Here is a 1,134,573-nt window from a genome sequence, read left to right on the forward strand (position 1 = left end):
TTATCAACACTTATTGGTGTTGAAGTTCAAAAGATCTTGTGTTAGGTCAGGCTAGTTTAGAAAATACATTGGTATGAATCACTGAGTTTTTCTGGATTTGTACATTCCTTTTTTTCTACTATTGATACTTGGATAGATAATAGCTAGTTGTTTAAAGAACATCTTGTTCACTGAAATGTGGAAAGTAACGTGTTTCCTTTGAACATTTTTTTATTAATTATGCAATGACTATGCTCTAGGAAGCTTGAAACCAAATTGGTTGATGATGTCATTATAGAAAACACAAAAGAATTGTCATATATTGTACCTTTCAAGCTTGATCAAATTGTTGGTTTGTAATATATTTAATATATGATTAACATTTGCTAATTTTAATATATTAATATTTTTTATCACAATACAAATTACCCTGCAAAAAAACTATTTGCAAAGTAAGATGATGTGAAGTCTTCCTTCATTTATTTTAACTCAGGATTAATCATGACAGCCATTAAGAATTGATTCATGGTGCAATTTTCAAATCAATATTGACTTACTGGGGACCAATGAGCCAATAACAATGAACCAGAATAATGTGATGATCTCATTCTGTTCAACAGAGATGTATTATTTGTCAGAAAGGAAAAAAGGAATATACGAATCCAGAAACTCTCAGTCAGTGAGAGACAAATGATATACCATAGTTGCTTGCAATGTTGCAACTTACACAACTGAAGCATAAACCTCACATGACTGGGATGTGAAGTGTATACACTGCTGCTAAACTGCTTTATAGCTCCACAAGTCATGTTTGCTTTTTAAGTAAAGAAATATTAAATATAACTTTTTATTAGAAACAGAATCTGAAATCCCATAGCTCAGCTAATACGAGCTGAGCTTTCTGAAATACAGGCTATAACTGGATGATTCACTTTAATCCTATATTTCCACACCAACAAAAAATCAAATAAGAGTTTATTAAGCTTGCACACCACCCAATTCTCAATCCCTGTGTAGGGAAAAAATGAAAAAATTGAAATAAACTTCATCCTCTTTTTTATTTGTGCCTTTCAGTCAATGTTGATTCCTGATGACTGCCTGGACAGGTCTGTGAAGTTTTCTTGACAAGGTTTTTTTTTGGAAGAGATTTGCTATTGCCTCAGCCTTTCTATAGCTGAGAATGAGTAACTGGCCCAAAGCCAATTGGCAGGATTCATGTCAAAAACAGGACTAGAATTCAGAGTCTCCCAGTTTCTAGCCTGAGGCTTCATTGCTACACTAAACTGGTTTCCATTTATCCCTTTTGTTGTTGTTGTTAATTGCGAAGTCATGTCCAACCCATTGCAACCCCATGGACAACGTTCCTCCAGACTTTCCTGTCCTCTACCATCCTCTGGAGTCCATTTAAGCTCATGCCTACTGCTTCAGTGACTCCATCCAGTCACCTCATTCTCTGTCGTCCCCTTCTTCTTTTGCCCTCAATCTTTCTGAGCATTAGGCTCTTCTCCAGTGAGTCCCCTACCTAACATAATTATATGAGCATATATTGTAACTGTCTTCTGCCTTATTTATTTTCAGACTTTCCTCCAAATAACCCAAGGGAACATACCCAATTTCCTGCCTTTCTCCTCTGGTTACTTATGGAAATTACTGATGGAACAGGTGTTTGGAATTCAGAATTTTAATTAAATTTTGGTCTATAGACCTTTCATAACAATGAAAACCAAAGAAACAGAACTTTAGTTGAAGCTGCTTGCCTAGGCAGTTTTACAAGTATTTGTAAAACTTATGGTTCCGTGAGAACTTGATAGGGTTCCATGAGACTAAAAAAAAAGTTCACTTGAATGCAGCAAATTTTATGTTCCTGTCTTTAATTGTATTGCTTGATACATTTGACTTCAACTCAGACTTTAATACAGCAATATTTATATGATTAAAAATTATTAAGATTCTATTATTAAAAAGCGTAACATACAATTTGTTAAAAAAAAGTACAAGTAATCCTCAACTTAATCCTCAACAAAACAAGATCATTTAGTGATCTTTCGAAGTTACAACAGCACTGAAAAAAGTGACTTAAGACCATTTTTCACACAACTGTTGCAGCATCTCCATGGTCACGTGATCAAAATTCAGATGCTTGGCAACTGGTTCATATTTACGACTGCAGTGTCCCAGGTCACATGATCATCGTTTGCAACCTTCTATCCAGCAAAGTTAATGAGGAAGCCAGATTTACTTAACAATTGTATTACTAATTTAGCAACTGCAGTGATTCACTTAACAATTGTGGCAAGAAAGGTTGTAAAATGGGGCAAAACTCACTGAACAAATGTCTCGCTTAGCAACAGAAATTTTGGATTCAATTATGGTTGTAAATCAAAGATTACTGGTACCTGTAAAAATCCTATCAAACATAGCCAATTTTCTACCATTAGAATTTTGTCTTTGGATCAGAGATCCTGGGAATTTGTTTTTGTTTATTATCCAACAGGTTATATGGCTTGAAAAAGTTTGAAACTTCTGCTCAAGGCAACAATACAAACTGGTCAAAGAGATCTTTTATACCTAATAAAAAAAACTTCATCATGACATTTTGATAAACTTGATCCACAGATGGCCGGTTAATGGGTCTACATCAAATTGGAAAATAGTATCCATACAGGGATCTCTCATGGGCCGAGTAATAGCCCAGAGTTTGTGTTCTGTATCTCTGGAGTTTTTAAAACTGGACAGATACCACTTGAGAATGGTTTGATTCATTTTGTGCACATTGCAGAGAGTTTTGCTTGGAGATATTTTGTGTTTTTTCAACTATCATTATTCTAAGTCTGCAATTCTAGGCATTGGCACTGAAAGGCTTCTGGGCATTTTTAACCTAATCCTTTAGACAGTGGCTGATCTCAGAAAGTTAAGTACGGTTGAACCCTATTATCACTTCGATGAGAGATGACCAAGAACCCCTGCAACATTAGAGTATTCTGGTAAGTACAAAGAACATCCTAGAGCAGGGGCGTCAAACTCAAGGCCCGTGGCCCGGATTGTGCTTAATCTAGCCTGCGGGGCCACCCTAGAAAAGCGAAGGACTGGCCCGTGGTGCTTCTGCCAGCGAAAATGAAGCTCGCTGAGCTCTGTTTTTGCTGGCAGAGCACTTAGGCCACCACAGGCATCCCCGACACAAGTGATGTTGAGCTGGCCATGCCCACCCAGCCATACCCACCCCAGGCCCCCCAGAAGTCAAACACAACCCTGATGCAGTCCTCAATGAAATCAAGTCATTGTCCCCTGCCCTAGAGGAAGATATTGGCAGACCACTTTTGATGCTATCAAAACTGTATGGGCATGCTTGTGAAGTCATTAGCAATCAAGTTGCCTCAAATAAGGCTCTTTCCTTAATGCCAATTAGGCTCAAGTCTCTAAAAAACAGAATGAAAAACAGCATTTACTTTTCTCCTGAGTTGAAGGATGACTATTTCAATAGAAACTGCATTAGATGAAGAAGAGGAGACTATAAGAATTTTAAACACACAAATGCACAAAAAAAAAAAAAAATCAGTCTCTCAGAAGTGATAAGCAATACAAAAGTTGGCACACAAAAGTAAGAAAAAGATAAGAGCATCTTAAAGTTTATGTAAAAAAGAACATTAGTTCTTTTTTAAGAGCCTTGGTAGTACAGTGGTCTAAAGCACCCTGTTATTAAGACCAGCTGCCTGCAATTACTGCAGGTTTGAATCTCGCCAGGCTCAAGGTTGACTCAGCCTTCCATCCTTTCTAAGGTAGGTAAATTGAGGACCCAGTTGTGGGGGCAATAAGCTGACTTTGTATAAATATACAAAAGGATGAAGGCTATTGCTTAGCGCATTGTAAGACGCCCTGAGTCTCCGGAGAAGGGCGGCATATAAATCAAATTAAAAAAAAAAAGTTATACTTACTGTTTTAATAGTAATGAGAAAAATCATTCCAATAAATATTTTTTATTCAATTATTTGTACTAATCAAAATTTCTTACTCATTTACATTACTTTAGTCACATCCCGATTTATCGGTCAACTATAGTTATAACTAACTATAAACTTACTTATTTATGCCCTTATAGATGTGTCAACTATCAGCTATAGAATACTTTCAACTGTTATTTTGTATTCTGTATCTACTATTATCACCTATTCATAGGCATTGAAATAGTAAAACTTGTGGCCATCTTATTCTTTCTCTAGTAATTTATTTTCTTTTAATTTCTCTTTTATCATTCATGTTATTTACAGAATTAGTGAACAAAGTATGTTTCAGACTAGTCCATATCTATAAACTCTGCCGCAAACTTTCATGTATTTATGTATGTCCACTAAGATTAATATAAATTCCTGTAGTTTAAAAATGAAACTGATTTCCCTGCAGAAACACAACTCTATTTATGCTATTACAACATAAGTAAGACAAGGAAACTCAAATATGTAAATCCATCTTTTCAGTCCTCATTCGGAATTAATGTGAGAACTGTTCAGAATACTATATTCAAAATACATTAATTCAGAACTCCAATATTAACATAAAATTGTCTCTTTAAGAATAGCTCTCACAAGGAACTTGGATAATGCCATTGTAAGAATACAGTGTATATCAGTATTTCTTTGGAGGGAAGAGAAATATTGAAATTTGAGTGTTATTCTTACCCTTCTAGGTTCTGTGCCCTGACAAGCAATCATATAGTCCTTCTAAATGTTGGCATACTTTCAGTGCTTTTCAGTGCCTATCACAATTCTTACTCTCAATCATCATCAGCAACCTTATAACAACACTGGGATAAAAAAAACAAACACCAAGTAGCAACATCAACAATAATGCTCACAGGATCCCCAATGATCCTTTTGTCATTGTAATTGTGCAGATTTACAGTGGAGCCATTGTAATTTCTGGTGGGTCCAGCCCCTAACATGTGTTCATTTGATCAGTGCACACATAAGGAGCCTCTGTCTATCCTGTAGTCTTTGTTTATCTGATACATGTGCACTGTTGGCTTTGGTTGTGCAAGGATAAATGAGTCTTGACTAGCTGTGGCAATAAATGGAGTGTTTTATATTCACCAATAAAGTTAGCTGTGCTTCTCATGGTCTTGGATTATATGTAGAGGTATCATGAAGCAAAGAGTTTATATCCTGCAGACTCTATTTCTACCATTTTATCCAGCATTCCTTGTAAAGATACAGTGAAATAAATGTTAAATGGAAATATTATTTCCTTATATTGCAAAATGACAAAGATTATTTTGAAGTCAAGTGTGTATGGACTCTCCCTATCTTTCAGAATTCAAATTATGGGACAGATTGCTTGGCAGTTGTGTCAAGAAGTCAATTGCAGTCACAGAATCAGATCTATTTGCTTCAAAGTGGTAGGGCTGTCTTCTCTTTTGCAGGCACGTTATAGGATTATTAGATCTAAACTACAAAATCTGAAAAATTGCTGGACAGCAACAAGAAATTACTTTTCTGTAATTCTACTTCTTTACATCCCATTCAATGGATGTCTGAGTTTTTGCAACCCAAATCTGACAGTTTTAGCATTTACTTTGAGAATAATACAGATTAATAAAATTCTTTCTATTGTTTCTTGTCTTCTTCAGCCATGCTTTGTCTCTTTTTTGACAATGTTTTACAGGAACTATCTTGTCTTGTAAGTTTTTCCATCTGCAATTAAAAGGGGCTACCAGGTAATAAATCTGGGTAAGGAAAAGAAAAAGATGTTGGAAGATCTAAATATGCATCAAATATTTTGTCCACAATGTTTTATTATTTAAGATAAATACTTGGAGGAGAAATAAGAGCAGCATAACAATGTGTGTGGATAATTCAACTTTCAAAGTAGTGCTTGTCTCCGTCCAGAGTTCTTGTGTTTCACCTAGTTGTATTGTTAAGAATAATTGTATTTTGCCCAATGGGCTTCATGAGAATAAGAGAATTTAGTTCTCTGAGATCAACTGAACTATTCACATCTATTACCAAAGCCCAGAGGTAAATAGGTAAGTAAATTCCTTACTTTTTTTAGTCATTTGGTCTATTGCTCATTTCTTTTGTGTTAGAAACATTAATTAAATGTTTGCCAGGTTATTTTTCTTAAAGCATCAATTGGGGATTTTTTTTAAAAAACTTGGTATTCAGCGCTAAACAGGAAAGCAAAGACAAACTACTTGTTTTATTGACAAAAAAGGCCAAATGCATCTCTGAAATCATAAATTCATCAGAATAACAATTGTTATTGGACAGTGAGTGAACTCATGGACTAAATGGCCTCTTTCTAGGATTCTAGAGGAATCTAGAAGAGCATCTTTTAATATTACTTTTCTGTAAAATGGGTTTTCTTAAACTCTCCAAAATTTCTGATTGAAATAATTTGTACCTGTTTTTTTCTTAAAAGTAAAGTTTTCTTATATGCTCACTCTTATTACTTTTTTTGCAATAGAACAGTCAGAAACTCTTCATCTGTATTTAAATCCATGAAAAAAAGTGGAGTGGGGAGAAAAAGTGTGTCAGATTTGCTACCTCTTAAGAATGATGGAAAACCTTCAAATGTATAAATTGGCTCGTATCATGTGCAGGAGTAGCATTACCTAACACTAGATATATTTTCAAAGTTTATAGGAGAGAACACAAGCAGGTACCTAACCCCATTGTGCACAGCAGCCCCAACCAAAATTGTTGCAGAACTGGAAACTTTGGCATGAAGCTTTGCTTGGTACCCGAGTAAAAAGAGCATGTGGCATTTTACTAATAAAGCAAATAAAGTTTCCGCTTTTTAACTCCAAACGTCTAAGATTTTGTATTGAACACATGAAGAGCGTTTTTCTTCCAAAGCATTATCAGTTAAGTTTGCGCCTATGTGAGAGTGCCCCAACTACTGAGCCATTCTCCAGAGAATCTCGGATTATTTAATCCCGAGCGCCAGAGAACAAGACTCTTGTTCAAAACTCTTTATCTCTGAAAATGCATTAAGGGTAAGGAATATTAGTTACTGGGGTGGGAAAAAACCCACAAAAAACAACATGAGCTTGGAATCAACAGCTGCGATTCTGCCTCTACCGAGATTAAGCCTTCGGCTCCTTCCGAAAGATTTTGGATTTAGAGCAAGGAAAGCTATAAGATCCACTGCACCAAGTAAAGCATTGTAGGAGCCAACTACACCTCCAGTGTCTAGATGTTTTAAAAGACCCGACCTTCCCGTTACTAGGATACTAAAGCCGATGGCAAGAAGGGGGAAAGGCAGTCCGAAACAAGCCGCCTCCATGCGCGGCGGCCCTTCAGCCTGTTGCGCTTGCGCAGGCTCTCCTGGGGGAGGTGGCCTAAAAGCCGCTTCAGCCTTTCGGAGCCGAACCCGATACTCCCGCGCAGTTGTTGACAACAGGCGCGCGCTTGTGGAAAGAAACGAAAGGCGCTTGCGCGGAGAGGCCTGAAAAAACCAGGCAGGAGGGTGGGGAGGAGGAGCGGCGGTCTGGCTCTCGTCGCTTTCTTTGCTCCCTCCTCCCTGCTCAGCGGCGCTAGGGAAGGAGAAAGTAGGACGGGGGTCCCCGTTGGGCTGGGCGCTTTCGGGGGCTGCGCTTGGGAGGGCTGGAGCCGCGGCCGGGAGGGAGGGATCTGAGAAGGAGTTGTTGCTTTCGCCGACGCCGCCTCCTCCTCCTCGGTGAAGCGCCTTCTGTGTTTCCGCCCGGGACGAGTCCATTGGTTACAAAATGGCGGACGGGGAGCTGAATGTGGACAGCCTTATCACCAGGCTTCTAGAAGGTGAGTGTCGGAGGGAACGCCGAAGGGTGGGCGGGGAGCCGGTTCTCTGACTTTGAAAGGCGAAGGGGCATTTTTTTTTTTTTTTTTTTTGAAGCGCGGGGAGCGAAGTTCTTCCTCGAGGGTGGAAGCGAGGCGGGGGAGCCTGGCGAAGGGCAGTGGGGGTGCGGGTGCGGTATGCTTGTAAGCGGACACATGTACTCTGCCTGCGGGGACAGGGGGGGGGGGGAGGTGGCCGGGAAGATGGTCGGATGGCCTTGTTCCTTCTTGTGAATGCGCTCGGGTGGAAGCCTCCCTAAAACCTTCCGCCGCTTTGCTCGAGCGCGGATGGGAGCATAGCTCTGCCTGACCTCGGAGGGGCCTTTATCGCCCACCCGCCGCCTCTCCCGAAGCGAGGCTGGGGGTGCAGAACCTCCCAAATAGGCAAGATTCCCCACCTCCTCAGCCACCTTTCTGGGTAGCAGCCTTCTCGCTCTCTCCTCCAACCGCTACTACCTCTCGGTTCTTCAATTACAACGACGAGTCGATTAGAAAAGCGCAATGTAGGTAAAAGTAGGAGCCGCTGCTTTTATTTTTTTAAAAAAATAAAAATAAGAAAATCGCCCGCTTCTATCGCACCACACCCCGTTAGCGGCTGCCGACCTTAAATAATATGTAGGCCGTTGTAGAGGGGAGTTACCCTTTAATATAATTCAGACTGCTATACACTAATCCCCCAAAGAATAGGTGGTATTATCTGGCATCCAGCACGTGAAATGGACCTCAGTGCATGAAAGCTGAGGCTATAATCTCAGGTACTATATAGTGCCATATATATATATATACTACAACAATACCATTACAGCTCTGGAGTACAGTATTGGTAACATTATTAATTATACTTTTTTTCTGTTGGTAGTGTGTAACCGCCACCTAAGAGTTTCTGTGGTTATTCAATATTTTACTGTACTGAGAATTTGTATTAACTTTTTTCCACTTTACAGATACTGAATATATTTAGAAATATCTCTGACCCTTTTTCACATGCCAGGCATGCATTTTTCTAGTTTTGTCATCCTGGAAATTTCCCTTATTTCTTCGTAATTCACCTAAAATTTCTGCTTTTTGCTTTGATGCTTTTAGGTTGGATAAAATACTTACAGGATTGTACAACATAGAATAAAACTGGATCATTTGAATTTCAACCAAAACATTTATTTGTACAGTAAAAAAAATTCCATTTCAGTAGAAAAAACTTTACGATATTCACTTTAATTTATTGCATGATATACTGGAAACTTTAGTGCAATTTAAAGCATAGCATATCTATACTTTAGAATTTTGGTGCATTTCTAGTTAATCTTTGTTGTCTCCCAGCTGGTAGTGATGAGCACAGCCTGTCAGAAAAGGCTTCAATGCATGAGTCTGCTATAATAGAAGGTTAGCAGCCTCCTTTGCAGATGCAATTTTCTATGCTCTGTGAGTGAACTATTTGATATTGAGGAGGAGGTAACTAGCACCACCTATATTTTGTTATTCTAAATAGTGTTGCTTAGAAGCTTATTCAGCTGTTCTGGGGTTATAGATAGGGATAAGATGCCATCTACTGAGGACAGGCATCACATAGCACATGATTTAGACATGAGTAGGCTAAGGAAAGCAGAAACACAGAAGCCATGCTAGCTTTCCACAGCTGTGAGAGAAAAGTGACTGTTATCAGGCATGCAGCATAAGGATTTTGGATTGATGCAACAAAACGTGTATTTAGGATACTAGTTATATTTTTGGATGAAAGATAATTTGTCTATATTTAAAATAAAGTGTAGATTACCTTTTTCTGCTCTTCCAAAATAGGACAATCAAAATGTATGAGAGACTGAAGAACCACTTGTCTGAGGGTAACTGAAGAATGGAGGGTTATAATTGAAAAAAAAGCATGTAGGTAATAGGGAGGAGCATAATAAGCATATCCAGAGGGAATTCTCTCATAATTTTAAACCTGAAATACTGTGGAATTGTTAAAAGAAAAAGTAGGGGGAAACCTGCTTCATAGAAGTTTGTGTTCACAATACATGTTGGTAATGACTTAAAAGAGTTAAATTCCTAGAGGGTAGTTTTTTTAAAAAACAGCTATTAACTATAATTGGTATATGTAGTTTTTCTTTTCACAGGCGGTGTTCTTTTGGCCATTATAACAAGACAAAGCTATTACTTGATTGTGGTCTTCCCAGACCCATTTAATTGATAACCATAAAACACCACATGCTGAGCTAGAGAGATTTCTGGTTTGATTCAGCAGGGTTATTTTTAAATATATGCCAGATGCAACATATGCACTGTCCTCTAGCAGCTTTGTTTTTTTTTAAATAGTTCTAGACATAACTACAATAATTGTGTTCAAGGGAAATAGGGAAAAAAACCGTTCATTATACGTTATAGGCTAAATAGCTCAGGTATATTATGTTGCTTTTCTAAGTCAGAACATTGTGGTGTTTAGATTTTGGTTCATGTGAGGGGAAATAGAAGGAATGGTGCCTCCCTTGAGTTGGTTTAGCTGGCTGTATATTTTATATAGAAAGCAAAAGAACAATTTTGCTTTCAGGTTTAATATTAGTGGTTAGACTATGCTGGCATTTTTTAAAAGCTAGTCTTTCTACTTTCAGAAATGTGTTTCAATTTGATATCAGCAAATAGTTAAGAACATTGGTTAGGGTTCAAATTAACTAATTCTGACTTCTAAAATTATAGTTATAAATTATTTCATAGTGACTACTGGACTTTTTGAAAGCTTTATTGCCACTTCGTTAAGAACTAAAATCCTATTTCTAATAAGTGGTAAAGTTTGTACAACCTATTGAGCTAATTTAAGAACTGAGTATCAACAAGGGCAGTTCATTGAAGTTTCTAGAAAGCAATAGTTACTGCAGGACTCCAGATGCAACATAATTTCCTAAGTCTAGTTTTTTAGCTTTCATTATATTCATTATTCCCACTATTAAGAGGAAATAAAACATGCTTTTTTGCAGAAAAGACATGGCTAATTGTTTTATACAAATCCAGTGATTATCTGAAACATTCTAATACATAGGTTTGTAAACTTAATCTGAAATCTGTTTTCATCAACAATTTGCATGTTTTTTCTGATATGTGAGAAATCGGCTTTGAAAGTAATTTGTATTTAATAAAATTGTTTATACTTTCAAGGATACACTTCATAACTTATGTCCTCTATAGCTTGTAATATTGTAAATATTTAAATGCTGTGTGTAAAAAACAAATCTGTTTTTATACATAAACTAAAATTAATCAAAACAAGTGCTGGATTCTAGTTTAGAAATATTTAGGACCATTTTTGCTATGTCTTCATAATATAATTGATTCAGCATTTTAAAAAAGGAAAATCCCATGTTGTATTAAGGGAAGAGTACGTGTTATGATGTTTTCCGAGTGCTTTGGACTCCGTCTTCCATTCTCATCTGGCATGGTCAGTGGAAAGGGTTAGAATGATATTTAGGAGCATCTGGAAGTTATTACACACAGTATTCTGTCTTAAACTAGCATGCTTGTGGGCAAAGCAGTTGCTAGTTCAGACTTCCTGTCCCTATAAATTCTCTTAATGGTACTTAACAAGTGTTGCCTTTGTCTTAACTCTTCTGAAATACTGGATTTGTAATAAAATAACTGATACTTATAAAAGTGAACATATAGAGTACACTGAATCTTTTTTTAAAGAAGCCAATTGGTGGGTTCTTTTAATCTGCAGAAGAACCAATATTCTATTATCGTATCTGACTATTCCTACCCAAGGTGTCCGGCCCTGTTATACTGGTGCAAGACTTTGATACTTTGCTTTGCACTGTATTCTCAGAAGTGTGTTCTGAAAAGAGAGAGATGTCTTTCAGAATATCTAAGGTTTTGTGTTTTCTTCGTAGTCTTGTGGGTGGGATGAAGCAGGATCTTGCACTTAGCTTAGATATTGGAAATACTCCGAAGTATGTAAAAGTACTGAGTAGTATGCATGTTTTTCACATTTTAATATCAATTTTGCTGAAATTTAAGACTATGTATTAGTTTTAAAAATTCCACCTATACAGGACCAGCCTGAACAAAACAATTCACTACCTGCATGAGTTCCATAAAGTAGAATAATTAACATTTGGAAAAGATAAGTAATTGTTCTCCAAATATCTAGAAACATGCAGAGCTATTATTAGGAGCCAACATGGGTTTGTCCAAACAAATCATGCCTTATTGCATTCTTTGACAAAGTGACTGAATTAGTAGACCGGTGAAATGCTATAGACATAGTATATGTGGACTTCAGTAAGGCATTTAACAAAGTAGACCATAACCTACTTCTTGGTGAGTTAGAAAAATATGGGATATTGCCACCAGATGGATTCGTAATTGGATGATCAATTGCACTCACTCTGTAGTCCTCAATGGAAGTACATCTTCATGGAGGAAAGCATGCAGTGGAGTACCCCAAGGTTCTGTCTTAGGCCCAGCACTATTTAAATTTTCATAAACAATTAAATGAGGGTATAGAAAGGGAACTCATCAAATTTGTGAGCGATATCAAGCTGGGAGAAATAGGTTCAAGATCTAGAAGGATCTTGACAGATTTGAACACTGGGCTCCATCCATCAAAATGCAATTCAGTGGTGAGAAAAGTAAGGTTTTACACTTAAGCAAGAAAAACCAAATGCACAGGTGAAGAATAGGTGGTACCTGGCTCAACAGCAGAAACAGGAATCTATGTGTCCTGATAGACAGCCATTTAAATATGAGCCAGCAGTATGCTCCGGCTGCCAGAATAGAATAGAATAGAATTCAATTCTTTATTGGCCAAGTGTGATTGGACACACAAGGAATTTGTCTTAGGTGCATATGCTCTCAGTGTACATAAAAAGAGAAGATACGCTCGTCAAGAATCACAAGGCACAACACCCAGTGACAGTCATATGGTACAATAAGCAATCAATCATACTAGAAAACAATCAATAGCAATATAAATTGCAAGGATACAAGCAACAAAATTACAATCATGCTGTCACTAGTGGGAGAAGAAAAAAAATATAATACTCTCCTAGGTGCAACCATAGAATTACAGTATTAAGGTCACAAGAATCCAGTTTTAGCCACCATGATACAAAACGTATGTTGAGACTCAAGAGTACAGAGAATTGCAACAAAGATGATTAGGGGGCAGGAGGTTAAAATACATGAATGGTTGCAGGAACTGGGTATCCTAGTCTAACAAAGAGAAGGATTATGGGCAATGGTGGGATTCAGCCGGTTCTCTCCGGATCACACGAACCAGTAGCAGCGACTGTGGGAGGCTCCGTCCAGACGTAATGTGCGACTACTGTGCATGCGCAGAAGGCAATGCGCATGTGCAGAGGTGGCATGTGCATGCTCACATTTGCGAACCGGTAGGGAAGGTAAGTGAATTCCACCTCTGATTATGGGTGACATGATAGCAGTCTTCCAATGTCTGAGTAGATGTTGCAGAGAAGAGGAGGTTCAACCTATCCCTAAAAGCACCTGAAGGCAGGACATAAAGTAAAGGATAGAAGCTTATTAAAGAGAGAGCCAGCTTAAAACTAAGGAAAAATTTCCTGACATAATTAAACCAGTGGAACTGCTTGCGTCCAGAAGTTATGGGTGCTCCATCACTGGACGGTTTTAAGAAGAGATAGGAACTACTCGTTTTGGAACATTTTCATGGTCAACACATAGCTCATATTCAGTTTGCACTCCACTGTATGCATATTTGTTGTCAGCATAGTGACTCCTATTCCATATTCTGTCCATGCTATTCTGATTTTCAGCTAACACTTAAAATAGTTGCTCATTCAAAATCTACATATATGTCATATTCAGTACTGAAATAGACTATTTTTCGATCATGACTTTCTCAAGAATACAGAAACAAATGGCAGTTTAACTAGCAACCCCCCCAAAAAAACAAATCTAGCAGAAAACCAACAATATGCATTGAGCAGAATTTCACTAAATGCTCAAGAAAGGTATATCTTCACTATACCACAAAGAAGTTAATATAGGTTTTCATTTAAAATTCAATAACTTAATTTTGAACATAACATATTGCCCTGAATTTTCATGGAATAATTCTTTAAGTCTACATGGAAAAGGGCTAATCATTTGTCTTTGTCATCTTTAAGAACTGGGTTTTCAATACAAACTCCAGAAGAGCCAAAGGAGATAATAGTTTTTTACAGGATAACAGAGTTGGAAGAAACCTTGGAGGTCTTGTTGTCCAACTCCCTGCTCAAGTAGGAGACCCTATACCATTCTGGACAAATGACTATCCATTCTCTTCAATGTTGGTCCTATCACACCTAGAATATTGCACACAGTTCTGGCTACTGTATTTTAGAAAGGCCATTAATAATAGAATGTTCAGAGATCAAGATGATGAGGGACAAGTAACAGAATAGTAGAAAGCATTGGATATTTTTAGCCTGCAAGAGATAAGACTGAAACATGATAGAAGAGGTGGATTTTGTGAGTGTGATTTCAGAAAGCAGACGAGAAACACTTGGTTTGAATTGCAAAGAAATTTTTTTTAATTGAATGTCAGGAAAAAATGTAATGGAAAAACTATTAGGGAATAGGATAGTGGTGGTTTCTCTTTCATTAGAGGTGTTTAAAGATTGGATGGTAGTTTGTCAGAAAGCCATAGTAACAACTTATTGAACTGAGAATAGAATAGAATAGAATAGAATAGAATAGAATAGAATAGAATAGAATAGAATATTTTTTTATTGGCCAAGGGTAATTGAATACACAAGGAATTTGTCTTGTTGCATATGCTCTCAGTGTACATAAAAGAAAAGATACATTCATCAAGAATCATAAGGTACAACACTTAATGATAGTCATAGGGTAAAAATAAGCAATCAAATATTAGGAAACAGTCAATATAAATGTAAGAATACAAGCAACAAAGTTACAGTCATAAGTGGAAGGAGATGGGTGATGGGAACGATGAGAAGATTAATAGTGTAGATTTAGTAAATAGTTCGACAGTATTGAGGGAATTATTTGTTTAGCAGAGCGATGGCGTTCGGAAAAAAACTCCCCTTGTGTCCAGTTGTTCTGGTGTGCAATGCTCTACAGCGTTGTTTTGAGGGTAGGAGTTGAAACAGTTTATGTCCAGGATGTGAGGGGTCTGTAAATATTTTCACAGCCCTCTTTTTGACTCATGCAGTATACAGGTCCTGGTTTAGCTTAGTTAGAAGAGTGTCTGGAATGATGGTATTGAACTAAAGTCTACAAAAAGGCAGGATTTAATGATTTCCAAGGTGTCTTTCAATTTCTGATACTATAAAAGTGTGTTGCTGCTTTCCAGATGTTTCGGACATTTCTTACCAGCATTAACTGCAATGTAGAATTTAAAGTTATGATTAAAGAAAACTTAATTTTAATTATTTAAATATATGCTTGAAATATTCTACTTAATCCTTTAAGTAAAAGAATACCCATTGTTGATTGTCATATAAAATAGGTACATTGTTGTAAAGTTATTAGAAGGGAAATGAACTATAGTTAATTATGGGTGTTCGGGGGATATATTTGTCATGCTAGGAGAAGTACCATCATTAAGCAAGATTTTTAAATCATATTAAAACTATTTAGAAATTGTCTTCAATGAACAACAAAAACAATAATAATAAATTTCATCTCAAAAGCTGAACTCGCCCAAAGAAGCTTTTTTTTTTTAAAAAAAGAAAGATAATTTCATGTTGAATATGTAGTTTTAAGAGAGAATTACTTAAAAGGAGCACTTTCTGTGAATTGTTTCTAAAAACTATTTTACATTGTGTTTTTGTTTCTGTTGTCAGATAGAATCCAGTTTGAGAAATTACACTTGAGAGTTTCCCTTCAAATTTGTTTTTATGGAACTCTTGTTGCCTCCCTGAAACTTAATATTTAAGCTTCTGATAAAAACGCTATCATCCTTAACACCACATTGTGCAGGACCCTCATCTTGCTGTGCTCCCCTGAGATGTTTAACTTTTTTCTTTATTCCCCCTTCAGAATATATTAATTTTGGACATATTTTAGGTTTTTATTTTAGGACTAGTGAACAGAACGTTGCTTATGAAGCAGATTTTTGGCTTATTTTCATTTTTCTCTATAGGTAATAGTTCCAATTCAAAAATTAGTCTTTGTGCTGTATCTGAAACAAAAGAATTAAACCACTGTATTAAATTGCAATTATGAATGGCAATAAAATAAACCATCAGTATAAGTATTTACAAAAAGGGCTAGATATTGTTTAGCAACAAGAACTTTATTCTGAGTGTTCTATAATACATTAATAATGACAGCTTTTGCTGAAGTAGTTTTTCTTAGGGACATTGGAAGGGTGAGTTGGAGATACTAAGTAATGATAGTTCATAGATATAAAACTTATATTTGAGTATAACTTTTCTTTATTTCAACCATTGTATAAATAAGATGATTTTTCTGTTGACTGCTGCAAACTTTATTTTGATGGGCAAGATTGCATTCATGTAAAACTTACAAAATAAGTCCAATTAAATTAAGAGAAGTTTTCTGATAACCCTATGATGTCTTTATGTTTGTATAAGTACGGTAATATTTTTGTATGCTTCTCTTAATCCAATTGGATTCCAGAGAGTTACAGAAATAATTTTAAACATTTTGTTCTGACCTAGGCTCCCTTATAAAGTAGGAAGCAGTAATTGGTCTTCGCAAAACCTCTTTTATTTACACGACTGTGAATTACTTTCATTCACAGTAAGCAAGGTTTGTCCAAACAGTTTTTCAAAGGAATATTTATCAACACACCTTACCTCGTTTGGCAAGCTGCCACATAATTTGTTCCCAAACACAGAGTAAAGCAAAACTTGGCACAGAGTCTCTTAGAGTCACAAACATAACTTTCCACTCTTGAAATTCTTGAACAAATTGTTTCCTGCAAAAGCCCCCTCCCCGTTCTCTCCTCTTTTGTTTCCTATGCAAGGGACCAATCATCTCCAAGGTGTGGCTTTACTCCCAAATCGACCCTGCTTTCTGAGTTGTTCTTGTCTTCTGGCAGCTCTGTGCATGCACACACTGGGAACAGGCTTCAGCTGTTCCTCTGCCTCGCTGCTGTCTATCTCCCTCTCTGCCTCCAATGCAGAGCCCTCGTCCGAGCTTTCCCGAGCCCCCAGGACTGGCCCATGTTCCTCCCCAACCTCCTCACTGTCTGACTTTGCTGCCAGCTCTGCTGGCCACCGGCGGGCCACAACAGATTTTTCTCCTGGAGGTTGAAGAATAGTTGTTGAAGCCTTTTTTTTTTTTGCTTTTGTAATTAGATTTTAAACTTTAAAATAGGTCACTTATGTATTATTTTCATGTTAAGATACAGTATAGAACTAGCATGATATGTTTGACTAGGATCAGGGAGAACCATGAAATTTATTTGTTGATTTTGGACCAGTTATTTTCTCCCAGCCTAACCTTTTTCATACATTTGATGTTGGAAATGAATAAAGTATAAAATAAATAAGATCCTCATGTAAAAGCTGCCTTAACCTCTGGGAGGAAAGTTAGGACAAAAATCTAAGAAATACATAAATAAAAATAAGTATGGAATAGTTTGTTTACTTCTGGGGTTATTTAGCCAATGAAATCATCAGTCACATAAGTGTCCAAACATTTTTTTGTTGGCTATTAGTTTTTAAAAAATAGACGTAATCCTTGACTTAAGACCACAATTGGGACCAGAATTTTCATTACTAAGCAAGATGTTGTTAAGTGAGTCACACCTAATTTTGCAACTTTATTTGCTAAGGCTGTTAAGCTAATCACTACTTGTTAAATGAATCATGCAGTCATTAGGCGAGTCAGACTTCCCCCATTGTCTTTGCTTGTCTGAGGCTGCCTGGGAAGGTTGAAAATGGTGATCCTGGGATGCTACAACTGTTGCCAAGCATCCGAATTTTAACTATGTGTCGTAGGGCTGCTGCAATGGTTGCAAGTGCGAGGACCACTTATAAGTTACTTCTAGTGCGTAGTAAACATTTCATCTGACAAATGTCTGTTTTTCTCAGAAGTGTGAAATTCTTAAATTCTGCTATCACATTTAACTTCATGGGCAGAGTAGTTTTTAACATATCTCTCTTGATAATTTATCAAGGTCAAATTTCTATCTGTCTGCAAAAATATATCATTATTAGTAACTATGACCACTGGAAGATTTGGAGGTGGGGAAACCTCCCTATAAACCATGTATTAGGCTGTTTACTTATGACATCTGAGAACTGTTTCTCAAAATATAAAAAGAATGGAAACAAATTACTTTTATATTAGTTCAGACTCCCATGTGGCAATAGCCGTATTTAAAATTTTTGATATATCTTCGATGCTCTCATAAATATCTGCTCTCGTGTTCTGCATAAAGAATCTTTCCCAAAGCAATTTTCCAGCTTATAGGTTGGTAAGATTTAAAGAAAAATAAATTGTCTAAGTGTTTAATGTGAAGCAGAGAAGGGTATGAGTTCCAAAATGGAAAACACTATGGATACTATAGTATTCTATTTCTTCTGCCATTTTGCATAAGACACATTTTGTTTAGATATTGGAGGGCTGCATCGGCCTCTCCACCCGTGCCATGTCCCACTCCGACTGGCTGCCTGACTACAAGTGCGGTGACCTGGTCTTTGCAAAAATGAAGGGCTACCCGGTGGTGCAGCTGGGCCTGGCACTCTCTCCTCATGGGGGGCCTGCCGCCTGGTTGGCCACTGGCGGCTTCTCACTTCGTTTCTTCACTGGCGGGAAGCACTGCCACGGCTGAGCCTTCTTATATGGGGTGGGGTGGGTGGGCCGGAAGCGCCCAGAGCAAGCCGGAAGCAGTGAGGGGTGACCAGGTGGGGGCGGGGCCACCAGGGATTATTGCTACTGGTTCGGCAAACTAATGCTAATCATTGTTACCGGTTCTTGCGAACCAGTAGCATTTCACCCCTGAGTTATGGGTTTTTTTACCCATAGCCTGTTTTCAACAGTTCCCAAAAACATTGTGTGTCTTCAGTGCTTCATCAATTTAAGGGAAGTCAGTGTGTTCCACCTTTTTTAATAATAGGCAGTGTTTGTAAATACAAGTTCCAACTTAAATAACCAATTTTAGGTTAAAAACAGGAAACAAATAATTCTTAACCTGGGAACTGTCTTTTTTCCTTGATATTTTAAGAGATTCAGAATTTTAATATTTTAATACTTCAACTTGCAGTGCGAGGATGTCGCCCTGGAAAGATTGTGCAGATGACAGAAGCCGAAGTTCGGGGTTTGTGTATAAAATCACGAGAAATTTTTCTTAGCCAGCCCATTCTCTTGGAGCTAGAGGCACCACTGAAGATCTGTGGTATGTGCTGATTTCTTTCATTTTTTAAAAAAAACTTTAAATTGGATGACAAAATTTCTCAATGTTGATGATGGATTTAAGTTATATAAAGAATAAACACAGCAAAATATTCCAATCTGAAGGGATGATTGGCTAAGTAATCACTTAGTTTTAAAATTAAATACAATCATTGGAATTAAAGGGTAAACTAAGAACTAAAATGTGTAGCATTTTGTGCAGTTATTTTGCATCTATATGTTTGGGATCTTCTGAATACTCTTCTCTAAAGAAGCTCTTTGGTTTTTGATCTAAATATCCAAGAATGGCAGATGGTTTTGAGACTTTGAAGAGTAGCAGAATGTCATTATAATACCTCACAATAACCTTCATTTTCCTAAATTAATACGTAGTACAGAGAAATCTGTTATTTACATTCATCTTTTCAAGTGGTCGGAATGATTGTCATGTAGACTGACATGGTACAAATAAAAATAGAAAGTAGAAAATACGTAATCTTAAATTTAAGATGTATTGGGTTTACTGGGCTTGTATTTTTGTTAGGTGTAACCAAATGCTAATAAAATAAAAAGAGATTTTGTATTATGTAATATTAATTTTAAAACGTCTGTTATGTATTTACTATATTAAAAAAATGTAGAGTTTAGGGAACAAAACTTGGGAAAAAGAGGTCCCTTAAATATAATCAGATCTTTAAATCTGCATTCCTTTTTTTTTTTAAAAAAAAACAACTACTACTACTTAATGAAAGTTAGGGAGGCCTCAGGACTTTCAATAAACCTTTTAAAAGGTATATTAAGGATTTTTTAAAAATAAACTTATAACATCAAGAGGATATGGCCCCAATCAGCTGGGTGAGCTCTTAACAGTAAAAGTTCATGTTCCAGAACTTGACTCACAAGGAAGCTGGAAAAGGGGAGCAAATCTTATAGCCCTTTTCCCTACTCTTACACCTTTTGGAATCTTTACCTCCGTTCTGGGATAATTAGCAAGTGTAAATCAATGTTTGTATTTGAAAGGAAGAAATTAAAAGAAAGTAAGCATACACACAATGGGAAATAAACATTGTAATAAATGCCTTGATACCTTGCTTTTGGCTGCTTAGGATATAAAAGGAAGCTTTGGGGTGAAATTGATTAAGATCAATGAGTGAGTGCACATATCTTATGCATATGGTTGATGTTAACTGATTAGCAATTATAAACAACTGAACATTTAATACTCTTATGAAAGCTTCCAAAAAAGGGGCAAGGAAGATGTTCTGTTTTAATAATTTAGTAAACTTGTATGGTGTCCAGCTCTCTTTACAACTGTTCTAAACAGCAACAGAGTGGGGCCATCCATATCTTGGGGGAGCCTCATTCCATATCCAGTTTAATGAGCAAAACAATTTAGAAATTATTTTCAAGATTAAAATTCAGATAGGCAGAATCTTGAATCGCTCTTTAAGCTTATTATATTAATTATTGGAGAACTTGAGAAGCAAGATTCTGTTTTTTATTTCCAGTTGTTTAGATAATTGTAAACGGATACAAGTCTCATGATACTTGCAATACAATTTTTCTTAATTATTTTAGGTGACATTCATGGCCAGTATACAGATTTACTTCGATTATTTGAATATGGTGGATTTCCACCAGAAGCTAACTATCTTTTTCTGGGAGATTATGTGGACAGAGGCAAACAATCCTTGGAAACTATCTGCTTGTTACTTGCCTATAAAATAAAATACCCTGAGAATTTTTTTCTCTTGAGAGGAAATCATGAGTGTGCTAGTATAAATCGCATCTATGGATTCTATGATGAATGTAAGTAAAATTTTCTGTAAATGATTGTTTTATGAAATGATTGCAATATTTTGAAATGCTTGATACATTTATAGTTCTTCAAGTTTGTGATGCATCCTCTTGCAACAAGAAGTTAGTGAAATAATTGAGCAATTCATGTCATATAACTTTGAATGATTATATTACAGTGTAAATATTCTTCCAATTTTATTAGGTAAACGAAGATTTAATATCAAACTCTGGAAGACATTTACAGACTGCTTTAATTGTCTGCCTATTGCAGCAATAGTAGATGAGAAGATTTTCTGCTGCCACGGAGGTAAGGAAAAACCCATTTTTATATTGATGAAATTATTTCTTTGTTGAAAGTACAATACAAAAATATACATAAATGTTTGATTTCTTTTCAAACAAAGTGTGAACTATATGATCACCATACCCCCTAGAATACTAACATTTTCCAAGAACATGTCCAAGAATATGTGATAAATCAGAAATTCAGCTCCTTCAGGAGGGAACATAAAGCTTGCAAACAGGGCATGGCAGTTTAATTCATTTTCTCAGTCGTGAAGAAAGACAGAGGTTGTAAATTTGAAGAACCAAATAGATATGTTGAACTATAAGCTTGCACTCTTAATTTTTGCTGTATCATTTACTATTTGTTCTTTTATTATCCTTTAAGCCACTGCAAATATTGTAGCTAGGACTTATGAGGCAAAAGGGTATGCATGTTGGCTTTGTTTCAGAGACCACCAGAGTGTATATGTCAGTTGTGATGAGCTAGAAATCCTAGGACAACATAACTGGGTGTGAGCTGAAATTTAAATTATCCAGTCCCATCTCAATAACTATACTATTTTGATGATATTTCCAGTTTTATTGAATGCTGCTGTAATTCAAGGAGGAGGAGCATTTGCTAGGCCAAAGCAAGTCTGGTATGCTGAGATAACCTATTTGTTCAACTTTCTGACTCCTTGAAGAATACAGATAAAATGCCTAAAATCTTTCTGGAAGGGGAGGTGGACCTCAGCAGGGAGACTATGAACCTCCAGAAAGAACCATCCATATTTCTAATGGGATGGTAAGCACATTTCTTCGAGCCATTCACAGTAGAAGTCTGTTAAAGCACTTGGCTCTGAGGGAAATATATCTGAAATGAATAGATCATAACCTAATATTTTAAATTAAAGCAAGTGTGTTCCAAATAAGCTTATCCTTAAAATAGCTTGATGAGAATTACAGCTTCTGTTGCTTGATGTGAATTTGTCTCAGGGTAGGGGCCCAGCAAATGAGCTTTAACTACTACATTTCTTAACACTGGCCTTAACTGGGTAGGAAATTGTAGATGAAGTTCATATATGTGAACATGCAACTAATATACTGTATAATAACAATTTCATAAAAGATGCAATCTTAAAAAAAATAACCAAGTATTGATACAATTGAAACATTTCACACAATATAAATTAGTTAAAAGAACAAAATCCTAGATTTTCAAAGATCTTATGAACACTTCTTTAAAAAACTAAATCTTTCTCTGGGATTAAAATGATCATTAAAACACACAAGGAAGCATTTGTTTAACAATATTTTTGTTAAAGATAGTTTGTTGGAGAAAAATCAGATTTCATACATAATGGGAAAAGTTCCTAGTGTCTTACACTTAGTTCAGGAACTTAAAGGTCTCAGTGAATTGTCATCCTGCAAGACCAACTGGAAATCTATGGACTCTTTTTTCAAAGGATGTGTTAATATACCAAATGGAGGGTTATTGGAACATCTATCATAATGAGCCTACACCCAGTCTACAAAGTTCCATTCAGCTTCTGGTGATAATCAGCAACTAGTAGATATTTGAAATAGCTGTTTTCTTTCTATGTCTATCCATAGGACCCTCTTACTAGCTTACAGTAACAACAAAAGAGTGGGAAAGTGTGATCATGATAATGCCAATACAGTTTTATGAAGTGTTAATGAGATAACTTAGAAAACTGGTCCTGGGTTAAGTGGTACCGCAGCAAGCACTTAGTTTAGTATTTGTTCTACCCATCTACACTTTCCTATCTAAAGAAAAAAGCTTGCACATGTACTCAGGAAGATAAAAACTATCTAAGATACCATAGAGTTATTTTTATATATTCAAATAACTGAATTTGGAATAAATATATGGAAGACAGTATTTGTTTATAAAATGAAAATATTGGATTAGTCTCTAGACTGAACTATTTTCTCAGTTCATTATCAATGGATTTTATCTGATCTAGAACATGTATTTGTGTAGGCACAGAATTGTGTACAGTGGTCTTATTTCATGAGTGGAATGCAGACAGATCAAATTCTTCATCTTGTACACCCTCTCTATCCTTCAGTTCCATGCTACATAATTAAGAAATTCCCTAGAACTAGGTCCGTGCATATTTGCTTTGTACTTGAGGAAGTCTATTAGCATAACATTAGATTTAGCTTTCTGTACAAAACTTTGTACTGACTTTTAATATGGCTTACTTGTGGTTATTTTGCTTCTTTTCACTCAACTGTGAAAAGATAATTATTGTATTTCAAGTCTTGTTAATTTGTCATAAGAGTCTCTAGTAGCTGCACTAAAGTATACGTATTGCTTTTATAAATCTTAGAGTTTGAATTGACAGGCTTGATTTCTAAAAATCATGTAATCCTTTTAAAGCTTTTCAGAAACAGCACTCATCGAGTTTGATTAATTCCTTGTGCAAATTCTCCCTATATCATAGTATGTCCAATGAATATTTTATCTGCTAATTTACTATTCTAGTAAATTTTGTTCTATAAATCTATGTATGTAGTGTGTTAATTGGGACTATGCTAGTTATTTTAAAAAGAGTTAGGATTTGTCTTTTGATAATTGGGAAGCAGTGTTTTGTATCCTAAGTACTATTCAGGGTGATTTAGAAATAGTGATGGTTTTTAAAAGTAGAAGTCATACAATCCATTACTGCATTTCCCTCCATAAGTATATTTGTAGGGATGCTAGATTCCTGTAATATTTTAACTTTTTCTTTATTGATTCCTGTTCTTAATCACTTTGATTTTAGGAAATTGTATGTTTTAGGTTGATCCGTGCATTTTCTGGATAACAAAATGTTTTATTTATTTGTATCATACCTTTATTATTTTTACAAATAACTCAAGGCGGAAACATATCCACCTTTGTCCTCCCTATTCTCCTCACAATAATAGCCCTGTGAAGTGATTTGGACTGAGAGAGCAATTGGCCCAAGGTCACCCAAATGGCTTTCATGGCTAAAGCGGGACTAGAATTCAAAGTCTCCTGGTTTCTATCCCAGTGCCTTTTGGGACTTTTTTTTTTTTTTAGTTTTAGAGTTGCTGACATTTTTCTAGGAAAATATAACTCCAACCAAGCAGATTCATTTGAATTGTTTTGTGGAGGAAACTTCCTAAAATATAAATGCATTCAGAATAAATTCCTAGATTTTCTGTGCTCAGCATTTTCCCCACCTAGAAAATAGTCACTATGTGGAGATGTCTGTACAGTTTCTTTTAAAAGCGTGGCATAAATTTTCAGTGTGTTGCAGGTACACAGATCTGTTTCAAGACATACCAAAGTATCAGAAAAACTTGAAATGAAATAAAATATGTGTAGTCTAACCCTATGCTTGCTTACTATTTGTACTCCCTCCCTTGAATTACTTACTTGTTTTTCTATACTGTTTTAAAATGATGCTGCTACAGCTGCATACCAGAACTAAAACCATCAGAGGCAACCTTTTACTTACTAGTGAAGTTTGAATGGTGGCAATAACTCGTGTCTAATCACAGCAGTTCCTTGCAGCAATACAAGTCCTTTCTGAGATCCAGAATGCCGCCTGCAGCTTAACTCTGTTTCCTCAAGATCACCTCACACAATGTAAGCAGATAGTAGCAGAAAATAACCTTGCTGCTGTATAGCGGCACAGAAAGAAATTTAAGATAGCATTCTGGTCCCATTGCACAGAACACTTAACCGTACAGTTCAAAAAGGCTGCGGTTATTAAAAGTGTTAGCCAAAAACAGAGGTCTTAAAATGCCTGCTCTTTGGTTTTGAGCATGGAATACTTTATATGTTCTGAGTTTAAAAATGTTGAATGGTTTTATATATGCTTATCAAAAAAAAATAATCAAATTCCTACTCTTATGCCAGATCATTGAACTACAACTGTTCTCTATCAAGAGTTTTGTCTTATATTTATCTGTAAAGTATGGGTCAGTTAAGAATTCCTTTCCTGTTATTCAGACATGTAAAAAATGGTAGTGGTGCTCTATTTAAAAGTGTAATATCAGCATTAGTAACACAAGTTACAAAAATGCTATAAGTCTGGTTAACTTGACTGTATTTAACTGAAAAGTATAGAGAATAAATGCTGTTGATCTTTTTTTTTTTTACAGTAAACTTAAAATCTCTTGTTGTTATAGGATTGTCACCAGATCTGCAGTCAATGGAACAGATCCGAAGAATTATGAGACCCACAGATGTTCCTGACACAGGTGAAACTTTTTTAAGGATTTAAGAATGTGCTTCTGCAACTGTCGTTTTAGTAGCATATTCTCAAAATACTTAATAGTCTGGCCCTGAAACTAATACTTAGAAATTAACATACACCACTTAGAATCTTGTGGGAAGGGGACTAAAAAAAGTGTTATTAAAGTTAAAGCTTTAACTTCTGTAAAGTTAATTATAGAAAATGCACTGTAGACATTTTTTAGTTATTAATGCTGTGGCTTGACAATGGGAATTTTGTCCCACTGGGTTTAGTGAGTACTAATTATGACTTAGTCCCACTTTATATATTAAATTGCTTTTTAGATTTTAAAGAAGTTGAGGTAGGCTATTTGTATATGAAAACTAGTCAAACATTATTGTTTATCAATTTGGGTCTCAGGGTTGTTTGTGTCTTAAGTAGGTTATTAAATTGTATTACTTTTTAGAACATGAAACCAGTGAATTGTAAACTAGTGCTTAGTGATTGTAGCCTTGGAAATTAAATTATATATTTATGCTACATATATATAAATAAATTTAAATACAATAACAGCAATAATCAAAAATTGCATAACACTTAGAATATTGTCAAAATTTCCATCTGTCAATTACAAACGCTGATCCACACATACATACCAATACATTAGAACAGGGTGTCAAACTCTGTTTCATTGAGGGCCGCATCAGGGTTGTGTTTGAGTTCAGGGGGCTGGGGTGGGTGTGGCCAGCTTGTTACTTAGGTTGGGGGCGCCGGTGGCGGCTCAAGTGCTCTGCCAGTGAAAATGGGCTCCCAAGCTCCATTTTCAGCTGCGATGACCTCCTGCAACCCTCTGCCAGGAGGGGGGAAACAGCTTGCCCTCCCAAGCTCCGTTTTCACTGGCAGAGGCACCCCTGGCTGGTCCTTCACTGTTTCCAGGGCAGTCCCGCGGACCAGATCCGGCCCCCAGGACTTGAGTTTGACACCCCTGCATTAGAATATCGTAGGTTCTTGGGAAGAACTCAATGCAAACGAAAGCCAACACCAACTAAAGAAATGGCAGCTATGAGTTCATATTGTTGTATATGTAATGTTGTTTATAAGTCTTAATGAATGTATACTTTCTTCCTTTTTAAGGCTTGCTCTGTGATCTGTTGTGGTCTGATCCTGACAAGGATGTGCAAGGCTGGGGTGAAAATGACCGTGGAGTTTCCTTTACTTTTGGAGCTGATGTGGTCAGCAAATTCTTGAACAGGCATGATTTGGACTTGATTTGTCGAGCTCATCAGGTATGAAAACATTACTGCTAAAATTTAGATTTTATTTTTTATTCTCAGAAGTTATGCTTTGGCAATTTTTTTTATTTTTATTTTTGCATTCAGTGTATTCTGTAGATGTAGATTCATGTAGCTTAGCCAGTGTAAATTGGATTGCAGATGACTATCACTTCTGTTAATACAAATACCCTGTTGCACCCAAATCGTTCCTGTGTAATTATTGTACAGGACCATTGTCACACTATATGCTCATATACACTTTCATTTTAAAATGTACTATAAAAATATGGAGCTTTTGTATAGGCGGTCTTGCTTACTAATACATCCACTCTCATGTGTGTGTGTGTGTATGTATATGTGTGTGTGTGTACATACATACATACACTTTTCATTGTTTTGCTATCTAAATTTTAAAATTAAAAATCCTGGTTTTTAATATGATTTTGGCTATTTTTAGACAAAATATTTACTCCTTAACAAGCAATCTAAAATTATAGATATATTTACAATTACGATATATTGAACATGGCTTTCTGTTTTCCTCACTGACAGGTGGTTGAAGATGGCTATGAATTCTTTGCTAAACGACAGCTGGTTACTCTATTTTCTGCTCCTAATTACTGTGGAGAATTTGACAATGCTGGTGGCATGATGAGTGTGGATGAAACTTTAATGTGTTCTTTTCAGGTAGGTATTTTTGTCTTAAAATATAAACCATATCATAAATTTACAAACATTAGTATATGCCTAAAACCAAAATAGTAAAAATTAATTGGAATCACTTAAGATAAAATTTATTTTGTATCTTGATTGAAGATTAGGATTTTGGATTGTAAAGGCTAAGCTCTCTGTTGGAAAGCACTAATTATTATGTCCATTATATCAAATCAAAATAAAAGGCCTGAAGGTGTGAATCCAAACTTGAGCTCTGTCAATGGAATCTTTTGATAATGTAGGTAAAATAATACCCAATTAGTGCAAAGCACAAGTGGGATTTGGTGTTTTGTTGAGATGTCATTTACAAAACTCTGAGCTCCCATCCCTTTCTGATACCATAGCAATCAACAAATGCACTGATTTTTTAAAATTTCAATTTAGCAGTAACATGGGCGGTTATAGAAATTGAATGAATGGGTATTTGTAAACCTCACTATTACAAAATTTTTACCCACATCTACAGTTTTATTGGATGCAACTCATGTATAAGAGCAAAAAATACACTACTTCCATGCTAGTCAGCCTGATTTGTTCCGAACTCCAGATAAATTTCCAAAATGTGCGATGTTTTTTCTACAGTCAAAAACATAGCACCCAGAAATTGTCCTGTTTTGTTTAGCAAATCGGAAATATTCTTAAATAATAGTTTGTGGATAATGACAACTCCAAAATCCTTTTAAGCAGAACTGAATTCTTGTTTGGTATTTCTTTAATTGTATATCTAATGGACAAGGAAATAAGAACATGTAACAAGTTTTGTAACATCTCAGACCTTGTGAATATACCAGCCCAGCTCCTTGTTTTTATGAAATTTTCTTCATTGAGGGAATCGGTCTACAGTTAGTCTTCACTTAACAACCATTCATTCAGTGACTGTTTAAAATTGCAGTGATGCAGAATGAATAATGCTTATGCCTGGCCCTGGAAGTTTTTATTTGTCAAATTTAGACATTGCATAACTCAATATCAAAATGACACTGGATGATTTACAGATTTTAAGAAAAAAGGCTGTTGGTCACATGATGATTTTTATGATCAGGGAGTACATTTCAACTCTCCTCCCCCTTTTATCTCTTCCCATCCCTGTTCTTTTGGCTACCCTGTGTTCTCTTGCTACCCCCACTGCAGCCAGCCCTGGCCCGCTTGTGCACCTTCTGCCTCCAAACAGCAACTGGCCCTGACCCAGCTGCACTCCTGCCAGGCTGCAGCACTCCCATGCTTCTCTGCTGACCTGCTTGCAAGTGCCCAGGATTTGCAAGTTCCTGCCATTTTCTCCATTGACTTTTATTTATTTATTTATTTTTTAAATTTTTGTACCGCCCCCTCTCCCGAAGGACTCGGGGCGGTGAACAGCCAAGATTAAGAAACATCCAATACAAACATTAAAATGCATTTAAAACAAAATTAAATCCAATGGCTTTTCACAATTTAAAACCCCTTACCCATAAAATTCACCAATAAAAATTCTAAGACAGCCCGCCTTGCCGAAATAAAAACGTTTTCAGAGCCCGGCGAAAGGTTCAGAGGTCTGGGATCAATCGTATCCCTGGGGATAGCTCATTTCAGAGGGCGGGTGCCCCCACTGAGAAGGCTCTTCCCCGGGGGGTCGCCAGTCGACATTGCCTGACCGACGGCACCCTGAGGAGACCCTCTCTGTGGGAGCGTATTGGCCGGTGGGAGGTTATCGGTGGCAAAAGGTGGTCTCGTAAATAACCGGGCCCTAAGCCATGGAGCGCTTTGAAGATGAGAACCAGTACCTTGAAGCGCACCCGGAAGACCACTGGAAGCCAATGCAGCTCACGCAGGAGTGTTACATGGGAGTGCCATGTCGCCCCCATAAGTACCCGCGTGGCTGCATTCTGCACCAGTTGGAGCCTCCAGGTGCTCCTCAAGGGGAGCCCATGTAGAGAGCATTGCAGTAGTCCAGGCGGGAAGTGACGAGGGCATGAGTGACCGTGCATAAGGAGTCCCGATCCAGAAAAGGGCACAACTGGCGTATCAGGCTAACCTGATAGAAAGCCCCCCTGGCCACGGCAGTCATATGCTCTTCTAAAGACAGCCGTGCGTCCAGGAGGACACCTAAATTACGCGCTATTGAAAACAAGCAGGAATTCATGAGGAGGTCCTGACTTAATGACAGCAATGGGATTAATGTCACTGAGTGTGGTCATGTAACATCAATAGTGCTTTATGACCTTACATAGCACTGAAAATTCTATTCCCAATTATGGCGTTACCAAAGGACTACCTGTAGTATTTTGAAAGGATTGATTATATGTGTTTCTGAGCACCAAGGTCTGCAAAATGACTTCTGCATAATAGAACAAATAATTGTTGCAGATCTGGTAGTCATAATTTTGCAAGACTTATGGCTGTACAAGGTAAGAGAAAACAGTTTAAGATTATATAATCCCAATTAAGGGCATATAGATTCAAAATAATGGGTTTATATTCAGGTCATCTGTCCTCCTTTTTGCTATGGATTTGTGATCTTGGGCAAGTCATTTGTTTGCTATTCTTTTCAATTTCCCTAAGTGAAGATTCGTATAGCTAGTTCAGGCCTGGCAGCCATTTTATAGTGACATAAAATGCTTTTTTGACATGCAAAATATTTCCCAGCTCATAAAGACTGAACTCTTTTTTCTCTTTAAGATTCTCAAACCTTCTGAAAAGAAAGCAAAGTACCAGTATGGTGGACTGAATTCTGGACGTCCAGTCACTCCACCTCGCACAGCTAATCCACCGAAGAAGAGGTGAAGAAAGGTATACAGTAGAACATCATCAGATCTGTAAAGGGCAAAACTCCATATATACAGTATATAATAAGTGTGCACTGTAAAACCATCCAGCCATTTGACAACCTTTATGATGTCACATCTTTAACTTAAAAGAGACGGGTAAAGGATCCTTAATATTTTCTAGTTGACAGATGTGCAACACTGTATTGTAATAAGTATACACCAAGTTCCAGTAATCAACATAAAGTAAATCAGATCTAAACAAATTATTTTGGTTGCATACATGTCAGTTTTAAAGTTGACCAACATCCCAATTTAAGCTTAATGTAATAGTTAAATCAGATGAGAGCATGATGTTTCATTTGTGTAATGTGGTCTTACTGTTGCTTAATTGCTTTTATTTCTATTTTGTAGCTAGAATGATGGCAAGGTATCTTAGTAATGTTCCCTGGCTAAAAATGAACTGTGGAAGGGATTTGAATAGCCAGCTGTTGCTGTTCTTTCTCTTCCAGTAATCTTGCTGACTAAGTGTTTGCCCCTCTAATAGGAGTCTGGTGATTAAAGACAAACCAAGCTCAAGCTAGTTCCTACAGTAATGTTCCTTTTCCAAAGAGACTAGAAATCAGTGTTTTTTCATGAAACAAAACTTGTTACTTAGTCTGCCACTTCGTGCACTGCACCATTTTAAACTAACATTATACTCACAACAGCACTTCATTCAACTAAAATAGATCAAAAGTTGTATTTCTTCTTTGTTGGTCATGGAATATCTTGCATTATATTTTATTAGCATGAAACATTTTTCAGCATGCTTAGCTTCTTGATAATGCCATATTTGCATTAAAGTGCATTCTGCATTTCTCAGAAGATGTGAAGATTCTTCTCTGACAGCCTTGGAAGTGCTATTTCTCTTCCCTTTTCTTCCCTGCCAACACTCCAGGAGGGTTATTTAAATGTATATTGATAAATAAACAGTAGGGTAACTAAAACTAATGGTGGTTGAACTGTCTAATAACTACATGATTGTAAGGCTTATGTCACAAAGAATGATATCTTCTGGATTTTCATGATCAAAATTCATATTCATGTAGAGATTTCTGCTTTGTAGTGTACATATAGTAGCAATAATTTCTGTACATGATCAAGAGTTGATGCAGTATTTCTTTTCCTGCTTTCCTTTTTTAAGGATTCATATTAATGATAAGTGTAAGGTTATGTGTAAAGTTTGTAAGACAATAAAAATTGAAAGACAAAGATTTCATTGAATAGGATTACAAACTTTTATTGGAACTGACAGACTTGTAAGATTTAAGAGGTAAAGTTACAGTTTGTACCATTCTGTGTGCAACAATAAATGTAAAACTTTAATTTTGCCTTTGCAAATGTTACCCTGAGGATTTGAAACTTGCATTTTATAAATAGCACATATTATGCAAGTGATTTCTGCTAAGTGAAGTTCTTTAAATTTAAGCCTTTTCTAATTCCATTTTGTTTTAAACATTAAATGTAGTTTTTTTTTCATTTAGTAAAGTTGTTTAATTCATTTGAAGTCTGACTGTTTATTCCAATACTTTTTTAAAAATTCATTAGCTCTTAATGGCATGCATTAATTGCTGTGTGGGTAAAAGGTTGATACTAATATAAACATTCAATAAGGGTATTTAAAAACAGTGTTATTTTCCTGTTTTAAAATCACAGAACTCAGTAATAAGAATGGTGCAGTGCCAAGTAGCTGAACAAATGTCACTTCCAGAACAATGACTAATTTTCAGTTGCTGTTATCCAGCACAGTGATAAAAAGTTCTCATCTGACAGGTGAACTTGAGTCATTAGATAGATGAGAAATTCATGCCAATAACCACATTAGGAATTGGGAAAATGGAAGCAAAGCTTATAAAGCTGCTGGTCAAATAATGATCCTTTTTTTTTACAAGTGAACCCTTATTTAAGTGTTTAAGCATTAATTTGTACATCTGAGTTTAACATTATTTTGAAAAAAATGCTGTTATATCACTGCTTATCTAAGCATGCAAAACGTTATTGAAAGACATAACTTTTTACTTATCAGTATCCTGTAACTGATATCTCTCTTGTCATTTCTTAATATCTGGTAACAGCACAATTCTAGTATCTGTGCAACAAATAATATAGTCACTAAAATCACCACTTGTCATCTTTTTCTTATAAACATTTCTGAAAGAATAGTTTATTGCAAGTGTTTAAGGGCAAATCATGTTCAGTCCTTAGAACTGGTCCATGAATACGAAATCCCCATTGATATATGAGCTCTGGCATGCCATAAGTTCAGTTTAAAGATCAGTAATGTGTCATTTGCAGTTCCTTTAAAAATATTTTGGCCATGGGTGCATATCCTTTCTGTATAACCAGAATGGAAGTTGTAATGTATTAAGCATGATTTTAAATATTATTTTATTGTCTGTCTTCCCACCCCCTCCATTCATTGCTTGCGTAAAAGGAACACAGTTCCTTTTTCTGCAGTCTTTTCTGTAAAGCCGATGTCACTTTCTAGTAGCATTTTTTCACAGTTTTATTTCTAAGTACTTCTTACTGTGTGGAGTTTTCTTTCCTGCCATTGTTCCATCAAACTGTCATAAGCAATTTGCTTAAAGACAATCTTGTGCAATGTGGATGGACTGCTGGAAGATTCCGATATGAAAGTAGATCACAGGATAGTTTTTGAACAAACTGTATAAAAGATTTCTTTCCACATGTGTGAATGGACATTGTTTAAAACCCATCTTGTGGATGCAAAATATCATATCCAAGCTGGTTGTGTCCTGCCAACTTGGAGGAATATTGAGTTTTAGGAATAAATACAACTAAACCTCTTGATACTGTATTCATGTCTCTTATTTGCACGTTAACACATTTCAGTTGTACACATTGTCTCAAGATGTATTTACTGTTAAATCTGTTGCAGACGTGATGTTTTGAAAAGGAAGAACACCTCTTTAAATGCCACTAACTTTGTTAATCCCAAAGGCAAGATAATCTCTAGAATCCAGTTAAGTTCCAGTTAAATTCTTGCCTCACTAGAATGGATTGGGTTAGCTTTCTGTGCAGCATCCCAATATCTGCTGAATTTTTGGAAATGTCTAGAACTACGTACTAACCAATATCCCTATTTCATAGTGGTCAGTATTGTGGAGATAAACTTAGACAATTAAAAAGGCAGAAGAAAAAAGTGTTTCCATGCAGAACAGATGGTAACACACAGCCAAACATTTAAGAAACGTGGACACACACAAAAGTACACTATCTTTGGGGTGAGCAAAAGAACATGAAATGTACAAATTACCCTCCCCTGCAGATAGAAACTTTATAGAAATATTAAAATATATACACATTGCAGATTTAAGAAATCCTAAATTATTTTGTAGATATCCATCTTAACGTAGACACAAAAGATTGGGAGAATTTTGTTTGCAATACTTCTAGTAGTTATAATCTAATATATGTTTCTGCAATTAACCAAATACTTTGGAAAATAAAACAAGGCTTTCCATCCTTGAACATGATTTCATATTGTTTATATATGAATCAGATTCATTTCTCTGTTGCAGAATTTTCTTTTACTTTACACTTACTCACAAATGTGTTAAGAGAATGGACATAACATTTTTGGTTGCTATAGTGATTAAGAAGCTGTGATGGTATGACATTTCCTGCCAGGACTTGAAGACATCCAGAGTCTCATCTAACCCTCATCTAATGATTCAATTACTTTTTTGCAAGTCTGGTAGAATCCCCACATTTTGTCAGACGTTTCCTTTGCCCCCACAAATATAGATTTGTTGGGATTGCCAATATCAATATTTAGAAAGGTGGAGTGAAAATTAAAATTGTGGAATTACTGGTAAGTAACATCAGTTAAGTCATTAATATTGTTACTTCTTGATTTGGAAGACACTAAAGTATGTGCAAGCTACCAGTTTCAAATATGCATATTTGAGAGACTGCTCTGATTTTTGTTATTTACTTAACTACATAGCGGTATTAATTTTGTATTTTAGGTGGAGAAGAAAGATAAAAAAGGACCAGATCAGACCAATAACTGGAAAATTGTAATTAATTAATTGTAAGTCATCCAGGGTTAAGAATATGAGATGGGAGAAAATAAATATTGAAAAAAAAATCCCCCAGTGCATCAGTATGGAAGAAGCAGCTGGAAAGCTATTCAAAATATTGGCAATTACTACAATTTAAGCTGTTCACTTCTCTAGAAAGAGTGTATGCAGCCTGCCCCCTGATTTTTCATCTGCATATTCACACAAAAATGTGACCACTGCTAAAGTAAAAAAGTGATAAGCCTTCGAAACTGACCTGCCTGTTTTTCCTACCTTGTTTTAAAAGCATAGTGGAATACACAGTTCAGGTTCATCCATCACATGTAATTTAAAACTTGAGAGGAATGAGGTACCCTTACTATGCAATACAAGCCATTACAGTTTTTGTTCAATGTAAATTCAGCCAATTGTGGACTATTCAAACTTTGAACAAACCATAACTTAAAATAAGCTATCTTATTGTCTCTTATTACTAAAAACCTTTAACTATAATGGGAAGCAAACAATACACAAATAAGATGCAACTTATAAAAATATAGATTTTAAAATTTTATAGCACTTGTATAACCAATTCAGGTCAGCACCAAGTAATCTTAGTGATTTTAAAAAAATAATTTTCCTATTAATGACTTGCTGGTTAAAAAAAATCTAATTTGTTTCACAGCAATAGGCAAAAAAGGCATACTGGATTATTTATCAGTTTCTTCAGTGAAACTAGAAATAAATGTTAAGCATACCTAAACACTCCGTTAATTCTTAGTAGAGTTTTCAAACAAGATTCTGGGTAGATTCCAACTGAAAAAAAATACTGGGGTGATGAACTATATTTTTTCCTCTCCTCCTAATGAGCAATATCAGCAGCTGTTGGATATATTTATCATTTAGATGGATTGATTATATGCCATTGAATTGTCTGTTTTCCACTTTTCCTGGCATTACAGACGTCTCAAAATTCAGCTTTTAACAATGAAGCTTTCCTTGTCTGTTTTCCCTTGAACAAGTACCTGATTATGTACTGGGATGATAATCTAAAATTCTTAACGCTTGTTCAAGACACAACCTACCAATTATTTGGATTCTGACCATAGAATTTAGTCAAAACTAGGTCCAATACTATTGCACATCTTTGAATTCAAATGTATAATAGGCCAATAAAAAGAAATCAGCATTGAACAGATGATGAAATTTCCCTGAAATCTCCGTCTTGCCATACTGTATTGGAAATTGCATGCATTAAGAGGGTACACACATTTATTTGTGAAACCTAGGATAAATTCAAATCAGAATAACCCATACTCATATACAATATGTGTTCATACTAAGAAGTAACTTCTTTCTGCTTGCTGACAATCCAATCCTGCTGTTAACTATCTCTTGGAAATCTGTTCATGTCTCAAGCAGCTTTCAGCTGGGTTGTGATTAGGAAAATGATCATCTTGCAACCCAGCATGCTTTATTTGGATCAAATGATGGCAACCAATGGATACTAGCAGTATATGCAAGTATAACCCTGGTTTTCTTGATCCTAACCATGTTTTTTCGAACAAAATATTACTGCTAATTACAAAAGTGCATCAAATTTAGCTAAATTCAGAATCTAAAATTCAACAGTTTTAGAAAGATTCAAAATGTTCACACAAAATTGGACTTGCAGCTTTAATTTCTGAGCATTTTAAATGGATTTACCAGAACTCATCAATCCCTGTGCTCAAAGATGGTGAACCAACATATTGCAAGGAAGTGCCAGTTTTTAATGCTATATAATTCCGTCTTCATGGGGTAGAACTGATCTATGGGATCTGGGATAAGATTAACATTGGGTGTTTACTTGGAAAATGCAGGATATTCAATTTATCAGTGACAAAATAAAAAAAAATCAAATATTTTTGTTAATTATTCCTGAGTACGTGTTTTGGTCATAAAAATTGGTGAAGAATATCACTTTTGTATAAATTGCTAAAATATCTATGGGATGGGGAGATAACTTTTTTCTCCTCTCAAACATAAAGCCTTGTCTGAGTTCTTGTCCTTCCCAAAGTTACTTAAGTAATCTATCTGAACTTTTGCAAAAATAATAAGCTATAGATCATTGATGTAATACCTACCATTTCTTCATTTTATATTATGAAATATGAGTCCAACAGCCCTGCCCCATGGACACATCTGAAATTTGAGAGTTATTTCTTGGAAAGGGACAGACATCTACAGAAATACTCTAAATTTCTCAAAGAATAACAATAAAAGACTATTATCATTTCCTTTTTTTAAAAAAAAATCTACATTATCTGGTGGAAAGATTAAGACTCTCAAAGGCTAACAGTAATGCTTGCAGCTTTCATTAAATTATTTTGAGGGGAAATCATGTAAGTATAATGAAATACAAGGCAAGGAACAGGCAAGGAAGGAATAGGAAGGACAAGCAAGGAAGGACAAGGAATAGGAAAACAACCTATTTATTTTCTGCTGGCCTCTTGCTATTACTTTAGTTTTTCCAGGCAGAATCATCTCCAAAGACTCTTTATTTCCACACTGGGTATCTATTAATACATAAACTTGGATGTTAATAATTTTTATTAGTGTTTCCAGTGAGTTTTCTTATTTCATTTCAAGGCGTATTGAATTATTTGGTCTTACTGTTCAAGGCATTTTCAACAGTCTTTACCATCACCATTCAAAGGCACTGATTTTTTCTCAGCTTTTCTGGTTTTTCCCCTTTTTCATTCAGTTTTTATAGCCATACATTATATGTAGAAAATCCATGATAATATATATCTTGCCATCTTATATCTTTGGCATTGCGATTGTTTCTACATGTACATTTTTTGCAAAGATTTGTCATTTCTCCCCATGTAACAAACATCTGTACAGTATTGCATGGTTACAATAATAAACTTTTAGAATAAAAGCTTGTTCCTACTTGAAATTCTATTTGCATTGGATTGGACTGGCATCAGCAGCTGAAAAAGCTTGGTTATTGTTTTTCTCAAGTATTCACTTGGTTCAGTTTCATATGCCAAACCCACAGTGCTTTAATTCAATACATAAACCTTCAGAATAAAGCACATTTGCCAAAGTCCATAATGCAAAAAGCAAGTCCTATATAACTGTGTTTGATCTTCCTTGTTTCTCTTAAATTCACAAAAACTGCCTCCCAAATTGTTTAGAAGCTGTCCAGCAAGGTTTCTGGGAATTTATTTCTAACTGTAAACCTTAACAAGAATCCTGATAAACAATATACAAATAAAAATAAGTATTGCATTTGGTTCTTATGTAACATTAAGATACAACAATTTACATGAGTCACAATGACCAATTTCATGCACTGTACCATACCAAATGGAAATGACCCCATAATCTTTATAAATTTAATTTCTGTAATGTGTATAGTACTTGCAAACTGATTTTGCAAGGGAATTAACAGTTTGATTTTGGCAGTGGATGTCTGCTGCCCCCTGCTGTCCAGTTATTATGAAAACTGAAATTTACAGAAAATACCAATACTTATTTGGAATGAGACATAAACTAGATAGAGGCATTTTAGTGACCAAAATTATATTTGGCTAAGATTATTATTTTCCATAATCATGTTGCTAGTTCTTAATCTGATATGTATTTTTCAAGAAAAAAAAAGATTTCCTTATATTTTGCATATTTCTTACTTGAAGAAATAGAGATTATAAATTCACCATTTTTTTTAAAAAAAAGTGATGTTTTCTTGGGGAGTCCTTTACCCTCCTCTTTCTTATCTTTATTGGAATCCTGAGCATTTGCCATCATCTCATTCACCATCTTGGATGCAACCTTACTTACCAAACCAGAGGGATTAAGAGCTTTCCCGTCTTTAGTAGCATAGATTGCCTGGTGTATACATTTGCTGGGGGCATCTTCCAAATTTTCAGAGATCTCTTTACTTGCCATCTGCATAACCAAAGTACACAGGTTTTGGACAGTGCTTGCTACTTCATCTGATAGCGTTTGTTGACCTTCCAAAGCTTTGAAAGCTCTATTGTTATTCTGGGACATCTTGTCCGCTGCCAATGGCTTTTGTGCAGGAGGGGCAGTTGAAGGGGATAGTGCATGCTGAAATCCACATACATATTTTTGCAGGTCATCAAAAAGCCAGGACACAACATTAAGCTCTTCAGTTGAACCTTGTTTGAACAGACAAACTGCTCCTTCTGTCTTAAGACTCTTCTGGTGTATCACTGTCCTTTATTACTATGACCTCTTTGTCCTGCATTTTGCCCAGATCAAGTTCTGTGGCAGATTCAGCAGATTTAGACTGGCCAGCAGCATCTTTATCTGTATCATCTGTTTGCTTAATGTTCAGCCTGGAAACATCGACAAAACAAATCACTTTGCATTCATGGTCCTTTCCTCCACCAGGATTATATAGATTGCCCTTACCCACACCTGCTTGGCTGTGTAACCAATCAACTTCCTGAGACATCTTCTGAGGCTTGGAAGTGGAAATGTACCTAAGAGTGTAAGGTTGTTCCTTATCAGATGAACTGCTTTGATGACCCTGCCAGGCTGAAAATGTTGCCTCCTCTCTCAACTTTCCATGCTCTTCTGCTGCCAGATGTGGCACTTTCATTTCACATAGTTTCCATGGCAGCAATGACATCACAAAGAAGCATCTTATCACCCTCTGATAATATATAGTTCAGCTAGTTTTTCTCATTCAAATTTCTCATTCATTTCTCATTATGAGAAATTTGTCTTGATTAGGAAAAAGTAATGTTGCATTCCTTGAAATAATAGTGGATAATTAGGAGTAGTGAATTTATTCCTACACCAAATCTTACAGGACCTTTTAATTACAATGTTGTTCAGAACATCACTGAAAAAGTAGTGTGGCAAATTACATATAGTTGAGGAAGCACTTACATTTAGGGAATTCTTAGGTTGTTTTCTGCGTGCTCAGCTGCCATACCCATAAAAAAAGAATCTGTTGGGAAGGCCTGCCATCTTTACCTGCAGATCTGCTTGCAGTGGGTAGGAGCTGGTAGCAAACATGAGCTGCATTTGGCACAATATGGACAATACTTTCAACATGGAACAAAATCTATCATAGTTAAAATTATCCTGCTTAAAAGAAGAGTTAATAAACAGGTAACATCACCATTGATAACTTCATGCCCTTCTAACCTTAAAAGCTTTGAAAAAGAGGGATCAATTTATCAGACAATGACAAATGTAAAAGAAGGGGACCAAAAGTAAGACCTATAACATGGGTTAAATCAAACTAATTATACAGATTATAAATGAGACATGTCCTACCTTTGTAAACAACAAGAGGACTGAACATAATAAATGACAACTAAACCAGTGATCTATATGTAGCTATCCATCCTAATGGGGAATTAACAACAAATAGAACAACAACAATTGACTATGTATGTATCCCTTCTGGCATAATAGGAACATTTAAAACCACAGGTGTTATTCCACAAGACTGTAGTGATCAGCAGCCTATTACATTCCAATATACTGGCTTTGAAGATGGTGGTATGCTGAAAATAAAGAATCAAGGCAGGACACTTCTAAATAAAGTTCAATTCACCAATAACATAGTCTTTGGTTTGATATGGCATGTGGAACAGCATGTTGCCTAGATAGGAATTTGGCAAGGAGAACAAAAGATAGTTGTGCCTCATGAGCAATACAATTGCTTAGAAAGAAAATTGTGTATAAATGTATCCTAAAACACAAGAAGACATTATGTTCTGCCCCAGCTCCGGATTCCCGAGGATATTGACATACACCAACGGTCCTTATCAAGTTTATTAAGTAGCAAGAATAAACCAAAGTCCGGCAAAGATTGGCAACCAGCCCAGAAAGCAAGATACGAGAAGACTTTTCCAAAAATGCTCTGATGATAATTACAAGTTGTTTCTAGCAAGAAACTTACTAACGGCGTGTGACTTAAATAGGCTAAGGGAGTGGCCAATTATCCTCAAGCCTTAGTCTCCAGGAGACCTCCTCCTCCTGAGTAGCCACTCCTGCCTTTTGGCAGCCCTGCGTGCTCGGGCATTGAGGAGAGGCTCCTCCACTTCGCTATTTCCACTTGAAGGAGCCTCTGGAGGTTCTGAAGGCCCTGGTTGAGTCTCTGCCTCTGGCACCACATCCTCTTCAGCCTCCTTGCTGTCCAACGCGAGGTGCCGGCTACGCAGGCTGTTGGCGTGACACCACACCAGCCTCTCATCGTCGGGATCAGCCACGATCCGCGCAAGCCGCTGGCGGGCCACAACACATTATATCAAATGTCTCTTTGGCATTGGAAATTGGTAAATGCCAATTTGGATGAGGATAAGAACAATGCAGAGATCTGAATGACCAAATCCTACTCCCTATCCTACCCCAGTTAATCCTTCAGTTAACCTACAACTTTGTGAAACCATACCCTGGCTTCCTGACAGGGGTGGGTTCTACTTACCTTTACTACCGGTTCGCATCGTGCCCACACGCACGTGCTCACCTCGCTTATGCACTCTTCTGCACATGTGCAGATCGCTTCTGATGACATCCGAGTCAGTGGGTGGAGTCTCCTGCTGGTTTACTACCAGTTCTATAGAACCGGTCCGAACCAGGGGCAACCCACCACTGCTCCCTGCTCTTTAAAAGAAATTGAATATCTGATCCTGGCATTGCCATTAGGCAAAGTCTCCAGAGAAGAATATATCTCTGATGATTTATTAAAAGGTGTTATTGTCTCATGGAAGCCTATTTTGGTTAAACTACTTAATAGCAATAATTCTTGTGGCCTACTTTCCTAGGCCTGGAATACAAGGATAGTGATCCCAATATAGCAAAATGGAAGAATGGTACCTTCCTCGGAGAAGTATAAACCAATTAGTCTGACATCATAGCTAAAATTTATGTAAAATATTTAGCTAATAAATTAGAGGATTGGATCTTTGATAACGAAGTGCTTACAGAGAAACAGGAAGGGTTTAGAGCGAAATATTCTACAATTGATTATTATTTTATATTGGAGTATCTGATAAATAAGAATATAAAGCACACCCAGAGGTTGTATGTTGCCTTTTGGATTTTCATGCAGCTTTTAATTCTATTGATAGAATTAAACCATGGATTGAGCTAGATCAGCTGAATTTGGATAGAAAGCTAATATATACAAATACTCAAATTCAGTTTAGATTCACCCCAGTAGGGCACCTGAAAGATATCAAGGCTTTTAAAGTGGTGAAACAAGGATATGTACTTAACCGTTACTTTTTAATCTATACTTTGCAAAAGAAAGAAAGAAAAGCATTGTCTTCCATAAGTCTGTTTAAATCACAATCTGAGCATTTTATATTCTATTGCTATTTTGATTCATTGGCAATCTTCAGTCTCAAAAGACTATGGTATCATGCTCTGGAAAGAGGTCCTAAAACAGCATCTGGTGTGACTAAAAAGGCCAATTCGAGAATGGCAATCCCTTCCACACTGAGGGCAGATACATTCTGTCCCCTGCCCAGCTCCCAGAGTTCGCTGGTTCCAGGACTATCTCTTTGCTTCAGCCTGCCGAACAAGTGTCTCTTCCAATTGGAAAAGGCCATGCTGCGTCTTTAGCCTCCAAGCTGAACAATCAGAGGTCAAGGTTTCCCAGTCATTAATGTCCATTCCCAATGCCTTTAGATCCCTCTTGCAGATATCCTTATATCGCAGCTGTGGTCTATTTTAATATTTTGTCATAATTGTGTAGATAACAAGTTTGCCACCCTTATTTAATGGTTAATAGTATTAACATACATTAGCACACTTTCACTGCCTAAGTGAAGACCTAAGACTGGGAAACAATTCCTTTTCTACCCATCCTAGAAACAAGAACTGTTTTAGCTCATTATTTAATACTCTGATTATGTTCTACTTTGACCCACTCTCTTAAAACTAAGCCATTCTTAGTCTGGATTGATGAATTCCTTCTGTTTCAATTGGCTGAGAATTTTAATGCCTGGGTCCTGATTGGATGAAAATTTAATGGGGGAAGGAAGGGTGTTAATAGCTCCTCCCCAGAAAACATTGTGCTCCACACTGAAGGAAGAAGTCAGTCTGAGGAGGAGATTTTTGATTGGCTAAAAAAGGCGGTGACCCCCTCTTGTTTTCCCTTTCCCATGTAGGGTACTTAAGTCTGAGGTAAATGTAGCATGCAGGAAGTTTCCTGTTTTCTTAATAACTACATGCTGCTAAATATGAATCTTTGTTAGTCTTTGGCTCAAAGACCCTCTGGAGGAAAAAAATAAAATAAAACTAAAAACCACAGGCCTGATTTGAGTATTTCAAGCCCTTTACTGTGAGAAATATATTTATTATTTGAGGAAGGCTGCCATTTAATGTGTATTTTTAGGGAGGAAGGGGCCATTTCTAAATATTTCTGCTGCTTTCAACACTTTTATTTTCTACAGGGTGAATACCAAGTATGAATATATTTTCCTCTTTAAAAAATTAAGGAGAGCCTGTTTTTTTTAAAATCCCCTTAAGGTATTTGAGGTAAGGGGAATTCTAGGATGTCATTATTTATAAATAATACAAAATAAATAATAATAAATAATAAAAAGAGGTTAGGTCCCTCTGCATATGTGTTAGGCCATCTTTTGAAATAATCTGTATGCGTTTAGGAAATAACCTCAAGCAGCAAGCTGCATCCCCAGAGGCCCTCAAAAGCTTAAAAGATACAAGTTAATACATTTACAGTTTCATAAGTTTTTTTAAAATAACTAGTTTATTAGTCCAACACTTTGAAACCCACTTGAAAAGGCAAACAATGGCTTTTCAAATCACCAGCCATAAAAATAGTACAGGGTGAGATTCTTTTTTTATCAATCCTATGAGGATACATTACTTTGTAGTATATTTTCATGATATATATCCCAAGCAAATACACTTTCCTCGCACTTTTTTTTTTCTGCTGAAGGATTTAAATGGAGCTAAAAAGATGATTAGAAAAATAAATTGTCACTGAGAATGTCTTATTTCATTCACATGGGATTTAGTTGGAATAGAACAAAAGTGTTCTGTAATAAAGGCAAGGTCTTACTTTGGGGAGTGCATTTCTGACTTAGTAATGTCATTTTAATACTGTTGATAGCCTTTTTGCTATCTTTTTGCTTCTAAATTTTGTTTAATATTAACACAGAAATGAGAACCTTTGCCTTTTAGAAAGTTAATAAGCTACACTTCCCAGTTTTTAGTTCCAAATCAGGTTAGGGAAGTTACCTGTTCCCTTTTCTGAAATTAAGGTACAGAAAAGTTTACTGCAGTATGAAAGACCTCAAATTAGAAAAGGAAGAGAGAAAGAGAGGGTATAAAAGGAGAAATTTTTGCTTTTTACTGGATAAGAAACACTTACATATTTATCATGTTTTTAATCTGTAGGCTTTCAATTACCCAGTGGTGCAGTTTCATTGTCAGGATATGAGGTAAGCAGCACACCCTGGTGTTATTCATTTGATTCTAGATAAAATAGTCCTAAATACCTACTATTTTCATTTCACCTCAGAAATTAAGACATAAGGAAGTAATTCAAGAACAGAATTAAAAGTTTTACATGCTATGATTTAAAGGATTTTCTGGTAAAAAAGACAAGAGATTAGTTATGTGATTTCCTTAATGTGATTTCCCCATGTATTTTACTTTGGTCAATAGATATCTCAGAACAAAAATCTGTCAACTTTCTTTTCCTTCCAAAACCACTAAGAATCTATCCCAAGCATTAGTTTTGGGCCATGACAACATGTAGACTTAATCATCACCCTAGCCCTAACCCTAGGTTCATTTTTAGTTTAAAAAGGGATTTTCCCATGTAATTTATTGTGGTCCACAAACAACTCCGAACAAAAAGGTGTCAATTTTCCCTTCCTTCAAAAACCTCAAGGAATCTATCCTGAGCATTACTTTTTGGCCATGACACCATGTAGAACTAACACTAACCCTAGCCCTTACCCTAAATTCATTTTTAATTCAAATGGGATTTTCCCGTGTATTTTACTGTGGTCCACAAACAACTCCGAACGAAAAGCTGTCAACTTTCCTTCCAAAAGCTCTAGGAATATATCCCTAGCATTATTTTTTGGCCATGACACCTGATAGACCTAACCCTAGTCCTAACTGCAAATCCATTTTTTGTTCAAAGGAGATTTTCCCATGTATTTTATTGTGGTCCATGAAAAACTCTGAAAGAAAAACAAACTTTCCTTTACTTCCAAAACTTCTAGGAATTTAGAGTTGTTTGTGAACCATAGTAAAATACATGGGAAAATCCCATTTAAATTAAAAATGAATTTAGGGTTCGGGTTAGGGTTAGGTATACATGCTGTCATGACCAAAAACTAATGCTAGGAATAGATTCCTCAAGGTTTTTGAAGGGAAGGAAAAATGACAGCTTTTAGTTCGGAGTTGTTTGGTGGACCACAATAAAATACAGGGGAAACTCCCATTTGATTAAAAATCTCAGCAGCCAGAAAAACTAATACCATCCTGGGTTGTATAAACAGAGGCATAGATTCAAGATCTCGTGAAGTATTACTGCTGGTTTACAAAACTGTTGTAAGACCACACATGGAATACTGCAACCAATTTTGGTCACCATACTACAAAAAAGATGTTGAGACTTTGGAAATAATTCAGGAAAGAGCAACTAAGATGATCAAAGGCCTGGAGATTAAATGATATGAAGAACGGCTGCAGGTTTGGGGTCTGGCTAGTCTAAAGAAAAGAAGAATTAGGGGTTACATGATAGTAGTATTCCAGTATTTGAGGGGCTGCCACAAAAAAGTGGGCGTCAATTTATTTTCAAAAGCACCAGATGGCTTTGAAATATAATCATGTAGAATTACCACCACCAAGAACACTGTATATATAAAATTCATTTGTCTGAAGTGGTGTAGGGTTTCCTGCCTAAGCAGGGGGTTGGACTAGAAGACCTCCAAGGTCCCTTCCAACTCTGTTATTCTATTAACTTCAATTATATTGTACTTTATGTAGAAAAATATGGAAAAGATATAACAATTGCTCATAGCATATGAATAAAGATATAGCATGTATGCATAGTGTATTTTTCATGATATCCTTTCTATAACTTTAATTTCAGCTAAGAATTTATTTTTATTTCAACAGGTAACTTCATTTAGGAAAATGAAACATAACCAGAGCTGCTGTCGAACACCTCCCACTATTACCATCCATGTAAAACCAAATGAATCTAAATCATATCAGCAAAAAAAGACACTTGCCCTTAAGCGCCCAAAATTTAAAGACTGCCGGGAGACCTCTGGAAAAAACATTAATCATAATATTAAGCCAAAACAGTCAAAAGGTTCATGTTTAATTATTCAGCGTCAGGAAATGACAGCTTTCTTTAAACTATTTGGTAGGTTTTTTTGTACATTAATAGTATGTTATATCTATGCATACACTCACACATGCATATAGTACATAGTTCTATATATACAGTATATGTATATTGATTATGTGCTATCAAGCCATTTATACACTCTTATATGAAAATAGATACCTAATATTTCCTATTTCAATAAAATATGCAAACTGATTGTATGTGCATGAGAAGTAACTCAGAAAATCTCACAAACTTAAAACTCTTCAGCACTCTGATTTTATTCTCATGGAAACCAAAATATAAATAAAAATTTCCTGGGCTTATAGAATTAACTGATAGTAATGACTGTTTCTTCAGCCTTCATATGTGTAGAAGTTGGAAATTAGATAAGGCTCATAAATCTATGTACTGTAAAGAAGTTTGCTTTGTGCTCATACCATTTTTTCCTTGGTTTTGGTTTTCTTTAAAGACAACATCCCCCCCCTCCAATAGCTGGTGACTTTATAGTCAAATCAGAACTTATGAAAAATATAATTTTATTGGTAAAAGGCTGTTTTCAAAGAATGTATCCCGAGATTATAATTTGTTTGTCGTTGCTGCCTTATTTTACAGATGATGATTTGATACAAGATTTCTTGTGGATGGACTGTTGCTGTAAAATTGCAGACAAGGTAGACTTATTGCTTTTAAATCAGTATAACTTTAAAAATCAGAGGATTTACTGTATATTCTGTTGTCATCTACCAAACCCTATTGTTTCATGCTAATTTCAACTTAATAATTCAATTATTGTTTTAAATAACATAAAATTTAAAAATATTGTGATTAGATTTTATTTATTTATTTATTTGGTCAAATTTATATGCCGCTCTTTTTCTGAAGGACTCGGGGCGGCTCAAAAAGGATTAAAACCGTAGAACAGTAAAAATAAATTAATTTAGATTAATTAAAAATACAACAATTAAAACCCATATTAAAACCAAACTAAAAACACCCCGCAGGTCAGGCGATTTGTTTAAAAAGCCACGTCTTTAGATGTGATTGACTCACATAGATCAATATTTTAAAAATACAAATCAACATTTTATAAATCTAAATAAAAATAATGTATTTATACCTCTTATTGAGATATAAATGAGAACATGGCCCTAATTCTTAATACACGCATACTCGACAGCAAAGAATTTGAGAGCAGCGGCTGTAGGTATTGGTATCCAATACAACACCACAGGATTGTGCAGAAAGTGACACACTGCATGGCATACTAACAATTTATGTGACAGGCTATTATGTAATTAGCAGTACTTTACTCTGCAGCACAAGGCCAGTAGCTGCAATTTATTGGCCCATTTTTCTCTATATCAGTTTTACATCGGTTTCCTGTTTTCTAAATTTCCAGTATAACTGAAAAATTACCTGATCCTTAATCTGTTGGTTAGGAGCAATATCTCTGGCCCTGCTTTATGTCCTATTAATGAGGTTAAGACAGTGAGAACATGAGTCAAGTTTCTGTGACAGAGCATGACTGAAAAATCCAATTTGAGGTGTGATTCACCTGAATTTTAAAACCATTCTGTGCTTGGCAATTAATTAAAAATAATGTTTTTTTTTTGTTGATAATTTTTTTCTATTGATTTTATCAAATGACTTTTGTCATTTTTAGACCAAAGGGAAAAGAGGAACATTAATATTCTACTTTCTTTCAACAGTATCTTTTGGCAATGACTTTTGTTTATTTCAAGAGGGCTGGCTATAGTATAAACGAACACACCAAGCTTAATTTCTTTGTTGCTCTGTAAGTAACTCTAAACTTTATAGTTGTGATGAAAGTGCAAGAGAGAGAATTTATTATTTGAGAGAAGAGTAGATATAGCAAAGCCTTGCTGGCTCCAGTAAATAGAAATTTATATTTATACATTTACAAATATTTATAATTATATTTATAATATTTATATCTTGAAGCACCTTGGACTAATAGGCTGATAGAAATTTAATTTGCAAAATGGTGTATGAACCCAGCTTGCTTGTCAAAACTAAGTAGAAGTGTGACTGATTTCTGCAGATTTCTAATATTTTAAAATGAAAGTTAAGAATGGAAATTTATATTTTATGTTCATAGAAAAAACCCAAAAAATATATAGTCGTGCTGTGTAATCTTGTCATGTAAAAAAAAAAAAAAAGACCAGGGACAATAGAGCCCTATTAATTCTCTACCCAGAGTGATTATCTAACTTTCAATTTCTTTTTCAATATATATTTTTGGAGTTCTATAGTCCAATGAGGTGCTTAAACTTCCTGATTTGAATAGGCTTCACATTTCATCTTAAGGTGAAAACTTCATTTAATATTCTAAATCTTTAGATGACTTCTTCAGTGGGAAAAATTAATAAATGTTTACAATTCAAAAACAAACTTAATGAAAATTGTTCCTATCCCAAAACTAGAGACTAGTAAAATTTTAGGAAAATAAGTACATTAGGCAATTATATATTTAAAACCCACTATTTGTGTTTTAAATACAGTATATAATTGCCTAATGTACTTATTTTCTATTTGGTCTGCTATTTGGACCAAGTAGTAATTTTGCTCAATTTGCTTCAATCTAAGTGAAAAGCTATGAAGTCAGATTTTGGCAGTAATTATAAGCTGAATTATCCAGATAACTTTAGTACACTTTATTAGACATTCAGAAAATTGTGTGTGGTATGTGTGTGTACACACAATCATAAAACAAAATAGTCAAGAAAAAGGGATAAAATGTAAAATACAGAAGAATCAACAAATAATATGTCTTGGACCTTATGATTTCTAGTATATCATTAATTATAAATAACTAAATATATTTGTGGATTTATTCACTTATATATTTCTATATATTTACCCACATGGGCTGCAACAAATGAAAGATACCAATTCATATCTGACCAGATGGTATCTGACGCTACAACCATATCAAATGTAATATTGTACATCAAGGGGTAGCCAAACTTCATTACTGACTTCTTATCACTGAATGGTAAAGATGTTGAGATTACACTAACCTCATGAAAAGAAAAGAAAAATCAAAAATCTGGATGGGGAGGAACAGGCTCAAGCTCAACCCTTCCAAGACTGAGTGGCTGTGGCTCCCGGCATCCCGATATAGTCAGTTGACTCCATCACTGACTATTGGGGGCGAGTCATTGGCCCCCACAGAGAGGGCTCGCAATCTGGGAGTCCTCCTGGATATGCAGCTGTCCTTGGAGGAACATCTGACGGCTGTAACCAGGGGGACCTTTTGTCAGGTTCGCCTGATTCGCCAGTTGCGGCCCTTTCTTGATCGGGATTCCCTGTGCACAGTCACTCATGCCCTCGTCACCTCTCGCCTTGACTACTGCAACGCTCTCTACATGGGGCTCCCCTTGAGGAGCACCCGGAGGCTCCAGCTGGTCCAGAACGCAGCAGCGCGGGTAGTGACGGGAGCAGCATGGCGCTCCCATGTAACACCGCTCCTGCGCGAGCTGCACTGGCTCCCAGTTGTCTTCCGGGTGCGCTTCAAGGTGTTGGTTATCACCTTTAAAGCGCTCCATGGCATAGGGCCTAGCTATCTGCGAGACCGCCTGCTGCTACCGACGACCTCCCAGCGACCCGTGCGCTCCCACAGAGAGGGCCTCCTCGGGGTGCCATCAGCCAAACAATGCAGGCTGGTGACCCCCAGGGGGAGGGCCTTCTCTGTGGGGGCACCTACCCTCTGGAATCAGCTCCCCCCAGAGATAAGGAGAATCCAAGACCTCAGTGCCTTCCGTCGCGCCCTTAAAACCCATTTATTTAAACAAGCCGGGCTGGCTTAAGATGAAATTTTTAACTGTTTTTAAATGTTTTAAACGTTTTTAATTGGTAAATGAGTTTTAATTGGGCCAAATTTATATATCTTTTAATTGTTTTTAATATTTGTTCTGCATGTTTTTTTAATCTGGCTGTACACCGCCCTGAGTCCTTAGGGAGAAGGGCGGTATAGAAATCCAATATAAATAAATAAATAAATAAATAAAGACTCTATTTTTTTTCCTTTCAAAAGAGATGGGGTATGTGAACAAGTAAGCTATTTGAAAGAATTGCAGGCATCTATACTGCTTTCTTTCCTTCCCATCTGAGTTTTCCCTTAGCACCAACACAGCAAGAATTGCCAATAAAGCTGCAACCTTGGCAGAGGTATGGGAGTTTTGAAGCTCTGCAACCAATACTAAACAGAGTACAGCAGCCAAATGAAAAAAAGTGTTTCTCCTTTAGAAGCAGAGGATGATCCAAAAGGAGGAAAAGAAGTATAGAACCCCAGCAAGACAAAGCACCATGTAAAAAAGGTTCAAGAGCTCTACATGCTGGCTATTAAAAGACAAAGAAGAAATTTAACACTGGTATATGTTTGGTTTTTACAAAATACAACAGCTTCCCAACCCTTATGGGGAGATACAAAGAACCTGTTTGTCCAGGATCCTGAGTCTGGGTTAAGTCAATTTGGTACAGTTAAAAAAAAAGAATCTCTGAAAATATTGCTTTAAAAGACTAAAAATCACTATTAAGCTGTAGGCTAAGAATGTACCGGTATATCAATAACCATCAAGTAGAATTATAAACCATGAACAATTCAATTAACAGTGTTAAGAATCTGCCTTGATTTAGATACATCTGTAAAATTGAAATATATGCTATAAAAATATATATATATATATAAAGTCCCACTTTGGATGTACTACAAATCCATGAATTAAGTCCTGATCTAGAAATGGTTTCCAATTTGAGTTGAATTCTATATCAGGTTGACTTTTAAGACATTAAATTATTCTAAATGTCAAAACCTACTCCCATATCTTAGTTATTTAATTATTCTTGCATTGAGGGTATCTGGTAAATAAATGTTTCTTAGTTGAGAAATGTTGTCAAGAAAGTATTGGTTTAGGTGAGGATCCAGTTTATTTGAACTGAACTGAATTTAAATTAACCACTGTTATTATGATTATTCTCTAATCACATAGTAAATATCATAAAAAGGGTTGAAAAAATCTCTATAAATAAATACATTCCCCCCAACTTTCACAGAATATAGGTGCATGGGCCCTTTCCTGACAGCCACAAATGATAGAAATTCCAGGAACAGGTTTTAATGTTATTCTATGTCTTTCCCAAACCCCTGTAATTGAAGAACCCATAAAGTCATTCCTTGACTGGATGGTGTAGCTGTCAAATAAGTACCCACTCCTCCTGTTTACATTTGCCAGTTTCCATTTATATTTATATTTATTTTATATTTTATAGAATTTCTATACCGCCCTTCTCCCGAAGGACTCAGGGCGGTGTACAGCCAGAAATAAAACCATAACAGTATAAGAATTAAAAGCAATTAAAACAATTAAATAAATTGGCCAAAAACTCTAATAAAACAACCCATTAAAATAGTTAGGCAAGTTATAGAAACTTCGGCAGAAGATTTACAATGCATTGGTTAAAAAAGTGGAACTCTTTCTGAGGAACTAGAAAAATTCACTATTACCCCAATTGCTTTGGATTTAAGATGAATATTTCTAAGACAAATCCAGAAAAGTACTATGTAGCCATATCATAGGGCTCTGCAAATCTGTCAAAAGAGATGCTTTGCAATACTCAGGGGTATTTGAATCAGTAAAACAGAAACATCTTTTTCCAGGTTTCCTTGGCTGTTTCATGAATTCCAGTTTCTAACTCTGCCTGTATTGTTGAAACATTTATTTATTTATTTATGCACATTCATATCATATTTTGATAAAAAGAGATAAAATATGAAATAAAAAATCTAAAATATTATATATGTATGTCTAGATTACAGATATAATTTTTACTTCATTTGTCACAGCCAGGAAATCAACAGTCTCCATTATAGCCTGTATTTTGGCATTGTCAGTATATGTTGGCTAGATTGGTTTTTGGCCCCACAGGCACAATTTAATGATGGTATTTTTCCCCAGGTATGGAGGGCGTCAGTCATCTACCATGGCCACTGTGCAAATTCAGTTCAGTGTTGTCCATATTGCATGGGGTTTAGCACATCCAGGTGTTTTTTTCAAAATGCAAGGCAAACTTCAACATTATGGGGAGCAATTTTATTTTACATATTGAATATATCAAAATCATCTTCTACAAGTACTTTAGCAATAGAAATAGCTGGATAGCTGGATCTCAACCTGTTTGGCTCCAGGCAGGCTACATCTCTCAGTATTGGTAGTTGAGAGTTATAAGTAATTCAGATATTTGTGATTTGTGAGGACTGGGCATGGAAGCAACACAGCCAGAACAAAGGCTTAACTCCCTTTACTGAGCCTTGTTACGAGGGGCGGGGCACCCTCCTCCCGAGTCGTTGGGTCGCCCTGTGCTGATCCTTCCTCCTTTCCATTCTCCATGCTCGGGGATCAGTGGGGAAGGTAATTGGTCGTTGTTGGAGCTCCATCGCTCCTCTGCTCCACTGCCTGCCCTCTCCTCCCCCTTCACTTGGTCCTCCTGCACCCTCTCTCCTTCGCTGGCAATACTTCCCAAGTCCAAGGGACCCAGGACTGCCTCGTCCTGCTCCTCCGGTCATTCGTCTGGAGCCAGAGAGGCTGCACCATCTTCCTCCATTGGCTCTAGCTTCGTCTCTATAGTGGCACCTGTCCTATGGAACAGTCTCTTGCCTGAAATCTGAAGAGCTTCCACTCTCTTGGTTTTCCATAAGGTCATAAAGACCTGACTCTTTCCACCAGGTGCTGGGCCAGGATGTGAACTCAACTGGTGTGGGTAGCTGGTTGTTATGATACCTTTATTAGAGTAGAATGGTTTTTAATTTTGTATTTGTATTTCTACATATTTATATTGTTCTGATTGTTTCTAGTCTCCTAGGGTTATATTTGAAGATGGCAGCAATAGAAATCTTTTCAATGCATATATAAGAGAAATATCAATTAGAAATATCAAAGCCAGATATTTTAACTTGATTTGCATTCAGCATTGTTTCTATATTCTGAAACTGCAAAACTTTCATTTCTTTAAAAAGCTGAGATTTTCAGGATGCCTGAATTTCTATTTCTGTATTTTGGCTTTTGATTTTCTTTGCGCATATAGTTCTGAGTTTGGTACTCTGAATATTAAGTTAAGATAAGCAAATGTCAGAAATGATAATCTATTTTTCTAATATGAAATATAAGCTTAGGGATGTTTGTCCAAACTAAATTGTTTTGAGCAATCTGCAATGACATGGGAATGGGGGTAAGGAAAAAAGATGGGAGACAGTGGTAAACATTTGATTAAAGTTATGTTTAATTGTCATATACATGTTATTGTAGATACCTTGCAAATACAGTTGAAGAAGACGATGAAGAGTCAAAATATGAGATTTTCCCATGGGCTTTAGGAAAAACTTGGAGAAAACTCTTCCCAGATTTCTTGGCTCTGAGGGATGAACTGTGGAGTAAGATGGGTTATAGAGCTATAGTAAGCAGACGTTGCTGTGAAGAGGTAAGAAAAATATGTTTCATATTATTAAGAAAGAGGATAGGTAAATTATAATAAACTTCTGTTTTCTAAAACAGCACCTTTCCTTGTTTTCAAAACTCTAGAATTTTTTTTTAAAATGCTGTCAAAATTATCTTTACTCACTTTAATTGCTAGTTGATACCATGTTTTCAATGCACTCTAATGAATAATTGACCTTTATTAGAGTGGGTATATGTTTTAAAAAAACATGATACTAGCACGTATTGGAAAATATGAAATAACCTACGGATACAGTTTACATTATATAATTAGATACTAGCTGTTTTTGTTACACCAGTTCACCAAACCTACTTCTTTGTGGTAAGCATCCTCACTGTCATATTGAATAAGGCCCGCTACACTTGTATCATCCTCATACTTCACAATATATTTGGTGGCAAACCTAGCACAACAGTCATGGGTCAACAGGATGAACAACAGCGGACTTAGGACACAGCTCTGAGGAGAACCTGTGCTCAAGAAAATGGTGTTAGAAATATTAGTCCCAACTTGCACATACTGGGGCCTATCAATACGAAAATCAGGAATCCAGTTGCACAAATCCTAAAAGGCCCAATTTGTCTAATAGATGGTGAGGAATGATTGAATTAAATGCTGAACTGAAGTTGACAAACAGCATTCGCAAATGAGTGTTTCTTTCCTCAAAGTGCGCCAAGCTTAGATGGAGAACAGAAGAAATAGCAGAGTGATTTGGACGGTAAGCAAACTGAAGCGAGTCAAATGTTGCAGGGAGGCTGGATAAAATAATGTCCTTTATCAGCCTCTCAAAACATTTCATAATGATGGATGTAAGTGCAACTGGACAGTAATAATTGCATTAAGTTTTCCACTGCTTCTGCCAAATGACTCCATTTTTTACTGTTCCTATTACTTCCTAATAAAGATTCATTATTTTGACCATATTACTAATGAAGAAGTGCTCCAAAAATGTTTCAGCATGAAAAACACTCCAACTTGCAGGTCTTGTTTTCCATGCAGAGATTATGACCTGGTGAAGAACATTCATGGAAAACTTAAAAGATTCTAAACATCACATGGGAAGAGACTGAAGTACTTGCCCAAGCCCGAAATTGCTGGAGATCCCTTGCTTCCCTATATGCTACACAGCACAGGAAGATCTAATGCTTAAAAAAAAAAAAAAATACCCTTGGGAAATGTGCTATTTTGCCAACAGGTAATCCTCAAGTTACAAATGTAATAGAGCCTGCCAATTACATTCATAACCGGAGGATTCGTTAATTGGATCACATTAAATGAATGTGATCCCATCCTGCTTTCCACAACACATTCATTAATCGAATGCACAGGTCGTTAAGTGCACATGAGGTATCCCAGAATTGGGGCATAGTGCTGGAACAGGCCACTTACTTTCAACCACCCAAGGTCTCCCCCGCCCACTGAGATATCTCATGCTCTGCTTACAATCCCCTGGGGTACCCATAGTTGCTTCCTCTCCCCATCCTGTCCCGCCAGGTCTCCACAGGCGCACTGGGCCAGTTTCCCAGCCCACCAGATTCCATTTGCTCCACCTCACCCCATTACCGATCGCTCACTTATCTTTTGAAGATCTCCAGAGTTCCAGAACAGGCTGCCCCATGTGGCACAAAAGTGACCACTTTTTATTCAGATGCTGGTGAAGATGTCATAGATAGAGGGGTATGGAATGAAGCTGTCAGGACTGCCCTCACTGCTGCATGCAACCTCTTTTCTGCACTTTAGACTCTTTAGTTCAGATTTTTCTGAACATAGATGTAGCATTCATTTGAAAGTGGTATCTGCCCTTTCACTTTCTCTTGCTCTATACTTATTAGACCAATTTTGCTAATGAATAGCAATTTTTTGATGTTTTATAATTATGTTCTTGTTAATTAAGAAAATGAATCATGTCCACTAGCCTTTATAATTTCTGTGCACTGCTATATGATAGTTCTGATGCAGTCCTTTCTTAGATAAGTGTCTTTGATACAGGTAATGGCAATTGCTTCAACACATTATGTATGGCAGCGGGAACGGTCTCTTTACCATAGTGGAGCTATAAGAAACAGTTGCAGAAACAAAGTACAGTTGCCTCGAGGACCCAATGCCACACCTGTAGACTGTTCACTTTGTGGGAAAAAAACACGATATATAAGGCTGGGATTATCATCTTCCTCCTCCACTGACACTCTGGAAATGATGGAGCAACATGTCATTCCTGGTTTGCTTGATCCAACAGATAAAATGCTCCTTGATCCATCTTATCAGTGTCACTCCCAAGGTAAGTTAAGTGAACATAGAAATAAAATATTGCTGTAATACTTAAACTTCTAGTCTAACTATAGTCAAGAAGTCAAAAGGGCTGTATGTTTAAAGATCTCATATACCGTATTTTTCGGAGTATAAGACGCACCCTTTTCCCCCCTAAAAGGGGGCGAAAATTTAGGTGTGTCTTATACACCAAATGTAGCCCCGCGCATCCACTGGCCCCCACCCTTTGGCCTCTGCCTCCCAGCAACTTACTTCCTTGCAGCAAGCAGCAAGAAGAAACAGCCCATTTCAGCTTCAGCACAGCCTAATTAGCATAAATTGATTGTCAGGTGGATGCCTCCTGACTCTCAGCTGTTTTGTGCGGGCCTCTGCTGCTTGCTGCAAGGAGGTAAATTGCTGGGAGCAGATTTTTTTTTTCTTGTGCTAATCAAGCTATGCTGAAAACGAAAATGAAAGTAAAGCAGGCTATTTGCTGTTTGCTGCAACGAGGCAAAATTGCTGGGAGGCAGAGGCAGATTTCTTTTTCTTGTTTTCTTCACCAAAAAAGGTAGGTATGTCTTATAGTCCGGAGTGTCTTATACTCTGAAAAATACAGTATGTCTCTCTTGCTGGCAATGTTTTGTGTCTACATGAAAACTATAGAGTAGGTTTAAACTTAAGGAAAGAACATCTAATGCACCAAGAAATTAGAATTAATGAGCTGAAGGCAAGAACAATAGAAAGTAGCCTAATCAACTATATTTGTTGTTGTTAGTTGCAAAGTCTTATCCGACCCATCGTGACCCCATGGACAGTGTTCCTCCAGGCCTTCCTGTTCTCTACCATCCTCTGGAGTCCATTTAAACTCAAAGCAACTATATAGTTCACTGGAAAGCCTTGTAAAAACTTTATTTTTCTAGCTGGTTTTTCATTCTATTATTCCTATTTATGTATTCTGTTCTAAATTACAGGTAGTTCTCAATTTATGAGCCCACAATTGAGCCCAAAATTTATGTCGTTAAGTGAGAAATTTGTTAAGTGAGTTTTGCCCCTTTTTACGACTTTTCTTGCCACATTTCTTAAGTGAATCACTGCAGCTATTAAATTAGTAACACGGTTGTTAAGTGAATCTGGTTTCCTTATTGAGTTTGCTAGTCAGAAGGTCACAAAAGGCGATCACATGACTCCGGGACACTACAACTGTCAAAAATGTGAGTCAGTTGTCAAGCATCCGAATGTAAATCACATGACCATGGAGATGTTGCAACAGTCGTGTGAAAAACGGCCATAAATCACTTTTTTCAGTGATATAACTTTGAATGGTCACTAAATGAACTGTTGTAAATCGAGGACTACCTGAATACAAAAGCATGCTTGCTTATCCATAATGACACTCTAAGCTCCCAAATACTTCCATTTTTTTGACAGATGACCGGCCTAGGAATGGGAAAAAAAGTAGTCGAGATAAATCCATGGACTGGTTTACTGGAAATGAAGAATAACAAAACTTAACAAGTTTCAAAATGAATAGCAAATTAAACACAAAATACATATCAAAATATTTGTTATCTAAATTTCTTTTATTTCTTTTATTTGTTAAACACATTAGTATATTGAAACATACTGTATCTTAGTCAATGTAAACACATCAGTTGTTTCCCAAATCATACTCATATCAAAGAAAATTTCTTCTAATGTGTTATTTCTGATGAAGTACAGTCTTCAAATTGGCACATACCATCTGGAGCAGTGTTTGAATATAATGAATTAAATTTCCTCAGCTTGACAAGGAATACTATATGAAAGGGGAAAAAAACTAATGTTTTAACAGTCATTAGCATTTTGTTTTATTATTCATTTCTAAAAATACTTTCACAGTGCTTATGAAAAACATAGTAATAATGAAATGTATAGCTTATAACATTTTTGCTAAGTTATTCTTACCTGTGTGACCAACTAGAAATGGGAAAGGTTTAGCAACATAAGGTATTCTTATATTGGAAGAAGCAAAAGCTGTTGAGATAAAATAAAATATGTAAATGACCAAAATTCTTTAATTCAAATTTGTTCTTGTAACAAATCTGCTATCAAACTTCTCATCCCTGTATCAATTCTCATCCCCTACTCTCCCTTGTAGCCTTGGGAACTTTAGCAGCTTTCCCCATTTCTTTCTTTCCCATAAGAGGAGGACATGAATTTTATTTCATATTGTCATCCCTGAAGGAAAACAATATCAGACATTGGTATTTAGACAAATCAACTATCAATATACACAGAGAAATAAGCCATATTTACACACTATTCAAAAGAGACAACCAAAAGCTAAGATGGAAACAAAAGGGGCAGAACCAGGAGTAAAATGCTCCCGGTTTGGACCGGATCACCCGATCTGGTAGCGATGGCGGCGGGTGATTCAGAGAACCAGTAGCAAAAATCCCTGCCCCCCCCCATGCCCAGCTGAGCCATGTGATTATCAGAGGCTTTTTTTTTACTTTTAAAAGCATTTTTTCTACAACCCTTTTGGCCGAAAAAATGCTTTTAAAAGTAAAAAAAAAAGCCTCTGCTGATCACGTGGCTCAGCTGGGATTGTCAGAGGCTTTTAAAAGCATTTTTTTCTGCAACTTCTTAAGGTTGTAGAAAAAAATGCTTTTAAAAGTAAAAAAAAAAAGTTGGCCACACCCACCCAGTCACATTACCCCTAAACCACACCCACAAAATAAGCCACGCCCCCAGAACCAGTAGTAAAAAATTTTAGAACCCACCCATTTCCTACCTTCATTTCCTCTCTTTTCAGCAGAAACATCATTTCCATCATTCATGTTTAGTTCAGATGCTATGTTTTTAAGAACATTTCTCTTTTCCCATGTAGCTGGGCATATTAGCCAATCTCTATGTGTAACTTCCAAAACCTTTTCACAAAAAAGGGCTAATTTTCTGATCCGGATAGCTTCCATCAATTCAATAACCTGAGTGATACTTGTAGAAAAATAAACAATTATATATATTGCAAATGAATTTCTAAAAATGTATTTTATTATTTATTTTGTAGCCCAATTTTAATGCATATTTATTCAATCTGGTATCACTGTTATTAGTGACATTCATTTTTCAGTAATGTTTATACAACTGTAGACATATAACATGTTAAGACATAATGTGAATTATTTGCTTTTGCTTAGACTAACATGTAAGTTCAGTCATTATGGTTTGCTAAACAATGGTTAAATCACATTTTAGCATGATGTTTCAACCGTGTCACTTTGATTAAAGGCAGAATTACAGAATTGGAAGGAACCATAAGCATCATCCATTCCAAACTGAAATGTACAAAAAACTAATTAAACCAGACTTGAGAGGTGTCTAACCACAGAATCCACAACTTATATCAGTAGATTGTTCCATTATTATATCTTATCATACTGATTTTTTTTTCTATAGGTAGTCCTTGAGTTATGGCAGTAATTGGAACTGGAATTTCTATTACTAAGTGATATGGCCATAAATAATCCCGGCAGTCCCCATTGCGGCTGCTAACCAAACCTATTGGTTATTAGGTGAAGACCAACCCAATTCAAGCAATTCTCAGTTTGGTCTTCCCATCCCTAATCCTTGGTGAGTTAAGGGTCTACCTTCTTTGTCTCCTTTCCAAGTCCTCTCGTTTGCCTAGCTCTCCCTTCAACCTTTTGGCTGTCCTACGCAGTGGAGAGGTGGTGGTGCTGGGGCTTCAGCAGGCTCCTACCACCCCAGGTCCTCTCTTTCACTCCCAATGTTACCAAGGAGCACTGCCTCAAGCTCTGTGTCATAGCTAGCCACCCTAGTGCCACAGTGCAAAGCCCCAGCTGCCCCTACACCCTATGTTCCATAGGCCTTGCTACTTCCTGCTGACCTTTGCTATCTTATACTCTAGCTTGACACGCCGGGTCTGGCTCTATGCGAGACAGTTGCTAGCCATGTCCAGGCCTTCTTCCTGAGGCTGCAGGTGTCATTCTCCAAATAGCATGAGGAGAACTGATGGGCAGAGCTCTCAAAAGAGACCTAAGGACGGGTTTGCTATTAGCGCTTTTCAGCCAAGTTGATCTGAAACAGTATCTGAAAATTTCTGAAAATCTGACTATTTCACTCCAAGATATTTGTAGTATATGTCTGCTCTATTGGAATCTCATTAATTGTCATACATACATCCTATAGTATTGTAAGAATATTTTTATATTTACATAAAAGGAAGCAAAAACAACCCCCCCCTCTCATTCTCAACTGGGAAACAGATAAAAGTTCATATTGTCTGCATTTTACAAAGCTGCAATTGCACAATCTGCTAACATTGGAGGTTAATAACATGAGACATGACCGCTTGAATATTGAGTTAATATACAGACTGAAAAAGAGGGAGGTTAAAAAAAAGGTCTTAAAAGAGTGAAAAAAAGATCCACCAAGATGGCAACGGGATTGAAGGTTAAATCCTATGAAGATTTGTTAAAAGAACTGGGTATAATTAGCCTAACGAAAAAGTTTCATGCAATTTCTGTTCCTATTTGATTTCATATACACATGTGCCACAGCCGCTTCGCTGTATTCTTTCCTGCAAAGTTGAAATGGCCCTGCATGTACATATACATGAAGCAACAAGATGCGGCTTTAAGGCAGGAATATTAGTCTGGGAAAATATTTGTCTGCTTGAAAAGTTTGAAAGGGGTGCTTCATTCATGCATGTAATAAAGTTTCAAATGTTTTGCACAATTGTACTCTCTAAGCATTGAAATCAAAACCTGGAGATTTAAGGAATGAATACTTACTTTGCAAAGTATACAACACAGACCCCCCCTTGTTTAAGACTTGGGAAAATTGCAGGCAAAGCATTCTGTGGGGAAAGCATGTCCAGAACTACCTAACAAAGGGGAAAGAAAAATATTAATATTGAAGTAAAACACAACAGGGTTTGATTTTAATGAGTACTTGTATTAGAAGTACTTATTGTACTATAAGACTTGTGACTGTGTATCTGTTTTTAGCATAAAGTATATCAATGTTTTTAGCAGCACACACTCACAAACCATAAGATCAGACTGGCAAGATTATGAGTTAATGATGATAAAACTAAAAGTGTTTGCTTATAGTGCTAATGGTATTATCTGTTGTAAGTCCCCAAGCCACTTTGAACAGGAAATTCTGACTTCAAGAAAACAAATACAGTACTTACAGCATCAAGTGTTACAGATTTCAAATCCTCAGCTACAGTCAAAATATCTTGATTAATGAAATCCACATTATTTGGCCACTCTTTACCATGTCCTATTTTCCATGCATTACGCCACTGCCAAAAATTCTTCTCTGCCAATTTGTGATGTTGTTTTATGATTTCATAACTTATAACATGACCTTGTGACCCAACTGAAAACAATATAAACAAGTTGATTTATTTTTATATAAACAATTTCATAAATGATACAGAAAATACTTTAAAGCCTCCTGCAGGGAAAACCCAAGATTTACCACCACTCTTTTCCTGTTTGACTTATATTCCCTCCCATACCCGCCTTTCCTAATTTTAGCTGCCCTACCATTCACCTTTGACTAGCTACTACTCAACAACTCTTAGTTGTTCATTTAAGGAGTCCTTATGGTGATATATAGTAAAATAACCCATCAGCATAAAAGCTGCAAGATGACAAGTTTTTCCAGGGATGTCAGCAATAGGTGACTACCCTTGAAATTGTCATTCAGTCTTCTTCAGCCTTAAGGAGCTGCTGTATTTCACCAAACTGTAGCACTGGTAAAAAAGATGACAAATAAACAATAGGAAACACCTTAGAAAAATCCTATAAATAGAATGCAATAATTGCATGACAGTATTATCTGAAAAGCATCTTCTCATATTTCATCTCAAATGTGGCTTTACCACCAAAAGGTGCATAATTTTTTACTTATTTCAGGAAGCATGATAGTGGCATGTTCAGACAACATACTAAATATGAACGATGGATTAAGTATCAAAATATCTAAGGCATAACCCAACAACCTGTACTGCATTATAAGAATTATTTGATAGCTATGAGGAATGGAATCTATGCTTGAAATCCTGGTCTTAACCCCGGCTTCCTCCTACTAAAATGATAAAGTGGCAAGAATGAAATACATTTTTTTTCTGCCTGAAGCCTGGCAAAAGAGGAGCAATTGTATAAAGATGTCAAAAAGTCTGATTTAGTATAAAGAAACAATAAAAGATGGAAACTCTGTCAGCTGACACCAATAATGAAAACCCTGTCCAAAATCTGTCATTTTACCTGCTTTTGATAGAAATAAACTCATACTGCCAGAACCAGAACCAGCTTCCAATACTGTGTCCCCTTGAGTGATATCCATTAACAGCAGCATTGTATTGGCATCCTATAGGTTAATAGAACAAAGATGACAGATATTTCAAAGCTACTATTCAAATAGTATTGAGTGGGATGTTTCTTTAGTCTATCCAGTTTCAATGCAGATCAAATATTCAGCATAACTGAACAGCAGCTGTAGTAGATGTTTGCACGCAATTCTTGTAGAGAACAGGATTGAGTATAATTTTATATGTATAACAACAGAAGTAATTCCAACCAGAATTTGGAGGTCCCACTACAATTTCTTTTTATAGCAATAAAAAGAATTTATATACTGCTTCACAGTGCTTTACAGCCCTCTCTAAACTGTTTTCAGAGTCAGCATATTGCCCCCAACAATCTGGGTTCTCATTTTATCAAACTCGGATAGATGGAAGGCTGAGTCAACCTTGTAGTCTATAATTAGCCCAGGTACTTTCCAAATAAATAGATCAACTCTGAATTCTCAGCAATTGCTATGCTGGCTGGACAGTTCTGGGAGGAAGGAAAGTCCAAATGTCCAAAGAGTATCCAAGTTGGGGAAGCATGCCTTAATGATAAGATGAAGCAGTAAAGGTGCTTCGTTTTCTCTCTGTTTTGGGCTTACTATTGCAGTGTTTCTCAACCTCAGCAACCTTAATGTGTCTGGATTTAACTCCCATAATTCCCCAGCCCAGAAAGAATCATTGGGCTACAAAGGGAATCATACAAGAGGGGGGCTAAAAATTATGGGGAAAGTCTGATGTGGTAGCCAAGGAAAGAAATATGAAATATATACAGGAGGCATAAAAGATTAGGTGGGGACTCATGTTGGGTCCTAAAAAACCAAATGCCTATTTTACTAATTTTGTTTTCAAAATGAGCCCACAAGATCTCAGTGGAGCCCGTTGAAACAAAGGGAACGGTAACATACTTGCCAGTCCCCAGAATTGGAATTGGGGAGTGCCGAACAATTAATATATACCTTCGGAGAGATGATGGAAGGTTTTCGATCCATTAGCAGCACATATTCTTCTAAGGATGGCCTCCGAATCAACAAGATTTTACCCTGGGACGTTTGGAACAGCTGTCCGGGGAGTCTGCCTACGATCTCAGAGAATCTAATGAAACCCGAATTAGTATTACACGTTCCGGTATCCGTGAGCAGGCATTGGATCTTCCATTTCAAGCCGTGTTTTCGATGACCCTCTATTAGAATCAGTTCCCCAACTCGGAAGGGGCAGTTCCTTGAAGACGCATTTTTAATTTTCTCAGCCAGAGAGCCTCGATCCAGCTGGGGATCTGCTCCAGGAAAGGCTCCCTCCTCTGCGACGCCCGTTTCGCATTCCTGAGACTTGGATTCCTTCACCTCGGCGCTTCTCAGAGCTCTGATCTCCGCAGAGAGAAGCACGGGCGGCTCAGCCTTTCTAAGCATCCGGCTCAGCCTTTCTAAGGGCGACAGCGACCCTCTCCAAGCTCTGCTCGTCTCCCTCAACCTAAAGGCGTCCGGCTGAGATTTAGGGCTAACCCGTTCTGGGACCGCATCCCCTTCGTCTCCGCCCCCCGCCGAGGTAGAAGATACCCGGCGACTAACGCCTTGGGAATCGACTGCGGGCTTTCCTTGCAGCTGGTGCCGGTGCGCTTTGGAATGAGCGATGACCACCGCTGGGACTCCAGCGCGGAGGTGCAGCCCTTTTCTCCCAGCGTCGCGTAAGGATCGATCCTCTCTCATCTTGGTCCGGAGCGATGCCCAAGTCCACCCTTGCGATGCCCCCAGACCCAGCCTTTGCCAGCAGCAGGCCATCGTGGCTTCGGTCCTTCGAGGAGAGCAGATGCCGCCAACTCACCAATCTTTTACGCTCGGCTTAATGGAACCCGCCGTTCTACAACTCTGCCAAAGGTTACCATGCTGGTTGCAAGGCAAACAGGACGCAGACGGGAGTTTTTCCTTCCCGGGCGAGCTGCGGAGCCAATCGCAATCCAGTCAAAGGGGCCTTTCCGAAGAACTACCGTAGGTTTCCACTTCAGCGTCCGGTTATGAATGGACTCCTCAATGGGGGCGGGCCCGGGGGGGGTGTGTGCTAAAGGCAGCGAGGGTATAGAAATACTAAGCGAAAGGAGGCGGATGAAAGGATGTCGTTCGCTACGAGGTTTGGAACAAATGAGGCTCTTCTCTAAGATACAGATTCTCTCAGGACCCCTTGAATTCTGCCCCTCTATCCTTTTCCAAGAGAAGTAGAGATTTAACTGGCTTTGCTATCTGTATTCCTGTGACGGGAAAATCTGCCTGCTGAATTTCACACAATAATAATCTAAGAACCGTGTTCCACTATTTCTCAAGAACGAATATAAATTGCAGTACGCGGATCCTCAGAATGTAAGAAACACAACTCAACGTTTTATTTCGTTTGAACTTAACCTATGCATAACCTGCCGGAGTGGCGGTATCTGGCTTCTGCTTTTAGACCTAACCAACAACTAAACGTTAAGCATGTTATCTTTTTTACCTTAAATTCTACGTATGTATAGTGGTCTTGCCCGCATATGGAGACTTGTTAACTGCAATTGAGATCCGGATGTTAGGGTATAAAACCATTGGATCTTAGCCCTGTGGGGAGACAAGATGATGCATATGCCCTGCGCCGGCTGAGTCTCACGTGGCTCTCTGCAGAAGTGTTGGGATGTGTTTTGATTCTTCCACTGTAATAGATTATCTTGGGTTTGCCTCTCGTCCCATTTTCTTTAGAGCTTTTCCCTTGATTGATTTATTGTTTATTTAGGAGCTAATTATAGTCGCCCTTCTCTGCTTCTTGTGTGTAGTGCAACTATTGATTGCATAAAGGGAATTTGATACTTTCTGTGCTGAGACACCACTGGCCTCGCGATAAAGCTAATCTATTTGCTCACCTTTAGATCTTTCTTTCATTTTATCATGCAACCACTTGTACCACCTTTCCCACACCATATAGTAAACTGACTTTTCATCATTTAATTCATAAGTTAATTTAGTCATCTCTGTGCACTCGAGTATTTTCTTAATTGTAAGCTCTTCTGGTGTGTTAAATATTGGTTAAAAGTGAGTTAAAATGTCATCAAGTATTATTTATGTAAATAGTTAAAACACTGCACATCCGATACAAATTGAAAATGTTTATTATATTTATGTGTTCTACGTTATTGTTTGAATGTTTGTTTGTTTTTTCTTTTTATTTCTTTTTTGTTCTTTAAAAAATCTCAATAAAGTTTCTATAAAAAAAAAAAGCTAATCTATTTGCTAATTAGAAATTATCTATCTCTAATCTATCTATCTATCTATCTACCTATCTACCTATCTATCTATCTATCTATCTATCTATCTATCATCATCTCCACTGAATTGATTTAATTGATGAATAAAAAAGGAAGATTGACTCCACTGCATTGAAACGAAATGTGACAGCCTTGCAGCTCTTATTCTTACTCTAGCCCAGGGATGGCTAACCTTTTTGCCAACGCATGCCAAAAGTGGGGGGAGCATGGGGGGGTTGCGTGCACACATGCCCACACCCATAATTCTATGTGCCCCGCCCCCGCTGCATGTGCGTTATTCCCCTGCTTTTGGCACACGATGGCACAGTGGGCCCGGTAGGCCCGTTTTTTGCCCTCCCCAGGCTCCAGAGGCTTTCTAGGAGCCTGGGGAGGGTGAAAACGGCCTTCCCCACCGCCCCCCAGAGGCCGGAAACAGTCTGTTTCCCTACTTCTGGTGGGCCCAGAAGGCCCAAAAATTGGCCAGCCAGCATGCACACATGCGCTGGAGCTGAGCTCGCGTGCCCACTGATATGGCTCCGCGTGCCACCTGTGGGACACGTGCCATAGGTTCGCCATCACGGCTCTAGCCACAGTATCAGTATGTAATTCAATTGTGAAAAATTAAGATTCCTATTGATGTCTGTCTTTGCAATTTTTTAAAAATTGGGATTGTCAATTGAGACAAAGGCAGAAGTAAAATTGATGAATGAGACAGAGTTGCTTTCTATGTCTGTTCTGGAGAACCAGTAGTGGAAATTTTGAGTAGTTCGGAGAACTGGCAAATACTACCTCTGGCTGGCCCCAGAGTGGGGTGGGAATGGAGATTTTGCAATATCCTTCCCCCAGGAGTGGGGAGGGAATCCTTCCCCTGCCACGCCCACAGTAGGGAAACATTTTGAATTTCACCCCTGGTCTGTTGGTATATTTCTGGATAAAAGGAGTGGCACAATGCTCCACTGTGCTTTATGAATTACCTGTTCTGGGTAGAATTTTTTTTTTATTCCAATCATTTAGTCAAGAGATGTAGACGATAAAGTTTAGAAGAAATATCCAAAAGGCTAATTGGATGGTATTTGGCAGGCTCCTGCCTGCTGTCCTTTTAAAGGACTGGGTTCATAATACTTAATTTCCAATTAATAAATACAACATAAGCTTTATTTCTGAGAAAAGTCTAGAATTCTTTATGTAATTCTATATTTTGTAAATCTTAATGCATTTTTTTATTCATTCTTTTTTCAGCTTTTAACTCTTTAAGGTTCTTTAAAAATAAATGTTTTTAAATGCAGAAAGCGTAAATGAGTTATAAGGAGTTCGAAATAACACTGATAGCACATTTTAAATATGTGAAAGGATATCTTCTAGAGGATGAACAGTTCCACTATGATACCGTGAACATGGAATTAAAAGCACATCCCTATCAGCATCTACTCATATGCATCCCACCAATTGGGATTTACACACTTGTTTCAAACAAATGAATTCAGGACTGTAACAAAAATAGGCAATACGGAGAAATGTGGCTGGTTTGTGGAACCGTCAAGCCATTTGCAATGTTTTCCTTCACATCTTTATTTCTCCAGATTGCTGAGGCTATTTAGAACAGTGCTTTTAAGCCTTTCATGCTCTCCGAGCTTGATTCTCTTCTTGCAGATGTTTGGTTTGCAGAACCAAACTCAGAGAGCACCAAGGACTAAAACAGTTCAACCTGGAGCTACATATAAATATCTTTTATTAGACCAGGGGTATCCAACCTTGGCAACTTTAAGACTTGTGGACTTCAACTCCCAGAGTTCCTCAGCCAGCTTTGCGAACTCTGGGAGTTGAAGTCCACAAGTCTTAAAGTTGCCAAGGTTGGAACTTCCTGTATCAGATCTAGTGCTTTTTCAACCGGGGCAACTTTTAAGATCTGTGGACTTCAACTCCCAGAATTCCGCAGCCAGCTGGTTTCGGCCGATTGTAACTGAGCTCTTATTACGATGAACAATTACAGTCGGATTCCAGAAGCCCAAGTCAGAGATGAGGCTTGTCCCTGATTTCTAACTCGGCTCCCAGTTGCGTTGCTCCATTCCTGGGCTGCTTCATTCGGAAGGTTCATCAGCCGGAGGCTACACAAACAGCCTCCCGACGTCTTTGAAGCGTGGAGATGACGGAGGGCAGCGCGTCGGAGGTTGCGAGTGCGCATGCTCGGAGGGGCGGGGGGGGAAGAAGGCCGACCACGTGGCTGCGCGCCTGCCTGCTGGGAGCAGAGAGGGCCGGGCCTGCAGCGAGCGCCATGGCGGCAGCAGCCGGAGCGAGAGGAGAAGGCGCTTCGGCGGGCGAGCGGGCGGCGGCCTTCGAGAGCCCCATCTACGTGACAGGAAGCCCCTGTGCCTTTTCTCCTCACGAGCGGCGCTTGTTGGCTCTCTCTGGGCCTGACGGGCGGCTTCGCGTGTGGGAGACGGCCAGCAGCCGCCTCCACCACGAGTACGTGCCCTCTGCCCACCTCAGCGCCGCTTGTACCTGCCTGGCCTGGGCACCGCCGGGCGTCGGAGGAGGCCGACCGCCTCCCAGCAAGGTATTCAAAGGGTGGGCTTGCCCGGCGGCGGCACCACCGTCGACAAAGAACGAACATCCTGGGTTGCGTTTGCTGGGCCTGGGCCTCCGTTCCCGGGCCATGTGGGAGCGCCCATCCCCAGCAGCGAGGCGGGCCTGTCACTGAGGGCAAAGGGGGTGGGAGAAAAGACGGTGTGTGTGTGTGTGGGGGGCGGGGGGGTTGAAACCAATTCTCCTAATTGGGATAAAATCACAATCCCCCCCCTCCCTCCCTTAACGTGCAAATTGGAGCCACGTGCCATTGGGACCTCCGCAGCGCTCTGCTTTTTCTTAACGGGCGGTGAAGCGCCCGAAGATGGATCTGTCGGCTACTCTCCCCCCCTCCCCTCCCCTCCCATTGCGTCACCTTTCTGTGGGGGGGGGTCAGGCCTCTCCTCAATTCCCCCCCCCCCCACCCGCCAGGATTCTTCAGGGTCAGAAGCAGCACATGTGTCTGCTCTCCTGACTCCGCCCCTCCCCGACGCATGGAGGCTTGAAGAGCAGAAAAGAAGCCGCCGCCGCTGCTGCTGCTGCTTTGAAATGCGTCAGGGGTTCACGCCACCCGTGACTTGGAGGCCTCACCCCTGTCTTTAAAAAAAAAAGGGATTTAGTTCTCTTTCTCTTCCTCCTCCTCCTCCTCCTCCTTCTTCTTTCGTACAAAATTCGGAAGATAAAAGCATCGATCTTGGGAAAAGGAAAGCCACGTCGAAACCAACTGTGGGTCTAAGTTATTTGAGCATGGCCAAGCACATGCTGTGCTTCCGATTTGGGAGCCACCTCTGTTCTTCCCCAGTTTGTTCATAACTTTGGATTGGCACCGGATTCTTTGCAACATACATTGCACCCAACAAAGCTCCGTTTTGCAGCATTATTTATGTGCGGTTTTAGTGTCTTCGAGGAATGTGTAGCCAGAAGTGGGTTTTGGTTTTAGAGTGGGTTCCTAAAGCAAGGATGGGCACCTATGGCCCTTTTACAACCTGTGGACTTCAACTCCCAGAATTCCTGAGAAAGCCAAGCTGTGTCAGGAAATCTGGGAGTTGAAGTCCACAGGTTGTTAAAAGGGCCATAGTTGCCCACCCCTGTCCTAAAGGCATCTTTTTAGGTTTGATCTCCATTCCAGCTGTAATCCTAAGTGACCTCTTCAGTTACTCCAATTTAGATGGGGAGATTTAGAGTGTAAAGCCTATATATTACTTTGAGTTGGCTATCTGACTCCTTGTGATACACGTGTGTGTGTGTGTGTGCACCTCTATATAAACATCTTCATTTGTGCTCTTTTATTTTTTCATAAAATATATGGGCCTTTGAAAAGGATTTTACATTTCTCCACTCCATCAGGCTTGAAAAGTCTGTAGAGTTAATTGCTAAAAATCATTTAAAAGTAATTTATAAATTCAGACAATTAAAATGCTTTTGAATATTTTTAAAGCTTATTAATCACAAGACGCTTTAGTTTTTCAAGAACCTTATACATCTGTTTTTATTTCAATAGATATAAGTAAAGTGGCAAAATAAAGTATTTGTTAATAGAGTGAGAATGTGGGAGTACAGCTGCTATGTTGAGGTTGCAATCCTATATAGGTTGCTTGAAAATGAATGAAAATGTGTAGATAGTTACTGATGAGAGAAGCTTGCTGGTTTATCAAAGGGGATTTAAACATGTAAATGAAAAGGAGCATTTGCTGAGTAAACATTCCTGAAAAGGAAAGGATTGTAATGGAAAGAAAAGCTTGCATGTTCCTGTATCCCATTTTTTTTCACTTGAACTTTACCTGTGTATTAGCACTTTTTAAAAAAGTGTTGCAGATCTTAACATTTATCCAATTACTGCATTATTCCAGGCGTGCAAAGTTTATGCTACTTGCGGAAAAAATTTCATCCTTTTGCAAATATTAAAATCCAAAATTTTAATTTCATATTCACAATTCAATACAATTTTCATTATACTTAAGTCTCAAATAGTCAATAGATTGGCCTTCATTTACTGTTGGATTGTACTTCTTACAGCTATCAAAACTAGGATATACTGTAAATTTTAACATTTTAAAGGAGAAAGACCCGGCGACCTACTCTGCAAAACACTTACCAAGAAAATTCTATGGAAAGAGTGTCAAAAAACTAAAGTGCTCAACGATAGAAAAGAGGAATCCCAGTTGCTGAGGCAGCCAGTTGTGAAAACAAATATCTGTGTTGTACAGAGATACATCGGGTATCCATGTGGAACATCAGAGGAGTGAGTCGGTAAATTAAATATTGTCAAACGTGAGATGATCAGATTGGAAATTGATCTCCTTGGTGTTAGTGAGTTACTCAGGTCGGACGTTGAACAATGAAACAAGTGTTCAAAAAAGACATTGTTTACAATCTGGATGACTTTAATGCAAAAATTGGCAAACAAGCGGAGACGGGCATCACTGGTTGTTTTATACTAGGTGAAAGGAATGATGCAGGTGATTGATTTGTACAATTTTGCCAAGAATTGTCAAATTTAGGATTACGAATGTACGGTTCAAGCAGCACAATTGCCACTTATACACTTGGACCTCACCAAATGGACTTCACCATAATTGGATTGACTATGTCCTATGCCATATCCAAGTGCTGATTGCAGCTCAGATCATGAACTGTTGATGGCAAAGATTAGTCAGCAGCATCAAAAAGGCAGTTCCTCCAAAGAAGATTGATGTCTCCAAAATTTCTACTACATATACAGCTGAGGTGAAAAATAGGTTTGATCTATTGGACACTGCTGAGAAGACACCTGAACTATGGCAGGAAATTCAGTCGACCATTATTGGAATTGCAGAACGTATACCACTCAAGAAGTCAGAGAAAAAGTGCAAGTGGCTCCCAGATGAAACCATCAAAACAGCCGAGCAAAGAAAACCAGCTAAGGCAGCAGGCAAATGGGAAGAAGTAAGAATAAATACAGTTTTCCAGAGGGCAGCAAGGAAGGATAATGAAGTTTACTGGGATGAGCGATGTAAACGGCTTAAAATGGACTACATGAAGGGTTACCTGCCATCCTTGAGGAAGAGATCATATGGGCTACCTATAGCAATAGCATTTAGACTTATATAGACTTCACAGTGCTTTATAGTCTTCTCTAAGCGGTTTACAGAGTCAGCATATTGCCCCCAACAATCTGGGTCCTCATTTTACCGACCTTGGAAGGATGAAATTGTGATTGTGAAACAACATTTTGGGCATTTTTTAAAATCACATTTGAAAATGTATTTCAAGTTGTGGATTCCAATTCTGATATGGAGGTAAACTAAAGTAGAGAAGCCATTGAAATGAGCAAGATGTGAAATCAGAAGACGGAATTATGTTTGTAACAGTCAAACTGAGTGGGGAATACGTTTGAAACAGATTAATGTTGTTATGCATTTTAGCTTAGAGGTAAAATTTTGAATGAGATTTGAAGTCTTTGTATATTTGAAGCAATGTGTATGAACTTTTATACATGTTTATGATCTCTGAAATCAGATATTATAGGGGTTGGAGAAATTACAAAGTGGAATTCTTGTGGTTTCTATAGTTTTTAATTCCAAACGTACAGTAAACCATATAGGAGTTAAAGAGCTGGAACTGCAACTCAGAGAGAAATAATTTTAATTTGAAACATACAGGAGGTAAGTATACTTGCAGTGATCAATGCAGAGGGACACAGAAATAAAGGGGCCTTGTAGATCTGTGGTGAACAGTAGCAAGAGGAAGCAGTGTCTATGAAAGATATACTTGGAGAATTAATAGATTCTGAAAGAGAAGTGATGATTCAGTTAGATATAGAAGAAGAAAAAGGAAGTCATTTAAAAACTCATTAGACAGTTAATGTTGCAGAAGTAGGTTGCTTCTATTACTAAAGCAAGGCACCTTTCTTGGTTGGAACAAAACTGGATTGGAGTATTTTGAACTGTGCCTAAATACTATTAAGGATATTATATCAGATTAAATCAATATTTATGGTCTCTGATCACCATGCGTGATGAATGTTCATGTTTGCTCAGCAGAATTGAAGGTTCTTTATATTAGCTAAAGATGACTATTAGGTTTGAACTTGGATTATATTGATAGAGCAATTCAGCACTTTTTCAAAGTGTGCAAAGGCATGAGGATTCTGTGTTTATACTCCCTGACAATTTTGATTATGCTTTTATTTTATATCTCTTGTAAAATTGTTATTTAATATCCAGGTTTTTTACCTGTTTTACAGGAAGGTCCTCAAAGGAAGAAGAGGAAATCTGAAATTGTAGAAGCAGCTGAACAGTTAGATCTTTTGGCTATTGGTACTGCTGTTGGTGGCATTTTATTATACAGCACAGTCAAAGGAGAATTACAGAGTAAACTAGTAAGTATGATGTATAGCAACATTATTTTTCTGTTAAGAGACAATTGACTTAAAGTTATTAAAGAAAAGCTTAGGTGTGCAATGTTTTATCAGTTTGGGATACCAGTGTTTTTTTTTTTTAAAAAATCTAAGGCTACAGAGTGGTGGTAACACTAGCAAAATGGTTAGAGTTATTTATTTAGTCCCCCCAATGAGCTAGGAGTATTAACAATGTAAAATAGATACTCAAAAATATTTTTCTGTCTGGGGGAAGTTAGACATAAGGTGTAAATAAAACTGGTGCTTTCAGAAACAAAGCAGCTTAAGATGATGACTTTGCCTCTTAAAATCTTTCTATGTGGTACAAATGGGCTAGTTTGGGAGGGCAATTTTAGGGGATTTAAAGATGGTTGTAAGTCAAGGACCACCTGTAAAGCATTTTGGTCACAACTGGTTTGATGAAAGTATCATACTTGCTGATAACTTTTCTTTTTATCTAGAATGGGCATGACAATAAAATAAACTGCATACGGTGGCATCAGGACAATGGTTGTTTATATAGCTGTTCAGATGACAAACATATTGTGGAGTGGAATGTGCAGTCGTGTAAAGTGAAATGGTGAGTCTGGCCTAGTATATAAGTGTCTTGAAATTTCTGTTTTGCTATCATCAGATCAGTTCATTTTAGGATTGAGTAATGTGTAAAGAAAGGGTAAGATGTTTTTTTTCATCTCCAAATACTAAACTGAATATTATTTGCTTATTTAATAATATTAAAAGTAAATTTACAAAACAGTGAGAAAATAACATTACGGACCTTATTAAGAAGCATGGTCTCAAACATAGCAATCCCATTAAGAGACTGCCTCTAAAGCTAACCCAAGGCCTAGATTAAAAATCAGGTTTTAAGGGCTCATTTGAACGAGGCCAGGTTAGGGGTAGTACAAACTTCTGGGGAGGGATGCTGTCATAGAGGCAGGCTTCCTAAGTCCCATTAGATAATAAAGCTTAATTGAAGACCCCGAAGCATGCCAACTGTTGGATAAACAGGATCAGCGTATACTATAGGTGACAGGTAGTCCCTGAGAATCTCAGGATTGTTGAAAGAAATAAAATCAGGAAAGAAACAATTTATGACATTTGCAATCACTAAAGAAAATTCCTGTATAGTTCACTTTTCAGATAAATATCCAGTCATCATGAATAATCCCATACACATTCTTATGGAAGTTTCTGAATTAGTAAAACTTGATTGCTTTTTCATTTAAAGTGCTTAAATCCTAACTTAATTTTTACTCAGCAGCCCAATTCCTTTATTTAAATTTAGAAATGTTTTCAATCCAATGGAACAATTAACTGTAACACAGCTTGCATTATAATATGATATGCAAATATTATCTTGTGGGCTATTAGAATATATCTAATACTTGATTTTTAAATCAAGGTGTAATAAATATTTGCTCATAGTTTACCTTGTGAGGGGAAAATATCTTAAATTTGCAAGAGAGAAAAACCACATTACAGATAACATCTTTGATGTAAAATCCAGGACTGAAACTTGGACCCTTTGTTAGGTATATAAACCATCTGTTTATGATCTTTACTTTTTGTAAGCAGTAAAGGGGGAAAATTATATAAAACTTATTCTTCTAACTACTGGTTATATATGAGAAATAAAACAATAAACATCTTGCATAAACAAGCTGGCCTATTTCATTTATTAATGAAAGTACAATATTTATTATTAAGTACAGTCTTCAAGTAATTTCCAACAACAACAAAAAATACCCTGCTATGATGATTCCCAATTGGTTTCACTCACTTCTGATACCAAGTGAGGATAATTTTCTCTTGGCTGTCTGAGCAGGCTGTCTTCAAGTCAAAATTTAATAACTTTGAGTATGTTGATAAGGTAGAGAATGTTAAAGCTTATCAAATAGCATGGTAAGTACATAATTGGAAAAGTCCAGAATTAAACACATTTTTTCTTCGATTTCTCAATGTTAAAATAAAAGCTAGTTGGACAGAATATTTTTTAAAAGTAGTGAAAGTAGACACATCATAATATTTTCTAAACATCTCTGGATATAAACTATAACACAAATGGAATTAAAACGTTCCTAGATGTTAGAAATCCAATTACCAGACTTTGTATCACATGTATTTCCAGAAATGTCTTGGGGCCCTACAAAGTTCTCATTGAGAAGAATATCACCTTTAGTTAAACGACTAAAGGTGTAAGAGTCATATTGTGAATAAGCAGTGTTTCCAAGGCAGTCATATTGTGTGTACGTGCTGTCAAAATTTGGGTCCTTACCCAAATAGCTTTGTCATGGAAAAGCAGTTTAATCTGTACCTTCACTCTTTGGTTGAATTTTTCTGGCTGCTCAGAAGTTGCCAATTCAAGGAATATTTTGGGTTTAGATTCTAAATCAAAGTCTTAGTGATTTAAGACATTTAAAGTCCCGTTTTCAAACTTACAGAGTTACACACACATATGCACTAATGTGCGTGTATATTCTTTTACCCTTTGTTAAATAAGTCTATATTACAGTAATTTTTAATTTGTTTTTCTTAAATTCCCTAGTAAATGGAAAGGAGATAACGGCAGTGTGAGCTCATTGTGCATCAGTCCAGATGGAAAAGTACTACTTTCAGCAGGTCGAACTATCAAACTGTGGGACTTGGAGACCAAAGAAGTGTATAGAGTATGTATTCAGGGACACAGTGAACCTAAATGAGCTTAACTCCTTAATCAATTGCTTTACTTCATCTTTTTAATAATATCATTAGCATAGTTGAAAACTGCTGGACAGTTTGCTGTGATGACACTTTTAAAAGGTGGTTTCAGCTGGCTGACAGTTGAATGAGGACATGTAATTCCTTGGCTGTGTCTGAGCACTGCCAACAGCAGTATTTGACAACATTAATCTGAGTTCCTGTAAACACTGCTGTATACGTCACAGGAATAATGTCTGGTTTGTTGTTTGTTTAATTAAGAAAGCATTAATGATTCTTAAACCCACTACTTTGCAAAAGATAATTATTTTTATCATTACAGTATTTTATGATAATGAACATGAGTATTCTCTCTCTCTCTGTGTGTGTGTATGTGTACGTATCTGTATAGCTATCTCATATCATTGGGTAAAAATGTTTATCTGTTTCTTCTTATTAGACATTTAGTTGATTTTTAAACCCAAATCCTGTTTAATGTTTCCTTCCATGGAAATCTGAAGGAATAATTGTTAGAATCAATTTATCACATTATTGAGCGCTAAAGACTGGGTCTACTGAAATTCAGTGTTTGAAAGTCTTGTTGCAGCTCAGGAGAGGTAACTGCAATTAATTCTCCTGGGCTGCAAAAGACTTTCAAACATTGAATTTGAAAATTTGTGGTAGAAAATTAATTATCTGTCAAGGTTCCAACTAATGAACCCAACCAATTAGAGTACTCTGAGACTTTCAACTATCTCAAAGAACTGTTACTGAGTATATCATTTTGGCAGGAATGAAAACAAAACCAGCTCTAAATGTTTCCTGTGGTTTCAGTATAATTAAAGAATAGATAATTTCCTCCCTCATGGTCACAGGTCTCACATTGTACAATTAGGTGTTCTGGCATCTCCCCTCAGTCTCTGGCCAGCGCCTGTTGAGATGACCTTGGTTCCCACAGGATGATCTGTTGGCTGGTCTGAGATTCCAGACTTCCTCCCTCCCACACTGTGTGGCAAACTGAGAAATGGAAAGATGGCTGCAGCAGGCCTGATCCGTTTTGAAGTTGACAATATCAATTTTTCACTCTTCATTTAGCTCAACAGAAAACTTAAATTCCTGATTGTGATTATATTTAAAAAGAGTTCCCTTTCATTCACACTGCTTCTACTCTGAAGCTAAATTCATTCCCTACTTTAGGAAAAATGAGTTCCTTGTGTGAAACCATTTGGGGGCTAATGGATTCTTGTTGGGATACAGTATCTCAACTTCGGATTTTTCTATGCATTTTAAACACTATATCTTCCTGATCAGTCTAAATGACATTTCTTGTTCAGCATTTCACAGGACATGCTACAGCAGTCTCAATGCTTAGGTTCATCACAATGTGGCCTCCAGCTGAAAATCAACCTTTTGATGGAATTACAGGTCTCTATTTCTTATCTGGAGCAATGCATGACCGGTTACTCAGTGTGTGGTATGTATTTTTTTCAAACTCTTTAACAATCACTGTTTGATAATCTTTAGTCCCAAAGTAAGAAATACACAAAATAAATGAGGTTTGTGGATCACTGCAGTGCATGCATATAATATAAAATTAATTCATAGACCTTTGCATATCATTGTAGAAGAGAATTTCTCAGATATTTTGTGAATATTCTACATACTGCTTTCTGATTATTCATAGCAACCATGAAAGCTTCTTTGAGAAGTTGAACTCTATATATGGTGTGGATAAAATAGGCAAGGAGAAGCTACTTTCCCCTTCCTAAAATGCTAGAACCAGAGATCACACAAGAATCAGGACAGACAAAAGAAAACAATGCTTTACGTAATTCATTATTTGTTCATACAATTAATTACCACAAAATATAGTCTTGACTACCACTTGTCTAGCTTTTAAATTTTTTTGGCAATCCTAAATGCAGTATGATCGCCTCTTGCCTTTTAAGGCCATCTACATGGAGATCAGTGTGCTTTTTATGCAGTTAGCAGGCCGCTGTGTGAACAAACTGCTGTACTAGATCAGCTTGAGGTCCACTCCAACAGGGCATTACTTATGTTCTTATGCTCTCCAAAATCCTTTTTATTTATGTCTTTTCATTTTTTAAAACTTGTCCTGTTTTTCTCAAGGCAGGTGAGATCAGACAGGAAAGAAAAGAATGCTGTCATGAGTTTCACAGTAACAGATGAGCCAATCCATATTGACTTGACAATATCAGAAAGCAAAGAGCAGGTAAGAAATAGAGCTTATTTTTTCAATATCGATATTCTAGTGCAACAATTGAAACCACTTTTGATATCTATGGGGGTAAATTAAAAGCTGGTGATTTTTTAAAAAACTGGTTTAACAGCAAATGAAAATGAATTAATGATCTCTGTTTTTTGCCACCTGTAGATTTGCTTTTCCATAGAACCATATTTCTAGATGATCCATAATTTTTGGTATTGATTTTATATATAGGTAATCCTTGATTTATGACCACAATTGAGCCCAAAATTTCCACTGCTAAGCGGAATTCATTTATTAAAATGAATTTCCCCCATTTTACGACCTTGCTTCCTATAGTTGTTACTGAATCACTTCCATTGTTAAGTTGTTTGTAAATCGAAGACTACCTGTAATGGTTTCTGTTTGTAGTTCTGTTAATGGTTTCTACTATGTTAACTGGTATATTCAATTTAAAGTTCAATATGGACAACATCTATACCTTATCTTTTGCTTTCTTTTTTCTTTTTATATTTTTTTACTTTCTTTTTCAAATTTATTTAAATTTTTAAAATACATTTTTAAAATGGTGGAAATGAAAAGAATGAATCATTATCTTTCCTAAACACAGTGATTTAGATCACACATAATGTCATGGCAATGTGGTTGGTGACTTTCTGGCTTGGTGTGATAAATAAATCATCCCAGAAAAGAATCCATAGTCCTTTTTTTAATAACACACAGTCATAGTTATAGTCAGTTTATAAACTCCAGCTTTTTATATCTGAAAGGGACTAATGGTTTATTTCTGTTTTCTTATGTACGTTGTCCAAAATTTGAACAATGCCAGGAAGAATGAAAAGGAAGTTAACCAACAGTTGCCCAAAGAATTTGTAGCTATAAAAATTCTTTACTTGGCTTTACATATATCCATCTAAACTGGTATTTTCGTTGAAATGAATTGTAAAGAAAAGTACTTGAATGTAACTTTTATAGATATGCATGAAATTGTGTTTTGTTTCATGAGCATAAAAAATGTTTTTTTATAATCACAGCAAAGCTCTCAACATGTTTTGTTTCATTTGTTGACAACAAAAGTCTTGAAGTGCGTTTTGTTTCTTAAGAATATTCAAAATGTCTGTTTTAAGTCTTGTAACATTTTGAGATAGACATGTCCTCTTAAAATGAGATATACTGTATTTTTTGGAGTATAAGACGCACCGGAGTATAAGATGCACCTTAGTTTTTGGGAGGAAAATAAGAAAAAAGCTGATTGGCAGGTGGATCAGCCTCCCGGAATACCCCCAATCAGCTGTTCCCAGAGGTGAATTTTAGCAACAGGTTCCTTGGTTGTGAGCTCTGTGCCTTGCTTTTTTTTTTTTTTGCTTTTTTTTCTGCCTCTGAAACTTCTGAAACTGTTTCAGAAAAAATGTTTTTTCCTGCCTCTGAAAGCCTCCTAAACGGAGCTTCAGAAAAAAAGCCTCTGAAGCTCTGTTTGGGGGCTTTTCTGAAGCTTCGTTTCTGATGCTTTTTTCAGCCTCTGAAACCTCCATTTGAGATGCTGGGCAGGGCTACATTCGGAATATAAAATGCACCCAGATTTTCACCCTCTTTTGCGGGAAAAAGGTGTGTCTTGTACTCCGAAAAATACGGCAAGCACTTTTCATCTTTTTGCCATACATTGTGTTAACTATTGAGCTTGCTATACACACGTGTACAATGTATAGATAGCATTTATTGGATAAAAACTAAAACCATTTAATCCCATTTTTTAAATTCTTGCAGTGGGTCAAAAAGTAACCAGGAGAGCAAATTAAAAAATAGTGATTATAATATGAAAAATATATTCATTACAATTTTATATACATATACACACACACAAACATACACGCACAACATTATTTACATGAATAATAATTCATAGTATTTAATATGAAAACAGCTAATTCAATTGCCAAGCTTATAATTAAATCTGGACTACATAGCAAATTCCATATTTTAGGAATATTGGATCACATCAATATCCTTAACTAGGCTATTTTTTCCAAAATTTTATTAATATTTATGGAAATGAGAAACAAAGACTATGATAGAACAAATCCAAATAATATGAGTTAAAAAAATTTCAAATTTCTTATATCGCTTGCATAAAAAAATTGTTTTGCATTTTCTAAACATTATTTGTGGGGTCGGTAAACATAAAAACTGTTATGATTAATGATGTTCATTTTTAAATTGTAAGTATATTTCACATTTTTAAAAATACGACCTGAATCCATTGATTCTCCAAAATGGAATATTCACATTTTTCATTCCACAGTTGAGATATACTGTATAATATTGATTCTCTTTGTCATTTTAAAAAATATTTCATAAAATTATTTGCTTCTGTTCAAGCCTGTATCACTAAAAGAAGCTAAAATTGCAAGTATCTTGGAGGCTGCTGGTCCATCCAAATTTTACTGTTTAAATTGGTGCATGTTTTAATTGCATATATTACCAGGTGTATGTTGCAGGTTAGTCAGATTCGACATGCAGTGCCTTAAATATGTAAACAACATGTAGAAATCAAGTCATAACACTTCCATAACACTGTTAAGTGGAAGGCATCTTCCACCTCACCCCCCAAAATGCTATAGTGCCAGCTTCTTTCTCTACTCCCAAACAGAGCTCCAGTCACAAATCTTGAAAAATGCCAGAGAGGTGTATGCCAGTGGCATTCATGGAACTAGAAAATGCTGAAGGTTGGCTGCTCTGCTTTGCAACATGAAAAGTTTCCCATTTAATTTAATGTGAGATGGAGAATCTGCTAGACCCAAGAGAGGTATCTGTGTTGGTAGCTACAAGTATTGCATTGAATAATATAGCATTAGTTTATGCTCTTGGATTGCATGAAGTTGTTACTGAGCTGAAAATGAAAATACTCAGCTCTTTTAGGGCTTGACAAACGTTTCCATGTCTATGAATTTGAAAAGGGGAAGTTTTGATTTAAATCAGTAATAAATCATATATTTAAGCTGATCTATTTTAAGTCTCATTCTGTTTAAGATAAATGGATAGTTGGATACACTGGATTATGGCACTTTTTAATGATGGTGAAATTATGTTTTTTTCAGCCTGTGAAGATAGCAGTGGTATGCAGGGATGGACAACTGCATTTATTTGAGCAAGTTTTGAATGGGTAAGTTAGGATTAAAGAATCATGTTTTAATCTGTTTTTAAAAACAAACAAGCCTGTAGAAAGAATTACTGGGACAAGTTTCAATAGTAATAAAAATTTATCCAATAATAATAACCTTTCACTGGTATATCTAAATGTTTTCCAAGCTAAAGCAGGTGACCTATGGGTTCCATTCTTTATAAATCAAGTGTGGAACTCCATTCACATAAGGATCTTTTCTTTCTCTCTTTCCCCATTGCATTCAATAAGTGTCCCTCCCATAGCTGTACCAGAAATTCTGGACACTCTATATCAGGTTATTTTGGAGGGGAGTGTGTGTGAAAAGAGTAAAACAAAGCACAGAAAAAAAGGCATATTTTTTCTCAATAGATTCCAGCTCCAGATCTCAGATCTTAGTAAATTGGCCCAATTGGCCTTATCATTTTGGCCCAATGACTTTTTATTAACATATTAGAAAATAGTAGGCATCATGTTCCTCTAAGATTCCTGTGTAGAGTACTTCTAGTTTCAGTCAGTCCATGTTGACTTCCAGGTCCAGTTACGATTCTCAGGGTGTTGTTAGTAATATGGAGTCCAAACAATATTCTTAGTTATAATGTGATCTTAGCTTAATTTTCCACAAGACGTGTGTGTATGCGTGTGTATATCTTAACCAAGTCCCCCTACAAATACTTTATATAACTTATTGCATCATACAATATTGTTTACCCACTTAACTGAATTTACATAAACTTGTATCCAAGCTAATCATACTGTGTTTATTAAATATATGATAACTCAAATTAAGATATACAGTATAAATGATGTTTATATGTTCAACAAATTGTTTTTCTGTAGCTATTGCAAAAAGCCCTTGACATCCAAATGTACAATCCAGATAGCAACACCTGGAGAAGAAAATGATTCCACATCAAAGCCAGTCCCTATTTTAGCAGCTGCGTTTTGTTCAGATAAAGAGTCATTGCTACTTGTGTATGGAAATACCTTACATCCTGTTATTGAGAAAGTGGTATGTATGGGTTTCTTAAATTCCAAATTGGTATTTTAATAATGTAAATTTTTTGTTTGAAGTTCTAGATTAAATTCATTTTTTCTAAGTAACATGCATTTTAAATAAAATTCTATATTTTATGCGTTTTCTTCAAGAAATACTGATTTCAGAATGAAATCTAGTAAAATCCCAGTAAATCTATATTCTTAACTCTGCACACTATGTACATGCTGTTCAGTAATGATATTTTGCTAGAACTATTAGGGCATAAATTAATATTTAAACAACTTAAATGTGCTTTGGGGAAAAAAAACACCCACAAAAGTATTAAAGTTGTTTTTTTGTCACCCTCATTTAATAGACTTTGAATACTACAGAAAGACACATCTGCTTTGTAAGGGACATTCAGAAGACCCTGACCCTGAAAACAGAAATGGCTGTAACAAAGGTGAGATTTGAAATCAATATTTGATCCCTATTTAGATATATCAGTTATTATGAAATGAGATGGACTTCAACAGGATTAAAATATAACAGTATCCCAGTTCTTTAAAAGTATAGATGTTTTGTAAATGAATAAAACTTAAACCAGTTTGCCACCTTTATTTCAGTGATATCCAGCATATTCTGTGCTTGGTTGAGTTAATCCAGTTAAACATCTGTATTGCATTTAATGCATATAAGATAGTTTCATGCTTGCTTTACTCGTATTTTGTTTACCTGCATGCTTACATGGATGAACATACCAGTGCTACAAGTTAGCTACATGGCTTATGATATGCTAATCCATGGAACAGAGAATGCTTACTGATCCTTGGATGTGCTGTGATGACTTCCTTATTGGTTTCACTCATCACTGAATTTCTCTGATGACACCTTCTCTTGGCTGGCTGAGCACATCGATTGGATAGAATAATGGGTAGAAAGGAATTGCTGTCTAAAGCACTTTGGCTTGCTATTAGAGAACATAATTATCTTTTTTCACAATTTTCTGACTGTATAACAAAACTTCAACAGATTATTTTGTGGAAGTATCTCTTTGAATTATTTGTATCTCTTGAATTAAAAATGTGCATTCAGTGTTTGGACTGATTTGTCAACGTCTGACTATTCTGTTAGTTATTTAAGGGTGAAGTCCAAAGTCAGTTTTGTTGGTTTTGTCTGATGTCTCTTAAATATAATCCATAAATCATGATTTTATGTACTTGGTTATTCTGCAAATAACTTGTAGCATCTTTAATAATACACATAACACTGGTCATTTCTAAAGAAAATAGGATGCAGGTCCTCAGCAATTAGATAGTAGAGATGGAATTTTAGGAACATTTATTTCTTATGAAAATTATTCTCATTTAGATTCATAGGCTATATTTTGAAAATATTTTCTGTAATATACATAGTACATAAATTGTGTCCAGCAGTGGGAATCAGCAGTTCTATGTGTATTGTAAAATAGCTACTGTGGGCTCCTAATTGAATTCCATAAGTGATAAATATAAATGTGTTATGTTTCTTTGAGAATAAAAGAAAAAGCATGTAAATTCCAGGGAATTTATTTTTCCATAATGTTTCGGTGAGATTAAATACAGGTAGTCCTCGACTTAAACAGTTCGACAGCATTGACAAAAGGAATTTATGACCATTTTTCACACTTATGACTGTTGCAGCATCCCCATGGTCACATAATTAAGATGCTTGGTAACTGACCCATGTTTATGATGATTGCAGGGGTCATGTGATTACCATTAGCAAAATTCTGACCAGCAAAGTCAGTGGGGAATGTAGATTCACTTACTGTATTTTTCGCACAATAAGACACTCCGGCGTATAAGATGCACATTAGCTTTAGAGGAGGAAAACAAGAAAAAAAAAAACTGTCTCTGCCTCTCAGATCCATCTGGCTAGAGTCCTTACAGCAAACAGCCTGTTCAGCTTGAGCATGTTATTGCAGCCACAACACATGGCTTGTCAGGGTTCCACTCCATTCTGCCCACCACTGATCAACTGAGCTGAGCTGCCGGCGGCGGCGGGGAACACTGGAGTCTATCGCCAACTGTTCACTCTTGCCCATCGGTGAACAGGTGGGCGACGATCGGGTGATGGCCGACGATAGGTGGTGGCAGTGGCAATCCCCGCCGCCTAGAACAGCGGATCGGCAGTATTCCAGGAGGCCGATCCAACTGCCAATCAGCTGCTCGGCAGCAAAGGCACTAACCCCCCCCCCCCCGCCGCAATATTTGCTCTATAAGACACACAGACATTTCCACCCACTTTTGGAGGAGGGGGAAGTGCATCTTATAGTGCAAAAAAATACGGTAACTGTTACTTAATAATTGCAGTGATTCACTTAATTGTGGCAAGAAAGGTCATAAAATTGGCAAAATTCATTTAACAAATGTCTCACTTAGCACAGAAATTTCTATTGTGATCATAAATACAGGAAAATAATGGAAGGCCCTATGAATTTTGCTACAAAAGGCATAAAAACATTTGGAAAGGTGAAGCATATTTTCATCAGAATTTCACCCATTTAATCAATATACATGTAAAGAATTCCATCAAAGTTTATTTAGCTTTTTTCTCCTTATTGGAACAAAACCATTATTTGAATTATAAAATATTGACCGTGTGTTTTGGAAAATGTACAATTGCATTCTCAATCTTTATGATAATTATTAATTAGTTCATACGTGTGTGTAAGTGTAAGTGCATAAGTATACGCATTGTAAGCCGCCCTGAGTCTCCGGAGAAGGGCGGCATATAAATCAAATTTAAAAAAAAAAGTGTATCAATTGATGAAGAATTGATAGCAGTTTGGTATTTATGGATGCCTTAATTGAGCTCTCAAGTTTATGATTATGAAGAAATATGCACTCTGGTAGGGGAATTTTTGGGGAATTTCTCTAGGATTGTAAATTGTCATATATATGAACTAGCTATTCAATGCAATTTTTACTAAAGAAAAGTTTTGAGTTTTAATTAAATTATTTGTTCAGGTGTTGAGTTTAATCAAAAATATTAAATACAGAACATAGTGGTACTTGGATACATATAAATATCTTTCTTCCCTTTAAAATTAGGTGAAAACTCCTGTAATCAACTCAGAGGTCAAAACATTAGTGCCTGGGATTCCTGGTCATAGTTCAGCTGTGAAATCTTCAGTATGCAGGGATAAAAATAAAAGGAAGACAGATGGCAAAGAGGTAATTGTTCTCCATTCAGTATTCTGTATTTAACCCAAGCCAATTGTTGAATATTAATCATCTGCTTTGTTATGCTTCATACTCTGAATTAGAACTTACTGATTTTTTTTTAGTATAATTTTCAGGCTGGATTGAGAGAATTTTTATTTTCCTCAGAGAGGAAATACAGACTTTACAACACATTGATTTTCCTGAAAGAAAGTATTCCCACCACTGGAGAATATTAGGTGCATTCTAAACATTGTGTTTTTTTCATGTAGGCAGAGGCAAAGTCCAAGGATGTAATTTCACATGAACAAAGTAGGTGGCCCAAAATATTGAGATAAACGTCTGTACCTGTTAAGTCAATGCCATCCCTTTCTCCAGTGGGAAGAAGGTCATTACTCCTTTTTTTCTCTTCTGTTAATGGAAGGAGAATAATAGAGTAAGTCTGGCTCTAGATCCAGGCATTGTTTAGAGTAAGAAATTCAAAATACAACATAACATAAAGGTGCTATGTAGATCAATAACTGAAGAGTCAAAACTGATTTTTCTGTTAAGTGATGGAAATGTGCTGTGTGATGGAAATGAGATTTGGGGCAGCAAAGCTTGACCAAACCTCTTTCCTTTGTATGTATTGGATTACAAGTCCCACTACCTATAGCTAGAGTGAAGACTGGATAAAATTGTTAAACATTTACCATTGCTCTTGGTTTTGAGGATCGGTTTTCTAAATTCATACATTTAATCTCAATTATCTCTGACTCTGGATTTTACCATGCCCTTAAACCTGGAAGCACAATGAGCTATTAATTTTGTTACATGCAGTTAGAGTATTATAAAGGAAAGATGCTCACCACAGGTAGCACAAAAATGCTAACTTGTGTATTTTTTTTTAATATCTAGGAGAGTATTGAAGATCGCCTTAGTGCTATGGATATTGATGCGATGAAAGTAAAACAGCCATCTGGAAGCCTTCCACAAACTGATAATTTTGCAGTGCTTTTGGTTCAGGGTTTGGAAAGCAGTGATCCTATGATTTTAAATGTAAGTATTAAAGTAATACGATGGCTGGGGAGGATCTCTATAACATCGCAAAATTATCAAAACGTGAAACTTCATTATATTTGGAGTGTTGCAGTATTTTGTGTCTTCATGCCAATGTAGTATATACTATAGAATAATGATACAGAAATCTTTTAATAAAAGAATTTTGAAGGATTTTACTTCTTTCTTATCTAAATGACCTAAATTAGACTTTTAAGTTTTCCAGCTCAACTATATTCCACTTTTTGAAGGAAAACAAATTAAATTTTATATCTATGTTAGGATTAAAAAGTTGTCTCCTCCGAGATCCATGGGGCCTTGGTAGTTTGGGTGTTTACTGATAACACAATTCCATCATTGACCCCCCCCCCTTTTTTTTAATAGAAAGTGCTTCAAACCAAGAAGGAAGCAGTAATAAAGAAAACAGTAGCCAGAATTCCGGTATATTCTGTTATTCCACTACTGCGTGAGGTAAAAGATTTAATATTAACTACTGTAATTCTAGCTTTTCTAGTGTACCTATAGTAAAATTTAAATTTATTGTTCTAATTACATAATAAATAAAACTGATACATTTGTAATCCAATGGATGAAAAGAGATCAGCTTTGATTTTCCAAAGTTTTGGCTTGCCCTGTCTTGTTTTAAGTCAGATTTGAAACTCAACTTTTATGGACTTTTTGTTTATCACAAGGTAAACATTTCTCTAGTCTGATGTAGTACTTAAGTGAATTAAGAGTCATTGTGGGAGAAAAAAACTTCATTTATTTGCAGAATTTATTTAGTTTACATATTTTTAAATTTTAACTTATATTAGAATTATTATCACTACATTATTATCCACTCTGTTATATATTTGCTATATATATTAATTTTTAGCCATGTGATTCCTGTATATATTGTGTACCTTTGGCCATGTATCTGTGTAAAAATCTTCATGGTTATATATGAAAAAATACAAGAAAAAATCTTAACACTGACCATAGAGGCAGATGGGTTGGTTCTGGTAGATTTCAGTTTATGCTGCAAATGCTGCATAACACAACGGCATTCACAATGAAATTTAGTCACTACAAATATTTTGAAATAGTTTAGACTGTTTGAGAATTCATATATCTGCATTTGGTTGAAGAATATACCGTAATTTATATAAAAATCTGAATGCATCTCAGTCTTTACATTTTCCACTTCTGTTTCAGCTCACAAAAAGGCTACAAGGGCATCCATACAAGTAAGCCTAAATTACCTAATATTCTCTCTGATAATAATAAATAGTGGGAGAGGGGGGTTGGTTGTAGCAGGCACTGTTTAAAATATTGAGCTGGGTTATTCATTTGAAAGCCATGTGGAATGGGGCGCTCTTTGTATATCTGATTTGCTTGTTTAATTTTAACTAGTACATGGTTCAAAGATAGCTTGGAAAAAAATTCTTAGAAGTTCTGGAAATGCAGCACTTGCTGTTCATTAAACCAGATTAATGCTGTTCATTAAACCAGACTTTTGCAGGAGCCTAAAAAGAAAACATGGTAGTGCTTAAAGAGACACATTTATTTTAAAAAGTGGATTTCTTAAAATGTAAATCTGTATATAACTACAGATTAGAGCTACAACATTAGCTATATACCTGAGATTCTAAAAGGTTATAAAAGTTCATATAGTCCTATGTTGTACATTCATCTGTTATAGAAAAAAAAGGGGGACCCTAATTCTCTTTTTGTTGCTGCCTGTGAATTGTATAGCTGATAAAAGTTATTCCATGGATACTTTTATCTGTAATATTACTTATCATTAATGCGTGAGACTTGATCCATCTTTGTATCTTTATAGATGCAGTTTAAATTTATCACCTTGAAATACGATTTTTATTTTTTTCTGACCCTCTGTAATAAATGAAAGATTTTGCTGTTATTTTCTAGTGCTTCACAAATGGTTCGATGGTTAAAACCTGTTCTAACTATGCATGCCTCCTACCTTTCAACAGTAAGTACTCTGAAACACAGGGCTTTTTATCATTTTGGTTTCATCTGGTGGGTGCATGAAGGGAAGGCATTTCCAGACTAATAAAGAAGAATATTTGTAGCTCAGGGTAGAAATGAAAAGTCCTCAGTGCTCTCTAAGATTGGTTGTTTTCTTGCAGATGTTTCATTACCCAAATTAGATAATATCAGTCTAGCATTGATGATGTTATCTAGTTTAGGTAATGAAATGTTTGCAAGAAAACAACCAAGGTCAGAGAGCACCACAAGGCTTCCTAATAATTTTCAGACCATTCACTACTTCTTATCTGCTTACTAGTTTGACTATATTGCATAGGCTTGTTAAAGTAAAGAAGAATTGATTCAAATCTGCTAGGAGGGCCAAAAACACAGAGGAAAGGAAATTAGATTTCATAAATTGCCTTTTGCTTCTGCAGTCATTGTGTACAATTTTCTCTCCCCTTCTCATGTTGAATTTATGCTTGTTGAATTCTTTTGTTTAAAGTTAATTACTTTCCCAGTTCACTAATACTAAGTGAACCTCATGTTAAGTGCATAACATGGCAGTATAATGTTTGCCTCTAAGATGAAAAAATTGACAAATTTGAAATAGGATAAGGTAAGCTGTTTAATTGCTCAGATAACACATTTAAAAATTATGCAGTAAGATAGGCGATCACTAAACAGGGTAGTCTAAGCAAGGGTTATATATAAATATAAATAAATATTCTGTATGTTTAATATAGAAATGGCCTAGGACTACATTTGCATATGTCTTCATACCCTGTTTTCCCCAGAATAAGACATCCCTAATAATAAGCCCAATCGGGCTTTTGAGTGCATGGCAATAAGGCCAAGCGCTTATTTCAGAGTTCAAAAAAAATATAAGACAAGGTCTTATTTTCGGGAAATAAGTTCTCTGTTGACTATTCTCTTTTTTCCCTATCCCCATCACAGTTGCCAGATCTAGCCTCCCAGCTTGGAACATTATATGAGTTAATGGAAAGCAGAGTAAAAACTTTGCAAAAGCTGTCTCGCTTACATGGAAAACTATATCTTATTATTACTCAAGTAAGTTAAAGTTGATCATCTTGTTCCATGAGCATATGTTACTAATAACAATGAGGTCTTCTATAAAATGTGGGAGGGTTTGCCAGTGCGCCAGAATTTATGACACGAAAGAATTCTGATGATCCCTTTCAGAGTGATTTTGGGGGAAATGAAGCTACACATGATCAGTGCTGTAGCAGTCTTACTTAGAAAGCTTTTCGTGTATGATAATTTTCTCTGGAATAGTGCAGTTATCATGCATAATTTCAAATATAGAAGGTGATCCCCAACATTAAAGGTAGCTTTCTGTTGATCATTTGAAGCTGCAGAATTTCTGTGCGCTTGATAATTCAACAATTCTCATAAATGGAAAACCAGTTTTGGCAAAAGAAAACATTTATGTTAAGTCATCCAGGGAACTGCCAATCTTTAATTGAAGGTATTGCATCAAGAAGCCTTTTATCCCACTAGAGACCTGTATAATTTTGTTTCAGTAGAGGAGTTTTACAGATTCACTGAGAATACAGTGATGAAGGTGCATAAAATTTATTTGTCCTAATCTTCAGGGATGGGGTTACAATAAATTTAGAGTTATCTTCTTTTCAGGTGGATGTTAAAGCACAAGAACATATGTATTCATGTTTTCATAAGGCTACCTAATTATATATTTATTGATAGGCAGAACATAAATCTAATAAATTAAACAGAACAAGCCTATAATGACATTTCATTGGAAAATAAATAGATTAAAACATTTTTATCTTCAATGGCCATTGTTTGCTGTAATTTAGTAGCAGCTGCCGTTTCTTTTCTTGATGCCAAAATTGATTCAGTTAAGCTCTTGTAGTGAAATATAAAACTTGTAGTTGGTTACAGATGTTGTGGAATCCTATTAATGCAGAAACAATTCGATTTTTTGAGTAGAGAAACAATCTGTTAATGCCAGCAAAAAGCAATCACTTTTAATATTTGGGTTGGAGCTTCAGTTATCTTTCTCTCTAGATATTTTCCCCCTGCGATATTTACTTAGTTACCATCCTAAGCATATAACAGCACTGGACAGAGTGGTTACGCCGTCACTTTCAGTTGCATCTAGATAAGAAGCTTTAGTTAGTTAGAACCTGTTTTGTATAGAAGATAATGTGGATTCTAGTCATAGACATTAAAAAGTTTATGTCGAGTGACATCATTAGTTTGTAAAATGCCTTCATTACATTGCTACAGACTAATATATATTTTGAGTTTTTGGAAAGGTATGTTTGATACAATAGTGTATAATAATATTTTTACTCAAAACATACAAATGTTGCTTTTACAATGTTAACAATTTAAAAAGGCAGAATCAGGTATTACTAAACTTGTGAAAATGTAATTTAAAAAATCATTTTATTTTATTGGAATTAAAATTTTTCATTATTTGACAAATTAGCAATAGTGTACAGAATAGCACTTTTCAAAAATCATACATAGTTAATCATTTCTATTTGATGTAATGTAACTTGAATTCAACACAAGCTGTATGGCCTAGCTACAATCTGTTGATACCAAATACTTTTTTTTTTAGGTGGCTGCATTAGAACAGGTTCAGGATGTGCCTGATATTGATCAGACTGCAAAACTAGTATATGAAGAAGGTAAGCAAAAGAAATTCAGTACTAATCAATTTGGATCAATTAGAAAAGTGTATTAATAAAGGAGAATATTTGTAGCTCAGGGTTGAAATGAGGGGGTCCTTGGCGCTCTCTGAGGTTGGTTGTTTTCTTGCAATGTTTCATTACCCAAACTAAGTAACATCAGAGAGCACCCAGGCCCCCTCAAGATAGTGTATTCTTTTTTACTTTCTGGCTCTGTTTTTTAGTTGAGTGTCTTCTCGGTTGAATCTTCTCACTTAAAATTGAATGCTTGGGGAATGGAGAAGTTTGTCCGATTTTTTAAATCGAATTTAGTAGGAAAACAATTAGAAGATTTCTTTAGATGCTTTGCTTGTCTTTTTTTTGTCCCTGCTTTCCATTCTACATTTCCTGTCCTGGTTTCCACGCCCTCAGTGGGATGTCTTAAAAGGGATGTGTAGCAGATGTTTCATGGAAAGTACAGATTTTTGGCATGTGGGCAGTAGACACAAATTTTCTGTGCACAGCCTGAACATGTAGAGAAAAAATAAGCATAAACCTTGTAGGACCGAGAGTAGCTAACCTTGCAGATGTTGTTGACTTTGAACCCCCCCTCCCCTCCAGTACAGCAGGTGATTGATTACAAGAAGTCTTTGCTTGAGCCCAACATTTCTGTTGCTAAGTGAGACATTTGTTAAGTAAATTTTGGGCCATTTTATGATCTTTCTTGCCATAGTTGTTAAGTGAATCACTGCAGTCGTTAAGCCAGTGAATGTTGTTAAGTGAATCTGGTTTCCCCATTGACTTGGCTTGTCAGAAGGTTACAAAAGGTTACATGACCCTGCCAAGTTTCTGAATTTTGATCACATGACTCCGGGGATGCTGCAATGGTCATAAGTATGAAAAATGGTCATAAGTTACCTTTTTCAATGCTGTTGCAACTTTGAACGGTTAGTAAATGAACCGTTGCAAGTCAAGGATTACCTGTATTAAGCAAGGTCTACCTATAGGTATACTGATGAGATGCACTCAAAGATATATTGACAAGAAGTTATCAAACACATTTTTGGTTGCCATTTTCTTCATTTGGTGGGCTATGTTTATTTTCTTTAGTTACAAATATCATACATTGGTGTTCTTTATCGACAGAATCATCAGACGATGGTTCAGATGACGAGATGGCTGCAGAGAGAGATTCAGATGTAAGTAAAGTTCAGTGTCTTTCTTCACCTACTTAAGTTAAAAGTGATTATGGTGAATGCATATTTTGTGATGCTCTCTCTCTCCTTCAGGAAAATTGGGATGAAGATGAAGAGAAAGAAGATGAGGAGAACAATGAGAGAGATGAACAGTCAGACGATGAGGAGGAGATGGCAATAGAAAAAGAAATCAATGGAGAGTCAGATTTGGATCCAGAAAATGAAAGTGAAGAAGAATAGCACACTGTTTAAAGAAAGAAAGCTTGTTGGAGCTGGCTACCAAAATGTGTCACTTCTGGATTGCCATGCTGGAAGCCACTTGGATCACGCAAGGAGGGCACACTTGATTCCTAATATATCTGATGGCATATTGGAAAACTCTTGTTTCCAAATCTGGAGTGCACAATGATGCCATCATTCTTCAGTTCTATATTTCTAGGGATTACAGTGAAACAACTTTCTTCCACATAGCAAGCAAATTATCTTTTTTATTTGGATATTCATTTTACAGCTCAAGCTAATAGTTTATCGATCCCCATTGGGTGATGACCCTATTGCAGCTTTGTTTTAAGTTTTGATGGATTGAAGACCACTCTATCTTCTTAATTTGCTTTAGTTAAATACTTTCCTAGTTGGCATCTTGCTACAATTTTTTGGAAGAAAATAAATATTTTTGTAAGACTCAAAAACATTACTTTGAATTTCTTGGTAGTTCTTCCTCTTTCCTCCACAACAACATCCATTCTCATAAGAGAATTATTCATACCTTAGCAATGATACATTGCAAACCAGGTTTTAAGACTAAACTGACTTTTTTTTTATATGTGTGTGTAAATCAGTCATTTTTCATGTACTTAAAAAAAAAAGACTTGTGCATAATCCTAACTTTTTGGTTTTTTGCGCTTGTATATAAGTTTACTGGCTGACCCAGGGAGAGTTTTTTGGAGGGAGAAAAATAATGAAAAATGGGGAGGGCAGAGACTTGTGAATAACGTTACACAAAACTTATACATTTATTATGAATTTTTAATCGTGGGAAGAATGGGGTTGCTATTAGCTCAATTAAGCTGAATATAAACAATTGGGTAAAGTTTTTGAGCCATTCACCAGTATAATGTACAGTTTAATTTGTCTATAATTGGAGCTGTTTGCAACTTAATGCTGCTCTCCTTTGTAAAGTGAATAAATATACATTGTCTTTATGAAGTATTAGTCTGTGATATATGGAACATAATGAAATGCTTGTAACTGGAATTTTGTATTGAAGATGCACCAAGCCCTTTTTTGCTATCATGGAGCAAGTTTGGAATAAATTCTAGTTTTTTCGAGCTGCCTTTGTTACATTGTAAAGGTTAGTTGTCACTTACCAACGGTAATTGGAACTGGGAACCCCATTGTTAAGTAACGTAGTGGTAAGGCACAATGTCACTTGGCTGCACCAACTTAACAACAGTTCTGGTAGTTGCTATTGCCGTTGTTAGGTGAATCCCATGCGGCTGCAGCATCTCACATGTCATGTGATGGCCATTTTTGACCTTCAGCTGGTTTCCTCGCTGATTTTGTTGTCCGGAAGCCAGTTGTGAAAGTTGCAAATGCTGGCTATGTACATGGGATGCTGTGTGTGACATAATTGTGAGCCAGTTGCCAAGCATCCTGAATTGCAATCACATGACCATGGGGATGTTGCAGCTGCTGCAACTTTGAGGACCTGTTGTAAGTATCCCTTGTTCAACGCCATCACAACTTCAGTTACTGAACAAGTGGACAATAAACAGACTACTTGTATTTTGTTCTTTTTCTGTAACTTACATTTGTTCATATTGTTTGTCTGAGCTATAACATGGGTTGGATGGGTTCCCATGTAGTACCAAGTGAAACCAAAGAACCCCTATACACATATAGTTTTAACTGAATAAGGTGGAGATACTTTACAAATATATCAGCATGGCTGGCTGAAGAATTCTGGGAATTGAAGTCCAGAACTATTAAAGTTGCCAAGTTTGGAAACCCCTGAGATATATCATGGAAACTTCCATGTCAAGCCATCTTATACCACTGCAATGCCACAAAATGATGTCCCCCAATATCCTGTATTCATTCCATGCCATTCAAACTAGGAAGACTATAGTTCAAAGAGCTTCAACTACTTTGAAAATTCTATTAATGTTTATTATAGCATAAAATACAATGAAAATGAAGATTAAAAAAGATTAAAAAGTTGAAAAAAGGTGTTGACTTTGGATTCTTAACACTTTTTTTTATATTACCGATAATTACTATAATCCAGTTCTACATCTACATAATTATTAAATTTTCAAACTAAATTGTAGTTTTCATTTTTGTTCTATTTCAAGCATGAAAACCAGAAACTACCCCAACAGGAACAAGATCAAATAAATTCTTTGTTTAAAGCTGTTTACATTACATTCTTAACCAAATCCATTTTTTCTTTTTTCCCCCATTATGGGAAGTGATATATACTATATTTCTGTTTACACTTATTAGTCTTTCTAAGCATATTAACAAAAATCGTTATACACATTCAAATCTAACATTTTTATATTCATTTTAAGAATATATATTTCATCTATAACTTAAATGAATTCTAATTAATCTTTTTAACATCCTTGCTCCTCTTTCATGACTTCTTTGGAACGTAGTTGAAGTGAATTTTTTTGTTTAAATACTCCAAAATAATTTTTACTATATCTGGCTTAGATGGCGTCTATGTTGCTTCATCGTCTGTTCTTTAGTTCCCTCTTGTGGTCAAAGTATATTTTTTTTTAAAAAAAACCTGTTTATAGATAAGCTGGTATCTCCTGATCAATCAAAACCCATTAAGATCAGAAGATGTCAGTCTCCCACAACAAACAATCCAAAAGCAGAAATTATAACAATGTCAAATGTGGCAAATTCATGAAAATGATGAAAGAAAAAAGTACTCCACACTGCCTTATTTTAGCTCACCTCTAACAAATATCTTCATCCTTCCAACAATATCTCCAAAATAGCGCTAATTTTCAAAAGGAATAACAGGCTGTGATCGAAAAGACTCTTAGCTTAGCAAAAACAATAAATACAGGTAGTCCTTGACTTATGACCACAATTGAGCCAAAATTTCTGTGGCTAAGTGAGATGTATGGCTTTTCTTGCCACAGATGTTAAGTGAATCATTGCAGTGAATCATTTAACTAACTTAAATTAGTAACAGTTAAGTGAATCTGGTTTCCCATTGATTTTGCTTATCAGAAGGTCGCAAAAGGTGATCGCAATGGCCCCGGGACTGCTATCATATGTGTCAGTTTCCAAGCTCCTGAATTTTGATTACATGACCATGGGGATACTGCAACGGTTGTAGGTGTGAAAATCAATTCATCTTTTTCAGTGTCATTGTAACTTTGAACAGTCACTAAATGAACACTTATAATTCAAGTTACTTTACCTGTAAAGTGTTTTAAGAAATGAAAAGCACAACTTACTGTCAATTTGAAAATTAAAGTGATGCTCTTTTAATCTTCCCATTTTATGGATGACTCACCTGCTCCTGAATGTTGCTTCAGAGTCTCCTTGCAAATCGCCACCATAACAAGGATCTTGAGTGACTTTGGGTCTCTCCCTAACCCATATAAACTTAGGGAATTCAGTTTCTTTATAAATTTATAAGACATAAATCTAATCCAAGCAGGTGGCAGTACTAGGTTGGCTGTGGTAGAAGTTGAAAATTTCAGGAGGTTTAAATTAATACTAATTTAATTATTTAAATAAATACTAATTTAGTTAGTATTTAATTAGTAAATACTAAGTATTTAGATGGGAGACAACTTGAATTCCCAGGGTGATCAACCAGAATGGAAAAGTAAAACTTGAAGACGATGTCCAACCATTTATAACTGCTGATATAAAAATTATGGTACTGTGGTAGGTAAGAGTTGAACTTAAGAAAAATCTTTATCTTCAAAACAAAACAAAACAAACCCACCTAAGATGAAATATAATAATTTGATTTCAGAAATGGTCACAGATTCACATCCAGCATTGTAACAAATGGGGTGTATCCATAAATCTAATGAGGTAATGAGAGAAAACATTTGGTTGCATTCACACATTTGCATAATGTATCTTGCTTTTTAATAAATACATATGGTATACAAATCTGTTTATTTTGAATACATTATGACATTATGTGTTGTGTGGTTTTTCCTTTTGGGAGGTGTTTTTCCACTTGTTGATTTTTAGGGAATTAGTTTTTTAACATTCAGGTTCATTGATGCCCAATGGGGGCTCCAAAATCTTATTAATGTATTAGAAATATAATTCTAAAAGTGGCCATTGGGTGGCACATATGTGCTGCAGAATAATAGTAAATAATTGGCAAATGATACAAGGTGCCAGTAACATGATGTACATTGAATTGGTTCTTGCAACATTAATATATTCTGTTTTATATTGCTGCTTCTTGATTGCTTTCAGAATGCATTGTGGTGGTCCTAAGCCCATAAGAGGACCTGAGACTGCTGTAAATTGAATCACAAGGGATACCTGATCTACTTAAAATGTTATCCTGTTAATATTGCCATCACTGTGGGAAGAATTTTACATTTAAGAGCATTATGGTCCAAATATTTGAGCGATGTGTGTTCCATGGGGAAAAACAAAACAAGACTGTTCATCTATAAAACAGAGTGGAAACATTGTTTTTGATTTGGCTTTTTCTTTATTCGTTTACGGTCCATGTTCCATAACAGGATTTAAAATTTAGCTCTTTCTTTAAGGGCCAGCATACTGCTTTTCTCCACAGAGAGTAACCCCAGCTTAACAAGATTTATAGTTTCAGAGGCTGGTACATTCAAAACCAAAAGAATTAACTTCTCCATGACTTCCTGCTTGCATACTCTGAGCAAAACAAGATCAGGATCGGGGCACAGCAGTTATTTTCTATATTGTAAACAATTGGCTGCAACCTTTTGTACTTAACTTAGGCATCCACAGATTCCCCAGTTCATCTCCATATGAACTTGGGAATTTCACTGGCCATGGGGTCAGACATTTTTCTTGGCTTTGTTTTTGTGATGCATGTGTGTGCGCATATTGTCTTTGAGTCAGTTTTGACTCCTGGCACCTGCCTGGACAAATCCCTGCAGTTTTCTTGGCAAGGTTGCAGAAGTGGTTTGCCCTTGACTGCTTCCTAGGGCTGAGAGAGAGGGACTGGCCCCAGATCGCCTGACTGACTTTGTGCTCAAGTCAGGAGTAGAACTTCTGTTTTCTAGTTGGGTGCCTTCACCACCATACCAAACCAGGGGTGAAATCCAGCAGGTTCTAACAGGTTCTGGTAGCGGAAATTTTGAGTAGTTCGGAGAACCGGCAAATACCGCCTCTGGCTGGCCCCAGGGGGGGGGAATGGAGATTTTGCAATATCCTTCCCCTGTCACGCCCGCCAAGCCACACCCACAGAACCGGTAGGGAAAAAATTTGAATTTCACCGATGTACCAAACTGGATCTCCTTGTCTCCTTTTTTGGTCTTAGCTTTTCCCATTTTACTTTCCACTGGGCATTGAAAGCTCTTTCTATCTGATCAGAACTATTTCACAACAGTGTAGGCATTCATAGACATCACCAACCCTGGTATTTCTGTTGCCTTTTCCTGTTTTCTCCTCCATTCTCCCTCTTCCCACCACCCTCCTCATTTACCCAATTTATGGCAACCAAACTAAAGTCTACCTTTTGCAAGTAACTGCCTCAAAGTATATCCTACTGGTCATAATAGGGCTAATATTTCTTTAGGTATTTATTACAAAGAAATGCTTTTGCTTTTGTTAGTGCCATCTATCATCTGGCATCTGGATTTATCGTCTTTTGTTTTGGGAAAGGCTGCAAAGCAAGGGTCACAGGACAGCTGAAAGCAAGAGGATTTGGAGATTGTATTTTAGGCTTTACCCATATGTAACTGAGTGTAGGAGTGTTATGTTCTTTTCCTAATTGAGCTGGATGGGTTTTCTTCTGAAGTACACAAAGTTTGGGAAATCTATCTTCTCATGTATCTTGAGCTTCGTCCCATGAAGCTGCCTTTAAACTGATCAGACAAAATGATGGTGGAAAATGAGATCTAATGGTTAAAGCATTCTTGCCACTTAATAATTTAGTAAGTTGGCTTTTTGGCTTTGGGTTATATTTCAGCACACCCTTGTGTTCCAAATACCTCTTCCTAAAGATCTGTCAGAAGCATGGTTTTTTATTAGGTGGAATCCAAGAACTGGCTGGGAATCCAATATTTCAATTCAATCTCCAGAATCAGACTAAAACTTCATTCTAACTTTATGCTAAGAATCTATCAGGTCCTTCTATAGAACCAGTAGTAAAACTGGCGGGAGGCTCTGCCCACCTGCCCCGACATCATCATGGGTGATCTGTCCATGCACAGAAGCGCATATGTGCACCCTTGTTGCAAACTGGTAGTAAAGGTAAGTAGAACCCACCCCAGGTCAAGACTATGACTAAGTTCACACGTTGTTTTAAGCTGAGTTTTTTTGTTGAATCGGCTATAGTTGGATAGCTCTTATTTTGAAAAGCATTTGATCTGTAGTGCAGATAATTTTAGCTCTTTTATTTTTTCCCCTTATTGTTTAAAATATCTTTTTAAAAAATTGTTTTATCTAAATTGGATTTTAGATTTTGGCTCTCTGTACTGAGTAACATATTAACATAGAAATGCAGGGCATTTAAGTGTTAAAATCAAACTCAGACATACTTTTATAACTTCCTATATAGAAATAGGATAGAGGCAATGCATAATATTTAGAATAAAAGAAGCAAAATTCTTTACCAAGACAAAATCTCTACATGGACTTTTCAGGTGATGGCAGGGATCCTGGATCTTAATTTAGGATCTGCCTGCTCTGAAGATTAATAGCAATAGCAATAGCACTTAGCCTTATATACTGCTTCATAGTGCTTTAACAGCCCTCTCTAAGCGGTTTACAGGTCAACATATTGCCCCCAACAATTTGGGTCCTCATTTTACCGACCTTGGAAGGATGGAAGGCTGAGTCAACCTTGAGCCTGATGAGATTCGATCTGCCAAACTGCTGGCAGCTGGTGATCAGCAGAAGTAGCCTGTAGTACTGCATTCTAATCACTGCGCTACCGCGATTCATGAATGAATGAATGAATAGAAAAATATATATTTGGCTTCTGTAACTGGTAATAATTGAAACCCATGGAATATATTGACTTACTTTTCTATAACTACTCAAAGTTGTGAATACCTGCACTTGTTTGGTTATTAGAACAGGACAGAGATTGAACCCCAACAAGAAAACTACCCTGCTATAGAATCTAAATCAGAAGCCAAATGTCATTCTTCCGAACTATTTTAGCTTAATTTGCAAATGTCAATATCTTCACAAGTAAAACAAGCCATCTGAGTTTTTCTGTTATTTTTACCTGTCAACCAAGGCTTTCTCTACATATATTGCGTGTACAAAGAACAAGGGAAGTAGATGTCAACCTGGAATTAAAGAATCTTGCGGGCTGCACATACTTCAAAATTGCAAGAGCCTTTTTTACTCATAAACGTTCAATTCAAAGGCATTCTTTTTCTCGTTCTTTGCAGCTGAGGGAAAATGTTCCAGTGCTTTTAGAGCACCGCTTACCTTCTATGTGCACCTGTACAAACAATCACATGTTCTCTCTTACCAACTAGGTCCTTTGTGTACTACCTTCAGGGAACTCTAATCTTCCATAACTGGTTTATCTTTTGCTCAATTTAATACTCTTCTGCTCTACAAATATTGTGTTGTGTGTTTTTTTTGTTTTTTTTTTGCTATTCCTCATAATCTAAAGGCATCAGATAAAAGAAAGAAACAATAAGGAACACAGTACTCTGCCTAATAGATTTTGCCTTTTTTCCTTACCTTGGAATTGATATTTGTTTTATGTAAGTGCCTAATTCCCTGGTGCTTCTCATCCGAATAGCACCATTCTAGCTGAATAAATGGGACTCCTGGGTGTGTATCACATGGGAGAGACAAATGCAATGGAACCTCTGGTCAGAAGCAGAGACTGTCCCACTGATTTTATAACTGCATAACCTGAAATCACTACAAGCCATCCAAGAATGAAAAAGCAAGGACCTTAACTTTCTTTTGGGGGTGGTGGGGTGGTGGTGTAGCAGGGTAAGTTAATCTTCCCTTGAATTCTCCTGCATTCATCCATCATTGTATTTGTGTGCAAATCACATTTTTATGGATGCAACCTACATTGAGACCGACTACAAGTGCTTTCATTTTAAAATGATCCTACTGATTAATTCATATTTATACTTCTTAGCTTAATTGGTCAGGAAATCATTCTGGTTATTGTAGAAACTCAGCAGGTGAGATTAGGGAAGATGAACAGATTCCTTTGGGATCTAAAAAATGTTTGCTTATATGTGATGTTTCCTTGATGACCAGTGTGATGTTTTTAGAAACATTATTTAGAGTCTGCACTGCACTACATTCACATTATCAGGTGGTTCTGCCAGTGCAAAATCCACAAGGATTCTCATATGGAGTGTGTGAATTTCAACTTCCTTTCAAGTATGCCTGATCTTGGTAGTAAAATTGAAATTATTTTAGGAATTGCTTCACCCTCCTTTTCTTGGTACAATGCTGTTACTTTAAGAAAATGTAATAGCGGAAACATTTCTTAGCATGATGTTACTTTAAGAAAATGTAGTAGCGGAAACATTTTAAAAAGATAATTTTAAAAAAGTCCAAGAAATTAATCAGGCTAGTAAAACTAAAACAAAATGCAGCACAGCAGATTTGATGCACATTCAAAGAGCCAGGGCTTTACGTACATCCATCATCTACCACAATTTTTTTGACCCTCTCCTATAGTCGTCCCTGCTTTCCATCCAACTTTTTTGTCCTTGCAGTTGGAATTCAATCAAATGACCATCTCCACCTTTCCCTTTATTGTAAACCTAGACTTGCAGGTGCAATTATTTAATAAGGTACACAGAATGTACACAGCTCACTAGTGGTGGCTTGAGGTCCCCTTCCTTCCAAAGGAGTAGAGCACAGTACAAATACTGATAGGCCTCCCTGAAATTCTAGATTTCCTTAGCGTCAGCAAATACAGGATTATCTTCATGTTTTCTATTTAACCAACCCCAATACCTCCAATTTGTACATGTCCTTTGTTGTTATTGTTTAATTCTATTTACTTTCAAGACTACATCTCCCAGGGTTAAAGTATTCCTTCGCATGTAATCAAATTAGGCAGCTGCCAATTTACTACCTGTAGTAAAATAAAAACTTTATGTGTCTCATAGAATATATGCATTCTTTTTCTCCCATTTCCCTCACCAATTGTGTTGTTTCTTTCATGGAACAACAACTATAGTACATATGTTTCTTTATTCATATGTCTGTAGATGCTGATAAGTTGCTTTAGTTTCCATTAACATTTTTTTTTTACTGGCAATAAAAGTGACTAGAGTCTATTACTATCAACTTTCACTCAGAGAGAAGAGCCAACCTGAGTGTGCTCACCCAGTAAATCCATTCTTAATATTCTGTTACTGACCAGGGAGGGCAATAAGAAATGATTTATAACCATGACAACAGTTGCTGTGAGAGACAGGGATCAACAAGGATCTCTTTCATGCCTGCATCAATGAGTTTGGGATAAAGAGCTCTTCTATCCAGCTGGAAAGCTCATGTGTGCCACTTTTACATTTTTATCAAGGTAAGTTCTATTGAAACGGTCAGGCACACACTCCCTAAATAACTTTTTTGGGGCAGAGGCTTTGTGACTGCATTAGAGTTGTATCATTCCATGAGGCTTCTTGACCCCCTTGCTTTCTTCACCATAAGGGTAAGGGAAATTGGGTTGTTTCAGTGGTTGCACTTGCAGAGAGAAAACAGTTACTTCTCCAGTTAGATCCAAGTTCAGGACAAGGAGGACTTTTCAAATGCACCTGTTTTATGTAATCATTATCTGAGGTCATGAATTTAAGGTCAACATATTACTCTGAGGCATGGAAATGCCTTGGATTCATTTTAAAACTGAAAAAATGGTGGAGGCTTTCTCAGCATTCTTCCTGTGATTTTATAACATAGAAGAGATTCATTGCAGAAGTATGGAGGACTATTGAAGAAAATTAGGTTCATTAGGTTGGGAAGGACTTGGGAAATCATCTAGCACAAACCCTGAATTAGAATCCCTAAACCTCAGGCTGTCTCTACTGGAGGATTGGATAGTGATCGCGATGATGATGATGGTCTGATTCTAGTTCCAGACTTACCATGTCAGCTTTAATGATATCAGAGGTGATGTTTTAGGGAAAGGAAGTCTTACTCATTGGGATGCCACTGATTTGTGGGCAAACAGAGCAGATACTCATACGTTCTTGCTGGTTGTTAATACATTGGATTGTTATGCAGAACAGCTATCCCACTTGCCACACTCCCTTCCATGTTGTTAAGAGCAGTTCTCTAGAGCAAAGTTTCTCTCAGCAACTTTAAGATGTGTGGACTTCAACTCTCTGATTTCCCCAGCCAGTTCGCACATCTTAGAATTGCTGGAGTTGAGAATCACTGCTCTACAGCCTGAGACAGGAGATGTCCCAGCCCTCTTTAGATTAGCCAGGGATTGAACCTTGTATATGAAGCACGATTCTGAGCTACAATTTTGGCCGTTAAAATGATGTTCTCGGCTGTAAAGGAAAGGTTAATAACTGAAGCAACTGAGAATGAAGTAGAAAGAGCTTTTTCTCTTAGACGTGAGGCAATTCCCCGGTCTCCTGTCCCTTCACAAATGTTTGAAGATCTGGCTTTGCCAATTCACTTGGGGCCTGTAAAATATAGCACACAGAAGGCTAGTTAGCCTTCTGCAGCCCTTCCCTCACCTTTTTTCTTTTTGATTATGTTATCCTTGCTTTTAACTGTTTTTTTATTATATATTATATAGACATTCTATAAAGGAGATGGCTGATTTCTAAATATGATTGATGATAGATAGATAGATAGATAGATAGATAGATAGATAGATAGATAACAAATTTCTTTGTTAGCATAGAGTATGCACCCTATTCTGATCTTGAACACAATCAAGTCTCCTTGTAAACTGAACTACAGATTTTTACTGTTGGATTGTATAGCAAACAATGCTCAGCAAACGTCCCCATGCATTACAGTTTAAAGTCTCCACTTTGACTGGATATTCTTTGGTCCTACAAGGAATGTTTTCTTTGAGGGGAAATTAGCACCATAGGAAATAATCATTTTGAAAAAGCTTTGTAAAACTCCTTTCCTTTCTCCCTTTCCAATTAATCCTTGAATAGACTGTGCCCGACACTTGGGTTTTTATAACTCTGAAGGTGTCATGATTTGTGGACCCACTCTATCTAATTTTTGGTTACACATGGTTGATTGTGTCATGATGCAAGGTAGATTACTGATTGCCATTACAGTTCGGATTAGTATCTACCCAGCTTTGCCTTTGGGGTGTTTATCTGATTATAGAGTTGCTGTATTTTGTCAGCCTTGTTTATGAAACCTGGTGAAATTAAATGTTATTGATTACAAAGCCAGAAGTAACTGCAAGATCAGCAAGAAGGAATTTAGTGAGAGATTTGTCAAAGAGGGAGACTGCAGTAACTAAAACATAAACTTTTAATTGAGTGTGCCAGGAATTAATTTAGTTAAGATCAGATATGGTGGGCCTAAATTTCTGTGAATAAATCCAGGGATGATATGGTAGGCTGGAGGTGGTCTGATGCATTTATTCTCATTGTGAAGCATCTGATCAGCTTTCCTTAGCAATTTCTTTCTGAACAGGAAATTGGGCTGTATTTTGAGGCAAACTTCAACCTCCTGATGTTTGGAGATGATAACTCTCTTAATTCCCAGCCAGATCCTGTTGGATCAATGGCTTTGATAGTTTGAAAACTTTAAATCTTTATTGTGTTTGTCACTAAACTGTCTGCAGACTATGGACATCACCAGTCTATTACCTATTCTGAACTAAACCATGGTGCCTGCTTTGAAGTGATTCTTTAAACGTTGCAGCTGTTGGAATCCCACCAGCCAGGCAGAGTGCATGAAGAGTGAGCAGCAAGGATCACTAACATAAAGGCAGTTAGTGCCAAATTCTGTGAGTTGGCCCTACACATGTGAAGAGAAGACTTATGAACAGCTACTTGGCAGATTTGTTCATAAGGAGATCTACAGTAGTCAGGAACCAGTTTTCTATGAGGTATTTCAGCCAAAATATTTCAATTCTTCAATGTGTACCTACAAAACAAATATATATTCTAATTTTTTAGTCCCATTCTTCATTTCATTGAGATGACACAATTCAACCCTGCCTCACAAATGCCATACAAAGTAAACTAAATTGGCAGTCTACTTCCCAGTGTATTTGATGTTTGGCTAGAGAGCTGAGTTCCAGTTTCTAAAAACCAATCACTGGCCATCAACACACCAATTAACTAAGAGGAAGGCACCACATAAATATGAAGCATGGAATAGTCCAAAGCACATGTTTCCTGAGGATGGGCTCCAGCACGAGTCTGAAAGCCCAGAAGACTAAACTTCTGGTCCTGGTGACTAACCTTGATTGGATCTTACAACATTATCCTGGGACACATATATTTGCCTTCATTCTAAAAACCTTGTCCAGCATTCTAACTAACTGTAGTGAAAGTGGCTGAAAATCTCAAACTTCTTTTCAGAAATCCATTAAATCTTCATACCCTAGTTCCATTTTGTGTAAGGGCACAACAACTTCTGCTACCATCACTGTTGTGAAAAATGTGTCCATGGAGGGGAAACTGGTGTGATGGATTACAGTGAACTGGTAGTTTCCCAGGAAGGAGGGAGAACATTCCAGAAAGGATGTGGGGAGAAAGAAGGCAAGTCAGCCCAAAGCTAGATAGAAGACAAATGAACAGAATAAGGATAGACACTCCTTAGAATCTCCTGGGTATATCCATTAGGTTGAGAGTACTAAGAGTTTAGTCAGGCAAGATTCTGTCTATTATGTGTCAGCAAATAAAGAACTGAACTCTGGCCAAATTGTTCTACATCATTCTTAGCTTAGCTTGACTCCTATTTTCCAGGTGACACCCCTGCTGGCTTTCTCCTGTAACCCTGTGTATGATAAAAGTAGGACTGTCACAACCAGTGCAGCCTTTCTGGTAATGAGTAAGTTAAAAATGCCAAAAGTAAAATAATTTCAATAGCGCCATTTCATGGCTATATTAAATAGAGGCACATGGCTAATGGATTCAGTCATCTCTTGGGAGACAAACCAACCTCAACAACTTGAGAAATAGACAATACTAAACTATTTAAAAATACAAAATGTAAAGTCTGCTTTAAGTCTTAAATATTAAAATGCAACTATTGTTATCATATCACTTTTTTACAGCTGAAAACATAGAACGATTGTAGTGCAATGTTCCAGACAGACTACAAGATGATGATGCTTCTGCTACAAATAGATGGTGAAAATTTCCCATATTACTGCTACATTTAACAGAATATTCTAAATATAATTAATATATTCATGAACATGTAGCAGATATGCATAGAAGGCAGAAATACTTACAGTTCCTGAACTTAATTAGTTATTTAACTTGTTTATTAGGAAAACACACAAACTCAATTCATAAATACAAAATAAAGCAGGGTATTTTAACATTGGATATAGTAAAGGATATTTTTGAACAATAGACTCAGCAGTTAATTTTAAGAGTGCCTTCCTCTACAGATAATGTTTAGAAGCTTTTATGGAAGAGGAACAAGTTTTACCTGAAAAGATTGAGACTGATCTGAAAGTGGATTTAAAAATTATGGTTTACATGGAAAAGATAATACACACTCACACACACACACACACACACACACAAACACACAGAGGCTGATGTTTTATTAATTAAAAGGGATATACCAATAGTAAACCAAGAAAATGACCTGGATAATGTTCCTATATTGCAAAAGAAGCTTTTTAAAGCTTTGAGGAAATTTGCAAAAAGGAATAAAGAAAAATGAAAATGAAACAAGTTTTGGGACAATATTTGAAGGGACTAAAAATCAAGATTGTTAGAAGTAGGTGGGAATATAAAGGTGGTTTATTTGACCAAGGTTTAACAGATATGTTGTTATCACTGGTAATCCTTAATGGACTTTTGCTGACATAAGGACTGAAATGATGAGGCTTTAGGGATTTGTTTATACATAAGAGATAGGATATGGGAAGAAGAGATCATTTTTGTAATTTAAGAAAAGATGATAATTACTAAAGTTGTTTATATTAGTAATGAAGGGGAAATAATTTCTTTACATATTTAATTTCTTTACTGTATTCTTATTTTTTTCTATTTTTTTCTGCCTGGTGGGAAAAATATTAATAGTTTTAATTATAATACTGGTAATAAAAAAGATAATAAAATTTTTAAAAAGTAAATAGAAAGAAAGAACAAAAGGTTCAAGAAAGCAAAAAAATGAACCAAAAAAGATTCCTTGTATCAAATTCCTTCAAAACTTTAAGAAGACTGTTCTGTAAGTATAACATGAAAAATATATTCCAATTACTCTGTTGAATTGGCATTTTGATTTCTTTCTTTTTAGAGCCTGATTCTATTTTTTTAAATATCCAGTGATAAATGCTTGTTCATGTTGTTCTCTATAATCATTTCAGACAGGTTTTGTTCCACATCTCTTTCTATAACAGCTTCTTCTAGTTTAGCAGTTTCTTCTGGGAATATAAACACACAATATAGTTGATGAAGTCAGTTCAAAATCCCATTGCCATTCTTTAACAATACCTCTGAACACTGTTATAAGTTACTTATTCTATTAGGTCTCCAAATATTGAAAATAACTTTTCTTTCCTATGAAGATGCATTTATTCTTTAAAGCTGTAATGTTCAAAATCAAATATTCTAACTTTTCCTGAGCCCTTAATCTTGTCTTGCTTTTTGCTGTTTATTTGGAATTCATAAAGCTTTTAAAGATACAGTTTTATTGTCTTCTATTAAGGATTGATGGCACTCACTCAGCGTTTTTAGCCTTGTGGTTTTGAAGGTGTCTAACTTCTTTAAAGAACTTAGTTAATAGGCAATTTCAGAAGTTGGTTAACAAGGAAGTACAAACTTAATGTCCTTTAAATGCTCTGACTGCAACGGGAGCACGGATGGCAGATTCCTTTATATCTTGATCCTTCCACCCTCTGGAGACTGCTGCTTTGCAGTCTCCTCAGAAGGAGCAACTGTACGGAGTTCAACATGGGCAATCTGGCATTTTCTCTTTCTCCGGAGATGGTCAAAGGATCTGTCTCCTTAACTGCAGTTTTCAGCCCTATGAAACATAGAGCCATCTTCAGTCAGCCATTTCTTCCTCAGAAATCAAAGTGTTTTTTTTTTAATTTCTTCATTTGATTTCTTCATTATAGATAGTATATAGCACTCATTTTAGGTGACTCTAGGCCAGTGTTGGCAAACATTTTCAGCATTGAGTGCCAAAACGGGACCGTGCATGTGTATGCCAGAAACTGGAAGAGCAACTGCCTGGTGCTCATGCACACGCTGGGAAGATGATCTTCCAGTTTCCGGCGTACGCATGCACATACGCCACCTGGTTTTCCGGTTTCTGGCATGCATGCACATGTGAAGATCAGCTGGCTGGTGTGCATGTGAGTACTGGAAACCGGAAGATCATCTTCCCAGCATGCGCATGCACACCAGGCGACTGCTCTTCTGGTTTCCGGTGCTCCCGCGCATGTGAAGACCAGCTGGCTGGCACGCCGGAGCCTAGAAGAACAATCGGGAATGGCCACTTCCGGCACACATGCCATAGGTTTGCCATCATGATCTAGGCAGTCTTGATTGCCTATTTCCTAATGTGTGTGCATTATGTTAATTAGTACATTGGCTTTACATTTTACGCTTATTTGCTTTTGTATTACCAAAAAAGACAGGCTGAGCAAGTTAAGGTTGTGACCTAATCATTACATTTTTTCCCCTCATTATTTATCTTTATCATTAATGTTTTTCTCTCTGTTACAGCTAAGTGTTGCAAGTGAGCTGTTTATGCAGTCCTGGAACTATATAAGAACTTGAATAATCTTAACATGGCCACTGTAAAATGCAGTTTAGCAGCTTAAAAGGAAAGAAAACTCTGAATTTGAAATAATCAATATTGGACCCATCATAGTAAAAATGATACAAAAGTCTATATAAATTGTTTACGTTGGATTGGAGGTGCTTTAGCATCCATGTTTAGAAGGCATAAATCAGTGTTTTTCAAATTTGGCAACTTTAAGCCGAAGAGGTTGTAGAAAAAATGCTTTTAAAAGGCTCTGATGATCCCAGCTGAGCCACGCGATCATCAGAACCTTTTTTTTTTTACTTTTAAAAGCATTTTTTTGGCCGAAGAAAAAATGCTTTTAAAAGTAAAAAAAAAAAAAAAGCCTCTGATGATCGCATGGCTCAGCTGGGCATGGGGGGAGGGGGGCAGGGATTTTTGCTACTGGTTCTCTGAACCACCCGCTGCCATCGCTACCGGATCGGGTGATCTGGTCCGAACTGGGAGCATTTCACCCCTGTCTTAAAGTTCCTAGTTTGAAAAGCACTAACACAAATGGATACCACCTTCAACTTGCCTCAGACCCATCATGGAGACAACTAAGAGAGAAACTAAAGGGACTGGGAATGTAATAAAAGGCAGAATAAACTTAAACAATCATGAAATAAAAGGAAATTACCTAGGCAATTTATCATAGGCACTTTTTTATATAAAAGGCAACTCAGAAACCTAGAAACAACTATTCCAAATCACTCAGAGATATTTCACCTTCATGAACTCATTTTCAGTGGAGCGGGATAGAAAACCGTTTTGCAATTTCCAAGATTTGATATTTACCCCAAGACCTGCATCAAAGTACCATAATGGAACTACATAGTTCTTGCTCTCTTGATCTTGCTCAGTTGTGTGGGCTTAAGAGCAGCCTGTACTTGGGTTTATACTTCCACTTCTAAAAAGTTATTTTCCAGTTTCTCCCAGAACAAGCTGGAATGGACATTTGAGGTGCCTCCTACTGAAGAAAGGTTAGAGGCAATGACCTGACATGTTCCATATTGGTCACCTGATGATGGCATAAACCACCATGTTTCTACCTTGGCAACTTTAAGAAGTATAGTCATCAATTCCTAGAATTCCTCAGGCAGCCTGAATCCTCAGATCCTACAGAAGTGATGACCCTATGGGATCAGAGAATATGCAGCAAAGTAGTTACTCTCCCTATACTTCTTTCCTGCCTGGAGGAAGATGCTAGTTCCTTGATCCAGCAGAGCATTCCCTTCATGGAATTGGAGAACCACAGCAGAACAGGTCTTCAGATCTTGTCCTCCCAGTAACTGGAACCAGTGGTGAAATCTAAAATGTGTTACTACCGGTTCTGTGGGCGTGGCTTGGTGGTGGGGGTAATGTGACTGGGTGGGCGTGGCCTTTTTTATTTTTATTTTTAAAACCATTTTTTCTACAACCTCTTCGGCGAAGAGATTGTAAAAAAATGCTTTCAAAAGGCTCTGATGGTCCCAGCTGAGTTGCCTGATTGGCAGAGGCTTTTTTTCTTTTAAATGGCGATCAGGCAACTCAACTTGGATTGTCAGAGGCATTTAAAAGAAAAAAAGTTTTTTTTTCTTTTAAAAGCCTTTGACAATCCCAGCTGAGCCACGCGATCATCAGAGGCTTTTTTTTTTTACTTTTAAAAGCATTTTTTTCAGCCGAAGAGGTTGTAAAAAAAATGCTTTTAAAAGTAAAAAAAAAAGCCTCTGAAGGTTGTGTGCTCAGCTGGGCATGGGGAGGGGGTGGGCGGGCAGGGATTTTTGCTACCGGTTCTCCAAACCACCCACCTCAATCGCTACCGGATCGGGCGATCCTGTCCGAACCAGGAGCATTTCACCCCTGACTGGAACCCATAGAGACATTCTCCATCCCACCATGTTCCCCCCACTTCTTCTAATGAAAGCAGAGTTTTCATTCTGCTTTGTTGCTAAAGTAGAATAGAGATCGAAAGAATGGGCAGCCAATTTTTCCTTTCAGTTCCTGAAAGCACTTAAATACAGTCAGACAGAAGAGTCTATAGCAAAGATATCAAGCAGCAATTCAGATCAGAAAGTTAATGCTCCATAGGAATCGAACTGATCAAGATGCCTCCCTTGATGACTTGGGAACACCATTTGGGTATTGTGGGATGGTGGCATTATCATCCCAAAACATCTGGAAGATACCAGTTTGGCAAAAAATAAAATTGACCTTATCTGTTTTCATTATAATAAACTGACCGGCCCGCCAGTGAATTTTTCAGATTCTCAGAAGCCTAAGCATGATAGTACAATAGTAATGAGAAAGTTGTCAGGGTTCCAAGTAACACCACCAACGAAAAAAGATTCTGAGGCTTGAAGTTCCTCAAAGTTCCATTTTATTAGAGATGTCATATTTGCACATCTGGGAAAACTCTAATCTGAAAGCTTCCAGGTTTTCTCCACCCAAAGGAAAGTCCAGGTCCCTGCCCAGCACCCACATGTCCATCACGAGGTCCAATCAATGCACTGTCCCAACTGGAGATGCCTCCCAGTCACATCCCTCCAGGTGCAGGGCAAGATGTCCTTGACTCTCTGAGAAAGGAATGTTATTATGACTATATATCACTCCTGCTCCATACAATTCCCCCCTCCCAGTTTCCCACAGCACTAAATGTGGCAGGTCTGAAGGCCCAATGCAAAAAATGGCTTCCAGGCCTGACAAAAGTTTCTTCATGTATACACACAGATATCAATATATTTTACTATGCATTTGGAGGAAATCTCTTTGTCTTACAGGCAGAAATATTAGGCAAGAGAGTAAGACTCAATGTCAGATTTTCTGTGGTGGAATCGATACAAAGAACGACCAGCCTTTATGAAATTCATGTAATTTTCCCTGTTGAAACTCTCAATAGTAGGGATTTAGCAACTGAAGCATCATGAGTCAGATTTGTATTTGTAAGGATGCCATTAATTTGCAGAATTGCCACTGAAATGGCAAAAAGGATTAGTTTTAACTAGCTAGCTACTAGGAAGGGACAGCGGTGTGAGATCTTGGCTCACTCCCTTCCTATCCTTCATCTCATTATAAAATATTTCTGCAGAAAAGAGCCGTTTGCAAACGAAATAGATTTTTCTTCTTGTCCCACTGTGGCTGTCCTGCTAGAGGCAAAATGCCAGCTATTATTCTCTATCTTTTCAGCAGTTTATCCCCAAATTCCATATAAATCTATCAGCAAATGGATAATTGCAATAGTGTGAATAGCTCGGGTGTAAGATGAAGGTGAAGGTTCATTCTTTGAGCTTGTAGGTTGGATTCCGAACATTTTGTTACCAGGCTAGGTAACAAATAATTGCAGAGGCCTGGGTTGCTGTCTTTGCATATATTTAAAAATATTTTGGTTCGATCATCTACAGTACTTTTTGTCTTTCTTAACTTCTATGATAGTTTTAAGCTTGGAGTTTAGCAGTAGCTTTTTTTTACTCTATTGGTATATACAGTGGTTGATGGCCCAAGTTAATCTGAAAGACTAAGGCAAATTGTTGAGTATGGATTCGACCTTGAAGGCAACAGTTGCAAACAAGATGGAACATAGTCTGTCCAGTTTACAGGGTGCAGATAATTCCACATTCGTGGGCTTTAGAAGTACAAAGTGAAATTGGAAACTGAATGCCCGCTGGTGAGCTAAAGGTTATTTTTTATGGACTATATAGTTGAATATAAATAAACTTCCCAAATTGGTTTTGTATTGCAGTGGTGTTGAGTTTCATCTTGCTGCAGCAGCTAACATAGCCAATCACTCTGCTGGCCAGGGATAAAAGGTATCCTTATGCTATTGGGTAAAATCACATTTTGAAAAGCTATTTTAAATACAGCCAAAACTTTCATAAGGGTTCTTACTATCTTAGTCTAATCATATTCAATGTGATTTACAATTCCACTTCTCAATAGCTTAATTGGAACAACACTGTAGTGACTGGATCCATGTTATAGGATACTGTTTATATCTGACAAGAGATATAAGGTGAACAAGATTCTCCTCCAATCTATAGACATTCATATTAACCACATGATAACCCCTATTAGGGCAATAGCATGAATTTATGTGCCAAAAATATTTCTAAGATGCGGGTCTATTATGATGCTCTAAAGATACTTTATATGTATTATAAAGACTCAGTTCATGATCCTTCTAGAATGGTAGAAAAACTAGGAACTCTCTACTATCTACTCTAATACAGATATCAGCATCAAACTCCTCGTTGTTAAGTACGCTCTATTTCTAAGCCAGTCCAAATTAGATTTTTCTATTGGCTCCTGAATCTCCAGAAATATACTACACCACTCCTTAATTAGTATTAATGAAGTTTGTTCTATCTGATTTTCCCAACTGGGGAGTCCACACTTCTGAAGTTAGCCAAAAGAGCAGATGAGGCTAATTTTCTTCTTGGTTTTCAGGTGGTGGTGCAGGACAGAAATGATGCTTTTGTTTATGTGCTGTTAATTTTTTGTGCAGTCAGACTTGTAGTGCTGGGAGCAATGTGGAGAAAGCTTGGCAAAGGCCATCAAAACAGCTATATATTTAAAATGGTAGTTCAGGGTCTTTCCTAAATTTACACAGTTTGACAATGCAAAATTACTAACTATTTGGAATGGAGTGTTGTTGATCAGCAATTAAATCAGGGAAGATATGAAGGATTAGAGCTAGTTAGAAGAAGGATTAAAGAACAAATATTTTCCAATCTTAGGTTTCCTAACAAAGAAGGACTTCATATGATTTAATGTCCAGTCTGTAGGGGTCAAATTTACATGAATAGATCCTTAATGATTCAGAAATCTCATTTTTCATATCCCCTAATTTTAAGCATTGCTTTGTAAACAAAAAGTGCCTCATGTTCCGCATAATAAATATTGGATATAAAAGACTAGCTCAGGCCATGTCCTAGCAACATCTCAAAACAACAACTGGGAATCATTTCTTAATGTTTATTAATGTTCCAAGCTTAACTCTTTTTAGAACGGATTAAAAGTCTATTTTCTCCCTTGCCTCTTCTGTTTTAGCCAGAGCGAACACATTCTTTCCAAGAGAAATTGGACACTGTGCAATTGGCTACAAAGCTAAGCTAGCCATGCATTTAAGACAATACGTACAATTAACTAGATTAATGACAGAGGAAGCCTAATGAGGCTCTCTCCAGAGCATATGATTTCTATGCCCATAAACTAATCAAGTGGCAAGCCGATTAAAGCAGGGGTCTCCAACCTTGGGGTAACTTTAAGACTTGTGGACTTCAACTCCCAGAATTCCTCCACCAGTTTAGCTAAACTGGCTGAGGAATTCTGGGAGTTGAAGTCTACAAGTCTTAAAGTTGCCAAGGTTGGACACCTGGATTAAAGCATAGCTGGTGGGAAAGGTACCCTTGAATGTCTTATACAGCCCCTGTCTTTCCAGTTATCTCCCATCACTGAACTTGCTGTATTTACTCAGTTTAGAGTTTGGTCAATGATCTGTATAGAATAAAGACACGGCAAGCTCATTCTGCCAGTAGATGAATCCAGTGTAAAATGTAAATCCAATATAGTTTAACAGGTCCTTCTTCTTTCCACTCCTGTCCCTGCCAACATTTTCCACGGTTTGGGTGACCCTCTGTACAGGGGCATGGGGATGGGGAAGAATCAGAAAAATCAAGGTGGGGGAAGCAAAAGGGAAGGGGCAAAGGTCAAATTTCCTCTCACTCTTATGGTTGTAAGGAATCAATCACATCACAGCTTTTGCCCCTTTTTGCGAGGCGTTTCTTCCTTGAGCTGCTGCTTGCTTCCTGAGCGGAATTTATAATGTTCCTGTTATTTCTTCTCTCCTCCTCCCGTTCTTTTTGTTCACATACTTGGTGGCTTTGTTAGCTCGTCAACTCAGTGTAAAGCTTTCTTGTTTTTCTTTCCTATGTGTTCTTTTGGGAAAAGGCATTATTAAAGCTGCAGCTTTAAATGAACATCTTCAGAGTTGCAAAAAGCCCTTTTCCAAAGGTTAATTCAAACGTCTGGCAACACATGGTTACTGACTTTGGCTCTGATTATATTGCTGCCACACAGATTACCCTTGATGAAAAATTGCCCTTGCTCAAATTAAAGATCGCTAAACCAGGGATATCCATGGGAGGCAGGGGATCAAGATGATGGCTTGGATCACGTAGTCATGGATACCCTCTTGACTTATCTCAGCCCTGATCTGAAGTGGAAGAACACTGATTTTTTGTGGAATGTTTTCTACAATGATACCTGTGGACTCTGCTTGATATTTCAAGTAATATGTTATTTTCCTGCCCATCTCTCAAGATCGTTGATATTAGCGCCTTAACAAAGAATGTCCTTCAGTTGTATCTCAAGCAGACATGTTCTTACATAAAGAATAGGCACCGGTTCTCACAACCACTTGGCTATAGGAGAAAGTCTAGCAACACCTATGGTCATTTTCTGCCAAATATAGGATTATTTATGTAAAAGATATGGGTATCGACTCCAGTTTTAAAGAATAGCAGTTACAGTACATTTCAAATTAGTGCAAGAGTTGAATTAATCAATAAAAACATAGGTACATTTAAGCATGAATGAAAAACAGTTGCAGTTCTGTTTAGCATTTAGTACACCATGGTTATGTTATACAAATTTAATTGGAGAAAGATATTTGTGATAATACATCAAAAGCTGGATCATACAGAATTCTGGCTTCTGTGAATTAGGAATGAACAGATAATGCAAACATATGCATGGATCGGAATTTTATTTTCCCTGAACAATTTAGGTGTGTATTTTAGCTATCTAAAACATAGCATAAACAAAGAAAACTGAGATTAAATTGGAATAAGACTCTGAAGGAGAAGAGGAATGAATTTACTTTCCCACACTTTTTAATAAACATGGATTGTACTATCGTTCTTGCAGTGTAAATTAACCTTCAGTGTTATCTTTTGATCCCTCTGGATCTGCAGATTGTATTTGGAGAATAGTAAAATCTTTTCCATTCTACTGCTGGTGATTCATGAATGCTTTCATTTAATATTATTTGGCAACAATAAAATTAGTGAGGTGATATCCCACTAACAACTTCTGAATATTTATTTTCCACTTCCCAGCCTGGTTCTTTCCTATTTAAGTGCTCGTCAGGTCTACTCTTACTTAGCTTTTAGCTAAGATCAGTAAGATGCTGCCTAGTCTAATACAGGCAGTATTAGACTAGGTTCAGAATACAGTTCACAACATTGAGCCGAGGTGGCACAGTGGTTAGAGTGCAGTACTGCAGACTACTTCAGCTGACTGCTAACTGCAGTTCAGCAGTTCAAATCGCACTGGCTCAAGGTTGACTCAGCCTTCCATCCTTCTGAGGTGGGTAAAACGAGGACCCAGATTGTTGGGGGCAATATGCTGACTCTGTAAACCGCTTAGAGAGGGCTGTAAAGGCACTATGAAGTGGTATATAAGTCTAAGTGCTATTGCTATTTAGTGACGTTCAAAGTTGTAGCATTGAAAAAAGTGACATGACTATTTTTCACACTTATAACCGTTGCAGCCTCTCCATGGTCATGTGATCAAAATTCAGATGCTTGGCAACTGACTCATATTTATGACGGTTGCATGTCCTGGGGTCATGTGATCAGCTTCTGTGACTTTCTGACAAAGTCAATGGGGAAGCCAGATTCACATAACAACCCTGTTACTAATTTAACAACTGCAATTATTCACTTAACAACTGTAGCAAGAAAGGTTGTAAAATGGGGCAAGATTAGTGGTGGGATTCTACCAGTTCGCACCGGTTCAGTAGAACTGGTGGTTAAGTAGTTACACAATTCGGAGAACCGGTTGTTAGAAGAAATCTCCTTTTGTTTTTTCCACTTTACAGGGTTAATCCTGTAAGGAATTGTTGTTTCCTAGCCTAATCTTTATTGCCCTGCTTACAGACACTGCCTCTCAATTAACCTTATTACATTCTTGGCAGTACCTAGACTTACTGTTGCTTCCAGTTCTGGAGCTTCTCGGAGGGTTTTCTTTTTTTTTTTCCTTGACTTTCTTAAAGGGGAAGGGTTGTTCTAAGCTTTTTACATCACTATTGGGAGGAAATACTGTTAGAGTTCTTCCAGCCAGGATGCAATGATCAGCACTTTGAAGAAATAATTGAATAACAAAGCAGAATCTTTTAATGACAAGGAACCAAGATGAGTGACATTCAGCAAGGCTTCTTGGCTAGCTAGAAAGATTGACATTCAGATGTGAGTTTACATATCCTTTCTGACTTTTGGTCTAAAACCGGTTCTTGGTGAAGTTTAATTCTGTGCTTGGTGAAGTTTAATCCTGTGTTTAGTGATGAGATAATTTCCCCTATTCAGCTTTGTTTGGAAGGAAAAATGTTAATCTCTGTTCCTGAAAAGAAGCAGCTTCGGAAATCTGACTAGTTCCTGTGTCTATTTGTTCTGGTAATTGGTTTAACAAGCAACAGATACTCTGTTTGCTCTTTTGCTTCATTCTGGAGAGCTTAAATGACCTTCTGCTAAAGGGTTTCACTTTATGAGCAAGAGTTGGCTGCTGATAGTTATCATTGCATTTTAACCATTTTAATTCCTCAAGGTGCTCTGCCACCCTGCCTGATTTGTAACTCCAGTTTGCAGGTATTTCTAATCTAATGATTAGTATTTAGGACAGCGTTTTGCAAGCAAAGAAGCTTTTTGTATTTTTGTACAGGTAATCCTTGATTTACAACAGTTACAATGGCACTGAAAAAAAGTGACTTATGACCATTGCAGCAAACTGTCATTAGGGCAAAGAAGTGATACCACATGACCACCTGGCCATGTCCATCCGGTCACATGAAGCACCACAGTTGTGAAATGAGTGACACGGTTGTTAAGAATGCTGCAACGGGCATAAATGATGAGCGGTCATAAGTGCGAGGACTGGTCAAAAGTGCGAGGCAGAAATCACTTTTTTCAGCCCTCTGGGTAGTCCCTATGTGCATATGGACTACTCAGAGGGCTGAAAAAGTTATTTTTGACTGGTCCTCGCACGTTTGACCGGTCCTCACACTTATGACTGCCCTCACATTTTACGTTTTGTGCCCTATCTTGTCACCGTGGAGAAGAGAAGCAGTTGTGAAATGAGTGACATGGTTGTTAAGAATGCTGCAACGGGCATAAATGTGAGGATGGTCATAAGTGTGAGGACCAGTCAAAAGTGCTAGGACTGGTCAGAAATGACTTTTTGCAGCCCTCTGAATAGTCCCTATGCACATAGCCACAGCCACCCAGTCAAATGACCAGCTAGCCATGCCCACCCAGTCACATGACCACCAAGCCATGCCCCCAAATAAGCCACGCCCACAGAACCGGTTGTTAAAAAGACTGAATCCCACCACTGGGCAAAATTAACTTAAGAAATGTTTCACTTAGCAACAGAAATTTTGGACTCCGTTGTGGTTGTAAGTCGAGGACTACCTGTATAGTACTTCTTTTGTTCTATTCCATCACTGACCAAATATCTGCAGATATTGTACTTTCAGCCAGCTGTTCATACTTTTTACTATAGCAGGGAAATATTGGTTGTGAGGGTAGAATATAGAGGAATTAAAGATGATTAAGACTTTTTCCTTATTAGCCCTGTGGTAAATATTAGAAATTATATTTCTAATCTGTTATTCCAGAATGGTTCTTTCTGTCAAAAGTTCAACTCCTGCTTTGCTACATAATAAGATGGTACAGTCATTTCCCAATCTCCCCTGCAGGACTCCATTTGGCTTTCGATGGTATGTTATTGTTTTTTGTTGCTCCAGGATTATTAAACGGGTGTGTGGTATGAGAAATTGAATGAATATTCTTCCCTCCTGGTACTGTTTATTTCTTTTAATTAGGAGTGAATTTCTCTGTGTGTCTGTTTCCAAGTCAGCCTTAACTGATTTCAAGAACACTTGATGCATACCTACACACATAAGATTGCAGCCTTAGTTCTACTAAAAGAAGCTAAGTGGCTATGAAATGCATATCTAAAATAACAGTAAACACTGGGAGGTTGGAGGAACCTCCCAATAACCAGAAGTAGCACTCTACCAGAACAAACAAAACAATTCCTATAACCAGCAGCAAGGTAATTAAAAAGTAATCAGTGCCACTGATCACTGAAGGCATTTTTCTGACAGCAGGATTCTCGCTTTTCAGTCCCTCCAAGTCACTCTGAAGCTGGAGCCCAGAGAGCAGGCGAGGAAAATGGAGTTAATCTGTGCTCTCCCTCTAGCTGAGCAATCAGAGTGTAAAAATTTATTAAATCACTACCTTGTTCCAACCTACTACAGACTGTAAAACAACAAACATCCTCTTACTCTCTACTCCACATGCAAAATAAATATAATAAACTACTCTATCCAGTCTGGGTTTCTGTACATTTATCTGGGCGTGGTGTATGTGTGTAGTTGTGTGTGGGGGAAGGGAACATTTTGTATAAAGCTGTCAAAGCACCATCCCTGTGTTACATTTAAAGCCTTTTGCTACCTGTGGTGGTAAAAGATATGCTAACATTTTTGGCAAGCTGATGCTTTTGCCAGTAGCTATAATCATTCAAGTTGCTTTGGCAGCTACAGTGGAGGAAGGGATGATACTTGTCATGGGAAATTCAGAAGTACAGAGCATAACACTGAGGAAAAGCGCCATGTTTATTGTGCTGATAATTGCACTGCATTGAATGTCAGGTGACTGCTTTACAAAAAAAGAGGGAGCCTGCACAATGACTCCCTTTTTACAACCCTTTAATCCCTTAATAAGGAGTACAGTCAGGGCTGGATAGAAAAGCAATTTTTTTAATAGAAATTGAGGGTTACAAGGTGGGAAATCCTAGGGATCCGATTTTCTGGAAACTTCTGAGGGAGCTAAGTAGGGTCGTGTCCCTGTACCTGCTGAGGAAACCCATTATTATTGAGATGGGTCTTGAGGCAACCACATAGATTGGGGTTTTTTTAATTTACAATGCTATGTTGCAACTCCCTTATTAGGCTGCCCTTGGCTGCCCTTTGAGCCAGTGAGGAGGCTTCTGTTCTTTGGTTTAGATGGGATTGCAGAGATCAGGAAGGGTCAATTTGGGTCTGAGTGGATTAGACAAACGGACGAGTTGAGTTTCACCCTGATCATGTCCAAAACACAGGGAGGAAAAAGAATGCAACCTCCATTTTGTTTGTTAGATTTCTTTTTCTTCACTACATACCCAAAATGTATACAGTAGACATGTATCTCTAGAAACAGGTACAAGCAATCCTTGTTATTTGCAGATTCTGTATTTGTGAATTCATTTCTTTGTTAAAATAGATTTGTACCTGCAAAATCAATACCCATGGTGCTTTTTTGGTTATTTGCAGACACACAGAACATTTGAGTTGCCAGATGCATACATTGCCAGGTGGCTTTAAACTCACTAATTCAATATTTGTGGTGACCTAATAGAACATAACTACAACGAATAATGAGAATTGACTATGTCAGAAACAGGGTATTGATAGTTGCCTTATAACAACAGCAGCAACAGAAATTTATTTTCACCACAAAAGCTTAAAAGATCCAGGTGCTTGGCAGCAACTGGTTCCTGCTAGAAGACAGGAGGGAATCAGGCATAATCCATTTTAACTTCTCACTGTTTCTCTTGCTTTAGCTATAGTCCTGGGCACTGGGGGAATGTTGCAAGAATTTGCATAGAGCCAAAATAGCTCAGATCAATGCCAGGTGTATTTTAAAGTGAAGTCAGCAGTGTTGCTATGTAAATCTGTAAAACCATCAAGCCACCTGGTCCCTTTTAAGGACCCATAGCTGAATACTACGGTATCAGTTGGAGCTGGGTGTGGAGAGGCAGGATGAGAGAAGAATTCTTACTACGACTTATCTGAACACAGAGCTACTATATGACATTCCTCCCTTTGGTTGTTAGTTCTGATATATTTCTCTCAGTAGAATTAATCAGTCTAGCAGCCAAATACTAACAATTGACTAGGAACTAATTTCAGAGAGGCACAAATACCCACATGTGTATTTGTGTAGGATAGTTACGTTTTTTTCTCACATAATATATTTGAAAGGTATAAACTTTAAAAACAAGCAAATGAGTCTGGCTGGGATGAACTTTTTTAGGGACAGATTCTAGAACAATGATGCCAAGACTGAAAAAGCTTTGTATCTCGTGCCACAAAATGGAGAATCTTTGGCTTATGGGCCTATTCAGGGCAACACATTTCTTGCCATGATTAAAAACGTGAGTTTTTTTTAGCTCAGCAGATTTTGGTGCAGTGGTTGGAGTGCAGTACATCAGGCTAATTTTGCTGCCTGCTGGCTGCCTGCAATTTGGGAGTTCAAATCTCAGGGTTGACTCATACTTCCGAGGTAAAATGGGTAAAATGAGGACCCAAATTGTTGGGGGCAATATGCTGACTCTGTAAACCGCTTAGAGAGGTCCGTAAAGCACTGTAAAGCGGTATATAAGTCTAAGTGCTAAAATGATATCAACAAACAGTACACAAAGGTCTAGAATAGTTATAGGTTACCTGAAAAGAAATGGGTTTGGTCTTCCAAATCCATTCCATTCCCATTCAGAAATTGCACTAATCATAACATAATTATGTGGGAATCCAGTTAGTTGTGACTTAGTCAATGAACCGAGTTTTTCACAAAAAATAATATACAATACATTATGCATTCTCAGTGATTGTATGATTTCAGAGGGAAATGAAATAACTAGCTACATTTTGTCCCCAGAAGAGATGACTGGGAGGGACATATGATAGTAATCTTCAAATAGCAGGAGGTTTGTTTCGTAGAAGAAAGAGTGGACTTACTATCCCAAAGGGCAGGACCAGAACCTATGGGTTAAAATTACAAGTAAGTATGCTCAGGTTAGATGCAAGGAGGAACCAGTGCCACAGAAGGTAGAGAGGTCAGTTTGCTAGAGGTCTTCCAACAGAGCCAGGATAGACATCTTCCAGAGATATACTGAACTGAGCAGGGGGCCAGCTTAGATAACTTCTACTACCCCTTCCAACTCTCCGATTCTAAATTTTTATGCAAAAGTGGTAAGCACTGATTCAATGAGGCATAATCATCAATCTGTCATATTATCTACTTCACAGGATTATTTGTGAGATATATGACAAGAGAATTGCAAAACAATTTGTTCCCTCAGTAATACTTTAATCCAGTCAGTAATTGTTATCTAAAAGAAAGCATGAATGAGGAAAGGCTGTGAGGTGGCAATTTTGTCCCCTCAGTAAGCAGAAGGTGCATCTCTCCCTCCCTCCCTCCCTCCCTCCCTCTCTCTCTCTCTCTCTCTCTCTCTCTCTCTTCTTTCTCTCTCTCTCTCACACACACCCTAGAGAATTTAGTGCATCTTTGCAATGTATGTTTGATCATGTTATTGACTCCTGGAAGCAAAGGCTCAGCGCACACAATCCCCTTTCCTATTATCGTTGAGAGTTTTTCAGAAATAAGGTGCCGCCAGGTCACTCCAGTGCTTGTCATGCAAACCCCAGGAGAGACAGGCCAGCAAAATCTCTTCCTCACGCCACTGGCATCTCAAGACTCCTTAGAAAACATGGTTGCTATGCAGCCTTGTTTGTTCACGGTAGGTGACACTGTTTGCTGCCCTGCATGTGTAACCTGCAAGTGCAAGCTTATTAGCCTAGTGCTGAAGAGGGTTGGCCTTGAAGAGATACCCACAGCTTTTGAAAGCTGCCGAGGAAGGACAAAATTATTAAGGGGAAAGGAAAGCACTTGTACCCACCTTCTGAGGCTCTGCCACACACAGCCCATTTGTTCAGGATCCTGACATAAAAGCCTAGAGCAGGTGAGTGACAAGAACGGACTTCACTGCTATTTGAGGGATCAGCCCTTTCCTCTAAGGCTGTTTACTTTGCCACAAGCACACAGCCTGTAGAACCTGTCATGCAGCCCCTAAGCTATTTGGTATTTATTTTTTAATTAAGGGATAAATTCTGTTCCAGATCTGGTATGAGGTTTCCTAGGTGGAGAGGCTATTCAAACCCTCCAAAGAGAGGAGTAGCTATTTCTGGAAAAGTGAAAAAAAGGCCCTCCACAAGAACCTTATAAGGAGTACTGTAAGAGTATAATTTAGGACTGAAGCTGAGGAGGACATGACAAGTTCTTACTTCTGGTGGCCGATGAAATAGCTGGAAATTTTCAATGGCCTCTGTGAAAAAGAGTGATAATATAGTAGTTCATAGGGAAGAAAATAATCTCAGAGTAATTTACCAGCCATCCAATAGTTTTATCTTTTTGTAAATGGTGAGGTGGAATACTGGAGGGAAAAATCATCAGGTGGAAAGGTGCATGTATGGGCTTATCCACTGTGGCTGAGAGTTATGGAAGCTGAAGTCCATAACCATCCCAAAACAGATTTACAGCATCCAGGATGCTGGGCTTGCTCCAGTGCAACCTCCATTTAATATTCATAAGTTATATTAGGCAGTGTTTGTTCTTGTCTTAATGTAATGCACAAATTTACCAACAGTGGATTAATATTATGCATGAATTACTTTGGTGTGTTCAATAAACGAAATCTGTTTAAATATGTCCAATTGCTTTCATCAAATATGTGAAAAGTAGAAACCCAGCAACTCTCTGGAAAGCTAGTTTACTTGCAAGATACCTTGCATTATACACGATTTGTGGCATTTTTTCTGGAAAAAGACAGAACACAGCTCATGGTACCAAAATTCCTAAAGTAGATAATCTCAAATTCCTTTTTATTAGAATTCAAGCAATCTACAATTTAAACAAACAGGGATAATTTAAGTTATATTGCTTTGAACTATGAAGCTCTACCAAAAACCTCATAAGCTTCCAATTTTTGCTAGAAATTTGAATAATGTTCTGATGGCTGTGTTACTAAAATATTTTGCAATGTCTGATAGTCCAACAATATGGATCAATGTTTTTGGTTTTTTACTGGGAAGTTTGAAAAACTGGCAGAGATGCCATTCATCTGATGTTGATTGTTGACTTTGGCAATGTAAAGACATGATGTTTTCTGCTTGTTCAAAAGATTCAAGTCTTTCTTATTGTGTCTAAACCTGGGAATGATTTCTCTGAATATCTCTCTAACCCCACTAGGGGTGGGTTCTACTTACCTTTACTATCGGTTCGCAACGGGGCCGCGCAGAAGCATTTTCATGACGTCAGGGTCAGTTGGCGGGGTCTCCTGCAGGTTTTACTATCCGGTTCTATAGAACCGGTGAGAACTGGGGGCAACCCACCACTGAATCCCACCATTCTTATATCCTTCAAGCTTTTTCTCATAGTTTACTGCAGTTTTTCTCAACTTTAGCAACTTTAAGATGTGAGGATTTCAACTTCCAAAATTTCTCAGCCATAGGACTTGCTGGGAATTCTTTGAATTGAATTCCACATATCTTAAAGTTACTGAAGTTGATAAACATGGCCTTATTGTACCTGATGCCTTGAGGAATTCTAAGTGTATGAAGGAACTCCAGACTCTTCTACTTCCCATCCATCTCTACTTCCTGTGCTATTTCTCTCTCTTGAATGGTAGGTCCAGGTTTCTCTGGAAATCCCTGTTGTGTCAGTGCTGCATAAGTATAACAAGTGAACTGAATGAAGGCTGAAGTATTATTCTGTGCCTCTCCCTAGTAAAGATAGTAAAATCCAGGCCCTCTTTGGAGAAACTGATTTGATCCATAGATACGATCCATAGATACAGGCTGCAAGATCCGTGAGGCAACACTTGTTCTTTCCTTCTGGAAATTCCTGAGAAAGTTTTTAAATTTCTGGCCATTTTCTTGCCATTGACAAGAAAGCTTCAAGATTTTCAGTTCCCCATGGGGTATGAAGCAGACGCTCCCACAGCACATTATTAGAGATGTTTGCTGGTACTCTCTCTCCCTCTGGATTATTGCTTTGCTGCTTGATACTACCGCAGCACAGTGTGCCTCAGCGCTGATGCTAGAAATTGTTTTAGAACATGGAGAGGGGAAGATGACAACTTTTTCTAGCCTAGAATCTCTTGTCCCCCAAGTACAAAAAGCAAATAAGAAGCCGAAGTGGGCAAAAAAGTAAAACAGACCTAAGCCTACTGATCTTCTCTTTGATGGTAAGAGGGAAGCTACAAAATATCTGAGCAATTTAAGATTGGCAAACTTTTTAATCAACTAATCAAACTATCTTTCATGAATAGTGTGAGTCTGGTTAGTTGTTTCTAGGCAGTTGACCATTCTGTAATGATCTCTTCTGGCTTCACGAAATGTGTGAAAATCAGCAGTTATAGACTTGAGAGATGTTCATATCATTCTTGGCTCACTCACTTAATAAGTGTGACATAGTCACACTTCCCTGATAAAAGACCAACTAAAAATTTCTCAGGCAACCTTTTTTCTTTCTTGTAGTCTAGTTAAACCGAAGTGGCAGAGCTGAGCTTTAGAGTTTGGCTATATATATTTTAGAGTTATTAGAACATAATCATTCAATAATTCTTCCAGGATACCTGAATGGACCGTGTCAAGTCTTACTTCTGAATTGTAAAACAGAACTATCGATCCATAATCTTGACTCTTGTATTCCTTTGACCCAAAAGCTGCATTATTACTTCTGTCTGCACATTTATAGGTTATGACAAGAAGTTGGAACAGGTTTTCCCTTTCCTGGTTATGGAAAAATAAACTAAAATAAATAAAAAAGATTTTTGATTCTTTATCATGTTAATCTAAATCTCTGTGTTAAGAAATATTGAAAAAAACTTGGTTTGGATGTCATTTGGATTAGTCCTAATATATGTATATTACTCAGTATGGATTTCATTTTTCTTCTTCCTTTTAATGTAAAACATATCTATATATTCATTTAGCATAATATATTTGGCTTTTATTAGTTAATGGGAGGAACAAAGAATGATGCATCCTGCCTTTAGATCCTACATAGACTGAACTTATATCCTTGCCCCTCTGAATGGCACCAGTACCTCTTCCTGTTGGAACTTGGCTTTCTTGTAACATTAGAAGCATACAATTTGCATTTTAGGAGAGTCAAGATCAGTGGTCTGCTTCTGTAGAATCATAGACTATTGTTTTTCCAGAACACATACGGTTTCAAAATGCTCAACTGTTTCTTTCTGCTTCTTTCTTGACTGTTCTATCTCCATAACTTTCCTTTTTATGTGTATTCCTCATTTCCTTCCTTTAGATTAAGTAAAGTTTTACATTCAAACGTGTTATAGGTTAACCCTAAAGCAGTCATTCTGCTAGATAAATGAAATGGCTATATTGATTAGGATGGCTTGGCCAACATTCTGGCTAGTATTTTGCTTACTTAACATTTATTTTAGCAGCAGCATTACACATATGAGATGGTGCCTACTCATAGGACTTAACCAGCTGGAAAGTTATGTAATTTTATTTCAGTCCCCCCCCCACTTTTTTTCCTTATCTTTTCAGTGAGTTCACAGCTCTACAGACCATTCATATCTGCAAAGCAAAGTTAGTAGCCAGATGGTCTCTTTATCCATTAAGCAGCAAGCAGCTGTCTCCCTATTATTATCTTGGATTATAATCGCTATGTCCAAAATTGAAATCTTATTCTCCTATGTACAATGCAAGAACATTCAGTATAAAATAATCAGGAAAGATTAAATGTTGAAATAAGAGATTTTGCTGCAGTTTTCATTGTTAGTTGAAATATATTTTTAGGTGAACTCTACTTAGCCCATTGCAGAAATTATTTAATGAACATGAATTTATGAGGCATGGAAAGTGAGGTTTTAGCTTGTGGAGTCATGCAGAAAGGAATAAGTAGGAAAGTCAAATCATGAAGGTAATATACAAATGGCCTAATTTTTGCAATGAAAAGGTAATTAGGTGGGAACTTGATTTTTGCCCTTCCTTCCGAGTCCACTCTAGAGAGGCAATTAAAAACTCAGAGAAGTGACATACTAAAGCATGCTGTGATTCCTCAAGTAAATGGTGGGCTGAATGCCAAAAGACCTATGTCCCAGTATTGATAGACAAAGTGATGAAATCAGGTTCAGGAGCTTTTTGTGCTGACTTTGATTGTACAGTTTAGCTCAGAACAAAAAGTTCTTCACTCATGCAGATGTCAAAATGCAAAGCACTAAGAACTCACTGCTTTCAGTGTTTCAGTGGTAAATTCAAGTATGAAAATTTAGAATATGAAAGGTTTTCCAGCCAGACTTAAAATGTAAACATTTCTTCACACTTTTGATATTAATGGCCAAATCTCTCCCTTTTTCTCTACTCAAAATCGATAATTATTTTGCACTGGTTTTAATTATTTTAGAACTGTTTGGCACGCAGGGTCACTTGGTTGGGATGGATGGCAATAGAAATTAAATAAATAAAAATAATATATAATCTGTAACTGTATCTAGCCTATACTTGAACTAGTTCCCTATTTACTGATATGCCTGGCTTTGAGGAAATATATTAAATACATATTCAATACATTGGGAGCGGCTTTAAGGAAAACAGAAAGTGAATAGAGAGACCTGATATTCAGCATATGGTGGGCCTGTATTTGTGGTGAACATTCCTGTATATCATCACTAAATACTGAAATAATAAGAAAGAATGTATGTGTTTGAACCAGTCCTCTTTCTCACGAAGAAAAATAGCCCCAACTCATAGATGGATTTAATTTTGAAATGGGCAGTGAGAGGAAATGGAAGTTGTTTCCATCATGAGCGTCTTCATGACAAGATTCTGATCTAAAAGTCATTGAAGTGAAAAGAAGCATGTCATTGACTGCACGGTCCCTAAGAAGAATGAATGAGAATATACTCTCTGTCCTTGCCTCTTTGTTTAACTGTGAAAGCTTGTTGCACAATCCATCAGCCACCTTTCAGAAATCCGTTTGTCTTAGCCGCAGCTCTAATGGAGACAGTAACAATATGTACTCTGAAAACATTGGGCAAGGTGTTTAAATAATTTGCAATGTCCTAAAGTTGCCACTCCATAGACGTGTCAAATTACAGCTAGAGTTTGGATTCCAAACCACTCAGCCTCTCCCCTCCCTTATTCAAATTCAGGCTTCTGCTTATAATCAGTCTCAAGAATAGTTATTCTGTGATTAACTTACTTTATGCAATGTCTTAGTGTAGCAACCTTTTTAAAGAATCATTTTTTCTGGGAGCTCTGGAAGAATTAAGAATATAAACAAGGTTACAGTTTCCTTTTTGGGAAAGCTTTGAATAAGTAACTTATTACTGGATTCTACTGTACTTCAATGCTAGTATAAGATTTTAGGTATAATGGATTTTTGTGGCTGAGTTTGCATTTTAATAATTCTATGCTTTGATTTTTTTTAAGAATGGTAAGTCATGAAAACTCTAGCTGGGCATTTCAAAAGATAGTTACAATTATACACAACTTGAAAAGAGGGTTGTGCTGAATAACTTTGCTTCCAATGTTGAGTGTGTGGTGTTTAGTCTCCCATTTCAAAAGGTAGTTACAATTATATACAACTTGAAAAGAGGGTTGTGCTGAATAACTTTGCTTCCAATGTTGAGTATGCGGCGTTTAGTCTCCCATTCAGTCTGTTCCTGGTAGCTCTGTATGTCACAAGACTCTTACAATCAAGAAGATATTTACATTTCACCAAAATCTATTCTATATTGTAAATTTTTAAAAATAAGTTCTCTTTTGCTTCCAAAGAATCTACCTTTTCCCTTTTCTGAGGGAGGGTCATTCAAGAATGTCTCTTTCTCTCTTTGTTTTCTTTTTCTCCAGGCTGAACATACCATATGTGTTCATGAATAAGTGAAGAATTATAAGGGCCAAAATATACCCAAAAGATTGGGTTTGTCTTATCGATGGATGGGCTTATCTGCAAGTATGTATGATAATCGTTTTCAAAAGTATCCTTACATTCTGTACATACTTGTATATAAATCCATCTGCGGTTAAGCTGACCCTGGAATTTTTAACCAAAATAGTACAAAAAAATTAAAAATTAAAAAAATAGATAATCCTTGAATTACCCACAATTGGATAAGCCAATTGTGAAAATTAAAACATACACAAATTCAAGGATTGATTTATCTGAGGATGGGCTTATATGTGAGGATACATGGTGTGTAGATTTAATTCTTACCTTCTCTTAACCATCTTTAGCACTTTTTGGTGAACCCAGAGTTAAGCGCTGGAGAAATCAGGAGATTCAGGCAGTTCAAATGAGTATAAAGATTTATTGCAAGCTTAAGCTTTCTACAATAATCTGACCAACTAATGGTCAAGGGAAATGAGCAGGAGATAAGAGAGGCATTCAAGGTGGATGGAGTTAGCTCTCTTGTGGGCACGCAGGGACTCATGACTTATGATACGTTTGACCCTTCCTTCAGGCTCAGCCTGGTAATCTCCTACATCCAGTTCCCAACATGGACATCTCTTTTTGTACTTAAAGGTTTTCTGTGCCACTTGGATCTTTAGATTAACATTTAATCAATCAATCAATCAATCAATCAATCAATCAATCAAAAAGCATGCTGCAAAGCACAGGTGCTAGAATTACCTTTATTTTTGAGAATGCCACTGACCCCTAAAAAGCTTCATAACCTTCTTTAAAGAATAAAAAAAAGGTGAGCCACTTAGAGTTGAATAATTTGCTTGGAAGTGTGACCATTATCCTTAAGACTAAAGAAGAGATATGGGAACTTTGATCATTTAGAAACTTTCCATTGCAGAAGTTTCCTTTATAAAATGTGCAGGATTTTTTTTTAAGCATGAAACATTCAATTTGTCTTGGCATTTGACACTATCTTATTTAATCTTATTTAATCCTTCATATGATCAAATTTAGTGATTCACAGAGCAGAGTGCTAAAGAGAAGAAATCTTGCACAGGGAAGATGGCTAAGCAATGGCTGTCAGGTTATAGCATGATAAATGTAGAAATAAATTATATCCAAATTCATAGTTAATTGGCTGACTTCACGTTGAGGCATACATAGAAGCATTCTCAATATTTCATTTTTATTGGAAGAATGAATCAATACTGATTGTTCCATCCCAGGTTCCTATTCTATTGTCACAGTTTAAGCAAGCATGAAGCACTCAATTTGTCTTTCCAGATTTTGTCTTCACAAGCCAATCCCCTTGCAATGATTGATCAGGTTGATTTGTTGTGGAAATGCCTCTTCTTTTTACTGTGGAATTAAGATACTTCTTTTAATAATCAAGCTTATCCATCATTGAAATATACATTATAGGCTCTTTCCATACTCTAATATCCAAAGAATTTACTCTCTTTAAGCAAATGCTGCGTGTGGACCAGTTTCACAGGGAATCTTTGGCATTTATTCTGAAATCACTACATATTATTTTTGCCATGTGACTGTTTTGGGTTTTCCAGGGTTCTTCCACCATCTATTGTCATCTATTGTTTTTTTTTTTTATAAAGTGGAAGAGTCATACAACTACAACTAAACATGAATTAATTTAAGTTACATTCAAGTCAATTCAATACTGATTTCTGATGATTCCTTGGGCATTTAATGATGTTTCTTTCCTGCCAATTGCCAATTAGTTTGGTGGCAATCTTTAGTGGGTTCGTCTGTGTTAGGAGTTTCATAACCTAAATGCAAACCTGGGGCTCAGATCAGGCAAACTCGTTATAGTAAATCTGACTTGGGAGAAATAATGGAATAATAGTATAATCCTGTCATGAAACAATTACTTTCTTGATGCTCTTAGTTACCCATTCTTAAAGAAAGCATCATTTATATCTGGGTCATTAGACAGAGTGAATTGGTTGGTTTAAATGAAAGATGCTGGAGAATGGTGGCAATAGCTCCCAGATAGCACCCTCATTTTGAAGGCAGACTCATGTACTTTTCAGGCACTTTGTCTAATATTCCCCAAGCTATTTTGCTGCCCTCAGTTGCAAAAGGGTGTTCTTTCCAGACAAAAGTCAGTAATAAAATTCAACTACTTATCTGTAGGATGAATGGTAAAGATATCTTGTTGTTTTCTTCAGACAGAAAAATGTCTTGGAGTAGTCTTGATGTGTGCAATATTGTGTACTAATAAATTTTATGGATCATGAATCATGGGCCTTTGCCTTACTACCTACTTCCAATTTGACAGACAAATATACCAATAAATCAGAGGAACACCCATGGGATCACTGCTCTCAGGACTCGTAGCAGAAACCATAATACAGCATGTGGAAACTGTAACAGTCTCACACATACAATCAAAAGTATGGATCAATATGATGAAACAGCACCTTCATCATAATAAAATAGGAACAACTAAAGGTAAAGACACCTGAAACAAACAACATCATCTTCAAAGGAATGCAATTCACAAGAGAAGAAAAAAGCAATACATTGACCTTCCTGGATATCTTTATCAACATAAGTAAGGGCTGTTTAGTAAAGTTTATTATAAAACCACCCACACTAACCAAATGTTCCACTACCAAAGTAACAGCCCAACTTCCCACATGAGAGGCTATCTAAGAACAATTTTTAGATCAGCACAGGCCCACAATAGCAACCCTGAACATCAGGAAAAGGAAATAGATCACCTCTACAACATCTTTCAGCAAAATGGATACCCAGGCAACTTTAGCAAAAAGTGCCTGACCATTCAACCCATTACTATATAACTCACACAAGCTATGAAAAAGGGTAATGCTTCCATACATTAAAAACATCTCAGAAACAACCAACAGATTATTACAACTATCACCAAAGTATACAAACCAACTAAAGCTTTCCAAAACATCTTAAGTAAACCAAAAGACCCAATAGCCCTAAAAGAAAAGAAAAACAGGAGTTATCTACAATCTACTGTATAAGGGCTGTAATAGCCACTATGAAGGAGTGAACCAAGAGCCAAGAGACATCATGAAAACTCCTTAATTGTATAGTACAGAGACAGACTTCATCATAGTTTGAACTGAGCATCCTACACCAAGTTACATTTAAGTCCAAAATGCTAGAAAATTCCTGGAAGCCTGGGACTTATACAAAGAAGCCATCAAGAGGCACATGGAGGTAAACACATCCATTCAAGTGAGACAATCGAAAAGCTAAAAAAAGGAAACAAAAAACCTAAAACATTTCTTCATCAGCAATCAATACTCAGATAAGCAGAGATAAACACCAGGCACAGTAGTTAGAACACAGTACTGCAGGACAATTCTGCTGACTGCTGGCTGCCAGCAGTTTGGCAGTTCGATTCTCACTGGTTCAAGGTTGACCCAGCCTTCCATCCTTCTGAGGTCAGGAAAATGAGGACCCAGATTGTTGTGGACAATGTGAAAGCCACTTAGAGAGGGTTGTAAACACTATGAAGCGGTATATAAGTGCTATTGCTACTAATATCAGACCAACAATCAAGCAGTAAAAATGCTCCAATCAAGGAATAACCAACTCAGAGAAACAAACAATAAACAACATCCTAATCAAGGACCTACAGTACCAAGAACACTCCTACCAACACTGACAGGGAAAACCACATCCTGTGACAAAGAACAACACCCACTGGTAGCATTGATGATCCTACCTAGTTGGGTAATGAAATGTCTGCAAGAAAATAATCAAGCTCAGAGAGGACCCCACACGTTTGATTTTTCTGAAAATGAACATAAATTGACCTGATTTGCATCGCTGACAGAAATGCGATGATTGTGACCTAGTGATCTTGTGGACTTTGCATTTTTGTGAAATTCATGATGCAATGGTTTTTAACTGAAAACTTTGTAAGAAGGTGTATTAAAGTAATATTTATTTGCAGATTTTATATCCTTTATGTCAACAACTGTAAACATTGTATTCAGTTAAAAATAAATATGAAGCAAAATAACACAAACTAATAGGCTACTAAGCATAAAACCATTAAAAATATGGAAGGGAAAGAAAAAACTGGATTCATACCAGTGGTGGGTTTCAAATTGTTTTTACTACCGGTTCTGTGGATGTGGCTTGGTAGGCATGGCATGGCTTGGTGGGCGTGGCTTGGTGGGCATGGCTTGGTGGGTATGGCAGGAGAAATCTCCATTCCCACCCCACTCCAGGGAAAGGATACTGCAAAATCTCCATTCCCTCCCCAATCCAGGGGAAGGATGCTGCAAAATCCCCATTTCTTCCCGATCAGCTGAGACTTGGGAGGCAGAGAATAGATGTGGGTGGAGCCAGTCAGACTTTTTACTACCGGTTCTCCGAACTACTCAAAATTTCCCCTACCGGTTCTCCAGAACTGGTCAGAACCTGCTGAAACCCACCTCTGATTCATATAGTAATCTTTAACAAAGTAGTTAAGAAATATGGTGTCTCCTGAATGACAAGGAGGAAGAGCCACTGAAGAAAAGGCCTATTTGTTTTAAATAGTCAGATGGATAGGTAGATGCAGTATTGCCTCTTCGGTTGATCTTAGTGACCATCTGGTTCTATGGGAAGAAAGGCCATCTACAGTTTCTTATGGTTCTAGTTTGCACCAGGCAGTATAGGTCAAAAGCAATTACTAATAGCCATAATCTAAAACTAATCTACCGGTGTCCCATTCAACACATTGACTATTATGTTCTGCTCAGCTGCAACCTCAGGCAAAGAGCAAAGGTGACTCCACCTAGAGTTCCCAACACTAGAGTAACCCAACACCCAATGTGAGGTTATCAGTGCATGTACCTTTGTACAACATTCCTGTTGTCATATCTGCTGTACAGTATCAATTGAAGATATTATTTTTGTCTTAGTCCTTTATAAACATTTACGAATTTAGGAGTACCACAAATTATAAATCTGCTCTTTCTGAGGTTTTACATACTCCACCATCATCAGACTTCTCAGCCAAGAACAGGCAAACGTCTTAGTTGTTATCCCTGAGCAGCACCAACTGGAAGAGTTTCTGATTTATTAGGTTCCACAAGGCAACATAAAATGTCTTCATTGCAAGCAACCCATCCAACCTTCAGTATCACATCCACAATCTATTTACCACAGAATTCCATATCCTGCCACCACCAGAGACCTATTGTCAGCCATACTAAAGACTAACTTCCCATTCTGTATTTGCAACTTGATTAATAATTCATATGACTATTTCACTCAATATGGCAAATGCATGATTTTTAAATAGAAAGATTATTTTGTGTAGGATTTTTTAAATGTATGAAGCAGTTCTCAGTTCTTTATTTTATTTATTTATCTGTCATAAATTTATGCACTACTTTCTATTAAAATGTTTAATGGTGGTAACAGTTTATAGCTAAATCAAAATAGTTGATAGCAACAATTATGTATTTAAAAATTTATCTGGCAGGTGAGAATGTAATAGTCATAAAGATTATGCCATACATTGTGATGTTTATATTGTCCTTTGGTGCAGAAACTGAGATATTCTGGGAAAGAAGCAACAACTGTTCTGGGTCCAGAAAAATGGAGTAGAAGTTGCAGCTCCTTAGCTGTGCAGGTATCTCAGACTCTTCGAGGTGCATGGCAACACATGATGATTTTATGGCAGGTAAAGACCTTTCTTCCTTCCTTCCTTCCTTCCTTCCTTCCTTCCTTCCTTCCTTCCTTCCTTCCTTCCTTCCTTCCTTCCTTCCTTTTTTTTTTTTGTAAATTCTCAGAATGGAAGTCTGCTTACATATTGGGTTTTCCTACTCCTCCCCTGAAAATTCTGTCCCGAGTGGAGCTAACCTGAGGCAAAGCAAGGGATATGCAAGATTGAAGGATTAACAAATGACGGTTCTTTTTTCTCCCTTCTATTATTCATTTTTATTTTATTTTATAGGAAAGTATCAAGCTCAGGTTGCAATATATTGTGGCAGCATTCCCAAACTAAAATCTGGATGCAAGTCATCTAGAGGTGGAAGCATTGATTCTACTTTGCAGCTCCAAGGAAATGGATGGAGGACCACAGACGAAGGTGAGGACACTACCCTGGGTATGATTGGCAGCCTAGATATGGTGGTGGTTGGTGGACCCCAATAAATAGGAAATGAGACTTAAGCTGACTTTCTCTGATGTCCAGTAGAGCTGTGTATGATTTTTATTGATCAATTTGTGTGTATGTTCACACACATTTCAGTGACTTTTATGTACACACAGATCTCCAAGGTGCTACAACTTGAGCAGTAATCTTGGGATTAGCTAAAGCCAGAAAACAGTGCTATTATCAGCATAATATGGGTGAAATCTTATGGGAACTTGCAAGTATTGAGACAATTTGAAAGAAGAATATATTAGACTGGAAGCAGAAATAGTCAGCCTTTCATAGTGGTGTTGCAAATTTAAGTCTAGCTCATGGAAAACCTGTGAGAAGCAGTTCAACAATATACTGCATAATGCTGATCTGCTCCCAAACCAGGAATAAATTACAAACACAAAGAAATTTGAATTTTATATAGAGATATTGGCATCATGATATTGCTGTTTTGATTTCTAGATAGTATTCGTTTTATCCCATTCAATAGTCTTGCAAATTCTAAGACCTTTCAGTAACTCTCTTTTCCCCATCCCTGCACGGTAAGCTATTTTTTTTCAGAACATTTTATTACTGTATGCAGAATTTTGCGGAAGGAAGAGAAGCCACATCTTACTTTGCATCTGACTGTCTGACTATCCTTGCATCTGATGTTCTTAATCAACCTCCCGACTTCCTAGTTCTCTGGAGTCCCAAAGGTGCTTTTTCAGGAGGCAACTGGACTTCCTTATTTTTTCTTTGAAGACGTTTCGCTTCTCATCCAAGAAGCTTCTTCAGCTCTGACAGGATAGTGGGGAATGGAAGGATTTATATTTCTTGCAGATAGCTGGTCATTTGCAATCCTTCCATTCCCCACTATCCTGTCAGAACTGAAGAAGCTTCTTGGATGAGAAGTGAAACGTCTTCAAAGAAAAAACAAGAAAGTCCAGTTGCCTCCTGAAAAAGCACCTTTGGGACAACCATTTATTTATTTATTATTTAAATTTATATACCGCTCTTCTCCCGAAGAACTCAGGGCCTTTTAAAAAAACCCTTTTTTAAAAAAAAATGAATTAAAAACAAAAGCAAGCCCGGCTTGCTGGAATAGAAAAGTTTTGAGGGCACGGCGGAAGGTGCGTAGATCCGGGATCCTTCGTATCTCTGGGGGCAGTTTGTTCCAAAGGGCAGGTGCCCCCACAGAGAAGGGTCTCCCCCTGGGGGCTGCCAGTCAACATTGTTTGACCGACGGCAGCCTGAGGAACCCCTCTCTGTGGGAGCATACTGGCCGGTGGGAGGCTACTGGTGGCAGAAGGCGGTCTCGTAGATATTCAGGTCCTAAGCTATGGAGCACTCTAAAGATGGTAACCAATACCTTGAAGCGTGACCTGGATGACTGAGAATCTCTGCAGATGTTTAGTTCTCTGGAGAAGTAAAATTCATTCTGAATAATCAAGCTGCCCTGCTTAAATTGTTCCACAGCATCAGTTTTAAAAACACAATCATGTTTATGGGGAAGCAAAGGAAAACCTCCAGATGTTTCTTCTCTGGAGAGCTGGGACAATAGAAACGGCCTTCAGAAGAATACAGATAGCACAATCATGAATGGCTCTTCACAGACGCCTAATGCCCAGCCAAAGTACAGTCTCAGTGAATTGGAGATAAACAGTGCAGCCATGGAGACTGCTCAAATCAAGGATAAGCTCAAAAAAAGAAGAATGTCCGAAGGTCTACTTGCATCAAAAAAAGGTATGATGAATTCTGGTAAGAAAACATTATCTGTAACCTTTATATATAATTGCTATAAATCAAGCATAGCTTTCAGCCTTGTTTGGATAAGTTGTCATTATTCTAATTTTATGACTGGAGACTGAGCCAGAATAGCGTAGCCAGTGAAACCATAATTCTTGAATCATTGGCTCCGTGGTCTAAAGCTCAGTTAAACTACATCATTAGAGAGAAGAAATACAGAGTAATTAAAATCTGCCATTAGTAATACAATTATCAATCAATCTGGCAACACATATCTGCAAGGCAACTGGACCAAAATGACAAAGTATTTATTTAAAGTTTAAAGACTGGTGTTGGATAACACGTGCTTGTGTAGTGCAGGTTTCTTCTCCCATAGTCTAGTAGGTGATGCCACAAATATACTGACTTCATTATGCTGGTCTGTGATTGCAATAAAGATTTGATTTGATTTGATTTACTGACCTCAATATAAAAGCAACTGAGAACCATTTTGCACACCAACTATTTTCAAATCAACCTGAAGGCTGCTTCAACTGAAATGAGAGTAAAGCTTGCCAAATTCATGCAGTAGATAGAATTACCAATTTGGGCTCTTTCTTGCATGTTACTCGTGTGTCCGGCCTTGTGTGAGTTTGTTGTATACACCTGATGCAGTTTTTTTTAAAAAAACAGGCCCAGTTTACTGGATCCCTTTTAATTTTTTTAGGTATAGCATACCATTAGATCTTGTGTAGTGCGGTGGCCTAGAGGTGGAGCTCTTGCCTCACAATCAGGAGGCTGTGAGTTCGATCCTAGGTAGGGGCAGATATTTCTCTCTCTGGGCACGATGAGAATATATCTGCTGAATATAACTCTGCATTGGCGACAGGAAGGGCACCCGGTCAGTAAACACTCAGCTCCAATCAGTTGCCCAGATTCCACCCCACAAGGGATTAAGGGGTCATTAAATGAAGATGATGATACCATTAGATCTTGTGTCTTTGAATTAATTGTGAGATAATGATCTTTATTTCCACATTTCAGCTAGGAGGAAGGCCCAGTTACTACTTATTCAGAAATAGGATATAGCTGTTTCTTGGATTCATTTCTGGAAGCTCATAATTATTGTAGGGGTTGGATTAACCTGGCACCTTGATCTCTGTATGCATAGAGATGATTGGAGGATAAGAATGCTTCATACCCTTATTCAGGGCATCTCCTGGTATTGAAAATAACCCACTGTAGGACAAACCTGATCTAGAAAATGAGTGATAATTCCTTATGCAATCAGTTTGTTGTTGCTGTGGGACACTGCCTTGAAGTTTGACATTAGCCTGCAAATATTCCCATGGCCATGTTTTTTATCTTTTATGTTTGCAGGCTTGCTGGACAAAGCTGTTCCCAAGGAGCCTGCCCTGAAACCAGCCATTTCTAGATCTGCTTCTCAAAGACTGCTGGTCACTTCCAAGCCTATGCCTCCTATTCAGAGCATACCAAACACCCCAGAGACCAACAGACCTCAAGAAACAGAGCAACAAGTTAGAGAGAATGGTTCAGGCTCTTTACAGGTTGAAGGGATTAATCCAGAATTAACATCCATCCAGCAGGTATAAAATATATGTTGCCTGTGCCTAAGAAATGGAAGCTTGAGCCGGGGGTTGGACTAGAAGACCTCCAAGTTACGTTCCAGCTCTGTTATTCTGTTTTTAGAATAACTTCCTTTCCTTTATATATCTGCTATTAAAAATGAGGATTTGAATGCATGGGTTATATAAATTCAAGTTGCATTGTTCCAAAAAATAGCAAAAAATGTATATTCAAGGGAAAAAAATGAGCAGGTTCTAGTGAGATCCAAGATTAGGGAAAAAAAATTAATCATAGAGTCATAGAAGGGGCAGTTTAGACCACTGATCTGAAACTTCTTTTAAAAGGAAGCTTACCATCTCTCCCAGTAGTTGCGTATACAAATAAACTACTCTTATCTTCAAGGAAGGCTTATTATTTTACCTAGCACTGAATTAGTCTTGCTTTATTTAATAGCTACTGCAGCCCTTAAACTCTTCATTAGGACCATGCTGTGATCTTTTAATAACCCAAGCCAAGCAGTCCTTGCTTAACTCCACTTCCTTCATTTATCATTAAATCCTTGTACAATATGGATACTAGTGTTACCATGTTTCCCCCAAAATAAGACCCAATCTTATATTTTTTTGAACCCTGAAATAAGCTCTTGGCCTTATTGCCATGTGCTCAAAAGCCTGATTGGGTTTATTATCAGTGGATGTCTTATTTTGGAAGAAACAGGGTACTATTCTATTTTTCTTGGCCCTATACTACCAAAATGACTTCTTGTTAATATGAAACAAAAATAAGCTACCCTTGTTTGCTTTTGTGTCAAATGAAAGACCTTAACAGACCACTGAGAACTGACCTATAGATTGAGAGCATGCAGTATAAGAATAGACAAAATAAGCTTGCATCTAAGGATTGTTGATTCACATTGTAAATTATTGTTTCCAGAGAAGGCACAGTTCAACTTTGCCCTACAACTCCCATCATTCCCAGCTTGGTAACTCATTGGGAGGTGGCTACCAGCTTCAGGAGATTTATGTAGCCATTGGGAATATTAGAGTAATATTCCTGGGGACTTTTGGGTTGGGAGTTTTTCAACAGATCTCCTTCTTGTTGTTTTCCTTTGGTATCATTGGAAGAAGTTAAACCAGCCTATATAAGGAATCAGCAAGGTGAGCTGCACTGCATTAAAAATTCATTCCTGATGTGGGAATAATTGCTAAGGAAGACTATATATTTCCTATAGCACACTCAATGTGATATGATACTCTTCTAAAATTAATAACTTGCAGTAACTTAGATATGACAATTATTAAATGGCATTTGAAGAGGACCAAGGGTCCTGTGATTTTATCTTATCATTTAGGTTGAGAAGATGTTGAGGGCCAGCAGGAGGAGCACTAATTCAAAAAAGTAACAGGCTTCTCTTCTGAAAAGCAGACTTTGGTGGAAGGTCAAAAGAGTTGCAAAATTGGCCAGAACTCAAGGCTAGGAATAATACATATATATCCTGGAGAGTGAGAGCTAAATTTATTCCAGTAAAGTTTTTTAAAGATAAGAATTTAAAAGGAATCAAGAGCTGAAACTCTGAGGGGAAAAAAGAAGAAAAGAAGGAAAAACAAGTAGAGGGAGCTCTTATTCCACAGCTAACATTAATAGAGTGAAAAACCAGAAAACAAGGAAATACTTCAGCTTTCATGCGATGTGGATTTTTTTCTCCCATCTTTTTGCTTCCTGAAGATTTCTGTACAACTGAAAAATGTATGTTCTGCATAAACAAGAGATTAGTTTTTTTTGACCCTTTGAAGTTGAGCTTAAGTCCTGCTGACTTTCTGAACACATTCCTGTAGTTTTCTTGGCAATGTAACAGAAGTGGCTTGCCAGTGCCTTATTTTGGAATGATTTTTGATTTTCCAGTGTAACCTACAGATCTGATGGTCTGTCACTCAAGTTTTCTATGTTTATATGAGCTGAGGTGGCGCAGTGGTTAGAGTGCAGTACTGCAGCTGCTTCAGCTGACTGCTAGTTCAGCAGATCAGCGGATCAAATCTCACTGGCTCAAGGTTGACTCAGCCTTCCATCCTTCCGAGGTGGGTAAAATGAGGACCCAGATTGTTGGGGGCAATATGCTATTTAGTATACTGTCTTTGGTGTAAGCCGCCCAGAGTCCTCGGAGAGTGGGTGGCATAGAAATATGACTAATAAATAAATAAATTTTCAAGTTTCTCAGACCTGACTCTGCGTAGCTTTTCAACTTGACAATGTTGGCCAAGTGTTGCTACTTTCTGAAGCAGAGCTTGGTTTAGCTGGAGTTGAGGGGTATCTTATTTTCCCCTTGATTTATTTGTTTTCAGTAAGAATAGTCCAATTATCCTGGCCTTTTCTTTTCCACTGTACCACCTCCTAAGGGCAAAGAAGTTCTATACTGTATATGGGAACATAATGTGACCTCTGATTTCCATTATGGAGTTGTATATTCTACATGAGTTTTCTGAAAGGTCCAATTGACTCTTAGCTATGCCAGTATAGATTAGTCTTTTAAAGAAGAATTATTCAGTTCTTGATACCTGTGCCTGAAAACATATTCCTACCAACAAGTCAAAATAAATTGCAAGAACTTCTGCTTATGTGGTATTGACAAGTGAGGTGTCAAATCAGTTGCTGATTCTTGCATTAAAAGTATCCCTTGCCTATCAAAATAACTTACTAGTTGAAGCTTGTTTGACAAGATGAAGCCCTGGAGAAAGTTTGACTCAGACAAAAGAAAGCTTAAGGCAGCAGGGAACTTAGAGCAGGATTGTCAGGCTTTGGGACAGCTCTCAAGCAAATCACTCACTTTCTACAGCAGGGTGAAATAAGTGCAGAAACTTTCCTGAAGCCTCTCCATCTAATTAGAATTACTGCCTTAGCTGAAATTTCTTCTGAATGTTTAGTTCAGTTCCATTTCAGTCTTCTGTATGTGGTCCCTCAGGTGGCTTGAGTTGATAGTTTTGTTATGAGCTACTGATTTTATGGTCCTTGCTGAACTGTTATCTGTCATAGATTTGACATAGGTTTGCTCCAAACGGAATATTTAAATCTCCTCAACTCAAATGATCTCTATAATTCTATCCCCTTTCAAGCTTCTCTTAGGTCACAGGTCTATATTTCAATCATTGTTTGGAGTCATGAAGCTCATAGGGGTGTAAACTTCTGACCAAGTATCCATTAAGTAGAGATCAGGGTTCAAATCCTAATAAGCTCTCAACCTTTCTAAGTGGCTTTGGATCAGTCATTCTTTCTCAGCGAGAGAGAAGATAACTGAGCCTACTGCAATAAAATCAATCAATACAGGTAGCCCTTGACTTACAACCTTTTGTTTAGTGACTATTCAAAGTTCCAAGGGCACTGAAAAAAATGACTTATGACCGGTCCACACACTTACGATGGTTACAGCATCTCCATGGTCATGTGATAAAAATTCAGGCATTTGGCAACTGGTATGTATTTATGACACTGGCAGTGTCCTGGGGGATATGCGATCTCCCCAGTTGGCTTCTGACAAGCAAAATAAATGGAGGAAGCTGGATTTGCTTAAAGACTATGTTATTCACTTAAAAACTGCAGTGGTTCACTTAACAATTGTGATAAAAAGTTGTAAAATTGGCTACAACTCACTTAACAACCACCTTGCTTAGTAACAGAAATTGTGGTCTCAACTGGGTTCAAAAAGTCAAGGGTGGCTGTGTAGGTAGTCCTTGTTTAGCAACCACAATTGAGACTGGCAACTCCTTCACTAAGAGCAACAATCATAAGTGGAAAATCACAGGACTGTGATGGGATTATGACCTGGGTTCCCATTCAGTCATTAAGTGGATCCACACAGTCATTAAATAAAACATCACATGACCATGATTTAGGATTTTTACTTCTGTGTTCACCATTAACTCTGCTTGTCATGAGCCGTGGTGATGCAGTGGTTAGAATGCAGTACTGCAGGCTACTTCTGTCTGCTGGCTGCCAGCAGTTTGGCAGTACGAGTCTCACCAGGCTCATGGTTGACTCAGCCTTTCATCCTTCCGAGGTGGGTAAAATGAGGACCCAGATTGTTGGGGGCAATATGCTGACTCTTTAAACTGCTTAGAGTGGGCTGTAAAGCACTGTGAAGCGGTATATAAGTCTAAGTGCTATTGCTATTGTCACAAGCCAGTTAGGAAGCGGCTGAATAGCAATTACCATGGGACTCTGTTCTGGTTGCAAATGTGTAGTTTGGTTTTGAAGCTTTTTTTTTTTTTTTACACTGTCATAACTTCAAACAATTGCTAAATGAAGCAGTCGGAAAGCAAAGACTACTCATACTGCAATAAGTCAATATACACTTAAGAACTGCTTTAATTAATTAATAGAGCTGCACATCTTACAAATAGATAGGTGGCAAATAAATTTGATAAATATCTAGATCAGGGGTCAGCAACCTCCGGCTATGGAACAGCTTATGGCTCTTTCACGCCTCTGCTGCGGATCCCTGTCACTTAAAATATGTGTCACAACTGCCAATGTGTGACACCCACCGGTACGCACTTTATTGAGCTTTTCAACCCCTGGTAGGCCAACCATGGATAAATCCAAGAAAAGAAAAGTTTCAGAAGAAAGCAGAACGTTTAATTCAACTACATATGCTAGTTTGGTGGCCGCTCAAGAAATAGTCAGGCAAGGGAAGGTTTTGTGACTCCCTGTGTTTTCTTTTTTGCGGGAAACAGGTTCAAATGGCTCTTTGAGTGTTTAAGGTTGCAGACCCCTGATCTAGATAAACAAATATGATTCTAGGCAGCATACAATAAAACAAACAGTTAAAAACAGGTAGATGAAATGGGAAGAGGCGGTTGCTCAAATAAGCTGGTTCTCATACCCCAGTGACTTTCAGCAGAGTTCTAAAGTTATTTTTTTCTCCTATCCATCTCTGTAGATCGTGCATGGTCCTGATGAGAACCCAAAAAAGTCTTTAGGTGCTGCTTTGATCCCACCCATCCCCAAGTTAGCAAAGGCATGTGAAGAAAATTCGCAGAAGGCTGCAGAACTCTTTCCAAGCTTGCCACAGGCAGACTGTGTCTCATCTACTATAGATGAGTGTTCCAAAACAAGGTAAGCCTTTTCTGCTGTTCTTGTTCCTTTTTTCCCAAAGTCGCATCTAAAAAGCCTCATTAGTTGATTTTAAGGCAGCCTTCACCAAATGGCACCTTCCAGATAGGCTAGTTTCCAATTCCCAGCAATGTTTTGATATATTAGCTGGGGAATCCTGGGAGTTACGCTTCCCATACATCTGGGCCACGCTGATGTTATTTTGGAGAAGGTTTCTCCAATAGGTTATTCATTGTCTTATGTAAACTTTCTCAATTTCATTAAGTAATAGACCATCTTAAATCTCACTTGTTCAAATAGAAACGCGCATTACACTGCAGTGCTGTACAACTAAGTAAATTTCTAAGTTTCTGAATAAAAAGAGAGTTTTGCTGAATGAGACCAAAATCTTTCTTAAAGTTGCTTTTAAAGAAACCAAATGTCTTTACAAATCCCACAAGGCTGTTGTCCTCTCTTGTTGTTGCATGTAGCAGCTTGTGAAGAGGGATTTGATGCTTATGGCATTGTGCAATAACTGAACAATGGGTTGGGAAATTCTTGGTTCAGATCTCTGTTTTGCTTGTGTTTGCAAGCTAGTTATGAGTTAAGCATTTCATTGTCTTGATTAGACACACTTTTTTGGCCCACTCCAGACACTCCCTGCAAAATGAGAGTTCCAACAAGTTATTGTACTTAAAGTTCCTTCTATAGCAATAGCATTTAGATTTATATACTGCTTCATAGTGCTTTACAGCCCTCTCTAAGTGGTTTACAGAATCAGCATAGCGCCCGCAACAATCTGGGTTCCTCATTTTACTTACCTCAGAAGGATGGAAGGCTGAGTCAACCTTTAGCTGGTGAGAATCGACCTGCTGAACTGCTGGCAACCAGCAGGCAGTAGAATTAGCCTGCAGTACTGCATTCTAACCACTGCATCACCATGACTCTTTCTATCAACTAAGAGTTCCCTAAATTATTATATTTGCCTTTTTTTGCTGAAAGACAGTTTAATATCTCTCTCTCTCTCTCTCTCTCTCTCTCTCTCTCTCTCTCTCTCTCTCTCTCTCTCTCTCTCTCTCTCTCTCTCTCTCTCTCCCTCCCTCCCTCCCTCCCTCCCTCTCTCTCTCTCTCCACTTCCCCCGACCCAATTGCCTTTAAGATCATTATCAAAGTCTGGAAATGGTGAAGACAACAGCCAAAAAACACTGGGTAGGTACATATAGTAATTTATTTGAGCCTAAACAATGGTTGGATATGCCTTTTGCAGTGGAGATGCCTTGTCTCATTCATGGAATTCTGCTGGGCAGTGAGTAGCTAATTATCTCATTTTTCCTCCTCATGTGGGAAGGATGGACAAATCTCAGATTCCTTCTGGTTGGTAGGGTCAGTCAGAACAGACTGTATGAAAACATTCAACTGTACCTTAATAAAAGGAAATTAAAAATGAAAATGATTTTATATAACTTTTGGTGACTTCTTGGAAACATCCATGCAGTAGTTTTCTTAATAACAATGTGGAAATGATACAACTGATATTCTTGGAATTTTTGGATACTTTTCTAATTATGTTGTAGCCAGGTTGGACCTTGCCTCGTTTTTCCAAGATTAACTAAGATTGGCTGTGTGTTCCCATCTTCATTTTATTAAGATGAACGCTAGGAATTTTTTGTGTAATATCTTAATTTTATATTTCTCTGTCTGAGCTACCTGACAGGATTTTATGAGAATATATCATATATGCTACTTTGATCACTATGGAGAAAGGCAGTAGATAAATGTAAATGTAATAAATAAAAATTAATGAAGCTGAAAGAACCTATTTCTATTGTCATAGTGCGGGGCATTCTGTTATTGCACAAACAATCATGAAACTATATTATTGATCTGCTGAACAGAAAAATGATAGTTTTTTCCCCCCTATGGCAGCTTTAGCAGTAAAAGTACTCCAGGCTGGAATGAATTAAACACACAAAGACTTCTTGATTTTTAAACAATTGTTGTATAAATTATGATTGGTTTATAGTTTGAGTTCATTGTTTTTTAAAGCAGATCCTTTTTAATTCTCACTGGTACAAAAAGCTCAGCTGGAAAGTCATTCCTTGTGGTGTGTTAAAATGAAATGTCACATTTTATTCTGGGGTGACTGCCTGGTCAAAGGTGTTAATTTCAAAGGGTAAAGCTGCTTGCCTTGATAATTATTCCACAGCAGAGATAGCTGGAAAACAAATTTATTGCGATAACTACTTTAAACTAGCTGTATTCTTTTATGATGCAGTTAAATTTCTTTTCAGACAAGAACAGGTATTTCATCTGGATCCAAAATTTGGAGTTTAGCTCCAGTATCTAGCAGTCAAAGATGTTAGAATGCATATCTAATATTTTTGCTGCTTTCACGAAACCATTCATACAGTATATATGAATGGAATATATACTGTATATGGGATACAGTAATATAGCAAAGCAACCTTCTTGTTATTTTTGTCTGAGGTCTTTACAATTTTCTATGGCTCATATTCATTTTTTTTATTTTTTTTATTTTTATTTTTTAAAAATTTAATTTGATTTATATGCCGCCCTTCTCCGGAGACTCAGGGCGGCTTACAGTGCGTTAAGCAATAGCCTTCATACTTTTGTATATTTTATACAAAGTCATCTTATTGCCCCCACAAACTGGGTCCTCAATTTACCTACCTTAGAAAGGATGGAAGGCTGAGTCAACCTTGAGCCTGGCAAGATTCGAACTTACTTTAATTGCAGACAGCTGATGTTAAATTACAGTGCCTTTGTCTGCAGGCTCCTTTGACTTTTTTCTCTGCTTCTATCCTGATCCTGATCTTAGGATAAATAGAAATAGAATAGAGTATAAATTAGGAGCCTGAGTGGCGCAGCAGACTAATGCTACTGTTAAAGGTAGTATTTAACTTCCAGCTGCCTGCAATTACTGCGAGTTCAATTCTCACCAGGCTCAAGGTTGACTCAGCCTTCCATCCTTTCTAAGGTAGGTAAAATGAGGACCCGGTTTGTGGGGGCAATAAGCTGACTTTGTATAAAATATACAAAAGTATGAAGGCTATTGCTTAACGCCTTGTAAGCTACCCTGAGTCTCCGGAGAAGGGTGGCATATAAATAAAATAAATAAATAAAAATAAAATAAAAAAATATTTATAATTTTATAAGTAAATAGCATATAACTATAAAGGCCATTTAGGTCATTGTTCAATCCCTGTTCAGACTATAACATAATAATACCAGAAAATCTTGGACGGCACTTAGAAAATCTGCACATTGACAAAATTTCCACCTGTCAATTACAAAAGGCCCCGCAGCTTGGATCGGCACACATACTATGCCGATACAGTGCAGCATCCTAGTTTTTTGGAAAGAACTCCGTGTGTATGATGACCAACGGCAGCTGTGATTTCATATTTTTGTGTATATAATAATAATAATAAAATTAAAACAGACAAGCTCCTGCCACATAACACTTATTAACACCATTGATTAATGTTTACTTATTCTCCAACCCAATTTTGTCCTTCTTTGACTTATTTGTGCTTATTATAGGATCAGAATATTGATCTTTCTAGCTCAATAGGGTCGGTGCTCCCTGATTGCAGCTCCTTCCAAGATTTCAGATGAGTTGCCTTGGAATTGAGCCTGGAACTTGAGAACACACATATTTTGCACCTGAGCTCTGCCTAACTTGGAGAGGGCACTTCCTATTCTAACTTAGGTTGTAAGGATCAATCCAAGGAATAAATAATTACTGTACTGCCAAGATCAAAACTTTCCTCATATAATTCATCTTGCCAGTTCTTGACAGAAGAATAAGAAAGAAGGAAAGGGGCTACAGTATCTATTCTTTATTTCAGGAGCTGATGGGAGGGAGGGAGAGACACACACACAGAGAGAGAGAGAGAATATTGACAGGAATGATTATCCACTGGAACTAACACAGTTAGAAAGTGTAGAAACAGGTCACTCTGTGCCAAAGAAAGAAGTAAGCAGTTTATTTCAACCTTCCCATGGAGTTGATGGTTGGCACCTGTACATTTTTAAATCCCAGGTAAAGCAACAGAAAGAAGTTAATGTCAATTTAGTAATGAAATTAGAGTAAACATATATGGTAACACACCTCTGTGTCAGCTAAATGGTTTCATGCTTGTAGATATTTGCAAGTGAAAGAGTAGAGATGGAAGGATGCTTAATAATTCTCTCATCAATGGCTGATAGTCATTGAGAACCTTTTCCAGACCTGTGAGCTGTTATTTGGGCTCCTTTGAAGATGGATTTAATGCTCTTCTGGAACTGTAGCCTTTCATCTGGGTCTGAAAGGAGTCTATCAGTTGGTTTCTCTGTGAATACAATCATACAAAATACTTGCACAAGGCAGATTGAGTTTTCTCAGGTGATTAACCTGCCAGTTTAGCCTTCTGTCTTAACTCACTTTTTTCTTAGTGCAGCCTATTCCATGTTTAAGGAAAGGGATTTATGGGTATTTTCATCCTGGGGTGCAGCTTGATAAGAGAAGATGGAAAGAAAGTCAGAGGCAACACCAATCTCCAACCTTAATGTTTCCCAAATTCCATAAATAACAATAGCACCATTTACTGACATTGTGTTTGTGGCAGGATGAGGATCATCAATGGGGACAGTAAATTTTATACTGGTACAATGCTTTAACCTTTCTATGAACAAGAGCCCTTTAACTCCATCTACAGTGGATGATTCAATTTGTTGGAATGCCCCTTGATTCTTTTCTTTGTTCTTGCTGTCTTCACAAATACAGTAGTTACAGTCCACAGTAATATATTCCATTTTTTTAAATTGGCTTGTCAGAAACTGGATTGTCTGAACCTGCTTTCCAGAATGGCTTTCCTGCACCTTGGAAGGTTGTTGGGGGATCACTGGCATCCTTACTGCTACCAGCCACCTCCTCCCTCTGTCTGGCCAAGGAAGACTTGCTTTCAAATCCTCACCTGTTAAAAGATGATGAATGGAAAGAGAGCAACGGAAGGGTATGTTTCTGTTTCCATCTTTTGCATCCTTTGGCATGAAGGCCAAGGTGAATTTTAAGCTTGGCATTTAGCAGGAAGAAGTAAAGAAATCATTACAAGAAGGACTCAAACTGGCACAAAGGGATACTGGGAATGCTATTTGGAAGGCGGGCATCAAAGCTGAGCTTGTTAGGCTCTGCTCTGCCATTTGCAAAGCTGGCATTATCAAGCAATGAATGATGAATTTCCTCTGAGATACGATCCTCAAGCTTTGGAAAGGAATTTCTGGAGGAGAAGAACAGAGGAGAGAGAGGGAATGATACTGGCAGGATCAACAACCCAGGAACTCAACCATCAACATGAATGCTTCCCTCTCCAACAGAAAGGCAGTGATGATGAATTAAATAATGAAAACCTTAGTGGCTTCCCCACACTTCATTTTGCCCAATGATAGGCTGGCCTAGTCTGGAATTCCATCCATCTGTTCATCTATCCATTTATCCATCCATCCTCCTTCCCTTCTGTAAAGGGCTTTTCTTCAAGAGCTCAAGGCAGTTCTATCTGCTCTATCTTTTCTCTCCACAAATAGCTCCTTGAGATAGATTGTGCAGAAAAAGAGCCCCTGGCTCAAAATCAACCAGTGTGTATTCAGTGCAGAAGCTGGCCTAAGAGGTAGGTTTTTCCATTCCATTCCAGCATCTTAGGTACTACACTATATTGTTCTTTTCAAATATTTACTTAAAGATAAGCTTTTATAAGCTTATAATAAGCTTATAAATAGCTTAATTCCCAATGCATAGGTAGGTAGGTAATAAAGTGGTAGGAATAAATTTGAGTCATTCGTTATTAATTATTGTGGAATATCAACAAAGTCTGTATGATATCCGCAGACTCACACTCCACAAACAGCAGCAGCCATCAAAATGAATACATAATTTAAGTAAAAGCATTGCATTTTATGGAATGCAAAAGAATAAGTGTCACATTGAAAATGTGTGAGAATTATAATAAATGTGAAGTAGTGAATTGGCCTTTGATACGAGCAATTTATGTTCAACACAATGTTAAACTGATTAGGAAGGGTATATTCTGATACACTGCAATCTACCACTTCCATTTTAGTTGTCCCAGATCAGATTCTTTCTAATCAATTCAGCATTGTACTTCTTAAGCTTTTCTATCTGGGAGGCTGAACAGCTTTAGGGTCAGTATGGGCTTAACATCAGCCCCAAACTAGCAATATGTCTACATGATTTCATAAGAGATTGCCTATATAAAAAAAATTGCTGCAGGTCTTTTTTTTCTTGCTTTATTTTTTCTGATGTTGTACAACATCCCTTGATATTTTTTTCTGATTCAGTATCTGCCTCAGATTAAGCTTTGTCTAGTAATTCCAACTTTGGGTGACAAATAATATGAGGTAAGGGGAATACAGGATTAGAATTCCTTATATTTTCCTTGGAAAAGCAGCTGGTGTGTTTGTATGAGTATAACAAATTGGATTGATTCTGTATCATTAGGAACTGGGCTTTAATGCTTTTTCTCCTGCACCATTTCACTAATGTAAATTGGGCTCCTGGTCTCAAAGCTGCTGTTAAGCATGAAAGAAACTTCAGCAGGTACCTATGTTACATATGGTGCATTTTCCCTCTCTGCTTGCAATTAGTTTCAGACTTAAATCAAGAATTAAATGGCTGGCATTCAAATATCTTCTAACAGCGCTGCTCCTTCTTCCATCTTTATAGATACTTGTAAAGATGCTCAGAGATCTAGTGAGAGAATCTGCCATGTCATGATTCGTGTCTAATATGGCTTGAATCTCACTTTTTAAAAGCCCAATCTGAATTTGTTGTTAGTTGTGAAATCGTGTCCAACCTATCGTGACCCCATGGACAATGTTCCTCCAGGCCTTCCTGTCCTCTATCATCTCCCGGAGACTATTTAAGCTCACGCCGACTGTTTCAGTGACTCCATCCAGCCACCTCATTCTCTGCCGTCCCCTTCTTCTTTTGCCCTCAATCGTTCCCAGCATTAGGCTCTTCTCCAGTGAGTCCTTCCTTCTCATTAGGTGGCCAAAGTATTTGGCCAATCTGAATTACACATGCTAAATTGATGGAATTTTCCATGCCTATCTAGTCAGGTTGACTCCAATGAAAAATGAAGAGCATGAAACCATAATTCACATTGATAAAAATTTTATTTTGGGTTATAATAAATTATTAATAGTAATGTAATCAATTAATCTGTCTCTTGGCTATTCTGTACAAGTTATTCTGTCTACATATCTGCACCTGCACCCATACACATATATAGTTGTATCAAGTGTGTATGCTTCTATTGCATCCAGATTCATGTCACAATATCCAAGTCAGCTCAGGAGAAAATGCGTCAGAAGCAGCTAAAGGAGATAGAGTTCTTGCGCAAAGAAAAGGAAAAGGAGAAAGGGAGAGAAAAGGAAAGATCCACAAAAATCCAGGAACAACAGTCAAGAAATGTTCTGGACGGTATGTGATTAACGTAAAAGAAGGGGGAAATTTATTTTTGGATTCATTTTGTCCAATCACATTAGAAATGGTCTAGTTCCAGCTTTAAGGAGCCTACCTACTCCCCGCCCCCCTGCACTCATGGTGTCCTCTGGTGAACTTAAAGTGGATTAAAATGGAGCCCTAGACAGCAGTAGGAAAAGTAGGTTAAACAATCCATCTCTGTTAGTAAGCACATTGTCTGATTGGTTTGAAGCTGCAGCATCCAACAGAAGATTAGTTGGACGTTATATTGGCAAATTAAAATTCTGATAATAGTAGCTGCTTTACACCACTTTTTTTAAAATAGTGCCAACTAAAATGAATTTTTAAAAGTTTTTTTTTAATTAAAACTATCTATATGCCAGTATTGGCCCCATTTATGCTGACATCAGGTGAATTTCTACGGGTTTTATGTTTTAAAAATAGAGATTCCCTAACAGGGTCTGTTGGATCTGACATAATGTTTTGTCCAAACCACATATTTTAAAAAAGCAACTTTGGCTTTTGTGTAACATAACGGGACTTGCGCATGAAAAATTATTAGGGTCTAGGATAAAAGCTAATTTTAATTTTATCTGAATTAAAATTACATCAAATCAGTTAAATATAGTAACATGATCACTTTCCATGGATTTAGTGGTTTGTCCCTTCAAGCACATTATTTAAATTAAATTAAATTAAATTAAATTTTAATTTAATTTAATTTAATTTCCAATTTATATACCGCCCTTCTCCCTGAGGACTCAGGGCGGTGTACAGCCAAGATAAAAAACATAGAATACAAATATTAAAAAAAACATTTAAAAATATATATAAATTTTGGCCCGAAAATTAAGAAATCACAGACTGATTAAAAGAATTTAAAATTTTCTTCTTAAGACAACCCGGCTTGCTGGAAAAGATGGGTTTTAAGGGAGCGACGGAAGGCATTGAGGTCATGGATTCTCCTTATCTCCGGGGGCAACTGATTCCAGAGGGTGGAAGCCCCCCCAGAGAAGGCCTTCCCCCTGGGGGTCACCAGCCTACATTGTTTGGCTGATGGCACCCTGAGGAGGCCCTCTCTAATTTTATAATTTTATAATTTTATAATTTTATAATTTTATAATTTTATAATTTTATAATTTTATAATTTTATAATTTTATAATTTTATAATTTTATAATTTTATAATTTTATAATTTTATAATTTTATAATTTTATAATTTTATAATTTTCAATGTGCTGGAAACTTTGAAAGGTTCTCCTAGGGCCACTTGTACAGCTTTTGAGATGATGGGTGTGTTTAGGAGCATAAGGTGCACAACAATATTTAATTTTAAAAAAATTACAACAAAGGAAAATTATTTTGTAGAAAGTGTTTATTTGTTTTAAGCTGTATGTTCTTAAGATACATGTTCTTAAGATGTAAAGCTTTCAGAGAGACCATCAATGTTGCTTCCATTAACTATGCATTTTAGGTTTGGAGGCATTTTAAAGAAATTTTGGCAATGTGCTCTGCTGCAGCAGGGAAAGATATTAGTCTGCATTCTGCCAAATCCAGACCCTTATGCCTGGTCATTTTTTTTTTTTACTTTGCTTTTTTTTGCTGAGAGACTATCCTTTCAGAATTAGGGAGAAAAGGTGGTCTTTTGGAGGACAATTGCCCAGTGATGCTTTTTAAAGTGGACCTTTGGGACCAAGCAGTGTATGTGGAATGAAGATTATCCCATTGAGCTCAAAATGCTATCATCTTTAGTTGATACAGTGATTAATTCAACTTTTTGTAAAAAAAAAGTTGTACTTGATTAAGATAGCATCCAGTGGTGAAATCCAATTTTTTTTACTACCAGTTCTGTGGGCGTGGCTTGGTGGGCATGGTGTGGCTTGGTGGGCGTGGCAGGGGAAGGATACTGCAAAATCTCCATTCCCACCCCACTCCAGAGGAAGGATACTGCAAAATCCTCATTCCCTCCCCACTCCTGGAGCCAGCCAGAGGTGGTATTTGCTCAAAATTTCCGCTACCGGTTCTTCAGAACCTGTCAGAACCTGCTGGATTTCACCCCTGATAGCATCCCTGATTAATTAGGTAGCAGCTTTTGTATTTCCTTTCTTCAAAACCTGAAACATTTCACTTTTTGATTCACATGAGAAAGGATGCCAGAGTAATATATGTATGCATATAATTTAAAACTATTGAGCTATTTTGTGTGTGAATGTTGAATTATTGTTGAAGTTCTTTCAGAATGGGACAGGTAGGAAGGAGTGGACCCATTTGCTACAATGACATGAAGCAAGGCAAACTAGACTTACCCCTTGGACTGGGGAAAGAAAGCAAAAGATGGCTGGAAGTTGCCTTACTTGATTGCCTAATTCAGGGGTGTCCAGCCCTGGCAACTTTAAGACTTGTGGATTTCAACTTCCAGAATTCCACACACCCTTTTGCATGGCTGGGGAATTCTGGGAGCTTAAGTCTACAAGTCTACAAGTCTAGCCAAGGTTAGACAGTCCTGATCTAGATCTACTCAGCTCCATTACTGATCTCCCTCCCCAATAGTTCCCCCCACTTCCCCTTCTAAATGGGACTTGGTTTGCATTAAAAAGATAACCAATGAGAACTACAAACAAGGTTACAATTTAGATTTATCTCTAAAATGGAAATGAAAGAAAAGAAAGTGAAATGCTCCAAGGCAGGATTTTCCATATCTAAGGGGTAGCTGTTTTGGGGAAGTGCAGACAAAGACCATGGAATATGTGAAGAACATTTTAGTTGCATTGTTACAATAAATCCATCTTTCTCCAAGTTTCCTTCTTTCCTTCTTGTTTTGATTTGTGTTCATTTTGGTGTTTGGATTTTTAGGAGAAGTGTGTGCATTAATATTACACCAAAGGGAGGTCTGATGGAAAAAAGTTTAGAAACCCCTGTTCTAAGGCATAGAACAGAAATGTTATCAAACTAAATCTTTGGTCAACTCACCAAAAAGGAAAGGAAAAAAAGCACACAATTCAGAGTTACAGGCAGAGAATGGTGATTAGAATCTTTTTAAAAGAGCTTACATGGGAAATTGTATTTTAAATGCTGACATTGAAGCAAATTCCTTGTCCAAAAAATGGAATCAATGTGATACGTATTTTAAAAATCTCCACTTTCTTGATCAGTTTACATTAACCAGTACATACAATAAAGATTAATGTGTAGCTGGGTGTGTCAGAATTTGATACGGTCATAAGCAGTTGAATTTTTTAGGGATATTTTTAAAATAAAAATTCATAAGACTGAAATACTAATGAGGATAGTAAAATAGTCTTGATCATTTATTAATGTGAACGTCCATTGGTCCAACAGTGCAGTAGATGAATTGTTTTCCCCTTCCATTGTATGTTCTGTCAGATGTTTCTTCCTCCATCCTTCACTGACCTCCTTAAATTGCTTTCTGCAGGATCCAGTTGGCTTAATCACAATGGAGCCACCCCTGTTACCCTCAACCTGAGCAACCCTTGCAGAGCTTCTGTTGGGGTGGCCTTAAGGAAACGAGTGAACAGGCCCTCATTGCCCAGCATCCCTGTTATCAGCCAAGAGAGCAATTTCTTGAGACATGCGTCAGGTGTGACATAAAAATTCTGCCAGCTTTTTATACGTACCCCTTTTGTTCTTGCTATTATATGAATGGGAAAGAACTTCATGGACTTCATACAGTTATTTTGTAGGAAAAAGTTATACAGAAGGTCCTTGCACTATACATTATAATTTTAAATGACTTCATGACATCAGTGCTGTCTCTCACAGGGTAACCAGAGCCATTGTGAGGATGTACCTGTAGCCTGAGTTGCTGAAATATGATGGCTGCTTTGCCAGACAATGGCAACTCCATTTTTTGAGTCTTAAGTGGTTTCTTTCACACCTCTTAAACAATAAACAATTAGGAAGGAAGGACCTGGAAGGAAAAGATGTGCATTTTCTGACTCTACTTCTGAGTCTTCTTCTTTCAGAACCCAGCAAAAGCATCACGTTTTCAGTAGGATGTGATTTATAGATAGATAGGTATAGATATAGATAGACAGAAAGATAGACAGACATAGATTAGATATCTATATATATATCTATATATAGGTATATAGATATAGATATACAGACAGACAGATAGACAGACATAGATATAGATAGATTTTTTTTCAGTAGGATGTGACACACACACACACACACACATTCTTACTGGTTGTTTTATAGGAAAAAGATATAAAGAAGGTCCTTGCACTATGCATTATAATGTTAGATGACTTAATGACATCAGTGCTGTCTCTCACAGGGTGACAGCCTTTACTACCGGTTCGCAACGGGGCCACGTGTGTGTGCTTGCTTTGCTTGCGCGGGTGCGCGCACTCTTCTGCACATGCGCAGAAGCATTTTGATGATGTTGGGGTCAGTGGGTGGAGCCTCCCGCCAGTTTTACTACTAGTTCTATAGAACCGGTGCGAACTGGGGGCAACCCACCACTGATACCGATATATAAATAAAATAACATTTGAGTGTAATTTTATGTTTACAGCTAATTCCCTGCCAGCAAATCTCCAACACTCTCCAGAATGGGAAGAAGACCTTGTAAATAGGGATGCTTTTGAGATAAGACCCTTGTCTCATCCAGAACATGAATTAATTGATGCTCTCAAGTGGCTCAGTAGCAATGATTGGTAAGGAAAGGAAGAATACTACTTTCTATGCTGCATGAAAGTCTGTGATGTCAAGATTTGGTGCAGGATGTACATTGTGCTGCAGGTGGCCACCAAAATATTAATATTTGTAATTTATGCATTAAAGGCAAGTTGGGTAGGAACTAGGAAGTGTAATACAATCATGTATCATTTTGAAACATGTCTTCAAAGTGGGGGAAATGGATAAAAGACAATGGGAAAAGGTGGCAATATTCTCAGATATGTTGGTTTCCCCAACATAATTATAACGTCTGCATGATGAGAATGCTATGGGGCCTGCAATCTTACATCCTGCACCCAGGAAGAAAGGCAGATTTACTACTTTTTTCCCCCCTGTAGGGGGAAAACAAGTAGGTCCTGAATGGCAGGAATTCGTGCCTCATTTCACCTCTTGTGATTTCCTTTCCATGGTGGTTCTTTACATTGGCTCCCCATAACTCTGTGGCTCTTCTCAGATTTGGCTTTGCCATGCGCTAGGGCCAGCTGATGTTGTATGGCTAGCTTTTTTTTTCTGATCACAAAAAGTCAATGCTTTTGCAAAAAATAAGGAAGAGGGATGGGGTTTATGTCATTGTAATTTTTAGCGTTCCCTTCCAGAGCAGCTGGTGGGACTGGCCAGTTTAGGGGAAGAAGAAGCTGAGGCGGAGACACCTATAGAAGGTATCAAAAAAGTCAAGTTGGTGCCACCACTGAGTGGCAAGGGCCCTGCCCTGTTTTTGCCAAATGTTGCATATTTCAGTGCTGAAATCCAATTTTTTTTACTCTGGATCTGTGGGCGTGGCTTGGTGGGTATGGTGTGGCTTGGTGGGGATGGTATTTGCTGGTTCTCCAAACTACTCAAAATTTCCGCTACTTGCTGGATTTCACCCCTGGCATATTTAAAAGGAGGTAGTGTTAAATGGCACAGCTGCACTTCTCTCATCCTCCACCATGCTCCTCCTGAGGATACTCACAATGTGTCATGTAACATGTACATGCAACTAAGTTTGGAAGGCCAGGTCCAATTATAAGTATAGGTAATGAATAACATCAGACAAGTTATCTGGGACCCATCACCCATCAGGACTAGATTCAGTATTCCATCTGCATTTAAAAGACACAGGCCACTCTTTTGAAGATAGCAAAGTCTACATTTTGGGCAGAGAGGACCGCTGGTTTGAAAGAGGGGTCAAAGAGGCCATCTATGTCAAAATTGAACATCCCTTTCTCAATAGAGGGAAAGGGGATACAATATCATTTATATCCAGTCTACAACACAGTCCTTTCAACAGTTCCAAGAAGGCTCCACATCCCTTTGAACTACTCAGGTGACCCTGAATGTCTATGGGGATTCTCAGTCATCCAGGTCATGGTTGTCCCAAAGGTGCTTTTTCAAGAGGCACCTGGACTTTTTGGGTTTTTTTCTTTGAAGACGTTTCACTTCTCATCCAAGAAACTGAAGAAACTTCTTGGATGAGAAGCAAAACGTCTTCGAAGAAAAAAATATATCAGAAAGACCAGTTGCCTCTTGAAAAAGCACTTTGGGGGTCAGGTGACCCTGATAATACAAATAAACCTCCAGGTGGCCTCAACGGCTCGCTAAAAGAATGCAAATGACCAGATGTCTGGAAGGAATATAAATCCTTCCATTCCCCACCATCCAGTCAGAGCTGAAGAAGCTTCTTGGATGAGAAATGAAATATCTTAAAAAAAACCCAGAAAGTCCAATTGCCTCTTGAAAAAGCACCTTTGGGACAATAGTGGGTTTCAAATCCTGTCGCTACTGGTTCGCTCATGGGCTCACACGTGCGCTCACACAATGCTTCTGTGCATGTCCAGAAACATCCGGGTGGGTGGGCAAACTGGTAGCAATCCGGGGCAAACCGGTAGCAACCCACCACTGCTTTGGGACAACCATGACATGGATGACTGAGAATCCCCATAGACATCAAGTTATCTGGGAGAATAAAAATTCCTTCAGAAAACTGAAGCATTGCCCAAATGAAGAGCATGAAATGGAACACAGAAATGCAAATAGGTATAAAAGCAGCATTTTGGTGGAGGATATTGCATATTGCTAATAAGTCTAAGACCAAGAGTGAAACATCTTTAAGTACACAAGAAGCAGAAAATTATAGAAATATGTCGGATGAACAAGGAAGTTAAAGGAATCCAATCATTTACTTTGAAATTTATTACCTATCTTCATTTTTGTTTGGTCACCAACAGGCAAAGTTGTTAATGTAGTTAAGATGGTGCTGGGGAGCATAGTATAATAAGAACAAAGTGGTGGTGAAGGTACAAAGAATAAAAGCTTTCTTTTCTGGAGGGGAGCCACTCTGCTGCTCAGCCATTTCCAAGAATGGAGCCTGTTATGCAGAACTAGTAGATAAATCACCCCCTCTTATTCAGCTTAATTCGCAGGGGATTCTGTATGGTATATACACTATATACACAGGTGATAAAATGTGTTTCCACAGTAGTTCTAAAATCCACTGTGTATGAGAACTTCTGAGTCTTTACTTTTCTATAGTTCTACCAAGTTACTTTTGTGACATATCTCATTTTCACACACAGTCTTACCAAGTATGAGAAATGAGGTTTCTGCGAAATGCCAGGTGTGACTAATGATTTCTCTTCTCTTTTTCCATCTTTCTGATAACTGCCTCTCAGGCACCTGAAGGAGAAAGGACTCTTCAACATCATATGCTTGGCTACCTGCCATTCAGAAGTTCTGCAGGGTAGACTTCATGATGTTTCCTTGGCAGCTACAAAGGAGGTGGGAAACGGATATTTAACATATGTCCAATCAATCTTCTCTGGTGGATTACCTGATGCTTTCCAATCTGTTTCTATTCAGTCAGTATATCTCCAAGCAGCTTTTATACTTTTGTGCACCTGTGTGTCTGCCCAATGTGCTATTTATGCTTATTTATACTAGAAAAAAGTTAATAAACTTTTTATTATCTTCAGGGTGGGAATAAAATTACAGGGAAACAAGGTATACAAATGTGTTCATATCTGTATTTGTATAAAATTGTTTTGAAAAACATGCTTTAAGATAATGCATAATTTATTATGATGAGGAGAAGGATAGGGGAGCAAAAGATGGAGAGAATGGAGCAGAATGAAGTGTGAAAGTCCATAGTTTCCAGCAGAAGATACCAGGGCCCCGCCTTTACCATTGCAAAGTGACAGGGGCTAGATTGGAACTCAGAGGTACAGTTCACGGTGCCCATACCTGTGCTTTACAAATAAGACTTCCCACTCATGGTTAGCTTTTTGGAAGCTGCTAAAAACCAGATAGTGTCAAAAGGCTTATAGGGGCCTGAGATAACACCTGAGAACAATATGTTGATTGAAGGTTGTGACAGTTTTGATTTTAATAAGGTGACCAATCGTCCTCCTTTAGGGAGGACAGTCCTTCTTTTGTAAATTCTGTCCTCTCTTGAAAAGTGTCCTCCTACATGTCCTCCTTTTCGATATTTGAAGACTAATCTGTAAATCTCCGTATTTGATCGATGCCGATCTGATCCGTTGCGTGTGATGTGATGTATTTGTATTTGACATGACAATTCGTCAAGGCTCGGTACAGTGCAGCGAGATGTGATTATGAGACGCATGCACTCCGCACAAGAGAATTGTTTTGAGATGGTGTACTGCACGCAAGTGAGTGCTGCACGCAAGTGGCTTTGTTTACTTCTTACCGAAACACAACACGGCACACATGCACATGTCCTCCTTCTCATTGTAAAAAAAGATGGTCACCTTAATTTTAATGTACTTTTTATTTTCTTCGTAAAATTCTTGTAAACTTCCCAGAATACAATTGTTTTCAGGAGGACAAAAATGGCTGACTGGCTGGCCTCTCCTCACCTCACCTCACCTTCCTATAGTCAAGGGAGTCCTTCAGATAGCCAGGGTACATTCAATTGTGTTGTTTTACTGGCTGGTTGATTCAGGGGAGGTGCCTGTGAATAAAATGAGAGACGTCTGTCTTTAGAAAGGTCTCTATTGTCACCAATCATTTTGCGTTTTGAGATGTAAAATTGGTTCTTGCATCTGTGAACATATGCTGTATACAGTATTCAATTGTGCTTTAGACAGTAGTAGAAAAGGACTATCATTGTATTCTGCAGACTGAGATATGCTTGTTTGGGTAGCTTACTCGTGACAAATTTTCCAGACCTTAGACAGCAAAGTATAAGCTTAAGAAACATGCCTTACTGTGGAAACATATATCTTTCGTCAAATCTAATGGAAACAGGTTTAGAAATGCAGTGACAGGTATTTTTCTGCATAGAGAGTATATGTTCTCCACTGAGTTATGACTTCTTCTGTGTAAGATATATGACAAAGACACTGTGACAGTTTTGTATAAGAAATACATTCTGTATGTAAAATAAAACTGGCAAGTTAGGTCAGAAAAGAGAATGAAATTGAACATTTTAGTTTTAGTATTTAGGAATAACTAAGAGTCAGTTTGGTGCAGTGGTTAAGATACTGGGCTAGAAACTAGGTGACTGTGAGTTATAGTCCTGTTTAAGTATGGAGGCAGCTGGAGGACCTTGAGCCTGCTTGAGGCTTGGGGCTGTCTATCAGCTTTAGGAAGGATGCAAAGGCAAACCCCTTCTGAAAATGTTGCCAAGATAAGTGCAGGGACTTGTCCAAGCAGTTGCCAGGAGTCAACATTGGCATGAAGATACCAAAATAAATAATAAATAAAATGCAAGAATCTGGATGTCTGGCTCATTCATGTTGATTATGAAGAATATAAAACGATACTCAGGAAAAGGGGAAGTCTTCTGCTTACGTGTATTTGAAATTGAATGAGGAGCAAATTTTATATTTACTTGTATCTATACACCACCAAATGTGTCAAATCATAAATTCTTATGTAGTAAATAAACCTATTCTTACATATACTATATATATATGTCATGTTGTATAGTTAAATTCTGCATGTGTTCTGGAAACTAACCTATTGCATATCAAAACTAAAGTTTAATCAAAAGTAATGGAAAATTCTCAAGTTGTCTTGTCAAATGCCTTGCTATTGAAAGTTATCCATGGTTATCATCAAACCATCCCTTCATCTACATGGCTTGTGCAGAATGCTGAAGGATAATGGAATTTATTTGGGGTTTTTTGCTTGGAATCATAGTATGCTACAGTGATATGAAAATGATATGTCTTGGGCCATCATGATGTAAAGCCTGGTTTTTCATATTTACATTCCAGACATTGCCAGAATTTTTTAAATAATATAATTTGCAAAGCAATGTTGTGATGCAAATTATCTTATTTGCCCCTCTCCTTTCATTCTGGTAGAAGCTCATGCTTAGAGTGATATATGAACTCATTTATTATGGCTTAGTATTAAGACACTAATGAATTTGATTAAACAATGCCATCTCTCAGGACCTAGGAAGATGCCTTTTCTGTCTCAGCAGCTGCTATTTGAATAGCATTTCCCCAAGATCCATATGGCTCCCACCCTAATGGTATTCAGAAAGTCATTAAAAACTTGAGTTTCCTCTTAGATCTTACTATAGGATAGTGGTTGTTTCTTTGTTGTTGCCACCCAGAGTAATTTAGAATTGGGCAATCTCTAAGCTAAATGAGTGAGTGAGTGAGTGAGTGAATGAATGAACTTTTTGTATACAGTCATAGAGTTCCAGGCTTTCTGAAGGACAGACTACTGTTCCTTAACTATAAACGTCTTGATTCTCTCTATTCTACCAATGGAATTTCACTGATTCTTAACATTTTACCAAGGAAAAGAGAAATAATATCAAAATTGCATGACCAAACCAGTACTTGCATTTTCCATTTTCCCAGACCTAAATACTGTTTGGCCTTATAAAACTCATATTGGATGTTGGGAGTTAGCTAGTTCTTGCGTTCTGGGAGTTAATTTCCTGGACCTGCTTACAGTGGACTTTCTGTTTACTGTATTTGACCGCTTAACGGAGAGATTTTATTGCTCTCATTTTAAACCCTTCTAATAAAAAGCAAGAGCTAAGCAAAGTCACAAGCCAACTCCACACTTGTTCATTGTTTGAACAGCTGATAGGCTGCTATCAGCAGACTTTTCAAAGGCCATCATGCTTCCTCTTTAGGCAAATATTAGGAAACCATTGGCATAATTTTGGTCTCCCATTTTTCTCTAAAATTATAATAAACTCAGACTCTGTTCTGGAGTTTAAAAAGTGTTAGTCAAGATAAAGGCAAAGCAAAATTTGGTTGTCACATGGAATATAGCAATAAAGGTTTTCTATTTCTTCTATCAAGAAATACTGTAGACCTGGGAGCTTATAATAGCTTTTTGGGCAAGTACATATAATCCCTTGGTACAAGTTCTCATGGAACTTGGAAAATATATTGTAAAAATTTGTACAATAAATTTCTGTATGTAGAAGTAATATTCAGAAGTCAGAGAAAAATAAGAGCCAGTTTGCTGTAGTGGTTTTAGTGCTGGCTAGAAATTAGGAGATTGTGAGTTCTAGTCCTGTCTTACACATGAAACCCAGCTAAGTGACCTTGGCTTAGTTACTCTTTCTCAGCCCAATTCAGCTCACAGAGTTGCTGTTATGGGGAAAATAGGAGGAAAAAGGTACTATATATATATTTTTGCTGCCTTGAGTTACTTATAAAGTAATAAAGTTGGGATAAAAATCTAATAAGTAAATAAAATAAGAGATACTAGTTTTAGACATCTAATCCCTTAGACATCTAAGGGATTTTGCACTTTGCTGAATTTTGGAGACTTTATTTGGATAAGAAAATGGCTCTGTATTGATTCTCTGGCTGTTGTTCTTTACAATTTGCAAAATTATATAAGATCATATGACTTTCTTTTATCAGGTTAGCAACTTACGATCTAAAGTATCTAGGTTTGCTATTGGGACACTCGCTGAATTGTTCAAAGCTATGAAGAAGCACATGGATCAAGAGGTTGAGGAGATTTCTCGAGTCCTGCTTCAAAAGGCAGGTGATACTAGTGAATTCATCCAGAAAGCAGCTGACCAATCCTTGGGGATCATGGCACAGAGTGTGACTCCTTCGCGAGCAATGACAGCCCTCATGGCCAATGGAGTGACGTATGTACATTACCTTTTCATCTGCAATCTCAATCCTTGCTGGTCTATGGGCATGAGCAGTAAGTGCTAGCATTTACAAAAAAGAAAATTGTTGTAGGAGAGAATTCCATACCTCTGAATTTGGGGAAATGTGTAACCCTTCAGAGGTAGCTGATGACAGCTCCTAGCACTCCTCACTATTGAACATAAAGGAGGCAGGCACGAAGTGTTTTAGTTTAGCAGCACTTAGGGTGCAAAATTTTCCTTATCCCTGCCAGAGGATGGCTGAATTTTTCTGTATGAGCCTACAAGTGGAAACCAGAAATTTGGCTTAGTATTGCAGCTCTTTGGACCTGAAACTGTTCGTCCATGAAATAGAGTGGCAGAGAGAAACAGAAAGAACACTAAGCAACACTGTAAATTAAGCTGGAAATTGTGTTTGCCCATCATGGTAGATTGTGACTCCTTTCTTTTGCACAGGAGTGTGTTTTCCCATTCATACTCTAAGAGAAGCATACACTGTAGGATAAATGAAGGTGAGCTAGAAGAATTGTTGCTATCAGCCTACACCTTGGCAGGTTTCTACTTTGGCATGGAGACAAAACGTACCCTGTGTCTGACAACGCTGATCATTTTGTTGCAGCCACCGAAACCCTCTCATTCGAAAATGTGCTGCTGGACACTTACTGACAGTCATGGAACAAATTGGGGCTGAGAAACTGCTCTCGGGCAATCGGGAAAGTACGGAGTTGTTAGTGCAGACATTAGTGAAGATGGCTCAGGACTGCCATCAAGACACAAGGTAACAGCAGGAAATGCCATTTCCTCAATGAAGATGGAATTTTATTCTCTGGTGACCTTAAAAAGATTTCCCTTTCCTCCATTAGATGTTATGGCCGGAAGATGCTGAACATGCTTATGTGTCATTCAAAATTTGATGGGTATTTGAAACAAAATGTACCATCACATGACCTGCGGGATGTCATGGCTGCAATTAAACAAAAAGTAAGTATGGAAGCCCAGGGACAATCTTGGAAATGCATAAATTAACAGAATATCTGATTCTGTACATGGGCATTGACTGCACAATTGAGTATTTTTCAGAAATGACGTAAAGCACTAATATACCAGTTGCATTCACTTATAGCAGTAAAACCATCATTTTCTTAACTCTGCTTTATTAAATACACCCCAATTAGCAGAGTTCACACAGCTTAATACATTCACCATGGTTTCCAAGCCACAATGGCTCGTTTTGCATTACATTCTTAGTCCAAATCAGCCAAATGATTTAACATGAAAATGTGGAGGCGTGTGTAATTGACCAGAATGTTAAAATAACTGTGGGACTTTATCTGTATAGGGGACAGAAGATTCAGCCTCCCAAGCTTCTTCTGCCAAAAGTTACAGAGGATCAAAGACTGGCAGTTTGACAATCTCACTGGACAGCCTATCTTCAGGCGAAGGGTATGGTGGGAAGCATCATTGTTTCTGTGATTAGCTGGATTTTGGAAAGACACAGAGCATGTCACTGGGAGACATGCTGTATTTTATTTATTTATTTTTTTTAAAAAAGCTCAGGTGCCCGTTACATTCTACATGCATGTTGAGAGGCTACAAAGGAAAAGCTTGTTCCCTTTCTGGAGCCTTTCTTTTGTGGTTGCTTTAAGCATAATTCATTTGCTTGAGATGCTTGATGTTTTCCTCATAATGTCAAAGTTCTGAGTAATGAGCCCAACCAATTCAGCAACTCTTGAGACTTTTAGCTTTCTCAAAGAACTCCTTTATTGAGTACATCATTTCATCACAGTTGAAAAAACAAACCAGCTCTGGCTATTTCCTGCACTTTCAGTATAATGAAAGATTAGACAGTTCCCTCCCTCCTTGTCACAGGTCACATTGTCCAGTTAGATGTTCTGGCATCTCCTTGGTAACCTCTTCCAGTCTCTGGCCAGCACCTGTTAGGATGACCTTGGTTCCCACAAGATAGTAAGTTCTTGATGTCTGGTCTGACATTCCAGAGCTCCCCCCCCACAAGTGTGTCAAGATGAGAAACAGAGAAAATGGCTGCGACAAGCCCGATCTGTTTTGAAGTTGACACATAGTTTATGCCACTGCTGAAAACCCTTAATTTAGGAGAGAAGACTTACTTGTGAAAACTTTTGTCTGTCCTCTAGAACAGGAGTCTTCAAATGTGGCAACTTTAAGACTTAAGCATGGCTGGCCAAGGAATTCTGGGAGTTGAAGTCCACAACTTTAAAGCTTCCATGTCTGGAGACCCCTGCCCTAGAACAGAGTTTCTGCATCCAGGCAGCACACTTTCAAGTAGCTCTTAGATGTCAGTGAAGCATTATTTGGCGGTGTCTCTTTGTTGCCTTATGATAAGCACCCTTACTGTATATAGAGAGCTAATCCTCTTCTCTCTTCTTTAGAATGCGTATACTGTAAATTTTCTTCTAAGTCTGCCATCTCAGAGAAGCAACTTTCCAGCTGAATTTACTATTTGTCTTCCCACTCTAGCTGCAGAGAGAGCTTGATGGCTTAGGGAGAATGTTTTGGAAATACACACTGCCTGCTTGCCCTTTGCTGCATAGCTCCACACCTGGTGGAAGCCATCTCTCTTGGCACTGAGTGAGCGACATCCTTTGGATGGCATTGCCTGGAGCATGAAATTACACATTTTAGTAATTAGCAGAACTATCAGCAATAACAGAGCAGCAAGGAATAAAGAAAAACAGGATATGTTTTACAGAAAGAGAGAAGGAAACTGCTAATTCACAACTGAGGAAGAATTTAAGATTTTTTTTTAAAGATTCTGTGTTTTTAATCATTTGAAATCATTTGCAAAACCAATGGTAGAGTCTTAATTCTCCAGACTTACTGTTCAAATTTACAAATTGTTCTTTTTGTCTGTGGACTCCTGCTCTTCTTACCCCCCCCCTTTCCTTTGTATAGTTCATACTCCTATTGTTGTTGTAGGCTGCATATGAGTTCTTTAGCCTCTTCCGGAAGACTAAAAGGATACTTCATCAAAGAAGTATGAGCAAAGGGACATATAATGGACAAAGAAGAGGCAGTCCTGTGAGGGGAAGTAGAACCCATTCAGTCATAATAACTTCTGTCTCTAGCTTTTATATCCATTAAGTTTATCTGAAGACTCGGACTGAGCATCTACAACTCTTGATACTTCTTCTCCTTCTTTTTTTTTTTTTAATGCTATTTTGGTCTCTAACAAAAAGAATAGCATGCCTGATCTTATATTAAGTCAAGGGGACAACCAGATATGTTTGAAGGAGATTTATTTTTGCTCTTGATTGGGCACTATGTGATGAAGATTGGGCTGTTGCAGCACGTTTCCCTCTGTAAGGCATAAATCAGATTAGATCCTCTTAAATCCAGTGTGCACATTAAAAATCACACAAAATCTGTGCCAAAGGCGCTATTCTATCAGCTTTGGTTGATAAACCAGTTGTGTCCCTATCTGGGGAAGAAAGATGTGCATCGGTTACATAATGATCTCATTTGATTTAGGGTAATTCATTTTTGTGGGGCATTTTGGAAATTGCATTTAGCCGTGAATATGGTGGGGAGGTTGAAGCTTCTCAAAAATCATCCCTATATTGAAGTACCTACCCTTAGTGTCAGTTTATTTCCAAGACTAATTACAATTCTTAATTTGCTGTAGAAAATCTCACACAGTTTAAATTCATAAAACCTATAGCACTGCCTGCTTCTCTATTATCTGCCCCACACCTTCAGGACTTTTGCAGAGATCTGTCAAATATCAACAATTGTCTGGGAGAGGAGGCTTTTAACAAGACACCATTGGCCTATTTAGAGTGTTCAAAGGTTTTTTTTTTTAATGCTACTAATTGTACTGCACTGTTTTTAATTGCATGTGTTTTTGTAATATCATATAATTAGTTAGCTTGATCTCTTATATGCTATTCAGAATCAATGAGGAATGGGTGGCCATGCACTTGTAAACTCAAGGAAATAAATTAAAAGAATCCCATCTCCAGCTTTGTCTAATTTACTGTACTATTCTGAAGTTGATTCAGAGTTGTGCATATTGCATCTGGAATGAGTCATGAAGGTTAAGTGAACATTGTTTAACTTGCACGATATATTTGGCATACTGCAAATTGTGCTTCCTTTCAGGGCTTGATAAAATTATTTACTGTATTATAATATGGTTGGCAAATATGGTGAAAAGCTTTTCACTTTTCAACTCCAGGTCTACCTCAGATGTTCTTAATTTTTCGCAACCTGCAGCTCGTTGCTCTTCACTTCGCAGCATAGAAGTAATGGAACAGCTGAAGGAGCTGAACAAACTGCTTGTGGCCAAGGAATTTCAGATACGAATAGATGGAATAGCCTTACTAATGGACCATTGCAAGAAGAACCCACACTTTGTCTCTTCAAATATTGTGCAGGTATCCATTATGAATACCAGTATCCTTAATTAAAACATAAATATTTATTAAAGTTGCAAGGGCAGTACCATCCTAGCAAACAGCCAGATGAATTAATTGTACTCTTTTTTAAAAAAAAACATTTCTCCAATTTACTATTTTTTATGAAGAATTATTTATAATAGTTGGGGCACATGGATTCTCCTTGTTGGAGATCCACTTCTGCTTTATCTTGTTAATTGTTAAAACATCAGGAGTAGAAACAGTTCTGCTTTCATCTCATTGAGAGAGAGATACTATTAGCCCCTCAATTTAAAACTGCTTCCCATAGGAACATTAGCATATTTCCTTTACCTCTTGTTTCCCACCTTGAAGGTATACAACTTAGAAAGGGAGCTTTCTTTCATACCATATAACAGGGGTGTCAAACTTGCGTCATCACGGCGGCGTCACATGACGTATTGCGATTCTTTTCCCCTTCACTAAACTGGGCATGGGAGTTTGACACCCCGGGTTGCGAATTTGACACCCCTGCCATTCCTTAATGAACATGTTATTCTATTATACCTTAAAGATTAACAATTTTACTTTTACATCTGTAAAATCTTATGCTAAATATGCCTTGGTGAATGAACTGGAAGATGGTTTGATTTGTTGCAAATGACCTCTATTAACACTTGATAAATGAGGGTGAATACAAGAGATATTTGACTGGCACAATATATTAAAGCAAAATTTTCATGTACTGGCTCATAACTTGTTGGAAAAATTCCCACATTTCTATGTATGATATTTATGGTAGAATTTATTTGCTTATTTTCTTAATGTAACAGATTTTTGATACTTTTGCCCTGAGGCTTCAGGATTCCAACAAGAAGGTGAACCAGTATGCATTAGAATCAGTTGTCTCCATGATTCCAGTGCTTAAAAATGGCTTTAATCCAGTCCTGTTCTCTGTGGTGACGATAGTGATGGACAACTTAAACTCAAAGAATTCTGGGATTTACAGTGCGGCAGTAAAGATTCTGGACACAATGATTACTTACTTAGGTAATGGTTATCTACTTGCAAGATATATGTATTTCTGTGTTTGCTGTTATATCATATCTTCCCCCCCTCCCCCACCAGAGAAAAAGAATTATAGAATTTTAAAGAAGGTAGACTGTGAATGTGCTAACTTAATGCATACTTTTGAGGACATATTTTATTTGAGTTACAAATTATATCCAAAGTTTCCCCAATTGTAGATCTCAGTATATGTGCATTTACTTTCACATATAAGTTTAGAATATGTGATTTAGAGCAAATCTCCCCTCACAGTTCTAGTTAGCAGTGGTAGAATAGCTTGATTATTGTGTGTGTGTGTGTGTGTGTGTGTGTGTATGTGTTTGTGAGTGTGTGTGTCTTCAAATCAGTGTTGACTCCTGATGACTGCCTGGACAAGTCCCTGCAGTTTTTTTTGGCAATGTTCTTTAGAGGTAATTTGCCATTGCCTAGGGTTGAAAGAGAATAACTGGCCCAAGGACACCCAGCTGGCTGAAGGCAGGACTAGAACTCAAGAGTCTTCCACTACCTTTTTGCCCATGCTCCAAGGTGGCGGTTTGTGGGTGAGGCTCCAATGTCTTGGGGCAATGTAGGAGCTATCTTGGATTCCTGGCGGATTGATTTGGAGCTGCCCGGTTGGTGACCCCTCTGAAGACCTGGGATTTAAGGCGGGATTAGAAGATCTTGTGGAGACTAGAGGGTTTGGGAAGAGCTGGGCTCTGGAAGAGCTGGCATGGATTGGCCTATCGCCCTGGTCTGTCTCCACCACCCCCCTCTTCCCACCGCAGCCCGGTTGTGGGCGTTGGCTGGGATCACTATCATCCTGACTGGACCCTTCCTGCACTTGGACTCATTAACCATTAAAATGACTATAGTTGACCCCCGGTTCCAGCTATACCATTAGTACTATCGACATCTGTAATGCCTTGCTGTGAGGAGAGGTTTAAGCCTGGGCACAGGCATCGAGGGAGTCATTTCTGTTGCAGCTGTCACCGAATAAGATCTGCTGTTACCAGCCACTGTGAGAGGGTGGCTTGGTCACTGCTTTCCCGGGGCAGCGGCCTGAGACCCCTCTCCACTGTTGTGAGAGGACAGTGGAGCCCGGTTGACCCGCGCCGGAATGGTGAACTTTCTCTCCTGGACCTTTTTCTAACCATCACCATTGAATCCTTGGACTCGTTCATCTTCCCCAGACAGACTTTAGGATTTATTCACTGGCTGAGCTCTTCGTGCTGCGAGACTCCCCCCTCTCGCAGGCCTGGCCCTCCATTTTATCGAGGGCCTATCTTGATGATGGGTTTTGGAACCCCGAGAGATGGCATGTAGCGAAGAGGGGGTTGAGGGGTTTTTTATCTAAAATTTTAATGAAAATTTTAAGGGGACCTGGGAGGAAGGGAGGGGGTTGTAAAGGTGGACCTGGGGGGGGGGTCCAGATAGCCACTGGGTCGTGTTGGGTCGATTGGCTGCAGCAGAGGGGTCGTGGAAGGAAATTTAACCAGGGAGCAGGGGGGCGACAGGAAGGGCAGTGTAATTGAAATTATGAGTGGGAGGGGCAGGTATGACAGGCGCAGGGGGCCATATCATGTGTCGGGGGTGTGCACACGGCCTTCTCTGTGGGAGCCCCAGCCCTGTAGAATGAACTGCGCCCGGAAATGCATAAGATCTCTGACCTCAGGGTATTTTGCTATGCCCTTAAGACCCTGCTGTTCCGCCAGGCCGGGCTATCAATGTAATGATTTTAAATTGGATGTTTTTAATTTTTGGGGGTTTTAATATTGAGCTAAAATTATTTAATAATTTTAAATTATTTAAATTGTTGTTTGTCTTTGTGCTTTTAATAGGCTATATACTGTCCTGAGACCTTCGGGAGAAGGGCGGTATAGAAATAAAATTATTATTATTATTATTATTATTATTATTATTATTATTATTATTATTATTATTATTATTATTATTATTATTATTATTATTTATTGGTTAATCTTTAGTGAGATTCACAGCCTTTGAGGCTGGTTAATAGCTCAGCAGCTCGAGTCCTAACCAAGGACCTAGGAACTGTTAAGGTATTGTCGGAGGATGTAAGCTGTTCCGAGTAAGGTGGTTTTTTGTAGAGTCAAAATGTTCAAGTCCGGCAAATTTAGAATTTCTAAATAGCGGGGTAGCCCTTTGGGTATTGCTCCAAGGGCTCCAATTACAATCAGGACAACACACAATTTCTTTTTCCACAGTCGCTCAACTTCAATTTGTAAGTCCCGGTACTTTGTGATTTTTTCATCATCATCATCATCATCATCATCATCATCATCATCATCATCATCATCATTATTATTATTATTATTATTATTATTATTATTATTATTACCTAGGAACCTTTACTAGATATAAAATAAACTCATCTCGGGTTCTATAAAAACTGCCATCTATTACTTCCTCTAAATGAAAATGAAATTGTACATATATGGGATGGAGGGACGCAGTATTGGATTTGAAATAACAAAGGCCTTTGCAGTCAATTATTGCAGATTGGTGGAAAATTATGTCCCATTAAAAGTTGATTCTGCAGTAAAAATACATCCTACCCCAATGATCTGGGTGTTAGAGTTATGGAACTATCCCTATATTGTTCTTTGTAGGGCAATCTGGAATCTCAAATTTGCTTGAGAGGCCAGATCTGTATATGCCTTAGAACTAGGCAGTAGAATCATGAGAAGCTAATAATATAATTTTAGATTGCAAAAGTGGACCTGCACTTTGATGCTCCACCATGTAAAATTCAGTGCTGGTAGAAGACTAAACCATTTCTTTTTTATGATTATTTTTTAACTGAAGAGAATTAACAAAAAGTTCCTACATGCAATTTGATGTACCATAATTTCTACTCGATTCTTCCACTCCATTTCTCAGTTGGCAGCATGAATATAGATATAGATTAAACATGGGCATGCTATGGATCCTCTCCATTAAACAATGCCATCTACAGGTACTCCTCGATTTATGACTGGTTGCTTACTGACATTCTAGCTCCGTGATGGCGAACCTATGGCATGGAGCCATATTGGTGGACACACCAGTGTTGCCCTAGCTCAGCTCTAGCACGCATGCGTGCGTGCGCCAGCCAGCTGATTTTTGGGCCTTTTGGGCCCACTGGAAATCGGCAAACAGGCTGTTTCTGGCCTCCAGAGGGCCTCTGGGAGGGTGTGGGGAAGGCTTTTCCCCCTTCCCCAGGCTCCTAGAAAGCCCCTGGAGCCTGGGGAGGGCAAAAAAACAGGCCTACTGGGCCCACCAGGCCATCACATGTCAAGGGGGAGCACGGGGGGGTCTGTGCGCATGTGTGGAGGGCAGGGCACATAGAATTATGGGTGTGGACATGGGCGCATGCACGACCACCCTGCATTCCCCCATTTTTTGGCATGCAATGGCAAAAAGGTTAGCCACCACTGTTCTAGCTTATGGCAAACCCTTTAAAAGGTACTTGTGTCCTGGATTCAAAGTGGTGATGGCTGTCTCTGCCCTAGTCATGTGATTGCATTGTGGGCCCTTGGCAACTACCCCCATATTTATGGCTGTAAACAGCATTCCGTGGCCATGTGATTGTGAATATGATTTTTTTTGCCGGAAACTGGGACATGCTTCTGGTTTCCAGCAAAAAATATCTATGGCAAACAATGGGCTCATTTAAGGACCACGGTATTTGCCTACTGACTGTGGCATTCACTTAATGACTGCCATGTTTGCTTTATGACCAGCACAAAAAAAGGTAAAATTGGATATGGTCACATGATGACAAGCTTAATGACTGGCACAATTTACTAGCATAATTGCAGGGTCAATTCTGGCTATAAATCGAGAATTACCTGTAATGGGACATATCTCTCTTATATTGGCTAACCCAGGGGTCCCCAACCCCTGGTTTGTGAACCAACACTAGGCCGCGGCATGTCAGAAACCAGGTCACGCAAACAAGTGGAGCCCCATCCATTGGATGCAGGCAACCACACTCCCTTCAGTCCATGGAAAAACTTCTCACCATGGAACAGGTTCCTGGTGCCCAAAATGTTGGGGCCCACTGGCCTAACCAATGGGCCAGTGGCCCCTAGAATTTCTCCTAGAATTTCAATGGCCTTGATGACCTTCTGAAAGATGTTAAAGACTTGACTCTTCCAATAAGCATTGGACATGGGTGTTAGCTAGACCCATTTAATTCAATGACTGGATTTTTGGTTGGATTTTTATCCTTGTGCATAGTGCTTGCTTTTTGTTTTTAATTATTAATGTGGTTGTATGATTGATAGTTATCTACCCATAGTCACATCTTGACTAGGCAGCCTTATAAATTGTCATATTTTTTTTAAAAAATAAGTTTGGTAAATTTGAATCCTGGTTTGCTTTTTCATTGCTTACTGTATGATGTTAAGATGGGGATGTGGGTGGGGGTGTTTGGTTAGTGTATGGCTCCATGTATTGTGTAAATCTACAAATTTCAGGGACAAGGTTATGTGTGTTGTGTGAATATAGTCCATGAGTTATTTTGCTCTTGATTTGAGGACAATCTCCCAAATAAGCTTCTTCTGTGCTGGCTTTATAGAAGCCCTAACTTATGAGCTTCATCCAGCTCATTCTCCTATCTCTAATCCATAAATATCTCCAATGCGTACTCTTCTTCTTCAAAGGAAATTTATAGTTTACCGAGCTCATTTCTGAAGAACAAACAAACATAAATCCATGTCTAAATGACGGCTTCTTTCAAACATTGTTCTCCAAAGACAGAAATTGCAATTGCCAATAACTACAAAACCAAGGACTGTTGTAAATTTCATACCACATAGATTTATATCGATATGAAAATACTGTACTGGGTGAATAGGCCAGACGTATTATAGGATTTTATGAATCACGACTGAAGTTAGTACTAACATACAGATGTCCTAGTAGATTTACTTATATCCAAACCATGTCATATTTCTGCCTATATTGAAGAACACAAGCACTGAATTTAGAATCAGACATTAATTTTACTGTGTTGTAATTCTGAGACATAGCTGATGTGTGTCATTGTAGAACTACAGCTCCCAGCTTCTATAGGAAACATAGTCAATGCTGAGAGAAGTTATTAGTTGTATTTAGCAACATGTGCACGAGTTGCCTATACTTGGCTAGAGACTTGAGTATGCACAGAGAGTATTCTCCTTTTATCCAAATCCTTTGCTTCTTTTACACTGGATCCCAGTGGACTGCTTCTGACAAAAATAACCTTGATACTAGAATTAAAAATACTTCTATGGATCAGGATAATGGACAGTCTGGAAATTATCATTCTTTGTGTAAATTTTGAGTTTGGAATAACATTATTTTCCTTCCTTGACTGGACTGGGAACCATTTACCTTATCTATGGATGCTTTAGGAGCTTCCACCACAAGAGGACAGTATGTGTATACATTTCTTTGACTTCCAGGGAATGTATGATTGTCATTTATAAGTATGGGGCTCATATGATCTTGGAAATCACAGGTTCTAGATGTTACTGGACAGAAATGTTTGGATTTGAAAAATATAATGAGCTCTTAATTTTTTTAGTTTTTGAAATTTAATAAAACTCTTAAAAAAGAACTGGCTTCATAAATGTGGTTACTGATTGTAATATCATGATATGGATATTTCCTAAGATACCTTTTCCTTCCTGGTTTTGATTTTCATTACTTTTTATATTCATTTTCTTTCTTGGTACTATTTTCCGTGCAGTAACATATAAAGCATACCAAAACCTTCCTTACACTGATTTTATGAAAAGTCTATTCGAATCAGAATATCAGATGGAGATAGAGAAACTCTCCCATTTCTGTCAGAGCAGCAAGAAAAATTGCTTAATATAATAATCAACATCAATTCTTTTTGAAGATATACAATTTGCTTTACATTTGCAGAATGGTCCTGTTTGCATGGATGCAAGAACAACACTTATTGAAAATGATGTGTCCTCTGACTGTATTTCAGGATCTGAGTTTTTTCATCTGGTACCTGATTCTTCACTTTGTGAAGGCTGGCTGCAGATGATTAAAAAAAAACATTGCTGTCAAACATCACATCTCCCCATTTCTTGACCTTCTGGAAAAGCAGCTCTAAATTAATCTCCTACCAATAGCTTATTGGGGCTTTCATGATTTTCAGATTTTTGAAATGTACAGCACATTTTTCTGGAAGACAAAAAAATGGAGAAATGTACCGTGCTTTATTTTAGAATGAGTTTTGAAAGTTGGTTTTACAAGTGAACTAAAAACTTTAAAGATATTAATAAGAGGGCAATGATCATCAATAATTAACACCCACTCTCCACATTCGATATTAGCATTTCAAAGCAAGTGTTCTTCTTGCTGCAGCAAATGGTTATACTTTCCATTAATCGCTAAAAGGACAAGAGTTGCCTTCCTCAGCACACACATCATTCCTCTTCCATCTATCACAATGGATGGCATTGATCAGAATATGAATTTTTTTGCTCCTTGCTGTTTTCTTCTCTTTGATTCTTCTTGGCTGCATAACCTGAGAAGGAACAAGTTAGGAAAATATTCTTTTTTAAAAAATAACCAGCCAACAAATCAACATTTGTCACATTTAATTAATCTGTATTTATTTGCTGTACCATTTTCCTCCATTATGATAGTTTGGAATAGATTCCATTTAAAATCAAGTAGGCATGCTACCTATTCACTAAAGGCTGAAACCTGAACCATTGTTAAATGCCTGATCCTGGATTGTCAAAAGCCACCTAACATACACATGTTTTATAATCCCTCCCCCCAAATGACTTAATGGTATTGGTTGTTAACTGAAGCAGGAATTCCATAGTCCTAAATCAATCCACCACTTCATATTTCTTTATAAATTGGCATGGAAGAACCAGAGATCATATATCCTTTGCATCAAACACTTGCATAATTGCTGAAAGAACTTTAACAAAAAGGCAATACTCCATCTTGAAGAGTTGTAGATGCTGGCTTGAGTACATTAGTACATTGTTCAATAAAATATAGTTTGTTCAGTAAAGGCATACTGAACAAACAATGTTTCTTTACTACGCTTTTTATATATCATTATTTAAAATAGCTTGCATTTTTAATAGTGCGAAATGGATTATTGCAAGGAGTGTTGATTACATCTGGATGCATTGGGAAAGAATGTCTGGCCAAGCAGGATCCATTGATGCCTCATTTGATTATTTGCAAGCAAAAGCAAATCATATGAACGTCAATGCTATGATGCTAACTGTTTTGTTATTTCTGTTTGTTGATTTCACAGAAGCAGTGAGACAGAATGTTCATGCATTAGTCATATTGTTTCAAGCTCAATACTTCCTCAAGCCTTCAATTCAATTGAATTAGTTACTGGGGATTCTGGTTATTGTGTTCCTAACACATTGGAAGAGTGCAAATTGGGGAAGATTGGCATGTTTTTGAAGGATAGTAGCTTGTAGGAACAAAATCTAAATTTGCAAAAACATCTTATTCTCAATTCAAATACAGCATGACATGACATTGTTCATTGTTTATTATGTGGTAATTTATGTAACGTCCCACAACCATTTTGATTGGTCCACAGTAGTTTGCATCCAAACAATATGTTTGTCCCTTTCAGACAACCTGTTGCTGCTTCAAATATTTGCCAGCAGGGTGCGTTTTCTCACTGGCCGAGCTCTGCAGGACATCACGGATCGTCTGGCAGGTTAGAAAAGACTATGTGTGGTGTGGAGTTTCTTCTGAACAATATTTCTGATAACAGTAGGAGGCAAAGAGCTCCTTTATTCACAGCTCAAGGCAGTATATTTCTATTTACAACTTTTCAAACTTGAAATAAGAAATGACTGCTTATTGAGTATATGGGCCAACTCTTTCTCTGGAGGATCTCTGACTTATTAGCACAGGCATATCTCAGTCTTAGAGGTGTTGTTTTTAGCAACACACTGGCAGGACAGTCACTTTGAAAAGATTGGTATCACAATAAGTTGAATCAGTTGGGCTCATGTCTCCAAAATAGAGAAGAGTAGCTCGCAAAAAATATATACAGTACATGATTTATTCCACAGAGATTTAAATGTTGTCCCATTCTGTTTGTTGAGGGTATTCAGCTGAGTTTATTTCCTAATAAAGATACAAAGTTGTTTTTCTGGAAATTTCTGTGTCAGGTTTATGAATACTGGATAAACCAAATATTCCACTTCAGTTGCATTTTAGATACAAACCAATAAATACTTGCATTTTCTTTCCCCTTTATTCTTTGAATTTTTAAATATAGTATAACAGTTCTGGTTTAAAGTAATTGGAAAACAGTGAAGAAACCATTGAACAAAGAAATTGATATAAGCTTTGACAAGAAGTCTAAATTAAAATATAATATAAAGGTATACAACCATGATTTAAGAAACTCTGATTTTTTTTTTCTTAAGAAGGAATGAGAGGAAGAAGAGAGATGTGGCTAGAACATTCTCAGTAAAATAAACTGGTTTATTGATTTTGTTTCTTGGACCAAAGTTGTCATGTCCTTTCCAGGCATTTGGATGACTCAGGAATTATTTCTGAAAAATGGTTTTTCCCCTGCTGCAAACCAATTGCTATGATCTCTTTAATCTATTGGGCAATGGAAGCAAACGTTTGCCAGAGGTCCAATCCACAGCTGTGATCTAGAGAACAGATCACAAACTCCTTATAGCAGAACCCCAAAATTGAAACTAGTTCCTTCAATATATGCATCCTAAAGCTTATCATGATCATTTTTCATTGGCCACTGAGATGTAACTGGACTCAAGATATCCTCATCAGATATCACTAAAAGGTCACTAGCGTCACTGGTGTTTGACCCATGGAGTACACTTTAACTTAGTGTTGCAGTTTAGAAATTTGATATGGACATTTTGAATAAGTCTCTATTTGAAATAGATAACCAAGCCATCTATTATGCTGTAAATCAATCACTAAAATCAAACAGCATTCAAGAGCTATAATTTTTCCTGGGGGAAAAAAGCACTGAAGCCACAAAACTGCAATAATAATCATTTAAGACCAGAAGAACTTCCATTTAGTAAAATTACCAAATGGCTTTATAATAAAACAGTTAAGTACTTACCCTACTCCTCTAAATCCAGTTTTATACTCTATAAATGAAGTGGCACAAGAATGACAGCACAGATTTGTTATTGAGGTACACTTTCTCAGGTTTTTTTACTGCTTATGAAATGTTTTGGATGAAAATAACGTTCTTTTAAAAATCTGTATGGACTGTGCATATCTACTTTTTTAAATTAATAGCTATATTTTTCACAGTTTAAATTTTGAATACACAGAGCTTTAGATTTGATGTAGTAAACTGTCCTCCCAAATATTTGAATGAATAATGAATAATTAATTTCTTGAAAACATATATGAACCATTATGCCATAAGCACCCTTAGCCACAGACCAGAACAATAATGGTAACTTGCAAAAAATATCCAGACGATGTTGTACAAATTATTATTTAGAAATTATTATTACTATAGCTTTTACAATGAGCAATAAATTTAATGTACATTGTTTAATAATTCTAACATCAAACATATAAGGTGGGTCATTATTATTTCACATTTCAGGCTGCAAAGGAATTAACAGTAATTCCTTTAAAGTCACCATTAGGCCTATAGTTGCAGTGAGAAGCCACAACAAAATTAAGATTCAAAATTTAGCCTTTCCCTTATCCAATGGCCAACTCGCCACAGCGAACTCGCCACACCCAATTCACCATGGCCAACTTGCCATAGCCAACTTGCCATAGCCAACTCACCAAGAGACAACTCAGTGAGTGACAAGAGTTACACTAATATCAAAGAAATGGTGGAATAGAATCATTAAAGAATGGATGCAAAAGGAGAGACCCAATGAAACGTGAATGACAAAAATTAAAATACGTTTTTATTTATTTAAAATAATTAAATTGAATTGTTAAAATTGTCCTGTGGTGAGTTGTCCTATGGCAACTTGGCCTTAAGATTAAGAACAAAACTAATTTCTTAATTCATTTATGTTTTTTTGTTTTAAAATAATAACCAAATATCAATATTCAGAGCTGCTGCTGACATGTGCAGAATTCCACTTAGTGCCCCCAAACCATTTTTAAATATTCAAAATATATTTTAGGTATAATTACATAACACAAGGAATTGACAAAAAAAAAAAAAAGATTCAAATCGCATTTATATACAGTTTTTGTTTCCAACCTACTGTATTTTGACTTTCCTAGCTTTTAAGTTTGTACATTTCTTTATTAGTCATAGGTATGTGTTCTGTCACCGGTCTCTGCAGCTGACTGTACATACATGAAGCCTGTGTTCCTATGTTATTGATATTAGATCTCCTCTTTTTTGGATGATCTCCTTCTATGTAACTATGCCATGTGGCTTTTGAGGCAAACTGGATGAGACCAGACACTGGTCAGATGAGATGTGTGTCCTTCTTAGCACAGAGCACTGTTTTCTATTTAGCTAGGTTTCACTTGAATGGTTTTTTTTCCTAATGATTTTTGGAGCTAGTGCCTGCCCCTCATGCTATGTGCTGCTGTGGCACATAATTTGCACATCAGATTGTGGCACCCTGTCAGTAGTCAAATTCTCAGATAAATAGCAATAATACTGGCATTATAGAAGCTTAAAGCACTGAAAAGTTTGTTTAAACAGTCATACCTTATGTTCCATTACTTGCAAGACGTTTCCATGGATATTTCCATGGGGACTAATTTCAAGAATTTTAGCAATTCTGCAAGATTACTTGTTCTGTTATAAATCTGTTGACAACTTTATTAGAAAAGATGACCCCATGTTCACTCTCTCCCTTCAAACCATGTTATGACTCTATTGCTCTTGTCCATTGATACAGTCCAATTGGCAAAGATTGCCTATGTAAGCAATCAAGGAATGGAGGAAATACAGCAATAAGGAAAAAAACTGCCTCTATTACTAAAGCAGAGAGTAGATTATTATCCAGAAAGATTTCCCTTTTATAAAAAGTACTGATGTATACCTAACAACAACATATGAAAATACCAGGCTAAAATTTAAATAAATGACTGTTATTTTTATCTATTTAATTGCACAATACTTTTAATGCTTATTTGAGGAGAGTACAGTGGTAACTTGGTATTCAACTGCTTTGAAACTTATTGAATTTGGTACTCAATGCATTTGGACATGAAATTTTTGCCCCGGTACTCATCGTTTGTTTGGTACTCAATGCACAAGCTAGAATTTGTCAGTGTCGGCTGCCTTGTGACTCACTACATTATTCCTTATGGGAAAAAAATGTTTGGTACTCATTGTTTTTGGTACTCATTGCACTTTCCAGAACCAATTAACGATGAATACCAAGATACCACTGTAATACAAACATAACTAAGTAAGCAGTTGTTCATTGAAAAGGAAATTGTCTTAACAGTTTTTCAAGTTTCAGTGCTACATCTGCAATCAAAAAAGTGAGCAGCTATCTAGTTCACTATTTCTCAACCTTGACCACTTGAAGTTATATGGACTTTAATTCCCAGAATTCCCCAACCAGCCAAGGTTGAGAAACATCAGTCTTGTTATTTACAGATCTGCAATCTTTTGCTTTCAGGTCTTGTGGCTGTTGCTTATCCACGGAAGCCTCTAGTTGTGGAACGTTACATCCTTCCTGTTCTCTGGTATTTCCTGAACAACATGATTGGTAATGGGGTATTACCTGGGAAGAGTGGAAACGTGAGAACCGTGGTCTCTAAACTGGCTAAAAGCTTGCACAAACAAATGGGGCTGAAACTTGAGGAATATGTTTGCAACCAACCACAACATGTGATCAAACTTTTTCAAGATCTTCTAGATATGGATCTTCAATGAAAAAAAGCCTGTTACTATTTCTGGAACAATTATAGTGGGACATTTCAAAGAGAAGCAAAAATGGATAATGATACAGAACTTGCCATTACTTAACCTTTTTATTTTTGAAGTGTAAGAGTCTCCTGTTGAAAGCTTTTAGTAATAACCCTATAATGGAAAATGTATATAATGTATTTTGCTGTAGAATTAAATCATCTATTTTTTTAAGGTTTAAACTCTACCACTTTTGACCCATAGAGATTTCATCAATGATAATAATGCATAAAAGGCACAGCTGTAACTTTTATATGTATAAAAAGAGAAAATTATTTATGTAATATATATCAATATTGTGTGATAAAGTGATAGAGGTAAACTTTAAACCACAATACTTCCTCTATCTCTATGGATTGTCAGTTAGAGAAGATGGATTACATGACCACAAAAAGATGCCAGACTAAGCAAATACCAATTAGTGGTACAGTAGTGGCCAAAATTGTAGAAACCTTTAGGGAAAAGTGTGTTTTTGAGGTTTGATGGCTAATAACACCACTTTTTTTCTTTTGAGTTTCAAGATAATCATATTCCACTGCTGGAATGGCCTGGGAATAGTCCAGACCTTAACCCAATTGAAAATCTATGGAGCCAATTAAAGAAACTTGTTAGTCAGAAGCGACCCAGCAATAAAACCCAGTTAATAGAAGCAATCATTCAATCTTGGTTTCACATTATAACAGCTGCAGAACTAAAAGATTTGGTTCACTCCATGGGAAGACTTAAGACCATAATTCATACTAAAGGTTACCCAGCTAAGTAAACTGACATGATAATTTTTGTATATCTCATTTTTTCCACGTTTCACTTTTCTTCTTTATACTGTAACTGCTATTCTAATAGCAACTCATTCATAAAAGTTATTGCATTACATTCTTGATTAAATTATCTTTCCATTGATATATAATTTTATAATACTACTCCCAGAAAAAGTGATGTTATTAGCTAGTTTTAGAAGATACACTTTTTCTCAAAAGGTTTCCACAATTTTGGTCACTACTGTACCTTCCAAACTGTCATGTAAACTGCGCACTAAAGTTATTCCTTAGGTGGTAACTGGAAAAAATTATGAAGGGAAGAAGAGGAAATCTGAAATATAAATACTGGGCACAAAATGCATAAGAAATATTCCAAACAATATTTTTCTTCCATTCAGTTAACTTGTTATTGAGGCGATGATACACAGTTTTTCTACTTAGTACTGGCATAGTATATTCTCATTTTTAAATTTTTGTTTAAAAAGCCATCAAGGAGGAAAAAAATGGAATACCATACTTATCAGATTGGTTTGGTTGCTGTTTGGAAGAACCAAGAAAATCTCATTTATCTCAATTCCTTAATGTGTTAGGAACTGGACTGGAGATGATATAACTTGTCACTACTTTCCATTCATTGTTTTTGAATCTGCCTCTCCTCACTTAATTAGCAAAGTATCTATACAGCCCTTCCTTTAGTAATACAATACAGTAGAGTGGTTTGGAACATCTGGAATTGTCTGGTTGTACTCCAGGACTAGAAGCACTAGCCTTTGGCAATGATTTCCACATTCATTCTGAAATACTAGAAGTCAAAATTAATCCCTGCAGCATTTCTATATGGACAGCTGTCATTTGCTAACATGGCATGAATGTCCATCATCATTAGAGCAATATTTTTTTTTAAAGTAAAATGTTTTAATTATTAAAAATACATTTTAGACTTCCTTTATTTGCATTTCCACTTTGATCCTCTGTGTTCAAAAAGCATTGAGTGTCAGCCCCAAAGGATAAGTCAAGAAATCAATGCCATATCGGTAAAAAAAAACTATTTTTATCAGAACAGCTATAATAACAGGATCTTGCAAGTCTGAATGTGCTTCCCACTCTCTCATTTTATCTCCATGTGAATTAGGGATGGGCCTATCTGAAGCATTTTCTCAGATTAATTTCTTGGAATGGATTTAAGCTGCACTTATCTGATCATTGCCTTGGAAATGGATCTTTCCTTTATCCTTCAAAGCCATTCCCTGTTGTCTCTACATTAACCTGAGAGTGAGGTGGGAAGGATTATTTGAAAGAAAATAGCAGTCTAAGTGCAGCTAACATGGGTATTTTGTCTAAACTAGCAGTAATCAGAAGTAATTAGCACCAGAGGTTTGTAAATGCCCTTATACTGCTATGGGTTGACTCTCATGAATGTCTGAAAAACAAAAAGCTTACTGCCTTAGCCTAAATGTAAAGCCAAATGAAGTGTTCCCTCAAACCAGACCCAAAGCCTATATGTTCCTGAACTATTTTGAGAATAGCCCCATAGATCCTTTGGGATAGGGAGTGGGAGAGCATAAGTGGAAATTGAATGCAATTCTAATTGTAATCAAGTTCCTTATTAAAATCTTTGACAAGTTAAGAGCAAAAGTATTTAAAGAAAAACTCAAGTGATATTGGTGTTCTTTCTTGTGACATTTTAAGAGATTTACGATTTACGATTTAGAAGCCAAGGGGGAAAGGAATGTGTCAGTTTGGTGTGAATTGTTATAAGCACATTGAAGATATTCAGCTGTACCTCACCACATCAAGCCATGTCAGGAATATTGTGGAAAGCTTGAATCAATATCTGAAGTCTCAGGTAAAATAAACCCAAACTAAATACTTATCTCCAGAATTAATTGCTGTATGTCAATAAACATCTGAAGACATCAGTCCCAGTAGTTATTCTGAATAAGGTTAAACCCACACCATAAATTGGTGTCTGGAGCTTCTCTTGGACTCTTGGATACTGCCTAAACAACAGGTGGAGCTGTGGCTGCTGGTGGTGGGGGCTTCGCCCAACTTTAACTGGTGTGCCAAAGGCCTACCTGGACCCAGATCCCTGGTAATTGATGCCATAATCTCAATAAATCTGGATTACTGTAACATGCTTTATTTGGGATAATATTTGCAATATTTGAAGAAAGAAGTTGCTAGCCCCACTATGTGGAGCAAGTCAACTTCACAGAATGTCTAAAATCACTTTTATTGAGATGGATATAATCACGGAATTTTCAAGTCTTATGGTGCTGCATGTCCTATTTCTTAAAGTTAAGCGAGTTAGGGAGATGTCTATCTGAGCTGATTATGAATGTTATCTGGCTGTTTTGGACTTTAAAATGTTTCAGATATTTTTGCTTAGATAACAGTTCTTGCATATTTCCATCAAGCTCTACAGAAGCTGCAATGATCCAAGATGTGCTGCTGGTGAATCAGTCCTACTATTGCAGGGCAACACTGCTTCTAATATTTTTGCACTGGTTACCAGTAGGTTTCCCAAATCAACTGAATCTGCACATCTAAGAACATCTCAAGAAGATTTGCTGAAAGTCTTCCATTTTTGAGAAATTAGGTGGACAGCTTGGCTGTCTCAGGAATTCTGGGAGTTGAAGTCCACAGGTTGTAAAAGAGCCACATTTGCCCCCCCGACTAGGTGACAGCATTTTCTGAGGAAGAGGTTCTATTTTTTTATGTGTTTTGAGAAATCCCCTCCCTCCTCATGTTCTGTGAGGCAGATAAAACAATCCTATTCTAACATGCTGATTGTTCAATGGCATCCACCATTGAGTGAGTCAATTAATTTGAAATGCTGTTTGTATGTGACTAGGCCACCCACATTCTCTGGACTGGTGTGAGTTAAACAATCTATACATGAAATAATGCTAATGTGGAATTGCAACAGTGAGAATTTGGCGCAATTATACAGTAGAGCAACTCTTTCCTTAGTGTGTTCACTTTAAAGTCAAAAAGGGGAAAGCAAGTTTTTACTCTGTAAACTTGTTAGGTGCATGTACAAAGACTCTTGGCAACTTCTAGGTGAATAGCAGTTTTGGATCTTCTCAAAATCCCATGTATTTTTCCAAGACTAGGTTAAATTTTCCTTTCTCTCTAAATTCACATTGTGTGGCTTATGAGTTGACTATGCATATATGAGGAAAACAACCCCCGTTTGGATCCCAATCTCCCTTAAGTAGGGGATACTCCTGCTAATGAAAATAGACAGAAGTCAGTTTTACTAACAGTATTTCCTTTTTTAATGGTCTGAAAAAACATGCAAGGTGAAACTGAGAAGGCAGAAGGAGAAGACAATACCAGGAAACAGCCTCTCTCCTTTGGATTGGAATGTTTTCTGGCAATAAAAAGACTGCTGAGGGTTAAGGGTAGGAAACAGATGGGATTAGATGGAGTGCCAGGATTTGCAAAAGAGAATTGGTAAATGCTTCCTCCTGCCCTTGATTCTCTTCTAAAATAGTTCTTCATAAAATAAGTGAACATAGGAAAAAACATAGGATGAGGCACAGACACCCCATTCACTGACCCATCAACACTATATATATGAGAGAGAGAGAGAGAGAGAGCGAGAGCAGGGCTGTCTAACGCATGGGCCTGATGGGCCCTTGCTTGTGGGCCCCACGAGCATTGGGCACCTATACTAATCTGCGTATGTTAACTCTCCAATCACCTTGTATCAGGGTGGATAAAAATCAATGATTTTTTTAAAAAAATCAAAAAAATCAGATTTTTTTAATTTAAATCGGATTTTTTTGATTTAAATTGGATTTTTTTGATTTTTATCGAATTTATTTTAATAAAAAACTTTTGGGGTAAAAATCTATCGTAAGATAGTTTTCTATTTAAGATACATAAATAATTTAGTTTATTCAGCATGAAATGGAGCTTAGTTATGTAGCATGAGGCTGTATATTCTGCAACGCTGGGACTATCGGTGAGTCAACAGTGGGTCAAAGGAGTAGCAGAGATGACAGTTGCTCTTTAAAAATTATGATTTAAATTGAGTTGATTTAAATCAAGCCTTTTTACTAGTGATTTAAATCATGATTTAAATTGTGATTTAAATCAACTTGATTTAAATCAAATCCACCCTGCCTTGTATCATATAAATACAGCAACATATTTATTACATTTTACTGCACTTTTTAAATTAATGTTAATATATGTTTAATTTTATCATCCATTTACATTTTATCCCTGTGAGTAGTTGTACACTGCTTTGCCCAGGGCCCATAATGCTGATAAACAGGTGGTGGGGGGAGAGAGAGAGAGAGGGTGGGAGGGAGGGAGAAGCATTTGTTTTATTTATTTATTTATTAGTTTGTTATTCCACCTTTTGCTATCCTGAAACCTGCCTTGCAATTTATAAAGTTTTATTATTTACTTAAAAGGGATCCTGTACTGCTGCCTCATTCTCAGGTGCCTGAAAACATAGAACCGTTACAATCTGAAGCTTTCTTTTTGAAGAGGCATTATGAATCACAATCACACTTACCTAGCACCCACCACAAAAGGATCAGTAAGTGTCAGGTCAGTTTAGTTGGCAAGAGTTGTGCAAAGGCTTAGGTTTCATCAGCCTCTGCTAGATTTATCCTGTTGACAGAGTGTGCCAGTTTCTACTCCAATTTTCTTGTTTAACCTTCACAAGGACACAGCAAGCAGCATTAGACATATATACACAGAGATGCATACTCACATGGATGTAAACACACAGATACATGCAGTTACACACAGTACAGAAGAGTGCAATTCAACTCACACAGAGCACACATAAGGATATAATTCACAGTGTGGAAATGTAGAAACTTTTTTTGGTTAGCCAGTTTTAGATTGTCTTGTTATTATGCTGCTACATCCCATTTTTTCTGAACGAAACAAAGAGCAATATATAAGAGCATAAATGTAGTATTTTTCTTACAATGAATGTGTATTAAAACAGAATTGAAAATTTCAAACCGGGCTCTCAATTATTTGTTCCATTCCTATAGATTAATTTTGAAATGGCCTTTTAACTTTGAAATGGCACCTTGGATGATTTTGAGACAGTCAATATCTCTCACTCCAACCTATTTCAGAGGACTGTTACGAGGATAAAATAGAAAATCCCTCAAGATTACCTTGAGCCTCCAGTGGAAAGCAGATATAAAGGGAATAATAAAATGAATAATAATCAGGAGGAGGAAGGCTTGAAGAATAGGAAGAGAAACACCTCATGCTGCTAATAGTAGCAGACAGCCCTTAATACTTGAAAGATCAAATAATGCTTGAAATATCAAATAAGCATATTGATAAGAATTCTTGGGCCCCAAACAGGCAATATTAACATTTTATATATTAAGGAAAAATACAATTTTTTAAATTGCATCCAAGAAATGCAATTTTTGAGGCACTTCTCTGTGAAAAAGTTACACTATTCAGAGCATTGAAACAGAGGTTCCAAGTCCATGTTCAAAATTTATGTACGTGCAGTTTGTATATGCATAAAATATGTTAGGTGAGACCCTCATTTGGGGAAGAATGAATGGGGAAGAAGGAACAGATGACAAATGACTTGGGAGAGCTTTTCTGGAGATTATGGAAATCATCCTGATATCAGAATAGTCCATATTGGGCTAGATGGAAAATGAGTCTGATTCTGTAGACTTGACTTAGGAACCATCTTCTCTATTCTCCAAAGACATTCAGGCTATCCAAACTGAAATTTGAGACAACAAATTTGCAGGCAGTCTTAAATCTTGCCATGCTATTTCATACACAACTTCATGGAAAGAAAATTTGTTGTATGGAAAAGTCTACAATGGGAAGTTTTAAGAAGAAGATCTTAGTTATTTCCATAGCATCCAATCCAGAGGACCCTGTGAATATCCTGCTTAGTAGTTTTTCTAAAAGTGTGTGCATGTGTGGGTGCGTATCACAGGTGGGTTCTACTTACCTCCACTACCGGTTCACAATGGGAGTGTGTGAGCGCTTCTGCGCATGTGTACATCGTCCATGATGATATCCATGATGACATCCGGGTGGGTGAGCGGAGCCTCCCATCGCCATTACTCCTGGTTTGCAAGAACCAGACCAAACTGGGAGCAACCCACTACTGGTCCGTATATGGGGATAGAATTTCCGAATCAAGTGCCTTTGTTGGAGGTATAAATCCTCTTCCAAAGCCAATTAGAATAAATCAGAATAAATGCAGACAACAATGATGGGAATTCAAGGGCAAGAGTCTAGAAAGGACGACTTTAAATGTAAAAATAACAGGAAAGGGGAATATTTTGTAAGATTTGATCCTTGGTCTCTTCAGTAAAGAGGTTTGACATTATGTAATCCAGCTTTGTTCCATTTTAGTTTGAGAAAGTTTTAATTAATGCACCTACTCTACCTCTTTGAAAGGCTGGGTCTGCCTGCTTTGGATATTAAACACCTTGGAGTCTTTTTTCTCACAATGCTAAGATAAAGCAAACCCACACAGATACCAAAAAGTGCAAGTCTACAAATGTGCAGGGTCTTATGCTTCCTGATATTTTCTAACCCGCCATAACCTGAGAAAAAGATTGAAACTTGTTTACGTGTAGTTTGTAGATATTTAATTTATGGCCTATGTTTTGTGTGGGCGATGCAACAAAGATTTTTCTCTTGGTTGTCTCTGAACCCTTCCCACCCTTCTGCCGACTTTCTTTATGAGCAATTGTTGTTCACAGCGGGTCTGCCTTCATTCGTAGGCATGATAATTAAGCTGAGCAGTTAGCTTAAAGCCTCCTGCGTGTATACACAAGTGAGAGAGAGAATAAAGAAATAATTTCCCTATTCAGAAATGCCAATAGGATCTGCTTGGATGCTATTTTTAAGACCGAGATGTAAAATCAAATGTTGGAATCTGGATGAACACATATTATTAGTGTTGTGTGGGTCTTATTAGTATTAGGGGCCAGATACAAAGGTGATCCCTCAAGTGTGGCTGACAGAGATGACCAGGAACAGAATGAGGAATTTAGCAATCCTTGTAGGGCTGACTAAGCAGCTACCAGAGAAGGAGGCAGTTATAAATAGATCGGAACAATCCTTTTCCACCTGTTGCTGAACTTAGAGCTGCTCTTGGTTTAGAATGTGTATAGACAGAGAAGAAAAATATGTTTTCCAAACCTGGAACAGTTGTGCAGGCAAGAACATTTTTAACCATTAGCCAGATATGGCATCAGCAAGCGTGCTCTCCCCAAGGTCAAACTGGAGAATATGTTCGGTGGCATCCAGTTTTCTCCGTCAGTTTCTTCCCTTTAAAAAAAGCAATTGCAAAGGCTGCAAACTACAAGTTAACCTGGAAAACAGTAAGAAATTGGGAGGAGATAAATTTTTAATTCCTTTCTACCTCTTCTTTTTCTGTTATTGAAGAAAAGAAAACTATACAGATATATCAAATATTCCCCTGTAGAGTAAAGTGAAGGCAGTACTATGGTGCCATTTTTAATATTAAAGAAGAAAAAAACCAGAAGAGGGAAACAGTTCAATAGATCAGAAGATCTGTCTTCCATGGAAGATTTCTGTTGCAATGTGTCCCGAGGTACCCAGTTATTGTCCAAAACATGGGATTGCTTGATCACCTTACCGTCATTAATTTTTTTGTCTTGTAATCTTAAATAAGATGGAAAAATATATTCATTTAAAGAAATTATACTTAAAGTAAGTAGTCCTGAGAATACCATGGATAACCAAATAAATAGAGTTTTACCGGACTCAAATTATCATATTATGGACACATTATGTGAAGATCTAGCTCCTTTAAAAAGTCTACAGAAGGGAAGAGAAGAAGAGAATGATCAGTAGCAGGGTGGATGGAGTTAGTTACTGTGGCATTGGGCACTTTTGGAAAATCTGAAAAAACTGAGTTAGGTGCAGATTGTCCCAAAGAAAATCCATTGATGTGGTCACTAAATGTTAACACCAACTTGATAGCACCTAATCAATCAATTCAAAATCAGGATGTTGCATTATATGGCATTATCTTAGGATCCTATTTAGGATCCCACTTTCTTGAACCATGGTTCTGGTCAGATGTAAAAAAAAAAAAGGTAGGGCTCTCATACCCTGAATTGATAGAAAATAAAAACATTGTGGCTACTTATGTCTGATTTAGATCTCAGCAAAGTGAATTTTATGTTGTCCAAGCTTCATGATTTAAACAAGGCATATATGACCTCTGTGGCCAAGAAAGGTATTGTACAGGTAAAGCTTTACAGAAAAAATGCTTTATGAAATCTTTATTTTGTGTCCTTGCCAACTTTTAGCTTCTGGCTGAGGAGGTGACACCCCATAAACTTTCATACAATGTATTGAAATGTGATGAGAAGCCAATGAACAGCCTCACTGTGTGTCAAGTTCTATTCAGTATTCTGCTATAATACTTGTCTATATATATATATATATACACATTAAAGCAGTTAAATCTGCAAAGTGTTTCTGTTTATTGTGAAAATCAAATATACCTTTTGGCTAACAATAAAGCTGAAGACTTTCACTCCTGAACATTTTGGAAACAACAGTTAATAAAATGAACCAAATCGGTTTTTTAGTTCTAGAATAAGAACAAGCATAAAATGATACTGAATGTTACTCATTCTTTGGAAAGTGGCTTCAATGTATGGTAGCTTTAGAGCTGTGCATGTTTTATCCAGGGGTGGGTTCTACTTACCTTTACTACCGTTTTGCAGCGGGGCCGCGCATGCATGCTCGCTTAGCTCGCTTCACTTGTGCACGTGCTCTCCTGCACATGCGCAGAAGAGTTTTGATGATGTCAGGGCGGTGGGCGGGGCCTCCCACCGGTTTTACTACTGGTTCTATAGAACCGGTGTGAACCGGGGGCAACCCACCACTGGTTTTATCCCAAATAAAGAAATGCATATTCCTATTTTAATTTAGATTTCATAAGTTAAAAATAAATCCACATTTAAAAAAAAAATCACATTCTTCATTCAAATCAATGTTGCTAATCTGAATTTCATGTTGCATAATACTGCTCCTTGGCAACTAGAGAAAACTTGAAGGAACTGCTTTAAGAAGTCAGTGATAAATTGGCTCTGAAAGTAACAGATATCTCTAACGTTCACCCAGTCCTTACTTTTTTCCAGAAACCATTCAATCATGATAAGCAAGGCTGGGTTTTGTAGTCTGTAGAAGAGATATTGGTAGCACGGTTTTATACATGATCTGTTTGATCTGAATTACTACAGTAATTCAGGAAATAATGATAAAGTTATAGTTAAAGTGCTTTGCTTACAATTTTTGTATAAATGTTGAGATTTGGTGACAACCATAGACACTTTATTGCTTTGCCTTATTCTGAAAATGAGCATTTTTCAAACTGCTTCATTTCAGAGATTGCATAGCATATACATAGATCCATCCCAAAATGAGTTTAAAATTGCCAAAATCAGCATCTAAGGTCAGTTTTAAGAGGAAGATTAGGAGAAAGAAAGCGGGAAAGCCTAAGTGATTTCGATGCTTGCTTTTTGCTTCCATTATAAACAGTCTTTGAACTGTTTAGGGTTCAAAGGGTTTAGGGTTGTTTTTCTAAATGTCCAAAGGGAGTACAGGAATGCCTGTAAAATAATTTTTAAAAGTGTGATTTCTTTATGTACAGCATTCTCAAAGAATTCTCAAAAGATAAAATTCTCAAAAAATTATCCAAAAAAAATCTCAAAAGATATTCTCAAGGAATAATAGAATAACAGAGTTGGAAGGGACCTTGGAGGTCTTCTAATCCAACCCCCTGCTCAAGCAGAAAACCTATACCATTTCAGACAAATGACTGTCCAATCTCTTCTTAAAAACTTACAATGTTGGAGCATTCACAACTTCTGGAGGCAAGTTGTTCCACTGATTAATTGTCAGGAAATGTCTCCTTAGTTCTAGGTTGTTTCTTTCCTTGATTAGTTTCCATCTATTGCTTCTTGTCCTGCCTTCAGGTGCTTTGGAGAATAGCTTGACTTCATGGAGAATAGAAGTATGTCTGCAGATTTCACATCTGTTGGACCCCAAATGGTAAAGTTATATATTCATCTCAAATCAAAATATGAAAGATAGGTGACCCCTTAATTGTTAAAACCTATTATTTTAAGTCAAAACTAGACCAGCCATGACCTATTGAGCCATTGTTTACCTAAACAAAGAAACAGAATGATCACAGGCAGGCAAAGTATCAACTTCTTGTCAGCTTCCCCATTGAAGTTCTCTGTGGAAAGCTGGTAGTGACCACTGGAAATCTTCCCTTCCCTTCCCTTCCCTTCCCTTCCCTTCCCTTCCCTTCCCTTCCCTTCCCTTCCCTTCCCTTCCCTTCTTTTCCCAGCCCAACCCACAGGTAACAGCTGCTGCTATATGGAGGAGGGAGCAAAGAATTCATGGCTGGCCAGTGTGGGGCAAATACAGAGGGACTCTACTTCTATGGGATGGATGCACCATTTCTCTACTGACTTTCTTCCTGCAAGCTTCCCACAACTTTGCTAGGGGGAAGGTGGCAAAGAGCTTCAGCAATCATATCAGTTCCTTCCAGGTTCCCCACAACTTGTGGGAAGCTCTGGGAATGTTGAAAATGAAGGAACAAATATGATCATGTGACTGTGGGTGACTATGGCAGCACAGCAGTAGAATTGAACAGCAGGGGAAAAAAAATGAAACAGCAAAAAAAGGTCCAAAATTTCAATTCCTCTGGAGTAAAGAATCCTGGCATTCTGTAACTCAGCTGTTTGAAGTATCTTTGTTGATAAAATTTTGTTCCAAGATGCAGTGTTTCACTCAATTGAAGGTCACAAAGTATCAAAAAGAGAGTTTTAGTGGTATATAGATCAGGGGTGTCAAACTCGATTTCATTGACGGCTGCATAGGGGTTGTGTTTCACCTTGGGGACCAGGGTGGGCATGGCCATGGTGGGCGTGGTCAGTTCAACGTCACTCGTGGTGGGGTGCCTTTGGTGGCTCGAGTGCTCTGCCAGCAAAAACAGGCTCCCGAGCTCCATTTTTTGGCTGTGATGACTTCCTGCAACCCTCTGCCAGTGAAAACAGAGCTTCATTTTCACTGGTAGAGGCACGGTGGACCAATCCTTTGCTATTTCCAGGGCAGCTCCGTAGGCCAGATCTAAGCACCCTGTGGGCCAGATCCGGCCCCTGGGCTTGAGTCTGACACCGCTAATATAGATGAATAATTTTCCTTGTCTGTAAAAGGGTACCCTAGATCATGTTGTAAATTGGTACAATTCAAATGCTGAAGATGTCAGCAGCACAAACCATAGGCCCGCTATTGCCCATTAAAAATAAAAGAAATTCCTAATTGCTTCCCAAATGAGTAGGCTGCAAAGGCTCATACTTTTCAGGTTTAAAATGCTAGCTATCCACAGAATGTGTGGATATTGTATTGAAAAGGATAATTTTGAAAGAAATATTAGTAATGGGAGTAATATAAAAAGAAAAAGATTGCAAATGTATTTTTAATCTAGAACATGAAAGAAAAAGAGAGAAAAGCCAACCAACATTTTTTTCTTGCCTTTTGAGTTCTCAGTGAAATTCAGGAGTGAGTTAACCCTGCAAGCTGGCAACCCCCCCCCCTTCCATTTTATTACAATTGCAGAAGCAGTCTGGGGAATTTGGTATAAAATTTATTTCACAAATTTTTCATTGAGTTCTATAGTTTTCCTCTAAATTTTCCTTAGCTACTACTGTTTTCTCTGGTGGTTGTTTCTTTCTTTCTTTTCTTCTTTCTGATCTTCTCCCATACTTCTATTCTTTATTCATCATTGTGCTGTCAAAATTGTCTTTTGCCTCATTGTTCTGGGCTTATGCTGCCCTGACTTATACTGACTTCTTTTCGACTCCTTCATCTAGCAAACATGTCTTTCTTCCCTGATATTCTATATCTCAAAACATGTTTGTTGATGATCATTCCTTATTTAGATCCATCAGTTTCCTTTTTCTATTCCCATTAACAATGCAGTACTTTCTTGCTTATTTGCTTCTTCTCTTATTTCTGGAACTGGATAGCAAAACATATCCATATTAGTACTTCTCTTATTTCCATGCCACAATTCTTCATTAAATTTGGAGATATGAATTTGTGGTCGATTTTTCTATACTTTTTTTTTTTAAAGAATAGAATAGAATATTCTTTATTGGTCAAGTTTGATAGGATATACAAGGAATTTGTCTGCAGGGCATAAACTCTCACTGTATCCACAAGTAAAAAAGTGATAAATCATAAAGATACAACCAACAAAATGATAGTGTTAAGATACCCATAGGAGTAGGTAATAGGAAAGATGAGAAGGATAATACTTCTTGCAAAAAGAAGCAGCACACAATTTAAAAGAACTCTGAAGAAATTGAGAAACACTGTCAGAAGGAGAAACAGTTTTTGCAATAGTATTCTAGTGTTTTACTTCTTATATCTCTAACAAAAATCTAACAGGCAGGGACTGTCAAGCAGCTCGCATGGCAGTGACAACCAGTAAAAAGATCCTCACTCCCAAAAGAGATCCTATGAATAACCAAGGAGGAGTGATGTATAGAGCAAGAAAAAGTGTGAAAGACGGCAAGGAATGAGTGAGTAATCAAGAAATACAAGCAAGGGAGCAAGAGACAGAACAGTGATGAAACAATACAAGCAGAAGTGAGAACAAGAAAGTCAGAGAAAGCACAAGGAATAGATTGAGTAAGCTAGATAGTGAGAGAATGAGTGGGAGATAATTTACAGTTTATTTGCACAGTGAATGGAAGCTTCCCAGGAAGGTAGGGGAGGCAGAGGAGCCCACCTCACCTGTAATTATTATTATTATTATTTTGTTCAACTTCAGCAACTTTAAGACTTGTGGACTCTGTTCCCAGAATTCCTTAGTCAGCATGGAGTTCTGGGAGTTCTGGGGAATTCTGGGAGTTCAGGTCCACAAGTCTTAATGTTGACAAGTGTGCCTACCATTCCTGTCCTAATGTTTCTTCTATTTGTATCTATTTTATGTATCCAATCCATGCTTATACTTATTACCAAATACGTTCTTGACAAATAAAATAAATAAAATAAAAATAAATAAGGTTGGATCCCTCTGGTTTAAAGTCGTCTCCTCTCCCAGCCCTACTTCACTTTACAAAGAGTGATTAGTGGGTATGTCTTTGCTGGCAGGAAACGGATCAATCACCACACTTTATTTACCTGGCACTAAACTGTCAGGAAAGCTTCACTTGCTGGCCTTGTTACCGAGACAGAATAGAGATATGCTTTGATAATGGGGCAAATTATAGTGGCATACCTTTGTGTATCCTCCCAGGCTGGAAGAAAACCCATTAAACAGTCTGCTTGGATGTGCATTTAGTTGGAAAAGAAAAGGGGAATATCAGAATGATGAATTAAATAAATCTTCTTGGAATAATGTAATGAAATGGTAGATAACCTGCAGACCTAAGCTCTTCCCAGTTCATTAAAAAATATTCAATTATGCTGATAGGAAATGAGAGGAATAGGAATTAAGCTTCCAGTAGGAGTAACACATTTTTAAATACTAATTGTAAAAAATATACTACTTTCCAAAGGTTAATATTATGGCTCTTTCATTTCTGATTACATCACCATTGCCTCACTATTGGAAAAAATGATCAAATCATGTTATATATAATTTACCTTTCCTTAAGCACTCAAAGCAGAGAGATACAGATGCTATAATATGTCATCACTGCATGTACTAGGTTTTACGGAACTTCCATTCCCCCTCTTGAGGGAAGGGAGAATTCTCTGTTTTATATTCTGTGTGGTGTTTTTAGTTTCATTGACCAGCGTGACTGTTTTGCTCCTATTGGAATTTATCACATGTTATTCTAACTAAAAATACTATACTGGATAAACACTATAAAAAAGAGAATTCTTCCATACTCCACAATGCTACTTATATTTTTGCAAAAAAAAAAAAAAATGCTGAAACTAAATACTTATTTTATGAAATGTATAGGCTGTCCCAATCTGTTACAACTCTACTATCTGTTGTCCACATGAATATATGTAATATGAACAGAAACAGGGTTACTAGCATTCCGGGTTGTAAGTCAAATCAAGTCACTGAGTTGAATGTGACTCCTGGTGACTTCATGAACCGATCCATGCAGTTTTCTTAGCAAAACAACAGCGGTACTTTTTTCCATTGCCTTCTTGAAATTGTCCAAATTTCTCTGTTGATTCCACAGCAAACAGCTGATATATTTGATAGCAGATCCAAAATAATGAATTGCAAGAATAAGAGAATAATAGAGTTGGAAGGGACCTTGGAGGTCTTCTAGTCTAACCTTCTTCTCAGGCAGGAAACCCTGTACCATTTCAGACAAATAGTTGCCTAATCTCTTCTTAAAAACCTCCAGAGTTGGATCATCCGCAACTTCTGGAGGCAAATCATTCCACTGATTAATTGTTCTATTCTTTGAAATGTGAATTTAAGGAGCCATAGTGTGGCATCTGCACAGAAGTGTGACATTAATTCATACAATTTACTGCATAGGCTGCCTGAGTCAATGACAAAGCATCATGTTGCAAGTCCAGCCCCTCTTCTTCATGCATCATGATGTTGTGTGCATGCACCAAAGGGGCTGACCTTGCAGTGCAACATACTGGACAGCTTTTTTCTTCCTAAGAAAAGCAGGGAATGTTTGCACATGCCTCTGAAGCTACAGTAAGTTCCTCCCTGATGGCACGATTTTATTAGGTAAGGTTTGAACATTTGCCTATACAACAAATTTTTAGTTTCATCCTAATATTTGTATTAATCAGTCCTTGATTTAAAATCACACAAACACAGTCTAAAACACAAACATTGGTTTCTTAAAGTAGAGTTAAATAAAAAACAAACAAAAAACCCAAATATACATTTAAAATAATTACCAAGTTATGTTTATAGTTGAGTTATTAAGTCATGTTCATAATCATATACATGTGGAGAAAACCCGTGGTGAAATTTACAAAAATATGCATAACTATAAAATAAAATTTTAAAATACTTTTACAGATTTTTTTTTAGAAAAATCATCCTCATAAAACAGGTTAGTAACAAATGAATGTGCTTACATACAGAAATTCTTCTTAAAAAAATAAATTTATGGCTTTCACGTTTCACAATATAGACTATTTTCTGTTTTAAAGGAACCTTCCCAGGCTGATGCCCTCTAAATTTGTTTGATTTTATACTGTTTTGGGATTACTGGAATGGAATAATCTAGATGTCCAGATGTCCAATCCATCTGGTGTATGCTACATTGGGAAAGGATGCTTTAAATCACGATACATGATTTAGTATCCCATCGAACAACTTCATCAACGTTACTAATGGAATGGGACTCTACTCTTTCTGCAATTCTACACTGTGAATCAAATAAAATTGAATGGAATATAAGAAAGATTTGGTTTATTGTGCCTTCATCTCTTCAGTCAAATCTACATTTTAAGAGCTGCTATAATTGTGCGACATTTTTTTTTTCTAATCAAGATGAAGCCTGAAACATGGAAGCAGTGAGATTATACAATGACTGAGGTTACCTCTGACAAAACAGAGTTTTAAAGAAATCATTATTAAATACAAATACTAAATTGATACTCTTGTGTATTGGCTACTTAATTTTTATTCCCTTATACATTAATGATGGCACTTCAGAATAATACAAGACAAAGATGCATAGCTAACTAGAATACATGGATATACAGTCAAAAACTAGGTGATATACAACCTAGTTTTGCAGTATGTGTGGACTGACCAAAGATGGCCAAAAATCTCCTTTGGGGTTACTATTCCAATACATAGTTCATCCCAGTTATTTATACTATATCATCTGCTTACTTCACTTACAGACAGAACTCAGTGCTCTTCCTAATAGATATCATCTCTATAATCTATCTATCTATCAATCTATCTCTGTCATCTATCTTTGTCCAAGAAAGAGTTATGTGCACTATTGAATTGTGCTTCCAGGTTTTTTTAACAGATATTGCTGCTTTTCTATTAAGCTTTCTGTAGTCCAGCAGAAGCTACTACTGGAAAGTGACCATGAGCATTAGTATGGCTATGGGCATCTCCTTGATGTTAACTAGACTTCCAGAAACTCTTAATTCTTTTATAGTTGTTCTTAATGTGTAAATAATGGATGGCAAGGAACAACCACTCTGTTGCCTAATGAAATAGTTATTTGAAACTGATTGTGCCTACTATGGGATCCTTTTGTTAAATAGGCATACCCACTTCCAATGGTAGTCTTTTTTCTTAGTTTAACAACAAACTTTCATAAAAATATAAGTGATAAAGGAGACTCTACACCAGATGTTTTCATCGGCTGCTTTCCCTTGTCATTCCCTAAACTATGTAGACTTTACCCCTTTACTAGAGTTATCTAAAATTAGGTTGTGTAGGAGATGTCTGGCATTTTACATGCTTTCTGTGGCTCACAACACTACTGATCTTTGCATATTTTGAATAGATACTCTTATTTTCTAAGCTGTGAGCTCTACAGCTTAGAATGCAGTACAAATGTATTTTAGAGCCTCACAGTGTTCAGCTGTCAAATTCTACCCAATATCTTGTCTTCTCGGATATAGATAGTAAAAGGAATGTAGGTTCCATAGGACAACATTAGATATCTTCAGTCTGGGTTCTGACTTCTTCCAATCTTACTAATTTCACTTAGGCCTTCTGGAGTCCTTGACCCACAATGTAGAGTTCAGGATAAGAAGATGACTTGCCTATTCCTTTTCCCTCAGAGAAATATTTGCTTTTCCAAGAGTCTCCTTCCTTTAAAAGGCCATTTTCCATGCTGCAAAAGAAAAAAAAGCCTAGTGAAATTTAATATTTCAAATAAAATAACAAGAGAAGGTGTGTTAATCTAAGAAAGGAAGAAAATTATCAGTTCATTTTTAATTCCAATTTCTTTGAAGAAAACAATCAATAAAATTATCCCTGGAAGACAAGAATTCCTAACGCAAATATTTTGCATTCCAAATATCATATTTCAGTGACCTGCATAAACATGCACACGTTAAACACATATTAGTAGAATGGATTTTTAAAATATACAGTATTGTTTTTATGTAAAATGCAGGAAGGTCTGAAAGGCACTGAAATTACAATTGTGTTAGAATTATTATTAATTGCCCAACATGCCCATTAGTTTATGCCCACAAATGTTTAGAGACTTCTGTGCATATGCAGTGTAGTAGATCAAATGTTGGATTAGGTCTGGGAAGGTCCAAGTTCAAGTTTATTTACAATCACGAAAGCTTATTGATTGATTTTTGATCAATCATATTCTTATCCCAGCCTGCTTCATAGGACTGTTGTGGAAAAAAATGGTAAGAGAAATTGCTATGTATGAACTTCTGGAGAAAACATGTGATCTATGTTAACAGATAATATAACTTTTTTCAAGCATTCTACCATAACTTGGCAAGTTGAGATTAGCAAGATGTTGAATTTTACATCTGTCATTCAATTTTCCTGAATTTTGGTAGAACCATAGAATACATATCAACATTCTACTTAAAACTGGCATACATACTACCAATGAAGGAGAATATTTGCAGCTAAAGGTTGAAATAAGGGGTCCTTGGTACTCTCTGAACTTGGTTGTTTTCTTGCAGAAATTTCCCTACCCAAACTAGGTAATGTTACCAGTCCTAAATGACACATCTGACATATATGTTTCTGTTAAAATTTTTAGGGGCAATGAAAAAGGGAATTTTACCACAACATCTTCAGTAAAAACTACAATGAGTTATGATGGTTGATGGAGAAAAATAATCCAAATCCTTAGTTGAGTATTATCTTTATTAGAACCATAAAATGACAAAAGAATGTACTTCATTAAGGTCTCACCCTTGCATCCTCACAACATGAACATACTCCAGGAACCACATTTTTATGCCAGTCCTTATGTTGTTGCTTTCCTCTCATCCTCAATACATACTTGAGGCAGCCTAAAATTGTCTCAAGCATTCCATTTTAGAGTAACACATATCCTCTTCTTACCAACTTTGTCTGTCAATACAACCAAACATGCTTTAAGAATAATGAGATTATTAATACATTCAAGAGAAGGATCAGTCCAATTCCTGTTAAACACCTTAACTTCCGTGGGCATGTCCCTTCCAGCTTCTGGGATCCATCTTCCATGTCTGTTTTGACAGGGGCACAGGAGAGATCAGACATTAAAACAAAGTGATAGCACCAAGTTTGGCCAGCTGCATTGCTAGTCCTGCTACCATTGGTTATATGATAGGCTTTTCCAGCCTGTACCATAAAGAATTCTTATGGCCATACTTTTCATTGTTTTTATTACTTTGATGGTGTGTGTGTGGGAGGGGGGGGGAGCGGTGCTGTTGTTCCTACTCCGTTCGATTCCCAAATGAGGACAGCCTTGAAATTAAATGGCTGTGGAATATTTTTTTCCCCTTCAAGGGATAAACTAGGCAGAGAAACTATATGGAAAAAGGCAGCCACAGTTTCAAAACCTACATAACCAGTTGTCCAAAATGTAACAATAAAACAGAAAAATCAAAGGACAGATGGACAAAACCTGATGAAAAACCTTTAGAACCTGAGTGGCTGCATCACAATGTAAAATTCAGAGACAAGTAATGATTTAGATACAAAACTCATGTCCTCCAATCAGAATTGCTTCTAGCATTTCCTCTTCCTGCAATTATGTATTATCACAATTACCCAATGTTTCCTTCTACAAATATACACTTCCTAAAAATTGTCTTAAATCCTTATCAATAAGGTAGGTTAATTTTATTAGGGAAAGTCTAATATTTTATACTATGTATAGAGCAAAATGCCTATGTATGTTGATTCTAACATATAGTAAAATAAATCATAATAATATAGGTTGGACTATTGTAAAATATTGATAGGAAACTTAAAAAAAATGAATTATGTGAGATAGAACAGTTTCTTAAACCCCAATAATAAAGAGAAATTTAGTATGGACATATATCTACTTCCAGGTTTTGTACATAAATCAAAACATCATGCATTTTATTTACAGCAATCTGTTTTATAATATGAATGATTTTTATTGAGAGATTTAACCTTAAAATAATATTTTGTAATAACATAAGAGAGTTTTACAGCATACTTTTATGATTTGTGATTTGGAAGCCTATTTCCTGAGTTTAAAGACTGGTTTCTTGAGAATTTGTAAACAACAATAATGACAGTAATTTACTACGTTTGGATATGATGCCTTAACATTAAGTGAAATATTTGATTAGCATCCCTTTTCAGCTCCCAGCCGAACCATTATACAAGTGGAAGATTTTAATCTGGTATTCATTAGCTTAAAATAAAAGCTTTCCTCCCTCATGATACATGCTCAAATACTATATGGTTTTGTAATGTTTTTTCATGTTGTGTCTGATTTTAACTAACGACCAAATGAAGACTAAAGTAATCTACCTCTTCTTTCCATACCATTACAGTGGTTTGCTAGCTCCCTTAGCTTCAAAGTCTGACAGTCTCTATTCCCTTGTTATTCAGGGAAAGGAAACTGTCAGGAAACTGTTAATGGACATTACTGTACTGTACAGTTCTAATTTGGGACCATTGACACATTTGTTTGTTATACTGCAGAATCTGATGAGAGAATAAATGTTCCATAGAAAACTGCTACCCAGCTTGTTGATGTAATAATCTGTCAAACATTTTTTCCCCCTATTTATTTGCTTTCAAGTTGTCAAGCTGAATCCAAGCTTGAAGATAGCTGATTTTAAAAAAAACAAAAAACCTAAGGCCTCTGTCCTCTTTAAAAAATAAATAAAAAATAAATGGCCATAATAAAATAGAAGCAGTAACTACAGGCTTGCCAAGTAGACTTCCCCTAATAACTGGTTGCCTGTTTTGTCACATTCATTAACGTGATTGGTAAATAAAATGCATACAAACATATAATGTATAGGTTGGAAGAGGCTACTGTACATCATTTAGTACAGCATTTCTCAATATCAGCAACTTTAAGGTATACAGACTTGAAATACCAGAATTTCCCAGTCGGTATCCTGGGGAATTTTGAGAAGTGAAGTCCACACATCTTAAAGTTCTTGAGGTTGAGAAACACTGATCTAGCCCAACCTCCTCTTTAATTCAGGCTTCACTAAAGTATCCTCTTCTTCACCTCCTGTTTGAAAGCCTCCAATTAAGAAGGGGGCTACCACAATTCTTGATAGACTCTTCCATTGTCCCGCAATGATCGTTAGGAAATTCCTACTGTTGTTGAGCATAAATATATCTTTCTTTTAATTTCAATCTGCTAGTCCATATTTTCTCAGTTACAACAGAGAATAATTTTGCTCTCTTCTGCAGGTGACAAACTTTAAGTTATTCTGGGACAACTATCATATATCCTCTTAGATTTCTCCTTTGTAAGCTAGAGCTTCCCAAGTCCTTAACTATTCTGGTCATCATATTCTAAATGTGGCCTAACCCCACAAAGAAAAACAGAACAGTTACCTTTCATAATCTGCATTTAATGCTTCTACTGGTGCAGCCAAGGACTGTGCTGGTCTTCTTAGCAGCTGCATTACACTCTTTGCTCAATTTCAATTGGAGATCTATTAGTATTCTTACATTTTTAAACATTGGAACTTACTCTTCACATGAAGAGATTCCAGAACAATCAGCAATAATGATTGTTGATGAGTAAAGAAACAATAAGAAAACTCATCACACTGTATCAGCAATGGTAAAACAGTAACACTACCAAGAGGAATTTAGACTGTCAAATATGGTATATGTAAAACACCTAGGCCAGTAGAGATAACTTGAGTAAAAGAAGAACATTCTCAAGTAATAAGCAAAATTTCTCTATTTTTGGTCCTGTGTTTATTATATCAGCGCACTACCTTTTCTTCAAGAGGTTAGCTTCAGCACAACTTTGTGAAATGTAGTTACCAGAAAAAGCCTATAGCCAGCTAGTTAGTTTCAGAGATGGGAAATTTGAAATCCTTTCTCACAATAAGAAACCTGATAAGGAAGCAGCCTGGCTGATGCTGATGTTAGCCTGCCTGTGTTCTCAGACTATGTCAGAAATTAGAGCAGGATGATTATGTACTATTAAAACCAATGTGCAGATGTGCCACAAGGAGATGTGCCCCCTTTCTACAAGTCTTTACTCATGGAAACAATGGCTTGTCAGAAAAGAGCTACTATATTGAATTATAAACCATGCTGATCCTGACAATCAGGCTATACATCTAAAGGCAGTGAAAAGTTTTGAAATTAAGGCTTCTTACCTTGCTTGATTAAGCACAGGGTCACTTTCTGCTGTAACAAAAACTGGCAGTGGAAGCTGGAATTCAGGCCTGTGATCAGAGAAGCTCCTTCTGAGGCAAGGCTGAGGACTAGTGGCACTGTTGATCGTCCTCTGTTGACCCACAAGTTGCCTGATGCTATTTCTCCTTACAGATGTTGAGGCTTCAGGGTGGGCCACAGCCCCTCCCATTGGGTTGATGTTTGATGACACCACTGGCTTGGCTTCAAATAAAGAAGAAGTAGCTGGGCAAAATATTGAGTGAGCATTGCTAACAAACTTTGGGGACGCAGAATGTGGCTCGTCCTTGGAGTCCATATTGTTTTGTAAACATCTATGAAACTGAAATGGGGAAATAGATGGAGTAGTTCCAAAAGGAGGTGGGTTTGCTTCTTGGTCATGGGATGGTAGGCTGGACACTTTTTGATTCTGGGAACTTTGTTGTTTGCGTATTACTGGAGGATTAGAGAGATTTTGCTGGGGTGGTGGGGAAATCACTTTTCTCTGTACTGGGGGACTTGCTGACCTGGAGTGAGTTGAGGGACTAGGTTGCTGATGTAGAATGGGAGAAGAAACTTGATGAATAGCTCTGTGATACAGTGGTGGACTTGGAAACCTCTTCTGATTAGGAGGTGAGGTAGGTGGTATTCTTACTGGTGATATTCGGCTGATAAAACCTGACGTTTTCTCATTTTTCTTTAATAAATCAGGAGAACTTTGCTTTTCAGGTAAAGGAACTTCATTGTTAATCATGTTTCCTGGATTGCTCCCATTTGGTTCTGATGCTTCTTTAGGATTTGGAAGAGGTATTATTTTACAAGACTGCTTGTATAGATCTGCAACCTTTTCCATTTCATCATCCCTTTTGCGGCAATCAGACATATGAGTTGCACTCAACTCCAAGAAATATTTATTTGGTATGGTATCTACCTCGTTATTTAATGCTTTGTTGACAGCTGGGGAATTGCTGAGTTTCTTATTTGGTAACAAATCAAGTGAACAGATAGAAAGTTTCCTCCGTGGAGAAATCTGAGTAATTTTCTTGGTGGTGCACTGTTCATTTGCTCTGGTAGTCTTATCAACCACTTCCAAATAGTTTTCTTCCATCTTTATATCTCCTGAACATTCAGTCGATTCAAGTAACATTTCCATTAACATTTCAGGTGGTGGAGGAGGTAGGTTTTCCATATCAATCTCACCAGAATCCTCATTTGTATCAAGACTACTTGCAAATTCCATTGAACTATTGTCACTAAGAGTACAATGTCTAGTTCTGATGTTTTTGCAACTGGTATCTTCTAATGGTGAAACTTGATGTTTATGATTTAAGGGCACAAATCCTTTGGAAAGTGGAAGGTTGGGAGAAATGCTTTGAAGTCCAAACTTTCTGACACATTTTATTGGGCCCAACGTTCTTAAGTTTGAGTGTTTCACCAGACTTTCAGATGGGCTAAATGTTTCAATTAATTTTTTCACAGATTTACATGGTAGAGTGTTCGGTTTGGTGGTCCCAGAATAATTTTCTTTTATAGATATCAGATCTTCTGAAGACACGCCAGTTGTGGCCGATTTTTTACATTTTACATTTTCATTGTATCTACATGAAGAATCAGGCAGTATATTGAAATTTTTAGCAAGAGATGCTTTCAGTTTATTAGTGGAAGTTCTGTGAGCAATAGGCTCAAAATATTCTGAGTCAGACAATTCTTTTGGATTCAATATTTCCAATGTATCAATGATTTCCTCTTTTCCATTTAATTGATAAAATAATTCTAACCTTCTGTCAAGATCTTTTTGAGTTCTTTGAAGTTCCAAAAGAGTTGGGTCCTCAGCATGACTTTTGAGAGACACCTCAGACCTAGACCGTTTCTGTTTAATCCGTGTCTTCTGGCCCCCAGAGGCTGTACTAGGTCTCAGAAATTCTTTTCCATTTTCATCTTCCATCCATGCCCTTTGTCGACATTTAGCTGGAACAAATTTTATCTTTTCACTAATGGCATCTTTCATTTTGAGAATTATCTCATTATCTGTGCTATCTATTTGTTTGGTGGAAGGCTTCTGTCTATTCTCTTGCGCTGCAGGAAAAGATATAGATCTTTTAGATAAAGCATTTTTTTCTTTTTCAGACAGACTTATAGAGTCACATTCTTCCTCAGATAAACTGTTGGCACTATTGTCTTCATTTGTGGAGGAAATGCTGCCCAATTCACTCTGTTTGAAGCTATTACTTTCATGGGTTATATCAGAGTGCCCAGAGTTAAAAGTTTTCAAGATATTTTGATGTTGGAGAAAAGTGGATCTAATTTTTGATACTACCTCAGATGATGATATTGAACTCCTTGTCTGTGGAGGTGAGTAAGATATATTCTTAAACGGTTTTTCCAGCATACAGTCTTGGGACATGCTTACATCATTCCTGGAGTTGCATGGACTTTTGTGAATGCCCTCACAATTTGTTTCCATTCCATGCCGATCAATAATATTCAAATCTTTCACTGATTCACTGTCAATGCCTATTCCACTGTCTTCAGAATAAAGAGTCATATCATCAAGGTAATGATTGGAAGATCCAACTGCAGATTCTTCAAGGTTCTTTATTATCCTGACCAAGTGTTCATCAAGATGTTGCTTTGCTTTCATTTTTTCTTCTAAACTGGTACTTGCAGACTGCAAAAAGCTGCAAGACTCCTGCAGGACATCAGAGGCTAAAGAGGCCACAGTTCCATTTAACAACTGCATTTTGTTGACAGTGTATTGTAGTAATTGTTGCAAAAGATCTGGCTGCTCTTTTGGATTTTCTTTGCCAGCTGGCCAAACCAGGTTCCCTCCCACTTCTTTCAGCAGGTTTTCTCCATCTTCAATAATTTCTTCTAAAAGGTGGTTGATTCCATCAAACCGAAAAAGCAAAAAGTTCACCAATTGTTGCACAATTAATTGCGTTTCAGTAACCTGATCTGTCATGCATAAGATAGCCTTATATTTGGCAATATTAGGATTGAGATATGCATATGCGTTTTGATGGGCCTTAACAAGAGCGTCTGGGAAATCTACCTTTTTCTCCAGCTGACATGCAGAAGGATTGGATTTCTCTTTAATTTTGCAAGGACGCCCTGATTTTCCCTGCCTGTTCCTTTGCTTCTTTCCATTTTTGTGTTTTTGATTTTTGTTGTTTTCACTTTTATCTCCCATGGTAGCATCAACCTTTTCTGACTCAGAACTTTGTTGTTTTTTTATCATAATTGCTTCTGCCATATGTTTGCCTTTGTTTAACTTCATCGATTCAGAAATAGCTATCTCAGTCTTTGAGACTATCTTTTCAATTTCTTTCTCTTCCTGGTCCAGCTCAGACAGCAAAGGATCCTCAGATGAGGAATAGAAATTAACATCCTTCTCTTCATTTGATAAATTTTTGAAGAAGTGATCTTTAACTTGAGCCTCCTCCTCTCTTATTCCTTCAGTATCACAAGAAGAGGAGCCTTTGATCAGCAAAGGAAATGAAAAACCTTCACCTCCTCGGTCAACTAATGTAATTCTTTTATCCATCAACTTTGTTTCAGGATTCTTAACAATATCACTACGTGAAGGAGTACAACCCATTGTGCTCTGCCTTCCTAAGTTTCTTTACCACTGAAAGATAGTCAATAGATGAAGCAAAGATGAAAAAAGAATGAAAACTTACAAGTTTAGCTGATGTTGGGAGCTGGCATTTTTTGAGGAAAGCTTCATCTTGAAGAACCAGTGCTTTGCAGATTGCCCAGTTGTTAAGAAACTTCAGTCCCAGCTTGGTTCGTGTATTCTCCCCTTTAACAATTTCCCCTATGAAAAATATCTGTGGCATTTTCGACTGAGCTAGGGGATTAAGAGAGCTTATGTATCTTGCTTCTGCCTTAACAGATGTCAACCAGAAAGAAGGATTTAAGCTAATTAGGATAAGAAGCCCACAGCTAGTTTGTTGCCCTTGTAACAGGACAATTCCTGTTACACACTGCATTTTACAAATTGGCTTTTGGTCCACTGCAATGGGTTCTCATTGTATTTCATTTCTAAACTTTCTTTGGGCTCTGAAATTCCAAAGACAGATGCAGTTGTAATTCAGTTCCAAGAACACTGTCTGCAAGGCAAAATACTACCACACGGTCACCTAAAAGGACTGAACATGACCTTGGATGACTAATGCCAATTAGGAAGAAACACAATTTACAAAGCCAAAGAAAACAGCATTAAAAAGCTTATTAAGCTGTTCAGTCTTATCCGATCTCAAGAACAGCATGAGCAAGCATTCATTTCCTTGAGGACTTTCTCCAAAAATGCGTTGAATAGTTTTAGCTCTCCTCCCTTTTAACTTTCCAAAATGATAAAGCCGTTTTGCATAATTCTATTTTTCAGAGTTAAATAATGATCCCAATTCAGCATGCACTTTTTCCCCCAGCTCTGCTTTGATTTCTTCAAGTGCAAGAGCACCTGCAGCAGTTCATGGGAGGCTATGAATTATTCACCAGAGTGATGTCTCTCAGCATCAAAAGAGTGCTCAGTAATCTTCTCTTGCCCAAAGGCTGGATTAACGCAACCAGGTGCAGTTGATTAGTCTAATGAAAATGCCCTTTATATGATCTTGGAGGGGTTCCCAATCACTTTACAGCCAGTACAAACAAGAGATGTTGTCAGTCTGAATACAGATCAGATTCTTGATCAAGAACGAGCTAGTGAAATACCTCACAGTCATGGTAGATCTATTCTAACGTAAATGCTTTGATTATTATGATTAATCTTTATTTTTCCAGGGTCTTGATTGATTTACAGTGCTTACTTCACAGATCTGCTGTAGATTACATTAAACCTCAGAAAGAATTCAATACTGGGGACTTAATATTATTTCTAGAGCAATAAGCTTAAGCCAATCATGAAATGGAGAAAATTAAAGGAGAAGTTTGTTTCCCCTGTCGTAATGCTAGAACTCAGGTCATTGAATGAAACTCAGCATTGGAACATGTGTGTTATTAGTAATGAATTTCTTCACATGCTTTATAATCTATGTAACGTGTAGTGTTAGCAAGAGACAGAGATAACTATATACTTGGAAGGCTTTAAAAGAAGATATAGACATAATTGATGGAGTATTGTACTATTAATGACTATTTATGTTAGCTATTTTTTCATGCCATTTCCTTGTTAAGAGATAAAAGTTGCAACAGGCTTCTGAGTCAGTCAATATACATCTTATTGTTACATTAATATTGCAAGAGATATGGATTATCAAAGACACCCAAGAAGTTGAAATGTATTTGAATATTAATAACAGTTTCATGTTTCATAAGATGAATCCATCTGCATCTAAAACAACATTCTAAGTTCTCCACAATATACTGTTCTGAAATGGTATTGTACTTTCTTGGGATCACCACTAGAGATTTTGAAATATAATTTATTTTCAATTGATCTGTCTGTTCCCTGCTTGCCAAGATAATGAAAAATGCTGATAGAACTATTCCACTCCCACTTTACGGGTACTTGAGTCTTACCTGCAGTGGAAACTGAAATTTGATGAAATTCAAGTATCTTGAATGCTCTATGGGAAATTCTGAGAAAAGGAATATGAAGTGTGCTGAAAATAGTTGGATCCTCTTTCTGCATGTCAGTAATCGTCTGCAACACTAATTTTGTCAGGTACTTAAGACTGGAGGACTTGGCAGCACAAGGAAACAACAGCCAATAACTTAATAGCTGGCCATCAACACCTCAATCAACCAATAAGCCACACCCAACCAGGCACCACATAAATACCACACATGGAATAGTCCAAAGCACACATTCCCCTAGAGAGAAGTTCCTTGAGGATGGGCTCCAACAAGAGTTCAAAAGCTCAGGAGACTAAACCTCTGGTCCCGGTTACCGATCCAGATTGGATCCTGCAATACTAGTCTTTAAATACACAGAAGTGAAGAAAGCATATTAAAGTTAAGTTAACTTTACTTTATTGTCATTGCACCTCATACGAAATTAAATGCCATCTTCAGTGTACATTATAATTATAAAAATAAAACACAAACACACATCCTTCACATTCTATACAATTGATTTGAAAATCCGATACTGCATTAGTATTGTACTATACAGTAGAATTCAATATACTTACTGCCCTGGGATAGAAGCTGTTTTTCAGCCTATTTGTCCTGGTTTTTATTATCCTGTACTGTTTGCCAGATGGTAAAAGTTCAAAAAAAGGTGTCCAGGATGAGATGGATCTTTAAGAATGTTTTGAACTTTCAAAAAAAAATGTTTAATTGGGAAGCAGTTTTTCAATCTGCAGCTGACTTTAGTACACAACACACACAAAAGAGTTCACATAACTTATCAACCTCAAGTTCACACACAAAAGCTGGTGCTCCTGCAGAAAATCGGTATTAATGTTTTAAATATTAATTAAGTTTCCTCCTTATTTCTTATGTGTCTGGACCTTCTATTCCTGACTGACCTATAACTTGAAATTTAAAGAAGTTGGATAGGAAAGAAAATGTAGCAATATCTTGAATGCTAATTTTGATGTGTTTTAAAGTTACATAAACTGTATTTTGTGATTTTTCATTAGCAGCAGAGAAACCAAAAGCAGAGCTACGAATGTGCCAAGGGATTTTGCCAGCATCCAAACTGAATATGTAATACATAGTACATTAGAATATATAATTTATTACTCTTGATTCTGTTAGTATTAACAGCATCAACATAGACAAAGTAAAAGGAGTGTAATATACTTTACTGTGAATGAAACACTGTAATGGTTGCTTGGTTAGAAAGCGATTCAGAATCTATTCTTGATTTTGACTCTGATTTCAAGGAGATCTAACCCTAACTCTAACCCCAATTTCATTTTCAATGGCAATATTTTGAGGACCCAATTTGTGGGGGCAATAAGATGACTTTGTATAAATATACAAAAGTATGAAGGCTATTGCTTAACGCATTGTAAGCCGCCCTGAGTCTTCGGAGAAGGGTGGCATATAAATCAAATTTTAAAAAATAAAATAAAAAATATTTTACTGAGGACTACAAACAACTACCCCGCCCCCCACCAAAAGCTAAAATGTCGCTTTCTTAAGAAAATGATTCCGAATCTACCCTTTCTATCCATTTTTGGCTCTGAATCCAAAGAGACCTAACCCTAACTAGTTTCATTTTCATGGCAATGGGATTTCCCATGTATTTCACTGTGGACTACGAACAATGCTAACCAGAAGCTGTCAATGTCTCTTTCCTTTACAAACATCTAAGAATCTATCCCTGATATCAATTTTTGGCCCCGACTCCAAAAAGGGCTAACCTTAACTCTTACCATACAGTAGTTTCATTTTCAATGGCAAAGGGATTTTCCCAAGTGTTTTAGTATGAACCACAAACAACTCCAAACAAAAACCTGCAACCATTTTTTTCCTTTGAAAAATGATTCAGAATCTATCCTTGATATCAGTTTTCAGCCAAGATTCCAAGGAGACCTAACCTTAACTCTGAGACCAATTCCAATCCTAACTCTAGTTTCTTTTGCTATTTTCAAGGGCAACATACCTTTCCTTTACAAACATTGCAATGATATGGTGTAGTTATAAGTTCGGTTAGTGCAAGTATAAGCTTGGGAAGACTGAGATTTAAATTCCAGTGAAATCTGGAGTTCCCTTTAAGGTAAACAGTGTATTCTCAGCCCAACCTAGTGAAAAGAATTGCTGCAGTGGAAGAAAATGAAGGAAGATTCCCCTGTACATTGCCTTAAATTCCCAAGAGACTTGAAATGTGATGAAGAAAATCGTAAATATTATAGTAGCTGTTTCTTTAAGCTTACAGTACAAAAATAAAATATGCCATAGAGTACTTTATCACAACGGCAAATTTAACCAAAAAAAGACAGCTGTCAAATGAATTGTTCGAAGGATTTTAAAAATTTGTATTAATCAAAATACAGTATTTCATCACTATAGGACTTATAACAGTTCATTTAGTGATTGTTCAAATTTACATCGGCACTGAAAAAAGTGACTTAGGACCATTTTTCACACTTACCACCATTGTAACATCCCTATGGTCATGTAATCAAAATTCAGACGCTTGGCAACTGATTCATATTTATGACAGTTGCAGTGTCCCAGGGTCACGTGATCACCTTTTGCAACCTTCTGACAAACAAAGACAATGGGAAAGGCAGATTCACTTAAGAACCGGGCTACTAACTTAACAACTGCAATGATTCACTTAACAACTGTGGTAAGGAAGGTCGTAAAATGGGGCAAAACTCACTTAACAAATGCCTCACTAAGCAACAGAAATTTTGGTCTCAATTGTGGTTATAATTCCCCAGATGCTCTGTGCCAAGTGAAATACAGAATCCATGTAGCATACAGGTGTTTTTACATGGACTGGCTGACAGCTTATAACAAATGGGATAAACATTATCCAATTGTGCTTTGAATACAATGGTTAGTTTTGAAGGGTAACAGCTTTCTCATATACCCAAGAGTTTTTATTACTAGATAGGACCAGCACCAAACTAAGAGCATGTCTGGCTGCGATAGGGATTTGGAAAAGTCCTATCTTGCCTCTACTTACTTGATAAAATTATAAGAAATGATGTATTGGTACACTATAAGACACAGGTGACTCCATATGGTGAATGTGGTGGTACATGTTGCTAAAGCCATGAAACTAAACATAGAGAAAAATTACTCCATGCTTAGTTTCAAAATAGACAGGCCTGCTCTTGTTTTAGAATCCAATAAGACATGTATTTCCAGAATTAGCGGTTAGGGTTGCTATATATGTGGGCCCAGCCCTTGTTTTTCCTGCAAACTACAGTCATAGAAGGCAATGCCTGCTCCAACCAGCTATGCAAGTTGCCAACCTGATTGTGCCTTTCTTCACTTTAATGACAAGTGATAAAAATCCTGGATGCAGAGCCAGCAAGAAAAACCTGGGGTTAGTGCTTCCTACTCAAAAAGTAGGTGGTAAAATTAAATAATGTTTGAGACTATCAGAGAAACCTACATTATTATTAATTACCTTTTTTCAATTCTTTGAATTCAAGTTGCTCAAAAGGACTCAGAGTATGATTCTGCCAACTAAAAGTCTCACTGTAGCAAATATTTGGGGCAACTTCCTTGGTCCCAGATACTTTGTTAGGTAGGTTTAGATCTATCAAAAGCAGTCAAATCAATAATGATTTGGTATACTGTGGCCTTTCCTTGCTAGCACTATAGTATCTACCCTTGACCTTCATATGATGCTGACTGAATTTAAAGCAGATATTTTGCACTTATATATTAAAATTGACAAATTTGACAAAGGACACTCAATGGCAGACCTTAAAATGGGAAAATGGGACTAAATGCCATTTTTGAATGAGAAGTTGCTGAACTCAAATACATCAAAAGGTTCCAAGCAATCTCATTGGTCTCAACCAACACAATGAGTGTTCAATATATTAGACTTGTTAATTAAAAAGGTAATGATCTGTCTAAAAACCTGTCCAAAGCTTACTGTATGCCTTTAGTAAAATTTGTTAAAAAAGCTGTCACCAGACTCCTGATTTTTATTTTTTTTTGCCACCTGGACTAACAGAATTCTTTACCCTAGCACAAATGGGGTGCTATATATAAGTAGTCTTCAATTTATGACTGCTCATTTAACAACCGTTTGCAATCATAATGGTCTCAGAATGGGTGCTATATGGTTCACAAAGCACTTCCAGTTACGCTGCCCGCTCTCCTGTCACATGATTGCATTTTGGGCACTTGGTAATCTATTCACATTAACGACTGATTGCCAAGTGTCCTGACACCATATAATTTCCATTTGCAATCTTCTCCACCCATTTCCCCAGAGAGTCAAAAGAGAAACCACCCAGTAAGATTGTAAGCAGAGGGGATGTTGATTTGAGGTCCATTTTCCCCAGATCACAGAAGGAACTCCCCTCTTCCCCATGCACGGAGGGGAAATCCTCCCATGTGCTGGAGGTAGGGACCTCAAATCTGGTAAAAACACTACCGAACTCCATCATTCTCAGCCTTCCAGAATGTTGGCAATTGCTAGCATTTTAACAAACACCATCATCTCTGCCCCTCCAGAGGGAGAAAATGCTAACCAATGCTAGTGTTCTGAGTTTTCTAGAACAATGGAATTTGCTAGCATTTTTGCCAGTTTTGAAGTGTGTACCTCCAGTGTGCTGAGAGATTTTCCAGTGACAAAGGCCATCGTTTTCATGATCGTTCCCATTGATGGGGTGGAGAAATGGTCCAGGCTCTGGTCCCTTTCCCCACACCCACCCAGAGGTGGGCTGCTGGTGGTTCAGACTGGTTTGGGCAAACTGGTAGTTGCGACCTGCAGGAGGGCCAGCCCACCCACCCTGGCGCTATCCCGTCCTATATCGCCATGTTTTTGAAGCCGTGCACGTGTGCGGAAGGCCGCACGCGTGCACGGAAGGCTGCACGCATGCTCATATTTTCGGTGCTGGGCAAACTGGTTGTTAAACTAGCAGCAGCCCACCACTGCACCCACCACACCTGGAAGGCTGGCATCCTCTCCCTAGTATCCCACTTAATGACCAAATGGTTGTTTAACAACTTGAACTGGGAGACCCAGGATGGTAATGTCTTACTTAACAATCGTGTCACTCAATGACTAAAATTCCAGGCTCAGTTGTGGTTTACATAGAGGACTACCTGGACAATTAGTCAGTCACGTTTGCTTATGCTTAAATACAGAGCTTGAAACTGTACCATTATGCTTTTACAAATTCCCTTATATTTCTAATGGTGATCAAAACAGATAAATTCAGGTGCTTCTGTGGCTATGAGGTTATCACTCTTTTTAATTTGATCAATCACCAGAAACCTATTAGGTTGCAAATTTTTCATTAATAGTTGTATGGTTTAGAACTCACCACTTCTGGTTATTGTTTCAGGATTTTTATATAATTTTATCCTTTAAAATTATATCCTTAGATAATCATCCTACATTTCTTTTTATGATTAGTCCTTGACCATAATTAATTATATAATCAAGAACCAGAAATGCAGAGAAATTATAATATTTTTAGTTCCTAATAGGTTACCTAGAAGTCAGAAAGACCAAGAACTGGCTGTAGCATGGCTTCTTTCTTTATAACTAGTTCAACTGGTTGTTTTTTGTGTGATTCCAAGAATATAAAATTTAGTCACTCCAATAGAAAAATCCTACATTAGAAGAATTTTATGCCACTTGAAGCTGAAACTTTATTCTTTGAAGGTATACTCCCTCCAATTATGAGATATTGTTCAAATTGGCTTTAGTGATTTTTCTTCTTTAACATAGCACACCACATAATTATCTCCATGTTTCTCAATATAAAATGTTCCTCTGCTTTTACTTTCCACTTACTAGAGAAATTAGATAATTTGCCTAAAGGTTCAAGTTAACAGAGTTTTAAATGCACATACCAGCCGCTTCATTTCATTCCAAAATGGAAAGCAAGAGACACCTGGAAAATTTGCCTAATTAAATGTAGTGTTCTAAATCAGAGCAAGAAAAGGCAAGAAGCTATAAACAAAGCAAGTGCATTTGGCTCCTTCCCCTTTTGCACATACACTTTAACATAGATATTGGCTATTAAATGCTGCATTTTTTGAAAAACTAAAACCTTCACAGGGCTGTGTAGTGGGCCATAAAGGGTGCTTTGCAGGATTCATTGACAGTACACCAATAACATTTGTGCATGTCAAAATGTGTCATTCATTATATCTTTAAAAGGAGCAATGAATGGAATTGGGTAGGTTTCATGAAGTAGCATGGAAGAGCTGCTGAATCCTGATGGATCAATTACCTGCTTTATAAATGTACTCTACTATGTAATCTTAGATTTTTTCCTGCAATTTTACATATAATATAACCATATTTAAATTTTAAATATTATTTTTGTAATTTTAGATGTTATCACACTTTACATAATTTTAGAGTCTACTGTGTAACTTTATATCCACTGTATAGATGTAGATTGCTCCTTCTGATCTAGTTAGGTTGTTTTATAAATTTAACTGGTCTTAAATTTTATTTACTATTTACTAAGATTTATAAATAGTCGAAGAACACATTGCTTATACTAGTCTAAGACTGTCATAAATTGGCTCTCAGCTGACAGTCAGCTGACTGGCTGAGTTCCATTATATTCCTCTGCTTGCTTATTTTATTAGAGTATTTACTATCAGAATCGTAGTTTCTTATTCAAGGGGGAAAAGGATATTCTTTTCCTCCTCTTTAAATGCGCTTGCTTGCGGCCACAGCTACTTAATTCCATCTAATGGGAGATAAGGATAAGGATAGTTTTATTCCATCTAAAAATAAGAATACTGTAGTTTAATTCCAACAAAAAAGCCAGTACAAATTTATAACCTATTAGCACAATGCTACGCAAGTTTATTCAAAATTCCAAGCTAAAGGGTTTACCTCCTTAGTATATGCCTACTTGGCAGCACTGTAAAATGCCTATTTTGATATTATACGAAGCAATAAGATGAAGTTATTTTTGAGAAAGAGAACATATTACTATATCCTGTTATCATTTAATGATAGTGTAAGTTCCTAAAAAAAGGACAAAAATAAGTGTTGGGGATGTAGTAATCAAAGTAGACAGATAAAGTTACAAAAACAAAGTGCTTTTAGGTCGCCTATCCTATATATATGCCTTTACAAGCCTACGCTCTGCAATGTTTACGACGCTGCGAAAGTCCTCCCCCTTCATCAGCTTTGAAACCAGACACAAATTGCTTGAGACCCGATGAAGCCGTTCCAGTTGCTTTCCCATCGAGGTCTGCACATGCGCATCTCTTTCTTCTTCGTCTTTATAAAACTGAAGAACGAAAGCTGGCCATCGGATGTGGGCGTGGCTTCAGGTGCTCCCCCCCCCCCCACCAGAGCTAAACCACGCAAGAGGCTCATCGGACGGCGAAGGCCAGGGAAGAAGGAATCATGGATATGCAAAAGATCTCAGATAAGGGGCGGAGTTAACGATACGGATTGGCTAGGGCGGACAACAGCGTGCTGGAGTGGGAGTGAAGGTTAGCGACGGGGAGAATCTTGTTGCAGATACATTGCTGCATGGGGGTGGTCGGGGGCGGGGCGTAGGAAGCTTAGCGGGACTACCTGATCTTCCATCTCCGACGTCTGGGCGGTGGGCGGGGCCCCACATTGGTGGGCGGGAACTTTCCCCTCGGTTCTCTTGAGCTTCGGGAGCCGCAGTTTCGGAGGGGACAGCAGGTGAGGGCGGCCGCGGAGGGGGGCGGGAATTGCTGCTGCTGTTTTCTTCGTGCGGGTTATCTGGAAAGACTTCGGGACAGAGCGTGCCGAAGGGTTGGTCCTCATTCCCTAAATCGGAGGCGTGGCGTGGGTATAGACGGGGAGGGGGGAGGCAGAATGACGCACTGGGGGGGGGTCGAGGATATGCCCAGTTTTGTGGTGTGAGAGGTGGGCGGGTGGGTGGGGGGGGAGAAAGAGGAGTGATGTCACGTGGGACCCCCAACGTCTGAAAGGAGACCTGCCGTTTGGCTGCACGTGCACCCGGTGGCGCGGTGGGAAGCCGGTTTGCGTGCGCTTGTTATAACCGCTGATTTCGGGAGCGCGTCTTGGGGTTTGTGGCAAGGTGGGGGCGAGAGATGAAACAGTGGCGATGTTTGCGGGCAGAACCGGGAGCCGAAGCCAAGACAGCTGGAGTGGCACCCAGGATGTGTTTCTGAATGTATAAAAGGGTTATGCAACAGAGGTTCTTACGAAGGGAGGAGGGGTGGGACTGCTGTGGTATCCTCTGAAGGAGCCCTTCCCCATTTCCCACGATCAGCTGCATCTTTATCAAACCCGTAGTACAAATAGCCTCTTTTTTCTTTCTTTCTTGTTTTTTACTAAGGCCCAAGACTTTTTAAGTCAGACTTGATTTTCTCGCCCCCTGGTCCGCCTAAGGTATGCCAAGAAGGAACAATTTCACTAATACAGCTTTAATAGGTGTCATGTCTTTAAAGTGGGGGCATTTAAGGTAAAACGGCAGGTTAAGGATAGATTGACATTGAAGTTACTCTTCTGTCCATTTGCTACTGATTAATTGAAGTCGGATTTAATTTGAACTAATGGAAGTATTGTCCTATGTGTAAAGCAGCCAGATAGAACAGCTTTCAGTCCTAGTACATTTTTTTTTCTATTTTGAGGAACTAGCCTGGCTACTTCTTTGACATACCAAACTTTTTGTGACATCATTTCTGTTTAATAATTTTCTGCCAGTATCCCTCTATTAAATGAATAGATAGCATAACATTATTTTAATAATCATGTTTATGTTTGAACATTCAGAAGCACAGTCATTTATTGGTAGAACAGGAAACGCCCCTTAATTTATGAAGATTAATAAATGCCTTCCATGTCAAATTAGAAATGTTTCTGTGGTTAGGTTTTATTATTTATGTATTATATTTATATCCAATTGTAACAAAAAACCCTTCTGATTTCTGTGCAGTTATCACAATATAGAATATTAATTTTAAAGGCTCTGCAACTTGCTGAAACTTTTTAACAGAACTGTTGGTGGTAGTTGATGAAGCTTGTGCTATATTTAGTAGCAGGATAAGACCTAATGGTGTTTAATGCTATTTGGAGCCTAAACTATGCACAACTAAAATGTAGACTTTTTCTCCAGTAGATTTTGAATTCTTTAGTTATTCACTAAATGAAATCAAGTAGATTTAGGGCTAGCACATTTAAGATGTGGAATCTGTTGTACCATCCTCTGAGGAGTGAACAAACTCACTGAAAGATATCCAGTGTATGATGAATCTGAGTCTAGTTACGGGTGGCTTGGCTTCCTTCAGATAACCTACATGCAGCTGGTGAGCTGAAAAGCCAAAACTTGTTTTGAAGGAAGATGTGACTCATAGCCAAGTCCGTCAAAGATGTATTTGCCTTTTCTTTTCTTACAAAGCTCTTATTAAGTATTATTGGAGAATTGTTTTGCTAATAAATAATGCTTACTATATTCACAACTTACAAAACATAAGATCTGTAACTTTAAATATTTCTGTAAGTCACCCAGAATCATTGATGAGTAGACAGCCTATTAATTAAAGTAGAAATAATATCTAATTTACAATTTAAAATAATATAAATTATTTTATATTCTTAAATGTATCTTATAATCTACTAAAATAGTAGATTTAACCAGTTCAAATATTCTGGAGAGTGTACAGTACTATAAAAGTGGATTGAAAAATGGCCACCAAAGAGGTCTTTATCATTCCTGAATTTATCTGGAAAGAATTAATTACTCTAATGAATTCCAATATACTCAGAATTACACATGAGAATACTCTTCCACAATTTACAGGATTACATTTTGAAATGTAAGGAGTAGACTGAAAGTAAACAACAATAAGATCATGTCCTGAACTTACGTATAATTCAGAGAAAAGTAGTTTTCAAAGTCAATAATTTGCCAAATATACTTTCTAGTCAACTCTGAGTGCTAAGACTTTACGGTAGAATATGTGCAATATGCTATATCATATACTTTTATGATACCTGATTTAATTACATAGTTCACAATACCCAGATACTGGTTTTTGGCCAAGTCTAAAAACACTAGAGAATTCCTGGAAACCTGGCACTTGGACAAAGCAGCCACCAACAGGCACATAGAAGTAAACAACACACACACACACACACACACACACACACACACACACCACATTCCAAAGTCAAAAAGCCAAAAATGAAAGAAAAACCAAAACACCACCCCACCAGCACTCAACACCCAGATAAACACCAAGATTAATACAAGAACAGCAATTGTTTACTTGTTTTGTTTGTTTACAATATCCCAATAAGAAACTATCAACTCAGACAAACTAATAGTAAACAGCCTAATCAAAAAAACACCAGGAACACTGTCAGGGCAAGCCACTAGTATATAAAAAGAGAACAAACCCTACACCAGTGGTTCCCAACGTGGGCCTGTGGCCCACAGGGGGGCAATTTGGAACCTTGTTTAAACCAAGTTAATGGCCTTTTAGGTTTCCTTGTGAGTAGGAGTTCACTTTTTGAATAGTAAGAATTATATGTCCGAGGGGGGCATCAGGATTTTAGAGATGTTTAGGTGGGGCATGGCCAAAAAAAGGTTGGGAACCACTGCCCTACACCTTTGTAGCACTGATGTTATCTTGTTTGGTAATGAAACATCTGCCAGAAAACAGCTAAGCTCAGAGAGCACCCAGATATATCCTGAAGTAAAACATTGTATTATAATGTGCTCTATCAGAGAAATAGCTGGATTCATAAACATATGAAATAAATAAATTTATAAATATAAATTAAAATTTATTGGATAGAATCCTGAAAAAAATTCCTTCAAAATACTAGTGGAATTGGAATCTATAAAAACAATAGGTCAAAAACAGAAATGATGGTTACTGTCTTATTTTATATATCGTTTCACCAATCTATTTCTTAAAATAACAGACATCCCCAAGTATATGAAAGCATAAAAGCGAATCGACCAGTTGTAATTATGTTTAAGGAATATTAAAACTTTTATGTATTTTGGTAACTTTTGCTTTATGTATTGTTGCAGTGCACTAAACTTGACTCATTGTCTTCAGAGGTCTGCAGAATATAATTCTCAGATAATTTACAGTTATTGACCCAGATGTACCTAAGCTAGCGGATTGCAATGAATCAAGCTAATTAGAACTGACCTCTAGAAATGCAGAAAAACAGTACTTTTCAGAAGTTGTCCTAATATATTTTTCTATATTTAACTTGGAATAATCAGTAGATCATGGGATAGCAGTTCTAAAACAGAACTTATACATTCTAAGATACCTGGAAAGAAAAGGAAGTGTTTTTCTGCTTCACCTAATTTCTTTTCATAAAATACAAAAATATTAGTGAAACAAATTGATATGAATTTAGATATATTTCTGCCAAATCTAAGAAACAAGTGAAGGGTTTTACTTAAGTCCATGCAAATGATAACAGAAGGCTGTTAAGAAAACGTTTCATTCGAAAAAAAAATGGATTCTGAGTCTTACATTCCCTCTTTCCCATTTTTCGTAAGTATTTACATAAACTTCACTTCAGAGTTTTGCTTTACTTTAGTAGCCTAAAGTATCAACCTCTTGTTCAGTGGCCAGTCAAAGCTATAACAGTGCTGACAAAGGAGACTTAAAACCAGTCCTTTGAATTCTGGCCATTATAGCACCCTTGTGGTCACATGATTGTAATCTGGGTGCTTGGCAACCAACTTGTACTTATGATTGGTGCAGTATTCAGTGGTCACACAATCAATTTTCCCTGCTAGCTTCCTACAAGGAAGGTCAATGAGGAACCTGGCAGGAAAGATAGTAATTTGCTTGCAGCATCCACTGCCTAGCAGCAGCCAACCCCAACTCCATTATGCTTGTACTATACTTCATGGGCTACTCATGTACCATCCCCCTGCCCAGCAGCAGCCACTCTTGTTCCTGTGCTGGTCACTCCACCTGGTAACAACTGGCCCTACCTACATACTTGCCTGCTGGCCTGCTTGTAAGTCACCTGGAACTCGCTTAATATGCTTAATGACAGCAATGAGGAGTACCCAGATTCCTGTTGCAAAATGATGCAGTACATGTGACCTCATGCTTTATGAGAATTTCTGATCCCCATTAATGTTAATCAAGGATTAGTTGTAAACCATAGAAGTATTCATGTTTTATGAATTATACTGTGAAATAACTTGGCAATTTTGAAGCTAATAGCAGCTGAATAGTAATATAATGTCAAAGTAGTATATGAATAATGGTATGTGTCCTTTAGTGCATTTTTTGGGGTGGGGAAGTCTTCAAATTAGTGTGAATCCTAGAAATGTCTGGATGAGTTCCTGCAGTTTTCTTGACAAGATTTTCAGAAGAGATTTGCCATTGCCTTCTTCCCTTGGGTGAGAGGAAGTGAGTGGCCCAAGGCCACCCAGTGGCTGGAAGCTTGGTGACGCAGTGGCTTAAAGACGCTGGAGAAAGCCTGTGCTCTGGTAGTTCAAGTCCTAGAACTGTGTGACGGGGTGAGCTCCTTCACTTGCCTTGGCTTCTGCCAAGTTTGAGAGCCTGCTACATGCAAGTAGATAAATAAGTACCACTTCAGTGGGAAAAATAATGGCAATTCATGTGGAAGTACGAATGCAATCGATGCTGGATCTGCACGAGTGCAATGTTCGAATGCGAGGTGACATTGGTAGAGGGAAAAAGCCCTGGATGCTGCTGCTGAATGCTGTTAGCCATTCTGAGTGCATCCTCGCTCACCCCCTGTGGTGCACTTTTAGATTGCGTATGAGCGTGAACCGAATGGACTAGCAGTCTTAGGCAGGCAAACAACTATATAGTAACACTGCATGTAGTCTCCTAGCTAATGTACCATCATCTTAAGCTAAATAAATCCTGTGACTTCGTGCCTAAGGCAGGATTAGAAGTGATAGTCTCCTGGCTTCTAGCCTGATGTCTTAACCATTCCACAAAATTGACTCTCATGCATTTAAAGTATAAGTATTTTTCTTATCCCATGAATGAGAAACACTCCTCTTCAATTTTGACTTGGTGAAATCTATGCAAGTCTGATTTTAATCATATTTATAGCTTTTTTTATCTTGAGTGCTATACATTGGCTCATACATTAATTTCCCACAGAATAGTTGATGTATGTTTACAAAGAATCCTGTAATGAATTCAGGTGATCAGCAATAGCTTTATATTTACATACGGATAATAGTCATCCTGCAATCCTTCATTCTATTTAAAACCATCCCTTCCTATTAATCTATAATACTAGATTACAGATTACTCTTCTTTAATCTGTATTATAGATTATTATACTAGATTATATACTACTATAAAGAACACAAAATGCTGTTCAATGACAAATCTTTTATATTCTTTTTAAATGCTTCATTGCATTAAAAACAGTGAACAAACAGGTTTTTATTTCTATAACTTCACATTTGGGGAAAGTATTTTATTATCTACCTTACTTAGAAGTGACCTTAAAGTTATTTCTGTTGAAAAGTAAATATTTAATTAAAAATTAAAGATGCAATGCTGTTACTGTTAGCAAGCCTTTGTGAGACAGAAAAAATAATATCCTTTGAGAAATCTTTCCTACATTTTGCTCCTCAGTTCTCTAGAAATAGTTCCTAAATTTCAGATTTAGGAACTATACATTCTAAATTTCAGTTCAGAAATTTCAGACAGAATTCTGTCAAAAAGATTTGACAGAACTATTAAAAGAAATAGAATATTTAAACAAAAAATTAAGATTTTCAAAGAATGGATATTTAATCACATGTGTCATAACTTTATGTCTGTAACAAGTAGGTTCTTGGCCTTATACTTCATGATTTTCAAGCAATGTGAGGACCAAATTTTATCTAGAAAATTGCAAGAAAATAATTTTTGGATTTAAGACCATATGCAATATTATATTTCAATTTAGATAAGGAGACCTGCTAATCCTATACCATATTGTGAATTAATAATGCCTTGCTAAGTAAGATTTCATTCTGCCTTAGTTTCATCTCAACCTTGTTATAAAATTCTAATTAGGAGCGATTGATGATGCAATGACCTATGAATTCACACGATGTTCAAAATATTTGGAATCTCTTAATTATTGGTATATTTTAGTAAGTAACAGAAATACAAATTACATGAGCAAATAATATTTCAGGTCATTTGTCAATTGATGAGATATTTTTGAAAAAAATCCTTTTTAGCCAAAGGTGGCTTTCTAAAAGATGACCATAGAAGAACTTCCTGACCCTTCTGAAGAAGAAGTTTCATTGAGTAAAAGACATCAGTATTTTATCTCTGGCTCCGAAGATTCAATTACACATTCAGTCTCTGCTGCACCAATGCCTTCAGAATATGGTAAGACTATTTATAGAAGGAGATAACTTTGCAGAGCTGTTTTCAGAATCTTGAATGAGTGGAGATTGATTCCAAAGGGATGCTCGGAACTTAAAATAAAACTAATCAACATCATGTGGGAAATATTACAATTCTTTTCTTAAAATGTGCTGTATTCTAGATGTAGTGAATTATCTTTCTCAGAATAGCTTTATTATACAGTATAAACAGTGCACAACACACATCTTGGAAAATCATTTGGTTTCCAGCAGAAAAAAGTAGTTTGGTATGAACTATATAAAATTGTTTTCCCAGGGTATCAAGAGCAATTTTGAGTGCTATGAGAAAAAATTGTCCAAGTGTCATGGAAGCTGTTGTACAATATTTTATATGCTAGTCATGTGAAAAACTGATATTGTGTAATATATTAGAACTTCTTTCCTCTTTGGACATCTTTTCTTGGTGCAAGACTAGAAGCAAGCAGGTGAATAACCTCTTACCAAATAACCTCTCACAAAAACAAATTATTTCAGATTTGCATATATTGTAATTAATTAAATCATATTGCAATTAAATAAGTCAGCTCAATAAATAAAATGTATAATTTAAATCAAAGCTAAATAAATTGTTAATGAATAACAAATAATTTGGTTCTGCAACCCAACAAGACAGACACAGACTTCAGAAGATAATTAGAACTGCAGAAAAAACAATTACTACCAACCTGCCTTCCACTGAGGACTTGTATAATGCACGAGTCAAAAAGAGGGCTGTGAAAATATTTACAGACCCATCGCATCCTGGACATAAACTGTTACAACTCCTACTCTCAAAATGACGCTATAGAGCACTGCACACCAGAACAACTATACACAAGAACAGTTTTTTCCCCAACACTATCACTCTGCTAAACAAATTCCCTCAACACTGTCAAACTAGTTACTAAGTCTGCATTACTATTAATCTTCTCATCGTTCCTATCACCCATCTCCTCCCACTTCTGACTTTATGACTGTAACCTTGTTGCTGGTATCCTTAAGATTTATATTGACTGTTTCACTATGACTATCATTAAGTGTTGTACCTTATGATTCTTGACGAATGTATCTTTTCTTTTATGTACACCGAGAGTGTATGCACCAAGACAAATTCCTTGTGTATCCAATCACACTTGGCCAATAAAAAATTCTATTCTATTCTATTCTATTCTATTCTATTCTATTCTATTCTATTCTATTCTATTCTATTCTATTCTATTCTATTCTATTAACATATTTGTAAACTGAACTAAATTTAAAAATGAAATTGACAAATTAAGGAAGAACAAAATGAATTGTATCCACTTGCCTAATAATTTTAAGAATAGGAGTGACTAAAATATAGTTTTAGTGAAGACCAATTTATGCACAGCTTCAGACTATTTTGGAAGCACCTGCTTCTGATTATTAACTTATTCAAAAGATCAAATAGATAATGCAGATGATTGTAAGGTTATAATTACAACAATAAAATGTAAGTGATGAAAAGCTTTTGAATATTTCCTTGCACTGAAGCAAATGGCAACAACATTTACCATTGTATACAATGCAACAAGGTATGCTATAGCCCAGTGATGGCTAACCTTTTTGCCGTCGCGTGCCAAAAAAGGGGGAATGCGGGGCGGTCGTGCGTGTGCGTGCCCACACCCATAATTCATTGTACCCCGCACATGTGCGCGTGACCCCACTTTTGCGCTCCCCCCACTTTTGGCACACGATGGCATGGTAGGCCTGTTTTTTCACCCTCCCCAGGCGCCAGAGGCTTTCTTGGAGCCTGGGGAGGGTGAAAACAGCCTTCTCCACCCCCCCCCCCCCGGAGGCTGGAAAAGACCCATTCCCAGCTTCCGGTAGGACCGGAAGACTCGAAAATCAGCTGGCCAGCGCATGCATGGTGCTGGAGCTGAGGTAGAGCAACGCTCGCATGCCCACCGATATGGCCATAGGTTCGCCATCACAGCTATAGCCCATGGTTTCTGTTTTAACTTAGTTAAACAGAAAGGTTTCTTGATTTTACTCCAGGAGGATAAATTTCTGTAAGAATGCTTATCTCTCTGTATGAAGTCTTCCTTTGTCTGCACTTGTTCACATTATGAGAAATATGACTCAGAGAAGCTACATTTTTGAAATAAGTCTGAAAATTTGTAAGTTGCATGTTTTGGTCTCCATGTCTAACAGCTTGAGAATAGACAACTCTTTTCTGTTGACAGTAATATCTAGAATAAGATTTCTCTCTATTTTGGCTATTAAATTTAGATGCTTAGACTTATAATAAATTGTCAAGTGGTTATCCTGGTAAGTTGTGGTTTTTAAGACTTTGGATATATGAAATAAAATAAATTTAAAGTAAAATTGTTATTATCTGCACAGAGTAAAAGTGAAACAGGTAATTAGTTCATTGACTAATTAAAAAGGGAAGGTGCCAAATCACAATCTTATTTCGCATCTCTGTTTGTTTAGAGAGGATAATACGAGGATTCCCTAAAATAGAAGGCGTGGACAAGATATAGATGGTGAAGGAAAAAAATAAAATTAAAAATAAGATAAAATTAAGTATAAATTGTATTGAATACCAACATCCACAAAGAAAGCAAATAAATTGCTCCTCCCGATCTCTGCATATTTATTAAATAAATGATTTAAAATAAAAGCTTTATTAACAATAGAGTACATGAACACCTACTACAGGTTTTGCTTGCTGTTCTGAAAATAAATTATGCCAAGATCTCTAATTTTATTAAAAGAAATTGCACATATATCTCAGCCACAATCTGTATTAAAGTAATTGTTCTTTAATTAATGGCAATTACCGACTCCCACTTAAAAAAAAATCTTACATGTCTTGTATGCATGCTTTTAAGCTCCATATGCTTAAGTTTCCATCCAGTGGGCATATGATCAGTCAATTTTTATTATAAAAGATTTTACAAAAAATGGCACTACAAATCCAGGTTTATTTTGTATTATTTGCCATATAATTAGTATCTGAACTTTAGCAGAAGGTAAAGTGGTAAGAACAGCTAATAATTCGTTATCTGTAACAGGATACCAAGTGAGTGTGGAGTAAATTTCAGAGGATACTTTTATTTGTCCTTCTGTTAAAGATAGATTTCAAATGACACATCTCTTTGTTCTAGGAAACAATTGTTACTGTTCTGATAAAGTATTTTCCAGAACTCTGTTTTTTTTAAGTACAAATGCAGTCCATAACTAATTCTGAAATAGCTTCATGTTGTATTTTTTTTTAAAAAAAATCAGTTACCCATCTTGTCTAGCAGACGAGCTTGTCTCTTTTATATGAGGTTCTTTTTTTGAACCATGAATTCCAAAACAACAGAGAATTCTTTTGTTGTCAGAGAGGACTAAATATGGTCTAGTATTTTTTATCAGTGCTCTGAAAGCTTCCAGTATTAATAGTCTACTTTAAAAATATTAGAGATTCAGATGTTTAAAGCCATTCAGTACTGGTTTAGCTAACTGATCATTGCAGGGACATTTTTTTTATTTTAAAATTTATATAGCACTCAACCTGCAGAAATGTGACTTTGACTCTGTTTTGCAGTCTTTATTTCAATATTTATAGGCTTAATATATAGAATGCCAAGACAGCCAGTTCCATAGATGCTTCCTATTAATAGATTCATGCTTAAAAATGAAAAAAACAAGTGCTTGACATTGAATCCAAGAGTGAAGGAATCTAAAATGCTCTTCTAAAATCTCTTCTCCTATTTTTCTTTCTGCATAGTTAAAATTGTTTGAAGAGAGTAATTTATCCTACTTCAGATAAATGATATCTCAGGTACAGTTATTGTTCTTTAGTTTAAAACACTCCTCCCTCCTCCCTCACATTCATCCTCTTTAGGGGGGAACTTTTCACAATAGTAATTTGGTCAAAAGTATTTTCCTACTGCACAGTAACTTACCAGTATTTTTCTATTTTGCACTCTGAAGTCTATGTCACCACCTAAAGAATTCCACTACAGTCTGCAAACACTGATGATTCTTTAGGGATTTTATTTGAATCTCAATAAAATTCTAGTGATATTTTTGAATATCAATAAAACTATAACAGGCATTTCCAGGAAAATTCTAGTGCATGCATTTAATCTTATACTCCTAAATGGTTTTTTTTTTTGTATATTTAATTTGTATTAAGAATTTTACTTGGCAATGGAAAAATCTAATGTAAACTAAAAGGAAGTAAAATAGAAAATAAATGGTGCAAAGGAGAAGAAAAAACATAGAAAATAAAAATATAGCAATGAAAGACAAAAGCCATATATAAAGAAATGGCTTCCGATCATCATAATAAATATAATCTATTTTTGTAACTCTTCAACCCCTCCTAGTTTACAAACAATGATCTCTTGATCCAATATCCCATCTCTTACAGAGAAGTCCATAAAACATAATATTTTTATCATGTCAGCAGAAAATCCATTACCAGAAATAATAACTTATTTTATTTTAACCTTGATCAAATAAAACAAGTTTATATTCATTGCTTTTAATTTTGATAATTTTAATCTTTAATCCTTTGAAATGCCATAGAATTTACTCTTTTCATTTTTTCTTTTTCCCTTCTGATGAGATTCTTCAAAGCTTTAAGAAGCTTCTTTTGTAAATCCAATATAAAAGAATTATCCAAGTAACTTATGGTTTATTATTTGTATTTCCCTTTTGATTTTTAAATATCAACCCATTTCTTATATATATGCAGCAAAACATCCTTTATCATGTCATTCTCATAACCTGTCATTTGTATATCTACTTTAAGTGCCATCTCGTCAAATAAAATATGTTACTCCTTAATAGTATTTCTGGGTTAAGAAGGAAGATTTTCTATAGCAAAATATGAAAGGGTAGTACCCTGAGACTGCCACATTTAAATAAATAATAAAATTGTAAATGAAACATGAAAATTGTAAAAAAATACTCTGTGGAATATTCAATCTCATCAAATTAGAGAATCCCTTATTGATTACATAGTAAAATATTTTCCAATCTTGGATTGTCCAAATTTATTTATTTATTTATTTATTTAATCTAATTTTTATACCGCCCTTCTCCCGAAGGACTCAGGGCGGTGCACAGCCAAAGATAAAACAAACACATATATAAAATTTAAAAACAATTTAAAAACATATTAAATAATTTGGCCCCAACATCATTCAAAAACAAAAGCAACCCATTAAAATTAATGTTTAGGCCAGCCCAGCTTGTTGAAACAATAACGTCTTGAGGGCACGGCGAAAGGTGCGTAGGTCAGGGATCATCCGTATCTCCAGGGGCAATTCATTCCAGAGGGCGGGTGCCCCCACAGAGAAGGCTCTCCCCCTGGGGGTTGCCAGTCGACATTGTTTGACCGACGGTACCCTGAGGAGTCCCTCTCTGTGGGAGCGTACTGGCCGGTGGGAGGCTATTGGTAGCAGAAGGTGATCTCGTAAGTACCCAGGTCCTAAGCCATGGAGCGCTCTAAAGATGGTAACCATCTTTACATGCTTTACATGCTTTACATTTGAACACTGTATGTTTAGCTAGCATTTTCAGGGCACTAGGTGGTGAAGGTTTGTTAAGTTGTATGAAACTTGACTAATAGTGTTTTTTAAAATCTTTCTGAATATTTTTAGCAACTAAATTTTTCTTTCATTTTTTCATTCCTGTAGAATTCTCTTTTTTCGATCCAAATGATACAGCATGCCAGGAAATTCTTTTCAATCCCAAAACTTCTGTATCTGAATTATTTGCTATTTTAAGACAGTGGGTTCCCCAAGTTCAGCAAAACATTGATGTGATAGGAAATGAGGTGAGGCATTTATTGATTTCCTGAATTTATCTATAAATTTTTATGTTATGCCCTCATTTAATATATGGGAATATTTGTTTAATTTTTGTTTATAATTCATTGTTAACAAATATGTCTTTACATCTGCATTCTTATTAAGTAGAAATTTAAGTAAATTTTCATGATCTGCTAAGAGCAAAAACCTTCGTAAAAAGTGCATTAAGTGCTATATATCTTTTGGGGTTTACATGATTTTGGCAAGTTTTTTTTATTTAAGTAACTATAATACTAAGTGAACTGATGAAATGCAAATTGGTAATCACATGATCCCAGATATTTATGTCACCGTTGCTGTGAAATGTATCAGCTAATTCCTTTGGCAGTAAAAATAATTTGTTACCAGGTATCACTATAAGAGTGATATATATTTTACCTTCCAGGAAATAGGAATTGCTGCATCAGAATCATAAATGATATATTTTTCAAAAACAGGTCATTAAGAGAGGCTGTAACGTGAATGACAGAGATGGCTTGACTGACATGACTCTCTTGCACTATACTTGCAAGTCAGGAGCTCATGGAATTGGTAAGAAAAGGAATTGGAAATTTTCTGTGGCTAGTTTTGCCAGCAGGAATAGTAGTTGTCCTTCCAAACTTTCTCCAGGTATATTGGTTATGCCAATAGAGAGAGGAATGAAGTGTCATTCCTCTTCAAATCATCTACCTGTAATATTCTAATATATTAGAAATTCTATATCCCTCTGTGTCCAAAATTCTACCAACTTGAACAGTTTGGAACTTCTGCAGCAGTTTCCTCACCTTCAGTGAATTCTATTCACAAGCTACATATCTTCCCGAGCACCCCAAAAATCATTTTACTGAATTTCTGAATCTTTCCTCCCACCGGCCAAAGTGATGCCCCTTGGTAACATAACATCACTTCCTGTAAAACTTTGTATAGATGATAAGTTAGGTTGTTCTGATACCTCAAATAGCACTTTAAAACTCATGGAGTGGCCATATTTACTATACGTAATCACCAAATTTGTATGCTGCCCTTTCTCTCCAAACTTTCTAAATGGAATTATTGCTAAACTGAAATAATTGTATTACCTTTTCTATTTTCCTATTGTTCTGTAGTCTTGTAACCTCCAATACAGCAACAATTTAAAATTAATGGGGTGGAAACAGACAGAAACTTTATACTTTATCATTTGAAAATCCTAGGAACTAATAGAATTACATGTTAGTACATGGTACAGATGAAATAATGTAAAATAATTTAACAGTTGAATTAAATAGTTTTAGTCCTAATTGCTATGTATAAATAAAACAATAGTATTATTCCACTGAAGTCATATCATAGGTATAATTTCAGTAATATTTTGGTCAGATTTCTTTTAGCATTGCTGTATTAATTATGGAACTCACTCTACCATTGGTTAAGTTATCCATTAGCTCTCTGTCCTCATGATCTAAAATAATAACATGTGATGTTTAAGCTATCATTAGCAGCAGCAGCAGCAGCACCACCACCACCACTACCACCACCACCGTTATTTCAGCATTTGTGCAAGGAAGGAACTGTTGTTACTTGAACATCTATTCCTCTTGTATGAGATGCAGAGGATCCTGCAGTATTTCTGCTGTCCTAAAACAGAAACAGTCAACACAATTTAACTCAAATCCAGACATTGAAAGTTGCATGGCATATCATAAAATATATTTTTCTACGGAAAATAAGACAAAACTCAAGCATCTTTTTGCTGTATGTATCTGTAGAACAAGTTTCCCCAATTTGATTCTCTCCAGATGTATTGAGATAGCAGTTTTCATGCTATTGCTCTGAGCATCCAGAGAAAAAGGCTATATACAAAGTACTAGGAAACTTTTCTGAGTTTTTTCTTCATTGTTGACGTAGTTATAGTCTGGCTAACTTTCAAACTCTGGTAAGGAAACATTTTATAAGGACTGGCTATATGGAAACTTGCCAGTGTCTTTTGGACATAGTCTTCTGTTAGCTAGTATGTTGTGAAAATCTATCAAGAACCAACTAAACTACATATAAGCTATGTTTTCAAACTATTTGCTTTGCAGGAGATGTGAAAACAGCAGCAAAATTTGCCTCTCAACTTATTGAGTTGGGTGCAGATATCAATTTGAGGAGTCGCTGGACAAATATGAATGCTCTCCACTATGCTTCCTATTTTGATGTTCCAGAACTCATTACTATCATTTTGAAAAATGCAAAACCAAAAGGTAAATCTCACCAGATGTAATACCAATAAATAAAACGTTCCTTTCCCTTATCAGTAAGACTATTCCCAAGTTGATGTTTCCCTGAATATGAGGACTATTTAAAAACATGGACAAAGATACATACTGTAATGTGATAACAATGTTGGCTAAAGACTCCAAATAATCACACATTAATTAATTACTCATTTTAGCTGCAGTATGTATTAATTATTTGCCTGCCTGCCTGCCTGCCTGCCTGCCTGCCTGCCTGCCTGCCTGCCTGCCTGCCAGCCAGCCTATCTATCTATCTATCTATCTATCTATCTATCTATCTATCTATCTATCTATCTATCTATCTACCTACCTACCTACCTACCTACCTACCTACCTACCTACCTACCTTGTATTCATGGTTTCCGTCTATGTTGTTACTGGCAACTGGAGGATGTAGAAAGGTAAAGAGAAATGTTTTGCCCCTACAGTGTTTAGATAGACAGCCACAGCACTGATATTTACCATCGTTGTGTCCACCTGAAAAGATCTATGATTTTTTAAAAGTGATGTAATTTAACTCTAAAATATACAGTATATCCTACAGTAAGTATTGAAAGTAATAGTAGAAATTTTATATATATATTTTATCAATACCTATAAATTGCACACACATTTTCCATACTGAAGTTCTGAATTTCTGTTTACTCTGTCAGTTCCTAAAATTCCATATCAATTGCAACTATTTTAGTGGAAACTTTGAATTGCCATATACTTGAATTTTTTGGTGTTATACATATATATTACATTGTAGGTTATGAGATCAATCAATAACAAAGCAACTGGGCTAAAATGGTATTTATTTCAGAAATTATGGCTCTGAACATTCATTAGTTAGAAAAGATGGAAGATAGTATGTGGCCTTCCTCTGATGTAGATTCTTCAGAAAGAGCCTGAGTGGCGCAGCAGACTAATGCTACTGTTAAAGGTAGTATTTAGCTTCCAGCTGCCTGCAATTACTGCGAGTTCAATTCTCACCAGGCTCAAGGTTGACTCAGCCTTCCATCCTTTCTAAGATAGGTAAAATGAGGACCTGGTTTGTGGGGGCAATAAGCTGAATTTGTATAAAATATACAAAAATATGAAGGCTATTGCTTAACGCATTGTAAGCCGCCCTGAGTCTCCAGAGAAGGGCGGCATATAAATCAAAAATAAAATAAAATAAAATAAAATTTGAAATGGATCTAATTATGTGCAATATATTATTGTTTTGAAAATTATATCCATCTTTGTTTCTTAATAACAAATGACAACTCATCTTCCCTTCCTCAAGATGTCTGTTTTTAATGCTTACGCTCTATGGAGTTGTCATAGGCAGGTGATGTAGAACATGCTGATATCACATATTTTTAGTTTATTTATTTATTTAAAACATTTTCTTTAAGAAGCTCAATCATCCTCCACACCCCTTTTTATTTTCATAATATTGGTTTATGGAAAATAGGAATTAATGACTGCTTTCTGATCATTTTATGAGGTTTCATGTCAATTTTGTTTTTTTTTTCATCACTTAACATTATGAAAAATTAATATATTCATAATTTTTTACTTTGGGTTTCAGCTTGATGCAGTGTGAATTAGAACAGATGGAACAGGCTACTCCTTTCTACTTTTTTATTTCTGTTTCTTTTATTCCCAAATGTATTTTTCTCCTTCAAAATTTCTCAGAATTTCTAGCATACTGATAAATCCAGGTTTTTCTTTTCAATAGTGCAATGATTTATATTACCAGTTTCTTGTAGCACATTTTTTTTTTAGTGATGTGGATGATAAGGAGTAAGCTCTTCACTTGTCCAGCAAATCATTAGAACTTCTTTCTCTCTCCTCAAACATATCAGTTGACAGCATAAGATTAGCTATATTGTAAGAGGCAGAGAGTGTGAATAAGTTACATGATGGCAATCACATGAAACAGTATATTCCCTGTGAGCCCAGGTTCATGGTGTTTGATAAGATTAATTTTTTTTATAAAGCCTTCGTGTTTTCTTGGAAGGGAGGGTTGGTTCATAGAGGATGGCTTTGAGCAGATTCTTAACTGATGTCAGCACTTTGAAACAACATGGTTGTTACATAAAGTTAACAGCCATGAGGGCTTCCAGTAACAGGTAGTGTTTTCTCTGATGCTAAAATATTTGCTGCACTTTATTCCAGATATTTTTCTTTTGTCTAAAGAAAAGGAGACATATTTATGTAACATTGAAAGAGAGGTTTACTTGTTTGGTTTCCAAAATATTTAACGAAGGAAAATAAAATCTGGAAGAAATTTCAACAATCTGTTTTATTTGGCTCCCGGCATTCATTTGAATTAATCCAAATGTTTTATCTATAAATAGAACGCAATTAAGCTTGTGAAGTCGCATTTCTCTTTTCTAATCAAACCATTGAAGTGCATTTGTTGGAACTCAAGTTGATCAGAAACCTAGAGTTCTTATACAGGTAGTCCTCAACTGACAGCCATTCATTTAGTAATAGTTTGAAATTACAACAGCACTGAAAAAAGTTACTTATGGCCATCTTTTTTATTCAAGTTTTTTATTTTTAAATGTATACAAGTGTTAAATACATGAACAGTGTAGTTTCTGGGTGTTAATTTTGATACCAAATAATAATAATAAAATTGACAATTTTGATTACCTTGCATTAATCATACTCGCATCTTTCTAGTAACATTATTCATAATACAGTCATTTTTCCAATTTCTTATCCTTTCATCTACCTGCTGATTTTAACATGTTATATAACAATATTTATTGTAGTATTTCCCCCTTTCTAATTTCTACCTTTATTTCATATCTTGATGACACCAATCTTATATTAATAAGTTTTCTATTTCTATCTTTCATCTCTTATCCATTTTAATTATATTAATTACATTAAACATACTCATGTCGTTATCATAACATTATATACTTGCAATTAAAGTTGTTAACATTGTAATATTTGCTCCACCTTGTATTTAATCCCTCATCATTTAATTCTTTAATATTATATTATATTACTCAGTGCTAATAACCATGGTAACCTTAATAACATTGTTTAAAGATATATAATACAACCATCTTTCAGCTTCTGATCCTTTCGTCTACATACTAATTTTAAAATATATAGTAGTATAAATATTTTCCCTCTTTCTAATTCCTACCTCTATTCTAAATCTTGATAACACATATCTTATATTGGTGAATATTCTATTTCTACCCGTTATCTCTCATTCGTTTTAGTATTTCAATTCTTATTGATTTTTGGCATGCTTTCCATACTCCTCCTTTAAAGCTTTGTGTCTCCCTATATCGTTCTTTCTTGGTTTAAGTAGTCTCTCTTCTACCTCTGCCTCTCGCTGCCAGATCTTCACTATGCCTATGAGTGTCTCTGTCCTCACTTCAAGGGTGTCTTTCCGCTTATCCAATTCTTTTTTCAAGTCTTTAAATATATTGTCAGCTTGATCTGTTTCATCCGTTTTGATTATCTGTTCCTTCTCCTTACCTTTTGGGTTCATTTGTTGTTTTGTCTGCTCTTTTCCTTACTCTGTTTTTTCTATTCTCTCCTCTGTTTCCTGGGTTTCCTGTTCATTTTTCATTGTTATTTGCTGAACATTTTCTAGTCTTACATCTATATTATACATCAAATCCTATATATCACCCATGCGCCATACAATCCCCCTCCCAGTTTCCCACAGTAGTAAATGTGGCAGGCCTGAAGGCCCAATGCAAAAGATGGCTTCTAGGCTTGATACTTTGTTATAGTTTCATAGATACTTTGAAACATCAATGGCATTACTTTTTGAAACATGCTTGTTATTTCCTGTTGAGGCATTTTATCTTATTTTAATAAATCCAAAATTACAAATCTATCAAAATCCCACACTCTTAATTGTCTGTAACATCAAAAACCAATCTTAAAACTATTCACTCAGTCCCAGAGTCATTCCTCGAAGTATGCAGTATTTATAATTTTTTATAGTCCTCCACCAGTCAGTTTACTCCTTCCAGATTTTTCCTTGTTTTCATCTGCCACCTAACCAACTCTTTGATTCCAATAATAGTTCCAAGTGTTTGTAAACCACTCTATTTAGCAATCTTCAAAAATCTCAAATTTTTTTCCTCCTTAGTCATGAAACAAATAGGTGTCAGACCATGTACAGCAAAAGAAAAAAAAGAACACAGTCTCCAGGTGTGTTTATCTCCACTCAGTATAGATTATTCCAAGGACATCCCAGCCTTGTAAAAATATAGTGTATTTCCTTTCTTTCACCAGTAGATGGCATCATCGCCTAAGATTTCAATGTAGCATCCAATCTGACAGCGTTAATTTCTTCAAATAAATTTCTTTCACTTCCCCCCAATTTTCAGCCTGATGTTTCCAGCATTCTTAAATGCCTTTTCAAAATGTTGCCAATAAAATGTTCAAATCCAGTCCTTCTGTAGTTTAAAAATTATATCCTCTCTTAAGTTTCATTTTCTTTCGAGTCTGTAATCTTTAAGTAATTATTAGCTGCTTTAAACGTTTTGGAGAGTTATCTTTTTGGAGTTTCTTTTATTTAGGGTTAATCTCTATTAAAGAAGTTGACAATCATCTTACCCAGCTCCAGTCTACTATTCAAACACTGCTCCAGCACATTTCTTTCTTTGGTTGTCCCAGCTTCCCGGTGGCCATAATGGCCGCCTCTCTTTCCTCATTGTTAGATAGGAGAGTGAGCTTTGGATCAAGCAGGAGAGTTGCCATTCTCCGCGATCTGCAAGGCGTCCCTTTTTTCTTTGCCCCCCCCTACGAGATAACTAGCCCTTTAACCCCCCCCCCCATGAGAGTTCGCGGAGCCCCACTCCCTATGACTGTGCCATAGCGACGCCAAACCGGAAGTCATTTATGGCCATTTTTTTAATGCAACCGTTGCAGCATCCCCGTGGTCATGTGATCAAAATTCAGACATGTGGCAACTGGCATGTATTTATGACAGTTACAGTGTCCCAGGGTCATGTGATCCACCTTTTGCAACCCTCTGACAAAGTCAGTGGGGAAGCCAGATTCATTTAACAACCAAATTACTAACTTAACAACTGCATTGATTCACTTAACAACTGTGGCGGGAAAGGTTGTAAAATTGGGCAAAACTAACTTAACCAACTGCCTTGCTTATCAACAGAAATTTTGGGCTCAATTGTGGTCGTAGGTCAAGAACTACCTTTAGTTTCCTTACACATTTATAAGTTTTAACTGTGCAGAATGTCTGATAAATGTCATCAGAATAAAGTTTATTCAGATGTCTTGCATTTTTAAAAAATGCTTTCATAATGGCATATAGCTTGGAAGGCAGGTTGCAGATGTGAGAGTTGACATTTTAAAATATAGAGAAATAATCCTTGGATTCCTTTGCCATATTCTTGCTGTTTTGCAGTCTCAAATATTGTCAACAAAATTTGGAAGTTGAATAGTGGCAGAAGCAAACTAAATTGCTCACCCGTATTAGAAGTTTAATCATTATAATACTGCAGTTGCTGTATTGTGCAAATTCATCCTATCATATTAGAAATTTAATAATTATAATTTGGCAGTTGCTGCATTGTGCAGATTCACCCTTAAAACCTTCTTTCAGTTGTTTCAAATGTATGTTTAGTTTTACCCATGAGGTGTTAAAACTAGCTTTGCTCCCTTTTATTCGTGTTTATTCTGTCTTTAAATAGAGAGGATACATGTGCAACAGAGAGCTTCCTTTATAGACTTTATGTTTAATTTTCAGAGTTAAATTATCCAAACAATCAGGAAAGAATTTGTATCTGCCTTTAACAAAAATTGTGAATTGTAAACAGCTTATGTATGCACAGATAACACTTTGTGTGGATTGACCAATGTGAACTTGAAGTACAAATATGCACACAGACAAATGGAGAAAGATTTCAAAGTACTTCTGCCTAGTTTTCTGGAGATCAGAACTGATCTGACACTTTGAGGAGGAATGTTTTGCTTATATCGATCACTTTGTAAAAAATCCCTTTCTAATGTTCTGTATAGACTTAATAGGTAGAAATACTAAAAATTCTGATTATTCCCAGGACAACTTTAAGTCTGGTGTAGACCAGTCTTTTAAAATATACGTACATAAATATAAAGTGATGAACAAATCATTAACACTAAAAATGAGAAAGCAAGCCACACCAAAACAAAATAAAACAAAAGAATTTGGTAGGATATATTTTTAATATTTTAGGAGAGGGGTTCTTTTAAAAAATGTTAAATGTCCATATACAATATTTCCATCCCCCATAAATCTGTATAAATCCAAGTAATGTAATAAGAGCTCTTTTGTCATAATTAAAAAGGAGCAAATATATGGTAAATAAAGCAATCAAAATAAAATATTGGAAAATATGATTATTAGAAATCAACATGATTGTCAATTAACCTCTATTTTTAACTGTGCAACTTCCATACTAGTGCTGTAGTTATAATAAATGTTGATTCTTTAAACCATTTGACAAAGTTTTCTATGACAGTTTGATTGCCAGCCAGTTAAGAATATACTGAATGGGATAACAATTAAATGGAGGGATATTTTGTTTGACAATCAGATGAGGAAATGTACCATTTGTCAAGTCCAAGCATAGATGTCATGTTGATGAAATCTAAGGCCTATTTACTGCCATACCTGGAGACATGGCATGGATACAAAGTTTTTCCAAGAAAGCAGTTTCCAATTGAAAGAAAAGTTTTCTAAAGGAAGTACAGTTTGGCAATAAAAGGAATTATCCTGAGATGTCGTGAGCTCCCTTCCATTGGTTGTGTTTTGGTAGAGCCTAGATTTCTCTTTTTGATAGATGCTTGAATTTGGATTCCTGTATAGAGTAAGGAATTGACTTGATTCTGTGATTTATTCAATTTCTTGTCTGATTTGTTAATTTTTCAGCCTCTTCACATTTATTCCCTGGCCTAATTAAACATAATGTGGGAACAGGGCCAATAAATAGTTCTCAGGTATTTTTAAGGATCAGTTCTTACTTTGCTTTTAGAAAAATAGCAATGGGAGGGGAGATGGAGTTTAACAGGGCTTCCTTCCCTCAAAGGTTCTGCTAAAATTTCCCCTTCAACTTGACCTTTCTTTTGCCGTTTTTCTTGCTCTCACTTGTTACTATTGCTGATGTTGAATTCTCATATCCCAGCTTCTCATGTCCCAGTGTTTTTAGATCGTCTAAAAGTTGCTATTTATTAATCTGACACATGAATTGTATTCAAGCAAATTGATATTGCCTCTCTTATTGCTAAAAAGTCAGTTTGGAAAGCAATAGTTGCATATAAATTTAATAAATAAAAAAATACCATTGGCTTTGTTTAGTGGGTGACTGACTGTTTGACCTCTCTATCTTGATTTTGAATTCTATTGGCTTTATTTAATGTTGACTTAGGAATTGTATTTGCCCGTAGTATGTCATTAAGGATAAAAACAGCATTGATATTTTCCTATATATCCACATATCAACTTGGTTCTTACTTGTAGATGTTGATGCCACTTGCAGTGACTTTGATTTTGGAACTGCCTTGCATATTGCTGCCTTCAACCTATGTACTGGAGCTGCAAAGTGTCTACTAGAACACGGCGCTAACCCTGCTTTTAGGGTGAGATGTTGATTTTACCAAATATTTATTTTATCTAACTGAATCTGAATTACAATGATCATTTAAAAATGCTTTGCAGTTTATTTTTATACTGGAAACATAAAAAATGCACAGGAAAATATGTGTAAATTATATTGGTACTTCTGTTTATCTTTAGATCTTTTTGTAAATTATTTGAAATTTGTTGATCCTGGCAATGGAAGTTTAAGATTAGTTGTGTTTGATGATGATGATGTTTAGTTTAGTTATTTAATAGTTGTTAATGTGCTAATAGCTCTGTTTTGATTTGGATCAATACTGTGTCTGAATTCACTGTTTTGTTTTGGTGGTTATTTCACAGAATGACAAAGGGCAGACACCCGCTGATGTGGTTCCTGATCCAGTAGATATGCCATTGGAAATGGCTGATGCAGCAGCCAGCGCTAAAGAAATCAAACAGATGCTTTTAGATGCGGTACCTCTGGTTTGCAATCTTTCCAATATAATGCTTCCAAATTATGATAATATCACTGGAAAAGACATGCTTGAATCCCTTGGTCTAAAACTGGGAGATCGAGTTGTCATTGCAGGACAGAAGGTATGTTTAATAAGCAAATTGTGAAAAAAAAATTAACTGGATTGAAAATGTTTCTGGGTTGATATGTAGGGCTGTTAATCACAATGAGCTGAATGATTCTCCTTGTAATTTTGTCACATCAGCTAGTAACATTTAATTTTTTTAAAGGAGATCTGTAACTGGCTCACTTGGATACATTATGCAAAAATTGTATCATCCTTGCCCACCTAAGGAATATGCACCTGTTCTCTGTCCTGAACTAGCAAACATAGTACCGGGTTGATTGCCAGTTTCATAAAACTGCACTACACTTTGCACTTTAAAATAAATGTTGCAAACTTTTATTGATCCATATGTTGCTTCTATTAACTTGATCCATTTTAATTTTTAATAAATGTAAATTGTGCTTCATTATGGCAAATGTAAATAATGTCTTCATCAAAAGAATTGATGCAAATATAGTTTGGAAAGCAAACAGCTATGAATAGAAATACAGTATCTGTAACTTCATAGAACTGTCAGTTTTCTGATGTATTAGAAGATTAGATATCTCATAGCTACCCTAGTTGCTATTTCTAGACACTGCTCAAAGCAAATTAATTCTTAGCTTTTAATAAAGTGTAAAGCACAAAGCACAATGGTTTAAATAAAAGTTTTGAAACAAGTTAATTTTTTTAAGTAGAACTGAATTAAATCTCAATTTTTTAATCAATAAGATAATAGGAAGTTTTGGTTAAATGTTATAATTTAGCATGTTTGATAGTAATGCAATTTTATTTAGTGACCAACAAATAATTTGAAATTGGTAGTTTGCATGTTAAAATTTTGTATAAATATGCTGTATTAAGCAGATACGTTTATCTGAGCCAAAGTTAGCATTTTGAGAATTTTAATATTTGCTTCAAACATAAAAAAAAATATTTTGGCAATGGTTTGCTCTCCAAGCTTGTTTCAATTTAGTTTCTGAACATTTCGTTATCAGACTAGGTAACATCATCAGTAGGATTTTCTTGTCCTATTCTTCTAGCTTATAAATGTCTTGTGTTCCAGTGTGGTCAGTTGGTCGTGTGATTGGTTGTTCGTTTGTAGCTATATTTAAATTCCGAATAGCGGATTGGTTCTCTTGTTGATTGGTTGTTCGAATGGTCTGGTTTCTTATGTATTCATATGCTGGATCTAGATCAATATGCTTGTTAATTGCTCCTTTTGTAGAATACCAGGCATCAATAAGTTTATGTATGCGGCAGGTGTTGGCATGGTCAATGATTTTTGTTCCTTCCCAATCGAACAGGTGTTGTTTATTATCAATGTAGTTTGATATCAGATACAATGTATGTATGTATGTATGATACTATTAGATATTGTATAGTTTAGTTATAGGGTCATAAAATTGGAATAGTTTAACTGTGTGTTCGTTCTGAAGAATATGTATGTTAACCTTCAAAATCATTTTTCCAAGATGACTTGCAACACATTTAAATAATAAAATTAAAGTTGAAATAGTAATTAAATTGCACAAGCTATACTAATAAAATGCATGATGATATAAACACTGACAATTAAAAACAAGTGACAATTAAAAACAGAAAAGTGTTTGCATTTGTTATACCTGTTTAATATTAAAACATCAATTCATTAAAATGTGGGAGAGTAAAAATGTATTTCTTAGTTGTTGAGAAGACAATATTGGTTTCATCCCTAGGGAAGGTAACCCAGAGTTGGGCAGGAACCATTGAAAAGGCCAGTCCCGCTTACCAACCCTCTGTATTTATTTATTTAGTCTGCCTATATCCTGAATTTCTGTCTGTAAAATTAAATATGATAATTAAGATATAAATAGGACACAAGCTGGAAGAGACATTATTTCAATTACTGTAATAGCAAGTTCTGAAAGGTTTTTCTAAGTGAAGAGCTTTCTAGAATTAAATATGAAATTGAGAGCCAGTGAAGATTGTATGCAATTGGCATACTATGTTCATTATACTTAAATCCAGTCAGCATTCTCACTGCAGTAATTAACTGAACTGTCTTCAAGGATAATCATATGTATGAATACATTCAAATAATCAAACTGACAAATTACCAGGATGTGGATTGAGGTAGCAAGCTCTGTACAAGTAGGTTTGTAATTGGTGCACAATCTCAAGTAATAAGAAATTTCATTCCACTGAAGATACTTGTGCCTCTAGTCCATAGTTAGATTTTGTGGCAAATATGTTTTTTTCTCCTCGAAGTGTCTAAACAGATTTCAGCTTGTTCTGAACCAGATTCCAGAAGACTCTGAATCATTTGGAAAGGCTCTAATGGCCATCATTGAGAGGACTTGGTAATGGAGGAGAAGAGATTGCTTCTTCATCATTGTCATTAAAAGGCATGATGGATATTGGATCAAATTTAATATTAGTTTTTGTCATCTGTGTTCTAGTTGTCTTCCACTTCTTTCATAGTCTTCAGCTGAAATGTGTAATAAGCCTAAATGGGGTGCTGCATAATGGTAGAGGATATCCACAAGTGATCATGTGAACTACCCAAGTCATGCTAACCAAAGGGTAAACTAAGATTTTAAAAAGAGCATCCATCACTATTCTACCCTTTTCTAGAATCCATCATAAACAATTATTTCTCAGTTTGGATAATTCTAATTAGTACTTCAGCTCTGCAGAGAGGAAGTGATTGCAAGCATAAATTAGAAATGTTCTCACCATGACAAGGAACAGATTTAAATCCCCCTGGTTCAGACCATTGTTCTGTCCAATACATCTGAGCATCTATTACCTGGGTTAAACAGTGATAAGTTGGGCAGAACCATGTCTAATATGGCTATCACAAAATCTTGAGGAGCTGCAATCATGGCTGTCCTGGATAATGAATTCCTCCAGAACTGTTATTCTGGAAGACCTCAAGATCAAGTCCAAAACCATATCTGTCTGTTTAGTCGGGGAGAGTGCTGAGTAGCAAAGTAGGTGGTTCTCTGACACAATTCCTGTACTATCCTTAGTACATAATATTCAGTCAGATACTGTAGATTGGCACTGCACAAGCAGCAAGTCTGAAACAAGAATATTTCTTTATCCTTTAATTGCTCCCTCTTCTCATCTCTGATCTATTTGGGGCTGCAATAAGGACTAAGGCTATCCCAGACATGTGCAGAACAGCTGTCTGATCCAAGTTAAAATGGTACAAACCAGATTGAACCTTATTCATAATTAAATAACCAATGAGAGAGATCTTATTCACCGATCCACCATTTAAGAATTGCACCTGCACTGCAGGCCAGAGGATGGTGCAGTATGGTTACCATACTTTGAATGGGGAGAACCAGAATCCCTGTAAAAAAGTCAGGTGTTCAATTCCGTTCTTTGGTTGTTATTTCCAAGAGCTACACTTCCCTGGACCCATAATAGCCCTTAGTTGGGGACCTCCTCCCTTCTATGGCATTAGGAGAAGACTATCTCAGATTCATAAAACTAAGCAGCAGAGGAGGTAATAAAAGTGGCATTTAACCACATTCTGACTCGAAGAGGCTTTCCGCACATTGCACTCTCAGTTCAGCAGAAGTCAATCGACCACCTGCTTTGGGCCTGGAAAAGATACTTTACCTGCTGTTTCAGAGGCCCTCACAGCCTGGTAATTACTGTACAGCCTTCAGGAGGATGGAACTTTATTCACTCGGGCTTTAAAATGAAAGATAGAAGTTGCTTTTGGAATAGCTGCTGGTTGAAGGAAATGGAGCATGGAGAGATTCCCACTTGAAGGTTTTTCTTAAGAAAATTAGCAGCACTTGCAGGCAGGGCAGAAGGAAATGGTGCTTTCATTTTAAATTCTGGAATTGGGAGAAGAGCAGCACAGGCATGACTCTTTTGCCTTGTTACATCGCTTTTTCTCTTTACAGTATTTTGATACAAGCTTTAAACATAATGGATGTATGTAAGCTTTAAAATCAAGAGGACAATGCAAGCAGGGGGTGGAAGGAATAGAAACAAAGACAGAGGAAACAACTTGGTGAGCATGCTGTGGACCTAACAGTAAAAAAAGCAGAGAAGGAAATAATAGAGGGACAAGAAGAAAGAAAATATGGAGACATACTTGTCCTTTCCTAAATCCCAAATTGGCCATGAGTAAAACAAGAGAATATAAAAAGAGATTTTTTGTTCTTAGAGGTGCATTAGAATAAAATGTCATAGTATAGTTGTATAAAATGTAAAAGACAAAAATAAAAAAAAATCCCATAATATTTTCTCATCTCTGCTTAAGAACTGCTAAAAATAAAATAAAATAATAAAATAAAATACCGTATTTTTTGGAGTATAAGATGCTCAGGACTATAAAACGCACCTACCTTTTTTAGGGAGGAAAAGAAGATGTACGCTAGTGTATGGATATGGGAAATAATATGAAATTTTACCAGTTTGGAACTGTTTTAAGTTTTTTTCTTTGCGTAGATTGGTATTGTAATCAGAATCAATAAATTGTTCAGCACGCAATCTGTTAGCTGTAAAGTTTTTCTTCCTCTCTCTTTATTTTCCTTCAGGTAACATTTTAATTAAGTTAGTGAAATGCTTTTTAAATTCCAACTAATTGTTGATTCTAGACAGAAATTTTACAACAAAAGGACACAAAGGAGAAAATAAGTCCATAAATAACTCTGCCTCTGCCTCCCAGTTTGCCTCATTGCAGCAAACAGCCTGCTTTAATTTCATTTTCATTTTCAGCACAAGAAGAAAAAATCTGCCTCCCAGCAATTTGCCTGCTTGCAGCAAGCAGCGGAGGCCTGCGTGGAAATAGGCAACGGCAATCCCAGCAGCCTGAAACAGCTGAGGGTCGGGAGGCCGATCCAACTGACAATCAACCGCTTGTGCTAATCAGGTTGTGCTGAAGCTGAAATGGGCTGTTTTGCTGTTTGTTGCTTGCTGCAAGGAGGTAAATTGCTGGGAGGCAGAGGCCAAACAGTGGGGGCCGGTGGGTGGGCGGGGCTACATTTGGAGTATAAGACACACCCACATTTTTGCCCTCTTTTAGGGGAGGGTGTCTTATACTCCGAAAAATACGATAAATAAAATACCATTCCTCTGGGTGATGGTTTCATCGTCGAGCCACACTTCCTTTCAAGAAGTTTCTCCTGTTCAAAAGGAAATCTATTCTATCAATGTGCTGTGTGGAAGAGCTCATATATAATACTTTATATAAGATTGGGACTGTTCCTCTGCCTATATAGTCTTCAGTGAAGGAGCCTTCAGTTCCTGTGTTGGAGTAAAGAACAATGGAGAATAACACATTCAGCTTTTTCTTTGAATAATTTCAAAGAATAATTTCAGAACATAATATTCTGTTATCACTTTCAGATGTGGTCACTTCAGCTTTCAACCTAGTTAAAAATATATATATTTTTTCCAGATTGGCATATTACGATTTTGTGGCATGACAGAATTTGCCAGTGGGCAGTGGGCTGGTATAGAATTGGATGAACCTGATGGCAAAAACAATGGTACTGTTGGAAAAGTGCAGTACTTCAAGTGCACTCCAAAACATGGTATTGCTTTTAATTTTTAAACTTCTTCATATTTCTCATATTAAGCCATTTTTTCATTTGTCTAATATTATTTGAGTCTGTCATTGAAAATTATCCAACTAAGTACTTTAGTTTGCTTACTCTGCATGCCAGTGTTGTAATTCAGATTGATATTTCTTATTCCTATTTCCAATACTGCTATGTACTTTGGTTACCTGTGATATACCCAAATTTATGTAGGTTATCTAAAATTGATATTTAATTAATTGTTGTATTTACCTATACCCTGCCTTGGGAAGTGGCAAGCAACCCCATAACTGGTGTGGCTCAGGGGCTTCTTGGTGCACTGTGGCTCTGGGGCTGCAAGAATCCCCTTAAATGTAGCACAACACCAAATTGCAACCGCTCCCAGCAACCACCAGCAAGTGGTGCAACAATCTGCAGTGCCTGGGAAGGGCCGGCAAATATTCCTTTGCCCAACAGCAGCCTTTCCCAGTTCCCCACATTGAGCTTTCAGCTGAAGTACAAGCACCTTGCTGCCTTTGTTGTTTCTTTTCGGACCTGCAACTACTCCACCCCAACTGCTCCAGCTTCTCTGGCAAATGCTTCCTAAACATACCACCCCCCACCCCCAAACCCAGTCCTGCAGTGTAGTGCAAATTAGAATGCCAGGCAATGGGGAAGGTTGGAAGTGGTTTCCCCCAATGGGAAGGCACCAGGCTTTGGTTTAGGGTTGGCTCACATTTCCTACATGTGGCTCCCAGCCTCACAACAGCTGAATGCAAAAGATGAAAGGTTGGTGTGGGGAATTGGGAGAGAAGGCAGCTGGGTGAATGCTGGGGCTTCCCGGGTGTTTCAGATTTGTACCATATTGTTGGACTGGGCTGAGGCAGTTGCAGCCCAGAACTACAACATAGCAAGCAGCCCCAGAGCTGTGTATTTATGGAGCTGCTTGCCATCCCACTAGGCAGGGTACAGGGCAGCCAGAAGGTCAGAGATGGTGGGACATAGGCAAGTGGGGAGAGTTGGAGGCAGTCTCTTGTCTTATTGAGGCACGTGGCTGGAAGGAACCAAGCCCAGAATGGCTTGGCTTGAGGTGAATCCTTGGCTAAGAACCATTGGAGTTTGTTTAACAATGTTAATGAGGAGTATTGGGATTGCCATCACTAACTGATGGAGTCATGTGTTGTCTTGCTTTACTACCTACCACATTGGAAATTCCAATCTCAATTGCGGTCATAAATCAAAGACTACTTGCAATGTTTTGTTTGATTGCCTCTTTCCTTATATTACTTTCAAGTTTTCTTTACACGTGAAAATGTACTGTACAAGCCTCTTTAAAAAAGGATTAGTACCTTATCATGTATCTTTTCTGCCAGGTATCTTTGCACCACTCTCTAAAATAAGTAAAATTTCTGGACACAAAAAAAGTACAAAAGCTTCTTCCTCACGACCATCGTCTATAATCAAATCCAAGAAAATTGATGTAACCCACATAACCTCTAAAGTGAATTCTGGTAAGCATGGGGACATTTTATTTTGAAGTAAAAAAACACTTCAGAAAGTGTAACAATTTACAGACTAAAATCAAAATTCATAGTTTGTAGGTAGCCTTTGTTTTCAGAGACTTAAGCAATAAAATGTATTATAATATTAGGTTGACAAAGATTAATTAGGAACAAATCCAACATGCATTGATATTCAGTACTAATGAGTGTTTTCTCCTATTTTAATTACTTTGCTTCCTTGGCATATTTAACAGACATTACCCATCTGTAACTGTTTTAGAATTTAGATAAGAGTCTTTCCCAGCCCTAAAGCTCAAAATTTTTAATGCAAAATATGTGCTCGATGCACTGGACAAGTTCTCTGATCTTTTCTTTGTGTTTTGGATTTTTTTCCTGAATTTTTTAAAGGAATTTTCACTTTCTTTTAAAAAAATTAAAGCATGTTATTAATATTCAATCATGTATATTTTTAGAGGCTAAGTGAAATATTGCTAAGCATTGTTGTTTTGTTTGCATGGAAGGTTGTATACTTTACATGCATATTCTTTTGGCAAATAATTGTTTATGTTGTACAATGCTTTTAAATTCCTGTTTAAAAAATAGGCTTCGGTATTTCAAATATGTTTTGGGCTAGCTTATACAAATGACAGGTTACAATTGTTATAATGTGAAAGAGCTTTGCTTAAAATCTTCTATAGTTGATTTAAAAGCAGACCCATCTATTTATGTACTACTAAAATACTTGTTCCCTTAACCTTTAACTGGGCAATATAGGGCAATATAGTGCATCATAGGGCAACAGTTTTTAGACCAAGGTACCTCAAATGGGTAACTCACAAAAATCCGGGATGACTTCCTTAGAATTGAAATTTGGTGAATTTTATAAAACATAAAGCATTTATAACATAATAAAACTATCTTTAAAAAATCTCCTGTAATCAACTCATAATGTTCAACTAAACTATACAGTACAGTTCAACATGAGCTGTTTTCAAGGCAGATATTTTTCTTAATCTCTCTTTGAAGTTTTAAGAACTTTTCAAGTATATTAGAAGCTCTGCCATTTGTGAAGGCATTGAGGAATCTGTTAAGGCAGTATCTCTAAAATGTTTACCCAAGGGTCATGGATGGTCTAGTTGCTACTGTATCTCTTGAGATCTCTTTAACTGAAAATTGAAGAAGGCATGTTGATGTAATATTGATTTTATTGGCTTGTGAAATGTAAGAAAGGGCTTCATGCACCTATAGGTGAGTTTACCCTTGAGTCTTTCAATATTCCATTATCCTTTAGAGGGAAATAGAGGATATGTATAAATATCTGTTTACATGTTTAATTGTTATATGTATAAAGATGTTTGGATATGTTACTTAGACTGTGGTGGCTTCATAGGTTTGGTTTGGCTTACAGGCTTATCAAGAAAAGATGGTATTTCCAATTCCACATTTGTAGTCAGTGAAGAAGTAAAGAAAACTGTATCAGGTAAAGAAGGTAATGTGTCTTCTAGATATTTTTGGCTGTTATATTTGGTCTAGATAAGGGAAATCTATAATGATACTGTTTTAGTAATTTTAGATAAAGTTCTTCATACCTTGAAAATCTTGTTACCTTATGCCAGGATATATAATTCTTTTTCAGTGGCACTTATATATATATAGGAGTGCTTGGCTGGAAGCCTAATGAGGTAAAACATAGAATCATAATTCATCATTATTTCAGCCATAAACTGCTTTTGAATCAAATGGATATTCTAATGCATATGGAGGAAGAGTGTTCAGAAGTCAGTAATGTGTTGGACCTTAGTTGGTCCACTGGAGGGTTATTTTATCTCAAACGCTGCTGGGCTTTATGCTCCCATGCCTATTTCTGTTTAGCTGTGGAGAGAACAGCTAAAGCAAAACTGATTTATTTTTAGCTTATTTGGTGAAGGGAATATTGATTTTGTAGAAGGCCAGATTTCACTTTTCCCATTGGTAAGCTCCTAGCAAAAATGTCCTGGAAAAGTGGCCAATGGCTTTAGGGAGTCCTCTACTTTGGGTAGTTCCTTAGCCCTCGCCAAGCTAAACTTTCTAAGTTATGTAGGTGCTATTAATCCAAACTCTCCCAGAAGCTCGGAAGAGCATGCACAGTTTCATTGGTTCCTAGAATTGGTTCCTAGAATTCCTAGATGGTGGCTGCTCTATTTGACCACAGGGAGAGGAAAGATGGGAGGTGATGATGGAAGTGGAGCTGGGTGTGGGCAGTCTGCACATGGGCAGAGATGAATGTGATGTTTCAAGGCAGAGCAGGTTGCCTATTGCTTCTGATACTTTGGTTGAGAGGCTGCAAGTCATGTCTAGTGGCCTTTGCCCATTCTTCTCATTCTGTGATTCAAATACTGCGCCAAGGCTGAGTTGGCCTCTGACCACAGAGCTTGCTGGAGATTACAGCTGCTGCACCCAGCCACAGCAGCAATTTCTGTCTTCATGCGAGGGCAGTAACTTTATTAACCTTATTCCTGAGGCAGGGCAAAAGAGAAGCAACGGTTTTCAAAATGGAATACTTTAGTTTTGCCTCAGAAAAGTGCAAGAGGAAAGGAGATCAATGGAGCTGTGAATAAGATTATTAATTGACAGTATAAATAATAATTTTAAATGCACAGATAATTATAGTCACAGTGTTGATAAATAAGTGTATGCCATGGATCTCAAGGCAATCCATACAACTAATGCAGTGAAATGCAACAAAATAAATATATTGATAAAATATAAATAAATAAATCTGAATAAATTCACCATATTAAATCAAACAAGAGAATAAATTAAACCCTACAGAGAAATGAACTGAATACTTAAAAAAGGAGGAAACATGAGTTTTACATGGTTAACATATACACTTTGGCCTTCACTGATGGAGTGCTAAACTTTATGTCTCTGTCAGATTTCTTCCTCATTGGGAGTCAAAAAGGGCTCAGGACCTCCATATTTCATTATTTTAATGTTTCTGAAGTTATCCTTATAATATACCCTTTTAATACCAAGACAGCAGCATTTGTTGAGGTCTAATGGAATAGAATGGGGTGTGACTGGTAAAATGCCTGGTGATTTGAGCTCTCTCTTGTTGGAAATGCTCCATCCCTTTCATTGCACTGTAATTTTTCATCATGTTCTACATTGTTCATGAAATAGGACATTCTCTTGTAAAGATTGTGAACCTTCCTGAAGATTTCAGGATGTTTAACAAAATACTAGTTCAAGGATCTAATATTATATAGATTGTGATTAAGGGTACATACTGCAAGGGTACATGTTACAAGCAGCTGCAGCTACTTGAAAGCTCTTTGTGATGTTTTCCATATTTGGTACTTGTACATCCTAAAGCCCACATTCTGTTTGTAACTAAAAGAAAAACTTGCATTATCTTCAGGTCTATGGATAAATTACCTCAGGCCTAATCATCAAAATCTTTAGTGTCAGGTGAAAAGTGCCAGAAGAGGAAGTTATAAAAAGAAGAGACAGATAGACATAAATCTTGATAAGGAGCTTGTACATCAACATTTCACAAATTGAAATGAAAGTGATTTACCTTCCAATTTTACTTTATAGACAGGATTTTAATATTAATATGATGCATAACAGCATGCTGTAGGCACTAGTCCATGCACTTCATAATTCATCCACAAAATGTCATTCCCCCTGTTTCTCATCAAAGATTTAATAGACTAGCTATCAAAAGCAAAGAACCGAGATTTTTTATTACTTAAGGCTGCATTATTTTTACATTTATGCTCTAGGCTTAACAAGTATTACATACTAGTAACATAGACTTGAAAAACTAAGTGGTGTCCATCATGATCAGTTAGTTTTATGCTCACAAGGAATGAAAAATGTGACAAATAGACACTTCTTTCATGTGTTTATGTGCTTTCTAGCTGAATAACTTTGTTTTATTATTATTTTTAGCAAATTACCTTGGATTCAGTAGCTCTTCATCCTCAACTGTATCATTAGATAGCAAGGTGAATTGTCCCAAGAAATGTAATTCCACAAGTAATAAGAAGAAGGAAAACATGAAAGACCACCCAAATTCATCCAAATCTATGGCTGGTATAATTTCTGCTCAATTACTTGTTGTAATAGACCATTATAAGGATAGAGATATGGGAAGATTACATATCTAAACTCTAATGCAGCTATTACATTCTATAATTCTTGAGATCTTCCCGGTAAATTTTGTTATTCCTAAGAAGTGTGAGTGAAGTGGCAAGGGAATATTTGGTAAGTGCAGTTGATCTCAAATCAGCAGCCCAGCTATGGGCCTTATGTAAACTGTGTGTAAACTTCATTTATCTAGTTTATACTTAAAGACAAAAAAGCAATTTTCCCAACTTTTCTTATGTTCTCCAAATATCAGAGAGTGCTCCAATTGTGGTCTCTCTGCATGCATAGATAACTAAGCTTAATTTTCAAAGCAGCTATCTTAGCTTTTCACAGGATGCAGCTGCTTTGTTGCTTTGAGGACAGATGCTTCTGGCTGCTTTACGCAACCCTGGGAAATAACTATATCTTATCTAAAAATCATTAGGACATCTGTGGAAGAAAACAGATTATCACAAATGGTAGCCGGAGCTAAGAATTTCTTTGGCTGAAATTGTTTAGATTTCACATATTTGAAGTGAATTGTAAAGTAATATGATATAAGCCTCTCATATAGTACCAATCTTAATTTCCTATATTTGTAGGTAATTGTCTTTGCTAAATTTAAAAATCATACAGATATAATATATTAGTTCTTATACTGTAATTCTGTTTAATTCTGTTAGAGCATAACTGTGATGAGCCTGTATGCGAATAATGAGTTCATAGGTATTTTCTTATTTAACGTAATTTGTATATCTCTTGCATTTTATGAACCCAACTGTACAGAAGGAAATAATACTTTTCTATCTGCAAAGCAAAATGCATTTGATGAAGGGGAAATTCAGATTGGAGAAAGAGTATTGGTGGTAGGACAAAGAACTGGAATAGTTAGATTCTATGGGACAACCAAGTTTGCACCAGGTAACTTTACTGTTTATCATGTTTGCTTTACAGTTGCCATTAAAATATGTAATGTGATTTCCATAAAAAAATAGAATATTAATTAAATGAAGATTTACAGTAAAAACCAATAGGAATCACACTAAAAACCAATAGTAACAATTAGTTTTATTAATTAGATAATTGTATTATAAATTAAGCTACTAGTTAAAACTCAAATTATTAATTGGTAACAAATACATTAGTGTAGAATCAACTTTTGTTTTCCTGTTGGAAATGATGAAGGAATTTCTCAAGCATTTAAATTGTGTCCAGAAATATATCAGGATGGAACACAGTAGAGATACATTGGAGAGGACCTAACTGATTAAAATAATTTCATGTTATAATTTTTAAAATTTTCAAAATAGTTTTTTATGTACATTGTAGTAATTTAATATATGCATTTCTGGAATATGAATAACTGGCCAGATTGTCTTATTGGAAAGTCCTGATTCTCTTGAGAAAAAAAAAAAAGTAAGATGATGACAATCCTATTAGTCAATCTATATATACTAATAAGGTACTTTGTATGCAATATTTTAATCACAGGCATATTGTATAGTAAGTAAAAAAATCATTTTAATTTTGTGTTGAGTGTAAATTACTGCCTTTATAAAAAGCAGAACATTTAGCTCCCTGCTTATTTTATTTTGAAAAATCCATGAAATGTTAAGTTAAAATGCAATCAGTCATCATGGTTGATAAATGGTTGTCATCTGGAATTCTGACTTTTAGCTTGGTTAGCTATTTATTGTTATCTCTTTTTTATGTTGTTTTGGATAGTTCCTCTTCGGATTTTAGTTAGGCCTTGGATGTTTTCACTTATTTTATATTCTACATAAGCTGCTATTTTATTACATTAAGGAAGTAATGAACAAATAAATAAATTGACTTCTATCTTTTTAATAGATGAAAGAACATATTGAAAGTGGTGGATAGGGTAAAGAGTCTTGTTTGTTATTAGAGTTTATTCTGTACCTACTTTACCAGAGTAGATAACAGAACACCTAGAGACATTATTTTTTCACCTGATTGGTTGCATATTGGAAAAATTAATAGAAAAAAATGACTGTCCTAACAAAAAGGCTGAAGAAGTCAAGTTGCTAGTCAGCAACAATAATTGAGCATGTCTTCTCTTTTTTCAAAAGATTGCACTCCGTAATATTTCACTCCAGCTGAGAGAATTTAAAGTATAGTTTCCTAAAACTTATTTAAATGCGTAGTTACTGATAAACTTGCAGATGTAACTGTTGCCTCTGAAGCACTGATTGTAAATTGAAAAGTCTGATTTTAAAGCTTTATTGTTCTTCCCTAGATTGAATTGCAGTATTTAGCAATTGATACCCTACTTTCCTCTCCTTATTCCATCAGCTTCTTTGTATATGTAGTGGAGTTAAATGCTAAAATACAAGCTGAAACAAATTATGAGAGAACACCATTGTCTGGATAGTTTACTGAAGCTGATTTATTTATTTGAAACAGCTTTCCCCCTCCTTTGGTTCTGCAGATTCAAAATGCAAGGAGCATTTCTTTTCAAATGAAATTTTTTAATGGACAATAATACCCCGTTTTGGGGGGAAAAAAAGGTACTGTACTTTTCGGAGTATAAGACACACTTCCCCCCCCCAACAGTGGGTGGAAATGTTGGTGCGTCTTATACACCGAATACAGCCATTTTTGGCCTTTCAAAACCCTACCCAGCACGTCCCATTTTTGTGAAAATAGGCCCGTTTTTTCACAAAAACGGGGCATGCAGAGGGTTTGGGAGGCCTGCAGAGTGCTCCTGGGAGTTGGGGAGGGCAAAAACGCAACACGGGGGGGGGTTGGGAGGCCAAAAAGGGGTCATTTTTTTTGCAAAAAACGGGCCTGTTTTTTGCAAAAACGGATGTGTTTTTGCCCTTCCCAGCCTCCAGGAGCACTCTGCAGGCCTCCCAAACCGGCCCATTTTTCACAAAAACGGGATGCACAGAGGGTTTGGGAGGCCTTCAGACTGCTCCTGGGGATCGGGGAGGACAAAAACAGTTTTTTTTTTCTTGTTTACCTCTTCGAAATCTTGGTGCGTCTTTATACTCCAGTGCGTCTTATAGTCCAAAAAATACAGTATTTCTTGTTGCAGGGCTTTGGTATGGCATAGAACTGGATAAACCTCGTGGCAAGAATGATGGCTCAGTTGCAGGAATACAGTACTTCAGATGTCCCCCCAGATATGGTGTTTTTGCACCACCATCTAGAGTGCAAAAGTAAGTGCCATAGACTGTGGTTTCAGCAGCAATTATTTTTATTGTATTACTTTCATTCAGAAACCTTTCCCAGTTGGAGAGAAGCCTAGATCATGTCACTCTTGCCAAACTGTAGGTCCTTGGTGCTCTCTGAGCTTGGTGGACTCTGAGTTTGGTCATCTCTGAGCTTGGTGGTTTCTTGCAGAGATTTCATTACCAAAATAGGTAACATCATCAGTGCAATATTCTCATCTATTCAATTTTTATTATCCTTATTCTTATATAAGCTTGGCCAAAGAAACTAATAAGTCTTTAAGACTAATGTGAGATAGTCAATAAAGCTGAGTTGTATTTTGAAATTTTTTAAATAGAAGTAGTTGCATCTAATGTCAGTATATGCAATCTCATAATTGAAAGAAAGATTTCTGAAATCTTCCTTTAACCTTGGTAGTACTAGGGTTTAAGGCACCCTGTTATTAAGCTGCTTAAGACCAGCTGCCTGCAATTACTGCAGGGTTCGAATCTCGCCAAGGCTCAAGGTTGACTCAGCCTTCCATCCTTTCTAAGGTAGGTGAAATGAGGACCCAGTTTGTGGGGGCAATAAGCTGACTTTGTATAAATATACAAAAGGATGAAGGCTATTGCTGAGCACATTGTAAGCCGCCCTGAGTCTTCGGAGAAGGGCGGCATATAAATCAAATTTAAAAAAAAAAAAAAAAAAAAAAAACCTCTAGTGCCATAAAGCAGAATTAAATGATTGGGGAGACAGGTTGGAAACAGATCTATCTATGTGGGCATTCAGAGCTGACACTGCTTTGGTGGTACTTTGGTTACCATTAGCTAAATTGTGATGTACCCTAGCAAACACTATTCAGTGTTGTGAATGAGAGGGACTTTGAGGTGGCATGGAGAGAAGAGAAAATATCATGGTGGGAAAAGAAGGGGAAATATTGGCAAATGAGGCTAAAGCATGGTTAGGTTGAGGAGTATCTTGGAGAACGTGCAGTGGAAAATTGAAATTAACACTGACACAGACAGCATAAAAGAATGACATGGATTCAGCAGAAACAATAGATTTCTTTATAGAGAAAAAAGAAAACAAAGAAGCGCCAATTAAAAAGTCTGTATTAGCCGCTAGCTTGACAAGAAGTTGGATTTGGAACCATGATAATCTTCCACTAGTGTCAGAAATTTTATGTCTAAGTTACATATTTTCCACATCTTGGAATTGAGATTCTCCTAGCTGTGGTTGCTGTTGGGGATTCATAGCTACTTAACCATAAGAAGTGAGAAACAGAATTCTGGTACGGGGCTCCTAAAAGCTGATTTACAGGATACATACTTTGTTGCTGCATATGCTGCTACAGAGTTTTTGATCCCTGAAATGCTTTATTCATTTAAGGAATAGATAGATATTTATTCTGTCCCTCTTGCACCTGGAGAATGAGAATAATGGGGATAGTGTGAATCAAGGGGAAACTATTTATCTGTTCTAAAGACCCATTTCCAGTTGGGCCTTCCATTACCAGTTTTTCTGCAGTGATGTCCCAGCACTTCTTTCTTGATTATGTTAGATCAATTTTCTTCAACTAGTAAAGGAATCTTGATTCAGGATTATGAGTATTATAGGACGAATCCATCTTCAGGGCATTATAGATAGTCCTTGACTTACAACAGTTTGTTTAGTGACCATTCAAAATTATGATGGCACTGAAAAATGTGACTTACAACCATTTTTCACAGTTACGAACTTTGCAGCATCCCCATGATCATGTGATACATTTTTTTTTGACAACTGGTTCATATTTATGACTGTTGCTGTGTCCCAAGGTCATGTGATCACCTTTTGCAGCCTTCTGACAAACAAAGTTATTGGGAAAGCCAGATTCACTTAATAACTGGGTCCTAAGTTATCAACTGCAGTGATTCACTTAACAGCTGTGGCAAGAAAGATCATATAATGGGGCAAAACTAATTTGATAAATGTCTCACTTAACAACATAATTTTTGAGCTCAATTATGGTCATAAGTCAAGGACTACCTGTAATTTCGGGAAGATTGTATTCTGATTTCAGAAAAATCAATCTGTAGTAGTTTGTTATATGCTGAAAGATATTTACCAGTAGTAGAATAAAGGAAGAATTACACTGCTTTTATTTTTCTTTTGTTATCTTGAGTGAGAAAAAAAAATACATGATTTCATTTGCAGGTTAACAGGATCACTAGAATCTCTCACAGATACTTCAAGTAAAATGAATCATTCTTTCCCTGGTAAGAATACAACATGAATCTGTTTTTGTTTTTAGTTACCTATGTAAATTACAGAAATTGTAGTTTCTTGAACAAAATATATTTGCTGTAGATGATGTAAAGTGAGAAAGAATAGGAAAATACAAATGTTATGTCCATTTTCTTTCTTTTGTTTTCAATGCATTTCTGGATTTAAATATGGTTTTTTAAGAAGAGTGGATTTTTTTTTGAGATTCCAGAGATCTATTGATTATATTCCTAGATTCCAGAGATCTATGACATATATCTTTGTGAAATGCAGTTAAAAGCTTATCTTACATTATTTTGTACAAAATCCAAAGTGTGTGGTTTATTATTAGTTTTCTAATATTAATAATAGATTTAGAGTTAGTACTCTAATTCTGAGGTATCTATTGAAGATCAATCCACAAGTGTCCGTTATTTTAAGTATTTCAGTTCAGAGATTAAGTTGAAAGTTTCATGTTAGAAAAAACAATTATATTTTCAACACAGACTGAATCATTAGGGATAGCAAATTAGAAATTAACTACTTTAGTTTTTTTGTGCTGTGTTTTTTAAAGTGTGTATATCAATATATTCATAAATATTAACTAGTAACTAGATTGGTTGTTAGGCATAGTGTCTGGGAATGTTGGAAGTGAAAGGGGCCATATATGCTTTCAAAACCAATACCCAACTTAATGCCAAAATGCAAATTGAATCATCTGTGAAAGATGGCTGTCTAGTTTCCATTTTAATACACTGAGCAATTGAGACTTCACTTCTGCAAATTAGCTCCATTTTTGAATTGCTCTCATTTTCCCTTTAGCATTAAATTGGAATCTGCCTTCTTGCATCTCAAATTCATGAATCCATGTCTTATACTTGGAACCTGAATGGAGAACAATTCTTTTGCTTTGACATATTTTCACCTATTTTAAAGAATGCTATCATATCCTGCTTCAGTCTTCTCAGGATTAAGTTAACCTAGTTTCTTAATTTCTATCCCTACATCATCTTCATTGTTCTCCTCTGAATTTTTCTATGAATCCTTTTTAGAGTTCTCAGAATTAGATAGATTGCATAAGGTGAAGTTTGACTAACACACATCGTGGGACATAATAGCTCTTTCCAGTTTGTGCAGCACTTCAATTGATACCTTTCTTCATCTTGATATGATTCATTGATAAGTGCACTTTTGAGCCAACTGTCTTGTCATATAATTGTGATGCTAACCAGCCCACAGTTGACCAACTGTGGCCAACGTTAATCAAAATATCACGGGAGAGGGGATTTTATAAAAATCTTTGCTGTAATTACATCTTTATAATTACAAAGTATTAAAGAAGTTACTACATCAAAAGGTGATTGGGCTTGTTCTTGACAAGTCCATACTAACACCTGCTTCTTAGTGCATTATTTTCAAGGTGCAAACCTTTACAATTTGTTCTGTCTCTTCCGAGGCTTAAGTGTCAGACTGGCCAGGTTGTAGTTCCCTGGTTCCTCTTTTTTCTCCTTTTGGTAGATGGAGATTTAGTTCTCTTCTAGTTAACTGACGCTTTACCAGTTCCCCAGTATTACTTACAGATAAACACTTGACCACATTGGTGGCGAGTTCTTTCATTACCCCAGAGGAAGCAGCTAATCTGGAGATTTAAACATATTAATGGAGAATATTCCATGACCATGTTGAAGCTTCCTCTCCATGGAATGATAAAAAAAGATTCAGAGTAGATTTCCTTTGTTATTTGTTAGATTTTGCTGTGTTTATCAAGCAGTTAGCATACTTCTTTTCCCCCTATTATTTTGAGTTTATCTTAATAAACCATTTTGATTTCTTTAGTATCTTTTGACAACCTCAATTTATTCTGAGCGCTAGCTTCTTCAACATCCTGTCTACTGCTAGAGCTATTTATCAATTAGCTTCTTGTGACCCATCCTGTTTTCCGTTCTCGGTATACTTTCTTTGTTTATAGATCTTCATTGGCTTTTTGTATAGCCTTCCTCATTGGCTTTTTCTGCTGACCCCAGTTTTTTCTCATCATCCAAAATACTTGAAGATTCATAGTTACAAGATCACCATAGAAATGTATTGCATGTTCAATTAAAAGCTTATTCTGCTTTTTTTTCATTCAGGTTTCCAACGAAGTTTTAGCACAACCTCTGCAGCTTCACAAAAAGAGATAAACAGGAGAAATTTCTTTGTCAAGTAAGTGACTTTATAGAAGAAAGAACATAATGTATATATTCCTAATTTTCTGAGGTTAGAAGATTTAAAATCCCCTTTTATCTGAGGAGGCATGAATCTTCATGAGTAAGGAATCATTTTGGTATATGCATGCAAATCCCATATCTATTTCTGAATGTCTGTAAGAAAAACAATGCCAATGATGTTCTGCATATCTATGAATTGTCATGCAGCAGTGGTTGATAGTTGTTAAAAACAAGCAGTAATCTATTCTGAAGTGAATAACTCAAGATTGTAAAAAATCTAGGTCTATATTGCCACATTCCTGTCAGCTCATGCTAGACTAAATGACTAACATTTTTTAAATGCTACCCTCTCTCATCTTCCATACTTTGCATTGCTTTTTATTGGAATCTTGCTTAGACTGCACTGGAAGTAACATTAAATACTTGCTTGATTTTAACATTCTTGTTTTTAAAATATAGGGAGTGTATTTGTCACATGACAAACTGATAAGCTATTGGGATTGCAACAGGAAAGCCATGTTTTTTTTCCTTCTTATACAGAATTTTGGCATATTTAGCTCTTTCACAGCTAATAAGATCATTTAGAGCAGTGGTTCTCAACCTGTGGGTCGGGACCCCTTTGGGGGTCGAACGACCCTTTCACAGGGGTCGCCTAAGACCATCGGAAAACACCTATTTTTGATGGTTTTAGGAATAATTTTATGGTTGGGGGTCACCACAACATGAGGAACTGTATTAAAGGGTCACAGCATTAGGAAGGTTGAGAACTACTGATTTAGAGGAAAGGGCTATAAAATCTTGTTGACTTTCAGTTTAATGTGAATGAAGAAGATTATTTAAAATTTTTCTTCTTGCATAACACTGATAGAATAGAAATATAGTAAACTGATCAAAGAATAAGTCAAATGGATACATGTTTTGCTTTGGAAATTGAATTAGAATCAATTAGTAGAAAGAGGTCTTTGGGCTTAATTTGATACGTTGGAGGCCGATTCCCTTTTGCTGTGCAATGTTGTATTTTTTATTTTACTTTTTTAAAAATTTTCAATTAGAAATAAATGTTGTTGCCTCTTTTTCTCTGTCCAGATCAAAAAATTCTTCTTTGCGTCGTAGTTGGAGCAACACTACTACTACAAGCACAGACGCCCCAGTGAAATTACATGAAGGCTCTCAGGTCCTCCTGACCAGCTCCAGTGAGATGGGCACAATTCGCTACATTGGGCCCACCAATTTTGCTCCAGGCATTTGGCTTGGCTTGGAACTTCGGAGTGCCAAGGGCAAGAATGATGGCTCTGTGGGTGAAAAGCGATATTTCACTTGCAAGCCAAAATATGGAGTCTTGGTGCGTCCAAGTCGAGTAACTTATCGTGGGATTAATGGAATGAAACTTGTTGATGACATCTGTTGAAGAACATCGTTTCAGTTAAGATGAGGCTCTCACAAAAACAGATGAGGAAAACCTGACTTTTACCTGCATGGAACCCTGTCTTTACCTAACATCCTAAAGCTTCATGGCTCTAAGATGTTCACAGTTTGGAAGTGTGCAGTGACTGAAGAATGAGATCTTAGTAGCTTTCACTGTAAAACATTTCTTGCTTGAATACTTCTTGTATTAGAAACATCTTGGATTTGAGCTGCTCTGTTACTCCAATAATAACCATTATTCGAACTAACTCCATTTTGACAGGCTTTGTCTCTTCAAAATGAGCTTTTCATCCTGTATTTTAGTGAAGCTATAATGCATCAAGAGATCATACAGTTTGTTAAATAACTGTTTAAAATTCTTTCTCTAGAAAAAAACAGTAAGGTAGAAAAGCGACGGAGAAAGAACTCTGGGAAGCTGTTAGCTTTAGACAGTTCCCTGAAAGCACAAAATGATCAGTTGAAAAAACCCCTGAAAAGTAGAATTTGCTTATTTGACATGACATGAAAGCTACAAAAATGGATATTTTCAGGTTTCCAGCAAAAGCACTTTTAAACTGTGTGCGCGCGCAGACACTTAAAAAAAAAAAGTATGCCAGAAGCACTTTAAAAAAAAAAGCCTTTGGGACATTTAATGTGCACTTTTATTTCTCCTGAAGTATTTTCTATGATCATTTGGATAAGCCATTTGGTAAGTTGAGACTGTAGCCTGTAGCATTGCACCAGTTATACGTGTCCCAAGCGCTGTATCCAGAAGAGGCTAGGAGATCAATAAGTGTTAAGATCCTGGAGAAATATGTGCTTGGATGTACAACCCCTCCTGCTTCAGAAAACATGCACCTTCTTCCTATGGCAGGTGAGAACAAAGTCACTTGGTGTGTGATATCATTCTCATCTTCAACTCTCCAGGATGATTTGATCATGATTGCCTTTTGAGAACTGAAATTGCAGAAACTCTGTGGCTGTTTTGCTGTATTTTCATGTGTTTCTTTGACTGTTGCAGGCGCTAGGCTGTTTCACAGCCAATACATCAAGCCAAAGGAGAGTTCAGCTGAACAGAAGTTGAGTACTTAGCTTGCAGGCCAATAGAAGCCAACATGGATGCCGAAAAATTATGTGCAAACCTATAGTTTGCTACCTGCATCCAAAATACATTTTTAAAAAGTATTATATATATAAATGAAAAGCCAAAGAAACCAGCAAATGGTTTATTTCTTCTAAATGAAGTATCTTGTCAAACTGCACTTAAAACCGCAACAATTTAAAGCATCATTAAGGACTTTTGGCAAGATTTATTTACTCTGCATAAAATGTTTAATGATAAAATGGTTTTTTCAGCTTTGCTAGAAGAAATTTTCCTAATCTATATTTCTCATGATCTAGCAACACTGTTACTCTCGTTAATGAATACTTTTGACTAAGGAGAATAGTTACATAATATGGCTATAAGCTTATTTTTAGTTGTAAGATCATGCAAAAAGTAGTTAATGAATTTAAGGATGAAGTTGCACCTTGATGCTTGCTATTTCCTAATCCAAAATTAGCTTTCTTAATAGTTAAACTTTATTTTGTTATTTATATTGATAGAAAGGGTTGTTACTAAGCATGGTTGTGCAAAACCTTTGAAAGAAGTGTATAGTGTACATGGGAGTGTGTGCAAAGCTCCTCTCTTCTAATCAGCTAAATCCTTTTCAAAGCTCATGGAGCTCATATGCTTTTTGAGGTTCAAGAGTTGTACATGTCCAGTGTGTGAAACAAGTTACTATATTAATCATAAAGCCTAGGAAAAGAAGCAGCTGCCTTATGATTCTAAAAGTGGTGCTGCCACCAGTAATACAAAATAAAGCAGATGTTTGAAAATTCCATTTATGTCTGTAAAACCTGAAATCTCAAAAGAAACTCGAGAGTAACAATGTAATCACTGATATGCTCCTTGGTGCTCATTAGGCAATTCACCCCACTTGAATTCAAAGATTCTTTTAGTCAAGCACAATAAATGGCAATCTAACGTGCCACAAAACACCAGCCTCATACATTATCTGTATTTCCAACAGTGCCTTTGGGCTCCACAGAGATCCAGCATAGTTGAAGGCTTCATTTGCCTTCAGGTAAAGTCTTCATCATGACCAGTCCCATGGTCGCATCTATTTTATAATATTGCCCAAAACATGCTCTCAAAGTTCCACGTTCCAAAGTTCTCATTGAGCACCCCACTCAATGAAAAAACCTTGTTAATAATTTAATTGGTCCATAGATACCTTGATATTGAACATAAAAGTGTTATATATTCCTTGTACTGTATACTGTATCTTTTGCATTATATTTCTCTTTCACCCTCTTCGTGTTTGACTAATGAAGCCTCCAGGGAAATGCTTAATATAATTAAAGAGTAAAAATGTATTGATACTTTTTGGTGCAACAGTTCTGTAATCAATTATTAGTGTATTTTTGCAGTATTTACAGATTATCATTGTCATTTGTTACATTTATATCCCTCAATTATTATCGTTACTCTGGTGATTGTAATAATAGTTTGCTTCAATCATATTATTCAGTTTCACAGAATGTTAATGAGTGCAATTTTCTACATAATAACAAACCCTGCTGAGTTTAGTGTAACTTATTCCCGGTTTAGTATAAGATTGCACCATATATTTTCAGACAAACTTATTACACAAAAATGTCTATGCAAGTATACATACCTTGTACTAGAAATGAACACTTTGGGGCAATAATTTGAAAAAAGTATTTCAGATTTTAACGAACAACTGCAACTTTTTTTCCAGACTTACGCAGAACCCTGGAAAAGTTGACTTGCATTAATGAATAGTAGAAAAGGCTTGAGCTTGTGCCTGTGCCAGACCTTAAGCATTTTTTCCAAATTATTTTCAAAGCATATAAACAGCCCTGGTATGTATACTCAATGGATTGTAGCAGCTAGTTTATGGTTTCATCAGATAAAATCAGAAACCATGGCTTTATAATATAATATATTACTTTCCTTGGCTTATAACTTGACTCAACTCTGAAGTGGTAACTTTGTTATTACTTGTTTGATCCGAATTAGATTAAGTATAGTTTCTTATTTGCCAACTAATATCAAATCAGTGTGGGTGTACTAGGAAGCTAAATTAAATTAATAAAATGCATGCTAAAAACTGAGACTGAATCATAACCACAAAGTTAAATGTTGCCACTATGATACTTCTGAAAATGATTGGTAAGCCATGCAGAAAGAATTTCAGAAGACTAACAATGCCTACTTATTTCCATTGGGTTTACCCCTGATAATTCAATCCAGGATTGAAGATTTCATAATTCAGTTTGATTGATATATAATTTCAGAAAAATAGAGCCTGTTACATCAGAAACTCTCAAACTGGAGTTTTGTGGAATCCCTTAGATATTTTGAGTGTTTCTTGAAGCCATGTATTATTATTTTTTGCTTGCTTGCTTTCAACTTACTCTTGACTCCTGGCAACTACAGTTGCAAGTACATGCAATCTAGGCCAGTGGTTCTCAATCTTTTCTTCATCATGGATCCCCACAAAATACCTTTTGTGGCCATGGACCATGGTCAAGGACCCCCAAAACTTAATATTTAAATCATAACATTTCTTCAAGCCTTGCTTGAAGAATATCAAGCTGTGATGACATCGTGACTCCCCAGGGTTCTGTAAACCACAAGTCGAGAACCACTGGTCTAGGCAATATTTTTGGAAGTGTTTTAACATTACTTCCAAGGGCTTAGAGAAAGTGAATGGTCCAAGGCTGTCCAGTCAACTTCCATGCTTAAATCAGGATAAAGACTCAGGTTTCCCTGCTCCTAGTCCAGCATCTTAATTTCTAGAGCAAACTCTCTAATCATAAGTAGCGTGGAGCTGCTTTAGATGTTCATGTTTTACACTGTATCAGCAATAATTCCAATTGTTGAAAGTAAGTATAAAATTGAAACGTGTAAGACTAAGCTGCCTTTGGGGCATTGTGTGGAAATATACTGTATAAATGAATGAATGACATTAAAATGTAATTTTACTTTCTAGATTGTAATTACTTTTGATGCCAAACAGAATATTTGTAAAGTAAGGTCGTAAAACATTGATAATTCAGGTCACTGATTGTAATACATAAAAGTACACTTGATCAAAATATTTCAGCAACTGTCAAAAATGTAACTGATCACATTTCAACAACAACAAAAAAATACCCTGGTGTGATATTTGGCTAAACACAAGTGACCACTTTTTCCCTTTGGAGAGTTAGTGGTTTTTTTTAATCATTCAAATAATCACCCACAATGCCTTTGTAACTTCAGTTCTGTTGGAATCATGTTAATCATAAGTGCAGCTTAGAAGGGAAAATGGATCTACTATGACAGCCAAGTATAATCACCAAGAAATAATACCGCAACGAAAGAATGGTAATGATTTTGTCTGTCCATTATTCTAGTAAGCCTAAATAAAAACTAAAGGTTTTGCAAGTTTTTTTACGTAGTGTATTTAGAACAGTTGTCCAGTCCTATTTAAATGATTTTGTTTCTTCTCCTGATTCTTGGAGATTGCCTGGACAACTCCCTGCAGTTTTCTGGCAAGTTTTTTCAAAAGTGATTTGCCATTGCCTCCTTCCTAGGGCTTAGAAAACAACTGGCCCAAAGTCACCTGTTGTGCCTAAGGTGGAACTAAAACTCGCACTCTCCCAGTTTCTAACTCGATTCCTTCACCGCTATACCAAACTGGCTCTCATTTAAAATGAATAGCTCCCCTCTAACCAGCACAGATTGTAACCTCTGGCCCTCATAGCCTGAATTACTGCTAATCTAGTTCAATCAATTTAGCATTTCTTAATAGCAAACTTTCTATTCAAATTTTCATTCCTTGTTAGCATTATTGTTAGGTATTTAACCTTTGCGTGACTTTTATATACTGACCAAATGTATTTCATATTCCAGTAACAGTAATTTTTGAGTTGTGAAGATAATACACCATTGAACACATGCCTTCCTTTACAGTCATTTTATTTTCATGCCTTTAGGTTCACTACACTAGATTACAATACAAATACAATAGAAAATATGTAATGACCATATATTAGTATTTGATTTTTGAGAAGGATCCCTGAAATGCATAGGCCCTTGGTTTATGAGTAATGTTGCACAAGCTTCTGTACAAACATGAATCACATTCCTAATGACAAAGCTCTAGTACAGACTGAGGCACAGAGGGTTGAGACATCCAGGTGTAACTGCAAAAGGCCTTTGAAATGGTAGTACTTATTCTTTCTGAAAGAAAATTCTTAAAAGAACAGCAGCTATTGTGCACTGCAGAATGAGCCCAGCAAAACTCCATTCCCCTGGCCTAAATTTGTAGATTCAGAATGAAAGGAAATAAAAACATTTTCTGTATGTTCTGTTGTGTGTTGCGGCACTTCTATGTATGTCCACTTCAAGAGTACATCCCATGAAAAACAGGCCAAGTTTTGCAATATGCTTTCTATCTGACTTCTCATGCATCTAATACCAGAGGAGAGACGGAATGTAAAAGTTATACCTACAGCAGTGTCATTCCAGACAAAATGGAGAAAAAAGGTGTTCTATTTGAATGTACCATCCTTTTTTGAAGCATCCCCTGCATCTTTGTTAGAATTCCACTCCCTTTCCCACAAAGAGAATACTCTTCCTGAATCTCAGAACCTGAAAAAGGGCTGTACAAATGTGGTATAGCTGTGGATCTAGGAGCATACCTTCTATTAGTCTTACCCACGAACATGACCCCATTCTACCATATTTAACTTCTTGTTCTCCTAATATGTTGTTCAAAGCTAATAAACTTACAAATGAATGGAAGCTACAGTTCAAGGTTGGCCTTTCTAGTGTGATACTGGGGTTCCACTGAGCCAGACACTTCTCACAGTGCTCACCAAGTTTGCTGTACACCTATTATTATTTTTAAAGTTGCTATATTGCAAAACAAAGCAAATTCCAATTCTATCTTAATTTTACTCCGGGCTCACATAGGATAAAAACTAGGAGGTTGACTGGCTGTATTATGATAAATCAGCAGTTGATCTGTAATTCATTTTATCCTGCTCATATAGGATAGTTCCGAAAGAAGGAGCCTTCCGATGGTGTTCTAGTACCATTTAATTAAGTTTATTACTCAAGGCAAAGAAATTGACAATGTTTTGGAGGCAGCCATCAAGACAGATGTTGAAGGAGAATAGTTGGAGAACTGACTCATACCATAAATACAGTAGATTAGGAATCCTATCGTGTTTCCCTGAAAATAAGATCCTGTCTTATATTTTTTTGAACCCTGAAATAAGTGCTTGGCCTTATTGCCACACGCTCAAAAGCCCGATCGGGCTTATTATCAGGGGATGTCTTATTATGGGGAAAACGGTAGTTTCTCCTTGCCTCTGCTTCATTGATTTTCCTATAACTGTATACTTTTCTCCCAACTGTAATTATGGGGGAACTCCTCTCTCTCTCTCTGTGTGGTGCTTCTCTTCTGCTGCAGTGCAACTATAGTGTGTGAATAAACTTCAAGACTTTGCATCAACCACATTCATTTTTTGCTCATTGCTTTTCCCTGTAAGACTTCAAGGTAGGGAAGCATGAATGTATGTTTTCCATATAGCTTCAGAGCTCATGCCTCAGAAAGAGATTTGCATCGCTGATCAGCTAAAAGGCAAATTGTGTGATATATTCCTTCAGCTCTTCCCTAAACTTGCCACGTTGACCATATAAATTATTGAAAGTGACTTCTGCCCAGGTGGGGGTTATTCTTGGGGAACACACTCCTTTATAGATTAGCATGATTCCCATGTATTTGTGATGGTCTGACAGCTTCAGTTTTGGTCTGTTTGCTGTCCCTGGCATAGCGTTTTATGTTATTCTGTAGTGTAACTTAAATGCTTGATGATGCACTTGTGCTAGATACTTAACAGGCTTGTCCTCGATAAATAACTGCTGTGGAAAGACTCAAGATTCTCTTCATAATGAGGTTTGTAAGTTTTGCAAGCATCAAGATAAATTTATTTCTTTAGAACAGGGGTGTCAAACTCACATCGTCACAGAGGCGTCATGTGATGTATCAAGATCCCCCCCCTTCATTAAAATGGGCATAGGTATGGCCAGCGTGTGATGCATCCGGCCCATGGGCCAGAAGTTTGACAGCCCTGCTTTAAAGAATTATATGGCTTACCATCTTATACACAATAATCTTAAGCAACCACAACTCAGTACAATGATTTTCAAGGGTGCAAAATTACACACCACTGAGGGCCTTTTGCTGAGAAGGTAAGAATGGCTACTGGTTTGTGGAGCTTTTTATGAATTCTGGCATATATTAAAACTATAATTAACATTCCAGAGAAATTCTTGGCCAGTGCTGTCCTTGGCTAATGGAAGATGCAAAACAAGGGTACAGCACACACACAGCTACATAATGTACACAAATAAGCTATGACATGAGGTTTGGTATAGTCACTGCAACATCACAACCTGCTTTAGTATTGTATTCTGTATTTTACAGAATCCAGAACTCTGCTTTTAATTATCCTGAACTGAATCAAACACAAACCACAGTGATAAAATTAGCATAAACCAAAATGATCATCTGGTACCTTCTGTCCCATATTCACGAGAGCAAACTGCTTCTTAAACAATAAGCGCGTGAGAAAATAGGTAACAATTTTGCCACCATAATTTCTTATCTATAAGCATCTTATTTGAAAGTAAGGTACTTGCTAGAATCCTTCTGTTGCAACCTTAAATTTCCTTGCAATTTAACATACTACTGGATTTGAAAAACGTGTTCCTTGGATTAACTGTTTCTTGCCCAAACTTTCAAGAGAGAAGCTTCATACTTATTCCAGTAAATTTCTTTCTTTCAGATGATACTGTTATGTAGAAGCAATTACTGTATGGTAAAATCTCTTGTCCAGTTTCTCATACTCTTGCAATTAAGGGGGCCCGGTTGTTCCCCTCTTGTGAAGGCAGGACGGAACGTAACTGTTGATTGGTTTGGTAATTGCTGGTCTTATCAGCATAAGGAACAATTCTCACAAAGAATGTGATTTTTGCTGTATGCAAGTAGAAATGTCAAGCAGGAAACCCACATACTTACTAATTTAAGCTCCCTGACTCAACTACAGAACATGGGGCTGCCTATGTAAAAGTGATAATAAATGGTTGTTCAGAGCAGAGAGAAAGCCAGCCTCACTTCATATTTTAAGGTTCTTGGTTATTTCCTGGCAGGACCATGATATTCTTTCACTGGGATGGGTTCATAAATGTTCTATTTGCCTAATTTACAGAGCAATTTCTATTGACTGTTATTACAGCAAGCCAAGAGCCACTGACAGTCAATAACATTTGCTTTCATTGAGGAAGATCGCTCATCTTCATTTGCATATAAGGCCTAATGAAATTAATGATCTTATGCAATGCAAATTGCACAGAACTATAGCTGCGTTTATTAGGATCTTAAAACAAAGACAGGAGGCACAAATTGGTCTTCATTTATCTTTACAGTGATGCAAAGGTTGGGTCAGCGTAAGATACTATTAGTACCACATAATATACTATTTTTCACTTAAGCTAGAAAATTGGTTGAAAGTTGCACACCTGAGTAGCAACTTTGGTTCAATGTGCTAGTTTACTTGCTTGGAACAATGCTAATATCTTCTTTTGTATCAATATTCTCATATCACAGGCATCACCATCTCTTTAATTTTTTCACCCAGTAGGTATTACTGTGTAGGTGCAATTTTGGCAACTAATCACAAAGTAAGATATTTTAATAAACCTTTTCAATTCAAGTCAAATTAATGGTTGTTTTTAACAAGCATGTTGGCTTGTGGCTCTACGGCTTGCTGAATTTTAATATAATTGTTGTTTTAAGTCCTAATTTATCAGTATATGTATATATTATATTGTATATCAGTGGTGGTGAACCTTTTACTCACCGAGTGCCAAACAGGTACCTGCTTTGTGCACTTTGTGCGCACGTGCTATCCGCACTGATGCACAGCTCCTCCCCCATGCACTGCGTTTGCAACACCATCTGCGCATGCGCACAGATTTCATGTGCGTCCCCTGTGAGCTGCGTGTGCAACCACACTATCTGCACAAGCACATGGCTTTTGTGCAGGCCCCCTTGCGCTGTGCCCGCAACCACACCATATGCAAATGTGCATGACTTTCATGTGGCTCCCCCATGCGCTGCACATGCAATCGCACCATCTGTGCATGCACACAGATTTTGTGTGCCCATGCGCTGTGCACGCAATTGCACCATCTGTTCAAGTGTCTGGTTTTCACACCTGCAATGCATGCACATGAACGCCATTTACACATGCATGCACTGCGCCGAAGTACTCTCATGTACATGTGCAAATGCGCACACATGCACAGCAGAGCTCTGAAGATCAGCTGGGTCTCCTGAATGGCGTGCAAGCACACCGGAGGCCCGAACACCAGCTGGGGTGCGCGCGCATGCGCAGCTGCAGGTGAGTTGGGTGACAGTTCATGTGCCCAGAAAGATGGCTCTGCATGCCACCTCATGCACGTGTGCTATAGGTTCGCCATCACGGTTATATATGCTTTGAAAAATGGGCAGTGAGGATTTTTTAACATCCCTTTCTCCTAAATTCTTGTTCTATAAAAGCTTTTGGCTTGGTTCCTAGACTACTACGCATATTATAATAATTAGTATCTTCACACCCTGGAAGAATTGATATTCATACCAAAGGACTCTCTTCCTCTGATTGCCAAGCTTTGCCCTCAGCAATGATATAATGACAGTGACATAATGAGAGTTTCAGTAGTATGCAATCTGGCCTTTACTATCTTGATAATCCTTTGCTCATCTGCCACATTTTGGCAGATCCATCAATGACATGAATACATGCTGAAAGATAAGTGTTAGATTTAACTGCTCAACAGTTGCCAACCAACAATCACAATAGATGGGGAAAGGAGAGCGTTTTTACTGCCTTGCCAAGGTAATCCATTTCATTTGGTCGTGTTCTTTGACTTTCTGCAATTTCCACCTTAGAATAAAAGGAGTGACATTGACACATTTAGCTATTCTGTTGCTAGGTCTCCATAGTTTTGCATGCATGTGGTAGCTATGATGCTATTTGAGTATGAGCTCTTTCAGAGTCCATGTTATGTGACTTTGCCTTTGACAGGACGACATTTCCCTACCTTCTCTGAAATCATGAGGACATCCAAAATATTGTTTGGCAGTATAGAAAATCCCTAAACATTAAACACTTGGCCAGCGAGTTTTGAAATGGCATATAAACAACTAAGAGGAAGCAGCACACAGGAAAGGCCATAGCAAACAACCATGCAAGTGATATATGCAATTGAGGGCAGGGCCTTGCTTGTAATAGTGACTATTATCTCAGAGAATTATGTGTTTTTAAAGGTATGATTGTGTAGGTGTGTATATAAAGGAGCACTGATAAATTGAAACTTATTAAGAGATTTAAAAAAAAAACAAGCTTCAGGGGTGATGGCACTTCAGAGCAGATTGGCACATAACAGAAGGGAATTTTGTTCTGTTCTCGTGCTTGCTATATGGTTGACACTGAAGTTTGTGCCAAGGCTCACGAGTCACATGGGAAGAAAGTCAAGAAGATTAGAGGTTGATTGAGCTGGTTCCTAAGGTGAAGGTCCTCGTAACTGCTGGCACAGAGGTGGGGCTGAGGTTTCCAAGGGAAGGCCTTGCTGTTGGTATCCATAGTTAACATTGCCACAAGGAAAATGGCGAAGCCTGAAGAGAGGCACTTCCTTAACACTGGCTGTAAGTGAAGATGGTTCTAGAAGAAGGGAGGAGCTTGGCAGCCTTCCAGCCATTATGCTGGGCCCCAAAGTACAGCTGCCTTCATGCCTTGAATCTTCCTGCTCTGTTGCCTCTTTTTCCAGCTGAGAAGTCTTTTTGACAACTGGCTTCTCTGAAAACCAAGAGCCATATGTTGGGTTCCAGAGGTTGGTAGGCTTGTTTCTGGATCCCCGGGTTTTGTGGAGCTCTGTTGCAGGAATTGATTGAGTGTATGCCATGTTGACATGTCCCCCTTCTAGGGCAGTCTGGATGTTAGCCTGGGTAATTGGCTCAACAGCAGCTGCTTTCATGAGAGCTTTGCCTGCTGGAATGACGAAAGGGAGAGAGGACGCGGAAGGCAGGAGCTGCTCAGCACCCTTTTTCTCTCGCTGCGGCAACACTAACAGAGGAGGAATTGCTTCAGGATCTTCAGGACGCACAGGAACCTTTTCTTCTTCTTCAATGCATGGACCATACTCCACAGGCAGAACCGTATTGATGACATCAGGATCCTATAGGGAAGGAGAGACAGTAGTTCAACATGTATTTATCTTCTAGTTATGACTAAAACAGTAGTGGAATAATATATTTTTGTTCATAAACAGAGGTATTCTCTCCCTCATTTTCCTAACAATATTAAAATTCACAATTACACAATAAATATGCCAGGCAGAAAATAACACTGATAAACTATTCTTTCACATGAGTAAAAAAAATGTATGGATTCCATGTCTTCGGTGTGGAAGTCACATTTATGAGTGGATTCCTTAAGACACCAGCACCTTTTTCCTATGCTCATGAAACTAGTTAAATTGCTTTAAGAAGAGCTACTGCTACTAAAAAGCAGAAACATCACCTGCCAACAAAAGTGCGTATAGACAAGGTTATGGTTTTTCCAGTTGCAATGTATGGCTGTGAAAGTTGGACCATAAGGAAGGCTGAGTGCCAAAGAATTGAGGCCTTTGAACGATGGTGCTGGAGAAGACTCCTGCGAGTCCCTTGGACTGCAAGGCGATCAAACCGGTCAGTCCTAGAGGAGATCAATCCTGACTGCTCTTTAGAAGGCCAGATCCTGAAGATGAAATTCAAATTCTTTGGCTACCTAATGAGAAGGACTCACTGGAGAAGAGCCTAATGCTGGGAACAATTGAGGGCAAAAGAAGAAGGGGATGACAGAGAATGAGGTGGCTAGATGGAGTCATTGAAGCAGTCGGCTTGAGCTTAAATGGACTCCAGAGGATGATAGAGACAGGAAGGCCTGGAGAAACATTGTCAATGAGGTCGCCATGGGTTGAACATGACTTCGCGACTAACAACAGCAACAATAACAACAACAACAACAAAGGAAGAGCAGAGAAAGCCTGCTCTTCTCTTAAGAAGATGCATGATCCAAAGAACTTTTTTCAAATAATTTTTGAAGTGTGCACAAGCTCACTGTGGTTAATCAACCCCACTGCTAAACAGCATATTTTATTTAATGGAATATTGAAACAATAGGAACTGATTAAAACAAAACAAAACGTTTTTCACATTTACAGTATTAGGATTGGGTGGAAGAAATATGGCATTTAAGAGACAGACTCTTCCCTGTACTTCTGATTTGCAGTGCCATGAGGACCACCAAATACAAAAGAAGATAAGACTGTCTTTGGAACATATGCTGGGGATATAACTACACTGATTATGTTGGGTTCTGTTTTTTAAAACCTTTACCCATTTTGGGTGTATTAAACATGTAAGAGAAAACGATGTGGGATGTGAAAATGATGTATATGTGAACCTGAAGTATATTTCTAGAATGTAGCCTTTTCTAGTACAATTACTTCAAGTTGTGCCTATACTAGCAGCCAAAAAACATCACTCTAGTTTAGGGAAACCAAATACAATTAACTCCAGGTGTGCTGAAGACTTACAGATCTGTGCAAATATGGTCTATTTAAGAAGGACAATAAAGGCCATAGACAAGTATCTATCAAAGCTAACCATCCCTTTTAGATATGGATGGTCTATTCTTTATGTGGTTGTGAGATGGTTGAACTATTCTTTCAATAATTGTTTGCATTCCCCATTTGCCTTGCTAAGGGAGGGCTACGAGCCCAGAAAGTTGAGAAAAAGACATTATCAGTATACTATATTCGGTACGCTTGGCATGTTTCCCTTTTGTCTTTTCCTGCACCATGTTTACGAACAGTGATGGAGCCTGAGAGCAATGCTTACCTGGGTGCAGTATTCAATCCTCTCCAGAACAATGGCAAAGTCTGGCCTGTCTTCTGGCTGGTGTTGCCAGCATTGGGTCATTATTCGATATCTACAACAGTAGTAGAAGAAAATGAAGTCCACAAGAAAATGGCACTAAAGGACAGATTTAGGTTGACATTCAGTTTGTCACAGCATAAGAGGAAACAGTATCATAATGACATTTTTTTATATTACCATTCAAAAGTGAATTTTTGATCCTTGTCAACTAGCATCATAGCTGCAATTTGAATGATAACAATAGAATGGCATTCAGCCATTGCTTGGCTAAAACTGGGCTAAAACTATATGCTTAATCTGGACTAAGCTATATTTTGGGATATTGCCCAAATAACGTGTGTGTGTGTGTGTGCGTGGCTTTGAGTCACTGCTGACTTCTGGCAATTGCCTGGGTCAATTGCTGACATTTTCTGGCAAGATTTTCAGAAATAGCTTGCCGTTGCCATTTTCTTAGAAAATGAATGGGCCAAGGTCACCCACCTAGCTTTGTACCAAAAGTTGGACTAGAACTCACAATCTCCTGGTTTCTAGGCTGACACTTAATCGCTACACAAACTAGGTCTCTAACATCTATTTATATAAGCAAAAAATGTGGAATCTTTGATTATCAATTTCTTAGAAGCATGAACTTATTTATACATCTATTCAGTTATCTGTAATTAAATAAATTAAATCTACATTATTTACAATAAAAGGTATTTAATTAATACTAGAGAATAAGAACTTTGAATAACAGAGTATCTATTGATTAGGCTGGGACTATTCATCAAAAACCAAGCAAGAACAGCCATCCTGTGTCCTATTGAATAATGAATCTGTTATTACAGATGCTGATTCTGAGACAAAAATAGCATTTTAAGTTTGGGAGAACTCAAGCAATGCAGAATTACCACAAATTTCTACAATAAGAAACTCCCTAAACAGCTTATTTTCAATGCTCTCTGAATGCTTAGTACCATGGAAAAAGTTCTCTATATCAAGGGTCTCCAACCTTGGCAACTTTAAGACTTGTGGACTTCAACTCCCAGAATTCTGCTAGTTGAAGTCCACAAGTCTTAAAGTTGCCAAGGTTGGAGACCCCTGATCTACATCACAGCCCTTTGCTTTTAACATTGCTTGTTTTATCTGACAGATGTCCAGCATATGGGTCTGACTGACTATATACACATAGCCAGAAAAAAAATCAGAAACTAAAGCTATTTAATCTTTGGCATGCACTTATGGAGCACGTAAATTTTCATACACAGGGCCAGGGCAGTTTTTGGGTGGATCCATCCTTCCTCCACTTGTGACAAATTCCAAGACCTCCTGGTTACTTTTGCTGGGATAGGGCATATATCCAAGCGAGAATATTTCCCACAGCAACACTCCAAATGACCTGGACACAGAAAAGCAAGAAAGAAAATCACAGCTTTATTTGCAGAAATCTGAGCAAAATTATCTAAACAAGTAGGAAAATTCTTGCAAAGTCCTTTAGGTTGCATGCTTTCTAACTATTCTCTGTCAGTGGCTTTGGATCTAACTTGGTTCTATAGTGTGTCAAGGAACTGTGGCACCTGTTTGACAAGCTACATTATTTGGCAGAAGAAAAAGGCATGCATAAAGAACTTTTCGGCTTCTATCGCACAAAAAAAAATGTGGGCAGGGATATTTTAAACCCCCGAGCCGCTGTTGGCTTGCCAAACGGAAAAAAAATTCTGAGCAAGCCTACCAGGTATCTGTTTTGGATGTAAATATCCCTTCCATGAAGGCTTCAGGTGGCATCCATTTGACAGGCAGCATTGCACACCCTCCTTTTCTGTAGTAGCTGGCTCTGCAGTCGAGGCAAGAATATTAACAAGAGTTAAGTATTGGCTCCTTCAGCAGTTGATTGAAGTGGGTGGCTCTGAGAGCTCTGCTGATGGCAGCCATGAGACTTTTTTCTTTCTGAAACAAATTCTCCCTTTTATAAGAAAAAAGGGGAATATCCATCTTTTACTTTTCTAAACAAGGGAAATGGCATTGATTTGTTATATATAATTACATCCTTAAATCTGCTTGAAGCAATAGTTCCATTCTTCGATGGCAACAATTTGAGTACGAGGAACCAAATTGTGATTATAAATTGCAATGTGGGATCAGGTGAGAATTTCAGAGATGTACCTGCTTTCAGAAGGCCAGGGGGGCATTTCTGTCATGTGCGAGTTCAATGCTTTCTCCCACAGAGCAAATTGAGACTTTGGGAGTAGAGGTAGACCTTAATCAGGAATATGGAGGAGACAACCAGGCTTAGCCCGAGGGAGAAGTCAAATGCGTCATCAGTCATAGTCCCTGCACGCCCCCAAAAGAGATCTAAGCCCAGCCCACCTTGAATGCTTTCTTAATTCTGCTCATTTCCCTTGACTGTTAGTAGCTCAGATTCTTGTAGAGAATTTAAGCTTGCAATAAATCTTTACACTCATTTGAACTGCCTGAATCTCCTGATTTCCCCGGCGTTTGACAGAATAGTAAGTGGAGAAGGAGGGTTGGAATCTTTATTCTTTCAGGTAAACTATAAAATACAAGTCTTAGAATTTGGCCTAGAAATTTATAAAATATAGAAGAGGAGGACATTTTAAGGCATTTACCCAAAAGGAAGATGGCCTTAGATCTCAGGAGATCCCTATAAATAAGAAATAAGAGACCGAAAAGCAAAATGCTGTCCAATGCTTTTCCTACTTTGTCCATCTAGATATGTCAACTCTACATGAATCCATTGCTGGAAATTGCCTACCCAATAAATAAACAAATGTTTGTATGGAACACATTCCACCCAAATAATATTGCATTAATTAATTATTAATGAATTGAACAGTCTGTAAAACAATGTACTCCATTTGCAAGCCAGTGAATTTTCTGTTGTGCCCTTCCTTCTCAGAGACAAGTGCACTATTCACATAAAAATCACACAACGCAACCTACACATGAAACACACAGACTGACCTCCTTTCTTCCAGTAAAAATGGCAAAAGTTGAGAATAAAAGAGAAAGAGAGAGAAAGTAAAGTGGTGACTGAATGAAAAGGGCAAAGAAGAGTTAAAAAAAAAACTGGACAGAAGCAAAGCATGGAATAATGCAACAGAAAAGGAAAAGGGAGAAACCCCAATTAGGGTTACAAAGAATTGAAACTCCCCAGCCCTTCCAAGCAAGACGTAAGCTTCCTGCTCTTCTTCAAAATGATCTCCTTCCTAGTAGAAGGCCCGTGGCCATCTGCACTTCTCTAGCAAACCTTGGTTTCCAAAATAAATATTATTTTAGCTTTTAGTATTCTCAATCAGAGAATACTGAGCCTGGATAGCTCAGCAGACTAATGCATTGTAATTTAACTCCAGCTGTCTGCAATTAGTAAGTTCGAATCTTGCCAGGCTCAAGGTTGACTCAGCCTTCCATCCTTTCTAAGGTAGGTAAATTGAGGACCCAGTTTGTGGGGGCAATAAGATGACTTTGTGAAAATCTACAAAAGTATGAAGGCTATTGCTTAACGCATTGTAAGCCGCCCTGAGTCTCCGGAGAAGAGCGGCATATAAATCAAATTAAAAAAAAAATACAAGGTCTCCCATTAATTTACATCTTGGAGAAAATTTGTCTCCCTATCTGGTAAATATGTAAATACATACTGTAATTGGAGAATCATGATATTAACCATATATAGTTTTAATTCAGTTTTAATTCAGAAGAATCAAAGCAAATTTAGTTTTCTTCCTGGCTTCACCCACTCTAACATACAGTGCCATTCAAGGCTGGACAAAGCTGTGTCCCCTTACATGAATACTTTAGTCTGGAACTGGGTTCCTTAATTTTTCTTTATTTTCACAGGACAGTAGCTTCGATTATGGCTCCTGCCATCTTGTACTTGTCTTTTGGGGGTCTTTTGACAAAACTGCCCTTGCTTTGGCCTCATCTGACAAAGGATAGGCAGAAATGTGGTTATCTCATTTGCAACTTGAGCTGATTTGCCATGGTGTTTTATGCAGGTATTATAAGTGATATGGCTTTATAAACCAGCCTCCTGAAGCTGGAATTCTCCAACTGCATTGGGGCTATGGGTTTTGCCATTTCTGCCAAAAATAATAATAGGAACTGTAGATTCATTTTCGTTGCTTGACATTCAATATGCCCATAAGCCACAGAGTCTTGGTGGCACAGTGGTTAGAGTGCAGTACTGCAAGCCACATCTGCTGATTACCGGCTGCCTGCAATTTGGCAGTTGAAATCCCAGCAGGCTCAAGGTTGACTCAGCCTTCCAGCCTTCTGAGGTAGGTAAAATGAGGACCTAGATTGTTGGGGGCAATATGATGACTCTGTAAAACCTGCTTAGAGAGGGCTGTAAAGCACCATAAAGCGGTATATAAGTCTAAGTGCTATTGCTATTGTCCTGGAATGTATAATCCAAACAATTCACTTCTTTTATGTCTTGCACATTTACTACAAAGAATGCATTCTCAAAGGGAAGCCTGCAAAATGTCAAGAAAATCCCCTTATCCAACCCTGCTTATAAATAGTCCAAGCTTTTGGTTTGTTGCCAGAATCAATACTGTACAGAAATATGTGGTGAAGTAATTCTCCAGGATGACGTTAGAGGGCACTGTGAGGACAGTAACAGTACATTATCAATAAGATCTACTGTATTATAGTAGATTATTAAAGTCTTCTTATTTAACAACCGCAGAATCATTAATCCTGGTGCCTTGGAGAAATTCCAGAGTCAGTAATTACATTCTCCTGACCCTTCTTCCCTACTTTTATATGCGATAAACAGAGACAGTAGTGCAAGAGTATGTATGCGTCTGGTCAGCACAAAAAGGGATAAAGCTTCAGGATAAGGTCCTGCCACTCGGTATGAGGAAAGTAGAGAAAACAAGGTTGGAGAGGATTCTGTTTCAACACAATACCGAAAGTGGCTGATAACATAATAATAAAAGTAAGCCAAGGAAATTCCACAGAATGAACATAGAATTTTAGTGAAGAGAGCATACATATCCTCCTGAGTACTGCAAAATATAAATATCTGAAAAAGACCAATGCATACAATGAAATAAATCTTGTGGAAGCCTACATTCACTCATGAGAGAGAGGGGGGGAGGTGGGAAGGAGGGAGAGAGGGAGGGAGGGAGGGAGGGAGAGAGAGAGAGAGAGAGAGAGAGAAAGAGAGAGAGATTATATAAAGAAATGTTATATATTCCCTTGTAGACATTATAATAAGAAATAATAACCAATATTTCTCACCTATATATGTCCCTGGCCATCCCAAAATCTCCAATTTTAGCTATTCTTCCAGGACCTTTACAAGTAAGGAGGCAATTTCGAGCAGCAATGTCTCTAGAGAAAGAACAATTGGCTGTTTTAAAAAATAATTAATAAAATTAAATTTGTGTGGTAACCTAGACAGACCAGCTGTTAATTACTGGAAAACTAAAAATAAAGCTATTATTGTTAAAATAATTGAGCACACACATTTTCCAAATAGAAAAGCCAAAATAAAAAAAATGCAGAAGTAGAAAACTTCAAACTTGCTTTGAAAAAGAATAATTTCTATATAGGATATTTTGAGCTCCTGAAGGAAAGGCAGAATATAAATCCGTTAAAGAAATTTTAAAAAATAAATAATGCCTCAGTTCCTTCTTCTTTTTTATGTTCAAAGCAGCAGACCTCTAGAGGGTGGTAGTACACAACAATTGTTGTCAGTGGCTTGTATATTAACCTGATGCAAGTCAGCCACAGACCCCCCCCCACACACACAAAGAGAATGGTCCTTCTGCAATAATAGCTTCTCCTACTGACCTGTGAATGAAGTGATTTTCTTCCAAATACTGACAACCACAAGCAATATCACGAGCTACGTGTAGCAAATCCAGCATGGTTAGTGAGGAGGGATGGGTCTAAAAGGAAGAATCAAAGAATTATTTCAGGAATATGAATTTAAACAATCAAAAAGGGCTGAAAAGGTTTTTTTAAAAAAATAGGCAATCACAGAATCTGTTAGAATTAGTGTTGCTAACAGTATAAAGCTAAGTGTATATATATTTTTTTCAAAAAAACCCAACACATTTTAGGTTACATTATTGCAATTCTAAACACTTCTTCCTAAGGTCTTGATCTCTGCATTTCACAGGGACAAATCTTGTTTTCTGGGCATCCCATTTTCTCTACTTTCTTTGTTGCTAATAAACAATTCTATGCAAAGTAAGCATGAATAAAGGGACAAATTTTCTAATCAGCAGAAGCTTGATTGAACAATCTTTGAAGTCACTTCCAACTAAATATATGGTATTGCATCTCCAACGTTAATTTCTAGTGCTCAAATTAGCTTCCCCCCCCCTTTTTTTTACTGCAGAACCTAAATTCCTGAAGAGGAAGCATGAAACTATATAATAAAAAGAACAGTTCTCAAATATTTTCCCCAAATTTCAAGAATCCAGGAAATTATTTGACAGAATGAGAATGTATTCTGTTTTGAAAGACAGATTTCCTCCAAATCAGATCTTGTACAGATATAGACCAATCGAGACCGCCAAGAAAATTATTTCTGGCACGATACGCAGCATTTCTAGATTTTGATAGTCCAGGGACAGAGGAGATTATAAACAAAAAATATTTTTCATTGGACAGATAGAAACATGATGTCTCTATGTTCCTTCGCAAAATATTTGCATTTACAAATCTGGCATTGAGTAAAATAATTAGTATTTAGAATTAGAATTAGAATATTTTATTGGCCAAGTGTGACTGGACATACAAGGGATTTGTCTTGGTGCATATGCTCTCATTACTAGGCAGGTGATCTTTTTAGGAAACCTGAAAAACTACATGAAGGAAAGTATTGCAATAAAACAATCTCCGCCAGTCTGATAGAATTGAGAATGAATGAGAAAGTGAAGGGTCAAATCATGTACCAGTAAGTATTTCAGGATTGTAGAAAATTGTCAGACAAGCACATCCATGTTCATGTTCACTGAATGCTCCAGATTGTTGATTCTCATCCTAAATGGCCAATACACAGGAGTGTGAAATGCTCCAGTTCATGTATTTATTTATTAAATTTATATGCTGCCCATCTCCCTCTGCAAAGCTACTCCCATTCCCTTCCCTACTTCTGCTAAAAAGAAAAATAGCTAAGAACAGAATCCCCAGAGGAGCTAAAGGAGTTGGCTTTAAAAGCAACCCTCATCCCCAATTAAAGGTAAGAATTTGTAGAGCAGGGCTCCCCAAACTTGGCAGCTTTAAGACTTGTGGACTTCAACTCCCAGAATTCTCCAGCCAGCATAGTTTCTGGGAGTTGAAGTCCACAAGCCTTAAAGCTGCCAAGTTTGAAGACCTTTGTCATAGAGAAAGCCTAGGATAAAGTCAATCATGCAGGGAGTTCTAAGTCAACAAGTAGTAAATGTTTACTTAGCATTACACTAGGGATATAAATATGCTTTTAAGATGTTTGCACTGTCTATTACAGTATATCTATTATTGTTCTGGAGCAGTGGTGAAATCTAAAATTTGTTACTACCGGTTATGTGGGCGTGGCTCGGTGGGGGGGGTAATGTGACTGGGTGGGTGTGGCCAATTTTTAAAAAACTTTTAAAACCATTTTTTCTACAACCTCTTCAGTGAAGACGTTGTTAAAAAATGCTTTCAAAAGGCTCTGACGATCCAAGCTGAGTTGCCTGATCGGCAGAGGCTTTTAAAAAAAATCTCTGCCGATCAGGCAACTCAGTTTGGATCATCACAGGCATTTAAAAGAAAAAAAGGGTTTTTTTTCTTTTAAATGCCTGTGACATCCCAGCTGAGCCACGCGATCATCAGAGGCTTTTTTTTTTATTTTTAAAAGCATTTTTTGGCCGAAGAGGTTGTAGAAAAAATGCTTTTAAAAGTAAAAAAAAACACAAAAGCCTCTGATGATTGTGTGGCTCAGCTGGGCATGGGGGGGGGGGCAGGGATTTTTGCAACCTATTCTCCGAACCACCCGCCTCCATCGCTACCTGATGAGGCAATCCGGTCCGAACTGGGAGCATTTCACCCCTGTTCTAGAGGTTCAGTACTCTATGTTTGATACATGTTGGGCAAGTCCCTTATATTAGGAAGAAATCTATCCCAATTTGTTATCTGCTCCAATCCTGCATTATCCTTTTTGAAAGAGAGAGAGAGAGGGGGGGAGGGAGGGAGATTCTTTTCAAAACACTTTCTCTGTTTTGAACATCTCTATATTTTTTTCTCCTTTGCTGCTGATTAGTTTACCAATGACTACTTAAAGCAGCAAAAAAAATAAATAAATTTTTTTTTTGCATTTTCTTTTTTTTTTTTACTGTTTAAAAAGATAAGGTAAGTTTATTTATTGCTTGTGAAATTGTTCTATCTCCAAAAAAAGATGCTTTGGATTTTCATCTTCTGTAGGGCCACATCAAGAATTAGACATCTGAAAGGCTTTAATCCAGCTGTGTCATAAACACCATTCGTATTTTAAAAGAACATCAGCTCTTCCTCAGTAGCAGGTTGAGTGCCATCTGACCTGCCCCCCTTAATTTGACACTATATTGTCAATCATTTCATATTTTCTATCACTGCAGTTTTCTTGGTTAAAGGTATAGGAGTGGTTCACCATGGTTTTTACCTGTGCAGTATGATTTGATGCCTTTCCATTGTCACTAAAGTGATCCTCTACCTCCTGCATCTTTCTATATGCTACCTGCTTGCTTTAATTGGACAAATGGGATGACCTTGATGCTTTGGGTGATCTTGCTGAGAAGTATACATTTGACATACCCTCCCAAATGTTCTTTGCTCACCCGTCCCAGGGACACCCCCTTCCCTTGCCATGATGAGGCAGCACAGCTGACCTTTGGGGGCCGGGGATGATAGAAAATAGACTATATACGTTTTATGTAAAATTTTATGCAAAGCTTTTGTCACAGTTTGGTTTAATGGAAAAAAGAAAACCTCGTGTACTGCCTTTTATTTTATGTCTGTTGAAGTAGAAACTCTTTCTCTACCAAGGGCGATTTAACAGAGTAATTTGTTTGAGATGTGAAACGTTTGCACCCATTTTGTAGAGAGAGGCAGAGTGCAGGGGAAATTCATTTTCCAGTTCTTGGCTGCTCTTCACCCAGATGAAAGAATGAGGCAGCCAGCTAGAAAGGATGTAGCTGCCATTTGCAAGAACAGGTTGGGAAGAGTTAAAGTAACACCTTCCCTTGTTAGGTCAAACTTTGTAAAAGGTGACTGCAAAACAAATTGGTTCCATTGCTCAGCATAATCACTGCTCTGAGCACCAAGCTGTACGACACAACGGAGGGAAATTAATGCTTTTCTTCCCCAAACTTCTCCCAATTGCTTTTCTAATGCACAAAAAGCTTTTAATTGCTTAGGAGATAGTTTTATGTTCCTAGCTTCTGCTCATTTCAGTTCCGAGAATATGAACAGTCTTGTATTTCTACCTCTATTAGCATCATATTCTTGCAGCAATAAGATGTTAACCATTAAAAACATTCTGAATTAAATTGAAATCGACTTGGAGGAGCTGAAAGAAAAATAGTAACTCTAGCTAAAAAAACAAAACAAAAACCAAATAGAGCATGGTTTGAGTAAGTTTTCAGTTTATCATAAGAGTAGGCAGCATTCAGCTTCTTTTGTAGCCATGAGAGCTATTGAAAACGGTGCCTCCAGCATTTAGAAGGAAAATCTTTGTTTAAAGGGAAATTATATGTTCTGTACAATAAAGGGTAGTGCAGTGGGTAAGGCATCATATTGTAAACTAGGAGACTAAATTCTAGTCCTGCCTTGGTACAAAAGCAGTTGGATGATCTTGGGCAAATCACTTTCTCTTAGCCCTAGGAAGGACGCAATGGCAAACCACTTCTGAAAACCTTTGCCAAGAAGTTTGTCCAGGTAGTCTTTCAAAACTGGACTTGATTAAATGGAAGGAAAAATAGTCTTAAATTTTTTATTTTATTTTTAAAAAGCTCCCAATCTCCTAAAAGTAAAACAATGCCAATAGTCATATATCAACATTCAAATTCTAGCTTTACATATGAGCATCTTAACCAGCACATTTTCTTAACATTACATAATTTGCCTTTGGTTCAGAGGCTTCTAGCATTGATGTGGACATCTATATACCATCTTCTTTTCCAAATGTGCTATTATCCTTTTGGTCATCATTTCATCTCCTGTCACATCCATCTATTAACTTTATTGATTCTACACCTTTAAAATATTTTCTGAAACATTATTATTATTATTATTATTATTATTATTATTATTATTATTATTATTATTATTATTATTATTATTATTATTATTATTATATTTAAATTTGTATACCGCCCTTCTCCCGAAGGACTCAGGGCGGTGCACAGCCAAATTAAAATACATACAATACAAAATTTAAAATAATTTAAAACAGAATTAAATCCAATTGGCTTCCCGAAGTATTTAAAACCCATTACCCCTTAAAAACCCTTTAAAAATTTCAAGCCAGCCCAGCTTGCTGGAATAGGAAGGTCTTCAAAGCTCGACGGAAGGTCCGGAGGTCCGGGATTAGTCGTATTCCTGGGGGTAGCTCGTTCCAGAGGGCGGGTGCCCCCACAGAGAAGGCCCTCCCCCTGGGGGTCGTCAGTCGGCATTGCTTGACCGACGGCACCCTAAGGAGGCCCTCTCTGTGGGACCGAACTGGCCGGTGGGAGGTTATCGGTGGCAGAAGGTGGTCTCGCAAATAGCTGGGCCCTAAGCTATGGAGCGCTTTAAAGGTGAGAACCAATACCTTGAAGCGCACCCGGAAGACCACCGGGAGCCAGTGCAGCTCGCGCAGGCAAGGTGTCGCATGGGAGCGCCAAGTCGCTCCCATAATTACCCGCGCGACTGCATTCTGGACCAGCTGGAGCCTCCGAGTGCTCCTCAAGGGGAGCCCCATGTAGAGAGCATTGCAGTAGTCCAGGCGAGAGGTGACGAGGGCATGAGTGACCGTGCATAGGGAGTCCCGATCCAGAAAGGGACGCAACTGGCGTATCAGGCGAACCTGATAAAAAGCCCCCCTGGCCACGGCCGTCATATGTTCTTCTAAAGACAGCCGTGCATCCAGGAGGACGCCCAAGTTGCGAGCCCTCTCCGTGGGGGCCACTGACTCGCCCCCAATAGCCAGAGTTGGCACCAGCTGGCTATATCGGGACGCCGGCATCCACAGCCACTCGGTCTTGGAAGGGTTGAGTCGAAGCCTGTTCCTCCCCATCCAGACCCACACGGCCTCCAGGCACCGGGACATCACTTCAAGGGCATCGTTGGGGTGGTCTGGGGTGGAGATGTACAGCTGAGTATCATCAGCGTATAGATGGCATCGCACCCCAAATACACGGATGATCTTGCCCAGCGGCTTCACATAAATGTTGAACAGGAGAGGCGAGCGGACCGACCCTTGCGGCACCCCACAAACGAGGTGCCTTGGGGTCGACCTCTGCCCCCCTGCCAACATGGACTGTGACCGGTCGGAGAGATAAGAGGAGAACCACCGTAAAACGGTGCCTCCCACTCCCAACTCCTCCAGCCGGCGCAGCATGATACCATGGTCGATGGTATCAAAAGCCGCTGAGAGATCTAATAGGACCAGGACAGAGGAACAACCCCTGTCCCGAGCCCTCCAGAGAACATCCACCAACGCAACCAATGCCGTTTCCGTGCTGTACCCAGGCCTGAAGCTGGACTGGAATGGATCCAGATAGACAGCTTCATCCAGGTACTGTGGGAGCTGTCGCGCAACCACACTCTCAACAACCTTCGCCACAAAGCGAAGGTTGGAGACAGGACGGTAGTTTGCCAAAACAGCCAGATCCAGAGAAGGCTTCTTGAGGAGCGGCCTCACCACCACCTCTTTCAAGGCAGGAGGCAAGACACCCTCGCTCAGAGAAGCGTTAATAATCCTCTGGAGCCAGCCTCGTGTAACCTCCCGGGTAGCCAGCACCAGCCAGGAGGGACACAGGTCCAATAAACATGTGGTTGCATTCAATCTCCCCAGCATCCTGTCCATGTCCTCGGGAGTCACAGAATCGAACTCCTCCCAGATGACATTCTCAAGAGCCGCCTCAGACACATCGCCTGAACCCACCTAGTCAGAGTCCAAGCTGTCCCGAATCTGAGCGATTTTATCGTGCAGATAACATGCAAAATCCTCAGCACGCCCTTGCAAGGGGTCTTCCGCGCTCCCAGATGGAGAAGGGAGCGGGTCACTCTAAACAAGGCGGCTGGGCGATTATCTGCCGACGCGATAAGAGTGGAGAAGTAATTACACTTCACCGCTTTTATCGCCACTAAGTAGGTGGAAACATCTCCACCTTTTTGAACTAGATCTTATCCATCATCTGTTAACCTTTCCCCAGAGATGTATTTAAAATCTGCTTTAGCATCTTTCTGATGTCACTGTATGAGCAGTTTGGTTTTATTTTGGTTCATGTGGAAGTATATCTCTTTGAGAGATTCGATTTGTGCCAAAAAGTTTCCCAGTGCCTAACACATCTCAGCCTTTTCTGCCCGGTATTATCATTCCAAGACACATCAATTTTCTAATGCATGGGTGTCAAACTCGCCGTGTCACGTTGCCGTCATGTGACATTTTGTGATGTTTTTAAAACTCGTGTGTGTGTGAGAATTCATTTTTTCTGCTTTTCTTGTTCATAGGCCAAGTTTGATGTAACAATAACAGAGTTGGAAGGGACCTTGGAGGTCATCTAGATGTGAAAGTGATCGTTTAAATAATGTTTCATTCACAATGAAATGAGTATGTTTTCTTTGTTTTTTTCCCTCTTGTGAACTAGCAAAACTAGAGAATGCTCTGAAAAACTAGAAACTATGAACTAAAAGAACCAGGAATATTTAGCCTTGAGAAAAAAATGACTGAGCTGGATGTAATAGCACACGTCAATACCTGAAAGGGTGATGCACAGAAGGTCAAGACCTCTTTTTTATCACCAAAACAGTGGATTTAAGTTACAGGAAGTAGAGTCAAATTGAATGTTAGACATGGGAACTAATTACCTACATAGTTGTGTTTGCGCCTTTACCCTGAGTTTTCAAAGAGAGGCTATGCTACTGATTTAACCACACAGCGTACACTATAATAAAATGTCATGGTACAAAAATATATATCCGTCAACATAATATGTAAAGTAATGTTGAATAAAGTAAAAATATCACCACCATCACTAACAGCAGCAACAGCAGCAGCAAAACAATTAACCAATGGTAGAATTCTTCAAAGTCTTATGGAAGAGTTGGTTTTCAATGGAAAACCAAAATTACTTATACATAAAAGGTGCTGGTTAATAGTGGGAAAGACTCTACAGCACAGGTGTCAAACTCGCGGCATCATGTTGCCATCACATGACATTTTCCCCCTTCACGGAGCTGGAGTGGCTGTGACTTGTGCGTGATGCATCCGGCCCATGGGCCACTGGTTTGACACCCCTGCTCTACAGTATAATAGCTTAAAAATCTCAAGTTACTATGTTATTAACATAGACAACAAATCTTCAGATATCTTGGCATTTTATAATACATTTTTCAGTGGAGGTGAGGGAACATCAACACAGATGGTAAGATGACAATTCAACCATAATAATGGAATTATATCATCTTGATCTTATTTCAGCAATGCTGTTTGTAATGCATGAGAAATAATCCTATGTACAGTACCTTGAATGTTCAAGGTACATAGGATTATTTCTTTGGAATCACCAGCGGTAGTCCACTCCAAGTAGTCTTTCATCTTACTTGGCAAACATGGAAATAATGCCTAATTGAGACAACTGATATAATAACCTTCACTAACCTACTGCCCTCCAGATTATTACTTCCCAGAATTCCCTTTGTCAATGTTGAATTTGCCCCCCCATGTTGGTTAAACATTCTGGAACCTGTAGAATTCTTATAGAGTTGCACAAGTGAAGAATAGTCCCTGAAATTATATAATGTTGCTCTTATAGAGGAGTAATAGTGCCCTCTCTTTTAGTGCAGGCTATTCTTCCATACTTCCACCTCTCACAATACTAGACAACACAATATCAACAGTAGAGACCCTCAAATTTCTAGGTTCTACCATATCGCAAGATCTAAAATGGACAGCTAACATCAAAAACGTCATCAAAAAAGCATAACAAAGTATGTTCTGTGCCAACTCAGAAAGCTCAAACTGCTCAAGGAGCTGCTGATCCAGGTCTAAAGAGGAATTATTGAGTCTGTCATCTTCACCTCTATAACTGTCTGGTTTGGTTCTGCAACCCAACAAGACAGACATAGACTTCAGAGGATAATTAGAACTGCAGAAAAAACAATTGCTACCAACCTGGCTTCCATTGAGGATCTGTATACTGCCCGAGTCAAAAAGAGGGTTGTGAAAATATTTACAGACCTCTCATATCCTGGACATAGACTGTTTCAACTCCTACCCTCAAAACGACGCTATAGAGCACTGCACACCAGAACAACTAGACACAAGAACAGTTTTTTCCCAAATGCTATCACTCTGCTAAACAAATAATTCCCTCAATACCGTCAAACTAGTTACTAAATCTGCATTACTATTAATCTTCTCATCATTCCTATCACCCATCTCCTCCCTCTTATGACTGTATGACTGTAACCTTGTTGCTGGTATCCTTACGATTTATATTGATATTGCTTATTTGTAACCTATGACTATCATTAAGTGTTGTACCTTATGATTCTTGATGAACATATCTTTTATTTTATATACACTGAGAGCAAATGCACTAAGACAAATTCCTTGTGTGTCCAATCACACTTGGCCAATAAAGAATTCTATTCTATTCTATTCTATTCTTTGAATCAGTAGCAGAGTTAGAGTTGGTTCACTTTAAGTGTGAACTGTTGCTCCTAAATAATATGCTAAATCAACTTTCCTTCAGAGTAATTGCTGGTGAATTGTTCACTTAATCAATCTATTGTTCAGTTCCCTAATCAGCAACGTAAGACCTGCTCAATTTAATCTGTCAAAGTACTAAAAATCCTTGTAATGCACTGCAATATTTTAAAAACAAATATTGGAACATTAGCAAAAAGAACTAGGCTATATTTAAATTAGGTAAAACTTTCAAGGTGATCTGGAAGCTGAGATTACACTGATCTATTATTTTTCTCTTACCGGCTTTGGCCGTGTCTCCCTCAGGAAAGATTTCAAGTCTCCTCCAGCCATAAGCTCCAGCAAAATAAAGCGAGGCAGAGCCTGTAAGCTCACTCCAATGCAGCGTACAATATTCTGGTGATTGAACTTGCTGCAAGGAAGATTGAGGGGAAAAAAAACCTTTAATGCAAAAAGACACAGATTGAACCTTGCGATTTGTTCATTTAACCAAGCCTTTTTTTTAAAAGCTCTCTTGCTCTCCTGGAGCATTGGACTTCGTTTGGCCACAGTGGACATTATAAAATTGCAGATCGATATTTGTGTTAAGCCAGATCAATGTAGACTGGTGGTCAAAAGAAATCTGCTGTTGGATTGGATTATAGAAGAATATTGCAAGTCAAAAAAATAGTAATTTGGTCAGTGAATTTTTATATGGAAAATAATAATAAAATAAAACAACTTTTTCCTCCCCCCGCCTCAAAAAAAAAAAAAAATGAAAAGTTTAACAACGTATCTATGATTTTCAGCTACTTTGTTCCTTCTTTCCCTCCTCAGATTTTGGGGCAATAGTGAATAACGTTAGTCTTATGATACCTTGGTGGTAACTACAAAATTATTACTATCCCTGAAAGCCAACATTCACTATGCAAAAATGTTATGTGAATTTCAAGTATTCTTATAATTTTAAGAGACTCTTTAACAAACCAGAAAATCTGAGATGTTAAGCTAACCCCAGTGTTATGTTTAGGAGATAATCCTACATTTATCTGTCTTCTGTGGTGATTTTAAACTAATCCCATCTCTTATGAATGATAGTCCTGATAGAGGATTGTTTTATAGGCAGATTGTAAAGTTTGAGGAAAATAAGGGAAACACAATTGTTTGGACAATTTTACTGCATTATATGTGATTCATCTGTATAAAAGCTGGAGAGTAAAAATGACCAGCGCTTTTAATACTGGTAGAATGTATTTGAGGTAGAAAAGCAGGTGACCAATTTGAATGAACACACCTTATTATAAGAGCTTCCATCAGGAAATCCAACTCATCTTGCTCTGAGCAAACCTCTGGCAATGTCTAGTCAAGAAAGAAGAGAGGGGAAGTGAAATTTCTTTCATGTGGAAAGTGTTTTAGATACCACCTTTCCAAAGACTATTCTAAGCCATTTAAAAGATACCTAATTCTTTAGAAACTTCCTATTAGAAATTTTCTACAGAAACTCCATATAGAAACTCAACTATTTAGCTTTCTGGGTGGAATGATGAGAAATGTAGTTCAACACTATCTGCAAACTCCAAGTTGAGAAAGATGGTATATTATCAGAAAAAAAAAATCTGGATTTAATACGTATGTCTCAGACAGTTATAACCGCAAACATTTTCTTCCATCACTCAACTACTTTGAGAAAACTTCAGTTTTCTGTTAGCATATCAATAACAACATAGGGTGGTGAACTGTGACAGGATAAGGATGTTGAATAGGAAAAGTCTGAGCTAAATTCCCAAAGGAATCCCAATCTATAGGTGCTAGATTAAATGTTTCTAATTTCCAACTAGCATGGACAATAGCTACTGATATAGAAGTTATGGGAGTCACAATGACAATACTAGAAAGGGAACACAATCAAAAGTATTTCCTGCTTGGGATAAGTAATATTTGAAAGAATCAGAGTTTCAAAAACATGCCTATGAGTTAAAATTAAAAACTTTTATGAACTTCAGCAATAATCATCTGAGTGGCAGTTCTGGACTCTTAATGCCTCCAAATATCTACAATCAGGAATACATTCACCCTTTTCCCCTCAGAGAAACTGAACTCAATCATAGCCTTTCCTTGATGTGATATGTCCCATAAGGCAAATTTGTCTCACTGAAACTTACTTTTACAGCCACTTGAAGAGGAGTGGGGTCAGTGGGGATCCCAATCACCTGGCCTTCATACACTTCCCCAAAAGCTCCATGGCCTAGACCCCTGACAAGACCAGAAAAGAGAAGATGATTTTAACATAACCCAAAGGCACAATTCTTACAATATACATTCTCAAATACTGTATATACTAGGATGTTCAAACGAAAAAGTCTTGGTGTTTTATTAATTGCAATGGACTATTATGTAAATAGTGAGAGGTTTCTTTCTTTTTTTTTTATTGAAAAGTTTTAGAGAATTTTACAAATATTTTCCCATCCCACCTCCTCCCTAGTGAGAGGTTTCTTAATGCAGTCTTACTATTGGATGTAGGAGCTATTCAAGGGAGAGATTTTAAAAAAGAGCTACTCTAAGAGATATTTTTAAAAAAGGAACCAATTTCACTACGCCAACATAGTCATACCACTGCCAGTCTTTCTTCTGTCACCAGCAGCTATTATATATAAAAGAACAATAATTTTTGATGACAGAAAACAAGATTCATGTAAATCTTACCAAGTACAAAATATATAGGTTTGCATTTTTCAGGTTTAAAATGGATGAGACTCAGTCACTGTTTTCTATGCTAGAATGGATTTCATTCAGATGCCTAGAAGGGAGTTCAATTTTTAAATATTCTATGAAGAAAAAGCATCATTGCAAGTTGAAGAAATCCAAGCACAGCAGGATGTCAACTATGTTAGAATCTTTCCCCCCCGAAATGCTAGATCTTGTTATTCTTTCAAGTTATATAGACTTGAAATATTAAGAACCCATATTCTGGATCCTGAAATAAATAGGAACCAAGACAGCACATATATTTAAGCACAGGAGAGCTGCCTATTTCCCAGTTATCTGAAATAATTTCAGTTTCCACATTATCTGTAAAAGAAGCCCCATGGATAATATATTACTGTATAGTGTATTATTCTAAAATTTAGAAATTAGCAAATCAGGGTAATAAAAGCTCCATTACAAATGCAAGTGATACGAGTTGGCATGCCAGCCAAGGCTAGTTAGAAAGCACTCTTGGAAATGCCTAAAAATATCGTGAAACTGTGAGTGCCACTTTATTGGCTCTCACATAGTCAATAATTACATTCCAGTTCTAGTTCATTATTTTTTACTGCCTCCAGTGAATTAGGTGGAAAAAGGAGTACTAGAATCCCATAGTTTCCAAAAGAAGAGGTAGGTGTGCTTGCTTTTTTACAACCCAAGAAAAACAAACCAGCAAGCAATATCAGCACTGTCGATCACCCGACCCCCAAATCTTGTGACATCTAAAACAGTGGTGGGATTCAAATTTTTTTACTACCGGTTCTGTGGGTGTGGCTTGGTGGGCGTGGCATGGCTTGATGGGCGTGGCATGGCTTGGTGGGCATGGCTTGGTGGGCGTGACAGGGGAAGGATACTGCAAAATCCCCATTTCCTCCCGATCAGCTGGGACTTGGGAGGCAGAGAATAGATGGGGGCAGGGCCAGTCAGAGGTGGTATTTACCGGTTCTCTGAACAACCGGTTCTCCAGAACTGGTCAAAACCTGCTGAATACCACCTCTGATCTAAAACCTGATTCTTTTTTATTATAATATGTACATTGTGATTGCTTCATGACAACATCCCTCTTCAATAGTGCCATCCAGGAACCATTTCAACAATATAATAAATGAGTAGAATGCAGTTGAACTTATTAATGTTGGCACCAATGGAAACACCACCCCACCTCCATATACAAGGTTAGTTTTCAGGAAGCAAGCAGCTCATTAGAAGCATTAAAATCTTTCTTTGCATTGTAGACAATGCCTATGTTGATCATTACTTTGCTTATTTTAGAATTTAAAAAAGGAATCCTACATGCAGGAGCCCTGGTGGCACTGTGATTAAGTGGTTAAGTGCAGCATTGCAGGCAAACTTTGCCCAAAACCTAGAATTTAATCCTGACAGAGCTCAAGGTAGACTCAACCTTCCATCCTTTTGTGGTCAGCAAAATGAGGGCCCAAATGATTGGGGGCAATCTGCAAATAATGCTTTTTCATGTAGGAGTGCTGGAAAGCGCTATGGAGTGATATGTAAGCCTAAATGCTATTGCTGTTGCTACATGTTTAACCTAAATTTGAACCTCACCAGCTTCAAGAATATCTTAAAAAGAAGATGGAACCAGATAGGAGGGTCTTTATAGGATAATAGCTACAAGGGCAAAGAGATGTCTCAAAGTGTTATCTTCTGTTCAGCCTTGATCCTTAATATGGCATTCATATTAAGGATCAAGGGGAAGATATGGAAGAAGTTTGGATCAGATGAAACTGTATTATACAGTCATTTCATCTGGTGCCACTAATTCTCAACCCAGATATTCAGAATGAAACTACAGTTGCTTGTATTAAAAATGATGCTGAGTGGCACAGAAACATGAACCAAATATAATTCCTCCTGTCTCTCTCCTGACATATGTCAGCCATCCAAATGACCACATTGATCTTTGTGTCAACTGCTCTTGCAATTGCTAACTACAGTCTTCTGGCTGTAATATTGGCCTTTGAGACCCTTAAAGTGGAAAGAAATAATTTTATATTAGATGTAAGATTCACTGTAGATTAACTCTGGGCCTAAACATGATTTCTGTAGACACTGTGCAAGTTTCATAAAGAGGATTGGAGGGTTAATTATTTAGGGAAATTGAAAAAAATGAACTAATAAATAACTCATACACCTTTCTATTATATATTTTCTCCCGTGTGCTCATTATACAGATTTTCTGTCACTGTTCATTTCAGGATGCAATTAATAAAGATGTAAAAAAAAATGTATGTGCAGCAACAACCAAATCCCAAGAGGTACTTATGGTTACCTGGCTGAGGGATTGTTGAGTTGAAACATTTGCAAACTTTTTAAAGACATTTTTTAAAGTATGTGGGGCTGCTTGTAGAGTATTAAAGGGGAAAGCAAGTTATTTTCTCTTGTGTAGGAATTGTAAAACTTGGGCGGTTTTATATAGATAGGAGAGAATAAAAATCATTCTTTAAAACTGCAGGAAACAGCAAGAAATCGAAAAAACAGATCATCACAGATAGCTCCCTTCCAAGAAAAGCAACTGTGGGAAAACACATAAAAAAAAAATGAAATTCAATTTTTATTCCACAAACTAATATAAAGAGAAAAAAAGAAGAGGAGGGTTTTTCTGAGCCTCCGTTATCTTGAAAAACTGATCTTGCAGAATTTTATAACTAGAACTTATAAAATCAATACCCAATAGTGGAATGATGAGGTTATCAAGAGGCTTCCTTCTTCAATTCTTTTCAATGTTTTCAATGTTTGATTTAGGTTTATGTTTAAATAGTGATACTTTTGTTCCTAGTATATTGCATACTTTCAGAATGCAATTTCTCACAAAGTGAAAAGTGCTGTAGTTTTTCCTAAGAAAACTATCCACATACTTTGTGCATGGTGGCTATAGAACAAAATAAGAAGGATCATTGTTAAGGTCAGAGGTCTGGAAGGATGGGAAGCTAAGCACAGTTCAAATGGAAGAGGCAGAAGTTTTACAATTTTGTACTATCCTGTGACATTTATTAACAATATTTAATTTAGGATATCACTGGCAGAAAGCAGGGTAGCACCTGTCTTCATTAGGAAGTTACCCTGAAAAGCAAAAGAAACAAGTTGACTTGTGATTCTCCCCCATCGTACATCTATGTATGTGTATATGTGTATCAATGTGTGTGTGTATGTGTGTTATAGACATTTTCCCCCAGATTTTTACAAATGTTATAGCATCTTCCGAGGAGTCCAAATGGCATTCCTATTATCCTAGTATTGAAGAGGGTTATTTTTGTAAAAGCTCTTTTCACCTTTCTATAGTTTCCCAATAGAAATTCCTTCAGACTTCTCACTTGCTTTGAAAGAAGTCCAGGTTAGTTAGTGGCAGAGAAAGTGTCCTGACTGCGGATGGATGTGACACTACCAGCTTCAGTGGAAAGTGACTTGGATAGGTTTTCTGAGGAAAAAAATCTGTCCATGTCCCTAGCTACCAGATATTCAATACTGAACTAAATAGTCAAGTGATCTGATTGGGTAGAAGGTACCGGTAACTGCACATTTAAATGATAAATATCTGAACTGTGCCCTTAGAACAAATACTAGGAATTTCAGGTGGAAAATTAAATGGTAAAAATGACAGAGAGAAAAACATTAACCCTCCTCTGGAAAAGTTAGCAACTGTAGTCAAGATCAGTCTCCGCAGGATATCTTTAGAGAGGAAGCATTGTGTGGTTTGTCTTTGTAAAACATAGTGATGTGGCTATAAATTATCTATATATTATTTGCTGTGGAACACAATTGCCAGAGTCCTATTGGATGTATGTCTTGCTTGTGAAATTCACAGACCTCTAACAGGCTTTGTGGGAAGAAATGGCTGGACTCTGCCAGTAGGCAGTTCTTTTTATACAGTATCTGTATATTTTACTATGTAAGCTTCTCCATCGAGAATCAAATAAGCCATATGGTAAAGGTTTTGCTTTGTCCTTCATGCCCCTAGATACATTAGGAGTGGTGCTTGAATTATATTACACTTTCTAGACATTTGATTAAGATTTAGAGTTTGGTTGTTGATGTTTTGCTTTCTTAGCGAATTAGGATCACATGGCAATGCCAGCAATTAGGCATTATTACCCTGTACATTTGCAAGTCAAAATGACCTTGCAGCTACCAATAATGTATGAAACTGAAACTGTGTTTCTGAACTTCATTGTCTTTAAAATAAGTGGACTTCAACTCCTAGAAAAGATGACCTTTTCAATCAATCATGGGAAAAAGATTTAACTGTCAAACTTAAGAACTGCTAGATCAGACTAGAAATTCAGATTTCAATTACATTCTCCACTTCATTTGAGACTTCTGAGACCAAGCAAAAGGTGTACATGTGAATTGATGTGTCCACTTTTCTAACAGACTAGAATGTGAGCATAAAGAAGCCAGGCAGATTGGTTTACCTTATCAAAGAAATATTTTTCCGGGGCACTTCTTTGAGGTCACTAATGGAAGTAGTTTTTCCTGCAAAGCAGTAATTGGGGTTATAGTCTGTCATAATTGTGGAAGTGCGCAGCTTGCTCAGCTTGTACTCGGGGCTCTGTAACTCCATCTGCACAGCTTGCAGCTCTTGGTGGTGTTTCTGCCGATACACTAGAAAAAGTAAGAGAATCAGGAATGGGATTGAGAAATGCCATAAGGTTAAAAGCACACAAAGATATACGGGGATTGTGTTGTGCAGATTGACTGCAAGAGTGACAACAAGAGTGAGGTTAATAGAATAAGGCTATGTACTCACCAATAACTATTTGTAAGATATTGAGGATGAAGAAAAAGGTTTTATGTGGAGCACTGTCCAGTGAAATAATGGGTTTGGCATTATTACAGGATTGTAACCAATTTGTACCGAGAGAACTAATCCAGAATTGGCACGTGATTTCTGCAAGGGTGAAGATTTGAGATCTTAACAGAATAACAGAGTGGGAAGCGACCTTGTAGGTCATCTAGTCCAGCCCCCCACCCAAGCAGAAAACCCTACACCGTTTCTGACAGATGGCAGTCCAGTCTCTTCTAGAAAGCTTCCAGTGGTGAAGCTCCCACAACTTCTGAAGGCAAGCAATCTTCAACAGTTTGCTATCAACATTCACCAGTGAGCTACCAACCTATCATGATTATAATGGAAATAACAACTGCCTTTATTGCCAGCCCCTCAATGTATCTAATCAAATGGGAGAAAGAGGTCCAAGGTGCTTCAGAATTTCTTAGCAATCAGAATACCTTGAAGCTAATGCTTCAGATACCAAATGCTATCTTTTAGTGACAGCCTTCCCAGAAACAGGAAAGTTGGAAGGCTTCTTCGTCACCAGCTCAGAATGATGAGGTGTTAGAGGAAACAGTATTAAAATTTCTTGAAAACACTACTGGGAAAGACTGACAACTTGCTAAAAGTATTATTTTAGGGGAATGTTTGTATCAAACTTGGATCCAACAGTTATCTGCAAGGACACCCAAAGCAGTTGTGCTCTGGTTGAGATGTTGCAACAACAACATGGAGTTATATGGGAAAATTTATGTTGTTCAGTCTTACCCCCTGCTTGGTGTAGAAATTCAAATTAAAGCATCTCTGACCAAATGGCTGTCCAATTTCTTTGGAATGCCTCCTATGTAGAGGAATTCATAACCTGTCTCTTAGTAATAGTTCTTACAGTCAAACTGCTCTTACTATATGGAGTATTTTTGACATTTACAGTAACTGGAACATACCTTCATATAACTTAAAACTATTATTTTTTGTTTTATACTCTGAGATGACAGATCTGATAGAGATCTCTGTCTGGAAATAAATAAATATGATAAATAGATCTTCGTATGATATCTTCAGCTATTCGAAGAGTACATTTCATAGTTCATAGTCTTCATATTTAGTCAAGGCTAAATATTTCCTGTTACTACAGTCTCCCTTTATAATTCCCCTTATTACCTTTGCTGCCCTTTACGGACCCCATTGTCAAATTCTCCTTGAGAAGTCAACTTGGAGGGAGTCAACTTGGAGTTGCTGTTTCCTCTTTTGGAAACTAGCTGCATTCGTGTAGAAACGCTTCCCTGTTGCATTCATACCTTCACTCATAACATAACTAGTTACTCCCGAGCACCCAAACTGGTTTTGCAGCTGCCTGTGATAAATGAGCAGCACTCCTTGATTTTTTTCAAGGATGTGCTGATGTCCAGAGGCAGCCCCACTGAATCCAAGCCTTCAGCTTACAAAAGCAAATGCCAAAACAGAGTATGGAGAGTGGGGTGGATGTAGGAGGAAAAATGATGAGCAAAGTGATTGGTTATCTCCAAAGTTGAGAAATGGAGGCAATGTCTGGAGACTGGCAGCTGTTACAAGCAGTCAAGAGGACTCATTCAATTGCCTGGATCACATGCTATGATGAACAGGACATTCTGGTAGGAGTCCTGCCTGGAGCTTGGAATTTTGCCAAGAGCTTGGTAGTAACTAGAAAAGGAGTAACCATAACAGTAATTGGAACAGTACTTCATCCCAAATAGTACAAGAACTTTTGGGAAAAGTCAAACATTGTATGCTACTTTGTAGGGTTTGAGATTTTTGTTTGAATTGGGTATTAAAAGACTGAGTGTAAAGGACTGAGTATTAAATGCATATTTTTATGGCAACATCACCTTGTCTAGAACAGGGGTCTCCAACCTTGGTAACTTTAAGCCTGGAGGACTTCAACTCCCAGAATGCCCCAGCCATGGGAGTTGAAGTCCGCCAGGCTTAAAATTGCCAAGGTTGGGGACCCCTGGTCTAGAAGGTTGACCCAGAGCAAGAGCCTGTTGGTGGAAAAGAAGTATGTTGCAATAAAGCTTTTATGGACAGATTTGCTATGTTGTGGTATGTCCAGTCCAATGAGTAGTAATGGGGAACTATGAATTGTCAGATTCAGCTTTCTTTCCAACATTCTAAAGTCAGAGAGGATGTGACAGAAATTCACATGGATGAAATTCACATTGCCTGACCCCAGAAGGTACAGCAGGAAGGGGTACCTTAAATTATCTTGAAGTATGTTTGCAATTGTTCTGATTCATGCGCCCAAGACAGCATATTTCATGTAAGTCAGCCTGTCTAGTTGGTCCATATCAAATTACATATGGTATCTACCAACTACTACAATTCTTTTCCTTGTTATTCCTCTGATCCTCAGAGGTCCGGTTGGTCATTTCCTTTTAAATATGATCTAGTGTTCTGTTCTGTTTTGGTTTCTTTTTCTATGAGGGCCTGAAAACTGTTTTCAATGATATGATTTGAACTTTAGTTTTGGTTTTTATTCTCCAAAGGAGTCTACTGCTGTCAGCAGCCCCAAACCTGGGAAATGGGAGACTCATTTACCTTCTTTAATAATTACTGTATTTTTTGGAGTATAAGACACACCGGAGTATAAGATGCACCTTAGTTTTTGGAGAAGAAAATAAGAAAAAAGCTGATTGGTGGGTGGATTGGCCTCACGGAATACCCCCAATCACCTGTTCCCAGACATTAATTTTAGCAACAGGTTCGTTGGATGTGAGCTCTGTGCCTTGCTTTTTTTTCAGCCTCTGAAACTTCTGAAACTCTGTTTCAGAAGCCTCCAAAATGAAATTTCAGAGGCTTTTTCTCTGAAACTTTGTTTCGGAGGCTTTTTTTCTGATCTTCGTTTCAGAAGTTTTTTTTCTGAAACTCTGTTTGGAGGCTTTTTTTCTGAAGCTCTGTGTGGAGGCTTTTTTCAGCCTCTGAAACCTCCGTTTGAGAGGCTGGGCGGTGCTACATTCAGAGTATAAGACGCACCCAGATTTTCACCCTCTTTTTGGGGGGAAAAAGATGTGTCATATACTCTGAAAAATATGGTACTTACTATATAGATAGTCCTTGACTTACAACAGTTCATTTAGTTACCACAGCACTGAAAAATGTGACTTATGACTGTTTTTTCACAGTTACAACCTTTGTATCATCTCTATGACCATGTGATCAAAATTCAGATGCTTGGCAACTGGTTCATTTTTATGACAGTTGCTGTGTCCCAAGATCATGAAATCACCTTTTGCAACCTTCTGACAAGCAAAGTCAGAATCATTTAACAACTGGGTTACTAACTTATGAACTGTAATGATTCACTTAACAACAGTGGCAAGAAAGGTCATAAAATAGGGTAAAGCTGACTTAACAAATGTCTCAGTTAACAACATAAATTTTGGGCTCAATTGTGGTCGTACGTCGAGGAGTACCTACTGTATTTTTCAGAGTATAAGAGGCAGCTTAGTTTTTGGAGAGAAAAATAGGAAAAAAAAAATCTGCCTACCAGGTATTCATCTGGCTATCGTCCTTAGTCTGGTCAGCTTCAGCACATTAGTTTGCTGGTTTTTTATCCCCTGCTTGGGGATCCCCTGTGCTTCTAAGGCACAGCTGAGAGGAAGCAGCAATAAGAAAAGCAGGCAAAGCACGGGGAGATCGCTTCACTCGGCTAGCGCCTCATTAGGGCTGAAAAAAAGCTTCTAAAGAGAGTCGGAGCAAAGCATGGAGATCGCTTCACTTGCTAGCACCTCGTTAGAGCACAGTGGAACACAGCGGAGAGTCGAGGGAGCAGGCAAAGCTGGGAAGATTGCTTCACTCGCTAGCGCCTCGCTAGTGCCTCGTTAGGGCCGAAAAAAAACTTTGAAAAAGATACATTCGGAGTATAAGAACCACCCAAATTTTCAGCCTCTTTTAGGGGGAAAAAGGGTGCGTCTTATACTCCGAAAAATATGGTATATACAGTCCTGGAGTACTTAGGATAAGATGATGCTGTCTGTCTGTCTTGCAGTGCAGTTAAAATTTTTAATGCTTATCATTCCCATTATTTAATGATTGTTCCCAAGATTGTCTCAAAATTGTATTGGGCCCTGGATACCTTTATATGTTTATCAGGTTAATAGGAGATATTAACTATTACTAACATTATAAATTTGGTCTCTTCTGAATAATAAAACAGCCTTAAAAAGATGCTAATCTGTTGCAGGATGAATAAACCGTGTCCTTCCCTAAAAAGCATTCTCCCCTGCTAGCAAAACTGAAATGGTATTTCTGCTTTGTGAGATCAGACAATACCTGCAAGGTTTGAATTGAACCCCCTTCTACAATTTTCATATTTTTTCATCTGAACTTTGAGATGATTCATACAAAACACAAAATAAGGACATACGTGTAAATAATGTCAATATTTTTTAAAAATATGTATTTTAGAGCCTATCTTCATTGCTAGTTTTCCAATATTATTTTGCCTTTGCAAAGCCCTTAAAGTTTTTTTTAAAAAAGGAAATAAATAACTTTATATGGACTTCAGACTTCAGCTAGTCTCTGTTCTAACCTTTCAAAATCCTGTGGGAGCAATACATGCTGCATAGGGTGGGTGGGAATGGTGGAGAGGTAGAGTGTAGATCAAAATTAATTGGACATGTAAAAAGTTACTTTAAAAGAGTAATTGGAACTGGGCACAAAATTTCCCACAGCACGTTCTTGATTCTGAGAAGTTTAACCCTGTGCTGTGTTGTAGATTTTGCTGCAGTGACATTATTTCTGTTTCAAAAGATAAATTACTAGGCTGTGTGCAAGATGTAGGACAGGATTTGAGAAACCAATTATAATTTCTCCCAATACAGGGATGATGGCTTTTAAAAGTCAAATAAAATATTCATTCAAAATCTTGTAATGAGAGTATAAGAAGTTAATGTCTTTGGGAAGGGGAAGGAGGTGGGGAGCAGCTAGAAAATATAGCAATCTGTACACACACATATAGTGGGTTTTTTTAATTTCTAAAAAGGTAATTAAAGCGTATCTATTAATTATTGTATTTGCTCTGACTCCAGAAATTTACATCTAATCTATTGGCTGTTTGGAGAAGAAATGACTGTCTATCAGGTTGCAGGCACGATCTAGTCCTGGAATCATATTCTGTGGTTCAAAATAACAAGACCATATTTTTCCAGGTTTGAATCTTGGCTCTCTAATGAATTCATAAAATGATCCTAATCAAATCTTTATTGCTTATTCTCACCTTCCCAGCCACAATAATAAGAATTACAGAGCTGGCCTGTTCTGCATAATGTTATAAGGATCGCAGTGAAGAATATATCTGAAGGGTTTTAAGACAATTATTCACAATTTTACTTCCAATGATGCTGCTGCTTCTATCATACATTCTTAAAGGTAGCTGACATGAAATCATGAACATAGCTCATACATAAACACATCAAATAGCTTACTGAATGTACTGCATGAATAATATGGTGCCTGCCAAAGAAACAATGCATATGTTATCAATCTCATTTAAAAGCCTGCTGACTATTGAATTTTCTATATGTGAAACCAGAAGAGCCATGGCTCAGTGGTAGAACATATGCATTGTACTGATTTGTTTCAGCATAAGGCAGCATCCTAGAATAAATGGCAATCAAGGTTGAATCTTCCTGAAAACAATCTGCTTCTAATTATTTATTTATTTTATTTATTTTATTTTTATTTTATATTGGATTTCTATACCGCCCTTCTCCCTGAGGACTCAGGGCGGTGTACAGCCAGATTAAAAAACATGCAGAACAAATATTAAAAACAATTAAAAGATATATAAATTTGGCCCAATTAAAACTCATTTACCAATTAAAAACGTTTAAAACATTTAAAAACAGTTAAAAATTTCATCTTAAGCCAGCCCGGCTTGTTTAAATAAATGGGTTTTAAGGGCGCAACGGAAGGCACTGAGGTCTTGGATTCTCCTTATCTCTGGGGGGAGCTGATTCCAGAGGGTGGGAGCCCCCACAGAGAAGGCTCTCCCCCTGGGGGTCACCAGCCTACATTGTCTGGCTGATGGCACCCCGAGGAGGCCCTCTCTGTGGGAGCGCACGGGTCGATGGGAGGTCGTTGGTAGCAGCAGGCGGTCTCGAAGATAGCTAGGCCCTATGCCATGGAGCGCTTTAAAGGTGATAACCAACACCTTGAAGCGCACCCGGAAGACAACTGGGAGCCAGTGCAGCTCGCACAGGAGCGGTGTTACATGGGAGCGCCATGCTGCTCCCGTCACTACCCGCGCTGCTGCATTCTGGACCAGCTGGAGCCTCCGGGTGCTCCTCAAGGGGAGCCCCATGTAGAGAGCGTTGCAATAGCGTTGCAATTTATAAAATTCATTGGCCACCTATCTTACCACACCCTAACTCTGAGCAGCTTACAATATTAAAACTGTATAAAACTGAATAATATAAATACAATATTATACAAAAATCAACCTAGCTAAAAAGATGTTAATCTATTGGCCACCCCCAATGTGAAATCCCTCCATTGGAGCCCCTAGACAAGTTGTTTAAGCTCTCATGGAAGGTGAGGAGGGCTGGAGATGATCTTGTTTTGTGGGGGGGGGGGTTAAGATGTTCCAAAGATGTTTCAAAGGGCAGATGCAATGGCATCTAACTTGCATCAATATTTAAAATAATTGAAATAAATACTTTTTCATGTCATTTAGTAAATGAAGCAGCTTTACCAACCTTGTGCCATTGAAATGCATTGGGATCACAGAAATATTATCAAGCCTAGCCATATTCCTAGTTTGCCTTGAGGGCACCAGGTTACACAGTTGATACATAGGAGGAAATGTCTCTGCCTCCTTAAGTCCTGCTTTGCTGCCTTATTGTGGCAGGGGTAAGTATATGTTCCAGGAAGGGATAAGCAGAGAACACCAGGAATGTATGCCAAGAATATAGACTCCCAATAGGGTCACCCAAGCTATGAACATCATTCCAGGTGACTAGTTAAAGTAAGCAGGAAGACAAATGATTATTTAGTAACAATTGCAAAGGCATCCATTGCATACAGGATGGGAGAAGGCAATTATAAATACACTCCTGTAAACCATACAGATATACAAAATAAAATAACTGACAGTATAGTGCTAAATGATGGTCCTTGAGTCAGCTGGCATTCACCATATTACTGAGGAACAACTGAGGATCTTTCAGAGTAATAATGGTGCTTATGCAGTTATAGTAAAGCTTTAGGGATGTCTAGTTGCTGATGTTGCATGCAGAAAAATATCTGATGTTGCAATTGCAAAATCACAGTGGAAATGTGGAATGTAAGAAACTTGACCATGTGAAAACTCTGCACAATGGAAGATGAAGTGTATCTACCAAAGACTGTCATCTTAGGTGTGAACTAATTGAAATGGATTGGAATTGGATACTTTCAGTCAGAAGTCCATATTGTTTATTACTCAGGATGTGAAAAACAAAGAAGAATCAGCACCGCTTTCATGGTCCAGAAAGATATAACAAAGACAGTACATGGTACAATGCAGTCAATGCCCAAATGATATCAATTAGATTTGGCATATTGATTATCCAAGTTTATGTCCCAACCACTGATGCAGAAGAAGAGGTGGTTGGTGAATTTTATGGTCAAGTTTAAGCTAGAATCAACAGAACATATGCAAGCAAGATGTCTCCTTGTGGTTGGAGAGACTGAAATCCAAAGTTAGAAATAGTAAGGAGGAAAAATAGATCTATATAGCCTAGGAAACAGAAAAAGTAGGAGAATGACTCATCAGCCTGACTGATTTGTTTCTGTATTGCTAACACTTCTTGAAACAACCAAAATAATGGTTACATATATGGAAGTCACCAGATGGATTATACAAAAACCTGATTATCTAGAGATAGAATAGTTATAATAGCAATGTTGTGCCTAGGGACTAATTGAGAAACATGTGGATGTTCCAAGTCAAGATAAAGTAGTAGAACAAAGCCAGACAGTTTCCACGATAGGATCTTGACTAGATACTCACCATTTTCAAGAAGAACAACAGGAATCGTTTTGTAGTCCTGAATCTCATTGATAGGAAACCTCATTGATAGGAACTATGGAATGAAATCAAAGCAGTTATTAAGGATGAATGAGAGACTGCCAAAGATCAAGAAACAGAAGAAAGCATACAGCATGTCAGAACAGACAATGGGAATTGCCAAGGAGAAAAAAAGAAGCCAAAGCCAAGAAAGACAAAAATCTTAAAAAGAAAAAAGAATTTCAGAGTGCTGTTAGAAGAGGTAAGAAACAGTAGTACAATGTCATCTGTAAAGACATTCAAGATGGAAACAGACATGAAAAAACAAGGAAAGTCTTCCAAAAGATCTCCAAACTCAGGGAGAAAGTTCCAATTTGGAATTGGTACACTAAAGGATGCCAATGGACAGATAGTAATTGCTTTAAATTAGATCAAACAAAGATGGAAGGTGTTTACTAAAATTCTGGACAGTAAAGATATCAATATGCAAGATATCTTAGAATATATTCCTTTTTTTACCTCTAGCACTAAAAGATGATGTTAGATCAGTATCCCAGTCATTAACAAGTTGAAAGGCTAAAGGAATTGATACAATATCTATAAAAATATGGCAAGCAATGGAAGAAAAATCAGTAAAGGTTCTAACTTATGCGACCAAATGCGGAGAATGACATAGTAATCAACAGATTGGAAGAGGTCAGTCTATATACAATACCAGAGAAAGGAGACTTAACAGACTGCAGACTATTGAATAATATTCCACAAAACTGAACTGTGTGAAAGTAGAATGAAAAGAGCATCGACACTTTTGAATTTTGATGTTGGAGAAGACACTTGAAAATATCACAGATAGCAAAGGAAACAAACAAACAAACCATAGAAAAAATCAATGTAGAATCCTCACTTGAGATACAAATGACCAGTCTCAAATTACATATTGTGAATGTGCTATGCCAAGACTTCCTCGAGTAGCCCATAATCTTGGGAAAAGAGGAAGGAAAGAGAAGTTGATGTCCAGCAGAAAGATGGATGGGCTCAATTACAGTGGCAATAGATACACCATTGGGTGTTCTGAAGATCCTATTAGGGGACAGATCATCCTGGAGAAGATCGTTGTCACTAAGAGTCAACACCAACTTGATGGCACATAGTCAATCAATCAATCAATTAATCAGTCGGTCAGTCAGTCAGTCAATGAGTTGTGTGGATAATTTATACATTGGATGTGAACAAAGAACTCACCTATCATAACTGCTGAAAAGGCTAGAATAAGACCAGCAACCAGAGCTGAAGTCACTACTGACAAGACCAAAGAAAGAGGAGGATTCTTGGTGGGCAGGATCAGTTCATCTGAAATACAAAAATGACAACACATTAGTTGTTTTCAACTTCTCTTCCTGTTACTTTCCCATTCAAAAAAAATAAAATAAATAAATCTGTATCTGTAGAAAACCACGGACCCACATATTTTTGGACTAGTAAAAAAGATGTCTTGGATGCACACATTTAAAAATGTAGTGCCACGTGGAGGTAGTATCTAAATATTTGCAAGAGAGCTAGAATTAGTACAATTGCACAAATTATCAATTAAACTTCCACAATGAGCTGCCCTAAAAATTTGTTTTTGCCGCTGTAATCAGAATCCAAAATCAGCAATGGAGTCTGATTGAGGGTAATCCAACATAGTCAGAGAGCAAACGAATTAATGTTTGTTATGCAATGTCTTACCTATGCAAGAGACACCATCATTAGCCAACACATATCCATAGCCACAAATGCAAACAATTTCCTGAGTCTTCAAATCTCCGTGGCACATATCATGATCACAATGACTGCAGTTCAAATATAGCTTAATGCTGACTTCACCATGCCCCTCTGTCACTAGAGAGTAGATGAAAGAATTATTGCTTTGGATAATACCTGTAGTAGGTCAAAGATTCACCCTAAATAAAAAACCAGTAAGTAGGATAATTGTGAAACTACCAGCAAAACTGATATGGTCATATAGCTTTGGTTATTGGAAGGGGCAGGGTGGGGGTGGTAAGCAGGAATAGCTGCCCTGTATTTTCAGTTGTAGTATAATATTGCTACTTGCACATATGATTTATGCCCAAATTATATTTTCACGTGATTCTTTTTATCTACGGATTTTACTACAAATGCACATATTCAGAAGAGGAGATGCAAAATTACTCCCACTCCCTTTTCCACCTTTACTGGAAGATACTTGGTTTGAATTGCTCCAGATTCTACTCATCTCTGTTGGAGATCACTCCCCCAACACGGTATTGCCCCAGTCATGTTAGAACTATAGTTCTTAACCAGAATATTTGCTGGGCATAATAATTCAGTATTAAGGGAATAGTAGTCAAAACATCTGGAGAACATCATCTTAGAAAAGATTGTTCTCTAGGAATGTAGAACTTAATACCTTCCTAAGAGGTTTTTACAATGCCTAATTTAACATGGAATGTTTTTAAGCTGTTTCAGAAGACATACTGCTGATATTCTATCTGTACATGTGATAAAATAAATAACTGAAAATACCTTTTAACGCAGGAGTAAAGAGTGAACCATACTGGCTGTTAATAAAGGATACACCATCCTCTCCATCCATTTCTGGGTCATTTTGTTCTGCTGCATTGCCCCCTATGGAATTGAAAAATATCTTAAATAATTTTTATATGGATTCCACTAATGCACATCAAAGAGCAACAAAATCTCTTGCGGCACCTTAAGACTAAATAATCCATTGTAGCATAATTTGGTGTGTGAGCTTTATGTGAGTAATCTGATATAAATACATCTTCATGAATGTTGAAAAAATATAACTCACCATCTTTCGGGATTATGAGGCCAAAAGGCCAATTAGTGTAAGAGATAAAATTATATTTTGAATACAAATGAATATAGAATTAAATCCAATAGATATAATGGTCCATTGGCATAGTGATAACAGATCACTAGATACCATAAGTTACCACATATTAAAAATGATATCACTCAGAACAAAAATCACGGGATGTTTTGATAATTCACTTTGGGTATTCCAACTTCAATTAAAATGACCATCTTAAGAAACCTCTTGTGATCAGGAACTCCAAGTACATGAAGGTTTGTGAGTTCCCTCTCCAATAACAGAGCAATAAGGTCAAGGCCTCTAAGTAACTTTTTCTTTTGATTGTTCACTCTGAACAATCAAAGAAGGAATATTTTAGTCTACCATAGATTTATAAAATTCTTGTACTTAATACACATACATTTGGCCAATTGGAATACATGTATAAACTCAACTTTGGAGCACTAGAAAGTACTTATTCATTTTCAAGAATTTGTTTATACTTCAAACATGCTTTATCTATTCATCACCAGTGGGAATAGATCTGATTAAGTAGTCTGACCTTCTAAAGTTTATGCCACAATATATCTTTCAGGTGACACTAAACATTTTTTCATGCAACATGGCTACCTTTTTGGTATTTGTCAAATGCAGGTAAATAAATTATACCAATGATCAACACTACAAAACAAAAAGCATCTAACAGAGAAAAAAGCATACGTCTGGCAAAATATCCAATCAATTCCATATGGTTGCAGCTTAATGGTTTTTTAAGCTTCTAACATTCAGAATCTCAGTTTAACAAGACTTTTGGGTTATTAATGAAGTAGATGAACATTATGGCAAAGTCCTAGCCAAAAAGATGACAAATTAGGGAAAAAAGGCATAACATAATCTTCGTACAGCCATTTGAGTGAAAGACTGAAAATATCATGATATGCAAAAGTTAAACTATACACACCAAGTAGTAATAATTAGGTAACTATTCCTTTATTAGCTTATTTAGTCTACAACAACCTCTCCAGTATGGAAACTTATGGATAAATATGGTCATTCTGAAATGGCAGCCAAAGTTAAACTGGGTTATGAAACTGTTCATTAATTTATTGTTTATTTATTTAACCCTATGGTTAGGGTTTCCTGACTAAGAAGGGGGTTGAACTAAAATACCTCCAAGGTCCCTTCCAACTCTGTTGTTCTGTTCTGTTCTGTTCTGTTCTGTTCTGTTCTGTTCTGTTCTACTCTACTCTACTCTACTCTACTCTACTCTACTCTACTCTACTCTACTCTATTCTAATTTTTGTTCAAGCCAATCAATCTACCAACCAATCATTCAACCAATCCCAGTTGCTCTTTCAAGAGTAGAATACATAACTAAATCATTGGTAAATTTAAATATTCATAGAGGAGACATCATTCTATTTTTTCCAAGAGAAAGTATGTACATACGAGAGAGTGTTGATAAATCTTTTGGGTTATAACATCTCTCCTGATTATTGGCAATTATAATCCAAAATATCTTTTGAGAGTGCTAGATGTATTTATGTAATATGTATGCAGTTAAATTAAATGCTGTAAGTATTTATTAGTTTCCCCTGAGATTCTCAAATATATTTTTGAAGAGCTGATTACCATGATAGAGTTACTATAATGTGCTTTTAGTTTGGTGTAAAAGGTCATCTGTACCATTTGCATCACTCAACAATGTGCCAAGAACAGGATTTTCTGTAAATTCTTCTGAACAGCATAGATTGCTATGTTTTTGATATGAACCTGAACTGGTCCTCACATTCTGGTATACAAACAATCAACTTAAAACATTTATCTAATACAAACATGGTAGTCACCACATCTACCTCACTTGTAGTCAAAGGTGTTAGTAACGTAAGGTATCATAATTTACCTATAAGTGAGAAAAAGTGGGATTCAGGATGCTCAAAGTGATTGAAGATAATTTTTTTTGGCAAAATTTTTGTTTTCCTTGAGAAGGCCATTTTAAGCTAGGCAGTGTCTAACAGCCAGGAAGTACTAAGACCTATTCTTGTTAAGTCTTCTATTCTGGTGGCACTGTTAAATTTCTTGGCAACCTACTTGCAAGGAAGATAAGAGGCCTGATTTATTTGCTTAATCTCTTGAACTTTGGACTGAGGATATTCATGGTAAAAAAAAAAACTTAATGAAAACAGTTCTTTGACACCACCACATCCATACCACCCAATGGTTTGTGTGATTTGCTCTTTTGTAATGTTAAGGAACAAAAAGCAAACATCACCATCTTTTAAACTTTTGCAGCAGAATCTTGAAGGTTGATGGCATGTCCTCATGAGCATTTTCTTTTCACCAAATAGGATGCATTTGAATACTTTTGTCAAACGTTCTGCCACATTGGCTATGCCACAGATTTGGACTTGCACTAATGCCAAGGGGTATTTTATCAGTTTGACAGAGATACTAGTGTAATTTGCAGAGATTTAATGCCACAAAGTAATGCCAAATAAATGTCTCGCTCTCAATCCAAACCATGGGGATATACACCAGCCTTCATAACACACACATCAAAGTTGATTTTTCTCTGGTTTTTTTTTCATTAAAATATATTTGACAATATTCATCTAGTATTAAAAGGCAATATATATACACAGGGGTCAAGAATTCTGCATACAATTTTTCCAAGTCATCGTTTGTCAATAAAGAGCCTAAAAACGTATAGTTGAAATCAATCAGGTATAATTGTATAATTGTAGATTTCCATTTTTTGCACAGTGGACATTGCACAATTTGAAATTGGAAAGCAAAGAACATTGAGGATCACTTTCCAGACATATCTTAGTGTCAAGCTGTGAAAAGTGACGTGCTTTTTTTTTGCCTTTGGAAAAACAGAAGTTCCTCACAGCTGTCCTTCCTTCCCTTTTAGCCAAGGTTATCTACAGAATTTAAAATCTAGCAATGGATAAATTGCTATAATACAACCATGCAGATTCTTGGACACCCTGTATAAATATGCAGCATTATGAAAAATTGAATATACAGATAGATGTCAGGGTAAATATAGATATGTCAATTATAGGGAAAAAAAATATTTCAAGATTTTGCTGAGTATTAGCACTAAGGGAGGGAAAGGGACACCTTGAACACAAAGCCACTTTACCTATATATCCTCCGCCTCCTCCACCTGAGGAGCACCCCCCTCCACCCCCTCCGAAACCCCCTCTTGTCTCCCACCCCCACTTCTTCATGGCCTGGGGGCAGGATTTTCCTCCGGTAGCGCCTTCCAGCAAGGATTTTCCCGACCAGAGGAAGGAAGTGTTATCATTCCAGCCGCCTCCACCACCTGCAGTTCAACAGAAGGAAAAATAACTTGCATAAGTATTTGTTGCAATGCCCTAGAAGGCACAGACCATCAGAATGAGATCAAGAGTTTGTACAGGTTTCCTAAGAAAGACTAAACATTTCCTTGGGCTTTGTAGTATGGTATGCATGGCTGTACATACACATTCGACAATTCTCTCAAGGCAACAAAACCTAAATTTTTAAACCTAATTCTGGTCATCTACAGTACAGATTACACAGCAGTCCTAGGATATACACATACTGGAAGAAATCTATATGATGTTACTGAACCAGTTAGATTCATGGAGTATGGCCCTGTCTATAAATATATCCATTCAAATAATTTATATCTCATTGGTATGTGAGAGATAAATGCCCTCTAATTAGTGTATAAGCACATGTAAAATATTAAATCTGAGTAAAACACATTTGCCTGTTTCAGGAATTGAATTTCTTAGACCAAGTCTACTGTTAGTTTGTGTGTGTGTGTGTGCGTGTGTGTGTGTGTGTGTGTGTGTGTGTGTGTGCTGTGTTCCTTGGTACCAGAGGTGGGTTTCAGCAGGTTCTGACAAGTTCTGGAGAACCAGTAATGGAAATTCTGAGTAGTTTGGAGAACCGGTAAATACCACCTCTGACTGGCCCCACCCCCATCTATTCTCTGCCTCTCGAGTCCCAGCTGCTCGGGAGGAAATGGGGATTTTGCAGTAACCTTCCCCTGGAGTGGGGCGGGAATGGAGATTTTACAGTACCCTTCCCCTGCCATGCCCACCAAGCCACACCCACCAACTATGCCACGCCCACCAAGCCACACCCACAGAACCGGTAATAAAACCACCACTGCTTGGTACTGAAATAATTAATATGAGGAAACTTATAACACCTCCTGTTCCCCGCACACACGTATAGTTGGTGCATTTGGAAATAGGACTTTCAAGGGAGAAAAAACAGGGTGCCAAAATTCAGGTTTGCCATTCAGATGAACCAAGATTCAGTTCTTGCTACTTCCCAAATAAAAGTGCAGATAAATCACTAATGGGAAATTCTTGAAAGCCATCACCGAACAGATTGGACCAAATCTTTGTTTACCTTAGGCTGTAATGGGCATGATGAGAACACAAATTGTCCGAGAATCTATGTCTTGAGCTCTAGGACTATACTAAGTTTAAGAAATGAAGTAACTGTAGGATTTTAAGTTTATAGCAAAGTTTCTGAATGGTTTTTATTTCAGAATTATGATGCCACCAATTTTCAGCTACAAAACTGAGTGTTGCCAAAAACAACAACAACAAAAAACTGAGAGGGGGGTGACGGGGGGGGGGTGACGGGATGGATGACATGTAGGAATGTAGGAACTCAAATTGCTGTTCCCTAGACAATTTTGACAAATAACCTAATGCTCTAATATCTGGTGTACATTCCTTGTCCCTAAATTGTACAATAGAATTAAGCATGGTATAGGTTAGAGGGAGCTCAGAACAAATGATCTTTCTGTAATAATTTGATGCTTTCCCCTTGCTCTTTATATTTCCTCCTGCCTAAGGTGAATGGGTGATAATATCATTTTTTGTTCCTCTATGGGTCTTATTCGAGATAATAAAAGAGAATTTCCTATAGAAATGCTTTCAAAGGAGAAGAGAATTTGGGAGAAATGCTCATGAGCCAAGTGTGATTTTTTTTGGACTTCTTTTGTTGTTAAGGTGATTAAGGGTTATGTGGGGATGTCTCCAGGGTCCTGAAATTTCCAGGAGGTCTGCTTCACTCAACTCCCAAAGCAAATGATCATACAGCAACTTTTTCTAGTGAACTTTTTCACTATGGTCGCTGCTGAAGAGGGGTTGAGGAATTAAGAAATGGAAGGATTTTTCATTCCCCTAAAATGAATGATAGGTCGTATGGTTTATCTAGAGAACACTGAATGGTATTTTAGTATTCTTTTTTCCTGTTGGCTAAAGTAGACACCTATAAATACCAGTCTGTTCCTTTTTCTCATATATACACAGAAGAGAAAATTGCAAGGAACAGTGTCAACAAGCAATTGTAATCCTAACAAAATGGGAAAATGAGCATCGTGCAGAGTTATAGTTTTTTATCTACTTTTCCTGACATTTGGATTTGTTTTCCTTTCGTGATAAATATAGTACATTTTAATGCTTCTGAGCCGTGTAACTTAATTTCTGTTTTTTGCTACTTAGTCCCGCATTATGGGTTTTTAATTACACTTTTGAGTCTGTTAACTCCTGCAGTTTTATTATTCTTTGTTGTTATCCCTTTACTTATTTTTAGCCCATTTCATTTGTTTCCATTTCGATGTATTTTTATGCAAATGATTTAGAAATTATATTTTACACGTTGTTTTTAAAATGTTTATGCAAGCTGTCATTGGAAAAACAAATAATGCGAAATATGGCATTAGAAATTAAAATAAGTAACAAAATATCACACACTGGTGCTCTGCAACATTATCACAATCTGATCTGTCTATGCTCATAGGAGCAGCTGTCTTGATATTTATAAAAAGGCAAACCCTTGGGCTTGAGGTATTCTGGAAATACAATTAAATACATCTGGGGGGGGGGCACTAGATTAGTACAAAGCAGACTTAAAGACATAAAACCTGTTTCTAACTATATTCCCATGAAATAATTATATGCCATTCAGCAGTAACTTTGACAAGAGATGCAGAACATAAATGTCATAAATAGCATTGCAGTTTTTTTTTTAAAAAAAGTCTGCTTAACAAGGAACAGAAACTGCATAACAAATTTCCCCCTGTTTTCCTAGCAATACCATGCTTATATTTTTTCAACCTTTTCTCTTTGGGGTTGCTATTATTATTATGGTTCATGGCACTGTCAGCCAGATGTTCAGACTGGATTTGGCATTTTTATCAACCTATCGAGTCCTTCCTAAGGACCTGGAATAGGCAGATGTTGAGGTTTGAGGGTGTTAAAGGTATCATCACAAGATGTAAGATGATATTGTGAGTAAAGCTGCCTTTTGCAATTATATTATTATTATTATTATTATTATTATTATTATTATTATTATTATTATTAATCTGTATTCATTAAACATGACACTCAGTCAACTGAACTGAACAAGTTGTTGTTGTTGTTGTTATTATGTTGCAAAGTCAACCAGAATTTTACACTGGATTTGGCATTTTGGTCCACCTATAGAGCCCTTCTCAAGATGTTGTTGTTTGATGGTGTTAAAGGTATCATCGTAGATATGATCTGTTCCAAGTACTGCTACTTTTTGCAATTGACTGATGGTGATTTCAATGTTGATGGTGTTCAAGTGATGCTTTAGATCAGGGCTGTCAAGCTCGCAGCCTGCGGGCTGGATGCGTCACATGCTGGCCACGCCCACGGCCGGTTTAGCAAAGGGGGAAAAGTCACGATACGTCATGTGATGCTGCTGTGACAATGCGAGTTTGACACTCCTGCTCTAGATGTTTTGGACCGCACCCCAGCTGCCACTACTATTTGTACTATCTTTGCTTTCTTTCTTTCATTCATTCATTCATTCATTCATTCATTCATTCATTCATTCATTCTTATTTATTTATTTATTTATTTATTTATTTATTTATTTATTTATTTATTTATTTATTTATTTTTCGTATTTCTATGCCGCCCACTCTCCGAGGACTCTGGGTGGCTTACAACAAAGACAACATGAACAACATATTGCCCCCAACAATCTGGGTCCTCATTTTACCCACCTCGGAAGGATGGAAGGCTGAGTCAACCTTGAGCAGGTGAGATTTGATCCGCTGATCTGCTGAACTAGCAGTCAGCTGAAGTAGCTGCAGTACTGCACCCTAACCACTGCGCCACCTCGGCTCTTTTGCCACGGTTTTGCTACTTCTATTTGTAGATCTTTATATCTTGTGATTTTCTCTAGTTCTTTCTCTTTTATTCTGCTGTTACTGTGGTTTGTCACACAGTCAGCCAGACGTTCAGATTGCATTTGGTAATTTTGTCCACCTATTGACCAGTGGTGGGTTTCAACCGTTGTTACTACTGGTTCGCTTCATGTACGCGCTTTGCACGTGCTTCATTTTATCTTTTATCCACTTTGCTCTCTGTCTTTTGTGAAGATTGACTATGCAATGTTTTCCCTTGCCAGCAATCTGTGAGTATTTTTATTACATTATTTCAATATCCATGTTTTGGTTTTGCATATTCAGCAAGTTCCAATTTTTAACTTGCATCAATGCTTGTTCTTGGCTGTCTTTCACATAGTCAGCTGATATATACTTTTCTTCTTTGACAGTTCGTTGGCCTTGAAATAAATATCTGCCTCCATTGCTGCAGGGCAGGTATAATCTATCAGTAGCACTATGGGGATATAATGCATAGTGAATAGTCTAGGTTTTCTTATGTTTTGGTCCAAACTGTCCTGCTCAGCTTATGTTCAGTTAATAATTCTAGCAGTTTATTGTATCACAGTTATGGTCCAGGTATTCATGGCCTTGATGTTTCTTCCATTCAATTTTGTCACTCTTTGGATGTATATCTTTACTAATCACTTTTTACACTTGGCCATGCTTGATGTTATCCAATTATAAAAAGCTCAGGCACTTGTAGATTTCATCCTGATGGCTTCTGATGGTTTAGCCATTTGGCATTTCAATTCCATTACTTTTTGTGATTTTAGCCCTATTTATTGCTACGGCAGCACATTTTTCTAGGCCAAAGTCCATGGCTATAGTTGTGCTGAAATCTTTTACAGTTTTTGTCAATGAAGGATTTCAATTTCTGATTTTCCACAAAGTTTCAAACCATCAGTACAAAGCAAATGTGAGGTTTTATTAGCATTTTTGCTGTGTGGTATCCAAGATTTGTTTTTTCAAAATCACTGAAAGTGGGATCATAGAAATGCCATATAATAAGAAAGATATAATAAGCCTGGAAGATGCCTCCACTAATATTGACAAACCCATATTTTTCATTTCCAGCTACCAATTTGTCTTCCATTGTTTCATTATTTTTTTCTATAAACATTCTAATGTTTTTTATTGATAATAGTTGTTTTCAAACATTTGATGATCCAACAATGTGGTAATGAATCAAATGTCTACTTTTGATTAGAAAAACAGAAGATGTTGGTTTGAAGGTTCTTTCTTTTGAAGAACCTACTTCTTGGCAAGGTAGTAAAATGTGGGATAGACAGCACCACCACCCAGTGGGTTTGCAACTGGTTGAAAAATTGTACTCAATGGAACTACATCCACTCGGAGGGAAGTAATCAGTGGGGTACCCCATTGGTTCTGTATTACTGAATGCACCACCGAAGAGCTTCAGTGGTGCAGCAGACTAAAGTGCTAGCACTTAGCTGCCAGCTGCCTGCAATTAGTGCAAGTTCGAATCTCACCAGGCTCAAGGTTGACTCAGCCTTCCATCCTTTCGAGGTAGATAAATTGAGGACCCGGATTGTGGGGGCAATAAGCCAACTTTGTATAGAATAACACCGCTTAGGGGAGGCCCCAAAGCCCCAATAAGCAGGTATATACAAAAAAGTATGCAGGCTATTGCTATAATGCATTGTAAACCGCCCCGAGTCTATGGAGAAGGACAGCATATAAATTGGACTAATAAATAAAAATAAAATAATAAATTAGGCCCAGTATTCTTCAATATCTTCATAAATGCTCTACATGAGAGGATTGAAAGGGAACTCATCAAATTTGCAGATGACACAAAGCTGGGAGGAATAGTCAATGCCCCAGAAGACAAGCTCAAGAGCCAAACAGATCTTGACAAACTTGAACACCGAGCCCTATGTAACAAAATAAAATCCAATGTAGATAAAAGTAAGGTTCTACACTTAGGTAATAAAAACCAACTGTATAGGTATATAGATGAAACTTGGCTTAATAAGTAACTGAAGTAACTGCAAGAGGGATCTTAGAGTTCTAATGGATAATCATTTAAATACGAGCTAACAGTGTGCAGCAGCAGCCAAAAAGGCCAATGCAAACCTAAACTGCATTAATAGAGGAATAGAATCAAGATAATGTGAAGTTCTAATACCACTTTACAAAGTTCTAGTAAGACCACACTTGGAATACTGCATCCAGTTCTGGTCACTACAATACAAAAATGATGTTCAGACTCTGGAAAGAGTGCAGAGAAGAGCAACAAAAATGATTAGGGGATGGAGGTTAAAACATATGAAGAATGGTTACAGGAACTGGGTATGTCTAGTCTAATGAAAAGAAGGACTGGGGGAGGGACATGATAGCACTGTTCCAATATTTGAGGGGCTCCTACAAAGACAAGGGGGTCAAACTATTTTTCAAAGCTCCAAAAGGCAAGGCAAGAAACACTGGTTGGAAACTAACTGAGGAGAAAAGCAATCTAGAACTAAAGAGAAATTTCCTAATGGTGAGAGCAATTAACCAACGGAATAGCTTGTCTTCAGAAGTTGTGGGTGTTCCATCACTGAAGGCTCTTAAAAAGAGACTGGGCAACCATTTGTTTGAAATGATATAGAGTCTCATGCTCAACCAGGGGGTGGACTAGAAGATCTCTAAGGTCCCTTCCAACTCTGTTATTATTCACAGAATAATAATCTTTTTATAATCAATCTAGACCATGTATGTATATAAATCAGTTTTTCGGATTTTGCAATTCTCCGAAACCATTTTATCAGTCGGAAGTGGATTGATTGATTGTTTTTCCTTTTATTTTCATTCTGCCCTACTGGTTGGATGTTATTTTCTTCTAAATAATTGGATATTGTCTGCTATTATGTTTATGAGTAGCGTAAACATTTTAGGCAGGCATGTTATCAGCCTGTGGTTTCCTGGTGTTATCCCTTTCACTAGCTCTTTTTGAATCAGACAGGTTTTGCCAGTTATTAATTAGTCATCTATGTTTCCTTTATGCAATACTTCATTAAGTTGTTTAGGTATAATTTGATCAGAGGTGGACGTCACATACTGTAACAACTGGTTCGCCCAGCACCAGAAATGTAAGCGCACATTGTCTGCACATGCGTATGGTGTCAATAAACATGGCAATTCGCTTGCACGTGTCTTTGTATTTGATGCATGCAGCATCAAATACAAAGCAATGTAGGACAGGATAGCAGGTTGCAACTACCGGTTCTCCCGAATTGATCTGAACCGGCAGCAGCCCACCACTGGATTAGATGTAATTTAAGTCAGATATTTAAGACAAAGCATCCAATTAAACGTTGCCCTGAGATGTCCAGTTTTTAATCCTTTTATTTGATTTTTACACTTTTATCCTGTTATTATTTGTTCTTCCATTTGATTTTTTTTTTTACTAAATTCATCCTCAATTTTTTTTATCCATCCAGCATTTTTATTAGTCTTTTTGAGTTTGCTATAGGTCTTTCAAAAATGGTATTGCCTCCTCTTTGTTTGGTTTTCCATTTTCAGAATTTTTATTACCATTTATACTTTGGTAGAATTTGCTCTGCTCTGATCGAAATAGCTGATTTTGTTTAAATTGGTTGATTTGTGCCTCATAGTGTTCCATTTTCATAGCTATTGCTATCATTTCTTGTTTTATGATTTCCAAAGCTTCTTCATTTTTTTCTGATGCTAAAACAATATTTTCTGATTAGGTTGGTCTTCATCCTTACATTTTGTTTTAATTTTTTCTCTTTAAGGTCCTTTTATTACTTGCATCTGGTCTTAATTTGTTTATCTTGGCCTCCAATCTGATCTTCGACTTTGGGATTTATTTATTTATTTATTTTATTAAATTTTTATACCGCCCTTCTCCTGCTGGACTCAGGGCGGTACACAGCCAAGAATAAAATAAACATCCCAATACAAAATTTAAAATTTTAAAAGAATTAAACAAATGTGGCCCAAAATTTAAAACCTCTCAACTAAAATCCATTGAATATGAGCTTGCTTTTGGTTTTTTAATTCTGAAACTGTAAGCACCATTGCCATACTGTAGGCAAGGTGATTGATCTATTCAATAGATATTTTAATCCTTATTTTAATAACACAAGTGTGTTATTGTAAGGATTACAATTCCTGCATTATAAGTGCCAGATCTTTTTTGAGCTCAAACATCAATGCTGCCAGTTTTTCTTCTGATCATTCTGCATATGCCACAATTTTCTTATTTTAATTCTTTGGTATGTCCGCATGTCAGTTTGCTTCAGTGCTGGCCATTACTGGTTTGATTGTTGTTACTTTTTCTAACTTTTCATATCTGTAGTTCATATCAGCTGTTTTATTTATATTTCCAATTTTCTATTTTGCTATTGTTGGTCACATAGTCAGCTAGACATAACATACTGACAATTATTTTTCTTTGTCTCTGTGCAATACACCATGTAAGCATTTTATTGTCTACATTTACATCCAGTACACAAAATCATTGAAATGTCTTCATTTGCTTTTGAACTGTCAGAACCTGCATATCCTTGTGACAATGTATTGGTGGCGACATGCTGGTGATGGGAAGGAATGTGTCCAAAGTCATTAAAACTTCCATTTACTCTTTCTCATACCCAGCTTTTTCTTTCCCAAAATAGGTGTCTGCTACTATGGTCAAGGTGATGGCTGTGACAGTTGCGATCAAAGCTCTACCTGTTTTTAACATACAATGGAAGAAAGAAAGAAAGAAAGAAAAAGAAAGGAGGAAGGAAGGAACTTGCATTGTTAGGGCTGCTATCATGACTTTTTTTGATCATACCCTGTGGGCCCATCTGTCTTCCAAACAACATGTGCTCAGAGAAGTGGTAGGCAACTGTTATCAGAAGCCAGATAAATCTCAGAGAGTTTTTGCATTACCAGAGACAGAATGTTACAGTCTGAGCACCTTTTAAATTCATATTTTGAAGGAGTTTGGGCAATTAGAAAGGAAGAGTCAGGAAAGAACCCTGGACTGAATAGAATATCTATTACATTAAAAATGGTTGTTATACTAGAAATAAAGACCATGAAACCAAGCTAGTGTGGATACCTGAATTGTTTGTAAGATCATTCTAACTCAGCACAGAGCCACAGAATAAATAGCATATATTGCCTTTACCCTAAGGTTACCAACTTTTTTACAATGAGAAGGACACAAATAAATTGAAGAAAAAAATATCATAAATAAAAGAAATATTCACCGAGAAAGAAGTGAGTCTAATGCATGCGTGTGTGCCGTGTCATGTTTCGGTAAGAAGTAAACAAAGCCACCTGCATATGGCGCACTCTTGTGCGTGGTGCACTCTCTCAAAACAATTCTCCTGTGAGGAGCGCATGCGTCTCATAATTGCGTCTTACTGCACTGTACTGAGCCTTGATGAATCGTCATGTCAAATACAAACACGTCACATCACACGCAACGGATTGGCTCGGCATTGATCGAATACGGAGATTTACAGATTAGTCTTCAAATATCAAAAAGGAGGACATGTAGGAGGACACTTTTCGAGAGAGGACAGAACTTACAAAAGAAGGACTGTCCTCCCTAAAGGGGGATGATTGGTCACCTTAATTTACCCCCATAATCAGCAACAGGGATTATTTTATTATTTTTAAAGATAAATTGCCCTTAAATCTTGCTCTAGTATTAGGAAGCTACATTAGGACTCTGAAAGAATAACAGGGCAAAAGATCCCCTTTTAAGGTATACATTTTTGCAGAAGCTTTTTAAAATTTTAATCTATATATTAATCTAATTTTAATCTATATATTAATCCATATTTAATATATATAAGGATAATTAAAAAAACATTTAGAGGTGGATTGATTTGAAAAAGATATTTTTTCATCAATAACAGAACAGGATACATATATATTAAAATGATTTTAAATCTATTAAACTGCAAATACAAACTGCTGCTATATGCTGTAAGGATAAAAGATGGCTAATCTGTACTGAATAATCTTCACTCTGAGTTTATTTATTTTCAAATTCTGATATCACTCTGATTAATTGGTCAAAATATAATTTATACTTTTTCTGCTTCTCAAGCACTGTATATATTCAGAAGCATATCATGCTCTTCGAACAAATCTCATGAATATTTATAATTTGGGCAAAGTAACATGAATAATTTTGCAAAACGATATGGGAAGAAAACGACAGCTGTAGATTCTACGTTCCCACCAATAGTGCTCCAGCAATCCTTCTTCACTAATGTTAATGGCTGTGATCCAAATAATTTTATGAATGTACAAGAGAGAACCATATGGATAGTGGGAACTAGTCTGATGAATTGTCACTGCAGCAGTCTGAGGACACCGACCGCTGCTTTTCCAACAGACAGCCCTTGTTTTTCAGGCAGCAGAAATAGATCAGCTGATGCCAAATGTGTGTTCTGACTGCTTGGAAATTCCTTTGTGGATCACAAGCCATGGCTTTTACACCACGTCTTCTGTTAAGCCCGGCAAAGAGGTTGGAACAATTTCTTACCTGCGGCTCCAGTTTTCCCATTGAACCCCGGAATAGACATATCATTCTCCAGCCTTTCATGGCTTAATACATAGGCTTTGGCCCTGTAGGCCCTGCCACCTCCTCCTGCTGCAATGATCAAGGGCACTGGCTTTCCGTTCTCGATCTTCAAAGGTAGAAATAAAATGAGAGTTTAACGGTATCAGGTGTGCAAATAATAAATGTGTCCCTTATGTGTAAACTGTACTTCACAACCCCCACAGGGCTGTAGATTGATCTAAATTACTGTTGCATTTTTATGCACAGTGAACCCTTAATTTAACAAATCTTGGCTTAATAGATTTTGGATGCTACAAGCAAATTTTGTTTTTGGATGCCACCCACAATTTACAGATGTTTATTTTCTTTTTCAAAATAAACCAGACAGCAGTTGCTTCTGTGCCTGTACTGGCAATCTTGATGGGCTGTATTTGTTGTTTTAGGTCTTCCGGCTTTAATTTTGAAGTGCTGCTACTGTGGCTTTAAAGGCTTCAAAGAATCCAATGGTGGGCAGAAAAAATGCAGTTTTAGAATGTATTAGTCAGTTCCCTAGTTGATCAATTTATAAACTGCCTCACTCCTCTGTAAACAATGCATAATGCAATACGGATAAAAATTCAACGATACATGATAAAACTACAACACAATAACAATCGCAGTGTCACTGGTGGCCACAGATCTGATTTCAGCTGTGGCCTTCTGGACTAGCCAGGCTTAATCATTCTCCAGATGGCTATAAGGTCCTTGCCCTGATGGCTAAGCTATTCCAAAGGATGGAAGCAGCCATTACAAATGGCTCTTCAATGCTCCCTTCAGTTGTACCTATTGATAAGAAGGTACTTTCTGCAAGCAGTCTCTGTTCAGAATTTATGAAGGATAAGTGGCTGCGAAGATACCTAGAGTCATGTAGATGATAACCAGTGCCTTGAATTATGCTCAGAAATGAGCATATTTTTTTATGGGATCTATGTAGATCCCATAAAAATAGTATCACATGACTATACTGTCATGTCTTGTCTTGTAAGCACATGGGTACCCACATTTTGCACCAGCTGAAGTTTCCAGGGAGTCTTCAAAGGCAAGAAATCACATTTCAGCAATCCAACTGTGAAATGTCAAAGGTGTGCCTTTATTATGTCCACCTGGCCAAAACCCCTCCTGGTCACAGTCTCTACTGCTTTTTCAGTAGAAGTGATGTAACCTGGTGGTTATTTGGTTACAAGTCTTTTCTTTTTAACACACCCTTCAATACACACACCCTTTCTTTTAACATACCTTTCCATGTTTCTTAAGGGGCGTGCATAAGCACACCAATGTGCCTACCATCCCTGTCCTACTGTTCCCAATTATATGTAATAATTCTATGTGTTTATCGCTAGGTTTTGCCAATTTATATCCTTTTTTTGTGCCAAAATTTTTTCATGTGTCCATGTCTGTGTCTACTTTGTTACTTGTTTTTTTATTTGTTGACAAACAAACAAACAAACAAACAAACAAATACTGAAATTAGTGTCACCTCAGAATTTGAACAAACAGCCATCCAGTCTTGCTTGGACTGAATCTGCCTCTCATTGTTTAGGCCCTGACAGTGTCTAAGCATTGGATCAGGACTTCTATCACATCTCTTAGCTCAGTGGAGAGAGATGTACTTGGATGTCATCAGTGTATTGATAATACCCTGCCATGTATCAATAGTTGACAGCTTCAAATAGATGCAAATCAAGTTCAGGACAAAAACAAGTTGCCAGATACATCAGAGATTTCGAGCAGGCTGCTTTAATCAGCCCAGTCTCCCTTTGGAGTTGGTGACTCCAATTAGCCCACATGAACTTGAGGAAGTGATATGTATCCATGATTATAAGGCTAATGGAGAAGTCTTCTAGGTAGTATGTTGGTGGCCTACAGACTGTTCCAGATGTTTATGGTAAAACACAATCACTCTTTAGAGAACTATATTGTACTGAGAATCACTACCTTGACTTAGCAACCTTTTTTGTCATTATCCATTATGAGAACAATGATCTATAGCAGTGTTTCTCAACCTTGGTAGCTTGAAGATGGGTGGACTTCAACTCCCAGAATCCCCAAGCCAGCACTTCCAAGGTTGAGAAACACTGAACTATAGCATAACAGACAATAATAAGCTATAGCTGTTAGGATAAGTCTCTCTGTACTTGCAGAATTGTAGGATTTAAAATTAATACCACCAACCTTTTAAAAATGCTATTTTTCATTTCAGTTAAAAACAATAAGCATTACTAATTTGCTAAGATTATAAACTGACTTGGCTGGCTATGTTTGCTGAAAACCTGTGACAGTTTTCTACCATTTTGAGTTGAAAACATAGAAAAGCTGTAATGCAAACTATGACACAGGTATATCTTGGAATAAAAAAGAGGCAGGCAACCCTTAAAAACTCAAACCTGTTCATGTAAGGTTTTCTTTGCAGCTCTTTACCTTGCATAAATTTTAAATATGGACCATGACACTTAAGACAGCCCTACTTTTCCCCCTCTATGATGGATTCCTACGTATTCTTATGAAGGAACTGCAATAACCCAAAACCTCTAAAAACAGTTAATGCTTTGGGCACAGTACTAAACTGAAATTATTAAGAAAAAATAGAAACAATGACTTTCTTGAGGCTGTGAGGGAAGAGGGAAGGTGTGGAAAATATAGGAACCAGGGCTTTGCTTCAAGGTTTATATTCTTTCAGTTGTAGTTCCCCAAAGCCAGATTCCTACTCATTCTGTTTTTGACACCCTCAATTTTTCTGCTTACCTTTTCTTTTAATACAACCTAGTGTTAGAGAAATATTTTGTTTGGAAAAAAATCTCAAATTCAATCCTCTGCCTCCAAAAGAAGAGACGATAATCAGAATATAAAGTACCCCTTAACATAATAATACCTTAAATATGTAAGTTGCACCTCCTCCTCCACCTCCTCCTCCTGCCCATTCTTGGATGCTTCCATTTGCTTTAATTTCATCTTCAACCACATTATTCTCTCCACGGCAGACTTTCTGTATGGCATGATGGATCTGCATATATAACCAGGTAAATAAATTCATATCGAGAAATCTCTTCTTGGCCCCCTCCGTGGAAACCAGAGCTATTGAACCTGTATTATCCCTAGCCTAATTCTTAGATTACACCTGGAGTAGAATGAGAAGAGTTCCAAAGTGAAAGAGCTGTCTTCTCTAATCCAGTTGTCCTCAGTTGTACTGGAACATTAAATTCTGGAATATTCAACCTTTGTTATCAAATTTACCATCTGGCTCTTTCAGACTGTGGCTGAATCCTCCTTTGCATAAGGAACAGTTTGCAATGAACTTAGTATGAAAAGGAGTGTGCTAGAGACTTTTACTTCCTCATAGGTTTTGATTTGTTGACTTTATTACAGGAAATATAGCATGATACACTAGAAAGCAATGAAATAAGACATTCTGCAGCAGAAGACTGAGGAGTCACCATGGGATGTACAGCATCAATTCATTCTGAGGCATGTCTAGAACAGGCCCAAGCCAATTGGCATGAAACTGATAGTAGGTTACAGGCACTATGAAATAGAAATTAGGTTCTTGCCTGGCTTTTAACTGTGCTAATTCGCTGTTTAATGTAATGATAAAAGTGCTAGGCAATTCCCTCAGGCAATGGTGTATTTTTATTTGCAAAGAGATGACTGAAAAACAACCCCATCTTCCTGCCAGTAGCCATTTGGTCTTCCTGAATATTTCAAGAGATTTTTCATCAAAGCTTAATTATTAGAAATTTATTTCCTAATGCACCACATTGCTCTACTGAGCTCAGAGAGGACATAAGTGGCAGAGTTATGAATGTTGGGTCTGTCATTCTGCTCCTTGGCCCAGCAAGAAGATCTTGCCTCCATCCTGGCTGTATTGGGAAACAGCACAGATTTTAATTTTATGTTGGCATGCTATCTGTACTGTGAGACTTAGAAGTTCAGTATATTCTTTTCTAAAAGTAGGCTTGCACACTGAGGCATATGCTGTGTGTGGAGAAGTACTAATTAAAAATTGGATACGTTAGATTGGCTCACAGTCCATGTGGATGGGGATGTCTTACAAATATTGTTAATAAACTTTTACTGCCAGAATAGACACAGTGCAAATAAGGATATATTCTGTTTCTAGGGAACTTCTAACATACAGATAAGAAATTACCTGTGACTGGATGCATTCACTCCAGAGCCTATTCAGGGATTAGAACCAAACCTGTTTAACATTGCTAAGATGCTTACTTATATTCCAGCTTTTTTTCATGAATCTTAAAGTGACATACAAACCTGACTTTTCATGTTTGAGGGATTAAATTAATCCCACTCTAAGGATAGTGAACCCAATTTCCTCTAGATGTTTTGAACTACTGCTTGCCTAATTTTTGAACTGGCCATGCAGATAGAAGCTGATTGTGTTTGTGCTGTTTTTTAAATTGTTGTATTTTATTATATAGTTTTAAATTGCTGTTAGCTTCCCAGAGTCATGAATTTGTAATAGGCAACCATAAACATTTAAATCAATCAATCAAATTGGATCATTTATTCATTATAATCCATTATTCAGCCTCTGAACAGTGATCAAATAGCCACAGTATATTTATATACTTTCTTGAATGTTCCATCCATTTTATATGCTCCCCATCTCACCTGGAGGTGACTCTTTTGCAACTAATTGATTGCACCCCAAGGTATTTTGTAGCATTTTCAAAATCTGTAAGATGACAGGCATAGCATGGTGAGCCAAACCCTATCCCATGCCACAACATCATACATACAAAAGGGAGAGAACTTGGATTGTGATACTGCAATTGTGTTTATGCAGACTTTCACCCCTACTGCAGATGCTTCTGTAGATACTTGATGGCTGCCAAATGACTGAGATATTTAATTCCTTGAAAATCATTACAAGGAACTATGTCCATGACTTCATACTGTTCTTTGTTTATCCAAACATCTCTCTCTTATGTTTATCAAATAATACACAGGCAGGACTTGGCCTCTGCTTCAGATGTATTGTTTGAATACATCAGGCAATGCCATGTTGTTTAGATCAATTTAATCTATAATCTCTAAAAAGAAGAAAAGCACTTTTGGTCATGCTTCATGCTTCACAATAAGAATTTCAGACCAAAGACAGAAAAACATGCATTATTCTTACTCTGTAGCTTATATACATTATTAACCAGTTACAATAATTTAACCTTTACAAGAAGAAAAAGAGAACTGTACTAACTTACTAAATATAACTTTTAAATTTAATTTGTTGATCATTAGGAGCTCGACTAGAATTGGTCCTTCAAGGGCCATTTGGTGTCATAAGAAAACATCTACTAGCTCCATCCAATTCACAACTGGAGGAGGGATGGCTAATCTAACAACGTGACTCAAAGTTGTTTGATTAGCCATCTCTTCTCCAATTGTAACATCATAGTTGGGTTTCTACACACACACACACACACACACACACACACACAGTATTTTAGGTATAAATACTATGCATATGAAACACACTTCACAGCAAACACATAACTGATTACAATCCAATCAAGTTAAAACTACTGCTACTACTTTCACAAAGTCAATGCAATATCTTTGCCTCGATTACATTACCACTCAATAAATTCTTGTAAAGATTACAGTGGCCTGTAATTTAATGACATCATATATTAGAGTACGCTGCAATGCCCAGATCACAGATAAAAAATAAGCAAAATTGTCTGGTTCTGAAAGGACAATCAACCTCTTGTATTCATTTATAAGAAGCATCAGGGGAATCTGAATAACAGAATAACAGAGTTGGAAAGAATGCTGGGGGTCTTCTAATCCAACCCCTTGTGCAGGCAGGAAATCCTATATCATTTTAGACAAATAGTTGTCCAATTTCTTCTTAAAAATCTTCAATATTGGTGCACCCACAACTTCTGGATTCAAATTGTTCTACTCATTAATTCTTCTAACTGTCAGGAAATTTCTCCTTAGTTCTAGATTATTTCTTTCCTCAATTAGTTTCCATCCATTGCTTCTTGTCCTGCCTTCAGATGTATTGGAGAATAGGTTGATCACCCTCTTCTTTGAGTCAGCCCTTAGATATTGGAGCACAGCTATCATGTCAAGCACTAGTCCTTTTCATTACACTAGACATACCCAATTTCTGCAACAGTTCTTCATATGTTTTAGCCTTCAATCCCCTAATAATCTTTGTGCTCTTCTCTGTTTTTTTTCTAGAGACTCAACTTCTTTTTTTATATTGTGGTAACCAAAACTGGATGCAGTATCTCAAGTGTGGTACTTACCAAGTGGTATAAAGTGATATTAACACTTCACATGATCTTGATTCTATCCCTCTCTTAATGCAGCCTAGGACTTTTCTGACTTTTTTGGCAGCTGCAGCACACTGCTGGCTCATATTTAAGTGATTGTCCATCAGACTCCAAGATCCCTCTCACAGTGACTACTATTGAGCAAGGTACCACCTATACTACACATATCATTTGGTTTTCCTTGCCTAAATGTAGAACCTTACTTTTTCACCATTGGATTTCATTTTGTTAGATAGCTATTTTTCTAATATTGTGCAATTAACCCTTGTCATGGAGACAGAACCCCCCATTTCATTTGTTCAGGTAGAGCATAAAGAATGACTGTTTGGATCTTAGCCATCCAAAAGATGCTCAAGACAAGATTCCTTAAAAATACAAAGAACAAAAAGCTGGGCGTTTTCAAAAGATACCACTGAATATTTTCTGCATCTTGGCGTTCCCATGAGAAAAATAAATCAAAATTGAAAAAAATGTGCCTGAATCCATCATACTCATAACTCAGTTAAATCATTGTCCTATCATCTGTCGTCCTCCCCGCCGCCCCCCACAATTGCCTGCAGGAATCCAGCTGTCATACCTGGTGCTCTAGAACCAAGCAGGCTTCCAGTTTGTACACTAAGATGCTTCATCCACAATAATTCTCAAGATAGATGAGTTTTATTTACTGGGTAAGTAAAGAGCCAGAGCAATGGTTAGTACCAGCTTCTTGCTTAATACCCAACTCATCAGCAGTCACATCCATCCTGTCCCCTTCTCCACTAGACAGTTTACCCAGATGCCGCAGCAGCATTTTATACTAGAAATCAAATTCCCATTCAGAAGAACAGACTTGGCAAAAGGTGGACATCATTTGAAATCTCTGAAAATGCATTGCCTGATGTAACGATAGGCTGTGTGCAGTCAGGATGGCAGATGGAGTGATTGATCTACAGTGGCATTTGGCATAGAGCAGAGGAAATGTTTGTATGTGGGGGTGCAATTGGATCAGAACAGGCCATTTTTCCTGGGCCAGATACTTTTGTTGGATGATGGGAAACCTATAAGAATAGGATACAATCAATAGGACAAAGTCTGGGAAGCTCAGGATGCCAAGATTTTAGCAGCTGCACAGAAATGAGAAGAAACATCATTATAATAAATGGTGGAAGGATAATCACTTACACTGGGACAAGCATCTTCTCCTTGTTGTCCCACCAAGATATATAAGGTATCATTCTTCTCGAGTGGAAATATTCCCACAACATTCACACCATGTGATCTCATCATACTGTTTTTCCCTTTGCCACCAGCTGCTCCATAGCCTGAGATGCTGCAGGTAAAGGAATAACAAAACAGAAAAAGGCAAAATGTCATAAGAGAAATACAACCAGAATTATTTATTCTGACCACAGAATAACCTAGTACAGATTTTGTTTCCTGGGTTTGTCATTTTCTAAACTTTACATTTGCTTGACAACTAAGTGATACTTCTTTGCTATATCTTGGTCACAGGTTTAAGTAGCCCAGAATCTAAACTCCTTCAAGATGATTAGAAACTGCCAAAGGATTTGCTGAAAACATTGGCTCCCTAGCTCTAAATGGCTCATAAAGTAAGTGTGTGTGTGTGTGTGTGGGGGGGGTATTCTTGGAATCTGATCCGATTATGCTCATGTGTCACTTTCCATAATGCAAGCTATCATTCTTTAATAAGGCAGCAATTGACACATGAGAGGACATGATGGCCATGAGATAGGAGCTCCTGAACAGATGCTAGGAGGAGCAGGAGGCATTGAGCTGATTTTCAGCAGGAAACTGTAATGGCTAATGAGGTGCACTATTCAGCAAGGCAAGCTGGCAGGGCTAATTGGCAGCAATTAGGGGCCATATTTTTCTGTGTAAGAGTAGGTTTTGCATATAAGCAATAAAGTCAGGAACCCAGAGAGACGCTCTTAGTGCCTCATTCACCAGCTGTGAAAGAAGAACAGTTAGCTTCAGGTTACAACTCTACACATTTGTCAAAGCCTATAGCTACAAAGAGGGCATTTGTTCTGCCATCGATAATGCATGGCAAATTTGCACGGCTCCTATAGTGCCAATTATCATCTTGTTGGGATGAATGACAGTAGTTGAAGCAACAAGAATGTATACAATGGTGTTTTTGACAATATCTGGGGATACAAAAATGGGGACTTGTTTTGCAAAAGAAATCCATGCTTGCTGCATTATTATTGTTTTGAGGGACACTAAATCATGGCGTAAGAAGCCAATTGATGGTCTTTTCTATGTCAAAGCAATTTGTTTGACTTGGGGCATGGACTGACTGCTATAGAATTTTTTGGGGGGGAGGGGCTCTGAAAAATGTAGATAAAGAATACTAACAAATTGAGATCTTAACCTTTTTTTCTCTTGGATTGATTGCATATTTTTCCTTGAGTTCTATTTAATTTTCTCTTTCCTATAAAGCACTTACCAGAGCAACACAGAGCAAAAAAAAAAAGCTGTTTAAAAATACATATTAAAAATGTAATTCCATTCTATTGTCACCATTAAATAGCAGGAATAAAATTAGTAACAGAACAGGCTGTGGTACTAAAATTAAAATTAAAAGTTAACAAATCTGGAAATATTAAAAAAAAATCCTATCCTGATGTAAAAAATAAAACAAGAATGGATCCCAGGTGCACAGTATCTTCTTTGGCAATGATGCATTTCAAAAGTGAGGATTTGCTGCTAAGGAACAGCCATCAGGCTCTTCCCTAAAATGATAAGGAGTTGGATCTGAATATATCTAATTTTTACTTTTGTTGTTGCTGACAGAATCAATCATCTGTGCCATGACACTTCACTAATAATCAATCAGCCAAATGACAGAAAAAAGAAATTGAGGTGGGCACCAGTCCCAAGAGAAAGTGCTTAAGCTTGTGAGGACATGAACTGGACATGAATTATTCTGGAAGAGAATATATATTTAAAAAGTAGTATATAAATCTGCAGATGCCAGAAGAATTCTATGGAGCCTTCTTATGATGAGTCTGCCCTCAGAATTAGTTTCCTTTTGGCTCTTCAGGCATCCATGTGGACACTCAATCACAAAAAGTTATACTTAAGAAAAAGTTTAGATTTAGGGGAGAGGGAGGGAGGGAGGGAGGGAGGGAGGGGCAATAGATATAGACAGGCAAAGGGACACATTTTAAACATCACCCAGGAAAACCTGTGAGAAGAAGCAGCTTCAAAACAGAGGTGATGGCTTTCAGCCAGAGAACTCTAATGGTTGTTATAGATGGGTTGCTGGTTTCAGTTTAGAGAAAGACTACTGTAGAGAGTGATTCTAAAATGGATTAGGTATTTCTTGTACCATTGAAAGCTTCCTAGTTTATAAACAGTATTATACCTATAAAGTGACTTAAAGAGGAAGAGAACCAACATGGAACTAGTTTCAGAGGACCCTTGGTAAGGTTGAGGACAATGAAAGAGAAGATCAGACTCTTTACTTGTCAGAAGTCACCAGCTAGATGAAGGCATATTGTGAGTTTGCCTGACTAAAAAAGGAAACATTGCCCCAAACTAAGAAGGAAACCATTATAATTAAGGAACCCCATGGAGCTCAAGTCCCTTCACAATACTGAAAATCATAATGTTCCTGCAGTTGGTGTTGATGTCTACTCATCTCCCCGTAGTTCAGTTAGAGATGAAAATCTCTATCAGCAATGAGAACTACTCCATTGTTTTTAGACAGACATAGATTATATCATAAGGGCAATGCATGCATGCTGTGATGGTGGACGGCACCAATGATTTCTTCAGTCCAAAATACATCACAATGCACATGACCCACAGCTGATTATATTATTTTGCATGTCAGGTAGAAAAACTTCCAAGCATTTTGCTTCCAACAATGGCCTTGAAAACAATGCTTTTCTGCCCTTTCTTAACACTTTTAATCAGTCTTACTCTGGTTTAAGAAATGAAATGAAAGATGTGATTGAGCTGGAAACTGGGGAAAATGTCTCTTGTTTGCAAGGAGTCATTGGCAATGGGCTTTTCTTGGCCCAAACCACACACCACACCACACCACACCACACCACACCAAAACACTAAACCCCTAAATGGTTGTAGTTAAGAAAATAACTTTGTAGAAATTAAATCTGCTTTCATTCCATGGCAATAATAGAATAAAGAAAAATCAAGGAGTAGGCAGCAAGTACAAATGCCTACTGAAATGCATCTCTCTCTCTCTCTCCCCTCTCTCCCCCCCCTCTCTCACACAAACCCCTTTGAAAATGTTAATATCACAAGTAGCCTATAAGTATAGCATGTATCTGGGGAATTTCTGGGAATTGAAGGCCACATATCTTAAAGTTGGCAAGGTTGAGAAACACTATTGTAGGAATGGATTAATTGGTGTTCAAAAGCATGGTGCTTATTGCCAGTAGATAAATCAAGTATCAGACTTTTCTATCAGACTAGATTCTATATGGAATCTAACTGAGCTCATTCTACTTAAAGATATACTAGACTCTTAAACTTAGAGGAAACCACCAATAAAATGCTCCACATGGACAATTTATTTCATATTCATTTAATTGTTCACTTTTTTTGCTCCTTTGTAAGGGATGCCCCCCCTTTTAAAAAAGCTCATTCATTTCGTCATATTTTAGCCAAAAATGAAATTCATCCTTTTCTCCAATGTCATACCCCACACCCCATCATGTCTTGATGTATTTTAAGGCCCGAAGAGCTTCAGCTGATATCATGCAAGGAACCAGGGTTAGCAATACTGAAGATCTAACAACAGAAACAGTATAAGTTGCTAGGGAAATTGACCCAAAGGAATGTTCTGATCAACTCAGCTAAGCCAATTGCAGTAATTTCTCTTAGCTAGAGATCTCAATCAAAGGAAAGTGCTTCCATGATATCCTAAATAAGCGTCTATGTCTGGTATTGTGCAACAGGCTAAAATATCTTGCAATATAGAGAACAAAACTTACAAGTCATCAATATAGTGTCTAGCTTTTTTAATGGGATGTTGTACATTTTGTCTTTCATGTTTTAATGCTTTAATTCTGCTTATTTTAGAGACATGTTGAGTCAAAACAATCTACTTGCTAGTGTATTAAAGAATACAATCAGCCTTGGGATACTATTAAATGTTGTTTCTTCCCACAGCATTAACATTAAATAAATGAGACCTCTGTACATATAATTTACTCTTCTCTTTTACATCAGGGCAATATTTTATATATACTCATACTACATGCCAACCTTGAAAAATTCTTCCCACCTGTTCTCCCACAGGCAAGTCATTCTTTTCTAAATGGCTGAATGAAACATTATTAGGTTTTTTTTTTCATTAGCAGCAATTTCCCTAAAAATGGGCAGGTGAGCAGATTTGGGTACTTTTTCAACTCAATTTCACCAAGTCGTGTCTCAGCTGTTTAAACTACTATGGGCTAATTTGGGCACTGCAGGGAGCTTTATCTATGATCTATCCATCCATCCATCCATCCTATCATAGAATATGCAGAAATAGCCCTTCAGAATAATCAGGAAGATGGAAGGTTTTCATCAAAATGACAAAAGCAAAATCATAGGAATTTCCAATGAATAGAGCAATTCTTTAGAACCTCTCTGGATAAGAAGAGGATTAAACGTCACCCATGTGTACTCTAGACAATTGCTCTTCATGAGAAGACCACAAGACATTTTGAATGCTGGGAAATGAAATAATCAGCCATCTTCCTCGTAAATATGGCAGCATCTTTAAATGACAATTCATTTGCATGCCTTACTTTCTAATCATTTCTAAAATTACCTACCATCAACTTAAAGCTATTAGAGTCTTTTGAAATAACATATTGGAAAAGTCTTTATCAGGTAAGTTTATTTTCAACTCTGAACAAAAGAAAAATTAAATATAGGCTTAAGAAAAAGAATTTGAAATAAATAGCAAATAACTAAGTAGCATTTTGATCTAAGAAAGTTATATATGGATTAATGGTCCAGATAAATATGGAACATTGATTTTTATTATCAGATTTTGGAATTAACTATTAAAAAATAAACAATTTCTATTGAGATTTATTTTGGCTATCCAAGGTCAGTACAAAGATAAGTGATAATATTAGAAATTGGATGCTAGAGGTTCTAAGCAGAAAACAAAATACAAACCTATTTTTGATATCAGTTAATACTGTGATTTAAAAAATAACACAACAATATTTGATTGAAACTTAAGACTGTTAAGGAATATAAAGTTATTTTAGTTAATCAAAATTAAAGGCATTTTCTGCAAAGGCATAATAATCCTTTATTTTGACATAAAAATGGAAAAGTTAATGTTTTAAGGAATTGCTTATAAATAAGGGATGTATACAGGATGAAAAGATATTTGTTTGTAACCTGTTAGGGTATGAAGAGTTATTACCTGTGTTTTCCCCAAAATAAGACCCGATCTAATTTTTTTGTGCCTCCAAAAGAGGCATTAGGTCTTATTTTCAGGAGAAGTCTTTTCCACTGTTTCATCTCACAGTGGTGGTACCAACAGCCCTCTCTAGTAGGAGCCCATGTGGCCACTGCCAACCCACTTCTTCTGCGGGCAATTGTCACCACTTGCGTGCAGCACTCCCAGCCTCTGTTTTACCATCCGAGGCCTTTCCTGATGGCAAAATGGAGGCTGGGCCGGTGCTGCACACATCAATCTGGAGCTCATTTCTTAGCTGCAGGGTGAAACGGAGGCTGGGGGGCAACATGCGCAAGTGTGGCAAGCGGCCATAGAAGAAGTGGGCCAGCAAGGCGAGGCAGGTGTCGGGGAGTGGGAGGCCTAGGTGCAACTATCCTAAGGTAAGAGGGTGTGGGGCATGTGGGGCAGCTCTACCCCCCCCATCTCTGCCCTAGCTTGATTTTTACCCATGCGCCTCACTCCACCTTATGCAACCAGTTGCAATGGAGTGGGTGGGAACTTAACAAGGGCTTATTTTGGGGGTAGGGCTTATATTGGGAGCAACCTAAGTCATCAACTGTTGTGAAATAATGAATCTGACAATTCCCCTGCCCCATAAATACACATATAGAAAAGGAGAAAATTACAGAAAACTACAAAGATATTACAAAAGAAAACCTTGGAGAGTTCTCAATGAGTTGTTGCAAGATTTTGATCATTTCCTAACTCCTTGCACTGGATTACACCATAAGCTTTTAATATTTATTTAATTATAATGGGATGAAAAAGATTTCTTGGAATTGCCAGAAGTGTTATGGTATCCTTGGATACTGTTCTACCACTCCCATAAGACTAGATGTTTCATATTTAACTGCACAATTCTCTCCTTAAACTATGATAGAAGGTTTACTGCTCTACTCATACTACAGCACGGATGTGAGAGTTCCTTATGCCATTTCATACCTGCTATAATTGTAAATGCTAATCACAGCTCTTAGACATGGGCTCATCTGCACAACAGGCTAATTAAGCTCTTTTAAATGGAACTGGCCAAGGATAAAATCTAGGGTCATTAGTTCACCCTACATTTTTCAGGAGTAAGGGTTTTTTCTTTCTTTCTAGTCCCTGAAATAATTGATAAAGTCCAGTTCTGCCCTTTGAAGGCAATGGGGAAATTTCTTAGTCTCTTCATTTTTTCACGTTTCAAGGCTTAGCAAAGTTGAGGGAAAATAGATCAAGCTCTGCAGATTTTAGAGATCAAGTTCTGCAGATTTTCTGCCAGCTGCCAGCTCATTTTTTTAACATAGTAACTATTGTAAGAAACAAATAAATTATGATTGAGTACCTTTCAGTTTTCTTTCCTCTTGTCTTTCCATATCATTTTTTAAATATATACTGTATACCGGTGTATATATATAGCAGTCTTAGAGTAGCAACTGTCTTGCTCATATTATTCTGTAAATCAGTCTGGGAACATTTTAGGGCTGAAGAATAGGATATCAATGTTTCAATGAATAAGTAAAAGAAAGCTCACCTGTATATATTGTCTGCAGGAACTCTCCATATCTGTACACCAGGAAAATGTTCCTCTGTTCCTACCAGTACACTGAAATTAGAGATCCTATAGGCATCATTGCACTGGGTCTGAGTAGGCCCTTGTGATCCAGTGGCACCACAGGTATTAAACACCCAATTATCTGAAAGAGACACGTGCAAGTATATCCTCAGTATTAAATAGGTGGCAGTTAATATCCTCAACTGCATGCCAACAAACGAAGAATCTATATGACCCTCTTTAAAGAAATAAACTTCACATTCAATTGTTCCAATATGCCATGTACTCTTATTGGTTAACAAAGAATCCCCCCTCTCTTGCAAAGCACAAGCAGAATAGATCTGCTGGTAGGAGCAAACTTGGGGGAACCTTGAGATTTGAAGGAGAAAAAAAAATTGTAGGAAAGAAACGAAAATGAGAGATAATCCCAAAGGAACTCAATAAGGTCTGAGTATCTTCAATAGATATAGAGTAGAAAAAAAAACACAGAGAGAAAACTGAAGGAAAACGGAATGGAGTAGAGGTATACAACAGACTCAATTCTAATATAGCTTAAGCCAACCCTTCATAACGCAAGAATCATCCCTTAATGCTCTCCAGTTAATGTAAAATCTACAGATAACAAATTATTAGCCCCTAATTTACACTGATGGAGAAAAATGATACCATGAAGCAATTAAAACTTAATTGCAATTGCTTTTAGCTATATTTGTGTGATTTGGGTTCCCCCTCCATTGTGACTCGCATTTTAATTTTTTAAAGTTCAGCTGAATGCTTGAAAATGGCTTGAGAATGTCCTTTTTTCTCCCAGACTTTCACGTGTTCAGGTGCAAATTCTGAAAAGGAATTATAATTGTATTTATTTGAATGCAAATGCAGCGTTCCCTGTGATCTGAGCCCCAATAAAGCAGGTTTCCTGATTGTGGGGGAAGTGGCATTTACATTCAAGTAAGAACAGTTCCATGTCAGATCTCCAAAGCCCAAAGAATGATTGGTGGGCGCAGTATACAGATTTCCAACACCTGAAGAGGCCTTTAAAGTGTTCATTCCAAATTAAATTCAGTAGAATTTACTTTCAGAAAACCTGAATTTAGGACTGGACTGTGCTTTATTGAGGGTTTTTGTATTACTTTGATAGTGTTATACTATTTTATTGATTTTGCTATTCTCTTAAACATAATAAAAGGGTATGATAAAAAAACTCCAAAATCAAGGATGAGAAATGCACAACTTGAAAAAGAACTGCACATCTTTTTCAGTCCACAGAGCCTATACCAATGGATATATCAAATTTTACATGCCACACTTAAACAAATATACATGAAAGAATAATGGACAAAATGGGTGCCCTAAATTTTTCAGGAACTTAAACCACAATGAAAATTATGTGATAACTATATGTTTATTATTTTGCCCTTCTTGGAGAACTGATATAATGGTAATAAATTAACCACTTTTAGAAAGAGTATCTTAATGTGAAGGCTTGGAACTTTCTTGTCTACACATCTGCTTCCAGAAATGGGAAATAAAGCCCATGAGACAGAAAAATGAGAAGAATTTGTAACTTTTAGAATTCCATTCTTAGGCTGAGATTTTTATTGCACTGAGATAGGCCTGTCCTATACAGTGACTCATTATGATATACCAGTGAAATAATTTTAGCACATTCAAGATGGAACCAATGGATCTTAGAAGCTCCTACAATGACAGTACATGCTCTATATATTCTAATTATTGCATCCTCTGTGCTTTTCTTAACATTGAATCCATTCTTTTATCCAACAAAACTAAACTGTCCGTATTTTGAAGATCCAGAAGCCAGGATTTCATGACTCTGATGCCATGGGGCAGTGTTAATATGGTGATTAATAATTTCTCAAATAAGTGTTAGAGCTGAAGGGGACAATTTGTCATATACTTTCTATGTGATAGCCTTATGCTGTGGCAAGATTGTTTATAGCATCAGGCTATAAAGGATGTAATCCTGATCTGTAATATAAATGAAGCTTTGCATTACCTTCAGTGAGATGTCAAAGGCACTCCTGATGTTCCTAGTTTCATAATGCCTCAAGAGAAAGAATGAGAAACCATGTGGAAGAATCCAAGATTTTCATATTAATGGAGTAAAGATTCTGAAGTAGAATGCAAGCTACATTTCCTACTTGAACCTTTCCCTAGCCAACTTAATCTTTTTTGGAAAGTATTGCACTCTCACAGAAATTGATGTTCCTCTGTTTAACTGCAAATCAGAAAAACAGAGGGATATCCTGCCAGCAATCTCAAAGTCTTAACACTTTTCTGTCCCAGTAGGTTTGGACCAGCTGTAACAGAGCATATGTTAAATAAAATGAGCAAGCAAAAGTTTATATCAGGAATATTAAGAAACAGTTGCGTTATCTCTGGTGAAAAATTAAACATGTTCCCTCAAGTGGTAGCAAGTGACCTTGAAAAAAGATTTTTTTTAAGAAAAGAGAAAAATCATACAGCAAGAGAGAAGATTAAACAAGAAAAATTGAACTGTGAAGATTTATCCCCATGTCTCATTAAGAAATAAGGACAGTTTAATTGTTGTTTAATGAGTTTCCTATATCATGAGCTTATCCTTTACATTCTAAGTCTGACATTGCTTAATTCTTTACATTTTTTCTGACACTGCTAATTGGTGCCCAAACATAAAGTAAGAATGTGCTAAAAGATGCGTGACACTATTTCGTATTCACAAACCTGTACTCCTAAATATTCGTGACCTTCAAGCCTGAAAGAACTTGCAACACTTTTTATGCCAGACATATCATTAAGACAGTTAATCAGACATAAATAATATAATGTATATAAAAAAGTTAGACTATATCCAATTATTCGTACTAATTATTTCGAACTACTAGTAGTGGTCATTGCTTGATGTAAATAGCAACCATTAGACAGTACTGGGCCATTGACAAAAATATTATAAGAAATTATAAGATAATTTCTATCTTTTTTGTGCTGTTACAAAATCACCTAATAATGATGCCAAAGAAATATTTCTTCTTCTGTTAATAATTTTATTGAATCCTTTATTGAAAAACAATTCTGGAGAAGCATTGCTTCATAATGCCTTCAGTATTATTTCAAACTGAATTTCTTATTTTTCTTTCTTATTCTTATGTTTAATGTTGGCTCAAATATCCACCTTATTCTGAACAGGACCTGTGGCCACAAGATGTTGGTCAGATGACAATTTTGTGAGGGTGTCTTATCTACCTCTAAGGACCACTATCATCCCCATATTCTATCTTTAAAAATTACTTTTCATACTTGTTTTTGTAGATTTGTATTCAAGTATCTTCAACAGGGGGTCGGGAAGTAATATCCAGCAGGGGCTGTGGTATAATTCAAACACATCTAAATTTTCTTTTCTTTTTGAAATGCTAAATAGGATCCACCTATATGAAGAGGCTGATAGGCCCCTGACTCCCTCAATCCAGTTTTGCCCTCTCTTGGCAGACAGCAGCTTCTCAGTACTTAAGATGTCCTTACTATCCGAGATCCTGGGAAGAACATCTGGAGCCTTTCCCTCATAAAATATGTATTCTTTTACCTTGCCTTGTGAAACATCTCCAAGAATATGCCAATGTAGATACTGACCAGTATAAAGAATTAGAGACTTGGTGGGAACAGGGCCAGTCCTACATTGGGCAAAGGAAAACAAATAGCCTCAGGAGCTAACAACATCAGACTTTTATTGTAACTTTCATTTTATATGCTATACTGTACTTAGCCTAGGTAAATGTGGTAATCGAGCAGTTGGAAAATAAAAATACATCCAAATTAAAACTGAAATAGATTACCATTTCTCTTTTCCAGTTTTGGAAAGGTATGTGCCCCATCCCCATACATAACTATTAATATGTATATGAAATTTATATCTTAGTCTGAATACAAGTATGAAGGAAAGGCTTATGCCACAGATTGATTTAATTCACTTTCCCTCTACCAAGAAATTTACATAGAACCCACACTGATCTAAAAGCTTTATTAAATGTAGCATTTGCCTGAAGCTTTAAGCATATCAAACATCCAATGCTTCTTTAAACACAGCCTATGATACTTTGGAAAAGGAAGAAGTCATTTCCAGTAAAAATCAATATTTCTCTTTTGTGTATTATTGATTTTTTTTTCACTCGTCCCTCCAAGAACCGAGGAAAAGAAATTTGCAGGGTGTCACGCACAAGTCATTAAAACATCATACAGAATAGTTTCTATAGGTTGCTACATGTTTGGGGGTAATTCTCAGCACAGCTTTTGATCTCCATAGATGAAAGAAGCCATGGTGAAATGGAACCCCTTTAACAAGAGACTCTGGTGTAGCATTTTCCATCTGCAGACAACATAATGCTGTTCTGCATTGCATTGGCAAATGAATGTGTTTCCCTTTGTTCTGTATTGAAGAACAGAGAGATACATCAATTGGATAATCCTGTTATCTGAAGCATGCCTGCAAATTGTAAAATCCAGCTAAATTTAAGCCAAGTTGCTGGATATATAATCAATTGCTCAACTGTTCAGAAGAAATACTGATATAGCAAAGGGAGCGGGGTTGTCTTGAAGTTAAGCATAATTCTGAAAAATCCAGGTGCAAATTAGCCTCCAACAAAAATACAGTTCAAGTAAGGATTTTCTTCTGTCACTTTGTTTGGATCTGTTGCTCTTTTTATGGCTTCAGGCATGATTTGTATATATGATTCCTGCTATATAAGATGATATTTTTTTATTCATTTATTTTACCCTAAGCAGTCATAGAACATTATTTGTCCACTGGGCAAAAAGTTTGCATATTATCTCATGATATCTACACGCAAACACACTATCTCACTACAGGCCTTGGCAGCATGAAAAAAAAGACAAATTATTTGGATTATTTGTATCATCTGTTGAACAGAAAGCTGAAGAGCTGAATAGAACTTAGCCCAGCATTTCAGTGGTTTGCCCCCTATAATCAGCCCTGGCAACATGTACTTTTTAAAGGGATTAAAGCTGATGCAATTTATTACTTAGAAATGGTAGATTTCAGCCAAAGAAATATTGCAGCCAGCTAAACTATATTCATTCCACCTCTGCAAAGTCCTCAGTGGATTGTGATGTCAGGAGACTTCTAGGTGATGAGCTTTTCTATCATCCAAGTCATCCAATCTCACAATTAAAACAATTTTCTGATATTTGAGGATGTAAGAGTCCATTGAAACAAGCATTTTCACTCGCTTTCATGTTTACAGCAACTGATAAAATATATCACACTTTATCCTTCCTTGTTAATATTGAGCACAAAAAAAAAGTCTCATTTTGGGTTCATTTGCTGTACAAAGTCTATTTTATCTTGCACAAAAACTCAAATTCTTCCTTTTTATTGCTGAAAACCTCCTTGTATGTCCACTATAGCAGCATATCTTCTGACACCACAATTTTGTATAGAGCCCCTTTATGTAATGATGCCAACGCAGGCATGATGGAATAATTATAGAACAAAGCATTGCCTCCCATGAAACTGAAAATCATGGTATGTAAGAGGATCTTATTTTCAACAGAGGGATAGTTTCAAGATCACATAAAGTGATTGTACCACTTTATGCTGTACCGGTGAGACCTCACTTAGAATACTGTGTCCAATTCTGTTTACCACAATACAAAAAGAAAAAAGAAAAATTGAGACCCTAGAAAGAGTTCAGAGAAAAACAACAAAAATAATAATGGGTCTAGAGGTTAAACTATATGATGAATGACTGAGGGAACTAGTAAGTCTATTCTAAGAAAGAGAAAGGTTAGGGGAGATATGATAGCATTCTTCCAATATTTGAGGGACTCCAAAGCACCTGAGGAACAAGGACAAGAAATAACAGATGGAAGATTATTAAAGAGAGATCCAACCTAGAACTAAGAAGAAATTTCCTGACAGTGAGAACAATTAATTAGTGGAATGGCTTGCCTCCAAAAGTTGTAAGTGCTCCATCACTGGAAGTTCAAGAAGAGACTGAAACAGCCATTTATCTGGAATGGTATAGGATCTCCAACTATGTGCAGGGGGTTGGACTAGAAAACCTTCAAGGTCCCTTCCAGCACTATTATTCTATGTTCTGTGTTTTCTACTTTTGCGAAGTAAGAAAGATCAAGTGCTATTTTTTTTTTGTTATGGTCCCAATTCTCAGAAATTAGATTTATCCCATGTTTAACAACATTCCAGAGGACAGTAAAAACCGAACTCATCTGAAACACAATTGGAAACTAATTACTCACATCAATAATTGTTATTGCAATTGTTGTTTTATTATTTTTGCTGGATTAGATGACAATGCTTCCATCAAGATTATTAGGATTAGGCCATTTATAATTATAAATTATTCAACGTATACCATAGATATTTTAACTTGTAACTGTATTATTGTTGATGTTTTAACTGTTGGTTTTTTATAAATATCAAGAAATTTCAGATAATCAGCTTTATACAAATGGAATTGATAAATATATGTATTCATGCATGTCTGCAAGAGAAAAAATACTCTTTCCCATGAAGTGGCTTAAAATTAATTTCAATTTCAGGTAGATGTTAAAATGATTTGTCCCTTGAAATCAATATCATAATTTACATCACTTATAGGCTTTAAGAATTAACACTGCACCCTAAATTTCTTAACCAGCTTCACATGATTTATATTGTAGATATCACCAAACATCTGGAAGAAATATGTCCTGGAATTAAAGAAAGCCCAGGAACATGTTGCTGATGAAAAGCAGCTGGTTAACAACTCCCCTCTCACCTCAACATATTGAAAAAGCAAGTAGCCAAGAATCAAAGTTACAAGATATTGCAATAGCAGTCCCCACTTGGAATCTATTCATGTAATTCTCAGCTGTCAAAAAGTCACTTGCAGAGACTTAAGAGAGGCAATGTAAAAGCACAATTATATGTATTGGAACAAATCAAGTTGTACCCAGCCCAGCCATTGATCAGGAATCTAATAATTCTAACGACAGCCTTGAGAGAACCTATGTGCAGTTGGCAGTGTTACCTCAGCAGGCCTTCAGGGACATGGAAATTTCCGCAGGAAACACCCAATATCCCTGAGGTACCACCCAATATCCTTGGAATGCCATCAAGGGAGGTGGTTGACTATTTCTGTGCTTCTTTATCTTATCTATAGAGTGCCGGCTTCTCTGTATAATGAAGTAAACAACTTAGCAAGCATATACATATACGTGTCACAGTTATGTGACAGTTTAGGGTTCCCTCCTACTTTGAGGGGCCCATCTTTATTTAGCTGAAAAAAATGTGTACCACTTATTGAGGCAAATATCTGGACTCTGTCTTTATTTCTACCAAGCCACACCTGAGACCAGCAAAACCCAACTGCCTCCCATAGGGCTTATCAGATTCTTTAACAAAAGTAGTAAGCCAAACTTTAAAGCAGTGCCTGACCCATATGGTGACCCACAACAGCACCCCCCCTACCAGATTGCCTCTCAGCATCAGGACTTCCATGGAGCTATCAGAGTTAACGATAACTATCTGGCACTCCTGCTCAACATCTACCATAACTTGCAAAATAGAGCATGGTTAATGTACAGAGTTGCTTAAACAACTGTAAGTATTTTAAGATTAATTTTAGAAAACTTAATCTGACCTACAGGGAGAAACAACATATATTCAGCGGGAGTAGAAAGTAATTTCGCTGCTCAAAAATGTGAGCGTGCTACTATAAGGAGAACAGCAACAGGCATCTTAACTGTGCTTCATAGGTCTAAGTACATTAACATAAGTACTTCTGAGTCAACAGTTAATTAAGGAGATTTATTCAAGGAAAGCTTTTATTAAGATTAGAAAATGCATTACGTAATTACATATTGCTTGAACCTAATATTACCTGGCAAAAATCATTCTCTAACAGACTTTCCCCATCCCAGGAAAAAACATAATATAACTTTGAAACATTATTACTTAGTATACTACTTAGTATAGAAAAGTACAAGTACTTTTCTTGGTGGCATAAACTTTCTTAAACACATGATACCTTTTTTCCAATACAGTAGCCAAAAGATACTAATCTGATCCAGCCTCTTCCTATTAACATTCAAACTGGATGATCTCACACTTATTGGTCTCAACTTGAAATGGGCAGCCCATAAAAAAGGCATCAGATCAGGGGTGAAATCCAGCAGGTTCTTACAGGTTCTGGAAAACCGGTAGTGGAAATTTTGAGTAGTTCTGAGAACCGGCAATACCACCTCTGGCTGGCCCCAGAGTGGGCTGGGAATGGAGATTTTGCAATATCCTTCCCCCAGGAGTGGAGAGGGAATGGGGATTTTGCAGTATCCTTCCCCTGGAGTGGAGTGGGAATGGAGGTTTTGCAGTATCCTTCCCCTGCCACACCCACCAAGCCACACCATGCCCACCAAGCCACACCACAGAACCAGTAGTAAAAAAATTTGGATTTTCCCACTGCATCAGATTATATATACATCTCTCCCTGGAAACGCAGGGGGAGATGAATTTAACATCATCACAAATGGCAAACCAAGAATTTGTGCTCAGTGAACTTCCAGGGTCTATGTGGAATGTGAGAGCGGTTGAAGGCCAAGGTTGCAGGAAAAAGGAAAAAGAAAGATTGTGTGTGTTGAGTCAGATGTGCTCTACTTCAGCTTCTACCAATGTATAATACAGCCATGTGCAGATCACACGGGGGATGAGTAGGATATGAAGATGCTTTAGATGTACCTGTAAAACTCCACCTAGCTTTTTTAATGAATTTAGGAAATGTAAGAAAATTTTAGCTGAGCATATTTTGTTATATTAATGCCTTCGCACATAAACCAATATTTAGGAAAGGAGGTTTTATACTTTATTCCCAACCTCAATCCCAGTAAAGTGCTGAGAAGTAATAAATAAATAATTGTAGGTCTATGCAATTAAATTACTTATTATTTGTTTTCTATGTGTATTTTCTTAATTCCAATTTTGTTGCTAGAGACGTCATAATAATAAAAAGACGTGCCATTTAATTCCTGGAAAAAAGGATGAACATTGTGTCCCAGACAAATAGCTAGACAAAATATATTCCAATAATTTACAACAACCGTCTAACACAGTAAAGAAGGAAACTTTTCATTTGTGTTGTTCCTGGTTAATGGCATCTCTGTGTGCAATGGAGTGGGACCTAGCACATTAACTTTTTTCCTCAATAAGTTGGAAAAAGGTTAATGATGGAAGGAAACACGGAAGATGGCCTTCAAGCTTGCGATGGATCTGCAGGAAGGCTGAAGATATCTATATCTATATAATATATTGTTACACAGCAATAAATACTCAAATGGAGAGACTGGGAAGAAACACAATAACGAAGAATATAATGGGTCTTTCTGCTCTGTGGAAATTAAATGGTTTTGTTAGTTGAGCAAAAGAAGACCAAAGGCAGTGAAGGAAATTGCAGAGAAGTTAAATGAGTCATGTATGTCAACCCTCATTGCACAGGATATTAGAAACATCCACACCCCAGACCTTGGTGGTGGTGGGGGAATGTAATCTGAAGAATTCTTAATTTGCAAGTTGGGTGGCCATGAACAATGATTAAATAAAGAACTGACCTCTGTTAATTAGAAGTGAGAAAGACCATTTGAGCCGACAAATAGAAAAAGCAAAAGCGAAGAGGCACAGGAGTGAAGGCACGGGAGCATGCCAGTCAAACAGAGGCAGTGAACTGTCTGGTTGTGTTTTTTATTTCTTTGTGATGTATATTTTGCTTATCTGCTGGGAAGGCACTCACTATTTTAAACTAATGCCATTTTGATCTGTGCTGTTGAATCAAAGGAGCTGTGCTAATTGCTTTCAAGAGTGTTTTTGCTCTTCCTTTTTCCACTGTGCTGTTCTCTCCTCTGATTCCTCTGTAACCTGGCTCTAATTTCTCATCCAGCCGCCGCCGCCTCTCCCCTCCCTCCCTTTTCTTTCTTACTTGTATATAGCTGCCAATCTTATGTTGAACTCTGGGCAGCTTCCAGTCAACAATTAAAACATTAGTTGAAAAAAAAAAGTAAAACATAAAACTGTTAAAACCATTAATGCTGAAAACATGGCATTGAAGTTAAACTTCCAAACTCCTCATTAAATCCTCTTATCTGCTTCATCCCATTCCAGTGTTTAGGGCAGGGGTCTCCAAACTTGCCAGCAAAGCAAAGCTGGCTGAGGAATTCTGGGAATTGAAGTCCACAAGTATTTAAGTTGCCAAGTTTGGAGACTCCTGGTTTAGGGGAAAAGCCAGGACTTAAGTGCTTTATGGAAGACTAGGAGGGTAGAGGTAAATTTCAAAGGAAAGGATCATAGGACTTCATAGGACAGGGGCTTCCTAGGTCCTGTGAGATGGCAATGTTCAAGTGAAACATTACAAAGGAACATTCCCACCCTATCTGATCTGGTAGGATGGGTAGCTGTCCTTAGGGAGAGGCAATCCCTCAGATAATTTGACCCTGTTCCTTATAGAGCTTTAAAGGTAATAATCAGTGCCTTGAATTGCACCTGGAATGAAACTAGGAGGCAGTGCAGCTTGCACAGCAGAGTGTTTTATGGGTAAACCTAGGGGTACCCATCACTGTGCATGCTCCTGCATTCTGGACAGTTATAGCTTCCAAGTGGTCTTCAAGGACAACTCCATTGCACCTTTGCAGTAATCCTAATGGGAAATGATCAAAGCATGAGGGACTGTGTGCAAGGCTTCCTGGTTCGAGACAGAGCTCAACTGCTGCTTCAGATTAATTTGTGCAAAGCCCCTGCCCCCCTGCCATGGCTGCCCCCTGTTCCTCAAAGCAGGATCCAAGGATCCAGGAGAACCGCCCAAACTGTACACTAACTTTGTCCATGGAAGTGCTACCTCATCTGGGCCTGGAGGGGGTAACAACCCATAGCACTCTATCTTGCCAGGATTGAGTTGGGGCTGAGATATGTCCATGATAGAGGCCTGATGGCAGTCTCCCCCAAACCAAGATCATGATGCTACCTGGAGGCAAAAATCAGAGCTAATGTGTGACCCTGTGTGAGTAGAGTCATGGACAAGTTGGCCAGATCCATGGCTGCCATGGTGTCCCTGAATTCCCATACTACCTCAGAGCCCAGACTGAGAGGAAAGGCAGCAACCCCAGAATCATAAAACTGGCAAACTTCACTGCCAGTCCACACAGAGTCCAGGAGCATGGACAGTGATGCTTTTACACTACTGGAAGGAAGGTAAGTGAGTAATCATCTCCATTGTTCCCGATGGCCCAACCTCACAAAAAGGGTCTCACATCTCCGCAATGTCTGAGACAGAGCCCCCAGTGGCCACTAGAGACTCCCAAAAGACAACAGCCACTCCCCCATCCCTGCCATGGAGTTGGAATTGGGCCACACATGAAACCCCAAAGGGCACATTTCAGAGAGGGGAACACTCCCCCCCCATTGCCCAAACAGGTTTCAATGATACAGGCCAGGTCAGTATTCTTATCTACAATTAATGAATTGTCAGCAGGCAGAATCCATCCTGACCATATTCCTCATTACATTTCAATATATGTTAATGGTTGTTATGCATGTTGTTATGAATATTACTATAGTTTTGGAGATTATTGTTTCATTAAGAGCAAAACCTGCATTCCTGATCCTGGATGAAATGGGAAATACATATAATCTTGACTTCATGTAGTGTCTATAGAAAGCCAGGCTGTTCATCATAGAGGTTCTGTAGTAAGAGCTGACTTTTTGTGCATTTCCTAATATCTCTATCATTCTCCTTTAACCACCCAGTATTTTTAGGCCAGTTAGCTATTGTATAATCATCATTGGGCAAAATGATTTTTCACCAGTGCCTCCATGATTTTATTTTCATTTTGTCCCTAGACCATAATTGAGATAGTATTGAGTCACTGTTAGCTGAATTGAATCAGAATAGCATTTCCTTCTTATTCTATCACCATCCAAAAGCCGCTTTAAGAGTTGCAAAATCTGATAGTATTTCCATTCCAGTATTTTGGAGGGAAGTCAGCAGACTGGCAGGGAGTGGGAACCAAGGCAATAAAGATGGAGTAGAATCATCAATGTGAACAGCAAATTTCATGCCTATATAGTTTGTTGCCAATTCAAGATGGATGGGTAGTATTGTAATATGGTCGTGGAGAAAAACACTTAGACAGCTGAAGTCACATCTAAGACTAATGCATCTAACACTTCCACCACAAATGCTTTTTGGATTAGAACTGGTCACTGACTGAGTTAACTGCCACTTTATATAGAAATCCAATTCTGCAGACATCTTTATTGCATTATGCCAACAGTTCAGTTAGGATAATTACATGCAAAGAGCCAACAAATGCAATTTTATTGTAATTAATATTTGCTCTGCTGTTCCTTTCAGCTCCTTCATCTGATTAACTCATGTGACTCACAATCTTTCCCAGGAAATGCCATTTGCCTGAAAAAGGATCTACTTTCTGATAGACTCTGTGGGAGCCATTCTGCTGGCAGAAGCTGGAAGGGAAAAGTTAGCAAGGAGAAAGAAAAAGAAGTAACAATAATATTACACACACAGAGATATATATGTGTTTGTGTGTGTAATATTATGTATGTATGTCATGTATATGTATATGTATATACATATGTATATGTATATGTTATACATACATAATATTACATTCACAAACTCATGGACATCAGAACTGATGTTGATCACAGGTGATAAATGAAACTTATAATCATTAACCAAAGACACAGAATTTGACAAGTTTTCAATAGATTGGAAGTAAATGGTAGAAAAAAGGCCTGTTCTAATTACTACATATTTAATTGTAAAGCCTAGCATTTAAGCAGGATAAATGATTAGCGGAATGATTAAAGTAGCAAGCTAGAAACTAGAAGATAGTAAATTCTAATTCTGTCATAGACATGAAGCCAGTTGGGTGACTTGGAGCCACTCACACCTTCTTAGCCCTAAGAAGGAGGCAATGGCAAAAAAAGTTCTGCAAATATCACCAAGAGTCAAGACCTAGTCAAAAGCGTTCAGGCACACCCCCAAAAAGAAAAAAGATGCAAACAAAAAGAATCAACATAAAGTGGAAATGAATATAGTTCATCAATATAAATGCTGAGAATCATTTTTCAGTGTCTTCTGCTTTTAATGCCATAATAATGGCTCTGGAAAGGAAAGTTGTTAGTGTAAGAGGAGAAAAAGGCCAACTTAAAAAAAAAATATTTTAAAGTCTGAGACAGCTTAAGAGGAAAAAAGGCACCTCAAACCAATATCTATACAACAAGAAAAAAAAGAAAATGATTCTTAAGGGTTTGGGGGATTTTAAGTGTCAGAATATCTTTACAGTCTTGCTTTATTGGGAAAACAGTTATGATTTACTGCATCTATGTGCGGCAGGCCGAAGTCAAAGAAAATTCTGCCCAATTTATCTAGAGTTAAATTAGGTGCTACACGTATTGATTTGCCCATTTCTCTATCCATTAATCTGGTTAAAAAAGACTTTATGAAAATCTTACTTTTGGCTGTTAACAGTTGCCAAGGTTTTAATATCCAGCACAGATATAACACTAATTATATATAGTGCTAAGTATAAAATTATTTCAGGCAATTTCAGTATCTTTGAAGTCACATTCATTCTTCCTTCCCAGACCCCTTTATGACAGCTTGAATGGCATGCATTTGGAATAACATTACCTCTAGCAATTTCAGTGCTATATATGGAGGATATGGCTGAGAAGAATAAATATGAATTCAAAGACACCAAAATCGCTAGAAGTAATGGTATTGTTGACAAATACATGGCCTGCAGATGGTACAGACGAGCTGCCTGCCAGCCACAACCATTGGTCCCCTTAGGGGAGTTGGCATACTTACACAGTTGAAACTAGGTTCCAGCTACTCCTGCCACTTTAGCTTGTTTGTGACCAAAGTGCCACACATTGTGCAAAGAAATGAAACTTCAGTTAGAATAAGGTGACCAACTTTTTTACAATGAGAAGGAGGACACATGCGTGTGTGCTGTGTCGTGTTTCAGTAAGACGTAAACAAAGCCACTTGCGCACGGCGTACTCTTGCATGTGGCGCACTCTTGCATATGGCACACTCTCTCAAAACAATTTTCCTGTGTGGAGCATATGTGTCTCATAATTGCCTCTCACCGACTGTACCGAGCCTTGACAAATCATTATGTCAAATACAAATTAAACTGGGATGTTGTTTTAAACTGGGATGTCTTGAATTATCTAGGACCAGAGTGTTTAGTATATTTTAATTGGTTTTTTAATGTTTGTATTACATGTATTTTTATCGTTCGCTGTTCACCACCCTGAGTCCCTCAGGAATAGGGCGGTATATAAATTTAATAAATAAATAAATAATAAATAAATATGTCACATCACACACAACGGATCGGATCGGCATCGATCGAATACGGAGATTTACAGATTAGTCTTCACATATCAAAAAGGAGGACATGTAGGAGGACACTTTTCGAGAGAGGACAGAACTGACAAAAGAAGGACGATTGGTCACCTTAGTTAGAAGCAGATGGAAAATTGAGAGATCGCTGATGATGACATCTGGGGTGGTGGGCGGGGCCTCCTGCCGGTTTTACTACCGGTTCTTGCGAATCAGTCCGAACCGGGGGCAACCCACCACCGATGTGAATGTGCCCTAACAGTAAAAATGCCGATATAGAGTACCTTGCTACTCAATCAGGAGATGAGAAGATGATAGGGAATTATTTATAAGAAGTCATATTAAAAAAGAGCACAGTTTAATTTAATTTTAATTTAATTTCCAATTTATATACCGCCCTTCTCCCTGAGGACTCAGGGTGGTGTACAGCCAAGATAAAAAACATAGAATACAAATATTAAAACATTTAAAAATATATATAAATTTTGGCCCGAAAGTTAAGAATCACAGACTAATTAAAAGAATTTAAATTTTTTTTTAAATTTCTTCTTAAGCCAACCCGGCTTGCTGAAAAAGATAGGTTTTCAGGGAACGACGGAAGGCATTGAGGTCCTGGATTCTTCTTATCTCCGGGGGCAACTGATTCCAGAGGGTGGGAGCCCCCACAGAGAAGGCCCTCCCCCTGGGGGCCACCAGCCTACATTGTTTGGCTGATGGCACCCTGAGGAGGCCCTCTCTGTGGGAGCGCACGGGTCGATGGGAGGTCATCGGTAGCAGCAGGCGGTCTCGGAGATAGCTAGGCCCTATGCCATGGAGCGCTTTAAAGGTGATAACCAACACCTTGAAGCGCACCCGGAAGACCACCGGGAGCCAGTGCAGCTCGCGCAGGAGCGGTGTTACATGGGAGCGCCATGTTGCTCCCATCACTACCCGCGCTGCTGCATTCTGGACCAGCTGGAGCCTCCGGGTGCTCTTCAAGGGGAGCCCCATGTAGAGAGCGTTGCAGTAGTCAAGGCGAGAGGTGACGAGGGCGTGAGTGACTGTGCACAAGGAATCCCGATCAAGAAAGGGCCGCAACTGGCGAATCAGGCGAACCTGATAAAAGGTCCCCCTGGTAACAGCCGTCAGATGTTCCTCCAAAGACAGCTGCCTATCCAGGAGGACTCCCAGATTGCGAGCCCTTTCAGTGGGGGCCAAAGACTCGCCCCTAATAGTCAGTGATGGAGTCAACTGACTATATTGGGATGCCGGGAGCCACAGCCACTCAGTCTTGGAAGGGTTGAGCCTGAGCCTGTTCCTCCCCATCCAGATCCGCACAGCCTCCAGGCACTGGGACATCACTTCAAGGGCATCGTTGGGGTGGCCTGGGGTGGAGATGTACAGCTGGGTGTCATCAGCGTACTGGTGGTAACCCCAAAGCCACGGATGATCTCGCCCAGCGGCTTCACATAAATGTTGAACAGAAGGGGCGAGAGGACCGATCCCTGCGGCACTCCACAAATGAGAGGCCTCGAGGTCGACCTCTGCCCCCCTGCCAACACGAACTGCGACCGGTCAGAGAGAAAGGAGGAGAACCACCGCAACACAGTGCCTCCCACCCCCAACTCTTCCAGCCGGTGCAGCATGATACCATGGTCGATGGTAAAGTTGATAAAGTAACACATATTAGAGCACAGCAAAAATTATTTCTGAATGGAAAATACGATGTAGAAAAGATATGGTTACAAATTCCAGGCCTCATGCACATTCTAGCCCTCTACAACTCAGTTGTAATATTTTTATCATTTCTCTTAGTATGCTATCCAATTAACAACATAAATAAGAGGATGGATAACTTATTCCTATGTCTATTTGACATCCCCAACTCTAGTTCCATATAATAAAGTGGGAAGAAGCAGATTCTTATAAACATAAGTTTTTTTTTTCACTTCTTGCAGTAAATATTTAATCCCTGCATCAGACCACATAATACCCATTATCTTTCTACCAGAATTTACTTATATTAAAATTTCTCCATATGTCATTCCATCTTTAGTAAGCATTCACACAGGTTCATCTACTTATTCTAGATTTTTTTTTTAACCATTTTTGTTGGCAAATGTTGGCTCTGTTTTCCCTGTCAAACACAACCATCTTGGTCTTTGATATATAAATGTTCAGCTACACTTCAATACAAAATACAATCTGTCTAACATTTGTTTCAAATCATTCAGGTTCTCAGCCAACAGCACAACATCACCCGCATACTAAAATATCATCTGCATACTTTTACCTCCCCAACTGACACAGGATGACAATATTCCTTATTATTAGACAACCATGTGGATGTTACATATCCTTCACTTATTTCCTCTTGCTGTTGAACCATTTGCTAAGAAAGTTGTTTATTCTCATGCATGCTTTATTTCCATCATATTGCTCTTACTGCACTCAGCAAGCAAAACATTCTATTATTCAAGCTGATTCACTTAAGCATGCACTTTCTCTGCAACGATAAAGTAAATATTTCTTCAAACGTTCATGCATTTATCAATCAGCTGCTGAAAGGACAAAAAATTGTTTGCACAACCCCCACGGGGCATAAAAGCACCCTGCATTGCTTGGATTTTATGCTTGTACTGTTTTGATCAGAATTCTGATCAAAAGACCTTTTGTTAGACTTCTCTAAGGAAGCTGGAGCGGAAACACATAAGCAGGTATTCAGGAATATCAAGGGCTGCATTTACTGTAGAAAACTGAATGAAGCCATTATGACAGTATTCCAGTGACTAATCTGTAATTAATAAATGCAAGCCCTATTTATAGTGTCTCAGGGATGAAATGATTGTGCTATTTTCTTCCACCCATAGGAAAAATAATGGCCAGGAGGAATGGCTTCTATGTGTCTGTTGTTCTGTTGGCAGACAAATCTGGTATCACGCTGTCTCTCTGTGACCTTTGGAAAACTGAAACGAACACCTTTCTATGTGTGTCTACTAAATCTATACAGTAGTGTTTCCATTCAATCTTATTATCTTGACCTTTGAATAGGGGGAACAGTATCAGCTTTCTTCCTATTGTCAGACAGAGATGTAGTTTTCACACACATGATAAACAAGTCCCACAGCCACTCCATATGTAAATCAATCAATCCAGGGGTGGGTTCTACTTACCTTTACTACCGGTTCGCATCGGGAGAGCACACGCTTCTGCACGTGCGCAGATCACCTATGATGACATCCGGGTCAATGGGCGGAGCCTCCCGCTGGTTTTACTACCAGTTCTTGTGAACTGGTCTGAACTGGGGGCAACCCACCACTGAATCAATCCATATTTTCACTTTTTTCCCAGTTATACCATTTACATCTGCAGCCTTATTGTTTTCAATATTCCCCCAGTAGCTGTGACTCTTTTTATCATTTTTCCTATGCACTAACATTCATAACAATCTTTTCAATTCTGCTCTTTGATTATCATGTGCAAATATCTAGAGTATTTCTTCCAGCTTTCTCTCACTTCAATTTTATCCGAAATTATTTTAGTATTTTCCTCAAAGACCTATGATCAAGTATTTCTAAAAAAGGATATTAGTTAACTAGTTTATCTAAATGTCAAAACAGAATAGTCAAAAGGCATGTTTATTATGATCTATGAAAGGCACGACTTTCATGTAACCTACATCCTGTATCACTGTGATGTGAACATTAGTGAAGGGGAAAGGGCACTCTTCAAAATTTTGCTAGACAATAGAAGGCTGCTAGACAGTACTAAGAAAGGGCATATGTATCAAAATCAATCTATATAGATTTAGTGAACACATATCTAATATTCTTTTTCACTGTACAGTTTAGTTGAGTATATTTAATTGTTTAAAAAAATCCCTCATTCCTTACCATTGTCCTCTTTTCATGTGGTTTTCCTTTTATTATGTCTTCTTGGAGGGCAGTTTTGTATAATGATGTAGCTAGTTTGGTGTAGAGGTTAAGGTATTATTATTATTATTCTTGTGCCATATCTGTCATTGGATGTTGGTGATCATGTTGGCAATCCTATTTTTGTCAACAGCCGTATGAAAAAGTGCTGCTGAATTTTGTCCAAACCGGTCCCTTTTGAAGCCATGATGTTCTTTTTTTCCCTGGTCCTCGTTTGCCTTCAATCTTTCCCTGGAGGATTAAGTGAAGGATGCCATATTTTTCTGGGTGTCGCATCACATGTCCAAAATATTCTAACTAGCTTTTTAATGGCTTTGATGATTTCCCTTTGCTTAGAGGTGGCTTATCACCTCCTCTTTTGTGATTTTGTTAACCCAGTTTATACATAACAGCCATCCGTAAATCCACATTTCAAATGCTTCTAGTTTCTTCAAGTGGTTTTCTGTCAGAGACCAACTCTTTACTCCGTAGAGCGGGATAGAAAAGATGTAACATCTGACAAGCCTGATTTTCAGTCTTAGGCTTATGTCGTGACCTTTTTCATTTTGAAGAGTGCTGTTCAAGCTTTCTCTATCCTTGTCTTTACTTCAATGATCATGTCCCAGCTTTCATGTAAATTAAAACCAAGGTATGTGGTATGTACCTCGGTTAAGGTACTAGGCTAAAAATTAGGAAGCTATAAGTCTTAGGCACAAAGTCAGTTGAGAGCCTTGGGCCAGTCATTCTCTTCCAGCCCTAGGAAACAGGTAATGACAGGCCACTTCTTGTCAAGAAAAATGCAAGGATTTGTCCAGGAGTGGGACTTGAAGGCCCACACATACCTACTTTTGTTAGGATATTTTAATGGCTAGCCAGTGGTAAGACCAAACCCCTCTCTATCTCACTGATTGGGGCTGTGGAGGATTTACCATTACCCAGGGCTCAAGATGGTTATTACAAGCCCATCCAACCCCACTTCCTACCTGCCATCCTGGAGAGGGAGAAAAAGGCTGGAAATTATTGGTGTTATTTAAGAATGTATAGACATGTAGACAGAAGTAACTCAGTTGATGTTCTATTTATTTGATTTGTAATGCACTTCATCCCTACACAATGCTTATATTTAGTTGTCCACAAAGCTCTTAATGAAGATTTTCAGCAAAGTCCTTTGTTTAAGAGTAGGAGCAGTGGGTTAAACTTTCAGGTAATTTTAGCCAGGTTACTGGTTAGGATAGGAAACTAAGGGTAGGAATAACTGGAAATTTAAGTTATTATTTCTAGAAATAACCTATTCTTTAGGAATAATTTGCTCACAGAAATATAGGACCCTGTTCAGCTTCCTTGTGTAGTTTCTGTGGAAAGTTAAAAATTTGAGAAAAAGTATTTGGGGGAATGATAAATTTGGGATCGGCTCCTGTGTGGTGACACCATTGCAGTTTGGTTTACGTTACATTATTTTCTGTTTGTTGTGTTGTTATTAATCTCTGCTTCTACAGTCAGAGGCCTTTAGATTGGAGTGACACTGAAATGTCAGGATTAAATAAATAGATAAATAAAGAAAAAGTGCAGTCATGTAATGGTAGTTTTGTTGTTCTGTTTTCTTTGAAGTTGAAGTGCAGCTGCAGTTGCACCATTATTTCATATTCTAACCCGCATGGCATTGCAAAATGTTTGCTGTAAGGTGGAATAAAACTGTGAATATTGATTATGTTTAAAAAGAAAAAAAAACTGCTGCTCTCTCTGTCTTTTTTTTCAAAGTAGATTTATTATATCTGATGAAATTTGTAAATGCCATGATAAAGGCTCCAAAGATAGATGCTACCTGCTGACTTCATGAGTAAGAGTGTTTGTCAAGGACTTTCAAAATAAAAAAAGACCATCTGAAATGCTGTTTCATGGATCAGTGGCATCAGATCTAGCAAGATAGACAATATGGCTTCTTAAGCATTTGCTTGCATTTGCAATATATATCTTATGCAAAATGGATTCTGTATTATGTCACATTATACTGCTGCCATAGAACAGCAGGATAGTCTGTACTTGAAGTATCATTCTTCCCAGGAGCAATAAAGTAGGCTTGATATTTTTTCTTCCTAAAGTGCTTCCATTTATTATCATTTAATTGTGTCAGACTTCCAAAAAGCTGAGAGGAAAAGACCTCCATGCTCCCTCAGACAACCATGAACACCTTTCTCTTTTAAGAATCAATTTTTACATTTATTTTTCATTTATGGAAAAGGTAACTGTTAGTCGGTTTCTATAAACCTTTTCTACATGGCAGATACAGACTTTGTCACAAGGTTCCTCAAACATAATCCAAAAGGAAAATTAATGTAGCAGAAATATTAAAATATGAGGCTCTGGTGATTTACTTGTTTTTTTTCTTTTTTTCTTTATTTTTAATAGCTGGCATATTTCAAGACTGACCCGTTAGCTTGCGCAATTGTAATAGCATGATAAAAGCATCTTATTTTGATAGTTGCTTTTCTACATCTCATCATTAGCGGTGTCATGATGGTGCAATCAATGTTCTTATGTACATCAGGAGGAACTTCAAACACACTGTTGGCGCCACCATCTTGACTTTTTATGATTTTATTATCAAATTTTGCAGACATCTCTGTTGAGCATAGATCCAAATGCTCACTGTGACTGTAGGTTCTAAAAACTAGAGCTGGTCACAAGTGGTTTTTCAAAATATTTCACAAAAAAACTCCGACAATTTTTTAACGGCAAGACTCTAGCTTAATGATAATAAGGTAGCAGCACCACTACTGAAAAAGTCCAGAAGTTCTCTCACAATGACTTCTTTTGAACCTGTGGATGACTGAATAAAGTATTGTGCGATCAAAAATGAGAGAATTACACATATATCTTGGTCATCTCATAACAAAACAAACACAAGAATAGTATAGTCCACTTTACCCATGAATTCCCTTGTACCGGGGAAATTCTTCTGAAATGTTCTCTTCTCAAACTGAATGAAAATTGATCTAAAAACTATAGAAAATTTCTCTGTTATCAGCCTGAGACCATCACTTGACTTCACATTAAGGAAGGATTCAGAATAGACCTTGAGACTTTAAGGAACATCTGGGCAGGAAATAGTGACTTTAGAGAACATCTGGTCAGGTGTTTCTTCTGCGTGAACTTGCACTGTTGTCAATGTAAATCACAATATAATATTTGCTTTCAGAGTTGTTTATTTGCACTTAGCTTATTTTTATGCTGGAATTTAGGGCATGTTTTATTGTTTGATATTTGTTGACCTTTTTTAATTCTTGCAAACTGTTCTAGGAGCTTTTGCTGAAGAGTAACTAGTATATAACTTATAAATAAATAAGCACCTTATCTGTTACTCTTGATGTTATTTTGCTGCTTACTCCTTCTTGTTGCCGACATCTAATTTTATCCTGTGGACAAGTAATTAGGCTGTTCTAGGGAAGTAAATAGATGATTTTGCTGTGCTGGAGAACTTATCTCCCCCTCCATCCCTGCTGTGCCTTTTAGCTTTATTTTCAAACTGAAAGCAGATAGCTCCTGCAGAGCTGTAGCCAAATCAATTTTAGTTTCCAGCAGGAATGCTAGACTGTCACTTTTATGATGAGGGACATGCAACCGTCAAGAAAAAAGCTATCACAAATAAGAGAAAATACCCAATCATGTGTGCTAAATGTGTTCTCAGCATGCTGATGTAGCTCTGCATTCATGAGGTGCTGGCAACCCATTCATGTTGGCTTGCAAGCTACTCTCCAGATTAAAGATCTTACTTTGAAAAGAAAATATTTGGAATGAAACTGGGCTTGGGTTAGTACACTTGAAACATATAATACTGTCAGTTTGGATATATTTTGGCCAGGAGGAATGGAAATGCAAACTGTTTGGTGAGCACCTGCTTCAAAGAAGTTCTCATATGATTCGTGTCTATGGAGATTCTCAGTCATCCAGGTCATGATCGTCCCAAAGGGTTCTTTCAAAGGGCAACTGGACTTTCTTGTTTTTCCTTGAAGACGTTTCGCTTTTCATTCAAGAAGCTTCTTCAGTTCTTCACAAACTGAAGAAGCTTCTTGGATGAGAAGCAAAAGGTCTTCAAAGAAAAACAAGAAAATCCAATTGCCTTTTACAAGAGAAACTTTGAGATTCTTATATGATTCATATACAAATCTTAAACATTTGTATTGATTTGTACAACTGGAGCAGGAATGCAGAAAATCTAAAACGTGATCAATTTCATTATTTACAAGAATAACTTGACAATTAGGGAAAGAGACAAGAATGACATAAGGGTGGGACAGACCATTTCTGGTACTGTCAAAAGAGGATTGGGAGGAAAATAGTCATAGAAGGAGAAAAAAGAAAGAAGAGTGAAATCTACAATAAATGTAGAATGGCCGCAGGCAGAGAAAGTAAACTAGACTTGTAGAAGTTAAATCAATCTCCCTGAAGAGAATATCTCATGCTTTTAATATTTTTGACTTTTTATTGTTATCTATTCTTGCTACCTTTCTGAACTCTGAATAGTTTGCTTACCCTCAAAGAAATAGCATGATAAATATGTACTAGGCATATATCTACGTAAGTAAGCAACATCTCTCTTTGATAAAAATCACAGTCTTGGTTTGTAATCTTTACCTCTCTCACATTTTTCTCGTAGGCACATTCCTTGGTTTTCTCATTTTACTCATACCCTTTTTTTCACAAGAGCTATCAGATCTGGGCTGTAAAAAGGGAGACAAGTGAAGAGTTTTCTGCATTGCTTTGTGACCACTTAATAGCCACCAGGAATGCAGCCTAAATATATCATCCCTTCCACCTCCGTATCAGATCCTGGGAAAAAATATTCTCCCAACAGCTTGTATGGGAGAGTCTTGAGCTTCAGGGGCATTAGGTGACCAAGCAGACAGGAGAACACTTTCTCTGCATCACCTGGTGACAGCCAGTGGCTGTCATTCAGCCCCTGCATCATTGTTATCATTTCCCCCTTCCTGCACCTCCTCTGTTACCTGCTTCACTTCATACAGTATATTCAAGAAATAGGCAGGAGATAGATATTGGTGGCTTGGCCAGGAATGGAGGAGGGGAAGTTTAGGAGATTGGTGGAGGGACACAGGCAGGGGACTTTTGCTGTGGCTGGTAGAGCACAGGGATGGGTAGAGTGAGAAGTGGGAAGAGGCCCGAATTTAGGAATCTTGGCTTTTCCAAGCTGCAATGAAACTGCTTAGAGTATGCTATAATTCCCATAAAGCAGCTTTGCATTTACAAGTGTTTTGTCATTCTGAAATATAAAGGATAAGTACAAACAGGTTGCCATTATAATTTTGAATGATTGCTGAATAAATGGTCATTAAGTGAGGACAACTTGTAATTATAAAATATAAAGTGTATAAATAAAAATAAAATTTATGTTTGGGCATTTTACAGTTGGATAACAAGCATGGACAAGTCGAAAATGTGATTAATAAAGAATACATTAAAAGAGTAAGAAAAGTACTAAAGAAAAAATTGAATGGGGAATCACCATCAAAGCCATCAATGCCTAGACATTGGGCAGCTGGCTTTATTAACTGGACACAGGCTGAACTGGATTGTCTGAGCCCAAAAACTAAAAAACTAATAACTATTCATTTTGCATTACATCTCTGTAATGATACCTGTGCTGCAGCAATGGAGGTAGAGGTTTACCTCAAGTCCAACAAACTGTCAAAGAAGAAAAGCATGCATCGGAATATGAATATTGAAGTAACATAATCAAAACACACACAGAATGCTGACAATAAAAAAAACATGTCCAATTTCTAGAAAGACTAAGTGAAAAGTGGATAAAAATAAATCCTGGCAATAGCTTATAACTGGAACATTACAAAATGATTCTCTAGGCTTAATTTTGGCTGTTCAAGAGCAAGCTATTTGAACTAATGTAATCAAGGTCAGAATTGAGAAATTGTCTAATGAATCAAAATGCAGATTGTGCAAAGAGACAGAAGAAACAGTAGATCATATACTGAGCTCATGCAAGATGATCACACAAACTGATTATAAATTATATAACACAGTCACCAACATGATTCACTGGAACATCAGTAAAAATTATCCGTAATGAAAAATTGTTGGGAACTTAAGAATTGTAAAAGTAGTTAAAAATAAGCAGGTTAAAATATCATGGGATTTCCAAATAGAAACTGATAGTGTTGGCATATAGCACATCAGATTTAATTGGCTGAAAAGAAAAAAGTGTGGATACTTGATGTGGCAATACTAGGAGATAGTAGAATAGGCAAAGAATTGGAGAAGATTGCAATTGCGATTGCGATCTGAAAATTGAAACTGAAAGATTATGGCATAAACCAACCATGGTATTTTCCGTGGTTATTAGCACACATACAGTAGGTTGTTGGGAAGAACTCGATGTGTATGAAAGCCAAGAACAGCTAAAGAACTGACAGCTGTGATTTCACATTTCTGTCTATTTTATCATAATATGATTATTAGCACACATACAGTAGGTTGTTGGAAAGAAGGCAATGCATATGAAGAGCAATATTAACTAAAGAACTGGCAGCTATGATTTCACAATTTTTTCTATATAATAACAACAACAATAGGATCTCCTAGATAAAACTGGGGGAATGAACTGGAGAATTCCATTCATGGTTATCTCAATTTTTCCTACATATTGTAAGCTATAAAGTAACCCCTCAGTTCTTCCTGAATTCCATTTTTAGTTCAGAATATTTTTCTTTTATTGATGTTTTTCAACAGTTGAATACATTAATTATTTATATTGATCGGTACCTTTAATCTTTAAAGTGTGTACACAGGCTAGTATTACCTTTAATTCTTATTGATTGATACTGGTGATAGTTATCTGGTATCAATATTTCTCTTTTTGTTGTTTGATTGCCTTCTAGCCAACAGTACATTGGAAACCTGCACTCTTGTGAGTGCGCCAATCATTCTGAAATCATTGTCAAGAAGCCAAATATCCTACCTCCAAAGCCAACTGGAACAGTAAACTGTGTTGGTTTTTCTTCAAAATGTCCTTCTCCCCTACCTCTTTCATAGAGCAGATTGCCTGCATCTGGTCTGTTATGTCGATATGTCTTCTCTTCATTGACTGAAACATAAAAAGCAGTCTGGTTTTGGATTGTGTAGGGCTAAGTGTGTAGGCCTGAAATAGTTAGGAGAGCAACAGCTGGTGAATCAAACCAGGCCAACTGATTACAATCAAAATATACATAGTGTTAAAAGGAAAGGTAGCCAGGCATCTATTATCGCTTTAATATGATTTGAAATAAATAGAAGGGGAAAACAGGAGGAAAGAAAGAAAGAAAGAAAGAAAGAAAGAAAGAAAGAAAGAAAGAAAGAAAGAGAAAGATACTAAGAAGGGGAAAGGAGATATTTATCATAATTGAAAAATTCCAATAGATGCTGTATAACCACGCAGTCACAGAAAATTTATATAATTTTCATTTCTTTATATTCTTTCTTTATATTTCTTCATAATTGTAGATGCTAAAATTGAACATTATTTGCATTAGTGCACAAAAAGTGCACTAATGAAATTCATTAAAAAGAAAAAAGAGGTTTCTTTTGGAATGCTATGGAGCATGGTTGTAGAATAGCTAAGCAAAAAATATAGGTAGTCCTAGACATAGTGACCATTCATTTAACAATAATTCAAAATTACAATGGCTTTGGAAAAAGTGATTTATGACCTGTCTTAAAAGACTTACACAGAATCCTGAAATCCTTTTTACTGTGTTAAAATGTTTTTGGTATTTTTAATTGTAATGTATTTTCTGAACTATAAGCTGCTCAGAATTATTCACTGTAATGGGCAGCTACAGAAATTGAATGAAACAAACAAACAAACAAACTCTAGGAAGTACAATATGATAGCATAATGGGACTTTTAATGTTTTCTGTCTAGAAAATCACTGAATTTCTTGTCCATATTCAACACAATAAATGCAGAAAGCTTTGTGACATAAAACCACAGCAATACTGGGTTCGCCATGTAATGGGCAGAAGGAATAATTTTGAGGAACAGAGAAAGAATCCCAGCCAAGACAATGTTCAGATAAAGGAAATATGCATCTGAGGCAGAAATGCAATTTGACAAAGCATCTGATGCATGACCTTCCCTAATTCTCATGAAGGACAGAGGGAAAAAACACATTCAGATTTATAAGATTGTCTTACCCAAAACTTAGAATATAAATAGCATTAGCATTCATAACTCCGATTTCCTAGTGCAATCTAACTTAAAGAACTGACACCTTATCTTTTCTTTTCAAGATATGGGGAAGCACCAAAGCAGGAAATATAAGTTACACCTACATTCTAAGTGTAATGGAAAGCATTTAGTCTTTGGCAAGACATATGGGCACTCTACCAATCTAAAAGCTAATCATAGACTTGCTCACTTGTCAGATAACAGTCCAGGCTGAGAGACACATTATCAAAGGCAATGATGGCTTCTGATCCAGCTTTCCAGGATGCAATAATCTGAAGCCAAAATCTGTAAAAGAATAATGGAAGAGATCAGACAATGTCAGTCAAGGCAACCAACTCATAATAAAACCACTTTGCTCTTGATACTCTCAACCTAGCCTTAAATTAAAAAGCATCACCTTCTCCAATTGGGGCCCTCTGGTTGTGTCAACTATACAGACTGAGAATGATGGGAGTTATAGTCCACACATTTGCAAAGTGTTGGGTTCTGGAGGACAGATAAAACACACTCCTGGAATCTGGCAAATCATTTGTTTTAACAAGATAAAAGCAAGTATTTAGTTTAGATACATGTGAAAGTATATATGCTGATACACATAAGACTTCACTATGAAGCCATCTTCAAATGGGTGGACAGCCACCGGGGCAAGAACAAATTGTCTAATTTCTGGGATTACTCATTGATTCTGGCCCACTTGGGATCATCTGTGGTACAATATGTGATGCTGCCTCCTTTTCTTTAGAGGCCCTTGGCATAGTTTGTTAGATAAAGGAAAGGTCTTTGCTACATCTATAAAAAGGAGCTTTGCTCTTACACTTGGTATCTATTTTCACATAAATGTGATTTTCAGCAGTGTTAATCAGAAATGCTCAGAAATATTTATTTCTGATGTATCACAATGGAAGATCGACAGAAATCCCAGAGCTGTAGGCCAGACTGGAAGGCTGAAAAAAACATCTTGGAAGAAAATGTTTTTAAATTGTTTTGTCCTTAAAATACCTCAAACTGGTAGACACAAGGAAGTATCCTTGCACTTAACTTTTAAGCTACATGGCTTATTTAATAATATTTTATACTAGTATATTTTATGCTGGATTAGTAGGAATATTTAGATATGAATGAATACATGTATATGTACACACACAAACACACACACACACAGTACACACATTCTTATGCAAACATGTGTGTGAATCCATGTACACAGTCATGTCCATGCATATATAGATATAAACACCAGGATGAAATAGATTCCCTGGTGAAAATAGTTATTAAAGCGTTATCTTTAATAATGAATATTTGAGAAACAGACAATACTTGAAAATATCCACTTCTCCCTTTACAAAATGCCTCCTGCTTTAATCCTCATTTCCTCTGAAATACTCCCTATAGAGTTCAGGTCTTCATACTCATAGCTGCATTGCAATTTCCTGATAAGGTCACCTTTTATTCTATTCCACATATGAGTTCACTTGAATTTTAATAGTTAAATTAACAACCTGGATTTCTATCAGATGAATGTTCTATTGATCTGATTTAAGTTAAATAAATTAAGAGCATATTATTGACTTTATAATTTAATCATATTAATACAACATAAAGGCCCATTGGTGAGGGTAATGGTTTATATAAGGATAGATTCCTGTGTCAATCAAAGATAGTTGTGTTCTAACCCATATGTTTTTTTTTAAATTTTCTTAAATAGAGAAAAACTAAAAAGTGAAAAGTGTGATACATAATCCCATTCTAATAAGGGCCAGAGTGCATTTTATATTAGTAAGAGTGAAATGTATATAAAATGCCATACCATCAAGATCTCTCTTTTATTATTTCTCAACAGAAATAGTAAAAAAAAAAAGCACAGCTACGGCTATTTTAAAACCACAATTAAAATTCAATAAAACATAATCACAGTTGCCTGCCGAATATAAATAATACCCCCTATAATATAGTCATTGCCAAGGCTCATCACTATTGCTGAACCCCCAGACACAACGTCACAGCCAAGTCGAGCACTTCCTAAAGCCAGGAGGTAGGTGCCAATCTAAGTTATATTACAATAGTAGCAGCCATCAAATGGAAAATCTTCATTCCTTTATTTGAAAATGCCAAGCAATCCATTAGGGATGAAAAATTAAATTGGCATTTCAGGTATCCTACTTCTAAATGCAGTAGAAATAAGTTTGTCTTCTTGATGGATTACTGCAAAGAAAACATTCTAAGGATTGGTTCAAGGAGGCAAAAATGGTGCCATTAGTTTCTCAAAAATATTAAGCCTTCTCTGGAAGGGCATCTTAAAACCTGTAACCTCTACATTTGAGGCAAGACAGCAAAGACAACTTATGCATCCTCTACTTAGATTATTGCTGTTTTCTTCCTTTCTGCTTCATATGTAAAAGATGCCTCTCAAAACAGAAAGCCACTTTTATCAATGAAACTTCCCCATCGGATTTAGAACAACGACCCACAACATCCATATTTATTTCATTTCTACTTAAAAATGCTATTCAAAAGCATGAAATAATTCTCAAAGCATTGAGTCATGATAATGAGACTAACTACGGGTAAGAAAAACTTGTTGAAGGCAACACAAATCATGTTCCGATGATTGCTCAGAAGGAGTCTAGAGAATAATAATAACAAAGGAAACAACTCACATGGGACAACATTGTTATGAATTCTATTAAATTATTAACATTCTACATATTAACAGACGTTATGTACATTTATCAAAATACTTTCAATTTTTCAAGTGAATGGTTAATTTAGGAAAGAAATGTATATGTTGAAAAATAATAAAATAACAATGCCAATCAATGTAATGAATGATGAATGATGGCAAACAAAGATTGTTACATCTACTTTTGTTCACAGAATGTGGACAATTCATAAAAACAGAAGAACAGAAGTTGGTATTCAAGGATAAGCCTTCATAACACAATCTCAATTTTAGCCAATAACAAAACTAAATCTTAACTTTATAACTCCTTGTCCTTCACTTCAGTGTCTATACTGAGTAGGCTTAGCTTTTTACTGCTGGATATATTATTATTATTATTATTATTATTATTATTATTTATTAAATTTATATACCGCCCTATTCCTAAGGGACTCAGGGCGGTGAACAGCGAACGATAAAAATACATGTAATACAAACGTTAATAATAAAAAAAACCAATTAAAATATACTAAACATTCTGGTCCTAGGTAATTCAAGACATCCCAGTTTAAAATAAAATCAAAAAGCAATATAAAGGGAAAGTTAGGCCAGGCCGGCCTGCTGAAACAGGAATGTTTTGAGGGCACGGCGGAAAGTGCGCAGATTCGGAATCTTCTGTATCTCTGGGGGGAGCTCGTTCCAGATGGTGGGTGCCCTCACAGAAAATGCTCTCCCCCTGGGGGCCGCCAGTTGACATTGTTTGGCTGACGGCACCCTGAGAAGCCCCTCTCTATGGGAGCGTACTGGGCGGTGAGAGGCTATTGGTGGCAGAAGGCGGTCTCGTAAGTATCCCGGTCCTAAGCCATGGAGCGCTCTAAAGGTGGTAACTAAGACCTTGAAGCGCACCCGGAAGACCACAGGGAGCCAGTGCAGCTTGCGCAGGAGGGGAGCCACATGGGAGCGCCATGCTGCTCCCATAACTACCCGCGCGGCCGCATTCTGGACCAGCTGGAGCCTCCGGGTGCTCTTCAAGGGGAGCCCCATGTAGAGAGCATTACAGTAGTCCAGGCGTGAAGTGACGAGGGCATGAGTGACCGTTTTTAACGAGTCCCGATCCAGAAAGGGACGCAACTGGCGAATCAGGCGAACCTGATAAAAAGACCTCCCGGCCACAGCCGTCAAGTGTTCTTCTAAAGACAGCCGTGAGTCCAAGAGGACGCCTAAGTTGCGAACCCTCTCCATGGGGGGCAATGACTCATCCCCAATAGTCAGTGATGGCACCAATTGACTATATCGGGACGTCGGAAACCACAGCCACTCGGTCTTGGATGGGTTGAGCCTGAGTCTGTTCCTCCCCATCCAGATCCGTACAGCCTCCAGGCACTGGGACATCACTTTAAGGGCATCATTGGGGTGGTCTGGGATGGAGATGTATAGCTGAGTATCATCAGCATACTGATGATACTTCACCCCAAAACCACGGATGATCTCACCCAGCGGCTTCACATAAATGTTGAACAGAAGGGGTGAGAGAACCGACCCCTGTGGCACCCCACATATAAGGGGCCTCGGGGTCGACCTCTGCCCCCCTGTCAACACAGACTGCGACCGATCAGATAGAAAGGAGGAGAACCACCGCAACACGGTGCCTCCCACCCCTAACTCTTCCAACCGGTGCAGCATGATACCATGGTCGATGGTATCAAAAGCTGCTGAGAGGTCTAATAGGACCAGGATAGAGGAGCAACCTCTGTCCCGGGCCCTCCAGAGATCATCTACCAATGCGACCAATGCCGTTTCCGTGCTGTATCCAGGCCTGAAGCCCGACTGGAACGGATCTAGATAAGCCGATTCATCCAAGTACTGAGGAAGCTGTCGCGCTACCACACTCTCAACAACCTTCGCAATGAAGCGAAGGTTGGAGACTGGACGGTAATTAGCCAACACTGCTGGGTCCAGAGAAGCCTTCTTGAGGAGAGGCCTCACCACCGCCTCCTTCAAGGCAGCAGGGAAGACACCCTCTCTCAAGGAAGCATTTATAATCCCCTGGAGCCAGCCTCGTGTAACCTCCCGAGAGGCCAGCACCAGCCAGGAGGGACACGGGTCCAATAAACATGTGGCTGCGCTTAGTCTGCCCAGTATCTTGTCCACGTTTTCCAGAGTCACAGAATCAAACTCTTCCCAGATAATATTCTCAAGACTTGCCTCCATCCTCCCTCCCGAATCTGAGCAATTTTGTCATACAAATATTGTACAAAGTCCTCGGCTCTACCCTCCAAGGGGTCCTCCTGCGCTTCCTGGTGGAGCAGGGCGGCCAGGCGATTATCTGATGACGCAATAAGAGCGGAAAAATAGTTACATTTTGCCGCTTTTATTGCCACCAGGTAGGTCTTAATATGAGACCTTACCAGTGTTCGGTCAGATTCAGAACGGCTGGCCCTCCAACTGCTCTCCAGGCGTCTTTTCCGGCGTTTCATCTCCCTCAGCTCCTCGGTGAACCAGGGAGCCAGGTGAGATCGACGCCGGGTCAGAGGCCGCAAAGGCACGACCCGGTCCAAAGCTCCAGCGGCCGCCCTATCCCAGACAGCCACTAGGTCTTCAGTCGAGCCGTGTGCCAGAGCCTCAGGAAATGGCCCAAGCTCCGTCTGGAACCTATCCGGGTCCATCAGGCGCCTGGGGCAGAACCACCTCATCGGTTCCGCCTCCCTGCAGCGGGGTGTGGCGGTTCGAAGGTCAAAGCGAAGGAGGGAGTGATCTGACCATGACAAGGGCTCGATCGCTATATCCCCTATCTCGAGACCACTCAGCCACTGACCAGAGACAAAAACCAGGTCCAGCGTGTTTCCCCCCGTGTGAGTAGGGCCATGAACTAACTGGGTCAGGTCCATGGCCGTCATGGAAGCCATGAACTCCTGAGCCACCTCAGACGCCTCACCGACGGATGGCAGGTTGAAGTCCCCCATGACCATAAGTCTAGGGGTATCAATCGCCACCGCGGCTATAACGTTGAGTAGTTCAGGCAAGGCCGCTGCCACGTGGCAGGGAGCCAGGTACGTAACCAGCAGGCCCATCTGCACCCCATGACCCCACTTCACAAGGAGGGATTCACATCCGGCCGTCTGAGGAACAGTGGCCTCCCTCGGACTAAGACCCTCTTTAATGATAACTGCCACCCCCCCGCCTCTTCCCTGTGACCTTGGCTGATGAAATGCCTGGAAACCGGGTGGGCACATCTCTATGAGAGGGACTCCCCCCTCCTGGCCCAACCAGGTCTCCGTAATACCCACCAGGTCCGCTCCCCCCTCCTGAACAAGATCACAAATGAGGGGGGCTTTATTTACCACGGACCTGGCATTGCATAGCATCAGCCGAAGGCCCAGGGCCTGAGGGTCTGTGCCACCTGGGGAACGAGAAGAGCATTGGGGGCCGGAGCGTGCCACCGCTTGAAGACAGCGAGCGCGCACTCCCGCAATTTGATGTGGCCCCCTACTCCCACCATATCTGCCCCTCCCACCTACAGTACTGATGTAATGTCTATCAACAGCACAAGTTCTAACCCTCTCCTTGGCCCCAGATTCTGCATCTCCTCCGCCGTGCTCTTCAGATGGACTAGACCCCATCCCTCGCGGGTTAATCCCTGAACCCATACAACCCACCCCCCTCCCGGGAGGCTCCCCAGCCTCATTATTTACATTGGAAACCACCCTCCTCCCAGATCCCCTTAAAATAGAATTTGAAAAACTATCTAAAAAACCCCAAAGCTTCCGGTTCTTAGCATACCACCTCTCGGGGTTCCAAAACCCGTCCTTGAGGGCGGCCCTAGATAACTGGGAGGGCCAAACTTGCGAGAGGGGGGAATCTCGCAGTGCTAGGAGTTCTGTTATTGAATACATCGGAGGTGAGATAGAATTGGAGGCGATGAAAGGCCATTTTCTTCTTAAGGTGTTAAAGATGGTTTAAAACAGATGGTTAAGACAAAAAGGGTAAAGTAGATAATTGTACAAGGAAGCTAATATAATAGAACATCGGAATACCATCTCCCTCTCACAATGATGGGAAAGTCTTGTGATTAAAATAAGTTAGTCATAAAAAGGGGGATGAGAGTTACAATGACCGCCCTCTCACGGCGACCAGTCCAGAGTTACAGAAACAAAGGAGAAGATGGTCCGTCCCATCCACTTGTATAAATATTACAAATAAATTGTTCAAGACTCTCGATGTCTATGCTTCCTCCCTTTCTGATACCAGCAAAAATCCGAAGATAAGGTCGAAAAAAGCAAAAGTGGAGCATCCAGGTGGAAGAGATGAAATCAAATAATCAGGATAATTAGGATAGTCAAGGAGGAAAAGATATTTTAAAAAGGCTATAAGTTGATCGAAACAGCTGCAAGTTTGTTTGTTTGTTTGTTTGTTTGTTTGTTTGTTTGTTTTCGCTGAATGGCCAAACTAGGCCTAGGTCTAGTAAGGGGGGGGGAGAAGCAGACAGGGGAAGATCAAAAAATGTCTTCAGTTCTCAGCCCCCACCACTACCATGCTCTTTCAGATAGGGCCATTCAGGTGATTAAGTTGAATTCAGGTGATCAAGTGAATGTCCAGGCCCCCTCCCCATTACATCGAGGGGGGGTAACTGCTTGCAGCAAAGCCCTCTCCATTGTCTAGAGAGGGCATCCTCATAGCCTAGCCTCCCGGTGTTGCTGCTGCTGTTGCTGTCAACATCGTAGTTGCAAGTGTCATTTTAGTCGGCTCCGCCTCCGTATCCATGGCTGCCGCCCCGCGTTGCCACCCGCAGCGCTCAGTACGCTGCAAATCAAGTTTACAGCAGCCCAGGGACCGCCGCCGGCGCTGCCTGTGCCGCCACCGCCACAGCAACATCGCTGACCGTTGCTTCAACCGCTCCAGCCCCGCAGCCGTTTGAATTATGACAGTCAGCTGGGCCTCGGTTTCAACGTTTGCTGCCGTTTACCGCCCGCCGCGCCATCCCTAACTATCTCCACGGCGGCTGGGTGTTCTTCCGGCTCCATCTACGGCTCAATCGAGCCGGCTATGCTTCAGCTTGCTGGGCGGGGGTTGTAAGATGGTCAGCTGCCCCCCCAACACCCTCGAAAATGCCGGACATCGCCCCTTCGTCCTTGGCATTCAATAAAGAATCGCCATATTGGTCTGCTACCCGGAAGGAACCATTGAATGCAGTTTGAACGGGTTTGAGATTGTATTTCAAGAAAAACTTGTAAAGATGACCCAACAAATATTCTGAGTTTTTTGTTAAATCTTTTTCAATTGTATTGACTCACTTGTCTATTTCAGTGGAGGGAAAAGCAGAAAAAAGTGCAGCCTAAGAAGTAGACAGCTTTTCCAGCGTTTTTGGAGTCAATTCAGTTCTTAATTTCTTTATACGAACTAGGCTGGATGAAATGGGTCATTTCTTATTCTCTCCTCCCTTTGAACAACTACATTATGCTTCTCACTTGTGTTCTCACATGAATGTATAGTATGGGGAAAGGCACTCTAAAAACAGTTTCACAGTTCTTTGGTTCCTGGCATAGTATTTGGTAGCTGATTTAATTTGCTGTTTTGTTATGCTTTTCCTATAATGCTGCCTTTGTAAGTTTATACTGCATTTCTATTTGTTTCATACTGCATTTTTGCTATTCAATTTCAATTTTCATAGTGTCATTTATACTTTCCATCCTACTGACCTACAATGAAATAAAGGTTAAAACTTTAAGTAAAGTTTTACCGAATAAATACATGCTAATGTATATATTAGTCTCTAGGATCACAGAGGGTTGTGGATGATACACAGTTAAGGTGACCAGACGTCCCGCTTTTGGCAGGACAGTCCCGCTTTTGAGCAATTTGTCCCGCGTCCCGCGGCGTTTTAAAAAAGTCCCGATTTTTCATTCTGCCTCCTGAGTCCCGGCTGCCTCCTGAATCCCCGCTGATGGCTAGAGGGAAAAAAAACTCTTTAAACTCTTGCCGCGGGGCTTCAAAGGGCTGACCTACAGCTGATCAGTGTTAAAAAAAAATGAATAGACCCATGCCTGCAAAAATAGAAAAAACAGCCCCTGTTAACAGCTTCCGCTAGGTTAATTAGCTGCAAAAAGTTCCTGGAGCAGATTTTTTTCCCCCTAGCTATACTGAAAACAAAGGCGAAAGCGAAACTAAACCTGCAACGTGACAAAATGAGGCAGAGAGAGATTTCTTTCTTTTTCTTTTTCCTCACCAAAAAAGGTAGGTACAAAACTGCAAACAATGGGAAATTTTGGGCAAAAGAGGAGAGTTCAAGATTTTAAAACACAAAAGAAAAAAAGCTCTATTTAACTAGGGAATTGTAATAATTGAGATACTATTAATAATTGTATATTGTGTTGAAAGCAGAAATGGTTAAGTTGTGGTTTGGAGGAATATATGGGGGAAATTATTTGGTTTATTATTATTGGTAAATATAATTAATTGATTTGTAAGAAATTGGATTGCATGGAAATAATTGGAATATTCATGTTCATATTGATTAATATACAAAAAAGATAGTTATATAACTAATTGATTTATATTAAAATGTTGAATTTGTATTAAACAACTGTATTACATAATTACATAATTAACCAATGTGAGGATGGATATAAAAATAGATGACAATGGGAAGGGGTATAATATAGAATAGAAGGGAAAAATTGAATTTGATTAAGATTAGAGATGAGGATGAAGGGTAATATTGTTTTTTTTAAAAAAATGGATGAGGAATAAATATGGCAAAAAGGAAATATAGAAATTGTAAATTTAATTGAAATGACTAAACGCTGTTTAAATTTGTGAACCAGCCAAATATTCTGTTCAAAGAAAATACATTGTATGTTTGTATGTGTGTTTCTAATTATTGCCATTTATTCATATTTGTTCTCTTTTATTCTTTAAAGTTTAACAATTCATTCTTAATCTTAATATCTTTATATTTGCTTGGGGTTGGCTTTCTTCCCTTTCATCTTTTTTATTGTACAGCAATCTTTCTCCTCAAACCTACCACCACTCTCTTTTCTTTCCTTCTTACTTTCTCTTCCCCCCACCCTCTTTTTCTCCTCCCTACTTCCTCTTCCTTTCTCCTTCTCCTCCTCTCTTCCTCCCTCTCTTACCCTCACTCCTACTCTAATTTCCATTCCTTCATCCCTCTCTATTGCTGTATCCTTTAATGCATATGGACTACTCAGAGGGCTGAAAAAGTTATTTTTGACTGGTCCTCACACTTTTGACCAGTCCTCGAACTTACGACTGTCCTCACATTTTACATTTTTGCCCTATCTTGTCACCATGGTGAAGAGAAGCAGTTGTGAAATGAGTGACATGGTTGTTAAGAATACTGCACGGGCATAAATATGAGGATGGTCATAAGTGTGAAGACCAGTCAAAAGTGCGAGGACCTGTCAGAAATGACTTTTTTCAGCCCTCTGGTTAGTCCTTTTGTGCATATGGACTACTCAGAGGGCTGAAAAAGTTATTTTTGACTGGTCCTCACACTTTTGACCAGTCCTTGAACTTATGACTGTCCTCACATTTTACATTTTTGCCCTATCTTGTCATCATGGTGAAGAGAAGCAGTTGTGAAATGAGCGACATGGTTGTTAAGAATGCTGCATGGGCATAAATATGAGGATGGTCATAAGTGTGAGGACCAGTCAAAAGTGCGAGGACCTGTCAGAAATGACTTTTTTCAGCCCTCTGGTTAGTCCTTTTGTGCATATGGACTACTCAGAGGGCTGAAAAAGTTATTTTTGACTGGTCCTCACACTTTTGACCAGTCCTCGAACTTACGACTGTCCTCACATTTTACATTTTTGCCCTATCTTGTCACCATGGTGAAGAGAAGCAGTTGTGAAATGAGTGACATGGTTGTTAAGAATGCTGCACGGGCATAAATGTGAGGATGGTCATAAGTGTGAGGACCAGTCAAAAGTGTGAGGACCTGTCAGAAATGACTTTTCAGCCCTCTGAGTAGTCCCTATACACATAGCCATGGCCACCCGGTCACATGACCAGCTAGCCACGCCCACCCAGTCACATGGCCTCCAAGCCACGCCCACACAATAAATCACGCCCACAATGGTGTCCTTCTTACCAATGTTAAAATCTGTTCACCTTACCCTATACACATAGCCATGGCCACCCGGTCACATGACCAGCTAGCCACGCCCACCCAGTCACATGACCAGCTAGCCATGCCCACCCAGTCACATGACCAGATATCCACGCCCACAAAATAAGCCACGCCCACAATGTCCCTCTTTACCAATGTTAAAATCTGGTCACCTTATACACAGTGCATTTCAGGAAGCACTTAAATGAATGATATTTTAGAATCACTATTTGTACTTTGTCCTAATCATTTACCTTCCTGTAGCTTTGGCCTACAGGAACCCATCCCTCCAAGAATTGAGCTGGTAGCTATTGTATTTAGCTTTTTCACCACCTTTCCTTTAATAACGCTTTGTGCCATAATGCTTTAGATATCTGAGCAATTTAATATTGGTTTGCAGGCACTTCAGTCAGGATCACGCAGCTTTTCTGAATTCAGGAACTGCTCCATAATCATTACAATCAAAATTCCATTAAAGTTTAGGATGGCTGTCTAAATAGAGCCATAAAAGTCTCATATACAAAGTAAGACAATTAAAAGTGAAACAGAGACCTACAGAGATAAATAGAGAGCATGCACAAGTCTTCCTTTTTTTAAAAAAATGGTGTTTCCTCAAGTAACAAGACCTGTCCACCCAGGTTCTGGCTCAGGTTGAACAAAAAACTTTGTAAACTCTGGCTCCAGTCAGTTTGGATTTCCTCTTCCCAAATAACATACATGCAACTTCCAGTTTCTGTAACTGGGAAAAAGTACTGTATTTCATGATAGAATAAAAATGCTGCTTCAGAGAAAGGGCAGATTATAGGAATCAAAATGGGATGAGATTTAAATGCCTTTCTTCTGGCAAATTAAAAGAATCCAATTTCAACAGATATAATTCAGTCAAACCTAATTTTATTTGAAATAACCCCCTCTCCCCTCATGTAGCTCTGACTACCTTCATTCTGATTTGGCTTGTAACTTCAACTAATAGTCCAAGGTGATTGGTTGAATACAAATGTGCACTCAGGTTGCCAGTGTGATTTTAAGTGACAAGTGTGGTTCAGGGGAACCACAAGTGCTGTTGAAGCTACGGAGCTGTGAAAAAGGTAGTAGTTAATTTTTCAAAAACAGTGCTAAGAAAATATAAGAAAGGCATGGCAAGAAAATATTCTTCCTTGAACTGTAATCCATAGAAAAATGGTGCAATTCTACTAATCATACTAGTCAGGAGCTGCCTGCCAGGTATCCAGCTATAAAGAGTATAGTATTTTCGTTAGTGGCATAAAATGCGTTAATATCTTTATTGTGCTTTCACTCAGAACAGCCTTAAGAAGTAAGCTTATTCTGTTAATCCTATTTCACAGATGAGGAACTGAATATGACTAATACCGGAAAGTGATTTGCCTTATCTGTTGAAAAATTCACCTTTCGTTTTGAAAATATAAGCACGTTCCAGCTCTTATTATTGAGATGATGGGTTTATCATTGATGAACAATCCCTAGTTGAAATCTCAAGAAGCCAGGACACCCAGAGAGCAAGATCTCTGTTTTAAAATCTAATTACAGTATAAACTACTTTGTACAGATTCGGTTTCTAACCAAAATAAGAACACATGAGAATGTCGTTAGTCAGCATTCCTTTCCTTAGTTTCTCTGCATCCAGAGACCAAGTCACATTACTTTTGCAATACAGCAAAGACCTGGACATTGTGAAACCAAACATACTGAATGGTGAACCTCAATATCACAGTACTGTAATTAGCAATTAGCATAGAAATTCTTGTGATAAGAATAATGCAAGAGTTTGCAGAGACAAGCCATATGGGAATATTGTGGTTCAAAACCGCTTCTCATTTTTATAGACTTTCTTCAGTTCTTTCCATTGGAAATGATCCCATTTGAATTCCACTTGCCTTACAGGTAATGAGTGGTGATATGCCCCAGCTCTTGCTAGTTTCATGCTATGCTGGATTATTAATGGAAAGCGTTAAACAATGACTTTTATTTCTCCTCACTTCTGAGTAAAATGTGGGGCCAGATAAAAGTAGAAACTGCTCTTCTGTTGCTCACAAAAAGCAAAAGCAAGTGAATGCAATCAATGCATCTGAATGCAATGGAGTTAATTCCAACTGAAATGGTGGGATTGGTATGGCCAAATAAGCCCATTAAAAGAAAACAAGCCTTTCAATTTTGGTCACGTAACTATTTCTATCTTTGATTTAAAAGATAGATATTGCACTGGGTGATTTTGCTCTATGGGAACCCAGCTATATCTCCCCAATATATCTCCCAGCACTAAGCTGGAAACATTTTCATTAGAGTCCTAAAATAAAATGAATTGGGGAAGATTCCTTTCAGCAGTTATTTGATCAATCAGTAGAATTTTTCTTTGTAGTGCTGCTACCTTGTATTTCTGAAAGATTGATGGCTATGCTGTTTTGACTATGAGCCCTTCTTTAATTGTTTATAAAAAGAAGACCATTTGTCCAATCTATCTGAAAACTACCTTATCTGCTCTTTCCCAAGGATTGTGGGCTGTCTCAAAATGAGATGCCACTGAAATGGAAAACCTCAGCACTTCAAACCGAGACTACAGTCACAAGTAAATATTCACTGAAAGTAACGGGAAACTGATAAGATGTCAGACCATATTAAAATGAGGCATTTTGCACTCCTTGTAAACTGTCCTCATCACATGCTGAACCATCATCTGAGGGGAAATATAATACTGAAAGGCATCTCTTCAAAGGCCTATGATATACGAAAGGTATGGTGTTAAGTCTGAAAATATTTTCAGTTCATGTTGGTCAAAGCAATAGAGCTTTGCCCTTCTATGCAGCAAAATAGAAATGTGAGATGTGATCAGGAAGGCTAACAGTAGTTTTCCTAGTCTCAAGGTACAGAATATAAAATAACATATTCAGTTCCAGGAAGGCAGATTCCAATTGCGTGGTAGAAAGAAATTTGTTAACAATAAGAGCAGTTTGATGATGGGACCAATTACCCTGATGTGTTCAGACAAAGGCCAGACAGCCACTTGTCTGGATTTTTTAAAACTAAATTGAGGTGAAAGTTCCATTCTAGTTCAGTCTTAAAGGCCATTATCCTCCCATTTGTTTTCTGTCCAACTATCATCTTCAGGTTTTAATTTTTTTTTTTTTTTTTGCTTTTAAGACATTTGGTTCGTTCAATTTTTTTTACCCTCAAAATGGCAAACTGGAATAGAATAGTGGTGGCAGCAGTAAAAAATGCAATCCATCTTCAATCTCAGAATATCACATTAACACAATTCAGAAGTTTTAAAGACCTGCAGCTTCTGTTTAATGAGCAGGTGGCAACTGTGGCCAGGAAGGGCTTTGCCCTGCTTTATCCAGTGCACTAGTTGCACTACTTCTTCAATTGAAACAGACTTCAGACAGTCACTCCTGCCCTAGTTATCTCATGGCTTGACTATTGCAATATGCCATACATTGAAGTACAGAGTGCCCTTGAAGACCACTCAAAATCTTAGACTAGTCCAGAATGCAGAGGCACAGATGGTAATTGGCATATTCATGTGACACTTCTGCAAGCTATAGAGGTTGTAGTTTGTTTCTGAGTCCAGTCAAGATGCTGATTATGCTCTATAAAGCCCATCATGGCAGAGGGTCTCAATGTTTGCCTATCCCCAGTCAATTCATGATGATAAGGCTGGCATGTTAGTTCAATCAAATGTATCAGAACCAGGAATCGTGCCTTCTCCCTCACAACACTTATCTCTGGAAAGAGGTGGCCCAGAGGTCCAGATGGCTCCTACCCTGTTTATATTTCAAAGAACCATAAAGTCTGGTTGTTTTCCTTGGATTTGGGTGGGTGAAGCCCACTTTGTTGGATATTAAATGTGGCAAATTTTTTTTAGTTTTTTGCTAGATTTGCCATTTTATTCCTTTTCTCAGTTTCTAGTTTTGTTCTTTTTGTGTTCTGCTGACCTTTATTTTTAATGAAGAGTTGGATGGCATCAGATAGATATTAGATCGATCAATCGATAGATTATTATATTGTAGTATTTTTATTATGGCTACCTAGAAATATGAATAAACACACCAATAAAGTTTAGCAGATAATGTAAACTTGACATAGTCACAAAATATATGGTGGGCAAGCTAACTAATTTAAATGTCATTATTCCTGCAATCATTTCAATTTAAATTGGAGGAAGAAGTACAGAGAACCTGGCTGCACTGAGTACGTTGCAGATAGGATTGGACTTCATTGAAAGACAGCTACCACAACAAATTGGATATTCCTTGATTGAAGAAGAAATCATTTCCAGAGGTTTGAAAGAAAATAACAGTTTTGGGAAAATAAATTGCTGTGGGAGTTAATTATTTGTAAAGAAAATTATTTGGGGCAAGGTACAGGGAAAATATTTTCGATTCATGATGCTTAGGGGAATTGCACCATAGGATTATTGTTCTGTATAGCAAAATAGAAATGTGACATACGATCAGAAATCATTAGTCCACCATTCTTGTTTCTTAATATATCCATTCCCTGATTGTATCATCACTGCCTGCTAACATGAACTGAAACTACATTGAGCAGAGATTGCCAGAGATATCTTCCCTACATTTAATGTTTTCTTTCCCCTTGAAAGAAAAACAAGTGAGGAACTACTCACTACAGGAGAAAAGATTAAGAAACATTCCACCATATGTGAGTTTCCTACTTCAGACTCCAGAGTCCATGGCTGCCTTTAGAAATAAATATTTCAAAAAAAATCTGCATATGACTGAATGTCACTTTTAGTTTGCCGGTTGTTTGTCTCCCAAGCTATGAGTGTCTTCTCTTTATTGTTTGGAGAATTAAGATCAGCAAGTTTGGAGCCTGTCCATATCTATTTCTTCCTCCTACCTTTTGGTATCATAAATATAAAACACCTAGGGTGCAAGATCATGCCATTGGATGATAGTCATCCAGGGCATTGGAGATCCAGGTAGCAGAAATGTTGAATCAGTAAGAGATTGTGCAATAATAAGTAGCATACTGATAGTTTGAAATAAATTCAGAAAAATAAATAGTCCAGATTCATCCCTCCTGCATGTTTTGTGGTGAGGAAAATACATAAAAGCCACATTCAATGGAGAGAAAATAACTCATATAGATTGCAAGGTTTGATTATTAATAATAAAAAAGATTAAATCTATGATACTTTTTCTTCATAATGGTCTGAATCACCTGGTTTCAATAACTTTCAATAGCTTGAAATAAGTAGCATGGTATCAAGGAACTGTGTAAACAAGGTGGAATATTTAGAGACCTGGTTGAATTTGAAAATCTTGTATGAAACTCAGAGCACTTGCTGGATGAAATATGATTCAGAAACTAAATAAGTTAAAGATTTTATGATTAAATGGATAATACAACTATTTTGATGGATAAGTAGAAATGGTTTAGTGTTTTGAATCCCTCTAACAGCTGAGGAGTAGTCAGGCAACTTGGTTGTATTCTAAATAACTGTTGGCTTCAGAGCAGCCATGCGAGAAGTTCACAAATGTGAATGTATAAAACATGTAATCGAGATTGTACAAACATATTTTTTAAAAAAGCGAAAGTACAGTACAGCCTGACTTAAAACATGGCTATAATAATAATGAAATGCTGGTTCTCTCTATCTATTATAACTGTTTATCCCATGTTAGAATATAATCAGGAATAATTACATATCCTTAGTTCTATAATAGTATTTATTCCCACTTGTCTAAGCACTCAAGACTAGGACAATATGGAAAGGTTTAATTTCTGTTAGATCATGGATCAATCAAGAACCATGTTATTTGTTTTTAAATATACAAATAAAGAATAGAATACTTTTGAAAGCACTCTGAAAAAGGTCAGTGATCCTGTAAAGGGAGGGGATCACTTATTCTGTTCAGATACCTGATGAAACTGAAAACATAAAGAAACCTTTAAGAAAATATCTGACAACGGGAACATTGCTAACTTGGCCTAGTTTGGAAGCTCAGCAGGGTCAGGCCTGTTTAGCATAATTCTGTGGAAAAAATGTGAGGTTTTTTTCACATTGTTTTGCCTTGTTTATTTTTGCCACTAAACATTCATGTCAGGAGCTTGAGTGAACAAAGAACACTACAGTTTGGTGCTTCTTTAATTTATTTCATAAATAAATAAGCCCAATGTGTGATGTGTCATCATGGAAAAGAAATTGCTCCCCTTAGATTTAGTAACTGGGTGTACTATTTTGACTTCCATAGCTACAACCAATTATTATCCATCTCATTCATAACTTTACAGGAATTTTGGCTCATATTTCCACGGTTTTAACTCAATAATATTTAAGGTTTTTTTCTAGAATGAAATACTTGTTTCAAGACATGCTGCAATGGTTTTATGGACTTTAGATCTAGACTTTCATTTGGTCAATCAAAATGATTAAATTGCATTTCTTTATCCTTTGTCTTCATCACTAACTTGCATACATGGTATCACTATCTTACTACATGACCTATTCTACTTCAACTTCAGTTGTTCAACAAAATAGAAAGAAAAAATAACAACAGAGTAAAGAAAATATATATAAAGAAATGGCTTTCCCATTCATCACAAGTTTAAACAATTTTAGTAATTTATCATCTTCCCTTAAAATAAAAGAAATAATCTCTTCTTCCTATTTCCCATCTTTTATTTATAAACAAATCCTTAAAGCCTCCATTTCAATCCTGATGTCAGCAAAAGTTCATTAGTGGTTAACAGAGATAACAACATATGTATTTTAACCTTGATCAAGTAAACAACTTAATATTTCTTCCCTTTGTTTCTAACAATTTTGATCTTTAGTCCAAATAATATCCTAGAACTTGATTTCTTTTGACTTTTTCTTTGTCCCTTCTCACAAAATTCTTCAAAACTTCAATATATCTCTTTTGTAAATCCAATAAAGGGAAATTATCCAGGTCACTCACTTAGTATGTTATTTGTATATCCCTTTTAATTATTAAGACATCAGCCAGTTTCTTTTGTATGTTCACTGTAACATCTTTTTCCATGTCATTCTTGTTGTCTGTTATTTTTAAATCCACTTTCAATTCAGTCTCAACCTTGTCATGTAAAATCAGTTCCACTTCCATAACATCTTCTTAACACAATCTGTAGAGGCAGATACTCTTAAAATTAACTTCTGAGTCTATTGTTCAAAAATATCCTTCAATATGGTCAATGTTAAAATATTTTGCAACCTCTTGAATAATTTTAACTTGTTCTCTTGGAGTGATTTTGACAAGATAATTGCAACTCTTCTAAATCTCCATTTCAAGACTATGACTCAGATGGTGGGCTGGTGAAGATCCAAAACTTTAGAAATGATTTTGAAACTTTGTCTAGAATTATAGCCAGCAATGACTTCAAGTCTCTGGAAAATTATGTTGAGAAAAAGAGATCTTTCTTGTATTGTTATGGTGAGAACTGTGATAAGGGACCCAATATTTATGAAATACAGTATATATAGGGCAGGTCTGGTCAAAATCAGCCTCTATTGATGAATGGAATATTCCTACAACTACCCCTAGTTTAACTGAACTGACTGACTGTATATTAGACTAAATTCTAATAACTTTTTGTGACAAATATATGCAAAACCTGAGGAAATCTAAGAAGAGGAATTCTTTTCCACAAAATTTGTATCTGGATGGGAGATCTAGGTTGCAGGTTAGATGGGGAATCCATCTAAAAATCCACAAATACAGCAAAAGTATTGGCAAATCATTGCAAGAAAATTGCATGGATATTCTCTGAAATTACTCCTAACTGAGATTGATTTGGAAAAAGATTTACAGTACTGTATGGGTGTAAATCTATATTGATAATTTTATAATCTGTTTCTCAGTCATGAGAGTCCATTAAAATAGACGCTGTTAAAAAATTGTCCAAATAAATATAAATAAATTTATGCACCTATGCAGGTGTAATTAAGTGGAGGAGGAAAGGGAAAAAACCCAATAGTTTTACTGTAAGACTTCTCAATTTTATTTTTGCAGGCATCTTAACACCATGTTTATATTGTTCCTGATAAAATAGTTGTGTTGATTACTTCCCAAATTCCAGAATTCTTTCAAAAATCTTGTTTTGAATGCTGAAGATTGTTTTAGAGCTCTCCATAGACCATATTAAGTCTCTAAGAAAAAGATGAATATGAAACAGCTTCTATATGATAATATGATAAAGATGAATAAATTTGCATTTGACCATGCAGACACTTGGAAGAAAAGCAGCACAGAATATGAGAGTCAGAATGGAGCCTCACAAGTGAAGCATATGAGAATGGATAGGGTTTAGGGGGAAATTGTTACCTTGGCAACACATAAATGATGCTAGACAAATGAATTTTAAAAAGCTACTGAAAAATGGAAGATAACTAAAAGAAATGAAGCCACTACATCTTACTATGGAGGGCAGAGGCAACAAAGAACACCAAAGGAGGCAATGCTGATAGTTTTATATCGTACATTAATTTCATATCCACAACAGAATGCTTTTTGTATTAACCCACACTATGCTATGCTATGTCAAGAGTCAGGAAGATGAAATACATTTTCGGCATAGTATCTCCACCAAGGTGCCCTTAAAATTATATGCATTGGTTTTAACATGAGAGTTAAGGCTGAGACACAAACAATAAATATATTATTTGCAACAAAGGCTTAAGCACTCAGAACTTTCTCATGTTTTTAGGTTAGCATTGGGGAAGACAGCTAGGAATATAGAGATGTTCCTGAGACAAATAAATCCCTCTGTGATCTCTAAAAAACCTTTTCTTTTATAGAGAAAGTGGTGAATATTATTTATTTATTAGATTTCTATCCCATCTTTCTTCAACTTTCACTTGAGGCATAAATGACCAGGCTCATATTGTCATATTCTGGACATATTATGTGAAGACCTGCTCTTTTGAGGAGCTTATAATGCTGAGAAAGGTGAAAGAAAAGAGAAAAAAAGCAGCAAAGTGAATGGACCCAATTACAATGACATTAGTACATCATGAAGGGCCAGAATGGGGAGAGGTAATCCTAGGGAAGGTCTATCTATTTGGTCACTAAGAGTTTGAACGAACTTGATGGCACATTATCAGATTGTTCAATTAGCTCATTGGTGGATATAATAATATTTTCTCTGATTTTTCCTCATAATAATCTTGTAAGGGTACAGAGAAAATGACTGGCACTTTGTAATCCAATACACTTCAATGGCTGAAAGTAGACTTTGTCCTACTGCTATATCTTAATTACTACATCACCCACATTGATTACTATCATCAGTGAGAGATGGAAGGGGAAAGATACCCGACTGGTTGGAAGAATCTAATGTTTGAGTTACCTGTCAAATCTTACTGGGCATTCATACGTTAGTAAGACAGAAAATAGGAAGGAAAGGGAGGGAGAAATGCAAATTTGGGAGAAACAGCATGAAGCATAAAGAGACCAAAATAGCCATGAATCTACTGAAAGTGCAATCCCATGGGGTACACAGCCAGTAAATCTGTATTAGACTTTGTGACAGGCTAGGCAATACATCTTGATTCTCAGATATTTCATCTAGTATTCAGGAATTTGCTGCAAGAGAAGTTCACAGATGCAAGACAACTAGATAAGTGGTTTTAATGCAGACAAAATAGAAGCTGTGCAATATGTGTCTCCTACAAATCACAAACACACAATCATTCCTCTCTTTCCTCTCCCTCTCCCTCTCCCTCTCCCTCTCCCTCTCCCTCCCTCCCTCCCTCCCTCCCTCCCTCCCTCTCTCTCTCTCTCTCTCTCCTGTCTGTCATCTATCTATCTTCTATTTTAGTTTACATTTTTGGCCTTCAGTGGAAATTATATACACTGGTAGTTCTTTCTAGCATGAGAACTATTAGTCCCCATCTCTTCAGCTTTAGTCCTTACAAACTGGTTTGAAAGATATTTCTTTCCAGCCATTTCTGCTCAGCCACTCAATTTACAATTTACAAATAAAGCAGACATTAAAGCCTTAGATCTCCACATTTTCTCATTGAAAGAGTCATGCTTTCAACACAATGAAGCTGTTCCTGGAATACTTAACTACTTAAAAAATAAGGCACAACAGCAGGGTTGAAAATTTCAGCCAAGCTTTCCCTCTCTTCAGCCACTTGAGGAGGGGAGATGTAAATGTCCCAAAGATGACAGACAAGGAGAACATCAGATATTTTAAAAAGTGGATTGGGATTTGATTTTCATTTAGTGGCGGTGTTTGTGGGAAACTTTTGTATCTTGAACAAGATACAGTGTTAGTTGTTTTGGATTCCCAAGAGTTAATAGCAAATTCTTATTACTTATTATTTTAGAGCAGCAATATTTTCTGAGTAACAATTAAGAGCTTTTGTCTTTATTTTATAAAATAGGATGCATTTGTGTAGATTTGAGCATTGAGAGACTGGTGAATTGTGTGACTAGACATGTGCCTTGGGGGTTCTCTAGGGCCATATTTAGTGGAGACCCCAATAGCTAAAGCTTTTAAGTCTCTTGTATTCGTTCTGTGATCAAAATAATATCTACTTCATTTCTGCTACAGTGCGTCTATGATTTCAATCCATTGAAAAACCTCTGCAAGGCAGCAGAAAACCTACCTTTTGTAAGACCCTCCAAAGGTGCATTGTATGCTAGAAAGATACTAAGCCTATCTCCTGAAGTGACTGCCTATATTATGTCTCGGGTCAAAGAAGCAGTTTTGAACTGAATCATCATGAAACCAGTCACTGGCTCAAAAAGAACCTCCCTGCATTCATCATCAGCAGGCAGCAAGAACAAATAAAGAATGAGCTATGGGCAAGCATGTCTGATCCTCTTCTCCACGCAAAGAGAGAGGAAAAGGAATTGTTCTCAGAACAATGGCAATAGAGAAAAAATTATATTTTCTGTCTATGACTGTGTTGATCCCATTAAGTATTGGACAACCAAGCCCAAGTAGATGGAATTCATTTTTTTTAAAAAAACCACACTGCTTTCAAATAAAAAGCTTAAATCTGAATTTAAATGAGAAAAGTTTAACTGGTCTTAATTGCTTATCAGCAGTTTCAGTCATTCAACACTCATTCAAGAATTCATTGCTAAATGACATATGAAGAAGCATGATATATCCTACCTGTCAAAAACATCAGGGAGAGGTCTGATCATCTTTTGCCATATTCCCAATCCTTTCTGGTCATTCAAGTGCCAGAGCTTTCTGCTCTGCTCTTTTCCAGTCTTGTTCTCAACAAGGACAAGGGAGACATCTCCAAGCAATGTGCCTTGGAGGAGCCATGATATCTGAAGCTAAGAGAGAAAAATGTATGCAAAATCAATTAAAACAGCATGCTAAGAAATAGCAACTATCTGAATTATGTCAAATTAATCATGTTCACCATTCATTTAATCAAGAACAGAAGCAACTTAGAACTAAGGAGAAATTTCCTAACAGTTACAGTAGAACAATTAATCACTGGAACAATTTGCCTCCAGAAATTATGGGTCCCTTCCAACTCTGTTTATTCTCTTCTCTTCTCTTCTCTTCTTTCTCTTCTCTTCTCTTCTCTTCTCTTCTCTTCTCTTCTCTTCTCTTCTCTTCTCTTCTCTTCTCTTCTCTTCTCCTTCTCCTTCTCCTTCTCCTTCTCCTTCTCCTCCTCCCTCTCCTCTCCTCTCCTCTCTCCTCCTCTCCTCCTCCTCCTCCCTCTCCTCTCTTCTTTTCTCTTCATATACTATGAAGAACTGCTGAAAATACTTCTCCAGTGGTTGCATGTGACTCGCTCCAATCTGTGCTCAATCTTCCCTCCACCCAGAATAATCTAAAATTGAGTTTCTATAAAAGTTTCTATTTCCTGGAATATAAATGCCACTTCCTTTTCTTATATACCTTATTTTATACAACAGAGATGCAGTAAGATGGAATAACTATTTTGGTAATCATTTCAGAGATGGCTTATGCTGGTTTCAATACTTTCTCAGCCACTCAAGAGATACAGTTATAATGCTTTAGCCTTGAGCTCCATTCTTATTCCTTCTATATGCCATATTGTGGGAAATAAGCATCAGCATCACACTTTGTAGCTTCTATATAATCTGGCTGGTTTGGAGATCAAAGAGCTCTGCATTTCTTTCTAGACACTATAAGGGTTTACTTGTCTCACTTCAGCTGATCTTAGAGCCCCTTTCCACATTTACTAAGAATATTTCAATAGCAAGCTTTATAGTGATTTCCAACATTACATTAATTCACTTCTAAGAAAAGAAATAAACCCACCACCAACAAAAAGTAAGGACAGAGTTCAACAGCACAATTCAAAATAAAGCAGAAAAAGTGAACATAATGAACATTGAAAGAAAAGGATATTCGCTTGTATGTAGGAGTAAAAAGAAGGATTTGGCTGAATATTCACTATAAAATGAGTTTGTTAATATTGAGGTTATCTTCCCTAGCTCCCCTTGAGTTGGAACAAAGTCTCATCAAAAGATCTGCTAAAACGGGGCATGTTGAGACTTCCCCAAGAGAAACCACTTACGGTACATATTTACTGGCAAGACTGAATGCTTTGCCTGAGAAGTATATGATTGTTTAATGATGATACTTCTAAGCAAGTGATGGACTAGAATAAGAAATCTATCATATCCTGCAGTAATTGAATTTTCTGTACTGTCTTCAGTCTACCTGTGTAGACTGCATTATAATAGACTAATTTGGAAGATAAACTGGCCAGTTTAGAAGTTTAATTTAGAAGATAAACCTTGTAGACAAATGCTAAACGTAAACTGTACCGTCAACCAAGAATCTAGGGATAGGTTGGGCTCAGGTGCATCCCTAAACATGGCTCCTTTTAGAAGGGTGGACTGGATCTTGAATAAGCAACTGTCTAGCACTACAATTAGTTCCATTTGATTTAGACTGATCTTAAAGCACATTCAATTTCTTAGATAAGTATTTGGACCTCATACTTTGATATGATAAAAAGGTAAAAAAACCAAAACAGTACTAACTGTTACTTGCATAGCAATGATGCCTAACTTTGTATGTCATTTTCCATTCATTTCATAGAGACTTTAAAAAGCAGGAAAGGTAATATGGCATTCTAAATGTTTCCATTCATAGCATTCATTGTTTTTCTCTTCTTCATAGCATCTTTCTAGGTACTTTTTAGATCATTCTAGCGTTTCTAACCCAGGAATTTTGTTTATGTCTGTGTCTGTAACTGTACTAGATAAATCTCTTATATTAATATTACTTTCACATAGTTCATCTCTAATTTTCTGTTATGCATTTTAGTTGTTGGACAGGCTTTGTTTAGTTTTGGTACCAGATACTACATCCAAGGCCTCTGTGAAATCTCTGTCATTAAACACAGGGCACTTACTACGCTGGAAGAGTTCCCAGCTCAGCTTAGCATTTAAATATGCCTAAATATGTACATTAATATTAATATGATTTTTAAATAGCAAACCCCCCTCTCTCTAGATATGGTTTAACAACTACATGTTAAAATACACAGAGGTTTGTTTTCTATAATGAATAATTTTGTATTCAAGCAGTGGCAGAGAGAAGTACAAAGAATGCAGTAAGAAGGTATTGCCAACAATTATATAGTTATGTCTCTTGATATTAGAAAAATTGGTTTTATCTTTTCCTCTGAAGGTTATTATAAATTTTTCAATTATGCTCCGATAGTATTTGGATTTCTATTAATTAAAATACCATACACCAAAGTAGTCTAACTGATCTCACTTAGGTTTAGAATAACCAAGTACCTCTGTGATCCTTTTATTCCTATATATAAAATCCCTTCCTAATGCTGCTATTTGCCATTTAAAATTGGGTTCGTCTCATTGTTATGACTAAACATAGTCATAACAATGACTATGACTATAAAACAATGACTATAAAACTTTTGCAATTTTGGTAAGTCTCAATAAAGTGCAGTATGAATTTGCATGTGCTTATAGAAATAGGAAATAGGAAAAGGACAAGGAATTTACAAAATTAAAGTTCTGAAAATTCAGGAAAGTACAAACATTCAAAAAACAAAACAAAAACAACAACCCTGGACAATATTAGAATACAGAGAGGTTTATTATTATTATCAGTATTGAAATTATGTTTAATAATAATAATTTATCTAATGCTCTGTGTTTTATATATATATATGTATGTATGTATACACATACATACATACATACATACATACATACATACATACATACATTTGGAGTTGGATCTTGAAAATTATCTAATCCTTTATCTAATCCTAATAGTTACCCTAAATCCATCTATAGCTTTGCCTGGCCTGGAAGACATTTCTCCCATATAAAGTTTACTTTTAGTCCTACTTTATTTTTCATGGTTTCACAAGCAACCTATTAATTAGAACAGGGATGTGGGATATATAATTCTCCTAGTGTGGATAAATTAAAATGTGCAATCCTTGTATTGGCTGGAATTGCTAAGAGTTGTAATACAGCATTATCTAGAAGGCCACATATGTCCCACCTCTGCATTAAAAGATAAGCTGTTTTTGCCTATTTCCACAGAAGCATTCCATGACGTGCTTTTCACTTTTTCTGGCATTATAGCTGAATTACTTAGCAGAGCATAGAGTTCCACTGTAGAAATGGATTACTTCCCCAGCTAAGTATGCTCATTAAAACATTAAACTTTAGAAACGAAATATGGCAAGTCACATTAACATGCACAGCTTGAACAAGGAGCCTGCTGAGGAAATGACAAACCCACATCTCCATATATTCATTTAGCCAGTCTTAGGGCTCTTCTGGGTGACCTGCTAACTGCAGGCAAGCATCACTTCAGTGGTCATTTATGATGCCATCTTCAGCTCTCCTCTATCCCGTTGAGGAGGCAGCCTGCAATGATGCTCTTGGGCTTTGCTTTTAAAATGGTATTTTTTGACCTTGCACCAGCATGAGTCCAGGTATGTGTTTTCTCTGCTGTGCTTTAATTCAATCCAGGCAATGTCTGAACTTTTATTTGTTGATATACAGAGTTGCCAAAATATTCTCTCCCTTCTGATTGTGGGTTTCTGTACTTCACATCTATTCCCCAAATGTTTACATGTGAGAAAAGGGACATGTCCTTAAATCCACAGCTTTTGCTGTATCAGGCAAGACAGGACTGAGGCATTATGTGGGATGGTATGTGGGTCTATGTTTGACAAATTGTGCTCTGAAAAACAAGTTCACCAACTCTGTCCTATGTGTAGCCATTGTTAAGAATAGAAACTGGTCAGAGAGGAACAGTAGTGGACTTACAAAACATGATATTTTTTCTTTTAACAGATTCCCCACTAGGTCAATGAAACATGACTATTTCCCCTTTTCCAGATGAAAGGGAAAGTTTTTCTTCTGACATAAGTGACAGGAGGAACGTTAAAACTGATGCAAGTTGTGTAAAGCTGTCCAGGCATAGCCTGCTATATATAAGAATGTAGAACTGAATAAGCTGGAAGGGACCTTGGAGGTCTTCTAGTCCAGCCCCCTGCTCAAGCAGGAGACCCTATACCATTTCAGACAAGTGGCTATCCAGCCTTTTCTTAAAAAATTCCAGTGATGAAGCACCCATGATTTCTGAAGGCAAGCCGTTGCACTGGTTAATTGTTTTCACTGTTTGGGAAGTTTCTCCTTAATTCTAGGTTGCTTCTTTCTTTGGTTAGTTTCCAACCATTGTTTCTCCTCCTGTCTGGCTTTGGAGAATAATTTGACCCCCCTTTCTTTGTGGCAGCCCTTCAAATATTGGAATACTGCTATCGTGTCACCCCTAGTTCTTCTTTTCTCTAGACTAGCCAAACCCAAATCCTGCAACTGTTCGTCATATGTTTTAGCCTCCAGGCCTTTGATCATCTTAGTTGCTCTTCTCTGAACTTTTTCCAAAGTCTCAATATCTTTTTTGTAGTGTAGTGACTGAAATTGGTTGCAGTATTCCAGGTGTGGTCTTACTAGGATTTTATAAAGAGCGGGACAAGAGTAAAAATATTACTGCTTCATGACCCTCATCCAGTAACTTCATCTTTGTTGGGAATCTTACATATCTCCATCTAGATCAGTACTGTTGGTTCTACTAGACGGAAATAGTTCAGAAGATATCTGTGAATCAAACCTTTCTAAGCTACAGCCCTGACCCTTTTTGCCTTCTGGAAGGTTATTAAGACCTTTTGATTTCCCAAGTGTTAGGACCAGGATGTCAAGGGAGACCAATGAATGCATGTTTGTTTTGTAAAATAATGACATAGTGCCTTTTTTTGGTAATAGATCATTTTTAATTTTGGTCTGGGGAATCTCTCTCTCTCTCTCCCTCCCTCCCTCCCTCCCTCCCTCTCTCTCTCTCCCCTCTCTCTCTATATATAAAATTGATCATTTTCCATGAATTATTATATATTTAAGATGTGTGGCCCATGGAGTGGCCCAAAATAAATATTGTGGAGGTCCCCTGTGGCAACAAACTTTATTCAGTTTAGGAAGCCATTATGGTAAAGAAGTAATTACATCTTCCATTTCCAATCACAGAAGCAGGATCCCTCTACAGATCAACCTGAAGCACAAGCATTCACAACTCACCTGATATACAAAATATATAATGTGGATTTCTCCTTCAAGTTGAGCTCAGTTCAGTAGACCATCTAGTTTATTCAGCAATGGTTTGTCATTACCTTTTTAAAGAATAATTTTCTGGAAAAAAACCTAGTTTTCTCCCTGCCTAGTCTATATTTCTAATATTTCCTGGTGGCAATACACCCCAATATTAACGAAGTCCAATCCTATTTAACATTTAAGATCAGCTAGTTTGATGTGAATGAAACTTACATTTCAATATTATTTAAATTAATCATGAAATACAGGCATTTATGAGGGGAGACTAAACTGTGTATTTTTTTTCTTTTCAGTGTGCCAGAAAGCAGAGAGCTGATATTCTCCTGCCAATTCAGAGCAATGCTGGTGCTGTATGTCTCTCAAATTATGTTGGCTGACAATACTAAAAGCAAATCATGCCAACTTCCTATTGTTCGTTGCCTTTTTGCTTCTCTGGATTATCATTACCCACTGAATACCAAATGAGCATTTTGTGGGCTTTTTCCTCCCTACCCTTTTTGTGGCAATTCAAAGAAGGAAGGACTGCTAGGTTAAATCCACAGAGCCAATTGGGGTGGATTTTTCTGTTGTTGCAAGATTTCCAGTGTTGAACAGACAACTTGAGAGAATTTTGGCAAGGATTCAGGGCAGCTTCTGGCTAGCACCCAACTCTGCCAACAGGAAGAACTGCAAGCTAGTATAGCATAGTGATATCCCTTCTCAGACTTTTTCGGAGACTGACAAATTTGCTACTCTATATTACAGGCCTCCGTTGCCCATGATATCTCCTGCTCTGACCTTGAGAAGAAGTACATATGGCATGCTTGCGTAAGAAAGGACCATAAACTACTTGAGTCAACAAATGTGTTAATGTCTTAACGTGCTTTCTTTCCTTAAGCTATGCAAAATCTCTGGTTGATGATCAATCCTTTTTTTCCCTCTTGGCCAGTTCTTTCCTTATGGTTTGCAACAATGGCCTGAGACAAAAATGTGGATCCTTGAGTTCCAACATGGAACAGGTGAGTTCCTCAGAAGAGAAACAGTTGATAGCTCAAAGAATATTAATTTTTTGATTTCACTTTTTAGGCTTCTTATTCAGAAGCCTCTGACCCAGTATGTTCTAGTTGTAACCCAAACACAATATTGAAGAATGCAAGTTTCCAGCACCACTGTCTTTATGGTTGCTGGGCAGCCAAGTCTTCCAGGCAATCCTTAATCTGAGTTGGAGACAGGTCTGAGGGTGCCGCTCAGAGTGACAATCCAGACAACTATGCCCTCAGGTATATTGGAGTCACAACTGAAACAAAAAGTGGCAGAGAGTTCTGTCGTATCTGAAAATCCTGAGGCAGCATTCTTTCCTCACCTTATTATCCAAAAGACTAGATAGAGACCTAAAGCCTTTGGTAAATTGGAAAGGATGTTTTAGTTTGCTCATGTCAGCTGCTTGGATGAAAGAAACTATTGGCATCCTATATGGGAGTTCAACATATTTGCAAAAAGCAATATATGAGACTGTAATGAACTGGCTCAGATTGAATTAGCTGGCATGCTTCCTGAATGAATGCCTTTCACTTTTATTTCTCAGCTCCTGAGCTCTGCAGTAGGACATTCTGAGGTAGTAGGACATGCTGAGTCCAGCTGAACCAAACAAGAGCAGGCAGTCATCTGCCTGCCTTGAATCCTGATGTCCAATAGGACTGGCATTCCTTTTATGTATGAAATCTTCAGCGATGGTAGATGGCACTCTCTGTGTGATAGACCTGAAAGCAACTTGTACTATGTTTTAAAATAACTGATAAAATAACGCCACTATTTCTAGCTTTTCCCTTTACTACAATAGGGCTCCCTTGCCAGGAATTTTCATAAAATGAAAGCCAGAAATTCTATTACGAATATAATTACCCATCCTGAGTGGACATTGACTCATCAATGCTTTGACAGCTTAACTGATTCACTAAATAGGAAGCTGCATAATGAATTAGGAGTTGAATTCATTGTTTGAGTCCAGAGTTAAAATAAATCACACTGAAGCATAATTGCAATAGCACCAATATTTACACTGAAGCCCTTGGAATAAACCAGACACAAGATGTTCCTTAACGTAACAGTTATAAACTATGAAATCAGATAGATTCTTGATTGTATAACATCCTTAGAAAATGTATAGTGTAGCCAGAAAGTTAATTTCTTCATAATATAGAAATTATTACATAGTAAATGCATACAAGTTTTTGGCTTCTTAAAAAAATCCAAATTAGGACATTTTATACCTTTGAAATATCTTCTATTGCAGATGGTTACGATCTATACCAGTGGTGAAATCCAAATTTTTTTACTACCGATTCTGTGGGCGTGGCTTGGTGGGCATGGTGTGGCTTGGTGGGTGTGGCTTGGTGGGCGTAGCAGGGGAAGGATACTGCAAAATCCCCATTCCCTCCCCACTCCTGGGGGAAGGATATTGCAAAATCTCCATTCCCACCCCACTCCAGGGGAAGGATACTGAAAATCTCCATTCCCATTCCACTCTGGGGCCAGCCAGAGGTGGTATTTGCTGGTTCTCCGAACTACTCAAAATTTCCACTACCAATTCTCCAGAACCTGTCAGAACCTGCTGGATTTCACCCCTGATCTATACTATATATGATAGTAGATATAATCTACTGATAGTAGATATAATCTACTATAATCTATTTACCTTGCCCCTAAGAAGACTGCTTTCAGGAACAATGTTTCTGAAAGAGCCCTGTGCTTTACTAAGCGGGAAAAAGTAAACAAACAAATTTTCCTATCTTCTTTCCTTAGAAGATAGGAAATTAAGAATTATCTTGGATGGATGCATTATAATTCTGTCTATTAGTACTATTGGTAGAAGTAATACTAGAGGAAGAAAATATGCAGCATCAACAATACTTCATACAGTTGATAAGATTAGAGTTTCCATCTGAATGGAATTCAGATTCTCTGAAGAGTTCATTTTTATCTCTGCACTAAAGCCATGCTTGATTTAAAAACAGCACCCCATGTGCTTCATATATGCAAAAGAGCAATGGTTTTTCCCTCTCTCCTCTAGCAGAGGTAGAACCACACATAGAAAGGAAGACTATATTTGTTGATTCATAATTCTACTTATAATTCTACTCTATCCTGCTAGAGGCTGAAGCCACCTCCATTATCTGTTGGCGAAGAGATTAGTGACCAAAGAACTCTGAAGTCTGCCTTCTAACAATAATATCCTGATTCAGTGATGACAGTTCTTTGTTCATAAAACTTTTGGGGAACTTTAATCATTTGATAGATATATGGAAGGTGAAATAGCACCTGCAACAGAATATATTTGACACTGACCTAACATAAATTTAGATCATTCAATTTCCCATGGGACAGCAAGGTCAGAACATGTTTTATGGTAAGAAGGATGAACACATCATAAGGAGCACATATTTTACTGTCACTTTCCAATGGAAACCATTTTTGCCTGATGGAGTCTCTCAAAATGAGATATATGATGATTTGACATGCAGGAAACTCCTTCTCTGATCTATTCACACCTTTGTTCATATTGAAATGAAATTCCTTTCAGCATTTTATTTCTGGAAAGGCATGACAATATCATAAGAGCAGCATTTTAAGGTTTTGGTTTTGGCCAAGCCTTGTATATGCAGAAAAAACAATTACTACCAACCTGCCTTCCATTGAGGACCTGTATACTGCATGAATCAAAAAGAGGGCTGTGAAAATATTTACAGACCCTTCACATCCTGGACATAAACTGTTTCAACTCCTACCCTCAAAGCGACACTATAGAGCACTGCACACCAGAACAACTAGACACAAAAACAGTTTTTTCCCGAACGCCACCAGTCTGCTAAACAAATAGTTCCCTCAACACTGTCAAACTATTTACTAAGTCTGCACTACTATTAATCTTCTCATCGTTCCTATCACCCATCTCCTCCCACTTATGACTGTATGACTGTAACCTTGTTGCTTGTATCCTTACTGTATATTGACTGTTTTCTAATATGATTAGATTGCTTATTTGTACCTTATAACTATCATTAAGTGTTGTACCTTATGATCCTTGACAAATGTATCTTTTCTTTTATGTACACTGATAGCATATGCATCAAAGACAAATTCCTTGTGTGTCCAATCACACTTGGCCAATAAAGAATTCTATTCTATTCTATTCTATTCTATTCTATTCTATTCTATTCTATTCTATTCTATTCTATTCTATTCTATTCTATTCTATTCTATTCTATTCTATTCTATATTGAGGCAAAATGAATCACAAAAACAGATCTAGTCTTTCAGTGAAATATGAATCTGTCTAAAATGGAACATAAATACTGTATATGTTCAGACTAAAAAGACTGTGTTTCTAATGCCTGCCAACAAATACATTGTTTCTGTCACTTATTGTAGCTTCACCAACAGAAGAGGAAAAAAGGGGCTTGAAGAAACCTAGTCCAATCTTCTAAAGCAGGAGATTGTACCATTCTGGATAAATGTCTATCCATTGTGGACAAAGTTAGAAGAGATCTTAAGCCATTTTGGGATTATAATCCTTTCTTGGAACTGCCTGTTAAAAATCTCTTGGAAGCTTTAACTGGTTCAGGGTTCAGTTCCTAAATATTTTTGCCTAGAACTGCAAGGATCTATTATATCCTGTGACATTTGTGCAACTTGCTGATACCAAGAACTGCTGATTTATTCTATGCTTGCTGACTTTTTCATTACCACATCACATTTTCTCCATCTTTAACAAACTTCTCAAGATACTTTTCAGATGGATGAAAGGAAACAAGTTGTAGTTTAATTCAGATTAAGAGGAGTAGTTAGGATGTTTACTGACATGGATGAAAAAGTGAAATTGTTGTTGAACGTGATTGCATCCAGGAAGACAAAATGTGCTGCTTGATGCTACAATGTATCAAGTGATCATGGATAGGACATAGGGCCATCTATGAACGCTTCACAAATATCAGTTGTCAAAGGTGCTTTTATTAGCAATGCTCATATCCAGAGAGGGGAGATCTTAGACCAGTGATGGCTAACCTTTTTGCCATCGCGTGCCAGGAGAGGGGTGGGGGAGGGTCGCACGCGCATGTGCCCACGCGCATGTGTGCGCAACCCCCCCCCGCTCCTGACACATGATGGCCTGGTAGGCCCGTTTTTCTTTCTTACCTGGTTCCAGATCCTCTCTGTGTATCTGGGAACGGTGAAAACAGCCTTTCCCACTCCCTTGGAGGCCCTACGGAAGCTGAAAAAGCCCATTTCCCAACTCCCGGTGGGACAGGAAGTGACATTTTTTGCTGTCCCCAGCCTCCAGAACCTCTCTAGGAGTCTGTAGGAGCCTCTCTAGGAGTCTGTAGGAGCCTCTCTAGGAGTCTCTGGAGGCTGGGGACAGGAAAAAACATCACTTCCTGTCCCACCGGGAGTGGAGAAATGGGCCCTTTGAGCCTCCGTAGGGCCTCCAAGGAAGTGGGGAAGGCTGTTTTCGCCATTCCCAGATACACAGAGAGGATCTGGAGCCAGGTAAGAAAAAAAAAATGGGCCTTCCCCACCCCCCCAGGCCCTCTGGAGGAGGCAGGAAACAGAAGGCCTGAAAATCAGCTGGCCGGTGCGCGCATGCGCCCCAGAGCTGAGCTGGCGTGCCCACTAATATGGCTCTGTGTGCCACCTGTGGCACGCGTGCCATAGGTTCGCCATCACGGTCTTAGACCATTTTGTGATTCTAATCCTTTCACGGAGTTGCCTATTAAAAATGTCTTGGAAACTTTAACTCATTCAGGATTCAGTTCCTAGATGTTTGCAAGAACTAGATAAACAGAGCATGAAATTGAGTGTAGGCATTCATCTCTAATGTCCAAAATGGCTTAGAATAAACTAATCCAGCTAGGTAGGAATCTTTTATGCATTAGAACAGTTGTCAGCTTCAGAGTAAGATTCGTTAGTAATGGACAAAAAGAAAGTTTATTTTCAGATGGTTGCTCCATATTTGCAAGTCCTACCATAGGTTTTATATTTATCTATATTTCTATCTCTATATCTCTATATCTCTATATCTCTATATCTATCTATCTATCTATCTATCTATCTATCTATCTATCTATCTATCTATCTATCTATCTATCTTCCTGACTGACTGACTCTTTTTAAGTTGGTTTTAGGAGTATGCTAAATATTTCAAGCTTAGAAAAGAATCTAGTTTAAAATAGGTTGTTCCAATTTTACAAGATTGTTCTGACCATCTCTTAAGTGTTTTGAACTCAAAATGAAGTCATTTGAAACTCAGAACACTTCTATAATGAGAGTAGTATTGGGACTCTCCTGGCAAGATTGGGGCAGCTGTTTAGAATTCAAAACAAGCCCCCACCTGAGTTTCTAGAAAGATGTTGACAATCAGAGTAGACCATCATGAGCTACTCTATATAAACAATTTTTCCTAGCAAAAGGTGACCTCCTTTGTGTCCTATTCTAGATCTGATAGAAGTATCAGATGTCATTTTACACTTATCATCCAATATTAGGATTTAGGACAATGTTCCTTTTACCATCTCAAATGTATTGTTTTGATAGGAGCCAAATAAGAAGCTAATGCTATCTGCAGAGACTTCTGATTAGCATGTCAACATATCTTATCTTATGGTGCTATCCAGTTTGGAACAAATACTTTAATATGGTCCCATCATATATTCCTGGAAATATACAGAAAAAGGTTTTCTGAGAGCTCAAAGAGCGCCTTAGATCTTTTTGCAGATACAGAGTAAAGACCTAAGTTTTTCCTTTTGATTTTTTTCATGAGAAAGGTAAATAGATTTAACAGTAAGATGTATTTTTCTTAATGAAATACCAGGTTCAGGAAAATTCCATGTGCTCAAAAATATGCCCTGATTTTAAAAAGCTCATTTAAACAGTCAGTGATAAAACAAACAAACTTGTATGCAGACAAATAGAAATTTGAGCCTGAATTTAAGGCAGACTGACTGCGAAAAGGAAATGATAGCGAAAAAAGATATCTGGAGAAGCAAAATTATAATTTCACAGTCACAACTATTATTCTGTAAAAAACTTGATCACTTGTATCCCTCCTCAGGAATGATTAAGGGTCAAAGACTTGATTTTCTCCTTGCAATAGGCTCAATAATGCTACTGAATTATTCCAGTCACATTGGCTGCTCAAATAAAAAGGTATATGAACCTGCAAGCAAGAACCTGTTCGGAATGAAGAATTTTGCACAATCTCTCTCTCTCTCTCTCCCCCCTTTCCTCCCTCCCTCCCTCTTTCCTTCCCCCCTCTTTCTCTCCCTCCCTCCCTCCTTCTCTCCCTCTCTCCCTCCCCTTTCTTTCTCCCTCCCTCTTTCCCTTCCCCTTTCCCTCTTTCCCTCTCTCCCTCCCTCTTCCTCCCTCCCTCTTTCCCTCCCTCCCTCTTTTCCTCTCTCCCTCCCTCTCTCTCTCTCCCTCCCTCTTTCCCTCCCCCCTTTCTCTCTCTCCATCCCTCTTTCCCTCCCCCTCTCCCTCTTTCTCTCTCTCCCTCCCTCTCTTTCCCTCCCTCCCTCTTTCCCTCTTTTCCTCCCTCTTTTCCTCTCTCCCCCTCTCTCTTGTCTGTTGACTCTTTAGTACAGCTGCAGTGCTGGCTCTGTATGAGCACATTTTCAATAGCATCATGGAAAAATTAAAGAGGTAAAACAGTAGTAGATCTCCTTTTTTTCTTCATCTCCTTTTAAATGAAAATTTAATTATTCACCTTGTTTATGGATATATTAAAACACATCTTGGGAAATGATTCATCCATCTATTGACAGCAGGCAAATTATGAGAAACAGTCACACTTGCTGGGGTGTGACAAAATGAAGTTTTTAAATATTTAGAACCTCAGCTGGGGGAAAGAAAAAGAGAGACTCTTAAAAAGAAAAAGGATAAAGGCAAGACACAACAGGGGAACAAGCGAGAGTATCTGTGTCAACATGTCAATTGGATGGAGGTAGTAAGTATCTCATTATCTGAAAGAAGCTGGACACAAATACAATCAGACAATAAAGCAATAATCTGAGAAAATCACCACAGCTGAGGATGAAAGGGGAAACTAAAGATTTAACTCAATATTGCTGGTTTGGCCATAAAACCATGTTAGTTTACAAATCTCTCTCATTTAAACTCAGTTTTACATAATTATACAAATATGACAGACAGACAGATAGACAGACAGACAGACTGACAATTTCCCATTTCAAACAAGTTTTTTATGACCAGCAACATTCCTACCACTATGACGGGTACCTTCTTCCATTAGTGATTGATTTCTGATACTAAGATGATAGTGAAAATGGTGGGATTTATCAGGGATTTATCAGTGTTCACCCTCTAGTTCAGTATTTCTCAACATTGGTCACCAGCTGGCTGGCTGGGAAATTCTGAGAACTGTTATCTACACAACTTAAAGTTGCTTTGCTTGATATACACTGCTCCAGTCTAGAATTATGTACCATATCATAGTCAACAGAGGCATTGAGGAAACTCAAACCATGGACCAGAGGACAGTTTTTTGCAGTTGATCCCTAGCACGTCATACCTAAGGAATGGAGGTTGTGATTAGGAACCACTTCAGCAATCAAGTTGAGCTATTAGTGATAGACCTATCCTCTATCAATTTATCTAGTCCACATTTAAAGTGATCATCTAAGCTGGCAGCTATCATTACACTGAATGAGAGCAATAAATGCTAAACATTATACTCTTTTTTTAAAAAAAAATACTAACTCATACAGCAACGACATATATCCATGCACATATATTAATAACTTTATGAGTATATATCTGAGCACAATGATCGATCCAAGATTCCATTATGTATGTTTACAAACATTTGTAAATCACAGCATGGGCAAAAGCTGGAATGCAGATAGACAAAGGTCTTGGCTATCTTGTGATTCTGAAGAATGAGTTTTTTTCCATTATATTCAAGGTTTTTCAAAATAAAGGATGACATAGATATTCATAAAATTGCAAGGGACACTTTTTGCATCTTTTTTTTTTTTTAAACTTATCTAAACATACTTGCCTCACAGGGAGAATTCTTCATTGGAGCTGGAAATACAGCACTAGTCACCATAACTGTCTCTGCATTGGGACTCTCACTGGTGTTAAGCAAAAGGGCACATTCTGCGGAGAAAAAGGGACGAAAGATACATACATTATTAGAGGGAAATTAGTTAATGTTTTCATGGAACATTTGTATAGCAACGCAATCCGCTAGGTTCTCTGTGTTTCAAGAGCTGTGGAATCACCCTTCATGCACATGTAAATCACGGGTGGTCTTATATCATGCTAGACATTTTCAACATTCTTTAGATGTAATAATGCAATTTCATTTATTTTCCAAGATCTCTCTTTCAATCACATGCAATGTATAGCCTTGTGATTTGTATCAAAAGGCATCTATTTTTTATGATTCTGAATGAATCATAAAGTGAACTGTTATGTATTGATACTTTTAAGCGGGAGTTTCAAACCTGCCTATGTTTCTGATTGGCTGACAGTCCCTCCAGGATTGTATATAAGGAGGGCTGCAGCCTCTGAGTTTTTGCTGAAGTCTCACTGTAAATTAAAGAGCTGTTGTCACTTGCTTGGTTGTGCCTCTCGTTATTCCCGAACCACTTCATTGGCAACGAAGGTGGGATTGAGGTCACAAGAAGCGAACCAGTGAGACCACGAGCTTCAGCTAGGCGACGAGGCGAACTACAGGAGGCATACCGAACATGTCTGCCTACGTTCCGCCCAAGCCTTTTGATCCGACCCGCGAAAAATGGGTCTCGTACCTGACGAGGTTCGAATGCTCGCTCGAAGCCAGCGACATGCAAGGGCTCTCCGCTAATCGGAAGAGGGCCCTCTTCCTAAGCCACTGCGGACCGGACGTGTTCGAGATGGCAGAGTCACTGTGTGAGCCAACACCGGTCCAGACCGTCTCCTGGGACACCCTGATGGCCACGCTCTGGGCTCACTATGCTCCCGTGCCCTCCAAGTTCGTGCAATGATACCAACTCAGACAGCGTGTTCAGCGAGAGGGAGAACCGGTCAGCGCATACATGGCCAGCCTGAGAAAAGCCGCAACCCATTGCGACTATAGAGACTTGGACGATGCGTTGCTTGAGCAACTTATCTGTGGTGTTCGGGACATTAGGCTGCAACGGCGCCTGCTCGCCAAGCCTGATTTGACGCTTGCTGGAGCCCTAGACGAGGCCAGGGCTCATGAAGCCTCCACAAAAGCCGCAGAAATGCTGCAGCGTCCGCTGACCAGCAAAGACAACCCCAAGTCTGCCCCGGTGCACAGAGAAGACGCCGGACCCAGCTCGGAGTCTGAGTCGGATGAGGACATCTTCCGAACGGAGCACCAGAGAAAAGGCACAGGCAGCCCACGGCGAAGCTGCCCCAGCTGTGGAGGGCACCATGATAGACTGTCCTGCAAATACAGGGAGGCTATCTGCAGGCGTTGTGAGAAAAAAGGGCACTTGGCGCGAGTCTGTAGAGCCATTCTGCCCAGAAAACACCAACCACGTGAGCGCCGCAGCCAACCAGAATCAACGTGCCAGAAACAACCAACGAGAGAAGGCGGCGCGAAAAAACGGCGCGAATTTGAACCGCGAGATGGCCGCAGCATTCACATAGAGCAGGCCAGCACGGAAATCGAGGACAAAGTCAGCACGGTGGTCGAAATCAACGGCAAGCCATGCTCGATGGAGATCGACACTGGATCAGCTCTCTCCATAATGTCATGGGCGACCCTAAAGACCCTCCTGCCATTGTTCCGGAAGGACCACCTCTCCAAACAGAGACTGCGCATCCTAGACTACCAGGGGAACCGAGTCCCCCTCGAGGGCGTGGGCACGTTCCGAGTCACCTACGGAGACTACGAAAGAGACCTGCCGCTGACCATCGTCACAAAGCAGCTTCCCAGCCTTCTCGGCATGGGGTGGTTCCGAGCCCTCGGCATGGGCTTCACCGGCGTCCACCAGATGCTCAAGTCATCGTTAAAAGACAGTCTCCTGACCGAGTTCCAGGACGTTTTCGGGGACACGTTGGGCAAGTATGTGGGGACCCCTATCTCTCTTAATCTAGACCCCAACATAGCCCAAATAAGACTCAAGGCGAGACGGGTGCCCTTTGCAATGAAACCAAAAATCGATGCGGAACTGGACAAATTAATTAAACAAGGGATCTTGGTTCCCGTTGACCACGCAAAATGGGAAACCCCCATAGTGACCCCAGTTAAGTCGGACGGCTCAATTAGAATTTGTGCCGACTACAAGTGCACGATCAACAAGGCTTTGCAGCCGAGCGCCTATCCTGTGCCGATCGTGCATCATCTACTACACTCCCTGGGGCCCGGAAAAATTTTCGCCAAACTAGACCTGGCCCAGGCCTATCAACAACTTCCTGTCGACGATGCCACGGCTGAGGCACAGACAATAGTAACACATAGGGGTGCATTTAAATGCACCAGGCTCCAGTTTGGGGTAAGCGTCGCACCCGGCCTATTTCAAAGCACATGGAGCGCCTGTTGCAAGGACTTCCCGGGGTGGTGCCATATTTCGATGACGTCCTAGTCAGTGCTCAGGACGAACAACAACTAGGGGACAGAGTTAGAAACGTCCTGTTCAGATTCAGGGAAGCGGGACTCAAATTAAAAAAAAACAAGTTTATGATAGCAGTCCCCTCCGTTGAATTTTTGGGGTACAGGGTGGACGGCACAGGCATCCACCCCACCGAAAGCAAGGTGAGAGCTATTAAGAGCGCACCTGCCCCCAAGACCAAAGCAGAGCTCCAAGCCTTCCTTGGACTGCTCAATTTTTACTCAATGTTCCTGAAAGACAAGTCTACCATCGCAGATCCCCTACACAAGCTATTGGGGAAGAATGTACCATGGGTCTGGGGGAAACCACAAGCTGCCGCTTTTGAGGCAGTAAAGAGACTTCTATCGGAAGACAGTTTCCTAATCCAATACAACGCGGCGCTACCGCTTGTATTGGTTTGTGACGCCTCCCCCGTAGGAGTTGGTGCCGTCCTAGGCCATAGACTGCCGAACGGCCTAGAGGCGCCCATTGCGTTTTACTCTCACACTCTGTCAAGCGCAGAGCGGAACTATAGTCAATTGGACAGAGAGGCTCTGGCTGCAATTGCGGGGGTTAAAAAGTTCCACGAATACCTCTATGGCCGGCAATTCGAGCTTGTGACTGATCACCGGCCCTTGCTAGGACTTTTGGCAGGCGACAGGCCCACCCCCGCTGCTCTTTCCCCACGTTTGACTAGATGGGCTATTTTTCTTTCGGCCTACTCATATCAGCTTGTACATCGACCCGGACGGACCCTGGGTCACGCGGATGCCCTCAGCCGCTGCCCCCTACCTGACTTACTGACCAATCCAACACCAGAGGCCTCTGTCCTTCTACTGGACACATTAACTTTGGGACCTATTTCCTCTGCCGAAGTGGCAAAAGCCTCAGCCAGGGACCCGATCATTCGCACTGTGATGGGGTGGGTGCTAAAAGGGTGGCCGGTCAAGGTGGATGGGGGGGACTACCAAGGTTTTGTAAACAAACGAAACGAACTGTTTACGCAAGGTGGTTGTTTGTTGTGGGGTGACAGGGTGGTAGTGCCACCGAAACTTCGAACAAGGGTCTTAGAATTGCTGCACGAAGGGCATCCGGGCATTGTCAGAATGAAAAGTTTAGCCCGCAGTTATGTTTGGTGGCCCAACATGGACCAAGTTATCTCCGAGTGGGTGGGGAAGTGCAGACCCTGCCAGGAGTCTCGCCCTGATCCCCCGGTAGCGCCCATCCGAGAGTGGGAGAAACCAAAAGGGCCATGGGGGAGGATACATATTGATTTCGCTGGCCCCTTCCATGGGCAAACATTTTTAATTGTAGTTGATGCCTTTTCGAAATGGCTCGAAATAATTCTAATGCCCTCTACCACAGCCGAGGCAGTCATTAAAGCCCTTCGCAAGCTATTTGCCACACATGGCCTACCGGATACTCTAGTATCTGACAACGGCCCTCAATTCACAGCAACCCTGTTCGAGGGTTACTTGGCCGGACTGGGCATCCGCCATGCCCTATCGGCCCCGTTCCACCCGGCTTCTAACGGATTGGCCGAACGTTTTGTAAGAATGGCCAAAGAGGCCCTATCCAGACTAGATAACGGGGACTGGCAGGCCAGGATAGACCAATTCTTAGCTGTCCAGCATGCCACACCATGCACGGCCACAGGGAGAAGCCCAGCAGAGCTCCTCATGGGCAGGAAGCTTCGGTGCGTGTTAGATAGGCTTCACCCTAACTACTCGCACGAACATTTCAAGGGAGAGACCTCTGGACTAAGACAGTTTCAGGTTGGGTCCCCGGTGTTCGCTCGCAACTATGCCAGCAGACCTCTATGGGTTGCAGGAACCATAGTGGGCATAACAGGCCCGAAATCTTATACGGTAGACGTAGGGGTAGACAGACTCTGGAAGCGCCACATAGACCAACTGAGAAAAAGGGTAGTCGGCGAAGCAAACATCAATTTAGACATCTCCGAGCCTAACTATAACAACTTTCCCAAAACAGCTAACTCAAGCCCGGGTTTGCGAGAATACTTAGCTGACAAGCCCTGGTTCCAGCGCTGCCCCAGCGAGTCGCCACTCCCAACCGGGGATAACCACGCCCCGGACAAAATCCAGGAGGTTCCATTGGCGGAGCCGGGAGAGACAGAAAGTCCCTCCGACCAGCTCGACGCCCCACCAAACACTGAACTGCGCAGGTCAACTAGGACGAGAACTCGGCCTGGACACCTGCGAGATTTTGTGTGTACTTATGTAAATATTTGAATGTTAGTGCCTTCTGGGAAGGGAGGGGTGTTATGTATTGATACTTTTAAGCGGGAGTTTCAAACCTGCCTATATTGGCTGACAGTCCCTCCAGGATTGTATATAAGGAGGGCTGCAGCCTCTGAGTTTTTGCTGACGTCTCACTGTAAATTAAAGAGCTGTTGTCACTTGCTTGGTTGTGCCTCTCGTTATTCCCGAACCACTTCATGAACTATTTCTACTATAAACGAGGAAGAAATGCTTATCTCACCAAAGCTAGAAGCCGAGGGTCATTTCTATATTTATAAAGCATTCATTTTCAACAGGGCAGACTCAAGATCTGTTAAACTTCAGTTAATTGGTGGGGTGGATTATGATAAGAATAGTAGTCTAGCATATCTGGAGGGTACCTGGTTGGGAGAAAGCACTAAAAGAATGGTAATTCAATGCTCTCAGTTACTGAATGTTGAAAATTAACAACCTTTTTTCCTCCAGTTATTTAATATCATTGACTAGTTTAAAAAAGTACAGGTAGACCTTGAGTTAAAATTGTAATGGAGTTGGTTTGAGAGTCCCTTGGGTACCTGAGTGATTGGGTTGGGTGGGAGAACTAGATCATAAGGGTAAATGGCTACGGGGTGCTGCAGCAGCCATAACGTTGAAACTGGGTTGTAAGTAACTTTTGGGGATGTCTGTTGTAACTTTGAACAGTTGCTATACGATCAGTCATAAGTTGAGGACTACCTGCAGTGACACTTTTGATCTCAATTTTTGAAGACCGCATCTACTGTATTCAGTTTTCCTTGCAGGTTACAGAAATGGTTCACTTTTATTTTAGTTCTTTATTTATTTAGAGTTCCCAATCTGGAATAGTCCTGGAATTCCCAGCTAATGCCTTCTCCAAGTACTAACCAGGGACAAGCCTGCTTAGGTTTAGCAATCAAGGCATTGCTTCTGCTGGTGTACGTCATTAATAACCAAATTAAGAGTTGCCAATCTACCAAAACTACTAATCTCAAACAAGAGGATTTTCTATGAGTCCTATTTAGTTCTTTTTTAAAAAAAAAAATCATACATTTCTGTTGCATATGGAGTCTACTTACTAATGCTGTATCAGAAAAGTATTTTCTGGTTTCTCACAAAATATTCTTCTTGTTGTAAAAACAACAACAAAATACCCCCAACTATCAAAGTAAATGATAATGGTTGAAAAAAAATCAAGAATTCCCATCGCATCATAATTCCTTTGACATACCGCTTCATTTACCCAGCTGTATAACATTACTGTAATCTACCTTTCAGTGAACAAAAGTGTTGATATTCTGGATTCCCAATATGCCACAGTTGGGCCTTTGATGAAGTTGATGAGCTCTGAGTCCAGCCACACTCTCCATCCTCAAAGGAGCAATAGAAACCAGTAGGGAGGTTTTCTGCATGGGGAAGGAATGGCAAGAGATAGAGAACCGATCAATAATTCCTAAGAACAAAGTAGAAAGTATATTCAGTATTTGTTTTTCGAAGCTCTGACTTTTCTCTTTGGTTCTTGCAAAGAGAATAAAGAGGATAGAGGAAGGAAGAGGAAGGAAAAAAGGAAAGAAAGAAGAGGGAGGGAGGGAGGGTTTCTGACCCTCACTGACAGCTTCCCACCATGAAACTCAATGAAAGTTAGAAAGTTAGAAGTCACATCTGCTACCACTGATCTTTTGGCCACCCATGGTCAGTCTGAATGTTTCTGAAACATATGAGTGGTTTAGTATACAATAATTTCCCTAAAGATGGAAAGCATATTTCAGATTTTGGCAACACAAAAATAGATAAATAAATAATAAACCTACACAAACATTTTCACCCACTCTCTCCATGGTTGAGACTAAGCATCAAACATTATCAAAGCAATTGGTACACGTAGTGCTGGTTTACAATTCCTATCATTCTTGAATATTGGCATTTTGGCCATGCTGGCTGAGGAAGATGAAAGTTGCAGTCCCACAATTACTGGAGATCAAAGGAAACAAATCACGACCTTATGGGAACTGTGTAAAATAGGATCAGGATTATTTTCAGATTTCAACATGTATATATGGGTGCGGCCTAAAAATAGTTCTTTTTCTAAGGCTACCACATGAACTGATGAAGAAGTTTGGATTGGCAATACATAGTTCATATATTTTATGGTCTTAATTATAATGTATCATCAGTCATTAACTATATCTTCAGGTTCAACTTTCAAATAATTCCTTAACTTCAGTTGTTATATTAATTAAACAATCAGTAGCAATAAGCTGCATTAGTAAAAATAGGAAAATTAGAATTTTCCTTTAATTTTCTAGTTTTTTCTTTTTACCGAAGAGGTACCTTTAATGTAGATTGCATTTGATAAGACTTTGTAGATAACTAAGATGAGTCTGTGAATTTTAAGTGAATCATTTGCCAGAGGGATCAAAGAAGGACCAGATCTACAAGGACTGCTTTTTTAGTTATAATGTAGACACCTCCCCCCCCCAATTACTGCTAAATTTAACTTGTGCAATCATTTCTTACACACTGCATCTTAATTTGACTTGAACATTTTGGAAATTTTCCAGTTAAAATTCATATTTATTCAGTAACAATTTTCCGTCTTAAGAAAGTTTTTGTGCCTAAAAGATGAATTTATAACCTACTGCATTCCAAACAATAACTGAATCAACATTAACGTTAATGTGCATATAGGGGACAGTAGTTCTGCAGAACTCTTTTTGTCCATTCTTATTTTATTTTGTTCTTTTTATTCCTAGTAAGGTGTTGCTAAAATAAAAACAACATTCCAGCTTGCCCTTTTCTTAAACTTCATAGTGGACAACCAGATTTCAAAAACTCATTCACCTGCAAAAACATGATACATTGTTTATATACTTAAAACATTTATTTTTTGATTTAATACCAAGATGCCCAAGGCCAATTCTATAGAGGAAGAAAATGTACCAACTAAAATGCTAGTGTGAGGTTGTTGTTATTTCATTTTTTCCACTTTGAAGACACTGATAGAAATAAAGCATATGTCAAAATTCTATAATGCTACAATAGCCATGTATTAAATGGTACATACAGACATAAAAATAAAGGAGTTTTACCTTACTGTTCCTCCATTTATCTACAGGTATGGATGGGTTTGGCTATTTCCAGTTTGTACCTATTAATTTATTATATATTGTTTTTAAATTTTAAATGAACATTTTAAATTTATGTACGTATTTCAGAAATGTATCTTTCTGCTTTGAGAGTTTAAGGGAACATGGATTATATATACCATTCTGATATGAACTCTGAAGGATGACTGTTATAGTCCATACATCATCTGGGAGATTCGGTTTAGATTAGCAATACACTTCCAAATGCAAGCCAAACAAAACATACACTCATCCATCTATCCCAACTTCTCAGGGCAAAGCTTAATAAATAGGTGTCATATAGTTTAAGCTAGACTTTTGTTACTGCTGAGCCATAGACACAAATCTCTTGAACAATTGTTCAGCGGAGGCAAGTAATCTGCATATATAAGACATATACATACACATGATCTTTGTCATAAAACTAAATGAAGATATCAATCGTGTTAAACACTCCCAGGAGCACAGAACCCCGGGAAATGGCAGATATTTATGATTTGGAGCATGATTGTTTCCACTGCTGTACACTAACCTGAACATTTTTTAAAGCAAATAAATAATCACAGTTAAACCATCATTTGCGGTGATGACAGTGAATACTAATCCAACTATTTTATAGTAAAAACATAGGAAGTGACTTTACACTAAATCTCCCTAGTGCTGATTGGTTTTCAAGTTGCAGTTTTCCAGCCTGCCTTACTGTACCTATTTACAGGGGTGAAATCCAGCAGGTTCTAACAGGTTCTGGAGAACCGGTAGCGGAAATTGTGAGCAGTTCAGAGAACCGGTAGCGGAAATTTTGAGTAGTTCAGAGAACTGGCAAATACCACCTCTGGCTGGCCCCAGAGTGGGGAGGGAATGGAGATTTTGCAGTATCCTTCCCCTGCCACGCCCACCAAGCCACGCCATGCCACCAAGCCACACCCACCAAGCCACGCCATGCCACCAAGCCACGCCCACCAAGCCACGCCGACAGAACCGGTAGTAAAAAAAATTGGATTTCACCACGGCTATATTACTATACTTCTTTTCATCAGTACTGAACGTGATGATCATACAAACTTACTCTGTGATACCAAGTGTTGTTCTTCAAGAGGTACCATGACATTGGCTGTATGATATGCTCTGCAACTGACTGAGGTCATGTAGCCAGCAGACAAAAGGGGGGACTGCTCATTTATGACAGAGACAACGTGAGGATTACATCCCCTCTACCCTTTTCTGCCCCCTTTGGGGCTATGTTTTGGAAAAATTCAGAAAAATATTTGATTATAAAATTCTACCAATTTCTCCCTTTTAAACAGAATGCCACATTCATTGTTCTTTAATTGAATTCCATTCTTCAAATCAGCAGGAGACTCTGATGCAGCCTCAGGCTAAATCAGAATAGACTGTCAAACTAGATGCACCTTGAATTCTTCTTGAAACAGCCCTGCTTGCCATTCAGTTTAATTCACTTTGTTGCCAAAGTATAGTATATAGAATGGTGTAATGAAGTAGAACATTTGAGGGAAATGTCTAAGCATTAAATACTGCCTAGGGTCTAGAATATCGGGGAAAATGACAGGGAAACTGAGTGTTGAACTATAAATGAAGATGTATTAGCAGCACGACTGCTAGCCCAGACTTCTGTTTCTCATAAATGTAACTTTATGAAACTCTGATTGTTTGGTGCTAAGAAAACACAGACTTCTTCATTTACTGTAATGTTTCCTGTATGTAGTGAACTACTGACAACCATTTACCCCAGTTCCATGGCAAGATTTAACATATCTAACTTGTGTGTTAGGCAAAATTGCCATGATTATTTTTCAGTTTGCACAGATCAGACTTTAATAAGTGTAATTGAAAGGAGGAAAAGATTTGCACAGATCTCATGTGCTCCAAGTATCTTTCTGAGGTTCTCATTTGTAGATTTAGGTGGCTTCATATACCGAAGCAGACCTGTCAAATGCATTATGATAAACCAAACGCCGTGGATATAATATACCTTCTCAGACAAGAATTAAGTTCTCCTTGCCAGTATATTGTTAAATTCATTCTGGAATATGGTGAATAACATTTTAATCAATAAACCCACCACGAATCTATTGAATCATAACTGATGGCTCATCACTCCTTGCTTTTTTTTTTTTTTAGTTAAAAGGTTTCTATATAATTTTAAATAAAAAAGAGATTGTTGTTATATAATAATACAACATATTTCTCCTCAAAAAACTATAATTGGATAATAATTTAAAATATTCCTCAGTAACGTAATGATTAAAATGAGCAACTCTTTCTCATTTGCCCTTTCTCCATAGTCTCCAAACAGCTGCATATGATTCTTCTTGAAATTTATCCACATAAAACCTTTTTAGTTAGGTTAAGCCAATGTCATTCAATGAGTTTCATGAGTGAGTGGAAATGTCAATCTACTTCCCCTTGACCGTCTGTCAGGTTTCGATGCTATCTCAAAATAAATGAATTTCCAAACTGCCGATCTTTGAGGAAATTTTCTCTTTATTGAGCATAGTGATCTGTCCCTAGCTCTTTCACGGTCAGCACTGACCTTTGCCCCCCAAGCCCTCCCTTTCCGATCCCCAATTCTCTGCATCTCATTGGCTATCTTCCAAGCCACTTTCGTCATCCCATCTCCGTCAGATCACAGGAATGTCCCTCCTCCTCCCATCTCCGAGGAAACAGAATCTTCAAAGGAATTAAGTAGGCAAAAGTTCAAGCTTCTCCTCTCTTTTCATATGTCAGCACTGGAATGCTGACAATTACATTGTAACAATCATTGACTATCAAGCTCTATGTAATCATAGAGCTAGGGGCTTCCTGGCTATATTTGAATATTATACCATCATTTTTCCCTTCCTATCCTCCCTGCCATAGCCAATGACTGCAAATATACATGTCTAATAGCAGAATAACAGAATAATAATGTTGGAAGGGACCTTGGAGGTATTCTAGTCCAAACCCCTGCTCAAGAAGAAGACCCTATATCATTTCAGATAAAATGGTTGCCCAATCTCTTCTTAACAACCTTCAGTGATGGAGCATCCACAACTTCTGTAGGTAAGTCGTTTCACCAATTTAATTGTCCTAACTATCAGGAAATTTCTCCTTAGTTCTAGATTGCTTCTCTCCTTGATTAGTTTCCATCCACTGCTTCTTGTCCTGCCTTCAGATGCTTTGGAGAATAGGTTGACCCCTTCTTTTTTGTGGTAGCCCCTTAGACATTGGAACTCTGCTATCATGTCACCCCTATTCCTTTTTTCATTAAACTAAACATACCCAATTCCTGCAACTGTTCTTTGTATATCCTAGTCTCCTAATCATCTTTGTTGCTCTTCTCTGCACTCTTTCTAGAGTCTCAACATCATATATATATATATATATATATATATATATATATATATATATATATATATATATATATATATATATATATATATATATATTTAGATAGATAGATAGATAGATAGATAGATATAGATAGATAGATAGATAGATAGATATAGATAGATAGATAGATAGATAGATAGATAGATAGATAGATAGATATAGATATAGATAGATAGATAGATAGATAGATAGATAGATAGATAGATAATATATATATAGATATATAGATATATAATATAGATATATAGATAGATGGATAGATAGATAGATAGATAGATAGATAGATAGATAGATAGATAGATAGATAGATAGATAGATAGATAGATAGATATCTCATGATGATCAAAACTGGATGCAATATTCCAAGCCTGGTCTTACAAGGCATTATAAAGTGGTATTAACACTTCATGTGATCTTGATTCTATCCCTATGTCAATGTAGCCTAGGGCTGTGTTGGCTTTTTTTTGGCAGTGCAGCACTCTGCTGGCTCATATTTAAATGATTTCTCACTAGGAGTCCAAGACTCTCACAGTTACTACTATTGATCAAGGTACTAACTATTCCATACTTGTGCATTTGTTTTTTCTTGCCTAAATCTAGAACCTTACTTTTCTCATCATTGAATTTCATTTTGTTAATTAGGACCAAGTGTTCCTAGATCCTTCTGTACCTTAAGTCTAACTTCAAGATCCTTCTGTACCTTAAGTCTAACTACTGGAGTGTTGGCTATTCCTGCCAGCTTGGTGTCGCCTACAAATTTGATGAGTTCTGTTTCTATCCCATGACCTAAATCACTGATGAAGATATTGAAAAATACTGGTTCTAAGACAGAGACTTGGGATACCCCTCTGTATACTTATTATGTGTGGGTAATCTATAGTTAGATACACAGTCTAAGACTAATAGAAACTTAATAATTCAAGTTATTATTATTATTATAAATTTGTATGCCACCTAAATCCTGATGACTCTGGATACCATGTGCATGCTTGCCATTGTAAAATAATTGCAAACACCTAATCTTATCTTCTATGCATACCAAGATGTAATTATCTCTTTGAAGATTGAAAAACAATAGACTGGAATCAAATTTTCCAACTTCATTATAGCTTCTATAATGATATATCATTCTATTCATATAAATATTTATACCCCTTATTTCTATTTGAAAGTATGATCAAGTTGACTAAGAATACTCCAACAATACAAAACCAAGATCAAATAGAATTAAAATTTACTAACCATATATTAAGATTAACTTCATAGTACAAGAATAGGTTGCTCTGTTCATAATATAATTTCTATACCTTTTTCTTTTTTGTATTGCTGTGTTTATTTGTTTCGAGGTTCTGTTGACTTTTTAATTCTGTTGTATGTATTTGTATATGTTGATTAGTTTCCCTCAATAAAATATATTAAAATGGAGTAAACTGCTTTCCTTAGCTGTTAACACACAAGACCTGTCTTTTTGCACTGTTGGAACACTGTTTTGGTATGAAATGAGGCTATCTAGTAAGTCAAAGTGGCATTTCTATAGGGAGAAAGAATATATTCAGCATGCCTAGCCATTCAGAAATGACTGTGCAGGTAACTTCTCAATTTATAGACAGCTATTTAGTAGTTTATGAAGGAAGAGTGCTGTAACATTATAAAAATTATCTCCTACTGTTTCCTTTGTGGGTAATTTGGGCTGAATCACACCTACCAGCACATTTCAAATAAACTGCCCCCTTTTCATCACAAAAAAACCCTCAATAGAATTCTCAAGACATTGCAGTTACTCGCTCATGTTTCATCTAAAATGCATGTAACTAATTTCCTTTCTCAACAAGAGGATGTGTGGGGAAAAGTCATTCTCTAATCTTATTTCACACACTTCTGCCTCCCACATATAGTAAGAAACTAAATCATCATGATTCACTCTGCTTCAGAGACATAATTCAGGATTTATGTAATAACTGATGTCTGCTTATCCTTCCTGCCTTTTTTTTTCCTTCTCCTGTTGTTACTTTATAAATTTAAGCTTTATAAATTCCATGTTGGTTCCATTTTAAGCCTTCAGACATCTCTTGTTACTTAACAATATTTTAAAATCAAAATATCCTGATGCCTATATTCCTTTCCTATGCTTCTTATGAACATAATGGAAGTGGACTGCTTTGTGTGTTCTACCCTATCCCTGTCTTCAGGTTTGGCTCAGTTGCCTTCTCCTATTTAAAGTCTATTAAACAGACCTTAACTATATACTGAAGCTGAAGCTCAAATACTTTGGCCACCAAATGAGAAGAGAGGACTTACTGGAAAAGATCCTGTTAGGAAAGTTTGAAGACAAACGGAAAAGGGGATGGAGGAGAATGAGATGGTTAGATAATGTCTTTGGTGTGGTGAGTTTGGGCAGACTCAGGAGACAGTGGAAGAGGGGGGGAGTGGGGTTGCTATGGTCCATGGGGTCACAAAGAATTAGACATGACATAAAGACTGAACAACCACCACCAAAAAGTGTTCTGTATATTATTTAGAATATGGGCTTCCCCATCTTGGTGGGTTCCTCCTTGGTGCCTCCTCCTGACTACAGATTAGATGCTGTAGTCATCTAATCTGGGAGAACAGGGAGAACCTATACTAGAGATCTAAGTTCCTTATAACTTCTGTGTTTTATGGGAAGTGAGCTGGGCACAGCATTTGCAGTTTCCTTCTTTGGTCAGAAAAATTAAAAAATCTGTTTTTTTGCTAGGAGACTGAAGTGGCTCCCCAATGCATATTTAGTGTTGAGTTCAAAGAACCAATTTAGGTTTCTTTGCAGAACTGGGATAATTTTCATGGCTGTAGAGCAAGGCAGTGTTCTGAAATTTTAGAGCTGATTTGACTTACTGCATATCTGTCCTTCATCTTCTCCATCTGCACAATCTTTGATGAAGTCACACACCCGTCTCAGCTTGATCACTGTTCCATTCCAGCAGCTGAAATAACTCTGAAGAGCCATTTTAGAGACAGATGGAGGTCCTATGAAAAAGGAAGAAGAATATTATTTAAATCTCTTCATCAGAGTTTGTACAGTATACTTAGCTAGCTTTCATTCTCCACCAAAGGATCATAATCATCACAACTCAAAGGCAACTATTCCACTAAGGATCACAAAGCTTGACTACTGGTTGATACAGAGTGATTCACAGTTGAAACGTCTCTCACTGTATTCATGATATGAGATTAATTTTTTTTGCTTCACATTTCCATGGGAATAATCTAGGTATCTTTCCTTCTTTCCTTTCCTTTCCTTTCCTTTCCTTTCCTTTCCTTTCCTTTCCTTTCCTTTCCTTTCCTTTCCTTTCCTTTCCTTTCCTTTCCTTTCCTTTCCTTTCCTTTCCTTTCCCTTTTTCTTCCCTTCCCTCCCCTTCCCTTTGCTTTTTCCCTCATAGCAAAAATGAAATAAATTCTACTCCAGCACTCCCTGAATCTGGGGTGTGAACGTGTGTGGCTAGGGAAATCAGCTCCATCTCCTTTGAGAGCCAGATCAATCTTACAAAATAAAACAGAATCAAATTTTATTAAAAAGAAAAGAGGAAAAATGTAGTTCCTTTTTAGCTTTAAGTATCCCTTCAGTGTCAAGGGAAGTAAAAAGTATTATTTTTTTTAAATCAGAAATCTGAGCCTCTGAGCAGATGCATTATATTATTGATTGCCCCCTAACTTAAAGGAACTCTGCTAAAGAGGTTCCAAGATGCATAAAAATACCACAATTTACTGAGCATGTACAGAGAACATAAATACCAGAGACACAATGCATAAATATTATGTACCAGAAGCACAGAATAAATTAAATTTAGCACATTTCTTAGGTAAATTTTCCCTATTTCTCTAAAGACCAAACTAGCCTTGGAACAGATGTTATTTCTCTGTTAATTTGTTACCTAGAAAATCCTGTTTCCTACAAATACCAATTTAAATCTGAGACTGAAGGGAAATGGCAAATCCCATTCTTTCCAACCTCTTATTCAACATCTGCCTGATTTTAAATACAGAAAACCTTTTTCTCTACAATAAAGGAAGGCTTTGGGAGAATTGCCTTGTGGCCCCTACGTGCTCCTGCTTGAAGCTAAGAAAAGATGCTGATCTGAACATCTTGAAAGAGCAGCTTGCTTTCTGGAATATTTTCAAGGCAAGATGGCTTCACAACACTAATAGATTTGCCTTTGAAAGTTAAAGAGCCATCTTATTGAACTTATTTCCTAAATAATTTTGTTAAATTGAAATCTACCTGATTAGAGACTTTCTCATTTTCCCCTTGTACGAGGTTTTTTTCTGTTGACATTTAGTCAGCCTGGCTTTCCAATCCCCCTGTATTTTTTCCTCCTTTTCTCCTGCTAAATTCTTGACTCTCAAAAACTAAGGCATGTGTGTGCACTAATATTCCCATCTTCACTTAACCAAAATTGTCTCACTGAGACAATGGAAAAGGGAAAGGCATTGTCTCACTGAGACAATGGAAAGGTTTTATGGCATTGGAGTTGCCTTCTTCCTTAAAACCTGTGGTGTATATGAGATTTTACTGTTGGGTCTCAAAGTTACTGGCAACAAAGCAAACCTCGTGGTTTACAGATGGTCAAAAATTTTGAAAGATGAAGCGGGGGAAGAAACAACTCCAAACAAACAAACAAACTTCCCTTTCATATTGACTGGGTATTTATGAACTGCACTCTAGACAAGTCCCCATTTTTACCTAACTTTGGGAAATGCATATCCTGCAATGTATATATATTTTTTCTCTTGAGACGTCTTGCTGTTGCCCTTAGGACTTTCTCCACCATGGGGAAAAGGTTAACTAAACTGTTGTCAGAATGGTAGCTTTCCTTTTATTTTTATAGCATCCAATGTTGGCCTCAAGGCAAGTAAAGGCTGTGAGGCTTTGTTCCTTGGTGGAAAGACATGTAATAGAAGTGATGTGGAATAGAGACCAGACAGAGATTAACAATGATGATACTGATTTCATGGAGGCATCATTTTCTACTGACTCAAGAATGGATGCATAGGATTTCAGATTAGCAATGAAAAAAGCCCAAACAGTTTAAGAGAAAAAGCTGATATTACTGAGATCAAACACATAAACAGGGAAGGAACCTAACATGTTCATTCCATAGGTAAAATTTATTTCTCAGCTTGATTACATTTGTATAAAGTAGAAAACTCTCATTGGTACCACTGTCATTGATTTGTAGATTTGTATTCTGTTTCCCCTCCAAAACTCAAGAAGGAACATCATTACCAGAGGTGGGTTTCAACAGGTTCTGACCAGTTCTGGAGAACCGGTAGTGGAAATTTTGCATAGTTCAGAGAACTGGTAAATGCCACCTCTGTCTCACCCCTCCACCATCTATTCTTTACCTCCACAGCTGAATAGGAGGAAATGGGGATTATGCAGTAACCTTCCCCTGGAGTGGGGTGGAAATGGAGATTTTACACTATCCTCCCCCTGCCATGCCCAAGCCACACCCACCAAGCCATGCCACGCCCACCAAGCCACACCCACAGAACTGGTAGTAAAAAATTTTTTGAAACCCACCACTGATCATTACATATTTGTTGTTGTAAAACAGTTGCACATTCAGATCATAGTTAAATCAGTAGGAATAAATGTTATTTCTGTGAACCTGTCTGACTCTGATAGTAGATAAGGTTTCAATTCTTGATTGTCAATTTCCTTTTGCTGATTGATTTATTGATTATCTACTATCTGCCAGCGGGCCTGGGGAACCCAGAGTGGGAGGGAGCCCATTAAATGGCTCATGTCATCTGCTGTTGCTGGGGCGGGGGTGTGATTTTTATTATATTATACTATATTAATTTATTTGATTCTTTTTTATTTGTTGTATTGTTTAAAATGTGGTTTTATATTCTGTAAGCTGCCTTGAGTTGCCATGGGTGAATAGGCAGCTATATAAATTCAATTAAATAAATAAGTAAGTAAGTAAGTAAGTAAGTAAGTAAGTAAGTAAGTCTCATTTTCCACTCCCAATCTTCCTATTTTGCTTGACGTTGACATGGAGAATGAACAATGGAGAAATGCCACCATCATGATTTATGCTTCATGTCTTTTATTTTCCCTTGCTTTGTGAGAGTTCAGTCACCTGGAAGAGTCTGCAACACATGTTTTGATAGCCTGGTTTGTGTAGATCAGGGACAAGCAATGTCATGCCATCCAGATATTTTGAATTTCAGCTTAATTAGCCTGGCACAACTAACCAACTTTGGCTGATGCTGAAAAAGGAGCAGGGCCAAAGCTAGAGAATGTTTTGGCTGTGGGCTAGACTGGGAACTTCGGGTAAAAATACAGAAGGCAAACTGCTTCCAAATTGTCGCCGTGTTCATGAAATCATCAGGACTGAAGGGAAACTTTCCCATTTGTCCTCCCCACTGGCTATGTCAAGAATAAAGGACTATGGAGCTATAGCCCACAACATCTGGAGGATACTGGGTTATTCATTCTAGTACAATTGACTGATAACTGATGGCTGCTGGTCTTGCCTCACAAAAAGCAGTTTGGATGTGCTCTACGAATCAGTGCCCTTTCCCAGATATTCAGTTAAGAGTTAGCTGTTTTAACTTTTTCCGCTTGTTGCAATAATCAGGGGGATAAGGGGGATGTGTTTTGCTCTTGAACTTGACAGTTTGATTATGCATTTCTTTCCCGCTGTCATAATACTTGCATTATGAAGGGAACTCATTCTTTTAGAAAATAAGCGTGTTTTCTTTCCTTGTTAATTTGGATGAATTGAATTCAGACCACAATGTAGTAGCGACTCTTTATGTTAGTTGCTTAAGAACTTTTGAAACTAATAGCACTGCAAAATAAAATAAAACAAAAACTGGAAATGTCAAAAGTGAACTATGGATTCTGTGGAGGTATAAAAATAAAAACTGTCCAATAATTTTTATAGCTTTAATTTTACTTGTTTATTCCAGCTTTTTCTCTCTGTGTAGTTATGATCTCTCAGAAGACAGCAAATAAAATCTGGAATTTTTGATAGATTTAGTCTAGCTCTTCTCCAAAGCTTTAGCACATTACTGCAAGTGCTTGGTTTTCAGAAAACTAAAAGAAATGCAACCTTTCTGATTGTTGTAAACAGCACAGAACAGAGCAAAGGCAAATGATAAAATTATCTCTTGAAATGGTATAGACTATGAGATATGAGTTCACATCTGCATGCTCATCCCTCCATTTGTCTACCTTTAATTATTTTATTGCTGAGTTCTTTTTATGTTAGAATGAGCTATCATTTCTCTCTCGTATGACAGAAAGGTATTCTCTAATAGAGTAGATATCAAGGGTCAGGAGGGGTCATTTAATGTGCAGACTAAACAACTCTTCCACCTATGTAATGCAATTGAAGCTCAGAATGTCTGAACAGTCATTTTTAATGCCACATTGGATACAATCCTGGGTGTAGGCACTCAATTTTCTTTGCAATAGTACAGATGTGATTTGTCATTACCTTCTTTAGGCATGACTTTGCAGATTCTCGACATAGCCAACAATTCTGTAATTCCCAGGTTATCCTTTATTCAAATGCTAATTGATCCTTGAAATAATAGAAAATACTTGTAGCGCAGGTTTTAGATTTTGGCAGTGGTTTGCTCTCCAAGCTTGTTTCAATTTAGTTTCTGAACATTTCATTATCAGACTAAGTAACATCATCAAAGATGATAGATCAGAGGTGTCAAACTTGATTTCATTAAGGGCCGCATCAGGGTTGTGCTTGACCTCAGGGCATGGCCAGGGTGGGCGTGACCAGCTTGATGTCACTCTTGTTGCGGGTGTCTGTGGTGGCCTGAGCGCTCTGCCAGCGAAAATGGGCTCTCAAGCTCTGTTTTCGGCTGTGATGGTCTCCTGCAACCTCCTGCCAGCAAAAACAGAGCTTGGGAGGGCTGCTCCATTTTTGCTGGCAAAGGCACCATGGGCTGGTCCTTCACTGTTTACAGGGTGACTCTGCGGGCCAGATCTAAGCACCCCACAGGCCAGATCTGGCCCCCAGGCCTTGAGTTTGATACCTCTGTGATAGATGATGTTACATAGTCTGGTAACAAAACGTTCAGAAATTAAATTGAAACAAGCTTGAAGAGCAAACTACTGCCAAAAGCTAATTGACCCTGCTTAACTGGGGAAATTAAGTATTATCTTTAGGGTGGATGGTTAATACTAAAAAACAAAAAAAAATTATGGAAAAACTTTGTACAGACAGCTCTTCTTAGTTTCTTTGAATTAAATCATTTGGTGAATTATATATGAAGTAGTATGATAATTTGTTCTATGAAACCAGGTTTTATATGATCCATTCATAGCTGCAACTCATTATTTGATGTTCCACAATTAATATGCTAACTTTAATTTTAGGTCAATGGTCAAACAGGCAAGGGAAATTTTGGCTTGTGATACCTATTGACATGATATATTTTCATCTCTGCTTAACTGCCATATAGCAACACTAACTAAATTTAGTATCCATAGAGACCTGAGGCAAATTTGTGTGATTAAACCACATTGTTTGATTTTACTCTCATGTTACTGTATCTTAACAAGTCCTTATTTACTTAGGTATACCTTAAAGGTTTTTCAGGCAGGCTGAATCTCCAAAGAGAAGATACATGCATTGCACAGATAGTGAGAGATTTTATAGAAAATGAATTCATATTTTACATTCCATACTGCCATCCCAGGAGTAGTTTTCATTTTGACTTTTTCAAAACTAATTATGTGGTGTACCAACAGATATATGAGATTATATTAAGTAACTAACTATACGTGTGTATTACAAACTTTGCTAATCTAACCATTTTTTAAAAACTACATGGGATGAATGATCCTGTGTCATTGGGAAGAAAGATATGCAATTGGATTTGAATAATAAGGGACAGGAGCGAGTGAAAGAAAAAATCTATTAGATTAACCGGTAGTAAGAATTTTATTTTTCTCTCATGTTCTTCTTCCTTCTCTTTTCAAAATATGGGAGAAAAGTTAGTCTTCTATAATAATATAATTAAATGGATTGGGAAATGTCCCCAAAGGACATTTAAGGACTGTGACATCAGGTTTCCACATGTTTTTTTTTAAAGCAATAATGTTTGTTTATCAGCAAAAGTGCAGTGTTTGCTGTATATTAAAGAAGCAATTTTAAAGGAATAAGGAATGAGAAAAAACAATTGATGCAGAAATTCTCATTGGGTGAAATGCTTATTTTGTCACAACTATCTATCTATCTTATCAATTCTCAGATAAATAACTTAAATATTTCTTCCTTAGAACATTGTCTAACTGAATAGGCAAACATGCTGAAATACAATTAGTTTATTGGTGTTATGTCTCTTCATGGGACAAAGGGACAAATTAAAATATCAAGCTTCAGAGTTCACTGTGATTTTAAAAAAGCCACTGGTTTGTTATAGACTTTCAGTCTGGTGAAGCAACAAAATTATCTGAAATTTTATGAGTCAGAGCTAGAAGATTATGATAATAGAATATTCAAGCAGATCTGAAAGCACAGATATCCATTTCCCCAGGCAAATGATAAGCCATATTTAAACCAACGTCAATTCTACATATATCAGGGGGATAAATATGTATAAATCCTATAAAAACAACTGGGAGTGTTTAATTTTTAGGAGACAAGGGGAGATGGGACAATCTTCAAGTATCTGAAAGACTATATCCCACAGGAAGATCAAGGGCAGATAGTAAATTATAGAATAAAGATCTTTTAAATAAGCCGTTTCAGAAGAATGTTTTACAAAGTCTAACAGTAAAAGCATTTCAACAGTTGAACTAATTACCTCTAAGAAGATCTCTCTTATGGATTTTTCTGGAGTCCCTGATTGGACTCAATGGCGTCGGTGATCCCAATGATATCTTTTTCTAAGTTAAATGCAGCAGAATGGAATTTCCTTCTGAGTAAATATCAGTGAGAACCTGTTTGGATGTCAAGGTTAAGATACCAGACTAGAAACTAAGTAGTTTAGGCATAAAACCAGCTGGGTCATCTTGGGCCGGTCTCTTTCTCTCTCAGCCGTAGGAAGAAGGCAATGGCAAACCACCTCTGAATCATGCCAAAAAAACTTCAGGGATTAATCCAGGAAGCCACTAAAAGTCAATATTGACTTGATGGTGTGTGTGACCATGCACACACAACATACACACATAGGAGCCATGGTGGCTCAGTGGTTAGAATGCAGTACTGCAAGCTACTTCTGCTGGCTGCTGGCTGCCTACCTTCAAATCTCACGAGGTTCAAGGTTGTCTCAGCCTTCCATGATCCTTCTGAGGTCGGTAAAATATCCTTCTGAGTTCTTATATGCAATGATCTCTGTGCATGCTCGAAGATGGCAGTGTCGGGTTAGCTCCCGATCTGACGATGGGGGCTGTTTGGTCTTTTCGGGGGGCGTAGGGTCGCTAAATCCATCTGCGACCCTGAGCCCCAGTGAGGAGAGCCCTTGCCCAACCTGGGGAGGATTCTTACTCCCTCCATGACATCATGGTTGGAGCGAGGGGCTAGCGTTTTGGGAGAGGCCCTGGAAGCACTGAGGATGCTGCGGAATGCCGTGGAGCGCCACAGAGTTGATAGCGGCGGCGAAGTTGTAGAACCACCCTGGGCGCTGCGGAACTGCCTTGGAGCGCCGCAAGGACATGGCGGTGATAGCGGCACCGTAGACCACCATAGAGCGCCGAGAAGGCAATGGCGGCGGTGACGGTGGCAGCAGCGGCAGCAGCGGTAGCAGCAATGGTGGTGGCAGCTTGGCGTGGCCACAGGGAATCATCTGGCTGTGGTCCTTATTTTTCATCAAAGAAGAGGGGTTGGAGGGGGATGGCGACTCCGGCGGTAGTATGAACAGCCGTGGGGCGATGCCCCCCTCCTCCCCCCCCACACTCAAAGCAACAGAGCCAAGGCGGTGCTGGCGATGGAGGCTAGTTAGCGACGTTGGTTGTCCCCCCCACAGATGCATCTGTTTATGGTGCTGGGGGGGTGGTGGCACTGGCGCCGTTGATGGCGTCTGCCGCAGAATACTGAAATGGTAGTTTGCTGAGGGTGAAGAGAAGAAGCTGAGGTGAGGAGGCCTGGACTCATAGATGGGCAGAGGAGGAGATGTTACCCTCCTCTGGGGATACTGTTTCCCCCCTCCCTCTCCCCACCTTCCCCCCTCCTTTATGGAGGGAGGGGTCTACGAACTGCTACACTCTGGACCCCTTACCATGTTCCACTCATGCCCTCGCTGGTAGGAGAGACTGAGCACCATGTGAGGGAGCTGAGGGATTCTCTATATCCCAACAGAGAGGACAGAACATTGTTCCCAATAACTTTCTGTAACGGGACCGGCCGTCGTGAGAGGATCATTGGCTATTAACCTCCGTTGGAGAAAAAGAACATTGGACCTTCTCCCTGTCGTGAAAGGACAGTGGAGTCCAGCCCTATAAATGGATATTTTGTAACCTTTTATGCTCAGTTATCCCTTTGGACTATGATAGACTCCCGGACTGGCCTTCCTTGCCCATCTTTGGTTCGGTTGATGCTCCAAAAAGCTGACCTTCTCGCGCTGTGAGACTCCCCCCTCTAGCAGGCCTGGCCCTCCACATTATCGAGGGCCTAACTTGATGACGGGCTTTGGAACCCCGAGAGATGGCATGCAGCGAAGAGAGGGTTGAGGGGTTTTTTATTGGGTTTTTTAAGGAAAATTTTAAGGGGACCTGGGAGGAGGGGAGAGGGTTGTAGAGATGGACCTGGGGGGGGGTTCATATAGCCACTGGGTGGGATGATGGGTCGCTTGGGCACAGCAGAGGGATTACGGAAGAAAATTGGTCTGGGGAACAACGAGGTGTCGGGAAGGGCAGTGTAATTGAAATAGTGAGTGGGAGGGGCAGATATGACGGGCGCAGGGGACCACATCATGTTCCGGTGGTGCGCATATGCTGTCTACGAGCGATTGCACACTCCGGCTCCCAATGCGCGACTCGGGTCCTGGGTTGCACAGAGCCTCAGGCCCTGGGTCCGCGGCTGATGTTATGTAATGCCAGGTCAATTGTTAACAAAGCCCCCTTCATTTGTGATCTTATTTTGGAGGGGGGTGCAGACCTGGCAGGTATTACAGAGACCTGGTTGGGCCACGAGGGCAGGGTTCCCCTCATTGAAATGTGTCCACCAGGTTTCTGTGCATTTCACCAGCCAAGGGCCCAGGGGAGGGGTGGGGGAGTGGCAGCGATTATTCGGGAAAGTCTTAGTCCGAGGGAGACCACTGTTCCTCAGATAGCCGGATGTGAGTCCCTCCTTGTGAAGTGGGGCGGTGGGAGGCAGATGGGTTTGCTGACTACGTACCTGGCTCCCTGCCATGTGGCGGTGACCCTGCCCGAGCTGCTCAACGTTATTGCCGGGATGGCGGTTGATACCCCCAGACTTATTGTCATGGGGGATTTCAACCTGCCATCTGCAGGTGAGGCGTCAGAAGTGGCTTGGGAGTTCAGATAGCATTTAGTTGAATGAATGTATTATGTAGGGTTAAATTAATTGAGTTCTATGAAGGTATTAACAGTATATAGGGGGTGGAGGGGTTTAAGTTTTATAAGTTTTATAAAATGTATTTTTCAATTAGGATTTTATACTGTGGAAGTCCTGGGGGGGGGAAGGGGAGGGTTAGGGAGGGCATGGGGGGTTTGGGAGGGAAATTGGGGAGAAAATGTATTTGTAAAACTTTTTAAATAAAAAAAAAGAAAGAAGTGGCTCGGGAGTTCATGGCTTCCATGGCGGCCATGGACCTGACCCAGTTAGTTCAAGGCCCTACTCACACAGGGGGACACACTCTGGACTTGATTTTTGTCTCTGGTCAGTGGTTGAATGATCTTGGTAGAGAGGACTTAGACATTAAACCCTTGTCATGGACAGATCATTCTCTTCTTTGCTTGGACTTTCCTGCCGTTTCCCCCCGCCGCAGGGAGACGGAACTGGTTAAATGGTTCCATCCCAGGCGCCTGATGGATCCTGAAAGGTTCCTGATGGAGCTTGGGCCATTTCCTGAGACCTTGGCATATGACTCGACTGAAGACCTGGTGGCCGCCTGGGAGAGGGCGGCCGCTGGGGCTTTGGACCGCGTCGTGCCTTTGCGGCCTCTGACCCGATGCCGACCTCAATTGGCTCCTTGGTTCTCCGAGGAGCTGAAAGAGATGAAGCATCAGAAAAGACGCCTAGGGAGCATTTGGAGGACTAGTCAATCCGATTCCGACCAGACACTGGTGAGGTCTTATATCAAGACCTACCTAGTGGCGATAAAAGCGGCGAAATCTAATTATTTCTCCGCTCTTATCGCATCTGCAGAGAACCGCCCAGCCGCTTTGTTTAGGGTGACCCACTCCCTTCTTCGGGGTGGGAGTGCGGGAAGATCCCTTGCAGGGTCAAGCTGAGGATTTTGTGCAATTCCTGCATGATAAAGTCGCTCGGATTCGGGAAGGCTTGGACTCCGACTGGGTGAGTCCAGGGGAGGAGACGAGGGCAGGTCTTGAGAATATTATCTGGGAGGAGTTTGATCCTGTGGCTCCCAAGGATGTGGACAGGGTTCTGGGTAGGATTAGTGCCGCCACATGTTTATTGGATCCGTGTCCCTCCTGGTTGGTACTGGCCTCCCGGGAGGTTACACGAGGCTGGTTCCAGGGGATTACAAGTGCTTCTCTGAGTGAGGGTGCCTTTCCTGCTACCTTAAAAGAGGCAGTGGTGAGGCCCTCTCCTCAAGAAGCCTTCCCTGGACCCGGCTGAATTTGCCAACTACCATCTGGTCTCCAACCTTCGTTTTGTGGCGAAGGTTGTTGAGAGTGTGGTGGCACGACAACTGCCCGGGCACCTGGATGAAGCTATCTATCTGGACCCGTACCAGTTGGGCTTCAGGCAGGGGTACAGCACAGAAACGGCATTGGTCGCATTGGTGGATGATCTCCAGAGGGCTCGGGACAGGGGCTGCTCCTCTGTCCTGGTCCTGTTAGATCTCTCAGCGGCTTTTGATACCATCGACCATGGTATCATGCTGCAGCGGTTGAGGGGGTTAGGAATAGGGGGCACCATTTTGCGGTGGTTCTCCTCCTTCCTCTCTGACCGCTCGCAGTTCGTGTTGACAGGGGGGCAGAGGTCGACTTCGAGGCACCTTACATGGGGAGTGCCACAGGGGCACTTCGCCCCTTCTGTTCAACATTTATGTGAAGCTGTTGGGAGAGATCATCCGTGCTTTTGGGGTGAGAGTCCATCTGTACGCTGATGATACTCAGCTGTACATCTCCACCCTAGACCACTCCAACGATGCCCTTGATGTGATGTCTCACTGCCTGGAGGCTGTGCGGGTCTGGATGGGGAGAAATAGGCTCAGACTCAACCCCTCCAAGACCGAGTGGCTGTGATTTCCAGCGCTGTGATATAGTCAGCTGGTACCATCGCTGACTATTGGGGGTGAGTCTTTGCCCCCCGCAGAGAGGGCCCGCAATCTGGGCGTCCTCCTGGACGCACGGCTGTCTTTAGAAGAACATATGACGGCCGTGGCCAGGGGGGCTTTTTATCAGGTTCATCTGATCCGCCAGTTGCGGCCCTTTCTGGATCGTGACGCCTTGCGCACAGTCACTCATGCCCTTGTCACCTTCCGACTGGACTACTGCAATGCTCTCTACATGGGGCTCCCCTTGAAAAGCACCTGGAGGCTCCAGCTGGTCCAGAATGCGGCCGCGCGGGTTGTTTTGGGTGCAACTCGTTGTGCCCACGTGACATCCCTCCTGCGCGAGCTGCACTGGCTCCCAATGGTCTTCCGGGTGCGATTCAAGGTGTTGGTTACCACCTTTAAAGCGCTCCATGGCATTGGACCTGGGTACCTTCGAGACCGTCTTCTGCCACCAGTAGCCTCTCACCGGCCAGTCTGTTCCCACAGAGAGGGTCTCCTCAGAGTGCCATCGGCCAAATTATGTCGGCTGGTGACACCCAGGGGGAGGGCCTTCTCTGTGGGAGCCCCTGCCCTTTGGAATGAACTCCCCCCAGAAATTCGCAAAATCTCTGATCTCCGTGTATTTCGCTGTGCCCTCAAAACCATGTTGTTCTGCCAGGCTGGCCTATCAATATAAAGATTTCAATTGGTTTTAAATTGGGTTTTTAAATTCAGGGTTTTATAAATTGGGCCTACTATTTAATAATTTTAATTATTTTTAAATATTGTCTGTCTTTGTGTTTTTAATTAGGCTGTACACCACCCTGAGTCCTTTGGGAGAAGGGCAGTATAGAAATAAAATTAATAAATAAATAATAATAAATAAATAAATAAATAAAATGAGGACCCAGATTGTTGGGGGCAATATGCTGACTCTGTAAACTGCTTAGACAAGGCTGTAAAGCACTCTGTGAAGTGGTACATAAGTCTAAGTGCCATTGCTATTGCTATTGTGCTACCAATATATTACTCTGCCAGATTTAATATAGTATAGCCTTTATTGTCATTGTACATCATATATACAACAAAATTGGTTTAGCCTCTCTGGTGCAATCCATAACAGAAAATACAAAACAACGTAAATAGTATAGAGAATAATTCCTATAGAAGTAATTGGGAAAAAAACCCTAGTCATACATTTCCGTATGTGTGTGGAGTGATTGTGATTGTGTTTAAGAGTCTGACAGCTCATGGGTAGAAGTTGTTTTTAAACCTGTTTGTCCAGCTGAATATGTTTCGATGTCTTCTGCCCGATGGTAGAAGCGAAAAGAGACACTGATCAGGGTGTGAATCATCCCTAAGTATCTTCCTTACTCTGCTGAAACAGCAAGACCTGGCAATGTCATCTAGTGGTATTAGAGGGCAACTGATGGTTTCTTGTGCCAAATTGATCACTCTCTGTAATGCCTTCCGCAGCTGTTAGACAGCATACCATACTGTTATACAGTATGTTAGGACACTTTCTATCATAGACAGATAGAAAGAAGTCATCAGCCATTGTTCCACCTGATTTTTCTGCAGGACTCTAAGGAAATGAAGTCTCTGTTGAGCGTTACTAACCACCAGGGTGTTGTGACCTAGGCTCAATTAGGCATTACAAGACACAATTAGTCCCAAACAAAAACTATTTTATTATAACATCTGAGAATTACTTCATTCCCAGTTTAGTCCAAATTAACTCCAAAACAAGTCCTTCAGAAAAAGGCCTTTGGGCTTATCACAAACCTTTATCTTCTTTGGCACCCTGCCAAAGGCCTTTCTTGGCAAAGCCCCACAAAGTTCAGAAACAAGAGATGCTGACTGGAAACAGATTTAGCAACCTTGCTTTCCTACAAAGAGCCCAAAAGCCTTTGCTGCTCTTTTAAGTCTTATGGGAGGGGCCAATCATCTTCCGGCCTTACTCCCAAGCCATCCTTTTTGCTTTAGCTGCTCTTGCCTTCTGACAGCTCTGTGCATGCGTGCACTAGGAACAGGTTCATCCTGTTCCTCTGCCTCTCTGCTGTCCAACTCTGGAGGCTCCGGAGTCTGCGCATCACTCCCAGATGGCCCTGGCCCCATCTCTGCCTCTGACGCAGAGCCCTCGTCCAGGCCTTCCCCAGACTCCAGGACTGGCCCATGTTCCTCCCCAGCCTCCTCACTGTCTGACTCTGCTGCTAGCTCCGTGGGCTGCTGGCAGACCACAACACAGGGACATGTTGTTTTTCCAGCCGAGATCTTGGCTAATGAGCACTCCCAAGAATTTAAAAGAGGAAACCCTCTACATACAGTCCCCCTTGATATACACTGGGGCAGGTTCCTCTCTGTGCTTCTGGAAATCTAGCACCATCTCCTTTGTTTTGCTAGTATTTAGATGTAAGTTTTTTTTTTTAACACTATATGGATACCTTCTGGACTTCTTCCCTATATGCTGATTCATCTCCTCCAGTTATAAACCCCAAAACCGTTGTATTGTGTGCAAACTTTATTATGGTGTTAGATGGATTTGAGATGCAGTCATATGTATATAGCGAGTACAGGAAGGGGCTAAGCATGCAACCCTGAGGGGACCCTGTACTGAGCTTCAGGGTGGAAAATGTCAGAGACCCAACCCTTACTGTTTGTGGACAGTCCATCAGGAAGTCTTTGACCCAGTCACAAATGAGGGGAGGGAAATTCAGGTCAGTCAGCTTTTCAATGAGAATGCCTGGTAAGATGCTATTAAAGGCTGAGCTATAGTCTATAAAAAGCATTCTGACATAGTTCCCAGATTTCTCAAGGTGTCTCAATGCAGTATGTAAAGCAGTGGTGATGGCGTCTTCTGTCAACCTGTTGCTTCTATAAGCAAACTGGTGTTGATCAAGACAGGACCTGAGGTGTTGTAGAACCAGTCTCTCAAAGCACTTTATCACTATAGATGTCAGTGCAAAGGGTCTATAGTCATTCAGGCTGTTTATGGTTGCTTTCTTTGGAACTGGAATGATTGTGGCTGTTTTCAAGCAAGATGGAATTCTAGCCAATTGCAGGGAGATGTTAAAAATCCTTGTCAGGACCCCTGTTAATTGGTCAGTACAGGTTTTTACCACTTTCCCCAGCACTCCATCTGGATCTTGTTGGGATTTACGACCTTCAGCACCGCTCTCACTTGATTTTCATGCAGGATGAGTGGCTGGAGTTTAGAGGGCCTTTGAGCTAGAGCCACAGAGACAGGTCTTTTAACCTCAAAGAGGGTGAAGAAGCTATTCAGCTCCTCCACCAGCAGGGCATCAGCGTTGGCTGTTTTCATTGTATTTCCCTTATAATTGGTTAGATGTTGCAACACCTGTCTTGAGTTATTATCTGCCAGATGCTTCTCTACTTTTTGTTTGTATTCCTGTTTAGCCGCCTTAATGCCTCTCCTCAAGTTTGCCCCGGCCTCATTGTATTTGTCTTTATTTCCTGCCTTGAAGGTGGAGTTTTGGGCTCTCAGACGTGATTGTACCTCTGCTGATATCCAGGGTTTACAATTACTGTAAACTCTAACGCACTTATTCACTGTGACATTATCTGTGCATGTTTTAATGTAAGAGAGTACAGCATCAGTGAATTCTTGCAGCTCCAAATGTTCAAATATACTCCACTCAGTAGTCTCAATGCAGTCCTGCAACTGGCAGAGTGCTTCCTCTGGCCAGATTTTAGCAGTTTTCCTGACCAGCTGTATTCTTTTCCTAAGGGTGATATACTTTGGGCACAATAGCAGAGAGATGTGGTCAGACGTACCCAGATGGGAGAGGGGGATTGCTCTATATGCCTGTCTTAAGTTTGAATACATATGGTCTAAAGTGTTCTTACCTCTGGTGGTACACTGCACATACTTCACAGACCTAGGAAGAACAGACTGTAGACAGGCTTGATTAAAATCCCTCCCCAAAAGCACCCTCAGGGTAAGTTTGCTGCTGCCTCTCGATGGCATCATGTAACTTAGAAAGCGCTGTGCTAATATTTGCATCAGTTGGAATATAGACAGTGGTGATAACTATAACAGAAATCTCTCTAGGTAAATAAAATGGCCGACAAATGACAGTTAAGAATTCCACATCTGGAGAACAGTGTATATACGTAACTCTACTGTTAGTACACCAGTCATTATGTGTGCAAATACAAAGCCCTCCATCTTTGCTTTTACCAGAATTGCTGTTTCTGTCGAAGCGGTGTGTGGTGTGGTTAGATAGCTCCACTGACGCATCCAGTACAAGTGGATGAAGCCAGGTCTCTGTGATAATCATCAAATAAGCTCATCATGAATGAGCTTATTTGCCACCATCCATAGCTCTAGTTCATCAGTTTTGTTGACAAAGGATCTAGCGTTGGTTAGAAAAATACTTGGTAATGCTGGTCTGTGAGGCTACTTCTGTAACCGAGCTAGCAGACCAGCTCTGCATCCCCACTTCTGCTTCCTCTCTGTTTGCTGTTGACGCCACCTCCCAGGCCCAACAACGATCTAGGGAGAGCTTGGCAGTCTTACTATATCACTCTGTATATTATGAGACTGCTGGAAGTTGCTGGTAATATCTAGTCAACTAGAAAATCCAATCTTTAGTAACTCCCCATGGGTATAGACTAGTTTTTGCCTACTCACTCCACAATGACACCAGGTGCTCAAAGCTGCAGCGTCTATGTGCACTGCCATCTTGGATCCAGAATCAAGTACTAGACAATCTGTGATCCTTTGGGTAATTCTTCTTTCCACATATAATACAGGCTTCCACTGTTACCCCTTTCTCTCCTGACCCTCAGGAGAGTCCCAGTGCGCTGCTGCCTCCTCCTTCTCCTTGGCTGACCTGCAGAACTGCCTGCCACTTTGCTGAGTAGAGGAGGAACAAAGAGAGTGATAGATCATGAGAAAAACTGTACTCCCACCTCCATTCTGGGATGTCCCCAAAGACCCCCTCCCTTCAGGAAGAAAGTAGGATCACCTGTCAATTGCTAGCACCCCCTCCCTCCCAGCCAGACCTACCTTGCCAGCAGGCATTCCAGTTGCTCCCTCGCCTTTCCCTCACTGGTCATCACTATTAAGAGATGTCATATTTTGAACCTATATTCCAAAGTGGCCAATGGCTACATGCCTATTGGGCCTTGCTGGCAATGGATTGGGTGCAGAGGTCAGAGACTGGTTGGAAAGAGGGGGATGCCTTTCCCATTTTCCCTTGAATCATGCAACCTACAGGTTTCTGAGAAGTGTAGTGGGAAACTGTGGTGACATGGCCACAACTTCCCCAAGTTTCATTCCCACGAGTGCATTGGGTCTCAGCATCCTGCAAATTAGTCCATTTGAGTTATCTTGATTCAAAAATTGTTGCCGTGTATTTTCCAATTAACCTAAATGAAGGTTACAAAGAAACAGACACAAGAGTTCTAGCATTGTATATTTCTGAGAGAGCTGATGCCTCATTTTGCTTTCAGTTTCTTTCTGTGTTCCCAAAAGAAATGGAACCATGTTTGAATGATTCCACATCCAAAACACATCACGGCTGCAAATCCTTCATGTTGACAAAGCCAACTTTATATATAAAAAATACAGCATTTGAACCCTGTTGGCAAAATGAGCCATTGTTTGTCTGACTCAGCCAACCTTGCTTAACAACACAGTTAAGCAAGGTTAACAACACATGTTCTTTTTTACTACAGGGATTTAGAACTCACTGGTGATTCAATTAGATGTGCTTTTGATATTGTTATTTATATTGCCTGACAAAACTAAAAGTTAATGAAGCATGTAGAAAAACAGCCACTTTTTTTCCCAGAGATGATTTTACACTGCAAATCAATTTGGGAAGGGAAAAAAAAAATCCCTTCTCAACAAACCTGTCTTAATAAAGGGCTTACTTTCTAAACAGGATAGTTGGCATTATTCTTGACTTTGTCTTTGTGTTTTGATCAGAATCAGAAAATTACTAAGCAGTTGTAATTTAAAATTTACAAGACAGGAAGCAGAGCATTTTTAGTGCTTCATGCTTGAAGGTTACAGTGATTTTGAGACATTGTCCACTGCATAAATCTGATGAACAGAAATTTTTGGAAAGAAAAGGCTAAAATGTGGTTGGATGAAAACAAAACAAAAATGGCGTTTCACAGAAGAAAGAATATCTGTAAAGCAACACTGGGATTAAGCAAGATGCTTCACATTGATTTATTCTGGGCAAACTCAGCATTGGATGGAGTCCCAGTGACCACTGAGTGCAATAATTTAAAAACCATCATTCTCAATCAGCCATCAGAAAATTTCTACAGCTACTGTTGTGAAACAGCACACAGCATTTGTCTGCTCGTTTATCACAGTTGACAAGGTGGTTGGTTGAATGAGCTTAGGTATGCATTACACATAGATAACGCACTTGTAATATAGTTTTAGTATACACAAACAGCAGCAACATACACTTTGAGTTATAAGGATTTATTTCTTCCAATAAATTGTTATTCTGCTGTCTTGATATATTCAGAACATGTATGCAAAGGGGATGGATGATTCAGGCACAAGAAAAAGCTAAAATAGGTATTGAACGAAAAAGCTCAGTACAAATCCTTTGTTATTTTCACTTAAAGACAAATAAAAGGATTTTCATCCAAGCTCAGTGACTGGCTGATCTTTTAATTGGAACTATTTGTTTAATGTTAAATATGGACATATCATTTGGCTTTTCATTTTTCTGTATTGTTGCTCTCACTACAAACCAAGAGACAAAATTATTGGACCTTGTCTAGATCATGTCTTGCAGATAACTAGAAAAGCAGATAGGAAAGATAAATGATTTTGAATAAATTGAAAGTAAAAAAAAGAGAGACATATTTACAGCTGCATCTATGTAGCCTGAGGCATCCATAAATTTCTCTTGTCATTAAATTGTAGCATGACTGGCTAGCAGTTGGATAAATTATTATTTAAATAGTTGCATTAAGCGAATTCCATTTCAAACTTCAACTTGACAGAGGATAGGTACTGTTGTTTGGAGTTAGGGATCCATTCCTGAAGACTGTGATCACACATCTATGACCAGCTAGCTATGCTAAGTTATTTAAAACTTTGTGCACTTCAAAGAGCATCTATAATATCTTATAGATATATCTTTGTGCATCCCATGAAAAAGCAATGTAGTACTGCCATTGATTTTAAATTTAGAGATATACTCTGATTTACATTCTGGCACACTGATTGGCCTGATTTTTCCCTTCTCTGTCTTGCATGTATATATGAGGATTGATGATTTATTTAGCATTTTCTCCCAAAATAAGTGAGTCAGGATCAGAAAGAAGAAGGATTCCTGGTGTTTGTACCAGTTGAAGAGCAACAGGAGCTTCAGAAGTAGAAACTAGGATATTAATTTGGAGGCTGGAAGTAAGATGCACGTTTCTCTCTTTCAGTTACTATCAGGCCCAAGCCCAAAGATGTCACAGCAAAATCCAATCCTGTATTTGTTTACCCCCAATGGACAGAATCTTGCCAAACTAAAGCTATAACCCTGATAGATATGTCTTGAGAGATTCTGGGTATGGCTACCCTGATCCTCTTCTTCTCTTCCCCATCCAGTTTGGGACTGTGCAGTTTCTTAATCTGGGCTTTCTCTGTAATGTACTATCTCCTCCCCGAGTACGCTCTGTGCTGCCAAGATCCCCCTCCTAGCTTCTCCAGGTACAATTCCATCACAGATACAATGGCACTACTCACAGAACACATTTAACTAGTTTAGTTACCAGTAGTTTTATATGCAAAGCATGCCAAATTGGACCCAGTTGGAAAATAGGTTAATTCAATAGCCTGGTGCTACATGAATACAGCAGATGTTTGAATCCTGATTTTATTTTGTCTATGTCTCCTTTGTTGAGCTAACTTCCACTTGGTAGCTCACAGTAGTGGAAGAATGAAAGAGCTTATTTTTCTCTTTCCTGCCCCCACCCCATTTCTGCAGCTTCCAACACCTCCAATTGGAAACAAAAGTAGATAAAGAGGTTCCAGATCCTACTGTATGTGCCCCCCACCCCCACCCCAGTGGTGGAATTCAATTTTTTTTACTACTGGCTTGGTGGGTGTGGCAGGGGAAGGATATTGCAAAATCTCCATTTCCACCCCACTCCAGGGAAAGGATACTGCAAAATCTCCATTCCCACCCCACTCTGGGGCCAGCCAGAGGTGGTATTTGCCGGTTTTCCAAACTACTCAAAATTTTGGCTACCAGTTCTCCAGAACCTGTCAGAACCTGCTGAATAGCAACCCTGCCCCACCCCCAATGCCAGAGCTAAGATTGGGTTTCTTAACTATCACTGACATGGTATGATTGTTACTTTTGGACTCAACTAGTAAACAGTACAATCAGAGATATTACATGAATAAATATCACTATAAAAGCAAATCTATTGCAAGATTAAGTTTTGTAATAAAAAAAGGAAACTACTGTGGCATTTTTGTAAAAGTTAACAGAAAGCAGGTTATTACCAAGGAAATGAGATGTCTTTTGAGTTGAACTTGACTCATGAACATGAACCTGTGAGCTTGGTGCCCTCTGGATACATTTGATGCTAACTTCTATTATCTAACACTCTCCTGTCATGAATTTTGATTATGTATCCTCAAGATTATGAGGTTTGCTATTCAATTCATCTACAGGGTAACATGTCGAAGAAGAGTGAAATACATTTAGTAACAACAATTTACCTGATTGCTTAGAAGATGCAATGAAATGAAATGCTTTTGATCATTTTTATTTCTCCTTTTCACTTTTATAAGAACTATCATTGACAATGCTTAGCTTCTGGTTACCCTAATCTTTTTTTCTTTTTCTTTTTATCATCCTGCTGAAAAGATGTGAGGAATGGAAAACAAAAAGGGATAGATTCTAGTTTGCTCTAGTGCAGTGTTCTCAACCTGTGGGTCGGGACCCCTTTGGGGGTCGAACGACTCTTTCACAGGGGTCGCCTAAGACCATAGGAAAACACATATTTTCAATGGTTTTAGGAATAATTTTATAGTTGGGGGTCACCACAACATGAGGTATAGTATTAAAGGGTTGCAGCATTAGGAAGGTTGAGAACCACTGCTCTAGTGGTTCACACATTAGGCTACAAACTTGGGAGATTTGAGTTCTTAACCGAGAAAAAACAGCTGGGTGATTTAGGGCTAGTCCACCCTTCCTCAGCCCAGCCCACCTTACAGAGTTGTTTTTACAAAAAAAATAGGAGGAGCAATGTTTGCCACCTTGAAAATAGGTGGCAATGTTTGCCACCTATAAAAATAATACAGGTGGTAAAACAAACAAACAAACAAACAAACAAATAAAAATGCAAGAAAGTCAATAGCATAACCTGGTAATGATAATATATTTTTTTTAAAAAGAACCATAATACCAAGTCACCCTAAATGTTGTGTTTAATTGAATCAGTGTAATCATTTTGTAGGGGACGCGGTGGCTCAGTGGTTAAGACACTGAGCTTGTCGATCGAAAGGTGAGCAGTTCAGCGGTTTGAATCCATAGTGCTGCGTAACGGGGTGAGCTCCCGTTACTTGTCCCAGCTTCTGCCAACCTAGCAGTTTGAAAGCACGTCAAAAAAAAAAAAAAAAAAAAAGCAAGTGGAAAAATAGGGACCACCTTTGGGGGGAAGGTAACAGTTCCATGCACCTTTGGCGTTTAGTCACACCGGCCATATGACCACAGAGACGTCTTCGGACAGCGCTGGCTCTTTGGTTTTGAAACGGAGATGAGCACCATCACCTAGAGTCGGGAACAACTAGCACATATGTGCGAGGGGAACCTTTACCTTTACCTAATCATTCTGTAGTCAGTCTTTAAGTATCTCTGATTCGGAGACCTCTAGAGCCTTATGTCAAAATAGAACAAATTTTTTAAAAGTCAGCTAGAAGACCCAAGGAGGGCTTCACTTAACTAGATTGTGGATTTTCCTGTGTGTTATTTTTTTTTTAATGCCGTGTTTTTGCCAAAAGCAATGGAAAGTAGGCACGATACCAAGCTTCAGTGTTTTTTAATTAATTACTTTGAAAGGATGTGTAGAGGGCTTATGAGATAGCACTTCATGAACAGTTTTTCCAATGGTTCCTTGTGTACAAATAAAATTAAAATTCTATTTTCAGGCATACTAATGCCACCATGGAGGCTAATTATGCTTCTGTTGAGGCTCTTTCTGTTTTTAGCTGATGTGTCTGGGCCTTATGCACCATAGAAGGAAATGTAGAGGCATATAAATAGAAATAATAGAAAAAAGGTCTTGTTTGCCCATTTCTGTTTTGGGCTTGGAATAGATAATTCATTCATACTGCACTGAGGTGAACTGTCCCCTCCCCTCCTTTCCAGAATGTTCATTATCTTTGGTCTCTAAAAAAATTGTAAACATTCCTGCATCATTTATAAAGTCAAGCATTTCTTGGTTTTATAAGAGAAAATGGCTCATAGCTGTGAATGGAAACTACACCAAGAACTGCTATCATGTAGGAAGTCTAACTCAGCAAAAGCTCATATTGCAGTGCAAACATAAGATCAACCTTTTCCATATACTGCCTTTCAGATGTAAACGATTTCTCTTTCCTTGCCCCCTAAATATGATTTAACAAACATTTTGGTTCAGCTTGGCACATAGTCAAGTCCATGTCTAAGTAAGACATATATCTGAGTTATGATGATCCACTATTATTCTTAGACCAAGGATTTTGATACTTAGATCAACTACTGAATGATCTAATATCTTCCTTACTTAATTGGTCGACTGGTGTATAAGATTTTTTTAGATTAAATATTTTGGAACACCTCGACATTTATAATAAGGCTATCATGTTGGGGAAAGTTCAGACCTTTATTATTTTGTTGACATTTGGGGTTCTGCTTTCCTAACAAGTCATATTTTATTCATTGAAATGGTGATGCAACAATGAGTATGTGTGTGTTAATTTTTATTCCATTATTGCAGTCTCATAATTTATTTATAAGATTTAATCTTGTGTCAGCTGTAATGATGGTGATTTAATTACAATGGGTGGCTATGAGAGCAGATAGATCCAAATGATTTTCAAAAAAAACAAAACAAAAAAACCACCCCATCCAAAAAATCCTAGCAGCGTATTGATTGGCCTGATTTACACTCCAAACACTAGGAAACAAGTAAAAACAATCTCAAAATACTGAAGAAGGATGAAAAGACAGGAGGGAAGAAGAATGTCTCTTATTGGGCATATGGTTAAAATCTGCTTCAAGAAAATATCCAAGACTTTCTTTTCTAGAACAATGCCCAGAAGCAACTGGGAATGGTACTCATAGAAGGAAATATCCCAGAAGAAGAAAGGCCCTTGAACATTGCTAGTGGGAGAACCTGGAGTTAGCGTAGAGCAAGGGTCCCCAACTCCCATAATTCAGACAGGTACCAGTCTGTGGCCTGTTAGGATCCAGGCCGCACATCTGGAGTTGTGAGGTGAGCAAATGAAACTGCACATGCAGAGGATCTAGGTTGCATGCTACTCTCTCCCCCCCTCCCCCCATCCATGGAGAAATCGTCTTCCATGAAACTGGTCCCTGGTATCACAAAGTTTGGGGACCCTGGTTTAGAGGGTATCACTGATGATTCTGGGTCAATCAAGGGCTTTTTGTTTCTACCATGTTTCAAGCAGACCATTTTCTGTTTCCAAAGAGCAAAGCTTTCACAACTTCTCCTGGCACATGTTCTAACATTAAGATGATGAATCTGCACCTTCTGAATGCTTCCTTTAGCTGTTCCGGTGAGTGGTTGCAATGTCTAGAGGGTGCCATTGAAGCACTGAAAAGGTGAATCGCATAGTTAGGGCACCTTAGTGAGGTGAACCACTTTGCCTCGAATTGTAGCTGCTTACAAACCTATTATTCGCACGGAAATATATCTTTGTATCATTGCCACCTTGTGGTTAAAAGGCAAAAGGTTTTCTTTAAGCAGATTGGGACAGTGTAGGATGGTTCCAAAAGCGATGTTAGACTGAGCACTGTCAGACAACACACCAAAGTATATAATTAACTGCTTTCCCCCATTTATGCTACGCAAACTACCAACCTAGTACAGCAACATTCCCAAATAAAAGATGGGTATGCGGCTCAAACACTAATGAATACCACTGAACTGGAGACATTTCAATCTGATTTCTGGCATTTGATTAGTTTTTGTCTCTCCAATAAACGACTGGTGGACTCCTGAGCAGATTCCAAGAACACAGAGGATGACTCACAATACTATGTAAATTAATCCATAGCTGAAAAATCCAGCAAAATATTGCTTTTGAAATGCAGATTCATTCAAAACCTTTAGTTTTTAAAATGTGGATCTAAATCAAATCCTTCATTGAGAACCGCTAAAAAATTCAAAATATTTTGCAAATGTACCTCCTAAAAGAATTGGAAGCTGCTGACAGTATATTACTCTACAGAAAGCTCCCATAAAAGTATAATTAGAGACTGAGAGCAATAAACTGCCTGAATGTCATACATGCCTTTTTTTCCCAGTTGTAGAAGCAGCTACAGATTAATATTTATCTCCATTGTTCCACAGCGGGAAAAAAAAGTGTTTAGTTACAACAAGCAACCTTGAACAATCGTTCCATTAATCTGGCACCTAAAAAGTTGGCTTTTACTGAGTATATATGTTGTTTGTTAGAATACCCATAAATGTGTCATTTCTTCTGTGATTTGCTCCTGTAATCAATGAACACCTCCAACAACACATTGTTGAATTAATAGCAATCAGCAGCAAAGAGAGAGTGCTGCATTGAAAACAAGAGAAACATACTGGCATTACAAACCACCTACATAAACTGCAAATCTGAAGAAATATTCTTTTCCTCCCACCCTTACCTTTACATCAGGAAAACAGAACATACAAATCAGGAATTTCATCTTCAGATGATTATCTACACTATCTAGGACTTTATCACCTATTCCATATTTTATCCTGATTGCACAGATTGTGGGAGAAATGAATGGAGCAAAGTCAAGGAGAGAGAATTGTATGATTATCTTCAAATCTCCCCAGATGTCTCCTTACAGGAGCAAAAAGAGCAAAAGGGCAAAAAATTTAAAGAAGTTACTCCCAAAGAACCAAACCCAAATTTAGATCAGATGGCAGACCTGACCATCAAAACTTTCAACCTTGTTTGTTAATTTGATTTAATCTGATTTTAATGCCTGAATCCTGAGCAACCTTGGGTGGCACACAATAGAAAATATTGTCCAGGACTGTGACCATGATTGAGTCTCTATTTCTACCACACATACTAGAACAGTGACAGATCTGGAATTGAGAATGTTGGTGACCACCTTTAAAGCACTCCATGGCTTAGGGCTGGAGTATTTGCGAGACCGCCTTCTGCCGCCAATAGCCTCCCACCGACCGGTTCGCTCACACAGAGAGGGCCTCCTCAGGGTACCGTCAGCCAGGCAGTGCCGGCTGGTGACCCCCAGGGGGAGAGCCTTCTCTGTGGCAGTGCCTGCCCTCTGGAATGACCTGCCCCCTGAGATACGCACGATATCAGACCTCCGGACTTTTCGTCGGGCTCTGAAGACACACTTGTTCCATCTAGCTGGGCTGGCTTGATCCCATCCTCTCAGTTTTAATTGAATTTGGTTTTAATTGGGTTATTTTAATTACTGGGCTGAAATTATTTAATTGTTTTTAACCTGTTTTTTTAAATTTTATATGTTATGTTTTATCTTGGCTGTGCACCGCCCTGAGTCCCGCAGGAGAAGGGCGGTATAGAAATATAATAAAATAAATAAAAAATAAATAAAATATGAATTAACAGTCACAAATATCATAATCTACTTCTTGGTAAACTAGAAAAATGTGGAATAGACAACATTACCACCAGATGGATTTGTAACTGGCCAACAAACAGTACTCAATGAGTACTTAATGGTACTACATTCACATGGGGAGAAATAAGTAGTGGGGTACCACAAGGCTCCATCTTAGGCCCAGTACTCTTCAATATCTTCATAAATGACTTAGATGAGGGAATAAAAGGGGAACTCTTCAAATTTCAGATAACACTAAACTGGCAGGAATAGCCAACACCCCAGAAGACAAGCTCAGGATCAAAAAAGATCTTGACAACCTTGAACAATGGACCCTATCCAACAAAATGAATGTCAATGTAGAGAAAAGCAAAGTTTTATATTTAGGCAGTAAAAATCAAAGGTATAGGTACAGATTAGGCAAGACCCGGCTCAAAAACAGTAACTGTGAGAGGGACCTTGGAGTCCTAGTAGATAATCACTTGAATATGAGCCAGCAGTGTGCAGCAGCAGCCAAAAAAAACTAATATAATCCTGGGTTGTATAAACAGTGGCATAGAATCAAGATCACATGAAGTATTAGTTATAAAACCCTATTAAGACCACACCTGGAATATTGCAACTAATTTTGGTCACCATAATATAAAAAAGATGTTGAGACCTTGGAAAAAGTTCAGAGAAGAGCAACTAAGACAATCAAAGGCCTGGAGACTAAAACATATGAAGAACAGCTGCAGGATTTGGGTTTGGTTAGTCTAAAGAAAAAAAGAATAGGGGTGACATGATAGCTGTAGTATTCCAGTATTTGAGGGGCTGTCAGAAAGAAGAGGCAATTATTCTACAAAGCACCAGAGGGCAGGACAAGAAACAATGGTTGGAACCTAACCAAAGAGAGAAGCAACCTGGAATTAAGGAGAAACTTCCTAACAGTGAGGACAATTAACCAGTGGAATAGCTTGCCTCCAGAAATTGTGGGTGCTCAATCACTGGAGGTTTTTAAGAAGAGAGTAGACAGCCATTTATCTGAAATTATATAGGTTCTTCTGGTTGAGTAAGGGGCTGGACTAGAAGACCTCCAAGGTCCCTTCCAGCACTATTCTATTCTAAATCTATACTTGTCTAATGCAAATAGTATTCAAATATGTATATATTTCTATCTTTTTTTAACCTGCTGTATTCTGTATAAATGGATCCCATATTTCATTATACTTCTCTATACAAGGTCTACATCTATAGGCAGTCTGCTCGTAAGTGGCAAGTACAATCAGTTCTTCAATCCATTGAATAAATGGAACCATACATCTATCTTTCCAGTGCTACAACATAAACTCTGGTTTCCCTCCAGATCGTATAAATCTTTTGCCAATTTCTCTTACGAGTAAACTTACATAATGGAAAGAAGTGGGTCTATAAATCCCTGCTTCTTCTGCACCTTGTGAATATGGGGAATTCTGCCTGAGATGTAGATGTTGATGGGGGTGCTTTACTGGAAATCTTAATAAAGTGAGATGGTAGGATAAAGTTTTTATAATTGTTTAGCCTTGTTTACATTGCAGTGATAAGAGCTTTATGGTACATAATGATTTTATACCGCTGTGTACTTTTATCAACTGTTTAGTTCTTATTTGATAATTTTTTGATGTGGTTGAATTATATTCCAGCAAGAGGTACATTATACATTACATTGTGTTTGTTGTTTGCATAGGGATGCTGGAAAAGGCATTAGGGAATGGATTGCTAGGTTGCTAGCAGCAAGTAAACATCTCTCCCTATTAGTGACTGGTTATGGGGCCAATCAAGCCACCACTGCTTTGGCAGGCTGTTTGCTGACATTTCTATTGCAAGCATTTACAGCCAGCAATAACTCCAAGTGAGAAGGCCCTCAGGAGCCCCTCTTATGCCTAAACTATGGAAACATAAATATGTATGGTCCTTAATCTAAGTAAACAATGGTGTCTTAAACAATACTACTTGAATTCACTGTTTGCATGCCTGACGTAGATGGTGAGAAAGAAATTGGCTGCCTGCTGTTCAGCTTTCCAGGGCTGAAAATCCTCACTGCATACTGGATGGTACAAACAGACACCAAGCCACATGCATGTATTGCTGTTGCTTCCACTTTCTCTCCTTTATGTTCTTTGGGGGACCTTTGGGGAGGAACAGGCATCGCTTTTGCTGTGGCTTTTTTTTAAAAAAAAAAACTCACTAAAGCTTTTGATTTACTTTCACTGAGTGTGAAATTATTGAACTCATGTTTGGCTCTCTGACCATGATGGGGAGAGGGTGAAACTGGGCAGGAATTGACAAAGTGTATGTTGTAATGTAGGATTTGCTGGAAGGGAGCCTCATCTAGGAAGCCAGGATCCAGGAACTACAGGATTTGTATAAAATAGGGTTGAAGGACTACCATTTCTCTTTCCCTTCCATTTTGACTGTTGTTTGACTGACTAATGGGGAAAGGGATGAAGTTTTGCACATTGGGGCAAAGATTTCTGCTGTTTCTGAAAAACAGCAGACTGGTGAGAAAAATCTGTATCCTCAGATTAGTGACATTTGATCAAATTAGTATGTGCGCTGCCAGAATTGGTAAGAAGAGTTGAATGGCTGATTAGATTGTGTGTTGTGAGAACAGGGCTCTTGTGTGCTTTGAAGGGGCTTCAGTGTAGTTGTGAAACAGATTTCATATAATGTAAATAGCAGTAATTGTAAGCCATCAATATTATGAAACTTGGTTTCCTAATGTTTAGCCCACCCACCTTTTCCCTCCACTTGCTAATTTTCAACTCTTCTATTTCTGCTAGATGATTTGACTGGTATCACATACAGTAAATGTCTATGGAGATTCTCAGTCATGCAGGTCATGGTTGTCCTCAAAGGTGTTTTTTCAAGAAGCAACTGGACTTTCTGGTTTTTCTTTGAAGATGTTTCACTTCTCATCCAAGGAGCTTCTTCAGCTCTGACTGGATGGTGGGGAATGGAAGGATTTATGCTCCTGGTCATTTGCATTCTTTTAGCTAGTCGTTGGGGCCACCTGGAAGTTTATCTGTGTCGTCAGGGTCACCTGAGTGGTGCAAATGGGTGTGGAGCCTTCTTGGAACTGTTGAAGGGACTGTGTTGTAGACTGAAGATAGATAATGTCAAATCCTTCCCCATCTGTTGAGAGAGGGCTGTTCAATTTTGACATAGATGGACTCTTTGACTTCCCTCTTCACTTGCATTCCAAATACTAAAGCTGTCATGGTAGTAAAAAAAAAAAAGACTTCTACAAGACAGCACCTTAAGTGACAGAACCAACCTCATCCCAGACCATATACGTGTCGTGCTGGACCTCTGCTTGACCACTACCTATTTTAAATACAACGAAGGTTTCTACAAACAAAAACATGGCTGCGCTGTGGATTCACTTGAGTCCTCCACTGTGACCAATCTCTACATGGAAAAGGTAGAAACCAAAGCTCTAGATTCCTTCACAGGAATTTCACCCACTCACTGGTATAGGTATATGGACAATACTTGGGTCAAAATCAAAGCACAGGAATTGGAAGCGTTCACCAAATATATCAACTCTGTGGACAGATACATCAAATTCACATGGGAAGATGTTAAGGAAAATAGTCTAGCCTTCCTGGACTGTCCAGTACACATTAAGAAAGACAGAAGCCTTAACATTGAAGTTTACAGAAAACTCATTCATACAGATCAATATTTACATTTTAATTTCCACCACCCACTGGAGCGCAAAGTGGGACTTATCAGAACCCTACACTATGATTGCTGGTTTGAAAGAGGGGTCAAAGAGGCCATCTATGTCAAAACTGAACAACCCTCTCCCAGCAGAGGGGAAGGATATGACACCATCTATCTCCAGTTTACAACACAGTCTTTTCAACAGTTCTAAAACGGCTCCACGCCCATTTGCACCACGTAGGTGACCCTGATGACCTTAACAACTCGCTAAAAGAATGCAAATGACCAGCTATCTGCAAGGAGAGTAAATCCTTCCATTCCCCACCATGCAGTCAGAGCTAAAGAAGCTTCTTGGATGAAAAGTGAAACGTTTTCAAAGAAAAACCATAGTCCAGTTGCCTCTTGGAAAAGCACCTCTGGGACATCACATACAGTAGTACTTTAAGATATATGACTTCTTGTTCTCATTTTCACATATCACAGCATGGCATATGTGTCTTGGCTCCCTTGATCTCTCAGGAAAGAGACCAATTCAAGTTATATAGATTACCTTGAAAATAAAATTTGATTCTGGTTCATAATAAAATCAAAGACAGAGAGTAATTGAAGTGTTTCCGCTTTCGTTCTTCCCAATTCCAATTGTCTGCTTATCCTTAGACATCCCTAAGCCAATCATCCCTTATTTACAGAAATCGAAACAACCAATAGGGTACCGCAGCCTCTCAAAGAATTCTTGTGGCTTGCATTTCAATTCTTTTGCTATTCTAACAGGGGAAGAATAGAAGAAAGGGGATTGTAATCTTCCTCCTCCTACTCCATAGCTGTATGTGAAGAAACAGAGATTGCTGGCAAAAATATTTCATTCGCTATTACTGATTTATTAAAAAAAATACAACATGCCAGATATTATAACTTTATCTTTTCCCCTGCAGGCATTGCTGCTGCAGAGCAACAATAAAGGGCTTAGAGAAAGGCAAGCAGGTGAATAGTCCAATATCCATGGGATGTTTGAGGAATTGTAATCCTAGAGATGTTTTGGTTTGCAACTGAGTTTAAAATAAACTCAGAGTTGGTTTTGGAATAATTATGTTTTTTTCCTAAATTGTGCAAAACGGGGTTGTTAGGACAAACGAGGGAGAGTCACTCTTCATTATTTATTTTAAAGCCAGGGCTATAGATTGCACTGGATTTTCTTTAAAGTATTCTGAATGAAGGAAATGGTAAACCACTTTTGTACTGTAGTGCTGCAGGGAAACCCACATAGACATTTTTGAGTTGTGGCAGGGAGGCTGAACAGAGAGAAATGTTGCCTTTTTATGTATCTATGTATAGCATGGGTTTCTGAGTGATCTTTTTGGAAGTAGATCTGTCAAAAAAAATCAGATATTTTTACAACAAAGCATTAGGGGTAATTTGTTTTTACAGTTGGCATATTTGTTTTCAGTCTAAAGGAAATCAGAGTCAGCATCCCACAATAATGTTGAATTTGGCTTCTGCTAACTCACAGTTTTTCGAGTGAATGCAATGTACTTAAGCAGTCATGAATAACATTTCAAATTCCACCTATGTCTGCATAAAAAGTGAGATATAGAAGAGATGAGCAGGGAAGGGGAGCCAAGGCATATCATACTGGATATTGCAGGTATGATTTATTTCTTATGGATTTGGTGAAAGTATTAAAATAATACCTGGAGGAATGACTACTAGAAGGGAGAGCAGCCCTAGCAAAGACATTATCAGAAGCATCATTTCTTGCCAAGGAAAACTTGAATATTATATCTCTTATTTTTATCTAGTAAAAATGTGCTTAATTTATATTAGGGAGAAAACTCACCCTAAGCAGAAATGAACGCACAGAAAAGAAAGCATGTTCCCCAATTCTTGTAAGTAGACACTTTTTATTTCATGTAGTTAGTTCTTCTTTTAGCTCTATAGCTTTTTGCTAGTAGTCACTTTCAGACAGACCTGGAGTTCCTGGATGGGCTGTTACTCTCCCAGTGATGGTACAGGTACTATTCCAGGAAAACTTCACTCATAATTTTTAGTTGCAACATTTCAATTGCCTATATGGATTTTTGAGTAATACATGTTATTATGCTAATGCTCTTAGCCTCTTTCTATTTCATATGGACTTTATCACTGTAGCACTAGTTGTCTTGTTTTTTTTTTTTAAAAAAAATCACTAAGTCAAACATGGAGAGATTATGGCTAAAATCCTGTACACCAAGAATATTTTGTGCTGAGTAGAATGGTGTTTTTGGCCACTTCCTTCTTCAGCAGGCTTCTCCTGGTACTGTCCAAACAGCTCTTTTCAGCAACCTTCCTGCTTGCCCATGAACTAATCCAACTCATGTTTACCCGCCTATATTGGGTTTTAGTAAACCAACAACTCTGCTTCTACAATCAGCTGCTGTCTGCTTCCCCCTTAGCTGACAACCATCACTTCCATTTACAAGCAAATGTGGCATTTGATACCAGCCTACTTATAGTCCCTCCTTTTCTATTAGAGCTTATTTATAAGAATCTAAACTATTGTTCACAACTATGTACCAGCAAATCTAGTATAGACGTTTGTTTGGTCTACTGCACGGATACATACAATGCTATCTATGGCTGAAAGCAGGCTTTGTATAGAAACCTGATCCATTGATTATGAGTAACCCATCATATTTTCTTATGATTGGCTCAAAGAGCACACAACTCAGTCCAATTCTGAGTTAAAGCTAACCCTCCCCTGTTCCCCTAGTGTGTATCCTACAGCTTGGTGAACACACATCATGCTGCCTCATCTCAGCTTTGTTATATGTGATGTGCATAAATCAGTTGAAGCTTTTAATGGTTGGATTAAAATTTCTTTGTGTGATCACCCACTTCAGAGTGGTTGCACTTAATTCTATGGTCACACGAGCACAGGTGACTAGAACAAATCACTTCCTTCCTGGACCCAATTTCTATGTCACATAAAATGAAGTGATGGCTACCAAAGAGAATCAAAGTTGAGTAGAATGAAATTGCTCAGAAATATTTTCAAATAGATAAAAAGATCTGCATCAGTCATGCGTGGCAGGTTTTCTGCTGAAAGGATTTATGGCTGTTATTGCTGAATGTCCACCTTTTGACTTGATTTCTGGGGTGAATGGAAATCAGTGCCTATTCTTGTTTCAGGGAAAGCTGCTGTTGGTGGACATAACTGTGCAATATTTATGTTTCTAATTGAATGCCTGGAGCATTGATTAAGCCTTTATGCTCCAGAAGAGTGATGTTTAGCCACCATACTGAGCTCCAAGGTTTTATTGTTGTTGATCTCAAGCAACCCAGAAGCAAGGTTGTTGAGTTTCAGTGACCTGATCCATCATTTTAAGATCAGTTGTCTGCTGAGACATCCTGCAGTATGAACTTAGTGAACATGGTGTCTCCTCAGATGAGAAACAACATAGTTAGAAGTGAAGTGCAAATGAATGACAGGAAATAGATACAATTAATGAGCACCAAGAATCGTCAAGCACTTAATCTGAAATTTTAAGAAAATCATATATGCATGCATCATGTATAGTTTTTTAAAATAACTTTTACTGAAAGTTTTACAAAGAACACAACAATCACAAACTAACAAAAAGGAAAGGCAGAAAAAAGAAAGAAAAAGCTCAATCTTTCCATTATTCATTTTTTTCTTCTAATCATCAAACTCACAAATCATAAGTGCATTTCCCTCCATTTTTGCAAAAAGTCTACAAGTTTTCCAGCCAACTATGTTTTTTTTTCCTCTATAAGAAAAGAAGTTAATTTAATCATCTCTGTAAGATTCATTATCTTTATCAACAATTCCTCCAATGTGAGTATTATCAATTTTTTCCAATTTTGAGCATCCAGTTATCATATATAAAAACAAATTTACATTTCTTTTTTCTAGTTACTTATCCATGTGCACCTATTTGCAATCTTAATCTATTTGCGGATTATATTCATTTTCTTCTCAAGGAAGAAATCAAGGAAAAATACATATTGTATGTGTTTATTATAACAGCTACATCTCAATATCTCTACAAAACTGTTTTAGATTAGTAATGCGTATTATCTGCCTTGATGTGGCAAATTACTGGTGACCACATAGACTTCATAGATGATGCTATTATAGAGGAGGATATAATTGTCACTGGATCACTTGTTGATCTCCCTTGTCCTTGTTCTGCCAGCGGTGGACAGAGAAGTAGTAACTGAAGCATCTATAACAGCTAGCTGCCCAGCTTTTGCCAGAAGCTTCTACAAGAGGCTAAAACATTCCTGGGTCATTGATTTTATTGTTCAAGATCACAGATTTTTGCCTGTAGGTAACCCTAGATTTAGATCTCAACATCCCCATGTAGAGTTGAAGAAATTTGGTCTGACATCTACAAAATTACTTCCAGTCCTGACCAAAAGGGAAGTCCAACCTTCCCTGGACAAGAATTCATCCTCAACAGTGTAAATAATAGTGAACCAAAAATCAAAGACTTGTATCTGTACAATAGGCCAAATCTAAACAAGTTCAAAATTGACCATGATTATCATATTGTGAAAATGTACCTGTTGAATCTGGTTAAGCAAGCAAGTCAACTACAGCAGTATGTTCTTATGTACCAATATTCTGAAGCTTCAATCAACAGGTTTTCAGTGTTCTGTCAGAATTTACCCTTCTACAACTTAAGGCCTATTTGGCTTGATCTTATATGTGCGAAATGCAACTATATATAAACATGCTTTTACTTTTCTTTGGGCTAGAGATTCTTCTATTTTTCTACGCTACTGATCATTTAACCAGTCTAAATTTTTTTCAGTGTGTTTATAGCATTTTTAAAAAAGACATCCTGATGATGAGTGCCTAATGGAGAATAAACTGAACTATAACTTCTGGTATGTATTTTTAATTCAGCCTAAAATAACATAATTCTGTTTTTCAGCTATAAAAATAATGTTCTTTGAGATGTGAATGCACATATGAATATCAAAAGCACCTTTTCATAAAAGTTGAAGAGGGAAAATAGTAAGCATTAATGGAATGATTCTGGCAGAGTTCAGTTGCATACATTGTAATTTGATTTTTAAAATGATCGCATATCTAACAATTTGTAAGATACTTGAAGAGACATCACTGCCCTAGGTGTTACTCCATTTGATTAAATTGATTTTGCAGGATTTTAAAGCATTACAAAATATAACAAAAACCTTTTTATTGAAGTGATAGTGTTACAACTAACAACTAATAACAATTTCTCTATCATACCACTTTTATTGTTTTAAGGGTAGGGAACACAATTGCTTTTTTTTTTAGACATTATCTTACTGAACAAGCCTATTTGGAGAGAAAGGTTACCGATACAATCAGCGCAGGGAACTTTGTGTATAAACTAGATCTGTTTGATGAAAAGATACAGATCTTTATTGTCAGAAATTAGATTTTCAGAGTACCGGCCTACAAATTGCATTTTTCCAAATATAAGATGCTCGAATGTCTTCCTAGATCCAGCTCTTATTACAAACTTTAGCCTTTATTGTTATTGTTAAAAAGCAGCCTCCAACTAAATAGATAATGTTCAGCAAATAACAGTGCACATCTACCCAGTACCCACCATCTATTCAGAAATAATTGCCATTGAATTTAATAGTGCTTTTAGTAGAACGGGAGATGATAAGAAGACAGGTGGTGATAAACATTGACAGCTCTATTGCTTTAAATAAGAAAATTTCATCTTATATGTTGTTTCTTTTAGTAATACAAGGAAGATGTACAAGGAATGATAATACAAGGAAGATCTTAGTAATACAAGGAAGATCATACAAGGAAGATCCATCTCATCCTGGGCACCCTTTTTTTGAACTATTGCCATGTGGCAGATGGTACAGGACAATAAAAACAAGGGCAAATAGGCTGAAAAACAGCTTCTATCCCAGAGCAGTAACTATGTTGAATTCTACTGTATAGTGCAGTATTAATGCAGTATCGGGTTTTCAATTCAATTGTGTAGAATGTGAAGGATGTGGGTTTTTTAATAGTTTTCTTATGTCTGATGTACACTGTACACAAATTTAATTTCATAGTACGAGGTGCAATGACAATAAAGTCAACTTAAACTTAAAATGGGTTTAGAGGCTGGATCTGACTAATAAAGGGAAAGAAGGAGGAAGTAGTGTGGACTCCTGCTCTGAGGCTTTTGCTGAAGGGGGAAGCTCCTTTTGCAAGGAGGAAGCAAGGAATAAGAAGAAAGGGAGCAAGCAAACTTGCTAGGCAGAGAAATGTGAGAAGAACTCTGGCAAGAAAAAGACAGAAAAGAAAGAAATGCAAACAAGACAAAACTTGTGAGGAAGAAAATAGGATTTGGGCAACTCTAAGTGGGATAGGTTTCCAAGACTGAATCATTGTAGATATAAGCATGAATAAAATTACTATCAACAGACACTTGCAAAGTGCTTTTCTGTAAAGATATTTTTACTTAATTACATAGTGTGATATTCTTCTTTGATCCCCCTCCCCCCGGAGATTTATAAATCAATGTATCTGCTTCTGCTGCACCTGTGATGATTTACATTTGGTCCATATACTCTTAGCTTCTATTTGCTTTTATTTGATTTCCCTAAAACCAGCTCTTAGCTGATTGGTGGCAGTACAACTGTGGAGTCCCACTTGTTGGCTTTAAGACTTCTAAAATACTTCTCTGGGACATCTCAACACATTTTAAAACTTCACATTTTGCAGGGCGAGTGTGCAAAAACACTTTAGCTAATGTATTACCACCTTGGCACAATTGTTTCTTTAGCGCTTGCCACTGAAACCAATTCTAGTACATCTCAGTTGTTTCATTGAATGGGAACAGCTTAGGAAGGGAGGAGAAATGGAAGTGAGGAAGAGAACCAGGGGTGAAATGCTCCTGGTTCAGACCAGATCACCCAATTTATTATTTATTATTTATTAGTTCGATTTATATGCCGCCCTTCTCCGGAGACTCAGGGCGGCTTACAATGCATTACAATACAATCCGGTAGCGATGGAGGCAGGTGGTTCGGAGAACTGGTAGCAAAAATCCCTGCCCAATCCCCCATGCCCAGCTGAGCCGCACAATCATCAGAGCCTTTTTTTTTTTAGTTTTTAAAAGCATTTTTTCTACAACCTCTTCGGCTGAAAAAATGCTTTTAAAAGTAAAAAAAAAAGCCTCAGATGATTGTGCGGCTCAGCTGGGATCGTCAAAGGCTTTTAAAAGCATTTTTTTCTACAACCTCTTCAGAGGTTGTAAAAAAAATGCTTTTAAGAGCCTCTGACGATCCAAGCTGAGTTGCCTGATCGGCAGAGGCTTTTTTTCTTTTAAAAGCCTCTGACGATCCCAGCTGAGTTGCCTGATCAGCAGAGGCTTTTTTTCTTTTAAGAGCCTCTGACGATCCAAGCTGAGTTGCCTGATCGGCAGAGGCTTTTTTTCTTTTAAATGCCTCTGACGATCCAAGCTGAGTTGTCTGATCAGCAGAGGCTTTTTTTCTTTTAAAAGCCTCTGATGATCCCAGATGAGTTGCCTGATCGGCAGAGGCTTTAAAAAGAAAAAAAGCCTCTGCCGATTAGGCAACTCAGCTGAAATCGTCAGAGCCTTTTGAAAGCATTTTTTTACAACCTCTTCGCCGAAGAGGTTGTAGAAAAAATGGTTTTAAAAGTAAAAAAACAAACAAACACAAATTGGCCATGCCCACCCAGTCACATTACCCTCCCCCCCAAGCCATGCCTATAGAACCGGTAGTAACAAATTTTAGATTTCACCACTGGAGAGAACATCCAATGTTGTAGATGTGAACAAAATGATGGTGGATGGTGGCACTCAGCAACATTGCTGGAATATCTTGATATTGATATGGGACTGAAAACTATTTTTTCTAGGCTAGGTCAGCCCTGCCTAGATCTCCTGTTCCAGACCAGAGGCAGTCAGTAAATCTAGATCAATTCTGAAACCTTTTAAAAATGAAATCAGAAGAGTTAGAAAATGGGAAAGGTAACCATTTGGAAATGCCCTCAGTTAACTGATGCTAAAAGGAATATTCTTAAAAGCTAAAATGGTTCTTTCCACCAAAATTGGACCCCCCAAAAATTTAGTAATAAAACAAAAGTATACTTCTTGACTTAGAGTAGGGATGGCGAACCTTTTTGGCACTGAGTGACCAAACTGGAACACACATGTGCCTGAGCGCCAAAAACAAGAAAACCAGCTAGCCGGTGCACATGAGTGTGCTGGAAACCAGAAGAGCAGCTGGCGACAGCATGCGTGCCCACAGAGAGAGCTCTGAGTGCCACCTCTGGCACGCTTGCCATAGGTTCGCCATCACGGACCCAGAGCCTCCTATCGACTCATTCTTTCACAATGAGTACAATGAGTACAATGCTCATTTAATAAAAAAGGGAAGCCCTGCTCTAAGTTTAATGAACATCTCTAGACCAATATTAACATATTTGCTACATCTCTATATTGTAGAATTTTATCCACAATGAATAGAAAATTTACATTAAGGAAGTCATTGCAACATCAAAATGAATCACCTGAAATCTCTGTTGGCACTAAAGGAATGACTCTTACATTGGTAATCCAGTTTGATGGCATATTTCCTAACCTACTTCCTCCAAGGATAATTCCTACTACTTTTTAATAACCTGCATAATTTTAAAGGGTCTGCCACTGAAATATTACAAAAATGACAGAAATGTCTTTCCTCCGCATCTGTCAAGGGTGAAATCAATGAGTCCCTATCTCAAGGTAAGCAACACATTGTAAGGTGTGGGAGCTCTGGAGATTCATTTTAAAAAGTGCTTTGTAGATAATAGTTACCAGATGTTAGCAAAAGTGATCTTTGCAAGACAAACAGACAGACAAGGGACAAGGAAATGTTAAACACCAGAACAAGCATGCAAGAATCCATTGCAGATAAATGAATAGCCTTACATATACAGAGACAAGTTTGTGACAACTCCTAGCTGAACTTGGGTATAATCCAAAGAGCAAATTTGGATTATACTCAGTATTTTGATGAGTGACCTTCAGAAAATGCCAAGGTTGAAGGTTAAACTGGAAAGTCAAACAAGGAAAAAAAATCATAAGGCAGCAATGGCAAGATACTTTCATATTATTGCCAAGAAAACTGCATAGGTATATCCATATTGCCAACAGGAAGCAAACTTGACTCAAAGAATACTTTACTTTTACATGCGTGATAGTTTCACTGTCTTTTAAAATCTGTGTACAAAGGCATTGCATGCATAGTTGGAAAGCTTGTGCAGTAGTTCTCCTATACTCAAAAGGATCTCTACTTCACAAAACACTCCAAAAAAAAACTTGGGTCATAACTCAGTCATTTATTGCTTCATTTTTGCCTTCAACAAGGAGGAAATAAGCACATCAGGGACTTTCATGGGCAGAGAAACAATTGTTAAGGAAGGCTATAATTCTGGGACAGGCCACATGCTTCTCACACAAAGGGTTCAAATTGCAATATTGGGTAATTCCAGAGCGAATGGGGAAAGATTATAGGAATAATAATATTCTTGCACACCAGACCTGCATTGTCTGTCTTAATGAGCAGTTCACACAGAGTTCCTGAATGTTCCAAAAGAGCTTTTAGCTAAGGAGTAAAATAACATAAAAAATACATGCAATTGTCCATGAATGTTTGTCATATTTTTAAGGTAATGTTTGAATAGATAAAGATGATAGAATGGATTTGTGAGTGAGCATATATGAATATGCCACAAACTAGAAATACATCAATTTACTTGTCTCTAAGCTTCCATCTGCACTTCTGATGTCCTGCTAACAGTCAGGGTTAGCTTCCCTTTTGCACAATTGGCTAGACTGACTAGGATTTCTGGGAGTTGCATACAATAAAGCCACAAAGTTAGGGAGTGCTTCCCTAGGCATTTTTTTTGTGACATAAATCAAAAGCTTGAACAACATTTATATTTCTAAGTTATGATAAAATCAGACTTACACCCCCCAAGCTCTGAGGATATTATGAGTTTGTATCCTCTAACATTTGATCTTTTACAATATCTTTTAAAAAGCCCTTGTCCTGCATTCTGCAGTAGTCTATAAGCTTAATGTTTGCTTAAGTATTAAGCTGATGATGCTTTCTCAACTGCTAATGGTATGGAAATTAAACTTAATGTCAAGTTTACATTAAAAATTACATTGACTATTAAGCTGACAAATTAATCTGATTTACTTGCATTTTGCAAACTGATTTGATGCTCACTGATTAATGTAGTAAATTAGACGCTTACAAATCCCATGGGTGACAATATAAATCACAAAACTCTGTCAGTAGTGGGTACCATTTTAGACTGCAGTGTTGAATGAATTAGTACTCAGAACTTTTACATTTTCAGACTTCATGCGGAAGAGAATCTCAAGACAAAATCTGAACTAGATATTAACAGGAGAACAATACAATAGCCAACAGATTGGAAGAGGATGGAAAGGAGACTTAACTACTGTACAATACCCTTAATTTCACATACTAGCAATATAACTCTCAGAATCAGCCAATGCAGATTAGAGCTTTACATAGAAAGAGAAATGAAAATTTTCAATTTGGCTTCAGAAAACACCAAGGAGCAAGGGCCATGACAACTGCTAACCTGCGTCAAATATCTAGTATTTGTCCATATTTCTGTTGCTTTGTTTGTTTTTTGAAATCATTTCATCTCACCTTTCCAGTTTAAGTGAAAGACTTTCCCAGATTCAAGATTAATACCTAGAACTTCCATTATTATGTTCAGGACTCATCCTTGATAAGGCAGAATCTTTCCAATGGTTGGTTAGATTTATAACCAACCATTTTAAATAATCCACACTAGTTACATCATTCTAAATAGAGTATCGTGTTATGGCATTGTTAGGTTTTTTTCACAACAAAAATCCATAATTCATACTATAATTTATTCTGTTCCCTCTTATATGGTATTTATTTACCACATGTCTACTTTCAAAAGGGTATTCCTAGCAGAAATAAGCATTGCCTTCCCATAGTAAAATCCAGATAAAATTGTAATTGATTTTCTATACAATATTTCTGGTGGATTCACAGTACTGTCAATACAAGTGGGTTTATGCAACTTGGCTGCTGTGGGCAAGGAGTAAGTCCATACCCTTGGGGTAGACATTCAAATTAGCATTCATTTGATAGATTTTGTAGTCTACAACTATCAGTAAGTTTAAGTGAACATAGTGCTACAGAGCTTCATTAAGCACCATAACACACTGTATACTACTACAACCATTTAATAATATTTTCATTTTAAAAGCAATAGCTAGAAAATTAATTTAACAGTATTACAAAAATAAAATGGGATAGCAGGATGGGCACAGCTCAAGAAGTAGAGCTACGGTATAATCACCAGCTCTAGGGTGCACCGGGGTGCACAATATTGTAAACAATAAAACAGGAGTAAAACAACATTAACAGTTCCATGACATTTCCCTATAATGCAAGCCATTTCTTTTGCACCATCTTCAAAAAAGAACTCAACTGAGGTACTAGCAACCCATTTTACCAGTCATGTCATGATAAGGTTGTCCTTTCTTTATCTCCCAAGACCGTTCTTCTAAATATCCTGTAAAAGGAGTTGGATCTTCAGGACAGAGTTCTCCTACAAATTGATTTACACAAATTATGGTGAAATGTAAAGCAAATGTCATTCATCAATGATGACAATGAAATTGGGTTATTTTGAAATAAATGTTGGTTCCTGAGGGGGAAAAATGTTTCCAAAACCTAGTGCCTCACACACATATCTACCTTAGGAGCAACTAAAATGTCACACAATCATTTCTGAGTTTTCCAACAATCTTATTCAGACTGAATGACTAACAATCCAGTAGGAGAGAAAACTGGGCATCATGCAGATGTTGCGGCTTTGAATTATGATGTTTCCTCTTGTTTCCTCCCTCCAAATTTCCCAAAAAATCTTATTCATGATTCTGTGACCCTCTCCCCTCTCCCTCCCTCCCCTCCCTCCCTCCCTCCCTCTCTCTCTCTCTCACACACACACACTTATACATACCTTCACACTCATAACTCACTAACAGCCTGTCATGTATTCCTGGAATAGTCTGAAATAACATATAGATTAGATGGCTCTTCTCCTAGGTGTAAATTGTTATAAAATTGATAGAAATATGGTACAAAGGTCTGCAATCATCTGCTTTCTAAGAGAAAACAATTCTCAATTTTTTATATGCTTATATGCTTTTATTCCAGTGAACACAGTGAACACATATGCCACTACTGAGTGACTTTACCACAGAGCTTAGAGTTATTCACCATGTAGTGTTAAACGTTCCATGCTAAAATAACTACAAAATTCAAACAACAAAAATACAAAATGAGGCTTTGGTATTCTCCTTCTCTTTATTATTATTATATTATATTATTATAACTTTATTGTCATTGTACGTATATACACAGTATACCCATACAATGAAATTCACATAACACCCAATACTATATTTTAATGCAAGTATTAAAGTTATGGATAAGTAAATGTTGCCAAATTGATCCCATAATTCAAGAAAAAAAAAAGATTGTGCACAACTGTTTCTCTCTTAACTTGATCATTTCACTGATCTGTCTACATAATGAACACTTGTTAATTTCTAAGACTTCAATTCTTCCAAAAGTATTAGTACATTTGGAAGGAAATTTTAATGTTCTATATACTGAACCTAAATCATTAAGGGTCTCCTGAATATCTTCCTTTGTTTCCTGTTTATTGTAAAAATCAATAGCATAGCAGTCTTAATTGCTAAACCACCTTCCATATCTACATACTACAATGCTTCTCTCATGACGCATAAGCTTCTGGAGCTGGTAACTTCCGTTACATCGACAAGTGGCTTTTGATTTACAAACTGTGTTTCCATTAATAGCAACATTCTCAAAGACACTGGTAATGGCTCTGTTTATAGCTCACCCTACTCAATTTGGGATAGAAGGTTAAACTGGTTTAACTGTCATTCACAATTCTCAAAAGCTAAATACCCTGAATTATAAAATATTCTCTTTCTGTATAAAAGAGCATTGAGATTGCTCTGTATCCCTTTTTGTAAATAATCAGTTTAAAGCAATACTATGTCAATCATCAAATGTACATTCTTATCATCTATGTACATTCTTATCTTCAGTTTCTCTATCCCTGGGTAAGAATTTGGTCTGTGCATTTTCTCTGAACAGCATTCAATAATAATCTGCTAGTTTTAATAAAATTATCATTAGCTCCTTTTCAGATATTGTCATGTTATTAGTTGACTTTTTACACCTCATTACAGAATGTTTTTTTTTAATCCTTTAGGTCTGGTTTCAGATGGGGTATCTTTGGGTTGGATATTTTATAGAATAGAAAGATGGATAGATGGATTGATGGATGGATGGATGAACGGATGGATAAGTAAATCTCAGACTGAAATATAGGAATTGTGAATGGTACACTATATCTTTATATTTTAAGAAGCTGATTCAAACACTGCCTATTTTTGACAACTATTGTATGCTCAGCATTGCACCCCTTGGATAAAAACAGATCAGTAAAAGTAATTATTTTTCATTAGAGATTCCACTGTTGCCTACTAAAAATATGGACTCCAAGTGAATCACAAAGAAGGAAACATCTGTGAAAAGAACAGCTAGCTGAAATTCCACACTTTCAAGTATTCTCAATAGGGCTTTCTGAAGGAAAAATGATGCTCATTCTGCAACGTCTTTTTTGCTCATAAATTTGCTTTGTTTATTGAAACAAAACAGCCAATTTCAGAATGAGTAAAACTTAATTATAAATATTCCTTGTGTAATCAGATAATATTACAAGGTGTGTGTGTGTGTGTGTGTGTGTGTGTGTGTGTGTGTGTATGTAGAGACACAAATATATAAACACATAAAGATACCTATGGTTCACTGGTGGGCTGCAATTTTTTTAACAACTGGTTCTCTGCACCAATGACTGGCTGGGTGGGCGTGGCTGGGTGGGCGTGGCCAACTCGACATCACTCACCATGCCTAGCCCCACCTCCCGGACTCAACAAGATACAATTATTTACTACTACTGAACGTCACTTAACGGTGGCAAGGAAAATCACAAAATGGAGCAAAACTCATTTTTTTGCTTAGCAATGGAAATTTTGGCTCAGTTGTGGTCATAAATCGAAGACTACCCTTAAGGAGAATGTAGGATAAGGAGCCTACTTTGCTCACCCCTTTGGAGCAATTTTCAAGAAACATTTCAAGATGAAATATTTTGGGTGCAGGTGGTGGTGGTGTCGCTGAAGTTGGTGTTGGTTGGTGGGGCAGCCACCCTCAGCCAAGGGCTGCCAGAGGGGGTAGGGAATCTGAACGAGGGCAGCGGCGGCAGGGAATACAAAGGCCAACTGGAGAGATGGCGCAGCACTCAGCCATCCAGTCTTCAAAGAAAAGTTTGCTTCAGGGCAAGGGGCGCAACCTGCTTTCTAAAGCAGAAGATCCTGCTAAGCTCCAGATCCTACAAAACAAGCCACGGTGTTCAGACCATGCGTCCAGCTCCTGCCTTTCTAAACCCCCACACAACACCCTACTTGCTTCCACTATGAACTCGCCGGCTCGGCTTGCTTACCTCTTGTTCTGTCCCCATCTCACACATGCACACCAGCAGTCGACCAAGAGTTAAAATAAACCAGTAGACAAGAATTTCCTTTGATAACAGAATTGGCAGCAACACAGTGGCTGCTTGCCAATAGTCTTCACTTACAAAGAGAGGTTTATCTCCTCCGACCGAAAACATCAAAGTCCACAAAAGCCAAAGAATAGTCAAGTCCAGTCCAAAAAATCAGTCCAAGCAGAGCATATAACAAAGTTCCAGAAATGCAGAATGACTTCCTAGCTTTCAGTTTTCTCCGTCACAAAGCCTGAATGGCCACCACACCCACTTTTATCCCCTGTGGGGTGTGGTCCAGTGTGGTCCAGTGACTCAGCTTAATCTCTGGCACGCCTCCTTCTCTGCTGCGCGCGCTTGTCGGGGATCCAGCCAAGACTTATCTCCATCGCTGTCTAACTGCAGCTGCTTGGAAGTGCCTGGCTCCTGGCCTATCTCTTCTCCTTCGGAAGACACCTGAGGCATTGCCAGAGAGGAGGGTCCTGGAGAAGGAGGCCTTGCCAACTCCTCTCCTTCATTTTTGGAGTCTTCTCCCTCCGATAAGATGGACTTGGGGGTCGGAGTCACAACACCTCTGTCCCATTTCCCCTCCTTCAGAGGCCCCTTATTCACTCTCCCCGCTTCTTCCCCAACAACTGCCTCTTTCTTCGTCCAAACGTACACACAGAGCAAACACACACACATCTCACAGCACCAGAGGGACTCACCCACACACCGTCTCCTCGTAGAAGACCCAGCGCCCTGAGATGTGTGCGTGTTTGCTCTGTCTGTATATTAAGGCGGAGAGCTGTGTGTATGTTAAGGGAGACCAAGAGTTCTAGTCCTGCACTAGGCACAATCTTTTTCTCTCAGCCCCAGAAAAGAGGCAACAGCAAATCACTTCCAAAAATCTTGCCAAAAAAACGGCAAGTATTAGCTGTTGTTGGCCAGGTTGTTACCAAGAGTCAATGGTGACTTGAAGACACAAACACACAAATATAAAATTGTCTGGGTTCCAAATTCTTTTTTTCTAGTGAGTGCTATCAATTTACTAGATTCTTTTCTCCATCCCCCCCTCCCCTGCTACTGTTATTAGACATGTTCTCACTGAAACCTCATTAGCAGACCTCTTTTTTCCAAGGGTTATAGGGATAATTGAAATAGAAGGTTATTGTTGTTGTTGTGTTCTACTGTACAACAGAACAGTGGAAGGGACCTTGAAGGTCTTCTAGTCCAACCCTCTGCTCAGGCAGGAAACCCTATATCATTTCAGAATAATGGTTGTCCAATCTCTTCTTAAAAACTTCCAGTGTTGGAGCATCCACAACTTTTGGAGGCAGGTTGTTCCACTGATTAATTGTTCTAACTGTCAGGAAATTTCTCCTTAGTTCTAGGTTGCTTCTCTCCTTGGTTAGTTTCCATCCATTGCTTCTTGTCCTGCCTTCAGGTGCTTTGGAGAATAGCTTGACTCCCTTTTCATTGTGGCAACCCTTTAGATATTGGAACAGTGCTATCATGTCACCCCCTAGTCCTTCTCTTCTTTAGACTAGGTATACCCAATTCCAGCAACTGTTCTTGATATGTTAGGCATATACTGTACAGAAAGGGAAGAAGATCAACAAACATGAGGCAGACTGTTCTGTCCCCATCTCACACATGCACACAAACAGACAGCCGGGGGTTAAATAAACTGGCAGACAACCAATTCTTCCAATAAGATGCTTGGCAGCAACCCAGTAGCTGCTTGCCAAGAACTTTTACTCAATAAACAAAATACACACAGTCAAGAATTGTCCATTTCGTAAAATAAATCCAAGGCTGATAATGTTGTTTCCAAAGATGCAATGTGACTCGATAGTAGTTAGTTTTGTCCGTCACAGAGTTGAATGGCCACCTCACCCCCTTTTATACCCTGTGGGCTGTGGTCCAGTGACTCAGCCTAATCTCTGGCACGCCTTTTCTTTTGTTGCGCGCGCTTATCTCTGCGACGCTGCCGAGGATCCAGCCAAGACTCATTACCCTCATCACTGTCCACCTGTGGCTGCGTGGACATGCTTGGCCCCGGCTCTATCTCTTGCCCTTCGGCGAACACTGAAGGCATTGCCAGAGAGGAGGGTCCAGGAGAGGGAGGCCTTGCCAACTCCTCTCCTTCACTCTCAGAGTCCTCTCCTGCTGATGACACAGGCTCAGGTAATGGAGCCACAACACAGACACAGAAGAAAATGGAAAGACAACATCAAAGACACACTACAACAGCATCAATTAACAATGGTTGAGGCCACCAGAAGAGCAAGAACTAGAACATTGTATCTTCATTGACACCCAAAGCAGTAAAAAGAGGAAGTAAAAAAGAAGCAACGGAATTTATCCTAGATGTTTCTGTGTGACTGAGCAATTCTCGATTCTTTTATCAATGATATATTTCAGCTCGGCATTATGGGGAAAACTCAGAAAGAAGGTATTTTGGATTGTGTCCAAAGTGCAACAGTTCAGAACATTAAAAACAATAATCCCTTGTGAACATATAGCGAACACAAGGGTACCTATGCAACCATGCAATGTATGTAGGAAAGGTTTTCATGATAGTTGTTTCAAAAAGAGAAATTAAGTTAAATCTGTAGATACTTTACCTGTAAATAAAGCAAGCACAAATCTCAATCGCTCATGTAGAATTCTAAATAAAATCAATATAGTCAGCCTAGCTGAACTAGTTATATATTTGCTTGAATAAGATTTGGGAATTTTCAGAACTCATGCAAAGAGCAGAAATGAAAACCTGCATCTTTAGAGAGACCATCTGTTACGTTTTCCTGTCAATCAAATTGTTGCATCTTTGATGTTATGCTCTAGCTGTAAATCAAAATATTATCTGGTGGTTGAAACCACTTTCCGAAGTTGAACGTTGTAATAATTTTTAAGCAGAAACAGCCAAAAGCAACTATGGTTAAAGATACATTGCTAAATAGCATTGCAGTAAACTCTAATAGACATTTAGTAAAAAAAAAAAAAAAAAAAAACCTCCAAACCAAGTGCCTATTTAATTTCTCAATTATTGAACTAATGAATCTGCTACACACTTTAGGTAAGACTTGGGAATTATTGGTTTGGAGAAAACAGCAGGCCACTCTTTCCTTCCTAATGTGATAAATAGATATTGAGTAGGTACATATCTGAAACTAGGTTTGACTATTTATTTCATTTGATCTCATAGCAGATTTTCTTTGTCTTACAAAATATATTCTGGCTCCAGTTATGAGAAACAGGCATTTTGAAGCTTAGAATGGTTAATATATTCTACACAGTATATATGCTCATTTGGATCTCATTTCAGTATTAGTTCATATTAGACAGCCAGTGATCCACTGAAACATTGTTTCAGATACATTTTCTTACCTAAACAGAAACACAGAATGACCAAGGGCAAAAAAGATGTGGCAGTGGGAGCAACTTCCAATTTCCTGCCAGCTTGACCATAGCTGGCCATTTTCCATCAGTTGATGGTGAGATAAGTCTACCAGACCTCTGTAGGGCTAGGGCATGACCAGTCTACCTGATCTCTAGCAGTTGAAGGAAGGGCCAGTCTACATGGTCTCTGGAAAGCTAGGGTACGATGGCTCTACTAAACCTCTGGTGGTCGTTCAGCAGCACTGAAGTGACTACAAATTTCCCAAATTTCAATCTCATGGAATTTATGTGTTCTAGATTTTGGAAGCACTTTGTAAGTTAGCCTATTTGAGCTTATTTGGTTGAAAACTTGCTGACATATGATGTGCTGTTTTGCCCACTGTGAAAGATTACAGACATAAGAATTTTAATAGTGTTTAGACAGAACTTGTGGTGTGAGTGTGTGTGTTATCCCTGGCTTTAGTAAGTGTTTAATCAAACATGGGAATTCTGGCAATTTGGCATATCTTTATTTCTAATTGCATTTTTTTTTTTGACACGTAATTCTGTTTATGTACATGGTGCAGTTTTCAGGTACATCTTTAATATGAAACTTTAGGGTGGTTATTCACCTTAGTAGTTATCTGATCCCAAGAAGCACTTTAAAAAAAACATGTTTCTCCCTTTGTTTTTATTAAATGACAGTCTGTTAAATGACTAGGTTTGTTCACTTTGTTGGAGTAATAAATGCCCAGTGTTAACAACCCCGGCTACAGATAGTCAGCACAGGATCATGAAAGGATCTAAGCTGAAGAGAAATTACTGCTTAACCATTTTCTTTTCTTTTCTTTTCTTTTTTTTTTATAAATTTTATTGAATAGACAAATATATTACAATTCAACCTTTTCGGTTTGGCAACGTGTAGTCATACTATATGCTTATAAATGTGGTAGCTAATAGGTTATATAAATGATTTACAATTAAAACATAGGATATTTATGAAATTAATACATTATAAATTATAATATAATAATACATAAGTTAAATTGGTAGTTAAGCGTTGTCCCACTTAGTAGTTAACTTTTGCATTTATTTCCCAACCACCTATACCACAAATCCCATACCGTATAAAACTCTGAATCCTCCTTCTCATTTAATACATATGTTAATCTGCACATTTCTGCGCATTCCAATATTTTGTTGACTATGTGTTCCTCAGTTGGACAACTTTTCTCCTTCCAATGTTGTGCATAAGAGAGTCTCGCAGCTGTAATGATGTGGATAATTAGATATTTCTTCTTCTTCCCATATGCTCGTTTTAGTACTCCCAGAAGGTAGTTTTCTGGTATGAAGATAATATCCTCCTCTATTATTTCTTGGATCCATTTTTGTATCAATTTCCAGAATTTCCTCGCTTCAGGACACGTCCACCACATATGATAGAAGGTACCTTGCCAATGACCGCATTTCCAACACTTGGGGTTTGCGTTTGGATATATCTTTGCAATCCTAGATGGTGCTAGATGCCACCTATACAGCATTTTATACTGATTCTCCTTGTAAGTTATCGCTCTTGTCAGTTTCAGGTTGTTGTTCCACACTTCTTCCCAATCGTCTAGGTTTATTTTTGATCCGATATTTCTCCCCCAAGCAATCATCTGATCTTTAAGTATTTCCCCTTCTCTATCATATTCAAGCAGGTATGAATATAATTTAGCTAATAATTTGTTCTCACAGCCCATCCATATCTTGTCAAAGCTATTTGTCCCCATTTCTATACCATCTTCCTGCTTGTCCTTCCTGTATCGGGATTTAATTTGTAAGTAGGGCCACCAATCAATGTGAATCCCTTGCTCCTTTAAGGTCTCATTTGTTTTAAGGTTGCCACTATTATCTAGGATATCTTGATAGGTAAACATTTTTTCCTTGCTTAGCGTATTTGAATGGATCATTGCCTCCATTATGGAGGTCCATTTTGGGATTTTTGTATAATGTATACGCCTAATTTCCTTCCATGTCCTCATTAATACGTCTCTAATTTTATGTCGGTGGAAATATACCCCTGCCCCTTTTCCTTTATCCCAAAGATAGGCATGCCAGCCTTTCTGCAAATCATACTCTTCCAGTTGTAAGATTCTTTTATTTCCTAGTGTGGCCCAATCTTGCATTTTGTTGTCCAGTTCACTAAAACCATGGTAGGATTTTTCTGCAGTTAACTGCTACTAAAGGCTCCTTAAGTTAGCTCACAGTTTTGAACAAATTAAGTGAGCAAATAAAGCCATAACTTCATTATTCAGATAAGCCCAACAGAAATTCATAGTTAATATTTAAAGTCACGCATGTGCCAGATTATGACCCTTGAAATAAATTCAGAAATAATAGATCATAAGGAAGAAAATAATGCAATACTCCTTGTTGCCATCTAAACAACAACCAATCAAGATACCATTAATAATGAATCTGGGCACAAAACTTGTATAGGCAAGAACACTCAGTTCAATATCTGCCATCTTCCAGGCAAGACTAATAAAAATTCTTGACTTGGAGAAAGCCACTGCCTTTCAGTGTGGGGAATACTGGATGAAATGGACCAATGGTCTGATTCAATACAGCGCCTTTTTATGTGGCCCTCTGCTTGTAGCCATCTGTCCCATTAAAACAGCAGCCAACACTGCAAAGATATCAACAAAAGGAAGCATGGGCCAGATACTGTTTGAAACTCAGGCAACATATCTGTTTGCATCATTTCAAGCTCTAATGATCATATTCATTATATCAGGAACTCATACTTCTGTTCAGCTTTCCAGTACAAAACTGAGTATCATTTTTCATGCCAGTCTCTAGTAGAAGCATTTCACTTTCCCAGAACACTCTGTCAGTGATGACCAAGAGAATTACAAAGTGGAATTGGTTCATAGAGTAGTGCATCGAGATATTCAATTCTGCCTCTATAGTTATATCTGTTAGTCTTGGCGATGGTTGTTGTAGTGAGGGTGAGCTCTCCACCTTTTTAATTTTTAATACTTAATCCTATTGTTTCATTCTATTTTTAATTTTGTTCTTATTCATGTTTTTATATTTTGTGACATGTTTTATTGTAAGCTGCCCTAAGTTGCTAAGGCAAGATGGATGGTATAGAAAGGTGATGAATAAATAAATAATCAATGTTTCTATGCTATGCAATTGTTTTGTGAGTGGATGCTGTTCAGAAAGCAATTCCAATATGATACATAGTGCATATTGTATACATATTCTCCATTTCATTTCTATTAGATGTTGCAGTTTACAGTTCATCCCAAAACAAATGTATTCGTAGATGTGTATATATACATATATTTGTTTTTTTCATAAATTTATGCATCTCCTGAAGTGACCTATAGTTCACACAAAAACTTACATTGTAACAAATGAGTTAATCCTTAAGGCATCCCAAGAGTGTTGTTTGTTGACATAAATTTAATCACAATATTTATTATGGAATTGTGAGCGGACCTTCAAGTAGTAGCATCTTGAACAATTTCCGCCAACATATCAACCTACTCCAGTCACCATCATTTGCTATCAAAACAATTGATACTAAAATAATAGTTCTCTTATTCTTGTCAATTGTTTGACTATAAATACCCAAGGGCAGAGAAACCTTTGGTAGAACACATGTATAAAGGAGATATACAAACCTAACATTATTTTCTTCTCAGATATGGTTAAAAGTGAAGAAACAATACAAACTGACTAACATTAACACACACACACACACACACACACACACACTTTTTGGATTCCCTAAAGCCTTGCCTCAGTTCAATAACTCATAGTTTCATTGTCCCCTAATATTATCTTCAATACTATCAGCCACCTCTTCCAAATCCCAGCATAAATCTGGGAAATTTATTTTTGCACGTTTTAGCCACAGAGTGGAACATCTGATTTTTGTTTCAACCAATTCCTCATCACAATGGCCCCTGAAATGTGCTATGAAATAGCCATGCAGCTAAAATATGGAAAGCCCAGATTTTATTTTCTGTTGAAATTATAACAATAGGAACTTGTAGGAGAGAAAGCCATAGCGGCTTCACTGTTTGCCACCATTTAACCAGACTACTCAGATCCAAAGAAAGCAAGATCTAGCTATTATTATCCAAGTTTTCAAAGACAAAGTAAAGAGAAGATCTGGTGAATTATTGCTCTACTAGTATCCAATTTGGCAAAATGTATGCAATGCATCTAGAAGGTAAATGACTGGCTGGAATCTGAACATTTACTGAATGTTCCCCTTGGATCAAGCTATGTTTCTGTAACATTTAGTTGAGAAATATATCACGAGACCTGTTCTACACTTTATTGCATTTATTGACTTCAGGTCTGGTTTTCATTCAGTAAGCTATAATGCAAATTGAACATTCTTGTATCAGAGGGGACATTGCAAGGCTCTACTTTTCAAACGGAAATATCTCTTGTTTCTATTATTGGGAATCTATGACCCAAAGTTAGGAGCAGTGTGTTTACTCATCTTACAAAACAATTTCATGTATAAAGATAAAGGTAAAGGTTCCCCTCGCACATATGTGCTAGTCGTTCCCGACTCTAGGGGGCAGTGCTCATCTCTGTTACACGGAACACTGTTACCTTCCCACCAAAGGTGGTCCCTATTTTTTCTACTTGCATTTTTTATGTGCTTTCGAACTGCTAGATTGGCAGAAGCTGGGACAAGTAACGGGAGCTCACCCCATTACGCAGCACTAGGGATTCAAACCACTGAACTGCCGACCTTCTGATCAACAAGCGCAGCATCTTAGCCACTGAGCCACTATGTCCCTTATTCATCAAACAAAGCATCATACAAAGCTGTATCTTGGTACCTTTCCATTTTCAACATTACATGAACTCATTGGCAGCCCACTTAAATAAGCTTGATTACCATCTTGTTAGCTAGCAAACAAACATAATTCTATTTTACTGTACACAGATGACATGCTAATAATTTCACTGATCTCAGCTGTGATGAAAAGATCCCAGATTCACTTGTTGGTTAATGCAGAGAGGATGCTTTAGAGATGAATTATTCCAAGGCAAAAATTATTTCATTCTTTACATGCCCAAAGTTGGAACACAGCAGTTATTATAGGGCAGCATCTGAAAGAGGAAGTTAAAATCTCTAAGTATTTAGGAATGTTTTTATTTCAACAGCAGGAGAAGGATGTGTTCATTTGGACACAGTAATTCAAAATGCTTCAATATCAGCATCAGTTACAAAATCCTGTTATTTCAACAGTGACACGGAGCATATACCTGCTGCACTAAATTTATTCATAGCTGGAGCTTGAGTGCAGTTCCTATATGGGACTCAGTTGGGGCTACATAAGAACAGAACAACTTTAGAGGGCAGGCAATCCAAATTTTTGCATTACATTTTTCAAGGTTGCCTGCTAGTACTAAATGTAGCACTCTGTCAAGAAGCTGGCATTATTCAAGTGCAAATCCATCTCTAAACATATTTATATTTTGGGAGAGGTTATCCTCTCATCAAGTAGTTCTGAACTCCTTAACATTAATTGAGAATTATAACTCAAATTGGAGATGATTACTCCTTCAGGAACTGAAATACTATGGGTTGGTTGTTTTTTTTTTAGCAATACATGCCAGGGTTCAAAAATACCAAGAAAGTGCACATGTACTGGTATTAGATGCAGTATGTAAGGACAAACTGATTACACCTCCCTGCCAAGAGATATTTTTGTGAACCATCAATCTATATGCTTAGGTAAAAGGTAAGTTGTGTTTGTCAGTTGTGTTTCACTCTAGGGCATGGTGCTCATCTCTGTTTCTTGGCAGAGGAAGCCAGCACTGTTGGAAGACAATTTCTATGGTCATGTGGCCACCATGGCTATATGCAAAGATGTGTAGAACCCTGTTGCCTTCCCACTGAAGTGGTACCTATTAATCTACTTGCATTTGCATGCTTTCAAACTACTAGGTGGGCAGGAGCTGGGGAAAGTGCTTAGGACCAGCTCAATATTTAGATCAATTGATACATTCAGATGGGCTTTACCCTTTGCTAACTTTAGTGTGGTCCTACTGGTATTCATGGAGGGAAAATTGAAGAAAATTCCTTGTATGATTAAATTTTTTCCTTGTGTTGTTTGAGCTATTGAAATGATAGCCAATATTCTGATATATTGTTGACATTGCAGGGATATCTGCTCTCATCATGTAATAATTTTAATAATGAAATTATCAGGGTATTAAGATTTAGTTTATCTGGATTATTTATTCTCTGACAAAATATATCCATTCCCCTATGCTTCTGCAGAATTTTGCTCTACAATTTGTAAAATTTCATTAGGGTTAATGAGCTAATTATAATCTTAGTGCTCTACTGTCTTCCCTCTGTGTTTTGCTGTTATATGTTGTTAGACATAGTTAGAAAATATCTATGCATTAGAAGGTTTATCGTTCTCACTTTGGTCCTCAGAGATGAAAAATGTCTGATGCTATAAAAGCAACTTTTATAGCATCAGATATTAACCATGATAATTCCCAACCTGTAAACAGTTTATAGCAATTTCAGAAGTTCAAAGTATCATATGATAATTCCAATTAGCTAACAAATAGTATAACCAATGAATCCACTGTAAATTAGTTCATCAGAAAGTTAGGGCTATTTCTAATTAAAATCAGATATATTGAAAAATGCGCATAGTAGATTCCAGCAGCATTTCTCCAAGCTGTTTAAAATTATTAAAGCATGACAAGCCTTATAACCAAGAAACTTGGGCTGACTTTATTTTTAGGTAAACAACATTTAGTATTAACCGCTTCTAATAAAGATGACATATTGACTTACATAATGTAAAGAAATATAATTTGCTGCTTCTCTTAATGGCTTCTTATGCTGGAACTGACACTACATTGGATGATTTTAAATCAGATTTGGAATGAGAATTAACAGCAGATGGATACCACAGGCACAAATTAAAGTCCAGACCGAAAGCTGGAATTACTATAAATCTTAACTCTATTTCCATCCTACATTTAATGCAGCCTATCAGTACGGTACAGTGGTGTTAATTTCATCAAGTTTAACAGACATTCTGATGGATAATGTCCATTGTTACTGTAAGTTGTGGTTACAGTGATTTAACAAATTATCTACCTCATACATCAGGCTGAAAAACAATTAAGTAAGATTAATGTGTGATTCATATCTATTAGGGGGGATAATGAAATTGTGACATAGCTGTTCAATACAACTCTAACAGGAAAGTGGAATTTAACATTTACAAGAAATTCAATTTATGCTGGTTACTTTCTCTTGTCATAAAACTTTGCTGAAGAATCTTCCCTAAAATAAAAATAATCTAAATTATTTAAATGCTTAGAGAATGTGAAGACTAGATGTTAAGTCTCTATTTAAATTACAAGGAAGATATCCAATACAAAACCAGATCTACTATATTCATGGCACTGGCAAATATATTAATCATGGATAATAACTACAGATCAACTTTTTTGTCAAAAGCACATAAGTAAAAATGAATAAAATGATCTAAGGAAAGTTACCAAAGATTTGTCTATGTATGTCTCCTGACATGTAAACATGGTCTATAGAGAAGCAGGTAAAAATGCCTTTACATTCAGAAAAAAATCTGGAATCTTCTCTGAAAATAGAATTAAAGATTGTTAGTGAATACTAATCTAGTTAAACATGCATCTGAAATGTATATTAAATATTTGCAAAGAAAAAAAGCTACTTATCAATTCTTATAAAAGACTTTTGACCTGTTCAGTAGCAGATGCAAATTCTGTCAGTCTGTGTCCCTCTGTTTAACTAGAACCTTGATTTATCATTAAGCAAATGATTTACTTTTTCAGATTTGTTTTACCACTAAAATAACATTAAACTTAGTACTATGGGTGGGGAGGTAAGTTTACCCTCATTAATCAATTTGGTATAACCCACCTAGTGTTTATTTCAGGAGGAAAAATCCCATTGGAGACAATGGGTAGCATTCACCTGTCAAATAACACTTTCCTGGATTAGATCCAAAATGACAACAAAAAGTTTAAATCCCATTCCTTCCTACATGTCACAATTATAATTTGGACTGGTTAGCAACCCAAAACACCCGCAAGGCTCATTTTGTAATGTGTTTAACATTGAGAAGTGATCTACTTCTCTTTTCCAAAAGTTAGGCATTTTTTGAAGACAGTCCCTTCTATCTAGCACCACTATATTTTATTGTCAGGACAGCTGATCTATTTTGTTCTCCATTTTAATAGTTATTGCTCCCATCTTACAACAGAGAAAGCTCTAGGTCTCTAGGGAACATATTTAGAACGGGAGATCATGGTGATTCTGCAAATAAGTAATGAGCATTTCCACAAAACCCAAGAAGCATCTTCAGCAACTCTTATTGCTATGACTTATTCCTTATTAGAGAAAATGTTGGTGCATGATAGTTTCAGTCAAGAGAATAAGAAAAAAAAAGCTTTTTCATAGCATGTAGTGGTGAAACAAAATTAGCACAGAATAATGCTTTCTTTTCAATATAGAACTGAAGATTTTGACTAATTTAAATGACAAGCTGCCTTTCTGTAAACATGATTACAGAATCCCATTCCAAACTCACAATTCATATCATCTCTTCCTCTTCTCTTAATTTTCCTCCAATGATGGAACTTGATTAAAAAAAGGAATATATTAGTACCTACATGATTGATACTCAATCCTTTCCATCAGTTCAAGACTTATTTTATGTTTGTCAGAGTTATGCTGAAGATTCACATTACCATCCTTGAAATGGATGTCATCCAGTTGATAATGGAATATGTTTCCCTCTGTGTGATGCAATATATCCTGTTTTCCCATGGGAAAATTACAGGGAAGATATGAAGGTAATGGCACTGCTCTGCAATTTTCCATTCCCTAAAGAGTTGATATTCAGGGTTTCTGAGCTGTTAAATTACAGAGAACTCTCTTAGGATCTTACATTGTTACTGAACTATAGTGTTTCTACACAGTCTTCAGTCTGCAGAACACTATACTGTCATAATGTTTGTAATCTCTCTTGCTAAACCCATTTCTTTATCAGTGAGATATTCAATCTTGTTCAACGGCAAATTAAACCACTTGTGTGAATGACTGCATTCCAGTATTTTCTTATTTGCCCTCTAACCTTTTCAAAGATTTGGGATACAACATTTGGCCACCTGAAACTGTTATCCTTCAATCCTTTTAAATTGGGTTTTAAATGTTTTACATAAATTGGACGTCTTAAATTTGTTTTTTGAGCCCAAAATATTTAATCTATTTTTAATAGTTTTTAACTTTTGTATGTTATTTGTATTTTTATCTTGGCTGTTCACCGCCCTGAGTCCTCTGGGAGTAGGGCGGTATACAAATATGATAAAATAAATAAATAAATAAATAAATCCATGAGGTAGCAGAAAAAAAAATAAATTCATAGACTGAACTGCCACCACTACCAGATGCAACTCTGTCTAAATAAGAAGAGTGCTGAGTGGTCCTATCCTAACTGCTTTAATAGGGGACAAATTGAGAAGAGTGACTGATGGCCCTGTTTCTTCTCAACCAAATTTCTTCTACCAGTGGAAAAAGCAACCACAAATCCCTCTTCTCAATGTATAGAAGAGTGAGATGGAATGGACATGTATAGGAGGTGTCTTTTGAGCTATTTCTTTACATGGGTCTTCTGAAAGGGAAGGCATATTCAATAATGAGAACTCTGCCCTTAACTAGTAGTGTTAAGCAGTGGTGAAATCTATTTTTTTTTTACTACCGGTTCTGTGGGCGTGACTTGGTGGGCATGGTGTTGTTGGTGGGCGTGGCAGGGGAAGGATACTGCAAAATCCCCATTCCCTCCTGACTCCTGGGGGAAGGATATTGCAAAATCCCCATTCCCACCCCACTCCTGGGGAAGGTTACTGCAAAATCCCTATTTCTTCTCAATCAGCTGAGACTCAGGAGGCAGAGAATAGATGGGGGTGGGGCCAGTCAGAGGTGGTATTTGTCGGTTCTCCAAACTATTCAAAATTTCCGCTACTGGTTCTCCAGAACCTGTCAGAAACTGCTGGATTTCACCCCTGGTATAAAGCAATATCAATGCTAGTAGCACATGTTTGTGACCAACAACTCCTAGAAGTAGCCAGTGGAGCTGGTACAATGGCACTTTCTCCTCAACCTAATATACAGTAATACATATGGTGACACAAAACCTTGTTGGCAGAAACAATAGAAAACCTGTAATTTATTTTGTTTAAATTTTCAAGATTTAATTGGCCACTGATCTTATGAAACCTTACTCTGGGTGGCTCGCAACAATAATAGAAATCAAAGGAAGAGTAAAATCAAAACCCTGGTATCGTATCCAACATTTCTTCAACCATCTAGCAATACATACCCAGGCTCCAATTTCACTCTATTCCAAAAGCCAGCCCTTTATGACTTTCTGGAAGGCTAAAAGAATTGGGAATGGCCAGATCCAGAGAGAAAGGTATTCCACATGGCAGGGGCTGCTGTGTAATACACTTTTTGATGGTAGAAATTATCCCTCTTCCCTAGTTTAAATCAACCTTCTGTGAAGAATGTTTATAACACAGGTCCAGCACTTTTTCAAAAGAACATATGCCCACGTATAATAAGGAAACCCTTCTAAGGCCAAATAAGGATGTCAGAAAACCCTTATCAGGCATTTGGGGGGGGGGGGTAAACAGACATCCAGACCTTCCTGAAAACCAAGCCAAAATGGCAAAGAGAGTCCTGCCCAGTGATCAGAGGTGTTTATTTGTGTATACAACAGCTTAAAGTGACCAAGATGAGATAGGAAGATCCCAGTCCCTACTTTCATCATTAATCATGTTGTCAATGAAACATGCTAGATTATATAACAGCTAAATCCAACTTTAAACTGCCCCATCTGTGGGTTGGCAAGAGATGAAGGTAAGAACATAACAACATGACATTTAAAAAGAACAGCTACTAGAGATATTCATGACATGATTTGGGGGACATGAGAATGAACCCTGATTTATTAAAACTAGAAAATAACGACGTAGGCCTCTCCTTGTTAGTGGGTCTTGTAAAAACCTTTCCCCCCAATTAATTTCTTCATCAAACATTAGAAACCAGCCTCAATGACCCCAAGATGCTGCACCCATTGTAAAGACATATTGGTTGCATCCAAAATTTGAATCACGTGACCTTGGTGATGCTGTGATGGTTGTAAGTGTAAGAACTGGTTGTAAGTCACTTTTTTTAGTTCCCTTGTAAATGCAAATGTCTGCTAAAAATGCTTGTGAGTCGAGGACTATCTGTACAAATACAACAAGCAAAACTACTGAGCTAGGAAACATAAAAGTGTAAGTAAAACAGGTTTTACCCAATCCTGTCAGTGTAACAATACAATGGAATTACTTATGGTGTGGTTTCTGCCATTACTTTCTGGAGCACTTTTAAAGCATGTTATAAGAATTTGGGGAACACTTCAGAAAAGGTTTGGCAAAAGAAAAGCCTTGTGAAAAGAACGTAGGAATGAAAAACCTTGTTGCATGAATAGTTCATATTCAGGGTAGAGACCAAAGGATTAATCTCACTCCCAACAATGTTTCAGCAACCCTGAAGACTGAAGCAGACATTTAATATGTGAAATTGTTCTTTTTCGCTGCTACTTAAGCTGCCATTTTCTTTATACAGGAAAAAAAGAAGAGCACATCTATCCAATTTGATATTTTAAAGGTATTTGATGATGTGGTGAGAACATCAGAAGCCAATAAATAAGAGAGAGAGAGAGCACGGCTATTTTGTTGGAATATACAACTGCCTTGAGGCTCCTGTGATGCGATTAAGATAGTCAATAGAGTTTTATGGCTAAAAACAAAAAGGAAGGATAGCCATCACGAGCCAGGAAAATTGCCTGACCTGGCTAAGATGAAAGGATCAAGAGCCCATCTCTGCCAAAAGTAATAAACCAGTAAACCCATACAAGCTACACAGGACTCTCAGAGCCAACTCAGGAATTAAAGAAAGGATGGGGAGATTGCAAGGTACTCCAGTTTTTTTTTTTTTTTGAGAAATTAATAAAGGGGAAAAACCCTTCCATTCATTTAGACTCAAAAAGAACTAAAATTAATTCCAAGACCACAAGTGTTCTGCATAATTGGTTTGTGTGGATTAAGGATAGATGGTTAAGATTACAGCTTTTTAATTGGATCTGATATTTCTGGAGAGTTACTTATTCCTCACTCCTTACCTGAAATCTGTAGTGGTTATTAGCTTCACTACACCAGAAAAGCTAGCACTAATCATCTTTGAGGTTGCAGTGGTGGGAAATTAACTTTTCCTCATCAGTCATTAACTAGCTTGATGGTGAGGCAGAACAGGCAACAGAAGCTTACATCAGTAATGGTAATCAAATCTGAACATCTCTATTGTTACACTGCTAAGGATCAAACATTGTTGAGTAACAGAAAGCTTAAATGCAGAACCGGGAAACTTTTGAATAAAAATTTAGACTACAATAACTTATGCAGGAGAATGCAGGAGAATTTTTGATATTGGAGAATGTTAGTGTAGGAAGTGAGCACCCACCCCTCTCCTAGAAGAATGAAATATTCTAGGAAATATTAAAAAGGCAGAATATTACATATTTCCCTGGATGAAAAATGGAGAAACATGTTTTTTAGGCAGGAAGCAGACTAACTCTTAATAGCCCCCATCAGTGATGGGATTCAAATTTTTTTACTACTGGTTCTGTGAGTGTGGCTTGGTAGGTGTGGCATGGCATGGCTTGGTGGGCATGGCTTGGTGGGTGTGGCAGGGGAAGGATACTGTAAAATCTCCATTCTCACCTCACTCCAGGGAAAGGATAGTGCAAAATCCCCATTTCCTCCCCACTCCTGGGGGAAGGATATTGCAAAATTTCCATTCCTACCCCACTCTGGGGCCAGTCAGAGGTGGTATTTACCGGTTCTCCGAACCACTCAAAATTTCTGCTACCAGTTCTTCAGAACTGGTCAGAACCTGCTGAATACCACCTCTGGTCCCCACCCTCCTCAATAGCCCACAGCAGATGTCAGCAATTAAGAGATAAAGAGATAGCTAGGTCTATTCATAAGCAAATGCCCTCACCCAAGATCCAACAAAGATAGGATTAGCCCTCTACCCATCTAGCAACAGAACTCACCACATGGCACCTGGGGAGATTGCATCACCCAGCAAGGCTCAACCAAGCTTGGGACTCAAAAACACAACCTACAAAGTTATCCCATCGTGGCCCCATGGGAGTCTGACAACCAATCAGAATACAAGCTCAAATTCAAAAGCCCAGAGAGGGTATAAAATTCAGGCACTCTCAGCATCTCTGCCCTTTTTTTCCTCTTCACCCAAGTTCTTCAAGGCATGTGATCCTGTTCACCATTAAAACCATTATTTCCAAGCAGCCACCATGTTTCCAGTATCTTTTTCCCCACTTGGAATTGAACCCAGAAAGACATTTCTTCCAACATTAGGAAAAAAGGGTGTTGTAAGAATTTTAATAATATTTTGCATTTTTTCCTTATTGGTGTAGTGCTTTAACTTGTAAATTGATTAAAATGCCTTTGTGTCAACAATTCCTTCATTTTTGAAAATATATGCCAGTTTGTAATAAACCTAGGCCTGATGTAGAGATTTTTATGGAAACAACTGGAATTTCTTGGAGGTGAGATCTAATATTACTTAGTATTTTCTTCTTATAACCAATTTTTTTCCTGTGATTATTGGATCCACACCATGACAGTTTGTGTTTGGTCCTCTATCTTTGTAGGGATAGTGTGGTTGATTACATCATCACATTCATTTTTTGAGTCAAGAAAATAGACATTCATAGAATCACAGAATTGGAAGGAATTGGAAGCAATCACACAGCATGTCTAGTACAACCCCATGCTCACTTTGCTAAAACATTTGGGAAAGATGATTTTTCAGGCTGTGTTTGAAGATCACAGGATATTAAACTTCTATTATAAATGTATACTTTCAATTGCAGCATATTCTCCCATTTTTTCCTTCCCAATCAGATAACATGGGCAGGATATCACTTTTCTAATATTGGATCATGTTTGTTCTTGCTTAATTGTGGGCAGTTAATTTTCCCAAGGGGGCACATAAGAAACTAAAGCTGTCACCCTGCCTCCGATGCCTGCACTGATGCCCCCAGTGGTGGGATTCAGCCAGTTCGCACCACTTCGGGAGAACCGGTTGTTAACTTTCTGAGCAGTTTGGCAAACTGGTTGTTGGAAGAAATCATTAGGGCAGAGAACCGGTTGTTAAATTACTTGAATCCCACCACTGGATGCCCTGCCCTCTGCTGATACCACCCCACCCCTTCCCCTGATGCCACATTGTTGCCTCGCTCCTGCTTCGATGCCCCACCTCTGATAGTGCAAATGCCCCACCTTTGATGCTGAAGTTACCAACATTGCAGTCTGAACTGGGATTACCTGCGGGCTGCCATCAACATGTATCTTATTTTATAATGATGTTTTTCATTTATGTTTTCTGGAATTGTAACTAATAAAAATACCTGTGGTTTCAGTTCAGATTTTATTTTTAAGATCTTTTGAATCTTTTGATGTATTTCTTTTGAATACTTTAAAAATATTTTGCATAATTACCACATTTGGTAAAACATTCCTACCTTGTTATGGCGTTTCCAACATTTATTGTTCATTGTTTTATACATGCTGGCAATGGTTGACAGAATTATTATGCACATTTGTAAACATTTTGTAGCAATTTTCCCTTAAATTCTAGCTTGGACTAAATTGTATTAATTCCCCCCCCCATTATTCCTCCCATTGATTCATTCTAAGTATTTTTTTTCAAATTTTGCATCCATTATTGTGCCATTTTTAATTTGTTTTGCCCCTGGATCATATTTCAATAATTTAGAATTATGTCCTAATAAATGATATTGATTTTTCTATAAGCATTTGAAATTCTGTCATTTTGCTCAAGGTCCTTCTAACTTTTTAAAAATTGCCTTTTATTTTTTCCGTTACTTACAGATATATTTACCATGGTGAACTGCTTTCTTTGTTCAGCAATTCCTGTTTTGTCTTTTAATTTGTTTTCTGAATCTAGATATGTCATGTTGGTATATGCAATTACTCCTCCTCCTCCATTGTCCTTGGAGGGGGTAATTTGGAGGGGGGAAGGTGATGCTAATCATGAGATTGAAAGACTCATCCTTGCTTTTACAAGATTCCAGGCCTCTAATATTATGTTTTATTTCTTGTTAATTGGTTGGAAAGAAGAATACCACTTTGGAAACTTCATTCCCACATTCTGTGGCTGTTAAGTTTTGTTCATTTTGGATAGATGTTTTTGCTTCTGAAGGGGACTTCATTCCCTCCTAAATCTAATGTTTGATCATTTTAATGCACCAAAAAGATTTTTAACTTTTAGCAAGTCATCAAATATTATGTGCATGCTCCTTTGCTACATATATGCTTGAAATATGTCAAGAAGTAGTGGTGAAATCCAATTTTTTTTTTACTACCGGTTCTGTGAGCATGGCTTGGTGGGCGTGGTGTGGCTTGGTGGGCATGGCTTGGTGGGCGTGGCATGGGAAGGATACTGCAAAATCTCCATTCCCACCCCACTCCAGGGAAAGGATACTGCAAAATCTCCATTCCCACTCCACTCCAGGGGAAGGATACTGCAAAATCCCCATTTCCTCCCACTCCTGGGGGAAGGATATTGCAAAATCTCCATTCCCACCCCATTCTCGGGCCAGCCAGAGGTGGTATTTGCCGGTTCTCTGAACTACTCATAATTTCTGCTACCAGTTCTCCGAACTGCTCAAAATTTTCGCTACCGGTTCTCCAGAACCTGTCAGAACCTGCTGGATTTCACCCCTGTCAAGAAGTATTATTCAAATACTGTTAAGGGACAAAAAAGTAATGCATATTGCCTTTGTTCAGATATAGGATATTAATTTTTAGGACCAGCACTTAGCTTAGTTTTGTAGCATCTAGTTATTTGTCTTAGTCCAGTAGCAATTAGAAATAGGACAGTTCTTTCTCTAAGCCTTTTCACTACTGAAAAAATTAGAGGTTCTCTGCCTTAGCCATTTAAGACTGACAGTTTGCAGCCAGAGGAAATAGAGCAAGTCTGTCTCAATGGAAAATACTCTCAAATTCTCTTTAATCCACAGGAATTGAATCATATTAGTCATCTGTATGGTTCCGGAATGACAGAAATCAGTGGGAGGGTAAAATCATATCATTATCCATGTTCATATCAGCATCTGTATGTGCTGAGATAGCAAACCGAGTAGTCCTTTATCTGCCTCTGAATATTTTGAGAATGAGTAGTGAATTTTCCTTCCCTTTCAGTTGTATTCTGTTAACTGGATTGCTAGCAGGAAATAATCATCCAAATGATATCTGAGCTTCAACATGATCAAAATATATTTTCTGTATTCATTATTATTAGAAATAACAACTGGAACTGCCTTAGTTAAGATCTTCTATAACTTTAAGATGTGTGAAAATAGAAGGATATACACAAACTAAGTAAATGCAAAAAATGGATGTATTTTATTGCAAATCATGCCTAATCGTATGTCAGGAAAAGTTTCCCCTCAAAACACATTGGACTTAACTTACAATAAAGCTTATGTATACCATATTTTTTTTCTCCATATGTCACAATATGTAATAAAGTAGCATGGATAAAAAAAAAAGGTAAGTATCAGAGACTGACAATACATAGGAGGCAGCACTCATGTTACCAATAGCATATTAATTAAAGTAGGCGTTGGGAAGTAATGAAATAGAATAAGTAGCAAAGTAGAAATATGATACCAATTCCATAACAACAACAGCAAGGACCTTCATCACCACTATATTATTTCTAGTTGAACAAAAGAATCCCATTTTTGTGAAAGCACTTGACAATGGGTTTATTTTAATATAAGCTACTAAATTCCAATGTGCCATTAAAGATTATATATAGGATATGTTGTTTGTAATCAAAATATAGCTTTTTTAAAAAAAATCTTTCAGAGTTCAATTCTCTGTTTCATTGTTTCACTAATGAAAGTGCATGAATTTAATGCACATATATTATTTGAAGCCTTAGGGTTTTCAATGGTTCCATATAAATCAATAATAGCTGTATTGGTAATATGATTGAATAATGAACTTGCACATTGTATTTATATTCATTTATTTACACAGTAAGATTGGCAGAATCACTGAAAGTAACCATAAATATCATAGGGAAAGATGGAAGAAGAAGGGGGTTACAGAAGTTAAACATTTAAACTCCATTTTGGGAAACTAGACCAGCATGCAGGATTAATATTACTGATATTTATATCCTAACTTTCTTGATGCTTATAAAATGAATTAGTTTATTTAATTAGCATTTCTGAAGCTGTTACAGAAATCCTTGCTTACTGGACTGCCTTTTCAGTGACCAATTGAAGTTGCAATGGTACTTAAAAATAAATGCATGGCCAATTTATAACCATTTACAATCTTTGCAGCATCTCAGCCAAGTGATGACTATTATAGTCAATATACTTATTTTGTTTTTCTTGTTTTCTTCCCTTGCAGATAGAAATTGGAGAGGAAAGGACTACAAGTCAGTCAGCAGGCACACAATGGGAAACACACATCAAAAACAATGTGCTGGAGCCTTCAGCTGTGAGTGCACTGTACTGACAGCTCAATGTATTCCCCATTGTGTGACTGCTTACTCTCTTGTGATCCCTTTTTCTCCAATTTCTCTGCTCTGCAAGAGGGGAAAGGGCAAAACAAATATATTTCTTGTATCTGACCTACTACTCTACTTCTAACTTTTATATACTAACATAACAGGTTTAAAAAACACTCCATGTTTTCTGGGGCAAAAGTTGTGGGGAGGAGTAGTTTAGTTATTTTCTCTTTGTTTTGCATCTGAGAGGGTTTGTTCCCACATTATTCATTACAATCTAGTTTACTCCCACCATTATAGGGTCCCACTCAAATTTTATTTTCTTTACTATAATGCTTACTTTGTTCTGATGTCAGATAATTCTTCCAAATGTAATTGGCCATCTGATAATCTCATTACTCCTCCTTTCTATTTGGCCTTTTAATTAATCACTTTTATGAACTGATTGCTTTTGTATTTATTCTTTTCATTTAATTAACTGAAATATAAACTATTCATTTGTATGGGCTCTCAGTCAGTTAACCATTGACTGTTGCTTGCAAATTGCTTTTCAGATGTGACTATTTTGTTACTTTGGATCAGTTTAAATTTCTTCTTAAATAAATAATTGCCTGTCTGGAAACCTACTAACTTATCAAATACCTTTCATATCTAACCACTCCACAGTTATTTGATTCTCATAACTCATTTTTATTTTGGTTGTCTTCCCTTTCATTCTATATTTGTTTTATTTTTAGTTCATTCTCAATTTTCCAAGCATGTTGATTTGATTTTATATCCCCCCTTATTCTGTTTAGCTACCTTCATCATTTCCAGTCCATACTGCACATTTCTCATTTATTATCTAGGAGTGACTCTACTAAACAGTAACTAAAACTATAAAATATGCAACTTAAGTATATACCCATATTTTTCTAGATGAAAAGGATGATTTTTAGACATTTTTCTTTAATATTTGTGTTGTCTCCCATTATATACACTCTGCGTTTGTTGTGGTTATAGTTAAGGTGTGTAGCAGTGAAAAAATGCCAAGACATGAATTATGAAGCATTATCAGAAAGAGACAGGAATAAAAAACAAGAATATAAAATTTCTAATGTTCTACAATATAACTCAAAAACCTAATTTTTGATCTGTTAATATAAACACTTTTCAATCTCTACCATATTTTCAAATTTCTGGCAGTACTACTTCCAAAAAATAAATGTGCACACTTAATAAAATGAGAACAGTGATGATAGACCATCCTAAAGAACAAGATAAGGATAAATTTCTCTTAGAAACTTAAAAAAATATTTTTAAAGTATCACCCAAAGTACAATTCTACATTAAGGTCCCTGGAGTCATGTTGCCCATCAACAAATTAAGTCAAAAGAAGAATGTTGAGGGGTTTGATTATCTAATGTGCTGCTTTGGTTCTATACTGAGCCTAAGAATAGCATCTTTTAATCAGTTTTGCTTTGATTTTGTTGAGTTTAGTTGGAAATCAAATAAAGTCTATCATGTTCTTAATCCACTAACTTTTGTCTGCTTGCTCCTTTTATTTGGCCAAATGTGAGGAAAAAAAACTTCGTAGTAATGATGCCTGAAATAGATGGTAAACCAATCAGCAGTAAAGCTGAGGAGAAGAAAGCTAAACAATGGAAACAACCCCCACTGGAAATTCAAGGCAGATATGGGCCATGGCTATGATCTCTGAAAAGTTTCAGCAAATTGTACAAGAACAAATATCACAAGCAATTAACAACTTCCTTATGGAAGATGGCTCTGTCAACTTCAAAAAGGTTAAGGCCTGATCCAGCCGTCTTTCTGTTTCTCAGCTTGCCACACAGTGTGGGAGAGAGGAATGTCAGCCCAGACGACAACAACAAACAATCTCGTGCAGTGGTGAAATCCAATTTTTTTTACTACTGGTTCTATGGGCGTGGCTTGGTGGGCGTGGCAGGGGAAGGATACTGCAAAATCTCCATTCTCGCCCCACTCCAGGGGAAGAATACTGCAAAATCTCCATTCTCGCCCCACTCCAGGGGAAGATTACTGCAAAATCTCCATTCTCGCCCCATTCCAGGGGAAGGATACTGCAAAATCTTCATTCCCATCCCACTCCAGGGGAAGGATACTGCAAAATCCCCATTCCTCCCCACTTCTGGGGGAAGGATATTGCAAAATCTCCATTCCCACCCCACTCTGGGGCCAGCCAGAGGTGGCATTTGCCAGTTCTCTGAACTGCTCAAAATTTCTGCTACCAGTTCTCCAGAACCTGTCAGAACCTGCTGGATTTCACCCCTAATCTCGTGGGAACCAAAGTCATCCCAATAGGTACTGGCCAGAGACTGAGGGGAGTTGCCAAGGAGATGCCAGAACACCTAATTGGACAATGTGATCTGTGACTATGATGGAAGGAATGATCTTTTCTTTCATTATACTGAATCCATGGGAAATATTTAGAGCTGGTTTTATTTTCATTTGTGCCAAAATGATGTACTCAATAAAACAGCTTTGAGAAAGCTGAAAGTCTCAGAGTGCTGAATTGGTTGGGTTCATTATTCAGAACCTTGACAGGCTTCTTCACATCTTAAAACAATGTATAACTAGAAATCCAAAACAATGTTTCAGAGTGTGCGGTAACACATTTTTAAAAAAAAACTGGACCTGTGGTGTAAATTGTACACTGGGCAAGCAAGAAAAATGTAGGACAGCTTCACAGAATAGAAATCAAAGACAAAGACAGCCATATTGTATCATTGCTGCCATATGGTGTTAGACATTAGAAGACATGAAAGACAAGCTGTTAGATTAGTATAGCTATGGAGAAGAAACTGTTTAGCCATTTCAAATAAGTGAACTAAAGGCCAAGTGTGCATAATTCAAAGCCAAGCAAAATTCTAGAGAAGGAGAAGATTGTCAGCTCCAAATTATTTGGGGAATCAGGTCATCTAGTTAATACTTTGACTTATGGACACCATGCCAAATAATGAACATAACAGTTCTTTAAAGAAATGGAAACAAAATCAGGGGCAGAGACAGAGTCTCTGGTAGACCATCTGATGGGAGGAGGTTAGTCCTGTATTTCTAGATTCTCATTCCATCTTTTGTACCATCCATGCCTAATTTGGAATGATGTCTACTGTCAGTGAAGCAATTAACTGGTACTGGTAATTCAAAGAAAGGTCAGTATCATTATGAAGGCAAAATAAGCCCAACCAAGGAAGATAATTTGACTTGAGCTTAATGCCTTCTGAAATTAGTAAAATTTGTCATGTTCTGTTATGGAACTCAATTTATCTAGTCAAGCATTTTGCTAATGAAGTCTTACTCTGAGGTTATATTTTATTATGTTTTCATCTAAGGAAGCATGTGGGAAAATGAGAGGTCCATCTCTTACACATACAAATCATGTTAGAAAACAGCAACTTGGATCAAATAGGAACATGAGGGTACCTCTCCATTAATAAAATAGTATATACTAGAGTTAGGGAATTCGATCTAGACCAGGAATTAAAGTCAATCTCTCCCTATCAGAATGAATCAGGTGATGTTACTAAAGATGAGGACTGAAGGAAAAAAGAGACCTCCCTCTACTAAATCCCCCTTTCCCAGTTGTCATTAATTTCATGTGACCAATTAAGAGTAAGGCAAGGTTTAAGGGCAAGACCTGAGGGAAGGACAGAACTGAATTTATAAAGTGCATTTAAATTTGCAAGAGAAATACAAACAGAAAACTGTTGACATAAACAACAGTTTCTGCATGGCAGAATATAAAGGATTTTAAAGATGACCTTAGAGAAGAATGAAAGGAGGGACTTGAGGATTCCTTAGTCTCAAGAAAGAGGGAAGCGTGAGCGAGAAACTTAAAATAGCCCTGCCTTGATTTTATTTAGGGTAATGTATGACAGGGAGAAACTGGGACAGATTCAGTTAGGTATTAACAATGCAGTCCTGAATGAATGGGACTTTACTGCAAAGAGATGCATGTGGACTCAGTGATAGAAAGCTGCAAAAGATACCATTTCACAAAACCATTTTTCCTTGAATGTAATTCACATAAGGCTGAGAGAACCACAGTTTGCCTCCAGCTCTAGGAACAAGTATTGGATTCAGCCTAGAACTGAATTCACTATTCCCAGATAGGAATACTAAAACTCACTGGACTCACCTTTCACATGAGCAGGCATTCAGGATTGTTGTAATTTCATTCCCAGGGTACTATCAAGTTAAAACTAATATTTTCAGAATCTTTTTTTAAATTATGAAACCAGACTACAATCTACCTCCAAATTGGCTGATTTGCACAATTCTCTCATTAATGTGAAACTGCATTTTTTTTTTTTAAATTTGATTTATATGCCGCCCTTCTCCGGAGACTCAGGGCGGCTTACAGTGCGTTAAGCAATAGCCTTCATACTTTTGTATATTTATACAAAGTCAGCTTATTGCCCCCACAAACTGGGTCCTCATTTAACCTACCTTAGAAAGGATGGAAGGCTGAGTCAACCTTGAGCCTTGGAGAGATTCGAACCAGCAGTAAATTGCAGGCAGCTGTGTTAATAACAGGGTGCTTTAAACCACTGTAGTACCAAGGCTCTTTTTGGGATTTGAAATAGCCTCTTTCTCAGTGTAGAATCATTCTCTATCAATTCAGTAGACCCACATAGTTAAAATGCCACTGAAACTAAATGGCCGCAATTAATGGTAATAAAAATAAATGTGGAGTTGAGAAAGAAGATAAGGGACTTTATCTTTTCCTTACTGAATCAAAAGCCTTTCAATTGGGATAGGCTTAAATTTAAGGGCAAGAACAAATTGAAAATCATATGCAATCATTAAAAAAATAGCTCTGACCACTTTCAGTTTTCAGCTGAGGCAATGTAGGAATAGAAAAATATCTTTCAGTATCTACTACATACTGTAGGTCATTGATGTTTTGATTTTCAACAGCACTGAATTTTAATCTGTTCACTGGTGTAATATCAGCATGACTAATTATAATCTCCCTTTAAAAAAAAACACAGATAGTCCCTTAGATGACTTTTTTTTGCCATCAGGAATTAACAAGCCTCTCCTCCAACAAAATGTTCATTTAGGGGCCACATTCATGTCCTAATAATGGTACATGTCTAGATCTAAAAAATAAATTATTGACTGAGAGATAAGTAGTCCTGAGTTTAAGGCTGCAATGTAAGGGTTTATATACAAATACTCAACTTACAACAGTTTATTTAGTGACTGTTACAATGGCATCGAAAAAAGTGATTTATGACCATTTTTCACACTTATGACTGTTACAGCATCCCCATGGTCACATGATCAAAATTCAGGTGCTTGGTAACTGTTTCATATTTATGATGGTTGCAATGTCCTGGGGTCATGTGATCCCCTTTTGTGACCTTCTGGCAAGGAAAGTCAATGGGGAAGCCAAATCCACTTAACAATTGTGTTACTAACTTAATAACTTCAGTGATTGAATTAACAACTGTGGCAAGAAAGATCATAAAATGGGGCAAGACTCACTTCGCAACTGTCTTGCTTAACAACAGAAATTTTGGGCTTCACTGTGGTCATAAGTCAAGGACTACTTGTATTATTCTACATCAATAATAAAATTTCAGTTATGCATGGAAGTTTATGAATTAAAAATTCCATTTCTTACAGTTATTCCCTGCAAGAAAGACTCAGGTGATATATTTCATGTGACTTTTTCTGACACAATGCTCTATTTTTGGTTGTCCTTATCCAAATCTGCATAAAGCATTTTTACTTGAAGTGTCCATCAAATGGGATATTCCTTCTGGAGGATGGCAGGTTGTGAAAGTTGGTTACAGTTCCCGGCCTGGCTGCTGTGTGACTTGCCTTTAAGTACTTGCCTGAGCTATAATTGGTTTAGCTAAGATGCTCCCCATGCCATGCCATACTATGGGGAAATCATGCTGCACTGCGTGGAGTGTGAATCGATGACCGCTAGGTAATAGGCTTCTCGGTGCTATCTCTTCAAATGCTAGCCTAAAAGCTAGAAATGGCTTTGGTTGCTTGCAGCTACTTAAAAAAAGCAGAATTACATTTAAGAGCATTGCTGTCAAAGGACTTCAGTGCTAACTCTATAAAGTAGCATTTTCACAATACAGCCTTCCAGCAATATTTATAAACTTGAGTTTATGAAGTGAAGAGTTTCCTTTCCTCTCAATCTCTTCCTCACAACTGTCCTAAAAAGCAGAAAAGGGTGGCTTTGAACTGCCCTCCATCCTGTTTTGCCTCAGTAACAAGGCCAAGGATGGGACAGGCTCAAGAAAAGTGCTTGGTAGGTTCCCTTGGATTCATCTGCCCTCCTACTGAACATTGCCGGCTAGCACAAATAACACCGACCAATTCCTCTTGAGATGGAATAGAACTGAAAGGGAGGTGCGTTTTGACAGCTGCCCAGAAAAGAGCACTTAATCACTGCTTTTATGTGTTTTGCACCAGCATACTCAGGCTCCCTTGGAAGACACTCAAACAAAACACGTTGAAGATATTCTTGGACTATGTATTGTATTTATAGCTGGTAGTCAAGCTTTCCCCCTGCCACATTGCCGCTTTCCAAATTTTCCTACCAGGGCCACCAGGCTTGAAATCCCAGGAAATGCTCCTGTCTTATCTAAAATATCTGTCTAGGAGAGCCTATTTTTTTCTCCACCCCACCACCCCTTCCTTTCCCTGTGCAAGTTAATATAAAAAGGTGAAATTCAATTGCACCAGGTCTTTTTCAAACTGTAGCCAGACTTTTAAGCCTGAAAAGGAGATTACCTTTAAATCTGTGATGTGAAGAAAAGTAGATCAGACATACACACATTCTTTCTCTTTCCTTTCCAGTTCCTTAATATTTGCTTTTGTCTGAAGTAAAAGAGATATAAATTCCTTCTCTTCCTGTGACCTCTATAAGGATTACTTTTAACAAGGATTATTTTCCATTTTTAAGGATAAAGTTTATTAATCTATTTTGAATCCAGGATTATTTATTCCTGTTGGAATAAATCAGCACAAGCTAAATTGGTAAAAGGAGCCGTGGTGGCGTAGTTGTTAGAATGCAGCATTGCAGGCTAATTCTGCTGACTGCCAGCAGTTCAATCCTGACCAGCTCTTTGGACAAAAATACATACATGGTTGGAAAAAATGTTAAGATAGCATACAGACTACAAACCAGAATTATTTTTGTTAGGCATAATACCTGAAAAACATGATAAAGGGAATGTATATTTAGTATTACATTAATATTACATTAAAGCAGCAAGAATTGTATTTGCACAATACTGGAAAAATGAGGAAGCATCCACAGAAGAAGAAATAATTTAAAAAATATTAGACTGTACAGAAATGGACAGACTAACAATAAAGTTAAAAGAAAAGAAAGACACAAAATATTTTCAAATTTGGAACTTATTTTATCAATGGTTGGATAATACAGGTAGAAATTAGGAGTTTAATATTGCTATGTAAACAAAATGACCCAGACAGCATGCTGTCCACAAAGCACTTATTGTATACAAAGAGAAAATATATAATTTTTTTTTAAAAAAAAATCCTTTCATCCTTGTGAGGTCGATAAAATGAGGACCCAGATTGTTGGGGGCAATATGCTGACTCTGTAGACCTCTTATAGAGGGCTGTAAAGCACTGTGAAGTGGTATATATAAGTGCTATTGCCATTGCTAAAAAGTGACCAGATGGGAGTGGCCAGTCCATTCTGCTTTGAATGGCTAGCAAGAATTAAGGCAGAGTTAAATAACACCCCTTAAATAACTCATCATCAACAGGGATGATCAGGCACCATAGATCGTTTGTACAAGATTTGTTTCACAAAATGAGAAAAATGACTTCTCTTAAACTGGAACGGCTAAATGTATCTGCATTTCTGGTGAGTTGTAAATGACATGCAGGTAATATTGCTAACTATACTTAAGGAATATATCCCATATAACCCTTAAGTATGGTTAGGAAGGTATTTTCATGCTACAGTGGGAGTGACAGGAACCTTCAGAAAAGGAGGAAAGGATGATTTCCTTAGAAGATATTCCATATAAGTGCCACATATATTTTACAGATATACCTTTTCTCCTATTCCTAGTCTCACTTTAGGCATGAAAGCTGGCTGGGTGACTTTGGGCCAGTTGCTGTCTCTCAACCCACCTCACAGGATTGTTGTTGTGGGGAAAATAGGAGGAGAAAGGAATATTCGATTTGTTCACTCCTTTGAGTTATTTATAAAAATAATACAGGCAGGGTAAAAAAAACCCATCTAAAAATCTATTCAAAGAAAAGATGCCCCCCCCACCCCTTTTGCTATGTCCAATTGGCTGGGGTTGAAGAAAATCAATTACTTATCATTTAGCTACTAAGCACTTTATTTTAATTGGAATTGGAGTGTTTGAGGGAGAATACAATGTTTCAGTAAATTACTCAAAATGAAAGAAAGTATTTCTATGAAAACCATTACATGCCATTAATAAGTCAATACATTTCTTAGGAAATGAACTCAGCTTTTATTATTAGAAATTGCCATCAATTACTAAATATTGCTATACCAATTATTGTAGTTGTGAATGAACAAATTAAAATTATTGGCTGGATATTAATAAAACCAGTTATGGAGTTCAGTGGTAGAAAAGTGGTTAATAAATTCTGGGGTCGCTTATTAGTGAGAAATTTGCTATTTGGTGATGCAATTCCTTCTACCAGAACATTGCTTCCATGTGGAAAAGGATGAAAACATATTTTTAAACAGAAAAAAAAAAGAGCAGTTAATGAATTAAAGAAAAAGGCAGCTACGAGTTCTTGGAATTTGGATCCATCTTGTCCTTTTTCATTCTGTTTGTCAAACATTCTTGCATGCCTGAAAATTTATACTGAAAAGACAGCTGTCCTTTAGTTTTGGTGATAACAAGAACATATTTAGTCTTGGTGATTATAAAGACATATTTCCTTTGGCAACAATGCAATTTCTTTGACACTGCCTTCTTCACATTTGTCATTTTCTTCTTCTGGGATATTTTATTGATTTCTCCCTCTAGCCTACAGATAATGGAATTTCCTGGTTGTCTCCTATTCGAATACTGACCATCTCTGTTTAGTCTTTGCAAGCTTAGCCAAGGTTGGCTATAGACTGCCATCTACTGTGAATTCATTACACATTTAATTAAAATGTGCCAGGTCGGAGTTCTACTGTTGTTGGAAGGAGGATTCAGCAGAAACTTTATATTGGAGAAAAGCAAAATGTTCCATTTCATACCCATTTTTCTCAGCATCTGAAAGACCCACTGGAACATAAGAACTCAGAAATGCAATTATTCCGGGCATGGAATACACATATAATTCAACAAACTTCTCACTTTAATCTCTAAAAATCAAACAGAGTCTGTTTCTTATTTGCTATGTATATCAACACTGGAGGACCATAGCAAATCAATGGTCCCCCTGGATCACACAATATTGGCTTTCACCTGAACCCTACTCCATATTTTTGAAATATTCTGATGCAGATCCTGCCGCCTTTCCCCATTAATGAAGACAGTATGTTTTGTTTGCCATTCAGGACACTGTATTTTTGTCCCAGCAAGACATTGTGCCAACACTGCAGAATGTAAGCTAAACTGAAGTTCCCTAGCTAGGAAAGATTTGGTTCAACAGAAGAGAAGATTAGATTTATGCCTGTAATGATAATTCATAAGCAAAAGTTCAGGGTAGTTTAAAAAGGGATTTTATGGACTTCTGATCAACCTGACAAAAAGCCATTAGATCACAGTAAAATCCTACGAGACACTAGCTCAGCTCAGAAATAATCACATTTCCATCTTTATTCTTTTCAAGACAGGATTGTCTTGAAAAATTTGGGAGCAGTGTATGCCCCAAATTAAGATTATATTGAATGGAACCTTTTGGGAGACCTTTATTTACGTGTTATTTATTTGCTCAGGGATTTTACATTTACATTTCTATCTTAGCTGGGTGTGCTGCAATAGCTTTTAGGTAACTCACTGTTCCTACATTAATGTGTAGATTTGATATCATTTTTATTGCACTGATTAGTTTATAGGACTATATGAAAAAAACCCCATGCTTTCAAAAAAACTTTGAAGGGGCTTAATTAAAACTAATTGTCCTTTAATAGCCCTATTGCTTTAGTCTTTATTTAGTTTATTCTATGAGAACATTGGAGATAGCTGTCTCCATGAAGCCTTGGATGAAACCTTGTTTCCAATAAACTGGCTTAAAAACCATGTCACAGCATACATTTTCTTCTCCTCTCCTCTCCTCTCCTCCCCTCCCCTCCTCCTCTCCTTTCCTCTGTGAGCAAAAATATGAACAACTAAATTTAATAATGTACATGCCTAGACCAGGTTTTTTTTTTTCAATCTTAGTGACTTCAAAACATGTAAACTTCAATTTTCATTCTCATGCTGGCTGAGGAATTCTTGGAGTTGAAGTCCAAATATCTTAAAGTTACCAAGGCTGAGAAACAGTGCTCTAGACATTTTCATAAAAGCTTTCCAAAATTGAGGCCCCACATCATTAAAGTGTTATGAAGCTTGGCCTCATCATGTTTATTTTGGCACAAGAAGGGTTGTGTGACTCTAAGTCACGAGAGGAGAAATGACCAGAATGGAATGGGAAAAGAATTCTGTGGTAAATGGTTGAAATAATGTAAGATTGAGGAACTTTCAAAAGAAAGAAAAAAGCTCAGGGTCTTAACTCAAGATGGCATCCTGATGATAAAGTGCCATTGCAACTAGAAGCTTGTTGTTGCAATCAATTGCCATATACCTCAGTAGGAACCTTGAGTAAGCAATGCTATTTTGAAGGCAGTCATGAGGACAGGGAAAAGATAACTTCTAGCTGGGTTAAAGCTGTGCTCACTGCTAGAACAATACAATACATATTAGAAATCTGGAAAACAGAAAGAAGAATGAAAGAGGGCATATCCAATAAGTATCCGCATGGGGAAGATATTGAGCAATGCCACTGGAAGCTCTCAAAACTGACAAGCTCTTATTTGCTGTTCATTTTCACTACCCCTCTCCTCAATTTTTGTCTTGTGTGGCATAAAGAGAGGATTTTATCCCTCTACTTCCAGAAGTATATCCCTCTATCTCTAGCTTTCCAGCGTTGCCTAATCTAAATCAGCCCAAATCATCTTGATCAAATCAACAGGATTTAGAGGATTTGGAGAGGGAAAGGAGTAAAGGAAATAGCATGGTCAGAGAAGACCTTTTCCCTTTCACAATTATCATCATATAGAACTTGAGGTTTACAGACACTTCCAAACCCTGAACTGTTGTACATACAGACAAAACCTTAGTCTACAGTTAGTTATTAGATTGAATTCTCTGCTAATATGTTTTGTAATTTTGAATCTGAGTTTTCGCCATCTTGTACCCTCCAGATGAGTCAAACATAAATAGTAACAAGTATAGCCATGATGGGTTGGGGAATGTAGATGTTAAAACACAATACCTCTTGAGAATACAAAAGGAGAAAAATTGTCTTAACTATATTCTGTCAACATGGACTGGGGAGTCTTGGATTTAAAGCAGATTGCTACAGGAATTCTTCAAATCCTCAAAGTACAGACAATAAGAGAGGAGACATAAAACATGGTTGCTTAACAAGAGCCAGTGCAGTCTTGCATATAACAAAAGAATCCAGTGTCAAAAATATTTATATGCCGAGGCTGAGAATTTCAAAATCTTCATGATAGAACTAAAAAGTTTAGTATTAAAAGAGTATAGATGGGGGTATTTCAGAAACTTGAAGAAACAAGACAGTAACATTTTATTATTCACAATTACAACATCTATATCAGCATGGGGGAGGACATGGTTTATTTCTGTTATTTCTGTTTTGCCTTTCAGCAATGATTTATATCAAGGTATATTACCATACAGTCATAAAGCACACTGCATATAAATAAAATGAGAACAAAACATAGTGGCCTGAGTAATATTACTAACTATTTATTTATTTATTTATTTATTTATTTATTTATTTATTTATTTATTTATTTATTTATTTATTTATTTATTGGTTTAATTTATATGCCACCCTTCTCCAGAGACTCAGGGCGGCTTACAATGCGTTAAGCAATAGCCTTCATACTTTTGTATATACCTGCTTAGTAGGGCTTTTGGCCCCCTCTAAGCGGTGTTCTTTTTTACACAAAGTCAGCTTATTGCCCCCACAATCCAGGTCCTCATTTTACCTACCTCGGAAGGATGGAAGGCTGAGTCAACCTTGAGCCTAGTGAGATTTGAACTCACAGTAATTGCAGGCAGCTGGCAGCTAAGTGCTACTTAACAGCACTTTAGTCTGCTGTACCACCAAGGCTTCCAAACTCTCCAGTTATAACATTAAGTACTGGGCTTTATGTTTAGGACAAAGGCACTGGAAAAAAAACTTCAATTATTTCTAAAGTCAAAATCTTATACCATAAAGAAATACCTCCTTTTCCAGTAATATCAAATAAGCCAAAATACCCCAACATAGAAGAGAAAAAAAGATTCATATTTACCTGTGCTGCAATTCTTCATTGCAAATGAATCAACAGCAGCTACACTCCTGTTTCCATTAGCAGTATACTCCAAGGAGATCCGAAAAGGCTTTTCTAGATATCCAACCCTTTGTTGAAGAAGCACCCAACTGTTTTCACAACACAACAAGAAGAAAGAAAAGAGGGCAAATGTGGTAAGGAAATATATAGTGGAAAAAGCATATTTGCAGAAGTAGCTATTCCACAGCTGCCCCATCATCCAGTCCAGCAAGGTCTCATTTCTACTGAAATCCCTTAAAAAAAGAACCCTAGTTGCTTTGTGGCTTTTTTTAAAGAAAGAAAAACAGAATAAAGCTTTGTGAGGACTTGAGATATTACTAAGAATGGATTCTACCAGCTACGGACCCTTTTATCACCATGATCTATCACACTACTATAATTAGAAATACCTTGCAGGCTTTCTTGAGACCTTAAAATCAGCAGAACTTTGTCTCTCTGTGGCTTCCTCATGAATGGAACTATAAGCTGTAGAACACCTGAGAATGCTTGAAATTCCTATTGCACTACTCGCTAAGAACTGAGCAGCATATAAATTTAGTAAGTGATGTTTGGTTGCAGAGTCAATCAGATGTTTAGACAGGATCCGGCATTTTTGTCTACCTATTGAATCCTTCCCAAAGACTGGGATAGGCAGATGATGTTGTTTAATTATATTAAAGATAATTTTGTAGGATGTAGGCTGTTCCAAGTAAAGCTGCCTTTTGCAATTGACTGATGGTGATTTTGTCAATGCCAATTGTATCCAAATTTTTTGGGATTACATTCAAATTGCCTATTATTATTGATACTACCTTTGCTTTCTTTTGCAACATTCGTTCTACTTCCATTTGCAGGTCTTTGCAAATGGAATTGTCCCCATGTATTGCAATGCTCACCAGCCAGACTTTTTTGTCGTTCTTACCAACAACTGTTAAATCAGAGGTGTCAAATGCTTGTCTGTTTGAATTCTAAAATCCCAGAGCACTTTACCTTCTTCATTTTCTACTACTTTGTTTTGTGGTCCCAGGAGTAATTTCCAACATTACACCTCTAGAGTGTTTTTCTCACTCAGATAAATGGCATCTTATTCCAACCACTGCTATTATCTTTAAAATTAAAATTAGCCATTGTAAGTCAGAGCTTATGAACCTGAATAACAAGATCCATGAACAAAGTAATAATAATGTAAGCTACATATACCAGAGAAAAAGTTCATCTATCAATTTCAGTGAAATAAAATAAATATCGGCATGTTCAACAAACTGGTGGAAGTCTCTATTATTTTTCTTCATGTCTGTATTTCCAGAGCACAATGGCCTATTCAGCTACTATCCTCACAGTATCCACTTGTATGATGTCAATGGACAATCATGAGTATCTGGCCAAATGGAAAGAAACAGTTCTTGAAAGATTTCCAGCAATCACAAGTGTCACTAAATGGATGTAATGTCTTTCATTTCCCCCATTTTTGACCCCCCCCTTTAAAAAAAATGCTATGATGAGTTAATCAGTTTGATGCATAACAGACTATATAGATGCAGGGGTTTGAATAGCAAAAAAAGCAATAAGAGGGAGTTCCTAGACTAACCCTATTTTGTGGCCGCTAAGACTTTCTGTGCTAGCAGCAGGACGAGAGAGTTAATGCTCCATTAATCTTTTCTCTCCCTTTTGAGGAAGCTTGCTTCATCTCAACCTAATTCTAGTACTAAGAAATTTTAGGACTAAAACCTAACTCTTCTTTATTAATTACATATATAATGAAGGGCAGATATTTTCTTAGTGAGGATCTTTTTTTTTAAAGAAAGGTTTGGACCACAGAGAGCAAAAATATGAATAATTAAAAACAGAAGTAGCATAATGGTTATCTCTATAGTTACTATCTAGAGATAACCACTACACTGCTTCTGTTTCTAATTTTGTCATTTTTGGCTTCAATATTGGCAGAGTTGTCGCCATCCATAAAGGGAGACACAGTGCCATAATCAACTTCTTTTCTCCTTCAGTGCCTTGAATATGTTTCTTCCAAGTTCATGGTTTACAGAATTCCAGAACTACAACCCAGCATCTGCTTTGCTTAGCATTTTACTCTATTTGGCAATATACAGGCTGGAGAGTTACTTAAGGATCAATGAGAGACAACTGAAAGTAGAAAGTTCTGGAGTTGTTTTTCCCTTCCTCCCAGGATCTATTCTTTGAGATCATTACTTTTGTTTCATGGATTCCTTTGGGTCACCAAATTGAGAAAACTTCATAAAAACAAATAATAAGTTTTCTTGCTTGAGTTACTGCAGTTGCTCATCTGTAAACAAACAAAACAATAAAAAGCAGTGCTAGAAAAAATTGCAGACTAACTCCAGCTATAATAATTAATGCATTGCTTTCTCTTGTTTCTTTTTCCAGCAATCAGAATAAGGCACCTGTCTTTTCAATAACAATAATTTTATGATCAGTATTACTACTACCTTACAGAAAAGGTTCAAACAGTGTTTTTAAAGGCTTGCTTAGACTGTGTGTCAGAGGTGGGTTTCAGCAGGTTCTGACCAGTTCTGGAGAACCAGTAGTGGAAATTTTGAGTAGTTCAGAGAACCGGCAAATATCACCTCTGGCTGGCCCTACCCCCATCTATTCTCTGCCTCCCGAGTCCCAGTTGATTGGGAGGAAATGGGGATTTTGCAGTAACCTTTCCCTGGAGTGGGGAGGGAATGGAGATTTTAAAGTATCCTTCCCCTGCCACGCCCACCAAGCTGTGGCACGCCCACCAAGCCACACCCACAGAACCGGTAGTAAAAATTTTTGAAACCCACCACCGCTGTTGTGTGTATGTGTATGTATGCATGTATGCATGTATACATGTATACATATATGTTTTCTAAGGTTTTCACAGGTGTTTGTATGTAGGTCTTTGGTTGTTCGGGTTTTCTCCCACGTAAAATTGGAAGTATCTTGGCGACATTTCGACGAAGTCTCATTCGTCATCTTCAGGCTGTTGTTTTCGGCTTCGTGCTTCTAGGAGCAATGAGAAGCTTTCTCCTAGAAGCATGACGCCAAAAACACCAGCATGAAGATGACGAATGAGACTTCGTCGAAACGTCGCCAAGATACTTCCAATTTTATGTAGGAGAAAACCCGAATAACCAAAGACCTACACACACACACACACACACACACACACACACACACACACATGCATACACTTATATGATAAAAGATATATGAGGCCAATGCTTCTCCTTGAAATAATCCACTGCATGCTTTCTCAAAAAAAAATTTGATGAAGTGCTTTATTACAAATGCAGAAAAAGCTGCTTTTTTGGTTAGAATACTGCTCAAATTAGTTGAAGTTTGGATTGAAATGGTAAGCTTTTATTGTTGTTATTGTTAGTTTGTGATCATTGTTTTTATTGTTCTTTGTATTAGTCTTACTAGATGCAATATCTATTTGTTTTGTTTGCTTAGTTTACACAATGCATAATACAACAAAGGAGTATATTTTGCATTTGGCTTGTTGCAGAGCCTGGTACAGATTAGGGTGGAGAAGAAGTGATTGGTCAAGACTGCCAAGCTGGCTTCCATACCTAAGGGGGATGGGGGGGCTAGAATCTAGAGCTCCCCACTCCTACTCCAGCACCTTAACCACTTCATGATACTGGTTCTGTTTAGGTTTAACATTTTTAAAATATTTTTCCCCTCAAACTGGTGCCTTCTAGTTGTACTGGATTTCATCTCACCTGATTCTGAATTAAAATGTGCCAGACTGGGAAAACTGCAGTCCAAAATACAAATGTCATTTGAGTTCTGTAAAGTTTTCCAAAACACTCACCCCATCACAAACAGAATTAACAAATGCTAAAGATGTTTTTGAAAATAAGGGTGTACAAAGGAAGTAAAGAAAGCAAAAAAAAAAAAAAAACCAACAACAACAACAATTTTTTTAATGTGATTTTTAAAATAAATATTTTGATATATTAACAAGGTGACTTTGAAAGGGAATGAATCTGCAGTGAAAAATGAAAGCAGGAGAAAGGTGGTAATTCATATGAGGGAGAGATGTGGGAGATGTCTAAAAATTAGGATGGCAGTCACAACCATGTAGTTGAAGTCCTGGTCCTTTTCTACGTGTTTCACAATTCAGTTGTGTGGTTTTAGAAGTTTTCTTGACTTTCTGACCCTCTCCCTATGGATTCCCTTGATTTATTTGCAATAACAAAATAGTTTTGTATATGACAATTGCAGCAAGACTTTTATATGGGCAGCAGGGGAAAGATATAAATTCCCACAAATGAATACTGGATAGTGAAATTAATGGAACTGGCAGAGATAGCAAAATTGACTACTTTGATGAAAGCCCAAAGATAAAAGTTTATTTGACTTTGTTTCTATATGGAAACCATATGTGAACTTCTTAATTGAGAAAGATAAAAATGTAGTTTTGGTTTTAGGGTTTGATGATTAGGTTTCTAATTTGTTATCATTATAAAATATTGTATTATATCTATATATATACACACACACACACATGTATGTGTGCATGTGTGCGTGTGTATATTCTATTGAGGCACCTGGTCTATCCCAACATGTGGGAGGGAGGATGTTGTGGTGGACCAGCTGCTTCGATAGAAAAACCTTAATCTCTCCCCTGGCTCAAACTGACAAACGGAGGAGAACTTGTGGCTCAGAGGTTAATACAAGTGCCTAACATGCAGGCAGCCCAAGTTCAAATCCAAGTAAGGGTATGGCTAGCTGATGAGAGCTAAATAGCTTGAAATATATCTATACTAGTCTCCCTTTATTTCTTCATCAGCAAAATATAAATTATATATATATGTATGTATGCATGTTGTTAAGATTTATGTTTACACATAGAATAAGTGGTTATTTTGCTATACAATTTTTTATTGTTTAGTTCAGTGGTGGGTTTCAACATTTTTTACTACTGGTTCTGTGGGTGTGGCTTGGTGGGTATAGCCTGGTGGGCGTGGCAGGGGAAGGATACTGTAAAATCCCCATTCCCACCCCACTCCAGGGAAAGGATACTGCAAAATCCCCATTTCCTCCCGATCAGCTGGGACTTGGGAGGCAGAGAATAGATGGGGGTGGGGCCAGTCAGAACTACTCAAAATTTCCACTACCGGTTCTCCAGAACTGGTCAGAACCTGCTGAAACCCATCTCTGGTTTAGTTTGTATATTGTTTATGGTTTTGTTTTAATTTAGAGTAAGAGGCTATTTTATTACATATTTGTATCTTTACTGAAGAAAGTTGGAAGTCATTTTTTTGCGTATTTTTTCTTTTTTCTTGCCACTTTTTAACTTCTTCCCTCTTTGATCCCTCCTCCCCTTTTTAAATCTTTTACAGTTTCCTTATTTGTATTCCTTATCTTTCTTTGAAGCTTAATAAAATTGGTTTTAAAAAAACAGTAACAAAGTAGGAAATAATTCCCATTTTTACAAGGTGAGTGCCACTGTCTTTCTCTCTGTGGGTAAAAATAAGAATGTGATTTAAGGGTCAAAGTGACAGGAGCCTCAGACTTATCCAAATATTACCCTTGGCTAGTTCTCTTTAAAAACTGACAACAAAAGTAGCTTGATTTGCCACCTGGAAATCCTAATAGAGAATTATTCTTTCAGAAGTAAGGACAAAGTTAGTTTTAGAGATGATTTATAGTGAAATGCTGGAGCATCTGTGTGTCATGCAAAACATCCTTTACCCTTTCCAAGACAGATGGATTTTAATTCCAGGTACATGGTGGCTCTCAACAAAAATTTCTATTTCTTTGCCACCACTAACCCTCTGGCTAAATATGTCAAGAGTTTTAGAAATTGTTTTTCCTGAATTACTGGTGCAATAAACTTTACTTTTAAAAATTTTAGACACCCATAGTTTACCATCAAAACTATATTAAACTTTCAGAGGTAATGCCAGGCAGGTATTTTATGCTGCTGAAATTCATGGCAGTAAAAGGCCCAGTGGGAGCCAGATTCATTTAAAAAAACTGCAGCACATGTGCCTTCAGAAGTGACTGATCCTCACACAAAGAATATATGCTCTGAGGCCAATTTCTACAAAGCAGATGCCCGCCTCTCTGACAAAGTCCCCAAAGAAAAAATATACCACTAATTGCCATGTTTTTCTATAGTTCTTTTGGAAGAAATGCTACAGAGTAAGGGCCTTGTGGAGTACACATTTTATTCAGTCCCTGAGATCGGAAAATTGTTAAGATGCACTGCTTGAAGTTTCACAGAGAAAAGGTTACTGCAGCTGTGCCTTACCCATGTGCCTTCTGTTTGTCTGTCTGTCTTTCTCTCACACACATACAGTTTTATCTCACAATAATGGAAACCTGATCACAGATTATTTCTCTAATATTTCTTTACAAGTCTGAACTTTGGGTTATACCATTCTTCACATAAATGGAAACCTAGCTGGTAATTCTCAAATGCTTTCCTCAACAAAGTTGAGTTCCTTTGAAACTCTGCCAATATAAAGCTGGAATTACAATATATTGTTGCAGAATTACAAGTTTTCCAGTGCCTTCCCATTTTTGCATTTCCTGCTGGAATGCTGCTGTATACTCTTAAAGCTTTCCCAGTAAACACAAATGCTAATATTGTCAGCCACCTGTCTTTTGGCCATTTTTGGCTGTTCCTTTAAACATCACAAAATAGTTCACTGTATTCTCTTCATCTTTTAAAAGATGGATATTAATCTGGGGGATGTCTAGTTTTGCCCACTTGTAGCTTAGTTTATTTATTTATTTTCTCAATTCTGTGGAGAATTTTGAATGGTTGCAAATTCCTGCATATTTTTCCTGTCAACTTGCCCAAATACTGTTGTTGCGCAGAAGCAAGGTGCATGATCCCGTTGCGAACCGGTAGTAAAGGTAAGTAGAACCCACCCCTGGTTGGAAGCATCATCCATCACTGTGTTGCTTACTAGTAGACTGTGAATAAGTGACTCAAACAAAATCTGGCACCATGTCAATAAATTACTAGCAAAATTAAAAGTATACTATCAAAAATCTGCAGGCTGTGAACAATTATGGAGACATAAAGGCTGTCATTTATATTACTTCAGGTCAAGGAAATAGTACAAAATGGGGGGGGAGAGTTCAGTTGTCCTATCAATGCATTCATGTTTGCAGAACAAGCATTCATTTAAGCATCATGACCAGTTTACATGCTGGACACATTGGACATACTAAAATTCTACCATCATAAACTAGACTTTCCTCATTTTCATTTGGTCTGACATTATTTTTTATTCTTTGAGGCATTTTTTTACTCTTATATATGTAAGATGACATTTGATAGCATATACATATTTGAGAAAGTAAATATATATGCTCTGCCATGGTATATTAGCACACACCTCTCCAGCTGATGATTATTTAGATCTAAATAATTCACATTTTTAACTTATTTTCATTAGAAGTGGAAACACCATGTTCTGGCATGGGGAGATTAGTGGTGGGTTGCTACTGGTTTGCCCCAGTTCAGGCAAATTGGTAGCAGCGGCAGCGGAGGCTCCGCCCACTCATCTGAACGTCATCAAATATGCTCTGCGCATGTGCAGAAGCTTCTGCACATTTGCAGTAGTGGCACACACGCAAGCGAACCGGTAGCAAAGGTAAGTGTAACCCACCCCTGGGGGAGATACAACTCTTTCAGCATCCATTTGCTCTCCTTCTTTTTGTCCTTGTTGCTTGGCATATTTACTAGTGTTTTGAAATATAAGATGGTTGATTTATATTTACTTGAAATCTTGAGTGAGTGGTGCCTATGTGGAAACAATGAAAACAATTTTCAAAAATCTGAGATTTTGAATGGATTTATGCTAAAGGATTTAATGGCCATAAGCAGATGATGTTCAGATTCTCTCTCTCTCTCTCACACACACACACACACACATAAAAGGCTATATGTTTACAAGGTTCTTAATCTTAAAATTACTTTGTTTTTGTTCAAGGTTCAGAAAGATTTTACTTTAAAACACTTTTCTATTCTCTAAAAATAAAATTCATATCTCTTATGCTACAACCCTTCAAAACAAATGTTTTTTCATATGCCACAGCTTCATAGATATTACTTTATGCTGATCCAAAAATGTCAATATATTCCAATATCATCTTCTTTACTGTAACAATAACAAAAAAAAAGTCCAGCTCTTCCTCTAGTCTAATGGCAGTAAATCACCTGAACACTGTAACTAAATATAAAGAAATCACATTTGTTTCCAATCCTTTGAGATCCAATACACATATTTAGCATACTCTTTCTGAAAAGCTCATTATGAAAATGAATAGAAAAATGCTGAGCAGTCTCTTTTGCAATTTAAAGGTGAATGAATCAATCACTTGAGTTAATTTGTAATCTCTTTGAAAATGCAATCTGTTGAATGAATTATGTTTCAAAGGTTTACTTCCTGCCCTGCCTTTTTTAAAATAACAGCCCTCAAGGCTTCTTATTGCAATTAACAACAAGCACAAATATATATAACAAAATCAGCTTGACAGAACAATAACCTGCAATGAACTAAGAGTATTAAATAAAACAGAAGTGTGTCAAAAACTATTTGAATCATTACCTGTTAGTTTAAATGATCCAAACTGGAATAATGGTTTACATATCACAGTTAGCCATATGGGATTTCCTTATTTTGGTAGGATCATCTGACCAGGACTACAAATATTGGGCAGCATTTTTGCAGTCCTAATCTGATGGTTGCATATTTGAGACTCATGCTGTTTTGCGACTTAAGTTTTTGTAATTTGTTAACTATGGTTCATGGATTAGCCAAGCCAAATTCTATTTATGCAACAAATAAAAATGTTTGGATATCCCAGCCAAGATTTTATAGTTTTGGTGTGGGGGCAATGTTTGATGGTGTTTTGGGGTTCCTTTGTTTGTTTTTTACATTGATATTGAAGATGGAAGTGTCATCGCTTTTGCCTAGATCAATCACCTAGAACAAGTTGCAGTAATCCATCTGGTATGTGATTAAAGCGTATGTATTGTGGCCAACTTTTTTTTTTCTTTTAGGAAAGGGCACAGCTGTGTAAAGGCACTCTTGGCCACCACAATGGTTAGAAGTCCAAGATCTACTGAACACTTATTTTCAAACTTTAACTGACATGAAACTCTGTAGGAACTTTTTTTTCCAGGTACTGTTTTGGCTGAAATTTTCAAATAGGATTCTCTTATCTGCTTTTTTATTGCCAAGGTTGTTCTTGTTGTTGCTGCTGCTGCTGCTGCTGCTTGGTAGTCAGTATGATGCTATTAAAGTCCGGTCAGCTTAGAATTTCTCTGTAGAGCAGGGGTGGGCAACTATGGCCCTTTTATGACTTGTGGACTTCAACTCCCAGAATTCCTGAGCCAGCCATGTTAGCTCAGGAATTCTGGGAATTGAAGTCCACAAGTCATAAAAGGGCCATAGTTGCCCACCTCTGCTGTAGAGGATTTGTGGAGATATTTTTATTCCAAAAATACATGAGAAAAGTTCTTTGTAAACTAATTTCTCTGATAAACTGGAACATAACAATTATTTAAAATTAATATTTTTGTATAAAATTGAGGAATGGATGTTCTGAGACAAAAACTATCACCCCACATTCTACAATAATCTTTTTTTATTCTAGGGCACAGGGGTCAAACTTGACTGCATCATGTAACATATCGTGACGTATTGCAATGTTTTTTGCCTTTGAGGAGCCGGGGTGGGTGTAGCATGCACATGATGCACCCAGCCCACAGGCCACCAGTTTGACACCCCTGTTCTAGGGGTTGGAAGCAGCATATCTGTGCCAGCTGTGACAAATCTACAATTGGTCTCACTTAGCTGCATAGTTCATTTTCTTTTACTTTTATATTCTAGGTTTATATTTTTATATTCTAACACTGCTAGTATAATATGCTGTGATATATTTTATACTGAGTTACCCTTATCCAGAATCTTTAGAGAATGGGTAAGAAACACACACACACACACATGAATTAGAGAGGGAAATCCATGTAAAACAATGGCAATCACAAGTGTAATTTGAAAAAGTGGCAATTTTCGATTTAAAGTAGCCAGTGGATTGTAAGTGCAGATAATGATATTCTTGGGAAACTAACTTTTTCATTCACTGCCTGTATTCCAGTGGTGGGATTCAAAAACTTCTGTGGGCATGGCTTGCTGGGCATGGCATGGCTTGGTGGGCATGGCAGGGGAAGGATACTGTAAAATCTCCATTCCCATCCCACTCCAGGGAAAGGTTACTGCAAAATCCCCATTTCCTCCCGATCAGCTGGGACTGGGAAGCAGAGAATAGATGGGGGTGGGGCCAGTCAGAGGTGGTATTTACCAGTTCTCTGAACTACTCAAAATTTCCGCTACCGGTTCTCCAGAACTGGTCAGAACCTGTTGAATACCACCTCTGCTGTATTCCTTCAAAATTCTGGGGTGGTGGTGGGGGGAAAGAAATGGATAAATACCCTGGATTTTCCTCTCTGAAAATTCTCTGTCCCACCCACAAAGGAAATTACTTCCTTCAGGTTCCTCTGATTTAGTCTCAACCTTTCCCTCTTAATTATTCCTTACAGGCAGGATACAGAAGACAGTATCCATGCTACCATCTCATGAAACCTTCACCCCAAGAGAAAGAGGCAAAAATACATACATTCCCAAGCCTCATATAAAGCAAGTTGAGGATCATAACTTGAGTATTCAATGTCAATTTTGCTAAACTGTTTTGAAGAATATTTCTTAAGGATATATGAAAAATGACCTCCATCTAATTGTATACACTTCCTGCACTGAAGAATTTGTGGCACCAGATACTCTCTTTGTCCTTCAGATTTAAAACTGTATAGGATAAATAAAAATCATTTTTTTCAACTTCTCTTGAAGAAAATGAACTATGCAGTTCACACAATTATAACATACTTTAGTAATTATGCCATAGGTGGGGCTGCATAACTGAAGTGCAAATAAATTAGTTTTTTTAAAATAATAGAGTCTTAATGCTTGGTTGTTTTTCAGTTTTACCTTATTCAGACCCCTGTTCTTCTTGTATACATGAGCCTGATTACACTTGATTTTATGAAGTGAGCTTTACTAGAAATGAAATTGTACTCCATGAACCAAGAAGGAGTCAAGTGTCAGAAGAATGCTAAATAAAACCATTATTCCCAGAGTGTTTTCAAGCCTAGATCAAATATGATAATCTAAGGTAATTAATACTTCATTCTAATGTTTTTAAGTGGAGGACTGGAATTAAACAAATAGGTTCATGTAACAAGCTAAGCTATGGTTTATTTTAATTAAGGTTTTCATATATAAGTAGTCCTTGACTTATAACAGTTCATATAGTGACTATTCAAAGTTACAACGGCACTGAAAAAAGTGGCTTATGACCTGTTTTTCATGCTTACGACCATTGGAGCATCCCCATCTTCACATGATCAAAATTCAAACACTTGGCAACTGGCATGTATTTATGATGATTGCAGTATCCTGGGGTCATATGATCACCTTTCTGACAAGCAAAATCGATGGGGAAGGCAGATTCATTTTACAACTTTACATGTTACTAACTTAACAACAGCAATGATTCACTTAACAATTGTGGCAAAAAAGGTTGTAAAATGTAACAAAACTCACTTAACAACTGTCTTGCTTAACAATGGAAATCTTGGGCTCAGCTGTGGTGGTAAGTCAAAGACTACCTGTACAGTACAATATCATATTAACCTAAAATGAGTCTACTTATGTTATGGGTCAGCTTAGTCTCGGAACCTATTTTCTACTGTGTTCTCATGACATTGGCTTCATGTGACTCCCAACTTAAACCCAAGGTTTATTTTAAGTCTGTAGAGCTAGATGAAATAACACCAAAATTTTAGTTTTAGAATCATCTGACTTCATTGACTGTTCTGTTGGCTTTGCAGTCAAGCCCTTGAAAGTAAGATTAACCCAATACCTATTGCCATTTTATGCATGGCTTTCTCCTTCAATCTCTGGGCCCAGACTTTCAGAGCCATTTTGCTTTGGGCAAATGGTTGGTGGGGGATTTGGTCCTAAGGATATTGGTTGCAAAAACATTTTGACAGGTGACTAAAGCTGCCAATCTACTTACCTATCAAAAATTGCCTCTTCCATCTGCATCTGCTTTAAGTAGACTGTTTGGTGGATGCTTCCTTCCAGGTTGTGTTATTTAGTGAAAAGGAATGACTCTTTTTTGGACATAGATTTACTAGTCTATGTTCAGAAAAAGTCTGCAAAAGGTTTAGCGCTAATCCATAGAAGCATTATTATTATTATTATTATTAATAATAATAATAATAATTTTATTTCTATACTGCCCTTCTCCCGAAGGACTCAGAGCAGTGTACAGCCTAATTAAAAGCACAAAGACAAACAAAATTTAAAATAATTAAAATTATTAAATAATTGGCTCAATTATAAAACCCCCCAAATTTAAAATCCCACATTTAAAACCAATTAAAATCTTTACATTGATAGCCCGGCCTGGTGGAACAACAAAGTTTTGAGGGCACAGCGAAATATATGGAGGTCGGAGATCTTACGCATTTCTGGGGGCTGTTCATTCCAAAGGGCAGGGGCTCCCACAGAGAAGGCCCTCCCCCTGGGTGTCGCCAGCCAACATAATTTGGCTGATGGTACCCTGAGGAGACCCTCTCTGTGGGAGCGGACTGGCCGGTGGGAGGCTACTGGTGGCAGAAGATGGTCTCGAAGGTACCCAGGTCCAATGCCATGGAGCACTTTAAAGGTGGTAACCAACACCTTGAATTGCACCCGGAAGACCATTGGGAGCCAGTGCAGCTCGTGCAGGAGGGGTGTCACGTGGGCACAATGAGTTGCGCCCATAACCACTCGCGCAGCCACATTCTGGACCAGTTGGAGCCTCTGGGTGCTTTTCAAGGGGAGCCCCATGTAGAGAGCATTACAGTAGTCCAGTCAGGAGGTGACAAGGGTGTGAGTGACCGTGCGCAAGGCATCGTGATCCAGAAAGGGCTGCAACTGGTGAATCAGGCGAACCTGATAGAAAGCCCCCCTGGCCACAGCCGTCATATGTTCTTCTAAAGACAGTCGTGCGTCCAGGAGGAGGCCCAGATTGCGATCCCTCTCTGTGGGGGGCAAAGACTCACCCCCAATAGTCAGCGATGGCACCAGCTGACTATATCGCGACACCAGGAACCACAGCCACTCAGTCTTGGAGGGGTTGAGTCTGAGCCTATTTCTCCCCATCCAGACCCGCACGGCCTCCAGAAGCGAGACATCACATCAAGGGCATCATTGGGGTGGTCTGGGATGGAGATGTACAGCTGAGTATCATCAGCGTACAGGTGGACTCTCACCCCAAAACCATGGATGATCTCGCCCAGCGGCTTCACATAAATGTTGAACAGAAGGGGCAAGAGGACTGACCCCTGTAGCACTACGGAAGGAGGAGAAGGAGGAGAACCACCGCAAAATGGTGCCCCCTATTCCTAACCCCCTCAACCGCTGCAGCATGATACCATGGTCAATGGTATCAAAAGCTGCTGAGAGATCTAACAGGACCAGGACAGAGGAACAACCCCTGTCCCAAGCCCTCCAGAAATCATCCACCAACGCGACCAATGCCGTTTCTGTGCTGTACCCCTGCCTGAAGCCCAACTGGTATGGGTCCAGATAGATAGCTTCATCCAGGTGCCTGGGCAGTTGTAATGCCACCACACTCTCAACAACCTTCGCCACAAAACGAAGGTTGGAGACTGGACGATAATTTGCTAGTTCAGCCGGGTCCAGGGAAGGCTTCTTGAGGAGGGGCCTCACCACCGCCTCTTTCAAGGCAGCGGGAAAGGCACCCTCACACAGAAGAAGCACTTATAATCCCCTGGAGCCAGCCTTGTGTAACTTCCCGGGAGGCCAGCACCAACCAGGAGAGACACGGGTCCAATAAACATGTGGCGGCACTAATCCAAGAACCCTGTCCACATCCTCGGGAGCCACAGGATCAAACTCCTCCCAGATAATGTTCTCAAGACCTACCCTTGTCTCCTCCCCCGGACTCACCCAGTTGGAGTCCAAGCCTTCCCGAATCTGAGCGACTTTATCATGCAGGAATTGCACAAAATCCTCAGCTCGACCCTGCAAGGGATCTTCCCGCACCAAAACACTTTTCAAAAGGAACTGGAATAAAAGCTGACAAATTCTGGGAGAGTTGTGATTCACCATGTAATCACGGCCCGTGTAGGGCTGCATGGCAGATGAAAGTCATAGGAAAAAGAGCTCAAACTGAGCAAGAGTTCTAAAAAAAGAGATTAGAGACAATTCCAATGGTGGGGTGGAGAGAACCACAAGAAGAAGATGACAATGTGGCCATACAAAAAGTTAGGGCAAATCTGACAACCAGAAAAAAATCTTTATTTACAGAAGATGCAAAGTCAGTCTGGTCACAAAAGAATATCACAAACAGATAGCCTAGAATTGTGCGGCTGGTATTTAGAAAGTGAAAACTTAGAATAAGCTAGGGTTAGCAAAGAATGCAGAGAGTAACAAAAATAATTTATTAAGTTATCTTCAAAATAAAGGGAAAATAACAGAATCAGTCAGTATGCCAGCTTCCCAATAAAGATGGAAAGATGCTAACAGGTGATAAAGAAAAATCAGAACTACTTACTCTTATTTTGGTTAAGTTTTCTCCACAAAAATTATGTTTTGCTAGGAAGTTGTGAATAACAGGATGAAAAGGCATGACTGAAATTTCAATTGACAGAACACTTAAGTGAGTTCTGATTTCCAGAACCAGATTAATTGCTTCCTAAATTGAATTCCTTGGTTCCTGGATGATTCCTTATGTGATCTTTTTGAGAAATTATGAAAAATCTGAGAACTGCCAGGGGACTGAGTATAAACAAATGTCCTTATCCTTAAGATGGAGAAAAGGAAAATCCAGTAAATTAGGGTCTAATCTGACAGTGATACTTATTAAGATTCTAGAAAACATTATAAATTGATCAGTTTGTAAGCAATATGGTAAAGTTTGTCAAAACGAAATCTTACCAGATTAATCTTAAGTATTATTGAGGTTTGGAGACCTTTGATATAGGTAATACCCCAGAAAACATGAATACATATTCAAAACTAAAATCTCAACAGAGTAGAAAAAATAAACTGAACTTAATGGAATGAAGTATAACAGACAAGTGCTAACTTCTTAAGCAAGAAGGACTTAGCAAATAAAAATTGACCAATTGGCTTGATAATGATAGTCATGAACAAGAAATAATAGCTGATTGCAAACTGAATATGAGCTAAAACTTACATCATATGACAATACAATTCAAATGTCCTAAAGACAGCCACACAGAAAAAAGGTAAACACTTATTTTCTCTTGTTCAAAGGGACAAGAGAAGGAATAAAGAATTTCAGTTATAGGAAGGCAGATTCCAACTGAGTATGATGAATTTTATTTCTAACAGTAAGAGCAGATCAATAATAAAATGATTTTCCAAAGAGATGGTGGATTCTCCTTCACTCATTAGTTACTGTACAATGCATTCAGAAAGTATCAAGATCCCCTTCACTTTTGTCAATTTGTTGTACTGCAGCCTGATTCTTGTCTCCTCTGATTCTACAGTTATTGCAATTCATTTTTTTTTCTCATTAATCTACACTCAGTACCCCATAATGACAGAATTTTAGAAATGTCTGTAAATTTATTACAAAGTAAAAAACAGAAATATCACATTGGCATAAGTATTCAGCCCCTTCACTCAGTACTTTTATGAAGCACCTTTGGCAGCAATTACAGCCTTTTTGGACATGATGCGGCAAGCTTTGCACACCTGGATTGGGGAATTTTCTGCCATTCTTCCTTGCAAATCCTCTCAAGCTCAGTCAGGCTGAATGGCGACCATCAGTGGACAGCCATTTTCAAGTCCCTCCTGAGACGTTCAATAGAGTTTAAGTCAGGGCTCTGGCTGGACCACTCTAGGACATTCACAGAGTTGTCCCTAAACAACTCCTGTGTTGTCTTGGTGGTGTGCTTAGGATCGTTGTCATGTTGGAAAGTTGTCATGTTCGAAACCTTCAGCCCAGTCTGAGGTCCTGAGTGCCATGAAACATGTTTTCATTGAGGATATTCCAGTACTTTGCTCCATTCAGTTTACTTCAACCCTGACCAGTCTCCCAGTCCCTGCTGCTGAAAAACACCCCCACAGCATGATGCTACCACCATGCTTGACTGCTGGGATGATATTGGGCAGGTGATGAGTGGTGCCTGGTTTCCTTCTGACATAACATTTAGAATTGAGGCCAAACAGTTCAATCTTGATTTCATCAGACCAGAGAATCTTGTTCCTCACAGTCTGAGAGTCCTTCAGGTGGGTTTTTTTTTTTTTTTTTGCAAACTCCAAATGGGCTTTCATATGTTTTGCACTGAGGAGAGGCTTCTGTCTAGCCACTCTGCTATAAAGCCCAGATCGGTGAAGGGCTGCAGTGATAGTTGTCCTTCTGGAATTCTGTCCCATCTCAACACAGGGTCTCTGGTGCTCAGTAGAGTGACTATCGGGTTTTTGGTCACCTCTTGTATGAAGGCCCTTCTCCCCCAATTGCTCAATTTGACCAGGTGATCAGCTCTTAGAAGAATCCTGATTGTGCCAAACTTCTTCTATATGAGAATTATGGAGGCCACTGTGCTCTTAGAAGCCTTCAGTGCAGCAGAAATTTTATTGTAGCCTTCCCCAGATCTGTGCCTTTCAATAATCAATATCTTTGACCTATGTAGGTAGTTCCTTTGACCTCATGGCTTTTGCTCTGCTATGGTATGCATAGTCAGATGTGACGCCTTCTATAAAGAGGTATGTGCCTTTCCAAATCATGTCCAATCATTTTAATTTACCACAAGTGGACTCCAGTCAAGGTGTAGAAACATGTCAGCAACAATCAAGAGAAATGGGAGGCACCAAAGCTAAAATTCATGTATTTTTGAATGCACTGTATATTTTAATTATTGCCTTGAACAGATTTTTGGGCTAGATGGCCTATGTGGGTTCCAATTCTATAATTCTACAAAATGAACATCATTTGGTGCTAAGAACTGATTTCCTGATCTGAAAATGTACAAGAATCAGATCTGGATTAGAAAAGCCAGTGAGCGTAGTACAGTGGTGAAATGTAAAATTTGTTACCACTGGTTCTGTGGGCGTGGCTTGGTGGGGGGTAATGTGACCAGGTGGGTGTGGCCAACTTTTTTTTTTTAACTTTTAAAAGCATTTTTTCTACAAGCACTTCGGCCAAAGAGGTTGCAGAAAAAAATGCTTTTAAAAGCCTCTGACGATCAGGCAACTCAGCTGGGATTATCAGAGGCTTTTAAAGGCATTTTTTTTTTCTACAACCTCTTCGGCCGAAGAGGTTGTAGAAGAAATGCTTTTAAAAGCCTCTGACAATCCCAGCAGAGCTGCACGATCATCAAAGGCTTTTTTTTTTAACTTTTAAAAGCATTTTTTCTACCCAAGAGGTTGTAGAACAAATGCTTTTAAAAGTAAAAAAAAAAAAAAAGGCTCTGATGATTGGATGGCTCAGCTGGGCATGGGGGGGGGCAGGGATTTTTGCTACCGGTTCTCCGAACCACCTGCCGCCATTGCTACCGGATCGGGCGATCTGGTCCAAACTGGGAGCATTTCACCCCTGGACTAGGGACTAGAGTTGTGGCAGAAAGATGTGATATACATCTATCAACGAAAGAATCTTAGATATATCCAAGTTAATTCTGTGACACAACTATGTAGAAGACTGAAGCCTAAGCCTAAGCCTAACCATAGTAAAAACTGTCTGGCTCCTCTTCTCCTGAATATGTACATTCTCTATTTAAATCCATCTCATATCTTACCTACTAATTCATAGAATTCAGTCAATTATCACATTAAACTATGGTTTGTTGGAGAAGCCATTACGAGTCTGGCTTCGCAGTTCACACTAAGTCATAAATTTTAGATTAGAAACTGCATATTAAAAACAAAACAAAACCCAGTATTTTAAAATTTTCTTTGGAGTTGTTCCAGTTCAAATCTATTCATCTGAAATCTGATATATAGTTTCCCAAGACTTATCCCTTTCAATAATGATGTTAAGGCTCAGGAAAGCTTTTCCCAGGATTAAGTCATATTACTATTATCCATTTAGTGCTCTAAACCTAGAAAAGCTTTTATGCTCATGATGTATGTAATGTATGTGTATCCCCAGGTGAATGGAATTCTGCCTGAGTCGCTGGTATGTTGGTATATTTGGTATGTTGTGTTATTACGGCATTTTTATGCAGTGCTTTGAGTGGCTGTCTCCAAATGTACTTAAGTTATTAATTCTTTATATTACAGTATATATTTATGTTGCAATATTTTATCTTGCTATTTTAATACTATTTGATGTTATTGTTAGCTACATTATGAAGGGGTTTTTTGTTTACTAGAGGAAATAAATCATTTAAATAATGGCAGATGGATAGATTAAATCAATCAATCCTTACATTTTTGCACAAGAAACTGAAATTGCATAGTACATGCAAGATACTGCCATCTGGAATGAGCTCCCCCGGAGATACGGAGGATCACTGATCTGCGCGCTTTCCGCCGTGCCCTTAAAACATTCCTATTCCAGCAGGCCGGCCTGGCCTAACCTCTTTTTTAAATTGTTTTTAATTTTTTTAAATATTAAATTTGTCTTATAATTGGGTTTTTTAAATTTTATTTTCTGGGCCAAATTATTTAATTGTATTTTAATGATTTTTTTAACATTTGTATTATATGTATTTTATCTTTTGGCTGTTTACCGCCCTGTATCCTTCAGGAGTAGGGCGGTATATAAATTCAATAAATAAAATAAAATAAAATAAATACAATCCATGAAATATTTTCCATATATATCAAGAAATGTTAAGGCTACAGTTTTAGGCATGCTTACTTCAGTCTAAGCTTGATAGCTCTCAGCAGGGGCACACTGTTTGAAGTGAAGAAAATAACCATAGTGACATTAACAACAAAGGAGGAAATTATTGTATTATTTTGCAGCCCTTACTAAGTCTGAAGAAGGGGATGTTTTGAATTAATTGAACGGTTTGATAGCATTGTCCAGGAGACCATTCAAAATAAATTGCTTTGCAGAGGTGAGGATTCCCAGTGATGCTGAAGAGGGATGTAAATATCAAATTAGATTTGCATTTATGGGCAAGTAATACCTCTCTGTAAATAAAATAACCCTTTACTATTTAATTTTTTCCCCCAGAGAAGAGTTAGCACCTATCCATTTCAGACCTTTTTGAAACACTATTCTAGATATAAGCTACTGTTTTGGGAAATACCTCTTTTAGAATGGTAGTAATTAATTCACATGAACTTTTGATAAAAAATGGGCCATTTCTAGAAGACAGAAGCTAATCCTACCTAGCTCTGAAACAATGAAAATATGTACATTATAAATGAAATAGATTTTATGAAGCCACTATTTCTCATCAAAAAAAATTTGAACCTCATATTTTATTGTTAATAGAAGTCAGAAGTGAGCCAAGTTACTTGAATACTGCACTGCTTACAGAACTAACTGAATACTATTATTATGGATTATTTGGGCACAGGGATAAGAAAAAAACATTCTTCCTTTGCATTGCTTTGATATATTGGAGCTACTAATGTAAGAAACAGTATGTATACCTAGACATTACATTATGTGCTCCAATTGTAATTAAGCTTATTTCCATTTTGCCACTTGGCTCTTTAAAGGAAGTGCACAATTTTATCTCATTAGCATCCACTATTAAGTATTATTTAAAAAAAAGGCAATTGCAAAAGGTTTTTTATGCATGAACATATATGCTTTTCCATGTCATCTCATCTTCAGAACTAATAGTCAGCCTGGCCTAGAATTTAAAAACTTTAATAAATCTAGAGGGCATCTGGTATGGGGAAGAAAGTGAGTATCATTTGTTTATTGAATTTATATACCAATCATCTCTCAGTTTAAAGTATAGTATAGTTAAAGGTTCCCCATACAAGGATTTACACTTTGACACAGTTTGAGTTCTGAAAGCCACAATCAACCCAAGTATGCCAAGAAAAAAGAAAATAAGATGCTATCTTGCTGGTCTTCTTGAAGCCAAAATCCACTTTCCAATTTTCACCAGAATAGAAGCTTCCTGAGTAGTTCCAATGTTAGTGCCTGGACTGCACGATGGTGGCAAGTTAAACATATAATTTAATTTTTAATTGGTTCCTTTTAGTTTTCCATGTATAGTCTGAATATCTTCCTGACATCTGTGATTTTCTTTCTTATCTCAAATTCTGGGTTTAAAATATGTTTTTTGTAGCTTAATTAATGTATTATGGAAACCCAGCTGCTTTCATTTGTAGATTGTGATACATGACTTAGGCTATGGGAATTGGGCATTATGGCTTGGTCAGTAAATTTGCTAAACAACAACATGAGATTGTATGCTGACTACACTTGGGATGACATTTGCCGATGTAACAAAGCCTCAGCCAATCACTCTTAGGAAGTTAAAATGACCATCAATCAAAATGTCCTTCTAAAATAGTTTTTGGGAGACCCAATGGAGCTATTGCATCATTTTATACTATTTTTTTTTTAAGGGCCACAGCACAAGATAATAGTCTTATTGTCAACACATATCTATATAATATCTATATTTCTTTCTTACCTTTAAAGAAGCAGAAACTATCATCTGTAGGCTAGGTCCACAAAGCTGCTCTTTTTTCTTACAGAGTTTTAGACCAGATGCTAATTTTGTTAGTAATGTTGGATGAACATGTCCTTAGTTGGTGAATGCTAATGGGAATAATTATCCCAGTGGTGTCTTTGGCAGAGTTCTTATGGAGAACTCAGAAAGGAGTTTTTAAATATGCAATCCTCTCACAGAGAAGACTGCCTCCCGGAGAGATAAGTGAACATAAAACAACTATATGCCACATTTAAACAGTCACATAGTTACCAGCCATTTCTTACTACTGCTGTTTTTTTGTGCTACCTTCCCTAACTTGTGTTGACACAAAATACAAATTGGTGTCTGCTTTGCCAACCCATCTTGCTTCTGTTGCGTCTACTATGCCTCCCTGCTGAACTCTGTTGTCTACATTTGTGACAATGACAGTTGTTATAGCCATGTTGATTGGCTTGTTTTCTGGCTTTCCTGGCTTTCCTTCTGGTCCCCCCAGCTGTGAAGAAATATCCACAAGTCTGAGCACTATAGCATTGGGTGTGAGTGCTTGACATAACTGTGTATCTTATCCAGTGGTGAAATCCAATTTTTTTTACTACGGTTCTCTGGGCATGGCTTGGTGGGTGTGGTGTGGCTTGGTGAGTGTGGCAGGGGAAGGATACTGCAAAATCCCCATTCCCACCCCACTTTCTGGCCAGCCAGAGGTGGTATTTGCCGGTTCTCCGAACTACTAAAAATTTTCGCTACCGGTTCTCCGAACTGCTCATAATTTTTGCTACCGGTTCTCCAGAACCTGTCAGAACATGCTGGATTTCACCCCTGATCTTATACCTTTAAAGTTAGTTTTGCTTGTAGGTATCTTGCAAGTTAAAAAAAATAGCACAAATCAAAAAAATATAGAGGTAGTCCTCGATTTACTAGAATGGAACCCGAATGAGTGCTTCATTCAATGGCTGCAATCCTTGCACTCCAGGTTGCAATCATTAAGTGATTGCATGGGTTATTAAGTGGAGCACCAAGGAGAGGTCCTCTCCTTACCCATGTCCAGTTACCTTTGTCTTTTTCTGCAGTTGCAAGTGTACCCAGCTGATGGAAGGTGATGCCCCCCCCAGCAATGTTGCCTCACACCATCCTGCAGGTGGGTCCTATTCCCATAATTGTTGGAACACTCCTTCTCCAAATCACAGACTTTGGGAAAGAGGCCCTCAAAACTACTGTGAGATTGATTGTGTTTACTAACTTTCCTAACTTAGGAAGGCTAGAAAGCTAACAAATATGATCATTCTGAAGGCTACAAATCTTTTAGCCTTCAAAACAGTGGCATTTGCAAGCCTTTCAGGGGCTACAAAACCAGCAAACATCATCATTCTGAAGGATAGCAATCTTTCCAGCTTTCTGAATGGTGGCTTTTCATGGAAAGAGGGCTAGAAAGTTAGCAAATGCAATCATTCAAAAGGCTAGAAATCTCTTGCCACTTTTCCTGCACTGTTCCACGAATGAAAGAGAATTCTTCCCAACTGTAAAAATGGTGCTTTGTGTCTTTATGTCTCCAATCCCACTCTATTGGACCCCACAGTTACCTCCCCCCCGTCCCTGCAGGCCTCAAAATTCTGCACAGACTTCATTAGACTATTTTATCCCAGGACTCCACAGCTGCATCCCAGAATTCCTTGCAGTCACTCAGAAAATAGTGGCTACTTGGATGCAGTCATGCAGCCCAGGGATATAAAATCCAGAGCTCCAGAGATCTTTGAAAGTTCATAATGGGTGATGAAGGGTGGGAAGGAGGGTGTGGGGACCAGCAGGGCCAAATCCAGCAAGAACCTGATGGGAGGGAAAAGCAAGCCCAAGTTCTAAGGGGAGTGTGAGGTGCTGGAAGTGGTGTATGGGATATCTTGGGATGGGGGAGGCCTTGAGAGGCCCAGGGCAGGTACACATACATATAGATATAGATATACATATAGATATATATACACACACAAACATATATATTACTAGCAAAATATAGTATAAAGAACCTTATAAAGTGTTACTAGAAATAGAGTATACAAGAAGACATAAACATACAACTCACATATTTGTATGTTTCACTTTTGTATTTTTCCAAAATAAAACATTTCCCCAAACCTTATAGGAATATATCAAAATGCAATTGTCTACAGCCCAGTACTTTTGATGGGTCTTTGGAGCTTGAATCAATCAAATCGGTCATAGTTTAAAAGAATTTGTGACATAGATCTCTTCTCGAACAGTCATTTGGTTCCTTCCAACACAATATGGTATAGCTGTTGGCTACAGCTTCAGGCCAGTTTTTATTATATTTATTATTGCTTCATCTCTCGGGAACTTCAGTCATAAACCATGTCCCCTATGCACACCAATATAACATGCACAATGTTCTGCCCTATCTACGGACCCCAAAGAACGCAGCACACACAAAGTCTGTACAAACCTTAGTTTACTAAATTAAAGCAGTCTTTTTTGTTCATTAACTTTCTTAACAGCCTACAAGAAGCCAAAGAATAAATAATCATAATCTTACTACAGTTGGCAGAAAGCCCAGAAGCAATTTGCAGGAAACTGATAAGAGAACTAAGATCCAGACACGAAGGAGAGTGAATGAAGTTGTTCCCTGCAAATTGCTTCAGTCGTCGTCCTTCCTTAAATAAGCTAAGGGAGTGGCCAATTAGCCCCAAGCCTTACTCTCGAGGAGACCTCCTCCTGAGGAGCCACTCCTGCCTTTTGACAGCTCTGCGCACCCGTGCATCGAGAAGAGGCTCCTCCTCTTCTTCCTCTTCATTTATAGGAGCTTCTGGAGGTTCTGAAGGCTCTGGCTGAATCCCCGCCTCCGGCACCACATCTTCTCCAGCTTCCTCATTGTCTGACTCAAGTGCCAGCTGCACAGGTTGCTGGCGCAGCACGACACCAGCCTCCTCGCTATCGGAATCAGCTACTAGCTTCACAGGCCGCTGACGGGCCATAGCACATAATGATTGTTCCATCCATCTGCCCCATAGGGTGTTCAGCCTTAAGGGTTGTTTAAATCCTTGCTGTATGATGCACTCATTGACAAAATGGGGAAAAAAAACCTAAATAAAATATTTGGAAACCCTAAGAATTTCCTCAGTGCCACATTCATGAACATGTCTTCCTGAAATGATGTGGTTGTCTTGTTTTATACTTAATTTGTGGTCTTCTGAAGTAATATAGGTTAACTAAATACAAATGGAAGAAAACAACAACAAATACAATAAAGAATGTTAAAAAAACCCATTAAAGGGTTTAGACGGTGTTTATTTGAAATGAGCACCTGCCATTTTAGTACCTCTCACTGAAAACAATTGTTTATTTACATTCTCATATCTCAGTGCTTAACCTTTCACACAGTGACCCAATATAATTGTAATGAAGATAATATCATTTCAAGCAACCAGGATAATTAAACAGTTTCATAAAAGCAATCTAATTATAATTACAAAAAACCTAGCAGCACTGGTTAAAAATAATGTTCCACACTCCATTTGATCTATTAAACTGAAACTTGCAATAATCTAAAAATATAAAAACCCTTCAACTTAAACTGTTGTGAGAGCCAGGAGATCCAACAAGATTGCATTCTTTCCTTCCAACATAAGCATCCTTCTGATATCATCGGTCAATCCTCTTATCTTAGAGTGGTCAACCAGAAGAATACAAGAAGCCCACATGTAGCGCTGGCAGTCCTTGACTTATGGCCATAGTTGGGACCAGAATTTCCATTGTTAAGCAATGCGATTATTGAGTCCAACCCAATTTTATGACCTTTTTTTGCCATGGTTGTTAAGGAAATCACAGCAGTAATTAAGTCCATCATGCAGTTGTTAAGCGAATCCAGCTTTCCCCATTGACTTTGCTTGTTGGAAGTCATCTGAGAAGGTCGCAAATGGTGATCTGGGACAATGCAACCATTGTAAACATGCACTGGTTGACAAAGTTTTCAAATTTTGATCACATGATCATGTGGATTCTGAAAGGCTGTTAAGTGCAAGGACCAATCATAAGTAACTTTCAGTGTTTTTATAACTTTGAAGGCTCGCTAAACAAATGGTTGTATAAAGGAAGAAGTCATTTTTCACTATTATGCTCCAGCAACTGATATATAAAATACACAGTTTGAACTTCAAGAACTACAACAGATATATCATTTACATCTTGGTTTGGTCCAATTGTTCAAGTTTTCTTCCTCCGAGGAAGAGACAGATGTCCATTAGATTCAGCTTGAGCAGAGAACTCCCTTTCTCCAACAGCAGGCCTGGGCTGTGAAGTCCTCTGCTCTCGCTCCCTGCATCCTTACTTGCTGTCTCCTCTCTAGTCATAGCTTCTGTTGGTGTGTATGCACATTGTTGTAGTTTTGAATCAGGGTTAATTTAGTTTGTTGGCGGTGCAGTAGTTAGAATGCAGTACTGCTGGCTACTTCTGCTGATTGCTGTCTGCCTGCAGTTTGTCAGTTTGATTTTCACCGACTCAAGGTTGACTCAGCCTTCGATCCTCTGAGGTCAGTAAAATGAGGATTGTTTGGGGGCAATATGCTGACTCTGTAAAACTTCTTAGGGAGTAAGTAAAGCGCTGTGAAGTGATATATAAGTCTAATGCTATTGCTATTGTTGCTAGGCAAAATCCTAGCATTAGACTTTAGATATTCTTATTTTACTTGCTCCGGTATTGATTCTTTATGAATTAAACAAACTGATGCAGGCACTATAAAGGAGAATAAGAAAGATGAACTTGATAGAAATATGCAAGAACCAAGTTCCAAATTCTGGAAATTTATGTGGGGGTGGAAAATGGAACTTTGTCTCTGTACATATTGATGGTTGCAGGAATTCTATATGCTCAGAAATGAAAAGAAGCATTAACTTACATAATGGAGGAATGGACTGAAAAGTAGATGGAACTAGTGAAGATGGCAAAGTTGACTGTATTAATGAGGGACAAGAATGGAAATAGTTTAGTGGTTACTTGAAATCTGTTTCTGAGCTTTCTGTTTGTAAGGGAAAAAAATGAAATTTTGACTTAGGGTTTTAACAATTAAATGTGTAACTGCTATAGAAATGGTTGGTAGTTACTATCTGGGATAACTAAAAAAATGTACTATAAATTTATTATGTATCTTACTGCAATGAAAAAAAGTCAGAGGTTCTTCGATGTTTTTTGTTTGTTTTCTCTCTTCCTTCACTTTATCTCCTGTATTCCATTTCCTTCCCCCTTTTCAATGGTCTTTCTTTCGATTTGTATCTTATATTAAAAAGAAACTTTTAATAAAACTATCAAAAAAAAAAAAAAAAGAAATATGCAAGAATATTTACCTAAGCAAAGGAGGCTGAATAATTCTTTAAATCTGGGAAACAAGATGGAAATAGATCAGGCAAACACCTCCCTGATTCACCTCCCTGGAATATAAGAAGGGGGGCAGGTTGTGTATAGCACAACCATATTGGCAAGGTCTCATTATTGTATGTCTTAATAAAGTGTAGCTTTGTTCTTCTTCTGGAGATGGTTTTTTGGTCTAGTCCCATGATGGCGAACCTATGGCACGCATGGGCACCCGAGCATCAGTGGGCACCCGAGCATTACCCTAGCTGAGCTCCAGTGTGCATGCGCGTGCTGGTCGGCTGGTTTTTGGGCCTTCTGGGCCCACCGGAAGTCAGGAAACAGGCCATTTCCAGCCTCTGGGTGGTTGGAGAAGGCCGTTTTTGCCCTCCCCAGGCTCCTAGAAAGCCTCTGGAGCCTGGGGAGGGTGAGAAATGGGCCCAGTGTGCCATCACATGCCAAAAGCAGGGGGATCATGGGGAGGGGGGGTTATGTGCGGGGGGCAGGGTGCATTGAATTATGGGTGTGGGCACACAAGCACACACCCCCATGCGACCCCTGCTTTTGGCACGCGATGGCAAAAAGGTTAGCCATCATTGGTCTAGTCTATCTAGAATGGCTAATAGCCACCCATCTACCAATGAAACTTTGGTGCTGAAGATGGGTATACACTTGCATATTTCCCTTCCTTAAATACAGCATTTATTTCAAGGGAAGGGGGAACAGAAAAATGGTTTGGATACTATCTTTGAGAGAACTTTTTTTGTTTCTTGTGAATTTGGTGCTCAGATGTCAGATTCTGAGACCAAGAAGCACGAAACTGTTGTAAACTGTTTACGTAACTGTTTGTCATTTTTCTCCATGGGATATTTATATTTGGTTGCAGCTATTGTACACATTACCTATTAGTGAAGGGAGCTGAGCCTAGCAGCACATTTAAAGAGGCTCTACAGGCATATAATTGTTAGATCACATTGCAGCAGGGCTGAGATTTAGATCCTGTTCCAGTTCCAGGTGCAAGCAGCTATAGAGAATAACTAATGAGAGAATCAATTTTAGCCAATGTCCTCCTCTTGTAGCCAAAGCAGATATTCATAAGGGAGAAACAGCTGCCAGAAAAGGGGAAATTAATAGACTGCCTTCCATGTTGTTAAAATTGCTTAATGCCTTGTAAACTGCCCTGAGTCTCCGGAGAAGGGCGGCATATAAATCAAAATTTAAAAAAAAAATGATGTTCCTCTGTGGCATCAAAAGTCATGGATGGAAAGAGCCCTTCCTTCATGTGTGAATATAAAAACCGGATGCAATTCAGCAATATACTTGACTGCATTAAAAACATTCATCTGTTCAATGCAGTGGAAGATAAGCATCTTAGTGCAGAAAAATACTTACATCCTTAGCATAAATGTGTGCTGAAGCCTGATTGTGTATGAAGATGGCTCTCAATTGTTCATTGAGAGAGAACCTACTCAGAAATGGAGTTGCTTAGTGGATAAGCACTCAGATTTATTAATGGATTCATAGTCATACTCTAGGTGATCGCTTATGGAACAAGTATGCTAATATGTTTCCATCTCGTGCCTTTCCATTTATACTAACAGCCTAATTCAAGTGACAGTTTGGATAATGATTATATTACTCTGGATGTGAGAGTGACCTGGCTGAAAAATCTATCAACCCATTAATTTCTAGGGTTGATTCAGTGATCTGGCTGACTAGGTAGCAGGGGTGAAATGCTCCCAGTTTGGACCAGATTGCCCAATCTGGTAGCAATGGCGGCGGATGCTTCGGAGAACAGGTAGCAAAAATCCCTGCCCCCCCTCCAGCTGAGCTGCGCAATCATCAGAGGCTTTTTTTTAAAAAAAAATTAAAAGCATTTTTTCTATAACCTCTTTGGCCGAAAATATGCTTTTAAAAGTAAAAAAAAAGCCTTTGACCCCAAGCCATGTCCACAGAACCGGTAGTAACAAATTTTACATTTCACCACTGCTAGGTAGGTAGCCCTCCCCTCTCAATGGAAAGAGACAACCATCCTAAACTGAAGGAGTACGCCATTCTTCAGTCAAGATTACATTTACCCCCAAGAAAGAGGACTGAAAATTAAAGTTATTAAAGTCAATTCCTTTGTACAAAAACTTGAGGAGTGGGGGAGGAGGCAACTGACTCCATTACTATACTGTACTGTATACAATAATTTATTTTAAAGTTACATTTTGGAGAAAACACAGACCTTCTTTTCAGTAAAAACAGCATGGAATAAAATGAATGGGCAAAATTGTTTTTAGATTAAAAGTGGTATGAGTTGCTTGATATTTAGTCCTTGATAATTGCAAAGTTCACCCAAACTACAACTTTGAAAAAAGAAGTCCACCTTTGCCTTCAAAGCTTTCAGATACATAAACATGCTTTCAATCAATTAGACTAGAGCTGGAAAGGAACTTGGAGGGTCTTCTAATCCAACTCCTTGCTCATGCAGGAGATCCTATACAATTTGAGATAAGTGGCTGTCCAGTCTCTTTTGAAAAACCTCCAGTGATGAAGTACCCACAACTTTCTGAAGGCAAGCTGTTCCACTGGTTAATTGTCCTCACTGTTAGGAAGCTTCTCCTTAATTCCAGATTGCTTCTCTCCTTGATTAGTTTCCATCCATTGTTTCTTGTCTTCCCTTCTGGTGCTTTGGAAAATAACTTGACCCACAAAGATTGTGGCAGCCCCTCAAATACTGGAATACTTCTATCATGTCACCCCTAGTCCTTCTTTTCTCTAGACTAGCCAAACCCAGTTCCTGAAACTGTTCTTCATATATTTTAGTCTCCAAACCTTTAATCATCCTAGTTGCTCTTCTCTGCACTTTTTCCAAAGTCTCAACATCTTTGCCTAATCTGTATTTGTACCTTTGGTTTTTCCTGCCTAAGTGTAAAACCTTGCTTTTCTCTACATTAAATTTCATTTTGTTGGATAGGGCCCATTGTTCAATACGAGTCAGCAGTCTGTGGCAGCAGCCAAAAAAGCTAATAATTCTTCTTCAAGAAGAAAATGGAGCTCCTAAGCTACTGCTCATAGTCCATGGCCTCCAGCCTCCAGCCTCCCAATGAGCAGCTTATTTTTCATGTGCATGAGACCCCATCTGTTAGGGGGAAATAATAGCTATTACCTGTCTCTTAGGGATGGGGATAATCACATTATGTCTACAAAGTAAAACTCTAATCAGTATTTTATTACCAGAAAGCTAAAAGGGCAAAGAAGTCCAAATGAGACCAAGGCATATTGACAGACATAAAGAAACAAATTTCTTTGGTTTAATCTTCTCTTACCAACTTTTATTTGCTTCTAGCTTTCTTTACCACACAGTTCCAAAGATCCCTTGATTCCCTTGTGAATCTAGATCTGGAGCCTGGTGTCACTTTTCATTTAGCAAATAGCACTTGGGAATCTAAAAAGCCACATCACAATGAATAAAGCTATCAGGTCAAATGTTGGATGCGGAGGGCTGTATAACTCTTTACTGTAAGCATGGAGGTAAACCAGTGTAAACAAAGTACAAGGAGGACTACTCTATCATTCATGTTATTCATGTTTTATTTATTTATTTACTAAATTTAACCCAAAAGGGGAAGTAACTGATTCGCAAACATTAATTCAATATGTAAAAGCATCTTAAAAGGCAAATACCATTATATGTGGGATATTTTCTGCTTTAAAAATGGATTTAAAAACTTAGTGAAGCTAGCTGCGATGGTGAAATTGACTGCTTTGATTTGACTAAATTCCTTGTGGCTTGGAGACTACTGTTAGATTTTCCTACAAGGAAAGGAGAAAAATGTAGTTTTATCTTTGGGATTTGAAGATTAGACCTGATCCAATTAGAGAAATATTTTGGATTGTTAAATATAAGGGTATAATTTGTTCATACTTAATAGGTGATTATATTTTAGAGTAAAGTTAAAATAAGAATATATGAATATTTGCTTTTTTGAATGTTGATCATTAGTATTTTAAAGATTGTTCTGTATTGATATTACTCATTTAAACTTAGAGAAATGTTGTATTTTATTATTGTTTCTGTACTGGAAAAAGTCAGAGGTCATCTTTTTATATATTTGTTTTATGTATTTCTTTTTATGTCAGTTTTTAACTTTACCTTTTTATTCCCTTCTTTTTTTCCTTTTATGTTGGTTTATACTTTATCATTTAAAAAAATAATAAAGATTTTTTAAAAAAGAGAGAGAGAGAGAAAAGCAATATGGGACAAGAATGATAATTTTTAAACGATTTTTACATCTTATATGCCACCTTGAGAATAAAATATTGCCTAGATAGCTTTTTATAATTATTCTTTCCCAAAGTCATAATACAGAAATTAGGAGACTTTCAAAGAGGGCTCCACCCAAAAGTGGCAAAACCGAATAAGCTGAATGAATGTCAAATTTGAAGCGATGCATTTCTATTCAGAAATACAGTATAAAGACGAAATCATTCTTCAGTCCATTAAATGAAGTACTTAGGCCACTCCTAAAACCCTGTTTTGAGAACACTGATACCATTCCAAATTATCTTTCCTTGAATTACTAGGGTAACCAGACAGTAAATGCTAATGTGGAACATATGTTTGGGGACTATTGCTTTAACACTGTGCAGTCTTAAAAACAAGAAAGGGCTTGTGTTTATCTTGCATCAATTCTTTCACTAATGACCAAAGCATGACTTGTACAGTAGAAGTGAGAATATTGGTGAATCCAATATAGAGAATCTCCAAGAAAAACATTCCATTAAAAAGCCAATGAAGGGAAAAGAATAAATCAATAGGTAGGGCTCCAGATTCCTAATTCTGATCCTGATATTTAATGATATTGTACAGGTGAAAATCAGTCAGAAAAGATGAGGCATGACAGAGTTATAAATACTTCCCTTGATTCTTAGTCAGGCAGATCACTAGAAAGAGTTGTTAAAGAAGATGCTGCACAAATATTGATTTTACCTTTGTAAGTCTATCTTGGGGAAATGTACAGTGAGAAAGAGCCTTGTCATAAGAATACTGTATTTTATGACTCAGGAGGGAAAATTGTGATATCCCAGGTTACCTGCCTATAAATATCTCTGAGGCATGACAGGTGAATGATTAGGCAAATATTAGATTATGAGAAGTCTGTCAGCAAAGGTAAGGCTAAAAGCACTTCAGTTGAGTTCCTTTCTACTGGAATATTTTGTAGATAGTTCTGTTAAGCAAATATTTTACAAACTTTGTATGAATGCTGAGACATGCTAAATTAACTTAATAATAATTTGCTAATTTTCCTATCTTCTAATCCTCATCTTCCACTTTTTTACTGCTCCTCTTACCACTTCAACAGACAGCTACTTCTGTTAATTTTATTTATATATTTGGAAATACATATTTTTTAGTATTTAAAAACAATCAAAATAATGAATTTAAAAAAATTTGTTCTACAAGTAACAAAAGAGTTTTTGTGAAATATTATTTTTCTGCTTTATTTTCTAAAATACTCTATTTAAATTCAAGTTATTGAAGTAGAAGCATTATCTTTCATTCAGACCTCATTTTCATACAATATGTTGCATCTGACAGTACAAAAATTTCAGGTTAAGTGGGTCTTGGTGTATTTTTCATCAGTCAGTACTCCTTTTATGGCCAAGTTTAGACATTGTTCTAATATCAAGTGTTTTTAGAGTTGCAGTAACACTATAAAAGAGACAATCTTGATCATTTTAATCCAAAAATCCATTCTAGGTCTGTACACATTACAAAAATGGTATAGAAAAATTGCTTTCGATCTTCTGTGAGCACAGCAGCTTGAAAAAAAAAGTGTAGCTGTTTTAAGTGTCATAGGAATTGACTGATCAAAACAATTGCATCTTTAAAGCCTATGTAGAAGTCTAAAAAGGACAGGTTGCTTTAACAAATAGCAAAAGTGGTATGGTCATGAAGTCCAAAGCATTTGCCTTCCATTGAGGACCTGTATACTGCATGAGTCAAAAAGAGGGCTGTGAAAATATTTACAGACCCCTCACACCTGGATATAAACTGTTTCAACTCCTACCCTCAAAACGACGCTATAGAGCACTGCACACCAGAACAACTAGACACAAGAACAGTTTTTTCCCTGAACGCCATCACTCTGCTAAATAAATAGTTCCCTCAACACTGTCAAACTATTTACTAAGTCTGCACTACTATTAATGTTCTCATCGTTCCTATCAGCCATCTCCTTCCACTTATGACTTTATGACTGTAACTTTGTTGCTTGTATCCTTACGATTTATATTGACTGTTTCCTAATATGATTTGATTGCTTATTTGTACCCTATGACTATCATTAAGTGTTGTACCTTATGATTCTTGATGAACGTATCTTTTATTTATTATTTATTTATTTATTTATTCAATTTATATGCCGCCCTTCTCCGGAGACTCAGGGCAGTTTACAATGCATTTTTTTTAAAAAAACAACAACCATTATAAAAACATTTAAAAACTAAAACATTAAAGTCCATTCACACCATTCATGGCCAGATCTCACAAGATCGCAACAGCGAGATCAACTGCCCCAGGCCTGCATGTACACTGAGAGCATATGCAAGACAAATTCCTTGTGTGTCCAATCACACTTGGCCAATAAAAATTCTATTCTATTCTATTCTATTTCTTTTTAAAAGCCCTAGTATGTCTGGTCAGTAATTACAGAGATGTTTACTTGACTTAGAATGTCATGCCTCTAAAATTGGCCAGTCAAGCACCCCCTTGATGTCTTGGAATATGTTCAGCTTTTTACCCTATGTGGCAGTCCAAAAGAACCCCCCCTCTCTCCCCCTCCCCCTCTTCCTGCCTCTCTACCTCTCTCAGTCTCTATCCCAGCCTCTCTCTGTCTTGGCCTCTCTCTCTGTATACTTACTCAACAATGGCTGTCTATACATAACATACATTATTGAAGTTCCTGTGGTTCCTCCAAGTGGCATTGATGCTAAATTTTGAATATAATGTCTAAACAAAACATGCATATTTGTTGATGACTGTCAATACAGAAAATAATTGAATTCAATGTTTGGTAATATTGATAAAATGTTTACCCATGTTTAATTAAAGGGAGGAAATAAAATAAGTTGAAACTTCAAGAGAAGAGAAAATAAATGGAGCAAATAGTAGTTAACAAGTTACAGTGTATTAAAATAGATCTCGTTCAGGGGCATTCTCATATTTTCAACCCTACAAAGGAAAATTAATATTGATTGTACTTCTAATAAATTGTTTAATAGGCAGAAAAATAAGAATGCTTATCATTTGAAGTGTACTTGCAAGGTGTTTTCTTTCCTAGGGAGTGTATAGAAAAATATGAATGACTTGAAAGCAGTATCAAACTAATGCATCATAAATATTACAAATATGGATGTTTATGACCTGTCTTGTTGCTTGGCTCTAAATCATGGAGGAAGTAATAACAAAGCAGTTTTAGCCTTTAAAGTTTGCAAAAAGCTGGCGGAAAACATGATTAAACGTCCAAAATAGGCATTTATCAAGATACCACTTAAAATATGAGGGATTGCATTCATCTAAGTTTAGTACTGAATATTAAATTCTACCTTAAAAGTAGACAACAAAAGTGGTCTAAACAGTCATTTTTAATGGACTGCATAGTTACGTACAAACACAAACTCTTAGACAGTTGCTAAATTAAATTTTACTTTGGATGATCGTTGCATATTATATAACAATAACAGAGTTGGAAGGGATGTTGGAAGTATTCTAATCCAACCCCCTGCTCCAGCAGGAAACTTGATACCATTTCAGACAAATGGTTGTCCAAATTCTTCTTTAAAACCTCTGGAGGCAAGCCGTTCCACTGGTTAATTGTTCTAACTATCAGGAAATTTCTCCTTTGTTCTAGGTTGGTTCTCTCCTTTATTAGTTTCCATCCATTGTTTCTTGTCCTGCCTTCGGGTTCTTTGTAAAATAGGTTGACTCCCTCTTCTTTGTGGCAGCTCCTTAGATATTGGAACACTGCTATCATGTCACCCCTAGTCCTTCTTTTCATTAAACTAGATATACCCAATTCCTGCAACTGTTCTTTGTATGTTTTAACCTCCAGTTCCCTAATTATCTTTGTTGCTCTTCTCTACACTCTTTCTAGAGTCCCAACATCTCTTTTATATCGTGAATGCAATATTCCAAGTGTGGTCTTATCAAGGCATCAACAGCTTCACATGATCTTGATTTGATCTCTCTGTTAATGCCCTTCTGTTGAAAAGGAATGTTTATATTTTTCTTGTGTTTACATTAAAATAAAAATGTAGACATGAAAAAACTTTGGAAAAGTGTCCAGTCCATCTCCATTCCAATGCAAAATTTATAGTGTGAATGCAACTAAAACATTCCAGAAAGGTGGTTGTTAGACTTCTGCTTTAATTCTACTAGGAAGCACCCTTCACTTCCTAAGGGAATATTTTTCTATTAAGTTTCCTTTCATATTAGGCTGAAAGCTGCTTCCCTGCAATTTCCAGTAATTAGTTTTATGGCAACCACGATTAGACTGAAGAGCAGAAAATAAGTCTGTTCCATCTTCTGTGCATCACAAACCTTCAGCTATTTGTAGCAGGCTATCATGTTGCTCCCTGGTATGTTTTTCTTCAAACTAAACCAAACAGCATTCTTTTAACTTACATTCACAGGAATTGGAATTTTAAAACCAGCTTTCCTTCACTGACCTTTTTATAATTATGTCCTTGAAACCTGTCATCCAAAATTGGCTTAGGCTTAAAGCAGAATTAAGGCAAATCCAGGAGTAGTGGGTTGCCCTCTGTTCGGACCGGTTCGCAAGAACCGGTAGTAAAACTGGCGGGAGGCTCTGCCCACTGACCTGGATGTCATCATAGGTGATATGCGCATGCGCGCGGGCATGATGCAAACCGGTAGTAAAGGTAAGTAGAACCCACCCCTGAAACCCAGTATCTAGTACTGATCATCTGCTATGATGGTAAAGAATCTAAATACTCAGCTTCATCCAAGAAAATCTATTGGAATGCCACCACCCAGTCCTCATTCTATTCAGAAAAGGAAGATCTGAAGCTCATTCACAGAATTATTTTTCAGTAACCTTAAGAAGGAAGACAGGAAAGGAAGAAATATACAGTATGCCAACGCCGTATTACTGTAAATGAAATCACTTGTCTATATGGATTTGATTAAAAAATATTAAAGATCAGGGGTGTCCCTGGGGAACTGTAAAACAACAAAGATGGCAACCACAGCCATGCAGTCAAGTCCCATCCAGGGGTGAAATCTAAAATTTGTTACTACCGGTTCTGTAGGCGTGGCTTGGTGTGTGGGGGGGTTAATGTGACTGGGTGGGCGTGGCCATTTTTTTAAAAAAAAAACTTTTAAAAGCATTTTTTCTACAACCTCTTTGGCTGAAGAGGTTGCAGAAAAAAATGCTTTTAGAAGCCTCTGACGATCAGGCAACTTAGCTGGGATCGCCAGAGGCTTTTAAAGGCATTTTTTTTTCCTACAACCTCTTTGGCTGAAGAGGTTGCAGAAAAAATGCTTTTAAAAGTAAAAAAAAAAGCCTCTGATGATCACGCAGCTCAGCTGGGCATTGTGGGGGGAGGGATTTTTGCTACCGGTTCTCTGAGCCACCTGCCGCCATCACTACCAGATTGAGTGATCCGGTCCAAACCGGGAGCATTTCATCCCTCTTTTATGTGCATTATTCAGGTACTACATATAAAAAGATGTGGGCTTTGATCACATTGGGTTTTTTCTTTTTCTTGAAATGGAACATTTCACAAATTTGCAAGTTAACCCTGTGAAGGGGCCACACTAATTTCTGCATCATTCCAACTTTGTAAAAAAAAAGTGCTACCCCGGTGAACATGGGTTTGATCATATCATTGTCAGTGCTATCTTTTTCTTTTTGACCTTCCGGAGTTGGAACTCATTTTTCAAAATTCTCCATATGAGAACTAAGAGTTTGGGGACCTAAAAGTTCTACACATATATAAAACAAATCAGGAAAGAGAAGGCTAAATTTTAGGATCTTTTAAAAGGATTGCAATGTGCTTATTTTTTCATAACCATATTCAAGCTTGACTAATAACATTTATGATGGGGGCCTCTGTTAAATCTGTTGGGTCCCTTGAGCTGCAAATCAAAAGTTAAGAGACAGCAAAATAACTCTTGAGTAACACTGCATGTCACTGACACAAATCACATCTAAACAAACTAAATTAGGTCTAATTGAGCAGCAGATGTCCAATTCCTCATCTGAAGCTGGTTTACTCTCATTATTCTAATCATTTAAGTCATTGTAAAAGAGCCACTTCAAAGTTCTCTAGATCTAGCCTTGGGTTCTGCAACATCTGCAATTGTAGATGAATATAAACATTCCCTGTGGAAGAAAAATTAACAATTTCTTATCACATCAGGAAGGAGGCCACCTGTTGGGGAGAGTGATTCAAGTGGCAGAGTCCCATGCCCGACAAAGCATCAATGCAAATTATCAAATCCTTTGTTGATTTCCTTCCCCTGGGCCTATGGAGACTAGGCATGCTTGTAGAGAAGTTCAAGTGATACTTACATCAAAATGAAATTACTAGAGAAGGGGGAAAGAACAGCTTGGTGTAAATTTGCATTTTAAGAACAACAATTTTGGGGAAATGTTATGGAAAATGAAATTGTCAAATGCTGAGTTTTCTCAAGCATGTTTACAGCAGAATGGATTATGGATATATTAAGGTTGATATACTATATTAAGGCTAAGCAAATGTAACCACCTAGATTAGTATCTAATGTGTGGAATCAATCACAATTCTCAGGCAAGAGCATTTTTCCTTAAAATATAGTTACTCATTCAACTGGACCAGAAAGATTATTAAGTTCCTAAATTATTTTAATTTCTTAATGGGAAGACTAGAGTTTACACACAACCTATTACATGGAGTGATTGTTGTGAGAATGAGGGCTATACCCACAAAACCAGCTTTGATAAAACCACCTAGATAAAAGGCTGATGTAAATCAGATAAATAAGTACATAAGAAGGCAAATGCCATTATATCCTGTTTTATGGCCTTTCAATGGACATTTAATGGGACTAGAATGCCAAGTGAAGTGTTTTCCTGATTTATCAAGATCCTTTTTGTATTTTATAATAGAATAATAGGGGTCTCCAAATTCTACAATTCTGGGTATGTAACATTCTATTCCACTTCTGGACCACACCGATTTGGCTGCTCCAAAGGAAGTCCACCAACTTCCCAAAGGTTAACATTCCAGACTGGAAAGAGCTCATGGTGTTCCAGTCAAAAGGTACATAAAAAGGGCCAGAGATGGTCAATGCTCAAAACTCAGAACCACCCCTAGAATAATCAGGTCATCATAATCTCAAGAAAGAAGGCAATTTTCTGAATTTCCCAGAACTTCATATTCTATAGTTAGTTGGATTTGTATATAATTCCAAAATAATTATTATATTTAATTAGTAATGCATATATTAACAATAACAGCAGTTATGCGATTATCATAGTATGCTTACTTAAAAAAATTGTTCTGCATTATTCCCATGTAAATTTATTCAGGATTGAAACTTTACACCTTTAAAAACAAACAAACAAAAACTTGGATTCCTTTCTTTGAATAGAAAAGCTCCTTAGGAAATGAATTACAAAATAATATTTAAAAGAGATGCCAGAATTTTTATCTTTCTTTCCACAACATATATTGAACATCTAGAGCACCTCCATTCTGTAGCAGTTTTGAAAATAACTCCAGACATTTTGTGTGTCCTCAAAATGTCAGCAGTGCTGATGTGTTTCCAGTTCAGCTGTAGTGCATTCCCTACCAATGTATGATTACTTCTTCCTGATATTTTGAAGTAGTTGCTTCTAAATATCATGCTAGAGGTTCTTGCACCTGTGTTGGATCAGGTCAAAGACCTCTCTCCTCTAGCATTCTATCCCTATAATGACTAACTCATGATTTTGGGAAATGCACAGACACAAGGCATCCTAGAGTATGCTATTATAACTATTGTGCTTTGTAGCCATGGATAGCTTTATCCTTTATGAATTTGTGTAAGTCACTGTTAAAGCTATTTAATTTTGTGGTACTTTCTGTATCCTGTTGATGCATTTTAATTGTGCACTGCACTGTATAAAATGGAACTGTCTTTTGTCTATCTTGAATCTCCCACCAACTGGCTTCATTGGATGATCCTGTTATGTACATATTATGTATGTTGCCAAAAGAACATTCTTCACCACCAAGGACCCATTCTTCATAACCTTCTATGACAAGAGCTTTCCATTTTAATTTTGAGTACCTTCCCTGAAGGACTACCTACTGCAAAATTCTAGATCAACTATCTAATTGTTTGCAGCTTGCTAACGGTGTCTGGTATCTCTACCTTTAGCAGTGTTTCTGTCTTTTCTTCCACTAGTTTAATGAGAGAAAGAGTTGGCCAATGTCCCTACGCTAGCACATTTCCTTGACTTTTGCCTAAAAAAAGTACTCAGCAGAATCACCAACTAATAGCATTAGCTCCTTCCTCGCCTCTTCTGCAGTCTGCCACCATTGTTACAGATACTAAAATTCAATGTTTGCATTTTGTTAGATTTGTAAGAAACAACGAGAACAGCTAGAATCCCCCTAATTAACTAGATAATTGCAGAGGGCGTAGTGTTAGGACAACTTAGCTGTTCCAAGGGAGAGCAAAGCATAAAGAAATAAGGACCTATTGAAAATTAGAGGTACCTGAGTGAGTTGCTTAGGTCACACTAAACAATTTCCAATGCCCTTTTTTTGGGGCGGGGATGAGTTGGAAAAATATGGAACAAAAAAAGCAAGGCAAAATATTACAAAGGAAGAGATGTTCTTTAAATAATTTATCATGGGTGGGAGGTGGGGGTGGGGTTTAAATTGACTGTAGAAAGAAGACATTTTCAATGCATTGTCCATGCCAGCCCAATACCAGAGCCCTTTATCTAGAGAAATTGTTGCACTGTGCTGAGTTGTGTGGTTTTTTTATTTATATCTCTACAGAGATTGTGCTGTTTTTTTCCTCCTTAATGTGTTAAGAAAAAAAAAAATAGGCAAAGGTGCAGAGAATCATAAAAAGATTACATAGGGATGATCAGAATACCTGCTGAGTAAAATTACATCAAGGAGGTATATCTATTACATATGTTTAGAAAAAAACTTATCTAGCCACAACTTCAAGTATATTAGTTGAAGGCGGTAGGAATGGAAACTCTAGAAAATGCTATTAGTAGAAAGGTTGATGTGTGACAGTTTTTTCCTATAGTGTAGAAAGAATGACATTTTTTTGTGCATAAATTATGACAGTTCCCAGCACTTTCAGCAGGTTAAATTTAAATCTATGTCTGTTTTTCACATGGCAAGCATATTTAGAACATGTGGTTATTATTGTCTCAAAATCATTTATTGTGCTATAAACTTGTATCCAATTTCTCACAGCAGAATGGTCCCAGCTTGGCAAAAGCAGCTTTTTACAAAAGCTACAAATTGCAAAGATGCTCAGAATGTTTAATCTTACAGCATCTATTTCAGACAAAGGTGGGCTGAATCAAAATGAGAAGTTAACTCATTTTATGCCTGTAAAATGTATGGAAAGGATGGTGTGGTTAAACCTGCATTCCTTCTTAATTTGATCGTGGCAAACATCATTGGAGAAAACAAAAGCAGATTAAGGTATTGGTATGTCTTATAGGTCTCCATCAATAGTAATTTTGCTCATGTTGGTTGGGACACTAATAGTTTTAAACTTCCACCAATCATTTCACCCTTTGGTTCTTAAAAAAAGATATTCTTGGAGGTTGGAAATGTGGACTGATGTGATAGGATTTGGTGTGGAAGTTTATAGGAGATTTTTTAAAAAATCACGTTTTCACATCTACTAGTGCAAAGGTACCATTGAACACTAAGTAATTGTTATAAAGTACCTGAAAAAGTACTATCTGCAGAAATGAAATTTAACAATAATACATTTCCTGTCCAAATGACGCTGATCTATGGGGAAGAAAAAGACCCTTAGAAAAGAGGAACAATAGGAAGGGTAGAAAAGAAGGGAAAGTAGAGATTCTTTTGAACTGTGGAACAGTTGGCATACCAAAATCTCATTCATTATACCCATGAGCAAAAGTTTTGCAGTGAATAAAAAAAGTAGAAATGTATTAATAGAGAAGTAAGAAATGTGGGGGAAATGTCATAATAAGGGAAATGATAATATTAAGATATGATAAATACTGGAGGAGTAAAAAGAAGACACAAAAGATGTATTCAGAAGATACACTGAATGATTATGTATTGTTTGTTTGTTTATAAAATAAAAAAAACTTTTAAAATAAAAAATAAAATAAAAAAAGTAGACTTCACACTCTCAGAACTGATCTTTTCTTTTCGCTGCCACTCACAGGGAACTATTCCCCACCCCCACCCCCCAAAAAACAGGCTGCCAAACCAGAAAGTTTGGGGACCATGGTAATGGAGAGCTATATATATAATATATAGCCATACCACCACCATAATATTAGTCATCAGTGAAAGAGATTGAATTACAGAATTTGTGGCTTGTGCCCAGAAGCTGCTCTTGGCAAAGAAGAATAACAGGATTTCGGAAATACAGTAGGGCAAGTATCACTACTGGGTTACTCAATAAGGCTTCTAGAACTTTGATGATTGGAGAAAGCAACCAAAACTTTTTGGATCTCTTTGCTGCCATCTAGTGACCACCTTAGTGACTAGCTATCGAAGCTATCTGTCATAGCCTGCTTTTGTCTGCTCTTTTACTCCTACCCATTGGTACTTGATGGTCCTGCAGAAGACCACAGCAAGGATTTTTTTTTTCCTTTTAAAGACTGAAAGCTCAACCTTGTCCCTGTGGTCTGCCACCTCTGCCTTGGCTGTATTACTACAATAGAGGAGAATATATGTAGCTCAAGACTGAATTGTAGAATCCTTGGTGCTCTCTGAGCTTGGTTATTTGTTTTCAGACTTTTCATTACCAGACTAATGAGTGTAGGAATTACTCCCTATTTATGTATAGTAGATTGCCCTGCCAATGTTGGTGGAGGTACGGTTTTCTCCTTGGTGGTTCCTTGATTAGGCTATCGTTTTCTACTTGATTTATGTTAATTCCTGCTAATCTGGATGTTGGCTGCTGGAGAGGATGTCTTCTGGACTCTGTTTTCTTCTTAGCTTTTCTATTGTCTCTTTTGAATGATTTTAATTCTGGTTTATCTTTATGTGTGCATGGATGACTGATTTGTCTGAATGCCAAGCTTCCAGGAAATGGCTAGCATGCTTGGATTTAGCTTATCTAGGATGTTCAGTGTCTCCCAGTTGAAACTATGGTTGAGTGTGTCCATATTTAGTGAGATTAAGGAGTTTTCATCATACCTTCTGACACTTGTTGGTGTTCATAGATGTGCTCTGCTAGTTTTCTGTCTGTCTGTCCTACATAGTGAATGTTATACTTGTTACACTGTATGTTGTAGGTGTCTTCTGTTTTATTTCTTGGGCTCTTTTTGATATATTTTGTAGGGCTTTAGGTAGTTGTGTGCTATGGTGATGTCTTGTGGTTGCAATAGTCTGTTCTTTCTGAGATGTTTTTGGTGTACGGTAGTGTTACCCTTTTTATAGCTTGTATTGGTTGTGCTGTATTGGTAGGGCACTTTCTGATAAAGTTGTATGAATATCCCTTTTGTTGGAAGATGTTGCATAAGTAGTCTGTTTCCTTTTTCTGATGTTCAGGGTTGTTTCAGAACATTTGTACTCATCTGAATAATGTTCTCACACAACTCCTCTTGTGGAGGTTGGATGTATTTACTTCATTGAATCATAGATTGGAAGATAACCCAGAGGCCATCTGGTCCAACCCTGCTCAGTACAGAATTCACTAAAGCATCTCTACAGATGACCATCTACACTCTGCTGATATACTTTAAATCTTTGACCTGTTACCTGTTAGCCCCACTCCAAATCAATGCTATCTGATTTGGAAAGGAAGCTGGATAGCAGATTGGGCAAAGCCGCGGCATTTTGCTGGGCTAAATTGTAAAGGAAAAGACTAAAAAGAACTCACATTAATGCATATTCCTGTTCCCTCTTCTTACAGCTTCTTTGAATCTTTTAAAAAGCAGTATTATTTCTATATGACCCTATACAGTAACTGAAAAAAAGTTCAGTTTTATCCAAGGCTGACCCTGACTGGCTATAATATATTATTCAGAAGCCAGGTTAATGGAAATTTGCTTCACCACAATGGTTCCTGATCATATGGAGCCCAAGGCAGAACAAGTAGCAGATTCCAAGGAGGAAGTTTTCATTGCAAGAAATGTTCCTTACAAGAAGAACTCACAATACCTACCAATTTGTCAATCCCAGTATTTAAAATTCATATGTCTAAATTATTTATGTAATCTCCCAAGTGTTTCCCTATATAAAAAGCCTTCTATTTTACTAGAAATTATTGCGTGGTTCTAATGTATCTTGCCAGGCCTTGTCACATCAATCATTTTAGCACATTTCTAAAAACCAAACCTGGCAGGGAGAGGTAATGATGATCTAACTGCTCTAAGTCTGGCAATATTGCAACTCTGCTGCCTCATTTCATTTGGCTGTTGGCACAACATTTTGGTTCTCCCAAATTCACATGAATTCTACAGCAGTTATTTCCAACCTTGGCAAAGGCAACTTTAAGCTGTGGGGACTTCAACTCCCAATGTTTCCCAGCCACCATGTTGGCTAGGGAATTCTGGAAGTTGAAGTCCACACAACTTAAAGTTGCCAAGATTGAGAAATGCTATTCTATACCTTTCCCTGATGCCTCTGTACAGGGATAGTTGCTGAGATAACGTAGCTCTTTGAGTTTGTCCAGGAGAAAGAAAGAGGGCAGCTGGCCTGTATCATTCTACATCCAGAACCTGATTGTGCTGACATTCAATGCTTAGTTAGCTCAATTAATGGAATAATACTCTGCACTATCCTGTAACATAAGTAATGTTTTGCATGAGAGACTGAAGAAGTCTGAACATTTGTGCTGGTAATTCCCAGATGAGGCACCAGAAACTCTTGAGATCATGGCACCAAATTCAAACAGCTAACCACCAAAATTCAGTGGTGTATTTTTTCCCCAAGCTTTTAAAAAATAATAATAAGAAGAAAACAGAGTTTCCTACATTAATTTAACTTCTTTAAAATGCTCTTAATCAGCATTGAAATGCACTTACCTTCACTACCGGTTAGCGAGTGTGAGCGTGCGCCTTTTCTGCACATGTGCAGAGCTTCTGCGCATGTGTAGAGGGTAAAAAAATGGGACATAATGACATCCCCGCAGGTGGGCAGAGCCTCTCGCTGCTGGCGCTACTGGTTTGTGCGAGCTGGTTAGATTCGGCCGGATTTCACCGCTGCTCTTAATCTAAAATGTCTCAAAAAAGGACCTCAAAATGTTCCTCTCTGATCACATCACACATCATACATCAAGGCGCTTCCAGGTTGAAAGGGTTAGTCAGTGACATCACTATTTGGGAGCTCCTTTCATGTCCCAGGTAGGAGCTGGAGTGAAGGATGAGAACTCATTCCACTCCATGGCAGCACTCGGATCTCGAAGACACAGCATTGTTAACCTTCAACCTGACATCCTAACCACATGAGCCCCTATGCTCCTTCTCCTCTCTGATGATATTAGCACCTTAAGCTGTGCTTCCAGAAGTCCTTGGGGACAAAAAAATAAAAATAAGAGAGCGTGCCCTCCCACTTTAGAGGACCTAACAGTCAGCTGCCTCAGGACGGTCCGTGAATGCTAATTGCATTTGGGACAGCAAAGGAGAGGGCCAAACTGAGAGTTCATTTTGTTTAAAAAGGAGGCGATCCATGTGTTGATTACAAAGCTTAAACAGGGACAGCTCTGATTCACTTTGAGAGGCTTTACATTTAAAAGATCACTCATTATTTCAGCATTTCCTCCTGCTTGTATTGATTTTCTTGTTCTTTTAGTTGTGTTACTAAAATGCATACAGGGCAAATTCAAGCATTCATCTTTCTGTGGGCTAGCAATAATGTAGCACTGTTAAGGGATTTTTTTTTTTTTTGTCTGTACACAATGTAGGAAACACAAGGCATCTGTTACATTATCTTTTTTCCTTAAGAGATGAGGAAAGATTATTTTTGAAACAAGTCAATTGGATTTATAGGTAGCCTAGAGATGATAGATAGATAGGTAGGTAGATAGGTAGACAGACAGACAGACAGACAGACAGACAGACAGACAGACACACTGACTGAATGACTTTGAACACTAGCTGGACTTAAGCTAAACTAATTCAAACTTCCCCCGTTTATTGTGTCTTCCCTTTAATTTCAAAGACAAATATAAAGATCAGTCTAATTGGTGCTGATTCAAATAGAGTTCCTCAATTTAGCTATACATACGAATTCAATTATGAGTGATGAAATGTTGGATGATTTTCTTCAGGTTCTGTAAGCTGGACTTGAATTAAGAAAAAAAAGTAATAAAACTATGAAGGCAGTTTTATGTCTTTTTCAGACCTAAGGTTTCATAAAAACCACCATAAAATTCTTACTGTTATTACTTCTGCAAATAGAGATCAAACATCCAGTTAAAATGAAATTCTATGAACAGTGAAGAAACCTTAGAAACTTAGCTGAAAAGGGATTTGGGGAGGGGGGAACAAACAAAATGCAAAGTCATTCTACATTCAAAGGGAAAATGTCTTATAGGCCATCAACAGTCATTCCGAAACATTTTGGACTTCATTCTAATTGATCTTAACTTGCAGGCAAACCATATAGGACCGTGATGGCGAACCTATGGTACGCGTGCCACAGGTGGCACACATAGCCATATCAGTGGGCACCCCAGCTCAGCTCCGGCGCACATGCCAGCTGATTTTTGGGCCTTCTGGGTCCACCAGAAGTAGGGAAACAGGCTGTTTCCTGCCTCCGAAGGGCCTGGGATGGGTGGGGAAGGCCTGTTTTTCTTTCTCACCTGGATCCAGATCTACTCTATGCATCTGGGAAGGGCGAAAACAGCCTTCCCCACCCCCTCGGAGATCCTCCAGAGGCCCAAAATGGCCCGCATAGAATTTTGGGTGTGGGCACACACGCGTGTGAACCTCCCCCACCCCCCCTTCCTGGCATGCGATGGCAAAAAGGTTAGCCATCAGTGGTATAGGATATGGGAGAGAGGTTGAATGCAGGAAAGTTTACTCAAATTCATGTTGGGGATGCTTCAGTTGGTTTCCATCATCTTAAAAGCTTCAGCTTGACCAGCCCATTAAAAACTCCCTTTCTCCCAAAAAGAAACTATTTTGGAAATTATTATCAACTCTAGGATTAACATTCAATATTATGATGCAGCTACACGCATACAATGGAAAACAATAATTTAGAAGTCTGCACAGTTGGAAGTGCCCTGGCTTGGTTGAAGATTTTAAGGGGTGTGTGTGTTACAAAAAGTCTCTATTGCCTTTCTAAATGACTCTTATGACTCCAGTATTCATGGAAAATGTTGCATCTAAAATTTGACATAATGAAGAAATAACTGGACCTTGGAAACTCTACTGAAGAATTTATGGGGATGTTCTTTTCTTGCTTTCTGTCTAAAATTTACATTGACCTTCTATTTCTAGGAAGCTCAACTAAAACCATACAATTAAAAAAGGATAAAGACACCTTAAATCATTGTGAAAGAAAAAAGTGTGGTAGAAGAGGCCATTGCTTTACATTGCCGAGGCCTTCAGCATCTCCGCTGTTACTTCATACAGACTCCACTTTTTAAGAAGGCCAAGTGGTATCTTTACATGGCCAAGAGACAACAAAGGCTATGGAGGACCCATCTCTGGCTCTTCACATAATCGTAGGGCTAAATTCTGTTGGGAAGATATAGAAGTGAATACAGCTAGTCCTTGACTTACATCCATTTATTTAGCGGCCATTCAAACTTACTACAGCACTAAAAAAAAGGATTTAGGACTATTTTTCACACTTACGACTGTTGCAGCTTTCCCATGGTCACATGATCAAAATTCAGACCCTTGGCAACTGGTTCATATTTATGATGGTTGTAATGTCCTGGGGTCATGTGATTCCTCTTTTGTGACCTTCTGACAAACAAAATCAATTAACGGTAATAAAAATAAATCTGGAGTTGAGAAAGAAGATATGGGACTTTATCTTTTCCTTAATGAATCAAAAGCCTTTTAATTAGGATAGGCTTAAATTTAAGGTAAGGGCAAATTGAAAATCATATGCCCATGATGGCAAACCTATGGCACACATGCCACAGGTGGCACGTGTAGCCATATCAGTGGGCACACTAGCTCAGCTCTGGCGCGCATGTGTGCGCTGACCAGCTGATTTTTGGGCCTTCTGGGCCACCAGAAGTAGCGAAACAGGCTGTTTCCTGACTCCGGAGGGCCTGGATGGGGGTGGGGGGTGGGGAAGGCTGTTTTCGCCCTCCCCAGATACATAGAGAGGATCTGGAGCCAGGTGAGAAAGAAAAACGGGCCTACCAGGCCATTGGGTGCCATGAGCAGGGGGGAGGGGGGTTGCGTGCACATGTGCAGGGCGGGGCACATAGAATTATGGGTGTGGGCACACGGGCCCATGAACCTCCCCCACCTCTCCCTCCTGGCACGCAATGTTAGCCATCACTGTCATATGCAATCATTAAAAAAATAGCTCTGACCACTTTCAGTTTCCAACTGATGCAATGTAGGAATAGAAAAATATCTTTTAGTATCTACTACATACTGTAGGTCACTGATGTTTTGATTTTCAACAGCACTGAATTTTAATCTGTTCACTGGTGTAACATCAGCATGACTAATTATCATCTCCCTTAAAAAAAAACACCGATAGTCCCTTAAATGACTTTTTTTTGCCATCAGGAATTAACAAGCCTCTCCTCCAACAAAATGTACATTTAGGAGCCACATTCATGTCCTAATAATGGACCATGTCTAGATCTAAAAAACAAATTATTGACTGAGAGTTAAGTAGTCCTGAGCTTAAGGTTGCAATGTAAGGGTTTGTATACAGATACTCAATTTACAGCAATTTATTTAGTGACTGTTCAAAGTTACAATGGCACCAAAAGAAGTGACTTATGACCATTTTTCACACTTTTGACTGTTACAGCATCCCCATGGTCACATGATCAAAATTCAGGTGCTTGGTAACTGGTTCATATTTATGATGGTTGCAATGTCCTGGGGTCATGTGATCCCTTTTGTGACCTTCTGGCAAGCAAAACTCAATGGGGAAGCCAGATCCATTTAACAATTGTGTTACTAACTTAATCACTTCAGTGATTCAATTAACAACTGTGGCAAGAAAGGTCGTAAAATGGGGCAAGACTCACTTCAGAACTGTCTTGCTTAACAACGGAAATTTTGAGTTCAATTATGGTTGTAAATCAAGGATTACCTGGATTGATGGCTTCTGAAGTGGCTTGAATTGTTGCTCGTAACAAGATCTGCTGTGTAAATACTATTCAATGCATCACCGAACCTTTGTCCGCCCCTCCCCCAAATATATGTAGATCATGTTCATTTCAAATCATATATAATAAGGCATTCAAATTGATTTAGGGGTATCTTGTGTCTTCATTCCAAATTGCTGAATTAAGAGGGCAAGGAGGTAAGGACAGATTCTTTTTGGAGTGTATTTGTTTCTGATTGCAGATATGCCAATAAATATAGAATCACACCTAATGTTCAGAGTTCTTCTCTGCTCATTTTCCCCCGAGGCCACAGATTGCAAAATAAATCATAAAAAAATATCTTTTTTCTTTTACACATAAGTGCCACTCAAAACTCTTTAAATAGTTTAATAGCAACATTAATGCAATTATTTCCCTCATTAGATTGTACAAGAAAGCCAACGCTCCATGTGTTTTGCTCAGAAGAACACAGGCTGGAAACAGTGAGAAAGCTACCATAATAGGTTTAAAAGCAGGTGTTGTGTCTTAATGGGTAGTACAATGTTTTGGGCCCAATGGTGTAGAAATCAGACGAAACAACATAACCCTCTAGTTATCCTGGGGAACAACTCTTCCAGCTTGTGACCTTATGAAATAAAAGGTTAAATCTATTTGCATGACCTTCTGCAAAAAAAAAAAAAAAAAGGCAAATGCAAAATTGTCAAATTGCTGACATTTTTAGATTGTACCAAAACCCTCAGGTAGCATTGTGACAACATTTTAATCCCAGGCATCATTTAAAAACAAAACAGGATTGAAAATGGGATGTAGTTGCTCCTGGAAGACTTGGTAAACATTTCCTTAGAATCACCTTACACCTTTAATTTCTATTTATCCTGAAATTTCTGCTAGAAATCAATCTAGCATATGGCTGCTAGACTAATGGCAGACTCCCCCTCCCCCCCATGCTCCCTGCTCTCCAGCCATCCATCTTTTTGGTTATCATATTGAAGTATTATTCTCGTTGCATTCCTTTCTCATTGTTGATTTTGCTTTTGTTCTGTTTACGCTCCTTTGATTTTCTTTTTTTGTAAGCTGCCTAGAGTAACCCCATAGTGAGATAGACAACAAATAAATTAATTTCTCAAAGAAGAGTAGAATTGGGTTCCTTAGTTTAAAAGGCAGGTAATGGCTGAATGAAAAATTAAAGATGCTTGGAAGTTGAGGATGGTTCCTGGTGTCCATATGGATGCATCTTGGCAATTATTGGGGCAATACTGTGAAAATGGTTTGCCACTGTCTTTGGTGACCTTTTAAAGAAAACTTTCTAATCTAATCAATAACCTTAGTCATGACTGTCTTCAGGGTATGATTAAAAAAAAGTCACATTTTTCCTCCTAGCAAATTGTGTGTGTGTGTGTGTGTGTGTGTGTGTTTGTGATACTCTTGTATAAACACAAACATGCTGGCCAGAAGCCACTTTCAAAAACAAGGCAAAGGCAGAGCGAAAAAGTCCACCAATACTTACTGCACTTATAATTGATATAAATTGATATAATTATATTTGATTAAAGTTGTTTTCTTTTAAAATAGAGCACTCCTAATGCAAAACGGTTTCCCCAGCAGCAAATATATATACAATAATGTCTCTCTCAGAAACTATTATCTCTTTCGCACACGTCCATGCACATACTAATAGAGAGAAAGGGGGACTATAAAGACAATTGAATTCAGCAGTCATAAATTGATGCACTGCTCCATAGTGAGCCCATTGAATTCAATGACACCAGATGCTACTCTATGAGGAGCAATCTGTTTAGTTTATGTTACTCCACAAGAAGTTGGTGGAAAGCGGTATTGAAGAAACAACTTTCCCCCTAAGTTTGCACATCAAAGTTACAGCTGCTTTAGCTTAATTTGCAAGGTAGCTTTGAACAATCTGAGGTCCCCCCCTCTCTTTTTTGGTCCTCAGTGCCAGATAATTGCTTTTATTAGCGTGCTTCTACATTCTCCTCAGATCTTTATTGCCCATTTCTTTTATCATGTAAGGCTACCCTCTCATTTTGAAGACAATCATTTGGGGAGGGATTTTCCATGTTCTTTTCAGGTTAATATTGAATGTAGAATTATGTTAGGGGTTTTTGATATATAAAGCATGTGCTTATCACTGAACTATGGCCCTTCCCCAATTTCTAAACCAAATAAGGATAATATTCCAACTTCTCTTCTAAGGAAACAACAGTTCTTTGTTCAAAACACATTAAGCTAGCAGTGAGAATAACGCTCGAGTTGGTTTGCATCCTTACTTGTCTAAAATGGATTCAAACAATCCCTCAGCTAAATGAAAAAAAAAAAAAAGAGCTTGAAATCATCACAAATGATTTCTCCATCCATTCAAGGCTGAAATAACTATGTTTCTTGTTTATTCTGGAATAATGTACCATGTTGGTGGTATAACCCTCAAGTCAATTGTTCAGCTGTGCATCATTCTGACTCATTACACTCTGTTAAAAACACTGGCTTGCTCCATTTGATGACTTAGATAAATAATAACAATAGTGAAGCTAATTCCTATCAAAGTAGAGAATTCTGCCAAATTGTTTTATGGTTTCTGATGCACTCCAGAATCAATCCATTCTGCATATTTGCTTGTTCTTTATTCTGAATGGAACTCAGCTGCAAATAAAATCAGCTTTGAATGTTTGGGTGGAAAGATATCAGGTCAGAAAGATAACAAATAAAAATTGTTGTAAGAAATGCTTAATGTATTTTTGTTTGTGCTGCCGTTATTGAACATCTTTAAAGGTGAATATTCTTGTTTGTTTTATGCATAATTTATTAAAAAAATAGGCCAATGCCTTAAAATATTATATTTTTAAAAGTATTTTTATACTCCCCAGTAGTCTTTATGTCTTAAAAATAGTTGCACCCCCTTCCCCAATTGCTTCTCAGTCACTTTCCTTTAAAAACAAAACTGTGTGATGTATCTTTTAAAACAAAACCCAGAACATTTTATTTCATTCAGCCTTATTTATTTATTTATTGGTCTTGTTAATGTAGTATATATTGGAGATGATGATATTTTGAGAGCTGTATGCCGGTTAGTGTACATTCATACACTCTTGTTAACTATATAGACATGACAAGAGATGAGATGAAATTGCATGCTAAAATATATTAAAAATAAAACACTAAAAATGTTAAAAGTTCAGTAATTGATACAGGTCAGGAAGCCCTTTTCTGACCTGGGGCAATAATGGAAAGAAAAGGTTGCATTTGTAAGGGAAACAAGAGGCTGAGCAGCCATATGGATCAGTGTTTTCTAACCCACAGTGTTTTGGGGCTATAACTTCTGGAATATCCAGCATGCAAGCTGGCTGGGAATTTGGGGGACCTAACACTTAGCCTGGGAATTTAGTCATGGGGCCTTCAACAATGCAGTTCTGCCCTGCTAACATATGCTGTGTGAGCAAATCAGAACTGCCATATTCATATAACATTCTATGCAAATAGAATTAACCATAATGCTGATTCATATGGTGGCCTGATTCATAGAACTTGTTAAGACAGGGATTGGGTTTCCAACTTTAGTGTTGCCTTAATATCATCATCACTCTATTTCTCTCTTTAACTTCTCTTATTGCCTTTTCCTTCTCTTTCTTAAACAATTCATTAATTTGGCTTTCCAAATTTAACTTCTTTGGAATGCCCATTGTTTTCTGATACTCTGTCATAAATGGTAGCTAGGCTGTCGCTGACAGAATTGGGGATGCAGACATTGTACCTCAGTGTGATTGTCCAATCCATGTAATCAAAGCTGGTGGTGCCACCCACAAAAAGGTCAGAGTTGTACCCAGTAATCATGCATCTAAAGAAATATTATGAGAATCCAATGAACCACAAACTGGGTTATTCTAAACAATAGACCTGAGAACAGAACCATGAAAGGACCAAACAGCAACCCAAAAATATCTTAACTGAAATCACCAGATCATAATTTTTAAAATATTTCAAAACTTAAAACAGCACTTTGGACTGAACTGGACAGTAAAGTCAACTAATATGGTTTATCCAGAATTATTTTAGTCATGTAGACTATTAGATTCTCAAAAGTTGTCTTGAGTTGTCTCAAAAGTGGTAGCTGCCTTCTTGAAATGAAGAAATGTATTACTACAGATTGTATTACTACATTACACCCTTATGAGGGTGTAATAATATGTTTATTTAAATATGTTAAGCTACTTTTTATTCCAAGTTAGAGCAGAGACCAAAATGATTGTAATAAATCCAGACTGTTCATCTCTTCTGTTGTTGCCTCATCATAAAATGAACATCACCTAAGTGAAGCTAAATTCCTATGCAGTGATGACTTGGCTGGAGCAGATGCCTTTGATGTTTGTAAATATATTTACATTCAGGGAAGAAGGAAGAAATATATTAAAAACTTTACTTCATAAATCTGAAGTCTATTGTGTGTTGCTGGGGTGGTGGTGGAATATCTTCACTTGTTGCCTACAAAAGGAGAGTTATAGGACTTGTAACTTATCTGAAACTAAAGAGTTAGTCTTGTGACTTTGGTACATTGGTTGAATCTTTGAAGGTGAAATTGTTCTGAACATAAGAAACAAGAAAGGATAAGGATGCTTACATAGAGAAATCAACTTGTCCCTAGTACATGCTATTCATATATGCTAAGTAGTAGAAGCTGGTCATCAGAACTGAAAATATAACACAAAATAATGATAATATTCCAATATTCCAGTAATATGTTTGGCTAGCACTCAGGATAAAAGGGTACAGAATGAAAGGACACTAACAACTTCAAGTCAGGAGTGTGACTTTGGCGCTAACAAAGGAACCAACAACAACCAAAAAAAACAGAGCAAAGTGTATGTAAGCAATGCAACAAGTACAATATGATTTTTGCTTGTAGATAGAATCCAGCATAATAGCATCATGAGTGTGTAAAGTATAACATAGCTAAAATATGCAGAACTATGAGAAGTATACACAGAATGGCCATAGGAATATTAATCTAAAAAATGTGACATTTTTCATAGGCTCAATCTCTAAGGACTGAATGAGACACTAGAAGGAAGGCAGAATTAAATAATATGCACTGCACTGATGGAATCCCCATTGCTTATAATATTAATACTGGTACTAAGTCAATCCAATAATGAATGTGGCTAAATCAGGCTTGAACCTAGTAATCAGACATCTAATGTAATATAATGTAATATAATGAAGACCCAATGACTCTACTAAGTGGTGGTAAAGTAGTAAAGTGAAAAGATATAAACACTTCAATAATACCAAATTTATATAAAAAACTCATCCTAACCTAGACAAATATATACTATTCACAATAATACAATGGTACTAATAGTACTATTAATACAATACAATTGTACAATAATACAATAGTTGTAATATCAAGGTAATTTAGTCAACATAGAAATATTACAGGAAAAATATTTCCGTGAGTAAGCAGACATGAATACGCCTTTTATGAAATTGGACGTCACAACTTAACACATTACTCTTAATAAAGATGTATAACCAGTTAGTACAAGCTATGAGAAATATATCAGTAGCACTAAGAACAAAATTGGAAGAAGAATTGGACAGAATGGAGCCAGAAGAACTTATTCATCCTGCTGAAGAACTAACTATATCTACGGATATAGAGTAGTTCATCAGAAAAATGGATGTTTGAGAAGTTACCTGGAGCTCAAAGGAAGCATTATCACGAGTGGAACCCCTAGCAAAACTGGGCAGGTACAAAGATATTTTTCAGGTTGGAAGTGTCAAATAAATTTTGGGCATATATAATGTAACTCCATATGGTCAACACAAGTATAAATACACACCATTCAGGGTTTTTTCTGCTCTTGAAGTGCTTTGTCATATCACACAAAAACTGGTTGCAGGCTTTTCAGGAAACATGGAATATATAAATGACATATTTGGGTACCAAAAAAAAAAAAAAAGATCATCAGTTAAAAGTGGTTCTAGAAACAGCCCAGTCCTAAAATATGAAAGTGAAGCAAAGCAAATATTGTTCTAATGTTAAAGAAATGTAGAATCTTGCAAATGTATTAATAATAGCATGGGATTAAACCAGACCTAGCTACAGTAAGACAATTGTAGATATGCCAAAACTGATATGCCAGAAAGAGATTCAGAGAATTTTGGAAATCATAAATCATGTCTTGAAACTAATTCCTAATCTGGCTGCCCACATCATAAATTAGAAGACCTTACTTTGCAAATATGCCATCTGGCGTGGGCTTCAGCATGTGACAAGGACCTAAATTACATGAAGAATACTCTAAGTACAGCACCTATTTTGCAACTTTATAATCCTTCTGCAAGAAGCAAAGTATCCACAGATGCTACAATGCAAGCTACATGGAGCAGATGTGTAACTAAGAAGCTAAACAGACTAATTGAACAATGTTGAATGTTGACCAAAAAGTTATTTTATTTAGAAAGAACGGGAGAAAGTTTTTTAAAAAAACTAAAAATTGAACCAACTCATGTTATGGATTGTAATTGTGTATCCTTTGCAATGTATTATGTTCCTTTTTGTTCCAGGTTAGAGTTGGGTCCAAGCTGACCTTAATGAATTCTATCAGTTCGTCTTTGTGTCATTGCATCCTCATAAATGAACAAGAATGGAAAGAAAAATCTTGCTGTAAGATATATTTTCTTTTTCTCAGGCTGGAAGATTCTAGCTCAGTCACTTCACTCCTTTGCTTATTTCCTACTTGAAGAGAAGTATTAGCATTGCTATTAACCGCAAAGCCAGTTAATCTATCATAGCTCTGCCCACTTTGACTGGCAACATTTTCCTAGACCTCCTTGATTCTGGAAAGATTTCCTGTCTTTTGAATTTACCTGGAAATGCTTGCATTGTAACTTGGAACCATCTCTATGAAGACATATACTCTTCCAGTAAATTGTGAGTTACTGGACAGAACTTCTGGCAACCATAAGAGATTCTAGGAAAGAAGAAGGAAAAGATGCATCACCTACTAATGCAGTACCTGTGTGGAGTTGGAGGATTGAAAACATCAGATGAAAGAAGTTCTGGCATTCATGTGAAGATGAGGGGCATGAGGGGATTACATAAGCTTCAGTTGGTCTTAACCCCTTTGCAGAAATTAGGGACTTTCATCATGCCGTTGGGATCAACAAAGCTCAGTCTTCCAACCTTCCTGCCTCCCACTTTTGTGTATTCTGGTAATTGTTAGTGCACAGATCTCTGAATTTGATTTGACATTAAGCACACCTCAGCCAGGTAGCATCACTTCAATTATTTCCATTATGAAACTTCAATGTTGTATGACCTGTGATTAATGATAACTTGTATAGAAAAACAAGTTGTTTTTTTAAAAGTCCAGTAGGTTATGGGTAAAGATCAAGGCTTACTGAATTCTAAACCACACTGAGGCTGTAAGAGTTTAGATAACTTTCTGCATTCTCATTGCATACAGAGCTGAATAAATTATGGATTGAAGGTTAAATGCAAATGACTTTCATAAAGAGCCTCATAAACCATTACTGAAGTAAGGCTGATTGGTCAAGCTACCCTCTTTAGAGCAGAATCACATTATGGTGGGGATTTCTGGAAGATAATATGATATCTGAAGAAACCCCCTCCAATTGCATTGATCTAAGAACATCTCTGAACAACATCTGTGAAGGCATTTAAGATATTCAAAGATGTTCAAGATGGAAAAACAACTCATGGAAAAACAAGAAAAGTACTCCAAAAGTATCTCAAAACTGAGCAGGAGGTTCCAACCTTTGATCAGTATGCTAGAAGACAAAAAAAAATTAAAAAAAGATGGAAGGTGTATTCAGAACTTCTGCTAGTAATGTAATACAGAATGTCAACATCCAAGATACCTTAGATGCAGTGGTGAAATCCATTTTTTTTTCTACCGGTTCTGTGGGTGTGGCTTGGTGGGCGTGGCTTGGCTTGGCTTCGCTTGGTGGGCATGGGAGAGGAAGGATATTGCAAAATCTCCATTCCCACCCCACTCTGGTACCAGAGGTGGTACCAGAGGTGTTATTTGTCGGTTCTCCGAACTACTCAAAATTTCCACTACTGGTTCTGCAGAACCTGTCAGAACCTGCTGGATTTCACCCCTGCTTAGAAGATATTCCCTATTTGCAAGAACTTTTAGCACCAGAAGTTAGATCAGCACTCCAGTCATTACCATATTGGAAGGCTACAGGAGCATATGAAACATCTACAGAAATATGGCAAGCAATAGAGGAAGAATTAACCAAACTATACCAACAAATCTGACAAATGTCAACAGATTGGAAGAGATCAACCTACATACCAGCACCAAAGACTTAACAGTGTATAGATGACCCTAAATGGAATGGGATATCCCAGATGGTCAAGTTAGATTTAGAAAACACCAAAAAATATTATTGATGATGCATGCTGGATAGTTGAGAAAGCCAAAAACTATCCCAAAGAAATCAATATGTGCTTCATTGATTATAGAAAGGCCTTCTCATAGTGATCCCAAACTATCTCATTATCTTCATGTGAAATCTATACACATGTGAGGAAGCCACAATCCAAAATAAACATGATGAAACAGCTTGACCCTGGCAAAGAAGCAAGACTATATAATCTCCCCTTATTTATTCAAACTGTTTGCTGGATGTATACTGAGGTAGGCTGGATTGAAAAATAGGAGTGTAGTTTTACAATTGGAGAAGCAAATATCAATAAACTCTGATACGCTGATGACACTATCCTGAAAGCTGAAAATGCAAATATCTGTAAACTTTCATAATAAAATCAGTGAACACTATGAAAAGTTTGATACTGAGATTTAATATAAAGAAAACCAAACTACTGACAACAAGTGGAATAACTTAAGAAATGACAAAGAAGATACTGAAATGACTGATAGTGTCTGCAATCAGGATTGACTATCAACATTCAATGAATCAGTAGTCAAGTCTGTTGAAGAATGGCATATGTTAGAATAGCAATCAAAGCTTTGGAAAAGTCAGATTATAACATCTGAATACATTTCTCAAAGTTTAGAATTGAACAGGCAATGGTTTTCTCTTTGACACACTATGGAAGCAAGAGTTAGATTTAGAAGAAGCAGAATAGAAAGCATATTGACTCTTTTGAACTTTGGGTGTTGGAGAAGATTCCTCAGAATACCATGGATAGCTAATAAAACAAACAAAAATGGATTATAAAATAAATCATGACAGGGTTTGCACATGAATATGTAAGAGTTGTGGTGGCGCAGTGGTTAGAATGCAGCATTGCAGGCTAACTCACTGCTCGCTGCCAGGAGTTCAATTCTGACCAGCTCAAGGTTGACTCAGCCTTCCATGCTTCCAAGGTTGGTAAAATGAGGACCCAGATTGTTGAGCAGAATATGCTGACTCTGTAAACCATTTAGAAAGGGCTGTAGGAAGGCACTATGAAGAGGTATATAAATGCTATTGCTATTGCTATGAGTACAAATGCCCATCTTTAAATTATCATATTTTAGATCTATTATGCAAAGACACAGCTCTCTCTTTATAATTCTGCAAAGCTGTAGAAGGTGGAAGAAAAGAGAATAACCAGCAGTAGGATTAATGGACTCAAAGAAAGGTGATGGATGCCCTCGTAGGGACAAATTTGGGACAGATCATCCTGGAGTAAGGTAAACTTATTTTACCTTATGATAAAGTGTACCTATGTGGTTGCTAAGAGTTGATACCAACCTGATGACACATAATCAATCAATCAATCAATCAAACAATCAATCAATCACACTATTGGTTTAATTCTACTCCATGTCCAAACACATTATCAATTACATACTAAATGAAATAATTGTCTTAAATTATCAGCTATATACAGGAAATAACAATTGTCTTAAATGTATATTCTGCATTTCAGTGAAATGATCATAAAACAACTGATTTATATTATCCTATGACTATGGACTTATATAATTTCTATCCATCAACAAACCTGAGGAGGCTGTGAAAATTTTCAACTGGTGGGGGTGGGGGCATTATTTATTTATTCAATTTCTATAGCCACAGATCTCAACCGATCTCAATGACTTACAATTCTAAATGAATGAATGAGCAAATTGAAATCTAATTTAGGTATGACAAATGTATAGTTGCAGTCTGGCAGTATTGGGGAAGGCTTCCAGACTGTTTTGGAGAGAAGTAAACAGTTCAGAGTTTGGGTGAATTCCTAGATTTGTTGTAGATCCTGAATGCACTGACGGTGGGGCCTGGAGTGCAATGCTTTGTGAAAGCTATCTGAAAACAACATAGATATTGAAATGCAAATCTTCTATTCTGAAAATTTCTATTCAGTGGTTCCATATAATTTTGGAACTCAACTCGTCCAATCCCTAAGTTAAATAGCTTGGCCCAATCTTTTGTTTATTAATGGCTCTTGTATGCCAAGATGTTTGAAAATTAAGACCACAGTCTCCATGGAGCAATTAAAACTACTGCACTTTCTAAGTCTTGTACATAGTAGGTCCAGTTCAGTAAAGCATATAGTTTTTGCACTGAAAAATTATATCAGCTTTGCCTTGGGAATAATTATTGTACCCAAAAGTTTCAGCATTGAAAGCCTTTGTATATTAAGCATTGGTTTAATTAGAAGGCAGATTGCATATTTCTCTGCCTCAAACAATTCAGTCCCCTGAGTCTCCAAGTGGGGGAAAAATGAAGTTGGCTAAAGTGCTCAGTTCAATTCATTCCTCCTTCACGTTTTGTAGAATATTATGGCAAAGACAGATAATTCTGGAGTCAGCTCAAGCTTTGTGCTGTGCAATTTGCTTAATCAGTCTTAATGAATTCTTGCTGGGTCCCTCAGAGGGAAGAATTATTATTCCTATTCCTTAGGTGGAGACATCTTAGATACAGCAGCATTGTTGAGTAGTTCAAGGTCACTTCACTGAAATCAGGGCCTAAGATGCACTGAACTAGGCAGTAAATTTTATTCCTCTCTTTCACTTGTTGTTCACTGAGATATGTATATTTGGTAGAAATTTAAAAAAGAATTTCCCTGGACTTTCTCACAGCCAAAATTAGCAGTAGCTTCAAACTCCATTCTGCAGTATCATTCCCAAAACGTTCTACTGTTTAGTGTGGTACCAGGTGGGACTCTCTATATAAAGGAAGCAAATTCTCTCATAATCCTGAATCCAAATCCATAACGGATGAATATACTTAATAACAGAATTTGCCCAAGCTGGGGTTTAGCAATACTTTGGTTTCAGTCCAAACAATTTGCTGAATCATTTTTTTCTCTAAACTTTATGCTCTCTCATATCTTCTATTTCAAGTTCTGTAATGGGAACAGAAATCCAACATATACAACTGCATCTATCATATGTTCTATGCATTTCTGGTTTTTCTGGTTAATCACTCATCTTATTTTTTTGTTCTATATCTACCTTCATTTTATAGAATCAGGATATTCCCTACCCATACCCTAACTTAAACTCAGACTATCTTAGCTTGCAAAATATGGTTGTATTATGTATCAGACCATGCCCTTGAACATGAACATGAACATGAACATGAAAGAAAGAAAGAAAGAAAGAAAGAAAGAAAGAAAGAAAGAAAGAAAGAAAGAAATATTGCCTTTCTTAATAGCATAAGTAAAAAGTCTTCCAGATATTGCTTTTAGCCTGGCTCCATATGTCCCTGAATCTCTTACATTTGTTCTGAATAATAGTGTGCAAAACACCAATGCTTTGCTTTGTTGAACAGTTGTAGTCCATGCCTATTGATTTGTGTATTTCTTTTCTAGAAACTTCCAAGCCAGCTCCAAATATATTAAACATATATGTATAATACAATACAGAAATCAACCTTTACTATTGCATGAATCACTTTGGCCAATGCATTGTATCCAGTAAAGCAACTATTTTTTTTTTAAATATTGAATTGATACTCCACCTTCCTGGATATGCCCAAATTCAGTATGATTTACAGCAATAAGAACAGTATATAAAAATGAGAAATTTGAAACAATTAAAAACAAAAAGCTTCTGACTGCATTTTCAAAAGCATCTGTCCTGCTGATCTGAGTATCCTTACATATTCAAAACAAGAAAAGGTGTCCAACAAGTAATGAGGTCCAAAGTTAGTTAAGGCTTTAAAAATTAACATCAACATCTTAATTTGTGCATGGAACAATCCTGGTTTGTACATATCCTGCCCAGCATAAAGACACATTGCATCTCCCAAATTTTGCTCATTGTTACCTTTTATATCCCTTGAATGAAAATTCTACCCAACAAAAATTATTATTATTATTATTATTATTATTATTATTATTATTATTATTATTATTATTATTATTATTTTGCTTTCAGTCTTATCAACTTTTCCTTTATATGTGGAAACTTTAAATTGATTTCTTCCAGTCATCAGGGACAGATACAACATGTCAGTGAAACAAACTGCAGTCACCCCATAAGCAAAACACAACCATATTTTCCATATCTCCAGTTACATTGTTTACACTTGCAGTCTTACCATTGTTCAGCACTCTCGTAGCATAGATGGCTTCCTTTTCATCAGTCCTATGAAAGGATACTGAAGAAATTAGGTATGTTTAGCTTTGAGGAGAGAAGATTGAAAGGGGGAGAGGTACAATAAAGCTATTCACATACTTGAAAGGTTGTCATATACAGACAGTTAAGACTTATTTTCTGTCACCAAGAATCTGAGACATGGAAAATATTTTTAAATTATAGACTCCATGTGAATACTGGAAAAAAACATCCTAAAAGTAAGAGCAGTTTGATATGAAATCAATTACCTAGAAAGGTTGTGGGCTACCCTTCACCAGAAAAGTTAAAGCAATCACTGGGCAACCATGCTTTAATTTGGATTCCCACACTAAGTCAGAGATTGGGTTCAGCAACCTAAATGCCCCTTCCGACTCTGTAAATTTGTGATTCTATGGTGAAAAGTTTGATTGAGTCTGATTAGGGAAATACATAATATATACAACAGAATAATAAATATTGCTATTCTTTCTTGGATACCTATTATGACAAGAGACCAGTTTTCTCATTACAATGGGTCATGCTGTCTCTTGTTTATCGTGTCCCTTCAATAACATATTAGGTCTAACAACAGCAGATATTTGGAATAGTTCATGAATATTTAGACTGCTGGAAAAAAATTCAATTTACTAATTGAAAGTCACAACCAAGAAGGAACTGAAATGAGATTCTATTTCTCAATGTAATGTATTACTTAGTTTGCAGTAATGAAGTCACATTTCCTGTGACTTCAGGGCAAGAAACCCCCAGTTACTGGCAGAATATTAGTGACAATCTACGTCTCAGCCAATGTGATATCTAGAGAGAGTACAGTTAGACGGTATGTTGTGGGTTCCACATTTCATTCTTATTATTGTTCCCTGTGAAGAATAATAATATTTATTTGAGATTTCTATTTAAATGTTTTGCATGCTCAAGGAAATCAATAAAGTGCATATGAGCTAACTTAACAGGCTCCACAATTGCTGGTACTAGAAAGTTTGAGATAAATATAGGAATAACAATAGCATTTAGATTTATATACCACTTCACAGTGGTTTACAGCCGCTCTTAGTGGTTTAGAGAGTCAGCATATTGCCCCAAACAATCTGGGTCCTCATTTTACTGACCTCAGAAGGAAGGAAGGCTGAGTCAATCTTGAGCCACTCAAAATTGAACTCCTGGAGTGAGCAGTGAGTTAGCCTGCAGTACTGCATTCTAACCACTGCATCACCATAGCTAAATGTAGTCCCACATACAGAAAAGTAAGGAGCAAGTTTCTATTGACCAATTCATCCAAACTGAATTATTTATGGATCACATTTCAAATTTCAAGAATTATATACCTTTTTTGCTTAATGAATGTATTCATAATTTGATCTATTAATTTATAAAATTTATTGACAATCCATTTTACCATAGAGTAACTCTGGGAGGCTTACAGTAATTAAAATATCTCTATACATATCTATTAAAATATAAATATATTAAAATCAAATATTAAAATCTAAGGACAAGTGGAGAGGGTAGGGACGGAGTGAGGGGGAGGTGGGATCTGTTGTTACTTGATCAACCACCTCCACTGTGCTGTTCCCCCATTGGGACCCAAGCCAACTGGCAGAGACACATCTTTAGGCCCTTACTAAAGGATAGGAGGGCCAACTTCACATCGTGGGGCAAGATGTTCCAGAGGGCAGGAGCCACCGCAGAGAAGGACCTCTTTATGGACCCCCCCAGCTGGAATAATTGGTCTGACAGGTCCTGCAGCATGCTGTCTCTCCCAACACAACTGGTATGGGCCAATCTCAGTGGCGTGAGATTGTCCCCAATCATAAAAGGCTTTAAAGGTGATCACCAACATTTTGAATTGACCCGGAAGCAGATTGGCAGCCAATGTAGCTCGTGGAACAGTGATGTTACAGCGGCTATTTTTGGGGTCCCCAAAACACCCTGTACCACCACACTCTGCACTAGATGTAGCTTCTGAATGCTCTTCAAGGGTAGTCCCATGTAGAGCGCATTATAATAATCCAATTGTGAGATGACCAAGGACTTTTTATGTTCCTTATCAGAATTACTGCAGAGCTATCTACATTTGCAATTTTTTTAAAAGTGTAAGGTTAATGGTAATGAAATTTCAGAGATATAATGAGTTCTCTGATATCTATTGCACAATCAATATCAACTCTGGCAATCTATTTATTGTTGGATCCTTGGTTGACATGCAGACTCCACTCTCCCATGCACTGATGAAGTTACATAGCCTGGGAAGTCTGCAGGAAAACAAATAAATTGAGAGAACACCAGCAGTTCAATCCTGGGTATATTCTCTGTTGTTGGAATCCACCTGTATATAGAGCATATATCGAACTGTGCACCAATTTCCTTTTCCCTTACCTTTGGCTTTGCAGTGGTACTGTATGTACTACAATAGGAATTGACACACAACAGTTGTTTCACAGAAACAAATTATCAGAAGCTGGGATTAGCCATTTAAAGGAATTTAAAGCTGGTGTAGGCCTTGTTAATAATAACTGCTCATAGTGTTTTCATTTACTTTTATATGATTTTCATTCTGAATTCTTTATAATCTGCATGCAGAAGTAATTAGCCAAATATAATTCTATGACTCAGAAGTCTACAAAATCTGAGAGTTAAATTGTGCAATGCATTATAAACCATGTTCATCCAAATGTGGACCTATTTTCTCTACCGCTATCCGAAACTGAAAGATCAATATGACATGAATAACTTGTTGAAGACTGAAAAGTTTAATCAGAAACTCCCTCAGGTTTATGTATATCCAAATATTTAGTTGGCTGGTTAATTTTTATTAAGGAGATGGGACAGAGCCTATCAATAGGATCCAATTCTACTCTCACACATTCACTTAAGACGAAAGGAGATTCCAATGAAACCCCTTGTTGGTGATATTAAAGCTCCCCATTTCACTTCATTACCTAATGAGAGGCTGTGAAAGGGGACAATAATTATATCATGATGCTATTCAAAGTGCTACAGGGGTGGGTTTAGAATTACACTTTCAGACATTTACCATATTACTTAATGTCACAGCCCCCTGCTACTGTTATAACATTAAAAAAATAGATGTCATTCCCAGAGTTAGAATATAGAATCATAGCATTGGAAGGGACCTTTGAGGTCTTCTAGTTCAACCACCTACCCAAGGTGGGTGTCCTCATAGCAATCTTGAAAACGAATAGAACAGAACAGAACAGAACAGAACAGAATAGAATTCTTTATTGGTCAAGTGTGATTGGACACACAAGGAATTTGTCTTTGGTTCATATGCTCTCAGTGTACATAAAAAGACAAGATACACTTGTCAAGAATCACACAGCATAACACCTAGTGACAGTCATATGGTACAATACGCAATCAAATCATACTAGGAAACAATCAATGGGATGGAGCACACACAACTCCTAAAGGCAAGCTGTTCCACAGCCTAGCAGTTCTTACTGTCAGGAAATTTCCTGGTTGGGTCTCCCTCTGACGAAGTTCCATCTATTGCTTCTTGTCCTATCTTTAGGTGCTATGGAGAATAAATTGACACCCTCTTCCTTGGGGCAGTCCTTCAAGTATTATTAATACTGTTTTTACGGCTCTCTTCAGCCTTCTCTTCATTAAGCTAAACATACCTAGTTCCTATAGCCATAGCTCAAAGATTTTAGCCTCCAGATTTATTTATTTATTTAATTAAATTTGTATACCGCCCTACTCCCGAAGGACTCAGGGCGGTGAACAGCCATAAAATAAAACATATAGATACAAAATTTAAAACAAAGATAAAACCGATTAAATAAATTTGGCTGACCAAATTTTAAAACCCCAATAATTTAAAACCAAATTTAAAATTCCCATTTAAAAGAGGAAAATTTAGGTCAGGCCAGCTTGATGAAATAGGAACGTCTTAAGCGCGCAACGGAAGGTACGCAGATCCGGGATCCTCCGTATCTCTGGGGGGAGCTCGTTCCAGATAGTATCAGATCCCTTATCAGCTTGGTTACTCTTCTCTACACTCTTTCTAGGCACTCTTTTTTGTATTGTGGAAATAAGAATCGGACACAATATTCCAAATGTGGCCTCACTAGTGCAGTACAGAGTGGCATTATCACGTTCCTCGATCTTGATACTATCCATCTATTGATGCAGACCGGGACTGTATTGGTTTTTTTGGCAGGTGCAGCACACTGCTGACTCATACTTCTGATGGGTAGCCCATCAGAAGAGCCGTGGTGGCGCAGTGGTTAGAATGCAGTACTGAAGGTTACTTCTGCTGATTGCCGGCTGCCAGCAGTTTGGCAGTTCGATTCTCACCAGCTCAAGGTTGACTCAGACTTCCATCCTTCCAAGGTCCGTAAAATGAGGACCCAGATTGTTGGGGGCAATATGCTGACTCTGTAAACCACTTAGAGAGAGCTGTGAAGCAATTTATTTATTATTTATTTATTTATTAATGGAACTTGTATGCCGCCCTATCTCCAATGGACTCAGGGCGGCTCACAACAATTAAAACAAAACAAACAAACCATTAAAACAAAAATCCAGGTTAAAATTAACAAAAATTCAATAAAAACCCAGTTAAAATTCTATTAAAACCCCCATCGGTCCAGGGCGGCCAGGTGAAATAGCCACGTTTTCAGGCCATGGTGGAAAGAGCGAAGGTCAGGGGCCACCCGGAGCCCCAGAGGGAGTTGATTCCAAAGGGTAGGTGCGCCCACAGAGAAAGCCCTCTCCCTGGGGATAGACAGCCGACACTGTCTGGCTGGCGGTACCTTGAGTAGGGCCTCCCTGTGGGAACGCACCGGGCGATGGGAAGCTGTTGCTAGCTGCAGATGGTCCACCAAATATCCTGGGCCTAAGCCCTTTGAAGTGGTATATACAACTGCTATTGCTATTGCTATCAGTTCTTCCAAATGAAATTGTAATCTTTAATGTGACACAGAAGAAACATTATTAAACACAGGGAGAGTAATTGCAATTCAGTACTATAAGTCCCAGCAGACATTGCCACAGATAGGAAGATGAACAACTTGGGAATGGGTTGGGAAAGAAGACAAGGGGAATACAATGGAAATGTTATATGTAAAACTTATGGGTTATAGGAATCTCTGTTAAGAACTCTTTAAAAACAACACAACAATAATTAAATCAGTAATTAATTAAACTGAAATTCATGTAACATGTAATTCAAATTAAATTAAATCACATTTAGTTTTCATCCTGGCCCTGCTTATGTCAACTCTAATTCTAGAAGTCATTACATATTCTTGTACTACAGCATAAATGTACTTCTCTAATCCCCAATGTGCTGGTTGGGTGGAGGGGAGAGAAGACAGTGAATGAGGATAGAACAGAATTTACAAAGCAAAACAACATTTTTTCTTAAAGCTCATCCATGTTTTTTAATAAATTAATTTACTTCTTTTTCCTTTCTCATATTTCTTTCAGTTTTAAAATCGCTATTCACTTGGAGTCTTTGGTACTCGCTGAGCTTGTTTGTTTGTTTGCTTGCAGACATTTCATTACTTGACTAAGTTACATAATCAGTGCTAGTGAGTATAGGATTTGCTCCCTATTTCGATACAGTTCTATACCTTGCCCTGCCAGTGTTGGTGGGGGTTCTGCCAGATCTGGAGGGGACCAGATTAGGTAATGTTTATATAGTGATGGGGACAAGGTGCTTTTCTGATTCTTTCCACCCTTAGGGTGTTAATATTAAAGGTGTAGATTACAATAATTATTTATCTATTTTTCTAATTCAATTATATATAAACCTATTAGAATTGCAAGCTATCTATGTTGCTTCAAGGGAAATAGCAGAAACTATTTAATAGTGAAATGTGAAAATACTAGATAGTTTCACTGGTGAATGACCCCAATTTCATATTAAAACTACTAGGCAAGAATCTATAAATGCATCCAAATAAATGCATTTAACAGTATGTTTATAACTGCAAGGAATATTTACTGAACATAATATAGGTCAGCAGCTTGTGGACCAAAATTATACTCCAGATATTAAAAGCATGATATAGTAAGGCATAACAGACTCTGTCATTTAATTAGAAAGTCAAGAGCTTTTTTCAAGGACCACACAATAAACTTCATATATTTCTGTGCAGAAATGAAACTTAAAATCAATTGAACATGGAATATGGTACGTGTCCTTTCGATTTTGTTTGTGAAATGCAGAGCAAGCACTATCAATACAGAAAACCACATTTGTCCTCTATAAGACATTTCTCTTTTCTATTTCTGTGGCAAAATATTTTATATACTACAGCTATGTTGATCTTTGACATAGATAGCTGATTTGTTGGAAGCAAAAAATGATTCCAGCTTCTAGATAAGACAAGGTCCCAGGAGAAGGACTGTATTCTATTTATACATTAATAATTTGTTGCTTTCCAAGCATATTGCATATTCTTCAGTTCCTTTAGAACAAAGTTTAAAGACAAAGCCTCTTCAGAGGGCAAGATACTTTAAGGAGAGTAATGTCAATGGATTACGAGCAACTAGGCAGGTTATCAAAGAGGTTGGAGCACAGGTGGTGATTTCATCTATACTTCCAATTGAAGATCAAGAACTATGGAGGGAGCAGAGGATTATAGAAGTAAATCACTCACTCAAAGAATGGTGTCATGTGAGAACTTTGGCTTTCTAGACCATGGATTATGCTACCTACAGGAAGGGCTTCTGGTAAGAGATGGGCTGCATTCATGAAGATAGATAGGAATGTGTTTGGGAAACATCTAGTTTAGCTCATCATCTGAAGGGATTTAAATTAAAACTAGTGGGGGTGAATGACAAATTTATAAGACTTAACCACAAATCAAATGATGATTTGGGGAATGATGAAGAAGGGGCTCACAAGTACAGATCAGTAGATACAGGAAACAAAACTATAGGGAGAATTATAAAGGACTCAAATGCCTGTATACCAATGTCCATAGTATGGGGAACAAACAGGAAAAGCTTAAACGTCTAGTATATGAGGGAAAGTATGATACTGTAGCTACCACTGAAACTTGGTGGAATGGAACCGATGACTGGAACACACAACTAGAAAGTTATAAATTGTTCAAAAGGATTAGACCCAACAAAAGAGGGTGAGGGGTTGCATCGAATATAAAGAATTACTACGTCTCCACAGAAATTCACAATACTAGGGATGAAAGCCTTCCTGAAATTTGGGTAAGCATTAGAGATAAAAGAAATGATTTTGCTATAGGTGTGTATCAAAGGTGGTATTCAGCAGGTTCTGACCAGTTCTGGAGAACTGATAGCGGAAATTTTGAGTAGTTCGGAGAACCAGTAAATACCACTTCTGACTGGCCCCACCCTCATTTATTCTCTGCCTCCCGAGTCTCAGATGATCGGGAGGAAATGGGGATTTTGCAGTAACCTTCCCCTGGAGAGGGAATGGAGATTTTAAAGTATTATTCCCCTGCCATGCCCACCAAGCCACACCCACCAAGCCATGCCACGCTCACCAAGCCACGCCCACAGAACCAGTAGTAAAAAAAATTTAATCCCACCACTGGTGTGTATTACCAGGCACCCCACCAACCGGAGGAAATAGACCAATTTTCTGCTATTCAGTTAATTGAGATATGTAGGAAACACACCACTGTAGTAATGGGGGGACTTTAACTAACCTGACATCAACTGGGAAACAAGCAATATCTGCTATATAGTTTAGTATCTGATGCTAAAGTATTAGTATAACCAGGCTACTGCAATTTTCTGAATAGAAAGAAGTCTTAGAAGTCCTTACCGTTCAGCTTAATTCTTCTACAAGCAGCAAGGCATTTCTGAATTCTGAAATGCACTTAGATCATCTGATTGCAAAGATTGTTGATTACATTTTGCTGCCCAGGATGATGAAACATGATATGCTTTACTTACCCAAATCCAAACATCTGCTAGAAACAGCTATCCAGAAAAGTTATTTGAGTCCAAGAAATTTAATAATAACTAAATTTGCTTGTGCAGAGATGGACAATTCCTAGTTCTATCAATAAGTATTTCAGTCTTCTACACATTTAAAAGTGATAAAAAGTTATTAAAGGTTTTGGAAAAAATATAGAAGAGTTGCAGAGGTTTTCTTGGCCCTCAAGTATTTTGGTTTTCTTTTCACATTCCTCTTCTCATGCGAGGGCAGAGAAAGAAAGGAAGCACAAGACAAGAAAATAACTTTTCCCAAAAGTTCTCACAATGCATGAAACAACTGTCAATTCTGAATCACGACACTGAGAAGTCTCTTACTGCCACTGACTGCAGAACACAAGTAACTAATTTATTTAAAAAATTGTTTTAGCAAAGCAAAACAACCTAGGCCCATTACCTTTTACAAAATCCCAATGCCAATTAACCTCAGATTCAAATGTGCACATTGAGCAATAGTAACTGCTGCTGGGACAGATTTAAAACTGAAGGAAGGGAAAAAAAAGCCATTATGTAAAGATCAATAACTAACAACGAAAATTAGAACATGCTTTGTGCCCCTTGGAAATTATTTGAGGATTAATAGCATGCTTGTCTTTATTTCCCTTCCATCTGCTTTCCATTCTATAGCTCATCTTTGAGACTGTTGCTTTGATCAACTTATTTCTTCAACCTATAGGATAGCTTACATGGCAAATTCTCAACATTTCCCCTGCCACCAAAGCTAATTTTTATTTAGGAAGGGATGGAAGACAACAATTAATAAATAAGCACTGAACCTTTGCATGGATATACAGTACATGTTGGTATTATCTGAAGAAACATTTTTATACTAGCAGTCTCCAGGATGTGATATTTAACTTCTAATAATTTTGATCAAGAAGTCTAAGGTCCTACTAATGTTGGGGGAAACATTACGAAAGCCACAGGTTCCCTACAACTGAATAAGATCTTGTGAACACTTGGATCACCTGGAATCACTTATCTGGGTTGCAAGCAAACTCCTTTGAAAAGAAAGGGGTTTATTTTTAAATAGATGTGCATAGAATTGTGATTAAAAACCTAAAATGCAACCTGAAATTGCACGTGTTCTTATTAGGAGCATGTCCTACTGAACCCAATAGGATTTCTAAGGAAACTTTCAAACTTTCAAAATTCTGGTTATGTTTATTTTGTGCCTGTTGAAGTTGTATAGAACTTTTCTTTCCCAACAGATAGCAGCATCATGAAAAAGCCAGGACAATCCATTCTTCCCCCTCTGAGCAACCCTTGGCTTCAGATGGCATACAATTTGCCTTCATGGTACTTCATGCTAATTCAGGGTTGGCTTCTCAGTTTCCTCATGTTAAAGAGGCAAGAGCCATATCTGACCAGAAAAGTAGCGTGCTGAGCAACAGCTAACCTGGACTAATTGCTTGTCTATGTTTTATGACAAGTTCATAGAAGACGGGGCAGTGGTCATTTAGATTCCTTGCTTGTATACCCCTTTGTATACCTCTTTGAATGTTAACTCCTCAATTCAAGAACATTAAAGATATCCATTAGTTTCCATCTCATGGATGACATAATGCCATTGGTAGAATAGTGCAAGGCTACTTCAAGCAAAGACATGACAGCATTAGAATAAAGAAGTCTGGAGGAGACTTTTGTATACAAATTAGAGTACATAAAAGTTGTGAATTTCTAGAAATCCTAGTTAACCTCTGAGTTAATAAAAATGATTTCAGTAGAACAAGAAAGAGATGTAATATTCTTCACATCTTGTGAATGAACAACTACTGTGTTTGAGGGTTTTTAATTAGGATCCACCTCTTCTGAAAACCTTTAGGAGCAATTATCTCTTGTTTGCTTTCTGTCATATAATAAAGAGTCGCTTTGCAGAGTGAGATGAGGGGCATATAAATTGAATAAATAATTATGTAGATAATGTAGATAATAGCATAATAAATAATTATGCTATTCTCTTTAATAGCTTATTAGGATCAAGAAGACTAACTAAATGAGATATGACATGAAGAGACCTTAGTGATGGATAAGGTCTCATTTGCCCAGATATGAATGTATTGTGTATATGCCAAAGCCTACAACAGAAGGGTTCTTGGTAAGATTGAGGAAGTCTACTAGCAGTCAGCACAGGTTTGTTAAAAACAGATCATGCCAAACCAATCTTATTTCATTCTTCAATATAGTGACTAAATTAGTAGACCAACGAAATACTGTGGACATAATATACTTAGACTTCAGCAAGGCATTTGACAAAGTAGACCACAACTACTTCTTCGTAAACTAGAAAAAAAGTAGAATAGATAGCTTCACCACCAGATGGATTTGCAACTGGCTGACAAACCGTACTCAACGAGTAGTCCTTAATAGGTCTAAGTCTACATGGAGAGAAGTAAGCAGTGGGATGCCACAAAGTTCCGTCTTAGGCCCAGAACTCTTCAATATCTTCATAAACAACTGAGGGAATAGAAGGGAAACTCATCAAATTTGCAGATGATACTAAGATGGCAGGAATAGCTAACACCCTAGAAGATAGGCTTAAGATCCAGATGGATCTTGATAGACTTGAACACTGGGCCATATCTAACAAAATAAATTCCAACACTTAGGTAAGAAAAATCAAAAGCACACATATAAACTGGGGGAAACCAGGCTTAATAGCAGTGACTGTGAGAGGGATCTTGGAGTCTTAGTGGACAACCAGCTAAATATGAGCCAGCAGTGTGCAGCGGCAGCTAAAATAGCCAATGCAATCCTAAATTGCATTAACAGAGGGATACAATCAAGATCAAGTGAGGTACTAATTCCACTATATAAAGCCCTAGTAAGACCACACCTAGAATACTCCACCCAGTTTTGGTCACCACACTATAAAAAAAGATGTTGAGACTTTTTAGAGTGCAGAGAAGAGCAACCAAGAGGATTAGGGGACTGGAGATGAAAAACATGTGGGAGAAAACTAAATTATGTCAAACCTGAGAAGATAGCAATAAGGGCTTAGTCTACTTGTAAATGTGTGTTTTCAACTATGCTGGTGGTACTGACTTAAGGATGCCATGTCTTTAATTACAACAGTCAGTTCCAATAGCCGTATGACAATATGGTGCTCTATTCTCCACGTGGGGAATAACTGCATTTATTGAAATTTGGATAATAGTTCCTGTAGGCATGAGACTTATTTATTTTATTTAGCAACCAAAAATGGAAAGAACTTGAGATTTCAAAATTGACTTTGAAAGAAAGCAGAACTGATTGATTGATACATATGTGCCCTTATCCCGGTCATGCCTTCACAGAGAAATTGAATAATAATCTAAGCTAAAGAGGAAAACAAGAAAGTTAAAAAGAAATGGAAATGTGATTTCACAATGCTAATTTTCTAAAATTTGCTGAGGGTATGAATTAAGTGTTACAGGGCTTTCATTAACATTCTCAGCTAATCATTTTTAATTTAATTATCATACAGGTGAATTTTTACTTGCTGGGATCATTTACATAACAGTAGTACTAATATTTGCAAATTGCAGTTGGATAAAAATCACCAGAACATATAATATCTAAATGACTACAACTTTTGAATCTGATTAACTATTAGTATGTAGCACAAAAGAAAAACAATTCTTAATCAAAATAGGGAAATAATTTTAACTCCATCAAAAAAAAAAAAATCAGCAGCTGAAAGTGGAATAATAAAACTGACATATAACAAAGCTTTAACTTTAGGTAAATTGGAATAGAAGTACTATTGAGGCCTAGATTAAATTTAGGACATTTGTATTTCTAGTTATATATCTTTTCAGAAAGGTAATGTTATTAAATTATGAGGAAAATGGGCATACATAAAATAGGCTCACTGACTAACCTTAGAGTGCTAATTTCCATCATCCCAGCTCTTAATGCATGGAAGAGTCCAAACAATGCAGTAAATAAATATGAACAAAAGCCTGCATTGCATCTGCAAGGCATCTCAAAATAAGTTTTAAATGACAACATAGATCATCTGTTAAATTGCCTTGGGGAACTGACATCTAGAAATAAAAAATATAATGATTAAGCAAGGTTAAGAGAGGGATAATGATATCAAATTGGAATTTTATTTCTAATCTCCCAAAGTGAAAAGATATGTCTTCAATTTGTTCCATCTACAGTAGAAACAGAGTGGAAATGAACAATCCACTCAGTATTGAAATTTGCTACTCAAATAATTGGAATATTGAAACAGAAGCATTTTTAGAATTACAGTCAATGGGAAAATTGCACAATATGTAGAGTGAAGTTCCCCTTCTGTTTGTTTGCCTTAGACTAAAACATAGTATACCCTGGTCATAATCAGATTGATATAAACAGAGATGTGAGAGGGATAATTCTCACCTCTCTTTTGGAAGGGGGCTTGTCTCTCTCTCTCTCTCTCTCTCTCTCTCTCTCTCTCTCTCTCTCTCTCTCTCTCTCTCTCTCCCCGTGTGTGTGTGTGTGTGTGTGTGTGTGTGTGTATGTGTAAATAATTTGCTATCATATAGCATATATTGTTCTGTATTTCTTTTCATATGTCTTATGATACCAGTGGAATTTTTTAAAAGAATCCTTGCACATCCACTTGGATGATCACTTCTGAAAGAAGAGCCAAAGAGGGCAAGTATATTAAACTTCCTCCCATGCATGTAATAGTTTAAATCTAAATCAAGGTAACAAATGCCTGGTATACCTAAAAGCTCAAGGGTAGTTGCATGCAATATATTGAGCATGGTATATAATTACTAGGGATTTGCAAATCCTGGTACTATAGGTGCACTTTACTTTGATGAAACAATCTCTTTCTTTGTGAAGGAGTGATCCTCTTGCTTCTAATTGCTCCATAAAGTTGCTTTGTTTTGTTCCACCCCACCCTTTTCAACACAGGAACTACAGAAGTCAATTCTGGCTTTGGTTAATGAGGATGGGGAACTCTGAGAGGAGCTGTAAAATAATTCTTTCTTCTTACTTTCTCCAGTAGCATTCACAAAAGTTTTAAGAGATATCTGGGCAGAAGCAGTTTGTGGCTTTTGTAAATGACAAGCATAACGTCTCCATCAAGGTCTTTGTTGAAGCAAAACTGAGTGATTCTGCACTGGCCTAGTGTTTAGCCTTATGATCTTCCAGAAATGCACAAAACTCTCTGCAGTCATTTCAAAGTCCTATCAGGTGCAAACAACCAGAACCATTTGTAGATAGGCCAAGTAGATACTTTATTCTTGATCACCTATATTACAAGAATCGCACTGAACTGTCTTGTCTGCCTTCCCTTGACAAACAGTAAATACAGACCTAAGAATCTAACCTTAGACTTTTTCTCCCCCAAATAGATTCTAAGATGGAATGTCGCTTTAGTCCACATAGAGGTGTCCTCCTTCCAGTCAGTGGTTCCACCACATCATCTTTATCCTGTTCTGTTCTTTCATATAAAAATATCATTTTATCCTTTGTTACAGTCCCAAAAGACTAATGACTAATTCACTTATTAACTTGCTTTGCTCTTGAGCTTCTTCCATGTATACCTGTTTATTTAGTACTTTTGATGGATGGAACTATTGTGAAGGGTCATTGGTGCTCTCTAAGCGTGATTGTTTTCCTGCAGATTGCTCAAACTAGGTAAAATCATCAGTGTTAGATCAGTGCAGGTCTAGCACAGATGATGTTACCTAATTAGGGTAATGAACATCTGCAGTCAAACAACCAAGCAAGAGAGCACCAAGGACCCTTCACTTCAACCCTGAAAGGCTGTGTGTTTCAATTTACAGTTTCTGGATAGTACTGTAATCTTAGCTTAATTGAGTTTTAAATATTTCATGGTTTAAAGCATATTTTTAACAAATCATTCATTTTTAATTATAAGGATTTTTAATGAAGTATGGTTTTTGCTAAGTGCTTTTTAAGTTTTATTTCAGTCTCACTTTGGTCTAGTTAAAATAATTTAAAATGTAGAGTACTAATTTTCTAAATAAATACATAAATCTGGGCCTGTGTTAAATTTGGCATAAAATAAGGTAGTCTGAAGCATCATTTGTCTCACCAGTCACTGTGGAGACCCTCTCCTGATGCTCTTTCCCAGCACTGGTTATGTGAAAAAGAAATGGAAAATGGTTAGAGTGAATGGCTAGAATGATGACAAGTAGAGGAAAACAACAACATTTGGACTACCACAAAGGAAGAGCTGGAGGGTAGGGAAATCAGAAGGAAATGTATGTAGAGAAGAAGAAATGAGGGGGCAAAAGTTGAAACTATATTGGTGGCAGAAAAAGGCAAAAGGAAATAAAGATGCTGAGGAAAGATAGCCAGTAACACCAGTTGTCAATTGGTGTAAGAGGTATTGACAGCTGAACAATGAAAATGGATTCTCCATATCGTTATTATTGCTAATAGAGTTATCCTTCAACACTGGAAAGATATTTGTCACTTCCATTACTCAGTGGATTGAAGACTTGATGTCACTTGTGAATTATGAATGAATTGCTTACAATGAAAATTATATATCATACATGGATGAGAAGTCCCTTTGCGTGTGTACATGGATGCTGTTATTTTGCTTTTTTGTTCCTTTTTCTTTTCTTTTTCTTTTTCTGTACTTTTTAATTAAAAACAAAATAAACAACAATAATCAGTGCTATTGATTTATAGTAGACAAATGCAAAGTGACAAATGCAGAGGGATGATGATAGCCTGGAAACAAGGACATTGAAGGACAATGTGATGCTGGTAGTTGGGAGAGCAGGGTGCTTAAATTACCTGGGGGGTCTGGCTAGCTATGAGGAATGTCCTAATTTTGATAGATCACAGCATCGTGGGAAGAAATTAATGGGAATGGTTGCCACTCTGAACCCCAATTTATATATTAATTGTCCATTGACATCATAAGAGATAGGCAGGAACCCTGGATTACTGAGGCCTTCATTCATTTAGACCTCTGTACTGCACTCCAAGTAATCCCAACTTAACATTATTTTAATGATGTCAGACACTGCAGACACTCACATCTTGAATCCAAATGTCTCACAGTTAAGCTTTCTCATACAAGGCAAATATGTGTATTGCCTTCCTTATAAACCAGAATCTTGCATTAGTTGGGTGCACAACTGCCTTCATCTATGAGCATCATTTAAATGATGAAGGATTATCCAAAAATCTAACACGTTCAATGTTCCAGTTATAGAATGCCTTAATAGTCAGCTCATACTTCTTATATTAAGATAAAAAAAAAAATACAGGAACGTATTGGGAACATACTGGGAATGTAAATCATATTTTAATCTAAGAATTATATCTGTATGCTATAAAATTTAGTCAGTATAGTACCTCAGGCCAGTACCTGAGAAACACAGGGATGTCTGCCTTTAATTTTGCATTTGCTTCACCATGAGCAGGAATGGGAAATGCTCATGGTGCATTTTGCTGAATGTTTCATCATATACATTTACTTAGGACAGCTATTTTACACACACTTTCAACAAATAAGCACAACACCTACTTTAAGCTACATTGGGGGGGAAGGAATGTACACCAGGACATCCAAAAAAGGATTATTGTGTTAGTTTGTGTGAAGACAAACTAACACAGTTTATAGTGAGAAACTTGGCTTTGGAAAAACCCAATCCACCTTGCGTTGATCTGGCATGTGGGAATCTCAAAAAGCAGAGTTCTTCCTTCTGGATATTTAATGCGGGAAACCCTTAAAATCATAATCATAAGTTTATATGACATAAACATAATTTGAATACATGAAAAGAGTAAGTAAAAAGGAATATTAAGACAGGGACAGTAGGCACGCTGGTGCACTTATGCATGCCCCTTACAGACCTCTTAGGAATGGGGTGAGGTCAACAGTAGACAGTTTAAGGTTAAAGTTTTGGGGGTTTGGGGAAGAAACTACAGAGTCAGGTAGTGCATTCCAGGCATTGACCACTCTGTTACTGAAGTCATATTTTCTGCAATCGAGTTTGGAACTGTTTACCTTGAATTTGTATCTATTATTTGCTCGTGTATTGTTGTGGTTGAAGCTGAAGTAGTCATTGACAGGAAGGACATTGTGGTAGATAATTTTATGTACTATGCTTAGGTCAGACTGAGGTCGGCGTAGTTCTAAATTGTCTAAGCCCAAAATTTGAAGTCTGGTGGCATAAGGTATTTTATTGCGGTTAGAGGAATGGAGGACTCTTCTCGTAAAATATCTCTCAATTGTATTTATGTCCGATAAATACGGGTTCCAGACAGATGAGCAGTATTCAAGAATTGGTCTAGTAAATGTTTTGCATGCTCTAGTTAGTAGTACAACATTACCAGAGTTGCAGTGCCTAACAGGATCTGTAAAATTTCAACAGACTAAGGCAAAATCATGAGGGAAGGGGTCCCATCATTTTCCTCTCTTTCTCTCTCACACACTATCAGTAGAAACCAAGCTTGGATCAGGTACAAATACTGCTTATAAGCAGAAGACATGGGGAAAGACAGGCTCTCTGGGCAGAATGAGAATATATCTGCTGAACAAAACTCCACATTGGCAACAGGAAAAACATCTGGCCAGTAAATACTCTGCAAGCTCCATTCAGTTGCAAGGCTCCACCCCCGCAAGGCATTATGGGATTGGTAAAAGAAGATGATGATAGGGGAAAGACAGGTGGAGCTTCGATTCACCCCATTACGGCCTTGACATTTAGAGGAAAAAAAAAACATCCTGAGGAAGAAGAAGTACAATTATTTTATCCTTACCTGAGTTAATTAAACACTACTCAGACTTTCTCCATTTCTTGCCAGAGGGCTAATAATGAGGGCTGTGTCCTCATGTCACATCAAGACACAGCCCTCATTATTAATAAAATGGATATTACTATGAGATAGGCTTTACCAGAAAGATCTGATCAAGAAAAAAAGGTACCATTAATATCAGTTCACATGTTTCTTAAAACCCCATAGAATAGTGTAGCCAAGAAAAGGACTTGAAGACATTCATTTACAATTGGCTGTCGTTTTTCTCTGGTTTGTAAACAGCAAGAAAAGCCTAGAAGTTTTCAGTCAACTAATAAAGTGTTAGTAACAAGGTAGAAAGTATAGCTGAATATAATCCAATGTGTAAAACATGCACAGACAAAAACATAGAATGAAGATTTGGGGAATTAACATTTCCTCCTGAGATATGAAGTGATACAGCTGTTAACAAATTAATCATGACACAGACAGTGCCTCACAGAGAGACCACTGCTATTATGAAGAATTTGCTAATGTTAATGAACATAAGGGCTCTAACAACAATGGAGGACAGACAATTAGAGGATCTAGAATATATCTAGAAAGCATTTTTCTATTTGAATCAAATAACCAAATTAATATGGGATCATATCAAGGGTGAAATGCTCCCGGTTCGATGGAAGAGGGTGGTTCAGAGAACCAGTAGCAAAAATCCCTGCCCCCCCCATGCCCAGCTGAGCCACACAATCATTTTACTTTTAAAAGCATTTTTTCTACAACTTCTTTGGCCGAAAAAATGCTTTTAAAAGTAAAAAAAAAAAAAAAAGCCTCTGCCGATCAGGCAACTCAGCTTGGATCGTCAGAGACATTTAAAAGTAAAAACCGCTTTTTTTCTTTTAAATGCCTCTGATGATCCAAGTTGAGTTGCCTGATCAGCAGAGGCTTTTTTTCTTTTAAAAGCCTCTGATGATCCAAGCTGAGTTGCCTGATCGTCAGAGGCATTTAAAAGAAAAAAAGCCTCTGCCGATCAGGCAACTCAGCTGGGATCGTTAGAGCCTTTTGAACCTCGCTGAAGAGGTTGTAGAAAAAATGGTTTTAAAAGTAAAAGTAATGGTTTTAAATGGTTTTAAAAGTTAAAAAAAATTGGCCACGCCCATCCAGTCACATTACCCCATCCACCCACCAAGCCACGCCCACAGAACCAGTAGTAACAAATTTTAGATTTCACCACTGGATCATATATTACCCATAATAGTAATATATGAAAGGTATAAGCAAAACGAATGTGAGAATTTTAAATGATGCACAGCCAAAGGAGCAGGCAGGGTTCAGAAGTGGCTACAGCACAATGGATAACATCCAAGTTGTTCATCAAGTCATTGGAAGGCGCAGTGAATACACTATGTCTCTGTGCATGGCTTTCATTGACTATGAAAAGGCATTTGACTCACTATTCCAGCAAGCAATAATTAATGCATTGCTCAATCAAGGCATAGACACTCCTTACACTTAAAGTTACTACAATCAATATATGAAAAAGCAATGGCGACAATTTGCCTTAAGATCATAAAGTGGAAATCAACATGGAATGAGGTATACAACAAGGCAATACAGTATCACCTATCCTTTTCTCAGCCTGCCATGAAGAAGTATTTAGCAAACTAGATGGAATAAAAATCAATGGTGCCTCCTATTTAAATCACTTAAGAATTGCAGATGATGTTGTTCTCTTCTCATAAGACCCAGACAAAGACACATATAATAGCTGCACAAAGCAGGAGAACCATTTAGTTTTAAAATAAACCTGAAAAAGAGCCAGGTTATGTTCAATAAATTCATCAAAGAATTTTTTTTTAAATATCTGAATTAGAACTAGACATAGTAGACCACTACATATACCTTAGCCCAGGGGTCAATACTCAAAGAGCCATTTGGACCCATTTCCCACAGAAAAGAAAACACTGGGGGCCACAAAATCTGGGTGGGCATGTCACTTATTTCCACTGGTCACACGAACCCCTCCCCAGCCATGCCTACCCAGCCGCTCATTAGGGTAGAGAACCAAAATCCTTTTGACATATCTCTCTCTCCCCTCCCTCCCTCTCTGTCCCCCTCTCTCCTTCTCTCTCTGTATCGCTCTATGTCTCTCTCTCTCCCCCTCTCTCTGTATCTCTCTGCTTCTGCCCTGGCCGCTTCTCCATCCCCCTCCATTGCCTTTACCTTCTCAGGCCAGGCAACGAGTGATTGGGAGGGGAGGGTGAGGGACGGGGCCAGCCAGTGTTGGGATCCTGACAGGGAACCACAGCAGGGGGCCCAAAGAGCCAAATGCTGCTCTGGAGCCGTAGGTTGCTGACCCCTGCCTTAGCCAATGGATTTCAATGGAAGGTGATACAATAAAGGAAATTGAACAGCATGTTAAATGTGGTTGGCAGGCATTTGGCAAGCTAAGCATAATTTTCAAGCACAACCTCCCCCTATGCCTGAAAATTTTTTGATCGGTATGTGCTACCTGCTCTAACATATGCCAATGAACTATGAACACTAACCTCACAATCAATATAAAAGCTATGAGTGGTGCAAAGAGCCATGGAAAGATACATGCTCAGCATTACAAGGCTAGATAGAAAGACCTGCCTGAACAAACAAAAGTATGCCCTATCATCAAGAGAGTAAAAGAATTGAAATGGAAATGGGCTGGTCACATAGCAAGAAGAACTGATGGCAGATGGACCAAGGCAGTCATAGAATGGATCCCACTTGATAAAAAGCATCCATAAAAGAGACTTAAAACAGGATGGATTGACGCCATTAGCATGTTTTGTGGGCCCAATTGGCAAAAGAAAGCTCAGGAGCATATTGGTTGGAAACATACAGATGAGGCCTTCAGCAGTGAATAGACAATGGTTAAAATGAGGATGATATTACCCATATATTCCTTACGCAGAGATAAAACAATAAAAGAAGGGAAGATGTAGTTATGTAATGCCTTTGATTGAAACGGGCAGAAAAATCTACCTGGAAACATCAATAACCTCTTCTTATTGGAAAAAGAAGATAAATACAGTGTCTTGCATGAAATATAGAAACTGCAGAAAAAAACAAGCGGCTTGAAAAAATATTTTAAATTAAAAAGGATTTTAACCCATTGTAAATTAAGCCATGGATAAACACTTGAAGGAAAAGAGTGTGAAAATTAAAAATCTGTACTTCTCACAGATTTAGAGAACAGGAAAGATATGACAGAGATTATACATACACATTTTGCATATATCAGTGACAATGGCCATAACTATTCATCTGACATCCTCTCCTGTCTCTGCCTGAAGAGACATTAAATTAGTAAAACAAAACATCAGTCAATTAAAAGCCAGCTGACTTTGAAGATATAGCTGTCCATTAATCATTGTGATGATGTGATCCCAGGCCTCATCAGGTGACCCCTGATGAGGGCAAGCTGAATCAATGTGTGATTTTAAAAAAGTACATAAGAAATTAAAAGTTGGCAAAATGAGAACCATGCTTTTAATTAGCAAATTTTCATAAAATGTTTTTTTACGGGGAAAAAATATAAGGGGCTAATGAACATAAAGAAGAGAGCGGTGTGAAAAACATGAGGAAACATTACTTGCTTTTCTTAGGGCTCATTTCAGTGGCTATACATATAAACTACAAACCTATGAATGGATTTTGTCCAATGTGAAATATTGTTTCGGTTCTGGGATCTGGTGAAAAAAATCTAACTTGTAAAACCTAATGTAGTTTATCAGTTACAGGTGAAGGATTATCACATAACAAATTTACAGTTTAGAATATTCCTAATTTGAATTGTTGTCACTGTTTTATCATGGACAAATTTTTTATTACCTGTGGTCTACTTATCGCCAATAAACTTTTAAAAACATTTTATTGTAAGAAATGTTTGGATTGCCCCAAAACCTCACAAAACCCAAAATAGCAGCATAATCCACTAAAATATGTTAGTTTTGATTTATAGAAAAACTTCCCAATTGGTCTCCATACTGGAACAAGCCATAGAGGCTGTTAAATCCACCATACTTTTCTATAAACAAAGAATATGACTAGTTATTTGCAAGAACTGTTGAATACAGAGTTGGAATATTCTACAGAACAAATAAATGGTTATGTTCTTAATATTAAGTGTGCTAAACTCTCAAATGAATTAATTCATCTAAAGCACGGGTATCAAACTTGTGGCATCATGTTGCCATCATGTGACATTTCAAGATGTTTTTTTTCCATTCACGCTGGGGTGGGTGTGGCCTGCACATGACGCATCCGGCCTGTGGGCCGCCAGTTTGACACCCCTGATCTAAGGATTATTTTCCATTGTATTGGACATTACAGATAATGTTTAAACAAGGCTGGCTTTTAACTTTATTATATATGAAGTGTAAAACAGGTGAGGGGGTCCCTAATAATATGATGTGGGCTTCAGTGGTGGGTTGCCCCTGGTTCGGACCGGTTCTATAGAACCGATAGTAAAACCGGCGGGAGGCTCTGTCCCTGACATCATCAGAAGCTATCTGTGCATGCGCAGAAGTAAGGTGTGTGCACGAGCAAAGCGAGAGCGCGCACACGATCCCGTTGCAAACTGGTAGTAAAGGTAAGTAGAACCCACCCCTGGAGGGGTTGTCCTATTATTACTGTGCTTTGGCTTGGTATCTATAAAATTGTGAATATGGTCTTCCAAAATTTAACACAGTTTAAAAGTGAGAATTTACTTTTAGATTATAATTCCCCTGCCCTCAAAAACCCCCAAGTAGCAAAATGTAAGAATATATCATTATATGAAGATTACAAAATTATATAAAATAGATTTTTGAATATGGCAGGCAGTGAAAGACATTACTATTTAATATTGGAAAGACAAAACTATCTTGATATTATTTTAAAATATAGATGAGCTCACTTTTTGGGTTGGCTTTGTTTTGGCATAAGAGAGATGAATGTTTATTTCATGTAGTGACTTATTTTAAATTAGGCTGAACTATTTCTTAAATATAGTATGTTTTAAATGTTCTTTTTTCTTACTCTTTTTTGTTTTTTGTAAACAAATATTCAAAAAAGTAAACAACAGATAAATTACAAAATGTGAATTCAAATTCTCACTCTGTTATGACAGTTACACCATGACTTTAGACCAATAACTGTCTCTAAAAATAACCTATCTAACAGGGTAACCATGTGATGAAAAATATAAGAAGGAAATAATACTATATTTAGTTCTTTGGAGATAAATGCAATAAAAAGTACATTTTTGAAGAAATTGAAATTCAGTGAAGCAATAAAAGCTTCTCTTCTCCCACTTGACTTTATTCAACCCATTTTTGATAATCAAGACTTTCAGCCACAGGCAGTTTAGGCCTTATTGGTCAAAATATTAGTTACTATAAGTTAAGTCAGGATAAGGAGATTTTCTGAATCCCATGAACTTTTTCACATTCCACTATTAAGATAAATTAGGTGAAATTTGGCTTAATAGCAGTAATTGTGAGAGGGATCTTGGATTCCTAATGGACAATCAATTAAATATGAGCCAGCAGTGTGCAGCCACTGCCAAAAAAGCCAGTGCAATCCAAAATTCCATTAACAGAGAGACTATGTATCAAGATTATGTGATGTATTAGTACCACTTTATAAAACCTTAGTAGGCCACGCCACACCTAGAATACTGCACCCAGTTTTGGTCACCACTATAAAAAAAGATGTTGAGACTCTAGAAAGAATGCAGAGAAGAGCAACAAAGATGATTAGTGGCCTAAGACATATGAAGAATTGCAAGAACTGGGCATGGCTAGTCTAGTGAAGAAAAGGACCAGAGGTGACATGATAGCAATGATCCAATATTTGAGGGGCTGTCACAGAGAGGAGGGGGACAACCTATTTTCCAAAGCTCTTGAAGACCAGACAAGGAATAATGGATGGAAACTAATCAAGGAGAGATTTAACCTAGAAATAAGGAGAAATTTTCTGACAGAACAATTAACCAATGGAACAACTTGCCTTCAGAAGTTGTGGGTGCTTCATCACTAGAAGCTCTCAAGAAGAGTCTGGACAGGCACTTGTCAGAAATTGTATAGGGTCTCCTGCTTGAATAACAGAGTTGGAAAGGACTTTTCTAGTCCAACCCCCTGTTTAGGCAGGAAACCCTATACTATTTCAGACAAATGGTTGTCCAATCTCTTCTTAAAAACTTCCAGTGTTGGAGCATTCACAACTTCTGAAGGCAGGTTGTTCCACTGATTAATTGTTCCGCCAGGAAATTTCTCCTTAGTTCTAGGTTACTTTTTTCCTTGATTAGTTTCCATCCATTGCTTTTTGTCCTGCCTTCAGGTGCTTTGGAGAAGGGGTCCCTTCCAATTCTGTTATTCCTAAAATGAAGACATCAGTGTGTGAACTGAAATAGAATGTATTCCAGTTAAACCAGGGGTGAAATGCTCCCGATTTGGACTGGATCGCCCGATCCAGTAGCGATGGAGGCAGGTGGTTCGGAGAACCGGTAGCAAAAATCCCTTCCCCCCCATGCCCAGCTGAGCCGTGCAATCATCAGAGGCTTTTTTTATTTTTAAAAGCATTTTTTCTACAACCTCTTCGGCAGAAAAAATGCTTTTAAAAGTAAAAAAAAAAAAAAGCCTTAGGCTTCCTGTCTGGTTTCCGGTGCCGCCAGACGGTCCTCTGCGACCGCCGCCCCGTTGCCTGTAAAAGAGCCGCCTTTACATCTGAAAGGCGGCTCGAAAAACTCCATTTCCTGATGGAAATGTGAGTCTGAGCGGGTGGGGGTGGGTAGAGCCCTCTGCGAAGTCCCCAGAGTCTTTTTAAACTCTTGGGGACGAGCAGGTTGGCGCTCCCCCTTTTTCCCTCGCCGCCGCTCCAGGCATCTATGCACTTTTGCATAGCCAGGCGCTGGAACCGGACTAATCAATGAACTTAACAGATGGATCTACTAAAAAAAAATATGAGATTTGGATTTGGATTTGGGACCCTAAACCGCAAGTATTCTTAATGAATCTACAAGCATTTTAAAGTGAAGAGAAGGAAAAAAAAAAGTTTTAAAATGGCCGCGGAGGCTCGGGAAGTAGAAGAAAGAAGAGTCTTTTTATAACAGATACAAAGTTGCGGAATATACAGCGCTGGCTACAATTTGAAACAACAATAGTTATTTTAGGTTCCTCTCTTCCTGGTGATTACTTGATCTTGTTTGGGGGGTAAAAGAGAAAAGTCTGCTGGAAGGATGGCGTTAATAAAAGCTGACAGACAAGAAAGGGGGGGGGCTGCTCCCCCACTCTCTGAGCCTACAGACTCTGCAGAATGGTTGTAATTTAAAAGAATTTATTCAGGAGGAAATGGCAAAATATTATGAAACTGTGAATCAGAAATTTGAAAATTTAAGGCAGGAAATTAAAGAAATGATACAACTAAAGTATGATAATTTGCAACAAAAGATTGTAACAGTGACTAATGGTTTTTCAGAAATTGCGATAAAGTTGGATACAAATATTAAATTGCTAGAGTCTAAAATGGAGAAAATTGATAACTTGGACAATAAAATATTAAGAATTGAAAAGGACTTAGCAAATATTCGAGATAATAGCTTAGAAGTAAAGTCTAAAGAAGAAGCTGGTCACGAGACTTATAATCTAGAAGATATAAAGCAAGGAATTGAAAGAGAGGCTGTAATGTTGCAATACAGGATCACAGAATTTGCGATCAGAATTAGAGGCTTACAGGAAAATAATAGTGATGACTTAAGAAAAACATCTGCTCAAGTTTTGGCTGGGATCTTAAAGGTTCATCACGGGGACGTAATCAGTAAAATTGATAAGGCTTACAGAGTGGATTCCTGGATTGCCAAGCAAAGGCAATTGCCTAGAGATGTGGTAATTTACTTTACAGAAAAAGAGATAAGAAATGATATTCTGCAAAAATCCTTTAACTCTACTTTACAACTGAATGGGAGAAAAATTTGGATATATAAGGAATTGCCGCCTAAGATCTTAAGAGATAGAAAGAAATTTGGGCCCTTGGTGACTGAGTTAAGAAGACAGAATATCTTATACAGGTGGGATGTCCCAGTGGGTATAATATTGAGATATCAAGGAGTAAGATATCAGTTAAATACTCTTGAAAAAGCGGAAGAATTCTATTATAAGGTACTTAAAAAGCAAAATCAACAAGAGATAGAAACCCAAGAAAAGCAGAAGGAGATGGAAATAACGAAGAAACAACAAATTAAAGAGGTCTCCATAGATGAGCCACTTTTGGATCCTCTTTCAGAGGCCTCAGCTGGATTATCTAATATAAGAGAGGCGGTTCCGGACCCTAATGCAATGATTTGTCAAGCCACAAACGAGCATGTAAGTCAATCAGCTGATATACAATTTACAGAACCAGAAAGATCTCAGCCACAGATGCAAACCCAACAGGATCAAGCTACTCTTCAGCAAAACCAAATAGTTGATACACAATCTACAGAAAGGAGTTTAGGATGGAGATCCAACCCACAAGAAGTTAAGAAAAGAAGAAGTAGGTCTCACAAACATAAAAACTTTTAAATTAAACAACAGTGTAATGCCAGTTACTTATGAGAGGACTGAATATATAAAAAGATAATGGGCAAAATATTGGCTTATTTTATCCTGAGGAGAGTGGCAGATCTCTGCAGTGCTGAATTATTGGGTGTGAAAAAGGCCTTAAACCAAATGGTTGGAAATATCTTGTTTGTTTTTTGGAGTTCCGGATAAATACGTGTATGCTGAGCTATATGGCAAGAGACTTATTGGATTGGGGCACGCAGAAGATCTGGTTGTTACCCTATTATGATGGTTGGAACCAATTATCTGGATCAAAGACACCTCCATAAACATTATATGGAATATAATTATAAAGTCACTCGGGTGGTTGTCGGGGTTTTTTCTTTTCCAATATGAAGATATTTGTTGCTGATGGGGGCAGATGGTAACTGAAGATATCGAAAATACTGTTGGAATAAGGATGCGATGTTACCCTAACATGGGTGGAGTTCATCATCCAGTTGAAAGATATTCCAGAAGATGCTATATGGATCATAAGTTTAAAGTTTTTTTTTTTTTTTAGGATCTTATTTACATAAGGGAATATTTTTCTAGGGGATTGGGTAGAAGAATAAAGATATTAAGAATAATTATGGTAATTCTGTAGGAAAGTGGGTGGAGAAAGGTTAGGTTATGGATTGTCTATTTTAAAGAAATGTTTAGATGTGAATATTTGTAATGAAGGGGGGAAACGAAATGGCTACTGGAACTGAATAAGTGTTAAATTAGGACTTTTTGAATACTTAGAATAGAAGTATGTTTTGAAATGTTATATTGTCTGAGGGGTAGTAAAAGGGTAGACTACGAGTAGAAATTGTTAAATTGGGAGATATAATAATATTATTATTTTAAATCAGGAGTTATTAGATAATGTTATAATAGAATGTCACTTTGAAATGCTTATTATAGCATAGTATACGGGGGGTATGATAATCTTATTAAAATGAAAGGGTCAGTATATGGAGATTGAGTATGTGGATAGTAAAGTATGATATAATCTGTTATGAACTTGGGTTTTACTATGAGGAAGTCAAGGGGAGGGGGGTGGGGGGGAGGAGGGGGGGGAAAAGGGGGAAAAATCTGTATTTGAAAAACTTTTTCAATTAAAAAAAAAAAGCCTTTGATGAGCGCGCGGCTTAGCTGGGATAGTCAGAGGCTTTTAAAAGCATTTTTTCTACAATTTCTTTGGCTGAAGAGGTTGTACAAAAATGCTTTTAAAAGGCTCTGATGATCCCAGCTGAGTTGCCTGATTGGCAGAGGCTTTTTTTTCTTTTAAAAACATTTTTTCTACAACCTCTTTGGCCGAAGAGGTTGTAGAAAAATGCTTTTAAAAGCCTCTAACGATCCCAGCTGAGTTGCCTGATCGCCAGAGGCTTTTAAAAGAAAAAAAGCCTCGGCTGATCAGGCAACTCAGCTGGGATTGTCAGAGGCTTTTAAAAGCATTTTTTAACAACCTCTTCGCTGAAGAGGTTGTAGAAAAAATGGTTTTAAAAGTTAAAAAAAAAAGTTGGCCACACCCACCCAGTCACAATACTCCACCACCACCAAGCCACGCCCACAGAACCGGTAGTAACAAATTTTAGATTTCACCACTGAGTTAAACATATTATTTTGAATATCTGAAATGGCTATTCTGCTATTATTGAAATTATTGAAGTTTTGACAGTGGGCTTAATTAAAATCAGGGAGTATAGGGAATTGAAGGGCTAGAGATACAATATTATCCTTGTTTACATGGGATTAAACTGTTGAATGTGCCAGGATTTCCTCCAAATTCCCTATGAAAAGCAATGGGCTATAGGTATGTTTATTACTAGTCCATCTATTTGAAGCCAGAAGGCCTATTAAAAGATTACATCTGCTATGAGTTAGCAATTTCAGGAACGCTGCTAAAATTCTACATGATAAAATGTCCTTTTTGCTGAATAGAAATTGCACTTAGCCTGGGGAGATGGACCTCATAGGATTGTCATTCTTTCAGACAAGAAGGGAACAAAAGGGAGTTGCATTAGATAGAATAGCTCTACAACAGTTTCAGCATGGAGTTCTCCATCTGCCACATGCTGTTCACATTAAAGCTGCAGGATGTGAAAACTCTCAGCCCACACAGTCCTTAGTTTCACATGCTTTACAGCACATTAGGAAAATGAACTATCTGAAAGGATGACTTCCCCTTGGGTTGGCAGCTCAGGCCAGACCCAATGTCTATTGACTCCTGTTGCTTTTAACAGGAAGGAAGCAGGCCTGCAGATTATAAATATGTGTGTAAGAGAGGGGGGGGGGAGAGGGGGAGAGGGAGAGAGGGAGAGAGAGGGAGGAGGGAGGGAGGGAGAGAGGGAGAGAGAGAGAGAGAGAGAGAGGGAGGGAGAGGGAGAGAGAGAGAGAGAGAAGAGACTGGGATGATTGAAGAAATAAATTAGTAGTTCCTTTATCCCCTTTCATTTCATGGCTTTGATAGCTCCTAACATGCTCTCAATATAGCTAGTGCATTCAGCAAGGCAGCTGCCACTACACCCAGCTGGATGCTAGCAGAAAGCCAGTTGCTAAAATAATGCAGATTACACCAGTACTATGGAACTGGCAGAATACCATGGCAATATGGAGTCCCTAGCTCAAGAAGGCTGAAATAGCCAGATGTACAATATCAGAACAACCTACCCCAGGAAGAAAGGATCATATACATGTATTTTAGATACACAGGGCTACTTGCTTGAATAAGATTCATTACAGCTAATAAAATCTATCCCCAAAGGAAATTTGAAGACTTGGTAGAATGATAATAAGGCCAATGAAAACAGTTTTGATCCATACTTCTCCAATATTCTTTTGGCATGCTTTGCACATTATGGTTTTCATTTCTGGGTAACTGTTCTTGCATACAGAGGTTGCCTAATTCTAGTTTTTATGCAATTTAGCAATAGTCATATTTATAGGAATACTGTCCTGGATCAAATGGAGAAATAAGTAGAATGATGAATATCTTGTTTTTAAAGAAATTATATGAGCTTGCCTATTTTTTATTTTTACTATGGATATCAAAGTTACATAATACTTTCTTCACTGATGCCCCTTATCAGCATGTGTGATTAGGGTAGTGAAATGGATAAAAGACCTTATGCATGCTGAGTGAAGCACTGAAATGGAAAAATAAATTTTCAATAGTCACCATGTGGTGTTTAGAATTTTTTCTCAGCCTGGCAAAACATTCTTGAATTTCTATCCTACTACAAAGCACCAATTATTTTGCCTCATGCAGCTCCATTTTGTCTTCTCTATTTTGTCTTCATAAAAATCTGAGTAAAGTACAGGGAGTGGATGATAATGAACAATTTGGTCAAACAAGAACAACAAACAGAATAAACAGATATTATTCCATTGTTCAGCAACCTGAAACTCCAATCTTCAAAGCCTAATTTCTCAGTGCCCCATCCAAGGTTCACAACAAGAAATTGTTTTGCGGTGTTCCAATTCTGAGAAAGATTTTACTCATTTTCCTTCCAGAGGATGTTGATTCAGTTGACGGTCTGAGTGGAAAGTATACCACTGTGTAGCCTAAAGGAATAAATGTGAAGGATTCTTCCCAAATAAGCTTTTAAGTAATTCTAAGGGCAATTTAGAGAAGGAAAGGGCTACTAACTACTGTTCACTTCTTCAATTCCACCTGTGAACATCATACCAGAACAGGGTCTACTGACAGAAATCTTTTGGCATGTCTAACTGTCAGGCAGAAGTATAGATGCTAGAACAGTAGTTCTAAAGGAGAGCCTGGCAGGAATTTATTTTCAGAAAGCGTCAACAAAGTTTACCTTATAGCATATATCAGTCCAAGAGATCAATGTAGCAACATCAAGCTTTCTTTTTGGTGTTTGGTGATATGAACCATGTTCTGTTAGACATTAAAGATCTTTATCCCCAAAACAATGAACATTCTTTTTTAGAATAGAATAGAATAGAATAGAATAGAATAGAATAGAATAGAATAGAATAGAATAGAATAGAATAGAATTCTTTATTGGCTAAGTGTGATTGGACACACAAGGAATTTGTCTTTGGTGCATGTGCTCTCAGGGTACATAAAAAGACAAGATACACTCATCAAGAATCACAAGGCACAACACCCAGTGACAGTCATACGGTACACTGAGAAAAAGAAAAATCCCGAAATCCTGTAGCCCAACTTGAAAATATTTGTCAACATTTTATGTAGTATTGATTTGTCCTAGTACTTCCACACTCTAGATGTGCCTGGACCTAGTTCTTTAAGTGGTATAAGCCCATGTTTGTAGCTTTTCTTCCATGAGAAGAATAGTCTGAAAAAAGAAAATAGCTATAGTTTTCCATGAATTAATCCACAATGTTACCTGTGATTACAGCATTCATGTAAAAAATTATTTGCATAAACTGCTTGATATAACTGCCATACTTCTTCATACATGCTACTAACTTCAGATCTAAAGACAGCAAAGTGACTCATGAATCATGTTGTTTAGAATTTGCAAAGGCATCCTGCTTAACATTCCTCAAAGAGGTGTGTTGTAGGCAATGTAGTGTAAGTAAACTGAGAGTTTACAGTTGATCAACTGCATGTCAGATGGATATTTCAATTCAGAGCTCTCAAGAATGACCACAGAATTAAGTAAGCAATCTTGACAACCAAGAGTTTTGCTTTGCCTTCTTATAATAGGTGACACCGAGTCCAGGGCATCTCAAGGGTTCATGCTTCCATGGCAATCATGGATCTGTCCCAAATTATTGATGCGTACCAGGAGTTACACTTTAGATTTAGTTTTTGTCTTGGAGTAGTTACAACGTGAACTGATTTTACAGGACACTATTATTAGTCCATTGCCATGGTCAGATGACTCACCTGAAAAATAAGGAATTTTTTTTACAAAAGATCTCTAAACTCAGAAGGTGGTTCCAACCATGGATTGGTATAGTAAAGGGTGAAAGCTACTAACTGATTTTGGAAATCAAAGATTGTTTTTGAAATTTGGTGTTGGAGAAAACTCCTGAGAATATCGTGGATAGGCAAGTAAATATACAAATGTATCTAGAAAAAGAAAATCAATCCAATATGACAAAATTGTCTTATATTCTACATATTACATGAAGATCCAGTTCTCCTGAGAATTCTGTAATTCTGGGAAAGGTATGTTTACCAGTTTAGTCACTAATAATTAGCACCAAATCGATAGCACACAATCAATTAACCAAATACAAACTATGCAGAGAATAAATTGAAGTGGTAACTGATGTTATCTTCTTAGGCTCAAAAATTCACAAGGATGGTGATCACCCTGATGGAATAAAGGAATATTTGCTATTTGGATGAGCAAGTTCTAAACTGTAGAAATGTCATACTGACAACAAAGATATATACAGAATTGTCAAAGCAATAATTTTCTGAGTTATAATATATATATATATATATATATATATATATATATATATATATATATATATATATATCTGTGAAAACTAGATCATCAGAAAGGCTGAACAAAGAAAAATTGTTGCCTTTGAACTGTAGTCCCGGAGAAAATTGTTGACTGGTCTGCAAGAAGAAATATATTAATTCAATAAAGGAAAGAAAACCTGACTCTTCACTGGAAGCGCTAATAAACTAGATCTTAAATATTTTAAATGCATGATCAAAAGTCTTATTAGAGAAAGCCCTGATGCCAAGAAAAATCAAAAGCATTTGAAAAAGTAGCTAAGTCACACAGAAGTGGAAATGACCACACAGCAACAGCAATATATTTTGGCAGCATATCAAAGTTCTGTAGGGAGTTGGAAATAGTTGCACTGATACTCAAGTGAACGGTGATAATAGAATTAAAGATGACTTTGGGGGGAAATTGTCCAACATCGTGAATGAATGTGACTCAAATGGAAAAAAGTAATACTATTTGATGACATGAATAAAAGGATGACAATGAGATAAAACAGAACAGGAAGTGGAGATACTGTTTCTTTAAACAGCTAAAGCTGACCCAAATATATACATGGCAATGCAATGCATCTAAAGGCATGTTTGATCTGATCATTAATTAAGAAAGACTGAGAGAATATAGAGCAATTCTTTTTTTTTAGTAGAATCAGGAATGGATCTTGGGGGGAAATAGCCTGGGATATTTCACAAGGAAGAAAACAAAGCATTACATTGGCTTTTGAGCATTTTCCACAGAACTGGGAAACAGTTGACCTCCATGTCTGTTCAGTTTCTGATAAACTTGCAACCATTACAAGAGACAAGTGCCGAAGGAGATTAAATGGAAGCAATCATATTGTTTTCATCATCCATTTGAGGAATTTAAAATTTGGAATGAGATCAAGAAATCTCTGGTAGGTAAACTATTTGCATTCCTAACCTCAGCCTCTTATAATCCCATCAGGCTAAATTTCTGAGTTTTAACTGTGGGGTTAGACTGGGAACCAGAGCAGAAAGCCCTTGTAAATCAAATTGGTAACATTCCTATTCTTCAAACCAGGGGTGAAATGCTCCTGGTTCGGACTGGATCGCCCGATCCGGTAGCGATGGAGGCGGGTGGTTCGGAGAACGAGTAGCCAAAATCCCTGCCCCCTCCCCACCATGCCCAGCTGAGCCACAGGATCATCAGAGGCTTTTTTTTTAACTTTTAAAAGCATTTTTTCTACAACCACTTCCGACGAAAAAATGCTTTTAAAAGTAAAAAAAAAAAAAAAGCCTCTGATGATCGCGCAGCTCAGCTGGGATAGTCAGAGGCTTTTCTTTTTTTTTCAAAGCATTTTTTTCTGCAACCTCTTGGCCGATAAGGTGGTAAAAAAAATGCTTTGAAAAGTCTCTGACGATCCCAGCTGAGTTTCCTGAATGGCAGAGGCTTTTCAAAGCATTAGAAAAAATGCTTTGAAAAGTTAAAAAAAAAAAAAAAGTTGGCCACGCCCACCCAGTCACATTACCCCCCACACACACCAAGCCACGCCCACAGAACTGGTAGTAACAAATTTTACATTTCACCCCTGCTTCAAATCTAAAATTGTTCCAAATTGAGTCATTTTTGTAACTGGAGGTTAATGGTGGCCAGGCTTTGAGTTAGCCACACTTGAAGCAGAGAATCAGAGGATTATGTTGCAACATCAGCTAATTTAAAAATTGTTCTCTGAATAGCATGACATAATATGGTGTCAGCTCCATTCTATGTATAAAGAGTCCATACCTAGAGGTGCAAAGCAAATGCACAGAAACAAAAACACAAAACCCACCACCGGATGGATATCTTGGTCTGATTAAAACAGTTTTTGAAAAGGTGCTGTGATGTTATCCTATCTCTGCTTCTTAATCCATTAATTGAATAGTCTTGTGCCTTAAAACAACACAATTAAACCATTTGCAAAATCTTTTAACAGCTTGAAAGACCTATAATTTATTACATGTAATGATCTCAGATGTAGAGAAATACTATTTTCCATTTAAGAATGACATGTTTTAAATAATGTTAGAACTTTTCTTTTTCTAAGCCCATTATAGGAAAGCAATGTTGTTTTCTTTTTTTTTTTAAATAATGGAGGCATTGCTGTTTTTTTTACTGCAGAATCATACAAAATATAAATGGCATGGTCTTCCTATATTAGAGACCTGAATCCTAAAATTTTTCCACCTCTTTCTAGGACAGGGGTCAGCAACCCGTGGCTCTGAAGCCACATGTGGCTCTTTCATCCCTCTGCTGTGGCTCCTTGTCGCCAGTCAGCTCCACAATTGATAGGGCTTTTGGTTAGGACAGGTAGAGGAAAAAGGATGCCGCGCTAGGAGGAGACTCTATGATGGGGGAACCAGACTTCCGGTTGGCTCCAGAATTGAACGGGGGGCTTCCAGTTAGAACCTTTGTGGCTCTTTGAGTGTTTAAGGTTGCCGACCCCTGTTCTAGGATATTGCTGCTAATAATATTTTTCATGAAAGGGAAAAAACCCTGGCTTTTGCAGAACCAAGAACCCAGTTCTATTATGAATGTATATCATAAGGATTTGGTGTTTTTAGTGAGAGCACTTTAACTTGGTTTTTATTGTTTGTTTGCTTTATTGTTGCTGTTTTATATGATATGTTTACCACCCAGAGTTTTACTGGATAGATGGGTGGGTTACAAATTAGAGAGAGGGAGGGAGAGAGGGAAAGGGGAAGAGAGAGAGAGAGAGATTTTCATCAAATTAGATATACAGCCTTCAATGACACAGGGCCATTTGGCATCACAGAGCAATGGTAGAGTAGATGATCTAGCTAACAAATATATAAAAACAACCTTTTTGATTTAAACAAATAATGGGGAAATGATCTCAGGATCTCCATAAAAGATCACTGGACAAGGTCTCTACTAAATGTACCATTTAGTGCTATGATCCTGTGTAAATCAAACAATGGATGTCCCAAAGGTGCTTTTTCAAGAGGCAACTGGACTTTCTGGTTTTTCTTTGAAGACGTTTTGCTTATCATCCAAGAAGCTTCTTCACCATCCAGAGCTGAAGAAGCTTCTTGGTTGAGAAGCGAAACTTCTTCAGAGAAAAACCAGAAAGTCCAGTTGCCTCTTGAAAAAAAAAGCACTTTTGGGACAAACATGACCTGGATGACTGAGAATCTCCATAGACATCAAACAATGGATCTTCATTAGATATGATAATGCCTTAAACTATATTAAACTACAGTTAATTTATTAATACACTTATGACTTGCCTTTCATTGATAAACAATCCAATGGTAGATATGCAAAAAGGATCTATGGTTTACTTTAAATAAGATTATACTTCTGAATCTGCTTCCTGACACAAGTAAGTGAAGAAGGATGGGAATGGATCTGTACTCAGGCTAGGTGGAATAGTCCATTTAAATTACTGATGCATACATATAACCTTGAGACCACAAATTCTGGTCAATTATTGCAGGCGTAATATACTAATGTGTTTCTGAATGTGCAACTACTGATTTCAGGATTACTTTTTTGAATCTGTCTACAGCTCTTGTACATGAGGTATTTTTTAACTCCATGGTATGCTATAAAGAACTAGATGTTTACATTCAGACACTGATATTAAATTATCATTTCCAATTTGAATAGTTACACAGTTGTAACTAATTGAAAACAGTGAAAGCCTAAGGGCTTTCTAAATCCGCTCTCCATTCCATTTCATTAAAACTAATACACTAGCAGATTTTTTAGAACATTAATTTATCCATGAGATCACAAACATAAGCATAGCTAAAGGGATTTTCTTTAACAATTATTATGTAGATCAAAGGAGTCAGAAATGTTAACCAACTGTTCTTTTTTAACTTTTTGTAACTAATAATAAATAATGATACTATTGGTATTACTGTTGAACTTACGTTTAAATGTATAAGCCTCCCAAAATACATACATACAAATATATGTACACATACGGAATCTCTCCATACCATCAAAGCACCAGAGCTTGTCCTTTTGTTTTTAAAAATATATCTTATCCTGAAAAGTTATAGGATCCCATGTTTTTTTCCTGGAATAATTATTATGATTTAACAATCATATAATAAAAAAACAATTACCATGTTAGTTTTACAGTAACTTTGGAAGGTAGGAAATGCTTAAAGTCTTAAAAGTCAGCTTATATTTTTTCTTAAATACGTATTATCCTTGTTGCTGAAACAAAGTTGGCTACCATAACCTAATTTATGCCTTCACATCAAGTTTGATTCATGGGCAAGTCCCTGTAAAATCTTAATAATGTTTTTCAGACTAGTAATATTTTAGTGGTCATTCCGCAGCCCAGATCCATTATCCCAATCATTAATTAAAGCAATATTTAATTAATTAATACAATATTTAATTTCAGTTAAATATATTAAGGCAAGGATCTAGGGAAAAAATGCCACCAGGTTTTAATTTCTTTGTTTAGTGAAGCTTCCTGTTTAAAGCCAATTAAATGCAGACATCAAAAGTCTGCACCCATCACAAGGAATTGAGGGATGGGTAAAGATTCATTTAAAAACAGAAATGTTTATAATTCAATTAGAGCATAGCATGAATTTATTTAGAGAAAGAAGTAGGATATACTTACAAGAAAGCTATTGTATTATCGAGGATATGGACATAAAACAGAGAAGCAACTCAATGATCAAGACAATGAGAAAATGAATGTGTGGGTTTCCCTACACATAAGGAAAATTTTCTGGATTTACCCAAACTATTTCATAGTCGGATAACTGCATGATAAAATTCTAAATATTTGCATTGTAAAAAGAATATGAGCATGACAAACAGTACCATTCTGAGTTCTACATTTAAGGAGGAATTGTTATGGCTGATCAAATGGCTTGCTATGGTAGAACATTGGCATTGGTTCACTGGATTATGGGGAGAAGACCCCTATGACCCCCTTTTCATACTATTAAGGAAGGAAGGCTTGATATGTCTTGCCATCCCTTCTCTTCTCATTTTCCACTTCCTTGCTAAGATCTTATTCTATCAAAAACTGGAACTGCTGGGCAGAAGGAAATTAACACACCTGATTTTAAGTTGCTATTGTTTTGGTCTGTTGTCTCTCTTATCCATTTTGTTTAATTTTTTATTGCTTTATTATCTTTTATGACCTATTTTTAATTTTCTGAAAGCTGCAATGAGCACTGTCATCACAATAAAAGTGTGGAATATATATATATATTAGCCACCCAATCAACCAATGAAATGAGATACGGATAACCAGGGGGAGCTGTATGCTTGCTAATCACTGCAAACTCCCCATCCCATCAGCAATTTTTTCCTGATGCTTAAAAAATAATAATAAAATTTTCTCTTCTTCAGTGCTATGCAACAAATGTCATTGGTTTTACCAAACTTAAGCACAGCAAATATTTCCTAATGTGCTAACATTATCTTTATCTCTTTCCCAGCTCATGAGTATGTAAGGTTTGAATCACCCTTAGCTGTACTGCTGTTAAAGTGATGGTTTTCACCTTATTTCAACACTGCACAGCAGCAATTATAAGGCATGTACAATATTTTACTCTTTGTCATCCCTCTCATTGGAGTGAAGTCAGGTGACAGGAGCTGAAGTAAATTGAGAGGTGGCATTGCGTATTTCACTGCAAGGCGATCAAACCTGTCAGTCCTAGAAGAGATCAACCCTGACTGCTCTTTAGAAGGCTAGATCCTGAAGATGAAAGTCAAATACTTTGGCCACCTAATGAGAAGGAAGGACTCACTGGAGAAGAACCTAATGCAGGGAAAGATTGAGGGCAAAAGAAGAAGGGGATGACAGAGAATGAGGTGACTGGATGGAGTCACTGAAGCAGTAGGCATGAGTTTAAATGGACTCCAGAGGATAGTAGAGGACAGGAAGGCCTGGAGAAATGTTGTCCATGGGGTTGCGATAGGTTGGACACGACTGCACAGCTAACAACAACAAAATTGCATATTTCAGGCTGATGTAGGCATGGCCCTCTGGCTCTAGTCAGCTTTTTCCATTTCCATTATACCTGCTCTTTAATAAGCAGCCTGGGGATAATGGCACATGATATTACCCAGGGCTAAAAACAGTATAACAAAGAAACATAGCAATAGTAAAATGGCATAACAGTGATATCTTGAGCCACCCTGTCCCACTTTTCAACACAGAAGAGGAATTCAGGTCAGCAGTTGCTGACTGTATACAAAAAGGAAAAGAAGAAGGGAGAGATTCTAAATGAAAACTGCTTCCCTACAAAAAGCTACATGTGGGATTCTCATTTCATTTTCCATACTTTGTAATCAACTTGCCTTATGACAGAATGGGATCTAGGAGGAAGGGCAGATAATGGATCCTTGAGGCTCCTGTCAGCATACCTATTTTTATTGCGATGTAGTGATTGGCAGATGTATTCCTCCCTGGCTGGGAATCTGCTGAAGATGGAGGCCAGCAAAATAGGAGATTCAAGCAATCGCTTTGCCTATCATGAACTCTGCACATATAATCAGGACAGAGCCACTTTACAAGTCACCCAGAACAGATACAATAAAGGCAGGACAGGGACAGACAAGCGGGTAGGAATTTTCATGCTCCTTTTGTTTTCTGACAAATCAAGGATAAGCAGATAGCAATTTAATACAGTAGTGAGGAAAGATTTTTGCCGAAACACTTCACCAGCTATTCCTGATATTTAGCAGCACTCACTTTAGGGTGGCTAGTATTACAATCTTTATTGTAGAATTCTTTTGCTGCAGATCTCAATTTTTGTTTTTTGCGAACATGAGGCCAGGTCAGCTCTGCTGTTAATCCTAGGGAGATAGGTGGTTATCTCAGACGTTTGATTTTAGGTTTCATTAAATTTGCATAACATTATTATTCAGTATATTATTACTGATTCTTATTACTGCCACGTTGAGCAGAGACTTGTGCATGTGGTGCCTCAAAGAGCAAAATAACTTTACCACTTTGAGATTCAATGAATAATGAATGCCTCTTAGCTGGGGTGAATGCAGGCAGCAAAGTGACTTGGATATGATGCAGAAAACATAATGATTTCAGTTTAGTACAAGAGCTGCAGTTTGTACTGCAGGATATAAAGATGATTAAAGAGCTCATGGGACAGCCAGTGTGATCTAGTGATTAAGATGTTGGTTGAACCAATAGGTTCAAATCCACACTTAGCCTTGTAAATTCACAGGGTGATTTTGGCTAGTCATTTTCTCCTAGCCTAACCTGCTGTTGGGATCACATAAAGAACAATCTCCATATATGCTTCATTGAACTTTTGCAGGAAAGCAGTGATATAAATCAAATAAATAAATAAAAAATATAAAAAGCTTAAGAAGGATTGCTACCTCAGACTAACATGGCTCTCCTCCTACATAAAGAAAAGCTGCTAACTGTGCTCGGTACATTCTGAATTTAACTGATGAACATAACACTCTAAATTAGTACTGTACTGGGAAAAAAAACTGCGTAGTAGGACTACCTTAGGCAGAGAAGCCAGCTAGGTGACTTTGAGCCAGTGACTTCCTCTCAGTCCTAGAAATGAGGCACTTCCGAAAATCTTGCCGAAAAAACTGTAGGAAGTTGTCTGGGTAGTTGCCAGAAGTCAAAACTGACTTGAAGAAACAAAACACTCATAATATCTCTCTCTCTCACACACACACGCACCACCACATTGGCAATTATCTAAAAAGTGATTTGTAACAGATCCTGCTATATCTGTTACTTTCTGTAGCAGCAAGTTTTAGTTTCTTTTCTATTTGTCCTCAACCAAGGATTTGTGTAATGCCAGTCTCCATAATCTGTAACCACCAAGATTAACACAACACAACAGGCATATACTGTATAGCACTTTACTTCAGACCCAAGTCCTTTTCCCCGTTTTCCCTGGCAGCCTGTGAGTGATTAAATAAATTAATTAAATAAATAAAACTACCCCTAGGAAGCCTCAATAGGTGAGAGGACTGCATTTGGATTAGCATTTAAACTATGCTGACCAAAATTTTAATCAGATAATTTATATATCAGCAAACACTTAAGTCATAAAACGTATTGGTTTTATTACCAGTGTTATTCTACATCCCTAAAAAGTAGGTGGGAATTGAGATGTACCAATTGCTTAGAATGGGTAGAAAAAGCCATTCTAACCAAGAAATATGATTTGTAACGTATTGTATTTTGTGTCTCTCTTGCATTTTCATTCCTTTGCATGACTGAGAGTCTCCAAACCAGCAAAACCAGGCAGAATTCTACTTATTCTTAGCAGAGTCAACCTTTACTGCTGTTATTTCAGCTGGAAAATTAGGTTTGGTAAATCCATTAAACAAGGGCCAAGGAAAAGGCTGTTTGATTGTTCTCCTTTTTGTTTAGTTTTTGTTTTTTACAATCTTGTGGCTACTAGATGCTTTTTTTCCTATTTTTCTTTTGTAAATAATTAGTATTATGCTCAGTGACTCAGAGAATTAAATGATATAGAAAAGAGGTCACAAATGATTCTCCCACGCTGCTAGAAGAGAAATAAGAGACCTTGAATGGTTCATGAGTCTGTTCTTTTCCTTTCCTTTTAAAATAAAATAAACTTCAAAATAACTTCAAATGAAATGGGGGGAAAAAGTTGCGAGACTAATCATTGTTTTATAAGAACACACTAAACAAGCTGTTGAATGAAAAGCATCATGGAAAAAGAGGCAACAGGCTAGATTTGAGGGGAAGACTGGGTAAACTGTTTTCAGGCCTCCCCTGATTTTCCAGAAGAACAGCTGCAATTTGAGAGCAAGAGTAATGGATAGAGAGAACAGTGAATGATTGGGGGCATGTTCACAAGACACTGGTTCCTTGCTCCAACTCATCAGAACATTTTCATGCTGCCCTTACCCTGCTCTTTAAAATTGTTCAAATCACCGAGGAGTAATTACAAACATGGACATCTATTCAGTGCTTGGCCTCCTGTCTTCCTTGTCATTTCTCAGGACTTGTTTTTAAATGGGAGTGGGGAGGAAACTCAACCATCCTATTTAAAACACATCTTGAAATGGTGGTATAGGGTGCTGCAGTGCTTGACATCAGCAAGGAAAAGGGGAGGGCCCCCTGATTTTACAACAGAAAAGCAATGAGACACCATGATGACTTGATTGGAAGATGCGATGAGGTCCATGTCTATGTGATGAGTAGAGTAGAGTAGAGTAGAGTAGAGTAGAGTAGAGTAGAGTAGAGTAGAGTAGAGTAGAGTAGAACTGTATTGTCACTTAAAATGTGCATTAATCAGATATATTAAAATGAAATTTTGTGGCATTCAACTCTCAAAGGATAACCATTATGCATATACCCACATGCACACACATATATGACACAGAAAAACATCACAGTCTAGTTTGAACATAAACATATACATGGCAGAAAAAAAAGAATCCTGTGATTTACAAGATAGAATAGAATAACAGAGTTGGAAAGGACCTTGGAGGTCTTCTAGTGCAACCCACTGCCCAGGCAGGAAACCCTACACCACTTCAGACAAATGGTTATCCAACATCTTAAAAATTTCCAGTGTTGGTTCATTCACAACTTCTGGAGGCAAGTTGTTCACTTATTAATTGTTCTAACTGTCAGGAAATTTCTCCTTAGTTCTAAATTGCTTCTCTCCTTGATTAGTTTCCATCCATTGCTTCTTGTTCTACCCTCAGGTGCTTTGAAGAATAGTTGACTCCCTCTTCTTTGTGGCAACCCCTGAGATATTGGAACACTGCTATCATGTCTCCCCTAGTCCTTCTCTTCATTAAACTAGACATACCCAGTTCCTGCAACCGTTCTTCATATGTTTTAGCCTCCAGTACCCTAATCATCTTTGTTGCTCTTCTCTGCACTCTTTCTAGAGTCTCAACATCTTTTTTACACCATGACGACCAAAACTGAATGCAATATTCCAAGTGTGGCCTTACCAAGGCATTATAAATTGCATAAAAATAAAATTAACACTTCACGTGATCTTGAGTCTATCCCTCTGTTTATGCAGCCCAGAACTGTGTTGGCTTTTTTGGCAGCTGCTGCACACTGCTAGCTCATATCTAAATGGTTGTCCACTAGGACTCCAAGATCCCTCTCACAGTTACTACTATTGAGCAAAGTACCACATATACGGTACCTGTGCATTTTGTTTTTCTTCCCTAAATGTAGAACCTTGCTTTTTTCACTGTTGAATTTCATTTTGTTAGATAGCGCCCAATGTTCAAGTCTGTCAAGATCCTTCTGTATCTTGAGATGGATGGTATAAGGAACAAAGCTGTTACAGAATTTAGTAGTCTTGCTATCGATATTTCGAAACCTCCCCCCCCCAGCAGAGGGGAGCAACAGAAACAGACCATGAAATGGGTTGTGTGAGGTTTCTTAACAATACTTCGAGCTCTAAATGCTTATAGTGCTTATAAGCAGTGTCCTGAATAATTTGGCTTCCTATAATCTTCTCAGCTGTCCTTACCACTCTCTATATGGACCTTCTATCTGAGGCAGTGCTGCCATCAAACCAAACAGTGATGCATTTGTTAAATGCATCTCAGTCGTGCCTCTATAAAAAGTGGCCAGGACGGAGGGAGAAAGATGTGCCTTTGTGACCATGTGGGTCTTCCACTACATGGGCATAGCCTACTACATGTTTATTTTTTTGGCCTTTCTGTTAATGTCCTTGTATATGGTGAAAGTTCTGCCTTAGTTCCACTGTTGATGCTGTCAAGATACCTTTGTAGTTTTCCCTCCTGTGTTACAGCTTTAAAAAATAGGTTAATCAGCCTATTGGTTAAGGAAGAGTTCAGCCACTGTGGTTAAGGAATGAGTTCAGCCACTGTGAAAAAAATATGATGCAGCATCAATCCTACATCAGTGCAAATGACTCAGAATGCTCTGAAATATCCTTTTAATTTTCCAAAGCATATCTAAAAACTTTATCATTGAATAGTTTAAAACTATTTTATAAACTTGGAATTTCTATAAACTGACTAGGTGAATCCCTTTTCATACTACTAGCCACTGAGAGAAAATGTTAGAAAGTGAACCTCACTTGAAAAACAATATAATCCCCCCCACCCCCAGCATTTGAACAACTTGGGCATGGCTGATGGATCTATCCTCTTTTGCAATAGAAAACCTCATTGTTCATCACTGTGTATGTGTTTTAAGCACTGATCTTATCAAAATTCTGACCTTGTGTTCAGTCAAGAATAGAACTGAATCCATAGTAAATGAAATTTCTGATAGGTATACCTACTTGCTTATTTCAATTCCAGGGCTCATTATTTCACAGTTCAACAAAATATATTTGAGTCAATGATTTTCAGAACCATTAGATCCAACCATTACTCTATGAAATACCTAAAATTAAGTAGCTGAGAATATTGTATATATCTATGCACCATATATCATAATGAGATAAATCCTGATTTAATTATGTTTAGAGATAAGCTCAGTAAAATTAATGAGACTTACATTAATCAGATAAAACAATTTATTTCAATGGCTGTACTCTAAATATTATTAAGTTCTGGTCCAACCTTATTTGAATGTGTACATTTAAAAGCAATGCCAGGCAACAGTTTATCCTCTGTTAAATATTTGAAAGTCATTATTAGATTTCCCCTCATGTAGTAAAACTAACATAGATCTGAATTGATTAACATTTCTTCTAAATATCTTATGGTTTAAATCTATCACAATTTCTATGATAATATTTATCTCCAGTATGATTTTACTGATTATACCAGTCATGATAATATTAAATAACTTAGAGTATTATTTTCCAAACAAGTACAAGATAATTTTTCAATGTAAAATAGAATTTATTATTTTTTAAAAATACCTTTATTTTCTGAAGTGTCATATACTTGAATATTATTCTATCATCTATCTACCGTGTTTCCCCGAAAATAAGATCCTGTCTTATATTTTTGAACCCTGAAATAAGCAAAAGCCCAAAAGGCTGATTGGGCTTATTATCAGGGATGTCTTATTTTGGGGGAAACAGGGTATCTATCTATCTATCTATCTATCTATCTATCTATCTATCTATCTATCTATCTATCTATCATTTAGCTAGCTATCATCTAGCTAGCTAGCTATCATCTATCTGTCTGTCTGTCTGTCTCTCTCTCTCTCTCTCTCTCTCTCTCTCATCATCTATCTCTATCAGAACAGAAGCATTAACTACTTAAGACAGTTTCTTAGAAACTAGATCATACAGTTAGAGATGAAAGCCATTTTATAGTTTTGACTTAAACATATACCTGAATAAGGCATAAAATTTTTTATCAGTTGGGAATACCTCACTGTACTGCATCAAAACCAATTTTTTTTCATTCAAATAGTAGTGGTGCCAAAAAACTAGAAATATAAATATTAGTTAATTCTGTTACTTGAATGACTGGATCTCAGAATGTAGTGATGTGTGTTCCATTTTGATCAAATGTCTTCATGTGATCTCTACAAGTTCTTCAGAAGTAAGTATGTTTGTAGTCCATTTTCTCGAGATATCTTGAGAGAACCGCACACCCTTTAGTAACAATTGGACTCAGCCTTTCTAAGAATGCCATCAGTCCTAAGATCCATTGAATGTTCTTAGTAACTGAAAATTCCTTGTTACCACAGGAAGAAGCCTTTCAAGACAAAAGAAACCTTTGATGTAGGGTGTATCTCTTTTCTTTCCAGCCCTAAATCCATTTCCTACTTTGTAAGGGATTAAAAATAGGATAGACGATCATAGCAGGCAAGGTTTTGAGTTGAACTCACAAAGGGTTCATCTAGTTTCTACTTTGGAACTGTCATTTAACAGTAATATTAAAGTTAAAACTATTGAGAAAACTTATTTTAAGAAAGCAGTTTTCAGCCTTCATGTATGTTATCCTAGCTGGCAGAGGGCCATTTGCTTATTTATTGCCATCTGTTAGTACAATCAAGTTAAGTCAAATTAAAAGCACCTCTTTCCCTAACCTTCAAAATTCATCAACCGTTTTGCTGTTTAACATGCTGACTACAGAATGGCTTGGGTAGCCAATAAACATGAATCCTGGAGGTATTTTATTTTCTATTTCATTTTCAGCCTGCCCTTTAGCTAGCATATTTTTGTTCAGGTACTCTGAGTTTTGAACTTACTTTTCTGCTCTAGGGCACCAGATCCAACTACTATCTAAGCTCTCTTCCTTGAGCGAAAAATAAAAGTACTGCTACTATCTTGAAGAGGCTTATAAGAATTGCTACAGCTAAGAGGAAGGAAAACAATATTGGTTTATTTGATTAAGGTTAAAATAAATATGTTGTTATTTCTGGTAACCTTTAATGGACTTTTGCTGACACCAGGACTAAAAGATATTTGATGGATTTGTTTATAAATAAGACATAGGATGTGAGAAGATAATTTGTTATAATTTAAGAGGAGGTGAAAAGTTATTAAAAGTGTTTATATTTGTTATGATGAAAGTTGGGAGTCATTCCTTTATATATTTCTTTTATTTTTAGTTACTATATTCTTATTTTCATTTTTCATTTTTCTTTCTATTCTTTACGTCTTTCCTAGTTTTCCCCTTTGCACATTTTACTCCTTCATTCTATTTCCCATCATTCTTTTAGTTTGTATTCATTTTTACAAACTAAATTTAATACTATAATTATAATCTTTAATAAAGATTATATAATTTAATAATAAAATTACTTGGAAAAAGGGAAGTGGTTTTAGTATGAAACAGTGGTCAATTCTACAACTTGGAATGTAAAGTATAATTCTTTTGAAGACTGCAAGAATGTTATCTAGTTGGCTCAATCCAGTTGGTGTGAACCAGATGCTGCTGTTTTATTGTTCTTATTATTGGCTCTTCCTGAGCTTCTTGCTGAGGGATATCACATTGGTCTCTGCTACTGAACATGTGTATTCTTTCCAAGTAGCCTGAATGTATAATCCCTGTACCTCTTGGGCTCATATACAGGTACATGCTTGTCTTGGTGATCAGTAATCTAATTGCAAGTTGGCTGGTTGGCACTGAGGGCAAATTATGACCAGAATTAAATAAGATCCTTGACATTAGATCAGAACAGATCCTTCCTTTTATCCATCCCATCTGGTAAAGAGATAAAAATAGTCCCAGTCATCCCTCTAGCATGCCTTCTTCACTTCACTATCCAAACATGTGCCTGTAAGAAAATAACTTCTGACGGCCACTAATGCAGATGCAAGTGCACCACATAAGCAAATATCACATAGCTAATTTGATAAGTAAGATAGCAGTAGCACTTAGACTTATAATACTGCTCTATAGTGCTTTATAGCACTCTCTGAGCCGTTTACAAATGTCAGCATATTGCCCCCAACAGTCTGGATCCTTATTTTACTGACCTTGGAAGGAAGGAAGGCTGAGCCAACTCTGAGCCAGTCAGGATTGAACTCCTGACTATAGGCATATTTAGCCTTCAATACAGCAGTCTAACCACTGCATTACCACAGCAATACATTGTCCAGTCCATCCAAAGTCATACACAACTGCATATAATATTCAAAATCTCCACCCAGCCCCGCAACAGACATCTAAACTAGTAACAGCTATCAGAAAAAAAGGACAAGAGAAGCAGCTTCCTTTATTGTATCTCCAATAGTTTTTATGTTATAAATTTACACTTCCAATACAAACATATCAGTGGTGGGTTCAAAACTTTTTACTACCGGTTCTGTGGGTGTGGCTTGGTGGGTGCGGCACGGCTTGGTGGGTGTGACTTGGTGGGCATGGCTTGGTGGGTGTGGCAGGGGAAGGATACTGTAAAATCTCCATTCCCACCCCACTCCAGGGGAAGGATACTGCAAAATCCCCATTTCCTCCCGATCAGCTGGGACTTGGGAGGCAGACAATAGATGGGGGCGGGGTCAGTCAGAATTTTTACTACTGGTTCTCCGAACTACTCAAAATTTCCGCAACCGGTTCTCCAGAACTGATCAGAACCTGCTGATATCCACCTCTGAAACATATGCAGTTTTTCCTGGACAAAATTACATTACTTGTTCCTTGAAGCTATAGATTTTATATCGCAAATCAATAGCATGCATATCTCTGAAGAACAGAGATATGTGTATGGCTAAAAAAAATCATTTAGTCTGTTTCTTGGAATAGTAAGGTAGGGTTCACATACAGCGTTTTTCCTATATATTTAAAATATACAAATATTAAAATTGCAGGATCAAATCTGTGTTGGTCATGGGGACCAGAAGTTTTGTCTTCTGAATTTTCAAACTCGTGCTGGAGACCATCTTCAGGGAACATTTCTCTAGCTAGGAAACTTCTCTCTAGGGCTACAGGGAAGTTCCCTGAAAGGGGCTTCAGCAGGAGTCTAAAAACTCAGAAGACAAAACCTCTGGTCCCAGTGACTGACCCAGATTGGATCCTGCAACATTATCCTGAGACAAATATTAAAATTGCTTATTTTGACAAACTTTTATAAAATATGGAAGTTTTGTCTCCACCCATCCACCCATCCCAAGTTTACATAACATTAAGTTCTATTGTATAAAAATAATTTCATGTTTTAAGTTTATATTGGTACATTTCAGGATTTTTTAATTGTGATGTTCGCATGCATGCAACTAATTTCCAAATATTTTCCCCAGTTTTTTTATCAGGAAAAAACAAAGACTAGCATCCGTGTCATTATAAAGTCTGGGGAGCAAAGTTAGTGGGAAAATGCACTAGGACATATTTGTAAACTGAAAGAGAAACTAATGTTGACTAGTTGAATAAATGTCCAAAAAGTATAAATTTCCAAAAATGGTTAATACAGAAATGTTACCAACAGGGAAAACTCTTTAGAATCTGTATCCAATAATTAACACGAAAAAACTAGTTCTCAGCTGAAGTCTAGAGAACTTCTTTTTTCTCATGAGATTAAAAAATGATTACCTTTGTGGAAAGAGAAGCAAACTGGACTAATTTGGTAAACAATTTGGCAATCCATGTCAATTGAATAGTATGTATGTGTGCTATTCCTTTATTTCTGCCTCTGAGACAGTATTTTTACTGTATAATTGAAGTTACATTCCTAGATTATGAAAATATAATTGTTTTTTTTTGTCTGCAATCTTTATTAAAAAGAATTCCTTAGAACTCCTTAGTCTGTATAAACAGACTGCTCAAAGTATTTTTAAGACAATAAAAGATAACAAAAAAACAAAGATAATACAGATACAACATGGTAGCAATAAGGAATAATTTTACAGTATTAGATACTCATATTAATGTTTTACATCTACCTATCTACTATCTATCTATCTATCTATCTATCTATCTATCTATCTATCTATCTATCTATCTATCTATGTATCTATCTATCTATCTATCTATCTATCTATCTATCTATGTATCTATCTATCTATCTATCTATCTATCTATCTATCTATCTATCTATCATCTATCTACAGAATCTATCTATCTATCTACAATATGAGAACCAGCTTTGTGTAATAGTTAAGCAATGAGGGAAACATCCTTCTACTAATCTACATGGACTATCATGGTAGATAATAGTCCATAATCTTTAATTAAGAGGTCTTTATCTTGGTGGGTTGATTTGGGATGATAATGGTGACAAATATATCATTAGTATGAGTACAGACCTACCTATCATCAACTGCAGCTTTTCCTACTCAGAGAAAAGAAACATGGAAAGCAAGTAGGAAGGCCTTCCCTTTTCTCTCCCACCCCTCCCCTATTGTTCTCCCTCTCCCAATCTTTTTGTTTCAGTCTGGGTTGGTCCTCATCCCCAAAGGAGATGAGATGAGGTTCACAACCAGAGCAAATAGCTATAGATGATTTGCATGGAATTTTAGTGAGAAGAGTTCATAAGGAAAACTCTAAGCAACATGGACAGTGAGGGAAGCATTGCTATGATCTGCAATGTGAGTCTTTCTCTCTGAAGAATGCCTAAAACATCATTTGCTGCAAATTAAAGCTTGTTTCCCTCTTGGAGGAGAAAGGGAAGGGTTTATGAGGTGAGTTGCTACACTAAAATCCATCAGAAAAGATGAGCAGTTCTGTACAGGAAAGAAGCATGAGAAAGAAACTTCAAAATTGAAGGTAAGGAACAAGGTCAAGGAATAGATATGGCAGAGGTTCCAGAAATGCTTTTTTTATTAATGTGGGATATAAAAGCTTGAAAAATTGTCAGAGTTTCTCATTGCCCCATCTTATAACAAACAAAATCAAGTCAGAGCAGGTTTTTTTGAGTATCTTTCTCATATGTCCTGTTTCTCAGAACTATGTAATTCTTTCATAACCTTCATATATGAGGATCCATATCCTTCATGTTCACAAATCCGTGCCCTTCATATATGGAGATCTGCTTTTCTGTTATTCTACTATCTACAACAACTATGTCAGGTTGATTTGGCTTAGGGAGCATGTTTGGCCCAAAGTTTCCCAGTCTGTTTCCATGGCTAACAATAAACTTGAGCTTCAGTTGTCCCAGTTCAGCACCTGAATCATTTTGCCAAATTGTTTTTGCAATTTCTCCCCCTAATATTCCAGCAATTCAAAAATCATCTAATGAGTAGATTTCAGTTCATGCTACATTTACATGTACTACAATTGTCTTTACCAACCAGAATTGGGGTTGACAACTTGGTTATTAAGTTAAGGTGTTACTGAAACCACCATGATTGTGGTTATAATACCTTACTTCATTTTTCCTTTGTTTTACAGACCTGCGAAAGTCATTAATACAAGAATTGGTTGTATTACTTATTAAAAGTAACAAAAAGTTACTTTTTTCATCACCACCATGACCGAAGGGTCACTAAATGAGGCAGTAACTAAATGAGGACTATCTGTGCTTTTACATAAATACTGTTCCAATATGACATTATCAGATATAGAGGAAAAAGTAATGCTGTTAAATGCATTCACTTTTTCTCCATAACATCTAATTTTCCAAAAAAAATATTTAAAACAAAGGTGCAGAATATACCTGTTGGTAAAGGGATCAGATGTTTTAAAACTAGGCACACTTTGAACATTTTTTATCTGTGCATAGGCAGAATGTTTTTATCAATTCCATGGGAGCCGCAAACAATTTTTAGAGTGCCGTTCATGAAGCAAAGAGAGCAATTCCTCCTAATATTATTTTTAAACAGTTTCTTCCTCTGCCACATTACTGTTTAATCCCTCCTGTACAAAATCCCTGCAAAAATCTTTGCTTGGTTGGCTTAACCCCAATCAAATAATAAGATCTGACAACACTTCTTTTTCTCCCTCCTGTAAATGGATATGAACTGTGAAGACCTTATCAGATATTAATGTGTAATTCAGGCTAACAGGGGAGAAAAAGACACTTGCTGACACAATGAACAACTCGAGTTGTGAGAAATTCTGACCTAAAATTAATTTATCGCCACACTGCTTTTCAAGTGCATTAATTTCAGTGAAACACATTTTCTCCTTCTATTATGGGGCCTGATTGACAGAGATGTCAAGGAGTCACCTCTTCCTTTTGAAATCAGGAAACCTGAAATTGCTCCTCTCGTCTGAAAATAGCCCTGCTGGAATGCACATTGGAGACAAACAAACATTCCTTTGATATACTTCTTTTTCAAGATGTCTGTTTCACTAGCCCTACAATATAAACCCCATTATTTTTTTCTTTTGGTTTAGTTGGAATGGGCTTGCCTCTGGAAGCTTGACGGAGTGAAAACTTATTCATGCCAAGAAATGAGCATCCTGTCCCAAGATGATAGAAGTAGCTAAATGTATCTCAAGTGTAGCTTATATTTATGAAAGATGAGCTGTACCAAATGTATAGGAATCCTGTTCAGATCAGTGAATATTGTTTGAATTTTAGGCAGTGTTGGGGTTATGCTTACAAAATGACTGCCATAATAAATATAGCAGCCATAAAACACTAATTCACGTGCTGCTCATGATTCCAATAACAGAATAACACAGTTGGAAAGGACCTTGGAGGTCATCTAGTCCAACTTCTGCTCACTCAAGCAGGAGACCTTATACCATTTCACATAAATTGTTGTCCAATCTCTTCTTAAAAACCTCCAGTGGGGGCAGAACCGGTTTGGTGACATCATATCGTCACCTCTACCGGCTCAGTGGAACCAGGCTGAACCAGGAGGAACCCACCACTGGCACATTTCCAACAAACCATTGGGCAGTAGCCGCTTCTTATTTTTATTTACACAAAATGACTGAGTTACGTGTGGTTCATAAACATTTTGGTAAACAAAAGTGTTGTCTTACAGGATTGCACTCTAAAATATTCCTTACCCTCTTTTAAAAATTAACGCAACTTTTTTTGTTAATAAAGGTAGATTTAGTTACTAGAGGTGAGAGCCTAGTAAATACCAAGGGAGATCTCCATGGCACACTGATCTTGACATTTACCATATTAACTATCCCTGAAAGAGCAAATACTGTATAAACTAGATCTTTAAGGCGGAGCTGCTTGAAGCAAAGCATGAGAACCTACTCCTCTTCAAGCGACATCTGCATTGATGTCACTGTTCCTGTTAGGATAATATCCTCTAGTTTAATGAATGCAGCTCAGACAGTTTGGCCAACAAAGCTTAGTTTTCCCTGAACAGGAATAAGGAGTAGCCAAAGCACTCAGAAAGAAAGAAGGGTGAAATTAAAGTAGCTATCTCAGTCTGCTTAATGGTTAGGCTGTATTGAGAAGGTACATTTCAATGAATCCAGGAGAACTTTTATCTGAGGATAAGAGTCTTACAACATATGCTGATGCTCTACTGTGCTCTTTATTTACACAAAATGTTATTTAAAATGGTATGTATATATACATATAAATATGCATATACATACAGACACATTCTCTCTCTCTCTCTCTCTCTCTCTCTCTCTCTCTCTCTCTCTCTCTCTCTCTCTCTCTCATATTTATAGATAGATATAGATATAGATATAGATATAGATATATAGATATGTATCAACTCAAGCTGATGAAGGGAGGAGAACTTGTGGCTCAGAGGTTAATACAACTGCCTAGCATGCAGGCAGCCCAAGTTTGAATCCAAGTAAGGGTATGGCTAGCTGATGAGAGCTAAATTGGATGAAATAGATCTATACTAGTCTCCCTTTATTTCTTTATCAGCGAAATATAAATTTGATATATGTATGTACACACACACACACACACACACACACGGGTTTTCTACCGAAACAACCTGGTCTACCCAAATATTGGAAGGAGCATACTGCTTCCTTTCCAGGTTTGAATCCCAGAAGAGCTAAATAGCTTGAAATAGATTTATACCAGTCTCCCTTTTATATGTATATATACACATGCATATACTGTACAATCAAATAACTTTATTCCATTCATTCCATTTATCAGGAAATGCTACCATTTTTGAGATACCTTTTTGTTTTAGAATCAGTGAACATTGCAGAACCATCTCTAATGTTCTGAGAATCTATGAAAAGAAAGTTTAATTGGAAATCATCCCTGTTCAATGCATGATACAGCAATAGCAATCTTGACAGATGGTTATCCAGTCTCTGCTTGCCTCTTCTACGGTAATAAAGGAGAACCAACCAATTACTTTCCAAAGCATTCCGTTTTGTGGATGAGCAGTTCTTATTGTTAGGATTGTTCTCCTAATGTTTTAGCTACAAGTCTGCTTTCTTGCAATTTCCAGTCATTAGTTTTTGTCCTGCCATCCAAAACAACAAGTCCGCTTTATCTTAAAATATTCAAACCTGGCAATTATCAAACATACTCTAATCTTTCATTCTCCCTTTTCTTCTTAAAATGTGACAATCCTGAATATATTCCAAATGTACACTGACTATTGCACACATGAAAAGAATAGGAGACAAATGACTACTTTTGTAGTCAATATAGCTGGGGAAGGATGGTTTTCTTTTCCTTTTTGGCATGGAAATAAAAAAAAATAATGGCCTCTAGAATCTTTGAAGAAATCTTAAAAAAAAAAAATCTAATACAGGGTAATGCCCCACAAGTCTTTTTCTACAGATGAATTAATTAGTCTTTCAAAGCCGCTATTCTCCATTAAACTATTTACAGTTTCTCATGAACATTAATTCCAAAGGCTCAAGGTTCATACTAGCGGTTATTTGCTCTGAGACTTTTTATAACAGCAAATCTGCTCATCAATCAAAATTAATCCTCCTGAAAAAAAGAAACCAACTCTTCACTGTGGATGTCAAAAGGCCATCTATTTTCTGTCCTATAAATAACAGTAGGTACACATGATAAATACTTGATACCTGCTTATACCTTCAGCTGGTATAGTCAGACAAACTGTCATTAATCTACCAAATTGAACATCCATGCAAGGCTTGGTTCAACTTTAATAAGAGTTTTAGGAGAAGAAGTGACATTTCTTCCCACCACCCGTTACTCTACTAAATCAGTTATTGACTTCACTTAAATCACACAAGTCTATTTCTTTTTTAATACTCAGTGGAAGCAGGAAGGCAATTATGTTGGATTATTTTGTTGTTCCTAACCTATACAACTAAAAATCTGATAAATCAGATAAATGCAGCCCTAAAGATTTCAGTGAGAACTTCTTTGTGACCTACACAATGCTCAATTCTGATTTGGGAGATTTTCTTCCCCGAATATATTGACTTAAATTTCCTGCTTTACAATGGATCGTTCTCTTGAATTCTATTTCCTACATCTATTATAGGAACAAAAATGCAGACATTTGTCAGATGTTCCAAGTAAATAGCCATGCAGTGATTTGACAGGTAGGGACAGTCAATGGGGAGAGGAAACTAATACAGGAAACGGAATGAATGCTCAAATAGGGGAAAATGTGGATCACCTTTTTCAAAGCTCAGGAAAGATGCGAACCTTATGTCATTTTGAATGAGAATAATGTTCCACATCTGCTCCCTTTGGTTACTTTCCTAAATCTGCAATGCAAATAAGAGTTATCGCTGCCTCTGAATATATACCAGGGTCCCTGAATATGTTTAGAGGCAGGGGGAAGAGGCAAGGATAAAGGAGGTCATTTATACTAATATGTCTGGAATATCAGGCAAGGATCACAGTCACCTGTTCTCTGGCAAGGACATCATTTCAACATTGAAGAAACTTAAGATATGTGCTTGATAACTGGTTATTTCCTATTATTCATTACAGTTGGAATGCTGTAAAATAAAAAACAAACCAAGAACAGAGATCCATCCCTCTCCCTCTCTCTGTATATATGTGTGTGTATGTGTACACACACACACACATGGGGGTGGGGGGGAGAGTGTGCTGGGTGTCTGTTCTTGGTTTGTTTTTCATTTTGATTTGTTAGAAAAACTAGCTCAAGACACAGAAAAGTAAACTAAATCCGTAGAGAAAGCTTATCTTTGTGTCCTGATAATCTTTATTTATAAAGTTATTACAGATAAACTAACTTCCTAAGAAACTCAAAGTGGTTTGCCAAAAATTGATTCATCAAGTAAAATGATCAACAAAGCATAATGTAACTAAGGTAATTTAACTATCCTCCGTTCCCAAAAGACTGGTGGAGGGGACTGGGGGACTTAAAATTGACTGGAATAAAGGAAGAAAAATTTTCTATGTCTTCACTCATTTCATTTCACTTCACCCACTACTAACTGGGGTTTCATTTAAGCTTACCAACTATCTTTTTATTCTGCTTATTGAGGCATTTCTGTTCTAATACAAGTTTAGGCGGTCTGTTGATTTGAAGACAATTGAGTGGACTTTCCCTTGTGTGATAAATTCTTATCCATAACACAGGAGAAATGGGATTTTTATTTCAAGTTAAGATTGACTTCATTTACCCTGTGGTTCAAACACACATCAATATCACATCAAAAAGTGATATTGTTAAGAGTATAAATCTCATACACTCCTAAGAGGATAATTCAGTTGCCCTAGAGTACTAGGCTGAGGAACCCAGGTATAAACAATTATTTTTAGCAAGTAGGGATATGCACCATGAAAGAAGTATAGTTATAACAATGCAAACTATTTTAGGACGATGGTGTACAAACTGGGGCTACACTGGCCTCTTGAATTTTCTGTTTGTTTAGAGTCCATAGACTTATTGCAATTCTGTAGCATTTTTCTGAGCACTTATTAGTTACATAATTATCAGAATCTGACGAGTACAAATTTTCTGTACCTGTAACATTCATAAGAGAGAAGAAAACCTGCCCCAATTCCATTTCTAAACAGTATGTAGGAGAATTGATTAATAAGTCAGTTTGGTTGTATGATTACAACAATATTGGATTCTCTAACTGGAATCAATTCTTAACTAAAATCAATTTATTTATTTATTTAGCAAATGGCATATCATACATGGACTTGCAATATATATTAAGATTTCACCTAGATTAGTAAAACATAATACAATATAAATGTTAAAAAGATCTATGTTCAAACACCAATGTCTAGCTATTGAAGCGCAGCATCATTTTTATTTTAAAAAATCAGATCCTGGACTGGTATATGCCCTCAGCTTACACTCGGTCACAATTGTGATCTACAGTTTGATCTACAATCACACTGAGGGGAGGATACTATGCCCCATTTATACAGAGTCCCTGCAGACGTTGTGTGAGGTGTGGATTATTCAGGATAGTCCATTGCTAGTTCAAAGCCTGGTACCCTTTTTGGGGTCATTTATATGTCTTCTTATATCTGGGTGTTCAATGAACCATTTGGATTTCCATTGGGAATCAATGTTAAAGTTGGGTAAGTACCAGTGGGAGCTTCTTGGATTTGAGTCTTCTGGCTGATAAATGAACAAGGTCGGCATACACCAATAGGAGAGAGTTGTTCATAATTTGGACTAAGAGTAACACAGGGAAATTGTTTTATTTTGATTCTTGCAAAGGATTATGATTCTCATCCAGGATGCTATGATCCCAATCTTGGTACCTCTTACTAGCATCTATGTTTTTAATTTAAAAAAAAAAAACCCTTGTACCTAATTTTTATAAACCTTTTAGAATCCAAGGTAAATTTGCTCTATGAATCAACTACTTTTTAAAAATCCTTCCTTCCTTCCTTCCTTCCTTCCTTCCTTCCTTCCTTCCTTCCTTCCTTCCTTCCAAGAATAAGTTAACAATAATTCTCTCAGCAGTTTGCCATGCTAAGCAAACAAAACTATGACAGTTGTTTTAAATTGTTCTTTGCAATAGGTATTCTGCAACTATGAAGGTAAACTTTTTAATCAGAATATCAAGGGTGCACACTATTCATATATTCAAATTAAATTCTAAATTAAACAAAGAACATCACTTCAAAGTATCCAAAATCAGCTTGCTCAAAATAGGCTCCTGCTGTTTTGCACCCCCCCACACCAACTACAATCTAAAAAACACATACAGAGAAAGGCTGACAAATTGAGGCATCACTGGCAATTAATCTTAATTACACAACTGGAATAAGATATTTTAGCTGGCCATAGGCCAGAAAGAGCAAACTACTTAATAGAAAGCCTGAGCTCAATTAAATTAAAAAAATACCATCACCCTAAATACTTTATTTAAACATTGCAAGCATACAAAAATCATTTATGGATTAAGAGGGGTTAAAATGTTCAGCTATGTTGACAGATAGGTCTCTCATGTATTTAACTTTTACACTACTAGGTTATATTTAAAAAAGCTACTTTTTCAACCTTGGGACAAGGGGGCATGATACAAATAGTACCTTGCTTTCTCAGTTGGTTAACAAATTAATGCAAAGGACATAAACAAATGTTTTAGGTTTGCTTCATTCCATCACAGCTGTCTTCTGAAGCATTTGTATGAGCATAAGCAATTGCTACTTTAAACATCTCTGCATTAGTTGGGAAAAAGAAAAAATGTCCTTTGAGGCATCTTTTTGGCCACAAAATTTGAAAGAACAGTTCTGCCCTAAATGGAATAAATGGAATATGCCATTGCCATTTGCTACATTTCTAAATATATGAATATTAAGAAGTGAAAAAAAAGAGGGAGGAAGACACTTTTGTGGCCAATCTCTATATAGTTACTAACAGGATATTTGCTTTAGTACCAACGTTTCTCTACTTTGCCAATTTTAAGAAGTGTGCTGCCTGGGGAATTCTGGGAATTGAAGTCCACACATCTTAAAGTTGACAAGGTTGAGAAACAGTGCTTTAGATTTTCTCCAACAGAAGACACTGAAGTTGTTCAGCTGAGCCACTTGGCTGACCTCTGTCCCTACAGTTGAATTTGATCTTCTGCCAGACAGAATTCTGGCTTCTTTTCTTTGACTGGCCAACCTGGAAATAATGCAAAATTTTATACAAGCCCAAGCCCAGGAAATAGATTTGTTTTTGAAACCACCTTCAGGTTACAATTTTCTTGCAGATACCTTCTCCTGCACAGAATGAATGTATAAGGAGATAAGAAAGGCTGTGTGGTTAAAAAAAAAAAAAAAAAAAACACTTTCTGAAATTACTGTCTCCAGCTAGCTTGGCCCTTGCACAAGGTGTGCAGACTTAAAGAAGTGAAAAGAAGCACATGCTGTACTATTGTACTACTGTACTACTGTACTGTATATGTATTGATACCCATCTCTACCACCACCACACCAGGGGTGGGTTCTACTACAGGTTCACAACGGGATCGCACGCACACTCTTGCTTTGCTTGCGCCCGCACCTTGCTTCTGCATATGCGCAGAAGCTTCTGCACATGCACAGATCACTTCTCATGACATTTATTTTATTATTTATTTTATTATTCATATTTCTATGCCGCCTACTCTCCGAGGACTCTGGGCGACTTACACCAAAGACAGTATACTAAATAGCATATTTCCCCCCAACAATCTGGGTCCTCATTTTACCCACCTCAGAAGGATGGAAGGCTGAGTCAACCTTGAGCTGGTGAGATTTGATCCGCTGATCTGCTGAACTAGCAGTCAGCTAAAGTAGCTGCAGTACTACATTCTAACCACTGCGCCACCTCGGCTCTTATCGGCTCACATCAGGGTCAGTGGGTGGAACCTCCTGCCAATTTTACTACCGGTTCTATAGAACCAATCCGAACCGGGGGGCAACCCACCACTGCACCACACCCCCACACTATCCACTACACTGTGCAGATCAGTGAATAGTAATAGTCAAAACATATTTTATGAATGCATTCATATTTTTACAGTATAGAAACCATAAAAAACGAAGTCTCATTGATTCACAAAGTTAGAGAACATCTTAATTAGCACAACTAAAGTGACACAGAAGTGTATTCAACCTTCAAAATACTTCAGATAGTATTGAAATAATATTAAGAAGAGATTAAAAGAAAAACATGTGGAAGACATAGTACAACTCTGAAATCAGGCTGTATGTGTGAATCCTGCGGACCTTTGGTTCTTAAAGTTAGCCTCAGTATGGAGTCTGCAAACTGAATACATTGATTATTACTAGCCATTGCTTTGACAGGGGTATCAAACTGGCAGCCCATGGGCCATATGCCTCACATGCAGGCCACGCCCACCCCGGCTCCACAAAGGCAAAAAAAGTCATGATATCACGTGATATGATTGAGTTTGACATCCGTGCTTTAGAGGATGAAGAAATAATGGCTACTTTCCAGTTTTGTCAATGTAAAAATAAACAAACAAACAAAAAAAAAAAACCCTGTGGTTTCATATGAAAGATTTAGTTTATCTGCCAGATTATGTAAATACCTACTAAGCACCGCTATAATACCTAATAGGTCCAAATACACAAACTGCAGTAAGCCATGGTTTATTTTAACAAAGGTTTGTGAAATAAGACATTGTATCTGGGTTTATGAAAAATGTTAAACTATAAACAAAGATTTACAAACTTTAGGGTTTATGGAGCATATGAATCTATAATGTTCAATGCAAGGTATGAATTCATCCTGTATATTAGCAAATGAGTAAAGATGCATTACCTTTTTCAACTATTGATTTGTCTTGGTGTATGCAGGCAAGAATTAGCTTTATAAAGTAGAACTTGTATTTTTCCTATGCTAATGTTTGAGGTTTAAGAAATTAAATTATACTGAGTTCAGTTATTACATACCAGTTGACAGAACAGCATGAAAGAAGAAAGAACTCTGCTAATCAGGAAAAAAATGCAGTATATTCATGAATAAAAAGCAAAGTGGTGTATCTGAGAGCAGAATGGGTTGTAATTACTCATTTTGTGTGTCCGTGTGTGTGTGTGAATTAGTATGGTCAAGTATTAATATATCCAAATAGATTAATGAGAGTAGACATAGTAATAACATCTCCCAGTGATAGACCCATGCAATAGCCTCTCTCTCCTCTCTCTTAAATAATCTAGACCAAAAGAGTTCCCTGATAAAAGATGAAACTAGAAAGTACTCTACAGATAAAAGTATTTAGCTCAATTTTAATGCTTCAAAGCAAAATTGTAGTATTGGAAAGTGGTGGGAAGAGAGAAAGAAAGAGACTTACCCATATTTTTCTCTGCCAGGAATCAATGGGGCTTTGTTGTGGCTTTCATTAGCATGGAGGACCTGAGCAACATACTTCCCATTTGGTTGGAAGTATTTGTAGACAGCCACTTGCACCATGCAGTTTTCACTGCTGCTTCTCAGCCATGGACTCAAAAGGAGGAAGTTCATATTTTCTGATGTATTAAGATACAAGAATGAACCTGCAGAAAAAGAGAACACAAAAAGTCTAATTACTAAAAAAAAAAAAAGCACACATCATGGACTTGTTTATCATCACCTCACAATATTATTTTATATTTGCTGGTTTTTATGAATAGCCTGTACATGGATCCTGCAATGTTTCCAAATAGTCACTTCCCTCTCCTGAACTACCAACTCTGAACTACCAACCTCCTGAACTAACCCGCCTACTACCACCAATAGCCTCCCACCGGCCGGTACGCTTCCACAGAGAGGGACTCCTCCGGGTGCCGTCGGCCAAACAATGCCGACTGGCGGCCCCCAGGGGGAGAGCCTTCTCTGTGGGGGCACCTACTATCTGGAACGAGCTCCCCCCGGAGATACGGAGGATCCCGGATCTGCACACCTTCCGCCGCGCCTTAAAGACCTTTTTATTTCACCAGGCGGGCCTGGCCTAATTTTCTCCCTCTTTTATAAAAGATTTTTAATTTTTTAATATTTTTTAGTATTTTATATATTCAAATTTTAAAATTGGTTTTAAATTGATTGGGGTTTTAATTTGTTTGGGCCAAAACTATTTAATTTGATTTTAATTCCACTTTTAAATTTTGTATGTATGTATTTTATTGTTTGGCTGTGCACCACCCTGAGTCCTTCGGGAGTAGGGCGGTATAGAAATCAAATAAAATAAATCAATAAATAAATAACTCAGAGAGAAACTGAGACAACGCCTCTTCACAATTAATAGGCCCTCACCCACTCCCACCTCCCATAAAAACATTGTAAGATGCTAAATCATTAGATTCCTCAAACTTCAGTGGCATCTCCACTGTGTCAAAATAACGGGCTCCTTATTGCAGAATTTATTTATTTTATTTATTTAGCGTATGTTTGGTCACACACAGTATCAAAACACTTCATTTTTACAGGTTAAAAACAATTAAAACAATAAAAAAGCAGTAAGAAAACCTAAAAGGAAAAACAGAAATAACATTTCAAAGTTTAATGTCGAGTTTGGAGATCCAGTCAGTAGCTGCCGTTGTTATGCAGAGGAAGTCCCTAGAATCTCCTGGATACCTTCTGTTAGGGCATTCCCTCACTATATGCTGGATAGTCTGTCGAGGGGCCCCGCAATCACATTGTGCTGAAGGTGTCTTTCCCCATTTATTGCAGAAGTCAACAGTGGATGAACAGCATACAGACTGCTGCTAATAGATGGAGGAGAGTTGGCAGCAGGACCAATGTGGAGAGCCCTCAGAAGGCCTCAGAATGCTTCTGCATCCTGCTGAGACAGCCCTATCCATATTTCTCTGTCCAGAATCTTGATGACTGTAATATTATTAGATTTTTATGAAAGAGAGAGAGAGAACAGACCAAATTCTCCTGCCTCCTATTTCCCCACAACAATCCTATAAATTAGGTTGGGCTGAGAGAGAGTGACTGGCCTAAAATCACCCAGCAGGTTTTCATGCCTAAGGGAGGCCTAGAACTCAGAGTCTCCTGGTTTCCATCAGGAGTCCATACAGTGACTTTGTTTTCTTAAAGCTTTATTGTATCCACTCTGATTCTCCCATCAGTACACTCATCTGTGGCAAACCTATAAGCCTTGAGTTGTACTGTCTATCTAGCTGTCAGTAGGAAAATTTTAACTTTCCAAAAACAGAACAGGATAGAACCAAATTTGTGTACTAAACAAAATGGCAAAAAAGGAGTGAGATTGAATGTGGATTAGAACAGAGGTGGGCTTCAGCAGGTTTTGACCAGTTTTGGAGAACCAGTAGCAGAAATTTTGTGTAGTTCGGAGAACCAGTAAATACCACTTCTGACTGGCCCCGCCCCCATCTATTCTCTGCCTCCCAAGTCCCAGCTGATCAGGAGGAAATGGGGATTTTGCATTAACCTTCCCCTGGAGTGGGGTGGGAATGGCAGATGTGGCAGGGGAGTATCCTTTCTCTGCCACGCCCACCAAGCCACACCCACAGAACTGGTAGTAAAAAAATTTGAAACCCACCACTGTAAAGTAAAGTGACATAGAGCAGGGTTATTTTTAAGTGGCTGGGAAAAAAATCCAGTGGCCCTATTCTGCACCTCCCTGGATTATTCATTACAATCAATTGGGATATTGGAAAGAAACTACCAGTATGTACTTTAAAAGGGGCTGGAATTCTCTCCCTCTCCCTCCCCCTCTCTCTCCCCCTTCCCCTTCTCTCTGACAATAACATTTATTTTATTTTTAATTAATGCTGACCTGAGATTAAAAAAAATTTTTTTTATTGACATATCAGTTTCTGGCATTCTCTTTTTAAATGCAACTAATCCACAATAAATAGTTTTGTTATTACTTGATACACCAATTCTCTTGGCAGTGTCCTATTTAAATAAGTTGACAGAGAGGTATAGAAAGGGGTAGAAATAAATGCATTTACTATTATTTGTACTAATTTAAATGTTTTAGTTTTGACTGGCGCTTCAATTCAACCTGATATATTACTCATACAGGCAGACCCCACCAACTCTACTTCTCTCATACACACTCACAGTTAAATACTTATTCTTTCAGACATACACAAGCATGGAGAAACATAGGGTCCTATGAAATTTTACTCATCCTAATTTTTATACTAGTTATGACCATAGTAAAGATTTGATTTGATTTGATTTGCATTCAAATATTCTTGGGAATATTAAAATTGTGAGCAAATTGATAGAGGATAAGGCTATCAATAGTTACTACTTGTAAGGCTTAATTATCTCCAGTTTCAGAAACAATATATTTCTCTGTATCAGTTGCTGTGAATGAAGGAATAAAAACAACGTTAATTTAGGGGGAAAGTTTCTAAACAAATTCAACAAATAAGGAGACTAAAGGTAGATATTCTTCATGCATTTTTAGATGAAATACACTTTTGCCTACCTCACCATAAAACTGCTAAAATGCAGAAAAATGCAGAAGAGTTTTTAATTCATGTAATTACAGGAAAATCATAAAAAGAAAATATATGGACAACTATCACTGTGAAAAATCGGCAGAAAAGCAAACCTAAATGAAAAGATTTTTAAGGATCCCATGGACAGCCAGGAAAACAAAGAAATCAGAGAAGAAATCAAACTAGAATTCTCATGTAAACACAATTGTCTAGGATCCAATCTGGGTCAGTCAGTCTTCCAAGCCTTTGGATTCATGCTGGTGCCCATCTTCAGGGAACTTCTCTCTAGCCAACTGTCCAGGCCCTCACTATTAAATATATATCACATGGACATCCTGCTCCTTTCAAAAGTCCATGATGCTTGAAAAAGTTGAATTAAAAACAAATAGAGAACCACCAGTGGCAAGATGGATGGATTCAATTCTGACAGCAGTTAATGCATCACTGACAGACCTTGAAGAAAGATCATTCATGAGTGAATCTATATGGGTGGTCACTAAGAGCTGACATTGACTTGAAGATGCTTAATCAAGCAAGCAGATGTAGTCAGGATGATCTGATTTTCACTCAGTAGTCAATTAATACAAAACTGGTGAAAATCTTTTGGCTGTTAGAATCTGCTAATTGTTATTGACCTTGAAGCTAGAACACTAGACCAAGTGCAAGTTGTATGTGAATTGTAAAATGCTACAGCAAATAGATACATTTGTGTGCTTTCATAGAATATTTACTATAATAGGAAAAAAAGGTGGAAAAATTTTAAGACATTCAAATACTGGAAGAAAGGTAATCAGTAGTGGCTTTTTGTGAGGAACACATATTTGTACAAAGAAGCAAAAATAGCTATATATAAGGAAGCAACACATCAAAAAGCTCACATCAAAGAAGTTCCTCACTATGCTGCTTCAGAGATAGTCAAAAAGTAATGAAGGGAACTTGACACACAATTAGCACTTGGAAATAATTAGCTAACAAGTATTTCTGACTGTTTCTTTCACAAGAGCAAATATGTGATGCATAGCTATTGCAAAAAACAACAACAACAACAAAAAATTAACTTCAGTTGCTAGCAGATACACTCCAAAGGCTAGAATAATTGATGGTTATAAGTTACCTGATTCAAAAGTTCCTTGATCATATTGGTGTCTAATAAAGGCAAAGGTAAAGTTTTACCCTATTCAGTCATGTCTGACTCTGGGGGGGTGTGTGCTCATCTCCATATCTTAGCCGAGAGAGCCAGCGTTGTCTGAAGACATTTCTATGGTCATGTGATCAGCATGACTATACATCAAGGCACATGGAATGCTGTTACCTTCCCACTGAAGTGGTACCTATTTATCTATTCACATTTGCATGCTTTTGAACTCCTAGGAGCTGGGGCAAACAATAGGAGCTCACCCTATTGTGCACTGGTCCAGCTGACAAGCTCAGCATCTTTAACTGCTGAACTATAGAGCCCTCTTCATTGATATCTAATAATGAACACTTTAAAAATGTGTAGGATAGCATTGATTATCAGTAGTTTTCTGGATAGGTCAAGTTAATGTATGAAAATGCACAAAATAAATCTGACCCACTAAAATGCTGGTCTCAATTGTGAATTGGATCATTTGGTATACACAAGATCCTATTTACCCAAGGTAGCTAATATTTTCTTTTTAAAATTCTGGTACATAGGTAAATGGTATCAGTTCTAGTTATTCAGCAGCAAACTCACACAGTTTCAGTATTACCAGATAGTAGACCCCAACCTAGGAGCCAATTTGGAGAGTGAAACTTGGCTCATCATAGTTGAATTCTACGTTTTGTTTAATAATCCTCTTCTGGTCCAGCTCCATTGTATATTGTATGATGGTGATTTGGCTTGACATTAGAAGCAGAATACCATATGTCACTGTTATTTAGTAGAAATACAACTAATTAGGATATTTACATACATTGTAAAAAAGAGAAATTAAAATGGATTAAGTTTAATTCTGGGAAGAAAGGGAAGAAGACGGTGACAAAGAGGGTAGCAAAGTAGATGGTTTACAGTAGCAGCAGAAGATCTGAGAATCAAGTTAGAGACCAATTGTCATGGAGAAAATGTATGTGGTCAGTAAGAGTTGATACCAGCTTGATGGCACACAATCAATCAAACTTAAATTCCCTGACTTTAGTAAGGTTACTCTTACTAGATCTTTTTTTTTTTTTAATTGATTTATATGCCGCCCTTCTCCGGAGACTCAGGGCGGCTTACAATGCGTTAAGCAATAGCCTTCATTCTTTTGTATATTTTATACAAAGTCAGCTTATTGCCCCCACAAACTGGGTCCTCATTTCACCTACCTTAGAAAGGATGGAAGGCTGAGTCAACCTTGAGCCTTGGAGAGATTCGAACCAGCAGAAATTGCAGGCAGCTGTGTTAATAACAGGGTGCACTAAACCACTGTACTATCAAGGCTCGAAGCTATATTTCTGCTAACATATGGTGCAACCCCCACCCCTAAAAATTAAGGAATTAAGCATATAAAGAGTCTAGAATACATGCATAATAATTTTGTTGAGTTAAGAGAGATTCTTTATTTCAGTCATTCATTTTTATCATTCTATTTTAATATTTATTTCATAGCATTGCAGTTGCATTTTTCTCAGAGCAGCTCAGAATAGGCATACTGTGGAGTCTTGCTGCTCAATACTGAACTACATGTATTCTCTGCTAGTAGGCATAACTGCATTATAATGAAATTCAATACACAGATTTACAGCACAAATCTATATTTCAGTTAAGCCATGCTTCAGCTTACATCCCTTTTCAAGTGTGCTGGGAAATTAAAAAAAAAAAACACCATAATGTAAGTATCTCCCTTCATCAATGGAATGCAATATTAGAATAAAGACTTGTGTGCATATTTTAGGCAACATTCTCTATTTCAATTCTGAATCTTACTACTTTAGATGATATATATTAGGAATTCCTGTTTCAAAATAAAAGAGTTGAAAGGGACTTTGGAGATCATTTAGTCCAACCCCCTGCTCAGTCAGGAGACCCTATAGCATTTCAGACAAATGGTTGTCCAATCTCTTTTTAAAAACCGCCAGTAATGGAGCATCCACAATTTCTTTTTTTTATTTCTTTTTTTTTATTATAGTTTTAAAAAACAAAGACAAAAACAAAAACAAATGTGCAATAGTTTTCCTATCACGGTGTAACATCACCAAAGTATCCATATATATATATATATATATATATATATATATATATATATATATATATATATATATATATATGTATATGTATATGTATATGTATATGTATATGTATATGTATATGTATATGTATATGTATATGTATGTATATATATATATATATATGTATATATATATATATATATATATATGTATATATATATATATATATATACCCATAATCAGAAAGTAAAAATAGAAATTCTTTACATATTCTTATATACAAATTTACATTTCTAATACTTATTGATTACCATAATTATACCATCATCTATAATTATAATCCAACCTTATCCTTTATCTCTCTCCCATCGTTTCTGGATCCAATCATACCAACTTGAAACCTGAAACCTTTCTGTTGGGGGTTAGACCCGCAAATATGGGATTGACTAAATGGTATCTGATGCTGCACATAATCACTGCAGGGAGACTGTCATTCGCACAAGAATGAAAGAATGAGGACTTACCAACGGACTCAAAAATAATCTATAAAATTATGGAATGTGCGGAGTCTGACAGATTTACAAAACTGATCAAGGGTAAAAGAGACTCAGATTTTTATAGTAGAGCATCCACAATTTCTAAAGGCAAGTCGTCCCATTGATTAATTGTTCTAACTGTCAAGAAATTTCTCCTTATTTCTAGGTTGATTCTCTCCTTGTTTTTCTACAGTAGAAATCCATGGGAATTTTTTTTACATATCAAATGCAATTTATTTCCTGCATTATTAACTGAAAGGAGGTGTACATTAAAAAGCAAACAAAACACTTGTCTTTCTCTAAAATATTTCATTCAAGATAATTGCAGATCCTGTTAAAAATAGATACACTTTAATACATCAGAATTTCATGTTCTTATTGGGAAAACAACAATATGTCACTGAAGATATAGCTGAAAACAACATTTTAATATAGTCTTTCTCTTTTCTGCGTTTGAAAAGAGTATGGGAAGATATGAACTGTTTCTACAAAAGCTAAAGGAATTGTAGGATCACAGAGTTCAAAAGGCCATTAGAGGTCATCTAGTGCAATCTTTTCTGCTCAGTGGGGGGTCCACTACAGCATCTCTGACAGATGATCATTCATTCATCATTCTCTGTTTGAATTCTAGTAAATTGTAGTGAATAAATTCACTGCTTCCTGAGAAGTTGGTTCCAGTGGTAAACAACTCATCTGTTCAAGAAGTTCCACCTCACCACATGAACTAGATCAGAGGCCCCCAACCCCTGGGTTGTGGCCGGCTACTAGGCCGTGAACCGGAGGTGGTATTCAGCAGGTTCTGACCAGTTCTGGAGAACCGGTAGCAGAAATTTTGAGTAGTTCAGAAAACTGGTAAATACTACCTCTGACTGGCCCGGCCCCCATCTATTCTCTGCCTCTCGAGTCCCAGCTGATCAGGAGGAAATGGGGATTTTGCAGTAACCTTTTCCTGGAGTGGGGTGGGAATTGAGATTTTACAGTATTCTTTCCCTGCCACACCCACCAAGCCACGCCCACAGAACCGGTAGTAAAAATTTTTGAATCCCATCACTGCTGTGAACCATTCGGAACTGGGACGTGGAAGTGGCGAGTGAGCATGCGTGTATCCCCACTTGTGTCAGCAGCTGATAAGTGTGTGTGCATGCACTTCCTTTGCACAAGTGGTATGCATGCATGCACACCACTGATGCAAATGGAATTGCACCCCTGGACCTGCATACTTGTATGCCGCTCGCACAGAACCATCCCTTATCTTACCCTCCTGCCAGTCCGCAAAGCCAGAAAGGTCGGGGAACTCTGAGCTAGAATCTAGAAATTAGAATTTGCCCAAATATCCAAACACTTTAGATATTTCAGGGATATCAATCATTTCAATAATATATTTTAAATATTTACTATTATGAAATCATACACTGGACTTCTCTCCTGTGGAACTAATATTTTAAACATCATAGGAAGATGAATCTGAACTTAAGGCATCCCCAAAAAATACTAGAGAGAAAAAGGGTTACCAGCAAAGAAAATAATTCTTGAACACTATTCACCATTCGTACTTTGATGATTACGATTACCAACTTCAACTGGAATAAATACTGAGGAGGTTTTTTTTTCTCCTATAATAAATGTGAGCCACTAACACATTTGTATATGTGCATAGAAATCTCTCTGTATGTGCCTTTCAAAACAAGCAGACAAAATAGGTGATTATTAATGAATGATCACTTTTTAAAACTGCCAGTAAAATAAGGTGTCAATTGGTAAACTTAGTTGATTCCCCACCAACATATGCACAATCCAACATTTTTTTCTCTTACAAAAAACTCTTCCACAATTCCCATGAATAATAAGTGTTAGCCTACAGAGAGATTTCAACATAAACTTCTACATACCTATGCTGTAGTAAGTCTTATTGGGGTCAAGGACTCTTATAATTGGAAAAGTACTGTATACATAGACTGAGGAAACTGTGGAAGAGATCCTTGGCATATTAAGATATTGATTTTTGTTTTTTTAGTCAAAAGCAAAGAGTTCAAAAGAATCCTTTGTGCTGTGTTGTAATCATCAAGAAGCTTATGCATGCTTACTCTTAGGAAGTCTCACTGAGTCTGGAGTTGATAGTGTCTTTATGCATGGAAATGAAGTATCTGTATAAGCAGTTCAGCTAAGCGCTACTGAGTGAAACAACTAGTTCTTTTACTCAGATAATGATTGGACAATGGCACATTAAACTCAACCCAAGCCACCTATTATAATTGAGCTTATTGTATGAATCAGCTCAATATACATCATATTATCAGCAGCAAATCTCAAGAGAGACTGAGGTGCGACTTTTCCCAGGAGCCTTGTAACTAAATCATAGCATTTGGACTTGAAACTTTTATATTCAGAACAGTAGTGGGTTTCAATTTCAGCCGCTACTGGTTTGCTCATGGGCGCACGACGCTTCTGCGCATGCACAGAGATGTCTGTGCGGGTGGGCAGAGCCTCCTGCCACTGCCACTACCAGTTTGCCCAATCCGGGGTGAACCGGTAGCAACCCACCACTGATTCGGAACATGAATTCTTAAAGCTATTTGTTATACTATTTTCATATTTTATAAAGCAGTTTACAAATTAATAAAGCTATATCTATCAAACAAGTTTTAGAAATGAAAAGGCTCCAGATAATCCATTTCATACAGGATTCTCTGGACCTGCAGCACAACCACCTTTTTAGTAACCTTCCCCAGAAGATTAGAAACAGGATGAAAATTGTCCATCAGGGTGGGATCTAATGATGGCTTCTTAAGAAGGGGGTGAACCATATCCCCCTTAAAAGATTTAGGCACTACCCTCTCATCCAAAAATACACTGATCACCCCAGTATCCACCAAATGTCATCTCCCCAGAGGCTTTTACCAGCCTCTGTTTAGACATGGATCTAAAAAGATCACATTCCCTAGGATCCTGTCCACTTCCTTAAGAGCAGCAGGATTAGACCATTCCCAATTAACTGCGCAAGAACCTACCATTGGACCAGCTCCATTGGGCCAGCCTCCATGCCGATATCCAACTGGGAATGAATCCAAGTAATTTTATCTGCATCTTAATAATACAAATTACAATTCATATCTTAATTATCAAATAATCAAACACCTTACAATGAATAGTTTGTTTTAATGTGTCCAGAATAGGCAAAAATTAGATGCATTGGTTTTGCAAAGCTCAATATGAAATTTCAGCATTTAGCAGCATATAAAATATGATTAATTTATTTTTCACTAGGGTATAGGCTTAAATTGGAAACTGGCTCCTAATGTCTTCAATAACTTTTGGTTTTCTTCCAGAAATACAGTTGCTGTGAAAAGATACCTGGGAGATAGTCATGTAAACCTATACATATTTTATTTTTAACAAGTCTTATTTAATTTCCTTAGATTTTTAAAGTGAATATTGTGTTAATGAGGCTCTTGGGAGATGATCCTGGGTGAAAGAATAACAGAAAGACCACTGCAGCTTCAAACAAATTTTCTCCTGGCATTCAAGTACCTTGAGAATTAAACCTTAGAGGAAAGCCACCTCATGTTTTATCAAGCATGTTGTTGGCATCATGTTTTGGCCATGTGCTTAAATAAAATGCAAGTCCTGGGACCCTGCAGGGCCATGGGAAATATCCCAAAGAAAGTCAGAACATGTACTTGGTGAATCTGATTAACACATTGAATCATTTATCACAGAAAGAACCTTTACAATCTCAAGCACTCTTTTTGCCATCATCACCTCTTTAATTAAAGTGGCTATTAAAAAAAGGTCCTGCCTCCATCATATCAGTGTGAAAGAGATGAATGCGAGAAATTATTATAAATTATGCTATCAGTATGGTAAGAAATATATCATTACGATGTACTTTGCAGTTATTATTCAGACCTTTTGGAAGCCAAGTTAACAAAATTCTTAAAAACATCGAATTTGCTATTGGGGATAAAATTTATGATCGATTTAGGTCCCTTATTCTGTTCTCTGTCAACTGTGTCCAGTTGGATAGAAGAACAAACAAAAGTTTACCAGTGTATTCCCACAGGAGGTGAAGTCTGAGTAGCTATGTCTTCTGGGAGAGAGTATGCACCCTGCTGTGAAGACATGAAAGGTCATCTCTTGAAGAGCTGTTGCTGCTAAGTAAGCAGAGACTTTATGGGGCATATAAGGCAGCCAAGTTCCAACTAATGAACTCATTAAGCAAATGAACAAAGAGAGCAGACAAAAGTTTGTCAATAGAATTTGACATATGAGTTTAAGAGGAGCCCTCGATAAATTTTTCTTTTAAGGTTAGAGTTGTTAATTGGCTAAACTGAGAGCCTGAGGGCTCTTCCTCATGGCTGAATCAGATGAATTCTTCTAACCCTTGACTCAGGAGTAACTGTGCTGGCTTGATGGCTGATATCTATTCTGCATTTTAATTAGGCTGGCAACTAGCACTGACCTGCTGTTAAATTATCCCGCATTAAAACTGTAGTTTTGGGCACTGTAGTTTTAACATGAGATAATGTAACAACAGTGATTGGAGAATTCTCCTGTCTGTTTCTGTTTCCACTTGGTGTCATATCCTAGTGGAAGAAAAAAAAAACTTCTAATCAGAGTGCTTAACCTGTGGTGCCATAGCTTTGGATAAATGAAGAGCAAAAGCTTTGGGCAACTTTCAATTTGCCCAAGGGCTAGGTTGCTGGCATTGAATGTCTACACACTGATGACCGTACAGGTTATTTTTGTACTCTACAGATCTCCAAAAAATGTAGCTAACTGGCCTGTAGTGGGAGAATAGGGATGAAATAGAAAGGAAACCCACCCACTACACTGGAAAAGCTTTATCTCTCTTCATTCTGTGCTCTCTTCAGTTTCACCAACCTATCAGCTAAGCTGTTTATGGACAAAGCATTAATGCTTTTCTAGAATGCATGATCTCTTTCCGACTTCACATGATGCCCCTCTGCTGTGCTGTGTACTTAGGTGAAAAGTTAGACCCCTTGTCAAGTTCAACCCAGGTTCCAAACACTCAGATGAAGAAGTTCTGCAAAGAAATAACAGTTTGACTGCAAATGGCCATAGCCAGCATCATTGGAAGTAACCAAGAGAGTATGCAAAATGGCAATGGAGTTGTAAAATGACATTTATAGAAACCATATGAAGTACAGCTACCTCAAACCCCTTTTTGGCAAAAACGATACAAGATGTATAATGGAGTCATTGAAAAAACTGAAAAGTTGGCAGAATTGGCTCTCTTTAAATCAATTAGAGCACCAGACTTGATTGATTGATTGATTGATTGATTTGCCTTTTTTACAGGTCTGGCTGTTTCAAAAGATTGCTAATCTTGTGTTTTAAAAACTGTCTAGCACACTTCTAGAAAAGTGTTAATACAAGTGCCTACATTATGCCTGAATGGTAGTTTTAGAAGGGCCAATTAGACATTACTTGAGTATTGAATAGATTAATGCAGAAATAACTGGGAGACTGGATTGGACTGGAAAACCCATAATGTAAGAGAGCAAATACAACCTGTTTTCATTTATTTTTAAGTAGTTTTAATATTTTAAATATTAATATTTTAGCATTTTTACACAGTAGACTTTACTATATTTTTTTTAAAAAAAACACATATACATAGGCTCAGTATCATTTTGAATCATCCAGTTTTTGCATTGATCTGCATTTTCAAAACATTCATGAAAATTTGCATTCAATTTTAAAAGTATTTCCTCACATGATGAATTATTAAATATATTTTACTCTCAAAATACACACTTCAAAATTGTTCAGGAATATTTGGGAAGGGATCAAGCTGATAGGTAAATATTTGAATTCATACACATACGCAGATCAAGTCAGTTCATATTTACTTGACTAAGTATCAATTTTAATACTTCTCTCTATTTGACACGTCTTTCATGATGTGTTGATTCTATGTTACGATATTAAAGATAAAGATGTAAAAGTGATAATTGGTATTATATCTTGCTTATTCTATGTCATTGCTGAGAATGCTTATATGCATTTTGATATACAGTGATAGCATTACTTCAGAGGTATACTTTTATATTCCTTGATGTGCCTTCAAAAGGTAGAAAACTTTGGGCAAATTGGTATTAAGTTCTGCAAGAAAGTATAGTGGAATAAATCCTTCTGTCTTTCTCAGCCAAATTCAGCACTGCACCACCACTCTGTGTGTATATGTGTGTGTATGCATGTACTTTTTCATTCTATTGCTACTTGCATTTTTAATCTGCTTAACCAGATTCTAAACTGAATGTATAGATTTTGCATATTGTTGGATCATTAATGTTCTGCTTTAATACACCCACCTACAGAGTTGAAGCAAAAGGGCATATATTTGCTTGCAACACTCCACAGTAGGCGGTTTATTTTAATTTGTTTGTGTTTTAAACAACAGTGCCCTTTATCTATAAGCTAGCTCTTAATTTCTCTCTAAACAAATAATGAAAATCCTAAATAATCTTCTCCTGGGCCTCTAATGTTTAAATATTTCCCTCCAAATATATTACAACTGGCTCCTAGTAGCTTTTTTCATTAATAAGGTTTTTTTTTTTTTTGCTACATTGTTGTTTATTAATGTGGTCATTTTAAGCCTGATGCAGAGAAATCTTTAATCAAAAGCTCAAAGGAATTAATATAGCTGACATTAAAATATACTTAGTAGTTCCTAATTTCAGTAGTATTCACTAGGAGATAAATGCATTAATCTTGCACTTTCATTCCCCCCCGTCCCTTAGAGTTGCCAGCTTGTTGGCAGCATTTCAAAATTATTGCTATGATAGGAAATGGACATTTCAGAAGATGAGTGATCAAGCAAGATCACTCATATTATGTCAAAGTCTGTTTAGTCTATTTGCCTTTAAAAATACATTATTGTTTTATTAAGCAAATTGATTGGGAAAGGTAATAGAAAGGCATTAAAATAACGAAGCTTGCTGGCAGCAACAAGGAATGGTGAGAAGAGAATGCTGGTTGGGAAAGTAAGCAGAGATAGATGCAGTGGGACTGATGGCATCATGCTGAAGAGTTGGCATGCTATCTCCTTAGACCAATACTTTGGAGGTGGGTGGGTCCTTAGAGTAAGACAATTCCTTGATCCTCCCAAGAGTGTACTGCCATCATGGGTGGGGCTCTAGCCAGTGATAACAACATCTCTTCTTCATTTTCCTGATGGGAAGGACTTGTTGGTTGCGTACCACAGGCGTTTAGAACCCACATTGGCTGGAGTTTGCCTCACACTGCTGCAGAAGTTAGCAACCTGTGGTTGTGGCAGGAGGCTGAGTTGGCAGATGCAGTCCTGCAGCTACCTAAGTCTGTTACCTCTTGGTCATTGTTCAGGTTGGCTGCTGCAACTTTACTGTGTGGTTAGACTGTTTAATATTTTTCCTCTTGCCATTAGAGAAATGATCTCCAAAGATGTTCAAAAAAGATTTTAAACATCCAAGATATCTTAGAAGACATTAACTACTTACTAGAAGCTTTAGTATTAGAGGGTGAAGTCAGATTATCACTGCAGTCATTACTCATTCAGAAGGCTACAGGATTTGTTTGTTTGTTTGTTTATTTATTTATTTATTTATTTATTTATTTATTTATTTATTTATTTATTTATTTATTTATTCATTTCATTTCATTTCATTTCATTTCATTTCATTTCATTTATTATAATATTTGTTTGCTGACCATTTGTTTGCTGTGACCTGATGGAATATTTATTAAACTCGGGCAAGCAATAAAAAAAGAATCAGTAAGGATTTTAAACAAAAGCTATGCCAGTAAATCTGGAGAATGACATAGTGGCTAACAGACTGGAAGAGATCGTGTACCTGTACCAAAAATGGAAATTTAACAGTGCAAACTATCATACTCATTTGCACATGCTAGAAAATTAATGCTTAGAATCATCCAACACAGATTAGAGTCCTACTTGGAAAGGAAATGTCAGATGTTGAAATTTGTATTAGAAAAGGCTAAACAAGATAGAAAGGGTATGGATGCATTTGAATTCTGTTGTTGGAGAAGACTCTTTAGAATACCTCAGACAGCCAAGAAAACAAACAAATGGATCATAGAACAAGTCAATAGAGTTCTCACTTGAAGCACAAATGACTACTAACAAATTATGATATTTTGGACACGTTATGTGAAGCCCTAGCTCTCCTGACAAGTGCATAATGCTGGGAAAGGTAGAAGAAAATAGAAAACTAGGACAATCAGCAATAAGGTGGCTGGATTCAACTGCAACAGTGGGACAACATTGTTAGAAACCATGAAAAACCAGTTTGGGGACAGATAATTCTGTAGAAGTTATGTTTATGAGACTGCCAAAAACAGACACCAACAAGGTAGCACTGAATCCTTGTATATTTGGATAATACCAAAGTAGGCAATGGGAAGCTAGTAACATTGAAAATTGACCAGCTTAACCCTAACCAGCCAATGAAGTTTCCACTCTGATATTAACTAGAAGGCAGATTTGATTTGATAGTGCAAGACATATTCTTTCTTCTGTTTTATGCACCTGTTCTTTTGTTTGTTCTCTGTTTCCTCCATCTTTTTCACAAACAGTAGAAACTCCTGAGATTTTTTAAGATCCATCAGTAGACAATATTGTAGTATTTTGACTGCTTCTCATATATTTTTGCAATAAAAAAAACATGCACAATTGGTATATGCTGCTATCTCTAAAATAATCCCATACCAAGCAGCTACCATGCCTGAAATGGTTGTAATTGAATGTAGAGATACTACTTGGACTACAGTGGTTCCAAGACTGGAGTAAGGAAAACATCATTGGAAACCTCACAAAACATATCAGTTCAAGAAGAAAAATTGGTAGTGACAGGTAGATTTACATGGAATCACACTGCTGAATTTAAAGCTAAGATCTATACATTTCAATCCCTAGCACTGTAGGCCCTTTGTGGAAGTCCAAGTCAGGAAACAGGCTCCACCAATTTGATTGAAACAATATTGATGTGGGCTATAGTCACAAATCCTGAAACCTTAACTGTGTTTTGCCTTCCCTCTTTCTTATATCTCCAGGAGTTTGGGCACAGCCACTGTAAGTTTCTTTTTTCATGCTTTCTTCATTTCCTTTTTTTTTTTTTTTTGTAACTGCTGCAGCATAATTTCTCCAAGGTTACCTCTGTGGCTTTCTGCAAAGGCACAGCAATCGGAGTGATCAGTTATGACCTGCTTGCAAGAATCAATCTGATTTGACAATGGATTTGTCAGTCCCTGAATCCAGTACCATGGTGCTTCATATAAAAGATAAAAGGTTTGTTTATTTCCCTAGCTGCATGGAGGCATCTTTTGCTAAACCTGGTGCTTCAAAGGGCTGCCACCACAGGAATAGAGCTTTGTTGAAGTCCAGAAAGAGAATGAAGTAAATTCAGGTATGTTGGTTATATCCTGAGGAAATAAAAATTCACTCTGGATTCCTAACTCTGCCTCAAGAGATGGTATTTGGCTGAATCAAATGAACCCTCAAGGCAAACACAGACATATATTCATCCCTGTTTTTCTTATTTTGCCTTTCTTGCCTCTAATTAAGTGAAACTTTTTTTGAAGTGTTATAACAACATACTTTTTATTAGAAAATAAATGGATTAGAGTTTAAAAAGGCAATACCCATTGGGAGCCTTATGGAAAATTAAAGCAAAATATTTTATGTTGTTGACTTTGGTGAACTGGAGTGAACATAGAAAAGTATTTTCATTAGAAACATGAAATAGGAAGCTACAGAGAAGCCACAGTTTTAGATTTAATAGTCGTTTGTTAACATGTGCTACAAGGAGTAAAAATATGTGTTATATGAATGTGGTATTCTTTTACAAATAAGTAAGGGATGGATCATTATATAATTTGGTAAATACAAATGAGTATGAAGTACTAATAGTGATGTGTGTTTAATATTTTTACATAAAATTAAAAGTGCAATAGCAACCTAAAAGTTAGCACATGTTTTATGACATACATCTTTGTGGACTATGCTATAATATACATGTAAGTCAGAGGTGGGTTTCAGAAGATTCTGACCAGTTCTGGAGAACCGGTAGCAGAAATTTTGAGTAGTTCGGAGAACCGGTAGTAAAAATTCTGACTGGCCCTGCCCCCATCTATTCTCTGCCTCCCAAGTTTCATCTGATTGGGAGGAAATGGGGATTTTGCAGTAACCTTCCCCTGGATTGGGGACAGAATGGAGATTTTACAGTATCCTTCCCCTGGAGTGGGGGGGAATGGAGATTTTACACTATCCTTCCTCTGCCATGCCCACCAAGCCACGCCCACCAAGCCATGCCATGCCCCGCCCACCAAACCACACCCACAGAACCGATAGTAAAAAATTTGAAACCCATCACTGATGTAAGTCTTTGAAGAATTTCAAAGGTGGTTGATATTTTAGGCAAAACCAACAAAAAATGCTATTCTTCTACTACATGTCTAAATAGAAATGTTAATAATTCTCTAAGTTTTATTGCAATCATATCAGCATGAATATTTTTATTTGATTAAATGGTGACAGTTGGACTTACTTCAAAATTTAGATGTCACACTGTGTTTTATGTGGATCATAAACACTCATATACTGTATGTTATTGTACATGAATACTGGTTGACTTGCATCACTATTATACACATAGGGATTGATTGATTTACTGGGGTTTATATGTTGCTCAGTCCAGGGGGACTCTGAACAGCTTACATTTCTTTCTTTCAGTAAGAATATTAAAATAACAAAATAATATTACAGGGGGGAAAACCCTTTAACAGTAGCAAATAAAGTTACAAAAAAAACCCCGTGGCCCTGAGGAACGATAAACATCTACACACTTTGCTGAATGGAATTAGAAAACCAAGGTTTTACAGCTTTTATAAAATGAAAAGGTGGGGAATATGTTTTCTGTCAGCTGTCAGCAATCCTGCTCCACAAGTTGTTGGTTGTGAGATCTGTTTCTGAAGTTGAGCTCGCCAGAGCATTTGGGATTGTTCCTATTATACCAGCTCCCTGCTGCATAACAGCTTTCATGCCTGAGGGATTGGATACCATCTCAGGATTGGCTGCAGAGATTTCCAGACTCATGGTCCTGGGGGATTTCAACATGGGATGGGTCTCTGAAGCAGCTCGAGAGTTCATGGCCCCCATGATGGCCATGGATGTCTCCTATGGTTTTCTTGTTAGGGCAGTGGCAATGTGATCTGAGAGAGGGGCTTTTATTGGTCCCTTGGTCATAGTCAGATGATGCCCTGGTGGCTTTGGATTCTCTTATGCTACCCCTTCTGTAGCGAGGCTGGACCTATTCAATTGATTTTCCCCCAGCGACTGATGGACACAACTAGGTTTTAAAGGGAGTTGGGAGAAATACAGTTCTGCAGAGGAATAGGAATTGATGGAGTTGAAAAGGATCAAGAGACATCTAGAGGAGGAAAATAAAGGACAAATCTGACTGAATATGATGTACGGGTGCTATTAAGGCCTACCTTGTAGTGGTAAGAGCAGCAAGGCATGATTACTGTCACTTCCTGGTCCAAATCAAGCTGTTGCTTATTACCTTCAAAGTCCTCAGGGGCATGGGCTCAGATTACCTGCTGAGTAGGGGCCACAGTGGCTCAGGTGGTAAGATGCTGGGCTGCACACCACAGAGGTCGGCAGCTCAATTCCCGTGAGCACATAAACTGCATAGGGGTTTATTGGGAGAGTTTAATGAGTAACATAGGGGAGGGGATTATTTGGTTTATTACTATTGGTAAATATAACTAATTGACTTGTAAGAAATTGGATTGCATAAAAATAATTGGAAGATTTATGTTCATACTGATTAATATACAAAAAAAAGATAGTTATATAATTAACTGATTTATACTAAAATATTGGATTTATATTAAACAATTGTAATGTTACATAACCAATCAATGCGAGGATAGATATAAAAATAGATGACAATGGGAAGGGGTATAATATAGATAGAACGGAAAATTGAATTTGATTAGGATTAAGATTAAGAGCCTGTATACAGTGGACTAAAGCACTGTTATTAACATCTGCTTCTTGCAATTACTGCAAGTTCAAATCTCACCAGGCTCAAGGTTGACTCAGCCTTCCATCCTTTCAAAGGTAGTTAAATGAGGACCCAGATTGTGGGGGGCTATAAAATGACTTTGTATAAATATACAAAAGTATGAAGGCTATTGCTTAACGCATTGTAAGACACCCTGAGTCTCTGGAGAAGGGCGGCATATAAATTAAAGCAAAAAAAAAAAGAAAAAAGATTAGAGATGAGAATAAAGGGTATTATTGGTTTTTTTTAAAAAAAAAATAGATAAGGAATACCTATGGCAAAAAGGAAATATAGAAATTGTAAATTTAATTGAAATGACTAAATATTGTTTAAATTTGTGAACCGGCCAAATACTCTGTTCAAAGAAAATACATTGTATGTTTGTATGTGTGTTTGTCTAAAAAAATAAAAAAAACTTTTGTAAAAAAAAAGAAACCCGCATAGGGACAAAAAAAGAGCCTCTCCCGATTGCCTACCGGCATTCAGGCATCCCGTAGGTAAAAGATAACACCCCCTGAAAAAAATCCTTTCACAGAGGCAGGCAGCCACCTGGGTAGATACCTGGCTAACATGTGCCACATGCTAAAACAAAGAACAAACAAACAAAAAAACTGCTGAGTCTTTTGTGTTTTTACATCTATTTGTATATCATCCAGAATTGCACTATGAGGGAGATGGGTGGTTTCTAAATACGACAGATAAATAAATAATCTTAATCACTACTGCATTGCTATAATCATACTCAACCACTGACTCCCTATCATAATGTTAACAGTTTGCAGGAAAGGATAGCTAACATGTCAGCAACTAATTAATCTAGCGCACAGGAGAAGTACCCAGCTGATAGCATACTTATTGTCTTAAAAGACAGTAGGCAAGAATGAAATTAACTCTGTGCAAAGGGCATAATAAACAGAATGCAATTAGTGCCATGTGTAGTTTATCTTTCATTGTTGATCAATCTATTGCTAACCACTGAAGCCCTACTATTATATTTATTTTAACATTTTGTTTCTTGCCTTACTTTCACACAGAAGTTCAAGTTAGCTAATGGCATGAGATTCACAGCCACGATAATAAAGAAAACAAAATTATCAGTATTAAAATTATGTAAAACAGCAGCAAAACTGTAGTTGGAGTAGCTTTAAAAGGTCTTCTGCCACAATATGCCTCCTTAAAATGCCTAATTCCAAAACTGTTAATGAGGCCAGAATAATGCCATTGGGTAGGCCCTTTAAAATCCCAGAAAGCTGAGACATAAGGGCTGCAATGGAATGGCCCACTTCAAATTCAGTGCTCATGATGAAAGCGAGTGAAAAGGCTGGCAGTTGGGAAGTTTTTTTCATTAATCTTTTAGAAGCATGATTTTTTTAAAAAAGTATCTAGATTTCTTTTTTCTAAACTTTGGAAAAATTAACTTTGTTCCTAATAAATGGTGGCTGTAATATGCTGCCCAGTATGCTGGAGTAACACAATTTCTTCATGATATAGCAGTGTAACAATAATGCTTTAGTGGAGAAAAATAGCAGTTAATTTTGGTAGATAACATCTCAGCTTCCTTCCTCCATTTTGCAAAACACTTGTTTGACATTTGTCATGATCTTGCAAATTACAGGGGAAAAAAATGGCTGCGGGAAGACACTAACTGGATAGTTATCTCTACCACAAATCCATAAATAAGAAATATAAAGGATAGTCACTCTTTGTAACTAAAAATATTTGAAAAAAATATTTCTTCGAAATTGTTCTTTCTCTTTTGAGGATCTGCTTGGTTTACCCTCACCTCAAATTTCAACCTTTTTTTGGGGGGGGGGGTCCATTTCAGATATACATTGTATTCAACAATTCTATCCAATTTCCACATTAGTGTGTAAATTTTCTGGAATAAAGACATGAACATGTGTTTATATTGTCAGCATGCAGTTTTCCTTAATACACTTTTTAACACTGTTTTCTTTGGACTGCCTGTTTGTGCTGTTTCACAAAGTGAAAGGAAGAGTCTGGCTCCATTCTGTTTATTTTGTAAAAATTAAATCAATTTATCTGCAAATTGGTCTATTACTCATTTTTAAAATATAACTTTACAGCTAAACCCAGTGAGGTTGCCCCTATTTGTGCAATTAGAATAAAATCCAGAGCACAACATGAATATCAAACTATTAACAGGTTTTGTAGATTCTAAATGGAGATGGAAATAAATTTGTCAAGCTTTTTGTTTTCCTCATAAATCCACATAAATGTTCTTTAGGTAGAATCCTCATACCCATTTCAAAATTGCACTTTAGATGCAAATTACATTTCTCTAAGCAAGTTTTTCTCACTCCTGTCTCTTCTACATGGACCAAATCTGAATATCGGGTATTCTCTTCTTATCCAGTGTTTCTTAACTCACTACTTATTACCTTTCTTTTTTTTAAAAAAAAGTTCCTTCAAAGTTGCCAACCACAGCATGCATTTCAATGAAAGCAAGATTCATTTCCCTTAATCATGTTTAATGCCAGGAAAAGGGGTGTTAAATAATAAGTAAACTCCAGCCCTCATTTATTATTGAATTCATTAAAGTAGATGCTCTGTGAATAATTTGAACTTCTTTCTCCCAGAATTACTTAAATGAAGGGCTAACAGCCCTTTAGCCAGATAAGACTGAAAAGTCCATCCTTCTTTTCCCCTTTGTCATGTTTTGAAACACTCCAATTTCTTTCATAGCCTCAGAGAGTTTACTCATAACTCCATTCCTAAATGACTTGCTAATGAATTACAACCCAGTTGATAATCATTGAACTGCAGTTAATTAAAACTTCAAATTCACCAGTGAAATAAAAATGTTCCCTATGAATCTAAAGAATCCAACTTTATAGTTGATTAGTCAGTGTCTTAAAAAAATACTTTGACAACATTGTGTCTTCCACTAGTATTTAATTATTGGTTTTATCAGTTGCTTTTTCAATTGGATTCAACATTCATAAATAATAGGTGTTGATGTCATTCAGTAACTACACAATTCTACTTGGTTTCTAGTTAATAGCATAGTGATAAAAACAGGACTGGTAATCTGACTAATATTGAATCCTTCATGATACTCCTGGAAGCTTGGCATTCAGACAAATCAGCCATCAATAGACACATAGAATGAAACAATATTTTCATGCCATTCAAAAGAGATAATAAAGCTAAGGAGGAAACAAAAAGGAAGCACACACCTCCCACCCCCCACACACTGCTATTTTACCTAGTTGTCTAATTAAATGTCTGTAAGCTCAGAGAATATCAGGGACTCAACCCTAAACTACATATATTCTCTTCTATTAGAACCACCATTTTGTTCTGCTTTAAAAACCTGACTAAATGGAAGCATCTCTGCTTCACTGTTTAGTTGGTGCTTTGTGCATTACCTGTATGTCCTCCATTGATTAAAAAAATAAACCAAATTCCTTCCAGATGGGATGGATGTAATGGACAGCAGATTCCTGAATTCTCAGCAAGGACCCAGTTAGAAAAGGCAGCAGTAAAGAATAAGATAGAAAGAACCAGTTACAGATTCAAATTAGGTGACTGCCTGAATGAAAAATTTTGTTTTTAGTGTGTTCTGGGGCATGGAGTATCTTCAGGAGATCAAAACAGGCAACATTGTTATTGTGGCATTGTGATTCAAGGCTTAACCCTGTTGTAAAGGTGTTAATGATATACACATATAGCAAGAGGTGGGGCTTTGAGTGCAATTGTCCGATTGCCATGTAGCCTTTTTAACACACACATTGTGAACACTACTGCTATGGAGGTTATATGTTCTCCATCCCTGGTGAGTTTTAAGAAGCGACTGGACACTTATCTCTCAAAGATGGTTTAATTGGTTTTCCTGCACACTGCAAAGGGTTGAATTATATGATCATTGCGATCTGTTCGAACTCCAAAATTCTGTGATTCTATGAGTTATGTATCTGATGAAGTAGAACCATGATCCCCAAAGTTTTTCTTATAATAAATTAAGTGCCACAACAATTCCTGGGAGTTTCTGAGAGCATAAATACAGAAAAGATTTGCTACATAGTTTAAATAATGGGGACCCAGATATGAGTCACCATAAAAACCCAATTTACCATATCATGCTGAAAGCCAAAATAAATATTTTTACATTTGTCAATACATATTGTTAATTGTTTTTGAACTCATTAGCAACCTATGTGCTTTTCCCCCCCAATTTAATGGACTTCCAGGGAAGAAATGCCAAACTGAATATGGCTTGACTAAAAGCAAAGCCAACAACTGCAGCATGAAGACGCAGCAAGAAGACTCAGCTCTTCATAATTCCTCTTTAGATAAGGAGAGAACTTGAGATAACCCACAGTTGCTCCTTAAGAGGAAACCACATGACAATAATCTCTGGTGGGTTTAGAGCTCTGGGAGAAGAAGGAATATACACCTTTTGTTCAGATTGCAGTCAGCACCTTCAAGAAGGACACAATATTTTATCCTTTCTTTTTCTAATCACTTTTGGAAATTGCTTGTTAACTATTTTTCAACTATCAGGAACCATTAGATCAACAGGTTTTACAGCAACAGATTAGTTTTCTTCAATCCTTAGCAAAAGAAGTACTTTTTTTAAAAATAAATAAATAAACAGCAAAAGTGGGATTAGAACTTTAATTTTGGAAAGTTATAAACAGACAAAGGGTTCGATTGGATTTGAAACAAGATTTTGGAATTAATTGTAAGAATTTAAAAAACATGATAGAAGGAGATTTAGAAGATTGGACATTGGAGGGAAACAGAAGGAACTAAAGATTGAAATTAAAGGCGAACTGTACTTAAATTTGACTGACTAATACAGAATGGAGAAAATATTTTAAGATTGGATACACTAAGGGTATTTTATGAACCATTATAAACTAGAAGTTCAAATTTTAAGAGTGCCTGCCTCTATAGATAGATAATTTTAAAAAGATATTATGGAAGAAAAATATATTTTACCAGACAAGACTAATTTGCAAATGGGTTTAAAAAATGACAGGCAACAATAATTATATGTGGGGGGGGAATGCTACACCAGACACAAAAATGAAACCAGGTGATGTCTTAACAATTAAAAGGGAGATAAATAGCCAACTCTCAATAACTTTCCTATATTGGATTTACAAAAAGAGACATAATAAAGCCTTAAATAATTTTGTGAGAAAGGATGAAGAAAAAAAAATGAAGTTGTAGGACATTATTTGAAGGGATTAAAAAATGTAATTCCTAAAAGTAAAAGGAAGGAATATAAAGTCAGTTTCTTTTGAGCAATGCTAAAATAGATACATTATCCCTGATAACTCTTAACAGATTTTTGCTGATTAGGTAAGATTGAACAACAGGCTTAAAAGATCTGTTTATAGATAAGAAATATGGGAAGAAAAGATCATTTATTGTACTTTAAGAAAAGATGACAAATCTCTACAATTGTTCATAGTTGTGTTGAAGGAAGAAGTCATTTATTTATATATTTCTTTCTTTTTACTATATTCTTATTTTTTTCTTTCTATGTTTTTCTTTTCTGCATTATTTTTTTCTCTTTTCTTTTTTTTTTAGTTTGTATTAGTATTTGCCCTTTTAATTGTAATTTTTAATAAAATCACTATATATATAAGTTTTTACCTATCTATATAGTAATTATCGTAGGTTTTGTATGTATTTTTCTTCAACCGAGTATTTTCCTATGTAAACCAAGTTTCTCAAATTGCAGTCATTTCACTGAGCTATGGCTGCAATTAAAGAAACTTGGTTTACGTAGGAAAATACCCGGTTGAAGAAAAAAGGGAACACAAAACTACTGTATGTAACAAACAAAGTATTTAATAAGGCTATTTCATTCATTCAGATCTCGGATGTTTTCTGCTTGTGTTCCCTTTATTTTTTTGAGCAGTGTATATAAACCTATATGCCATTTTCCTGGTTAGGTATTTGATTTAGAAAAGCTGTGTGCACTAATTTCTTTTTAAGTGAGTTCCCCTATTATGGAAATCCTGACTATCTGTTTACATGCTATGTCCTCTATTAATTTTCTGATTCCAGTTAATAGCCTCTTAACACTGTATTAGAATTAATCCACCATGTGTGCAGCAGCTTGACTGGAGACAGAGAATAGTTGAGATCTCAAGGCAGAGTTGTCAGGTTAAAAAAACAACTGGGAATCTTCTGGTGTCTATTATATTGTGACAGGAGAGAATTTGGCAAGTACATCATCTCTACTTTAGCAATGTAGCGGTAGAATATTAATGGTATGGTTTAATGGAGACGTAGAGGTCATTTTCCCGTTCATGACCTGTGGGTAAATAATAATATTTTATGTCAAAACAACGGTAATTAAGACAATTACTGGCAAAGTGATTACTTTTATTTTTAGCAGAATTATAGCTATATGGCACCAGAACCAGAGGTGGGTTTCAGCAGGTTCTGACCAGTTCTAGAAAACCAATAGCAGAAATTTTGAGTAGTTCAGAGAACCGGTAGTAAAAATTCTGATTGGCCCTGCCTCCATCTATTCTCTTCCTCCCGAGTCCCTGCTGATCGGGAGGAAATGGGGATTTTGCAATATCCTTCCCCTGGAGTGGGGTGGGAATGGGGATTTTACAGTCTCCTTCCCCTGCCACGCCTGCCAAGCCAAGCTACGCCCGCCAAGCCATGCCATGCCATGCCCACCAAGCCAAGCCCACAGAACCGGTAATAAAAAAATTTGAAACCCACCACTGACCAGAACATAGAATAGAATAGAATAGAATAGAATAGAATAGAATAGAATAGAATAGAATAGAATAGAATAGAATAGAATAGAATAGAATAGAATAGAATAGAATAGAATAGAATCAGGGTGGAAGGAATCTTGGAGGTCTTCTAGTTCAACCTCCTGCTTAGGCAGGAAATTCTACACCACTTCAGACAAATGGTTATGGAATCTCTTCTTAAAAACTTCCAGTGTTGGAGCATTTACAACTTCTGACTGACTGTCAGGAAATTTCTCCTTAGTTCTAAGTTGTTTATTTCCTTGATTAGTTTCCACCCGTTGCTTCTTGTCTTGCCCTCAGGTGCTTTGGAGAATACTGTAGCTTGACTCCCTCTTCTTTGTGGCAATCCCTCAGATATTGGAACACTGCTATTATATTTCCCCTAGTCCTTCTTTTCATCAGACTAGACATATACCATTCCAGCAACTGTTTTTTATATGTTTTAGCCTCCAGTCCCCTAATCATCTTTGTTGTTCTTCTTTGCACTCTTTCTAGAACCTCAGCATCTATAGCTTGCTAGTGGGGAATTTATAATTTTTATAATTATAATTTTATAATTATAAAAGCTAAGAAGGAGCATCAGGCATGCATACCTTCCTCCTTTTCATGTTGGGATCGTTCCACATTTTCATGCGTGCCATCCCTATATTGTGTGTATAGAAGAGGAGGATGCAAACAACTGAAATTAAACACAATAATCAATAGAAACAAGTCTAGGGTCCAAGTGCACAAGGTTTAGACAGTTGATTTTACTGGTTGAAGGAGAAGAAATTGAACTAGGTTCTGGTAGAGAATTTAAGGAACTGAAATCCCCGCAGCAGGCAGATGTATGAAGCTCTGAGCTTTCCACACCAGTTACAGCTGTTCCAGCATGTGGCTTTTCTCCACCAGAAGCTTATATTTCAGAAGCTCCCGGACTCTATCCAAAAACAGTCAGAGCAAAGCAAAGCTGTTGCAAAATCTGCTACATGAGTAATTTCACTATGTAAGTTTCTATTCCCCAGAAATCTCTGTCACTCTAAATATAGTGGCAATGCATTCCTATGGACTTGGAGGCTAGGTTTCTATATCAGGTTCAGGCTTACAGTCAGTACCAGAAAGAGGTGCTTCTGGGAAAGTTTGTGAGCTAAGTCCTGATTTTGGAGAAACTTGTCACGCTCTTTCACTATCTTCTGCTCTTCCACCCCCTTCTCCGAAGGGGTCATGTAAGGGAGCCATCAAATGTGCAGGTTGGTTTTAGTGCTTTGTTGCCTTCAGCGTAAATTAAGGCCACAATATCTAGTCTGAAAAAGAATCTGAGTGGCTATAAGATGGCAGGAAAGAGATATAGAAGCCTAACTCTTTGATGTCACAGTGTTTTCTGTAGTTTTGCCGTTCAGCTAATCTAACCATTTTCTTTTACATCAGAAATGTAAAAGAAATGTAGAACAGTGCTAATATAACCGTTTTCTTTTACATCAGAAATGGGAAATGATTTGACTTTAAAAAAAACTTATTTTTTCATTTTGCGTTAACCAAATATATATGCAGTGCAGTGGCCAATGCATGAAGGAGAGAAAAGGAAAAGTCAAAAGATAAGCAAGAAGTCCTGACTCTAAGGCAAGATTATGATGCTAAGATCTAACCTATTGATTGCTCATCCCTACTTGAGCAAGAAATTATTTTTAATTATATGACACACACACACACACCCTCCCAAGATATGAAGGAGAAAGATCTCTTTTCTTAGGTGTAGTTTACAAGCTTATTTACCCAGAGTCTAAACATCTTTGGGCAATTTAAAATTGCCCATTTTATAACCTACTTTCAGCAGTTCTGAATGGGAGATTTTAAAAAGAGATATTAATAAGAAAGTCCTTGTAATTCTGATGAAGTAGAAACAGTAGAATATGCATTGATCTAATTTATTTTACAGAATTTACTTCTCCAATATTTACTTTTCTTTCTGTAAGAACATTCCTCTTTTTATGCCTCTAGCTCTGCTCAAATTCTTGAAAAGTGATTTGGAATGGAAGATGGGCTTGCAAACCTCTAATTTAAAAACTCTACTGCCAAAGTGATTCCCACAATCCTTCAAAAATACATAATCACTACAAGACCAATCTAACTAATTGCCTTTACCCTGAATCTTCTTTTTACATATTTTATTTATCTCTCTTTCTCTAGCTCACTATAGACTTCTGGTGATATTGCAGAGTACATTCAACTGATCTGGTGATTTAATTTCATGTTTGCCTTGCATTTTACAATTTAATATACATTTTATGAGTGGCAACTGGTATCAAGCTTGCTAGCAATAAGAATTTTTAGTTGTTTATTTAGTCTTTTTAAAGGCAAGCCAAACACAAAATTAATTTCCCAAATCAAATAGAAGATAACAATCAGGACAAATTTCCTGCATGTCAAACTTTAATCTCACTTCTGCACTAGTTTTTATGCTTGGTAATGGTGAATCATTTATAATTAGAAAATGGAATTATTTGAAAAAGGAACATTTTCTGATAAAAAGCAAATTAGACTAGTTCACAGCATTCCTTGCTGAGTTACTAGAATTCTAAATCAGTTTATACCAACTCATTTGGGCTATGTTTGTACGGCATATTTACTCAAGGTTAATTTATGATTTGTCTCAATAGGCAGCAGCATCAGATTGATCTTGTGTGGGCTTGGAAACTAAACACGGTAAGCCTGCTTAGTATTTGGATGAGAGATCTTCAAAGAAAACAAAGACTATTGGCTAGAATGGGAGGTCAAAAAAAAAAAAAAGGGCAAAACATTCTATACTCTTGCCAAAAAATGCTACATGGCTGTATCCATGAAATAGACATCAAGCTGTACTTGAAATCTACTTTATCTTAGTTTATAACTTACCAGCTCCATTGCTCTTGGCTTGTGTAAGATGTTGTCCATTAACAACATCTACAGATGTCCTACAGAGGCTGACTTCCCACAACATGCTAGAATAAAAAGTGGTTGATTGGTTTGGTTGTTGGCAGTGATGTGCAGCTTTTGAGTTTTATTCCCCCTATTAGGAGGGTTTGGTATGTTGAGCACTTGCATAAACAAGATGCAGTTCATGGAAAAAGCTGCACATTTTGAAATCCTTTCCTCTTAATAACCTTTTAAAACTATGGGAAATTTGTTTTCCTCCTCTGTGTTAATTTGTTTTTTTCTAGCCATTCACCTAAAGTGTCCATTTCTACTACAGTTTTTATGTGTGAAAAAACTGCTGGTAGATCTGACCTCATCATCAAAACAGAATAATAAATGCTGCCTGTGTATCTTTGTATTGAACTGATATAAAGAAGACAAGGGCTTTTCCTTGCCTCAAGTTGCAAAGGAAAGTTGTTGCATTTTTATGACAAGTATAGCAGAAATTAGTTCTCAATGTGTTCTCTCATTCTGGCCTTTGGATTCCTGTTCTAAAGCAATTCCAAAGTTATTTTCAGTTTTTAAAATAATGTATTTAATGTAATTATGAACAGCTAATCAGTATAGAAAAAGCTGGTTAACTTATTAGAAAAACAGCACTGTAATAATTCTGTGTGATTTTAAAATCCAAAAAAGATTTTAAAATATCTTAAAATATCTCATTCTAGAAGTCTTTACATTACCAAAGTAAAATTCCCATTTCTCAGTATGAATAAAGAAGGAGAGCGCAGCACTTTCTTGGTGTACCGTAACTAACTTTTCTAACAATCTTCAGTCACTTTCCAATCTTCCTTAAATTATCCCGTAAGAGATGGATTGGAATACTCTGACTTCTCATCATTCCACCAGCTCTCTGAGCAAATTATCTTTACTTCACTGACATTGTAATTTGCCAGAGTGAAAGAGAATTGCACAAGGTAGTTTTTGATTTATAATATTTATCTTGCTTGGCTACAATTATTCTTGCCTCCATTTCAACCATCCATACGATATAACATAAATGAGGAAATACAATTCAATTTGTTCTGAGCTGCTTCATGATAGCAAGAAGTGCTATCTTATTTAAAGGCAATGCTGCGAGTCATTTGTATTGCATTCCCCAACACCATTAATGTAACTAGCAATATATATCCAAACTGACAAAAGCGTTGATTGGACATCTGAAAGGAATGAAAATGAACTATGATATCTAATGACCTGTTATTCAGAAACCACATTCAAGATTTTTCCTTGCTGCTGAGTTACAGTGCAATCTACCTACCCTTGTCTTGAAAACTATACTGGTGTGAAATTCCAGCTTCTTCCTACTGCGTGTATTCTGAAGTCAATACCAAATGGGACTATACTGATTATGTGGGTGGAGCCTATGAAAAACAAAGCAAGTAGTTGTTTTTGCGGCATTTGCTACCCTCCTGCAGCACATCATTATTATATCCAAACATATTATATACCAGTCACACTGGTACAATAAGTACACAATAAAAGTATCTAACTGTAAAACAATATCATCTCTAGGTTTCTTTCTGAGCCTCTCTTCCTACACCATATTAATCAAGTCTAAATTAAAAACAGGAAAACAATGGAATCAAAAGGAACATATATCATGTTTATTTGAAATTATCTTCTACTTTGCTTGCTTTATGAAGATAACAGATGCTATGTCCAGATGTATGTATGTATGTATGTATGTATGTATGTATGTACTTTGTTTTCCACATTACTCCCAATGGCTCTGGGTGGTTCATAAGTTAACAAAACATTAAAATAAGAAAAAATAGAGTAATAAAATAAAGGAACAAAAAATAGCCAAGATGACAAAAACTTGATGGAAAGTTTTGCCAGCAGTGGGTGAGAACATTTAACATAACGGGTGGCAAAACAAAATACTGTAGATATATACAACTATTAAATCTTGCTGGATGCTCTTTTCTGACATATGGCAATGCAAGTTCTGGTGTCCAGTTCTCCATCTGCATTTTATTTCATTAAAAGCAGACACCTTTATTTCAATTGCCTACTCTTCCCTTTTGGGTCACTGTTTGCATCTTTTCATGAATATGGTGAATGAATATGGTGATTTTTTCTGTTTAGCAAGTTCAGTGATGGAACAGTGGGAAAATGTACTTTACCTTTCTTTACTTTTTGCTTTTATATTAAATATAACCGGAAAGAATTCTGCCATTTGCTTACACTAACCTAAGTGACACGTAAAGGTAAACCTATGATGTTTTCCTTTTTTAAGGTTTTAACAGTATAATTTGGGACAAATCAGATGGGAAAGTGTCAGATTCCAGGGGAAATAAACAGGGAGAAATGGTGCAAAAGATCTGTGGAAATTACATTGTCAAAGATTCACCTGTGAAAAAAGAAAGGGATTGGAACTTGTTTTTCCAGTGTATTGGGAAGTATAAAGAAGCTGGGTAATCTATTAAACAATGATTGATAAACACAGTCTAAACAGAACACTAGGCCAAAACCATGGTCAAAGCAAGGGTCGAATTAAAATCTGGAAAAGGATTTCTTAACATGACTTAATATTCTACTGGTTTAATCATGGGAGTATTGGGGCTGCGGTGGCAGAGTCCGCAGTATTGTTTAGGACACTACATATCCTCTTCATGACCTCTTTTCCTTGTTACTTTCTGGAAGGAGGTTTCATGGTATCCAAGCAGAACATCCAGATTCAGTCACAGTTTTGTTCCATATAGTATTGACCTTGTGAACTCTCAAGCTTCCTCTTTCCGATATGTATTCAAGATGGACAGTGAGATATAGATAGATAGATAGATAGATAGATAGATAGATAGATAGATAGATAGATAGATAGATAGATGATAGACAGAGATAGAGATATGTATGTACAGTATATGAGTGTGTGTGTGTGTGTGTGTATAGCATGTGTATATGTGTGTTATGTATGTGTACACTTTTGAGAACAGGCAACAGAATTCCATTTTTAATGTGTGCCAGTGTGCCCACAGTAAAAAAAAATAACAATAAAGGTTATCTATCTATCTATCTATCTATCTATCTATCTATCTATCTATCTATCTATCTATCTATCTATTTGCAGCTATGTTTTTTTAGACATGCTTAAATAGATTTGTCCACTTTTAAGTGCTGGGTCTCCACTTCCTACATTACTTGAAGCCTTTTGATGACCAGAGAAAACATTACCTCCCCTCTCTGACTGGCAAAAGATGGGTCATGAAACAGAGCTTGAATATACAAACATGTAGAGGTTCTACTGATATCTTTTCTCCTTCTCCCTTATGCAGATGTTAAGTAATTAAATGAAAGAGAGGCTTCAAAGTGTAGAGTGTCCTTGTGGATTCCCTGGTTTAAATGATACATGAATAGTGGGATGAATAAGTGCACTATATTTTCTACTGTGAAAGAGGCAAGATTATCTGTCAGTTGGTGCTGACCATTCACTTAGACAACCAATACTATGCTAGAATTTTTGATGGGATGTACATGACCTTTTTTTTATTTGAATAAACATACATACTCAGGACACTGATAAGAAGGAGTTATGAGTGAAATTACTCCCTGAAAATACCAATGTATATAAATCGGGACAGGTTAAAAAAAGTCCTTTATCCATTATATCATAGTTAGTCGTTAGAGATAATGCATTTGTGAACTTTGAGAAATAAATTAAAAGATGCCAAAGCACAAATATAATCTTTCCAAAACTGATAATTTTTTTTAACCATTGCTCAAAAACAGAAAATAATTGTCCAATACAGCCTGTAATTTGTTTGACCCTAAACGTTTTGGATTTTTTTAATTTTTATTTAATTTTTTTAATACGTAGTCTGTGCTAAATATAAATAAAGGATTATAGGAAGGATTATGATTGAAAGACTGCATAATGTAGGCTACACCTGACATAGAAGTCATGACTTGTTCACGCCTTCTGATCCTGGCTTCTGGAAAAGATCAAACTGGAAATCTGAGCTTTACATCATAATAAACAAACTACAGCTGGAGCCATGCCAGTTGGCAGGAGAAGCAGCAGGAGAAGTCAAATTGATTGAAGAGTACATTGCTTGTTCCAGTAAATCAGAGTTCTGATCTATCTTAGCACGTGAATACCCCCATTGACTTACAGGTGTTTATTCTATGCCCGTGAATTTCCTTTGACTTCGTCCTAGCTGAATCCTAAACCAACAGATGATATGGTACAATTTTGCTTATTTTGCAGGTTTCCCATGCAATGTGCGTGTGACAAAAAATGACATCTTCTGTCATTTCACCTTTTTGTAATTTGTTTTCCTCCCAAATGTTTGTCTTCCTTATTTGGATATCTTAGCACAGTCTGGGGAAGAATGTGATAATTAGGACTATCCTGCCCCCCTTTTTAAATTGTCCTCCAATGAAAGAATTCCCAGATTCACAAAAAAAAAAAAAAAAAACCCTCAGCATTTTCACAAAGCCTAATTTCTGGGACTAAATTGAAGTGACAGCAACAATTTATGGAAGGAAAATAAACTCTTTTAAAAATAAATGAACAAAAGCAACAGGGATCTGAACTATAATGCAGCAATGAATTGTAAATATTGGCTTCTCCTATTTCTGGAGACATTCAGCCTCATGAGGTTTACCTCAATTGTCCATTAGTAGCTTCCCTTATGTTCAATTACAACCACAGCATCACAGTTTATTATGGGAACCGATTTTGTAAAGGTTGCCTGTGTGAGAGAATGGGAGATAATTTTGCTTGTGACAATATTTCTTCATAAACAAAATGAAAAGAATTTGATTTAAAAACTGGATGTGGGGGAAAGCAATGTTGACAGATTCACCCATTCATGCAGGAAGGCTTGGATGCTTAGCTCTTAAAAAATCAATTGAAACCTTATATATCCAGCAAATGTTTATTCTGGTGAGCTACAACTTTATCAGGAATGTGTACTGCTAAAACATACTAATGTTGTCTTTCCTATTGTGTCCTTGAGGAATCAGCATCCTATCCAACAAGATGCAGTTCTGGTGAGAAAAGTAAGGACCTGCAGGAAAAACCAAATGCATAGGTATAGAATAGGAGGTACCTAACTCAACAGTACTACATGTGAGAGGGATGTAAGTCTCTTGGTGGATAACCACTTAAGTATGAGCCAGCAGTGTGCTGCAGCTGCCAAAAGAGCCAAGGCAGTTCCAGGCTGCATCAACAGAGGGATAGCATCAACTTCATGGGAAGGGATAGTACCAATGGTGGGTTGCTCCCGGTTTTGTCAGGTTCTTTAGAACCGGTAGTAAAAGTGGCGGGAGGCTCCGCCTACCCAACCAGACGTCATAATTGACGACCTGCGCATGCGCAGAAGCTTCTGTGCATGCGCAGAAGTGCACGTGCATGCTCCCGTTGCAAACTGGTAGTAAAGGTAAGTAGAACCCACCCCTGGATAGTACTGCTTTATATTCACTGGTGAGATCATACTTGGAATACCATGTCTCGTTCTGGTCACCTTTATTCAAAAAATATGCTGATGTCCTAGAGAGAGTGCAAAGAAGAGCAACAAAGATGATAAAGGGTCTCAAGTCTAAATCATGTGATGAATGGATAAGGGAACTAGGTATGTTTAGCCTAATGAAGAGAAGGCTCAGGGGATACATGATAGCAGTCTTTCAATACTTATTTATTTATTTATTTATTTATTTATTTATTAAATTTATATACCGCCCTATTCCTAAGGGACTCAGGGCGGTGAACAGCGAACGATAAAAATACATGTAATACAAACGTTAATAATTAAACGTTATAATTAAAATATACTAAACATTCTGGTCCTAGATAATTCAAGACATCCCAGTTTAAAATAAAATCAAAAAGCAATACAAAGGGAAAGTTAGGCCAGGCCGGCCTGCTGAAACAGGAATGTTTTGAGGGCACGGCGGAAAGTGCGCAGATCCGGAATCTTCTGTATCTCTGGGGGGAGCTCGTTCCAGATGGTGGGTGCCCTCACAGAGAAGGCTCTCCCCCTGGGGGCCGCCAGTAGACATTGTTTGGCTGACGGCACCCTGAGAAGCCCCTCTCTATGGGAGCATACTGGGCGGTGAGAGGCTATTGGTGGCAGAAGGCGGTCTCGTAAGTACCCCGGTCCTAAGCCATGGAGCGCTCTAAAGGTGGTAACTAAGACCTTGAAGCGCACCCGGAAGACCACAGGGAGCCAGTGCAGCTCGCGCAGGAGGGGAGCCACATGGGAGCGCCATGCTGCTCCCATAACTACCCGCGCGGCCGCATTCTGGACCAGCTGGAGCCTCCGGGTGCTCTTCAAGGGGAGCCCCATGTAGAGAGCATTACAGTAGTCCAGGCGTGAAGTGACGAGGGCATGAGTGACCATTTTTAACGAGTCCCGATCCAGAAAGGGACGCAACTGGCGAATCAGGCGAACCTGATAAAAAGACCTCCCGGCCACAGCTGTCAAGTGTTCTTCTAAAGACAGCCGTGAGTCCAGAGGACGCCTAAGTTGCGAATCCTCTCCGTGGGGGGCAATGACTCATCCCCAATAGTCAGTGATGGCACCAATTGACTATATTGGGACGTCGGAAACCACAGCCACTCGGTCTTGGATGGGTTGAGCCTGAGTCTGTTCCTCCCCATCCAGATCCGTACAGCCTCCAGGCACTGGGACATCACTTTAAGGGCATCATTGGGGTGGTCCAGGGTGGAGATGTATAGCTGAGTATCATCAGCATACTGATGATACTTCACCCCAAAACCACGGATGATCTCACCCAGCGGCTTCACATAAATGTTGAACAGAAGGGGTGAGAGAACCGACCCCTGTGGCACCCCACATACAAGGGGCCTCGGGGTCGACCTTTGCCCCCCTGTCAACACAGACTGCGACCGATCAGATAGAAAGGAGGAGAACCACCGCAACACGGTGCCTCCCACCCCTAACTCTTCCAACCGGTGCAGCATGATACCATGGTCGATGGTATCAAAAGCTGCTGAGAGGTCTAATAGGACCAGGATAGAGGAGCAACCCCTGTCCCGGGCCCTCCAGAGATCATCTACCAATGCGACCAATGCCGTTTCCGTGCTGTATCCAGGCCTGAAGCCCGACTGGAACGGATCTAGATAAGCCGATTCATCCAAGTACTGAGGAAGCTGTTGCGCTACCACACTCTCAACAACCTTCGCAATGAAGTGAAGGTTGGAGACTGGACGGTAATTAGCCAACACTGCTGGATCCAGGGAAGGCTTCTTGAGGAGAGGCCTCACCACCGCCTCCTTCAAGGCGGCAGGGAAGACACCCTCTCTCAAGGAAGCATTTATAATCCCCTGGAGCCAGCCTCGTGTAACCTCCCGAGAGGCCAGCACCAGCCAGGGGGGACACAGGTCCAATAAACATGTGGCCGCGCTTAGTCTGCCCAGTATCTTGTCCACATTTTCCGGAGTCACAGAATCAAACTCTTCCCAGATAATATTCTCAAGATTTGCCTCCATCCTCCCTCCCGAATCTACCCAGTCAGAGTCCAAATTTTCCCGAATCTGAGCGATTTTGTCATACAGATATTGTACAAAGTCCTCGGCTCTACCCTCTACCCTCTACTTGAAGGACTATCACAGGGAAGAGGGCATTGATTTATTTTCCATAGCACCTTAGGGCAGGACAAGAAGCAATGGGTAGAAGCTTGTCAAAGGGAGATTCAACCTGGAAATGAGGAGGAATTTCCTGGCAGTAAGAACAATTAATCAATTTTCTGCTGGTATTGCCCACAAGGCAGTATCACTTCATACTATCATCTGTCCATTTAAATGTCCTTTCTTGTCTTATAGTATAGTGGTATTACTAGTTATTTAGAAGCAGCTTTGTAGATGCAGTTTCCATCGAGCGATTGCGCACTCCGGCCCCCAATGTGCAACTCGTGTCCTGGGTTGCACAGAGTTTCAGACCCAGGGTCCGCGGCTGATGTTGTGTAATGCCAGGTCGGTGGTTAATAAAGCCCCCCTTATTTGTGATCTTATTTCGGAGGGGGGTGCGGACCTGGCAGGTATTACGGAGACCTGGTTGGGCCAAGAGGGGGGGTCCCCCTCGTCAAAATGTGCCCACCAGGTTTCCGTGCATTTCATCAGCCAAGAGCCCAAGGGAGGGGTGGAGGAGTGGCGGTGATTATTAGGGAAAGTCTTTGTCCGAGAGAGACCACTGTTCCTCAGATAGCCGGATGTGAGTCCCTTTGTGTGAAGTGGGGCCGTGGGGTGCAGATGGGTTTGCTGACCACATACCTGGCTCCCTGCCACGTGGCAGCGACCCTGCCCAAGCTACTCGACGTCATTGCCGGGGTGGCGGTTGATACCCCCAGACTTATTGTCATGGGGGATTTCAACCTTCCATCTGCGGGTGAGGTGTCAGAGGTGGCTCGGGAGTTCATGGCTTCCATGACGGCCATGGACCTGACCCAGGTAGTTCAAGGCCCCACTCACATAGGGGGACACACTCTGGACTTGATTTTTATTTCTGGTCAGTGGTTGAATGATCTTGGTAGAGGGGACCTAGACATCAAGCCCTTGTCATGACAAATCATTCGCTCCTCCACTTGGACTTTCCTATCGCTTTCCCCCACCGCAGGGAGACGGAACCGACCAGATGGTTCCGTCCCAGGCGCCTGATGGACCCCAAAAGGTTCCTGACGGAGCTTGGGCCATTTCCTGAGACTCTGACACACGACTCGACTGAAGAGCTGGTGGCCGCCTGGGAAAGGGCGGCCGCTGGAGCTTTGGACCGCGTCGTGCCTTTGCGGCCTCTGACCCGATGCCGATCTCAATTGGCTCCTTGGTTCTCTGAGGAGCTGAGAGAGATGAAGGGTCAGAAAAGATGCCTAGAGAGCATTTGGAGGACTAGTCAATCCGATTCAGACCGGACACAGGTGAGGTCTTATATGAAGACCTACCTAGTGGTGATAAAAGCGGCAAAATCTAACCATTTTTTCGCTCTTATCGCATCTGCAGAAAACCGCCCAGCCGCCCTGTTTAGGGTGACCCACTCCCTTCTTCGGGGGGGAGTGCGGGAAGATCCCTTGCAGGGTCGTGCTGAGGATTTTGTGCAATTCCTGCACGATAAAGTCGCTCGGATTTGGGATGGCTTGGACTCCGATTGGATGAGTCCACGGGAGGAGACGAGGGCAGGTCTTGAGAATGTTATCTGGGAGGAGTTTGATCCTGTGGCTCCCGAGGATGTGGACAGGGTTCTGGGTAAGATTAGTGCTGCCACGTGTTTATTGGACCCGTGTCCCTCCTGGTTGGTACTGGCCTCCCGGGAGGTTACACGAGGCTGGCTCCATAGGATTATAACTGCTTCTCTGAGCAAGGGTGCCTTTCCTGCCGCCTTGAAAGAGGTGGTAGTGAGGCCCCTCCTCAAGAAGCCTTCCCTGGACCCGGCTGAATTAGCCAACTACCATCTGGTCTCCAACCTTCATTTTGTGGCGAAGGTTGTTGAGAGCGTGGTGGCACGACAGCTTCCCCGACACCTGGATGAAGCTATCTATCTGGACCCGTGCCAGTCGGGCTTCAGGCAGGGGTACAGCACAGAAATGGCATTGGTCACGTTGGTGGATGATCTCTGGAGGGCTCGGGGCAGGGGTTGCTCCTCTGTCCTAGTCCTATTAGATCTCTCAGGGGCTTTTGATACCATCGACCATGATATCATGCTGCAGCAGTTGAGGGGGTTAGGATGGGGGGCACCGTTCTGCGGTGGTTCTCCTCCTTCCTCTCCAACCGCTCGCAGTTTGTGTTGGCAGGGGAACAGAGGTCGACCTCGAGGCATCTCGCATGGGGAGTGCCGCAAGGGTCGGTCCTCTCGCCCCTCCTGTTCAACATTTATGTGAAGCCGCTGGGTGAGATCATCTGTGGTTTTGGGGTGAAATGTCATCTGTACGCTGACGACACTCAGCTGTACATCTCCACCCCAGACCACCCCAACGATGCCCTTGATGTGATGTCTCGCTGCCTGGAGGTCGTGTGGATCTGGATGGGGAGGAACAGGCTCAGACTCAACCCTTCCAAGACCAAGTGGTTGTGGCTTCCGGCGTCCCGATATAGTCAGCAGGTGCCATCGCTGACTATTGGGGGTGAATCTTTGCCCCCCACAGAGAGGGCTCACAATCTGAGTGTCTTCCTGGAGGCACGGCTGTCTTTAGAAGAGCATATGACGGCCGTGGCCAGGGGGACCTTTTATCAGGTTCGCCTGATTCGCCAGTTGCAGCCCTTTCTGGACCAGGACGCCCTGCACACAGTCACTCACGCCCTTGTTACCTCCCGGTTGGACTATTGTAATGCTCTCTACATGGGGCTCCCCTTGAAGAGCACTCGGAGGCTCCAACTGGTCCAGAATGCAGCCGCGCGGGTGGTTATGGGTGCAACCCGTTGCGCCCATGTGACACCCCTCCTGCGCGAGCTGCACTGGCTCCCAGTGGTCTTCCGGGTGCAATTCAAGGTGTTGGTCACCACCTTTAAAGCGCTCCATGGCACAGGACCCAGGTACCTTCGAGACCGTCTTCTGCCACCGATAGCCTCCCACCGACCAGTCTGCTCCCACAGAGAGGGTCTCCTCAGGGTGCCATGGGCCAAGTCATGTCGGCTGGCGACACCCAGGGGGAGGGCCTTCTCTGTGGGAGCCCCTGCCCTGTGGAATGAACTGCCCCCGGAAATTCGTAAGATTTCTGACCTTCGGGTATTTCGTTGCGCACTCAAGACCCTGTTGTTCCGCCAGGCTGGGTTAGCAACATAATTTTAAATTGGATGTTTTAAATTTTTGGGGTTTTAAATTAAGCCAAATTTATTTAATATTTTTAAATTATTTTAAATTGATGTTGATTCTGTTTTTAAATAGCCTGTACACCACCCTGAGTCCTTCGGGAGAAGGGCGGTATAGAAACAAAATTATTATTTTTATTATTATTATTTTTATTTATTATTATTATTATTATTATTATTATTATTATTATTATTATCTGCAATCTGAATGATTTCTGTATTAAATGGAGGAGAGCTTGTCTCCAATTGTTTGCTTGCTCTTTCTTTCTTTCTTTCTTTCTTTCTTTCTTTCTTTCTTTCTTTCTTTCTTTCTTTCTTTCTTTCTTTCTCTCTCTCTCTCTCTCTCTCTCTCTATCTATCTATCTTTCTTTCTTTCTTTCTTTCTTTCTTTCTTTCTTTCTTTCTTCTCCTCCTCCTCTCCTCCTTCTCCTTCCCCTCCTCCTTCTTGTTTTTCAGTTTCTGCCTTTGCTACTTTCTCAGCATGGGGAACACTAAGATTGCAGCCAGATTACTAGTGCCTTTGTGACATCTATAAAATATTTGGCTTGTGTGTGCCTGCATTCTCAATTTAAAGACATTTGTGAACTGAGAAAACCATATATATATAGTGGGGGGTGGGGGTGTAGGTATACATATATATATGTATATAGCATGTGTATATGTATGGGTAGATTATATACTTTCTTTTGAGAGTAGGCAATAGATTTTCATTTTTAATTTGTGCCAGTGTGTTTACAGTAAAAAATAAATGTTATATCTTATCTCATCTCTTCTCATCTCATCTTATCAGAATGCAGTTTTTCTCCTGATCCATGTTTTCCATTCATACAGGTAAATGTTGATTCTTATATTGGATCTCACTGTACAACATTGCAGAATTAAGGTAGAAAAATACAGTCTGTTTAAATTCAAGACATTTTTGGCAGGCCTTATGGTAATGGAACAGTAACAGTACCTAGGCTGTAGAGCAGCATTTCTTAACCTCAATATCTTTAAGATACGTGAACTTCAATTCCCAGAATTCCCCACCTAGCATTTTGGGAATTTAATGCACATATCTTCAAGTTGCTCTGGAGAATGAATGGACTGAAATAATCAAAGTCCAGGCAGAGCTGGTAATCTTTCATCATTATAGACTTACAGGAGCCCATCAAATGTAAAACTAAGAATAGATGGGCTCAAAAAGCATCAAAAAATTCATTCTATTTAGAAGCCTTCTGAAATTAACTTTGACTCTCAGTCTAAGACATGCCTTTGAAATGCTTCATTGGCTTAAGTTACATTTGGATTCTGTGGTTGTTGTACGTGCAAACCTCAGAGTAAAAATAATATAAAATCATGTTATAAATGAACTGACCTGATTACAAACACTCAAACCGTTGTTCACTTATTCTTTTAAAAATCACATGAATGCTGTTTTTTAGAAACCATCGATCCATTCCAGTGTATCCCCTGCTCCTATATCAATCATTACAAAGATTTATCTCTCCTTTTGTTTCTTACAGTCTCTCTCTCTCTCTCTCTCTCTCTCTCTCTCTCTCTCTCTCCCTCTCTGTTTATTAAGGAAAAGCTTTTGTCTTGCAACTAGCTCCCATTATCTCATTGTTTCTGCTGCACAAATGTCGGCAGGCAATTATTTTGTGCTATCTAGATAACAAGCTGATTATCCAAGTCTAGGGGAAAAAAGAACCATCTTTTTGCAAAATTAGACTCCATCTAATCAAGCACAGATGCTAATGCTTAAAATAAGAAGTCCCCAAGCAAGTCTACACAGTCTTGGTTATTAAACCCATACTAGTATCTGTTTAATGTATGAAAGAAGGAGAATGAAGACCATCTTAGAAATTACAAGTGTCTCTTTTAACAGCTTGGATATGCTGCTCTTTTTTTTTCCATAGAAGCCACCTCAAATCTAATAAGTTCTTCTAAAACTTTGATTGTAAGCAGAATTATAACACTATTATGATAATCACTACGGGGAGGAAAAAGAAGGCAAGCTGTGCACTAGGCAATGCTAATTGGGAATTAGGAGACAAAGGATAGCATATGGCGAAACATTTCTGATTTCTAAATAAAATTAAAGGAAGAAAAAAGAAACTTTGGAAACATTGCCATTGCAGTGAAATATGCAGATGCAGCCAGCTGTCCTCATCATTTTATTTCACCACAGGAAAAAAAAAAAAGCCTCAGTTACTATAATTCAGCATGTTCGGCTGCTATTATAGGCAAATGGGAAGGGGATGCAAATGTTCATAGGCACATTCTCCTGCCAATCATTAACATTCATTTAGTGCCACAAAATGCTCTGCAGAAGTTATTATACGTGATGCTCTTCAAAGGCACATAAGCTTATATCTTCATAAACATACCTTAGCTACATCTTTTTTTCCCCTGCTAAGTGCCCATGAGATAGCCTTCATCTGGATTACAGCCCATGTGTAACACTGCTTTACATATTTCTTAGTTGTATCAGGATTATGCAAGCAAGTCCCCTCTTATTCCAACACTTGAAGAGCCTCAAGGTATATAAAACCTTTAAAGGAAATAAATTGACTAGCAATAACTGGGAACACAAGGAACAGAAGCAGGATAGGGAGGGGAAAGAGAGGCAGCAATCTTTTCCTCAGGACAGTTTTCTGCAGATACAAAGGTGGATAGACAGAACTCAACCATGGTGATTGAAGTTTTTCAATTTTTCTCTTGTTTACCTGTAACTTTATCTTTTTCATACCTCTGCATCTCTCTGGTGCCAGCAGCTGTGGCACTGCACTCTTTTGTCATTTTGAACAAGATCCCCCTGCCCCAAATACCTTTGGCCAGCATTACAGAAATTCCTGTGTTGTTTATTGCTTTTTCTTTAGCAAATGAATTTTAGTGGTGGCCAGAAGTGTCTGCAGGATCAAAAAAAACCAAGATGGCAACTGCAATGGTGTGATAAAAGTTCTGCCTGTGTTTAATGCGCAACACAGATACTAGTTTTTCCATGGTAGTGCTGTGGTGGTCATATTGACTTTTTGTATTCTGGAGCCCTTTACCATGTCATTTTAATTCTAAGCCTAGTTTTCAGTCTATTGGAGGACTCTATGTAGACCAAGAATAATTCTGACTATCTGAATGATCATTTATTAAGAATAAAATAGTCTACTAGACAACGTGATATTTTAGTAATGTGAGTGAACTGTTTTCATTAGTTAAGACTCTTTTTACTAAAAAAAATTACCTGTAGAGCACCAGAAATTTACTAGGGTCACACTACTTGATGGCTAAAAATGACACTTTTTAACGTTCTTCTAGAGGATTAGACCTTTTACATCCATTCATTTGCTTCTTTTTGGCAACTGGAAGGAGGTGTCACATTCAAAAAATATGAAAGAAAAAAATATTAAAAAGCATCAGTTACTGTCTAAAAAATAAGTATTTGTTTTTGTCAGAATGTTATGTGGAACTACACATGCAAAAGCCTGTTTATATTTCTCTGCTTATATAATTATAAATAAAACAGCCATTAAAAGAAATGCTATGCCTTCGCAGTGCTCTCATACAAAAGAAATTAAGATTGCTATTCTGTATATGATCATGTTTATATTTCTCTGCTTATATAATTATAAATAAAACAATTATTAAAAGAAATGCTATGCCTTCGCAGTGCTCTCATACAACGTAAATTAAGGTTGCTACTCTATATATATTTAAAATAGCAAGGGATTTATTTGATATAGATATGTGTAAGACAGGGGTGGGTTCACTCGTGCGCACAGAGCGTATTTGATGACATCCAGGTGGGTGGGCAGAGCATTCCGCCTCCGCTACTATCGGTTTGACCAAACCGGGGCGAACTGGTAGCAACCCACCACTGGTGTAAAATAATGCTGTACAATTTTGTGAGGGGGAGGGAGGGGAGGAATCCTTAACACCTATTTCTGCACTTGAAAAGCTGGAAAGTATATTGCAATAATTTGAATTTCAGCTTGGAATTAATAAGAGAAAAACACATACGAGGAACAACTGGAGGGAAAATAAATAAGGGTTTTCATGCTGGTTACTCAAATATTTTGCATCCAGAGATTTTAATCTTGTTTCTTTCCATAAAGCCCTTTAAAAATGAGCCTGGAGTTCTGCTAGCCTTTTATTTAGTCAAACCCTAGTTAACAACCTTGGATTCCAAACAACAAAGACTAATGAGGAGATTCCCCAGCATCCCCTCCAGCCAATCACACTTATGTAGCCAGTCTCTAATTAGTAGACTCTCTTCATCAAGCACAGCATTTTTTCTCTCTCTTAGTTTTTTTCCCCATCTCTTCTCTCAATCCTATTAGTCTACCTAGCAAAAGAATGGTGCGACTTTCCAGCTGTTTACTGGAAAGCAGTACTATGTGGGTCCTCTATAACTTAATTTTCCACTAGAAGAACATTCTGCTTATTTTGTCAGTCTTTGCCATTGAAGTAGTCAAGTATTAAATGCATTAATGAGTATCAGATTAGCATTCTCAATAATGTCTCATGACATCACCTTACACAAAATGCATTAATTGCGTGTCAGATGTAAATGCCTTATTCTCCAATGTGTAAATAGTGTACAGACAGGGTATCAGGGGTTAACTTATTCTTCACTTCTTAATGTATTCATAATTCACCACTCCCACATATAGCTCCACCCATTGTATATATAAGGAGCTACCTACACCATTTTCCCCTGCTTCTATCTGTGAATATTCAGTGAATATAGAATGCCTAATGTAAATAAAAGAATATATAGTTAAATTTTTAACTCTTGTTGATCTTATTGAGTCTGATCCTGAAAATATTGCAACATTGCGTTTATTATTATTATATTTTATCCCATATATAAAATTCACTTCTCATCCTATGAGTGGTATATGTCTTCCTCAACCTTGTGTCCTCTACCAGAGGCATAGAAGTTTGAAGGTTTCATGCAGTATCTTAGTTGTTCCTAGCACTGCACTCTTCTGTAGAGAGAACTATGATGCTGTTTCTGTGATCTGTTGGAGCCACTCTCCAAACGTAGGAATCCCAAGTGCTCCTACCATCACTAGGATCACCTTGGCTTTCTCTGATTTCTCCTTCAAGAAATTGGAACAGCGGTGTTTGAGCTCCATGTCTTTAAAACAGGTTTTTACAACTATTCATATTATTTCTCCATGAAATGAGACAATATTTGTTAGAAAGCTAGATTGCAGTTAAAATGTCATAGTTACAATTTCTGATGTTACATTTAAATAGTGTCCTATTTTTTTCTTTTGAGACAAAGTAAAGAGAATCTGTAGTTAGGTACAGTATATTTGTAGAAAAATTTAATCAGATAAGTTGATGCTCTCTTTTTTTTAAGCAGAGTGAAGAGGTAATGTCAAGGAATATGGATAAATTGAGAGCAGAGAGAAGTACAAAAAATTATCTTCCTCATCTTTTCCTTAAAGGAAAATGTAGTAAGCCAATCAGACAGAGAAGAAAACTCCAGTCTGGCACTCACCATAAGAACTAAATGTCCTGATTATTTGAATTGATTTTTGGGTTTCTTTTTTTCAAGATGATGTATCATGTGTTAGTTCAAACACTTAAAGTTCATTTTTAGCAGTAGCATTTTTCTTTGCACAAGTTCCAAGAGTGAGAAGAATGACTGGAATTTAAATAACAAAGACTCAAGACTTGCTGATCGTGTCATGGACTTCTCTCCCCAAGAAACCTTGTTTTGCTTTCTTTTAAATTACATTCACATAAATAAACAGCTAAATAAATTTTGAATCTTGCTGAAGCAAAACAGATTATTAATAGGCCAATTGTTAAGCTTGCCTCCAGGGCAACAAGCTGTCTTCAGTCAAATTCTGTTTACTAAGTTAATGAGATGACCTATTTACTTAACAATATAAATTTAATTAAAGAGTTGATTTATTTATTTATTCCGTTCTCATCAATAATATTCTTCAGTGTAATGGTACTCTTTGAGAGGAAACGAAGAGATAATGACTTCCCATTGTAAGTATATGACTATACACATGGCCATATAAATCAATATAACTACCTACCTACCTACCTACCTACCTACCTACCTACCTACCTACCTACCTACATACATACATACATACATACATACATAGAAGATACATCTGATTAAATGTTTGATTTGTGTCATGCTTACTGAGAAATTTCTAAACACTCAATTTGGCACAGCTTGACTAGGCTCCAGCCTTCAACTCAGCTTAAGACAGCAGCACTGCAGCTGCATTCTTTGTGTGTATGTTTGTGTACCTCCTTGGTTGTGTGTCAAAATCAGGAAGACAGTGAATGGCGTGTCATGATGCAAATCTTGCCCCTTTTGAATGTACTCTGGATACACTTCCAGATACACTGCACAGCCAGATAAAAATCTTATTGCCTGCTAGAAAAAGCCTCTATGGTTGTCCTTTTGTGGCTGCAATTCCCTTCTTTCTCTTTTACCTCCTGTGTACAGGAGAATATGTGTGATTTGAATCTTGGATCTGCTGTATAGGTGTCTTTAGTATTACAGTTACTAGTTTTTTCCACTTTAACATATTTTCTAGTTTCTGTAATAAAAATATGCCATTAGGAGTTGAAGGCTTTCGTTTTCAATATCAGTCCTTGTGAAGACTGACAGGTGGAAGGAATGCTTATCAAATTTGCAGCTGACACTAAAAGGGATGTCACAGCCAATACCTTAGATGACAAGATTGAAACTGATTTTGATAAGTTAGAAAAATAGGTTGAAAATAACTGAATGATACTTAATGGGGACAAAAACAAAGTTTACACATTTAAGAAGTAGAATTGAAATGCATGTCTAAAGCGGATTTTGGCTTAGTAAGAACATTTCTGAAAAAAAAATATTGGAATAGCAGTGATGTGATATGGCTGCAAAGAAGACAAATACAACTTTACATATCACTTCTCCAGCAGATATTGGATATCCCTCTGTCATGAATACTTTAATTTGGATCTTTGCATGGAGCAGTGGTATTGATTTGGTTTGGAGTGTGGCTCAGTTGGATTTAATTTTATTGTGGCTTAATATTTTCAAAGAATAATTTCTTTGTTCATCATCTTCCCATTCTGAAAGCAGATTAAATTCAGTTCAACAGATTAAATCAAATTAACTTGCATATAGTGATATGTAATTTCCTTGATATTTACTGTGTCTCCATAGAATCTACCTCATTTTCTGACATTATCGCAAACAGAGGTTCCTCCATCTAATTTGAAAAGTATGTATTTGGGCAGCAAGGGAGAGAATTTCCTAAATTACAGGGTGAAAATTAAAGAACTGCAGTTCAGCTCACATTCATGATCTGTGGTGTTAGCAAAGAAACCTTTTCTGACACCATTGCAGTACTATAACCCAGATACTCAGATAGGTAAAATATTAACTGGTTCTAGTGTCTGTTTGTCTGTCTGTCTGTCTGTCTGTCTGTCTGTCTGTCTGTCTTCTCCTCCAAACTTCAATTCCATGCCCTATTTGATTTTTGAGGACTGTAATTTCTTTATCTACCGTTAGATTTATATTTCTTATTTATAGTTAATGGATATAGCCAACCTGATATGTTGTTTGGGATCTACTTTGCAGAGGCAATTTCTGATGGTTATTTGTATTTCAATAGCTCTTACGTTTTTGTTTGGTGCCGAGTATTTCTTTTGAAGATTGCTATAGAAATTCCAGTGATAAAGAGCAGTAAATCAAGCCCCTACCTCCTTCTTTAAGTACATGAGCTATCCTTTACTACTTTTAATTCAAAATGCATGTTTGAATATACAAATTATGTCATCATGTATATCCTAAAGGCTCAGGCTTTTGAGGTACTAATAATCAGAAATATGTTTGAATCTGACCTTTTCCAGCAGCAGCAGTTGTTGATAATGGTGGGTTTTTTTTATTTAGAAAGCAAGAAATGTGTGAATTTGGATGAAGGTTTCAGTTGTATGCCTAAATTACACCTCAGCTAAATAGCTAATGTCAGGAGGGAGTGAATATACAAGACAAAATATATATTCTGAAAGCCAGTATTTCTTTTGCACTTCAAAACTGCAAGAACATAAATCAAAACATGATAGAAACTGTCAAAGCTGATCCCTCTGCCTGGTTATTTCATTTTGTTGTGTCTTGCTCCATATTCTTAGTAACTTAACAAGGCCTTTTTTCTTTAGAAGACATGGAAAAAGAGAAGGAAGGGAGGAAGGGAGGGAGGGAGGTAAAGAAGGAAGGAAGGAAGGAAGGAAGGAAGGAAGGAAGGAAGGAAGGAAGGAAGGAAGGAAGGAAGGAAGGGTCTATTTTTTATTTTCTAATAAAAATAAAAGTGGGAATAATTCATGAGGATGTTATATTAACAAAACAGTGAGCTAAAGAGAATGAATTCCTTACACAGTGCTGATTGAAATGATCTAATGACTAATATGTTCCATTAAGGAAAGCTAAGGCAAGAATTCTCTAGCTGATTAATGCCATTTCTTATCTGTGATTTTAATAAAAATGTTAATATATATTGCTCTTTGGCCACCTATGTGGTTAATTAAAACTCTGAAAGCTCCAGAGAGTGTATTTCACCAGTCTGACATAGAGTTATTATATTCACACCTACAGAAGGGAAGGATGATGAAACCAAGTAAAGAGAGCATGGACAGCCCTGAATCAATCTAACATATTATTTATTATTTCAGTTAATACATTTCAGGCTCCCCAGAAAAGTTACAATTTAAAACTGCCTTCTGCAGGTATTTTTACAGGTCTATGCTGCATATCAAATGTAGGGAGTCATGGAAGTGTCTTTGATGAAACTATTCAGAAACTGTTATAAAAAAACTCCTAATATATGCAGAAATATATTTTGATCCAGGGAAAAGAGAAAGTATTAGGAAGAGATTCAATCTGGCACTTCCCTGACTCCCAAAACTTATTGGCAGAGTTAGAAATTCATTTGTTACCCAAATACTTTCAAGAGGATTTCCATGTTCTATTTCCCAAATTTCTGGACAAGTATATATTTTTATATGTAGTGCAAGACTTCCAACTTTTCTGCTGAGTCTGTTTGGATAATTTTTTCCAGTGATGTTTCCCAATCATGAATATTATCCCATCAGGTTTTAGTCAATGATGAATATTATTCCATCCCTTCATGTATTTATCTCCTTCAGTTCAGTTAATTCTCTTTATTTCCCATATTCTATGCATTCGTGTAGAAACTTTTTATATTTTTTGATACTGCCTATTAGTTTCTCTGTTGTAGTGGGCTCAGAAACACTCAGTCCTCATCCTACAATTTTTTGGCTTTAATTTAGTTTATATGCCGCCCTTCTCTGGAGACTCAGGGCGGCTTACAATGCGTTAAGCAATAGCCTTCATATTTTTGTATATTTATACAAAGTCAACTTATTGCCCCCACAATCTGGGTCCTCATTTCACCTACCTTTGAAAGGATGGAAGGCTGAGTCAACCTTGAGCCTGGTGAGATTTGAACTTGCAGTAATTGCAAGCAGCAGTTGTTAATAACAGTGCTTTAGTCCACAATTTTCCCTTTGTGTTTTGCTTTTTTTGCCTCTTGGTTGCAGTTCTGCTATTTTTCCATTCTTCCCCCCACCTTTTTGTTGTTGTTGTTGTTGCAGTTTAATGCCATCCTGTTCAATACCTGCCAAAGACTTCCACCCCAGTATTTAGTACAGGCCATTAGAATCTGGATCTTTCTTAATGATAATTGCATAGCCAGTTGTTGACCTTGTGCCATCATTTTCAACTGGAAAAACTGTTGAGAAAGAAAAACGACCTGTTTTAATATACCCTCATCTTGCTGTCCAGGTCTCATTGTAGCCTTAAAGTCTCTTCTGGTTGCTCATACACCCCACCTGAATCAAGAGGAAAGAACACGTTTTCTACTCTCTCCCTTCCTTATGCTCCCAAATCCCAGGGACCAATTACACTTGTACGCCGAGCAAAACTGTGGCAAAGTTGAAGATGCTGGGTTTTGGGGTACCAAATACCAGATACCAAAGGAAATTGTTTTTTTAATTTTTATTCAAAAATGTATACACAGCCAATTCCCATTTTGTAGCTTTAAGCAATTTAAGATTTCAGTATTAAATCAACTCTTCCCTTCCACTTCCATCATCTTTTGTTTGATGAACTGGAGATCTTGAAAATGTGACATTCTTGTGACATTTGAACTGATCTGATAAAAATATTGTCCCAATATAGATTTTGATTTATTTCTTATAGCCAACATTATATGACAAAAATGATTACAGTAATTTCCTAAAGGAAGTTAGTTGCTCCTACTTTCACTCATTTTGATGACTCTGTTGTTAAACGGTGATAGGGACCAGCCTTCCAGCCAGGGATTCTCTGTGACCTTCCTCTATGAATGACAAAATATTTTAGACAAGAAACTGGATTTAAATTAGTTCAGTTCCATTGAAAGAAATGGCAGAATAATGTGGGGCATTGGTTATAAATTATAGGATACATGGATGCATGTATCAGAAGAAGCTGCAGTAGTTAGTGGAAACTATAGCTTATTCCTTGAGGAAACTTAGGTCAAAGTATTAGAAAGTTCTATTGTATCTGCATTCAAGATAGTGATTTCTTAATGTCTGAAGTTTTGGTCAAATAATTATTTGATTGAGAGTTAAACCTAATGAGTCTCAATACCCCTAGAAGAGTTCTCTCTCTCTCTCTCTCTCTCCCTCTCTCTCTCTCTCTCTCTCTCTCTCGTTGAGTATGTGTGTGTGTAATTCCTGGTGTATGGTGTTTAAGTATTTGACATAGCTAACACAGAATTCTTTTCACATATTCATCTTAATTAAAACTTTAGTCCCATGCATAAATGTAAAGTTTAATCGATTAAACATAATGTATTGTCTAAGAAAACATGCCTAGGATCATGTAGTAACTTGTGGGTTCAGGTTGTTAATTCCATGCCATTAGATACTCTGGCTCAAAATTATTATAAAACAGCTACTCTTCAGAGGATTTATACCGGGCCTACTTCCCTTTGCGAATGGAAACAGCATTGGTCACATTTTTGGACGATTTCAGGCATGGATGGGATGGTGGACATGTGGCCTTCCTTGCTTTACTTGATCTCTCAGTTGCTGTAGATACCATTAACCATGGAATTAGAGTCAGAGGCCTGGGGATAAGTGGCACAGTATTGTGCTGGTTTGCCTCCTTTCTCTGGGATTGATTATAGTTGGTGATCATTAGGGAGGAGAGGTCCCACCCTTGGCTCCCTACTGTGGGGAGTACCACAGGGGTTGATGCTCTCTCCTCTCCTATATAACATCTACATGAGACCTCTGGGTGAGCTCATCTATCACCATGATATGCTGCTGATACCCAGTTGTACATCTTTGCTCCTGGTGAGTTAAGCAGTTCTGTGGACATTTTTATCCTGGTAAAGGCTGTGGAAGTCTGGACGGAGAACAACAGAGTTCAACTGAACTCTAGTCAGAATGAGCAGCTTTGGGTATTGAGGCCCTCGTGTTTTGTGACTATACCATCTTTGGTACTTGATTGGGTTGTACTACCCCAAACAGAACCAGAGCAAAGTTAGTGATTCTCCTGGAGTTACAAATCCTGTTTGATGTGCAGGTGACAGTTGTAATACAAAGGAGGATTTTTGTATTATGCTCCAGTTGTCCCCATTCCTAGATTGAGGACTGTACTCATGGTCACTTATGCGCTGGTCACCTCCATATTGAACTACTGTAACATACTCTACATGGAGCTGTCCTTAAGGAATACTCTGAAACTTCAGCTGATGCAAAATGCAATTGTGCAAGCGCTTATTTTCATCTCTGGTAGAACACACCTCTGCTTTTCAAGTTTCATTGGTTACCAGTCTTTTCTGAGTCCAATTCATCCCTGCTTTTGATGTTGACCTTTCAAGGCTGCCAGGTCTTGCCTCTCCTAGATTTCACCTGTCTATCCTACCAGATCTAGCAGAAAAGGCATATTATGAGTTCTATCTATCAGCCCCTTAGAATACTAAGTATTGGAATACTGTACTATCATGTAATTCTAATCCTTCTTTTTATTAAGCCAGATATGCCCTATTTCTGCAACCATTTTCATATGTTTTAGCCTCCAGTCCCCTAATCATCTTTGTTGCTTTTTGCACTCTTTCTAGAATCTCAACATATTTTTATATCATGGTGACCAAAACTGGATGCAATATTCCAAGTTGGTCTTATCAACACATTATAAATTGGTATTATCATTTCATGTGATTTTGATTCTATCCCTCTATTAATGCAGCCTAGGCCTGTGTTGGCTTTTTTGGAGCTGCAACATACTGCTGGCTCATATTTAAGTGATTGTCCACTAGGACTCCAAGATGCCTCTTGCAGTTACTACTATTGAGCCAGGTACCATCTATTCTATACTTGTACATTTGGTCTTTCTTGCCTAAATGTAGAACCTTACTTTTCTCACCATTGAATTTCATTTTGTTAGATAGGCCCCAATCTTTCAGTCTGTCAAAATCCTTCTGTTTCTTGAGCCTACCTTCTGGATTGTTGGCTATTCCTACCAGCTTGGTGCTGTCTGCAAATTTGATGAGTTCCCCTTCAACCTCTGATCCAAATCATTGATGAAGATATTGAAGAGTATTGGGTCTAAGACAGAGCTTTAGGGTACACCCCCCCCATTGCATATTTCCCTCCATGTAGATGCAGTTCTATTAAGGACTACATGTTGAGTGTGGTCAGTCAGCCAGTTATGAATCCATCTGATGGTGATTCTGTCTGTATTGTTGATTGTCATCTTATTATTTTATAATCAAAATTAGGTTTCCACTGATGGTCTGTTTGAACTGAAGCAACAGATAGAATATATAGTGTAAATAAAATAAACTATTCTATTACGACTTAGTTACATATGAATTGGTATAGTGTATAAAGCAATTTCAAATTTCATTAGTTTGAAATTTGGATGCTTCTTTTTCATTTGACTTTCATAGTATTCTTCCTTCTCCAACTTGATATTTTCTCAAATATTTTCTACTATTACTCCCATGCTGCCTGAGAACGTTGAGAGTGATACTTTAAAGTAACTGCAAGATCTCAGGGTGGAACAGGTTATATTTCCTTCTTGATGATATGTCATCTTTTGATGAGATGTAACAGCCTGTATTCATTGTTATAGTGCACTAAACTGTGGAGCAAACAGGCCACTGTAGAGGCAAGCAAATCTGCAAATCTTTGGTTGGTATTATTTTTGGATTCTTCCCCTAGAAAATTCAGTCTCAACGTATTATTAATATTATTAATTATGCTTGTGTTTGTGTGTGTGCATTGTGTGTGTGCATGTATACATGCTCCCCTCTTTTATTGCTGCCAAAAGAACTACTAGGATGTGTACTTGTACAATAATCTTTAGGAGTCAAGATTTATTCAGAGATGAGACTAGCTTTTTGAAACATTTTAACTGGTTTGTAATCTTAAATGGATATTTTATGTGTTCTACAGATCAGATAATTTTGGGTAACAAATCACAAAGGCTGAATTCATTGGACATTTTAAATACACAATCAGAAGATCAGACCATCAGTTTGATAAATACTCTGCTTTAATCTTCTAACTTCCCGAAAAAGATGTGGAAAAAAATTGCCCAAACAGTCTACTCTAGTGTTTATTTCTACTGATTTATTGTTATGTTTTTTCATTTATATAATTGATTGCCTTTCAATGTAGCTGATGTAATGTGTAAATAAGTTTTTTTTTATTTCTTCGCTAATGTACTCTACACTCCTCAGATTAAAATATACATGTGGAAAAGGTTGCTATACTTACACGAAGTACTGTAAATGTCACCCCAAACACTATTTTAATTGATAGAGCAACTTTAAATTCACAGTACCATTAAATTCACATTGAAGGTCTTTCAACGAGGAAAGAAATAATATAATCCCCTAATATAATCCCCTTTCAACCTCTTGTAGCTTTGTAGTTATTATTGTCACGAGTACATGTTTCAGCTCTATAGCACCTTACAGTTTTTTTCCCCAGAATCTTGACTTCAAAATATTTAATTTATTTGGAAATGGGAAATAGTATAAGATGGTCATGTAAGACAAAAAACCTGACAATTATACATTAACTGTATACAATCATTAGAAATAATAATTCACCCTAAATGTTCAGATAGCTAGGGCATGTCAGGAAAGTAGATATACTTTGCCTCTTCAACTGCAAAATATAGTCAAGGGCAACATGGAGGAAGGACAGGAAAATCCACTACCAGACCCAGATCCTTCACAAACACTGTTTTCTGTACATAAATCCTTTGGCATTTTGCACTTTTTATATCTTATTTGCATTAATCTCTTCTTGTCTCTTAAAATACAGAGGAGGATATTTTTTCCCCCAAAAATGAAGTTATTAAGAGTTTGTATAAGCTCAGAGAGACATCCTCTTCCTATTTTTATTATTGCACTCAGTATTTTGTTGAAAATATAAGCTTCTCAGAGCTTGCCTTCATTGTTGTTGTTTTTTATCTGCAAGTCTGTAGATTACAACTCTCAGTTTGTTTTGTGAATCTTAGCCCTTCAATAACTCAAAAAATATATAATTTCTTCAAACTCTGGTGAGTACAATTGATAAACTTCCCAAAGAACAAACCTAACTTTCCTTTAATTTATTTGTTTATTTATCAATTTCATATGGCCACTCATCTCATAAATGTGATGGCAGGGTATCCTTTTGGACAGGTTCAGGGGTTAGGAGTCAGAGACAATGTGTTACAAAGGTCCTCCTTCTTCTTCTGGGATTGGTTCTAGTTGTTGATGGGTGGAATGATCTAGTCCACAGCCCCTGCTTTGCAATATGCCTCAAGGATTGGTGCTGTCACTCATGCTTAACATTTGATCATCCACTGGCATGGGTGAGGTATCATTAGCTGATGCTTTACCTTTATCCACTGGTTGACCAAGTGACAAAGTAAAGGTTCTGTTTCAGTGTGTGAAGATGCTGATGGTATGGACTGAGATGAACAAACTTCAGCTTAACTTCAGCAAAACTGAGTGGCTCTTGGTTTCAGAGCTGGCTGAATACAAGAAAAATCCATCTTGTCTGGCTGGGATAATACTATCTCAAACTGAATTGGTGCATAATCTTGGGTCTTTCAACATGGGGAGGAACAAGTAGCAACAGTGGTCAGGAGGGCTTTTGCACAACATTGTCTTGTGCATCCTGGATCTGGAAGATCTACTTTGTTTATCCATCTCCTTAATGGATAAGTGCAATGTGCTTGACATGGAGATGCCCTTGATAAATATCCAGAAGCCATAGCTGGCACAGAATGCAACATGGGCAATCAAGAATGCACCTCCATTTGTGAATATTTCTCCTCTGCTCCTTGAACTGCACTGATTGTCAGTATGCATCTGGGTGCAATTCAAATGTTGATTACCCTTCATTGCATAGGGAGAAGTTACCTGCAGGAATGTGTCTCCCCAGTTGTTTCTACCCCTATCCCATTAGGTCTATCAGGCCAAATATACTGAGGGTCCTATTGATCAAAGGATGTTGTCTTGCAAGAATAAAAAACCTGACCTTTTGAGTTATTGTTGTGGCCTACGAATGCTGTTCCCCCTGAGATTAGATTGGCCCCAATCCTGTCAGTCTTTTGCTAGGCCTTAAAACATGGTTATATTCTCAAGCACAGGTCAGAACCTGTGTTTTACTATATTGTTGAGATTGATTTGATCTCTTGGCTCTTGCATATATTGTTGTGGTTTCTATTATGCTTTGTATTGTTTTTTGTCCATTGTAAACTGCTCAGAATCACTGAGATGGAAGCCATATAAAGCAAAAGAATTAAGAATAAAAATATATCTTTTTGTGAGACACTTTATATCAAAAGAATATTTAAAATAGATGAGGTCACAGCTGTATAATTTCCAAAATATATATGCAGTGTTTTTGTGAAGCATTTTGGTATTTGTACCTAGATAACAAAACAGAATTTCAAAAACAACAACCTCAAATTGTTCCAAAATGAGCTATGATGAAAGAAAAGATTTTTGTCATTTTCTGCTCAGTTAGTGAAAAAGAAAAGATGATGATTTGGATGAATAATGGATGTGGAAAAATATACAGTAAAAAGAAAAAAATACACGGACAACTAACTTTTTACAAGCAAACACCAAATTCTTTTTTTCACACAGCCTTCACTAAAATTCCTTTAATATTCCTGCTGCTGGGAGAGGAAAAAAAAACAAGCAAAGGGAACTGACCTATAGAACAGCTCTGTGATGAATTTCTCAACTTTCTTCCCCCAAAGCACCATAACTGTAATTGACAAGTTCTGCTAATATAATTCATTGTGGCTGGCTTTGTACAACATGATAGACCAGGCTAAACACTTAGCTGACCTTGGCTGATCCAAAAAGCTAAGCAGTGTCAAACTAACCTCATAGCTTCAAAATAATAAAAATAAAAATAAAAATCCCAGATCATAGTGTGTGCCTCAGGGTGCCTCTGAATTGTGAATTACAATTGGAGGATTCAGATAGAGATGCATTTGGAGCATATCTAGTTCATTCTGGATCTCTCCTAAATCTTCCTGCATTAGCCAACCCACAGTTCTGCTTGATGACTTTGCAACAAGTCTCAGACTTACATTGTAGACTGACTTTCCCTCTTCTCCTCCTCCTCTACCCCCTCTCCTTTCTCTTTCTACCTCAATTTCCATTTCAGCATACTGAAAGCTAAAGACTCCAACAGATATTATTCAGAAGAACCACAGAAAGGGAGTAAGGGTCATACATTATCTCATATTACTGATGGCTCACTGAAGTTATATTAATAGCATTTCAGGAACCATCCCATTTTTAATAACAAGCTTCTTGTGCAAAAATTGTCAGCCCAAATCTTTTTCAATAAAATAAATGTCTGTTGTATAGAGGAGACACTTTGGTAGATGAAAAGGGATTTCCAAATTAAGAGGGGTTGATTTGTGTTATTAACTGTGCATTTCTCTCTGGGGTCCCAATCACGTGTAGGTTTTTATCAGTTGAAAGCAGCTCTGGTTCCAGAAGCTGTCCACTACAATCAATTGGGTGTTTTTGATGGGTAAAGAATTCATGTTTTAATTCTGTTAGCCTGGCCTTTCACTCGGCTTCTCTTTCTATTGACCGGATGCAATTCTGTATAAAATGCATTAATTTAGATATTCTGTGCCTATTACAGTCTTTAGGAGCTTAAACTGTTAAATTGAGAGTGTCAGGGAGAGACAGAATCACCTCCTTCAAAGTACTTACTCTGTCCTAAAGCAAAACTGTTAAAAACAGACCTCTTGGGTATTCTGCAATTTATCTCCCTACCATAATATATAAAATGACTTCCTTCCTAACGTATAGCTTGAATATTCCCATAACAATCTCCATGTGCTGAAAATAAATATTGTATTGGATAAATTTATTGGGGGAATATATCACAAGCAAATACAGACAAGGAAATACTAGTAAAAAGTTGGTTATGAAAATGGACAACAGAAAAAAAAATATTGAGAAAGAAATATTTCTCAGTAGGACTAAATATGAAATGATGCATTGGGAAGGGTGACTCAGAGATATGATGACACTCCACAAAGAGTTTTGGTCAACATTAATTCATTTCATACTTTATAAAATATTTTATATTTGATAGTTTCAGTACATTCATCCTCCTAGTCATGCTTAAAAATGAGACAGGACAACAGTAATCAGGAAAGGAAGTAAAACTATGAATCATAAAATTGACTGGAAACAATCTTCTAAAAATGAAAAACATCTAGTCTTGTTATGAAATAATAAATAGCTAAACTATATGCTTCTCCCCTACCCAGCCTACCAGAAAAATACATTTCCCTTCTATCACACTTCCCTTCTATCAGGGAAGTATAGCTAGTGGGACCCAGAAAAAGGACCTTCTCTGTGGTAATTTCCCAACTTTGGAATATCATTCCCCAAACTGTAAGATTGCACCTTCCATCTTGATATTTTTCTGGAAGGTTCTGAAGGCATGGTTCTGTCAGTGGGCCTGGACACCCCAGCTTGACACGGGGGCTGCTCAATTGGTTGGTGTGATTATATCTGTTACTCTCATGGAAGGGGCGTGTGGATTTTTACATAGTGGAATTTTAATGTTGTAAGCCACACCAAAGTCACCATGTGTGAGTTCGGTGGCCAAACAAATAAACAAATAAACAAATAAACAAATAAACAAATAAACAAATAAACAAATAAACAAATAAACAAATAAACAAATAAACAAATAAACAAATAAACAAATAAACAAATAAACAAACTTGGAAGAGCATTTTACATTGCTAAATATTAACCACATGTATAGCATTAGTATCACTTGACCAATTAGAGGTTTATTACTGGCATAAAAGCTTATGGTATTCTATTCATTCAGTCAGTCAGGCAATTTAGTCAATGTTTATGGCCACTTAGTCATGACATGATTTAGCTAATAACAAAGGAAAATAGCAAAAAAAAAAAAAAGGCATAATAAGGCAAAACATACTGCACTTAGGACATGATATACAATTCACATGATGCAACAGCTCATCCTAGCTACCCTACAAAAAAGACCTTGACTATCTATCAAAATGGTCAAACAATTGGCAACTCCAAATCTCAACCAACAAATGTTCTGTTTTACACATTGGCAAAAAAATTTCAAAACACAAAATACAAGCTGGGTGGATACAACCTTGTAGATGACCCTCACCCTGTCAAGGACCTTGGAGTACTCATCTGAAATGATCTAAGTGCAAGAGCTCACTGTAACAGCATTGCCAAAAAGGCATTAAGAGTTGTAAACTTAATCTTGCATAGCTTCTTCTCTGGTAATATTGAACTGCAAACTAGGGCATACAAAATTTTTGCTAGACAAATCCTTGAATACAGCTCATCTGTCTGGAACCCACACTGCATATCGGACATTAATACAATCGAATGAGTCCAGAGATATTTCACGAGAAGAGTCCTCCACTCCACTGCTTGCAACAAAATACCTTATGCCACCAGACTTGAAATTTTGGGCTTAGACAACTTAGAACTACACCATCTTTGGTCCGACCTAAGCGTAGTACATAAAATTATCTGCTACAATGCCCTACCTATCAATGACTACTTCAGCTTCAACCACAACAATACACGAGTGTCAACTCGCAAAGCACTTCCATGTCTGTTATTGACACATAATACACATAATAGATACAAATTTATGATAAGCCATGCCAAACCTGATTGCAGAAAATACAACTTCAGTAACAGAGTTGTTAATGCCTAGAATGCACTACCTGACTCTGTGGTTTCTTCCCCAAACCCCCAAAACTTTACCCTTAGACTGTCTATTGTCAACCTCACCCCATTCCTAAGAGGTCTTTAAGGGGCATGCATAAGGGCACCAGTGTGCCTACTGTCCCTGTCTAATGTTCTCTTTTATTCATATCCATTTCATGTATTCATAATTATGTTTATACTTATATCTGTTATCTAATACATGCTTGATGAAAATAAATAAATAAAAAAAAATCTGAATTTCATGGCCCAGTATCTAGGGGAAGACATTAGGAAAAAATCCTAATGGTAAGAGCTGTTCAATAGGGGAATAGGTTGCCTGGGGAGGTTATAGAAGTATATAAACACAGGCTAGCTGGATATATCAGGGATACTATAATGCATAATTTGGAATCTTTTTTGAACATTCAAAAAAGACCTGACCTGACCCAGCTAATTCATGGCCCTACGCATAGGTTGGGAAACACACTGGACCTTGTTTTTGTCTCTGGACAGTGGTTGAGTGATCTTGAGATAGGGGACATAGTCACTGAGCCCTTGTCATGGTCGGATCACTCTCTCCTTCGCCTTGACCTTCGAACCACGGTACCCCACCGCAGGGAGGCGGAACCAGTAAGATGGTACCGCCCCAGGCGCCTGATGGAACCTGAACCAATCCCCGAGGATCTTGCACATACCTCGACTGGAGACCTAGTGGCCGCCTGGGATAGGGCGGCCGCTAGAGCTCTGGATCGAGTCGTGCCTTTGCGGCCTCTGACCCGGCGCCCTTCTCACCTGGCTCCTTGGTTTATCGAGGAGCTGAGGGAGATGAAGTGCCGGAAAAGACGCCTAGAGAGTAGTTGGAGGGCTAGTCACTCTGAATCGGACCGGACACTAGTAAGATCTCATATTAAGAATTACCTAGTGGCGATAAAAGCAGCAAAATGTACCCATTTTGCTGCTCTTATTGCATCATCAGATAATCGCCCGGCGGCCTGTTTAGGGTGACCCGCTCCCTGCTCCACCAGGAAGTGCGGGAGGACCCCTTGGAGGGAAGAGCCGAGGATTTTGTTTAATATCTGTATGACAAAATCACTCAGATTCGGGAAGGTCTGGACTCCGACTGGGTAGGTCCAGCGAGGGTGACGGAAGCAGGTCTTGAGACTGTTATCTGGGACGAGTTTGATCCTATGACCCCAGATGACATGGACAGGATTCTGGGTAGATTGAATGCGACCACGTTTGTTGGATCCGTGTCCCTCCTGGTTAGTACTAGCTTCCCAGGAGGTGACACGAGGCTGGCTCCAGGGGATTATAAATGCTTCATTGGGTGAGAGTGCCTTCCCCACCGCCTTGAAGGAGGCGGTGGTGAGGCCTCTCCTCAAGAAGCCTTCCCTGGACCCGGCAGTATTGGCTAATTATTGTCCAGTCTCCAACCTTCGCTTTGTTGCGAAGGTTGTTGAGAGTGTGGTTGCGCGACAGCTTCCCCAGTACCTGGATGAAATGTCGTATCTAGATCCATTCCAGTCAGGTTTCAGGCCTGGGTACAGCACGGAAACGGCATTGGTCGCATTGGTTGATGATCTTTGGAGGGCTCGGGACAGGGGTTGCTCCTCTGTCTTGGTCCTGTTAGATCTCTCAGCGGCTTTTGATACCATCGACCATGGTATCATGCTGTACCGGTTGGAAGAGTTGGGGCTGGGAGGCACTGTACTATGGTGTTTCTCCTCCTTTCTCTCCAACCGGTTGCACTCTGTGTTGACAGGGGGCAGAGGTCGACCCCGAGGCCCCTCATATGTGGGGTGCCCCAGGGATCGGTCCTCTCGCCCCTTTTGTTCAACATTTATGTGAAGCCGCTGGGCGAGATCATCCGTGGTTTCAGGGTGAAGTACCATCAGTACGCTGACGACACCCAGCTGTACATCTCCACCCCGGACCACCCCAATGATGCCCTTGAAGTGATGTCCTGGTGCCTGGAGGCTGTACGGATCTGGATGGGGAGGAACAGGCTCAGGCTCAACCCATCCAAGACTGAGTGGCTGTGGTTTCCGACATCCTGATATAGTCAGCTGGTGCCATCACTGACTATTGGGGGTGAATCATTGGCCCCCACGGAAAGGGCTCGCAACTTGGGCGTCCTCCTGGATTCACGGCTGTCTTTAGAAGAGTACTTGACGGCCGTGACCAGGAGGATTTTTCATCAGGTCCGCCTGATCCGCCAGTTGCGTCCCTTTCTAGATCGGGACTCCCTACACACAGTCACTCATGCCCTCGTCACCTCTCGTCTGGACTATTGTAACACTCTCTACATGGGGCTCCCCCTTGAGGTGCACTCGGAGGCTCCAACTGGCGCAGAGTACGGCCGCGCGGGTGGTTATGGGAGCAACGTGGAGCTCCCATGTAACACCTCTCCTGCGCGAGTTGCACTGGCTCCCGGTGGTCTTCCGAGTGTGCTTCAATGTTCTGGTTATCACCTTTAAAGCGCTCCATGGCTTAGGACCTGTTTATCTACGGGACCGCCTGCTATCACCAATAGCCTCCCACCGGCCAGTACGCTCCCATAGAGAGGGGCTCCTCCGGTGCCGTCGGCCAAACAATGTCGACTGGCAGCCCCTAGGGGGAGAGCCTTCTCTGTGGGGGCACCTACGATCTGGAACGAGCTCCCCCCGGAGATACGGAGGATCCCAGATCTGCGCACCTTCCATCGCGCGCTTAAAACTTTTTTATTTCATCAAGCTGGCCTGGCCTAAATCTTCTCCCCTTTTAAATATAAATTTTAAATACAAATTTTAATCTGTTTAAATTATGGGGTATTTTAAATTCAGCCAAATTATTTAATTCGTTTTTAATCTATTTTAAATTTTTGTATTTCTGTGTTTTATCCTCTGGCTGTTCACCGCCCTGAGTCCTTCGGGAAAAGGGCAGTATAGAAATTTAAATAAATAAATAAATAAATAAATAAATAAATAAATAAATAAATAAATAAATAAATAAATTCATTCATTCATTCATTCCACAGGCTACCCTGAACTCCAATTAACCAGAAGCAAATTTCAGGAGCAATCATGTTTCAGTAAGTACATGTCTACCAACATGTCTTAGGCAATGTCCACCACAATTGCATTACTCTTCCATTCTGGAGTGAGTAAGAAATCCCTAAATCCCTAAATCTACCCTAAATCTTGGTGGCCACAGATTCTGCCCATTTTTATTCTGTTGAGAGCCAGTTTTGCGTAGTGGTTAGAACCCCAAAGCCATTAGTTTTGATCTCATCTTAGGTCCAAAGCTAGCCAGGTAACCTTGAGCCAGTCAGCCCTAGGAAGGAGGGAAAAATCAAGACACTTCCAAAGCACTTTGTCAAGAAATCTACAGTGACTTGTCCAGACAGTCACCAGGAGCCAACACAGACTCAAAGCCACACACACACACACACAACAGTTTACAAACTGTTACAGTTTCCATATGAAAATATTATAACTTCAAGCAGCCAAATTAATGAAAAAAGGTAATTTTTTTGGAAAAGGAACTTTTCCTTTCTTATCTGTGGTGAAATAAAAATGGATTTTTAGCTTTGGATTGGCTTCATCAACACATAATTTACATAGACCTGAAAAGTAGGTGTTAGGAATATGACTATTACCTAACTTGTTGGGTTGGCAATATATAAACCATCAATGTATGTTTGCATTGTATTGTATAGTTTTAAGACTGCTGTATTGCATCATACTGTGTACCGATTGGTGAGCTCTATTGCCAACATCCTTAAGAGGGAGCTAGAACCATGGCTTGTTCTCTTTGTTGTTCTTGCTCTCTGATATCTCTATCTGACTTACTGTCTTACTGTTTACTCTAGAAGAACTGTTTACTGTGTATGATTAATACGACTGGTATGAAGACTTTGTTTATTGGATTGTGTAAACTATAACACAACTCAGTGTATCTGTGTGGTGACTGTGCTTATTCATAACTACTCTCAACTGCTTTCATGTGCACACTCTTGATACTCAAGGGTTATTCCTTAACAGTAGGCTGAAAAATGGATTGAGGAAATACAAGGCAACACAATATAGACATGCAGGGAAGCAACTGCTGAACATCTACTCTGTCTGTCCAAATCTATTTCCTCACTGTGGCAAAACCATAGAATTAATAAGCTTCGAGTTGGCATGGCAGAAGATCTATTTACATTTAGAAAGAAAAAGGGTTAACCTATCAAGAGTTGTTAGAGCAAGAATATAAGATGAAATCAGGAAAACAATTGGCTGCAGAGAGATTTAGTTTGCAATGGTTTTTCATGCACAACTAAGAGAAAGATTCAAGGTAGATAACAGGATATTTGTAAACTGACTTTGAAGCTAAATGATGGACAAATGCTGAACATGCAATTGCCAAAATGTACAAACTCCTGCTGAAATTTGAAATGGAGGACAAACAAGTGAAAGGATATATGAAAAAATGGGCTAATAACATTGGCTGCAACATATTGTTGGAACAGTGGGAAAAAAGTGTGATTAAAAGGATTGAAATCCACATTGTTATAGCCTAAAATAGATTTTTTATAAAATGGTGTACCTTTGACATGTGACTCTAACAAATTATCCAGAATTTATGTATAAGGCTACTTCAAATTTATATTGGAAATGTGGGTAACATGAAGAGTCATTTTATCATGTCTGTAAAAAAAGCCAGACAATTTTGGGTTCAAGTACATACTTTGATACAAAGACTACAAAGAGCCATGGAAGGCTATTTTTATATAAGATCACTGTTGCAAGACTATTGTACGCACAAAAATAGAAAGAGTCTGATATACTCACAATGGAGGATTGGAGGATGATGAAGATAGCAGAGATAGCAAGATTAACTTTTTGCTTAGAAAAATATCAACTGTTACATTTGTTGGTGACTGGAAACCTCTTATGAACTTGTGATTTATGGGTATGATGATTAGAAAAGATTGCTTATGGAAAAAGGAAATTATGACATAATTCTAAAGAGAGGGAGGAAAATAAAATGCATTTATAGTCACTGTCAAATAGCAATGGCACTTATATACCATCCCAAAGTGCTTTACAGCACTCTCTGGGCAGTTTACAATGTCAGCATATTGCCTCCAATGACCTCGGTCCTTATTTTACTGACCTTAGATGGATAGAAAGTAAGTCTTGAACCCCATCAAGATTGAACTCTAGGCTGTGGGCAGAGTTTGCCTGCAATTCTGTATTTTAACCACTGCTCCACCCAGACTCCTTTCTTTTTCAATCCCTTTTTCTTTTTCAATCCCTTTTTCTTTTTCTATTCTCTTTTTTGCTTATTCACTGTTCTGTATTTTCTTTGTTTTCTAATATTTATACTGCTTTTATCTTGTTAAAAATTCTTCAGTAAAAATTATATTAAAAACAGATTAGGGAAAGTTATATAATAGGGCCTTCCTAGGATCACTTCAAAATATGCTTAATAGTGATGATTATTTCTTTATTATGCCTCGTTTCATTTAATTTTTTTGGATACATGGAGTACAACTTATTCTAGTTTATTAATTCTTTGCTGTAGATATCTGAATATACAGAGATAACAAAAAAGGGAAGGAGAGAGGGAGAGAGAGGAAGATGTGATTCAGTTTGGCTTTATTTGTTATAGGGAAACAAGTGCTGCTAGAGATACTGAAGAGAGAACAAAACGAGTAGATAAGGATTTATGCATCAGTTTGTAGTTTTCTTAATATTTAGCACTCAACCTATCTGGATAATTATTTAAAAGCAATGCTAAACTATATATCTTCCTGTCACCTGGTAATAGATCATTTAGTAGTAGCACAAGAAATGAACAAATGTTGTTTTTTTGAATAAAAGTTGTCTGTGTTTTATTTGTGATATAAATTAGAGCTCTGAGGTCATAAGTAGGATATTTTGTATGGAGAAAAACAAATTTCACTGTGACAAACTCTCTTGTATCCCATTTTTCTTACTCCCATCTATGCAAAAGTATGTATATTTGTGTCATAGCAGGTTCTGACCAGTTCTGGAGAACCGTTAGTGGAAATTTTGAGTAGTTTGGAGAACCAGTAGTAAAAATTCTGATTGGCCCCGCCCCCATCTATTCTCTGCCTCCCAAGATCCAGCTGATCGGGAGGAAATGGGGATTTTGCAGTATCCTTCTCCTGGAGTGGGGTGGAATGGAGATTTTATAGTATCCTTCCCCTGCCACGCCCACCAAGCCATGCCATGCCCACAAGCCACACCCACAGAACCGGTAGTAAAAAATTTTGAAACCCACCACTGATATATACATACACACACACACACACACACACACACACATTCTTCCTAGCATTCCGAGTCCAATTATAAATATATAATCCTAATTGATGGTGAAAAAGTCACAGAATAGTTTTTAAAAGAACTATTATAAGTTTGGAAGGATGAGTAGATAGGAATTATTTCCATTTGCATTGGTTTTACATATCTTATTTATATGTCAACTTAAAATTAATCTCTAATACCTAGCTTGACAATGTATGTGTAATTTATGTTGCAATATTTAAAAACACTGCAAAATAGATATATTAAAAGAAAATCTTGATACATCAGGCCAATAGCCTACCAAGGGACATACTTATCATTTAAGCTATTTCCATCTTCTGTTCAAGAAAGCTTAAATAATCTTTTGAGTCTAAACTTCATTAAAAAATCTTTGTCTGAATTGCGACACATATGTTCAATCTGAATAGCAAGCTACACATTCTGCTATTGGACAAATTCTCTGCTGCTATGCTTTCCCTCTCTCCTGATCCAGGAAAGCAATAGCCAATCACTTTCCTTGCTCTGGGAATAGCTTTCTGGACATGAATAGTTTTATATTAGTATTTGTGTAATGCTTTTACCTCAAGCGATTGGAAAAATTACATAATGCTGAACTCCTGGACTTAAATATTTTTTAAAATTCCCCATCTAGTCAGGGAAAAGTAAATAATGAAATGATAGGTATTTAAAAATCCAGATTCCTATATTTAAGAATGTAAATCCAAACACTTTAATCCATGGGTGAAATCTACTTACATTCCCTACTGGTTCGGAAGTGCGCACTCTGCACGCGTGCACATGTGACATGCAATTTTGGACCTTCTTCGCAAGCACAAAGCCTGAAACAATGCGAACCAATAGCATTTCGCCCCTGCTTTAATCCATATTAAAGTACCCCATACAGATAGATGACTAATTTATGCTTGAATACATCCAACAGTGAGGAACTTGTCACTTCTCTGGGTTGCTGGTTCTCCTTTTAACTGTTCTGACTTCAGGAATCTCCTCTCCTCTCCTCTGTTGGGTGGTGGTGGGGAAACATCAAAGTAGAATTTGTCTTTCAATAATTAAATTTATTGCTTCAGATCCTGCCCTCCTTTACACTCTTCTCTGGGTGATTTGTTCAGGTTCTTGAAGACTCCATACTGAAGGTCATTTTTTCCCCCAGTTCCTTCAATCTTCTTTCTTGGTCTTGGGTCATCATGGCTGTTTTTTGCTCAAGTTTCTCTGAATCCTTCTGAATGTCTGATGCCAGAAATGGACATATTATTTAAACCAGGGTCTGAATAATACAGAATAAGATGGAACTACTATTTCCATGGTTTGGGGTCATGATTTTCAAAATTCTTACAGATTGTAATATGATATGATCTAAAAACATTCCCAAATCAGTATCAGAATGATTAGATTGTTTATTAATTTGCTTACTACTATTTACTATATTTTAAAAATAGTAGTCAGAACAGAATTAATATAAGTACACAAGGAACATCACATTATCATTTTAGTATCCCTGAAGAAAATTTTGATATAATTTAAAACTGGCAATGAACCAAATTTATGTGGTGCATGACATAATGCCAGCCTATTTGTAGAATCATCTGTCTCTTATTTTTTCTGCTTGGCTCACCATCTCTATCAGAGAGGGCATGCTCTGAATTTTTCCATCAAACTGTGCCAACTTGTTGGATCCAAGAGTTGTGCCTTCTCATAACAATACCTATTTGTAAAACAGCATCCCTCTGAAAATTCAGATGGCCCCCATCCCTTACCTTTTTGTAAAACACTGAAGGGTTTGGGCCAGAAGGTTAAGTGTGCTGGTAATGCTATTTTTATATTATATATTTAAAATAATTCTATATACTACTTAAACTCAGATTCCTGTAACCCTTAACTAGGTGAAACAGTGCACCATAGGCAATTTTTTTTTTGAATCAAGGTACTTCAAATGGCTAATTTACAAAATGCATCCAAAATCCAGGACCTATAACTCCTATGGAATTGAAATTTGACAATTTTTTATAAAACATTTAATGACATAAAATTATCATAAAACAGTTTGTGACATAATACAAAATGTCATAAAATGTTTCCTGTGCTGAGGTTTGACTATATTATACAGTTTAACATGGTTTGTTTCCAAGGCAGATACATTTCTGAATATATCCCAGTTTTTCCAGTAAAGGCAGTGCATTAGAAACTGCCATTGTTAAAGACATTGAAGAATTTGGTAGGGAAATATCTCTGAAAAGATGACGTAGGAGGTCATGGATTGTCTAGTTGTGTTTTATAAGTTGTTTTGATATTGGGCATCATGGTTTAGTTAGTTAAGCATTGTTTAACCCTGTACATTATCCAATGTCATGAGATGGGCAATCATATAAATTATTTAATAAATAAAAATCTATGCCTTATATACATTGGCTTCTACTGTATTGTAGGAAATAGATTCCTTTAGCATAACTGACTTTGTTTTTCTTCTTATAATTATTGGTTTAATGGATGAATGTTCTCAATGTTGTATATATAGTATGTCAATTATGATATCCTTATATTTTGCTTTTTAATGAATTGTGGTTTTTAACTCAACTTGTCTATATTTGGCTATATATCAGAGTCATCCACAATTGAAGAAGATTATAAGCCAATAAAATTAATAAAGAAGCAATTGGATGAAGTTCCAAAAATTATTTGGAAATAAGTAGTTGTAACCTTAAGCAAAAAACCTTCAAGACATCTTCTATTTATTTATTTATTTTATTTTATTTTATTTTATTTATATGCCGCCCTATCTCCGTAGGACTCAGGGCAGCTTACAACAATAAAATATCCGAAAAAAGCATGTTAAAATACATGTTAACCCCCCCAGCCCAGGCTGAACAACCATGTGTTTAAGTCGCAGTGGAAGGTGCGGAGGTCAGAGGCCAACCGGAGCCCCAGAGGAAGTTGGTTCCAGAGGGTGGGAGCACCCACAGAGAAAGCTCTACCTCTAGGGGTCGCCAGTCGACACTGTCTAGCCGACGGCACCCTGAGTAGGCCTTCCCTGTGAGAACGCACCGGGCGATGGGGAGCTTCTTGCTGGTTGCAGATGGTCTGACAAATATCCTGGACCTAAGCCATGTAGGGCTTTATAGGTCATCACCAGCACCTTGAATCTCACCTGGAGGGCAACCTTTGCTTTTATTTGCTTCTCCCTAGCCAAATTCACTTTTAATGTCCACTTTATATAAATAGTCATTTTGTTATATATATCTTTCCCAATAACCAGGGACAATACTGGAGAAAATTGGCAAAAATGATGTCTATTTTAATACATTTATTGCACTATATATAAAAATAATGCAACAGATCAAATTTCAGTATAATTAGAACTAACAGAACTTAAGGCAGCGTTTAATTTTGATGTTAAGGAAAAACACTCTGAGAATTATTCAGCATTATATATGTTGCAGTGTGTTGAAAGGACTTGATGCTCACATAAGAATTTGAAAAATAAATGAGCCACACGTTGCCAACCACTGTAGCAACTTTGTTGTAGCAGAAAAAACAAAACAAAACTGTAAATATTAAATAAACTGTAAATGTAATAAAAAACTGTAAATATTAAATAAACTGTAAATAAACTGTAAATATACAAGCCAGTACTATTCTACTAAACTCCAAATCAGTATAGAGGATTACATTAACATTAAAAGAAGCACCAGTTGAAAGGGATCTCTAACGGACCTTAGACATCCAAAAATGCTTTGTGAGAAATGATTCAGGAATAAAATTAGAAGAAGCAGGAGATAACAAATCAAATATTAGTTATTTCTTAAACTGGATCACTGTCTTTTTTGTAAAATAATTTGCTTAGGCAATTTGCTGGAAAGAACAATGTAAACAATAACTACAGAGTAACATCATGTGGAAGTTACATCATGTGGAACTGGCTGGTGTTAGACTTTAAATTAATATGGTAATTATTCTTTTTCTCCTCCTCTTGCAAAAGTTCAATGACATCACATGCACACACACTGCATATGCAGTTCCTGGAATTCTGTCTCATTTTCATGCTGAATCACCGTCCATTCTGATAGGAACAGAAAGAAGGTTACCTTTGTTTTCAAAAGTTCCTACTCAATTTTCTGTTATTTACTTTCAAGTTGCTGTTGAGACATATACTTCACAGACATAACCATGTAGTTTTCTTGGTAACAATATGGAAGCACTTCAGAAATATTTTCTTCCAGGTTATTTTTTTATGACCTAGTTTAACTCTGGTAATTCTTGGTGATCTCTCATCCAAATATTGACAAGTACAGATGGGCAAGGTATTTGAATGGTATGGCCTGTAAAGTGACGGAGTGATAACAAAACACCTCCCTTTGAATAGGTAAACCAATCACATTGATTGCAAGATTTGAATGGCTGCTTCTCATGCAGAGACATCTAGGAACAACTTGAAAGCAACTGTGTGAGTCTTATCCCAGACAAGCTGTTTTAATAATTTAATAATAGAGGTGCATCCTCTATCTCCCAAATAATTCAAAGCACTTCTTTTGAACGCTTTGCACAGCTCTATTTACCAGACTGACTTTTCTTAGTTTTTTTTTTTTTTTATAGATATAACCAATGTCAGCTGAATGCTGCTAGCCAGCAGGACGCTGACTTCTTTGGGATGAAGTAAACAGAAAGCAATCTCAGTGTAACAAGTGGCAATTGCGTGTATGATATATGTGTCCAAATAGGTTTCTTCTACTAGAGTTTAAGGTGAGATCTCATGGAATGACAATAGAGAATATTAAGCAATATTGTCATGCTTGTGCTAGATAGAGTTGCTAACTGGTCAAAAAGAACATACTTTTCATGAGAAGTTAAGTGAACATAAAACAGCAGGTGAAGTTTCTCATAGAACTGTGATAAAGATTATCATCTGCCAGCTAAAAACCATATTCCACATTGCTGTTAGGGATATATAGCTGTAACATTTAGAGGAGAGATTTTTTGGAAAGATATAGTCTTGTGCTTTTAATAAGCATGTAAAGAGAAAATAAACCCTGCTGTTCAATGCTGCAAGTGCTTAATTTGTGCTCATCATAAATCTCTCACAGGAAATTCATCTGAGAAAAAGTGAAATCTTGAATTCTAAATAACATAGAAGAGGAATGAATGTCAGGATTGTTGTGCTTTATAGGTATGGTGACAATATTTTCTTGAAAAATAAAAGGACGAACCTGAAAAGGGAGCAAATATGAAAAGTAATTTATTCATAAGAATAAAAACTTTGCTTTACAAAGAAGAATTTATCTATTTATTTAATTAATTTAATTTAATTTAATTTAATTTAATTTAATTTATATCCCGCCCTTCTCCCCGAAGGGACTCAAGAGCAAACCCAAGAAAAACTTTACAAAAATGCATATTCTAATAAAGTACAGTTTAAAAATGATCTTGGGTATTAAAGGATATATGATCACTGTACCATAAAACATTCATCATAAACTAAAGCTATAAATAAATTTTAAAAATGTTTTAACACTCTAAAGAACTTTTTCTTTTATTTTGTATAAGCTGACCTGTTTAATCACTTTAACACTAACTATCATGACCAGAGTTCTAGACATTCAAAAACTAATGACTATGCTTTTTTCTTCCACCACATTCTGGAGGATAATAATTTTGCAAAACAAGCCTTTAATTGTGGATTCATCAAAGATCTATGGCTGAATTCTAAAAGGCTGAGATGAAGATTTAAAGATGGAGTTGCTGGATTTGATGTACAGTTTATATGAATTATGTTGTGTCATCCTTACAATAGCAGTGGTCATTCAAAAAGAACAATCAAGTATCAGGAGCACTCATGAAACCTCTGTCTAGCAACTCTATCTACTCTTTGCATGATTGTAGAAAATTGTTTCATTACCATGCTTCCAAATATAAAATTTGATACATTCATATGTTAAACAAGGATTTGGTGATCCTCACAAAATCCACATTAAGACAATGAGCTGAAAAATGTTGTCAAATGGAAGAGTGTTAATTGCAAAACAAGAACAATTTGCATATGAGCAAATTTTATCTATTTTGCTCTACTTACCGCTTTATATTATTTCTAATCATAGTAGTTTAAGGCTGCAAACATATATTGCATTAAATTCAGTATAACATACTTCAGTGTACAGGACCAAATCACACATTTTCACTTTACATATAAAAAAATGCTATTCTGTAGCCCACTTTAATTTAGCTATCAGTTTTAATATCAGTCTCATTTATTAAAAGTCCAACTTGTCTTAAGTCTAACAAAATGGATTGCTTCTGTAATTGGAGCACCAAAAGCTAGAGTCAAAAAGCAACATTTAGAAGAAAAACAGCTTTTGTATGATTTAGCAGCAAAATTATTTCTATTTTGGTCATTATTTTTGCCAGAAATGGCAGCTGCCAGTCAGGACCGATTACTTGTAGCTATTGTTGCATGGGATGAAACACAATGGAGCAAATCTTGCTTTATAGTCTGAGCTATATTAGCTCTGCAACTTAGCCTATGATTGAATATTTTTAAAAAATCATTTGGTTCAGATAGATACTGAGATTGTGCTGTACAATCTCTCTTTCTACTTGCCACCTTGAAAAGCAGCAATCCTCATGGGATGAGACCTTTGACCATGAATTTATAGCAGAGCTAATCTGCTCAGGATTTCAAAAATCTTTTCAGCTTGAAACATATAAGAAAATTTGTTCTGGGGGTGTTGTCATCAGCATTGTAACTCCAAAGGTAGACTGCTCCTGATTAGCAGAGGGGGATATCATGGAAGACTACAACTTAATTGCCATAAGGAAATGAGGTCATGGAGATGGCTAGCCTTTTCTTTCAGGGTATAGCTTAAGCAAGGAAAGCAAGGTACAGCAATGGAGGCCCCACCTATTTCACTGCCATGTCAGTAGCTGGCAGCTCATTTATTATCCAGAATTTAAAATTGAATGAAAGTATTGTCAGGACATGTACCATGGAGTTGATGCAGTTTGAAAACTAGAAATTAATCTCTCCCAGCTGTATCTGTTCAGCTACTCTGTATAAAACAGTGTGATATTGGAGGATGGGCTGGTAGTGTGTCAGTCCTCCACGATAGACCAAACTTGGAAAGTAAAGACAGCAAGCTAACATTATTTTTATTATAAGGTTATGGTAACAGAACCTTGCAAATCTGTGTGTGCATTTTCCCTCTCTCCCTTTAGCTTCATTCAAACTAGAGAGGGTCATATCTGAGATGCTTTCTTAAATTACATTTCTGCCTTAGACTCAGATTTCTTTTATCTGATATCTTTTATATAAAAATATTTTATATTCTTTTATCTTGAGCATGGCTCTTCCTCCTGTTCTTCAGGTTTATTCCTTCTGCCAATTATGTAGCCCAGACAAGATACAAAGGGATCCCATCTCATTGTTTGATGATTTTGAATGAATTGAATTGTTTGAATGACTATGACCAACCTCTCTAACAAAGTCTCCTAATGAGAGCTGAATTGATTGTATGTGTAGCCCTGGATAATTCTGGACTCCTTTTCCCAGTTATTACAATGGCCTATTTGAAGTTGCCAGTCAGAATCATCAGAGGATGTCATGCCTTCTGTTATGACCCGTTGCAATGGGTATCTGACCCCCACATACGCAAGCACATTTGGTATGTTAATTTTTGAGCTGGTGCTTTGTGGATAGAGGAGCTCTCAGAACTGTGCAAAAAAGACGTCAGTTTTATTTCTGGGAATTTTGGGAATTACATCTGAAAAGTGCCTAAATTTAAGAAGGCTGCCTTGTAAGAGCAGCCGTATTTCAAATGAAGCTGAACATTTTGATGCCATCTTTGATCAACAACTGTTTCTACATGGATAAACATGTTTTTCTACCTTCACTTCCACAAGTTGCAATTCTAGTGCCAATCACAGCCTTCAAAAACAACTTAAGCAACAACTTCTTCTCTTCCTCCTCCTTGCTAGTGAATCAACTAAGCCATAATACACAGTTTTCAGTGTGTCAGTATTTTAGTCAAATTTGGTTGAAATACAAAGAGCTATGTGGCAGTAATTGTCTTGTTCTGCCATATCATTCCTCATGTTTTTGAATAACATGTTTCTTTTTCCATTTCTGTTTTATGTGCCACAAGCTTGATGAATATTCAATTCCCTGCATCCTTCACAATATTTAATTTAGCAGAACTGAAATTTCTCTAGTTCATGATAATAAAAAGGTAACTCTTGGTAATAGACAGGATATGGGATATAACACAGGGTGCTGCAAAGAAAATAAATCACATTCAAGATCATAGTACTTCATAAAACACATATAAAATATAAATTTACATTCCATCAATTTTATGAAACATTAGCAAGACATAATTAACAGTCACATAAATTCACCTAGTTAAAATGTCAACCATTTACTTACTGAGGAGCAATACAAATTTCATCATTTTAAAGTAAATGTTTATATACAGATTAATCAACAAGAAGATCTATGTTACTATGTTACTCTGATTTATAGCTCAAATATCTATTGGAAGTAACCATTCATGAAACTATTAATTGAAATTAGAGGAAAACTGGACTAAGGAAAAGAGACATGCATATATGTATGTCTGTATCTAGATTTCCTTCAGACCTATCAATAATTATCCAACTTGCTAATTAACAGATCATCTAACTTTCCTTAAATCCAACTAAAGCCGCATGCTTCTAGAAAGAGTCTAAGTAGGACTATCCTTACCATCCCACTGCAAGCAAATCTATTTTGTCTCCTAATAAATTAATGTATAATAATGGAAATACTTTAAGTCTAAGTCCTGTAGTTAATCATTGCTACTCATAAAAAATCATGATTAGGTTTTCATATAACTGTACTGCAATATATAAGTTCATATTTGTTTTATCCCTTTTTGTGCAAGGTGACAACAATTTCTCACTGTTTTCTCTAGAAATTCTGGGGCTTGTATATTACTTCCCCAATGACTTATGCCATGAGCCACTTGGGGAATCCTTTTGATTACGAGAGCTCATGGTCATTATCTCTAGCTGTACCCATAGATTTTCCTGAGTTAGGTTAGGGAGAGTAAATAATAGCAAAAGTATTTTTAGCAGAATTTATATGGATTGTACTCACATTTGCTTCCCTGTAGAGTTAGACATTTTTCTGATATACCAGTATACATGGTGTTTTATTTATTTATTCATTCACTTGTTTAAAAAATAATTCTACTCCAACTTTCTCTCTTTCTCATTCTCTCTCTCTCTCCCCATACATGTGTATGTATAAACACTAAAAATGGCTTACAACAATCAAAAATACAAAACACGATAATAAAATCAATATAGTTAAAATAAAGTACTCTTTATCCTCCCTCCCCCCCATCAGTGTTTTGAAGGTAAGGAAGTTAGCTAGGAAAAAGGCAGAAGAACTGCCAGTAACAAGAATTGTCATTACTGTTCTATTGCTTAAGCTATTGACTGATTTAAAAATGAGGCATGCATCTCCTCCAGTGATTAGATTGAAGTGTATTTTTCAGCATTTCACAGTAATGACCTGATGAGATTTATAACCCTGCAAGTGGACCCACAAAGAAAACCACTGAATTGACCAATCTATGCCTAGTGAGAAAAACAGCTCAGTTTTGAAGCATTATCGCTCTTCTTACTACTTAAAAAGTTTATAGCGGCACCAGAAGTACCTTAATGTTATTCAGGCATCCTCTTTTGTGTAAAACAGCCTGGGTTTTTTTTAGAACAATTAAGAAACTACAGAGCATCCTGAGGTTTATTTTCATTATGCCAGGTATACCTATCTTTTTTATTGCTCTTCTGCCCTATTCAAATCACAGCTCTAGAGATGTTAAACACCTTAATCTTTGCCTGAAATACTATAACATTCAGAGTGCACTTTTTGGGGGGGTTATTCCTTGTTGCTTTTATAGCTTTGAATTGTTATACCTAGAATAATCATCCTTAATGCTTGTGAGACTGCACTGTGAACTGGAATCAACGTTTTTAGATAATGAATTCCTATTTAGAGGTTAGAACAATTAGTCTCCCAATCAGTAAAATAAGACTTCATAAGTATGTGATATTGTGCCCAAGGTATTGTTAGCTTCCAATAATCGATGCCAGTGGTGAAATCTAAAATTTGTTACTACCGGTTCTGTGGGCATGGCTTGGTGAGGGGGGCAATGTGACTGGGTGGGCATGGCCTATTTTTTTTTACTTTTAAAACCATTTTTTTACATGTAAAACCATGTAAAAAAATGCTTTCAAAAGGCTCTGACGATCCCAGCTGAGTTGCCTGATCGTCAGAGGGTTTTAAAAACACCCTCTGCTGATCAGGCAACTCAGCTGGGATCGTCAGAGCTTGGATCGTCAGAGCCATTTAAAAGAAAAAAAGCCTCTGATGATCGCGTGGCTCAGCTGGGCAGGGATTTTTGCTACCAGTTCTCTGAACTGCCTGCCGCCATCGCTACCTACTCGCCCGAGCCAGTCCGAACCAGGAGCATTTCACCCCTGATCGATGCATAATAGCTTTGTATAAACATTTGAATGAGAGACATGTGACAGCAATCTTGGAACTGACAATTGTGGTTTCATCTGGATACAAAATCCTTCTTAGGTATATTCAGCATCGGAATCAGAATAGAGTGGAAGGGACATTGGAGATCTTCTAATCCAACCCCCTGCTCAAGCAGGAGACCCTATACTATTTCAGATAGGTGGCTGTCCAGTGTCTTCTTAAAAACCTCTAGTGATGAAGCACCTACAACTTCTGAAGGCAAGCTGCTCCACTGGTTAATTGTCTTCGCTATTAGGAGTTTCTCCTTAATTCCAAGTTGCTTCTCTCCTTGATTAGTTTCCATCCAGTGTTTCTTGTCTTGCCTTTTGGTGCTTTGGAAAATAAGTTGACCCCCTCTTCTTTGTGGCAGCCCCTCAAATACTGGAATACTGCTATTATATTCCCCCCCCTCAGTCCTTTTTTTTTTTAGACTGGCCATCCCAATTCCTGCAACCATTCTTCATATGTATTTATCTCAAGTCCTTTAATCATCTTAGTTGCTCTTCTTTGCATTTTTTCCAAAATCTCAACATCTTTTTTGTAATGTGGTGTGACCAAAACTGGATGCAGTATTCCAGGTCTGGTCTTACTAAGGATTTATAAAGTGGTACTTTATAAAGTACTAATATTTCTAAATTATAAATATTTTTATATTTATAAAGCGTTACTAATATATTGAGCTAATGTGACTATTATGAATGTGACTAATATGAATGCAATTAACAATAGAACTGGGCACATACATCCTTTCAAAATTGTCTAGCAAATTTGTGAAGAAATTTAGGTGGATATTTTATACACATTTCTCCAGAGTACAGTATCCCCAATAGTGTTCATAGTAAGACTGCTGTGATAAAAAAGTGCAACAGTAGGAATTATGATGCCTTCTCCTGGGATTTAATTGAAAAATGAGAAGGCAGGGAAGCTACAGCCACTGCTCCTTAGACAGGACATTCGGATGTATCTTTTAATCATTTGTTACATGCAGTAACTTCACTGTACTAATGAACACTAGCACATTCTCTTCTCAACTGAAATACCTTTTAAAGCAAACTTTCTTTAATGAAATCAAATGAGAATTGTTAAGAAAAAGTATAGGAGAATTTCTCTGCCTAGCACTAATAAATCCTATACAAAAACACCTGCTAAAAGTTCATATGACAATCCAGATCAGGTACATGAGCTTTTACCTATCACCTAGTAATGACAGAGGACTACGTGATACTGACAGAACATTTCTTCTTTTCTCTGCTACAAGTATTTATAATTACAGTGCAACTAACCTTGCCTGTCAACAATCTTCATAACATCGGATTTAACTGACATTGCTGTATTAGCGTTTGTACTTCAGTATGCCTACCTTTCTCTCAGTTTTAATTCTAGTCACATCAACATATTTACCATGACTCTGGATGATCAAGAAAGGTACCAAGTGCATCCACCCTACTCAGCAGCTAGCAAAACAGAAACAAGACGTGAAAGTTAAGACCCCAGAACTGGGCCAGGTTTCAACAAGTTTCTGAAGTGCATTGTAACTGGGTTATTCATAATCTGTTCAGCAACAATTAGCTCTCAAAGTGCAACAGCTGCATGATGCTGAGACTTTCCAGATGCAAGCAAAGGAATTAAATCAAGAACTAATTCAATTGGAAAATTGGGTGTAATTATGGAGAATGCACAGTCTGTTAGGCTCCTTGTGGTGATTGCTCACTATTTTAAAAATAGCCTGGTCTTTGCACAGTCCTCATTGCATATAGATAGGTAGCTATGTTTGGAGAAATCTCATTTGGTTTCATAGAGATAAAGATTTAATGTTATTAGAAATGTACTTGATGGCATCAATACAAACTTCTGCTTGCTACCCTTTTATTGGCATGAAAGACAGTAATCCAATATCACTTGCACACAGCATGATAATACTTTGCACTTACAACACTTTCCATCTGGAGAACCTCAAAACTAGTATTTTACAATAAAACAATTTGCCTATGAAATTTGCAATGGAGATTTGGGCTTTATCTACCTTTAAACTAATCAGGTCTTTCTGTCAGTCTAGTCAGCCTATTAACCTCAACACAGTAAGATACCAACCGTTCCTGGAACAATTCCCCTGAAATCAGCACATATATATGATTAAGACTGGAATGCAAGTCAAATAATCAAATTGTATTTTGGCACAGTTCGCTGCATTTTAATATAAAAATAGAAAGGATGGGGTGATAAAAATGGACAGAAATTATGGCTCCTAGAGGCAGTCAGTAGCACTTAAATCTTATTGCAATAAACCATAAAAGTGAGTGTAATTATAGGTTAAAATATTTATAAAACTCTTGGGGCATGGGCAGGGAGAATATTAATGGCCCTACCTATCAGAACAAGAAGCAACGGGTAAATAATATTATTGAGGAATATCAGATGTAATAGAAGAGCAACTAAGCAGGGAATAAACTTGATAGGTGGGTCAGGCAATAGATGGAAAGGCATCAGTCAAAATGCTTCATATTACAGACATGTTCTCTTGAAGGGTTAGGGGTAGGGTTAACCCCAACCCTAACCCTAACTCTAACCAATCTATGGAATATTTTCACTCATTGCAAGGAGGTAGTTGACAGTCAAAATAAAGAAGTACCAAACCTTAAAAACAAACAAACCCAGCATACTAGTTTATATCTATGGTAATGAAAAAATCACCACGAACATTCAGGCAATACTACTTAAAATGAAGCAAATCTATCACATCAATAAAAGCATATCAAGGAATTCACCATTACCAAAGGGGAATATTGGGGTAAGTGGGGGAAAAGATATTCATTTTCTCCACATTCCAGGAGACTATTTCTGAAATCTGTAGGATTTGCATTCTTCTTTATAAACAATTCATCAATTCAATTTTATCACAGAAATAATGTTCAAAATCCATTTTAAATTAGTTTAATACCACATTATAGCTTATAAAACTGCTATCTGGCATTCATACAGAATTATTGTATAAAAAGATGAATAAGAGTGAATTACAATTAGATCACTATTGTAAGCATTAGTCATGTTACATTTTAGATACACAGGGGTCATATAATTAAAGAAAAAAGAATAAATGTTTAAAATGTTATTTGAAAAACAAAATATTTTAATGTGCAACTATATTGATTTGAAACTTGGAATTGTGCTGATCTTTTACATATTTCCAGAAACAATTTTGTTTTGTCCAATGTCATGTTGTCTGCTTATAAATACTATTATATTTTTTTTTAAAAATGACTATGAAGTATTATTTCTAGTCAACTATGAAACATTATAACGTATTAAATGCACAATTAGAATCACAGCAAAGTTGTGATTGAGACTACATGAACTGTGAAGCATCCTCAGAGTGGATTCTGGGCTCAGCATATGATCTTTCTGAGAAAGTGCACAATAAAAATCATAAAAGTAATGTAGAATATAGGTAGTCATCGAGTTACGACCACAATTGAGCCCAAAATTTATGTTGCTAACTGAAACATTTGTTAAGTGAGTTTGTCCCATTTTACGACTCTTTTTGCCACATTTGTTAAATGAATCACTGCTGTTTTTAAATTAGTAACACTGTTGTTAAGTGAATCAGGTTTCCCCATTGACTTTTCTTGTCAGAAAGTCACAAAAGGTGATCACATGACCCCAGGATGTAAATGTGCAACTCTCGTAAATATGAATTGGTTGTCATCTAAATGTAAATCATGTGACCATGGGGATGTGTTGTGGTCCGCCGGCAGCCTGCAGAGCTGGCAGCAGAGTCGCACAGTGAGGTTGGGGAGGAACGTCGGCCAGTCCTAGAGTCTGGGGAAAGCTTGGATGAGGGCTCTGCATCAGAGGCAGAGAGTGGTCCAGGCCCATCTTGGAGTTATGTGCTGCCTCCAGAGCCTCCAGAGTTGGAAATCAGCGAGGCAGAGAAACAAGGGGAGCCTATTCCCAGTGCATGCATGCGCAGAGCTGCAAGAAGGCAAGAACAGTTAAAACAAAAGGGATGACTTGGGAGTAAGGCTTGGAGATGATTGGCACCTCCCATAAGACATAAAGGAGGAGCAAAGGCACATAAGCCTTTGCAAGAAGCAACTTTGTTCTGGTCGGTTTAAATTCTGAAGCTCCATTTTGACTCTGTGCTCCGTGTGGCCTTGCAAAGCTAATTGCCAATTAGGTCTTTGGCAGAGTGTCAAGGGAGATAAAGGTGTGTGCTTATCAGCCTTATCCTGAAGGACTGTGGCAGACGTCTGTCGGACTCTTTACAAACTATTTGTGATTCATTATGGGCTGTGAATGAACATGATTCACAGCCGTTAAAATAAAAAGAGGGTTTTTGGGACTAATTGTGTGCTGTTTACTGTCTCAGGAAATCTAGGTCAGAACAGGATGCTGCAACAGCCATAAGTGTGAAAAACAGCCATAAGTCACTTTTTTTCAGTGCCGTTGTAACTTTGAAGGGTCACTAAGTGTACTATTGTAAATTGAGGACTACCTGTATATCTTTTTAACCAAAGATTAGCCAAGGGTTTATCTGAAAAAAGCATTGCAGATTATTTATCCAAAGCATACAAAAGGATGAAAGTTGCCAGGATCAAATGTTATCAAATGCCAATCACTAAATAATAGCAAAGACTTCCAAATTAAATATTATCATCATAATTAGTCAATGTGAGATATTGATTTCAGTTTGGAGTATTTACAAAGAGTGGTTTGCAGACTCCTTAAATAGAAGGGGGATTTATTTCAAAATTCTTTAGCTGAAAAGGAAGTGAGCTTTGCTTTAGACCAGAGATCAGTAGGATCTATGTTTCAGTCATTACAATCTAACAGAATTTTGATGGAATTGAGATTTTGGATTTGTGAGATTAAAAACATAGAAGGGAATAAGTGTATTTCTTGGGATATGATTGTTATCTTCATCCTTTGCTTTGTTATTTGCTTCTCTTTCTTCTTATATATTGCATGTGAAATTTTCATAAACTTGCCAAGAGTTTGGAAAAAACAAAAAAGGCTAACATTAAAGTATTTTCTAAATTGCTTATGCATGAACAGAAGAGGAACTCTGCTGAGCATAGTTTTAATACTTTTATTTACTATTGACTTGATTTTTTTAAAAAAAGTAAATTGTCATAGTTCCATATTTTGAAGATCACAGCATGCCTAGAATCTGTGTTGTCTTTTCAGTGTTGTTTTGTGACTGATGTACTAGAAAAAATAAAATGTGTATTCATAATTTACATTTCTACATTCTGATTGATTTTGTAACAATAGAAAGTATAAATACACTCAGATGTTTAAAGACATAGCTTAAAGCTTTAGCAAGCCCTCTTTTGACTGATTATGTGCTGGTAAGTCAATATCTACTCGTGGTGACCACAGGAATAAATATTTTCCAAGATGATAAAAGCTCTCCTTACTATTGTTTTAGCAAATCAGCTACTCTTTTCTCCAGTCTAGTTACAGCTTTTTAAGTTTTGAAAAAGCAGATATCGGGGGAAATATGCAACCAATTTGAAGATGACAGAGGAGTTCATTCCTGTTGGTCTTTTCTGAACTTTGAAGAATTCATAGAAAGGGCAATCAGGGCTTTTGTTTTGTTTTGTTCTATCTTATTAACAAGCTATAGTTTCTACTTATTTCTGTATGATTGTAGGTAGACATTTAAGTTATTAGAAATCAAAGCTGTTGCAAGGACAGAGGGAGCATAATTGTGAGAGGAAGGAAAGAAAGTATTAAGGTCGTTTCAGCCAGGGAAGAGAACAGCAGTGATTTGTTGTCTGCTATGTTTACAACAGTATATACTGTGACTAATAAGGTTATTTTAGTTACAGAGCTCAATAATTCAGCTCAGTCACAAGAAAATGTGGGATTAGGTTGATAAAAATGGCTTACTATCAATTACCCAACAAGTTAATTAATTTTTGCCAGTCATCCCTCTCATCAAGTCATTCTCATTATAATGTGCATTTGTTTTTGTTTTTTTTTGTTTTTTGTTTTGTTTTTTTTAATTAACTGAATAACTAGAAGGTTCTAGTTCTTTCTTTCTTAGATCACCTTAGGATGGACAATAAGCATGATTATTTAGAGGACATACCATTAGCATGTATAATAAGTTCACTGCTGTTGTTATTCTGCTACCCAACTCCACAATTGAGTGCTAGTCTACTTCCATTGCAGAGAGGACAAAAATATACTCAGGTGACTGCAGTCTTTGCTCTTCAGGGAGTGAATTCAGCTACATTCAGAAGTAGACTGATAATCAATAGAATTTAATCCAGTGTATAATGCTAATGTGTTTCTTCAATGCCATTGTCCAGTAGAAAACATTCAGGCTAAAAGATGGTCATCACTCCCAACACATTCTGAAGCCTATTATAGTCTCTTTAATTGTGTATGTAATCTATTGATTCATATACATATAAATTGGACTATCTTTTTTTTTTCTAAAACAGTTCTGTTTTCTAGTATAGGTAATCTTCCTGTCAACTTAGAAATGAATCCATGCGGCCGCAACTTTTTTTTCTCAGCTTGCCACACAGTATTTGGGGGGGGGGAGGGAGAGGTTTGGAATGTCCGGCCAGACAATAACAGCTCATCATCCTGTGGGAACCAAGGTCATCTCAACAGGGGCTGACCAAAGTCTTGAAGGAGTTACCCAGAAGATGCCAGAACACCTAATTGGGCAATGTGACCTGTGACAAGGAGGGAGGAGAATATCTATTATTTATATGAAAACTGTGGGAAATAGTTAGAGTTGGTTTTGCTTTCATGCATGCCGAAATGATGAATTCAATGAAACAGTTCTTATAGAGATCTGATCGTGTCGGAGTGCTGGCTTCATCAGTTGGAACCTTGACACTTCCCAACTGCAACTGGGACCAGCAACTTTGTGACTAAATGACACAGTTATTAAGCAAGACATCATGTGTGGAGTGACCCTGAGGGACAAGGGAAAGAGTGTCATGATGGACTGAGATTCAGAGACTGACAATGAGAAGCCAGCTCCAGAATTACCAGATGGACTGCTGTCTGAGCTGGCACAGAAGAGGGAGCTGTCCAGCACCATCAGGCACAGCTGACGCCACTTTCCAAATATGAAAGTGCTGAACCGCCATCCCCTTCCAACACAATGGCTTGTCATGTTGAGAAGAGAGTAGAGCAAAGGCATGCTGCAAGACTGCTCACGAGGAAGGAATCTCACCCTTCTAAATTAGCAATACCAGGGCTGCTTCTTTGAAAACTGAACAGCAAACTCAAGCCCCTCCTCTGATAACAACCACCTGTTAATCCCCACTCTGAGTGCCCTGACTCTTGATGTATGAATTTCATGACCCTGACTTTGAAACCAGCCCAGTTGACAAATCTTCTACCAAGCTTTGACCCTCAGACTTCGCCCGACTGCTCTTTTGCTCACTGTTTTGAACTGGAACTCTTGTAAGGCAAACCTGCTAAACTTTAAGGGGGAACTTGTCTCCTTACTGCATATGTGTGGATTTGCACTTGCTTATTTGCTTACTTACAAACTTCATTTAGTAAAGTGTGCAACTACCTCTTCATGCACTTGTGTCTGCTTGGCCTGGGACAAGAGATGCTGCCTAGAAAGCAATCAAACAAGAGGGGAAGGAGCAAGATTCTGTTAATGAAGCCTTACAATAAAGTAGAATTAGCTCATCTGGTCATGTTTCCTATCTGGTTTACCTGGAAGGGCTGACATCTTATGACCACAACTTGGAATTTTACTGCCAGCTTGGAAATAAAGTATTGGAAACCATCTGTGAAAGATGCAAATGGTAATTGTGTGACTGTAGGATGTTATAGCAGTTGTAAATGCCCACTGATTGCAAAGTGTCTGGATCTCGATCATGTGATCACAAGGACTAATCATAAAGTCACTTTTTCAGCACTGTCTTAACTTTGAATGGTTGCTTAACAGGGTGATTATTAAGTGAGGGCAACCTGTAAATTCAAACAACTGTAAAAACAAATATTGAGCCCATGAAATGGTTACTGAAAAGTAAGGTGAGGCTATTTTTCAGAAGGTATGAGGAAAAATGTCAAAGATTATGCACAGATATGAGTATACAAATATAACTAATAATTAGACTTTCCAGATTTTTGGAGGGAAAAGTAGAGGTGCTATCTATTCAGTTTTGTCCCATTCATTCAAACTAGGAGGGGTGCCACATGGGGCCTGATTCTGAATGTGCGTGCCCACTCCAGGTAGCCTAAACACTGTGCTTCCTGCTATCCTTTGCTTCCAAAGGGATGCTTTATGATTGGAAACCAGTTGTGCAGCTTGGCATAATCATATACATAATGGATTACCAAATGCTTGTTATAAAGCATAAAGTTAAGTGTGGAATGGGGGGACAAGGGAGGGAAGATACACTGCAGTTTGTTTTCTGGGATGGGAGGAAGAGAAAGAATGGGAGAAAATGGATTTTGTTTAATAGGCAGGTGCTTAGGATGAATGTTGAAGTTCTATTGCAAACAAAATGGAGAGAGGAAAAAAAGAAACTGGAATTGGTTTTTGCCTAATTTAGACAAGAACCTTGGGCAAAAATGTTCTGCTTGTGAAGAACACTTCAGAAATAAGCAGGGTTGTGAACAGATAATATCAAATTGCTTTCCACTGGTTGCTGGAGGTGAATGTATGGACACTCTAATAAAGTCAGACCTTGATAGCATTTTTTTTCTTCAAAAATATAACCTTCTCTTGCTTCAGCAAATTAGCAAGGAATTTTGCATGCATTTCTGACAAGGGTGGAAGATTGGACCACAGTTACAGATTTCTGCAATAATCTCTGGTGTCCATCTACTGTATACTAGTCATTAAAGACAATGGAAACAAGACACCTAGCTTACTTCTCAATTGAAGGCAAATGTATGCACCAAATAAAATAATAATTGGATGATATTTATTAGATTTATTAAGGATGCCTGATCTCAAGAAGTGAGTGGCTTACAAAATATCAAATATTGTATATAATTAAAAATACAACATAAGAAACACAACTGCCTGGACAGCAACATCATTCAAAAAAAATACTACTGAAGCACATAAATTTTCTATCCCAAACCTACGAGCAAAGTGGGTCTTAAAGGCTTTCAATAAGGCTTGTAGTATCAAGTGCAAAGGATCAGGACCATAAGTTGAGTTGTAGCTCAGAAAGATTTATTGTTCGTACCTATCTGGTCAACTAATGGTCAGCACTAAATTAGCACTAAAGATCAATAGAATTCAAGGCGGGCTAGACTTGGGTCTCTTATGGCAATGCAAGAAGTCTAAATTGATGACATGCTTTACTCTGCCCTCCAGCTCTGCCTGCTCTTTTCCTACATGGACAGGGGTAGGTGTATGTATATTTGGGGGATGTTATTCCAGAAGGAAGGGATGGCAACAGAGAAGGTACACTTCTTTGATCCTACAAGATGTCAACATTTAATTGAGAGGACCTGAAGTGCACCCACTCTGCCTGAACTCCAAAAGTGATATTAGTGGATGTTACTAGCAATGCCTTTGCATCCTGTCATCTAAAAATCTGTGAGTCTCTTCACTTTATGTTTTATATCATATTCTTTTGGAATATGAATATATGCTTCATGCATAAAATTGCTTTTCTGTCTTCAAAGCTCTCAGCAAGTCACTTTTACCATGTGGCAACATTGAAAATGTTTGCTTACCTCTTCCCAGTTTCTCCTGTTTTCTCCTGTTTTCCATAACAACATTTCAAATTCCCTAACAATATTCTATACTGATGGCAGGTAAACAAAAACAACTCATACAACACTTTTCCAACATTAAAATCTCTCTTTAGTAGAATGTGAAATGTCTGGACTATAGTTTATGACTTTTATACACTGGTTTTCTTGTTGTAGAGAGCTTAAGAAAAATCTAAAAGAGCCCTACTTCCTGCTTACAGAGCAACTTTGATGGAGCACTTTTGAAAGCTAATTTCTTGGGCCATCACACAAAGATCTAATGATCTCCTTGTCCATGGAAAGTACAGAACCAGTTGCAGGAAAACATCCACAAGGAGATATTTTAAGGAACACAATTTGGAATTAGAATTACCGAGATTTCAATCTATCATTGCAAATTTAATTGCATGATTTAATGATTTAATTCATTTTCATTTAAACACAACCCCACTGTCCTGGCAATCTTCACATTTAGTTATGGACAGTACAAATTTATAAATTTATCATGAGCATTTACTAATCAGTTTTTAAAGAGAAATTCTGGCCTTGTTTTATGAAGCTTACTTAATTATAAAAGACAGAAAGACAAATAATTAATTTTTAAGGAAGCTTCACTTTCGAAATGGAAGCATCTGGCAACATATTTCATTTGCTAAAATCGTTCCTGATTATAGAGTCCAAAGGAATACATTAAAAGCAAAATAAACAAATACTGAAACTATTAAATTTTTTACAACTAGAAAATAAACCTGAAACAAATGTTAAAAGCAAGCCTGGGTGGGACATTTTAAGTTTATTATACAGATCACTAATTTGTGAATTACTGTGATTTTGTTTACATTGGAACCAAAGGCAGACAAGATTATTCTTTGTTACCCAAAACATGTTGGCTGTATATGGAAAATTCAAAATTGCCTATGCCATAGCATATAAAATTTGAGGCAAAATGCTTTTGGAAGAATGACATGGTACAGCATGTCTGCCCAGTCCAAAAACTCTAAAAGCCAGAATCATCAGCTCACATCAACAACAAAGCTATGGCTGTATCTCTTCTCACAGAAACTACGAGGGTCAATGAAGATAGTATCATTTATCTATACATGTGTATTACTTGAAATCTATACTTCTTCAGACATTAAACACATGAAGCTACGTATAGAAGTCCTGCCTGATGGAAGCTAGCATTCCCACATGAGTGAGTATTAGTCCCTTGTGCTAAATCTCATAGATCTGAATTTCACACTGTGAAAATGGATCTACTGAGGAAAAGATTTTGGCATTATATATCTTGAGAACTGGAGTTAGAAACCCCACACACCCACATACCCACTGCTTAAACTAGTCTGTTTCTTCCCTATTCAAACTTCAGTTATGCCCAGCCATTTGTTCCCAAAAACAACCACCTTACACTTGATCTTATTAATATTCAGGAAGTTGTGTTTACAGGAGAAACTAAACTTATACAATAATCTTCTCTTCCTCTCAATTTATGAGACATCACTAATGTACTCTCTTCATAGAGCAGAATATTTACATGATTACTTTTAATTTTAGAAGAATATAGAAAATCACAGAAAAAATAACTTATCTTAGGTAAGATATCTGAAGAGAAGCCATGGGAGAGATTTAATAAAAACCACCCCTACCCTTATACAGCTCTGATGCATTGATCTTTACACAGATAAACATATATTCCACATTCAATATATTCAGCATATATTGAAGCTCGTTACAAATTAAATTGTAGATGATAAAAACTTTCACTGCTGTCCTAGGGCAGACGTGAGTTGCAAAATGTGTGTCATGTAAACACCATTGGAACAGAAATAAAAAAGATGTGTCATGACATCACAATGCACATTTCTTAAATTTTTGGTTAATACTAAACAATTATGGAAACATTTGTTTTTTATCTGCCGTGAGCCAGAGAGAATGCATGCAGGAACCAATTTCAATAGAAAGTGATGCAAAAGATATAATAGACCCAGCTTTCAAATAGAAAAGCATCAAGCATTGATAAAATACTCACTGTTTAAAGGCTGCAAGAGAACAATTAGCTAAAATGATATTTCAACCTATCATATATGGCTGTGTGTCTTAGAATTTAAAAAAGATATACCAGTATTTACCTATACTAAAGAAGTGAGATGTAGAACAATAAACTATTAAACCACTTCATTGATTCTGCATATAAGCAACATTTTCTTAAAGAGTTTCTAATAAATAGAGCCGTTCATACATAAACATATATGTACACTGATACTTACTCATTGTGCTATACTCTGCAGGTTGAGAGAGTTATGCAAAGTGAAGGAAAAGAGTAAGAATTCTATGTCAAATCAATGAAAGCAGGAGGTAAGCAAAAGATATGAAATAAATGCCTTAGTGTTTTTTTGTTTTTCATTAGTTTTTATGCTGGTACTGTTTGTACATTTTCTCATCATGGCTTTTATAGACAGTTGGAGGGCAACATATTTTTACCTGTGGTTTTGCTTCTTATAAATTGAGTTAATTATATGGCATATAAACTTATGTATTAAATAAATACATTGTCAGGTTTCAGAAAAGGCAAATGAACTCAGGTAACATAGATTCAGGGCATCTTGCAATATTCTACAGCCATCTATGCTCCTTAGTAAATAGAGTCTGTCAATGCCACTGCATAAATTAAGGGCATGAGTCATTATTTTTCTTGTCTTCCTATTCAGGGCTTCTACATTAGACTGACTGAGTCTCCACTTACCAAAGACCGTAGGTGAGTAGGAATGTTGCAAGTATACCAGATAGTTGAATAAACAAAATGGCATTAGAAGAATATCTGAAGAGCAGCAAAGAAGACACTGAAGCTACTACACCAAAAAGCCTCACTTAATATCAAAAAGACTAAATTAGCTTACAAAGTAGACCAAATGAAGAACAGAAAAGAGACACCCCCCCAAAAAAAACACCCCCCCCAAAAAAAACCCTCACCTACTGGAATCCCTCCAGACTTCACTGGAAGTCTGGAAAGGGTAAGAAATTGTAAGAAAAAGACAGAGGGGCTAATTCTGGTTCCACAACACCAAGTCTTAAGAACAAATGCACACAAAGCCAGAATTGAGAAGAAAACAATAGACACTTCTTCTGCAAAGAAACTGAATAAACAGTAAACCACCCAGTTAGCTGCTCACATAGTTCACATAGACTGATTACAAAAAAAATATGCATGACAAAGTAGCAACAATTGGTGCATTAGAATATCTGCAAGAGATAACATTCACCTGTAAGATCACTAAATCAACAAAGTAATAGATAATGAAGATGATAAGGTGCTCTGGGACTTTAAAGTTCAAATAGAGAAGCATCTGCCATGTAATACTTGACAATTGTTGATAAGAAAGACAAAAAAAAGTCTGAATATGGGACATTGCAGTATCTGGAGAGAGCAGAATGGAAGAGAAAGAACTGGAGAAATATCACCAAATACCGAAACCTGCAATTAGAAGTAGAATGACTGTGGCAAAAGAAAGCAAACATAGTATAAATACTAATAGGTGCCTTAGGGGCATTCTTAAAACTCTTAAAATCAGCATTGAGAAAAATCACCATCAGTCAGTTATAAATGGCAGCTTTACTTGGAATAGCTTACATCCTGCTGTGACACCTTTAATATTATTAAACAATACCCGCCTCTGAGGTCCTTGGACAAAAATGTCAAACCCTGCCCCAACATGTGACTAACCATAATAATCTAAGAAGGAGGTATTACTTTGCTTACATCAAGCCTTAATTGTGTAGAACAGCATTTGGCAGCTTTCAGATGAATTTGTGGTAGTTGAAAATTCTAGATATTGGAACCCATGCATCTAAAAGCTGCCAAGGTTGACAAATACTAACATAGATCATATATGAAAGTGCATGATTACTAAAGAACTAATTTCATTTTTGAGGAAGCCTTAAAAATGTTACTATAAGAACCAAATGTGGAGAAACAGAGTGTCACTGAGTAAGAAAGAGAATGAAACAAGAATTAATATGATCCCCATATTTATTCAATTTATACAACAAATGTAAGAAGGACAGAACTGTGATGGATGACGGTTGGAATAAAAATAGGAGGCCAAAATACTAACAGTTTGAGAAGTGCTAATAGAAGGATTTAGAATAGTTAATGGTGAAAATAAAAATGGAAAGTGAAAAATATGATTGTATGTTAAATAACAAGAATACTCAAATAAAGTCAGCCAGAATTCTTTAGTGCATTAAAAGTTCACTGTGAAGAAATAAAACATGAAGAGTATACTGGAGAAGTAGTTTTATTCTAGCAAGGAAGGCAATGACAAAATTAGACAAAATTATGATTGATATTCCTGTGACAGAATCATTAACACAAAGTTGTACAGCTGGGAAAAGACCAGGGGAAAGAAAATAGATGGAACCAGAATGGGTTATTAAGAGAAAGAATTTACTCTTGGTAATCAATCTTGGAGCAAAAAAGTCTGACTTCTCTCTCAAAGCAATGATCATCAAGCAGAAATTTACATTTTTGATGTGATCTGAGTAGATGATCAACTAGAAACATTATTTCTAGTTTATGATTATCCTTGGTAAACATTAAGAAGAAGTATAAGGTAAGATGGGGACATCAAATAAGTTACTGATTTATACTTGAAGCTCAGCAACATTTTGAAATGGGGAACATTTATTCATGAACTCACCAGAATCAAGCCTAATTCAGTGGCATACAACTATTTATTTATTTAGTATATTAGTACTATATTGCTGAACAAAACATATTTGCTTTTCCCTTTCATTGTATAAATTTCTGTGCACAAAATTTGGGTTTAAACATAATAGGTTGGGGAAAAATAAATATAATAAAGTTCCATTTTTTTCAAAATATCAAAATGATTTGCCTATTTAAGACCAGAGGTACACCTATCTCATTTTAGCTCACGTTCTATAAAGGTAAGAAATTGAAAGTTAAAACTAATTAGCAATGATACCATGTGAAGTTAAAAATTGTGTTTCCTTACAGCTGAGTCTCCATCCACCAACATTTTTTCTTGAATTTTCAGATCCATATCTAACTGGAAAAGAAGTCTCAGAGATCAGAAGTCTCAACAATCTCAGAGATTGTTATGGTTCTACAAATCATTAGAGCTTTTTGTGTGACATTGTACAATGTCATTGTTGATCATGTACTCTACTTCTTAAAGTACCAGCCTTAGTTTCTAATTACTTGGTTCACTTTGATCTTTACTCTGATCTTAAGTTCATAATGTCTTTTTTTAATCAGTGAAACATTCTGTTATTTAGAGCAATCATCACAATCTAATCCCAGTGAATGAAATGAATAACTCACCAGAGTAGACTGATTTAACAATGTCAAATGAATAAAAATGGAATTTGGCCCTCTGCCTAAATATAACTCCAATTAGTTCCTGCTTTATTAAACAAGACCAGCCAGTGCTATTTCTAAAGCATAATTGCCATGATAATTATAGCCCTTAAGATCCCATGAAAATGATGCAGAACACCACATGCAATTCATGAATTAAAGCAAAATATAATATAAAGTTTTCCAAAGAGACCCATGCATATGCCTTGATTATGCTAAAACAGTTTGTTGTCATTAGCTGCAGACCCTCTTGTGGGTCACTTTAACTACATTAAAGCTAATGTGATCATTTTCTGCTCTTAAAAAAATTAAAGCCCAAAATTGAATGTTGGGATGGTTTTGCCTCCTATTTTCTTAAATTAGAAAGCTGCTTGCTTGATGATGTCAGCCCTTGAAGCTTCCCAGTTCCCCTGAGGATATTTTAACTGTAAGAGTTTTATAACCATACAATGGTTTCAAAATGCATTTCCTATTTATCTTTCTGTACAGGCTGTAAACAATTACTTAGCAGCCATATATCTTTTATAGTGGCTTTAAAAATAGCATACTTCCTTGCTAACTTTCATGCAGGTATCAGAATATTAAGAAACCCTTGTTTTGTGTTCCATAGACTATGGCTAGAAAAATTCCTTTTCTTCTTGGGATTAATGGAAAAGAATTAGCTTTCAGTGGGTTTTTTTTTTTTTTTTGTTTCAAAAGGAAGGACAGTTTTGGTTAAACGTTTTTGGGGTAAACATTACATTCTTGACCTCATATAATTAAGAAGTATAGTTCAAAGATTTGAAGGAGGATTGTACCTCAATATCCCCACAGAGGCAGAGTTGATAGGAAGAATCATATCAGGTGACTTCTGCAAGTACTTTGTAGCTTTTTAAAGCATTTTGAAGATTTGATCATTTTCTATTGCTTTTTGGGTGGCTGCAGATGGTACAAAATGGTTCAGTATTACTTATGTATTTGGACACTAAGAATGTCTGATCGAATGTATGCCTTTGAACTGTGGTGCTGGCATAAATTACTGTGTGTACCATGGACAACCAGAATAACTAACAGAAAGGTGTTAAATCATATAAATCCAAATAACCAGAAGCTAAAATCATAAGACTACATATGATTTATTGTGCCCATGTTGTGTGTGCAAATTCATTGGAGAAGGCAATGGTTAGTGGACAAAGAAGAAGGGCAAGCAAAGAACATGCTGGCTTGATAACATCAAATCTGATACAAAGTTGAACATACAACAGTTGAAAGAATCTGTGCTTGACAGAGTAGCATGGAGAGCACTTGCCTATATAGTCTCCAAGAGTCGGACACAATTAATGGTTTAAAACAAAGTATTATTATGTATATGAAGAATATTGAAATGAGATGGAATTGTTTGGTAAGTAGCCAATGAATGCAGTCATCATTAAAATCCCTGCTTGGGGGTGGGTTGCAGGTCCAGTAATGGCATAGGAGTCTATAGAGGGAAGAGATATTGCAGAAAGTTGTCTAATAGGGTCAAAGTATAGTAAACTGAAAAGAATATAAATTCTGTTTTGGAAATTTCAGCCTTGCAAGAAATTTATCACTGTAAATTTTATCAATTTTCATAAATAAAATATATGATGGAATGTAGGAAATTATTGTAATACCCATTATTCCAACTTTGATATTATGAGTTGATGTGAAAGTTTTCAATGAAATCTGAAATGTATACAGGATAATGCACTGTGATAAAGATAAGAACCATGATTGTGTTTGTATGCATGTATGTGTAGGTCTATGCAAATTCTGCTCAAATTGCTAGGTTGATATTTATGGTTATATAATTTCAATTCTGATGTGTATTATATGGAAGAGATACTGCCAAGGCAATGGTCAGATAAAAGGGATTTAAGCCTGGTCAAAGAAAGTAATCCAAGAAAGCATTTCGGAAAGGTTTTTCCCTAGTGCACATGAAGATAAAGGGAAGGAGGGACAAGCATATTCAGACTTGTAAATTATACTATAGCTATAGCTATTACAGTAAAAGAAGTACATGGCATTGGTTCCTAACTCTGCTCTATATTGAAGGACTGACAATTCCCCAACCTTGATGAAATTTATTTTATTTTATTTTATTATTTTATTTTTGAATTTGTATACCGCCCTTCTCCCTGAGGACTCAGGGCGGTGAACAGTCAAGTAAAAACATCAAATACAAATATTAAAATACAGTTAAAATATACATATATAAATTTGGCCCCATTAATTAAAAACAATAAACAAAACACTTAAAAACACTTAAAAAATTAGGCCAGCCCGGCTTGCTGGAAAAGGAAGGTTTTAAGGGCACGGCGGAAGGCACCGAGGTCTTGGATTCTCCTTATCTCTGGAGGCAATTGATTCCAGAGGGTAGGTGCCCCCACAGAGAAGGCCCTCCCCCTGGGGGTCACCAGCCTGCACTGTTTGGCTGATGGCACCCCGAGGAGGCCCTCTCTGTGGGAGCGCACGGGTCGATGGGAGATCGTCGGTGGCAGCAGGCGGTCTCGAAGATAGCTAGGCCCTATGCCATGGAGCACTTTAAAGGTGATAACCAACATCTTGAAGCGCACCCGGAAGACCACTGGGAGCCAGTGCAGCTCGCGCAGGAACGGTGTTACATGGGAGCGCCAGGCTGCTCCCATCACTACCCGCGCTGCTGCATTCTGGACCAGTTGGAGCCTCCGGGTGCTCCTCAAGGGGAGCCCCATGTAGAGAGCGTTGCAGTAGTCAAGGCGAGAGGTGACGAGGGCATGAGTGACTGTGCACAGGGAATCCCGATCAAGAAAGGGCCGCAACTGGCGGATCAGGCGAACCTGACAAAAGGTCCCCCTGGTTACAGCCGTCAGATGTTCCTCCAAGGACAGCTGCCTATCCAGGAGGACTCCCAGATTGCGAGCCCTCTCTGTGGGGGCCAACGACTCGCCCCCAATAGTCAGTGATGGAGTCAACTGACTATATCGGGATGCCGGGAGCCACAGCCACTCAGTCTTGGAAGGGTTGAACCTGAGCCTGTTCTTCCCCATCCAGATCCGCACAGCCTCCAGGCACTGGGACATCACTTCAAGGGCATCGTTGGGGTGGCCTGGGGTGGAGATGTACAGCTGGGTGTCATCAGCGTACTGGTGGTATCTCACCCCAAAGCCACGGATGATCTCGCCCAGCGGCTTCACATAAATGTTGAACAGGAGGGGCGAGAGGACCGACCCCTGAGACACTCCACATATAAGAGGCCTTGAGGTCAACCTCTGCCCCCCTGCCAACACGAACTGCGACCGGTCGGAGAGAAAGGAGGAGAACCACCGTAATACGGTGCCCCCCATCCCCAACTCTTCCAACCGGTGCAGCATGATACCATGGTCGATGGTATCAAAAGCCGCTGAGAGGTCTAACAGGACCAGAACAGAGGAACAACCCCTGTCCCGAGCCCTCCAGAGATCATCAACGAACGCGACCAATGCTGTTTCCATGCTGTGTCCAGGCATGAAACCCGACTGGAACGGATCTAGATAGGATGTTTCCTCCAAGAATTGTGGAAACTGTCGCGCGACCACACTCTCAACAACCTTCGCCAGGAAGCGAAGGTTGGAGACAGGACGATAGTTGGCCAATATTGCCGGATCCAGGGACGGCTTCTTGAGGAGAGGCCTCACCACCGCTTCTTTCAAGGCGGCGGGGAAGTGAAATCTGGGAAGTCATGTGGTGATCATTAAGCAGTAGATTATTCCCACAATACAGGATCATCTATGTCAACTACAGGAATAATGTTTCTATCAACAAATGGAGGTAAGCATAAGAAGCCACAGCATCAAGCTTTTAGTATGAGATCTATGGATTCATCATATATTATTCAAGAGGAGACTTTAGTACAAATGTAATTGCAGAGTAGTGCAATTCATGTGTCAACCTGGCCATCATTGTTTTCCTTCATGCTTGTTGCCAGCTGCCATGGAAATGGATGGAGGAAAGCAATGTATATTTGGGAGGGGAAGCGTGCAGGAGATGTGAGACTAGAATTGCTGAGAAGCTATGGGGAGGCTTGGACTCAGAGAGGCCAGCTTGGGTTGTTTAACATCTTCAAGGCCAACCATCCTGAGAATGGAATGCACGGAGGTGACACAGAGCGCTTGGACCAGAGACGTTCCCAAAACAATTTCCTGGCCGATGATTGGATTCTGGTTGCCTGACTATAGCGGAGAGGGATGGGCTTTGGGTTATTTTCAATTTGCCTTTTTGCACGTGTTTGCTTCAGATTTTGTCTGACTTTTGCTGCAATCAGTTATTTCCTAGTAAAAGTACCTTTTCTCTGAATCTGTGGAGTCAAGGGTTTTTCTTTCCTAGGGTGATCAGAGGCAGCCCTGACAGTATGATTTCAGGATCAAGTCCAGCCAAAAATTTTCATTTCCCAATGTATTTTCAATGTTGTCAAAATTTCACTGAACTTGTCCTGAGAAGAATCCCTCTGCTCTACCAATAGACACAGAATCTGAACTTTTAAAACCTGGTATTAGTAGGAACTCTGCAACGCTTATACTGTATTTCAGTTTTTATGAAAAGAATTTCTATGGAAATGTAGTTTATTAAACTAGGGGACATATAATTATTAGACATGAAACTTCTCCTCCTGCCCTTAATCAACTTGGATCAACTCTAGGCTTTAATCTCAAATGTGCACTTATTCACAAAACTTTTAACATTCCTAAAAGATTCCAGTAGTTTCCACTGAATTCTTCAAGACAAGTTTAGAAGACTACCAATTTGAAATACAGTTGAGATTGGATAAAACTTATCTACACAAAAACTGTGATCTGAATATTATGGCAATTACTGTCTTTTTTACAACAGAAAATAAAAAGGCTGCAATTTGTGACGCTGATGAGATGAAATGGGATAAAACATTATTTTGCTTCTAACTATTTGTCCCATTGATTGCATGATTTTCTCCTCCTCCTCAAATGCTTTTATGTTATATTCTTAAAGCAGCCTACATTTATTTTCACTATGCATTTCACACAAAAAAATGTTCAGTTCAGGAGTATGCTACCTTAATTAATTAAGCAACAAAACATAACAAAAGGAAAGCTAGTCAACATGAGGAATACATTTATCAGACAATAACATTATGAAAAAAATGAAAAAACGTGCATCACAATATCAGCTTTTGATATCAAAGTACAGAGATGGACTTAAAAGAATTTAGTTGAGGAAGGGAGGAAGGAATGAGAAAGCAGGGCAGAGTTATCCTGCCTTGATTCTCTTTGGCATAAGAGCAAAGAGAGGGAGAGAAAGAAAAAACTCTATCTGGCTTTCAAATTTCTATTATATTCAAGGACCTAGGGTTATAAAATATAGTTTCTGTAGTCTCGGGAGGAGGTTGTCTGTTTTCTTGACCTGGTCTACTTTGAAGGCTAACACCTTTTGTGTTTGCAACACGTTTCATAATTTGTTCCCCTTGTCATCTTCATGGATGCCTATGAAATATATACTTGCGTACTGCACTGTGCACTACAATACATTAATTTATGATAAAGAAATGGGTTTTTTTTGGAGGATAATGATTGAGAACAAATACTACGCTAATAATGTTTCAAGTGTTCTAACTGATTTAAGTTAATGCCCCTAAAAACTCTCAACAACAAATATTTATCTATGCTACTCTGTGATTACATCAGTACTTTCCTTTAAAAAGTCAAATGCACTCTTCTGATGTTAACACTTCTGCTGTATCCCTATTGAGACATCAAATATCCTTTCATCTTTCTTTCAGATAATCTGCATCTCCATATTTCTCTCTGGGTAGCTTTTTTTCCCTTTCTTTTTTCTTTTTTGCTGTGCTGCTGATAAAAGTTAGTATATACATCCATGATGATATACAGCTAGAAGAATTGTTCATTTTGAATGGTAGACATTATGGGGCGGAATCCAGTCCCTTATGTCTACAACAACTGACAGACTATCTATTTAACTCTTCTCTTTCTGAAAACTTTGACAAGGAACAGAAAGCCATGCTAATTCTATGTATTTCATTCAATTGATTTGTTCTTTTCTGTGGAATAAGTATAAAATGCAGAGGGGATGAAAAGCATTTTTGCATTTCTGAACTTTTTGTGTGAGATAAAAAATCAAATCACACACACACTAATTGTACTGGGGGGGGGAAATCTTCAACCTTTATAGCAATTTTAAAAACTGTTCTACTAGAGAAAGAAAGGAAAACAAGTAAATCAACAAATTAAATTTAAATAACTGAGAAAGTGAGTTTGATGTAATGGTTGAGGCATCAGGCTAGAAATTGCCAAGACCACTGGTTCCACCTTGGGCATAAAGCCAGCTGGATAACCTAGTCAATCTTTCTCAGACCTAGGAAGGAGACAAAGGCAAATCACTTCTGAAAATCCTTGCCAAGAAAACTGTGGGAACTTGTCCAGGCAGTCTCCAAGAATTGGATACAATTGAACAGAAGGAAAAAAAAAATACTGATGAAGTAAGTATACTGTATGATATTTGTTCTGAATTTTTATGAACCTCCTTGTCATTTTAACTTTTAATGGCCCTTGGAACCGTGAAAAAAAAATTACTAAAAGGCCTTTCCAGTCTGAACAATGAATATTGTTTGTAAATACACCTAAGTAGGTAGGTAGCAATGCTACCTATTACTTATTTAGATGACACACGTCTCTTGCCACATAGAAAGGAAAAAATAGTCTTGAGACTATTTTTACATCAAAATGTATGACAATTATCCAAAATGTGACAATAGAGAGAAACCTTGGTAGGGTTTCTTTCCATTATAGTGGAAAGGTATATTTTTATCTAGTTGGCTATTTCTCACTATATTCATGTTAGAGAGCTTGATACTTTTCATTACTTTTTTCTGTGTGTGTGTGTGTGTGTGTGTGTGAGCACGTAGCTTGATTTATTCTCTCTGGTTGGGTGAATATATAATATTTTGTTCAGGATTATCACTTTATTATCCTGTAGGGTTTCCCTCATCACTCTCTGTCAAAAGGATCATAAATTAAAGTCAGTAAGCATTTGCAGTCCAATAAGTCATTGTCTCTGAATGCTAATATTCTCTCTGCTGAGTACATTTCATTGTGACCTTTATATCTCAGTAGCTAAAAAAGAAACAAAAAGGAAACATTTGAACAGCAAACCATGCTATTCTTTATATTTTATTTTATTTTCAGATATAGACGACTAATCCTTACAATCCAAAGGTTAATAGGGCACACATATCCCTCAAATGAAAGGATAGCCACTGTATGGAGAAAAAGCTTGAGAAACTACTTCAATTAGTGAAAATGATAACATTGATCTGCATACATGACAGAGGTGGGATGTTAGACAAATTAGTTTGATTTATATTTTAATTACTTAATTATTCATATTTCCCAATACAATCGTTAAAATGAAATACACTTTTCCAAATTTTATCTTGTTTCCAAAATTTTAAAGAAACACACTAAAATGCCCGCCTGCCTACCCCACTGCCCGCCCGCCCGCCTGCCTTCCTGCTAGCATGTACCTATTAAAAGTAAAGATCTTGATGGAAAATTGCAGGAACCAATATTTAGGCAAATGGGGCTGCCTAAGTTCTTTTTAAATTCAGACCTATAAGATAACATTTGGAAACATGTTTTCCCCCTCCTCATTTTAACACCATGAACCAGGAAGGGGCTTGAATGAGAAGTTTTAACAAGTGATTTTCTTGGCCCACCTTTAACTGACTGTTTATTTGGTAGCGGGTATTCTTCCTGTCCTTCAAGGCCCTTCCCTATGTCCTCTACAGATGTTACATGGATGCATAGTCTTTGTTTAGTGATCACAGTTAGGGCTAACTTGGTCATTAAGCAAAGTGGTTGCAAAGTAAAACCCATGACTGTGCTTGTGATCTTACTTCAGTTTTCCTTTGTTTTATAGATTTGTAAAGGTAGTAAATCTGAAGATTGCTCATAAAATTACTTTTTTGTTACTCTTTTAACTGTGAATAGTCATTAAATGAAACAGTCATTTAATGAGGACTATCTCTAATAAATTTTCCCACCAACTCAGTCTCCTGCATTCAAGCACGGTGCCTTAAGCACTAGACGTAACTGGCTCTTAGCATGTCCACAGCTAGCAGACAGCCAGATGGTTCTCAAATGAATAGAAACTATCTTGTTTAAGTCTTAATTTCAGTACTTTGGTACGTTTGTCTTTTTCTTTACTTTTTTTAAAAAAATTCTGACCAATGTAAAATTGGACTGAATTTAATGCTCAGAAAAAGAGAAGCTAAGTGAAAATTAAATTTATAATCTCAATTGCTCCTAGGAAGATTTTTTTTTTCTTTTTGAAATTCAGTTTTGGAACCAAATGAAATCATCTATAATTTTTCTCAATATATTTAAAATGGTTAAAAGGTACATTTTACCATTTGCTTCATAATCACAGAAACCATAATAAGAGTTTCTGGAATTTGTGTGCATTTATCTAGGTTAAGACAGGACATTTCCAATCTTCAAACAATTCTATATAAAATGCTTGGAGATATAAATAATATCTATAATAAAGACAGCTAAGCAGGATAACCAGTTGGGAATACAAGATTCAGGACGGCGTTAGAAAAACTAGTACATTAAATATCTGCTAAACCATCAGGAGGCCAAACAAAATAAGCAAACAAATATTTCTTTCGGGAAATAATTTAGAGTAGAACCAACTCATTTTAGCACACAGTGGTTCTTTATGGGAAGAAGCTCTAATGACGGAAGAGATTGTCTGAGACCATGGACTCTTTTTTTTTTTTCTTAATCCAGGATTACATATGGGGGCTTGCAGAAACAAACTACCAGTGCATTTGTGACATTACAGGTGGATGAATAATTTAAGGGAGAAGTAAATACGCAACCAATATCCAGAGATAACAAGGCATAAGTAGAGTTAGTAATTGGTGTGTGTATGTATAAGGATCAAATCTACTTAAAAACATTATTTCCCCATTTCCTGGAATGCCAGATATTCAGCCTTTTCATTTTCACTTTGAAGTTGCATATTTATTTATATTTTTATACATAACTTTTTCAAGGAATGTAATAAATTGAGCATAGTATATTCTCCCTTTCTCCTGTTCCATGAAATCTATGAAGAAAATTGGGCTGAAAGAGAATGACTGGCCCAGAATCACTCGATGATCAAATAATACAGTATGGCATTTGGCTTAATAGCATGTTAGTTTCTTTTACATCAACGAACCTCATATAAGAAAAAGATCCTGGCAAGTATCAAGGAAGGTGTGTACAAACACACTGGCTCTCTTTACATGGCAACCTGCCATGTCCTAATGATCTTAACTAGAAGCAGACCAAAGGAGCACTTCCCGATTGATTTTCGTCAACCTTCTAGTGGCCTTTGATGCAGTAGTTCATTAATTTTATTGAGACAAGTGAAAGAGATACAAGATTCAGTGCAGGCCTTGTTACTGGAAATATTTTACTCACTATGGTTGAAAGAACCACAAAAGATTGTTCTCCTAGGCATAAATGCTGAAAGTTGAGATAGAAACAGTTTAGGTGCATGTGTTATTTAATGGCATTGTAGTCTCCTTCCTTTCTCCCTTCCTTCTTTCCTCCTTCCCTCCCTCCTGCCTTCTTGAAGATTACTGACAATTAATTAAGAAGAGTCCTACTTAGACATTTTTAATTCATGCCATTATAAAAGTCCACTCTGCAGTCTGAAGCGTCTCTTATCAAATATATATTCGGAGCTGAGAACTTCAGGTACAAATTAAGACCCAAGAAAATACTGTTCAGAAGAATAACATTTTGTGAGAAAATATTAAATCTCAAGAAAGAAACAGTTCTCCTATTTTTTTTATGTTACAGGAATTATAACCTGGAAATTTAAATAATAGTTTCTAATAGAATCTTAATAACTATAGATACTGCTTGATATATTGACAGTGACTATCTTGAAAGTCACCCAGTCGCAACCTACAATGTTTTTCCAGGGTATCTCCATGCCCTATTTACTTACATCTTTTATTCACAATCTATGAATAAAATTTAAATAGGAGGCATCTAATTGGAATCACATTTCCAGGAAGCAAGCAGTAGGGGTGAAAATTACAGTGTTTTAATAATCCCAGATTAAAGCAGACCACACATAAAGGTTCTCTGCCGAATAATTGCAATAAAAATGATTTTAAATTGAATAAGAAGTCATAGGTGAAAGAACAAAAAAATCCAAGTTATCTTTAAAAGGTGCAAAAGGAAACAGCTAATGGTGGATCATAAGTCTGATGCTCATTTGAAGGAACCCTGTCAAAGTTCACTTCACTGGGAAAGAATTATTAATCGTAAACTCTCAGTTTGCTCTGAATTGCACAAAGCAATTTCAAATAATGTTTCTCTTTTCAGACAGTATTTGAAGTTATCATTTCTACTGGAATGTTTACAAGAAGAACCTTTGACTTTGGGTGTTTTTAGAGCCCCTACCAATGAGATGTAATCTTCCAGATCCTAGCTTTCATTAAAGAAGAAAAAACCCTTACTCTCTAACCATAATTGAACTGGATAAAATTATGTTTTTTGTCTATTTTGCAAGAAAACCTGGTTTCTGCTTTTCATTGCTTTTAGTTAATGAACAGTTTTAGTAACAAAGAAATTTGAAGAAGGATTTTTGTTCCTCCTGAAGAGAAATAAATATTTCACGTATAGTAAAATTTAAACAAAACAAAACAATTTAGAAAAAACAAAGAGTTTTTGATTTAGTTATGATAAATGATAGGAATCAGGAGGAAAGACCGCGGTTGATGTTTCTAATTCCGTTTTTTAAAGAAAATGATGAATTTTAAGTTTTTATATGATCATTACATATTTGTAACAAAAAGCAGAATGGTGGCTGAGGAAGATAAGCATTGCCAGTCCTGCAAAATAATCCAATCTAATTATTCCATTTCACAGAGAGGGAAGTGTGGTTCATGACATTATTGCAAGGGAGTTTGTTGTTTGTTTTCCAGCCTTTAATTCCTGAAATGATGGCATTTAAGGCAGATAAAAAAAGATTAAAAAAGAAAGAAATCTAACTTATATAGGGCTGGGTAAATGGGATGACAACAACCAGGTGGCAGCACTTCTCTGGCAATTAAGATGATGATTAAATTTAGAAAAACCTTGAACACATCCACCATATTTTGGAAAAAAATAATTAAGCAACGAAGTGAACACCAAGAAGCAAACCAAGTAATAACCAAGAGCCAATATGGGTTTGTCAAAAACAGATCATGCCAGATAAATCTTATTGCATTCATTGACAAAGTGACAAAATTAGTGGACCAGAGGAATGCTGTGATACAATTTACTTGGACTTCAGTAAGGCATTTGAGTAGACTATAACCTACTACATGATAAGATAGAAAAATGTGAATTAGACAGCATCACCACCAGATGGATTAATAACTGACTGACCAACTGCACTCAACATGTAGTCTAGTTTGATGAAAAGAAGGACTGGGGGTGACATAATAGCAGTGTTCCAATATCTCAGGGGCTGTCACAAAGAAGAGGGAATCAAGCTATTCTCCAAAGCACCTGAGGATAGGGCAAGAAGCAATGGGTGGAAACTAATCAAGGAGAGAAGCAACCTAAAACTAAGAAAAAATTTCCTGACACTCAGAACAATTAATCAGTGGAACAACTTGCCCCCAGAAGTTGTAAATGCTCCAACACTGGAAATTTTTAAGAAGAGATTGGATAACCATTTGTCTGAAGTGATGTAGGGTTTCCTACATAAGCAGGGGGTTGGACCTCCAAGGTCCCTTCCAACTCTGTTATTCTATTCTATATGCATGATCCCAGCATTGGAATTGTTATGTCATATTCTGCTGATGATCTGAAATTTTTAAGATGTTTCAGGAGAACAAAAAAAATATATGATTGATCGCAAAGTAGTGTTGAAGGAAATTCAAATTTTCATGCTGTTTGATTATTGTAATTATCCTATGAAATCCTGCTTGCTTAATATTGCCATACTTCGTCTCTGTCTGCAAGATCCCAGCAATAACTATATTCTTGTATAATAATATCAGATTGTTGAGAGATTGTTCAAACCGACTTCAAATTAAATTACTGGTTTAGATGGTTTATCACATACTTATTTAAAAAGTTATGGATGAAGCTACATGCTGTTGTTCTTATTGGTCTTTATTTTAATTTAATTCATTTATTTCACTGTTTAGCCTATCTTCTATTACAATTAATTCTAGGGGTCTCTGGCAAGCTATCCATAGCAAATGTAATCCATTGACACTAACTTGTGTTGAGAAACAGAATGTAAAGTCACCAACGGCTCTTTGTCTTTTTTTCCAAAGCAGTTGAAATGCTTATTCCATCAAAACCAAAAGATTTCCATCATTTTGCTTTATTTTACATGGATTTTATTCTGTTGCTCTTACCTTTTGTAGAACCTGCAGAGTAGTCTCTCTCTGGACCATCCAGAACATGAAGCTGTGAGAGCTCATCTGCATTTAGTCTATGCCAGGATCTGTTATGGCTCTCCCTCAGTGGTGGGGAATATTCTAGATCACAGGGTGTTTCAAAATTGCAATCAAAAACTGGAGGGGAAAAAAGGAAAGTGGAAAGAGAGCATGTTAAGATTTAGTAAATAATAAGTTAGAACATGTCATATCTGAAAATGGCAAAGAGATTTTCCTTCTTTCTTTAGATGGCCCTTTTTCCCTTTGCTTTTTTAAAAAAATCATTCTGCATTTCTGCATTGTATAGGTATTATTTCATAATAAATCAATACTATATAAACAAAATCTATGGAGATTCTCAAGTCATCCAGGTCATGGTTCTCCCAAAGGTGCTTTTTCAAGAGGCAACTGGACTTTCTGGTTTTTCTTTGAAGAGGTTTTGCTTCTCATCCAAGAAGCTTCTTCAGCTCTGACTGGATGGAATCTTTCCATTCCCCACCATCCAGTCAGAATGGAAGATGCTTCTTGGATGAGAAGTGAAACGTCTTCAAAGAAAAATCAGAAAGTCCAATTGCCTTTTAAAAAGCACCTTTGGGACGATATATAAACAAAGATAATGGTGCCGCCCCAAAGATCTCAATTAGGTATCTACTGAGAATGGAAATATTTATGTATAACTAGAAGTAAGATTTACTGTAGAAAAGGCTCTTCCTTGCTTTTTAAGTGCAACAGGAGATGGCCAGAAGGTAAGTGCTGGGTGAATAGTATAATGGTATAATTTTAATTCCCCACTCCTATGAATTCCTTTTTGTGCTTGTCTTCTCCCTCATTGACATGGCTAATAAAAAGAGTAGCACAAGAACAAAAATGTGTAAACCCTCCTTCTTGTATTTTGTTTTTAATCTTTGTTTACAGCTGTAATTGCTTTTAATCAGTTTTATAGTATTTTTATGGTAGACTTTATTGTACTCGTCTCAGAGATGGGTGTCAGATGGGTTGCCATATTAATGTAACAAACAAATAAAAAGCATAAGAAGAGATTAAAGAATATGTAGGGCAAAGTCATTTTAATGCAGCATCCTACTGCTTTTATTCAAGAGATTTGTGGTAGATTTTTACTTGAAATGGTGAAGACATTCTGGCTTGTTCGCTTCTCTTTCTCTGATGATTCACTTATGTTTTCTTTTAGTCTTTAGTTAGATCAGAAAATGCAGAGTTTTGGAGGTAGGAGGAGAAAATGTGTCCTTTGATGTTTTCATTGACAGCTATTATTCTAGTTTTGGAATAAAATTAACTTCCCAAACTGAAGTTGGCAATAGCAAAACTAGGCAAGACATTTTAAAAACTTCAATTACTTTCCCTATTAAATATCTAATCTCTTTCCAACCTGTCAACATTTATGATTTCCCTCCATTCTCTTGGAAAACATACCTTTTAATCTTAAAGTTAATGACCCTGTCCTTTCTGTGATCTAATTCCAATAACTGTAAGACACCTGCATAATGCTAAATTGAAGCAAATTAATGCTTTTGCATTTTTCCTTCTTCTTTCCCATATACTTTTATTTTCCATAACTGTGTCATAGTTCCTTCTTCATACCAGGTGGCTACAAAAACAAACCTGTAAATATATTTAGAAGGACAAATATCAGTTCCTTTCACATTTCCAGAAACTATTTAGGATGAATATACCTTGTTCCCTCTCCCAATGTGCACATGTTCATCAACTATGTACATGTAGCAAGTCTGAATGTCATTTACATGCATATGCTCTCTCTCTCTCTCTCTCTCTCTCTCTCTCTCTCTCTCTCTCTCTCTCTCTCTCTCTCTCTCTCTCTCTCTCTCTCTCTCTCTCTCTCTCACTGTCTCTCTCTCCGTACAAATGGGGAAGGCTGCAATTACTTATGAAAACCCTAGTTGCTGAAACATCATCTTTGTGTCCATCAAATTCATTAGCTTCTGCAATATAGAGTTAAGGACAGCAGAATAATCTTGTCTTCAAACGTTCATTCTAATCAGTTTCTAAAAATATTACGTATCTCCTATGCATTGCCTCCGTTCTAATTCTCTGTTTGAAAGTGAATTTATAACAAAATATAGCTTGACTCCTCAATGTTCTTTTTATTTTTTGCAGCATTTACTTTTTTCTAATCAGAAATTTATTCAACATATTGAGAGATAGCATGATGTGTGATTGTATTACATTATTTTATTGATTGAATGACTGCAGGTCTTATAAACTGCTCCAATCAAACTGGGTGATTTACATTTCTCCAAATACATGGATTAAAAACAGAGAGAACAATATTGATAACCCAAAAAATCAAATGAAGAATCATGCATCACAATTTGTTTGATAATCTACAAAATTGGGATTGACTTTTGGTGACCTCACAGATAAATTTTCTCCAGAACTATCTGTCCTTCAGATCTTCCAACAGTGCATCATGTGCTACTCTAAGTTCATTAACATTTCTGCTGGTCATCTTCTTCTTTTCTTTCCTTCAACATTCTAGATTACTCCAGAGGACTAAATCATCACAGTATCATCACATCCAAAGTATAATAAATTAATCCTGCTTATTTGTGTCTCAAGTGAGAATTCTAGATTGATTTGTTCAATGATCCATTTGCTTCTTCAGATCCAATTTTTGCTTCCATGGCTAGAGAATATCATAGTTTGCCTGATTCTGATCTTTATAAATATAATCACAGTATCTAAATATTGATGGCTATTCTTCTAGTCTGTGGCATATTTCTCGATTGCTTGTTCCTTCCTTTTGATGGCTGATCCTAAAAGGCAGAAGCCAGTCACCGCTTCATTATAATTTTAATATCATTATCAATTCTAAGGCTGATTATTTTACCTGTTGCCATTTGTTTGATCTAACTTTAGTTCCATTTTTTTCCATGGTGCTCTTTGACATTTATTACTAGAGCTTGCAAATCCTTTATATTTTGGCTATCAGAATAGCATCATCAGCAAGGTTTAGCTTATTTATGTTTCTTCTTCCAGTTTAAAAACCATCCTCATATTCTTCTATTTGGCTTCCCTCTCTATATATACAGCATATAGGTTGAGCAAATAAGGGAGTGTATCCATCCTTATCTCATTCCCTTGCCAACCTGGAACCAGTATTTCACCATGCTCTGTCTAGATTGTGGCTTCTTGACCTATCTATAGCTTTCTTATGAAGACAATGAGATGTTCTGAATTTCCATTTTTCTAAGCACATTCCACAGTTTGACACAAAGAACAGTCTTTCTATAATCAATGAAAGACAAACTTACTCCTTTATGGCATTCTTTGACTTTCTCAATTATCCAGACTGTATCAGCAATATTTCATGTTCTAGAGTCAGCTTGGACACCTGGCACTTCCCTCTTCATCTAGAGGGAAGTGCCATCTGTGTTGGATGATCCTAGGTATTTTTTAGTTAGCATGAAAAATTATGAATATTGTTCAATAGTTATTTAATGACCAGTTTTCCGAGGAGGAGCAGGAAGAGGAAGAGGAGGTTACTTCAGAGGACCATGTGGAATAGCAACCTGTTTCAGAGAGCAGCAAGAAAACACCTCAGATTGATCTGGCTGCAGAACCTATGGAGCAGTTTGGAAGAAGCAGAAAATGGGGAGATCTGATCTAGGCTCCTCCCAGTCTTATGTCATTTAGGGTTGAGTGACGGGCAAAACAATAAGGTCTGCATGACCCCTACCATGTTCATAAGACTCTAAAGACCTGGCTATGTGAATGAGCCTAGGGTCCTGAAAATGTTAGGGGCCCAGTTACCTGTTTGCATGGTTAATTTTTATGTAATTATTATGATAATTCTCAGTTGCCTATGTGGATTATTTATAACTGTTTCTGTGTTTTTATGGTTTTAATTGTTGTGATATTGTTCACTGTCCAGAATCAATTAGATTGGTTATTGCTTGCACCTGGAACCTCCATCTGTTGCACCTATCACTTCCCTATGAAATCTCTGTCCTTTTATACTGAGACCATCTGATGACCCTGTGATGACTTTATGACTTTGGGATTGTGCCTTGATGATGTGTATGCCTGCTGCTTGGAACTTTTTCTTACTAGGGTCTTGCTTGTATGTTTCCAATGAATTTGGGGACTATTTAAGACTGTATGTGCATTTGCATACATGCCCTGCCTGCCACTGCTTTGTGTGTGTGTGTGTGTGTGTGTGTGCGTGTGGGTATATGACAAATCTGGGATAGAACAATTAATATACCTGTTAAATTTCGTTCCCTGGGTGTTGATTGGCTTTTTCCCATTGGCTATTGTGTCATTCTTTAGATTTGCTGATATTATTTGGCTAGAACCTTTATAGATTTTTTTCCCATGTCTTGCTATACTTGCATAGTTTTCCATTAATTACATGTAGCTCTTTGATTAGATAATAATCAGAATGATGATTCATCTTCCAAAACTAGAGGTATTAATAACCCATCTTTATCTATCAGGAACCTACAGTGGAGCCTCTTAATTATTCAACTACTTTTCAATGGCAAATCCCATTTGGACCAGAAAATGACTTGACAATAGCATAGAATCTACTTTCAGCTCATACATCAGTTCAAAAGTCCATAAACTCCCGACTGAACTCTGCAGGGTATGCTTTTTGAAATTATCCAACATCAACCATCATGGAGATTCCTAAGCCAGGTTTAGGCCCAGGAACTCAGGAAACAATCCTTCCAGGTAGTAGCCCAATACCAATTATAAGCATTAACATCTTGTTAACCCAAAAAGAAGGACTTCTGGTAATTTTTGAATTGCCTCTCTATAATCTTGGTGTTGTGACTGCTGAAGCACTGAAAACCTAAAAGAGAAAATTCTAAGAGGGCTACATCCCCACCAGAGGTGGGTTTCAGTAGGTTCTGACCAGTTCTGGAGAACTGGTAGTGGAAATTTTGAATAGTTCGGAGAACCAGTAATAAAAATTCTGACTGGCCCTGCCCCCATCTATTCTCTGCCTCCCAAGTCCCAGCTGATCAGGAGGAAATGGGGATTTTGCAGTATCCTTCCACTGAAGTGCGGTGGGAATGGAGATTTTACAGTATCCTTCCCCTGCCACGCCCACCAAGCCATGCCCACTAAGCCATGCCACGCCCATCAAGCCACACCCACAGAACTGGTAGTAAAATATTTTGAAACCCACCACTGATCCCCACCCTCACCTAGCCATGTTTTTGTAGAAGAACCAGTCTAGTTCATCACCAAAATGTGCATAAATATGGTCTTGTTAGAAATGGATTTAGTGATTACCATTAGAATTTGAGATCAAGATAACTAGCCATCTAATTTCCTGGAAACAGGGATGAGGCAGAAGCCACAGAATAGCCACCTAGTTCCTCCCATGATAATTCTCTCCCACCTCTTAACTGAAATCTGCTTTCTCTTACTTCAGGGCCCCTAAATCATCACAATATCCAACACTTTATAAATATAAATATACCAGAAATCTAATTTATAAGCTGACCATAGTTTATAATTTCTTCCTGATTATTATTGACAACTGTTGAAATGTATTCCTGATTATTATTGACAACTGTTGAAATTAATACATAACATGTATTAATTTTTTTAGCATTTCTGGGTGATATCTCAATAACAGTTAGAAACCAGACTCTTAAAACTGAAGTACATAAAAATTAGTACTATAAATCTCTGTCTTACTTACAGTGGCAATGAATGTGCCATTGGGAGATGTGAATGTTACAGATAGATTGTCTTGGAGAAATTCCATCTATCTATGTTATCACTACGAGTCAGCAACAACTTGATGGCACCTAATCAAATTAATTAATATGTCTATGTAAAATGAAATAAAAATCAGTAATGATATGTCCAGAAATCTCAAATTATCATATTTCCTGATCAAAGTCAATGCAAAGATTACAATCTTCTGTCTAGATCTTGAATATTTTGGATGGGTCTCTGAATTTAACTAGACATTCATGTTCTAATATGCTTTAGAATCTAAGTCTAGATTCTAAAACAGGCTTTTCCACTACTATACATTCCAGATATTTTGGTTTTAAATTTATATACTGGTAATCCTTCAGTCAGAATGGCCACAGGAGCTTAAATCCCACATTTTTGGAAAAGTTGAAAAATTCTGATTGAATTTCCATAGAGTATCTGATATTTTTTTTATTGGATTTTGTGAAGCATGCTAGGAAAAGAATTTTAGTAGGTCATGATTATGCCTGTGCTGTCATTCTTGAAAAATTCATATTCTCCTGGCCAAAATATAGCACTAGGTTCCTACTGCAAGGAGCAACAAAAGGGTTTCCATGCAGGTTTTGTAACCATTTAAGATAATGGTTTGCCACTATCTTCTTCTAAAAGAAGGACCAATGATTTGCAGTTTTCATTGTCCTTGGAATTGTACACTTATATAGTTAAAGCAGGAGAGACAATGTTAAGACAATTTTTGTAAACTATGACCTTTTAAATAAATATCCATAGATATGCATTAGGGAGGAGGTACTGTTAAATTGCTTTCTTGAGAGAAGAACTCTGCTCAGTCAGCCTTGGGACCTCTATTAACCCTGTCTAACCTCTATATACTTAATTTATAAGGCCTATAAAGTTTTAATTCATGACAGAGAAGTGACATTTATTTTTTTAGTTATTAATTCCAGAATGAAAACTGGCTCCCAAATTTCCTTTGTATCCAAGGGCATTGAATCTAGTCATCAATTCAATGTAGGAATCCAAATTAAAGTGTCCCTGCAGGTGACTGTCCAATCAATTTTGTGTAGTGGTTGAGATGCTGGCCTAGAAATCAGGAGACTGTGAGTTCTAGGTCTGCATGAGAGCCAGCTAGGTGACTTTGGGTCAGTTACTCTCACTCAGATGAATCCATTTCACAAGGCGGTTGAGGAGAAATAAGAGACAGGAATATTAGGTAGATTTCTGTCTTGAGGTATATATTTAAAAAGTGGGATAAAAATTTGTCAGCAATACTAAATAATTCACACCATTGCTAGCAAACATCAAAAACTTCTGTTAGGCTGTCCCACCTTCTTTACATGGATGATCTGAAGCTATATGAGAAAGCACCATCTGAAATAGAATCGCTGCTGAACACCATCAATATATACAACCAAGATATTGCAATAGAGATTGGACTGTACTGTGCTCACCATTAAACAGGGAAAAGTAGTGAAAATCAAGATGCCCCATGAAAATAACATCAAGAGTCTGGATAAAGACAATCATTACAAATCATTACAAATATCTGGACATCCTTCAAGCTGACAACATCAAGTACTCTGAAGTCAAGAAAAAGATTAGAAGTGAATACATCAAGAGAGTGAAGAAGATCCTAAAGTCCAAATTCAGTGGAGGAAATACCGTCAAGGCAATCAACACCTGGGCAATTCCAGTTATTAAATACATTAGATGCATTGGAATAGTGGACTGGACTCAAGCAGAACTAAAGGTCCTAGATAGGAAGTCCAGAAAAATAATGATGAATCATGCTCTTCATCATCACAGTGATGTTGACAAACTCTAATTACTAAGGAAAATAGGTGGATGTGGAATGCTGCAAGTTCATATGATGGTTGAAGAATCAAAAAGGGCATTAGAGGAATATGTGAATGACAGTGAAGAGAAAGCACTAAAGCTAGTATACAAGGAAGACTTGCTGAGTACTGGAGAGATCAAACTTGGCGTACAAAAAAGATCAAATGAAGAACAGAAAAGAGGCAAGGAAAGACAAAATATTACATGGACAGTACATTTTTAAAAAATTAGGTCTTATTATTATCATCTGCTTTGCAGCCAAAGCAGATAATAACAAGACCTAATAATAGCTAAGTGCAGGAAGACAGAGGCACTAATTCTAGCTGCACAAGACCAAACCTTAAGAATAATGCATACAAAGCCAAAATTGAGAATACAGCAACAGACAGCAAGAGCTTCCTCTGCAAAGAAGCTGAAGAAATGGATTACCTGGTCATTTGCTATAAGAAGGTTTCACGGACTGGCTACAAACAATGGCATGACAAAGTAGCAACAATAGTGCATTGGAAGATCTGCAAGAAGTACTATTTGTTTGCAAGCAAGAACTGGTGAGACTATAAAAGAGAAAGAACTGGAGAAAATAACAAAATACAAAGACTTGCAAATACAAATAGGATGGCAAAAGAAAGCAAAGGTAGTACCAATAATAATAGGCACCTTGGGTGCAATATCAAAACAACTGGAGTACCACTTGAACATTATTGGCATTGAAAAAATCACCATCTGTCAATTGCAGAGGGCAGCTTTACTTGGAACAGCTTACATTCTCTGACAATACCTGTAACACCATCAAACATAAACTTCTATGGGAAGGACTCAATAAAAATGCCAAATCCAGTCTGAACATCTGGCTGACTGTGCAACGAATCATAATCTCTGTCTGATTACATACAATGAATAGCTCAACCAACTCTGGAGATAATTGGGTCTATTGCAGGGGTGAAATCCAGTAGGTTCTGACAGGTTCTGGAGAACTGGTAGCGGAAATTTTGAGTAGTTCAGAGAACCGGCAAATACCACCTCTGGCTGGCCCCATAGTGATATGGGAATGGAGATTTTGCAATATCCTTCCCCCAGGAGTGGGGAGGGAATGGGGATTTTGCAGTATCCTTCCCCTGAAGTGGGGTGGGAATGGAGATTTTTGCAGTATCCTTCCCCTGCCATGCCAAGTCACACCCACCAAGCCATGCCATGCCCATCACGCCACGCCCACAGAACTAGTAGTAAAAAAAATTGGATTTCACCACTGGTCTATTGTCAAATTGTTCTTGTTGTTAGAAATTAGAACATTTTTCCTAACTTTTTTTTTCACTTTGTCATTTCTTTACAAATCCTGAACATTTTATACAAATCTTACATTTATAGGTTTTTTTTTTAATCAAAAACAAATACCAATACAAGCAATACAGCAACTTGGGGAGAAGGAGGGGGACGCCGAACTGCCTCCACTGCATCAAAGAGAGGATTTTTCCTCCCCCCGCCTAGAAATGGGCAGTCACGTGATCGATCTCCAGGAGATCTTCCAGTATGGTATGGTGCCGATTTTCTTGGCCAGCTTGCTGAGCTCCATAGTACTCAAGTAGAGGTAGCGGTTGAGCAGCTCCCAGTCCAGGATGTTATGGACGGCATTCTGCAGGATGCGTCGGTCCACGTGCAACATCCTGAAGGCCCAAGGGTTGAGGCCGGCATGGTGGGGCAGCATGGAGGTCAGGGTGTTCTGCAGCATCAGGAGCCGCCGGTAGGTCTTCTCCTTATATTTCCTAACTTTCAAGTGGAATTTGCATTTCTTTAACCCAAACTTATTATTTGGGCCCAGCCTTCTGACATGATAAAGAACAGGTCTTTGCATTCATCTACATGAAATCTCTTCAGGCACTTGAAGAATGCGACCAAATAACATCTTAGTCATTTCCAGTTCCTTCCATCTCTTCTCATAAGGCTTAAGCTTCTAGTCCCCTGATAATTCTTGTTGCTTTTCTCTGAGCCTGTATTCATTTCTCTGAATTCCATTTCCAGTGTGGTGTCAAACTTTACATATTACTCAAAGCAGAGTTTATCTATATAGAATACTGTCAGGTAGAATAAAGTGAACTGTTGCTTCCTATATTTAGAAATTATATTTCCATTGATGCAGTTTAAAATTGGATTTACTCCTTTTGCAGTCACATCACATTGCTGACTCATGTTTCTAATCAAATACTATTCCAATTTCCTTGTTATAGGTACTACTGCAGCTATCTAGTCTATTGGGACAGGTACTGTTACCAATCTAGCAAATCCCATTCTGTACCTGTGTATTTCATTAATTCATTTCTCTTTAAGCCTTTAATCTGTTACTTTCAGTCCATTTTTATAACTAAGCAAGACTGGCCTCATGTATTAGGTCTCCCACTTAATTTTGAGCATTCAGCAAATTTACAAATTTAAAAACCTCCTCATCTAAGCACTAACAAAAAATCCTGAACAGTCAGGATCCAGGATTGAATTTTCCTCCTTCTAATAAGGAATCATTCACCAACTGCCTTTGTGTATGAATAGAATAGAACAGAACAGAACAGAATTATTAATTGATTAGTTTTGCAACCTTATCAATAAGATAAAAGAAAAATAAAAAATTAATCTAGTTCCAGGATAAAATAGATGGAATGTAGTACAGTGATAATGTTTTTCTTAATTCACTGTTGGGTTCCACTTAACTTTCATACCATCCAATTCAAATCTAACTAGTTTCTAATTTGCACATTTATGTGATACTTCAGAAAATGCATTGCTGAAAGCAAGTTATATTTACAGCAATCTCAAATCTACTAAATAAGTGGTATGTTGAAATAAATAGTCTAACAGAATTAGTTTTTGATTATTCCAACTTCAGATAATCATCACAAGGTGTTCAAGATTCTTGCAGACTGATCAGGTCATGATTTGTTCTACAACCTTTTTATGTCCTGTGTCAGGCTGACTGTTGTATAATTCCCTGGATCTTTTTTGTCTCCCTTTCTGAAAATAGTAAAAACATTTGCCTTCTTCCAATCATTTGGTATTTCATTCATTTTTTAGTATTTCTAAACTAGAATACATAAAGTTTAAATGAGACCATCGGAAAATTCCTTCTGTAGCACAAGAAGTAATTCTTCTGGCCTTGCAGTTTTAAATTCATTGAAAATAAATGTTCTTATAAATCTCAGTATTCAGTCTTTCCCTCCACAATTGCCCGGTGGAACAACGTCATCTTCTCAGAAAGAAAAAGCCAAAATATTGAGTTGTTGCTGTTGTTAGTTGCGAAGTTGTGTCCAACCCATTGCGACCCCATGGACAACGTTCCTCCAGGCCTTCCTGTCCTCTACCATCCCCCAGAGTCCATTTAAGCTCACACCTACTGCTTCAGTGACTCCATTCAGCCACCTCATTCTCTGTCGTCCCTTTCTTCTTTTTGCCCTCAATCGTTCCCAGCATTAGGCTCTTCTCCAGTGAGTCCTTCCTTCTCATTAAGTGGACAAAGTATTTGAGTTTCATCTTCAGATCTGGCCTTCTAAATAGCAGTCAGGGTTGATCTCCTCTAGGACTGACCGGTTTGATCACCTTGCAGTCCAAGGGACTTGCAGGAGTCTTCCCCAGCACCATAGTTCAAAGGCCTCAATTCTTTGGTGCTCAGCCTTTCTTATGGTCCAACTTTCACAGCCATACATTGCAACTGGGAAAACCATAGCCTTGACTATACACATTTTTGTTGGCAGGGTGATGTCTCTGCTTTTTAGTATGCTGTCTAGATTTGCCATAGCTTTCCTCCCTGGGAGCAAAGCTATGGCAATTTCTTGGCTGCAGTCCCCATGTGTGGTGATCTTGGAGCCCAGGAAAATAAAATATGTCACTACCTCCATTTCTTCCCCATCTATTTGCCAGGAATTGAGATGCCATGATCTTAGTTTTCTTAATGTTGAGTTTCAAGCTAACTTTTGCACTCTCCTCCTTCACCAGCATCAGAAGGCTCTTTAGTTCCTCTTCACTTTCTGCCATTAGAGTGGTATCATCTGCATATCTGAGGTTGTTGATATTTCTCCCGGCAATCTTAATTCCTACTTTTGATTCATCTAGCCCCGCTTTTCTCATGATGTGTTCTGCATATAAGTTAAACAGGCAGGGTGACAGTATACAGCCTTGCCGGACTCGTTTCCCAATTTTGAACCAATCAGTGGTTCCATGTCCAGTTCTTCTTGACCCATATATAGGTTTCTCAAGGGACAAATAAGATGGTCTGGTACTCCCATCTCTTTAAGAATTTGCCACAACTTGTTGTGATCCACACAATCAAACACTTTAGCATAGTCAATGAAGCAGAAGTAGATGTTTTTTCTGGAACTCCCTAGCTTTTTCCATGATCCAGCATAGTATATTTTGATTACACGTTAAAAATATAATACTGTTGTGGATTGATCTTTGGATATTTGAAGAAGTAGTTACATTTTAGAAACTAATTAAACATTGATTTGAACATCCCTTTATTGTACAAATCTACAAATTACAACTGACAATTCTAGGTGTGATTTAACTGTGATCTAGGGAGAACTTGGAAGAAATGTCACAGATAAGGATGATAAAATTTTAATTTATCTCTCTATTTAGGCTTAGAAGCCACTTCAATTGCAAAAAAGCTCCTATAAAGGCCGTCATAAAATATAACTGTTTTTATGTTTTGAACAACTTTGTATAACCACAGTGTGTGTGTGATATACTAATTGTGCTATTTATATGAGTATACTAGGCTACCCAATGACAATTGGACCATCATTAAATTTTAGGCTGACCATATATTACTTTTGCTCCAATGCTGGACAGGCCTGTGATCATTTAAGAAGTATATATATATATAATAAATATAAATATAATTGTAGTGGTAAATGAACTTCAGTAATAACTCAGTATTGTCTTTCTTAAACAGATAAACAGAAAGATCACATATGGGCAAAAAAGCACTGGAAGTGGGAGCCACTTCTGATTCCTGCCAGCTTCCCCATTGATTTTGCTTATGGGAAACTTGCACGGAGTGTTGTAAATCATCATGTGAAAAGGAGATTCTGCAATAGCCACAATTGGCTGCAAACTCCTGGTGAATTTTGTTAAAAGAAGAGGGTGAGAGAGAGAATTTAACTGATTAAAATTAATTCAAATCTCCTGGGCCAGATGGATTAAATCCCAAAGTACTGAAATTAATAGTAAAAGTGATTGCCTTCAGAAAATTGCAGGAGAGCAAATATCTTCAAATGGGAAAAGGATTAGGAGAAACCCAGACCAATCAGCTTGACATCTATGTTTGGAAGAAGTATTTGGAAGGATTTTCCAGCATCATGCCAGCAAATACTTGTATAGGCCTGCCTGAATTACAGGAACCAGAGTGAATTTGTCACAAACCACCTGTGTCAGACTTCATTCCACCCTTGATACCATGTTTCCCAGAAAAAATAAGCACCAGGTCTTATTTCTGGGGAATGTCTCACCAGATTACCTTAGGACCATCACAGCCACGCCTCCCATGCCCTGAAACCTGTCATGCCACTGCCCGACTTCTTCTGCAGCCATTTGTGGCCAGATGCTGCATGGCTCGTCGTGCTGGTGCCACACGAGGCTGCATGGGGTGTTGTGCTGTTGTACGTGTGACTGGTGGCACTGGTTGTCTGCCATGAGCAGCAGCAGCAGCACAATGTTCCATGTGATGGCCAGCTGTGAGTGACCACAAGCAGCTGCAGAAGAAGTCAGTGCAACAGGTGTCAGAGCATGGGAGGCCTGGCTGTGGTGGTCCTAAGGTAAGCTGGTTCAGGGAACGTGGGGCAGCTCCACCCCCACCCCTGCTGTAGCTTGATTTTTACCCCTGCACCTTGCCCCACCTCATATAACCAGATGGTGGGCAGGGCTTACCTAGGGTTTATTTTTGAGGTAAGCCTTATATTAGGCTCAGGCATAAAAATCGGGCTAGGGATTGTTTTCATTTCATTTCATTTTATTAGATTTGTATACCGCCCTACTCCCGAAGGACTCAGGGCGGTGAACAGCCATAAAATAAAACATATAAATACAAAATTTAAAATAGAGATAAAACAAATTAAATAAATTTGGCTGAACCATTTTAAAACCCCAGTAATTTAAAACCAAATTTAAAATTCCCATTTAAAAGAGGAAAAGTTTAGGTCAGGCCGGCTTGCTGGAATAGGAACGTCTTAAGCGTGCGACAGAAGGTACGCAGATCCGGAATCCTCCGTATCTCGGGGGGGAGCTCGTTCCAGATAGTAGGTGCCCCCACAGAGAAGGCTCTCCCCCTGGGGGCCGCCAGTCAACACTGTTTGGCCGACGGCACCCGGAGGAGCCCCTCTCTATGGGAGCGTACTGGTCGGTGGGAGGCTATTGGTGGTAGCAGGCGGTCCCGTAAATAGCCAGGTCCTAAGCCATGGAGCGCTCTGAAGGTGATGACCAAAACCTTGAAGCGCACTCGGAAGACCAGTGCAGCTCGCGCAGGAGAGGCGTTACATGGGAGCGCCACGTCGCTCCCATCACCACCTGCGCGGCCGCACTCTGCGCCAGTTGGAGCCTCCGAGTGCTCCTCAAGGGGAGCCCCATTTTTGGGGTAAGTTGTACTTTTGGGGAAACACAGTAACATAACAAACATAGTAGATCAGATAACTGAATCTCATTAAAGCCTCGGTGGAAGTACTTCATAATACATACCTGAATAAAATGATAGAATATAAACCTGCTTACATTCCTGTTAGTGGATTCATCATTAGTTGAATGACACACATTTAATGCACTTTCATTAATGGCACCACTTCAGAAGAAAGCATTGAGAGGCCTGTCATGGGGCTGTCTGTTCTGGGCCTAGTGCGTGATACATTCTTTCATCAATGAGCTGAATTTAATCAGGTTTATCAATGACATAAAGCTGGGAGAAGTTGTTGACATTTTATATGAGAAAAGGATCAAAAACATTTAGACAGGTTTGAGTTGAAACTGTTGAATTAAACTGACCAAGGAGTAATGTGAAGTTCTGCACCTTCATTAAAAAAAAATGGAAGGTAAAAATAAATGAAAAGGAAGATCTACTCTGTAGACAATTTAAATATGGCCAAGCAGTATGATGCAGTTGTTAAAGGCAAATGCTATCCTGCAGTGCATTTACAGGGTTGAAGAAGATGAAGAAAAAAAATTGTCCCATTCTTCTTTGCCTGGAGAGATCTCGTCCAGAGTACTGGGTCTAGCTCTGGGCAGTATAGTTCAAATTGGACAGTGACAAACTGGAATAACTCCAGAAATCAAGTTCTATGAGAAATGGTTAAAGGATTTGGGTATGCCTATGGGAAACATGGCTGAGGGAAAATATGGTAGCAATTTTCAAATATCTGAAAAGTTGTCAAGAGAAGGAAGTCTGGACTTATTTTCTATTTCCTCAGAGGATCAGAGAGAATCAACAGGTTCAAACAACAAGGAAGGAGGTTTTGACTAGCCTTCAAACAAACTTTTTGACTGTATAAACTGTCAGTCAGTGGAACTGGCCATCACATGAAATGGTAATTCTTCTTCACTAGAGGTATTTAAACAGAGGTTGGGCTGTCATTTATGAGAGAAATTCTATGTTGATCCTTCACTTTTTTTTTTATTTGATTTATATGCCGCCCTTCTCCGGAGACTCAGGGAGGCTTACAATGCGTTAAGCAATAGCCTTCATACTTTTTGTATATATTTATACAAAGTCAGCTTATTGCCCCACAATCTGGGTCCTCATTTTACCTACCTTTGAAAGGATGGAAGGCTGAGTCAACCTTGAGCCTGGTGAGATTTGAACTTGCAGTAATTGCAGGCAGCTGGTGTTAATAACAGTGCTTTAGTCTGCTGAGCCACCAGGGCTCCACTTAGTTGGAAGTTGTATTAAATGAAGTCTAAATCACTAAACTGACTCAGCTAGCTGTGCCTGATCACACTTGTAAGTGGATCATAAACTTTCTAATAGATAGAAACAGTAGTGCATTTCAAAAATTTTCGGTACCAGTTTGGTGGGTGTAGCTAGGTGAGGGGGCATGTGACTGAGTAGGCGTGGCTAACTTGACATCACTCACACCCACTCAGTCACATGACACTCCCCCACCTAGCCACACCCACAGGAAAAGGTAGGAAAAATTTTGGAATTTCCACCTATCTACCCTTGCCTTCCCTTTGCCAGTCACCCGCGTTTCCCCTCCTTTAGTGGCCCTGGCCCTATCCCTGCTTCCTCTCCCACCACCGCCTTTGTTTGGGCTGCTTACTTTCCATAGCAGCTGGTACAGAGTCCAGAAGGCAAGCTGACCGGAGTTTTTGGTGGCCCCCAGCCAGCCGTCGCTGCTGGAAAGCAGCTGGCAAAGAAGCTTCCTCTTTGAGAGCCACTTTGCGGCTGCAGCAGCTGGCCACAGGCTGCCAAAAAGTACCGGGGGTCACAGAAAAAGCTGCTGCCGTCGCCACCATGTTCACGCATGTGCATCCCATTGGACTTGCAAGGCAATGGGATGCGCGTGCACAAAGAACATGGTGGCGATGAACAAGGTGGCGATGAACATGGCGGGCATGGTGAGTTAGCGAGCGGCGACTGGGGGACCAGTTCGGGGGTGTGGCCAGCCGGCCTTTGCTACCGGTTCGGCGACCTTGACCAAATTTCCGCCAACGGTTTGCACGAACCAGTGCGAAACCGGCTGAATACCTGATTTAATCTTCTGTAAGCCATTCAGTCATTGACAATTAGGCAGCCTTAAAAATCAATTATGTAAAAATATATAATTCTTATCCTCCCGTGCCTATCTTATGAAGTGTGCCATTCTTTCTCAGAGAGAGTACTGCAGAGGTTTTTTTTTTTAAGATGATGACAACTTTCTTACCTTTCTGTCTCATCTCTGAAAGAGACAACATGTCTCTTCTTTGGCTCATTGTTTTAAAAATGTCAGTCTAGGAGTTTATTACAATTAGGAAACACAAAAATATCAAGTTAATGATGACTTAAGTGCTATTGAATTTACAGGGCAAATAAATTAGGCACGATAAATTGTATGTTTCAAGGGAATAGCATTCTCACTGGTTTTAGGCTTTTCATTAATTCCTGTATGTTACAGATTTTGTATTTTGCATTCTTTCTCTTTGCATCTGTGACTTTAGGTTAAGCTCTCTGAACATTCAAAATAAATTAAAGACTTTGGGAAATTGAAACCCAAACTACTGGAACCATGGAGAGATGGGACAGGAAACACTGGATAGTTCAATGAAAAAAAAATCCCAGTGACAAAGTAAAAAAAGGTAAAATCTATTTGAGCATTGTTAGCCAAAAACAACAACAACGACAACCCACACCTGAAAACAGTACTGTCAATATTACAATGTACTGCTATAAGTCAATACTGTGACAACTCCACACTATGGAAAGTTATGTGCATCACACCCTAAAAGAATATTGTAGAGCTGAGAAGCTGCAGAAGAAAGCATCCAAAACAATTAAAGACTTGGTGAAAAGGTTACAATGATTGGTCTTTTTTAATTTTGAAAAAAGCTGAGCAAAGAAACTTATGATTGCTGTTGCTCATTGTCTTCTAACTTTTTATGACTCAATGGACATTACTTTGACTGGAAGTTCTGTTAATAACTGCCTTTTGAGTTCTTGTAACCACAGTGATAGCATCTAGCCACCTTGCCTTCTGGCAGCTTTTTTGCCATTGTTGTTGCATTGGGTTATTAATTTATTGATTTACTTTAGAAGCTGCCCATCTACAAAATCACTCACAATGGCCTACACTTCATTTTTAAAAAAAAAGTAAAGAAGAACTTAACCATCCAGGCAGACTAACTTAACCATCCAGGCAGACTAACTTAACTAATCACCCAGATGTCTACAAACATTATCCCAAATCCCAGAAGAATAGCCAGACATGTAGAACATCATAAGAGTGGAAGCTAAACAAATCTCTAACATTTTTTCAAGCAACAGGGTCTTCTCCAGTGACACTTGCCTTTGTGTTGTGTGTTCAAAATACTTAATATTATATTATTATTTTCCAGAACAGCCAATCAGCTGCCAGTAGGAGCACCCAAGCCAGATATGAGGTCAATCATACCCTCCCTTCGTGTTTTCCAAGCATTTGCTATCAAGTGGCTTGTACCTGCCATTACAGGGACAATCTGTAGCAATTCTGATTAGTCATCAGTAGCTCTATTGATACTCTTGTCTAATTTACTTAAAACTCAGCCAGCTTCATGGCTATCAACATATTTTTAGATAGTTAATCTCATATTTTAATTATACATTGTGTGAAGAAATACCTCCTTTTTTCTCTCCTGAATTAACTGTCCTTTAGCTTAATTGGGCCCTTTATATCTAATTTTAGATATTTGAGAAAGGAATGGAAAAAAAATATTCCTTGGTATTCTCAGCATCCAAAATATTTTAGATACCTCTATCATTCCATGGAGATAGTAACTATATCTATGAAATAAGCAGACACTACTTAGGAAATATGACAGATCTAGATGAAATATTAAAACACAGAGACATTGCACTAAAAAGGATACATATTGCCCAATACATTATTTTCCCAGTAGTAATATATGGCTCTGAAAGCTGGATCATCAGCAAGACTGAACAAAGAAAAAAAAAGAGATCTTTGAGCTGAGGTGCTATGGAAAATTGTTGAGAAAATTTTGGACTGATGGAGCAATCAATCTTTTAATATTACATGAAACCAGATTATGAATATTAAGATAAAACTTATTTGGAGTAAAAAAAAACCTATAATAGTTTCTGATTCAAATGCTCCAGAAAACTCGTATTTCTAAATTGAAGAATTTGTAATATAGTATGAATTATTCCAACTGGTGTTATTTCTTTAAAAATCACCCAAGAAATCATTTCCTTATCAAAATTATAAAAATAGGCCAAGAAGTCATTTGAAGAAAGGTAATATTATGGTACATGACAAATCATCAAAAACAATATAAATATAGTTGATCCATAATAAAAATATGATGGAATGGAGAAAATAAATAGGATCTAGTCATGTCTATAAAAAATTATATGTGTGTAGATGTCTTGGTATAATTGTCGAGGGTAATAATTCTAATTCCTTAAAATAATTTGTATTGATGATACAGTAATACCCAATGACCAGAAATGAGAAAAGTTGTAATAGTAAAACAACTTCAGTTACATGGTTTGGAAAATTACCTCTGAATTTCAACTTCTGGGAAATGTGAGCAAGAGATACTTACTGTACTAATGCTTTCTTTATCAGGAGACATCTGGAGATTATCACAAAAACAGAAGAAAACTAGAAAGGGTTTTGGTCTAATCCAGCAGGTCTTTTATGTTTATGTATATCAGACAAGAGACAAAAATAACAAGAAAAGACTACTAATTTTTGTGGCTAGATGAGTGCATGGGTGCCTAAGACTCAGACTCCAAAGGAATAACTGCATGCATGCCTTCAGAAATGAGCAGGACCAAGAAAGCAAACTTAGCAGATGGTACAGATCCCAGATGCGTATACTTTCCATTAGAAATCCTATATAAACATAACTGCTATTACACTAACTGAACCTATTCACATACCAGAGTTTATCCTAATCAGACAGATTAAGAGAACAGTCTAAAGCACTAAATGTTGGAATATGGCAACAAGGTAATGGAAGAAATAAACTAGCCTGATGCTTTCTAATGTAGGGGTGAACACTGTCTTGTTGTCAATGTAGAAAAAAAATATTCAATTGTTGTTCAATTAATTTTTGAAGGTAGAAGCAAATCTTTTGTTTTTTAAAACCAGCAGTAAATATTTTTGATCCATCTTATTACAGCTCATGTATTATTATTTCCTTGTGTGTGATTTGATCAATACAACCTTGAATAATAACCTCACACCATATAAACCAGAATCTTTCCATTTACTTGATTATTTTAGTCTATAGACTAATGCGGTTAGTAATGACAGAACTCATGACCTCAATATGAAATAGCTCTAATTAATAAGAAATTCCTGTTTGGGAAGGAAATATGTACTTTTTATAGGTAGTAAAAAGCTTGTAGATGGGTTGGGATCTGCCAGGATTTTTAATATAATCTACTTTTTAGGAAAATATACAAGGGCAGCCTTGTATCTGACTAACTGATAGACATGAGAATAACAGTAGTAAACAAGCCATAAGAAAAAACATAATGCATTATTAATAATACACTTTAAAACAAATCAGATAGAATGTGACATAACAATGCAAAGTTAACCAAGCAAGCATAACATGGACAGAGAAGATGAGGAAATGTTTTTTTTTAAATGTAAAAGTTACACAGAGGGAAAAAAACCAGAAAATTCAGTCTACAAAGTTGTGAAATATTGGGCATTGGTTCACATGTAGACATTACCGATATAAAATGTGCAATTTGTCTTAGTTAGACTGAACAGTACTATGATCTTACATCATTTATCATATTATGATAAACTTCACAGAAGAGTGGTCTAATAATTATTTTAAGAGAGCCAAGAAGCAAAATAGATGACTGGGTTTGAGTATCATGTAAGCCTCAAATTAGAGTACTATCAGCAGTGGAAACTAGGTATTGACGTGCTGCATTAAATCAATATAGAAAAAGTACAATATGTGTTAAGCTTTGTTAATGTTGTTGTTATTGTGTTTATTGTTGTTGCTGCTCTACTGGTTTTCTTCCCAACAGGAGGTAAATGGATGACAGTCAGTGCAAGCAAAGGTATCAGAAAGCAGCTAAACAGCTACGTTTCTTTGTAGTTACTATGTTCCTGGGATCTGATTCCAAAGTGAGCTAAACTTAGAAGAAGCTGTTCTTTACTCAGTGTGTCAGGGAATATATTACTATAAGTCTGTTGTTTATACCTATGCTACTATAGTATACTCATACCATACAATATATGCTATTATTTAGAAATTCTATCCATGTGGCCTTTCAGCTGTAATCAGCTTAATCACCTGAGCTAGTTTCAGATAGGTCATGCTATTATCCACAAATTTTATTTAACTACATCTATATATCAAACCTTTAAAGATTCTTTAACTATACTGGATAGAACTCCACCTCTTCTCCAATCTTTTCTAAAGTGGAATTTGTTCTGTTCCACTGTCTTAAAAAAGTGTGAATGAGGAGCAGAATATTTAGAATGTAAAATCTTGGCATATGGCTCAATCCAATGGTCCCTGTTGTCCAGAATTTAATTGTAGAGTGAACCAGCCAAGATACTACAGGACTTTTCTCAAGATAGTGCCATATAGCATCTGTCCCAAGGAATTAATCTTCCTTCCAGACAGAAAATTCAGACCTTACTGATATAATCCTAAAACTTGAAAACTTGAAAGCGGCACATACTAACTCATCCAAAGGCACTAGACTAAAGCATGCTGGCAGGAGTTGAAGTCCACTTGTCTTAAAGTTGCCTCAGTTGGACACCTCTGCCCTAGAGGGACCCATTACTGTTCAAGTGAGGATGCAAACAAGAGAAGATTACCTGTTGCTAAATTAAAAGATTCCCAGCATCCCTCATTACTGCCTTTTGAGAATTGTAGTTATGAGGCTACCATGCCTTCTCCTTATTTACACAATGGTTTGTAAGATGTCAAATTGTGCTAGTGTAGGAGAGCCAATTTTTTTTTTATCCCATACTCCTCTCATGAGGCATTTATATTTAGTTTGTAAGCTTGGTGGCAACTTTTTCCTTTTCTGCCTTTTAATTGATGCAAGGTACTTAGGAGGAGAATATTCATTAACATACCATAAGTAAATAGATACATAAATATTTAATTTCTTAACAGTTTAGGAACTAGGGATCTCCTACAGAACATTAGCATTACTTTTGCAGATCCTTTGATGAACCTGATTAGAGGACAGGGCTTTTTTCACTTCCCCTGCTTCTACTGTGTAATGTTTTCCTTGGAAACTCCTGATCAAATTTTAGAGATTTTTTATCATTCCTTGTTTAGTTTAGTTTTTTTTAAAAAAATAATGCAAGCTGCTACAGTATCTCTTTATGGATCTGTCAGTTTTAAAGTAGAAAGAATGTTGATGCATTTTATTTTACAAGAGACAAAATTGAATTGGAAGCCATTTTCTAAATATATTGAACTGTCTTTCTACATCTGAATTAGGGATCAAAAAGGTAGGGCAGGAGCACAGGCCTTGGACTGACCAATCAAAAATTAACACTTGGACAATTGATTAAGATGACATACAAGTTACAATGACCGTACTGTATTTCTTCTGAAATTTTTACTTGCCTTTATAAAGTACGGTATTACTCTGATACAGTATATAAGCAGCCACTCTGCTTGAAGCAAGAATAGTCTGAGATTCATGTCCCTAAGAAATCTTTCTACCTCATGCTATGAATGAGGTCAGATTGTAGTTTAAAGGTGCTCTTCTTTGACTCCCAATTGTAATTCTGAGCCCTTGAGTTATAAAGCAACTGGGAGAAGGGCCTTCTGGCATGAGGAAACCAAACATTGTCCTTTATCTTTTCCTTTTCCTGAAAATTATTCTGCTTCCTCCTATCTCTTACTTCCAAAATTTAAAAGCTGCAGTTCTAGGCTAGTTGTTAAAATGCATATAGGATGTAATTTCCTGAACCAGCATTCCAGGGAATTAAAACTATGAGGGGCTCACATAGATCAGTTCCTTCTCTCTTCCAAAATACTTTCTGTTGAAATTTCTCTACAATGAACTTTTATTCTCCCAGGTTTTACTGATCATTCAGGATATTCCAAAAACAATGAAGCATATATTCATATTAATTTGCTTTGCTTTGCCTTATTGATTTATGATTGGAGACCAAATTAATATTAAGATGTTGTTTGGGATACATGTTGTTAACTTCCAAATCTATGCACTGTATTTCTACAGACCTAGATAAGTACAGTCTCCTACAGTCTTAGTTCAAGACTTACTCCTGTGATAATGTGGACATATCTTTGTAGATTGTTGGGGAAAATATGGAGATGGTTTGGCATTTCCTTTTCTGAGGATGTTTTCTCAGGCTCCCAGTCCTAGGATTTACTGCTGGTCAATCATCCAAACATTAACCAGATCCAATTCTGCTTAGCTGTTCGAGAGCAGTCCAAGTTTTTGCAATGCACTTCTTTATTTACAAATGGATGGCAAGAGACCACTAAGGTTTTGCTTTAGGGAGGTCTTACGCTATCTCTGAATACGTAGGGTACAACTGTTACTGGCATAGCTAAGAATAAAACGGGTGACACTGTCATAGTGCAATGAGAACATGAACAATGAGAGATAGTACTAAAGTATTCCCTTCTGCAGCCTAAATGAAAACTAATGACTTTCTCTGGGACCATAATATGTGGTTCTAGAAATGTGAGCAAGGTTTTACGCACTGAATATTCACACTCTGTCTTGTAGAAATTAATTTAAGGGGAGACAGATCTTGTAAAAAAAAATTAAATTTACTCTGTCTTTCAATCCATGACATTGATCAATTACTAGAACAAGGGAAAAAAGCAATTAAAGGGCTAATACTTCCTTAATTCAGCAATCCAGTCACTTAATAAAAAGAGTCCCATCAGATTATTAGGTAAACAAAATTTTAATAAAAGTTTTATTAAACCCTCACTTATAAATATAATCAGGCAAGAGGGCTCTGATAGGTTAGAAAACAATTTTGTTGAGTCTCATGTGAAAATGAAGATATATCTCTGGTATAAGAGAAATAGTCTGGTTCACAAGACCTTGAGCAGATCTTTTAACCACATATGCCTCAGTTTTAATATCCATATGAATAGCCTTTATTGTGGTCACTGACCAACATAATTTTAGAACTAAAACTATAGATCCCAAATAAACATTCAGAAAGACTTTCTATAAAATGGCATCAAATAAAGGCACATGCTAATAAAAAAACAATACATCTTAAAAAACTGCTTGTTGATGCTGCATTATTCAAATGAAGGTATGTGATATTCTCTTCTAAGCTTCTGAGCCATGTTTCATGTTTTTCCCCCCATCTGCTTTTGAGAAAGAGGAAGCATTTGATGGCAGATAACAAAGAGAGAGAGAGAGAGAGAGAGATTAAAAACTAATTTAAGAGCTGACAGAAATAGAAGAAAAACTGTTATTTTGGGATTAAAGTAACATTTCTACATCATTCCAGCAGATACAAAAGCAAGGAACAAATACTTTGCATTCTTTTAAAGAACCTGTATTGTACCATTTTTTTAAAAAAAGGCATAAATTTTGAAAAACAGGTGATGCCTCCATATAGATAGGTCAACCTTTTTTCCTCAAGCAGATAACTAAAGGTTTGGGCTGAGTAAATCTTATTAGCCTTTTTTTCACCTTATCTTTTCTCACAAGAGGCTAGCAGAAGATTCATCTACCTTGATGTTCCAAGAGGAATGCCAAAATAATCCCATTGCACAAAAGCCTATTTCCCAGCCAGTAGGATGGCTGATCTGTATTGAAATAGTTTATTTTATCTCGCTTATGAATTCAGCTACTGCAGGGGAACTGAGGATAGCACCAGTGATTCATCTGGCTTTTTGTGGCTCTTTGTCAGAAACAGATCCTGTTTTCTACATCACGACAAGTGCAATAATTATACAATAATTATATATAATACTATTATTTGGAATGACTAACTTTCCTTCCTGCTTTTGGTATGATAATAGACACAATCCAAAGAAGAGGAATTCTCCAGGAAGCCAAGCTCTTCACTACACAAGTATTTAAACGAGCAAATATTTGTACTCCAAAAAACAAGACAATGCCACTAGGCATTGACATAACACAACATAATATCTTCTTTATAAAAGGCATTTATAAAAACTCAGGTTTAAAATATAAAATAGTCCTGAATCTAAAACAACGTTCCCTAATCTGGCATCCTGCAAGAACAACTCCCTAAATTCTCAACCAAAATGACTTTGCTGGGTAAAATTGCTGGCTGCTCTACCATAACGCATTTGGATGGCAACAAGTTGGGAAAAGCTACTCTGAAAGAACAATAACAGAGAAAAGAAAAAGAAGAAAGAAGAAGAGGAAGAAAGAAGGCAAAGGAGGTGGGATAAATAGAAAAAAGATACATAACCATGTCAATTTTGTTATTTACATTGGGGTTATATCAGTTAAGTGCTAGGAGGAAGATAAGTATGAGGAACCCTTTTGGCTAGAGAACAGATTTGCAATTGGGAGAGCTAGTTGTGAATGAAGAAGACTGCCGGGAGATAAGGCAAGCTCATTCAAAATTTGGCTGTCACAAAACTACATTTACCAGAAGGCAAGTCTGTGGTGGTGCTTCCCATGTCCCCACCTCCCCAAACCTTCCAGGATGCGCTCCAAAACCCCACCATTTTACCTTTCTCTTTTTGTGGGTTGTTAGTGGTTAGAGACACCAAGCTAGAAATCAGGAGATTGTGAGTTCTAGTCTCACCTTAAGCACCAAGCCAGCTGAGTCACTTTGGATCAGTTACTTTCTTTCAACCCTAGGAAGAAGGCAATGGCAAACCCATTTTTGAAAAAAAAAAAAAAACTTGCCAAGGAAACTACTCCAGTCAGTTGCAAAGAATTAAAACTGATCTAAAGGCACAAAGTTGGATACATTGAAAACAAAGGTGGGATAAAAGCCACCATCTTTGTTTTTTGTGAATGTCTATGAGGCCATGTGGACCCACATGTGTTCTTATACATCTTTCTAGAGTCTAGCTTCTAGAAATCAGTGCTTTGCTTTGCCATATGCCATCTTTTCACTTACTGTACTTTTCGGAGTATAAGACGCACTTTTTTCCCCCTAAAGGAGGCAGAAAATTTGGGTGTGTCTTATACTCTGAATGTTGCTTTTTTGAAGCTTTTTTTCAGCCCTAACGAGACGCTAGTGAATGAAGCGCTCTCCGTGCTTTGCCTGCTCCCTCCGACTCTCAGCTGTGCTTTAGAAGTTTTTTTTCAGACCTAACAAGGTGCTAGCAAGTGAAATGATCTCCATGCTTTGCCGGCTTTTCTCATTGCTGCTCCCTCTCAGCTGTGCTTTAGAAGCTGTTTTTCAGCCCTAACGAGGCGCTAGAGAGTGAAGCAATCTTCTGAGCTTCACCTGCTTTTCTCATTGCTTCTCTCTCCAAAGATCAGCTGTGCTTTAGAAGCTTTTTTTTTATCCCCAAGCAGGGCATAAAAAGCATGCACGCACACTCAAAACCAGCAAACTAATGTGCTGAAGCTGACCAGACTAAGGACGCTAGCCAGATGAATACCTGGTAGGCAGATTTTTTTTCCTATTTTCCTCCCCAAAAACTAAACTGTATCTTATACTCTGGTGCATCTTATACTCCGAAAAATATGGTATTTATTTTTTTTATGATCTGAAAGGAATTCAAATGAGGTGCAGCTGAACAGGTACCAAGAGAAATATGAGAAATATCCATTGCCTACTTTGAAATAACAGGTTGATCCAATGTTATCTCTCTGCTTGATATCGGGTTATCAAGATGGATGAAAATCAGTGCAAAATAATAAAAATATATATTTTTCAAATACTGGACATTGATAAGGCTTTGTGTACAGCTAAATAAAATATTTACTCCAAATGTTAATATGTAGCAAATCAACACAATTCTTAAAATAATGAGTCAAAAAGTCACGAAAAGGATTAAAATCTCATTGACCACTACTAACGGTATACAGGTAGTCCTCCACTTACAATTATAATTGACCCCTCCATTTCTGTTGTTAAGTGAGACATTTGTTAAGGAGTTTTGCCCCATTTTATGACTTTTCTTGCCACAGTTGTTAAGTGAAATCACTGCAGTTGATAAGTTAGTAACCTGGTTGTTAAATGAATATAGCTTCTCCATTGACTTTGCTTGTCAGAAGGTCATGAAAGGTGGTCACGTGACCTTGGGACGCAGCAAGGGTCATAAGTATGAATTCATAAGAATGAAAACTAGTTGCCAAGCATCTGCATTTTGATCACATGATCATGTGGAAGCTACAAAGGTTGTAAGTGTGAAAAGTTGTCATAAGTCACTCTTTCCAGTGCCATTGTAACTTTGAACAGTCACTAAATGAACTGTTGTAAGTCGAGGAGTACCTGTATTAAGTTCCATGTAGTAGCTCAATCTAGATTAAAGACAGTGCTATCAAATAAGTATCGGAATCGCATTGGCTCTTGATTTTATTTAAGTCTATAATTTGGGGAGCATCTTTATGTAGCTGAATTTAAGATAGCATTACAAATAACACTGCAGTATTTTTATCAAAATATTTCACAATGATGATGCAGTACAGATATTCTGGCTTTCTGGATATTTACAATAGCTGATATTTCCTAATTTTGCTCAGGATTTGTGTTTAGTTTCTATTTTGGTCCAGTCATAGATGGCCTAGTCAGGAAAAAACAAGAAAAGTTGTCATTGCTCTTAACCATACATCTTTGAGAATAATTAAGGGGTAGTACTCAGGGGTGAGTTCTACTTGCCTTTACTACTGGTTCACAGTGGGAGCATGTGTGTGCGCTCACTTCGCTCATGCGCACATGCGCTTCTGCGCATGCGCAGATGACCCATGATGACATTGTGGCAGGTGGGCGGAGCCTCCCACCAGTTTTACTACCAGTTCTGTAGAACCGGACAGAACCAGGAGCAACCCACCACTGATAGTACTACAGCTATTATGATTCAGGAAATTTTTCCAGAACAATAAGTTCTGGAATAAAATGATGCAAAAAGGTGAACACTTACATTGTCAAGTCTTGATCCTTGGCCAGAAAATAGCCAGACTTAAATGGTTCCTATCAGTGAGGTTAATGACAGAACAACACTATTAGCAGAAAGTGCTAAACTCCAAGTCTGTTTCTAGACTCCAAATCTATTTAGATACACAGGCAATGACAAAAAAGTTCCAGTCAAGACATGATTATTATTTTCTGGGGACTTTTCTTCACCTTATCTAAACCTATTAAGCTTTTCTAATTTGATCTGAAAACCTGCATCTATCCTTAAATCTATTCAGCTGGCTTTTCTTTGTCGATTTTTGAATTTTGTACATATTCTCTGCCAAAGCTCATTGAGTTGGCTTAAGAAATCATTAGTGCTATCTGTTTTTTATTTCATTACTTAACCTATACTTCCCTAAATAGGCTCTGTTGTTGTTGTTGGTTTTTTTTGAAAGTTTAACTATGTTACTACCCAACACAGAGCATCATTCCTTCCACCTTCACCACCACCCCAAAATAACATTTGCTTTATCCGTAGAATGGTACCATCTTTAGCATGTCATTTTCCTCTCTACTCAATGAAGATTCTGAAGGAGAGTATGTCCAACGATCTTAATTATTTTCAGATCTTAGTTTCAGTGATCACAGGCCAAATTGTTACCTAAAATTTTGGACTAATTATGATGGTTGTATATTTTCAAATCTAATTTTAATCATACAGTTTGCAGCTTCAGAGTACCTAATAATGGATTACTATAATTCTTCATTTAGACTCTACATCATGACTGCCGCAGAGTTATTAAAAACATCTTAATAAGTTTCTGATTTATACCCACATGGGATTGGAAATTTTGCCTCATGTAAGTTTGAAATAAATTTGAAATTCTATAGTGTAGATTTATGAACAGCGGGTTGAGTCATTATTGTATTCTATCATTTTGAGAAGATTAATGCTATAATTTGTTCTTGCTTGTTTAATTTTTTTTTCTAAATCTCTCAAGTTTATCCCCATACTCTAAAAGGTTTCCAGGGATTAAACTTCTGTACCCATGAAATTATGTCACTCTTCTATTTTTTTAGTGTTTTCCTATTTAATGCTTCCTCTTCCATCTCTGTATTTTTAAATCCTAGAAGAAATGTGCTATGCACATGTTTTGACATGGGCATGCTAACCAAGTCATTTGCTTTTCACATGCTTTCATATTTATTTTGTTATGAGTAAAATAAATTTGTAAATCTCCTTTAATGTTCTTTCTCAAATGAATTATTTCCTTTTGTTTATGGTCCAATAGGGCTTAGTGAGCTAATTTTATTCCCTATTGTTTGTGAATTTGATTGCAACTTTTAGCTAATTTCCCCAAATTAGTAAGCAAGAAATAACTATTTCCCTAGATAGTGAATTCAGCTCTATATAAATGTGTTAAATGCATGTTGTACTTGGTTAATCAAATTAAGTTCATTCTTGACTGATCATATGCACGTACCCTTTATATGTACATTTCTTTCAATAAGTATGAGGTATGAAACAGCTCAGAAGTTCATAGCTATCATGATGATTATAGGATTATCCCAGGTTATCCAGGGTCTGACCTGGGACAATGGCCAAATACCAGGTTTACCTGTTGGAACAGTGGGAACATGAACTTTTATAATCTCCCTTGTCATAAGCAGATCATGGCCCGTAACTGATGCCAGTAACCTCTGCAGTTATGCAAGACAGATTAGAGTATTCCTCTCCCAGTGACTGTTAGTGTCTGATGAGGAGCCTTATGCCCCACCACCCCATCCCACCCAGTGACTGATGGAACAATAGCTGGGAGTTGTTCCTCTAATCTGCTGCCCAATCCATCTGAAACCTTGCATTAGGAGGACTGCAGAGACATTGGACCAGATCCTGCCTGTGCAATCTCTTCCTTTTAATGGATTCTATCATTCTCTGTGATTCACAGATGAATTGAGGGAGATTAAATAAAAAAAAAATGTCTAGCACACAATGACAGAAGAACCTGAGTGAATAGAGTTAGAACTATTTTAAAGGCCTACCTCATGGGCAATGCTTCTCCAACCTTATTACATCTGCAGATAGCTGCCCCACATATACCTAATGGTCAGAAGGAACTTTGAGATCCTCTTATAGGATTCTGTGGAGGAAATTTCTTAGCATCTGTCAAAGCCACCTAAATTCTTAAGCAGGTACAGATGACAAGGCAGGACAAATTTCGGCCTTGCCATCTGGCATTGGTTTGAACTTGTTGTCCCTATCCACAGGTAGTGGATAGAGTTCTTAGTACTTTGAGCTCAGCTTTTCCACACCCTCATGGTTACTTAAAGCTGGTTGAGTGGTGAGGTAGGAAAATTCTCACCTCCCAACTGGAAAGTTGAGAGTTCAAGAGGCAGATGTTACTCTCTTAGGGTGCAAGGAAAAAATATCTGCTGCAACCTCTGTGTGGCATCAGGAAAGGCAACCGGCCAGTAAATGCTCAGTTTCATCCAGTCATCACAACCCTACCCCAAATTAAGGGATTACAGGGTTGCAAAAAGGGAGGGTTTTTTTATGGTTGGTTAAAGCTGGTTGGGGGGGAAGGTTCATGTGGGTGGATTCTAGAGATGGTGAATTCTTCTTTGAGTGAGGAAATTGTTCCTCTGCTTTTTGGTTCACCTCCCTCCTCAGGAAACAATCATTGGATCTTACCATATTGGGCAATATTAATCAACTATTCAGCTCCCTTTCTGGACGTAGGTATTTGATAAAGTATTCATGTAGCAGATTCAGAGAGCTCTGGATGAAGTGGATTATCCAGATCTCTTTCAGTTAGGATTCAGGCCTGAATGTGAGATGAAAATGGCATTAGTTGCACTTTTAGATGATCTCTGGTAGGAGCAGGATGGAGATTGTGCATCCATCTCTGCATTTCTTAACCTCTTAGTAGCCTTTGATACCAATGACCATGATATCCTTTTGGACTAGCTCTGGGGATTAGGGATGGAGTGTAGTGTATTGTACTGGCTCTCTTCCTTTCTCTGGCATCAGCTGCCTTTGGTGGTAACTGAAGAGGACAGAGAATCCACTCTTGCCCCCTACTTGGTGAGTTTTGCAGAGGTCAGTGCTTTCTACCTTCCTTTTTACATCTTCATGAATTATTTGAGAGAGATCACCTTCACTCAATTATATCTGCCCATCCTAGTAAGCCCAACAGATTTGGTGTGCTGCAGGTCCCATCCACTAAAGAAGTTAATCTGGGAGGACCAAGAAGACATCTTTTCTGTTATGGCAGCTCCCCCTCCCCCCATGCCCCCACTATAGGACATCATTCCTCCTGAGGAGAACTGGTTCCATCCCCAATATACTTCAGGAAGTTTCTTAAAATATGGTTTTGTGTGGTTGTATCAATAGGCTTGGGCATCTCAAGGTGGTGATGAATTCATGATATGGCTTTATTTATCATTACAATAACTCTCTCTGCTATTCCATTATTAATAACTTTGTGTTTTAACTTAGTTTTTATTATTCTCTTTTTTATTGTATGCCACCCAGAGTCATAAATCTGTGAGATATGTGGCTATGTAAATATGTTACAGTATAAAAATAAAATACCTGTGTTCATATGTAGCAAAAACTAGGGGTCCCTTTTGCTATATTCTTTTCCCAGTAGAAAGTCATAGTGTGCCATATATTACTTTTAGCCTTTCTCTAAATTCATTCTGTTTATGGAGGTAGGATGATTTTAAAGGAGACCCAATGAGGGCAGTACTCCTTCATTTTGTTCGGAATTTGCGGGGGAATGTGTGGATTTTATGGTTGTATTCAAACACAGACTAGATGTGATTGGGATGTTTCATTTGAATTTCTGCACTGAACAGGACTTAGTCAGACTGAATTGAATACAGAAGCCTAAGTAGCCGCTCCTGATTTTTTGAATTTAGGATTCTGTTTTTTCAATTTCTGCCCTCTGCCCTCAATTTCACTTCTATTATTAACTGGCAGATGGTTTTTTCCTTCCTCCATTTTTTCTTTTTCCAAAGAGTAAAGAGGCTGTTTAAAATATTGGCTGGTTTGTTTGTTTTTGAGACAACACCATATACCAAGCATTGGCCCCATTACCAATCAAAATAAGGTGATCTCCTGTCTCCATCAAATATCTCCCTCTCCCCCCACCTTTTTTAAAGAGAGAAATAACTCCTGAAATCACCTGGTTTGCATCTGGCAAATGTAGTAAAATGAATCACTATGTTCAGTAGTTCTATAACTCATACATTTGGTAGCATGTCAGAAAACTATAACAAGTTTGCTAATATCACTTTTCCTGACACATATACATTCAAGTAAAGTAGTCAGAATCATTGACAATAGCTAATACTTACTAAAAGCTTACTCAACTCACATGTTTTATGATGAAAAAACAGTGACACTTGTGTAATATCCATTTTTCAGGGCCTTAAGAACTAGGCCTGTGCAAAGTAGGTGAAGGATGGTTTGAGAAGTATATTTTTTTTGGCCTAAAGCAGCCACACCCTTTGAAAGGTTCCAAATGATATTACAGAGCTATCACAAGTAGCTTCTGCAAGTTCAGTTGCTAGGTTGCCTCATATGCATAGGCAACTTCTTTGCTTTCAGTGCTTTGTGCAGCTGTATTAAGAACTGTAAATGGAACTCAACTGATATTTTGCTCTATATTTTTATTGTTGTTGTTATCAGGATAGGCCACTTTCTTTCTTGAAAATGATGAACTTTGAGGATTCCCAGAACTTAATGTTTGATCTATCATTATCTTTCCATGGCTTTAAGAAAGTAACTGAAAAAAGCCATTAAAACCAAATAAAATGGTATATAAAAACTATAAAAAGTATACTCACCTAAAACCATTAATGTTTCTGCGATACATTTTTTTGGGGGAAAAACCACCTTTATCATTGGATTCTTCACCTCTGGCCATTTATTATATTCATATCAGTTCCAAGGAGTCAGCTTTGCAAAGTGAGATGGGTAGCATATAAATAAATAGGAGCCTGGTGGAGCAGTGGACTAAAGCGCTGTTAAATAGCACTTAGCTGCCAGCTGCCTGCAATTACTGCAAGTTCGAATCTCACCAGGCTCAAGGTTGACTCAGCCTTCCATCCTTCCGAGGTAGGTAAAATGAGGACCCAGATTGTGGGGGCAATAAGCTGACTTTGTATAAAAAAGAACACCGCTTGGGCGGGCCAAAAGCCCTACTAAGCAGGTATATACAAAAGTATGAAGGCTATTGCTTAACCCATTGTAAGCCGCCCTGAGTCTCCGGAGAAGGGCGGCATATAAATTGAACCAATAAATAAATAAATAAAATAAATAGGAAAATAGAATGATGTACTTACAGTGCCGCCCTCTTGGAATGAAGGAAGGGGAGGAATCTTTCATCACCCAGGACAAGTTCCAGGCAGTGAAATCCAAAGAATGTGGGGGACTGTTTGTTGGCGATTCTGGAATGCTGATATCTGCCAGTAAAACCAGAAGATTGTGATGCAAAAAATAATATAGGGAAAGGTTGTTTCAGCTTTATGGATGTAAATATACCTCACGGATTAAGCATCTACCTAAAGTAACTATTAATATTGATTAATTGACATTATTCAGTAGTTTAATCCAAAATTTCTTATATACAGTTGTGTAACACAGTTTCTATTCTACTTGTTTGAACAAATTATTCATGTGAACAGCATTAAGGATAAGCAGTGAAGTCATAGCACCGATAAAAACATTCAACTGATCATCAGCATGTGCATATATAAGCAAAAAATCTTCAGCATATTGAGTGATAGCTATTAATTACCTAATCCTAATTTTCCTATGCATTCAAAGTTCTTAAGAAGATATAGATGTGGTCTCCAGAAATGAACAGGTAGCAGGCATAGTGATTGTAGTCCATTTACTGGTTCAATCCACAAATATATGAAAGGTTTGAAAAAAAACAACCAAGTTTTTTTTAAAGTCACTGCTCTTAAAGATAAATGAAAAAACCCTTCAAAACTAGAAGCACTACCATCTAATGACTTCATGATACAATCATCTCAGTAAATTGGAATAAGGACTGAAATGCCTTTTTTCTTTCCTGTTTTTGTGTCCTATTCACAAGCATTATTCTGAATAAGATTAATTTCCTTCAGCTTTTCAACCGACTGAAGACTATCTATATAAACAGACCAAATAGGAAAATTGACTTATTGTCCTTTATAACAGGAACACATAGCTAAGCCTGATTGGCTACACAGCTTTCTTATATGATAATATTAATTGTAAGCATTTTAGATGGACTCCTATACACACATCAAAGCTGTGGAAAGGCAGAAAATGTAGCAATCACGTTTCTGTAGTTGGCCTCAGTGGAAATGCCTATATATTGTATATGGCATGGTGATTGAATATACCTGATTTGACTCTACAAGATCAATATGCTATATCATTATGAATGCAGAGTCATAAACACCTTAAATGGACCAAAAAAGTCATTGACTTCATTCACTAATCAAACATTTTTAGGACTGCCAACATCAGTAGAATTAAATAGCTGTTTTTGTTTCTTTGTTTCATTGGGGTTTTTTTTCACATGGTTTATTTGAAACCCATTTTTAATCACTGCATCATGCTTTCTTGCTGGTAAAAAGATCCCTTTCATTTCCCTTGTTTGTGCTGAGCTATAATCTTGAGTTCTTAGGATGCCTTTCCACAGACTTCCTAGAACTACACTAATGGATTTTTGGCTCAGTTCTAGTATAAAAGGAAATGCAGTGAAGTTAATCCGGCAGCACTTTGCTGGAGTTGCATGGAAGGCATCTTCCCCTTTGCTGAGAAATCTTGCTTCATTATCAAACTGAGCAGGGGGTTGATTTCTTAATGTCCTGCCCAGTGGTGAAATTCAATTTTTTTTACTACCAGTTCTGTGGGCGTGGCTTGGTGGACGTAGCAGGGGTAGGATACTGCAAAATCTCCATTCCCACCCCACTCCAGAGGAAGGATACTGCAAAATCCCCATTCCCTCCCCATTCCTGGGGAAAGGATATTGCAAAATCTCCATTCCCACCCTACTTTAGGGCCAGCCAGAAGTGGCATTTGCCAGTTCTCTGATTTATTCAAAATTTTCGCTACCTGTTCTCCGAACTACTCAAAATTTCCGCTACCAGTTCTTCAGAACCTGTCACAACCTGCTGGATTTCACCCCTGGTCCTGCCCCCAGTAATCTTTATTTTTGTTTTAAATAATTCAAAATAAAGGCAGTAAGGTAACAATTAGAATGGGGGCAGAGGACTGGCTGGCTGATTTGTGTACTGCCCAATTGTTCAGTTAAAGGACATGCTGATTGACTGAGTATTAAATGTTGTGTGAATGGACATAGAGAAGACACTTCCATCAGAGCATGTTCTGAGGGTGGTAGAAGTGCCCTTAGTCTAATTAAACTCAGTTAAGAATAATATTCTAATTAAATATTAAATCAATTAGCATATTATGTAGTTTGAGTCTTAGTGTTGATATACTGCAGTAATGTTTTCACTATATATTTTGACAGAATATATTGATTATATATTACAAACTTTGTTCTCAAGCACCGTTTAAGCATTAGCATTGCAGACAATGCAAATCATCTTATTCATTTTAATCTGATAAAAATTGAAATCTATAAAATACTAAAATGCCAGTTTCATGCCAGTGTAGAGTATGAGATGGATGCAACAATTAATCTTGCATGCATATAGAAACATTTGTTCAGATATTCAGCGACAAATAAAATTCTCAGTAGGAAACTTTCATTCATACCAATTAATGAAATATACAAAACCCAGATATAATTCGAATATATTAAACTATGTCAGCATAGTTAATAGATATAAATATGCATCAATCTGGAGAATGCAATATAACTGCCAGTATCAGAAATAATATTCTTGCTCTCCACATACACATTCAGGAATATAGAGCACAAAATATAAGTTACTTTTAATGGAGTTTACAAAACTGTGAGCAGTATCTCTGTAGCTGAAATTGTACCTTCAAGGAATAAAATTTGACTTCAGAACATTTCTTACTTCTTGCTTACTTGTTATTCTTTGAGATCTGGCACATAAAGCAGATTTCTTCATACTGTAGTGCATTTCAGTGCCTTACATTTGCCATACAAGCCTTTAGGGAATACCTCAGCTTGGTGTCTCCCAGCTATGTAGAGACTACAACTCTACAAATGATTAGGTTATATACTCCCAAAAGAGCTGAAGAACACCAAGTTAAGAAAAAGCAGATTATCCTTTGACAATGCTCTCTCATTGGTTGTAGAATCTGTATTCATCTGCTCAATATTTGTTTGTTTGTTTATCCCAGGTAACCCAATAGCATTTGGTGAATTTGAGCAACTTTATTGAATGGAAGTGGCCAGATGGAAGACTTTTATGTCATTTCGTCCACAAAAGAGAGTTAGTTACTTTAAATAAAACTGTTAAACAATAGTCTGCTGACACAGTGAGGAAAAAATGAACAAGTTTTGCCGTCCTTATTATCACAATGTAGGCCCAACCATTGTTGCATTTGCTTCTGATCACCCATGATGACGTCATGGCGGGTGGGCAGAGCTTCCTGTCGGTTTTACTACCCATTCTATAGAACTGGACCGAACCGGGAGCAACCCACCACTGCCTCAGACATAAGAGACTGCTTAGGACATGATTTACAACTGGGATGGCATGCCTTCTTATGGTATGAGAAGAATAAAATTTACAGATACTTTCAAAATCACTACATAAGAAACTCACTATTATCTGTATAGGAAAAAATAAAAGCTAAGATCTATTTGAGAATCCCAGAATGGCTCTCAATGATGGAAGCATTTACATATCCAAATCTGGTGAAGTTTGAAAAAATTGTGACATATAAAGACATTTTGGACACTGAAGGGAGATTAAAATCTAAGCAAGAGCTTGAAGACCAGGGTATTAAATTATCATGGTAGCCTCAATTGTAAATACAATCTAAATATGATAAAGACATGAAAATGTACAGCTTTTATAAAGGACAAACAGCCTTTGATCAGATATTGTTGAATTCTGATGAAAAACTAATTAAGAAAATGTATAATTTCTTACTAATTTGGAAAATGGAGGATGAACAAGTAAAAGACACAATGATACAGTGGGCAAAAAACTTTGGATATAATGTAGAATTAGAGAAATGGCAAAACTTATGGGAAAGAAACTATAAATTAACAATGGCAACCTCTTTAAAGAAAACTTATATAAAATGTTTTATAGATGGCACTTACCACCTGCTAGGTTAGCTAAAATGTTTAAAAATATGTCTAGCAAATGTTGGAAATGTAACCAAAAAATGGGCACATATTACCATGTGATGGACCTGTGTTAAAGCAAACAAATTTTGGGCAAAAATACATACCATATTTTTTGGAGTATAAGACGCACCTACCTTTTTTGTTTTGTTTTTTTTATAAAAAGTTTTTTTTTTATTTTTTAGACAAACACACATACAAACATACAATGTATTTTCTTTGAACAGAGTATTTGGCTGGTTCACAAATTTAAACAGTGTTTAGTCATTTCAATTAAATTTACAATTTCTATATTTCCTTTTTGCCATATTTATTCCTCATCTGTTTTTTAAAAACATCAATATTATTTATTTATTTTCCTTATACTTATATGCCGCCCTTCTCCTTATACTATCCTTCATCCTCATCTCTAATCTTAATCAAATTCAATTTTTCCCTTCTATTCTATATTATACCCCTTCCCATTGTCATCTATTTTTATATCCATCCTCACATTGGTTAATTATGTAATATTACAGTTGTTTAATACAAATTCAACATTTTAATATAAATCAATTAGTTATATTAATATTAATATATAGTTAATATTTTGTATATTAATCAATATGAACATGAATATTCCAATCATTTCCATGCAATCCAATTCTTGATGAATGCTTTTTTTCCTTTTATGTACCCTGAGAGTACATAATATGCACCAAAGACAAATTCCTTGTGTGTCCAATCACACTTGGCCAATAAAGAATTCTATTCTATTCTATTCTATTCTATTCTATTCTATTCTATTCTGTTCTGTTCTGTTCTGTTCTGTTCTGTTCTGTTCTGTTCTGTTCTGTTCTGTTCTGTTCTACTCTACTCTACTCTACTCTACTCTACTCTACTTTACTCTACTCCCTATTCCCTATTCCCTATTCCTTTCTATTCTTATTACCAGTGGGTGGAAAAAAGGGGTGGAGATTAAGAATGTAATCTGTACTGCTAAGCAAATAAAGTAACCCAGACAACATGATGTTTATTAAGCACTAAAAAACTTAAACAATAGAAAATTAATAAATAAATTTTATAAAAAAGTAAAGTGCATATGTGGGTGGAGAAAGGCTAAATTCTAAAAAGCCTACTTTATGGCCCACGTGAGATTGCATATAAGATACTTCTTCAGACTTATGTCTTCAGAGCTCCTATACCGGTGATGGCAAACCTATGGCACATGTGCCACAGGTGGCACGCAGCGCCCTCTCTGTGGGCATGCAAGCCATCACCCCAGTTCAACTCTGCCATGCATTTGCGCGTACCTCCCGCTGGACAGCTGGTTGTCGGGTCTCTGCGGCACATGCACGGGGGTGGGGGTGGGACACATGCAGGGGGCAGGACATGCATGCGTGGTAGGTGGGAGCATGCAGGGGGGCCATGCGTGCATGTGCGGGGGCAGGGCGCATGCATGGAGGCAGGGCACATGCACGGGGCTTGCGCACGCATCACATTTTTGGGGTTCGGGTATGCACGCTTTGGGCACTCAGTCTGGAAAAGGTTAGCCATCACTGTCCTATACAATATATCCTGTAACAACAGATTGAGTGGAGTGAGTTTGTTCAGTGAGATGGATATTTGATGTATAAATATATAAATAAATAAAATGGGATTCATGGAGCTAACTGAAGCAATAGTTTCACTGCTACAGAAACACAATAAACAGAGCAATTCATAATTGGATAAAATCTACTCAAAGATTTATGTGGCTTAACCAATTTATTATTTAATTTTAACAGTATTCAAAAGTATTCAAAAGAGGGTGATACTGAAAAAGATACTTGACAAAATGCTGATATTTGCTGCCCTAGCAATGAGATATCTCAGTAAAATATTAATGATCCAGAACTAAATGTGAACAATTAGATAGAAAAGATTATGGAGAGATTTATGTTTGGGTCTACTTCAGTCATCTTCCCAGATTATGCTCGTCTAAATTTTTATCCACAGCTTTTGACAGTATTTTATGTTCTTTCATGAAAAAAAAGGTGAAACTGCTTGCATAGAGGCAAGTAGAGGTAGGACTGCAACTTGTCAGAAAAGTAGGTTGATACTCCCTCACAGTATGGTATATATTTTAAAACCCATTATCATTGAATGAAAAATAGGAACATTTGTATTCAAAATCCTTTCATTATGCTATTTTCAGGCCTGCACATTTTTTGACATAATATATCTGGTATGTGAGATCATAGTCTTGATTGCTTTGCAACAGGGAAGTGCTTCTCCCAAGTAGTACCAAATAGAGGAAACAGAAGCTGTGAGCAGCCTTGCAAGTACGGAAAACAAATTATTTTTCCTATGAACATGTTTATATGTAAAGAGCCTTGGTGGCGCAGCAGACTAAAGTGCTGTTAAGTAGCACCAGCTGCCTGAAATTACTGCAAGTTCAAATCTCACCAGGCTCAAGGTTGACTCAGCCTTCCATCCTTTCAAGGTTGGTAAAATGAGGACCCGGATTGTGGGGGCAATAAGCTGACTTTGTATAAAAAAGAACACCACTTGCGGGGGCCGAAAGCCCTACTAAGCAGGTATATACAAAAGTATGAAGGCTATTGCTTAACGCATTGTAAGCCACCCTGAGTCTCCGGAGAAGGGTGGCATATAAATCAAACCAATAAATAAATAAATAAATATTCCTTCAAATGGCAATGGCCAAAGAGAAAGCTAAACACTGCCTCCCCCCACTCTCTCTCTCTCACACACACACCACTTCCCAGATCTAATGTGCTTGAAAATTAAAGGAGAAACATACTTCGAATATGCAAATAAATTTCACTCATAAGAAATATTGGCAATAGCTGGCAAAATATTCCCCCTCAGCTGCAAGCTACCTTGTACCTTTCCATTTGACTATTCTCCTGTTGCGGTGTCTCTCACTGTTCAGTTCCAGAAAAACAGTTGCCAATTGCTTTCATTTCCATAGAATGAGAGCATACTTTTTAACAGTCAAGAGTTGGCTAAGTCATAGTAAATCTTGGAGACAATATGTAAATTCTCTATAAATTTAAATTAATTTTGTATAGCAATATCATTTTTGTTACAAGTAAAAATAAGAGTCAATCCTGTTTTTAAATATTCAAAGACTAGCTTCGGAAAGCATTGAAAACTTCTTGTTAGCATGATTATATTGCTATGTAACTTCAATTATTCAATCTACAGGCTTTATAAGTTTTTGGTTGGTTGTATCCATGTACTATTAACAGTTTCTGTTTTTCTCTGTGATATGTGCCTTCTTCTCCCAGGCTTGAATGCCAGAAGAGCTAAAACAAGCATGAAAACGTTTTGGTTTTGCTCTCCCCACTGCTTCTCAGATCAATAAAAAATGGGAGTTTTGTAATTTATAGAAGGAAGGATATCAATGAATGTAAAATAAAATTTTCGATTTCTGTGAAAGTGATGTGACATCTACTAAATCTTTTGGTAGATATTGAAACTGTTTTGGCAGATTTCAATGGATGTTCATCTTTTGTAATTTTTGTAAATAACAATAATTTTAAAAAACAAAGTAGCTTGGAGTATTGATATATAAGATTTATACTGATCTTTATATATCTACTTTAATTTTGATTAATTTTCTATTTCTCAAAGAGGAAAATGGATTAAACTATTTCTCTCATATGGAGGGTTCCTCCATTAGTTTCTTCCAGCAAGCTAGCTGAGCAACTTTCAGCCCATGTACCTCACTAGGTTGCTGCTTTGAGGAAAAATAGGAGAAGGAAGGAGTATTATGTATGTTCAGTGCTTTGAGTTATTTTAAAATAATAAAGGTGAGACAAAAAGTCTAATAAATTAACAAATTATTAGCTATGTCTTTCATTGACAATGGAATTCTAGCCTTTATGAAGATATAAAACGGACATATGCAATCATATCTTTGTCCTATGATCCACACGGTATTTTTCTGGCTTTTAGTAATGGTTGATTTTCTTAGCACTTTCTACAACTTTCCTGTAAAATAGATCAGGATATTAATCATGTCTTATAGGATAGCATATACCGTACCTTTTAGGCCTGGCTGTGAACAAGAAAGGTAACAGCAGTAAAATATATGTCACAGTGTAGTAGTTGGCAGGGTAGCACTAAATGCCTTGGGAAAGATATTCAGATAAAGTGATATATCTATACATACAAAGATCAGAAGTATGAGATAATGATTTTTCCCAATGATACTCTATAGAAGAAGCAGGATAAAAAGAGAGTTGGTGTTTTTGAATTTTGGGGTTTAAGACTGATGGATAACCAAGAAAATGAGCAAATGAATCACTAAATAAAGCAATCCAGAATTCCAACTCAAGGCAAAAATAAGCAAGCTCAAATTATCATACTTTGGACACATTATACAAAGACCAATTTCCTTGAGAAGTCTACAATCTGGGAAGGAACAAAAGGAAGGAAGGAAAAATAAAAGATGACAACCAGAAGCAAGTAGCTGAATTCAATTACAGTGATGATGGTGGCATCATTGGAAGATATGAAGGGCAAGGTTGAGGACAGATCATCATGGAGGACAGATTAATAACACATAATCAATTAAACAGTCAATCAACTATGTGCAAATCAGATCTAGCATCTTGCCTCAATCTTAATAGAATGAAGACCTAAAAGTTCTGGATCAATCTTCCCCAGTCTGGCATACTTCAAAGTATTGGACTATAATTTTTTTATCACATTAATAGGGTATTTAGGAGCCCTGGTGGCCCAGTGGTTAGAATTCAGTATTGCAGGTTAATTCTGCCCACAGCCTGAAGTTCAATCCTGATGGGGTCAATGTTGAGTCAGCTTCTATCATTTGTAGGTTAGTAAAATGAGGACCCAGATTGTGGAAGGCAATATGCTGACACTGTAAACTACCCAGAGAGTGCTGTAAAGCACTATGGGGCAATATATATTCTAAGTCTAAGTGCTGTTGCTTTATAGGAATTCTGATCCATCCATAAAATATATAATAAAATTACTGTCACATAGTTGTTTAAATAAAAGCCACAGATCTGTATTAGAAATATTTCTGTATTTCTATATTCATTTTCCACATAGATGATTCCAAGAATGGCTGTAGAAATAGAACTGTAGAACTTCTGCAGATACAATATGTTTCAAAAAAAGCTGAATTACAAGTATCTTTTTATTAGGTCAGAGATCCAGATTTTTTGCTTGTGTAACAGAAATGAAAACCCCTAATTTCCATATGGATCTTTAATAGTATCCATGGGCCATATTTCATTTGATTTCACTATGATTTTGCCTGACCCAGATCTACTTCCTTAGTATGCTGTACAAATCCATCGCTGAGACCTTTTCGCTGAAGTACTGTGCAAATGATTCCTGATTCATTGCTGCTGAGAGGTGCTGAACAGCCTGCTTAAAAGAATGAGGTGTGGTTCTGATAGTTATGAAGAATAGGACTGCTCTGAACACCTTTTTTTCGCCTCAGGAAAACTCTACATTGAATTTAATTCTGTCCTTCCTTTCTGGAAATGCACATTACTACAATTGAGCATCTTTCTTCATACAACTGACAAAAGACTGTTCAACCTAGATGTGTATATGACAGTGTCTATAAGTAAATGTCTATAAGTAAACTCAGACCAACCCAGGCTCGTGTAACATTATCCTGTGACATGTATATTTGTCTTCATTTGAGATAGATAGATAGATAGATAGATAGATAGATAGATAGATAGATAGATAGATAGGTAGGTAGGTAGGTAGGTAGGTAGGTAGGTAGGTAGGTAGGTAGGTAGGTAGGCAGGCAGGCAGGCAGGCAGGCAGGCAGGCAGGCAGGCAGGCAGGCAGGCGGACTCACAAAAATATCTCTTCATTTTGTCCCTATGACAACTACCTTGTGGGACTGATAGAGACAGAAACTGTTATTAATTTTCTGAAAGCTCTTAAATATCAAACTCTTCCAGAAGCTTACCAAGAGTGAGCACATGCCACCCAGGGATGAGATTACAGTTTATATTAATTTTTAATATATTATTGCTATGCTTTGTTAACCACCCAGAGCTATTTGACTAAGATGAGTAGCCATATAAATTTTGCAACATAAATAAATGCTTCTATTTTTCTCATTTTATTTTTTATGGGTATTTGAGTTATATTGTTGAATATACTTTTGCTTGTATGAACTGTCAAGAGTCTAGTCTGACTGAGCAAGGTACAAATTGAATAAGTGAACTTTCATAATCAAAATAAATGCTTCAGAGCTCTAGAACATTTAGGTAATAGCATCATGGGACTGTTGACAGAAAAGGGCTGGAATTGGTTTCACTTCACAGCAGACCACTAGTTTAGTCCTAATGTTCTGGCGATCAGTCTTCTGCAAACACTATTTTTCTCCAAAGCTTTTAACCAAAGTCCAAGACCTTAATTACTATACTTTAAAAAAGACTAAAATCTTATAAGATGCTATTTTCTCAATTGTCAAGAGAAAACAACACAAAAAACCCTTGCAGAATTTGGAAATTATGCAATATGATATTATTGTTTAAATATTTTAAAAAAATAATTTAGAATCCCACAGCTATTGAGGATGTCAAATAGGCTTTGGTCTTGGTAGGTACTGTGTTGCCCAACCCCTGAATCTCACAATGGTTCATCAAGATTTGTGTTGATGCAATGATCTGTGTAAAAAAGAAAGAAAGAAAGAAAATCCTAGGGCTTCCTGACATTACTTATTGTATCTGTCTGTAGTTTCTTCTCTGATAAACATATTAGCTGCCTGTTGGGTTCAGTATAAATTTGGCATTAACTGACAAAACAAAGAAAAACCCAACATTTGTTATTCAAATAAAATTAAACTTAAATTAAATATTCTAAAACATTACTGATATCAGAATTAAACCTATTTTTATTTTCATTTGTAATGAATGAGCAGAAAAGTGCCCAAATTTTTCTGATAATGTTAAAGTCATATAGTTTGGCCATACCCATCACTGCCCAGCTTTGATTCAAATATCCTTCTTTACATTTTCTTCCTCAAAATGTTTAGTTACTATCCATCACAAAACCTTTTCATTTTTTTCTGGCCAGAAAACATGTTAAATAAAGTATGTTAGAATGATTTTATGTCAAATTCAGAAAGCTTCATGGAGTCCAAATAAACGGTTTTATGAGTGTCAGAAAAATTGTATTAAACTGTTGTTGAAAGCCCATATGAATAGCAGTTAATACCTGAAATCAGTTGATGTGACACTTTTTAAATGGAACATGCTTTGGAAAAATGACTGATAATATTGATTGAATATGTTCAGTCTGAAACAACATGTAGTTTCATGCAATATGGAATATTTCAAGCATTGCATGCATGTTTTTTTAAGACACACATTAGCAGCCCCAGATTCTGTGGCAACAGTTGCTGAATAATTCATTCATACTTTTAAACAAAATGGTGGCTACTGATGGAAAAGAAATTGACCACTGGATTATCAGAAACTAGATCAGAATTGCCTTAACCATTGTTTGCATACAGGCATTCAATGGAAACAAAGGAACAGAAAAAGAGAGATCATTTATGAACATCCAACCTACTCCAAGACCCCGCTTACAAACCTCTAAACACAGACCCCACCACCTACCTGGAAAAAACCACCAAATTCAAAATAAAAGCCTCTCCCATCAGTGAAGATATCCAGCAAAGAATTATCCCCAGAGAGAAATAATCCAGATGCCCCAAGCTCTATGGCCTCCCCAAGATACACAAAGAAGGAACACCACTCAGACCCATAGTCAGCTCCATAGGCTCACCTCTACAGAATCTTGCCAAATTTCTTGCCAAACAACTTCAGCCTTACACAGAATCCATCACCTCACGCGTACAAAACTCATTCCACTTCATAGAAACAATAAAGAAACAAAACCTACAACCCAGCGACCTACTCATGAGCTTCGGTGTCATATCCCTCTTCACCCAAATACCTATTAAAGAAGCCTTGACATCTATCCAAAACAAATACAACCCCCCTAAGCATATCCTAGATCTGACCAACCACTGCCTAACCAACACATACTTCATCCACAATGGACAAAGATACAAACAGATAGAAGGAGCACCTATGGGATCACCCCTCTCACCCGTCATCGCAAACCTATACATGGAACACTTTGAAACCAGCGCTTTAGATAAATCTGAACACAAACCCAAACTCTGGCTTAGATATGTAGATAACACTTTCGGAATTTGGCCACACGGAAAGGAAAAACTGGACAACTTCCTCACACATCTCAACAGCCTATACCCCAAAATACAATTTACTATGGAAATAGAAGCTAACAACCAACTCCCCTTTCTGGACGTCCTAATCTACAAAAAACCCAACGGCTCCCTAGGACACACCATCTACCGGAAAAGAACACACACCAATCGATACTTAAATGCCTAGAAACTAGTGGATTGTGATTTCACTGAACTAGGGCTGCATAAAAATCTTGGTTTACATAGGAAGAACCTGGCTAAAGAGAAATACACATAAAGCCTATGAAAAGGAAAGAAAACAAATATATAAACTAAATAAGAATTAAAGTGAAATATAGATAATCATGTCAGCGTGCATTATATTTCATAATATGTTTTGTTTCACACCTAAGTAAATATTAGTTTTGCTTTGCTCTATAAACTTGGAAGAAAAATGAGGGAAGATGAGACACTTCTTATATCAGGATGGATAGGTGGTCAGAAACTGTTGATGGATTTGCACGTGGTACAGAAGAAGCAACAAAAGGATTCATCCTTAATTGTATTCTGAATCTTGAAATACAGGCTATATGAATAGGAGATTTTTGCACTAGTTTTCTAGGGTTGTTCTGGGAGAAAAGTACATTTCATGATCTAAAACATTTCACAAGTTTGGCAACTATGTAAATGAGTGATCTAACCCTTTTGTTTTACAAATTACAAAGTAGTACAAAAATGGGATTGAGCCTAATAGATTTTAAGAAATTTGCCTATCCCATAATGGGATACTATAATTATGCAGAATAAAATATTAGCACAGTTTTGTTTTTTTTAATTTTAATTTGATTTATATGCCGCCCTTCTCCGGAGACTCAGGGCGGCTTACAATGCGTTAAGCAATAGCCTTCATTCTTTTGTATATTTTATACAAAGTCAGCTTATTGCCCCCACAAACTGGGTCCTCATTTAACCTACCTTAGAAAGGATGGAAGGCTGAGTCAACCTTGAGCCTTGGAGAGATTCGAACCAGCAGTAAATTGCAGGCAGCTGTGTTAATAACAGGGTGCTTTAAACCACTGTAGTACCAAGGCTCTTATTATTATTATTATTAGTTATTGGATTACATCACAACTCTCCCCGTTTGATAAAGACTTCAACCTCTTACATCTTTTTTCATGCAAGTTCCAAACACATATCTGCTTTCTTTGGCCAGATTACAGCAACAGCCTCTGCAACCTTGCTGGTCATAGCAGTTTTATTAAGCCTCTCATACTGGCATGAGAATGAGATATAGCCAGAAGCCTGAAATGGTGGCTTAATAGCCAACAGAATGAGTATTTGTTGTATTTTCTATGAATGACTGAGCTACCAAATATAACCACCAAAATTTTACTTGGTTAAGACAGGATGCCTACAATGCTCTCTCTGACCTGTTTAATTTCTAGAAACTGAAAAAGTTCAGCCTATTAAAGCTAATAATACAGAATGCTCTGAAGCATTACCTTCGCACAATGGAAACTAATTATAATGGCTGTAGGATACTGTACTTGTGAATTTTATGCCTTTTGTGTGTTTAATACCATTTATTAGTAGCCTTGAAGCTAAGAAATACTATGCAAAAAAAGATAATGAACTCACAAGATGCAGAAGGAATACTAGCCATTTCTTTTCTGCAGAAAAATTATATTATCCCAAGAAGAGGAAAAGAATGAAATTTCTATTTCTATCTAAAATCCAGCTGTCCTGGCAGCAACAATAAAATTGTGTTCAAATTCCCTTGACTGGGAAAGATTCCAGCGTATTTAAATTGTCTATTTTCACTGCAATATTTCTGATTTGCTTAAAGGATACCTTCTCTGACTCCAGCTGTGGGAAATTTAAATACATAGAAGCATTTCTCCTGAAAGTGTTGTAAATGTTCCTGAAATGAATCCCATAAAATACCTGAGTAACACAGAAAAAGTTCTTATCTTTACCTAGTTAGCCACCTGCAAACTGGCTGCAAATAGAAATTGTAGATATGAAAATTATGATACCTCAACACTTTGTTTACAGACTGAAAAAGAGGTTAGAGGAAAGAGCTAGAAGGATAAGAAGATCTCTCTTAGATATACTGGAATTTCATCCATAACATTCTTTTTCCCAATTTGTGGTTGCATCCGTCAAAAGAGAAAAAGTGGCCTGAGTTGGACATTCAATTCTTATACTTTATTCATTTATTTTTCACATGACTAGATGTCCCTTACATTTTAGTGGTTGTCCTCTATTTTAAAGGTGACCAGAGAATTATCATCCATTTAAAAGCATTCTCTGTTTGAATGACCTACCAAAAAAACTTCAGGATAAAGAACAATAAAAAAAAAAGGAGAAAACTTCAAATTGCTTTAGTCATTAAAACACAGAGATGCTAACACACGCACAGACTACCCAATCACAATACAGTAGTACTCAGTAAATGTTTCTATTAAAATATCTTTGTAAATTCTAAATATGCATCTATAGGTGTAGACATTTGTATAATTATTATGCAACTATATGTTATTATGTTAGAGCCTTGGTGGCGCAGTGGACTAAACTGCTGCTGTTAAAGTAGTACTTAGCTGCCAGCTGCCTGCAATTACTGCAAGTTCAATTCTCACCAGGCTCAAGGTTGACTCAGCATTCTATCCTTTCGAGGTAGGTAAAATGAGGACCCGGTTTGTGGAGGCAATAAGCTGACTTTGTATAAAATAGAACACCGCTCGGGGGGGGGGGGCAAAAAACCCTACTAAGCAGGTATATACAAAAGTATGAAGGCTATTGCTTAATCCATTGTAAACTGCCCTGAGTCTCCAGAGAAGGGCGGCATATATAAATCGAACAAACAAACAAACAAACAAACAAACAAATAAATAAATAAATATTCTTGTTCTTTTTTTTATATTAAATCATAAATTACCACCTTTTCTTTCACCAATTGCACAGCTGAAGGTACTTTCAATGTTATCCCATAAAGATGTTGCCTTCATGGTACACTGATAGATATAGGATTCTTTCTTACCAGCTGTTACCTTTTGGGGCGCCTAGGGAGGGGGGGGGCAAGAACTTGAAAGATACCATAGTGACCATTCATTTTATGTTACAAGTTAGGAGATACTCCTTCGAGTATCTTACTCCTCTAAGATAATATTACCCAAATTTCAAGAACCTTATTTTTTAAAAAAGAATCCCAGGTTTATCCACAAATTCAAATTATATATAAGGATACAGCTGCTGTGTTAAGCTGCTGTGTAGGTGGCAATGTGGAAGCTTATTCACATAACTGGCCCTTTTCCCTTTCCCCTCGTCCTCCCATGACACTTCTGAACCACTATTTTTTCAGAGCCTCAGCAGACAGGCGTAGGCAGCATTCAGTCAAGCAGAAATCAAGAAAGAGCATAATTTATGGCAAAGGCCACTTTTATACTTCCATTTTGTGACAATATTATTAAAAATTAAGACTGTAGAATGCTTTGAAAGGGTGTGTTGAGTCAATGAAGCTTTAGCCAAATCACCCTACTAAAGCATATTTATGTTGCTAAATTTATGTCGCTAATCTAGAGTAGTTGGCCAAAGTGTTTTATCATCTCATTAAACTTTCTGCCTATCAGAGTTATTTTGGAGTGGTAAGGACCATTCGCTCTTTATTTACTATCCCAGTTCTCGTATTTTTAACGTATACAGGTATGAGACTCAACTTAACTTGCTTAATAAAATGAGATACCTATGTGCTACCCTTGTCAACACAATCAGGTGAGCTCATAGCACTCCCAATAGGACTCTCATATTTGAACGGTCCTCTACTACTTGGGGTCAAACCTTAATTTCACATTCTGCATAAGAGTGGTGTATTTAAGTCTTCACAATGAATGAAGCCTAAATGTTTTCATGTTTTTAAACCAAGGGTGGAACAAGGCTATGAAGCCACTTGTTCTGTGCCATTCTCCTACATGGCCAATCTTTATTTGCAACACCAATTTTCAGTAAACCAATCTGCTTCTGCTAATTTAACTATTACAGACCAAGCCAGAGGTTAGTAATTTATGAAGAGTTTAGATTTTCATTCCATTTTGATTTTATTGGGAGGAGGAGGAGGATGAAGATGAGAGCATTTTAATGTTTTCTCGGTATAGCCTATGAATGATTTTTTTGAAAAAGAGAATCAAAGCAGCTCAATATTTGCTATCTCAAACTCAGTTTGCATTACACCATTTTTAAATCACACATCTTCAAATCAAATCTGTCCTCATTGGACAATCTATTAAACATATTAATTAGTTAATTAGTATGCTGTCGTGGTTAACTCTTATAAAATAGGGGAAAGTTAAAGATAGGTCATAATTTGGCTTGTAGCCAGATGTCCAGTAAATGGCAGGCATAATAATTTCTATAGAGAATTTAGTATAACTGAATGTAATACTCAATTAGTTATTTCTTCTGCTCAAAGGTAAGTATACTAGAGCAATAACTGATAGAGTAGACAAAACTATCAGGGAATAGCTGGTATTAAAAGATAAGATTAAAAACGCATATCATTTTTATAATGGTTTCATAAATAACATTTGTAACCATTTTCAAACCATATTACCCCCTCCATAATTATAAGTATGTCCCAAATTCACCTGAGATGTAAGTCTTTAAAATGAAGAAGCTTTAAATATAAACCAACATTTAATGTTTGCTTTCATGAAAAATCACTGTGAACTGAAAAGTGAAAATCCCAGCCCAATTCCCACACCACAATATTTTTTTTAATTTTCAAAGATTCTTGAGAGTATCTTTGTCAGTATTCAAAACCTGTATTGCCAACCCATTATGCAATGTTAATAATTTACTATGCAACGGTCATCTCTTGCATATATCAATCTATCTTAGAAAGATCTTACAATATGTAGCAAAACCATATGATCAACTTTTAATTTACATTGTTCTAGCAAGTGGTTACTCTCGTTGCTCTTCAGACTATATCCTCTAGGTTAGTCAACATTTTCTCCCAATTATCTATTTAATAAGCATTTATTCTGTCAATTCTAATTTGTACATTGGCATGAAATAAGATAATACAATTTGTTACATGGCATGATATTGGAATTAGAAGCCATTATATACCTGCTGAGGGGATAATTTGAATAACTTACAAGATATAAAAACTCTAAACATATTTGTTTAAAATCTAAAACCTATACTTAAAATAAATGAATGTAAAGTAATAAAATTCTTTAAAATTTTTGTAATTCACTTTGCTGCTGAAAAAGAAAAGAAGTTTAATACCTTAAATAAGGCATTTATTAACTGAGATATCATCGGATCAAATATATAATGAGATATATTATAATGAACTTTGTTTTCAGAAAGAAGCATGATGGAAGTCTTTCAATAAAGGGGGAAAATACAGAAAAAAACTTAGTGTCATGCTCATATATAGTCTTTACAGATGTTGTTAACACTATATTATGGCAGCATATGATGGTACAATGTTTCAATCAATTTCAGGATGAAAAACTCATCAATGAGGAGGAAGAGGAGTATAATTTATTAACCTTGTATGCTATCAGATTCTCAAGGACTCTAGAAGCTCACAACAATCAAAGAAATTATAATAAAATCAATACAACATAAAAGTGATGGCAACTCTTATGAAGTGAGGAGATTCACTCTTCTTCACCAATAGTAATAGTATAGAGGACATAGTAATAATATAGAAGCAATAGTAATAAAGTATAGACATAATTGTAAGATTCATAGTATAGAGTTCATTGTAATTGTCATAATAACAGAACAGAATATAGGACAGAGGTAATAGGAAGTCCTGAGACATATTTGTAAATGTTACTCCTCATCTTCAGTCTGGGTCTATCTAATTGGGAATGCTTTTTTACTTTTTTTAAAAGTCTATGACAGATGGGTTGAACCTACCCATTCTTCCTGATCCATACTAAAAACAGAGGAACACTGAATTATTTCATCAGAATATAAGCCTTTCCTTCCAAGCATCTATTCTACAATATATACATTTTCTTAGGCATCACATCATACATTATAGTTTGCCACACACTTTCCAACAACCACCATTTTAAAATTTCTTTTAAATTCAGTTTGAAGCTTCAAAGATGCATTTCAGAAATGAAAGCCTTTAATTTCAAACAGTACAATAGTGAGCAAATCAGGAAAAAATTGATTCATGAGAAAGAATAAAAATATACCTTTCTTTCTCCCTGGATGTAACCCCAGGATGAATAACTTCAGTACTATCAACAACAGTGCTGAGGGCTATTCCAATTTCTTCCTTTATCCTATCGCCTGTGTATGTGTGTGTTTGTGTGTGTGTAGGTATGTGTTACTATCTCAGAAACACACCTGCTGTTGAGGGATATTTTGCTCAAAAATTCAGTTCAGCAGTCTTAAGAATATACCTTATTATCAGTTGCTAACCACTTGTTTTGAAAGTTAGATTAAATTAGAACTTAATCCCGCAGTCATTCATATTTGCTTTCCTATTTCTGTCTCCTAATCTGTGTGTGTCACCCCTGTCCAAAAAATTAGATGACAACTAGTAGTCCAATTCCAAAATACATATTGAAAGTACTTTCTGAAATCAATGCATTTTGCCTGCTGATATCTCAGGAAGCACATTATTGAATGTTTTATAATAGCCATTTCCAGTCTTGTAATCTACATATATATATCAGAACTATAATTCTTAGAATTCCCAGCAGCTTAATCAATGGTTGGGAATTCTGAGACTTGTAATCTAATACATTTGGAAACTGCTGCTCTGAGGTTTAATTATTATGTCTTTATGCATTAATGAGAAAGGTATACAGATGTTTTGAATAAAAATGAAATATAAACATCTCTTTGGGGAAAAAAAACTCTTTTACAAAAAGTTGCACAAGGTGAACTTCAAGATACCTCAATAGATACCGAAATCAGTCAATCATCTTTTAAAGGATCATGACTGCATTTCTGAATAGCTCTCCACAAAATAACAGCAAGATTTAGTGCATGTAGAAAACTAGTATACCAGCCCTCTTCTCAATCAAAATGAATAAAATATAGAATGTCAATGAGCACATAAAATATGTTTGCACATCTGTGGTCTAAAGGGCACAGTCCACAGCCCCCCCTCCCACAACATTTTTACAGAAAAAAAATCTGACTAAGAGAAACTGTAGCAGTATAGTGTTTATCTGTTTAAAGTGTACCATTTGGGAAGACATAATATAGGCATCATTCTAGCTTGACATAAATGAAGGAAATAGAATCTTGAAAGGAGGGCTCTGAAAATTTTGATCTGAACATATATTGACCTAAGTCATTTTGCTTAATAACAGTTCTTAAATATATTATAAATAACTGGTTTCATCCAGCCTACTTAGGCATAAACTATATAATTTCCAAACCGCAATGGCTGGGTACAATACAGTACCTAAGCTAAAAAGGCAAATCACATATGACTTAGTAGCAGTGGTGAAATCCAAATTTTTTTACTACCGGTTCTGTGGACGTGGCTTGGTGGGCATGGCTTGGTGGGCGTGGCAGGGGAATGATACTGCAAAATCTCCATTCCCTCCCCACTCTGGGGCCAGCCAGAGGTGGTATTTCTCAGTTTCTGCTACCAGTTCTCCGAACTGCTCACAATTTCTGCTACCGGTTCTCCAGAACCTGTCAGAACCTGCTGGATTTCACTCCTGCTTAGTAGCATATATGAACCTGGTCTGGTCAGACAGAAAGCCAAAGCTTCTGTATCCAAAATAGTGCTTTTACACTCAATTAATACTGTATTTATAATAAAATTAAATAAGTCTAATACTGTCTAAAAACATAGTTCTTAAAAATGTACACTTATGACTGGTCATACAGTTGTGGTCATCATAGTTGTGCCCACATTTCATGCCAAAATTATGAAGAAATGCCTTGGAGGAAAATAAAATTCTAAATGTTCCAAATTAATCTGACAGGTTTGAGGAACCTTGTTCTAATTTGAAGTAAAACTTTCACACTTCACAAACGTCAGACCACCTGGAAGAAGATGTTACAAATCACGGCTATCAAACATCTTCACACCTAACTCTAAGCTAATTGTGCCCTATTTAAACAATAACCCACAATTTATAAACCATAACTAACTAAATCCTTGCCTTGACCTTATGTCTGAATCCAGACTCCAGTGTTATCTGAAACTTGTTTTCATGTGTTTCCCAAGTTGCCTGCCAGCAAATGAAGATGGAATAAGAAAGTATATAGAAAATGAAGCACAGCTAAATTGCTCTCACTAGCACATTTCCTGAACTAGTTCTCCAGGCTCAATCCACCTGACCACAGGAGGCAGAGACAGAGTGTCTGTCTTTACACTGCTGCTATAGCAGAAGTAGAATTAAAGGGACTACAACAGATGTAATAGCATCTCAGCATGTCTGTACATTCAAAACACTATTTTACTCTCTGTAGGGTACCCTGACTTTTGCACACTCAGAGACACCAATACATATTTACATTAATCTTTCCACTCAGAGTAGAAAATCTTCCTGAAAATGTTTTAGAAAGTCCACAGTTTTCTGCTGATTTACAAGGAACGACTGCCAAGCAGTGGGATACATCACTGTCAGATCCAAAGCCAAGGACGACACAGCAAAATCCAACTGAGTCCAAGCCTTCTATCTAGTAGGCAGAATCTTGGCCACACTAAATTTATAACAGTGGTGGGCTGCTCCCTGTTCTCCCCAGTTCGCAAGAGCCAGAAATGTTGATGTGAGAGCAAACTGGCTTGCTCCGAACGTCAGCTGGACCCTCCCGCCCGCCCCTGCGCTATACCTACCTTTATTCCTTTGTTTTTAGACCAGCTAAAAGGTATGGCAGATGGGATTACCATGCCTCACCTGTTTTGAAATACAATGCGTTTGCGCAAAGCGCAAGTTTGGTGTGCATGAGAGCGAAGCAAGCACATAAACGCCAATCGCGCGCAAAGCGTGTGCGCGAAGCGAACTGGTTAGAACCCACCACTGATCTATAACCTTCAAATCTATTAGATATATCCTGAGATACTCTAGGGTGTGGCTACCCTGAACCCACCCATCCAGCTCTGAATTACACAGGCTCTTAATGTGGGCCTCCCTCAGCCATCTGGGAAAGCTCTGTGTTGCCAAGACTCCTCTCCAATGCTTCCCTATGTATACATTACATCATAAACATAGGTAAGAGGAGAGACGGGAGTAATAAGAACATGCATATGATGTCATCACACAAAAACTACAGCTTATGAACTTACAACTGATGTCATGATACAAATAAATAATAAAAGCATTTGCCTGATGATGTCATTGCATTTTCTTGCCTGCCTGCTTTCTACTTTTGAGTCAGCATTAAGCCCTGGACAATTTCCTGCAGATTTCTTAGCAAGCTTTCCGAAGTAGTTTGCCATTGCCTCTGTGGGAAACCCGCTACCCCACCCCTAGAAGAATGAAATATTTTGGGAAATATTAAAAAGGCAGAATATCGTATTTTCCCAAAGGGAGAAATGTAGAAACATGCTCTTAAAGAAGAAAGCAGACTCAGTCTTTCTTAATAGCTCCCCCCCCCGAGAATTTTTTGCCCATTAAGAAGGATTGGGCCAGCCTATCTACAAAACAAAAGACCTTCAGCTCCAGTGATGGGATTAAGAAGAACAGGACATGACCCTACAGAACATAATGGGATTAACCCATTACCATTTAGCAGAAGACACAGAGCTCACTATATTGCAGAATCTCCTAAGGGCATTTCAGACATTGCACAACCCCCCCCCCCCCCAGCAGCATCTCTGAAACTTATAAAAAATCATGTTCTCATGAAACCAATTGTTCAGCTGACCCAGAACCACAAACCCTGGTGGTTCTGTTCATCAATAAACTTTCTTTCCAATCAGCCTCCATGTTGTTTCCGGCATCTTTCTCCCAGCTTGGAAATGAACCAGATGGATTTTCCTTCCAACATCTCCTGCCTAGTGGTGGTTTTCAAATTTTTTTATTACCGGTTCTGTGGGTGTGGCTTTGTGGGCATGGCATGGCTTGGTGCGCATGGCAGGGGAAGGATACTGTAAAATCTCTATTCCCTCCCCACTCCAGGGGAAGGTTACTGCAAAATCCCCATTTCCTCCCTATCAGCTGGGACTCGGGAGACAGAGAATAGATGGGGGCAGGGCCAGTCAGAGGTGGTATTTACCAGTTCTCCAAACTACTCAAAATATCCGCTACCAGTTCTCCAGAACTGGTCAGAACCTGCTGAAACCTACCTCTGCACCTGCCTAGGTTAGAGAGAATAACTGGCCCAAGGTCACTCAGCTAACTTTGTGCCTAAGGTAAGAACAGAAACTTTCTCAGATTCTAGCCCAGTGCTTTAATTACTATCCCAAACAGACTCTCTTCTATCCTTCTTCCTTTTTCTATAAAATGAGGCAATTCTGCAATTGATCTAATAAAGAAAAGCCTCTGGGATATTTCCCTTTATGATTCCCATACTGGCTTGGTAATCCTATTCATCTAATAGGATTTTGTTTTTTTTAAATAATGCTTATTAGCCAGCTGGTTATACTGTTAATTTTTGTAAAATTCATTTTCAAACTAGTTGGACAAGACTGAATATAGTCCCCTCATAAACGCTGCAGGAAAGGGATGCTGGGACTGCTCTATCTTTGGGAATGTGTTAATATAATGAATAGGAAGTAAATCTTAGAAACATTTTATCTTCTGCAGTCTTTGTAAGGGGATCTACTAACAACTGATTGCAAATATATTGACTGCATTGCTAATCAGTTTTGAGTTAAATATTAATTGGAAGATAAAATTCTAAGGGTGGCTTTATTAGTGGCTAAATTTCTGTCAATGCTTATTAAAATGAAGAACAAACTTCTTGACAGAAAAATGGTTTCACAGCATGAGTTGTATTGTATTTATGTCTATATTATTAGTTCTTGAGGCCATACAATATATTTACTTTGCTCTTAGCTCTGATCTATTGATTGTAATAAAATCTGCAGCATGTATGAACAGATTTCAAATAAGACAATAATGGAATGGAATGCAAAATTAACAAGCCTTGTAGGAGAATACTTGGGTGTGTGGGAGGGGTGCCTTCTGGGATGGAACTTTGCATATAATTCCCTGCATTTCTAGTGAGAACAGAATCAGGATTAGATTGGTTGTGTAGATGGGAAAGGGGAGAATAGGTAACTGTAGAGATGGGTGATGGTGATAGTGGGGTCTTTCCTGATGTAGAGATGGTGTGAGCTTCAAGGAGGAGAGGGCAATGTGATTATGGGCAATGGGTGGCATGGTGAGTCACCAAGAATAGACCCCACTCAGGGGAGGGGGAAATCAGTGTCTCTTACTAATTCCTCCTTGCAGATCACAAACTTCTTCCCCATGTCCAGAGTTCTAGATTCTTGCAGTAGCATCAGTTTCCCATCATAAGGCTACTTTCTTGATTTTTCTTGGCAGAGCATAATAAATCAGAGAAACAACCTCTTTCTCTGGCATTCTCTAAAATGCACCCCAAGGAAACTTGATCCTAAACTTTTGTACGGAAAAAAAAAATGAGTGAAGGCAAAACATTCCCGCTCTGAGTAACTTTGTGGATTTTTCAGGAAATCTTTTAAAAGATTGTAGTGATGCTCAACAGATGAGAGGAGATGAGAAAATGTACACCATGATCCCTTATATAGCAATAGCACTTAGAATTATATATTGCTTTACAACATTCTCTGAGCAGTTTACAAATGTCAACATATTGCCTTCAACAATCTGGGTCCTCATTTTACCAACCTCAGAAGGATAGAAGGCTGAGTCAATCTTGAGCTGGTCAAGATCGAACTCTTGGCTGTGGGCAGTTAGTCAGTAGTACTGCATTCTAACCACCACATCACTATGGCTCCCTTCCATAAGTGTGCCCTCAAAGGTTTTTGTTGTTGTTGTTTTCATCTATTCCCAGCACATGTGGAGCTTTTCTGGTACTGTCTTGTCATCCAATTCATTGTCGACTTTCGGGCTAACAGTTGGCCTTCCATGGGATGGGACATATTTGGTTGATCAAAACCCCCAAAATGTTTATCTTATGACATAATTCCAATTGAAAAGAAGTAGCCTATTTTTCTTTCATCAAGACCAGAGTAGCAAATTACATTCTACATCAGTGATGGTGAACCTTTTCGGCACCGAGTTCCCAAACCGGAACGTGCGTGCATGTGAATGCATGTGCATGCACACGGAGATCAGCTGATCTTCGTGTGCGCCAGAGCGCAAAACCTGAAGACCAGCTGGCCGGTGTGCACATGCCTGTTTTTTGCCTGCTTTTCAGGCAATTTCTCAGGCTGTTTTCAGGCCCAAAAAAGGCCCTAAAATGGTCTGAAAATGGCCAAAAAATGGCTTGAAAATGGCCTGGAAAACGGCCTGAAAACAGCCTGAAAAAATGGCCTGAAAATGGCCCAAAAATGGCCTGAAAATGGCCCAGAAAACAGCCTGAAAAACGGCTTGTGTTTTGGCCCTTTTTGGGTCATTTTCAGGCTGTTTTCTAGTGCTCTGGCACCTGCGAAGAGCAGCTGCCCATAGAGAGGGCTCTGCGTGCCACCTCTGGCATGCATGCCATAGGTTCGCCATCATGGTCCTACATCAATAAATCGCAGAGCAGACCAAAGAGGGTAACAAAATCATTATGTGCAATAAGTACCTTGAAGTGCTACAGCGTAAGGAGTCCACCTTCCTGATTGTGTTAAACCAATCAATCATAATACCCAAAATTACTGCTAGAGCAACTAAAAGGAAGCAAGCCAGAAGTCATTCTAATGAATAAAAGGCTTAATGGTTTGGCAAAATTTCAGGAAGGTGCTTTGCTAAATAAATAAATAAAACTTTCAGTAATTTAAATCATATTTCTGCCAACATAATATCAGTGGCTGGGTTCCAGGCAATATTGATGAAATATATTAAAAATCATATTACATAGTTATATTCCAATACTTTCATCTCCTAACTGATTCACAAAAGGATAGCTTCTATATTCTGTATTGACTTTCAGACTCCAGGTTCTGGTTAGATCTAGTAAAGTTAAACAAAATTAACAACAGTAAGAAAAAAAAAATCAGATTGTTATATTCCTTAAAGCTCTCCATCCTTTAAAATTTCACTTACTGAAAAACTCAGAACTGTTCCTCAACTTCCTTCTCACAAAGTAAAACAGGTATTGCTGTAGGTCTCAAAAATGTCACATACTTTATGTTTGAAATAGGACTGCAATATCCAAAGGGTTGTGTTACATTCATCAGGTCATTTCAGCAGACTGCTTTTCTCACAGTTGCAGAACAAAAAGATGTAATATAACCAGTAAAGGCAGACCTGCATTCTTTTTTATATCATGGGCAAAGGAAGAGAAAGGTTGGACAAAAGTATGGTCCAGCAGTGTTCTAACCCTGTCTTGGGCATAAAGTCAGAATCATCCAAAGACAGAGGCAATGGCAAAAAAAAAAAAAAAAAAAAAAACCCTTCAAAAAACTTGTCAAGAAAACTGCAGAGTCTAGTCCAGGAAGCTCCCAGGAGTCAAGGTTGATTCAAATGTGCATGCACATGCACACACAACACAGTATCAGTTGTCTGTCATGAGGATGTAGGAAGTTCATTTGAGAATGAATTAGGGTTTATTTTTTTTTATTTATCACTGGACATTCTTTTGCTCTACAGCATTCCCATGCTATGTAAACCAGGCCTTGCACTCCTAGTAGCAACTTCCTTCTTAAAATTCACTCAAGTACTGCAGCATTAATAAATTGTTCAACTGGTGGACAGCTTCTAACATGGCTGCTGCTAGGTGTTTCTCTTGACACTCTTACCCTTATTTTTGATTAAGTCTCTGCATTAGCATTATCCAATAAGCAGTGCAGCCAAACAGTAGTTAGGCAGCTGTAAATTAAATATGCTTAATGCACAGGTATAAATAAAATGCCAGAAGCTCCAGGAAACTACATTATACCCAATTTAATTTTTAGTCATAGTCAGTGTTCTCTTTTCTAAGGGCTCAACTGGGAATCTGGCATCCCGCACGTTTGGCACTTATGTTTACTCATATTAGCTTAGGGAGTATTACTAATAAAGATGATTGCTCTGCTAGCAATAGTCTAAGAATTCATAGTCTTGTCATTCCACGACTGAGTCTGCCATCATTTAACAACAAGAGGATAATGCTGGTTCAACACAGAGTAATCTTACAACTGTGATTTTCAAATCATCTTCAGAATGTTAGGTGTTTTTAAAGAAATAAAGTGGGAAGGGGATATTAATAATACAAATAGCAATAGCACTTAGACTTATATACCATTTCACAGTGCTTTACAGCCCCCTCTAAGTGATCTACAGAGTCAGCATATTGGCCCCCCCAACAATCTGGGTCCTCATTTTACCAACCTCGGAAGGATGGCAGGCTGAATTAACCTTGAACCAGTAAGAATCGAACTGCCGAACTGCCGGCAACCAGCAGTCAGCAGAATTAGCCTGTGATATGGCATTCTAACCACTGCACCATCACAGCTCTTTGGAATATTATAGGAGTTCTTGCAATACCTTAAGTATAGCACAAATTCCACATTCAGTTTTACATTATACAGTATAATCTACATTATAATATAAAAAAACATTTGCAGTGTAATGTTATTCACGTACTTCAAATTAGCTTCTCTTAGGTTTCTTTGAGGATTCTGGCTGTAATCCAAATTCTAAGAATGGTAATAATAGGCAGTAGAATCAGATCTGAATTGGGTTCTTTCTAATGAACTTTCATCTCTTTGCGTTATCTGGTGAGAGGAACATAAGCAGAACTGCTATATTTAATGGTATAGGGTTTACTGCCTAAGCAGGGGGTTGGACTAGAAGACTTCCAAGGTCCCTTCCAACTTCTCTTCTCTTCTCTTCTCTTCTCTTCTCTTCTCTTCTCTTCTCTTCTCTTCTCTTCTCTTCTCTTCTCTTCTCCTCCCTTCCCTCCCTCCCCTCCCTCCCCTCCCCTCCCCTCCTGTCCTATTCTACAGGTAGTCTTCATTTAGCAACTGTTTTGTTTAGTGATTTTTCACAGTTACAACAGTGAGGAAAAGAAACTTTATAACCAGTCCTTGCATTTGCAACCTTCTCATGTCTGTAAAGTGGAAAGCTGACATAAGACCTTAAACTAAACTTATAAGTCTTATAAATCAAGGTTTCACTGAGCAACTATATCACTTAATGACTGAATTGCCTGTTCCAAATGTGGTTGCTAAACAAGAACTACCAGTCTTTTGGACTCACTAGGATAGTGCTTTGTTCCTGAAACTGGAAGCCATACTTTTGTGCCTTCAGGCTTCAGGCCTGCCACAAATCCTACTGTGGGAAATTGGGAGGGGGGATTGCATAGAGAGAAGAAGATATGTAGTCACAATAAAATTATTTATAGAAAGTCAAGGCCATGGGGCACTGCAGCTGTGTGGAGAAGAAGGAGGAGGTATCTCCTGTTCTGGACAGTAATTGATTGGATGTGTGGTGGACATGTGGGAGAGGGAGAAGGTCTTGAACTTTTTTTGAGTGTCGAAAACCCGGAAGCTCTCAGATTCCAATATGACATCTCTAATAAAAGTTAGCTTTGAGGAAATTCAACCTTCGGAGTTTAATTTCATTGGGGGTGTTACTTGGAACCCTGACACCTGTATTTTCTCACCTGTCAGAGGCTAGGGAGTCTGGTTGATTTTAAAACTTAAAACTTTTGGCATTAATTTTAATTGAAAGGTTATTAAGGTTTGATTGGAAATCCAGTTATCAGTTATGCTGGTTTTTGCCAACCTAATAGGAACACTTGTTTCGTGTTCTCTTCAATAAAAGAAAAGATGTCCTTGTTAATTTGACAGGTAGCAAAGCAGTGGGAGGAAGAGCAGGCTTTGATTTCTCTAGTATTAATTAACATTTTATAGCACTATGCACACATACATCAATGTGTACACACTGTAATATGGTACATAACTAAGCCACCTTGGAAAGTAACTTTCCAGTTCTGTCCTTTGTCTACTTCCCTAGGCTGATCTTTGGTTTATCTAGTCAAATTGTTCACCTGGATCCACATGTCTAAATCAACTTCACCCTTGGGCCTGGTAGCAAGTTGCAAATTTCCAGATACTTATCCCTTGGCTAGATGAGTTTGGGTTTTTATTTTATTTTTATCACTGACAAGGAAGAAAGCTTCCCCACTGCAGAACCAAGAAAAGAAAGTCATATAAATTCCCCAAATTCCAAACTTTTGAATTCTTCCTGCCCTTGAAACATGGTTAAATATCCCTCTTCAGCCTTGGGAATGACTGGTTCCTTCTATCTAGTCTCATCCCTTCCAACTTTGCCAAGATCACTTATCTAAGTCAAATCCTCTTTCTGAGATTTCCTTGCTTGAAAAGCAAGATCTATCTTTTATTTTATTTCTTTTTTATCATCTCACCTTGACTATTCTGCAGTTCATTCTGTTGTCTATAGTTCACCCCCTCAATCTGCACAGGCAAAACAACTAAATTAAAATATTCAGCATGATCCAAAATAATGCCAGTTTTGATGCAAGTTAAGCTAGCATTCTGGAAGCATTCATTGTTGGGAAAGAAAAGGCAAATTACAAAAAGTGAGCACAGGCATTTGATCAATCTGGCTGCATGTACTATTTCTTTGTAAGTAAATGAGGCTCAGAATTGTGTACTAATAACTACAAAAACTTTATATTGTTTTTCTTAAAAGTTGTCCAACTTTCCAGGGGCTTTCTATATCACTTAACATTCTACCCTACATAATTTCTATATCTATCAATAAAGCGAGATATTTTTTCTAAATGAACATTTCATGATTTTATATTGGCTCGAAAGTTTCCAGATTAGCTTGGAGAAATACAATACAGTGTGTTCATTTTTCAGGACAAGCAACTGAGAGAGCTTCCTTAATAAAAGATTTGGCTGGGCTCATTTTCTTTTCTATCAGACCAAATTGAGAAAAACAAACCTCAAGACTATTTCTCCAACTGGAGCTTAATTTTAAACAATAATGAGTAAATAGCTTTCATTTGATCTAGACAAGGCTACAGGGCCAGAGGCCTATAGCTCTACACAGATATTGGCAGAGACCTTTGTTTGACTTATCGACTGCAAGGAAAAGACCCCTCATAGCATTTACAAAGGCTGCTAGAGCAGATTAAGTTTAGATCAATGATGTACTTGATTATGTAGTTTCATTTTGCTTGTCTCTTTTCAGGTTTTCTTACTGCTAACCAGAAAATTAAGATAATTTACAATGTGTCAACTGCACTCCTTACACACTCTTGAATTTCAACTCTGAGTATCACTTATTGAACTGTTACCTCTCTCCTCTTTAAACTTTCCCCCTGCCCTATAATGCAACACAGAGAAACGCCTGGATACAAGAACTCAAAAGTTTTCATTGACACCATCCCACATATTCTATAAGAATTCTTAATGAGGAGACAAAAAAATCATCTTCTCATGCTTCTTATTAGCTCCAGGAATGATAGAATCATTCAACTGGCATTCAGCTAGTCCCCCAATTTTCTTCTGGGTACAATTCAAAATGCTGGTTATCACCTTTAAAATGATACATGACATGGGACCTGCTTATTTGCAGAATCACCTCTCCATAAGAATATCTCTCCATCCCACCAATAGGATGCAGCAGGCACTTTCTTTCCCTGAAATCCTGTCACCCAGTGGCACTTCAGAAACATGCCTTTTGTGTGGACTCCCTTCCCCAGCAATCTGGCAGGCCTTTCAGTTTTCTGGAAGGCCATTAAGATCTGCTTTTTTTTTTTTTATCAAGGAATTGGGATAGGATTGCCTAGATTGACAGATAGTATTGAATGAAGGCAACTGGAGCCCACTGTGGGGAATCCTAAAATGACAGTTAAGGTGCAAGTGCATTGTTTTACCATTTTTATGATTGTTTGATAGTCATTGGTTTTACTGTTGTTATGAGCTTCCCAGAATTGCTTAAGCCATATAAAATTCTCAAACAAACAAATAAATATGCTTGAGAATGCTGCAGATCATGGAGATTTAAAACTCCTGGATCCAAGGCCATTCAGTAATATAACAAAGTTACAACCCCAAGACATACAGTATATGTCAGGCCTTGTATAGTCACCAACATTTTTCTAAAAAGTTAACAAATGCAGTACCAAAAACATCACCACTAAGAAGGATCCATTGTTTTTCACAACTGTGCCTCAAAAGAAATTCTGCCAAGCACTTCCTGCCCTCACCTCCAGGTCCATTGCTGCCATCACAATGCCCCACTAGCCACTAAACAGCTGATTGATACTGCAGCTATTCTTTTATGGCCTGTAATTATTTTTAATGATTCTATCAATATGGCCCTTTCCCCTCTCCATCAGTTGTGCAGGCTTATTATAGAGAGTAATCATGGAATGTAAAAAGGAAAATGGTTTAATAATTAAGGCTACTGTGGCTAAATTCATTCACTTTCATATGAGAATATGAAACAGACAAACAAAGGCAGAAATATTCAAGGGCCATCAGTTTGCTAGTATAAGTATGTAAGAGGCATACAGAACAACCAAAATCTGCTCCTCAAAATGACAGGCTTAATGGTTCAAAGTAATTCTGGAAATCTACACTGAAAATTGGTTTTAAAGAATATGTCACAGCCTCCATCCATCATTTGATGTGATTTTTTAAGAAAACTTTAATCTGCAGATGTGATTTTTTTTCTGAATAAGGCATAGACCATGCAGTGTCCAACTGGCTTTCCATACTAAGACACTTAGATTTTTTTTTTTTAAAAAAAAGAACAATCGTAAGGCAGTAATCCAACATGCATTTTAGATACGTCACTGTTCGCTGAAAATTTCACTCTTTATCACACATAATTAACATATGACTTCACATACTTCACATCAATAACTGTAATGAGGCAAATGAGAATTAATAAGTTAATAATACGATTAATATCCTTTCTCCAAAGTAGGAATTATTTATGATTTAGTGACAGGTAGAACTAAACTATTACTTGATTTAACTTATTTGGCAAAGGTCAATTTGATTTGCACATAGTGCTAATCCTCATATATAACTAGATTACTATTTGTTAATGCATGACTCATGGTGATCTTGATTACCTAACAGAAACCCCATTTGATTTTCTTTTGGATTACTAATAAAATACCGCTAGAAAAATTATTTGAAGCCAAGCTCTCTTCTCTCTCCTTTGCTTTTAAAGTTTCAATCTGCAGTAAAGTTTGGAGCTCTATAAAAGAACATTGAAAGACATGATGCACAGTTCTACATACAGTATTTGAGCAACTCTACAAATGAACATAATATTTTATTGCCTTATGACTAACAGGCCATTGTTACCTTCATTAATCTTCTATTGTGGATGGCACATCTGTTGCTTTTCTAGATTTACAAAAGAAACTTCAGTTTTGTATTGGGAAATTTCCAGTACAGGCTCTTGTTTCTGCTATGAACTCATTAGTAGCCTTATGCAAGCTATTTTCAGTGTTGGAATACTGGGATTCCCAGCCATTACAATTTCACAACAAGGGGTTTGTGTATTTGTGAGGACCTTGTATCTGCAATTGAGTGTTCCACCTTCTCCATACAGATGCTGCTAGTGAGAGAAAAATGGTATGGAGCTCAGTGTATGGTTCCATATTCTTTAATTTGGTCCTGACATTCCATTACTACACTTTCCCCCTCTTGTGCACAGTCTGATGGATTGTGCAGTCAACATGTGGAATTATCTTTTTGTTACTGCTCTGTTACCAAGATACTGCATGTATTCAACCAAGCAGTCAACAGTACCATTGCAATAATCATTGCATTTATGCTTAGATGATCTCCTGCTATCTCCCTCTGCACAAATAAGCACTAATAATATCAGCTGAGATAACAATATGAAAACTGGATAGTTTTTACCTCCCTTGGTTGACAGATGCATTATTTATGAGTGTTTCTCCAATGTATTCTCTAGTCTTAAAAGTAGTTTTAGAAACATCTATCAAATGCATTATTCTATTTTTATTATTCCTCACCAGGAAAGATAGTCCTTGTGAATGTTTTTCACCTTGTAAAATCAACTTATTTTAATTCACTGATTTCTTATATATATTTAAACTTACAGCAAAAGCAAATAACATTACAAAACACAAGGATAAATAATTTGCCCTAACATGCTAATCCCACTGTCGGAATTTGCAGAAGTGGCTTATTAATACATGAAGTTTATAGATATCTTGCAGATATAGGAGTCCTCTGCAGGAAATTTAAAATAGCATTTCTGTATATGCTGATACACATTGTGAACAGGTTGAATTACATGCAAGTTGAAATCTACATAATTGATAAAATATTCAGGCTATATTCCAGACTGTACACAGCTATTTTCTTTGCTAGAATAGACCTAAATTTGTTCCTTTTCTGTGTGACTGTTATGGAAAATATATGACTATTTCTGTGCAGCTCCAGTTTTCAGTGGGCCTGGTGTAGGAAATTTTTCTATATGGAGGGAAGGGATCAATCAGGTCGACTGTGCTAGAAATAAAGAAGGCTTATTTTGAGGATTATTTTTTAAATGGAAAAATAGTCAACAGAAATCTGTAATAGTAGTAAGGGTGATGATAATGGACACATTTTTATATATTACTAAGGGAGAGAGTGAATGAATTTTCCCCTTACCATCAATAGTCAGGTTTTACCCTTCTATGCAGCCAAGCATTTCCACTCAAGCTAGTTCAGTAGGGCAGTAGGCATCAGACAGTGAAACTAGATTGATTAGCTGCATAATTCAAAGCCAATGAAGCGTAAGAAATTCAAAAATAGCCTAAACAATGCTAAGAAATTGAGATGTGGGTGTAGTTATATAATGGGCATTATAGGTATTTTTCCAGCTGGAAATTCTGGGAAGTTTTATTTGCCAGATGCTTTCATATTCAGGAGAAATGGGGAATTTCTTAGTCTCTAAGAAAGCTTTATTGTTCCTTGTCATTCCACATGAATCTGTCAGATTTATTTACTGTGTCCAGTATGTTTTTGCACATTGATATTTGTCTTCCTTTTTTGTAAATAAAATGATTACAAAAATGAACCAAAGCTTATTAATATTCTAAACACAAAACAGTTTAACAGTGTAATCTCCTTTTAATAGATTTTGTTCATTTGTAACAAATATTTTCAGTAAGGCTTTGGCTATACTTTCACACATGGTAAAAAGCAGTGGTGGGTTTCAAAATTTTTTACTACTGGTTCTGTGGGTGTGGCTTGGTGGGTGTGGCAGGGGAAAGATCAGGGGTGAAATCTAAAAATTTTTGCTATTGGTTCTGTGGGCGGGGCTTAATTAGTGGGCGGGGCTTGGTGGTAAGGTGACTGGGTGGGCATGGCCAAGTCAATGTCACTTCTTTGCCCTTTTCTAACCTACAAAACACAACACAATACAACTGGCTCACCCACAATGTAAAAGCAGCTGTGCTAGACTCAAAATGGCCCCTGCAACAAGCAGGAACCTCACACAGCCACAAAAAGCCCAAAAAAACAACTTTCACACTTTACACACACAAAATTCTACATACAGCTTTGTGAGATTTTGTGTGTTTGTGTAGTTAGAGTGAAACACTACAGAAACACACTAAATCTCAGAAAGCTACACAAATATTATTTTATTTTAATTTATTTTTATTTTTATATAAAAGCAGCTAAATTTAAAACTTCCTAAACTTTAAATGGCTGGGTCTAAAAAAAGAACAACTAAAAAACCCCCCAATTAACTATTTTTTTTAAAGCTCCCAAAGGGGGAAAAATCTTACCCAATAGAACAGGGGTCTCCAACCTTGGCAACTTTAAGACTTGTGGACTTCAACTCCCAGAATTCCTCAGCCAGCTTTGCTGGGAGTTGAAGTCCACAAGTGCAGATAGAGCTGCTCACCGATGAGCTTGATTGCAGGCAGGGAGATTCAGTTACTTCCTGATGCAATGGATTACAGGTATTACAGCAAGCGCAGCAGCTAAGGTAAGCAAGCTGGAGGCTGGGAGCGGTAGAAAAAAAGAAACTTTTTTTCTTTTAAATGAGTCTGACAATCCAAACTGAGTTGCCTGATTAGCAGGCAACTCAGCTGGGATTGTCAGAGCTTGGATCGTCAGAGCCATTTAAAAGAAAAAAAAGCTCTGATGATCATGCAGCTCAGCTGGGCATGGGGGGCGGGGGCAGGGATTTTTGCTACCAGTTCTCCAAACTGCCCGCCGCCATTGCTACCTACTTGCCCGAGCCGGCCCGAACCAGGAGCATTTCACCCCTGGGAAAGATACTGTAAAATCTCCATTCCCTCCCCACTCCAGGGGAAGGTTACTGCAAAATCCCCATTTTCTCCTGATCAGCTGGGACTTGGGAGGCAGAGAATAGATGAGGGCAGGGCCAATCAGAGGTGGTATTTACTAGTTCTCCGAACTACTCAAAATTTCCGCTACTGGTTCTCCAGAACTGGTCAGAACCTGCTGAAATCCGCCTCTGGTAAAAAGTAGCTCAAATGAATAATTAGTAATATACATACATCAAACATCTAGAAGAGAAATTACTCAATTGGTATTAAATTAACCAGGAGGAAGAAAAATCAGGCTTCAGGATAGGATGTCCTCCCTTGGCTATTATGCCACAACACTCAGCTGAGAAAGTTACTGTCAAGTCCTACTATTTATTATTAACTATATTTATCTTATAATGATCTGCATTTGACTCAATTTCAACTAAAAAACTGTGGAATAAATCTAAAAACCCCTCTACTGACAATCTATTATTACTTCTCCTTAGACACTGTGAAGGTTCGCAACCAAAAGTGTTTTAGGTCACTTCCCAAAAGAAACTAGAGGGCAGTAAACAGGGCAATAAGTACTGTATTGATCCATCCACTTTTCAACTACAAATTAATTGATTCCATACCTCAGCAGGCTTGCTCACCACCAGTCATTCAACAAGGCTTCCAAACAGACATCTGTCAGTGTTACGCTATGCTCATGACATAACATTATTGACTCTGATACCAGTGGGTAGGAGAAGAGCTTTATGTTCTTGTGCTTCTACCGTAAAGAAAAGATCTTGGAGATCTGAACTACCATAAGAACAAGATCCTTAAATTCTCCAAATGACCTAACACTTGACATATGAGTGGCCATGAAACTGAACACATAAACATTTTACTATAGCTAGATATGGTTTTCCAGACAACACAGAAATTGAATATCCACCTGGATTATATATTTTACAGAAAGTCTAAATCATTTTACTTGATTTCAAAATGTATTTCAAATGTTAGTAAAATGGTCAAATTCATTTATCAAATAGTACTTCAGTACACAGTACTGTACACAGTACACAGTACTGTACACAGTACACAGATACTATTTATTTTACATGGCCATTCATCTGGTGAGTGTGACTCTGGGCAGATGTCATGTTAAAAAAAATTAATTAAAAATTAATTAAGAAATGATAAAAATCTACAGTGATTCCTGAGGGTAAACCCAGCAAAACAAACAACAAACCTCTCAAAAATTTGCCAAGGAAACTTTAATTTCAAATAAAAATTGGGAAAATACATAGGGGATGAATTATTTTCAAATTTGAACTGATTTTAAAGCACTTTAACCATTAAACGTTGGTTAATCCAAACTTTTCTTTAACTTTCTTTAACATCCATAATCTAATATTTATCCATAGCAAGTAGAGAATCTGAAGTTCCCTTAGGGAACTGCAGCTCAAAGATTCTCTGAGGGAAACCATGCTTGTGAAATGTGTGTATATAATATAGAGGTGATCTCTAAAATTGACAACCTCCTGATTTTCCAGTCAATTGAAATGATGTTAAGTAACTATGCCTCTACAGATCCCAGTAGAAACATAACTATTATGGATATGAACTGGCATACCAATATTCTATGTTGCATTGTCCTCATTTATTCTTGAATGATATAGCTAAAGATTTTATTGTTTCCAAACATAGCGTATACAATCAAATAATAGCATACAAATATTAATTATGAAAATAAATACCATTTGTTTCTTCTCATGCCTATTCATTACCTAACTATATTATGGAAGTTATTTGCTATTGCCTTCTTCCAAAATATTTTTTTCTAATTCCAAGGTTTCTAATATTTGAACTGGAAGACTGCTTTTCAGAATATATACTTTTCTTAATTTTGCAATATAGTTCTCATCTGAAAAAGGTGTAAAGGTATATTTTCACACGTTTGTTTTAAACGTTTCAAGCTGTTATGTTATGTTGCTATGTTATGTTGTTATGTCATCATTTCAATTTCAAACCAATTTTCTTCTCTATTTTTGTGTGTGTTAATGGTGAGGGTGGGCATGGGACCTCCCGGTAACAAATCCCTTTTTAAAGCTGAAGAAACATGAGTCAAAACCATGTTATTCTGCCACTTAATTTTGGAAATGTAAATTCTGTGGTATAGGAGAATGCATATGAGCATCCTTTCATTCATACTTATATTAAACCATGTTCTATAATACCATAAAATATAAGTTAATAGAATAAAAGCTTCATCCTTAACTCTACTGCCTCAGATACTAACTTGGCAATATTGAATGCACTGACTTTTTATGTAACTTTATTTAGAAATGAAAGGCCTCTCTATTCTTGAATTTTTATCTACAGCTTTTAACAGCATAGTAGCCATTTAGTTGCTTTGATCAATGAGGAACATAGATGCCATGATCAATGGCAGTGAACCATTGTAAATCAGATGCACCCATCATTATTTGTCCTCTAGAAATAAGGTCAGAAATCTTGCCCACCATTATTGATTTTTCTGGTCAAGATATAGCAGTATGGAAAATGCAGGCTGTGTTTCAGAAAGCATTCTCATTTGAAGCATTTTTAGACATTAGCTTAGCTAAAGCTTCCAATGAACACTTGGAATCCTCTGTATTTCTAAGGTTTGCTGGAACAGAATATAAAACTAGTTTTCTGAAAGCACAGTGTCTGAAAAATGACCACTGAAGCAACTTTGCAAAGTTAGTAATGTCTACTCAATCCATCTCTTTATGTCAAAATTATGTTTGAGTATATTAATTCAAAATCATATCAGATATTCAACATCAATTGACAGTGACAATAATTGTGAATGGGATAAAGCCATATCATTATCAAACTTGCACTTAAGAATATTTCTCCATAACTTTATACTTCAGATATCTCAAGGGAAAAATGACTCAGAATGTCTTGCTAGAGGAAAACATAATATCACTTTCTGAAGCTGAATCTTCCTCCCTCTACCTACTGGCAATGTTGAATAATTCCAAGAAGTTGAAGATATTGTTGTTCTATTATTAGCAGTAATGTTCCTTTGGGAACATGCTATTCTCAGCAATAATTGACCTTAGCTTTGCCCATCTGTTTGATAGTCAATTATCCACTGATCATTCTTCAATACGGCTCCATTGCTGAAATTTGTAACCCATCAACAAGCAGGTAGATTTAACAGCATTATACAAGACATTTCTTCTCTGCTTAGAAAGTACACATAGGGTCAAAAAATAAATCAAGAAAATTGCATGAAACATTAGCAAATGTTATTAGCAGAACAACAGAGTTGGGAAGGACCTTGGAGGTCTTCTAATTCAATTTCCTGCTCAAGCAGGATGCCTATACCATTTCAAAAAAAAATTGTTGTCCAATCTCTTCTTAAAAGCCTCAAGTGATGAAGCATCCACAACTTCTGAAGGCAACCCATTCCACTGGTTAATTGTTCTGTCAGAAAATGTCTCCACAGTTCCATGTTGATTCTCTCCTTGATTAGTTTCTATCCATTGCTTCTTGCCTTGCCTTCTACTGCTTCGGAAAATAGGTTGATCCCTTCTTCTTTGTGGTAGCCCTTTAAATATTGGAACACTGCTATCATGTCACCCCTACTCCTTCTTTTCATTAGACTAGACATACCCAATTCCTGCAAAAGTTCTTCATATGTTTTAGCCTCCAGCTCCCTAATCATCTTTGTTGCTCTTCTCTGCAACTCTTTCCAGACAGACTGTCAACATCTTTTTATATTATGGTGACCAAACTGGATGCAATGCTTCAAGTGCAGCCTTACCAAGGCATTATAAAGAGGTACCAACACTTCATGTGATCTTGATTCTATCCCTCTATTGATGCAGCCTAAGATTGTATTGCTTTTTTAACAGCTTCAAAACACTACTGGCTGATGTTTAATTGATTGTCCACTAGGACTCCAAGATCACTCTGCCCAGATTTGCTCTCAGTGAGAAGAGTGACTACATAAATTTGACAAATAAATAAAGTTGCCTATATACTCTTTCACAATGAATCATGCCATTGATTTATTATCCAGGTTTTCTAAGCAATATAAACAGTTTCAGTTTCTATCATTGGCTATTAGATTAAGTATCACCAAATTCTGGAAAACTAAATACATTTTCACTGAATCAGTGATATTTCAAAATGTCAGATATTGTTTTGCTGAAAAAAAAAAAAGATACCAAAAGGCTGAAAAACCTATAGTGAAGGATATATTATACTCTAGTCACTGTTTCCCCTTCACTACTGCCTTCTCATGGCAAAGGGGCTTGTGTAGCTCAATGAAGCTATGAGCTATGCCATGTAGGGCCACCCAAAATGGACAGGTCATAGCAGAGAGCTCTGACAAAACGTGATCCACTGGAGAAGGAAATGGCAACCCACTCCAGTATCTTTGCCATGAAAACCCCATGGACAGTACCAAAAGGCATAAAGATATGACACTAGAAGATGAGCCCCTCAGGTCAGAAGGTGTCCAATATGCTACTGGGGAAGAGCAGAGGGCTAGTACTAGTAGTGCCAGAGAGAGTGAAGCGACTGGGCCAAAGCTGAAAGGACATTCAGAAAGGTGGCAACATTACACAGAAGAACTATACAAGAACGAGCTTAACATCCCTGATAACCACAATGAGGTAGTCACTGACCTCGAGCCAGAAATCCTAGAATGTGAAGTCAAATGGGCCTTATGAAATCTGAGCAACAACAAAACTAGTGGAGATGACAGTATTCCAGTTGAGCTATTGAAAATCTTAAAAGCGATGCAGTAGAAGTGCTACACTCAATTTGCCAGCAAATTTGGAAAACTCAACAGTGGCCACAGGATTGAAAAAGGTCAGTTTACATTCCAATTCCAAAGAAAGGCAATGCCAAAGAATGTTCAAACTATAGCACCATTGCACTCATTTCACATGCTAGTAAAGTTATGCTTAAAATCCTACAAGCTAGGCTCCAGCAGTATGTGGATTGAGAACTACCAGAAGTACAAGCAGGATTTCGAAGAGGCAGAGGAACTAGAGATCAAATTGCTGAGCACATTGTAAGCCGCCCTGAGTCTTCGGAGAAGGGCGGCATATAAATCAAATTAAAAAAAAAAATTGCCAACATATGCTGGATCATGGAGAAAGCAAGGGAGTTCCAGAAAAACATCTACTTCTGCTTCATTGACTATGCTAAAGCCTTTGATTGTGTAGATCACAACAAATTGTGGCAAGTTCTTAACAAGATGGGAGTACCAGACCATCTTATTTGTCTCTTGAGAAACCTATATGCAGGTCAAGAGGCAACAGTGAGAACTGGACACGGAACCACTGATAGGCTTAAAATTGGGAAAGGAGTCCAGCAAGGCTGTATACTATCACCCTGCCTATTTAACTTAAATGCATAGCACATCATGACAAAGGCGGGGTTAGATGTATCAAAAGTTGGAATTAAGATTGCCGGGAGAAATATCAACAACCTCAGATATGCAGATGATATCACTCTAATGGCCGAAAGTGAAGAGGAACTAAAGAGCCTCTTGATGCGGGTGAAGAAGGAGAGTGCAAAAGTTGGCTTGAAACTCAACATTAAGAAAACTAAGATCATGGCATCTGGCCTTCTCAATTCCTGGCAAATAGATGGGGAAGAAATGGAGGTAGTGACAGGTTTTATTTTCCTGGGCTCCAAGATCACTGAAGATGGAGACTGTAGCCAAAAAATTAAAAGATGCTTGATCTGGAGAGGAAAGCTATGGCAAATCTAGACAGCATACTAAAAAGCAGAGACATCACCCTGCCAACAAAAGTGCGTATAGTCAAGGCTATGGTTTTCCCAGTTGCAATGTATGGCTGTGAAAGTTGGACCATAAGAAAGGCTGAGCACCAAAGAATTGAGGCCTTTGAACTATGGTGCTGGAGAAGAGTCCTGTGAGTCCCTTGGACTGCAAGGTGATCAAACCGGTGAGTCCTTGAGGAGATCAACCCTGACTGCTCTTTAGAAGGCCAGGTCCTGAAGATGAAACTCAAATAAGTTGCCCACCTAATGAGAAGGAAGGATTCACTGGAGAAGAGCCTAATGCTGGGAAAGATTGAGGGCAAAAGAAGAAGGGGACGACAAAGAATGAGGTGGCTGGATGGAGTCACTGAAGCAGCAGGTGTGAGCTTAAATGGACTCCAGAGTATGGTAGAGGACAGGAAGGCCTGGAGGAATGTTGTCCATGGAGTCACGATGGGTTGGACATGACTTCGCAACTAACAAAAAAAAGTCACAATTTATTAATAATAACAATGTTTTCCTAGTTATGTTTGCAAATTCAAATGTTACTGTTCATATAAATATTGAATACAAATGATTAAAAAGTTGTATTTCTCCTTAAGATTGCACATGTATTCATTTATATGTGTATATACTCCTGAAGTTTTATCCTTCCCTTTTTCATTTCACCTGTGTCCTGGATAATTTTTGTTTTAACTACAATTTTTGTAGGGTTTTATCTTGTTTTCTTCTTTCCATTTAAAAGCAAAAATGTTCATTTTATTTATTTTTTTATAATTTCTCAGTCCCTAATAAATGAGCTTTAAGATAATTTTCCAATAATTCACTTTTGTTGGCTTTGCAATACTAAGAAAAGTTAAGAAGCATTTCAGATCCTCCTTTATGTCCAGGTGATGAAAGAAAAGTTAAATAAAACAAAGAAAAGCAAACAGTCTAATCCCCACAACTGTCATAGCTCCTTGAGTAGCAAAAATCTCTGCCGACAATTCACGCAGAAGAAAAAGAGGAGAAATTGCTGATGCTTTCCCCCCATTTCTTCAGTACACTATATGCGTTTGCCCACATGTCTGCATAAAAGGAGTTAAAAAAACAATTGTCATGGGAAAGTCCTTGCAGCAGTGAATGAAAAATTCCTCCAGTTTCTAACAGAAAGCTTTCCAGCTAAGCACTTTCGACAACAAAAAATTTCAGATTCATGAGAAAGCAATGGCTTGAGCCCAGAAGCAGGGTGGATGAAGCAAAAGTAGTTGCCTCATCAGATATTGTGAAACTAACTAGAAACTGATTAGAAGGATTATAGTAGTAGTAGATTCTAAGATTCATCATTTTTTTTAAATCTAGCACAGTTATGTTGTAGTAAATGCTAAGCAAGGACTTGCTTGCTCTTACGAGCTCAGAATAAATCACAAATAAAAATAGGCTGAAAAGTCTGAGCACTGCAAATTTATGTCAAGTTTTCTTTCAATGGAGTGAAATGGAGGAAATGGAAGAAGAAACATGCTGAGTTGGTCCCCAAAATAGTCAATGATGGCCATGAGCAAACACGAAAACTTTACTCTGTGAGATTTTAGTTTAGATTAGACTTTTTAAGAAAAAGATTTATGAATTTTACAATGCCTTTAAATATTATGTTGATTGTCTTAAATATTATTCACGATTTATAGCTGCTATTGTTGCATTTGTTTATGTGTTTTAGAATTTTTTTTCATTGTAAGGTCACTATAACAGAGCAATATTTCAGAACTAATGTTGCTATGCTATTAAATTCATTCAGAATTAAGATAAATCAAGCAAAATAAAGAGCTTCTTTCAAAGGTTTCTACGCAAGATGCTTTGAAACACTTTTGTTTTGAAAGAATGGCCTATACATTGGACTAGTCTTTTTTCATCTGTGAAGTTTGTTAAGAGGCTGCCCTTGTGACTTTTAGAGATGTATAGACTTTTTTTTATCTTTCAAGTAGGAAAGTGATACTGCTACATTAAAATTAACTCAGGCAATTTGCTTTACTCCATAAAAATGAAAGTTGACAGTACAGTTCCACTTTTTCTATTGATTTCCTTCTCAAATGTTGGGCCTGCCATGCACTTTTGTCAATATCAGACTGAATGAAACAGAATAAACTACTCTTAAATATCTATTCCATTTTAGTAATTGTCTTAGTTAATTTTTTCTACCATTGTGCTCAGAAAACTTAGAGCCTTGGTAGTACAGGGGTTTAAGGCACCCTGTTATTAAGCTGGTTATTAAGACCAGCTGCCTGCAATTACTTCAGGGTTCGAATCTCGCCAAGGCTCAAGGTTGACTCAACCTTCCATCCTTTCTAAGGTAGGTAAATTGAGGACCCAGTTGTGGGGGCAATAAGCTGACTTTGTATAAATATACAAAAGGATGAAGGCTATTGCTGAGCACATTGTAAGCCACCCTGAGTCTTCGGAGAAGGGCGGCATATAAATCAAATTTTAAAAAAAAAGAAAAAAAAAGAAAAAAGATGTTCTCCAAATGGTTTTCAACATGTTACCAACAAATCAAAAGGAATTTCATTAAATGTCAGCTAGTCTTGCTATTAAAGCAATACTTATATACCTCAGAATCATAGACATATCCGTTGTTAGAGAAACATTTCACCTCTGTTAATTTGTTTAAATGTCCACTTTAAATTATTCGGACTAGGATTTTTTTTCTCTCCACAGGAAAAACGGTAGGTATCTAAGTCATAAATGATCACAAGGAAAGTTTCCAATCCAGGAATGGGTGCAATTGGCATACAATACAACACAAATACAATTAAGCTGGATTTGTGTAAAGATTCTCATTTGAGCAGGACTGAGAAGTACTCCAAATTCTGCATCAGTTTTGCATCTGGAGGAATTAATCCACAACTAATGTTGGAATTCTTCAAGATCTGAGGGCCTCTAAACCTCACAAGAGGGACATGATGGCTCAGTGGCTAAGACGCTGAGCTTGTCGATCGACAGGTTGGCAGTTTAGCAGTTCAAATCCCTAATGCCGTGTAACAGGATGAGCTCCCGTTACTTGTCCCAGCTTCTGCCAAGCTAGCAGTTCGAAAGCACATAAAAAATGCAAGTAGAAAAATAGGGACCACCTTTGGTGGGAAGGTAATAGTGTTCCATGCGCCTTTGGTGTTTAGTCATGCCGGCCACATGACCGTGGAGATGCCTTCAGACAGCGCTGGCTCTTCAGCTTTGAAATGGAGATGAGCACTGCCCCCTACAGTCAGGAACGACTAGCACATACGTGCAAGGGGAATCTTTACCTTTACTTAAACCCCACAAGAACTTTGTCTTGCTGGTATTGAGCCAGAGCCTTTTCTTACTTCTTCAGGTCCCCACAGCCTCCAGATATTAAGGAAGAACCTTCACAGCATCACATGCCATCACTTGGCCAGAAATACATAACAGGATGTTGTCAGAATACTTCAGGATTCACAGGTTGTTCAGCATAACTTCGTGGTTCACAAAGCTGTCTATATAGTTTTATGTATGTGAACATTATGAAATTGCCTTAGACAGGATTCTCTAACCTGGGCTATTTGTGCCTGTATCATCTGCTAGGTATTCTCAATGGTCTCAGCCAGAGATATATTTCCTGTTGTACTATTTATTATTTCCTAAAAAGCAGGTAATGAAATACATAATCTTCTGAATGTAATTATGTGCTCAACAATTGAGTTGCAATACTTCCTTCTAAATAGCATATTCCAAAATGCTCAAAAGATTCTGAAATTATAAAAGTTAACTGCACAAAATGGTTGAAACATATTATTAAAATAAATTATTTACATAACTATCCATAACAAAATAACATCTCTGTGCTTTCTTTAATTATGGGAGACCCTAATGCATTAAGATGAGACTATTAAGTACCAAGGACAGCAGCTTTTGCCTTCTGTATTTTAAAACAAATCTTCTCCAAAAGGTTTTACAATTGCAGTTTTTAAAAAGGTTGGAAAGCTATCCCTAGTTTCAAATGGATTTTGATTAGAGCTATATTTGCATATTGATAACACCACATCTCCAGACTTCTGATAACTTCTCCCAACAACATCATATAGATGTTTAAAAAGCCCTGGAGACAAACTGTCACCCACAGTGCGTTATATCATCTCACAAGATATCTGTATAGAAACACAGTCCCCCAACTCTCTGACACTGCAGTTAGGAATGAAATATCATGCAGCTCCTCAACCCATCTTTTGGAGATGGTCCATAAGACTATCAATAGAAATCACAGTCTCTTAGATTCTGGGCTGGAAAACCAAGTGTGAATCTAGACAGAAAAATTATGAGATGAAAAGAATTAGCAGCCTTCTCAAGAACATGTGCAAACTACAGAAATACCACTCTTTCAAGCACCACACCTGTCCCTAAAAGGGATATTTGCAAATGTGTGATAGCTGATATAATTCTCTAGTCCTAGTAAGAATAGTTTTAGAGTTGGGAGAACCACTGCCTCCTTGAAAGACAATGGCAGTATTCCAGTTACATCTATTATGGTCCTATGAGCTTCATTTGACAGGAGCCCTTTTCTACGGGAGCACCTGGCCTTTGGAATATCATTCCCTACAAAGTTAGAGTGCTCCTACGCTGCTGGCCTTTTGGAAGGCTCTTAAAACTTGCTTTTGATATCTAGTCTAAGAGTTTCATGAAAATGTGGAGTCCATTGAATGGTTCCAGTGTGCTGAAATTTAGAATGCCCTCTCCCATGTGTTTTAGTATTTTAACTGTTTGAATTGAATTTTTAATGCCTTTGTTAATTTTTTTTTAATATTTGTGTGTGTTTTTTTACTGTGTATTCTACCCAGAGTCACAGTGTGAGATAGGCAGCTATAAAACAATCTTGAGATCACATCAAAATGGTTTGATTGAATCCATTCCCATCCTTATGCTGCTGATTCTGTACTTTTCTCTAGGGTTGGTTAATTTCCTGGTGCTCTCCCCACACCAAAACAAACATTCTCCTAGACTAGACTAACACATTTTTGGATGATTAGGCTAACCACCTGTTTGGTTCTTTATGACTTGGAGTTCCAGAAAAAAAATCCTTTTTCACATACCCAGCCAGACACAAATTGTATATCTCCTTCCCAAACATCTTACCAAGAAAGTGGCAGCAAGTAGAACAAGAATGAAGGAAGCATCATTTTAGATCACCTTTCTGCCATCAATGATCATGCCTGAACGGTAAGTTACATCAGAGAAGTAATAGTAGCTCCTGAAAATAGTGTGGGTTTTGCCCCCAAGATGATTAGCATTATAATAGTCTTTCCAGGCATTCCTTTAAAGGGGAGAATACTTCCTTCCCTGCTGTAGCTTCAGAGATTTTCCTTATTTCCTTCCCTTTAAGTTCCATTACGGTATTGACACTACCAATAATTAAGGTCAGTATATTTGATAGGAAATGAGAGTTTGACAATATTAGAAGGTTAGAGAGGGCTTGGAGGAGACAATCTGTGTTTAAAGTCTGTCAGAAATAAGCCAATGATTTCTCAGTGTTTGAAAACTAGCCAGGTAATTTTCTGAACTAATCCAAAAGTGGCAGAAAGAAGTCCTGCACCTGCATTTTTAAGCAAATGTTCAGCTGCTCTTTTTAAAAATCAGTTGATGTCTGCAAAGTAAAAGCATTATTATTGTTCCCCAAAGTATATGGTATAGAATGAATTCCTTATTTGCAGTATTCAGTAGAATTAACACATTTGTTGACAAATAAAACTCCTGATTCAGTTTGTTAGGGGAAAAAAAAAGAAATATGTAGTCAACACCGGAGTTATATAGCAGTTAAATCTTCAAAATCAGCTTTGGAACATAAGGTAGTAATCCTAGCACCTGTTTGCAATACCTTAAAGTAGCTGCATCTTTTCCTGAGCTCATATAGCAATTGGGTCAAGTAGTTATGCAATCCTTAGAAAAAGCTCATTGCTTTTGTATGTGCACCAAAAGACATGAAATTCTTCTGAAGCTGCACATTGCAGAGGAAGAGTAGCCTAGAGTGTTCAATAATCATTCAAGAAAGTTTTTCATACATCACTGTTGCTGATTGGTTCATACATCATACTAAAATAGAATGTGGTTTGCTTGTTGTTGTTGTTTGTTTATTTTGGGGTGGGGGTTGTGCCTTCAAGTAAGTGTTGACTGCTGACAACTGCCTGGACAAGTCTCTGCAGTTTTCTTGGCATGTTTTTTTCAAAAATGATTTACCATTGTCTCCTTTCTAGGGCTGAGAGAGAGTGACTGGCCCAAGGTCACCCAGCTAGCTTTGGGTGACACTAGAACTCATGATCTCCCACTTTCTAGCTTGATGACTTAACCACTGCACCAAAGTGGCTGTTAAGCATAGCTTAAATTTAGCTGTTGTGATTTATAGGCTATTGATTGTAATGTAACATAAATGGATGATCCAGCCAACTGTAGTTGTTCAATGAATCAGATTATAACAAGATGCTGATTTATATAGGACAGTATAAATTTTGCATGCAAAAGATTTAAATGATTATTTCTACCATCTTCAGTTAGGGTTCATGACAATTCCTGTTTTGAAATGTAAGGGACTGACCAGTCAATTTTTAGATAAGTTTTATGGGTTGATGTTTCAATATTAGTCAGTTGCCTATGCAAGCAAGTTAGAAACCATTTGGGAAATTTTCTTTGCTGCTACTTCTGAGCTCAGGCCAAACAGAGAGCATGAGATCAGTTTAATAAACAGCAAAAAACAGTATTAAATACAAACAGAAGTACTATGTGTAGGTGAGAGGAATAACATTATTTATTGTGTTTGGGCTTTCTTGAATAATTTAATTTAATGAAAGAAATGTAAATAAGCTTTTAAAAGATTATTTTTCAACAATGTAGACTATAAACTGCTATGTATATATTATCTTAATTCTGACAGGAGTTCCATTAATGGCACAGAGGCATCTCACAAGGGGGAAAAAAAGAGAGAAAAAAATCCTTGGTGAAATTAGACTGAATTAAATAGAAATAATAGCAAATACATATGTGCACATCTAAATGTGTAATACAGCAAAAATAGTAAAAAAAAATACTAATGTAGTTCATATTTCAAGAGAAAAAGAGTTATGGAACACGAGAGAATATTATAGATGCATTCAAATTACTGCCACAAGGAACAATGCTAAAAAGCATTGAGTCCAAATGATGAGAGGGAGGGGGGGAGGGAGGGAGGGAGAGAGAGGGGAGGGAGACAAAATACCTCCAACATTCACTACTAACGGTATTCTGACTGCCTCCTAGGAATCTTCCTACCCACTATCCAAATACCATTTTTTTGTTTTTATAGAAAAAAATATGTCTAGTTCCCAGCAAATCTGTGAAGACTGGACTTTCCGAGCTTGGTTGTTTGTTTGCAGACATTTCATTACCCAATGTTCACAATGTCACTGATGATGTTACTGATGATGACTCTGGGGGATGGGGGGGAAATCCACCAGGGTCAGAGCCGAGCCCGGCACAGGGTAATGATTTGGGAGGTGTTGGTCGAGGGACTGGGAAAGGGATGGGGGACGATACCTATGAGGTCTGTACCATCAGCACGGTAGATGGGAGGGGCAGATATGGCGGGAGCAGGGGACCATATCATGTGTTGGGGGCTCGCACTCACTGTTTAAGAGCAATTGCTTGCCCCGGTCCCCATGGCTCCTCTCGGAGACTAGGTGGCTCAGACACTCAGGATCTGGGCCTTCGGCTGATGTTATGCAATGCCAGGTCCGTGGTTAATAAGGCACCCCTCATTCACGATCTTATACAAGAGGGAGGAGCGGACCTGGCGGGTATTACAGAGACCTGGTTGGGCCCGGAGGGCGGCGTCCCTCTGGTTGAAATGTGCCCACCAGGCTTCAGAGCATTCCATCAGCCGAGGGCCCAGGGGAGGGGCGGGGGGGTGGCGGTTATTATTAACGAGGATCTGGATCCGAGGGAGACCACTGTGCCTCAGATAGTCGGATGTGAGTCCCTCCTTGTGAGGTGGGGCCGTGGGGTTCAGATGGGCTTGTTGCTTACGTACCTGGCTCCCTGCCGCGTGGCAACAGCCCTACCTGAGCTACTCGACGTGATAGCCACGGTGGCAGTAGATACACCCAGGCTTTTAGTCATGGGTGATTTCAACTTGCCATCCGTCGGTGAAACGTCTGAGGTGGCTCGGGAGTTCATGGCTTCCATGACGGCCATGGACCTGACCCAGTTAGTTCATGGCCCTACTCACAGGGGAGGTCACACTCTGGATTTGATTTTTGTCTCTGGCCAGTGGTTGAGTGGTCTTGTTATAGGGGATATAGACATGGAACCCTTGTCATGGACTGACCACTCACTCCTTCGCCTAGATCTTCGAACCGCGACCCCTCGCCGCAGGGAGGCGGACCCAACTAGATGGATCCGCCCCAGGTGCCTGATGGATCCTGATAGGTTCCAGACGGAGCTTGGGCCATTTCCTGAGGATCTAGCACATGACTCGGCTGAGGACCTGGTAGCTGCCTGGGATCGGGCGGCTGGTGGGGCCTTGGACCGAGTTGTGCCTTTGCGGCCTCTGACCCGATGCCGATCCTGGGCGGCTCCTTGGTTTACTGAGGAGCTGAGGGAAATGAAGCGCCGGAAAAGACGCCTGGAGAGCGGTTGGAGGGCCAGTCTCGCTGAATCTGATTGAACACTGGTAAGGTCGCATATTAAGGCCTACCTAGTGGCGATAAAGACGGCAAAGTCTAACTACTTTTCCGCCTCTATTGCGTCATCAGGGAATCGTCCGACCGCCCTGTTTAGGGTGACCCGCGCCCTGCTCCATCTGGGAGTGCGGGAGGATCCCTTAGAAGGCAGGGCGGAGGATTTCGGACAATACCTGTATGACAAAATCGCTCAGATCCGGGGGGATTTGGACTCTGACTGGGTAGATCAGGGCAGGGTGACGAGGAACAGTCTTGAGAATGTTATCTGGGAGGAGTTTGATGCTGTGACTCCCGACGATGTGGACAGGATTTTGGGGAGACTTAGTGCGGCCACATGTTTACTGGACCCGTGTCCCTCCTGGTTGGTACTGGCTTCCCGAGAGGTTACACGAGGCTGGCTCCAGGGCGTCATTAATGCTTCGTTGAGTGAGGGTCACTTCCCCGCTGCCCTGAAAGAGGCGGTGGTGAGGCCTCTCCTCAAGAAGCCGTCCCTGGACCCAGCAATATTGGCTAACTATCGTCCTGTCTCCAACCTTCGCTTCATTGCGAAGGTTGTTGAGAGTGTGGTCGCGCAACAGTTTCCACAATTCCTGGAGGAAACATCGTATCTAGATCTGTTCCAGTCGGGTTTCAGGTCTGGGCACAGCACGGAAACGGCATTGGTCGCGTTGGTGGATGATCTCTGGAGGGCTCGGGACAGGGGTTATTCCTCTGTTCTGGTCCTATTAGATCTCTCAGCGGCTTTTGATACCATCGACCATGGTATCATGCTGCACCGGCTGGAAGAGTTGGGGGTGGGAGGCACTGTGTTGCGGTGGTTCTCCTCCTTTCTCTCTGACCGGTCGCAGTTTGTGTTGGCAGGGGGGCAGAGGTCGACCTCGAGGCCTCTCATTTGTGGAGTGCCGCAGGGATCGGTCCTCTCGCCCCTTCTGTTCAACATTTATGTGAAGCCGCTGGGCGAGATCATCCGTGGCTTTGGGGTGAGATACCACCAGTACGCTGATGACACCCAGCTGTACATTTCCACCCCAGGCCACCCCAACGATGCCCTTGAAGTGATGTCCCAGTGCCTGGAGGCTGTGCGGATCTGGATGGGGAGGAACAGGCTCAGGCTCAACCCTTCCAAGACTGAGTGGCTGTGGCTCCCGGCATCCCGATATAGTCAGTTGACTCCATCACTGACTATTGGGGGCGAGTCTTTGGCCCCCACTGAAAGGGCTCGCAATCTGGGAGTCCTCCTGGATAGGCAGCTGTCTTTGGAGGAACATCTGACGGCTGTTATCAGGGGGACCTTTTATCAGGTTCGCCTGATTCGCCAGTTGCGGCCCTTTCTTGATCGGGATTCCTTGTGCACAGTCACTCACGCCCTCGTCACCTCTCGCCTTGACTACTGTAACGCTCTCTACATGGGGCTCCCCTTGAAGAGCACCCGGAGGCTCCAGCTGGTCCAGAATGCAGCAGTGCGGGTAGTGATGGGAGCAACATGGCGCTCCCATGTAACACCGCTCCTGCGCGAGCTGCACTGGCTCCTGGTGGTCTTCCGGGTGCGCTTCAAGGTGTTGGTTAAAGCGCTCCATGGCATAGGGCCTAGCTATCTCCGAGACCGTCTGCTGCTACCGATGACCTCCCATCGACCCGTGCGCTCCCACAGAGAGGGCCTCCTCAGGGTGCCATCAGCCAAACAATGTAGGCTGGTGGCCCCCAGGGGGAGGGCCTTCTCTGTGGGGGCTCCCACCCTCTGGAATCAGTTGCCCCCGGAGATAAGAAGAATCCAGGACCTCAATGCCTTCCATCGTTCCCTGAAAACCTATCTTTTTCAACAAGCCGGGTTGCCTTAAGAAGAAATTTTTAAAATTTTTAAATTCTTTTAATTAGTTTGTGATTCTTAACTTTCGGGCCAAAATTTATATATATTTTTAAATGTTTTAATATTTGTATTCTATGTTTTTTATCTTGGCTGTACACCGCCCTGAGTCCTCAGGGAGAAGGGCGGTATATAAATTGGAAATTAAATTAAATTAAATTAAATTAAATTACCTAGGTGGGTAATGAAATGTCTTCAAGCAAACACCTAAACTCAGAAAGCACTAAGAATCTCCCCTTTTTTCTTGAGCTGAACTGCTGAACAGCACCTACATATCTTATTCTAGGAGGGAGGGAGGGAGAGAGAGAGAGATGACACTCTTAGATTTGTAGGTAGGTTCTAAGCCTTATGATGGGATTCAAATAATAATATTTAATAAATTCTATTATTTCAAACTTGTTATACAATGCCCATTCTTCAATTAAAAGCTAGTCAGGTGATTTTGGACCCATTAATAGTACAACTCATCTCACTGGGTTGTTGTGAGAAAAATAAGGGAAGAAGGAGTATTAAATATGTTCACTGCCTTGAATTATTTCTTAAAACTATAATGGTGAGATTAAAATACATAAATAAATAAGATTATTGAAATAGTGATAACATGAAGAGCACCTTACATTTATAATAAATCATGTAGTAAAAATAGGAAATAGTCAACACAAAAATCATACTGAAATAATCAAGAAAAAAACAGTTTGATTTCAGTGCAAAAGCCTAGAAAGAAGAAAAGTCCATTGCTGAGTGCTTGAAACATATCAGGGAAGCCCCAGACTATCTTCTCAAGGAAAATTGCAAAGCCAGAAAGCCATTATTGAAAATTCCATCTCTTTACCACTCACATTCTATCTCGGAAGCTGGCATCTTTTTGCAAAAAGCATCACAGAAGAAAGACCATCATACTTATAGCCCATAAATCCTTTCTACTATCATGTTATGAAGGTTTTTTAAAGTAAAAATCAGTAGTGGTCTGATGTTTGAGTTGGACCTTAAAATCTTTTACTTAAATGAACATTTAAATGCAAGGGCTGGGGATCCCCCCAAAAAAACAAACACACAACTCCTGTGGTTTAATACAGAAACAAGATGGGATGAATCAATGGATAAACATGGAAAAGGGCTCACAGCCTAGAAAGAGATGGAGACCCCTGAAAATCAAAAGCAGAAGTACAAATTAAGTGAGTATTAAAGAATAAAATGCCCCCTTAGGCAAGGCTTTCCTACTGCCTTTATTTTCTTTAATACATAATATCATCTTTGAATCATTATTAAAGCACTGTACTGCCAGCTTCTATGATATTCAGTTTTATCTGCCACACAATCTCCAGAGATATTAAACTCACATCAACCCACATCCAAAACCATCCACTTTCTAGATGTTTTTATGATTATGATTACTTATTAATAATTTGCCCATTTGGGGGTATATTAATTAGTACATAATACTACCTGTTTATAACATTAAATAAATAGGATTCATCTGGTGTATTAATTTAAGAAAGAAAGAAACATCTCCCACCCTAAGTCTCATCATATATCGTATCACAGAGAAAGAAAGCTGATTACCCTCCAGAAATTTTGGACTGTATTTCTCATAAAAGCCCAGCTGCCATGCTTAATTATTTGGAATTATAGAAGCTATATCCAAAAATCTGACCAACACTAGGTTGCCCCTTCTGATATATAGGGTAACTCCTATTTGATGTTAAGCTAGTTCTGCCCAGGAAATAATACCAGCTGCAATCTGACTTTTCAAATTTTCTTAGTTTATAAAATATAATCACACAACTGAAGACACATTGGAGATCATTTAGGGAAGGCCAAAATATGTGCTTATTATTCTGAAGAACCTTAATAAAAACAAGAAGCAAATAAGAAATGTGGAAAAAAATAATGGTTCAGAAGAGGAAAGAGATAAGAATCCAGGTTGTCCCTGTATTAGATTATAGTATGCACCTTATAAGAAAGACAGGAATAGATGAAGAATTAATATCCAAATTGGAGGCTATCAATTAAAGATGTGTTAACACTACTTTGTTAACTCAAAGGTTGGAAAATTTGGAGGGGGGCTGTGTCTTTGAGTTTAAGCAACTTTTTTGACTAGTCTCTGCAGTTTTCTTAGCAAGAATTGCAGGAGATTTGTGCCATTGCTTTCTTCCAATGGCCCAAGGTCACCCATCTGGCTTTCTGCCTAAGACATGACTAAAACTCATAGACTCCCAGTTTCTATCCTGGTACCTTAATCACTATATCAAACTGTTTCTCAGAAGAGCTTATTATTAAGGTAAAAATAAAAAGAGAAACTGATCATGAAAGATAAGGACATTTCAATAACAAAGATCAGAATATTTAAAGCAATATTTTTTCTTGTGCATGGCACTGGAACCTAACTCCAGAGAAACACATTTGAACTACAGATTTGGAAATGATTACTAGGTGTCTTATGGACAACAAAAAGGAAATAATCAGTCCTAGATCAAACAAAGATAGATATGCTTTTTCCTCAACAATGAATGAGGAATCAAGTTAGAATGGATGCCCTGAATTCTATGGTCTGCTGTACAAGAAAGCATTTCTAGCTATTATAAAATACTATATACTCTCTTTCTTAGGCAAATATTCATTTTTGTGGTTCTTTCAAATCTCATTATTTTATAATTAGACCTTGATGTCTACCGTATTTGTGATTCTAATACAATGCTTTGTTCTCTAAAATCCTTTCATGTACAAGGTGAAATTAAAGTTTGAGCATCAGAAGCTGGTAAGTTTTAAGCTGGGTGTTTTAAACTCAACATTTCCAAAGTAAAGTAATTTCTTCATAATAATTTTAGGATTTGCCTGTTTGATAAATCAAGCAGTAATTAAAGTTCATTTTCAAAGGATTTTCTTTCTTAAAATAGAATGTAGTAGGGTTAGCGTACTGTGTACCCGAGTGAAGTTTGCTAACTCCACAGTATTTGCATAACACCATCTCTGCTTAACAATGGATAATTTTTTTTATAATTATGAAACTATGGTAATATCCAAATATTCATCAAAACTGAATAATTTGACATTCAGTTGCCCTTTCTTTATCATCCCAATCTTCAAATAGAAGATGGTGAATGTAAACTGGGGTTTCTTCTCCTTATTCACTTCAATCTCAATAATTTGATACCAATATCCCATCTGAGGGGATGTGGGTATCCAAAAATATTGATTTCTGATTCAGTGCTTAAATAGGATTGAACATAACACTGCCCATGCTGGAATCAGGAATTAAAATATTGATAAAATATTATCTGAATTAGTTTGGAACTTGTTGACAATTAAAAGTGAAAGAAGTCAAGTTACAAGGTGTGGAATTAACCTTCTCAAGTAAATCCAGTGGTAAGACCCTACTGATAGAATTTGGAGCAATATTTGTTTTCTTCCCATGTTTCTATAAACTGCACTAATTTGCCTTTTAGAACTAATTTGTGAACCGGAAACTAATTCTCACAAAATATGTACAACAGATGCTTGTGATTTATGAATCTCAAACCAGATTGGAGTGCTTCATAGATATTTTAGGTATATCCAAATCAAATGAAGTGTTAGTTCTGAGAGGTAGTTGGATAAGAAGCGTAACCTGGAATATTAGCTCAATCTTTATTGTAAGGTTTCATTAGCCAAATCTTGTAAGACCGAAAGTATTCTTCTCTCCTTTTTTTTACTCTTTAGAAAACTAGAGAGGATCCCTTCTGAAACATTTCCCATCCCATTCCCTCTTCTTTGAGCTGAGATATCATTTACCGGTACATCTTGCCCCATGGCAGCTTTGCCTTTTATCTCCAGTGGGCATTTCCACATACCATTATAGGAAGTTCTACTGGAACAATTTTAATAATATAAGCAGTCCTCAAACTTCATTAATAACCCAGAAGAGAAAAACAGAGACATAGGAAATATACACACAAACTGATATGTATCTTTCTAAACTGGAAAATTCCAGGATGACAGAAGGGAGGCCAGTAGTATTTTTGTAAAGTGAGTGAATGATTTCCAGGGTTCCTTATCAGAGTTCTAAAGATGATGAAATAATATAGTGTGGAACTGTATCAGTGTTAAATGTCCTTTATTCATCTGATCCTGGAGAAATTTAAAAATGAAACAATTTTGAAGGTGTCTATGAGATCAGAAAAGGAATTGTCCTGGTTGTTTGGTTAGAAAACATTGGATATTCAGGTCTTTGAATGATGAAGTGATCATTTTGGTAGACAAGTGGATGGTAGGAATGTAGATTTCCCTAAATTGAATGAAGAATGTGGGAAGATTTTGCAAGATCTCTTATGGACAAGTTTCATAAATAGGAGCTAAATGGGTCTTAGATTTAATGGATTTGCAATCGGCTGAGAAAGAGGACCTAAAGGGTGCTTGTAAATGCTTCTTCATTATCCTAGAGGGAAATATTGAGTGGGATTCCCTAGGTTTATTCAACATAATAATTAAAGTTGGTTAATTAATGGAACATTAGTAAACAAATTTGCAATGATAGAGAATTGCAATTTTAGAGAACAAAAATCACAATTTAAAATTATTTTTAAAAGCCTGAACTTTCTAAAAGATGATATGTAAAGTCTTACATCTGAGTGGTAACCTATGAGAATGATTCTGTAGATGTATACATTGAACAGTGGTATGAACAAGTGATTTATAAGATTATTTCATTTTTTTTCTTAATTTTCAGAAAACCTTTATTAAAATTTAAAATATTAAAATACTAATAGAAACACATCTGTAACGAAAATACATCCATGATAGTTGTACAATTCAATGTCGGTCTAACAGTATACAAATCTTAACCCTATAAGAGTTCTATAACTCTATAAGATTGTTTCAAGCCCCTATGGATTCTAAATCTTTATGCATCCACCATCTTTTGCACTTTCTAATAGTTTGGTTCCACTTGCAAATAGGACAACACATTTGGGGTTCTGTCTACTTTACATGTATCCAAAGGAGAGAAGAAGAACTGAAAAGTTCAGAAAGAAGAGTCAAAGAGGAAAGAGATAAGAATCCAGGTTGTCCCTGCCTCACCATAAGAGGCAGTCATTAAGTTTAACTGAAGCCTTTGATTAACTCTATAAGGAGTTTTGTAGCCATTTGAGTAGCATTTAGGTCATTCTAATTAGCATTGTAATAGATGCTAATAATAGTTCCATTAGAGAGAGAATCAATCTCTGAACAATAGAGCTGTTAGATGTTTATGAGATTCTCAGTCATCCAGGTCATAGTTGTCTCAAAAGTGCTTTCCAAAAGGCAACTGGACTTACTTTGTTTTTTCCTTGAAGATGTTTCAGTTTTCATCCAAGAAGTTTCTTCAGTTACAACTGAATGGTGGGGAATGAAAGGATTTATATTCTTTGCAGTCATCTGGTCATAAGCACTTGGTTGAAGGTTGGTTGTTGGCTCTCTGAGAGTTGTTGAGGCCACTTTGGGTTTATCTGTACCTTTAGGATCACCTGAATCAGAGTGCAAAGGAGTGTGGAATCTTCTTGCAATTGCTAAAAGGACTGTTTTGTACACAGGAGGTGTAGTATCCCTTCCCCCACTGTTGAGAAAGGACTGATCAATTTTAATGTAGATGGCCTCTTTTACCCCTCTTTCAAGCCAGTGGTCTTCTCTGTACAGAATGTGGACTTTGCTGTCTTAAAAAGAGTGATCTTCTTTGTCTTTCAAATGCAGATGGACTGCTGAATCTTGTCCTTATGGGTTTGTTGTCCTATGTTGTGCCATGTGTTTGTGAAGTGTTTGTTTTGTTTTTCCAATGTACAGATCTAGATCTGCACATGTCTCAGTGCATTGTACTGCACATATCACATTGCTCAGTTTGTGTCTGGGTGTTTTATCCTTGGGGTGGACAAGCTTCTGCCTTAGTGTATTTTGGGGTTTAAAATGTGCATGCATGTTGTGTTGAAAAATCCTCCTGAGCTTGTCAGATATTCCTGCAATGAATGGAATAACAATGTTGCTTCATTTGTTGTTCTCTTTTTTGTCTGTTATGGAACAGCTGGGTCACTTTTCTTTCTTCTTTTTTTTTCTTTCTTTCTTTCTTTCTTTCTTTCTTTCTTTCTTTCTTTCTTTCTTTCTTTCTTTTTCTTTTTTTATTTCATGAAGGCCCATTTGGGATAGCCACAAGTTCTGATGGCTTCCTTGATGTGTTTTAGTTCTTTTTATTTTTCCTCTTTGCTGGTAGGCAAAACTTCAGACCAGTGGTGTAGGGTTCTAATCACTCCCATTTTGTGCTCCAGTGGGTGGTGAGAATCAAAATGTATACAGCTGTTAGATAATAAAGTAATTTATTGCTTTGTAGGCTGACACAGGAGGGGAAAGAGACGTATAGATTCATTTGCATAAAATTTACCTGAAATCTGCTTGTTTAGTTATCAGACTGGAAACATTAATCTTTCAAAAAACAAATACCTTTTTACCCTTATTATGTTAAGCATAGAAAAAAATTAGAACAGTTCATGAGAAAAACCTGCTACATTTGGACTGATCAATTCTAAAAACTTACAAGTTTTCCTAAAATTACAAGAAGCTGAGAAAAAACTGAAGTCTGTGTGAAATTTAGTATACATTATCCCATAATGTATTGTTTCTATTTTTTTTAAAAAAAATCACTCAATTCTATCAGACAGAATAAAAGCCTCTTACTTTCCCCCTAATAATTAGCAAAAATAATTAAGATATATTAAGATATCACATCTAAGATTGCCAAAACTGAGGTTAAGATTTTAAATCAGTCTACGATGATACAGTTATTTTCTAAATCATTGAATCTAAGCTTGAATTGTATTGTAGAAAATAGTATTAATAATGCTCATAATCTCAGAGCATGCAAGCCCCAGAACCACATCAAAGTAGTGCTTCATACATCAGACAAGCCAGATGAAGACGGTCTCTCCCATAAAAAATATGATGAGATGTAATTTACAGAAACCCATATACTGAACTGGTCATTGCTAGAGTTAATGAAAAGTTGGAGTTTCTGAACATCTGGTGACAAATGGGCTAAAGGATTCAGGATTCTTTGCTGAGCAACCAGGGCCAGCAAAAAGAAAGAAAATTTGTTTGCCCATCACAAATATAGGTAGACCGCAAAATAAAGAAATGATGATCTTATTCTAAATCAATTCCAGCAAGAAATAGATAAGAACTATAGTGAAAGAAAGTAATGAGAGTAACAATTGTAATAGGTGCATTGAGAGCAATTCAGAAATACATGGGAGCACCACTTGATCACCATTGGCAATGACAAAATCACCATCAGTCAATGGCAAAAGTCTCTTTACATGGAACAGTTTGCATTCTTTAACAGTAACAATGATTTTAACAACATCAAACAACATCTGCCTATTCCAGATCATTGGAAAGGAGTTGATAAGTGGACAAAAAGTGCCAAAACATCTGGCTGGCTGGCTGTGTGACCAACCTTTCTATTCACATAGAAAGAGGCTGACTCGAGGTGGGCTTCACATAGTTTAATAACCGGTTCACCCCAACACCGAAAATGGGAGCTCACTTTGCGTGTGCGCACCTTCCGCACATGTGCACAGCCTTCTGCGCAGGCACTTTGCTTGTGCGTGTTTGCACGCATTCACACGGCTTTAAAAATGCAGCTAAATAGGACAGCATAGCGCCATGGTGGGTCAGAACTACCAGTTCGTTGGAACCAGTACGAATCGGCTGAATACCACCCCTGGCTGAATGAGTGGATTTTGGATCTTTACCAAGGGCCCTTTTTAAGTAGAAGTATTCCACTGTAATATTCCCATTAGTTTTATCTTTCTCATCAATGGGTAAGCTCTTCATTTGGATGTAGAGAGAGTATTTTATGGACAAAAGGTATAACTTAATTATTTTTCTTAACTGAAACTATTAAAAAATGGACATTTGGCAGGTCAAAGAATAAAACTTTTATTTTTAAAGCAATTTTTATTAAGAATTATATATGAAAAGAACAAAAGCCAATATAGATTATGAATAATACAAACAGAAAAATACAAAAGAAAAACTAATATAATTAGCAGAGATGACTAAATTAACTGCTCTTATCAAAGAAAAGAACATCCAGCTTTGTTTCTGCTTGGAAACTGCTTTTGGATTTTATGCTTGAGATGGGAAAAATGAAACTTTGGGTTTTTCTGATTAGGTAAGATTGTTGCTGTAGAAATGGCTAGCCCATATTAATTATCTAAAAGTAAAAAGTTGGGTCTATAATATTACAGCAATAGCAATAGCACTTAGACTTATATACCATTTCACAGTGCTTTACAGCCCTCTCTAAGCGGTTTACAGAGTCAGCATATTGCCCCCAACAATCTGGGTCCTCATTTTACCAATCACAGAAGGATGAAAGGCTGAGTCAACCTTGAGCCTGGTGAGATTTGATCTGCCAAACTGCTGGCAGCCAGTGATCAGCAGAAGTAGCTTGCAGTATTGCATTCTAACCACTGCACTACCATGGCTCAGTTATTATCTTATTCTCCTACACTAGTAGTAAAGAGCCGAGGTGGCGCAGTGGTTAGAGTGCAGCACTGCAGGCTACTTCAGCTGACTGCTAGCTGTAGTTCGGCAGTTTGATTCTCACTGGCTCCAGGTTGACTCAGACTTCTATCCTTCCGAGGTGGGTAAAATGCGGACCCAGATTATGCTGACCCTGTAAACCGCTTAGAGAGGGCTGTAAAAGCACTATGAAGTGGTATATAAGACTAGGTGCTATTACTAATCTACTACACTAAAAGGAATCACAAGTCAATGCTTTTCTTATTATTTTCCTGTGTACCCTACACTTTTTTCTTTCCCCTTTTCTCTCCCTCATTTTCCCACAACTTTCATTTTCATTTATATTTTATACTTTGAAAAGTTTAATAAAATTCTAATTTTAAAAAAGAAAAATACAAAATTAAAAAGTGTGAAGAAAAAAAGAAAGAATGAGAAAAAGAAAGAAAAAGTAACTTCCCCCTTTATCCCAACAAGTAAAGACAATTTTAATAGCTTATCACCAAAACAATATTTCTCCAAAGCTCATCTCTGAAATAAAAACAAGAAACCAAAAACCAAATGCTTTTAACAAACCTTTTTAGTACTGTACACACTTATAACTGAGAGGAAGGATTTGAAATAATGAATCTGATCAAAACCTTCAAATAAAATGTACAGTGATATTGTTTTCAGTTATAAGTGTGTTATCACACTAATAAAAACTATTTTATATTTAACAATCATAGTTTAGATAAAAATTAAGTTTGATCTAAAAGTTTTGCTCTTTTTCTTAAGTAATTAATATTTGATAAAAATTACAAGGGGAGGAAAGTAGAGAGGTACAATGTGGATGCTGCTTTCATTTCTCTTTGTTGTCTTCATGTCCTAATTAACATTGTGATCAGAAAGCCTAGATATTCATATGGTTCACAATTGGAAGAATTGTTTAACAATGTTCTTGTCTCCATGAGATTTATAGTGGTACTGTATATACCTGAAATTCTTGCCTTACAACGCAAAAAGTGCTCATAAAAATGCATTTATATTTTAAGATAAACCTGCTATGATGGGTGATTCATACCTTTTTTTTCCTATTTGTTCAGTAGCAAAAAAAACCACCTTGTTGAAACAGTAAATTTTAAATACTTTTGGTTTAGGCACTTGGACTGAGAATTCTTTATATTTACGATTCAAAGATTTAATGCCCTTCATTCTGTTAACAGACACATATCATACATTCCTTGTCAAGCTTGCTTCATCCATATGGAAATGCAAGAACAAGAACTGTATATACTTAACAGTAGCAGATTTACATCGGGCCAAAGAGAAAAGCTTTGTATGAAAAGCATACAGCCATGATGGCACGCCTACCAGAAGTGGCACCCAGAGCCATCTCTCCGGGCACGCTAGTCATTGCCCGTTGCTCTTCTGGGTTCCAGGGCACACATACATGCCAGCCATGTGTCTTCATGTGTGCAGGAGCACCAGAAACCGGAAGACTAGGCACGCCGGAAACCAGAAGTTCAGCTCTTCCAGTTTCCAGCACTCCTGCATGGGTGTGCCAGAGAGCTGCTTTTCTGGTTTCCGGCATCCCCCGTGCCCGCATGCGCTCCTGTTTTGGCACTTGGTGCCGAAAAAGTTCGCCAACACTGCTATACAGGGAAGCAGAGCAAAGGAAACAAGAGAACATTTGAAACCCAATCGTTTCAAACTGGTTCATAACATAGGAAGAATTTATTTTGGTCCCTGTATCTTCATGTCCCTACTTTTACAGTAATAAAGCTGCAGTCAAGTACAGTATTCCTTTAAAAAAAATGTATGCTTCGATTTGTTTCTCCTAGTTTACGTAGTGGTCATTAATATGTAGGTCTCCATGCAGTTGAGGGCTAATGTACTCAACAAACTATTTCAATTGTTCCATCTTTTGTATCACCCTTGCTCTACAACCACCCTACACATCCCAGTGTCAAAGGCCTTAGTTGGGTTCACAGCAATCAGTCATTAAGTGGCCATCCTTTCAATCACACATCTACTCATACATAATTTAGAACTTCCAATTTAGGATCACATCTCACCATTTTCGGTTTTTGTAATAGATAATGTACTTCAGAGGGTAACAATGCTGGGTTTATTTACTTATTTATTTGGTTTGAAGATTCAAAGTCTAGCAGTAAATATCACACATAATCTGTGTTTTCTATGGTAGAGGAAGAGTTGGGAAGGCCCAACTCAATAGCTGAAAGGCCATAAAAAAGTATTAAAATGGTCCACTCCAAATTCCCAGATGACAGAAATGACCAGTTATCATTAATAACTAGTTCAAAAACTCCACATTACTGATCCTCAATAAGATAGTGATTTATTTTTTTAGCATTTCTTCTTTTGAGTGAGAGAATGAGATCAGTGTTTTGTTTTTTAAGTAAACTTTGCTGGAACTTTTTTCTAGCAGTTACATGCTCCATATCTTTTTTCTAATTTTATCTGCTTGGCATGCTACCAAATGTGGTTTGCTAATGACTATGGAAAAGCCATCATGGGATCAGAAACACATGTTGTATCACTCTGTAAGTGCATACATCAAATTCTCAGGCAAACATAACAAGCTAGCGTGTTTACCACTTAAACATGACATAATGATAAATGTAAAAAACAGCTTTCTTTCTTTTCTTTTTTTTTACAATATGTAGATATTCGAAAATCCTGTTTGAATATGTTAAATTGAGAAGTCTTCTAGTTGAAGGCACTGTCTAAATGATGATTCAGATCTTTTGTGAATGATGTTCTATAAGATCTTAAATAATTAATATATATTTACACATGGAAGCCTGTACTATTTTAAAACAAATTTTAAAACAAAAAGTCACACAGTGCTACCTGAGATATATCAGCTGACCCATGAAGGAAATTGAGAGCTGAGAAAATGCATAAAATACCCAGTAATGCTAACTTTGCTAGCCAAAAAAAACCCTCTAATATGCACAGCTTTTAATGAGGTGATAAAGGCCAGCTGCTCACATCCATCTCAGAGAGCTTTTCACAGTGCTCAACTCCCTGCACCAGCATTGTCCATGTATGGAACTAAATTTGCATTATATATTGTCTGTAAAAAAAATCCCCAAACACCAAAAAAGCCATTGAATCTCTGAAGCGCTTCAGAGCCACCTGATTCAATCCATTACTTCAAAGCAAGTCTCTGCTTCACTTTGCAAACTTGCTTTAATGGGGTAATTTGATTGAAGCTTCATCAAGTCAACTTACCCAATTCAAAGCTTCGCACAGCCCTATTAAAAAAGAATTTCAACATCATTAGGAGCTTTGCTACTTAAATAAAAAATTGAATTAAGTCAGTCTTTACAGATTGACATTTCACCTCTATCTTAGATAGATGGTTATTGTGGGAGGAAAAATATTTTCCACATTAACTGTTTGAGTTTTCCTCTATCCAGTTTTTTCTCTTTCTTTCAATTCTTCAGTGGGTGAATATATACATCCATTGTGACCACAATCATTTTTTTCTTCCTATGCTGTGGATTATAGCATTGGAAAAGGGCAGGAAGGAGTACATAATATATTAAGCTACTGAATAGCTAAACGTCTATGGAGATTGAGTCATTGAGGTCATGGTTGTCCCTAAGGTGCATTTTCAAGAGGCAACTGGACTTTCTGTTTTTTCTTTGAAGGCATTTCACTTCTCATCCAAGAAGCTTCTTCAGGTCAGAGCTCAGAAGCTTTTTCAGGTCAGAGCTCAGACCTTTGGAATAAACAACTGAATATATTCCTTTCCTATCTTTTAGCTTTGGTCTTTGTGTCATCCGTAAATTAGATCAACAACTGAGCAAATGTTCCTTCACTTGCTTCCACGGCAATGAACACAATGTGATCATTTTTTCTTTAAGACCCTCAGAAGACTTTAAAATGAAGATAAATTGGGATTTATGTGGTAGTGTCTTGTCTGTAGATTCACAGGAAGTGATTCAACACAAAAGACACCCAAAGTCCAGCCTTTGAATTTTCCCTTTCATTTCAACATAAGCAAAATGAGAAGCATTTCTGTTAATAATGCAGATTCTTAATGTAAAATAGCAATACCTGAGGCATTTGTCTCTGCTAAAATATCCTTTCTCGCACTTTCCTGTAATAATTCTCATAAGCAGTGGCAAAACATCAGAGACTTCATTTATGCATGCCTGATCAAATAGCACTAGGTAAACTATTTCTTTACTGGTAAAATAAAACTTCTAATTAAATTTATCTTTCTAACTGTGTAGCTATATTTATAGCCATTCTACTTAGAGTTAACTAAGGGCATTAATTATGCCAGATGACAACCTCTCTCAGGTTGACAGGACATGGCAGGATCCACTTCAAGGCCCAAGTAATATACATTTGATGTGCCTTTATATATTCTAGATAATTCTTCTGGTGTCATAAACCAATGGTACATCATTTTATAAAGATTCTCTTTAAGAGTATAGTGTAAATTTAAATCCTTTCAACCACATATTTTCTCATTGTTCCATCCGTATATTATACATTTTTTAGCCCACTTTATCATACATTATTTTATTTCTTTCAAAGTTTAATAAAGGTTTATACATTTTAGCAATCACATATTCACTATTTGTACACAATTCTGTTTCAAAGTCAGTCTTAGAGTATTCAAGATCATATTTTTGTCTACTTTGAAACTTTCCGATAACTGTAAATAGAAAAAACAAAACCACTGACAATCTATGACCCTTCACCATCAGTTTGTTCTGATTTTATTTTATATTCCCCTTAAAGAATTCTAGTATCACAGTATGTTAACCATTTCTGTTTTTCTATAAAATGCTTCTTATGCTGAGTGCCACAAAAGTGTTTGGAGGCAAAACTTGGATTTGTATCTATCCCATATTCTCAATATGGTATGTCTAACTTAGTGACTTTTCAAATCTGCATTGACTTTGATTTTATTGTACTACAAATATCGATGCTACCCAAATCTCAGGTCATGTTCTTCTAACTCTAAAATTTTTCTATTTCTCGGCAACACTCGCTCATTCATCCAAACCAAACCAAACAGCAAGCTGCAAAATACAATTTCAAATCAGGTAAACCCAATCCTCCTCTTTCCTTTGCTTCTTGTAATACCTGATATTTACTTTGTAGCTTTTTCCCTTGCCATACAAATCTAAAATTTATTATTTTGCTACTGTTTAAATGGCATATCAGTTATGAAAATTGGTATTGTCTGAAACAATTGTGTTTGTGTGTGTGTGTGTGTGTGAAAATTCCATATACTCCGATACAAATGGGTAAAGATATAAATCCTGAAGTGAACAGATAAAAATCAACATCATTTTTCTTTCAAAGATGAAGCCAAGAATATGCCTCTAATACCGTTAGAGGTAGCCCAGACAAGAAGCATAACTATGAGTACTAATGTTATGTTTATTTACTGATTTACTGTATCTATCAGTAAAAGCCTCCAAATAGGACTCAACTGTTAATTCTTTCTTTTCTTTCTTCTTTTTAAATTCTTTTTCTTGGCTTCTACTCCAAGAAAAATAGCAGGAGATACACATGATTCTATTGACCCATGAGTAAAAGAAAATGCTATTGCCATAAGTCTTTCTACTAAATCCCCCTATCATCCTAATTACTACACCAACATGATTCTTCCTTTCCTTAAAATCTAACTCTGATCACATTCCTATATGCTATTAGGCACATGACAAGCAAGCTACCCTTGTGGCTGCAATTACTTTACCTCTATTCTTCTCCCATGTTTCATATTTTTGTTTTCCATTATTATAGCTACACAGCCTGTCTACAACTAATGAAATTGTCTTGCTCCACATGACCTTTCTGAACCAAGTCTTAAAAGCATCATTATTTCGCATTATTTTGTACAATGCTCTATGGTTGAACAATCTTTAATTAATAATAAAAAATAATACAAAACCATTTCTGATATGTTCAAATCATTCCCTCATATCCTTCTGCAAAAGCATATTAAACAGTGAGTCTTTTGTGATGATGTAAAAAGAAGAATTCTGTTATTACTTTTAGCAGGTGAATTAGGCTGAAAGGCTTATGCGATTTTTCAATATATGTGGCCTTTTTCTGCTTAGAATCAAAGCATTAATCAAAGTACTCTGCTGTGATAACTATGGTAAGAATCCTTCAAATAATTAACCTCCCTCCCCAAAGTTAATCACTGTTCCTCCATTCAGTCATGTGACATATTGTCCATACATTTTAGTAGAATTTACTATCGTTCACATATTTTACTAGAATTATTGTCATCTATTTTATTTTAAAAAATTATCCAAAAAGTTTTCCCTATTATTACTGGACTAACCATCAATCATATTTAATTATGAGATGCATACAAAATTAGTTGATCCATGAAAGATCATTCTGAACAATTCCTACATGGTCTGTTATGTCCTGACTATGCCAATCCTCCTTCATATTGTTTTATTCCATGTCAAGTTAAACCCAAGAATGACATGGAACAATTCAGCTAGAATTCAGTTCTTTGTTTACACATAACAGACAAAATCTTGCCAGACTATACCCTTACTTCCCACAATCTAATAAATATATCCTGGGAGATTCTAGGGAGGGTGTTGGCAACCCGCAGCTCCTGAGACACATGTGGCTCTTTGACCCCTCTCCTGTGGCTCCCTGCCAACCTGGTCGTGCAACCTGCTCTCCACCCAAGACACTGGCCAAACCCGGCCCTGACCAATTCCAACCTCTCTAACATGAGGACTGGTAGGTGGTAATGGGATCTGGGAGAAGGGTACAATGGAAAGGGGGACAGGTCCACAGCTGAGGAGCGAACATGAGCTGAAGTGGCAGCTTCACCAAATATGACCCTCCTCCTTCTCCTCACGCAACTCCCTGGCCAGCTGTTGTGGGACCAGGAGGACGTGCACGAGTGGGGATATCTTTCTCAAGGGAGTGGCTGGGTTCGGCCAAAGCACAGCGAAGGAGTGCAGAGCGGGTGGGTTGACCGGCTGACAGATGACATCTTTGGCAAGGATGCTCTGGCTTTCTCTGAGTCTGATCCCTGGGGTGGGCATGTGAGGTTCGGTAGGGCCAGCCCCCTTTTCCTGCTGCCCTGAGCTTCTTTACTTCTCCAGCTGAGCAGTGCTGTCAGTGGCGTTGATTGAAAAGCATCCTCTGGGCAGTAAAAGTCCCCTGTGCAAGATTTAAAGCTGCCTAGAGGATGCTTTTCAATCAAGCCACCAGTGGCACCAGTCCACATTCTTGAGCTGGGTATTCCCACTCATGTGCACTCTCCCGGGCCCGCAAGAGCCAGCCAGGGGGTCGCATGGGAAGGAGGGTCATCTTTGGTGAAGCCGCCACCGTGGCTCATGCTCGCTCCTCAGCCAGCCCGGACTTCAGAAAAGTTGCCAAGAAGAAAGAAAAGGAGTAGCGAAGAGCACCAAGGAGAGCTTGCCGGGTTGGCCCAGCCTTGGCTTTCCGAGAGAGAGAAGAGACAGTGAGACAGAGAGAGGGAGGGATGAGGAAATGATGGAGGGAAAGAATGAAAGAGAGGAAAAAGAGAGAGAAACAAATGAGAGAGAGAAAGAGAGAAGGGGAGAGAGAGAGGGAGAGGGAAATGAGAGAGAGCTGGAGGGAGAGAATGAGAGAGAGAGAAGGGAGAGAGAAAGAGAGAGAGGGAGGGAGGGAGGAGAGAGAGAGAGAGAGAGACCCATTTCCCACAGAAAACACCGAGAGCCATAAAACCTGGGTAGGCATGACTGGGGGGAGGTCATGTGACTGGGTAGGAGTGACATTGAGTTAGCCACACCCACCCAGGTTTTATGGCTCCTGGTGTTTTCTTTTCTGTCGGAAATGGGTCCAAATGGCTCTTTGAGTGTTTAAGGTTGCAGACTCCTGTTCTAGGGAGTGGCTATCTGAATTCTCTTTCTCTGTCTCCTACCCATCTCTGAACTGTGAAACCTGTTGTTTTCCTGCCCCCCCCCCAAATGTGTTTCTTCCTTCCTGGGAAATTGCTGTCTCACTGTAGTACTTTGCATCTGCTCCCCCCCCCCTTATGAAAACCATGTCTCACATTTAAGGGAGTGATCTGGCAATTTTTAGAGAGTAAGTCTTCAAAATGGGAAATGTTCCACACATAACATTCTGGACAAAAGAGGTCTATTTCAGAGCAGTTCTATCCTCACAACACCATACATCATATGTTTCAGAGAAATTATTTCTCTGAATAATTGATTCAGTGATACAGTGATACAGAAGTGATACAGAATGTTCTGGAGTTCTCAGGAACAATTCATTCCCAGACAAATAATTCTGAGCATTATATTAATTATAATTGCCTGTTCCTTCTGCATTTCATTTCTCTTTAACCTCTCTGTCTTTTTATCCCCACTGGTTGTAAAATAAATTTGATGGAATAGATTACAGTCCCTCCAAATCTTATGTTATAATAACTTAGTAAGTCTTCAGGGTGCCACAAAGTACTCTGACAATATATTAACTGTGTGAATTTTTAACCTGTATTGTTTACTATCAGTCTGTTGTTGGTCCAGTGCAATTTAAAGTTGGGAAGTTGGGAAGGATGGTACAGACCTCAGGCAAAAGAAGAAATTTATCTATCTTCAAATATGTATTGAGCAAAAATAAAGTTGTGCTTTACTTATTCTTCTGAATTATAGTTTATTCGTTGATTTCTTACAACTTTTTCTAATTTCTATAACATTTCTAACTATGCTCAAGTCTCTATTTCTCAATTATTCCATCATTACCTGCTCTACTTTTCTCCTACTTTATATTTCTACACTTATTAGTGATTAAAACTGTTCCCATTTGTTTGTGTTAAAGTCGCAGGTGGATTTTATTGGATTAAAAAGTTAAGACGGCAATTGAGATAGTGCAATTAAACCAGCCACTGCAACTGTTCTCCTTATTGCTCTTCCCTTCTCCTTGGATTTTGAATACTTTCTTTTTTTTCCTGTACTCTTTTTCTTCTTTTTTTTCTTCTTCTTCAGATACAACTCTGCCACCAAGATGATTGCTGAATGTCTTTTCCTGAGACAACCACATGCCTCTATTTTTAAGGGCTTGCTCATCTGCCACTAATGCCTATCTTCAGCTTCATCCAGACCTTTTAAAAAGACCTGAATGTGACATAGATGCAAGAGAGAAAGTTCTAGGTGGTTCTGCCTCCATAGCCATCCTCTCACATAAGGAGATGGTAAGTAATGTGTTCCTATACAGTGAACAATATTAAATGAATCACAATATTCTTTCTGATTTCTTGTACAAGTTATTAGTTTCCTGTATCTCCAACTCTCTCTTGTATTTGTATATCTGCTTTTGTATCTCTCCACAGAACAAAACTGCCACTTATGTGTCATACAGATCTCAATATTTCATTAAAGAGGAAAGAATATTTCATATTTTCTCCTTACTAACATCAAATAGATGCATATTCATACCAAAGCAGATACAAAGCTTGAACATATGAAATTATTTAGGACTCAAAAGAAATGATTATAATTATATGGCAGCACAAATTTAGGTCTACATACCAAAGGGAAAGGATGGATAAAATAATGGACTGTAGATAGTGAGAGAGAAAACTGAAATATTTCACAGATAAGAAAAAACAAAGAGAGGTTCTAACAGTAACAGAGTTGGAAGGGACCTTGAAGGTCATCTAGTCCAACCTCCTGCTCAGGCAGGAGACCTGTACTAGGGATTCGAACCGCCAAACTGCCGACCTTTCTGATCGACAAGCTCAGTTTCTTAGCTGCTGAGCCACCTACTCAGGCATAAATCTTGACTATTAATCTTAACGATTTATTTGTGCTCCACAAACCATACACTTTGCCTAAAATAAATTCAGTTTTAACATAAATTAGGCTTCACCATCTCACAATCCCTAAAAAAGTGATTTTACTCAGAGAAACTTGAGTAGGAAGAAATCCGCCTCTCCCATCCCATTGGCTTCCTGTATGCCAGTATTTCTCAATCTTAATCTTTAAAATGCATGGATTTCAGTTCTCAGAATTCCCCAGTCAACATGAGAGTTGAATGCTACACATTGTTAAGTTACTGAAGTTGAGACACTAATCTAGGTAATAAGATCTTCTTTTCTTAAAGTACAGTCTTTAATTACGTTGTACCAGATTCATGATATTTAGCTCAATAACTAACTTGAGGAAAATTGTTATTGTTTTGTTTTTCTCCCATCTCTGCCACTACCAAAATATACCAAGACAAGTGAATAGATAATAGTTATTAGTTTCTATTAAAAACCAATATCTAGAGAAGTGATTATGACATCACTAGAAGTGTCAACATTACAGGTTCCAAAAAAGAAAAAGAAAAAAAGCTGCAGGATCTGGTGGAGGAGCAATACTGAGGCCAAAGCTACTGAATTTTATTTTAGAAAAAAAAAAAAACCAGTTGGAGAAACATTTTATAGGAATAAATAAGTAGAGGGTTAAGCAGTTACTTACCTCCATTCCTGCTCTGCTCAAAACTCTAGTTTTTGACAGCTGTTTCTGGTTGCTTAAAATGAAGAGGAAATATGTACTATGCAGCTGTATGTCCTATACAGTTTGAGCTTAATATTTCCTGGATTTATTAGCTGTTCATATATTTCAATAAACCTTCTTCAGAACAGCTTCTTCACAGAATAGAGTATAATATAAAAAAACACTAGCCATAGCATGTGCTCCGATTCTTCATGTAGCTATCTATATAGACACCTCATCACTTCGGTAGCAATTTAACCTTTGGTAGTTTATTTTTAATAGCTAGTATTTGTCAGCCCCCAAAGCTACTTAATCTTAGATGCACCTCTATAATTCATAGCCAAAGCTAATAGTTTTAGAAAATTGGATCCAGTCCATCAAAAACGGTGACTCATATCAATAATGAAAGCCTGAATATAAAATGCCTGTACCAAACAGTTTTCATAAAACAGTGACAAATAGGAGCTTGTGCTCCTGAAAACTGTACCAAGAGGTACAATAACTGAACAATTTCTATTCTTTGTGCTGCCAAAAGTCACCTCAGTTTGGTAGGTAAGATGGCATATAACAAACATATGTACATACATGCATGCACACACACGCACACACACACACACACTGCAGCTGCTCAGGTCTGCATGTCCTGCAAACTTTGTTTGTAGAAAGAAATACCGTATTTTTTGGAGTATAAGATGCACCAGAGTACAAGAAGCACCTTAGTTTTTGGGGAGGAAAATAGGGGGGAAATTCTGCCTACCAGGTATTCATCTGTCTAGTCCTTAGCCTGGTCAGTTTCAGCACATTGGTTCGCTCGCTGGTTTTGAGGTTGGGGCTGGTTGGGGCTAAAAAACAGCTTCAAAAGCACAGCTGATCCTCGGAGGGAGCTCCAGTGACTAAAGCAGGCAAAGCTCAGAAGGGTAAGAGAAGGCAGCAGCTGTTCCAGGTAGCCATTTTGGGCACCGCGCGGGGTTACATTCTGAGTATAAGATGCACCCAAATTTTCAGCCTCTTTTAGGAGGCTGAAGTGTGTCTTATACTTCGAAAAATAGGGTACCTTAATAATTCTTCAGCAAGAGTTTGGAAAAATAGTTTCAGCTTTCCTTACATTTTGGTTGGAAATGTAATATGACATCACCAACATCCAACCTCAAGTTTAGGAACACAACTTTATATGTACCAGGCCTGGTAGAGTATCACAAACTTAGTTCAATAACTACTATTAGATCTCTCCTCTCACACACACACACACACACACACTCCCCAGTCAAAGATCTTCTATTCAAAAGAAGTACCAAACTCCTCTCATGAATTAAAAGGGATATATTGGAAAGGAGAGAGATACTTAATGGAAATAAACAGTGTAAAAAAAAAAACACATCAAGCAAATTTGTTTCCATTATTCCTCCCCTGTATTGAAAATGATACAAAGTAATTTATTCTTATTTTCATATTACTTGGAAAAGGATACCGAAACATTATTCTACCTGTCACAGATCCAATGCTATTGTTAAATGAACTGGTGTAAATTATAGAAAAAGCACAATTGGATTTTTAAAAGATCCCTATTATTTATTAAAGCACTTTAGCAAGCCTTGCTCTGACAGTCTGATCCATTTTTAATTTGTGTCAGGGTTGAGCATCCCTTCGTTCTGTGGGGATATTTGTGTCACTATATGGAACTGGCTTGATTATCCATCATTGTGTGAAAAATTCAATTGCAAAAATCATAACTGATAATTTAGAAAGTTTATATCATACTTTCATCATTTCCTAGACCAGTAATATTATTACAAGAATGTATTATTAGGAGCCACGGTGGTGCAAGCATTAGAATGCAGCATTGCAGGCAAACTCTGCCCATAGCCAGGATTTCGATCCTTACCAGCTCAATGTTGACTCAGCCTTCTATCCTTCTGAGGTCAGTAAAATGAGGACCCAGATTGTTGGGGGCAATATTTGCCCAGAGAGTGATGTAAAGCACTAATCGAGTGGTATATAAGTAAGTGCTATTGGTATTACTAATATTAAGTTCAACAACTTAAATACATCAAAATAAGAAAAATCACTCAAGACCCAATTTAAAAGATAATTATAAGATTGTAGAAGATATATGCTAAAAATAAATAGAATATACCCAAAATATAATGTGAAAAATAAACGTTTAACTGATCTGGAGTTATTACATATCTAAATAGGAAAGGAAAAAATCACATGTGATTTTTAAAAAAGAAATTTCTACCAAAGAAGTGGAGAACTGGTTAAAAACGATCTTGAAATGAAAAGTTGCGACTCAAAAGAAAACCTGAATTAATTATCTGAATTATTTCACCTCAGAAGATAAGCATGCTTGAAATCGGATAATTTAATGAAGCGACTCTGAAAAATTGAGGCACATAGAATGACATGAGGTTAAGTCCTGTAAAAAAAAGTAACAAATCGCATAATATCCTTTAAAAAAAGAGAGGGTGGGGGGCAAAAATTACTAATTGGTTAGCCTACTGACTGTGCTTTGCAACTTGACAGAACATGTTATTGAGGATAAAACTATAAAGAATATAAGGGGGGGGGAAATCTGCATGCCAAGCAACAGGGTCTGCCAAACCATTCTTGGCACATTGTTTTTCAATGAGAATATCAATGAGTATCTAGCTAAGGGTGGCTAGATAACATTAAAATAGTACTTTAAATGTATTGGATTTTCTTGGCAAGGCAAGTCTTTTTAATAAACTTGATCACTTCACATGATTTGCTCAAAAATGTTCTCCTATTCTAGCAATAAGAACCTTCCTAATATCATGTCAGCCTATTGCTGTTTCTTGTAGCAGTTCTCCAGAGCTACAAATTGGAGCCTCTGCTATCCCTGTAGGGAAAGCTGAAATGAAATCTAAGACTTCTGCAGGCAAAACAGAGCTCTTCCCTTAATTCTGGAAAGATTACTAAACATTTTCTAAATGGTAACAGTAGAATCTTTAAGGAAAGGCTTTTGCTCTGTAGATAAAGAAGACAGAGCTCATATTGCTGGATTTTGAAGCTCATTTTGCTTTCACAAAATTTTCACAAAATTTGTTGATTGCCATTTTTTTGTCAGCTACTCTAATAAAAAGGTTACCTTAATTGAATTTTATACTATATTGGTGATCTTGGAACTGCACAATTCTGCTTGGAATTTCAGATGTTGTATTTAGTTCAACATAAAATAACAACAACATCAAGGATCTGGCAGTTCTAGTAATTGAGCAGCTAAGCATTAAATACACTAAGTATAGGTAAAGATGGATCCAGATACATTTTGCAATATGGACAATAGTCTATTATTGTCTTCTTAGGCAGAAGAAAGACAATGCTGGAAATATAATAAGGAGGAAGACCTACTGTGGGAGCTCCCTAACAATGTGAAATTTTGTATCGCTTGATATAAAGATTCAAATAAAGGATTTTCTCTTTGATTACTTATTTCTTTAATAATATTCCCAGACAACTCTGGGCATTTCACAGTCTAAAACACAGTTAAGGTATAAAACAAAATGCAACAAAACATAAAACATAACCAGCATATGGAGGGAAACCTTCCATAAACACAACATACCTCCATAATACCCACCATTAACAGGGGACCAAACCATTTAGCCCCAGATCTGGGGACACAACCAATTTTTCAAAGATAGTCTGAAGGTAGGCAAGGTGAAGAACATGGAGATCTCTAGGGGATGCTGTTCTAAAGAGCAGGTGCAATGTTCAAACTCTCACTATTTGCTTTAACAATTTGGATAACAGTATGTCTGATAAAATCCAGAATAAGATTTCCTCACTGTAATTTCAAGCAAGAGCTCTACGCTAGATAATGGAGAGGAAGAGTAAGCTTATACAGGTCTCCTGAAAAGAGGGGAAGGGATAATGATTACCTCCCTACCCTCTACCCCTTCCCAACTTCCTACCTCCCTAACATAATTAGAAGTGTATTAACCCACAATGTATCACTATTCCAGGAAAAAGAAACAAGTCTTGAATTCATGGTGAAATTTCAATAATTTCTAATAAATGGATAATAGATTTACAAGCCTGGTATATCTGGGATTCATGGAAACCTTAAAATAAGGAAAACTAATGATTTAAATTTGCTAAAGTTTGGAGGGATTGAAAAGAATTATTACCTGTCATGAAATCAGAATTAAAACCTACAATAACTTCACACAAATCTACAAAGTGAACTATTTATTCTCTTGGAAAGGAGATATTAAGAAGTACTGGTATCTCATCTGCTGGTGAGATTCTAGTATACTCTGTACTCCTCAGATAAGTTGCAACATTCTCCTTCTATGAGTACAGAAAGTTGATTTTTTTATTCCTAGACTCAGAGAGGGTATTGGTAATAATTTAACTCAAGCTAGAGGTTTAAATGGAGGTGGCTGGTTTTTTTATATATATTAGTGCAATTGAAATGGTATTTCTCTTTTTATCATATGTTTGTATTATGTTTAATTTATTTTAATTTATTTTAAACTTAAATCCATATTCATTATTTTAAAGTTTTCTCTCTATGTATCTATGAAGCGTGAGAGGGCTGTAATGCTTGAAAACTGCCCTGGAGAAATATTTTATCTATATGAAGTCATGGCTCTTAAAGTAATTAGCTGGAATATAAATGAACTCAAAAAAAAAAATATGGGAACCTTTTTTAATAACCTGGAAAGTTATAAGCATATATAATTATGTTGCAAAAAACACATATTCTAGTTAATTAAAGACTTTTCTTGATGCCTACAAGCTTGGACAAACTCATATTAGGGGATGCTCAAATAAAGTATGTGGGGTAGTATTATGTTTAACAGCAATCTTAAAGCATGAGAATTAAGATAATGAAGGATATTTATTTTATTGATAGTAATATTAGCTAATATCATGATTAGCTTTTTCTCTGATTAGTTCTTGCAGTCCTACAAAGAATACTCCTGAAATATTTCATAAGTGTTTCCTTAAACTATGTAAAGCACATTTTCAACATGTAATGTATGCTGCAAATTTTAATTTCATTGAAGGATCTCAGTCAGATGGAAATATTACTTATATGTCATTTGACTCTGAAGGACTCTGGTGGTTCACAGCAATCAAACAAAGAAATTACAATAAAATCAATAAAAGAAAAGGCTAAAGGGCAGGGGTGAAATGCTCCCAGTTTGGACCAAATCGCCCGATCTGGTAGCGATGGTGGCGAGTGGTTCAGAGAAATGGTAACAAAAATTCCTGCCCCCCCCAATGCCCAGCTGAGCCATGCGATCATCAGAGGTTTTTTTTTACTTTTAAAAGCATTTTTTCTACAACCTCTTTGGCCTAAAAAATGCTTTTAAAAGTAAAAAAAAAATATCTGATGATCGTGCGGCTCAGCTGGGATCGTCAGAGGTTTTTAAAAGCATTTTTTCTACAACCTCTTCGGCTGAAGAGGTTGTAGAAAAAAAAATGCTTTTAAAAGCATCTAACAATCCCAACTGAGTTCCCTGATCGTCAGAAGCTTTTAAAAGGATTTTTTACAACCTCTTCATCTGAAGAGATTGTAGAAAAAATGCTTTTAAAAGTTAAAAAAAAAAGTTGGCCACGCCCACCCACATTACCACCCCCCCCCAAGCCATGTCCACAGAACCTGTAGTAACAAATTTTTCATTTCACCACTGCTAAAAGGTGGTAGGTGTGATAAAAGTAAGGGGTCTCACACTCCCTTGCCAAAGTCCTGGATAAAGATCCAGGTCTTCACAGGTCTTCTAAACAACAGTAGGATGGGGTCATCTGGATCTTAAGGGAGACATCCATCACAGTATGTTGAATTAAATGCATGTAAATTTATATATGCAATTTCAAAATATATAATTTGATGGCAAAAACTTCCACTAAATCTCAGGAGTAAGATTATTGTAATTAAAATAGTATTTCATCAAGATTGGTATTCTTAAGAGATGAAAAACTTGAAATAAAACCAATTATTCAATTTTATAAGAAATGTTTTTAAAAATCAGAATGAAAGATGACATTGATAACTGAACTATAGAATGAAAAATACATATACCCAATCTTAGAAAATCAATGGGTCCAAATTTTAAAGAAAACAGTTCTTCAGAAAATATTATTTCATGTCCATTGGATGCCTCAGAAAATGTTTTAAACAGTTGGATATCAGCTTTTTTTTTATTTATATGTATACTAGCAATATACCAAATTACAGGATTACTCAATTTACAGGATTTGACCTTGTTCAGCATAGCTTTGTTTTCATTTTGGATCATAATATATGTTAATAATGTTGTAGAGAGAAATATAATAGATAAACAGCACTAAGCAATGGCATTTGGAGGTATATGCATGATTTTAAACTATATTCCTAAAGTTCAGAAATTGTTATTTAGTTATTCTCCTGATACCAAGGAATGGAAGCAGGACATGAGTCTGTTACCTATTTTTGAAATGTTTCTATGTTCAAAACATGAGAAGATGAAGTGATATATTTGCATAAGATTTCATGACAAGACAAAGAAATGAATTAATTCTATATTGATGCTAAATGGATATTACTTAGACTTTTTACTTTTTAAAATATTTTTTTCCTTTTTTATATAGTGTTTAATTAATTTTATTACAATGTATATAGATTTTTTTCACTGTATAACCATCACTGATTTTTTTTAATCTCTTGGTATTGTAGTTGTTTATGTTTCACTGTTAAGAATAATTTAAAAATCAATAAATTAGTCCAGTCCAGGATTTATACACTTACCATATAATTGATTGCTATCTGCTATATATGTGTACATGTTTAGGGAAGGAGAGATGATGCAAATATATGAAATGGCACAAAAACAAAATACAGATGAAAACTAACGTTATGTGCAAGGTTTTGGTCACTGAAGTAGAACCAATCATTTGAGGAAGTGACATAAAACAGAACCTGGAGAAATAGCAAAAGAAAAAATTAATGAAATACCAATATAACTATTTAAAATCTTACAAGATTATATAGATAAAATGTTCCTTGCAGTTTGTGAGGGAGTATGAAAAATATAACACAGACCAGCAGAATGGAAAACAATACTACAAAATATTCTAGAAAGAGTGCAGAAAAGAGCAACAGAAATAATTAGGGAGACTAAAGCACATAAGAATGGTTCCAGGAATTGGATTTGTCTAGTGAAAAGGACGAAGGGTGACATGATAGTAGTGCTCTAATATTTGAAGGGTCAAAAAGAGAGGGTCAACCTATTTTCCAAAGCACCAGAAGGCAAGACAAATAACAATGGTTGGAAACTAATCAAGGAGAAAGCAACCTAGAACTAAGGAGGAATTTCGTAACATGGAAAACAATTAATCAGTGGATTGACTTGCCTTCAGAACAGCGGTGGGTTTCACTTAGCTTTGCTACTGGTTCGCTCATGCACGCACACTCGCTTTGATCGTGCGTGCGCCATTTCTTCACATGCACAGAATGTATTTGATGACGTCTGGGTGGGTGGAGATGACACTGGGTGGATGGAGCCTCCCGCTGCCACTACTACCAGTTCGCCCGAACCGGGGTGAACCGGTAGCAACCCACCACTGCTTCAGAAGTTGTTGATGCTCCATCAATGGAGGCTTTTAAGAAGAGACTGAACAATCACTTGTCTGAAAAGGTATAGGGGTTTAAGCAGGGGGTTGGCCTAGAACAGGGGTCTGCAACCTTAAACACTCAAAGGACTATTTGGACCTGTTTCCCACAGAAAAGAAAGCCACAAAACCTGGGTGGACGTGGCCATCTCAATGTCATTGCCACCGAGTCACATGACCCACCCAGCCACACCTACCCAGATTTTGTGGCTCCCAGTGTTTTCTGTGGGAAATGGGTCTCTCTGTCTCTGTCTCTGTCTCTCTCTCTCTCTCTGTCTCTCTCTCCCCCCCTCTCTCTCTCATTTGTTTCCCTCTCTCTCATTCTCTCCCCAACTCCCTCTTCCCCTTCTCTGTCTTTCATTTGTTTCTTTCTTTGTCCTCTCTCATTCTCTGCCTTCATCATTTTCTCATTTCTCTCTCTCTTTCTCCCCTTTTCTGTCTTTCATTTCTCTCTCTTTTTCTTCTCTCATTTATTTTTCTTTTTCCTCTTTCTTTCTTTCTTTCTCTGCTCCTTCTCTCTCGTTTCCTTCTTTTCCCTCTCTCTCATTCTCTCCCTCCAGCTCTCTTTCATTTCTCTCTCCCTCTTATTCTCCCCTTCTCTCTCAATTGTTTCTCTTTTTTCTTCTCTCTCATTCTCTCCCTCCATCATTTTCTCATTTCTCTCTCTCTCTTATTCTCCCCTTTTCTCTCTCATTTCTCTCTCTCTCTTTCTCTCCCTCTGATTTTTATCTTTCTCTCTTTTTCCTCTCCCTCTCTTTCTTTTCTCTTTCTTTTCTTTCTCTCGCCTTCTTTCTAATGTTTCCTTCTCTTTTCCCTCTCTCTTTTTCTCCCTCCAGCTCTCTTTCATTTCTCTCTCCCTCTCCCTCTCTCCCCTTCTCTCTCTCTCATTTCTCTCTTTCCTCTCTCTAATTCTCTCCCACCATCATTTTCTCATTTCTCTCTTTCTTTCTCTCTTTTTCTCCCCCTTTCTCTCTCTAATCTCTCTTTCTCTCTCACTGTGCACATGCACAAGTGGTATACCCTCCTGGGCCACGATCATGGCGGTGGCAGTGGTGACTTCTCCCACTGTGTGCTCAGGTGAGTAGCCAACCACGCTGTGCAGGAGAGCCAGAGCTCTTCCCTCCCTGCATCTGGTGGCACTGGCCGCTTCTCCACATTCCCTTCCTTCCTGAGCCAACATGAAAGGGACTGCGGCTGGCGCTGAGCTGCCCATGAAGGACATGGAATCGCAAAAAGCAGCCAGTCATGGGCAGGGCGGAAAAAATGCTAGGGGCGCTTCAGCCGCATGTCTCTGCAGAGAGGCTCATGCCTTCTCAGGACAGAGAGCAGGTTGTGCGACCAGGCCGGGCCAGTGTCTTGGGGCAGAGAGCAGGTCATGTTACCGGGTTGGCAGCGAGCTGCAGGAGAGGGGTCAAAGAGCCACATGCAGCTCTGGAGCCATGAGTTGCTGACACCCAGCCTAGAAGATCTCCAAGGTCCCTTCCATCTCTGTTATTCTGACTATTCTGACTAAAATAGACCAGTGCTAGAGAGTGGTCAAACTGAGCTTATTTCACATGCAAGTAGGATTTTTCAATCCACATGTCAACATTACTGTACACAGAATGTAGGACTGGGAAAGTACTGAAGATCTCATTGCTAACATTTAATGGATAATGGAAAAGACAAGGCAATTCAAAAAAATACATCTTTTTACTTTATACTTTTTATAGCTTTTGACTATATAGACCACAACACAGCTTATATGATGCTGTCCATTGAAGCATTTGTGTAATACAAGTAGTCTTTGACTTACAAAAGTTCACTTAGTAACTGTTCAAAGTTACAATGGCACTGAAAAAAGTGACTTATGACCATTTTTCACAGTTATGACCTTTGCAGTATCCCCATGATCATGTAATCAAAATGCTTGGCAGCTGGTTCATATTTATTACGGTTGCTATGTCCTAAGTTCATGTCTTCACTTTTTATGACCTTCTGACCAGCAAAGTCAATGGGAAAGCCAGATTCACTTAACAACTGGGTCACTCATTTATCAACTGCAGGGATTCATTTAATAACTGTGGCAAGAATGGGGCAAAACTCACTTTTAACAACAGAAAATTTGGGCTCAATTGTGGTCGTAACTATATGGTTCCAAAATGGGAAAGGCTTACTTCAGTGTAGTGTGCTCCCATTTAGAAAAAAAATTAAAAAGAGAAGCTCATTTCCCCTTAATGTATTTATGGCCACCCTGAGATTTAGAAAAGCACAAACCTTCCTTACTATTCTTTATTCCTTCTTGAATTTTCATCCCTGCTCTTCCACTGTTATTTCAAGGCACCCCTAACTTAACTGGATTCTCCTCTGGCATTAGAGAAATTGAGTTTCTTAGATAGAATTCAACTAAGGCTCACTTTTATCTGATCACAAGCATACATTGTTTGAAATTTTTCCTGCTCATGTTTCTTGAGGTTTTTGTTAAGTGCCTAGGGAAACCTTGTGTCTAGCACTATCCTTAATGGTTATGATGAAGTCACTTCTTTATATATTTCTTTTCTTTTTCATTACTACTATATATTCTTTCTTTTCTTCCTTTCCTATTTCTTTTTTCCTTTTTTCCCCTTCACCGTCTAGTCTTCTTTTTCTAGTTTGTATTAATCTTTTTTTACTGTTGTAATTATAATCTTTAATAAAACCTACTCCAAAAAAAAAAAAGGAAATTGGAAGTCTTATACTTAAAAGGCCAAATATTATATCTACCAAGTCTCAAGCAAAATTGGAACAGGAATTGACTGCAATGCTCCATGAGACAGGTTCCAGGATCCCATGATATTATAAGTGTGCATCACCCCTGAAATCCTGTTAAATTAATTGCTTTCACTAGGAACATTCAAAGAAGAACCAAACATAGTCTTCCAATTCTATGAGCCAATACGGAAAGATGTAAGCCAATTATTCAGAATAATTATGCCCCATGATATCAAAGATCAATTAGTCAGAAAGGCAAATTGGCCAAAGGCAAATCCTGGCACAGATGGCATGGCTGAATTTAGAAATTCTATCTGAAATCAGATTTTGATCATCTATCCCCTTAATACAGATTGGCATGGAAGTCAGAAATGGATGCAAGAAAAAGGAGAAGACCCAGCTGATTTTATGAATTATTTAAAATCCACGATAAGGCAGCACTTTGGACTTTCTGATATAAACCAATTTGTCCCTAAGTTAGTTCTGCTCCATGTAGAGCAGGGGTCCCCAATCCCTGGGCCATGGACAGGTACCAGTCTGTGGCTGTTAGGAACTGGGCTTCATAGATGGAGGTGAAGGGTGGGCGAACAAGCGAAACTTCATTTGTATTTGCAACCACTCCCTAGTGCTAGTGTCACTCAGCTCCAACTCATATCGTCAGGCATTAGATTCTGATAGGAATGCAAACCTTACTGTAAATTGCATATCCAACAGATCTAGGTTGCACGCTCTTCCTTTCCCCTTCCCAATCTGTGGGGAAATTGTCTTTCACGAAACCGGTCCCTAGTATTAAAAAGTCACATGATTATGATCCAGGCACTCAGTACCTGTTCTGCCCCAGCTCTGGATTCCCAAGGATTGTGACACACACCAACGGTCCTTATCAAAGTTATAACATACCAAGAATAAACAAAGTCCGGCAAAGGTTGGCAACTAGCCCAGAAAACAAGATACGATAAGACACTCACTCTCCAAAATGTTCCGTAATAATTTCCAGCAAAAAATTACTGAGTGTGACTTAAATAGGCTAAGGGAATGGCCAATTATCCTCAAACCTTACTCTCAAGGAGACCTTCTCCTCCTAAGTAGCCAGTCCTGCCTTTTGGCAGCCCTGTGTGCTCAAGCATTGAGGAGAGGCTCCTCCACTTCGCTCTCTCCACTTGAAGGAGCCTCTGGAGGTTCTGAACGCCCTGGCTGAGTCTCTGCCTCTGACACTACATCCTCTTCAGCGTCCTCGCTGTCCGACACGAGCGCCGGCTGCGCAGGCTGCTGGTGCGACCCCACACCAGCCTCCTCGTTGTTGGGATCAGCCATGATCCGCGCAGGCTGCTGGCGGGCCACAACAGTACCAGGTTCATAACCACAACATTGCAGTGAGCCGCAGTCATGTGATCATGATTCTGATGTTCCCTAATGGCCTTCCAAAAATCAATGCAGAAGCTGGTAGGAAGTATGAAGTCTATCCCATTTCCATAGTGCTGCCTGAAGAACCTGTGCATCTGCCTATGCCATGTAGCATCTGTCCATGATGCATCCCTGCTCCCTCCCATGGCATTTGCAAACCACTGAATCCCACCTTGTCTGGGATTCCTGTCTCTTCCTGCTTAATGCCCTCAGGTCTTGGAGTTACAAAGGCAACTGTCACTGCAGTATTGCTACCACTAAGTGGTGCAGTCAAGTCCCTGCTACTCAAGTGCTTAAAAATGGGGGGAGGGAAGGATAAAGGAGAGTGTAGTAGCAATTATGAAATGTCCATTTCTGTTGGAAACAAAAATAGCCATATTAGTTCCAAAGGGAACTGCATGTCATTCTCTGGAATCATTAAATGAGCCTGGTTGAGCCACAGCATGAATGGACTAAATATCCTCTTAGGTGTGATTGAACATTTTCTAAGTTTGTGAAGAAGAAGAAAAAGAAAGGCTGCCTTTTTTTTTTAATTGCAACCAAGTGACAAAGCTGCTTTATCTTTGTCCAGGGAGAGTGAGAAGGAGTAATAACTGGTTTTAAGATTATTCCACATCCTGCAAGGCTAGTAGATCAATTCTTGCACTATACACATCTTAATCAAGGAAGAGAAGAATAGAGAAACTTCAGTCATGCAGTTAAGGTAATAAAACTAAGTTTCCCCACAGAAATAATACACAAATTTAACTCCCCAGCCTCAACACTGGCAAAATGCAGTCTCCCAATTCACCCTGTGTGACTAGGAATGTGAATGGAGACCAAGCAATGTGCAACAAGTCTCTTTTGTATCAATACATACTGAGAGACAAAAAAAAATCTGAGTTGCATGTTTTTGTGAACTTATACATGAGATCAATGAAAGAGCATTTTTGTAGTACAAGGCTGTTTATGCATCCTTGGTGCATATTTATAGTAATATTCCATTTTTTTGAATTTGAGGAGTACCAAGATTTAGAGTGAAATGGAAGATATATACTCTGCCCCAGAGTTTTGCTGTGTCACTTAACTGATTGCTACATATTTTCTGGGGAAACCATCTGTTTGCCTGAAGCTAATAACATGACTTGTCAGTAATTCCATTCACTCGCAAGATAATCAATGAGACTATTTCAGTAGGCCTGGAGAAATGTTGTGAGCCTATATCTGCAGCTGTCCTGGTATACTAATAAGATGAAATGTCCCAACCCAAAATATAATTCTTGTAACAGTGATGTGGCATGGCAGACAAAAATAGAGTTGCCAGGTGTCCACTATTTGAGCGGACAGTCCGCTTTTTTCACATTATGTTCACTATTTTTTTTCACAAAATAGTGGACATTTTTTTTATTCAAAAGCTTTATGATGAAATGATACGTAATCTAAAGCTGTACAGTCTAAGAGAATAAGGATAGGAGAATCACATTTTGTCTTTTTTTTCATAAGTTAGAATGAAAGAGCCAGCTCCGAGTTTACTGAAACTGTTCCAGTATTGTGCATCAATTCCTGTATCAAATGCAAACGTTGAACGAATTTTCAGCATCATGGGAAATTTGTGGACTGACGAACGTAACCGACTGCTTGTACCATCAGTTCGAAGTGAACTTTGTATATTTTTAAATATTTCTCAACGTTGTACTGAAATTAAAGAATTATTCCTTAAACACAAAGAATTGATCAAAGCTGCGCAGTCAAATAAAAAATACACACAACAGCAAAGTAAAATGTAATTTAATATTTTACATATTATTATAATATATTTGATGTTTTGAATTTTAAGTAAAGTTTTGAAGTGATTATTTTAATACGTGTTAAAATGTTTGTAAGAAAATATATAATTTAATTGTAAAATTTTTTTTTTTTTTTTACTACTTAACCCCACCCCCCACCCCCCGCTTGTCCGCTATTTTTTGGAAGCAGACCTGGCAACCCTAGACAAAAATGCTGGAGTTGCACCAATAATTATGATTATCTGCATTGCAGTTTCTGCAGATAGTCTATACATCTGGTATAGAATGGGCTTCTGGAACAATGCCAGATTTATGGGCAATTCAAGCATTTCAAACATGCAACTTTATTCATGAATTTAAATAAATATTGGCAGAATTTCTAAAGACAATAACCACATAATATTAAAAAGTGAGATTAATTTAGAATGCCAATAGACTAAGTCTCTGTTCTTACATTTGCTAAGTGCAGTAATATTCGGACAATGCAGACCAGTGGTGGGCTGCTCCCGGTTCTGTCTGGTTCTATAGAACCGGTAGTAAAGCGGCAGGAGGCTCCGCCCGCCCACCTGGACATCATAATTGACAATCTGTGCATGCACGCGGGCGGGCGCTCCCATTGTGAACCGGTAGTAAAGCTAAGTAGAACCCACCCCTGATGCAGACACAAAAATAGCAATACCACCCCAAATGAGATATAATATGGAGAGAAAACGATTAGAAAAAGAACTTATAGCCCTCCCACCATATTTCCTGCATCATATTGGTTGCATTTTACCTTTTCCTGTAGTTTTTTTTTCCCAGCTGACATTCCCCCTGACCAAGATCAGATTTTCCTGGAACACAACGCAAACAAAAATGGAAGAATCTACTTTCCTTTTTCAGTCTCTTTTCTATTCTACTGCTTCAACCATACTGTATTTAGACAGGAGAAGAACAATGATAAGTGGCAGATATCTGAATTTATAAATTCATTTAAATAGCAGCAAAAAGCAAGCCTGAGAAACATCAGTACTACCATGGCTTTGGATATATGAACTTCTAATTTATTTCAGGAAAATACATTCTGAAAGAACATTTTTCCTCCAATATTGCTATTTTCATTTCAAGGGAGACCACATTAACATGGGGAAATAACTTCAGAAGCAAAATACTTTTCTAGTTCATGTCAGAGGTAAAAGACGATTACAAACACTTTTCCAAGTCCACTTTGTCCCCAAACTGTTCGGCATCCCCAGATCGCTGTTTATGTTATTTTAAAAGTATATTAATTGCATTTACACTAATAATGCCAAAGATGGTTGTACCTAAATGGGAAGGTTTTCTGACTAAAGAACTTTGAAGCTCTTTTCTTTCTTCTCAACAGATTTGTGATGGAGAAGTCACCACATTCTCCTAAATTAGTATTGGAAATTGACATGTAGCAGTCAAAATCTTATATCCAGTGGTGGGTTTCAAATTTTTTTACGACAGGTTCTGTGAGCATGGCTTGGTGGGCGTGGCAGAGGAAGGATACTGTAAAATCTCCATTCCCTCCCCACTCCAGGGGAAGGTTACTGCAAAATCCCCATTTCCTCCTGATCTGCTGGGGCTCGGGAGGCAGAGAATAGATGGGGCAGGGCCAGTCAGAGCTGGTATTCACCAGTTCTCCGAACTACTCAAAATTTCTGCTACCGGTTGTCCAGAACTGGTCAGAATTTGCTGAATACCACCTCTGCTTACATGGCAGGAAAAACATCCTGGTTTGTCCATCGAAGGTTTTGATTTAATGTTTTCATGATAAATATAGCTTATGCAATGTTAAAATACTTTGTAAAATCTTTCTGTGCTTGCAATTGCAACAGAACTGAACAGTAACATGATAGTAAATGGAAAGGAGTAGAACCTCATGATCAAACTACTGCAGTGTATTTGAAGTTGGCTTCTAAGCCAGCTCCTGATTAATTACTGCAATAAATCCCAAAGCATTTAGCTCAGCTTTTGCTGTAACGATACTGCCTTTTGCCACTAAATTTTGAAACTTCTTTAGTATGTCAGTGTGTCCATCGGGGCAGAGGGTACCCTTTTATTTCAAGAATGGTTTTCTCTTTTAATATAATTTGTTGCTACACTGAAAATGATCTAGCATATCGCCAGTTTTTTTTCCCAGGCACAGAAGAAACTTGAATTCTTTTTCTTCCTGCTGGCATGCATCAAAAGAGGGCTTGTCACTTTTTCCTCTGGGGAGATACATAAGCTATTTCTGAGCTTGAAGCTTACATATCTCTTCAAGGGAGTACCTCCTTCATATGTTAAAACATTGAAATATGAAGGAGAGAGGGAAAAATATTTAAGACATTTGCACTTTCTTCTCTGAATTAGATGACAGGACCTATATCCTTCCATTAAATAGAACTGAATAAAATATGCTCCCCCACATCAGGAAATAAAATAAAAAAAAAGTCATCGTGATTGTAGTTTCTCAGGATATTCATTCATGGAAAGGAAAAATGAAAGATTAAAAAAAAAAAGGATTTGGAGGATTTGAAACTAGCGTACACATCCTGGCTCATATTTTTTCAACAATTGTAATGCAGAAAACTCTTTTAAAAAATAAATCACAATCCTCTCTGTCAATGTTCCAAAGAGACTTCAGAAGAAAAAAAACCAGTTTATAAATAACCATAAGTACATAGTGGAAATGAGGCTCCAGAAGCATCGTTACTTTTCACCTTTTAGTCAATTGACTATTAAGGATATTAAATATGTAGGTACGAGGCAAGAACTCCCCTTGTATGTTTCTTCTTTTATCTTTGCTCTGCTTCCTGATTGGGAGATGGGTACTCTTAACACTCTTCCTTTTATTTTATTTCCTACAGAAAAAAATAAAATATTTCCTTCTTGCTTTTTCTCTGTCTCTCTCACTGTGAGGACAGAAAGCTCAGAGATGTAGGATTTCTATCATAGCATGTAATTTGCTTAATAAACTTTACTGGGGAGTCTTTAAACATCTATCTAGATACTGCTGATGGATTTGGTTCTATTCACACATGTATATTCTGATACATGAGAGAAACAACTAGAAGATTGTAGCCAGAGTTATCTTTCCCCCCACATAATGACAAAATTCATAATGGCTTTGGTAACACAAACTTCCACAAAAATAACTTAATTTTAATCACCAAACTTACTGGAGAATCGATAGCACACATCAATATTCATGTTTCTTCCTCTTAGATTAATGTGGAAAGAATTTAGTAGTAGATGTTTCATAATATATCAAGTTATATCATCCAAAACACTTCTTTTCATAACTCATTGCTCATTGATGAGATTTAAATATTACAGCCAAGCAAGCTTAAGAAGCTTATCTATTTCATTGCTTAATGAGTAACAGAACTGAGTTGTCCTTAGTTTCATCTGAAAAACATTTTGAGGTGACTTTTAAGATATTTGTTCAGGCAAAGCAACTGAAGAATTTCAAAGCAAGGTACAAGTGTTTCAACATGACCAATGATATTTGTGGTGTTTACATGCAAATCCTTAAACAGATATTGAGCTTAATAAAAATTAAAAGACACTTTGGAGATACTACTCAAACCTACCCTCAAGAGTAAATCTCTTTGTTCTTGGGAATAAATGAATCTTCTTTTCCACAATATGTCTAGATTTCATTTTTGATCTGCTCTTGTGCCATACTGGCTCATGGAACTCCCAAATTATTCTTCTAACAATTGATACCCCAGATGGGACATAAGACTAACCTAACCCAGTGGACTCAGCCCAGTAAGTGTTGTCCCTGCGTGTCAGTCATTTTTGTTTTTTTGTCTAAGGGTACTGTTCCCATATTCTGCCCACTTGGCAATGGTAACAAAGGGGTCTTTTGAGCCCAGACAGCTGTTTGAAAAGAAGAAGCTTGGAAATTACCTCCAAATTTCTGTTGTTTGTGCTCAGGAAGTGTGTGTGTGTGTGTGCGCGCGCGCGCGCACGCGTACACATTCTGGACAAGTTACCAGCCTGGTCCCTGAACAAGATTATTGAAATAGAAGAGGAGGGACCCTTACTCTCCCTGAAAGTCCTCCCAGTCAAAAGAATGCCTAGAATTGTTGACAGTTTTACGAAATGAAACCAAATGTCTGTGGAATTGTAATGCTACAAAGCAGCTAGAATGGTCTCCTATGATTTGGGAAATCCAGATTCACATCTTTAGTAGCCATAAAAATTTAATTTGGGCCCTTGGGCCAAATATCAATTCTTGTGAGATAGTTTCACCTATCTCACATAGTAATTAGAATAATAAAATTTTGAAGCCAATATTCTGTTGTATACTGTAGGTAACATCTACTATTTCATCTACTATTTGTCACATAAAGGAGCCAGTATTTTTCAAATCATTGAAGATACATAATGGACATATTTTTCCCTCACTAAAAGATGTCTATAGAAAGAGAGGATTGTTGCAAGCTGATTATTTGCAACAAACCATAGAAGACACCAAAAGAACAAGAATCTCCAGATTAATAAAAGATTTGTCATCATGCTAACAAGCACTGATGTCAACAATCCACAATTGTGGAACCTGTTCAAAAATGCAATGTCTGAAGATTTTCTCCAAATTGAGAGAACTATCAATGGTCCTAATATCATGATAAGAGACATAATGAACAAGCTGCTCTGTAAAAAAAAATAATCATACAGATAGTTCTTGACTTACAGCTTTTGTTTAGTGACCATTAAAAGTTAAGGCACTGAAAAAGCTGACTTATGACTGTTTTTCACACTATGACTGTTGCAGTATAGCCATATAATAAAAATTCAGATGCTTGCCAACTGCTTCATATTTATGATGGTTGCAGTGTCCTGGGTCAAGTGATCACTTTTTGTGACCTTCTGCCAAGCAAAGTCAATGGGGAAGCCAGATTCACTTAACAACCATGTTACTAATTTAACAACTGCAATGATTTACTTAACAATGGTGGTAAGAAAGGTACTAAAATGGGACAAAACTCCCTTAACAACTTCTCATTTAGCAACAGAAATTTTGGGTTTAGTTGTGTTTGTAAATTGAGAACTACCTGTACTAATGGAAAAGCTTTGTCAAATTTCAGTTAAACATGTGATTGAGTTGAAGAAGATATTCTGAGTTCTTACTGGATGTTAGAGAAGACAAAATCTAGAAAAAATGAAATGATAAAATAGAATTAAATATGAAGGTATGGTTCTGCCAGCAAGAATTATGTTTAGGAAGAATGTATACATTGCATCTACCGAACATATGATAATCCTGCAGAACTGTTTTCACAGAATTCTATCTTGGTTTCCTTCAATGAAATGATAAAATAAATTCTATATGTAGTAGCCACTTATCTGGAATCATAAAAGAACGTTGCCTTTAATATTGTCAGTAAAGGAGCTAACATTACTTATTCTCCAACAGAATTCCTCAATCCAGTTGAACTTTCTGGACTGCCACCACAGAAATTAGAACCGAACACAGGATCTCCCATCATTTTAATGAGGAACTTGGATCTTCTGAGGCTTTTCATGGAACACAAATGGTCATGGGAAAACTCCACAAGAATCTCATTTTATCAAAGATAAACATTGGTGTATTCAAAAATGACATTGTCATAATTCCACAAATTATGTTCAATGTGTCAGAAGATGATGTCTCTTTTCAGCAGTCAGTTCCCAAAGCAGTCTTGCTTTGCTCTCACTATATGAAGCACAAAGCACTGATTTATCCAAAAAAACCTGTATTCCGGCTTAGTCAAATATGTCACTCTGAACTGAGGCAAAAGAGTTGAAAACATTAGAGTATTCTTTAAAAAAGATGAACCACAAATGTCATTAAAAGTGTCCTTTGTTAAATGAAAAACTTCTATATTTGTCTTGCTACGTATCTTTCTTTAATAAAATGTTTTCTTCTAATTTTAAAACCAAAACAATAGCAATTAGCTCATGATCATTCTGTTTCTCTGTTTAGGTAAGAAATATCTATGAAAGGATAACCCAATAGGTCCCGGGTTGTTTAGGACTAAGCTAACACCAAGCAAACCATGTTATGGCCTAGAGCAGTGAAGAAATTCAATCATAGTTAAATGGAGTTCCAATTCCCAAACTGTAGATATACAGACTGGATAGTTGTACTTTTTTATTTTTAATATACCCATATAGATGCATTAGATATTCTGGATTCTAATGGTTGCATTCAGAAAGTAATGCATTTACTGTTAAAGTGTCCCATTTAATAATAACTCTTCTAAATAACAACATAGTTTATCTGTATTACTAGCAGTCTGGACAACATAATTACTAAGTAGAAACAAATAAACTGGAACTCATAAAGCATTTGTCTGGGCATTAGTTATTTTTATAATGTTTTTCCTGGTTAACGCTTAAATTAAACATCATTAATTTAGGCTACAATTTAATTATGCCGGAAGAATGTATTTGGAATATTCAATATGATTAGCATACTCAGTCATTGTCACTGTGCACTTCATCATGTCCTCGAAATAACACATTACAAAGATGAATTTGATACCCATTAGCAGATGCCCTTTGGCTATCTTGTATTTGAATGAGAACGCAAAGATAAAAATACATTTTAAAGAACATGATCAGGTTTTAAAGACATTATACAATGTTATTTGAGTTCCAACTCTCTCTAAAAAAAAATAATACATATTCTCTGCCATATTGGTTAAGCCCCTCTTCCCCAATCTGTTGCCTGGTAGATCTGTCATCATACAAGGTGGTACATAATAAGTGAACTAATATAGCATATCTGGAGGCAACTTGGTTGATGAAATCAGGACTGGTACTAAGATAATTAATTTAAAAGCTCATGAAAGCTCTGCTTTCTCACTATCAGATTATGTTCCAGCAGCATCCAGGGATTAGGGATGGGGGATGGGCAAAAAGCTCCATTTCTTTTGTATGTAATCAACATTTCATATTTGTATAAAGGGGTGGAGGTTCAGTTACACTGTCATGACCATCATCCTGACTTTTTCTTACCTCTTACACACATTGCTGCTAGATTTACACGTTGTGCTATACCCTGGTTAAATATGGTTGATGAATATAAACCATGATCAGTTGGGGATCAGACAAATTATACAATTAAGTAGTGGGTAAATTTGCAGTTCATAATTAGTCAAATCCAAACTTATGGCTTTGTGGAGAAATAGGTTTGTTTGTTTTGTTTTTTGTTTTTGTTTTTTATTTATATGCCGCCCTTCTCCAGAGACTCAGGGCGGCTTACAATGCGTTAAGCAATAGCCTTCATACTTTTGTATATTTTATACAAAGTCAGCTTATTGCCCCCACAAACTGGGTCCTCATTTCACCTACCTTAGAAAGGATGGAAGGCTGAGTCAACCTTAAGCCTTGGAGAGATTCGAACCAGCAGAAATTGCAGGCAGCTGTGTTAATAACAGGGTGCGTATACCACTGTACTATCAAGGCTCTGGTGACTTGTGGTCACAAGTTTCCCTTTTTGTAATCTCTCAGAGTACTTTCTAGTTATGGCTACTGAAAATTGAGAGCATTTTCTGACTATTTTGAAGTGAACACTAAAATAAACATCCTGCACACAGAAAAAAAGATGGCTCCCTTCCCACTTTCTTGGTTTAACCGCCTGCAAAATGTTAAGGAAGGTCTTTAACCACTGCCAGTTTACCCACTCTCTAGCAGAGCCATCTTTGATGAAGACTGTTTTCATGTGCAAAAGAGATTACCTCAGAGAGCTGCTATGACTGCAAACTCAAGAGTTCTCTAAATGTTTATAGCTCCTTTTCATATCCCTGGTCTGTATCCATACCGGAGCTGTTTTGAGACATTAATATTGTATTCTGTGCCTCTGACACCTTTTAATTCCATTACCAGCTTGAGGGATTTGCATTTAAGATTGGAAATATTTTCTGTTCAATTAGCCCATAGTGACCTGATGTTTCCATCTGAAAACCTTCATTAGCTATGAAGATTTATAAGATGTCAGGCCCCAAATCAAGAATGATACATTAATTTATAATTTAACCATAAATAGGCCTTCTGTAGGATAGTACCTTTACTCTGGAATACTTTCCTCTAAAATTCATATAATGCTTGTCAGAGGTATGAATCCAAACCATTGACTCTTCAGCTCCTCATAACCCATTGACTACAAAGCAGCTGATGAAGTTACCTAGTTAGGTAATGAAGCAGGGTTCCAAGTAATAGATCCAAGCAAACAGCCAAACTCGATGAGCATCAAGGACTCTCCAAAACAGATATTATTTGTTTAGATTCAATTTTATTCTGTTCAACCCCATCAATTTAATCACATCTTTTCATTCCTTTGGTGGTGTTTTAGCCTTACTTTTGGATTTTTATATGTGCTGACCTCTTTTTAAAGTCTTTTAATGATTGACTGAACATGATATATTAATCCAAAATTATTATTCAACAACTTTAATTTTGTTGAATAATGGAAAAATATGCAAATAGTATTGCAAGCTGTCATAATGTTAAGAAAACCAGATATTAAATGTTTCAAAATAATCGTCTTATTCTCATATATTGTCTTATTTTTTATATGTTTGGCAAAGAAAATATTTACCTAGTTAATATGAATATAAAACACTATTCCCAAAATAAGTTTTCTAAGATCAGTGGTGGGTTCCTCCCGGTTCCGCCCGGTTCCACCGAGCCAGTAGCGGTGACGATATGATGTCAGGGAACCGGTTCTGCCCCCCCGCCCCCTGCCCCCCGTACATTATTCTTACCTTTTATTTGGCCCCAATCTATTGCTGCCTCCTGAGTCCCAGCTGATGGCCTATAGGGAAAAAAACTGTTTAAACTCTTGCCACAGGGCTTCAAAGGGCCGCCCTACAGCTGATCACTTGTAAAAGGCAGTTTGGTGGTAGACCGGTGCCTCCAAAAACAAATGAGTAGACCGGTGCCTGCAAAAATACATGAGTAGACCAGTGCCTGAAAAAATAAATGGGTAGACCAGTGCCTGCAAAAATACATGAGTAGACCAGTGCCTGCAAAAATAAATGGGTAGACCAGTACAGCTCTGTAAGCAGTTAAAAGCCTGGTAGACCAGAACCTCTGCTAAATCCTAAAGAATTGTCACATAACCATCAAGCCACGCCCACAAAATAAGCCATGCCCACAGAACCAGTAGTAAAATTTTTTAGAACCCACCCCTAAGATGTATGTTATACACAATTATTACTTAACAGAAGTAATATTTAATTGTTTGTGAATATTTATAATGATTCTTCTTATATATTTTTTTCAGCATAACCCACCTTAGACATGATACCTTCAGATTTGGATTGTAGTTATTCTGTTTTGCAGTTAATTGTATTGGTAATTTAGAGCTGTTGCCAATAGGCTGTTGACCAACACAAACAGCAAATAGTCCATCTGGTTTTGTTCTCATATAAATATTTGCTTGCTGTACATGACAAGAACACAGCAATAACAATAGCCTTTTTCATTTATGAAATGAATAGATATTCTGCTTATTAGTGGAGAAAGTTGACATTGTGCCTAATGTAATTCTTCCTCTTCTATTCCATACATTTTGCAGTTACTTTATTTTTAGGTGCGCAAATAGTGTTTTCCAAATCCTTTTAAAACACTCCAAATCTCAAAAAGATACTCAGAATCTTTTTTAAATACTCCAAATACTCTAACTTTTTTTTTAAAAAAAGAAAGAAAACCTTTTTAAAATACTTCATAAAATTATTCTTATGACAAATTTCAGAGCTGTTTCAAAGCAGAAGTCCAGAATGCTGACCTCATTTCCATGGACTCAATTTTCCCACTCATTTTCAAGGAAAGTTCCATTTAGTCATGCAAGATTGGTTCATACATTGAAATAAATGATGAAGACGATAATCATAAAAGAGCTTCATGCCTTCTGATGATTATTTGGTCAGTAAAATAATATGTAATATTCCTTCTCATCTAGAGATAATGATACTTAACTGTTTAATAATGCTGTTATTAATAAAATGATCCTGTTATAACGACTTACAGTAACTGTGAAAGAATCCATGGAGGCTTCCAAATTAATATTTTTTCTCTGAAATTGTAATTCTTTGTTCCTTCATTTTTCTTTCTTTTTTAAGGAAAAAAAAATAGTTCCACTGCAATATTTTCTAAGCAATCTTTGTCTTCTTCTCTCTTTACAATTTCTGACTTTATATTATTACAATAAGTCACAGTTTCCTGTGCCTTTAAGTATTTTCCTTTGTAAATCCAGTTTATATAATTTCCTCCTGTTGATTTGTGGTTTTTAGACATCCGAACATTTGTTGTTTTGGTTTTTATTTCTCTTTTATTATCTGATTCATAAAATAAGCAGGGTGGCTATATAAATTGATTAATTTAAAATAAATAAATATCTATAAAGTTATTATGTATTAGTAATGTTATTAATAATATTTAAAAATTAGTATTATATCAGTAGATAGAATTTTATAGAAAAGCAATGAAAAAGAAAATGTACCCAGGAATTTCAAATTAATATTAATACAAAGAGGTAGTGTTATTTGAATTTAGCAAAAAAATACAGAAACATTTATCTGTGTAATTTTAAAGTGGCCTTTAGATATTTTCCCCTTGTCCTAATTAGGTAGCTGGTTTGTTATGTCATGGCTTGCAATGTTCACTGCTACAAAGCATTAATAGCCAAGATATTGTGAGTTTAAGAATTCTGCAGCTTTACAAACATGGATTTAACAGGTGAGATTTGCAAAGGAAACTGTGGCCCAGAATGACATCTGAGATCAACCATTGGCAAAAGATTCAGCACCTAAATATAGGATTATCTAAGACTGGGGAAATAACATGGTAGCTTGAGATGTCAATTTCTCACCCCTGAATAAGTCATAAGTTTATTTTTGTCAAGCATATATAAGATAACAGGTAAAAGTATAAACATAATTTGAATACATGAAAAGAGTAAGTAAAAAGGAATATTAGATCAGGGATGGTAGGCATGCTGGTGCACTTATGCACGCCCCTTACAGAATGGGGTGAGGTCAACAGTAGACAGTTTGAGGTTAAAGTTTTGGGATTTTGGGGAAGAAACTACAGAGTCAGGTAATGTATTCCAGGCATTGACCACTCTGTTACTGAAGTCATATTTTCTGCAATCGAGTTTGGAGTGGTTTACCTTGAATTTGTATCTATTATTTACTCGTGTATTGTTGTGGTTGAAGCTGAAGTAGTCATTGACAGAAAGTACATTACGGCAGATAATTTTATGTACTATGCTTAGGTCAGACTGAAGTCGGCATAGTTCTAAGTTGTCTAAGCCCAAAATTTGAAGTCTGGTGGCATAAGATATTTTATTGCAGTTAGAGGAATGGAGGACTCTTCTCGTAAAATATCTCTGGACTCTCTCGATTGTATTTATGTCCGATATGCAGTGCGGGTTCCAGACAGATGAGCTATGTTCAAGAATTGGACTAGCAAATGTTTTGTATGCTCTAGTTAGTAGTACAACATTACCAGAGAAGAAGCTACGCAAGATTAGGTTAACAACTCTTAATGCTTTTTTGGCCCGAGTGCTACAGCTTGGGCACTTAGATCTTTAGAAATGAGTACTCCAAGGTCCTTGACAGAGTGAGGGTTATCTACAAGGTCATGTCCATCTAATTTGTATTTTATGTTTTGATTTTTTTTTTTTGCCAATGTGCAAGACAGAGCATTTGTTGGTTGATATTTGAAGTTGCTACTTGTTAGACCAATCTGACACATAGTCAAGGTCTTTTTGAAGGGTAGTTGCATTGTTGGTGGTGTTGAATAGTTTAACATCATCAGCGAAGAGAACACAGTTGCTTTTAATATGATCACAAAGTAATTGAATGCTCAAGTACTTGCCCAAGGCACCTGACTTCTCCAGGGTGGTTTTTTTTTTAAGAAATAAAAATAAAATTCTTCCTGTGGACAAATAAAGTAAAGCCCTTCAGCTGTGCTTTCAGACTAATACTATTGACTTCCATGAGCAGGCAAATATTTCTAAAAAGTAAAAGGGATAGGAAGTAGGAAGCAGTTGCTTCATTTTGAATCGCCATCAGCTATCTCACAAAGGGTAAGGAAGTAAAAGGGAGATTCCCTCCCCCCCCTTGGATTATTTCCTTCAGAAGAGGAACAGGAAACTACAAGGAAGATAACAGCCAGAAAGGGATAGCATTTGAAGAAACAGTAGAGGGTAGAGGTGGAAGATGCCATTTTAGGATGGAAAAGAAGCAGGAAGAAGGCTCGCTAGTATGGCAATCATTTGGTCTTGTGTCCGTTGGCTCCAAAACCGCCGAATCCTTGTATGGAGAGAAACAGGATGAGGATTGTATCTCAAAGTGCTTTTTTTATTTTTATTTTAGTTTATTTATGGCCAAATACAAAATTAGTTATACACTATAAATAAGCATGATATAAAATATAACTAGATAGAAAATAAGTGGGTAATAATATATGGAAATACCTACAGACCAGCCTTCTTTAGTATTTCAGGAGAGCAACCTACTGACAGAAAATAAACATTCTTGGTTTTGAATTGTTATCAGTTGTGTTTGTTTGGAGGATTATTGAGGTTTTTTTTTCTTGTTGTATTGTTTTTGGTTTTTTTTTTTAGTGTGAACTATTTATTGTATTTTGTCCTGTTGTAAGCCATCGGGAGTCTGAATGTTTCACCAGCATATAATTGTAATAAAATAATCAGAACTAAAAAAATAATTTTCCTCATCTTGCCAGCCAGTTTGCAGAAAATAAGGACCTATTTTGAACCTGACCCTTCTATAGGCAGTTCCTGACATCTTTGTATAAGCATCAGGTAGTCGAGATAGCAATGGCCTCATGGTCTGAGATCCTCTCCTGTTATGGATAATTCAGTCGGAATTGTTAAAAATAGGCTAGATAAGAGAAGTCTGGCCTGATACAGCAAGTTATTATTTTTCTGAATTTCAGGAACTCAGGTCCTGATGCAGAATTAATATGATAAAAATATATCATGTCCTACTTTCTATCAACAAATCAATCATTTTAAAATTCACTTTTTACAGTTAATTGAATGTTATAAAATATAAACTTGTTTTGGATGCAGTTTTATATATCTGTGGCATAAAAACTGATATGTAAGTTGTTTCCCCAAATCCTCATCATAAATCATCATTTGGACAGTTAATTTGCTGCTGAATGAAATGTTAAAAGCAACACTATACTTTTATTCAGTGGGTATGAAATAAATAGATAGAGACTCGAGACCTCTGAATCCTGTATAAATTGAGATCTAGTTTATTTAAATAAGTTTGGGAAATTAAATAAACTAACACATTTGACTAAAGTAGGAAAGATTGCCTTGACCTGTCTGTTTATGTGTTTGCTAATCACATTATGCAATGATTGGTGGATAGAAAATACTGTATTCCTTTATGCTGTGACTTCATCTAGTGCATAGCTGCAATGCTGAGACAATAATTGGGTGTTCTAAGGGATGATATTAGGAAGTAGGTCTGCCTATCTAAAATTTGTATCCCTATTATAACAATAGCAATAGCAATTAAATTTATATATTGCCCCATAGTGCTCTCTGGGCAGTTTACAATGTCAGCATATAACCCCCAACAATCCCACTTCTCATGAGCTAGTCAGGATCGAACTGTTGGCAGTCGTCAGAATAAGCCTGCAATACTGCATTCTAAGCACTGTGTCACAAAGGGTTTCGGTATTATAAAAGTTTAACATCAATTACTAATATTGTAAAATTATTCTAGGAGTTTATCTGTGCTCTACTAAACTCTGTGTGGCTTAAAAATTTAGCTCAATATGTTAGGATACTTCTGGGTGGTTATCGATCCACAGTTACAATATACAGTAATAATGTTTATCTGACACTTCAAAGTACAAGAATCTCCCATGCAGTAAAAATGTACTGAATATTATCCTTTTTTTTAACTGTAGCATATTTAGCTAGGAAATTCTGATCTACCTTGGAAGAATCAAAAATGTTTGTGTGTATTGTCTGTGAGCTCTCATACAAAATAGAGATATTTGAAAAGAAGCAAAGCATTACAAATACATTGTTTTAGTTGTAACCTGGTGTTTTAGAACCCATGTTTTATTTAACATTTCTACCAAAGGCGAAGACTCTGTGTACATATTATCCTGTATTCTTAAGAGAATGTTTATTTAACATGCAAATATATTTACTTATGCATCCTTATCTGCCTAAGTACTATAAAAATGTTTTTTCCACAAGAGATTGTTGATTAATTACCTACATGTAACCTTTGATTAATTAGCTGATATCCTAAGATAATATCCTTGCACTTTCGGGTGAATTAGTATAAAGAGCCCCAAGAAATTAATTACCATATATCAAAATCAAGCATGACAAGAGTATGTGCAGATAGAAGTGGAGCTTGAAGAGGGAACAAGACATTATCAGTGCTCTCTTCAAGTAACATTGATACAAGGAGGCTGCAGCTGAGACTTCATTTTATATTAACATTTTAAAGCTATTTTCTGGCCTTCAATTTGACCTTGATGAATTTAGTAAGCTGACAATTAAACTCTGGAAATATTTGTTCCAATTATATTATCCTATCACTTAGTCCAGTCTTTGCTAGAATATTCAAACTTTCAGGAAAATATGTTGTCATTGGAGTGAATAATTCTACAGGAACTTTATCAGTAATATAATTTAGTTTACTTTTGACTTAAAATTTATGGGCACACATGCACACACATTACTGTAATTAATTCTAGCAGCAATTATTTTTAAATTTCCTAAAAACGTTGAGAATCCATGGCAGAAGTATTATACAACACAACCAACCTAGCTAAATACTCTGAGATCAAAACACCCTGAATCATGGACCTTACCTGACTACCTATTTTCAGTCTGATGGACAAATATATCAATAACTCAGAGGACTACCCTCCCACACATATAATCACAGTATGGATCCAGTATGTAGATGACACTTTTAATAAAAAAAGAAACAGCTAAAGAACATACAAAATAATCAACATCTTCAAAAGAATAAAATTTACAAGAGAAGAAGTAAACATCACACTACTCTTCCTAGGTATCCAAATCAGCAGAAGAAACAATGGCAAATTAGAAATGCAAGTCTATTGAAAAACAATCCAGTACTCGATGACCAAAGTAACAGCTCAACCTCCCACAAAAAAAAAGCTGTGTAAGACCATTATTCAGATGAGGACAAATGTAGGGTTCTTGGTTCTTAGTGACTATCCCTGGTGATGTTACCTAGTTTGAATAATGAAACATCTGCAAGAAGACAACCAAGCTCAGAGAGCACCAAGGACCCCTCGGTTCAAACCTGAGCTATACATAGTTTCCTTTATGAGTACAAATGCACTGCAGAAAACCAGGACACCAGAAAAAAGGAAAAAGACACATCTTCAAACATCTTATACACACAGCTTTATCAAAACGTGCTTGACCACTCAACCTACTAAAGCACAAGCGACATAAGTTATGAAAAGGGTAACATTACCACACATCAAAAACATTTCAAAAACAATTCACAGATTATTACAACCACATGGCATCACCATAGCACACAAGCCCTCCAAAATCTTAAGTAAACTCAAGAACCAGTAGCCCAAGAAGAAGAAAAAAACAGCAGGCATTTAGAAAGTACAGTGTAAGGATTGAAACAGCTACTATGTAAGATAGGCAGTCAGAAGACGAGCAGAACATATCCATAAACATTAACTAGCAATCAGAAGATATGATGAAAACCCCTTAATCTCAGAGGACATGGTTCCAACTGAGAAATTGTGAATATCCTAATTAAATACAAAAAATTCTAGTGAATTCCTGGAAGCATGGTATGCAGAAAAATTAACCATCAATATATGCATAGACATAAACTGCTTTTAAACAATATTCAAAAGAGAAACAAAAAATAAGGAAACAAAAGAAAGGACTTCTTCTCCAGGAACCTACATCCACATAAGCAAAGATTAACACCAGACAAACGATCAAGCAGAATACATTATCCCAATCAAGGAATTACCAAGGAGAAAACCATACCCTTAAAAAATATACAGGGCAAGCTACTGTATATAAACAGGGATCAAACCCTATACTCATTAGCATTAATGATGTTACCTAGTCAGGTAATGAAATGTCTGCAAGGAAATAACTATGCTCAGAGAACACCAGAAACTGCACAGCTCAAACTTGAGTTACACATATTCTCTTATGTTGGACGATATTTACAACTGATGTTGTGACTCCGGCTCCCGAGCCTGTCCTCACAGAGGAAAATGACTCTGAAAGTGATGGGGAGGAACTGACAAGGCTTCCCTCTCCAGAACCCTCCTTTCTGGCAATGCCTCAGGTTCCAGCTGAAGGCCAGGAGGAAGGCATGTCGGAGCACCCACTAATAGGGAGTGATGAAGATCAAACTTGGATTGATCCCAGGCAGCGTCAGAGAGAGAGGCGTGCGCAGCAAAGGAAGAGGTGTGGAAGGGCCAGAGATTGCTGAGTCACTGAGCCATGCCCCACAGGGGATAAAAGTGGGTGGGGTTGCTCTGCAGGCTCTGTGACGGACAAAAACTGCATATCGTGAGCTTCGGATGGGATATCTTTCGGAATTAAGGCTTGGACTTTGTGAATGACTTCTGACTACTCTTTTGTGCCTTGTGAACTCTTGGTTGCCCCAGCAACGGACTACAGATATGCTGACTCCTGTTTCTAGAGGTGATAAGAAACTTGGCAGGCATTCGGAAAGTAGCTGCCAGCACTTTTATCTGCCAAAGGATTCAGTTCGGCTTGTAAAAATAAATTACTGGTAGACGTCTTTTGCTCGTGTGTCTGCCTATGTGAGGTGGGGGGACAGAACAAATGAAATGCAGGACTGAGTTAAAATAAACTTCACTGGAGATCAAAACTTCCCATTTAAGTAGTATATACTGTATATACTATCCCATGTATGTATGTGAGGGGGATAAACTTAAAATGAGAAATAGTAGGCTTGGGCATGTATTAAAAGAGTGCAGGTGTCTTGACAGATTGTAAACCATATATGTTCTGAAACTGCAATGCAATTAATAAAGAAAACCCTATCTTTTAAAAAAAAATGCTATTTTAATACTTCCAGATCATATTTCATTTTGCATTTGGAGTGCAATTTCAGGAAGACATTGAAAGAAAAACTGAAACACATCTATTGTTGAAATAGATCGTTATTTTAATCAAAAAGAAGATTAAAGGAAAACTTGCTAGGGGTCCTCAAACATCTGAAAGTTATATAAAGTATGGATTAATCTTTGGAAAAACTTGGGACTATTCTTCTTCACTACAGATATTTAAGCATAGGCAAGAGAGACTTCTGTCAATGATGTTGTAGCTTTATCCTGCATTAAGCAAAGGGCTAGACTGAATGATCTATAAAATAAACTGTCCTCCAGTTCTTTGATTCTAATCCAGACCGCTGTGCTCCCTAGCAAGGATTACTCTTGTAAGAGAGAAAATAAATGATTCCAAGTAGCTTGCATCTTATCTCAGGCCCCTGGGTATAAAGCAAGAAAATTTTCTTCTAGGTTTTCTGACCAAAAATATTCTCTTTTGTGAAAACAAATTGTGGCTAGAGGCAGAGATATATAATTGGGTATCATCAACATACTGATGATACTGAATCCCATACTGATGGATGACCTCCCCTAGCAGTTTCATAGAGGTCAGAGCTGTCAAACCCCCGGCCACAGACCAGATGCGTCATGCACTGGCCACACCCATGCCTGGTTTGGCGAAAGGGAAAAAAGTCCCAATACATCATGTGACAATGCTGTGATGACGCGAGTTTGACACTCCTGATAAAGGTGTTAAAAAGAAGCAGTGTAAAGGTTGAGCTCTGGTGTAACCCACATTGCAAGGGCCTAAGGCTTGACCTCTTCTTTCCTACCAACAATGAGGTCCAATCAGTATTACTGCTTAAAACATGTTTGTTGGTTTTGTGCTCACAGCTATTCATTTGCTCTCTGACAGGGCCACCCTTTATGGTAAAATAAGTACAAAAATCTGACTTTCAGATTATTTTCTTTATCATGATTTAATGAATCTTTTAATTTGTTTTTACAAAAGATAATACTTTTGGTCAGAAAACCTAGAAGGAAATTTTCTTGCTTTATACCCAGCGGCCTGAGATGAGAGGCAAGCTACTGGAATCATTTCTTTCCCCTCCTACAAGAATAATCCTTGATAGAGAGCACAGCTATCTTTCAATGTCTTCCTGAAATTGCATTCCAAATGCAAAATGAAATATGATCTGGAAGTATTAAAATAGCATTTTTTTCTTTTAAATTAGGGAAACACATCCATGGTTGAAATATATTGTTATTTTAATCAAAACAGAAGATTAAGGGAAGACTTGCTTGGGGTCCTCAAACATCTGAAAGTTATATAGAATATGGATTAATGTTTGGAAAAACTTGAACTATTCTTCTTCACTACAGATATTTAAGCATAAGCTAGAGTAGGGGTGTCAAACTCGATTTCATTGAGGGCCGCATCAGGATTGTGTTTGACCTTGGGGACACATGGTATGGCCAGGGGACATGTCTAGCTTGACATCATGCAGGTTGGGGGCGCCTGTGGTGGCCTGACTACTCTGCCAGAGAAAATGGGCTCCCAAGATCCATTTTTGGCTGCAACAGTTTCCTGCAACCCTCTGCCAGCGAAAGCAGAGGAGCCCTGCTGAGCTCTGTTTTTGCTGACAGGGGCACCATGGGCCAATCATTTGCTGTTTCCAGGGTGGTCCCATGGGCCATATCTAAGGACCCCACAAGTGGATCCAGTCCATAGGCTTTGTGTTTGATATGCCTGGGCTAGAGAGTCTTCTGTCAATGGTGTTATCCTGCATTAAGCAAAAGGGTAGACTGACCAGAACTTGTGTATTTTATGTATGTATGTGAAAATCAAATGGGAAAAAGTCATGAAGAGAAGGTGAAAAAAACTCAGCCATCTGTTACTGTCACTCAATTAAAAATTATAGTACTGATTATTTGCTCCTTTAGAATCTCCAGAGAGCTCACTTTATCTGAAATGGGAAATGCACTAATAATGGCTCACAAAAAAAGCCCTCATTTGCAGAGTATGCAATATTTGAATAAAATCATACAAGCCAAAATGTTAGGTGAGATTGATAATTTTATTCTCCCTTATGATAATAGTTGATAATGTAAACTATAGAAATTAATGATCCGATCTGATTCTTGAACAAGCAGGTAGAAAAAAGTATATATTTATTTATTATTTATTTATTGGTTCGATTTATATGCCGCCCTTCTTTGGAGACTCAGGGCGGCTTACAATGCATTAAGCAATAGCCTTCATACTTTTGTATATACCTGCTTATATATATATATATATATAATTTTATTATTATTATTATTATTATTATTATTATTATTATTATTATTATTACTATTACTATTATTATTATTATTATTATTAATTTTGTATATACATCCATTATCACAGCCCACCTTTGATATTACCTCCTGGGCCACACTACATCCTATAATTGAGGAGTCACTGGTTAACCAATGTATGGAAATCAGCAAATTGTGAGCAGTCAATGCCCAAATGCTTAGTTTGTTCTAAAATACCTCTTTTGAATGCTTTGCAAATCACTACTCATACATTAAGTAGGACTTGAAATACAAACACTATTTTGTAAATGAAACACAAGTACTTTTAGTTCCAAAGTAGTTACAATATTATCATACAATTACAGAGTTTGAAGGAGCTACTTAGGCCATTGAGCCTAATCCTTGCACAATGCAGGCAAAATATTAACACATTCCTAACAGATGGCTGTTTAATCTCCAATTGAATAAATAAAATGATTTTTAAAAAGACAAATTACAGTAATATTTTTTAAAAAACCACTGAGGAGACATAGAAAGTAAATTAAGAATATTTAAGATTATTACACCTTAACATCTCTGTTATGTTATTCAATATATTTGTTTCTCAGTAAATGTAATGATTTGACAATGATCTTGATCCAAGATATAATTTTGCTTCCCATAAAGCAAATTCTTCTGAAAAGCAAATACTTGCCAAATCTTTTTTTGCCTTTTTCTACAAAATTGTCGCAGTATCATTAGACCCTAATGATTAGTAATCTGTGATGGAGAAACTATTTACAAATTAGTGGCATGTACTGTTTGATAACTACCACTACTGCTGTCAATACTATTACTACTATTACTACTATTATTATTAATATTAATAGACAAAATTCCAAATTCAGTCTAAACATCTGGCTGAGGGAGCAATCAATAATAATGAAACAATAGCTGCTATATAAACAAAGCACAGGTCTGCTGAAAGGCTCACAGGAATACAAAATTTGCAAAAAAGAAATAAAAGTGATACTCAGTTATCCTAGACATAAATAGTAAAAAAAAAGGGGGGGGGTTAGTTAGGGAAAGGTAAAGCAAAGTAAAAAGAAAAAAGAAAAGGCTCATTTTGATTACATTTCTGGAGTTCTGGATTAAGTACCACTGCCTCTATCCTAAGTGAATTCTAGAAATCCTACAAAGGATAGGATAGGATAAGATAAGTTTATTTGTCAAGCATATATAAGATAACAGGTAAAAGTATAAACATAATTTGAATACATGAAAAGAGTAAGTAAAAAGGAATGGTATGCTTTTGACTTGAAAATCAGTGTACTGAGTTTGCAATACTGTCAATTGGATAGCTTATTAAATGAGCTAAGTGGCTTTCCTGGTGCACACATTCAGGTTGTGTCATAGAGATTCCCATAGGACTTTAAGCCCTTAGTGATTCACATAGGTATTCATGATGTAGCTGGACAGACTTGACATCATTACAAGGGACCATGAAGCACTAGGTCTGGGCACAGCACGGAAACGGCATTGGTCGCATTGGTAGATGATCTCTGGAGGGCTCGGGACAGGGGTTGCTCCTCTGTTCTGGCCCTGTTAGACCTCTCAGCGGCTTTTGATACCATTAACCATGGTATCATGCTGCACCGGTTGGAAGAGTTGGGGATGGGGGGCACCGTGTTACCGTGGTTCTCCTCCTTTCTCTCAGACCGGTCACAGTTCGTGTTGGCAGGGGGGCAGAGGTCGACCTCAAGGCCTCTCATTTGTGGAGTGCCTCAGGGGTCGATCTTCTCGCTCCTCTGTTCAACATTTATGTGAAGCCGCTGGGTGAGATCATCCGTGACTTTTGGGTGAAGTACCACCAGTACGCTGATGACACCCAGCTGTACATCTCCACTCCAGGCCACCCCAATGATGCCCTTGAAGTGATATCCCAGTGGCTGGAGGCTGTGTGGGTCTGGATGGGGAGGAACAGGCTCAAGCTCAACCCTTCCAAGACTGAGTGGCTGTGGTTCCCGGCATCCCGATATAGTCAGTTGACTCCATCACTGACTATTGGGGGCGAGTCTTTGGCCCCCGTGGAGAGGGCGCACAATCTGGGAGTCCTCCTGGATACACAGCTGTTCTTGGAGGAACATCTGACGGCTGTAGCCAGGGGGACCTTTTGTCAGGTTCACCTGATCCACCAGTTGCGGCCCTTTCTTGATTGGGATTCCCTGTGCACAGTCACTCACGCCCTCGTCACCTCTCACCTGGACTACTGTAACGCTCTCTACATGGGGCTCCCCTTGAAGAGCACCCGGAAGCTCCAAATGGTCCAGAATGCGGCCACGCAAGTAGTCACGGGAGCCGCATGGCACTCCCATACAACACCTCTCCTGCGTGACCTGCACTGGTTCCCAGTGGTCTTCCGAGTGCGCTTCAAGGTGTTGGTTATCACCTTTAAAGCGCTCCATGGCATAGGACCTAGTTATCTACGAGACCACCTGCTGCTACCGATGGTCTCACATTGACCTGTGCGCTCCCACAGATGCCATCAGCCAAACAATGTAGGCTGGTGACCCCCAGGGGGAGGGCCTTCTCTGTGGGGGCACCTACCCTCTGGAATCAGCTGCCACCAGAGATAAGGAGAATCCAAGACCTCGGTGCCTTCCTCCATGCCCTTAAAACTTTCCTTTTCCAGCAAGCCAGGCTGGCTTAAAAATTTTTTTAAATGTTTTTAATTGGTTTGTCATTTTTAAATTATGGGGCCAAATAGATATATATTCTTTTAATTGTTTTTAATGTTTGTATTTTATGTTTCTTATTTGTGGTTGTACATCGCCCTGAGTCCTTCGGGAGAAGGGCAGTATATAAATTTAAAATAAATAAATAAATAAAATAAAAATCAATGGTCTCAAACTCGTGGCCCATAGGCCAGATGTGTCACATGATGGCCACACCCACACCCAGTTTAGCAAAGGGGGGGAAAGTTGTGATATGTCGATGTGACAACAACGTGAGGATGTGAGTTTGACACCTCTGCACTAGATCAAAGGGTAAAAGAGCTGGGGATCCAGATAATGTTTTCTTTACTCCTTACTGTTACACTTTTCCCAGGAAGAGATAATAATACTGGAAGGAAAGAATTGGCTATCTGAAGTGTCAATGAGAATGGTTTGGATTTTTTGACAATGGGACATATTTCTGATATGGAGATTTCCTGCCAAGAGATGGAAATTGCACCTTATAAGAACTAGGAAGAATGTGATTGGAAGAGGCTTTACACCGAACCCTGTGGAGGATAGAGAAGAGAACCCAAATAATTGCACAATGCCAAGTAGCTCTAAGAAGACACAGGATATGAAGGTGCCAGTAATGAACATGGAAATACAGGAAGGAATAGATCAAGGTGAATGATCCAAAAATTCCAATGCCTATATATAATGCACAGAGTATGGGTAACAAATAAAAAATAAATAAAAGTTTTAATGTAGGAAGACAAATATGATTTGTCATTATTGAAACATGATAGGAGGAAATCTGAGCATAGTGCAAGAATTGAAGGTTAAAAAATATTCAAAAGGATTAAGTCAGATGAAAGGCAAGGAGTGACATAATACATGAAGGAAATGAGCATATTTATTAAAATTCAGGATTTTTAGCATGAGTGTTCAGTGAAGAACATTTGGGCAACAAGAAAATAAGGAAATTATGAAAATTGTACTGCAGATTGCCAAATCAGGAAGATTGGGCAATCCACTCCTGGACCAGACTTCAGAATATTCAACAAAGAGAAATGTAATAATAATTGATAAGACTTTTAACTATCTAGACATTTGCTGGGATACAACTCCATCAAGACTGCAAAGTCCCCCAATTATTTGTGGACTTTTGTGCCCCTCCAGTCTTTACATTTTATGAAGAATTGTTGGCCCATACAAGAGGGAAGTTCTATCATCAGATTCCATCAACATAAGCATATAAAGAGCAAAATAGAAGACCTATTCATTTTGTGTATTCTTTCACTGAATATTTGAATTCATGTATTTGGGGGTTTAGATGAACAGTGTCTGGCTGTCAGTCCTTTAACTTAGACCTGATCAGAAAACAGATAACACGGACTTCCGGTTGTACTTCCGGCACCTTCGGAAGCCTGGACCGCGAGCTCCGTGGCTCCAACTTCTCCTTATTGGAGGGTCCAAATTGGGACCATAGCCACCCTGGAGGGGTGGCGAAGTAAAGGGGGACCACCTAGAAGATAGAGGGGAGCCACATCTCCCTTCCCTGATTAGGAAAGCCCCCTCAGTTGACGACAAGGAGCAGCGGCAACAAATATGGCTGCTATGAAGCCGAAGACATCCTGAATACAAAAGACTGTGCAGGAGCGGAGAAAGTGAGTGGTGTGTGATCTGGGTAAGAAAATATTTTCCATTGAAAAATGACCCCAAGAAATTCAAGGGGAAAGCATTTTTAAACTATTTGCTAGCGGTGAAATAAGCACATTTTTTTAAAAAAAAAAACCAGAGTATCTAAGAGAAACTTTTTAAAGAAAATTAAGGAAAAGAAAATTGAACTCTCAAAGTGAAGATGTGGGATTGAAAAGGTATTTTAAAAATACTGGAATTCAATCTGGAGCTTGTTTTTCATTATTATTAATTTTGCACATTTATTGGATTTATAATTTAAACAATTAAAATCAGACTATCAGCATTATGCAGAGAGCAGCAGCAAATTGAAGTTTGAATGCCATCTGCTGCTAAAAGGAAAAGTGTGCAACTTTGGGATCTTCCACATTTGCTGGACTTTAAAATTATTGGAGATTTATACAATAAACAAGACCCTTAGCCAAGTGACCCCTGAATATTGCTGAGCAAATAAAAGTGACTGGAAAAGGCATAGATAACCTCGATTCCTTTTCTTAAATTGAACTGACTGTAAAATGGAGGTAAGTGGAGATAATGAAATGGAGCTGATATACCAAGACATTAAGGATTCCATAAAAGAACAATGCAAGTAGATGAAGGAAATATTTGGATGCATAGATCGTAAAAATCAAAAATTGGAAAGTATAATACAAGGAACAACAAGCAAAGACCAGGACAAAGAGGGAAGAATGGAACTACTAGGAGTGGAGGAGACAGCAAAATTGAGAAATCAACAAGAGGAAGACAACAACTACAAGGTATAATTAAAACTGATAGTGAATAAGAGATCAGAACAGAAGGAAAATATTTTAAAAGATGTGAAAAGAAAAAGGGGTGGGAACAGGGAGACAGCTGGGGAGGAGGAAAAGGGGATGGAACAGATAGCTGTAGAACTAGATGGTGGGGAAAAACGGTGAGGGGAGAGAAAGCTAGAGGGTAGAGTCAAAACAGAGATTTAAGAGAAGATGAAATAAAAGATTTAAAAGATTGTATGGAAGACAACCCCCTCCAAAAAAAGGAGACTAAAAAATTGGATGTGGGTGAAAGATGTGGGATAAAGGAAAAAGAAAATAATTGTAAAGCAAACATTTCATGAAAGTATTTTAATAATGTGTATGAATATTAGAACTATATAAGTTGGATAACTACATTGTATGTAGTGTAAGAAATGAAAATTATTTTTGGAAATATATCAGTAATGTAGTAATGTAATGTATACTAATATCAGAATGATATAGATTGGAAAATTATTTTGTAAATTAGATAAATAGAATTTCTAAGTATGTATAAAATGTGAGAGTGAAAAACTAAAACTAAGTAATTTGAGAATAGATAAAGGCAGGATATATTTTAATGAAAACAAGTGTATTAATAGTAGAATTACTAGGATTGAAGGATTGGAAAAAAATATTAAATATGTAAAAAATGATTAACACCACGTCTTTGATTACCAGAGTGATAGGTGAAGGGGGGAAAAAGAGTGCTAAAATAGAGGTAGAAATAAGAGGGGAAGAATAGTACAAACAGATATTAAGATGATACAATGAAAGGAAGAATTATGAGAAGGTTTAGAATTGAAGGATGATAGTAGAATTCATGTGTTAGTATGTGTCAGTAAAACTGAAAATGAAAATGAAATGTAAGTATTAGGAATAATATTGTTATGTTTATTTGTATTGAAATGTATAATACCCAGGTATCTAACCATTCACGCAATGAGATGTATAAAAAGAAAAAACTTAAAAAAGAAAACATATAACACAAAGGCCAGTGGAACTCTACTTTCTTGATATAGGGAATAATAGTTGAATATTGAAAGCCTGATAGAGTTTGTTACCCATTCATCCTCTCCAAAATTAAATTGATGTTTATTTAAGCATCCTTGCATTCCTTCTTCAATGCTCCTTTACAAGTACAATGGTGAGGTATCTTAGATGCAGGGGCTTGTAGGATTTATTGTGTTTATTAAGTCAGACATTGGAACAAAACAAACTACAAATCTAGATAAAAACAAATTTTAAATGAGAATAAAAGCTGCAACTTAATAAACAGTCAAGAAAAAAGAGAATAGGAGGGAATGTACTGTACAGCTAAAAAAAAATTAAATGTTCATAATAGCAAAACAACAAGGAGTAATATTTGCCTCATCTACCACCTTAACTAAGCTCCTTCTCAACTAAGCTGCCAAATTTAAAAAGATAAATACAATGTTAATTATAGTCAATATATGGTAATGAAAACTAATTCAAAATAGTTCTGCATGTGACTGAATGTTTCACTAGTTGAACAAACATTAATCAAACAACTAATACAGATTAACTATCTACTGTTGTTTTGCAAACCTAGAAGATAAATTTCCGGCCTAATGAGATTTTAAAATTATCTTCTTAAGTCATTTCTCAAGTAAGTGTTCATTAATGGTTGGAAATCTATATTTTCAAAGGCCTATGTTAAAAAGGTGATGAACAGGCCTTTCCTGAAGAAATCTAATCTGGATGTATAATATGAAAAACTTAACATTCCACTCCTGAGTAAGGAATATTAACAAGTTTGACTAAGGGGTGGGTTCTACTTACCTTTACTACCAGTTCACAGCGGGAGCGCGCACACATGCTTCTGCACATGCGCAGAAGCTTCTGAGCATGCGCAGATCACCCATGATGGTGTCGTGGTGGGTGGGCGGAGCTTCCCACTGGTTTTATTACGGGTTCTATAGAACCGGACAGAACCGGGAGCAACCCACCACTGGTTTGAGTGCTGTTCAAGTTTTACCTGAATGTTGAGATCTATATTATTTTGACTTCAAGCCTGCTTTTAAAGAAAAAATTGTCATCCCATAGTTAGGACTTTGGTTTTTTTGGCTCCCTTGGACGATACAGAATTTTTCACTTATTCCTATCAGGCAGTTGTCAGAGAAGATTCCTGCCATAAATACAATTCAATTCTCGTTGCAATACCGAGTTGTGAACCTTGTGAACATACAGTACTTTGTGTTCTAAGGCATCTTCGGTAATTCAGTGCAGGTAGTCCTTGACTTAAAACAGTTAATTTTGTGACCGTTCAAAGTTACACCACCACCAAAATAAGTGGCTTATGACCGTTTTTCACACTTATGACCATTGCAGCATCCCCATTGTCATGTGATCAAAATTCAGATGCTTGGCAACTGGTCCATATTTATGACGGTCACAGTGTCCTGGGATCACCCTTTGCAACTTCTGACAAGCAAAGTCAATGGGAAAGCCAGATTCACTAACAACCATGTTATTAATTTAATAACTTTAATGATTCAATTAACAATTGTGGCAAGAAAGGTCCTAAAATGGGGAAATATATATAGTTTTTTTTACTGGCTGTCTGATTTTATTTATTTACTTAGATGGCCCCCCATCTTACCAAAGCAACTTGGGATAGTAAACAGAGTTTAACAAGAACAACAGTATAAATAAACATTGAACTATATTATTCAATGATATAGTTCAAAAGATATAATTCAAAAAAGAAATGGCAGCCAAGAGCAAAAACAATTATTATTATATATAGTTTAGTTTAGTTTAGTTTAGTTTATTAGATTTGTATACCGCCCTACTCCCGAAGGACTCAGGGCGGTGAACAGCCATGAAATAAAACATATCAATACAAAATTTAAAATAGAAATAAAACAAGTTAGATAAATTTGGCTGAACCATATTTAAAACCCCAATAATTTAAAACCAAATTTAAAATTCCCATTTAAAAGAGGAGAAGTTTAGGTCAGGCCGGCTTGCTGGAATAGGAACGTCTTCAGCGTGCGACGGAAGGTACGCAGATCCGGAATCCTCCGTATCTCGGGGGGGAGCTCGTTCCAGATAGTAGGTGCCCCCACAGAGAAGGCTCTCCCCCTGGGGGCCGCCAGTCGACATTGTTTGGCCGACGGCACCCGGAGGAGCCCCTCTCTATGGGAGCGTACTGGTCGGTGGGAGGCTATTGGTGGTAGCAGGCGGTCCCGTAGATAACCAGGTCCTGAGCCATGGAGCGCTCTAAAGGTGATGACCAAAACCTTGAAGCGCACTCGGAAGACCACCGGGAGCCAGTGCAGCTCGCGCAGGAGAGGCGTTACATGGGAGCGCCACGTCGCTCCCATCACCACCCGCGCGGCCGCACTCTGCGCCAGTTGGAGCCTCCGAGTGCTCCTCAAGGGGAGCCCCATGTAGAGAGCGTTACAATAGTCCAGACGGGAGGTGACGAGGGCATGAGTGACCGTGCGTAACGAGTCCCGATCCAGAAAGGGACGCAACTGGCGAATCAGGCGAACCTGATGAAAAATCCTCCCGGTCACGGCCGTCAAGTGCTCTTCTAAAGACAGCCGTGAATCCAGGAGGACACCCAAGTTGCGAGCCCTCTCCGTGGGGGCCAATACTTCGCCCCCAATAGTCAGCGATGGCACCAGCTGACTATATCGGGATGTCGGAAACCACAGCCACTCGGTCTTGGATGGGTTGAGTCTGAGCCTGTTTCTCCCCATCCAGATCCGTACGGCCTCCAGGCACCGGGACATCACTTCAAGGGCATCGTTGGGGTGGTCCGGGGTGGAGATGTACAGCTGGGTGTCGTCAGCGTACTGATGGTACTCCACCCCGAAACCACGGATGATCTCGCCCAACGGCTTCACATAAATGTTGAACAAAAGGGGCGAGAGGACCGATCCTTGTGGCACCCCACATATAAGGGGCCTCGGGGTCGACCTCTGCCCCCCTGTCAACACAGACTGCGACCGGTCGGAGAGAAAGGAGGAGAACCACCGTAGTACGGTGCCTCCCACCCCCAACCCCCCCAACCGGTGCAGCATGATACCATGGTCGATGGTATCAAAAGCCGCTGAGAGATCTAATAGGACCAGGACAGAGGAACAACCTCTGTCCCGAGCCCTCCAGAGATCATCCACCAACGCGACCAATGCCGTTTCCGTGCTGTACCCAGGCCTGAAGCCCGACTGGAACGGATCTAGATACGTCGTTTCATCCAGGTACCGGGGAAACTGTCGTGCCACCACACTCTCAACAACCTTCGCAACAAAGCGAAGGTTGGAGACTGGACGATAATTTGCCAATATTGCCGGGTCCAGGGAAGGCTTCTTGAGGAGAGGTCTCACCACCGCCTCTTTCAAGGCGGCGGGAAAGACACCCTCACTCAATGAAGCATTTATAATCCCCTGGAGCCAGCCTCGCGTCACCTCCCGGGAAGCCAGCACTAACCAGGAGGGGCACGGGTCCAACAAACATGTGGTCGCATTCAGTCTACCCAGAATCCTGTCCACGTCCTCAGGGGTCACAGAGTCAAACTCATCCCAGATAACATTCTCAGGACCTGCCTCCGTCATCCCCACTGGATCTACCCAGTCAGAGTCCAGATCTTCCCGAATCTGAGTGATTTTGTCATACAGATACTGAACAAAATCCTCGGCTCTCCCCTCCAAGGGGTCCTCCCTCGCTTCCTGGTGGAGCAGGGAGCGGGTCACCCTAAACAGGGCGGCCGGGCGGTTATCTGATGACGCGATAAGAGCAGCAAGATGAGTGCATTTCGCTGCTTTTATCGCCACTAGGTAATTCTTAATATGAGATCTTACCAGTGTCCGGTCAGATTCAGTGCGACTGGCCCTCCAACTACTCTCTAGGCGTCTTTTCCGGCGCTTCATCTCCCTCAGCTCCTCAGTAAACCAAGGAGCCAGGTGAGATCGGCGCCGGGTCAGAGGCCGCAAAGGCACGACTCGATCCAGAGCTCCAGCGGCCGCCCTATCCCAGGCGGCCACTAAGTCTCCAGTCGAGGCGTGAGCCAAGACCTCAGGCATTGGCCCAAGCTCCGTCTGGAACCTATCAGGTTCCATCAGGCGCCTAATACCATTCTACCTGGGTAAATGGGTCTATCATAGAGATATCTGAAACTAACCTGAAGGAAGATTGCTGATCCCTGAATAAGGAAAAGGGAATATATGAATTGAGCAGTAAAGAAGTAGCAGGAAATAAATACATTAGTACCTCTGCATTCGGTATTTACTAGCAACTAGTATATGGTGGCATGTTCCTCCGGACCTAGAAGAAATATATAACTAATAATAATGGTTACACTTCTCTTCCATGCATTGGTCAAATCCTTATTTTAAAGCCATGAAAGGAACTCTATAGCTCTATAGTTCATAGAAGTAAACACTGACAATTTGCTGGTCGATGACCTTAATAAAGTATTTATTCTATTCTATTCAAATTCATACATACGTACATACATATATACATACATTACACACACACACACACACACACACACACACACACACACACACACACACACATACACACACACACACACACATATGCTTTCATCCTGCCTGAATCTTCTGCTGATATACTAGGACCATTTAACTAGAGCATGGGTGTCAAACTCAATTGCGTCATGTGATGTATCATGATGTACCACAATGTTTTTTGCCTTTGTGGGACCAGTGTGGACATGGGCCAGCGCATGATGCATCTGGCCCGTAGGCTGCCAGTATGACACCCCTGACCTAGAGAGATGGAGGGCTTTTTTTCTTCTTTTCATTTTGTGAGCTTAGGTGGAGCTTTATGATTTTATTTATTAAATACACATTTGGTTATTAACATATTTTTAAATAGAGGTTCAGAATTAAATATAGAACTAAAACCAGAATTAAAATCCAAGAGAATGGCACATTAAGAACTTTATTAAAAATGAATAAAATGATTTTACCTCTACCTGAAACTGAGTTGTGAAGCCTTCGCTTTATGAATCCTACAATGATTCTCTAGTCAATGATCTTCATAAACCTTCTTTCCAAGGTCACAACTCTGTCAGTAGATAAATCATCATCCTAACTCAAACAAATATTTCTTTGTTCATCAGAATTAGGATGCTTGCAATTGATTTTCCCCTTAAGCATGTTATTCTAGCATGCTATTTCATGATGATATAAAGGCATTTGATTTAATGAGGCAGTATCACAATTTTATGTTTTGTAACATAATTAATTACTGATATCATTGAATATCTGCGATATTGTATTATTACTGGATTAGCTTGCATAGAGAGTATTGACTAAGTCTTGCAGGCTCACATCTAGAAGTTTCAATAAAACAAGTAATAGAAAAATGTTTGCTTGTTTTGCTTTGTTGACTGGTAAGCAATTCATAATGTGTTGTGATAGAACTTCTGAAATTGAAATAGTATTTTAAAAATGAAGAAATTTAATTGTTTACACACATGCTGAAAATTTAGATAATTGTTACTATACTTCATTATATCAATGTTGTTAAATAATATTGCAAAAGGGAAAAATATATAAATAGAAGGTATTACTCTGGATGGTGCCTTACAAAGCACCATCTCGTTGCTTTTCCTTACAGCTAAAGTGTCATGTTCTGAAGAAGTTCTGACCTTTTGTGATTTCATATGGTTTCTCTATTTCTAAACTGCATTGTAGGAATTAAGCAAGAAATTGCTCATTACCTCAAGCCTAATTTCAGAGAATGCTGTGCAGCCACCTGTAGACATTTTAGCATCAGTTGCTCATGTACAACAGAATTAAGGGAGACAACTAAATAAAAATCAGTGGCTTTTCTTTGTCACTAAAAATTCAACTGTCACTGAGCAAATACGCACCTTTCATATTGTCACCCCACCCATGTTTGGATATTTCCTATTAAACTATCTCAGATCCCTTACATTGATTGTCTAGATCTGCAATGAAAGCATGTGGGCTGTCTTCTGAGTTTCAGCATGAGAGGCTTTAGTTGGAAAATATATGTGCAAGTACTGTATCTATGCAGAGCAATAAAAGGGTAGAAATAGTATTGTTCAAAATTAAGAGCAAGTAGGTTCTTTCCCCCCCCACCACCACCACACCCATAGGGTTTGTTTTCATTAAAATGAATTTCACAATCTATATGCCTAGAAATGCATAATCAGGTTTTTGCATGTAAACAAATCAATGAGGTCCATCTCATTAAAATATTATAAAGAAATCTACCAGAGGAATAAATATGTATCATTATGTATCTGGTTCTACTGGTCCTTTTGTAAATCTTATCCTTTGACAATGGATATAAAATTATTTAGAAACAATTGTAAAAGTCAGACAAGAAATAGGATTATAGTTTCATTGCCTGGATTCCAATGTTAGTATTGATTTAGTATTTTGTGCAAGTTCTAGTTTCCAAATTGCTTTCCAATGTTCCATGTAGACCACATAGCAATAATGCAACAAGGTCATAGGTTATCACATCTACAATAATGAAAAATGATGGCAGAATGGAACCATAAGCATGCAACTTTAAAACAGAACCTGGACCAAGTATATATTTTGGACTGAAATTCTCATAAGGCAACCCAGAATGGGCAACATTAAATGTGCTTATAGCTACAGTTAAAAACATCAGGTGGGCATCAGGTCAACTAATGCCTAAATATACATGCATACAAATATATATGCAACTGCATTTTGTATTAACATTAGTATAGCAATATAGGTTGCATATATGCATTTTTATTGAACTTGCATTTAGATTGGAACTTTTTGAATAACTTCATCACCATATATTAATATTTTCAAATCAAATCAATCTTTTAAGGATATGGAATACAAAAACAACATTTCCCCCACAATTTTGCTCCAATTACGCTTTTCTAATTAGGAATGCAAGCAAGATTAGTTTGACAGATGTCATGACATTCAGATTACAATACAAACACGTTGGATACCTGCCACTCCACTGTCAGACCTGCATTTTCTAACTACTTGGCATCTTTCAGCATTTTGTTAGATTGCTCTAGTTTTGCTCTTTTCCCTTGTGACAACAACTGTGAATTCACACTGTTTTCTAAATTGGAGGCTAATTAACACTCCATTGTGGTCCTAGGAAAGCCTATCTCATTGATTACAGTACTAAATGGCTTAATGTCAAGAGAAATGTAAAGCCATTCACATGCAGGGCCCTTTGCACTTTTTTCAGATATAGGAGGTCAAGCCAAAAAAAAACCTAAAGCATAAATCAGGTTACTTTGGCAGGAATGGAAACTGGGGAAAAAATGCAGGATGAAAACAGGCTTTAACTCCAAGCTGTGTACAGAAATATGTATGTATAGAAATAGTGTGATTAGATTACAACTGTAATGTTACATTTATTGAAAGCTTCATGCATTATCATTAAGCAGATAAGTGGTGAGAAAGATGTAGCTCTTTAAACATGACTGGTTCTATAAAGTTCTATAAAGTTACAGAAGTGAAATTATTACCTGTTTGTTTTAGAAAACATTATTCAGTAAGAAATTGAAAGGGTTCCAAACAATTTAATAGATTATTTACTATATTTATATTATTTAAAAAGTTATCGATGAATTTATTTAGATAATCGGCTTTTGTTATCACTCTAGATATTCTGGATCTATCAGAACATAGGTAGTTAAATAATTTATTATTTATCTTTTGCATAACCACAGATTTTTGTCACTTTGTGACTCTTGTTGACATTAGGTCTTTGTGTTACCATTAAAAAAAAAGAGTTTTATCTTTTAAAAAAACAACCTAATATGGCTTTGTACAAGTAAATTAGGCCCCTTCAGAGAAAGGTCTATTGTTTTTAAAAGTATAGATCAAAAGGCATATTAGTGCAAATTAAATTATTATTTTAAGAAACACATTGATGCTGTCTTGCAATTTAACTCTAAGAATATATCAATAGCATAGATAAGAAACAGAAAGCTAGCCTAATGTCAAGCAAAACCAAGTCTACACAAAAAGGTCCAATTAAACTGATTTATTGCTAAAAACCTTGTGCACAGGAATCTTCTCAACTAACAGTTAACTACTGGTTGGCATTAGATAGGGTCAACAGAATTCAAGGTGGGGTGTTCAATTTAGTCTTTCAGATGTTACATAAGGATTCTAGGCTCATCCCTCTTTTAATTCCACCCCCCAGTTCTGCCATTTCTTCTCCTACCCCTAACTGATACAAAGCTAAGCATAACAACACCATATTTCTTAAACTTCCTATGAAAAGAGAATATATTGTTTATGAAAGTGTTATGATCTCTAAACAAAAACAGAGATGTTATTTATTTTTTTATTTTTTTGTATGTGATTAAAAAAGAATAAAACTCTTAGGAAAAGCTGACTACTGTTATTTCATGACAAAGTGACAGAGCCATCTTGGAAAATGTCAGGGGTCAAAGTATGGGATATCTGTATTTCCATAAACTATCTAAATCAAGACTTATTTAACTTCCATGTGGCTAAAAAAATTATGGACCTCTAAACCTCAAGATCTCAGAACAAATTATGTTGCAATTCCTTTTCCATATAAACAGTTCCTGGAACAGCTCCATCAGCAAAATTTAGTTTTATACTATATCCTTATTGCAGAAAAATTTTGTGGTAAATCAAATCTCTGGACCCATGGGGGCAGTTTTTTAAAAAATTGTATTGCATCCAAACTTTCAGAACCCTCACATGTTTACTGCCACTGTCTTGAATGGGACTAATTCATAGAACAAGCATAGAGAGGACTGAAACCATAATGTCACAGCAGGGCCCCAAAACAGTTTTGTAGTTCCCATGTGATAAAATATTATGTGCTGCTGACATAACTCCACTGAATTCAATTTCAAAGATAATATCTATACAATTCCCAGCAGCTCTGGATGAAAGGAAGCCACATTTTAGAACTTTATGCCAGAAAATGCCTTCAAACAAAGACATTTTTACTTCTACCACAGTATTCATTATGTTATTTCTACCACTTTAACCTAGCAAAATTATTTTTATCTTTAGATGCCAATATTCATCCTTACACTTTCCTTATAGCTTTCAGGTAAGGGGAAGGTTTACAACACACAACTGCAAAGGTTCAAACATAGCCAGTGTGCAGATGCTAAATATGGGAACATTCTAAAGGTTTCTTCTAGACACAAGAATGCATATTAGTTGATGGATTGATCTAATTCGGTATTAATATTATATAATTATTTTTCTTCACTTCTCCTCTATTTTATTATTATATTATTATTATTAGTGCCTTGAAGTCAATGACGGCTATTTGGACAAGTCCCTGCAGTTTTCTTACAAGTTTTTTCTCAGAAGTGGTTTGCCATTGCCTCCTTCCTAGGGCTGAGAAAGTGTGGCTGGCCCAAGTTCACCAAGATGGCTTTGTGCCTATTAATTACTTACTAGGTGGATTTACGCTTTGCTCTAATCCAGTGTTTTCAAAGTTGATAACTTTAATGTGTGGACTTCAACTTCCAGAATTCTCCAGCCAGAATGCTGAAGTCCAGGAATCTTAAAGTTGCTGAGTTTGAAAGACACTACATCCTTTGAGATAGGATGAGATTCACTCATCCTGCTAAATTTATGATTTACTGACTTAGTTTGTACTTTAAACTTCAAATACCTGACTATGCTGTGCTGTGCTGTGCCATGCTGTGCTACACTATGCTATGCTATGCTATGCTTATGATATGCTACACCACACATGCCACACACCATCAACTATGACTGGGTTCATTTCATATTAAGCTGTTGTGTATAAAATATTCAGCTTTGGGGTCCCTTAAACATTGGGATGATTTCCCCTTTTGAGAATTTTGACAAAATGAACCAATTTGGACCAAAAACATTTCAGAGTTTTAAAACCTCCCAATACAAAAATATTCTGCAAAAATTAGACCCATTACCCCTTCTCTGGTATTTCCCCTCTTCTAGGTGGATGCCTGTTGTTTAAAGCAAATACATCTAAGTCTGTAGTGAGGAAACAAAATAGTTTATTTATTAATGGATTTCTATAGCCATCATACTTACAAAATGGGAGAATTTAAAAGTATACTACTAACGTAAAGGAGCAAACATTGACCTCCCAATTTCTGGAATGTTGCACTCGGTGTATTGTAGAAAAACAGCATGACCATTGAGCTACCCAAAGTTGTACATCCCTGCCTGTGTATATTGTTTCAATGAGACCAATGGGTTTTTCTTGGTTTTGACCTATTGCATTGTGTTTGGTATGTTAATCATAATTTCTATATTTTCTGTAAACACAGACAATTGAAATTTCACTGAGATATGACTATACCAATTGGTTTAACAAGGCTATACCAGTCACAGTTTCTCAATCTACCATAATTTACTTTCAGTTTATTCTAGATAGAAAATTTAGAAAACCAATTTTACTGCTTTGACTTTGAAGCAAGAGCAGGATAACATGCATATAAATAAAATGTTTATTGTAAGCTCTTTAGGGATCTTTTAAAAGACTAGGAACTAATGAATCAATATGAATCAAAATAATAATAAATGTTATGTCCATGCTCCTATATCAGGGGTGAAATCTACTTACTTTCCCTTCCGGTTCAGAAGTACACGCGCAGATCCTCTGCGCATACACAGAAGGTAAAAAACAGGTTACTTCCAGGAAGTAACAACAACTGGGCAGGTGGGCGGAACCTCACGCTACGTCGCTACCGGTTCTCTGAACCACCCACTGCCATTGCTACCGGTTCTGCCAAACCGGTCTGAACTGGTAGCATTTCACCCCTGCCCTATATGTCATCACATTCCCATCCAATAATGCATGAGTAATATATTTTAAAGAGATCATATTCCCTGAGCAGTCAGAAATGAAAGAAGCTACTAACACAATTGGTCACTAGTCAAGGAGACTTTAAGTACAAGAACATTTATGAAAAATGCATAAGGTGAAGTAGATACTTGAAGATTCACCATCATCCATCTAGATCACTTCTAAGCCACAAAGCTTAGTAATAAGGTAGTTTGTATGGATTGCTTTCAACTTCCAGAGCTGATTCGGTTTCTTCTATTTAAGCCATCTGAAGAGTTGGTGTGATGGAGTAAATCAGCTCAGCAAATAACCTTTTCTGTATACATTTTCATCTGAATAAACATTTAGAAGAGCTTCCAGAGACACAAATTGCTCAATCTTGCTATACATGGCATTTTATCTATTTATTTTACCGGTAATGCCTGTTTTAAACTCACCCAGAGGTGAGAATGGACAGCAACAAAATAAGAAAAGAGGAAGGTGGTATAAATAATTGAAAGTAAACCGACACTTGCTTAATCCAGCACTGCTCTGCCAGAAGCTTCTTATACATGAGTATCTGTCCTGCAGTACTTTAGATTGTCCAGGGTTCTATAAAAAGGGAAATCCACAATTAAGATGTCTTAAATGGATCTATTCCCTACATTAGAAAAATAAGCTCCTTAAAAAAGGTGAGCAAGGCAACAAAAAGATGCATCTAGAAAAATGCAGGAGTCCCTTTTTTTGACATGGCCGTTGTTAGGTAGTTGGACATGCTAATGTCATAAATAAAATATGGAGTTCACTATTGTCTTCTGAAATATTTATAAGAATGTATTTAATAGCCTTGACTTTGTTTAATTGAATGTGATGGAATTAAATATAAGAAAGGCTCTGAAAATGTAAATCTGCCTTGTAGTTAAAGACTCTAGAAAAAGTGCAGAGAAGAGCAACCAGGATGATTAGGGGACTGGAGCCTAAAGCATATGAAGAACAATTATACGAACTGGGCATGGCTAGTCTAGTGAAGAGAAGGACCGGGAGACATTATAGCAGTATTCCAATATTTGAGGGGCTGCCACAGAGAGGAAGGGCTCAAGCTATTTTCAAAGGCATCTGAAGGCCAGACAAGGAGTAATAGATGGAAACTGATCAAGGACAGATTCAACCTAGAAATAAGGAGAAATTTCTGACAGTGAGAGCAATCAACCAATGGAACAGCTTGCCATCAGAAGTTGTGGGAGCTTCATCATTGGAGGCTTTCAAGAAGAGATTGGACAGCCATTTGTCTGAAATGGTGTATGGTCTCCTGCTTGGCTGGGGAGTTGGATTAGATGACCTTTTGTCCCTTCCAACTCTTTTAATCTGTAAATCTGTAAACAGTGGTCTTATTCCCAAGTACTCTCAGAATTTTAAACATCTATTTAGATGTTTACCCATTTGCATGAAAACAAAGTTCAAATTTACTAGGAGGTTTCCTAGAAATTCTTATATCAAAATGAATGAGAGTCAAAATGTAACTTAAAACTGCCACTCTTGTGCTTTTATAACCTACTGCTATGATCCAATGGCAGCAAATCTGATATATGCAAAAATTAGTTAGGACAGAAAACCCATGCATTAAATAAATACAATTAGGAATGTTTTCAAAATGTGGTTTGTTCATAAATGTGTTATACTCAATGTATCTTTATGCTGCCCTTCCCCCTTTCCTATAATTCCATTAATGCTAATAGTTATTGCAATTTGAATTTCTGGTCAATATTTTAAATCCCAGTGTAGGAGCACTAGATAGATAATATGTAAGATTTATCAAACTAAAAGTAGGCAATTTTGGAGAATTCTAAAATATTTGCAATAGTGGTGAATACCTGATGTAATCTCTTTATCACAAGACCCATCACAAGACTCACTGGTGATTCACAGCTGACTCATCAGAAGACCCTCACTTGACACACCCACATCTGAAGTCCTTATAAACAGAAGAACACTAACACTGACATCCCCTAAAGTCTGCTGAAGATGTTACCTAGGCTGGTAACAAAATGTTTGGAAAGTAACCCACAAGCTTGGCGAATGGACCTAATTCTAAAATATGCCAGTCAGCAACCTCTAACCCAGATTATGCTATCCCAGGGGACTATTCAGCAATTTCTGGAAGGAAATATTCCAAACTGAAAGCTCTTTCTAATCCTTCTACAATGCCAATATTTGCTGAAAGAACAAACGTTTTGTGTTGTCTGATATCATAGAAGGAAATGAGATCTGAGCTCTTGACTCCCAACTGGCCATAAAAAACAATGCCATTGCACTGCTGGGCCAACTCACAAATCTCTTTAAAGCGACATGCTTATTAACTGATCTGAATACCGATTTCTGTAACTGCTCTACTGACAAGTTGTTTGATGATAGAAGTGCTGCCTGATTTTTAAATGCCTTTTTTTTTTTTTTGCTTAGTGTTCTTTGCATACTTTCATAAAACTATGTCTCTTCTCCAACTCTGATTATACTGGAAATAACAAAAAATATTGTATGCTTTGACAGATATGTGTTCTTTGTGGCTTTTGATATTGGAAACTGATTATATTCAAGTATCTATTCACAGTATTTAATAGTTTCATCCACAAAGCTTATATATAAAATTAAAATTTGTAGCTACAAAGAGGCCAATAAAAAGTAAAAAATATAAACGAATGAAAAAAGAATAGAAAGTGCAGAAAAGAAAATATAAAGAAAAATATAAAAGTAAAAATAAGTATATAGTAAAGAATAAGAAAAGAAATATATAAATAGACCATTTCCCCCTTCATTCCAACAAGTGCAAACAATTTCACTAATATCACTTTCTCTAAGAATACAACAAAAGATACCTTCTTCCCATATCTCATTTCTTATTTATAAATAAATTCTTAAAGCCTCATCATTCAGTTCTAGTCAGCAAAATTCCATTGGGGTTACCAGAAAACAACATACATATTTTAATCTTCTATGAAATAAGCCAGCTTTATATTCCTACTCTTTACTTTAACATAGTAATTTATTATTTTATCTCAAAAAAACAAAAACAATTCTAAATGAATTTGATTTTTCATTTTCTCTTTGTCTCTTCTCAGAAAATCCTTTAAAACTTTAACAAGCCTCTTTGGCAAATCCAAAGTAAGGAAATTATCCAAACTATTCTTTGGATTTATAATTTTAATTGTTAAGTAATTATTATGTCATCAGCCAGTTTTACATCTTTTTTCATATCATTATTATAACTTGTCATTTTTAAATTCACATTCAAGTCAGCCTGAATTTCAGTCTCAACCAGTAAAACCTGTTCCTCTTCTATTACCTCTTTTAAATCCCATTTATCTATGATAGCAAGCAGTATAATTAACTTCTGAATCCATTGATCCCAAATATCATCCAAATTTAAAGTATTTTGCTTCATTCTATGTTAATAAATTGAAATTAAGTGTTTTTCTTTAAATATAATCTAAGTTCTTTCTTTTTTCCCTCTAGTGTCTAAACTATCTTATTGTTCTTTTTTCTAAGCAACAGCATTTCCCCATGGGAATATTTTTATAATTAATTTCAAAATTATTTCAAATCTCTCTCAATCCTCAAACTATTTCTACCTTTCTGAAATCAAGATTCTATTCACACTTTTGCTGTTTATTCCCCCCCTCCATTTTTAAAAAGTTCTTAATCTTATACTTAAAACTTCTTTCTCCGAGGATTGAAGGAGACTCACCCAGTGAATGTTATAAAACTTGCAAATCCAAAGATTCTTAATAGTTAAAAAGCAATTAAAAAGCCATTTTAAAAGTAATTAAGAAATAAAGCTCAACTGAGCTTTTCGTCCATAAATATAGGTTATATTAATGGCTAGGAGCTTGGAGGAAGTTACTTGTAGCCACTTCACTCATTAGCTGTCAGCAAAAACCTTGATACCTGCAGTCTGTTCATGAGGAGCAGCTGTCCAGAGTGCATTGGGTACTTGACAAACTCCATTTTTCAAAGAGATGGTCTGGTCACCAATCTGTGTTGCAACACTGTCCTTGCAGACTTTCCTTGAGGACATTCAGCTCCCAGGAAGTTCCTATTCCTTATCAGTAGTTCCTTAAGTTTGAAAATTCTCTGTAAGCAAAACTTTTAGTTAAAGAACACTCTTCTAGGCTATCCTGCTGACTTTTTATCACATGCATAAGAATTAAATTATATTAAATACACTGCTCAAAAAAATAAAGGGAACACAAGCAGAAGACATCCAAGATCTGAATGAATGAAATAGCCTTATTAAATACTTTGTTCAGTACGTACAGTAATTTTGTGTTCCCTTTAGTTGTTTGAGCAGTGTATAAACTACTGTATGTAAAGAACAAAGTATTTAATAAGGCTATTTCATTCATTCAGATCTCGGATGTCTTCTGCTTGTGTTCCCTTTATTTTTTTGAGCAGTATATATTATATATTATGAGTGGCTTCTCTGAAGATGATTGCAAGGCTCTAATCTGTCTCAGTTTCAGGTTAGAATAACAGACTTGGAAGGGATCTTGGAGGTCTTCTAGTCCAACCTCCTGCTCAAGTAGGAGATGCTGTACCATTCCAGACAAATGGTTGTCCAATCTCATCTTAAAAACCTCCAGTGATGGAGAACCCACAGCTTCTGGAGGCAAGTTGTTCCACTGAATTGTTCTCCCTACAGGAAATTTCTCCTTAATTCTAAGTTGGATTTCTCTTCCATATAATAAGAAGCTGAAATAAAAGATATATAGGTTGAATCATTCTGGTATTCATAATTGGATTCACAGAAATCAGAAGAAACAAATTTTGGATTAGCAACCCATACTCTTGAGATTATTATTAACCATGGACATGCTAGTTTATCTTCAATGTTGATTTCTGTTTATCTGCACGTAGATTCTGAACCACTTACACTTCAGAATTTTTAAACTCTTAAACATTGTTTAAGGTGTTCCCTGATGTTTAAAACATTTTAAAATAAGAAATCATAAAGATTCAAGAAAATTCATAATTTTATAAAGGCTTCTAAACTCTTTTTCTTCATAGCATGGAGAATACCAATGGTTTGTCACTATTCTGCATATATTCTAATGCCCTGACTGTCAGCGTTCCAGAAAACCCCAACTCAGAGTAAAGACGCGGAAGCAAGCATTTTCCAAAGTTCTCTTTACTAGAATAGGTAAACTGGCACATCTGGGAAAACCTGAATCTGAAAAGTCTGGGTTTTCCCTCCATCCCCTCACTCCTCAGTCAATCACATGGTCCAATCAATGTCCATCCCATCTTAACTCAGCACTCCGACCACTCCTTCTCCAGATGCCAGATCGCCCTGACCTTGACCAACAGGAAGAATGCTATTATGTCTACAAACAACCCCTCTACTAAATCCCTCCTCCTACTTTCCCACACATGAGAAGGTGGCAGCATGGAAGCTTCCAGCCTAATATGGCTCCCAACGCTAACACTGGTTGCAAAGAAATTACATCTTCATCCCCATAACTATCCTGAGCTACATTCGAATAGTAATTAGCAATATATGAATTGATGTGTACAGTAAAATAGGGTGAACATGTTTAAAACTAAGCTTTGTGGTTGTCAACCCTCTGAGGTAGAGCAGGTCAGGAAACAGATATCACATGAAATACTAGAACTGTATTTATACAGGCTGTAACAACAGAATCTTGAAAGTCTCACAGCATTGTGCTTTCTTTCCCTATTATACCAATGAGAGTCAAAATTTGACAATCTGGCATTCCATCCTCACTCCTTATCATTCCAATTCATGCTTTTCTAATTGCTGTATCTGTTGTTCAAATTTGCGGGTATCAAATTTGCGACATCACATTGCCATCACATCAGAGGTGGGTTTCAGCAGGTTCTGACCAGTTCTGGAGAACCGGTAGCGGAAATTTTGAGTAGTTTGGAGAACCGGTAGTAAAAATTCTGACTGGCCCCGCCCACATCTATTCTCTGCCTCCCGAGTCCCAGCTGATTGGGAGGAAATGGGGATTTTGCAGTATTCTTCCCCTGTCACGCCCACCAAGCCACACCCACAGAACCAGTAGTAAAATATTTTGAAACCCACCACTGCATCATATATTTTGTGACTTTTTTCCCTTAGTGCAGCTGGGGTGAATGTGGCCTACACACGATGCATCCTGCCCACAGGCCGCCAGTTTGATACCCCTGTTCAAGATTATCTCTTAACTCCTCTACAATGGGATACAGGTCAAAATAATTTTTAAAAACCTATCTGGTAACTAAAGATAGTAATCTTCTCACTGTCACTAAAAAGCATTCTGTTAAAACCTCAATGGATCAAAGCCATGATATTTGATACTCAAATATAAAAGAATATAAAAGAAATAAAAGTACATGGGAAGGGAATAAATCTGAATGAAAATGGTCTGATTTTCTGGACTAAACACATTGAAAACATACAGGAATATAAGGCACTCAAAACCATTTGATGGGCATCTCCTTTTTTAAATATATGAGATTGTATCTGAAATACAGTTTACGTGTGTCTGTATGTGTAAGATAAGCTTTTATTTCTTTCACACATTAGAGCTTTTGGTAATCCATTGAAGCTAAATGTATTGCTTGTTAACTGAGTGCTTTCCAGGGTAGAAAGGTATAGATCAAATAATATAATGTGGAGAGATTCAGAACCACTAAAGCAAAGTACATCTTTATAAAACACATCATTAACCTGAAGAATTCATTGCTTTTTCTATATAGAAATAGCTACCAATTTAGATTATTTGAAAAGGAGACTTTACATTCAATGGCTGCTTGACTGGATGCCTATTTCCTATTTCCTGAAGCTCAAGCAGTATATTTTAAAGACCTACTCACTTCTAGGAAGCATCAGTAGAAGAATACTTCTGAACTTTCTAAATGCATTGGGTTTTGTTGACAAGGTCAGTGTTGAATTGGATCAACCCTTAAACTAAGCCAGGGTTGATCTTACATTTTTATAACCAAGAAGAAAGAGGGCCAAAGGAAACTGTTGAAAGAACATACATATTCTATGTTTGTTTTGATAAATCCAAACTAATTAAAAACAATAACTCTAAAAGAAAAAAAGTGAATATAATTTTTCTTTTTAATTGACGTAAATCATGCTGAAGTATGAGCTACACTTTTAAAGGATTGTCATGCTGTGAAACAAAGGAGGAACTTTATTTTCTAAGTCTAAGATGATAGCATTATCGGTTGAAATACCCTTGTATTTTTTTTTTCAACAATGCAGTTGATTTTTAGATTAATCAAAAAATTTACATTCATTTAACCCAATCAGTTAAGAAAGGAATTCAAGCATGGCAATTGGAAATAAGTCCCACTGTATAAACATGTGGGGGCTTACCTCTTAGGCATATGTAAACAGCACTGTAAAGTTTGCAGTTCAATTATGAAAATCTGATTTTCAATTTATACATATAAAAAATATTAAAAACTGAATGTGTGTGGCAAAAGTGAGTGAGAGGGAGCACTACCTACTGCTAATTATTATCTGCCTAGTCATGAAAGACGGAGGACCATAGAAACTGAAATAAATACTCAGCGAAAGCAAGGCACCCAAATTGTTCCCTTTGCAAATTTGCTTATTTTTGTTCAGCAGTTGATACAATCCTTCAAGAACTCCAAGAAAGCTCATATGTGACTCAGAGTTCAATTATCTTGTCAAGAACCTTCCACGATTAACTTTTACAAGTCCTTGGCTTTGATTGTCATTTTATCCTGCTGACCTGCATGAAGAGCAGTTGTGAGTACAGGGCCCAATGAATCTGAGCATTGCAATCACATGGTAGAGGGTTTTGAATGAGATTGGCTACAAAAAAAGGGGGGGAAGGACAGTGGCATTAAAGATAGGAATGCACCACAAGAAGCAGATTTTCACATTTTCTATCCTGGGAATGAAGCTGAATAACTTTATGGGAAGCCACAAAGCCTAGAGTTATTACTCTCTTCAGTGGAGCTGGAAATTGTATTGTGTCCTTTTTACCTTCTGTGGGAAGACATTATATTACAGTAATGTACAACAATACTTCTTATTCCAGGTTGAAAGGAACAGATTGCAAGGTCTGCAAAAGTATAGCCAGTAAAGGAGAACTGTGGTCTTAATTACATTGTAACCTGCAGCAATTGGGACCTTTCATGCAATAGCAGAAATGTGTGTGTAACTTCTAATTCCACTACACAGCAAAATTCATTAAAAGCAGAAGCCTTAGTTGCAGAAGAATCCTAGGATGTTTCTACTTATTATATGACACCACAATATCTTAAAGTACAATGTTTCTGTTTTGTTCTTGCAATTTAATCATAAATACATGGAAGAGAAATTCCTGAGAAGAATCAATGCGCATTCAGGCCAGTACTGTCTCTTCTGATTGGCAGCCGTTTTCCAAAGTCTCAGTTTGAAATAATTCAGATATTGTTAATGAAAAGAGTATGGAACCCAGGGGGCTGTTCATATAAATTATGTATAGTACTTTATGCCAACTACCAAACAATCCTCTTTTGAGAAGAAAAATTCTATAATCCCAAATGATTTGCATTTTGAAATATTTTAAGGATGGAACAATCTATTCTCTTTACTGAGGAGCAGCTTGATAAAAGTGGAAAATATCTTCATTATCCAATTATCCAAGGTTATTAATTGCAATGACTGAGGTTAATCTGGTTGCATAATAATATGGAATGCTGGAATTGGGCATGTCTCCATTTACTAATATGTAATGGGCACATATAATGGATGTAGAGGTTTGAATTCCACTGCTTCCCAGAAGAAGCCCCTTTTCGTAGCTCTGTGGTGCCTTCCCAAAACCTAGCTTCATTGATCCCAGTTTTCTCTCCAAATTAATTATATCCATTATCTTGCTTTTAGCCAAAGAAAACACAACCCTCTCCCCAAGACAAAATAGCACTTCCCTCTCCTTTTAAAAACATGCCTGAGAGAAGAAACACAAACATCTGATTGGTTCCTCAACATTTTGAGTATTCCTGAGGTTGGGTTTTCTCTTTCCTGTCACCTGGATGGGCCAATCAAGCTAGTCTCTGTAACCTTTTCCCTGTCCGACCATATTCCTCACAGCTGTTTTCCAATATTCTCTCTGGTTTTTATTCATTTATTTACTGCCTTCGACTAAGGGTTGACTCTCGGAGATTCCCTGGAAAAATCTCTGCAGTTTTCTTGCAAGGTTTTTCAGGAGTGATTTGCCCTTGCTTCCTTCCTAGGCTGAGAAGTGTCTGGTCTAAAGTCACTCAGCTAGTTTTGTACCTAAGGTGAGACTACAACTCATGGTCTCCTGATTTCCAGCCTGGTTCCTTTAACTATTACAAAAGCTATCTCTCTCTCTCTCAGACTGCATTGTAGTTATTCAAATTTCATTATACATTTGAAAGCAAATAAGTAAATGTACGGCTATGCATCCAGTATAGCAATACATATAAAAGAAGAAAAAAGAACCCATCATCAGATTTGACTGCAAGGCAAAAGGGTATATGAATCTATAACTTTTTCTACTCCCTTTCATTTTAATAACCCATAACATTTCTTTGAATTCTTATTCCTAAGGAGAAACACCTCTATACTCATCCCAGCATGATACCAATTAGAAATGGAGAAGACATGCATTTGGTTCACATGCAAAGATACCTATTTTTATTGAACCTATGCACAAACTGTAAAATGTCAAAATATCCACATTTCCTTAGTTTTGCAAAGCATTGCAAATTTTTTTAATACTAATACATTGGGAAAAGCATTCATATAAGTAGCATTTTACTAGGGAATACTACTTGCAAAAATGTTTTAAAATATGTAGAAGAAATTACAACTTGATGAATCAACTTATAGATAAAAACAATTTTATAGTAAGCCAAATTCCTTACAGTATAATTTAAACTGAATGTGGGAAGCATAAAATTTTACCAGCATTGTGATTTTGTGCACAGAATATGATACTTGATGCTTGAGGAATATAAACTTCCCATGGAAGAAAAAGGGAAAAACAGAAAAAGATTCATATAAAAACCTGCTCTTTGAACAACCCTGCATTTCGTTTTGTGCTTGTAGGAATTAAATTAGTAAAGAAAAAGAGGAAAATAAAACTATTACAAGCAGCAGCATCTTCAGGGCAGCCTACATGGGTAAGATAGCAGTTACAACAGTGTGATAAAAGCTCCATCTTTTAGTATATGTTTGTGCAACATCAGTGTATGGACAAAAAAAAAGTGGGGCTTGGGTTGTGCAGCCACAATTACCAACTTGCCAATTTTGACCCCCTTGAAGATGCCACTGATCACAAGATATTCACTTCTTTGACCTTTATAGAGATATGAGTACTCTATTACCAGGAGAAGGAGAAAATAATACCTTAGGCCGATAATGTTTGTAAACAGCCCAGATTAGGGAGACAGATGCCTCCCTAATTCCCAAGAATATTGGAGACAATCAGACATGCAAGGTTCTATTATTACAGCCAATCTCAATAAAAGTATTTTAACCTTCCAGTGAACTTGATCCCTTGAGCTGATTTATCTAGTGGGGCTGACATATGGTTCCTTACTTTAAATATGGTGAACATTCAATATCAAGCAAAGATAATCTTTTTCTTCCATCATTTCTATATGGCATCATTTCAATGCCTAGCCAATTTTAAGTCATTGCTGTACACTCTTTAACAACAAAAAAAAAAAAAATCTTTTTGGGATTCATTCTTCATTATGATGCACAGTTGTCAATTGATACCCTAGGCAAGGCTAGAGTTGCTATTAAAGTTTTGTCCAGATGTCTGGAAACCTTCAAGGATTGGATGGGAGAAAGCAGGCTAAAACTGAACCCTAGCAAAAGTGTATGGCTGTTCGTGCATCTTTCTGTCTGCCCCTGTGTTTTCTCTAAATAGAGGTCTTCTCCAAACCTTTGAAAGTCCAGGACGTCACCTTGACTCATAAGTACTGTTTCCTGGACAAGTGGAGGAAACAGCTGGCAGAGGGAGCTTTGTTCTATTCCAGTTTTTGTGCCATTTGTGGTCCTATCTGGGAAAGTATGACCTAGTCACAATAATTCATGCCCTCCTCTTTACCAGCCTAGATAAATGAAGATGTGCTTTAGATGTGGCTTTCTCTGGAGATTATATGGAAACTTCACTTTATGAAAAATACAACATTATATTTATTAGTTGAAGCATATTATTCTTGTGGTATGAGCCATGCATGAGCTTTCTAATACATGAGTAATGAGTACAATTCAAAGGACTGGCTTATGACCTATAAAGGTTCATATTATTTGCATCTAGATACCTTCAGAACCAGATTTTTCCAACTGGAATCAATATAGCTGACTCAGTTATTCCAGGAGAAGTGGTAGTGCCCCCTTCTTTGAGTCATTGAAGGGACATGGAGATAAGTGCTAGTTGTCTGAAAGAAACTCAGAGAAAAAATTACAGTAAATATTGCAATGTAAAATTAAAGATGAATCTTATCTAGAAGGATCAGTCCTATTTGCATAAGGGAAAAAGCAGAAGCAAAGGGGATTTGGGGACTAACAATGATAGAATATAGTGGTTTTGTAATGATACATTGCATGGAGAATACAAAACTCTTTTCTATGAGTAGAAAATCTGTTGCTTTATAGATATTATAGAACTGCAGCTTGTGCTATTCTTTCCCATTAATCATTCTGGCTAAAGCTATTGTAGTTCAATAGAACCTAGGTTGGAGAGATTGCTCAGTCTGTACTTTCCCTTTCTCAAAGGTAGTCTTTGACACATGTAGCTGATGAATCATAATTATTTGTGGAATACACATAATTGGGTCATGTTTACCTAAGCTGGTTGGACACGGAGCATTCTGACCCAACCAAGGTTGCTGAACCATTTCTGTATTTTTCTAGCTTGATAACTCTATGGCTGTGATCCTGCTTCAGGATTTTTGAAAATGAAAAATAACACTTTGCACTGTGCAAACATATCAAATATCAAAAACAATCAGCCTTAGTCTAATATTTTTAATGGCTAATTATTTCTCTGAACTAGTTCAGCAATTTCAGCAATCTTTTTCTTTTCTTTTCTGCTATTGAGGCTTGTTTCTTCGGGGCTCTGAAGTTCATCTAACAGAAAACAAGTGCTTCCAGAATTGTCATTTCCTTATGGAGAGCCACAGGTTAACAGCCCGTTACATGACTGCTGTACTCTTTTCACTCAATGATTTGACATACATTTATAATCAAAGAGGAAGCACAGCATGCTAGTTTTCCTTAGGCAGGTATTTTCATAAAAAAATGAAATAATACAAAATTGTATTTTTCCTGTCACCTCGGTACTATTTGGACAAGCAATGATTATAATACTACCAAGCAGGAGAAGTATATTATACCATATATAATTACATTAAAATCCTCACCACATCTGCCACTCCTCTCATCCACTCATAGATAAAATTATCACCTACAGATGCAAAGGAAACCAATTTTGGTGTTTAAATTGCTGAAAGCAGCAAGAATTTTAATGGAGATTATTCCAGGCATTGTAGATTACATGAAGTATTGGGAAAACAGCTGGATTACTCACATCTGACCTGTTTTTGTAATTACAGATGAAGTGCAAGCAGAGAACTGAATTCACATAATTACTCACAAGAAAGCATGCAGCACAGTTTTACATCTCCCTCCAGCGAAAATGCTTGAATTGCTCTTCATAGAAGCATTCGGAAGAATAAAATGCATTAGCAAAAGCATGCATTGGGGTTTTTGTAAACTTTTCCTCCAGTGGTTGACCAGGACATTTATAGTTAAATCTAGATTAAACTGAATATTGTATAAATACTTGTTCAGAAGATCAATCCCATGAAAATCAGGGAAGCAGAAAAAATGAATACTGACATTCTCTACATTGTTCAGTGAATGTAGCAAAAGAGGATAAAATTTGAGATTCGGTTGGAGTGAACAAAATTGAGAAATGAATTGATTAAGCAAATTATTTAACAGAGAAATAAATATTAGCAAGTGATTTTTATTATTTTCAACCCAACAGAAAAAAATCAAGGAATTAGGACTCCATCTATCTGTCAATCTATTTATCAATAAGATAATGTGCAAAAGCTAAAAAAACAGGACCAAATTGATGTGGCAGAAAAAGATGACAAACAAAAAGGATAAAGTTAATTCTTAGGCAATCATGAGGATTGAATATTCCTCACAATTCAGACTGATATGGGTATGCTTATGACTTCTTCCATTTTCAACTTACATTTTGCAAAAGGCAGAGACATAAATGCTGATCATGTTTCAAATGAGTCAAGTTTAATGATTTCTTTCTAAAATATATAGACCACAGCAGTCAAGACTACTAGCAATATTTGAAGAAAGCTATATATCTACTTTATTCAATAATAGAAAATCTTATTAAAGTTATATAAAACTATTGTACTATGACAAGCTCTCTTGAAAGTCTTAACTACCATGTCCAGAACATGATGAATTACTTTATATTCTAAAAAACATTTACTTTTCCAGAAAAGTATCACATATTGAATTTGTACTTTGATGTATTCTGAAGAAAAAAATGGCACCGTCATGTATTCCCTAATGTTCTGTTTCCTGAAACTAAGGTTTTGCAACAACTATGAATTAGTTGACCATTGGTTGTGGTCCAAAGTAAAAGAAGTCTTTGTGAATAAAATCATTCCAACAAATATCAAATTATTTAGTTACTTTACTATCTATATTTCCTAATGAATATAAATCAAGTCATCAAAATAATAGTGAAAAAAAAATAAATAAAAATCGCTACCACTAACATTTTGGAAGTGTGTTCATCAAATATTTGGACACTTTAAATTTAGTAGATGAACACCACTGACTTTATAAAAACAACAACCACCCTGTTTGGATCGTCCTACATACAGTAAAGATACCTCCATGATTTCTTAGCTCTTGATTAGAACCCAAATCATTGGAAAATTGAAAATACTCAGATGGTGATATTCATTGAATGAACAGACAATAATGACGATGCTTTGGTACTGGCTGCTGTTTTTATTGCAAAATATTAGAAAACTAAAGAAAATTGTCTGATGGCTCTATGGTAATTTTTAAAAAATTGGGAAGCTGCACTGGTTGCAAAATTAACATAACAAAGAGTTTTTTAAAACAATGAAATTGGGCCATTATTTATTAGCTATATACAGTAGATAATGTTTGATTAACAAATTACTTCCAGTTCAGTTTGGACAGACATACAGTATCTTTAGAATGTTTGAAAGATTATAGGTATTTTTCAAATATGCTCTTTAGATTTGTTGGCTATTTTTTTCTTTTTCATTTTTAGAATAACTTTTTATTCTATTTTTTTTTCAAATAATAGCAATAACAATAATAACTTGGTACCTTTCAGATTCCCCCTCTCCCAATTCCTACTATGTTGGCTCATTGGGAACCATTCCTGAGAAGGATAAGCAATTAGCTATTGTCCATCACAAGGTTACAGAATAATAGCAGAAAATAAAGAAATCCTTTCTAAATAAAGGAGGTAGTTGTGTAACACAGTTTGAATACTAGGGGCAGGTTCTTCTTATTAATTATCTATTTACTAACTTTAACATTTGTGAGATTCAAAATGACAAACTTCATAGAAAATAAGGCAGAGACCATGAACAAGTAGAAAGCAGATTTAGTGTGTGTGTGTGTGTGTGTGTGTGTGTGTATCATAAGCTTTTGCAAAAGGGTTCTCCCATGAAAGAGAGAGAACGTCTTACTGCTCCAAATGCCTGATTTAAATACATTTTCAGGCAATCAGCAAAACAATTAAAACGCCCCCACTTGTCATTGTTTTTTGGATGTTACATAACATTTTAGCTTTCTCAGCAACATTTGTTCCAACTTAGAATTCCCCTTTGAAAAGGCATTTCCCCTCCAAAAATACCCTTTCAATATGTCCTTAACTAAGACAATTAATTGGAACAGGGTATCTTCCTTCCTTCCAATTGAGCTTGGGTCAGCCTGACCCAGCTCAGAACGTACTAACACATTATTTCCTCGGAACAGGCATCATACACACTTCCCTTTTCTAAATGTCTTACTCATCTTAATAGTTTAGGGTTAGATTAGATTATATGAAGGGTAAATATGGAGTCACTCAGGCTATATTCTTTACAGGAATAATTCTATTTCTCTCAACTCTATTGCTAATTTCAGATTTTCATTCTAATATATCAGGGCAAACAAAGACAATTCAGAACCGTTCATTCTTGCAACTTGAAGCTGACTTGCTGCCTGCTATGATTGATGCATATAACTAATAAGGGACATGAGTAAGAAATATATAAATTGTATCTGGGTCAATTACAGAAAAATAAAAAAGACTTGTACCTCTCTAGTTTTGTTTGGATAAGCCAAAGCATAGCAGTGTTACATCAGCAAATCCACAAATGGCTTTTGGAAATCAATGAAGGTTAGAGAAAGTCAAGTGAAGTCAAATTTGATTATACTTGTCCAGTATTGCCTGGAATGAAAAGGCGAACATCATTTATTCAAGCACCTTATCACTTGCACTTCACAAAAGTTCATCCTTTTTCACAAACTCATTTTTGATTCTTTTACTCAACTAGCATTCTAACTGTCTGGCTGTTGAAGTATATTCGGACATAAATGAGTCTCTCTTATTTTTCACCTTTACAAGAGCCTTGACTGTCACCTCTGACTTTCAGTTGAATGTTTATAAACTACTATAATATTTTTTTCAATCTTGTCAAGAGCACAGCTTGAAAAGGTCTCCAGTTGGCTAAAAATCCCAAATTACCTTTTCTTCCTTAACAAATTCTAAGTTGGTTTCTTTCTAGCCTGAACTTCATTACATCACTTTTTGTGTATAATTTTCATTACATCGCATATTTATATTATGTATAATTTTATAAATGATATTCTTGAAATGAATCTTGGATAGTGACACTTCTCACTGTAGCAGCACCAGCTTGCTCCATTTAAAACATTAAATTTATTTATACAATAAAATATAATTTGTGTCTCCATAAAATATACTTAATGCATTTAATCTTCCCATTTATTGTGAGCAGATGTTATTTGCTATAAGAAGTTGCAAAAAGAAATGCAGAGTCAAATGTGAGGTCCTTTTCTACACTCTTCAAAATCTGAAGAACTGGACAGAAAAGGTCCTAAAGAAAATGCCTGTAAAATGTAGATAGAACTGAATAGGATAGAAGAAAGCAGAAAAAGGACTTTATGGAAATACTACTGAATAACTGCATCAATGCATAGACTGAGTTTTGCCAAAGGCATACCCATGCTCATAAACACAGAGCAGACTAACAAGGCAAGATGTTAATCCGGTTACAATTACTAGTCATAAACAGTATGTGTAAAAGCATATGCAATAATATGTTTTCTCGGAACTGGAATTGTGATGATAGAAACTAGAGCAAGCATTTTTCCCGTTCTGTCCAGTAAAATTCCCTTCCTCAACATGATGTGTTAACCCTAGATTTCCTAAAGTTTCTATTAAAATTATGACCAGCATTTGGGATGTTTAGTATAATTAATATTAAGTCAGTGGTGGGTTTCAAAAATTTTTATTACCAGTTCTGTGGGTGTGGCTTGGTGGGCATGGCAGGGAAAGGTTACTGTAAAATCTCCATTCCCACCCCACTCCAGGAGAAGGTTACTGCAAAATCCCCATTTCCTCCCGATCAGCTGGGACTTGGGAGGCAGAGAATAGATGGGGGTGGGACCAGTCAGAATTTTTACTACTGGTTCTCTGAACTACTCAAAATTTCCGCTACTGGTTCTCCAGAACTGGTCAGATCCTGCTAAAACCCACCTTTGTATTAAGTATGTTCTCCACCTTGAATTACTTAAAAGTAATAAAGGTGAAATAAACATCTAATGTAATTAATTGATTGATTGATTAATGCTGATTAAAGATTTCACCAGTGGATTTTAGTAGCTCTGGGGAGAGATCATTTTCATGTGGGCTGTGCCCACAGCAGGGATTTACAATCCCTTTCTCTCAACTAAGCACTGAGGGAATTCAATCTGGCCCTTCTGACCCCTGAAACCAACTGGACTGTTACTAATAGCTTGGATTAAAGGAACAGTGAAGTGTTTATCCAAATGATACACAACTTACAATTTGTCATGTTATTGTAACTATGATAAGACTCTGAAATGGGACAATTAATGCTAAGAAAAAAATTGGCAATGAAATACAAATAGCAGACATTATTATCCCATTCAATCTTTAATATTTAGTATTTAAATATTTAATTTAATCCCATACACTCTTTAATCAGTATAAATCATGTAAAATGTGTTGAGGTGTCTTAAGGGAGATGACTGAAGTAATGGAAATCTAAAATTGTAAAGAGGATGCACTAACAGTGCTGCCCAAGTTTGTACTGTACAGATTGTCTTTAATTTATGATCATAACTGAATCCACAATTAAGTTGTGATGGTCATAAAGCAGCAGCTCACCACATGACCAGACCTGATTTTACTATCTCTTTTGTGGTAGTTATTAAGTAAACAATTAAGTGCCATTAAGTGAATGCTATGGTCATTAAGTGAGCCCATTGTCTATTATGGGGCAGTTTTTGCCAAACTGGAAATAAAATTCAGTTTCTGTCGAAAACATCATAAATTGCAGTCACATGACCATGGAGTGCTGCAAACAGTCATAAATATGGGCCAGTGGCCAAGCATCTAAAAAATGATCACATCACTATGGGTGGACATTGAGACTTCAAATCTGGGTTATAATGAGCTTTTGGGGATCTGTCGTAACTTCAAATAGTTCCTAAGTGACTGGTTATAAGTCAAGGATGCCTGTATTACTTTTTCCATATTTGCATTCTTTTCTGAAAATTTCTAATGTAAATACATGGATACTAATGTTTTAAAAAATGAATACCACTAGTATCCTTTCAAGCAGTATTGCCCAGTCTCTGTCCTCTTTTTAGCTTTGCTGGCTAAGAATGATGGAGATTGTAGTCTGGAGGAAAAGTTATTGCAGTAAACAGATTCTGAGAACTACTGTTGGGGTGGGGGAGTGAGAAACATGGAGAACAAATCCAAGGTTCAATTAGCTTCTAGCTGCAACTAGTTTTTGGATCACTTGTACAACTCTCAAATTAAACTTGAAATTCATCAGTTTGAACAAAGGAAAGAATTTCAACTTGCCAAAACAGTGTAATGTGGCAAACTCTGCCTCTTCAAATCTGAACTTTCCAGGATGGATTTGGCACTTCTGAATATATTATATATTTTCATATTAAGATGAAGAGCCTTGAAGTCGGCATACAGCCATTCTTTTTAATTTATCTTTCCTATCACTCCTGTCCAGAACCTGGCAGAGACTCACTTTTGGCAGTGCAGGAATCTTTCCTCAGCAATAGCTTTTTCACATGGGTCTTCTGCTCCAATTCTTTAGAAGATATTTCTCTGTTCATCCTTACCTTCATCCCTCTTTTGCTTTATCTCCCACTACTGCCATCATTTAAGCTGTGCTTCTTCAAGATAAGGAATTCCACATCTGATTACCACCCTGCTTTTCTTCTTGCTAGCAAAGCTCCTGCTTACAATCTTGAAATATTTTTTGCATATTTGCTGACAGCTTTCACTACTCTATTATATCAGTCACTGCCACAGAATTAAAAATAGGAACCTATCCTATGATTCCTGAAGTGTGTTGTCTAGCCAAAATGAATTGGGCTTTATTTATCTACCAATCAGTTCAAAATTAGTGCACTGTGAACTGTAATAGTGCAGAATAATTTATATTATAAGCAATATTGTGATGGAAACTGAAGCAAAAAATCTTTTTAGTTTTCACCATTTGAATGGTAAATTATTTCTCCACATGCCTTCAGGGAAACAAAAATGCACACAAACTTCTAATGTAATTAAAAGTTTAAACCTGATGCTTGATGTAGTCTAGATTTAATTTTCATGTACAGACAGACAGACAGACAGGTGATGTCTGCTGTCCTTCTTTCTGTTGGGGGGGGGGCATCACTAGCCCCAAATCTGTGAGTTTTATAACTGAGTGAGATTTCAAAACTAAACCTCTTCAATCTTAGAATGGCATTTGAATGATAGCATTGCCTTTATGACTGATGTACATGATATTTTTAATCCTTATTTCAATTGCTATGTTTTGACTTAACTTTTTTATTCTAAGAGCACAGGAACATTCTAATTTATTCACAGAACAATTGTGTTAAATACATTCGATATAACTTGTTCACAGGCAGCTACTTAGAATCATGAGTAAATAAATCATTGATACTGAATGTCTAAATAACATAATCTTATGATAGTAAGATTTTTTAATTCAGAATGCCCAATTTACGTATCTATATTAATTGATATGAGTTTACTATTTTATTATTTATTCACTCACTTTAGATTCAGAGACACAACAATGAATCTGCGTACAGATGGGAAGTTGAACAATTGGCCTGTGGTGCGGCCAGAACAATCTTGAACTGAACACACTCAAAACTGTAGAAATTATAGTAAATTTTAGGAGAAGCCCTCCTATTCTACCACCTCTTACAATACTAGACCCCACAGCATCAACAGTCAAGATCTTCAAGTTCTACGTTCTATAATATCTCAAGTCTTAAAATGAACACCTACCATCAAAAATGTCATCAAAAATGCATAACAAAGAATGTTCTTCCTGCACCAACCCAGAAAGCTCACACTGCCCAAGGAGCTGATGATACAATTCTACAAATGAATTATTGAATCTGTCATTTGCACCTCTACAACTGTCTGGTTTGGCACTGCAACCAAACAAGACAGACACAGACTTTAACAGATAGTTAGAACTGCAGAAAAAATAATTGCAACTAGCCGCCTTCCATTGAGGACCTGTATACTGCACAAGCTATGAAAATATCTACAGACCCCTCACATCCTAGATATAAACTGTTTCAACTTCTTCCCTCAAGACAATGCTACAAGGCTTTCCACACCAAAACAACCAGACACAAAGACCGTTCCCCCCCCGCCCCCAATGCTATCACTCTGCTAAACAACTAATTCCCACAACACTGTTTATGCCCTAGGATGTGAAACTACCTAGTAAGGCTGTGTTACCTATTATCCTTTTCATCTTTCCTATTGCCTATTTTCTTAGCTTCTTATGACTATAACTTTGTTGTTTGTATCTCATGATTTATGTTTTGTCTTTATTTAGTATCCTATTATGATTTATGTTGTATGCTTATTTAGTATCCTATGACCATCATTGAGTTTTTATCTTATGATTTATGATGATCATATTTTATGATTATGATCATGATTTATCACTTGTTGCTCATATGTACACTAAGACACACATTCCTTGTGTGTCCAATCACACTTGGCCAATAAAGAATTATATTTTGAGAGCTCTTTGTACATGGTTAATGGCCATAATTTTTTGTACTCTAGAATGTAATATATAGAATACATTCTAGAATGCAATATCAGATTCTTTTATAGCATTCCATGGCAGATATGCAAATATCATTCTACATAACTAGTTATTTTGAACAGTGAGAGGGCATTTATTTAGAAAAACAAAACTCTGAATTCCCTGAAAGGTTTAATTATTCTTCTATATAGAACTCATTCCTTCCTCCCATCCATCCATCCATCCATCCATCCATCCATCCATCCAAAACACCCTTGTGAAATAGGAATATATAATGATGGTAAAAAGTCATCAATAATTGCCAAAATAACACTAAAAAAAATAAGAAGGGGCTCTTGCAGAATATTTCAATGCGTGCCAGATTGCCAAAATCATTTTTTGAAATGATGGATGATGTGGAGTTGAGAGATATCTGGTGAGAGAGGAACCCCGAAGAAAAAGACTTTACCTTTTTTTCTGATAGACATCAATCTTTCTCTAGGATTGATTTTATATTAATTACAAATGATCTTTTTTCTAGGGTGAAGAAGATGAAGATCTGTCCAAGAGTTTTAACGGATCATAGTCCAGTTTGGATGGAATTAGAGTATGGAATGGGATCTAAGAGGTCTTGGAGGTTAAATGAAAATCTGTTTAGATATGAGTAAAATATAAAAGAATGTAAAAAATTTATGAAAGAATTTTTCATTATAAATATGCATAAGGGTACATCTATGGAAATGGTTTGGGATGCAAGTAAAGCATATATGAGAGGTATTTTGATATATTTGAATAATAAACATAGACGTAAACAGGGAAAAAAGAGGAAGGACTTAGAAGAGGAAATTTTTAAAAAAAGAACAGGCTTTGATATTGAACCCAGCAGACAAGAAAATAAAAGAGGCAATTAACGTATTGTGAGGGCAATTTAATATGTTAATGGCAGATCAGGTCGCAACTAATTTGCAATATGCTAAACATAATACTTTTTACAATGCTAATAAACCAGGGAGATGGTTAGCATATTTGTTAAGGAAAAAACAAAAGTCAAGGACCATAGAAAAAATAGAATATAAAGGTAAAGAGGTTTATCAGCAAAATATGATTAAAAAAGCATTTTTAGAATTTTATACGAGGTTGTATGCTAATGATAAAACTCAAAGTATAGATATAGATACTTACAGAAAGAGAATATTCCTACAATTACAAAAGAGCAAAGGGAGGGTTTAAATCAACCAATAACTTCTGAGGAGATTATGTTTGCAATTAAGCAGTTGAAAGTGGGTAAAGCTCCTGGGACGGATGGTTTGACAGCTGCTTATTATAAACACTTGCAGTTAGAAATGGTGGGACCACTCAAAGAATTATTTACTAACATACAATCTGGAGGTGATGTACCCCCATCCTGGAGGACAGTTTATATCTCTCTGATTCCAAAGGAGGAGCAAGACCACACCCAGCCAAAAAATTATAGGCCTATATCACTTTTAAATACAGATTACAAGATTTTTGCTAAAATACTAGCAAATAGGTTAATAACAATCATGCAACAAATGATTCATAATGATCAAACTGGTTTTATAAATGGTAGACAAATGAAGAGTAATGTAAGGCAAGTTGTTAACCTATTGGAGTATTTGGGGAAGAACAACCAAATCCCTGCGGTGCTGATATTTCTTGATGCAGAGAAAGCATTTGATCAATTGAATTGGCAATTCTTATTGAAAATAATAGAAAAGATGCAGTTTGGAGAATATTTTACACAATCTATTAAGGCAATATATCAGAAACAAACAGTGCAAATAATAATTAATGGTAGTTTAACAGATACTTTTAATATAGAAAAAGGAACAAGACAAAGATGTCCTTTGTCTCCATTATTGTTTATCTTGACCTTGGAATTTTTGTTAAGTAAGATATGTGGGTCGGACAAAATAAATGGAATTAAAATTAGGCAGTATGACTACAGATTACGAGCATTTGCAGACGACTTGGTTGTTACTTTAACCCAACCATTATAGTTGGTTGTAGGTTTAATGGACATAATTAATCAATATGGACAAGTATCTGGATTTAAAATAAATGCAGGGAAAACAAAGATAATAACTTCGTGGAGGAGGGAAGGGGGGGAAGAGGGATGGGAAAAATTGTTGTAATACTTGTTAAAACTTTTTAATAAAAAAATAATAATAATTGCCAAAATAGAAAAATATACACTGGAAATGCCATGAAAGTTAAGGAACAATCTGCCATATGTGATGGACATGCAAACTCCCCCCCCCAAAAAAAAATCTTCTCCCCAAAAAAAGACATACCCAGCACTATTAAGAGAATTTTAGGCATTACATTTGAAATGAAACCACATTTTTTATTAGTTATAATTCCAGAATATACCAGTAAAAATGCCATTCCTTATTAAGATGCCTTAGGATAGGGCCAGCTAATAGGAGCTAGATTTCCACCTAGAACAATTCATTCCAATAAACCTTGGCAAATTTAAGAGGTGTGTTCTTCAATGGCCATAATTTCCCAGACAGCCAGAATTGAAAATTATATGTCTTAAAGTTCCCAAGGTTGAAAACACAGGTTTATTTTAATCAATGGCTGCCTAAGTCCAAACTGTAGCATCAATTGTGTTCTGTGCAAAGCCAATATCCTGATATACTTTTTATTGATAGAAAACATATGTGAAATATTTCTTTCAGGGTTCTCTGAGAAGTATCGGAGAAAGGGGGTCATTCCCATTTTCCTTCAATTGCATAGATTCCTTTTCTATTGGAGGTAACAAATCCAACAAGACTAACTTTTTAGTGCCTTGTGATCTAATTATTAGTGATAGGGGAGTTAAGGTTTAACTCTGTGTCCCATTGTGGTCTTTCACTCTGGCTGCTCTTTGTCCAAAGCATTACTAATCTTGCTTTCCAGGCACATGCACCACAGAGCCCATGCTATCTGAATATTTCATGGAAGGATATAGTTAGCTTGGTGTTAGTCTCTGCTTATTCCTAGCACGTATTTTCTGGAAATAAATCCCCTTTTCTGTTATTGTTATGAAACCTGCTTTACTAATCCTTGCTCAGGTTAGATTCCTGCTCTCAGGAGAGAGAGAACACAAACCCACAAAACACTTCAACCACAATTAATGTCCTTCAATGTCTTTCTGGCAGGTCTTTCCAGGATTAATATTAGTTAAATGGTTTTATTCTGCTTTTGTCTTTCAATCCCCACACCTTTTAAATAACTATGCTATTGTCATACTGTTTTTAAGCTACTGTTAATTTATTGCATTGTTCTGTCATAAAGCACCATCAGGTTTACAAGAGGGAAGTGGTACAGAAATAGGATTGTTTTACTGGCTAGAAATCACAACTACTTTTCAAAAACAAAGGAACACAAAAGCTGCATGCCAGAGTTGATGGGTGACAGTTATCTCATCCATACTTGGCATAACAGTTATGCCTTAAGGCATAAAATATTTTCTACATGTTTGTTTATTGAAGGTCCCTCCTAGGGTTATGTTTTCTAATGATAATTCTCTTTAGAATCTGTATGTCAACTATTGTTTTGCAATCCTTCCAAAAGCGAAACTTAAATTATCTGAATTGGTAACAAAATTCAGTACTTATAAGTCATTCACAAGACAGTTTGCAGGGTTCAGATCTGCCCATAACAATCAATAAAGCATTATTGATTCAGATTTTATAACTTAATGCTATTTTCATTACACTTCAAAATGAGAGGATTTTAAACTGGTAGTAGAAAAGTTTCCACAGCACTCACAAACCTTTATACATTCCAAGGACTTTAAAAAAAAATAAGAATAGAGAGATATAATGTATTTGTATGTGCTTAAGACTCATATTTATATGTGCTTAAGAACATGTTTAACTTGTGTAGGAATTTAGCACCCACCCCTTTCCTAGAAGAATGAAATATTTTAGAAAATATTAAAAAGGCAGAATATATTTCCCTAGATGAGAAATGCAGAAACATGTTTTAAAGACAAAGCAGCTCCCACCTTCCTCCCTCCCTCCCTTTTGTCAATGCGCCAGAGGCAGAAACCCAATCCTTTGTCAAAGGACCATCATATGCAACACAATAGGACCCATCTAGCAACAGAAACTCACCACATGGCACCTGGGAAGATTACATCAGACAGCAAGGCCAGCTAAAATCCCCACCCCCTGGGAGTCTGACAACCAATCAGGATACTCTTTCAGGGTCCCAGGAAGTTCAAAGCCAGAGAGGACATAAAACCCAGGGACTCACAGCATGTCGGCCCATTTTTCTGTTCAGGAATTCAAACCATGTGATCCTGTCCACCCTTAAACCATCTTTCCAAGCAGTCTCCATGTTTCCAGTGTCTTTTTCCCCACTTGGATCTAAACCCAGAAGGATATTTCTTCTAACACTTGGATGGGTGTCAACATTCTGCTGCATCAGCTTGGTAATTGGTGTTCTTCAAAACAACTGATGGGATGCACACTGATTCATCAATGAGTCTGCATGTAGAGGTCTTATTCCATTGAAAAATATAGTATCTTTTTTTTTAAATGACTATATAATAGTGATGTACTTTGAAAGCAAGATAAAATTCTGATCCCAATCTGACAGTTAAACAAATAGCTTGACATAGTGTTGATGTCTGGAGCCCTAAAGGATGAGCTGCCTTGGCCCAATACTTACCATCCTCTTTGCATACAACCATAAAATGTTCTTCAGACAGAAATTTGTCAAGTATAATACCATTCTCTTTTGGGGGAGGGTTGGTTAAATATTTTAGTAACCCATGTGCTTTTTCTCATTTTTAGTTAATGGGTTCATGTAATGCTTTGGATTCCGTTCCAGAATGATGCTCCAAAGGTCATAGAGTTGGGAGAAGCACCTGTCTGCAACTTCTTAAAAAAAAGTTTTTCCTCTCTTCCTGTGATCATAGGGTTACTTTCATTGCCACACAAATCCTGTGATTGTTCTAGGGAATTTCAAGCAGATTCAAGTTCTGTGTTTATGCCTCAAGTGCTCTAAAGCAATTTTTTGAGGAATCAAATCCAAGGAAAAGCCTTAATAATTAACTTTTACTTTATCAAAAATTGTTTTAATTTTTAAATAATTGTACAAATAAGAAGTTGAAAGTTATTGTTTTAAATATAGAGATTCTCTTTATTTCCCATCTTGAGGTCCCTCTCAGAGAAACAAATGGTATACAGGCTCTTAGAATAAACAAACAAATATACACATGTTGCTTTAATATTGCAATCCTAAATACAATAGCTCCATTGAAGATAATGGAACATAGAACTGAAGACTAAATTAAAGCTTAAATACACAGATAGTTCCTCAAGCTGTTTTTCATTCAGTAAAATAACAATAAAATCAGTGCTAAATTGATTACTAGCTCATTAATCAAGACTATCATTTAAAAATTGTGTAAATCACTCCCATAGTTATCCATTCCACACACAAACAAAATCCATGGGAAAAAAACAGTTTAAGGATAGATATAAATTTGGATGTTGAGGTACTCTTTGTCCTAACGTCTCCCACATCCTCAACACTTCTGTGTTATAACTTTCTCTGATCTTATTTTTATGTCTCAAAGAGAGACATAAGAGACTTGGAGAAGGCTACATTTAATGTCCATGCTTTTCATGTCTTCTTCTTGGTTAATAGAGGCATACTATAAATGTTTTCTTATTCTGCTTGTATTTTCTTTTATTACTAATTTGTGTACCATAGTATTTATGCTAGTACTTATTTTTCAGGAAGAGAAAGAGGGGAGAAATGGGACATCTCAAATGGGACGAAGTTGAAACACTACATCAGTGAAAGAAAAAATGTTGGAAATTTAAAAAAATTGTTATATCACTGATGTAAAACCCTGATTAAACCCTGATTTGTCCTCTGTTTCATCTTAATTAAAATAATGTCAGTGAAAAAAAACAGACAAATGCTTATGGTTCTCCTGACAGTGGATCACTAATTCTTAGGAAAAACTGAGTCAGATTTATTTTATTTTATTTTATTATTTATTACTAGCTGTACCCAGCCATGCATTGCCGTGGCCCAGTCTTGTGGGTATACAATATTTTTTGACCGAGTGCCAATAATGTCCCTCTGTAGGTCAGGTCATGCCTACTTTGCCTCCGTCCCAGTTTGCTGCGGGTGTAAGAGCTGGTTTCCCGGCTTGCCGGTATAACCGCCTTCACCTTCGCAGCTCTCCACACCACAGGCTGCATCGGGGTCCCTGCCAAAGATACGGCATACACCATTAGTCGGGAGGACACTTGGCAGCGGTTGACATTTCCTGCCATTTTGCTTGTGGGTTTGGCGGCGGCACTGAGGGGGAAAGTCCCGGCTCGCGCCTGCCATTGTGGTGCTACGACGTTAAAGTCCAAAAAGATAGTATAGCGTATGTTGCTTTTACATCCAACAGATGGTGCTGTTTTTCAAAAAAGCATATTTTTACCTGTCACAGCTGTGACATCTATGTAATATAGAAACATGCACGTATTCGAATGCACGTATTCGAATGCAACGTGTCAAAATTTCAAAGCAATCGGTCAAGAACTTTCGGAGATTTACAATTTTGAACAAACGAACATTTACATTTTTATTTATATAGATTTTATTTTATTAAATGTATATGCTGCTCATCTCACTCTAAAAAGCAACTCTGGGCTAGTTTTAAAATCTAGTTGGGTTGTCGATCAAATGTAAAAAACTAATTTCACCACGTGGTGCTATATCCCACTGAAAAATAATGGACTTGTTTGTTATTCTGTGATCAAAGTTTTTGAGTAATTAAGATATAACAGAAAAAGACATCAATCAAATTTCAGAAAAGATATAGTCATTACACTGAATTTTTAAAAAAGCTCTGCAAGGCTTTTTACTTTCCCCAAAGGAACATCTGGTTAATTTGTAGAATAATATTTTATGCAGGCTGTGTAAGATGCTTGTTTATTTCGTGGTGTTAATAGCTATTTAATTCAAACACCTGAGTCAATAGAGAGAAAAACATGGCACTTCTGATTATGGATATGATCCTGCCTTTCATAAATGTTGCAGAAATGAATAATATACATTGTAATCATTTTTTTCTTCAATTAACACTTTCATATCTGCTGAGTGAGGAAACATGGCTGAAAGTGGAAGACAATGGAAGATGATCACTCTTTAGCTGAATCATCTAGTCTGTGTTTTTAGTTGGAAATTTTAATCCCTTATGCCTGTTACCTGACAAAGATACATTCCAAAGTACTTTAGGGATAATATTCCTCTTGGTTATTTACTTTGAAATATAGGTCCATATATATATATATTCTAAATAACTTTTCCAACCTGGCACATCCAGATGTACTGAGAAATTGCAGACCTAAGACATCTGGAGATTTGAGGAAGAGGGAACATGCAATTTTGTGATCCATGAACTTGGGTCACTGCAAAGATTAGGGCAGTATACTTTTATTACCATTAGACAAATGGCATTGTACCAATAGCAATAATAACTTGATTCACAAATATAGCGGTAGCCTTTTTTTGTGGCTGGTGGGTATTTATTTATTTCATTACGTTACAATAAAACTGACTCTGGGCAGTTCACTGATAAAAAAATACTGAGAACAATGAAATAATAAAATGATTAAAACAAGAAACAAAAGATAGCACAAACTGGGCCACAAGCAAAGCAAACCAAATTATCCAAAAGGGGCTTCAATTTACTCTCACCAAAGGCTTGGGCAAAGAGGCAAGCCTTCAAGGCTCTCTGAAATACCAGCAGTTATTTCTAGAACTTTGACACCATGTCATGAGCATGTCACATAATGGCTTCTGTGGGAAAGATGCTTGCCTTTTTGAGTGTGACAATTCATAACTTACATTTGCCAGGATACAAGCAGTTCTCCCCAATTCCCCATCATCTCTTCAAGCTGCATAAAAATGATTCCAGCTACAACTTCCAGCTTTTGTTTGTCTTTTTTTTCTTTTTTCTAAATAGGCTAGCTTTCCATTTTTGTTTCTTCTGTTGCTTTTCTCTATATGTGAAAGGATTTGAAAATTAAAGTCAAATAGAAGGAAACATGGAGATGTCAAAGGGAGGGGATTGTGCTCTCTACTACTGCTTTAGAAGCTGACTTTGGGCCAGCCACTCTTTCTCAGGCCAACCCACCTCTCAGGGTTGTTTTTAATAGATATTGCAGTTTCAATGTTCTGTGAATAAGCCTGTTCAGTAAGCACAAATAGGAAAAAAAAACAATTTAGTAAAAACATAATTAAAAACTAAAGCAAAATTACTAAAATCATTCTTAAAAATAGCACCTTATGTCTGGTTGTAAAACTGTACCTTAACTGTTTCGTAAAGGAAGAGGGAAGTGGATTCAAAATAACTCCTCCCTTGACTAGAAGTAACAGAGAAGAATGCTTCATAAGGCCTCATAAAGTAAGACTATCTTCAGAAAAGCCTCTTCTGCAGATCTTAATAACCGCAACAAGAGAGATAATCATCCCACTGATTATCTGGCCATATGCCCTCTAGAGTTTTAAATATCAATTTCTTCAGTTCTATTCAAAACAATGCTGAACTAGTGAAGAGTTCAACAAAAGACAGCCAAGTCCACATTCTGAGCAGAAAGGACTCCTGGTTTGAAAGAGGAATCAAAGAGAACATCTGCATTAAAATTAAACAGTCCTCTCTCAATAGAGAGGGAAGGATACTACACCACCTATCTCCTGTTTACAACACAATCCTTTCAGCAGTTCCAAGAAGGCTCCACACCCATTTGCACTATTCAGATGATCTCAAGGGCACATATCTCAACAACTCTCAGAGAGAGTGCTAATGGCCAGATGACCGCAAAGAGTATAAATATTTCTATTTTCTGCCAATCAGTCAGAACTGAAGAAGCTTCTTGGATGAGAAGCAAAAAACAAAAAACAAAAAACCCTCTTCAAGGAAAACCAAAGAAAGTCCAGTTGCCTTTTGAAAAAGCATCTTTGGGGTATAATTATTGCTAAATCTGAGTGGCTCAGGCATAGTTGTACCTAGTAAATTAGACATAACTGAACAAATATGCTCCTTTGCCACAGCCAGCATCTAAAGCAGTTTAAAAGCATTCCCAGGCAATGGAATTGCTCTTTCAAAAGTGTTGTAAAAGTGTTGTTACAGCACTCATTCCAGCACCTGTTCTATTTAACCTTCCTCATCAGAAAGGACCCAGAACATTACTGGCTAGATTCTTTAAGATTAAAACCTAAAAAGGCAGTTCATGAAAGTGTCATGGGTGAAGTTATCAGGACCTGTTGAATATTTCAAGAAAACTAGGGGAGCTGATGATTCTTAGTATAAGTGTCTAAAGAGGATCAAGCATTCTCAACCAAGATTCCCATTGAAATATAATCACTGCATTTTATGTGGATGCAGAATTGCGAGGCCACTGCTTTCCTAATGATCTAAGCTGGAAATAGTTGTAATAAAGACTAGTGTGCAACAGCTAAGTTTTGTTGGAGCAAGAAAAAAAGTTAAGCAATACAGGACTATAAGGAATCAACTGGTCACTTAACAAAGGGCTAAGAGAACAAATGATAAATAACATCTTACAAACCTATTTACATTATCAAACCTGAATTTTAAAAAATGATTTCCAACATGAATCAGAGATTCCTTTTGAATGAAGAAGGGATCTTCATCACTTCTAGGAAGAAGCTTTCTAAAACGCATATACAAAACAGGAGCCCACATCCTTTTGCATCAAAGCAAAAATGGATGCATATTTTGTTTTGAAACTTAAAAAAAAAAAATTCACTGACAACTGCAGACAAAATAAAATGGTAAACATATAAGATTGCATGCTGCTGCATATTATGAAGATGCATGAGGGCATTCAAAATATTAATTTGTCCATAAAAATAATAAAATTATTGGTTGTCATCCACGTGAAAAATGCATAGGCTAGCCATCTACATACTGTCCTCCTTCAACTATATTAGAACTAGATTAGAATCTTTCCTTAGCAAAGATTCGCTTCCTGTGAAGTGTATGCTGTGATATAATCAGTACAGCAAAGTATGGCTCTGTATTATTGTCTGAATGGGAAATCTCTTGAGAAATGTATAAATGTTGCTCTAAAATATATTAAAGACAGACTGGATATAAATGAAACAATTTGTGATAGTGGCAAATATCTGTAGCTCAGATGTAAAATGAGGGTGGAGGTTTGTTCTCCAAGCTTGTGGGTTGGCTTCCAAGCATTTCGTTACCAGGCTAGGTAAATCTTCAGTGGAATTCCAATGAAGATGTTACCTAGTCTGGCACCAAAACTTTTGGAAATCAACCTGCAAGCTCAGAAAATGAACCTCCACTCTTATAAATCAAATAATATTCTACAGCTAAATTACAGAAACTAGACATGGCTAGGCTAGTGAAGAGAAGGACCAGGGGAGACATGATAGCAGTGTTCCAATATTTGAGGGGCTGCCACAGAGAGGAAGGGGTCAAGCTATTTTCCAAAGCACCTGAAGGCCAGAGAAGGAATAATGGATGGAAACTGATTAAGGAGAGATTTAACTTGGAAATAAGAAGAAATTTTCTGACAGTGAGAACAATCAACCACTTGCCTTTGGAAGTCATGGGAGTTTGTCACTGGAAACTTTCAAGAAGAAACTGGGCTGCCATTTGTCAGAAATGGTGTAGGGGTGGGGGGTTGGACTAGATGACCTACAAGGTCCCTTCCAACTCTGTTAATCTGTTAATGTAATTTTATGGTACTGTATTTTAACATCATTCAGTCATTGTAGCAATATGTTTATATTGGGGAAATAAGGACCCAGGTCACAAAATGAGACCCTTCTACTGAAACATATTTTTCCATATAATTCTTATCTTATTCTGAGCCATTCCTATCTATATCCAAGTTATCCATGTTGAATGCATTTTTGAAAGCTATGATTGGCCATGTTTGATTATCAGTTCTATCTTCCTGAATATTTCTGGACAATGTATTTGTGCATTCTGGATAGAAGGAGGAGATGAGAATTATGCCATCTACAGTATATAGGTCTATTTTTTATGATGTCTTTACTGATTCCTTCCATTTGTTACATAACAATGTTGCTCATTCATAAAGTTATAATTAATACTAAAGTACTGTGTGTTATTATTTTGTTTTATAGTAGAAATGTATTTAATTGTGACTATGAGACTGGTGTTTCTAGATACCAAATTTAGCAAAAGCATCATATCAGTATGAAGGTCTCAAATGTATTTCTTCCCTAAATTATTAAAACATATAAATAACTCCACTATTCTACCTTGTCATTTTAAGTTTTCTGACATTTATTGTTCTGAAAAGAAAAAAGGTCAGACATCAAATCTGCATTTATGCTTCCCTGACATTTTTCTCCCACCAAATTTCTCTGAATTACAGAGAAAAGACAAATGTGGCTCATTTCAGAACGGATCCTTTTCATTTTTGCATGACTACCTATGACATAATACTTTTCCCCCCTGAATTTCCTTTATATAAAACAAAACTCTTCAATACATTAAAAAGAAAGCTGAGAGAGTCTTTGAGGAAATGGAATGTTCCAATTCCAGTTCTAGTTCTGTCACTTGCTCGTTAGTGTAATTCTACATATCTCTGGTCAAACTTGAGTCACCCTGAATTTAGGGGAAGTTACTTCTAGGTTTGGTGTAATGGTTCATGCACCATGTTCGAAATTAGGAGACCATGAATTTTAGTCTCACCTTAAGCCCAAAGCCAGTTGGGTGACCTTGGGCTAGTCCCTCTCTCTCAGTCATAGGAAGCAGGCAATGGTAACCACTTCTGAAAAAACTTGGCAAAAAAATTGCAAGAATTTGTCTGAGCATTTACCAGAAATGAACTCTGATTCAAAGGTGTATGTGTACGCACACATATACACATACCTTGGTTTGCATATAGTAGCTTGTCTAGCTTACTATCTTCACATTATATTGTGGAATAACAAATGAAATGAATGGTCCCAGACTTCCACAAAACACCACATTGGTGAATATTGTTATATTGGAGTGTATCCAACCTGCATTGGACAAAAGAACATAGATTTCAATTTCTGAATGTGATAACTAGTTTAGACTAAAACAAATTGATCCCAATGTTCCGATTCATTTTCTCAGTATACATCATTTGCTGATGTTCATCTATAATTATATTTCTACTAAATATTTACATAAAACAGTCTCAAGAGAGCCTGCCAAGTTTCAGAAACAGATGTACAAAATAGCCAAAGCTAAAGTAATCACTTTTAAAGAAACCATGCCTTAATTTTCTTATATTAAACATAGCTCCAGCTTGGCTATTATATTGCATAATATGTTATTATCTACCAAAATTATAGCAAATTAGATGGTTGCTGGGAAGTTTAACAATGAATTAAATTTGGGCTACTATTAAATTGTATTTCAGAAATGCTAATTTTGGAATCATTGATATATGTTTCTAAATACATGATTCAGTAAACAAAAACAAACACATACCATCATAAATCTTTAACTTTGAATATAAATTTACACAGTGGTCTTCCCATAAAGATTTTTAAAAATTATTTTCTAAATTATGTGGCAAATAACTTCGATATATCAGAGCCATTCATAAATTATATATAGACAGATTATAAACATGATTTAAAACTACAGACTGTCAAATAAATTATTGTTCTTGAAAATTGTTTATAAAAAGGAAGAGAGAAGTAACTAATAACATTTAAAATATTTTACTTGGCAGTTCCAAGAGAATCTACATTTCCTGGCTGCTGAAATATTTGGGCTTTTAACTAAATGGAGAAAGACGCTTACGGTGCTTCCCAACGGGAACTTCTCTTCCAAACAAGAAAGATTTAAATGAGTTAGGATTTCCGAAGCCAGCCTTTTTGTATAAAGAAAATTCAGTCCTATATGAATCATTGATGAAACCTTCAAGTCAGAACATTATGTGGAACTGGTGATGTTTCAGCAAATTAGAGCATCTGAAACAACATATTAGCAGCTCTGCTTCTGAAAAATATTGAGTTTATAGGAGATAGTTCAATAGTCAAGATGCCCTCTAGGGAACCTCTTTTTCATGCTGATTTGTCTCTAGAAAAGCTTTCAAGGATTTTCTGCCACCTTTCCCCATTAGTAAAGGAAAAAAAGATAACTGCATTTATTTACAGTATTAAACAGGTAGACAGTTTATGTCAGTGTTGAGGTAGCTGTCAACCACGATAACAGGGCTAATGGAGAAGAGATTTCAATATGACATTCTGAATTAATTTAAGATAAGCAGAAACTGCTCTTTATGTTTTCTTTGTGTTTAAATTGCTTTTTGAACCCTGGTTCCACACAGAACCAGGGGGATCACTGGAATTATGGTAAGCTTTAATTAAGAGCATAAATTTGAATCTGGGTGGAATAGGGTGGTCCCTCAGAACTGCCCTGTGTGGTTTAGAATATTGCACGTACACATATTTATGTACTCTAAATTCTCATGAAAATTAATGAGATTTAAGAGGAATTGAAGTGACTCATCTGTGTATGTGCATGTAACTATTAATTAACCCAATTGGAAATTTTCAGCCTTAAGAGTTAATTGATTGGCATCCTTTAGCATACCAATTTGAGATTGGAACCTCCTTCTGAGTTCAGAATTTTTTTGAAGAGTTTTCCTTATTTTCCATGTCACTTGTGATTGTCACTAAAGTGATCCTCTGCCTCTAGCATCTTCCTATATTGCTGTGCCCAATGTAGGTGCCTGTTTTCTTTAACCAGACCTTCAAACCTTGGGAGATCCTGCTGGGAATATATACACCTGTAATACAATTCCAACATTCTTCATTCATTTATTCTGGAAACACATTCCATACCACCGCCATAATGAGGAATGGGGCAGAACACAGAGCGGTGATAGTAAAGATTAAATATTTCACAAAATATGACCACAGAAATATTACACATGGTACCAGTATTAAATCACAATAAAAATGGCTACCAAATAATTGCTGCAAATTGATTTTTGAAAAATTCCTAACAAAATAATTGATTTGTTCCAACATTCACTAAAAAAGTTTCTGTTTTTCAGTCTAACACCCTATTTGCTACTATTAAGATTATGATTTTTGTATTAAGTCATTAAATACAATGAATTCTTCACTGGAGCCACTAAATATTTTTTTCATATGTTGTAAGCAGATCAGAAATGAAGATGCTTCTTGGATGAGAAGCGAAATGTTTTCAAGGAAAAAAGCCAAGAAAGATCTTTTGCTTTTGGAAAAGCACCTTTGGGTCATGGTTCACTTAATGACAGTGGCAAAAAAGGGTCATGAAATTGGGTTAGTCACATGTGTTACTCATTTTATGATCATTATGACATATTTATTATTTATTTATTTATTTATTAGATTTTTATACCGCCCCCTCTCCCGAAGGACTCGGGGCGGTGAACAGCCAAAATTAAAAAACATACAATATAAACAATTAAAATGCGTTTAAAACAGAATTAAATCCAAAATGGCTCCCAACTTAAAACGCCTTACCCATACCCCTATAAATAAGACAAATTTAAAATTTAAAAATTTAAAATTTCCACATTTAAAAAGGGGGAAGATTTAGGCCAGGCCAGCTTGATAAAATAGAAAAGTCTTAAGCGCACGGCGGAAGGTGCGCAGATCCTGGATCCTACGTATTTCCGGGGGGAGCTCGTTCCAAATCGTAGGTGCCCCCACAGAGAAGGCTCTCCCCCTAGGGGCCGACAGCCAACATTGTTTGGCCGACGGCACCCGGAGGAGCCCCTCTCTATGGGAGCGTACTGGCCGGTGGGAGGCTATTGGTGGTAGCAGGCGGTCCCGTAAATAACCAGGTCCTAAGCCATGGAGCGCTTTAAAGGTGATAACCAGAACCTTGAAGCGCACTCGGAAGACCACCGGGAGCCAGTGCAGCTCGCGCAGGAGAGGTGTTATGAGAGTAATGGGCAGGCTTCTTTACAGTTGTATGTCAAGGACTGTCTTGTATATCAATGAGGGTGCTCCATCACTGAAGGCTTTCAAAAAGAGACTGGACAACCAGTAAGGGGTTATACTAGAAGACCTCTGGGGTCCCTTCCATTTCTATTAATCTGTGTTCTGTGTTCTAGTAATTTCTTCTGTCCAAGCACACTGAAAATTGTAGGGGGCTAAAAGGGTCTAACAGAATTACAGTTAACATTAAGCTGTAGCTACTAAATACTGTTACATAACACATGTTTTCATTACTATATATATTTGGATCTTACTTTTATTCACCCATTCATCCATCTATTAATTCATCCATTCATTCGAGATTATACTGTCTTTTTTCTACACTATCCTGAGACCATTCCTGCAAGTTTCCAAAGCAAGTTTCCAAAGCAAGATTGCCTGGCCAATGATGAAGGATGCTGGGATTTGTAGATCAGCAGCATCTGAAGCAGCTTTGGCTACCAGTGTATGGCAGGTGGACCTTCCAGCTTCAGAATAAGAGTCTCTACATTTAAGCTGGCTTCTCTCACCAATGAGAGCCAACTTTATCCGTGACTTTATTCAATTACAATGTCAATATTCTATCACAAAATTCAATCCTCCTTCCCACGGTATTTTCCAGGTGTTGGGAATGTCATTGGAATACTATAACAACCCAAAAAACATGGGGGTGGGGGCTGAATCTGTGAAGCACTTCATAACCATATAATCAATTCACCACATTTGAATGGGGGTTTCCAATTTTGTTTCAAAGAGGTGATTTGATGGGAATTTCATTGAATTAAATCACATTAAATTAAACCTCTTTGAAATTTTGCAGCTGACATTAGAAAGGATCACTGGGTTGGCCATGTCTTAGATAGGAAGACTTCAAATGCTTGAAGAAGTGTCACCTAAAAGAAAGCCTTGACCTGATTCTACTTTCCAAAATGATTTGAAGATGCAGCAAGGCAAATTCTGTCGGAATATTAGGAGAAATGTCTTAGTGGTCAGAGCAGTTCAACAGTCAAACTAATTATTGATATGGTTCTCTTTAGTTAGAGAAGGCTGGGTAGACATCTGTCAAAGATGTTTTAATTGAGATTCCTATGCTGAGCAAGGGATTGGACAAACGTTTCTAACTCTGTGAGTCCGTGGTTCTATATCACATTCTTTTCTCAGAACTGTACTCCCTGTATTAACAAAGTAGGTAGAGTATGAGCCACAAAATTCTATGTGATACTAAATGGATTAAATTTATTTTGCCATTGAATTCAATTAGTCCTTTGCAGAAAAAACAACATGCTGATTTATTATTATTCTAGTTATAACCTACTTTTCTACTCAGGAGATATTCCCCTCTGGAAACAGATATACTCTGTTATTATACTCATTTGCCCCTTTATATCACAGCATACATAATATGGAGAATTAATCTTAGTATCATAAAAATCATTAACAAGATCAAAGGCTCTATAGTCCTAGAACAATTAAGCAGAATGTTTTAAGAGGCTGTCTCTAATATGGAACAATAGAAGCCAAGGGAAAAATTCCAGCATCCCACTGGCCACTAGAAAACCAAGGCAACAACACGAAAGAGCAGATGAGGGACTGTTAAGGAAATAGCATTATGGCTGGCAGAGACAGACATGCTGTTCCAACTACTCAGACTGGTGGCTGGATAAACCTTCTGAAGCAACAGATCCATAGTTCCATTGCCAATGATGTGTTTCCTGGATATCTTGCAGGTAGGAAATGAAAAGTAACACTGTTGGGAGCTTGCTCTTACTTATTTAAAATCAAAAGACTTAGAGAGACTTCCCCAGAATCTAAACCTTTCGTATAGAAAAACATTAATTCTGAAGGAATTCTTTCCTTCTGTTCCTTTTTCCCCAAGAAGAAGGAACAATAGATAGGACTGCCTTAACAAGCTATGTATTTGTGGGCCTGCTTTAAGCTTTTGTACATTTGTCTAGAAGAAAGGGACATAATTTGTCTCCCAGCATTCTTTGCCTAGTTTTGCACAATGCAGCTTATTACGGAAAGGTAATTTCGTCCAAAGCAGGTCAAGTTTAGGTTAAAATTATTCCTTCCTCACTTGGCTTTCATGTTTGACATCACCCTTGACTCAGCTAAATGGGGCATATGAAAAAAATAATAATATCTTTGACTGGAGCTGTCTAGGGGAGCACCCAGCCAAAGGGAATTTTTGTATATTTTGAAGTCAGTGAACTACAGTGCATTCTAATTATAGAACCTAATTACTGTACCTTCTCCTCTTTTGATTCCAAGTAACAAAATAGAGATAGTAAAGAAGTATTATCTTTCATATTCTACATCTTATCAGTAAGTAAGCCAGTCTAAGTGAGATGGGTAGCATACAACTCAAATAAATAAATAAATCTGAGCAAATTTTTCAAAGGAGAGATTCACTTTTTGCACGAGCACATAAGAAGCACCTCTCTTTGAATCAATAAAGTAATAACATCTTTTTCCAGGCTCACCCAGCTGTTTCAGAAGCTACTCACAGCTATTTGGGCATGCCTGTGCATATACGGTCATTTTGCCCTTCTTTTTTCTCAATGAATGAAAGGTGCTGTGCATACACTCCAATGCACAGAAAACTGGGAACATCTAATGAAGCCGCTACATGAGCCTTGAAAAAATTCAGCTGTTTTCTTGATTCAATGTCCTTTTTACATATTCCTGCACACTATGAAAGCCTTTGCACAGAGGGTAAACTCTTCATTTACTCTTCATTTAGCACTTAAATATGAAAAGTCCTATAACATTACCATAGATACATCATGAAAATACTGCATACATTCATACAACTAATTCTTGTATTTCGCAGGGTATATTTGAAGTACTTGCATTAAACATACATTTTAAAATTAATACGATATTCTGTACAGAAATGTTTGTTAATAGGGTTTAAATATATGTTTTCCTATGTATTCATATGAGAAATATTCATATTGCCATATATATCAGGCTAAATAAACACATATTTTTCTTCCAACTTCATGGCCAATGAGTGATATTAAATATTTCCTGTCTCCACCTTAGAATACAATAAATACACTTATTTATGTTATTAAATTTATATGCCACCCATATTGCTGTCCAAATAACTTTGGCAATCCATTTCAGACATGCAGAGAAGAAAATATGCCCAGACAATATAGCCAGGTAAAGTGTTTCACTACTTCTTTTATATCTCAAACTTCCAGACTTTTCCAGAATAAAAACAGCCTCTGCTGAATCTCATTCAGAAACTCTTTAAAGACCAAAACTCTGGAAGTGAAGGGACTTGAAAAGATCCCATGTCTAATTCATAAAACATTTGATCCCAATTTATGTGTAGTTTGTATTCTAGTTGAAAACCTAATTTATAGAAGGTTTCCAGTGAATTTTCAGTTTTCTTTCTTGTAATTTCTGTTTTGCGATAATGTTATCGTCAAAAGTAGGTTACAAATTACACACAAATGAACATCTTTTCATACTGTCACATACCTCACTTCTCTTTTAACAAATTTGTGGGCCAGAACTTTGCATGCATAAAACCAGAGAAGTCTTTGCCACTCTAAGTCCATACAGATAAATGAAACCAAATCTTCGCTGAGGGAACCTTTCAGAACTGTTACTAAGCATCCAGCTGGTTTTAAGATGTCAGCATGACAATAAATATAGAAAAAAAATGCAGTGACAAACCCATGATACTTGAATAGCTTCTGCCATAGCCCTCAAGTTAAACTAGTATTAGTCCACAAGTGTGCCATAGATCAGGGGGAAATGCTCTCTGAAGAATAAAATTGAATTGTTACATTCATTTCATTACTTTTGGGAAGACTTTGACATCTCAATTTGTCTTATAAAGCCAAGTGTCATGACCTTCCGAATAATCTAACTATATAGCCTTATCAGTGCTTTAATACAAGAATATCCATCATACCATTTCCATCCTTCCGAGGGTGGTAAAATGGGGACCCACATTGTTGGGGCAATATGCTGACATTATAAATCACCCAGAGGGTGCTGTAAAGCACTATGGAGTGATGAATAAGTCTAAGTGCTATTGCTATTGCTATAACATAAAATAAAGTAGCTCAATTTAGTTTTTACCAGCACCATTCAGTTTATCTCCCATAACTAAAAGCAAAAAAAACCCCACAGACACAGACATTCCCTAAACTCTGCTGAAGATGTTACCTAGACTGGTAATGGAACATTACCAACCCACAAGCTCGGAGAATGAACCTCCACCCTCAGTCTTCCAAAAGATACTCAAAAGGAGGGCCTAACCTCCAGCAGTTATGACAAACGAAGTGACAGATTATAACATACAGTATTCAGTGATGGTCAAGCAAAGATGGAAGGAGTATTCTGAAATTCTGTAGAGGAGACAGGAGAAGTGTCAACATTCATGATCCCTTAGAAAATATTCCCTACTTACAAGAATCTCTAAACTAGAAGATGAATTTAGATCAGCATCTTGGTCATTGTCAAGGCTACAGGAAGTGATAGAATTTCTACAGAAAAATGGTAAGCAATAGAAGAAAAATCAGTAAAAGTTCTCGTCAAGCTAAGCCTGCACAACAATGGCCAATGACTGAAAAAGGTTAATATACATTCCAATACCAAGGAGAAGAAACTTAACACAATGTGCAAAGTATTGCATAATGTCCTTAATGTCACATGTTAGCAAAATAATGTTTAAGATCATCCAAAATAGATGGGAAAGGAGATGCCAGAAGTTGGAGGTTGTTTAAAAAAGGCCCATGAACACCGTAAAAGCATTCTTCCAATTACCAGATCTAGCCACAGAGCAATTCCATAAGCAAACCACATAAATACCTTAACATTTTTCCAGTTATATCATGCACATCTCCAGACGTATTAATACTTTCATAGCATTTATGACTTTTTATTCAACAATGGACACAAACATTTATAGCATTTGTATTTATATTAATTCCACACTTCAAGATATCATTACCATTCTTATAGAAATCTCTACTCCTTTCAGCACTCTTTCAGCTTAATTTTGCAGAAATAATTTCATGCCTTTTATTTTTAATACCATTAACTCAGCTGGAAGCTTCCTCTTTAGTTTGTTTCACTGACTACCAAAACATTTTTTTAAATTTCTACTAAAACAGATTTATTTCTCTGGTTTCCATAATTTTATTTATTTATTTATTTGATTTGATTTCTATACCGCCCTACTCCCGAAGGACTCAGGGCGGTGCACAGGCAAACAATAAAACACATACATACAAAATTTAAAAGTAGAATAAAATCAAATTAAATAATTTTGGCCCCGACAAATTTAAAACCCCAAACTTTTAAAACCAATTTAGAATTGAATGTATAAAATACTAAAAGATATTTAAAAATTAAAAATCTTTTATAAAAGAGAGAGAAAATTAGGCCAGGCCCGCCTGGTGAAATAGTAAGGTCTTTAAAGCGCGGCGGAAGGTGCGCAGATCCGGGATCCTCCGTATCTCTGGGGGGAGCTCGTTCCAGATAGTAGGTGTTCCCACAGAGAAGGCTCTCCCCCTGGGGGCCGCCAGTCGGCATTGTTTGGCTGACGGCACCCGGAGGAGCCCCTTTCTATGGGAGCGTACCGGCCGGTGGGAGGCTATTGGTGGTAGTAGGCGGTCCCGCAAGTACCCAGGTGCTAAGCCATGGAGCGCTTTAAAGGTGGTAACCAAAACCTTGAAGCGCACCCGGAAGATAATAATATCTTTCAATAATTTTAATTTATGCAGCATTGTGTTACATATTTTTTTTTCATCCACAGCCTCTTTCACTTCATCATTCCACTAAGCGTGCTATTTCGTATTCTCTATTAGCATAGCTCTTTACACCTTCTTTTCCTGCAATTGTTCTTTCATATTAGTTTTTTTCTCCTTTTTTCTTTCATGTCCATTTTTTCACAAGATCCACTTTTGAAAAGATCTTGGCACTACCAAAATAATGGCCCATTCAGAATCTCTTGTCATCTTGTATCTTTCATGAATTTTGCCTTTCATCATAAACAATCTTTTAAAATTAATTTCAGCCAGTATATCACAAGCAAAAGAATATATATTAAAAAATCCAGTTTTACCCTGAACTTGCTCCCATTCCCAATCTAGAAACTCTAGTACAAAGTTTGTCTTGCAAGGATATATACTTTCCTGTGTCCCACCTACTGGGAGATACCTATACTATATTAATACACACTCCATATGCATAACCTTTATCAGGTATCTCCAAACCCATACACTTTTATATATATGAGAATTTACTGGTATAGGAGTTAAAGCTTTATTACTATCCATAGATTACCACCTATAGATTTCTTGCCAAATTATGTGCCTGGATTAGCAAATGGCATTGTTTTTAGCACTATGTCAGAAGATCTACTAAGAGCTGAAATCCATGGACCATTGATTTATAGATCTTGACCCAAGTTCATACTTTTATTGAGCTGTGGAATGTCTTCTATATCCACCTTCAAATTAGATTTCTTCTCACATAAATAATAAACACAAAGGTCTCTTTTAAACATTTTGCTTCCCTCAAAAGGGGAGAAAAGGTTAATCCAATATCCATATAAATGAATGGCCTATGGAATATGTTGCCTGCACAATCTATTATTTGCATGTTGGAGGGTTCAAGATAGCCCACTCCTCTGTCATTAAAGAATAGCACTTTATACTGGTACTTTAAACCTTGATAAATAACAGCCATGTTTCTACTTTAAATTATGTGTGTCCTTGCTTCCCATGATTTTAAATTGTGTAAAACTTATATTCTCCATGAAAAACATGTTAAAAATATTAGTGTAAATTGTGCTTGCTTAGCTTTCTACCATCAACTTCTGAACAAATAATATTCTACTGCCATGTTTCATAGAGCATTGCTCATCATCCTTTAAGATTACTTTTCTTACAATATTTCACTGTCTGTTTAAAAATACAGCCCTTACACACTGAGGGTCACCCTTCATAGAACAGTGATTTATTGAAGAGACAACTTCAGTTAAGCATTTTTTATGAGCTTCTATGTGTGGTAGGATATAGCAGCAAGGACATTTACTTGTTCATTTGAAACCTAAGCATAGTTCAGATGAATTCTTCATTCCTTACACAATATTTTAATATTGGCTTAGACCAACAATAACTTTGCTTACTAAATAAATAAAATAACATGTTGGTGGCAGTCATGAACTACATGACTGCCAGCAAAGACTGCCTACAAAGAAAGTGAGGGAAATCTTGTCAAACACCATGTAAAAGCTTTGCAGTGCCGATCTCATTGTTTGCAGCATGTTTCCAATCAATTTTAGCAATAGAACAATTGTGAAGCTAACTTTAGAGAAAGATGTTGCTTTGCTATTCTTGCAACAGCTTGGCTGGTACTAGCAGTATTGAAAGTCCATATGTAGATAGGTTTCTACCTGTGGATAGTGGTGTTGGCAGTACATTGAAGAAACACACTGAGAATGTATAGAACTGGCTGCAAAATGTCAGGCAATTCCTAGATGGCAGCAAAGAAGTACAGAACACCTTAACAGTTCTCTACCACCGAGTGATCATCCATATTTTGCAGCCTAGATCTGGCAGCATTAGAATGCATGGATGTACATAATAATAAATTAAATAGAGTTGTTAACATAATGGCTTGGTTTGCTGTGGATGATAGTGATAGAAAACATAGAAATATATACAATGATACACATATACTCACACACATGTATACATATGTAGCCATAGTTTGTTATTTAGGACCAATAGTGGATGACCCAAAATCAGAATATTATTAATATCTGCTATAAGTAATAAGGAGAAAAATATCCAAGTCTGAACTGTACTTTCTTAAAATCCTGTTCTTGATGTTCCTGGAATTGAGGTCAGAGAATCAATGGCATATTATTAAGGAAACTACTTGGAGGTCACCAATCATGAGTAGGAGTTCTCTTTGTCCAAGTGTAGTTTCAGCTACAAGTAATTTCAGTAATATTAAACTTCTGACCTGTTCATCCCTACATAAGATTGAATCTGAATGCTTCAGATTTCACTCTATAATTTCAAACTAGATTTCTTTTGAAATATTTACAAAAATTAGCAGATATAAACATAAAGATTCTAGCACTCTATTTTGGAACTTTCATAGAAACAGAGTTTGTTTTATAATGACTAGTTTATATACCTATGGGATATTATAAGGAGTACATAAAATTATAGAGGAGGAAAAGGACTTTTATGCAGATAATATCAGTGCTGAAGAAGTGGAGATTAGGAAGTCCATCTAAAAAAATTACAGCAAGAAGATACCCAGTTTAATAGTTGTTTGTATTAGTCTAATATTGCTGAAGTGTAATGAGACTGAATCTTTATATGAGACGGTTTGTCAATTCCTTAAAAGAGGAGTGAAGTTCCATCCAGAAAGGTCAATTCCCTATGATTTAAGTTTATTCATAGGTTGCATGGCTAGTATATTGGAAGCTAGTATATTGCAGGTAAATTCTAACTCTTGCCAGCAAAACTTTATCCAACGAGTTTCCTTCTCCTTAATCAAACGCCTCAAAAGGTACCCATCCTAATACTAATTACTGAAGATCACATGCTCCACAACAAATTTACAGCCTAGCATTAGGTAATATAAATGCTTTGGGGTGAGGTGGTAAAACACTGGCAATATGTAGAAAGGAAAAACAATATTGAATAGTATGGTTCTAAAAAATCTCACCATGGTAGACTGAGGAATGAAATCTGGCTATGCTACATGAAGTCTAGTTATGTCTCAGTGCTTGTACTTTTTTAGCAGTTTAGTTTGTAATTCACAGAATTACATAAATTTGAAATATAATATTTTATAATATCAGTTTTGAAAACTGAAGTCTATTCCAGTGAACCATATTGTAATTTTTTTAAAAAAATGGGCTATTAGTCTACAGAAATCTCCTGATGTAGGCAATGTGTTTAAGCTATTTGCACTAAAATATTAAGATACTAATTATGATTGGTTAATTAATGGGAACAGTTTATGACCAATGACAAATCTTAATTTTAATTTAATCAGTGGGTGGCTTTTGCAATTATGAATCTCAGTTATATTATTCTGAATGAATAACTTTTATATTTCAGTTAAAAAGAAATGATACTTGCTACTAATGAGTCATTGTCTAAAATAGTTCTTGGGTATTTTTTTTAAAAAATGAAACTTTTTCAAGGGGATGTTAATAAGAAGTTTTTTTTTTTTCTCAACCTGCACATCTCATTTTCCAGGCTAAATGCATTCAAGACCTTACCAGTCTCTATATGAGAATTCTGTTTAAATAATTTATTTTTATTATGGACAGTAAATTGGGTATAAGCTTCACTGAATTCAGTGTGGCATGTTTCTGCCAAAACTGCATAGGATCTAGAACAGACTTATGTCCTCCAAATGTGTAAGATGGCCTATGGGTGATGGCTGGGAAACATGGGGATTAGTCCACATCTAAAGGTCATCAGAGTGTTACAAAGGTTGACTTAGAAGTAACATTATTCATGTCTTAATTACATGACAGGAATCCCACCAAACTCCACTGAATTTCTCCAGATTATTGTTCCTTCTTGGAGAAAATCTCCTTCATGATAGAGAAGAAAGAAATATTATATGTGGTCAATTTTTTACAATTAACTCAACACAAAAGTTTATTGATAGTGTACTGTTTGACATGTTAAGATCTACAATAACTTTATTGCAGTCATTAACCAGCACATTAACTTCTTGCAGTGCATTACTCTCCAACAAACCCCTAAGAGCTACATACCAGAAGGAAGAGGCATTTAAGCACTCTGAACTGGGATGGGAAAATTAATTTTTATTTAGTTTACATACTCATTATGTAATTCCCTTTCAGGATAAGCATCACTATGTAGAATGCAGAAAATTAAAAGTATAATGGATTTTTTTTTAAATAAAAAAAATAGATTCTATTTGAAAATGTCAGCAAATCACAAACTCTTTCCAAAGGATGTTTCTGAATTAATACTACAAGAACTAGAGTAATTTGGAAAGGCTCGCTTTATCTGGGATAAATGAGAGCAGAGATTTAGAAATCCACCCTAGAAATCCTCCTAACATAAAAGAGGATAAATCCCACTCTGTTATTTTCACTCCCGCTACGTTTCCCAAACTTTCCTCAGAGACAGAGTAGGCAACCCCCTTATCCAAACCTCGAGGAAGCTGACTTTATCTAGGTTGCGGAAGTCGCCAACTATTCTCTCACCTCTGGTGGCCATCTGGAAAAATAGGCGGGGCCGGGATGCCCTGATGGCCGCTGATAAGCTGCCTTCCCTGCCCAAGAACGATGCCTTCTTTTCGGGCATCAACCGAACTCTCAGCCTGCCTTCCCCGGAGCGGATCCACCAGCTGAATTCCTCGGTGAGGGTAAACTCGAGCCGGCTCGCCGTCGCCACGACTCCTTCCTCGGAACGCCACGCACAGTCGTCCCTTAGGTTGGCTTCGCCCACTTCCAGCACCAGCTGCTTGGCGCGGCGCAGCTTTCGCACCGCACCGCCTTTCAGCACCTTGGACTGGGCTCTGGCGCGGCCGGCGGGCTCCGAGGCTCCGCTCCTCGGCTGCCAAGAGCTGGCGGCGCGCAAAAGCGGCGGGCAGTCCAGCACCAGGCTGCAGTGCGCCTTGAACCCGCCCAAGGCTTCGCCTCTGCCCCCGTCGCCCAGCACCAGCTCCCTCAGGTAGGTCCGGAACAGCGACGGCACGATGAAATCCATCGCTAAGCTCTTTCTCTGCTGCCGGGAGAAACTCGGGGCATCTCGGGGCGGCTGCTGGCCGCCAGAGCGAGAGCCCGAGAAGGGGCTGCCCGCATCCACAGTCCCCACTTGCGTGGCAAAGATAAGGAGAGGAGCCAGAAGGATCGGCGGGAAATCAGCGCCTTTCATGTTATCAGGCGGTTACTGGAAGGGGGGGCGGCGGATAGGTGACAAAAAAAATATCTTCCGCCCGCCCCAGCCTGTCCCAGCGATCCCCCGAGTTCAGTCCTCCCTTTAAGCCAGGTTCGCCGGTAGAGCCACTCCGGGACCCCTTTCGCAAGCCGCGCGTCTAAAGGTCTCGTCCTATTCCCCGAGACGCGCTCTGCCTTGGAAGGAGCGGACTCGGAGGGGAAGCGGGGTCTCTCTTGGCTTCGATCTCGCCCCAGCCTCTTTCAGCGGACCGAAGAACTCCTGCACGCCGGCTGGCCAGATGCTCGGGAAGAGGGGCAGCCAGCAACCCCGTTCGGCCTTTTTCCACCTCGGAAAGAACCTTTGGCCGGGTCCACGGGGGGGGGGGGGGGCAGGCTAAAGCTTTTCCTCCGGGATCTTCCAGCCCCTGCCCAGAAATGAGAGTTGTAGAAAAGAGGGGCGAGGGGCGTTTATCGGATCGTCCCTTAACGTCCGGCGTCCTCTGGTCTCCAGGCGAGCCGGCTCAGGAAGCCGCGGGCTGCCCCCTTTTCACGTTTGGCTCCGTATCTGTCCTCAGCGAAGCGGGCGCTCTCGGGGCTTCTACTAGCGGGACTGAAACGAAGGTAGCCCCCAAAGAGAAGGTGGTCTGAGGCGGCCTCTGGCGACCTTGTTTTAGCGGGAACCAACTCCGGCTAGCGGGGTGACTTCTTTAGCCGTGTTGCTTCTCCTTCTGCGCTGGGCTTTCTCCTTCGCTTGGAGCAGGTGACGGAGAAGCTCTTTTAGGTGAGCCACAAGCCATAAGCGAGGAGTCTCGGCCAGCTAGGCGCGACTCTTCCCCCCCCCCTCCCCTTCTTGCCGCTCTACAGGCGGGTTTTGCTGGGCGACTCAGCCTCGCTTCTTCTCCCTCTTCGGCCGCGACCGCCGCTGCGCGAAGATTTTTGACAGGCTCCAACTACCCGCCACAACCCGAGCAATACCCTGCGAGTGCTGACATCACGCACGAGCGCGGCTCGCGGCAGCCAATAGCCGCCTCGGAAGAATTCATTATGCAAATGAGCAAAGGATCGATCGGGAAGGCTTGAGCTGGAGAAGAGCCGGCCATTGAGAAAAAAAAAAATCTCTTCAATTTTACTGGTGGCGGTAACCGGCTGGCTGTTTGAGATGAATGAAATCTCCCTTGAAGAGGAATTTGCCGTTCTTCTACTTTCCTTAATTTTGTTGTATTTAAAATATTAGACGGCTGGAACAAAAGCCGCTATGAAAATGCCATAAAACGTGCTTAGGCCTTTAATTTCACCTTCTCTGACTGCTGGAACTGTAAAATGTTATAAATCACCGGCCAGGAGAAATAAGGTGATTCATACTGAACATAGGAGAGGCATAAGGAAGACTATTATAGCAGCAAAGGATAAATGCTATAAAAGCCCAAGGCACACTGAGTATGCTTGCTCACTGTTGCTAAATGGCAATGGAAGTGAAATTCTCCAGCTGAAATGCTTTATCTGAAGGCAAACAGCTGCCCTACCTGCCTGGGAGGAGTTGTGACCAGCTTTGGCCTTTTTTCCTTTTTATGCAACTCTAAGCCCTTGCCCAAGTCTTTGCCTCTCATTTGAATTTCTCTAACAATTATAACAGGAGAGTCAGAAAGAAGAAGGGAAGTGGTTTAACTCTTCCCCAGCAACTAGTCAGCAACTATTTATATTGGAAAATGTGGTAAATGACATCCACAATAGCCCTTAGGAAAACACAATTTTTCTAATCCATCTGCTTTCTTCATTGACCGATTATGTGCAATTAAGTCAACTCTTAGTAGACTTAATAGTAATAGATCAGTAATAATAGATCAGATTTTCTCCCTGCCGACCTATCCTTAACCCGATTTTTTAGCTCTCCCAATAGTTCACCATCACTACTGTAACTTTACTGCTGGTCATCCTCTAATACTGAAAGCGGTAGGTCATTGCAAGATAAATTCCTTCCTCTTGTATTTTTTCTTGGAGAACCTGCCCCTTAGCAATGCTGAGAAAGAAAGGGTAACTTTAAGAGATCTTTAATAGATAAATAACATAGTAAATTTGTCAAAAGTAGAAAAGTTTTTGGTTAGCTTTAAATCTGGAATAAACATTACAAGTATTTGAAGCTTAAGTATCTGAGCCTGAAAATAATTTTTGGTCATCATCAATGAATAGTGGGTCCCCCCCCCATCATTTAAAAATGATGGCTTGACATTCCACAACTGGAATTAGTAGTTTTTCCAAGGGAAAAATGACTTCTTTTATTGTCCTCATTATGATTTCTTTCCTGTGGCTGAAATAAGCCCAACCTATCAAATGGGTAATATCAACGTATAAAACATGGCAGCAGTATTAAAATTTGCACTTATGTGGAATAATTTTGTCTCTCAATTGACTTGAATGCTGAAGTGTAATTTTCCTCTGCCTTTGGTAAAAGTTTTCATAAAAGGCCACAACCATGCAAACCCCCCCACACACACACACATGATTAATAAGCTATGCACTGGAGTGACTTCTGTATTAACATGTATTTTTTCCAGCACAATAAATAATACAATTATACATCTTACTTTCCCAGTGTAGAAGGCACAATGCAAACTGATACTTCAATTTTATTTCCATTCCAAGCAAGCTATGGTCAAGGGACTTAAGACATCAGCTGAAATATATGGTACATTCCACTCAATATATAGCATTCAATTTTTTACTGTTTATTTTGTTCTTAAAAGGGAGCCTTCAAGCCTACTAAGTAAATATGCTTTCTGATTTGGAAAATGCTTGCCTTACAAAATAAGGACTGGCTACGGTAAGGACTTAACAGTCAACTGAAAGCACTCTGCACATACCCCTGGTTGAATTTTCTTTTCAGAAAACTGTCTGGTTACTCATTTTGTTTGTTTAATTCAATTTCTGCTGCTTTTATTGGTTTGCTTCTTGGTTTCTTGGCAGTGACTTTAATTTGTATTGTTTTGAGTTCACATTGTAAGCAACACTGAGATTTTAAATGAAAAACCAAGAACTGTTCAAGTGAAGAAACACATAAAGTCTCGATTTTAGGTTTGGATAGATATAATGAGTATTATTATGAACAATATCAGAAATTAAGTAACTATTTTCACACCCCATATGTCAGGATAACTGAGGCAGCTTCCCCTTCCCAGAAGACCCTGGGCCCTCACAGCTGAGTGACAACAAAAATATGCTAGGAACAGGGACAGGAATTTAAGTTGTTTTGCTGATATGTACAATCCCAATCCCTGGTCTGCAGCCTGCCTGGAACCAGGCTGTGCAAGTGAGCAAAGTCCCCCCCCCCAACTCCACAGGATCCAGAGAAGCATGCAAAACCACACACACACAGAGGCCTGCAGAAAAATTGCCCTCCATGGAACCGGTTCCTGGTGCCCAAAAGGTAGGGGCTGCTGATATATTACATAGATGTTCCCACCCTTTAGATGCTTCTATTCAAAGAGTAATAAATATTTATTTAGTAAATTTATATGGCTGCCCATCCCATATGCATGGCTCTAGAAGGCTAACAACTGCAAACAAAATAAAATTGGGATAAAATTAATAAATTTAGGGGGGAACAATATCAATGACATAGAATACCTGCCAAGCACATTCATATCTTAATCCAAATCAGCCATAAGGCAGGCTCTCCAATACTGCCAGGGCCTCTGGATCAGTGGTGGGTTTCAAATTTTTCTACTACCGGTTCTGTGGGTGTGGCTTGGTGGGCGTGGCATGGGTTTGTGGGCATGGCTTGGCTTGGTGGGTGTGACAGGGGAAGGATACTGTAAAAACTCCATTCCCTTCCCACTCCAGGGGAAGGTTACTGCAAAATCCCCATTTCCTCCCGATCAGCTGGGACTCGGGAGGCAGAGAATAGATGGGGACGGGGCCAGTCAGAATTTTTACTACCGGTTCTCCGAACTACTCAAAATTTCCACTTCTGGTTCTCCAGAACTGGTCAGAACCTGGTGAAACTCACCTCTGCTCTGGATGGAAAGCAAAGCCATGTTTTCAAATGACTGATGAAAGCCCAGCAGGGGCAATATAAATTTAATCTCAGGAGGGATGCTATTCCAGAGGGCAACTGCCATGCTAGAAAAAATCACCTTCCTGGGTCCCAGTACATGGAATTCTCTAGTGGACAGGACTCAGAGCATGCTCTCCTGCTGGATCTAAAGACAGTCCACTAAGTAACTTGGACTGAAGCCATGAAAGGTTTTAAAGGTAATTACCAGCACCCTGAATTGCACCTGGAAGCATACTAAAGCCATTGCAGCTCCCAGAGCAGTGTTGTCACATGTGCCAAATGACCTGCACCTGTAACTTGCCACAGTGCTGCATTTTGTACCACCTGAAGCTTCCAAATCCTTTTCAAAGACAGCTCCAGAGCTTTATTACAACAATCTAAATGGGAAGTGACTAAGGCATGACTGTGAGCAGACCTTTTCTCTCAAAATGCCTTTCTTTTTTCTTTTTTCTTTTTCTCTTATTTATCTGTCATATTTAAGATATGTTTATAGCTACATCTACTAAAAATGTCCTGCATGGAGCTTGGTAACATTTGATACTGATGCATTGCACTGCAGCAGATTTATTTTTCATTTACCTCCTTTAAATCAAAAGGAAATGATAACAGTGAATGAGTTAGGATCATTCAGGCAAAAGGGGGCAATATCCACATCTGTATTGGAATGCCACGAATGCCATGTTAGAGATCTCTTGTATATTGGGATTAATTACAAAGGAATAACTTAAAAGGTGAAAAAAATGGGATGTTTCTAAATGTGATATATCAATAAATATAAATAAATACTTTATGTAAATAGTAAAAGCAGAGGTTATACAGAGGTCAAACTTGATGCCTGCCTACTCTGCTTTCTCAAATGTCTACTATGAAAAAAAACCAATGATAGGAAAAGATATGTTTTTTTTTTCTTACAATATTGCACATTGCTGCCAAATAGATTTTACAAACTGAAATGGAAGGCTCCATACTACCGCAAGTATATTTCTATAGCATGGGTGTCAAATTTGCAGTGTCACATTGCCTTCACATGATATTTCATGATGTTTTTTTCCCTTCGTGGAGCTGGGGTGGGCTTGGCTTGTGTGTGACGCATCTAGTCCCTGGGCCACCAGTGTGACACCCCTGTAGTATAGCATGTTTTGTAGGACAAAACCTTAGCAACTCCCAACTCAGGGTCATTCATTCAGTATAAGGCAGGGGTGAAATCCAGCAGATTCTGACAGGTTCTGGAGAACCGGTAGCGAAAATTTTGAGTAGTTCAGAGAACCAGAAAATACCACCTCTGGCTGGCCCCAGAGTGGGATGGGAATGGAGATTTTGCAATATCCTTTCCCCAGGAGTGGGGAGGGAATGGAGATTTTGCAGTATCCTTCCCCTGGAGTGGGGAGGGAATGGAGATTTTGCAGTATTCTTCCCCTGCCATGCCCACCAAGCCACACCACGCCCACCAAGCCACGCCCACAGAACCAGTAGTAAAAAAAATTGAATTTCACTGGTATAAGGTACTTAGGGCACTCATATTTTGTTTGTCTTCCATAAGTTAAAAAGCCAAAGCATACCCAAACCAGCTAGTTTTATTAAGGCTACAGTCCTATGAGCCTCAGATGAGGCCTCCGCAGCATTTATTCTAATACAATACTGAATTTTGCTGATATCCTTATTATGTAGATTGAAAAAAGGAATTTGAGCAAGAGTAAATGGTCCTTTCACAACACTGCATGGAAAGGAAATTTCTCTTATTTCTGAGTCAATACTCAGTATATTGCATTTTCAGACCTTCTCTTGCACTCTGGCATTATTCCAATTTAATATCTTATGCACCTCTCCTGATACTAGGATCATAAATATCCACCACATGCTTCATTTAAAATACCCTGCAAAATAATAAAATAATACCAAAAGACCCCAGACATTAATCTTCCAATATATTCCTAACTTGAATTTCTTAGGAAAGAAGTCTTTTTTTAAAAAGTTAAGAAAATAAAAAACTAAATATGTAATCCAATTTATATACTGTTCAGTTATTCAGACACAAGCAGATGCTATGTTTATTTTTTTATGCGGAGGATTTTTCTGTAACTTTCTAAGCAAATATTAAAATACAGATAGTCTTCAACTTACAACAATACATTTAGTGACTGTTCAAAGTTATAACAGCACTGGAAAAAGTGACTTGCAACAATTTTTCACACTTACGACCTTCATAGCATCTCCATGATCATATGATCAAAATTTAGACACTTGGCAACTGGTTTCTTATGATGGTCATATACTTATGATCATTGCTGTTTCCAAAGGTCATATGATCCCTTTTGCGACCTTCTGACAAGCAAAGTCAATGGGGAAGCCATATTCACTTAATAACTAGGTTACTAACTTAGCGAGTGCAGTAATTCACTTAACAACTGTGGCAAGAAAAGTCATAAAATGGGGCAAAACTCACCTAACAAATGTCTCACTTAACAACAGAAATTTTGGGCTCAATTGTGGTCATAAGTCAAGAAACTACCTGTAGTTAAATTAAAAATGAGACAACTGAAGTGTCTTGATCAGTCTCTATTAGCAACTGCGTTGAAAGAGGTCTATAAGGTTTCATATGAAAAGGACTGGAATGAAAATACATTTAATGTATTCACAACGGTGACTCAGTATATCGGAGAGGGAAGGATAAAAAATGAAAAAAGTGTCCTTGATTGAAATTAGTTGACCAGTGTAGCAGTTATTTGTAAAGCCATAACCCTTGTTTGGATATCACTTCTTGCTTGGTTGCATGAGAAAACAGAAAAGGGCATAATTTATATTTTACTATGACAAGAGAATTTACTGTTGTAGCTGAACCTGCATCTGAAGAGCTCTGTGCCGAGTGACTTTTTGAACTGAGAAATTTTGTATTCTACTTTATTGACATTGTTGCTATCGCAATCCTCCTATGTAGTTATAAGGTAAGGTCCTTACTTCGGTTTTCCTAATCAGTTGAATGAGTAGGTCCCCAAGACAGCAAAGGAGACTACATGTCATTTTAGCAGGTTAGCTAATTGGCCAATTTCTGCCTTGTTTCCCTTCTGCTTAGCAGCTCTTCTTATACCCTCATGGACTGGTTACAGGCTTCTGCAAGGCACAAAAACAAACCAGGAAACTGCAAACAATGCTAATCATCTATAAAGTACTTAGAGCCTCAACCTGGGGAATCTAAGAGCATAAGCACGACCAGGAAAGTTTGCCTGTTGAGGAAATGACTGGCATGACTTTTGCTTCTCCAAATAAATACTACGCTGGTAGGAGAAGATAATTGGCTCTAAGCTTCACTTTCCATAATTGCACAAGCTGCAGAAACTGCCCAGTCTCATGTTGACCCTCCCTGCCATTCTCACATTTGCTGCCATCCAGAAGCCTAGTCATCTGAATAAATTATTAAGAACCTTGTTATCACAGCTTTTGATGTGCCAAAGACTGTCCATGATATCTACTGGAGAAACCTAACAAGATACCATGTCTCTGATCCAGGGGTGCTATTCAGCAGGTTCTGACAGGTTCTGGAGAACTGGTAGCAGAAATTTTGAGTAGCTTGGAGAACCAGCAAATATCACGTCTGGCTGGCCCCAGAGTGGGGTGGGAATGGAGATTCCCCTGGAGTAGAGTGGGAATGGAGATTTTCCCTGCCATGTCTACCAAGCCATGCCCACCAAGCCACATCCATAGAACCAGTAGTTTAAAAAATTGAATTCCACCACTGCTCTGATCCAGTTCCCACCTGGCCCAGTTGGACTATGACCACTTGAAGTCAGAGACATGGAAGAAACAGAAATTTCATTTGGTGGTGTGAATGTTGGAGTCCTTTCTGATAGAATCAGAGAAGAATAGGGTTGTTGTTCCTTATTGTACCAGAGATCTTTTATTTCTGGAAAAGCCTGTGATTTCCTGTGACCGTTTTCTCTTCCCATCCCTGCATGCTGAATCTGTTGTATTTTTTATTATTATCATCATTATTTATATTATTATTATCATGAGTTCAGGAAAATTCATTTGCCTCACTAGAACAAAGGTATCAAACCCCAGAAGAACCATAGGTTTCCCACTGATATTGCTGCTCCTGAAGTCTGCTCAGTTTTATGGTAGAATGCATAGAATATTCTTTTTTCCACTTTTCTCTTTTTAATCTACCTGTCGCTGCATACATATACCAATATTTTTTTAAAAAAATCAAATAAACTCTTACATACTTTAACTCTTCAAACATTGATTTACTACAATCTAATATGTTGTCTTTGGTCTTCATCTTGTGTACATTGTGTGAACTGAAGCATACAGAATGGGATTGTGATGCCTTACTTATGGTCCTGACCCCGATATGTAATGTAGGGTCCCAGAATGCATGGAAATCCTATGCATTTAAAAGCCTGGATATTTGCAGATAGAGGCTACAGCCAGCACCTGTGGATAACATTACACTGCTAATTTGGAGAATGATATTTCCTTTTCTTTTCTAAAAAAGTATTGTGAATTATAATAATTTCCATTCCACATGACATTCATTGAAGGAATCAGCTGCTTTTATTTAGCCTGTCACATGCCTGGGATTCTATTCAAAATGTCTAAACATGTTTAGGGTTCTCTGTCTCTTTCTTTCTGTTTCTCTTGCTCATTCACACGGAGGGAGGGAGGGAGGGAGGGAGGGAGAGAGAGAGAGAGAGAGAGAGAGAGAGAGAGAGAGAGAGAGAGAGAGAGAATGTAATACACATTAAATTCGCTGGATCTTTCATTGTGTCATTGAGGCTACCATTTTGTCCTTTTTGATAATACAGTAGGGATACTCTTGATCCAAATCCTTGACCTGCATCACACCAATATTAGCCTCTCCCATGATTTCCCCTCCCTAATGATATTGCAAGTTATGTTTCTAGTAGCTTTGGAAGAGGTTGGAATTTTATCTACCTACTACTAAACTGTCAACTTGTCATGACCTTTAACTGGGTGAAATGATATAACATAGGACAATCATTTTTAAACCATGGTATCTCAAATTGGCTAACTTACAAAATATGTCCAAAATCTGGGAAAGTTGTGGCTCTTCAGTGCTATTAGTGGCTGCTGCACTGCTGGGCTGGTGATGAAGTCATGTGATCTTCAAATTGTCCATTGTTTGGGTATCACATGACTAGTCTTTAGGAAGATGGCAATGCATTATATACACAATTCTCCCAAAAATGTGATTATTCAGGCAAACCTTTCTTAGCTATAGGTCATGAATTTTAATGTTTGCAGAATGCCAGTATTTTGGACACCAGGTGTGTGTGTGTGTGAGAGAGAGAGAGAGAGGGAGGGAGAGGGAGAGAGAGGGAGAGAGAGATTTTGTTTGTGTACATTGCCATATCATGTACATCTGCCATATCATGATAGGAAATTAGAAGTAAATGCAAATATGGATTTGTGTTTTCCTATACCTGCACTTTAATTGTACCAAATTACTATTTATTTATTTATTTATTTATTTATTTGTTTATTTATTTATTTATTTATTTATTTATTTGTTTGTTTGTTTGTTTGTTCTATTTATATGCCGCCTTCTCCAGAGACTCAGGGCGGCTTACAATGCATTAAGCAATAGCCTTCATACTTTTGTATATACCTGCTTAGTAGGGCTTTCGGCCACCCCTAAGTGGTGTTCTTTTTTTTTTTTTTTTACAAAGTCAGGTTATTGCCCCCACAATCTGGGTCCTCATTTTACCTACCTCGGAAGGATGGAAGGCTGAGTCAACCTTGAGCCTGGTGAGATTTGAACTCGCAGTAATTGCAGACAGCTGGCAGCTAAGTGCTACTTAATAGCACTTTAGTCCGCTGCACCACCAAGGCTCCAACACAATTGTGTTGTGACCTAGGCTCACTTAGTCATTACAAGACACAATTAGTCCCAAACCTATTTTATTATAACAGCTGAGAATTACTTCATTCCCAGCTTAGTCCAAATTAATTGCAAACCAAGTCTTTCAGAATAAGTCCTTCAGGCTTATCACAAACCTTTATCTTCTTTGGTACCCTGCCAAAGGCCTTTCTTGGCAAAGCCCCACAAAGTTCAGAAACAAGAGATGCTGACTGGAAACAGATTTAGCAATGTTGCTTTCCTACAAAGAGCCCAAGAGCCTTTGCTGCTCTTTTAATCCTTATGGGAGGGGCCAATCATCTCCTGGCCTTACTCCCGAGTCATCCCTTTTGCTTTAGCTGTTCTTGCCTTCTGGCAGCTCTGTGCATGCGCGGACTAGGAACAGACTCCTCCTGTTCCTCTGTCTCTCTGCTGTCTAACTCTGGAAGCTCCAGATTCCATGCATCACTCCCAGATAGCCCTGGCCCCATCTCTGCCTCCAATGCAGAGCCCTCATCCGGGTCTTCCCCAGACTCCAGGACTGGCCCATTGTCCTCCCCAGCCTCCTCACTGTCCGACTCCGCTGCCAATTCCGCAGGCTGCTGGTGGACAACAACAGACAGTGGATTAGGATTTAGATTCAAAAGTTCTTTTTTAATTCTTAATGAAGTATTATTTTTTTAAATTATAATGAAATATTCTGATGTTATCATAGCAGCATACCATTTAGCATTGCTATTTCATTTTGGCAAGACTGCAGGTATTTATCTGCATGCATAAAGATGCACCCATCATGCTAGCCCCATTGATATTATTCCCTTATGCAAAGTACAGAAAAGCAATAGCAAAGCACTTAGACTTATATATCGCTTCACAGTGCTTTACAGCCCTCTCTATGCAGTTTACAGAGTCAGCATATTGCCCCAACAATCTGAGTCTTCATGTTACTAACCTTGGAAAGATGGCTGAGTCAACCTTGAGCCGGTAATAATCAAACTGTTGGACTACTAGCAGTCAGCAGAAGTAGCTGCAGTACTGCATTCTAACCATTGCGCTTACTATTTCTTACTGTTCCAACATAGCTTCCCAAATTTGCTCATTATCATGTAATTCCAGAAGCTTCTTCCTTTGCATATTTAACAAATTAATTCTCTGTGGTTTATGTATTTATTCTTACTAACTTCCCTTTATACAGAAGAATCTTAGCAACATTTTTCTGATGAATAAGGGCACAGTTACAGTACTCACACTGTGCCACACTGCGACAAACTGCATTTATATTTACATAGTTCTCCAATTACACCATTTATTTTTGTAGATCTGTTTTCAATATTCTCCTACCATTTATGCCTTTTTATTAATCTTTTCTTGGACAGTAATATTAATATTATTTATTCAATCCTAAAATATTTCTTCCAGCATCCATTTCAGTTTCATCTCAAATAATTTCATCACTTCTTTTAACTCTGCTGGAGGTTGTCTTGCTTAGCTTTCTTTATCTACTTTCAAAGCAAGTTTCATTTTCACCAGATAAAAATATTTATTTATTTAAAATTTATATCTACTTCCTTTTTCATTTTTATTGCATATCCCTGATTTTGTTAACTTCTAGGCAATTAATTTATAAAAAGACAACCCTCGTTTCTTCCTCTCTAAATATGTTTTGTGTCTTAAGTTAACATGGTATCCTTTATATGTAGTTTTAGATTTCTTCCAATCTTCAGGTATTTATTGAGTGCTTTCTGGAAAAAAAATGCACTCTGGACACTGGATCTTTTTTCATATTTTTTTTTGGGGGGGGTTCTTTGTCTCTACATTGATCTGAATTCTTTCGATGCACAAAGATGGAATCACCATAATCACCTGAAATGTTATCTTAACTGCTCTTCTCATTTAGAGCATCTCAGGCTCCTTGGTCAGTCCTGTTTCTACTTTGTCACAAAGCAATTCTTAGAGACTTCATGAACATTTTAATTGTGCTTGTTCCATTCCCTGTCTTCTAGAAAAACTCTGAATAATTCTGTCTGTTTTTCTACATAATAGCTGTTCAGATATTACTCTTTCTCCATAGACTTTCTTTCCTCAGGAAAAACATATTCAGTAGTACCTCCAAAACTTCCTCATATATTTTTCTCTACAGGCTCCTCAACATCCTACCTGCCTCTGGGTATTTTAGTTGCCCTGCCTCTGGTTACTCTCTAGTTTGTCAACGTTCTCAAAACTTTGTTTCAAAAGGCAATTGGACTTTCTTGTTTTGCTTGAAAACATTTTGTTTCTCATCCAAGATGTTTAACATTCCAGATGACCGAGAATCTCCATAGGCAGATATCTGGATGAGTGTTTATATGAACTGCTAATCTAAAGCCAACTAGAGAGTGATCTGTTCATGAAAACAGTCACACACAACTCTGCCACCTTGCAAGCACCAGTCTGCCCAAATATGATCCATATTTAGCATGTGGCCAACTAATTGTGTCAGACCATATATACAAATTAAAACAGGTATTTAGTCAATAGGGAGGCATGACATTCAAAGCTGCTCGTAATTGGATATTTAGCATTAAATTCTGCCAGGATCACAAAATTAAGACTCAATCATGTGGTGGATCAATGTAAAGGTTGTGCCACTTGATCAATCAGAATATACTTTGCAATGGCTTCTCTGGAAACAAAAAGGATCTCATAATCATAATAACTAGGAATCATCCAGATATACAGCTTATATATATATATATAAGCCAGTGGTGGAATTGAAATTTTTTTACTATCGGTTCTGTGAGCGTGGCTTGGTAGGCATGGTGTGGCTTGGTGGGCTGGCTTGGTGGGGGTGGCAGGGGAAGGATACTGCAAAATCTCCATTTCCACCCCACTCCAGAGGAAGGATACTGCAAAGTCCCCATTCCCTCCCTACTCCTGGGGGAAGGATATTGCAAAATCTCCATTCCCACCCCACTCTGGGGCCAGCCAGAGGTGGTATTTGCCGAATCTCTGAACTACTCAAAATTTCTGCTATGGGTTCTCCAGAACCTGCTGAATTTCACCCCTGATATAAGCTATTGTAATGGCAAAATATAAGTGTATGAAATCTGAAAGTAAAATGGCCCTCTATGAAACCTGACAGCTAATAAAATCATATGTATGTGTGTATGTATGTGTATATTCACTCACATACACAGACACACACATTTTTACTTAGAGTAAAAATCTGTTGATCATAGCTGATTACAAAAAGAAATAAAAATCCAGACTGAAATGTATTTGGAGTGTGTTTTGACCTTCAAAAAAAAAAAAGCTTTGTTTTATTATGCTTTAGCCTTTGGACACAAAGTCACAGCCACGTCAATGCCCAGTCAATGCCCAGTCACTTGGGCATTGGTTAAAGGGGGAGTAGGACTGTAGGAGGCAGAGAATGTTATCTCTGTATATCATCTTATCTTGAGAATATCATCAAAGCTGGAACATATTCAGAAGATAATAATTGCATCCCAGCTTTTTGTTACTAATATGTAACATTCCATGATCGGGAAAGCCATAGAAAAAGGCATTGGGAGCAAAAGCTATATCAAAGACAGACTTTTCTTTTAAAGCTTGGAAATAATATCATAGGATTTTATATATCATTAGAGGCACAAAAGAGAGAAGGAAAGTTAAGCCCATTAATACATAAAGAGAGAAAAATTAAATGTAAAATCTCCAATGACCAAGCTATTCCTTTTGTGGTATTCATAGTCTTTATAATGGTAGGAACAATGGTTTAGACAAATAAAATTCTCTTACAGCAATTGTTAACTAAGTCAAAGAGAACAAGAAAATATTTTGTAGAGAAAGCGATCATTTTGAAATATATATGTATTGATTGCTTCAATGGGAATAGAAAAGACAAAGAAAGCAAAGCGTAAGAAAATCTTCAATGATTTAAGGCAAGGATATTCAGATGCTTTTGAAGGAGGAAGGGCTGTAGTTGGCCTTTGTGGGATGTGTTAAGGTCTGCACTCTGAAATGTAGGTGAGGTCATAATGTTGGGAAAAAGATGCCTACTTTTAATTTAATTTAAAGTAAGAAATTCATCTGCAGATAAATACAGTTAATGTGATTGCTTCCCAAAGATTTCACACTAACTATAATAAAATAATACCAATTTTTAAACAAGCCCAGTGTCTACTCTAGACCTTCAGGTTCTACATCACTCATTTAAGGAAAAACTGGATGAAGTCTAAATATTTTTTTAAACAATTCAGGGGAGAGGGGGAGAGAGAGAGAGAGAGTAACAAATCAACTTCTTTGTCTCCTAAACTTTGGCCATCTATTTAAAAAAAATCAAATTATGTAAAGATGATGTGGAAAGGAAGGTCTCCAAAGAGTAGAAGCTTTGTAAAATTATGTCAGATGTCAATGACTGGCCTTGAGGATCCAATTAGAGAACAGAATGTTGTGTGTCAGAGAAGAAGTAAATGTCGAACATCTAATAATTTGACAGAAAGAATGATTTATTGCTATGTTGGTACTAGAGAATGAGATACAAAATCACTATTTTGATATATTGAAAAGGATCAATCCTTTGGGTAAATAAGATTGCAAGTGCTGAAGTTTAAGACATGTCATAATCTTGTTGATGTAAATTAGAAAAGTAAGTTCATACTCTTTGCTATTTTTGCTTGAGGTACTTTACTGGATTTTGCTTATGCTTATGTTTATTTATAATGTATACTTATTGTTCTGCTGTTTTCAAAGTGTCATTTGAAATTTCTATCCCAGATCTAGATTGTCACTGCATTATATTGATTTTTTTTTTAAAAAAAATGATAGACCTTTAGCTGTGATTTAAATTTTCACAATAGAACTTTCACGAAGCCTGTTGTAACAGCTGTTACATAATAGCTGTAAATAGCTCTGGATTTGGTGACAGAATTCATAAATATCATGATAGTACTAATTCTTAATATTATTCACTATGTGTCTATCAATGGAAGCAATTAATTGTTACACATCAAAAAGTAATAACATCATAAATTTCAGTTATAATTATGGCCAATGTTATTTAAACTTCTCTCCATCAAACAGGGTTTAATCATTTAATTTTTCTTTTTAATTATTATTTATATTTATTAAGAATTTTCATATAATAAAAGATAAATTTAAAAAAGTAAAAAAATGAGAAAAACAAATAATTTCTATTTTCTAAAGGTTGTCTGCCTTTTGTGCTGGTATTTTGTATTTAATGCTGCCCAAGTTAAAAAAAACATCAGTAGATCTTTTAAAGATACAATTTACAATTGTGTTATTATGTTCATATGTTGCTCAGAGACAACTAAGATTGGATGTCTACAGCATGCAAAGCTGCGGATTATTGAATCACCCATGGTTACTAAATTCAAAGATAACCTGAAGCCTTAATCCCAACTATAGCTGTTAAATTCATGTTATACTAAATTGAAACCAGTCAAAGATTGATGCCACTTTCAAGACATTTATCATACTTACCAACTTCATGAGAACACAAACCAACTAGCATGGTTATCTTTTCTTTATTGTTAATGAAATACATAATAGGAACTGAATGAAACAGTAGAAGGACTTCTAAAATGTAGGGATCACAAGGACATACAATATGCATCAATAAACTGTTTTCTTGTAGGGAATGGTTAAGGTTTCTTCTACTGTAATAACTGGACACTGTTATCCTTAGGATTGGATCACATCCAATCGCTCCATGGCTTAGGATCTGGGTATGTATGAGATCGCCTTCTACCACCGGTAGCCTCCTGCCGGCCAATATGCTCCCACAGAAAGGGACTCCTCAGGATGCCGTCGGCCAAACAATGCCGACTGACGACACCCAGGGGGAGAGCCTTCTCTGTGGGGGCACCTGCCCTCTGGAATGACCTGCCCCTGGAGGTTCGTATGATCCCCGACCTTCATACCTTTCGCCATGCCCTTAAGACCCTGTTGTTCCAACAGGCCGGGCTGGTTTAGAATATGAATTTTAAATTGGGTTGTTTGTCAATGTTTAACTTTGTGGGCCAAATTTAATATATTCATTTTAAATTGTTTTTAAATTTTGTGAGTTTATGTGTGTTTCAACATGGCTGTACATTGCCCTGAGTCCTTCGGGAGAAGGGCGGTATAGAAATTTAATAAACTAACTAACTAACTAACATGATAACCAATTATCACCAGCCCAATCACTCATTTAGTCTGCACTATTGTTGCCAATCAGCTGTGGTATCATCTGCTTGCTTTGTTGTTAGTAGGTGATGAAACTGTTTTTTTTTAAATCATCTCCCACCAGAATTATATTTGGAACCAAACTTTTTAGATTTTAAAAAATCCTAAAAATGCATATTTGGGGATGGAGAGCAGTAGTACTTGTATAATTTATTTTTTTTTAAAAAAAATATATTAATTTGAACATAGTTGATATTATTATGCATTATGGGGCTTTTATGAAGAGATTCCTTATTTTGTGTGATGATTTTACAGTTGCTTGTAATATGTTATAGTTTCAATTGCTGTTTTTATTCTTAGTTAAAGGGGCATGATCAATATAGCTACCACTACTGCTGTTGTTGCTGCTGCTATTTGTCATATTCCTATCAATCTATCTAGCATTCAGTGGAACAACACAGGAATCATTTTGCCAGATGGGTAGTGATAATAAACCATGGATTTCTCATGTCCTCAAGTGCTTTTTTCTCAGCCATGAAAATTGGCCTAAATACCCATATTGTCTGTAGAGAAATAACGGTGCACTTTGTCACAGTTGCTTATCTTGCCTTCTCTTTGGGTCCTGCATGCTCCTTACACTAGCCTCTCCCCCCCCTCTTATTAATCAGGGTTTGATTGTTACTCCTTTCACTCAACCCACAGAGTCATTAGTGCTTTTGTATTCTGAACAGTGATCCTGCCTGCAAGCAATCTGGCTGCTAATGTGACAGTTAGTCTCTTGTTTTGTTGGCCCAATTAGAACTGCTAATGTTATAATCTGACAATGTTTATGTTCTAATTAAGAACATGGCAGCAAGTAAGTCGGAGCCAAGCTTTTGACTCTTTGTTTGTCATTCACACTTTACCTGTGCACCCAGCATTTTTTAAAAATAGAACCTAATCTCTGACACTGGGTTTAGGAAAAACAAACAGATTGGTCACTATCTGGTTTCCTTTTATTTAAATTCACTCCCTCAGGACCTAAATAGTCAGTACAGACTTGTGAGGCCCACTTGTTAGTCAAGAAAACAAAACAGCAGGATGTAAGAGGGACAACCTTTTTATGCCATCCAATCTGTCTAGACAGAATTGACCATTGTAAGAAAAAATAAAGCATTTGATGAACCACAAAACCTGAACCAATAACCTAGGAAGCCCCAAGCAATGGTCTAAGGCAGCTCTTCCCAAACATTTTCCTTCATTGCCCAAAAGGACTTATTTGGAAGTCCTTTTTACCGACTATCAGAAAGTCTTTATTTTAAAATCTTTGTTGTGATTGGATAATGGGTTTGTGTATCATTACCCAAAGAAAAACCACTTTTGAGTAAATTACCCAGGCCTGGGAAAAACTGGTCTAAAGTGAGATTGAAGCCCAAGAAATGTATGCAGTTATTTTATGTTTTTTGTGTACTTGTGAGCCTCCAAGGGTATTGTGTATAAAATAGGTGGCCATATATATCTTTTAAAATAAATTTTAAATAAATGAACAGAACTGGTGTTTTAATAAAGAAACATATAGTCAGTGCAGGTAATGAGAGAGTAGGACTTCAAAGATATTGCTCATGGCTTTAACAGTCAGTAATATTTTCTGCATGATGCTAGTTTGCCAAGCAGATTAAGGTAACCTATGTGATTCTGTGTAATTTTATTTTTTAGGCATGGTTCAAAGTAATTTGACTAATGTGAAATATGCTTATATAACACAGCTTTACTTCTTTCAAGTATGCAAAATGCAGAATTTGGAATAACAGGGTTGGAAGGGATCTTGGAGATCTTCTAGTCCAACGCCCTGCTTATGAAGGAGATCTTATACCATTTCAGGCAAATTACTGTCCAATCTGTTCTTAAAACCTCCAGTGTTGGAGCAGCTACAAGTTCTGAAGGCAAGCCGTTCCACTGATTGATTATTCTGTCGGGAAATTTCTCCTTATTTCTAGGTTGGAGCTCTCCCTGATTAGTTTCCATGCCATCATATTATGTAACTCTCAGATCACATATATAGCATGAAGTATTGAAAGGAGGCAGATTTTATATGCATAATTCTATACTCAGAAGCTAAATTCATTGACATACTAAACTCTAGGCCCAACATTAAAAAGTACAATTCCTATGTTCACATAACAGCTTATATTTAAAAAAAATGAACTTAACTGATGCCTTAGTGTGACAGCCTAGTTCAGGGGTATCAAACTCGCATCATCACATTGTCATCATGTGACATATTGCAATTTTTTTCCCTTTGCTAAAATGGGGTGGGCGTGGCCAGCACATGATGCATCCGCACGTGGCTCATGAGTTTGGCACCCCTGGCCTAGTTCATACAACATACTAGTTTCACAAAATATGCTGAAGCACAATTGTTCAACCCCATTTTAGTCTTTTAAACATCTTTGGTAAATCCAGTCAGATTTTCTGCAAAGCAAAATTTCAAGGGCAATGTCTCTCCTATGAGTCCCGCATGTATTCAGATAAAATTGTGTAGCGTGCCTGGATGTTTGTCACTGAAAGTTTCCATTTACCTTTCAGTATATTTCTCCTTTTGGAGTCCTTGGTGTTCTCTGAGCTTGGTTGTTTGCTTGGAGACGTTTCATTATCCAGTGACTAGGCAACATCATCAGTGTTAAGTAATAAGTAATGAAACATCTGTAAGCAAACAACCAAGCCAGGGCTGAAATCTACTTACCTTCCTTACCAGTTCGGCATGCACAGAAGGTAAAGAACACATTACTTTCTGGTTAAAACCAGGAAGTAACGACACCCAGGCAGGTGGGTAGAGCTTTGCTCCGCCATCACTACCAGATCACTGAACCCCCAGCACGATCGCTACCAGATCGCCTGATCCGGTGTTAACCGGGAGGATTTCACTCCAGAACCAAGCTCAGAGAGTACCTAGGTCTCCACTGTTCAACTTTGAGCCTTATATATTTTCTGCTATTTCTCCTTTTCTCCAGAAAGAAGGCTTGGGCCTCCATCCTGCTTTGGTTGTTACAAAGACACACTTCTCTGTATTACAGCACCACTTGAAAAATCAAGCACAGCACTAGAAATGAATAAGAAAAGAACTCATTCTCTTTTTCCTAGTTCTCATTAAATGCTATGTTTCTGGCTGGCTTAAGAGCTTTAATTCTGGTTTCAGAGCAGACTGACTAGCTCCCCTTTTGACCTGAGGTGATAAAATATCTCTTCCTTCAATAGGCAGCTATGCTTGAGTGCTGAGACATCCCTGATTGCCAGGGGTCCTTCTGGCTGTTTTTCATTGGCACCCATCCTTGAGTGAGTATGAAATTCTTGTATTGCCTAATTTTACAAAACACAAGAGGTCTTTAGGTGTGGAGAGCTGAGAGAGTACATTAGCATATATTGATGAGAACAATCACCTACTTTTCTGTTTGAATTAACCAAGCAAGATTCTCAATCTTGGATCTTACTAATTAAGCTTCTTTTCTACTGGCTAGAGCCTCAGGAGTGCTAATTTTAAAATTCTGAAATTTCAGTGGTAAATTTGTCTCACATTATTTCTGGGGCATATACTGTATATCTTTAAATCAATATGGTGTTGTACATTAAGAAGAAAACACAAAAAATAGAAAGGAGTGAATTTTGTTCTCCTGCTGGAAAGATATTGTGTTGTTTTTGAATTTATTAGATAGTTACACACCATTGAGTTAGACACATTTACTGGTGATTGCATGGACAAAAGATTGCCATCTCAATCTGTCTTCAATAATAATCTGTGGCTAATTCCTTTCATATCATCCGTTCCATCCATTGCCTTCACCTTCTTTTACTTTCAACAAACTTTGCCAGGCAAAGTCATTTTATTTTATTTTTTTGTTCCATCATCTGCTTGCAATACGTTGTTCAAAAGATGGAAGTTTCTCCTTGCTGTCCATTGCCTTATGTAAGTAGTCAAACTTTTTTTCTTGATTGGTTCATCTTGCAATTCATGATATTCTTAGTAACCATCTCCAGATCCATATTTTCTTTCTTTCTTTTTCATGTACACCTTTGCAGTCGTACTTTGCCACCAGAAATACTATTGTAGGAGATGACCAGACTGAGCCTGAGGGAGAGGTCAAGTGCATCATTGGTTTGGAGTCCCTTTGTGCCCACAAGACATTGCATTGACCATTAGTAGTTTTCCATTAGCATGGAATAAACTTGTACTCATTTGAATAACCTTGGTTCCTGGTTTCTTGCTTTAACAACTATTGCTTTAATAGTTCTGTTCTTTGCTATGATAGAAATGTTCTTATCCTGCCTTAATTTGCCCAGTTTTGTCATTGCCTTCCTCCTTAGGATTAATCTCATCTTTATTTCTTTAGCACACTGTCCATCTTTACCTGTTCTTGAGCCAGAGAAAACAAAACTATCCATCACTTTCACTTCTGCACTGTCAACTGTATGTTCACAATCTGGCATGATCTACACAACTAAAGGCCTTGCTGTAGTCAGTAAAACAAAGGCAAACTCCTTCATGGATTGTTTTCTTCATTATCCATTTCATGTTAGCTATACTCTCTCATGTACCTCTGCCTTTCCAAAAACTTGCCTAGTTGTTCAGCATTTCTCTCTCCCCGTATAGTTCAATTCTTCTTTTTAAGCTCTTTTTTTAAAAAAAAAAACTTTGCCTGCATGATGAATTAGTTCAATGGTTCAGTAATGTGCACATACTTTTGCATTTCCCCTCTTCGTTATAAATATCAACCAATGTTTTGACTCTCTAGGCCACATAGTCTGTTCTAAATTTGCTGACATAGCAAATCCAGAATTTTACATGCTGTCAATGTGCCTGGAACAATTTGTGCCAGCAAGAGATGTTTTGAGTGAATACACTGACATTCTGCTGCAATCTGAATTCCTCTTGTAATAATTTAAATGATTTAAACTTTTAATTAACAATTAGATCTAAAGTATTAACAACTCTTTTAGCCTATAAATTTTATTAATTTATGGATTTCAGCTCATCAAATGCTACATTTGTGAGTAATATAAGAACTTTAAATCCAGTATTAAAGGTAGGCAGACCAATAGCTATAACAGACTGGGGTGGACTAAAAATCTCATAAAGTTTCTTTCCAGGATGACTAACTGCATTTTGTTAGAATAGTTATGCCTTGAATGTTGTTTAAAACATTACCCCCAACTTTCAAATCAGGATTATCCCAAATAGCATTCCCATAGAAGTAATACTTCCATCCCAACATCCTCCAAATCTATTTTACAACCTTTAATACAGGAAATACTGTAAGAGTTTTTATTTTTAAAAAAGGAACCAAGTGTCTGTCATGGTACTATAATCACTTAGTTATGTTGTAATTGTTCCCATAAAGGTTTTGAACTAAATCATTTTGATTCCAGGGAAAAATAGGCATGATAAAGCTGATATTCAGAAAACATATATGAAAACTGTAATTTAGATAAAGACAAATTGAATGCTTTTTCTCAAAAAACAATGATAACACGGTATCTTTTTAAAATATCTTAAAGATATTAACTTGGGAACCTCTCTAAGTACATGCATGAATCTTGAAATAATATTCATTTCACACCACTTGTAGTTCCAGACAAGCTCACTAGAATTTATAACTATGAATTTCTATCAGTATTAAATAATGTATTTCTATGAATATTAAGACTAAAAAGAATATTTACAGATACCAGAAAGACATTTGTCTAAGTACTTCCAAGATATTTAAGAGAACTGAAATAAATGTATTAGGCTTCCACCAGTTAATTGATTAACCTGAAAACTCATTAGCCACTTATACTCTGTCTATGAGATTTGATACAGAATATTCAGAATTATCAATAAAATATACTACATCATCAGTCTGGAATAACACTTTGTTTTCAACTTCAACCATTTTTATGTCTATACTATCCTTCAATTGTCTGATTAAACAAGGATAGTAGTTTCACTATCAAATTAAATGCAAGAGGAAAAGAAAAGGCTTCCTTGACAAGGCATCAATGAAGGTAATTCGATATGTGACTGAAGGACTAAAGTTTTAATTCAATTAATTAAATAAAAGAAACATTCATGTTTCACCAGAAGGTGCTCCAAGAATTTAAACCACATGATAAGCGAGGCCTTTTCCGTGTCCAACACGGGCAGCATTGATTCCACTTTTCTGAATTGATATTTGTAATATACATTAATAATCTAATGTTATTTGAGACTTACTGAACTTTCATGCTGCAAAATTGCCCTTGAGGGACAATAAGATCATCTGTAATCTACATTTCAGTGACACTACCAACATTTTGGCATCAAGATTTATAAAAGAATTCAGATGATAATTTGCACTGTCAGCACTATCTTTACTAACCTTCAAATTCAGTTGTGTGAAACTAATTAAAAGAAGATTGCAATACTTCATTCAAAAATCCTCATTATAAAATTGCAAAAAAGGAGGAGAAAATAAAGGACTAGGAGCATCATCTATTTTTAGATTTAATAGTATCAGTGAAGAAATAAAGATACAGTCAGATAATTAACTTATGTATATGAAATATAGATTCATTATTTTAAATAATTTCTTTCTTAGCAACCTTTGACTCCATATTATAAAATCAAGCACAATTATTTGTTTTTAAAATGCTAATTCATTAGATTAGAGTCATTTCATATTTTGCAAAGAACATTAATTATACAATATAATTAATGTTGTTGCTGTTTCAGCTGAGAAGCCAATAATTCACTGGATGTGTTCTCTATTTCTTCCTATAAAACGATATTGTTCTTTTATACAAGTCAATGATTATTCTACTCAGAATGCCAGTCTAGTAGATATGACCCTTTTACATAAATATAGATTTTCTTACATACTTCCTCAAAAGTTTCTTTAATTTTTAAAATGGTCTTGTTTGGATTGCTTATTTTTTATGATGCATATGAAATAATATGATCATTAATATGTCTTTGCAGTCTATTAAAAAAAATCTTCAAAGTCTTGTTTATCAGTTTTATAAAAAGTGGATAGCTAAATAATAATTTGTACAGTATTAAACTATGTTTTTAAAAATAGGGTGACTATTATGGTAGTTTTACCAATTAGACTGATATGTCTTTATAGAAATGGCTAGTTTATATTATTATGGAAAAACAAAAAGTTGTGGTTTGATGTTAATGCTTTTTTTTACTGCAACAGAGGGAGTCAGAAGTCAATGTTTCTTCTTTTCTTTCCTGTTTCTCCTCACTTTTCTTTCCCCCTTTCCCCCCACTGTGTCTTCCTATTTACTTTTGTATTTTGTATTTTATCTTATAATCTAATAAAAATGTTAAGGTTTAAAAAAGATTTAAAAATTAAAAGATAATGATAGTTGAACATTAATGGATATTGTAATATTACATTTATCACTTTCATCAATTGAAGATTGAAATAGCGAAACATGGAATTAGATTTATGTAGCGTTCAAAAGAAGTGACAATATATCCACTAAATTAAACTATAATATGTAACTTTGTAGTTGTGCCCTAGATGGAGATTAAATTTAGCACAAAAGTATTGCAATATAATGATGGATCTAAAACTATATTAACATCATCAGCCAAAATTATCTGATATTCAGAATGATTATTCAAGGTATCAAGATAGTCCTTAATAGGAACACCATAATTAATAAATACAAATATAGTTTTAAAAATATTTATTCACCTCTACTTTAAATAATGCTTTGAAATCACATTTTTCTTGTTCATCTACAAATTTTGAAGACTTATTAATCAACATTTTCATACCTTTAATAGATTTTTAATTTTAATTAATATATATACTGAACCAAGACATTTCTAGATTTTAAAAAATCACTCTCATGTAGAAGGATATGAGAATTCTTATTTTTAAAAAATAGTAAGCATCAATGTCCTCTGGACATTTAAATTTTACAATTCCATAACACTAAAATTAGATTTTTTAAAAAGAAAAATGCATGTAAATATTTTCATAGAAGAAGAAAATATATAATTTAACTGAAACATTTATAAATTAGAAGCCATACTGTAGATCGGTGTTTCTCAACCTTAACAACTTTAAGTTGTGTGTAGTTCAGCTTCCAAAATTCCTCAGCACAACCAGTTGCCAAGGATGAGAAATACTGCATTGCAGACGTGAGTTTCAGCAGGTTCTGACCAGTTCTGGAGAACCGGTAGCGGAAATTTTGAGTAATTCGGAGAACCGGTAGTAAAAATTCTTACTGGCCCCACCCCCATCTATTCTCTGCCTCCCAAGTCCCAGCTGATTGGGAGGAAATGGGGATTTTGCAATAACCTTTCTCTGGATTGGGGAGGAAATGGAGATTTTACAGTATCCTTCCCTTGGAGTGGGGTGGGAATGGAGATTTTGCAGCATCCTTCCCCTGCCACGCCCACCAAGCCACACCCACCAAGTCATTTCACACCGACCAAGTCATGTCACACCCACCAAGCCACACCCACAGAACCGATAGTAAAAAAATTTGAAACCCACCACTGCTGCATTGATAAAACCCTTCACATTAGGACTGGGTTTTAGTACTGAATTAAAAAGGAAACCCTTACAGTTACCAGTTTTGATTTCAAGCTTGTATTCCCACAAAAGTTTTTTTAAAAAAAAAAACCCTTACAATACACACTTCTCCCCAAAGAGTGCTGTGAACTAATCTTGCTTCACAAGTGTTTAAAAATGATAAATTATTTCTAGGAAATAGATCCTATAGACAGATCACTTCATTTTGAATATCATTACTTATTTTGAATATAGGGTTAATGTCTGTGGCAATTTTTTTATCAGAATTATGAAACTAGTTTTACATGTATCAATTGCTAAGATTTTCTTTTATAAATTTTCCTTTCTATTCATTTTCTTTTCTAAAGCATCAAATTTCTACATCAGCTCAAACATTTCTTTCAGATAATACATTAAAGATTTCATTTAAAAAGTTTCTCTTTCTGAAATAACATTGCAGGAAAGATTTTTAAAAACTGATCTCCATGTATTTGTCTGCTTTATTCTCAGGAATGCATTCAGTGCGCTTAAAGCTTTTGGCTGTTCTTCAGCTATCAGCTGTACGTCTGAAAATTAGGAGATCTTATTTTGTCTATCTTCTTGATTTCAGACCCATATTTTATCACCACCAAGGAGAAGTTAAAATGAAGAAAGACAAAAGGAGTTTTCCACTTACCAGTTAAACAGTGATGCTGTTCATAGATGAAGAGAGAGATCCTTAACCTGGGAGACACCTGAGTTTTTAAATTGAATTCATTATCAAATCAATGTGAAGTCCACCATATTTGTTGCCATGCAACCATAGTCTTTTTAAATGGCTCTTCTCTTACAGCTTTCAACAGTTCAAGGGTATTTCGTTTGTGTCATCTTCAACTGACTGTGTGACTTACTAACCTGGTATAGAGAGAGAAGTCTGATTTCCTTTAAATTATTCACAATATATAGTTAATTAATAACAATGATTCTTAATTTTGGCACCAAGGTTGCAGGAGTCTTGTTGAACTACTATTTCCCCCTGCTATTTCTTCAATATGCATTTAAGTTAAACACACTGTCAGATATGACCATAGATAGTCTTTACTTTGCTCTTCCAAGTATCCTTTGGCTTGCTATCTGTCAAATTTATTAAAAGAAGAAAAGAAGGATGAAACATGTGCTTGACTAATATCCCATGGAATCCATGTCCAAGTCCAAGAACAAAGGAGAGCATTAGGATCAATCTGAAATTCATACAACCCTGGATATTAGAGGTGAGCACTGAATGGGAACAATACATAAATTGGTCTGTGCATTTAAGGCACATGCCATGGTAACAAATCAGCTCACATTTACCTAGTTATAGGCATTAGTACATGTTTTGGGAGTGCAATTAAGATGAATGCTAGTTTGGAACAGGGATGAAGCAATTACATCCCATTTGTCAGCCAGCATGGATGCATTCATAGGGTAATTTTTCCAGAGTTTTTAAAACAATTGCCTGGGATTAACCTCCACGGACACAGTTGGATTTATGCTAAGCAACATGCACAACAGGTTCTTTGACCTTTACCTTTATATTTTCAGTTCTTGTAGATGTGAGGCCTTTGCAGCATAATATACATTAAGTCTGGCAAAATAAAATGCAATTGTGTCAAGACATTTGGACATGAACAAGTGGATATATAATTCATCCCCATCCATATATCCAAGTGGTCACTTAAAAACATCATTTCACAACCTGAGACAAAATATAAATAATGAAGGTTTAGCTGTACAATAACTGCACTTATTAGCCATTTGAACATGTAGAGGTGGGGATGGAGCTGGCATTGCCAAAGAAAAGTGCTCCATCCTTCCCAGGTAGGGAGAGATTTGGCATCACTAAGAAAAAAGTTCTGGAGCTATTGCCAACTATGAAAAAAGAGGTTAAACAAAATAAATGTCTCACCTGTTTCTTCATCACTTGCTGTAAGTTATTAGGTGTACAAGAAGGGTAAAAAAACTGGAAATACCAGCAGCAACCACATTTGAAGCTGAGACGATTTTAAACACTTAAATCTTAAATTCTAAGAACTTAAAATGTTTTAACTATTATGTTATTATTATGATTGGTTGCATAGTCAACCATATGTTTAGACTGGATATGGCATTTTATCAACCTATCAAGTCCTTCCCAAGGAATTGGGCTAAGCAGATGTTATTTGAAGTTTAAAGTTATCATCACAAGATATAAACTGTTCCAAGTAATGCTGCCTTTTGCAATTGACTGATCATGATTTTGCCAATGCTGATCCATTTATTTTGGGATTGCAGCCAAGGCACCTATTATTATTTGGTACTATCTTTGCTTTCATTTGCCATAAGCGTCCAACATCTATTTGCAAGTCTTCGTGTTTTGTTATCTTCTCTAATTCTTTCTTTGCTCTCCTTGTTTACTTTATAGGCTTTTTTTTTTGACTTTCTTATCAACAATTGTTATGTCTGAGGTGTTTTGTGGCAGACCCTTGTCTGTTTGAATTCTAAAGTCCCAGAGCAATTTCACTTCTTCATTTTCTATTACTTTGTCTATTTTGTGGTCCCACCAGTTCTTGCTTGCAGGCAAGTAGTATTTCTTGTAGATATTCCAATACACCATTGTTGTTACTTTGTCATGCCATTATTTGTAGTGGCATGTCAGTCTGTGCAATCTTCTTATAACAACTAACTGCACGGTCTACTATTTTCTTCAGCTTCTTTGCAAAGGTTGCATTTGCTATCTGTTGCTGTCTTCTCAATTATGGCTTTGTATGCATTTGTTCTTAAGACTTGGTTTTGTGTGGCCAGAATTAGTCGCTCTGTTTTTCTTCAATTTTCCTGCTCATTGGATATGTAATACCTCCCCTTACCATGCCTTTTTTCTTTATGTGGTCTTTCTTGTAGGCTTGTTTGGTCTCTCTAATACTCAGAGCCCTTCATGGTATACTAGCTTCAGTGCATCTTCTTCACTGTCTTTCAGATAACCTTCAAATCCCCTCACCCATTTTTTCCAACTGTCTGGTATACTTGCAGCATTTCATGCCCATCTATTTTTGTTGCTAAGTAAAGTCTGGAAACATTGCTGTGTGGATGAAAGATATGATTAATTGTCATTATGTTTGGTTTTCCTATCCACTGCTTTTAGTTCTGCTTGAGTCCAATCAACTAATTCATTGGTGTATAAAATTACCCAGGTGTTAATTGCCTTAATGGTACTTCCTCTACTGAGTTTGGATTTTAAGATCTTCTTCACTTTCATAATGTATTCATTTCTAACCTTCTTCTTGACTTAAGTGTGTTTGATGTTGTCACCTTGGAGGATGCCCAGGTATTTGTTGTAGTGATCATCTCTATCCAGACTCTTAATGTTATTTTTATCAGGCATCTTGATTTCTTTACTATTTTTCCGCTATTGATGGTAAGAGTGGAACAATGCACACCAGCCACCTGGTCTTCCAGTTTCTGGCACGTATGTGTGCGTGAAGACCAGCTGGCTGGCACGCCGGAACCCAGAAGAGCAACAGGTGACAGCTCACATGCCTGTAGAGATGGCTCTGCGTGCCACTTCCGGCACACATGCCATAGGTTCGCCATCACGGCTCTAGTGTTTACAGTGATGCTTTCCAAGATTCATTTTGCAGATGATCATAGAAAACAGTCAAACAATAACTTTTCTTAGCCTCTGTGAGTTCCCCCACTATCTGAATGGTAACAGCCAGTTAAACACACTGCATGCTTTCAATATCTCAGCTGTGTGTAAGCAAATATTGATTGTGACTGGGATAGTAATTGCACTCATTCATGATAATAGATAGCCTGTTGGCTGCAACTATTAGAGCTTGTTTAATAGCATAAAAACAGCCTTAATTGCCTACCTAGAGAGACAAGGGCTGACATGATATAGATGGGACTGTATTAATAATACTGCACAGTAAGCATTGTACTTGCTAGGTGTGATCATCCTAGAAATCAAAATATTAGACTTAAGAATTGGGTCAACAAGGGCCAAGTTTATTATTTATCTAAAATAGTGACAGATAAGTCTTTTCATCTTTGAGATCACATTTTTCCTGCTTTACCTGGTTCCACACTAAGTGCTATGTCGTGGTACATTCTTGGCCTCTGGGTTCTTTTATTATGATGGTTGTTCCTAAAAGGCAGAAGCTAATTACCACCCAACAACAGCATCATCAGTTCTAAGATTGGATATCTCTGTGTTGTTCTCCATACTTGCTGGCATACTTTAGTTAGAACTTTTACTGATCATTCTTACTTCACTTACCTTATTTCTATAGATATTCCATCAGTTTCTATTGCCTTCCCCCTTGGTAATGAATGAAACACTGGTCTAACTTCATCTTCTACTATAAGTCCTTCTTGTACATAAGGAACATCTTCTAATGTATCTTGAATGTTGACATTTCTCCTCTACAAAATTTCAATATAGTCCTTATATCTTTGTTTGACATTTTTTAAAATCAATTCTATTTTTCCATTGGCATCAAACCAATGCCAAACTTATCAAACTAATTTAAAACTGGAATCTCCTTTTGAATTCTGAGATTTTTCCCCCTTATTTTTCCATGTTTCCATCTTCAAACATGGTGTTTTTGTAATACTGGTGTTTTTGTAATACTGATTAAAACTAAAACTCTGTATCAAGTTCCTTCTTGAGATTTTTGTTTTTCTTGGCTTTGGCTTCTGTTTTGATAATTGTCATGGTTCTGACATCCAGTTTGATTTCCTTGTTTCTTCATCTTTGGCAGTTTCTTTTCACATTTATCCTTGGTCACTTTTTAAGTTCACTGTGTCCAATATGCAGATCAATTTGACAAATTTTTTCAGTTTCCTGAGTTGTTCTTCTATTTCTGAAGAGAGAAACAAAGGCATATCAAATTTATTAATTCTTTAGAGAAAATAACCAATGAATATTAGGTATATACATTTTATTATAATTAACCACAGGCTGTTCTGACTATTGAGCAGAGTATCCTGGCTTAGAAGGAAAAATTCATAAGAGTTATTATTATTATTATTATTATTAGAGGTATGTTAACTGGGGATAGGAATTCACTTGTATTTTTGTAGCCAGACTATAGCAATAGCACTTAGACTTCATAGTGCTTTTACAGCCCTCTCTAAGCGATTTACAGATTCGGCATATTGCTCCCAACAGTCTGGGTCCTCATTTTACCCACCTTGGAAGGATGGAAGGCTGAGTCAACCTTGAGCCGGTGAGATTCGATTTGCTGAACTGCAGCTAGCAGTCAGCTGAAGTAGCCTGCAGTACTGCACTCTAACCACTGTGCCACCTCAGCTCTGGGGTGATAATGCAGATGGAGATAATAATCAGCTTTCCTCCAGTCTTCTAGGAGGAAGATAATCAATCAGTGGTTCTGGGATCATTTCCATTATTTCCTTCAGTACCCTGTGATGTATCTGATGTATCATTTAAACTAGATAGTTATTTCTTACTTTTTCTTTTTCTACCCTAAACTGTAGTTCCCTCCCAGTAACATAACAATAATAAGTTAAGGCTCCATTTCCCCCCGAGAGAAGAAATTATGAAGTTCTGCCTTCTTATCATACTTATTGATTCACCATTTTCTTGTCTCAATGTTCTTAAATAGAAACGTAGACTCATGAGACTGGAAGGAACCCTGGAAGTCTTCAAGTCCAACTCCCTGCCCAAGGCAGGAGACTTTATGCCATCCCAGACAAATGGATGTCCAATCTTTTCTTGAAAACCTCCAGTGATGGAGCACCCACAGCTCTGGGAAATCCTGAGATTTCCTTTATTTCTAACACATTCAAAGGATTTTGGGGGATGGAGTATTATTTTTGTTATCTCTCAAAAATATGTACTTATTCTCGAGGAGTGGACACAAGGATAAAACATAAAAAGAACTGTTGTGGAAGTGGATATGTCTAGTCTTATGAAAAGGATTAGGGGTGGCATGGTAGCAGTGTTCCGATATCTCAAGGGTTGCCACAATGAAGAGGGAGTCAAGCTATTCTCCAAAGCACCTGAGGTAGGACAAGAAGCAATGGGTGGAAACTAATCAAGGAGAGAAGCAATTTAGAACTAAGGAGAAATTTCCTGACAGTTAGAACAATTAATCAGTGGAACAATTTGCCTGCAGAAGTTGCAAATGCTCCAACACTGGACGTTTTTAAGAAGAGAGTAGATAACCATTTGTCTGAAGTGGTGTAGGTTTTCCTGCCTAAGCAGGGGGTTAGATTAGAAGACCTCCAAGGTACCTTCCAACTCTGTTATTCTTTTCTATTCTGAGCTCCAGCCTTTCTGACAGAGTTTGTACAGTTTTGAGAGGCTATCTTGTATTTCTGATTGTTGTTATTTTCTTCTTCCATATTCTATAAAAGAAGACTCTTTGCTCATCAACAGTTTAGAAAGTTCTGCATGTATCCCTGAGCTGGCTGGGGAGTTAAAGTGCATACCAAGTTGAAGTTACCAATACTGCTATAAAAACTCCCCCATCTCAGATTTTTGCAGCAGAAACAGATATACCAAGGTCTCATTATCAAAAAGCGATCCTGAATAAACATAAGGCCTCAAATTCCAATGAATAAATCAATCTGTTCACAAACAGCTTCAGTATCTTTTGCTTACTTCAGTTTTAAATAAGTAGAGAATAATTACCTTAATGGTGCCTTCATGGAGCCTTTGCATGTTTTCTTACCACTGTTTCTGGGCACTTATACGGTTTTTCTTTGAATATCTCAGCAGGGAGGTTTCTGCCATACTGTACCTCATGAAAATTGGAAAAATACACAATATTTTTAAAAGAAAAAGAAAGGGGGAGAGGGGAATGATCTCTTGACTGTCTATTTAGAAGAAGAAAAGAAAATAATGAGGAGGAGAAATAAATTAGCTGCTTTAAGTGCATTCTTGTTAGAGAATGAGTACTGCAGTATTATGTCACAGATCTCATGTTCTCTAAAGCTGCACCTTTTCTTCCCAAAGCAAAGTTTAACAAGAAAGGAATGGCAATCAATAAATGCTAGCAACAGGGGAATAATATAAGTAAACACCAGGAACAGTGGATTTGGCAAGCTTCCAATTTTACTGTTATTATACCAAGATTCAGGTAATCTGTTCTGGTTTGTTGCTACCATGACAGCCACTTTGGTGTAGTGGTTAAGGCACCAGGCTAGAAACCAGGAGACTGTAAATTCTAGTCCCACCTTGGGCACAAAGCCAGCTGGGTGACTTTGGGCTAGTCACTTTCTCTCAGCCCTGGGAAGGAGGCAGTGGGAAACCACTTCTGAAAATCCTTGCCAAGAAACTCCAGGGACTTGCTGGGCAGTCTCTGAGAATTGTCTAAACTCTTCTTAAAAACTTGTTAGGTAGTGGCCAATGTTCAAGTCTGTCAAGATCTTTCTGTATCTTAAGCCTATTTCTGGAGTGTTAGCTATTCCAGCCAGCTTGGTGTCATCTGCAAATCTGATGAGTTCCCCATCTATCCCCTCATCCAAATCATTGATAAAGATGTTGAAGAGTACTGGGCCTAAAACAGAGCCTTGGGGTACTCCACTGCATACTTTCCTCTATGTAGGTGCAGTTCCATTGAGGACTACACATTGAGTGAGGTTGTTCAGCCAGTTATGAATCCATCTGGTGGTGATGCTGTCTAACCCACATTTTTCTATTTTATCAAGTAGCACGTTATGGTCTACTTTGTCAAATGCCTTAGTGAAGTCCAAGTAAATTATATTCACAACATTTCTCTGGTCCACTAATTTTGTCACTTTGTCAAAGAGTGCAATAAGATTAGTCTGGCATGATCTGTTTTTGACAACCCATGTTGGCTTTTGGTTATGCCTTTGTTTGCCTCTAGTTGTTTGTTGATTCATTGCTTGATTATCTTTTCCAGAATCTTCTCAGATATGAAGGTCAGGCTGATTGTTGTGGCCTGCCAGCGGCCTGCATGGATCGTGGCTGATCCCGATGAGGAGGAGGCTGGTGTGGGGTTGCGCCAGCAGCCTGCGCAGCCAGCGCTCGCGTCGGACAGTGAGGAGGCTGAAGAGGATGTGGTGCCAGAGGCAGAGACTCAGCCAGGGCCTTCAGAACCTCCAGAGGCTCCTTCAAGTGGAGAGAGTGAAGTGGAGGAGCCTCTCCTCAATGCTCAAGCACACAGGGCTGCCAAAAGGCAGGAGTGGCTACTCGGGAGGAGGAGGTCTACTTGAGAGTAGGGCTTGAGGATAATTGGCCACTCCCTTAGCCTATTTAAGTCACATGCACTTACTGCATTCTTGCTGGAAACAACTCGTATTATTATCAGAGTATTTTGGTTTATCATATCTTGTTTTCTGGGCTGGTTGCCAACCTTTGCCAGTCTTGTTTATTCTTGCTACTTAATAAATTTGATAAGGACCGTTGGTGTGTGTCAATATCCTTGGAAATCCAGAACTGGGGCAGAACACGGATAGGCCTGTAGTTTCCTGGATCTATTTTTTTCCCCTTTTTGGAAGATGGGAACTGCATCAGTTCTTTTCCACTCTGGTAGTTCCCCAGTGTTCCGGGATCTTTGAAAGATATAATTCAGTGGTTCTAAGATCACATCTGCCAGTTCCTTCAGAACCTTGGGTTGTAATCCATCTGTAATCAAGTCAGGAAACTTTGGGAGAGACAGAGCAGGGAGGAAAAGGCCAGGTTAGACATTACTTAGGGAAGGATATCTAAGTAAGGAGTGATGGACATCCTAACAGCCATGTTGAGAAATTATCAAGTGGGGGTTCATGGCTGGCTCAGGAATTCTGGGAGTTGACATCCACAAGTCATAAAAGGGCCATAGTTCTCCATCCCTGCCTCATGGTTTTTTTGACATAGTATAATTCCTGTTCTTAAGTACAAACCTGAATACTAATTGTATGGCTCAGGAGCAATATACTGAATATTTTTTCATGGGGGACAAACATTTTATTCAATCTGCCTTGAAGCCCCCAATTTTACTCTGTGTAAAATAATTGATTTATTGCAATCTGATTACCAGTGAATGATTTATCTCTGCTCCAATACCTCTCTTACTCTGGGATAATGTAATAGAAAATCAAGGTGAAAAGGGGCAATATTGAAAGTTAAGAATCACCAAAGATGCAGGCATGGGAGCAGAAAGAGGAAAGAAAAGGAGGAAAGAAAGGGGGAATAAATTAAGGTTGCATATATGTAATATAAAAATCAAGAAGCCAGCTGACTGGCAGCAAAAAGATACAAGAATTCTTTGCAACCACCAAATACTTATCTAGATTTTGAAATCCCAGGTAGGATAATCCTAGGATGAATCATCCTACACTGCAAAATAAATTATTGTGAAAAGAGATTTGAACGTTTAGATTACTTTAAAATAATATGCATGGCAAAGAAATAGTATGAAGCAGATATGACTGAAATAGCTTTAGCATGGGAAGCTTTATCACATTTTATCTTAGTGCCCACACTCCAGGATTTTTGTGGAAAAAAATCCTTTAATTTTCGTTTAGTAAAGAAAACAGCACAGGAAATGAATAAACAGCAGCCTTTGCTTATCAGTAAAATGAGATATCACTCCATCGACCCTGGAATTAATGCTGCCTCCTCATTTGTCCAAGTAGATGGCTAAACTTCTTTTAGTGATACAAATTTTGCTTTTCTGCTGGAAGCAAGTTGGGTAAGAATTTACAGTGATGTGTTTACTCCTGTAAATGCATTAGCTTCATTTTCATTGTTAACTGTTTCTTTCATCTTTTGTTATTCCAATAGCCTTGGTGGCGCAGCAGACTAAAGTGCTATTAAGTAGCACCAGCTGCCTGCAATTACTGCAAGTTCAAATCTCACCAGGCTCAAGGTTGACTCAGCCTTCCATCCTTTCGAGGTAGGTAAAATGAGGACCCGGATTGTGGGGGAAATAAACTGACTTTGTATAAAAAAGAACACCGCTTAGGGGGGCCCGAAAGCCCTACTAAGCAGGTATATACAAAAGTATGGAGGCTATTGCTTAACGCATTGTAAGCCGCCCTGAGTTATATATATATATATAATTGACATTATTTATACCCTTCCTTTCATTACAGGTCAGGCAGATAGCTTATAAAGCTTTATTTTAAAGTCCTATAAAATATATTTTAATAAAACACACACACAAACACACACACAGGATTCAGAGATCCCAGATTTCTCTCCTGAAAGGGGACTAGGAAAAGACTTTGTGTGAGACTACATAGAGCCCTGTAAATATAGATTCTATTGTGCTAAATCTGTGTTTTTCAAACAAAATTTCCAGACAAAAACACAATGCTAAATGGACAGATGGTCTGGCACAGGACAAAGCAGATTTCTTTCCAGCCATGTTCTTAAAGTAAAAATGCAAACTTCAGGCATAATAAGAGTCACTATATATGTACTCATGAGTCCTTCTCCTTTCCCTTCCACACATTTCTTTCTATAGCCTACATAGGTTGGAACCATATTTCCTTCACACCTATTCTTATATCATGTTTAAAAATAAATCATCCTTTTCTTACTGTCTCCCTTCCTTCCTTTGCACACTGTAAATTTGGCCAACTGGTTTTATTTGTTAGACTCATGTTAATCCCTTTTTGGCAGTTTCTGGATGCTTATACCAATCTTTGGCCCAGTGATTTCTCCAGCTCATAAATATACCATGTACCTCTCCTTAAGAGCAAAACACAATTCAATCTGATATTATTTCAACTTCTAAAAATCTGGTATTATTTCAGTTTCTATTCAGAACATGTAATTGTCAAAAAAGAAGCAAACGAACATAATTTTGGCATAAAACTCAACTACAGAAAAACCAATAATCTTAAGAAAAAGCACTGTCAAAAGGATAGATTAGAAAGACCATTTCATGAGTGAGATAAAAAAAAAACCACATATGCCGTAGGTATGATAATCATATAAAGCTGGCAAATAATATGATATAATCATATCATATATCATAAAATATATAATATAAAACATTAGGATAGGATAGGATAGGATAGGATAGGATAGGATAGGATAGGATAGGATAGGATAGGATAGGATAGGATAGGATAGGATAGGATAGAAAAGAAATTGGAACATAGCAAATACAACTGACACTGCAAACCTAAATGTTTCAATCAAATACAAATCACACTGGATTCAACTGAAATGAAATTCCCAGGAGTGAGTATAAATAGAACAGAAGAAGCTGCTCCTTCTCAGCAGGGATTTTGTAAATACAAGGAATCAATCTAGCTGCAATGGTACTTGGAGTTCCTAAGTGATGTTGGAAAAATCAATGCACGTTTTTGGAGCAATGCCATTTCTGAAAACAAGTGCTGCCTTAGCATTTATTTTATCATTAGTCAATAATATAAAGCAGTGTTTCTCAACCTTGGCAACCTGGAGATGCATAGACTTCCAAAAACAAAAAGTCATCCTACATTGTTGGGACTTAAAATCATCTTTGCAGAACATCCTTCAAATAACTGTTGCTAGGTGGCCCTATACATATGTGTGTGTGTGTGTGTGTGTGTGTGTGTGTGTGTGTGTGTGTGTTATAATGTTATTTATGTATAAACAGGAAAATTGCCAATGAAGTTCAATATAGTTTAGCTACCATTTACGGATGGAATGACTCTCTTGGATGTCATTTTTCCAGTAAACTCAGCATGGGTTTAATTGCTGTCAAGAAATTAAACAAAGTGTTTCCAATGAGGGAAAGGATGGAAAGCAAGTTGGCAAAAGAAGCTGAAATGGGGAAAAAAATCTCTCTAGAATATTCAGAAGTTATTCAAAACTTAGGATAAGAGAATGTCATCCACAATGTACGTTGTGAGTCAGAAATGATACCACTGAGGTGGTATCGTTTAATTAATAAACAGGGGGGGAGGAGAAAGTGTTTTTTTTCTTGTTTTAGTTTTATGTATTGGTTGTTCATTTAAAAACTGAAAAAGGGAATAAACATTTCTACAAAGATGATACAAAAAACTAATATTAAAGTCTCCTTTGAGCTGAGCATGAAGCTTTGTGACTTCAAGAATACATCCCTCTCATTTTGGGCAAAAAATAGAAGTGATTTGTCACTGCCTTTTTGTGGGGTTTTTTTTTTTTTTAATTTCTATTCTATTCTACAGATCTGGGCTTTTTTCCCCCAGGCACATTGGCCTGATTTACTTCTGAATCTAAAGAAGGTTAGCCATGCACTGCCACCTGCTGAAAATTGTAAGTATTAGAGAATGCAAAACAAAATAAAACAAAAAAAGGATTTGAACCAGCAAATCACTAAAACATTTAAACCAATGATAATAAATAAATAAATAAATAAATAAATAAATAAATAAATAAATAAATAAATAAATAAATCCAATTGAAAAATTCAGTCAGCTTAAGTAGAAAGGTGATTAATTGAGGACGTTTTAAAAGAGCAAAATGGAAATCCATGAGAATAATGATCTTGTGGTAGTCCCTCTCACTCAGCCCAACCTACCTCACAGGGTGGTTGTAGGGTAAAATGAAGGTGGACACGCCACATAGGCGGAAGAAAGGGAGGCTATAAATCTAAGAAATAAATAAATAATAAAGCTATAGGATTGGGAAACGTTTTGTTACTGCTTGAAGCTACTAGGCTCCATCAGATTGCTAAATTGTTAAACCTATAGAATCCTTTGAAGTATCTCGGTATCTGGTTTGCTTCTGTATAAAGGGACTATAGGCAAACCAAGCGCTGCTTCAACTGAAGTGGAATGCAGGCACAGTTGAGAGAGGAAGGTCTTTAAGCTATAATGCTCTGCCTTACAATATTCAGGTTTTATTGGTAATTTTTTAAGGGAATTGATATTTCCCCGTTTTCAGGGACTACATAAAAATGTCAGGGAGATTCTCATATCCATTTTAATCATTTGAGCAGTCAGTGAATGAATGTATATTATTATTATCTTAAGTAGCATAAGATAAAGTCAGAATTAAAAATTTCACCAGTTTATTCTTTAAACTTTCTTCCAGGACAAAGTAAGTTTAGCTTTTCTGAACTGATGCCTAATTTTGGAATAATTTCCTGTTTTGTTTTGTTGCTTTTATCTATTAAACTATTATACTACTGACTATCAAGTGCTACTACAGTATTACAATAAAAGCATTATTACATCTTTTAATTAAAAAAACTATTAAAAACAATTAAAAAAATTGCAAAGTGTCACCATTTTTAAATTGTCGCCATATGTTAATTGTGTAATAAATAATACAATAGTGATACGGCCATGGATTTAGACAAATAGAATGAAAATCACACTATAACCATTTGGAAATTTACTGCTTGGTTTCTGTAAATAATGTGCTCAGCCATTACTATCTATCACAAAGCTTTATTCACTTAGTTAGTTTTTTTTTAAAAAAAAAACAACTATAGTTCACTTTTAGGAATTCAGGGAAGCTAAATGCATGCAATCATTCATTTTAAAAAGCCAGTTCATTTTTTTTCTCCTCAAAATGGAAACATATTGTATACTATTCAATAAAATAAACAGAGCTGCAAAGCAGGTGAATGAGTAAAACATCAATTAAGGAAATATATATATATATTATTTAAGCATGATGTTTTGTAATGACAACTTTTGGAGGGTTTCGTTGGGGACAAAATTGGATAGTTAAGTGAAAGATCATTAATCCTCTGACTCCCCCTAGCTGTAAAAAAGAAGTGATTGAAGATGGAGATTTCTTTTTCAGAATACAACTTTTCCTGAGATTACAAGCATAAATATAATAAGAATGTAGCATTCATCTCAGTCTAGCCTAATATTTTTAATACAAAATAGTTATCTAAGTGTATATAATCATCTTCTCTAATTGAGTTCTAAAATTATTGAATTAAATTCCTGGGTGTATTTTTATATATAGCTAAAGCTTTTTAGGTTTTGCTGTTCAGATCTTTGACTTTGAAAGACAAATACTATTCTTAGATTTTATATCTACTCAGAAATTTGAGTATTTTGCAGTAAATGCATTTAGAATTGCAATTAAACTTTAAATTAAATCTAAGCTGCCTCTCTTGTACCAACTGCTGGGACTATAGAGACAAAATTATCCTCTCCCCCACCCCCACCCCCGCCCCCAACAATCTAACAGGATGTCTCCAAAAACTGAACAGAATGGGAGGAAATCTGGCATCAAGTTAAGAAGTAGCAAAAGAAAGATGGAGTTTAAAAATGAGCTGCGTGATTTGGGAAAAGTTTCCCCAAATTCTCTCAGTGCATTGTTGTGGAAAAGGCATTTTGGCACTGGTTCACAATGTTTGCAGATTCCTCCATTATAAGCTCCCCCCCTGCTCCCCATTCCCCCTCATTATTATTTGGAATACAAATATTATTGCTGTATTGGAAAGCATTCTAGAATTCTCTGCAGGCTTTCCCACTTTGTTTTTATACTAAACAATACTATTATGTATTAGGGTACTATTATGTTATTAGGGCCTGTGTGTATGTCAACCTCAGTATCAAAGGAAGTGACATTAGATACTGGGAAACTGTAAATACCTTGGATACATTAAGGAATAGCCACTGAGGAAACCTCCAGGGAAGAAATGGCAAACTGAAGAGAGCTCCAAAAACAGCTGACAGCCATGGCAGAGTGAAGACCTGTCAGGTAGACCAGTTTTTTATAATTCCTCCGTGGACAAGAAGAGGACTTGAGATTGCTCACAAATCAGTTGCTCTTATGAGGAGATAGACGTTCCTAGTGGATTTAGAACTCTGTCAGATGAAAGAGTAGCCATCTTGTTCAAACCAAGTGCCTTCAAAAGGAAACTGGGTTCACGTACTTCTTTTTCTAATCACTTTTGGAAATTGCTTGTTAGCTGCTTTTCAGCTATTAGGAAGTTTTAGAACACTGGGTGAGTTTCCTCCAATCTTTCATGACAGAAATTTTAAATACAAGGACTTAAATAAATCTTTTTTTGGAATAAGCAGCAAAAGAATCATTACACTGTTGATTATGCAAAGTTACAAATGGCCTATGAGTACAGATGGATTTGAAATAAGATCTTGCAATTAATTATAAAGAATATTTTCTGTGGGAAAATGGTTTTGCTTTGAATTCTTTTTTTTTTTAAAAAATGATAGGATGGGACTTTGAAGGTTGGACATTAGAGATAATTAGAAGGAACTAAAGATTACAATCAAAGGAGAAGAATACTTAACTTACTATTTCTCTTACTAATTCAGAATGGAGCAAAATATTTTAACATTGATCTTATTATATATTAAGCAATGAACCCAGAAGTTAATTTTAAGAGTGTTTGTCTCTATAGGTGGACTGTGTTTAACATACATTAAGGAAGAAGAACAAGTCTTACTAACAGGATTGAGACTTGATTTAAAAGTGGATTTAAAAATAACAGGCTATAGAATGACATGGAAAAGCTGCTACACTGGATATTCAAAAGAAATATTGATGTCCTAATCAAAAGGGATATCCAACTAACAAACCAAGAAAATAATTGGATAATTTTCTTGTATTGGATTTACAAAAGAGATTTGTTACAGCTTTGAAAATTTTGTGAGAAAGGACAAAGAAAAATGAAAAGTTATCAAGTTCTAGGATATTATTGGAAGGGACTAAAGAGCAAGTTTGTTAAAGTCACCTGGCCACAGATTTAGAACAAAAAGTGGACCAGAAAAGAATAAACAATACATGTACAAACCAGTAAATATGCACACATTAATGATGCTGACTTCAGGATCCTTTGATGGATCAGAAGTAGGAATTTCCAAGAGGCCTTGGAGGTCTTCTAGTTTAACCTCCCTGATCATGATGGAATTCCCATGCCATTCCAGACACAGAATTAATCAGTTTGGCTAACCCATTGCCATCATAAAGGGAGGCCCTTCTTCACCCAGATGAGCAACCTAAGGCCCTGAGGCTTCCTAGGGCCCAATTCCTAAGGCTCCAGAGCAACCTCAGACTGTACTGCCAACTCAGTACAGTTAGTTCTTGACTTACAACCATTCAAAGTTACAATGGCCCTGAAAAAAGTGACTTATGACCACTGTTCACACTTACAACCATTGCAGCATCCCTATCAGAGGTGGGTTTCAGCAGGTTCTGACCAGTTCTGGAGAACGGGTAGCGGAAATTTTGAGTAGTTCGGAGAACCGGTAGTAAAAATTCTGACTGGCTCCACCCCTATCTATTCTCTGCCTCCCAAGTCCCAGCTGATCAGGAGGGAATGGAGATTTTACAGTATCCTTCCCCTGAAGTGGGGTGGGAATGGAGATTTTGCAGTATCCTTCCCCTGCCATGACCACCAAGCCATGCTACAGAACCGATAGTAAAAAATTTCGAAACCCACCACTGATCCCTATGTGATCATGAAAATGTGATCAAAATCCAGACATTGGCAACTGGTTCATATTCATGTTTGTGATGGTTGCAGTCAGTGCCTTGGGGTCATGTGATCCCCTTTTGTGAACTTCTGATAAGCAAAGTCAATGGGGAAGCCAGATTCACTTCACATCTGCATTACTAACTTAACAACCACAATGATTCACCTAACAACTGTGGCAAGAAAGGGTGTAAAATGAGCAAACTTTACTTAACAATTATCTCACTTAGCATCAGAAATTATGGGGTCAGTTGTGGTCATCAGTCGAGGACTAGATGTACCAAATAATTAATTCAGTTACAAACTGGATTTTGTCCCAAAAAAAAATTTTTTTTAAAATTTGTTTATTTGCATTTGTTTCACAAAAATATTTATTTCACCCTGCATCACAATTACCACCAGTCTGTTTGAGGAGCTTAAAAAAAAATAATCATGGCCATTAGATTGAAAAAAAAAAATCTGACTTCTGGAATTAACAACCCGAAACAACCCTAATTAGTGAAGTTAAAAAGTTAGTTATGGTAGTTTTCATATCCACTCTAGGTTGGTGAGTGATGTCCTAAGCATTTTCCTTGGCCTTAAATGCAAAATACTAGAGAGATCCTTCATAGTAAAACAACATTATAGAAGCACTATTGGTGTGCTATTACCCCATCAGAAGCAACGTTATATTGTTTCATAATTTGTTCAACAGGCATCAACATTTCAAAATACCAGACAAATGGTTTTTTATTTGACCTTTTTAATGTTCTGCTTCAGATCATTTATGGCTTTAACAGCTTTCAAAACACTGATGCGAGTGTGCTTGCAAAATGGAGATGTCCTCACTCTTCTCCCACCCCCACTCCTCAAATGTCATGAGAAATTATTTAAGGAAGTCTTAATGAAATGCATCTGCCACTTATGAAGATAAATGGAAAGAGTATGGCTTTCCATTACTGGAAATGGCAGAATTAAATTAGAAAATTACAATCCTCAGCATCTTCCCTGACTTATTTTTGCATAATGTGTTAGGAAATATGCCCACATAGGCAGAATGCTGCAGTACCAATGGAGCATATCATAAAACAAGATTTTTTTTTTTTAAAATAGATGTTTTGTTAATTTGGAATGAAAAAGCTTTCTCCTGAGGATAATTCTGGTATTGTCCTGGTCAAATTCCTAATTAGTACTACAGGAAGAAATGAACAAGGATAACTTTTTTTTTCCCAAAACATTCTTTGCATTTAAGAATTACATTTAAAAATTCAGACCACTGGTAGCAACAAGAAGACTTAAATACAATAATTTTCTTAGATGGGACAAAGAACATACAATTTTCTTTAGTATACTTGTTAATTTTAATGATAGTATTTATTGTTTTAATGTTTTATATTGTCATTATTAGTTTGTTCTAAGTTTCCTGGTAGCAATAGGGTTGCTTGATGAATGAGCCTGTAGTACAGTGGACTAAAGCACTGTAATTAACATCTGCTGCTTGCAATTACTGCAAGTTCAAATCTCACCAGGCTCAAGGTTGACTCAGCCTTCCATCCTTTCAAAGGTAGGTAAAATGAGGACCCAGACTGTGGGGGCAATAAACTGACTTTGTATAAATATACAAAAGTATGAAGGCTATTGCTTAACGCATTGTAAGCCGCCCTAGTCTCCGGAGAAGGGTGGCATATAAATTAAAGCAAAAAAAAAAATGAGATGGGTGGCATATGAATTTAATATAAACAAACACAGAAAGAAAGAAAGAAAGAAAGAAAGAAAGAAAGAAAGAAAGAAAGAAAGAAAGAAAGAAAGAAAGAAAGACTAACAAGGAAAGTGATTATGATAAAGAGAAGAAAATGGCAAAATGAGAAGTAGCTGAGGAGGCAAATTAGCCATGGGACAAGCCAAAACAGTCAAGCTGAAATTGAAGCCCCATACCTTTTATGTTTGTTGCAGAGGTGAGCATGTATGGTGGAAATCACAATCCTGATTTTTTTGATCCCATCCCACCCCTCGGTAAGAAGGATAAGAGACAGCAAACAGCTTGGATATAACTAGATATATAGACCCCCGATTCAGTGGCAGCTGGTGGCAGAGATCATTTTATTTATTTATTTATTTATTTATTTATTTATTTATTTATTTATTTTCTATCTGTTTATTCATTCATTCATTCAATCAATCAATCATTTAATTAATTAATTAATTAATTAGCCCTGTTCAGAGATCCCTCAAAATTAATCAAAGAGAGAAGCAACCTGGAATTAAGGAGAAACTTAATTCCTAACAGTAAGGACAATTAACCAGTGGAACAGGGGACTGGACTAGAAGACTGCCGAGGTCCTTTCCAACTTCTATTCTATTCTATTCTATTCTATTCTATTCTATTCTATTCTATTCTGTTCTATTCTATTCTATTCTATTCTATTCCATTCCATCCCATCCCATCCCATCCCATCCCATCCCATCCCATCCCATTCTAAATCTGCTGATCCTTCAGAGCATCCTCTCTCCCTCCCTCTCTCTCGCTACATACACATAGACACAACACAAACACACACACACGATTATGCCAGTCTTAAGAGGTGCCAACTTCAGTTGATACAGAACTGTAGCTAGTTTCAAATATGAATTCCAGCATATTTGAATACAGGGCATTATCCATCTCGATAATTGTTCAACAATGTATATTGAACTGTTCCTCTCTGAAAATGTACTTATTTCAGAAGCTAAATGTTTGCATTGTTTCCCTTTCTTGCTGTTGCCTCAGTTTCATTTTCCTTCCAATAAATTCAGCTGCTGCTTTTTAGTTTAGCTATATTAGTGATCCTATCAAGTTAAAAGCAATATGGTGAACTGGTTGATGTCACAATGCCAGATAACCAATTGGATTTGAATTCACAGGACATATTCATCATAGAGTGAGATAAGTCAATGTCGAAAATTGTACAATTGTTGCTTTTAATAGTATTAACATATATAAATCTGAAAAATGTTTAATCTTACTTTTTTATAAATCATTCCAACTTTTCACTGATGTTTTGCCCTTGAGGGACTCTGTAATTTTGGTTTATTCCAACACATACTCCTTCTAATTTTTTTCATGAAAAATGGGATTCTGCACTTTCAACTCTGATTACAAGATGAAACATATTCACTATTTGTCAGATTAATTTCCAACAAGTCATCTAGATCCAGATGTACAGTTTATACATTTTGAAAAGAGTAAGATCTTTTCCTTGAACTATTTTTTAATCTCCTTAAGATATGGAATGATATATCAGGTGCTTTTGAGTAGTTTGGAGAACTAGCAAATACCACCTCTGGCTGGCCCCAGAGTGGGGTGGGAATGGAGATTTTGCAATATTCTTCCCCCAGGACAGGGGAGGGAATGGGGATTTTGCAGTATCCTTCCCCTGCCATGCCCAGCAAGCCATACCATGCCCACCAAGCCACGCCCACAGAACCGGTAGTAAAAAAAAATGTATTTCACCACTGCCTCCAGTGCCTTTAAAAATCATGTGAGAAAGGGCTGTGCTTTTGTGCAGTTTTTGGAGGCTACATAGACTGTGGAAGAGCATACTCCAAAATCACTTCAAGAATGAAGGCCTCATGCAACTCAGAGCAACTTCAGGTAGACCACAGAGGCCTGTCAACAGAAAGAAGGTAAGCAATGTGTGGCAGATCCTGGAGAGCATTGGGCCATGAGGGCAATCAGACTGTTTCCTAAAGTCCATGCCTGGGTTTCAACTTTAGGCCAGCCAACATCTTTAGTGCTGCCACCAAGTGCTACTGTCTGGGTCTACGATGACCTAGGTGTGTGTGTGGGGGGGGGGATTGGAGGGGAGAGATAGTGAATTCTTGTGTGGGGGGGGGCGGCAGAGTCAACTTAGGCATTTTTACTTTTTTTTTTACATCCTGAGTTCAAAACGTTTACCATCACTGGTATAGGATGAACTAGAGTGAAAGTTTGACAAGCTTTCAAGAAACAATAAAGAACATTCTTCAAACACTCGCTGTTCCTATTTCCTGACCTTTGCTATTTTGAACAGCTTATAGATGTCTGGCCAGTTTTTACTGTTGTTGCTGTTCAGAAACATATTCTGACAGAAGGGAAAAAACAATTAGGCAATTCACAATTCTCATTGATCTTTTAACTTCGTCTGAAAACTGTCCGAATGTGACATTCCAAATGCATGTATGTTTTTGCCTTTTAATAGCAGTGTTATGTGTAAAGTAAGCAAATTTGTTTTGCATTATAATTTTGTATCATAGTTCTGCTATTAACAACATCAACCCCATAAAGTGCATAAAAATTGGACTCTTAAAGTTGTCTGACTATAAGACTGTTCACCATTGCTAATTCCCAACGAATATATTGCCTTTTATTTTAATCAAAATTGTTCAAAGAAATTGGGAAATGAAAATAAAGTATCCCTAAATCAAACTGGCTTCCAGTGGTGGCACAGAAATGACTGTGTACTTTTCCTAGCAAAAACATCCAAACTAGCAAAAACCGATCCAAACTAGACTGCAGAAAATACGATTTCAGTAACAGAGTTGTCAATGCCTAGAATGCACTACCTGACTCTGTGGTTTCTTCCCCAAATCCCCAAAACTTTAACCTTAGAATGTCTACTGTAGACCTCACCCTATTCCTAAGAGGTCTGTAAGGGGCGTGCATAAGCGTACCAGCATGTCTACCATCCCTGTCCTAATGTTTCCTTTTATTTGTATCCTTTTCATGTATTTATAATTATGTTTACACTTGTATTTGTCATAAAATACATGCTTGATGAAACAAATAAATAATAAATAAAATAAATAAATAAACATGATTTACCATTACCTTCTTCCAGAAAAAATCAAGGTAGACAGAAATATTGTCTTTAAGACATATACACAGTTTGTAAAATGAACTGCATTACTGTTAAAAGAAGCAAGTAGAATTATTTGCATTTGAGATCAAGTAGAAAAGCCAAAAAAAAATTCCTTTTGTTTCTTTCCTGTCCTCAATTTCTTCCATAGCTGTATTTTTGTGTAATGCCCAAAGAAACCATCAAGGGAGATATTTGAAATGAAAAGGTAAGATTACTGACAGAATGGTTTGTTCTGAAATTTCTTTCTTATTGTCTTTGATTCTTAGAGAAGATTGCAATACATGGAAAAATAGAATTTAAGAAACTTAAGAAGGATGACCAGATGTACCTGTGGTCTAAAGTCACTTTTTGACAACTATTTATAAATTGAAAGGAGAAAAAATCACGTTTCCATTTTCTGCAGTTATTAATTCTAGTTTCAAATTTTAATTATAGCAAATCAACATTCTTTTTTTTAAGGGGGGATAAGAAATACTATTAAATAAATAAACTTAATATTTCATTGTTGTATATTAAAGATTCTTAACATTACCTTCCAGTGCCCCAAGGCAAATGAAGTACTACCATGATCTAAGAAATAAAATAAATATTTTTTCATTATATAAGAAAAATTGTGTGACCAGTACATTTTATAAATATGTTTTTTAGATCTGGTTAACATTCACAACACCAACATTTACCTGCACATCACATAATACTGTTTAGTAGTTTACAATACTATTTTAATTCCTATTTTATCAATGAATAAATAATGTAAAAAAATAGAAAAATAAAAACAAAAAAACCTCCGCATAAAATTAGAAAGCTGGGTTGTTCAGTTTTCAAGATAATAAAATTTTAATTTCTGGATTTCTGGTAGGCTTTATAAGCTTGAGATCTTCCTACTGTTGTTATATTCTGTTTATGGAGTTTATTTTTTTCATATTAAGCTTCTAAATGTAGAATTTATTCATTGATCTGTTTTATTATAAATAAATAGAAATAATGAAATATAAATTAATGTAAATAGATACTAAATCCAAAACTATCAGATGTAAGCAAAATTTCTTGACTCACATACACATTCTCTGTATATATCTTTATCTCAATATATCTATTTATATCAGCATACCTAAATATCATTATATTTCCCCATCACTTGCAATATACTTAACGTTTACACATGAGCAATTCTTAGCTAAATTCATACAAATGTAATCTCATTTTAAAATAGGGAATAGCTGCTTTCAGGATAGCTGATGTGGCAAGATTTCATTTGTACCATAACTGTACCTTGTAGTCAGGGAAAATGTACTTTACATTGTATTTTTCTTTTCAGAATAAACTATAAGAATAGGACCAAAGGTTTATGCCAGGCAGCAAAGAAAATGAATAAGCATTGTCTCATTTAAAAGCTCCACAAATTTCATGAACAGACTGTACCTATAGTTCACCATTCCATCTTGCAATAAAGCTTTTTGATAGATTTAGACATAGTCACTCATAAAGAACTAACAAAACTGTCTGTAACATTAAAGAGCAAAATATACAGTGAAACTAGTATGATCAAACCATAGACAGATCAACAGCAAAACAGCATCTGTTGTTTATCTGGAGAGCTGTGTCATAAATAAAAAACAAAATTACAATTCAGAAGATGTCAGAAAACTGAAAAGAGAGAACCTCATATCAAAAACATCCTAACAGATAACATCATAACAGCCTTGAACAGATTTTAATGACTGAGCTGACACATACCAGAAAAAAAATGTTCCTGGAAATAATTGGGCCTAAGCCATTTAAGGTTGTGTAAATCAGCAACCAAAGCTTTGAGTAGGTTCAAAAGGCAATGGACAGTTTGTAAAGGTCACACAAAAAAATGTGTAATATGAATCTGGTGTTGCCTACTGTTCTGAAGCTGGTTGTGCTGCTCTTCCCAGAAAGCACTAAAAGTTAGATATAGTTCTGAAAATTATTTCCAACTGAAATTCAGTTTTGGATAAAATAAAACAGCAACTTTATCAACCTACTTTATTATCCTAAAAATACAAGAACAATAATACACAAAAGATATGCCTTTTTCTGTTCAATTAGACTTATATCCAATAAATTGAGGCTAAAGCCCTATGTACTCTTACATGATAATGTATTTCACTAAATATTTCCTGAGTAGCCCTATACAGAATTGTTTTGTAATTATATGACAATGTTAGTGTATAACTGACAAAATAACTCTTAACTGTTCAAACAACAGGAAACCTGGTTTGGTGGACTGTGTGTGAGAAAGTTCTCGGAGTACTTGTGGATCATCAATAACATGAGAAACTAATGTAACACAGAAGTTAAAGACCAATGTAGTCTTAGATCACATTAACAGAAGTATTCCATCAAGATCATTGGAGGTAATTACTCCACTCTATTTCAAGATTGTTAGCCTAAATGTGTAGCATTGTCCATAGTGGGCACTCCTAAAGGAAAGAGATTTTGAAATAGGTTTAAGGCCATGATGGCAAACCTATGGCACGCATGCCACCTGTGGAGCCATATCAATGGGCATGCAAGCATTGTCCTAGCTCAGGTCCGGTGCGCATGTGTGCACCGGCCAACTGATTTTCGGGCTTTCCAGGCCTACTGGAAGTTGGTAAACAGGCTGTTTCTGGTCTCTAGAGGGCCTCCAGGGGAGTGGGGAAGGCCATTTTCACCCTCCCCAGGCTTCTAGAAAGGCTCTGGAGCCTGGGGAGGGCAAAAAATGGGCCTACTGGGCCCACTGTGCCATCATGTACCAAAAGCGGGGGGAAATCGGGGGAATGGGGTGCATTGAATTATGGGTTTGGGCACGCATGTGCACGACCCCCTGCGCTCCCCCTGCTTTTGGCACGCAATGGCAAAAAGGTTAGCCATCATTGGTTTAGGGGATGACTAGTAGGTTGATGAGGAGACTGACAGACAAGCAGGAATAACTTAATGGTTAGAACAGTTGGCAGATTTAATTTGCAGAAGAGGAGACTTAAAGAGAGATATATTGTAAGACTGATTAAAGTCTTATTAAAAGACTGATACTGTGCCTGCAAAAAAGAGGTAGATCTCTTTTGAAATTAAGCAGATCAAGGGTTAACATGCTGACATTATATATACACATACACACACACACACACACAAACACACACACACACATATTAATAATATAATGAATTTCTTGATTCCAGGAGCTACCAAATCTAGAATCTCCATGGATATTTTTAAAGACAGGCTTGATGGCCACCTTTGGGGAATGGATTAGTAGATTCCTGAACTGAGTAAAACCATGGACTAGATGACATCATAATATCACTTTCCACTGATACATTCTTTTGTTCTTTCAGAAAAAGTGTTTTCTTTACTGTCCTTAGGAATTCAAACAGTTTTTATAATTCCAGACGTTTTTCTAGTATTGTCCATGAATAAAACAGATACTGCTTCTCTTCCACTTGTTCAGCTTGTCCTTGTGTCACATACAGTGTCCTTTCCTATACCTCCATTTGGATCACCACCTCCAGCCATTACATTAGCAACACACAATTACCCACTCAAGGTAGAGTCAAGTACAGATCCTATGTTGCCATAAATATCTTAATGAGATGAGAGTAATGCAAATGTCCTCGGTCATTCAAAGGAAAACATTGATGTATTCAATAAGCATGTTTTTCACCTGTGTGGCTGATAGGGGAAAAAGAAAAAAGAAATTTAGGATGAATTTGTGAGTACAGTCAACACTAACTTCATCAAACTGTCTCTTCAGGAATTCTGTAGAGTTGCCTGATATTTTCCCTTTTGATAAAAAAAAAAATCACTTGTGGCAAAAGAGCCATTTTTGCCTCTGCAAAGGCATATCTGAGATATAGTTCTACATTCTTAGAGGTGTGTTTATTTTTTTTTAACAAAGTCCCTCAGTGCACACAATTAAAAAACAACTTTATGGCAATAGAGGAGATGTGGATTCCTTAGACTGAGTCTGAGCCCTGATCCTCTAGCTTTGGAGCTCTTCAGTAGAAATACACAGAACTTATATTTCATCCTTCCCAAAGCTCTGTCTTTCTGTAATTAAGAAATGTTGTCATACTATTTGATATTAGAGAAATAGACTTTCTTACTCTCTTAAGGAAAGGAATTTATTTCAAAATTGTAGCAGGAAGGGAGGGGGCAAAAGCCTTCTCCATGCCTCCCGATACTCTCTGCTTTTGCAAAACATGTACGTGTTTAACATTCCATTGAATTTGTAGGGAGGTCAAAGGGGCCCTCAGGCCTCACAGAAGAAAGTGATCCCAATAAACCAGCATCTGAAATGAACCAATAAATCAATTTATTTTTTCATGCAAGGCAACAAGCTAATCCATTAAAATGTAATGCAAGAATGATTATAGTATTTCACACATGCTCCTACCTAGTGATTGGACCACTTATTTCAATGGAAACGACATAATAGAGGGGGAAAGTTACACTAATGAAGGAATATGCAAGAAGAAAATGTGTATGATTTTCTATCAGACTTTAAAATGGTATTTATGACCCGTTCTTGAAGTTACAACTGATTTGCACCTTCCCCCTCCCTCACTCCACAATCAAGTGATTGCATTTTGGGCACTTGGCAACCAGATTGTCAGGTGCAAGAAATCAGGAACCAGGATAGCATTGCAAAATACTACAAGTTTATTTCATGCTACCAATACACTAGAATTTGATCTACTAATGGTCAACATGAATTGGTGCCAGATAAGAGTCAATGGACTTCAAAGGAAGGTTGGTCTTAGGTCTCTTCTGATGGTGTAGAGACTCCAAACTGATGATGTGTTTGACCCTATCCTCAGGCTCAGCCTGGTCATCTAGACAGGTCACATTTATGACTAATTGCAGTATCTCATGGTCACATGATTTCTAGTAGAAAACAGCAAAAGATGCCCATTGGATAAATTGGATTTGGACTTATGACCATGTGATCTGTTTAACAACCATGGTGACTCACTAAACAACTTCCATTAAAAATAGTTTTAAAATTGAGTTCAGTCAAATAACAACTTGACTTACAGTCAAGTGACTTACAACCAAAATTCTTGGCTTAATTGTGGTCATACAATGAGAAATACCTATTCTCAAAAATTCTGCTCAATCATCTAAGAGTTTTAAGGAATAATAATTGACGATTTGTAATATATTAATATGTATATATTCTACAACAATAGTGCAACAGATTAAAACTAAGAAAGAGGACTGATCAAAGGTCAAAAAGGGCAGATTTTTCAGACAATTAGAAGTGTAAATAAATAAGGCAGCATGTTGAGAAGTTGTGGATTTCCATGAATTTTCCATGGTTTTTCAAAGAAAAACATTCAGACTTGTATATTTTAACTATGCTAAATATCCTTGGAAAAGAAAAGGCAGGATTATGCTTTTAAAAAGTGTAAATAAATACTATATTTACAGTACAGCTGTAAAGCTACATTTGGAGTATTAGACCCACCTTTTCCCACTCTAAAAGAGGCTGAAAATTTGGGTAGGTCTTATACTCCGAATGTAGCTTTTTCGAAGCTTTTTTTCAGCCCTAACAAGTCGCTAATGAGGCGCTAGCGAGTGAAGCAATCTCCATGCTTTGCTCCGACTCTCAGCTGTTCTTTAGAAGCTTTTTTTCAGCCCTAACTAGGCATTAGCCGAGTGAAGCGATCTCCCCATGCTTTTCTCATTGCTGCTTCCTCTCAGCTGTACCTTAGAAGCTGTTTTTTATCCCCAAGCAGGGGATAAAAAACCAGCAAACTAATGTGCTGAAGCTGACCAGACTAAGGACCCTAGCCAAATGAATACCTGGTAGGCAGATTTTTTCCCCTATTTTCCTCCCCAAAATCTAAGCTGCGTCTTATACGCCAAAAAAATATGGTAAATAAATGCAGTTAGTCAACCTCTTTAGCAGAAAATGGAATCTCCGTATGCGGAAGCAATATATACGTCTGATGAACAGATGCTAGGCAGACACAACAGGGAAGGATGTGATTCAGTTTAGCAAAACTTAATATCTAGATACATACTTGTATGCCAGCAGCCATATCTTCCTTTTTCAATATGTGTCCAAACCAAAGAGAAGCTAATTTGCTGAACAGAGGTTTTGAAACAAGAACATTTGGATAGGTTAGGAGGAATAAAAAGGATAAGAGAACTTTTCTCCTTCCCAACCAGGACATCAATTAGCATCTCTTTTGTAGGGCACTCATTTAATATTCTATTCCCCAGGGCCAGAGAGGTGTCGCTCACAAAACATTTTCCAGCATTCCCTTTTGATCCGGTCCCTTGTAACTTTGTACAGCTGTCCCTATTTCTGCAGTGCCTCCATACATAAATGTGAACGTGCTCTCTCTCAAGTGGTCTGTGACTAACATCCTCACACCATTAGCCGGAAATTCCTTTCAATCTGCCTCTGAGCATAACTGTGACTGACAGGTTGACTGTCACCTCTTTCAAATGTCTGCATAGCATGACCTTGAGTTAATATGCTGAATAATGAAAGAGAGCAGATTCATTTAGCATGAGAATCCTGCACTGAGACTAGCCAGGAGCAGGGAGAAGATACAAAGTGCTCAGTGTTATCAGGGAGAAGAATGAGCTTCCTTGCACTTTGAAATAACCCAACTACTTCATGCTAACAATTTTGAAACCTGACAAATGGAATGAAATGTATGTGATGCACCGGTGTGTCTATTACCCACACGCATGGCCGCATATGCATATATGCAGAAAAAGAGGGGAGAGGGGAGAGAGAATGATACCAATTCAAAAGCTAGACCATTAAGCTACTTCAGCAAAGCCTTGGTACCAATTTCCACTTCTGCAGTAGATCAGTTGGGCGATGGAGCCAAGCAGAACTGAATATGTATTTGGGGTGGGGGGCATCACTTGATCCACTCTGTCAATATAAAGTAAGGAGAAGGAAAACAATTTTAAAAATAAAGAGGGCATTTTAGAACGTGGCATTGAAAGCTTTCATCCTTCTGTATCATGTCTCTTTGTAATCCCAGACATCCTAGATAGTAGACATGACCCCAAAAGAAGGAAAGGAACTAGACTAGGAAGTAAAGATTGTGAGAGTTCTGTGCCTTCTATCCCTTGGTGCTCATTTCTCTTGGTGCTGAAATAAACCAACCTCACCACTCCCAGTTTATGTAAGAATGGAACAGACTTATAAAATGAAACATTTGTTAACTGTCACTGCAGATATAGTTTCAGTCCAGTCCATGATCTGTGAAATGGGAATAGCACTAACTTAATCCAGGAATGTTTGGATCAGGACAAATGTTTCATAGCACCATGTTCTACCAGAGCAATGGGTTGGGAGAATCAATGATTTATGTATAACTCTTGTATTCCATCCTTTCTCCAAGTAGTTTAAGGCAGCCAAAGCAGTGTAAATGCATTTCATTCTGAGGGATCCAAGGAGGAAGACTTTTGGCTGTGTGTGTGTGTGTGTGTGTGTGTGTGTGTGTGTCCCAATAGCAAACTGCTTCTGAAAATGCTGTCTAGAAAACTTCAGGTTTTCTGACCAGATTCCTGCTGACCAGATTGCTGGTCAGCAGGAATCAAAACAGAGTGGAAGGCAATGGAAAAAAAGGAGGAAGCCAATACTTTGTACAAGGGTACGCAGTATGGCTTATAACTCAGCAAGATCTATTCTAAGATTTCTCCAGATCAGAGTGCAACATTTATTGTATTACATTAAGATTAGACAACCAGATGCCTTCCAAACATTTTGAACTACAACTCACCAGCCCCTGGCATCATGGCCAATGTTCAAAGAATTATAGTCCCAGGTATCCAGATGGCAATTAGTGCCTTCCAAAATACCTGGACAGCAGGAAAAAAGCAACCTTGCATTAAAGTTATCTTAGATGCTACAGACCTTTTTTCTTGACATAGTAAGGCAGAGCCTTCCTAGTATCTATGCAGATACATCCATGTAGCCTATTTAGCAACAAAAAGAATAGTAATTTTCAGTTTCCTTCCTGTGGATTTTTTTCCCCAATTTCCTTGCCTAAATTACTTCTCAAGATTGTTATCCTGGTGATCTCACATCCAAGATATCACCCAGCTTAACTTTTTTTTTTTTTTTGAGCAATGAAAATTGCTAGGTGCTACTACTTCTTTAATATGTGTACTATATTATTGCACTGTTTGATTGCTTCCTGTCCTATCCATTTATAAGCTGCTATTTAATATGTCCACATCTAACTTATTTAAATACAAAGCTATCAACCAGAGTACTAAGTAGTACTGAGATATACACAGAGAGATATTTTTATTAAGAATTGTGATTATGATATAAAATTGAATGCAAAATAACTTAAAGAAAAAGAAAAGAAAGAAAGAGTGCAAGAGCGCAAAGAAAAAGAAAGAAAAAGGGTATAACATACAATTGTATTGTATGTATTTTAATTTTGGCTGTTCACCGCCCTGAGTCCCCTTGGGAGAAGGGCGGTATACAAATTATACAAATTAAATTGATAAAAAAATAATAATAAAGAAATACATAAAGAAATTATTTTCAACCATAAACAAATTCAATGAGCCTTCACCCCCTCTAAGTCACCCCATATCCCATCCTTTATTTATAGAGAAATCCCTTAAACATATTTTCGGTATTGGTGCTGGCAAAAAGTCCATAAAGGTTTAACAGAAGTAACAATATAACATGAACAGTACTGCTTTTATCAGAACTTGTGGTAAACATTGAAAATGGCAGGTGGGGGTGAGGAAAGGCTGCATTTAGCTATGGGACAACATCACATGCTTATGCAAGGCAGTATCAGTGGATCACATCCCTTGTGCTGCATGTTCCATTTTCATAAAACCAATGACTTCACTTTGCATTCCACTGAGAAGCATAAATGTGGCAATTCATGCATGTAATGACTGCCAAGAGCACAAGGTTGGTGTCATATTTTTGTGATGAGCTATACATGACTCACCCCAGAAATTATAACTGTCTCATCAGGGGCATGCTGAATAATCCAATGCTAAAGCCAACTGGCAAGCCCATTATATGCTATGGGGCTACAAGATCTTAAATGGAATGTCAATAAACTAGAGAGCAGGAAACTTTTTGTAAGAGAAGTGGCACTGGGGATTATGAAGGGGTCTTTGTAGTTCTTTTGTAATGTAGGTGAATTGGAATGATCCAGCTAAATCAGGAAAGTGAAAAAAGAAAAAAGTTTATTAGGGAGAAATTGGAAGCAGGAATCCTAGATGCTCAGCTAGAAAGTAAACTACCATTGCCATTTTCTGGCTTTGGTCAGTATCCATGATGCATCTGGCATTTTGTGCTGGCTCAAGGAGAGTTTTTGAGTTCTGACATGCATACAAGACCTTCTTAGCTAAAACGGGAGATATTTATACTTTCACAGATGAGATTTATATTTCCTTTGAATTTCCTCTGTAGCGATTGGCTAAAGATTACTTTTTTAGATTATAGTAACCTAATGTTAATGGTTGATGGATGATTAATAGATTATGATCTTTTCTTTGCAGCCACATTATTTATTTATTTATTTATTTATTTATTTATTTATTTATTTATTGGTTCGATTTATATGCCGCCCTTCTCCAGAGACTCAGGGCATCTTACAATGTGTTAAGCAATAGCCTTCATACTTTTGTATATACCTGCTTAGTAGGGCTTTCAGCCTAGAAGTGTTCTTTTTTATACAAAGTCAGTTTATTGCCCCCACAATCCGGGTCCTCATTTTACCTACCTCGAAAGGATGGAAGGCTGAGTCAACCTTGAGCCTGGTGAGATTTGAACTTGCAGTAATTTCAGGCAGCTGGTGCTACTTTAACAGCACTTAGTCAACAGCGCCACCAAGGCTCTTGGTGCCTTATCATGCATTCCTCCCTTCCCTGAGTTAGCCAAAAAATATCTTTGCATAATTTGTACTACTCTGATAGCTGAGCAATGGCAGCAATAGTAGTGATGTTCTTACAATTTTAATATAGGTCAAGTTAAAGTAGGAATTGGTGGGTTGTATTTCATCTCCCTCCCTGTGTTATCTGTTGGTAGCAAAATCAACCAGTAATCACTGACTTTAGCATGTAATGGAAAGAGCCTGGGTGACTTGGGTGGATATCTGAACCATGAACAGGTTGTTGACATGGAAGTTATCCATGCTGGAGACTTCTTGTTCAGGCTATTTCTATGTTAACATGCTTGTGAAGAAGGCACAGAAGAGACTGTACTTCTTGAGAATGCTCAAGAAGATAAATCTATCTCAGCATCTACTTCTGTCCTACTATCGCAGCACCATTGAGAGTGTCCTGACATAAGCATTCTTGCATGGTATGGGTGCAGCTCTGTAGTGGACAGAAAAGCTCTACAGAGAATCATTAAAATTGCCCAGAATATCATCGGGCTCCAGCTACCAGCCCTGGATGACATCTTCGAATCTTGCTGTTTGAGGAAGTTGCATAACATTCTCAGAGACTCTCCCCATCCTGTTTACATCTTTTGGGACTGTTGCCTTCTGGCAGAAGATACAGAACAATTAAAACTTGGACCTCACGTTTTCTGAATAGTTTTTATCCCAGAGCTATAATTGCACTCAACAATGAACTAAAGTCAGTGAGCTGTTGGACAGCATTACTTGGTCTGTTGTGTATGTTTGGGTGGTTTAGGGGTGGAGAATTGTAGTGGGTGGGGGGGTGTTTGGGGATTGTTATGCGTGTTGGACCTGGTCTTTGGGTGTTAAGTGAATTTTGTTGTACGGGTATACTGTGTATATACGTACAATGACAATAAAGTTGTTGTTGTTGTTGTTGTTGTTGTTGTTGTTGTTGTTGTTGTTGTTATTATTATTATTATTATTATTATTATTATTATTATTATTATTATTATTATTATTATATTTTGACATGGATTTAGCAGACTTCCAGAAGATCACTAACTGGGAGATCTTCTCTCACTTCTTCAGAGAAGACAAGTAGAAGTCTTGTCAATGTCAAGCCAGTTCCCATATACCTCAAACTGATATGCTCCAGGGAATATCAGCAACTGTGACTACCAGCACCTGGAAACAGCCCATGTAATATACAAAATGATACTGCTCTCCCCAAAGTAATAGCAATTTAAGCATGACCAAATAAAATCTCTTGTTAACAACACAATGCACCTATAATGCATTCATTGGTAACAGAATCAGCAAAACCGGGTTGGCAGAAGCAGACTCTTTCTCTCAGTTTAAGTCAATTGCAGCATTAGTCCTTTCTTTTAAAAACACATTTAGTGCTTTTTCAGAAGACTGATAAATGCATGTTTAAAAGTCCTGGAAATATGCTAATTCTATGTATCTGAGGAGACTTTTTATACCTAGTCAGGCATATCATAGATCTAGAATTGAGAACAGGGGTGATATCCAGAACATTTGCATGCTACTGTATAAGTGCGGTGGTGAGGAACAGAAAATAATATATTGATTTAGAGGAATTCTTTTGGATGTGTTGAAAGAGATGAAAAATAGGAAGGCCACAGGTAGCTCTCACTAAGAACAAATGTGGCTTATGGATCAGAGATTTCTAGCTGCTATTAATGGAAAGAAGTCAGTCAGTAATGTATGTTGCTCAAGGCTGGATGCTTATATAGTACGTTAATCCTTAACGTGAGTAGACCTTTACTTTATTTCTTTCCATTTTTCTAAATAAACTTTTTGCTTGGAATAATCAGTTCTTGTGTCATTTATTTCTTTAGTAAGTATATAAGAACCCAGAAACAACAAAGATCAGATTTTAATTGCTTTTATTCTGCTTCTGTCTCTCTTTAAGTTTTATTATTATCACTGTGGTTGGTTGCACAGTCAGCCAAATGTTCAGATTGAATATGGCATTTTTGTCCATGTATTGAGTCCTTCCCTAGGATTGGGATAGGAAGATGTTTATTGGTCTTCAGCTTCTTTGCAGAATGACATTTGCTGTCTGCTGCTGTTGTCTCAATTCTGGCTTTATATGCATTTGTTCTTAATGCTTTGTTTTGTGCTGCCAGAATTAGTCCCTCTGTCTCCTTCTCACTTTCCTGCTCTTAGCCATTACTAGGTCTTGTTGTTACCTGCTTAGTTTGCTACTTTTTTTCTATAATACTTTGCCTTGTCATATTTTTTCTATTCTTCATTTGGTCTTTCTTGTAGCCAGTTTGGTCTCTTCAATGTTCAGTAAGACCTCCTAGTATACTAATTTCAGTGCATACTCTTTACTGTCCAGGATCTGGGACAGGTAAATGCTGTTGTTTGATGGTGTTAAAGGTTAGTGATTGCAGGATGTAAGCCGTTCCGAGTAAAATTATCTTTTGTAATTGACAATTACAAAAGATAGCGATTATTTTGTCAATGTCAGTGGTGTTCTAAGTGGTGCTCCGAATGTTTTGGGATTGCACCAAGGCACCCATATTATTATTATTATTCTGTATTATTGTTCTGCATAGGTGGAAACCTAATATTTGCTTCCATCTACGTACACTAACCTGATATTTTGGTGCTTTGCAATCTGCTTCAAGAGAATAATAACAAGGTAGTATGGTATAATTTATAACAATCATTTTAAATTCAAACAGTCCTGACAATGTTCAAAGTGTATTGTCAGGGTTCCAAGTAACACCCCCAATGAAAGAAGACTCCAAGACTTGAAGTTCCTCAAAGTTCCATTTTATTAGAGATGTCATATTGGCACATCTGGGGAAAACCCGAATCTGAAAGCTTCCAGGTTTTCCCCACCCAAAGGAAAGTCCAAGTCCCTGCCCAATTCCCACATGTCCATCATGAGGTCCAATCAAAGCACTGTCCCAACTGGAGCTGCCTCCCAGTCACATCCCTCCAGGTGCAGGGCAAGATGTCCTTGACGTTCTGAAAAAGGAATGTTATTATGACTATATATCACCCCTGCTCCATACAATCCCCCCTCGCAGTTTCCCACAGCACTAAATGTGGCAGGCCTGAAGGCCCAATGCAAAAGATGGCTTCCAGGCCTAACATGTATTCTATTTGCTTTTTTCCTAATATGAACTATATTTCACAGGGAAATTCTTGAACATTCTCTACTATTGAATATGCCTACAACTGATACGTTGAAGCTCATCTAAAAAGAAAAGCTGGAATAGAGGAATTCACAACTGCTTGCTGCTTTTGAATCAACAGAACATCCTACAGATAGGATGAGGCTAGACAGTAAACAAATTATTAAACTGAATAAAAGGAAAGGCAGTGGAGGGAGTTTATAGATTTATATGTCCTAAGAATTAGACAGGACAAGGAAAGTTTTTTTTTCATCCCATTGGAGTTCATAAAGAGTCTTTTGAGCATATGAATCTAACAAATATGGAATCCACAATCAGACTATCTATGTTAGCATTGTTAGCATTTGCTCTGGTTGGAGAAAAGTTAGAATTTCTGATCTAATTCCTTCCCAGATCTGCCTAGAGATAGCTTTCCTCTTCTTTCCCTATGTCTTCCAGTCTTTTTTCATGGGACAGAAGGTTGAAAAAATGCTAGGGTAGAAAGTTAGCACCCACCCCCCTTCTAGAAGAATAAAATACTTTGAGGAATATTTTAAAAGGCAGAATATTATATTTTCCTGAATGAGAAAAGGAGAAACATGTTTTTAAAGACAAAGAGCAGGTCCCTGCCCCCAGCAGATATTTGGTGCTCATTGAGAAAGACTGGGCCAGCCTATCTACAAAACAAAAGGCCTCCAGTTCCAGGATGATGGGATCAAGACATGACCCTCCAGGACATAATAGGATTATCTATCAGCAGAGCTCACCACATGCCGCAACCAAGCCCCTACATTTCATCAGCCCAAGGTTCAACCAAACTTGACTTCAAGACAAACATGATCCCACATGGCCGCATTGGAGTCTGACAGCAACCAATAGAATACATGTTCTTGGCACAGGAACAGGAAGCTCAAATTCAAAGCCCAAAAGAGGGTATAAATAAAACTCACTCTCCACTCTATGTGGTCAGCTACCCAAAACCACATGTGCTTGGTGGTTCTGCTTCACCATTAAACCATTTTTCCAATCAGCCTCCATGTTTCCAGTGTCTTTCTCCCCACTTAGAACTGAACCCAGATGGACATTTCTTCCAACACTAGGGAATCCTCCGAATTGAGTAGGCAAATGGATTTTAGCTAAAGCTACCCTAACTGAGCTGCCAAAATCCAGATCTTTACCAGATAGCAGCAAGGAGACATTGAAAAACCAACAAATAGCAGCTCTATTGCAATTATTTGGAAGAAAGAAAATCTAAGTTATGTATCCATGGTTCCATGAATATATATCAAAGACATCATTTATAAATATGGTAGTTTAAAACAATAGATCCCTGTAGTGCACAACTTTCTTTAAAGACGTCTAATGTTTGGAACTTTGTTTACGAATGTGGAGAACTTCAACTTCCCTGAAACAACATCCAAGTGGAACTTTAGCTAATGACTCAATTTTGCCAAGCAAATATTCTGGAATCTTAAAGGAGCAAGTAAACTACATTGCTTATGAAAACGAAGCATTTTATATGAGGCAAAAAAAGCTTTCATTAGGAAATGCCACAAAATTAAGGGGAGAACATTCAGAAATATTGGCTGTCTTGGGGATAAAGACAATGATATGAAAATAGCACCTTATATCTAAAAGAAACCAAACAAAGTAATATATTATGCTAATTAGAAAGGGTAGGTAAGAGTATGAAAAAAATAACCTTTTCTAACAGCTTTTCCTCATTAGTTATTTACAAAGTCATTTAATGGGCTTGCAAGCCTATTTTTCCCGATTGTCTCCATGATGCTGGGCTTGTCTCATTCCCAGGCGATGATTTATGCAGCTTTATCTCACAGTTTTCTGTCTGCAAAACACAAAGGATAAGAGAAAAATTGGGACAAAATACAGAATTCCTGATGGAACTTTCTACCTTTGCACCAAGGTCTGGGATACACTAAGGTTTTATAATGAGATAATAATCTTGGAGAGGAAAATATCTTCATTCAGTGGAATGATGGAAACTTTTTGCTAAATGAGGAAGAAATGGTAACGGAAAATAAAACCAGTGAGAAAAATGTCTGTATATAAATAATTGAGACCGAAATAATGTGCATACACAAGTGAATCAGTGGTGGGTTGCTATCGGTTCGCCCCAGATCAACCGAACCGGTAGCAGCAGCAGCGGGAGACATGCACAGAAGCATCATACATGTAAGTGCACGCTCACACAAGAGCGAATTGGTAGCAATGGGATTTGGATCCCACTACTGAGGTGGATGATGGAATGTTTAGGTCCTATATCATCTTTCTCTCACCTATCAGGAGAGTGAGGAAGTTCTCTTTTATAAAAATAAAATTCCTTGCAGGGAAACAGACACAAAGATACAGAAAAACGAACAGATTCTTTCTCCAAGATGGGTTAGTTTTCAGCTTGTACATTGTTTTTAGTTTTGTTTTTTTTAATATGGAAGGAACTTCCTATGTGTATTTCTCAATAATGACCTCATTTTGTTGTTCATAAAAAACAAAACGGTAAGAGTCCCATCACTCCATCTTAGTTTAATCATCACAGTTAACAAGAAAGTATCACTCCCTGGGGAATTCCCAAATGCCTCCTTTGTACTGCTAGCAGTTCAGGCAGGAGAAAGTACCATAGAAGAAACAAAAGAACCTGCTTTATCTCAGGTTAATTAGAAGTGTCATCTCCTCTTACTGAGATTGTTTCTCCAGAATCTTTGGCATGGATGTTTTTGCCATCATGTTGTTGTTGTTTTTGCCAGAACCTTTTAGGCAAAGATCCCAGAGTCCTGCCTGCCAAAAAGGTGTTTTGTCTTCCCACCTATAATTAACTCTGCACTGACTTTCCATTCAAGGTGCACAACATCACATAGCACTATTTTAGTTTATTATTTTCATGTACAAAGCTACTCATCTCACATACATAACCTATATGCTGGAACAGAAAGGTTATTCAGCATATGGGAATATGGGACGTGACATGTACCATATAAATGGAATTATTATTATTATTATTATTATTATTATTATTATTATTATTATTATTATTATTATTTATATACCGCCCTACACCCGAAGAACTCAGGGCGGTGAACAGCCAAAAGATAAAATACATGTAATACAAATGTTAAAAAACCATTAAAATACAATTAAATAATTTGGCCCAGAAAACAAAATTTAAAAACCCCAATTTTATACGACAAATTTAAAATTTAAAAAATTTAAAAAACAGTTTAAAAAAGAGGTTAGGCCAGGCCGGCCTGCTGAAATAGGAATGTTTTGAGGGCACGGCGGAAAGGGCACAGATCAGTGATCCTCCGTATCTCCGGGGGGAGCTCGTTCCAGATGGCAGGTGCTCCCACAGAGAAGGCTCTCCCCCTGGGGGCCACCAGTCGACACTGTTTGACCGATGGCACCCTAAGAAGCCCCTCTCTATGGGAGCGCACTGGTCAGTGAGAGGCTACTGGTGGCCTGAATGAATGAATGAATGAATGAATAAATAAATAAATAAATCTGTTTTATTGTCAATAAATTTAAATTATATCAGATCCAATCAAGTTTGACTCTAAACCTATTTAGTTCTTTGTTCTGCTGAGCTTCCTTGTTGTTCTTTGATCTCTTGCATGTCTGTCCAGTTAACAAAGCCTCTAATCCTCCCAAACACCACTTAGTTGAGAAGTTCATAATTATATTGTGCGAAGTCATCCAGCTCTTTCTCAAGAATAAATAGGTTGAGGGGATTTTTTAAATTATTTTTTTGTTAATGATGCATATCTAGATGCTAGCCGTCCTTCTTTCTTGTGTTGGTTTAATTTAAAGTTTTCAGTTGAAGGAACCAAAAAAGAAAAAAGAAATAATAGTCAGTGGATATTGATTTGTATTTTCAGTGCCTAGGTGATATTTTATGAAATAAAAATTGACATTTTTATGACGGGTAACCTTGACCAAGTAATGAATGATCAGATTTCAGAACAGGTCTGTTTTGGATGGGCTGCTGGTGCCAAAGCACTTGTTCAAATGTACGTACACAATTTCCTTGAGCATCTGCTTTCTTCAAAACATTCTGGAGATGTTTCCCCCCTTATATAATGATTTGACATTCTTTTCCAAAGTATTGCAGAAATGATGAATAACCCAAAGTGACAGAATTCATTATGTCTTTTGTGCATGGATTGAATACTAAAGATGTTCAAATAAAACATTTGCAGAAATAACCAGCAGCAACAATTAAAAGATTTCACATGTGGATAATTAAGAAACACTCAGTTGATGAGTAAAACAGTCCTTTACTGGTAGCCTTAATTATTTTAATTGGAACAGCAAATAATCATCCTATGAGGTTTATTGGAATGTTTTTATAGAAAACAGAGCTAGAAGAAAATACATTTTATGTACAGTGAAAGACTAGAAATTCATAGGACTACCTGAGAGATGTACTGTGAAATATGTGTTCAAAATAGGAATAAATATTTAAACTGCTTTTGTTTTGCTTTTGAATTCTGTTAAAGTTTAGTACTGCAAAGACTAATCCAATGATTATGTTTACTCCATAGTTTCTAATATCTTTTTAGCAATTGTTTTTCTTCTGAAATTATTAAGCTCTTGCTAATCAACAAATCTAATTGAAAGAAGAGTCATCTCCTAAGTGATAATTTCATGCAATCTTCCTTGAAAGGGAAAGGAATGTATAAGAAGGACATGCCCAATTAATGTATTTAAGATATTAGGCATACCTACCACTTCTTTGTAAGGTACCAGGGGCCAATAGAACTGGATGACTGCAGGGAAGCAATGAATGCATTGTATAGTTAATCATAAACTTTTCCAGTTTCTGTAATTTGGAATAAACATTTAAGATAAGCAGTTTTGCATATTTTGGCTAAAGATATTGAATTCAAGATAAGCATTGATAATATCCAAAACCATCTACACCAGAGGTGTCAAACACAAGGCCCACGAGCCGGATTTGGCCCGCAGTGTAGTTGGATCTGGCCTACAGGGCCATCCTGGAAAATGTAAGGGGCTTGCCTGCATCGCTTCGGCCTGGTCTACCCAATACGAAGAGGAAACATTGGGCCAGCGTGGCTTCGGCCCAGTCTACCCAATGCAAAGAGGAAACATGCCAGCAGTTTGGGGAGTGGTGTCAAGCTGGCCACACCCACCAAGTTGGCCACATCCAATTGGTCACCACACCCGCCCTGATGTGGCCCTCAATGAAATTGAGTTTGACACACCTGATCTACACTAACTAACTAACTAACTAACTAACTAACTAACTAACTAACTAACTAGTCACAAACAAGAATCAAAAGACAAAATCAGAGTAGGGATGCTTTGGGGAAGAAAAGGATAGAGTAGTACCGCAACTAGAAACATCTGCACTAGGAGCTTAGGGTAATGCTGGAAAAATCTCATCATGGACTACATCTGGCTTCCAGAAGAGCTTGATACATTCCTCAAGGACTGTTGACTTGATAACGAAATATGATGGTCTTACTGATCTATTATGAATGTTAATTGAAATGGAGTGTCTGCTTTTTCCTTCCTGGGACAGAATCTCCATGACTTTCATCGTCTTTCTAGAACTTCCCCATTACTGGCAGAAAAAAATGGAACAACTTTGCTCTCCATCACTGGGGTAAAGTGGGGAAGCAGATGATCTCTTTCACTAGGGGAACCTTAGATTTCTAAGCCCTACAGAATTTAAGGGTACCATCTTGCTGAAAAGGATGCTGAAGGAACAATCATTGTCTTTGTTTCCTTCTTACAAGTGGTGACTGATCTACAGGTATGGGAAGGCCCTTGGCCAATCCATACAACCACATTCTTCCTCTTTTTCCTTCTTTTCCCCTACAATTAGGGGAATTATGACGTCTAAACAGAATGGAAAATCTGACCTACAGTATTGTATGGCTTCTTGAGACGCCATTGAAGGCAATGAGGGTTTGCAGCCTTGGCTTGGGATAGGATGCTGCATTTGAAGAAAAAAGATGTCCTTTGTCTGTAAGTAAAACAATTGCACTTCAGATGAACTCCAAATCAAGGTGACTGATTTCTCTTCTGCAGGGAATCCTATCACAAAGCCCCAAACATCTGCTACAACTTGGCAAATGAACATTGGACTTATTATTATATTACAGAAAATTGGCTAAGTTCTGTTGAAAACGAACATCATTAGAAGTATTGTATGCTTTAGGGAAGGGGCTAGTTTGAATAACCAGATGCTTTCTAATTAGCGGCTTTCATTATCCTTGACCTTTTCACTCACTCACATGTATACAAGCAGAGAGAAAAGGAATGATTTGTACCAGTCAAATGCCCGCCATTAGCATGGGTGGGTAGCACATATTGGGAGAAAGCTGAATGTTGTAGGATACTGGAGAAGGAAGAAATAACTCTATTATCCTCTATGCAAGAAAAGACACAATGGTGGCCCTGTAAAAGTGTATGAAGGGAGGGTAGGAATATTTGGCAAGGTTTCATTCCTGTCTTTGTCTACATATCTAAGCTGGGGCACGCAGAGGTGGCAATAGGCTGCGGCAATCCCCCGCACCCTGGAATAGCTGTCAGTATTCCGGGAGGCTGATCCAACCACCAATCAGCTGCTCGTGCTAAATCAGGCTGTGCTGAAGCTGACCAGGCTGTTTGCTGTTTGCTGCAAGGAGGCAAATTGCTGGGAGGCAGAGGCCGAAGGGTGGGGGCTGGTGGGTGGGCAGGGCTTCGGCAACATTCGCTCTATAAGACACACAGACATTTCCACCCACTTTTGAGGGGGGGGAGAGTGTGTCTTATAGTCCGAAAAATACAGTATATACTAATATTCATTGGTTATTTGCTTTAAAGAATGAATAAAATTGATATGCCTTTATTTTAGGTATGTTCCTCTCTCAATTGTGCAACTCTGGTGACAGCTGGATGGAAGTTAAAATATACAAACTCTTGAATTACTTCTCACTACTTTCACCCAGTGAAAGTAGTGAAAAGTATCATCTTACAGAAAACAGATGAGAAGTATTCACTGGAGAAAGCAATTATGTTTGGAAGAGTTAGTAAAAGGAAACCAGGTTGCCATAGAACACAGTGGCTGGACACCATCAAAGTATAGCCAGAACATAGAAGAACTCAAAGAAATAGTGTGAGATTGGAAGATATGGAGACACCTGACCCATAGAATCAAGAGTCGGATTCTGTCCCCCACTTTAATGGGGACCCCTTTTTAGTTTATCTTGGAACTGGTTCCCTTTCTCCCATTCATTTTGGCACTGCTGAAGGTGGAAAACTGTGGCATATGCATTTCCTCAGATGTCAGAGCTAAAGAACTGCAAATTAAGGTTGTGGATTTTCTTATAATCCACTAAGTGTATTGCAGGTCTGACATCTAGTGGCCATAACAGTTCTCGTCTTCTTTTTGTTCCACTTTTTGTACTGTATGTACTATCTTTCCACTTTTTTGTTTTATGCACTTCTGCTTTTCTATCATCTCCTCCCCTTGTTTACAACCTTACAGTATCTCTTATAAAATCACCACTGTGTCCTTGAAAAACACAGATTCCCCATATTGTATTCAGTGGTGGGTTGCTCCCAGTTTGGTCTGGTTCTATAGAAAAACCGATGGTTCTATAGGTAAAACCGATGGGAAGCTCCGGCCACCCGCCACGACATCATCATGAGTGATCTGTGCATGCGCAGAAGCGCACGCTCCCATTGTGAACCAGTATTAAAGGTAAGTAGAACCCACCCCTGATTGTATTCCTTCTGTTTTGGGAGTCCTCCTATTCTGGTACTTCTAATGCCATAAAGACTTCCGTTAAGATTCAGTGCACTACAAAATCTGTCGTGCTTATAATGTGAGCCACTGCTGTTTACCAATACTAATTGTGGGAGAAACAGGCAACCCAGGAAAATGTGTATGTATTCTTTCATTTGTGTTTGTAAGTTGAGTACACCCTATAAGCCATTTATAAATTGTAATTGATTCATGATTTCATTTTAAGTTGAAATTGCTGTTTTAAATCAGATAGCTAGTAGCTATATGACAAGTCATGCAACTTTCTTAGTTCCAGTTATTTAGGCTTCAGAGCTGGCAGATATGTTTGGTTCAATTTTTTTTCTGTACTGTTTCTTTTCTTTCTGTTAAAAGAATGCTTTGGCAACTGTGCAGAAGTCTGGTTTTTTTTTAATAATTATATTATTATGCAGAGCAGCAAAATACTTGGGTAATGAATTAGTTTTGAATGGAAAGCAATCATGGGATTCCATATCCCATCTCCCCTTGCCCAAGGTTAAAGATCTGTAGTAAAAGAGTTGTATGATAATAAATGGCAACACACATCATTTAAAGAAACTTGTGCTGAAAATGGTGTCACAGCAACAGTGTAGAAGGGGGAAAAAACAGAACATTTGGCAAGAAATAGAACCAGGATAACTCATCAAAGAGTGTATCATTTACAGCTTGAGTGAGAATGATATTAGAGTATCGGATTAAAATGTAAAGGAAACTACAGAGTATGCTGGCCACTTCCATGATCCACAACCAGCACTGACTTTTCAAGAATAATAGATGCTGTAGAGAGTGCCTGGAAGAGATTGGTATACTAAGAAATGTAAGCATCCCACAGTTCTATTGTCCATGTACTGTCACATATTTGTGATATACAATGTTTTAAATATACTACACTGGATTGTGATATTCCATTAGATGCTGGAACAAGTATGACATCTGGTGGCTAAAACATAATCCACCTCTCAATTTTTCTTTATTTTTTATTTTACTGGAGATTCATTTACAAAGGTCAATATTTTACAAAGCAAAAGCTGCTATTTTACAAAATATTTCAGATGGTGATTTTTTTTCTCCCTTTCCACTTCTTTGGAATGGAGGGCATCTGTTACTAATATAATTGCTAAGAAACATTCTGAATATGTCACTGTTCTAGGACTTAGAAATGGAATATTGATGGTAACAAAGTGTTTTGGAATAAGGGTTATGTTGCAGGTGTAATTGATTGAGATTTGATTTGATTTATAAAACTGTTGTTTTGTCAAATGACTCAATCTCATTATATGATCTCAAGGTGAATTCTTTGGAAAAGTGTGTCAAGGTCCTGACTTTCTAAATATTTTTTCTTTGTTTCTTCTCTTCCTATATATATATATGCATTACTTTGGTGCATGTGTGTTTGTGTCTGTGTATCTGTATCTGTATCACACATTTGGCTTTGGTCCTTTTTCTGCCCACTTTTACCTCTATAGCAATTTATTAATTATGTATTTTATATACAGGGGAGAGCGAGCGAGAGTGAGCATAAGCCTTTACATATATAGTTTCTTGCTATTTCTCCACATGCCGGTTAAGGGTTGTGGATTAGGGACTGGGGAAGGGTACAAATTCAAGTGATGTCCTTACTTAATCACAATTTGAAAGACAGTTGCTAAGCAAGGATCTTTATTTTGAAGAGTCATGGCACACATTCCATTCCATTCTCATGTAGATTCTCTGAGGTTAGAGTAATTGAAAACCAAACAACTAAAAGTCCTGTTGTAAATACAATCAATGTCTGCATGTGTGCGTGTGTGTGAGGCATTTAAAAATGTCAAGATGACATCCACGACTATGTATAAGGACTGTGTATACAGTATAAGGACTGTGCAGTGCACAATCCTTATACTGTACATTAAAAAGAGTTCAGGGCTTTGGTGGTCTTTTCCATAATCTGACTATTTTGAGCCCAGCCCCACCCTGCTGGCAGACTGAGAGCCAATATATGGCTTCTAGCAGGGGTGAAATTCACTTACCTTCCCTACTGGTTCGCAAATGTGCCCGCACCAAGGCTGAAAATTGCTTATAAAGTGACGTCATGATGTCCGCATGGGTGGGCGGAGCCTCCTGCAGCCACCGCTAGCAGTCCGCCCGAACCAGATAGAACTAGTTAAATTTCACCTCTGACTTCTAGGCACCTATTTTCCTATGAAACAGACAAAGAGAGGAAGATCATTTTATTATAATTGATTAAGAACATTCTCCCCTTCATGGATTACTGCCTTGTCATGGTGAAGGGGCTTGTGTAGCTCAATGAAGCTATGAGCTATGTTGTGCAGGGACACCCAAGATGGACAGGTCATAGCAGAGAGTTCTGACAAAACGTGATCCACTGGAGAAGAAAATGGCAACCCACTCCAGTATTTTTGCCATGAAAACCCCATGGACGGTACCAAAAGGCAAAAAGATATGACGCTGGAAGATGAGCCCCTCAGGTCGGAAGGTTAAATTAAAAGACGCTTGCTCCTGGGGAGGAAAGCTATAGCAAATCTAGACAGCATTCTAAAAAGCAGAGACATCACCCTGCCAACAGAAGTGTGTATAGTCAAGGCTATGGTTTTCCCAGTTGCAATGTATGGCTGTGAAAGTTGGACCATAAGAAAGGCTAGGCGCCAAAGAATTGAGGCCTTTGAATTATGGTGCTGGAGAAGACTCCCTTGGATTGCAAGGAGATCAAACCGGTCAGTCCTAGAGGAGATCAACCATGAGTGCTCTTTAGAAGGCCAGATCCTGAAGATGAAACTTAAATACTTTGGCCACCTAATGAGAAGGAAGGTCTCACTGGGGAAGAACCTAATGATGGGAAAGATTAAGGGCAAAAGAAAAAGGGGACGACAGAGAATGAGGTGGCTGGATGGAGTCACTGAAGCAGTAAGTGTGAGTGTAAATGGACTCCAGAGGATGGTAGAGGACAGGAAGGCCTGGAGGAACGTTGTCCATGGGGTTGCGATGGGTCAGACACGACTTCGTAACTAACAAAAATAACATTCTGTTTAAAAAGGATTCCTCTCATTCAAAGAGAGAACTTCGAGTGCCAGCTTTCAGTCCCTTTTATAGTTATCACAACAAAGGAAATTACAAGAGAAAAGTTGATTGGACAGGACAAAGTTAAGTCTTCCTTTCATAGAAAGTTGATTACATGAAATTAAGCATATTACATATGACCACACGTATGTCCATTTAAATGAAGCCTGACAAAAGCAGGGGTGTAAAATTTAAAATGTTAATGGGGGAAAAGGTCATAAGATCATTTGGAGAGACAAACCAGAAATCAATTAGTGCTAACAAGCTTTCCTTTTTCAGGAGGCAAAGTCTAGACATCCCATCCTAGCCTGATCTGGGGAACAAAGACAGTTTTTATCTTGAAGTTTACAGTGCTAGAAGTTATCAATCAAACCATTAACTTCATTTAAAAAGAGAAAAAAATAAGTCAAATTAAAATACAAAATAACTATGTTCATTATCAAGTAAAACAATACTACAAAGTCCATGTTGTTGGTATTACAAAGTCCATCCTATGTGGTCCATCCTATTTCACCTCTTTGAGACTATAGGATGAAAAAAAAAAAAAAGAATCCTTTCAGCATCACCAAATAAGAAAATGTTGGAAAACAAAAGCTTTAGGAATTTGGATCAACAGTAACAGAGTCTGAATGCACAGAAGTTTCAATTTAGAAAAGAAGTAATAAATTTATTGTAGAAGAAAGCTCTCAAAAGTTACAGCAGGGACTATGAGTAATACTGCAGGCACTATGAGTAATACTGCAGGCACTGTGAGTAATAACAAACAAATAAAAATTCCTAATATAACAATCAAACTAAAAATACCCGAAAAATGATTTCAACTATGTCAAGTCAGGTAACTATGAAGTAATAACATTTTTGAAGTGAAGGAAAAAGAGCCATCAACATACAGTGCACTACAGTATGAAAAACAGCAATTTAAAATCTACACAAAAAAAACCCTGACTCTGGTAATCAGCATAACAAGCTGAAATATTGAGTACACAAACTCCTCCTTGATCTGCCCATAAAAAGTCTAGAGCAGAGCTGTAAACTCGCGGCCCATGGGCCAGATGCATCACACGCTGGCCACGCCCATACCCAGTTTAGCGAAGGGGGGAAAAGTCACAATACATCACGTGATGATGCTGTGACGAGGGGAGTTGGACACTCCTGGTCTAGAGCCTTGCAGTTCTGAATATCATTTGGAGGCACAGAGGAGACTTCAGTTTGTAGTCTCTTAATAGCATTGGTGTTGTGGCCTGCCAGCAGCCTGCACGGATCGTGGCTGATCCCAACGACAAGGAGGCTGGTGTGGTGTCGCGCCAGCAGCCTGCGCAGCCAGCGCTCGTGTCAGACAGCAAGGAGGCTGAAGAGGATGTGGTACCAGAGGCAGAGACTCAGCCAGGACCTTCAGAACCTCCAGAGGCTCCTTCAAGTGGAGATAGCGAAGTGGAAGAGCCTCTCCTTAATGCTCAAGCACGCAGGGCTGCCAAAAGGCAGGAGTGGCTATTCAGGAGGAGGAGGTCTCCTGGAGAGTAAGGCTTGAGGATAATTGGCCACTCCCTTAGCCTATTTAAGTCACACACCGTTAGTATGTTTCTTGCTAGAAACAACTTGTAATTATCATCAGAGCATTTTTGGAAAAGTCTTATCATATCTTGCTTTCTGGGCTGGTTGCCAACCTTGCCGGACTTTGGTTTATTCTTGCTACTTAATAAATTTGATAAGGACCATTGGTGTGTGTCAATATCTTCGGGAATCCGGAGCTGGGGCAGAACAATTGGCTATAATAGTGATGGCGAACCTTTTTGGCGCTCATTGGGACCACGCTCCGGAAAAGCCAAACTTCCGGGTACTAGTGTGCATGCGTGCCCGATTATCAGCAGGCCAGCGCTTATGCGCAGGGTGGTTTTTGGCCCTGCTGTGTGTGTGAAGGACAGCTGATCATGGCACGCACATGTGTGCCGGAAACCCAGAAGACAAACAGGCAAGGCCGCGCGTGCCAGACAACATGGCTTTGTATGCCACTTTGGGCACGCGTGCCATAGGTTCGCCATCACGGGGCTATAACATGGACATAGATTTCACGTGATGCAGAAATTTTGAGAAGGGCAAATTCTAATTCAGCAACCCTAAACCTGGCAAATGCCAACACAACACAAAATGTAAGGGAGATGCCCATTTAACAAGACGATTGTATATATGTCATTCCGTATTTATGTCATTGGGCATTTTCCAGATCTGTCGCTGTAGCACTCAGTTGTGTCCACCAGCAGGAAAGCAAATTCTTCTTTCCACACATGGGGTATGTAAATTCCTCCCTGTTGAGAAGAATTAAATCCAGAAGAGGAGACACTTTAGTTCTTTCTTCCAGTTTCTGAGAAATGATATTGGCTGGAAAAGAAGACAAAATTTCTTAGACTTCTGATTCTTGACAGAGTTTCCCAGCAGATATCAAGATAATTGAATTTCTCCATTATCACTAATTCACATTTTCTCCAAAATATTGGACATTTCATGAAGAAAGGCTTCATCCATATGTTCTGCCTGCCCAAGTGGTTTATAATAATTGCCTAGAAATCCTTGATGGTGTCATTTTCAATTCTCTCCTGTTTTTTACTCTTATTTAAACAAATTCAATGAGATTTGCATACATCGATTTATGAATGCCTAAGCAAATATACTTTTGCTTTTAGTTTCAGTGCAACCGAACAGTCACCCTTAATGTTGGGTTTGTATCTTTTGAACACATTGTACCCTCTAGCATTGTTATAAATTAACTGATTTACTATTTGTGACCAAGGGAAATCTAATATCAATTTACATTGCTAGAGAATCAATGATTCAAATATGGAAAATAAAGGAAAGTAATGTAGGCAAGTAACTGGAAATAATACCACATTACATTGGAAAAGCCAATGTAACTTAAAGAACTTAAAGAACTATTTCATGGTAGATTCCATCAGGGAAGAGTAGATTTATTCAGTGGCAAAGTTTATCACTCTGTGCAGGCTAGAAAATGTGGATAAAATCACAAGGTTCACTAGAAGACTTCTGATCCAGTCATCCACCTATTCTCCTAAAACCTTAACAAGTGACCAATCATCCTGGTTGATGGACAGTCCATAAGGGTGAGGGAATGAGGGGGTAAATGGGAATTGATTATTGCAATTGTTTAAATAAACTAATTTCTTTGATTAGGCAAATACTGTTGTGTTCTATTTTCTCACACTGTACTATAAGATCTCAAACCTTTCAGCTTTAATGCCCTGAGCACAGCCACTCCTATACCTCAAAGTAAAAAGTGAGAGGGTTCAGATTAGACTCTATAAAAAATAGGAAAAGTAGACCATTTAGTAAGCGAAAGGCCTAGTGAAGAAAACAAAAAGAAGTTCAAATTCTGGCAAAACAAATGCATAGAGACATTGAAAGAAACAAAAAGAAATTTGAGGAGCATATTGCCAAAATTGTGATGTCAGATAACAAAAGATTCTTCAAATACATTAGAAGTAGGAAATCTGCCAGGAAGACTATTGATCATTTGGATGAAGAAGGAGTCAAAGCAGGGGTGAAATGCTCCCGGTTTGGATAGCGATGGAGATGGGTGGTTCGGAGAACCTAGAGCAAAAATCCCTGCCCCCCCCCCATACCCAGCTCAGCTGTACAATCATCAGAGGCATTTAAAAGAAAAAAAGCCTCTGCCGATCAGGCAACTCAGCTGGGATCGTCAGAGCCTTTTGAAAGCATTTTTCTGAAGAGGTTGTAGAAAAAATGGTTTTAAAAGTAAAAAAAAAATGGCCACGCCCACCCAGTCACATTACCACCATCCCAAGCCACACCCACAGAACCGGTAGTAACAAATTTTAGATTTCACCACTGAGTCAAAGGTGTGCTAAGAGGAAAAAAGGAAATTGCAAAGAAACTTAACATATTTGTTTTTTTGCATTCATGGAAAAAATTAAAGCAGATCCCTGAGCCTGAGCTCCTGTCTCAGAAGGGGTATCAGACAAAATCAGCCATACAAGGGTGACAAGAGAAGAAACACTAGGCTTTGCTAACAAAATGAAAATTGAACCTCAACAAATCACCAGCTCCTCTAAGGGTTATAGAACTGGGATTGTGGACCTCCTAACAAAAATATGTAACCTTTCTCTACACTCAGCCTCTGTAATTGAGGATTTGAAGTTAGCCAACTAATTTTAAACATCAACTCACAGGGATGTGCAGAAAATTATAGCCCTGTCATTTGTTCTGGGGAAGATAGTGAAAGTTGCTATTAAAGAAAATAATTGCAAACATTTGGAGAGTCAGGCCTCCCTGAAGGATACCCAGAATGGCTTCGCTAAGGGAAAGTTTTGTCTCAGTCAGTGATGGTTAACCTTTTCGGCACCAAGTGCCAAAACTGGAGTGCGTGTGCATGCGCCAGAATGCCGGAACCCAGAAGAGAGCAGCTGGCTGGCATGCATGCACGTAGCATACAGCTACTCTTCCAGGTTCCGTCGTGTGCATGCACGCCGGACAACTGCTCTCTTCTGGGTTCTGTCATGCATGTGCATGCAGGAACCCAGAAGAGCAACTGGCCACCATGCTAAGCCTGTTATTTCAGAGCTTGTAGCATCGGTCAGTTAGAAAGCTGATTAATACTGAAGTCTAAATTATATTCAGGCATGTCTTCTTGTGCAAATAATGCCCTAAAATGGTGGGTGTGGCTTGGTGGGCATGACAGGGGAAGGATACTGTAAAATCTCCATTCCCACCCCACTCCAGGGGAAGGTTACTGCAAAATCCCCATTTCTTCCCGATCAGCTGGGACTTGGGAGGCAGAGAATAGATGGGGGCAGGGCCAATCAGAGGTGGTATTTACCGGTTCTCCGAACTACTCAAAATTTCCTCTACCGGTTCTCCAGAACTGGTCAGAACCTGCTGAAACCCATCCCTGATCTCCTCCAATAACTGATGGGGTAGGTCACTCCCCCAGGCTCTAGTTCTCAACACCTATACACCAACCAGGACCAATGGGACATCTCACCATACTAGCCCTGATTAGCAGCCAGGTCAGTTCATACAAAGAGAGAATAAAAACAGAAAAATCTGACAGGAGAAAAAGATCCACTACTTCTGCTGGAAATTGGTTCTAATTTTCCACTACTTTTTTGTGAAGTTGTTAATACTTTCTAACATTACGTTTGACTTTCCTCCTGACAGTTTGAGGTTATGGCCCCATATTCTTGATTTTCGCTTACTATTGAAAAGACTACCTTCTAGTACCTTCATCATGCCTTGTGACAGCACAACTGCCCTTCGAGGTCAGAGGTGAGCTTCCTTTCTCCCTTTCACTCATCCCAATGGCTGACTCACACTAACAGAAGGACAGCCAGGCTAGACCAGTATATCATATGCCATGAGGTATGAGGGTGTTTTTTTAAGCATTGATTTTTCAGTGCTTAAAAATTTGAACCAGAGGTATAATATCTGAGTGCAAAAATCCAGATGATTACTAGATAACATTATTTTCTTACGACCAATTAGTATTCTATACTATTGCGTTCCCCTTGGAAGCGAGAACTAATTATTGGTGAATTTCATTTAGTTTTAAGATACTACTTTACCCTGAAAAGCAGTTGAAGGAAACAGCTTGACCAGGAATAACATAAATAACATTCTTTGTTGTTCCAAGAATGAAATAAATGATATTATTTGAAATCTCAGTATCATATCTTAATTTGCATTGAAGATGCTTATTTACTCATTAGCTTTAAAAGGCAAATATCTAGTATTGGATATGATATCTTTATGTCATATCTGAAATGTGATTTTAATGAAGAAAACTGAAATACTCTCCACTGCTGAGCTACGGCTCTTTCATTTTCAATCAGAAATGAAAATGCAATGCATTTATTTTGCTGGAACTCTCATAACCTTAAACTGGAGTTTGTGGCTCATTGATAATGATTTTCCCCCCAAGAAAATATAATTATGTTTTCCAATAATGAAAAAGAGCTGAGTGCATGGAAGTAAAAATAACAACAGGAAAAACAATTAACACAAATTTTAAATTCAGTGGATAATAAAACTCAAAGACAGTTCAGTAGGCAATTTTAAACAGACTGTATTTATTCTGGAGGTACAATACAATGTGTAAAAAAATATAAGCAACTTAAAGAGTATATCCCATTCATTTATTATTTAAATATAGTTCCATTTCTCTTTATTTGGCATGCCTAACATACAATAATGAAGAAAAAGATTATTTTCATTATAAATGGGAGGGGGAGGAAGAGGAAACATTAAGAGAAGTCTCAGTTATAAAATATGGCTTTTTCTTTGTAAGACAGCTACAATCAGTGGTAAGTAGATTTATCTACTTTTATTTTACTCAGCAAAATCAATATTTGCCAATGTAAACATAACTCTTGGATATGCAGGGTTGACAATGTAGAGCTGAAAGAGTGTCAATTATTGGAAGAGGATTACATTTTATAACTTGAAGAACCATTAATTGTGAATGAGAAATTTCAACCCACATTTTGAATTTGAATTACCAAATGTATGTAGTTTAGAAAATGAGGTAGTATAGCCTTGAAAGAAAATGTAAGGACAGTGTGCTACAAAAAGTTCCTCTTCCCATAACTCTCAGCTAACTGTTGGTAAACTCCCAGCCAGCCAAGCAGGAGGGATCAAGTTGGGAACTAGCCTGGAGTCCTTGCGCAGCTGCAAGAGGCATACACTTGACCCCCCCCTCCCCCACAAATCCCATAAAACTTTACCTGTTTGTTCCCAAGAGAAGACAAGCATTCTGGGGAGATTCTTCTATTATAGGTACAACACAATAAAGTTATTGACTTGGACCCTGCATAAGAAGATCTGGTTGCTTCCTGTGACACTAACCCAAGCAATCCTCCTGAACCCAAAATCACATTTTGGGAAACCTAGAACTCCCATTCATTTTTTCAGAAAGTGTCCAGTATCCCTTGAGCTCTGGTATCAAGACTCTACTGGCAAGCCTTCACACCATTACTAGCATCTTTTTCATTGTGAAGCCAGTTGACGCATCTTGGCCATTGCATCAAGGATTTAAGAAATGCAAGAAATTTAGAAATAAATAACCTTGCTTTTTGAACTGTTCTTTCTCTCCAGCTCTTTTTCCTGGAAAATTACGTACACAAAATATATCATGTCATGGGGTTGGATGTTTCCACAACATGACTCACTGAATATCATTATTTTAATCCTTTATATGTTTGAATCAGCTCAGCATTGAATTTATTTAACCCCCTGTGGATTAGTTCACTGGATCAAGTGACTACTTTTTTTATATTCTCACAACACATGAATCCTCTTATGGATCCAGGTAAGTGTGGAATCCATCCAGTGGTGAACAATACAACCTCTCCAATTTTTCAATTTCTGAAATAGGAGTGCACACTTATAATAATGTTTACCTCTGTATGGCTCAAAAACTTCACTTGCTAATTTCTGCCCATCAAGGTGTATTAAATTGATATGAACAGGAAATTGTATTTTTCTCATAAATTGGTGACCCCATCCAGAAGTTCCCAGATGGCTTTGCAATAGCCATTAGTATGGATTATTATGGAGAAATTCCTTCTTGAATAACATTAAAATAAGAAATGTGCAGATTGGCTAGCCTGAGTTTTTGTGGGGTTCTTGTGACAAATTCAGAATTGGTAGGGGCCTCTTTTGGATGATGAGTGGCTCACTGTTGAATGGCTCATCTCCCTTCCTGCATTGCCATCATCTCTCAGATAATGATTGCAGTTCTGTAGTATAATCAGCAATGTGTTGTCTTCTAATGCCAGACTGGTTAAATTTAGCAACTCTAGGCAGTAAAAAATACTGATAATTGATCAGCACAAACTATCCATGTCTATTATGACTGTAGCTACCACAGACTGCTGCCCATTAAGTGCTTGATGTAATTTGCACATACATACATGGAGACACACTTTCCCCTCCCTGAGCCTTTTTATTGTACAATTTTCTATTTCACTCCTCTGACATTGATCTTTCCTCCAGATTTCCCAGGCAACAATCCTTAAAAGTCATCCAGGACATTGAACAGCCCCTTGACTGATCCTTTTGTATTTGGAATGTTCTGAAGTTTGGATTAATGGGACTATTAAATTGGGTGAATTTTGTCAGTCCACTGCACAGTCTGGAGTTAGTCATTTTCCTGTACTCTTGTTCTGTCTTTTCTCTGCTAACATTGGTTGGGAAGTACATGAACATCAGATTCAGCCTTTCCCCCCTGGAATTATCAGCAGCCAAAGTCTTCCTTGGCACTGGCAAAAGACCAATGCCAGCAATCACTTTGTTGTTCCATAAACATAAAAAAGAAAAGAAAAGAAAGCTTCCTTGTTTTGTGTTTTCCCTGACTTTGAAGGTAAGTATGATCTTTGGCTGGAGATGTTGATGAAATCTATGCAGGATTTTTGAGCAGGCTTTTGCAGAAGCCTTTTTGTTCATTATTTTCTTCTTGCAGGAAAGGAAAATATTCCAGATCAAGGGCAAATTTCCAATGTGGCAGAGTGCGCTGCTTAGGGGAGACCCTACAGTATGACCTGGCATTGGTTCTGCAAAAAATATAGAAATGTCCCTTTCAATTTGGAAACAATATATTAAACAGAATTTTGATGACATACTTAGAAATATTGACTAAGATCTGATGTCTCTGAGAGATATGATACAATGTCAAGTTTTAGCATTGAAATGTTCTCAAAAATCTGCACATGTAACTTTACACTGTTTTATTCCAATGTGAGTATGCATGTATGCATGTATGGATGTATGGATGGTGGGTGGTTGGCTGACTCTTTAAGTCTTGTGCTGTAATGGCTTTGGGGCAAAAATTCTTTAAATTAAAGCTAAAAACTCCTATAGCAATAGCACTTAGACTTATATAGCACCACAAATTTCACTGGTGCCAGTGTAATGTGTAATATGTATATACCATAATATAAGATTATACACCTGAGTAATATATATGTTGCACAGAATATGTTCTACATATGGAAACCTATGACTAGTTTTTTCCCTAACTACTTGTATAAGGATTATCCTTTATATTATTCATGTTGTCTTGTATGAACTGCACCAGTAGAGGCTAAACCAATTTCATTGTGTATATGATATACAATGACAATAAAGGCTTTGACTTTATATACTGCTTCATAGTGCTTTTCAGGCTGCTCTAAGCAATTTACAGAATCATCATATTACCCCAAACAATCTGGGTCCTCATTTTACCAATCTTAGAAGGATGGAAGGCTGAGTCCACCTTGAGCCGGCGAGAATTGAACTGCTGGCAGTAGGCAGAATTAGCCTGCAATACAGCATTCTAATTCCTGTGCCACCACCTTGGGAATCTTGATGTACTGGGCAGGGGTGTCAAACTCACAATGACACGTTGTCGTCATGTGACGTATCACCACTTTTTCCCCCTTTGCTAAAACAGGGATGGGTTGGGCCAGCGCGTGATGGGCTGCGAGTTTGATACCTCTGTACTTTTTATTGTAGGGTAGAATTATTCCAAATTCAGTCTCTCTGTGTATGTATATATGTGTGTGTATGTGTGTGTGTGTGTGTGTGTGTGTGTGTGTGTGTGTGAGAGAGAGAGAGAGAGAGAGAGAGAGAGAGAGAGAGAGAGAGAGAGAAAGAAAGAAAGAGAAAGAAATAGCAACCATTGGTAAGCAGTAGAATATTTTAAATAATTGTTTTAAATTAGCATTATCATCTTGGTAATCAAAATATCAATGGGACAGTATGCCTAACAGAGTGGACTCTTTTTAGATCAGCCCTCTAGTTCTCTCTCTTCTAAATGGATCTGGAACTGAGAGAACTTCAGAAGTCTATGTTTTGGGGAGCCTTTTAAAAGGAGGACAGACTTCTGCAAAGGAAGACATGTGGCCAATCTAAAATGTGAACATCTCACTAGCTTTAAAAAGTTATAATTCTTTGGGATGACAAAAATCATGTCAGCAAGCCAGGATTATTCTAGCCTCAGCAACTTTCAGATGGATGGACTTCAACTTCTAGAATTCTCCAGCCAGAGTTAGGGTTAGGGAAATTCTGAAAGTTGTAGCCCACCCATCTTAAAGTTGCTGAGGTTAAGAAACACTTTCCAGGCCTATACTTGCAAAACTAATACATACTGAGAGAGTGGATCAGTATGAAGAACAGTTCTTAACTATGGCGCTTCAGTGACTAAAGCAATAAACTGGAATGAGAATAATGTAGAGAGGGGAGGAAGATATTTAGGCAAACATGTGTTTCATTGTAATAAAGCCTCATTCCCAAAGCTTCACTTGCCAATCATTCCTTGATTAGCACAGCTGGAGCACAATGCAGCATAAAGATTCGAGCAGATTTTTCCTGAAGGTTGAGCAATTTAAATTGATTAGCAGGGAATTACATCTGACCCTCTCCTCCCCCACCCCCCCAAAAAGAGCAGAGTTAGGTTATGCATTGCTTTAATGTAATGAAACAACCAAACATAGTTTGGTTCCTGAGAGGGACTTCCATAGTGGGAAAAAAATCACTGTGACTTGCAGTCTCCACTCCTGATAAACGACAGTGGGCCTACCACAACACACAGCTTCCAGCAGACATTCCAACTCTTATCTGTTCCTAAACCCTCTCAGCCTTTCCAAAATAAAGATTCCAACCAATTTTTTAGTTAACAGTCCAAGATTTCACTACAATAACAGTTGTAACCTGCAGCAAAGGGATTCCTTATCACTGCAGATTGAGGACTGCTGTTTTCCTTGTTAAAATGATAACTGCTGGTTTATAAGGCAATAGACGAATCCTTGGCTCAGTCCCACATGTTCCTTGGGGGAAATGACATGGGAGAACATGAAACCTGGGATCCTCCCACAGGAGAATTAAATCACAGCATGGTTAGATTTACCAGCGTATCATACAAGAGTCCGAATCCACATAACACCCAATGGCTACCTTGCCTTTTTAAAACCGGGATAATTTGTCTAACTCTTAGCAAGTGACATTATTATTCAGTAGGCAAAACACAAAAGGGAAACAGCTCAGGTAATTTAATCTTTCACATGCATAAAACAATATAGATTTTCTTACTTTCAAAAGTCCAATGCTTGCAGTCCATTGAAATAACAAGAACAACAGCAATAGCATTTAACAAATCATATTACCAGGATTTTCAGTGGTACCAGGGATAAATACATGTCTAAATTTAAAAAAAATCACAGGCAGCAATCCTTACAACTGACCCAAAAGTAATTTTTTTAACATAAATAAAATTATACCAGGGCTTGGTTTGCAACTTCTCACATCATTGAAAATCCTACCTGATCACTCATTTTTGACTTTAACCCTGAAAAAAAAAAAAAAGAAAAAAGAGTAGATCATGGAAAATTGTTTACCCCGATTTTTGCCAGATGCTGCTTCCCCATGCAAGGCAGGGGCTTTAGTGCCTGAGGTATAGGTAGTTCCTGGATGCTTTTAGGGAAATGAGAGGGTGGGAGAATCTGGAGGATGGTTTGCATAGCTTGCAGGTATAAGGATGCAGGCGTGTTCCCCGCCAGGCTATTGAACTTGTCCTCTCCAAGCAGCACCGTCCAGGGTTCAGGATGTTCCCGCAAGACCTTCTGCATCTTAAAGCGGGGGCTAGGCATGAAGAGCAAGAGGTAGTCAAGGCAGAGGTTTTTGGAAGCTACGTTGACTTTGGAATCCCACATCTGTTCCAGGATGACATCCAGTGGAGTGAGCCCTTTGTTGTCTTCTATCCTAGGAGAAGCTCCATTTCCTAGCAAGATGAGAATGGTCTCTGATCTCAGGAGCTCACAGGCGAGATGCAGAGGGGTCTTGCCATCTTCAAGATGAAAACAGCCAGTCCTATTGATGTAAGAGTTCAGGCTAGGCAGCTTGTGTGCGATGCTGATGATCAGCCCCAGGATGTCCCTCCTGTCATAGGTTACAGCCATTGCTAAATGAGGAGCAGAGGATGGGCAATAGCAAAAATGCTCTCCAGGAACTTTGAGAGCCTCTTCTGGAAAATGAGACAGCAGATACTGGGCATAAGGCAGGTGATTATGCACCACAGCATACAGCAGTGCTTCTGAAGGGGAATATGTCCTCATGTTAGCACTCTCCTCCCAGTAGAAATATTCCATAGTCCTCATGTCTTCTAACAACCACACAGGTTTGTGATCTCGGACAGCCTGGTAGAACATATAAGATAGAAACTTGCAATGCCTGCTCTGGGCATCCTGTAAACTGGATACATTACCACTGGCCATATTTTGAGTCTCTTTTGTGCAAAAATGAATAAGCACAACAGTAGCAGCAGTAATTATAATAATTCTCTGCGCAACGGAAGGTTGGCTTTCAATTTCAATGCAGGCTCCAGAGGCTGCTGCACCTTCAGGCTCTCATTGCAGCAGTTTGCTCTGGACTGCACCAGCCAGAATGCATAGCTCTTCTCTGACGGGGCTGCTCATCTCCACCCATTCACTGCTTTCTCTTTCTCACTGCGGTGATTTTGTTGAGGTAAGCACAATCACGCCAGCTCAGTTAACCATTGATATGCAAGCAAGCAGCATGTGAAATCAGCTCTCTACCAGATTAGAATGCCAATAATTTTGGTTTTAAAAAAGGACCATAAAGAAATCTGATTAGAGGGATCTGTTTAGAGAAGATTATGATTCCCTTTGAAATGAAAACCATTGTTTGACCTGGTTGAAAATCCTTTTTTTTTTTTTTTAGATGAGATGCTCCTTAAATAATGTTCATGATAATTTGGTCTCTTTATGATCCAACCTAGTGAACTGAAATATAAACTTCCATCTTAGCCTGACAGGTTATTGAATAATAGCCCTCCAGCGCAAGCTTGCATACACCTGGCTACAATAGCTGTGGGTCTGAGAAAATTCTGCTGTTCTGGGAAATTGGATGTGCAAATCTTTAAAAAGTAGGTTACACAGGTAGCCGGTAAAATTAAGATTTTTGTGATGCGATGTATAGGGGGTAAGATGCAAAGTGATGCTATTAAGCAAGGCTAACATTCTGGATCTTCCTGGATTTGGAAGGGAGGAGTTTCTCATTGTTTCATTTTTAAATTAACCTACTTTACAGGTTAGTCCATACTTTGTGTATTTTCTGCCTTAGAATGGTGGAAACCCATATTTTTGCCACTAGAGCAGGGGTCTCCAACCTTGGCAACTTTAAGACTTGTGGACTTCAACTTCCAGAATTCCTCAGCCAGCTTTGCTTTGCTGGCTGAGGAATTCTGGAAGTTGAAGACAACAAATCTTAAAGTTACCAAGGTTGGGGATCCCTGCTCTAGAGCCAGGGCAGGTTTTCCAGCAGTCATTCTATTGGCCCTCAAATGCCCCTAGTTTGCACAACCAAAATTTGGTGGCGAAATCACTGATTTTTGTGCCATGATTTCTGATTCCTTTCTTTTCTTCAAAGTGTAGAATTTGGGTGCTTATTTTGTACCTCTAAAGGCTGCCAAAAAGTGTTTCTGCCTTACCCTCTTTTGCCACCACTACACCACTGAAAACACACACACACACACACTCCTTGAAGACCCCAAGAGCTCCTTTTCTTTTCTTTTAAGTGAGCACTAACTTAGAAAGTTGCTCATTTCTGCTAGATTATACGGGTTTATTATATACAAGAAGGGAACTTTTGCATGGAAATAAGACAAATCCAAAGTAAGTTTGAAGACTAACTATTGAATATAAATATAGAAAAAAAGAAACTGGTTTAATGTCTGGGGGGAAAAGAACAGAATCAGAGCATTCCTCATTTTTCTCATCTATAACTTGAAATTGAAATTTGGAATTATATAAAATATTTTAGTTACTCTTTATAGTTACTCCTTTCCTCCTCTTTTCTCAATGTTATATAAGCACTGAAAGAAGCTTACTTTAATTGTATGATATTATAAACTACAATACTTTAATACCCAACATAAAAATCTTCACCATAAAGTATACATGACCACATTTTTATGTAGTAACAGCCAGTTTTTCAGGCATTTCTGAAACACATTGTCTATTAGATGTATACAATGCTGTTACTCTCCATCAGTGGAAAGGAGACACTCATGTTTTGCAAAGCAGTGTCACAATGATGATGCAGATGAGAAAATAACTTGGAAAACCCTTAATGCAAGTAGGAAAGTCTGCTCACAAAATATGCCTCCTGCAAAGTACTAAGCTAATTAAAGTGAGTGGCATCAACTGTAAAAGAAACATAATAAGCCAATTTATAGAAATCACGTAGGTTTTTCTCTGTTTTTATGATGTAGTGTAAAATACAGCATGCCAAACTCAGTAAATTCAACTATCCAAGAGTGTCTTCCTTTTATTAACATGGTTTTCATTCTTCTTTAAATAGACTATTCTGTGCATTATGGACTATGTTCCACTGCTTTAGTAATAATAATAATAATAATAATAATAATAATAATAATAATAATAATAATAATAATAAGAAGAAGAAGAAGAAGAAGAAGAAGAAGAAGAAGAAGAAGAAGAAGAAGAAGAAGAAGAAGAAGAAGAAGAAGAAGAAGAAGAAGAAGAAGAAGAAGAAGAAGAAGAAGAAGAAGAAGAATTTTTGCTGCTTTCGGTCACAAAGTTGTGTCTGACTCTTCATGGACCACAACACAACGCCTCACCCTGTCCTCCACCATCTGCCAGAGTTTGCTTAGTTTATGTCTGCTGCATTGGTGATACTTTACAATCAAAGAAAAGAATAGCTGTTTTCAACTAATCCTGCCTATTTTTTCCCTTATTTCTATTTCCACTATAATTCTCCTTTTACTCAATTTTTTTTATTGTCTAAGGTTTGTCCACATGTTTCCTTGTGTAACATTACAAGAGTTTTCTATATGGTAGCTCTTTGCTGCAACTTAATGTTTATCTAGACTCCTATAACCAAATATGATATCTCTAGCTGAGTATGAATTCATTTGTTTCTAACACCAAATATCTAGAATACATGGTGGAAAGAAGAATGGATTCTCCAATTCATGCAAGGTATTGACAAACTCAAAAATCTTCAGTCTGAAAAGTCATCTTCTAAACTAGAAACCCAAAAAGTATCAAAGTAGATACATGCCCTAGAGTTTTCCTTATACTTTACCAACTCTTGCTTCTCATATCCAAGGCTAGAACAGGGAGAGAATGATGACGAGATCATATGTCAATATACTAGATGTTCCTGGATCTTGTTTTACAATTCAAAATGATCCCATGGCACATTATATTCTGTTCCTATAATGGGCTCAGAGGCAGCAAAATGCATTTAATGAAACAAGAGGGCATTGTTGGTTGGCTGTCACGAGCCCATTTGTGCTGTGGAAGGGGTATATTAGAATAAACCCCTTTGCAAGTTTGTGTTCCAGCACAAATAGAATTCTGACTGCCACTACACAACTATTTGTGAAAATTTGAGAAATATAATTCTATTGAATTGTTTTCTTATTTTATTCCTTTTCATAGAAAACCAGGTTCCCAGTAGCTGTTTGGAAATTTACAAGGAGCCTGACTACTTAGAGTAGGAAATAAAATTTATGAGGTAGATTCCTTGTGATCTCTTGTAACAGAGATTATTTTATATGATTCTGCTAATTTAGATAACTCTAGGCCAATAGACCAGAAATCTGAATTGGTATTTTGTATATACAAATCTCAAATCAAATTTGAGTATTCTTTCAAACCGTTCAAACTAATCTTCTGATCATCCACAATACCAAATAATTAACAGCAACTGAAAGAAACTTCATAAGCAGATGTCCTAAGCACTTATTACTGTATTTTCCAATGTATTTAAATATATATTATGATGCTTAATATTACTTTAGAGCAGTTGGAGTTCTCTATCTCATGGTAACAATACATAAATGGATGAGTCAGGAATTTTTAAATTATAGAAAATAACATAATGTTCACTGCTAATGCCAGAAGAGGCCTACATCCATAGTGAAATCTATCAAATACACATTGCATAAATAAGGAGAAACACATATCCTATTCTGTGGCAAATCTTAAATTATCCAGTTAGCTCTACATAGCAGAATTAGAAAAGACCAGACTATTTCTGCTGATTATCTTCATAGCAATCTCCCTAATTTTTTAAAAAGTGTTGGGTCATCTAAAAATGACAAAGAAGATTGTGGATTCCAATAATAAAAATGTTATTCCCCTGTTATTAACATCAGCTGCCTGCAATTACTGCAAGTTCAAATCTCACCAGGTTCAAGGTTGACTCAGCCTTGCATCCTTTCTAAGGTAGATAAAATGAGGACCCAGATTCTGGGGGCAATAAACTGACTTTGCATAAATATACAAAAGTATGAAGGCTATTGCTTAACGCATTGTAAACCGCCCTGAGTCTTCAGAGAAGGGTGGCATATAAATCAATTTTTTTTAAAAAAAAATGTTATTCCCATTCTGATAATCATTAAGGACATGAAAGATTATGTTAAGAGACTATTTACGGTAGATATTTCTTATATATATCTAAAATATGTACAATAATAATTTCACTCTAACAAGGGGAGCCAAATTTTATGGTTCTTATATAGGACAAAGATGGCTACAGTTAATTTTGATTGTTTAGTTAAATACTTTCACAATTGGCCTTCTTTAATTGTATTGGCAATTTTTCATACTGGCATATCATATCATGTTATATTATGAAATAAATGAAATAATATTGATGATACTTCTTCCACACAGATTCTGTTCATATATTAATAGGACCAAAGCTCTAATAACATTCAGTGACAAAGATACAAAAAGACTTAGAAAACCCAAAAGTAGCAAATACATAAGTAAGACAGTACAAATGATTTTCCCCCTTCCCCAGAGATGGCAAACATACTAGGTCCGTGATAGTGAACCTATGGCATGGGTGCCAGAGGTGGCACGCAGAGCCCTCTCTGTGGGTTCACGTGCCATCACCAGCTGCTCTTCTGGTTTCCGGCATGAATGTGCATATGCTCACCGACCAGCTGGTCTTCACGGGCGCTAGAGTGCTAGAAAACGGCCTGAAAATGGCCAAAAACAGGCATGCGTGTGCAGGCCAACTGGTCTCTGGGTTTCCGGTACTCTGTCGCATGCCACCAGCTGGCCAGCACCATGCGTGTGCCAGAAACCCGAAGACCAACTGGCCAGTGCGCTGGTCTTTGGGTTTCTGGCGCTCCGGCGCAGGCACATTCACACACATGCACACATGTTCCAGTTTGGGCACTTGGTGCCAAAAAGGTTCACCATCACTGTACTAGGTTTTAGGCACACAACTTTTAATATGCTGAAAAAGTTTTAAGCACAGATATTGTATGAACAGGATGCTTGAGTTGCATGGAACTGGGTGATTTTTTTTAATTGTCCAATTACGCAGCACGATGAGCTAGTAGATGGGCAAGCAGTCACCTGTATCTGCTATTATTGGCAGTGTGGGAAGCCACCCACCTCCTAGATAGAAGAATGAAATATTTTGAGAAATATTAAACAAGGCAGGATAAAATATTTCTCCTAAAAGAGAAATACAACTATTTAGGGAGACAGAGACTCAGAGCCTCAGTTCCCTGCCCCCAGCAGATATTTTGTGCCCATTAAGAAAGACTGGGCCATCCTATCTACAAAACAAAAGACCTTCAGATCCAGAATGATGGGATTAGGACATGACCCTTCAGGACATAATAGGACTAACCCAGGGGTGAAATGCAGCATGTTCTGACAGGTTCTGGAGAACCGGTAGCGGAAATTTTGAGTAGTTCGAGAACCAGCAAATGCCACCTCTGGCTGGCCCCAGAGTAGGGTGGGAATGGATATTTTGCAATATCCTTCCCCCAGGAGTGGGGAGGGAATGGGGATTTTGCAGTATCCTTCCCCTGGAGTGGGGTGGGAATGGAGATTTTGTAGTATCCTTCTCCTGCCACGCCCACCAAGCCATGCCCACCAAGCCACGCCCATCAAGCCATACCCACAGAACTAGTAGTAAAAAAATTTGGATTTGACCACTGGATTAACCCACTACCATGTAGCAGCAGAGCTCACTACATTGCACAACCTCCTAAGGACATTGCATCACCCTCCAAACTTCAACCAAACCTGGGAGTTCAGACAACCTATAGAGCCAGCTATGACCCCTACATGGCCTCATGGAAGTCTGACAATAGCCAATAGAATACATATTCTTGTATAGGAACAAGAAGCTCAAGTGCATAGTCCAAGAGAAGGTATTAAAAAAAACCCACTCTCAACTCCATGTAGTCAGCTGCCCAGGACCACAAACCCATGTGGTTCTGTTCATCATTAAACCATCCTTCCAATCAACCTCCATGTTTCCAGTGTCTTTCTCCGGGATTGGAACTGAACCAGATGGATATTTCTTCCATCAGCAGCAAGGAATCAACAATCTACATAGGTGTATTGAAAGAAACCTTGTTCCTCTGAAAAATTAAGTATTGCTGATTTCCTGTTGACAATAGCAATAAGAAACCAACAATCTTGCACATAATTGCTAGGGGAGTATAATTAGGCTTCCACAACCCTTCCAGTAATCTTACTTTAAACCAGTTTTCCAGACCAGGAAATGAATAATCTGTATGTAGATTGCTAAAATTGTTGCTTCATTTCCCCCCCATTGAATACTGTCAAGATTGTTCAGAAAGGTGACAAGTGTGAATAGATAAATTAACTCTAGCAATCAGCGCTGTTCTCTTTGAATTATTAAGTTTCAACAGAAGGAAATATACATAGCTCAGGGTTCTAAGCTTGCTTGTTAAAATGTCTGCCAGCAAATACCAAACTGAGAGAGTACCAATGTCTCCACTTTACAAAATCTTAAGGAGTCATTTAGACTGTGAGTTCTAGTCCTGCCTTTGGTATAAAAGCCAGCTGGGTGACTTTGGGCCAGTCATTCTCTGTCACAGCTCACCTCACAGAGTGTTGTGGGGAAAATAGGAAGGTGTGTTGGATGTTTGCCACCTTATTTGTAAAAAAAAATAAAGGCCAGTTTAATCATTTGCTCATTATAAGAATTAAAGCATTCCAGACAGATGGTTATGGAGCTTCCACCTAAAAAGATCCAAGAGAACTTGCCGTCTCTTTGGATAATTGGGTCCATTCTTAACCTACGCTGTCAAATTTTGCTTCTATTATTTTGTATTCTACACTCTTAAATGTGTGTCCTCTCTTTCTAGTTATATCATACCACCCATTCTTTCTCAAATTTAATATATTCTGCTGTTTTAATATGCCTTTAATTTTTTGTCCCTTAATCATCTTTGTGCCCTTCTCTGAACCAGCTCCATCTTAAAGCATGGATCCCAGAACTGGACTTAGCCCTCAAGATGATGTCTGAGCAGTCATAATTGAGTAGAATAATTATTTGCCTTTAGAAAACCTACTTATAATCATGTGTTTCGAGAACCACTGGAGATCAGTTAGTCCAACCAATTCCCAGTCCAAGTACCTATTTCAGCAATCCTGACAAGAACCCATTTCTTTTCTGTTTATACCTACAAACATAAGAAGTCCCTCATCCCTTAAAGCAGATTGTTCCATTGTTGAAATCTTGTTACATTTTTTTTGAAAGTCCAACCAAAATCTTTCTTCCTTGTAAAATTAAGCTCATTGTCTTGTGGAATAATTTTTGCATATTTGAAGAGTACTATCATGCCTCACAATAATTTTTTCTCCAGAAACAGATTAAATTTTTCCATTGGATTCTCATAGATTCTACCTTGTAGGCCTGGTATCACCTTGGTTGATCTTTTCTGGATATGTACTAGTTTTTCAATCACCTGAAATGAGAGCCCAAAATTGGAGGCAATTTTCTATGTACTGTCTAATAGAGAATAGAAGCAACAATTCTTAATCTTGACACTATTTTTTGATGCAGCCTAAAATAGTAATTTTGGAAGGGGCAACCACATAACGCAATGATCACAATAGAATTTTACATTTGTGAATTAATAATATTACAAATAGAACATATTTTAACTCTTGAGATTATTATTCATTTTAACATGTTAGCATTATAAAAATACTACTGTAGCAAGTCAAAACCAACTTAAAATACTTTGACCGATTTTAAGAAATATAAAATGGAAACTAGAGGTGTGCTCATTTCAGAAATTATCATCTGGTTCTCATGTACTAATTGAATACAAATGAATCTCTTCCCTTACTGTACTTGAATTAGGATCCCTTAATTCTAAACTCACAACATATATTTACAAAAAAAGTGCACCTATGTAGTAGTGCAAAGAGGTAATAATAAAATATACATTATTTGTTGTTACACATTGAACCTGCATATTCATTCTATATGGATTCTAGATTTCTGTTCCAAAACTATGTAGGATAGCATAAATGTTTATAACACTTTCAGTTTAAAAACAATACAAATAACTAGGATAGGATATGCTTGCAGGTAAATATTTTTCAAATTCAAGTATTCGGGCATGGAATGTACTTCTTTAAGTATTACCAGGTTTCCCCAAAAATAAGACAGGGTCTTATTTTCTTTTGCCCTCCCCCCAAATAAGGACTTGGCCTTATTATTGGGAGGTCTTATTATTTTAGGGGTGCAGGAGGCAGCGAGCGTGGGACTGGATGTCCCGTCGCTGCCATCGCCTCGCCTCCCTGTTCTTTGTGCCAGTTGAGTGGCCCAACATATCCCACCCCACCCCAATGGCAACAGCTGCTTCCCTTCCCCGTCTCTTTATCGAGAGGGATGGCAGGCGGGGCAGGGGAGAAGCGAGACACAGCTCCCCTTGCCATCTCTTCTCCCTCCCCTTGCCAGGCATGTCAAGCTTCTCGAACTCGCAAGGTTTTCTTTTACAGCGTGTTTCCCTGGACACAACTGTGAAGAAAGCAATGGAGCTTGAAAGGTAAGACCTGCATCCCGCTTCTCACCGACCCCACCTGCCACCCCCAAATTGCATCCCTTAAGGGGGTGGGTGGCTAAGCAAGGGGCAGGAGCCCTGCTATGCCTAGCAAGGAGTAGGGAGAAGACACAGCAAGGAGAGCCACGTCTCGCTCCATGCATCTTGCTTCTCCCCCACCCCACCTGCCACCACTCTCGATAAAGAGATGGCAGGGAAGGGAAGCAGCCAGGCTGCTGTTGCCATTGGGGTGGGGTGGGACATGTTGGGCTGCTCAGCTGGTGCGAAGAACAGGGAGGGGAGGGCATGTCCCCCATTTCCCCCTCCCCCAGCCTCACCTCATTTTATTTGCATGGCAAGCAACCAGGGGAAATGACGGGATGGCTGTGCATGCGTGTAAGTAGTTGATGGGTGGTGGTGGCTTATTTTGCGTGGGTGGCTTATATTATCAGATGCACTGAAAAGCCTGACTGGGCTTATTATCCGAAGATGTCTTATTTTCGGGAAAACACGGTATGTAGATTGAAACATAATTCTCCACTGGATGTTATTATCCGAATGTTACAAAACAGTACTGGGCAGTTTATATCTTTATTTTCAATTAATTATTGTTTAATTGATTTAATAACAAATTATTTCAACTATGTATATTCATTATTAACTAAAATTATTGGCATTATTCAAAGGCCCATTTGTAATATTTGTAATGTGAACAATGTAATTAGAGACCAGGCAGGACAAAACATACTTTATTGTACTGCAACATCAAAACACATGAAGAGTACATCAAAGACCATGCCAATGACAGATCACCAGAGTAGTAAAATAAAGGAGATATACTGAAATCAATATTAAAGACTATTCACTACACTATTTTAAGTATTCTTATTGAACCTAGCTGCAGCATACACATCTACCAGTACATCTTGTCCTTCTAAATTGCGTAATATAAATTTTTAAAAGATCAAACTAAGAGGGATGGCAAAGTGCCACCTCTGGAGTGCAAAAAATATAACCACAATCCCATCCCTCTTCAGCCTGCTACTTATGTATAAGAGACATATTTAGAGAATATAATTCCTAAAGACACTTGCAATGGTATCACTTCCTATCCCAGCCACTATCAGTGTTGTTAGGATGATTAAAGTTATTACCATTATCTCACCAACTATAGCAGGGATGTCAAACTCCTGGCCCCGGGCTGGATGTGTCACACGCTGGCCATGCCTGTTTAGCAAAGGGGGGGAAGTCCTGATATGTGATGATACCGTGATGACATGAGTTTGACACCCCTGAACTATAGGAATACTCTTTTGTATTCTTTGCTCAATGGTAGAACTTAACGAGTGCTTAGGAATCTATTGCAGTAAAGCACGTCATGTATGTCCTTATATATGAACTATTTAGTACTGACAAGAAGAGTACAAAATTGTGATTAGTCCTATAAGATTCAGCTCTTGGATTTCCAAAAACATGCTACTGAGGGAAGGCCATGCCAGCAGCAACATTTGGACACCCGTGACTAAGGAGAGTATATAGAAATATTTGCTTTGATGAAGAATCAGTACTGCAACACAAATAATTTGCTAAAGGAAGCACCAGATCATTCACTTACAAGGTACAGCCTAATGAGCTTCCTGTGCTGGTAAAAGCAGTAAAGGCCCAGCATCACAAAGATAAGATGCATCTAAGCTTTGACATCAGAAGCAGCATCTGAAGACAAATTGTAAGCTATTTAAACAGGCATGGATTAAATGCCTGAATGTATACGTGCCCTTTTTCTTCCTAGCCAGGTTTTAATGCAGAACTAAAGGTTAAGAGAAAAAAGGGAATAAACTCCAAGGTTAAGAGTAAGTTTCTATTTAAGATCAACTAAGAAGGAAAAGGAGTAACTGCTCAATCCCCATAATTATCAACATACTTTTGAACCAATGCAATAGTGTCATTTCTCAATATTTTAAGTTACGTTTGGAAAAATAGAGACATACTTTTGTCCTATTTGCTTAAACAAGTAGTAGAACATCAGCCACATGGTAAAAGTGTTGCTTAGGTAAATGAGGAATGAGAACAACTTTGGGTTACACAACGAAAGACAAGGATAGATTCCATTTCTACCAATGAACCCCAACAAGAATATGAATCAGCGGCCAGCACAAACTGGACAAAACACTGAAACCTTTTCAGCATTCTTCACAAGGTCAGAACCTCTTCGTCAGCCAGTCAAGTAAGGTGGAAAATCTGGCTAAAAATGAAATAAAAACTGAGGACAAAATAGAAATAAATTAAAAGGCATAGCTAGACTAAAATTTCCTTATGATGTTACAGGCTTTACAAACTAAAATACAACTGATTTCTCTAATAAAAGAAATTTCCAAATTCCTTTTAGATGATTTGTAGCTTCAAATGCTTACATAGCTGAGACTGAAAAAGTGTTACAGCATCCAGATAACGTTCTCTATGAATAATGAGAAAAGGATTTAAAAAAAAGAAAAATAATAAAGAAAAAGGAACATTCCACATGGAATTCTCCTTCCCTCTCTGTAGTTCCCTTTTTCCCTTTCTTTGTAGTTCATGAATCCAACGCAGATGCTAAGGTGACAGCGTATGTAAGTAAGGGTTGGGTTTTTTTGTTGATTTTTCTTTTTTTAAGTTTCAACAAAGAAAGCCTGAAGATGAAGAGATTTCCATTCAGGAGTTATCAGACGGAACATGCTCCTCAAAACCCTCGCTTTCTCGGACTAAAGCTCTTTCCAGGATAACGCGGCCTTCCTTGTAGCGCTGGCTGTCTTCGGTGGCAAATTCATATATCCACCCAAGTTTGCTGTTGCAGTTTTTGCAGCTCACATCACGAACCATATGACGGCCAGTGAGCATAACTCGGTCTTGAACTTCACTGTACTGCAGATTTACTACCTAAAGGAAGTTAAAAGGAGAAAAGCATTTGATTGATTGATTTATATCCCGTATTTCATTTAGGAGCTCAAGGCAACACTCTTTTGTCATCTCCCCACCCAGCCAAAATTTACTGGCTGAAAGTTAGTGAGCTTCCATAGCCAAAGAAGCTAAAATCTGGATTTTCCTACTAGTCAGACATCTTTCCCACTACACTATATTTTATAATATATACAAATGTAATATAAATGTATTTATTTATTTATTTATTTATTTATTGAATTTCTATACCGCCCTACTCCCGAAGGACTCAGGGCGGTGTACAGCCATGAAATAAAACACATAAATATACAAAATTTAAAATCGAATAAAATGAATTAAATAAATTTGGCTGAATTAATACCCATAATTTAAAATACCCATAATTTTAAAATACAATTAAAAATTTAAAATTTTCATTTAAAAGGGAGAAAATTTAGGCGAGGCCCGCTTGATGAAATAAAAGCGTCTTCAACTCGCGGCGGAAGGTGCGCAGATCCGGGATCCTCTGTATCTCTGGGGGGAGCTCATTCCAGATCGTCGGTGCCCCCACAGAGAAGGCTCTCCCCCTAGGGGCCGACAGCCGACATTGTTTGGCCGACGGCACCTGGAGGAGCCCTTCTCTGTGGGAGCGTACTGGTCGGTGGGAGGCTGTTGGTGGTAGTAGGCGGTCCCGTAGATAACCAGGTCCTAAGCCATGGAGTGCTTTAAAGGTGGTAACCAGAACCTTGAAGCGCACCCGGAAGACCACCGGGAGCCAGTGCAGCTCGCGCAGGAGAGGTGTTACATGGGAGCTCCATGTTGCTCCCATAACCACCCGCGCGGCCGCACTCTGCGCCAGTTGGAGCCTCCGGGTGCACCTCAAGGGGAGCCCCATGTAGAGAGCATTACAATAGTCCAGACGAGAGGTGACGAGGGCATGAGTGACTGTGCGTAACGAGTCCCGATCTAGAAAGGGACGTAACTGGCGAATCAGGCGAACCTGATGAAAAATCCTCCCGGTCACGGCCGTCGAGTGCTCTTCTAAAGACAGCCGTGAATCCAGGAGGACGCCCAAGTTACGAGCCCTTTCCGTGGGGGCCAAATGTAATATATTTGCAGTGACAACTTGCAATCATTAGATCATTACAATATGGAAAAGTTGATTTTCAACTTTTAATGTCATTCCTTGACTACTAAGTACAAGCAGCACAATAATTTTAATTGGAATTTTGCTCTGTTGATAAACACTATTATGGTAACAATTCCTCCAGCATGTTTTCTTCCCGTAATTCTGTTCTCTATTTTGGAGACAAAGTACTCTTCAAAATTAAGCAAACCATGCATTTTAAGGAGGTAGAATTCAGACCATAGTAAAGTCTAGCGATCTCCAGCAAATCCTACATATATTACAATCTGTTTTACTTAGGCAAATATAAGTACATTAATGAACTTGGTCTATAAGTTATAGTTTGTTAGAACATAAATTAATTACCACTTTATCTCCATTGTTTTACCCATTTGCTACATTCACATTTTCAACATTTTCGGTAATTGAAAGCTGACTTTTTCTAACATTTAACAAAAATCTATATAGTAACAAATTTTACATCTGAAAAGAACCCTAAGTGACTGGTACTATCACATCGTTAGAACTATTAAATGGACATTTCTGCTTCACCTAACCATATATTGCAGGAATACTGAAATCACAGTGCTAACTAGTTTTCGATGTCTTTAACTAACCTTGTTAAATAAAAAGGCTCGTCCTGTAGCTCCTGTAAAACGGGTAGATATAAGCTCTGAGCGGTTGGTCAAAATTGTGTCACAATTTGCACAGGAGAATAGGCGAGTACCACCAATATGATCCAAGAAGATGCGGCCCATTTTAAAAATTATTAGAACCCTAAAAAACAGGAGAAATAAATTGTATTAATGTTGAAAAGTCAAAGTAAAGCAAAATACTTGCAAGAATTATATTTTTAAAATGTTGACAGAGTATGTAAATATTAGTAATAACTTTCATAAATATTAATTGTGGCTACTTAAATGAACAGATATCTCCACCTTCATATCCAACTCTGTTACCATATCTATACAAAAGTATCTATTAGAAGTTGCCCTCATATTCAAAAAGAGACAAAAATCAGATGATTTGCAAATAGCTGACACAATCCATCTCCCTATGCTGCTTTTCAAAGACCAAAAAGAAAGCAAGAAAAATCACTTCTTCATTACTATTATTTATTTTAGAAAATAATCAAGAGCACAAATGTAGCCAGATTCTTTTTCCTCTACCTCTTGAATAGCCGGCTGCCCATCTGTACCACAAGACACTGTAAATCTACAATTCCATGTAGGTGAAACAGGTTTGTTGTTTCTTTACCAAAATGAAAAGTGTATCCCTCTCCTATAAACCCACATTCTTTCCATGCCATTAGCTTCAATGTTATTTGGGGTCTTCCAAGTTAGATCACAATCCTTATTCTGAACCCAGCTTGATCCATCATAGTAATTTCATTCTGTGGTTTTTATTTTGACTCTTAGTGGCCCTTTAATCATATCACTTCTGGATTATTACAAAATCTCCAATAATTCTTCATGGAACAATTTGCCTGTGACCTGTCCCTGGCCTGCTTGCCCTTGCTCTCTTCAACTGATTCTATTGCCCAATCACTGCTTGAGGGACTCCATTTTGCTAGTTTTCCCAAAAGCTGTGATTGAATAACGAGGCAAACGATCCCAAAGGGTAATCTGATCCAGTATGTTTCTGTACATTCCAGAATCCAATATTTCTGCTCTATTCCCTTCCTACCAAGATATTTTATGTAAGCAAATTTTGAAGGGGGAGGATCCCTAGAAATTCGCTTTAGTAATGTTGCTTTATCTTTGCCTTAATCAGTACCAGAGCTTCACCAAGGTTTTTGAATTAAACCGGGTATGTTTGAGTTATCCATCTCATCTCAGACAATCTATTTGAAATTGGTCCAATTTTAAGCTTTGCTTCTGTTAGTGTGCAACCCTAGGAACTAGTGACCGCAGAACTTGTCAGCACCACTTTTAAAAGTTGCAAAATGTATCATTAAAATATTTTGAGCATTTAATAGATTCTACATATTAAAATACACATAAGCAACTTAAAAATATAGTCTTATATGAAAAGCTTTAAGTTATGTGTATATGAAAAGAAAATATAATTGATACTTTAAAATATCAGAAGATTCTTTTGTTGTCCAAAGATAAAAGAACAATGGATTTAAATGAAACGAACACAAGAACAGGATGCTTGCTGCAGAAACAAAATCTTAGGGTTAGGATTTCTAAATAAAGACAAGTTGTCATGGATAATTATAGCAGTCTATAGTGTTGTATTAGAAAGTAATTGTACAAGACTATTAAATCTCTCTACGAACTTTCATGATTCTGTATACCAATATTACACTTATGTGAGATCAAACTGCAAGCCTTTGACTGGAAGGATCGTAATTGGAAAGTAGCCCCAGATAAATCTGGGTAAATAGACCAGAATAGTCTATTTACTATACTTGGAACATATGCTGCTTCTTATTTTTCCATGAGGATACACAAGAACAAAATCGAATTAAAAGATGGAGGAAGGAGACCAGGAGGAAGGATATGGAGGAAGGAAACTTTAAACTGCCAGAATGAAGCCACCTTCTTGACTTTATCATTGGCCAAAAATAAATCATTATCAGTACATCTTTTTGGTAGTAGCTGACATATCAGCAGATGGACCGGACTCTTTATCTTTCCTCATTCACACAGTGTGCTGTTATCTGTGAAGAGCTTCCACTTCAGCATATTGGTTTTACATTTAGGCACTCTCTCAAATGAATTCAGGGTTCTCCAAGTAGTATAGGAGGTCAGAGCCTTCAGTCATATCCTCCTTTAATGTTATTCCTTGCTCAATGGTCTCCTTCCTTCATCTTTTAATTTGATTTTGTTTTTGTGTATCCTCAAGAATGTTTGTTTTTGTCATAAAGCTGTTCCTAGATCTAAGTCAGTGGGCTTGGGGCATATGTCCATCTGTTCAGAGGATTTGAGGATCATTCTCTTGTTAGTTCTCTCAGAATCTGCTGCGACTTCTCTCCTGATCTTAGGTGGGGCAATGCCAGCAAGAGGATATATTTTGTCAATTGGTGTAGGTTTGAGACAACCTGTCACTAAGCGTACTGCTTCACTGAAAGCAATATCAATTTGTTACATAGGCTACTACTAAATTCCTAAGAACTTGATAAAAGCAGCCACCTGCAACTGTCAGATTACACAACTCACTGTCTACAAAGCATATAAGAGGCTTATTTAGACAGATATGCATACAAAAATAAATGTTAGAAAACAGTACAGTATATAACTTAGTTTCAGATTGCAAACATCATTCTTGAAAGGATAAATCAAGCTGAAATCTGAAAACAATCACTGAAAGCCATCATCATATGGGAGCACAAAACAAAAAATACAGCAATTCGAAGACATTTATTACAGGATATATTGTTGTATAGGGATGTGGTGGCTCAATGGCTAAGATGTTGAACTTGTCAATCGAAAGGTCACCAGAGTTCAGTGGTTCAAATCCCTAGTGCCACGTAACGGGGTGAGCTCCCGTTACTTCTCCCAGCTTCTGCCAACCTAACAGCTTGAAAGCACATAAAAAATGCAAGTAGAAAAATTTGGTGGGAAGGTAACAGCGTTCCGTGCACCTTTGGCATTTAGTCATGCCGGCCACATGGCCACAGAGACGTCTTCAGACAGTGCTGGCTCTTTGGCTTTGAAACGGAGATGAGCACCGCCCCCTAAAGTCGGGAACGACTAGCACATGTGCGAGGGGAATCTTTACTTTTACCTTATACTGTTGTAATCTAGCTATATAATTGTATTTCAGATGAGAATGTAAAACTCAATTTATAGAAAATATTCTCTATTATATTATTCCAAAATGTTTTACAATGTTTCTGCTTGTGGCCTACATTCCATTGTCTTATGAATACTGCCATCTAGATTCAAAGCTGACTATTTCATAAATAGCTTTTACGAAGAGACCAGATGGCAAAGTTGACCCCCTTGCTCAGAAAATAAGAATATTCACTTAACAAACCACTAGGGAAGGAACTCTGGTTTTGAGATGTGAAAATCTGAAAAGACATGAAAAATGATACTATGTTGTTATCATTCTTTTTTACCCATTTTCAACAAAACAAGGAATATGGAAAAACCTAGCATACTCTTTCTTGTAGAATGATGTATAAAATTATTATTGATCTGATGTTTTAAAGGAAAATCACTTGCCCATTAGCACTTTTCAATTTATGTTTCAGCCACATGGTTATCTTATTATAAATTGAGGTTCAATGTATAACTGACCCCTTCCAACTCTATGGTTCTATTCTTTAACAAACTAAAAATAAAATCTCTCATATTTTAAAATTACAGTGGTTATAGATTGAAAAAAAATACTAAATATCTATTTTATTTCTGTCTGGTTTTATTAATTCAAAAAAATTGAATTTAAAGATTATGAAAGGGGCCAATTTATTGTTCCATAATTTGCATAACTTTGGTTAAAGAATTCAGGCTTAAGTAACTATGTGTTTTCCAGAACAAATATATGCAATATAATCATATAGAGACAATTGGGGAAATTCACTGCATTGATATTAACAGTTCAAAGCTACTTGTGCCCAAAGTATGAGCACAACCATTAATATAGCTGGATTTTACATACATTTGTAATTTTTATAAATTAATGTGATTTTACATTAATCCCACCCATTCCAAAAGTCTATACAGACAATTTAAAATGATTAAACATCCTATCAGGCATGAAGACCTGATACTATAGAAAAGCCCAGTTAATTCAGATGCTTAAGGCTTAATTCACTGACCACCTTCAGAGTATTTCAGGATATAAACCTCTCCTCATCATTCTTTGTCTGGATTTGTTAGATTTATTTATTACCATGAGGTTTTCCTACTTACACATATTTATTAGCAAAGAAAGATATGTCTTAGGGTTATTTTAGAGAAGCACTCTTTTAAAAACATATTTTAATACACTAAGAGAATGGACTTAAGAAATCTATGTGTGTGTTTGATTCATGCAACATTTTAATTATAAAATGACTATATCTTTATAATTAACACAGACAATTAAACACAGTACCATCAACATAGTAATTAACATTCAAGTCTAGAAGCCAGAAGATAAATTCTAGTCCTCCTTAAGGCATGAAAGCCAAATCGTGAGCTTGGGCCAATTACTCTTTTAGAGGGCATTGTTTAGGGATCGGTATACATTGTTATTCCTTAAACAAAGTATCTGAACAAATAATTTTAACGCAATTCTACTATATTAGGACAGCAAAAATCTGCTTTACTAGATAAAACAGTACAGGTTCAGTTTTTACAAAAGTGGACTATTGAATGAATCGAGCATGGTTAAAATCTGTCTTTTTCACCCAGCTAATGCAAACTGGTGGAAATACAATGATCAGGCATTTCGAACCAAATCAACTGCTAGAGAAATTTTTAAAAAAGGGAAAGAAAAGCAGAATTGTCTCCCGACAGCTTTTCCATCATGTGAGCAGCTGTGCCACGAATCTTCCCACCAATCACCAGAGAACACTGCAGGAGTTACTTCTGCCACTTCCGCCAGAAGAGCCAGAAACCCAAGACCCATCCCGACAGCCCAAAGGGGGAAGAAAAAATAAAATTAAATTAAAAAAGGCAGCCTGAAATCTGGTCACGTGCCTCGCAGCCTCCAATCGGCAAGGACTCTGCCTACTTCCTTGCCATGTGAGAATGAGGTGAACCCAGATGATTTGACAACACAAAAAAGGAACAGCTGACAAAGAGACCAGCAAGGCCTCCTGTTGTTCTCACCACACAGCCAGATAGGAAGGGAAAAAAGCAAGCTTCTTTTGACACAACAGCCGAGTTAGATTTAGAAACTTTTACATTCAGGAACCTTTTATACATGTATAGCTATCGAAGATGGCAACAGGGATAAAAAATTATATCCGTGTCAGTGAAGTGGCTGTATTGGGGGGTGGGGGGGGGGGAGAACGAGAGAAGACTCAAAACAAACATCTTAAGTAGGAGCATACCTCAGTTAAGCGAACTGCAGCAAGCCTAAGAATTTGTATGACTTTTCGGAATCAAGAAAGACAAAAATAAGCCGCACCAACGCAGAGCTTAAAAGTGTTGCTCAGAATAAGGCGTAGGCGTGCAAACACAAATAAAACTGGTTTCCTTGCAGGAACACCCTCAACAGTTGTCCTAGCTGGAGGAGGAAGCAATGGGAGGAGGGGAAAAAAACAAAAACAGGCGCCTCCAATGAAAAAAAAAAGGACAAAAGCACCCGCAACCAACACAGGCTCTCTTTAGCCCACACCGTCGCAATCACAAATCGGGGCTCGCACTTTTTTGAGCCCGTTTTGCCGCAGGAAAGCAAATCCTTCCTCGCGGCTCTTCCTTTGCGGCGCCGAGTTGCTGAGGTTCAGAGCAGCAGCCCAACCGCGGCGGATCCAAGGCTGGGCAGCTGAGACGGAGAAAAAAACAAACAAAACAAAGCAGCCCTTTAGCTGTTGCGGCCGGAGGAGGAGGGAGGAGGGAGGAGGATAGGATGCAAGGGCGGCGGGCTGTTGGGGGAGGCGGCGGCGGCTGTGAGCCGACACACACGGGAGGGAGCGCGGCTTCATGCCATATTGGGTGTTATTGTGCCATAAGTGAGTGTTATTGTGATAATGCGAGGGCGGGCGGGGCCAGCCCTGGGGGAGGAGGAGGGGGGGTTGCTGGTTTGGCTGCTGGGAAAGGGGCAGCGCGAGTGAGGGAGGCGAAGGCAGGAGGGGGGAGCGGAGGGGCAAACAAACGGGAAGGAGGTGGAGAAATGGGGAGGGTGGGGGAGTTTGGGAGAAAGAAAACAAGGAAGAGGAGCGCCGGAGTGCCCGTCGCCGAGCAAAAAGAGCGAGCCCGGGGAGGGAAGGGGATGCGAGGAGCCCCGAAACGAAGAGGGGAAGAAGCTCTGCAAGGCCCCGGGCGCAGCTCCTTCGGCCACTGGCTTCCCCGCCCCCTCCGCCACCCTCTCTTCCTCCAGCGCGTCTCCAGAGACCCGCAGGAGCAGCAGCAGCAGCAGCAGCCATTACCTACTAAGAAGTGACCCTCGACTCCGCGGCAGCCCTGGACTAAAAAGAGGTGGGGGTGCAGCCAAAGAGCCGCCTCGGTGCCGGGTACCAGCTTTGCTCCCGAGCGTCGCTCCCTTCAACTCAGCCAGGTTCCACTCTCCGGCCCTGGCTTGGCTCCGCCCCCGCTCGGCTCCGCCCTCCCCGGGAGGAGCCCCCCCTCCCTTCCTTCAACTGTGTCAGTCGTGGCCATGCTAAGCGGAGGGCCGCCTCCTCTCTGAGCGTGAGCCACGCCCTCCGCTGACGCGGCTCGAGCCTCGCACAAACATTGAGGCCACGTGGGGAGTGGTGTGGGGGGGGGGCGGGGAGGGGGTGTTCCTTAAAGGGCCGGAAGCTGAGAACCGAGTTCTCTGGGAAAGCGATGCGTTTTTGCCTGGTCGGATCTTCCCCTTCGATCCTCTTTGTTTGGGGGAGGGGGGGGTTGTTGCTCGTCGTCTGTGAAATTATTTGTTTTGTTCCTTTCCGTATAGAGCCAGAGGTCTTCAAACTTGGCAGCTTTAAGACCTATGGACTTCAACTCCCAGAATTCTCCAGCCAGCTTGCTGGCTGGAGAATTCTGGGAGTTGAAGTCCACAAGTCTTAAAGCTGCCACGTTTGGGGGCCCCTGGTGTAGAGAAATATTACTGAGTTCCGTGGCACAAGGAAAGGAAGGAAGAAAATCCATTCAGTACAGTTTTATTGTGGGAAAAGAAAATGAAGACATGAGGTCTTAATTAAGTGTATTCATTCCTAAGCAGAAAAAAAGGCCTCGACTTAATAAGGCACTGCAATGTACATGGCTCGTTCTACTGTCTGCTTACAAAAACAATCATGTATATCATATGTTTAATTGCAATAGCCTGGAGAGTTGCTGCCCTGAAAAATAGATATTACGTCATCGTCTCAGAGGCTTTGTATGGCTATAGATAATATCGATATAAATTGTAATATATAGATAATATAGATATAAATTGTAAACATATAGATAATATAAATGGATGGGCTGTACAGTGTACACAAAGAACCGACTAATGGACACAACTACTTGCTAGCAAGCAAGTGATGTAGTTGGATTTTTTGGTGTTCAAAGACTTTTCTGCGTACAACAGCCTGCCTTGGAAGAGATTGCCAAATGTGAACATATTGCAAGCACACCTACATTGATAGCATTTGTGTCCGAAGTAACGACAAGACAAAGCTCATTCTTAGGTGGGTTGGATGTGAGGCCTTAAAATTCTGCCACCATTTTATAAAAATGAAATTGAGGATGCTTTGGGATAGCAGCCAAATCTCCAACCGAAGCTTTTGTCACTGCCTGAATACATTAACAGATAAATAGATATATGGGTCTTAAATGAAAATAAGTATGTTCATGTATAACTTTCTCAGCCCTTTTTTTTTAACAGATCCTTCGACAGATATTGGCACAGCAGGAAAACCTAGGGGTGTAAAATAAATTTGGAATTTGAAAAAAAAAATCCAGACATCAATGCCAAATAACTTCTGTATTGTTGCCAAGAGTGCTAAATCATCATGAATCCAACCTGACTACCAAATGAGAAATGTAATCATAAATGGCTTATTTCTGAACAGATACATCTATGTTCTTCTGTTGTAAGGACCTGTGAATTTCTATAGTAGCTTTTCCCACCTCTATATAGCTATAATGTTCAGCTTTACAAGTATCCTGAATTTTATTTACTTTTATTTTTCAAATAATATGATTGATGGGCTTTTCATCAGTCAGATGCAGTGGTCATCTGAAATCTAGTCCCATTTTGAAAACATGACCATTAAAAATATGGGAAGAAAAACCAGTTATATTCCATTCATTGTCTCTCTCTCACACATCTTAGAGTATTATTTTATCAATTGCAGATTATTATAAAACTTACATCTGAATAAAATATAATTTCAGTTCAGTTTCAGTACTAGTATTTATTCAGATTATTAAATTTATGGAATTTTAAAACTGAAAAAAAAAATACACAGATTACAACTAGTCATAACTGGTAACTGAGTTACCAGTTACATTGGTTGGGTTATAATATTCTCTTATATACAGTAAAACTATTTCTGAAAAATCTTTCAATATAAAAAGGACTCCCATAGGTAGATGTATTAACCTCTAAGTCATGGGCTCTCCTCACTTTGTTGGCTATACCAGGAGAGAGATTAAGGTTTTTTTCCAGTGAGACCGGTCTATCAGGGCAACCTGGTCTACCCAATTATGGGATGGAGCATACTGCTTCTGCTTTCACTTTTAAGCCCCAGTCCAGGAGCTATATCTCCCTAATATACAAGTAGCCCGGGTTCGGATCCCAGAAGGGTATGGCTAGCTGATGAAAACTAAATAGCTTGAAATAGATCTATACTAGTCTCCCTTTATTTCTTTGTCGGTAAAACATACATTTAATTCAACTGAATTAACTGAAAAGACAAACTGAAAAGACAGCTGAAAGTTAGTCCTCAATTTACAATCAAAATAGAGCCCAAAATTTCCGTTGCTAAGTGAAACATTTGTTAAGTGAGTTTTGCTCCATTTTGCGACCTTTCTTGCCACCACTGTTAAGTGAATCACTGCAGCTGTTAAATTAGTAACCTGGTTGTTAAGTGAATCTGGCTTCCCCATTGACTTTGCTTGTAAGAAGATCGCATGACCCCAGGACACTGCCTCCGTCTTAAATACGATGATTTGGGTTGCCAAGCACCCAAATTTTAATCGCATGACTAAGGGGATGCTGCAATGGTTGTAAGTGTGAAAAACGGTCATAAGTCACTTTTTTCAGGGATGTTGTAACTTCAAATGTCACCAACTGAACTGTTGTAAGTACCTGTATGAAGAAAGATATTGTGCTACAAATGCAGTCAACAGAAGATTTCATAAACCAAACCAAACAGTTGATATAACTGTACTTAATTTCCATAAATATGAGCAGGAACTACAGTCCCATAAAGAAAAATTGTGAGAACAGAATATAGTTAACCTTGAGATATGATAACACTCTTCAAGTACCTGATGGAATGCCACAAAATCAGTTTTACCTTTTACCGTGCCTTTTGGTGTATGACACGGTACAGATTTTGTCAGGGAAAACTTTCTAATGATAACACATTGTCAATGAAAGCAATTACTGAGGGTAATTATGAGGTTCCCATTGCTGGATGCATTCAAACAGAGGATGGGTAACCATCTTTCAGGATCTTGCAAACTGATTTTTTTGTATAGAACAAAGAGCCGGGCTCAGTAGTTGAAATGGTCTTTGTTAACTCTGAATCTTCTTCTTTTTCTTTTTTTTTTACTTCAAATTTATATACCGCCCTTCTCCCTAGGGACTCAGGGCTGTGTACAGCCAAGTAAAAACACATAAATACATAATACATAATAATACATAATAATACATGAATTAAGAACAGATTAAAAGGAAATATCTCAATTTGGCCCAAAATTTAAAAAGACAAACGAATTTAAAATCATTTAAAAGGATTTGTTAGGCCAGCTCGGCTTGTTGGAAAAGGAAAGTTTTAAAGGCACGGCGGAAGGCGGAAGGTCTTGGATTCTCCTTATCTCTGGGGGCAGCTGATTCCAGAGGGTGGGAGCCCCCACAGAGAAGGCCCTCCCCCTGGGGGTCACCAGCCTGCATTGCTTGGCTGATGGCACCCCGAGGAGGCCCTCTCTGTGGGAGCCCACGGGTCGATGGGAGGTCGTCGGTGGCAGAAGGCGGTCTCGAAGATAACTAGGTCCTATGCCATGGAGCGCTTTAAAGGTGGTAACCAACACCTTGAAGCGCACCCGGAAGACCACTGGGAGCCAGTGCAGCTCGCGCAGGAGCGGTGTTACGCAGGAGCGCCATGCAGCTCCCATAATTACCCGCGCGGCCGCATTCTGGACCAGTTGGAGCCTCCGGGTGCTCCTCAAGGGGAGCCCCATGTAGAGAGCGTTGCAGTAATGTTCTTGGACTTCTTGCAAGCAAAAGAAGTGAGGTTTGACTGGAACTGTTTCTTAGAGAGAGAATATTGTTGGCAGAAAACTGGTATGCCATTCTCATTCAGGAGTCTAGAGCTGACAGTCTAGACAAAGAATCATTTTATTTCATTGCAGCAAAACCAGAGCCTGAGAGTTTAATGGAAAACTCAGTAATACTGCAGAACATAGAAAAGGTCTTAGATTCAATCCCTGTAGCTTCCAGTTGGGTTGGAATAAATTTTATTTTAAAATCCCATAGATTTAAGGCCTGTCCATTCTTCAGACAATACTAGCTCGATTATCTGTTTCAACATTAGATAGCTTATTCACATTATTCCATATGTTCATTCTTATCAATAAAGGAGAATATTTGTAAGTCAAAATGCGGGTTAAAATGCGGTGTCCTTGGTGCTCTTTGACCTTGGTTTTCTTGCAGATATTCATTACCCAAACTAGGTAACATCATCAGTACTAGTCATGATGATGTTAGCACTGATGATGTTACTTAGTTTGGGTAATAAAATGTCTGCAAGAAAACAACCAAATTCAGAGAGTACCAAGGAGCCCTCATTCATTCTTACATCAATTAATTCATCTTTAGCACATATTGATAAATAATTTTGTTGTTCTCTTACTATTTTGAAAGTGAACTACATGTTTCCTTTGCTTTTTCCTTACTGTATATATATTTAACTTATTCTGGCAAAATATAAGAGTTATGTTAGGAAATGATTTTACCTAACTTGTTGGGTTGGCAATATATAAACCATCAATATTGCTTTAAGACTGCTGTATTGCTGTATTGCATCATACTGTGTCCTGATTCGTTAGCTCTGTAGCCAATGTCCTTAAGAGGGAGCTAGAAACCTGGTTTGTTTCTCTTTGCTCTCTTTGCTGATTTTTGCTGCTTTGCTGTGTTTGCTACTGTTTGCAAATATAGAAGAACTGTTAATGTGTATGACTACGACAACTGGTAAGAAGACTTTGTTATTGGATTATCCCTGGACTATTGTTTTACTATCTACTGCTTTATCTGTGTATGACCTGGACTGTTTATTGGACTGTGCCTTATTACTATTTCCTGAAAGTAAACAACTCAGTGTATCTCTGTGTTGGCTGTGTTATTTCCTAACTACTCTCAATTGCTTTTCATGTGCACACCCTTGCTACTCAAGGGTTGCTCTGCGAATTCCTCAACAAGTTATTTCTTCCCAAGTGGCATCATAAAACCTGAGAAATGTGTGCTCTTTGTGACTACAAGAAAATGTAATTGGTTGGAGATAAAGTTGCATTTAACTGATATGACTGATCCTGGGTTATATTGTGCCTTTTGTGCTTAGTATATATATATAAAGAGATAAAGTGGAATCTCCAGCTAGACTGGAAGGAGAGATCAAGAGGGAGATTCTTGTATAGTTGATTAGCAATAAACTATTATTGAGACTCTTCACTAGAGGTTCTGATTGCTTTCACCTGACAGATAAGATGTTCTTTCCTTTTTTGCCTAAATTGAAAGATAGAGATGAAAGTTAAAGTAATGCATTGCTCAGTAAATATAAAAAACTAAATTGATTCTGCCTAGTGTGGGATGGTTTTCACAGATACCAATGAAAACTTTAAGAAACAGAGGGAAGAGCTGATGGGATATAAAAAGCTCAGAGAACAATCTTTTAACTGTAATATATAATTAAATTCTATATAATAGATGATTAGATTCTTATTTATGAACAAGCCCTGGCAATAAATTGCTGAGGTTAGATTACCAGCGATTCAAGCTGGAAATCTCAGAAAACACTATTTAATTTTCCTGTCTTCTCCCTTCACCCTACTCCACCCCACCAGTTTCAGTTATTTTTATTGGTAGAGCTGGAAAAATGCTGTGAGTGGAGACTAAACCTTGCATGATAGCATTGTTTGCATTTTAATAAAGACAATAAATTTGTGTTCATGAAGAAAATAAGAAGCCTAGCCATCAAGTCTCAAAGGTGTTTTTTCAAAAAAGGCAACTGAACTGTTTTTTGTTTTTGTTTTTTTGCTTGAAGAAGAAGAAGACATATCGCTTCTCATCCAAAAAGCTTCATCAATTGTGATGGTATGGGGATGGAAGGATAGGTCTGACAGGATGTGAGAGGATGGAAGGATTGTATTTTTTTGAAGTCATCAGGTCATTAGCAGTCTCTCTGAGAGCCATTGAGGCCACTTGGGGATGGAGAGACAGAGAGACAGAGGGAAGGAGGGGGAGAGGGAGCGCTAATGACCAGATGACTGTAAAGCAGTATAATCCTTCCATTCCCCCCCCCCCCAACTATCCTGTCAGAACCTATCCTTCCATCCTCCCACCATCCAGTCCTAACTGTCAGTACCTATCAGGGGTGGGTTCTAACATTTTTTACTACCGGTTCTGTGGGCATGGCTTATTTTGTGGGCATGGCTTGATGGTCATGTGACAATTCCTTAGGATTTAGCAGAGGTACTGGTCTACCAGGCTTTTAACTGCTTGCAGAGCTGTACTGGTCTACTCATTTGTTTTTGGAGGCACCGGTCTACCACCAAACTGCCTTTTTACCACTGATCAGCTGTAGGGTGGCCCTTTGAAGCCCCGCGGCAAGAGTTTAAACAGTTTTTTTTCCTTCTAGCTGATCAGCTGAGGCTCAGGAGACAGCAATAGATTGGGGGTGGGGCCAAATAAAAAGTATGTGGGGGGAGTGGGGGTGCGGGGGGGCAGAACCGGTTCGGTGACGTCATATCGTCACCGTTACCGGCTCAGTGGAACCGGGCGGAACCCACCACTGGTACCTATCCTTACATCCCCTCCCCCCACCATCACAACTAATGAAGCTTCTTGGATGAGAAGCGAAATGTCTTCTTTTTCTTTCTCAAGGAAAAAACAGTTGCCTTTTTAAAAAAAGCACCTTTGAGACAACTATGACTGAATGACTGAGAATCTCCATAGACACATAGCCATCAAATTTCTTTATGGGACTTCGCTTCAATTTACAACTATATAGTGCTACACTGTGCACTATGCAGTAAGTGGTGGAACAATGTATAAACCTTCTTTCTTTCTTTCTTTTATGCCATGTAGATACTGAGGCAAGGAAAATATTATTCACGACAACCCTCCAATGGTCATCTTGTTGAAACTTCCCATGAATTTTGTTGTCTTCTGCAGCCATATTTTTAAAGATATGTTTAAGAAAGCCTTTGGCATTCACTATGATTTAAACATTAGGATTTAGTGTTGGAGGTTTTGATGGATAGGAAGAAGCTGTTCTGATATCATTTGATCAGAATTTGATAGAGTAAGATTACTACAGTATATCATTTTAAGCACTCTCATTTTTATTTTAATTCAATCTCTTGTCTGTTTTGATGTAGAAATCAACTGATATATATAAGGTGACCAGACGTCCCGCTTTTGGCGGGACAGTCCCGCTTTTGAGCAATTTGTCCCGCGTCCCGCGGCGTTTCAAAAAAGTCCCGATTTTTCTTGAGCCCCAGCTGATGGCTAGAAGAAAAAAAAACTGTTTAAACTCTTGCCCGGGGCTTCAAAGGGCCGCCCTACAGGCAATCAGTGTAAAGCAGTTTTTTTTCCCCCTAGCTAAGCTTCAGAAACGAAACCGAAACCAGGGTCTTTGGTGCAGCGTGACAAAATGAGGCAGAGAGAGATTTATTTTTATTTTTATTTTTCCTCCCCAAAAAAGGTAGGTGAAAAACTGCAAACAATGGGAAATTTAGGAGGAGAGTTCAAGATTTTAAAACACAAAGGAAAAAAAGCTGTATTTAACTAGGGAATTGTAATAATTGAGATACTATTAATTGTATATTGTGTTGAAAGCAGAAATGGTTAAGTTGTGGTTTGGAGGAATATATGGGAGAAATTATTTGGTTTATTATTATTGGTAAATATAATTAATTGATTTGTAAGAAATTGGATTGCATGGAAATAATTGGAATATTCATGTTCATATTGATTAATATACAAAAAAGATAGTTTTATAACTAATTGATTTATATTAAAATGTTGAATTTGTATTAAACAACTGTATTACATAATTACATAATTAAACAATGTGAGGATGGATATAAAAATAGATGACAATGGGAAGGGTATAATATAGAATAGAAGGGAAAATTGAATTTGATTAAGATTAGAGATGAGGATGAAGGGTAATATTGGTTTTTTTAAAAAATAGATGAGGAATAAATATGGCAGAAAGGAAATATAGAAATTGTAAATTTAATTGAAATGACTAAACGCTGTTTAAATTTGTGAACCAGCCAAATATTCTGTTCAAAGAAAATACATTGTATGTTTGTATGTGTGTTTCTAATTATTGCTATTTATTCATATTTGTTCTCTTTTATTCTTTAAAGTTTAACAATTCATTCTTTATCTTAATATCTTTATATTTGCTTGGGGTTGGCTTTCTTCCCTTTCATCTTTTTTATTGTACAGCAATCTTTCTCCTCAAACCTACCACCTCTCTCTTTTCTTTCCTTCTTACTTTCTCTTCCCCCCACCCTCTTTTTCTCCTCCCTACTTCCTCTTTCTTTCTCCTTCTCCTCCTCTCTTCCTCCCTCTCTTACCTTCACTCCTACTCTAATTTCCATTCCTTCATCCCTCTCTATTGCTGTAATCCTTTAATGCATATGGACTACTCAGAGGGCTGAAAAAGTTATTTTTGACTGGTCCTCACACTTTTGACCAGTCCTCGAACTTATGACTGTCCTCACATTTTACATTTTTGCCCTATCTTGTCATCATGGTGAAGAGAAGCAGTTGTGAAATGAGTGACATGGTTGTTAAGAATGCTGCACGGGCATAAATGTGAGGATGGTCATAAGTGTGAGGACCAGTCAAAAGTGCGAGGACCTGTCAGAAATGACTTTTTTCAGCCCTCTGGTTAGTCCTTTTGTGCATATGGACTACTCAGAGGGCTGAAAAAGTTATTTTTGACTGGTCCTCACACTTTTGACCAGTCCTCGAACTTATGACTGTCCTCACATTTTACATTTTTGCCCTATCTTGTCATCATGGTGAAGAGAAGCAGTTGTGAAATGAGTGACATGGTTGTTAAGAATGCTGCACGGGCATAAATGTGAGGATGGTCATAAGTGTGAGGACCAGTCAAAAGTGCGAGGACCTGTCAGAAATGACTTTTTTCAGCCCTCTGGTTAGTCCTTTTGTGCATATGGACTACTCAGAGGGCTGAAAAAGTTATTTTTGACTGGTCCTCACACTTTTGACCAGTCCTCGAACTTATGACTGTCCTCACATTTTACATTTTTGCCCTATCTTGTCATCATGGTGAAGAGAAGCAGTTGTGAAATGAGTGACATGGTTGTTAAGAATGCTGCACGGGCATAAATGTGAGGATGGTCATAAGTGTGAGGACCAGTCAAAAGTGCGAGGACCTGTCAGAAATGACTTTTTTCAGCCCTCTGGTTAGTCCTTTTGTGCATATGGACTACTCAGAGGGCTGAAAAAGTTATTTTTGACTGGTCCTCACACTTTTGACCAGTCCTCGAACTTATGACTGTCCTCACATTTTACATTTTTGCCCTATCTTGTCATCATGGTGAAGAGAAGCAGTTGTGAAATGAGTGACATGGTTGTTAAGAATGCTGCACGGGCATAAATGTGAGGATGGTCATAAGTGTGAGGACCAGTCAAAAGTGCGAGGACCTGTCAGAAATGACTTTTTTCAGCCCTCTGGTTAGTCCTTTTGTGCATATGGACTACTCAGAGGGCTGAAAAAGTTATTTTTGACTGGTCCTCACACTTTTGACCAGTCCTCGAACTTACGACTGTCCTCACATTTTACATTTTTGCCCTATCTTGTCACCTTGTTGAAGAGAAGCAGTTGTGAAATGAGTGACATGGTTGTTAAGAATGCTGCACGGGCATAAATGTGAGGATGGTCATAAGTGTGAGGACCAGTCAAAAGTGTGAGGACCTGTCAGAAATGACTTTTCAGCCCTCTGAGTAGTCCCTATACTCATAGCCATGGCCACCCGGTCACATGACCAGGTAGCCACGCCCACCCAGTCACATGGCCTCCAAGCCACGCCTACACAATAAGCCACGCCCACAATGGTGTCCTTCTTACCAATGTTAAAATCTGTTCACCTTACCCTATAGACATAGCCATGGCCACCCGGTCACATGACCAGCTAGCCACGCCCACCCAGTCACATGACCAGCTAGCCACGCCCACAAAATAAGCCACGCCCACAATGTCCCTCTTTACCAATGTTAAAATCTGGTCACCTTAGATATATACTCCCTGCTAGAAGAGGAATGGGGGAGTATGATTATTTTTCTGGACCAATTGTTGGCTTTTGCTATCATGAAGTGGGATAGCTTTCCAAATAGGTTATCTTTACTCAGGGCTGGGGGCCTTGTATTTCAATGAATTTCTGTAGCATTGTCTTACAATGCATGGCTTTCTTCATTCATTTATATTTACTAATCTAATTTATATGGCTGCCTATCTAAGAACAAACAGATGTTTATATTAAGATATAAAAACAACAACCGAAGCTTCATGGAGGCTTAATGAAAACACAAAACCATGAGACAAATGCACCTGTGCCAGAGATTCCATACTAATATCCTGACTCCAATGCCTGGGGAAACAACCAGCTCTTTATAACTTTGTAAAAAGCCAATGGAGTATTTCAGGGTGATTGAGGAGGGTTGTTTCACAAGGTAGTGCCTTAACAAAGAAGACATACTTCTAGCAACCCACTAAATGACATTGTTTTATCAGCGGCATCCAGATCATACCCACTTTTCCTCATCTGGTGGGGCAGTCAAAAACCACTGGAGTGAAGTATTCCCCTAAGTAACCTGGTTCCATGCCATGTAGAACTTTAATGGTGGCAATCGGCACCTTAAATTGAACCCAGAAACCTAGTGAAATCCTTTGCAGTTCACAAAGCAGTGGAGTTACATTGGCTTATTGTAGCATACTTTAATTACACATGCCACTACGGTACTTTCTGGACCATCCAAAGTTTCCAAATGCTCTTCGAGGGCTTCCCCTTATAGAACACATTGCAACAATCCAATTGGGAGGTATGAGGCATGAATGTCTTTGAGGAATGGGCATTATTGGCACACAAGGTATATGTATAAAAAAAGCTCTCCTGGTCATAGCTTCCACTGGCTCCTCAAGCAAGAGCTATGAGTACAAAAAAACCTACAGACGGTACACAGACTTTGAGTGGGACAGTGAATCCCACTCACGGATAATGATGGAAAGTCAGTAGACTCTGGGTGGGTGGGCGCTAAACCCCACGTGCAGAAGATGCAGTTTTCAGTCTGTGGCATCTCCAGTTAAAAGAAACCAATAATGAATAATGATGAAGCATTCCATCTGTGGTCCTGGACAGATATATCCAGCCAAAGCAGATAAAGTTGGTTTAAGAAATCTGGTCGTCTGACAAAGCATTTAGCAGCTTCATTTGATTTATCAGTTTTGGCCAGCCCTTCTGGCAACATCCATTACTGAATAGTTGAGGGAGGGAGGGAGGGTAAAGTAGCAGGGGTTCTTACCTAAAGCCCAAATTTCTACTGCTAAACCTAGATATGATGGCATGTGCTTTCAGGTCAAAGTCACGCACTTCGTGGAAATATTATCAGAATTGTAAATTCCTTTGAAATCCTGACACACATTCCACCTAAAGAGGAACAAAGAGTGCTTTTAATTTTGTCTCAGTTGTGTTTCTGTTAATATCCAAGATCCATCTTTTTTTCAGATTTATGGGCAATTTAGCAATTCTGAACATTGAATCTTTTTCAGGGAACATACCAGAGATCGGTTCAGACTTTGAGCCATTCTTTTTTTTCTCTCTCTCTTTCTCCTCTGCCATTTACTTCTTTGGCCTGTAAGCAAAACCTTCAACAAGTTCACAGTTTTCCAAACATTTGCAATAATAACCCTAAAAGGGGTTTTCTCTAGTAAATACAAATGTATCTGTGCTAAAATGGTCTTGCCTATAACTCTCCTTTTTCTGTACAAGAGTCACAACATAGAAAGTATTGAAGTCTTTTGATAAAAACAAACACACATTAAAAAGCCAGGAGTAGCATATGACATGACTAATATTTAAAGTAACTAGAGAGATCCTGCCTGACAGAACTATGGGAAGTAGTGCGTTGGGGCAGATGGATTTATATTTCTTTAAAAAAATATATATACTGATGCCATCTGTTTGAAACTATGCCCCAAATCCACATCCTACTGTGCACAATCATCTGTGTCAATTAACAGCACAACATTTTAAAAGTTACACTTCCAGCATGTTAAGCAGTGTATTCCTTACTATCTTTACCTGGCTTATGCTTTTTGGGGAGCGACTGTTTCTATCACACTGCTTCCAACCTCTCCTTATATTCTTGGAAAAGCAAGCAAACCCAAGTCACAGTTTTTCTGCAAGCAAGCAGTTCTCTCCAGATCACACTTGCACTCACAATAATTAAACAGAGGCTGCAGCCAACAGATAGGCAGCCCTCCTCAGCAAGGGGCTGCTGTGTGGTAGATGAATCAACGTCTGTCACATCCCTGTAGGCAAAGATTTAGCAAATGAAATTGATCTCTTGTCTAATTATGTTTAGAACTTTATTAAGGGCCTTCTTAGTGCTAAGCTAGAAGATTCTCTCTCTTTTTGAACTAATCCTGTCTCCTTTTGACTCAATTAATATTCACATAGTTTTAATGTTAAGATTTAATCAAAGCACTGAATACAATCAGTCAAGATACATTTGTACCAAACAATTCTAGTGATTAATGATTAAACCTTCCTTGGAGAGTCAAACAAGTGACGGAGACAATCTGCATAGTCATACCTCTGCTTGCATGAGCTGGGAAATCAAATCGAATTATTAGCAGCTTCGGAAAAAGCCAATAGAATAAACTAACAGCAACCTATGGTTAAACCAAGGGCAGGAAATCTTTTTCTGGCCAAGAGCCATACTTTAATACTTTCCCAATGTCACAGTTACTAGGGAATGATGCAAAGTCTATGGGACCATGTAATCCACATAGAAAAGGATAAGGTTTTATAGAATAAGAGAATATATATCCCATACAAACAAAAACTCTTTGGCTCTTTCATAATTTTTAAAAGTGGGGTCCTGACAGCAAAATAGTGAAGAAACACTGCTGTAGAGTGAATGTCAACAATTAGTTTGGTTGTTTATTAAATGTATATGCCACCCCTTTCACCATTAAAGTTTGGAAATTTGCAAGTAGTTTCCTAACAACAATATGAATGTAATTTGCCTTTTTTTTTTTCAACCTCCCAGGTTTTTTTCAACTTCTTTTGGTCTATCACCCCAGAATTTCCCAGATGAACTCCCTCTATATATTAATCAGGTCCCTCCCTACTAGTTTTTCAAGCTGAACTAAAGTGAGACAAGAAGATTGCTTCAGATCAGAGGTGGGTTTCAGCAGGTTCTAATCAGTTCTGGAGAACCGGTAGCGGAAATTTTGAGTAGTTCGGAGAAGCGGTAGTAAAAATTCTGACTGGCCCTGCCCACATCTATTCTCTGCCTCCCAAATCCCAGCTGATCGGGAGGAAATGGGGATGTCAGCGTTCCAGAAAACCCGCAACTCCCAGTAAAGAGGCGGAAGCAGGCATTTTCCAAAGTTCTCTTTACTAGCAATAGGTAAACTGGCACATCTGGGAAATCCCGAATCTGAAAAACCCGGGCTTTCCTTCACTAATACAAAGCTCCCAAAACCAACCCTTTTCTCCCCTTTCGGTCACATGCTCTAATTACCATCGGTTTCGCCTCGGCCCAGCCCTTGACCACTCCTCCTCCAGATGCTGGACCGCCCTGACCTTGACCGATATGAAAAACTGTTATTATGTCTACTAACTCCCCTCTCCTAAATCCCCCCTCCTATTTTCCCACACATGAGGAGATGGCAGCATTGAAGCTTCCGGCTTAATATGACTTCCAAGGCTGACAGCAGATTTTGCAGTAACCTTCTCCTGGAGTGGGGTGGGAATGGAGATTTTACAGTATCCTTCCCCTGCCACGCCCACCAAACCTCGCCCATCAAGCCATGCCACGCCCACCAAGCCACACCCACAGAACCAGTAGTAAAAAATTTTGAAACCCACCACTGCTTCAGATGCTATTTACACCCTTGCATCTCTGTGTGTAATTGATTTTAATTAATGGACACAGTGTCAAAAATAAGTTAATTCTGAAGATGGCGTGGTACAGGGAAAAAAACAATACAATTGTCTCTTGAGAAGCAATTTAGTTCAGTCCTAATGCTCATTTAGTCATTTGATAAGGCTTTGTGTATGTACAGTATATGCCTTAGGACTGATAGCTCAATACCTCCCTCTGCTGTTCAAACCAAAAACAACGAATGAACTGGTGGGGAAATCTTTACAAGGAAGATTAGAAAGAAAAATTATAAATACTGTACAGAAAATCCTGGGAGTGCCAGGCTCCCTAATGTGGTAAGATGAAGATCCCATTTCAGCTAAAAACACTTCTGGAAATTTCCCTCTTCCCAATTAATACATCCAGGTCCCATTTACTTTTGTACAACATAAAAAAATATCCTTTTGTGACCCTGTAATCCCTTAATTCAGGGTAGAGTCAGGACGACTGGATGGAGCTGAATCAGATTTACTGGTCAGATGCCCTTCCTGATGCCACACAGAGTTCACAGCAGATAGTTTTCTTTGTGCCCTGGGAGAGAAATATCTGCTGATACTTTCAACCTTCGGAGTGGGAAGCAAGCATCTTCACCACTAGGCTACCACACTGCCCACTTTTGTATATCATGCCGTACGGAAAATCCAATGTATCCTTGTAAGTGATAGAATTTGCACAAAATTAGCATCACCCCTTAAGTGTCTTCAAGGGAATCATTTCCTTTATCTCAAAAACCATGAGTCCATCCATCTGCCTGTTTAAAACAGTGTCCCACTGTCCCAGTTATGTTCCTCTTCTTAGCAGTAAAATCCCTATACAGATATCCACCCTTGCATTTTGAATTTTTCCCTCTATTCAGTTAGGTGCTGAAGGCACTTTATTATGAAACCAGTATAAAAGACAAGTAAAATTAAATGAACCTAGTGAAATACAATAAGGCAGAAAAAATCCTCTAAATAGCAGTAGCAATAGACTTAGACTTATATACTGCTCCATAGTGCTTTACAGCTCTCTCTAAGCAATTTACAGAGTCAGCATATTGCTCCCAACAATCTGGGTCCTCATTTTACTGACCTCGGAAGGATAGAAGGCTATGTCAACCTTGAGAACCTGTCAGGATTGAACTCTTGGCTGAGTTTGCCTGTAATACTGAATTCTAATCAGTATACCACCACAGCTCCTAAAAGAGCTTTTGTACTTCTAAATGTGTTATACTATCATGTGCTAGATTTGTACTATACTGTACTCACTTTCAATTTCCTAAATAAACCAAAAGTTATGTGCCATCATAGCTTAATTCATCATAGCATATATTGGGGTAAACTGAAATGAAAAATGTGTATTATGGTTTGGAATGATATATAAATGCAACCATTCATTATTCTGTTCTTAACACAACTAGAGTAGTTTTATTTTTTAAGAAGTATAAAAATTGTACCTTTTATACAAAAGGCACAAGTTGGAAAAGCAGGGATAACAGGGAGTTAGGATGCAGCAGAAATGGTTACCTTCCAAACAAGATTGTTTTGGAAGCAACATGGCAATTTTAAAAATCCCAATCTTTTTTTGCTCTGTTAAAAAGCAATACACAAATTATTTAATTAGCACTGGAGTTCTTTTTCAGAGAGCCAGAACATTCTTTTATGAGGCTTAAGATGGGTTTCCCAAATAATGGGTCTCAACTTTGAAGCCACTCTCTGTGTGGTGCATATCCATTGCACAAATTAAAAGAAAGGAACCAGGTTTCTAAGTGTTAAATTGAATGTGATCATGAAGAAATACCTCTGCAGAATGTGTTGGGATCAGTGGTGGGTTCCACTGTGGTGGTGGGCGAACCAGTAGCAGTGGCAGCAGGAGACTCCGCCCACCCACCCAGATGTCATCAAATATGCTCTGCACATTCACAGAACCAGTAGCAAAGGTAAGTGAAACCCATCCCTGGTTGGGATGCTGTGAAATAAGTGGGATAGAGATACAGTGATAATATCTCTTATTTAGAAAAACATCTGACAAGGAATAAATAAAGGCTAATATGAGGACACCTAAATGTTTCCCACAGAATAGAATAGAATAGAATAGAATAGAATAGAATAGAATAGAATAGAATAGAATAGAATAGAATAGAATAGAATAGAATAGAATTCTTTATTGGCCAAGTGTGATTGGACACAGAAGGAATTTGTCTTGGTGCATATGCTCTCAGTGTACATAAAAGAAAAGATACATTCATCAAGAATCATAAGGTACAACACTTAATGATAGTCATAGGGAACAAATAAGCAATCAAATCATATTAGAAAACAGTCAATATAAATCATAAGGATACCAGCAACAAGGTTACAGTCATACAGTCATAAGTGGGAGGAGATGGGTGATAGGAACGATGAGAAGATTAATAGTAATGCAGACTTAATAACTAGTTTGACAGTGTTGAGGGAATTATTTGTTTAGCAGAGTAATGGTGTTCAGGAAAAAAATGTTCTTGTGTCTAGTTGTTTGGTGTGCAGTGCTCTATAGTGTCGTTTTGAGGGTAAGAGTTAAAAGAGTTTATGTCCAGGATGTGAGGGGTCTGTAAATATTTTCACAGCCCTCTTTTTGACTCGTGCAGTATACAAGTCCTCAATGGAAGGCAGGTTGGTAGCAATTGTTTTTTCTGCAGTTCTAATTATCCTCTGAAGTCTGTGTCTGTCTTGTTGGGTTGTAGAACCAAACCAGACAGTTATAGAGGTGCAGATGACAGACTTAATAATTCCTCTGTAGAACTGGATCAGCAGGTCCTTGGGCAGTTTAGCTTTCTGAGTTGGCACAGAAAGAACATTCTTTGTTCTGCTTTTTTGATGACATTTTTGATGTTAGGTGTCCATTTTAGGACTTGAGATATGGTAGAACCTAGAAATTTGAAGGTCTCTACTGTTGATACTGCGTTGTCTAGTATTGTAAGAGGTGGTAATATGGGAGGGTTTCTCCTAAAGTGGAAATAAAGTATAAAAAGTGTAATAAAGTGTAATCATAATGCTACAAAGGACTTGTTCTATAATTTTCATTTGCTTTTTTTCCCTCATATGTTCCATACAAGGAGGCATGTATAAGCATTAATCCAACCAGGACACATCTCTGAAAGCTGGGATCAGTCCAGATGAGTTGCTAAGGTTCTTAAACACCAAATAGTAGATAGCTGAAACTCTGCCAAAGACACAGGATATAGCATCAAGAAATGGTTTAGGGACATTCTTAATCTTTTAAGACTTTAGGACTGATGTGCCTATTTCTAATTATAACTGTATTGTAAAGCCTCTTCCTTAATTGAAAGTATCTTTCCATTAAGTAATTATAGATATTTGGGGGGGGTTGCTTTAAGGAAGCAATTTTCTACTTTCATCAAACTAAGAGTCTCAGATAAAAGATTATTTCCTAAAGTTGGAGCAAAAATAGTTGATGAAATCAGATTCTTTCAGAATGGGACTTTTGTAAAGCTGTACTGTGATTGTTTTTTCACAGCTTTTCAAATAACCCAACACAGTGCTCAGAATCAAAATACCCGATATGCCAAAACAGGTTTTCAAGACTAACCATGATGATCAGTTCAATGGAGAAAAAACGATGTTTGTTCTTCAGCATTATCCCCAAATTAAACTTTGGAAGGGGATAGCTTATTCTGTTTGTGAAAGTTATTATTGTTATTTTTGAAATTAAATGCATTGGTGGGTAACATTAATATCAAGATTTTCAGTTCAGGAAGAGTAGACATCTCCATTTTGCTTCTACTTGCCACCCACAGGAGGCCAGAAAAATATAGAACAAAAAGCTGCTAAATAGAATCTGAACAACTAAATACAGTGGCAATGTTGTTCAAATCTTTATGTGAAGCTAATCATTGATAGCAGTAGATTGCTTTTTTAATAGCTGCACTTGTTAGTTTATCATGCTCCCAATAGATAGTCCAAAGCTGGAGAGAGTAATGATGAATTTATGCAGTAAAAATACACAGGAGTTCTGCAAGATAGAAAAGTTACAGTCCCAGTGCAGAAGTTGGTATCTAGAGAAATAGTTTCTGGATGGGGCTAGCAGTGGTAAGTAAGGTATAGATTTTTGGATGTTGCAGAACCACAGTCCTTATAATACCACACCTCTTGCTGTGCTAACTAAAGCTGATAGGAATTAGACTTCACTAATTTCAGAAAGGATACATATTGTCTGTTCTTTTCATACGGTTTATGTCCACTGTGTTGCATGCCTAAAGAATGTTGAGGAATAGGCTAGAGTAGACCATTGAAACAAATGGGTGATAATTGGGAACTTCTAAAATTGCAATATTTTGTGTAGCAAATCATTCCATGTCTACGGAGATCCTTAGTCATCCAGGTCATGGTAGTCCCAAAGATGCTTTTTTAAAAGGCAACTGGACTTTGTTTTTGTTTTTCTTTGAAGACATTTCACTTCTCATCCAAGAAACGTCTTCAGTTCTGAATGACGTTTTGACTGAAGAAGCTTCTTGGATGAAAAGCAAAACATCTTCACGGAAAAAGCACCTTTGGGACAAATAACTCCATGTTTTAAAATCAGAGCAGGACAGACAGATTGAATAGATATTGAATAGATATTACCAAAGAGAAAAGAGGATGTCATAAAAAAAAGATGTGCAGAATTTGGAACAAGGATGTTTGTGAAGGTTCCTCCGCAGATTCTAAAATAACTTGATTCAAAACAAACAGTAAGATAATATTTATTTATACCAACTAAGATGAGTGCGTTTTTCTTAGGATATTTTGGTTGGCCTAAATGATGTAACAGTTGTTTATTTGATGCCTTTTCCCCCCTTTTGCAAATTAATCCTTTCACCAGGAGGGGGAGCGTGTCTTCCATTAAATGGTCTGGTGCTATATAGGAGAAGAGTTATGAAGAAGAGTTCAATTTGCTCTAACTGGTATTCATGTTGTGAGCGTTTTGAATTTAACAAGAACGGAAAGCATTTGGGAAATTCCACGAAGGAGAGATGGGAAAAAGCTCATGAACTTCTTCCTCCTCTGTCTGATCTCTTCCCTTCATTTGACACATTCATTTGTGTGTAAAAATTCTGATCAAGGAATAATGGCAGGCATGTGTATTAGGATTAGATATATTTTTCTCTGCGATCAAACGATTAAAGACAATCATTAAGAAAGAGCTTTGCTAATACCCTGATGTGGGTGTTGGATTCTTAGAAACGGTGAGATTCAATCTGTTTATTATCTTAGTGGCAAGGAACATAATTGCTATGTGTCACCTAACAATATTTAGAATGAAGCATGGGTAGGGAGTGGGCTGTCATCCTTCCTGATTGGCTTTTCAAAGAATGAAGGGGGAGGGGGAAGTACCCTACTTTGTTTTTAATTCCAGTGCCTCTGGGTGCCATTGCCAAGAGCTTTTGGTGGGCACTGCTACTGCCTCTTTTAACCAGGCTCTTTTAACCAGGCTGCTTGCCATATCCCTGATAGGTACCTCCATTTTTTTTGCAGGGAGCCTGAGAGTCAGCCAAATCTCATCTGCAGGTAGTGAAATATCAGGAGTCATACCCGCCTCTGCTCGGAATGAGCAAAAACAATAACCATCAGTTCTGGAACAAGCTAGACTGAACCAGCTTGACAATGCCTCTGTCAACATTTCAAACATTAATGGAGTGGCAAAAGAAGGATTAAATCATAGCTGTGCTGGCTTTAACAGCCTGATGCAAGTGAATCATCACCATCATTTTATTTGTAGTTTTCAAGGTATGTCTCACATTTGTCTTCCATTTATAAACTTCCACTAGTCTATAGAGAAATGTATTGGGGAGACAGAAAAAACATTCAGAAATTGTGAGGTACTAATAATATCAAAGTCATTTAACTCTCCATTATAATGTTTCAAGTTGGGCTCGCATATTGGGCTAAGCCACAATGCAATTTGTTTGGTTCTTCTTTAGCTCAACCAACAGTTTTGGTTTGCAAACTGTGGTTTATGTTAGGCATCTCATAAAATAATAAGAGTCACAGGAGAAATGGCTATTCACAAAATGGTACTATATTGGACAAGGCTTATGAGGCAACTGCCCCCCGCACATTTTTTAAATTAAAGCCATAATACTACATCATGATGACAATGATGATGATGACCTATGCTGGACAAGAAGTTCACATTAAGAAGTGGAAGAGAGTTTACATGAACATTCATCCTCCAATTCTTAATTCCTAGCAGTAACTATCTTTTCCAGTTAAGGAACCTACATGAATTTCCAGTCAACATGGCTTTTTGTCTTGCTGGCAGCATGGTAAGCAAATTGTAGCCCAATAACTATGAGAAACCAGGGAGGATTGTATCACAGAAACTAAAATTATTATTTGTTTCCTTTATACAAAAACAGTTTTTTTCCCTCTTTTCTTTTGTTTTCCACCTTTCTAGGAACTCATGTGTTTTACTTCAGATTAAGAACAGGGGGAAATCACCTAATGTGTGTTTCTCTCTCTCTCTCTCTCTCTCTCTCTCACACACACACACACACACACACACACACACACACACACACACACACACACCCTGGTTGCAACCTGAGGTCAATACAAAAGCAATTTGAATGTCCTCAACCTCTGTGGAATCTGATTAAACACAATTTTCATTATTTCAGCCACTTTTCCCTTCTCCTTTCATCTACATCTTGCCTTATAAAACAGTCTGAAAAGTGAAAAATCTGTAGACTCCTTTGTGGTCTTGATGTATTCTCAGGCATAGGTTCAGATCTAGTCACAAAGTTAATCCAGCACTCTGGTGATCATTTAATAATGATGCTAGGGATTTACACTTGTTATGTTCTTGGTTCTGCTTCTATCTGCTATAATCACCAGGTTTTGTGCATATGGGAAGTGTTGCAAACAATCAATGCTTTTGCATAAAATGAAGTTGGATCGTAATATTATAATCTTCCATAGAAGGGTATGCCCGGCTTGCTTCATTTTCAAGTTTTCTTATTGCCAAATGACAGGAATGACAGAATGCTATCATCCTAATCCTTCAGTGGGGGAATGGAACAATTTGTGTTTAAGTGTGAAACTGAATGACAGGCTATTGGCCAGCAGATGAGCACGGGTGAGTTGAGACATCTCTGTGCTCATCTTTCAACCAGGAAGCAAATTGTAATTGATTTTCGGTTGTCTGCAAGTACTGCAGACCTGTCAATCAGTGATAAAGGCAGTCCTTGTCATTTATTGGTATTCAGAATGTCAGAACAGTCTGCTTAAGCCCTGCTAAGCACTTGAATGAGTTGGCCTAAAAAAAATACCGTAGTTCTTCTGTGGATTTTGTTTGAAGACAATGACAGAATTTCTTGAATGTTATCATCATGGTTATATCAGGCCAACACAGAAAGAAGCTGTGTTTCTTTGACCCCACCTCACAATTCATTTAGTCACGGATTGCTGAATCAGCCCAACTTTTTTGAATTGGCATGAAACATCTGATAAACAAACCAAATGAGCTGTTTCACACAGCATGCTAGATTAAAACAGGATTAAGCAGATTGTGATTCAGCGGTTGTGTAAATTTAACTGGTGACACACCCTAATTAACCCTTATTGGAATACCTCCAAAGATATACAATAAAGGCTGCTGAAGCTGATCTATTTTATATTCCAGTGATAAGAAAGCAACATAAATCCACCGATCATTTATTTTTCAAAAGGATAAAAATTGGTTGAAAGTCTCTAAAGCTTACAATAGAATAACCAGATCCTATTTCTTTCTCAGTGAACTTAATCCTCTTCCCTATTCTCATATTACTGCATTTGAATCTGAAATGATAGCAGTTCCTTAATTCAGTACTCAGCACAAATTAAATTCCCCACATCATCCATAAATACCCACTGCAAGAGATAAGGGAGTTATATGCTTATCGGAGTAATCTTGAATGTGACCTTCTATTCTCATGTGCTTGGGAAAAAAAATCCATCTTAGGCTGACTTCATTCAAAATATGCAGTGTTGGCTATCATGCCTGTGAAATAAACAGTGCAGATTCTGAAGGTCTCTTTGCGGCACCTAGGGATCAGCAATAAAAACAAATCAAAAAATTGATTTGTATATTAACTGAACTCAGAGCACTGGCAGAAGATCTATGCAGGTGATTTCAGATGTAAAAATCCTGTCAAGTGACTGCTGGGAAGGAAAAATTTATTTTCTAGCAGAGCTGTCCAGGTCTGATTTTTAAAGAGTTGTAATATTGCAAAGCTTCAGCCCAACTACCAAACCTTCCCATTTGTGAATTTTAGAGCTGTGTGCAGCTGGTTTATGTGCACAGACATATTAACACAATATGTGTGTGAATATTTGAATAGAATATAATAGAATTTTTTATTGGCCAAGTGTGATTGGACACGCAAGGAATTTGTCTTGGTGCATATGCTCTCTGTGTACATAAAAGAAAAGATATGTCCATCAAAAATCATAAGGTACAATACTTAATGATAGTCACAAGGTACATATAAGCAATCAGGAAATAATATAAATATAAATCTTAAGGATACAAGCAAAAAAGTTACAGTCATACAGTCATAAGTGAAAGGAGATGGATGGTGGGAACGATGTGTTGGAAGAAATATCCTTCTGGGTTCAGCTCCAAGTGGGAAAAAGACACTGGAAACATAGGGAGACTGCTTGGAAAGATGGTTTAATGGTGGACAGGATCACATGGCTTGAGTCCCTGAACAGAAAAGGCAGATACAGTGAGTCTCCGGGTTTTATGCTCTCTCTGGCTTTGAACTTCCTGGGGCCCAGAAAGAGTATCCTGATTGGTTGTCAGACTCCCAGGGGATGGGGGTCTTAGCTAGCCTTGCTGGCTGATGTAATCTTCCCAGGTGCCATGTGGTGAATTTCTGTCCTAGATTGTCTTGCAGATGAGGTCCATTGACAAAGATTGAGTTTCTGCCTCTGGCCCATTAACAAAAGGGTGGGGGCAGAAAGGTGGGAGCTGCTTTGTCTTTAAAACATGCTTCTCCATTTCTCATCCAGGGAAACATAATATTCTGCCTTTTTAATATTTCCCAAAATATTTCATTCTTCTAGGAAAGGGGTGGATGCTAACTTCCTACAGATGAGAAGATTAATAGTAGTGCAGACTTAGTAAATAGTTAGACAGTGTTGAGGGAATTATTTGTTTAGCAGAGTGATGGCGTTCAGGAAAAAACTGTTCTTGTGTCTAGTTGTTCTAGTGTGCAGTGCTCTATAATTACTGGATGACAATATTGAATGACAGTTTGTGGAGATATACAAAGGCTTTCCCAAGCGGTTAATATGGGCTGCAAACACCTGCCCACCCCCCCCACCCCCGCACTTGAGTTATAGTGCATCTCCTTGGTGCCATCTTGTGGTCATCGAGGTTCTTGCAGTCTAGTACAATGTGAAAGTCTGTGGACTTCAACTCACAGAATTCCCTAACTAGCATGATGGGAATTGAAGTCTAAACATCTCAAAATTTGAAAACACTGAACTAGATGAATCTCAGTTTGACAAAGTGCTTGGACAAGAGGCATCATCTTGAAGGAAAAGCTTTGCATTATCTTGAAGATTTTCTGATACAAACTTTAATAACTAGGGCCCATATTCATGTCATTGATGTCACAGCCTATCTTAAAGGTACTGCTAGATATGTTGTTGGTATTATTTCCTCCTCCTCCATCTCCATCATCATCATCCCATTTTGATGCATTCACTCATTAAATGTAGTGAACTAGGATCCATTTGATAAGAGTTATTGCTCAAGAGGTATAGAAAACTGTAACAAATACCTCTGCTATCTGCAATGAGAGGTTATGTTTAAGAAAGAAGCCAGCATTCCTCAGACTTCAGAGAATATCTCATGATTAGCAGAGGAGATTTAATTTTGAATAAGTAATTGTGATAAGTCAGATAGTTATCTGGGATAGCTCTGCCCAAACAATAGCAGTTAGGGACCTCATCATTTGCCTGATTTGCCTGTGATTTTCCACTTCATGTGACTCGTTTTATCCAGTTGACAAATCTATTAACTTTTTTCATAAAACACACATTTAAATCTTCCCTTAAACGTTTGACAACAATGCACTGTCTAAGGAGGCATTTGACGGAAATACAAATGTGAGTTCATTATTGTCACATGAAGAAATGGGAACCCATCCATGAAAATAAAATGCCTTAGAAGATGAAAGAGGGAGGGAAGGAGGTGGTGTCATGTTGGGCAGTTTTGCATGGTTTCCTGGCATAGTGGCAACAATGAGGTCATGGGCAAAGGCTGGGAATGGCATCTGTCTAGATCAGGGGTCTCCAACCTTGGCAAGTTTAAGCATGGTGGACTTCAACTTCCAGAATTCCCCAGCCAGCTTTGCCAGCTGGAGAATTCTGGGAGTTGAAGTCCGCCAGGCTTAAAGTTGCCAAGGTTGGAGACCCCTGGTCTAGATATGGCATACATCCCCCTCCCCACTCAACACTGGGTGCTGCCTCCCTTGCCATTTTGGTTTTGGCTATAACAGATACAGTACCTGACCTCTACAAGCAGCTGCTCACACAATGCCCAGTCAGTGTTTTCCAAAGCATGAGTCAGGTCTTTGATGGCTTGCTTCTTAGTGTGTGCTCACTGATTTTGTGAAACAGCACAAGGCCTCTTCCAAAATGCTTTTGTAAGACAAAGTTAAGACTCTAAAAAAAGAACTTATCTTTTTTTTAATGTCTCTTTCTCTCCCTCTCTCTGTGCAGAAAGCCAATGGTATTGGAAAATTGAAAAAGATGTCATTTATATGATGACATCATGGCTCTGCCCTTGATCACTCTGCATTCAGAGAAAGCTTAATTAAATGTGGACTATTCATCACAGTATGCATGTGGATACTTCTATGTGATCAGGTATTTGCTGGCATCCCCTGCCTGTTTAATGTGTTCAGTAAACACTGTTATTGTAAGGGGGGAGGGGGAGGGAATAATCAGTCAGTTGCTGATAAAAGAGTAGGAATGTGCACACAACAGAAATGTAAAGGCTTTCCACCTTTTTCCTATCTGTAACAGCTGCATAATGGATAGAAACATTCCCTCCCATTGTACCTTTCCTCTACCAAAAAGCGCTTTAGTTGCTGACCTCATTTGTCCCTGGTCCTAGTGAAACACCTTGAAGGGGTTGTACTTTTTCCATCAGTAATAACATTGATCTTTCTGTACTCTTCTGTCTCATGGCATTTGTATTCTCCCTCCATCGCCTTCCCTTTCAGAACTGCAAGTCAGACTTTTAGGAAGTATAATGGACCTATCACTGTATATTCATATAAATGTTAGATGTCAAAAGCTTCTCAGGAGAAGAAGCAACCATTCTTGCTACATTTCTTGACCTCCAATCCTCCCTCAGTTAAGACTTAGCTCCTCAGACTGTGCTGTGCAAGGGAATAAAACCTTGGTTGCCACTTCTTTTCCATGAGCAGCAATGAAATTCACACTCTTAACTGGAGGTTTCTGTGAAGTAAGTCTGAAGACATTCCACAGAATATACCATTAGAAAGAGTGACAAAGTGAGCAGTGCCCTCCCGCCCTTTTTCCAGCGAAATACATTGATGGACATATACCGTGGCGTCACAATGACATTTGGTATGAAGGTAGCTTTGGGAGCAGGTCAAGCAAGATGATGGATATTGATCTGGAGAAACTTTCCAAGGGATAGAAGATTTCTCTTGTTTAATGGAAAGAGAAATACTGTATATGGCCAAGTTAATGCTCAGGTACAGCAAGTCAAAAGCTAGCAAGCAACAGCAGCAAAGAAGAAATATTTGGAGACTCTTCCCGTCCCCTGGAGATGGTGGGGCGGAAGTCTGCAGTAAGTCACAGGTTTCACATCAAAGTTATCATATGCAGAAGGAATATGATGATGAAAGGCAAACAGCAGAGAAAAGTAACTTCAAATGGGTGCATTCCATAATGGCTGTTTATGGGAAGAATATGCTGGTGCCTTTCAAGACAGACAGGAAGACAGACAGACATGTGTGACATAAGTGGCATATTTCCAACAGTGTAGTGAAATAAGAATATTCTGCATTTACCTGGAAGGAAAACTAAAAGGATTTTTTCCCTTAGATAATTGAGAGTATGGTAATAAACAAAGGTGTGATTTTCTTTTTTCAGGGAAAAAGAATTCCTTGCATATTTCTCTTGTGTTGTTGTATCTTTCCTCTCCCAATGCAATGTTTCTGATAAGAAAAAAGATGAAAGAGTTAAAAAAGAAGAGATGTGAGGGTACCTACTCTAAAAGTTATGTCTGAGTCAGAGCAATTGCATAATAATTGCCTCGTGTAGAAGCATTTTACTGCTTTTTTCCACAAAGGTTTTACATTGCAGGGAATTGGAATATAGAATTGCTCTGCAAATTCATAACAATTAGCAGAATGGCGATGAATTATCTACACTGAAATCATTTTCACTCCACCAAGATCAACCTTACTTCAATCTAGATGCCCTCCAAATATGTTGGACTTCAGCTGTCTTCATTCCTAATCTACATGCGGTGCTTTCTAGAACTTTTTTTGTTTCAACACATTTGGAATACATTGCTTTGAAAATCCACTGAAAATTATTTTGGGGTCTGCTCATATCCATAAAGTTGGCTTTACTTTCTGTTCCAATCTCATTAATCTCAGCCATGATGTCAAGCTGAAGAAATTTCCCAAGATATCTGCCGGCAGGTGACTGTAGGATTTGAATTGGACAATCTCACTTCAAGTATTTCCATTTTCCATTAGCCTTTTTGCCCTTTAATTGCCATTTTGTGAGAAAGACATAGAGTATGTTTTTGCAGCGGTCATATAAGCACCTTTGTAAATGGCCTATCGCTTAATCAGTTTAGTTGCATAGTTATGAATAACAGTAGGTTGCACTCCCTTTCTGATACTGGCTTGTACTGGCTGTGGTTGCTAGGCAACCAGCATGCATTTTCCATCCATTGGAGCTGGCAAAATGGCCACCTAGCATGGTTGCCTTTACAACAGAGTGTCTCTAAAGGATGGAGCACTACTAAGGAAGTTAAATAATCCAGGTTAAGAGTTCTTAATGATAAAAACTCTCATGCCAATGATTTCATCTAACTATAGCACTAATGTAGCATCCAGAAAGTGAAGCTGAAACATTAAAACGCCAGTAATCCAAAACAGCTCTTCTACATCAAGGTAATGATGTAGGCCAATGCAAAACATCAGTGGTTCCAGGAAAGAAATTCAGATCATGTTTCACAATCTGGAATTTTTCAGATGCTTTGGCTGGAATAAGAACAAGCTCTATAGCTGACACATCTAGAGAGTGCCAAATAAGGCTGAAGTAACTTGGGGAAATGACTGGGGAATGCAGCAGTCAAGAGAGCCATGTAGATGAATGATTAAGGAAGGAGGCTGGCAAGTTTGTGTATAAGAGATGATAAGATGACATAACCTAAATAGAAGCTAGAAAAATGCAGGCCTAAGATACAGGCTCTGAGTTTGCTCAGGCATAAATGTAGGCCAAGCCTGCATTTTACATGAGGTAAATTAGTAGGTTTCTGGGCTGCTGGATTTCTGTGTTACAACCTTGAGAGGCATCTCAGGGGGCACTTTGAACAGATGATTGCATGGAGCCCAGAAAATCTCTGCAATATGCAGCCTTTCAAATATCACATATAACGCCAAGCGTGGTACTGCCATTTAATCAGAGTGTCTTATTTGTGGTATTGTAACTAAACTGGACATGCATTTGGCATAAGTACACAAAGCTTTTTTAAGTTCGTTATGTCTCCTGAATGGGTAAAAATGCTGCCCAGTTTGATTTCATTTGGTGACAGATTTGTTTGACGTTACCACGTTCTGCCAGTGTCTTTTATACATGGTTGATCATTCTGCTTGGATTTTCTCATTCCTATAAATAGTTTATTTGTGTAGTTCAGAATGAGCACAACTGGTGTGGCGTCTTCTGAAAACTTTCTTAATATTACTAAAAGTTAGCAAATGCCAAATAGAGCACATAGCTATGGAAACAAATTATCAGTTCTTCAAATGCCCGGTACACACTGAATTGCGAAAAACAAATGTATAATTTTATACAATACAATGCTTAGTCATCTTTTGCAACTCAACAGTTTATTTTATTTATTTATTTATTTTATTGAATTTCTATACCGCCCTACTCCTGAAGGACTCAGGGCGGTGCACAGCCATGAAATAAAACACATAGATATACAAAATTTAAAATCGAATAAAATGAATTAAATAAATTTGGCTGAATTAGTACCCATAATTTAAGATACCCATATTTTAAAATACATTAAAAATTTAAAATTTACACTTAAAAGGGAGAAGATTTAGGCGAGGCCAGCTTGATGAAATAAAAGCATCTTCAACTCGCGGTGGAAGGTGCGCAGATCCGGAATCCTCCGTATCTCTGGGGGGAGCTCATTCCAGATCGTTGGTGCCCCCACAGAGAAGGCTCTCCCCCTAGGGGCCGACAGCCGACATTGTTTGGCCGACGGCACCTGGAGGAGCCTCTCTCTGTGGGAGCGTACTGGTCGGTGGGAGGCTGTTGATGGTAGTAGGCGGTCCCGTAAGTAACCAGGTCCTAAGCCATGGAGCGCTTTAAAGGTGGTAACCAGAACCTTGAAGCGCACCCGGAAGACCACCGGGAGCCAGTGCAGCTCGCGCAGGAGAGGTGTTACATGGGAGCTCCATGTTGCTCCCATAACCACCCGCGCGGCCGCACTCTGCGCCAGTTGGAGCCTCCGGGTGCACCTCAAGGGGAGCCCCATGTAGAGAGCATTACAATAGTCCAGACGAGAGGTGACGAGGGCATGAGTGACTGTGCGTAACGAGTCCCGATCTAGAAAGGGACGCAACTGGCGAATCAGGCGAACCTGATGAAAAATCCTCCCGGTCACGGCCGTCAAGTGCTCTTCTAAAGACAGCCGTGAGTCCAGGAGGACGCCCAAGTTACGAGCCCTTTCCGTGGGGGCCAATGATTCGCCCCCAATAGCCAGCGATGGCGCCAGCTGACTATATCGGGACGTCGGAAACCACAGCCACTCGGTCTTGGATGGGTTGAGCCTGAGCCCGTTTCTCCCCATCCAGATCCGTACGGCCTCCAGGCACTGGGACATCACTTCAAGGGCATCGTTGGGGTGGTCCGGGGTGGAGCTGTACAGCTGGGTGTCGTCAGCGTACAGATGGTACTTCACCCCGAAACCACGGATGATCTCGCCCAGCGGCTTTACATAAATGTTGAACAGAAGGGGCAAGAGAACCGATCCCTGCGGCACCCCACATATAAGGGGCCTCGGGGTCGATCTCTGCCCCCCTGTCAACACAGACTGCGACTGGTCAGAGAGAAAGGAGGAGAACCACCGTAAAACGGTGCCTCCCACCCCCAACCCTTCCAGCCGGTGCAGCATGATACCATGGTCGATGGTATCAAAAGCCGCTGAGAGGTCTAACAGGACCAGGACAGAGGAACAGCCCCTGTCCCGAGCCCTCCAGAGATCATCAACCAACGCGACCAATGCCGTTTCCGTGCTGTACCCAGGCCTGAAGCCCGACTGGAATGGATCTAGATACGACGCTTCATCCAGGTACTGAGGTAGCTGTCGCGCAACCACACTCTCAACAACCTTCGCAACGAAGCAAAGGTTGGAGACTGGACGATAATTAGCCAATACTGCCGGGTCCAGGGAAGGCTTCTTGAGGAGAGGCCTTACCACCGCCTCTTTCAAGGCGGCGGGAAAGACACCCTCACCCAACGAAGCATTTATAATCCCCTGGAGCCAGCCTCGCGTCACCTCCCGGGAAGCCAGCACTAACCAGGAGGGACACGGGTCCAACAAACATGTGGTCACGTTCAATCTACCCAGAATCCTGTCCACGTCATCTGGGGTCACAGGATCAAACTCATCCCAGATAACAGTCTCAAGACCTGTCTCCGTTACCCTCGCTGGATCTATCCCGTCAGAGTCCAGACCTGCCCGAATCTGAGTGATTTTGTCATACAGATACTGAACAAAATCCTCGGCTCTTCCCTCCAAGGGATCCTCCCGCACTTCCTGGTGGAGCAGGGAGCGGGTCACCCTAAACAGGGTGGCCGGGCGATTATCTGATGACGCAATAAGAGCAGTAAAATGAGTACGTTTTGCTGCTTTTATCGCCACTAGGTAACTCCTAATATGAGATCTTACCAGTGTTCGGTCAGATTCAGAAAGACTAGCCCTCCAACAGCTCTCTAGGCGTCTTTTCCGGCGCTTCATCTCCCTCAGCTCCTCGGTGAACCAAGGAGCCAGGCGAGATCGGCGCCGGGTCAGAGGCCGCAAAGGCACGACTCGATCCAGGGCTCCAGCAGCCGTCCTATCCCAGGTGGCCACTAGGCTGGATCTTTGGTGACACATAATCAAAAACAGATTATCTGCCTTGAATCCAAGTGATTTTCAACTCTTTTCCAATAAGCAAATCCATACACACCCAAAAGTTCCTGACTTTGAGACAAAATATCTAAAACTGTAGTCTAAGACAGCGGTCGCCAGCTGGTGGTCTGTGAGAAAATTTTGGTGGTCTGCAGAAAAATTATTTGCATTTTTTATATTGCACTAAATCAGAGATCCTCAAACTATGGCCCCTGGGCTGGATACGTGCAATGAACGTTTGTGTTGCTGCAGAGCAGTGGTGGGTTTCAAATTTTTTTTACTACCGGTTCTGTGGGTGTGGCTTGGTGGTAATGGCAGGGGAAGGATACTGTAAAATCTCCATTCCCACCCCACTCCAGGGGAAGGTTACTGCAAAATCCCCATTTCCTCCCAATCAGCTGGGATTTGGGAGGCAGAGAATAGATGGGGGCAGGGCCAATCAGAATTTTTACTACCGGTTCTCCGAACTACTCAAAATTTCCGCTACCGGTTCTCCAGAACTGGTCAGAACCTGCTGAAACCCACCTCTGGTGCAGAGACATTCCCTCTTCGAGGTCTTTTTGTGTGGGTTGGAGGGGGGAAGAAATTCCAACTTGGGGTCTGCTTCAGCCTCATAGTGCAGGGCTTTGGCGAAGGCTGGAGGGAAGTGCCGCTGGTGGCGAAGAGCCGGAAGGCCTTGTACCAGTGGGACAGCATCATGGTCTGGAACTGGCTGACCATCTCAGCCTGCTGAGCCTCCAGGCGCTGGTACCTGGCCTTACACTCCCGCAGGTCTTCCTCTGTTTGGAAAGCCGATGCTCGTAGTCCTCAGTGAGGTGCTTGTGCTGGAGTCTCCTTCTCGGTCAGATCCAATTTGAACTGAGCCAACTCTCTCTCATGGTGGCTGCTTCCTGTTGGGGCCCTAAGGAGCCCGAGTGGGGAGGCGAGGAGTGGCTGGCAGGGGAGGGGTGAGTAGAGGCCGGCGAGGCACCCCTCGACATGAGTGACATTGAGTTGGCCATGCCCACCCAGTCACTTGACCACCTAGCCACGTCCTTCCAGCCAGTCATTAGACCACATTAGTGGTCCGCGGGATTTAAAATTATGAATTTAGTGGTCCCTGAGGTCCGAAAGGTTGGTGACCCCTGATCTAAGAAGTGCATGCATTTCCTGTCTTGCAGACTTCAACTTTTAAAACAGGCTTTGATTTGAAATGTCTGTTCCGTCTCCCTGTACTCAGTCTGAGCCTAGTCAGTCAGATTAATCTCTCAGCAACCTTCTTTCAGTGCAGTACTTGAAAATCAAGAAGAAAGGATCCCAATCAGATACCATCTCAGAAGAAAGGCTCAGGCTGATCAAAAGAAAGTCACTGAACACAAGTGCTTCTAAATAAAGAAGCATTTTTGTGCACTATGTACTGTATCAGGTTTAAATAGGACATTTGTCATTAATTTTATTTCTTTGTGTATATGTTTAGCAAAACAGCATTTAATTATATATGTTAATAGATCACAGAATATATTTGCATGTTTAGATCTCTTTATATAAAAGAAAGTTGAATTAGATGATAAAAAGAAAAACATACAAAGCTATTCACAGTTCATTGTTTATAAATAATACCTCGTACTTGACTAGTGGGTAATCTTATGTTAATTAATATTTGAAGGTGATAGGAAGTGGTGAAAACAAGACTTGATGTGCCCTACCTGTAGAAAGGGAAGTGGACAACATTACCTGGTAACCCAGTACTGTGATCACAACAACATCATTTGAGAAACAGTAGTGTATTCTTCCCCACATTTACCGTATTTATTTAGAAAACTTATACTGCCGCGAGCGCACATGGTGACTCAAGGTGACTTACAATGATATAAAGACACCATATAAAAGAAAAAAAAAGAAAAAAAAAGAAAAAAAAAGAAAAAAAATAATAACCCCCCCACCACAGCGACAACACACATTCATACTAACCGTTTAATGGGCTCCATCCCACTCTGGATTCCCCAGGCCCACTGACAGAATCACTTCTTCAGGGCCTTCCGAAAGAGTGTTAGAGTGTGGGCCAATCTAATCTCGGGGTGGGGGAATAATGTTTCAGAGAGAGGGAGCCATATGGAGAATCCCATCAGATGTATCTTCTTAGGGGACGGGACCCGCAACATTGCTCTTACTGTAGGACAGGCACACGTACTTTTCTTTCTGCTCTTCTTAAGAATATAAGAAGAACCCTTGGCTGAATTAGTTCAATTAGTTCAAGGCCCATCTTTGGCTTCTCACACATAATAGCCATAGTAGTCAACTGTGTTTCCATTTTAAGCCAAAAATGGAAACATATCCCTCACTCACCATTGCTGATGGGCCGTTATTATTTGGGGGGGGCTGCCCAACCCAGTGGAAACACTGAATCTTCAAGACTAATATCCCCTGATAGATTTGTTCTCCATGAATGCATTCAGTTCCCTTCTAAAGTCATCCATTAGTGGCCATCACTGTATCTTGGGCTAATGCATTTCACATGTGCTATGTGAATGCTCCTTTGCTGTTTTAAGGCTCTTTCCAGTCAGCATTAATTGGAGATCCCTAGTCCTAGTGATTAGAGATAAGAAGAAAAACTTCCTAGTCACTTTCTACATGCCATGAATGCTTTCATACACCTTGATTTTGCCTTCCTGACACCTTTTCTAAGCAAAAGAATTAAAGATGTTCTAGCTTTCTCTAGTACTCAGTCCCCCTAATTATTTTTGCTGTTCTCCTTTGCACGTTTTTCAGTCTTATTACATCCCTTTTTCAAATGGAGATCTGATTAACATTTGTAGCCAGATATTTTCCTCATTTATTTATTTAGATAACGAGGCAAGGAAGCGGTGCAAATTGTGAGAGCTTCACCACTGGAAGCTTTCAAGAAGAGACTGGATTACTATCTGTCAGAAATGGTGTACATGGGTCTCCTGCTTCGGCGGGGGGGGGGGGTGAGGGGGGTTGGCCTAGATGAGCTACTGTGATGACCAGGGGTGAAATCTAAACATTTTCCCTACTGATTCTGTGGGCGTGGCTTAATTGGTAGGTGTGGCTTGGTGGTCAGGTGACCGGGTGGGCGTGGCCAATAATAATAAATAATAAAAATAATAAACAAAGTACACAAAACAATAAGAGGTACCAAAAACAACTTTCACACTTTACGCACACACAACACAACACAACACAACTGACTCACACACAATGTAAAAGCAGCTGCACTTGACCCAAAATGGCCCCTGCAACAAAGGAGGAACCTCACACAGCCACAAAAAGCTCAAAAACCAACTTTCACACTGTTTCCACACTGACTTAGATCTATTAATTTATTTACATCTATTTTCAGAAAGACTTACTGTATGTCTGAATTCAGTTGAGATTTTTTTTAAAAAAAGCAAAAATCTTTATGTTGCCTGCATTGAGAAGCTTTTCCAGCTTTAGTAAAAAATTGAACATGACAAAAACAAATAATCTGCTCAGTGGGAAACACAGTTGTATGGAATTATGAGGAGTCTGTACATCATTCTGGCTTCCATTCCCAGGTTTCCCCAAGAGTCCAGTGTTTCCTTTATTTCTATTGTGTAGGCTATTTTGCCAGCATTGCACACACAATCCCAAAATGCACGTTTACAGGGAAGGGAAATAGAAGAACCACAAAGGTTGAATAAATATAAAGCCTTTGAAGGAAATATGCAAGCTCCAGAAAAGAGCCTGGTGGTGGCCCTTTTGGAAAATGTATTTATTTTATTTATTTAGTTTGTCAAACATGTAGGAGATAACAGGAATAAGTATAAACATGGATATGAACACAGGAAATGGGTACGAATAAATGGGGACAGTAGACAGAGACGGTAGGCACGCTGGTGCGCTTATGCACGCACCTTGGGGGATGCATAAATGGGATATAAATTAATAAATAAATATCAATAAATAACTATAAATAAATGGGGAGAACAGAGGTGAAATGGAGTGTCTCATGTCCAATCTAAGAAGCTTTCCACAGAGTAGCATTTTGTTATGGATCCTTCTTTTTCTTTTACAGGATTAGGAGTCTTTGAGCAGCTGAGCAATTTCCACCGCTATGAACTTTTAACTAACCTCGATTAGCTGAAGTACTTAATCTTTGCTCTCATTTGCCCTTGCAAAACTGAACTTTTTATTTGTTTGATTTTTTTTTCTTTCAAGGAGACCCAGATTATATTGTATTTGATCAATCTAATGGCTCCAGTCCTTCTTTCGTTAAAGTAAACAAGCCTCGTGCTCTTAATATTTGTTCAAGAAATCTTTTTTGATCTCCATTATTATAAACTTCACTGATGTCCTTCAAGGCCTTTCAAGGATGAAATTATCCTTTGTTAGGAAAATAAAAGGATGCAACAAGCATGAAGTCTATTCATTATTTTATTTCTTTCAAAGCCTGCCTGCTCTCCAAAGGAGGGTTAATTGCATAGATGTTGCTAGATTCAGAAGTTATATTTCTGCATAACTTAATGGAAATGAACATGTATTAAAATTGCATGCACACATAGAGTATTATCTCCTGCTTGAGCAGGGGGTTGGACTAGATGACCTATAAAGTCCCTTCCAACTCTGTTAATCTGTAATCTAATCTATTAACCATCCAGACTATTTTCACATTTATTGCTGACTTCTTCTTTTATTCTAACATTTGATCCCATTCTTTCAGTTCTCAAGAGAGTAATCCTGATGACCGGCAAACAGAATGAGAGTCCTGACTCCCTTTATATGTTTTATCTTTAACATTCTGTTGCGTTGGAAAGAATAACAAGGTGGGGAAAACAATGCAGAACATAGTTTCTGCAATTCCTTGTGACCTCTTTACCAGCAGTGGCAATAGGACACATCTGTGCTTTCTTCTGTGATAGAAAGTAATGTGCTGAATCTCTTTGCATGTTTCTCCTCTCCCCTTGTGTGTTTTATGCGTATTTCAGTGTGTGTGTGTGTGTATACATTGTTCTGGGGTGTGTGTCTTAGAACAGTCTGCAGTTATTCCAAACTGCTGCCCAGATGATTTATCTTAAGTGTGCATTGGAGGCAACACATTTCGCTGCATTCTCCAATCAGATCCAGCCCATTGTCAACCTCTTTTGCTGGCTTCTCCACCTCCACCCCAGTTCAGTTTTCAGGGATTTATTCTGCTGGCTGACACAGTCCTCCTTAGACCCTCCACATTATTTCTTTATAACATTCCATTGGTGGAAAATCATATAATGCTAACACGAACAGATGCAATTGAATATAATGAAATTTAGAAGTCCATCTTCAACAAAAATTGAAATCATTTTCTAAACTCCATTAAGCTTCATTGTATGTTATAAAACATAATTGTGCTGCAAATCATGTTAGTATCAGTTCTATGACAGAAAAGTTGTTGTACAGCATGAAGCTTATAAAAGTCTTGTATTAAATAATATTCTTAATTACTAGTCACTTGCTTTCTTTGAAGAAGTGCCGAGTTGGGTTACAATAGCTTGCAATCCTAAATATTGACTGCATGAAGGACATTTTCTGATCTTGCCAACACACATATCTGTTCTTGACTTGTTCCTTTTTCCTGTTTAAAATATGAATAAGGTCTATAACAAACAATGAGCAAAACTCTTTACAATCTAAAAGGCTTAAAACAATATTGTCTATAAAGAGAGAAAAAACAAATAATAAGAATAATTTTAACAAAAGCCCAGAGAGGGAGCTAAACATACATCCCCAAAATGAAACCATTCAAATAGTTATAATTGTTGGAAGAAACATCCTTCTGGGTTCTGCTCCAAGTGGGGAAAACAGACACTGGAAACATGGAGACTGCTTGGAAAGATGGTTTAATGGTGGACAGGATCACATGGCTTGAGTTCCTGAACAGAAAAGGGCAGATACAGTAAATCCTCGGGTTTTTATGCTCTCTCTGGCTCTGCATCTCCTGGGGCCCCAAAAGAGTATCCTGATTGGTTGTCAGACTCCCAGGGGGTGGGGGTCTTGCTGGCTGATGCAATCTTCCCAGGTGCCATGTGGTGAGCCTCGTCTAGATGGGTCCCATTGTGTTAGTTTCTGTTGCTATTGTGTTGCAAATGTCCTTTGACAAAGGATTGGGTTTCTGCCTCTGTCCCATTAACAAAGGGTGGGGGGCAGGAAGGTGGGAGCTGCTTCTCCCAGGGAACATGTTTCTCCCAGGGAAATATAATATTCTGCCCCTTTCACATTTCCTAAAACACTCCACTCTTCCAGGAGAGGGGTGGGTGCCAACTTCCTACAATCCCTACTCTTTTTTTTTTTCAAAACGTGAGTTTTGAAACAAGTTCTTGGCAAAAGATTAAAATTGATCAGGTCAGGGAGGCTTGATGAGTGCTTTTAATTTTCTAATGCAAAGGGGAGGCATTGATAGAGGCAACAGAAAAGGATTCCTTCAGTGGCTTCCAAAAGCTTTCAACCATGAAGGTCTAGCAGCCAGGAAAAAATTTCTGGTAAGAATTTTACAGTATCCAATTTTCCATGCCAATTAATTTCAGATTTCAGATATTACTTTCTGTGAGCTTCCAGTCAGGTTTCAAGCAAACACATGTCCCAAAATTTTTCACAGCCATGATTTTCCTTTAAATTGCAGGCTGCCCATTTCCAAGGGTTGGTTACTGATCCTGCCCTAGCTCTTTATTGCATCCAGGATTTGTGAGTCCAAATTGAGGTTAGCCAGTGTACAATATCCATTCTTTTTTTTCCCTTTTTTTTCTTTTTTTTTTTTTTGTTACACATAATGAGCCCTGGGATTTCTACTCATGAGACCACCAGTGCAATATATCTTCCTTTACTGGGCAACTGGGCAGCATCATTTGTGAGTCACAGTCAGGGCTTGGGTTTTGGAGATCACTTTTTCTGCTATCTCTTCAAGTGAGGGAATTGCCTGAGGGGTATTGCTTCCTTCCCCATGGAATTAGCAGGGAGATAAGACTACTTGGGCTTTTAGTGCTACAGAGCAAAAATCAATCTAGGAGAAGCTTTGTGTGGAGGTAAGTGAAGGAAATAGTTTCAATCTAATTCTGAATAGTGTGTCTCTGTGTGTGCATGTGTATGCAGCTACTTTTACAATACAGACAATACAAACATTTTGGACATATTTCTCCTCTCCACCAGACAGAAATCTAGAGTGTACATAACTTGCTGTGGCAACCACTCTCAAATACAATTCTTACAATAAACTGATTACAATATAAATGAGACAAGAAAGAAAACTTTACAATGAATTTCCACTCTCCCCCATAGTCTTTCCAGCTGTCTTCTGGGAATTGAAAAGAGTCTTTTGGTCTTTATTTGTACATCTCAGGGTCTTTTCTTTAATGTCTGCTGGGTAGCATGCTTGGTGGTAAGGCTGGTCAGTCAGGCTTGGAAAGGTCTGCTCCACTCTGGTTGCTGTGCTGACTTTCAGTGGAGGCTGGATTCAAACCCAATTCCTGGTTCAATCAGATGGAAGGTCTCCTCTGGAGGCAGCATCTGGATCCATGTGCTCTGCTTCCACAGGTTGCAGAGTCCTTTGTGCAGGGCTGAAAGACATTAGAACAGGGTCCCCTCCTCCCTTTTGTGGGTAATCTTCCCAGGAAAGGCAATGTAACAGGATTAGAGATGGGGGGGGGGTAGATAGCTTGCAGGCAGAGTTTGAAAAGAAACAACACAACAGTATTGCAGTTACTAAACAGATAATGCAGTTTCAACAAAATGGAGACACAACAGATAAGAAAAAACTGGATTCACATGCTTCAGGAAAGAGATGAACAGGTAAACCCATTTAAACACATACAGTAAATGCAAGACTGATTTTTTTTCCTTGTAAACAAACTTAAAACGTTTCCTCATAAACTTGAGTTATTACTTTAAAATACAGAGAGAGGAGGAGAAAAAAAACCCAGAAATGAACTGAAATGCTCTCTTTAATCTGTGTTTGTTGGCCAGACAAACACAGGGCAAAGGCTCTTTCTTTCTTTTTTTCTCTCTCTCCCCCATTTTCATTGCTTCAACCTTTTTTTTTTTTTTTTCCCTAACAATTTAAAATTCTTGTCTCTAGAGATCAGATACATTTTACAGTTACAATTACCTTGAGGGCGCACAAAGACTTAGACACACACATATAAAACAAGGAAGACGAAGAGAAGAAAACAGAACTCTGAGATTTCACACACACTGATCATTCCCACATAAATCTCAGTTAAATTAGGGAAGGCACAAATCTTAAACATACCACGTGGTTGCATAGAAGACAGAGACAAACAAACAAACAAAACAAACAAACAAAACAAACAAAAACCCCAACATTCCTATTTATATATTTCCCTTTTCTTTTAAGTACCTTTATTTAGCCAAATTTGTCTCCCGGTGTTATCTCTTAGCAAAGCCCATTTTTGACACAATTTTCCTAATTTCCTTTTATCCATGCCCCTCAATATGGGCACCCGCCTGGCGTCCCAGGCCACGAGCACTTCATCTACTGGGGTCCCCGCCACCCGCGAACTATCGCTACCCATGACCCTTTCCTTTTCTCCGGAAGGATCACTTCGACTTAGCCGGGTGGCACGCTCTCAGTTTTCAGAGGAAAAAGCTCTGGGAAGGACTTCGATTCCCTTGCGAAGTATGGGCCCCTTCCTCCAGGGAATCACCACAACTTTTCGGATCCAAAAAGGGGATCCGCGAGGACCTGCTGACCCCTGCAGCCAGGTGTGGGCACCTCCTCTTACACAAACACACGCTCGCCCCGTGTCTGGGCTGGACAAAACCGGGTTTCCCTTTCACAATTTTATTACCCCCCCTTCACACGCTTCTGTTCGCTCGGCTTCCATTCCTTTTAAACACAAAGTTCCACGTTTGGCAACCCCCCCTTGCTTTCTCTGTTCTACCGGTCATGGCTCGGTGGAGCTAGCAGTAGGCAGAGGTGCGGCTAGAGGTCACTCAAAGAGGTGAAATCAGACTGTTTTCCAGGTGGAATCCCACACACACACTTCCTCCTTCCCTAACAGAAGGTCCTGTGCTCTGGCAAAACCCCCATGCTCTCCAGACTGTTAGTCTTTCTGCGGCTAGGAAATGCACAGAGAAAGCAAGATCCAGCTGTACGTGGGAGAAGGGCCTTCACTCACACACATGCAGGCATACACAAATTCCCCATGCTTTTCCATACTTTAAAATTAAAATTTAGAGGTACTCACCTTCTTTCCAAGCAGCCTTTGAGCTCAAACTCAAAACCCCTTTAAAACCTAGTTCCAAATGGCCAAGGTCCAGGAAAACATACCCACAGACTCAATGGGTCTGCTGCTAGCAAGGGAGGCTTACCTGGGCCTGGTCCATTGGTTAGGTTAGCTTGGAGTCCCATCTGGGTCGCCAATTGTTGGAAGAAACATCCTTCTGGGTTCTGCTCCAAGTGGGGAAAACAGACACTGGAAACATGGAGACTGCTTGGAAAGATGGTTTAATGGTGGACAGGATCACATGGCTTGAGTTCCTGAACAGAAAAGGGCAGATACAGTAAATCCTCGGGTTTTTATGCTCTCTCTGGCTCTGCATCTCCTGGGGCCCCAAAAGAGTATCCTGATTGGTTGTCAGACTCCCAGGTGCTGGCTGATGCAATCTTCCCAGGTGCCATGTGGTGAGCCTCGTCTAGATGGGTCCCATTGTGTTAGTTTCTGTTGCTATTGTGTTGCAAATGTCCTTTGACAAAGGATTGGGTTTCTGCCTCTGTCCCATTAACAAAGGGTGGGGGGCAGGAAGGTGGGAGCTGCTTCTCCCAGGGAACATGTTTCTCCCAGGGAAATATAATATTCTGCCCCTTTCACATTTCCTAAAACACTCCACTCTTCCAGGAGAGGGGTGGGTGCCAACTTCCTACATATTCATTTATTGGAACATGCCTGGATGAGCTTAAAAATAAGAGAAATGTAAAGCAGACCTGGATCTTTTATTTTTATCCACCCCTTTCCTATTATTTTGTTTTAAACATTGTTTATTAGCACTTTAAATGGCAGTCAGGCTAAATGCAAGAATTCCTGCATACCAACATATCTACAATACTATTTCCTTTCATGCTAAACAGTGTCATGTGAAACAGAGAAAGGAAGTATGGAATTGTAAGCCCCAAAATTGAAAGCATGACACAAGAAACAAACTACATCTAATTTAAATCAACATCATTCATTATTCCTCTTTTATACTTTCTAACCTTGCAAACAATCCTTGCTTGCATTATATTTCGTACACCTCTTCATTCTTGGCCTTTTGTTCTTTAAACTTCTCATCTCTTTCTCTCTTTGAGATTCTATCCAACCATAACTTTTTCAATTTTCCCTTTCCCCTCAATCCATTCACTCTTTCTATCAAGTGTTTATTTTGTGATTTAATCCTCATTCCTTGTATATGACGCAACCCACTCCTTTCATACTATTCGGCCTTTTGTATCTACCCACCTGCATGCAGCATTCTTTGCATCCTCTCGGTTCAATCTGTTGAGGCAGAAGCTTCAACAGAAATCTGTCAATAACTTTTTCAACTAACATTTATATATAAAATATTTTTTTTTATTTATTAGTCAGAAAAGGTGCTAACAGACCTGTGACTTTCTACTACCAAACATTGCTCTCCTCTTACATTATCTACTTCTTCATGTAGGACTCAATTTGCCTCTTTCTGTGGTTATTCTTCTTTCAGTTTTTTCAGTCCTTTTTTTTTTTTTCCAAAATCCACTCCCCCCCTCCCCCAATCTATGGTATGGTGTTAGCAACCATGGGCTTGGAATTTCTCATTGTGTTCTTCATTAATTCTCTAAATTTTTCATGAGCAACTGAATCATATTTTTAGATTTAGTTTGCTGGGCATAAGCTTAAATCATATATTTGAAACAAACATGTACTTTATCTAAAATACCAAACAGCACCATTCTTGCTCACTCAAGGGTTTCCAAATGGCCTAATCACTTTTTTCTGTACTGTCATCTTTTTCCCACCCATCCATTCATGTCATCTATCAGAATAAATTTTCCTCGGGTTTGCATTTCTTCATAATGTTGCACGATTGCAAAACCCATCTTTTCCCCCCTCCATTATCACCATTCAGTGGAGCGTAACACGCATCTGTCACCTGCAAATGGATTTCTTCTTTCATATGTACCCACAAATCCTAAATGACACCAATTTATGCATTCTGACATATATTTTAGTTCTTTCATGGCTAATTAAATTTAAGTATTCATGTCCCTTCAGAACACACACAGGAAGTGAGAGAATAGCTATGCACATGAAATCCTACTCACATAATTATCAGAATCAAAATATGTAGGCGAGAAGAGTTCAGTGTATTTTATAATGGAAATATAGTCCACATCTCCTATTTACCTCTCTTGAACTAGACAAGCATATTCTCTCTCACTTTGAAATAAAATTATTTGGGCTTAAGGAAGTGTTATCAAATTCTAAAAATAAATTAAGTAAATGTGGTATCTTGCCAATCTCCCTGTTTTCTCATTATTCATTAAGCACAAAGTGATCTCTGCTCATGATAGATTGGATTACATCTGTTTGTCATAGAGACTGTTGAAGGAGGAAATAAATCACCATTCTGGAGACCCTCTGTGAAGATACGTATATGCCAAAAATGATAACTCATGACTTTTAATTAAACATAAATCGTAGTGGGGTTTTTTTCCACTCCACATAGCAAGGAAGTTTCAGTTACTCAACTGGAAAAAAAATGAATCTGAGAAGTAGACTCTAGTCATCCCTTTATTGCTTGCAAAGATTGATCTAGTGTGATGCAGGAATCAATGGCAATAAAGAAGCCATAATATTAAACCATATTCCAGCTTAGTGATATGGGTGAGCCAGGATTTTTCATTAGTTTTACTGAGTATTTAGAGTTGGAAAACCAGGTATGAGAAGATTTATTGGACCATCTGCCTCCTTTTCTACACAAAGGCCTGCCTAACAAACAATCAATCTGCATACAGGATGCTCAGCCAGAAATGGAAGTTTTGCATAAAAAGAAGATATGGAAGAAAGCATTCAACTTTGTCATGATGTCCTTTTTAAAATAAAACAGAGATATGCTGCATAGATGATACAACTGGAAAGACGTCTGCTACAATTCTTCACTTTTTATTATTTAAAAGGTAAGATTTGTGATTTTTCAGGCATATTATTACATTAATAATCTGCTTGATTGAGTAAACTGTCAGATTTTTAAAAAGAACCTAGAAATGATAGCCAATCAACATTTCCTGCTTGTTTGCTTTGCTTCAAACCAGGTATGGGAAATAACTGCCTAATTCTCCAAGATTCATTTTTAAAATGAGGAAAGAACATAGTTTGTGATGGAATCTACAGCTAAAGTCGGAGAGGAGTCAAAAGACTAGCAAGGTTGGAGTCCTTGCAGGAAAGGAAGCAATGGAGGCTTCCTGGGTGCCTTTAGCTGGCTGTTTCCAAGAGAATATACAGGTAGTTCTCAACTTACAGCCACAATTGTGCCAAAAATTTATGTCGCTAAGTGAGAAATTTGTTAAGTGAGTTTTGCCCCATTTTATGACTTTTCTTGCAACAGTTGTTAAGTGAATCACTGCAGTTGTTAAATTAGTAACATGGTTGTTAAGTGGAACTGGCTTCCCCATTGACTTTGCTTATCAGAAGGTTGCAAAAGGGGATCATGTGACCCCAGGACACTGCATAAATATGAACCCGTTACCAAGCATCCAAATGTAAATCAGATGACCATGGGGATGCTGCAATGGTCATAAGTTTGAAAAATGGTCATAAGTTACTTTTTTAGTGCCGTTGTAACTTTGAACGGTCACTAAGTGAACTGTTGTAAGTCGAGGACTACCTGTAGTCAGTCTGGCGAGATTCTTGTAAATAGGCAAGCAACAATAAAGAAGTAACTCTGATCAGCTCATCGTCTTGGTTCCATGCGCCTGGATGTTTGATAGCAAATTGTTCAGGAAAGAGGATAAATGTTCATGGTTGTACAGGTGAACAAACAGAGAAATGCATTGTAAACAGAAGTATACCAGATAGACGTGCAAACTGCATTATCGAAATTGAATGTGCCAAGTCATAAACCCTGGCAAGCAGTATTTTATTTGGCTCCAGTTTCGATGTTTTATGAACTGCGTGAATGTAAAAATGCACCTTTTCATACTTAGCTACAAGCTGAATGAAAAGCATCTTTTTATAAAGTATAGATGAAAATCTTCAGTATATCAGTTCTTTTGACACTTCAATAGTTTGGATTGACATACCTCTCTATATTATTGAATTGACTGTCTCAACATCCTATTTAATTCTGAATCTACCTTCATACTAGGCACAGAAAAAGTGGTTTATTCAAGGTTTGGAACAATGTTCATATCTTGTGTGGCATCATTCATAATACTATTTAACTGACAGCCCCTCCCCCAGACTAGCTCATGTCACAAAAGAGATGGTATTCTTTGCTATAGTGAGGAAAGCATCCAGTTTCCAAATTTCCATTGCTAAGCATGGCAGTTAAGTGAGTTGTGCCCCATTTTATGACCTTTTTACTATAGTTGATAAGTGAATCATACGTTTGTTAAAGGAATCTGGCTTCCCCCATTGACTTTGCTTGTTGGAAGCCAGCTGTGAAGGTTTCAAAGGTGATCGGCTGATCCTGGGACACTGCAACTGTCATAAAAACATGCCTCTAAGCAAGATGGGCAGCAAACAAATTTAATAAATAAAAAATAAAGGCCAATTGCCAAGAACAGGAATTTTGATTATGTGACCATAGGTATGTTGTGAAAACCAGTCACAAGTCCTTTTTTTTTCAACAGCATAACTTTGAATGGCCACTAAACCATGGTTGTAAGTTGAGGACTACCTGTATTTATATAGTCAGAGAGGCAAAAGCTACACAAGTGCAGCAAAGATTTCTTTTAAAAAATTGATTACATTTAAAATTGTAATTTGATTAAATGCATGAGTAGAGATAATTATATTACATTTAATATTTAGTATCAGACTGCATCAACCCAAGCTTATTCTCTTTCTTTGCCCACCCCACCATTTTTATTTATTTATTTATTTTGCATGGCAATTCCAACATGCCACCCAAGGCTGGAGGGAATTGTGCACTTCTACTGTAATACTGCAAATTCTAAAAACTAAATGAATCTGGTGATCGTTCTTGCTAAAGGCAGGCTGACGTGGAGACCCAGGGAAAATGCTACGTGGTTGTTTCCATATCTAGTGCACTACAAAATAAAGCACTGTGGATTCTCGCTTTAAAACTAAAATGTTTTTTTTTCCTAATAATAACAGTAAGAGAGTTGGAAGAGCCTTGGAGGTCATCTAGTCCAACCCTCATGCAGACCTATAGTAGGGATTCGAACCGCCAATTTTTCTCATCGACAAACTCAGCATCTTAGCCACTGAGCCATCTAGCCAGGTGTCTTCATGGACATATTGTCTTATTATTGACATAGTGTCCTAGTGTCTCCATGGACATATTCCTGGCAGCCGTACAGAAGTGTTTCCCATTTCCTGGACATTTCACTGCCCATCCTACTACACATCATTGAGATGTCTGTTAGCCAGAATGCAGCCAGATCTGACCAGTTTAGCTCCAGGATGACCAGGAGAAATGGTTATCTCTTGAGCATTTCAACTTCAGTCATTTAAATGAGGATTCTGGTTAAGGAACAGCTGAAAAACCTGCAAGTTAGTGTTGGTGCAACACCATCATAGTTCAATCACACATTGTGTTTAACATTATTGTTTAAAGATATCCACCCTAGTTTCCCCTAACATAGGTGACCTTTCCAGATGCATGTACTTCAGCTCTCCAAATTCCCCAACCCCCATTGCTGAGAATTCTAGGAACTGAAGTGCATGCAGCCGAAGAAGGTGGCGCCCTCAACGCGATCTGTGAACTCCCTCATCTGGTGAAATTAAGAATATCTACACTCATGGATACAAAGCCTGTATGAATGGATTAAAAAAAAACAGATAAGAATAGCAGATTTATATGCAGAAAGTCCCGCAAATCCAATTTCTGGAGGGTAGAAAAGACCCCTTGAGAACTGCTGCCCGTTGGTGACATCAATACAGAGCTGCCCACCTCACCTCTGAGAAAGAAATGAAAAAGCAACTCTCTTTTGTTCTTTTTGTCCCTTCTCGTGGGAAAACAATTCGGCAGCACCAAAGCACACATTCGAAACACACCCTGTTCCTTTCTCCCAAACGCTAAAAATAATTCCTATTTTGGAGAGACGGAAGCCAAACACAAAAATCACCCGGTTTAGCAATTGATGGCCCTGCAACGCTGCAAACTCCGCCCACTTTCCCAAGGATTATTATTCCCGGTTTAGGAAACTAAAAATAGGAACCAGCCTGACCCATATCCCGCAGTTCCAGAGCAAAATAAAATAAAATAAAACGGGGGAGGGAAAGCATCGGCTTCCTCAAGGAAGCGCATTAACTATTGCTTCAGTCCTTGCAGTCTGCGCGCACCCGCGCATGTATTTGCGTATTTTACTGTATTTTTTTAATGGAAGCTTCAACGCAGCTGGTGGGAGGAATAAACGGGTTTTTCTGACGGAGGCGAAAGGTCCGCCTTTTCCGAGTGTACGAAAGCAGGTTACGGCGAGCGCTCGTAAAATCCATTATTATGAATGAAACGCCGTATCTGAATGCATCTTCCGGCGATTTTCCTCAAGGATCGTATTCTGCTTCTGCAGGAGATTCTGGCGTCGGCAAAGGCTCCGCTCACCCTTCCCAGAAGAATTATTTCTCACAGGGAGAGGGAATGTTTTAAAAAAGAATTATTTCTCACAGGGAGAGGGATGCTTTAAATACTTTTCCCTTTAAACCCGTAGCCACGCATTAAAAAGAAGAAGAAGAAGAAGGTGGTTTGGGGGGTGGGGCGGAGAGAGGGAGAAACCGGAGGAGGGTTTATGGCCAAACTTGGATCGACTGAGATCAGCGTTAGGTAACAAGGCGCACCAGCGGCAAGCCGGGCTCGTGCCGAAGATGATGCCAGAGGTGGCCGTCCAATAGGAACGCCCCGCAGTCCCGCCGCTTTTCTTCCGCGGCGCAGCACTGGCTTTACAGGCCGAACGCACAAAACCATTCATGAATTTTGTGACATCATCGGAGGGAGAGGGCGGGCTTTGGTGAGCCTAGACACGCCCCCCTCGTCTATAAAAATAGCTCTCAAACTCTTTGTGCTGGTCAGTTTAGTGGAAGCAAACCTGTAGCTGCGGCGGGTGGGAGAAAAACGCTTTCCCCGAGCAGCTTCAACCCGAAAAGAAAAAAGAAAAAATCCGAACGGGGCGTTTTTAACCTTCTGAGAGATCTCCTGACCAGAGTTTCTCACGGGGAAGCTTAGCCCCTTTTCTCTCTCTCTTTTGGTTGGTTTAGTTCTAGTTGGTCTCCCCCCTTCCTCCTCCTGCACGACTCCTGTGCTGAGCTACAAAAGGACGTTGGGTCGACCTCTTTGTCAGGACTACATACATGTCTGTATTTTTCTCCATTCGTTGGTGAGTAACGTGGCTCTGCGGTGTGGCTGGCGGGGCTCGAGGCGTTGAAATTGGGGAGAGGTTTACTTAACGCCACCTTTGCGAGAGCCCGCCTGGACGGAGAACTTCAAGGAATGTTGGAAGGGCTGAAGGCGCGGGAGGGAGAGACAAAGGAAGGACGGTGGGGAGGGGCGCCACGAACACAAGCCGTGGGCGCGTCCCTCCAGTCCGGCGCAAAACGGGGGCAGGACGGCGCCTGCGGTCCGAGCCTTGTCCCGGGTCACCCGCAAGCGGGTCCCGCTGAGCTCTTTCGGGAGCCCGAAGTCTACCCAGAAACGGCGGGTGGCGTTCCGGAAACCTCCTTAGCAGTCTCGGCACGTCCTATTGCTGGGGGGGGGGGGGGAGAGGAGAGAGGAGAGGTTGCTTCCGAAGCGCTTCTTTTTATCCGTCGCTTGTCCTCCGCTTCACCGCGCCAGGAAGAGCCGGTTCAGGCGGATCTGGGCTTCCTGCGAGAAGGGGGGGAGGCTGTGGTGGAGGAGTCGGTCGGTTGCGGGGCGAAGGCGGCAGCTCTCCTCTCGCGAAGGCAGGCGGGGGGAGGGGTTGGTGGTGTCTGCATCGAGGCTGCCTGCTTCCGATGAGGTCCCCGGGGGGGGAAAGGGGGATTTTTTTTTTTTTTTGTCAGCAAGTGTTAATTTCTTCCAGCTGGAGCTCCATGGAGAAAACAAAACAGCTACTACTGGTTTGGTTTCTGTGGAAAAATAAATAAATTACCGGCACAGCAGCTGTTTTTTTTCCACCCGGTATTCCTAATTGCAACTGTTTAGCTCCCTAGGTTTTTAAAAAAAAAAAATCTATGGAGCACTATCCCAGTGGGGATGGGGGGCATCAGGGGTATTAGAGTCCGAACAAAAGAACTGGTCTGTTAGAAGAATTCTGCCGATAGTGATAAAGATTCCCAAAGATTTTTTTTTTCCGTTTCCTTATCTGGGTTTCTCCCCCCAACCCCACCCCAAGAGGTGAGACGCTATTTCGAGCTGAAGAAAACTTAATGGCAGTAGGAAGTTTGCCGCTAAACAGCTGCTGTTTTTCAACATGGTTAACAAAGGCAGGAGGCTGGTTACTCTGGAAAGGGTGCTGCAACAATTGCTGCTTTTTATTTATTTGTATTCTGCCTTTATTATTTTTACAAGTGACTCAAGGCAGCAAACAAATCCAACACACCTTCCTCATCCTATATTCCCCATAACAACCCTGTGAGGTGGGTTGGACCGGCCCAAAGTCATCCAGCTGGCTTTCATGGATAAAGTGGCACTTGAACTCACTATCTCCTGCTTACTAGCCTTGTGCCTTAGCCACTAGACCAAATTATTCTTCCAGTTGGGAAGTAATAACCTTGATGGAGGGGGGGCAGGGGGAGAGAAAAATGGACTTAAGATTTTGTCATTTGCCTTATGGGTATTTCAAGTAACTCAGAAGCCCTGGTCCATCATCCTGAATGTGGGTGAATATGGTACAGTAAGCCATAGTGGAGAGCAAGGGGTTCTGGATAGGAGTTCAGAAACTCCTGGTTCCATCGGATTTATCCCCAAGTTTGACAATTTGAACTTGCACAAAAACTGGGGCTCCAAATGTGCATTTTATGGCAGGTGCACCCAATGGGTTAGGCTTGCACTTTAGAACTGAGTGCAGCCCGATTTCTTTGTTGTTAAGAAGAGGAGTGAGCTGCGGCAAAGTTGTATAACCGCCTTCCTGGAATGTTTTCAAGAACGGCTGGCTTGATGTAAGTAAGGATGCTTAAAGTATTTTTGTCTTTTGGCAGAGAGCACGAGGGCAAAAATAGCTCCCCCTCTCAGATATTAAGCCCTGATGTGCATATATTCCCATTATCTCTGTGTATTGCTTCATCTCTTGACAAATGCCATTAGAAGAATAAAATACCTTTTAAGCAGACAGATAGTAAATTCTTAGCAGTTTTGCCAGAATTCAGTAGTCTGAGTACAAGTGGCAAGTAAGACACAAAATATGCATCTCTTCTGAAAAGAACTAGTGCAGAAACAGTGTAAGGAAAGTGAACTTTTCTCTATAAAATCTGTGAGATGAAATGCTTAGATCTTTGGCAACTGATTTATTTTATTTTATTTGATGAATTTTCTTGTTGCTTTACATATTGTTCTGTTTGCAGACACTCCAACTTGGATGGTTCCCTGGCCAATTAACTAACGTTTATATACCTTGTTAAAAAAAACCAAACTCAAGAAACCAATGTTCCATTTAGCTGCAACATTTTTTTGTTTTCTATTCTGATTGTCTTAAAGTCTAGCTGTTTGGCTGACCTCAAATCTGTATCACAATGTTATTTCCCCATTTTCTTGCAAACAAAGACACTTGAAGATTTACTCCCCAGTGTTACTGATAGCTCAAAATCATTCTCCTAGATAATTCTGACCAACTTGTTGCCTCTTCACCAACTGTTAGAGCTTAAGGGATGAGGATACTTTTCTCTGCTGTGAAGCGAGTTGTAGCACCCCCATTAGGGAGGTGGGTGGGGGGGTGAAGTAAGATGTGTATGTATGTATTCTGAGGACAAGATGCAAGTCTTGTTCCCCAAGATAGGTAAGACCAAGGGACAAAGAGTAGGAAAGAAAGAAATCAACGGTGTTTTCAGTCTTTTTTACCTGGAATATGCAAAACTAAATGTTGCTTCCCTTGAATATATAGCTAAAATGCATAGGAGCATGCATTGCTTTTTTTAAAAAAATAGGTATATGGCTGCCCATTTTTCAGACAACTCTGGGTATCTCCAATAATGTTTACTTACTTTTTTAGTCTGTAATTAAAATCTAAAAGTGTAAGCTCTTCCCAGCAGCAGAAATTTCTTGTGATAACTTAAAAGTACAATATGCATCCTAGTATTATAATATGCTCTAATGATACCATTGTTACTTGTGCAAGTGATTCCTTGGGATGATCTGGCTAATTGTTTTTAAGCTAAGCAAAGCTGATGCTGGACTTTCAGTATTTGCACTTAAAGTATTAATTTAGAAAAGCAGCAGGTGCTGTAAGAGCAAGCAAGGACTAAAGACCAATCTCATGACTGACTGGTACAATATAACCTCTACCCATTATGGTTTAGCCACTGGTGATTGATGGGTGCACATTCTTTATATTGACATTCTTGTGGGTTATCTGGAGTAAGTATTCTAAAAGATGTCTTTCAGTGTAGAACAGCCAATGACCTTGCAATACTATTTCTTTATGGCAGCCTTATGCTACAAAATGCATTGTTTTTATTTCTATTGAAACTTAAGTAGGTGCAAGAAACTTTAAAGAAATGTTGTGCTGGGAAATTGAGATGGAATTAGCACATGCTAAAATACAGAAGTTGCTTGCTTGCATGCATGTAAAATGTACTTTTGCTTTCAAAATAAATTATACTGGAAACAATGAGTATAAGGCTGAAACTGAAATCGGGGCTATAGAATGAATCATCATGAAACCTTCAGGTGACTTAGGTGGTTTAAAATTCTTAACTCTGAAGCCTTCACAGAATCTGTAGGGATAGTGTTTTTCAACCTGTTCCAAAATAGGTTGAAGTACTTTCTTTCCAAAATAACTATTTTTATTTATCAAATTTGTTTGCTGTCCATCTTGCAGTTCAAGGTGACTCTCAATTAAAACTGGATATATGCATTGGCTCAGTGGTGATATACGTGGTGGCTCAGTGGCTAAGACGCGGAGCTAGTCGATCAAAAGGTCGGCAGTTCAGCAGTTTGAATCCCTAGTGCCGCGTAACGGGGTGAGCTCCCATGAATTGTCCCAGCTTCCGCCAACCTAGCAGTTCGAAAGCATATAAAAAAATGCAAGTAGAAACAATAGGGACTATCTTTTGTGGGAAGGTAACAGCGTTCCGTGTACCTTTGGCGTTTAGTCATGCCAGCCACATGACCACAGAGACGTCTTCGGACAGTGCTGGCTCTTCGGCTTTGAAATGGAGATGAGCACTGCCCCCTAGAGTCGGGAACTACTAGCACATATGCGCGAAGGGAACCTTTACCTTTATATGCATTGAAATGGTTTAAGTTTCTTAATCTGTACTAGAATTCCTTATCAATATGGAGTCCCAGGTCTTATTTGCTTATATACTATTAATTGCGACTGAATAAAAGGGTAATTGCTGATGTTTTCTCTCTGTCTTTGTTTCCAGCCCTGATTATTTGAGATCAGCTGACATGACTGAGGTGATGAGCGCTCCAACTATGGATGAGATTGGTTTAAGCCCCCGCAAGGATGGCCTATCCTATCAGGTAAATTCACTGCCATGCAAAAAACTTTAGTGCAGCTAACTAACTGCAAGTTGCTAATGGATTCAATTGGATTAGATAGTAATCTCTTTAGAAGGCTGATGAATTAGTTCTTAATATTTTAAAATGTTCAAAGCTATTTGTAATGTTTCCTTGGCAAGAGCAGTTAGAAAGCACAGAATCAGACTGTTAGAATGTTTTGGGTTTGGAGGGATTTTGGATGGACTTATTTACAAGTAAATGTATAAACAGTTTGAAGAAAAAGTTCTATTGAAGAATCTAGCAGATAAATTCACAAAGAATAAGACCTGCTTCTTATAAGAGATAAATGGTACTAAACATTATGATTATGTCTTTCTCAATACCGGCTATTTAGGTTCATTCAAAATATGGGTGATGGGCTTAATCTGGATGTGTGTGGTGGTATTGCAGTTTCTATTAAGGACTAGATGTCCTGTTGGATCTCTTGTGTGTTCTGTTGGATCTAGATCATTGGCAAGAAAGGTCTTTTATCACCTTTGGGTAATATATTGGTGTTAATCCTGGAGTGGGTGTCAGCAATGTGCAGCCCCAGAGCCACATGCAACTCTTTCGGCTCCCTGTGGTGGCTCCCTGTCGGCTGGCTAGCCCTGCCCCTCGCCCTCCCCTCCCCGTCACTCTTCCTGTTACCTCCTGAGAAGGTAAGAGCAACGGCGGGGATGGAAACTCACTCCAAACGAGAGGGAAGTGCCCTTGTACTTGCCTCTCATCTCGCGGAGGCTTCTTCTGGTGCTTCTTAATGCTGTGTGCACCTCGGTCGCTTGGGGAGACGCGTGTCTTGCTCTCTGCCCCGAGATGTTGGCCTGGGCTGGCTACAGCCGATGCTTCGCATTGTAAACAGTGTCCCCTCCTCATCCTGGAGCCCATTATGATGCAGTGCATCAGCCGCAGCTGGCCCGGGACAGTGTCTCTGTGCAGAAAGTAATTCACGCATCTCCCCAAGCAACCGAGGTGCGCATAGCATTAAGAAGTGTCAGAAGCCTCTGTGAGATGAGAGGCAAGTACAGGGGCGTTTCCCTCTCATTTGGAGCGAGTCTCCATCCCCGCTGTCACCCTTATCTTCTCAGGCTACGTGAGGAGTGACGGGGAGGGGAGGGTGAGGGGCAGGGCCAGCCAGCCGACAGGGAGCTATAGCAGGGGGATGAAAGAGCTTCATTTATCTGGGAACCTGCAATGACTCTTGATTTAAATCATATGGTAAAAAGCACCCAAAGAAGAAGAAAGAACATCAGGAAAAAACAAAACAAAAACCCAACCCTCGTCTGTTTTTAGAAAGGGTTCAAGAGGGAGCACACACACACACACACACACACACACACACACACACACACGAGAGGGGGGGGAAGAGAGAGAAGGGGGGAAGAAAGAAAGATGAGAGAGAGAAAAGGGGAGAAAAAAATGAGAAAATGATGGAGGGAGAGAATGAGAGAGGAAAAAGAGAGAAATGAGAGGAGGGAGAGAGAAATAAGGGAAAAGAAGGAAACAAATGAGGGAGAAAAGGGAGAGAAAGAAAAAGGAGGGAGAGGAAAAAGAAAAATGAAAGGGAGAGAGAAATAGAGAGAAAAGGGGAGAAAAAGATGAAATGATGGAGAGTATGAGAGGAAAAAGACATGAGGGAGAGAGAGAGAGAAATGAGAGAGATCTGGAGGGAAAGAAAGAGAGAGGGAAAGGGGGGAAACAAATGAGAGAGGAGAGAGAAAGAAAGAAAGAAAGAAAGAAAGAAAGAAAGAAAGAAAGAAAGAAAGAAAGAAAGAAAGAAAGAAAGAGAAAGAGAGAAAGGGAGAGGGAGAGAAAAAATGAGAGAGAGGGAGAGACCCATTTCCCACAGAAAACACCCGGAACCATCAAACCCTGGTAGGTGTAGCTGGGGCAGGTCATGTCCCTGGGTGGGAGTGAGGTTGAGTTGGCCACGCCCACCCAGGTTTTGTGGCTCCCAGTGTTTTTATTTTCTGTGGGAAACGGGTCCAAATGGCTCTTTGAGTGTTTTAAGTTGGTGATACATATTTTGGTGGCCTTGAAGGTTGGATTACGATGATCTCTCCATAGGATGGTCCTTGAAGATGACTCTGAAGAGTGCACCTGACCCAAGATGCCCTCACCCAGAGGGTGAGGGCATCATATCACTCACAGAACTGAAGCAACCACATTGTTGTCCCACCACTGATACATTTAACAAGAATATCTAATTGTGCTATTTTTCATATTGCCTCCTAGAACTTGGAATAAATTTGACATTGAGTAAGCCTTCCTTGTTATACTTTAGTAGCATACTTTAGTTTAAGAGGAGTGGTTAGAATGTGGTATTGCAGGCTAGCGCACTGCCAGGAGTTCGATTCTCATTGGCTCAAGGTTGACTCAGCCTTCCACTCTTCCGAGGTTGATAAAAGTAGGACCTAGATTATTGGGAGCAATATGATGACTCTGTAAACTGCTTAGAGAGGGCTATAAAGCACTATGAAATGTTATTGCTATTGCTAATGTATAGCCTTACAGCATTTCTTTCTACTCTTGCTTTGATAACTTTTTGTTGTTTTTACAAATTCTTGGTTGGATATAGTGGTTGGTTACTTTGGATGTTGTTATATTAGTGTTTGCAAGCCTGAAATGGAAGTGAAAAGCATATAAATGGTATAAATTACATGCATGAGTAAATGTTGTTTCATTCAGATCCAATTTGTGGATAACCAATCTGTCTTATCACTATAGAGACAGAATAACCAGCTGTATAGAGCTTTGATCTGATTGAATACTACTAGAGTTTTTTCAACATATTTCTGAATAAATACAGGTAGTCCTCCACTTATAACAGTTCATTTAGTGACGGTTCAAAGTTACAATGGCACAGAAAAGAATGACTTGTGACTCTTTTTCACACTTACGACCATTGCAGCATCCCAATGGTCACATGATTAAAATTCAGTTGCTTGGCAACTGGTTCATATTTATGATGGCTGCAGTGTCCTGGGTCATGTGATCAGCTTTTGCAACCTGACATGCAAAATCAACAGGAAATAAATGCAAAGATTCACTTAAAACGGTAGCAAGAAAAGTCATAAAATGAGGCAAACTCACCTAACAAATGTTTCACTTAACAACATAAAATTTGGGCTCAATTGTGGTCATAACTTGAGGACTACCTATGTGTAGGTTGCACAGTATAAAGTGGGCAATTTGATTTTGTAAAGCGATGGCAGGTTTCGCTTAAGCATTTTCTAATCCCATTAGGATTTTCCCCCTTAGCTGCTCTTAACTCTGCTCTGTCTTGAATGGAAGGTGTGTAGGTCACTTCTGACTTATCTTTCACATTCAATTATCTCAGAAAATTTCCTTTAGGTGAATGGTAGTGCAAGGAATCTGTTAATTCAGGCTAATTTTAACAATGTTTTTTTAATCTTGATTTTGGAATGAATCCCAGTGGAAAAATACAGTTAGCAAACATTGCATCAGAACTGAAAAAAGCCACATGAATTTCCAGTGTAAGGCTCAAGGGTCTTAACTATTTTGAGACTGACCTGAATTAGAATAAGTAAACTTTGTGTTTCAGATAACTTTGGCCAGCTGGATTGAGTTCAATATGTTTAGACTACCAATACAACTTCTACTGAGTGAAGCAGAAGCACTGTTAAATCAATGGCCTTAAGCACATTGCTTTTTGCTTATTCCTGCCCACAAAGTCTTGGCAGTGTTTGGATTTGGGATGATTTTATGACTATATTTTGGCTCATAAATCATCCAAACTGCCAGCAATTCAGATTTTAAAGTGTTTTTGAAGACTGTTTTCTTAATCTCTATCTCACAGAACAAAAACAATTCTAAGGTTATGCTAGATGGCATAGTCTCTTGTCTTATAAATATACTAGAATTTATGCAGTTTGAACTTGATCTAGAAAAAGTTTGTGGCCATTAACTTCGATAACTCATCAAACCAGAACCTAGAATTCAGTGATTTAAGGGAGTTAAAGCCCTGAAACTCATTTGTTTTATTAGCAAAAATCGCCATTTAGAACGACTAGAAGTTTGGCTTTGTCCTCATCCTCACTTGTGCTATGCCTATACCACTAGTTCAGATCGTTGTAGGGTGCTAAAATGATTATCTAAACTACAGTATGGATTCATTGCTTGCCTATATATTTGCAAGACAACATAATTGGATGCTAGTATTCTTTAGAGAAACACTGTCTACACATGGTTTTTTCTATGTTCTAAATCAGAGGCGCTCAACCTTTTGGGCACCAGGGATCGGTTCCATGAAGAAAGGTTTTCATAGGCCAGAGTGGATGTGGTTTTGCATGCTACCTGCATCCCGCAGATGAGGCTTTGCTTGTTTCCGCAGCCCAGTTGCTGGCATGCTGCAGACTGGTTCCAGTCCACAAACGGGGGGTTGGGGACCCCTGTTCTAAATAGAAATATTACCCGCATTTTAACTCTTATCTGATTAAATAATAGGTGGAAATTACATTTAAAAACTTTTAAATTAAATTGAAAAGTTTGCTTACCACTGAAAAGCTGAAGATCCAGATTTTTTTTTTTAAATTTATAATATAAATTTATAAGGCTGGTGAAACCATTATGACTCTAGCCATATACAGTACATGACTTGAAAATGACAAATGGTAGCTCTAGGATTTCTTGGTGAACCTGAACACAAATCTGCAGACCAGTTTAGATCTTCAGAGTTTCTGCTGCTATAAAATTGGGACCTGTAGGTTCCTTGTTATCTCTCGGAAAACATCTAGAGATACACCAGGGGGTAGATACTAATCTACACACACACACACACACACACACACACACACACACACACACACCTGGTTCAGAGGTTAGAGGAGCGTTTTTTTTCTCCTTGTGAATCTGAAAGAGGAAGCCACTGGAAACTGAAGAGAACTGTATTTTTCTAGAAGGTTACTATATTGTAGTATTGTTCTGATGATTTCTAATTCTACATAAAAAATTATCCAGCCTTAGGACATGATTTTGTTTCTGGGATGGACAGAAAAAAAAATCTGCTCATCCTAATCTATTACTCCTACTAAAAAATGTCTGTATTGCATTGTTCACTTTCAAATGTCAGCGTTCCCCAAAGTAACAGCTGCCCGCTCCAATCAAATCGGGAAGTGCAACAACTCAAATGTGACCTAGAGAGTTATTTCCCTCCTGTTCTGAGTTCTCAATCAGCTGCTAAGTAATGCATTTATGAATAAGCAAAGCTGCAGAATTGCATCTGTCTTCAAGACTTGGATAGGAATTCCAGGAAGAAACAATGGCCGCCTGTTCTGACCACAACACCGCCTTTGCAAGCCATGCCTGGGGCTGTATCCTAAAAGTGGGTGGAGTCAGGACCGATTTGGGTAGGAGTTTGTAGAAGTTTTAAAAGGTGAAATGGCTGCTTTAAGAATCTGCAAAACTATCCATTTCGCCCCTTAAGTCCCCATCCCAATTTTGGTGGGGGCATATTTTGGAAATTACCAAATGGTTCCCAACCTTTACAGCTTGGCAGCCCGTCGGGGAAAAGGGAATCTGGTCACTTGTGCAAGTCGAGTTGTGCATGCACACATGTGCGCTGGCCTGCCACTCACACGGCCCAGTTCTAAATAGGTCACGGCCCAGTACTGTGCTGTGGCCCAGCGGTTGGGGACCCCTGCCTATACACTGTTATTTTTTAGAAGCCCACTCTGGAAATTACCAAGTAGATGCCACTTGAAGCTACTGGATCATATTTTAGATAACCTGGAATGGGATAAAGATAAAAAAGTGATCTAGCTGGAGTGGATTTGAAGCTTTCTCTCAGCGATCCTAAACAAACCTTGACAGCCGCAAACTACGCTGAAACCAGAGTCAGAGAGAAAGTTGGCACTCTCCCTTTTTATTCTTTTACCGCCTCCCATATGCGTTGTCGAGAGTTGGAGCACTCTAAGCTTTTCTATTGCTTGATTTTGGCTTGGTTCTTTACAAGCATCTTTGATTGAAGTTTTGCATTGTTTTTCAAAGAAAAAGGTTATTGATAACTATTTAACTAATAGTTATTATTAATTATTAACTAGTGATAACTATAAATTAAATTCATAAATTCATTTAATCACATATGGAGAGGGGAGGGATGTGTCAGCAACCCTGCTCTCTTTTTCTCTTTTTCAAGGAGAAAGAGACACACAACAGAGTATAGGTAGCCCTTGACTTAACAACAGTTCGTTTAATGACCATTCAAAATTACAACAGCACTAAAAAAAGTAACTTATGACCGGTTTTCCCAGTTGCGACCTTTGCAGCACCCCCATGATCATGTGATCAAAATTCAGTGCTTGGTGGCTGGTTCATACTTACGACCACTGCAGTGTCCCAAGGTAACCTGATCCCTTTTGCGACCTTCTGACATGGAAAGTCAATAGGGAAGCCAGATTCATTTAACAACCAGTTTATTCAGTGATTCACTTAACAACTGCAGCAAGAAAGGTGGCAAAACCAGGCAAAACCGATTTAATAAATATCTCACTAAACAACAGAAATTTTGGGCTCAATTGTGGTTGTAAATTGAGGATTACCTGTAACTTGGTTTGACTTTGGATTTTGATTCTAATAAGCCTTATCCAGAATGAAGAATCGTAGCCCAAAGCATTTGGAATGCATGTTTGTCTTTAGACTAGAACCTTTAGGCTTTTTCTAGGTATTTTTGTTTGTTAAATTTGAACCCCCATCCAGTTTTAGCTTATCTGAGTGGTACCATTTTGGGCAAGCAGCAGTGATTTTGCATATTTAAAATTCACAATCTATTCCCACCCCAATGTACTCCACGTAAAAACTAGCCCAGCTTTCTTGTCTAATGGACATTATTTCTTTTCTTGTATGAAAGAGCTTTTCAACACAGCCTTGAGAAATAAAGTCCAGTATTATTGAAGGTGACTAATGTTAACTGTTAAAATTGGCTTTCTCTAGCCTGGCAAACTGCAGACGTCCTGGATTACTGCTTCCAGCCATCCCTCAGCTAGAATTGCCAATGCTGGTTGGATGCTGGAGGCTTTAGTCCAACATCAGGAAAGTGCCAGGTCAAAGAAGGCCTCTTTTGCTAAATAAATAGCAAATGGAAGCCAGGAAACACATCCAGAATATACATAGACTTTGGGACTTGTAATAGTGTTGTTAATGTATGGGAACTCTTCTTGCTCTACATTTTATTAATATCAACATGCAGCTGAAAGCGGCAAAATGGCAAACATTTCTAATTTAATGGTGAGTGAATATCCCAACGTTCTTGTTCCGTGAATTTTATTCTTTTTAAAATGTTGTTTGACTATTGAAACAAAGGCTTTGCTAATTTTCACCCTGAACTTGGGATCGCATCCATTATGTCCTCCTATTTTCCTTTCTACCTGGAAATTACTATGTTCTTTTTTCCAAGTTGATCATTAATGATAATTGACTCTAGCACTAATCATAGTATTTGAAACTGAAGTTGACTTAGGACTAAAATATCCCTACTCTGCTGTCAAAATAATGTTGTGTTGAAATTCCTTTAAAAAGAATTTTTAAAAAACCTCAGAATAGAATCTGAAGTGATGACCATTGAGGCAGCCTTTCATAGTGGCAGCTGGGTTGAATAAACAACATTCAGAGGCAAGTATTCTTTTTCTGTATAGTGTTGTGGCCCACCAGACTCGGACAATGAGGAGGTTGGGGAGCAACTTGGGCCAGTCCTGGAGTCTGGGGAAGGCTCTGATAGATGCTCTGCGTCAGAAGCCAAGATAGAGCCAGGGCCATCCAACATTTCCCAGCTGCTTTCGGAGTCAGAGATAAGTGGGGAAGAACAGCTGGGACCTGTTCCAGATGCGCATATGCGCAGAGCTGTCAGGAGAGGAGAACAACTGAGGAACAGGAGCCGACAAAAAGGCACACATGGACGCTGAATGGCTCCTCCCTGGCTGGGGAATAAATAGAAGCAAAAGGGGAGTGTGGTTGCAGGAAACAACAGTTCGTATTTCTTTCAGAAGATTTGCTTATTGTGGTTTGTGCCTCAGAGACTGATTGCCAGGAATTTAATTTTAATTTGCGACTGGAAGCTCTCAGCCTGGCATTCAAAGCTGATCCGAAAGCAAACCAAGCTGTTGTGTGAAGCAGCGGTGAATTGGAAGCCTGCCAAAGTAGTACCCCAGAATAAGTTTCTGTTTGCAAGGGTGACCCCTTGTAGTGAGATCTCTTCATCTCTTATCTATCAGCTGTAGAAGGAGAAGCAATTCTGGTATACATGATTTGGACTGCACAGCACATTTGTTTTGTTCTGGGCTCTCTTTGTGGGTGTTGTTTTACGCACTGTTAAAGACAAATCTTGCTGAGATCCACCAAACCAAAACCTCTGAACCGTTAATACCGCTGGTGTTCATCAAACCCTAAATTGACCAGCTAGATGACCTGTGGCCTCTGTTTTTGTCATCCTAATGGGGTGGCAAAAAGTAGTCTTAATTGTGTCTCTGGTAGGTTCACTGAAGCATGATGCACATGCCTGGGGTTGCAATGAGACAGTGCAATCAATGGGTTTGGGCTGGTTGCATTCAGATAGCACTGAGTAAATATGCCCCTGCCTCCTCCTGCTAATTTCAGTGAAGGTCTTGTAGACTGTATGGACTAAGACACAGTCAGTAGTCTAGCTAGATGCTTAAAACCTCTTCTCAGTAGTATTGGTTTCCTTACTTGCAAGGCTTGGTTAAGCATTTTTTTCCATTCTGGGGCTAAGTTCAGTCAATTCTACAGGAAGGGGGTGGGGTGTCACTTGGCACAGGAAAAGATGTTTATCTTCAGGTTTTGAGTTTTGTTTTTTTCTCCTCTTTGAGGTGCCTAGCAAATAAGCATCCTTATTATCTATGAATATTCCACATAAAATAATAATAAAAATAATGGTTACTTGTTACTGTATTTGAACAGTTAAGTGATGTCTCTGACATTTGGTTCTTCCTCCTATGGCAGCCACAGAGCACATTCATAATGTACCAGCCTGCTTCCTATGTCTCTGTGGCCTGAGAAAGAGTTTGTTAAATGTTTAGTTGTATAAAAAAATGTTACTGCTGCCATAGATGGTTAGTGAAAAATTACATAAAATGCAGAGCAGAAAGGGGATTTGCAACAAATCCTTCCTTGAAAATTGAACAAAAGCAATGTGGTAGACAATAACAAGCAGCTTTTGGGGACAAAATCTATAACTTAAGCTTTGCTTTTGGCTGGCCAGAATGGCTCCAAAGAGAGTGCAGGATTCTAGCAACAGCAAGGTACAACAACAACAAAATAAAAGTGATGGGTAGAAGGAAGGATAGGTGTCAATATTTCAGCCATAAAATCTGCACTTTGGAATTAATCTTGATAGATACTGTAGACTCAATATATTTGTGGAAGGTAGAGAATAATTGTCTACAGCAGATACTAGTACCTTACACCTGATCTCCAGTATTAAGCAGGATTGAATCTGGTTAGACCTGGATAGGAAACCAACATGGGTTCTCATGAGTTGTAGACTTAACTAAGAAATTGAAAAACTGGATGAAAGCAGCGATAAATCAAGTTGCAAGAAAACTATAGTGTTTGCAAGTAGTCCTCAGGAATTGAGTTCAAGGAGAGGCTAGGTTCAAGTACAGGTAATCCTCGATTTACAACAGTTTATTTAGTGACCGTTCAAAGTTACAACGGCATTGAAAAAAGCGACTTACGATCACTTTTCACACTCATGACCATTGCAGCATCCCCATATGACGAAAATTCAGATGTTGGCAACCGGTTCATATTTATGACAGTTGCAGGGTTCTGGGATCATGTGATCAGCTTTTGGGGAAAGCTGGGGTTGGGGAATCACTTACCAATTTAACTAATGCAACAATTCACTTTAACAAAAGTTTAGCATAAATTTTGGGCTTAACTGTGGTCATAATTTGAGAACTAGCTGTAAAGTTAACATTCAGAGAGGAAGACAATGTTGACTCCAATGCTCAGCTCTCAAAACCACAGAGATAATTTTTAAGTCTCTCTCCTCCTCTTATAAAGAGAAGAGTGCAAGCAATATTCAGCTGAATATCTTCATGGATTAAAATGTCATTATGCAAAGGCTCTTGTTTCTTTGCTTCTATTGACAGCTTATCCTTGTTTCTCTGTCATGTGCTGGGAAATGTGACTTCATTTATTTTCCATTGGGCCATCCATAATCCTTGGGTGCAATTGCAACATCTCATTTTTATGCTTCCTTGATTATTTTAAAAAAGCATGACTTAGTGGAAAAATCCTGACCTCTTCTATCTCTGCAGCTGTTACAGATAAGATTCTTCAGGCTATTTAAATCACACACAAAACATATATATTTGGGGGCTGTTTATTTAAAGAAATCATTTATTCCTTACTTTAAAATGGGGTAGGTCAGCATATTTTCAAAACGGCTATTCCACTTTGACCTAATGTGCTTACCATAACAAAGAAGGTTTAATGCTATTCTGTCCTGTGCTGCTGTTCATTGTAGATATAGGAGGTGTGTTGTTCCCCTACTGAGGATGCATATTGGCTTATCCAAATTATGAACTTCGGGCTTGGCTGCAGCTCATCTCTTCCCCCAAAGGCACCTGATAATGTTGGTTGAGGATAATGGGAATTGTAGTGCTGAACAATTTGGAAATGCTCTGCTGAGGAAAGCAACTTTTATTAAATGCCAACATTTCCCCCCTCTTGAATGGAGATACAAATTTGATTCTTTATACACAACCTATAGAATCCATATAGGGCCCATTTGGTCATCTGATGTGTTTTAATGGTGAAATGGAAACTCCAACTTAGTTTATAAAATACCTAGGATGGAATAGATCAGACATTAATATTGCAGTTTTTCCATATGAGCTTTAATAGATATTAGTGTTATTGGAAGTTTTAAAAAATATCTAGGTAAGTATAGTAGATGGATATTTACATAATACTCAGATTTGTTGGAATGCAGCTCTTAGTATCTCTACGTCAAATGCATGTGCTGGCTTGAGAGCTAGTGTCTAAAACATCTGGGAACACCAGGGTCAGCAAAAAGCTGACTAAGGAAATGTTATCTGTTGAGTATCTGCAAAGAGCTCAGATAGTGGGCCAGTGGAATTGTCAAGATGCATGTTTGCCAACAGTAACATCTGGCAGTACTAACCTGGCCAGAGTAAAATGGCAGATTACTTAATGTAATGGCTGAAGTATATTTGTGTATGATCTGATGTTGGCAAAAATCCAGTGGAGTATCAGGAATAGAGACGAACAACCCTTCCAAGAGGAGAATTTGAGTCATAACATTGTGAGTTGCCTGATGATGTCCAGTTAGTCAAGCATTGCCATAATTCATTCATTATGGGTGACCGAGGCCTAGCTCCAGAACTGAACTATATATAATGATGTTTCGGGAAGTTGATGGGCAGGACATCTATTACATTTTGGATCCTTTGTGCACTATAATCACATTTGATACTTATTTATAGACATTAGACTATCTTGAAGATCAGTTTTCTGAATGACTTTTGTGTACAAATTTGTACACAACATTTGTATGGTCAATATCTCACAAATACAGCAGCTGACAGTAAACATTTAAAAAAAAAATCTAATAACAATCAAGTGCAATGTTCATGAGGTTCAAAAAAATCCCTTCTATTTTACCAATCAAATAGCAGACTAATAATCCATCAGACCTTAGGAAAAACAAAGCCTTTGGCACTTTGAGGAAGGCTGACGGGATCAGGATTGTTTAGACTTTGAGAGGAATGTTTTTTTCCATGGGGGCAAGTGCTTATGATTGAGAAGGCATATCTCCTGTATCCTGCCAGGTGGCATTACTCCATAGAAGGGAACTTACCCATCCTATTGATCAAATGAGCAAATGAATCAAATGAGCAAAGCCAAGCAATCTCATAAATAATCTATACTATCATATAGGGATTCATAAGTGATAATCAGAACCTTAGATTGCACCTAGAACCTTCCCTGTAAGCAAGTGCAGCTCAGGGAACCGTGGTGTTACATGAACATATCATGACATGCTTGTCATGATGTGTTCTTGCATCATGGGAGTTGTAGCTTCCAAATGCTCTTCAAGGCCAGCCTATACAAAATGTGTCACCTAAAAAGCCTGAATATGAAGAATGTCATTGTCAGCTTGTAACCTGCCCATAGAGTGAAGATAGATCTTGTCCAAATTGTAACCATTGCATGAAAGGCATGTTTGTTTTCAGTCAAAGATGTGTTGACTTTAAATCAGGCTGTGAAGACTGCATTCCCTTTGGATGTGGTGATCTTTTGACTGCCATTAGTGCCAAAGTGGGTAAGTGCCATTAGTGCCAAAGTCCTTTTACCTGCCAGCCAACTAGTAAATGCAAGGAAAGAGACAAACTAATGGGAACCTCTGGCTCCCTAGACATTGCTGCTAGCATTCCTTACCAGTATTCATGCCTGCTACTTGAAGTTGTAGATCAATAACATCTGGAGGGCTTTAAAATGATCACCTATGGAAAGCAACAAAAAATTCTCTGAGAATCTCAGCTGCCTATTATGCTCAAAATCTTACAATAAGGTATCATATCAGTTTAATTATAATAATATAGATTTTGAATATGAATATGAAAAATTAAAACATTTTTCATCTTTGAAGTTTATAGCTGTGAATAAATGAAAATCTACTGAAAATACATTGGATTGGAGATACTGATTACTCTAAATCTCTTATTTCAGATTTTCCCTGACCCTTCAGATTTTGATCGTTATTGTAAGCTGAAGGACCGCCTCCCTTCCATTGTGGTGGAGCCAACAGAAGGAGATGTGGAGAGTGGAGAATTAAGATGGCCACCTGAGGAGTTCCTGGTCCAGGAAGAAGAGGAACAGAATTGTGATGAAGCAAAGAAAGAGAGCAAGGAACAGTAAAAGCACCGAAGATTTTCTGTTCTACTCAAGATGTTAGGCCATCTTGAGGGAGAGAGAACAGCTTTCTGAAGGGTCTTTTCTACAAAAGACATTCAATTTTGCACCTGCAAGATCTTAGTTTTTTTCATATTCTCTATTGAGAACTGAAGCGCTTGACGTGACAATCTCCAGCTAAAACTAAGAAAGTTTGGGCAGGCAAAGCAAGCCAAAAATGATTGCCCTTCTCAAGATCATTGTTGAATTCTGTGGTGGTTGCCTGGGGCAGCCAGGAAATTAGAGGGCGCTTTGGTGGAGGAATAGGCCAGCAGGAAGCATGCTTCTTCTGAAGTGTGTGGTATTAGAAGAAATAACTGCAAGTATAAATGCAGCTGAGTTCTGTAAGGGACTGCCTCTGGCTACAAATGCATGAGAATAGTGTTCATCTCTCAAAATCATGCCTTCTCATAGTGTTTTTTTCTGGTTTTATGTGTGCATGTGTTTAGAGGCTGGAAGACAAGCCATTGAAGTGCTCCTATGACATGTTAGGCAGTCTTCCTGCAGAACACCATAGAGGAGCCATGAGTAATAACTAGGTTGGCCTGTAGCCTAGTGTCCTCTTAAAGTTGCACCATCTTTGTCAGGCTGCAGGGTCTGGCATTGGCTTGCTCACCTGATGCACATAAACTATATTTTTTATGTCTTTTCCTTTCTTGGGACCTCTTTAAGCATGCATTTTAACATCGCAATGAATAGCTTTGTATGGCCATTGTGCTGTTGACTGTAGAAATGGCCTTTACTACTTGTTCTGCAGTTATCTTGTTTAGGCTGTAAACAGTCACATTTTGTTTCATTTGGGAGGTGGGATTGGAAGAAATGCTTCTTCAGAAAAAAACTTCAGGAGATTTTGACATGGAAAAAAAAAGTATATTTTTCTTTCCTGCTACTGAAGCTGTTGTTTAACTTTCTCCGTCAGCAATGCATCTAGTTGCTGTGAAATACGGCTTTTTCATCAGGACTGATTTATGATTTAGTCATGCTTTAATGCTGGATCAAGGGCTCATGATTATAGTACAGGGCCAACCAAGGCTGTTAACTAGGAAGATCTTAAGAGAATCGGTATCCCTTTAAAAGCAGGATGGTGAAAGCAGGGCTTATCTTCAAAAACAAAAGGTATTACAGCATCTCAGTATTGTGGAGAAGATAACACTTTTTTGAACCAAGGATTTTTTTTTATTGACTTACCTTGTTCACAGGTTCTAAATTCCCCATTATAATCTCATTCCTCGTGTCCCATATATCTCTCTTCCGAGAAGGCAAACAAATAGTTGGATAAGCTAAATTGGCAGCCTTATTAAAAAGAAAAACTGTGTCTGACTTCTTGGCAGGAAGTTCCACAAAGTTGAAATTTCAAGTACGACTTTCAGATATTAAAAGCCAATAATTCCATATTAATTTTACAGAAACTAAAACTTTGTTAATGTATAAGCATTATAGCCTTATCAAGATAGTCAAAATAATCCTTAGTTTCCCATGATCTCTTCCATTCCTTTCCTACTTCGTTGGAACTCTATGTATGTGCTATATATAAAAGACACACGCATACACACACGTACACTTATTTTTGATACCTCATGAGTAGTAAAATTGCTGGTAATGGATTAGAGTTGCTTGTTGAAATCAGCAGGGTTACTTTTTTCAGTCTCGTCTCGCATGTGTTTTCCACATAATGGCAATAACTTAACAGCTGTGAATCATTGTTACATGTGGATGTGAGATTGTAGGGATGTAGTTGGGTGTTCTTGTGTGTGTGTTTTTCAGCCAAGAACCTGTAACACATATACTACCTGTCTTGGTGGATGTTTGGGCATCACTGAAATTTGTCTTGCACCCTTGACTTGTCAAGGTTGCTTTAAAATGGATGGCTCCAGATGTTTTTTGTATCCTTGAATCTGTTCTTGTCTTGCTGTTCAGTACAATGAGCTTTCACACTTGCACCCAACCTGAATTGCCCTATTTTTTTTCTCCCTTCAAAAGTCACTTTTTGGTTCAGTTTGTCCCAGTTTGAAGTTGTCAAATGTTAACCACTCAGACTCAGAAAAACAAAAATCCTTAATGCTTTAAGGACAGAGTGGGGTTGTTGTTTGTCTTAGAATATTTGCATATCATTTTTCTGCTTTTTTAAAAGATACAATTGTTGCTTGTATTTCTGTCACTTTTGAATGTGTCTGAGGAACAAAGCACTCCAGTGGAACTTTTCCTGTTATATATTACATTCTATATTTCTGTAAAATTCTTTTTTGAGCCTCAGGGAAAAAGCTAGCATTTTTTTCAAACTACTTTTGTCACTGTGACAGTTGTAAATAAAGTTTGAAAATGCTTTCCAAATTCTTAAGAGGTGTTCTATTTATTTACATTATTTAAAGCTTTGGCTTTCCCACAGCCTTTTAAATAAACATTTCTCACAAATTTGGATGAAGGTGGAATCATCTCACTGAACAGAGCAACCATAGCTTCAGTTTATGGCAAAAATGGGGAGAAGAGGAACCATTGGTATAGCGGCAGCACATTCACTGTCCTCTCTTTCACCAAAGCCAGGACGATCTGATTTTTTAAAAAAATCCTTTTGACTATTCTCTACAATGGAGGTAGTGACGCTGTGCCAACCTTGTGTTGATAAGTAAAGCCATTTCTGCAGATGTATCACTGGAAAATGGGCATTTGAATCTCATCCCAACAGAGTATACCTCTGCTACCTTCCTGCACCTCAGGCAGAGCAGTTATGCTGTCCAACTCTTGTGACATGTGAGAAACGTGTGATGGCAGAATGATTGTGGGCTCCTGCTAGAGCAATACTTGCACCATTTCCTTAGCTAGTTTCCCAGGAGAGTACGCACGTAACCAAAGCTGCACATTAACATCGTAAGATCTATTGGGTTGTTGCATAAATGTAAATCCAAATATATAGCAAACACAAGGCATTTCAGGAATAGTTTTAATCTAAAGCAAGCAAATGAAAACATTCAGAAGTGGGGTTTAGGGGAAGCTTTTTCTAAAATATTCCTTTATTCCTTGCCTTCCTTGAGAGGTAGATTTAAGTAGTAAGGCATAGCCCATTATCCACCAGGTTGGCCCTTGTCAATTTTTCTGCATATACACACCCAAAAGACATTTCTACCAAAGCAAAGCAAATGTCCTTGGTTGGAGGAAAGCCATCTTTCTTACTGAGTATCCTCTCAAGGCCCCAAGTCAGGAAGATATCATGAAGTGGAGCCTCACTGCTTTGCACAGAACGTCCCAGAGTTTTCCCCTTTTGAATGGACTCTTGAATGGAGTATAAATTAACTCTTTGCTTGATCCATCAGTGGAGCATGGACTGAGCCAAATGATGTCCCAAAATGGTGTCTCTTCAAGTTAAAGCTTTTAAGATTAAGAATACTATACTTGTAACAGAACATCATTACAAATAAAACTTAACTTGTGAAGGAAAGGATGACTCTTACGTAGTTCTAGAAGTAAAGTGGGAGGAGGTATTGTTTGTTTTTAATTTCAAGGAATTGTCGCTACATAATGCTGGGTTAACATAAAAATTAGCTAGCTAGCTTCTCTAGTTTCCATCCCCATCACAAGGGCTTTATGTTTTGTGTCAATCTAGCTGATCTTTCCAAGGATATTGCATAGAAAATGGGCCTGTACAAAACAGCAAAAACACCTCTTCACAACAGTGAACTCTTTTTCCTCACAAGGAATTGTGGGTCAGTTCCGAGCCTTCTCTGGTATGTTCGATCACCATTCTCTCCTTCCACCCAACCGCTGCTGCAAAAGAGCAGCTGTACACAAACACAGGTTATTCTGAACGTAGAGTATTTAAATCTTATGTTCCACAAATACAGATTCTGTAATATACAGATTATTTATGCTGAGTAGAAAAGGTAAATACGAATGCCTTTAAAAAAAAAAGTCTGGAAAAATGACCCCATTCGGGATATATTTAATGCCTTTTTTCAATTATCAAAAACAAGTTGCAACTGTAAATATGCCATCTTGATCTTTTTTTTATTACTAAATGACAAGAATAATAGCAGGCAATATTTTGTTAGACTAGGACTAAGCTTTAACATTTTTGGGGAGCTACAAGGTGGCAGGAATTTTTAGCTTTTTAGCTGTGATAATGACTATTTTTAACTCTGATAATGGATATTCTTCATCATTTTATCTGTTTCCCAAGTTAATTGTGATGTTAGCTTTTACCAGACATGATTAGAGGATACTTTAAAATTGCCAAAAAAGAAGAATGAATACCCATTCCCTACCTCTACTACCTGAACCATTTTAATCATCATTTTGAACTTTTATATCAGTTTTCAAAAAATTGAAAACTGATAAAAAGTTCATGGTAAATCTACCATATCTGATCTGCAAAAATTCAAATGCGAGGGTGATCTGGCTGTGACATTTGTCACCCCATTGACACACCCCAAGCTGCGCACTCGGTGGAAGAGGACAACCATCCCAGATAGAAGGAGTGTACCGATCTTCGGGTGCTCCCCTGCTAGAACCTCCAAACAAGCTCAAAGGACCACCAGATAGTATTATATAGGAACATTCCTTAGGTACCAACTAGTGTTGCTGGAGTTTTGCAGTCCAAATATGTTTCCCCTAATGTTCTAACTCTTTGCATATGATGTTGGGAGAAAAGTTGTCTACAATCATTTTTTAAGTATTAAGTTTATGATATAAATGAATAATAACATGGACTTGACTACTTTTACAGATGTTCCATGATTGAACACATGGAGTTAGCTATGCCATGAAGAACTTGCTTTATGTTCATTGGGAAGCTGTATCTATGAACAAGCCGATGTGCACAATTAGTAATCAATTCATATGATTGATTGTTGCAGGTGATTGTTTAGGTTCCCAGAATAAAACATGCCACAGAATAGGAAAGGCTTAGATACATTCACTCCTCTTCAGCAAGTTTAGTTGAAAAAAAAAAACAATACTCAAAAGTATTGCTTTTTAAATTCAGAAAACAAAATCCGAAAGTTGATGATGGAACTTTATTTTCTATGAAATGTTATTTCTGTGGGTCATGAAGAGGAGAGACCAACATAGGAAAGAAAACAGGGAGGAAAGAAACCACAAAGGAAGCATGTACTGCACATTTTACTCTGTAAAACAGACCTATGAGCTGCAAACTCACCATGAATGTACCCAGAAACCACCAGCTTCATCTGATAAACACAACTAAGGAAATGAAGCATGCATAAAGAAGAGGATGTCAAGTTGAGAACGAGAAAGTCTCACCAATTCTTTGGCTGTATTTTTTGTACTTCCTCCTTCAGCCTGTGCTTCTTAATGTGTTCTTGCCTGCATGGCATTTCCTGCTGTTGGTAAGGTTCTTCATGTGTGCAACTTTATTGTTCTCTAAAATTAAATCATTCCTCCCCTCCATGAGTAAATGATATTCCAAGCAGCTTCCTCTGATTAATGCATGACTTTACACTGGCCTTTCAAACCTAGGTAGAAGGCAGGAAACAATTCAAAAGAACAATAGGGCAACATTGATGATTTCTAGATATGCTAAACAACTATTCCCATCATTGTTGTCCAGCTTGGCCAGTAGCCACTTGATTGGGAATTGGGATCAAACAGTTCTTGAGGAGGTCATCAGGCTGAAGAAGTGTAAAACTATTTCTCCTGTGGCCATGGCAATACATTTTGAGGCATATGTGGGCTTTCTCTTGTTTGACCATGTTATAATTATTGTATCAGGAGAACATAAGTGTTACACATGACTTTTGCTCTGGTGGAATTGCCCCACTCCTAATCTAATACCCTATGGAGTGAGTTACTGATTGATAGAGTAAAAACACTACTATAATATATAGTTGGTGGCAGTGGTAAGATCTTGCCAGTTCTGTCCGGTTCGCGCGAATCAGTAGCGGTGGCAGCGCGTGGTTCAATGAACCGGTAGCGGCGGCAGCATGAGGCTCTGCCCACCTGCCTAGATGTTGTTACTTCCTGGTTTTAACCAGGAAGTAACCCATTTTTGGCCCTCTGCACATTCGCAGAAGGCTTTGGGCATGCGCAGAGGGTCAAAAATTGGACGTGACGATGGCGCACACATTTCCGAACCGGTAGGGAAGGTAAGTAGATTTCACCCCTGGTTTGTGGGGCTGGAGGCTTACATGTTGACAAATATCCCAAATATTTTGGCATCCTATGTTGTGATACCAACATAATTGCTGGTTTGTCTCTGGTTAGTGGGCAGTGTTCATATTTCTCCTGGGCCATGGGATGATGATGCATGTCTGTCCTATTCCTGCTGGGTTTTATGCTCTGTTTTGGATATTGGCTTCCCCATTCCTTAGCTGAGGGTCATAGAATTTCCTATCTTTTCTGTCAATATAATGCCAATATATCTCTCCCAATGGTTATAACCTAAGTTGAGCATTGCCTGATTAACTCTTACGGTATAATGATAAGTCCTAGTGCATTCAAATGGCTGAAAGTAGTATTGAAGTAATTTAATCACTTTGCACTGGGTTTCTCTGTAGGAGTGGATTTTTTTCCATCACAGTTTGGATAGTATTACAGTCCTCCTGAGGTGAAACCCAAATCTATGCATTATAGATTATGCTCTCTAGTTTTTGATAAAAGACTGTTGAGACCAAGTACAGCAGCAACATTTCTATTTGTTGTGACTCTTGAACCACAGAGCCCGTTGCTAGTATGAGATATTCCTTTGGATGATGATTTTATAGCATGAGACATATTTTTCCACAAGAGAAGATGTAGATTATGCTACAGAGCAGCCTACATCTACCTCAATCCAGTTGTGTTGGGATTGCAACTCCTAGAAACTGACCATGCTGCATGGAAGTTTTCAGTCTTAATACACTAGGGAGGTACCGGTTTAGGGAAAGTTACTATAAAATTTGTGGGCAGCTAAACATACCACAACCTATACGCAATGTATGGGTGAAATGCAGTAACCTACAAACGGCAAGAATGGGTTGTTGCAAGTGGTAAGAGAATTGTGGCAGCCTGGATACAGGATTAAAGCATCAAGGCATTCTGGAATAATCTCTCCTTTTCTTTTCAATTTGGACAAATAAAACAGAAGAGCTTTATTTTGTACTATTTATATGCTAGGCCTGTGAAAATAGTTTAACTAGGCAATAATAACCGATTCGTTTTTCTCACATCTTTTCTTTTGCCTTGGGGACTTTTTGTGAAGACACAGTGATGGATTCATGTGCTCTTCATTGTTATCATCCGGCAAGACTGCAGAACAGATCATGATAAATTCTCAGCTTTGTTATGCAAAACAATGTTCCATTCCCTTTTCTCTAGAAAAATGTCAAATATTCTTGAGATCTCTCCCAAACAAAATATTACCTTTGCAGCTCATTTGATAAGGCTACAGCTTAGATATGCCTACTTTTTGCTTCTGCCTGTGTTTGTATGTTTTTTTTAAAGATTACAGATAACACAATCCATTGTAACTGGACTTATTGGCTAACAGGATTGAGATTAATAACACTGAAGGGTAACAAGTTACCTATTTCATTGTGTGTGTGTGTGTGTGTGTGTGTGTGTACATATGCATGCATACATACATACACAGATACTGAATCAGCTTTTCTTGTCATAAACTTTCTCCAGGACTTCACTTCCAAGTATTCCTAGCAACATCTACACCGGCTGAAGGATTCTAGGAACTGAAGCCAACACACATCTGGAAGACACCCAAATTGGGAAGGTTGATATGAACAAATCACTCGTTAGATAAAGCTTCTGGAATATGAAAAGGCCCACAACTGAATCAGTATAGTAAGTCAGTAGGCGCATGTAAAGTGGCTTTGATTTACTGTGTCAGAGCATTTTGCAATGTGAAGGCAATGGGATGCAACTTACTGTTGTGGTCCGCCAGCAGCCTGCGGAGCTGGCAGCTGAGTCGGACAGTGATGAGGCTGAGGAAGAACATGGGCCAGTCCTGGAGGCTGGGGAAGGCCCAGATGAGGGCTCTGCATCAGAGGCAGAGATAGGGCCAGGGCCATCGGGGAGTGAGGTGCGGACTCCAGAGCCTCCAGAGACTAATAGGAGTGAGACAGAGGAATAGGAGGAGCCTGTTCCTAATGCACACATGAGAAGAGCTGCCAGAAGGCAAGAGCAGCTCAAGCAAAGAGGACAACTCAGGAGTTGGGCCAAGAGATGATTGGCCCCTCCCATAAGGCTTAAAACAGACCAGCAACAGCATTTGGGCTTTGCCGGAAAACAACTCCTTCTTCGTCTACGTCTTGTATTTATTTTTGTATCTGTGACTTCTGAACGTTTGCCAAGAAAGGCCTTTGGCAGTTTGCCTAATTGGACTAAGGTTTGCGATAGGACTGAGGAATTTGTGTTGGGAGGAATTTGCTTTAATTTAGTTGAACGACGCTGGGAATGAAGTAATTCTCAGCTGTTCTAATAAAGTTTGTTTGTTTTTTCACTGACTGATTTTCCTACTACTTACTTGGGCCTGGGTCACAACACTTACTAAAGTGAAAAGGTGGTTCAATTTGTCTTGACAAAACATTTTATGTTTTGAGAGCATCTCTTGGTCCTTCCAATACCTGCACAAAGCTTCTGTACACATAGAGAATCTCTTCTGATTATTACAACTGCTAGAGGAAAGCTGGAGGTGAATAGTGATGAGATAAAGTTCTACAACTTCTTTGCTTCTTGATAAGGTAGAACAATGTGGGATAGACAATAACACCACCAGATGGATTCACACCTGCCTGACCAACTGCACTTAGTATGTAGTTCACAATGGAATTACATCTACATGGACGGAAGCATGCAGTAGGGTACCCAAAAGTCCTGTCTTAGGCCCAGTAAATGATCTAGATGATGGGACAAAAGATGAAGTCATCAAATTTGCAGATGATACTTAGCTAGGAGGTAACACTTCAGAAGATAGATTCAAGATTCAGAAGGATCTTGACAGTTTTGAACACTGGGCTCTATCCAACAAAATATAATTCAGTGATATGAAAAGTAAGGTTTTACACTTAGACAAGAAAAACCAAATGCACGGGTATGGAATAGGTGGTACCAGCTCAACAATAGCAACTGTGATAGGGATCGATGTGTTCTAGTAGACCACTACTTAAGTATGAGCCAGCAGTATGCTGCAGCTGCCAAAAAAGCTAGGTTGTAACCTAGTCCTAGTCCTAGGTTGCAATAACAGAAAGATAGTTTCAAGATCATGTGAAGTGATAGCACAGGTGAGACCACTCTTGAAATACTGCATCCACTTCTGGTCAACACAATACAGAAAATATGTTAAGATGCTAGAAAGAGTACAGAGAAGAGCAACAAAGATGATAAGGGGTCTGGAGTCTCAGCCACATAATGAACAATTGAGGGAACCAGGTGTGTCTAGTCTAATGAAGAGATGAACTAGGGGTAACTAGCAATCTCCCAGTATTTGAGAGGCTATGGGTATGTGTGTGTGTTGATCTATTGTCCAAAGCACCTGAAGGCAGGACAAGAAGTAGCAGGTGGAAGATCATTAAAGATTTAAAGATTGCAGATTTGACTACTGCAATGCTCTCTACATGGGGCTGCCCTTGAAGACCACTCGGAGGCTTCAGCTGGTGCAGAATGCGGCCACGCGGGTAGTGATGGGAGTGTCCCAACACTCCCATGTTACACCTCTCCTGTGCGACCTGCATTGGTTGCCGGTTGCCCTCCGGGTGAGATTCAAGGTGCTGGTGATCACCTATAAAGCCCTACATGGCTTAGGCCCGGGATATTTGGCGGACCATCTGCAGCCAGCAACAGCTTCTCATTTCCCGGTGCGCTCTCACAGGGAGGGCCTACTCAGGGTGCAATCGGCCAGACAATGTCAGATGACGACCCCCAGGGAGAGAGCTTTCTCTGTAGGCGCACCCACCCTTTGGAATCAACTCCCTCTGGAGCTCCGGGTGGCCCCCGACCTTCGCTCCTTCCACCGTGGGCTGAAAACGTGGCTATTTCACCTAGCCGCCCTAGACTGATGGGATTTTTAATAGAAATTAATGGGGTTTTATTTTTGTCAATTTTATCATGGACTTTGTTTTTAACTGTCTGTTTGTTTTTGTTTATTGTTGTGAGCTGCCCCAAGTCCTGTGGAGATAGGGCGGCATATAAGTCCAATTAAATAAATAAAGGTCCAACCTAAAATTAAGGAGAAATTTCCTGATAATGAGAACAATTAATCAGTGGATGGCTTACCTCCAGAAGTTGTGTTGCTCCACCAATAGAGCTTTTCAAGAAGAGACTGGTCAGCCATTTATCCAGAATGGTATAGGGTCTCTTACTTAAGTAGGGGCATGGACTAACATATCTCCAAGCTCTCTTCCAATGCTATTATTCTATGTTCTCTGCTCTTAGATATGAAGGGGTCAACACTGCTGTGCCAAACAGCTTTCATCAAATTCCTCCTTTGAACCTTTGTTAAAGCACCCTTCAAGATCAGTGGGCAGCCCTAGCAGTCAATGGTTTTATTGCTGCACTTGGGTAGAATTAAACTACAGTATTCTTTCTTGAAAAGGCAGATGTAGACATCCTCATGAAATTACTTCTCAGTGTTATATAGGAGAAATGCCAAATAAGAATAATCCATTCCTTTTTATATAAATAACTTCTTGTCGCTTTATTATAAAAACGCCTTGAAAAGTGACCCTATCATCATTGATCAACAATAAAATGAATAATTTGAGGACATAGTTCATATGGATGTCTACAGATTTTTGTCCTGGAAAGAACATTCCTTTTATAATGCATATATCGGAAATTTTGAAATAATAGGTTTCCCAACTATTAAACAGACCACTATTAATAATTTTACTCAATATTACAAATAAAGCTGTACCCTTGGCACTTTTGTTTGCAGCATTGCAACTATTCCTCATCTTACAAGTGACTCATTCCAATGTTTTTCAGGGACAGATTTCAGCAGCAACGCTTGTATAATGCATTCTCTTCTGGATTCAGTTTTTGTATCCCAAATTTAATCCAAGATAAAATGCAGCTGCCAGTAGCTGACTTGCTATCAGTAGCTTTTGGCATCTCAGTGCTGGGGAAATGTTACTACCATTACCACCATTTTTATTACGCACATGACTGCTGAAGGTGACATACTTGATTGTGGTATCACAAACACTGATACATAAAGGGATCAGACAGCTTTGCATAAGCCCTTTTCCATATCACAAGACCACACACTGGTCTTCTCAGTGCATTGTGAGTATTGTCCTGCCAACTGTTTTATAAGCAGTGGTTCAATGCTTTTAAGAGTCAAGGGAATTAGCAGTCCCTACTCACTGTCTTTACATGCTGGGGGATTATTCTGTGATATTTTGAGAGTAAAACATCTCCTGCTACAGATCTCTTAGGGGGCCAAATTTGGGTGTTTCCCTTCCAGTAGATCCAAAGCAGGGCGAGGGCTCACAAGAACTAAGTCCAATGGTGCCAACCTTCCTTGAGGTCAATCGGTGATAAGGAGTAAAGTAGATTGAAATGGTTTTGTAAATATAAGAATTTCAACTATCTCATCTGTTTAAAAAGAAAGTCTACCTGCTCTCTCACAGGCTAGCAAAATGTATTTGAAAATCACCTATGTGTTTGGATGAAATACAAAACAATGTTCTCTATGAAAGTATCCCTTTGGGTGTCACTTCAGGAAGCCTTTTTCAGACAAGAAACAATGCGAGACCAGACTGGTGGACTTATGGTCAAATACTACTTTTTAATCAAGGTGAACCTATCCTGAAGTCAAAAGAAGAGCTGGAGTCACAAGGGTGTGTTTGTCACTGGTTTATATATTTACAACTGAAAGAAATGCTTAAAATAGATAAACATAGTTCTGGGTTTGACTTTGTAAAAAATGAATTGTATTATATGGCAATGATGAATTGTTATTGAAACAATTATTTTGTTTGGAGAATCTGTGACGATTGCATGATTCAATGGGCAAAGAATTTTGGGTATAATATGCTTGAACAATGGAAAAACATGAAGGTTTAAAATTTATCTTAGATTATCATCTAAAAGATTTTTTTATATATAAAATGATGTTCCACTGTATTTAAAAACAGATACTTTGTCCAAGACGGACAAAGGTATTTCAAATGTATGTTGCAAATGTAAATGCAAAGAAGGAACTTTTTCATCTTTGGTGGACTTGTGATAAAGCAAAGAAATGCTGGGGTAAGATTCATATTTTAATACAGAAGATTCTTAAAATGAATATAAAAATTAAATCAGAGGTCTTTTTTTAAGCTTAATGGATAAAGAACTTGAAAAGAACTTGAACTCGCAGTCTGTGTTGGCGGGAGGGCAGAGGTCGACCTCAAGGCACTTGGTTTGTGGGGTGCCGCAAGGGTCGGTCCTCTCGCCTCTCCTGTTCAACATTTATGTGAAGCCGCTGGGCGAGATCATCCGTGGTTTTGGGGTGCAGTGCCATCTGTACGCTGATGACACCCAGCTGTACATCTCCACCCCAGACCACCCCAACGATGCCCTTGAAGTGATGTCCCGGTGCCTGGAGGCCGTGCGGGTCTGGATGGGGAGGAACAGGCTCCGACTCAATCCCTCCAAGACTGAGTGGCTGTGGCTGCCGGCGTCCCGATATAGTCAGCTGGTGCCATCGCTGACTATTGGGGGCGAGACATTGGCCCCCACGGAGAGGGCGCGTAACTTGGGTGTCCTCCTGGACGCACGGCTGTCTTTAGAAGAGCATATGACGGCCGTGGCCAGGGGGCCTTTCTATCAGGTTCGCCTGATACGCCAGTTGCGCCCCTTTCTGGATCGAGACTCCCTATGCACGGTCACTCATGCCCTCGTCACTTCCCGCCTCGACTACTGCAATGCTCTCTACATGGGGCTCCCCTTGAGGAGCACTCGGAAGCTCCAACTGGTGCAGAATGCGGCCGCGCGGGTACTTATGGGGGCGACATGGCGCTCCCACGTGACACCTCTCCTGCGCGAGCTGCATTGGCTTCCGGTGGTCTTCCGAGTGCGCTTCAAGGTGTTGGTTCTCATCTTCAAAGCGCTCCATGGCTTAGGACCCGGTTACTTACGAGACCACCTTCTGCCTCCGATAACCTCCCACCGGCCAACACGCTCCCACAGAGAGGGCCTCCTCAGGGTGCTGTCTGTCAGGCAATGTCGGCTGGCGACCCCCCGGGGAAGAGCCTTCTCTGTGGGGGCACCCGCCCTCTGGAATGAGCTACCCCCAGGGATACGACTAATCCCGGACCTCTGGACCTTCCGCCGGGCCCTGAAGACTTTTTTATTTCAGTAAGCCGGGCTGGGTTAAAAAATTTTAATTGGGGAATTTTATGGGTAAGGGGTTTTAAATTGGAGAAGCCAAAGATAATTTAATTTCGTTTTAATGTATTTTAATATTTGTATTGTGTGTTTTTAATTCTGGCTGTTCACCGCCCCGAGTCCTTCGGGAGAGGGGGCGGTATAAAAATTTAATAAATAAATAAATAAAAAAGCCCTTGCTATTATATATTTTGACAGCAACAAGATTAAAATTTAACAGTTCCAATTTAATAGCTGACTATCCTTTTATTTTATAGCAAAGCACTAACAGGTCTGAACATAAATAATTATTTACCACTATGAACAAAAATGGAAAGATACTCTAATTCCCACAATGGATGAATGACTGGAAAAACTGATGGAACTAGCAGAGATGGCTAAATTAACTGCTCTAATCAAGGAAAAAAACACATCCAACTTTGTTTTTACCTGGAAACACTTCTGGATTTTCTGCTTGAGATGGAAAAACAAAATGAAACATTGACTTTGCGTTTTGCTGATTAGATAAGTTTGTTGTTATAGAAATGGCTAATATATTCTAAGTATGCAAAATTAAAAAGTTGTAATGTTATTTTATTCTACTGTGCTAAAAAGAGGCAGAAGTCAATGCTTTTTAAATTTTTTCTCCCTTTATCCTACACTTCTCTCTCTTCCCTTTAAAGTTAAAGGTAAAGGTTCCCCTCACACATATGTGCTAGTCGTTCCTGACTCTAGGGGGCAGTGCTCATCTCTGTTTCAAAGCCAAAGAGCCAGCGCTGTCCAAAGACATCTCCGTGGTCATATGGTCGACATGACTAAACACCAAAGGCGCACGAAACACTGTTACCTTCCCACCAAAGGTGGTCCCTATTTTTCTACTAGCATTTTTTATGTGCTTTCAAACTGCTAGGTTGGAAGAAGCTGGGACAAGTAACGGGAGCTCACCCCGTTACGCGGCACTAGGGATTCAAACCGCTGAACTGCCGACCTTTCGATCGACAAGCTCAGCGTCTTAGCCACTGAGCCACCGCGTCCCATCTCTTCCGTTTACCGTTCCCCATTTCCCACTATTTTCATTTTCATTTGTATTTTATACTTTGATAAATTTAATAAAATTATTTTTAATTTTTTTAAAAAAACAGTATTGCTCAATAGAACATTAGTAAAAGATATCAATAAGACTAGTAAGTTGTTTTTATGACACAAAAAAGAAAGAAAAATCACCTTAAAATAATACAGGTAAATATTTAAAAGGCATATGGCTTTTTTTAAAAAAGTCAAAACTGTGAGGTAAATTTGAATTCAGAAGCAGCAAGTAAGATTTGCAAGAAGGGGAAGCCAAAATATACTCATGTTTAGAATCTCAGTTTTTCTATTACTTCTCCTTCTATCAGGTTTTCTTTTTCTCCCCATACAGTTTTTAACGATCAGTGTCCACTGAGTATACTCAGTCTTTCCTGGAATATATCTGTGGCACTCCCACCCCCTCCAGTTAGGACTTCTTCTTTAAAATGTCTTTGTTCAACTGCAGATCTTTCTATCTTATCCATGACTGATGCCATAATGATCACATCAGGACTATCACTGGGGCAACTGAGATTTTTAGTTATAGTCATTTAAAATATATTTCAAGATGTATTGGGCTACAATACCAGATCAGCATGCAAAGCTATGATAAACTTAGTTGTTAGCCTGGAAAAAAGTGTATGTAAGTAAATCCATTCAAATTTGACATATACTTCTATCTATCAAGTAACTTATTTCATTAGATTAATTAACCATACTTGCAGGTATATTTTTTCAACAAAATCAGGATGATGAAAATCTGACCCTCTGTCAGGTATATCAATCCAGTTTAAATAGACCAACTTTTCCAAGTGTTTATCCTATCGTAGATTCAGTAGTTGTTTTTTTACACTGATCTGCAATCTCCTAAATTTTATCATGGACACCAAGTATGGTTGCATTATGCAAAGCGAATATACTCTGCACATTCTCAAAGATACTTTCTTTAGAATCTCATAGAAGCTTGCCCTGGAATGCAAAACATGCTGATGTTTTCCATTGCTTTTCTTCAGATTAAGAAAAGTGTGTAGCCTGTTTATAGACTGTATGAATGAGATGCAATCATTTTTGGACCAAGAACTGCTCAGATTTGACTTTCAAGTGGAATGCCTTGGATAACAACTAACAAGTGGGTGAAACCAGAAGAGAAACAACTGATACGTTATTTCACTACAATAATTATCAGCACTTAATTCTATGTATTTCTCATTTATACTTTTAATAAGGCTTTTATTTAATATTTTCCCCTTTCTGTACATGAAAAGTTCCTCATTTTGCTATTCAAAAAACCAACATATTAAGAGGATAACATACAATATACTTAAACCAAATGGTTTGCACCCATGTTTGTGACATGTGCACTTTATAATTGTTCACATCATTTGAAAAACAGCAGAAGCCAACTTTCAGGACTGTTCTGAATCTGTGTCCGAACACATTAGATGCCTGGTAAGGGAAAGGTTACTGACAAAGTTAATAACATGCTGACGCTGCTAATTATTGTTTCTAAAGTCCAAAGTCATAGGAAAAAATGACTAGAACTACATTCTACACACCACCAACAGGAAAGATTACTGGAAAATTTGAGTCATTCTCATTTGGAACAATTGTAATTATATATTGTATGTTACATATAAAATGACCCTCATTGTGAAAGCACATCGCTATTTGTGTGAGCTCAGTCTCTGTTTCTTCATTACACAAAGTTCTTTGCCATGTGGTTTTGAGTTGAAGGTCCAGTGGGTTTGATTGTGTAGTGGAGATAAAGGCTCTAATGAGCAACTTGGTTTGGGTTTGTGTGATAGATAGAAGATACTTGTATTAAAGATTCAATTTAATTTGTCCCAGAAAATGAAGTACAAGGTAGGTGTCTGGATGCTTTTAACTGAACAAAAGAAAATGCTGGCTTCTTCAGGTTTATAGATTTATTCTTGCATAACCAAAGAGGACAAAAAGTGTAATGAATTTCTAACTGAAGCTGCATTTACTTATCAGATTTTTGCTTTAAAGAAATACTTCACTTTCCAGCACAGTCAAATCACAATAAGCCCGTACAGTGTCATGTTCATAAATAAGCTGGTAAAACAGAAGAATATTAACCTCCAAAGAGATGTACTGCCCAATGATTGGAGATTATTTTAAATATCAGATATACTGATATTTGATTCGTCCTATCCAAAGTTTTAAATTTTATCTATTTTATGGTATTTTGCCTTTGGGATCCTTTCTTGTGTGGCCTTGTGATATACCCTCATTTCTGTTCACATCTCTAAAGAGCTTGCAGAAATTTCAGACAGGACCGTAGCCCTGTCTGTAAAGCAACTGACACACACACACACTGTGATGAAGCAATTTAGGTTGCAGTGGCCTTGCAATCCCACCAAAGTGAAGAGGCCACATGATTTACCGCAATAAACAGTGAGGGAGGGCTGGGGGGGGGGGCTTTGACTGTTGCAGGCCAGTTACAGGAAGAGAAGGTCCTTGTGCTTTCAGGCTGAGCAGTTTGGGTATTCCCCACAGTGTGGTTGCCTGGTTGTAGAAAGGAGACTTCCTGCTTTGAGGCCATGGCATCATTGTGGACAATCCACAGCACTTCAGAATTCTTGCTAAAGTCACCAAGCCTAAAAGAACATTGGCATGTTCTGAGAGGAGCACTAGTGATTGCGTACAGCACATATTGGAGTCACCTAGTAGGGAATGAGGGAGAGCCTCGGGGATGTAAATGGTTGCTTTTGGATCCCTCTCAGATTTCTGAGGTGCTGTGGAAGAGTGGAGAGAGGGTCCTTGAAGCAGAGCAAAACCAAGCAACTTTGCTTTCTCCTTAAAAGCGAATGAAGCCGCTCAAAGGTGTTTTATTCAAAATGCATCAAAGCAAAGCCTCCTTTCAAGCTTCATACAATCCAAGCATGCAAATACATAAAGATATAAAATATCTACATGCAGAACTTCTAAATCTCATTGGGTTCAGTGGATGTGTTTAAAATATACTGCTCAAAAAAATAAAGGGAACACAAGCAGAAGACATCCGAGATCTGAATGAATGAAATAGCCTTATTAAATACTTTGTTCATTACATACAATCGTTTATACACTGCTCAAACAACTAAAGGGAACACAAAACTACTGTATGTAATGAACAAAGTATTTAATAAGGCTATTTCATTCATTCAGATCTCGGATGTCTTCTGCTTGTGTTCCCTTTATTTTTTTGAGCAGTGTATATGTTTAACTACCACCAAAATACATGAAAGCTAAATGTAATTAATTTAAGTTGTGTCTCTCCTTTATACATTTTTAAAAGAGTCTTATAAGAGGGATGTAAACAATTTCCTGAAATGAATTTCTGAGTGGATTTGGGAGTTTTGCCATTCCAGTGGTCCCTGGTGAGATGAATGCTATCCATAAGTTGAATCCCTTTATTGATTTGGTTGGGTTGGGTTTGGCTTGGTTTGGTTTGGTGGAAATCAAACATTAGGAAGCAGCAGATGAAAAAAATGTCTTCACACATTTGGTAAGTCATGGCTTCATGAATCATGAATAAATCGTTACCTGGACTTTCACATGATTGACTATAATAATCACAATGAAAAGTGCTGCGTATGTTACACTAAAGTCAAACAATCCATATTATGATTCAACCACAGTCACTAAGTAAGTTCATGGGAAATGCCAGACTAAGCTCTATTGAAAACCAAGCACTAGAAGGATAAAAAGCTGAAGTTAATAACCTTTCCCAGGAGATTAATTACAATTCCATCATTTGGGGAAAAAGTGGGTTCCACTTTCACAAGAAACAATGGAAAAGATCTTTCAGGAAAGAACTTGTTAGAAGGAAAAGCATGCATAATTAATTTGCTGTGCCAACTTTCATTCAGCTTGTAAATATGGTTGAGATGGAGAGTAGAAAGTAAAAAATGTTTTTTTCAGGAGGAATGTTTTAGAAAATTCCATTTTCTAGCGGATGTTTAACTTAATCGGAGATCTTAATTTTTACCCTAATCTGAGATGAGGAGTGGCACATTTTTAAACAGCCTACCTTTTTGGTCGTGGTAGTATGACATGCCAGATATACATCTCAATAAACATAGTCATAGAATGCCTAGTTGTTCCTGGCTATTTAATTGAGACTTATAGCTTGCAATGTTATCTGGACCTAAAACAATATTCATCTTAAAAATAATCTAAAATAAATCTAGGTTACAAAGTCCAGTTTTCAAGCTGTAGCTGCTGTGGATCTGAAAGGCATCGTGTATTTATGACCAGGGTTTTCTGTGGATTCTCAAATTTTGATAGATAAGTCAGTGCAAAATACCCCCCTCAGAAACTGTTCCCCTTTATAAAACAGGCAGTTTAATTTTCAAGTACATTCCCTGGGAACTTGATTTATAACTATTCAAACCAAGCCTGGGGTCTCCTGTCTTCTATTGGTTCTTCTGCTGATAAGACTCAGAAAAGAGAGTGCAGTCTTAGCTTGGTATCTAAAATGCCTCATTTTTTCTCCCTTCTAGAGAACTCTGCAGCCTAAAACTTCTATAAATATATAGGGTTTTTTTTGTTTTTTTGTGAGATATGCTGTCCTTCTAGTCTTCTAAATATTTCAGTCACTACTATCTAGATTTCAGAAAGGGCTTAAAAATACCAGCCAGCAACTTCCCGTAGTCAGCCTAGCAGTTGCCTTTTCTGTATCTTTAACCTCTACTTAAGAGCATCTTCATCATGGAAAAAAAAAACCTATCTATGTGATCACTAGGACTCAAAAATGACTTGATGGCCCATAATTAACCAATCAAAAGATCATCTGCAAAGAATAAACCAGACCCCTTGATGCTTCCTCTTTTTCATTGGCACAATTCTCTGGATTCTGCCCTTTTCCACTTCAGAAGTCTTCAAAATCCCCTTGAGTGTTGTCCCAAACCCTAAATCTCACCTAAAGCAACCAAATTACTTGGTTGCAACATAAAATTATTAACATGCAAACAATACATCAACGTACACAGGGTCCTCTCAAAGCATTTGCAGCTTGTTGAGAACTCCTGTGCAAAGGAACATCTATTGCTCATGTATTACTATTGCTCTTGGCCTACTTCATTGCAAAGGCAAGACAAAAGGAAGGGCAGATATAGTATAAGGTGCAGCCTGAGATTAGAATATTTTTGATAATCCCATCTCAGTGACCTTCTTATTTTTCACTTCCTCCTAGGTCAGCATAACAGCTATACCAGCAGTGAAATCCATCCGGATCTATCCGGCTTGCACAAACCAGCAGCGCCAGTGGCGGGAGACTCCGCCCACCCGCTGGGACGTCATTACATCCTGTTTTTGACCCTCTGCACATGTGCAGAAAACTCTGCGCATGTGCAGAAGAGGTGCGTGCTCCCCTGCGCTCCCATTCCTGAACCGGTAGCAAAGGTAAGTGGATTTCATTGCTGAGCTATACTATTTCTGAGCTATGATCAGTGAGCGTAAACAATTTGGTTTACTGGCCACAGATTCCTGACTGAGTCTTCCCCCTGTTGCTAAACAGGGGCGGTTCAACTTGCTGTGACTGTTCTCTTCCAATAGGGCTGTCGAACTCCCTGCCCGTTGGCCAGATGCGTCACGTGCTGGCCATCCCCACGCCTGGTTTAGCAAAGGGGAAAACAGTCCTGATACATCATGTGACACCACCATGATATGAGTTTGACATCCCTGTCTTACAAGGACACTTTAAGTAGTTCATATGTATGGGATGGTGTTGGGGGTGGACATCTCACAAGTTTGGTATTGAATGCAACTCACATGTGTATGTGTATGTGTGTGGGGTGGGGTTGTATCTTTTACCATCACAACATCCCAGGAACAATCACTGATACAGCATTGTAAGGCCCATCCCTTTAGACTATCACCAACCCTCTGTGTGCTTTCCTTAACTGACACCAATCTTCAACAGCCACTAATGTTAAGATCCATCTTAGTTCTCAGCTATGATTCAATTCCATCAAATTCTTCCTCCCAGTTCTCCACCCCCACCCCAGAATTTTCTGATAAATTCAGTCTCTACCTTCGATGCCAGACTAATAACTCTTCCTCCTTCTTTTCTCGTTTTCCTATGGGAAGCTAAACTATCCTCAATCTCAGCTTGTTTTATGAAGTTGATCTTTTTGAAACTTTAAAATTCTGTCTCTTGACTGTGCTATCTAAGCTCCTACCTCTACTTTTCAGGTTTAAACACAGTAACTGTAGATTTCTTTCCCTGAGAGAAAAGTGGATTTTGGCAATTAAAGGGAGGATATATTTTCTGGGGCAGGTAAGGATTTGAGCAGGCTTTGAGTAGACTCCACTTCATCCCCCTCTATGGCTACCTTATGAATTTGGCTGGAAGGTTGAGGTGGGGCTATGTTTTCCTGGCAGGGGTCTGGGAATGGAAATTTATTTTAACACACATTTTCACTCCTCCATGGGGAGCCAGGCTTTTTAATAAAGTAGAAATAATTTGATATTTATGGAACAAATCCACTCAGCCATGGTTAGAACATTACATATAAACCCAGAAAAAAAATTAAGATAAAGAATGGTATCTATTTTTCCTCCTTGCCCAAATTACCTTTCAAAACAACATCATTTCTTCAGAGTGAAGCTTTGGACATTTTTTTTTTAAATTTTAAAGCAAACTTTTGAAATGGCTCTCAGGGTTAGATTAAATTGCATTTTGAGCCAAAGGCACCTTCGGGGGGCATCAGTTGACCACCCTTTATATGCTATCAGTCATGATACATTTTTCAACTCTTGAAAAGTGCTCTGGTTCATCTAGAATGGATTTCAGGGATACTCTTGTGCTTGCTTACCATTTAGGAAAACAGAAAGTGATGCAGCCTCCAAAAAGAGCAACGGACAGTTTACCAGTAAAAAGCAATTGCGGAGACCAAGAAAGTGAACGTTGAGAGGTTAAATTAGAGTCTTTCTTTATTCCTTTCTTTGTCCATCTCCTTTTTTAAGTCAAAAATGTCATTCAGGTTGAGGGATAATGATTTGTCACAGTGTCATAATACCCATAATACCCAGACATCCCCAGATGTTGAGATTCTCCCCCATCAGGATTGCATCACCTTGAGGAAAGCTGGATTGAACCAACCACATTAATAATCTGCACTAGCAGTTGTCTATTTATTTTTTTATTTTTTTATTAGTCATATTTCTATGCCGCCCACTCTCCGAGGACTCTGGGTAGCTTACACCAAAGACAGTATACTAAATAGCATATTGCCCCCAACAATCTGGGTCCTCATTTTACCCACCTCGGAAGGATGGAAGGCTGAGTCAACCTTGAGCCGGTGAGATTTGATCTGCTGATCTGCTGAACTAGCAGTCAGCTGAAGTAGCTGCAGTACTGCACTCTAACCACTGCGCCACCTCGGCTCCGTATTGTATAAATAAAAGTCAAATCACATAGATGAAGGGGTGGCATATTTTGGACAAGAGTCAAAAATATGCTGCTTCCTAAACCATACTCAAGCCTCTTCTTAAAACAATGGATTAACGATGCCCAGGGGTGAAATGCTCCCAGATCGGACCAGATTACCCAATCTGGTAGCATTTTTTCCCTGTGGTTTGATGATCTAGTAGTGATCGCCACCCGGGTGTCATTACATTTTTTTACCTTCTGTGCATGCGCAGGTTTTGTGCATGCACAGAAGATGTGCGCACACACGTGACACACACATGATGCGCACGTGACATGTGTGAGCGAAGTGAACGTGCACGCCCAGCATGTGCACTTCTGAACCGGTAAGGAAGGTAAGTAGATTTCATCCCTGACTATGCCCCATTGAGCAAGTGGGATTTGCTTCCATGTAGACATAGAGTGGACTGGGCTTTACTTCTTTTGTGATGGTGCAGTAAAGTGGTTTGAGCATTGAACAAAACCTGCTGAGATTCAAATATTCTCACTGAATGGAGACCATAGGATGGTCTCAGGGTTTCCCCAGAGAATAAAATGAAAAAAAAAATATGTGTAGTTTGCATGCTATCTTGAGCTCCTGGCAGAAAAATCAAGGTGAGATAGAAATCTCATGAATAAATGGTGAACATATAATATCTATTTAGGAGACAACCTCAGGGACTCAGGAGGATGACTGAAAATTTATGAAAGTGACAGAAGTAATATTCCCCCAAACAAAGAGATCTGTAAGTAGGATAATAGAAAGTGGAAATCCTGCAGTAAACCGGTGGAAAATGCTGCCTGAATTTTTATTCAACAAACCGAAAGGTTAATTCAGTTTTGTCATCTCACTGGAACTGGAAAAGATAAAAACAAAAAACAAAAAATAAAAAAGACAATCAAAATAATTAAAGCTGTTCCCATAATTTATTTATTTTTTTTTAAAAGAGTGTCTGTGGCTCTTTACTTTAGTTTAGAGGTCCTCAGCTTTGGCTGCAGTGACAACAAACAGAATTCTCAGCAAAGGTTACACTGATTAAGGAATTCTAAGTGCTGAAATCCACACATCTGAAATGGTATGATATGGAAAATGAGGGCTGAAGATTTTCTTCTAGTTACAAAGTTGGAACTCAGAATCACTGCACAAACACTCAAGACCAATAGAAGGGAATATTTGGTGCCTTTCACCTTAGTGGTGAAAGATGCAATACTCTACTCTCATCTTCTGAGCTATTAAGTTAACATTTCCTCTTAGCAACCATATCATTTTCATGGTGATCTGACCTTAACCTGATTTTTCAGCTCTTCTAATGACGCACCCATTGATACAGTAACTTACTGTGCTGATTATCTTCTTATTCCCTTTCCTTCTTTCTTTCCTGGCATTGGAACCCTCTCCAGAGAGCTAGATTTTCTTATAAAATGTCCAAAGTAGGACAATTTGAGCCTCATCATTTGCATCTTGAATAAGAAGTCTGGGGTGATTATACTTCTCTCATTTGTTTCCTTCACTGCTCATAGTTTCTCCAGAATTGTATCTAACTTAATCAACTACCAAAAATAGCTGCTTCTTCAAAGTCCAATTTCACTTTCCTAGAGTGTTACATGGAACACCATTGCCTACACTATTCTGATCATTATAGGTAACCACAGATCATGGCATCTGATTATCTTTTCCAAGGCCTTCATAATTACTCTAAATGCTAGTCTACTTGTATTTCTTGGCTGCTTGTACCATTACTGTTCATGTTTGATCCTAAAATAAGAAGCTACCTACCACTTTTCACTTTCAGTACTATGGCTGGTTGCTGTATCTATTATTTGATCTTCTTAATATTATTTTTTTCCACTGTGCCTCTTGACTTCAATTACCAGAGTTGTAAATCCTTTACATTTTCAGCCATTATAACTTAACATAGGTTTTTGTTGTCTCTTCCTCCAGTTTTAAAACCATGCTAATTTTCTTCCAATCCATGTTTCCTTAATATATATTCATCATGTATGTTGAATAAATATGGGAAGAGTATTCACCCTTATCTCATTCCTTTGCCAGGCTGGAGACAATCCTTTCACCATATTCTCTTTGGACTGTGTCTTTCTGATCTCTCAGTAGGTTTTGCATTAAGGCAATAAGATGTTCTGGGATCCTCATTTTTCTAAGCACATTTTACAGTTTGATGTGACTGACAAAAAGTCCTTACTATAATCAAAGTAGAGACTTCATTTCATGTTTCACTGGGTTAAGCTTTCTCATGTCCATATGTCTTCTATTCCATGTTCCCATTAATTCTGTCTTTTCAGTTTTGGATTTTCTTTCCATATATAGCCACACCAGCAATTACAATTTAATCTAGCCATATCATAAACACCATTAGTACTCCAAAAGACTCGGTTGAATGAGAGCCATCCAACCTAAGAGGCCCATCACCTAGCAATATATAGGCAATCATTTTTTAATTTTTTTCCCCATCCATGTAGTTTTGTTGCTAAAATACAGAAGTGGTTTACCTTGCTTTCTCCCACACAGCATGAATTGATGCCTTTGCTGTTATCACAAAAATGATCATTTACCATTGTTGCCAATTCAGATGCCTGCTTACTTTAGGTGGACAGCTAAGATGATCTTCACACCTTGGGTGATCCCGCAAGGAATATACAATATACTCTCATCCTACAGTCCCAGCTTTCCTCAGCTCTCCCTGAATATAACCCTGCCATAGTGAGTCAGTCCAACAGGATTTGGGGGAGGAAGACCAGGGATGAAATGCTCCCAGTTTGGACCAGTTCAATGAACCGGTAGTGATGGCAGCCAGTGGTTCGGAGAACTGGTAGCGATGGCGGTGAGAGGTTCCGCCCACCCACCCATTCATCATTACTTCCTAGTTTTAACCAGGAAGTAACCTGTTTTTTACCCTCTGCGCATGTGCAAAAGGGTTTGCACATGCGCAGAGGCTCCATGAGTGCACGTGATGTGCGTGGTGTGTGCACTTCCGAACCAGTTGGGAAGGTAAATAGATTTCACCCCTGAGGAAGACATTCTTGAATGGGCAGAAAAATAAGTTTGCCTGAATTTTTCTGCCCCCTTCGCTGATGTTTAATTTTGCTTCAACTGCCTCTATTCTGACTCACTGCCAGGTGCCTGACCCATCCAAAGTAAAAGATGACAAACTCTGACAGATTTTACATAGCCTGAGGCTGTCCATGGACTGTATTAAAATAAAGTGAAACGTTCTACTTTAACACCGATACATCTGCAGACAACTTAAACCTGTCTTAGCACATGGCTGGGGATGAGGCAAAGTCAATGTTATTGGAATACGGAAGGGGAAAAAAAAACATTGTCAGAGCAAGCTTGAGATGTGGTTAGGTGCAAATGAGGACAAAGCCATAGTTAAACTGTGGACTTCTTTATCATGTATGATGCTCAGGGCCACCAGTTTAAACAGTTTTACGTGGCAACTAATGGATACATTCAGGGAGTATTGGGTAATTGCTGCCTATTAATTTTGGTGATTGTTTACTATCTCTGGTCAGAACTTGTGACAGTGTGGCAGAAAATTCTGGACTGCATGATCCCTAGCATGGTCCAGAAGGGTTCAAGTTCTGATGTTTCTATCTCACAAGACTATCAATCTGAAAGAGCTAAAGCCTTTACATCCACTTTTCATGCCCCCCAAATATTATGCCATTCATGAACTGGACGTAACAATTTCCCTTCAGTCAGGGTAGCTAAGCCACCCTCTTCCTTTCTGCAATGAGGCAGAAGGATTCCAGGAAAAAAAATAAACAAACACCAGATTGTCTACCATCCATTTCCCCACCCCAGTCTTCCTCTCCACTTATTGGATCATTCTATAAATTATGTATGCTGTCGTCATACTTTTTTTTCAGGCTGCCTCTCTTGTCATTATATCTCTCAATGTACTTGCCCAGGATTAATCATGTGAATTATATTCTGGTTTACAAAGGGGGGGGGGGAAACTCAAGGAAATCTCTAAGAAAGGAGCTGTATTATTAGCAGTGGCACCTGGCACCTTGAAAGCCTAATTAGCTAAGATAGCTACACAAAGCAGAAAGGAATGGAAAATTCTGAAACAGAAAGCGTTATGGGCAGCTCCGTTTCATAATTCCTTTAATGGGTTGTTTTGTCACAGGCCTTTTATAAACAGGCAGGTGGTTAAGGGAGGGGGAAAAGGTGGATGGAAGAGTCTTTAAAGTCACTGCAGGCTTAAGAGCTGTAATTTGCTGCTGGTGACTAACTTAATTATCAGCTTTATATCTTCCATTTCCTTGCTACTACCTCAAGGAGATTATATTTATTTGCATCTGGGTTCCTTCTTCCTTTGTTGGAATTACCAGTATCATCCTTCTTCCTATTGCATGCATCCTCTTTGTCATGCCACACAATCTTTTCATGCTATTTTTTGCCATCTCTGCAGTGAAAATGGTCAGTATACCAGCTGTCTAATGATCTGTCAATTGTTTGTTTTTCTGCCTTTGCCATTCCACTTCTATCTTTCATCAGTCTGAGCCAAAAGTTCTGTCCAGAGGAGTTTTACAACTTGAAATAGGGAATAAAGCTATTTAGGAAGTGAATGATACAGTGAACTGTCTGGGGAATGAGTGGATGTGTTTGTGTAAATTATTTCTGTAAGTTATTTCTTTCTGTCTTTTTTTGCTGGAGTTCATGCTGCTTGAATGAAGTTTTGTGAATCAAGTAATTGGGTTCATCATTAAACTTTGTTGTAAAAAGAAATCTTCATTACATAAGTTTCCTTCCTTCCTTCCTTCCTTCCTTCCTTCCTTCCTTCCTTCCTTCCTTCCTTCCTTTCCTTCCTTCCTTCCTTCCTTCCTTCCTTTGGCTGCAAAAAATGCCTAGCAACTCTCTCTGCCACATGAGATCTACATAAACTTCCAAAGCTTTGGAGACAGCCCCAAAAGTTACAATTGAATTCTAAAATATATGACAAAAGGAGAGAGGTATTAAGGACATGAGAGGAATTCTTGTGGAAGTAGGAAGCTTCAAAGGGATGCTTAGCTGTGGCGATGCTTTGAGTGAAGCACCTCTTTGAAATTGGTTTGTAAAGCTTTGCAGATCTCCTCTGATGCACTTCTAAAGAACAAAACAGTACAATCGGGTAAATACTGGGGCCCATCTTAGGTGAATTTCCTCTTTGAGGTGAAGTAGAGTTGCCTCACACAGGTGTTATTCACTGTGTTTAATTTAATTTGAACTAGCTTTGCCTTTTCTTTGGGTAAATATGGCTTCCAGAAGGGCTGCATAATAAAACCCTCATTTGGATGCACTCAGTGTCTATCGCTTGCTGGCCAAAATTAGCACATGCTACCTACTCACACAGAGACCACTGCCATTGTAAGCCAAGGATGCTTTCATAGGACTATGCTAAGCCTTGCGAAGGGAGGAAGCTGAGGTAGACATTCAGCTCAGCACTACAATAGCATCCTGACTCACGGGAATATCACCTCAGCTCTTGCTAGGAAGTTGCTCAGGGGAAGCACGTGCAGTGATAAATTTATACATAGCCATTGTTGGATAGGTGAAAGCCAGCACTTCCATTCTCAACAAACTTCATATAGGTGGCAATGAAATCTCTTGTTCAATCTCCCTTCTAGAAATTCCTGAAGTACCATACCATGTGTTTCTCAAGCTTGGCAAATTGAAGATATGTGGATTTCAACTCCCACATCTACAGAATACTGATAAGAGTTAAACCAAATAGGAGAAAATGAGGAAAAGATGACTAAAAGCTCTGAGTATCTTCAGGATAGGCAAAAATAAATAAATAAAAAAAAAATTACCAAGTTTTTTTAGAATAGGCAAAAGTTAAATAGTATATTGATTGTTAAGAAATATCATTGAAAGTTATTACACATTTAAAAAAGAACAAAGCTGAGGTGGTATTACTGTTACATCAGGAATATTCATTCATTGGAAGGTAACTAAATATCTGATGGAAGACATTGATCTCACTGAGGACCAAACTGGACATGAACTTAAGGTGTGATATCTACGAACTCTATCATAAGACTATCCTTAATGGAGATGATCTGAAGCTTTTCTTAGCTTTTCTCAATCTGGGTTCAATGTGGCTGTTTTGGATTACCCCTACTAATATAAGGAATATTTGGGAATTATGCAGTGGTGAAATCCAATTTTTTTTACTACCGGTTCTGTTGGCGTGGCTTGGTGGGCATGGTGTGGTGTGGCTTGGTGGGCATGGCAGAGTAAGGATACTGCAAAATCTCCATTCCCACCCCACTCTGGGACCAACCAGATGTGGTATTTGCTGGTTCTCTGAACTACTCAAAATTTCTGCCACCAGTTCTCCGAACTGCTCAAAATTTCCGCTACCAGTTATCCAGAACCTGTTAGAACCTGTTGGATTTCACCCCTGGAATTATGGGGATAATAATCCAAGAGACTTGGAATAATCAAATTGCCTCTAGGAAGCCCAAAATGATAATAGTATAGTAGCCCCTTCTTTTCACCATTTGTGTATTTTAAAGTGCTGTTATTAGTGGAAACACTGGAATGAATACCACTCACATTCATGACAACGGTGAGATGATGTTAAATTCATGATTTTTTCTTATAAAAATATTCCCCCACATGAAAATGCTGTTTGCCCAAGAAGCAAAGATGTTTATTTCTCTCAGGCAAAGAGCATTTTTATGGGGGTCAATCTGTCATAATGAAGGTTTAATATATCTCTTTCCTACACTACTTGACACTCCAGTGAGCAATAAAACATTAGGAAAAGTTAAGACTGACATTTACTTTCAGCCCAATAGAGGTTGTTGTTTTTTTCTGGAAGTTCCCACTGATAAATATTCAAATCCATGTAAAATATATTTGATTTTTATTTGCTTTTGAAAACTATATACAGAAGAGTAATATACCTAGTAGATGCATATAGATAGATAGAATAGTTGCTCCAGACTAAGGGAGTCATAATTATCTAGTAGTTCAGTGCTGGCCCAAGTAATAGTGCTCCCTGGGATAAATAAGAAGACAGTGTTTCTCAATTTCATGAACCAACAGAGGCCAGACTGATGGTTGAATTTACTTAATCTGCCATTTGAGACAACTGCCTCACTCAACCTAATGGTTGTGCTACAATTAGAGTAGATAAGCTGTTCACACCACTGAAAGAACAGCCCTCTGAATGATCTTGGTGGCATGCCAAAGGCTGATCTCGGTTGATATGTAGCATGTGCCATCAGTGTGCATGTGATGACTTCTGTCTGTGGCAGTCTCCACAAGGAAATGATCAGGGCCTGACTGGAAAACTCCAGCTGCCAAATACAAAGAGGCCCGTGAGAATATGCCTCAAGTGTTTGTGCTTTGAAAGTTTCCATAGTCTGCTCTGGAAACTGTTGTTCCCAGAGGGTGTTTAGCAGGAACTCGGTGATGAACTAATGGAAGAAAGATTAGTTCCAAGTAGGACACGAAGAAACAACTGCATCTTTATTTGTTGCTTTTTTGTTATTTGCTCTTCTGCATCATCTTTACTAAGATTAGGATGAAAAAAAAATCCATGTTAACTTTTATGGATTTCTCTCTCTGGATCTATCAATATGCTTTTTTTCAATCCTCAAAGTGCACCTGAACATGCCTTCTTAATTTCAGTCATGTTTGCAGAACTACAATTATTTCTGGATGAAAGTCTGTACAACCAATCCAAAGGTATTATGCAGAATTTTTGTGTTTTTCCTCCATTGCTGTTAATCTATGCTAAGAAAAAGAAAAAAGAAACAGTGAACAAGTACAGTTAAAAATAACCCCCCTGTAAAAAATTAGTGAGCATGAAAGACTGATACTCAAAGTGTCCAAATATCATGACATTATTTCTCCTTCCTCTGCAATCTCATAAGAGATGTTTAAAAAATGCATATATCTTACTGAAAGCAGATCTTTCACATCCACTAAAATCAAAGCCAAGATGAACACTAGCAGGCACAAAATCAGACTAGCTCCTGTCCTTCCTAAAGGGGTGTGTGTGGGAGGCTTAACATCTTCTTTTGTGAGCTGCCAAAACTCTGCTTCTGATTGCACTAGGATATAAATCTAACAAATAATAAATTTACTAGGATAAATATAGTGATGGCCAATAGTCTTGTTTCTCCCCCACCCCTTTCATTTCACAGGAAAATCCCCTTCCCCCATGCACGTAGCAGTGCAAGGCACTTAACAGAGTTATGCCTTTTTTTCTAGATGGCCATGTAAACATGCTTTGTCATGTGAGCACATGACAAAAAATAGTAACTTTAACCACCCAGGATTAATTATTAAGCTCGTGTAAAGGGACATGATCTGTTTGAATGCTTCACTTCCAACATCAGAGGAGATGCAACTCCCATTTCTTTCCTGCTATCTCTTCCATATGTTATTGGGTTCAGATGGGTCTTTCATAGGGGTGGGATTCTATCGGTTTGGACCGGTTCAGGCAAACCAGTAGCTCTGATGATCAGCTGGGAGTGAACCGGTTCACCCTGACGATCAGATGGGCCCACCTGCCTGCCTGCGCTATTTTCCTACTTTTATTTGCTCAGCTGATTTGAGCAGCAGAGCAGATTGCTGCGCCTCAGCTGTATTTCTCCTCCATGCAGCAAAGTGCGCGATCACTGAACTGGTTGTTAAACTGGGAGGATCCCACCACTGGTCTTTCACCATCTATGCCAGTGATGGTGAACCTTTTAGACACCGAGTGCCCAAACTGTGTGTGTGTGCATGCCCAAACTGAAAGGTGCACGCGAATGTGCACATGCACTGACATGCGTGAGTGTGCCCCTGCACAGATGTGCACACATATGGACATGCATGCATGCGCAGCAGAGATCTGAAGACCAGCTAGCTGGTGGGAGGCAGGGCATCCCAACACTAGCAGTGTGGCAGGAGGTAAGATCTTTTTCTTTCGTGAGCTTCTATTTTATTTTTTGCAGGAAAACAGAAGCTCATGAAAAAAATGCCACGGAAATCTGACTTGTGGTGATGGTGCACGTGCCAGCAGAAAGGGTTCTACATGCCACCTCTGGCACGTGTGCCATAGGTTCGCCATCACGGACCTATGCTAATAGGTAAATGTGTCTTCCTTCTCCAATAGGTCTTGATCACTTTGCTTAAGCCTTCAATGGGCATAAAACAACTATTGGAAATAAACAATAAAAGACTTAAGAATGCCCTGTGGCAACCTCGGACTTATAGCCAGAGAGAGCAAGTCAAAATGCCCCAAATGGACAGAACTAATTCATGTGGCATTATTAGCCAATTGCTGGCAGCTGTCTGATGGTGACTTTGGCTTAGTATTGGACCTAGTTGCATATGAATGGGAGGTTGCCAGGTGATAACAGAGCTGTAAGTTAAACTAAGAAATTATAAAGCATCTCAGAAAAAGAAAGTGGCAGTTTTTAAATTGATCCCCCCAAAATAATTTGAGCTTGTCCATGAAAACATCAGGAGATAAGCTCAACTCAAAGGAGGCTATACCATAATCTGGTAGCAACTGCAAAAGGGGAGAAGGACAGTCAGCTTGGGAATAAATGATAGACCTCCTTCTGGATTGTATAGACCTCTGGGGAAAAAATGGACAAAAATATCTCAACAAATCCCTGATAATGCCAGATTCTGATCCTCTTCTAACCAACTACATCTGAGAGTTGGCTATGGTTTGGCATGTGATATATTTGAAAAGTTGTATTCCTCCCATGTGAATGCTGAGATGAGTTCCCCACAGCATTCAATAATTGCCCATAAGACAATAAATAATAATTTTTCACCCCAGACTTACTTCTCCAAGAGAGCAGTGAAGGAAAGCCTGGCACAATGGAGTGACATTTGTGAGTTGTGCTTTATAATAAATTGATTCTCATTTTTTGGCTGACTTCTACTCTAGACAAAATGTCTGGGAAGAGACAGTCATATATTGCTGAGCTCCGGTTCAGCTTTGACGGGGACAAAAGGCAATATTCTTCTGTTCTTGGCATACTAGTCACCACATTCTCTGCTAGCCACAGAGTTGGGAACTGTTATGAAGACTGCAAGTGGGACATGTTGACAAACAAGTAGAAGCCATTTTTATAAGCATAGGGATAGGAAGGTGAAAAAGGGACATTTGAAAAGTGATTTCTTTGAAGAGGTGAAAGAAAAGAATAACATGGCCAGTGAGAGAAGATACGCCAAGGATGTTGTGCTGATCTGTACACAAAAAATAATCTTCCACCCAAGTATGGAATAAGCAACACTCAGACTGATGCTATCTGAATGGAAGGCTTCTGTGCGTGGAATTTTAATGGGATTCAAGTCAACTAGAAAAGAATGAGTTGTTTTTTTTTTTCCTCCATTCTATCTCTGGATAGTAAATAAAATACGATTTGAAAAAAACAAAGCACGATCATATTTTTTAATTTTCTTTCCTTACAATGCCTTTTTTTTAAATTTTATTTACTAAAACAAGGCAAACACCTTACCAAGCGGACGCTTTAAAACAATTACTAAAACAACTAGAACGTAGAAAAGTCTGCAGTGATTCCTAAAATTAACTCAAAATATTACTTTGTGGTAAATTGTTGTTTTTATTACAGGGCTTCATTCCATCTTCAAGATGGCAGATGCAGCCCCACTCCATTTCATTTCCACAACATCTTTGTGAGGTAGGTTGCTGTGAGAGAGAATGACTAGGCCGAAATCATGCAGGAGGCTCTTTTGGCAAATAATGGATTTCAATCTCTGGATGCCCAGTCATAGAGAAGAACCTTAATCGCGATATTATACGGTCATGCAGCTCAGTTATGGGCATTCAAGTGTTCAGTTGTTCATATTCCCAGATACAGATGTAGAGAATAGCAATCTTGATCTTCAGCACAGATAACTATGGCTGGGTTTTTTTCCTCCCTAATTAATCATCCTAATTTCCCCTAAAAAAAGACTTTTGAAGAGATATGGCATGTTTCTGACTTATAGCAACAATTTGCCGCCTTACCCTTTTCTCTCAGGCAGTTATTTTGGGTTGCATATTTGGAGTTGCAGTCCAATGCCAGAAAGGAAATATTTGCTAAGTTACCTTGGCAATTGGAAAGCATTCCATATTCCAAATTTCCTTCCCCAAATACCTTCACCAGAGTGTTAGTCCTGCATGTCAATATATGAGATGTACATAACTTCTATTGCTTTGTGAAGCTGCCTCTCCTTCCTCCTGCTAGCTGACCTATGATGAATAGCTTTATTGCTCAATCACAAAAGGGTGGGCTGTTTCTAAAAAGCTGGTCTGATTTCACATATGATTGAGCATGTAGGTGAAAAAAAATTCAGTATGCGCCCCTATTCTACAGGTAAACTTTAAAAAGAAATGTTAATACTGAAGGCTTTGCACATACCATTTTGAATATATGCCGGAAACCATTTGAGAAAAACAGTTGCTGCTCTGAGATCTAGCCCTGAATGTACTCAGTAAAAGAACTGGATAGTAGATGACTTGATTTTGCTTGATTGCTTCCATGCCATCAAGTTGGTGTTGATTTTTAGGAACCACATAGGAGACCTTCACTAGGAGGAGCTGTCCCAAACCTGGTTCTCAGTCTTCCATTGGTGGACCCTCTGTAATTGTTTTTATTGTTTTTATGATTGTTTATTTATGGGTTTTGTTATTATTGTGAACCGCCCAGAGTTGCTCAAAATAGGCACCATATAAATCATTTCAATAAAATAATATGAGTTGCAGATGATGGGTAAGTCATTTACTGGAGACCTAGAGGGCCACTGATTCTGATACCATTCAAACCAAGATACTAAGAGACACTACTCCTAGATGAATAATCTACTCTATTAATTATTTACCAATTTGCCATTATCTTATCAATAAGTACATAAATAATCTGATTTTATATGTCAGCTTTCTGCATGAACAGAACTGTTGGAAATATTCCTCACAAGCTTTGAAAAGAAATAAAAGCTAAAGATGTCTGGCACATATCCTCATAAATTCTGCACATATCAAATATTTTGGTACCTATGTTGCTCTTCAACACAGTACCAAAACGTCTGATATGTGCAGAATTTTTCTAATTATTTAACTGCAAAAAAGTTTAAGCAGGTTCAGACTAGGTCAGTACTTGAAGCAGAAACCACTAGGAAATCTGAGGATAGTAGTAGGCTAGATTAAAAGATTAAAAACAATCTAGGAGTTGGCACTGCCACATCATTTCTGAACTGTTGTCATGCAAACTGCATAAATAGGTTTATGAAGTAACCATCTATCTCATGTTTCAGTAAAGCAACCCTGAAACCTGAGATGAGAATTGTCGATGCCCACAATCAACCAAGAGATGCTCAGGTTCTGGCATCTTTCTGCCCATGACAAATGCGTTGTCCGATTTATTTGTCTCAATCAGAGCTAGTATTTTTCCATACACTTTTGGAAATTTTCCACACCTAAAAATATGGCAAGTTTTTACTGAAGGAGATGATTCATATGATCCATTTTGCCAATAGCAGGAAGCTACCAACAGCAGATTGAACAGAACAAAAAAAATCCTTTTAGGGAATATAGTAAGGTATACGCATATCTGTTGACCTAAAACACCAACTTTTAAAATAGATGCAGTTACTTCATAAATTTGTGAGGTACTGCATATCTTCCTAGAACACAGAAGAGGCTTACCCACAAATATCATTCACTGTAGACAATTCATAATATCATAAATGCCCTATTTTGGGTAACAATTCATATTTGTATATTTGACTTCCCTACCATTAGCTTTTCTAATTGTTTTGTGATAAACATCTGGGTATTATAGTTATGCAAATGGACCAGCCCATTTGGCCTACTACTTTCCACAGCTTTAATATCAGAAGATTTGCTTCAATGTATGCATAGGAAAAGGGCTATACAGACATCCCACTCAACATGCAGATTGGGAGTGGAAAGTATGATCCGGAGCATCGATACAATCAGGAAATGTAAAATAAGCAAGATCCCTGATTATATATCCAAGTCTAGTTGCACATGGCCATGCAAAGTTCCTTGGATTTTTGAAAGAATATGCATTTGAATGTATCCTGTACAACAGGCCTAAATATCTGTATAGTTCTGAGACTCATCCAATTTACAATTTGTCCTGATTGGGGTAGGACAGGATTACATTTTTCTTGGGGGGAAAGCTGTTGACAAAAAAAAAAAAGCATTAAAATCAATGGGCATCCTAGGTGAGGAAGGGCAAACTATATATCACAATGCCTTTTTGGTGGCTGCCCCTGTGTTCTGGAATGATCTCCCCTGCTACCCCACTCCAGATATATGCTTACCTTTAGGAAAGCCATTAAAACCTGGCTTTTCCACAAGCCTTTTGGATCCAGGTGAGTGGAGTCCTCCTTTGGTTGCTTTTACTATTGTGTTGATTGCCAGTTTGTATTTTATATTTCATATCTGAGATATAGTTTGCTACAGTAATTAAGGAACCAGGTTAGAAACTGTGAGGTCAGGAGTTCAAGTCCTACTTTAGGTAGAAAGCCAAGAGGGTGACCTTGGGCCAGTTCCTCTCTCTCAGTTTTAGAAAAAAGGGAAATGGCAAACCATATTTGAAATTTTGTCAAGAAAACTGTTAGTCCTATCCAGACAGTCACCAAGAGTCAAAAACTGACAGTCCCTCAAATCTTATAAACTTGTTGGCATGTAATAAAATATACCGGTATGTTGTGTGATTCTTTTGATTTACTGTTTGATTTTCTGTTGTATGCCACCTAGCATCATATTGTTTGAGTTGGGCAGCCTTATAAATCCAGTAAATAGGCAGATATATAAAATAAAAAACATGTTAAATAGTCTTGTTGATTTCAGTAGGCAAACAGGATAATTAATCATCTAGTTCTATCCCATTGAACACCAAGAAAGTTTTATCAATGAAAACTATGAACCAGTTAAAAGTACTTATGATTCACCGGACATGTTGTGAACTATATCCAAACTTCAGCTGGGTCAAATCCCAGTGCAATGCATTTAGACAAGATCTTTCATAATTTCCAGCTAGCACAATAATTATGAGAGTGGGAGTCTAACAAGTATAAAGCAGGCCAGATCCATAAAGGGGATTAATATCAAGGCTGCAACTCTGCATTCAGATCTTGCTGTTGCTACAAAAGTTGTGGTGTTTTGTTCTTCCTTATGGAAAGAAGGTGCTCTCAGGGGCTTATGAGATGATTATGGCAGCCAAAAAGACAGCTAATTAATGACTGCAGTGCAGTTTAACCACAATGAACTTGCCAGGCTAGGTTAAGTTCCCAGGGCACTTTGTGCAGACACCTTGAGCTTGCTTGTTCCCAAGGATTTTTTTTGTTTTTAAAAAAAGATCATTCATACTTTCCATTATGCAGTAGGGCAGGGCACAGTAGTTAGAACTGCTTCTTCCTTCACCAGTATAATTGCAGAGAGAAAGAAAGGGAGGGAGGACAGAAAAAGGAGGAGGCATTATTAGTCCACAAGAGAACCTCTATAGCATTTGAAACTTTCCAGGAAATTGACTGAAAAAAATAAAGTCACGCTCCAAGGAGGCAATCCAAACATCTTATATTACAATGCCTTGGGCTTTGCTGCCACAAAGAGCTTTGCAGATACATTTATATTATCAACATGTGCTACTAACTTTGCGGTGCTCATGGTCATGGAAAGAAGTAATTTCCTCACTTGTGAACCCCACACAGAGAGTCAGTTAGGTGTTTGGTGTCTTTTCTTTTATGTACACTGAGAGCGTATGCACCAAGACACAATTCCTTGTGTGTCCAATCACACTTGGCCAATAAAGAATTCTATTCTGTTCTATTCTATACGATTCTATTTTACCAAGAGTCTTGTACAGAAAGTCCAAACACGTACCTTCACATTCATCATGAAAACAATTTAGAAGACTCAGCTGCATTTTCTCTTACTGTAAGGAAAGCAAACATGGCATTTTAAAGCCAGGATTCCAAGTGGTCACAGACCAGTTAGGTAGGCAGCTGTTTTGCTGTCATCAGTGACTCATCTTGAACAGTAAGAAGCAGCCAGGCCTCTGCTTTAATCAAAATTTGCTGCTGTTTGATGTTATCATTGCAGTATGGATGTAAGCTGTTCCAAGCAAAGCTGCATTCTGCAATTGACTGGTGGTCAATGCCGATGGTGTTCAAGTAGTGCTCTAGATGTTTTGGGATTGCATCCAAAGGCATTTAATTACTATCGGTTCTATCTTTGCTTTCTTTTGCCACAGTCATTCTACTTCTATTTGCAGGTTTTTGGCGATTTTGTCCAATTCTTTCTCTTATCTTCTGATGTCTCCAGGTATTATAATGTTCACTATCCTGACTTTTTGTATTTCTTATGAACAATTGTTAAGTGTAGGGTGTTATGTGGCAGGTGCTTGCCTGTTTGAATTCTTAAGTCCCAGAGCACTTTAGCTTCTTTGTTTTCTACTACTTTGTCTATTTTGTGGTCCCACTTTTTCTTGCTTGCAGGCAAATAATATTTCTTGCAGTTGTTCAACCATTGTTGCTACTTTGTCATGCCATTGTTTTTAGTTGGTCTGTGTTACCTTGCAGCAGATAACTAAGATCGCCACTGTTTCTTCAGCTTCTTGGCAGAGGGAGCATTTGCTGCCTGTTGCTGTCTTCTCAATACAGTCTTTGCATGCATTCATTCTTAAGATTTGGTCTTGTGCAGCCATAATTAGAAAGGCCCTCTGCCTCTTCCTTCAACTTTTCTAGTTTTAGCTATTGCTAGGTCTTGTTGCTACATGATTCCCCCCCCCCCCCCAATGTACTGGTCATGTAATACTTTGCCTTGCCATGTCTCATTTCTGTTTGTCATTTAGAACAGTTTGGTCTCTCTAGTATTCAGTAAGCCTTCATGGTGTACTAGCTTCAGTGGATCTTCTTCACTATTCTTCAGATATTTTTCTAATGCCCTTTTTTTCTTCAGCTGTCTGATGTTCTTGCAACATTCCATGCCCACCTATGCACTTTGATAAGTAGAATGAATCAACAACACTGTGAGAATGAAGGGCATGATTCATTGTCATTATTTTTCTGGTCTTCCTATCCAGGGTTTTTAGTTCTGCCAGTCCATTATTCCAGCTGTGTATGTAATGACTGAAGTTATCAAGGTATTAATTGCCTTTTTGGTACTTCCTCCATGTGTTTGGACTTTAAGCTCTTCATCACTCTCATGATGTATTCATTTCTAAACTTCCTCTTGACTTCAGTTGTCAGTTTGAAGGATGCCCAGGTATATATAGTGATCCTTTTCAACCAGACTCTTGATGTTATTTCTAAAGAGCAGGGGCATCAAACTCATGTCCTGTGGGCTGGATGTGTCACACGCTGGCCACTCCCACCCCCAATTTAGCAAAGGGGGAAAAAGTCACGATACGTCACATGATGGCAACATGACACTGTGAGTTTGACACTCCTGCCATAGAGCATCTTGATTCTTCAAGTAGTCCTGCAGCTGTTGGTGCTGGCTGCTCAGCCAACAGTCCTGAGTCCTGTAGCTCATTTGTCATCAGATGTCCAGAAACTCCAGCATGTAGCATATCCTTGTCAACCCAGGCAATGATCAGTCTGGTATGGTTTCTGTAAATTATGTCTCACCATATTATTTATTGGACAGGAACTCTTCTCTGGCTTCTCTGATGAGGCCTGTCTAGTATGATTGAACCTCTGTTACAGCCCCAGAACCATGTCAAGATAGTTATTCACTGGGGAAAATAATCTGAAATGCTTCACAAATTTGTGTGTCATTGTTACTATTATTATTATTTTTATTGACTACAAATGAGAGAGAGAGGAAGAGAGAGAGAGACAGAAACAGAGAGATTCAAGACTGTGTATTATCATATCCTCTAGACTTTTTACCTCTCTTATCTACATCCTGTTCTAAAAGGCTAGGTGAAGCAAGGCATTAACAGGAAAATGATATGAAAAATGAACTCAGATTCTTGAGATTCTTTCCAATGGAAAAAGTCTTCACTTATCACTGAGTGTCAACAACAGTAACCACCTGCATTTAAATAGAGATGGAACAAGAGGTAATTTAAGGTCTCCTCTTACCACTAGACAGGTTTCTGTTGTGGCTGATGCATGCAAAGCAAATAGGAATTCTCCTTTTAAGCCCAGGCTGAGTCTCTGAAAGAAACAAAACATTCAAAGACCTTTTGTGTGTATGTGTATGCAGACTTGGTAATCCTAGCTTAATCCAAATGACCCTGTACATAGCAACTATCACTTGAAACAATAACTGAGTAAAATCATCTCTGACCTATAATTGCTGTAAACTCTTTGCTATATTCTTATCCCTTGAATGCATGGGGGTATTTCAAATAGTGGCACATTTCCATCTCTCCATTGCAAGAAAGATTACCTAAAGGAAACTGAGGGACCAGCAGCCTTTCAAACAATGGGCACCATCATATGATTTTGCATCATTATCACTGGCACCATGGGATTTTTAATTAAAGTAAGCAAGAACTCCATATGAATCTTAATTTCATTAAGTAGGCTTCATTCTGATGTGTGTGTGTGTGTGTGTGTGTGTGAGAGAGAGAGAGAGAGAGAGAGAGAGAGAGAGAGAGAGAGAGAGAGAGAGAGAGAGAGAGAGAGAGAGAGAGAGAGAGAGAGAGAATATGAGCACAATATGATGACCAGCACGTATGATAACATTGGGACAATTCCACAAAAGAGCTTTTAAATTTGTACATATAAGTAGCATTACATCAGAGTGACAGGTTTTTAAAAACCTCAAGTTTGCATTTTTGGCTTTCATCCTTATGTAACCAGCAAAATGACAATGAAAGGATTGTTTCACTATTTATAAATTGTTCATTCTAATTCCTAAACGTCTGCCACCTTTCCATTGTCTAAACCTCTAAAGTATCTGATTAAAAAACAGATACCAACATTTAATTAGCTGCCTCTCACTCCCTCAGCCAATCAAGTAAATAGTCTCAGTTAAAAGCTATTGCATAATTCAGGATCATTTGCTTCCTCTTGTAATGCTACAATTACTTTTCATGGCTTATATGCCTCAAGATCATTTTTAAAAAGCAGTAAAGCCCAGGAGGGCTCTTGTCTGGTCTTTGGGAATCTTTTGTCGAAGGAAAAAGAAACAAATGCTACGAGTCAAGTAGAAATTCAGCAGAGGAAGGGAAATGGTTACATGTGATTGTAATACTTCTCAGGCATTAGCCTTAAGAAAGAGAAAAATGTGGGTATAATGAAGTAAATCTGTCCTGTTTAGCTCATTCACACACACACACACACACACACACACACCACCTTTCTATTGAGTATTTGGTTCTCTTGGCTTTTCTCCAAATCATGTGTCAACCAAGAGTATCCAGGAAGTGCTTATTCATTCAATAGGTTATTGACAGGTTGATTGCTACCATTTATTTCAATGGCAGGAGAAGACAGGGTTTCCCCCCACTCCTTGGACCAAATAAGAACTCCATTTATATTTCTACTTCCAATTTTGGAATGATAATAGAAAATATGATGGCTGAACTTCATTGTTATGCAGTACTTTAGGGACTACCTGGATGAGCAGTTCAAAGTTTACAAATATCATTTTAATTTGAAAGGATGAATTCTTTCAACCCAAGTCTGTTAAGGAAAACAATTATACGTGTATGTATACTAGAACAAATTCAATATCATCAACAGAAAAGAGAAAATAGCTTAGCCCTTCCTATGTTCATTTCCACAAACCAGAAGTGACCCAGCTCCTCTTTCTACATTGTCCCATCAGCTGCCGATTGCCACATGTTTCTCCTTCTCTCTTCCAGATACAGATAAAATAAATGCCACTTCTCAGAGGTACCAAGCCCATAAGCAATCCAGATTCCATATTGTTTCTCATAATAGAAGATCATGGTGAACAGCAAGAAGTTGCCTGAGAGATAGACAGAAACACCCAGAAAGAAAGAGTTTGGAGGTGCAGGAAGTTTGGTCTTCTTCCTCGTTCCTCAGCACACAGGAAGGATGCTCCTAAATGGCTCTGAGAGTATCTAGAAAGAGAATGGGATGAAATAGTGGGTTTTGTTTACATGTCTTCCTTTCTCTTTCTTTATGTTTAGTCATATGTTTGTTCCTGTTGCTTTAGAAGATGAGAAACTTGGAAGTAACTTCACAATTTGTAATATCTATAAATGTCAAGTACATAATGTCATCTTTCACACAATGTTCCATTAGGTATTACTTGAATTTAAATTTTAAAAAACTTGATTTGTTGCTATTTGAAGCTGCCTTAAAAAATTCAGTATTCTAGGCTATTTATAATTTGCTCCACTGTTCTGCTTTTACATGAGGACAGTTTCATTCATTTGTCCAAATATATTGCTTATCATGGAATCATGTGTTGTTAGCTAGTATTTTATGGACATCACAAATATGTAAAATATAGACAGGGAACTTATTGCCCTTGGCCCAAATGTGGACATTTATTTATGAATGTATTTATATAACTACACCAAAATTGGAGTTTTCTTTCAGATGCAAGAACAAAAACATAATTTAAAATAGGAATAATAATTAAAATTGAAACACATTTGAAATATTGATTTTGAGCGAAATGGGCCTAAGCTAAAAGATACATGTTACTTAGAAATGGATGAATAAACTGTTATTAATTTGGTGCTAAAAGCCATAACAGTAATGATATTCTCTTGAAACACTGTTTGCTATTTGATAATTGTGGTGCTACCATAAACTAACTAGCTATGTTTCAGTCTACTGTATTGTGTGAACTAAGCCACAAATTAGTTCACCTAATCTAGTTGCCCCAAAAAATCAATACAGCCTACCCTAGTGACACAGTGAACACATTTGGGGGAAGAGTACACAAAGGACAAGTTTTTCACTTTGTCAGGAGTCCTATTATTAAAAATTCACACTCTTTGGGGAGTGGGTTGCTTAGAAGCCTTATTTATCCCTCAAGTTGCTCATCAGGAGCTTTCCATGGTGCTGAAACAATTAGCCTCTTTGCCCTTGGAAAAATTGGTGGCTGTAATAAAATACTGAAAGATATGCATTGTATAATCATAATGTGCTTATCTATATCTAGTAGAATCATGGTTTATTGAAAGAAACTAGGGTATTAAGCTAAATGCAGCAGGATGATACAATTTCTTAGGTTAAATTATTCTTGGTTAATATGTGACTCAGCGAGCTGTGTGAACACAGTGGGAAGACAAAGTTATGGATTGGAGCATATTGGTTTAGATAGTGTTTCTCATCTTCCCTCCTCCTTTCTACATTTGCTTGAATTATATAGGATTTATGCTGCCATAATTGACCTTCTCCTCTCTGAATTTATTACTAGCTATTTAAGCAGTGCAGCTTGAGTTTAGCTGAACCAACTGAAATCTATTCAGTTAAACAATGCTTATATTGCTATTTATGACATTTCAAAACAGCTTACAGGTTAGAACAAAAACAACAAAGCATATCTTAATTTTTAATAAATCAATACAAACTGCAATCCAGTAAAATAGAAGAAAAATCAACAGGAAGGTTCAGGTATAAGGTAAAGGTAAACGTTCCCCTCGCACATATGTGCTAGTCATTCCCGACTTTAGGGGGCAGTGCTCATCTCCGTTTCAAAGCCGAAGAGCCAGCATTGTCCGAAGACATCTCCGTAGTCATGTGGCCGGTATGACTAAATGCCAAAGATGCATGGAACACCATTACTTTCCCACCAAAGGTGGTCTCTATTTTTCTACTTGCATTTTTTACATGCTTTCGAACTGCTAGGTTGTCAGAAGCTGGGACAAGTAATGGGAGCTCACCATTTATACTAATGGGGAAAAAAACAATCTTGTCTGCATTGAAGTTACTTGGAGGACTACTCAGTAAATCTTATCAAAAGAATTTCCCCACTTCTAATAACAGCAGGAAATCTGGAATAGGTAAAATCATAATTTTGCCTGCAGCTGGATTAAGGGACGAGAAGTGGGGAGGTAAATTTAATTTCTTGTTCCAGAATTCTTGGCCAATTCATGTTCAATAGTTTTGGAAGGAGAAATTAAATTTATCCCCAAGTCATCTTGCCTTAAGAGGAACAGCTTTTACCTTGATTTCATCATTCTTATGACTCACCCTTTTCATTGGCTAAATGTAGCTTTCTTCCTGCAAAATATGGCAGCCCCATTACTCTTCACATAAGGCAGAAATGAAGCAGTTTCCTAGGATTTTGATTGGCAGATTCAAAGTAATGAGAAAACTCTTTCCTTTAAAATAGGTCAGTGTGGGAAAACTGTTCTATATAGTGGTGTACAATTTTGTCTCCTTGTGTATGCCTTATTCTATCCATCCATCCTACCTACCTACCTACCTCTGAGATGCTAAGAGGCCACAATTGGTTGATGATACTGTAATATCATCAAAATGGGGGAAAGTATGGCAGCTAGCTGATCTCAGAAAACTAATACAGTTGCTAATAATGGTTGGGAGATCAGAAATACAAGCCCAGATTGTATTTCAATAGTAGGTCACCAGGAAATATTGGAATCATAGACCAGAATTGGGGGGGGGGGCGTTAATCAATGGCAAATCACTTGCCTATTCTTGCAAAGAAAGGTATGTGGATATATTATAAGAAATTGTGTTCTCTGGAAAATGTATCTTTGCAGGAGCATTTCCTATCAGAATGTGCATTATGTATACCTATTTGATTTCTTTTCCTCTACCAAAAGTAAAATATGTTTTTCAAAAATTATTGAGTATAATATTACCTATGTAGCTGTATTTGCAAGGTCTTAGGAACTACAGACCTACCATTAATTAATTAATTAATTAATTAATTAATTAATTATCCATTTGAATCTACCTGTTTCTACCCTGTGGAACAACTAATTCAACAACTGTGAATTAGATCTATCAAAAATGGGGTGTCTGCATGTGGCCTATAGACTGAGTTGTCCAAACAGATAAGCAGGCACATTCTACACTACAAAAATCTCCTTGAATTGCTTACAAGTGCCCTACATAAAATGTGTTATGTATTGAATGCATATAGTTGTGTTAAACCCTGCTAAAGTGAAACTAACCTTTAGATGAGCCCAACTGTTAACTCCTTACTTGATTCTCATTGTCTTTGTCCAGGCCTGGCCACCACAAGTAGCTTCTGGCTAGAGCCTTCATCCGAACAATTCCTGCATGCCCCTCATGTAGGGAATCCAGCACCTTGGAGCAAAGACTGGGTGGAATGATGACCCTGCTGCCCCACAGCACACATCCCTTGAGGGCTGACAGTTCATTTTTCTGAGAAGCAAAATGGTGGAACTCAGGGCCTGGCCAGGCCACTGGCCATCTCCTTAACACCCAGTTGAGAAAGTGGCTAAGCATTCTGTCCGTGGTGGTTTCAGCTGCAATGTCCCCTGCATATAAGGGTGCTTCAGGCAGGTCCTGGATTGCCAGACTGAGGGTAAGAATTATCCTAGGGGGGAGGCTCAGTGGTGGGATTCAGCCAGTTTGCACCACTTCGGGAGAACCGGTTGTTAACTTCTGAGTAGTTTGGTGAACTGGTTGTTGGAAGAAATCATTAGGGCAGAGAACCTATTATTTGAATCCCACCACTAGGGAGGCTTGTTATGTATTGAATGCATATAGTTGTGTTAAGCCCTGCTAAAGTGAAGTACTTGTGGTGGCCAGACCTGGACAAGACATTGAGAATCAAGTAAGGAGTTAACAATTGGGGTTATCTAAAGGTTAGTTTCACTTTAGCAGGGCTTGACACAACTATATACATTCAATACATAACAAAATGTGTCACCAGTGTCCAACACAGATGCCCTGTAAGCCTGAAGAACTGCAGACAGTGCTTCAGTGTGGAGGGATCAAGGAAGAAGATATGTAAATATCATTTTAGACAATCTGCTTCTTCCTTTTCCCTTGAATATATTTTTTATTTCTCCTTTTCCTTTCATCCCCCTGATTCATGAATGAAGCTGAGCAGCCCAACCTTTCTGTGGAATCAAAATGGCTGTTGTAACTAGCAAAGCAGTTAATTCCAGCTGATTGCTCCACTGATGCGTGAAAGTGCCCCTTGCACACAACTGTTTCATTTTCTCTGCTCCAAAACCACTAAGCTGATGGCATTGCAATTTCTGCCAAGCACCGATGGAGTGACATGAGAAAACAAAAATAAAATGAACGCAAATTAATATTGTTTCCCAACTTATTTGTGGATAGAAGAAATAGATTCCTCGTTCCCTGACATTTCAACTCCCTCCCCTCCACTTCTGGATTTGTTACGGGGTGAGGGTGGGGTGTTAATATAGAAACAATTGTCACCCAAGTTGATTTTTTTCTAATTTTATTCCTAAAGAAAAGAGATGAAAAGTGAGCCAGGCATCCCTGAGGACTCTGCAACCTAGGGCTAAATACTAAGTCATGCAGATTGCAGAGAGACAGATACTGTCATAGCCGTTTGTCTTTTATTTCCACCTCTCTCCCATCCAGTGGTAGGATTCAGCCAGTTTGCACCACTTCGGGAGAACCAGTTGTTAGCTTTCTGAGCAGTTTGGTGAACTGGTTGTTGGAAGAAATCATTAGGGCAGAGAACCGGTTGTTAAATTATTTGAATCTCACCACTGGGTGAAATCCAGCAGGTTCTGACAGGTTCTGGAGAACCGGTAGCGGAAATTATGAGCAGTTCAGAGAACCGGCAAATACCACTTCTGGCTGGCCCCAGAATGGGGTGGGAATGGAGATTTTGCAATATCCTTTCCCCAGGAGTGTGGAGGGAATGGGGATTTTGCAGTATCCTTCCCTTGCCATGCCCACCATGCCACACCACACCACACCACGCCCACCAAGCCATGCCCACAGAACCGTTACTAAAAAAAATTGGATTTCACCACTGCTCCCATCTGTAGGGTCCACACTAGGAAAGCTCAAAGTTTTATCTTTAGGTTCTTAAATGTATTATTATAAAATGATGGACAAATGAAGAGACATCTAAATAAAAATAACAAAATGAATTAGAGGAGAACAAATCCTTCCTTCCACTTACCAGATTCTTCTTCATGGCTCTTACAAAGGTACAGATGGTCCTCGACTTACTGCCACAATTGAGCCTAGCATTTCTGTTACTGAGCGAAACATTTGTTAAGTGAATTTTGCCCCATTTTATGACCTTCCTTGCCACAGTTGCTAAGTGAATCAGTACAATTGTTAAATTAGTAACACTGTTGTTAAGTAAATCTGGCTTCCCACATTGACTTTGACTGTCAGAAGGTCACAAAAGATGATTACATGACCCCAGGATACTGCAACCATTATAAGTATGGGCCAGTTGCCAAGCATCTTAATTTTGACCATGTGACCATGAGGATGCTGCAATGATCGTAAGTGTGAAAAATGGTCATAAGTCACTTTTTTCAGTGCCGTTGTAACTTTGAACGGTCACTAAATGAACTATTTTTTATTGAAAAAGTTTTACAAATACAAATTTTCCCATTTCTCCTCCCTTCCCTCCCTAACCCTCCCTAACCCTCTCCTCCTCCCATGACTTCCCCAAGGTGAAATCCGTCCACATTATATTATATCATACTTTACCACCCTTCTATTCTCCCCCCTGTGTACTATACATTTCTACATAACAATAAGCTATTTTACCCCCTATATACTATACATTTCTACACAACATTCAGCTAAAAGCTATCTGGTACTTCCTAGTTTGATATTTATTCTGCACATAATCTATCCATTTCTTCCACTCCCATGCATAAGTCTCTTGAGTCCGGTCTTTTAAGTATGCTGATAACTTCGCCATTTCTGCAAAACTGGCCATCTTCAAAGTCCATTCTTGAATTGTAGGCATAACATCCCTTTTCCAATATTAACCAATCAGTAACCTAGCTGCTGTCACCATATACAATATCAATTTTGTTTCACCCACTATGCCCAATAAAAACAATTGAAGGAGAAAATTGAACTTTTTTCTTTAAAACATTTTGCATAACCCACCAAATACTAAATGAACTATTGTAAGTCGAGGACCACTTGTAATTTACTTTAGCCACTCAAGTCATTAGAAGGAAAAGATTTTTGGTGGTAGTTTGCAGGAAAGCAACCTACAAAAAGTAGGAAAATACTCAGCATCTCTAATTTATACCACCTTGATGATTTAACAGATAGCAGATTCCTATTATGCAGGGGGTTGCCATATATTCATCTAGAGGGAAAAAGTCAGATATCATCACTGATACGTTTATCTTTTGTATATTTTTCCTGAAGGCTAAAGAGATATTGGGGCATCCCTCTGTGAGTGTTGGAGTTACAGCCACTGATCTGGTACTGTCACCTTTATTTTGGTACTGGTTAAGGAAAGATGTGGTTTTTCTCTGGTTTGCATTCTATTTCATGGCGCTCCTCTCCCAAGTTAACTTATTATGCAGAAATTAAGTCCAAGGTACTGTATACTTTCCTATTACCTTTCCTCCACTGTTGCATTGCAGCCCCATATACCTCTCTCTCAGTTGGCAGAAATCTAGAGTGGCATGAAATTTGTTCTCCCCATTACCAAAGTTCCCTCTTGTTTATATTACGTTGGTTTGAAGTCAGTGCAATAACCTGACTTTTCTCCAAGATAACGGGGGACAAAGCCAAGAAAGAATTATACCTTTTTGGAGGTGACTGTAGAGGATAAGGAGGAAAGGAGGCAGAGCAGAGCAGCTAATGAGGACATGAGACTGTCTCTGTGGTGGAGCAATAAAATGGGGAAAATAGTAGAAAATAAATGTTGTCAACCATGTTTGCTTCATGTTTAGGTACATGTAGTGAAATGCCCTATGTGTCAAAAATGCAAAATGAAACCAAAAAAGTCTCGAGTACATCATACAATAACCATACTGAGACTCTCCATGTGATCTATTGCCTTGATGTGCATCCTATCCAGGATCCCTTATTTCTTTGCCTCTTTACTTTCAAATACTGCAGTAGAATGAACTCATCAAATAATGTCATTCTGCTTAATGCCATCTTTAGGAAATGGACATGTGCAGCATCAATGCATGGAAAAGTAGTGATGCCACATTTACTCATTCGCTTACCTTCCTTAACCTGGTTTCCAATAGCTAAAATGTTGTAGCTCTTTTCTTGTGACATATTAACTTTTAACCCTAAGGCTGACCCTGATGAATCATTGGCAAGACTTAATGCAAATAATCATATAATATGGCTCTGTTGAGTCAGATTATTTCTGTACTAGAATTGTCCATTTTGACTTTCTAAGATTTCAAATTCATTCATTCATTCATTCATTCATTCATTCATTCATTCATTCATTCATTCTATATATTGCCTGCTTACCATGTGAGTATGAATGGTTAACAACCAATTAAAAATAAGCTACACAATAATAAAAACAATGATAATCAGGATAATTCATAAACTACACAATCTCGTCAGCAAATTCAGTGGCAACACTGAAGCCTCAAAATGGCCTTGGTCAGGTCAGCTTCAGGGTTGACAGGTTGGAGAGAGGCGGAGTGAAGTTACTAGGCAACCAGATGGAATCCTGATTGGACCATGTGACTGATTGTTTGGGGAAGGGAGAAAACTTTTACTTTTAATTAGATGAAAACCGCGGAAACATTCAGAGTCAGTTTTCACTAGCACCCTGCCCTCTGCCTGAGAAAAGAAGCAGGTCTTTAGTACCTTACAAAACATTGGCAAAATCAAAACTATCTAGGATTTTTGGGGGGTGGGGTGGGGAAGGAGAATTGTTTACCAAGGCAGGCACCACAAAAGGGAAGGTGGGCTTCCTAGGTCCCAACAGAGGACCAGGTGACATTATTTAATAGAAGGAAACCCAAGCATGTTAATACCATCAGTTCTGGTGAGAAAGGCATAAATTTGTGAGTTTCCAAAACCTTCAGTAAAAATCAGTTTTATTATAAATAAAGAGATAATTCTTCAATTAAGTCTCATTACCGTAATAAGGTTCTTTTCCCCTAAGATGCTAGGACTAAATCATAGGACCATTCTCATGTAATTAACACACATTTGGGTCATCTCCCCAACCCAAATCTTCCAAATGTGATTTCTTCAGATATGTTCCAAAGTGGATTGTTTGCTTCTGATGTGAAAATTTAGATGACTGATTTTTGTGTGGCAAGTGCAATCCAAACTGGGAAAAGTGTTCTATGGCCAGACATTGACTAATTGTGTAATTTGTCCTCCATCTCCCCTCCTTACTTTATGCTCCATCTTGCAGTGGGACAAGTTTAATGGTGGCCCAATATCCTGGACAATATGTGTGACTTTTTGAAGGTGATGCTCTACCTTGATACCTAATATATATCAGGGAGGGAAGCTCAATGTTCAGACAGATATGGACAAGGGAGTCCATTTACCAAGGGCTGACTTCAGTTTGAAAACACACCTTCAGCTAAAAGCATGGATACAAACATTGCAGTGTGGTCATTTATCAACAACAGTAGCAGCTGGGAACCAGAGCACTCAAGGGACCGAATTAATAGGTTACATCAATCCCTTCATCTTTCTGCCATCCATGCATTTCCAGCTTAGCTTGGAATACTCTTGCCATATGGCAATTGTCATACACTAACCTCTGTGCAATATGCTGAGGAAGCTGCAGACTAGACTCCAATGGGCAAGGAACAGATTTAAAAATATAACTATGGAGTCGGTGCTTTGGCTGACATTGGATAGTTCAACAGGAGTGCTGTTTCCATTCCCCAAACTTTCAACGGTTGATCAAATCAAATTTTATAGGTGTAGACCAGGGGTCTGCAACCTTAAATACTCAAAGAGCCATTTGGACCCATTTCCACAGAAAAGAAAACATCGGGAGCCACAAAACCTGGGTGAGCATGGCCAACTCAATGTCACTCACTTCCACCAGTCACATGATTCCCCTAGCCACACCTACCCAGCTGGTCATTAGGGCAGAGAACTAGTTGTTAAAAAAACACTAGGAGCCACAAAATCCTTTTGACATATCTCTCTCTCCCCTCCCTCCCCCCCTCTCTCCCTCTCTCTCTGTATTTCTCTGTCTCTGCCCTGGCCGCTTTTCCATCCCCCGCCGTCGCCCTTACCTTCTCAGGCCAGGCAAGGAGTGACTGGGAGGGGATGGTGAGGGGTGGGGCCAGCCAGTGGTGGGATCACCTGACAGGGAGCCACAGCAGAGGGCCCAAAGAGCCGCATGCGGCTCCGGAGCCGCAGGTTGCTGACCCCTGGTGTAGACCAATATAAGGAGATAGGAGTACAATTACTGAAAAAAGTATAAAAATAGAATAAAAGGCATAAAGTGTTATATACAAAGGCCATATAAAGTATATAAACTAATTATTAAAAGTATATATAAGATCCATAAAAGTATAGAAGATATAAAAAGCGAGAGTCTAAACAGAGGCATGGGATCATTAGAACAGTGTGGAGAAGCATTAAAATATTGGAGTATCTAGTATATAAGAGATTATCTACAGTATTAGATTACAGAACCCTAATGAAACAAACTAGGTGCACTTCAAGTTTAAATTATAACATTAAGTCTCAAGCACAAGCCAAAAATCATCATCTGACAGATTTTGAGTACTGCTGCACAGAATCTGGCAACTTTATAACATATCAGAGTTGATACCTGAAAGCAACAGAGAATTATAAAATTGTCCCATTTACCTTAGATATCTTTGCAATAATGGCAAAGTGAGATTAGTGCAAACATCTTTATAGTACAAGCATTAGATGAGTGCATGCTTTGTTGTTTCTGTCCTTCAAAAGAAATGCCAACCTCAAAATTCTAAGAAAAATAAAGGAGCAAAAATCATTTAAATGCTAATCTCTGAACTGCTGCAGGTGTCACAGTAGCAAGAATTCTCTTTCTTATCCCATGTAAAGCAAAATAAGCTTCTTGTATTTCCTGGTCATCCATGTTTTAAATTCACGTTCTATGCATTGGCCCAGTTGCATGCAAAATCAATTGCAATAGTTCCTGGAAGGGGAGATTTACAAAGATATGAAACCAACTTTCTCCTTGAAAGACCTATTGGGGCAGATGAAGCCCAGAAGCCAAGAGGTACAGAGAGCCAAGAGTTTCCAGAAACAGGATAACAGAATATCCATAAGCTCTACAGAACCACAATATTTGAATTCACCCCTGCCAAGCCAGAGATACATCAGCTCAGCTACCAAACGCAGGCGACTAAGTGAGATCAGACAAGTATAGAACTGATTCTAAAGCAGTGTGTGGAATTGCCTATTTTTGGCAGAACAAACAATTTACACCGGCAATTTACATTTTTGGCAAGATCATAGCTGCCTAAAACATTACTTCATCAACATGGAGCTTTCCAAAGGTTACTGAATCAGTAAAGGTGGCCTCTGATCTATCTCAGATTCTGAGGATGTCAGTTCATATTTTTAGCTTCTATTGCAGTCTACAATCCAGATGTTCCCTGATGGTTTTCCATCCATACCAGATTCTAAACAACTTCTGTGTCTGGCAAGGTGAGATTCATGATAAAGATTCTCTAAAGTTATGCTTCACCAGTGGTGGGTTGCCCCCGGTTCGGACCGGTTCGCAAGAACCGGTAGTAAAACTGGCGGGAGGCTCCGCCCACCGACCCGGACGTCATAAGGAAGTTTCTGCGCATGTGCGGTCCCATTGCAAACCGGTAATAAAGGTAAGTAGAACCCACCCCTGTGCTTCATCCCTGGTGTCTTACATCGATGTGATCATGGAATTTCATTGACAGTAATAAAGAAATGGTTTATCCCTATTTTCTTCCCAGTTCTTGTTTGTTGTTGTTGTTGTTTTTGTTGTTGTTGTTGTTATTTCTCAATCTAGCCTTGAGTCTCCTGGATGGTCTCCCAGTCAAGTACTAACTTAAATCAAGATACTCAGAAGGAAGTCTTCACTGCTTCCCCATTACACCCCCCACCTTTGCTACACATGACCAGTTAGCACTACCAGATCCAAGGATGTTATCTTTTTCTTATTATTATTTCTTTTCCTAAGATATATTTATTTTTGGTGCTGCTGTTATATTGCTTTTTTTTTCTGCTCCCTTTTCTCTTTCACTATTGCTTTATTGAGTCTGTTGGAGTTCTTTCTTTATCTAAACGTCCTAAACATCTTGCCACTCCAAAATCAATTTTAATAATATTAAATTATCTATCTATCTATCTATCTATCTATCTATCTATCTATCTATCTATCATCTATCTATCTATCTATCTATCTACCTACTTACCTACCTACCTACCCAGCTATCATCTATCTACGGTATCATCTATCTATAGTTGCCCATCACACTTAAAAACCACGTAAATCTTGGGAGAAAAGAATAAGATTTATTGGCAAATACTGTAAATAGAGAACAGAAGATACTGGGAGAATGTCTATTTCTCTGGCCTGGAAGAACAAGTCATTCCAGAACAAATTATGCCTTTCTGACAATGAGCCTCTTTTTTTGGATCTCCTTCCTGCTCCCTCCCCAGTTTTCAGGGAAGAACACAGAGCATTAGCTGCACTAGTGTCTGTAACCCAGTAAGGCCCTGGGAGCCTTAAAAAAAAAAAAAAAAAAAAAACCGAAACAGAAGCTGCTTGCCAGATCCCTTTCTCCTCTATGTAAATAAACCCAGTAATTGTACTCCTGACATCTTTAATTTGGATCTCAAAGCATCAAACTCAAGGTCATATAGACCCAGGGACCAAATTCACTAAGCAGTCTTTTCTTCATTCATCTTTCACCAATGCAATTGTCTTTGCCTGTTTTGGGACCAGATGCATGAATAATATTGCCAAGCTTTAAAGGAAACACCTATTTATTTCCTTAATAACCATTTCTTCTTAAAGAATGGATGCCTAATCACCATGAAATCAATTGTTGAAAAGTCCTGGTTTTGCTAAACTTTGAACTCTATCTGCTACTGTATAGGTGTAGTGAAGAATTACTGTTTTTCAAAGGGTATTTTGCTGCCTTGCAGAGCTGATGGCTAATGATTAAATTTAGTGCTTAAGCCAATGAGAAATAGTATCCATCTTAATTGTCCTCTTAATTTTGGAAGTGGGAACTCTAGACCAGTGTTTCTCAACCATGATAATGTTAAGATATACTTCAATTCCCAGAATTCCCCATGCCCTGACGAAATCCACACGCCAGGACAAGATTGAGCAAGTCTGCCCTTGATCCTCAATACATTAGTCCTTCTGGAATCAGCTGCATATACAAAAACAAGAAAGACACACAGAGAGCTACCATAACTTTATTTTGATAGCTTATCTAAAATTAGATATGAAATTAGTTGGTTGTTGATAAATGAAGTTTTAGAATACTTATGATTAGCTTGCATGCTCCTAAATAAACATGAATTCTATGCTCACCTTCTTCCATTGTACTCTTGTAATTTCATCACTTAGAGAAGTGGAATGAGTGTAACACAAACAAAATGTTAAAGTTATGATATTTATGTAGTTACTTATCAAGCACATCTAAATTATATTAAAGTAACCAAAATATCTTTACAATCCCCAAGGCATGTCACAACCCAGCTGTACATCTCCACCCCAGGCCACCCCAACGATGCCCTTGAAGTGATGTCCCAGTGCCTGGAGGCTGTGCGGATCTGGATGGGGAGGAACAGGCTCAGGCTCAACCCTTCCAAGACTGAGTGGCTGTGGCTCCCGGCATCCCGATATAGTCAGTTGACTCCATCACTGACTATTGGGGGCGAGTCTTTGGCCCCCACTGAAAGGGCTCGCAATCTGGGAGTCCTCCTGGATAGGCAGCTGTCTTTGGAGGAACATCTGACGGCTGTTACCATGGGGACCTTTTATCAGGTTCGCCAGTTGCGGCCCTTTCTTGATCGGGATTCCCTGTGCACAGTCACTCATGCCCTCGTCACCTCTCGCCTTGACTACTGTAACGCTCTCTACATGGGGCTCCCCTTGAAGAGCACCCGGAGGCTCCAGCTGGTCCAGAATGCAGCAGCGCGGGTAGTGATGGGAGCAACATGGCGCTCCCATGTAACACCACTCCTGCGCGAGCTGCACTGGCTCCCGGTGGTCTTCCGGGTGCGCTTCAAGGTGTTGGTTATCACCTTTAAAGCGCTCCATGGCATAGGGCCTAGCTATCTCCGAGACCGCCTGCTGCTACCGATGACCTCCCATCGACCCGTGCGCTCCCACAGAGAGGGCCTCCTCAGGGTGCCATCAGCCAAACAATGTAGGCTGGTGGCCCCCAGGGGGAGGGCTTTCTCTGTGGGGGCTCCCACCCTCTGGAATCAGTTGCCCCCGGAGATAAGAAGAATCCAGGACCTCAATGCCTTCCGTCGTTCCCTGAAAACCTATCTTTTTCAGCAAGCCGGGTTGGCTTAAGAAGAAATTTTAAAAATTTTAAATCCTTTTAATTAGTCTGCGATTTTTAATTTTTTGGGCCAAATTTTATATATATTTTTAAATGTTTTAATATTTGTATTCTATGTTTTTTATCTTGGCTGTACACCGCCCTGAGTCCTCAGGGAGAAGGGCGGTATATAAATTCGAAATTAAATTAAATTAAATTAAACTTCTGAACACCCCTGTTTGAAAATTGAAAGCTGAAAAATTTGACACCCCTAGGGCTTGTAACATTATTTATAAAACTTCAACTATATTCTAAGACCTTCTCCAAACTGATTTCCTCCAAATACATTGATTCTAGCTCCTAGGTAGGATTGGAATGATAGGATTTGTTATTCAGGGTTTTGGCCAATTTTGGTGACCTTTGGCCAGTCTCTCTCTCTCTCAGCCCAACTCACCTCACAGGATTGTTGTTGTGTGGAGAATAGGAGGAGGAAGATATATTGGATATGGTTGCCATCTTGAGCTATTTGTCAAAATAATAAAGGAGGGATATAAATAAACAAACAAATACATTCTCCAAGACAAAGAGTTAAAATTCAGTATATAAAAGTTCTTTCACTGACTAGGCACTACCTGGTTTAAATTTAACCTCCAATTCTCAGGCTATTAAATCTAGGCTGAAAACATCTGGATGGCCATTAGATGGCAGCCAAAAATTAGTTTTTTATATTTATTGTGATTCTGGGTGACATGCACCTTCAGTGATTGTCCAGATTTTGGAATCCAGATTTGTTTGCCCTGGTCCAGTTGTTACCACATATGTCTGAATGTCATTAAGAGCTGCAGTGACACAGTGGTTAGAGTGCAGTACTGCAGGCTACTTCTGCTGATCACTGGCTGTCAGCAGTTTGGCAGATCAAATCTCACCAGGTTCAAGGTTGACTTAGCCTTCCATCCTTCCGAGATGGGTAAAATGAGGACCCAGATTGTTGGGGGCAATATGCTGACTCTGTAAACCGCTTAGAGAGGGCTGTAAAAGCACTATGAAGCGGTATATAAGTCTAAGTGCTATTGCTATTCCTTCCCACCACCCATCTCCATCCATTTATGACTGTATGACTGTAAATTTGTTGCTTAGGATATCTTACGATTTATATTGATATTGTTCCTGACAGCTTATTTGTACCCTATGACTATCATTAAGTGTTGTACCTTATGATTCTTGATGAACGTATCTTTTCTATTATGTACACTGAGAACATATGCACCAAACACAAATTCCTTCTATTCTATTCTATTCTATTCTATTCTATTCTATTCTATTCTATTCTATTCTAGTCTAGTCTAGTCTAGTCTAGTCTAGTCTAGTCTAGTCTAGTCTAGTCTAGTCTAGTCTAGTCTAGTCTAGTCTAGACATCACTGAGAAAATGAAATTATTTTGAGGGCTAAAACTGGATTTCTGGCCATAAATTAAGTCTCCACTCTCAAGGATGTCATGTAATGCAATCCTAACCAGATTAATCCAGTCAATGTCAATGGAATTTATTTCTTGCTGCATATGCTTAATGACTGTAGTATGACAGCACACTGCTATATTTGTTTACTATAAAATAGACTCCAGGGTACTTCTTAATTTTTTTCTCTTAAATAAGTAATTCTGAGATTGCTGTTTTGCAGTTACAACTTGACCAAGCAGTTAACATATTTTGGCACAACAGATAAATCTTAAATATTTTGATGTCTTTTTAGATAAGACTGCGAGAAAAGAAATGAAGAACAATTGTGATCAAAGTCTGAGGAAAAAGAACATATGGAACACTGACACTTATTTAAAGGAATATTCCCCAAGGTTGTGATCTTTAAAGCTTTGTTGTGCTGACATTAATTCACTATCAGCTTTCGAAATGTGCTGCTAATGCATTAAGCTACAAGAGAGCTAGTAAGATTGGCATGTGAGTTTCCATTCGCTTTATCTGCACTTATCAGCAGTGAGGGAAGGATATGGGCTTGTTTTGGATTTTTTTTTTTAAGAAACAGCATGCTGATCCAGTGCTGAGAGTCAATATTCCTGAGGCTACCTTGACCTTGCCTGTACAATTGTTTCCTTCATGATATGATAATGCTTCTGTAATTCCATATGCCATATTTTCCCTTCAAGCCATAGTAAGTACGTGACTATATTCATGTCACCTTTGGAACTGCTGTATTTACAGTAAGTACAGATCCCTCATATTGTGTAAAACTGGAAGGTAGGACTTTCTGGATGAGATGACTGCATATCCTGAATTAATTTAGATGGCCACGGCTAGAAAGTGGATTTTCTTGGGCAGCAAAGAATATTAAGAAGGTTTCTCTGCATCCCAGTAACCATGATTATTATTTGCTTCTAATTCTTAACTTTTTTCATACCTCAAAATTTATATTCTTGATTTAGAGAAGCCCAGTGGAAGATACATACATCATATTCATACATATCTCTCCAAATGGACTCTCTCTCCAAATATTACACTTGGTAATATCATTTGAATACGTAAGTCTTCTGTTCTGTGAAACAGGTATTCTTACATTCTGGTGACATTTTTTAAAAAAGCTTGTTGCATATATGTTCCAACAGAGCCTCCTATGACAAAGAAATAACTACTTCAGATATCGGGCAGATGTATTAAGAAAAATTATATACTTTTGAGGTATTCTAATCCTAGGATATTTTAGTCCAAGTTTTCATGTAAAAGTTAGTGCTGTACAACTTCTGTGCTTGATAAAGAAATCGGTAATGAAAAGGTATTATGTTCAGTTTGCACATGCAGTTAATACATGAGTGCAGAGTTTCATCTTCAGAATTCAGAAGTAACTATATTTGGTTCACTTTGCCAGAAACCATAAACAATGGTCTTTGATTCAGATATTCTGTCATAAAGCAAAAATGTTGGGGGAACTGAGAAAGGCTCAATGACTCTATGGGCATCAGAAGACTGGTTTGTAGCAAAACAAATATGACCATTAAGGCTGTAAGAAAAGCCTAATACTGTATCGTTGAATCCTTGTACCCAAAGAGGCTCATAATGATTTAAACTTGAATTCCATTGATTCACTCCAATCAAAAAGGATGGAAATTTCTTCTAAAAAGATCATTAATGGAGTCTGTGGGTCAATGACTCCCATTCTAAAAAAAGAGTCAGCACATTTTGTTCTCAAGCCCTTAGCAGAAACTGAATGAAATGATTTGGCTAGAGTTTGGGAATTTATTTTAGAGATTAGATAGCCTGGGATAAATGAAGAAGATTGTAGATATTTATTTACACAAAAGAACAAGAAGTGTTTCTTTCCCCCCCAAAATAGCCTCTTTCCATTTATTTATAGTTCTCCCCCCTCTTTTTTTGAGATGGAAATAGATCATTTAGATAAGAAGGAGAAAAAGGAGCAGAGATGATGATAAATAACCATTTCTCATGTGCAGATTGAAATTATCATTATACCTGGCTGACTAGATAGATATGTCTATTGAAGTGAGCACAAAAATTAGAAAGGGATCGTTTCAGTGCCAGGCATTTTTAAGCTGTGATGACTGAACCTTATTTAAGTTTATTTCCAAACACCACAAAGGCTAAAAGATAGTAGCTTTCTGAAGTTTATATTTAGCCTTTGAGAAATTGCACACAAAAAGGAACAGCGTGTTAAGGGTCAAATCAGCATGGCCTGTTTTGAAAGCTAGAGGGGGAGAAAAGAAGCTGTGAAAAATGCTACATAATTACGGAGGCCTTTGAGGGCAACTTCTCAAATAATATTGATTGGACATATAAAGGGCCATATGTGTCCCCTCGGCATTAATCTTCTTAATATATAACCAAGATATGATTGAAGACCCAGATCATTTTTGCTTGCGGTTGCCACCTGATTATGATTGCATCTTTTAAAAAGAGAGCAGGGCATTAAGTATTCCCAAATGTCAGGGAATGGTCTTTCTGTGAACATGTATTCTAAGGAGGTAGCCTCCTTAGATGGCCTCCCTCCCCATTATTGGAGAACATAGAGATTGGCTGATTGGTTTCCATTTATTTCATAAAGATGCTGAAGCTCTCAGCATAGCAAGGATACTGGCATATCATTCCAAAGGAAGAACTCATGCCCAAGAAGGAATGACAAAGAGATATGCATAATGTTTACAAATGCTATTGTACATTATAGTTCCTGTTTTAATACAGTGGTTAGGCATGAGTTTCAGGAGTTTCAGGAATCTCCAAGTGGATTCCTTCAAATTCTAACTGTACTGTCCCAATATGTGCCAGGACATTTTGTGCCCAAATTGGCCAGACCAGTCATCTTTGGACACACATTTAGTTTCAGCTAAACAATCAACAATGATGGATGAACAACTCAAACATTTGTTTAGATATTGTTTAGACTAACAATTAATTTGGATTTAACTGAAGGAGAGTTGTATAGCACCAACCTCATTCATCATCACCAATACAACTTTCTGTCTGCCTACCCATATCAAGACCTCCTGGATGCAACTCTGCTCTAAGCATTGGCATTTTATTGACCATGGCATTGTCAGGAGAAAAGGAAGGCAGGATGTCAGTGTGACCAAGATCATATGTGGAACTGACTCTGGGACAGTTCTGTTAGTTTATCTGCTTGCTCATCTGGAGCTGGGCTTGGTGCCAGAGTCACAGAGGTCATGAAACTACTAACAGAATTTTCACCATGTAAAAACTTCAGGAGATGTATCAGAGGAGAATTGTGATCTCCACAAAACCTTTGTTGATGGCACAAAAGTATTTGATACTGTCAGCTGATAAGGCCTATGGAGGATCATGTCAAAATTCAGCTACTTTGCCAAATTCATTCAGATGGAACACCAGTTCCATGATGGCATGATGGCCAAAGTGTTGGATAGCAGAAAATTCTCTAAGACTTCTCCAGTCACCAAGGGTGTTAAAGAGGCCTGTGTGCTCTTTAATTGTGTGCACACTGTTCAGCATGAAGTTTACTGCCATGCTGAATGGTATCATTCAGCTCAATGATGCTGGAATCAACCTCAAGTACAGAGCAGATGGGAAGCTATTCAACCTCAGGAGGCTCCAAACTATTACCAAAGTGAAGGAAACTGTTCTGAGATTTCCTTTTTACCAATAATGGTGCCCTGAATGCTGGTTCAGAGCCAGAGATACAAACAAATTTTCTATGGCTTGTGACACCAACCATGAATACTCAAAAGAGCCTGATGGCACAGTAGACTAATAGCCTGTTATTAACATTCAGCTGCCTGCAATTACTGCAAGTTCGAATCTCCCCAGACTCAAGGTTGACTCAGCCTTCCATCCTTTCTAAGGTAGGTAAATTGAGGACCCAGTGTGTGGGGGCAATAAGCTGACTTTGTATAAATATACAAAAGTATGAAGGCTATTGCTTAACGCAACACATTGTAAGCCGCCCTGAGTCTCCGGAGAAGGGCGGCATATAAATCAAATTAAAAAAAAAAAAGGCCAATGTCATGCACCAGCTTGCTCTTCATACATCGTTCATAGAATCCATGATCACAATCAAGAGTCAGAAACAACAAGCAGTGGACCAATTCAATTACCTTCCCGAAGAGAAAAAATGCTTTTAAAAGCCTCTGACGATCCCAGCTGAGCCGCGCGATCATCAGAGGCTTTTTTTTACTTTTAAAAGCATTTTTTCTGCCGAAGAGGTTGTAGAAAAATGCTTTTAAAAATAATTTTAAAGTCTCTGATGATCGTGCGGCTCAGCTGGGCGGGGGGGGGCAAGGATTTTTGCTACCGGTTCTCAGAACCACACACCTCCATCGCTACAGATCAGGTGATCCGGTCCGAACAGGGAGCATTTCACCCTGGTACAAGCTATATAGAATTACTATAAGCAGAGATAACACACAATTTCTTCCATTGTAATGAGAAAACCAATTATTGAGTGAACAGAATGCTGCTTTGACTGCTATATAGATGCTCACTGTTCATGAATAATTCCCAAAAAAAAAACCCAATTTTTTTCTTCATGTGATTTTCAACATGGGATGTCTTGAAACAGATGATTGTCCTCTGACAGATCTTCAAAAAGAAGAATGTATTCTGTGATGTACAACAAAGTTCCCTAACCTTTCTAACTTTGCGGACTTGCGGAGGGGGGGAGGGAGGAAATGGTTCCTTGCAAGCGGCAGGTGTGCATGCCAGCCGCTCATGCAAGTGGACCTGCGCATGCGCATGTGTCCGCCACACACACAAATGGAGTTGTGTGCCCGTGCTTGCTCGCTGCTGCCACAAGTGGAAACACACATGTGTGCTCGCCCACCACTTCTGCAGTCAGGTTCCAAATGGCTCAAGGCCCAGTAGTGGGGGGTTTGGGGGCCTCTGGTGTACAAGACGCATCACAACCTCCTAGCCATACCAGGCATGAGCTGAGGATCCAAGATTTGTAAATTTGTAATGCAAACCATGAGCTCACCCCGGTTTTAGTTTTAATTCCTGTTACATTTCAACCCATTTATTCTTGATTATTTAAGGCTGACTCTTGGGTGTTTGCTCAAATTTTGCATTTGCTCTCATCTATAACATTCCAAAGTGTAGAGTTGCTGTTTTTTTTTTATTTTTTATAGTACATTTATGGGTTGCTGTGGCACGAGGCAGCATTATGCAAGACCAAACTGGCAACAAAGCTCTGTAGATAAAATGATGGTGTTTCCACTGTTGTTCTGTAGCCTTGGGAACTGTGACTTTTCCCTGCCCCCACTCCCCTCATCTGTTGCAACACTCTGAGATTGAGATCTCAGACAATTACCAGCCTAATTAGGGTGTGTTGAGGAGTGTTTAAGTTTATGTTTCCAAAGCCATAAAATTAAGGTTTACATTTCCATCATCCATCTTAGCTGGACAACATTGCCATCTATCAGTGCCGAAGCAACTCTGCTAGAACTAAGATTCTGCCTAAGGGTACTACATAAGATGAAAGTGTTCAGGTAGATTATCCTGACACAAAACTATCAAACATTTTTTTCTAACATGTAATCATTTTCTGGCTTGCTTTTAATATTTGCATCAAGTTAAGATGAACATAAGCACTTTTGGAAAAACACTTTACAATCTTGAAGTATAACAACATTTTATTATGATTTTGAATTAAAAACCCATTTTTGCTAGAATGTAATTAATGTGAATGAATGAACTTCGCTATTCACACACTTTTAATACAAAATTATAATTGGAAATAATATAAATAATAATTGGAATTGAAAAATGCAAAGAATTTGACATTGAATTTAAATTATGAACATGCCATAGCAAAAATGTATAAACTGTTAAGATTTGAAACAGAAAAAGAATAGGTTAAAGAATACATGACAACATGGGCTATTAATTTTGGATACAATATAAGATGGATACTTGGGAGGGAGCGTGGATAATTGGTATTGAATTTACATTAGGTCGTAACTTAAGAGAAAACTTTTATATAATGATCTATTGTTGGTATGTGACAACAGAGAAATTATTAAAATTTATACTTTTAATTTAAAGCAGTGCTGAAAATGGGAAAAACATAAGGGGACATTTTATTATCCATGGAGTACTTGCGAAAAAAAATATGAAATTTTGGATTCCAATTCATATGCCAATGCAAAGAATTTTAAAGATACACATGAAGAAACCAGAAATTTTTTTATTGGGATTTACGGACAATGAATTAGAAAAGATTCTTGGCAGATTGATTTTGTATATTGTAAGTATCACAGGAAAAACACTGAAATTCCCACAGTGGAAGAATATCAAAATTTGCTCAGATGGCCAAGCTGATCTTTTGATGAAAGACAAAAAGCAACAAATGCTTTTTGAAAGACTGAAAACCTTGAATGGACTTCTAGCTGGAAGAAGAAAAGCTGATGTAATTTATGGATTTGTGGAGTGAAAATGATTTGGACTAGAGGAGAGATTAAAGAGATTTGTATAATATAGTATAATTTGTAAAATATAAGATGGAAGGAAGACTCTAAATACAATTCTAAGTTTGAAACTATCTGTTGAAGTAAAGTTCAGAAGTCATCATATTTCATAACTTCAGTTTCTTTTCTTGTACCTTTTTCTTTTTATCTTTCTTTACATTTATCTTTTACTTCATGTAAAATTCTTAAAAAATATAAATATATAAAAAAGGAATTCTGTCTGTGTCAAACCCCTAGAGCATCTCACAACCACAAAGCAAGATTCTCACAAACTCACAGTAAGCAGTTTTTCTAGAAGGAAAAAGAGGTTAGGTTACATAATCTTCAGCCTTAGGCTTCATTACCTAAGACATTAAGGTGTGGCTTTCCTGTTGCCTTTGATCTTCATTCAGAGTCTTAGTTTAATGGGAAGATGGTTATCACTTACTTAAAACCACAAACATGTTCATCGGTTCTTGTTCTGCAATATTTCTGAAATGCCCATCATCATTCCTAGGCTCAGAGAGTTCCATCAGAGCCAGTTTCCTCTTCTAATTCATGTGACAAGAAGAAAGTGGGGGAAAGAGGAGGGGAAGTCCTGTATTTTCTTTTCACAGGTGGAATTCTGGACCTTTCTTTCCAACTTAAAACAGCTTAAACCATGGTTTCTCACACAAGGTCCTAAAGAATTAAGTGGATGCTCACCATTTTTTTTCCATTCTGCAGAATCAGAACGCTACCAAAGCTTGCTCTGGACCAGTGGTGGTATTCAGCCAGTTCTAGCCAGTAGCGGCTGCTGCGGGAGGCTCCGCCCACCCACCCAGACATCATCATGTCCTGTTTTTGATGCTCTGCGCATGTGCGCGCGCTCACATTTGCAAACCGGTACCGATGGATTAGAATTTACTGATCACAAGTGCATTTATTGGTTAGCCAA

General features: G+C 37.8%; 11 protein-coding genes, 5 long non-coding RNA genes and 3 other non-coding genes across 35 annotated transcripts; 11 read left to right on the forward strand and 8 right to left on the reverse strand.

The window, feature by feature from the left end:
* The first annotated feature begins 3,949 nt into the window (after positions 1 to 3,949).
* Positions 3,950 to 32,984, forward strand: PPP1CB (protein phosphatase 1 catalytic subunit beta). The gene is made up of 8 exons (XM_034427989.2): positions 3,950 to 7,751; positions 18,994 to 19,125; positions 20,700 to 20,930; positions 21,124 to 21,228; positions 25,356 to 25,427; positions 26,537 to 26,688; positions 27,229 to 27,363; positions 30,046 to 32,984. The coding sequence occupies exons 1-8, from the start codon at positions 7,700 to 7,702 to the stop codon at positions 30,148 to 30,150; spliced, it is 984 nt and encodes a 327-aa protein (XP_034283880.1). The 5' UTR covers positions 3,950 to 7,699; the 3' UTR covers positions 30,151 to 32,984.
* Positions 32,985 to 42,275: 9,291 nt separating this feature from the next.
* On the forward strand, positions 42,276 to 58,337 carry SPDYA (speedy/RINGO cell cycle regulator family member A). Of its 2 annotated transcripts, none has more exons than XM_034427987.3 (8): positions 42,276 to 42,364; positions 43,604 to 43,647; positions 45,344 to 45,596; positions 46,176 to 46,234; positions 47,273 to 47,358; positions 52,889 to 53,060; positions 55,068 to 55,356; positions 56,754 to 58,337. In XM_034427987.3, the coding sequence occupies exons 3-8, from the start codon at positions 45,362 to 45,364 to the stop codon at positions 56,825 to 56,827; spliced, it is 915 nt and encodes a 304-aa protein (XP_034283878.2). In that variant the 5' UTR covers positions 42,276 to 42,364; positions 43,604 to 43,647; positions 45,344 to 45,361; the 3' UTR covers positions 56,828 to 58,337. The 2 variants fall into 2 exon arrangements, with proteins under 2 accessions (XP_034283878.2, XP_034283879.2); XM_034427988.3 differs by lacking the exon at positions 42,276 to 42,364 and adding an exon at positions 42,366 to 42,718.
* Positions 56,887 to 64,327, reverse strand: TRMT61B (tRNA methyltransferase 61B). Its single transcript, XM_034427986.3, has 7 exons — positions 62,646 to 64,327; positions 61,607 to 61,709; positions 60,523 to 60,713; positions 60,119 to 60,210; positions 58,099 to 58,301; positions 57,270 to 57,338; positions 56,887 to 57,120 (listed from the first exon to the last, which is right to left on the reverse strand). The coding sequence occupies exons 1-7, from the start codon at positions 63,462 to 63,464 to the stop codon at positions 57,017 to 57,019; spliced, it is 1,581 nt and encodes a 526-aa protein (XP_034283877.2). The 5' UTR covers positions 63,465 to 64,327; the 3' UTR covers positions 56,887 to 57,016.
* Positions 64,328 to 66,816: 2,489 nt separating this feature from the next.
* WDR43 (WD repeat domain 43) lies at positions 66,817 to 92,335 on the forward strand. The gene is made up of 18 exons (XM_034427985.3): positions 66,817 to 67,502; positions 71,736 to 71,870; positions 72,350 to 72,468; positions 74,437 to 74,557; positions 75,902 to 76,041; positions 76,698 to 76,800; positions 79,890 to 79,954; positions 80,792 to 80,963; positions 81,307 to 81,393; positions 84,026 to 84,148; positions 85,034 to 85,174; positions 85,559 to 85,645; positions 86,372 to 86,403; positions 87,089 to 87,152; positions 88,106 to 88,219; positions 89,763 to 89,832; positions 90,958 to 91,010; positions 91,101 to 92,335. Exons 1-18 carry the CDS (start codon positions 67,092 to 67,094, stop codon positions 91,245 to 91,247), a joined length of 2,184 nt encoding a protein of 727 aa, XP_034283876.2. The 5' UTR covers positions 66,817 to 67,091; the 3' UTR covers positions 91,248 to 92,335.
* LOC117672127 (small nucleolar RNA SNORD53/SNORD92) lies at positions 73,639 to 73,716 on the forward strand. Its single transcript, XR_004593130.2, has one exon. It is a non-coding gene; the product is annotated as a small nucleolar RNA SNORD53/SNORD92 (small nucleolar RNA).
* On the forward strand, positions 74,667 to 74,751 carry LOC117672129 (small nucleolar RNA SNORD53/SNORD92). Its single transcript, XR_004593132.1, has one exon. It is a non-coding gene; the product is annotated as a small nucleolar RNA SNORD53/SNORD92 (small nucleolar RNA).
* LOC117672128 (small nucleolar RNA SNORD53/SNORD92) lies at positions 81,766 to 81,843 on the forward strand. The gene has a single exon (XR_004593131.1). It is a non-coding gene; the product is annotated as a small nucleolar RNA SNORD53/SNORD92 (small nucleolar RNA).
* An 8,310-nt stretch (positions 92,336 to 100,645) lies between the features above and the next one.
* Positions 100,646 to 180,764, forward strand: TOGARAM2 (TOG array regulator of axonemal microtubules 2). 2 transcript variants are annotated; one of them, XM_034427983.3, is made up of 20 exons: positions 100,646 to 100,740; positions 132,468 to 132,602; positions 132,876 to 133,010; positions 134,526 to 134,792; positions 136,155 to 136,381; positions 141,292 to 141,467; positions 142,603 to 142,652; positions 146,283 to 146,461; positions 148,788 to 148,944; positions 152,381 to 152,545; positions 153,488 to 153,629; positions 156,303 to 156,408; positions 160,497 to 160,732; positions 161,355 to 161,513; positions 161,599 to 161,716; positions 162,075 to 162,178; positions 164,949 to 165,147; positions 165,960 to 166,176; positions 173,801 to 173,887; positions 177,798 to 180,764. In XM_034427983.3, exons 2-20 carry the CDS (start codon positions 132,575 to 132,577, stop codon positions 178,052 to 178,054), a joined length of 3,009 nt encoding a protein of 1,002 aa, XP_034283874.2. In that variant the 5' UTR covers positions 100,646 to 100,740; positions 132,468 to 132,574; the 3' UTR covers positions 178,055 to 180,764. The 2 variants fall into 2 exon arrangements, with proteins under 2 accessions (XP_034283874.2, XP_034283873.2); XM_034427982.3 differs by lacking the exon at positions 100,646 to 100,740 and adding an exon at positions 120,748 to 120,938.
* Positions 172,379 to 204,083, reverse strand: PCARE (photoreceptor cilium actin regulator). Of its 5 annotated transcripts, XR_004593007.3 has the most exons (5): positions 200,164 to 203,800; positions 195,426 to 195,689; positions 188,708 to 188,896; positions 186,022 to 186,193; positions 172,379 to 172,708 (listed from the first exon to the last, which is right to left on the reverse strand). XR_004593007.3 is itself a non-coding variant. In XM_034427973.2 (2 exons), the coding sequence occupies exons 1-2, from the start codon at positions 203,775 to 203,777 to the stop codon at positions 195,560 to 195,562; spliced, it is 3,744 nt and encodes a 1,247-aa protein (XP_034283864.2). In that variant the 5' UTR covers positions 203,778 to 203,800; the 3' UTR covers positions 193,767 to 195,559. The 5 variants fall into 5 exon arrangements, 2 of the variants coding, with proteins under 2 accessions (XP_034283864.2, XP_087739244.1); XR_015731489.1 differs by lacking the exons at positions 186,022 to 186,193; positions 188,708 to 188,896; positions 195,426 to 195,689; positions 200,164 to 203,800 and adding exons at positions 183,380 to 183,523; positions 184,002 to 185,575; XM_034427973.2 differs by lacking the exons at positions 172,379 to 172,708; positions 186,022 to 186,193; positions 188,708 to 188,896 and having other exon boundaries at positions 193,767 to 195,689.
* An 8,752-nt stretch (positions 204,084 to 212,835) lies between these two features.
* CLIP4 (CAP-Gly domain containing linker protein family member 4) lies at positions 212,836 to 260,586 on the forward strand. 10 transcript variants are annotated; one of them, XM_034427979.3, is made up of 16 exons: positions 212,836 to 213,247; positions 219,964 to 220,117; positions 225,798 to 225,937; positions 226,409 to 226,502; positions 228,014 to 228,175; positions 235,692 to 235,810; positions 236,151 to 236,387; positions 241,761 to 241,896; positions 243,255 to 243,392; positions 244,792 to 244,872; positions 247,323 to 247,466; positions 248,286 to 248,420; positions 250,558 to 250,681; positions 252,870 to 252,931; positions 255,047 to 255,119; positions 256,211 to 260,586. In XM_034427979.3, the coding sequence occupies exons 2-16, from the start codon at positions 219,985 to 219,987 to the stop codon at positions 256,530 to 256,532; spliced, it is 2,100 nt and encodes a 699-aa protein (XP_034283870.2). In that variant the 5' UTR covers positions 212,836 to 213,247; positions 219,964 to 219,984; the 3' UTR covers positions 256,533 to 260,586. The 10 variants fall into 10 exon arrangements, with proteins under 10 accessions (XP_034283870.2, XP_087739248.1, XP_034283866.2 ...); XM_087883122.1 differs by having other exon boundaries at positions 212,928 to 213,247; positions 244,792 to 244,863; XM_034427975.2 differs by lacking the exon at positions 212,836 to 213,247 and adding an exon at positions 213,280 to 213,446.
* Positions 260,587 to 265,056: 4,470 nt separating this feature from the next.
* ALK (ALK receptor tyrosine kinase) lies at positions 265,057 to 906,475 on the reverse strand. Its single transcript, XM_087883123.1, has 29 exons — positions 904,898 to 906,475; positions 739,478 to 739,597; positions 706,836 to 706,994; positions 603,798 to 603,999; positions 485,494 to 485,621; positions 408,134 to 408,265; positions 400,019 to 400,153; positions 393,945 to 394,045; positions 379,419 to 379,588; positions 357,692 to 357,786; positions 356,254 to 356,379; positions 330,923 to 331,085; positions 324,132 to 324,279; positions 319,541 to 319,672; positions 316,615 to 316,759; positions 306,024 to 306,206; positions 302,584 to 302,685; positions 301,765 to 301,917; positions 301,279 to 301,386; positions 291,655 to 291,844; positions 286,645 to 286,735; positions 285,777 to 285,841; positions 284,786 to 284,915; positions 275,434 to 275,531; positions 274,879 to 274,971; positions 271,346 to 271,447; positions 270,878 to 271,012; positions 269,596 to 269,686; positions 265,057 to 267,890 (listed from the first exon to the last, which is right to left on the reverse strand). Exons 1-29 carry the CDS (start codon positions 905,568 to 905,570, stop codon positions 267,219 to 267,221), a joined length of 4,842 nt encoding a protein of 1,613 aa, XP_087739249.1. The 5' UTR covers positions 905,571 to 906,475; the 3' UTR covers positions 265,057 to 267,218.
* On the reverse strand, positions 685,681 to 686,914 carry LOC148116882 (uncharacterized). Its single transcript, XR_015733910.1, has 2 exons — positions 686,867 to 686,914; positions 685,681 to 686,009 (listed from the first exon to the last, which is right to left on the reverse strand). It is a non-coding gene; the product is annotated as an uncharacterized LOC148116882 (long non-coding RNA).
* On the reverse strand, positions 733,558 to 736,942 carry LOC148116883 (uncharacterized). Its single transcript, XR_015731491.1, has 3 exons — positions 736,818 to 736,942; positions 734,151 to 734,200; positions 733,558 to 733,793 (listed from the first exon to the last, which is right to left on the reverse strand). It is a non-coding gene; the product is annotated as an uncharacterized LOC148116883 (long non-coding RNA).
* A 24,314-nt stretch (positions 906,476 to 930,789) lies between the features above and the next one.
* Positions 930,790 to 938,563, forward strand: LOC148116884 (uncharacterized). Its single transcript, XR_015733912.1, has 2 exons — positions 930,790 to 931,423; positions 938,063 to 938,563. It is a non-coding gene; the product is annotated as an uncharacterized LOC148116884 (long non-coding RNA).
* A 25,553-nt stretch (positions 938,564 to 964,116) lies between these two features.
* Positions 964,117 to 974,408, reverse strand: LOC117671429 (uncharacterized). The gene is made up of 3 exons (XR_004592858.3): positions 974,204 to 974,408; positions 966,111 to 966,254; positions 964,117 to 964,259 (listed from the first exon to the last, which is right to left on the reverse strand). It is a non-coding gene; the product is annotated as an uncharacterized LOC117671429 (long non-coding RNA).
* Positions 974,409 to 986,290: 11,882 nt separating this feature from the next.
* On the reverse strand, positions 986,291 to 987,939 carry LOC117671428 (ankyrin repeat domain-containing protein 9-like). Its single transcript, XM_034427278.2, has one exon. The coding sequence runs from the start codon at positions 987,524 to 987,526 to the stop codon at positions 986,633 to 986,635; it is 894 nt and encodes a 297-aa protein (XP_034283169.2). The 5' UTR covers positions 987,527 to 987,939; the 3' UTR covers positions 986,291 to 986,632.
* An 8,932-nt stretch (positions 987,940 to 996,871) lies between these two features.
* YPEL5 (yippee like 5) lies at positions 996,872 to 1,007,465 on the reverse strand. 2 transcript variants are annotated; one of them, XM_034427969.3, is made up of 3 exons: positions 1,007,211 to 1,007,465; positions 1,000,795 to 1,000,954; positions 996,872 to 999,051 (listed from the first exon to the last, which is right to left on the reverse strand). In XM_034427969.3, exons 2-3 carry the CDS (start codon positions 1,000,933 to 1,000,935, stop codon positions 998,827 to 998,829), a joined length of 366 nt encoding a protein of 121 aa, XP_034283860.1. In that variant the 5' UTR covers positions 1,000,936 to 1,000,954; positions 1,007,211 to 1,007,465; the 3' UTR covers positions 996,872 to 998,826. The 2 variants fall into 2 exon arrangements, with proteins under 2 accessions (XP_034283860.1, XP_034283861.1); XM_034427970.3 differs by lacking the exon at positions 1,007,211 to 1,007,465 and adding an exon at positions 1,006,173 to 1,006,732.
* Positions 1,007,466 to 1,034,330: 26,865 nt separating this feature from the next.
* Positions 1,034,331 to 1,042,175, forward strand: LOC117671427 (uncharacterized). Its single transcript, XR_004592857.3, has 2 exons — positions 1,034,331 to 1,034,561; positions 1,041,837 to 1,042,175. It is a non-coding gene; the product is annotated as an uncharacterized LOC117671427 (long non-coding RNA).
* An 11,229-nt stretch (positions 1,042,176 to 1,053,404) lies between these two features.
* LBH (LBH regulator of Wnt signaling pathway) lies at positions 1,053,405 to 1,073,905 on the forward strand. The gene is made up of 3 exons (XM_034427968.3): positions 1,053,405 to 1,054,322; positions 1,058,506 to 1,058,605; positions 1,071,353 to 1,073,905. The coding sequence occupies exons 1-3, from the start codon at positions 1,054,297 to 1,054,299 to the stop codon at positions 1,071,539 to 1,071,541; spliced, it is 315 nt and encodes a 104-aa protein (XP_034283859.1). The 5' UTR covers positions 1,053,405 to 1,054,296; the 3' UTR covers positions 1,071,542 to 1,073,905.
* Positions 1,073,906 to 1,134,573: the final 60,668 nt, after the last annotated feature.

The sequence above is a fragment of the Pantherophis guttatus genome, chromosome 1 (assembly GCF_059756535.1).
Source record: "Pantherophis guttatus breed Tessera chromosome 1, ASM5975653v1, whole genome shotgun sequence".
NCBI lineage: Eukaryota > Metazoa > Chordata > Lepidosauria > Squamata > Colubridae > Pantherophis > Pantherophis guttatus.

What these genes read in the sequence shown, in the direction of transcription:
- WDR43 (XM_034427985.3), top strand. Translation starts at nt 67,092, where the DNA reads ATGACGGAGGGCAGCGCGTCGGAGGTTGCGAGTGCGCATGCTCGGAGG. An exon ending in GTGATCCTATGATTTTAAAT is followed by an intron (nt 85,175 to 85,558) that starts GTAAGTATTAAA and finishes TTTTTTTAATAG; the next exon opens with AAAGTGCTTCAAACCAAGAA. An exon ending in TTATTCCACTACTGCGTGAG is followed by an intron (nt 85,646 to 86,371) that starts GTAAAAGATTTA and finishes CTTCTGTTTCAG; the next exon opens with CTCACAAAAAGGCTACAAGG.
- TOGARAM2 (XM_034427983.3), top strand. Translation starts at nt 132,575, where the DNA reads ATGGCAACACATGATGATTTTATGGCAG. An exon ending in GATGAGTGTTCCAAAACAAG is followed by an intron (nt 141,468 to 142,602) that starts GTAAGCCTTTTC and finishes ATTGCCTTTAAG; the next exon opens with ATCATTATCAAAGTCTGGAA. An exon ending in CAACAGCCAAAAAACACTGG is followed by an intron (nt 142,653 to 146,282) that starts GTAGGTACATAT and finishes TTGGCTTGTCAG; the next exon opens with AAACTGGATTGTCTGAACCT.
- PPP1CB (XM_034427989.2), top strand. Translation starts at nt 7,700, where the DNA reads ATGGCGGACGGGGAGCTGAATGTGGACAGCCTTATCACCAGGCTTCTA. An exon ending in TATCACCAGGCTTCTAGAAG is followed by an intron (nt 7,752 to 18,993) that starts GTGAGTGTCGGA and finishes TTCAACTTGCAG; the next exon opens with TGCGAGGATGTCGCCCTGGA. An exon ending in TGATTTGTCGAGCTCATCAG is followed by an intron (nt 26,689 to 27,228) that starts GTATGAAAACAT and finishes CCTCACTGACAG; the next exon opens with GTGGTTGAAGATGGCTATGA.
- ALK (XM_087883123.1), bottom strand. Translation starts at nt 905,570, where the DNA reads ATGAAAGGCGCTGATTTCCCGCCGATCCTTCTGGCTCCTCTCCTTATC. An exon ending in ACACTTTTGTTCACTGAAAG is followed by an intron (nt 394,046 to 400,018) that starts GTAGATTACAGT and finishes TTTTCTCCGCAG; the next exon opens with AATGTGCCCTTTTGCTTAAC. An exon ending in AAAAATATTTCTTTGATAAG is followed by an intron (nt 286,736 to 291,654) that starts GTAAACCAATCT and finishes TGGTCTTGTCAG; the next exon opens with GGGTCTAGGCCATGGAGCTT.
- SPDYA (XM_034427987.3), top strand. Translation starts at nt 45,362, where the DNA reads ATGAAACATAACCAGAGCTGCTGTCGAACACCTCCCACTATTACCATC. An exon ending in CTTAATTTCTTTGTTGCTCT is followed by an intron (nt 47,359 to 52,888) that starts GTAAGTAACTCT and finishes ATGTTATTGTAG; the next exon opens with ATACCTTGCAAATACAGTTG. An exon ending in TTATCAGTGTCACTCCCAAG is followed by an intron (nt 55,357 to 56,753) that starts GTAAGTTAAGTG and finishes TTTTTTTGACAG; the next exon opens with ATGACCGGCCTAGGAATGGG.
- PCARE (XM_034427973.2), bottom strand. Translation starts at nt 203,777, where the DNA reads ATGGGTTGTACTCCTTCACGTAGTGATATTGTTAAGAATCCTGAAACA. An exon ending in CCTGTGCTTAATCAAGCAAG is followed by an intron (nt 195,690 to 200,163) that starts GTAAGAAGCCTT and finishes TTTCTTTTGCAG; the next exon opens with CATGGAAAATGGCCTTTTAA.
- TRMT61B (XM_034427986.3), bottom strand. Translation starts at nt 63,464, where the DNA reads ATGGCCTGCTGCTGGCAAAGGCTGGGTCTGGGGGCATCGCAAGGGTGG. An exon ending in TTTATTTCTATCAAAAGCAG is followed by an intron (nt 60,714 to 61,606) that starts GTAAAATGACAG and finishes TATTGTTTTCAG; the next exon opens with TTGGGTCACAAGGTCATGTT. An exon ending in AATCTGTAACACTTGATGCT is followed by an intron (nt 60,211 to 60,522) that starts GTAAGTACTGTA and finishes CCCCTTTGTTAG; the next exon opens with GTAGTTCTGGACATGCTTTC.
- LOC117671428 (XM_034427278.2), bottom strand. Translation starts at nt 987,526, where the DNA reads ATGGCCAGTGGTAATGTATCCAGTTTACAGGATGCCCAGAGCAGGCAT.
- CLIP4 (XM_034427979.3), top strand. Translation starts at nt 219,985, where the DNA reads ATGACCATAGAAGAACTTCCTGACCCTTCTGAAGAAGAAGTTTCATTG. An exon ending in CAAGTGCACTCCAAAACATG is followed by an intron (nt 241,897 to 243,254) that starts GTATTGCTTTTA and finishes CTTTTCTGCCAG; the next exon opens with GTATCTTTGCACCACTCTCT. An exon ending in AATGAATCATTCTTTCCCTG is followed by an intron (nt 252,932 to 255,046) that starts GTAAGAATACAA and finishes TTTTTCATTCAG; the next exon opens with GTTTCCAACGAAGTTTTAGC.
- LBH (XM_034427968.3), top strand. Translation starts at nt 1,054,297, where the DNA reads ATGTCTGTATTTTTCTCCATTCGTTG. An exon ending in GTATTTTTCTCCATTCGTTG is followed by an intron (nt 1,054,323 to 1,058,505) that starts GTGAGTAACGTG and finishes CTTTGTTTCCAG; the next exon opens with CCCTGATTATTTGAGATCAG. An exon ending in AGGATGGCCTATCCTATCAG is followed by an intron (nt 1,058,606 to 1,071,352) that starts GTAAATTCACTG and finishes CTCTTATTTCAG; the next exon opens with ATTTTCCCTGACCCTTCAGA.
- YPEL5 (XM_034427969.3), bottom strand. Translation starts at nt 1,000,935, where the DNA reads ATGGGCCGCATCTTCTTGGATCATATTGGTGGTACTCGCCTATTCTCC. An exon ending in GAGCCTTTTTATTTAACAAG is followed by an intron (nt 999,052 to 1,000,794) that starts GTTAGTTAAAGA and finishes AACTTCCTTTAG; the next exon opens with GTAGTAAATCTGCAGTACAG.